Source organism: Leptodactylus fuscus, chromosome 2 (genome assembly GCF_031893055.1).
Source record: "Leptodactylus fuscus isolate aLepFus1 chromosome 2, aLepFus1.hap2, whole genome shotgun sequence".
NCBI classification, from domain to species: Eukaryota; Metazoa; Chordata; class Amphibia; order Anura; family Leptodactylidae; genus Leptodactylus; species Leptodactylus fuscus.
Window position 1 is genome coordinate 157,839,599 of NC_134266.1, and position 1,153,433 is coordinate 158,993,031.

General features: G+C 42.0%; 1 protein-coding gene and 1 pseudogene across 7 annotated transcripts; one reads left to right on the forward strand and one right to left on the reverse strand.

Annotated features, from left to right (window-relative positions):
* Positions 1-134,634: 134,634 nt before the first annotated feature.
* LOC142196359 (U6 spliceosomal RNA) lies at positions 134,635-134,735 on the reverse strand (annotated as a pseudogene).
* Positions 134,736-153,880: 19,145 nt separating this feature from the next.
* MSI2 (musashi RNA binding protein 2) lies at positions 153,881-692,548 on the forward strand. Of its 7 annotated transcripts, XM_075264907.1 has the most exons (16): positions 153,881-154,228; positions 154,567-154,607; positions 154,858-154,939; positions 155,703-155,787; positions 158,566-158,607; positions 314,525-314,617; positions 455,920-455,968; positions 529,351-529,433; positions 563,781-563,895; positions 582,226-582,300; positions 620,043-620,066; positions 622,610-622,675; positions 658,896-659,072; positions 669,355-669,563; positions 675,669-675,746; positions 684,351-692,548. In XM_075264907.1, the coding sequence occupies exons 1-15, from the start codon at positions 154,167-154,169 to the stop codon at positions 675,708-675,710; spliced, it is 1,245 nt and encodes a 414-aa protein (XP_075121008.1). In that variant the 5' UTR covers positions 153,881-154,166; the 3' UTR covers positions 675,711-675,746; positions 684,351-692,548. The 7 variants fall into 7 exon arrangements, with proteins under 7 accessions (XP_075121008.1, XP_075121010.1, XP_075121011.1 ...); XM_075264909.1 differs by lacking the exon at positions 658,896-659,072; XM_075264908.1 differs by lacking the exon at positions 620,043-620,066 and having other exon boundaries at positions 153,882-154,228.
* Positions 692,549-1,153,433: the final 460,885 nt, after the last annotated feature.

The following is a 1,153,433-nucleotide window of genomic DNA, read 5'->3' on the forward strand; positions in this document are numbered from 1 at the left end:
TGGGCACAAGACAAATGTCTCCTCTTCGCCGTGGTCTTCCTCCGAGGGAGGGTCGAGGATGATGAGGAGGACATACTAAAGGGAGGAAGGAAAGAGACAAGAACCCAAGGAGCACTATATAAAAAATCCGGACCACAGCTACAGCCCCAGCCCACTCTCCCCTCCACCAACCTTGATAGCACGAACTAGCAGTTCCAGCTCTTGAGCTTTGAATCCTGAGGCAGCAATGCTTCAGAAGTACCTGTAACTGGAGCGACAGGTACCATCTTGTGGTGGAGGGGGGTTTAAATAGGCCGGCTGGGGGAGGGACAGTGGGCGGAGCCACGCCCCCGCCACCTGGGTCCGAGCTACTTCCTCCTATTAGCCTTAAAGTTATTCACCCCCCCTCCCTGAGCACTAGGGGGGGCTACCTCACCAGCAGTGGCTTACCTGCTGATCTTCACTGTCATCCGACAGCCGCGGCATGTAACTCTGGCCGCACGGTCTGCGCATGCGTGGTTTCCCCGGAAACGGTCCCTGGCTCGGGCGGAACCCGGGAACCAAAAAACTAGTTCCCAGGCCCTGCCGGCCGACGAAAGTTCCTACCTGCCGGCACCTGCAGTATCCGACGTCCGCGATGCCGCCGCACACGCTCCAGCGGGGACCCGGACCGGAGCAGGGGGAGAGACTCATCCGGACCACGCAGCAAGGTAAAAAACTTAGGGGGGGGGAGAGGGGACCCCTGTAAGAGGCCAGAGCACCTCTCCCCCATCCACCTGTCCTGTCCCACAGGACAGAAAAAAACACAAAGGGGAGTTGGTCCTCTGACCTCTTATAGGGGTTGATTGCTGTTAGGTAATGAAATATTCCACCTGTCCTAACAGCTCATAGGGGCAGGATTACCCCAGTTGTGCTGCTGTTGGGCGTAGGGGGAAAGTGCTTTTTTAATTAAGAACCGTATGACTTTGCATTGCACCAATGAATAGCACGCTCTTTAATGCATTTCAGATGAATCGCTTGTTTTAACTGTTCCAGTAAACCAGAGGTTTTTTATTTAATGGTCATTAGCTTACATATGAAATGCATAGTAGTGTGCTAGGTATTACTACAATTAAAAAAAGGATGCATTTGCAGTACACAGTGTGAACCTAGTCCAATAAACACAGACATTCTGAAGAACAGGATCACTATCTTGGCAACCTAACATTTTAGCTGTGTGACTTTTATATAAGCCTCTATAAGTTATATAATAGACACACATCTTCATGTTGGTATGATACTCTTGTCTTTTGCACACAAAACCCTTCAAGCTGTAGGCAAGCAAAATCTGTTTCCTTGATGTCTTGCAGCAACACCAATAGGGAATTCAGTTCTCCTGGAATATAGGACAGGTGGTCGCAATTAATTATCAAAAGTAATTAACCAACCTACAAGACTCATCTTATCTCCATGTGTTGTTTCTGCCCTACTATCTATGGACAGTGCATTTGATAATGTAAAGGATATATTGCAAAGTATATTTTTGCCTTCCTTGCTTGTATATTAGGTTCAACTGTTTGCTGCTTTGTATGGTTCAGAATAGAGATGAGCGAACACTAAAATGTTCGAGGTTCGAAATTCGATTCGAACAGCCGCTCAATGTTCGTGTGTTCGAACGGGTTTCGAACCCCATTATAGTCTATGGGGAACAGATACTCGTTAAGGGGGAAACCCAAATCCGTGTCTGGAGGGTCACCAAGTCCACTATGACACCCCAGGAAATGATGCCAACACCTCTGGAATGACACTGGGACAGCAGGGGAAGCATGTCTGGGGGCATCTAACACACCAAAGACCCTCTATTACCCCAACATCACAGCCTAACAACTACACACTTTACACACTCAATACCACCTCTCTGACAGTAGGAAAACACCTTGAAACATGTGTATTTGGCACTTGCAGTGAGGAGAGCTTGTCACCAGCAGTGAATTTGGCCCTTGTAGTAAGTTGAGGTTGGCACCAACATTTGTTTTGAAAATCAGGGTGGATTGAGCCTCTAACCAGCAGAGTTTGGGCAAATTCATGGTGGAGGGAGCCTCTAAAAACCCCAGTTTGGACCAATTCATGGTGGAGGGAGACTCTAAAAACCCCAGTTTGGACCAATTCATGGTGGAGGGAGCCTCTAAAAACCCCAGTTTGGACCAATTCATGGTGGAGGGAGCCTCTAACCAGCCCAGTTTGGGCAAATTCATGGTGGAGGGAGCCTCTAACCAGCCCAGTTTGGACCAATTAATGGTGGAGGGAGCCTCTAACCAGCCCAGTTTGGACCAATTAATGGTGGAGGGAGCCTCTAACCACCCCAGTTTGGACCAATTCATGGTGGAGGGAGCCTCTAACCAGCCCAGTTTGGACCAATTCATGGTGGAGGGAGCCTCTAAAAAACCCAGTTTGGACCAATTCATGGTGGAGGGAGCCTCTAAACAGCCCAGTTTGGGCAAATTCATGGTGGAGGGAGCCTCTAACCACCCCAGTTTGGACCAATTCATGGTGGAGGGAGCCTCTAAACAGCCAAGTTTGGACCAATTCATGGTGAAGGGAGCCTCTAAAAACCCGTTTGGACCAATTCATGGTGGAGGGAGCCTCTAACCAGCCCAGTTTGGGCAAATTCATGGTGGAGGGAGCCTCTAAACAGCCCAGTTTGGGCAAATTCATGGTGGAGGGAGCCTCTAACCAGCCCAGTTTGGACCAATTCATGGTGGAGGGAGCCTCTAACCAGCCCAGTTTCGGCAAATTCATGGTGGAGGGAGCCTCTAAACAGCCCAGTTTGGGCAAATTCATGGTGGAGGGAGCCTCTAACCAGCCCAGTTTGGACCAATTAATGGTGGAGGGAGCCTCTAAACAGCCAAGTTTTGGGAAATTCATGGTGGAGGGAGCCTCTAACCAGCCCAGTTTGGACCAATTAATGGTGGAGGGAGCCTCTAACCACCCCAGTTTGGACCAATTCATGGTGGAGGGAGCCTCTAAACAGCCAAGTTTGGACCAATTCATGGTGGAGGGAGCCTCTAAAAACCCCAGTTTGGACCAATTCATGGTGGAGGGAGCCTCTAACCAGCCCAGTTTGGGCAAATTCATGGTGGAGGGAGCCTCTAAACAGCCCAGTTTGGGCAAATTCATGGTGGAGGGAGCCTCTAACCAGCCCAGTTTGGACCAATTAATGGTGGAGGGAGCCTCTAAACAGCCAAGTTTTGGGAAATTCATGGTGGAGGGAGCCTCTAACCAGCCCAGTTTGGACCAATTCATGGTGGAGGGAGCCTCTAACCAGCCCAGTTTGGACCAATTCATGGTGGAGGGAGCCTCTAAACAGCCCAGTTTGGGCAAATTCATGGTGGAGGGAGCCTCTAACCAGCCCAGTTTGGACCAATTCATGGTGGAGGGAGCCTCTAAACAGCCAAGTTTTGGGAAATTCATGGTGGAGGGAGCCTCTAACCAGCCCAGTTTGGACCAATTCATGGTGGAGGGAGCCTCTAACCAGCCCAGTTTGGACCAATTCATGGTGGAGGGAGCCTCTAAACAGCCCAGTTTGGGCAAATTCATGGTGGAGGGAGCCTCTAAAAAACCCAGTTTGGACCAATTCATGGTGGAGGGAGCCTCTAATTAGCCCAGTTTGGACCAATTAATTGTGGAGGGAGCCTCTAACCAGCCCAGTTTGGACCAATTAATGGTGGAGGGAGCCTCTAACCACCCCAGTTTGGGCAAATTCATGGTGGAGGGAGCCTCTAACCAGCCCAGTTTGGACCAATTAATGGTGGAGGGAGCCTCTAAACAGCCAAGTTTTGGGAAATTCATGGTGGAGGGAGCCTCTAACCAGCCCAGTTTGGACCAATTCATGGTGGAGGGAGCCTCTAAACAGCCCAGTTTGGGCAAATTCATGGTGGAGGGAGCCTCTAAAAAACCCAGTTTGGACCAATTCATGGTGGAGGGAGCCTCTAATTAGCCCAGTTTGGACCAATTAATTGTGGAGGGAGCCTCTAACCAGCCCAGTTTGGACCAATTAATGGTGGAGGGAGCCTCTAACCACCCCAGTTTGGACCAATTCATGGTGGAGGGAGCCTCTAAACAGCCAAGTTTGGACCAATTCATGGTGGAGGGAGCCTCTAAAAACCCCAGTTTGGACCAATTCATGGTGGAGGGAGCCTCTAACCAGCCCAGTTTGGGCAAATTCATGGTGGAGGGAGCCTCTAAACAGCCCAGTTTGGGCAAATTCATGGTGGAGGGAGCCTCTAACCAGCCCAGTTTGGACCAATTAATGGTGGAGGGAGCCTCTAAACAGCCAAGTTTTGGGAAATTCATGGTGGAGGGAGCCTCTAACCAGCCCAGTTTGGACCAATTCATGGTGGAGGGAGCCTCTAACCAGCCCAGTTTGGACCAATTCATGGTGGAGGGAGCCTCTAACCAGCCCAGTTTGGACCAATTCATGGTGGAGGGAGCCTCTAACCAGCCCAGTTTGGACCAATTCATGGTGGAGGGAGCCTCTAAAAAACCCAGTTTGGACCAATTCATGGTGGAGGGAGCCTCTAAACAGCCCAGTTTGGGCAAATTCATGGTGGAGGGAGCCTCTAACCACCCCAGTTTGGACCAATTCATGGTGGAGGGAGCCTCTAAACAGCCAAGTTTGGACCAATTCATGGTGAAGGGAGCCTCTAAAAACCCGTTTGGACCAATTCATGGTGGAGGGAGCCTCTAACCAGCCCAGTTTGGGCAAATTCATGGTGGAGGGAGCCTCTAAACAGCCCAGTTTGGGCAAATTCATGGTGGAGGGAGCCTCTAACCAGCCCAGTTTGGACCAATTCATGGTGGAGGGAGCCTCTAACCAGCCCAGTTTGGGCAAATTCATGGTGGAGGGAGCCTCTAAACAGCCCAGTTTGGGCAAATTCATGGTGGAGGGAGCCTCTAACCAGCCCAGTTTGGACCAATTAATGGTGGAGGGAGCCTCTAAACAGCCAAGTTTTGGGAAATTCATGGTGGAGGGAGCCTCTAACCAGCCCAGTTTGGGCAAATTCATGGTGGAGGGAGCCTCTAAACAGCCCAGTTTGGGCAAATTCATGGTGGAGGGAGCCTCTAACCAGCCCAGTTTGGACCAATTAATGGTGGAGGGAGCCTCTAAACAGCCAAGTTTTGGGAAATTCATGGTGGAGGGAGCCTCTAACCAGCCCAGTTTGGACCAATTCATGGTGGAGGGAGCCTCTAACCAGCCCAGTTTGGACCAATTCATGGTGGAGGGAGCCTCTAAACAGCCCAGTTTGGGCAAATTCATGGTGGAGGGAGCCTCTAAAAAACCCAGTTTGGACCAATTCATGGTGGAGGGAGCCTCTAATTAGCCCAGTTTGGACCAATTAATTGTGGAGGGAGCCTCTAACCAGCCCAGTTTGGACCAATTAATGGTGGAGGGAGCCTCTAACCACCCCAGTTTGGGCAAATTCATGGTGGAGGGAGCCTCTAACCAGCCCAGTTTGGACCAATTAATGGTGGAGGGAGCCTCTAAACAGCCAAGTTTTGGGAAATTCATGGTGGAGGGAGCCTCTAACCAGCCCAGTTTGGACCAATTCATGGTGGAGGGAGCCTCTAAACAGCCCAGTTTGGGCAAATTCATGGTGGAGGGAGCCTCTAAAAAACCCAGTTTGGACCAATTCATGGTGGAGGGAGCCTCTAATTAGCCCAGTTTGGACCAATTAATTGTGGAGGGAGCCTCTAACCAGCCCAGTTTGGACCAATTAATGGTGGAGGGAGCCTCTAACCACCCCAGTTTGGACCAATTCATGGTGGAGGGAGCCTCTAAACAGCCAAGTTTGGACCAATTCATGGTGGAGGGAGCCTCTAAAAACCCCAGTTTGGACCAATTCATGGTGGAGGGAGCCTCTAACCAGCCCAGTTTGGGCAAATTCATGGTGGAGGGAGCCTCTAAACAGCCCAGTTTGGGCAAATTCATGGTGGAGGGAGCCTCTAACCAGCCCAGTTTGGACCAATTAATGGTGGAGGGAGCCTCTAACCTGCCCAGTTTGGACCAATTAATGGTGGAGGGAGCCTCTAACCACCCCAGTTTGGACCAATTCATGGTGGAGGGAGCCTCTAACCAGCCCAGTTTGGACCAATTCATGGTGGAGGGAGCCTCTAACCAGCCCAGTTTGGACCAATTCATGGTGGAGGGAGCCTCTAAAAAACCCAGTTTGGACCAATTCATGGTGGAGGGAGCCTCTAAACAGCCCAGTTTGGGCAAATTCATGGTGGAAGGAGCCTCTAACCAGCAGAGTTGTGGGAAAGCAGGGTGGAGGGAGCCTCTAACCAGCAGAGTTGGTGGAAATCAGGGTGGAGGGAGCCTAGTATTAGCAGAATTGTGCAACGCTTATGGTGGATGAGTATGAGGATGCGGAGGAATTGGAGAGGTTGAGTACAGACATGGAGTTTCATGTTGGGGTGCTTTACACAGGTGGGCACAAAAATGAAGGCTCTATCCAGTGGTGGTTCATTTTTATCAAAGTGAGCCGGTCGGCACTCTCAGCTGACAGACGGGTGCGCTTGTCAGTGATGATGCCACCGGCTGCACTGAACACCCTCTCAGATAGGACGCTGGCGGCAGGACAGGACAGCACCTCCAAGGCATATAGGGCAAGTTCAAGCCACAGGTCCAACTTCGACACCCAATACGTGTAGGGCGCAGAGGGGTCGGAGAGGACAGGGCTGTGGTCGGAAAGGTATTCCCGCAACATGCGCCTATACTTCTCACGCCTGGTGACACTAGGACCCTCCGTGGCGGCACTTTGGCGAGGGGGTGCCATCAAGGTGTCCCAGACCTTAGACAGTGTGCCCCTCGTTTGTGTGGACCGGTGAGAACTTGGTTGCCTACTGGAGGAACTGCCCTCCCTGCCGCCAACGTCACATGCTGGAAACATCTCCATCATATTCTGCACCAATTGCCTGTGGCAAGCATTGATGCGATTGGCCCTCCCCTCTACCGGAATAAAAGACAAGATGTTGTTTTTATACCGGGGGTCAAGGATAGCAAAGATCCAGTACTGGTTGTCCTCCATGATTTTGACAATACGCTTGTCGGTTGTAAAGCACCCCAACATGAACTCAGCCATGTCTGCCACAGTGTTAGTTGGCATGACTCCTCTGGCCCCACCGGAAAGTTCAATCTCCATTTCCTCCTCATCCTCCATGTCTACCCATCCGCGCTGCAACAATGGGACGATTCGAAGTTGCCCGGAAGCCTCCTGTATCACCATCACATCATCGGACAACTCTTCTTCCTCCTCCTCCTCCTCCATTAAACGCAGTGAAGCGGACAGATGTGTGGACCTACTCTCCAGCTGTGACGGATCGGATGCTATCCCTAACTCCTCTGTGTGATCTGAGTTATCCCTGATGTCAATCAGGGATTCTCTCAGAACACACAAGAGCGGGATTGTAAGGCTCACCATCGCATCCTCAGAGCTCACCCTCCTTGTCGACTCCTCAAAGACCCGTAGGATGTCACAAAGGTCTCTCATCCATGGCCACTCATGGATGTGAAACTGAGGCAGCTGACTTTGTGGCACCCTAGGGTTTTGTAGCTGGTATTCCATCAAAGGTCTCTGCTGCTCAACCACTCTATTCAACATCTGAAACGTTGAGTTCCAGCGTGTGGGGACGTCGCACAAAAGCCGGTGTTGTGGCACATGCAGGCGTTGCTGGAGAGATTTTAAGCTAGCAGCGGCTACTGTCGACTTGCGAAAGTGGGCGCACATGCGCCGCACTTTCACCAGTAGCTCTGGAACATTGGGGTAGCTCTTTAGGAAACGTTGCACCACTAGGTTGAAGACGTGGGCCAGGCATGGAACATGTTGGAGTCCGGCAAGCTCCAGAGCTGCTACCAGGTTCCGGCCGTTATCACAAACGACCATGCCTGGGCCCAGGTGCAGCGGCTCAAACCATATTGCCGTCTCATCGAGGAGGGCATCCCTCACCTCGGAGGCAGTGTGCTGTCTGTCCCCCAAGCTGATCAGCTTCAGCACAGCCTGCTGACGTCTACCAACGCCAGTGCTGCAACGTTTCCAACTCGTAGCTGGGGTCAATCTAACAGCGGAGGAGGAGGCGGTGGCGGAGGAGGAGGCGGTGGCGGAGGAGGAGGCGGTAGAGGAGGAGGAGGAGGGGGGTGTTCTTCTCGTGTCCCTGCCAGGAATGTTAGGCGGGGAGACGAGGTACACCGGGCCAGTTTGGGAAGCAGTCCCAGCCTCAACTACATTCACCCAGTGTGCCGTCAGTGAAATGTAGCGTCCCTGTCCGCATGCACTTGTCCACGCGTCGGTGGTCAAGTGGACCTTTGTGCAAAGCGCGGAACTAAGGGCCCGCCTGATGTTGAGTGACACGTGCTGGTGCAAGGCGGGGACGGCACACCGGGAGAAGTAGTGACGGCTAGGGACGGCATAGCGAGGTGCCGCAGTTGCCATCAGGTCCAGGAAGGCGGGAGTTTCAACAAGCCGGAACGCCAACATCTCCTGGGCCAGCAGTTTAGCGATGTTGGCGTTCAAGGCTTGCGCGTGTGGGTGGTTAGCAGTGTATTTCTGCCGCCGCTCCAATGTCTGAGAGATGGTGGGTTGTTGTAAAGAAACGCCTGATGGTGCCTTTGATGGTGCAGGAGAAGGAGATAAGACAGGACCAGGGGAGGATGAGGTAGAAGTCAACAAAGTGGCGGAGGCAGATGAAGTGGTGTCCTGGCTCGTCCTCTGGAGTGCATCGCCAGCACAGTCAGCAGTGGCAGTGGCAGAGGCAGAGGCAGTGGCAGTGGCGTGAACGGCAGGCGGCCTTTGTCCTGCCGTTGCTGCCTGCCACTGATTCCAGTGCTTGGATTCCAAATGACGGCGCATTGAAGTGGTGGACAGGTTGCTCTTCTCAGAGCCCCTAATCAATTTCGAGAGGCAAATTGTGCAGACAACACTATATCTGTCCTCGGCGCATTCCTTGAAAAAACTCCACACCTTCGAGAAACGTGCCCTCGAGGTGGGAGTTTTTCGGGGCTGGGTACGAACTGGAACATCTTGGGAGATTCCGGGTGTGGCCTGGCTTCGCCTAAGCTGCTGACCTCTGCCTCTGCCTCTAGCTACCCTTTTTGGTGCTGCACCTGCCTCAACATCCACACTACTTTCCCCGCTTGACATCCCCCCTGTCCAGGTCGGGTCAGTGTCCTCATCATCCACCACTTCCTCTTCCAACTCCTGTCTCATCTCCTCCTCCCGCACAATGCGCCGGTCAACTGGATGCCCTGACGGCAACTGCGTCACATCATCGTCGATGAGGGTGGGTTGCTGGTCATCCACCACCAAATCGAACGGAGATGGAGGAGACTCTAGTGTTTGAGCATCTGGACACAGATGCTCCTCTGTTAGGTTCGTGGAATCGTGACGTGGAGAGGCAGGTTGAGGGACAATGAAAGGAGCGGAGAACAGCTCTGGGGAGCAGGGACAGTTTGGGTTATTGTTCTGTAAAGCTTCGGAATTTTGGGAGGAAGGAAGACAAGACTGTTGGGTAATAGGAGGAGAGGAGGCAGAGTCTGACTGGCTGCTGGACAATGTGCTGTAAGCGTTCTCTGACAGCCATTGCAAGACCTGTTCCTGGTTCTCGGGCCTACTAAGGTTTGTACCCTGCAGTTTAGTTAATGTGGCAAGCAACCCTGGCACTGTGGAGTGGCGCAATGCTTGCTGCCCCACAGGAGTAGGCACGGGACGCCCTGTGGCTTCACTGCTACCTTGCTCCCCAGAACCATTCCCCCGACCTCGCCCACGGCCTCGTCCACGTCCCTTTCCGGGAGCCTTGCGCATTTTGAATTCCTAGTTAGAAATTGGCACTGTATACCAGTAGTAAAAATTGTGGGTGCACGTAACCCCAATATATTCTTTGAATTCCCAGTCAGACAATGGCACTGTATACCAGTAGTAAAAATTGTGGGTGCACGTAACCCCAATATATTCTTTGAATTCCCAGTCAGAAACTGGCACTATATGGCAGTAGCAAGAAATGAGGGTATTTGTATTCCCAATATACTCTTTGAATTCCCAGTCAGACAATGGCACTGTATACCAGTAGTAAAAATTGTGGGTGCACGTAACCCCAATATATTCTTTGAATTACCAGTCAGAAACTGGCACTATATGGCAGTAGCAAGAAATGAGGGTATTTATAACCCCAATATATTCTTTGAATTCCCAGTCAGACAATGGCACTGTATACCAGTAGTAAAAATTGTGGGTGCACGTAACCCCAATATATTCTTTGAATTCCCAGTCAGAAACTGGCACTATATGGCAGTAGCAAGAAATGAGGGTATTTGTATTCCCAATATACTCTTTGAATTCCCAGTCAGACAATGGCACTGTATACCAGTAGTAAAAATTGTGGGTGCACGTAACCCCAATATATTCTTTGAATTACCAGTCAGAAACTGGCACTATATGGCAGTAGCAAGAAATGAGGGTATTTATAACCCCAATATATTCTTTGAATTCCCAGTCAGACAATGGCACTGTATACCAGTAGTAAAAATTGTGGGTGCACGTAACCCCAATATATTCTTTGAATTCCCAGTCAGAAACTGGCACTATATGGCAGTAGCAAGAAATGAGGGTATTTGTATTCCCAATATACTCTTTGAATTCCCAGTCAGACAATGGCACTGTATACCAGTAGTAAAAATTGTGGGTGCACGTAACCCCAATATATTCTTTGAATTACCAGTCAGAAACTGGCACTATATGGCAGTAGCAAGAAATGAGGGTATTTGTATTCCCAATATACTCTTTGAATTCCCAGTCAGACAATGGCACTGTATACCAGTAGTAAAAATTGTGGGTGCACGTAACCCCAATATATTCTTTGAATTCCCAGTCAGAAACTGGCACTATATGGCAGTAGCAAGAAATGAGGGTATTTGTATTCCCAATATACTCTTTGAATTCCCAGTCAGACAATGGCACTGTATACCAGTAGTAAAAATTGTGGGTGCACGTAACCCCAATATATTCTTTGAATTACCAGTCAGAAACTGGCACTATATGGCAGTAGCAAGAAATGAGGGTATTTGTATTCCCAATATACTCTTTGAATTCCCAGTCAGACAATGGCACTGTATACCAGTAGTAAAAATTGTGGGTGCACGTAACCCCAATATATTCTTTGAATTCCCAGTCAGAAACTGGCACTATATGGCAGTAGCAAGAAATGAGGGTATTTGTATTCCCAATATACTCTTTGAATTCCCAGTCAGACAATGGCACTGTATACCAGTAGTAAAAATTGTGGGTGCACGTAACCCCAATATATTCTTTGAATTACCAGTCAGAAACTGGCACTATATGGCAGTAGCAAGAAATGAGGGTATTTGTATTCCCAATATACTCTTTGAATTCCCAGTCAGACAATGGCACTGTATACCAGTAGTAAAAATTGTGGGTGCACGTAACCCCAATATATTCTTTGAATTACCAGTCAGAAACTGGCACTATATGGCAGTAGCAAGAAATGAGGGTATTTGTATTCCCAATATACTCTTTGAATTCCCAGTCAGACAATGGCACTGTATACCAGTAGTAAAAATTGTGGGTGCACGTAACCCCAATATATTCTTTGAATTACCAGTCAGAAACTGGCACTATATGGCAGTAGCAAGAAATGAGGGTATTTGTATTCCCAATATACTCTTTGAATTCCCAGTCAGACAATGGCACTGTATACCAGTAGTAAAAATTGTGGGTGCACGTAACCCCAATATATTCTTTGAATTACCAGTCAGAAACTGGCACTATATGGCAGTAGCAAGAAATGAGGGTATTTGTATTCCCAATATACTCTTTGAATTCCCAGTCAGACAATGGCACTGTATACCAGTAGTAAAAATTGTGGGTGCACGTAACCCCAATATATTCTTTGAATTCCCAGTCAGACACTGGCACTATATGGCAGTAGCAAGAAATGAGGGTATTTGTATTCCCAATATATTCTTTGAATTCCCAGTCAGACAATGGCACTGTATACCAGTAGTAAAAATTGTGGGTGCACGTAACCCCAATATATTCTTTGAATTCCCAGTCAGAAACTGGCACTATATGGCAGTAGCAAGAAATGAGGGTATTTGTATTCCCAATATACTCTTTGAATTCCCAGTCAGACAATGGCACTGTATACCAGTAGTAAAAATTGTGGGTGCACGTAACCCCAATATATTCTTTGAATTACCAGTCAGAAACTGGCACTATATGGCAGTAGCAAGAAATGAGGGTATTTGTATTCCCAATATACTCTTTGAATTCCCAGTCAGACAATGGCACTGTATACCAGTAGTAAAAATTGTGGGTGCACGTAACCCCAATATATTCTTTGAATTACCAGTCAGAAACTGGCACTATATGGCAGTAGCAAGAAATGAGGGTATTTATAACCCCAATATATTCTTTGAATTCCCAGTCAGACAATGGCACTGTATACCAGTAGTAAAAATTGTGGGTGCACGTAACCCCAATATATTCTTTGAATTCCCAGTCAGAAACTGGCACTATATGGCAGTAGCAAGAAATGAGGGTATTTGTATTCCCAATATACTCTTTGAATTCCCAGTCAGACAATGGCACTGTATACCAGTAGTAAAAATTGTGGGTGCACGTAACCCCAATATATTCTTTGAATTACCAGTCAGAAACTGGCACTATATGGCAGTAGCAAGAAATGAGGGTATTTATAACCCCAATATATTCTTTGAATTCCCAGTCAGACAATGGCACTGTATACCAGTAGTAAAAATTGTGGGTGCACGTAACCCCAATATATTCTTTGAATTCCCAGTCAGAAACTGGCACTATATGGCAGTAGCAAGAAATGAGGGTATTTGTATTCCCAATATACTCTTTGAATTCCCAGTCAGACAATGGCACTGTATACCAGTAGTAAAAATTGTGGGTGCACGTAACCCCAATATATTCTTTGAATTACCAGTCAGAAACTGGCACTATATGGCAGTAGCAAGAAATGAGGGTATTTATAACCCCAATATATTCTTTGAATTCCCAGTCAGACAATGGCACTGTATACCAGTAGTAAAAATTGTGGGTGCACGTAACCCCAATATATTCTTTGAATTCCCAGTCAGAAACTGGCACTATATGGCAGTAGCAAGAAATGAGGGTATTTGTATTCCCAATATACTCTTTGAATTCCCAGTCAGACAATGGCACTGTATACCAGTAGTAAAAATTGTGGGTGCACGTAACCCCAATATATTCTTTGAATTACCAGTCAGAAACTGGCACTATATGGCAGTAGCAAGAAATGAGGGTATTTATAACCCCAATATATTCTTTGAATTCCCAGTCAGACAATGGCACTGTATACCAGTAGTAAAAATTGTGGGTGCACGTAACCCCAATATATTCTTTGAATTCCCAGTCAGAAACTGGCACTATATGGCAGTAGCAAGAAATGAGGGTATTTGTATTCCCAATATACTCTTTGAATTCCCAGTCAGACAATGGCACTGTATACCAGTAGTAAAAATTGTGGGTGCACGTAACCCCAATATATTCTTTGAATTCCCAGTCAGACACTGGCACTATATGGCAGTAGCAAGAAATGAGGGTATTTGTATTCCCAATATATTCTTTGAATTCCCAGTCAGACAATGGCACTGTATACCAGTAGTAAAAATTGTGGGTGCACGTAACCCCAATATATTCTTTGAATTACCAGTCAGAAACTGGCACTATATGGCAGTAGCAAGAAATGAGGGTATTTGTATTCCCAATATATTCTTTGAATTCCCAGTCAGACAATGGCACTGTATACCAGTAGTAAAAATTGTGGGTGTATATAGCCCCAATTCTATTGCTAGGGGACTTGCAGGGTATTTCTGGGGTGAAGGTGGGGGGGCACACCGTTGGAACGGGTATCGGGGTATATATCGGGTATACGGGAATACACTGACAGTGTATTCCATTCAGGATCCTGGGAAAGCTGGGTTGCGGCGATTGAGCCCGTCAGTGCCACGTTACACTGACAAGCTTCTCCCTGGAATTTAGCTCTTACAAGAGCTGTTGGTTGTCTTCTCCTTCCTATCCTAGCCTGTCCCTGCCTACCCAGAATCTAAGCCCTAGCTAGCTGGACGGAAACCTCCGTCCTCGGTGAATTGCAAGCTCAGAATGACGCGAAGCTGGGCGGCGCTGTTCTTTTAAATTAGAGGTCACATGTTTTCGGCAGCCAATGGGTTTTGCCTACTTTTTTCAACGTCACCGGTGTCGTAGTTCCTGTCCCACCTACCCTGCGCTGTTATTGGAGCAAAAAAGGCGCCAGGGAAGGTGGGAGGGGAATCGAGTAATGGCGCACTTTACCACGCGGTGTTCGATTCGATTCGAACATGCCGAACAGCCTAATATCCGATCGAACATGAGTTCGATAGAACACTGTTCGCTCATCTCTAGTTCAGAAGTATGTCTAAATAGGACACTGTATTGTATGTAGTAATTTGACATTCTTCATTTAGTGCTGAAACAACTGTATAAACATTCTTTAACACAGGGGGGCAGATTCACAGTCTAAAATATAGACAGCATAAACTTCAGGGAAATTCTGCAATGGTTTTCTCTACAAGGTGTCACAGCACGAAGCACCCAAAATAAGGTTCTGCCAGCAAGTGGTGTGTTTTGCGGTTTATTCCAGAAGAAATGTGCACTAGAGTTGCAGGTGTCTTGCAGGTCAAGGGACTCCATGAGGTCAACCAGGGTGTGTGTCCTTATGCCCCTTGATAATGTATGAGAAAGGATAAAACACAGTAGAAGTCAAACCACAGCAATGACAGAGACGAAGAAGAAAAATGTTGAATTGCCAGTCAGAATAATGTGACAAAGCACAAGGCATGTACTATATGTGTAACTACCACCCTCAGGACTTAGTTAGGAACTCAGTGGAGCAAATCCAATTCTCCTGACATACTATAGCTTGGAGTTGGCTGACAGCTGGAGAGTGATCTGCGCACCAACATGAGAGAGAGAATATAGTTTTTTATCTGCTTATGATTGAGAGCTACATCAAGATGAAGCCTGATACCTGAAGAGTGCACTGTCCAAAGTAAAGTACAGACCACCCAAAGAGCGAATGCCTGGAAGTGAAGGGTACACTGTATTGCAGTGTATCGGGAACGGCTTGCCGGCGGTCAGTGTAAAAACCTATTCATTTGAATGGGTTTTTAAAGCAAACCGCCGGTGTCCGTATGCAGCCTCTCCACCATGAAACCATGTATGTCCTGCATGTCCGACTTTGTGTCCCTGCAAAAAAAACGGTTTCACCGTGGAGAAGCTGCATACAGGCACTGGCGTTTTGCTTTAAAAATGCATTGAAATGAATCGGTTTTTAAACTGACCACCAGAAAGCTGTCCCTAAGCCGTTTTGTCTGGCTTTTCGAAGGACTCACAAAGGGCAGACAGCAGCACTAGCGTTAAATTCTGGACAAATTCTCTGGTGAAGACCATACTGTCAGTCCAGCTGCCTCACTAAAGTTCCTTCTGCATCCTCTCAATCTGTTGTTTCTTCTTCTGTCATGTTGTCTCACTGGCACCCCTGCTGGTAAGGAGCTCAGTTCCTTGGTGATTATAAAGAAGCAGCCTGAGGAAAATCCTGATCTATAGTAGTAGCAGCCTTTTCTCCTGATACCCAGAGTAGTTCTGTTGTTTCTGAACCTGCCTGTACCCTGTCTGATTTGCCAGTACCTGATCTGCCTTGCTATGCCCAGGGCACTTCTCCCATAAAGAGTGATGGAGGAGAGATGATCAAACCTTCACTTCAAGTTTGTTCCATGGCTATGGATCTGACAGTGAGTCTGACTATGAGGACTCCTCAAACTTTGAATGGGAGGACATGGATTCTAAAGACTTTGAGTGGGAAGACCTTTAGTGGGGGCATAAGGGGGAAATTACCATAAGGGAATGCACTTGTTGTCATGCTCCCTCTTCTATCAAATGCAGCCAGAGGCTTGGTTCATACTATATAGTATTGGCTACTGAGTTGGCTACTGCCCGCCCAGACCTTTGTCTTGTTCACAACCTTGTTTATCTGTTGACCCCCACTGACCTTCAGTCTGTACCCGATGGTGCTTTCAACCACAGTCTGTCTGGTCCCTGATCTGCAGCCACCTATACCGTGACTATTTTGAGAGGCAACGAGCTGGAAGTCTCCCCATAATTAAAAGTTACACATTTTGCAAATATAAATCATTCAAAATTTACCAGTATTTTAAATATTTTCTTTAGTTAGCTCAGTAGTTACAGTCGGTTGTCTTGATCAGTTTCAAATGAATACAACCATAACTGTAGGAACTTTCCACACTCTGAACCCCATGATTTCCTTATTGTTGACTAGTTATCTTCTTTTGCATGTGCTGTCCCTGCCTTATAACTTTCCACAATAAGGAAATTATGACTGGTTTCTGACCAGTCCCAGCACATAGAAAATTTTTGCCTTCATGGTCGTATCCATTGACAACCGATGCTTAGAGAAAATCTTTAAAACTCTGCTAAATTATTATTTATATTAGCAAAAATGTTTAACTTTTAATTGTCTACAACTCTAAATATGGTTATGTTCATAAGAAAACCCCTTTAGGCCGGGGGCCCCAAGTTGCGAAAAGCAATTTACATTACCTGCAAAATGGATGGGATTCTGGCTAATCTAATCCTCACATTGCTGAAAAAAAATCTGCAGCATAAATGTTGGGATTTCAAAAAACACTCACAATTTTGTAAATCACAGTGTGTCAATTATACCACCAGAAATGCTGGCATTTTCCATATAGGTATAATAGAGGCAGAAAGTTCACAGAGGAAAGGTCTGCAGACTTTGGGAGCCTTTACACGGAGTTTACGCTCAGCTCATTCAGACGCGTAAACACGTGTCAAAGTGACTTCTGTAAAACACAATCCCATAGACTTCAATGTGTGCCGGTCTTACGCGCGCTACACATTGAAATCAATGGGTTTAAAAGCCTCCCATTGATTTCAATGTGTAGAGCGCATAAGAGCGGCACACATTGAAGTCTATGGATTGTGTTTTACGCTGCTCACACTGAACGTGTTTATGTGTCTGAATGAGCGGAGCGTAAACTCCGTGTGAAGGTTCCCTTTCTCTGAAAAATGCTGCAGAAAAAAACCCAAATGCAATTCCATTGCAGCCTTAAGTGGGGCCTTAGCCTTAAGAGGTTTTTAACTGCTCTATATCTTGTATGATAATGCTCTACCACTGTACAAAATGAGGCAATAAATCAATAAAGCAGCCTACACCTATTTTCTCCATAGACTTCTGTATCCAAGCCTGGATACATATATGATTGTTAAAAGACTGATTAAAGGGAAGAAGAAAGGGTGTAGCCCAGTGGCGTAACTAGGAATGGCGGGGCCCCGTGGCGAACTTTTGACATGGGGCCCCCCCGACACCGAAGATCTCGACCGAGTCCCTCCTACACATTCCTGCGCGCTCTATTATGTCCCATAGTGGCCCCTGCACACAGTATTATGTCCCTTAGTGGCCCCTGCACACAGTATTATGCCCAATAGTGGCCCCCTGCACACAGTATTATGTCCCTTAGTGGCCCCTACAGGACTAAATACTGTCACCGCTGACCGCTATACCAGGACAAATTGTGGATAAAAAAAAAATCTGGTCCTGTGCATTACAATTTAGTAACTCCATGTGCCTCATATTAATAGCAGTTAATCCCATCATCTCCCTCACATTAACCCCTGTGTGCCTCACCATAAGAGTTACTGATATGTGAGAGATATGGAGGTAATAATAAAGTATCTTCATTACTATTACCCCCAAATGTCTCACATATCAGTAACTCTTATGGTGAGGCAAACAGGGGTTAATGTGAGGGAGATGATGGGGTTAACTGCTTTTACTATGAGGCACATGGAGTTACTAAAACACAAGTAATCCCCCCAAATGCCTGATAGTAATAAGTATAGTAACCCCAGTACGTACCTGTGTAGCTTCAGTTTCATTTTCCTGGAGCAGCTTCTTCCTCTTCTCTTCTGTGCTGGACGGCAGGGATAAGCCCCACCTCCTCCTCTCATTGGTGGGCAGAGGACAGCAGAGAAAGGGAGGGGGGAGAGAGGGGGAGCGTCCTGAAGCCCTGACAGGAGCCAGACCTGCAGCTCCTGTGTCTCAGCCGTTGCTGCAGCTTCGGGGCCCCCTGTTGGTGGAAAGTATTCCACCAACAGGGGGCCCCGATCATTATACTCGGGGGTCCGAAAAGACCTCCGAGAATAATGATAGCAGCGGTAGCAGCTGTCACCGGGCCCCTAATGTCCCGGGCCCTGTGGCAGCTGCTACCGCGGCTATGGTGGTAGTTACGCCACTGGTGTAGCCTATTTATTTTATTAGGTATATTAAAAAGTTTTTTTTATAGTTGCATATACTATTCATTTATTACAGGCAGTTTCATAACTGTAGATACACTTCAAATTAAATTGTTGAGACAAAAGTTTCTTTTTGCTTGCTTTGGTTTTTTGATATTCTGAGATCCTCGTACATTAATAACAAACAAAATGTCTATGGATTTTGCGTCATAATGTGTGTGACTGATAAGATGCCTGTGTCACTAATAGAGAGAGAGGCAAATGTGGATCAGCAGAACAGACTGCAGTTATATAAATACTTACAAATAACTTTACCATGAATCCTTTTCTGTTCTTTGGCAATCCAAAAAGGGGTTATCCAGCAGTAAAAATGTGTGAGAGCGAAGAATGTGATAGAAAAATATAACTCACCTGTTAAATCACTTGCACAACTCCATTTTTCTGCACGAATAACTTGCCGTGCATGGACTTGACTTCAGCAGCCAATCATTAGCATTAGCAATGCCGTATGTTGTTGATGTCTGTCTGTATTGTGCAAGACTGAGTATCATTATCAATATATTTCTATAGGGTTACTGCATTGTTACAGTAACAGGACTAAACTTGCTTTATGGACATGGTAACAGGACTAAAATTACTGGATAGTTATGGAAACATATTCATACAGAATAAATAGAACAGAACCAAGCTTACTACTAGAGATGAGCGAACAGTAAAATGTCCGCGGTTCGATATTCGTTTCGAGTAGCCCCTCAATATTTGACTACTCGAATCGAATATTGAACCCTATTATAGTCTATGGGGGGGAAAATGCTTGTTTCAGGGGTAGGCAACGTTCGATCAAATTATACTTACCAAGTCCACGAGTGAGGGTCGGGCTGGATCCTCCGAGAAGTCTTCTCCTTGCAGTGTCCCCGCGGCGTCTTTCGGCTGTTCATTCACTCTGCCAGGCATCGGGCCTGGGCAGAGCAGACTGCGCATGCCCGCACTAGAAGCGGACATGCGCAGTCGGCTCTGCCCAGGCCCGATGCCTGGCAGAGTTAATGAAGAGCCGGAAGATGCCGCGGGGAAGCTGCACGGAGAAGACTTCTAAAGGTAGGAGAAGAACCAGCGTTGATTGGCCGACTGTATAGCATTCGGCCAATCAATGCTGGTTCTGCATCAAACTTTTAGATTCGAACAGGGAGTGGTACTCGATCGAGTACGAGTATTTTGAATACCGTAGTATTCGATCGAATACCTACTCGATCGAGTACTACTCGCTCATCTCTACTTACTACACAGATATTATGTTTGATCCTAGTTTTCAGTATAGATACAGGAACAGCATCAAGCTTAGTCCATAAATGGCAATGAAACGATGGTTTGTTCATAAATACAGTGACAGAACCAAACTTACTACAAAAATAGCAAACATAATGTTCTCACAATGGACTCTAATACACACATACAGTAACTGAACCAGACTTAATGTATAAATGTGGTAACAAAGCCACTCTTAATAAAATTTAGTTTTTTATATAGATTAAGTAACACTATCGGCTTTCTGCATAGGTACAGTAACAGAACCAAAAACTAAGCTTAGAGAATACAGTACATACAGTAACAGAAACAAGGTTACTGTATAAATACTGAAACAAGAGCCAGCAAAAGGTATGTTGAGTGATTGAGGAACATCAGGATGACGCTAGGTTCACACCTGCGTTCTACTTTCCGTTCTGTGCTTTCCGTCTTCTGCATGCCAGAAGACGCAAAGCACCGACCGGGTCCGGCCGTGAGCGGCGGTGAGCGTTTTATGCTCTCCGCCGCGAAACCAGATTTTTTAATCCGGACACAGAGTACTGCATGTCCGAGTCTGTGTCCGGATTATAAAACCCGGTTTCGCGGCGGAGAGCGCAAAACGCTCACCGCCGCTCACGGCCGGACATTTCTCTCACCCATTCAAATGAATGGGTGAGAGAGACTCCTGCAGGTTTCCGTCTCCTGCTCTGTTTTATGCAGGAAACGGAAACCTGCACAACGGAAAGGGCAACGCCGATGTGAACGAGCCCTGATTGGCAATTATGATTATGTGACATCACAGCTCACTACAGTAAACGGACACCAGCACATTGGGACAAGACGTAAAGGACAGAGTTTTCAAAATGGTAAATATTTTTAGAAAAAAAGATCAGCATAGTCAGGCAAAGGAGCAAGTGGTTGGTTCATGCACCTAAGGTACCTAATCTAAAGTCCCAAAATGTAAATCCAAAGGAGGAAGAAGCTGTTATTTTTAAACATGATTCTAAAGAAAGAAAAGATTGATCATATTTGCCCTGGTAAATGCTTCTCACATTATGCTAGCAAGATATGCAGCATCGCCATTGCATGCAAATACGATACATAAATGGTTTAAAGAAACTTCTAAATGCAGAATTATCCGAAATTTTAAAAACTTGGTTTGTGTGAAAGTGCTAATCGTTGGCAGGAGGAGCTCACTCTTACATAAAAACAAAGCACTTGGCATGGAAATGTGTGCACTGGAAAGTAATGTAATTAGAAGGCGAAAAGTGACAAACGTGACATAGGAATGAGTTCAATCTGAGTTGTACAATCAAAAATGTGATTGAAATGAGTAGTTAATTGACAGTTCTCTAGAAAAGTGGTTTATTTGTAAGATGAGACATAGAGCGACAGTAAAGTGTCAAATGTGGGCAGAACTCACTAGGAAAGCTTTTCAGAAAACTGAACAGAGGGTAAACATGAGTAATGACATTCAATAATGGAGCACTGCTTGTACTGTATATGAGTATGCTCTAAGGCCCCCGGACAAGGGTGAGTTCAGCTGTACAAAACAAAATTAAAGGGGGACTGTCAGCAGAGCATTTGTTATATACCTAAACCCAATACCTTGTATTGATGATTCTAAAGTTTCCAAATATGCCTTTGTCATACAGCTTTGGAGCTCCATTTTCATGTAAGAGAGCCTTCAAACGGAGTTACGCTGCGCTCATTCTGATTGTAAAAACACGTTCAGAATGAGCACGTAAAAAGCAGCTCCCAATGTATTACGCGTGTAATACATCGAAAGCAATAGGGAAAAAAGCCTCCCATTGATTTCAATGGGGAGCGCACGTATGCCGGCTCCCATTCAAGTCAATGGGAGCTGCTTTTTACGCGCTCATTCTGAACGTGTTTTACGATCAGAATGAGTGCAGCGTAACTCCGTGTGAGGGCTCCCTAAAAGCTCTTTTTTCACATGGGAATGAGGAGAGAATTGCTTTGCCCAGGAATCTACAGCTGAAACTGGCAAGGCAAGCTAAGGCACATTAAGGCCTGGTTTACATCTGCATTTGGTATTCCATTCAGAGAGTCTTTGGGGACTAGGTTAACAAGGAAAACACACGGACCCCATAGACTATAATGGGGTCCGTGTGTTTTCTGTGCGGTGTCCGCACAAATCATGGGGAGAGAAAAGTACTGCAAGCATCACTGTGGAAGCATCCTAAATAAAACTCTTGCGGGACATAGATCTTACCATTATCTGCTCCAGGATGTCTATGTCTCTCTTCTTCTCACTCACTCCTTTTTCTTCGCACCCCTCTCCTTTCCATAGCATTTTATGAACTGCTATCCTTTATCAGTGAAGACAGGTTAAACTATGCTACATCGGAATATATATAAAAAGTGGTCACACTCTTAACAGACTAGTAATACATTGCTCTAATACCTGTAAATTAAGACCCCCCAGCTGCAGATATATAAACTGTATAATGTCTGTACTATAATAGTAAAAATATGTTCCTAGTCATGTCTCAAGCCTCCATATCAGGCCTTGAGACATGACTAAGGTATACAGGATAACTACACTAGAGAAAGACAGTTTTCTCCCTTTTGGAGGAGAGCTATTTTGTATATTTTTCCTAGGGAACATTGCCTGTAAGATTATCAGGCTTAGCAGGATTAAAATGAAGGTCATAAAAGTCGACAGCATATTACAGTTGCATTTATCTTTGCTGTACTCTATGAAGTGAAAGGGATCCATTAGAGCTATCTTTCTTCTGCTCTCTACAATAAACATTTTTTTAGGGAAATTCTGATTAACTACGCTGAATATTTTATTTTTTTCAGCAATATTTCCTGTGAGGTATAGATTCTAAAATTTGGTTCTAAAAGTTCTTTTGTGACATATTGAACCTAAATTTCCCTTGCAAAAATAGTTCTGTAAGAGAAAACAGCAAGGATTTTGCATTAAAATGTGTATTTTCCCTAAAAGCCTGAGATGAGTAACAGAATCCTCGTCTGCCTTTTTTAAAAGCAGGTTCAGTGGATTTTTGTATAGATGTGAAAGCAGATGGAAAGCGAAAGTTCTTTGAAAACCCATGCAATGGTGTTTTATTTCTCTTTGCCTAATCTTCTAAGAGATAGTCTGATAATGTTCTCCTTTTTGAAACAGTTGAAAGCATCATTTGTATTTTTCCTCATATAGAGGAATAGAAAGGAAAAATCTGGATTAATTAGGTCAGTATTATGAAAATGTATCTATTAATATCCAGAAAGGAGAAATTGATGCTGGGTACAGGGTTATAGCCTTACACGAGTCTTTACCTCTTACCTCTAGGGTAAGTATGAAAAAAAAACTATATTGCAACTATAAAACCCAAACATATCTTAATTTGTTTATCTAAGAGTTGACGATATTTTGCAGACATCTTCTTTTCATGATCTTAGTTATATCTAAGGGACAACTCAAAGTTAAAGGCCCCCGAGCAATTGGAGAATACCAAAAAATATTTCTGTTTACTATGACTAAATTTCTTTCCTATAAAAACTCATACGTTTTTTAGGCTGAGGCCCCACATTGCAGAAACGCAGCTTCTTTGTTGCAGATTTTGTTTCGAAAGTCAGAAGTGGGTTGAGCATAATGGAGATGTATAAGAGCTTCCTATATATTTCCCATTCCTTTTGTAACCACTCCTAGGTGTGGCTCAAAAAAACACAGCAAAATCTGCAACAAAAGAAGCTGTGTTTCCACAACATGGGGCCTCAGTCTAAAGAACACTGAGAAAAACACAGGAAAAAATAACTGAAAAATACTGTGGAAAAAAGTGATGCATTTTTGCTGCATTATTTTTGCAAAATTTATTATCAGCGTTTCACCTACGTGGGGCCTTACCTCAAACCAAGTTATTTAGATTGACTTATACCAAGGTGGTTGTAGTGTTATAGTGAGGATGAAGGTCTTCTGGAATAAGTCCACTATGGGATAGTTACTTTTATAGATCAGAACACTTTATTTTATGCTTCCATTATGGCTCTCCATCTAAAAACTCCTCCCCCTAAGCTCAGCTCCTCCTCCATTACTACCTCACTGCTGCTAGGCAGACAAAGCAAGATAAGGGAGCCTTCACCTGGAGTTTCCGCTCGCTCATTCTGAACGTAAAACTCATTCACAGTGAGCGGCATAAAAAACAGATCCCATTGACTTGAATGGGTGCCGGCATACGCACGCTCCCCATTGAAATCAATGGTAGGCTTTTCTACCTATTGCTTTCAATGTGATATAACTCCAAGTACAGGGCTGCATGAAGTGTCTTTTTGCGGGGCCAGATGTACTTAAACCATTTTGGGATATGTCTAATGTTTTTTTAATTGCTCTTTATTCAAATATTGATGGAAGATGAAACAGTGAAAGAAAAGCAGTCCTGTACTTTTGATTCTTTTTCCCACAATGGCACTCACAATAAGGGAAATATATTTTTATAAGGTCATAGACCAGGTACTTTTGGACACCGGGATACCTAATGTGTATGTGTTGTACTTTATTTACTTATTTTTATGTGTGTTCTAGGGAATAATTTTTTAGATTTTTTGTTAGCCCCTTGGAGGACTTGAACCCCAGGAGGTCTAATCACTTATTCAATAAACTGCAATGTTATTAAATTGAAATGTATTGAGAAATACCTAGGCTTCTATTACAGGCCACCTAGTGCAACCTGTAATAGAAGTCATCTAATGACGAGCCTGGGAGCCTTCAATAGACTTCTGGCTGTCATACTAATGGATTATCGTTCCCATCTCTCGTTCTTGAGATCAGTGATCCACCCTGAAATGGCAGCACTCATGGACCATCAGGAAAATGGTGCCTCAGTCATGTTTGACCTAGGCATTAGGAGGGTTAGTGCCCATATAATACAGACTTGGTGGCTATAGCTCCATATTTAAATAACCTATATTTTGCCATAGGGAAAGGGCTAAATATTCCTCCTCAGCTGCTTATTGGCTCAGCATCACTGGTTAGCATCAGTAAAATCTTCATGGCATGGCAACTTTAAAGCAACAGCAGTGAGAAGAATACATGCTGAAAATCCTAACAGTGATATTTTATTGTTATGTTTTCTATTTGCATGTTTTTCTCTTTTTTTTTTATTAAATATGTGTGAAAATGTAAACAAAAAAAGAGGGGAAATGTGTCTGAGTCTGTTTTTCACATTTTGTTTAGTAGAAGAAAGTGTCTTGTCTATTTATGTATTTTTTGGGGAGCATTTTAACATTTAACATTTTATTGTTTTTTTTGTTTTTTTTTCCGCTGATATCCCCTGTAACTCAGTTTGATACAGAAACCTCAGCACAGATGGACTGCAGACTCCCAACATGAACTGCACAGCTGATATGGGTCCACTAACTTCCTTGATAGATCTCATGACCACTAAGGCCAGGTTCACACAGAGTTTTTTGGACTGTAATTTGACACAGAGGCCACCTCAGATTCCGGTCCAAAAAATGTCTAGCCATGACTGGATGCTGGTGCAGTGCACTGGCATCCAGTCGTGGCATTGCGCTCCAGATTAAATGTAAGAAAACAGTGGAACCGCACACTCATATGTTGGATTGAGGTGGAAGCAGAAAATGGGTCCTCTGACCCTGTCAGTATCCAAAAAAGAAATTATCTGCTGCACACTCTTGATTCAGTGATGAATAAACAAATAAATTTTTTTGTGAAGTTAACATAGGTTGATGCGCCATGGAAAAAACGGTATTTAGGTATAAATGCAAAATTGATCCAATATTAAGCAGGGACGTTTCAGTCTAATGACCTTCATCATGCCAGATCAATGTGTGAAGTACAACGAGCTTCCATGTCGTGGGTCCTCTAAGCTCCTGCAGTTCCTGATGGATCTCATGACCAGGTTCACACAGGGTTTTTTGGACCGGAATTTGACGCAGAGGCCGCCTCAGATTCCAGTCCAACAAATGGCTAGACGCAACTGGATGCCGGTGCAGTACACTGGCATTCAGTCGTGGCATTGTGCTCCAGATTAGGCCCAAATGAATGTGCCTAGTCAGGAGCAAGGTGTCGCAAGGCAGACGTCCGTGGCTGAATGAGCCGTGGAAACCACCTGAAGAAAGGGCAGTTCACGGAAACAAACCACTCGCGGAAAAAGGAAATTTCCAGCTCCCATTGATTTCAATGGGAGACATTTTTTTGAGCCGGATTCTGACGCAGATTCCGCGTCAAAATCCGGCCCAAAAAACTCTTTGTGAACCTGTCCTAAGCTGGAAGGGAAGCTGCATCATGGCAGCTCCTATAGCTTTATCAACAGTACTCAATGAGCACCGTGTATACAGCTATAGGGAAGGCAGTGTTGGTAATATATCATCCTTGCCTTCTCTCTGGAAAATCTAAAACTGTGCAAAAAAAAATTATTTTTAAAAGTTGCTATAATCTGACACCTGTAACTTTTTTATATTCCATGTACGGGAATGCATAGGGCGTATTTTTTAGCAAGGTCAGGTGTACCTTTTAGTTATATGATTTTGGGAAATTATTCACATGTATAAGTATAACCAGTAAAGCTACTAGCACGTCTTTCAAGTAGACAGTGGTAATTTTCTTGTCCTGGTGTTATACACTTTAATATACTCTTTCAATTAAAAATATGAACCTGTATTTGGGCGTGCCAGGGGATTATATGTATGTGCTAATCCTGTTGCTGAGGAACCACTTTAGCTCACTTTTGTAACTAATCCTATTAAGTGAATTGAAAAACAAAATAGCTATATGGAAACATTGCCGTACTGAGTGTTTAACTACTCAGCAAGGTTTAAAAAAATTGCAAATTATGTTTAAGTTTTACAATGCATTTTCAGGACATCCTCCTATGACAACACCATAGAAGGATGCCCCTTGACTTCTAAAGGGACAGGAAGACAGAGAGGTTAAAGACTCTTCCCTGTCGTTTCTCTCCAGTGTTCTTTCTGTCCCTTTAGGGTCAGATATAGAGAGAATGTGTACCTAGCTGTGTTCTGATTGAGAGGGGACATTCCTATCCTTCAGCTGGACAGGTGGCTAAGCTAGCACCCCGCAGGTAGGGGGTCCCCTAGCTTGGAGCTTTCTGCCTTCATGTAGGGGGTTCTCCTCCTTACGTAAGATTCTCAGATGGCCTGAATCTCTCCTCCACATGCCGGCACCAGTTCACACTTTAAGTGATGGGTTATGATGGGTTATTCATTTCAAGAGAATTTAAAAGTTGGCTCCAATTTAATCAGGAAGATACAAGACTCTGAGTTGAGTTACCCAGGAAAGCCGTCCTTATTGCTAAAGTGGTTAAAAAGACAGCCATTCCATTTCAGGACTCTCACAGTTAAGTGACCCCATGGACAAGAAGGGTACAGTATCATAAAGAATTCATAGGAGACATCCACTGCTACTATTTCTACCAATATAGCAGCATCTTCAGTAGCCCGTTCTATATATTTGTGGTTAGACCATCTGGAAAATCATCTAAATGGGGGGACCCCTAGAGAAGATATTCTGGACTCTATTCCCCTACTAAAAATGAATACAGCCTTTCTGACTGATGCCTGTGCAGATTCAGTAAGATTTGTGGCCAGAAATGCCATCTTAGCCAATACCACCAAGAGATCACTACGGGTGAAGTTGTGGTTGGGGGACACTGGGTTCCAGAATAACCTATGTACAATACTCTTTTCAGGGGGTTATGTTTTTGGTCTTGTATTGAACAGAGAAAGCAGGTGACCACAAGAATAATTTTTCAGAGGAAAGATCCAGAAAAAACTATTCCTTTCATAAAAACCATCAGAGTGCTGTCCCAGTTTACAGAGGGAAAGAAAAGTCAGGATGCTGGAGCTATCCTAAAAGGGGTAGAGGAAGAGGCTTCTTGCACAACCCAAATAACCAGCCAGGAGCAGGAGAACATTGACACCATCAAGGTGGAGGGAAGACTTCTCATGCTCCATCACAAGTAGTCTTTAATTCTTTAATAAAAAAAACCCTTGGGTCCTTCAGACCCTAAAGAGGTTACAAAATAGATTTCTTGGGTCTCTCCCCTCCAAAATTTCAGATTATATGGTCAGACAGGTCATCATTCAAAACATTCATAAGCTTTTGGATTTAGTTGCCATCATTCCAGACCCAGAGGACGAGAAGTTCAGAGGTCACTATTCAAAACTTTTTCTGAACAAACCCAATGGAACCTTTTGCACAATTATAAAATTTAAGAATCTGAACTAATGGATTCGCTACCAACGTTTTTTTCAAAATGGAGTCCATCTGCTCGACAATTCCATTAATAAATCCAAATACATCAATGTTCTCCTTGGAACTATAAGACGCAAACTATCATGTCTGCATACATCCCTTGCATCAAAAGTATCTAAGGTTTGTGGTCCAAATAGGGTCAAACATCCATCATTTTCAATCCAAGTGCTTACCGGTCAGAATTCCATAAGTTTTGAGGTTTTTCACAAAAATAATGGTGGAAGTTATGGCATAGCTGAGGTTCCAAAAAATGTTAATAATTCTGTATCTAGATGACCTCTTCTCTTATTGGTGGCAGACTACCTGGAAGAATTGGTGTGTCACATGGACCAGACAATTTGGAATGTAGAAAAATTAAGTCACCTCCCAGAAAACTACAAATTTTCTTAGGAGTTCTATTGGACATTGTCTTGCAAATTTCATTTCATCTGGAAGAGAAACAGAAAAATTTTAAAGAAATTTTTTTTTCTACAAAAAAACATCTTGCTCTATAATAGAAGCGATGAACATCCTAGGGCTCATGACCTCCTGTATTCAGTCTGTCACATGGAGCCAATCTCATTCAAGGGGTCTTCAGAATCAAATCCTGTCATCGTGGGACAGGCGTCAGGAGTCCCTCAACATGAAGATGTTGCTCTCAGATAAAACCAGATGTTCTCTCCTGTGGTGGTTGGATCCAGAAAATCTCAAGGTGGGGGTTCTTTGGAAGTTATCCCCTCAGGTCATTATCACCACTGACACCAGCAGACTAGGTTTGGGTTGCAGTGGTTCAGGAAAGGTTCTTTGAAGGAACTTGGTCACTGGACATCAGCCTCAGATCCTCAAACACAGGAAGCTAAAAGCAGTTTGGGAGTCACTGAAAAATTACTACTCCTATGGTGAGAGGCAAGCACTTGAAAATCTTCTCGGATAATATGACAATGGTGGCTTTCCTTTGACAGTAAGGGGGAACTAGATACCCTCTTCGTCGCAATCTAGCAATAAAGATTTTTTTCCTGAGCAGAAAGGAATATTCTCTCTCAGCCATCTATGTAAAAGGGTCAGACAATCAGACTGCAGATTGAGCAAAGAGCTACTGGATCCAGGAGTATGGGAACCGAATCATGAAATCTTCCAGTCTCTTGTATTCAAGAGGGGAAATCCATAAATAGACCTATTCGCTTTTCACAGAAACAGGAAAGTAGAGGACTTTTACCTAAACAGGTGGGATCAAGCCAGGGCAATAGAGGCCCTATCCCAGTTATGAGACATGGATCTAGCCTGTATGTTTCTTCCTTTCCCTCTGATATCTCTAGTCCTCAAGAAAAATAGAGAAGAGAAATCCAAGTTAATTCTGATCATTCCATCTCGGATGAATAGAAGTTGATATCCTGTATTGTCACATCTAGCGTTGGAAGATCTCAGTTGCCTTCCTCTAAGATTAGATTTATTATCCCAGGGTCCCAATCTACCATCCAGATTTAGACAGGCTAAAATTGACAGGTTGGATCCTGAGAGGGAGAAATTGAGACAAAGGGGTCTGTCAGAAGTCCACCCTACAAAAAAAAGCGACGAGGCCATAAATTCTGCCATTTATAAAAATCGCAGCATGTCAATTATATCTACAGAAACACCGGTGGCTTCCCCATAGATATAATTGTAACAGAAAGTCCGCGGAGGAAAACTCTGCAAACTTTCTGTTGAAAGCGCTGCAGGAAGAACTGCGATGCATTCCCACCATGGTTTTATAGCTGCGGGTCGTCATGTGGGGCCTTAGCCTTAAGCTGTTTCTTTGACTACCTCTAGCAGAACACGGGTGAGTCAGAAGATGTTCTAGGGCCATTTCTAGGCTTAGGCCTTCTCTTAGAAAATCTCTTCCTCCTTGGGGTCTTAACAACTCATTCGTTTAAGCCTATAGATATCATAGATTTGAGACTGCTTTCCTGGTGGCTATTACCACTCTGAGCCGTTTAGGAGGGATTAAGGCTGCTTCAACAAGGTATCCCTATTGAAAAATTTTAGATTATAGGATAATCCTTAACATAGACCCATCATTCCTTCCTAAAGTAGTTTTTTCCTTCCATAGGAGTCAGGAGATTATTTTTCTGCTCTAAACCTAGATCTCCTCAGGAACAGTCTTTCCACTGTCCTGATGTCAGAAGAGCAGTCCTCCGCTACCATAATAGTACTGCTGTGTTTAGAAAGGAGGACAATGTATTTATTCTTTTTCTGGCAGGTATAAAGACAAAAAAGCATCTAGGTTATCTCTAGCTATAAGGGTCAGATCTACCATTCAAAAAGCCTATCTCCATCTAGGCTTCTCTCCTCAGAAGGGATAAGGGCACATTCCACTAGAGCGGTAGATTTGGAGAGTGGCCAACTGGTCACATTTTTATACTTTTTGAAAACACTATAGATTTATTATAGGTTCTGATTTAAGTTTTGGACGAAAGGCCCTTCAAGCTGTTGTCCCTCCCTGAGCATTATTAATCTGGTACTGATCCTATGGCTCTAATTGTTTATTATGGTGGCGGTGGAATCCGCATCATGTAAAAACAATGCTAACCACTTTCGGACTGCCCATTGGATTTTACATTCAGAGAGTGACTTTCTTGTTCTGCAAGGACGTACGGGTATGTCCTGCCAGTTTTAAGCAACTGCCTAAAATTGTCATATGATTCGCCAGGATCAGAGCTTAGCCCTGAAACGGAACCAGAAATTGGCCCCGATACTGAAGTGGTTAAAAGAAACTGCATGCAAAGGTCCTGACTATACCCTATAGTTAAAGTATTTATAACGTATAAATAAGAAATCTACAGATATCATTGGGTTTTTTGTTTTTTTTTAATTAAATTTAAAGGTGTATTATGATCTCAAGGATCCTATCTATACTGCTATCTTATGCAAACTCAAGAATTTCCTTAATTCCATAGCTTTAGTAGTGCTGTTTTGTTTGCCTGCTATGTGAAATTATTCCTCCCATTGTTTACATGGCTGATGATGTGGCAGATGACGTGATGAGGAGGCGTCGGGAGAAGAAGACAGAGAGAGAGTCTTTGGAGAGCACAGGGGATACCCCCTGTGCTTTCTGAAGACTGATTTGCATACAGAAGAAAAAAGAAAATTCACAGAAACGGTGGTGCGGGTCAAAATAATAAAGTTAGGAGAAGAATAGCCTTTATAAAGTGAAAAAGGGATTGCTTTGTAGAAAAAGAGATTCTAATGATAGAATCCCTTTAATGTACAATAGGCAGTATTCAATTTGAACAGCTCTGTGAGACTGGCTACACATGAACAGATTATTATTATTATTATTATTATTATTTTATAGTACCATTAATTCCAAGTACAAAAATGACAACACGTACAATAAACATAAAACTAACTAGGTAACCAACCAGATACAAGTAGGAAAGAGGTCCATAGCCTTTGGGTAAGAGTGACTCACACAGATCAGCTGTACCAGGGCCATTGGACCCTCGGTAATATTTACATGCCTGGAGCCATACTGCTTACTCGCTGTACAAAATTTAGCAACAAACTTAGATAATGCAGTTCCCATGGCTAGACTTTGTATGGAGAGAGAGCATTATTGCTCCCAGCATGTAAACATTATAAGGAGTCACGCTTCCCTGAAACTTCTGTTCTGCAGCGGTTGTTGGACCCCCACAGATCTAGTATTGATGGCCTCTCTTAAGAATAGGCCATCAATATTAAAAACTGGATAACCCCTTTAAGAATCAAGGTAGTGAGATCCAAAATGTGGGAAATGAACAGCAGAAGATGTTTATAACAACACCCTACAGATGTGTATGCACTGGCCATAAGATTTTCTGCATGTATTGTAGCCAGTAGCTGTTACATTTGTTATTCCCCTATATGTAGTCCAAGTCATGTCCACAGATCACTTAATTCATCACGATGTGTATGAGTGCCATAAGACACCTCTGTCCATTTCTCATTCTATATTTTTTAACATTTGTTTTTACACAACAAAAAATATCAGCAATCTTTATGAAAAAAAATTGGATGTCATATAAAGCATAGCCAAATATAATGGATTTGCTGTATCAGAGAGTATGACAGATGTGCATCTGAACTACTCAATTATTGACACATTATCCCTGTACCTGTTCCAGAGATATATACAGGTTTCTATCCAGGGCAAAGACACTCATCTGAAATCCATGATGTCGGCTGATCTGTAATAAAAAGTAAAATATCTGCTAGCTGAGTTGCCTGTTATATTACTTTTTCAGAAGTAATCAGTTACAGATTACTGGCTCAGAAAATAGTCATGGGATCGTCCAGATGGCCCAGTGGTTAGTCTTCAATTGCAGCTGAGCAAAGGGCCTGACTGACTTTGATTCACCGCTTAGCCTGCTGTTTCTAGCTTTCTCCAGGGCTGAAAGGGTCGTTCAATTAGATGTCATGTCCCAGAAGTGTATCCATTGATAGGGGTGATGGAGAAGCAGGGCTAAGATCCTGCTCTTGTCTTGTTGAAATTTAGGTAATCCTAACAGAGATGTCTGTCTACTCCTTCAGTGCCCAGAGCGGACCGACTTCAGAGTCTCAGAAAATGGACCATGAAATGACGCCTGAAAATTATCATTAACAGAGAATGGTGGATGATATTGAATAAACTCAAGACTTTCTATAGATGAATTTATTGTATATGTATTATCTATCATGACTTTTAACCCCATTTTTGCATCATTATCACAGTATAGTCACAGATTGTAATCTATTTACCTCGGATATATCAGATCTTATTGATACCATCTCTTATGTACTTATATGAATATTCAGGATATACAAATAATACCAATGTGTTAAACCTGATCTGTCAAACGGAAAGTTATCAGAAGGAAATAAATGGTAATTATGTCTTATTTTCTATAACATGGAATACTGTGAATTGTGAAGCAGAGGTTGAATACTGACTGTAGCTGTTAAACTATAGCCCACTGATCATCCTGAAACACACTGTAAAATATAAAATAGCTGAACTGTCTGCAGGAAGTTGACAGCCCAGTTCTGGAACCCCTGCTGACAAATGATTCATGAAATGTCAGATCCTATCAGTGGCAGACACTAGAGAATTGAGATGCCTCCCAGTTGCCCAGTGCTCACAGTCTTATTTATAATGGCAAAATCGTACTAAGACACTTCTCGGGAAGAAGGAAACATTACAATGTCACAAATTATAATATTATTCATAGATAAGATCATCTTGTATGAAAAATATCTTAAGAGAAAGCTTTTTTTTTTTTTTTTTTTTTAGTAGGACTTCGAATTATAGTTGGTGTTTAGGGGAATTTTCATATACTTTGGGATAATACGTGTTTAAAGGAAAAAAATAGTAAGAAAAAAAAATAAAGCAAAGTGTATGTTGGTCTAAACCTCTGTGACAATCTTCAGACCGGGAACCTATGTTGCAAACACACTGCGTGAAAACGCTGCCTTTTACATTAACTACAAAGTAAATGGGTTTCTGACTAATCCCGTCCACATATTGCAAAAAAAATCTGCAGCAGAATTGCTGCATATTTGCAAATCGCAGCATGTCAATTATATCTATGGAAACGCTGGTGTTTTCTGTACAGCTATAATAGAGGCAGGAAGTCTGCAGAGGAAAACTGCAGATTTTCTGTGAAAAACACTGCATTTCTGTCACTAATTTTTCCTCAGCGTTATTTTGCTACAGCTTGTTATATGGGGCCTTACCCTTCGTTCACATCTTCGTTTGGTATTCCATTCCGTTCAGGGAGTCTGTATGGGGACCCCCCAAACGGAATACTGAACGCAACTGCAAGCAGTGTGCAGTAAAAGCACACGGACCCCATAGACTATAATGGGGTCCATGTGCTTGCCAAGCACTGCCCGCACGAATCATGCGGACAGGAAAGTAGATTGTGAACTACTTACCTGTCAGCATGATCCCTTAGTAAAAGACACAGAGTCTCGAAACACGTTGGAATATTTTAGATTTTTCTTGTTTTTTCATTTCCTTTTCTTCACTTTTTTCTACGTTTGTATTTTTTACTTTTTCGAATATAGATTAAAAGTTACATTTTAATATACTCAGTGAGATGCCGGCTTTCTCTTGTTTGTATGCTACCACTCTCTGCTTCCAAAGTCCAGAAGCAGCTCATGCAACCTGAGGACTATTTATTGATGGTGAGGAACAAAAACTTTTTTTCTTTTTGTTGAATTAATTTACTCACCCATCCACGCTCCTGTCCAGGTAGGGCTCTGCTCTAGGTGGCACTGCACTTACGTCACAACGCTGAAGGATGCTAGATTAAAAATAGGGGTCGTATACTGTGTAGGGGGCCATAAAAAGGGGTCACAAACTATAGGGGACCATATACTTTGGGGGGCCAAAAAAGGGGGTCGTACACCAGGTGGGGACTAAGAAAAAGTGGCCGTAAACCGTGTGAGTGCTAAAAAAAGGGGGTTGTATATTTCAATATTCCCATGTACATCATCACCTTATAATCCTCACCTTGACCTATTTGGCCTGGTTTTATTCTCAATTTTAATATATATGGGTATACTTTTTATTTATGAGAATAATAAAAGCTTAGGTATGTTTTCTTCCATTAACTTTTAGTGACAAATTCTATTTTACATTAGAAGTAGCTGTCAGTGATATATAATACTCAATCAGTAGGATTTGGCATTGTGATGAGTTGAAGCTATCGGGTGTCCACTGTTTTAAAACTGAAACCAGCCAACAAAAAAAAAGGTTAGTGCATTTCGTCTTGTTATGAGCCACCCAACCACTTGCCAACCAACACCTCCAAGGCAAAATTGTCTTGTATGAAATTGGCGAGTGGTGCAAAAAGGTTGGGGGCCACCTGGAATAAATGTAATCTTGAGATCTTCTGAGGCTGAGTTCACCATGAGTTTTTTTTTATCAGGATTTTGAGGCAGAATCCGTCTCAAAATCCTGACCAAAAAATGGCTCCCATTGAAATCAATGGGTCATTTCTTTTTTCCACAAGCTGTATGTTCCGGCTCCTGGAAAAAAGAAGCGACATGTTCATTCTTCAGGCGGATGCCGCGGCCGGACGTCTGCCTGAAGACACTCCTTCCAACTAGGCTTATTCATTTGGGTGTAATCCGGAGCGGAGTGCCGCGACTGGATGCCATTGCACTACATTGACATCCAGTCGAAGCTAGCCTAATAGTTTAAAGGGATCCTATCATTCAAACACTTTTTTTTCTGACTACCATGTCAGAATAGCCTTAAGGAAGGCTATTCTTCTCCTACCTTTCGTTGTGTTCTCCGCGCTGCCGTTCGCCTGTAATCCTGTTTTTTGTCGGTATGCAAATGAGTTCTCTCGCAGCACTGGGAGCGGGCCCCAGTGCTCAAACAGCACTGGGGGCGTCCCCAATGCTGCGAGAGAACTCTCTCCAGCAATGCCTCCATCTTCTTCAGCAACCGCCTCTTCACGTCTTCTTCCGGTTGGGGTCACACGCCTGTGCAGTCGCAGTGTTTGAATGATAGGATCCCTTTAATTTTTCACATGCAAAAATATTGTACTTGTTAGGCTGCTTTCACTTTAAGTTTTTCTGGTCTTAGAGGTGTTCCTGACGTATACTTCTGACAGATGCCACTGTAAAGGCCTTCTGTGGCCATAAGCTCTCATGTTAAAAAAAAAAAAACAGTATATTGTGAGATATGTGCGATTCCATACAACAGGTGGAATGGCGTACCAACTCTTTTGACTCAGGTGACTGTGGCCTACAAATGTATCCACAAGGAGCTTTCTGATGCAATGAAAAACATACTGTAAGCGCAGTGTGAAAGTCGCCGTACTGATGTCTTTGGTTGATAGAAGCTCTTTTACCACCATGCTCAAAATGATGCCTTTATGGTAGAGTTACATGTCATGATGAAATTGATTTATCGTGATTGTTAAACCCTTTTGTAAAAAACAGCATTGGCCAAATATACTATATAAATAAGAGAGTTCTAGAAAGCAAATACCATGAAAACATTACTGACGTAAAGACTTTACAACACCTATTAACCATGCAGAGCTATTCATCACAGCAATCAATGAAGGTTTCTTAGAAAACAAGAATTCAGTCTTCGGCATGAAAGAAATACATACTCCTTGCCAATAGTGCAGAGTCAGCTAGTCCTGTATAAGTAAGACGCTGCAACATTATATAACAATCTACCTGTGAAATGCAAGTCTATGTAATAAAAAAGGTGAAAAGGTGTGTTTCAGGCTGTGAGGTAGCATTTGATCCCTGGCTATTCCCTGGGGTCCCATGTTATCTGTCAGTAAGAAAATCTTACAAGGGTTTAGAAGAATGTAGCCCTATTCTGAAACTACTATATACTGAGGTATTTTACTGCATGGTGGGGGTCTGTTTGCAATTCACACAGTGCTACAGCTTTTAGTCTGGACAGCTTGGTCAAAATGTATTGCAGCAATACAGTACCCTACACAGCGAGTAGACTGAATAAAGACAGTGCTTCATTGTACTCCGTCCTAGTAAGTTACCCCACACCTACACTGCTCTATCTAGTGAGATATCCTGGCAGCTAATGACACATCCATAAATGTTGGAATATTACACCTACTTCTATTAACCCTACTTTCCACTCAACACTGCATTTCCCTTCAAACAGATCTCCAAGAGGCAGTTTTCTGCAAGGAGAAATATATCTTATTTTTGTGCAATATGTATTTTAACATTTAGTTCTTTTTAATACTTAAAAAGAATATCGTTATTGGGAAAAATATTGTAGTAAAGCATTAAACTTGTGGTGAAGATAACAAATATACTATTTTTTCATATATTTGTCACTTATCAAACTCTATGGAGAAAAAGGAGAGCTTCACAGACAGAGAGACATCAGCAATATATAGAGACAGTTCTTTTTCACAACACAGCTGGGATGTCATGAATTAGCATCCAGACTTCTCCTGACAGAAATGACTTTTAATGCAGACAGCCTCGTCTCTATGTCGTTCTCCTTCTCCTCTTCCCCCTCCATACAGCCCCTTGCAAACTGATCTGTTTTGTGTACAGAATCAAATAAGAAGTAAAGACAGGAGATATACTTAAATTCTTAATGCTGTTACTTCTGGTGCTTAGTATTGAGGGTCTCTAAGCCCGGCTGCAGACGACCTTGCTGCAACCGGCCAGCCATGAATTACAAGCATGGGTGTCACACGGGGAACACAGGGCCCCCATGTGCCAATTGTGCATGGGCCGTGTTTCCGTGGTTCCTTTCATTAAATGAATCTGAGCTACGGAAACAGGGCCCGCAAAATAGGACAGGAGTAGGACCTGTTCTATATGTTGCGTCTCGCACATGGGGCAGTGAAATTCATGGTTGTGTGTATGGGTCCATTGAAATGAATGGGTCAGTGTGCTATCCATAAAATACACGGAGAGCACACTGAACACGGTCTCGGTTATCTGCAACCGGCCTAAGTGAGTCATTTCAGGAAGCAGCAGGCGGGGGCATGGAGCAGCACCTATTAAATGGTGCAAAGAACTTGGTGGAGTTGTTTAAAGGTCCTCTTTAAAAGTAGGCATGTAAAAGTTGCCTTTAAGAAGTGCTTGTGAGCCCTGGTAGTGAGATGTTTGGTACCAATAAATGGAAAGGAGAGATGCTGCCTGATATTGCTTTACCCTTCATGCTCCCTATTTAACAAATATGTTGTGTAAATTGCTCATTGTTACTTTAATGTTACTTTAATATTAACTAACACAAATGTGCAGAATTTTGAGATAATGTGGAACAAAACCTGGTGCACATGCCAAATACTACATTTATAAGTAGTGTTAAGCACTTTTGGACCTTGTCAGAAAAAAGAAGCAGGGCTTAGTGGAAAGGGAAGAATAATAAAGGCAATTGGTCATGGTTTGAGATGCAAAAAGTACCAAAACATTTCTCAGAATTTTATATATTAGATACTCAGGAAGGAGATGAGAATAGTTCCAAACTCATCTAGTGTTATATCTTTACCTGTGTCCACCCAATCGTGTAAGAGTGACCGCCATTACCGGGGAAAGGAGCCAACCTAATGCTGAATCTGATATGGGAGAAACAGTAGCATGCATACAACTAAAAAATTCCTAATATAGTATTCACAAATCATAACGTCAGCTCTAAGACCAGGAAACTGAGCTCCAAAAGCGGCATCCTGACTGACATATGTATCAAGGAAGCGCTTGCCAACAGCGGCCTAAGAAAAGAAGGAAAAAGATTCTCATTATATCGAAAGAAGACATTGACAATATAAGGAGAAAAGACTAGATCAAATTTTCCTTCTTTTTCAACATTATAATCTGCCATATGTAACGATATTGTGAAAAGGAGTAACTGTGAACTTTAGCATTATCATGAACATATACAGTTAGTTATAATATAATTTAGCAAATAGCATATGCATGATATATAGTATCTTCAGCAATAAAGCAAACAATGAAATTGCAGTAATAAAGGGTATTACTGCATATAACATATAGCATTATCTCGAAATGGGAGAGCAAGGGAGTGTGACAACCATAGGTACCAGTTATCCTTTAAATTCTCCAATTGTTGTCCCGTTTGCAGAGCCGGTTACAGAAATAGTGTAGCCCTGAGCAAAATTTAAAGTGGGGTCCCAAATTCTCACATATTGTTTCAACCAATAAACGCATTTGATAAATGCAGTCAGTACACACTGTGCAGAGTGCTGTTGCATTGATTTCTAAAACAAGGGGATTTCCTAGGGTTCTAAAAGATAAGGTGCACAAAGGCCGCCTCCCTAAAGGCGCAAGAAAATTAGTTATAAACATATATAGTTATTATAGTGAATAATAATGCTATACAAAAACCAAATGTAAATATTATATCCATATTGTTATGGAATGAAGCAGACCATGCACTAATGTTATCAATGATACCTCTACACAAGGCCCAAATAATACTGCCACACTATGACACCAACCATTACCATTATGTAGTGACTTAATAATACCACTGTACTGTTACTGTTACTGTTACTGTACAAAGACCAATATCACATATCATACAGTCACAGATATCACTTCTGCACAGAGGCTCTGTTGCCCCTAATAACATATAATGTCAGATAGTGCCTCATATTTTGTCCAAAACATTAATTGTGCTGCAGAAGGTAGTAATGCACCACACAGTAGTAGTGCCAGCTTTTGTACTCAACAGAATAATGGTGAACACACACTTTATCCTAATTTGATAATATACCGTATATACTCGAGTATAAGCCGACCCGAATATAAGCCAAGGCCCCTAATTTTACTACAAAAAACCTGGAAAACTTACTGACTCGAGTATAAACCTGGGGGGGGGGAATGCAGCAGCTACTGGAAAATTTCAAAAATTAAAATGGTCAGAGTTTTTGGGTGCAGTAGCTGATGGGTGCTGGGGAAGGGGTGTTTTGGTTGTCTGTCTGCTCCTTCCCTGAGCTTGAGGACTGAGTTTTTTTCCCCCACTTAGTATTCAGCCTGGCTGAGTATAGGGTATCTGCGGTGCTCCTATTAACCCCTCCCCGACGGAACAGGAGCACTGCAGATACCCTATATTCAGTAGACCGGGCACTTTCAGACACAGGGACACCTAATGTTTATGTGTTTTGCAGTAATTTTCTACTTTTATACGTATTCTAGGAAAAGGAGGGATTTACAACTTTTACTTACTTTATTTTTTTTAAAGCTTTTTTTTCACTATTTTATGGGAGATTCTATACATTACTATTGCAGCTGGTCATAGACTCCCCCCCCAAAAAAAAAAAAAAAAAAAAGAATAACATTTTTTTTTTTTGCTTTACTCGAGTATAAGCCGAGGGGGGCTTTTTCAGCACAAAAACTGTGCTGAACAATTCGGATTATACTCGAGTATATACGGTAATTGAAATAATGATTTAGCAATGCCACCCATGGTATTAAGGCTCACCTGTGTGCCCCTACACAGTTATCATGGTCATTAGCCCTGCAGAGTAAAAATGTCCACCATAATGCCCCTGCAGAATACTAATGCCCCTTCCTGTCCACCACACAGTAACAATGGCCACCTTAGTACCCCTTACAAAATAGTAAAGGTTGGCATTATTATCTGGAGGGAAAATGGATTATTACTGCTTTGGGGCAGAAAGGAGGTATTGTTATTGTTAATAACAGTCCCTTTTTGTCCTCCAAACAGTACAACCCTCTTTGTGCCTCAACAGAATTGTAATGATCTATTTTGTACCACCTAATAGATTACAATTCCCCTTATTATAGTGCCCCCTTATTAGTTCTATTTCCTCCTCATTAAATTGCCCCTTTATTAGTTCTCCCCTAATAAAGTGCCGCTATATTAGTTCCCCCTTATTATACTGCCACCTTTTTAGTACTAGTCCCCCCTTTTTCCCTTATTATAATTTCCACATTAGTCCTAGTGCTTCTTATTCATAATAGTGCTCCTATATTATAATGTCTCTTATTAGTTACAGCATGCCTTTGCAGCCTTAATGCCGCTCTGTTTTCCAGAAACTTAAAAAAAATAATAATAATAAAAAATTTTAACATTGTGTTCCCATAACGTCATAATAGACTTTTGGGGAGATCTGATTACTTTTTCGGGGGGAGGGGGAGGCTGATTTTCCCTGTAACTGGGGCTGGTACATTTAGCCCCAGTTGCAGGAGGAATGCAGCCCCCTGCCCATTCTATAGAGCTGATATGGGTCCTGTAGGACCCAGCAGCTCTAAAAGACTCTGATCCCAGCGGATGATGTGACCGCCAAGTCAGAGGGTAGTCACATCATGGCGGCGCCCATAGCTTAGCTGTGTATACAGAGCTTGTTGAGCGCTGTATACAAAGTGATCAAGAAAGCAGGGAAGGTAAAAAACCTTCCCTGCCTTCTCTCTGGCAGATCCAGCAGAAGTTACAGCTGGCTCCCCATTTCAGCAGCTTCACGATTTTATGCAGCTGCTGAAATCTGCTTGGACCTACCGGTACATCCTTGCAGAACTAGACAACTATCTTCCAGGCATAAAAACCCAATGGGTGGTCTAGAAGTGGTTACTGCATATATCTGATAAAGATGCTAAGTCATTAGACTTACAGCAGGAAGCAATACACTGTCTAATGCCTGTTAAAATACGCCTGTCAGGACATTAAGTCGCCGCGGTCTCCTTGCTGCGCGGCGCCCCCTCTGGAGACGTGTTAAGAGTACTGTTGGTTGCGCTTAGGTCATTAGGGGTTAAATCTTTTCCCTACTCTCAGGACTCTATGCTATTAGCCATCATAGGTTTTGGGTGTGTTTTTCCCGGTGTTATTTAAACCCACCCAGGTTTGTATCCTTGCCAGCCATTCACTTTTTGTTCCCTGGTCTCCTGCTCTGTCAGTTATCCTGTGTGTTTCTTTCAGTCTGTGTATTAGTGCAGTGTACCTGGCTCATATTTGACTGTTCTTTGTCTTCTTATTTGGCTCTTTATTCTTATATCCTGGTTTAACCCTTTGCTCATTCGACCTCTCCTACTCTATTGTGTTTTCGCTGGGACTTATTGTCCTCCCTGGTTCCATGCTACTTAGTCTTTTTGTTTTGCATTGCATTTTACACTGTGCTTTCTGCTTAGGCGTGACCTTCGTTACTCCAGCCCCTAGCACTTTCAGGGCTTCCTCTTCTTTCACCCTAGCCGCCTGGACAGTAGCGTAGGAGTCACGGCAGGCACACTTCAATTAGGGAGTGCATTGGTCTGCCTCACCTCAGATATAACAGCATAGTTCTAACCACAGGGCCTAAGACCCCTTTTGTCATTAGTTGCACAGTTTTGCATCCTAGCTGTGTCATCTTGCGCCGCCTGACCCTGACTCCAATCGTTACAATGCCTCAATAAGTCCAATGCACCTCTAGTGTGATATCTATCAATATCTATCAATTTAAATAAGGACATAGTGGCTTCTGGATCAATCTTAATTTTGGTTATCAGAGAGATAAGTTTAAAAACACTATGCCAGAAGAGGGCCATTGTAAGATAGCTTAATCGATATGTGGCTGATAGAACAACCAGTCCACATTGCCTCCAACGTGTGAAACATATGTGTCAACCTATCCAGGTTCAAGTATGAAGTTTTTTTTTATTTGTTCTCACTGGCCCACCTTAATGTTCTCATTGGTCACTGACATGCCTTCCACCATGAGAACACTGGGAGTGCCATTGCCAAGTCCCTTTCCTGTCTTATAATATAAGGTAATTTCTCATGTGGTGCAGATGTATTGAGAGTTCTATATATTATGGACATACTTTTCCAAAGTGTTGTGTAGAACAGTATGGTATGAGAGTTAACAGGTTGGCATAGATTTCCATTCTGACACACAGCTATATACACAATTTATTAAGAGGCTTGTCAGGGCCTTTATTAAGACTGGACTGTTAGGATTACATCCTCCATCTTGTATTTTGGCATCCATATTTCTCTCTCAAAGATAAGTTGTTTGTCTCAAAAAGGAATTGGTTAGACTGATTAACATGGAGATGCTATGGGCTACAAGGAAATGGAATGCTAATGAATCCTTATCTAGCTGATCGACTTCAGAGCTGCACCTTTGTGTCAATGTAAAGTGTGTAAACAAGGATGTCTATTGTCTTTAGAATACCATGAGATAGACATCTAGGGTGTGTATTTGAGACATGTGCTGATGGCTGCCATTTTGTGAGAGCATGCGGCCAGCATACCATGAGCTCACAGACTCCATTTTAGAGAGGCCATTTGTCTTCTACAACTCACACCCCCACTCAGCCCTCAGGGGGGGGTGACCTCTCTCCAGTTTCTTATCCAATAGATATGCATCAGGGCTATTGTTACAAACTTCTCCACCAATAGATGTTATGCTAATTTTACTAGCCAATCCTGTTCTGTCTATGCCATGTGATATATACTGTTGTTCTAGCCACCATTAAACAGAATCCATTTTGATACACCACCATCTGTGTCTTCGTGATTCTCCAGGTCAAAGATGGCTGTAGCCGATCTTGGCCTGTTATTTAATTTGAAACTACAACAACATAAGCTCTGGGGCTATTATGACCCCAACAGGACTAATAAATCTGCTCCATTATCCCCATTTGAACATTGATATAATTTTGTCCAAATCAAACCAAATGATTTCTCAAGAGATTACGTTGTATGTGTATTGTCAGTGATTCTCGCTCAGAACTTGTATAATGGGCCATTATGATTCCTAATGTAAACTGTATAGTGGAGAAGTGATTGTAAGACTGGGTTCACATGGGGTTTTTTGGTCCAGATTTTGACGCGGAATCCACATCAGAATCTACCTAAAAAAAACACCTCCCATTGAATTCAATGGGCTCCTTTTTTCGCAAGCGGTTTGTTCCCGCGCGGAATCCACTGCAGAGTTCGCGGCACAACACTCCCTCCTGACTAGGCTCATTTATTTGGGCCTAATCCGGAGCGGAATGCCGCGAGTGGATGCTGGTGCACTGTAGGAAAAAACGTGGCAGCATCACATTGCAGTTCTTACCAAATTGCTTTTGACAGAGCTTTCCTCTGCAGACCTTCTGCTTCCATTATACCTATAGGGAAACCGCTGGCATTTCCAGTGGTATAATTGACATGCTGTGATTTCGATAGAATCCTATCAACTGTCCTGTGACTGTAAAACACTGTGTTTTTTCCTGCGGCGTTTCCACTGCGGGCAAACTGCGGTGTTTATGCCATGTGGATCCCCGGCTTAATGCAGTTTTTCAAAACAATATCAAAAGTGGATCCGGTAATACCTATTAGTTTTGAATCCACTACAAAAAACTATACCAAAAATTGCCATAAAAATTTCAAAGAAAACCACCCGTAGGGCAATGTCATACAGGATAAATCCACTGTTAAAAGGGAAATTCAGCAATAGTTTTCTAAGAAAGTCTCTGCTACTGGAATTGCAGCAGGTTTTCTGTTGTCTTCAGCCTTTTCACTACAAAAGTTTAAAGTCACTGGGAAAACCTGCAGCATATATTAATGCTGTGGAGTGAAAATCAAAAACCACAAAAAATGCCAGTCTACATTGAAGGCTTCTGTAACAGTATGTGGCCAAGATTTGGTAAAATGTCAAAAAGCAACAACAGACCCAAATTTAATAAGGACTGACTGTCTATACAGGCTGCCGAAAGGCAAAAGAAATACATTGCACCTACCCATTAGTCCATATAACAAGGATAAATTACTCCTAAAACTTAACATTTATTCACATTCTTCATAAAAAGAGATGAAAAATCCAGGTTGGCAAGGCCCTTATCAGTATTTTGTTTTTAATCTATTTTTTCCAAATGGAAAATGCATATCTATCTACAGTCCTATGAAAAAGTTTGGGCACCCCTATTAATCTTAATCATTTTTAGTTCTAAATATTTTGGTGTTTGCAACAGCCATTTCAGTTTGATATATCTAATAAACTGATGGACACAGTAATATTTCAGGATTGAAATGAGGTTTATTGTACTAACAGAAAATGCGCAATATGCATTAAACCAAAATTTGACCGGTGCAAAAGTATGGGCACCCTTATCATTTTATTGATTTGAATACTCCTAACTACTTTTTACTGACTTACTGAAGCACAAAATTGGTTTTGTAACCTCAGTGAGCTTTGAACTTCATAGCCAGGTGTATCCAATCATGAGAAAAGGTATTTAAGGTGGCCAATTGCAAGTTGTTCTACTATTTGAATCTCCTCTGAAGAGTGGCATCATGGGCTACTCAAAACAACTCTCAAATGATCTGAAAACAAAGATTGTTCAACATAGTTGTTCAGCGGAAGGATACAAAAAGCTGTCTCAGAGATTTAACCTGTCAGTTTCCACTGTGAGGAACATAGTAAGGAAATGGAAGACCACAGGGACAGTTCTTGTTAAGCCCAGAAGTGGCAGGCCAAGAAAAATATCAGAAAGGCAGAGAAGAAGAATGGTGAGAACAGTCAAGGACAATCCACAGACCACCTCCAAAGAGCTGCAGCATCATCTTGCTGCAGATGGTGTCACTGTGCATCGGTCAACTATACAGCGCACTTTGCACAAATAGAAGCTGTATGGGAGAGTGATGAGAAAGAAGCCGTTTCTGCACGTACGCCACAAATAGAGCTGCCTGAGGTATGAAAAAGCACATTTGGACAAGCCAGCTTCATTTTGGAAACAAAAATTGAGTTGTTTGGTTATAAAAAAAAGGCGTTATGCATGGCGTCCAAAAAGAAACAGCATTCCAAGAAAAACACATGCTACCCACTGTAAAATTTGGTGGAGGTTCCATCATGCTTTGGGGCTGTGTGGCCAATGCCGGCATCGGGAATCTTGTTAAAGTTGAGGGTCGCATGGATTCCACTCAGTATCAGCAGATTCTTGAGAATAATGTTCAAGAATCATTGACGAAGTTGAAGTTACGCCGGGGATGGATATTTCAGCAAGACAATGATCCAAAACACCGCTCCAAATCCTCAGGCATTCATGCAGAGGAACAATTACAATGTTCTGGAATGGCCATCCCAGTCCCCAGACCTGAATATCATTGAACATCTGTGGGATGATTTGAAGCGGGCTGTCCATGCTCGGCGACCATCTAACTTAACTGAACTTGAATTGTTTGTCCAAAATACCTTTATCCAGGATCCAGGAACTGATTAAAAGCTACATGAAGCGACTAGAGGCTGTTATCTTTGCAAAAGGAGGATCTACTAAATATTAATGTCACTTTTCTGTTGCGGTGCCCATACTTTTGCACCGGTCAAATTTTGGTTTAATGCATATTGCGCATTTTCTGTTAGTACAATAAACCTCATTTCAATCCTGAAATATTACTGTGTCCATCAGTTATTAGATATATCAAACTGAAATGGCTGTTGCAAATACCAAAATATTTAGAACTAAAAATGATTAAGATTAATAGGGGTGCCCAAACTTTTTCATAGGACTGTATCTATCTATCTATCTATCTATCTATCTATCTATCTATCTATCTATCTATCTATCTATACTCTGCACATACATCACTATATAAAGATACATGTGTATCATCTATTGGGAGAAGTAGATACTAATAAGGGCCTTGCCAGCCTGGATTTTTAATTTCTTATTATTCAGGACATGAATAAATGTTCTGATTTAGGAGTGATTTAGCCTTGTTATATTGACTAATGGTTGGGTGGAATACATGTGGGTATTTGTTTTGCCTTTTGGCAATCTGTATAGTCAGTTGGTAACGTCATTCACTATGCTGGTACCGTGCATCACAGAATAGCTCACGGATGGTTTATAATTCCACTAGCCATCTACATGAATCACTGAAAAATGTGGACAAAATACTGGATAATAAAACTTATACTCAAAAACTGTTAAAATAATCACATTCCATGAAAATTTTAAATGAATAAGCGCTGTGATCTTATAATATAGAAAAACTCTCCATTCTGGACAATGGAAGGCATGTGATGCACCTCCAAATATATCCTGGATAGTAATGTTGTGTCTATCAGGGTCCCTTCTTATGTACAATGGGACAATTAATCCCACAGGGTAACCTCTATCTCTTAATTTACCATCCATTATATTCATGGATTCTTGTACTTCTGAGAAATCACTGATTACCCTCCTGACCCTCAAAAATTGGTTATAGGCTAGCGATTTGATCATTGCCTTTGGGTGAGCTGATTCATATCTAGGTAACTGGTTTTATCAGTAGGTTTAGTGTATAGACAAGTTTTAAATCTGTCACCATCTCCAGTGACAAGCACATCCAAAATGGGATGGAAGCCGCAGGTCTGTATTAGTGATTGTGTTGTCTGGAATAAGTGTTTTACTGATTGCACCTGCTTTGTTTTAGATAGCATTAATGGTTATGGTAATATATTGATGTATATGCACAATTCTGGCACAATCTATTTATATGAACTTTATGCTCTGCATTATTTTTTTTATGATATAATTATTTATTGCACATGATTGCACTTTATTTTATTATGTATTAACATTGATTTGTGTAAATTGAATTGTATATTATAAATGCTTTAAATACTGGTTCTGTTTGCATTAGCACTTTGCTTGACAGGGGCTCATTTGAGTTGAAATGTTGCAAAATGAAATAAACTACACCACTATTCATTTGGAACCTCTTTGGGAGTGCTGCCTATTTCTTATCGTTTATGTTTATATAGTTACATAGTTAAGTAGTTACATAGTAGATGAGGTTGGATAAAGACATCAGTCCATCAAGTCCAACCTATAACCCTACAATCCCTACAGTGTTGATCCAGGGGAAGGCAAAAAAAACCATGAGGCTGATGCTAATTGCCCCAATTCAGAGGAAAAATTCCTTCCCAACTCCAATCTGGCAGTCAGTATAAAAACCCTGGCTCAATGTGTCCTTAAAATCTAGAACCATAACCAGTTATATTTTTCTCTTCAAGAAAGGCACCTAGACCCTCTTTGAACTTGTGTAATGAATCCGCCATCACCAAGTCCTGTGGCAGAGAGTTCCAGAGCCTCGCTGTTCTTACTGTAAAGACTTCTATGTTTCTGGAGCAACCTTCTCTCCTCCAAATGTAGAGGATGTCCCCTTGTCACTGTCACTGGCCTAGAAGTAAAAAGATCCTTAGAAAGTTCTTTGTATTGTCCCTTCATGTATTTGTACATTGTTATTAGATCTCCCCGTAGACGTCTTTTCTCTAAACTGAATAACCCTAAGTTTGTTAATCTCTCGTTGTACTCCAATCCACCCATTGCCCTAATAATTGTGGATGCCCGTCTTTGCACTTTTCCAAGTTCACTCATAGTTACTTAGTAGATGAGGTTGGATGGAGACTCAGGTCCGTCAAGTCTAACCTATAACCCTACAGTTTTGATCTAGAGGAAGGCAGAAAAATAATGAGGCTTATTCCAATTGCTCCATGTCAAAGGAAAAATTTCTTCCCAACATCAAGTTGGCAATCAATATAAAATCCTGAATCAACATGTCCTTACCAAAATCTAAAACTCATAACCCGTAATATTTTTCTGTTCGAGAATGATATCCAGAACCTCTTTGAACTTTCCCAATGAATTCACCATCACCACATCCTGGGCCAGAGAGTTCCATAGCCTCGCTGTTCTTACGGTGAAGAATCCCCGTCTATGTTGCTGGAGGAATTTTCTCTCCACCAGATGTAGAGGATGTCTCCTTGTCATTGTCAATAGCCTAGGAGTAAAAATATTGTTCGAAAGATCTTTGTATTGTTCCTTCATGTATTTGTACATTGTTAGTAGGTCTCTCCGTAGACGTCTTTTTTCTAAACGTCTTTTATTAATCTAACGCTGTACTCCAATCCACCCATTCCCCTAATAATCTTGGTTGCCCTTCTATACACTCTCTCTAGTTCAATTATCCTTCTTGTATACTGTGGCCCAAAATTGCATACAATAGTCTATGTGTTACTGTACCAGTAATTTGTATAGAGACATAACAATGTTCTGGTCAGTAAAGGTAAGCTTGCTGTCCACCAAAATCCCTAAGTTTTTTTCGGCGGCAGTCTTTTTATTTTTTTGACCAAAATACATACCCTTAGATTTGTCTACAACTTAACTTAAACTTCATTTGCCAAGTCTTCCATGTTTCCAACGTCCATAGATCCCCCTGTAATATACTACTATCCTCCTCATTTTGGATTACTTTGCAGAGTTTAGACACCCTGCTCTGTAAACCCTCTACCAAGTCATTAATAAAGATATTAAGCAGTTTTCCTTCTTTAAGGGAATGCATTTTTTATGCCTAAAAAGTCTTTTATGTAAAGATCAGCCTAAAAAGTGAATCTGCTCTTACTTCTACCCATCTAAAGTAATTGTAATTTTCTAATTAGAGGAACGTGTTGATGTAACAGAGGGCAGATATTTGCTGAAGCTGGGAGAAAAGTAAATAAATACGTCTACCCATTAAACTGATCATTAACACAGAGTGTAAATTAAAAATCAATATAATTATTTTTAATGGTAGTCATTTCTGTAACATCGAAAAAAAAACTTGCTGATGAACTAGTGGAAGACCAAAACACTTAGCTTATTACTCCATAATTGGCCTCTTCAAGGCTGCCTGTTTCCACCACCTAGAGATTTACTCATGGTGGAGATAATTTTGCCATGATCACTGTTCCACTCAACTGCAAAAGCTATTCATTATTCAGCATGAAGTAATTGTGGGTTAGTGTGAAACCAATAACTCCAGAAATATCGCATTACAGTCACGTTACTTAATCGGTTTACTATTTAGAAAATACTGCAGTTCTAATTGTAGTGTACAAGGGACTGACATCTAAGGTGACCTAGATTGAATTTTCTTCCCACGGGCTCAGATTCAATTTATTGATCATTTTCACAGGATATAGTATACAAATACTTAGAAAAGTACATTATTATGTTTATTATATATATCTGCATCGGCAGAATATGGCATCCATGGAACAAGAGAAGAGGGATCATCATTTCTTAGAAAAAATGGGGAGGGAGATGCAAGTTTTACCTTCAAAATCTATACGGACATTAAAGTATTACATATATAAAATTTTGCCAGTTTGCAGCATAACTGGATGTCATCATAATGTTCAGCCATATTGTGGCCATAACCCATAAGGACAGTGGCTGCTATGCTTCTCTTTAGCTAATAAAAAATAGCTAAACTTTTCTTTTTTTTTTCACAAATTCATACTGCAGATGAAGGTAAAAAAAACCTTGTAATATATGATATCAATTTTTTCACTTATTTGCCTCCTTCTGTCACAATCTGTACAATGATAATACAGAGTCTACAGAGAGGGGATGAAGAGGAGAGCTCCTTTAAGCAGAGAGATGCCTGTACTATACACGACTGGATTATCTGGAATTACTACCCAACATTCTCCTGACATAAATGATTCATTTAATTCTAAGGATGGCCTCATATTCTGTCTCACCTTCTACTCCCCCCCTTCCTTCTCCATAGCCTTGATTGATTGAATGATTGAGATTACTTGTGTATGGAGTACAGACAAAAATCACTCATATGAGAAGTAAAGGTAAGAGCAATGGTTAAAGGCACATATACTATTTGTTTGTGAGAAATATTGCAAACGTTGTTACCCACCTGCACTATTGTTTAAAAAAAAAGTTCAGCAGTTTGCTTGGAAGCTATATTATGAGTGTGTTGTTGGCGTTGATAATCCCCCTGCTTTGGCGTTTCATCAGCGGTCAAGCTGGCCTGCCGCTAAACTCATTCCTCGGGTTGTGCCCATGATTGTTCTAGCATCTCAGCAGCTCACTGGGACGCCATATAATGAGTGTGTTGTTGGCGCTGATAATCCACCTCAGCTCCTTTTGATGAGAACTCTGTGACTTCTGGCTTCCTTCATAGCTCTCATTGTTTTAGAATTTTGCGACAAATTAGATTTTCTTTTTCCCGGCATGTTTAAAAGTTAGCCAACTGCCAATTTGGATTAAAGGTGTTTTCCCATCCAGTGTGTCAGCACTGCCTGGAGCAGATGAGATAATATGCAAATGTATGTACACAATCCAATGAGAGTTAGCTGAGTGTTTACACAGAGAGATAACAGCCCTGGTTTTATCAGAATCTGAGATAAGCTGCTGCAGGAGCATTGTAATATAGTATGTGAACATAAATTCATACGTCGTGAAGCCATGTCATTTACCGGGATAAAAAATAGCCTATGTTTTAATCGAGATTACAAACTATCTATGTACAAAATTTCATTCAAACACATTCAGCCGTTTTTGCGTGATTGAGTAACAAACATCCAAACACACAAACTTTCACATAGGATTCAGGCTTCAGAATAAGCCAAATTTATAAGTGTTGTTGAGAGTCATAGGTACATAAACTGCACTCACGACCACCCCACAAAGCATAAGAGTAGTGAAGCCCTAACTCAAACTGATATAGAGGTAATTATTGTATTGAAAAAATGCACTTATACTCTGTTTGTGCAAAAAGGTGCTGGTGTATTTGCACGATTGTGCTTTTGGTGCACTCAGCACGCACATTTAATGGATGCATTTCCACTTTAGAGCATAATAGTCCCATAGTTTCATCAGAGGTGTATTGAGTATTGGGTGAAGCAATATCGCCTCACTAGCATTATTTGTTTCCCTGCCCATTGCACTAATGTACGACTATGTGAGGGGAACAGAATGCCAGCTATTTAAAGACTAATCCCTACCAGGCAGGGGACCGGGCTGTGTTTCAGCCACTGAACACAGAGCAATGGTGTGAACCTTCATCATACACCTCCCTGTGAGATACCCCGAACCAAGAAGTAAGAGCAGATCAAAAGAATTATATAACTGAGGGAACGTAATGCATAGCATAAAATATACATACATGAATCTGCACGCAAAAGTTGCTACATAAGTATGCACAACAGGGCATGCATAAACATGATACAAAGGTTTAAGCCATGAATAGTGCCATAAAAGCAATTAAGTACTATATCACAAAGAGCACATGGTAACTAACCACTATTCCTAATGCATCCCATAACAATCCACCAATAGAAAATTAGGAGACAGTTTAACGTGAATCAATACCATAGGTGTAATAGTTACCAACATGCCTAGGACCTCAGAAAAAGGCAAGTGACACATTAGACATCAAAAATAAAATACTGGCACAAAATACATCATCAGAATCATTGGATCATCTGTATATCATTCTGGGCTTGGGGCATCACTACACTTATGCCTTATGATTAGAGATGAGCAAACAGTGAAATATTCAAGATTCAATATTCGTTTCGAGTAGAGCCTCAATATTCGACTACTCGATCGAATATCGAATCCCATTATAGTCTATGGGAAAAAATGCTCGTTTCAGGGGAAACCACTATTTGACTAAAGGAGACTCACCAAGTCCACGAATAGCAGGAGGAGAGTGTTTAGGAGGAGCGCTGTGCAGTTACAGTCTATGGGGTCCGTGCGCTTTAACTGCACAGTGCTTGCAGTTGCGTGATACAAAGTCAGCTCCCTCGTAACCGCAAGCTGCGACTAGCAAAGACGAGCCTGCGGCAAATCAACGCTGGTTCTACAGCAGGCTCGTCCTTGCTAGTCGGGAGAGCTGGCAGCTTGCTGTTACGAGGGAGCTGACTTTTTTGTCATAGGAATGCATTGACCAGCGTTGATTGGCCAGTGTACAGCATTCGGCCAATTAACGCTGGTTCTGCCAGAGGCTCATCTGTGAGGAGGCAGAGTCTAAGATCAGACTACAATGGAGACTGCTGTGATCCGATCTTATTCTCCGCCTTCTCACAGACGAGCCTCTGGCAGAACTAGCGTTGATTGGCTGAATGCTGTACACTGGCCAATCAACGCTGGTCAATGCATTCCTATGAGAAAAGTTAAGCTCACCCGTAACAGGAAGCTGCCAGCTCTCCCAACTAGCAAGGACGAGCCTGCTGCAGAATCAGTGTTGATTGGCTGAATGCTATACACTGTATAGCATTCAGCCAATCAACACTGGTTCTGAATCGAATATTTACTGCAAATAGCTAGTAGTATTCGATCGAGTACAAATATTTCGAATACCGTAGTATTTGATCGAATACCTACTCAATCAAATACTACTCGCTCATCTCTAATTATGATGTGTGGTGTTGGGCATTTAACTGTAGAAGATTAGGGTATTACACCATGCAGAGTATCTAGCCCTGGCTTCAACACCACTTACTGTATATAAGTTTGATTCACTCCAAAGCCTGAATATCTGCTGTATGTCAATTTGGTTGCCTCATTTCAGTCCCACCCTGAAGCCTGAATATTTATGTGAAGTTGGTTACCTTTATGTCCGCCTCACTATTTTAATTGTTCATTAATAAACAATTCTTTTAATCAGGCAGTTTACTTTATATAAAAGGAGTGCTTTTAATTTTAATTATTTTCTTTGATATTTATATTTCTTAGAATAGCACTCACAAAAGCAAAAGACTTTTGAGAAAATAAATGCACAAGGGAGTCTGGGCATGGGCATTACTACCAGGGTAGCAGGCAACAAAGGGGACCCACACCTACTGAGACCTAGGGGTCAAATAGTGATAACTATGGATGATGGAAGAGGGTGTGAAAAACTCAACGTGCCTCCATAACTTTACTGGGACATCATAATGCTAGCTAGTGACGTCATTAAAAATTATTTTCATCCTATGCTGTGATGTCACATTGTACACAGTGGGGCAGATTTATTATAGAAAACGATCTTTCAATAACAGTTCAGCTTTCATTTTGTATTTTGCCTTTGAAAAATAAAAGCTGCACTGTGATTGTTTCCTATAGGCAACAAAGACAGATTTTCTTTAAGACTAGATAAAAAAATCTGCCCCAATGATCTTATTGTGTGCGCATTAAACCGATGCCATGATGTCATAGTGGGCATTATCCTTATATTGTGATATTACTCTTTTTGTTAGCTCTATACTATGACATGATTGTGTATTTAATCCCTGTAGTGTGAAATGACTGAGTGCTTTATTTCTGGACTGTGACATCACAGTGTACATTATTGCTGTACTGTGATATTACTGTGTGCATTACCTGTACTGTAAAATCACTATGTGTTATCCTTGTGTGTAAAGGGGGTCAACATAATGGTACCCTTTTCAAGTACTTACTATTGCTTAAGCTGGCTGTGGTAGAGTGGAGCTCATTACAAGAATTGCTATGGGGCCCCATTGTTGTTTGTTACCCCCTGTGTATAGGTGGAAGAACTATACAAAGGAGAGAGGAAGAAAAAGTTGGGAGTGATGGATGGCAAATAAAGTAAATGGAAGTCTATGTAAATAGATGTAAATGGAATGGGGAGTACATGGGGTGGGCATGCTGGATCCATAGCAAACATATTTTTTTCAAATTTGGAGTTAAAGTCTTGAATAATTCTAAATTTGACAGATCTCACATTGCAGTAACACAAGACCAAAGATAATGACAGCACATTAAGAACTTATATATAGGTAGGTGGCAACTCTAATTACAAGGTATAATAATTCCTGGACAACCCCTTTAAGGCACAAAAGTCTTATTAACTGCCATCAACGTCTTCTCCTTCTATCTCTGCAAAACTAGATGGATTATGGGAAATGTAGGTTGTATTAGAGGGAAAGTAAAAATTAAGTTAGAAGACAACCATGCATGGCACATCATCTACAACAGGCATATACAATTAATAATTAAAGCGCTTCATCAAAAAAGTAAAGAAAAATTATAAAGGTGACTGTGTTATGCCTTGTGCCATCTTTCATTAAATTTTACAATAGTACTTACCAGTCATTTTATAACCTACATGTTACAAGTATTTATTGGTGCTTGTCTTTCTACAATTGGATCTTAGTTCTCCGGTGCAAGTTTAGGTCACAGTCTTTGCTTTTCCAAGTGTTATCCCACTGCAGAGAAGTATTTTCTTTGAAGAGAGATTAGCCTCAGTGTGTTTATTTTCATTCTTTAACCTTGCAAATGTTGCTTTGCCGATTTTCCCAAAGGGAATATGTTTTTTAACATGAGAGCTCAACTGTGATAGTTTAAAACAACAGTCACACTAAAGACATTTCAAGATTTAGATAATACTAATACAGGAATGAGATGTGTCAAATAGAAGAAGAATGCTTTTATTTTTTTCAGATTCAGATATTTTTTTTAAATATTCAACTTTTTACAATGTCATAAACATCCTCTAAGACAGTCAAACAAGGGAATTGGGAGTAATGAATAATAGGGAAATAAACATCAAGAACAAAAAATAATCCCAAACACAAGTAACATGCTTTTACCAGTGATATCATTTTCAATGTGAGCTCATAAATTTAGTAAAGAACCCACTACAGCTTTTACTACGGTTGGTATATGAAGTCTGTGACCTTCAGAAGAGGTAACATTTAGGGTGGAGGTTATGGATGCAGGGCCAATTCTAGCTTTTCTGCTGCCATATTTTTTTTACAACAAAAATTATAAAATTAGACTACGGCTGCGAATTTGCGATATCTCAGCCAGGCAACTCTAGTGCTGAGTGATTATAAGAGGACATGAATATACCCCTAGCTTCAGTGCTCAGATTAATGAGGTTGTCCAGGCATTGGACAAACTCCAGAGGAGCCCGGCAGTTGTCCACGGTGTAGGTCCCTCTCCAGCAATTGCCCACATCATTATTCGTTATGATGCCAATGTGACCCAAGACTGTGATTGGGCATCAGCAGTCTCTGACATCATTAAGGAGGCCAGAAGAGACCCATAGACCCACACTGGAACCAAGAAGAGGTGAGTAACACTGTTTATGTTTAATTACCTCGTCTGAGCTTATTATACTCTAGAGTCTAAATTTCAGTATCAGACATGTTTGATGTGAACAAAACCGCTAAGTGATCTCGTGAGACGAAGCTTGCAAAGTTCACCCAACAAATACCTTCAGTGCCACCCCTTCATATACTTGCCAATCTGATGCCAGAGGCAAGTGGCTCATCTTGCCTCATGGCAGATGCAGCACTGTGCTCATGGCAGATGCAGCACTGTGTGGATGTGTTTTATTACTATATTTCATTTTATTTAACAGGTAATCCCTCCAAATCAATCCTCAACATTGGAATTGCAAGACCAAGAAGGAAGGATTGCGTAAGGTTATGTAAATTAATGAAGTAGCAGATGCCGATAACATCTGTAAATGAGAACAATTTGAAAAGCCTAATTACAATCTGTGACATGTGGGAGTGGAATAAAAGCCAAATTGAAAGCAAAGTTTTTTAACCCCATGAAACTTAAATATTGATATGAGAAGATTGTTGGACTGCTTGTTTGCCAAATTTCCAGTTATCGGCATTTGCTGCAATTTGAGGACAGAATTCTTGAACAGAGAGACTTTGGTTTATTCCTTTCAGCAGGTTGCTACATGCCTAGGCTGAGTTGTCAGCACTGTTCAAAGTTACATGTCTTGGTGGTTAGGAAAACATTGATGAACTCAAATGACAGCTAGCGGAGTGCGGAGGAGAACTTCTGCATGGTCGGATAATCTGACTGGAAGCATGGTATGTAGTGATCCATTCTGTAATCTAAGTAAAATTGGATGTTACATGCCAAGACTAGGGTGGCAGTGTCAACACAAAGTATTAGAAGGCATTTGCACAACATTGGGCTACTAGCCAGACATCCAGCTACAGGTGTTGCATTGACCTCACACTGCTGATCTCAAAAACTATCATTTTGCACAGCAAGATGGCAATGGATGCTTGAATAGAGGCATATACCCTTCAATGAAGAAAAAATAGTTATTGGCTCACCCCACTCTCATAACCACGTGAGAGACTCCTCCGGCTGTTCGGACGTAAATGGATTCTCAGGCTGCTCGGACGTGAACGGACTCCAATCCACCACAAAGCACCACAAAATTCGGAATGAATCCAGCGTCACCAAGAATCCTTAAAATGTAGCTTTTATTTTTTCATCTAAAATATTTCATTCAGCATACTGAGGTGGCAGGTACACGTGCATGGAGCTGACTTTTGATGCTACGCGTTTCGGAACGCTACTGGTTCCTTCGTCATATACCCTTCAATAATGAGTCCTGCTTTTGACATGGATGCAATGATATTCAGAAATTGCGGGCAGCGCCATGAAGAGGCCTTCACAAGAGAACGTCACATAGGTCCTATTCCCATTGTCCCAGGAACCCGTTTTCAGCATGACAATTTCAGACCCCATGTTGATTGCGTGCAGCCTGCATGGTCTAACATGCTACCATGGCCTGCCATGTCTCCAAACTTGTCGTCCCATCTGGGGCATCATTAGTCAGCGCTTGCAGATGGAGCTACCAGCATCCAATCCTGATGAGTTGAGTGCCCAAGTGCATTTCTTAGACAACCATTAATAACTGAATTGTTAGTATACCAAGATAAGTTAAGTGTGTGTATGTTTGGGCTTGGTGTTTGTACTCAATACTGAATAAATTGAGATTATTTTTTTTTTTACATTATTTAACATTTGTATATCATTAAGCTGCCTATCAACCCTGTGATTTCCATAATTCTAAGACTTTTCTTTTTTGGCATTGCAATTTCATTGTTGAGAAGTGTATATTGTATATGTCTTTTTAGATTATATATATCTTCTATACTGCATTCAAGCTATGTACATTTATGCCTTATATATGCCTGGTACATTGTTAAATGGGTCAAATCAAGAATTCTTTGCTGGTAAATGTTTTAACAGTTTTTTTTTTCATATAAGTGCATTTTTTGCAGTACAGGGATAATACAGACTGAATAAATAATATGGCACTAGTATTACACTCACGGGAAAATGTCCTATGGGTTAGTGCTCCATATACAGACCTCTAATTTTACTGAATTTGTTTATATAGCAATAGGAGAAAATGGCTCATTTCTGTCTGCTTGTGGCCACCATTAAGAGCAGCTTAGGGGCATGCGATACTACAGTAAATATCAATGTATTATGGGGGCTGTAGTAGTTGCTGGCATAAAGAACACTCACTCTCATTCTATAGGTTATTATATACTTAATGATTATTCATTATGAATAATGTATTAATAATTACTAATTAATGTATTAATTAGTTATTATAATTAATTATAGATCATAGATTAATCCATAGATACTACAAAGAAAGATCAAAGAATTAGATAACATAAATACATTTTAGTATTTTCTGTGTTTAAGTCTAAAGTCTTGCAAGAATATATACATATTACTTTTATGACATAAAAGAAACATAAAATGGCAAAACTACACAAGAAAGTTCCTGTAACGTATATTGTATTGTTGTTGCAATATTTTTGTTCAGGTTTTCTGAAGCAGATTTTGAAGCACAAACCAGTTGTGGGTTATATAGGGAGTGAAAATATGGACAGGTGCTACTTCTCTTTTGTTTTTGCTTTTATGCCTTCAAAAGACCCTGCAACGGAGTCTCCAACAGAAACTGTGGCGCAGATGTGTACATGACCATGAGTGGTCAGTAACTGTACACCAGCCAAACAGACTCCCAGCTCTGCAGGATACCTACCTGTGGGCTCTTCCCTGTCTCAGCAACAGTTATGGCATTAACAGAAAAAATAAGAAAGAAGGCTTTAACTTTTTTTTATTTAGTGTGAATTTTACTTACAAATGCATTAATATGGTAGTGTGAATACAAGGCAATGCTTCTACTTTCACCATTTTACTAGAGATCAATATGTCAATGCATCAAACATATTACAAAATAAGATTTTCTGAATAAAGGGTCCACGATAAAGCACTCCAGATTTTTTTTTATTAATTTATCATGAACATATACTCCCAATATATATAACTCAGCTAGTATATTTTGTATTTTTATTCCTTGGTATCTGAAAATTCAGGATCTTTATCTCCCCATTAGGGTTATTTTCAGGGGTTCATCCTAAGATCACTTGACATGTGCCACAAACCAATGGAGGGAGGATTGGAGTAGTAGTGTGGTGGTGATATCACAGGTAGGTTAATGACACTAACCAACTCCTCTAGTTCACCTTCGAAGCCAGGCACTGTTGAGAGGGCCTGTGAGGTACCTGATGGTGGTGGTATTTTTACTCATGGGCACTTACAGTTGGAGAGGAAACTATTCTTAGGCTCCATTCTCACGGAGTAACGCGCCGCTCATTTAGACACGTATACACTAGAGATGAGCGAGTAGTACTCGATCGAGTAGGTATTTGATCGAATACTACAGTATTCAAAATACTCGTACTCGATCGAGTACCACTCGCTATTCGAATGTAAAAGTTCAATGCAGAACCAGCATTGATTGGCTGAATGCTATACAGTCGGCCAATCAACGCTGGTTCTTCTCCTACCTTTAGAAGTCTTCTCCGTGCAGCTTCCCCGCGGCGTCTTCCGGCTCTGAATTCACTCTGCCAGGCATCGGGCCTGGGCAGAGCCGACTGCGCATGTCTGCTTGTAGTGCACGGCGCTTCAAAACAGATCCCATAGACTTCAATGTGTGCCAGCTTACGCGCGATACACATTGAAATCAATGAGTTACAAAGCCTCCCATTGATTTTAATGTTTTACGCACATAAGCCGGCACACATTGAAGTCTATGGGATCTGTTTGAAGCGACGCGCTCTGACACGTGTATACGTGTCTAAATGAGGGGCGCGTTACTCCGTGAGAACGGACCCTTACCCTGAACCATGTGCTGGTGTTTTGAAGAACCCTGATGATAAGTGCAGGAATGAATCAGAAGGCAGTGGTGCAGCTGAATCAAGATGAACCTTAGAGTCCATTCACACAGAGTAAATGCGCGCTCTTTTTGGCAAAATACACATGCAAAGAATACACATGTAAAAATAAGACTCCCATTTTTTTCCATTTTTTTGACACATGTAAAAAAACTGAGTTAAAAAACATGTTGCGTTTTTTGGTGCGTTTTTTTACACGTGTAAAAATTGTCATTAAAGTTAATGGGAGTCTGATTTTTATACGTGTATTCTTTACAAGTGTATTTTGCCAAAAAGGGAGAGCGTGTTTAGTCCATGTGAATGTAACACATGCAGCTGCCTGATAAGAGTTGTAGTTAAGACTTTCCACTCTTATGGCTAATCCCAGATTTGGGATGAGATTTGCCCATATTAAGACGGTGGTATGGTAACTTTTCTCCATGTCAATAATATAAAGTCTCCAAATACCTGGAGATGAGTGGGTACTGCCGGCAGCTGGACTGCTGGGCGGGTGGTAGTTTATCTCCCTCAGGGGCTGTTGAGGACTCACAACAAGCGTTGAGCTCTTGGCTGCAAGCACACACTGACTAGCAGTCACTGAAGACTCTGTCTCTAACCCTTACCCAGTGGCCAGCGATTGACCAGGGATGTACCAAGTCTTCTAGTACAGAGGGGTAGCCAAAATCCAATAACTATATGCCCTCAAGGGAGGTCACCATTTCAGGCAATAGACCTTTCTGTTTGTTTCAAACAGCATGTATTGTACTATGCAGGCTGTCCATGGGAGGACAAATTCTGCTATCACTGGATACCACTGATAGAAGATAGCTTGTGTCACATGCTTATGATGGAGGAGATCTCAATGCAGCCATACTCACTGTATATTTTTAGAGCAGGGATGTAAAAAAAATTGTATTGCCCAGAGTGCTTCTTTAAGTAGCGTTGTGGTTTCTTCACAGCAAAGCTCCCAGCAGCCACTTGTGCAAAGAAAGAAAACATGCTCTATTAAATCCTTGTTTCAGCTCTAGGAACAGGAGTGCTTGTCAGAGCCACTGGGCAGGAACCTCTATCCTCCATTTTCAAGATCAGTGGAGGTCCCAGAGGCTAGACCACCACTGATCAGAGCACTATAGCATGTCCTACGGTAGCTACAGTATATGATATAACATTTTTTAAAGGGCATATTCCTAGACAACTCAAAGACATAAAGGCATTTGGGCAGGAGTGCAAAGGTCGTGCTGCTCAGAATTACTACACTCTTGAACAGCAGAGGCATTAGTGCCAGTTCTTCTTTCTGTAGAGAAAAGGGAAATATCAAAACAAGTTTCATAAAAATAAAATATTTTAAACTTTAAAAGATGTTGCCAAAACCCACAGCATCGAATTACAAGGATATACAGGATCTCAGTTTCAAGCTTTAGTACACAGCACTATTTTTCTAATCCTCTCCAGTGCCTCAAGGACTTGCAGGTGTTAAAACAAGCTAACAAAGCTAACAAAACCACTTCCTTGCATTATTTGCACAATGATGGGCAACGGAATGAAGAAACTAGGGTTATGAATTCCTGGCCGTCTAAGAAAATGAAAAAACACAAGTGCATATATCCCAATGTAGAGGTAGGTATGATTTTACTAGCAGTAACATATGAGAAACCACTATGCTTTGTTTGTACCAACAAATATAGTTATATGGTTATGTAAATATAATAACATGCAATCCTCATATACGATACATATGCAATCATCATATGATTTCCAAAACCAAGATGGTTTTGGAAATCTTAGCATGTCCACTGCATGTATTTTACCGCAAAGTGGGATTGTGATTTTTTTGCTGTGAATGTAAAACATTACGTTTTTTTTTTCCCGGAGTCACCTCTTACAGTATCTGCAAATTGGATGGGATTCTGGTTAATTCCATCCACACAGTGCAGAAAAATAAAAACCTTTGAAACTAAAAAGCAAGTAACATAAATAAAAAAAATAAACAAACATATTAGGTATCTATAAATAGCGTTGTTTATCCCCTACGGTGAACAGCATATATATTACATATATTGTACTGCACAAATTAACATATTTTAGTCACTTCGCTTTTCAAAATAAATAGCTATTAAAAGTGATCAAAAAGTCATACATACCAATACTAATAAAGAGCCCTGACATACTGTATCTCAATCAATATAAGGGCTCGTACACATCTGCTCCCGTACTCTGTTCTGCAGGTTTCCATTTCCTGCACAAAACAGGGCAGGAGACGGAAACTTGACGGCATGTTTCAAGCCGAATGGGCTTGAAAAGTCTCCGGCTGTGTGCACTGGTGAGCGTTTTATGCGCTCTGTGGCGAGACCGTTTTTTTGAAACCACACACAGAGTTGGACATGCAGTATTCTGTGTCGGTTTCGCTGCGGAGCGCATAAAACACTCACTGGCGCTCACGGCCAGACTCGGCATGACAGATTTCCGTCTTCTGCATGCAGAACACGGAAACCTGAAAACGGAGTTCAGGCGCTGGTGTGACCCCAGTGTAACAGTAAAAAAAAATATGAGCATCAGAATATGGTGACCCCAGGAAAACCGTTCATTTTCAAAAAGTCATGTTTTATTTGTAAAAGCAGTAAAACATAATAAAAGCAATATAAATATGGTATCGCCGTAATCGTAACGACCCGTTGGACAAAGCTGCCAAGTCATTGTTAATGCAGTGTGAACACTGTAAAAACAAAATGCAAAAAATCATAATAGAATAGTGGGGTTTTTCACGTTGGACCCCAAAAAAACGTTAATAAAAGCTGATCAAAACATTATATGTACCCCAAAATGGTGTCTTCACTTAGCTATGTCAGCAGAAAAATTAGAAATGAATTTTGGAAAGCTGGGAATGAAAAGTCACCAAGCATTATAGCGATTGTCCGTCATAATGGAAATCCCTACACTAATCTAAACATCCTCCCCCCTTCTACTTTGTAGATAATTAATCAAAAATGTATATTTACCCATATCCCTGGGGTGGTCACATTTTTTGATTATCAGGTGAGGATATCTTTGCCTGTTTCCCCCCATCCACTCCATCATACGTACCTTCCAGGCTTCTTCCTGTGGGATGGCTCCTCCTTCTTGTCTGTCTGCTGCCGCTTCTCCCAGCACTGCAGCCTATAATCCACCTCTACTGCACAGCTCCCACACATACACAATAGAGGTGGATCATCACACAGAGCATTGCTGGGAGAGGAGCGCACACCTGCAGAATCAATAAAGAGGCTTTTAGTGGAAGGGATCGCTAGACAGACAGGGAGAGAGAGGGGGAGTGAGCTGAGAGGGGTTAGTGTGGAAGTTACATAGCAGGAAGCTGAACCAAGTAAACAAATGCAGAAGATACCAGGAGCTCCCAGAGACACCCAGAAATCATGCAATACATTGCTAAAGGTATATTGGTGCATCTATTAACCCATTAATATCACTAACAGACTTTTTTTTTTTAAACAAAAAAAACCATTTTTTGCCTGGAAAACTCCTTTAAGGTACAAACTACTTTGTGTCTTTAAATGTTAATATTCACTGTACTGGTGATGTCACATTACAGTGAATACTGTAGAGGTGAACATTGAGGTGAGGGGACCTGAAAAGTTTGGTGAATTGTCATGTCTGGACTCTTCCACACAAGTTTTCCACAAGGGGAAAACAAACTTATACGAGGGTAGTCTGAAAAGTTTCCGACCTCTACATGGCAACACTCATCAACCAAAGTTGGGGAATGTATTCGCGCATGCGTTGGAATGTACTTGCAAAAATTAAAGCCATTTTGCACCAGCGGTTTTACTTTGACAGTCGTTGTAGTGAGTCGATGCGAGTCATTTTGTGAAAATGGATAAAATCGAATATCGAGCTATCATTAGATTTTTGTTTTTGAAAGGCAATACGCCTTCGTAAATTAAAGACGAGTTGGACGCTGTGTACAGGGACTCTGCACCATCATGTACCACCGTCAAATTTTGGGCAGCTGAATTTAAAGATGGCCGTACCAGCTTGGTTGACGATAAATGTTCAGGACGGCCAAAAACTGCAACCACGAATGAAAACATTGCTAAAGTTCACCAAATGGTGCTATAGAACTGTTGAACGAAGGTTAGAGAGATAGCAGAGGCTATGAGCATATTGAAAGAATGTGTTTTCCACATATTGGCTGGAAATTTAGGGATGAGAAAGCTGACCACGCGATGGGTGCCGCAATTGCTCACTCCTGACCAAAAACGTGTCAGATGAACATTTGCAAAGCTCTGTTGGCGCAGTTTAGGCACAATAAATCAGAGTTTTGGTGCAGATTAATTACTGTGGATGAAACGTTGATACACCATTACACCCCAGAAACAAAAACATAGTCAAAATAGTGGACTGCAAAAGAAGAATCGGCTCCAAAAAAGGCTAAGACAGTTCCTTCGGCTGGGAAAGTGATGGCAACTTTTTTCTGGGATAGTCATGGAGTTATCTTCATAGATTTTCTTGAAAAAGGAAAAACTATTACAGGAGCATACTACGCAATATTACTTCACTAGCTGAAAGTGGATATTGAGGAAAAACGGCCCCGTTTGCATTAAAAGAAAATTCACCAGGACAGTTTCACCAGGACAATGCGCCAACCCACTCCTCAGTGGTTGCCATGGCAAAAATCTTTGAACTGCGGTTTGAATTGCTTGACCACCCTCCTTACTCACCAGATCTAGCCCCAAGCGACTTCTTTTTGTTCCCTTGGCTAAAAGTTGAGCTTGGAGGACAGACATTTTTATCAAATGAAGAAGCCATCACTTTTGTGAACAACTATTTTGAAGAGAAAGATACCAACTTTGATTACAACGACTGTCAAAGAAAAACCACTGGTGCAAAAAGGCTGAAATTTTTGTGCATACATTCAAACACATGCACGAACACACTGCCCAACTTTGGTTGACGAGTGTTGCCATCTACATGTGGAGGTTGGAAACTTTTCAGACTACCCTCATATCATACTTGATGATGGTTAGACAGAGTTCTGTCACATAGTTGTAATAAAGGAGATAACTGTTCTTCCTGTCTGCATATTTATGGCCTTTTTAGAAGAATATAAAGAGAATAATTGCACTGCCCCCTAGCAGACTGAGATGGAATTATCTCTAGCTAGCCATGTGATGCTGTGCTGAAGTATCATGGTATAAATAGCAGAACAAAGAGAAAGAGAAATCTAAAAATCAAGATGTCTGATCAGAGCAGGAGAAAATATGTATTGTAGCCATATGAGGGCAATAGACATAAAAAAAACTAGGGTATGACCGAATCAGTGTTGCAGGGGTGGAAAGAAGTGTTTTTTTTTTGTTGGACTGCTCTTTTAGGCTAAGGCCCTACAGGATGATACGTAGCACTAAAGCACTGCGGGAAAAAACGCAGCGTTAATGCATCACGGTTCTTCCCACAGCGCTTTGAGTTTTCCTCTGTGGACTTTCTTTACTATTATGTCTACGTGGAAGCCGCCGCCGTTTCCATAGATATAATTGACATGCTGTGATTTCCAAAACCGCACCGGCTTTGGAACCTGAAGTGTGTCCGCGCTGCGGTTTTTACCGCAAGATGGGCATGGGATTCGCATGAATCCCATCTACTTTGCAATTACTGTAAAATGCCACAATTTTTCTTACAGTGTTTCCGACCCGTGGAGCCCCGGCATTAAAGTCAGTGATGTACACAGATGCAAATTGTAGAAAGGTAAATTCACTGTATAACACAATAGTAATTCAAAAAAGAAAGCATATTTGAGCCTTATATGTACCTAACTAAACTTATGGCCAAATAGGAAGAGTTATTTCTGTGAAATCATCAGATGGTGAAGTACAAGGACCCAGGAAAGTGCGAACTGCACATAAGTGCATTTGTTCATTTTACATTTACCGTATATACCCGAGTATAAGCCGAATTTTCAGCACAGTTTTTGTGCTGATAATGCCCCCCTTGGCTTATACTCGAGACCAGCCGCAATATCAATGTATAGAATTTCCCATAAAATAGTGGAGAAAAAAAGAAGCTTTAGAATTTTTTATAAAAAGTTGTAAATCACTCCTTTCCCTAGAATACATATAAAAGTAGAAAATGACTGTGAAACACAAACACATTAGGTATCCCTGTGTCTGAAAGTGCCCGGTCTAGTGAATATAGGGCACCCTATATTCAGCCAGACTGAATTCCAAGTGGGGGAAAAAAAACAGTCCTCAAGCTCAGGGAAGGGGCAGACAGACAACCAAAACACCCCCTCCCCTTCCCCAGCACCCGGCATCTACTGCACCCAAAAACTCCGACCATTTTAATTTTTGAAATTTTCCAGTAGCTGCTGCATTTCCCCCATAGGCTTATACTCGAGTCAATTTTTGTGGTAAAATTAGGGGCCTCGGCTTATATTCGGGTCAGCTTATACTCGAGTATATACGGTACTTTACATTTGTATGCATTGTACTACTGGGCCAAGGAATAATAAATAGTCCTGGAGAGGGGTATGACAAAAAAATAGAATTCTGATCTCCTACAGATGTCGTTCCGTGTTTCTCGTTCTTTTTATTACTTCTAATAATAATAATAATACCACAGCTTGAAATAATTGTATTAATTCTAATTGATATCCTCATTAAATTAGACATTTCTATTTTATTACATGTCTATCTTTTATATTTTTAGTTTATTTTATTTTCATAAATTCTATCAAACATGCTACAGGAGGAAATAAATATGCTGGTGGTCTTTTTAGATGGGAAATTGTTGTGCAGTCTCCTGATACATTCCTTTATCTGGTAATTAAAGACAGGCAGGAAATCCATACATTGGCTTTGAAACTTTTTTTATTGTTACTCTTTCTTTTGAAACTGAAGCAGCCAAAGCAGAAAATGTAAAATCAGTTGTAACCTTTAAACTTTAGAACAACAGCACATCTGGAGCAAGCGGCTATTAAAGACTTTCTACAATTATGTTACTAAACCCTTCTTCGTTTCATTGTAACGTTCCTCCTTCAACTTTCAATGTAGAGTTTAGTAGCCATAAAAATCAATGGAGTTTGAAAAAGCTGAGACCCTGACCCACACTACCAATAGCCCTGCATTAATTGTAGCACAGCTGGACTTTTTGCAGTAGTAGGACCTTACTGACCAGTGAACTTTACTTTGAATGGTGTGTAACTAAATGTTATGCGGTTTTTAGAGACGCAGTCTCCATAGAATACATGATCAGTACTGACAGCTTTACATTGTGTGGTTAATGAAGTCTTCAGTAACTGGTTAAATTGAAGTTGGCAACAATAGAGACATATTATATGTTGTTTTGTGACTGATATTAATATAAAGTGAGCCTTTATATGTCATCATGTTTTCAAATACTTTCATAAGTACAAAGAAATATTATCCACTGTAAAAATACCCTTTATTGAATATTTCAATGAATTCTTTGAACAAGAGATGCTATTACTCACAGTTTTTATTATTATGGCGTGCATTTCATTTCACTCTCTAGACAGTCTGTTTCAAAAAGTAATGGTCTAAATACATCCAACCCAGTGGCGTAACTACCACCATAGCAGCAGAGGCAGCTGCCACAGGGCCCGGGACATTAGGGGCCCGGTGACAGCTGCTACCGCTGCTATCATTATTCTCGGAGGTCTTTTCGGACCCCTGAGTATAATGATCGGGGCCCCCTGTTGGTGGAATACTTTCCACCAACAGGGGGCCCCGAAGCTGCAGCAACGGCTGACACACAGGAGCTGCAGGTCTGGCTCCTCTCAGCGCTTCAGGACACTCCCTCTCCCCCCGTCTCCCCCTGTCTCCCCCCTCTCCCCCTCTCTCTCCCCCCCTCCCTTTCTTTGCCTGTCCTCTGCCCACCAATGAGAGGGCTGAGGAGAGCCCAGGAGGCGGGGCTTATCCCTGCCGAGCTCCTGCCGTCCTGCAAGAGAAGAAGAGGAGGAAGCTGCTCCAGGAAAATGAAACTAAAGAAAGAAAACAGGTACACAGGTACATACTGGGGTTACTATACTTATTAATATCAGGTACACAGGTACATACTGGGGTTACTATACTTATTAATATCAGGTACACAGGTACATACTGGGGTTACTATACTTATTAATATCAGGTACACAGGTACATACTGGGGTTACTATACTTATTAATATCAGGTACACAGGTACATACTGGGGTTACTATACTTATTAATATCAGGTACACAGGTACATACTGGGGTTACTATACTTATTAATATCAGGTACACAGGTACATACTGGGGTTACTATACTTATTAATATCAGATACACAGGTACATACTGGGGTTACTATACTTATTAATATCAGGTACACAGGTACATACTGGGGTTACTATACTTATTAATATCAGGTACACAGGTACATACTGGGGTTACTATACTTATTAATATCAGGTACACAGGTACATACTGGGGTTACTATACTTATTAATATCAGGTACACAGGTACATACTGGGGTTACTATACTTATTAATATCAGGTACACAGGTACATACTGGGGTTACTATACTTATTAATATCAGGTACACAGGTACATACTGGGGTTACTATACTTATTAATATCAGATACACAGGTACATACTGGGGTTACTATACTTATTAATGTCAGGCATTTGGGGTGATTACTTTTGTTTTAGTAACTCCATGTGCCTCATATTAATAGCAGTTAACCCTATCATGTCCCTCACATTAACCCCTGTGTGCCTCACCATAAGAGTTACTAATATGTAAGACATACAGGGGTAATAATAATGAAGATACTTTATTATTACCTCCATGTCTCTCACATATCAGTAACTCTTATGTGAGGTACACAAGGGTTAATGCGAGGGACATGATGGGGTTAACTGCTATTAATATGAGGCACATGGAGTTACTAAATTGTAATGCACATGACCAGAGTTTTTATCCACAATTGTCCTGGTATAGCGGTCAGCGGGTGACATGACAGTATTTAGTCCTGTAGGGGCCACTATGGGACATAATACTGTGTGCAGGGGCCACTATGGGACATAATACTGTGTGCAGTGGCCACTATGGGGAATAATACTGTGTGCAGGGGCCACTATGGGGTATAATACTGTGTGCAGAGGCCACTATGGAGCATAATACTGTGTGCAGGGGACACTAGGGGGCATAATACTGTGTGCAGGGGCCACTAAGGGACATAATACTGTGTACAGGGGCCACTATGGGGGATAATAATGTGTGCAGGAGGCACTATGGGGGATAATACTGTGTGTAGGGGCCCCTATGGGGGATAATACTGTGTGCAGGGGCCACTATGGGGGATAATACTGTGTGTAGGGGCCACTATGGGGGATAATACCGTGTGTAGGGGCCACTATGTGACATAATACTGTGTGCAGGAGCCACTATGGGGCATAATACTGTGTGCAGGGGCCACTATGAGGCATAATACTGTGTGCAGGGTCCACTATTGGTCATAATAGAGCGCGCAGGAATGTGTAGGAGGGACTCGGTCAAGATCTTCGGTGTCGGGGGGGGGCCCCATGTCAAAAGTTCGCCACGGGGCCCCGCCATTCCTAGTTACGCCACTGATCCAACCCCAGGATCAGGGCCGCTTTAACGATAGGGTCAATGGTGCACTTGCACTGGGCCCTATGGTACTGGAGCCCCCCTTGGACAGCAGGACAGTCCTACATTTCCTGTCCCACTGTCCAGGGCAGTGAGTCTGAGGTACCCCACTGATGAAGTAGGGAGCTGTCCCCTCCCTACCTCATCATCCATCCGTTTTCTAAGCTCCTGATGTTCTGGGAGCAGGAGGCGCGATGTATTGACGTCATTACATCACTCCTGTTGCTCCTTGAAGACTCCAGGACCAGAGAGAAGAGCAAATGGGGGAATGGGGAAAGATGAGTATGAATATATTTTTTGTGTGTGTGTTTCATTTTGTTTTTTCATATACCGTATATACTTGAGTATAAGCCGAGTTTTTCAGCACAGTTTTTACTCGAGTCAATACAGTAATTGAAAATGTCACATGACTGGTCCACAGTGAAAGACATCTGTGGGAGGCTGCTGGAGATGTCTTTCACTGCGGACCAGTCATGTGACATTTTCAATTACTGTATTGACTCGAGTCTATATATATATATATATATATATATATATATATATATATATATATATATATACTAGAGGGAGGACCCGGCTTCGCACGGGTATATTACATTTTATGTTTGTGTAGTAGCCCCATAAGAATTGTCCAATTTTGCACTGGTGTATTTTGTATGTGGTTTCTGTGTATGTCCATAAGCGTCATGTGATTATGTGTATCTCATTTTGGATATCAGTGAAAAACCTGTGATCAGTTGTTATGGATACCTGGAGTAAAGCTGTATCTAATCCTTCCCCGTGTAGTACTGTGTTTAGACGCAAGTATCTAATCCTTGTTGGTGTGGTACTGTGTGCAGATGCACATATCTAATCCTCCAACGTGTGGTACTGTGTGCAGATGCGCGTATCTAATCCTCTGGCGTGTGGTACTGTGTGCAGACAGGTGTATCTAAACCTCTGGCGTGAGGTACTGTGTGCAGATGCACGTATCTAATCCTCCCCCGTGTGGTACTGTGTGCTGAGACGCGTACCACATAATTATCTGGCATGTGGTACTGTGTGCAGAGACATGTATCTAATCCTCCAAAGTGTGGTACTGTGTTCAGACGCACATATCTAATCTTCCCCTGTGTGGTATTGTGTGAAGAGGCGCATATCTAATCCTACGGCATGTGAAACTGTGTGTAGACGCACGTATCTAATCCTACAGCATGTGGTACTGTATGCAGCCGCGTGTATCTAATCCTATGGCGTGTACAACTGTGTGAAGATGTGCGTATCTAATCATCTGACATGTGGAACTGTAAGCAGATGCATGTATCTAATCCTACGGCATGTGGTACTGTGTGCAGACGTGCTTATCTAATCCTCTGGTATGTGGAACTGTGTGCACATGCGCGTATCTAATCCTCCCCTGTGTGGTATTGTGTGATGAGGCGTGTATCTAATCCTACGGCGAGTGGAACTGTGTGTAGACGCGCAAATCTAATCCTCTTGCGTGTGGTACTGTGTATTGAGATGCGTATCTAATTCTCTGGCTTGTGGTACTGTGTGCAGAGGCTTGTATCTAATCCTCCAAAGTGTGGTACTGTATGCAGACACACATATCTAATCCTTCCCTGTGTGGTATTGTGTGAAGAGTCGCATATCTAATCCTACGGCATGTGGAACTGTGTGTAGACGCGCGTATCTAATCCTTTGGCGTGTGATACTGTGTGCAGATGCGCGTATCTAATTATCTGGCTTGTGGTACTGTGTGCAGAGGCATGTATCTAATCCTCCAAAGTGTGGTACTGTATGCAGACACACGTATCTAATCCTCCCCTGTGTGGTACTGTGTGAAGAGGTGCCTATCTAATCCTACGGCATGTGGAACTGTGTGTAGATGCGCATATCTAATCCTACAGCATGTGGTACTGTGTGCAGACGTGTGTATCTAATCCTCTCTGTGTGGTACTGTGTGCTGAGACACGTATATAATTCTCTGGCTTGTGGTACTGTGTGCAGAGGCATGTATCTAATCCTCCAAAGTGTGTTACTGTATGCAAACACATGTATCTAATCCTCCCCTGTGTGGTATTGTGTGAAGAGGCATATATCTAATCCTACGGCATGTGGTACTGTGTGCAGACGCACGTATCTAATCCGCTGGCGTGTGGTACTGTGTGCAGATGCGCGTATCTAATCCTCTGGCATGTGGTACTGTGTGCAGATGCGCGTATCTAATCCTCTCCCGTGTGGTACTGTGTGCTGAGACGTGTATGTAATTCTCTGGCTTAAGGTACTGTGTGCAGAGGCATGTATCTAATCCTCCAAAGTGTGGTACTGTGTGCAGATACATGTATCTAATCCTCCCCTGTGTGGTATTGTGTGAAGAGGTGCGTATCTAATCCTACGGCATGTGGAACTGTGTGTAGACGCGCGTATCTAATCCTACGGCATGTGGTACTGTGTGCAGACGCATGTATCTAATCCTCCCTGTGTGGTACTGTGTGCTGAGACGTGTATGTAATTCTCTGGCTTGTGGTACTGTGTGCAGACACACGTATCTAATCCTCCCCTGTGTGGTATTGTGTGAAGAGGCGCGTATCTAATCCTACGGCATGTGGAACTGTGTGTAGATGCACGTATCTAATCCTACGGCATGTGGTACGGTGTGCAGATGTGCATATCTTATGCTCTGGTGTGTGGAACTGTGTGCAGATGTGTGTATCCAATCCTTTGGCATGTGGTACTGTGTGCAGATGCATGTATCCAATCCCCCGGCGTGTGGTACTTTGTGCAGACGCGTGTATCTAATCCTTCGGCATGTGGAACTGTGTGCAGAAGCGCGTATCTAATCCTCTGGCGTGTGATACTGTGTGCTGATCTGTGTATCTAATCCTCTGATGCATATATCTCAGCTTGGATATCAGTGTTGGGTTGTGTATGTGGAGTGACCATGTGTATTGCAGTTGGAATATGAGTGAAAGACTTGCAGGTTTGTATTGGCTAAGGGGGGGGGGCATTGTGTTTGGAATGCTGTATCTCAGCAACGGTACGTCCGAGCGAGTTAGAGTCTCGTCTTAAACCTTCCCGGATACCTGAAGTATCTCTGTGCCAAATTTGGTGAAGATCGGTCCAGTCGTTTGGTTCGCATTAGAGCACAGACAGACAGACAGACAGACGGACAGACAGACAGACAGAAATTCATTTTTATAATATAGGGAGATATATATTATTTTATGAATTTACATTTGAACAGTGCCACTCTAGTCATCTTTTGTTATATTGGATTAACATATAGAACCCCTTAAAGGAGTATTCCCATAACCCTTGTTCACCAACCTTCAGGCTCTGTGCTCTGTTCACTTCCTGGTTTTCTGGGCACATTGGTGGGCGGGGTTTCACTTGCCCTGCTATCTGCTCTGTTTTCAGTTAGTAATAAGGGATTGGTTGTAAATGTATTACCACAGTATGAAGCTGATGTAGAAGCTGATGTAGCAGAGCTGGATTTGAGTCAGCTTACATTACATACAGAGGTACGGGACACCCTATCTCAGCTCTTATCAGCCAAATTCAATTAAACCGGCTGATAAGTGGAAGAGCTGAAAATAGAGTTCAGAAATCCCGGAGCTCTCACATCCCCCTCCCCTATCTGAGGAGCTCCGTTACTTGTCAGACATAAGCAGCACTCAGCCCCTCCCCCCCTGAGAGCAGGCAGCTATGTCACTTGGGAATTGAGCACATAAGCCCATTGGCCATGGAAACGCAGTGTCAACAATGAAGTGAATAAATTAAGATAGCGGCCAAACAAAGCAGTTTTGATAAAGCAATGTATCTAGGAAAAGTCTTATATCCACATAAACTAGCAGTATAGATAGGATCCTTGTTATGGGACAACCCCTTTAACTTTTTCAGCACCGTGATCAACATTGACTACACTGTTAAATAAATGTGGCCATAGTGTTTGAGATTTCGCTTTCCATATATATTATTTCTTCAAGCATCATACAAAACATTGACTACAAATGTCATTAGACAATGGCACTAAACTAAAGGACAAAAACTGGTCCAAAGGGTCATAAAAAAGGCAATAATCTCTTTACTGTATACAGTTACAGCCAAAGAATAACTTTAGTATCTGTTACAGGAACACCTGTATGTTTCTCGAACATGTCTTAAACATGTAACAAAAGTGTTCCATATGTATTAGCTCTCAAAGGAGATTCCCTTTAGTACTATATGTATAAATGTTGGATGTTGTACATTTAAATAAAGCATGAACTAAGAAGAAATGTCTTAAGTACAGTCTGAGGATCCATTACTCATCTCATTATGTTTACATTTTAGAGAAGGTGCTATCACTCACCTCTGACATCCAGCCTACTTAACTGCTGCTAATTTATGCTAATCCTCTTCACTTCCCTCTTGAAATCCTCCTATAGAATTCATATCCACCTGAATACTTTAAGATGCATGAATCTTCCTTAGAGGCAACTCGGTAGTTTTTAAATGCTTCCCAAATGTATATTTTTAATGTAACCTCTTATACTATGATTTTGTAAGCAGCACACGCAACACACGTCTCTCTTTACAGTCATTATACCTAACATATTATTGTGTGTTCCGATCAGTTTCCATTATATAATAATCAACCATGCTATGTTAATTTAATCCCAATCTTTACATAATGCTTCAGTTTTCCAGGAAAGAAATGGGTTAATTGTTATATTATTGCCCAATGCCGTGCAACTGTTTTTGATAGAGACAAGAGACCATTGGGAATGGCAGCACTTTAAATTGAATAACACATTAGACACTTTATGAAATGTGGTATTATCCATTATTTCTGTCTTTAAAATTAAAATGACTTAACCTATAGGGATTTATGATAATAAGACATTTGTTGAAAATATAATTTCCTTCCTATACTGTTGGAAAAAAGGTAGTTAAATGTGTGACAAGGCAAATGAGATATTCTAGTCAAATGTTTGCAGTCAGAAATATATTCCGATAAAGTGAGAATTACTTTGAAAGTGGTTTCAATTAATCTGAAACTAGTCATCTATGAACATGGTGCTAAAACATCAGCTATATAAATTGTACACACACAGCATATAACAAGATGAGACAACGCACCACTTTACTGCAAGGGGAACAGAAGAATGGTATTTGGCTGAAATAAAATATTACTGCTAATTAGTTAAAACTTTACAGTGCGTGTAGTGCTACGAAAAAGTATCTGCCCCTTTACAGATTGCTTTTGTTTTTGCTTTTTGTCATATCTATATTTTTTCAGATTATTAAACAAATTTCAATATCAAAGAAAACCTGAGTGAATACAAAGTGAAGTTTTTCAATCATGATTTCAATTAATAAAGGTAAATAAATCTACCCAAACCAACCTGGCCCTATGTGAAAGAGGAATTGCTCCCTAAACCTAATAACTGGAACAGGGTGGGCATAGCCTGGGGTTCAGCACAGGGGGGGGAGCAAACATAGTCAAGTGGGCCCCCAATTTAGGTATACCAATATTACCACTATACGGTGGCCACTGCATTTTACAGTTCCTGCAAAGTGGCTGGGATTCGCTAGAATTCTATCCACAGATTGTGGAAAAATATGTGCAGTAGACACACTTTGCTTTCCAAAACCGTTGCGGTTTTGTAAATCGCAGTATGTCAATGATGCCAACAGTAACACTGGCGGTTTCCCGATAGGTATAATGGAAGCACTATGGCCTCAGCACTTGGCAACCCTAATGTATGTGGTCTCCCACATTTTGGTTTCTAAACACTCCTTTTCAACAATACTTCTCATGGGAGGTTGTGGAATACTCCAAACTAACTTGATGCAGTGACAGAACATGCTATAGTACCATGCTGGAATTCAGTGAAATCTTTAAAATGAGACATTCTCTCACAAACATTTATAAAGGCGACTTGATGGCTAGGTGCTGGATTTTATACAAAAGTAGCAATAAGACTGAATGAAACGTCTGAATTTTTGTCCACATAGTGTGGAACTAGGTCTGGTGGTACTCATTGGGTTGGGGGGGTTCACAGATTTGGGTTTGTTGGCATCACATTTTTCTGAGTTTGGAGTGTCTTCACTTATGTCATTTTTCTTACCGGATATACTTGAGTATAAGCCAAATTTTTCAGCCCAGTGTTTTTGCTGAAAAAGCCCACCTCGGCTTATACTGGAGTCACCAAAAAAAATATATATTTTTTTTTATTTGGAGGGGGGGGGGAAGGGGGGGTTATGACCAGCCACAATATCAGTGTATGGAATCTCCCATAAAATAGTGCAAAATAAATAAATAATAAGATTTTAAAAAAAAATTGAAAAATTAAAGTTCTAAATCCCTCCTTTCCCTAGAATACATTCAAAAGTAGAAAATGACTGTGAAACACATACACATTAGGTATCCCTGTGTCTGAAAGTGCCCGGTCTGCTGAATATAGGGGATCTGCAGTGCTCCTGTTCTGTTGGGAAGGGGTTAATAGGAGCACTGCAGATCCCCTATATTCAGCCAGACTGAATTCCACGTGGGGAAAAAAAAACAGTCCTCAAGCTCAGGGAAGGGGCAGACAGATAACCAAAGCACCCCCTCCCCTTTCCCAGCACCCAGCATCTACTGCACCCAAAAACTACAACCGTTTTAATTTTTGAAATTTTCCAGTAGCTGCTGCATTTCCACCCCCCTAGGCTTATACTCGAGTCAATAGGTTTTCTCAGTTTTTTGTGGTAAAATTAGGGGCCTCGGTTTATACTCGGATTCGAGTATATACGGTATATTTCTTAAATTCCTGAGATACAGAGATATTTTTTCTTATGTCTTTCTCAGTTTAAATTTTAATATATCAAACTAGGGTCAATGGAAATGAAGGGATGAATAGAAGAAGTGCTTCTTTGGTTTTTGTACATTTTATGTATTTAGTATTCGTTTAAGTGCTAACAAATTTTAGAATTTCCTATCAATAGGTTATTGAGTAATTTCATGGTCAGTGGAAGTCTGACTACTGGGAGCCATATTCATCGCAAGAATAGGGGTCTGGTTTTCTCAACCTGATGAGCAGCAGGGCTGAGCATGTTCTGAACTTCTCTATTCATTCTGTATGGGAGGGTTAGAGCTACTGTGTACAGAGCTCAGCTACCTCCTTCACTTTGATAGAAAATTAATATAGAAATTGTAAGAGGATTGCTAGAGAAGCAATTCCTCAACAGCTGATGTTGAACCCTGGGGGGAAGGGCACGACAAGACAGTGAGACTTAAGCTGAACCCCTGGGTGGCAAAACCCTTCCTACATATAGGTGATGACACAGAATGCAGACAAGACAAACAACAACAAAAGGGAGATCAGCTAGTCAAGGGGTCGGTAACAGTTGAACAACACAGTACAGAATTGGAATCCAAGAGAATAGTCAAAGGTAAAGTCGGAGGTCAGGAATATGAATACAGATAACAAACAGCAAGAGAACATAGCCAGCATGCATAAGGCAATAGCAAGCACCAATGTGAATGTGAGCAAACAATAAATAGAAAGAAAGACCCTGCCCAAACCTGATAGAAAGATTTCAATCATACAGGTAAGGCTAAAATTAACTATTAGAGGGGCAGAGGGAAACCAAGGTAAAAGAGATGGGTGTGGTGGAAAATCAATAACCAAGATGAGGGAATAGGACAGTGTTCAGACAATACAAAAAGAACCCTAAGCAAGGAATCAAAACTAAACACGCCTCCTGCACCACAGCATGCAAGTGGATGGCACAGATGTTTGAACGGGTGCGGACATAACAGAAATAGAGTGCATGCTTGAACTGCTTCTGCATCAGGTTGAGAGAACTGGACCCCCATTATCAGGATTAGTGGGGTTCCCAGTGATCGGAACCGGTAATAAAAGTGCCAAAAAATAATAATTCACCATAAGAAATCTAGTTCTTCTATGGCTTTTTTTAAACATATTCAATACCTGGTTAGCAAAATATTTATAAATGACAGATGAGTGACTTTGTAAGATAAGTGCATAAAATACATAACGCTATCACATAAAGCAAATGCACTGGATAGGATTTTGACATTGTTTAATATTTTTCTTCAAAATTGAGATGGGCATTAATGTCGCACCACGTTCTCAAGCAATACATTTTCCTAGTGAAATGCCTTTGTTTGGAAAAGCCTTTCCATCTATACAAAAATAGAAAAGTCACAAAGAATTGACTTCTCAATTCACTCCATTGGCAGGAGCATTCAGCTTCCTAATTATTTGGAGGGTACAAAAGTTGCCCTAGAGTCAGAGAAAAGAAGAAAGGATTTGTAAAACAGAATGATTATCTTAATATCATCTGTGGCATTCTATTCTTCATGTCCCACAGATCATCACCCTAGCGGCGGTGTGCTTAGTGAGTGTGACCTTCCCATGAAAGGTGAACGGGCAGAGCCATTTCTGCAGAACAAAACACGTCATTCCTTTGACAAGTTTATAGGAACTGAAAGGCAATAAATGTGATTATCTCTTTCATGCCTTATTCACTTGTGACAAAATTACAGAAAGCTCTCATTGTGATCACCTAGATGGAGAAACAGTAACTTACCCGTTACAAGTGAGGACATTTCTGGATGTTTTATTATGTTTTCATATCTGATCATATCTTCAATTTTAAAAGAAAAGTGACAGATTAGAAAAGTTATATTCTAAGAAAACCAGATAACCTCTAAATATCTGTAGATGTGTAATTAAATGAACTAATACAACACTGCAAGGCTTCTCCTGCACAGGTACTACTAAGCACACCAGTAACCCAGAGCAAGACCACAGTGCACACTCCTAACCAAACAGGGATCAGGCTGCACAACCTCTAAACTTATCCCCAAAATACATCCACCCATCCTGCTATGTTCGTACTATTTTATCATTTTACTTTATTTATATTTTTATCTTGTGTATTTGTATTATGTTATTATGCCATACCTTTACTATTACCTGCTGTAACACTGAAATTTCCCGACTGTGGGACTATTAAAGGATTATCTTATTTTTTTGTTTTTATACTTGTATGTAGTAGCCTGATGAAGACACCTATTCGGTGTTGAAGCGTGGTGTCTTTTTATGTCCTTAGAACCAATAAACCTATTTTATTTTATTATATCCTCATTTGCCACCTTTCATCATTGGATTACCCTACACCAGTAGCGCTCTATATTCTCCCGTTTTTTTCCACATTCTTTTTCAGATATAAAATGGACATAAATATGCATTCTTTACCGTATGTCATTTATATGCCTCCTTTCCCATACCTATGTTACAAAGGACCTGCTAATAACTGATGCATTACACACTTCACAGTTTATCAGGAGTCTACGTTGACATTTTTAACACATTATAATAAGTAGCCTTATTGGTAGTCTCTATTGTATGATCTATAATTAATATATTTTGCACAATTGATACAATTAAAAATCAACAAAAACGTTCTATGCAACTGGTTAACTTATTGTGTTTGCCTTTGCATTACTTTTTAAATTCTGTATTTCATGTATTTCATTTAAATCACATCAATAGTGGTATTCCTGCTGCACAGTGTGCGATGTGTCACTGTCACTGCTGAGATCTCTCTGGTACAAATGTCAATGTGTAATCATGTCTCTGCCAACAGCTCCACATTCACCCAAATTGTCAAGGGTATGACTGCTTTAATTTCATACAAAGGGGCAAATCCTTCAGAAACTGGATGTTTACAGCCTTTTTTCTATTATCAATTTATAAATCCTTTAAAATCTTGTCATCATTTTAAGTACTTGTATTAAAGCAACAATAATTAGCTATATTTTTCAAATGGTGATATGTGAATGAAGATCTAATTAGATTTAGATAAAATAAAGTTATTGTATCTTAAAAAAATAACTACTGTAGAAATAATTAAATACACTATAATTACAAATTTGTTAAATATTACAAATTTGTAATAACTAAAAGTATGATAAATTAACAACATTTACAAACAAAACTTATCTGTGGAGGCAATGGAAATGGATTAGCTACTTAAATGCAGATTGTCTACTGTCAAATTTGGTGAAGAAGTGTGGGGCTTTTTCCATGGTTTGAGTTTCATCCCTTACATCCGGTAAAAGGTAATATTTACACTACAGCATACAAAGACATTTTAGATGTATGCTTTTAATTTTGGGCAAACACTTAAGGGGCAAGCCTGACTGTTTCCCGAGGTACAAATTGAGGTCCATAAAGACATGATTGAAGTAACAGAGTTAGCACAAAGCTTAGACGTCAATCCCATCAAACATCTTTAAGATAAACTGGACTGCTGATTGTAAACTACACCTTCTCCACCAACATTAGTGTGAACAATTATAGCAGGCGAAGCCAAGATCTACATGAAGATGATAATTTACTGATGCTATGTTTTCAATTACAGACTGAACTCTGGAGTCATTTACATGCACACAAGCATTTCTTAAAAAAATAAAAAAAAGACTAATGCATCCAACCTTGTGCAGGTAAACTCATAAATAGCTATGAGTTTTGTATTTGACCATTTCTGTGGGATCATATTTACCATGATGTCTGATGCTCAAATAAAACACAAACAGAGCACCGAGCAGCCCATAGTGTCGTATATTGAAACTAATTGGAATGATAAATGCAGAAAGTTAGACTCTCGACTTTGTAGGTTGTGCGTACAGCAACAACCACCATAAATCGCATTGGAACCAAATACTAGAGGGTTCCTCTCTGGGACAACTGGCAACAGAATCGCAGTTCCTGCTGTATTAACTCATTGGAGACATTTTGTGGACCTCATGATGTCTGATAGTAGTGGTGTCTATTGTAGGCCTTTATTAGTGAGGTCTGACTGTCAAAATATCAAGCAACTTGTATGAGGAATTGCACAGAAATAATTCAAGTTTTACTGGGTTCCAACCACAAATCTGCTTAACCACTTATATTTAGTGGTTGCCATGAAATTTCCACCAGACTGTTTTCTACTTCTTGCCATTCCTACAACGTCCATAGTCCACACTCTGCAGTCTTTATCTCTTGTGCCCTAGATTTGAAATGATCTACATACATATATCTTTTGATAGATGTGATGTGACCACATCTCCCGATATATATATTAAGAAAGTGTAGAGAAGGTAGACTCTGTGAGAAATCCTGGATTAAAAAGTCCAACTTTTGTGCAGCGATTACGGGAGAAAACAGAAGACCCAATGTACCCCATTATAGTTAATGGATTTCCTTGGGATCCATATTAGTCCATCATTAGACAAACTGTTTTTCCATTATTCTGGTCCTGTAATAGACCAGAAGAATGTCAAATCCAATGCAGAAGTGAACATAATGTAAAAAAGTAAATTAGAGCTGCCATGAGAGAAGCACATATACATAAAATCAATCTACAAGCTTTTTGCTACTGCTATTGTATAAAAACACAAGACAACCTAAAAGAATTAGAACATAAAAAACAAAACGGCTCTACTGTAAAAGGGAGAATGGAATGATTTATTACAATGGACATTTTACCTAAAATAATGCAGATCTACAACTTTTACTATTTCTTTTGCCACTTGCCATTTCATCTCTTGTGTTCCTACTCAGTGTCAGACTGGCCCACTGGGCCCCTTATCTAAAGAAGCCTGCCCAGGGGACGTGAGTAAAAATAAGGGCTCATTCACACCTGTGCCTGGTCTCCGTTTATACAGGTTTCCGTTCACATCGCCATACAATTAGAGAACAAAGAATGGACATTCCCATGTGAAAACATTTCAGCAGTGAAGATCATAATATCACCAATGACATGAAAATTTTTGTTTTAAGAGGGAATTTTAAAACCAGGAAAGAGAGACGGATTTATGAGTACAAGTTTTTTGTTTTTTTTTATGTAGATTGTGAGCCCCACATAGAGCTCACAATGTACATTTTTTCCCCCTATCAGTATGTCTTTGGAATATGGCATGGAAATCCATGCAAACGCGGGGAGAACATACAAACTCCTTGCAGATGTTTTTTTACCCTTGGTGGGATTTGAACACCAGGACTCCAGTGCTGCAAGGCTGCAGTGCTAACCACTGAGCCACCGTGTGGCCCCTATGAGTACAAGTTTCTGACCTTGTTTGACACTCTCGAAAAAGGCATGAATCTCTCACATGGGTTCATGGCATCCTTCAGAAATCACTGAACTGAGACAGCCAGCCATAAAGACACTCTGTGAACTAATAAGAACATTACAAACTGATGAATTGTTTAGTTGTTTAGTTGTATAACCAATAACCTTCTTCCACCCTCCCTCCTAGAATTCTATTCCTATGTGTTCCTCTTGTACATAAATATGCATCCTTCAGAAATTGTTTTTAGATATACCTGAAGAAGAAGCCGAGAGCTTTGAATCGTTGTAATCTACCATCATTATTAGTTAGCCATTAAAAAAGTTATCAACTAATGAAGACTCTCAAGTTTTTTGTTTTTTTATATTTCCTACCCACTGGCTAACACGGTACAAAAACAAACTTCTTTCTACAGAGGATCTTTCATGAGGCGGCACCTCATGGCTTGAACGGGGGACAGCACTCCTTTTAAATCTTACTTATTATATTATTGCAATAGGTAGCAGCCAATATTTTACTCACCCATCTATGCTCCTATCCAAGCAGGCCTCCGCTGCCACCTCTAGACAGTTCTGCATTTACGCCACAATGCTACATCCAGCATTCTGATCTTCTTCAGCACTGGCTACTGTGCGCCCTGGAGGTGGCAGCGCAAGCCATCCACAGTAGCATGGATGGGTGAGTCAGTTATCAGCTACTACTTATTGTAATAATACAGTAGGTGGTGGCTTAACATATACTATCAGGGGGACGTATAAAAAGGGGATCATATACTATATCGGGGGACCAAACAATGGGGTCATATATTATGTAGAGGCCAGAAAAAGGGAGTCATATATCGTGTGGGGGTCAGGAAAAAGAGATTATATGCCATGTGAGGGCCAAAAAGAAGGGGGTCACATACCATGTTGGGGCCAAATAAGGTGATTTTTTTAAATCTGAAAATGAGCGAGACCCATCACACAACCAAAGATAAGCAGTGTTGGGTATCTTTTGTTTTGAAGGGGGGGGTGCCTTTCCATAGTTTGCCTCAGGCAGCAGAGAGGCTAGGTTCACCCCTGCTTCTTCCCCAAGCTATGCAGGTCTCTTATACTTGCCTCCAAGCACTAAGCGGCTGCTCCACTCAAGCAAGATCTCTAGACTCCCACTCACTTGAAGCATGAAAACAGGGCTTTTGTAGGGTGTCCCTTTCTTCCCTGATCAGCCTGAGTAGCCTCTGACATCTGTGGACTGTTGTGCAGAAGAGCAACAGTCAACTTCTCCAATGGTGCAATTCTTAGGCGCAACAACGTTCCACCTATTAAGAGCCATTGCACAACAACATATAACACACTTGTGAGTCAACCTTAATACCAAGGACATGCCACTGCCAAATTGTATGTACAGTATGAACAATGGCTGAGCATCTCCCATGCCTGTAGACACAACTGCTCATGCCAGTCAAATTGTTTATGATGTACAGTATAATCACACCACTTTACATCTTCACCTCTTTTGCAAATGAATGGGGTTCCTCAACTATATTTGGTTGCAGTGGAAAAAACCTGGATAAAGATGGTCATAATTCTAGCGCGTTCCAAATAGAAGATATGAGAAATAGCCCCACAGAAATACTGTAGCTGTCAGGATTTGACCCTGTGACCTGTTGTCTTGCCCAGTGTCTATTTGCTTGCTGAGCTATTCAGCTTATTGAATAGCTGCCTGCTGGACTTTTGTGTTGAACCTACTCCTGAGGCTCATCATCTGTTGCTACTGATTAGACTTCCACCTTGTCTTAAGTATCTGCTTCCAGGACTACTATCTCAGCCCCCTGTAGGCTATCCTTGTGCTGTCTCCAGCCTCCCCAGCCTTACCCGACTACTGGACTCCTGCTTCTGTATCACTAGTATTGTGACAGTAGCCTTGCAGTGCTGGAGTCCTCCATTCTAGCCAAGGACAACATCTGGAAGGAGTTTGTATGTTCTCCCCGTGTTTGTATGGGTTTCCTCCGGGTACTCCGGTTTCCTCCCACACTCCAAAGATTTACTGATAGGAAATTTAGATTGTCAGACCTATAAGGGACAGTAATTGACCATGTCTATAAATTGCTGTTGAATATGGCGCTATATATGTAAAAAAAAAATAAAAAAAATGTCAAGACTAATCCTCACGCAGAGCCACAGCACATCTGGGACAGAAATCTGAGTATTAGTCTCATATTTCTGCTGCAGTTCTATAGTAAAAATACATGTCAAATTTGTCATAATGAAACCCCTGCCCTTTGAACTTAACCTGAATGAATCTGGATGCTCCATTAAAACAACACAAGATTTTATTTCCAGAGTAATGCTGTGCTCTTGCTTAATGTAACTAAATCTCTTCAGTGATTTGTAATCATTTGTTTATTATTATTGTTTATTAGTAGAGATGAGCGAACAGTGTTCTATCGAACACATGTTCGATCGGATATCAGGGTGTTCGCCATGTTCGAATCGAATCGAACACCGCGTGGTAAAGTGCGCCAAAATTCGATTCCCCTCCCACCTTCCCTGGCGCCTTTTTTGCACCAATAACAGCGCAGGGGAGGTGGGACAGGAACTACGACACTGGGGGCATTGAAAAAAATTGGAAAAAGTCATTGGCTGCCGAAATCAGGTGACCTCCATTTTAGACGAATAGTGGATTTCAAATCCGGGTCATATGAGAATGTGAACTTTGTGACTATGAGACAGGGATAGCTGTACAGGCAGGGATAGCTAGGGATAACCTTTATTTAGGGGGGAATGTTATTAAAAATAACTTTTTGGGGCTCTATCGGGTGTGTAATTGTGATTTTTGTGAGATAAACTTTTTCCCATAGGGATGCATTGGCCAGCGCTGATTGGCCGAATTCCGTACTCTGGCCAATCAGTGCTGGCCAATGCATTCTATTAGCTTGATGAAGCAGAGTGTGCACAAGGGTTCAAGCGCACCCTCGGCTCTGATGTAGCAGAGCTGAGGCTGCACAAGGGTTCAAGCGCACCCTCGGCTCTGATGTAGGAGAGCCGAGGGTGCACTTGAACCCTTGTGCACCCTCGGCTCTGCTACATCAGAGCCGAGGGTGTGCTTGAACCCTTGTGCACACTCTGCTTCATCAAGCTAATAGAATGCATTGGCCAGCGCTGATTGGCCAATGCATTCTATTAGCCCGATGAAGTAGAGCTGAATGTGTGTGCTAAGCTAAGCAGCTCTACTTCATCGGGCTAATAGAATGCATTGGCCAGCGCTGATTGGCCAGAGTACGGAATTCGGCCAATCAGCGCTGGCTCTGCTGGAGGAGGCGGAGTCTAAGATCGCTCCACACCAGTCTCCATTCAGGTCCGACCTTAGACTCCGCCTCCTCCAGCAGAGCCAGCGCTGATTGGCCGAATTCCGTACTCTGGCCAATCAGCACTGACTAATGCATTGTATTGGCGTGATGAAGGAGTGCTGAATGTGTGTGCTTAGCACACACATTCAGCTCTACTTCATCGGGCTAATAGAATGCATTGGCCAGCGCTGATTGGCCAGAGTACGGAATTCGGCCAATCAGCGCTGGCTCTGCTGGAGGAGGCGGAGTCTAAGATCGCTCCACACCAGTCTCCATTCAGGTCCGACCTTAGACTCCGCCTCCTCCAGCAGAGCCAGCGCTGATTGGCCGAATTCCGTACTCTGGCCAATCAGCACTGGCTAATGCATTGTATTGGCGTGATGAAGCAGTGCTGAATGTGTGTGCTTAGCACACACATTCAGCTCTACTTCATCGGGCTAATAGAATGCATTGGCCAGCGCTGATTGGCCAGAGTACGGAATTCGGCCAATCAGCGCTGGCTCTGCTGGAGGAGGCAGAGTCTAAGATCGCTCCACACCAGTCTCCATTCAGGTCCGACCTTAGACTCCGCCTCCTCCAGCAGAGCCAGCGCTGATTGGCCGAATTCCGTACTCTGGCCAATCAGCACTGGCTAATAGAGATGAGCGAACAGTGTTCTATCGAACTCATGTTCGATCGGATATTAGGCTGTTCGGCATGTTCGAATCGAACACCGCGTGGTAAAGTGCGCCATTACTCGATTCCCCTCCCACCTTCCCTGGCGCCTTTTTTGCTCCAATAACAGCGCAGGGTAGGTGGGACAGGAACTACGACACCGGTGACGTTGAAAAAAGTAGGCAAAACCCATTGGCTGCCGAAAAGATGTGACCTCTAATTTAAAAGAACAGCGACGCCCAGCTTCGCGTCATTCTGAGCTTGCAATTCACCGAGGACGGAGGTTTCCGTCCAGCTAGCTAGGGCTTAGATTCTGGGTAGGCAGGGACAGGCTAGGATAGGAAGGAGAAGACAACCAACAGCTCTTATAAGAGCTAAATTCCAGGGAGAAGCTTGTCAGTGTAACGTGGCACTGACGGGCTCAATCGCCGCAACCCAGCTTTCCCAGGATCCTGAATGGAATACACTGTCAGTGTATTCCCGTATACCCGATATATACCCCGATACCCGTTCCAACGGTGTGCCCCCCCACCTTCACCCCAGAAATACCCTGCAAGTCCCCTAGCAATAGAATTGGGGCTATATACACCCACAATTTTTACTACTGGTATACAGTGCCATTGTCTGACTGGGAATTCAAAGAATATATTGGGAATACAAATACCCTCATTTCTTGCTACTGCCATATAGTGCCAGTGTCTGACTGGGAATTCAAAGAATATATTGGGGTTACGTGCACCCACAATTTTTACTACTGGTATACAGTGCCATTGTCTGACTGGGAATTCAAAGAATATATTGGGAATACAAATACCCTCATTTCTTGCTACTGCCATATAGTGCCAGTGTCTGACTGGGAATTCAAAGAATATATTGGGGTTACGTGCACCCACAATTTTTACTACTGGTATACAGTGCCATTGTCTGACTGGGAATTCAAAGAATATATTGGGAATACAAATACCCTCATTTCTTGCTACTGCCATATAGTGCCAGTTTCTGACTGGGAATTCAAAGAATATATTGGGGTTACGTGCACCCACAATTTTTACTACTGGTATACAGTGCCATTGTCTGACTGGGAATTCAAAGAATATATTGGGGTTATAAATACCCTCATTTCTTGCTACTGCCATATAGTGCCAGTTTCTGACTGGTAATTCAAAGAATATATTGGGGTTACGTGCACCCACAATTTTTACTACTGGTATACAGTGCCATTGTCTGACTGGGAATTCAAAGAGTATATTGGGAATACAAATACCCTCATTTCTTGCTACTGCCATATAGTGCCAGTTTCTGACTGGTAATTCAAAGAATATATTGGGGTTACGTGCACCCACAATTTTTACTACTGGTATACAGTGCCATTGTCTGACTGGGAATTCAAAGAGTATATTGGGAATACAAATACCCTCATTTCTTGCTACTGCCATATAGTGCCAGTTTCTGACTGGGAATTCAAAGAATATATTGGGGTTACGTGCACCCACAATTTTTACTACTGGTATACAGTGCCATTGTCTGACTGGGAATTCAAAGAGTATATTGGGAATACAAATACCCTCATTTCTTGCTACTGCCATATAGTGCCAGTTTCTGACTGGTAATTCAAAGAATATATTGGGGTTACGTGCACCCACAATTTTTACTACTGGTATACAGTGCCATTGTCTGACTGGGAATTCAAAGAGTATATTGGGAATACAAATACCCTCATTTCTTGCTACTGCCATATAGTGCCAGTTTCTGACTGGGAATTCAAAGAATATATTGGGGTTACGTGCACCCACAATTTTTACTACTGGTATACAGTGCCATTGTCTGACTGGGAATTCAAAGAATATATTGGGGTTATAAATACCCTCATTTCTTGCTACTGCCATATAGTGCCAGTTTCTGACTGGTAATTCAAAGAGTATATTGGGGTTACGTGCACCCACAATTTTTACTACTGGTATACAGTGCCATTGTCTGACTGGGAATTCAAAGAGTATATTGGTAATACAAATACCCTCATTTCTTGCTACTGCCATATAGTGCCAGTTTCTGACTGGGAATTCAAAGAATATATTGGGGTTACGTGCACCCACAATTTTTACTACTGGTATACAGTGCCATTGTCTGACTGGGAATTCAAAGAATATATTGGGGTTATAAATACCCTCATTTCTTGCTACTGCCATATAGTGCCAGTTTCTGACTGGTAATTCAAAGAGTATATTGGGGTTACGTGCACCCACAATTTTTACTACTGGTATACAGTGCCATTGTCTGACTGGGAATTCAAAGAGTATATTGGGAATACAAATACCCTCATTTCTTGCTACTGCCATATAGTGCCAGTTTCTGACTGGGAATTCAAAGAATATATTGGGGTTACGTGCACCCACAATTTTTACTACTGGTATACAGTGCCATTGTCTGACTGGGAATTCAAAGAATATATTGGGGTTATAAATACCCTCATTTCTTGCTACTGCCATATAGTGCCAGTTTCTGACTGGGAATTCAAAGAATATATTGGGGTTACGTGCACCCACAATTTTTACTACTGGTATACAGTGCCATTGTCTGACTGGGAATTCAAAGAATATATTGGGGTTATAAATACCCTCATTTCTTGCTACTGCCATATAGTGCCGGTTTCTGACTGGTAATTCAAAGAATATATTGGGGTTACGTGCACCCACAATTTTTACTACTGGTATACAGTGCCATTGTCTGACTGGGAATTCAAAGAGTATATTGGGAATACAAATACCCTCATTTCTTGCTACTGCCATATAGTGCCAGTTTCTGACTGGTAATTCAAAGAATATATTGGGGTTACGTGCACCCACAATTTTTACTACTGGTATACAGTGCCATTGTCTGACTGGGAATTCAAAGAGTATATTGGGAATACAAATACCCTCATTTCTTGCTACTGCCATATAGTGCCAGTTTCTGACTGGGAATTCAAAGAATATATTGGGGTTACGTGCACCCACAATTTTTACTACTGGTATACAGTGCCATTGTCTGACTGGGAATTCAAAGAGTATATTGGGAATACAAATACCCTCATTTCTTGCTACTGCCATATAGTGCCAGTTTCTGACTGGTAATTCAAAGAATATATTGGGGTTACGTGCACCCACAATTTTTACTACTGGTATACAGTGCCATTGTCTGACTGGGAATTCAAAGAGTATATTGGGAATACAAATACCCTCATTTCTTGCTACTGCCATATAGTGCCAGTTTCTGACTGGGAATTCAAAGAATATATTGGGGTTACGTGCACCCACAATTTTTACTACTGGTATACAGTGCCATTGTCTGACTGGGAATTCAAAGAATATATTGGGGTTATAAATACCCTCATTTCTTGCTACTGCCATATAGTGCCAGTTTCTGACTGGTAATTCAAAGAGTATATTGGGGTTACGTGCACCCACAATTTTTACTACTGGTATACAGTGCCATTGTCTGACTGGGAATTCAAAGAGTATATTGGTAATACAAATACCCTCATTTCTTGCTACTGCCATATAGTGCCAGTTTCTGACTGGGAATTCAAAGAATATATTGGGGTTACGTGCACCCACAATTTTTACTACTGGTATACAGTGCCATTGTCTGACTGGGAATTCAAAGAATATATTGGGGTTATAAATACCCTCATTTCTTGCTACTGCCATATAGTGCCAGTTTCTGACTGGTAATTCAAAGAGTATATTGGGGTTACGTGCACCCACAATTTTTACTACTGGTATACAGTGCCATTGTCTGACTGGGAATTCAAAGAGTATATTGGGAATACAAATACCCTCATTTCTTGCTACTGCCATATAGTGCCAGTTTCTGACTGGGAATTCAAAGAATATATTGGGGTTACGTGCACCCACAATTTTTACTACTGGTATACAGTGCCATTGTCTGACTGGGAATTCAAAGAATATATTGGGGTTATAAATACCCTCATTTCTTGCTACTGCCATATAGTGCCAGTTTCTGACTGGTAATTCAAAGAATATATTGGGGTTACGTGCACCCACAATTTTTACTACTGGTATACAGTGCCATTGTCTGACTGGGAATTCAAAGAGTATATTGGGAATACAAATACCCTCATTTCTTGCTACTGCCATATAGTGCCAGTTTCTGACTGGTAATTCAAAGAGTATATTGGGGTTACGTGCACCCACAATTTTTACTACTGGTATACAGTGCCATTGTCTGACTGGGAATTCAAAGAGTATATTGGGAATACAAATACCCTCATTTCTTGCTACTGCCATATAGTGCCAGTTTCTGACTGGGAATTCAAAGAATATATTGGGGTTACGTGCACCCACAATTTTTACTACTGGTATACAGTGCCATTGTCTGACTGGGAATTCAAAGAATATATTGGGGTTATAAATACCCTCATTTCTTGCTACTGCCATATAGTGCCAGTTTCTGACTGGGAATTCAAAGAATATATTGGGGTTACGTGCACCCACAATTTTTACTACTGGTATACAGTGCCATTGTCTGACTGGGAATTCAAAGAATATATTGGGGTTATAAATACCCTCATTTCTTGCTACTGCCATATAGTGCCAGTTTCTGACTGGTAATTCAAAGAATATATTGGGGTTACGTGCACCCACAATTTTTACTACTGGTATACAGTGCCATTGTCTGACTGGGAATTCAAAGAGTATATTGGGAATACAAATACCCTCATTTCTTGCTACTGCCATATAGTGCCAGTTTCTGACTGGTAATTCAAAGAATATATTGGGGTTACGTGCACCCACAATTTTTACTACTGGTATACAGTGCCATTGTCTGACTGGGAATTCAAAGAATATATTGGGGTTATAAATACCCTCATTTCTTGCTACTGCCATATAGTGCCAGTTTCTGACTGGTAATTCAAAGAATATATTGGGGTTACGTGCACCCACAATTTTTACTACTGGTATACAGTGCCATTGTCTGACTGGGAATTCAAAGAGTATATTGGGAATACAAATACCCTCATTTCTTGCTACTGCCATATAGTGCCAGTTTCTGACTGGTAATTCAAAGAATATATTGGGGTTACGTGCACCCACAATTTTTACTACTGGTATACAGTGCCATTGTCTGACTGGGAATTCAAAGAATATATTGGGGTTATAAATACCCTCATTTCTTGCTACTGCCATATAGTGCCAGTTTCTAACTGGGAATTCAAAGAATATATTGGGGTTACGTGCACCCACAATTTTTACTACTGGTATACAGTGCCATTGTCTGACTGGGAATTCAAAGAATATATTGGGGTTATAAATACCCTCATTTCTTGCTACTGCCATATAGTGCCGGTTTCTGACTGGTAATTCAAAGAATATATTGGGGTTACGTGCACCCACAATTTTTACTACTGGTATACAGTGCCATTGTCTGACTGGGAATTCAAAGAATATATTGGGGTTATAAATACCCTCATTTCTTGCTACTGCCATATAGTGCCAGTTTCTGACTGGTAATTCAAAGAATATATTGGGGTTACGTGCACCCACAATTTTTACTACTGGTATACAGTGCCATTGTCTGACTGGGAATTCAAAGAGTATATTGGGAATACAAATACCCTCATTTCTTGCTACTGCCATATAGTGCCAGTTTCTGACTGGTAATTCAAAGAGTATATTGGGGTTACGTGCACCCACAATTTTTACTACTGGTATACAGTGCCATTGTCTGACTGGGAATTCAAAGAGTATATTGGGAATACAAATACCCTCATTTCTTGCTACTGCCATATAGTGCCAGTTTCTGACTGGGAATTCAAAGAATATATTGGGGTTACGTGCACCCACAATTTTTACTACTGGTATACAGTGCCATTGTCTGACTGGGAATTCAAAGAATATATTGGGGTTATAAATACCCTCATTTCTTGCTACTGCCATATAGTGCCAGTTTCTGACTGGGAATTCAAAGAATATATTGGGGTTACGTGCACCCACAATTTTTACTACTGGTATACAGTGCCATTGTCTGACTGGGAATTCAAAGAATATATTGGGGTTATAAATACCCTCATTTCTTGCTACTGCCATATAGTGCCAGTTTCTGACTGGTAATTCAAAGAATATATTGGGGTTACGTGCACCCACAATTTTGACTACTGGTATACAGTGCCATTGTCTGACTGGGAATTCAAAGAATATATTGGGGTTACGTGCACCCACAATTTTTACTACTGGTATACAGTGCCATTGTCTGACTGGGAATTCAAAGAGTATATTGGGAATACAAATACCCTCATTTCTTACTACTGCCATATAGTGCCAGTGTCTGACTGGGAATTCAAAGAATATATTGGGGTTACGTGCACCCACAATTTTTACTACTGGTATACAGTGCCAATTTCTAACTAGGAATTCAAAATGCGCAAGGCTCCCGGAAAGGGACATGGACGAGGCCGTGGGCGAGGTCGGGGGAATGGTTCTGGGGAGCAAGGTAGCAGTGAAGCCACAGGGCGTCCCGTGCCTACTCCTGTGGGGCAGCAAGCATTGCGCCACTCCACAGTGCCAGGGTTGCTTGCCACATTAACTAAACTGCAGGGTACAAACCTTAGTAGGCCCGAGAACCAGGAACAGGTCTTGCAATGGCTGTCAGAGAACGCTTACAGCACATTGTCCAGCAGCCAGTCAGACTCTGCCTCCTCTCCTCCTATTACCCAACAGTCTTGTCTTCCTTCCTCCCAAAATTCCGAAGCTTTACAGAACAATAACCCAAACTGTCCCTGCTCCCCAGAGCTGTTCTCCGCTCCTTTCATTGTCCCTCAACCTGCCTCTCCACGTCACGATTCCACGAACCTAACAGAGGAGCATCTGTGTCCAGATGCTCAAACACTAGAGTCTCCTCCATCTCCGTTCGATTTGGTGGTGGATGACCAGCAACCCACCCTCATCGACGATGATGTGACGCAGTTGCCGTCAGGGCATCCAGTTGACCGGCGCATTGTGCGGGAGGAGGAGATGAGACAGGAGTTGGAAGAGGAAGTGGTGGATGATGAGGACACTGACCCGACCTGGACAGGGGGGATGTCAAGCGGGGAAAGTAGTGTGGATGTTGAGGCAGGTGCAGCACCAAAAAGGGTAGCTAGAGGCAGAGGCAGAGGTCAGCAGCTTAGGCGAAGCCAGGCCACACCCGGAATCTCCCAAGATGTTCCAGTTCGTACCCAGCCCCGAAAAACTCCCACCTCGAGGGCACGTTTCTCGAAGGTGTGGAGATTTTTCAAGGAATGCGCCGAGGACAGATATAGTGTTGTCTGCACAATTTGCCTCTCGAAATTGATTAGGGGCTCTGAGAAGAGCAACCTGTCCACCACTTCAATGCGCCGTCATTTGGAATCCAAGCACTGGAATCAGTGGCAGGCAGCAACGGCAGGACAAAGGCCGCCTGCCGTTCACGCCACTGCCACTGCCTCTGCCACTGCCTCTGCCTCTGCCACTGCCACTGCTGACTGTGCTGGCGATGCACTCCAGAGGACGAGCCAGGACACCACTTCATCTGCCTCCGCCACTTTGTTGACTTCTACCTCATCCTCCCCTGGTCCTGTCTTATCTCCTTCTCCTGCACCATCAAAGGCACCATCAGGCGTTTCTTTACAACAACCCACCATCTCTCAGACATTGGAGCGGCGGCAGAAATACACTGCTAACCACCCACACGCGCAAGCCTTGAACGCCAACATCGCTAAACTGCTGGCCCAGGAGATGTTGGCGTTCCGGCTTGTTGAAACTCCCGCCTTCCTGGACCTGATGGCAACTGCGACACCTCGCTATGCCGTCCCTAGCCGTCACTACTTCTCCCGGTGTGCCGTCCCCGCCTTGCACCAGCACGTGTCACTCAACATCAGGCGGGCCCTTAGTTCCGCGCTTTGCACAAAGGTCCACTTGACCACCGACGCGTGGACAAGTGCATGCGGACAGGGACGCTACATTTCACTGACGGCACACTGGGTGAATGTAGTTGAGGCTGGGACTGCTTCCCAAACTGGCCCGGTGTACCTCGTCTCCCCGCCTAACATTCCTGGCAGGGACACGAGAAGAACACCCCCCTCCTCCTCCTCCTCTACCGCCTCCTCCTCCGCCACCGCCTCCTCCTCCGCCACCGCCTCCTCCTCCGCTGTTAGATTGACCCCAGCTACGAGTTGGAAACGTTGCAGCACTGGCGTTGGTAGACGTCAGCAGGCTGTGCTGAAGCTGATCAGCTTGGGGGACAGACAGCACACTGCCTCCGAGGTGAGGGATGCCCTCCTCGATGAGACGGCAATATGGTTTGAGCCGCTGCACCTGGGCCCAGGCATGGTCGTTTGTGATAACGGCTGGAACCTGGTAGCAGCTCTGGAGCTTGCCGGACTCCAACATGTTCCATGCCTGGCCCACGTCTTCAACCTAGTGGTGCAACGTTTCCTAAAGAGCTACCCCAATGTTCCAGAGCTACTGGTGAAAGTGCGGCGCATGTGCGCCCACTTTCGCAAGTCGACAGTAGCCGCTGCTAGCTTAAAATCTCTCCAGCAACGCCTGCATGTGCCACAACACCGGCTTTTGTGCGACGTCCCCACACGCTGGAACTCAACGTTTCAGATGTTGAATAGAGTGGTTGAGCAGCAGAGACCTTTGATGGAATACCAGCTACAAAACCCTAGGGTGCCACAAAGTCAGCTGCCTCAGTTTCACATCCATGAGTGGCCATGGATGAGAGACCTTTGTGACATCCTACGGGTCTTTGAGGAGTCCACAAGGAGGGTGAGCTCTGAGGATGCGATGGTGAGCCTTACAATCCCGCTCTTGTGTGTTCTGAGAGAATCCCTGATTGACATCAGGGATAACTCAGATCACACAGAGGAGTTAGGGATAGCATCCGATCCGTCACAGCTGGAGAGTAGGTCCACACATCTGTCCGCTTCACTGCGTTTAATGGAGGAGGAGGAGGAGGAGGAGGAGGAGGAGGAAGAAGAGTTGTCCGATGATGTGATGGTGATACAGGAGGCTTCCGGGCAACTTCGAATCGTCCCATTGTTGCAGCGCGGATGGGTAGACATGGAGGATGAGGAGGAAATGGAGATTGAACTTTCCGGTGGGGCCAGAGGAGTCATGCCAACTAACACTGTGGCAGACATGGCTGAGTTCATGTTGGGGTGCTTTACAACCGACAAGCGTATTGTCAAAATCATGGAGGACAACCAGTACTGGATCTTTGCTATCCTTGACCCCCGGTATAAAAACAACATCTCGTCTTTTATTCCGGTAGAGGGGAGGGCCAATCGCATCAATGCTTGCCACAGGCAATTGGTGCAGAATATGATGGAGATGTTTCCAGCATGTGACGTTGGCGGCAGGGAGGGCAGTTCCTCCAGTAGGCAACCAAGTTCTCACCGGTCCACACAAACGAGGGGCACACTGTCTAAGGTCTGGGACACCTTGATGGCACCCCCTCGCCAAAGTGCCGCCACGGAGGGTCCTAGTGTCACCAGGCGTGAGAAGTATAGGCGCATGTTGCGGGAATACCTTTCCGACCACAGCCCTGTCCTCTCCGACCCCTCTGCGCCCTACACGTATTGGGTGTCGAAGTTGGACCTGTGGCTTGAACTTGCCCTATATGCCTTGGAGGTGCTGTCCTGTCCTGCCGCCAGCGTCCTATCTGAGAGGGTGTTCAGTGCAGCCGGTGGCATCATCACTGACAAGCGCACCCGTCTGTCAGCTGAGAGTGCCGACCGGCTCACTTTGATAAAAATGAACCACCACTGGATAGAGCCTTCATTTTTGTGCCCACCTGTGTAAAGCACCCCAACATGAAACTCCATGTCTGTACTCAACCTCTCCAATTCCTCCGCATCCTCATACTCATCCACCATAAGCGTTGCACAATTCTGCTAATACTAGGCTCCCTCCAACATGATTTCCCCCAACTCTGCTGGTTAGAGGCTCCCTCCACCCTGATTTCCACCAACTCTGCTGGTTAGAGGCTCCCTCCACCCTGCTTTCCCACAACTCTGCTGGTTAGAGGCTCCTTCCACCATGAATTTGCCCAAACTGGGCTGTTTAGAGGCTCCCTCCACCATGAATTGGTCCAAACTGGGCTGGTTAGAGGCTCCCTCCACCATTAATTGGTCCAAACTGGTCTGGTTAGAGGCTCCCTCCACCATGAATTGGTCCAAACTGGGCTGGTTAGAGGCTCCCTCCACCATGAATTGGTCCAAACTGGGCTGGTTAGAGGCTCCCTCCACCATGAATTGGTCCAAACTGGGTTTTTTAGAGGCTCCCTCCACCATGAATTTGCCCAAACTGGGCTGTTTAGAGGCTCCCTCCACCATGAATTGGTCCAAACTGGGCTGGTTAGAGGCTCCCTCCACCATGAATTTCCCAAAACTTGGCTGTTTAGAGGCTCCCTCCACCATTAATTGGTCCAAACTGGGCTGGTTAGAGGCTCCCTCCACCATGAATTTCCCAAAACTTGGCTGTTTAGAGGCTCCCTCCACCATTAATTGGTCCAAACTGGGCTGGTTAGAGGCTCCCTCCACCATGAATTTGCCCAAACTGGGCTGTTTAGAGGCTCCCTCCACCATGAATTGGTCCAAACTGGGTTTTTTAGAGGCTCCCTCCACCATGAATTGGTCCAAACTGGGCTGGTTAGAGGCTCCCTCCATTAATTGGTCCAAACTGGGGTGGTTAGAGGCTCCCTCCACCATTAATTGGTCCAAACTGGGCTGGTTAGAGGCTCCCTCCACCATTAATTGGTCCAAACTGGGCTGGTTAGAGGCTCCCTCCACCATTAATTGGTCCAAACTGGGGTTTTTAGAGGCTCCCTCCACCATGAATTGGTCCAAACTTGGCTGTTTAGAGGCTCCCTCCACCATTAATTGGTCCAAACTGGGCTGGTTAGAGGCTCCCTCCACCATGAATTTCCCAAAACTTGGCTGTTTAGAGGCTCCCTCCACCATTAATTGGTCCAAACTGGGCTGGTTAGAGGCTCCCTCCACCATGAATTTGCCCAAACTGGGCTGTTTAGAGGCTCCCTCCACCATGAATTTGCCCAAACTGGGCTGTTTAGAGGCTCCCTCCACCATGAATTGGTCCAAACTGGGTTTTTTAGAGGCTCCCTCCACCATGAATTGGTCCAAACTGGGCTGGTTAGAGGCTCCCTCCACCATTAATTGGTCCAAACTGGGGTGGTTAGAGGCTCCCTCCACCATTAATTGGTCCAAACTGGGCTGGTTAGAGGCTCCCTCCACCATTAATTGGTCCAAACTGGGCTGGTTAGAGGCTCCCTCCACCATGAATTGGTCCAAACTGGGGTTTTTAGAGGCTCCCTCCACCATGAATTGGTCCAAACTTGGCTGCTTAGAGGCTCCCTCCACCATTAATTAGTCCAAACTGGGCTGGTTAGAGGCTCCCTCCACCATGAATTGGTCCAAACTGGGTTTTTTAGAGGCTCCCTCCACCATGAATTTGCCCAAACTGGGCTGTTTAGAGGCTCCCTCCACCATGAATTGGTCCAAACTGGGCTGGTTAGAGGCTCCCTCCACCATGAATTTCCCAAAACTTGGCTGTTTAGAGGCTCCCTCCACCATGAATTGGTCCAAACTGGGCTGGTTAGAGGCTCCCTCCACCATGAATTTCCCAAAACTTGGCTGTTTAGAGGCTCCCTCCACCATTAATTGGTCCAAACTGGGCTGGTTAGAGGCTCCCTCCACCATGAATTTGCCCAAACTGGGCTGTTTAGAGGCTCCCTCCACCATGAATTTGCCCAAACTGGGCTGTTTAGAGGCTCCCTCCACCATGAATTGGTCCAAACTGGGTTTTTTAGAGGCTCCCTCCACCATGAATTGGTCCAAACTGGGCTGGTTAGAGGCTCCCTCCACCATTAATTGGTCCAAACTGGGGTGGTTAGAGGCTCCCTCCACCATGAATTTCCCAAAACTTGGCTGTTTAGAGGCTCCCTCTACCATTAATTGGTCCAAACTGGGCTGGTTAGAGGCTCCCTCCACCATGAATTTGCCCAAACTGGGCTGTTTAGAGGCTCCCTCCACCATGAATTTGCCCAAACTGGGCTGTTTAGAGGCTCCCTCCACCATGAATTGGTCCAAACTGGGTTTTTTAGAGGCTCCCTCCACCATGAATTGGTCCAAACTGGGCTGGTTAGAGGCTCCCTCCACCATTAATTGGTCCAAACTGGGGTGGTTAGAGGCTCCCTCCACCATGAATTTGCCCAAACTGGCCTGTTTAGAGGCTCCCTCCACCATGAATTTGCCCAAACTGGGCTGGTTAGAGGCTCCCTCCACCATGAATTGGTCCAAACTGGGGTTTTTAGAGGCTCCCTCCACCATGAATTGGTCCAAACTTGGCTGTTTAGAGGCTCCCTCCACCATTAATTGGTCCAAACTGGGCTGGTTACAGGCTCCCTCCACCATGAATTGGTCCAAACTGGGTTTTTTAGAGGCTCCCTCCACCATGAATTTGCCCAAACTGGGCTGTTTAGAGGCTCCCTCCACCATGAATTGGTCCAAACTGGGCTGGTTAGAGGCTCCCTCCACCATGAATTTCCCAAAACTTGGCTGTTTAGAGGCTCCCTCCACCATGAATTGGTCCAAACTGGGCTGGTTAGAGGCTCCCTCCACCATGAATTTCCCAAAACTTGGCTGTTTAGAGGCTCCCTCTACCATTAATTGGTCCAAACTGGGCTGGTTAGAGGCTCCCTCCACCATGAATTTGCCCAAACTGGGCTGTTTAGAGGCTCCCTCCACCATGAATTTGCCCAAACTGGGCTGTTTAGAGGCTCCCTCCACCATGAATTGGTCCAAACTGGGTTTTTTAGAGGCTCCCTCCACCATGAATTGGTCCAAACTGGGCTGGTTAGAGGCTCCCTCCACCATTAATTGGTCCAAACTGGGGTGGTTAGAGGCTCCCTCCACCATTAATTGGTCCAAACTGGGCTGGTTAGAGGCTCCCTCCACCATTAATTGGTCCAAACTGGGCTGGTTAGAGGCTCCCTCCACCATTAATTGGTCCAAACTGGGGTTTTTAGAGGCTCCCTCCACCATGAATTGGTCCAAACTTGGCTGTTTAGAGGCTCCCTCCACCATTAATTGGTCCAAACTGGGCTGGTTAGAGGCTCCCTCCACCATGAATTTCCCAAAACTTGGCTGTTTAGAGGCTCCCTCCACCATTAATTGGTCCAAACTGGGCTGGTTAGAGGCTCCCTCCACCATGAATTTGCCCAAACTGGGCTGTTTAGAGGCTCCCTCCACCATGAATTTGCCCAAACTGGGCTGTTTAGAGGCTCCCTCCACCATGAATTGGTCCAAACTGGGTTTTTTAGAGGCTCCCTCCACCATGAATTGGTCCAAACTGGGCTGGTTAGAGGCTCCCTCCACCATTAATTGGTCCAAACTGGGGTGGTTAGAGGCTCCCTCCACCATTAATTGGTCCAAACTGGGCTGGTTAGAGGCTCCCTCCACCATTAATTGGTCCAAACTGGGCTGGTTAGAGGCTCCCTCCACCATGAATTGGTCCAAACTGGGGTTTTTAGAGGCTCCCTCCACCATGAATTGGTCCAAACTTGGCTGTTTAGAGGCTCCCTCCACCATTAATTGGTCCAAACTGGGCTGGTTAGAGGCTCCCTCCACCATGAATTGGTCCAAACTGGGTTTTTTAGAGGCTCCCTCCACCATGAATTTGCCCAAACTGGGCTGTTTAGAGGCTCCCTCCACCATGAATTGGTCCAAACTGGGCTGGTTAGAGGCTCCCTCCACCATGAATTTCCCAAAACTTGGCTGTTTAGAGGCTCCCTCCACCATGAATTGGTCCAAACTGGGTTTTTTAGAGGCTCCCTCCACCATGAATTGGTCCAAACTGGGCTGGTTAGAGGCTCCCTCCACCATTAATTGGTCCAAACTGGGGTGGTTAGAGGCTCCCTCCACCATTAATTGGTCCAAACTGGGCTGGTTAGAGGCTCCCTCCACCATTAATTGGTCCAAACTGGGGTTTTTAGAGGCTCCCTCCACCATGAATTGGTCCAAACTTGGCTGTTTAGAGGCTCCCTCCACCATTAATTGGTCGAAACTGGGCTGGTTAGAGGCTCCCTCCACCATGAATTTCCCAAAACTTGGCTGTTTAGAGGCTCCCTCCACCATTAATTGGTCCAAACTGGGCTGGTTAGAGGCTCCCTCCACCATGAATTTGCCCAAACTGGGCTGTTTAGAGGCTCCCTCCACCATGAATTTGCCCAAACTGGGCTGTTTAGAGGCTCCCTCCACCATGAATTGGTCCAAACTGGGTTTTTTAGAGGCTCCCTCCACCATGAATTGGTCCAAACTGGGCTGGTTAGAGGCTCCCTCCACCATTAATTGGTCCAAACTGGGGTGGTTAGAGGCTCCCTCCACCATTAATTGGTCCAAACTGGGCTGGTTAGAGGCTCCCTCCACCATTAATTGGTCCAAACTGGGCTGGTTAGAGGCTCCCTCCACCATGAATTGGTCCAAACTGGGGTTTTTAGAGGCTCCCTCCACCATGAATTGGTCCAAACTTGGCTGTTTAGAGGCTCCCTCCACCATTAATTGGTCCAAACTGGGCTGGTTAGAGGCTCCCTCCACCATGAATTGGTCCAAACTGGGTTTTTTAGAGGCTCCCTCCACCATGAATTTGCCCAAACTGGGCTGTTTAGAGGCTCCCTCCACCATGAATTGGTCCAAACTGGGCTGGTTAGAGGCTCCCTCCACCATGAATTTCCCAAAACTTGGCTGTTTAGAGGCTCCCTCCACCATGAATTGGTCCAAACTGGGCTGGTTAGAGGCTCCCTCCACCATGAATTTCCCAAAACTTGGCTGTTTAGAGGCTCCCTCCACCATTAATTGGTCCAAACTGGGCTGGTTAGAGGCTCCCTCCACCATGAATTTGCCCAAACTGGGCTGTTTAGAGGCTCCCTCCACCATGAATTTGCCCAAACTGGGCTGTTTAGAGGCTCCCTCCACCATGAATTGGTCCAAACTGGGTTTTTTAGAGGCTCCCTCCACCATGAATTGGTCCAAACTGGGCTGGTTAGAGGCTCCCTCCACCATTAATTGGTCCAAACTGGGGTGGTTAGAGGCTCCCTCCACCATTAATTGGTCCAAACTGGGCTGGTTAGAGGCTCCCTCCACCATTAATTGGTCCAAACTGGGCTGGTTAGAGGCTCCCTCCACCATTAATTGGTCCAAACTGGGCTGGTTAGAGGCTCCCTCCACCATGAATTTGCCCAAACTGGGCTGTTTAGAGGCTCCCTCCACCATGAATTTGCCCAAACTGGGCTGGTTAGAGGCTCCCTCCACCATGAATTGGTCCAAACTGGGCTGGTTAGAGGCTCCCTCCACCATTAATTGGTCCAAACTGGGCTGGTTAGAGGCTCCCTCCACCATGAATTTGCCCAAACTGGCCTGTTTAGAGGCTCCCTCCACCATGAATTTGCCCAAACTGGGCTGGTTAGAGGCTCCCTCCACCATGAATTGGTCCAAACTGGGGTTTTTAGAGGCTCCCTCCACCATGAATTGGTCCAAACTTGGCTGTTTAGAGGCTCCCTCCACCATGAATTGGTCCAAACTGGGGTGGTTAGAGGCTCCCTCCACCATTAATTGGTCCAAACTGGGCTGGTTAGAGGCTCCCTCCACCATTAATTGGTCCAAACTGGGCTGGTTAGAGGCTCCCTCCACCATGAATTTGCCCAAACTGGGCTGGTTAGAGGCTCCCTCCACCATGAATTGGTCCAAACTGGGTTTTTTAGAGGCTCCCTCCACCATGAATTTGCCCAAACTGGGCTGGTTAGAGGCTCCCTCCACCATGAATTGGTCCAAACTGGGGTTTTTAGAGGCTCCCTCCACCATGAATTTGCCCAAACTGGGGTGTTTAGAGGCTCCCTCCACCATGAATTTGCCCAAACTCTGCTGGTTAGAGGCTCAATCCACCCTGATTTTCAAAACAAATGTTGGTGCCAACCTCAACTTACTACAAGGGCCAAATTCACTGCTGGTGACAAGCTCTCCTCACTGCAAGTGCCAAATACACATGTTTCAAGGTGTTTTCCTACTGTCAGAGAGGTGGTATTGAGTGTGTAAAGTGTGTAGTTGTTAGGCTGTGATGTTGGGGTAATAGAGGGTCTTTGGTGTGTTAGATGCCCCCAGACATGCTTCCCCTGCTGTCCCAGTGTCATTCCAGAGGTGTTGGCATCATTTCCTGGGGTGTCATAGTGGACTTGGTGACCCTCCAGACACGGATTTGGGTTTCCCCCTTAACGCGTATCTGTTCCCCATAGACTATAATGGGGTTCGAAACCCGTTCGAACACACGAACATTGAGCGGCTGTTCGAATCGAATTTCGAACCTCGAACATTTTAGTGTTCGCTCATCTCTACTGGCTAATGCATTGTATTGGCGTGATGAAGCAGTGCTGAATGTGTGTGCTTAACACACACATTCAGCTCTACTTCATCGGGCTAATAGAATGCATTGGCCAATCAGCGCTGGCCAATGCATTCTATTAGCGTGAACTGAGTTTGCACAGGGGTTCTAGTGCACCCTCGGCTCTGCTACATCAGATTGCTACATCTGATGTAGCAGTGCCGAGTGTGCATCAGATGTGTAGTTGAGCAAAACTGACTCAGCACTGCTAAGTCTCTGCATTCGCATAGGAATGCATTGGCCAGCCTTCGGCCAATCAGCGCTGGCTCTGCCGGAGGAGGCGGAGTCTAAGGTCGGACCTGAATGGAGACTGGTGTGGAGCGATCTTAGACTCCGCCTCCTCCAGCAGAGCCAACGCTGATTGGTCGAGTTCCGTACTCTGGCCAATCAGCACTGGCCAATGCATTTCTATGGGGAAAAGTTAGCTTGCGAAAATCGCAAACTGACAGGGATTTCCATGAAATAAAGTGACTTTTATGCCCCCAGACATGCTTCCCCTGCTGTCCCAGTGTCATTCCAGGGTGTTGGTATCATTTCCTGGGGTGTCATAGTGGACTTGGTGACCCTCCAGACACGAATTTGGGTTTCCCCCTTAACGAGTTTATGTTCCCCATAGACTATAATGGGGTTCGAAACCCATTCGAACACTCGAACAGTGAGCGGCTGTTCGAATCGAATTTCGAACCTCGAACATTTTAGTGTTCGCTCATCTCTATTTATTAGCCTTGTTACTTGCTTGATAAAATCGTCAACTTTTCATCAGAGGTGTGTTCCCATTGGAAAACAGCTAAAAAATTGCTTCCATATTGTGTTCATTTGGGTAAAACGACACGAATTTCCAGCAAAATATGCCACTGTTTTATTCTGCAAAATAAAAAGATATGGAATGTATGATTTGTTAAGAAATATATCATGCGTCTCTAAAATAATTCCTTAGAATCGTTCACTACTGCATTTACTAGCTCTGCTACTGAAGGTTTCTCATGCTCTATAATATAATAGGCTGTATGTGAAAATGAAATGCACATAGCCCTGAATGTTTGATTGCAGAATGGTAAAATACTTTCTAAATGTACCCGGAGCAGTAATATCAAAGGTAAGCCATCAAAAGAAACTTGTGTTTGCCTTTACATTTGAACATATACTGACAAGTGTCAAATAGTATTGCTTCTTGTTTCTTGTGACTGCTTGAAAGGAAATGTATTTATTTTAGCGAAACCTTTGCTTATGAATAAAAGCTGACGGAAGAAGGCTATTAAGAAGTGCAATCAGTGTTCAGGGGAGACATAGCCCAGGCTACAGGGATATCCTACATATGTCAAAATAAAGAATAGTATACTTACACATTTAGAGTGTGCTGTGGTGTAAGCCAATAAAACAGATGCAGAATCAATGCCGCTGAGGAAAATGGCAGGATTCTGAAAGTGATATCATTTCGTCTAAATTAGTGCAGAATATAGCCAGTGAGATGTGACTGAATGGCTGAATTAGTGCAATTTTATACATAGGCTTGCAGTCTATACATATTTCAGCTCCACAATACAGCATTTGGAATCATAAGCAAAGGCTATTTCTGTGTGACATAATAAACTAACATATGCACCTCACTATATAGGATGATTCAGAAGTCGTGTAACGGGATAAATAAAACACCATCTAACCACCAAGGTATTTGCACATATGCTGGATTTGCAAATGTAAAGTTGTAAGAAAATAGGAAATGAAAGACTTCAGTAGTTGATAACTTATACTGACTAAGGACTTATTGGGGTATTTCCATCCCAAAGACCTAAACTGCTAAATGCATTGCTTTAGAAATGCTGCTTTGTAAATTTGCTTTGTGAAATAATTTTTCTAATGTGAATATACTATTCTATTATTTCATCATAAAGGCTGTGTCTATAGCTACTGAGGTACTTCCTGTCCATTAAACAGTCAAAGCCAACCCACCAACTTGATGAAGAATACAGGAAGTGAGATGAAAAGAGAACAGGTAAACTGGTGATGGAAGGGTATGGGAAAACCCCTTTAATCACATGACTGTGCCATTTTTCATGGACCTAACGTCCGTGAAAAACAGCTGTGTTGGATCATTGAAGCCGTTTAAAGGCCCTATTCACTTGAAAGTAAATAATGGCTGTGATATGGCTGTTTTTAGAATGGCTTTCATGTGACTATTTTAAAATCCATTATTGTATATGTGTCTGTTCATATAGGTATACCTATGTCCATCAAAATGTTAGCTTTTTTAATGGCTGTGAAAAACAACCTGTCAAAAACAGCAAAAAAGGGACATAGTCTTTTTCAATAATAAAATGTTATCTGAATGTTACCTAAGTAGCAGTTATAGAAAAACAATGCAACTAAACCAATAAATTGTACAGTTCAAGTCTTTTTTTTGTCAGAAATGTGCATCACTGCTCCATTTATTTCAAAGAAACCACCAGAGGTAACAGCGCTCAGCCATCTCTGGTGGTCCTATTGAAATGAATGGAGTGGCACGCACAAGTCTGATGAGGCTGTATATATAAATTGAGGAGTGAAACACCCCTGTTCTAGAAATCAGTGGAGGATATTATGAATATCTTGTGACTCTTATAATAACCCATAGATTCCCCTTCATCGGTAATTGTCTTCACCAAATGTTTTGCATAGATGCAAATACAATTTGAACAATGTTGAAAAAGAAATTTAAATCATCCTCTATGTAAAAGTGTTACATTTCATTAACCGGTTAAGGACCGCTGGCCGTAAATTTACGGCCAGCAGTCCTGGTCTCTAAGACCAGCCAATAGTAAATTTACGGCCGGTCTTCAGAGACTCACTAGGCAGGGGGTGGGGCGGGGGGAGGGCAGGGGTTAGGTGTTACTGACACCTAACCACCCCCTCAACAACGTTCAGTCGGACTCAGTTCCGACTGAACGTTTTAACCCTTTCGATCCTGCCGTGAAACATCACGGCGCGATCGAAAGGGATCCGCCGCAGATTGAAGCTGATCGGCACCCCCCGCGGCGAGATCGGGGGGTGCCGATGTCAGTAGAAGGTAGTCTGGGGTCTGGCCAGTGACCCCAGACTACCGGAGCCCCCACATACCTGGTTGATCCTGCCGACCGATGGAGGAAGTGAGCGATGTGTCTCACTTCCTCTGCAGCTTGCAGGACGCGAGCAGGCTCATGTCCTGCTCGTGTCTTGCAAGCTACTATACAGAATCAGTTGGTGCTTTCATCAAAGCATCAACTGATTCAAGTGTCCTAAATGGACACATGAAAAAGTTAAAAAAAAAAAAGTTAAAAAAAATAAAGTGTATGAAAAAGGTAATAAAGTTATAAATCCCAAAAATCCCTTTTTCTATATACAAAATGAATTATATAAAAAAAGGTATTAAAAATTAATAAAAACAATGCATATTTGGTATCGCCGCGTCCGTAACAACCTGTACAATAAAACTGAAATAATATTTAATGTATACGGTGTACATCTGAAAAAAAAAAACGGAAAAAACCCGCCAGAAGTAATGATTTTTCACCATATCACCTTACAAAATATGCTATAAAAAGTGATCAAAAAATCATATGCATCCGACAATAGTACCAATAAAAAGCGCAGGTTGTCCCGCAAAAAATAAGCCCTCAACCAACACTGTCAACCGAAAAATAAAAATGTTACGCCTCTCAGAAGATGGCGATGCAAAAATCACTGATTTATGTCCCCAAATGTGTTTTTGTTCTGCAGAATTAGTATCGCATAAAAAAATACTGAGGTATCGCCGTAACCGTACTGACCCACAGAATAAAGGCTACATGTTACTTATACTGTACGCTGCATTGCGCAAAATTTAAAGGGTACAACTCAATGCCAGGATTGATTTTTTTTTTTTTAAATCCAGCAAGAAAGAGTTAATAAAATGTATTCAGTATGTTATAGGCACCCAAAAATGGTGTCATTACAAAATACATCACATCCCGCAAACAACAAGCCCTTATATGGCCACGTCACCAAAAGAATAAAGAAAATATAGCATCTACCAATGTGAAGACAAAAAACGCCAAAATCGCCAAATTATTAGAATACAACTGGCGGCGTCAGGAAGGGAATATATAAGCAGTGTGAGCGAATATCAGGGGACACCCCAGATTTACAGCTTATGAGGGAACAGACACCAGAAGTGACCCCCAAAGTGACCCCCAGAGTGACTCCACCAATCATAGGAGCTACTGGGACATAGTAGGGAATTTGGTGTCTGCAATGTTTTCCGCACCGCTTATATATTCCCTCTTCGCCATCCGCCGTGCAGTCACGTCCGGATACTAATACTCACTACACCCCCTGAGAAATTCTTTGAGGGGTGCAGTTTTCAAAATGGGGTCACTCCTTTGGGGAATCCACTTTTCTGGTACCTTACAGGCTCTACAAACATGACATGGCGTCCAGATACCAAACATCTGAATCTGTACTCCAAAAGCCTCATCGCGCTCCTTCCCTTCTGCGCCCTGCTGTGCACCCAAACTGCAGTTTATGCCACATGTATGCCACATGTATGACACTGGTGTACCCCGGATAACGGACGTAATGTCATATGTGGGAATAAACTGATATTAGGGCACAGCCAGACACAGAAGGGAAGAAGGGTTATTGGGTTTTTGGAGCGCAGACGGTTTGGTTTTTGGATGCCATGACACTTTTGCACAGCTGAAACGCCAGTAAAATGGAATCCCCTGATATGAGACCCTATTTTGGAAACTACACCCCTGAAGGATTTATCCAGGGGTACAGACAGCATTTTTAACCCCCAAGTTTTGCTATAACTTATTATCCATAAATGAATACGAAGCTGATTGTGAGAGGTGAAAATGACCATTTTTCCAGGAACCCGTCATTTCAGTGCGTAATATGTTGTGTCCGACTTGTATCAGAGATGAACGCTCTGAAAGCTGTTGTGCCCGGGATACCACCCGCTTACCAGTTTTTGGAGTGTCTCTGCTGACATAAGTTGGGCACAACATATCGGGTACTGAAATGGAGAATCTCTGGAAATTTTTCATTTTTAACTTCTCATTATCAGTTGCGATTTCATTTCTGGAAACTAAATAAATGCAACACTCAAGGGTTAAAAATTCTCGCTACTCCATTTGATAAATCCCATCAGTGGGCTAGTGTCCAAAATAGGGTGACATGTCTGCGGATTCCACTTTATTGACAATTCAGGGGCTTTGCAAAAGTGACGTCCAAAAACCAAACTGTGCTCCAGAAACCAAAATAGCGCTCCTTCCCTTCTGCGCCCTGCTGTGTGCCCAAACTACAGTTTATGACACATGTATGACACTGGTGTACCCGGGATAACGGACGTAATGTCATATGTGGGTATAAACTGATATTAGGGCACATGTATGACACTGGTGTACCCGGGATAACGGACGTAATGTCATAAGTGGTTATAAACTGATATTAGGGCACAGACGGACACAGAAGGGTTATTGGGTTTCTGGAGCACAGATGGTTTGGTTTTTGGATGCCATGACACTTTTGCAGAGACCCTAAACTTGCCCCTACAAAATGGGGTTTACAGTTACCTCCAGGTCTCTCCAAAAGGAACATGGCCCCCAGAAAGTCCCTCTAAATCTGTACCCCAAAAGCTAAAAAGCGCAGTGCTCCTTCCCTTCTGAGCCCTGCTGTGTACCCAAGCAGCAGTTTACACCCACATATATATTTTTTTGCCCCTCGGGATGGCCCCTTAATAGTTTTAGGAGTGCAGGTCTCTGACAACACAAAGTGGGTGCAACGTATTGGGCACCGAAATGGCATATTTCTTTCAAAATTTCAATTTTCATTTTGGACATTCATTTTTTGGAAGCATTTTAGGCACAAAATGATAATACCCCTTGATTCATTCCATGACAGGTGTAGTTTATAAAATGGGGTCACTTTTGAGGGGTTTCCATTGTATTGGTACTTTAGGGGCTCAGCAAATGTGACATGGCCCCTCAAAACTATTCCAGCCACATCTGCCCTCCAAAATCCAAATACCTCTCTTTCCATTCTGAGCCTCACCATGTACCCATACAGCAGATTATGGCCACATATGGGGTATTGCCGTGTTCAGGAGAAAATTTGTAACAAACTGTGGGGGGCTTTTAATTCTTTAACTACTTGCAAAATTAAAAATATGGCGCTAAATGGACGATACATTGTGAAAAAAAAGAAATTTTTCATTTTTACGTCCCAATGTTAATAAAATCTGTGAAACAGCTGTGAGGCCAAAATGCTCACCAAACCCCTAGATAAATTCTATGAGGGGTGTAGTTTCCAAAATGGGGTCACTTTTAGGGGGTTTCCACTATATTGATATTTTAGGGGCTCTGCAAATGCGACATGGGACTTGAAAAATATTCCAACAAAATCTGTCCTTCAAAAGCCAAATAGCGCTCTTTCCATTCTGAGCCCCGCCATGTTCCCATACAGCAGATTATGGCCACATATGGGGCATTTCCGTGTTCAGGAGAAATTGTTTAACGAACTTTATGGAGCTTTTTCCCCTTTATCCTCTTGTGAAAATGAAAAATTTGGGGCTAAATTGACAGTTTATTGGAAAAAAAGTAATTTTTCATTTTCATGCCCCAATGTTAATAAAATCTGTGAAACAGCTGTAGGGTCAAAATGCTCACTATACCCTTTCATATGTTCTGTGCGGGGTGTAGTTTCCAAAATGGGGTCACTTTTAGGGGGTTTCCACTGTATTGGTACTCTAGGGGCTCTGCTAATGCGACATGGCACCTAAAATTATTCCAGCAAAATCTGCCATCCAAAAGCCAAATAGCGCTCCTTCCATTCTGAGCCCCGCCATGTTCCCATACAGCAGAATATGGCCACACATGGGGTATTGCCGTGTTCAGGAGAAATTGTTTAACAAACTGTGGGGGGCTTTTACTCCTTTATCCCCTTGTGAAAATTAAAACTTTGGGGATAAAGTGACATTTTAGTAATTTTTCATTTACACATCCCAATGTTAGTAAAATCTGTGGAACAACTGTAGGGTCAAAATGCTGACTATACCCCTTGATGAATTCTGTGAGGGGTGTAGATTCTAAAATGGGGTCACTTTTGGAGGGTTTCCATTGTTTTGGTACTCTAGGGGCTCTGCAAATGAGGCATGGTGCCTGAAAATTATTCCAGCAAAATCTGCTGTTCACACACCCAGTGTCGCTCCTTCCCTTCCATGCACTGCTGTGTACCCAAAAATCAGTTTACGCCCACATGTGGGGTATTTCTGTGTACGGGAGAAATTGCATAACAAAATGTGAGATGCATTTTCTCCTTTAACCCTTTGTGAATGTGTTAATTTTAGGTCTAAATGAATGTATTAATGAAAAAAAATGAAATGTCTAAATTTCACTTCCATATTATGTTTATTCTTATGAAAAACTTAAAGGGTTAACAAACATCCCAAATGCTGTTTTGAATAATTTGAGGGGTGTAGTTTTGAAAATGGGGTGATTTATGGGGGTTTCTATTATATAGGCCTTTATAATTCCTTACAGAACTGAAGCGGTCCCTAAAAAATTGGTTTGGAGAATTTTCTTGCAAATCTAGAAAATCGCTGTTACACTTGTAAGCCTTGTAACGTCCAAAATAAATTAAAAGACAATCAAAAGATGATGCTGATATAAAGCAGAGATATGGGAGATAATATTTATTCATGTATTTGGGTGGTATGACTATCTGCCTGAAAAGCAGAGAATTTCACGTTTTGAAAATTGCAATTTTTTCCAAATTTCCATCAAATTTCCTAGTTTTTTTATAAATAAATACAAAAATATTGATTAATATTTACCACTAACATGAAGTATAATGTGTTACGAAAAAAACAATCTCAAAATCATTTGTGTAAGTTAAACCGTCTCAAAGTTATTGCCATTTAAAGTGACACATGTCAGTTTTGAAAAAAAAGGCCTGGTCTTTAACATACTTTTGGGCCTGGTCCTTAACCGGTTAATGTTTTGGGAGTCCTTTTGTAACATTCTTGTCCGTTCAGACTTCTGTGCCATCCTCCATCTGCATGCTACTGCGCAGGAGGAGTGTCCACTTATGAACCCCTGCTCCTGGGCCTTTTGCTGAATTCTGCTTTAGCACAGCTGAGAGTTTGTTTCAGCGTATCAATACAGCCAGTACTCTGAGTTCCCTCTGACTCTCTAATAGTTAACGTTAGTTGCTCTATGGTTGACATCTTACCTTCCAATCATGTCAGGGCATATTCCTGGGCTTCCCATTTACAGGCCATTAGTCCACATATGGGTGCTTGCTATTAGCCTCTTTGGAGCATGCTAACATATTACTTTTTCTCTGATATTCTGTACTCTGACCTTTGCTTTGATCTCTTGACTATTCTTCTGGATTTTGTACCTAGTTGCCCAACTGGTTCAAACCCCTTGGCTAGCTTGACCTCTTGTTCTTGTTGTTTGTCTTATCTACGTTCTATGTTTCACTTATCATAGGAAGGGACCGTTGTCCAATTGACCACTGCTGTTAAGGGTGTCGTGGCAAACAGGTAGGGACACAGGGTGGGTCTAGCATCAGGGCTCACTGTCTCTGTCTTCCCCTTTCCTCCCAAGTTCCAGCAACAGCTACTGGGGAATTTCTTCAAGGGATAATATCATTCAGAAAACTGATTTTGAGCTAAACATATGCCAGAATAGCCTTTAAAAAGGCTATTCAGGTGCTGCCTCCAGTTCTTCCAAAGACCTGCCCCATTTTTTAATGAGGCTCATCAAGCACCCTTGGGTTCCCCAGGGCCAGCGAGCACCCCTGGGTCATACCTCTGTAAAGTCCCTCCGTTGCTTGTACTCCAAAAGTCCTCCTCCACACTTGCTGTACCATCTATATCTTCTGTTGTCTCACCCCTGGCAGTTGAAATCCCATTCATTCTCAGTAACTCTCTGTTCTGAGTGCTACTGTGTATGCCCGAGCGCCATTTTGTTGAAAAGAACTGCACGGTATAATAATATTGCACATGTCACAAACAGGGGCGGATCCAGGGCCGGGCGAGCCGGGCGCTTAGCGGGGCCCCGCGGCCCGGCCCTAACAAAATGGTCTCGGTCAGCTCGGCATAGTCGGGCAAGTGCCGGGGCCCCCCTGCACTTGCCTGTCACGATTTCAGCTCATCGGCGTCCGTCCGCCGATGAGCTGAATACATACGCGATTAAAGCAGGAGCTGTGAGATCAGCTCCTGCTTTAAAGCTCCGGCCCGGCTTGGTGTGTAGGTGCGATGACGTCATCACATCGTGCCTACACAGGCAAGCCGGGCCGGAGCTAAGCAGGAGCTGAGGTCACAGCTCCTGCTTTAATCGCGTATGTGACTGGAGAGAGGAGCGTCGGGGGAACGATGGAAGGTGAGTGATAGAAGGTGAGTGTAAGTGTTTGTTTTGTATTAAACATTAAGGTGGAACATAATGAAAGGGGCCCATGAAACTGGGGGGCAAATGAAGGGGAGGGGGGGGAACGGCATGACACTGGGGAAGATGAAGGGGGTGGGGAGAGAACGGCATGAAACTGGGGACAGAGATGGAGGGGGCCCAATGAAACTGGGGGGCAAATGAAGGGGAGGGGGGAACGGCATGACACTGGGGAAGATGAAGGGGGTGGGGAGAGAACGGCATGAAACTGGGGACAGGGGTGGAGGGGGCCCAATGAAACTGGGGGCAAATGAAGGGGAGGGGGGGAACGGCATGACACTGGGGCAGAGACGGGGGACATTAAACTGTGGGCAGATGAAGGGGGAGAACGTGATGAAACTGGGGACAGAGATGGAGGGGGGGACATGAAACTGGGGGAGAGATGGAGGGGGGGCATATAATTTATGGGTGACTGTAGGAGGATTATACTGTGTGGGAGCACATGATAAATGAATGAGAATGGGTGGAATCAACATAAAAGTGGGTGGAGCCAAATTTGCCGTGGCGCGCAGAGCGCACATTTTACCCCTCTTTCTACTCTTTAAAAATTGGGAGGTATGGCGTTGGTGACGCCACACTCCTGCATGACGTCACTCGCTTCATCTGCGACGCACAGTGTCTCGACTCCCCCGCCTCCTTTTCAAGGGGGCCCACTGAGGCTCTTTCGCCCAAGGACACCGATGAGCTGAATACATAGGCGTTTAAAGCAGGAGCTGTCACAGCTCAGCTCCTGTTTTAACGCTGAGCTCCGGCATTTGTAGTCGCGATGTGATGACGTCACATCGCGCCTACAATATGTGTATGAGGGAGAGAGCTGCGGGGGAACAAGGAAAGGTGAGCGCGTGTGTGTGTGAGAACAGCATGACACTGGGGCAGATGGAGGGGGAGAGAACAGCATGACACTGGGGCAAATGAAGGGGGGGAGAACAGCATGACCCTGGGGCAGATGAAGGGGGGAGAATGACATGACACTGGGGCAGATGAAGGGGGGAGAACGGCATGACACTGGGGCAGATGATGGGGGAGGAAACAGCATGACACTGGGGCAAATGAAGGGGGGGAGAACGGCATGACCCTGGGGCAGATGAAGGGAGGAGAACGGCATGACACTGGGGCAAATGAAGGGGAAAAGAACAGCATGACACTGGGGCAGATGAAGGGGGGAGAACGGCATGAAACTGGGGTAGATGGAGGGGGAGAACAGCATGACACTGGGGTGGATGGAGGGGGGAGAACAGCATGACACTGGGGCAGATGAAGGGGCGAGAACGGCATGACACTGGGGCAAATGAAGGGGGAGAGAACGGCATGACACTGGGGGAAATGAAGGGGAGGGAGAACGGCATGACACTGAAGGGGGGAGAATGGCATGATACTGGGGAAGATGAAGGGGGGGATGGCATGACATTGGGGCAGATGAAGGGGGGGAGAATGGCATGACATTGGGACAGATGAAGGGGGGAGAACAGCATGACACTGGGGCAGAGATGGGGGGGGACATGAAACTGTGGGCAGATAAAGGGGTAGAATGGCATTAAACTGGGGACATAGATAGAGGGGGGGACATGAAACTAGGGGTAGATGAAGGGTGTATATGAAAATGGGGGAGAGATGGAGGGGGGACATATAATTTACGGGTGACTGTAGGAGGATTATACTGTGTGGAATCACATGAAAAATGAATGAGAATGGGCGGAGTCAACATAAAAGTGGGCTGGGCCTAATTTGCTGCGGCGTGCTGCGCGTAGGGCCCCCCAAAGTCAATTGCCCAGGGCCCCGCAAACCCTGGATCCGCCACTGGTCACAAAGGGGATAATAATAGCGACAACATTTAAAATTACTATTATTAAAATTAAAAAATAAATATTACAGTTTATAAACAAAGAGTTAAATGATTGACAAATATTACAAAAGAAATGAAATTCTACGAACACCTGAAAATCCAGTTTTTTTATGTGAAAACGAAGCATTCACTGTGACATAGTTACAGCATTGTTACATCATTTGATCACCATTAACTGTAACAACACTTCAAATCAACAGATGGAACTTGGAATTTGTAGTAACGGGTTAGTTATCTGAATCGAAGTTGCTACTTTGACAGGGAACTACAGCAGCCTTCAAAATTGTCTTGAATAGTGACAAAAGTCTTTTTTTATACTTTGTGGGAACATTCAGCCTGCATTCTTTCGGTCTCACTAAGTATCTTTTTTATAAACTGTGCAAAGAAAGGATTCCAAATGCAGTAAAAGAATAACTGAATGGCAGTGTATTTCTGTAAAGCTTATTTACCAGCCAGAGAAAATACAACTGTACACTACCAGGCTCTTTAGCACCAGTATTATTCATTACAAATTTTGCAGTGTTAAGAAAAATTCTAAATATTATTTCCCGTATGAATAAATATTAAAGTTCAGCAGAAACTGCTGCATAAGGCTCCATACACAACTGTGTTAGCCATGTTTTTCAAGGCTAGCACACTGACCCATATTAATGGCCCCATATACACATCCATATATTATCACACATCATTATTGCAGGTCCTATACATGTCTGCCTATACCAGGCTCACTGAAGCATGTTAATAGGTCCATAGAAGCACAAAATATCATCCATGTACCATCTGTGCTGTTTTATCATGGACCCATCTCATTCACATATATGATGCCTTAATAGAACATCTAAATAAATTAATCTTTTTACTGTGTAAGCCAGTGGATATGAAATATGAAAACAAAAACTTGAGAGTCTTCAGTAGTTGATATCTTTTTTAAATGGCTAACTAAAATGATGACAGATTGCAAGCTTTCGAGACTACTTAGGCCTCTTCGTCAGGCATGGTATGACACAATTTCTGAAGGAAGCATATTTATGCAAAAAGGGACACACAGAAGACTCTCAATTTTTTATATTAAATAGATTACAGCATTTCTCTTAGTGGAAGACTACCATTTCTGAATGGTTGAGGAAATTCTTCTATTACGAGATTTGACAAGTGTATTGACGCTAAAGGAGAGTACTTTGAAGGAGATTGAAGGAATTTTGTACAAAAAAATAAATACACGCTTCAAAAACAACTTTTCTGGAAACTTTTGGGTACCCCCTCGTATATTGATACAGGAGCTTGCAGCATAGAGAAATTAATGCACGTATCAAAACTTTTTTTCATGCTCAATGTACATCCAAGTGTAATCTGTTTTCACAAATCATTCATAGACTTGAATCCAATGGGGGATCCATGAAAAAAGGGTTGAGAATATATATATTTTATTTTTTTCAAATCAAACACCTTTTTTCCTAAATCACAAATAAATGAGGGTTACTGTTGAGAAGACTTAGGGGGCGTTCACACTACCGTTGGTGTCCGATTGCAGTGTCCGTTGTTACTGTCCGTTCAAGATTTTAGCAACGGACACTAGCTGTGTCCGTTACAATTTCCATTCATTTCAATGGGATTTCATCTGTTGTCAGTTTGTGTCCGTTTGTGTCCTTAAGGGTCCGTTAACAACCATGTCCGTTTTTTCAAGCAGACAGAGAAATCACACATGCAGGATTTTTTTGTCCGTTTGAAAAAACGGACAGAAAGTGTCCGTTTTTTATTTAACATTGAGGTCTATGGGCAACGGACATATAACGGACAGTAACTGATGGCCATCAGTTACAGTCCGTTATTTTCTGTCCGTTTATTTTCTGCACATGCTCAGAAAGCATAAACAGCAAAAAGAAAAAAACGGACAGTATAAAAAACGGACACTAACTGATGCTAACTGATACTAATGTGTCCGTTTTTTTTTTAACTGATCCATTAAATGGATCAGTTAAAAAAACGGACACATTAACATCAGTTAGTGTCCGTTAATGTCCGTTATGATAGGTGTCCGTTTTTTTTCTTTTAAACGGACACCTTCATAACGGACACCAACGGTAGTGTGAACGCCCCCTTACTCAGTTGATGATTCAATTTTATTTGTCATTACACTTGCTCTTCCATGGTATTTGTTGCACCAAAATATTTTACAATGTTGATGAGAAAATGGTGTAAACACATTCTGAGTTTTTTCCCAGCTTCCCATTATATTGTATATTAAATAGTATAATTATAAAATACAATTTATCTCTTAAAAAATAAGCAATGTGAATGAAAATATTAAAAACTTTTGGCTTTTGGAAGGTGGGGAGTAAGTATGGAAATGCAAAAATGAAAAATGGCTGCATCTGGAAGGGTTTAAAGTAAAATTTGTACACAAGCAGCCATTAGGAAATACCATTGCTTTAATGAGGTGTATGTCATTGCATAGTTAAATAGTTAATATAGTTGAAAATAGACACATGTCCATCAAGTTCAACCAGAGGTTTGGAAAGGGCATGACAATAATTATCATCTGTGACAATGTTTAAGTAGATGGTATATTTAACCCCCTCATGACATATAACATAATAGTACAGCAAATGTTGGGATTTTAAATATGTTTTATAAAACAGAGACTTGCAGTAGTGCCTACACTCAGATTGCCTCCTATCCACACCTTCATGCCCTCTAGTCTCTGCCCCCATCTCTCTGGTACCTTTCCGTTGCCACACAGGTTCCTATGTCAGACCTGGGAACACTCAGGACAGGTCTCAGTAGTTATACAGTGATTTTCCCATATACTGCAATAATTGTAGTGCAGTCTATGTACAAGTCATCTAATGAACGCATGCACCAGAATAATATTGCCCAGAGCATTAGACTGCCTCCATGAGCTTTCTAACTTTCTTTTCTTTCTCTCACTTCAGCAATGCACACGTACCCAGAGGACCTCAAGATATAGAAGATGTGGTTCATCACTTGAGTCAAAGTTTTTCATTGATTCATGTTCCAGTTCTCATATTCATGTGCCCAATGCAGGTGCTTGTGTAGAAGTCCGACCGGGCACTGACCAGTCTGGGAATAAGCCCACATGTACAGGAAACTGTGGCACACTGCAGATTTTGACAACTGTCTTTGCCAATATAGCTAATATTTTTAGCATTTTTTTTTTGTCGAATGAAAATCTCATGTGGCAAGATCTAGTGAGAAGGGTAGGTGCCCAGTAGTTTGCAGCCCAAAGCAGCAATGGCACACATGACTGTTTTGTGGGAGTGGCTCTAAGCTTTGTCTTAAAGTAGAAGGAGGACTTTTCTCAATCTTTGTTTTCCTTGATATCATCTTGCTGATAAGCGATAGTCAAGTTTCAAGCAGAGCAACAATTTGGGGTCAGAAAGTTCCCGGGTCATCACTTATAACAGCCAAATGAGCAAAACAGATCTTTACTCAACATGCTTTCTGATCATTTATTAACATTCTTGGTACCTATCTAGCATTGACCTTTCTCATCTTAAGATCGAATCAACACTTCCAATTGTAATGCCAATTGTTTCAGGAATATATTGCACAGAGAATCATCAGTTTTCCATGACCGTTTCAAAAACACCCTTCATATTTTCCTCTTTGCAGGACTCCCTTGTCACTTCCGTAAAGTTGAATATACATGGTGCAGGGACATTATCACCCAACATATGTATCATATCATGAATCTCTTCAGTGACATCCCTTTCAGGTAGTGGTACTTTATTATTGAACACTATTGTAAGGGAATTGCTAAGACAGCAATTCCCAGAACTGTTAAACCCTGGGAGGGGCACAAGAGACAGTGAGCCCTAAGCTGAAGCCCTCCGCTTTCCCTTCCTATTGCCAGGCCCTATCCTAGGTAATAGGCGACAAGCACGAGGACAATCCCTCCCTGAATATGTGAAACACAAAACGCAGACAAGACGAACAACAACAAAGGGAGGTCAGCTAGCCAGGGTTCGGTAACAGGAGAGTGATGCAGTGCCAAATCGGAGTCAAGAGAATAGTCAATGAGAAAAGCCAAAGGTCAAGTATAATAGAGTAATCAAAAAACAGTGACAGAAGAGCAGGTATGCGCACGGCAATAACAAGCAGTGGTGTGAATGGGAACCAAGGCTAAATAGGGAGGAAGAACCCGCCCATGGAGTTCACAGAAAGGCAGCTGTCAATCACAGAGCAAGGCCAGATTAACCACTTAATGGACAGAGGCAACCTTGGCAGAAGACGGGTGTGGTGCAAATCCAATTAAGGACTAGAGCCGTGTTCACACAGTGCAACTAAAAACTTTAAGCAGATTCTCAAACTGCACACGCCTCCTGCGCCGCAGCATGCGAGCAGAGGGTGGTGCAGTGACCCGAACAGGCAGAGATGTTACAGCTATTCACTTTTCTCCTTTTTGGGAGATTCACCTCACTTCATTCACTTTTATGGACAATAGATTTTTTTCTATCAATTTGTTCTAGTTTATAAATATATATTTCCTGGAAAGTATTAAATTTCTATGTTAGCCATAGCTAGTTCAGATCATGAACTTTTTGAAAAACACTAATACATCAGTATAGGGAGAAATATATAAAAGTGTACTGTATGTGATGTCTACACAATAGGGATCTGTGTGCATATTTTGAAGCTAACCTAAGATAGAAGTATTTTATCAGGATGTAAAAAAATTTTATACAGTTTCCTTCATTGTACATATATTGGAAATGATTAGTTTATAGCATTGCATTATGTTAGTAATATAACACATCTTTGGCATTCAGGACTCTGGGAGGAAGCTTGTACAACGTGAAGCTCTTTGTATCTTTCTGACAGAGATGTGAAAAAGGCATTGGCAACAATATGAAAACATGTGGAAGTAACATGTAAATCATTGTTCAGAGGCTCATATTTATGACCTCATATCCCATAATGTTACAGTTAGAAGCTTTAGCAACTCAATTTGCCATATGGATCATATAACATCTATACACAGCCATATGTGAGAGGAGTAAGACTGTTTTGTGATCAACAGGGCATTTTTTACCAGCAGTAGGTCTGCTGAACAGCGTATCAAGGGTCAAAAGGCACACTTAGCATGTAAATGATGTAATTGGGATAAAATATGTCCCTGAAAAAGAGTAAGTGAAGAGGATGATACCATACGAATATTTAAAAAACATGTATGTTATCTTGATACTCGGAGTGAACGAAGCTTGGTCCAACTTTACAAAAATGGGAGATAGGTAGGTAACTATCAGGGACGTATTTAAAATTTCACTTTTATTGATATGTATTAAAAGCTATACTTAGTACAAGACAACATAACAAAAATGTGGTATAAAATACCCCAAAATTAACAAAGGTAATGATAATGTGCAACCACCTAGCCTGTGGGGGAGTGGGACACACCGTCCTCCACAATCGTTTATTTACCCCACTAGTGTTACACTTCTTATCTTTGTTGTGGATAATGGGTTAAAGAGCAGGGCTGGAACAACGTGTGCTATAGCCGCCTTTGTTATCTATAGAGTACTGGCTGGCAAATAACTCCACTGCTATAGATTTTTCCTTCCCATAAGCTGGAGCTACAGTTAATAATTCATTTTGTTAAAACACTGAAGCTCTCTGCTGTGCAATAGAATGCCTACAAAAGAGGACTTGTTAGCAGGCTGGTATACAGAGTAACCGGATAGTAACACCTATCAAAAGCTAAGGTAGTTATCTGGGTAGAGCTGCTCTGCTGCTGGTAAAGCTGCTCTGCTGCTGATAAATCACATGCAGCTCAGGCAGCTCAATTCCCCTTGCCTGCTTTAGGGCTAAAACAATAGCCGAGATAATCTTAAACTTAGCCTGACGCGGCGTTTCAACATACTAACACTCTCCCTGTCAGCATGAATCATCAGAGGCTTTTGTTGTGCACAGGAGATTAACTGACCACTGTCTAAATCACATTAGCGTCTTATGATATGACTCCCGTTTCCCCCATGGCATTGATGTTTAGCCATAGGGGGGCGCGGGAGAATGCTGAGTTTAAATGTGCAAAGCCACACCCCCTAGCAGACGCTATAACCAATCAGCGTGTGCAAACCAGACCCATAGTTCTGACGGCCGGCATGTGACGTTGTGTCTTTACTGCACATGTGCAGGCGAGCACCACTCAGAAGCCGGAGGTGTGTCCTTACTCAATACGGCCGACTCCGCCCCGAGCTCCCTGCACATTCAATGACATCAGCTAGATGAGAACTGCCAGAAAGACCATTCATAATAACTCCCCAACTCTGCCCCCCTGCAGTTCAAATACACAATTGTTACAAAGGAAATGTCTATACAGGTGAGTATATGACCTGATGAATATATAAAACACCATGACTATATGACAGAACACTGGGATCCCCTCCCAGAGGGGGACTCACTCAGCACAGCATCCTGGTACCAGCTACACGGGGATACTGCATAGGGAAAACAGATGACTACACCTCATGCATAACCCCTACCAAGAACTATAGAACCATACTACCATAGCTGTAACCATAACTATTACCACCCTACACCACCATCCAAGATCTTAAAAGGTAGTAGATAGGGTAAATCACCAAACAAAATCCCACATATGGAAATGGTAAACTGAACCCAAGTTTAAATAAAACAGGCAAACGAGATACCATCATTAAGACCCCACGGTTTCACAGTCTTTAACGTAAAGGTCCATCTAGCCTCCCGCTGCAGGAGCTTTTTACCAAAATCTCCCCCCCGAGGAGATGGATGGACCAGTTCCACTCCCTGGAATTTTACAATGGACACATCTCCACCGTGTTTCTCACATATATGACGTGCCAAAGGGGTGTCTTCGCCTCTAGAGATATCATTTATGTGCTCACGAATCCTTCTGCGGAACTCGCGAATGGTTTTACCCACATATCGCGTTCCGCAGGCGGAGCAGCTGGCCAGATAAATAACTCCTCGTGTCTTACAATTTATGAAATTTTTATTAGTATATTCCATATTTGTCGAATTACTCTTAAAGGTCTTGCCAGGTACGATTGATGCGCATGCCCGACAGGATCCGCAGGAAAAAGTCCCCACCAGACCCTGAGCATGCCTCCCTAGCCAGTTATCATTTACAAGGGGTGCTAGATGACTCTTCACCAATCTGTCCTTAAGGTTAGGACCCCTCCTATATGTGACAAGCGGATAGTCATTAATCTGGGGACCAATGTCTGGGTCTGATTTAAGAATTTCCCAAGTGTTTTTTAAAACATCCACCACTTCTCGATTTGCAGAATCGAATGTTGCGATAATTCGCATATCTGCCGTTTTATCCCTTTCCACTGGTTTGAGCAGAGATGTTCTGTCACGTAACAGGGCATCTTGGTAAGCTTTACGCAGAACCCCATCCGGGTACCCCCTGCATTGGAATCTCCTACGTAGATCGCTGGCTGCCACTTCATAGTCTGCTACATTTGTGCAGTTTCTGCGCAACCGCAAAAATTGGCCCTTCGGAATTCCGCGGCGCAGTGGGAGGGGATGGCAACTCTGCCAGTTTAACAGGGAATTGGTAGATGTTTCCTTCCTGTAGATCGTGGTCCCCAATCTACCCGATGGTGACTTAAAGATAGTGAGATCTAAAAAAGTGATTGAGTGCTCCTTGATCTCTGAGGTAAAGAATAAACCCAGATGGTTAACATTAAGCTCTCTCACAAACTCCCCAAAATCCTCTCTTGTTCCTCCCCAGACCAACAGAACATCATCGATGTATCTGACCCAAAATAAAATTGATGATGCCCACCTTTCCATTTCATCACCAAAGACCACCTCCCTCTCCCACCAGCCCAGGTACAGATTAGCATAGGCCGGGGCACATGGGCTCCCCATGGCCACACCCCTGAGCTGGTGGAAGAAGAGGCGGTCAAAAAGAAAAGTGTTACGGGTCAGAACGAACTGGAGGAGATCCACTATTAGAGAGTTATGGGCAGAGAAAAACGTACCTCTGGATCGTAGAAAGCCCTCCACAGCCCCACACCCCGTGTCATGGGGTATGGAGCTGTAGAGGGCCTCCACATCCAAACTAGCCAGGAATGCCTCAGGTGGCACCACCAGATCTTCCAATCTACGCAAAACATCAGTGGTGTCTTGTACGTATGAGGGCAAGGCTAAAACAAAGGGTCTGAGAATCTCATCAATGTAATACGAAATATTCTGAGTGACGCTATTAATTCCTGCCACTATGGGTCGGCCTTTTAAAGGTACTAGACCTTTGTGCACTTTTGGTAGTGCATAAAACGTCGGTCTTACAGGATGCCTTGGTAACAGGAAATTGAGCTCACTATTACTGATGAGATTTTCCTCTTTTGCCCTAGTTAACAGTATTTTCAATTCTGCCAGATAGCTGTTTGTCGGGTCTTCTGGAAGGACTTCATAACAACTTTTGTCATCCAGAATGTTACGACACATCCTAATGTAGCCCTCACGGTCCATTAGGACCAAATTGCCCCCCTTATCAGAGGGTTTCAGCACCACTGAGTCATCTTTTTCAAGCGCCTGTAAGATCTTTAATTCCTCCCTGGACAGATTAGATCGATCCAAATGTTGCCTCCCCACTTCACCTGCAATTTTGGACAGTTGGTTTACAGTCACTGTCAAGAACGTATCTATCACTGTATCATCCGATAGTGGAGGAAACCTATTTGAGGGTACATGTAGTTCAGTGAATGGTCCCTCACCAATTTCTCTGTTCGCTTCTTCCCAGAGGCCCCCCAATAACCTAATCGAGGGGAGATCCTCTGCAGTAACCCCCAAGGTATCACAGGTTCTTTTATCAGCCAAACAGAAAAATTTCTTCCACTTAAGTTTCCTACAGAACAAATTTAGGTCCTTAACCCAAGAAAAAAGATCGAAGTGGGGTGTAGGCACAAAAGATAAACCATATTTTAAAACCCTTTCCTCCTCAAAAGTGAGTGTACGTGATGAGAGATTTATAATTTGCATCGTATCCTTATCAATCTGATTCACTCTTCTATCTACTTCCTGGTTCTCGTGAGGTAGTCTGATATTGGAGGGCCCGTTGATAAAACCCCCCCCCCTAGCATTACCAGCCCCTCTACCTCTACTCCTACCCCTACGGGGAATCATCTGGGGGCTCTGAAATCTCTGAGGGTCATCTTTATTCTGATGAGCGTCCCTTTCTCTATCCTTTCGATTTCTAGACCTAGGGGCATCACTGTCTGATCCCTCATATTCTGAACTAGACGCCTCGGTATCTGTCTCTTTCCTAGATCTATTTTTATTAGAGAAATCAAAGATCTTTCCCCCCCTGAAGTCCTCCAGGTCACGCTTATATTGGAAATGCTTGCGCTCCTTCATGTAAACCATGAAGCGCTCCACTGTCTGCTGCAGGGTAACTTCCCTTCGTTCAAAATCTGCGTTTGTAGAAAAATTTTTAGTTAGTTCAATTTGTTCATTCAGTTCTTGGCTGGTCTTAGTCAGTACTAATTTTTCTTCCTTCAGCAAAAGTTTCATCAGTCTAATAGATGACTCCACTGATTCCCTCTCCCATTTCTCCATTAAAGCTTGTGACCTCAATCTTGGGGCAGGCGAGATGGTAATTCTCAGACCTCTCGGGACAATGTTGTTTTTTATATACGCCTCGAGGGTCTGTGCCTCCCAGAAAGATTTCAGATGGTCCTTATAGATACGAGTAAGTCTCCTAAACGATGCTGAAATAGACAAATTAAGGGTTTGTGTAGGTAAATCCCCCTCTGAGAAGGCCTCCCTGGTGTCTGTCAGCCACCTCGCAGTGTCTATACTATTAGTCAAAAAACCTGCCATAACCAAAACACCTACTGGTAATTAAATTCAAATATTAAAGTAGAGATAACCAATGCTACGTGCCCAGTTAATAAACAAAAATGGGAGATAGGTAGGTAACACAGGTAACATGTCATTTGTACCAAACAGTGAACGCTGTAAAAATTAAACCCATAAGAAAATGGCGCAAATGCATTTTTTCTCCAATTGCACCTCATTCTGAATTTTTTTCCAGCTTCCCAGTACATTGCACAGCATATTGAATGATGCCATTACAAAGTACAATTTGTCCCGCAAACAATAAGCCATCATGTGACTCTGTGAACTGAAAAATGAAAAAGTTATGGCTCTTGAAATGTGAGGAGGGAAAAACGAAAATGCGAAACCAAAAAATGGCCGGGTCCTTAAGGGGTTAAAAGATGCTAAGAACTTGAATTGGTGGAGATGGTGTATCCACTTATTCTCCTCCCAGGAAACCACAGCTGTACACTGGTCAGAATCCTGTTGCAGTGTAAGAGCTTCAATAATAATATATTTAGGAAGGTCCCCTCCCCCATCTGGGCCCCTGTGAATATCTATGTACACATAAATACAGGTGAAGCAGTAAGCCTACAAAATTGCATGTGATATTAACAGTGAACAATATATTTCTAATACTCTAATAGAAAAGTGCAGTGACATCCATGGCTGTGCAGTTTTTATCTGGCTTATCAGTCATAGTTGAAATGTTGGAATGTGGAAGAATGGACAAGCACAAGGATGACAGCAAATCGTAAGGGCCAGGTTGTAATATTTAGATGTCTGGGTTACAGCATCTCCAAAGCCATAAACCATGAGGGATCTTCGCAGTGATTAGTACCTACAAACAGTAGAGCAGGGGAAGATAGCCAGTTAAATGGATTGAGTGCCAGTGCTTCATTCACTGCTATGGGGCTGTTTGGACTGTAATCTCCAATTCTCCTGAATTCAGCCTGTGGGGGAGTGGGACACACCGTCCTCCACAATCGTTTATTTACCCCACTTAGCTGACTAAGACCAGCCAAGAACTGAATGAACAAATTGAACTAACTAAAAAATTTTCTACAAACGCAGATTTTGAACGAAGGGAAGTTACCCTGCAGCAGACAGTGGAGCGCTTCATGGTTTACATGAAGGAGCGCAAGCATTTCCAATATAAGCGTGACCTGGAGGACTTCAGGGGGGGAAAGATCTTTGATTTCTCTAATAAAAATAGATCTAGGAAAGAGACAGATACCGAGGCGTCTAGTTCAGAATATGAGGGATCAGACAGTGATGCCCCTAGGTCTAGAAATCGAAAGGATAGAGAAAGGGACGCTCATCAGAATAAAGATGACCCTCAGAGATTTCAGAGCCCCCAGATGATTCCCCGTAGGGGTAGGAGTAGAGGTAGAGGGGCTGGTAATGCTAGGGGGAGGGTTTTTATCAACGGGCCCTCCAATATCAGACTACCTCACGAGAACCAGGAAGTAGATAGAAGAGTGAATCAGATTGATAAGGATACGATGCAAATTATAAATCTCTCATCACGTACACTCACTTTTGAGGAGGAAAGGGTTTTAAAATATGGTTTATCTTTTGTGCCTACACCCCACTTCGATCTTTTTTCTTGGGTTAAGGACCTAAATTTGTTCTGTAGGAAACTTAAGTGGAAGAAATTTTTCTGTTTGGCTGATAAAAGAACCTGTGATACCTTGGGGGTTACTGCAGAGGATCTCCCCTCGATTAGGTTATTGGGGGGCCTCTGGGAAGAAGCGAACAGAGAAATTGGTGAGGGACCATTCACTGAACTACATGTACCCTCAAATAGGTTTCTTCCACTATCGGATGATACAGTGATAGATACGTTCTTGACAGTGACTGTAAACCAACTGTCCAAAATTGCAGGTGAAGTGGGGAGGCAACATTTGGATCGATCTAATCTGTCCAGGGAGGAATTAAAGATCTTACAGGCGCTTGAAAAAGATGACTCAGTGGTGCTGAAACCCTCTGATAAGGGGGGCAATTTGGTCCTAATGGACCGTGAGGGCTACATTAGGATGTGTCGTAACATTCTGGATGACAAAAGTTGTTATGAAGTCCTTCCAGAAGACCCGACAAACAGCTATCTGGCAGAATTGAAAATACTGTTAACTAGGGCAAAAGAGGAAAATCTCATCAGTAATAGTGAGCTCAATTTCCTGTTACCAAGGCATCCTGTAAGACCGACGTTTTATGCACTACCAAAAGTGCACAAAGATCTAGTACCTTTAAAAGGCCGACCCATAGTGGCAGGAATTAATAGCGTCACTCAGAATATTTCGTATTACATTGATGAGATTCTCAGACCCTTTGTTTTAGCCTTGCCCTCATACGTACAAGACACCACTGATGTTTTGCGTAGATTGGAAGATCTGGTGGTGCCACCTGAGGCATTCCTGGCTAGTTTGGATGTGGAGGCCCTCTACAGCTCCATACCCCATGACACGGGGTGTGGGGCTGTGGAGGGCTTTCTACAATCCAGAGGTACGTTTTTCTCTGCCCATAACTCTCTAAGGGTGCATGCACACTAACAGCGGCGTTTACGAGCGCTCTCATTGAAGTGAATGGAAAGTGTTCGGCAGTCTGCTGTAATGCCGGCGTGTACGGCTCTCATACACGCCCGGCGTTACTCAGTGTGCATGCACCCTAATAGTGGATCTCCTCCAGTTCGTTCTGACCCGTAACACTTTTCTTTTTGACCGCCTCTTCTTCCACCAGCTCAGGGGTGTGGCCATGGGGAGCCCATGTGCCCCGGCCTATGCTAATCTGTACCTGGGCTGGTGGGAGAGGGAGGTGGTCTTTGGTGATGAAATGGAAAGGTGGGCATCATCAATTTTATTTTGGGTCAGACACATCTATGATGTTCTGTTGGTCTGGGGAGGAACAAGAGAGGATTTTGGGGAGTTTGTGAGAGAGCTTAATGTTAACCATCTGGGTTTATTCTTTACCTCAGAGATCAAGGAGCACTCAATCACTTTTTTAGATCTCACTATCTTTAAGTCACCATCGGGTAGATTGGGGACCACGATCTACAGGAAGGAAACATCTACCAATTCCCTGTTAAACTGGCAGAGTTGCCATCCCCTCCCACTGCGCCGCGGAATTCCGAAGGGCCAATTTTTGCGGTTGCGCAGAAACTGCACAAATGTAGCAGACTATGAAGTGGCAGCCAGCGATCTACGTAGGAGATTCCAATGCAGGGGGTACCCGGATGGGGTTCTGCGTAAAGCTTACCAAGATGCCCTGTTACGTGACAGAACATCTCTGCTCAAACCAGTGGAAAGGGATAAAACGGCAGATATGCGAATTATCGCAACATTCGATTCTGCAAATTGAGAAGTGGTGGATGTTTTAAAAAACACTTGGGAAATTCTTAAATCAGACCCAGACATTGGTCCCCAGATTAATGACTATCCGCTTGTCACATATAGGAGGGGTCCTAACCTTAAGGACAGATTGGTGAAGAGTCATCTAGCACCCCTTGTAAATGATAACTGGCTAGGGAGGCATGCTCAGGGTCTGGTGGGGACTTTTTCCTGCGGATCCTGTCGGGCATGCGCATCAATCGTACCTGGCAAGACCTTTAAGAGTAATTCGACAAATATGGAATATACTAATAAAAATTTCATAAATTGTAAGACACGAGGAGTTATTTATCTGGCCAGCTGCTCTGCCTGCGGAACGCAATATGTGGGTAAAACCATTCGCGAGTTCCGCAGAAGGATTCGTGAGCACATAAATGATATCTCTAGAGGCGAAGACACCCCTTTGGCACGTCATATATGTGAGAAACACGGTGGAGATGTGTCCATTGTAAAATTCCAGGGAGTGGAACTGGTCCATCCATCTCCTCGGGGGGGAGATTTTGATAAAAAGCTCCTGCAGCGGGAGGCTAGATGGACCTTTACGTTAAAGACTGTGAAACCGTGGGGTCTTAATGATGGCATCTCGTTTGCCTGTTTTATTTAAACTTGGGTTCAGTTTACCATTTCCATATGTGGGATTTTGTTTGGTGATTTACCCTATCTACTACCTTTTAAGATCTTGGATGGTGGTGTAGGGTGGTAATAGTTATGGTTACAGCTATGGTAGTATGGTTCTATAGTTCTTGGTAGGGGTTATGCATGAGGTGTAGTCATCTGTTTTCCCTATGCAGTATCCCCGTGTAGCTGGTACCAGGATGCTGTGCTGAGTGAGTCCCCCTCTGGGAGGGGATCCCAGTGTTCTGTCATATAGTCATGGTGTTTTATATATTCATCAGGTCATATACTCACCTGTATAGACATTTCCTTTGTAACAATTGTGTATTTGAACTGCAGGGGGGCAGAGTTGGGGAGTTATTATGAATGGTCTTTCTGGCAGTTCTCATCTAGCTGATGTCATTGAATGTGCAGGGAGCTCGGGGCGGAGTCGGCCGTATTGAGTAAGGACACACCTCCGGCTTCTGAGTGGTGCTCGCCTGCACATGTGCAGTAAAGACACAACGTCACACGCCGGCCGTCAGAACTATGGGTCTGGTTTTACACACGCTGATTGGTTATAGCGTCTGCTAGGGGGTGTGGCTTTGCACATTTAAACTCAGCATTCTCCCGCGCCCCCCTATGGCTAAACATCAATGCCATGGGGGAAACGGGAGTCATATCATAAGACGCTAATGTGATTTAGACAGTGGTCAGTTAATCTCCTGTGCACAACAAAAGCCTCTGATGATTCATGCTGACAGGGAGAGTGTTAGTATGTTGAAACGCCGCGTCAGGCTAAGTTTAAGATTATCTCGGCTATTGTTTTAGCCCTAAAGCAGGCAAGGGGAATTGAGCTGCCTGAGCTGCATGTGATTTATCAGCAGCAGAGCAGCTTTACCAGCAGCAGAGCAGCTCTACCCGGATAACTACCTTAGCTTTTGATAGGTGTTACTATCCGGTTACTCTGTATACCAGCCTGCTAACAAGTCCTCTTTTGTAGGCATTCTATTGCACAGCAGAGAGCTTCAGTGTTTTAACAAAATGAATTATTAACTGTAGCTCCAGCTTATGGGAAGGAAAAATCTATAGCAGTGGAGTTATTTGCCAGCCAGTACTCTATAGATAACAAAGGCGGCTATAGCACACGTTGTTCCAGCCCTGCTCTTTAACCCATTATCCACAACAAAGATAAGAAGTGTAACACTAGTGGGGTAAATAAACGATTGTGGAGGACGGTGTGTCCCACTCCCCCACAGGCTAGGTGGTTGCACATTATCATTACCTTTGTTAATTTTGGGGTATTTTATACCACATTTTTGTTATGTTGTCTTGTACTAAGTATAGCTTTTAATACATATCAATAAAAGTGAAATTTTAAATACGTCCCTGATAGTTACCTACCTATCTCCCATTTTTGTTTATTAACTGGGCACGTAGCATTGGTTATCTCTACTTTAATATTTGAATTTTGGTCCAACTTTAACCAATGAATTAGAAGCTCAACAAATTCAATATTACAATTTACAATTATATAAAGCACCGAATTAATAAACATATCACCAAGTTATTAGAAAAAGCACATAATACATCATATATCTAAACTACTAAGTACAATGAAAGGTTTACGCTGGTTGATTTAGATTAAAACAAAAATGCTAATTAAAATAATAGATATACTTGAATATAGAAGGCTAACATGAGAATACCCTTATTGGCAAAGGCTCCATGTGTCGGAAAAGCTGCTTTTTTTGTTGTAGATTTTGCTGCCAATGCCAGGAGTGGATTTAACAGAAGGGAGATGTGTAAGAACTTCCATTATAATTCCCATTCCTTTTGTAGCCTTGGCTTCGGCTAAAAATTAAAAAAAAAAAAAAAAAACCTGCAGAAAAATCTACAACAAAAAATGAGGCTTTTACCTTACTGTAGAAACTGTACAGAAAATGCCATTAGGAAATACATTAGACACAGACAGAAATGGACCCTTGTGCAGGGACAGTATATTGTTATTCCTTATGTTGTCATAGATTAGCACCCCTCATGTCTAACAATGCACTAGTAATTGTTAGTCATAGGCTTCTAGGAGCTCAGGCAATTATATACAATATAATAGACATTAGGATCTTGTTTTAGGATGACAGTAGACCCCCTACACTCCTGGGCCCCTGGGTAGCTGCTCGTGTTGAAGCAATCGTATGTCTGGCCCTGAGGAAATAAGACTGCCATTGCCTGCAGAAATGTTTCAGAAGGGAATATATTTCAAAGTAATATTATCCTCATGACAAGTTGGGTGCAAGGATTCACAGTATAACATTGCCCAGAGCACTCCATTGCTTCCCTTAGCTTGCTTTTTTCCCACAGTGCATCTTGGTGTCATTTCTAATGCACATGTACCTAGCCATCCTCAAAATATAGAAGAAAATGCACTTTATCAGCTAAGTCAAAGTTCTTCAATTGCTTTGTGGCCTTGTTCTCATGTTCATGTGTCCATTGTAAAGGTCAGAATGAACAATTTGACCAGTCTTGGATTAAGCAGCCCTAAGTGCAGAAAACGGCGATGTGCTGGTTGTATTGACAACTTTCTGTCTTATCCAGCATTGTCTGTTTTAGCAGTTTGTGCTGCATTTGCTATTTTAGGAATTGGACCAGACTGGTTGTCGTTTGCTTCCCACATGCATTGATGACCCAGGATAAGTCCATATCACCACCATGTCTTCCAGCATTCAGGAGAATTGGAGATTACAGTCCAAACAGCCCCATAGCAGTGAATGAAGCACTGGCACTCAATCCATTTAACTGGCTATCTTCCCCTGCTCTACTGTTTGTAGGTACTAATCACTGCGAAGATCCCTCATGGTTTATGGCTTTGGAGATGCTGTAACCCAGACATCTAAATATTACAACCTGGCCCTTACGATTTGCTGTCATCCTTGTGCTTGTCCATTCTTCCACATTCCAACATTTCAACTATGACTGATAAGCCAGATAAAAACTGCACAGCCATGGATGTCACTGCACTTTTCTATTAGAGTATTAGAAATATATTGTTCACTGTTAATATCACATGCAATTTTGTAGGCTTACTGCTTCACCTGTATTTATGTGTACATAGATATTCACAGGGGCCCAGATGGGGGTGGGGACCTTCCTAAATATATTATTATTGAAGCTCTTACACTGCAACAGGATTCTGACCAGTGTACAGCTGTGGTTTCCTGGGAGGAGAATAAGTGGATACACCATCTCCACCAATTCAAGTTCTTAGCATCTTTTAACCCCTTAAGGACCCGGCCATTTTTTGGTTTCGCATTTTCGTTTTTCCCTCCTCACATTTCAAGAGCCATAACTTTTTCATTTTTCAGTTCACAGAGTCACATGATGGCTTATTGTTTGCGGGACAAATTGTACTTTGTAATGGCATCATTCAATATGCTGTGCAATGTACTGGGAAGCTGGAAAAAAATTCAGAATGAGGTGCAATTGGAGAAAAAATGCATTTGCGCCATTTTCTTATGGGTTTAATTTTTACAGCGTTCACTGTTTGGTACAAATGACATGTTACCTGTGTTCTACGTGTCAGTACGAACGCGGTGATACCAAATTTATATAGTATTTGAAATGTTTTGATACTTTTAAAAAAATGATAAACTTTGCAAAATAGAAAAAAATTTTTGTGTCATCATGTTCTAACACCTGTAACTTTTTCATATTTCCATGTATGGAGCTGGTTGTGGTGTCTTTTTATGCGGGACAAGATGACGTTTCTATTGATACCATTTGGGGAAAGATCTGATGGTTTGATCACTTTTTATTCAATTTTTTATAGGAGGCAAAGTGTTGAAAAAAACGCTTTTTGGCGGTTTTTATTTTTTTTGCCGCTACGCCGTTCGCAGTACGGGATAAATGTTTAATATTCTAATAGTTCGGGCATTTTGGAGCGCGGGGATACCTAATATGTTTATGTTTAATGTTCTTTAATTACTTTTATAGCTAATCTAGGGAAAGGGGGGTGATTTGAACTTTTATATTTTTTTATTTTTTTAATACTTTTAAAAACTTTTTTTTTTCTTCTGTTACATTTATGATCAGACCCCTTAGGTACCTTGAAACCTAGGAGGTCTGATCGCTCATACTATTCACTGCAATACTACAGTACTGCAGTGAATAGCAGAATCCCAGCACTTCTATTAGACGATGCCTCTGGCATCGTCTAATAGATCTCATGCAGAGACAAACCTGGAAGCCTTCAATAGGCTTCCGGCTGTCATAGCAACCGATCACCGCCCTCATGTGACGTTCAGGAGGGCGGCGATCGGCGAAACATGGCAGCGCCCATGCCGCCGGCGCCGTTTACACACTGCGGTCACGTTTGACCGCAGTGTGTAAAGGGTTAACAGCAGCGATCGGCTCGGGCACCGACCGCTGCTGTTATTGGCAGGTCCTGGCTGTATGATACAGCCGGCATCTGCCGTGTATGGAGCGAGCTCAGCGTGTGAGCTCGCTCCATACATCCCCATGCGACCCATGACGTACAGTTACGTCAAGGGTCGCTAAGGGGTTAATAAGTGCCCTTCTACTGATTTCAGTGCAGTTGGGATCTTTTTATCTAGCTCCAACCATTTCCAGGTAACAAGTACAGTTAGTTTTGCTATTTCATGTGTTATTTAAGTTCTGCAATGTCAGAAGGGCAGTGTCAGGCTGGGATATGATTCAGAGCTGCAATTTGAGCTAACCGATGTCAGAATAACACCCCTTGCTTGCTCCTGCCTGACGCCGCCCTCTTGACGATACAGAGAATAAAATAGAGTATCAGACACCAAAACTTAGGAGCATGGATTGCTTTGGAATGGTGGGATCTAGAGAAAAAAATTCCAACTGCTCCAGAATCAGTGGAGCAGCAGATATTAACTGATGTAAAGAGCTTTTAAAAGGACTTGGAGGTGGTTAAAGGTCCTCTTTAACAAATAGGAAGTGGCTTCATATCCACCCCAACACATACACGCATTGGAGTAGATTCATTTAGCCCCTAAGCCAGTTCACTGATATAAAAAAAATGTTAAACGTTAGGTGTCCAACTTTTGTAACAACACTTGCAGCACAAACTGATGCAAGTGTCGTTTTTACACCACTCGCCATTAGCGTTGGGGTACAAACTCCTGAAGCATGCGCCTAATCTATCATACATTAGGCGCATTCCCTACCGGCACAAGGCATATCGAGATCAGCATGCAAAATATAATTGAATATTAAAATTCCTTTTCTAATTTAACGTTTAAAAAAGTCTGTCCATCAACCAGATCTCCTTCTTTTCTAGCTGGCGCTTAATTAGTAGACTGATTAATGTCTATTAATGAAAAATCTCTAACAATTCTGATTGCTTTTCAAATTGCCTTTTACAGAACATATCCTTATTGTTTTAAGCAGTTATCCCTTAAGAATATTAATTAAAAGGCTGAATGCTGAAAAAGCAAACAAACAGCTAAAACCTTCAGCGAAATCGTTTACTACAATAGTCTATTGAAAAAATAAAAATGAATACGTGAGTAATGCATTTGTATTGTTACAACTATTCCAGGACACATTGTATTGAAGCAAATCTGCTTTGAAATATTATTAGTGATACGTGTTTATATTATAATAAGAAAAGTTTCATGTCAGTAAAATACAGACAATGAAACTTCTATGAGGAGACAAATACTTGTAGACCAGTGTTTCAATAGTTCTCTGGGGAGAAAATAGCTCATTAGCAGTTGCTACTTCTGAGGTGCTAAGATACAATTGTCCATAAAAATAAGGATTTCTGGGGCCACATGGTGGCTCAGTGGTTAGCACTGCAGCCTTGCAGCGCTGGAGTCCTGGTGTTCAAATCCCACCAAGGGCACAAAACCATCTGCAAGGAGTTTGTATGTTCTCCCCGTGTTTGCGTGGATTTCCATCCCATATTCCAAAAAAGACATACTGATAGGGAAAAATGTACATTGTGAGTTCCATGTGGGGCTCACAATCTACATTTAAAAAAAAAAATTAAAAAAATAAGGATTTCTAAATTGTATGTACCTCATCCTATGCCATGTAGTCCTGGAATGCCGGGACTCCAGGTTTGGAGACTTAAAGAAGCAAGAGATACCTATTTACTTGCAGGAGAGTCATGGCCTCACAGGGCTCTCCAATGCCACAATATAGCTGAAATACAACCTTTATAGTGTGCAACTACTATCACAGAAGGCTATTGGACAGATAGTGGACTCACTAAATTATCATGAGATTTGGCAAAGGATTAAATCAAAGGCCTGTTGTAAAATTGTTTTCTGGGTTTGCCTCATGCAGAAAATGCCAAAAACAAATAAAAGACCCAATAGTCACCTATTAAAATCCACGTTTCCAGAACAGCTGCTTGCCATTCTTTGTTTACTTGGCCGTAGCGATAATGTGCACATATACCTATACGATTGCTGCAGTCACACATTGGCCTCAATGTTTTATGGCACAAGACCTCTGAGGCATGTGGTTGACTGCAGCAGTCACACAGGTGCAAGGACTTTGCACAGGGTATCACCAGGTCACGTTGCAGTATAAGGGTAAGTTCACACTGGGTTTTTTTTGGATCGGGACCTGAGGCGGAGGCAGCCTCAGGTTCCGATCCAAAAACCGGGTAGCCACGACTGAAAGCCGGTGCACTGCACCAGCAACCAGCCACGCACTCCGCTCCGGATTAGGCCCAATGAATGGGCCTAGTCTGGAAGAGGGTGTGTCTTCAGGCCGAATCGCGAGGTGACTCGGCCTGAAGAATGAGCACCTCGCTTCTTTTTTCTGGGAGCCAGAAGAATCGTCTCCCGGAAAAAACACCTGAGTGGCTCCCATTGATTTCAATGGGAGCCGTCTTTTTAGTCAGGGTTTTGAGGTGAATACGGCCTCAAAACCCTGACCAAAAAACTCCGTGTGAACTTACCCTAAGTCTCCAACAGAAAAAGCTGTTAGTCTGCTGATGATAGTCTAAAGTATGGTATTGAAACCCCTCTACCTTATAGATTGTAAGCTCTTGAGAACAGGATCCTCACTCCTACTGTCTGTATTGATTTATTACTCTTTGATGTCTCATTTTGTCTGTACTTGCCTCTATGATTTGGAAAGTGTTGCAAAATATTTTGGCACTATATAAATAAAATTCATTATTATCTGTATTAGACTCATTTGTACCTTGCCCTAGAGGTTTAGAGGTTTAGATATCCAGGCAGATTCCCATGACCAATCTCACTTTTCTAACTCATGTTCTTTGTCTAACCTCTAGATCAGGGGTGCAGAACTTTTTTCTGCTTCAAGACCACACTGTCAGATTGCACACTCAAGAGTCACAATAAACATTAAATCCTATGTAATCCTATGGGTTCCACTTCCTCGACTCCCACCAATCAAAAAATGAAAGTCCTCTACTCCTATTTGGTGCGTCATAGAAGAGGAGATGTGATGACCTTCGATGCCTCCATACCAGTTTATGAGAGTTACCCAAACCGCTAACTAGAAAACCCCCCCACAAAACACGGTATGATACTTCTACTTTATGACTCTTTTGGTAAGAAATTATTATAACCTGTGTGTGATTACTATGGAATGTTTCTTTTGGGACGCTTCTGAATATGTATCCCATGAGTATTTAATTTGTGAACGAGTGGGAGTGTACCAATTAAGTTTGCTCCTTTATTTGCTGCTCATTTTACATACGACTTTTATGCTGACTAAACAGACACTTGAGAAAGGAACAGTTTTAGTTCCGAAACGCGTTGTGTGTTTCTGAAAGCTTGAATAAACATCTTGTGAGGGTAAGCGCGGATCTATTATTCCTTTCCACTTTCTGGCTACATGATTGTATGGATTGGTCCTGGTTCTTTTTACCCAAACCGCTAAGTATTTTATACTTCCTATAAATTACAATGGAAAGAACTGCATGGCCACCTCCATTCTGGAGAGAACAGATATAAGGGTGACTTCACTCTTCAAATAGACAGAAACACCCCTTTAAAGAAGCAATCTGAGTAGAACATGTGAACTTATAGTAGTCCTAAGTCCGTAACTTTGCTCGGATTGTGCCTTTGCCTAAAACAAAACTCATATAGCCATGAGGTACAACCATGACAGTACCAGTCACCCTGCAAAATTACTACTTATCTGATCCATGTAGCATATCGTTGCTCTCCAGATCTCTTCTTTTTTTTTTTTTTAAACTTTTTAAAAATATGGAACGCTTCACGAATTTGCATGTCATCCTTGTGCAGGGGCCATCTACTCTGTAACGTTCCAATTTTAGTATATGTGCTGCCAAACCGAGCATCAGATCTCTTCTTTTTAAAGAGAACTTTTCACCAACTCTAACTCTTTGTATGTAATAATAGGTGCCACTTCACTGATTCTGGGCATGCGGAAATTTTTCTCTCTAGCTTCCAACATTCCAAAGAAAACAAATCTATTTTATATTATCAAGCTCTCTACTTAAAGCTGCCAGTGCTTCCAGGATGATTAGGGAAACACACAGCAGAGACAACAGAAAAGCAGAACTCAGACAATGTCATGCCCTGCATACAGGTGAGTTTGGAAAATCCCTAGCACCAAGCACCTGTTTTCAGAAAAAGAACAGTAGTGTATGAAAACATCACAATAGCTAGTGCTTCAAAAACATTAGCCCCTAGACAATGAACAATTGCCCCAGTACTGCCTCCTGGGCAGCCACCTCGACACACTAAACAATTACTAATTGACCCCAATAATAAAATGTAAAAGAGTGTAATCTAAAGTGATAGGTTGTATATATAATCTAATATCAGAAGATGATGAAAGAGCCTCTCTGACACCGTCTGTCACTGACTGGACAGTATCTAAGAGCTCTGGATCCCACCCCCTTGATTGTATTGGGCTGGGACCACCCACTCGACAGTAAAAAGCCTAATTAACATATTAGGTGCCAAAATTAATGGCTTTGATTGCTCGGGAACGGTGAGTGGTAAAGAAACATTTCAGCTGCACTGGAAGCAGTTGGTGGTCCTCCTTAAAGGAGTCTATCATGTGAAAAATCATTTTTTAAGTAAGCCCATATTGAAATAGCCTTTATAAAGGTTATTCTAGTTCTACTTTTTTTTGCCTGCTCCCTGCCATTTTTGAAAAATTTCACATATGCAAATGAAGCTCAGGGAGCTCAAGGGGCATGCGCACTAAGCTCATTGACAGATAGCAAGGATGACCACTGCTACAGGAAATGCGCATGAGTTTGATCTCACTGAAAAGACTTGCAGTAGCTGACACTGCGAAGATCACGATAAGCAAATGGAGGGAGCGTAAAGAAAAGAGCCAGGACACTAGACTCACACAAAGACGCTGCTGTGCTTGGAGCACAGGGGGAACATCCCTTGTGTTCTGTGAGCTTCATTTGCATATGTGAAAAGAAGAAATATTTCAAAAATGGCTAAAAGCAGGTGAAAAAAAACAAACAAAGAAGGTAGGACTAGAATATCCTTTATAAAGGCTAATCCAACTTGTGCTTACTTAAAAAATAATTTTTCAAACAATAGACTCCCTTTAATATATAAGATACTAGAGGGCTCAGATTTATTTTTTAAGTCATGTCTTGACATCTATCATCAGTGCAGGCAATAAAGATGCTGTCTGATGATCGTAACTCCATTATCTGCTATTGTCTTTTGACAGCTATGATTTTTTTGTTTGTCAGTGTTCTGATGCTTGAGAACTGCACAAAATGTTATCACAGACTACAAGCTGTGCGCCCCTGCCCTGTGTAGCTCCACTGCAGCAATACTACAAATTTTGGTTGTTGCAAAGTTTGCTGCTTCATTGTTTTCAGTTCTTCTAGTCAATAGAAGGCCCGGTTCACATCTGCATTGGGCCATTCCATTTCCCTGTCTGTTCCTGCAAGCAGTACTTTTCTCTCTACATTTTTTGTGCAGAAAGCAAGCAGAAACCACACAGACTCTATTATAGTCTATGGGATCCGTTGGTTTCCTTAGGTAACTGCTTTTTATGCCGATAGGTTTCCGTTCAGGGAGTCCCCAAGCGCATGAGATCTGGGGCATTTCCTAGCCATGGATCCAAAATGTCAATGTTTTCTTCACCCAGCCACTAAGTTACCACTTGTGCCTTGTAACAGTGCTACATGATGCTGTAATAGGCATTACTCATTACTATGTTGCTTTTGGATTCTTGGGAGAAGTTGCCTTCGAGAATGTTTAGATACAGTTTTTATTTGTGAGTATTAGGCAAAGCTGTGAGTGATCTTACCCCTTGATATAAAATGTAACCCCAAATATGAATAGTCTCCTTTATTGTTAGAATGATACAGGACTAATCATAGCGTTAACCTTTTCTGGATAATTATTGTTCTAGGTGTTCCAAACAGTCTGAAGGGGGTTTCATGACAAACAATAACTTTACCGCAGTCTACTGTAGGCCAATCCCTGTATTTCCTGACTTCAGAATGTTAGTCTGTCCTTGATGTTTTTCTTGGTAAGAAGTAGCTTTTGGAACTGATATCTGGCATACCAGGGCAACTTGCTTAAGTCTTGAAAAATAAGGGTCCATACTATAAATATTAAGTCTTTTGCATAAACTTGATGTATTTGTTTAAAACCAAAAAAATTTCTTATAGTAGAGACACAGCAGGCTTTGTGAATACTACAATTTGTGTTAGTCTGGAAGTTATATTATTATACAGTATAAATATAGTATATAAAAATAACATTTATTCCCCAAATGTATTGCTGCACTACATTAATATTGCATTGTCTAGACCAGATTGAGATAGTTAACAATGATATGTAAACAATATACTTTTATGTATGTACATATTTACCCAACTGGCAAATATTGCTAAAACCATATAAAAGAGGGGAGTTATTTACTATTTCATTCAGTTCATCATCCCCCACACATTGTGCAATGAGGAAAGGAAAGGGAATTGTATGTAAAGTGCCATTTTAATATTATCTGCTATAATGCTGCTCTTGCAATAGAAAGATGCTAATGATCTGGGTCACCAGCAAGAGGTACTATGCTGATGGATCACAACATTCACAATCTCAGCTAAATTGCCTGAGGCTTTTGCTATAAAGCTTATTAGGACAATGTTATGTTATACTGGGTTGATGTGGCCCATTACTGGGACACTGCTATGAGATGATGACTAGACCCAAGTTGCCTTTATAGCGTTCCAAATTAAAGTGATGCCGCTGTCTCTCAATTACAGTTGCTGTGATATTTGGCTTCCAGTAGTAATATGGAATAGTATAGTTGATCAGAGTGCATGCACTGTGCAGGCTTTAACAGTTCTGACTATAACAGGATAAGGCTCTTGACACACTTCGCTTTTAACTTGGCATTATTTTTCCTAAACTTCTTAAACAAGCATGTTTTGGTTGTGTTTATGCTCTGGCATTTTTGTTTTTTTTGTCTTGGTGGTTATTTTGTACACTTAGTTTTTGAATCTTTTTTTTTTTAAGCTATTTTCCCTATAAAAGTGGCTAGAAAAAACTCCGGAAAGCTAAGGCCCCACGAAGTGAGCCCAGGCCAAAGAGCACAGTGTAAAAGACTGCGGTTGGAAACGCATTGCGTGTTTTCTGCAGCACTTTTCGCAGAAAGTTAGCAGAATCCTCTACAGATTTTCTGTCCCTATTATACCTTTACAGAAAATCCCAGAGTTTCCATGGGTTTAACTGATATACTGTGATTTACAAAAACACAACAGTTTTCAAAATCGCAGCATTTTCACTCCACATTTTTTTTGTGCAATGTGTAGATGTGATTAGCCAGAATCCACTTTGCAGGTACTGTAAAGTGCTGCAGTTTTTCCTGCAGCATTTCCCCGTTTCCAGTTCACTGCATTTTCACAATGTGGGGACCTGGCCGAAAGAGCATTCTGTGGTTTGAGAAAATTTTTTAAAAAAAGCAGAGAACACTAGGGAATTTAAAAGAAAAAAAAAAAAAAAGCATTATGCAGTGTTTGAATGCAGCAACAAAAGTGATAAAAATGTGGCAAAAACATGCTAAAACAACAAAGCCTGCAACTAGCTTAAAGCAGTGCTTCACATACTGCTGGTTAGTATCTAGTAATTTTAACGCATCCCTACATTTATACATAGCTCAGAATTATTGAGGAGGAAATAATTTATGTATGTTCATAAACCAGTTTATCTGGCTAGAGGAGAACATTTGTTCCATGTTGATGATAGTTTGCAAACATTATAATCACAAGATCAATTTGCAGAATAATAACATTATTGGCTTAATGAAATTGGTATGTAGTTTAATTTGTTTCAGGAATATATCATGTCTCTATTGACAACAGGCTGACAATGGGTTACAATTCCCTCTACAATCTGAAATGTGAACAGTATTATGCTCCTGTGAAGAAAGGGAGTATTAAAAAAAATAGTAATGGATAACAAAATTTTATTTATAACATCCACTAAAGACATTAAAGAATCCAAGACAATCACCCCTTAAGATCAGCAGCTAATTTTTACTATGTAATCTGAACATATAAAAATATATCACTGCAACAATATCAAGAAAAATAATCAAAATAGCTGAACTGCTGTTTTTGACATTTTGCCTCAAAAATTGAATAAATGGTAACTAAATGTCAGACAGTCCCCAAAAAATGGCATAAATAAGAAGTATAACTTGACCCACAAAAAAGATGCCTTACCCCTGGTTCACATTAGCATTTGGATTCCGTCCGAGGCAGTCCGCATGAGGATCTCCCCGAACGGAATACCAACGCATCTGCAAGCGCTGTGCAGTTAAAGCACATGGACCCCATAGACTATAATGGGGTCCGTGTGCTTGCCACGCACTGCCCGCACAAATCATTATAGAAAAAATCTGCTACTGACTCCCACTGAACTTCTACAAAAAACTTTCTGTGAATTCACTCTTACACTGTTCCATGGAAAAAAAACAAAAAAAGTGTCAGAATATGAGGACTCAAAAAAACAGGTGTTAAGCTGTGATAAAATAACAAAAGCTATATAAATTTGGTATCACTGTAATCATACCAACCCTCTGGATATAGGTAACATGTCTACAATTCCAATTCCAAATATGAGCATATTAGAGAGGCAGAATCTCTCAGAAACAAAGATGATCAAAGGTTCACCAATCTGTGAAAAAAAAAGTTCCTCAATGTAAAACTGCAAGAAGTTTTCATTTTTCGTCATCTACAGTATATATTAGCTAAAGATTCTAGAATCTGGACAAGGCCAGTGATCAATATTGGATGATTGCAATCTATGGGTCCTCAGACAACACTGCATTAAATAGAGACATGAATCAGTAATACAAATCACTTTCCATGCTCAGGTATAATTCGAGAAATGATTGTATGTGAATACAGTTTGCTGTACAATCCACAAATGCAAGTTAAAGTTGTATTATGCAAAAACGAGTCAAATATCAACACAATCCAGAAATGCCACCATCTTGGCCAAAATTAATTGAAAATTAACTGAGGAAAAATGGAAGTCTGTTCTGTGGTCAGATGAATCAAATTGTTAAATTCTTTATGGAAACCACAGACAAACTGTCTGAGAAATTCAAGAGGAGAGGGGACTACCGAGCTTGTTATCAGCACACAGTACATAAGCATGTATCTTGTATAATGCCCCCCAGTACTAGTCTATGGACGAGTATTGTCGGGGGAGGGGGGGGGCGTTTTTCAACGCTCAGCGTCACGGCTGGGTGGTAAGGACAGTATAGCGTTACGGACCATACAGTCAGGAGGGGCATTCCCAGCTAGACTGTCAGGAACTCCCTTCTGATGGTGAAAAGCTATCCGTGATTGCACATAACGGGAAAGCTGACACTGCACAGAATTCAGTGCACTGTTGGCTTTCTAGCAGTGTATAATAAAATAAATAGTAAAAAAGATGAGCAAACCTTGCCATATAAGTTTCACATATTCGCGGGGTTCACCAGTTAGTTTGATTTGAATCAGAAGTGCTCTTATTATATTTTGAGTCCTCTTCAGACAGCAAAGTATAATAAACGGAGGCTCAATGGAGGTGTGGAAAAATAATAAATACGGATACTTGCCTTCCCTCACTTCGTCATGATGCTTTAATGCAAGCATCATGATGTTGGTGCTCCTCAAGTGACTGCCAAGGCCCAATCAGAGACCTCGGCAATCTCCAGGATCCTGTAACATCACCCAGGAGGCTGAAAGATGATGTCTGAAGATAAATGTAATAGGGAGCTGGAGAGGTGAGGGAAAGTGAGTATCAATGTTTATTATTTTTCTGTACCTCTCCTGGGCCTCTGCTTATTATATTCTAGGGTCTAGTGATATAATAGTGATTCATAGATGGCAAAACCCAAAAATATATTTTGTAACAAACCTGGTTTGTTATGCTCTTGGTTCACTGATCTCTAACAGTAACCAAATTTACCATCACAATTCAAACATGCACATACAATAAATTCACAGCCAAAATGTTATAGCCACCAAAATGGCATTTGTATATTCTGTTGGCAAAAATTAAAAAGTCATTTTGGTTTTTTTTGTTGTTTCCCTTGGGGAATGGGGATGAGCTACAATGCTAAGTATTGTTAATTTTTCCACAATGTTTTATTTTTTTTTAACCCTTCATATGATATACATAATAGAAAAAAAAATTCTTTGGATTGACAAATGGGTGCAAGGAGTATGAACTTGCTTCATTTACTGATGATCTTTTAATGTGTTTCATGACCACACATCCCACCAAATTATTAGCTGCATTAGAAGTATACTTTGACCTCTATGACTCTCAATATTTCCAGCCTCAAGTTTTTCATTTCATACTTTGCTAAATGTTTTATTCTGCATGTGATGGGAGCTTGTCTAAAAAACTGAACACCACACAACTATAAGTACTATTCTCTTCTGATTGAGTTATGCCATCTGATAGCTTGTGAGATCAGGAAAAATACTATATAATCAAAGATAGATAAGGCTAGGCTTATATCTGCATTGGACTCGGCCCCAGATTCCACCTCAAATTGGTGAAGAGAAAAAAGTCATGCACAGAGAACTTTTCTGCCGTTTTTTTTTTTTTTTTTACTGAAACCCAACAGAGACTTGGCGGACTCTATTATAGTCTATAGAGTCCAGGGGTGTCCCCAAGCAGACCCAAATGATGAAGAGACCAATGCAAGTGTGAAGCTAGCGTTAGTGTATAGCAAGGGGATGAGAAAATGCTTGGAATAGTATCTACTTGGTGTGCAGATAACTAGGTGTTAAAAATACTGTAGCCCTACTTACAACTTATGTCATAAAAGCTTTCACTGAGATAATCCCTTTAAGACTTAGGCCCCACGTTGTGGAAATGCAGCTTTTTTTGTTGCAGTTTGCTGCGGTTTTTCGAGCAAAAGCCAAGAATGACTACAAAAGGAATGGGAAATAAATACAAAGTGCTCCAACTGGAGTAAAATCTGCAACAAAAAAACTGCATTTGTGCAACATGGAGCCTCAGCCTAAAGTGGTTCTTTAACAAATGGGTTTGTCAAACGTGTTTCTAAGGGTGCAGATCACTGGGAAACAGCCCTGAAAGTAATGTTACGGTGGTATAGAACCCCAAGTCAACTGGCGCACATAGATCCCTCCTGTTCGAATCTTTGCTGGCGGGGATGCGGTCACGTAGGCTCCTTCATACATTTATGGTGGGAGTGCCCTCCAATTCTAGCCTTTTGGATGGCAGTGTTTCAATTTATGTCTACTATAGCTGGCCTTGTTATACGCCTCTCCCCCGGTCTTGCTCTTTGTTTTTTGGATACTGGTCTTTTCCCCTCGGGGACACAGGTCGTACTGGGGCAGATAGTGCTGGAAGCTTGGGCTATGATCGCTCCTCAGTGGAAGTCTGCTCTTTGCCTAACCGTAGCTGAGTTAATCCACCATGTTGACTTAGCATTTACTTTGGAACGTATGCTGGCCAATAAAAACCATACCTATACCAGCTTTCGCCTCAAATGGTCCCTTTGGTTCTCTTATATGGGCACTAGGAATGCATCTCCTTCCTTACAGTCTCAGGTTGGCCCCGTTGCGACCCCTTAATTGCTTCCTGATAACAGGTGGCTTTATTTTCGTACTTGCTGTATTTTTTGTGACATGAGCGTTATACTCAGGTATATTGTTTTTGAGTGTGTTCTGCTTTCTTGTTTTCTTCTGTTTTTATCATGTTACCCCCTTATTTCTTGTTTCTTCTCCTTCTGTGGTTCTCTTTTTTCCCCTCCCCTTGTCCCTGTCCCCTATTGCTCTTCTAGCTATACTGTAGTTACTGATGTCTTGATATTTTTGGTGCTTCTGTATCCAGAATATTGAATGGCGCATTGACCTTGTATGCTGATTTATACTGTACGGTATTCTGGTCGCTTTCTATTCTGCTTGTTTTATATATTGTAAAATCCTTTGTTTTTGTCTTTTTCAATAAAAATCTAATTTAAAATAAAATAAAGTGGTTCTTTAGGATTAGGCAACCAGGTTTGCAGCCCCTAAATCTCCAACATGCGTTTGCGCTGTCCTATAGGGTTCAGAATCTGAAATCTGGCACTGTACTGTAAGTTCCAGACATTTCTGTGTTTTTCAGTTTAAAGTGTAACTAGACTTTCAGACAACTTTGGATTTTCTGGCAGTATTTGTGTCATTAATAAATTTTGTAATATACTTTATTAACTAGGATTCAGAGTATCAGGCTTTTAGCCTGACGGCTTGAAACCTGGAAGCTCCACAGCTGTATTGATGTGCTATGCTGTGCATGCAATACTGCTTAATCCTATGACAGAGCAGGGAGCTGAAAAGTCCCTGCTCCACCATAGATGACCGCCAGTAACGCACAGGGCATTGCGCTGCAGGTGGCATGATGACGTCACTGCCTTGATAATGAAGGAACTATTATACATAAGGGGAACTATTATAAAAGAGGAATTATTATATATAAGAGAGGCTGTTATAAAGGGGAGACTGTTATATATAAGTTGGCTATTATAAGGGGGACTGTTATATATAAGGGGGGGATACTATAGGAGAGCAACTATTATACATAAGGAGCACTTTTATAAGAGATGATTTATATATAGGGGAGGGCTATTATAAGGGGGGGCTGCTATGTAAAAGGGGACAATAATAATGTGGACAATTATTTATATGGTAAACTATTATTTATGAGAGGGCTATTATGAATAAAGGGGACTATTTATACTGGAGCACCATTTAGGAGGGGGAGCTTTCACTGATATGGGGCATTGATTATAAGCAGGGACTATTAGGGCTAGTTCACACGTGAACTGCCCATGCAGGTTTTGACACCAAGAGAGACGCGGCGAGCCGTGTCTCTCTCTGGTCAAAACCCGCCTGCTGCGACCATTGCAGTCGCGGCTTTCCCCTCCGCTGTCGGCTCAAATGAATGAGCCGACACAGGTGGGTGCTGCCGGGGGCGGAAGCCGCGTGGCTTCCGCCTGAAGAAAGGGCATGTCGCTTCTTTTCTCCGCTAGCAGCAGCCCGCTGCTAGCGGAAAAAAGAAGCCTGGCGGTCTGCATAGACCACCATTGTAAAGGCGAGGTTTTTGACGCGAAATCCACTGTCAAAAACCTCCCCTGTGCTCACATGTGAACGAGCCCTTATTTATAATGATGTGCTATAATAACCGATGAAGGGGTGCAAAAATCTATTAGGTGGTACAAAGGTGGTTATTTGAATTGAGTGTGGGCATAAGGAGGGGTGGTTGTTATTGTTTTTGGGGCAGAAAGGGGGTGTTATTAAAGGGGCTGCCACTGGAAATATGATGGCGTTGTTGGTATATCAGAATTTGGGGTCCCACTTTGAATTTTTCCCAGGGCCACAGTTTGTCTAAAACTGGTACAAGATAAGAGAACTGGTTAATTGGTGTGGATCTAACCACTGAGACTCTCCACTCACTATAAAAACAAGTGTACCATGAGCCCCGTATGAGCTGCAAATACATGCTGTCGATCCATTCATCTCTATAGGATGGTTGAAGAGAAGTTAAGTAGAGAGCTTCTCTGGCAGTCCGCTAGAATTGAACAGATGGGCAAGGCGCATGTGTGACCTACTGTACTGCTCCATTCAACTGTGGACAACAAGACCCCATGACCATGATCAGTGGATTCCACAGGTGAACTTCACTGATCAGTTATCCCATAAACTGTGGATAGGAAATAATTTGTAATCACCAGAATATTTCTTTAACAGATTAAAATAGTCTAATCCCTCCAAATGACTTTTCATTCCACCCATTCAGTATTATTTTCTTAACTGGGTAGACTATTACTATACTATACTTTGTATCAATGGCAGTGAGAATTTGACAGGATATAAACAAATTAAAATCTAGGAACATTGTTCTGTTTACTTTCTTTCTATTTAAAATAAGAAAGGAAGAATGTATAGAAAAGTGTTGTACGAACAGAGCCTTACATGGTAAAGCCTTGCTTCTGCACATTTCTTAGAATAAGACGTACGAATACTGCTTGACTATATCACATGCAGTTTGGTAGATTTAAATGCAAATGATGTAACTAATCTGCCAAGAGCACAATAGGGTTCAGGCATATTAGCACAGGCATCACTATGCTAGTATTCCACCAGATACAAGGAATAGTAATTCTGATCACATGGCTACAGTAATGAACAAACTACACATTTGTGTCAAGAGCAATTTATGTTTATGACAACCTAGTAAAAACATACACATATATTAATATTATAAAAAGCAAACATAATTAATGAAATAAGAAAGATGCCATATTTTATATTCGTAAACCATATCTTATGTCCTACTGGTGGAAACATTAACCCATTTGTTACTAGGTTTTTGTAGCCAGGACTATTTTCACACTGCTGACAAGTACAATGAAGCCTGCAAAATATCCTATATACATTTACATATACATCCTATATACATTTCTTTGTAAAATCACTAGAACTGGAAGGACCAAAAATATGCTTTTTGGCTGAGGCCCCACATTCTGGAAAAGATGGGGGTGGTTTGTCAAGAGTGGCTTGAAAAGGTATGTAAAATGTAAAGAATTTATACTTTTTCCTTCTACTAAATCCAACCCTGGTTTTGGCTCAAAAAACACAGCAAAACCTGTAACAAGAGAGCAACTTTTCTGCAACATGTCGCCTTAGCTGTAAGCTGAAAATGTTAATAAAAATATGCCAACTGTGGAAAGGTGACAGGTAGAGTGCTGGAGTCCCGGAATACCTCCCCCAGATTCCTGACATATGTGTGGTCCAGGGCGAATCTTGAATAAGCTGCAGTCCAGGTGTGGGTCATAGACTCACTACTGGGCCATAAAAGGCTGCAGAACCTGCACTTCATGGCAGATCCTGGGAGGAGAGAAGATGCCTGGTGAGACGATACTGTGCTACTTTGTTTTGTTCATGTGGTTGGTACTAAGCCACACGTATAGCTAGTTTTTGTTGGAGCTCGGACAAGCAGGGTTTTGTTTTGCCTTTTACCTGAAGTTACGGCTGTATGTTATTTTGCTTATCCTGTCCCTGATGTAAAGGTTTATTTATTTTGCTGGGGTTTTTTTTCTCCAAGATTTGTGTCCTTGTCTCTGACTGGTTGAGTCCACACCACTGCTTTTACCGAGCTACCTTCCCCACACAACCTATAAATACAGGTACTACAAACTGAGAACTAAGTGCAGCTCTTAGCCCTATATATTTCCTAAGGTAAACAAACTGACAGCTATAGCTATCTTGATGGGTTATTGACAGCTACGATTACCTCCACGTAACTCCATGTGACAAACAAAGGGTTGTCTGGATTTTAAATTTTTTTTATGGCCTATCCTCAGGACATCTGGTCTCTGTCCCAATCATATGTACGAAGCTGCTTCTGGCGCCTCCCCAGTACATAATAAAGCGATAAAGGGCCAGAAGCAAAAAGCTCCGTCCACTGTATAGCAGCCTAGCACCCTCACTGCAACTCAGTAAAGGAGCTCAGCTGCAATAGACAGAAGTTACTGCTTCCAGCCCTGTATTGTGTACTGAATAGGTGTCAGAAGCACCTGAGTACAGGCGATTGATTATATATTTATGGTCTATCCTGAGCATAGGACTCCGCCCAGTTCTGGTGCTGTGGGAGCCTCTGTGTGCTGTAAGCTGCTGGTGGACAGGCAGAACATTGAATACAGTTCCTATTCAAGTAATGTGAGCGTGACAGTAGCCTGTCCACAGGACCTGTGGATAAGTCATTAGTATGGAAAATCAAATGCCAGATATAATTTTTTGTTTATTTGAAAAACAGCTTTCATGTCCTCATGTATATGTGGTTTTATATACCGCTAGAAAGCCAACAGTGTGTTGAATTCAGATGTCATTTCAGGGTCCGGAGATCCACCCCAAAATGGCAGTATCCATGAACAACTGGGAAAATGGTGCCTCAGTCAGCTCTAGCTAAGTACCAGGGAGGTATAATACAGCTGAAACCCAGCAGCTATGGCGTCTGCTCAGCTCCTGATTGGCAGCCATATTTAAATCCTCGACATCCGGCATTCACCATATATGTACAGTGGATGTTGAGAAGGTGTTAAGAATCAGATGTCATCTCTTTCTTAAATGTAGCTGAATGAGATCTTGCATTTAGCAGAAAGAGTCATTTTTAGAGGAGCAATTCTTGACCATATATAGCGCATCAAATAACTTTTTTGGGGGAAATGAAATACGATTTCTCCATTTTTGGGGGGATTTATTTTTATGTCGTTCACAATGTGGTGATGATAATGTGCTTTTTCGTTAGTTTACACATTTCACACTCATAGCATTTAGATTTTCTTGAATATCTAACTGTATGATGGCCTTTTATTGGCACTGTTTTGTATGACATATGAGTTTTAAGTTACTTTTTATTCTTGTTTTTGAGAAGTGTGATAAAAATAAAACAGCTTTCCAGCTTTGGGTTTTTTTAACGCTTTTTAAGGGCTAGTTCACACGTGAGTATAAGGGGAGGTTTTTGACAGCGGATTTCGCGTCCAAAACCTCCCCTTATAATGGTGGTCTATGGAGACCGCCGGGCTTCTGTTCTCCGCTAGCGGCGAGCTGCAGCTAGCGGAGAAAAGAAAGGACATGTCCTTTCTTCAGGCGGAAGCCGCGCTGTCTCAGTCGCGCGGCTTCCGCCCCCCGCAGCTCCCTCCTATGTCGGCTCATTCATTTGAGCCGACAGCAGAGGGTTAAGCCGCGACAGCGATGGTCGCGGCGGGCGGGTTTTGACAAGAGAGAGACGCGGCTCGCCGCGTCTCTCTCTGTGTCAAAACCCGCGCGGGCAGTTCACGTGTGAACTAGCCCTAATATGTAGGATAAATAATGTATTCATTTTATAATACAGATCATTATGGATCCAGCATTACATATAATATGTAGTTTTTAAAATCATCTGTTTGTTCAATACAAAAATACTGAGTAAAGGAAAAAGTTTCTGTTTTATTCTTTCATAAATCACTTACATGCCGGGGTCATGATTGTGACAACTCACTTCAATTTGTTCTAGCTCAGGACAGATCATGGATAGAGCCTGAGCTGGAGCCTTTAGTAGCGACATCCTTCTATAGCCAGGAGAACTTGAGTTGAGCTATGGTAGAACTGCCACCTTAGCCTTGCACCTGCTTTGTCTCATGGGCCCAGTTTTTCTACCCATTTCTCACCACTGACAGTTGTCCTGCAACTCACGTCTACTTGCCTTAGGATAATTGGTATGGGGGTTAAACACAACATAAAACAAAATAAAGGCACGATACAAAATGCAAAAGCATGTGTACGAATAAACGGACAATGGTAAAATAAGTCAGGAGAAAGAGAACAATGAATAAGGCAGGACAGGGGGACAAGCAAGCACTAGAGGGGAGAGGGAGAGAAGGGGGAAAGGATGGGGGGGGAATGGGAAACAGAGAAAGAGAGTCACGAAAACAAGGCTGAAAATTCAGATGACTCCTGGAACACTATCCACGGCCGTCAGAGGACCTCAAATTTGGAGGAAGAGGGAGAAAGCTCTGCAACCAAAGCCTCCATCTGTCTGATCAGTAGAAACTCCTGAAAGCCAATCCAGCAAATAGGGAGTCACTGGGCTATGCCAATGATGTGGAATAACCGTCCTGGCGGCCGTGAAGACGTGACAAAGGAGATTGCCCTTCACCTGAGATATCCGACCTGGAATGAGAGAAAGGAGAGCCACTTGAGGAGAAGGAGCCACATTCTGTCCGCTATCTTTGGAATAAAGGGAGAATACATAGGACCAGAAAGCCTGGATTTCCCTGCACTCCCACCAAATATGAAGGAGGGAGCCCACCGTGGAACCACAGCGCCAACAGGTGTCAGACACTGAGGGAAAGATCCTATGAAAGAGGTCTGGGCATCGGTACCAGCGAGTCAAGATCTTATTTTTTTTTCTCTTGGGAAATACACTATCTCTTCTTTTAATTCTTGCAGGTACTGTGCTGACCGCCATGCCAGCAAAATATGCCACATGTGCCAAGAGTGGTTGCTGACCCCTGCTCCAGAGGCTTGCAGTTGTGCATAAACCTACTGTTCAGCTACCCCTAAACAGTGCTCACAAGCAGAAACAGATGCAATTGACCCAGAAATACATGAAAACTAATTTTGAAACAGTCTTGTTTACTATTGAATGCGAGTAGTAGATGGTTAGTGGATGGCTTGATGTGCCAACAAGGAGGTAGCAGAGTCATATTTTGAGCCTGAATCATCGGGAGAAAGCTGGTAGGCCCCTTCAGGGTCCCTGAAGGTGAGAATGACCTTTGCAAAATATATACAGATTCTGAGACTGACCACTTTTTTCCATGACACAAAAAGAAGACCTTGCCTTTTGTAGCAAAATCATACATGACAATGTAGCAAAGAATACCTCTGAGTCATTGGTGACTATGGGAATAAAAGGATAGAAACTCATGGTGTGGCCACCATCCTTCCCTGATCTCAACCCCAAGTGTAGGAGCGTCCTATATAATTCCTCCTGGTTTTCGCTCAAAAAAACCACAGTAAAATCTGCAGCAAAAGAAGCTGATTTTCTGCTACGTGAGGCCTCAGCCTTAAGATGTTTTTGACTGAAAGAACTTTTGATTTCAGTAAATGTGACCTCTTAATGCTGCAAATTCAACAAAGCAACAGATGTTTGGAAACTCTTGTGCATAATTATTTGGAACATTGGAGGTTTGATTTTTTTAATTTGTGAAAAAAATGTTATCATTGGGAGGTTTGCCCAATAAAATTTGATTTCTACTCTAAAGGTGGAAGATTTGAGCATTGTACTGACTGTCATTTGCATCGATTATTTAGGAGAATCAAAGAAAAATATGGTTTACATAATAATTAGAAGTGGAAAGGCATATAGGAGACCCTTTCTCCAAGACTCGGAAAAGGTGTCTATCCGTGTCAACAGTTCTTGAGGAGACAGGAAGGAAAACTTCTCCATCTTTCTGTTCTAAAAATTTGTAAATTGGTCTATCAACGGAAAATCCCAAAGCGACGTTTACTGGTAGAAGACCTGCTGTTTCAAGGCCCATTGCCCAGATGAAGACGTTTGCAACTTAGAAAGTCTGCCAAACTATTTTCTGTTTCCCTGAGGTGAATTGCCAACAGGGAAAGAAAGGAAGTCTTGACTAAATGAAAAATCTGAGAAGCTAATCCCATTAGGGTGAGGAACATTGTCTCCCCTTGCCTGTTGATAAAGGCAACAACTCTTGTGTTTTTGGAAAAATCTTTACATTTTTATACTTCAGCACTGGCAAGGCTTGATTCAGGTTAAAAGGACCACCTTGAGTTCACTGAAATTTTGGGACTTTAAGTGTGAAACCTGATCCCAAGAACCCTGAAGGAATAGTCCCATGAGAAAACCAACTTTAAATCAGCATACACTCATTGCACTCTGGGTATGGAAGTATTTTCCAAATCACCAATTTTTGTCTGTGGTCACTACCAGCACCTAGAGTTAGGCTCGGTTCACATCTGCATTCGGTATTCCATTCAAGGAGTCCACTTGGGGATTCCCCCGAATGTAATACTGAATGCATTAAAGGGGCTATATCATTGGGAAAAGTCATTTTTAACTAAACAGATACTGTACTTTCATAGCCTTTATAAAGGCTATTCCACACCTACCTTTTGTATGTAAATAGCCTCAGTAGTTTTTTAATGATACCATTTTTATTCATATGCTAATTAGCCTCCAGCGAGCACCCTGGAAGTCTCATCGAACACTATCTCTCTCCTGTGTGTACAGCACAGGCTACTGCTGCTCATGACTCGTCTCCCTTCTGTCATACACAGCACACAGCAGAGAGAGGAGTGCTCGCTGAGACTTCCTGTGCTCGCTGGAGCCTAATTAGTATATGTATAAAAACAGGCTCATTCAAAAACTACTGAGGGGATTTACATACAAAAGGTATTTGTGGAATAGCCTTTCTAAAGTCTATGCAAGTATGTGCTTAGTTAAAAATGACTTTTCCAAATGATGAAGCCCCTTTAAAAAGTGGTTAGCAAAGAAAGCACTTCAAGCATCACTTTTCTCTCCGCATGATTCGTGCAGACACTGCGCAGAAAACACACCCAGATCCCATTACAGTCTATGGGGTCTGTGTGTGTTCTTTGCTACCTGCTTTGTAATGTGTTCGGTATTCTGTTTGAGGAGGGCCCCAAGCGGGGTCCCTAAACGGAATACCGAACACAGATGTGAACCAGGCCTCAACACTGACAGGTCAAGATGTACAGCAACAATAGGCAAAGATGGGTGCTTTGGCAGATACCATCATGCCTCGATGCAATGAACGGCGTGTTTGCATATTACTTAAAGGTTGATTTTTTTGTTCATCTGCAAGACTGCACTTAAACACAGAAAAGGTATTCACACTATTCGCACAATGCCACAAACAGTCCATACAACAGAATATAAATAGTTTAGAAGCAATTTTGATATGGGTAGTCTACCTGTGAAACCAGCATGATAATGGTCTAGTAAATTTTCCACTCTCCTAGATGGATTTTGCATCCATTCAGAATGCAGGAAGATGTGATTTCTAAGGTGATGACTTTTGACACGAGCAGAAAAAGTCATTTTCAACACCTCCAAAATACTCTCTGCTATGGACTTGAAGCAATTGCTGCTATAGTTACTGCATCTGGATTAGGAATATTCCAGTCAACTGTAATCTGCATTTAAATCTACTAATCTACATGCCAAAATGAGATTTATGATCCATTAGGAAAGCAAACTAAATATAATGCAGTGTAAATAATTGTCCCATAATCTTTTCCTGAAGAAACTGCAGGTAATAAATCTATGTGACTTTAAACGTTCTTTGTATTACAGGAGTGGCCAGATGTGTCCGAAAGCAGCTGCAGTATACCTAACATGAATGTGTACCATCCCCTATAACAGAAGAAGTTTTTTGAATATTCATCCTTCAACTAAATATTCAGCTAGGGGAAAAAAAAGGCAACAAGAGCTATCTTCAGGCAGATGCCACCTTAAAATGCCCAATGCAATCAATGGGAGATGGAAAAACTGCAACGTGGTTTTTCAAGGTGATGTTTCCAGGTCCATACAGTGTGCTTGAACAAAAAAACTGCGGTATGTAAAAAAAAAAAAAACTGCATCAAAAACATTACCTAATTCCTGAAGCAGATTTCTTTTAGCCTGCAAAAACTCTGTGTGAACATACCCCAAGTGAAATCTCGTCCCTGGACACTAAACCCTTTTGCTTTTACAGGCATTATAAACAAAGAGCCATTGTATTGAATGGATCTTTGGTTAAAGACCTTTCACCACTTGGGGCACATGCAGGTTTTATACACCGCTAGAAAGCCGATAGAATTTCATGTTCTGTGCACCCGGTGAAGAGATATCGGTGCCGGTACCGTAGCTCTTCATCATCATTTCTGACAGTCAGTCAGGAATGCCCCTCCTCACAGTAGCGCCTATTGCACTGTACTGTGAAAGTGGTGAGGAACGCCCCCTCCCCTCCTGATGGTCGTCCATAGACGAGTACTGGGGGGAGGGCACAGAACATGAAAGCCAATAGTGCACTGAATTCAGTGCACTGTCGGCTTCCTAGCGGTGTATTACACCGCACGTGCCCCAAGTGGTGAAAGATCCTCTTTAAACTTCTGTTCACTTTACATGAATGGCCTTTGTCTTACATAAATATATGATTGAGGCCTTTTATGGATGCAATACGGTAGCATCAATCACCCATAGACTGTGACGTTAAACCCCCACCCCAAAAAATCAATATAGTGCATGGTATATATTTTCTTCTATATAACATTGTATGGAATAGCGCAGTCTGCTATACTATTTTATACCTTATTTTATTTTGTGGTATACTATAGCCGTCAGAAGCCAGAAGGACTCTCTTTCTGTTAGTCCAATGGAGCGCTATGGAAAAGCTTACATTTTCCTAAAGTACATTTTCTTGGCTGACAGCAGAAACTTTAGCCTTGGCGTGTTGCGTCATATTTTCAGTAAGACATCATTTTTATTTCGGGACACCATGCGCATCAGATTACAGACTTCACTAATGTATATATCACATGGCACATCACCGTTTTGATAGCATTCCATGCATAAAGGGGTTGAAAGAAATTAACAAGTTATCTTCTGTCCCCATGATAGTGGATAACGTGCGGATCAGTGGGTCTAGTTATTGCCATATGAACGTAGCAGCAGGTCACACAGGAACGTTATCCTGATTGGGACCACCAGAGATAAGTGACAGCTGTACTTGGCTGTCTCTGGCAGTCCCTGTGCTGTCTCTGGCAGGCAGTCCCTGTGGATAGGTCATACTTTAATAGCTTCTTCCAACCCTTATAAGTTGGATTTGTAGTACTGGAAGAAATGCAGACCCGTGCAGTCTGTGGCCATGCCATCCTCCTGCCCTCTGTGCAGTCAGTGACTGGGCCAGTGCTGGATGGCATTCTGCACTCTACTCTGCTACTTTCCTTCTCGACCTCCTTGAAACCTGAACTATCAAGATTGGTAAAGTGTTTTGCCCCTGGCGACGAATGACACTTTATGAGCGACATGTACCATGCTACAGTGTACACAGAGACCAGCCAGTGGCAGGTGTGCAGACTGCGCTTCTCCAGGCTGCAGTCTTGTGCCTGACTTTGCAGCCATCCCGTCAGCAGCTGTCACGTCCTTGCTCGGGAGCGGGCAGGTTACTCTATATTTAGCAGCCGGTGCCGGTGAGGGACACGACGTAGGTGCTGTATCCAAACACTGGAGCGTCACAGCCGGCCTCCTCCTTGTTATTGTTGTTACTGGCCAGAAGCTGGAGCCGGGCAGGTGGGACGGCCCCGTGACGTCACCGGCCACGTTCTCTGAGCCCTCCCACGGCCGGCGCTCTGGGAGACAGGGGGAGGAGCCAGTGCTGCCGGGGGGCGGGAGGAGGAGGAGGAGGCAGAGCAATGCTGAGCTGATCCCACGTGTGACGAGCTTCTTCCCGGCTCAATAATCTTGTGTTGTGGGCTCCTAGTAGCTTAGCTGCTGCCTGTCTCCCTGTGTGACACACAGTAGTCCCAGTGCAGGAGTGCCGTCGCTGTCACCGTGTGTGTCGTCTATGTGTGTGAGCCGGGCTGCGGCCGCTCTGCCCTGACCACTCTGCTCCGCTCTCTGTGTGCGGCTTTTATTTTGTTAGTCATTTAGTTTTTCTTATTAGTATTATTATTTTTTAACTGTGTGAAGGGGCTATGGAGGCAGATGGGAGCCAGGCCACCTCCGGGAGTCCGAACGATTCTCAGCACGACCCCGGGTAAGTTCCTTGGGATGTTGCCCCCTCTTGTGCAGAGGGCTGGGGGTGTGAGGGGAGAGAGGGGGCATCTGCTGCCCCTTCTCCAGTGACACCTTGATTTCACAAGAGGCCGTGTCATGTGTGTGTCTGTTTGCCCCTCTTCTGTGCCCCCTCTGGTGCCCTCTCTTCTGCCCTCTCTCCACTATCTCTGCCCCTCTCTGCTGTCTCTACCCTCTCTCCTCTATCTCTGCCCCTCTCTTCTGTCTCTCGTCTCTCCCTCTAAGCTTTTGTAAGTTACACGTCAAAATGGCCGATGTGACATCTGTGCTGACTTGTGTTGTGTTTTCTTCCCCCTGTAGTAAAATGTTTATCGGCGGCCTGAGCTGGCAGACCTCCCCAGGTAAGGCTGCTGTCATGCCCCTTTCTGGCTCTTTGTTCCACCCTGGCAGCTTCTCCCTCTCTCTCCCTGCTCAGTCTCTTCTCTGCCTCCCACTTCTCCTCTCCTTGCTTCTTTATTTATTTATTTCCCCCTTCCGAGTCCTCTATTCGACCCCTATGGCTGTTTGGGTGGCTTTGTACATGGGGGTGGCTGGTGCTGGGCTCTTCACCTCTCCTGGCTCATAGCTGTCATGTCTTATGTTTGTGCACAGACAGCCTCAGAGACTATTTTAGCAAATTTGGAGAAATCCGAGAATGCATGGTGATGAGAGACCCTACCACAAAGAGATCCAGGTAATGTCCATGTGTCATGTATGAAGCATGTAGAAGTTGTGCTGGACCGCACAGGCTCTGTGTACTCTGGAGAAGTGGCCTGGGCTCAGATACCATCTGGATGTAAAGCTTCCAGTTGTCAGGCACACACCCCCCTGTCTCACCGCCTTCTCTGCTCCTCATCATCACTACCATTACTAATCTGGGCCAGAAATCGGCGCCCATTCTGATTCTGGACCCTTCACCAAGTATGTAAATCCACTCATGTAGCCATTCTCCTAAATCTCCTGGGTGGTGCCTACCAAGCAGTCTCCATTCTGCTCAGTGCCAGTGTAGTAGTGTAGCTCTGAACCCTGAAATAGTGTCTCTCTGCTCTGATACATATTTACATCATATAAACCCACTTCTTGGAACCAGTCTTGAAATTCTGAGACTTGTGGAAAGTTAATGGTGTTTCAGTAATCTGATTTTATTACGTTTGTATTTTTTAGTGACATTGTGCATGAGATTGTTACTTTTCTGTACAAAAATAAACTAAAAGGACATATTATAGACCCACTCTGTCCTTGTATATACATCTGGCATTATTGTTCCTAATGCCAGCTTTGTAAACACAAGGCGGGTGCCCAGCCAAAGTGATATGTGACTTATTTAACCTGTAAATTAGTGTATTTGTGTATTTTATTTTAATGTTTGGCCTTTTTTTTTTTTTAATTTCCACGTTGCATCTGTGCTCAATGTTTAGCGCTCATTGTCATTTCTCTTGTTCTTTGTCTGATTTCAGAGGCTTCGGCTTTGTTACGTTTGCAGATCCTGCAAGTGTAGATAAAGTATTAGCTCAACCCCACCATGAATTAGATTCCAAGACGGTATGTTGTGCTTTTTATTTTTCTATTGTATTATTTTTTTCCTTTGATTTTCTGTTGAATGTCATGTTGTAATGGTGTGTCTGGCACTGATTGTGGACCTCATACCTGGTCTGGCTAAAGTTTCTGTATTACACCTTTCTTATTCCATTTACCAGCTTCTGTTGTACTTGTCATGCTCTAGACTTCACATTGGGTAATGGGGAATGTTTTTTTTTTTGTTTTTTTTAATCATTTGCGTTGCTTTTAATTGTCGCTGTATATGGCTATAAACCCTTCATCTGCTAACCAGCATCTAGCAGGTGGTCACCTCATCATGCTGTGGTGTGAGCCTCAGGTAGGCTAGTTGAGTTTAGGGATTATTCCTACAGTATTTCCATATTTGACTTGCTTGTGCTGTTAAGCGTGTCACATCCCAATATGCTGGTGTCCAGTCTTCAGTCACTGTTACAGGTCCACCAGCGATATCTGTGTATCTGACATAGGTTCTTCAGTGTTTGCAAAGGCTTTTTTGCACCCTATTACCCAGTTTAATTATGCCTTAACAAAGCTTGGAGAAAGGACGCTGACAAAAGATCCCCTGTATAGCCTCAACCGTGCTTAATGAGGAGGGAAAGGTGAGCTAATTACACTGATTAGATAAAGGAGTTTTTAACAACTGTTAAATGTCACAATTTTAACTGTGTACTCATCCAGGCAAGCTCAGCTACTGCTAGAAATAGGCATAAGGCAAAGCCTATAGACACATGTATGATGAAATTATTATTCCACAAGTATATTGTTATGGGTGGAATTGCTGACCCTTCTTGTTATGTGCACTGTATATGTTGTTAATCTATATATATATCTTTGCATATACTAAAATGTACCTTTAGGTCTATTGTTGAATCAATATAGCTTGTCCATCTAAGGTCACAAACTTCACGCTTTGCTTTTATCTGTTTAATTGTTATATATGGCATTAATACAGCAGTAAAGCAACAAACTGCTCCTCCCTAATGAGAGAGGTCAATAATAATTTTATTCAGTGGCAACAAGTGAAGTTTGAGATGTTGTAGTATTAGTAGGCCAAAGATGTTAGTCTTTGGGGTCACATGAGCTCAGGTGAAGAAGAAGGCGGCAGAGTGGTCCATGGAATGTATTGGTATGTTTGTATCTGTCACCACGTTCTTGATTATTGTTAATGTAGCGTTGTCTGGTCTTTGACTCGTGTTTCAACATTCAGTGCAGGAGGCAGCTCGGTTGGGTTTTGGCATGGAGTCACCGCTCTTGTTTACACTTACGTTAAACGCTTTGATTTTAGGTAATGGCCCGTACACATAAGATATATTGCCATAGTCCTTTTTCCTAGCTGATTTGTAGATAGCGTAAGTAGAGTTCGTCCATGACTAACTTATTTTTTTTCTGTGTTAGTCTTTTACTGTATGTTATAGTAGCAGGTGTGCATATGGTGAGTGACATCCATACAGATCTCATAGACAATGTACAGCAAAAAGAACAAAACTCCAGATCCTTGTTATATTTCTTATTAACTGTTATAAAATATACATAGTAGAGCTGTGATTGGTAGAAGTTGCTACTTTATTTGGAATATTTTATATAGCGTATGTCTGTATGGAAAGTTCTCACCTGTTGTGTTCACCCATTATTCCTGAGAATAAGATGCTTTTGTGAGATATCAGTTTTTCTGTGATTATCTTGGAGAAGAATTAATGGCTCATGTTAAGGTGCTGTATTTTGACCTCTATATCACTGCGTCACAGCCACAGTTCAGAATAGATACGATGGTCACCAAGTCTTTAAGCATCATTGCCCATTTTTAGAATTTGTAAATTCGCAGTAAATGTCATTTTCACGTTGTACTCCAGTGGTTAAAGTGGAGTGATGCCTCTACATTACAGAGTACCTGGCGATTTCCGATCACAAATGTTGGTAGCATTACATTACTGCCTTTTCACATAAATTGGGTGATGATGGTTTGGGAATCTATTGCAGCAGTTTTCTCAGTGGAGCTGCTTAGATTTGTGTGTTTATCTCAGAAACATTTTGAAGGCTTACACATAGCTTCTTGCCAGCCACAACATTTGCTTATTTCAAGTCCTCTAGGGAAAATCCACTTATTTATTCCTAAACTGTAATAGACTGCATGTCGCTTTTTAGCAGAAGGGATTTATGTTTTGAAGCAGGTATTGGCATCTGTATTTGTCCGCGTTATCAGTGATTAGGTGGAAACGGCAGCATGTTGCATTGCAGGCAGCTTGGAGTTGTGGCTGGGAAGGGGGTTGACTTGTGCACAGATTAATCTGTTGGGTGAAGGTTTCTATCCAGAATTGTTTGCACATCGCTCTGCAGAGTGGTGCATTATGAAGTACATGCAAATAACTTTAAGTTTTAGCTGTGGGGCTAAAACATCTGTTCAGCACACTGAGCAAGAAAGAAGCACTTTGTTATACGGAGATCAGTGGGTCTCTTGTGAGCTTGGGAGTTGTCATTTTTCAGTGCATTGTAATAAAGGAAATCAATGTCATTTTTGTAAGGTACAAACTGAGCACATTTAATTTCCATTTTTTTTTTTTCCGAGTGGTAACCCTTTTTGACTTTGTCGGTGCGGCAAAGCATTTCAGTGTATGCTAATATATCCTATCAACAGTTAAATGATAAATGCCTATAATACCACCCTTAAGTATGAGCCATTAATCTCCAAGTGGGAAAGATGAATGCAAGCTACTTACTGATTTTTATTTTTTTTATTTTTTTTTTCCTTGTGTCCTGTCCTTTCAGATTGACCCTAAAGTTGCATTTCCAAGAAGAGCCCAGCCCAAGGTAAGTAGGAGGATCAATAATAGGATTTTCGGCACACAGAGAGTCATTGTTACCAGGCGGTTCATGTTTCAAACAGGGAATTGGAGATGAAAGCTTATAAAGCAGGAGCGCATGGCGTCTTAAGGGTATCAGCATATGGCTGAGAAACTACAGGAGAACTGTGGAGTCTAGGTTTAACTCTATGCTTACTAGGCCAAATTGTGATTGCTTTATTACGTTTGCTTGACTTTTTGTGGGTTTTTGCTTTACAAATGGGTGAATAAAACTAATTCTTGTTCAGGATTTTTATAATTTGGCAAAGAAATTTGAACTAGTAATGGTGATTTTGGTTGTAATTTTATTTTCTTGACATTAAACATTGTGAAAAAATATTCAGTGAAGTGTGTTTTTTATTTATTATTATCGTTATCTTGGAGATCTCAATTTCATGAATGTATTTTATGCCCTGATTGGCTATGGACATAAATTGTACAGCAATGATTTGTAACGGGCGATACATCGCTTAGTGTGGCCAATTGTAAATTGTAGTAGCCTTCTTTAATATTGCATACAGCTTCTAAGGACTTTAGTAAAGTGACAGCAGTCTTAGTTGGTGGCACTTTCATCAACTTTGTTGGCTAGTTTGGTCAGTGTTGTCGTACGTCAAAGCGTTGGCATGTTTTAGATTGGATATTTCTAGTTCAATTGGAACAGACAACACCTTGAGTCTCAGTGGGTCACAATAAACATTGTACCCCTGAAAATTTGGTCCAATCCCCTTGCCTTAGCCTCATTGGGAAAAGTCAAAACAAATGGTTTTTCTGCACATTTAAGTAAGTCATCCAACATAGGCTTTACTGTGGTTCCAGAAAATTGGCATGCTTTTTTTTATTTTTATTTTTTCCAGATTAAGCTTTTTTGGTTGCACTTGGCTACAATGTGTTTCATACTTTACCAACTATCCTTGTGAAATGGATGTGTCTGTGATAAATGTATTATGTATAATCTAGCAATCATTATTCCAGACTTTGCTATTTTGAGACTGATTTCCAGTATAGGACTGCATGACACTCATGAATTACACCAGCATGCAACAGAAGACAAGTAATAATTGGAAACTCCTCTGATCACAAAGATACCAATAGATTCTGTATTAGCATTTTACCTTTTACAGCTGTATTTTTTAAGGCTTTCAACCAATGCAAGTAAACTTTATATACCTTCCGTCATTCAGAATATATGATACTCCTTTGGGCTGAATTAATGCTTTTTTAACCCTTTAGCTTTCACGTTTAGGCACAAACAAAACCTAAATTCTGCAATTAAAAATCCAATTTGCTAAGTAAGATCCCTTACACGTTCTAAAAATGGTACTCCAAACTTTACTCTTATGGGCACCTTAAGTGTAACGCTGTGTGAAAATGCATAAAAACAATACATTTTGTGGCCAAAAGTCTAACCCAAGCAGACTTTTACTATTAGGCATAGAGTAGGTAGGCTGTGTACCTACACTGAAATATTCAGCAATTTGTAGCTGGCGTAGATTTCATGCATCATTTACGATAGAAAGCTGAACGCTTAAACCATGTCTCATTTTCTGAAAGTGGCAAGGACAGTGTAAAAATGGCAATTGTGACAGTTGTTGTTGCAAGTACTTACACTAGGTTCTCACTAGCGGCCTCCAATGCACTAGAACATCAGACAGGCAGACCACTGAAATATCGGTTACATATGGAGCCCAGCAGACCTACTGACTATAATGGGTTCCATAGTTTTACAACTTCCTCTGGGAAGAACATCTTCATACACCGATTTTAGGTGGACATTATGATCGTCTTCGGCGCAGATATGAACTAAGCTGTAAAAAGTTGCAAACCCAGGTTTGTAGCTTTTTAACACAAAACTGATGTGGATTCTTAAAGGAGTTGTGTAGTTTCAAGCAAATATTGACAGAAAAATGTTGTTTGTACAGTGTGTCACAGTCCCTCTTGGTAATTAGACAGTATATTGGAAAATTATATAACTTTTCATTATACAAACAATAGCATTTCTCATTATTTTTTCTGAAACTGGACAACCCCTTTAATGACACTACTCCATTGCTCTTTAAATTAACCCCTTCCTGACTTCTGCAGTACAATTACAGCAGATGTTAGGTCTTTAGATGGTGCTAATACCCACTCTGGTGTTGTCCCCCACTGTATTTTCAGTTTCATTTCGTAGGACAACTTCTGTGCGGCGAGATCTACATCTATGACAGCTGGGAGTCTCGTGAAGGCTCCAAGGCCTGTCATAATAATGCATGTATTGTGGCCTGCCTGCGGCAATTGTATTGCAGTCTATGGCATAAGCAATCTGCACTAAAAAGTTTTTTAAAAAAATAAAATAAAAATAGTAATGATATATAACATCCAACCGCATATGTGCCATTCTTCTGCAGTTCCACATTACGTATTGCCCCTTGAAATCAATTGCCTACCTGTGTAGTGCATCAACATGTCCCAACTTCCAGAGATAAGACACTTTGTAGCCAGAAATGGCTTCTGAACAGAGATCCCCCTTTAAGCTTTGCTCTCATTGGTATATATATGTGTATACTGTGCTATTATTGCTTACTGAATTCTATACATGGAAAGTAGCAGTTTTAATGTTAATAATTTTATGGCGGGACAGTTTATCCAGATATATAGCATGGCGGCTGACTTTCTGTAGACTTTCAGTTTTAATAATATACACATTTTCTATTTGACAATGTTACTTACATGTATGAAGCATGATGTAGTCAAATCAGGATTCAACACATAGCGTTTTTTTTATTTGCGCTCTAAACTGAGTTGGCCCCTCAGCCCTCCTGGGCTTATTGATGCCTGTGGTCTCTGAGGACTATGGACATTTTTGCAACATCATATATTTGTATAGTGCATGATCGTAAAGTGCTTAATTAGTGTCTTGTAAGATTTACGCTCGTGTGCAGACTTACAGTAGGAAAATTAGATTGCTAGCTTCATTGTAGAAGTGACGGATGAGAATACATTCTCTAGAGCTTTGAATAGCATGTCACAGCGGTGCAAATAATATGCCTCAGATCGGCTCCTATATATGGAGTAAGCCTTGGGCTTTATAAGGAGCCATATCATAATAACCTTCAAATTTGTCATTCTTTTGAATCCTGAATTAGATGAGGTAGTCACAGTGAAATAGACATTCAAGAATGTGAGACTACGGTGGCAGGCATCTCTTACCAAAGATGTGTTTTGCCTGGCTTCAAAACAACCTTATATGGAGGATAAGAATGAGCCTCGTGTAGCAGTTTACTCTAGTTACTCCACAAAATGTATTATTTTCCAGTGCTAGTTAGAAATTAACTGACCTGCTTCATTTCTATGGGCAAAGACTCCAGAGCCTTGAGCATAGAACTGATGTCTCATTTAACAAAATAGAGATCCCTATGATAGCTGCAAGATGAAATGAAAAGAAAAAAAAAAAAAAAAGATATATATTTTCCCAATTTCGTATGTCTTTATAGTTGTTGCACGTTTTGACTTTGGAAGCCATGTTTGGAAGTAGAATTGGGATCATTTTAATTTCCAAGGATCTTGTTGGCTGAAAACTCAGTAGTGATTAGTTTAATTACTTTGGTAAAGCTGACTGACAGGTTCTTCCACAGTTGTATTTACAGATAGGAACCTGCTTAGTTAAAGGAGTCTGTCAGAGAGACTCAGGGAGTCTTCCTGCTTACCCCTTTAAATGTTATAGATTTTATTAGATGGTAATAAAATGAGCGTACGAATACTTTACTGGCAAATTATAGTGACAATACTAGGCCTAAGCAAGTTTATTCGTGATTGGGGCTCTCCTAGATGAGCCATGCCTCCCTATACTCTCGTCCATATAATGGACATACGCCCCAGCTTGCCTACAGCTCCCCATCATACTCAGTTTGGGTCAGTAGAACCATGTTCAGGCTGTGCCGCTTGACAATTGTATGGCTCCTATATGCAGAGACAATACCTCGTCTCTGAGAGCCCTTACGAAGCAGTGTTTTTATTCATTGTTAATAATTTGCATAGTACAAGTTTCAGAACAAACATGTAAGATACAGTGTTTAACTCTTAAAGATAATTGCTGTATCTAACAAGACTGGTGATTATTCGTATGGGACAGAGACTTAGAGTCAGTGCACACTGAGTTTTTTTGACGCTGAATCTGCCTCAAAATCAGCCTACAAAAAAAGCCTCCCAATAGAGTTGTATTGAGAGGCTTTTTTTGGAGGCTGAGTTTGAGGCGGATTCAGCGTCAAAATCAGCGCCAAAAAACTCAATGTGCACTGACCCTTAGCATCACTGATCACGGTAATGCTGTGAAAATGAGTAAATCGCACAAACTGTGCTTCTTACGCTAGGTTCACACCTGCGTTCATGTCTCCGTTCTATGGTTTCCGTCTTCTGCATGGCAGAAGACGGAAACCATAGACCGGGTCCGGCCGTGCGCGGCGGTGAGCGTTTTAGGCTCTCCGCCGCGAAACCGGATTTTTTTATCCGGACACAGAGTACTGCATGTCCGACTCTGTGTCCGGATTATAAAACCCGGTTTCGCGGCGGAGAGCGCAAAACGCTCACCGCCGCTCACGGCCGGACAGCTTTCTCACCCATTCAAATGAATGGGTGAAAAAGTCTCCTGCAGGTTTCCGTCTCCTGCATCTGTTTTATGCAGGAAACGGAAACCTGCAATAAGGACAGATGAACGCAGATGTGAACGAGCCCTGAGACTGAATGAGCCCTTATCCAGCTTCATTTACACGTGTAAAAATAAGACTCCCATTGACTTCAATGACATTTTACACGTGCATTTTGACTTTTTTTTTTTTTTTTTTTCCCCACACATGTAAAAAAAAAAAAAATGTCAACGGGAGTCTTATTTTTACACGTGTATTTTGCCAAAATACACACGTGTTTACTCCGTGTGAATGGGCCCTTAGCCACCAGCCGTGATGTTTTGGCCACTACCAATTGCTTTGTCACTATTTTCTGGATTTGCTATGAAGACCTGTATCCATAAACATATTTACTGCCTATATTTCTCGCTATCTTCCCTGTTACTGAGAACGGAAATAATCTTCAATTTTTTTTTTTTCGTGTTTGAACCTGTTATTATTATTGTTATGCCAAAGACCACTTTTATCTTTACAGTCGTCTTCTAAGCATAAAAATGAGAATACTATCTTGTCGCTTCATCACAATCGTTAGTATTCTAGAGTCTAAGCTAGAAATATCATAGAGAAAAGTGTCGGATCAATTGATTTCTAGTAGGTAAAATTCAATGTTCTTCTCAAGTATAGATCAGTGAGGATTGTGACACTAAACTTGTACCAAGGCTTCAGAATAGATATCTTCCAAGTACAGTTTTTGAAGTTCAACAGTTTTGTTCACTGACTTGTAGTATAAGCTTATCTTGACACCAGAAAACTGCTTCATCTAGGAAGCTTTATGTTTATAAAGACGCCATGAATGAGGAAAAAAATGCACAGTATGAGAAGATAGAAGTCACAAAAATGGCGCTATAGGTTCATATGTACGGCAGGTGCCCGTAAAGATCAAGGAGGTTCCTGTGCTAAAATCTGGATGGAACTAATTGGTTAAACGGCTTTCCTGAGGCCCTCTTACCTCTTCCTAAGCTCCAGCTAGTATTAATTAGTGTGGAGAGAGAGAAGAAAGATCATGGGTTATTTTTGTGCTGGGCAAGGAGCTTGTGTTTTAGAAACGGATGGTGTTGTCGGAATAATATTGCATTTGATTATTTCCCTAAAGTTTTAGACGTGGTAGTGGTGACTTAGGGTTATTAGGTTTGGTATGCTTTGTTTTTTTTGTGTATTTTGTTGCTTGTATTGAGTGATTCAGGTTAGATGTATATTTCAGTGCAGAAGTCTGTACATATAATTATAGCAGCAGCCACCTTGCCTGAACTGCTGCAAGAGCAATTCAATAAATTTACTTAACAGCAGGCACAACTAGAAAACATTAATTAAAATATTAATTTTATAACTAAATGGCATTCTATTTGGATCAGTGTGGGGTTCAGTAGTCAGACCGATCAGTAAATTTTTCTCTATTCTATTCTGTGCAAATTTGTGAGGAAACTGTAACTACACTGCCATATTGACGTTTATTTTTTTTTACTTTTATTTTTAAAAGCACCCAAAATGCCATCTATAGAAGTAATGCATATTATTTCATGCGGCAAGCTGCCTTGTATAACTGTGTATTGGGCATTTTAAGTTAGTTACATGTCAATTCAGATAGGCCGCTCTAGAGCTGACCCTAGTATAGACTCCTGAGGCTGTATTCAGATAGCCATCATACGTCCATGATACACAGACTCCTGTCCTGACCATGGATTTGTGTTGTTGCCAGTCCCAGTCAATAGAACCAAGGTTGGTGTGGGATTTTCAGTGGTATTAAAGGGATCCTATCATTTAAACACTTTTTTTTTTTCTAGTTGACACGTCGGAATAGCCATAAGAAAGGCTATTCGTCTCCTACCTTTATCAGTCGCCTCTGGTCCGCCGTTCAGTTGAAATACCGGTTTTTACCGGTATGCAAATGAGTTCTTTTGCAGCACTGGGGGCGGGCCCAAGCGCTCAGACAGCACTGGGGTCGTCCCCAATGCTACCAGAGAACTCTCTCCAGCGGCGCCTCCATCTACAACAGCAATCGCCTCTTCTGTGTTGTCTTCTAGCTGGGGTCACACTCTGGCACCTGCGCAGTCGGCTCTGCCATCGGGACGCAGGCAAGAGCCTAGTACACAGGCCGCGGCCGTTTTTCTGGAGGCTGCTACGCGCGCTTGCGCAGTACGCTCCTGTAGTTCTATGGAGAACAGGAGCATACTGTGCATGCACGCGTAGCAGCCTCCAAAAAAATGGCTGCTGGCCGGCCTGTGCACTTGGTTCTTGCCTGCGTCCCGAAGGCAGAGCTGACTGAGCAGGCGCTGGAGTGTGACCCCAGCCAGAAGAAGACGCAGAAGAGGTGGTTGCTGCTGAAGATGGAGGCGCCGCTGGAGAGAGTTCTATGGCAGCACTAGGGCCTGCCCCCAGTGCTGCAAAAGAACTCATTTGCATACCGGTAAAAAACGGTATTTCTACCGAACGGCAGACCGGAGGCAACTGATAAAGGTAGGAGACGTATAACCTTTCTTAAGGTTATTCTGACGTTTCATCTAGAAAAAAAAGTGTTTAAATGGATAGGATCCCTTTAAAGCTGTTAAAGTGTCAGATTGCTGGTGCTCTGACCATTGGGACTCTCAGCGATCAGAGGAATGGGGAACAGAAAGTTCACCTGAATCGTCCCTGTGAATGAAGCACTAGTGAGCTTGCATGACCAGCACTCCATTCACTTCTATGGGGTTGCCAGTGATTGCAGCCCCATCGTGAACTGCCACATCTTCCCTATTCTTAGGATAAGTGTCTATAGTGGTGCAACCTTTTTAATACATGATATAGCTACTTAAAAAAAAAAAAACAACACACAAGGGGGCAGTCTTATCATTGATTCATTAAATTAATCATGCCTGAAGTCGGTGCCAGTTCATAGCAGGCTTACGGCCCTGCAGAGGTTGTGCCTGATGTATGAGAAGGTGTGTGCGTCGTAATAAATGAGGCGCTTCCTCTGCTGTTAAGGTAGATATGAAGACTGATGTTGAAAACACCAGTCTTAATAGATCTCCCCATGATATAATCTTTTGACCATCTGCATGCACCTTGTATGCAGTAGTCCTTTCTAACCACAAAGTATGTGATGTATTTAACTATTTGCTTATATGTAGAGAGGGGTTTATAATAGGATTTGAACTGGCAGAAAACTGTGTGAAATTAGCATTATGGAAGAATGCTTGGTGTTACATAGTTGACTCCTACATGTTGGTAAACTTTTAAGTCAGACAGAAAATGGCAAGACTAGGCACAACAGGGTCTTGTCCCAGGTCAGCGTTGTGTCTAAGGAAGGTCAGTTGGATTTAATAAGGGTAAGTTCACATGGGTTTTTTTGGGTCAGGATTTTGAAATCAATGGGCGCCGGACAGTTCTTTTTTTCCGGGAGTCTGTTTGCTCCAGCTCCTGGAAAAATAAGAGAGATGCTTATTCTTCAGACGGAGTCGCCTCACGATTCGGCCTGAAGACACTCCCTCCTCCCGACTAGGCCCATTCATTCCTATAATCCGGAGCAGACTGCGCAACTGGATGGCGGTGTAATTTTGAGTCTTAGAAAATTGTAGTATATCAGTTATTCCTATGGAAACAATGCTGCAGAAAAAAACATGGTGTGTTTCCACCGCAGTCTTTTGCGGTGTTTTTGGTTATGGCTCACTACATACAGCCTTGGTCTGAACCACTTTGTTGTTACATTGTTAGTTTGGGGGGGATGTAAATGTATTCCATGCCATGTTAGCACTAATGCTATTGCTTGCATATTTATAGGAAAGTTATGTATACATATTTTATAGGTTCCCTTTTCTGTTGTCGGGATGGCGTCTGCTTGTCCTCAACATGCTATGCTTTTTTTTATTGCACCTGTGAAAGGTTTCCAAAAGTTTGCTCCCTTGTTTCAATGCAGTTGTATGCATTGTTTACCATGAAGGCATATGGCTCCATTTCCAGCCAAGTTCTATTTGAAATTGGAGCTGACTATATAATGTCTGAGTTAAGTGGTGGCACGTCTTTGGCTGTAATAATAGGTATTGTAAAACATACATTATAAGGTAGAGCTACTAATCGTTCCCATGCCTTAAAACACAACTTCATTTACAGCTGACACCAACATTTGTATGACTAAACGTGCACTAAATATATAGGTGACTTCGGACTGCAGATACCAGATTTTTTCCACCATGACTAAACATGCACGAAATATATAGGTGTACATGACTCAGGACTGCAGATATCAGATTCTTCTCACCATGTGCAATGCTGTGTCTGAAGCGTGTGCTCTCACCTTGCTTTGTACATACACCTTTTATGACCTGCCAAAAAGGAGGGGAAAAGGTAAGAGAACAACCGTTTTAAAATGCACAGAAACTTCTCTTGGCACTTCTTCCCCTTTATCTTGTCTTTACCCTTGGTCCTATTTTGTAACCTATTATAATAAAAAACAAGAATTGTATAAAATATAAATAAAATCTTTCCTTTTTGTCCTAGTAGCTCAGTATCTTGTGTTTTTCTGTAACACATTTTGCTGAAGTAGGAGCCTTCCTTCTGTGCCCTGTCTATGGTTGAACAACAAAGGGGTTTTGCAATCTCATTGTTGCACCTTTTTTCCTGTCTCCTCTCTCCTTCGCTTCCTAGTTTGTGACAAGTTGATGGGCGGACTTAGTTTGTGTAATGTACAGCTCAGGTCAGCAATACTGTGTACTTATCAAGCATTGTTCTAGAAGTTTGGGGATCAGCAAGGGCTCTGGAAAGTGCACTTTTCAGAGCTAATGGCTGTCAATGAGGGTGAAGAAAAGAGAATCGAGTTAGCTGACCACTGATACCAAGGCAATGATACACTGAGAACAATTATTTCGCTGTATCTAACAAATGGTGCAAGATAGATAAAGCAATGTATTGGATGAAACACTTCAATTAGCTTAAGCTACAAGTTTACATATTATGTTGGTTATGGCGGATACCTGTTTAAGCCCTGCAAGAATTCTACAGGACTGCATGTCAGGATTGTGAGGGCAATTGGGTTTCTAGATTACTTTTAGCATTTATTTCTAGGTGAAGTGTACTTATCAGCAGATTTCTGTCTGAGAAAAATGATTGTCTCCTTATAACCCCTGGCTGGGTCACACAACCCCTAGTTTTAATGGGGATTCTTAAATTCCCATTCTTTCATATGAAGTGCTATCTGTTGTGTGATTTTACTTTTAAATGAACCTACTCTGCAAATGCCACCCAACCTGCTTTTTCCTCCATGCAGCCTGAAAAATATGAAGCTGAATGTTTAAGTAGAGTGAAGGTATAATGGTGTTTAATAGTTAGGTACAGAGATGACAGAAAAAATTATAACCCTCTTCAGATCTAAACGTGTTAAGTTGCTCTTTTTATATAATTCAACGTATTTTGGTTAAAACGGGACCTGTCACATTGAGTATATATATGCACTACTGTATAAAAATCTCAGGGGTGGAAAAAATGCTGCAAATGCTTTCAAAAATAGAAATTTTAATTTATTTTGTCATTGGAATTAATGAACAGAAGTCTAGACCACATCAATATTTGCTGTGACCACTTTTTGCCTTCAAAACAGCATCTATTCTTCTAGGTACACTTGTACACCGTTTTTTCAGGATCTCAGTATGCAGTTTACATAAGGTAACAGGTATTTTTAGGCTCTCATTAAAGATGCTACCACCTGACAAGCGTTTAATTGTTTTTCAGCTAATCCCTGCCACGTTAACATGGAGCAATGATTGGAAATGTGCATTCCTAGGAGTGCTTGTTTGCTTTACCATAACCTTATGTAAGAGGGCTTTAAAAGGCTTTTCCCATCTCAGGGTTTCTCCTGCTTTTCAGTCGTCTACCTTTCACTTCCTGGTTTTCAGCTCAGGCAGCTTATTCTGTGCTTGTTCTACTGTGAATTGCACTGTTATCTCTGAGTTTATATACAGAGATAATAGAGGCTCTGACCCACACTTGTTTTAACTCTTATCAGGGCCCAGCAACTGAAAGCACTTTGTAGAGGTAGAGTCGAGAGTATAGGTAGCCTGGAACAGGGATGCAGACAAGCCTAAGCAACTAGCTGTGAACACTGAGGGAGGCAGTATTTGGCAAATGGAGTAAGATAGCTTTGTATGAAATCTGCTTGAAGAATGGTGCCGTTAAAAGCCCATACTTCTAGGGGCCACACGGTGGCTCAGTGGTTAGCACTGCAGCCTTGCAGCGCTGGAGTCCTGCTGTTCAAATCCTGCCAAGGGCAAAAAGCCATCTGCAAGAAGTTTGTATGTTCTCCCTGTGTTTGCATGGATTTCCATCCCATATTCCAAAAAGACATACTGATAGGGAAAAAAAAAGTACATTGTGAGCTCTATGTGGGGCTCACAATCTACATAAAAAAAAAAAAGCCCATACTTCTCCATGGATGCTTGGTACAAAAGCCAAGCTATACTACAGGCTTCTGCATGAGCTCTAACTTGCATTTTATTTATTTAAAACTGTACTCTTTGAATGAAGCTACCTTCAAAATATTGTTCACATTTTGGGGCAGATTTACTATTGTAGTTGCAACTTGACCCAAGCATAAAATCTGCTAAAATAAGGCAAAATCAGATTGAGATCAAAATGTTGCCACTCACTGTGTAGCTTTCCAGTGAAAAGGAACATGGCTTAAGGTGGATCTTAACTCACCTCTACTAGTGCAAGTTCTTAGGATCTGTTAATATCCTCTGTTCCACTGAATTTTCTCTAACCTCTGTGCTGTCCGGTGGGTGGTGTCGGGGGGGGGGGGGGGGGGCCTCAGGAATGGTGGGGGCTGGATTCAGTGGAGCAGCAGCTAAATGATGTAAAGAGCTGGACTTTTTGGAGGAGGTAAAAGGTCCTCTTTAAATGTGATCAATTGTGCTAAAGTTCTGACCCCCCCCCCTTCCCCTTACTAATAGGTGGTATAAACTTTAAACTAGATAGTCTAAAGAGGCACCAGCTACTGATCAACATGGCCCAGTTAAGTTTACAGTGTCTGATAGTAAATGTGGGGCAATATGAGGCTGGTTACTAAATCCAGAGTGAGCAGTGTTTTAAACCAATAAATCTCAAATATGCTGAATCTTTTCCTGTAAACTAATATCAATTGACCCAGTTTCTCCTCTTCTATAACATACTGCCCACATACTGCATCATGTTCACTGTGGCTGATCGCTTTAATGGGGCTTTGCTCTATTTTTGTTGGTGTATAGCATCCATGATAATGGGCATATAACAGATTTGATTTTCATTTGACATTTCGGGGGGCTATTTTAATAATTTTGGCAGCTAGACATTTGCAATTAATATCTGTTCTAATGAGTTTTATTTATTATCGCTGCAACTTTTTTTTGTTGTCTTTCATATCCCATTTCATTATGTTGTACTTTCATTCCCTATGCTTTTGGTGTAAAATATGGCCTGTGACTCTAGAACTACATCATGTAGTATAAAGGAAAATTAACGGCTGTAACGAATGTCTAAAATTAGCACTGTCACAATATTCCTTTAATGCATCTCATAAATAAAAACCTGTTTTGACCTGTTTTTAATTAGCTGCTAAATCCTGCTGAATTAAGGATTTTCAATTCAGCCGTTCATTTATCCCAGCTGAGCAGTAAACGTTCCCTGGTTAAGCAAAGTACAGTTACTGTTTATTAACTATGCTGTTAGGCCTATAGAAATGCACCCACCTGATTGATTCTTTATTTGATGTTATTATGCACAATTGCTGTGTCAGTTAGGTTGTATTGAAAGTTATTGGTGTTTTTTTTTCGAGACTCAGGCATAATGGATACTGATGACCAATCTACAGGTTAGGTCATCTGTCTTAGATTGGTGGGGTCTAACAACCAAATCCTGGAACTTTGGCTGCCTTAAGCACCTCTGCTTCTATTCAAATGAAAGTTACCCAGCATCAATGCACCAGTGTATGGAGTTGGTGCCGGAGTACTGCAGCTCTGCTGTGTACCTTGTATATATGGCTTCCAACAGCTGAATCGGCTGAGTAGTGTAGGATCCAGTGGATCACCACCAATATGCATGTCTCAGACAACCACTTTAATCTTGATCATGTTCCTGTGTTTTCAGCAATCTGCAATTTCGCGCCTTCCAGTAGTAATCTTGTCTTTTATCCATGGGGCATATACAGTCCTATGAAAAAGTTTGGGCACCCCTATTAATCTTAATCATTTTTAGTTCTAAATATTTTGGTGTTTGCAGCAGCCATTTCAGTTTGATATATCTAATAACTGATGGACACAGTAATATTTCAGGATTGAAATGAGGTTTATTGTACTAACAGAAAATGTGCAATATGCATTAAACCAAAATTTGACCGGTGCAAAAGTATGGGCACCTCAACAGAAAAGTGACATTAATATTTAGTAGATCCTCCTTTTACAAAGATAACAGCCTCTAGTCGCTTCATGTAGCTTTTAATCAGTTCCTGGATGAAGGTATTTTGGACCATTCCTCTTTACAAAACAATTCAAGTTCAGTTAAGTTAGATGGTCGCCGAGCATGGACAGCCTGCTTCCAATCATCCCACAGATGTTCAATGATATTCAGGTCTGGGGACTGGGATGGCCATTCCAGAACATTGTAATTGTTCCTCTGCATGAATGCCTGAGTCGATTTGGAGCGGTGTTTTGGATCATTGTCTTGCTGAAATATCCATCCCAACTTCAACTTCGTCACTGATTCTTGAACATTATTCTCAAGAATCTGCTGATACTGAGTGGAATCCATGCGACCCTCAACTTTAACAAGATTCCCGGTGCCAGCATTGGCCACACAGCCCCAAAGCATGATGGAACCTCCACCAAATTTTACAGTGGGTAGCAAGTGTTTTTCTTGGAATGCTGTTTTTTTGGACTCCATGCATAACGCCTTTTTGTATGACCAAACAACTCAATCTTTGTTTCATCAGTCCACAGGACCTTCATCCAAAATGAAGCTGGCTTGTCCAAATGTGCTTTTGCATACCTCAGGCGACTCTGTTTGTGGCGTGCTTGCAGAAACGGCTTCTTTCTCATCACTCTCCCATACAGCTTCTCCTTGTGCAAAGTGCGCTGTATTGTTGACCGATGCACAGTGACACCATCTGCAGCAAGATGATGCTGCAGCTCTTTGGAGGTGGTCTGTGGATTGTCCTTGACTGTTCTCACCATTCTTCTTCTCTGCCTTTCTGATATTTTTCTTGGCCTGCCACTTCTGGGCTTAACAAGAACTGTCCCTGTGGTCTTCCATTTCCTTACTATGTTCCTCACAGTGGAAACTGACAGGTTAAATCTCTGAGACAACTTTTTGTATCCTTCCCCTGAACAACTATGTTGAACAATCTTTGTTTTCAGATCATTTGAGAGTTGTTTTGAGTAGCCCATGATGCCACTCTTCAGAGGAGATTCAAATAGGAGATCAACTTGCAATTGGCCACCTTAAATACCTTTTCTTATGATTGGATACATCTGGCTATGAAGTTCAAAGCTCACTGAGGTTACAAAACCAATTTTGTGCTTCAGTAAGTCAGTAAAAAGTAGTTAGGGGAATTCAAATCAATAAAATGATAAGGGTGCCCATACTTTTGCACCGGTCAAATTTTGGTTTAATGCATATTGCACTTTTTCTGTTAGTACAATAAACCTCATTTCAATCCTGAAATATTACTGTGTCCATCAGTTATTAGATATATCAAACTGAAATGGCTGTTGCAAACACCAAAATATTTAGAACAAAAAATGATTAAGATTAATAGGGGTGCCCAAACTTTTTCATAGGACTGTACTTAACCAGTGTGGCCTGGTCTTTTTACATATTTTAATGAATGCACAGGGATGAGAAGTCCAACCTATATTTCTATAGTATTTATCCAGAGGGGAAAATGCCAGTTGCCCCATATTAATCTAAGGCCCCACATTGCAGAAAAGCAGCTTTTTTATGTTTGTTTATTTTTTTAAGCCAAATCCAAGAGTGGATTGGATAGAAGGGAGAAGTATAAGAGATTCCTATATATTTACCATTCCTATTGTAGCCACTCCTTGGTTTGGCAAAAAAAAAGACAAAACCAAACCTGCAGCAAAATAAGCAGCTTTTACACAACGTGGAGCCCTTCCCAACTGCAAACAAAGCAGTCAATAAATCCTTGGATCGACATTACAATTTCAATAGCAATAGCATCATTTACAGTTATGCTGATCCTATATACATCTATTATTTTAATGTTTTGTCACATTCAATTAATAAAGTATATTACTAAAATGATTTTATTGTGTGTGTGTGTATATATATATATATAGAAATATATAAATGTAATGTGGGCATTACTAACCTACAATATATTGACATGTACAGATATTTTATTTATATACCTCACTCTACTAATACATTATGTAAAATCCTGTTAAGGGTTTATAGTCAGGTATTTAGAAAAAATCCACTGGAGTAGTATTTCTGCCTCCCATACAAAGGGTTGTAGGTTTGAAATCGGAAATAAGTGAATTTAATTAGTGTCCCAACACTTGGATGGGGCAAGGCTTACAGCATCCAACATTATATTAAACTGGGAATTGAAAATTCGATGCATCATGCAACCCTACTTAGTACCTATACATTATTATAATTTTTAAGAACACTAGCCAGGTACATCATACATTTGTTCATCATAATATGTCACAGTTTGGCACTATGTGGCAAAGAGTTGCACTGTTCTTAAGGGCTATCCAGACCATGTTTGACTATCCTTTTCAAGCATGTCTCACATTTCTTTGATTTATTTTATTCAATTAACTTATCTGTTAGATTTTCAGTTGAGCTTCTTTTACAGCGAAGTGTCCCCTTGTCTCCATTTGGCAAGCTTCCGTCATGGTACATTTTTTTCAACAGACAGACGGAGACTCTTATTTTTCTGTTCTAAGTTCATTTCTTTGGACACAGCAAGTCTATGACAACAGGATGCTACAGGATAGGTATCCTATTTGATGTGGTATTTAATGAAAGCATATTTCATGTAAATAGCAGGATATTTCAAAAGGATGATAGACCTGATAATACCGAGCCTTTTACAGTAAAGATTCCCAATCATTCGTGATGGTGAAACCTTCTTTTCGCTAGATATAGAGGATGCTCTTTTGTCATTGCTACATGCCTAGATATAGAAAGATCATTAGAAATACCTCTGTACTGCCCTTTCATTTATTTGTGCATGGTGGTTAGCTTGCCCCTTAGCCATCTTTCTTCTAAACTGAATTTCCCCATGTTTGACAACCTATCTTGTTACTGCAATCCACTCATTCCCTTAATTGTAGTACCCTGGTTACCCTTCTTTGCACCCATTCTACAGCTGTATGTTTAGATGCCTAAAATTGTACAAAGAATTTCATGTGTGGTCTGTCTAGTGGTTTGCATAGAGGCAAAACTATGTTGTCATGTCTCTCTATGTCTCTTTTCATGCATTCAGTGATTACATTTGCCTTGGCAGCAGATGCCTGGCACTAGTTGCTAAAGCTAAAGGGGTTTTCCAGGCTTTGGGTTGTTTTTCTTTTTTTTTTTTTTTTTTTTTTTTTTTTATATACTGGTGGCCTCTCCTTAGGATAGGTCATCAGTATCAGATTGGTGGGCATCTATCACCCGACTCTGGCACCGATCATCTGTTCTTCATAGCCTCCTGTGCTATAACTATACCATGCATACAGAGCTGAAAGTAAAATGGTCCATTACATAGTGGCAGTTTTAATCCAGTATACTACTGTTTCATGTACAATTTTAGAAATGGTTTCCTCAGTGCACGTAGTGCTGCAGTACCTAAAGGCAATTAATATTCCAAAGGTGGACTCTTATCACACCTTTTATTATATAAAATTAAGTTTAGGTGAGGCAAGGCTATCAGTAGTGTCAAGTGCCCATGCAGTTGTCTTACTGAAGGCAGTTCCTTCAGTTGGGATTGTTCCCAAAGTCAGGAGATTCAGAAATCTGGCTATCCTTTACACATTCCAGAAAAGACTTATGTAGTAGTAAACACAGAAGAATTTTGCAGTAACACATTATAGCAAATGTATAAGACTGTATACTGGCAAATAAATAAAAAAAAAAAAAAGGTCAGATCATGTTTTTAAACTTGTGGTCATTTTGGAGTTGAACACTCTGGATCTTAAGGGGTTAAAGCATATATTTACTTTGGCTTGCAGTATAGGTGTTGCCTTTATAAAGAAAACCCTTTTACATGTCCAGTGCTGAGGATGTAGAAGTAAGTCCCGGCTTTCCAGTTATTACGTAAATGGTCGATCATTCCTTTGAATGGCCATTATCTAATATTACTTGGTAAATGATTGCAGAATGACATCATGACCAAGGATACACGCCCATGGTTGTTGTGGTGGTTGTTATGACACATCCCATTTTCATATCCTACTAATAATTGTGAAGCGTTATTTTTATATTCGATATTGGGCTGTAATCTCTTGAGTCTTTCCAGTGGTAACAACCAAAATGGTAAATATAGCTCCGGGATATGACAAAGACAGTATCTTAGCATCAGTGTAAAATATGTAATACTATGTATTCACAAAGTTTGGCATCATTCCAATGACATTTTTTACGTTAAACGGATCTGCTAAACTACCGTATATACTAGAGTATAAGCTGACCTTTTCAGCACATTTTTCATGCTGAAAAAGCTCTCCTCAGCTTATACACGAGTCAGGGTCCACGGAGCACAGAGAGCTGGAAGGGGTAGAGGTCCTTTAGTGCTACTGCTCTGTGATTGGCTTGTCATGAGGTCACGTGACTGTGATGTCATCAAAGGTCCTGTAGCCACTGGTATGTAACATCTGCAGATAAGGTTGAGTCTAAATCCTAGTAGCTCCGCCCACACCAGAGTCCGATCACATGGTCATGACGTCATCAGAGGACCTTTAGTACACTCGACTTATACCCGAGTCAATAAGTTTTCCCAGTTTTTTGTGGTAAAATTTGGGGTCTCGGCTTATTTTCAGGTCAGCTTATACTCGAGTATATACGGTAATGTAAAAAAAAACATCTGAATAAAGCTTTACTTAAAGGATGACTTGCCCAATAAGTCATTATTAAATGTAAGTTTTTTGCTAAAACCGTGTACACCTAACCAAAAATCCATGTCTATTCCATTTTGCACCATAATGATTAAACTCGTGAGATGTTGTAAAATCTGCACTACATTGGGGACGGTTAGTCTGGCTGCCTCATTCTTGTCTATTACACATTCCATTTATTTGAGTATATTTTCGCTTTTGAAATGGATTTATAAGGGGTCATTCAAATGGAAAATGACGACCATCAATTTACATAGAATCAATATTAAACAAAAAAAAAGTGTAGCATGTCTTGCTTTTTTGTCCTACAGAATCAGATCATTTTTTAGGTTAACACTGACTGTGTTAATGGATGGTTATCAGTTTCCATACTTTCATACATTTTTCAAGTTTGTTTTTTGCATCCACAAAATTGATCAGTTTAACAGATAATGTGATATGAAAGGCCCTAAACTTTAGTATTATATTATTTTTCCCCTTTGGGCTCTACGCCTACTTGGCGTCTAACCTGGCGTTAAAGGGGTATTCCCATATTAGAAAGTTATGCCAGTTCCAGCCACCCACTGACCGTATAAGGAACTGCAATACAACTATATTCAAGTGAATGGAGCTACCTCTTGAACAGGAGGTAGTTGGGAGCATAGTTATGCAAACACTGGTCTGAGGATAATGGGTGTAGTGGATGTCCTGCTATATACCATATAACACCTTATTATGGTGGGAACACCCCTTTAATGATTTTACTGTTGTGAGCATCTGACCTGTCAGCAGGGTCACGTATTCCCACAAATCCTAAATCTCCCAGTGACAAAAGCTCTGAAATTGGGTGTACCTGCTGTTCGGTGTATTTGCATGGCACGGAAATCTTGCTCATCTTTAACTGTGGAGTTTTTGTTGCTGAATTTTAGCACTCTGTACATAATCACTTTTATACCAAGGTTGTAAATTGCTGCTCATTTCCAGAGATTGTAAGAAACATTGTTCTATTTTCACTAGCAATAGCAGTGTAGCAAGACATAAAGATAGCATTGTATCATAAGTTTCTAGTTCCTTTCTTGGAAATTTCTCAAGAAATTTAATCTGAAGTTTTATTGTATGTATTTTTATTTGGCTTAAGCTAGAGGTAATGTTGGTGTTGGGTGGTCATTGATACATTAGAATCAATCATCTTAATGGTGGCCATGCGATGTTTCAGCTAGCAATGCTGGCATATGCCTGTCGACGTACATAAACAAGCTGAACGTTGCCTTATCATATTGGATGCTTGCGCAAGGGTTAATGACAGATGACTTGCTATATTTAGAAGGGTTTATGAGTCCCTTACTGCTCATCAGAGAACTGCTCTTTCTGTAAGTCGTCAGTGCTGGAGGTAACACGTCACTCTTCTCCTGCATGTCAGCCTGGCGTCTTTGTTTAGATGAACACATTGCGCTCATTTAAATACACTTTGGTGTTTGCTTAGTGAAGCCTTTCTGGTTTTAATTTAATCTATCTGTACGACTGGCTGAAGCCATATACTGCTGGGATACCAACAACGTGGCCAGTCCTGGATTATTTCTTTGCATCATTTCTTAGTCTCAAAAAAATAAAGAAAACTCTGCATAGCCATGTAGGGTTGGTTTCACACAAGTGTTTTTTGTCATAAAAAAAATTAAAATTTTAACACACTGTCAAAATGCTGTGTGAACGAACCCCCCCCCCCCAAAAAAAAATAAATAAATAAAATAAAATAAAAAATATATATATAAATAAATTCTAAGACTTGGTTCACATCTATGCCAGAGTCTGTTGGAGATTCCGCAACAGAAACCGCCTCATGCCGGAGCCCCACATGAGGTAAATGCTGCAGGGAAATAATTCAGCGTTTTACAGTCACAGCAAATCCCATCCCCACTTTGCGGTAAAATACGTGCAGCGGCCATGCTGCGACCTCCAAACCTGCAATGTTTTTGAAAACGCAGCATGTCAATTATACCTACGCAAACGCCGGCAGTTTCCCTATAGACTTAATTGAAGCAGAAAGTCTGCAGAGGAAACCTCTGTGAAGTTTCTGTGCAAAGTAGTTTTTCCCACAGTGCTTTTTCCTGCGGGAAGCCATGTGAGGCCTTAGGCTAAAAGTCTGTGGGGTCTACAGGAACCCACTGTTTTGGTGGTTTAGCTTTCCAACATCTGGGTCCACAGAAACCAATACACAAATATGAACCTTAGCCTAAGCAGTACTGGCTTTGTGTATGTGGCCTAAAACAATTGTTACCTGGTTGTCAGAAGGAACTGTTGTGATTGTGTATTAGATACCAATGTGCAAAAGCTTTCAGAGTTAAGCTGGCCTACTTATTTAATGCCCCTTTGCTTTATCTGATACCCCAGACTAACTTATCTTACAATCACTAGCACTTTGCAGATGCATATAGGAAGGGATGAAATATTTTGCAGTAAGATCGAACTTCACAGAACTGGTTATTGTATTGATCGCTGTGTTTGTTCTGAATTGTTCAGCTGGTTCTTGTCAAACTTAGGGCTCTTTCACACTTGAGTATTATGGATCCATTTTTTGTTTTTGGAACGCCTATAAGAGTGAAAGGAGAAAACTGCTCATGCGCCGCCGGATATTCACAGCAGCTATGTGCACTGGTTCTCCGACCCCCTATTCTTGAGATGTAGGTCAAATAGGTGGAACCTACTTCTGACACTTATTACTTAAAGAGGGACCTTTCATGGTTTGGGGCACAGGCAGTTCTATATACTGCTGGAAAGCTGACAGTGTGCTGAATTCAGTGCACTATCGGCTTTCCCGATCTGTGCCCCGGGTAAAGAGCTATCGGTCCTGGTACCATAGCTCTTTACAGTCAGAAGGGCGTTCCTGACAGTCAGTCAGGTATGTCCTTCTTCACAGCAGCGCCTATAGCGCTGTGCTGTGTGAGCGGGGAGGAACGCCCCCTCCCTCTGCTCACAGTGCTCATCCATAGACGAGTATTATCAGGAGGGTGAGGGGGTGTTCTTGTAAAGAGCTACGGTACTGGTACCAATAGCTCTTTACCCGGGGCACAGGTTGGGAAAGCCCACAGTGTGCTGAAATCAGCGCACTGTGTGCTTTCCAGCAGTATATAGAACTACCTGTGCCCAATCTGATGAAAGGTCCTCTTTAATCAGTGGATGTGAATAAAGCTGTTTGAAGAGTTATTCCTATCTCCATTTTTCTGTGTGTGTCATTTTTTGGCTTGTTTAGGTTGGAGGGTTGATCTTACAATCACATAGTTGTGTTTTTCTAGTTTGCATGCATTTTTGTTAAATTTTACTTTGCCGTCCGTTATTCTGCAACATTACAGAAGTGTCAAAAAAATTTGACCAATGAGATCATTCGCATGGAAAACCTCACCTCTTTCCTGCATGACTTGGTTGAAGTCTTCAATAAGACCTGGTTTTATTGGTTGGGAATCGAATGCTCTGGTGAATATCAGGTGCTTCTGGGCTCTGGGCCTTCCTCTTAGGCTTGACTGATATACCCAGCGGCCACGGAGATACTACCACTATTATGCTAATGTCTGTCCTTTTATGTTATTGATTTTTGGCCCTTCTGATGGGTATCTGACACGGCTGATTCTCCAGGCCCTTATATGGTTTGTTTTTTGCTCGCCCCCTACTCACACGCTTTAGCTGTCCCCCCCCCCTTTTTTTTTCTTCTTTTCTCTCCCCTCTTGCTCTCCCTCCTCTGCGTTTCTTCCTTTCCTCTAGTTCTCCTTTCTTTCCACTTTCACTCTTTCCTCCCCTTTTTCCCACCCTTTTTTTTTCTTCTGTTCTTCCTCTTGTTCTTAATATCTCTATAACCTTGTAGGCTTGGTCAATCTGGGGGTCTCCCCTGGTGGCTCCAGCCTGCTTTGTTTTGTTTGTATGTTTGTATTTTTCAGCACTATATTGGTCTGTTTCAGACATTGTTGTATTGTTATAAAATTGCCATAAAAATTTGAATAAAAAAAAAAAATTACCAAATGCAGATGACAATCAAACAACTTAGAGCACAATACAGAACAAAAATGAATGTGATGCAGGAACCAAATAGAAATGAATGGAAGAAAACATATGTATTGTGCATCTGTATTTTCATGCACAAGTGTGAATGAGCCCTAATGGTACATAGGACTGTTTGCAACAAAATGGTCTTTCAGCAAAGCGTATCCAAATAGCAGCAGATGTCTCTTTCATTTATAATGCTCTCTCAAGTACTGTGGACTGTGATATGATATCAACATATGGCAGAAAGAGGAAGCATCATGTTATGTGAGTGGAGCTTTGAGGGCGTCCAGTTCACCAGCACTGTGTGGTGTACATGGCACTTTTATATACCAATACATACACTAGCACTTCTCAAGAGCTGTAGGTTCTAGAATTACTATAATTTTTTTTTTTTCTTCCTTTGGCGCCACCAAAGCTGAGCTAGCAGGAAGAGGAGTCCCATGACAATGCAAATTGGTTACCGAGCCTTAAATGCTGGGTTTACTATAGCAAAGTATACCTTTACTGTTTGATGTGACCTTCGGAGTCTGCAGCATTATACTGTACATACAACTCTCATATTAGAACATACGGTGGTTAAACCGCCTAAGTCTGGTACACTTATGGGGAGCCGGTTTGTAGAGACTACTAACAATGGCCATTGCTCTATTTACGTGGGAATCTTCTGTGGTAAAGATGTCCTTTGGAAAATTGATGTCCTTGAATCACAGGAAGTGCTGTCATGTCAGCAGTATACGGGTTAACTTTGTTGTAATATCAGATTTGGCATGTGCCCATGGAAAGTAGTGAAGGTTATTTGCTTTTGTATTCTCATTCCAGCAGTTCACTGTCCTCCCTTAGAACTAGACTGTGTATTTAAAGCAGAATAAGGAAAATATAGGTTCCTGTGAGATGTTACCATATTATTTCCAAATCTGAACTTCTGTCTTGGAATATGGCATCCTGTTCTGCCTTTTCTTATGAAGCCTTCACAGTGACGCCTCCTCTGCCCTTCGTAGGATCATATGAGTAGTCTGGTTTGGGCAGAGCGTCCAAGAGAGATCATGACAGCAGTTCAGCCTTGTTTACTACCTTCTGACACTTGGGAGTCAGGGGAGTATGGTCAAAAGAGCTAGGGTGTTGAGTTGCTAAGTATACAGTTGCATTAATGTGAAAGCCCCAATGCTTTTACCTAGCAGCGAGCCTTTCCTAGCTCGGTGGACGGTGACAGTTGCACACTTCTGCTACTGTTTATTTACTGTATGGAGGCCGAGGTTTGGCTCCCTAGGAATAGCACACAGACTACAGGATACACATGTGGGTGGAGGAAAGAAAGTTTCATATTCATTAGGTCCTTTCTGTTTACACGCTGCTCAATGAAGAAGCTCACTGTGTAGTCACAAATCCTGTGTTTTCCCTTACTGGAAACTATTTCTATGAAGTCATGGTAGGAAAGCAGAGGACTCTGAGCCAAATGCATACAAATCTGGCCGCCTATTCCCAACGCAAGTGAATGGTAGAAGAGCAGCCTGTCCAATTGCTACACTGCTAGTCTGTTTGCTTTTCATTTTGCTAGCTGTGCGCTAGGAAAGAACTGGTTAACTCATTCTAGCAATCGGCAGCTGTGTGCAAAGCCTTCCCTGCTTCTTCCCAATGCTATTTGTGTATTACACGCTAATATGAGAGCTGGATACTGGAAAGCTCAGCTGTTCAGGGACATTGGGGTCTATCGTGCTTGTTACCCCCCAACTCCAGTGTTTTAGTCACTGTAGTGTCGCTTGAACAGATTGATTGCTTTTCCGGTCACTGCACGTTTGGCGTGCTTGATTCAGCCTTCATTTGAGCTGCTGGGAGTGGGAGCTGTGACGTCCTTGGGTATCCGGCTTGGATGAAGACCAAGATTAACCCATGCTGTAATGAATGCATGCACTAGTCTGCCGCTGCAAAGCACATGCAATACAAGCTAAGCCTAGCGAGGAATGATTTGGAGGCAGTAGAGGCAGTCGCTCAGTTAACCCATTTGTACATTCGATAATCTTCCTGAAATAGAGTGCTCTTTTTAACCTGGGGTATAGAATGCCCTGGCCAGAGGCGAGAGGGTTAATAAATGCAATCATTTTATTCTACTCTCCATTTTTCTTTTCCTTTCTAATTTTATGCTAACAAGGTAAAGACTTTAACTCTGACCTCATATTGTAAAAATTGGAAGCCATGCATGTGAAATAGATGGCATGAATTGATTTCCATACACACACAGCTCCTTCTTTTCCTGTGTGTTTCTGAAAGATGCTTGCCACTCATTTTGGTGGAAGCATTTTATTTCCAGTTAATCCTGTATTTGCAAAGATCCAGGCTGCTGAGGATGCATCTTTCTCTGTCCCACATTTTGCATTAATCACCTATTTTTTTTTTATTTTTTTTTTCCATTCGTCTTTCCTCCACCTTTTAGACTGAGTGTGTTTCCTTTATAAAAGTGCTTGGTTCTTAGTTGCCCTAGAGGGAAGTGCACAACAAATGTCTGATCCATTCTTGCTGGTCAGTCAGATTGATAGGCCCTAGATTAAAATGAGGTCCTCCTTCCCATATGGACAGTATATGTAAGTGCTCTACAGAGTCAGTAATATACAGTCCTGTACCTTTCCAGATGGACTTGTACATGGGAATTAGTTAATATTTGTATATACATAGAATTATTTCCATCACGGAGCTGCAATCTGATATGGATTTTTACCTGATCAGAAGCAGAAATAACTAAATAGAAAATAGAGTAATAGTTTGCTTACACGGTTTTGTAAAGGTTGTCCACCCATTCAGCTATGCTTCATAAATTTTCTGACGGCCCAATAATCAGGAACATCTGTTATATATGATCATATATATATATATATATATATATATATATATATATATATATATATATATATTGTAACAGAGTTATCAATTTAGTTTAGAAAATGGTTACTGGCGCAGGCCTAAAAATAAAATCAATAATTATATTATACCATCATTTTAGATGCATAGTTTATTACATATTTACTTTCAAAGGAATTCACTGTACATGTGTCAGATATTCTTGAAGAAGTCGGTGGGAAAAATAGAGGAGTTGGGATTGGTAGTTTGCCCTTCCAACTCCACAGCTCTGGATTTCTGGTTTGCTTGGACCCCTATGCTAATGAAGCGGTTTCAGTAGTCAGTTTATACTATTTGGTGTGCCAACTTTATGAACAATAAGGCACATTGGAGATTTGCAAAAGTTTCTTCAGATTTCACTGACCTCTCTAAATGCAGTTACCCTATTTGAAATCAGTCTCTTGTGTATTTACATACATGAGACTTAATTTTCTGTAGGTGACAGTAGAAGGTTTTTTAGAACCTCCTTTTTGCACTTTGTGTTGTAACTCTTTTAGAAAGTGAGAGTTAATCTGGATATAGGCATTAGATGACTGTTGGGGGAACCTCCCGATTTTAGGAAGTTTGCGGGTTGGCCAACCTTCTAATATTTATGACTCTCCTGTAACAGCAAATATAGGAGCTGCTAAGGACCGTTTTCTTTTGTTCTCAAAGATATAAGCCACTGCCATAGGGGTCTACTTCGTTCTTTCCATTCAAGGCAATCTGTATGCGGTTTTTGCACAAAAAAATTATATCTCTATTTTATTCAAGCTTATGGAACGTTCTCAAGTTTAATCTTGATTTTCTTGTTTTTTCTTCAAGAAAGTAGAACAAGTTCAGTGAGCTGGCAAAGTAAGAAGGAGGTTGGATATATGTGATGCAAGCTTCCTCATCCTACCACCCAACTATTGACTACAACTGAAACTGTAGATCATGGCTTGCGGCAGGAGCCTGCATGGAAGATATATTATGGGGTGGGGATGAAAATCAGAATTCTGCTTCTTCTGAAATGGCAAATTAATTGAAAACCTTTGATTACCTACCCAACCCTAGTATGGGAGGATCAAGTGAGATAGGTGTCAGCCGCTTAGGAGTTAGCCTGACAGCTGTCTTGTGTTTATGGCCAATTTATAGTTTAATGTAATAAACCTTCATCTATAAACACCAGGCAGTCCACAGTCTGACTGTAATGTTTACACACGACACACAAAATGGTTTTCGGCATATTTACAATAATAAATGGGCTACAAATTTTTATACTCCTCCTTGGCTAAAAATCCTCATTGAAGGCTGGAGACACGTTTGCCCAGATTTACTATTGCTATTACGACTAGGCACTGATGTAAATATGGTGCAACTTTGGTGCAGTGTGGCTCAAATGTTCTATGACTTGACAAAAATGAACCAAAATAGTGTTGAAAAAGTCCAGCTCAAAGTAAGCAAACTTCAAGGTGGTATAAACAGACCACACAGTCTAAAGGTACGCCCAATTTATTATCTACCTTCAGCCACTGTGAGAAATCTGGTGTATTTTTGACTGCCTGTCTAATAAGATAAGATAATCCTTTAATAGTCCCACAATGGGGAAATTCAGTGTATTACAGCAGTATGGATAGTACATTAACATTTACAATAAGAACATATACAAGCTCAGAATAGAAGATAGAAAAGATACTAGGAGTCATAGCAACTAAAAAGAAAAGAAGACTTCCGGATCATTTAGTTCTCTGTGCAGAGTGATCTTCGCTTAGCCTGATGTTGATTTTTGCATTGTAAGTAAAACTTTTAGCAAAAATTTGACTTTTGCAAGTAAATCTGGACCACTGAATTTTTCTTGCTTTTTTTCATGTATATTTTGCAGTACTTCTTTGACCCAAAGCCAGCAATGGATTTAGCAGGGAGATGCAGATATCCTTCCTTTTTTATGTCCCTTTCCTTTTGAATCCAATCCTGACTTTGGATATAAAAAAAAATACAGCAAAGTTAGCAAGAAAAAAAAATAAAAAAATAAAAACGCAACAAGAGTTCATTTGTACATCTTCAACCTGAAAGTAGTAAGCATTTTTACTCGGCTGCCCGATTGCAACTTTTTTCCTCCTCTTATCTTGACAGTCTGTTTTCTGTTTGTGCAATTGAAAATGTCAGTGGGGCAGCTTTTATAAAAGCACTTACAGAATTCTCTTCTGAAACCTGTTGGCTGGTGAGCGCCAGGTTAGACTTGGCAATACACTCTTTTTGTTACTGTCAGAAATATTACATATTGCCATTATTTAATGCAATATTTATTTGATTTTAATTTGTTACGGTGCAGTAGTCTGTTCAGTCTGTACAGTGGTTGGGGATAATGTTACACAGCTAGTTGTGTTCTTTTGTGTTTAGTTGTAGAAAAAGATGGTTAAGGATAAATTTAGCCTAAAATGCAGTGAGCTCAGTTCAGCCAAGTTGATCTGGGAAATGTGGCCTTCATAAGGGCACTTTTACCTGGAGCACATGTGGCTGTCTAAGTGTGTCCTTATGCAGACTGGTGTTTCCGACACCTTAAGCAAGTTACCACACTTGAGAGGTTCTGGCCTACTAATAAGTCTGGTGAAGGTCAGTTGGTTCTATGTGCCAGAATAGAAATCTGACACACTGGATTTCTGGTGCGACTTTTAATTAATCTGACAGCATTAGACATGTCAACCCTGTTCAGCCCATTTTCTTAAAGTGCCACAAATTGCTGCTGTGTGTCAAAGAAGCGCCACTTCTATGTCAGTTTTCTGCCATGAACAACATAAATTTCTCCCACCATTTCTGTAATGCATTTATTGTATACTAGCCTCTGCCCGCAACTTTGTCGGTGTGTTCTCAGTGTCAATGATCCGCCTATATTCAGCAAATTGCTGCCGTCAATGGTTTGCCTGCTCCAGCGTTTCGGCAGCTCTTCAGCTGTCCAGCTGCTGAATTTGTTCCTCATACCGTACCTGTGATTGTTCCTGCATCTCAGGAGCTCGCTGGGAAGCCATATAATGAGCGTGTTGTTAGTGTCAATGATCCGCCTCAGCTCCGCTTGAAGAGAAGTCTGTGACTTCTGGCTCCCTTCATAGCTTTCGTTGTATTAGAATTTTGTGACAAATGAGATTTTCTTTTTCCCGGCATGTTTAAAATTGGCAAAGTGCCAATTTGGATTAAAGGCTTTTCCCATACAGTGTGTCAGCACTTCCTGGAGCAGATCAGACAATATGCAAATGCATGTACAGAATGGACTGAGGTTTAGCTGTGTGTTTACATAGAGAGATAACAGACCTGGCTTTATCAGAACCGGAGATAAGCTGCTGCAAGAGCAGTTTAATATAGTATGTGAACATAAATTCATAAGTCGTGAAGCCATGTCATTTACCGGGATAAAAAGTAGTCTGTGTTAATTGAGGTTACAAACTATCTATGTGCCAAATTTCATCCAAATCCGTTCAGCCGTTTTTGCGTGATTGAGGAACAAACACACAAACTTTCACACTTATAATTAGGATGTTTATCAGTGGAAGCCAATGGCAGGCCTATAATCCAAAGCACACTTAAAATACTGTGCAAACCCGATGTAAGCACTAAATACGGTGTGAACAATTCAACTAAATGCATTGAGCCTCAGAAACACACAAAAATGGATTGCACATTCTGTTTGGTCAATGCTTAGCTGCTTATATGAAGAACTATGGCTTTCCTTGTGGAGTAAACAGATTTTCTCCTAAGTGCCTTCGGTTTGCGCCAATTAAATGATATTTTATGTGATCGTTCAGGAAGTTGGACCTGCATCTATGACCTGCGACTGAGAAAAATCTATTGCATTTATTGTAGTTTGTATGTGTTTTGTTGGGTGTAATTATTACGCCGTTTATAACCTCAAATACTCCAAGTCTGTACCGTGCTACCCAGACATAACCTATGGCTTGTTTTTCAGTTTGCACAGTGTAAGACTAATATAGAACTTTGGCTAAAAAAGATTTGCATACACACACCGCTTTAGATGTTATGAAGGAAGACAAATAACATTTTAATATTGATTCTATCTTAAGCCTTCCTTGTCTAAAAATTAACTCCAACTCTAACCTGGCATAAAAACTGTAAGGTCTGTTTTGACATGTTGGTTCTTTGACGTGATAAAACACCGACCCTTCTTTTTGACTTTAGTGTGACATTCGTTCAACTTGAATAGCACCAGATCTATTGTATAAGTCAAGGTTTTATATTTTTTTTGAATTGTTAAAAAAAAAAAATTGCATTTTTTATTAATATTTTTTTTTTTTTTTTTTTAAACTGAACCTTCATAATAGACTGATACTTGTGTACACTGGTAGCTCCAGTAGCAGTTGTTTTATTACCGTCAGAGGGCAGGATTATAATGAATGGAGACACTTCTGTGATAAAGCTGAAGGCAGATAACACAGGGTCTACTGGTCTACTTACAATAGGTAATAAACACATCTCATCAGGGGCCTATGCAGGATTTTCCAGGCTGGGATTCCCGGGTAAGAGGAAATCAACATCGTGGAGTTAGGGCCCCTCCATTACGGGGGAAGTTTCACCCACACAGTATTTTCCCCCCCTAATCGCCCCCACACAGTATGTCTCCAGCAGCACTATAGAGTCAGAGTCTTACAATTTCAAAATAAAATTGACTATTTTTAAACATATTTTATAATTAATTAGATGCATGGTTTGTTTAGACTTATTTTAATAAGAATTAAATCATTGTCTTTTTAATGAATTAGGGGAGTTTTACTGCTGTTATCTGGCCATGTCTGTCATCTATGCCATTTATGAAAGATTCTAAGTTGGAGCAGGAGTATGAGTCAGGTTGTGGAGAAATAGAGGAGTCCGAGTCGGTGGTTTGGCTTACTGACTCCACAGCCCTGGTTTCCGGTTCACTCAGCGTATAGCACTCCCTGGTCCCACACAGTATAATGTCAACACGGTATAGTAGTCCCCAGGTCCCACACAAGCCAAGTTTGGGAGTCCTTGGAGCAGTCATTGCTCCCTGATGCTGCAGTCAATAGTGATGAAAGTGCTCATTGGTGACCAGACTGCTGTTCTACGCCCCTGTGTAACCGCCCCTTTGTGTACGCCCCTGCATTTCACCCCTCACTTCACATGTCATAAATGCCACAATTCTCTCATAGTCATCTACGTCATAGCCACGGTATCCTCATAGTAAGAGAGTTGTGTTTTTTTCAGGTGTGTGTTGTAAAGCTCCAGACCTGTAGTTCACAGTTTTGAGTATCGACTGATGCAAAATGGCTGCTTCTATAATTACTGAACAAAAAAAAAAAAAAGTTGGGTGATAAGATGTTATCTATTAAGAATATTACTTTATCTATAAATACAGATAGTGTTTTTGTGCATGACTAGTCCTTCACTGTTATGTACCAGTTTCCCCTTTCTACATAACCAACATTATTATATATATTTTTTATTATTATTATATTTATATATTTTATTTATTTATTTCTTTATATAATGTCTCACGTAAACTCTTTAGGCTTTCTTTCTATCTACACTGATAAAAAGCCCTGGAGTTACAAGAAGAAACATCACAAAGCGAGAGGCCCACACAAGGTTCTTCTTTATGATAATAATTTACACAAGAAATCGCTGGCACTTTCCCACAGAATCCTGTACTGTGTTAACAATGGGGATGGCTTCAAGCTGATACAAGGGAGGAAAGGGCAGTAGAAACTAATGTAGCAAATGCTGATGCTGAGTGACATTAATGAGGTTTCCATGCAGGTGGAGTGAGCTGAAGTGCAGAGCCGGTGCCTCTTTCAAATGCTATACTAGGACTTCTTATACAGTACCATTATTTGTGGGTGGTGAGACACTGTAACTGTGACTACCAGACAGATGACCTCACCGGACTACAGTACTCTGCATGTAATGGAGAGACAGCTGTCATTCGTCTGTGTGGGTATTAAAGTTGAGATGTAATATCTACAATTTAAAAAAAAGTTGTTACTAAAACTCTGTGTCTGTTTGTTAAAGGGGCTTGCCAGACTAAAAATATTCATGAACCTAAAGTCCTGATTCTAAAGACTACTCATCAATATCAGATCGGTGGGGGTTTCAGCACTTGACACCCACACTGATCAGCTGATACACAGAGAATGGAGCAGGAAGCAGACAGCTCTGTTTTCTTGGTAGTGCCTGAACTGAGTCACTGCAGTTTAGCTCCCATTAAATTAAAGCGGTATAGCTCCTGCTACAGATATGACCCGTACTTATCTAACATTGATGACCTATCATTAGGAAAGGTCATCACTATTTTTAGTAGCCCCCTGACGAAGGGTGCGAAACTTACGTGGGGGCTCTGAGTGGGAGTCACAGTGGTGAGCACAATACTTGTATCTGAGGAGTTTGAGTATACCTTTTTGTATGCAGGCACATATAATTGTGGCTAGTGTTTTATTTGCTATTTGCACATGCTAGTCTTGCACTCTATCTATTGATTCATTCATGAAGCTAGATACATCATAAGTAAAATGCTCCACTTTGTGGATAATGTATTCTGACCTATGTATTTATACACTTGCACTTCCATTATTGCAGCTCACATTTTTGGATCCACAATCTTTAAATTATTGTGCATACTTATATATATCTGGTGAATTATAACAGCACACTCTTCAGCTCCTCTGACCTCTCTATGGTATATGTTTGTATCATGATTACTCTTTGTACTTTTTGTGCTCTTCTCACTGTGACTCCTTCTTATGTAATGTTTTCTATGTTTTTAATTGATTTTAAAACAAATTCTTTTTCTGCTCAAGTAGCTAATAAATAAAGTATATTTTGTACAGTTTATATTTTTGTGGACATTGTTTTACTAGCCTTGATACTAGATAGGCACATCACTATTTTTAGGCCAGAAAGCCCTATTAAGACTGAGGCAATATATTGCTGAATAGCACTAATTGTTTTTGTTGTAATTGCAGAGTGGCTACAAAATAAATATAAAAGAACCACTATATTTCTCCCTTAGGCTAAATCCACTCCTGGCCTTGTCTCTTAAAAAAATAAATAAGTAAAATATATATATATATATATATATATATATATATATATATATATATATATATATTTTATTTTTTATTTTTTTTTTAAAGCTTGTCTACAATGTGTGCATTAGCCTAAGTGGACATATATATTGATGTTCTCCTTGGGACAGATTGGTAGTGGTCTGATAGCCAACCAAGACCCTCACAGATCAATCGTTTGAAGAGGCAGTTCGCAAGTGCCACTGCCTCTTCCCTGGTCTGAATGCTATCCGTTTATCGGTCATGTAGCACAGCAGCAGCCCAGTCCCATTCAAGTGAAAGGGACTGACGCCACACCAATCCCTGCTTCTACAAAGTTGATGGTGTTATGCTTGCTATTCAGCGAAACGACTGCAGTCCACACCATAACTCTGGTCTATTCAGCCTGCTGATGTGTGGGGGTCTGGGTGTCAAAACCGCAAGAATCACATATTGATGACTTATTCTAAGAATAAGCAACAGAAACCCCTTTTAATGTTAATTTGCAAGCAAGGTAAAATTACCATATTATGCTTGAGTGCAACAGTATGTGCTTATTTGAAAATGCAGATGGTCTGCCTGTGAGACTTTGCTGGGAGTTGGAGTTTCCCCACGCTTCAGACCCCAGAGTATAATGGTGGAGACCCAAGGGAGGGATAGAAAAAATAATAATTATACTCTCCTTCCTTCACCTTTTCCGGGCCACCTCATGGCATCCTTGGCTCTCTCAGGGGCCTCTTCTGGGACTTCTGATGATGTAATTTGCCTGGGGTCACCGCTGAGGCCTTGATTGCGCCTTAGCAGTCACTTGTGGCATACCGAGCATCATGATGTCATGACACAGACACCAAGGAGGAACAGAAAAGGTGAGGGAAATTGTTTATAATTGTTTATCTCTTTACACCTCACCTGGGCCGCCTCTTATTATACTCTGGGGTCTGGTGAGAGGCTGGGGCAATAGATTACTGACGCCTCAGGAAGCTGTGTAAAATGTGTAATATTCATAATTTAGTTATCTTTGTGTTCACACTTGTCCATTGTTTGCATTCTGCCCGGTTTCCGTCTTTAGCCCCGGCGAAACTGGACAGAGGACGGAAACCCGGTGGTCCGCTTTAAAACCCATTAATTTGCAGAATGTCCGCGGGGAAACCGTTTTTTTTTAGCCGGACACAAAGTCCTGCATGTCCGACTTTGTGTCCAGCTAAAAAAAAACAAACAAAAAAACGGTTTCCCAGTGGACAGGCCGCAGGTGGACACTGGCCGTCACCTTTACATATCCATTCAAGTGAATGGGTTTTAAAGCTCACTGCTGGGTTTCCGTCCCCTGTCCAGTTTTGCCAGGGCTGAAGACGGAAACCTGGTGGAATGCGCACATCGGACACCTGATGCATGTGTGAACGAAGCATTAAAGGGGTATTCCCACCTCACATACTCATCAGTCTTTACTGCTGTAAAATCTTCTTTCTTCCTGGTTTCTTGCATCATTTGGTGGGCGGGGTTTCACATGCAACCTGCCGTTTAGCTCCACCCCCAAATTCGTGTGTAGCTCCGCCCACCCATATTGGACTATGAAGTACAGGCAGCAGCAACTCCATTCTGTGTTACATACAGAGACTGCCTGTCTCTGCCATAATGAACACAACTGAATTACCTAACCTGATAGCTGGGAGAACAGAAGAAATGAAAGCAGCTCCTCTCCTCTATCTGAGAGCAGGAAGGTCACGTGGTGTAGACACAGGAATAGCTAGATACACAGGCTCGTTGCACTTAGCCCCTCCTCCCTCACCCCTGAGAGTAGGCAGATACATCACTTGACTCATGAGCAGCTAAGTCAGGGCTGTGGCCACAAAGAATTGAATAAAGTAAGATAGTGGACAAACAAAGCAGTTTTGCTGAAGCAGTGTATTTAGGAAAAGTCTTACATCTACATTAACAAGCAGTATAGATAGGATCCTTGTGATGGGACAACCCCTTTAATCTTGTTTAGCCTTTAGTGTCTGCATTGGTTAAGAAGTTGTGTAGATGTTCAAGATGAAGTAACACTAATAATACATTATTTTTATTATCATTATCATTTCACTGGTGCTTGTATAAATCCAGCAGTAATGACTTGCAGATAGAAAACTTTCCCTGCCGATTCAGGGGATCGCTTTCATGAACAGGTTGTAGCATGCCTTCACATTACAGCAATGGGACTATAAATTTAATAAGATGGCTCTCTCGAGGTGTTCAGTGAATCACAACAACAGAGCAAAATGTCATGTTTAACCCTTGAAATAATAATTGTTCATATATTAACTTGACAATTCACTATTTTCTGCTCTGTTGATGCAGCGGGTATTAGTAAGTCCTAATATTGCAAACTCAAAAAATTCAAGGTAAAGTACATTTTATTTACTAGCTTATTTTAAATCAACTTGCCCAAAAAAGTAAAACGTTGTGTTTAATTGACGAAGGGAACTTTTTATTTATAAGACCCTTGAGGCTGTATACGATGTATATGTATTTCATTAGTAACCGCAAATGCGAAGAAAAGCTCTTCACAATTGGAAAGTGTTTAGTCTATTAAAGTGGCGTAACTAGGAATGGCAGGGCACCAAGGCGGACGTAGGGCCCTGCCATTCAGCCATTCAGAAGCCACCGCAGTCAGTCTGTGACTGGTTGAGAGGACATTTCTTGTCACTTCCCTGTGTGTCAGGGTAAGATGAGGAAGAAGATACCTGTAGGGACCGGGTAAATTTCAGAATGGTAGTAGCAGAGGATAAGTAACGTGAGAAATACTACTTTTTATGTTTTGCTCCCTTTACATCAAATTTTTGATGCAGTTTGCAAAGCCAAAACCGGGAGTAGATTGAAAAAAAAAAAAAAAAAGTACCATCTATCCTTTCTAGCTTCTCACCCTTTATTATCCACACCTAGTTTCTTTTTCAAAAGCTGCAAAAATAAACCTTAACATTAGTCCTCATCTTAAAAGTAAGGCCACACAAAACTAATTGTCTGCTTAGACTTTCAACAGCATTTTCTTTGTCAAAATCAACACACCAAGAGTCACCCAGTATAGGGTACCTTTGCTTGTGCTTTCGCTGTAATTCCGTTTGCATTCAGCAGGATTTTATTTTCATTCAGCACATGGATAGAATTTGTTTTAAAAACTGTTATGTTGTAACTGTAAATTATCGCTAACTACTGTAGTGGTAAATTTGCCTAATGTGTCCCCTAATAAGATGCTAATGTACTTGAGAAGGGTCTTTCACTCCTATGTTTCTAATGTATATTCTATGTCTCGCCCAGTCACATATAAAGTATGGTAAAGGCCTGCATACAGAGTGAAAATTGTAGTCAATTGTGCTTTTTTTGCACATTTTTTGTGCAATGTGTGGTTGGGATTTTTATTTTTTAAAGAGGACCTTTCATCAGATTGGGCACAGGCAGTTCTATATACTGCTGGAAAGCTGACAGTGCGCTGAATTCATATTCAAGCCTATCGCGCTGCAAAGTGTGAGTGGGGAGGAACGCCCCCCCTCCCTCTGCTCACACAGCTCGTCCATAGACGAGTATTACCAGAAGAGGAAGGGGCGTTCCTCCCCGCTCCACAGTACAGCGAGATAGGCGCTGCTGGGCAGAAGGGTGTCCCTGGCTAACTGTCAGAAACGCCCTTCTGACTGTAATGAGCTACGGTACCGGGACCGATAGTGCTTTACCCGGGGCACAGATCGGGAAAGCCGACAGTGTGCTGAATTCAGCACACTATCAGCTTTCCAGAAGTATTTGCAACTGCCTGTGCCCAATCTGATGAAAGCTCCTCTTTAAGGACCTTAAAAAGTTGTGTTTTTATTTTCTACAACACATCTGCCGCAGCCAAGCCGCCATCTTTACACCACAAGGGGCCCCAGTCTAAACAAGACTTCTAAAACATACTCTGAGATTCGACAGCCCTTTATGTTCAGTGATCACATTCAAAACATATGTTGGCATCATTGGTGTATATGGCTGTATCAGTGCAGCATATGGCATACTATACTATCCCATAATAATGTTAGTACTCCGCATTCATCATTGTGTGTAGTTAGTAATTTCTGTGATAGTGGTTCTGTTTACCAGGGTAAAACAGTTTTCTGTAGCATCGCTATGGTTTGTTCTGCTACACAAGTGATCAAAAGCAAACAGATAGAAATGTCTTTTGTCCCCAGTGAGTTTATTAGAGGCACCAGATATAGTCACTGACTACAGTTGTCATGCACCCTACATGCTGATCAATCCTTCAGCTTGCCGCCCTGTTCTCAGCGGAACTCATCACTGTAATTCCCAGGCCTGGAAACCAAGGTCAGTTGTTCCATGCTGGGTATTACCAAGGCAGCTGAACTACAGTTGCATCATGTTACTTGCACCCAAAGATACAATTTCACAGCTACCTGGGTGGCCTTATCTGTAGATCAAGATTTGATTGAATGTAAAATCTGCCTTGGGCTGTTTAATTACAGTTTTTTTTCTCCTTCTACAATGTAATATATGGCTTTGATTCTTGTATTCATAAAATTGTTAATATTTTAATGTAATAGAAATGACCACCTATGTGCTGAATTAGACATAGACGCTCTGCCATTCACTTCTCATCTTCCCAGCAGAGGAAATAAATACAAACACAGCATTTTTTCTGTATGATGGAAAATTTCCTGTAATCAGAAAAATGTGTGGTTGCTCCATTGCACATCCCATATGTGCTTTACAGGATGCATACATACTGGTAATACTGTTTATGTAACCATTCCGAATAGGTAATACATTTGCTATACTGCACAATAAGACTTTGTGCACACTGCAACTGAGCCCTACGTTTGGCGTATATCCCAGTGTATACAATAAACATATGCATAGGGCTCCGTTCTCCCAACTGAGAACAAAGGGGTAGAATTTTGGTCTTCATATCTTTAGTATATGTCTGCACATTTTTTTTTTCTTTACTGTATAGCAAATGGCGTTTACATCCCTAAGTAGTAGACAACTACAGGAAAAAAGTACACTCATAGTATACAGTTTTAGCATTGTAAACAACGGAAGAAGCATTACTATGAATGAACATATTGCAAAATAAATAGGAGCCTTCCATCAGAGGTATCAATCAGAAATAACTTTCCGACGAACACCTCTGACAAGAGGCGTGTATACGATGGGGGAGATTTTATAAGCAATATGCGCCAGAGTTCCGAGTATTTATATGCCTGTATCCTAAATAGGGGTGTGGCTTAGGATAACTGGTGACACATAGAGGGCGTATGGCAGCAGTGTGCAGCAGAAATAAATATAGTAGTAGACTAGGCAGTGTCAAGCGACACCAGGTTTATCATCCAACATCAGCCATGGATAATTCTGGCATGTTTGCAGTGAATCTGCACTGCCTAATCCTAAATCAGGATTAATAAATCTGCCTAATGTGCATAGTGCCTAGCCCAAATTTATCCTCTAGTATTTAGATGAGGGCCGCACAACGGCCCCTGTTACTACCTTTTGCAGCTGGCACCTTGCTGAACAAAGATATACGTACACTCAAATGATCCACAAGCAAGTGATCAAGTGTGTTTTTGACCCACCATATAACCATAGTGCTGAGATTACTGAAGGCGTATCACAAGATTTAGCAACTGCGTGATGCCATGCACCCAATATTGAGCCCTTTTTTTCTTTGCATTTATTCTTTTGCTTTTGTCACACAGTAAGGGCTGTACCCGTGTCACAGGAGCCTCTATTAACCAATGACCACTTTTCCTGATAGTAAGGGAAAGCACTAGTTACTGGATGACAGAGCCCAAGAAGAAAAGCGCAAATTGCCAGGTAGTGTGTTACCAGATATTTAACATTATAAAAGCAGAGTGCCTGTCCCCCATGCCCGAGTGCTCTTTTCCCATCTTGGACGTTATCACTTTCCAGCAAAAGCAGGATTCTGTGACAGAATCTACCATAAGGCCGCGTGTTTTTACAGGATTCTCTATGTAGCGTAAATGACATATTACTGACATGCTGTTGTTGCTACTTTTTTGTGTCATTGCTCTTTTAGATCCATGACATCTTTATTTTAAATGGTTGTCTAGGTTTCTGTGGCCATAGTGATTTAAGATAGTATTGCTAACCTGCTGTTATGTCCGTCGTTGCTTCTGTTCCATTGACCAGGCTTTGCAATGACAATTTTGACCCCTTCATGCACCAGGATGTACATGTATGTCATGGTACATGTTGGAGTAGAGTGGGCAACATAGACTCTGGGTCTCTAAAGTTTTACCCACCATGGACCAGGAGGCAATGCCCATGATCAGATTTAACACCTTAGATGCTGTGGGCAGAGGCAACCACAGTAAGGGCTCGTTCACATCTGTGCCCGATCTCCGTCTGTCTGCAGAAAACGGAAACCCAACATACAGTGTCCGGCTGTGAGTGTTTTGTGCTCTCTGCGGCGAAACGTTTTTTTTTAAACCGGACACAGAGTACTGCATGTCCAACTTTTTGTCTGGTTAAAAAAAAAAAAACAGTTTCACCGCGGAGAGCACAAGACGCTCACCGGCGCTCGCAGCCAGACACTTTCCAAACCCATTCAAACGAATGGGTTTGAAAAATGACTGCAGGTTTCCGTCTCCTGCCCAGTTTCGGGCAGAAAACTGAAACCTGCATAACAGAGGCCAGGGTGCAGATGTGAACCCAGCCTAACTGATGGGACACTTTCATTTTAGTACCAGCAGCCTGAACAGCTCCCTCACAGTGGGTTCTTGGGAGCCTAGGGAGTTGAAAAAATTTATATATATATATATATATATATATATATATATATATATATATATATATATATATTGACAGGATGGCAGTGCAAACATGTTTTATTTTATCTATTTATTTACTTATGTTTTAGTGTTTTAACAAAAATGGTAACAATTTTGTTTGTTTTTTTTCCAATCCCACCCTATTCTGATTTTTTTTCCCCCTGCTTCCCAGTACTGCTTACGAAACATTAAATGGTGCCTTTAGGAAATACAATTTGTCCATCAAAAATAAGCTTGTAGTACTCTGAAGGGAGAAATAAAAAAAAAATAGCTTTTGGACAGAGGAGTAAAAAAATGAAAAAGCAAAATGAGAAATGGCCTTGTGAACTGCACTATAAAGGCATACACTTTGTGTGTACTGTATAAAGCCAGAAAGTTTACAGTTTTACATCATTTTAAGTAGGTGTAGCTAAAGTTTTATTTCTACCGCTTGAAGTTGAACAATATCACAGTGAAGTCCTCAAACCAAAAAAAAAAGTTTCCTTATTGTAATGTTGACTGGATTGAAGTGCCAGAGCTGCTTGCCTTGTATCATTGTGTATCACCCAGCAGAATAATCTGTTAGGACTTTATCCTCCCCAACCACATCTGCAGGGATAGTGCTATGGCTCGTCTAGGGGAATTGTATAATTTTTGTAATAATATGTTTTGACTTCTAGGGAGAATTTTTCAACCTTTTTCTTTTTTGAAGTATATTTTCTAAGTTATTTAACTTCTGTTACTATTGTAAGGTAACGTGATTCCTAATAATATAATTAATAGGAGTTTGCCAGCCAAAAAAGTGTTTGCTGTTCCTAAACTATTTTATGGCAATGTTTTGTAGGAGTAGGTGGTAAGAGTATGAATGTGAGTTTAGAGGTGAATGTGAGTAGTGAGATGAGGCAGTCATTTTACGAAGAGGGTGGGTCAAGAGATGGCTTCTTAAGGATGTGGGTGATGGTTACATGTTTAAAGGGAGGGGGGAAAGTGCCAGTGTTTAGTGATACCTTGAAGAGGTGGGTTATTTACATTCTGTTAACTCTTCACTGGAAGTAAAAAGGTAATTGCTTTCTTCTCCACATTAAAGAACATCTTTCCTGCCCTCTGTGACTTTATATGTTGCTGCAAAGTTGACATTGCACTGAGTTCAGCAATGCCAGAGATCATGGTGCCATTTAAGGGGGTTATCCGGTTTCTAATATTGATGGCCTATACCCTAACCTCTACCGAGACAGCATGGTTTGTGGTATTGTTTACATATCACCGCTGTCGCATTGAATGTCCCATCTATGTAACAGCGCTGCAGTACCTACACTCCTCGCTACAATTTGTATGTTGACTGAGCAGCACGGCTCACGATACACAAACATTACTGCAAACTGCACTGTCTCTGTACCGTTATCCTGCGGGGGATCCTGGGTGTCGGACCCCCCGCAGATCTAATACTAATATCTAGTATCCAAAGGATAGGCCATCAAAGTTAGAAAATGGCCTCACAGCTCAGTGTCATTGCCCACCTGGTAGTACTCTTTTATAGCTTTGTACTGTAAATCGGAGGGCACACCTTCAATATATAATATTGTAGAGGACATGAAAGGACCTCTTTAAGGTATTACTATTGACTGCTGTGACGTGGACAGCAGTGAGGAGACTTACTGAACATGTCTGTCCACCAGCATTCAGCTGATTAGGTGGAAGTGCACGTTGCTATAGACTTTGTACACTAGGTGGCATCTTTTTCTACAAGTTACTATGAAATAGCAGCATGTAAATTGCAATCAGTGTTCATTTTTCTGATCTACACCATGGTTGGCAACCTTCAGCACTTCAGTTGTTGTGGAATTGGCATTCCTACTTTGAAGGTTGCTGATCCCTGGTCTACTCAATGAAAATGACATTTAATGGTAGGACAAAACCAGGCCAGCTGGTTCCAGAGATTTTGGCCAGCATTGAAGCAGCCCTTTACCTTTCAGTGATTCCTCATTAAATATTCCATTCCTTTGCAGTGACGTCGGCATACTGGAATGGAGGGACATGCAGGTTTTACTGGCAGTGTAATAGAGATTAACTAGTTTGATGTCTTTGCAATTTGACTATAGAAATTTTTTTTCATTTTTTGCTGGAAACACGGCAACATTTGTCCTTGACCCTGCTTTCCATGCGGAGGATGTCTTGGTGTGCTGTTAAATCAATGTCTCCTGTTTACTTTTAACTAAGCAGTTCTGACAACAGAAATAATTTAATAGCTTTGTTAGGTGTTTAATTAAATCCCTGTATGAGCAGGCGCAGTGCGCTATTTTATTAATAGAAATGGCTAGATTCTGAAGGGTTAAATAACGTGGTGGTGGCTTTTTACTTTTATTTTTCTACTCCTTGGAGTAGATTATTTTTGCAAAATAAAGCTCTCCTAGGCTATGGTCCCATGTAGTAAAGTCCAGCTTTTTTTTTCATTGTTATAAATATTACTGCAGGAAAAATAGGTACATTTTCCTCTGGGTCTTTTCTTCCCCTATAAATTCTATGGGGAAAAAGGTGGTGACTCCACAGTTAAAATGAACACGTTGCAATATTCAAAATTTTTTGAAAATGCAATTTTCCATAGTCTTTTTTTCTACAATGTGTGGATCAGAGTAAATTAAATCTCATTCACTTTCCATTGCAGCCAAAAATGCTGAATTTCCACAATATGGGGCTTTAGCCTAATGTTGATCTGTATTTGCAGGTGTTCCAAAATTTATCTTGTACGTAATAACTTACTGCAGCATGATAACTTGCAACAAAGTCCACTGAAAAGTGCTAGAAATCATAAAGCTTAAGGGCACTGGCATAACTAGGAATGGCGAGGCCCCGTGGTGAACTTCTGACATGGCCCAGACCCCCCCCCCTCTCAGACAGACGCCAAAGACTTCGACCGACCCCCTCCTACGCATTCCTGTGCACTCTATTATGCCCCATAGTGGCCCCTGCACACAGTATTATGTCCCTTAGTGGCCCCTGCACACAGTATTATGTCCCTTAGTGGCCCCTGCACACAGTATTATGTCCCTTAGTGGCCCCTGCCCACAGTATTATGTCCCTTAGTGGCTCCTGCACACACTATTATGTCCCTCAGTGGCCCCTACACACAGTATTAGCCCCCATAGTGGCCCCTGCACACAGTGTTATGCCCCACTGTGGACACCCATAAACAATTATTATACTCTGGGGTCTTTTCAGGCCCCAGAGTATAATAATCGGAGACCCAGGGGGAGAAAAACATAAAAAAACACTGTTACTCACCTATCTCCTGGCTCTGCTGCAGTCCTGCGCTGTCGGCCTCCGCTGTAGTCCATCTTCAATGATGTCAGACGTCACATGACTCGGGAAGCAGGCCGGGGTCATGAGACGACAGACGACTAGGCCTGAAGCCTGCCCGGATCATGGAGAGGTAACTAACAGTGTTTTTTATGTTTATTACCTCTCCCGGGCCTCTGAAAAGACCCCCCCGAGTATAATGATAGTGTTTGTGGGGCCTGCGGTGCCACTTGCCGATCCCGTTCCTGCCAGGATCGGTAAGTAAATAGGGCCCGTTACCGGCTGGAGTTATGGCCTATTAAGAAAAAAAAAAAAAAAACTGCAGCGGTAGCGGCTGTCGCCGGGATCCTAATATCCCGGGTCCTGTGTCAGCTGCCTCTGCTGCTACGGCAGTAGTTACGCCACTGCTTAAGGGGGTGTTCTAGTACATGGACATGATGACTTATCAGCACCACAGCCCTTCCGACAGCTGACTAGCAAGAAGGGTGGGGGGGCGAGTCGTAACCCTTGCAATCTGATTTACATGATGTAACCTCCATATCTAGAACTCAGGAAGCATGTTTTAGGCTAAGGTCCCATGTAGCAAAGCACAGCCAAACCCCCCCCCCCCCCCCAAAAAAAAAAAAAAAAAAAAAAAAAAAATGCTGTGGGAAAAAAATGTGGCTCATATGTATCATTTTGGGTTTTTTTTTTTTTTTTTTTTAGGAGTTCAGTGGGCAGCCCTACTCAGTGATTGATAGCTGTCCCACACTCATAGAGCAAAGGCTCTCAGTTGCTGAGTAGGAACGCCCACTGGATTCCGAAGCCCAGAATGGGTAGAGAATAGCAATAAATGACAACTTGTATTAAATGTTTCTGTGACATGGTGCCTGTAGATTGGTGTGCGTTTTCAGTATAACAGGTCCCCCTTAAGAGCAGCATCTAAATAAGTGAATTGGACACAAATGTACTAAGAAAACATCTGCCCTTAACTAAAATATACGGCTATATTATATTTATTTTTCGGATACTTATGTTTGTTCACTATTGTACCTGATATTATCCATTGTTAATTTTCAATGTGACTCTATGTTGTAATAAACAAAGTAAATGTAACTGCTGAAGAATTATTGTATTTCGTTCCATGTGAAGTGTGCGATATAAGATATCTATCAAACACACACTAATACTTTCATAGGCAGGCTTTATTCCACTGTGTCAAATGTGATTTAAGGCAGAAACTGCAGGAAATGACTTCCTAGCTCACAGGGCAAAACATGCAAACAGCATCCTGTACATGTTATCTTTAAATTCACCATATTTGATTTATTTTCTTTGTGTTTTATCAGCATTTACTTTTAGCATCTTTGTTTCATGAGTTTATTTCTGCATCCACCAATATGCACATGAATCTGAACTTTTCTTCATTTTTCAAAGAGTTAACCGTTTTAATTTTTTTTTTTTTTTGCTTTTTAAGTTTACGTTTTTTTGCATGTGCTTGTGCAGAGGCCTAAACTGGAGTGAAGAATGACAAGCTTAAGTTATGTTGTGTACATACACGTGTTTCAGTGCAAGCCCCTCTTTAACACTTGCTTAGGACTTTATTACAGCTTAGCCATGGACTCCTTTTACACAGTCATCATTCAAAGCACTGGCTTTTGGCCTAGAAGAGAAGAGTCATTTTAACCTGAAGGCTTGGCGTTGGCAGAAGCCCTGTAAGTTGGCAGACTGAGAATAAAGTGGAAAAGCCTCAATTTTCCGCAAAACAGTGTCTGCACACAGGCGAGGTTAGAGGTCCCTCCGTTAAATCCAGACCCCTTGCAGTGCTGTAACACTACTTTATTTCCAGTGAAGAGGTGCTGCTTTGTGATGCTTTGAAATCCAATCTCTTCCGTCTAAGTAATGTTCTTCCTGATTTGTGTAGTCAAATATTTGTAAGTAAAAGTACAGCAGAAATTCTCATAAAATTCCCCCCCTGCTTGTCGCGTTCCCTCAAAGCTCTCATCTACATTAGTCACTAAGCCTCAGTGTGTAATAAGTAATATGTTACACATTTTTGTTTTCTATTATGTCATTTCCATATTTTACATTAATCATAATTGGAAATGTTTTAATTAAGACTATATTCAGTCTCTGAAAAAGGTGGCAAGCCCATCATAAGGGTATGTACATTTTTTGGAACAATTTTATGTCCTTTTCCAATGCATGCACATATACTGTTTGTTGTATACAACTCCTATGCTGATCTATATGCACTATGGTCATGATATAACTAATCGTAGAGATAAATTACTGTCTGGTTCTAAGGGCCACAACACGGAGCTGTGAGAAAATGTAAAAAAATAAAAGTAGAGTTGCATGCTTTTTGTGTAGACTAAAATGGCAAAATATTGTTAGCGGTCGAGTTATAACGTTTCCTCATGGTGGTGTAGGATTTTGTCCAAAGAAACTGAGATAAGAAAATTGAAAAACCTAAAAAAAAAAATTGAATGTCCATTTAAATCTGTTCCTGCTCCAGTGCCACCCTCTCCGTAGTCCCTGCCGATCCTGCAGCTATGATGTAATATATTTCATTTTCATGACTGCTGCAACTGATCCCTGACTAATTCACTGATGCTTGTATTTATATCAGTGGGAACGGGAATGATGTCATTTCTTTGGGACTAGTGGGGACTTTTGGAGTGGTGGCGGTTGAGTAATAGCTATTTACTTGCTTTTTTTGTGGCCTATTTCTTAAGGATCCATTCACATGGAGGAAAATGGTGAGGAATTTGGTGTGGAATTTCAGGGCTTAAAAAAAAAAGCCTCCCAATGACTTCAGTGGGTTTCTTTTTCTGAAGTCAATGGGAGAACCCTGCTAGCAGAAAAAGGAACCCATTGAAGTCAATGTGAGTCTTTTTTTTCAGTGCTGAAATTCCACACCAAATTCCTCACCGTTTTCCTCCATGTGAATGGACCCTTAAAGTCAAATTTCTCAAAAGTTCAGAGTCTCCCAAGCAGACACGGTAAGCTGATGGCCTCAGTACCTCTAACTGTAGTCACTTTGGAACACTTGCAAAATGTGTTGTACAAAATCTGTTATTTGTGTTTCAATTCACAGTTTCAGGAGTCTAAAAAAAACCCCTTGGCCTGTAGAATTACCTTCAAATGCAATCTTATAAACTTGTCTAAACGGTTTCTCTTCCCCGATATTTTTTATTCAGCTGCTTTTCGTCAGATTTTTCCCCGCTCAGAAGAAGGCAATGTTTCCGTTTACTATCCCTAAACGTCATATGAGAGGGAACATCATGTCTTGTTCTAAGTCTGTACAATTTTATGGTACTGTTTTCTTCCTAGAGGAACATGCACTTTACATGGATTTACCATACTTGCACACAGTGCTATGCAGTACATAGATATTACCACTGTATAACCTTAGTTTTTTCTTTTATTAGTTGTAACAGACTTGCTCTAATGTCACTGTGAAATGGCTGTGTACTCTAGAGTTCTAGACAGTTTTTACATTCCACCAGGGAATAAACTCTGCTCATTTCAGGTACTGTCAAATAGATCCAATCCTATTTTAGGTGTAGGGGTTAAAACTTTTGTTGCACTCTGCGCCCAGGAGATTGTTGAATACGATATGCTAGGTGTGTGTATGTATGTGTGTATATAATATATATATACAGTATATATATATTGCTGTGAGGCTGTGCATAACTCTCTTTATTGCATATGAAATATTTCCATGTTTATGTTAGGTAATCCAAGATACTGTGGCTTGCTTTCTTGTTACTGATTTTGATCTATTTAGTTTTCACATTACTTAAAAACTAATGAAACACGTCTGAAATTTTGACATAATGTGTAAGAGAGAGCTGCAGGGAAGGTGTTCTGTCGGCCTGTGCTTTCATTTTATTTCACCTCCTCTCTACCTTGCCAAGTGTCACTTTTGCTGCAAAGTGGTTTTCAAGTCATCTGGGACCATACACTACTCATCTCTAACCTATTGTTCCAGCTTAAGTGCTGTTCTTCTTTTTTTAACCCCTTCCCTGCGTATAGAAGCTATGCTTTTGATATGTATTTTTTTAACATCCTTGGGTGGTGGAGTTGTCAGGGATTGGCTTACATCCAGGAAATTGTATATTTTGTGGACACTTCTTTTCGTCTTTGCTTATCTGGTTAATAGGCAGGACTCCAGTATCTTGGTTGCCACATCACTTTTCAGACTGTCAGAATTAAAGCCAACAAAAAGACACATGCGAAAACTGGTTGCACATCTGAGAAAACTATATCTTTATTCAACATTTTATATTAATTGAAAATCTAAAAAGATTGCAAATATAAAGTGCATTCATACACAGCTTAAAACCACTCAAAACCCAAATATCAAAATAAGAGACTCTCAAAGTATCCAACTGATGAAATACCAGTCAACAACGTCCACAGGATTGAATTACCAGATATAAAATGCATCAAATAATCTATTTAAAGGCATCGAGTCACCACCATAATGTAATGTCAAAAATAAATCAATAAAATAAGAAGGTCAAGGATACACTGAAGGGGACGGTTTCATAGTTAAAACCAACCTTCTTACAGATGCTGGCAGGCACCATTCTTCTGAATGATGAGTTAGGAGAGTGCTGACCTGGTAACCATTGAGCACTTCCATTGGTTGCGATAAAAGCTCTCAGTGATTGTAGTGGGGCCTGGAAGTGAGTGGTGACTACAATCTTCAGTATTTGCTGCTCCTTGGACTCCCTGCCCCTTCTGTGCATCAGCAACGTCATGTTGGTGCGACAGCTTGCCAGTGGCAAAGTGAACACATTTACTTTTGGTGGACTTGAAGGCAACAATACAGCTCAGTGTTAGGCCACATGATGCCGCATAGCCAATGTGGCCGTGTAGCCCTGGCCTAAACATTAACAAACTAGTAGCTATCAAGCATCCATTTTGCAGTGTAGTTTAATACTGTGTGTAGTGCGTCTATTCATTAGGCTTGTTATCATGAATAAATCTGCATTCTAGCGGATAATAGCACATTTTACACATGATTTGCTTTGTGTTCATTGGTAAAAGGTGAAATGGACAATCTTTCAATTTGTTCCATTCTATGAAAATACAGACTTAAACAGAGAAACACTTGCATTTATAATAATAAGGGGTTCATATATCATGTAAATGAACAAGATCTCTCTTAGTAATATAAACGTGTTTCTTTTGTACATTGCTTTCATGTTCTGTGCACGCAGCCAGCAATGTAAAGGGAGGACGCTTACATGCTGCTTGCCCTGGATGTGTCTACAGTGATCAGTTATAGCTTCAGAAAATGGCAATTATTTCATATGTTTGTGTAATGGCAGGAATAGTGGGACAGAAAAGGAAAAGCTTTTGCCTGTGTGTGGCGCTATTGTGCCTTTACGACATTGCCAATATGAGCCCCCTGTGCTAATCTTTTGTTACCTCAATCACTTTTGCGCCTGAGGATAACGCAAGTAATAGTAGATTAGGAGATTATTATATTGTATATGTAATTTCCTATTGGTAGGATAGTTAAGAGTTTTGGGTACAATTTGCATAGATGATGTTTAGACAGCTGCTAATATTCAATATATTTATTTACTTCTAAAAAGTTGTGCTTGTAAACTTTTGGGGCTCTTGATGTACCAGTCATACTCCCAGCACATAACTGGGTGTGATATAAGTACTGACTAATAATGTAGGGAATACTGCAGAATACTACGGTCAGCATCAGCCAGAATGCATAGCCACAGAACCCAACAAACATATATACTCTGCAAGTAGAGATATGATGGTTTCTCACCCACAAAACAACTGTTATACTGTAACATACGCAGTAAAGAGATCTAAACCTAAAAGTATCCCAAATGGTAATTCTACATTACAAATAAAGATATGTAAATGAAGATAACAGAAGGCGGCCAGGGGCACGTGCATGAGGACTATTCCTCACCACCAGTGGGAGCTATAAGAAGTGATTGCTGTCATTTTCTGTCACATGGTGGTGATCTTATGTCAGGATTTTTCCTGTATGTCTTGTTTCACTAGGTTTTTGTGTTTTAGCTGTGCACTTGGTTGCTCTTCTTTTTCCTTGTCAATAATGTGCTATATCAAATTCATATTTGTCCTCAAGGCTCTGATTTTTTTTTGGCCATGTTTACTATTTTTTATTAAGTTTTAGGGTGGTGTGTTTGCACTTTCACTTTACTTTTCACTTCTAGGTCAATATGCTTGTCTAATCTTTCTATTGTCATGCAGATCCAGAATTGCACCAAGTCTTTCTGGACCATAGGCAGGGATTTCTGGCAGGGATTTTTTATATACATATTACTTTTCTGGAAATTTCTATAGATTCTTTTTGACACCATAAGTACTGAAAAGTGTGTGTCATAGAATGGTTTGTTTCATTAGATGAGAATATAATCTGGGAATTCCAAGTCAGTATAGAGAGCAGGCAAAAATCAAATCAACTGAACCAGTTGAATCAACGTCCAGCAATGGCTGCCGTGTATCAATGTCCAGCTAGCAAGAGTTTATAAGATCATATCCACAAAATTAGTGGTACACTTTTGGTAAGAAGGCCACCAGTGCGACTGTTTATTATACATGGTATCCTGGATTTTAATGATTTGATGCTAGAACTTGTTAGATTACTTAAACAAAAAAAAAACAAAAAACAAAAAAATCGGTCAGTAATATTCATTGAGCATTCCTGATCAGTTTCTCCATTGCTCTACTCCATGCATGTAAAGCCTGATACAAACTGGCACCAGTTCATGTATAGCAGTATATCATTGTCACTCAGCCCATGTAAATGTGCCTTTGGTTATGTGTTAATAAAAAGAAAATTGGTTTTAGGGGGGAAATGTCTTGGAATCAGAATAACCACACCTATTGAAGTAACAATGACCATAAGATAAGACCTCAACAGTATAGCACATTGCTGTCTGATGGATACATGGAAATGAGTGGAGCTGAGGAGGAAGGGGGGCTTGTCTGTTTTTCCCTTTCTGAATGGGGAGCTAAAACTTCTTCTGTTCTCGTGATTGTGGGGGCCTCAACAGTTGGACCCCTACCGATCTGCTACTTAAATTGCCCAATGTCCAGCTTAAATGACCTTTTTCAGGAAACAACATCACTGTGTACTTCTTTTTTCTGTAGGCTACTACCTTCTATGTATAGCACCCTAAAGCCAATGGGTAACACATACTGTATTTGTGTATTTATGATATGTATGTGTGTATATATAAACATATATTTATAGCAGTTTAGGGGATAGCAAGGTTCCATCATAAACTGTGATGTTCTTATAAGTACATTTATGGTGCATTCGATAATCTTTATGAGCTATAAACATAGCACTTGTATTTGCTTCTTGATAAAATATCTGTCCCATATGAGCCGTATATTTTGTTTGTTCCTCTGGGTACAGTTGTTTGGTTCCTTCTGTATTTTGCTTGTTTAAACCCTGACTGTCACTGCAGGCTGATCTGTTCCTCAGGAACCATTCTGAAGGTTTTGTAATTGAGTCTTTTACCTTTGCGACAGGATATTATTAACCTTCACTGAGGCAATTTACCTCATACTCCTTTGTTGGGGATAAGCTTTTTATTTCTTCTGTTCATTTTTTTTTTCCCTTCAAGGAGAAGGTTCTTAAGTATGGAGGCGGTTTGACTTCTTGCAGAGATGTGTTTAATAATTCACATGAAACCAGCATTGGCATTTTGAGACTGCTTACATTGACCCAGAGGTACTAAATGCAGCAAAAGCCTCCTTCCATTTTTGTTTGGTGTCCAGGTGGTTGTTGCATTTGACTCGCTGGAGATATGTTAGGATGTTTCTCAAAAAAAAATAAATCATAATTCAGCTTTTATTTAACAAAGTGATGAAATCTTGCCATGAAAACATACTTCCAGAATTAAATGGCTATTTTATTGTTACTGGCGTCTTCTTGGGTTGTCTGATTTGGCGTTCCTCAGGAACACAAACTCTATGAAACTAGTGACTTTGTAATTGCAGGGTGTATATTGGTTATCCATGTTACTGTTGTGTTATTGAAGGCAGTCAAAGAACATCTCCGTGTGGTGAATGATTGGGAATTGTAAGGACTGTAGGAAATGTAATTCCATATTGATTGGGAAGTAGAAAGAACTTAGAAAGTATATAGTGCCAGTATACATTACTACCAAGGAGTTAGACTATTCATGGCCAAGGATTACTGAGAATTGGTTACAAGGTAAACCCATTTATTACACAAAGGTATACATGAGTCCCCCTGCGAACTTCCGGTTGGCACATGCGCAATGGAAGGGCGGCAAGAAGACTTCCTGTTCCTTAGTGAATTAACCAGGGCTGGGTATGTACTTCAGGGTATGGTCCTCGGGTTACGACGAGCCTGCTGCAGAACCTCATTTTCTGAATGCTATACAGTGTATAGCATTCGGCAAATGAAGGCTGATTGTGTAGCAGGCTCGTCCTTGCTACGAGCAGGTAAATATGCTGTTACCAGTTGACTTTTTCTCATTGAAATGAATAGACCAGCGTTGATTGGCCAGTTGCCAGTGATTTGGCCAATCAACGCTGGTTCTGCCAGAGGCTCGTCTGAGGAGGCGGAGTCTAACATCGGACTATTCATTCCAATGAGAAAAACTCTTGCCTGCCCGTGGCAAGGACGTGCCTGCTGCAGAATCAGTGTTCATTTGCCGAATGCTATACATATATATAGCATTCGGCAAATAAATATATATACTGTATAGCATTTAGCAAATGAGGTTCTGCAGCAGGCTCGTCGTAACCACGAAACAGTATGCCTATACCCCTGCTAGACATGGCAAACTCTCAAAACCGGAAAGAGATCTTCGACCGGAAATAGGAAGGGCGGGACTTAATCCTTTGTTATTGTTGTCAAAGGGGGACTCATGTATATAAGTGATCATTATCCACAAGGGGAGAATGAAAGCCTCAGGAAGCAGATTTCCCTGCACAAGTTAAGGGGTAACATTTTGGCGGATATTAAGCACTTTTGGATTGTATCCTGTAATAATACCTTATTCTGTGATTTGTCCAAGCCTGTATATTTATATAATGCAATATATGGACCTATATGTACTGAACAATGTGGGGTAGGTGCACTGTATTTGATACATTTTTATATCTAAATATATTTACACAGTATATGTATAACATTGTCCTTTTTAATAGGTGAACTAAAAATGATAATGGCTTCCTCCAGTATGTACTGTATAAGTGATGTGTACCTTCTCCAAATAAAAAAAAAAAATGTTGACAGAACATATGCCCTAAAGTACTGTCAGATAATTCTAAGAAACTCAAGCTTGCAAATTTAGTCCATTACCAGTCCAGTTCCCCAGAGTAGTTTTTTGTTTTTCCTTTACATTATCACCATAGCAATGGAGAGAGTCTTCAAATTGCACCTTCCTCTTGTGTTTTGCTCTAGACTGTGTGAGGTTGCAGGTAGCAGCTGTAGTGAATCCAGCCGAAGCCCTTGAGCATTGTGGGGGGAGGATTTGCCAGCGTTTTCTCTTATTGGCTAGGGTCATCCGATACAGGGAGGCAAATGCCTTAACTATTGCAGTATCAAATGAAATCATACTTCTATAACCTAAATGCACTTCTCGGTGCTCCATAATCCTGTCTCCTAGGCTTTATTTCATTAATAAACTCTTACTTCGCAGTTCATTACAGCTGCCCTGGTACAGTAGAGAAACCAGTGCGGTCTTCTATTAGTATGGAGCTTTGCTGGCAAGATAAGGGTTAAGCAGTAAGTAAGCTTTATGTGACATTTTATAAAGCTCTGCTTCCTTTCTCTGCATTTTTGTTGCCCTTTCTTGGCATAAATATTGTGTATGCTGCGATCATAATGAATCTCTAGGAAAGGTCTAAGAGGTCATATGCTTTACATTTGTATCCTTGCTGTAAAAAAAATGTTTTAAAAAAGCTATTCCTGCATATAAGGATAATAATAAAGTCCCTTCTGGCTTCTGCATGAGGACTCGGATAATTTAAAGGGAATCTGTTACCAGAAAGATACCTTTAATTCAGAGTAAGATATTTGTTCCAATGTAGTTCAGTGGCACCCTTGCACCTCTGAACACCACCCTTAATACTCTTTTGGGTGACCTTTCTAAATCCTCCCTGGTATTCTAATTATATGTCTGCCCTCCCAGTTGGCAAAGAAACATGAGGTTGGATTCTGGGTCACATCCTCCACTGGCAGGCTCCATTCAGCTTGTTTAAGGGTAAGTTCACGCAGAGATTTTTGGTCAGGATTTTGAGGCCTTATTCGATGGCTCAATGGGAGCCGTTCAGGCGAGATGCTAATTCTTCAGGCTGTTTCCCCTCGAGATTTGGCCTGAAGACACTCACCCCTCCCGACTAGGCCCATTCATTGGGCCTAATCTGGAGCGGAGTGCGCGACTGGATGTCGGTGCAGTGTATCGGCATTCAGTCTCGGCTACCAGAGCCTCCGCCTCAGGTTTCAGTCCAAAGAAACCCAGTCAGAACTTACCCTAATAGGGCCCAATGTGTCACGTTATTTGTAACGCTAAGTTCACGTTCCCATTGTTACAGACCGATGCTCTCATTTGTAATAGGATAAGACCAACAGGCTTAAACGGGACTGGAATGACGGACATAGACACAGCCACTCTCCATGAAGGAAACTTTAAAAGTCCTCTAATTCAGGGAAAATACTAATGATAGAATTTCTGTAAAAATAAATATGCAACAAGATATGCGTCTACGTAATTCTACGGTATCGATAACTGCATTACATAAAATAATCCTTTTATTTTTGAAGCCAACAGCTCTCTTGGGAATGGATCACCTGAATAGAGGGCCAAGCAGTAGGTGACTATATTAATATTCTTTTACTGGGTATATTCAGATCACAATTTTTTCCAAAACTACTGCTTTTTACAGGGATTTCACAAAAAATTCAGCACAAAAAAATAATTTGACCTCACTGTACAGCCCATCACATGGAGAGCTGAATGATAGACCGTGGTCTTGGTTGCAATAGTGGTCCTATATATTGTTGGTCAACTTTCTTCAGAGTACTTTGGACTTCTATGTAGAGTACGTAGATAATCCAAGAAGGTGAGGTGTAGGTAAGGCTTTGTTCACACTTTCACATCTGTTTAGGAATCTGTCATTTTGATAGGAGAAAGAGAGTTGCATGCAGTGCTTGTTTTCTGTCAAGTATGACAGGTTTTCCTGTAAACTATGACAGAGGCTCCAAATGAAACCTCCAACACAGATGTGAACCTCGCCTGAACATATTCTATACATCAATGTTATATACATTATAGTATTTGGTTATTGGCCATCAAAGCACATATCATAAACCTAGAAGTGTTCATATATCCAGCATACCAGCGCTTTATATAATATATGGCTTTATAATATCAGCAGGTATTACATTTTATGACGAGTGGCTCAGCCAAAATAGTTGAACACCAGGGACTTTGAACATATCTCTTATATTTGTTCTTACATGCAGCCCTTCATGTTATGTACTGTATAATACTTCATGGATTAGAGTCAGAGTTAAAATGATGAAGCCCATGAAATGAGTGGGAAATTTTCCAAAACATAATTTGTCTTCAATGTCTCCTTGGAGGCCAATTTAATCTCCATAACTATACAATAAATGTATTTAAATGTATTCACAGTATTAGTTTATGTATAAATTTATGCACTGTATTAGTGCGAGTATAGGTATTTTAACTAATAAATAGGACTCGGAGGAATAGGCTTTCTGCTTGAGCTAAATTAGTGTTTATACCTGACAATAGCGGTAGAAGATCACGGTTACTGGTATTTTTTCTGTCACTGCCTCAGTGACTTTGTCTGACATTATACTCAATGCTTTATACAGTATACAGGACAATACATTTAGCTGAATATATATAGATTTGATTTAAAGGATATAGATTTCTTAAAGCAAATGCAGATCTAGAAAATAACATTTTTTAAAAGATTTTTTTGCTGTGTTTTAAAAACTTTCAGTGCCATTTATATTTTAGAAATTGTCTTCAAAATACAGCAATTCCAACTCTTGCCACAAAGCAAAATAATATACTGACACCTACTGTTTTCTATAGGAGAATTCTTTGCAGCAGCCACTTTACTTATCAGTACACAAGTGATTACAGCTATCGTATGTATATGTATATAAAAATCTATCTGCCTCTGCAGAGGTCAATAAGCATATCTAGAATCCCTCCCATACACGTCAGGAGGGTCTGCTATATGGTTCCTTTCCAAGAGATCGGAAAGCACTTGCTATTTTAGGTTTGGTGGCACGATTTGGAATTTCAAGATTTTTAAAAATGGATAATAACATGGAAGATAAAAAGAACATCAAGATTCGTAAATATGTTTAACATAAAAATGCTTTAAATAGTAGTTTTTCTGCTAATGTCCACGTTACCTTTAGGCTGGACCCCACATTTCGAAAACGCGGTGTTATGTCCATGGCATAAAACGCCACAATTTACAATACCTGCAAGTTGATGGGATTCTGGCTAATTGCAGAAAAAGATCCACAGTGGAGTTACTGCAATGCTAAAAAAACGTTACGTTTCTTAAAATCACAGTATGTCAAATATACCTACAGAAGCGCTGGTATTTTCCATATAGGTATAACAGAGATTGAAAATCCTCAGAGGAAAACGCTGCAGACTTTCTGTGAAAAACACTGCAGAACCCCCCAATACTTTTCCACAGTGCTTTTTGGCTGTGTCTCGCTACATGGGGCTTTAGCCTTAAGTTTTTTTGTTTTTTTTTCTAGATCTTTGTTATAGTACCAATGAAAACTTAGAGACTCTCTACTTCTGAGTGAACATAGTGTCAGAACTTGTGCTTTAAGTTAAATTTTATATATTCACATTTTAATATTATTACTATATACAATAACCAGTGATGAAACTGTAACTTTTTTTTTTTTGTGTAAAAAGGGGGCCCTGAGATCAGATATGTGAGACCACTAGTAGGTGGGTACATACCAGAATTATGTCTCCATTTTCACAAAAATGTAAATGGTGCCTTTCACTAAATTTCTGGCTGCATTAGACACGTTTCTTGCATCTCACTATTTGAAGGGGTTTGGCTTAGAGGGAAAGGGGTGTGGTTTAAAATGCGACATCCTGTTCCAATGTATTGTGGCAAAATTTTAGTTTGAGCTGCCAATGAATAGATTGGGTAAAGTTATACAAAAGTGTCTAAAGATGTGCTAACTATATTATATAACATGAGCCACTGTGGTTAAATTTGTCTCTTCGTAGACAGCCTGGTCTAAGTCTCCGCTGTCTGAGTATTTAGACAGGATTAGTAAATGTGCCCAGTGGGTTTTTGGCTAATTCTCTAGGCATTTTTCATCCATAGAATTAACAATATGTAATTGAAGGGAAACTGCATTGAAAACCATAATTTCCCATGTGAATTCAGGCCTTCATAACTTCACCACAGCCTTATCTGTTGTATTAGGTGAGACATATTTCAGCACTTCGCTAATCTTTTGCTTCTCCTTTCCTGTAGAAGATGCAAGGCTATTGGCAGCCAGTTATCCCTGTCCATCCTTGCGGATGGTTGGTGTTTGAAAACTGCTTGTGTCATCCATGATGGTAGCTATGGCTCTTCGGCATCCTGCAGAAACCTTTTTTGTATTCGGTGCTGGGGTTTTTTTGTGTTTTTTTTTTTTTTTTTTTTTTTTTCACTTTCTTTTTTTAAAGTAATAGTTGAGGTAACTCAGCGTGCCATGTAATAATAGTAAAGATATCGACCATTACAAGAAATTCTTAGAACACCCCCCATAACCACAAGCAACTATTTGATTAGACGCCATTTCAATGTGGTCCTTGTCCATGACTTTTGTGCAAAGATGATTCCTTCCCTGGTGGATACAAATTATGCATGAACATAGGACTCAAAGTGATCTGCAGTAGGCCAGATTGTGGGATCAGAGTATGTCCCTCACATAGGCTGGTCTTTATGTTGCGTAAACCATTTCAGTCTTGTCGAAATGCACAAACACCCACTTAGCATATTTAGCTGCCATACTATGCTTTTGCACTTACTTCAAATTAAAAAATGAATTGCACAGGTTGTTACTTCCCAGTGACTAGGCCAAGTGTTTAAAACTTCATAGAGAGCCCTGTGCCAGGTAAATAGGCCTCCCCTGGTACCAGTGCCGAAGGTTGCTGACCCATTATACAAATAAGATACCAGGCTGTAGACAGCGGCCAGCAGATGGACTATTGTCTTCATAATATAATTATCTATTTTCGAGGTTGATGGGCCTCCACTGGTGTATACAAAATAATCCCAACTGTGGGCACAAAAAGTGCAGAGCGCATATGTCTTAAATTGAGTGCATGTCCAAGGGTCAAGTGGTGTCATGGCAGCCCTATTGTGATTTGTTATTGTCCAAGAGGGTTCAGTACCCAATATACACTTTCATATAGGTCACATTGCTCTTTTTGGCAATTCCCATATTTATCAGGCAAAAATGCCTTCCATCTTGGCAACGATGCAACTTTCAGATGTATCATTCCTTATTAAAAAATAAAACCAAAATGTTTTACTTGACGTTGTTGCGGCACAGATATGTAATATTGCGCCGCGTTGCCTGTCTGTCAGCTAAAGTGTTATTTTCTCATGAATGCTTCATTGGTCTCATTTCCGAAAGTTCTTTTTTGGAAACCATTGGAAATTCCAGAGCTCTCTTTCCAGGGCCGTTCATGCCAGAGAGAGCTCTCAATCTGACACGATTTCATAGGGAGCCTGTTGTCAGAAGTGATTGCTTAAAATGCTGTTGATTTGTACTGGAAATCAATGTGTACATTGGGAGGGCGTTGGGAAGATGTAATGTGCGCTGTTGATTCAAGCAGCACAAATAGAACAATCTGTAAGGGCTCCAGTAAGACAGCGGGTTCTGTATAGTTAGTCAATAAGCTGAGTGATGAGGGAGCTTGCTTGGTTGTGTTTGGCGTGTTGCTGCCACTTTAAAACAAAGCTTGTAGAAGTGATGATGACTCTGCAGCTTATACTGGATAATCCTTTTGGCGGATTGGGGGTGGGGGAGCTTAATGTCAGGGCTTCCTGAACTCTCTAAACCTTCTTTCCTGAGGGCAGAATGTACTGTATTATTTATTGTTACCTGTAACCATCTAAGACTCCGTTGCGGTCTTCCACGGAGGTAAAATGTACTTAATCGTCATGATTCTCAAGTGTTAAATGTCGTCTTTTTTTCTTATCACTTTTCTTATCACGGTGTTGTCTTTTTATCTTTTGATAAGAAGTTATGTAAACGCAGTGAAAGGTTTGTTCTGGTTTCTACCTGCTTGCCAAATACATAAGAGGACATGAAAACGATATTGAGTGCGGTATTGTGCATGTTCGTGAGGAGCGACCATTTAACAGAGCTGAACGTCTGTGTAGCTGCAGGATTTCCCATTTTTCTACCTGGCATAAAAGCCAAAGATATTACTTTGAGGTATTTGGCTGTCACATCAGCAGCATGCTGTATGTTATGGCAGTAGTGTATAATTTTATATATCTTTTCATAAGTGCTGACAATAAAGCTAAACCATGAGGTTTAATGTGGTAATATACGAGCAGAAGTATCTGCAGTTTCAGCAGTCATGGAGAAGGATTCCTGCATCTGCAAAGGGGAATCTATGTGTTTTATACAGATATACTTCAGTATATTTCTTACTGTGTGGTTATAGAACATTAGGGTAACCTTTCTAATCTGATAAATATAAATAATACCTTAATTTCCAAGGAATATCCAGTGGAATATAGCTTATGGTTTAAAACTTTCCCTGACAAATAAAAGCAGGCCTATAGTAAAGAGCACTGGGACGTGCCATACATATACCATGTCAGAGGAAGATTGCTGAGATATGTAGCATCGTTGATCACCTAAGGCACAATTTCCTGTTATGGTTGATATTTAATGTATATAGGCAACTTTAGGCCCTTTCACGTACGAACATCATTCAGATATGAATTCTACAATAGTCATGACTGAACCTGAGTCAGTTTTATTGCCAACAGTTTATTCTTTTTTTAAATGGTTTACTACCTTTTCAGACAACTTAGTCTCATTTTATAGAATACTAGCATTACCTGCGACTTCGCCCGCGGCCCCCTCACCCTTTGTACGAGCCCCCCCCCCCCCCGCCTTGTGGCCACAGCGGGCCCTTCCAACACGAGTGCGCGCATGGACCCCCGGGCCCCACCTTGCGCCCCGCTGACCCCCTTCCCCATCTCTCCCGCCTGTCCCCCCCCCCACCTATTTCCGTACCCGCTCCCACATTCCCTTGCTCCTTCCCCCTCAACCTGCGACCCCAGGCCCCCTTTCCCCCTCCTCCCACGCCACCCCGTGCCCCCTTTCCTTTTGCTGCATTTTGCTATGTGGGACTTTAGCCTAAAAGGGTTTTTCAGAAACGTGACAGGTCAGTATGTACTGTTTTTTATTTTAGGCCTCTCTAGGACGTTTTTTTAACAACATGCTTTACTTGTTGTGTTAACATATTTTGCTTAATATTTTCAGAGCAGAAGGTGACTGAGCCTCTGAATGTCAATGTTTAATTGTTTGTGGTTCCTGTGTGCTTGAGTCCGCTGCATTTCCATGGTATGTAATTACATACTCTCAAAAAAAAAAAATTGCACCTGTATTTAAATGTAGCACCAAGCACAATTCTGCTCCAAAATAGCTTGTTCTAGTCTGTTTTTTCTGACCGTGGATAGATCTGTCTTTTATTTTATTGTGTTTCATCCAGGCAGGGAGTTTGCTAAATGAATGAGGCATATTACTTAACAGTAAACAATTATACAGAAACTGCTTATTTTCCTTCTTTTATACTTACATTTTTACTGTAATATTTCAGAACTGGCTTCTCTAAAGGTTTGCTCTGCTTACACAAAGGAATACTGTCTAAAAATACCATCAGAAATAGTTTCTCAAGCATTGGCATTGTTTAATACAAATGCACTTTATGTATAATAAAACCAACAAATGTTTCAGAATAAAAAAGTTGCAAAAAAACGAGATTGCAGGTCATTGACCCCATATTCCTGAGCGGAGAGCTCTTATGTTATGTTAGTAATGTGAATGGTAAAACGCCTCTTCTTTTTTATATATACCTTAAATTCTGTTTAAGTTGTATATTAGTAAAGGGCTTATATCTGTCTTTAAAACTGCTAGCCAATATTTGGTGTGAATTCTGGTGTTAAGAAGTTGCAGAATAAGGGATTGCGATTGTTTGAGCGTTATGTGCTCACTTTTTTGGGACTTTTTAAAAAATCATTTTTATACCACTGACTTGATTGTTTGGAAAGTGGATGTAGTTAGCTTGGCTTAGCTCTGTACTCCAGATTTAGGCCATAAATAGTAGATGGATCTGGCTTTTAGCACTCATGTGGCTCAGTTGTTGGATGCGGCTGCATTGCATCACATTTGTTTGCTATGCTCAGCTCTTCTCTTTTGGGCTAACGCCCCAAGTAGCTGGCTGCAGCAAAAAAGCGCTGTGGCAAAAACCGCGACGGCAACGCATCTCAGACGTTTCCTCTGCAAACTCTTTTCTTCCGTTATACCTATAGGGAAACCACTAGCATTTCCCTAGGTATAATTGACAGTGGCAGTGTGGGCACTAAGGAAATGATCCTTGCGTACTATGCAGACAAACTGCGACGGTTATGCCACTTGGGGCCCCGGCCTTAGGGTTCATTCCACATAGCAGCAGTCATATGAGGATGACCTCCCTGTCCCATGTGACCACCAATGATTGGAGGATTATACAAGTGTTTGCTGATTTATGGTCCAGCAGTTTTGCTGTTCCGCACGGCCAATAATGAGAAATAGCTTGTAGTAATTAATATTTATAGGTGAATGCATTGGTGGCTCAGCACTGAATGTTATGTCTGGGAACACACTAAAAGTATGGATCAGAGCCGGAAAACCCATTATGGGAACACAGCACTTGTTGCATCTCCCTTACAATGGGTTTTAAAAAAGGATTGGTGGGGTACAGAAGAGAGTGGATCCCCACCAATCTAATACTGATGGCCTATCCTAAGGGTTTTATGCTCTGGATATGCTCTGTAACTTGGTCTGCACTTAAAATGTTATAGGCTTCAACATATTGTTCTTCCATTGATTTATTTGGTCTGTTAGTGCTGTTGTTTTTCTACCTAAAAGAACACTCCAGGTAAAGCAGAATAGTGGATCATGACTCAAGGATTATTGGTGCTCTTTCTCATGCTCCTCCCCCTCAGACCCCCTCATTCCCTATAAAATAACACTCTGGATCAACTTTTCTCATAATTCTACATTGTACTGTTTTTTGTTTTGTTTTTAATTTTTCCTTCTAGAAATGTATAAATCAGTTGACAAGTGGGTGATAGCACCTGACAAGAGCAATGGTGTGTCCCAACACCGTATGCAGACTGGACATTGTCACCATATGCAAGGACACACCGCACCTCCCAATTCTTAGTTTAATAGTTATAAGTTATAAGATAAGATGCTCCAGTGCTATTCTACAGGTGTCCAAACTTTCTATCTGGGGTTGCAACTCAGGGCTCGTTCACATCTGCGGCCCGGCACTCCGTACTTAGGTTTCCGTTTCCTGCCTAAAACACAGGCAGGATACGGAAACCTGCAGGAGTCTCTCTCACCCATTCATTTGAATGGGTGAGAGAGATGTCCGGCCGTGCGCGGCGGTGAGCGTTTTAGGCTCTCCGCCGTGAAACCGGGTTTTATAATCCGGACACAGAGTCGGACATGCAGTACTCTGTATCTGGATAAAAAAATCCGGTTTCGCGGCGGAGAGCCTAAAACGCTCACCGCCGCGCACGGCCGGACCCCAACGGAGACCCCAAACGCAGGTGTGAACCTAGCGTCATCTCCGTTAAAGTGAATGGGCATGAGCTGCAATACCACACTTGATCTTTGGATAAGGATGCAGCTATTTTTGAAAGGACAAAGCCATGTTTTTTGTAATCCTGTATGACCTCTTTAGGATAAGGCCCCACGTAGCATGCCACACCCGAAAAACACTGTGGCGGAAATGCATCACGTTTTTTTCTGCAGCGTTTTTCACAGCAACTCTGCAGACTCTCTGTCTGTATTATATGTATATGTAACCGCCAGCTTTTCCATGGGTATAATTGACATGCTGAGATTTGCAAAACTGCTCGTCTTTTTGAAATCCCAGGATTTCTGCTGCAGATTTTTTTTCTACAGTGTGTGGATGGGATTAACCAGAATCTCATCTGCTTTGCAGGTACTGTAAAATACCATGTTATTGCAACGTGGGGCCTTGTCCTCAATATATATTTCTAGTCAGCATATATAGTATATACCATGTTATGTAAAACAGTAGGGATCATTCAGTTATGGATGTCTGACCATGCTAGTGATCTGATAAATCTACCAATGAGAATGTGAGGGATTCTTATGAATGCTATTATTGCTGTAACCATCGATATTTGCCGATTCATCCACCTTAATTTTCTTTTGTCGTTTCCTGTTCGTGCTCCTTTAAGGGGTTTTATAGAGTGCAGATAGATGAGCTGCTGCTCATGAAAGGAGGAAATGAAGCATGCCTGCAAATATTTCAGCTCATTTGCTTTTAATCTCTGATACTGTAAATAACACTGTACTTGACCACAAAGTATTGTATCAGAGAGAAGCTGGAAATAACACCTTCGGCTTAACCTAAAATATATTTTTCTTTCTCCGGAGGACGTATACGCCATATAATGCTTGCACCAGCACGGCACACCTTTGCTGATTATAGGAAGCTCACACCTGAGGGGTTAGAAATGCGTGAGGCCTTATCAGCCTTGTGTCTCCTTGTTTATCTCTGAACCGCATCAGAAGAGGTGCTTCCTCTGGTCATTCTGTGGAAATCACTTTTTTTGCAGGTTGAGGGGATGTGTGAGACCAACTTAATAGAAATATAATTGAAGAAGCAATCTGTGAAACTCTGTGGGATAAAAGAAGCCCAGGTTTATTCTTAGTTCTCTATAGAAAGCCTTGATGTTTCTAAATATCACATGTGCCTTACAGTGATATTTGTGTTCAATGTAACTAATTATTAGTATGTTAACCAAGGTATGTTTTAGGTGTATCTATAAAATAATATAATATATACACATATGTATATATACAGGCCATGTGTTAATATGGTCTCTACTAATATGAGTGCTGACCCTGGAACAATGCACAGGAATGCATTAGTCAAATTGGCTTGTGCTACAGGAAAAACAAAGTGGCTTCATTTCCTATAGAGGTGCACTTTTGACATTATGCTAATATTAAAAAAAACTTGGCTTTTACAGGTGGGGAGAAGGGGACGTATAATAATACTAAACAACCCATTCAGATTACACCCACATTTACATTTCAATAACCATGGAAGTTCCTTGCAATATGTATTACTGTTAGGATATTTTTTTTTTTTTTTTTAACACATTCATTAAGCTTGCTTATATATCTCTCTTTTGAGTTTTAATTTAATTACAATTTATCATGTTTATAATCATTGTAATATTATTATTATTTGACCTCTGTAGCCTTTAGCTGGAATGACCATCTTAGTAAAGGATGCATTAGGCTGAGGCCCCACATTGCGGAAAAGCTGCTTTTTTGTTGCAGATTTTGTTGCGGGTTTTTGAGCCAAAGCCAGAAGAGTATTGAGAAGAAGGGAGAAGTAGAAGAGCTTCCAATGATCTATAATATATAATATATTTCTCGTTCCTTTTGAACTCGTTCTTGGCTTTGACTAAAAAAAAAAACGCAGCAAAGCTGAGTGCTGACTAACAGGTAACATCCCTGACTATACCACGTGCCTTCCTAGCAGGCACTGGATAAATTGCAACATAGGTTTCTACTTGTAGACTATTTGCTCAACAATTCCTGCTTTTGGCATTAAAAACTAATTTTAAGGGGTCAGTCTCCCCTTATCTCCCAGGAGCTACCTCCTCAACCTCCCTCCCATTAAACTACGCAAGCATGCCTTCTGGCACTTGAGTAGTCGTACTCTAGAATTAGGGACGCGTGGTCACTGGTGTACTTGACAGCTCTGCTTAGAAATGAAGAGGAGAAGTTCCATGCTGTTTGGGATTTATGGGACGCTTTTTGGACCACCCAGCCTCTCTGATGTGTTATTATCAGGACCTGCCTCCCTGTGTTCTCCCTCCCCCCTTGCCCTTCTGTATTCTGTCTTGTCGTTTTTTGTTTTTTTTTGTCTTGTTGTCAGATGACTTGCTTATGTATATTGCATCGCAGGTATTTTAATGCTTGATTTGACACGGATTCCTATTCCTTAATGTTATTATTGTTTCCTTTTATTGATAAAAATTCTTAAATAAACAGTTGAAAAAAACCCCAAATTTTCTCCTTTTTTGATGATCGTTTATGAATGATATATCTTCTTCACTTGTCTCACTCCAGTGTACCAGAAGACAGGGGTAATACATTTAAGATGCACAGACTGCTAACCAGCTAGGATATTGGAAGGGACCTCAAAGAAGTTTAATCAGCCTTTGTATAGTAAGGTTTACCTGTGGGCCCCCTTGTCTTTGCGCCAGATGGCAGCTGAAACCTCTTTGACCTCTATAGTTAAGCCAGTGCTTATGCCGTCCTTAAGACTATTGGCCTTCAAATCATGCACCTGGAAATAGTGTCCAGTGGTAAATAATTTGGGACCTTTAGTGTATCTGTATCTTGGCTCTAATTTGTGAGCATTTACTGATCGTAATGGTTGGGGTTATCTGCAAAAAATACTTCTTAAAAAAACTCATTTTGTTTCATGAGTCCAGCTTTGAGCACCTGCTCATTTATATGCAGGCCCATAGTTGGTGCTACCTTAGGCTCCATTCCCACGGAGTAACGCGCCGCTCATTTAGACACATAAACACGTGTCAGAGCGAGGCGCTTCAAAACAGATCCCATTGATTTCAATGGGTGCCGGCTTACGCGCGCTACTCATTGAATGGGAGGCTTTATAACCCATTGATTTCAATGGGTAGCGCGCATAAGCCGGCACACACTGAAGTCAATGGGATCTGTTTTGAAGCGCCTCACTCTGACACGTGTTTATGTGTCTGAATGAGCGGCGCCTTACTCTGTGGGAATGGAGCCTTAGGGGGAAGTCTTCTGCATTCTTAGGCTACTTACTTGCACGCCACCAGGGGCAGTATTGAGGTCAGTAAAAATGTTTTTCAGTGACCAAAACATTGAAAATGAATTGACAGAGCTCTTCAATTTGGCCCGAACACATAGCTGTAAAAACTATGGCTTTGTGTACAAGCCCATTGAAATGGGTCCGTACTTTCATATGCAATTGTAGACCTTAAGTGAGTGCAGAAGACTTAAGCAAGAACTATGCTTTCTTCAGCAACTGTTGTTTCTCACCTCTTTCTCTGTAACTGTAATCTTTGAATATAGAAAGGCTGGGCAGTCGGAATTAACTTTCTGGATTAAAAAAAACTCTCCATGATTTTCATCATAGTAGGTAAACACTCCCATTTTAGAGTATTGGAGCAAATGGTTCTTCAATAATCTTGTTGCTTCCTTGATTATTTGTAAAAACGTCTGGTGTCGCAGGCTGATTGCTTTTCCCTGCGCACAGTCCATGTTTGCCTTTGTACTGAATGTGTAATCAGTGCACGGAGAATAGAAGAGATCGGAATATTTAACACAAAGTGGCATCGTTCGCTGGTTATTTAGGCTCTTTTGGGTATATCTGTATTGATGGAATACTTTCCAGGGTAATTATTTAAAATTTTGGTAGTTGTAACAAATGTATCTTCCTAAAGCTTTCTGCATTTCTAAACAAACCCATAGCTGTTGCAGGAGAGTTGTGAGCTTTGTTGGGGGGTAGAAGCCCATCATGATAATTTGCAGAATTTTCTATATATTGGTATTTCATTGTGAACATTACCGTATTTTACGGACCGTCTCGGTTCATATATAAGGCGCACCGGACTATAAGCCGCAGTCCGGTGCGCATTATATGTTATTGAAAGCGCCGGCAGGCAGACTTTGCCAGCGGCCGCTTAACCCCCCGCGTGCCAGCCGCTTCTATTGGAAGCGCTCGGCAGGCGAGGAGGGGCTCTATCAGCAAAATCATGCTGATAGAGCCCAACCGTAAAAGTTAGATGAAACTACCCCCCCCCCCCCCCCCCCCGTTTTAAAATAAAAGCCTGAAACAGAATGTGAAACTTACCGAGCGGTGCAGGGTGGGCGGGCATTCAGGCCTCCTCTTCCTCCGATGTTCCGTCCTCCTCCTCCGCCGCTCGCTAACTGAGAATGGCCTGGGCGCATGCGTAGCCGTAGTAGAAGCATTATGATATTGCGCATGCGCCCCGGCCATTATCAGCGAGCGCCGGAGGAGAAGGACGGAACATCGGAGGAAGAGGAGGCCTGAATGCCCGCCCGCCCACCTGCCCTGCACCGCTGGGTAAGTTTCACGTTCTGTTTCAGGCCGGCGTGACAGCAGGGCTGCCGGACACTTCCCATTCATTTCTATGGGAGCCGGCATGCGAGCGCTCCCCATAGAAATGAATGGACTGCTTTTTTCCATTCATTTCTATGGGGAGCGCTCGCATGCCGGCTCCCATAGAAATGAATGGGAAGTGTCTGTCCATTCATTTCTATGGGGAGCGCTCGCATGCCGGCTCCCATAGAAATGAATAGGAAGTGTCCGGCAGCCCTGCTGTAACGCCGGCGTGTACGGCTGTGATTACACGCCGGCGTTCTGTAGTGTGAATGCACCCTTACGGTGCCTTTTATGTATGTATGGAAGCGGCACGCAGACTTTGCCGCCGCTTCCATCCATATATAAGCTGCACCGGACTATAAGCCGCACTTACGATTTCTGAGGAAATCGTAGGTTTTTATGTGCGCCTTATAGTCCGGAAAATACGGTATGTATTGGACTCTAGTGAGAATGTGACAGGCAGAGTGCTGGAGTCCAGATATATCTCCCCCAGATTCCTCACATATGTGTGGTCCAGGGCGGGTCTTGAATAGGCTTCAGGCCCAGGTGTGGGTCCCAGACTCGTTACTGAGCCATAAAAGGCTGCAGAGCCTACACTTTAGGGCAGATCCTGGGAGCAAGAGGAGGTGCCTGGGTCTGTCTGGACACTGAGTCTGGTGAGATCTGAATGTCTTTTTGGTTCTTTTGTGTGACTGGTTCTAAGCCACATGTACAGTTAATACTTATTGTTTAGTTAGTGCTCAGACGAGCAGGGTTTTGTTTCACATCCTGTCGCCTGAAGTTAAGGCTGTATTTTATTTTGCTCCTTTTGTGTCTGAAGTGAAGCTTTATTTATTCTTGCTGTTTATTCCTAAATAAACCTGTTTGCTACGGATTTTGTATCCTTGAACCTGACTGTTTGGGTCCGCACCATTGCTGCTGCCGAACCACCTTCCCATATATATATATATATATATATATATATATATATATATATATATATATATATAGCAAAGGTGTTTCCCAGTGCACCAAAACAAATTGTTTTGTGTCGGCTGTTGTCTTACAGTTTGTGGTGCTTGTTTAAAAAGGTTTGTGACTTCTTTATCTTTTTACTAGATATAGGAATGGCTGTTGGGTAAAGGAGGCAGAAAGCTGAATAGTTTTCTGCCAAGCCAGCTTTATTACAGATCTGTGCAAACATGTAAGGGTCAGTGATGGCTTCAGAACAAACCTAGGGATGTGACCAACATTTGTTCAGGGTTTCACAAAAGAGATAAGTGAGGATATAGCAGCTTGGAGCAGAGGGGAAGAGAAATATTTGATGGGCAAACAATACTGCTGGGTGCTAAAGCAAACATTCATTGAGCAAATACAGTTTTATAACTTTGATGCTTTTTTATGGGTCATAGAATGCAGACAGATATGGATATACAAGAATAATGAGGGTGGACACAAAATCTTGGACGTGTCTGAGCCAATCCAGTTACAGCCTAACAGATTCTGTTAAAAGGGCAAAAATGTATATTGCATGTTGCCTGACATGAATATAAAGACTCATCCTTAATGAAACAACAGACTCCTTTTACACTACTGTTGTAGATTCCATTGATAATGTTTACCAGAACTGTCATATGATGGACATCACAGGTCCCTAATGGACTTCATTGCTTTGGGTCTGACAAGTTTTATTTTGGTGTTTATCACTCTGCATGCAGCACTGTGAACAGTGTGAACAGAGCCTTATTGCTGTACACAAGTTCCATGTTGTAGTCTATAGGGCCTTCCTGTACCACTGTAGGCTTCACCCAGAAAAGACATAAACACAAATTTGATGTTATTATGAAGCTATTCCACCTATGAAGGTATTATACAGATGTGTCCTTCCTTACCTTTGCTCTTGGCTGTGTCAAATGATTAGCTTTTCAACACAATATTGTTTTTGCAGTTGTATAGTCTGATATCCTATATGTGTGTATGTCTAGTTAATTGCAGACTTTCTGGGGTTTTGCTTAGAATGTCATCATATTGTATTGAATTGATTTAATGAGAAATTGTAATCCTTAACCAAGTTCAAGCTAAGCTAAAGGTAGAGAAATCTGTACGTACATGTATATACATGTTGATGGGGGGCCCACGAACATAAAAATGCTTTACTCATCTTCCCCTGGCCCTCTCTTTCCAGTTGCGAAACATTTGGTCTTCCAATAGGTCTTCTGCAGCCAATCACAAGCCTCTGCCGTCTCAGCAGTCACGGGCCATTTGTGAAGATGTGACCGCTGAGGTCTGTGATTGTTCTAGGTGACTGCTGCAGCCAAATGGGACATCGTTATTGGTGTCGGTGGAGGAACCACTACAGTACACAGTAGTCACTATTGGAAATAGAGGAGTGGGGAAATGTGTGACGGTTTATGTACATGGCCCCTGCTGTACCTCTACACATTAAAAAAAAAATGTCAGGCAACCCCTTGTAAGGCAGCTTGTAGTTACATGTTTGTTTTGTTGTATCCATGATTTCATCAGCACACTTAGGGGAAAGTAAGCTGTTTCATCACTTTGTTAAAAGAATCCTTTATCGGAAATATGACCATGAAGTATATGGGGCTGTCCAATTACAGCTCTTCATTGCAGACCTAAAATGGCGAAAACAGCCATTGTCCGTGATTGCTAATTTTTAAACATAGGGCTAAAGGTGTTCTCCCCCCCCCCCCCCCCCAAGAAATGCTCTGTATCTAATGCAGGGTCTCCTTGTTTTGAGCCGATGCACTTCGGTAGTCTCTTGTCCTGATGTTTGCTTTCATTATTTTTTGTTACAGATAAATGAGGACACTCGTGCTCTGCTGAATGCACCTAGATTACAAATATAAGGATTAGCAGCTCTTAAACCAACTTTATTTTAGGCTTTACAACTTTTCAGCACTTTAGTTCATGTAGATGAATGATACCGGGTTTTTTGTTTTTTTTTAAAATCAGAAATTAGAGTGACTGCTTCTAAATCTTAGCTCTTTGTTACTTACCATTATGATTACCCATGCTTTCTCTTTATATCCCCCTTTTACCTTGTTTACAAAGCTTTGTCATTTGCACATAACCTGAATGATGGTTTACAACAGAAACAAAATCTGTGTGGCACTGTATATACTTGGAGGCATATGGAAAAACATTAGAGGCCTCATGTACCATTACAGAAAATGGAGCCATAATATGGCTGTGTGTGTGAGCCCTGAAGCGACTTAACAGGCGTTCAGTCAATGACTGGGTTAAGTTTGGCATTCACTCATGGGTGATAATGTTCTAGTTCTCCTCCCTATTTCATTTCTAAACCATTAGAGAAAAGACTTCCACATCTGCTTGGCGTTGTCCTACCTTGCAAAATTCCTAGTGTTCACGTCGGACTAAATTTACAGTAAGGATATGCGTTTGTGACTTGACTAGACTATATATGATGGAAAATCTATCCCTTCCTATGATTTGTATACATCTCCGTTCTAGATTCCCAGGTAAAGCAGTAGTGATTTACATGAAAATGCAGCTCCATAGCTGAGTAACTGGGGCATATTTGGAAACTGTAGAATCGGCATTGCAAGGTACTGAGGTTTGTGTCTACAGTTGCAGTGGAATGTCAGAAGGAATAAACTGATTTGAGGAACATTTGGAACATTTCCTGTGCTGGGAGACTGATGTCATGCACAGTCCCACCCATAAAGTGTAATGCTGTAAAATATTGCATTAGCATATGGTACTTTGCTTTATATATTACATATGAACATCTCAGGCTGTAGTGAAGGGGTTAAGTGTGAAAGCAGCTGAACAGTGCTCTGGCTGCCTGCAGTGTCTGCCTCGCACCTGCTGTGCCTTCAGTAGGGAGGTGGATGTACCGGAGCAGTTCATGGCAGCCTCTAGTGGCCAGGTGTCAAAACTGGAGGCTGCTGATAACTTCTACCTCACAATGCAAACACAATGGTATTGGCTCTGGCAGGCATTCTTAATCCGAGCAGATACAATGCGCTCTGTGCTGGGAACCCTGGAATGCTATGCCTTATGAATTGATTTATTATGGATTTATTTTGTTAGCTCCTTTTTTTAACCCATTTACATGGTACAAGTACGCTTCCTGAACACCATATGTAATAGCTGCTACTGCTGAAAGGGTTACTGTGAAAGAAAACCTGTTTCTTGGCTGCAGATGTTCGCTTTGTTCCATAACATTGTTTATCTTGGGCTTTACACTACTCCAGCTTTACATACTTTATATGTACCACACTGGTTTCTGTTTCCTTTTAGATACCAAGTGGTAGGATGTTGCAGAACTTTTTGACTTTCAGTGAGTTATAGATTGTATTCTTACATTTTGATAGCTGATACAATTATTAAAAAAAAATCCATGAAGTTTGTCATCAATCTGTTAATCTAATACGTGTACATGGTTGGAGCAGTCCACTCCATGCTCAGAGTAAATGAGTCTATGGGGAGAGTGAGCTCGCTGTACCTGAGCTTAGGTCTCTAGTCTCAGAGGTGATTACTTTAATAATGTAACAGTGCAACAGATGTGCTCACTTTACCCACAAATCTTCACTTTTTCATTATTGGGCTAAATGCAATGGATTAAAGAAAATAAGTATAATTAATTATTGGATCCTTATTTTACATCTGTCTATAAGTAACAGGTTACAGCACACAAAAGAACATAAACCTGCCTTTATTTACTGATCTACAGTAAAGGTTGGCTATTTGGCTACGTAGCATGCTGTTATCCGTTTCTGGCTGTAGGTTAATGAAATGAATGGAAATGTGGCTTTTAGATGTTACATGTTCTGTTAATCACCTGTATTCACAGTTGTAGTGAAGACTCTGTTAGGAGCTTCGGTCTCAGAATGTGTTAAAAAAACAAAAACAAATGGACTATATTGTCCAGTAACATGCTAGACTTAGGTGCTGCTCCACTGATTCCAGCACAGTTGGAATTTCTTTTCTCTAGTCCTCACTATTCCTGAGCAATATTTGCAGTTAGTTTTGCTGCCTGATGTACTACTGTGCTGTCAGGTGAGTAGTTTCGGGAAGGAGTAGGTATTGAGTTCTGACACTGTCCGCCCCTGATTCTAAGTCTGAATCATACCCATCTGATAGTAGAAACCCTAAATGGTGTATCAGGCACCAAAACTAACAGCACTTATTGCTCAGAAGTGGTGGGGAGTTCAGAAAAAATTCCAAATGTGCTAGAATCAGTGGAACAGCACCTATTGAAGGCGGTAGTGAAAGGCTTTCTTTGAGGATGATGTGACCGCACACTTACATTTCTGATATTTCATGAAGATATATCAGTAGAGCCCTTTTGGTGGAGATGAGTAAGGTAGGACTGCTATTGTTCAAACTGTAGAAAACATGGTGTTCAGTAAAGTGCCCAAACACCTGGAAAAAATGTTTATTCACCACCACTCATAAAATCCTTTCCCAGTAGCTCTCCAGGTATACATTGGTAGTTTTGAGCAGCTGCTTACCACTTTCCTTGACCTTGCCTCTTTAAAAGTAGGAAATATTTAATAATTCTATTTGTCATAGAACTGTAATATGACATTTTATGTTGGACCCCAGCATATCTAATATCAGTAGCTTATCCGAAGTATGATCCATCAATAGTAGAAACTGAACAGCCCCTTTAATAATAATAATAATACTTGCTATATAACTGTAATATATGACATTTGACTCGGCATATGTTTTGTTACAGTATTGATCGTAGGGGATTTACATAGTAAGATAGTTGATGAGGTTGAATAAAGACACGGGCTCATCGGTTCCAACTTATAAACCTACTATGTTTATCCAGAACATAATAACTGAAATCAGCAGATGAAAAAGTCCTATGTGCACAACGGACACCTGACTGACCCCATAGTAGGCAAAGGGACCTTGGCAGTCACTGTTTTAATGGACACCTGTACATTATTCTGGTCCTCAGACCAGGACAGCAGACACTAGTGTGAACCTAGCATCACCACAATTTTTTGTTGTTGTTTTTCAAAGGGAAAGTGTAAAAACCAGTTGTGTAGTATTGTACATAATCTGATAAATTGGAGAGGTTGTCTAGACATTTCCTGTATCAGTTCCTCAGTTTTCTAGAACTTTGCTTGATGTGTCCATGCTCATGTGATCTACAGTCCATGCTCATGTGATCTACAGTCCATGCTCATGTGATCTACAGTCCATGCTCATGTGATCTACAGTCCATGCTCATGTGATCTACAGTCCATGCTCATGTGATCTACAGTCCATGCTCATGTGATCTACAGTCCATGCTCATGTGATCTACAGTCCATGCTCATGTGATCTACAGTCCATGCTCATGTGATCTACAGTCCATGCCCATGTGATCTACAGTCCATGCCCATGTGATCTACAGTCCATGCCCATGTGATCTACAGTCCATGCTCATGTGATCTACAGTCCATGCTCATGTGATCTACAGTCCATGCTCATGTGATCTACAGTCCATGCTCATGTGATCTACAGTCCATGCCCATGTGATCTACAGTCCATGCCCATGTGATCTACAGTCCATGCCCATGTGATCTACAGTCCATGCCCATGTGATCTACAGTCCATGCTCATGTGATCTACAGTCCATGCTCATGTGATCTACAGTCCATGCCCATGTGATCTACAGTCCATGCTCATGTGATCTACAGTCCATGCTCATGTGATCTACAGTCCACGCTCATATGAGGAACACACAGATGCACTGCTTGTTACCAGGCAGATGTCTGATTACTCTGATGTGACTATAACGAGCCATGGACTGTAGATCACATGAACTGGTCTGATGATCACATGGACTGATTTCTATTAATGACACCTAGCAGAACTACCAGGAATTGATGCAGAAAGTAAATTGGAAAACTGGAAAACAATTTATTATACAAACGCTTTTTTTTTTTTTCTTTTTTTTTTTTTTTGCTGAGGCGTAGTTCACATCTGCGTTTGGTATTCTGTTTGGGGAGTCCACTTGGGATACCCCATATACTATAATGGGGTCCGTGTGTTCTCCGTGCGGTGTCCGCATATGATTTGTGCCGAAAACGTATGGACCCCATTATAGACAACACATGGACCCCTGTGGGTTCTATGGGGTTTCTTAGCTAACCGCTTTTTAATGTGTTCAGTATTCAGTTCGGGGGGTCCCCAAGTGGACTCCCCAAATGGAATACCAGGCCTGAGACTGGACAACCCCTTTAATTGCTCTAAATGTATTTATAGACTGTTCTATACAAACATATAACATTGAGTAACATTTTAGTTTGAGGAGATGTTACTGTTTTCAAGCTTGAAATACATACATGGTTTTCTTCTTTGGCATATTTATTGATCTTTCAGATGTAAATTGTTTAATACAAAAAGAAAAGAAGAAAAAAATCAGTGAAATATAAACCATAGGGTAATAAAGTCATAATATTATGGTCTTTTGGGCTTGGAGTAAGGCCCCAATATGCAGAGACAATATTTGCCCAGATGTAATCCTTTTCATTCATCCATCTGTGATCACAGTGGTAAGTGAGCAAACCTTAGAAATAATTGAAGCCATTTATTGTTATACATAATGATCTGAGCTTGAGGAATCAATTATTCTGTGCTGGCTTAGTTACTACTGTGCTGGCCTAGTGGTGAACACAGATAATCAAAAAGAAATGAATTCAGGCTTTCCATGTGCTGCCTTTTGTGGAACCCTAGTAAGACGCTATTTTTTGTTGTTGCTGTTTTTACTAACCATAAGCTATTTTCCATTCTCAGTCTGCCTCAGTACTTCTGCCGTAATCTTGTGACAAATTTATGATTTACTTTTACTGTACTCTGAATGCTTAGCATGGTAGCATAGTGTAGCTAGTGAGTAGGAAAGGAGTGAAATCCTTTACATGCCAACTCCACAGGGGGGCTCTGCACAGATAATATGTCTAGGGGGCCAATGAAGCAAAGAGCATTATGTTAATAAATAAAAGACATGAGGCATATAGAAGCTGATTGCTGGATATCTACTAGACTTTACATATAGTAAGCAAGCACCAATATTATGCTGTAGGAGTAGGGGAAAACTCTTTAGTCCCTGTCACCCACATGGGGGCCACCTTGAGTCTTGACATCTTGGATTCAACTTTAGTTTTTAAAATGGCAAGGTAGGTGTGGGACATATCAGACTCAGAATTCACCAGAACAGTTGTGTACTTAAATGTAGCATAACTTTATGTATTCCCTTACATGTTAAAACATAATACATGCCACTTTGGATACTTGACCTGTCCCCCTCCATACCTCTATCTATCTATCTATCTATCTATCTATCTATCTATCTATCTATCTATCTATCTATCTATCTATCTATCTATCTATCCACATACGCACATACATACATATGTATACACACACACACACACTTTACTGCCTACTCGACTCAACCATCATTCTCTTCTGATTTGGGGTAAATCCTGCCTCTTATTCGTTGCTTGCTCGTCCCTGTTGTTGATGGTGTTTTATTGGCAATGGATATAATTTCCATGCCTAGTGGCTAATCTCAATGGGACACTTAGAAGTCAACGGCTCAGGAAATTGGTCCAAGACCAAATTGAATCCAGATTTTTTTTGCTGCTTATTTGCAGTGAATAGAGGATTTCCCCTTTCCATCTGGATTATGATTTAACAGTGAAGCATATTAGGGTAGACTCTTTTATTGTTCTTTCCCTTTAGATACTTAAGAGGTCATGGCTCTTAGTGGTATTCCGGGGGCTAGTTATTTTTAATATGAAGTCGCTGTGTATTAACTACTACACATAATTGTATGCTCCCTGATAGGTCTATAGAGAGTTACTGTTTTCATAGAGATAAGTTATTAAGAACCAGGGCTATGGATTGGGTAGGTGAATACACAGAATACTTGATTTTTCCACACCTTGGCTCTGACTCCTTCCTAAAGCGCTGACCGCTATGGTCAGTCAGTATCGGTAAAGGTACTCTAGTTTATTAGAAAACTCAGTGATGGAATTTGTATGAAATAAGAAACGTGCAGCAAATTAATTATACAGTATTAAAAATTAAATCATATAATTAAAAATAAACATTTAAAATTAACCACATGAGGACTGCCGTACGTAAATTTACGACCTCATGTGCTGGTACCTAAAGACCGGACTATTGCCGAAATACGTCCGGCCTTTAGGTACCTTTCTGGCGGGGGGAGGGGTGCGGGGGGGACAGGGGTTAGGTGTTACTAACACCTAACCCCTTCCTCCATAACGTCCAGTCGGAACGGAGTCCGACTGGACGTGTTAACCCTTTCGATCGCGCCGTCAAACATCGCGGCGCGATCGAAAGGGATCCGCCGACAGGTTAACCCGATCGGCACCCCCCGCGGCGAGATCGGGGGGTGCCGATGTCAGTACAAGGTAGTCTGGGGTCTGGCCAGTGACCCCAGACTACCGGAGCCCCCACATACCTGGTGATCCTGCCAGGCGGTGGAGGAAGTGAGCGATGTGTCTCACTTCCTCTGCAGCTTACAGGACACGAGCAGGCTCATGTCCTGCTCGTGTCCTGTCTGCTACTGTGTAGAATCAGCTGATGCTTTCATCAAAACATCAACTGATTCAAGTGTCCTAAAGGGACACATGAAAAAGTTAAAAAAAAGTTAAAAAAAAATAAATAAAGTGTATGAAAAAAGTAATAAAGTTCTAAAGTCCAAAAATCCCTTTTTTCTATACAAAATGAATTATATAAAAAAAAGCACTAAAAATTAAAAAAGCAATGCATATTTGGTACCGCCGCGTCCATGACAACCTGTACAATAAAACTGAAATAATATTTAATGTACACGGTGAACGTCGGAAAAAAAAAACGGAAAAAACTCGCCGGAAATAATGATTTTTTGCCATCTCATCCTACAAAATATGCTATAAAAAGTGATCAAAAAGTCATATTCACCCCACAACAGTGCCAATAAAAAGCGCACATTTTCCCGCAAAAAATAAGCCCTCAACCAACACTGTCAACCGAAAAATAAAAATGTTACGCCTCTCAGAAGATGGCGATGCAAAAATCACTGATTTATGTCCCCAAATGTGTTTTTGTTCTGCAGACTTAGTATCGCATAAAAAAATAACATAAATGAGGTATCGCCGTAACCGTACCGACCCGCAGAATAAAGGACACATGTTACTTATGCTGTACGCTGCATGGCGAAAAATTTAAAATGTAAAACTCTATTCAGGATTGATTTTTTTTTTTTTTTTTTTTAATCCAGCAAGAAAGAGTTAATAAAATGTAATCAGTAAGTTGTAGGCACCCAAAGATGGTGCCATTACAAAATGCATCTCATCCTGCAAACAAGCAGCCCTTATATGGCCATGTCACCAGAAAAATAAAGAAAATATAGCATCTAGCAATGTCAAGGCAAAACCCCCCAAAAATCGCCAAATTATTAGAACACAACTGGCTGCGGCAGGTAGGGAATATATAAGCTGTGCGAGCGAATATCAGGGGACACCCCAGATTTACAGCTTATGAGCGAAAAAACACCAGAAGTGACGCCCAAAGTGACCCCCAGAGTGACTCCCCCAATCATAGGAGCTACTGGGACATAGTAGGGAATTTGGTGTCTGCAATGTTCTCCGCACAGCTTATATATTCCCTCTTCGCCATCCGCTGTGCAGTCACGTCCGGATACTAATACTCACTACACCCCCTGATAAATTCTTTGAGGGGTGCGGTTTTCAAAATGGGGTCACTCCTTTGGGGAATCCACTTTTCTGGTACCTTACAGGCTCTACAAACATGACATGGCGTCCAGATACCAAACATCAAAATCTGTACTCCAAAAGCCGCATCGCGCTCCTTCGCTTCTGCGCCCTGCTGTGCGCCCAAACTGCAGTTTATGACACATGTATGACACTGGTGTACCCGTTATATCGGACGTAATGTCATATGTGAGTATAAACTGATATTAGGGCACAGCTGGACGCAAAAGGGAAGAAGGGTTGGAGTTTTTGGAGCACAGACGGTTTGGTTTTTGGATGCCATGACACTTTTGTAGATCTGAAACGCCAGTAAAGTGGAATCCCCTGATATGAGACCTTATTTTGGAAACTACACCCCTGAAGGATTTCTCCAGGGGTACAGAGAGCATTTTTAACCCCCAAGTGTTGCTATAACTTATTATCCATAAATGAATACGAAGCTGATTGTGAGAGGTGAAAATAACCATTTTTCCAGGAATCCGTCATTTCAGTGCGTAATATGTTGTGCCCGGCTTGTATCAGAGATGAACGCTCTAAAAGCTGTTGTGCCCAGGATACCCACTTACCAGTTTTTGGAGTGTCTCTGCTGACATAAGTTGGGCACAACATATCGGGCACTAAAATGGCGAATCTCTGGAAATTTTTCATTTTTAACTTCTCATTATCAGCTGTGATTTCATTTCTGGAAACTAAATAAATGCAACACTCAGGGGTTAAAAATGCTCGCTACACCACTTGATAAATCCCATGAGTGGGCTAGTGTCCAAAATGGGGTGACATGTCTGCGGATTCCACTTTATTGGCAATTCAGGGGCTTTGCAAAAGTGGCATGGTGTCCTAAAACCAAACTGTGCTCCAAAAACCAAAATAGCGCTCCTTCCCTTCTGTGCCCGGTTGTGCCCAAACAGCCATTTATACCCACATATGGCATTAAGTCCGTTATCCGGGGTACACCAGTGTCATACATGTGGGCATACACCGCTATTTGGGTACCCAGCAGGGCGCAGATGTGAAGGAGCGATATGTGCTTTTGGAGTGCAGATTTATATTCTTTGTTTTTGGACACCACATCACATTTGCAGAGGCCCTAAAATTGTCCCTACAAAATGGGGTCACTTCTTGGTGAATTCCAGTTTACTGTCACCTGTGTAGTTTCTAAAATGGGGTCACAATGGGGGGTTTCCATTGTATTGATACTTTAGGGGCTCAGCTAATGCGACATGTCACCTGAGAACTATTCCAGCCACATCTGCTTTCTAAAAGCCAAATAACGCTCTTTCCATTCTGAGCCCCACCGTATACCCATACAGCAGATTATGGCCACATATGGGGTATTGCCGTGTTAAGAAGAAATTGTGTAACAAACTCTGGGGGGCTTTTAATTCTTCAGCTACTTGCAAAATTAAAAATATGGCGCTAAATGGACGATTAATTGGAAAAAAAAGTAATTTTTCATTTTTACGTCCCATTGTTAATAAAATCTGTGAATCAGCTGTGAGGCCAAAATGCTCACCAAACCCCTAGATAAATTCTATGAGGGGTGTAGTTTCCAAAATGGGGTCACTTTTAGGGGGTTTCCACTTTATTGGTACACTAGGGGCTCTGCAAATGCGACATGGCACCTGAAAAATATTCCAGCAAAATCTGCCCTTCAAAAGCCAAATAGCGCTCTTTCCATTCTGAGCCCCGCCATGTTCCCATACAGTAGATTATTACCACATATGGGGCATTTCTGTGTTCAGGAGAAATTGTGTAACGAACTTTAGGGAGCTTTTTTTCCTTTATCCTCTTGTGAAAATGAAAAATTTGGGGCTAAATTGACAGTTTGTTGGAAAAAAAGTAAATTTTCATTTTCATGTCCCAATGTTAATAAAATCTGTGAAACAGCTGTAGGGTCAAAATGCTCACTCTACCCTTTGATATGTTTTGTGGGGGGTGTAGTTTCCAAAATGGGGTCACTTTTAGGGGGTTTCCACTGTATTGGTACTCTAGGGACTCTGCAAATGCGACATGGCACCTAAAAATTATTCCAGCAAAATCTGCCATCCAAAAGCAAAATAGCGCTCCTTCCATTCTGAGCCCCGCCATGTTCCCATACAGCAGAATATGGCCACATATGGGGTATTGCCGTGTTCAGGATAAATTGTTTAACAAACTTTGGGGGGCTTTTACTCCTTTAACCCCTTGTGAAAATGAAAACTTTGGGGATAAAGTGACATTTTAGTAATTTTTCTTTTACACATTCCAATGTTAGTAAAATCTGTGAAACAACTGTACGGTCTAAATGCTCACTATACCCCTTGATGAATTCCGTGAGGGGTGTAGATTCTAAAATGGGGTCACTTTTGGGGGGTTTCCATTGTTTTGGTACGCTAAGGGCTCTGCAAATGTGACATGGTGCCTGAAAATTATTCCAGCAAAATATGCTGTTCAAACACCCAGTGTCACTCCTTCCCTTTCGTGCACTGCCGTGTGCCCAAAAATCAGTTTACACCCACATGTGGGGTATTTCTGTGCACGGGAGAAATTGCATAACAAAATGTAAGATGCATTTTCTCCTTTAACCCTTTGTGAATGTGTTAATTTTAGGTCTAAATGAATGTATTAGTGAAAAAAAATGAAATGTCTAAATTTGACCTCCATATTTTTATTCTTATGAAATGCTTAAAGGGTTAACAAACATCCCAAATGCTGTTTTGAATAATTTGAGGGGTGTAGTTTTGAAAATGGGGTGATTTATGGGGGTTTCTATTATATAGGCCTTTATAATTCCTTTCAGAACTGAAGTGTTCCCTAAAAAATTAGTTTGAGGAATTTTCTTGTAAATCTGGAAAATTGCTGTTACACTTGTAAGCCTTGTAACATCCAAAATGAATTAAAAGACGATCAAAAGATGATGCCGATATAAAGCAGAGATATGGGAGATAATATTTATTCATGTATTTGGATGGTATGACTATCTGCCTGAAAAGCAGAGAATTTCACATTTTGAAAATTGCAATTTTTTCCAAATTTCCATCAAATTTGCTAGTTTTTTTTATAAATAAATACAAAAATATTGATTAGTGTTTACCACTAACATGAAGTATAATGTGTTACGAAAAAACAATTTCAAAATCACTTGTGTAAGTTAAAGCGTCTCAAAGTTATTGCCATTTAAAGTGACACATGTCAGTTTTGAAAAAAGAGGCCCGGTCCTTAATGTACTTCTGGGCCTGGTCCTTAACCGGTTAAAGCCAGAATCAATAACTTTTTTTTAAACTCCACCCAAAATTGGTCACAAATAATTTACAATTAAATGTGAAAGATACATGAGTTTGTCCAAAATTAAAGTATAAAAGTAAGATAAAGAGAGTAAATATTTTCTCCTGCTTCACCCACCACATTCTGCAAATGTGGACAGTAAGGGTTATCAGGTTGGGTCAAGGTGGAGTTGCCTATTTACTAAAACTCAGTTTCCAGGTGTGAGCTAGAAGGATACCTATGCCAGTTCCTACCTGACCTAGAGGTCCATTCTGTTCCCAAGACCTCCCAACAGATTTATGAAGAGGCTGCAGCCACTAAATGAATGCAGGAACCAAGATATTTATGAAGACTGGTGTACGATACGCTAGTCTTAATACATTTGTATCACTGTCTATAAGAGGAGAGAAAAGTATTCCCACCCACAATCAAGAATTTTTGGAATTAGTAATCCCACACACAGCAAGACTGGAAAAGTTCATCTGGTGAGAATTTGGACACCTGTAGGTACTTCTCTGTATTCTTCCTAAGTTTAGAGAATCCGTTAAATTTAGCTGTTTCTTCAATTTTGCTATGGACAAATGTGGTGCTGCCCATTTATCCCCATGCTGTGGCTAGTGAGGTTCTAATAGAAAAAAATTGAAAAGTCTCTGTACGGGCCATATAAAATCACAAAGAAAAAAATAAAAGCAAGTATAATGATTTAATGCTTCAGTTGGAGGAATATACACATTCGGTAAGGTTATATTTACATAATTGCAGATTTGACTTTTGCGCTTACTGTTTGGACACTTTTTATGTACAAGTGAACTACCTAACACCTTGATAACCGAGGGAACTGAAGAAAATATCTCCTTTCCACCACAAGTCTCCTCTTTACTGACACCTTAAGGGTAAGTTCACACAAGGTTTTTTGGACCAGATTTTCAGACGGAATCCGGCTCCAAAAAACGTCCCCATTGACTTCAATAGGAGCCGTTCGCATTCTTTTTCCACTAGCGTTTTTTTGCCACTCGTGGAAAAAAGAAGCGAGTTGCCCTTTCTTGAAGCAGGATCTGCTGCAGCATCTGCGGCGCAACACTCCCTCCCGACTAGGCACATTCATTTTGGCCTAATTCAGAGTGGGATGCCGCAACTGGATGCTGGTGCACTGCATCGGCATCCAGTCGTGGCTAGCCATGTTGTGGACTGGATTCTGAGGCGGCCTCCACGTCAAAATCCGGTCCAAAAAACCTTGTGTAAACTTACCCTAACATGCACCTTTGGAGCAATGTGGTTTTGACAACAATTTATTTTTTTCATGCCACTATAAAAAAACAAACAAAAAAAAAACATTTCCACAGTGACCACTGAGCCACATAATAAATACCACTTCCTGTTCTGTAGTGGCCACATTTTAGCAGCATTATAGTGAAAGGTGAATAACTCCACCATTGAGATTTCCTTCTCACTATCACAGTGCCTTCAGTACCTTAGAGAGAAGTCAATGGACAGCTGTTTCTTATGTCCATGTGGCTTCTGTAAAGGAAATCTCTGAACTGCTGTTAACAGCGCAGAGCCATACTTCAGGTAAGATGGCTGCCCCCAAAGTTTGGTGTACACTTAGAAAATATAGGAGAATAAAGAATCTGCTTCAGTTTGTGGTTAATGAATAAACATATAAGTAATCTATTCCTCTTAAGGTTCACCTTTTCCCTATTAGAAATGACCTGGCTAATGTAGGCTACAAGGATATTTGCACTATAATATACTTGTTTGCTGGCAGGTAATCTTTATAAAACTATGTGTCTTGTCTGTCGCTGCTGTGCTTGGATAATTCTTCTGCTTAGTCTCAGCATTTAATGAAGTCCTGTCACTGTCCTTCAGCCCCCACAGTAATCCGAGCTTGGAAACAAAAAAAAAAAAAAAAAAAAAGCAATGACTTTGAGGTAACACTGCAGTCAATATTCTCAAATGTGAACATGTTAAAGAAAGAGTATTCTGCATAAACTAATATTGCACTGCAGTGACATGGGGTAGGTGTGTTTTAGCGCTGATATTTGATGCTTTCTTATATCATATACACTAAAACGTGGTGACCTGTGTCTATGTGTTAGGAAATTGCTTGTCTGACAGTTCCCTAAATGACTCGTATTAGTATTGTATGAGCAGCATTAGTCCGATGTGAACTTGGCAACCTGTATATATGATAATATCGATAACACCTGCATTAAAATCACGTACACAAATTAACACCAGCCATCTTGAAATTCTTGGTAAACCTCTTAGTATATTATTCTGGCCAGTATGGTGTGAGCCAATGCAGAGGTCGCTTCATCTTGATAGACGGTAGCTGTATTATGAGGCGGATTTGGTGCTAAACATCCTATTATACATCTTTAGGTACAATTGACAAGTTGTTAATTAACCTGTTAAGCATCAAGGCTCGGCCCCAGTGTGTACATCGCTCGCCCTTCCACATTGCAGCTCTACCTGTAAAGCTGTATTCTTCTTTTTTTATTTTTTTTAACAGGATCCTGGAGTGGGTATAACTACCTTCGAGCCAGAACTAACAATTCTCCTTGCTGCTTCCCAGCATGGCAGTTTACACCCTGTGGGATTATCAGGATGAGATGCAATTCAGGAGCTTTGAGTGAATGCAGGAAAATGATTCTGAAGTGCTTTATACTCCAGCGCTGGTGCTGTACAAGCCCGGTGTTTCTTCACTATGGAAGTCTACCTATAATCCCCATTGTATTGTCCCTTATAAATCAAGGATTCTTGACCAGTTATGTGCTAGGAAAGACATGAGACAAGTTCAATGATTCTATTATATGCCGCTTATGTTAATTGCCCTGTGCTGTGGAGGATGGATTAACCCTTTCTGCTGCGGCAGATGACGGATCCTTTTATCCCATTCATTTCCAGTTTATGCTGCTTTCTCACTTACTGTACGTACTACTGTAGCTGCATACACTGTGACCTGATTCTTGCTTATGGGTATTTTAGGCAGATATTTTTGTATTTGCAAAGCAAGAAGCTTTGTTTTGGGGTGTGTAGGGGAAGGAGGTTTACACTGTACCTGGAAACTAGCTGGAAATCTCATTTTGGAGGAGCCTTAACCATCACCTGGCGGTGTTAGGGTTAGTTCACACGCAAATACGCGTTTGCATATTCCGTCGCGGCTGCCGAGACGGGATGCCGGTGCAATGCATGGCATCCTGTTACGGCTTTCCGCTCCAGGTAAGGCCAAAATGAATGGGCCTAGTACAGAGGGTGCTGTCGCAAGGCGGACACCGCAGCTGAATCCATGGAATCCGCCTGAAGAAAGGGCAGCTCGTTTCTTTTTTGCGCTAGCGGAAAAAAGAACGCTAGAGGTCTACATAGACCACCATTGTGAGGGGGCAGATTATGATGTGGATTCCGCGCCAAAATCCGCCCCCTCATGCTCCGTGTGAATGGGGCCTTAGAGGTGCTGAGGAGACAACAGTCAAGGCCTTGCTCACCACACTCCTCTCCAATGTCTTTTCCATTTGGGTGCCAGCCACATTATACAGGGCTCTAAACTCTTCACTTGAGAACTGTATGACGGTAACTCTTTGCACCTGCAGTTATTTACAGCTCTTTGGATGGCTTTCTCGCTGGCTCTTGTGGCTAGGGTAATGTTTACAGTGTTAACTGCAGGTTTAGCTCTAATAGATTAATAATATACATACAGAAAACTCAAGAAATCCATCCCATTTTATCACTGAATGTCTAGATGATAGTTTATTTTGTCACAGAACATTTCTCAAGATAGTCACAGAAGATTCTCTCCCAAGAACAGCTTGTTCTGCAAACATCTTATTCCATCGCCGGTAGTTTTGAAACCATCTTTGTTATTTTAGGCAATGGAGATTCAAGTGTTTCTCAGAAAACTCATGTGAGCAGCTTCTCTATGCAGGCTGCTTCTTCCTCTCCGCTCTTGTGTGTAGATGTCTTCACTGGAAGTCTCCTGGTAGATTCTTAATTTAACATCTTACTAATTGGATTCGTGCTGTTTTGGTGGCTTACTTAATGCAGACCATGCACATTAATTGAGCTCAGTTTACACATAGTCTTTAAAGGTTATGTAAACTGCGTGCAATCACTGTATGGCCATTTGGCAGAAGTCAAGGTCAGTGCTCTAAAAAGTTGTATACAAGGTATTAGAACTGAGTTGTAAAGAGTGGTGGGCTTACACGTATGAGGTGGCATATAGCCAGTCAAAAAGTTGGCCTTACTCATGCCTATGACTAAAAAAAAAAATATAGGAGAGGAGTATATCTGTGTAAAAGTTGGAGCGACTGGCTTACAGCTGGATAGCAGAGGTGAATATTGAGATGAGACAATCTTTCTGAAGTGTCATATGTAAAAAATAAAATAGGGCTTACAATGTCATTTTAGTTGTGATTTCTATTACTTGATTTAAGACTGGGTTTCCATGGCAGAAAATAAAGAGGAATTTGTGGTGGTCTTTTGCCTCATATTCCTCTCTGCTGGTTTCTTCTCTCATTTGCCTCATATACAATGGAGCTAAACAGTAGAGTGTCCTGCACTAATTCAGTTACAGATTCCTTGGGAACATAGAGCAGAATGAATCCTGTACGAAAAAGAACAATCGAGCAGATTCTGGCCAGAATTTGGAGGCAGAATTTGTCTTAAAAAATTAGCTTCAAATTAAGTTGTGTGAACGTAGCATTAAAGGGATCCAACCATTGGAATCCTATTTTTTTTTTTCTCCCTAACATGTAGCAATAGCCTTAAGAAAGTCTATTCTTCTACTACCTTTAGATGTCTTCTCCTCGCCGCCGTTCGGTAGAAATCCCGATATTCTTTTGTATGCATATGAGATCTCTCGCAGCACTGGGGGCGTCCCCAATGCTTCAAGAGAAATGTCCAACGCCGCCTCTATCTTCGTCTGGAACGTCTCTCTCCGCATCTTCTTCTGTCCTGGGTTTCAAACTTCTACGCAGTCTGCTCTTACATTGGGCCTTGAGCAGAGCCGACTGCGCATGCCCATGGCCATTTTCTTGTGGCCGCTTATAACCAGCTTACTGTAACTGTGTAATAGTTAACATTATCTAGGAATTTCAGTATGGCACAACACTAATTTTGCTCATAAAGAAATATTTGACAATAAATAATTCTATTTCATATAATATAACAATCCTGTTGGAACTCTATGTTGTCATGTTCCTCTGTTATTCTTCCTAGAAATCTAACATCCAGTTGTCAATTTATTCATACATTTCTAGTAGGAATGAGAGCGAGAAGCAGCACAACACAGAGTTGTAAGAAAAGATGCTGCCAAGATGTCTTTTTATAGGACTAGTAAAGTAAACTAAGACAAACATATGGGTAGTAGTGACAGGAAGTCTTGAAATATTTGGAGTTTCAGTTTAATATCAGAAAAAAAACCACAAACCTACCATGAAAATATTTTGTAGGTTCTGCTACTTTGGATATATACCATTTCTAAATAGATAAAATATTCATCCAAAACCTGACCCTGATAATATAGCCTGAGCAATCGGGCAGATATACGCTTTATCTTTTTTGTCTAGAATGGCGTTGACAGGATTCTCTCTTGTCTTGAAATCAATAGGATTATTCCCTGTTCTTGTTGCAGATAATTATTATACTCTATTCAAGACAATTTTACATAAGCAGTGCATTAGCTGGGTACGGAAGTATTCCCCTTGGGGGACTGCCAATTTCTATCCATCCTCATTGAAAAGCAGCACTTGCAAATTTCCCTGCTTTAAAATGAATATGTTGACAAAATGTTGTGTTCCTGAATGTTCCTAGTGAATGGGGAACTGAACAAATTGTTAATGGCTTTGTCCTCTTTATTTTTGTTGTGCCTGAGGATTGTCACAACTAGTCCCTTGTCTGAAGCCGACCACTGCTAGTGTGCTTCTGCCTTGAGCTACTTCCTATGTTGCTAGTTTTAAAACCAGGGCTTACTATTGTTAATGTTTTATCTTGTCATGCAGAAAATTATATTTTATTGATAAAAATAGCTGTAAGATCATGTGAATAGCCACCACTAAAATATATATATGTGTGTTTATTGTACAGTACTGTGCAAGTATTTTATGTGATTGCAGGAAAGAAATTCTGCAAAGTAAGAATGCTTTCACCAATCCATGGTAGGAAGCTTGTTGTAAACCTCTTGGAGAACTAAGCACCTATCATCTGTAGGCTTGCACAATTCTGGCTGTTTATGTAATCTCAGACAGACTAGATGGTGAGGAGATCAGGGCTCTGTGGAGGCCATGTCATAACTTCTGGGACTGGGTGTCCTTCTTTAAACTCAGGAAAGTTCTTAGAAGGGTTTTCCCAATGCACTGTTACAGCTTTGCCTGCAGTCTCTTCTTTTCACTTCCTGTATTTCCCCCCCCCCCCCATCCTCTTGCTGAATGAAACTATGAGGTATCACAATACTTATGCACAAGCTTGTAGAGAATGGACTCCGTGTTATCTGTATGTTTACATAAAGCCAGGTCTGCTACCTCTCTATCAGCAAACTGCAATTATTTGAGTTGATTGTCCTGCTGGCACTGAGTAAGTGACGTCAATTGTCCTATCTCACAGGTCCGTGGTTATAGCAACGCTGTATAAACAGTGGAATAAATAAGTTCTCATAGCAGGCAAACAAAGCAGCATTTCTAAAGCAATATATTTAGGAAAAGTCTTCAGTTTACATAAGCTACCAGTATAGATAGGATCCTTGAGCTGGGACAACCTCTTTAATGTCTGACTGTATGTTTGGAGTTATTGTCCTGCTTGAGATCAATTTTATGTTTAGCATAAAGATGGGGACAGGAACTTTCATGGACCTTAAAGTGATGTTGTGGCCCCACTAAGTCAACATGCCTGGGATTACATGAAGAGCCACAAGGATTTGAGCAAGCCTACATAGAACAACTGTGCTTAGTTCTATAAGATATTTGGTACAACCTCTGTGCTGAGTTACTTCATTGGCTTTGGTGTGACGGAAAAGAGTGGTCCCGCCAAATATGGATTTGATTTAACTTTCTCTTTTGATCATGCAAGTTGTATTTTGTTCTTTGAGGAAAAACAAACTATTAACACTTCCACTTTTCAAGTTTTTCTGTGCATAATACCCCTCCCCGCCTAAAACTTTCTTAAAATTGTCTTTATTTCACAGTTGTCAGCTATTATTCACACACCCATAATGCACGTGTATTTTATGGACTCTATAAAAGCCACAAACCTCATCCTGTCACTAATGTTCTGAACTAGTAACATCACAAGTTCAAGTGCAATTGGCTTTGCAGCTTTAATATTATCTTTATTCAGATATACATTATTATGGCTATGAGAATCTAAGCCTAGCTATGATTCTGTGCAAACAGAAATTATAGGCCAAATTGGATATTTTTCATGCAACTTTCGGACGCAGGAGGTATTTTGTTATCCCTTTAATTTTTCTTGTTTATAATGTTTTTAGTCAAACACATAGTTGGGCTAACATTAGTGCATTTGCTGTCCAGTGTCTAATAAGACAAGTATATATGTCACTTTTCTTGGTCAGATTATATTAAACAGCAATGAAATTCTTTGGTTTCTTTCCTAGGTTCATGAAGGTTCCATTAGAAATTGTGCAAGTTGCGGCCTGCCTGTAATCTTAGAGCATGGGACTTTCTTGTTGGTTTTGATTAGATGTGTATTGTGCCTTTCTTTATTTGTTTAATGTGCATGTCACAACAAATGCTGTATAGCAATGCTATATTGAAAGGAAATTGTCTTGTCTGTGTAGGCTGGGAAGCATGCTTTTCTAATTACATGGCTCACAATGCTTTTAGAGGATTCTGCTTTTCCAGAAATAATATTTGGAGGGAAGATATGAGACGCAGCCAAGGGGAGGTCTCTATGGAATGTGACAATGGTTCGCATGTATCCTTGGAGAAGGAAGGTTTGATTGAACCATAACTGTGGCAACACGTTATGGAGATTGTTACTCCATTTTGATGAGTTGTGACAAGCTGATTTGATGTGGTTGGTCCTGGGATGTTGAGTTAGTAGTGAAAGCTTGTAAAATCACTGAGATGTGGGGATTCTTCTGGGATGTGCTCGCTCAGTGGTTAGATTACAGATGTTTCTGCTCTGTATGCTATGCAAAACTACACGCATAGCTCAGTGTGACTGCGCAAAAGGTTTTATTTTATGTCATGATATTGATTGTTAAATTACCGTGTCTTTGAAGTACATGCTCAAGGCCTAGGTACCTTCTAAATATACCACAGCGGGATACCTATACGTGTAAGGTTGTAAAACTAAAATATCCCATATTAACCACACTTCTAATGCAGTCTTTACAGTGACTGACTAAATATGGGTAGGACTCTGTCATGATTGACAGCTCTGCTTTCAGCCTTATGATGCCTTTATCCTTCCTCAGCTTGCCATCAGATCCGGGTCTTTTGGGCTACCTGTGTTTATATGACCGATCTCTCTTAATTGGGGAATCCAGTTAAAGTGCCTTAGTGACCAATTTTATATTTGTGAACCAGCCTTTTAAGGGTTTTCTATGGTTTAGAAATGAATGACCCCTCTTTACCAGGGTCATCTAGAAAAAAAAAAAAAAAATATATATATAGTAGGCAAGGTTGTTTGGAAAAAAAAATTAGGTACTGTGCCTTCATCGTACGTTTTCTAGTTGCTGGGTCTTGTAGCTCAGTCCTATTTACTTGAATGAGAGTGAGGTGCAGTACCATGCACAACTGCTACAAAATGTATGGTCCTATGAATTGTAAACAGTGAAGAGGCTGAAGCACTAACCGTAGTATTGTGTCCCCCTCAATGAGTCAGACCTCCACAAATCTGGTATTAAAGGGGGTAATTTATTATCTTTGGATGTCTGACAACTGGCGCTTCCTGTGTACTACCAGGTGTCGGACCCCCACTAATCTGATATAGATGACCTATTGTTGGGTTAAGCTATCAGTATTTTTGTCCAGAAAACCCATTTAAGAACTTTCATACACCACAATAGAAATGAAGTGAATTCTAGGTTAATTCTAGTCTTTGTAAACTTGATATCTATGCTGTAGGGATCCTTCTCCAACCCTAGGTACATGGCCTATAAAATTGCACACATTGCAAAATTCAATATAGCTAGAGCTTAGTTTTCCCTGCCCTTCCAGAGATCCTTTGCACAGCCTATCCTGCCTCAAGGTCATACAACAAACATCCAGTTGCAATAAGTGCTTTACTTGGACCCGAATCATTCATTACTGGAGGTAAAGTAATGCAATACTAGCTAGTCCTTGCATATGACTGAAGTAAATGATGACAATTTCTGTTTTAAACACCCCCCCCCACACACACACATATGATTGGTGTCCATCTGTATTCTTCAAAGCAGTTGGCTATGGACAAGACTGGTGCTGAGAATTCTAGAAGGAGAAAAGAGGTTGTTTTCTAAAATGGGAAAATAGATTGTCGTCTAAGATGAGGACACAGGTTGCTTTCTAAGTTGATTAAAATACACTTGTCATCATTAAACCTTATTCACACATCGCTGTTTGTCAGTTTGGTTTAAAAGCATCAGTGCTTGTAAACCAAAACCAGGAGTGGAGACGATATGGTGTGATGAAAAGTATTGGACCAGTTCAAGTTGCTTCTGAGTTTGCTGTTTTATCACTGATGGACGGCACAGACCAAAACACTGACCTTTCAGTAAGGGTCACAGAGTTTTTTGGCGCTGAATTTGCCTCAAAATCAGCCTCCAAAAAAAGCCTCCCAATAGAACTCTACTGGGAGGCTTTTTTTGGAGGCTGATTTTGAGGCGGATTCAGTGTCAAAATCAGCGCCAAAAAACTCTGTGTGCACTGACTTTCAGACCTCGATGCTGTCTGAAATGAAGGACCACTTTTTGGCAACTAAATTGATATACAATTTGTAGTCATCTGAACAAGAACTAGTCCAAAGGTACATGGCAACCAAAATTCTATGAATCCATAGCCTTCATGATGCTCCGATTAACAGTGGCAAGCATTTTGTGACCTAAGTATACATTTACTAGTGAGTGGCTTGATCACTGAGTAGTGATGTTTTTTGTCACTAATAAGTTTCACTATATATTTTAGTTGTTGCTTTGCAGTTGGATGCAATTGCCACATCCAATTCCCCTTTGCTGTTAAACTGGCGCTGAACGCGGTTCCTTAAACAAACCAATTAAAGGAGATTTCCCTTAAAACAACAGCAAAAGAACAAAGACATGGTTCTTGTTATTAATTTGGTCTGAAGGTCTCTCACGGCTGCTTTTATAGTAAAGCACTTTTGGCACCAGTTATTAAGAATAGTGTTTGTTTCTTGTCGCCTTATTGAGTGTATGTTAGGTGAGCTTTATTTTGGTATTGATTTGGTATAACCTCTACACTGGGAGCCAAGAGGAAGCGGTTTGTTTGGCTATATTGTAATGTTATTTGGGGTACAGCTTAGTTTAGGAAGTTTCTTTTTGAGGCATGTAAACAGATTTGTTTTAACTACCTGTGAGTCATTCATAGACCTAAAATGGGTAGTCTGCTGCATTTATGTCTGCAAAGATGGCAGCTTCATGAGCGCTGCACACAACTTGAAAAAGTTGGTCTCCATGTTTTTGTTGTGTTTTTAGGTTAAAAGAGAAATGTTGGGTGGAACTGTTCTTTTTGGGCATACATATAAAAGGCTTTAGGATACCTTTTCAAGGCAATAATAGCAGCCGGCTACAATAGAAAAACAGAAAAGTGACTGTAGTATTCTGCTGTGTGGCTATCCAAGAACCAGCAACGTCAGATCTTCCAAGCGTTAATTTCTTGTTCAGGGTCTACCTAGGGACTGTACCATCATTTAATTCAGAATTTGATATCAAGTTTGTTAAAGAGGACCTTTCATGGATTTGGGTACATGCAGTGTTATAGTCAGTGCACTGAATTCAGAGCTCTGTCTGCTTTCCCGATCTGTGCCCCGGGTGAAGAGCTATCGGTGCTGGTACCGTAGCTCTTTACAGTCAGAAGGGCGTTCCTGACAGTCATTCAGGAACGTCCTTCTCCACAGCAGCGCCTATCGCGCTGTATTGTGTGAGGGGGGAGTAATGCCTCCTCCCCTCCTCATAGTACTCGTCTATGGAAAGGGAGGAGACGTTCCTCCGTGCTCCACAGTACAGCGTGATAGGCGCTGCTGTGGAGAAGGACGTTCCTGAATGACTGTCAGGAACGCCCTTCTGGCTGTAAAGAGCTACGGTACCGGCTTTCCAGCGGTATATAACACCGCATGTGCCCAAATCCATGAAGGGTCCTCTTTAAATGATTCCAATGACATCCCACAGAATTGTATATGAAACTTGCGTTATATTGCATTTACAGTATATTGTCAGTTGTGTCTAGGACTCTCCTTACAGTATACAGTCACAGCTTCCATAGTGGTTATGATCCAGTTGAATTAGAGATATCAGAAAAATGGAAAAGTAGACTGATGTAGACAAATGAATAATTGATTATTTTCTGATGATTTGCATCAACTTTTGCATCATGCAAGTCTGTGTGCACATTTATTAATGTTATAAAGACATATTCTGTGTTACTTTAAGAGTAATATTAAAGCTGCGCCAGAGGAGGAGAAGTCATCCCAGTAGCAAAAGCATTCATGTGCTGCCAGACTGTGTGTAAGACAATGGGGATGAAAGCTGTTCTGCCCCGGAAATGATTAATGATTCCTGGCCAGACTGCACTTTCCTACCTATCCATCCTATAAAGCTGAAACTTGGGCTGGAAGAGGAAACTGTTACTATTGATTGTGTGTCCTACTGGAGTTCATGAGCGGGTGAGGCAGTGAAACCTTGGCTCCCACAATACCCAGCTGCCTGTCTGCACCTTATATGCTAAATATAACTCCTGCTGCATGACGCAAAAATAATTCTTCAAAAGGGTAAGACTGTCTATTAGCAGCCTGGCTATAATGAGATTCTAGAGACATTTTAGCATAAAATATGCAGAGACTATTAGCTTCCTACTGGGCCCTTGTCTTGTGCTGGATATAGCAAGAAGTGTCATGGTTTCAGAAAGTCATTTTAGCTGTGAGGTGTCTTTTAAATGTTTCGTCTATATAAGATAGTGGCTTTTATAAATCTACGATAGATTAGAAGAACTTTTAAAACTTGTTAGAATTCCCTTTCACATCACACCTTTAATAGTTGTCTACCAAATGCTTGTTCAGCTGAAACACTTTCTTCCATCTCCTTTCCCCCATAAATATGAATGCTTAGATGTGATGGGGAAGTAAGCTACTTCTATATACCTCTGGGGGTGAGTAACCTTCCCTGAGCACCACGGATCAGGCATGTTGAAATTCAGCTTGCCTGATTTTCTTTCCCTTTACAAATGGTGTGGTTAAGTGATCTCAACGTCTCAAAAATCTTTTCATACATCAATAGTATAAGAGAATCCATGTAAATATATCTTATCAGGCAATCATTCTATTTACACTTATATCCTCTTTCCTAAACCTACACTTGCTCTGAATTTTTTTCTGAAACTGCCTTGGTCAACCGAGCGAGAGACTGCCACTTACTAAAGTTTTAGATTCCATGCTTCCACTAAAGTCTGCGGGGGGAAAGGAAAGCAGAGAAATAGACAGAGGCTGCTGCAGATATTAGTACATTTTCTATCTTACCACAAATGCTTTATTGGCATTGCAAGGGGGGGCATGGGCGGTGCTGACACCTGGGACCTCCACTTATCAGCTGTTTAGAGAGACTGCAGCATTGTGGTGGCCTGTGAAGTGTAAGCAGTGCTCAAGGAACATTGCTGATCACTGGGGGTCCTAAGTGACAGACTCCCTTAGCTCTTTCATAGATGAACTTTCCTAAGGATAGATTATCAATCATAAATGCCTGGAAAACGGATTTAATATTTTATGTTAGAGTAAAATAATTGAAGGGAAAAGGAGTATTGTCTGACACTGTCCGCTGTGGGACCAAGAGATCTTAGTTAATAATAACACATTCATAGATGTGTAATTGTACATATTACCATGTTATTTTACATTCTAAATCATGACCTTCCATAGTTTAGCTGTGACTTAATAGTTTTAGCATATGCAGTGGATCTTCTTGTCGTGATTCAGGAATAAGAGCGCAGACAACAGTGGAAGAAACTATTACTTTGAACTTCTGACCTTTTTTGCTTTGGGATTAAGTGCTGAATCCATTACCAGCAATTGAGCGATTTCCAGGCCAATCACTTAAATCCATATCACAGTCTGTGGACAGGACAGCGTGCTCTAATTAGTGAGCACATTTATTGCATTCTTAAGTGCGCTCGCTCTGTCTAGATGGCTCTCTTCTATTGGTTCCCACATGCATGGCAAGACCTCCTTATCTTTCTGCATTCCACCACAGACAAGGTGGCACTCCTGCTCCTGACATGTGCCTGTCACTGTGCACATCATAGACACAATACAAAGCTTTGGTGTGGTACGTGTTCTAACCTTTGTACTTGTTTGACATGTGTTTTTAACTCTTTCATTATTGGCAATCGCCAAAATCTCTAGATTGGACAAATCAGTAGCCGTACCTCTCTACATCTAGCTGTGTTGAAGCAGTAGAAGCTCAGTAGTATTGGACCAATGCTTTTAAGCCACTTACTACCTTTGGAGAGGGGTACCTTGTGACAGATCTGTGTGCCATACATTATAGAATTGCTGTAGCATTTCATTTGTTGGCGTTTCATTTGTACATATAAAAGACAAGAAGCAATGCAAACCAATGGAAATGAAGTACGGTGTGCAGTAAAAATGAAATCCCCAAATTAAACATGTTTGAGAATTCACTGTGTATTGGTATCCAGCTAGGTTCATACAATGTTTTACATGTATGATGTGTACGCTGGCATATATTTGGGTAAGTGTTGCTTTGTCCCAACTGTACTGAAAAAGTTAGTAGACTGTGCTTTACAATATGGTTTACCTGTATGCAATACCCCACCCCCAGCACAGTAGCAGTCCTATGCAGTAGTACAGATGCAGGCGCTTGGAAAATCCATTTAGCGGAATGTTGCATATGGTCCTCATGAATGTAATGGCCAGACTATAAACCTAACCTCATATATTTGTCTTACTACAGGTACATATAGGGCATTAATCAGAGCTGCCCCTTCAGTAAATATTTTTTTTCCCAGTTTTGTTTTTCACTGTACATCTTTACTAGCACTTGGCTTTATAGCCATAGTTACACTAAGCTTACTCTATATGTCAGTGATACTGTGATATTCTATAGCTGTTTATATATGTTTGTTGTGCATTTAGAAATGTAGATTGAATATGTTTTTATCTTTTAAATTTCTCCTATCTAACTGTATCTGTGAACGCCTCTCGTGAGTCTCGGCTGCTGGTTGCACTCCCTTACATGGCTTTTAGAAAGCAATATCCCCGTATCAGCTGAAGTGCATTAGAGTGCCCACATTCAGCATGGCTCTAGTGAGGTGTGAATAGCTAACAGGCTATTGTGTACAATTCCATCTCTCTTTAATGCATACAATGCCAAGGCTTTTCTTTCTCTAACACTCTGATACTGAGGCTGCTCTTTCTTAGTTACATTTTGTCATTTCTTTCCTTATCCACATGGAAAGGCACTTGTCTAACAATGGTGCTATCAGCATCGAGTGGAGCTAAGAAAACTATTTGCTGGAATCTGACCTCTTACTGTAAGAGCATCAATTCTGCATACAGTAGGTAAAACATCCTGCGTTCTACAGCAGAACAGAATGTTAAGGCGAGTTTGTCAGCAGTAAATTGGTTATAAACCTAAGCACAGTATCTTGTAGAGGTGATTCTACACTCTCCAAATATTCACGTAAATCACTGATTTATTCATATGTCAATAAGGGGTAAAGTGCTTTGCCTGGGAATCTAGAGGTGAGACCAAACTCCAGGCAAGCTAAGGCACTCCCCCAAAGGACTTTATCGGCTCCCTTTCGTATGAAATGACGATTTACGTGAAAATAGATTCCAAAAACTGAATAATGGAGTCATATTTGGAATGTTTACATTTATAACCAACTAGCATATGCCCGCGACTTCGTCTGCAAGTTGGTGTTGGCGCTGAGACACTTACATTTAGCCAATTGCTGTTGTGGGTGATCCACCTTCTCCCGTGTTTCGGCTCTGCTACATCACAGCATATGCACTCTATACCCGATATACTCCTCTTGCCCACACACATCCTGCATGTTCTGATACTATCCATATTTTAAATTTGTATATTAGTAATAAAGATTACCCAGTGTAGAGAATGCAGTGGTCAGCTTTACATTTCCCTACATAGATGTCTGCAGGTACGAAATGCTAAAGTACTCCGACGCCCAAAAGATAAAGTGTACAGTTGTGGTAACACCTTCTTACAAAAGTGGTGGAAAATGTCCAAAAGACATATTCACAATATTTTTGTGCTAAAATGGCAAGTGCCAAAAATAGTGACTATTTTGTAGACCAGAAACCTGGTCTACAACTGGAATGATAAATAGGTCCCAATGTGCTTGCAGTGTACATCTGAGGTATGTATTGGGAAGATGTCTGAATGTATACCCCTGACTGATGTCACTGTATTAAAGTACTGTGACCTATGTCAACTAGAGACTCCAATGTTAAATAAACAAACAGCAGTCTACTTTTTGCTGGATCCTTCTGTATATCATCACATATTCTTCTTTACTATTCTGTAAAGCAAAAAAGGTTTATAAACATATACTGTTCCAGTCCGGCATAGGATGAAAGGATTCGTTGAGTAAATGGGGGTCTCTAGTTACATTTGACTTCAGCCCTCATACAGCAAAGATGGAGTACAATACACTGTGAATGCTCCCTTATCAGTTCCCAGTCGCTGGCCTCTATGTAGTTTTGTTATATCTTGTTGTAAGATGATTACAATAATGTTTGATAATACAGATTCCATTTACACTACTTTCAGTAGTAATTGAATAGCGGGTAGGATTATATTTAATAAAATCTTTCCGTTGTTCACAAGTTTGATAACTTAAGGGATCAATCAAATCTGTATTGGAGGAAGGTTACTGATCACATCTTGATGTCATTGGTATTTCATTTATAGGGTTTCTAAAGGGAGTGGATGTATATAGAAAGAAAGGAACAGCATATGAGTTATGAAACTGGAGCCTTCAGTAGTTTGTGCAATAAAACTGAGATCAGATCAGACCTTCCTGCCTTATAAATGCTTCCCAGCCGGATGGCCCTTCATTGCTGTTAGCACATGGAAACATTTCTAAATTTAGGTCCTGTTTGTTGTTGAATAATACCTCCCAACTGAGACTTCACTTAAGTTTCCAGATCCTGTCCCAACATGAATGAATTATAACTATTAGACTGACTTGAGCAAACCAGGTACTAAAAGTAGATAAAATACTGGCTGAAAAAAGCAGTGTGTTACGATACTACTATATCTTGAAAGTTTCAACCAGAACTAAACCTGTTAGTCATTGTTGGATAGTAAAAATAATGAAACAATACCAGTGAGGAAAAATTTTAGTAATAAACTTGTGTTTTCGACTCCATTCAGTAAACAATATAATAAGATCAAACGAATATTTAAACAAAACATTCCCATTTTATATCAGGACCCTGTTACGTATAATTTATTGAATGCAGGAGTACAATGTGTGGCAAGACGTGGATGCTCATTGGGAGACAGGTTGTCTTTGAGCTTATTTGTAGATGATGACCAAAAATCATCTGAAACCTGGTTAAAAATTAAAGGTTTTTTTAAGTGTGGCATGCCGCGCTGTAATATGTGCCATTATGTAAAAAAGACACAGGTTTTTTCAGATTCAGAATGCAAAAAGACCTATCATATAAAACAATTTTTAAATTGCTTGAGTCACCATATAATATATGTTGTAGAATGCACCAAATGTAAGTTACTGTACGTAGGGTGTTCTGTTCGCAATGTTAAGACTAGAGTGTCGGAGCACATCCATGACAGCATGAAAAACGAAGATAATATGTCTGGTGTGTCCCGACACTTTTCTGAAGTACATGAAGGAGATACTTCAACCTTGATGTATTATGCGATCGAAAAAGTTGTAAAGCCCGTCAGAGGAGGAAACTGGCGAAAAAAACTTTTGATCCGCGAGGCGTATTGGATTATGACTCTTAACACACGATACCCTCACGGTTTAAATATTCGCTCCGATTTATCGTACATTTATTAGAGTTTAAATCAGATTTTCTAAAAAGTACAAATACAACATGGATATATTTAGTCTAAACATACATTTGTTGTTATACAAACGGAAAAAGAAGGGTTCCAGACCCAACAAAAGGCCAAAATATTCAACGTAGACATAAAGTGTAAAATATTGTACTTTATTCTTGAAACTCAATTAAAAGTAATAAATAGAGTATGAAATGTTTTTGACACATAGAACACTAAAATACAAACAGAAAGACAACCCACAGAGACAGAAGCCAGCACTGTCAGCTTATCATAGTACAGCTGATGTAGGTAAACATTACAAAGTTACTAATTGCTCAGAAGAAAAACACACATATATATATATATATATATATATATATATATATATATATATATATCTCTATGTATAGCCCAGGTCTGGCCACACAATATATTCCCAACTACAAAGTGTGGGTTTCACTCAAGAGCAAAGACACATATCTCGGTACACAAAGCATATAAGAGAAATGTACCAAAGTATGTTAAAGCCGTGCTTGTATGTGTAAAGAGAAAGTGAAATATAGACCAGCCATAGACCTATAACTGATATCTAATAGTATGTGTATAAAGGAGGGGAATACATCTTACCCATCTCCAAAATGGTCTATTGTGGTGGTCTGCTGCGATCCGTGACTGTGGGAGTCCCAACCCGACGTGCGTTTCGGCACGTAAAAAACGGCCTTCTTCCGTTTCCATTTGTTGTTAATAACCTACCTTGTGTTGATGAGTGGAGTCTAGTGAGGTTATTTGAGTCATGGGAGTTTTTGGCAGTTGTACTAGTATATGATATTGTAGATTATCCGGTCATGTGACAGTAGGTGTAATGACAGGTTGATCATGTGACTTTACAAAGGAGGGATTTGCCTAGTTAACCACTAGAGGATTACGTAATGTTGTCTGATCATGTGACAGTAGGCGTGGTGATATATCAGATCACAGGCTTGATCATGTGACAGTTGGCGTGGTATATATCTAGCCATGTGACCTGATGATACATATGTATAGTTAACCACTAGAGGATTACGCAATGTTGTCTGATCATGTGACAGTAGGTGTGGTATATATCTAGCTATGTGACCCGATGATACATATGTATACAACTAGCAGCTTAAAAAACGCAGAGGTATTCAGATTGTCAGTTTCCTACAGGCAGATATTTTTGGTGAGAAAGAAAAGTTTTTTCTAACATATGTAGTCCGTATATAAGATATATGGAATGATGTGAGTTTTTTCATCTGTATAAGAGCAACTCGTTGACTTTGCAATTTATGGTTCGGTTTAAATATTATATCGAAGTTTGCTGTATAGGCTTAGACTAAATATAAGGTATACAGTGTCGGTTATCAAAAGAAATTTCGGATCGAAGTACATTAGTAGAATAAAAAAGAGACTTAGAGACACATTTGTAGTAAATGTAATGTTGTAAAATCTTTATTTATTTAGATGTGTGCACATACTTACTTTATGGGGTTAAAAGTTTTTATGGGAGTGGTTTCTTTTAATTAATTAGTGTATAAAAGGTTCAAATCGATCAGTGTTCAGTATGCCATGACGAAGGGACGAAGTAGGTCCCGAAACGCGTAGCCGTGATCTCCATACGTGTATGTTCACCATCTTGCTGGAATGCTGTGAATTTTAAATGGATAAATAAAAGCTATATTTTACTTACCTGGTGACGCTGGATCCTTTCACTACTATGCGCTGAATTTACGTGGATTGGAGTTTACCCACATCCGTGCAGCCCAGGCATTACATCATATCAAGATTTGGGGTGAGCTGGATTACCTGGGTTCACATCTAGATGCAAACAATTCATCAATTCCAAAAATAGACAGGCCAGAGTTAAATTTGCTGAAAAACACCTCAAGAAGCCAGCTCAGTTCTGGAAAAGTAGTCTATGGACAGATGAGACAAAGATCAACCTGTACCAGAATGATGGGAAGAAAAAAGTTTGGAGAAGAAAGGGAACGGCACATGATCCAAGGCACACCACATCCTCTGTAAAACATGGTGGAGGCAACGTGATGGCATGGGCATGCATGGCTTTCAATGGCACTGGGTCACTTGTGTTTATTGATGACATAACAGCAGACAAGAGTAGCCGGATGAATTCTGAAGTGTACCGGGATATACTTTCAGCCCAGATTCAGCCAAATGCTGCCAAGTTGATCGGACGGCGCTTCATAGTACAGATGGACAATGACCCCAAGCATACAGCCAAAGCTACCCAGGAGTTCATGAGTGCAAAAAAGTGGAACATTCTGCAATGGCCAAGTCAATCACCAGATCTTAACCCAATTGAGCATGCATTTCACTTGCTCAAATCCAGACTTAAGGCGGAAAGACCCACAAACAAGCAAGACCTGAAGGCTGCGGCTGTAAAGGCCTGGCAAAGCATTAAGAAGGAGGAAACCCAGCGTTTGGTGATGTCCATGGGTTCCAGACTTAAGGCAGTGATTGCCTCCAAAGGATTCGCAACAAAATATTGAAAAAAAAAATATTTTGTTTGGGTTATGTTTATTTGTCCAATTACTTTTGAGCTCCTAAAATGTGGAGTGTTTGTAAAGAAATGTGTACAATTCCTACATTTTCTATCAGATATTTTTGTTCAACCCTTCAAATTAAACGTTACAATCTGCACTTGAATTCTGTTGTAGAGGTTTAATTTCAAAACCAATGTGGTGGCATGCAGAGCCCAACTCGCGAAGATTGTGTCACTGTCCAAATATTTCTGGCCCTAACTGTATAACTTTAAGTATGATCCTAGAGATGGTTATACCCTTTTAAAAAATCGGTAGCTGATCCTCACATTGCTCACGCTATAACCAATGAAATATTGATGACATAACCAAGAATAAACCATGAATTTTTAGGTTAAACCAGTAATCATTTTGCTTTCATGAGTGGCTAGAAGCCAAAAAAGCGCAGCGGGAAAAACCGTGGCAAGATTACCTCTGTGGACTTTCTGCTTAAATTATACCTATAGGGAAAAAGCCGGCGTTTCTGTTGGTATAACTGACATGCTGTGATTTCCAAAACCACAACGGTTTTGGAAATCTGTGCCTGTTCACAGTACATATTTTACTTCAGAGTGGGGATGACATTCACTAGAATTCCATCCACTTTGCTATGGCTGTAAAAGTGAATTTATGCCACCTGAGGCCTGGTTTTAAGAACATTTATTCTAGTAAATAGATGAATAGATGGGGGGAAGGTGGGGATAGATAGATGGATGGATGGATGGATGGATGGATGGATGGATGCAGGGGTAGTTAAGAGCATAGAGTTTGCATTGATCTAATGGAAAATTAATTCTAGGTATTTAAAGGTGCTCATCCTCCACAATCGACAAGGGTATAGAGAGCGTACCATTCAGTTGAACGTGCGCAGTGAGGCAGTAGTAAAGTACTAGAATTTTACCAAGGAAATTGGGGCCCAAGCCAGTCTACTTAAGTGCAGTCTCCATAAAACCCCCAGTGCAATTTATCGAATGCCTTTTGAACATCTAGAGACTACAAGGAGCGCCTTGTCGAACGGGCTTTGGGACATCAATGATCAATTACTATATCTTTGTTTATAATGAGTTGTGATTTGTATGTTTTTGCTACTTTGCATGCCATGCTATCCTTTGTATTATTTTAGATGCTTTGAAATGTGTTTTTTTTTTTTTTAAAAAAAAAATTTTAAATATTTGCATGACTTTGTAAAAATCACCTTGACTGTCCTTGCTTGGCTGTGGAGGTAAAGTATTTTGATGATTGTCATTATGAAAACATCATTACATAAGATAATATAAGAGTAGGTATGTGTAGTATATATTATGAAGCCCATATTCAACCATGTATTGTGTAGAGAGCATCCTGGGGGTTTCAAAAATCCATTCACATATGCTTGATATTTTTGTTGCAGAATCAAAAGCATGCTGTGTATTTTCAAATCCGCACCAACATCTGTTTGCAACACATGGAGTTTGTATTAAATTCACTGCAGATGTGCCGTATCTGAACTTACCCCTAAACCAGAGATTTGTACAACCATTACATTGCTGTTTTTTTTTATTTTTATCTTTGTATATAGATATTTTTTGCAATTTGATGCAGTGACATTGTGAAATTAGGTTTTGAGTGGCGTTTCTGTTCATAGTGTGTTCAATAGACCATGTATAATGTTTCTGTCAGTCAAATGTAGGTTATATTGATAAAAATAGAAAAACTCCAGGGACGTTATATCACTAATAGTTAAAAACAACTGCCAGAATCCCTTAAATTAATAAATAATATATAAAAAACCCAGGAAGTTCTGCAATGCAGTACTTTGGTAACCTGCTGTGTCCAATTGTCTTTTAATCATCATTTCATGCTACCTGAAAATTATATGAAAATAGAATTTGGAGGAATGTTATGTAATGTTCGCCGCTGTAGCAGTTTAACAGACACCTAATAAGACAGACATAATAGCCTTCTGAAGAAATAGCCATGAAGCCTAATTGTCAACAGCAAATGTGTCAGAGTCCTGCACACGGACGATTTCCACTCCAGACTCCAGTTCTGATGTTTCATGTCAGGGTGCCTCTGGCACAGCAAGGCCAGAAGAGCTCTGTGTCACACAACCAGTGACAATGGAAGCGACAAGGCCGAGGTTCTTTTAGTGGGTGCCAGGGAACATTTTGTGAACTGTTGTGGCAGAGCAGCCTTGGTGGTTCTCTATCTTGTTATATGATTAACTCTTAAATCCTGTCATTTATTGACCCAAGAAGATAATTTGTGCTTGGCCAAGTACAAGGCAAAAGTACAGAACTTGGAAATGTTTTTCGAGGATTCCACTTCCCTAAATAACACAATTCCTTGTTATTTCATGATTTGATTCGATTTAGACCTAACATTTTTTTTTGTATATTAAAGGGTTTATCCAAAGGGATAAGTCATCAGTATCAGATCTCTCGGGGTCCGGAACTCAGGACCCTCACTGATCAGCTGTTTACAGTACAGTATATAAAGCCGGAATCAGGCTGCTCCATACAGTGTATAGTGAGCAAGCAGCATTATTAATACAGCCATGTTCCCATTGGAACTGAAGTACGATACCATGGCTTTTCCACTGTGTACCTCTTACCAGTACGCTGTTCAGAAAACAGCTTTTCAGCCGGTATGTTGGATATCTGACTCCAGTTGATTTGATATTGATTATCTATTGCTAGGTCATAAGTATCATCTCTTAGACAATCCCTTAAAGATGAAATATTCCAAAATGTTGCTATGCATGAAGAAAAGATGATGTTACAGAACAGGATTGGACTGAGCTTTACACCGATGAGTGTGATTTGTAAAAGCTTAATACAGATCACAGTCTGGATGTATTACACATAATATTGCTTCCATGGGCTGTCATTAGAAAATACATAAAAGTTCAGCACACCAATGAGTCCTTTATGTGATGATTTAAGTTTAAAGGGGCTCTATCAGAAAAATCATGCTGATAGAGCCCCACATATGTGTGAATAGCCTTTAAAAAGGCTATTCAGACACCGGTAAAGTTATATTAAACTACCCCCAGTTATAAAATAATACTCTAAAAGAGAATGTGATCAACTTACCCATCGTGCACGGTGGGCGGGCATTCAGGGTCCGCCGTCTTCTTCATCCACGCCTCCTCTTCCTGGGATGTCCTCGGGTCCCGTCTTCCTCCGGCGCTTGCGAACTGACATTGCTAAAAAAAATGGCCTGGGCACATGTGCAGTAGCTGTAGTAGAAGCAGAATGCTACTGCGCATGCGCCCAGGCCATTTTTTTTTAGCAATGTCAGTTCACGAGCGCCGGAGGAAGACGGGACCCGAGGACATAGCAGGAAGAGGAGGCGTGGATGAAGAAGACAGCGGACCCTGAATGCCCGCCCAGCGTGCACGATGGGTAAGTTGATCACATTCTTTTTTAGGGTATTATTTTAAAACGGGGGGGGGGGGGGGGGGTAGTGTAATATAACTTTAGTGTTACCTGAATAGCCTTTTTAAAGGCTATTCACGCATATGTGGGTCTCTATCAGCATGATTTTCCTGATACAGCCCCTTTAATTCATTCATTATCCATGTCATAGAGAATTTTGCATAATACAGAGCAAAAATTGTAAACTTTTTTTCAGCCAATTTGGCCTTCCTCAACCTCATCTACAATGTACATAAAAACCATTGCAGAATTGGAATCCATATGTTTTCTCTGATGGCCAGAATAGGAGTAATGCTTCTCTCCAGATGATTGGTGTCTACAGAAGACAAAGGTCGAGCGCTCCAGTTGTGGGATCTCCTGCTAGACATGGCGCCTTCTCCTTGACTTGATTGCTCCATCCCTTGTCTTCTGAAGATACCAATCATCTGGAGAGAATCATTGCTCCTGTTCTGGCCGTCAGGAATAACAGATGGATCCAAATTCTGCTTGCTCTTTAAGTGTATTGTAGTGGAGGTTGAGGAAGGCCAAATTGGTCGAAAACATTTACAATTTTTGCTCTGAACTATGAAAAATTCTCTGACATGGATCACCTTGAATTAACCTTAAAAAACACCATTGGATGGTTGAAGTTTTATTTTTTACTTTTATCCGGGACTCTACCAAAGCACCATAAACAAATGAAAACCCTTAGTGCTGCATATATTCCCTTTCACCCTTTAAACAGTATAGACACAATACTGATGGCATATAGATGTGGTAAACTTGAACGTCATTGATTTCATTGAAGCGGTTGTCCAGGATAAACTACGAATTAACCCCTAAACTAAATCCCCTCATCCCCCGTAACTTCTCATTTAATCTATTAAAAAAAAAATGTATAATTACCTCTATAGATGTGAGGGCCCAGGGACACATTCTGATAATCCAGCAATGTTCTGTTTCACTGCTTCCAAAATGGAACGTCGCCAGTACCAGTCCATCTCTACTATGAAGGCCTCACCAGTATTTCCAGTTTGTGCACAGCATCTCTAGCCTGTGAAGAGAAAAGGAGCTGTCTCCTGGAATGGAAGATAGGTAAGTATTATGCAATGAAGGGGGGGGGGGGGGAGGAATGCTTAGTTACTGGAGAAGGGCTAGCAGTGGGCAGGATAGCTTAGCTGGTGGGGAGGCGGAGGAGTGGACTAGTAGTGGGTGGGACAGCTTATTTTAGGTTAGCTAGGGAGACAGGGAGGGGGGTGTAACAGAATGAGAGAGGAGGGGGAGAAGTGACAGGGAGGTATTGTGAAAGGTACACAGGAAGTTATATAGGAGGAAGCTAACACCATGCAAACAATTGCAGAAGATACCAGGAGCTCCCACAGAAACCTAGAAATCACTCAAAACACTGCTAAAAGTATATGGTGCACTCTTAATATATTAATAGCACTAACAGACCTTTGCAAAAAAAAAAAAAAAATTGCTCTGAAGACCCCTCTAAGTGTTTACCATCTAGACAACAGGTAAAAATACGGCATATTTCATTGCAAAAAGGCACACTTATTTTATATGTCAATAAAGAAATATCACCTCAGTATTACACACTGGAAATATCGTTATGATACAGATGGAAAGTAGCCTAAATAAGGTTCTTCTGGATAGAGAAGTCATTGGCTGCTAGTTAGGAAGTAGTGTATGCATACTTTACTTTGTGTTGCATGCTATTCTGGTGTCTATAACTGGCATCCGCTGTGTGCTGCCGCCTAATAATAAGCTTTTATTAGTAATACATTGCTATTGTTTCTCAACTACTATCAGGTGTGGCTGTTTGCTGCAAATGATAATTTCTAGAAATGTAAATGGCAAGCACTGAATAAAGAGCTGAAGAATAGGATGTTTGTGTGTAAGCGCTGCCTGCTTGTTATCTAATTTATACCACTTTTATACAGCTGGAGCCTGTCTTCATTCACAATGGCATGGGCCTTTTTTAATTTTATGGTGTGGTTTGGTTCTTTGCAATTAAGTTATACCACAAATGGGGAGGGCGAACAAGAGTAGGATTTGCAGTTGGAAGCCACAGCTTCCTGTCAGAATCCTTCCCATAGACCCCCCACTGTTGCAGCAGTAAACAAAGGCTTGTCTTTTCCTGAACAACCTTTAATTTCCCAGAAAATCGTTGAATATAGTATAGCACACATCCGTTGCAGCCCAAGCAGAGTCTGACAGCCCAGAAAGAAGCGCTTAGCTGTACACCATCATGAATATCTGACCAATAACTATGCCCAAAGCCCATTATTCCCAATTACCTTTTCGCATTATCTTGTTCCCTTCTCAGATTGAGGAACTATTTGCAAATCAGGTTATATCTATATCCACAGAAGATGAGTGAGCTTAGCTTGTAGTGAGCTGTCTCTGCTAGCTTATATAAGGGTGTCTTCAGATTTATTTCCTCCTTTTGTTTATTCCTTTGCTGGGATTTTTATCAGAATCTATCAGGCTTCATTGGATTCCATCATGTAACGGATTTATCCCTACTTTACATTATGTTTTCCTCTTTCTATGATGGGACAGAAGACTGAATGTCTGATATGAACCTAGCCTTAAAAGGGCTGTCCAATTTCAGAAAATAAATGTTGTTTTTGTATAATAAAAGGTTATCCAGTTTGCCAATATACGTTTTATGTCAAGGTTTTCTAGATCTCTTCTTGCTGTAATTCTTTCTTTGTACGCCATGGGCTTCTCCCGAATTGTCAGAACCAAGAAGAAAAGTACCCCCAACCTAGTTCAGTAGCTTCTGGATCTTGTAGGCCACAAACCTGCAAGCAAAGAGTAGCTTCAGTGTACTTACCTCTCTGCTTCTCGGACACTACCTCCGCTCTCCTCCCTTGCTCAGAGACACGAAGCAGTGAGGTAAGTACTGGGGCCACTGCTGTGGGACATTAAACTATGTGGGCAACTGGTGGGGTCATTAGAATGTTTGGGTCCACTACTGGGGGGACATTGAACTGTGTGGGGCGACTGCTAGAGCACATTAAATTGTGCGGTGGCCACTGTCTGCCATTATTTACACAATGTACACTCACCAGCCACTTTATTAGGTACACCATGCTAGTAACGGGTTGGACCCCCTTTTGCCTTCAGAACTGCCTCAATTCTTCGTGGCATAGATTCAACAAGGTGCTGGAAGCATTCCTCAGAGATTTTGGTCCATATTGACATGATGGCATCACACAGTTGCCGCAGATTTGTCGGCTGCACATCCATGATGCGAATCTCCCGTTCCACCACATCCCAAAGATGCTCTATTGGATTGAGATCTGGTGACTGTGGAGGCCATTGGAGTACAGTGAACTCATTGTCATGTTCAAGAAACCAGTCTGAGATGATTCCAGCTTTATGACATGGCGCATTATCCTGCTGAAAGTAGCCATCAGATGTTGGGTACATTGTGGTCATAAAGGGATGGACATGGTCAGCAACAATACTCAGGTAGGCTTTGGCGTTGCAACGATGCTCAATTGGTACCAAGGGTCCCAAAGAGTGCCAAGAAAATATTCCCCACACCATGACACCACCACCACCAGCCTGAACCATTCATACAAGGCAGGATGGATCCATGCTTTCATGTTGTTGACGCCAAATTCTGACCCTACCATCCGAATGTCGCAGCAGAAATCGAGACTCATCAGACCAGGCAACGTTTTTCCAATCTTCAATTGTCCAATTTCGATGAGCTTGTGCAAATTGTAGCCTCAGTTTCCTGTTCTTAGCTGAAAGGAGTGGCACCCGGTGTGGTCTTCTGCTGCTGTAGCCCATCTGCCTCAAAGTTCGACGTACTGTGCGTTCAGAGATGCTCTTCTGGCTACCTTGGTTGTAACGGGTGGCTATTTGAGTCACTGTTGCCTTTCTATCAGCTCGAACCAGTCTGGCCATTCTCCTCTGACCTCTGGCATCAACAACGCATTTCCGCCCACAGAACTGCCGCTCACTGGATGTTTTTTCTTTTTCGGACCATTCTCTGTAAACCCTAGAGATGGTTGTGCGTGAAAATCCCAGTAGATCAGCAGTTTCTGAAATACTCAGACCAGCCCTTCTGGCACCAACAACCATGCCACGTTCAAAGGCACTCAAATCACCTTTCTTCCCCATACTGATGCTCGGTTTGAACTGCAGGAGATTGTCTTGACCATGTCTACATGCCTAAATGCACTGAGTTGCCGCCATGTGATTGGCTGATTAGAAATTAAGTGTTAACGAGCAGTTGGACAGGTGTACCTAATAAAGTGGCCGGTGAGTGTATATTATTATTACACAATGAATGCAATGGGAGGGCCTGAATCTCCCCTCTGTTCACATGCCTGCAAACTACAAGGACTAAAGATTCTGCAGCATCTTAAAGTTTACAATGTAAGAAACAATCTTCTATGTACTATGGTCTACTTCTGACTGCTTGTGTGGTTACAGATGGGATGTTATTCACAGGCAGCAAGCAGCTTTACTGACTGTGCTGATAGATTGCTCTTTTCCTGTGTCATGTCTGCATGGTAGATGCTAGAATGGAGTGGTTACCTGCATAAATCGGCTCTATATTTGCAGTTCATTGTTCCTGGAGAGCTTACATTATACTCATGTGAACTTTTCCCAGTTATTTGATTGCCCTTGTACAGTTACTCCTGGCAGAATTACATATACACTAACTAGTTATAGGGGAGGGAGCAAACCACTCCTAATTGTACACAGCCTCAAAGTAGAATGCAACATGTTCTTCGGTCAAAATTGGACTTTTGCAGCAGAAAAACTGATATGACATCATCAATGCAGACTTGAACAGACTGCCCAGCAAGATCCTGCACATATTTCTACTTTGTATGAATGCTCAGGTATCCTTTAACTTATATTTATTAACTTGTCTCTCCTTTAAATAAAAAAAAAACAGTGAAAACTTCTATTTAACAGAAAATCTGGAAATTCAATGGTGGCTGTTTAACGTATAAAATGTTTATTTTACACGACACCATATAGTTAATGCATAGAGTCCGCAAAGGCTTTCCATGAACAATGCTTTCTTTTTATAACGGGTCCAATATGTTTTTCTGCCGTAAAATGTCTGAGCGTGCTCAGCGTATGGAACGGTTTGTTTGGATGCTCGGTAAATGGCTCGTTTATTTTTACAGAGCCGCTTTTTAATTATGTAAAAATGGCTTTTTCTTTTTTTCTCTTTTTTTTTTTGGTCCCAACCTGTTCAAAAGCTCTAAAAATGTTTTGTTCCTCAAGCTCTCTATTAGCGCTCCGCTTCAGATTTATACTGTGATAAAAGATTACCCCAAATAACACAGATTAATGGAGATCAGACCTTTTGTTCTGGAGCTTGTTTTATATTCAGGAAAAGCAGTTCCTTTTTTTATCCCCCATCAATAATTGTAAGCTTATTGGAAACCTTTAATAACACAAGTTTTTTTAGTCCTTTTTGTCCATCAAAGAGGGATTATGTTAAAACACAATGCAGCACTGTTTCAGTAGTTTGGTTTTAGTGCTTTACTTGTTAGAGTCTAGTCTAATGTGCCTCGCCATAATTGACATAATGTTGGTCTCTGTATCTCATATTTAATCTTTTTGATAGACTCTTTTTCTTTGGGAAATGTTACTTGCATACTTGTCAGCCACTTCAGTAAAGCACTCAAACTCATGCGTGTATACAGTGTCAATATCACAGACATGCCTAAATATATAGAGCAGGACACACTGTGATCGGTGGCATTAGAGACGGAAATGGTGGCTTTTCTTTTGATTATGATCTGTTTTTTTCCCCCAAATTACCCAGAATTCCACTTGTCTAACAGGTTAAACTGATTGCCGCCATCATCTCCTGTTTTCTGTCCATTTCAGTACAATTCAGTGATATCTAATACAGGACTGTCATACTGTGTCACACTATCATAAATGAATCACAACACTGTTTTTACAACTCCAAAATAGACAGTGACAGACAGATCAGTTTGTGTTAGTTGCGTTTTTAGAGATAGAACACAATTTTGCAATCCTGTTGAAATACAGTGGGGAGATTTATGAAGCTAAATAAGACAGGATTATGGCTTGATATGTGCAAACAAAAAATGGGTATACTTGCTATGAGACATTTATTATGTGTTTTAGACTCTTGCTATGCTTTGTCTGATAAAGAGTTTTGGTTAAGCGGGAAAGGATGTAGCTTTTTGGGAAGGGGGCATGATCTAAAATGCACAAACGCTTGGGGCAGAGTAATGTAGCCAATGGTTGACTTACTTTGTAAGTTAGACAGAAAATGCACTACATTTTTCATCTAAAAAAGCCACATTGGTAAATTTGGTACAGTATATGTAGACTGCCTTGTCGGATTGTACACTATATGGGGAAGATAGCTCGGTAGAAGCAGTGGTGCAGACCCAACCAGTCAGAGACAGGGACACAAATCTTGCAGCAAAGTGGTTTAATTAAGAAAAACAGCAAAAAAAATAAACCTTTTCAGGCACTAAAATGAGCAAAATAAAGTACAGCCTTAACTTCAGGCAAAACAATGTCAAACCAAGATCCTGCTCGTCTGAGAGCTAACTGAACAGAAAATACCAACTGTATGCATGGCTTACTAATAGCCACATGAATCAACAAACAAACCCCAAACACTGTACCATAACACAAGGCTTTCAGTATTAGGTCGACCCAGCCACTTCCTCTCTTCTCAGGATCTGACCTGAAGTGCAGGCTCTGCAGCCTTTTATGAACTAGTAACCAAGCTTAGAACCCATATCTGGGGCTGAGGCCTACTCCAGACCCGCAATGGACCACACATACACTATGTGATCAAAAGTACCCAGACACCCCCAAAAACATACGTTTTTCATATTAGGTGCATTGTGCTGTCACCTACTGCCATAATCGGGCTCTCCGCGGAACTCACGGACTTCGAACATGGTCAGGTGATTGGGTGCCACACATCACGTAGGTCAATGTCAAACGACGTCTCGCTTGGTGTAAGGAGCGTAAACATTGGACGATTGAACAGTGGAAAAATGTGTGGAGTGACGAATCATGGTACACAATGTGGCGATCCGATGGCAGGGTGTGGGTATGGCGAATGCCCGGTGAATGTCATCTGCCAGCGTGTGTAGTGCCAACAGTAAAATTCGGAGGAGGTGGTGTTATGGTGTGGTCGTGTTTTTCATGGAGGGGGCTTGCACCCCTTGTTGTTTTGCGTGGCACTATCACAGCACAGGCCTACATTGATGTTTTAAACACCTTCTTGCTTCCCACTGTTGAAGAGCAATTCAGGGATGCCGAGTGCATCTTTCAACACGATCGAGCACCTGTTCATACTGCATGGCCTGTGGCGGAGTGGTTACACGACAATAACATCTCTGTAATGGACTGGCCTGCACACAGTCTTGACTTGAATCCTATAGAACACCTTTTGGGTGTTTTGGAACGCCGACTTCGTGCCAGGCCTCACCGACCTACATCGATACCTCTCCTCAGTGCTGTACTCCGTGAAGAATGGGCTGCCATTCCCCAAGAAACCTTCCAGCACCTGATTGAACGTATGCCTGCGAGAGTGGAAGCTGTCATCAAGGCTAAGGGTGGGCCAACACCATATTGAATTCCAGCATTGCCAATGGAGGGCGCCACAAACTTGTAAGTCATTTCCAGCCAGGTGTCTGGATACTTTTGATCACATAGTGTAAGTCAGGAATCTGGGGCTGATGTAGTGGGACTCCAGCACTCTGCTTGTCACTCTCTCACAATTTAGCCACATCAGACTGACAGGAGTGTACTTTTAGTATTATGCTTACCAGTCACTCAGATAAATAGTCAAACTGGTATTAAATGGATTCACTGGGTCTGCCAAGTGGGAGCTGCTGTTTCTCAGAGTCTTTCTATTCTTGCCAGAGTCTCTAGGGATGATGCTTATAAACAGTTTGTCTTTGTGAGACAACTCCTTTAGCATATTTATCTCCTTTGATCCTATTGAATATCGATGGGCTAGAGGGCAGGTCCACCAGATATGAACAGTATTATCCAGAGTGTTACAGCTCAGGAAACAAAAGTGTGAAACCGTAGGGTAAATACCATGCAATCTAGAGGGGACTAGGCAAGTTCTATGTAAAATCTTTATTGAAGATTTCATAAGGGTAGCCTGCCAACTGTCCTTGCTGGTAATGGTGCAAGTGTCAGTCCACTGAGCCGAGGTTAGGGGGGTCTCCAGGTTCCGGCTCCCAGGCTACCATAAAGTCAAATTTGAGGACAGAGGGTTGGGCGTTCAGTATATCATATATAAAAGAAAAAAATTTGGGAGCATTTTCATGTGAGTGGGGAGAGCGAGCACAAAAAAGGAAAAAAGGAAAGACCTGAGTAGTCCTAAAGAATTCTGAGGAAGGTGGTGAGTGCGTGCGAATGAAATAATTTCTGGTGCAGACCCGCCTGTCACAGAGAAAGTCATAAAGGAACCTGAATCTGGCATGTCTCCCCCAAACGAACATCTCAATGGATAGGCCAGGAGGGAAAAGAGGGTAATGAAATAGAAGTAGAAGTAGAGGGGCTATCAGGCTTTGTAACCTAAAGCTAAAACTGGCTATCTGCCACTTATACTGCCACTGGTCACTGGTTGCTGTGGGAGTGGGTGACGGGTTAATTGTGGAGCCCATAAAAGATCTTGAAGTGAGGCCGAATTCTAGGACCACCCACTGTGGGCATCTCATTACATTGTGAGAACCTGGCAGCGATTTAATATTTATAACCATTCGGTACCAATAGACCACTCAGTCTTTTATGGTAATACATGGTCCATCTCCAGATCTGCATGTACCTATATGCCCATATTTTCACCATTTTATTTGAGTGAATCCTTCCAATCCAAGATAGGGTGGGACAGTAGCAGACAGTGAGGACCCTAAATGTCCTTTATTAGCCCTATTCTGTTTATACCACTGTATATCAGCTTCTCGTAGTGTTACTTATGCTGTGAGACCTGCTGTTATAGTGCTGTCTCTAGGGGATTGCTACAATTGGAAACTCCATTTTTATGTACCTTTTTCTCATCAGAATGGAGCTACTATGCAGAACAACTACAACATAGTCAGGAGGAATCTCTCTCTTTATTTTCATATCCAAATTAGAAAATACTTTTTCACAGTTTTTTTTTCTTTCTTTTCTTTTTCCTTTTCTAAATGATCCAGCCTCTTGAGAACCAACGCTTAAACAGTCAGTCTACTGCTTTCACAGTCCAACTTTAATACTCCTGTTCCTTCTTGTCTGGGCTAATGAATGAAGCCGTGGTATGCCAAGTGGAGGTGAACATGAGTGTAGAGTAGATTTCCATGTATCTGAGCCAAAACCCCTTCTGCCCCATACCTCATAGGAGTTTAGAGGAAGAGAATGCAGCAGATTGTATAAAAAATGCTTTGTAAGAGACATTAACATTGTACAAAGTGCCTGCAATTGAAAAGCCCCTGAAGGTTTTGTGCCGTGGTTTGTGTGTATTTTGTGAAAATTTTGTTTTATATATTTTTATTATTATTCAAACTTACCATGGAAAGGGCTCGGGATGCATGGTGCCCTAATTTCAGCTCATTTGCATGTTAGAGAGCGCTGAGTAATTGGTGTTTAACCAGAACAAAAGAGGATCTGTTTGCAGAAAGAAAAGGAATTCTTGAAGTAGACCCTAATGCATATACGGGCTTTGTCTTTCCTCTCATTAGGAATTGAATAGGATGGCCTGGTAATTAGAATGTGGAAGGCAATGCTTTGGTTTTGATGCTTTCCGAGCTAATTGGTTTGAAAATTATATTTGATGTGGATCTGAGGGATGTTGGCAAAACGCCTCATTGGGACATGGACATCCTGTGCGCACATTACAAGGGGAGGCCACTGTGATAGCCTATGTACCTTGTCCATTGATTCTGGAGGATCACAGCACTTGAATTGGAACGGTTCCTTTATTTTATTTTATTCCTCTTTAAATAACAAGGCCACATGTTCATGCCCTAAACTGTTGCAATGAAAACTGAGCCATATGGGAATACTAATGTCATATTTGGCCTATAGGACAAATCTAATTATGAAGAGTAATGCAAACAGTCTTGTATGGGGTACAATGTAATTCATTCTCGGGTTACTGTATATAAATCTGTCTAGCACTTACAGGACAGCTCCACTTCTGGTCAATAATTGTTCTTTTGTTCATGGGTGGTTCATCACTTCCATTCATAGTTTTTACGTTTTTTTTTATTAAATCACCTGAATACTCCATTATTATTTAATATTTAGGATGAAGTCACACAGAGTAGATTTTCAGGCATCTGGAGATGAGACCTAACAAATAAGGCCTCATTCGTGGATGTGTGAGGTCAGTGCTCTTGACGGATTGCATCCCACCCTGCTCATTTCTGGGTGGTTTGCTGTCTGCAGTGCAGGGAATTTCAGATGACTTGCTGCTTTAATGTAGGTTCTGGGGATAATGTCTCTCCCTAAGGAGAGACCATCTTCTCAGGCGTATGGAGTCCTACAAAAAGCCACTTTAGCTTCACTGGAGGGATTATGGGAAAAATATGCAAATCTGTTTCCCAAGCTGTAAATAGGAAAATAGTGCCTCTGGTTGCTGCCCTCTAGTGGTAGCTCCCTTGAACATCATGCCCAACTTTCCAACAAGCCTTTACTGCTATGATGCGGGATTTAGCCCTAGAGGGCAGCAAACAGAGGCACTATTTCCCTATTTACATATTGGAAAACAGATTTGCATATTTTTGCTTTAATCTAGGTACCAACAACAGCATACCAGTAGCCAGCTGTTTGTCTTGTCTGTATTCTGTCAATTTAGAGCTTATGTAAGCAGTGTTGCTCTCTTAATCTACATCACTGTTGGCTTTTTGGCTATTACATAAAAAGTCACCTGCGTTATATGGGTGGTGTCTGGAGTGTTTTATCACAAAACTTCCACCAGTGATTACTATAATGAGAAATTTCTTGTTGTCAACTTCTCTAATATGAAACTTGTACCAAACGAGCTGCTAGGATACATTACAAAACACCGTCAGGTAACACTGTTACATGTTGGCCTAGGCAGGGAAACTGTTAATGTGCCTGGCTGAGGTGCCATACAAGCACAGATGGCATGGGAGGATGACAAGAGGTCTGGAGAGCCTATAAGCTCATTGATTTTTGTGACTGGCCCAGCACACCACAGTTAACACTCATCTACTATCAGTGGGTGGTACTGGCAGGGGGGAAATAAGAGGAAACAAGGGAGTGAAAATGGCTTTAATGCAACAGCTTTTAACTGCTAGCAGAGAAGATGAGCCAGAGGGGGGAAATTATAACGTGGGCAGCATCCTGTAGGGGAACCGCTGCAGGAGAGCTCAGGAAAGAGAACAGTAGGAGAGTCCACAAAAAGGCCAGCTACCGACAGGGGGGAAGAAACTGAAAGGTTAAACACTTTTCAGAATATTTTAACATTTTGTTACCGTGTTAAATACTTAATATGAATTGACTCTTTACCTTATCAAGCTGTGCTAAACCTCCATGGACTATTACTTTTGAAGCACTCTCTAATTCTTTGCTTACTGTTCTAATGATTGGATTTCAAAGCTTACCCTGGGCAAGTGGGCATTAATGGAGGCAGTGCCTCCCCAGTGAAATCTGCACCCTGCAGCGGAGAATTTTAAGCCTTTCTTACTATCTGATACAAATATGTTTTAATTGACAATTACAATCTCCTATTTTAAGCCTAAAACTTTTGTTCCAATAAGGCACTGTTCATATTATGATTTGAGCCTTTGCTTGGTATATACATTAAGATTAGCTAGCCGCATAGTACGTCTTCCACTTAGGGCTGTGACATAACTCACCTTGTAGGCATATAGCAGCCAGAAGGCCAAAAAGACACATTTTTAAGCTGCATTTGGTTGACTGGAGTCATTTAGGGCCATAAAGTGATGTCACTACGGCTGAAATACTAAAGTTTCCTTATGATGGGGATAACGTCTATCCTTAGGGAGAGACCACCTTCTCAGGTGTGTGGAGACTTATACAGCCATAGTTGCTCCACTGCAAAGGAACATGGGAAGAATATGCAAATCTGTCTCCCAAGATGTAAACAGGGAGACAGTGCCTCTGTTATGCTGCCCTCTATAGAAATGAGAAATTGATTTGGTTATAACCTCGCATTATGCAGTAGAGACTTCTGGGAAGTCGGGCATGTTGTTCAGGGTGCTTGCTATAGAGGGCAGCATAACAGAGGCACTGTCTCCCTATTTACATCTTGGGAGACAGATTTGCATATTCTTCTAAAGTTTCTTTAGACAGAGTAATCAGTATGGATTGGTGTAGCTGTAACTTTACTATGGACACCGTTATGTTTACGTTTAAAGAGGACCTTTCCTCACTTCCAGTAACTCTAGCTTTGCAGCTTTTAATAGGTGGCGCTCCACTGATTCCAGTGCTACTGGAATTTTTATTCTCCAGCCCCCACCATTCCTTAGCAATCAGTACAGTTAATTTTGGTGTCTGTAATGCTAAATTAGGCTCTATACTGTCAAGTAGTTGATGTCAGTAAAGAGTAGATAAGGGGGTGTGATTCTCTGGTGGAAGACCACTTACGTGACAGCAATGTGCCTAAACTACTGTACTTATTGCTCTGGAACGGGATGCAAAGACCTGCAGTTATTGGAGATGGTGAAAGGTTTTCTTTAATCCTATCCACTCACATTTGACTTACGGTATGTCCACCATAGGGAGGAAACAACCAGATATCTTGAGCTATGAGCTCTGCAATCTTTGGCGGCAATTCTCCATCTCTTCCATATAAACCACCAACGTGTTTGGAAAGCTGAACCTGTATGTCAATTGGAAATTTTAGATAGACAACCACCAGTCAAGAAATTCTCTAATAGGGTATAGCTGCTTTCAGTCGGTGTTCCATCAGGAAAGTTCAACCTAAAGACATAGTGATAGAAAAAGTTAGATTGTGAGCGTTCCTTGGGACAGTGGTGACAATAGTTCTGTAAGTTAATATGGAATATGATGACACTATATAAGTAAGCTAAATACAATACAAATAATGGTATTTAGAAGCAGCTCAAAACTAGGATCTAGCAGACTTATAACTAGGTGTACATGTTTCCTTTTTTGTGATCCTTGGTTTTATACAAAATATCTGAGAGTTTTGTTGCATATTATTATACACGGTATATGTATATAGTTTTCATAGGCCGACACTTAAATAGTTTTATTTAATGCTTGTGTCTTTGGAGTGGCTGAATTTACTCTTCACTCATCCTTTATGTTCTAAAATATTAAATAGCCATATGTTTATGTAACTTGGAACAAGATGAATATTGATCTGCATGTCTTTAGGTTTGCTCCTTTTTCTTGGCAAGTTAATATAACAGAATCTTACTTTGCCCCGTTTCAGAGAATTTAGAAAGCCAGAAAGCTGCACTTAGTTCCTGGAGTTTTCCTAAACACATTTGTTTTGTTTTCTTGTCACTAGATTAAATCCTCATGAACAGAAAAAACATGATCAAAGCAAAGTATTGGGGCCCAGCCACTTAGCTTTGTCAAGTGTTTTCTCAAGCACATTCAGCAGCTTTCATAACATGTACCATATGTAGCCAGGTGTTTGTATGATGCATTGTGCAGGACGGACAGATGGACTCTACAAATCAAACTATTAAGCTGAAACTCAAGTCGATTGCAAAGTTCATGATAAATATTAGAGATGAGCGAACACTAAAATGTTCGAGGTTCGAAATTCGATTCGAACAGCCGCTCAATGTTCGTGTGTTCGAACGGGTTTCGAACCCCATTATAGTCTATGGGGAACAGATACTCGTTAAGGGGGAAACCCAAATCCGTGTCTGGAGGGTCACCAAGTCCACTATGACACCCCAGGAAATGATGCCAACACCTCTGGAATGACACTGGGACAGCAGGGGAAGCATGTCTGGGGGCATCTAACACACCAAAGACCCTCTATTACCCCAACATCACAGCCTAACAACTACACACTTTACACACTCAATACCACCTCTCTGACAGTAGGAAAACACCTTGAAACATGTGTATTTGGCACTTGCAGTGAGGAGAGCTTGTCACCAGCAGTGAATTTGGCCCTTGTAGTAAGTTGAGGTTGGCACCAACATTTGTTTTGAAAATCAGGGTGGATTGAGCCTCTAACCAGCAGAGTTTGGGCAAATTCATGGTGGAGGGAGCCTCTAAAAACCCCAGTTTGGACCAATTCATGGTGGAGGGAGCCTCTAACCAGCCCAGTTTGGGCAAATTCATGGTGGAGGGAGCCTCTAAAAAACCCAGTTTGGACCAATTCATGGTGGAGGGAGCCTCTAACCAGCCCAGTTTGGGCAAATTCATGGTGGAGGGAGCCTCTAACCAGCCCAGTTTGGACCAATTAATGGTGGAGGGAGCCTCTAACCAGCCCAGTTTGGACCAATTAATGGTGGAGGGAGCCTCTAAAAAACCCAGTTTGGACCAATTCATGGTGGAGGGAGCCTCTAAACAGCCCAGTTTGGGCAAATTCATGGTGGAGGGAGCCTCTAAAAAACCCAGTTTGGACCAATTCATGGTGGAGGGAGCCTCTAACCAGCCCAGTTTGGACCAATTAATGGTGGAGGGAGCCTCTAAACAGCCAAGTTTGGACCAATTCATGGTGGAGGGAGCCTCTAAAAAACCCAGTTTGGACCAATTCATGGTGGAGGGAGCCTCTAAACAGCCCAGTTTGGGCAAATTCATGGTGGAGGGAGCCTCTAAAAAACCCAGTTTGGACCAATTCATGGTGGAGGGAGCCTCTAACCAGCCCAGTTTGGACCAATTAATGGTGGAGGGAGCCTCTAAACAGCCAAGTTTGGACCAATTCATGGTGGAGGGAGCCTCTAAAAACCCCAGTTTGGACCAATTCATGGTGGAGGGAGCCTCTAACCAGCCCAGTTTGGACCAATTAATGGTGGAGGGAGCCTCTAACCACCCCAGTTTGGACCAATTCATGGTGGAGGGAGCCTCTAACCAGCCCAGTTTGGGCAAATTCATGGTGGAGGGAGCCTCTAAACAGCCCAGTTTGGGCAAATTCATGGTGGAGGGAGCCTCTAACCAGCCCAGTTTGGACCAATTAATGGTGGAGGGAGCCTCTAACCAGCCCAGTTTGGACCAATTAATGGTGGAGGGAGCCTCTAACCACCCCAGTTTGGACCAATTCATGGTGGAGGGAGCCTCTAAACAGCCAAGTTTGGACCAATTCATGGTGGAGGGAGCCTCTAAAAACCCCAGTTTGGACCAATTCATGGTGGAGGGAGCCTCTAACCAGCCCAGTTTGGGCAAATTCATGGTGGAGGGAGCCTCTAAACAGCCCAGTTTGGGCAAATTCATGGTGGAGGGAGCCTCTAACCAGCCCAGTTTGGACCAATTAATGGTGGAGGGAGCCTCTAACCAGCCCAGTTTGGACCAATTAATGGTGGAGGGAGCCTCTAACCACCCCAGTTTGGACCAATTCATGGTGGAGGGAACCTCTAAAAACCCCAGTTTGGACCAATTCATGGTGGAGGGAGCCTCTAACCAGCCCAGTTTGGGCAAATTCATGGTGGAGGGAGCCTCTAAACAGCCCAGTTTGGGCAAATTCATGGTGGAGGGAGCCTCTAACCAGCCCAGTTTGGACCAATTAATGGTGGAGGGAGCCTCTAACCAGCCCAGTTTGGACCAATTAATGGTGGAGGGAGCCTCTAACCACCCCAGTTTGGACCAATTCATGGTGGAGGGAGCCTCTAAACAGCCAAGTTTGGACCAATTCATGGTGGAGGGAGCCTCTAAAAACCCCAGTTTGGACCAATTCATGGTGGAGGGAGCCTCTAACCAGCCCAGTTTGGGCAAATTCATGGTGGAGGGAGCCTCTAAACAGCCCAGTTTGGGCAAATTCATGGTGGAGGGAGCCTCTAACCAGCCCAGTTTGGACCAATTAATGGTGGAGGGAGCCTCTAACCAGCCCAGTTTGGACCAATTAATGGTGGAGGGAGCCTCTAACCACCCCAGTTTGGACCAATTCATGGTGGAGGGAGCCTCTAAAAACCCCAGTTTGGACCAATTCATGGTGGAGGGAGCCTCTAACCAGCCCAGTTTGGGCAAATTCATGGTGGAGGGAGCCTCTAAACAGCCCAGTTTGGGCAAATTCATGGTGGAGGGAGCCTCTAACCAGCCCAGTTTGGACCAATTAATGGTGGAGGGAGCCTCTAACCAGCCCAGTTTGGACCAATTAATGGTGGAGGGAGCCTCTAACCAGCCCAGTTTGGACCAATTAATGGTGGAGGGAGCCTCTAACCACCCCAGTTTGGACAAATTCATGGTGGAGGGAGCCTCTAAAAAACCCAGTTTGGACCAATTCATGGTGGAGGGAGCCTCTAAACAGCCCAGTTTGGGCAAATTCATGGTGGAGGGAGCCTCTAAACAGCCCAGTTTGGGCAAATTCATGGTGGAGGGAGCCTCTAACCAGCCCAGTTTGGACCAATTAATGGTGGAGGGAGCCTCTAACCAGCCCAGTTTGGACCAATTCATGGTGGAGGGAGCCTCTAAACAGCCCAGTTTGGGCAAATTCATGGTGGAAGGAGCCTCTAACCAGCAGAGTTGTGGGAAAGCAGGGTGGAGGGAGCCTCTAACCAGCAGAGTTGGTGGAAATCAGGGTGGAGGGAGCCTCTAACCAGCAGAGTTGGGGGAAATCATGTTGGAGGGAGCCTAGTATTAGCAGAATTGTGCAACGCTTATGGTGGATGAGTATGAGGATGCGGAGGAATTGGAGAGGTTGAGTACAGACATGGAGTTTCATGTTGGGGTGCTTTACACAGGTGGGCCCAAAAATGAAGGCTCTATCCAGTGGTGGTTCATTTTTATCAAAGTGAGCCGGTCGGCACTCTCAGCTGACAGACGGGTGCGCTTGTCAGTGATGATGCCACCGGCTGCACTGAACACCCTCTCAGATAGGACGCTGGCGGCAGGACAGGACAGCACCTCCAAGGCATATAGGGCAAGTTCAAGCCACAGGTCCAACTTCGACACCCAATACGTGTAGGGCGCAGAGGGGTCGGAGAGGACAGGGCTGTGGTCGGAAAGGTATTCCCGCAACATGCGCCTATACTTCTCACGCCTGGTGACACTAGGACCCTCCGTGGCGGCACTTTGGCGAGGGGGTGCCATCAAGGTGTCCCAGACCTTAGACAGTGTGCCCCTCGTTTGTGTGGACCGGTGAGAACTTGGTTGCCTACTGGAGGAACTGCCCTCCCTGCCGCCACTGTCACATGCTGGAAACATCTCCATCATATTCTGCACCAATTGCCTGTGGCAAGCATTGATGCGATTGGCCCTCCCCTCTACCGGAATAAAAGACGAGATGTTGTTTTTATACCGGGGGTCAAGGATAGCAAAGATCCAGTACTGGTTGTCCTCCATGATTTTGACAATACGCTTGTCGGTTGTAAAGCACCCCAACATGAACTCAGCCATGTCTGCCACAGTGTTAGTTGGCATGACTCCTCTGGCCCCACCGGAAAGTTCAATCTCCATTTCCTCCTCATCCTCCATGTCTACCCATCCGCGCTGCAACAATGGGACGATTCGAAGTTGCCCGGAAGCCTCCTGTATCACCATCACATCATCGGACAACTCTTCTTCCTCCTCCTCCTCCTCCTCCTCCATTAAACGCAGTGAAGCGGACAGATGTGTGGACCTACTCTCCAGCTGTGACGGATCGGATGCTATCCCTAACTCCTCTGTGTGATCTGAGTTATCCCTGATGTCAATCAGGGATTCTCTCAGAACACACAAGAGCGGGATTGTAAGGCTCACCATCGCATCCTCAGAGCTCACCCTCCTTGTGGACTCCTCAAAGACCCGTAGGATGTCACAAAGGTCTCTCATCCATGGCCACTCATGGATGTGAAACTGAGGCAGCTGACTTTGTGGCACCCTAGGGTTTTGTAGCTGGTATTCCATCAAAGGTCTCTGCTGCTCAACCACTCTATTCAACATCTGAAACGTTGAGTTCCAGCGTGTGGGGACGTCGCACAAAAGCCGGTGTTGTGGCACATGCAGGCGTTGCTGGAGAGATTTTAAGCTAGCAGCGGCTACTGTCGACTTGCGAAAGTGGGCGCACATGCGCCGCACTTTCACCAGTAGCTCTGGAACATTGGGGTAGCTCTTTAGGAAACGTTGCACCACTAGGTTGAAGACGTGGGCCAGGCATGGAACATGTTGGAGTCCGGCAAGCTCCAGAGCTGCTACCAGGTTCCGGCCGTTATCACAAACGACCATGCCTGGGCCCAGGTGCAGCGGCTCAAACCATATTGCCGTCTCATCGAGGAGGGCATCCCTCACCTCGGAGGCAGTGTGCTGTCTGTCCCCCAAGCTGATCAGCTTCAGCACAGCCTGCTGACGTCTACCAACGCCAGTGCTGCAACGTTTCCAACTCGTAGCTGGGGTCAATCTAACAGCGGAGGAGGAGGCGGTGGCGGAGGAGGATGCGGTGGCGGAGGAGGAGGCGGTAGAGGAGGAGGAGGAGGGGGGTGTTCTTCTCGTGTCCCTGCCAGGAATGTTAGGCGGGGAGACGAGGTACACCGGGCCAGTTTGGGAAGCAGTCCCAGCCTCAACTACATTCACCCAGTGTGCCGTCAGTGAAATGTAGCGTCCCTGTCCGCATGCACTTGTCCACGCGTCGGTGGTCAAGTGGACCTTTGTGCAAAGCGCGGAACTAAGGGCCCGCCTGATGTTGAGTGACACGTGCTGGTGCAAGGCGGGGACGGCACACCGGGAGAAGTAGTGACGGCTAGGGACGGCATAGCGAGGTGCCGCAGTTGCCATCAGGTCCAGGAAGGCGGGAGTTTCAACAAGCCGGAACGCCAACATCTCCTGGGCCAGCAGTTTAGCGATGTTGGCGTTCAAGGCTTGCGCGTGTGGGTGGTTAGCAGTGTATTTCTGCCGCCGCTCCAATGTCTGAGAGATGGTGGGTTGTTGTAAAGAAACGCCTGATGGTGCCTTTGATGGTGCAGGAGAAGGAGATAAGACAGGACCAGGGGAGGATGAGGTAGAAGTCAACAAAGTGGCGGAGGCAGATGAAGTGGTGTCCTGGCTCGTCCTCTGGAGTGCATCGCCAGCACAGTCAGCAGTGGCAGTGGCAGAGGCAGAGGCAGAGGCAGTGGCAGTGGCGTGAACGGCAGGCGGCCTTTGTCCTGCCGTTGCTGCCTGCCACTGATTCCAGTGCTTGGATTCCAAATGACGGCGCATTGAAGTGGTGGACAGGTTGCTCTTCTCAGAGCCCCTAATCAATTTCGAGAGGCAAATTGTGCAGACAACACTATATCTGTCCTCGGCGCATTCCTTGAAAAAACTCCACACCTTCGAGAAACGTGCCCTCGAGGTGGGAGTTTTTCGGGGCTGGGTACGAACTGGAACATCTTGGGAGATTCCGGGTGTGGCCTGGCTTCGCCTAAGCTGCTGACCTCTGCCTCTGCCTCTAGCTACCCTTTTTGGTGCTGCACCTGCCTCAACATCCACACTACTTTCCCCGCTTGACATCCCCCCTGTCCAGGTCGGGTCAGTGTCCTCATCATCCACCACTTCCTCTTCCAACTCCTGTCTCATCTCCTCCTCCCGCACAATGCGCCAGTCAACTGGATGCCCTGACGGCAACTGCGTCACATCATCGTCGATGAGGGTGGGTTGCTGGTCATCCACCACCAAATCGAACGGAGATGGAGGAGACTCTAGTGTTTGAGCATCTGGACACAGATGCTCCTCTGTTAGGTTCGTGGAATCGTGACGTGGAGAGGCAGGTTGAGGGACAATGAAAGGAGCGGAGAACAGCTCTGGGGAGCAGGGACAGTTTGGGTTATTGTTCTGTAAAGCTTCGGAATTTTGGGAGGAAGGAAGACAAGACTGTTGGGTAATAGGAGGAGAGGAGGCAGAGTCTGACTGGCTGCTGGACAATGTGCTGTAAGCGTTCTCTGACAGCCATTGCAAGACCTGTTCCTGGTTCTCGGGCCTACTAAGGTTTGTACCCTGCAGTTTAGTTAATGTGGCAAGCAACCCTGGCACTGTGGAGTGGCGCAATGCTTGCTGCCCCACAGGAGTAGGCACGGGACGCCCTGTGGCTTCACTGCTACCTTGCTCCCCAGAACCATTCCCCCGACCTCGCCCACGGCCTCGTCCACGTCCCTTTCCGGGAGCCTTGCGCATTTTGAATTCCTAGTTAGAAATTGGCACTGTATACCAGTAGTAAAAATTGTGGGTGCACGTAACCCCAATATATTCTTTGAATTCCCAGTCAGACACTGGCACTATATGGCAGTAGCAAGAAATGAGGGTATTTGTATTCCCAATATACTCTTTGAATTCCCAGTCAGACAATGGCACTGTATACCAGTAGTAAAAATTGTGGGTGCACGTAACCCCAATATATTCTTTGAATTACCAGTCAGAAACTGGCACTATATGGCAGTAGCAAGAATTGAGGGTATTTGTATTCCCAATATACTCTTTGAATTCCCAGTCAGACAATGGCACTGTATACCAGTAGTAAAAATTGTGGGTGCACGTAACCCCAATATATTCTTTGAATTACCAGTCAGAAACTGGCACTATATGGCAGTAGCAAGAAATGAGGGTATTTATAACCCCAATATATTCTTTGAATTCCCAGTCAGACAATGGCACTGTATACCAGTAGTAAAAATTGTGGGTGCACGTAACCCCAATATATTCTTTGAATTCCCAGTCAGACACTGGCACTATATGGCAGTAGCAAGAAATGAGGGTATTTGTATTCCCAATATATTCTTTGAATTCCCAGTCAGACAATGGCACTGTATACCAGTAGTAAAAATTGTGGGTGCACGTAACCCCAATATATTCTTTGAATTACCAGTCAGAAACTGGCACTATATGGCAGTAGCAAGAAATGAGGGTATTTGTATTCCCAATATATTCTTTGAATTCCCAGTCAGACAATGGCACTGTATACCAGTAGTAAAAATTGTGGGTGCACGTAACCCCAATATATTCTTTGAATTACCAGTCAGACACTGGCACTATATGGCAGTAGCAAGAAATGAGGGTATTTGTATTCCCAATATATTCTTTGAATTCCCAGTCAGACAATGGCACTGTATACCAGTAGTAAAAATTGTGGGTGCACGTAACCCCAATATATTCTTTGAATTCCCAGTCAGACAATGGCACTGTATACCAGTAGTAAAAATTGTGGGTGCACGTAACCCCAATATATTCTTTGAATTACCAGTCAGAAACTGGCACTATATGGCAGTAGCAAGAAATGAGGGTATTTGTATTCCCAATATACTCTTTGAATTCCCAGTCAGACAATGGCACTGTATACCAGTAGTAAAAATTGTGGGTGCACGTAACCCCAATATATTCTTTGAATTACCAGTCAGAAACTGGCACTATATGGCAGTAGCAAGAAATGAGGGTATTTATAACCCCAATATATTCTTTGAATTCCCAGTCAGACAATGGCACTGTATACCAGTAGTAAAAATTGTGGGTGCACGTAACCCCAATATATTCTTTGAATTACCAGTCAGAAACTGGCACTATATGGCAGTAGCAAGAAATGAGGGTATTTGTATTCCCAATATACTCTTTGAATTCCCAGTCAGACAATGGCACTGTATACCAGTAGTAAAAATTGTGGGTGCACGTAACCCCAATATATTCTTTGAATTCCCAGTCAGAAACTGGCACTATATGGCAGTAGCAAGAAATGAGGGTATTTGTATTCCCAATATATTCTTTGAATTCCCAGTCAGACAATGGCACTGTATACCAGTAGTAAAAATTGTGGGTGCACGTAACCCCAATATATTCTTTGAATTCCCAGTCAGAAACTGGCACTATATGGCAGTAGCAAGAAATGAGGGTATTTGTATTCCCAATATATTCTTTGAATTCCCAGTCAGACAATGGCACTGTATACCAGTAGTAAAAATTGTGGGTGCACGTAACCCCAATATATTCTTTGAATTACCAGTCAGAAACTGGCACTATATGGCAGTAGCAAGAAATGAGGGTATTTATAACCCCAATATATTCTTTGAATTCCCAGTCAGACAATGGCACTGTATACCAGTAGTAAAAATTGTGGGTGCACGTAACCCCAATATATTCTTTGAATTACCAGTCAGAAACTGGCACTATATGGCAGTAGCAAGAAATGAGGGTATTTATAACCCCAATATATTCTTTGAATTCCCAGTCAGACAATGGCACTGTATACCAGTAGTAAAAATTGTGGGTGCACGTAACCCCAATATATTCTTTGAATTACCAGTCAGAAACTGGCACTATATGGCAGTAGCAAGAAATGAGGGTATTTATAACCCCAATATACTCTTTGAATTCCCAGTCAGACAATGGCACTGTATACCAGTAGTAAAAATTGTGGGTGCACGTAACCCCAATATATTCTTTGAATTCCCAGTCAGAAACTGGCACTATATGGCAGTAGCAAGAAATGAGGGTATTTGTATTCCCAATATATTCTTTGAATTCCCAGTCAGACAATGGCACTGTATACCAGTAGTAAAAATTGTGGGTGCACGTAACCCCAATATATTCTTTGAATTACCAGTCAGAAACTGGCACTATATGGCAGTAGCAAGAAATGAGGGTATTTATAACCCCAATATATTCTTTGAATTCCCAGTCAGACAATGGCACTGTATACCAGTAGTAAAAATTGTGGGTGCACGTAACCCCAATATATTCTTTGAATTCCCAGTCAGAAACTGGCACTATATGGCAGTAGCAAGAAATGAGGGTATTTGTATTCCCAATATATTCTTTGAATTCCCAGTCAGACAATGGCACTGTATACCAGTAGTAAAAATTGTGGGTGCACGTAACCCCAATATATTCTTTGAATTACCAGTCAGAAACTGGCACTATATGGCAGTAGCAAGAAATGAGGGTATTTATAACCCCAATATATTCTTTGAATTCCCAGTCAGACAATGGCACTGTATACCAGTAGTAAAAATTGTGGGTGCACGTAACCCCAATATATTCTTTGAATTACCAGTCAGAAACTGGCACTATATGGCAGTAGCAAGAAATGAGGGTATTTGTATTCCCAATATACTCTTTGAATTCCCAGTCAGACAATGGCACTGTATACCAGTAGTAAAAATTGTGGGTGCACGTAACCCCAATATATTCTTTGAATTCCCAGTCAGAAACTGGCACTATATGGCAGTAGCAAGAAATGAGGGTATTTGTATTCCCAATATATTCTTTGAATTCCCAGTCAGACAATGGCACTGTATACCAGTAGTAAAAATTGTGGGTGCACGTAACCCCAATATATTCTTTGAATTACCAGTCAGAAACTGGCACTATATGGCAGTAGCAAGAAATGAGGGTATTTATAACCCCAATATATTCTTTGAATTCCCAGTCAGATAATGGCACTGTATACCAGTAGTAAAAATTGTGGGTGCACGTAACCCCAATATATTCTTTGAATTACCAGTCAGACACTGGCACTATATGGCAGTAGCAAGAAATGAGGGTATTTATAACCCCAATATATTCTTTGAATTCCCAGTCAGACAATGGCACTGTATACCAGTAGTAAAAATTGTGGGTGCACGTAACCCCAATATATTCTTTGAATTACCAGTCAGAAACTGGCACTATATGGCAGTAGCAAGAAATGAGGGTATTTGTATTCCCAATATACTCTTTGAATTCCCAGTCAGACAATGGCACTGTATACCAGTAGTAAAAATTGTGGGTGCACGTAACCCCAATATATTCTTTGAATTCCCAGTCAGAAACTGGCACTATATGGCAGTAGCAAGAAATGAGGGTATTTGTATTCCCAATATATTCTTTGAATTCCCAGTCAGACAATGGCACTGTATACCAGTAGTAAAAATTGTGGGTGCACGTAACCCCAATATATTCTTTGAATTACCAGTCAGAAACTGGCACTATATGGCAGTAGCAAGAAATGAGGGTATTTATAACCCCAATATATTCTTTGAATTCCCAGTCAGACAATGGCACTGTATACCAGTAGTAAAAATTGTGGGTGCACGTAACCCCAATATATTCTTTGAATTACCAGTCAGACACTGGCACTATATGGCAGTAGCAAGAAATGAGGGTATTTGTATTCCCAATATACTCTTTGAATTCCCAGTCAGACAATGGCACTGTATACCAGTAGTAAAAATTGTGGGTGCACGTAACCCCAATATATTCTTTGAATTCCAAGTCAGAAACTGGCACTATATGGCAGTAGCAAGAAATGAGGGTATTTGTATTCCCAATATATTCTTTGAATTCCCAGTCAGACAATGGCACTGTATACCAGTAGTAAAAATTGTGGGTGCACGTAACCCCAATATATTCTTTGAATTACCAGTCAGAAACTGGCACTATATGGCAGTAGCAAGAAATGAGGGTATTTGTATTCCCAATATATTCTTTGAATTCCCAGTCAGACAATGGCACTGTATACCAGTAGTAAAAATTGTGGGTGTATATAGCCCCAATTCTATTGCTAGGGGACTTGCAGGGTATTTCTGGGGTGAAGGTGGGGGGGCACACCGTTGGAACGGGTATCGGGGTATATATCGGGTATACGGGAATACACTGACAGTGTATTCCATTCAGGATCCTGGGAAAGCTGGGTTGCGGCGATTGAGCCCGTCAGTGCCACGTTACACTGACAAGCTTCTCCCTGGAATTTAGCTCTTACAAGAGCTGTTGGTTGTCTTCTCCTTCCTATCCTAGCCTGTCCCTGCCTACCCAGAATCTAAGCCCTAGCTAGCTGGACGGAAACCTCCGTCCTCGGTGAATTGCAAGCTCAGAATGACGCGAAGCTGTGCGTCGCTGTTCTTTTAAATTAGAGGTCACATGTTTTCGGCAGCCAATGGGTTTTGCCTACTTTTTTCAACGTCACCGGTGTCGTAGTTCCTGTCCCACCTACCCTGCGCTGTTATTGGAGCAAAAAAGGCGCCAGGGAAGGTGGGAGGGGAATCGAGTAATGGCGCACTTTACCACGCGGTGTTCGATTCGATTCGAACATGCCGAACAGCCTAATATCCGATCGAACATGAGTTCGATAGAACACTGTTCGCTCATCTCTAATAAATATGCATTAAGAAATCTTGTTACTACTGCTTGTTTATATATTAGATGATAGGATTACTCATAACCCTCTCAGCTTTTCTGAAGATGTCAGAGTCCTAAAAACAAGAAAATTGTGAGTATATGTTGTTCTCATATACAGAGTCAGCGCATTGTCCACTTTCCAGTGGTATATAACACAGCCAATGTTAGAGGACATGAAAGGTTACAGATTATTTTTATTATTATTATTATTATTTATTTATTTTTTGCTACGAAAAAATTTCTCCCACTTTACTATTTGGAAGCTGTCTGTCTATAAGCAAATCATCCCCTTATCCAACCAAAGACCACTTTCATGAGTAGCGAGAACCCTCTTTGGAAAGGCCACAGATTGGACTTGCATAGACTGTGAGAATAATGTGTATATCAAGCAAGAGATTTGCAAGGGGCGTTAGAGGAGAGAAGTCACTACATCATACTAAAACAGAGATCCCATGTCATAGTCAATTCAATCTACAATGAGGTGCCGAGCATATATGCCAACAGTCCCAATTTTGCCAAGATAATCTCGGGAACAGAGTCTCAAAAGAGACAGGTTTTATGTATACCCAGCACCAAAATGGGTAGTCTTTGGGTGTTTTTGGCCTGTGCAATGTCAGCAAGTATTGTCAAAGTTAGCAGTGAAAGGGAGAAGTAGAAAGGGGAGCCATGTTGAGGTCTAGAAATTAGGTAGTCATGTCCAGAATGGGGACTAGGAATTGTTATGGTGACTACCAATGGGAGGTGGACCATCCTTTAAAGGGATTCTAGTACACTACCATTGTAGATAGCATATTGTAAGTAGGAGCCCATCACAGATTTTGCATTAGGGCCCTGAAGCTGCTATATCCGCCTCTGGATGGGGCCATCTTTGAACCAGAAGATGTTAGGTTATCATAGGAATAAGAGAGAGTTACCACTATGGACCCACTATGATTAAGTGTGGGGGCTGGAGTGACTTGTATACAGTACCATGACTGCCTGGTTCTGTGTAAAGTGATGATGTGATACCTGGTTCTATGGTTATATCCCAAACCTTAAAATACATGAGTTTCGGCTCTTTCGTCATTATTTGTGAGGGTTGTGAAAGACCATTTTTTATCTTCTATGTACATAATGGATTGGTTTTCATAACTAGTGATTTACATTTCATGAATTGGACAAAAGCATGGTAAGAATGCCGCAGTGTGTAGGAGAATTTTCCACTTCTAAACTATAAAGTGTAGGGCAGATTTAGAAGGGCTGGATTTACTTCCAATGATTCTAGCAGTCTTATGTTCATGTACAGCAGAGTTGTGCCTACCCCATTAGGCTCTGCTTTAAAGCAATCCTCTCAGGTTATGTCTGTGAGCAGAGGGCTAGAAGCCCTGCAATTCTATACCTTTGTCTTTTTAAATCCGGTTTTATAAGGAAAAAGCAGAGTAATCCTGACTCTTAGTAGAGACAGTGAGAGTCCTTATTACCTCAGCCTTTTCTCCCTATATCCTATGTTGCCCTGGGATTTGGCTGGAGAAGAACCTGACAGGTTTGCTTTAAGCATAAGTGTACCCATACACATTAGAGAAAGATAAATTTAATGTACATTGGGGGGCGGGGGGTGTCTATTCACTCTTCCTGCCAGCAGATGTCAAGGGCATAGAAGAATCAGGCATGTTGGATTTCAGCAGAAACAATTCTTGGATCCCACAGGAGGTCAACTAGAAGAAAAGATTTCAGGTACTCTGTAAAGGATGTAAAATTGGATAACAGTGTCTACCTGCAAAGACACTTCATGACCAAGGCGCTTCTTATTCACTTTCCATCAGTGTCATAGTAAACAGCAGGTTGTTGACACAGTACAACCTAAATTAGAGGTATCACTTTTCTAACTTGTGTTGAAGGGTCTGCCAGGACTGTGTTTCTTTATTCCCCCTGTAATTGGACTGCTTTTTGTCTTGACATCTGAAGCCTTGTGTTGTATGTACAATGTGTACACCTTAAATCCTTCGTCTCACGATAGGGGGCTATCAGGATGTTTCTTTCATAGTGCTTCCAGGAGAGTGAGCTGCACAAATTGAGATTGAGCAGTTCTGACTCTAAGGATGTTTTAATGATTCTTTGTTATTGGCTTAACACGTCAATGTTCATCCTTGCTGATGTTTTATCCTCAAGGGGATTCGCCTACGACATGTAGACTGATTAAAATATCTAATTGCCAGATTGATGTGAACTAATATTAGTTCATAAGTATGCCCCCCCCCCCTTCATACTACTAGGTGTAGTTCATGTGGCATTATTTTACCAAATCATCTATTGTAAATAACAATTTTTTTTGTATGTGCTTTAAATTCATATATTGGCATGGACCTATTTAAATCATCACTAACTTTTCAGACAGCTCAGTCTCATTAATAGTGCATGTGATTCTGGACCAGCATGTAATGCACTTTATTTAAAAATATTGCTGTTTTCTCCCTGAAAAAAAATTCTCTAAAGTTGCAGCCACTAGGTGTCTCCCTTCTAGCTAATTTGTTGTTCACTCCCTGTTACTAGGGGAGGTCCATCTATAGATATCATTAAAAAAGCAAGATAGGTTTTCATTGAGGGAACTTTTAAACTGCATTATAATCTGGATTTGCAGGGTCCCTGGATCTTCAATATTGTGATCACTTCAGCTTTCTCAGCTATTTGTTTGCTATTATACAGTTACTCCTGGTGTAATTACAAATAAAGAAACCAGTTTCTATCAGGAGTAATTATAATGAGAATGGAAGGGGGCCAACTTCTACATGCCCCTTACTTTAGACAGAAATGCAGAATGGTTTGCAGTCATAATGGGCCTATTAGCAGCAGAAAAACTTATAAAGGCTTATACAGCTAGAGAACAGACTGTCCAGCACCACCTTGCAGATATTTTAACTTCTGATGAGAACTCTGGTACCGTTTATTGTTTAAAATGACTAACTTATACATAGGCATTGCCATTGATGTGTTATTGAAGGACCATCAATGGCTGTTTATTACAGTAAGGGGAAGCACCATGCCTAGTATTGCAACTGATCCTCATTCAAGTAAATGAAACAGAATTTGTAATGCCTGACTGACAGGAACGCCCTTCTGACGGTGAAGAGCTACGGTACTGGCACCGATAGCTCTTCACCCCGGGGAACAGAACGAGAAAGCCCATATTGGCTGTACTGTGGAGCGGGGAGTAACTCCCCCCTCCCCTCCTGATAATACTCGTTTATGGACGAGCGCTGTGAGCAGAGGGAGAGGGCGTTCCTCCCCGCTCACACAGTACAGTGCGATAGGCGCTGCTGTGGAGAAGGGCGTTCCTGGCTAAGTGTCAGAAACGCCCTTCTGACTGTAAAGCCCTACAGTACTGGGACCGATAGCGCTTTACACCGGGCACAGATCGGGAAAGCCGATAGTGCGCTGAATTCAGTGCATTGTCAGCTTTCCAGCAGTATATAAAACTGCATGTGCTTGATCTGATGAAAGGTCCTCTTTAAACAAGAGGAATTTCAGATAAAATACCTCCATTTAATTTAATGCAAGCCTATGGACATATTTCCCAACGTACATCACAAATGTGATATGAACCCATCCTAACAATGTAGAGTATGAGATATAAGTTAAGCATGGAACCACTTGTATAAATTTGGTGGAATTCTTATGACAGATGGCTTAAATAACATTTCTTTATGTAACACAAGTGGTGTTTGTCTTGGCATCTAGCTAATTCAGGTTGACTAATATACACAATACAAACCCTGATTTTACAGCAACGTTCTGTATGCATGTGTTAGTAGACTACCGGTAATCACAATAAATATTTTGTTGTGTTTTTTTTTTTTTTTTTTTCATTGCCTATAATTTTCAGTGCACATTTCAAGGCATATTTGCAAATCCCAATTTCCAGCCAAAATGTAGCATAATATATCCTTTATCAATTAGACACAGTGTGCAAATTGTGCTCCTAGGAGTAATTGTTGAACCTGACGCTACACGGCTGCTTCTCAAGCCTCTGCCAGCCTTTATGCCATTTAATTAAATTTCTCAAACTATCTGTGATTGCCCTAAAAGCACTACAGCCTTCTTGCAGATTGAGTTTCTCGGCCACCTGCTGAGTTTCATCTACGTTTCCATAGTTATTTATTTTAAAAAATGCATTTAACTCGCAAACGGCAGATCCCAGATCAGCCATTGACAAAAGAACATTGCCGAGAAGTTGTGGGGTGTACACAAGGTACATTGTCAGCTCATCATCTTTGTACATATCACTAAGCCTGCCTCAGAAATATGGCTGCCATATTTAATCTGTTGATATTAGCCCTCATACTTAATCACACCCTGTGAGGCTGACAGGTAGGCTATCAGGTTCATGTTGGACAGTGAGGAACATGTCAATCAGTATAATAATTGCTGACTTATAAAAATTTTCATATGTGGATCTATGATTTCTCAAAGTTTAGTACTTGACCTTTCAGCAACAGAAATCTTAAGTGTCAGTTTAAGATGGAAAACCACCTGGTTAGACTCCCTTTATTTTTTGGGGTGGACTCACACCAGCACCCGGTCTCTGCTTTGCAGGTTTCTGTCTTCTGCCCGAGAAACTGCACAGGACCCATTCACTTGAATAGGTTTGCAAAGTGTCTGCCCGTGAGCGTCTTCTGCCTCTCTGCGGCAAAACCGTTTTTCTTTTTTAACTGAACACAAAGTCGGACATGCAGGACTATGTGTCCAGTTTAAAAAAAAAACAAAACTGTTTTGCCGCGGAGACCAGAAGACGCTCACGGGCGGACACTGACTGCCAGTTTCCGTCTCCTGTCCAGTTTCTCGGGCAGAAGACGGAAACCCACAAAGCGGAGACCGGGCGCAGGTGTGAACCCGCCCTTATAGAGAAATAAATAATTAAAAGCTTATTAGACCAATTAACCAAATGTATTTTGGTGACTTTACTGATACTGCTATTGGGTCACAGTCAGAGGGTTCAGTAACATTTATACTGTGGACACCATTCATCTCCACTTGAAACCAGACCCTTCTGAGCTAGGATAGGTCAACTACATCACAGGTGTAGAAACACCAAATTTTAGTCCTAGCCTTTTGTTTTAACTCAAATTAACTTTTCATATATTTATTATATATTTATATATGAAATATGCTTTAACGTTTTTTCTTCTGCTGACAAGTTATGAGAGAATTGGTAGAACATTCATTTAAAATTCTTTTAATTTAATTTTCTTGTGTTTATTCTCAAGAAGTCATATATTGGATGATAGATTATTATAAGAAATCTGATGGTTAGAGAGAAGCTGTGGCACATTTATCAAAAACTCAAAGACAGAAAATACAGTAATATCTGGGAGCAACATGGTGGCTCAGTGGTTAGCCTTGCAGCGCTGGAGTCCTGGGTTCAAATCCCGCCAGGAGCAACATCCGCAAGGAGTTTGTATGTTCTCCCCGTGTTTGCATGGATTTCCTCCCATTCTATAAAAGACATACTGATAGGAAAGAAATGTACATTGTGATCCCCATATGGGGCTCACAATCTACACAAACAAACAAACAAGAAAAAAAAAGAAAAAAAAAGAAAGAAAGAAAGAAAATACAGTAATATCCAGGATGGTGCTGCTGTCTCTTGTATATCTTGCCACATATATTCATGGTGTAATAATATAACTATACATTATAAGGCTATAATAAAAGTGTTGACTGTATTTATGATATTTCAGCTAGACAGGGAGCATCTATATCTATTACTCAAAGTGTATGTAATTAGATAAAGTTATCTCATGTCATTAATTCCCTATGCACAGGATAGAGGATAAGTCATTGATTTCTGGGCTCCAGCGAACCAGAGAATAGGATTCCTAGGTCCCATAAGTGAAAGAAGCAATGTTATGAATACGTGTCCACCACTCTATTTGCTCTAGAAACCATAAATAGCTAGACTTCTATAACATGGATTGGGTTGGTGGTCAGTCATGCAGAACACCATTCCATTCATATAGGAGACTCATGGATTCAGTTCTTCTAATCACTGCAGGTTCCATTGGTCAGACCTCCACTGATCAGCCGCATATCCCTTATTCTGTAGTAGGTGGTACGTGTTATTAGTGGGAAACCTCTTTAAATGAATATTCAAACATTTGTTATGGCATTCTTTTATTTTAATATAGGTGAAACAGTTAGTGTAAAGGGAGTCTGTCACCAGAACAATTCCTATTGAACCATAAATACAGTCAGATAGCCGGGGTTCACATGAATAAAAATTTATTTATTTTTTGCTTCCCAATGGGCATTTGCTGAGATATTCACTTTTATCCTGATACGCTAACAAGCTCTTTAGTACAAGGATATCAGTGTTACTCTCATTGCACCTTCTTGCTATGATTGACAGGACCAGGCAGTATACATCTCCATGATAGCAGTGAGGGATGGAGGAAAGAAATGGTGATGCCCTCATGGTATCAAACAGTTCATAATATGTAATAATATCCCAGTAACAGAGGCAGAATAAAGCACTTTATTAATGCATAGCTTGGCCACCTGAATATACGTGTAGTTCAGTAGGAACTGTTCTGGGGACAGACTTAAGACTGTATAAGGTAGTAGCTATTGTTACATGTATACTTCATAAGCATTTTTTTTTTTTTTTTGCAGGCAGAATAAAAATGCTGTTTTGAGACTGGGTGATATTTAAGCATATTTTTATAATTTTCCTAAAACTTAAATTAACTTGCCCTTTGTTGCTGTAAATACGTTGGAGCTAGTATTAATGCGTTACATTTTATTTTGTTTGTTCCCACTAGGTTGGATAACGTTGACCGCCAAATTGTTCATATTAATCTACTGCAAAGGAATAAAATAGAAGGCTATTACCTTCTCATTAGAGTTTACCTGTTTTCTTGTTCCAGAGAAGGGGAAGCATGTTATTCTGTATAGATTTAGCAGAGGGTGCGCAGAAAAGCTGCCAAAATGAATAAACCTAACAAAAGCTTAGAAGCACATTATCCTACTACACTATATAAACAGGATATATATTTTACATATAAAGTAGCACATCAATCATTACCCATTCTTTCTGGATGAGACCTCAGGGTTGAGCCTTTGGATCTTGATACTGACATCTAGGGATTGCAATCTTAGTCAATTATCTGCAGAATATATCCCATTAATGTCTGATAGATTATGGTCCCATCCACATCCTGGATGGAACAGCCAAACAAGCATATATGATGGTTTCTTACTATCCCCATAGAAGTGAATGGAGAGAGCTCTCCACATGATGTACCTGTCTTTTCATTCTCCACCTTAATAAAAGAGCCAGGAGATGAACAGATTTGCAACACGTATTCTGGATTGTCTATGCCAAAGGTGGGACCCACATTAATCACAAATTTAGGATATTTTCTCTGAAGATGTCATAAGTATGTGAGATGGCAATACATCTATAAGGAAACACTGTAGTATACGTAGTGCTTGAAGGGATAGTACATGATTTCTGTGTGTGCTTGAAGGGATAGTACATGATTTACGTCTGTAGTTGTCACTGAGTTTCTGCACAGTACGCTGCCCACTAATATCTTACACCAAGCTTTTCATGTAATATTCCGTTTAATACAATTCCATAAACATGACAAAAATTGGGTTGTTATGAGCCCAGACTACTTCTTTGCAGGCCCATGCCAGCACAAGGCCTCTACCTAGTATCTAATTTTATTTGAGCTCTTTGAGCTGTAGCTGTACATGTCGGCATAGGACAATGACAGAAAACGAACAGTACTCCATAAAGATGAGCCTTTAACCAGTACTTTTAATCTATGGCACATATTTCCTGAACATGTCCCTGTCATAGTTTCTAGTTGTCCAGGAGTCATTGTGTTCATGTTCTCTCCTTTGCATTCCACATACGTGAGTTCAGTGGATATTACGCTTTTCCATGTCTAAATATAGCTGGCCAATCAATCATGTTTGGCAGCCGTCACTGTTATGGCTGTCAGATTGAGTTAGATCTTGATGTGCTAAAACCTGGTGCCTTGTTTCTGGAGCCTGGAAATGTGCTATGCAAATTAGGCTTGCAAATTCATAGTGCCAGCTGGTGTGACCCTAGAACAGATAGGATCCTAGTGCTCCATCAGTTCGAAGGGGTGGAAAAGGCAATATACTAGTACTGGCAACACATTTATGTTATGCTATTGATTTATGAGGACATGTTCAATAACAAATGAGGAATGTAGCAGCAAACACTCTGGTTATTGTCTTATGAGGGGCATTAAACTTAGTCTGTTATCTCGCTTTGGGGATGCAGCTTCACTGCCTTTTTCTTTGTACAGGTATATTCATTGAGTATAGTGTTTAAAAGACGCAAGGTATTGATCTGTATGCGGCTAATTCCCTCTAGTGGTGACTGCTGGTAGAGAGATTCTTATTATTTGGGGATTTGGAGCACTATAACTATATGACCGCACACAGGGGACTTATATTTCCATACATGATACAGTCTTCCTTTGCATGAGCCATAATTCTCAGAATCTCGCCAGCCCCTTTCTTTATTTGGAGGGGTTTGGTATGCTTTATATGCTGCCCCTGTTTAGTTCATGATGAATCATATTGAAAGTCATAGAGACCAAGTCTGTTTACTTTTTTAAAAGTTGTAATACTGGCATTACATTGTTATAATATAAAGGTCAGCAGAATGTTATATTTTTATTACAGTATCTTTTATTGAGGTTTTGGAAGTAGAATGTTTATAAAACACAAAAGCAAGTGTTAATAAAATTGTTTCATGTAGTAGATGGCTGTCAAGAAATACAATTCAGTACTGGCCCCTCTATTGTAACTACAGTAAGATTTAGCTTCAGCTTCAACTAGATGGATGACACTATGTCCACAAGGATTCCTTATGAAAGTCTCATGAATTTTTGTATTTGCTTCATCCTCTAAATAGATGTTCAACTGTAGGCAGTCTTATCTATGTATCGGTCTCTGAATTATACATATGAAGATATAATTAAATTCTACTTGCAACAAGCCCTATAGCAGAATACTTGGTAGAGCCTATTGCTTAGTAAAGCTCAAACATATGTAAATGAGTTATGTTACTAATAAATATCATAGTCATTGTATAGGTCATCAAAAATAATCAATTTATTCATTTAGAATGGCAGCACCAGGTCTGTAGTGTATAACAATGTCCACATCCACTTAGTGAACTGAGTGTTGGTGGACAGCCATGGTCGCTCACACTACTAACGTCCAGTTTTCTGCATTGTGAACCTTTGTTTACTGCAGACCACAAATAGAAATCGTATACTGCTCTGCTTGTCAGAGGAGAACCAGAGTGTCTGCAGTAATATAGCATTACAGCTATGAAAGCCGCCTCCTGCAAGGGTAGTAAGAAGGGACTATATTGTCAGCTGCCAGAGGGAGAAGGTAGATGATTATGTCCAGAGCTGCATGTGGCAGCACCAGCATGGGAGACATGGAAGTAAAACATGATGATTGGTTGTGTTTCAACCCAATCCTGGTAATGGCCAGTCCAGGTGGGCAGAGGTGATTAGATTTATGAAAGCAGCCATAACTTGTGAGATGCGGAAACTGTATAGCTCACTGGCATCGGAGAGATGGGATGGGTCGCGAGGGGAAGAATTAAGTATATACCTTAAATGGCTATCATGGTACAACCTCTTTAAATGACTTTAATAGAGCTATTCACAGCTTTCCTGGACTTTTGGTATAGAAATAATTGATGGGTTAACATCATTATAATATTGAACCAGAAAATGAAGGCGTTTTGACACTTTCTAAGAAATAACCCCTCTCAATGCGTGTATTGATTTATAAAAATCTAGACATGGATTTGGTCACATCTATACTCTTTGCATGTTATGTTACTTTTGACACTACATTTATGTAGGCGTCAAATTTTCTCTTTTCATGGCATTTTACAAATGTTCTTTAACATGGCACTTTTTATTTGTGAAGATTTATTGCAGTTATTCTTTAAATGCTGTGTGCTCTTATGAAAGAATAGAACAAAATGGGAACTCCTACACAGTAGAGAGGTAATTTTGGATTCCATATTTTTTTTTAGTGTAGCACATACCTTCAAATGTCTTTTGATTCTCATTTAAGAGAAAAGCAATCTTTGTCATGACCATGGTCCGTTTCAGTAGTATAATTTGGTTTTATGATGAGATTTATGTCTGGGCAGTTTATGTAGTCGTGTATTTGGTCTTTAATATGATTCGTCCGGAGGAGACTGCTTAATGCGAGCCTCAGCTAGCCCCACATCCTCCCTCAATCCTCTTCTTCATATTATGTTTTTGTTAAACATATCAAAAGTAATTTCTGCAGCAGTTTACGTTATTGTATGAAAGTTGTGACCAGCATTTTAAGCATCTGGTTCCAGAGCCGGCACTTGGCAGAAGTCTTTCCCACATTAGCCTCCAGAGTGCATAAATAAATCTTTAACTCTCGGCGTGTGGTCTGTGATTTAAAAGGGAGTGAAAGATTGGTAAACTACTACATAAGTTCTTCTTAAAAATGTATGAATGATGAGACAAATGTGTTTTATTTCCCGTTCCCCCTGATAATGGCTAAATTATTAGTGTAATAGGGAAATTACTAGCAGGGAACAATGCCCCAGAAACATATGGAACTTGTATGGGAATGATTTCTTCCACTGTCCCATTCATTTAATAGGTTGCAGAAATTTAGGCACATGCTGCAGAAACAATACATTGTAGTTTAAGGATGATAATATGCATCAAATCTGCCATGTATGAACATACCCTGACCAATGTATACCTTTTAGCTTCCATATAAAACACAAAAGGGGAGACACCAAGCGCCTCTATAGCATAGTCATTTTGAATACTGATGATAAGAATAAAGGTAAGCTAATGACTAGCCTCTTACCTCAAGATGTTGTGATAAGTCACAAAACCTTGTAGACATAAAGTGAAATGTGGTGGTAGTGGCTATATCCCTTACGCCAACCAAGTTGCGCAAATGCCAGACAACAAGAATCCCTCAGGGTCCTGGACCAATCTGGTGGAGGAGTAGGGTTAGGTGGGCGCACAACTTAGGAATTCACAAAAAAATCTTCAGGGGCTTTGAGTACCAAGCGCAACGTGTTTCGGGTGGGGGGGGGCTTTTCTCAAGTGCAAATACAACTGACTTGTAGCCTGTCTGAAGTCTCTTCTGATATGTTACTGAAAGAGACTTCAGATAGGCTATAAGCCAGTTGCATTTGCGCTTGAGAAAGGGCCCCCACCTGAAAAGTGTTGTTCTTGGTACTCAGTAAAGCTCCTGAAGATTTTTTTTTAGAATTGCTGATTTGTGCGCATACCTAACCCTACTCCTCCTCACCCAATTGGTCCAGGACCCAGAGGGATTCTTGTTTTAGCTTCCATAGTCCTCTATGTAAACTTTACCTACCGTGCACTAACCGAAAAATATGCTGGCTTCTTTCTGAAAAACATGACCCGGGCAGAGAAGTAGGAACACAGAAGATTAAGTCATATGCTATCTTGGTATTAAGACAAAGGATTAAAGGGCCACAGTGTACCAAACAGTGAAATCTAAACTAATGCAAATGTCATTACTGTCCGATTATCTGCAGTAAGTGTTTATAGGACATTTCTCTTAATGCAGCTTTCCATGTAAAATTCTTACAAGGCCAAATGGCAGAAGTGGAAAGAAAAAAACTGAGCGCACTATGCATAAAGGTTATGTCTGAGAAGAATAGGATTCTTTTTATCTGGGAACCTTTATGACAGAGAAAGCAGTGAACTTCTCTGGTTGACTAGATAACGGTTCACAGTCACAAAGGAAGAGTATGAAGTAGTACGTAGTGTGATACTTTTTAATGAACCGTGGCCTTGTGTCATAAGATTTCATTGCATAATGTAGTTTCCATTTCTGTAGACACCACTTTTATCTATTCCTTATCCTGGCTACTTAGGTAGTGGAAATAATGTTCAAAGTTTTCAAAAGAAGACTTTGGGAGGCCTTAGCATGCTTACATGTATCACACATAAGATAGATATGGGGTATGACAATAGCAAGCAAGGCTATGGAGACCCTGAAAAGAAAGCTAAACTCTTAAATGGGATGTATTTTACTCTGAAATTCTTCAAATTCTAAACATTTACCTATTTTAAATCTTTCGTTTTATTGTCTAAACTACCTATTTAATCTATCTCTCTAATCTGATCTATTCCATGTAATCCTACTTTCCTTTCTTTTGAGCTGCATGGACCAGAAATGGGTTTGGAACAGGCTGATATTCATGAAAGATTAAGAGCTTGAATAGCCTTGAGTCAGTCTGGCCATGGACATGTTAAACACATGGCCACAAGCTGATCAGTAATGTAATAGCTATGCGTCAGCCACCAGAACAGGATATTGGTCTCTTGGTTGCCTTAGGGGCTCCAGCAGCTTATTCTTCTTCAGTCATGCAATGTCTGTGCAACTGCATCGGCAGAAGCACAAGTGGGCACATAAATCTGGCTAAACATGGGGGTAGATTTATAAAGACTGGTGTTTCGAATGTCAGTCTTCATATCCCCTACTTTGGTGGGGTGCGCCTCATTTATTTGGAGGTACGTGTCTCCTCATAAATCAGAAATGTGGGTAGCAGGTAGTGAGGGGGGCGTTATCACAATTTAATGGTGTGAATAGACTGAAGCTGCTCTCCACCCACCCGATTCATCTGCATGTGACTTTTTATGCTTCCAAACATTTAGAACTTCACTTTTCTACAATAGAAAGGTTACAGAGGTGCTGCACAGGTTCGCTTTAAGGGGACCAGGCCACTGTTAGACTTCTCTGCCCTGACTTCTGCTGGGGAACATTGGGGTGATGCCCGTATACCAGTGCCTAAGTGCCTAGATGTTACAGCAGCATTGGCTTTAAAAGATATATGATCAGTCCAATGTGTGATATATGATCAGTAAGTAAGTGAAATATACAGGAGATTGAATGGTTGAAACTGATTGATTTCTTATATAAAAACTGGAGTTGACGGTGTCCTTTAGAACTATTTTGAAGGTTAGCAAGATGTACTTTACATAGCGCGGTTCATGAATTAGTAACTCGGCCTTTATACTATTCCAATGACTATTTCAAGATAAATTTGCATTGTCACCTCTTCAAAGATGTACACTGTATCTTAGAGCATTCTCAATTTCAAAGATCTACCACCTCCTGGTGAAAGACAGCAAAAACCTGTATTTGACAAAGTGAAAACCGTGGGATGCCACGGGAAATATATTTTTATAGGTTTATATGCCTTCTGCCCTGCAGATTGAAATTGTCATTGTAGAATGATATACGTCTAGTCCAGTTCTACCGTTGGCATCCTTGGTTGAGAAGGAGTTAAGTAACATGGCATGCGGAGGATGATGATGCCATGTTAAGTACTATTTATCCCAAACGGTGGCATTTCATTAAATGCCTGTTCAATATGAAGCATACAATTATGTGCTGGTGACTTCATCTTGTGTCTGACTTCCCAGGAGGTCTCTCAGTAAGAAACTGTCACTGTTCCCCATCTACCATAAACCTGTGTTGCTAGGGCTAATCCAGCGTTTATTGCTCTAGAATATTTGCTAATACTGTATATTGAAGCATATTCAGCATTTTGGTCTTATTTGACTTTGACAGTAAAGAGCTCGAGTTGTGTTTACAGCTGTTGTCGCTTCCAATTTATTTGATTTTGTTTATTTGATTTTTAGAGTTAGGCTAAGGCCCCATGTATGAGCCGCAGCCAAAAATCACTGCAGAAAAGACCATGGCGGAAACACAAAACATTTTTTCAACAGAGTTTTTCACAGAAAGTCTGCAGAGTTTTCCTCTATGGACTTTCTGCTTCTATTTCACCTATACGGAAAACACCAGTGTTCACAAAGGTATAATTGACATGCTGCGATTTGCAAAAACACAAGCCTTTTTTAAAATCGCAGCGTTTCCACTGCAGTCTATGGATTGGATTAGACAGAATTCCATCAACTTTGCATGTAATGTAAAACACAGCATTTTTTTTTGCTGCTACGTTTCCACGGAGGCCAAAACACTACGTTTTTGCAACATGGGGCCCTGGCCTTAAAGGACTTACATGCTGATAGCTATCCTTAGAATAGGTCATAATTATGGGTGTCTGACATCTAGAACAAGGCTAAAGTTGAGGAGAAGATGCAGGGAGGCGTGAACAGGAGGTAGTAACGGGTGGTGAGAGGCATTGACGCTGGTGTACTCGGGGGACCCGGGAACACCCCAGTGCTCCCTGAGCATAATTTGCATATCAGAAACGGCAGGGAGCACAAGACAATAAGAGGTAGGAGTAGAATAGCCTTTTTTAAAGGCTATTCCCATGTGTCATTAGTTCAAAACGTCTTTTTCTAATGATAAAATACCTTTGAGAACAGACAAGATGTACTGGTGACTTTATTTTGCCTTTTACTATAGTATTTTTTTGAAGATTTTTAGTGCAATTTACAGTATACTTCTGCAGCAAATGCCCTATGTGTAAACACTAGAACAGCCACAGAGTGTTTAATATTTTAGAGTTTAAAGTATGTTGTTGGTATACTGAATGCTGGAGGTTCCAACATATTTTACATTAATCCCTGCGGGGTTTGGAATGCATAACTGATCCATTAAGTACATCAGTTCTGCCATTCCATGGCTCTAAAATAGTGGACGCTGTTTCAGTAGTGCAGTGAACTGGCTGAGATATAGCCGTTCATCTTATTGCTGTAAAAATGCCCATTTTTGCAATACATATGTTAACTATAGAGAGCACAAACATAAGTATTCTTGATCTACTTGTATATGAGGACTTGAACCGAACTCCGATATACATAGAACTCTAAATTTCTTTCAGTAGAATAGAGAGGCATATGGATATTGTAGCTGTAATATAGATTATAAAGTGTGGCTTTATTATGCCTGTGTAATACCACCTAATACTTGTGTAAAGAAGGTTGTGAGCTTGCGGCTAGCTCTTATCAGGATGAATTTTACCTATCTGTAGATTGAGTTTTAGGTTGGGTTCACACAGGGTTTTTTGGACCGGAATTTGACGTGGAGGCCGCCTCAGATTTCAGTCCTATAAACGGCTAGCTGCGACTGGATGCCGGTGCAGTGCATCGGCATCCAGTCGCGGCATTCCGCTCCGGATTAGGCCCAAATGAATGGGCCTGGTTGGGAGGGACGTGTCGTGAGGCAGACTTTTGCGATTGAATGACCTGCAGAACCCACCTGAAGAAATGGCATGTCGATTCTTTTTTTTTTTTCGTGAGTGGGAACAAACCGCTCGCAGAAAAAGGAAATGACCAGCTTCCATTGATTTCAAAGGGAGGCGGTTTTTTGAGCCAGATTCTGACGCAGTTTCCGCATCAAAATCCGGCTCAAAAACCCCCCATGTGAACCCGGCCTTATGGGCCGCACAGTATCCTGATTTACTTACCTATATAAATGAGAACTGTACGTAAAGCTTGTCCCCATCCATGTATACGTGAAAATGTCTAATGCACCTCCAAATTATCGCAATGCATTCTTTTGACGTTGTTCAGTCCCGAAGTCTGCAGTGAGCCATAGAGACAACAGCACGTTATTTCTTTATTATTAATGGAGCGCCAATGTATTCCATAGCACTAAAGTAAAAGGTTCAGTTCACACTTTGCTTTCTTGTGCAGTTACTGTTTCTATTATAGAATATAGACTGCAAGGTTAGTGTGTGGGTACTTTACTGGACATTAAAGTACCCTTAGGGGCCCTTCACACTTGTGCTTCTGTCCACCTGCCGTGATTCCGCCCAAATTGCAGAAAAAACAACTTGGGGACGGCTTGCATACGTTTAGTTTATAAAACCATTCATTTCAATGGATTTTAAATCCAACCGCTGGTGTCCATATGCAGCCTCTCCGCTGTGAAACAGCTTTTTTTGCACGAATACAAAGTCCTGTATATCTGACTTGTTGTCCATGCAAAAAAAAAAAAAAAGCGGTTTCACGGCGGAGAGGCTGAAGCCATTGAAAGGAATGGGTTTATAAACTGACCGTATACAAGCCGTCCCCAAGCTGTTTTTTTCTGGAATGTCGGCACAATCGGGCAGGCGGACAGCAGCTCAAGTATGAGCGCCCCCTCAGAAGGTCATATTTCATCATTGGGCTGTTATTCTGCACTTGGTCTTGTATACTGTAATGCTGTACTAATATAAATATTTCTATCTTTTTATTAATGCATACATTCGCCTCCTTTATATACACTTTTTCTGTATGGTTTCCCTTGTCTTGTAAAAAAAATTTTAAAAAATTCTTTAAACCACTGAAGCTTATGACGTTGCCCAAAATTTCAGTGAAATTGGTCTTCTGGAGGGGTGATCCCTTCACGGCAGACTCTTCATTTATTCAGAAAAGCAGAAATAATTTAGTCTATATGGGCAGTGATGGTCTCAGCGAGTGGCACCGTATGCTAGAGCCCTATTCATTTAGTATTTAATAATCTGCAGATTTTTTTTTATTCAGCTTTAAAGGATGTCTAGAGGGGAAGACACAAAGCTTTATCCATAATATATTTTCCTGGGGTGAGAATTCACTTCATCAATAGGACAGCATCTCTTTAGTGAGATATGTAGTCCATGTATATCAGTTTGTTGTATCTCTGGCACACCATACCGGATTGTCTCTTACTAGATAATTATACGTCATTTAGAAGCCTCAATGATGTAGCGATGCAGCGTTTGGAGTCACATTCAGCTCCCTTTGCCACTTACTACAAATGGCACATGGTGCGGGGGTGAGGAGGTAGTACTGATTTTACATCTGGCCCAGAAGCTTCAAGCTACATCTCTGCTGCATAGTCTGTAGAGGGGACTGTGTCTTTGTATCTCTGCTTTTCTGAAGGTCACACACTCTCTCATTTTCAGCCAGATGTAGTCCTAGCATGACCATTTTCTTTCCTCTGCAGACTAGCTGTATGTTATTCATCACTAAATGATGGCAGGATTCATGTGAAATACAAAAGTTCAATAAATCAAACTTCAGGTTGAAAATAGCTGAAATGTAATAATTTCGCCTTGTTTTGGACATTGTGATAACATTTAGACGTTTTGTGGTATTGGTTCTTAGTATGGTCCCTAGTCGGAGATGCTGCAGTTCTTACTACATTGTGAGACCACTCTTTATCAACCTTCTATCTGCATAAGAAGAAATACACACAGCAGCACAGTGACAGCAAATGTACACAGTAATCTTCAGGATGTCCAGTGGTGTCTCGCTTCATTAAAGTAGCTTTTCAGGCTCATGAGATTGATGGCCTGTCTTTAGGATAGGTCATCAAATTGGCAGAGATCGGACACCCGGGACTCCTGCTGATAGAGACCCCAGTGTTCGGACAAGTGCTGCAGCCTCTTATCTGAATACCAAATATAGTATCACACATTGTATAGCAGTTGGGCTTGGTATTGCAACTAAACCCTATTAACTTAAAAGGGTCTGTGCTATGAACAGGCCAACTTGATGAACATGACGTCAGATGAGTTGTGGAGCTCATCCACAGGGGTCCTGGTGTTGGACTACTGCCAATCTTCATTTGAAGGCCTTTGATGGTCACCAGTGTTATAATTTCAGAAAATCTCTTTACTAGATAGCATTAATTTCTCCTCAATTACCTACACTAAAGAAATAGTCCTGACCTGGAAGACAATGTACCCCCAATTATCCCAACAATCATGGCGGTGGGTAGTGTGGAGTTTCTGTGTGTGCCTGGCTACCTATTGTAGCTTAACATGGTTGTACAAAACTTTAGAAGTTACCCCCCTATTGATAGGATAGGGAGCAAACTTCATGATTGGTAGGAGTCTGACTGCTCAGAACCCCACAATCCCAAGAATAGGGCTCACCTGTCCTGATAGAGCGACAGGCCGAGCATGCACCCTCCTGCTAAATTCATTATCAGTATTCTTTATCAATATTTTTAAGACAAAACTAAGAGTGGGTCCAAAACATGTTAAAGGACACAAATCTTTGCTTTTTCCTATTTCTCTGTTTAGTATATGTTCCTCTCCTGATTTTGGCTTACAGATATGGATTCAAAATCCTGACTAAAATTGTATCTATGACATTTTCTGAATTAGGGTAGTTCCTCGAAGGGGTGGGGTGAGGGGGGTCTAAAATTTCTCAAAAACAATGTGAAAATCTGATATTAAATTAAAAGAATGATTTAGTTTCCATAATTGCTACTGAAGTTGGTATCCTCTGTTATTTGCGTCCTCATATGGTAACATGGGTATTGTTTTGGTTCCTTAATGTATTCAGTAATAATTCATAAAACGTGTTGTCCCAGGAGTCATTTGTCTGTTACATACGATGTGCTATACATGACATATCTGACAGGCACCTAATTCCTATGGCATTATGCTATATAACTCATAACTGATGGCTTGCAAAGTATGTACTGGTACTATTATATATGCCTATTAGTGCTCTCAATAATGTGCTCCATTGTTTAATAATAGATGAGAAAATGAGCTGATCACGTTTCAGTATCATTTGTAGTATTATTTTAAGTGCAGTCACTGCCAGTGTATGCCGCGGCATATGCCATGATGTGAGGAAACTTTCCTTATTTATCAAATTTATGGGATCATAACAATTGTCCAGATCAAGAGGAAGGTTATTGAGTGTTTGGAAAAAGCTTTCAGCAGATGACATATTGGGCTATGATTGTACAGTAACTTTTTTCTGACTCTAGCCAAAATTGGTCCCAACTCTGACTCCATAGCCCTGTAGACTATACAGAGATATTTTCCTTAGTGTTCATTGTAGACTAGTCATGGTCATTATTGTTTAGACCTCTTGACTCTGCTCTTTGTAGCTTCAGTTGTATTAGTGTACAGACTTCAGAGATGACATATCATATAATGATTCTTTCCATATTGGGTAATTTAAATGGGTTTTCTCTAACTAGCCGACCATTATTCGTTCTAGGATTACAAAGTATTTGCGTGAATTAATATTCCATATGATATTGTAGAGGCAAATGATATACATTAATGTGACTTTACACTAGAAATCCTTCATTTCATTTTACACCTGTAAATGGATTGGGGCCATGTTTCCACACCGCATAAATTTTGTATGTCCATGACTTATGTTTGTTAACTACCTCTTATTAAAACGGATACTTTTGAAATCTAAACTTATGATGCAGTCTTGGCCGTCCAAGTTCTTCGCATAAAACACACAGTCAAGTAGGATTATATGGGGTTAAAACATCCATTGCTGCCACCAGATATACAGAATAAAATCGCCCATTGCAGTCACTAGTTATATGAAATATAAACGCCAGCAGCCCTTAGATACACGAAATAAAAACACGCATTTCTGCCTCCTTTTATTAGAGCGTTGTGGAGTAGGGGCATTAGTGACTACTGAACTGGCTCTCATCCCCAAAGACACACAAGGGTAATTTGATTTATGGGAAACCAATTTACCTATCAGTATATTTTTGTCACAGGGAGAACATACCAACTCCATGCAGATGTTGTTCTTGGTCAAAACTGGGACCTCAGTGCTGCAAGGCTAAAATATTGTCGATCTATCTGAAGGATAGGTCATTATTATCAGATTGGTGAGTTTCTGGCACCCAGTACCTCCATCAATCAACTGCTCTCAGCAGCTGACACTTAGAGAATGGAGCAGGAAGCAGACAGCACTGTTCTCTGTATTTAGGAGCTTATCTACAGTAACCTGGTTAGGCCATTACACAGAGAACGGAACTGCCTGCTTCTAGTTCCATCCTCTGTTTATCAGCTGATTGATGGGGGTTCCAGGTGTCGGACCCCACCAATCTGACATCGATGACCTATTTTTAGCCTGAAAAAACCCTATAAGGCTAAGGCTTCCACGGGACGACCCACTGCTATAAAGCACTGCGGTAAAAATTGCAGCAGGAACACATCGCAGTTCTACCCCTAGCACTTTAAACAGAAAGTTTGCTGAGTTTTCCTCTGTGGACTTTCTGTTGCAATATCTTCAGCGAAGCCGCCGGTGTTTCCGTAGATATAATTGACATGCTACGATTTCCAAAACCCTGATGGTTTTTACAGCAAAGTTGGCATGGGATTCGCAAGAATCCCATCCACTTTGCAGTTACTGTAAAACTCCACGATTTTTACTGTAGCCATCGTGGGCAAATTGTGGCTTTTCTGGCCCGTGGGGCCCTGGCTCAAAAAGGAGGCTGGAACTTTGTCTGTATGTACAAGATGCTGGCTTAGATAAAGGACCTTTTCTTCATTGTGGATGATGTAACCTTTGCTAGAATTGACCTGTTCTAGAGTGAACAACGTGTAATGGTTGGTGTTCATAACTACTCTTTGCATTAACCCTAAGCTATGACATTACCTTGTACAATATCCATATGCGTTAGAAAAACACTGGACTGGAGACCAAAATTATCAGAAGCTTTTAATACCCTCAAGGTGTCATTTTTCTAAAAGAAAAAGTAGCTCCTATCCTACTAAGCTATTCTACTCGGTCAATTGAAAACATGGATGGCAATGGGATGTATACATTATCTGTTAGACTTCCATTTGTAGAAAACAGAAAGCAGAACTTTAGTTTTAAAGCGTAACTAAACTTTTAGACAAATTCCTGGCAGTATTTGTGTCATTAATACATTTTGTAATATACTTTATTAACAAATTTTGTCTCCGTTCTAAGTTATTTCCTCCCCTAACTTTCTCTACATATTATACAGCCCCGAACTCCATACACCGTAACATTCAGTGAGAGGCAGTAATTAGAGATGAGCGAACAGTGTTCTATCGAACACATGTTCGATCGGATATCAGGGTGTTCGCCATGTTCGAATCGAATCGAACACCGCGTGGTAAAGTGCGCCAAAATTCGATTCCCCTCCCACCTTCCCTGGCGCCTTTTTTGCACCAATAACAGCGCAGGGGAGGTGGGACAGGAACTACGACACCGGGGGCATTGAAAAAAATTGGAAAAAGTCATTGGCTGCCGAAATCAGGTGACCTCCATTTTAGACGAATAGTGGATTTCAAATCCGGGTCATATGAGAATGTGAACTTTGTGACTATGAGACAGGGATAGCTGTACAGGCAGGGATAGCTAGGGATAACCTTTATTTAGGGGGGAATGTTATTAAAAATAACTTTTTGGGGCTCTATCGGGTGTGTAATTATGATTTTTGTGAGATAAACTTTTTCCCATAGGGATGCATTGGCCAGCGCTGATTGGCCGAATTCCGTACTCTGGCCAATCAGCGTAGGCCAATGCACTCTATTAGCTTGATGAAGCAGAGTGTGCACAAGGGTTCAAGCGCACCCTCGGCTCTGATGTAGCAGAGCCGAGGCTGCACAAGGGTTCAAGCGTACCCTCGGCTCTGATGTAGGAGAGCCGAGGGTGCACTTGAACCCTTGTGCACCCTCGGCTCTGCTACATCAGAGCCGAGGGTGCGCTTGAACCCTTGTGCACACTCTGCTTCATCAAGCTAATAGAATGCATTGGCCAGCGCTGATTGGCCAGAGTACGGAATTCGGCCAATCAGTGCTGGCTCTGCTGGAGGAGGCGGAGTCTAAGATCGCTCCAGCAGAGCCAGCGCTGATTGGTCGAGTTCCGTACTCTGGCCAATCAGCACTGGCCAATGCATTTCTATGGGGAAAAGTTAGCTTGCGAAAATCGCAAGCTGACAGGGATTTCCATGAAATAAAGTGACTTTTATGCCCCCAGACATGCTTCCTCTGCTGTCCCAGTGTCATTCCAGGGTGTTGGTATCATTTCCTGGGGTGTCATAGTGGACTTGGTGACCCTCCAGACACGAATTTGGGTTTCCCCCTTAACGAGTTTATGTTCCCCATAGACTATAATGGGGTTCGAAACCCATTCGAACACTCGAACAGTGAGCGGCTGTTCGAATCGAATTTCGAACCTCGAACATTTTAGTGTTCGCTCATCTCTAGCAGTAATAGCTCTCAATAAGTGAAAAAAAATGCAGGATTTTACAGAAAGGATGCACAATTTGTTGATAAAGTATATTACAAAATGTATTGGTGACACAAATTCTGTCAGAAAATGAAAAGTTGTCTGAAAGTTTTGTTACTCTTGTACAGAGTTGTACAGAGTCGCACTCTCTTCCCTCCCTCTCTCTATGCCCTATGTTTTAGGATACACATTTTATGTTTTAAATGGTGCAAATAATAGAGCAAGTCATGTTTGAGGAGCCTTTTCCTATTCTCACCTCTGCAAATATTTAATGTAGACCGGCTTTGAAATAAAACTTTGACAAACCGTACTGGCTGATGTAACATTTCATGAAAGGCTGTAGAATGTAGCGAGATTAGCCATAACAGGTACTGCAGCTTTGCATGAGCTTGATGTGGTCATATAACAAAATCATTCTTTTTTCATCATATAAAGTAAATATTGGTCTATCTGATATTGAAGATTAGCGATACTAAACTCCATGCTTGTTCAGTATGCAGGTGATTAGATTAGGTGCAGTTGTAAGAGTGTTCCTGATGTGTCAATAGGTGAGCATTGTTCCGCTATTTTAGACGCTGTTTACACAGTGCACCTTTGTATCTTTTCTGTTAAAACCAAAAGTGAATTGTAAAAGAAAAGGTTTAAGATTGTGCTTGTCCTCTCACATACAGCTAGTAAGCAATATATAATAAGTTAACTCCCCACTCCTGAGGATCAATGCTGTGAATTAATTTTATTAAAACAAAAGCAATCCTAAGAGGACATTTGGGTCAAGCGACCTTCATCAGACTTGATTTCTGCTTTTGTACAAATAGAGTATTCGGAGCGTTAGGAATTTGCGGATCAACTGCTTGCACAAGCACAGCATATCAGTAGTTGATCCATTTGTTCTAGCAGCCATCATGTCTGATGAAGGTCACATGACTGAAACTTTATTTATGGATAGATTTTCTATTAATAAAATGAATTTGCAGCACTGATCCTCTGGAGTAGGGAGTTCTCTTTTTACATGTATTTATGGGCTGAGACTCTACTCCAGCACCCTGCCATTGGCATCCTTGAGCAGCAATAGTGAATGTCAATTCCTTCTGTTTGTGGAAAATGTTGCTTATGGAAACTTGATAGTCACCCATTTCTACTGTATAAGGCGTCGCTCACATTTTTGGCTGTGCCAGATATGCCACAGCAACATCTAATGGATTTATTGGCTGTTAATTGGTTGTGTCAGTTCTGCGTCAATGTCCATCATATTGATGGGAAAAGTAGCTCTGCATGCTATTCTGTTCATCCCGTCAAATATGACAGAACAAGGAACAGATCGGTGAAAATGACCTTTGCAAGTTTGTTGCAGCTATATTTTTTGCAGTTTACCTTTTGCATTTTGTGGATTATGGAAATAATTTTTCTCTTACCAGTTGAAATAGTCAGACATGAAAGAGTATGAATAAAGAAGCATCTACATTCCAGATCCCCTAACAGCAAGTCTGGAATTCAGTCTGTCCTGTTGAAAAGCGCAAATTTCCCCATTATTCACTTTGTTACCAGGCAGCAGAAGGTGAATTTGACAGAACTTCTAATACAGATGCATTGCCATTATTCCAGTGGCACTTCAGTAAAGAACTTCTTCATTTTCCCCATCACGGTGATGGAGTGCGGTGTCTTAACCTCACATGCAGTTTATTTTCACAGCACAAATAACACATACACAAAAACATACACACATTTGTCACACTGAGCTTCCTCTGAGGCGGATATGATTGTGCTCAAGGACTGAATTTCCCACTCCTGTGGGTCAATATCCAGAGGATGAGTATTATATTATTGCTCTTTGGGTCCATATGTAATCCAAACAAGGCCTCATATCTCAAGATCACATCCTACATAGTGTTGTTTGTTTTTGTTTTGTTTTGGGGTTTTTTCCCTAGAAAATTTTTGATTTTGAAAAAGACTTTATTCAATATCGGATGGAACACAAACTTTTGTGAAATAACCTCCTGGTCCATGTTGCAAAATCTATGACAGGACCCACTTATTCACACAGTTTAATTTATAGTACTGCCCGTGCTTATGAGGCAGTACAACCTTTTGGTAACTTAAAGTACCTGAGCCAGGATGTACCTGCAGGTTCTACACCCCCCTATAGTTACACCTCTATATGTAATATCTCTGCTGCATATATGTAGCAGTGTCCTAAAAGAGATTTACATTTACAGATTTATTTTATTTACTATCTCCAATATCTGTAATAGATTTTCTTAGATCAGCCCTAACTAGATGTTGTCCAACGGTTTTTAAAAACTAGCTTGAGCTAAGGTCCTATGGTGTGGAAAGGCTATTTTTTTGCTGTATTTTTTTTTTTTTTTTTTAGCCAAAGCCAGGTGCAAATTGAACATAAGGAAAAAGTATAATGTTGAGTTCACATGGAGTTTTTTGGGCCGGATTTTGACACGGAACCCGGCTCAGAAAAACGCCTCCAATTGACTTTAATGGGAGCCATTCACTTCTTTTTTTCTGCTAGCGTTATTTTCCCGCTCGCAGAAAAACGAATCTAGCTGCCTATCCTGACATGTATCCTGCGGCTGAATCCGCTGCAGCGTCTGCGACGCGAGACTCCCTCCCGACTATATTCATTCATTTGGGCCTAATCCAGAGTGGAATGCGGCCACTGGATGCCGGTGCACTGCACCAGCATCCAGTTGCGACTAGCCATAGGAAGCGTATTCTGAGGCACCTTTCGCGTCCACAAAACTCAGTGTGAACTCAGCATAAGTGTTCCCTTTGTATTTCACATTAATTTTTTAACCACTCCTGGGTTAAAATCCTGACCAAGAAGACGGCTCCCATTGAAATCATTGGGAGCCGGTCAGGTCTTTTTTTCCGGGAGCCGCTTTATTCTGGCTCCTGGAAAAAGAAGCAATATGCTCATTCTTTCAGGTCTATTCGCCTCGTGATTCGGCCTGAAGAAACTCCCTCCTCCCGACTAGGCCCAGTCTGAGCAGAGTGCGTGACTGGATGCCGGTGCAGTGTACCTCCAGTGCTATCTCCACCTCAGGTTCCGGTCCGAAAATCTGTGTGAACTTACCCTAATATACAGGGTCAGTGGTTGGGGCCATTCACGTAGATATTTACACATAGAACTAAGGATAGTTTGAGTTATCTGTAACTAAAGACAATGGTGAAAAAGTTGATGGCAAACAAAAACAAGTATAAAAAGCATTTCATTATTCCGTATGGACAGATGCATACATTTACAATGCCCTAGCAGTTTCTGAAACACACTTCTCCTTGTCTGAATGAGACCTGAACATGGATATTCCCAGCAGGCTGTATAATCCTTCCTGCATATCTAATACTCTAGTTTCTTTCCTTAGCATATTGACAGGGTATATTTAATGTTATTGTATGAAGATCATATCAGAAGGCTTGTGTTAATCCTATTTTAGTCCTTGGAAATGACAAACTTATCAGAGACATTTGTGTTTATGGCTGTGGAATATAGCATTCATCTGCAGTCTGATCTAGTTAGAAGCCACTTTTCTCATTAAATGAGCTATTGTTGCCTAATGAATGCAATACTGGAGCCTGGACATGAAACGCAATATGGTGTGCAGTGCCACATAAGACTTAAGATGATTTTTCCAATTATGACCGTATTTGCAAGACCTTGGCGTAAAAGTGATGGAATGCCAAGTTTGTGATTAGGTAAACAAGCCTAATGCTCTACCTAATATATAGATATGCTGAGAAACCTTTCAGTTTATATGCAATTAGCTCCTTCTCAAGTCAAATTAATTTAAGCAATTTGAGATGCAAATAGAGTATTTTCCATTGATGCTAACCGTCAAACTCTGTTGAAATGAAAAGCAAGATAGGATTAGACTGAAGGGCATACATTGATCCCGAGAGCGCTGCATGGCAAATTTACAACATTACAGCCTGAAGTGCATACATTTCCAGGGGATGAGGTTAGATAAAGGACTACATTTCACAGCAGCTTCATGACTTAACCCCATCATTCTCCACCTAAGAAATATTACTCATATTTAGCATGACTTTGGCACTAATATCCTGTAATCTGCCTGTTGGACCATCTGTTGGTTTGATGTAAATTGTGTTGGCACCCCTTTTCTCATGTGTTTCATGGTTTCTCTTGTCAATGACTATACATTTCCATTATTAATCTGTCTACCACTAAAGTTCTAATACACGTGATCAGAATGTGTAGGAAAATGTATGAGCAACTATCAATTCTGATATAGGTTGGTGATGATTTGCAGCTAAGTGTGGTATGTTATACTACATGATATCCATATCTTTGTAGTATCGATCATTACACTAATGCTAGAAGCGGACCCTCAGCTCTGTTCTGGTTGGCACTACATAGGTACCGATTCCCTGGTACTTACCCTTTTACTGCTATTCTGGAATTTATCTGGATGTTGCGTTACAGAACTCTTAGGTCATAGTAACCAGAGTTTCTTGCATTGATGGTGGAAGTTCAGGATGAAAGCAAAATATAGGCAGAATTATTATTCATCAATGGTAGGCAGCAAGATAACATTAGACTTAATGATAGTCCATTGTCAGGAACAAGGGTGAGGTCAGCTATTAGGGAAGTTCTACAAAAACCAAACATAGGTCCAAGAGAGTGAGCAGGAAAGGTAAGGTCAGGAACGTGATCTGATTCACATACTGAAGCAAACAGAAAGACAGTGAGTCTGTATAGCAGGCCCATATAGCTGAGTAGAAGCAGAGCGCAGTACAAAGGAGATCGCCCTGATCGTATTGATTCCACCACCCATATATTTCATCAGTTCCTATAAACTCCACATCCCATCTAATGATATGAATCCCATTAGTTATGTCACTTGTAGTACCTTCATGGGGCTAGTGCATGCTAACCGTGTACACCCTCCCGCTTGTCTTTCGGGGGACATATATAGGTATGTTGTGTACAACGCTTACAGTCCAATCTGCTTTAGACAAGCTCACTGAAATTTACTGTATGTCTCCGGGCATGGCCCGAAGCCTGAGGCTCTCTTGTTCATATGTAATCGGAAACATCTTTGCTCACCTCCAAGTACATACAAGCAGGATGGCTCCAGGCTTCTAGAGATGCCACGAGCCGCTCTGTTAAAATTCTGCCCTGTGACCTGCTGTGTTCCCTTGACTAGTGAACATGTGGGAATGGTTACACAGTACTTGCACAAAGTGGACCGGGCTCGGATTATTATTCCAAAGTTGGTTATGGTGAATCAATGAAAAAAATCTGATTTTGTAATGATAGTATATCAAATGATATTTAATAATCAAACGGTAACTTCTTACACTTCAGCCCACAAACGTTATTTTGAGAGTGTCAGAGATTGTAAAATTTATAGATCTAATTTCTCTCCTAACAATAAAAACCAGTAACCTATCTATAAGATATTTGATCCCAGCCATGCCTGCAGAGTCTTGGCCATGCATATGCATCAAGAACATTTCCATCTAGTAGTTCAGTTTAAAATAAGAATAGTCTTGATTTGCATGTGAAAATGAATGTTTTTGCATATGCATTGAATGTCCTGCAATCCTGACCTACTGTTGACACCCAGAGATGGGAAGAAGGTTCTTTGTCCCTCCTCCTCCAGATGCTCAGTCTTTGGGATGGAAAAAACAGCTGATATTTTAGCGTCTCATGTCGAATGTCACATTAGAAAAAAAAAAAGTGAAAAAGAGGCAACTGGATCACTAAAAAAGAGATTTATCAAGACTTCATCACACATTATTTTCTCCTAATTTATCATCTCTGCTCCCTAATAATTGTGTACATTTTATATGGGGACATCTGAACATGTGCACATCATAAAGTAACTTGCCATAGAACATAATGTGTGATCTGACTATAGGTATACAATCCTAATGCAAGATCTTTATAGTCCATAGCAGATTGAGGTTGTTCTTTTCAGAATGTAATAGGGATTTGCCTAAATGGCAATTGTTAGCTATGAAGACGTCTGTAAACCTTTTTCCTCCATGATCTCAGTCGGAGTTTCCCCTTGCATCCATGCAGTGGCTGCTGTTCTTTCCATTTCTTCATTATAGCCAAATAGTAACCACTGCAGATTTAATTGGCGAGAGCTGTAAATTCCTTTCATGAGTACATAATATTAATTAATGGGATTAGCAGTGCTATCTGAGCGATATTTTTGTCCCACTTTGTTCTACTAAATAATCTGATTAAGCCATGCATTTCTTTTTTCTTTCTGTATAGATGGTCACAAGAACAAAGAAAATATTCGTAGGAGGATTATCGGCAAATACAGTAGTAGAAGATGTAAAGCAATACTTTGAGCAGTATGGCAAGGTAAGGAACTGTTGGTTATCTCACTCTGGGTCTGATTTGAGAGCTTTCCTCAAGGAGATTGGATGGTTAGAAAGTGGTAAAGACCTGCATATGTAATATATTACTAGTTGTGTAATTCTTCTCAATGGACTTTTGTGGTTCTGTGCACGTTCCTTTATCCAATCCCTCTGTTGCAGGTTAACTCCAGAGCTGTCAGTGTTAGCAGAATGGTTAGCCAGCAGTTTCTGCGTTGAAATTGTAATAGTTTGTTTCCGGTATTGTTCTATTCTGGCTGAGCTCGGCATCCTGAATATACTATAGCTCTTCTGGTTCATGAATAGAAGGCTGCATTGAATTCTGAATATGAAACAAGAACTTCCTACAACAAAAAGAACTTGTTGTCAGAGATGTTTCAAGATTTTCGGAAGCCGTTGTGATGTAATGCCTTTAGAAGTCCACTGACAAGAACTTGTCCACATTTTTCATAAGCGGTTTTAACCATGTGGTTTTGTCGTGTTGAACATAACCAGATGATGTCTAGCGTTCCGATTTCTATTAATAGAAGGGTTTTTCTATATTCTTGTCTGATGACATATGATATCTATATTGTGAAGAGGTTGTCTGTGTTAAAAGCGTCTTTACTGTAGACTACAAGCAGACCAGAAAATGTCCCACTGAGTGCACCCCAGCGATCAGTTGTGATCTCTAGGGCAATCTAGTACAAGGGTATATCTCTGTAGCATCACCACTGGGAAAATGAAGCACTACATCCCCCATTTACAGTGCCCATTCAAGTTATTGGGTTACATGTGTAATGCAGTAAGTTCTGCAGAGTATGAGGTGCTCTTTGGAACGTTGTATGTTATGCATTAACCATACATCTCCTTGAAATTATATTAGTGTGCATTGTAATGTTTTTCGGTTTTGTTTGTGTTCTGGGAGCTGTAAAAACCAGTCTTTTCCCTTGTTGAATTAATAAAGTTTTTGTGCATCTAAGTGCTATTTCCATTATAATTACGACACCCAATTCAGGACCCCAAAGGTAGGACTTACATGAATAACCAAGCAGTGCAGCTAAATGCTGTTCCACAGCTCCCATAGAGGAAGAATGGGGGCTATGGGAGCAGCACAACACAGTAAGGCTACACTGCTTTTGTAGATTCACATTCACAGAAACAGTGTAGCTAAATGTTTTACAATGTTTCCATAGTGCCTATTCACGTCTATGGCAGTTACAGTAATGGTTCAGTAGAGTTCCACTACTTGGCTGTTTCCTGAAAGTCACCCCCTAGGGGTTGGGACTTGTAAGCAGTTATTCCCATCTCGGCAGAGATTTCTTGAGATGAGAGTAACCTTTAATTAATGGAGTTTATTAGTAATATTTGGTGTTCTGATGTTGGACCCCTTTCTGAATATGAACAATATATTACACAGCGAGGTCAAGACATGTCTTCTATTCATTTTCTCCCAGTATGCCATAGTATTGTCTCTTTGCAATTTTATAACTTTTACAAACCAAAACATAATTGGGAGGTGCATAATTGGGTCAAGAAAACCTGTTTTTCAGTTTTTTTTAAAAGAGGAAGATGTAGAGACTTTTGAGGTGTGATTTGTGCTATATACTTTACTACATTGGATTGTGATGCTTATATGCGCCTAGTTGGCTGATAAGTTGTAGAACAAAGCCACATATTTCATGTGTAAGTGAATACAATGTCTTTTAAAATCTGTTGCCATACATATGTGATGTGCTTTAAATTCTCATATGCTTCCTCAGCCCTCTCATCATACTTTTCTGCAGCTATAATACATACTGGATGCAGGTAGTGATGATAATGGGGCCATTACAGAACATTGCAGGAGCTCCTACTGAAGCACATTACAGTCAGCTTCTCGCCAGCCAAATGAGAGTATGTGCAGACTGTGTCTTGAAATCCACCTCTCTGAACGTATACTCCCATTCATTTCAGCAGGAGCCAGTAGCAGATTTTTTTCCTCTAGCTTTTTTCCTCCTCTTGAAATAAATGCGAGGCAGAAGAGAATTGTGACATGGTTCCTTAACATACATTTTGCAAACAACTGTGTTGCAGATTTTTTTGTGCTTCCCATTCACTTTTATTATTCATTTTATACTTTCTATTCTGAGCTTTTGTATGTTTTATTTTCTTATATTATTATTGTATTATCTATGCTGCTGTAACACACTGAATTTCCCCATGGTGGGACTATTAAAGGATTATCTTATTTTATCTTTTTTCAATGGACTTTGCAATCTTCAGACATCCACCTGCAAAACGTAGTGTGGGCCTATCTTAAAGGTGCTTTATAATAGATTGTATTCAACTACATTTAAAATAGAGACTGATTTGGCTTTAGCAGTAATGTCCCTTTTAAAGCAAAAAAGTAACAGAAAAGTAGAATATGTTATCATAGGGTAATTCGCCCTTGTAGATTTTTTTTTTTTATATCACCGCTAAACCTTATTGTAATTTTGTAAGAAATTGCCTAGGTGCTGTGTTAACTCCGTACCCAATACCCCAAAAAGGCAACCCCATTTAGAGATGAATTTGGATGTAGATCTATTTTTAGTGTTGACTCACAAATAATCTATTAGACCTTGATGTTCTCTGTGTGTAATGATAACAGTGAATTTAGAGAACGTGCTCATATTCTGTAAAGATGCTGGTAGATCACTGAAGATAATTCCTCCTTAACCCAAGGAACTGGAGTCCAACCACGTCTAAAAAGTCACGTCTTGTTTTGTACAGTTGCCAAATGTTAATAGAGAGGCTTTAACTTGTGGCGAAAAATATCATCTATGTACCTTACTCAGGATGCAACATATTTACTTAGCCGACTCCACTGTTGGAAGTCTAGCGAACAAAGTATCACGCGCCTTACTGCTATAGAATTGACTTGTTATAGCTGTAACCAATTATAAATGCAAATGATGAAGCCAAGTGAGTAAATGCCATGCTATTATACCACACTCCCCTGTAGTCCACTATCATTGGTCAGTCAGGACTTTGCTTGTTACATACCCGTTCCACTGCTTAAGAATAGCTCTGCATTTATCACAAGCGGATGGCAAGGGCAGCTAAAGGAAAGATTTTAATAGAAAACATGAGATGCAATGAACGTGTCTAGTGGGAACAGGAAAGAGCTGATATGCAGGTCATACAGAGAAGCACATATGGTTTCACTAAGTGTTCTGTGGTGCTGCAGGCAATGTGGATGCGACTTTAAAGCAGTCATTTCTTCCTAAAAATTTAATTTAGATAATGCCGCAGAATGTAAAAGAAATGTCAAAAGTTCATTAGATTTTGATACTGTCTACCTTCAGTAAAACTAGCCCCGTTAGCCAACGTGCCCAATGCTTGTGGCATTGTCCCAGAGGAGATGCAGAGATGTGTGTATGTCTATCTATCTATCTATCTATCTATCTATCTATCTATCTATCTATCTATCTATCTATATGTATTTACATGTACCAACATAAGTATATTTATGCAAATTATCTTGTACCAGCTAAACCAAAGGCACCCACCTGGTAGATGGCCATGTTTTGGGTTGTTTGCCTCCTTATTATAGAGCGGGGTTACTGGATGGTCTGATGAGATACCTTACACTTCAGAGTTTCAGAGTTATTTCTAGATGCGGCTGTCAGTGGTATCTATGAAAGTTCCAGTACCCTGCTGGTCTGAGTTTACGGTATAACTAGGTTAAAACACCAGGATAATAAAAGGTCACCCAGTCAGTGCAAGGAAGTGAGACTGCAATCAGAACAAAGAGCTTTGCAATGAACACTTCACCCGCTCCGTCTTGTCTCCTCTGCTCATTGGATTTTACCACTCTTAGCACTTCACGATCACAGCTCTATTTTAGGACTCTTTGCAATATGCTAAATAGCAGCTTACTAAAGCAGCGCATTTCTTCTCTCATTATATGTTCTCCTTGTATTGTTGTGCCTGCATCATCTCTCACTTTGTAAAATCAGGCTTGTCATAAATAGGTCTGTGTATGTCAAATACATGTAAAGTTAGTTAATGACAAGGATACGTGCACACACAACTGTGTTACCGTTGTGGCCTTGTTCGGTTTCTGGTTATTTCCTATACATATCACAGTGATGGTCTAAACTGCCATTTTGCGGCAACTGAGACTAGAAATGGGAATTTGGCCAGAAATGTTGGGGGAAATTGGCGTAGAGGGATGACATTGTGAAGCAGATTTGGTCCCTGTTCTTTGCCTCGCTTGCCACTTTTTGTAAATGTGGGCTGGGAAGGACCATGAAGAGGGTATTTTGTGCCCAACATATTTATTATAACTAAAGCATGTTTTCTAATTGATGTAAATCTCCATGCAGTTGCATGGGCGTACAACTGATTTACGAATGGGCTGAAGCCTCATCATAAATCGCTTGTGCCCTGCATCAGTCTGGGCCTTTAATAAGACTGGCATATGAATCACCAGGCTTAATAAATCTGCTGCCTCATTTGCTGACACAATAAACACGAGTTTGGTATTGAACCTCTCTTCCCTAAGATACGCATATTGGAGTGAATTAGGGGACATGCTTATTAAACCCTGTCCCACTTGCAAAAATTTGTGAAGTTTTTTTTAAAAAAGAAAAAAAAAAAAAAGGAGTCAGGTTGTGACCTTAGCCATTTATTATAATTTATGTCAGAAAATCAGCATTTAATATACTTGTAATGGATGGGTGCAGCAAAATGATTGTTTTGGTGCATCTGATGCTAATAGATCTCAGACCAAGAACGGTATGGTACAAGCTCTGAGAGATGTAAGGGAACTTAAGAATCCGGAGAAATTTTTAGGTTATAAATATGTCTGATATCTGATGTTACACACTTAATGTTGTTTATTCTGCAACCTTTGCAAATGGCTTTAGTTACACTTATTAAAACAAAATGCGGCATCGTTTTATTAGCCAGTTTTTCTCTGTTTATTTCTTGAGACTTTAAGAAGAAGACTTCAGTCCTCAAGCTTTAAGTCATGTAGCAAGGGCACAGAATGCATCGGCCGCTGATGCCCTGTCATTCCTGTGCTAGCAGCAATTGGCAGACGTGCTGGCTGTTCTGTGTTTTCCTCAATGCAACAAGGAACTCTGTTTGCCATAAGTGCTCTAACCTATATAACCCTTAGACATTATTTAGGTTCTTGAGACTGCATTGTAGCCTTCAGATGTATGTAGTTCCTCAGCCGTTTCCACAGCCACAACGCTAGACATATTTCTAAGAAAGATACAGCATTTTTAATGGGTTTTCAACAGTAAAAAGCTTTTGTTTTGTTCCAGAATAACCAACCAACATCTTATAAAAAGGCAGATGAGAAAAGATTGAAATGTAGATTTGTGAGAAAACATTGATACAAACCTTCGCTCATTCTAGGCTTAAGGGTTCGTTCACACGGGGCGAGAGGAGGTGGATTCTGATGCCGAATCCACCTCAGAATCCGCCCCCTCACAATAGAGGTCTATGTAGACCGCTAGTTTCTTTTTTACCGTGAGTGGTATGTTCCGGCTCACGGTAAAAAGAAGTGATCTGCCCTTTCTTCAGGCGGATTCCGCGGCTGAGTCAGCCCCAGCGTCCGCCCCGCGACAGCACCCTCCGGACTAGGCCCATTCATTTAGGCTTTCTTCGGAGCAGGAAGCTGCGACTGTCGGAAGTCTCAGGAGGTGCATTTTGGTCCAATTCTGATGCAGCTTCCCAAAATAAGCGGTCCTGTGCCCTGTGTGAACTAGCCCTTAGGGGTTCAGTGGGCAGTCCAGTGACTGCCAGGGATCTATGCATGCGCACTTATATATGCAGGAAAGGCTGTCAATCACTAATAGGATTCAGTTACACTGAATCTTTATCCATAAAAGTATATATCAATCTGCTCAGCTCCTCCTGCTCTGTAACGTTCTGCCCGCATGATGGGCATCCTTTGTAGGGCTGTTCTTGTAGCAGACAATTAAGGCAAGGAGGTGTCTCAAATGATGGCGCTTACTGGGAGTCTGACCATTAGGGCCTGCATCAATCAGAAGAAGCTAGGGTATGATTCTATGGAATGTCCAGAGATAGCGGAGGACTGCACTCAGATGCCTTTACAATGAATAGAGTAGAAGCATGCATGCTCAACCTGCCACTATATATCGATGAAGAAACCGGAACAGCAGATGGATCATGTGCAAATGAAAGAGTTCTTTTGAGTTTCAATGATGGGGTTTTTTTTTGTGTGTAATTTTATATGGTACATTGGGGGTAAGGTGCCAAGCCAGTATCCTAAGCATTGTATAGTTAGACTGAGTGTAACTACTACTAAGCAGTTTTCTTTACTGTAATGGAGGGAAACTATTTAGTCTTGATTATTTTGCTCAGTCTTCACGTAAGGTTGAATGTAAGCACATTGTAGGCTGGTTTTCCGTGGTGTAGAAATGAAGTAGTGCCCACCTTTCAGGCTTGCAATCGCACTTCACATGGTGAACTGTGTAATTAGTTTGGAAGACTTATGCTTAGTCATTGGTTTATCCTAATCGGCTTTGGCTTTTCCCAACAACAAAGTGAGCTTATTTTGCTAAGCTGAAACAACTCTGCTCCCTTTGTTCCTGCCTTTTATTGTCTCATTCCTTTCATTCTGTTTTCCTGCCAAAGTTTTGTTTCATTAGGCCTACAAGTCATTTCCAATCCAGTGGGCTGCTACAATCAGGCCTTTATAACTGTGCTGTCCCGGTTCCCATGTGCCTTCTGGGACTGTGCCAAACCTTGTTGTCTGACATGACATTTTAACTCCTTCAAGTGCAGGAATACATGGCTAATCATGTGATCACTTCCTGGAAAGAATGCTTAAATTCCAACTATACAATGCCCTTCATATGTATTGTGGCAAAACAGCGAACAGTGGAAACTTTGACAAATCCTTGGTTTCTGACTACAACACATTTCAGTCTGTTATTCCCCCCATGCAGCAGATTCTGGGTAGGCGAATGTCCTTGTGAACCAGTGATCACAAAGTATTGCCAATTGTTTTGGGATCCTAAGGAAACTCATATCAGATCAAGATATTTTTGTATATATTTCTTAGATATTTGCTTGGGGTTTAGTGTCCCTTTAAGTTCAACTGAAAGATAATCTTCAATGGCAGACAAACCTATGGGAAATCTCTGTACTTGTAAATTTACAGCTTTAGCTGCCGGCTGACTGGTATTGATGGTACTAGTTGGCACAAATCTAAAACACATGGCCAATTTTTTAGTGCATTATATGTACTGTAGATGAACAACCATTCTGCAAGTGGTCATTTCTGCCTGTAATACTGCATAACCACTACACCAGATCACAATGAATCCTGATACAATCCATGTTAGGGTTAGTTTACACGGGCACAAAGGGGGCGGATTATGGCTCGGAATCCACATCATAATCCGTCACCTCACAATGGTGGTCTATGGAGACTGCTAGTGTTGTTCTTTTTTTTACGCTATCGGCATGTTGGCGCTAGCGGAAAAAAGAAGCGAGCTGCCCTTTCTTCAGGCCTCACGGCGGCAACCTCCAGTGTCGGCCCATTCATTTAAGCCTACTCCGGAGGGGGAAGCTGCGACTGTTGGAAGCCGCGACAGTTGTGGCAGGTGGATTTTGTCCCGAGAGTGACGTGGCTCCCCGTGAACGGGGCCTTAGTAGGGTCCAAAAAGCTTCCAGCATGTTTGTCAATAAGAATAGGGGTGCATTATACTTGCTTTAATCCTGAAGGATTTAATTATTAGTCTCTGTGCACACTAAAGATAGTCTTGTATAAAAATAAATATATATATAAATGTATTACGCTAGGTTCACACTGCTTGGTGACCCAAAAAACGAAAACCCTATCCTCTTAATAAGACTATAATGAGGTCCACCAGAGAGAAAAGTTCTGCTTGCAGAACTTTTCTCTCCACATATTTTAAATGGAAAGGGCACGGAGTCCTCGAATGTTCACCCAATGCAGGTGTGACCATAGCCTTATATATTTTGCACTTACAGATTATTTAAGAGACAGAGGGAACCCACTCTCAAAGTCTTACTTATGTATCTGTCTATTTGGATATCCACAGGTGTCTTCCTGCAGGACTCTTCTGTTGCCTGCCTATCTTGTTTACTCAGGTCCTGAGCAACCGCTGTCATGACTTGCCTAGATGGCATAGTTGACTGAAACAAATGAGGTTGATTTTGCCTCCTGATTTTCAGGCCTTTATTGGCCCTGATTTTTTTTTTGAAATTCTGTAGAGTAGACTGAATGCCGCCAGTAGGTAGTCTGTTCAAACTACTGATGTGCCTTGTTGGATGTTTTGACTGGTAGGGCAAGTGGTCAGCTTTAAGGTTCTGTCAGCTCTTCTGTCTTGTCCATTTATGAAATAACAATTCTGAAGCATTATTTCTTATATTTCTTATAATTCTGTGTGATGATGTTCTTCTGTTATTGCTTCCAGAAATTTATGAATAAAGTGACGGTTGAGTGGTGAGATCCTTTTGCACTGGATGAGATGAGCCCCAATGATAAAAATTGCGGTAGTTCCTCATTTGCTCCAGTATATTACATTACATTTTCCCACAATCCAGTTGTATTGATTATCTGCATCCCTGTTTACACAGAGCAATATGCTGCCTATAATATTTTATACTGCAAATAAACCATACGGTCAGCCGACAATTGAGCATTTGTGCTGCCGATCAGCCTACAAATAGAGACAGTACACAGGCCAACTATTGGGAATGAGCTTTCCTATGAACACTCGATAAATGGCCTGATTCATCTTGTGGTGTGTTCATATATACTCTGATGTGATGTTTCCAGTGTCAGGCTGTATAGAGAATCACGCTTTGTGAATGGTAACACCCACTTGACATTGACTTATCTTCTAGTTTTTTGTATGATTTGTTGATGTGCGGTTTACTTGTGGGTAATTCTGTCTGCAATCTGACCAGGCATGTTGCATCTTGGCGGTAATAAGTATATGGAAATACTTTTAATGAAAATATAATGTTAAGATGTAAACAGTAATTGGAAGAAATCCTGCGGTGAATAGTAATGATTATTTCTTGTACAATGAGAACAATCTTCCGATTCCCATCATAGCTTGGCTTCCCTGTGTGCTAATACACTGATGTCTCATCTCAATAATTATCTGGACATTCATTTCACTGGTAGAAGGACATGTACGCAATGCTTATCTTAGAATCTCCTTAAAGGGATGATTAGAATTTCCTTTCACATAAATATATAGAATTGACAAATCATAAATAGTTAAACTCCAGAGGTCTTCTTACATTTGGGGCCCCTAGGTTCACTTTAGGAGGATGTAGCGGGCTCATTGGAGTAGTTTAGCATGAGAATGAAGCCTTTTTCTCAGTAAGGGTTCATTTCATCGGCATTTGGAACGGGAGCATGGAATGGAGTCTGAAGGGCTGGTGCCAGTAGGTGCAAGGAGTCATGGTGTTGTGTGACTGAAAGCACAGTTCATCTAGTCTTGGCACGGCACTGCAGCTGAATTGTTTCATCTGCACAGACATTGATATGTAGATTTCTGCCTTTCAACCAGTGGTTGCATGAGCTGGGAAGTAAGGGAAGAAAAAAGGATAAAATTTCACTGTTCACCAACAGATTTGTTAACCCATAACGTCACAAGTAGAGATGAGCGAACACTAAAATGTTCGAGGTTCGAAATTCGATTCGAACAGCCGCTCACTGTTCGAGTGTTCGAATGGGTTTCGAACCCCATTATAGTCTATGGGGAACATAAACTCGTTAAGGGGGAAACCCAAATTCGTGTCTGGAGGGTCACCAAGTCCACTATGACACCCCAGGAAATGATACCAACACCCTGGAATGACACTGGGACAGCAGGGGAAGCATGTCTGGGGGCATAAAAGTCACTTTATTTCATGGAAATCCCTGTCAGTTTGCGATTTTCGCAAGCTAACTTTTCCCCATAGAAATGCATTGGCCAGTGCTGATTGGCCAGAGTACGGAACTCGACCAATCAGCGCTGGCTCTGCTGGAGGAGGCGGAGTCTAAGATAGCTCCACACCAGTCTCCATTCAGGTCCGACCTTAGACTCCGCCTCCTCCGGCAGAGCCAGCGCTGATTGGCCGAAGGCTGGCCAATACATTCCTATGCGAATGCAGACTTAGCAGTGCTGAGTCAGTTTTGCTCAACTACACATCTGATGCACACTCGGCACTGCTACATCAGATGTAGCAATCTGATGTAGCAGAGCCGAGGGTGCACTAGAACCCCTGTGCAAACTCAGTTCACGCTAATAGAATGCATTGGCCAGCGCTGATTGGCCAATGCATTCTATTAGCCCGATGAAGTAGAGCTGAATGTGTGTGCTAAGCACACACATTCAGCACTGCTTCATCAAGCCAATACAATGCATTAGCCAGTGCTGATTGGCCAGAGTACGGAATTCGGCCAATCAGCGCTGGCCAATGCATTCTATTAGCCCGATGAAGTAGAGCTGAATGTGTGTGCTAAGCACACACATTCAGCACTGCTTCATCAAGCCAATACAATGCATTAGCCAGTGCTGATTGGCCAGAGTACGGAATTCGGCCAATCAGCGCTGGCTCTGCTGGAGGAGGCGGAGTCTAAGGTCGCTCCACACCAGTCTCCATTCAGGTCCGACCTTAGACTCCGCCTCCTCCGGCAGAGCCAGCGCTGATTGGCCGAAGGCTGGCCAATGCATTCCTATGCGAATGCAGACTTAGCAGTGCTGAGTCAGTTTTGCTCAACTACACATCTGATGCACACTCGGCACTGCTACATCAGATGTAGCAATCTGATGTAGCAGAGCCGAGGGTGCACTAGAACCCCTGTGCAAACTCAGTTCACGCTAATAGAATGCATTGGCCAGCGCTGATTGGCCAATGCATTCTATTAGCCCGATGAAGTAGAGCTGAATGTGTGTGCTAAGCACACACATTCAGCACTGCTTCATCAAGCCAATACAATGCATTAGCCAGTGCTGATTGGCCAGAGTACGGAATTCGGCCAATCAGCGCTGGCCAATGCATTCTATTAGCCCGATGAAGTAGAGCTGAATGTGTGTGCTAAGCACACACATTCAGCACTGCTTCATCAAGCCAATACAATGCATTAGCCAGTGCTGATTGGCCAGAGTACGGAATTCGGCCAATCAGCGCTGGCTCTGCTGGAGGAGGCGGAGTCTAAGGTCGCTCCACACCAGTCTCCATTCAGGTCCGACCTTAGACTCCGCCTCCTCCGGCAGAGCCAGCGCTGATTGGCCGAAGGCTGGCCAATGCATTCCTATGCGAATGCAGACTTAGCAGTGCTGAGTCAGTTTTGCTCAACTACACATCTGATGCACACTCGGCACTGCTACATCAGATGTAGCAATCTGATGTAGCAGAGCCGAGGGTGCACTAGAACCCCTGTGCAAACTCAGTTCACGCTAATAGAATGCATTGGCCAGCGCTGATTGGCCAATGCATTCTATTAGCCCGATGAAGTAGAGCTGAATGTGTGTGCTAAGCACACACATTCAGCACTGCTTCATCAAGCCAATACAATGCATTAGCCAGTGCTGATTGGCCAGAGTACGGAATTCGGCCAATCAGCGCTGGCTCTGCTGGAGGAGGCGGAGTCTAAGGTCGGACCTGAATGGAGACTGGTGTGGAGCGATCTTAGACTCCGCCTCCTCCAGCAGAGCCAGCGCTGATTGGTCGAGTTCCGTACTCTGGCCAATCAGCGACACCCCCCTAAATAAAGGTTATCCCTAGCTATCCCTGCCTGTACAGCTATCCCTGTCTCATAGTCACAAAGTTCACATTCTCATATGACCCGGATTTGAAATCCACTATTCGTCTAAAATGGAGGTCACCTGATTTCGGCAGCCAATGACTTTTTCCAATTTTTTTCAATGCCCCCAGTGTCGTAGTTCCTGTCCCACCTCCCCTGCGCTGTTATTGGTGCAAAAAAGGCGCCAGGGAAGGTGGGAGGGGAATCGAATTTTGGCGCACTTTACCACGTGGTGTTCGATTCGATTCGAACATGGCGAACACCCTGATATCCGATCGAACATGTGTTCGATAGAACACTGTTCGCTCATCTCTAGTCACAAGCACATTGGGTATATGGAATCCTCTCTGTTTTGTATCAAATGTTTTTTTTTTTTACGCATTATCCAGCTCTATTTTATCAATAATAAAGCCATTATATGAATATCTTTAAAGATATGATTTATTTGACACTAAGCAAAATAAAAGGGATCACTCATTTGAACAGTAGATGGTTGGCTCCTGTTATAGGTTTAAGAAAAGTGGGTGATAACCTATAGGAACTGATTTAACATGACTAAGCAAAATAAAAGGGATCACTCATTTGAACAGTAGATGGTTGGCTCCTGTTATAGGTTTAAGAAAAGTGGGTGATAACCTATAGGAACTGATTTAACATGACTTTAACATGACACCCAGAAAACTGGTGTGTAAGGCATGAAAAAGTCATACATTTTTACTTTTCGAGTTTTGTACTCAAATGGGACGTGGCAGAATAAATTATGCCATAAAGTAGCTGGTGCAGATTTCTGTTTAGATACAGACACCGCAAGATTATAAATCAGGTGCAGTCACCAGAGGGGCAAGAGTTATCAAGATTGCACTGGAAAACGGGGCTTGAGAAATCGGCTCCAAAACTCTTTAAAAGTTATTAACTGTTCAGCTGTGTAGGGTGGCAGCAGAAATCCTGACAGCAATAGAGAAAGAATGGGCATTTAGTGCCAGTCATCCTGCGGATCTGTACAGAGATTGTGCTTACCTGCTGTACATAGGTCATGTAGTTGACGTAAAGCGCAGAACTGCGGTAATAATTCTGCTGCTTACTGAACCGGCCATCAAGTTTACTGACTGACACCCAACAGTTTAGGTACAGTGGGAAAGTTAGATTACCACTCTGGAGTGGCTTAAGACTATCATGAGCCCTGTTCTGTAAGAAGATTGTGGGCTCCAACCAGGCTGTAGTTTTCAAGGTCCAATAAATGGGTTGACTATCATCTGAATCTAGAACTACAAGTGCTAGGTTGAGTTTATACTTTGCACATGCAATGTGTGCATCATGCACCTGGGAGTCTGCCAAACCCAGGGACAGGGTAAAATATGGGGCACTTCACTATGAAAGGGATATGCTGAGAGTGGAAATGCACCACTAACACGTTTGCTTATGGGAAGACTAGTTGAAGCCATGCATGCACTTACAGGTACATGTTAAATTCTACTACCACCGCAGCCACTTCTAAGTGTCCTACGTATATTAAAATTGGTAACAGATTTTGTGGCCATGGGGCCCCCCCTAGAGATGTGTGGCAGCCCCAAAATACCATATTATAATCCTCTATGGTTACCAGTGCCAAAGCAAGCTGTGTTCAGACATTGAATCCACTATGGAATGTTTGGGAGATTTCTGCTCTTTATCCAGGAGAAATATTATTAACGCAGCTCTGGATCAGAAGGTAGGGCAATTTATTGTAGCTCAGCTTTTCCTGTGGATGCATTCTAATCTATAGTGTACAAAGATGGACACATACGTTATCAGCAGTCCTTCATGCCATTATTCTCATGTTAGAAAATGATTTAGTGCACCCAGTCTATCCTGTTCCTGAGAAGTTTCAGCTCTAATTCAGATTATTTCAGTATGAAAGTAATATTCAGTCATACACATTAATATGAAAACACATGTCTTGAATTCTATGAATATCTTTGTTGGAACTTTTAATTACATTTACATTTCCTCAATGATCACATCACTGGTAGAATTATTTCTAGCTACTTATTTTGTGCCTTGTGTATGTTTCTGAAACACACAAAAGTCATTTGGAAGGTTCTTTGCAGATAACAAAGTACAAAACGCTGTTCTAGTCAGTCTGCATGAGAAAGTAAAGGTGATGAATAAAAAGTATACTTGATAAAACAATTGTGTGCTAGAAATTTGGGAATTTATTGAGTTATGTTGTGGATATATTAAAGCCTTAACTATGAAAATAATAAAAAGTTACCGTGACGTCAGTTATCTCGTATATCTGTCCCTCCCTTATATTCATCGGATGTGATATAGGGTTATTTAATAGGGCTTACTATACCTTCTATCTCTCGTCATGATAAGGAGATTAGAAAATGGGATATTGGTGATTTTCTACATCAGACTGACTCTTTAGGGTCAGAGAATATTTTATATGTTTGTTAAATGGGCTGTCCTACAAAGAACATTTATCAGCTATCCCCAGGATAGGGCCCGAGTCCACTGTACAACCACAGTGTAAAGGAGTTTAAATGGAGTGGTGGTCATGGATGGTCTATCGGGCTTTTCAAGGGGTTATATTCAATTACAAAAAAACTGGCAACTTTTTCCACTTTTGTCTATAGTCTGTGTCTGATTTTGAATTTCACTTATAAATTACCTATCTTCACTTTCACCAACTCTTTGCATTCTTCAATAGGTTCTGATGCAGTTGGAGTTTTTTCTCTAGTCTATATGTGCAATTGATACTATTAATTTAGCACCCTTAATTAGACTCTGCTGTCAGGTGGGCAGTCCCTATCTGTCTGCTTGACCCCAGGACCACCCACCTGACAGTAGAAAACCAGATTAGGTTATTGGGTGCTGAAACCTACAGCACCAATTGCTCTAGGTTGGTGGGGGCTAGAGAAGAAAATGTGAACTGTTCCAGAATCCTGTAGACAATTTCTCTTGATGAATGTAAGAGTTAAGGGTGGTGGAGAGTAGTGAAAGTTTTTCTTTAATCGGGACTACGCTACAATACCACACACAGGCACTGAACATGATGGGCATTGCTTATGTTTTTTGTTTTTAATTCTCGTACAAGCCTTATATCCCTAACTATTCAGTGAAAGTAATTTAGTGATCACTTTGTTTGCTCCATGTTATGCAGACTCAAACCCCAACAACTACTCATTGCTTCATATCTTCCATTTTATAACACTGCATGAGAGTTAGCAAAGAATAGCATCCACTAACGTAGTGCATGGATTATATCATATTGTCCGTCCTTCAGGATATGGTCCGCTAGAGATCACTGCTCACCATATCTATGTACTTAAAGGGATCCCTTTAAGGTTGGTAAACTCCTGGGAAAGTATATACTCTGATGTGTGCCAGCTCTCGGCATGTAGCAGTTATTTTTATGTGGACTCCAATTTCCAGATTATGAAAAGAACTATTGTGATAATCTATATAAAAGTATGATGGTATGCATGTCCCTAAAAGGGCACTGCTGCCATATTTGAGTAGGTCCTTGTGTATGGGTCCTTAGTAAAGACGGCATACTAATAAATAGCTATAGTAAGGATCTACTGCCCAGGAACTGATACTTGCCCAGTGCATTTCAACAACTGGAAATGTGCAGGTTACAAGTGAGGGTCAGTTTTTTTTTTTTTTTATATTGTTTCCCTGCTGAATAATAATAAATGGGGGAACAAAGTAAAAAGGGCATAGGAGCATTTAATTTCTCCAACAGCAGGTGCTTGTCTTCCATCTGAGAATGGCTGCCAACATCTGGTGCAGTTGCCTCAGAAAACGCAGTAACAAGACGGCCCGCAGTTCAAACGGCGAGCGCGCATCGCCTCTTTAATGATAACAAGCTGTTGGCTTTCCTTTGGAGATGAATTCCTCTCGCAGATGTTTGTCTACTTTTGGCAATCTTATCACTGTAGCTTTGGTGATTATGCTCAACTGGAGACTATTACTGTAAAAGAAGTTTGAACTGCTTCCATTTTCTCACCCCCCTTCTCTATCCTGCTTCCAAGATATAATTTATATCAACAACTATAATGTTAGTGCTACTATTTAGAGGCTGTTTTATTTCTTTATGACCAGGGAACACTCGTTTACAGCAATAATGACATTCAGACCTAGCGAATGTGTATTTCAGCTTGCAGCGTCGTACTCTCATTCCTGTCTTCTGCCACTGATAGAATTGCTCTGACATTCTGCTATTGCGCGATACAAGTATATTAGAGGTCAATAAAATGCGTTTTCACCGAGCTGGAATTTTTAATGTTTGCATTATACAAAGTGATCGGTTTTCCATAAGTTGTTTCAAGGTCTATTTATAACATTGGAAACAACACGCGTCTCTTATGAGTAACTGACTGTGCTTGGTTGATGAAGAGGGTTCATACTTTTACTGTCATAACCAATAATGTACGAGCAGTAGACAAACTGATAGGATTGAAAGATTTACTGTGATGTGGCTCAGTGGAAATGCTATTAGGCCTTTTGGCTCACTTGACAACTTTATCATTTAATCGTGAAGGGTTGCTTGTTTTGTAGCTTTCTGTCTTGTCTTGAAATACTGTAGAGCGTTGTGTCGTCATCCAGCGTAAGATCTTGTCCCGCTCTGTTCTGCTAACTGGTGGCTGGCGATTGCTTTTGTTGAGACAAGTGACAAATCACATGTCCCTCTCTCCATTGTTGTATGCTTGAGTTATGTTGGGCCACCTTAGAACCTGGAAAATGTTGATAGTTGACACACAAAAGCTGCTGTTCTTTACACATTTATTTGTGGAAGTGATGAGTCAGTGTCGCATAAAAGTGATTGTCAGTGTGGCCCGCTCCGTTTTACGATACACAGGGAGTGGAGGGGGTCTGTACTAAGCTTTCTCGCAATATGGGTTATATTAGTAATGTTGCTTGAACGTGGGGATTTGCTTTAGATAGATCCATGGTATCTTTATTTGCATGGTTTTATTTTTAAAAATATGCTTGCTTCTTCAGCCCTTGGTTGTTTGCATGGATTTATATATATTTAGAAAGATTCTCTGGACTTCTTATTAAAGGGGTTTTCTGGACCAATGATATTGATTGTTGTAGCCTCTTCATTGCTTGCAATGCATTGTATAGTGGCTGTTGCAGCATAGTGGCTATTGCAGCTCAGCCCAATTCACTTCAATGGGACTGAGCTACGTCACAGACATGGGACCAATGGACCTGATGTAACTGGTCTGTACTAAGGATTGGGCATCAATATTATAGTCCCGAAAAATCCTTATAAATAATAGCGCTAATATGCATGTTGTGGTAAAAGTGTATCGTGAGCAGAACATTTAGTAAAATAGTATTAAAAAATCCATGATCGCTTTTTCGATGATCCAGACTTGGTTGAAGACTCAAAGGAAACAGCAAGAGGATCCATAAAATAAAGCTCACATGTATTGAACCAATTCTATTGATAGCAGTACTAAGGTCATCTGTCTATGCCAATGTCCATTAGATGAGGAATGTCCTCCTTACCACCTGCTATTCCCATACCCTGTGGTCTCATAAGTAAACTGCCAGCTCCTACCAGGGGCACTTGACATTACTGTATCCTAATGAAAGTTCCCCCTGCAGCTCTTGTAAAATTGGAGTTTTATGGCTGTATTGGTGTGAATGCTTCTTTATAAAACTGTTAATCCATTTAAACCCTGTTGATGCATTGGCTAACAACAAACCGCAGCAAAAATGTATTGCTTAATTTTCGGTTGGCTTCTTGCTGTAGTTACAATATTAAAAATCCATTAAATTTTAATGTACATCATAAAATATGTGCTCCCGTGAAAGCTAGCACAGATAATTATTTCTGATGAATAAACCAAAAGGACAAGTATGTGAGAAGTTCATACTGCAGCTTTCAATTTTTATTATATACATCTCCTGCAGGGGCAATCATTGGGATGTTCCAGCTGGTTATTTCTGCTGCCCAATCCTCCCAGGAGATGGCTGACGATAATGCAAACTTGAGCGAACAGAAGTACCAATGTTTTCCTTTCTATATTTGTTAATGGTTCACAAGGGAAAGTAACTCTCTATAGTCCACGGGGTGAGAGAGGAAACCTCATCAGTCTACAAGGGCAGATCAATCACAACTTCCCCTTGTCCTGTCTGCTGTTCTATGTCAGGAGCTCCTGTTATGTTTCCAATAGCAGTAGTGGTAGTACAGATCTGCCATTGTTTGCATTCTATCTTAGAAATTATTTAGTATCGGGCTCCTATTCACTTTTTTTTTTTTTGCACAGTATGATTGATCTAAACTCTTTAAAAATATTATGACAGACCAAATTTATACACATACTATTTATCTGTGATCCATTGAGCGGAATGAAAAGTAAAATGTCCAACCAAAATGTAGATTGTGAGCCCTATATGGGGCAGTGATTGACAATATATGTTAAGTGCTGCGGATCATGATGGCGCAAAATAATAATTATAATAAATGTACATTAAAGAAAGGAACACATTATGAGAAAAAAACAAACTATGAAGACTAATGAAGTAGTGTACACTTTATTTTCTTTAAGTGTCCCCCCAGATCCCTCCCCTTTACTGTCTATATTTGTGTAGCAGTTTCCTGATCTTTTCTTTTTCTAATCATCCTTACTCTAGGGTCAGCCTGACCTTACTGTCCCCGCACTGACTGGTGTGCTTGTGATAGACTTACATGTTATACACAGGTAGAGGTGTGCCTTAAACTTCCCAACTCTCACTGTAGACACTGTGTCTAAGTCATAGTCAAAGAGCACAACTTGCTCTAATGGAACTGACCTATAACAGGGGTCAAGGAACAAGATCTGAGGAAAAGGCTTTGCAGGTAAGTATCTGTAGGTATTCAATGTATATCAAAATTGAAGTCATAACTAGAGAGTCGTTTCAAAGGCCTATAGAAAACGTGTGCGAGATCTTTCAAGGAACACATCACATAAAACTGTAATAAAGCATCATAGATTATTATGATACTCTGAGCTTAGTTCTGCTGAGTCTCGGTCAGTCCAGAAACTGTTTGTAGAGTCATTAGTCCAAACCACCACCTCTTTCACAGTCGTGGTCAGTTAGAAGCCATAAAGCCTCTCTAAGACTAAGTTCACATCTGCTCCAGAATCCAAAATGCCAAAAACCTGCATGGAGGACTATTCTCTCCACTGATCACAGTATAAAATCCCAGTAAACCCCATTACAGTCTTTGGTGTCCACAGGTAACTGCTGTTTTGGCGGACGGGCTAAATTAATTTGATATTAATAATAGTATAATATAATTAAAAATAAGTAATCATTTTATTTTGAAGTTGGAAACACAATTGGTAACTATTTTTTCTAACTCCAACTCCACAGCCCAGGTTTGCATGTAATTCTTCAGCAGATCCAGGTGAAGAAGACTTTAGAAGAATTTCGAGGTTGATGTAGAGATGTTTGATATGTCTGCTAGTTACTTACATAGAAAAGCTTGATATGTGGATTTTGTTTCCGGCTTAACAGAGTAATGGGTTACATAAGACCTGTCGCAACGTACAAATGCTAAATGCTATACCTCATTTCATTGCTACTATGACCCTGAACTATTTGGCATTTTTTAAGCCATCCACCCATTTAAAATACAACCCCTGGAAGCTTCTGTGTAAATTGTTATTCTTCAAGTTGGTAATATCTTTTACTCTCTTAGAGAGATCGCACTTGATGCGGAGCTCACTTTCTCTGTCACAAATGCTGCTTTCCAGTAAATGTAGTCCTATTAACTGTATCAAGCCACCCTCCTGAAAAAGGTGCTGTCAAGTCTTTTACAGTAGGATACCGCCAAGCATGTATTAGATGTATCAGAAGATTGCTCTGTTAGAACCCTACTAAACCACTTCTTCCAGTAACAATGGCCTATTTCCTGGGGCGATGATGGCTCCCCACCTCATCTTTATGCCCCTTTATGTTTCCAGTAGGTAAGGGAGAAGAGGCAGGAGTCCAGCCACCATTACGGAGTTAGAAGATGAATTTTTCCCCCTGTTGCTGACTTCCGTATAGAAAGCTCCCAAATGCTGCAAATGAGCAGATTTTTACACTCTTTTATAGTTAAAAGGATGATATTTCAGAATTCATTCTCTCATTTTACAAAGCAATCTGACATACTGTTTTCCCAGCTTGATTCAAATTGTTCTCTACAAAGAGAATTTAAAGCTGCATGGTCCGGCTCTTCAAGATTACATGTACCGGGAACAGACACTATTTTGTACACAGAGTGCGGTCTGTGTGATGTGAATGGTGACTCGATTCAAGAGGCTGGATGGAAAACAAAGCCTGCGTGATGTTCAGATTGCTGAAAATGAACAGGGTAGGAGACATGGCTTACGTTATGCATGTATAATAGCATGCTTTTTATGCAGTATTAGAAATAACTTTGAGAAGGAGCATAGCGCCTAGCAGAAAACAAATAAATAAAGAATAATTGAAGGCGTACATCAAAATATGGACTACATAAATTATTCAGTCTGTCTCTCAATGTTCTGTACCTTTCTAGTAGAATAATAAGTATACATTGAAGTTTCACCTAAAATGTGCATTTGCTAATTGTGAAGTTCAGCGGCGATGTGTCATTTCCATTCTGTACTATAGTCCTAATGTGCTTCCCTTATTGCCCCAATGGTGCAGGTTGGTCAGCTAAGGCGTTCTTGTGCTTTTCTAATAGTAGATACAGTTGTTGGTCTTTACAGCATACGATAATGTTCTTTTACAGTTCATAAAATTAATAAGATAATCAATATTTCTGGCTGCTGTATTACAAGTATAATACATAAGACAACTATGACATATATTTATGCTCATAAATTAATTCTAATATCCTCAATGTCTCAAGAAAAACTGTTAGATTTAAGGGGCCACAAGGTGGCTCAGTGGTTAGCACCACCACCAAGGGCAAAAAAAAAACATCTGCAAGGAATTTGTATGTTCTCCCCTTTGTATTTCCATCCCATATTCCAAAAAGACATACTGATAGGGGAAAAATGTACATTGTGAGCTCTATGTGGGGCTCACAATCTACATAAAAGAAAAACTGTTAGATTTAAAGGTATTGGTTTATAGTTCATGTGCCATAGCTGTGGCGCTGATAGATTGACCTGCTTTATGTACAAATAGAGCTGGAGTATGATGAAGGTCTTGGGTTACATTCACATGTGCTCTGGAGTCTCATTTGGAAACTCCATCACAGTGTCCAATGAAAATCATCAGAGGAAAAAGTCTTGGTTTCAGTTTCAAAACGACAAACACCAGACAGACACCATTAGAGTCAATGAGGTCAGCCAGGCTACTGCTATTTAAGCCAGCATTAGCATTATAAGGGTTGACCAGGATTACAAAAATTTGACGGCTTTCTACCTTACACAGCACTACATTTGTCCATAGACTGTGATTGGTACTGCAGCTCAGAACTAGCTGTAATGTAGCGCACAGCCTTTAGACACATGGAGCAATTGTAATATTGGACAATCTTGTTAAATGTATGTAGAAAACTGATGTATGACTTCTGCTGTATAGCATGGCACAGCATGGCAGTTTTGTTCAGGTAATGAATCTCTACATCAAAAGTCCTAAATCTTACATCTGAAAGAAAATTAGATTTTTTTTTTACATTGCAGTCAGTGATGACTCTGTTACAATTGGAAAATGTTCAGTTTGTATCTGTTATTCTGGCAATTTTACTTTCCATTGTTCTAATCATCTGATGGATCAAAATTAACATCACAGTGTAGTGTGAAACAAGACGGTTAGTCATGCCTGCCCAGAAGAATACAGTACAGCTTCTGCTCTGTGCTAAATGAGTGTTCATATATCTGTCCATGGTAAGAAAGGGAGCAGAATAGAGGGGTAGGGTACTTATTTAATGAATTTTCCCTCACTACTTGGAATCTTCATCAGAACTACAGCATTTTACTGTAATAAGTGCTACTGTATAGTTCTCAGCCTTCTGAGTCCAGTATACATGATCTACCTTCTTCTTTCACTGACAATATAGCAGAAGCTATACTGTATTGTACTGGGCGTGCATGACCAACCGAGCCTCACTAGAATAGAATGTTATATAAAGATCTATATATTTTACACACCAGGGGATGCTATTAGAAGCCAATAAGTGTGATATCTACGTAAGGTAACATATTTTGAGATAACAGTACTTTACAAAGTCACTCTAAATGCATATTCAGTTTACTCATTATTTTTTTTAAGGCACAACCTGTCTAAGGGTCCATTCACACTGAGTTTTTTTACGAGGATTTTGGCGAGGAAAAAATCCACTTCAGGAATTAGGAAATGTTTCAACACAGTGTATGGACCTTGAAAAAAAAAAAAAAACCCCACTAGCGGTTTTTCCATGCGCTTTTTTGCCCAAATTCATGACGTGGATTTTCCGCCTCACTTGACTGCTTTGGTTTCTTGTTTTTTGCAGGCAGAATCTGCCTAAATGAAGCTTTTTTTTTTTTTTTTTTTTCAGCGGACTCCATAGAACTCTATGGGGAGGCGTTTTTTCCACGTGAACTCTGACACTGATTAAGCGTCAAAATCATCGCCAAAAAACTCTGTGTGAATGGACCCTAAGGCATCATCTCATGATGAAAACCCAAATCCCTGTTTGTTGCAGAGGGCTTTTCTACTTAAATATTGGCAATGCTAGAACAATTATATTACATTCATATACGCCTGTATCCAATATGTAGCCAGAGTGTTACCAAAATGTTCTAATATTTGACGTAACTGTATTGAGATTTTTTTGTGCGTATGTCTCTATGTGCGGCTAAGATGTTATTTTGTGGGTTTTTTTTTCTTCTTGATTGTTTTTATAATTGCAGAGGTGCAGGTATTATTGTAACAGTGGGGAGCACATTTCATCTTATTAAAAGTAGTTAGGTTCGGTATATTGACAAGCCAACACATCACTAATAGACTGTGCATTAAACTGCTTAAAAGTCAATTTGCCCTGTTCAAATTAATTGGTACATTTTCATTGTTATTATTACTACATTATTAATGTTAATGGTCTTGATACAAGAGGAGGAAAATAATTATGTAAGTAAAATAATGCTGTCCATTTTAAATCATTAGCTGCTTGCTTGGTAATGTGCTCGACACCAATTATGCTGTTTATTACATTATAAGCATAGGTTTCAGGATTTCATTGACATAGTTATTAATGTACTAGTCACTTTGTTATTGCCCCTTGTTTTAATGCCTACATAGTTAATAAATGGAAATTATAATCTTATTACAGGTTATGTTCATTAAATTGGGCACAGTAAGGAACTTAGGTGGATAGTAATGCTGTTTGTTTGTTTAGTAAATTAGTGACTTCATGTTTTCTGTATTTTTCCAAACGCGCTGGTGTAAACATATGAAACCAACCAAAGTGCTATGAATGGGCGACCACATCTACATTCACTGAGGCTGTAGCACTAGTCAGAGCAATGTCCTTTGAACCTCTTTTGAGATATATTATATAAATGTAGTTACTTTTCAGTGTCATACTTCTATTTGTTTACCCTGTAGTGTTATGTATTATTAGGGCTGTGGATTCTGAGTTGTGGAGTGGGGCCACCTTTGGGTAGAGTTGAGGGTCTGAAAAAAAGGTTACCAACTCCTGCTTTGAAATAAAATGATTAATTATTAATTGGATGTATAGCTTGTTACTTATTATTTTCAGAAGATTCATTGTTTCTTTTTCTAAATTTGAGGAGCTTTACTGCTTCCATCTGATCATGGCTGTCAGTCGTTTATGAAGGGGTCGAAACCTCAATTGGGCTGTGGAAAAAGAGAGCCAGCAGAGTCCATCTTTAATCTAGCAACTCCATAGCCCAGTATAATATGCATTGTTATTCATGTGATGTGGCATGTTAATCTGTGTTCTGAATCATTTAATTTGGGCAAGGATAAAGGAGAATTTTATGGCTGAGACTAAAATACCTATGCTCCACCCCTTTATATGGTCAGGAGTTAAGGAAAAGGATGTATGTGGGTGTTCAACACTGTTTTCTTCAATTGCCATAAAGGTAAATATGACGTATGGAAATGGCAAAGCTAGCTATACTGTTTCCATAACCTCCAAATTCTGGAAGAAGTGCACGTCCCTGTGCTACGCTGTTTCTGTAGCACCCATTTACCTATATGAGACTTACAGGAACAGGGTAGAATAGCTATTTTCAACTGTTTCTGAAACTCCCAACCGTCTCAGTATGTTTGGTTGTATCTTAAAGTCCCAGTCTGGTGGTTAACACATTGAGCTTTGCATTGCTATCCGAGCCATGAGTAGTTGAGATGGGAATAACTCTTAAGAAACACAATGAAATACAAATTAAGGCTAAGGCCTCATGTTGCAGAAAAGCTTCTTTTTTTTGTTGCAGATTTTGCAGTGTTTTTTTGAGCCAAAGCACGGCTACAGAAGGATTGGGAACTCAACATTAACTCAACTCATGAATGTTGCAGACACTTATGACCATTGAATGTGGAGCATTGAATTGAATGTCACTGCTTACTATTTTATTGCTCTAAGGAGCACTTTGCTGATGTGCCATTATTTGTAAATACATAACTTTTTAACCTATCGGATAATGTGCACAGACTTCCATGACTACTGTCTCACTAACTGTTCCTTGTTTTCTTATAATTGTCTCTGTATCATGCACTATATTTATCTGTGAACCTTTCTGTACAAACGGATAAAACAAAAAAAAGAAATCATGAAACTTTTCTGATGTCATTACACAGTTACTCACTTCACATTATTTCCTTCTAATATTTGCTGTATATTTCTTTAATAAGTGTCACCCGTTGTATACTGTCATCAGGGACGTAACTAGGAAAGACTGGGCCTCCCAGCATAGCGACCCTTTTCCTGGCCTCCACGTAGTATTACACCCCATTTACACACATACATATATATATATATATATATATATATATATATATATATATATCAGCCCCTCTACACAGTATAATGTCCCATAGTGGCCTCTCCACACAGTATAATGTCCCTTGGTAGCCCCTGCACACAGTATAATGTCCCATAATGGCCCCAGAGTATAATGATTGAAGGCCCAGGTGAGGTGAGTGAACATAAGTCAGTGTTACTTACCTCTCCTGGGCTCCAGCACACTCCCTCTTGCTTTCAGCCTTCTTGAACATTGGCACGGACGTCACGTGGGCCAGGCTGTTGTCGCGGCGCATAATGACACTGGCCCAAGCCACGTGATGTCTGGGACATCACTAAAGAGGTCTGAAGACTGCCTGGAGTCTTAAAGACCCCAAGTATAATATCAGTATTTGTTGGGATTCGTCCAACAAGTACTGTTGCCGCAGACCCGTGGCCTTACTTATCGATTCCCGCTCCTGGTTACAGCCGCCTCAGCTTCCCCTTCAGGGGGCCCCAGTGACATTATATGGGAAAACAGAAGGGGAAGTAGAGGCATCTGTGAGCAGGAGTGGGGCTTGTTAGTATCAGAGGTCCGCCAGGCCCCCTAAGGTCCCGGGCCCAGTGTCAGCTGCTTCGGCTGCTACTCTGGTACTTACGCCATTGACTGCCGAGGTTTGATAACTGCTTTTCCCACCTGTGAGAATTTACATAACATACATAATCTTCTTTAGTGGGATGTATTGTGCAGAAACTGTACAGTACTGTAACGGCATGACATATCTGAGCCAGAGATCAGCAAGTTTATTGATTTCAAATAAGTCTCTCTATGTCCTGGGCTGTTCTTTGCCAATGAGATGAACCACTCTTGTGATTTCGTTCAGTGTTCATCTTATCTGACTTCTTTAATATTAATTGCACATTTATTGCCAAAAAAGGAAGATAAATGTCTTAAGTGCATTGACTTTTGTCCTGTCTTGACTCCTGTCCTGCCTCTACTATGAGTGTGTCATTCTGTTGGAGGAGAATGTGAAATAATAAAGATATATAATATGGAAATCATCATTATTGAGTAATTCCAGAATGTATTTCTAGATCTCAAGCTTCCATAAAGGATTATATTTATATGTATGTTTATATTGCTGCATATACTCCTCTAAACTCTTTCTTTCTAATAACACCATGTTCAGTTTTTCTTCCTGGAAACGCCATAAGCCCCTTTCTTGTTTCTGGCACTTTCTGATGCTAGATCAGCAATGTAAGTTATTTCATGGTCTGCAAGCCATAAGACAAAGGTTGCAGTAAAATCGAGAAATGTTTAGTTCTCCTCTCACCCACTTTACACTATCTTTAATCCTGTCATTGTAGAGCACAGGCGAAATACATTGGGGCCTGTTCAGAGCACAGCAAAGGGCAGCAGTGAAAGCATGGGCGCAAGGTCTCCCTCTCAATCTCCAATGATCTTGGGAGGCGAAGTGTGACTTAATTTTCAGCAAGGTGCACACTCTCGTTTTTCTTGGGCAGGTCTTATGGTGTCACCTTGAGTTTTCCGAGGGGGGGAGATTTCTCCTTCTTCAATTATTAACTATTTCTTCTGTCTCACATGAAGTTTGCACATCTCTAGACACAGACTACGCATGCTCTTGCATATAAATACAAAAAAAGCAGAAGTGGCTGGCAGTAGCACACAACTATCCCCTTGTACACAGACTTGAGTCACGGCATGCTTCCATAGCAGTTGTGTGTGCTAGTAAGCATTATATATTAGATTAGAAATTAGCGTAAGAGCAGCTGGCAACTATGCGAGAAATGGAGAATTCTGGGTAAAACTAAAAACTGAGCCTGCATTTCCTTTTACTCACCCACCCCGGGGGAATATACTCTCCTAGGCTAAATTCTGATACAAGCATCGGGAGCGTTACATAATATCTGCACTCAACAAATGCTTTTATATTCCACCATTGCTCTTACAATTGGTAAATACTATAGATAGGATTTACATACATGACTGCTTTATGCAACCAGTGTATTATATAACATGACACAAAGTCACCTAAGTACTATGTTTTCTCCTCTGAAAGGCCAACTCTCATGAATTTATCTGGGGCATTTATGTTGATCATTTTTAGAAAAATGTTGAGGCTGAATCCTTACTAATATATCTTGACATATTCTCGTATAAAGGCATTTAGAAGAAATAATAGAAAGTACATATAATGTATAGTATAGTAATCAAATTTGTGCTATTCTGATGAAGGGAGCCATGTTGGAGAATATATCCATTGCTTAGTATTATTTTCATGCTGAGAGACCCCTTTTATGTGGTTATAATATGGCTATATATAAGTATCTGCATTATACATGCAGTTTCTGGACCTTCAGCAGTTCTCTTATACCATACTTCAGTCAAGTCTGCTTCTTAGTGATATACTTTAGTTACAGAGTTTGGGTAAAGTCACAAGTCTATCCAGTCAAAACGAAAAATCTACTGTATTGATGGAGAGGAAGGCAATAGAGATGAGCGAACACTAAAATGTTCGAGGTTCGAAATTCGATTCGAACAGCCGCTCACTGTTCGAGTGTTCGAATGGGTTTCGAACCCCATTATAGTCTATGGGGAACATAAACTCGTTAAGGGGGAAACCCAAATTCGTGTCTGGAGGGTCACCAAGTCCACTATGACACCCCAGGAAATGATACCAACACCCTGGAATGACACTGGGACAGCAGGGGAAGCATGTCTGGGGGCATAAAAGTCACTTTATTTCATGGAAATCCCTGTCAGTTTGCGATTTTCGCAAGCTAACTTTTCCCCATAGAAATGCATTGGCCAGTGCTGATTGGCCAGAGTACGGAACTCGACCAATCAGCGCTGGCTCTGCTGGAGGAGGCGGAGTCTAAGATAGCTCCACACCAGTCTCCATTCAGGTCCGACCTTAGACTCCGCCTCCTCCGGCAGAGCCAGCGCTGATTGGCCGAAGGCTGGCCAATGCATTCCTATGCGAATGCAGACTTAGCAGTGCTGAGTCAGTTTTTCTCAACTACACATCTGATGCACACTCGGCACTGCTACATCAGATGTAGCAATCTGATGTAGCAGAGCCGAGGGTGCACTAGAACCCCTGTGCAAACTCAGTTCACGCTAATAGAATGCATTGGCCAGCGCTGATTGGCCAATGCATTCTATTAGCCCGATGAAGTAGAGCTGAATGTGTGTGCTAAGCACACACATTCAGCACTGCTTCATCAAGCCAATACAATGCATTAGCCAGTGCTGATTGGCCAGAGTACGGAATTCGGCCAATCAGCGCTGGCCAATGCATTCTATTAGCCCGATGAAGTAGAGCTGAATGTGTGTGCTAAGCACACACATTCAGCACTGCTTCATCAAGCCAATACAATGCATTAGCCAGTGCTGATTGGCCAGAGTACGGAATTCGGCCAATCAGCGCTGGCTCTGCTGGAGGAGGCGGAGTCTAAGGTCGCTCCACACCAGTCTCCATTCAGGTCCGACCTTAGACTCCGCCTCCTCCGGCAGAGCCAGCGCTGATTGGCCGAAGGCTGGCCAATGCATTCCTATGCGAATGCAGACTTAGCAGTGCTGAGTCAGTTTTGCTCAACTACACATCTGATGCACACTCGGCACTGCTACATCAGATGTAGCAATCTGATGTAGCAGAGCCGAGGGTGCACTAGAACCCCTGTGCAAACTCAGTTCACGCTAATAGAATGCATTGGCCAGCGCTGATTGGCCAATGCATTCTATTAGCCCGATGAAGTAGAGCTGAATGTGTGTGCTAAGCACACACATTCAGCACTGCTTCATCAAGCCAATACAATGCATTAGCCAGTGCTGATTGGCCAGAGTACGGAATTCGGCCAATCAGCGCTGGCTCTGCTGGAGGAGGCGGAGTCTAAGGTCGGACCTGAATGGAGACTGGTGTGGAGCGATCTTAGACTCCGCCTCCTCCAGCAGAGCCAGCGCTGATTGGCCGAATTCCGTACTCTGGCCAATCAGCACTGGCTAATGCATTGTATTGGCGTGATGAAGCAGTGCTGAATGTGTGTGCTTAGCACACACATTCAGCTCTACTTCATCGGGCTAATAGAATGCATTGGCCAGCGCTGATTGGCCGAATTCCGTACTCTGGCCAATCAGTGCTGGCCAATGCATTCTATTAGCTTGATGAAGCAGAGTGTGCACAAGGGTTCAAGCGCACCCTCGGCTCTGATGTAGCAGAGCCGAGGCTGCACAAGGGTTCAAGCGCACCCTCGGTTCTGATGTAGGAGAGCCGAGGGTGCACTTGAACCCTTGTGCAGCCTCGGCTCTGCTACATCAGAGCCGAGGGTGCGCTTGAACCCTTGTGCACACTCTGCTTCATCAAGCTAATAGAATGCATTGGCCAGCGCTGATTGGCCAATGTATTCTATTAGCCTGATGAAGTAGAGCTGAATGTGTGTGCTAAGCACACACATTCAGCTCTACTTCATCGGGCTAATAGAATGCATTGGCCAGCGCTGATTGGCCAGAGTACGGAACTCGACCAATCAGCGCTGGCTCTGCTGGAGGAGGCGGAGTCTAAGATCGCTCCACACCAGTCTCCATTCAGGTCCGACCTTAGACTCCGCCTCCTCCAGCAGAGCCAGCGCTGATTGGCCGAATTCCGTACTCTGGCCAATCAGCACTGGCTAATGCATTGTATTGGCGTGATGAAGCAGTGCTGAATGTGTGTGCTTAGCACACACATTCAGCTCTACTTCATCGGGCTAATAGAATGCATTGGCCAATCAGCGCTGGCCAATGCATTCTATTAGCGTGAACTGAGTTTGCACAGGGGTTCTAGTGCACCCTCGGCTCTGCTACATCAGATTGCTACATCTGATGTAGCAGTGCCGAGTGTGCATCAGATGTGTAGTTGAGCAAAACTGACTCAGCACTGCTAAGTCTCTGCATTCGCATAGGAATGCATTGGCCAGCCTTCGGCCAATCAGCGCTGGCTCTGCCGGAGGAGGCGGAGTCTAAGGTCGGACCTGAATGGAGACTGGTGTGGAGCGATCTTAGACTCCGCCTCCTCCAGCAGAGCCAGCGCTGATTGGTCGAGTTCCGTACTCTGGCCAATCAGCGCTGGCCAATGCATTCTATTAGCCCGATGAAGTAGAGCTGAATGTGTGTGCTTAGCACACACATTCAGCTCTACTTCATCAGGCTAATAGAATACATTGGCCAATCAGCGCTGGCCAATGCATTCTATTAGCTTGATGAAGCAGAGTGTGCACAAGGGTTCAAGCGCACCCTCGGCTCTGATGTAGCAGAGCCGAGGCTGCACAAGGGTTCAAGTGCACCCTCGGCTCTCCTACATCAGAGCCGAGGGTGCGCTTGAACCCTTGTGCAGCCTCGGCTCTGCTACATCAGAGCCGAGGGTGCGCTTGAACCCTTGTGCACACTCTGCTTCATCAAGCTAATAGAATGCATTGGCCAGCACTGATTGGCCAGAGTACGGAATTCGGCCAATCAGCGCTGGCCAATGCATCCCTATGGGAAAAAGTTTATCTCACAAAAATCACAATTACACACCCGATAGAGCCCCAAAAAGTTATTTTTAATAACATTCCCCCCTAAATAAAGGTTATCCCTAGCTATCCCTGCCTGTACAGCTATCCCTGTCTCATAGTCACAAAGTTCACATTCTCATATGACCCGGATTTGAAATCCACTATTCGTCTAAAATGGAGGTCACCTGATTTCGGCAGCCAATGACTTTTTCCAATTTTTTTCAATGCCCCCGGTGTCGTAGTTCCTGTCCCACCTCCCCTGCGCTGTTATTGGTGCAAAAAAGGCGCCAGGGAAGGTGGGAGGGGAATCGAATTTTGGCGCACTTTACCACGTGGTGTTCGATTCGATTCGAACATGGCGAACACCCTGATATCCGATCGAACATGTGTTCGATAGAACACTGTTCGCTCATCTCTAGAAGGCAACCTTCCCCCTTCCCCCCCATCAAAACCAATTACCCCAAATCAGGGGAATCACAATGCCTTTCCATCTCCAAATATGGCAATCAAAATAGGTCCCTGGATCAACATTACAGCTTGTTAAATGTATATAGGGAAGTACTAGCTTTGTACTGATGCAAACAAAGTACTTTGGCTTGGGCATCGATCTAAGAGATGGAGCAGAGATTTCAGAGTGAAGGTCAGTTTAACGACAAAAGGGGAGGAGTAAAATAGGAGAACATTTTATTTTTCTCTACTAAGGATGCATTATATGACAAAATTTCTTATATCCCCTTCTATTACTGATGTAACGTTTGTTGGAATGACATTTAAATGTATAAATAGAAGCCATAATGCAAATGTAAACAAAGCCATGTATTGTTTTAATTTGTGCCAGGATTGATGATGTTTGGAGCGAGGGATACATTTACAATGCCCTTGTTCTTCTTTTTTATGGAAAAATACTTAATACATTTTTTAAAGGTTTTCTCATTCGACAGAGGGCTCAGGATCTATCATGTAAAATGGTTGTCGACTTTGATACTTGTTAGATGTGTCCCTTGAAAATAAACTGATCGCATAACCCCCTTTTCCACTGCATCGGATTAACTTGGTTTGTTTCATCTCAACTCGACATGGCTCAAGTTTGTTTTCCACTGCAAAAAGTACCTGCTTTCCTGTAGTTTTTTGTCCCTTAAAACACACCTGGTTAAAAATAAATAAGTAAATAAAGTTGATGGAGGTGTGCTAACATTTTCTGGTACTAAGCAGTGGAAAAGCAGTGTTCTATAACACTACCATAGGAGAAGCTAAGCATTTTTGGTGTCCATTCAAATCAGTGGGTTGTCGATGTAGTACAGAAAATAGGTCATCCAGAGAGGGAGGGAAGAGACACTTCACCCTGACCTAAAGGTAAGCATAATGGCGTTTAGAAAATTGTGTTTTCTAAACTGGACAAGCAATTTATGGGATGTATATCAGTCTTAGGCTCCATTCCCACGGAGTAACGCGCCGCTCATTTACACACATAAATACGTGTCAGAACGAGGCACTTCAAAACAGATCCCATTGATTTCAATGGGAAGTGCGCGTATATCAGCATATACGCGCGCTTCCCCTTGAAATCAATGGGCTCTATTTTGCAGCGCCACGCTCAGACACGTGTATACGTGTCTAAATGAGCGACGCGCTTACGCCGTGTAAAGGGGCCCTTAGATTTATTCGGCAGACATTTGATATGTTTCCCTCTATGTACTAACTAACCCACTGTTATTGACTTCTAGTATAATAAACTTCTAAAACTTGCACAAAGTTTAGCCATTTAGATAAGGTATGGGTAGTTGTATGGCCTTAGAAGGTGGCACGTCCTGAAGCCCACCACACACAGCTTTTAGCACCCCTTCCTTCCCACAATGGAGATGCTACTATAGATATCATACAGTGTGAAGGGACATATTTCTGCTTTCTTTCTTTCTATCTTTTTGTACATGTCTGGCAGGATCATTTCTCAGATGCGGCGGGCGACAGATTTTTCCAGCAGCTGAATTTAATCGCTTAGATGCAGAGTGCTGATAGACTGAATCCATTTAATTTCTGTGGCTCATGACTGGGAGGGGTGAGAGGATGAAGGGAGGAGAAGAAGGTCAGTGCAATTTAGTGAACAACACTGGGATTTTAACTCTTTTAGTGCTGTACTGAGAGACCCTTTGCGAAATGTGAATGGACAACAAAAAACTGTGATAGAGCTTCTATGGCAATTCCACTTTGTGGCTTTATTTGTTTTTACAAATCTGAGACCACAACCAAGTTGCCACTAATAAGGTAGTTACTCATTTGGTATTAATATAGTCCTGTCACTGCTCATTTGGTGGACACCCCCTAACAAAAAAACCCCTTTCTAATGACATTTGGAAACAGTATCTTCTTGTGACCTTGAATGGTCTGTCACTCGGATTAAAGACAAGTAACCCGGTATTACGAGTATCAGTACTTGGAGGACACGTTCTTATTTGATGCTCTTATTTACCAATTTCTTTATCCTGTTCTGGACTTAATACCATGAATGTGTCTCTCTAGCGTCCGCATTGTGTTGAACACATGGCTTCTATTAAAGAGAACACAAATGACCCATGCTGTTTAATTGGATTAATTTGGCTTATATGCAACATTAATATATATGGAGTAATCACTAGGTTGGAATGGTCCTTGTTTTTGCTTTAATAAATATGACTCCAGACAGTTATTTATCTTTATCTTTGTCTAGATTCTGTGTTGTTGCCTAGCAACCTGCAACCTCTGAGTAATACAGAATATTGTCATGCCTGTCTGATTACCCCTCTCATTTGATCCAATTACTACACACTTACAATATTTTAAGGGGGAAGGCTAGACTTGAAGGGCAATGAATATGTATGTTCTAATGCACCATAGAGACCAGCATTCTCAACTTTTCTTTTATACTTTCGTTGTGATTTGCTGCATAAAAACATCTTTGTAGCGCTACATAAAATAAAAAAAAAAATCAACCTGGAATGTTTTTTTCTTCCCATGCTGTAAGTGTACAAATTGTAGTGATATGTTCAGAGAGGTAGTTCTAGTAAGCTGGCTTTGATGTGATTATAAATAATAATTATATTTGGATTTATTATGATCAAATGGGTTATCTAGGGGATAAAAATAACAAAAAATGCCATCTCTCACTGATCCCCTATTATTTCAGTTCAGACACTGCCTGGGTCCCTGCTGGTCCTTAATGAGTGGTGTCTTAGCCACCACTTTGCATTCACATGGACACTCAGTGAAGTTTTGATGGCTGATGTGAGTTTGGCCCGATTCACATCTGAGCATGAATTTCCGTTCAGGGAGTCTTAAGGTTTAGCCGCAGACCCCATAGACTATAATGAGGTCCTTGTGATTTCCGTTTGGTTTCATGTGGAGAGGGGAACGGAATGGCTGAACACAGATGTGAACTGGGCCTAACTACTGTGGGAGAATTGCTTGTGTGTAGGAAAGACCAGTGGGAACCCAGACAGTGTCTGACCCAGAGAATCAATGAGATGAGTGTCTTTTCTTTAATTATCTTGACCCACTGTTTTTTTAGCAATTTTTCTCATTGGAAAACCCCTTTAATTCAAACTATACAAATGTATGCACAAATGCTCTCACTCTGTAATAATTCATTGATTATCATGTACTAAACATAGACTTTCTGTCCTTTAGTTACACACATAATGTAGTCATAGCACTTCCCCTGCACATTAGATTAATTTGGTAAGATTGATATTTGTGGGCCTCCGACATTCAGGAAACCACCAACATGCCTAATCCAATGCTCTGCCACTGCGTAAACCGTCTGGCAGTGGCTTCTCTCTATTAATGATATGTCACTAAATCAAGATATCAACTATTCTTGCACACTCTGCTAAGTTCTGATAAAAAGATCCAATGCCCAAGTGTACAAATTTGTGATAATCAAGGCAGATACACCAACTGATATGTATGGCAAGATTAGGAAACAATGCTAGAGTTATCACTATGAGGACCGCATTTATCAAGACTACTATCGTTACTTAGCTTTGTTGCTCATAGCCACCAATGAGAGTTCCACTTTAATTTCTTTCACCTCCTCTGCTCTGGATGTTAATTTAACATTAAGAAAAAAAAACCTTTACACTTAGCCAAAATATAGTTGAATGGGTGAGAAAGCTGTGCGGCGGTGAGCGCTTTATGCTCTCCGCCGCGAAACCCGGTTTTTTAATCCAGACACAGAGTCAGACATGCAGTACTCGGTGTCCGGATTTAAAAAAAACGGTTTCGCGGCAGAGAGCATAAAACGCTCACCGCCGCTCACGGCCGGACCCGGTCTGTGCTTTCCGTCTTCTTGCATGCAGAAGACGGAAAGCACAGAACGGAGACCAGAACGCAGGTGTGAACCTAGCGTCAGTAACATTTTGCTTAGTTTTCTTCACTGCTGTACACCGTGGATACCTTAAATATTTAGTTCACAGTGGACATGGATTTTCTTTTTCAGATGGCAGCGTTGGCCACATATGTGGTGCCATAGCAGATTGTTGCATTGGGTAGGCTTAGAGAATCTTTGGTTCTGATTGGCAGATGAAATCAAAGCTAATATTATGGGAAGACGCTTCACAATATTCCTCTTTCCTCCTATTTAATAGTGTGGGCTTTACGCTCTGCAGGTTTTATTTCTTCTTCCTCTTTTCTCACTGCACATCTTGTATAGCTTTATTTTGACAGTAGTCTACTTGACAAAGTATATGGACTAATTTTCTTATGTGAAAGTGTCAAAATACTGTTACATAAAGCCACAATTTGTATTCATTATTCTACAGAATCTAGGAGTATTACTTGCACTGCCTGTGACATTATTCCCTCAGTGTGTTAATAACCGTGTGGGCAGGCTAGTAAGTCACTGTTGTATGTGTGTCAAGGACTGCGGAGTTCCCAGAAAACTTCAAAAAAAGATTTGCAGGCCTCTTAAAGAATGTCGTGAACCAGTTTCTAAGCTGCACAATGTTTTTACCGATACTGAGAAACCAAGTAACATGAGGTTAACACGAAGAATGAAACGTACATACAGTCCTTTGAAAAAATATTTGCCACCTTGCGGATTTCTTTTGTTTTTGCTTTTTTTTTGTCATACTTGCATTTTTCTGATTATCAAACAAATTTCAATATCACACAAAGATAACCTGAGTGAATACAAAATTTCAGTAGTTTAATGATAATTTCAATTATTAGGAAAAACGTTTTCCAAACCAACCTGGCCCTGTGTGAAAAAGTAATTGCCTCCTAAACCTAATAAGCGCTTGTGCCACCCTTGGCGGCAACAACTGCAATCAAGTGTTTGTGATCACTGGCAATGAGTCTTCACATCTCTGTGGAGGAATTTTGGCCCAGTCGTCTTTGTAGAATTGTTTTAATTCAGTTCCATTGGAGGGTGCTCATGCATGAACAACCTGTTTAAGGTCATGCTTCAGGATCTCAATTGAATTTTAGTCCAGACTCCAAGTTTGTGGTGCGTTTCAGATGATTGTCCTGTTGCACAGCCCACGTACTCTTGAGCTTAAGGTCACAAAATGACGGCTGGACATTCTCCATCAGGATTCTCTGATAGAAAGCAGAATTCATGGCTCCACCATTTTCAGCAAGTCGTCCAGGTCCCGAAGTTGAAAGCAGCTTCAGATCATCACACTACCACCACCATGTTTGACTGTGTTAGTTTTACGCCAGATAGTTCCACTCTTGTCTTGCTGGTCTACAGAATATTTTCCTAAAAGTCTTGGGTATCATCAAGATGGCAAATGTGAGACATGCCTTTGTGTTCTTTTTGTTTAGCAGTGGTTTTCACCTTAGAACTCTCCCATGAATACCATTTTTATTCAGTTTCTTTCTTACTGTTTATCAGTAAGAATCTGAGGTAAATGAAGCCTGCCGTACTTTAGATGTTGTTCTGGGTTCTTTTGTTATCTCCTGTCTAAGTAATCGATGAGCACTTGGAGTAATTTTGGTAGGCCACTCCTGGGAAGGATTACCACCGTTCCATGTTTTCTCCATTTGTGGATAATAGCTGGCACTAGTCCTAAAGACTTAGAAATGTCTTTGTAACCTTTTCCAGACTAATAGATGTCAATGACTTTTTCTCATCTGTTCTTGAATTTCTTCAGGTCGGGAAATAAAGTGTTGCTTTTTAGATATTTTAGCTTACTTCATGTTGTCAGTAGTTCTATCAACACAATTTCGTGACTCTATAGATCTGGCAGCCGGCAAGCCTGGATGTGGCTAATGGAATTGAACGCTGCTTTCCAAAAAATGTGGTTAATCAGAGTTAATTGATTGGGAGGGGGGGCAAAATATTTTTTAACATTTGGTTAGGTTGTTTGGGATATCTTTGTTCCCTTAATAAATGAAATCATCATTTAAAAACAGTTTCTTGTATTTACTCATGTTCTCTTTCTCTAATATTCAATTATGTTTGATATTGTGAAACATTTGTGTGTGTTAAATGTGCAAAAAGAAATCTGTGACGGAGCAAATACTTGTAGTAGTTTAGATGGCATTTTGTGTCCCCCTTCTAATGGGGAGCACCTATATGGGAACAGTTAGTGTACGTCAATGTAGTTTCATCTTACAGGAAGACTGATTGTGACTTTTGAGACAAAAAGACAGGTAATTCCAGGTTACAATAGAGATTATATAACCCTCCAGAAGCGAAAAGTACTGTGAATTCTCATATAGAAAGGAATAACTGTCTGTATTATATTAGGGAAATACATGTGTAATGGAAGGAAAAAATACCACCGTGTAACTTCATTTGCAGCCTTAGGACGGGTTCACACAGGTTTTTTGGTCAGGATTTTGATACGGAATCTGCGTCAAAATCCGGCTCAAAAAACGCCTCCCATTGAATTCAATGGGTTCCTTATTCCGGTTTGTTCCCGCTTGTGGAAAAAAGAAGTGACATGCCCTTTTTTAATGCGGATTTCCCTGCTGATTCAGCCGCAGACGTCCGCTGCATGGCACCTCACTCCCGACTAGGCCCATTCATTTGGGCCTAATCTGGAGCGGAAAGCTGCGAGTGGATGCATCGGCATCCAGTCGCGGCTGTTTTTCAGACTGGATTCTGAGGCGGCCTCCGCCTCAAAATTTGGTCCAAGAAACCCCCATCTGTACCCAGCCAAAGTCGGTTTGTCATTTAATCCGTGACAAAACAGAATTGTAGCATTGCTTCAAGGATAGAATAAAGTGTCTTGTGGGAGCACCATGTAGTGGCACATGGAGTTCATATGGCTTAGGTTTGAGTAGGACTCCAATTTCAATGTTATGATAGTACATGAGAATGATTTCAGGTACTTTTGTTATTATCTAGACTGCATTTCAGAAATCCTTGGTGAAATTTGTTTGCTGTCTTCACAAAACTTTATGCTTGTCTAGCCCACAAGGTACCATGGTACAATTCTAGTTGATCTGTCATTTAAGATGGTTGGCTCAATGATTAATTTTGTAGTAAAAATTCCACAAGCGAAAGAGGCTTTTGAGTTCAGCAAGTGGTATTGTGTAACATACAGCAGTGTACAGTAGCTGGAAAATACTTGTGTCATCAATAAACTTTCCCATGCACATTCTTTCAATCGCTATATAAATGGCAGATTTTACTTTTGAAATGTTGTCTTTCTGTTCACCCTTAGACTAGTTTGTGAGTGTCCAGTTACTTCATTTGTAACCCAGCTGTATGTTTGTTTATAGTTTTTTTTTATTGGAGTTTTGGAATAAGAGAACAATTAAGAATGTAAACAATCATGGGATATTGTCAGGTTTATGGTTACAGTAATATCAAGCATTAAACAACTGCTTTTTTCTATAGATCTCAAAGTTTACTGAATAAGCCTAAGAAAAAAACCCTATGGATCTGGTCATTTACCAGTTACTAGTGGCAGAAAGAGTTTCATAACTACAAACCTATTACTACAACACCAGAAATTTTTAAAATGTTTTTGCAAGTAACCTTTTTGTTATTATTGGTACTCCTCCGAAGAGATATCCTACAAGTGAGATTATTCTCTCTCTCTCTCTCTCTCTCTCTCTCTCTCTCTCTCTCTCTCTCTCTCTGTATATATATATATATATATATATATATATATATATATATATATATATATATCAGTTACTTGTTTTGTATTGCATTAAATTCAATGTAAATGGGAGCAATTCTCATGCCTTTTTTGGCCCTTTGTAATGGACCATCAAAAAATGTCATGTCCAATTTTTGTCTGTTTTCACAGATCCCTCTATACACTGACATGTATGACTGATCTGTGAAAACAAGTGCCTCTCTGGTGCAAAATGGCCGTGAATAAAGTACTTTGTTCACATCTGTTTTCAACCACAGTTACGTGAATCTAGGCTTAATCTTCAAATTCAGATGTTTTATCCAGTTCCATTGGTACAAGCAATTAAAAAAAATAAAAATAAAAATCTCATTCTAAAGAGTGGGGTAGTGTAATAAGATGTCTCCAATGCAAGTCAGTTTGTGAAATTTCCTCCCTCCCTCCAACATCAACTATTAATGGTATTATAGAAAAGTGCAAGCTTTTAGAAAATACAGCAACTCAGCTTCAAAGTGTCAGACCATGTACATACAGAGCGGGGTCACCAAGTACTAAGGTGCTTAGGGCATAAAAGTCACCAACTGTCTCATTGGGACTGATTTATCATGGCTCGTGCACCAGAAACCTGGCATACAGGCCATTAAAAAATTCCAGATTTTTGCATGTCAGATTTTCCTGCATAAAAAAATCTGACTTTTTAAGTTCTGCACCCAAATTCAACTTTTCTAAAAAAAAAAAAAAAAAAAGAGGGGTGGTGGGGGAAGAGCTATAGGCATTGTCAGACGTTTCATTTACTCCAGTTTTCTAGTATAGATTATGGCAAAGATCTACACTAGCAAAGAGCTGGAAGAGATTTCTGTTTAGGCAGACGAATCTTAGAGGACATGTTCAGTTTATGACAAGGCATGCACCTCATCATAAATTAGGCACAAATGGTGGTAGGGAAGACATTATCAGGACTGATGTGCTGCTTTTTTTTTTTTTTTTTTTGATACATTAATCCCAATCTCTGCAGAGTTGTGAGCCACCTCTGACATTAACATAGGGCAAAAACAATCTTTTATTGTATGGGTTACCATGGTCGAGCAGCTGCATGCAAGCTCACCAAGCACAATACCAAGTGCACAATGCAGGCACTGGACTCTACCAAGTAACAAATCACAAATTTCTCTAAAAAGCAGGCTAACGAATGAGTCTGGGTTGGTGAATGTAAGGAGAATGCTACCTACCTGAGGTGTGCCAACTGTAGATTTTGATGAAAGAAGAATAATACTATAGGGATATTTTGCTAGGGTTAACCTAGGCCCCTTAGTTCCAGCTATTGTATGCAATTGTATGCTTTTGACTTCATGGGAGCAGTTTAGGTAAGACTCTTTTCAGTTCCAGCATGACTGTGCCCCTGTGCACAAAGAAATGTCCATGGCATGATTGAATAAGTTTAGTGTGGAAGAATTTAACTGGCCCATATAAAGCCTTGACCTCAAACACCTTAAGAATGAACTAGAACAGAGCGGTTACAAGCTAGGTTAACCCTAGCAAAATATCCCTATAGTATTATTCTTCTTTCATCAAAATCTACAGTTGGCACACCTCAGGTAGGTAGCATTCTCCTTACATTCACCAACCCAGACTCATTCGTTAGCCTGCTTTTTAGAGAAATTTGTGATTTGTTACTTGGTAGAGTCCAGTGCCTGCATTGTGCACTTGGTATTGTGCTTGGTGAGCTTGCATGCAGCTGCTCGACCATGGTAACCCATACAATAAAAGATTGTGAAACACAGTTTTTGCCCTATGTTAATGTCAGAGGTGGCTCGCAACTCTGCAGAGATTGGGATTAATGTATCAAAAAAAAAAAAAAAAAAGCAGCACATCAGTCCTGATTAACTGGCCCATATAAAGCCTTGACCTCAAACACCTTAAGAATGAACTAGAACAGAGAGGTTACAAGCTAGGTTAACCCTAGCAAAATATCCCTATAGTATTATTCTTCTTTCATCAAAATCTACAGTTGGCACACCTCAGGTAGCATGACTGTGCCCCTGTGCACAAAGAAATGTCCATGGCATGATTGAATAAGTTTAGTGTGGAAGAATTTAACTGGCCCATATAAAGCCTTGACCTCAAACACCTTAAGAATGAACTAGAACAGAGAGGTTACAAGCTCGGACCTCTTGTTCAACATCATTGTCTGACCTCTTAAATGTTCTTCTGGATTAATGGGGGAAAATGTTTAGTTTTTTTCTTTAAAGAATTCTCTCCATAAGGCTTCAGATATGGCACTATTATGCACTGTGTAGGTTACCATTATTGCTCTCTATATATGGGACTATGTGCTATTATGATAGTCTAATATCCACTCTGTATAGTTTGTGGATTAACTTTCCACTATATAGAATGAAATGGACTTTAAAGAATTTTGATGGTCTACAGTCTGGTCCATGCTTTGTGATCTGAAAAGGTCAATGGGCAATTATTCTTGGAACCCATGCTTTAATGTGTTACATAAAAAACATACTGAATAAATGTAAACCCAACCAGACTATAACTTGTTTAATGATAAGTAATGTGGAGAGTGAATGCAAGATAAAAAAAAAAAAAAAACACGTGGTAACTAGGGGGTTTCCATTTCTCCAGACCTGGGTCTTTGCTGGCGTTTGATTATAGTCCTCGATCTATTACATTCTTAATTAAAGGGTTCTTCAAGATTGCAAAAGTGTTTCTTCCAGGATCAGTGCTGCTTATCCTAGTTCTGCGCCTGGTATTGCCATTTAGCCATATTCTAGTAAATTGCAATACACTGCAATACCAGGTACTGTCCATAGAGTTTTTGGAAATAAACTTTTTTGTCTAACCTCAGATGGCCTTTTTAAAGAAAGTATGGAATGTACTGAATATTGCTTTCACTTATTAGATTATACGTTTGTTTGTGAATTATTTAATAAATGTTGTAGGAATTTATTTACATGTAGAAAACCTTCTCTGGGGCTGTTGGATGGACGATACTTATCTAATATATTTCCTGTAAGGTTATTACAGCAATATATGTGCATTGAAGTGAATGTGAGTCATTCATTGCAATATCTCATAGATTTTTACAGACTTGGGAAAGTAATGATTATACGGTAGCCCTGTTCCCCCGGGGACCAGGTCAGGTGCGTACAGAGCCTTATCTTTGTATAGTGTTACTATCCTGGCTTATCAAGCAATATAATAGAACTGTCATTAACTTGCCCATCCTCTAATGATAATGAGATGATTTTCTTTATCCGGTGTTTGTATGTACAGCAAAGCTGACAAGTGAGCTACAGGGAACAAGAAATCCCAGTTTATTGTGACAGTTCTAGTGGACAGAGTGAAAACTGCAATTTTTCAAGATTATTTAAAATAATAATAATAATAAAAAAAAAATGATGATAAAAATCTGATTTGAACCTGAAGTGATTGTCCGATAACGCATTCCCTTTAAGTGTTGTAATACGTATGTATGGCAGGTACATTACTATACATACAATAAATGTATGTATATACATGGACATTGTCAGGAATGATGCCGCTTCACGTGCGCCTTGGTTATCCTTTGACTGAACCTCATCTGTCATGGTACTCAGGGGATGACTTTTAGTCAGCAGCAGCTGGAGAGCTGAAAAAGTGTTTGCCCCTGAGTAACACAGTTATTGGTGTAAACTACATTCTTATTTAGTAGACAAACAACTATTGTCAAGGTGGCTAAATAAATCTTGTGCGATAGAGGTTCGGCCATTGTACTGTGAGCAGGCTTAGCCGTACCTACTTTGCAGGCATTGTGCATCCTGACCAGTATCTCTGTGGTCCTCCGTTCTGTGCACAATGAGGAGCATTAAGATGTGTGACGGGCAGACAGCCTCGGAGTTGAAATGTTTTTCAAAGCTTATTACAATCATTCTAATTTGACTGGGAGAGATAAGAAACCTATTACAGTACACAATTAGTCAGGGCTTGTTTTTATGAGGGAACTTGGGGGATTGCGGTTCAGGAACCTTTCTTATTCCTCTTTGAATTGATTATGAGCGATTATGAAATTATTTGGAATCCTGTGTTGATAGAGATATGTGAAAGAATCATTTCAGTCCTTCCTTGATGTGCTGGTGTGTGGGGGAGGGGAGAATTGGTGATGTCTATAGTCAGATACTGGCATTTGTTGGCTGTGGTTTATATAGCACGATATAGAGCGTTCTACACCATTGTACATTCACAGGAGATTCCGTCACAATATCATGTTCCTATGTTAGACATACACAAGGGCCAATTTCATAGAAAGCCTATCGATGGGGGATTTAGTAAATCCATTAAACCAGAAAAGGATATAAATTGCCATTTTTGACATGAAGCCAATTTACAGCCAGTTTAGCAAACTTCATTGGATCCGAAACGTCTGTCCCCAGAACGAGGAGAACACAAAGTTCCAACTCCCTGTCTGTTTTCTCAACAAGGTCCACATGCATGTGGTGATAGGTCCTCTTTAAAGTGATGGCACAGGTAAGGAAAAAAGGGTGCAAATGTATAGTGCACTTGATAAATACAAGATCCCCTAAAGAAAACTGGTGGAAAAAATGCCAAAAAAAGCATGACAAAAAAAAAAAGTCCAATGAGAAATTTCCCTATTGTGCTTTGATAAATGATGATGGCTAGACTTGTAGAAATGGCTCATTTGGCATGATATTTAGCACACCCCTTGCAGATGTTGAACTGAGGCACATCGACCTTATTGAGAACATTTACTATAACGTAATATAAATCTGTATAAGAGAAATGGCACCTCCAAGGTGTTTGCAGTAACTAGATAAGTAGCGTTTGATAACTATTTGTTAGATGTGTGATATGTTGCGTTGCTAGCTGCCATTCTTTCTTAGACTTGCAGTGACTTCTGTGCTACGCTTGACTAGGGGACAGCAGCCTGTTTTGCTGGAGCGCTTGTAAGCTCTGGAGATCCCAATGCTTACAGACATGGGAAGTACAAACCACCTGTCACCGCCAGCGGGTCCTGACATGGAGAAGGCGTTCTCAAACCGCTCAAAAGAAATTACAGCCTAGCTCTTCAAACCTGTTTCCTGTGCAGCTGTTGATACCTCCAGATAATGCTGAGAAAGTAGATAAGTAAATAAAGTAAGTCCGTGCCAGTATGACGGGTGACTTTAAGAACATTATTGTGCACTTTTACAGACTTTTGGAATGTAAGCATTAATTTCAGGATTTTTCTTTTTTAATAGCTGATTCTCCCGCTGTGTATGAGCCTCAATCCAAGCTATTTGCGCAACACCCTGTATAAAGCGTTCAGTCCTAGTGTGGGATAAGTAAAAGACGTGCTGTGTCAAAAAAAGGAAAAAATCTGTTTGCCGAAAACTATTTTACTGATTAAAGGATCAGCCAAGAGTCCATTCAGACTTTTTATATCCTATTAATATTATAAAGGTGAAAGTTTGTGAGTTTGGATGTTTGTGGGTTTGTGTGTTTGGATGTTTGTTCCTCAATTACAGCCAAACGGCTGAATGGATTTTGGGGAAATTTCACACACACACACATTGCCCAGGAAAAGGTAGTAGTCTACTTTAAATGTGGGTCACTCACCTCAAATCGCCACCGTGACCCTCCAAAGAATCCTCCGGCTCGGCTGTAGCAGCTGGCATTCCGCCAGCACTGGTCTGTGCACGCACCTCCGATTGGTGCATGGCAGGCTGTTGGCGGGCTCTGGAACCAGGGCTGTGGCACCATAGGTTGGGGGCTGAAGGTGGGCGTGCCGATTCAGCAGGGACACAGTGAGCAAGATGGCAGCAGCCCACATGGTCCCGGCGCCGCAGCTATCCCAGGCCACTTACACACTTTGCGGGCGGCTAAGGAGGAGGCTGCTCCACCTGACACACCACATAACAGGTCAGTGCAGCTGGTACAGGGAGTTGGGGAGGGGGTGTCCCCAGGAATCAACCACATTGCCCAGCTTCATGTCTCCCCCCCCCCCCCCCACACACACACACATCGGCCCCAGTGTAGTTGGACTCACCTTGCCACGCTCCCCCGCCGCTCTCTCCGCTCGCTCACTGCACATAGGTGTCGGGCGGCTGGCTGCGTATGGCAGGTAGACTGCAATAGAGGCGCTGGTATTCTGCAATGCACTGTATAATACCGGCACCTCTATTGCAGTCTACCTGCCTAGGCTGCAATAGAAGCGAAAGACTGACAGGCCAGGGAGGCAGCGCAAGGCTCCCGGCTGTCATAGCAACCTGACACCGGCCCCCGCTCTGCCTCATATATGCCACACGCAGCCAGCCGCCCGACAACTATGTGCAGTGAGTGAGCAGAGAGAGCGGTGGGGGAGCGTGGCAAGGTGAGTCCAACTACACTGGGGCCGATGTAGGGGGGGGGGACATAGAGATGGGGGACAAGAAACTGGGTGCAGAGATGGAGGGACAAGAAACTGGGGGCAGAGATGGGGGAGACAAGAAACTGGGGGCAGATGAAGGGGGGACAAGAAACTGGGGGCAGAGATGGGGGGGACAAGAAACTGGGGGCAAATGAAGGGGGGGACAAGAAACTGGGGGCAGATGAAGGGGGGACAAGAAACTGGGGGCAGATGAAGGGGGCGACAAGAAACTGGGGGCAGAGATGGGGGGGACAAGAAACTGGAGGCAGAGATGGGGGGGACAAGAAACTGGGGGCAGAGATGGGGGGGGACAAGAAATATAAGCGGTTCAGCGCCACCGCCAACCCGCAGACGAAGTCACGGGGTAACTGCTAGTTGTATATATTTTATATTTGGTGGAGCGGAACAGTACGGTAGCCAAACACTCTCTTGAATATCTTGCTCTTACATTTTGGTAAATACTGTGGCGAATACATTTTACAAATGTTTATTGTTCCCTATGTACTTTTTGGGGGCTAAAACATTCCTGTTATAGGTAGACATTTTACTAAAGTTTGCAGCATTCCCACTTGGCCATGGCCAGGGTATGTGAACATAAGACTTTAGCGGCAAACTGAACCTTTGCCATGGTTGAAAGAAAGTCAAGCTATGGTCTAAGTATTAGCAGCAACTGTGTTTAAGAGGTTGTGTCTGCCTATGGAGAGAGCCTGCACTACTGACATAGATTTATCGCTGTAGATTTGGGTACGTTTACTTGCTAATTTTTCAAATGGATTTTGGAACAACAGCAACATAAAACAAACAACCAAAAATCATGTATTATGCACCGATATATGGACACATGAAGTTTGTGTTGCAGATTTTGCTGAAGTTTTTTAAGCCAGAGGTGGGTTAAGAAGGAATGGGGAAACACAGGACCTGGTTATCTTTTCTGCCGAATCCACTTGTGAGTTTGACTCAAAATACTGCAGCAAAATCTCTGTAAAATATCAATGGTGTGTGTTGGTCTCCAGCCAAAGCATGCGGCCAAATGATGCAGAAAATCTGTGCTTTTGTTGCAGGTTTTGCATTATGAGTGAAAGCCAAAAGCAAAGTGAAATATAAATGAAGTTCTTATAACTTCTCTCCTTCTAAATCGACTCCTGACTTTGGCTAAAATAAATAAAACGTTGCAGCTTTTCTGCAAAGTGTAGCCTCGGCCTTAAACAGGTTGTCTGGGACGATATTGATTGCTGTGGTTTCTTCACTACTTATCGAGCACAGTGTCTTATATTGTATAGTGGCTGTTGAATGGGATTGAGCTAGAGCATGGCTAATAGACGAATAGACATGACATCAGAGGCAGTTCAGTATCCCAATCATGGACAACACCTTTAAACAGGTTTTCAGTTATTTCAATGGGAAAGATGCATTATTGTTCATACTATACATATCTTTACACATCTTACAAAAGAGACGTGACTTATAAGCGGCTTTTACTCAAAGACGCTGCCAGTATAATTGTTTGCTTTTTGGTATGCATTTTTGCTGTTGTGTACACAGCTGCAAATGCGTCTGCAAAAAAGTACACACCAATAAAATAATTTCTCTGCATATTTTTCAAGCAGTAACATATGCTCTGTGAATCCTTAGATTGCGAAAGCATGTCAGCAAAGTCTTTCGGGCTAAGGTCCCACGTAGTGGGCCGCAGCAAAAAAAAACAAACAAACACTTTGGGAAAAACCACGGCAGCAATGCATTGTGGTTTTACCACAGGACTTTTCACAGAATGTCCGCCAAGGTTTCCTCTGCCGACATTCTGCTTTCATTATACCAATAGGGAAACTGCTAGCGTTTCCGTAGATATAATTGACATGCTGCAATTTCCAAAACTGCAACAATTTTGGAAATCACAGCGTTTCCACTGTGCTTATTTTTCTGCAATGTGTGGATGGAATTTGCTCAGTTCACTCCTGACTTTCCAGATTCCTATTGGGCAATATTGTTTTTGTATACCCTTAATATAGCAGTATACTATTACTGTCATGGACATGTAACCAGATGGCAGTACATAATTGCGTATATTGCCTATGAGAGTGGTTTCTAATCCTTTCTCTAGTTTGTCGGGTCACTATTCAATAGCATCCTCCTAATTTCTTCATCGTACCTCACTATTATTTTTCGCTCTGTATAATTTGTTTTACAGCACATTTTAGAATCTCATTAAGTCCCTGCAAAGCCCTGATATTCAAGTGTATTATGCAAATTAACAATTAGCAGAAAACAAAGGCTGTTGAGAGTTCTGCATATTTGCAAATACAGAGGTTTGTACAGCGTGTAAGCCTACGTGTGCCCGTTCAGAAGTACTCCGCATGTCATGCATATCGCATTTAGCAATATACTATACAGTAGAGAATGTGGAGTTAATTATACAAGCAGTGCTTGCTTTTCTTGCAACTAGAGTTCGAGGTCACAGTGTTCTCAAGGTTGCAGTGCAAATCCATTCACTTATGTTAGTTGCAGAGCAACATGGCAGCCATTGGTTCTTGCAATGGGAAAATGGTTTATATTGATGATAGAAACATTTAACCAGGCTTTGCTTGGAGATTACCGAAGCAATGTTGTATATGTATTGGGTTCAATTCTCTGCATATTAAAAATGGTGAAAAAGTGCTAATCCAAAAACAAGCTACCTACATCACTAGGTCTCATGTAGTAGGAGCAGAATATTACTGCACAGCAATCGCCATAACAGTCTATGTTGAATGATGGAAATACCTAAGCAAATAGATTCTGTATCTTCTGTACATTTGTCTGAACAATTACATACTCAGTTTATGTGACAGTGCTCTCCCTTTATGTCTGTCTGCTTTAAATATAGCCCGGGGAGGAGGGGCACAAGACCCTCCTGCGCACATAGATTTCTCTTCTTCAATAAGACTGGTATGCAATATGCCATTCTCTATAAATCTTGCCCCAATATTTTTTGGAAAAATGGCAAACATGATATATTATGGCTATTTTTGCTATATTCTTTCTGTACATCAGTTTTTTTTAGCACATAAGTATGAGCATGCTGCAAATGTTTGGAGAAAAAGTCCAATCATCGAAACTTTGGTGGGCTAGATATATGATAAGTAAAGGTCCAGAGCGGGAAGCCATACATATCAATAAAATGAACCCCACTCCCTTCTACATCTGTTAATGTAACTGACCCTAACCCCTTCCCCAAACTTGGTTGGGTTTGCAGAAATGGCTGAATTCACTGCTGTTTCTGTAACTTCCTTACAAGTGAGTGGGTTTTATGGAAACGGTGCAGTACAGTCACTGGTTCTGTAACTTTAATAATTGCCATTTACTTGTATGGGAATTACGGAAGCTGCGCAGTTCAGCTGTTATTATTCCGTGAACATGCAATAAAGGTTTGTTGCTGAATTACTTCTTTTATTCTCCTTGTGCATACAGTGTAGGTAAGCACGCTTGAAATTCCTCTATTTTCTTGCTACTAAAAATAATTTGAGTACGAAAAAACATTACCAAGTCAAGTCTTGCTTGCCAAGTAAGGTAGCGTACCTAAACCCATAGAGCCTATGGTCATGCTCCAGTCAGTGGGACAAACAGGTTTATTGTAACATACATTTGTGTGTACTTATAAAGTGAAAGAACAGATTATATATGAGTGGAAATGATTGTAATTTCTTCTTGGGTAATGACTGGCGCCCTTGTTTGCAGTTAGGTTCTTTGCCATTTGGTTGGGTCAGGGGTCATCAAATATAGCCTTATGCTGTGAGGTGTGATGTTATGTCCTGGACACTGCACTCCATAAAACTTTACTTTTGTGACCTGTTATTTTAACAGGGGTCACAGTTCTCTTTGACAAATATGTTATTTTATTTCCTGGAAGGACCATAACCATTAAGTTTAGGGGTTGCACGTTGTAGTGGATTCCTGTTCCCCTGATTTGTTTTCCGTCATTTAGTGCGGTAGTGGCGCCAGTAAGTAGAGCATATAAAAAGCACTTCCTTTCTTCTCTATACTGGGGTGTATTAGTGAATTTAAAGGGAAATCACCAAACCACAGTATTAGGACATCACAATTTACCACCGCCTGACCTCCATGATTTATGGGCATTTTTACATTAGCTCAGTAATCTGTTTCTTGTATCTTGTATGTGACCACTACTGTATATTAAAGCCTGAAATAAAAAGGGTCTCCACACTAGCAAAAGGATGGATAGCACTCTAAGTGGTTTCTTTGAGTTTACTTATTTCATTTTTAACAAAAATTTTCAACTCCCTTCTCAACAGTGCTGCTTATTGTTCTGTGAAATAAATAGGGTGGCATGAAACTCCATTATTACAGATGTAGCAGTCTTTATATACAATTGTTGTTCGAGTTTCCCGCTATGTCATATTTGCAGCCATACAAATTGAATTAATGAACATTACATTAATACATAATATTAACATTTGTTAAGGCCAGGTGGATGCGTGTTTAGCAACCTGCTACATCTGTATTTCATTCCTTTTTTGACAATGAAACATTGTTAGTTCTAGATCATTTGTCACTTTTATCTCACATTAACTGCACCTTGTACATACAGGTATGTCTCTAAGTGCTAGATAATTTTATTGCCAATGTCAGGGCGGGTTCACAACTGTGCCCGGTCTCCGCTTTGTGGCTTTCCATCTTCTGCTCGAGAAACTGGACAGGAGACGGAAACCTGGCAGTCAGTGTCCGCCTGTGAGCGTCTTCTGGTCTACGCGACTAAACCGTTTCTTTTTTAACTGGACACAAAGTTGGACATGCAGGACTTTGTGTCCGGTTAAAAAAATGGTTTCGCTGCGGAAAGGCAGAAGATGCTCACAAGCGGACACTTTGCAAGCCCATTCAAGTGAATGGATTTGAAAACGGACTGCCGGTTTCCGTCTCCTGTCCAGTTTTCCGGGCAGAAGACGGAAAACTGAAAAGCGGAGACCGGGCGCAGGTGTGAACCCGCCCTCAACATGCTCTTGGGTTAAGCATAGCCAATTTGTGTAAAAGGTTGTTTTTATTTCCCTTTTTTAAATTTTTTTTTCATTCTAGCCCTAAACGGAGTAATAGTGTAGAGGAAAGTTTAATACTTTGTATGTAAATCTATAAACAAAATTGAAACAGAAGGGCTCTTGTAGGTAAAATGGTCCATTGAGTGCAGTTAGTGTTAGATTGCGATGGAGCAGAACAATGGAAATCACTGGCGGAAATGTGAAGAGAGCCTTAGGCCTTATTCACACTGCAGAGAAAAACTTCTATTTTGAGAACACATTGATTTCAGGGTATCTATTCAAATGTCGATGTCCATTTTTTTTAAAAAAAAATTTAAATTTTTTTATGGATTGTGTTTTTTATGGCCGTCAAAAATTTTTTAGTCTGCTGTTTTACCCACTGAAGTCTTTCTATACTTGCACATGACTGCCACATTGCATTGTCATAGAAATGTTCCTCCTGTTGGACAGCTATTGAGCAGGGAAAGATAGTACGGTTTTATTTATAATGGTTACAACCAAAGACATTGTTTGTATCCCTATTTTACTTAAATGTCAAAAATAAATAAATCACAAGTGCTCCCATCTGTAACATTTCCATTCATTTGACAGATGAAAGGGACCAGCCAGTTTTATATTGAAACAACATACATTGATTGATTGAAAATTCCATGAAGAGCTGTTTTTTTGTTGTTCTGAACCATTCGTAGATCAGAAAAACTTAAGGAGCAACAGCCATATGAATATAGCCTAAGACTTTCCTACAGTGGAAGTAAGGGCTAGTTCACACGGGGGCAAAGAGGCTGATTTTGAAAATAGTGGTCTATGTAGAAAGCTAGCTTTTTTTCTCTGCTAGCAGTTTTTTTGCAACGCGCGGAAAAAAACGCGACGCAAAGCGTTTTTTTTCGGCCCATTCACTTTACAGGAGGGGAAAACAGCCTGGCATTTTTTGAAGCGGTTTAAAAAAAAAAAAAAAAAAAAAAAAACGCTCCAAAAAAGCTACAAAAAGCGCGGCAAGGTCCAAAAAAAGCGTTTTTTTTTCCGGTGCCAAAATAAGCCACATGTAATTTACGTGTGAACTAAGCCTTAGGGTGCATTCACACTGAGTAAACGCTAGCTTATTCTGAACGTAAAACACGTTCAGAATAAGCGGCGTCTAAAGCAGCTCCATTCATTTCTATGGGAGCGGGGATACGAGCGCTCCCCATAGAAATGAATGGGCTGCTTCTTTCACTCCGAGCAGTCCCATTGAAGTGAATGGGGAGTGCCGGCGTATACGGCAAGCTCTGCTCATGCCGGAGCGTACACGCCGGCACTCCCCATTCACTTCAATGGGACTGCACGGAGTGAAAGAAGCAGCCCATTCATTTCTATGGGGAGCGCTCGTATCCCCGCTCCCATAGAAATGAATGGAGCTGCTTTAGACGCCGCTTATTCTGAACGTGTTTTACGTTCAGAATAAGCTAGCGTTTACTCAGTGTGAATGCACCCTAAGTGTCAAGCAGTAGGGCATGTTTAAAATCCTACAGTAAAGTTCTCAACAAAAAATTCAAAGTGGTTTTGAGGCCCCACATTGCAGAAACTCTTTTTTTGTTGCAGATTTTGCTGCGTTTTTTTTTTTTTTTGAGCCAAAGCCAGGAGTGGATTTAGAAGAAGATAGAAGTATAAGAACTTCCTTTATGTATTCTCATTCCTTTTGTAGCCATTCTTGGCTGTGGCTCAAAAAAATGCAGCAAAATCTGGAAAAAAAAAAAAAAAGATGGGTTTCCACACTGTGGGGTGTTAGTTATACATACATTGCAGCTGTTTTTCCCACAATTTTTGCTAAATTTTTGAAACTTTTAGCAAATTGAATAGATGTGGGTGAACAGGTATGCGCACAATATAATGTATACAATTAGCATAGCCTTTGTATAGCCTTTTATGGGTAAAAGGTAATTCTATTTTACTCTGAGGTGGACAAAACCTTTTAGGCTGAGTTCACATCTGGTATTTTGTTCAGGATTTTGAGGCAGAATCGGCCTCAAAATCCTGACCAAAAAAAAGTCTTCCATTGCAATCAATGGGAGCTAGTCAGTTCTTTATTTCGGGAGCGGTTTGTTCTGTCTCCCGGAAAAAAATAGCGACATGCTCATTCTGTCAGACGGATTTGTCTCGTAACATCCGCCTGAAGACACCTCCCTCCCAACTAGGCCCATTCATTTGGGCCTAATCTAGAGCCTAGTTCCGTGACAGGATGCCGATGCACTGCATTGGCATCCAGTTGCGACTAACCGTATTTTGGATTGGAATCTGAGGCGGCCTCCGCGTCAAATTCCAGTCCAAAATTCCCTGTGTGAACCCGGCCTTAGGGATAGCTACATAGTTTTGCACTACTGCACTGATGCTGCATTGCATTCATTTCAAAGGGGTTCAGGTGTTTTACAAAGCACCATAGCTGTTTATTGTTGGGCCTAAACAGGTGTACCCGCTCCCCGGCCCTCCAAAATATTGGGCTGATTGACCTTTTCGAAGTATTTACCACAACTGAGCCCCAATGTGTTGTCTTCCCATGACATGTAATACTCTGTGCAGAATGTCAGATCCATATAGAAATAAAGAAAACAATCTCCTGCTTTAGGCTCGCAGGCTGCGGGATTGCCAAGTGTGTTTGTTCCCAAATAACCCTGTGAATTATGCCATGTAATTAACTTGTGAATCAATGTGAAATCACAAAACTCCTAAATCTTCGTAGACTGACAGCATTTCATCGTTTCCTCACTTGATGGCAAGGTCAACTCAAACAGCTGTTCAGTCATAATTAGCCAACCCTGACACTGTGGGTAGAGCTATTGAAAAATTACAGGGTCAATGGCTCACCGACTTAAAATTTAATAGGTACATAAAATACAAAGTGCTGACTTATTAAAAATTAATCTGTCTGAGAGGCTGTTTAGGCCTTTATAAAAAGAAAAAACTCTCTTTGTGTTCATTGGAGGAAAAGTCTATTATCTGCGGTGGATTTTCTAGTCAGGTGCCTGAAGTAGTCGTGTGACGCTAAGGCATCTATTATCTTTACTGTAATGAAGATGAGGATTAGTTTACATCATAGATCAGGCCAGTCACTGGCAGGAGCCACTTATCTGTGGCTTAGCTTTTATCCTAGTCATTCTCTTTAGAAACTCTATTTTTATCAAGTCAGCCTTGTATATTTGTAATGATGTCGTTGCCTTTATGTTCCAATAAGGATGCTAAACTGATGATATTTCTTTTTCTTTTTTGCATATGTTGTGTGCCTGTATTGGTAATTCTGGTCCACTGTATTTGTAAGCAATCTCTGCTTTAGATGCCCCACTGTAGCAAATTGTATTATTCACTAGCCCAGTAGGACAGTACATAGTACATGTGCCGCCACTCACTGGTGCAAGGTTTACTTTAGCTCCGGAATGGATCCCCCAGCTGGTCATCTGATTGGCAGAATGACCTGCCGATTCCAACAACATCCAGGCCAGTCTGCAGATGACATGCTAGGGACATGTTCTGAAGGTGAACACGCCTTATACCGGAGAGCTAAGGAGTAATAAAGTTTGGAGTGGACCTTTAAACTGTCACTGTTTTTTTAACAAATTTTGCATAAATCAGTTCAATCAAATCAAGTGAATATAAGAAACATTGTAATATATCTTACCAGAGAAAAATACTTCTCTACTTATAAGGCGATTTTTCTGTTCCCTCCCTCCTAAATTGGCATTAGCTTTGAGATATATGCTTATAGAGAGGGTAGCGATGAGGAATAAGCAGAAGTAGAGTGAGACTTGTAGAGACATTGCACAGGGAGAGTCTGCTGGAGCTAAATAGGAATTGCTTTATTCTTATCACTGCTAGTCAGGGCTAATCTATAATGCTCTCTGAATGAGACAGCTCGGGAGCAGATTCTTCTTTACGTTCTGAGTGCTGTGCATGGGAGACTTCACAGCAGCTAGTCTCCATCCAACAGGTCTAGGACATCTGAGAATTAGAGATGAAGACTGCACAGGGGAAAACTGTTAAAAATATAGAATACAAGTCATATTATGGCCAGAAATAGTGTTACTCATCATGTACACATTTTGATGTGGTTTATTTAATATAATGGTTGTGGTCTATGTTTTCATTATATTATTATTAGTGTGGATCATCAGTATATATACTCTTATATAGATTATATTATAATCTATTACATGATAGTACATGGTAGTACATGATACCATTAACCATTTTGATTGGATTTAGTTTGGATTTAGTTGGATTTATATTATAATCTATTACATGATAGTACATGGTAGTACATGATACCATTAACCATTTTGATTGGATTTAGTTTTATACTTGATACTATAGTTGAATGTTTATGAATTTGGACTGATTTTATGTATAACAATTAAAAAAATTTTTTAATGAAAAGTATTTACGAATTTTTAATTATATATATATATATATATATATATATTTGCAAAAATGGCAATTTACTAGTATAATTATGGTTATACTAGCATTTTCCCGCAACTTCGTTCACGTGTTGTTGTATCTTTACTAATACCTTCTTACTTTATACACTTGCATGTTTTTGTTGTCTCTTTAATCCCTATTGCTCTGGCAATTGATTCTACAGCAGTGTCTTATATTCTGACAGTGTGTATATATAATAAAGTATAACCTTATGTCACTTCAGCTTATGTGGTAATTGATGATGTATGTCTGTAGGTCTAAATTAAATGTACATAACCATGAAGGTTCAAAAACATGTTGTGAATGAGTCAGTCTAATAGTTTTTCTTCATTAACACTTAGTAGGGTGTGCCATGGAATGTTACTTTATGTGAACGTACATAATGGTTAGTTTGGTCAGATCTTGCTTATTTCTTCTTGCATAAAACGTTGTAGGTCAGCAGGGAGTGAAATCCTTCATTAAAATAGTCTTCCTAAAACTTTATTTCACTAGTATTTTTCAGAAATTCACTTGGCAAATCCTAGATCACACAGTCTACACCTCTGAAGGATCTGTCAGTGTGTTTTTCACCATAGCTTTTTTTTGGTTTGTAATCCTTTAACGCTATACTTTATTTTTGCTATGTGATTCTTTACACTGCAGAAAAGCGTCGGTGACTTTGCAAAAAAGTGTTGGTGAACGGTCTGCAAAATATGTTGATAGTGATTGTTACAAGAACGTTCTCTGGAACATTTGAAAGGCCATCCCCTTAGAACTTGTGAAAAATTAATGCCTTCTCTGCAGGATTTCCCCATCTGAAGATAACCTCTTCTCTACAGAACCTGCTGTCTAACAACAGATTAATATGTGGAGCATAATGGCTGCACAGCGTCGCTTCTTTTGTATGCATATATGACCTAAAGCAATACGGCCCATTGTAAGCTGAGGCCAGGATTTCAAACAGGCTGCTCATCTTTTGAAATCTGCAACGGGTATTGCAAATGCCAGCAGTCACTTCCTCCAATATACTCCTTGCTGGGTTTTGTCAAAGGAAATAATGAGAGCAGATGTAAATAATTTAGATACCTTTCTTACTTGGATTGCTCCTTTAATACCCTACCTGGCATTTTATGTGGACTCCCTTTACATCTGTGTCTTCTGCATATCCATCTTTCTACGACAGATGAACCAGTTCAGTAACAACACCTATTTTCTACTTCCCTATTGCAGTGTAAACACATGTATTAGAGCGGCATAGATTTGCCAAATGTGGGTCTGTGTATTGATTGTCTTGTTACACAATATGTAGAGAATTTATCTCTCACTTGACCTATGCAATATGTAATCCCCATACAATACAATATATTGCATTTTTCATGTTCTGTTTGGACCATTCTCATTGCTACTGTATATTGGACGTGAATGTTGAACATACCCTGACTATCACTTGGTACATTTATTGGATGTCTTCCTGAATAAACTGTCAGGCTGGGTTCCCATATGCATCATTTAGTCCATTCTTCTGTTCTATTGTGGGAACAGAAGAACAGACCAAACAGTAAAAACAGACACAGCTGGAACTCCAAGAAGAATTCTCTGAACTTTTTCACTCCTAAGCCGGAGTAGTTTAACCTTTGGCATGGTCAACATCAATGCCAAGCCAACCTGGGCGAATGCTAGGGTCCAAAGCACCTAGCAGGGCCCACTGAGGGTCTACAATGAATGCTTTCATCAGAACAGACGGACATGTACACTTCATTGGCAATGGCCAATTTAATCATAACTCACCAGTTTTGACATTCTAAACTCTCTGACCCTGACGCTCTGGCACCAATGCTAACAGGGTTATGTGTGTAAGTGCCTGGGGCAGTGAGAAGGAGTGGAGGTGGGGAAGACAGGCATAAGGGGGTCATTATACTGTGTTGAGCCATACTGGGGCAATTTGCTATGGCCTTTACATTACTTTGCAAAGTTTAAATCTGCAATAAAATTCCACTGAAACAATTGACGTTGTGCAGATTTCAGAATCCACACTGCAGGTCAATTTACATGTGAACATTTACCTTACCCATGTTTGGACATTTTCAAAATCTTGTCAAATGATGGGGTTCTGTAGTCTGCTGTAGCAAAAGATCCCGGAACTGGTTTGGCTTTCATGGCTGAAACTTTCTGCATGTATCCCACCGTATAAACTAACATGTTGTGGGTTGACTTTTGAGAATGACGTTTAGTTAAAGCCTCATCTTCTTTGTCGCTACTATACATTGCAACAGTTTAACTGCCTTTGAGCCTTAGAGAGAAAAAAAATCATAGAATTGCAGTAATTTCAGCATCAAAAATGGTAAAATATATGGTGAAATCTTTCATAATTAATTGAAATGGTGCAAATTTAGGTAAGAGGCAGATAAGATATGGTCCATATAACTGCCAAATTTCTCCAACTGCCCTTTGCCCAAAGGCAGAGACTCACTGTATCATATTTATCTATGATGCTGTGAGCCACTGCCTTACAACTGTCCCTTCGTGGTTACAATACAGGATAGTAGTACCATGATAAGGTAGTAACTCACAGTATCATTGAGATCCCTGAATGCAGTCCGGAAAATACGGCCAATATATAGTTAATGTTTTATAGACCTTGTGCCGCAGTATCTGCGCCATACATAAATATATGTTTAATCAATAACTAACAATATACAAAGCGTAGGCCAATGGACTTGTTAGTCTATAATAGTAAATGAACTCAAGTCTTGCGAACATAGGCAGATAATAGTACCAGTGTGAGGAAGAAAACAAATGGTGCAAAAAGTCATCTTAGGAAGCCAAGGCGTTAGAACTCAACGGCAAGTAACCTATCTCATAAAGCAGGAGAAAAGCGTACTTGAAGGTTGTCCTCCCTGGAATTAGTATAAGGAGGACTGCCTGGAAGGGTATGCTATAGATCAGTGAGAGGGCCCATGTGGAGGGTCTCCGATCATGAGAGAGCAACTTTCAGTTCAGTAAGACTAGAAGAAAGCAACTGGACAAGGCGAACTTAAGGCTGGTCTTGCACGACCGTAATGTAAGTCTGTGGGGGTTTTCAATTGCGGACCATTTGCAGACACATTATATTCAATGAGGCCTCTTACACCACCGGATGTTTTATCTGTGGTGTGGCCGGGACGCAACCGTGGTCTGCAATTTATAGAACATGTCCGTAATGGACTCTCCCTTAGAACGCTATGGGCGAGAGTGCGGCAGTTTACTGGCATCTGCGGTGTCTTTGTTGCCGATCAGCAACTTGCGGACCATAAAATCATTACGTCTGTGTAAGACCAGCCTAAGGAAGAAACTGAGATGCTGATAATATTACAGCATAATATTATCTTTTTTTTTTTTTGAATCATTTACTTCCATCCGCAGATCCAGAAATTTCCACTATGTGTATTATAAATTCTTTGAGTAAAATCTTGTGTGCTACAAGTCTTTAGAGTTTCTTCTGTGTTGTAGTGTTTCTTTCTCTATACTTATAACTGTATTGGGATAATCTAGTGCCTGTGGTAAACGCCTTTGAAATAAAGCTTAGCGCATTGACGTTTCACCTTTGGGAGTAAATGATGCCAGAGATCAGGACCTACCAAAGCCTATAGCCACCGCGAGACACCCCATTGATCTTTAACATCACAGGCTTTTTAAGCTAAACAAGAAAAACAATTATTACCTCTTTCCCTCTGCTTTCTTTCAGCTGCTTTTCTCTCTGAAATCTTTTACTGTAATGGAGATTTAGAATCCATCACAGTTTGGCTATTATTTCTGTGTAAACAGTGTCATGCCCTATTGCACCAGGCAAACACAGTCAATTTTTTCCATTACGCTTAGCTGTGAATAACAAGATTGCTGAAAATCAGAGCCAAAGGGAAAATGGTTCTGTTCCACAATCTTTGGCAATCAAACAATAATGAATGGGTTAAAAATACGCCTGTAGCATCTCCTGTTAAATGTGGGTGCATCCGGGTCAATACGTTACTTTTTAGCAGATTTGTATAATGTTTGTTCTGGCTCATAAAGAACATGGTAATGGGGATAATACGTTTTCAAACTGGTTAAAGTGGATTATATGATCTGGTGTAGGACCTAGAAAATAACCACGTATAGTGGTTTGCAAAACATAGTGTCAGAAAAATAATATCTAAATGATGGCATTGAGTGTTTTATCCAGCGCTGTGGAATCGGGTTTAGGGATTTGGAAAAAAGTTACCGAGTCCAGCTTCAAAATAAAATGCTTAATTATTTTTAATTCTATAGATATTGATACTGTATAATGAAATGTATAGTTTATTGCATATCTGCTTTCTTAGCAAGTCAATCACATGATTTTTAATGAATTACTTTACTGTTTCAGTCTGACCATGGCTGAATAAAGGAGTCGGAACCATTGGTTTGGCCTACTGTCTCCACAGCCCTTGTTTTATTAATTCTTTCTTGTAGTCCTACTAACCTTCAACAGTTTGCAGTGTGTTGTAAAGCTAGATAAATATGTACTTAAATTGTGGGGATCATCCATTAGCGTGGATGTGGCCAGCCCAGTTGTCCGTTTTTATCTGCGAGATCATTTGTATGTAGTAATCCTACTAGGTGATGTTGCTGTGTATGTTCTTTTTACACAAGTATACTTTAGTTCTGGATTGTACAATGTTATGATGAGGCAAAGCTGTCGCTTATTACTTGCCTATTTTCCGTTTTTATCAAAGATATGCGTGTATAATAGTTTTACTTAAAAAATTTTATCCGGAGACTTGGCAATTGTCGAGGAACAGAAAGTAAACTGTTCTGAAGAATCATAGCTCTGGCATATTATGTGTATCGTACAAGAAAAAAAATAACAAATGTGATGTCTTTCATAGCCCATATTCTGCGTATTTGTATGTGGCCAATGGAGGTGGTTGTCATAGAAACAACTTTTAGCTCCTGACCATATACCTGTCAAGCCACCCCATGTGGAGCATTCTAGTCCAGCGGGATATATAGGCCTGTCGCTAGGTTGCCAAGCAATTCTGTCTATGCACCAGTTTGAAGATTAAGAAAAATTAGATCTGGGTCTCTGCTTTTCTATCTGCAATACCCAATGTTTTTAATAGACTTCAAGTTTTTATTATCCTAAATGCAGTTTAGATTAGGAAACTGAGGATGCAGGAGACAGCAGGAGCTTAAAGCTGGCGTGTTTCTTCTTCTACCATAACAGTGAGAAATGAACGGATGCAGACACTTCATGCTCGAGTGGTCTCAGTTTGGACAGTGGTTATGTTCCCCATGGGACCATGTTGAGATCTTGCATTGGAGAGGACAGAATATTCTGTACGTTTATTGTTGGTTTCCAAAGTGAAAAGGAAAAGGGAGGAGGAATGTTAGAAAGTTAGATGCGCAAAAGTATTCTGTCTAATAAAATTTCTTATTTATCATGATCCGCAGCTTAAGGGATAAGTGTCACACATCGCTGGGGGTACAACCACAGCCTTTCCCTGCAAAGAGGAGACTGAGGGACTGAAGGTCCCCCTGCAGCCTCCCCGTGAATGAAATACCAGTGAGATCGCATGACTAAAGCTCCATACACTGCTATGGGACTGCAAGGATAAGTGTCATTAATGGGGCAATCCCTTAAATTTATGACATCTTTATTAATCAGTATATGTACAAAGTATGAACCCCTGGCTAAAGGAAAGAAAATATTTTACAATTTTTTACATTTACAAAAGTAAAATATTCTTGTTTGGGAAAATATGGTTAAAGGGGTTTCACAACTCTTATTTTATTGATAGCCTCTGCTCGATTATAGATCATCAATCTAAAATTATTAGGGGTCTGACCCTTTGGACCCCCTTTCATCAGCTGTATAAAGGGGCCTTATTGTTACGGGAGTGTTACGACCTTGTCATTCTTTATATCACAAGCTGTTTCATAGCGGCCATGCAATGTAATTACAGCCTTGTCCTATAAAAATTAATGGGATCAAGATATAATTGTATTGCCTGGCTGCTGTATTGCCAGGCAGAGTGCAGTGTAAACAGTGATGAGTTTATGATGCTTGTACAGTCACTGCGGACCCCATCAATGAGCTCGTCAGGGGGGTTCGGGGTTGAAAGCCCCCACTGAGGATATTCTGAGAATAGGCCATCAATAAAATGGCATTGAACAACCTCTTCAAGGATAATGGGCATAAATGGTCTAAGAAACCAAATGTGTGACACATGTATTAAGCAAATCCAATTTTCAATACAGTATACAACCACTTCAGTTGAAAAACATTGGCTACTAACAGACTACAAACATGGAGGTCTGATCCAACCCCCCCCCCAACTTAGCCCGTTTACACCATTTACATTACTCGTCAATACCATTATCATTATTTTCCCAACCTCACTTAAGCCATTTTGTTCCACTTTGCTTTCATACGTTAGGCCCAGCTTGCCATCCCTTCACTTCTATCACTTTTGATTTGAGAGAAATGGTTATTGACTTCAAAATTACTTTTTTCTATACACATCATTTAACAAATTAGTCATACCTGGAACTTGCTAGAAATAACTTGGGTATATCTAAATTCCATAAGCTAGATGATTTTCATCTTCAATATTTATCACTATTGACCATATACAGTTGAAAGAAGACTTGTCATTGTAACTGATGTCTTTTTGCAGTAAATAACTGTATTCCTTATAAAGTTACATAGGGAAATGAAATAAAATAATAAAAGAGCAATTACTTACCCAATTAATCCCCCACCACTGCAGCATTGCTCTCAAGCTGCCTTTGTTTACGGTGCCCATCTATCTAGAGTCAATTTCTGGCACTGGCAGAGACAGGAGAACACATCCCCAAATACAACAATATCAATGACATTTTGACAAAAGGGTAGTGTTTTGAAAACCTAAACAAACCTCATCATAACCTCTGGAGAATTTGCAGTGGACCTTCACCAGTTGATCAGGGTTCAAGGGCTGGGGAATTGTGGTAGGATTTTAAAATTAAAGAAGCACTCAACTAAGAAAAAAGTTTTGTCTCATCTGTTTGAAAATGAGCCTGTGTGTAGTATAATGTTATTGAATACCTTACTGACAGCTTTGTTGTGAAGGTATATGCTCCCCCCTAAACCACTGACCTCCTCTCTACCCCTTAGTAGCAGTGTTTCCTGTCTAAAAAGGTAGTCAGATTGAGACACTAATAGACAAGTATTGTGAGTGCGACATCTTGTTCATCAGGAACTCTCTGTCCATCAGAATAGCACAGAGGATGTCAGCGCTCCAGAGCGGAGCACATAATTTCATAATGAGTTTAATAACCATACAATACGCACAAACTCATTTTCACTGGGGTGGGGGTGGGGGGGGGCATTTTTCTTACTGGAGTGCTTCTTTAACCTGTTTATGAATACTCGAGTGAGAGGAGAAAAATAAGTTGAACAACCTTTTTCTTTAATACAGTGGCAGTTGTGATTCGTGGCTTACAGTATATTGCATTGGCGATGTTATGTACCTGTGCACCGTGGTACATCTTCGGCCTTCACTTAGCAAACAGTGAGACAAAGTAGCTATCATGAAGTAAGAGGATGTTTTAATAGCTGCAATAACCAACTGGATTTCTTAAGTAAATTTCTTGTATGCTCCTGTTATCGCTTCATACAGTATATAACATATTTGAAGTAATAATGTGCTCTGCTGTGTTATAACCAGATGTATTCATTGCCATGCAGAGTTTTAGAAATATTTTTACAGCTGTTCTTCAGCTCTAACAAGTACTCGGAAAGAGTTAAGCATTCTTGATGCCTACTGTGCATTTGCGTTACTTAGTAAATTTATCATCTGATTTACTTGTGAGTACAAAAGGCTTCTGGTTGGCTTCTGTGTGGATCCGGGCCAACTCTAGGCCATAACCATGAGTGGAATTCATTGACAGCAAAGGAAATGAAAAGAGAATCATTTCCTGACATGGGGCACTTCCGTCCACTGGCCTAGTGGGAGTTATTTTCCTTTCAAATAACTAGAAAATTAAAGTCGGCACGAGCTGGCAGTCCCTGGGTGCTGAGCTCAGGAATGATTTAATTGTCCTTCAGACAATACCGAGGAGAGGTTTTTTCAGATTCAAAACCATGAAAGCAGAATCGACTTTTTTCCTTGCCTTGTTCTAAGATGTTGGACAAGTGTAGAGCTTTTTTTTTTTCCTTCTTCTGTGAACCCTGCAGCACTTCAATCTCGAGAATCTTTGTGTGTATACTCAAGTTGCCTCCCTGAAGACTGTGGCAAATTAAACTATTAACCCTCTGCCCTTGAAACCACATTTTGGCACTGCTAATTTTGGTAACTGATAACAATGTTTGAACCCCCCACCCACCCCTTTTGATTCTTTATGTTTTTTACTTTTGTGCAGAAAATGTATGCAAATGTAAGATTTATATACTCTGAGGCAGTAAAGGGTCACATTTGCATAGGACAGAGCATACTGTAGGAATAGAACTTAACAAGAGAGGAAAAACTCGTAAAAGGGGTTAGCACACATCTTAGTATCATTGGGCTTTATTCACACAATAATGATGCAAATTGACAGATTATTCAAATGCTCCTTTAAAAAAAATAAAACACACATGTGAATAGTTTAAAGCTGAGTTCACACAGGTTTTTTGGACCGGATTTTGAATCTGCCTAAGAATCCGTCTCCAAAAAATGCCTCCTATTGACTTCAATGGGAGCTGTTCACTTCTTTTTTTCCACCAGCGTTTTTTTCATGCTTGCGAAAAAAAGAAGTGAGCTGCCCTATCTTGCCACAGATTCCATGGCTGAATCTGCCGCGGCGTCCATGGCGCGACACCTGCTCCCAACTAGGCACATTCATTTGGGCCTAATCCAGAGCGGATTGCCACAACTCGATGCCACTGCACTGAATCGGCATCCAGTCTTGGCAAACGGCAGGAGGAGTTTTTTTTGAGCTGGATTCTGAGACGGCTGCCGCGTCAAAATTCGGTCCAAAAAAACCCCGTTTGAACTCAACTTTATGGGATTGCATAGATTTTAATGCAGCAATAAAAACCATCGGACACACGGCTGTTTTTTTCCCTGTAATTTTGTTTTGAGAGCTGCTCATAGCGATAGCTGCAGGTATGGTATATACTTTTTTTTAAGGTTTTTTTTCTTGGTGCATTTGTGTGTAGTATGCATATTTTTCTTTACATATTAATGGGATTATCCAGCTTCCAAAAATTATCTGCAAATACATCTGTAGCAGTGCTAAATACTCACTGTTTCTTAGTGCAGCCTTTTCTTGGCTTTATTTTACTTGAGACTCCTTGAATCACTGTTATTTGCAAGCAATGAATCTGTAAACAAACTACATTTACCATGATGCATCACTCTCTTACATGCCCCTCCTTCTACACTCTCCCCTGCAATGAAACCACAGGAAATCACTCCCAATAATGTCACATGCTGCTGTGATATTTCATTCAAGCTCATTCACCTTCTCTCCCATGAGCAGCAACACACAGCTATAAGGAGCAGCAAGTATAGTAAAGGCTGCACAAGCGAACCGTGAAGGATAGCTGTCTAGTATACACTGGGGCAGATTTCTGAAAATGGTCTTTAATAAATAAATAAAAAAAAAGCCTTATTTGACCATAGCAAGCAATCACAGCACATCTTTAATTTCTTATAGTGCTTTTGAACACTGAAAGCTGTTCTGTGGTTTGTTGCGACTAGGACAGTTTTCATAAATCTGCCCTACTGACTATTGCCAGTATGTACAGATTTAGCAGTGGCCAAATGGGGGGGTCTTTTCAAATAGCTGAAGCTCCATTTTTATACCATTTAGAACAGAACAGTGTTTCTGGTGTCATATGAAAGCTGAAAGTCTAGTTTAATTTCTAATAAAACCATATGTGGCTGTTTACGTGAAAAGGGCCCAGATCGTCGATACTAATTATAGAGAAAATAGTCCAAAACATATTTGGGTAAAAAAATCACAATTTTGTTTTATGCAAAAATTTTATTTAAAAATATGTCAAGTTTACAAATTTGTTGAGACTTTTAAGAATTCGGACAATGTTACACCATAACCGTTACAATGATACCAAGAACTCCATATCGACAGTGTGGGCCCTTTTCACATAAACAGCCACATATATACAACTGTTTCAAACGACCTCATCCAACCATAACCACTCAACAACTACATATGTACATACTGGCAGAACACAGTTGCCCAGATTTACTATTGTGGTTATGACTGGCCACTGGCATATGTGAAACGTTTGCCACATCTGCTTTGGGCTAAATTTTTTCAGACACGCTAGATATATGGGCATGATAAATATACCAGATTTAACTTCCAGTATCAGTCACTTTGATAAATCTGGTGAATTTTTCAGACTACCTGACTAAGTTCACACTTGCACTGGCTCTATGGCTCTACATCATTCAGGTCTGTCCGAGGACCCGAATGGAAGAGAGCCTGTCTGCTAAAACGGCGGTTACCCATGAACGTCTGCAGATTATAGACCCTTTATGCGAACCTATGGCACGGGTGCCAGAGGTGGCACTCAGAGCCCTCTCTGTGGGCACCCATCTGTGGAACAGATTATACTGTAAAGGGCCACTGTGGAGCAAACTGTACTGTGTGGGGGCCACTGTGGAGCAGAGTATACTGTGTAAGAGCCACTGTGGAGTAGATTGTACTGTGTGGGGGGGCCTCTGTACGCAATTGTGGATCCACACAGTATTAAGGTTGCCGTGTAGGCACTTTGTAATAAATTAGTGGGTTTTGGGTTGCAGTTTGGGCACTTGGTCTCTAAAAGGTTCACCATCACTGTTATAGACCATAATCCTTGCAGGACTTTCCTCTCCACCGCAGATGTGAACCTGGCTTAAATGCAGGTATGTATACAACGCCCTGGTAAGCCTATTTTCTACTAAGAGAAGGTAGAATACCTTAATAAAGTATATTACAAAAATGTAAGCACAATAGTCAAATCTATAAATAAATATAACAGCAATTACACTTTTAAAGAAATGTCAAGTAACAGACAGTGTCATAACATAAAAACTTGTACTCATTGATTCAGTGCTTCCCGCAGGTGTCTATATAATGTGCCATATGTTTGCATATGGTACTAGCATGTAGCATATGAACACTGAGGTCAGTGATTGGCTGCTGTGCATGGATAGATTGTTACAGGCCAGTAAACCGAGAGCCCTGAAATGGTTAAATCCCTTGGGATTAGCATTTACAGTATTCAGTGTACAGCAATACTTGTTTCCAGTGTTTGGCAGTGCACTTTTAGGACTGTGTATATATATTTGTTTTCCATTGTTTTTCATTATACAGTATATAACTCCCAAGTTTGCCCAAATAATTAAAATTGAAGTTCACAGTTACATTTATGTTACGTGTTGATACATGTAAGCAGTGGGATACAATTATCACAATGTAAAAATGTGAAACTCTGTTGCCACACAAAATAAAAAATTGTTACTAGCATAATAAATTGTACGTAGAAAATATGTGTTGTGCTGCACTGTGAATGATCTAACATTATCCTTGGAGGTCTTAAAGGGGTATTGTCATTTGACAGTTTAATTGCTTATGCGTAGGATATAGATCTGTTTGGCTATTTTTGGAACTCTGATACACCTGAATGGAGAAACTTGCACATGCCTGGCCATTGATTTTTTTTCTGTGCGACAATGAGATGGATGTCATGGTACCCACTTCTTATGCTGGTCTCAAAGGTCCTTAAATGGGTTATCTGACTTGTTACCTATCCATTCACTTGAACAGAACAATGTGGCAATACCCAAAACAGTCGCTATAAATAAAAGTACCTGGTGGTGCTCTTTGAACATTAAAGGGGTTCTCCCATCTCAGCCTTTCAGCCAGGCTGTATGCAGTGTCTGCTTCTCACTTCCTGTATTTCTCTCCCTCCCCCTCGCTCCTGCCGAACAGGACACACAACACTTCTGTAGATCAGATAATTTGCAGATTCTTGTACAGAACGGACTCCATGTTATCTGTGTGTTTACTTAGAGAGATAACAGACCAGGCTTTATCAGCAAAGTGCATTTAGCTGAACGAATTGTCCTGCCGACACTGAGTAAGTGACGTCACTTGTCCTATCTCCCAGGTCTGTGGTTATAACAACGCTGTGTAAACAATGGGAGGAATAAATTCACATACGAGGTAAACAAAGCAGAATTTCTAAAGCAATATATTTAGGAAAAGGCTTCAATTTACATAAGTTACCAGTATTGATAGGATCCTTGAGATGGGACAACCCCGTTAATGATGCTGTATCGCTTGAACCAGTTTCTTGGACCCTTAAAATAGCTGATCAGTGGGGTACTAAGAGTCCAGCCATCATCAACCTAAAATTGTTAACAACTTGAAAGGGTTGCCTAGGATTAATGATTTTATGGCCTTTCCTTAGTATTGACCATAAATATCTGATCAGTGGAGTGCCGACAACCAACCCCTACTCTGAAAAGCTGTAGGAGCCGCTTCTGGCACCTGTACTAGACACAACATATGGGCAGAATCAGATAGGTCCAGTTCCTTTATAGCGGCCAGTCATTGTCACTGTAGCTCAAGTCCAGGTTTCTATCTATCTATGAACCTGGAAGTCACATATCTAGCCATGCAGATTGTCTATGTTGTTTACCTGCCGTCTTCCATTTTACTGCCATTGTACAAAGAGTATATCTCATTTTCCTTGTCTCTGGTACACAGAACCTTTTTGCTTTACAGTTTGCCTCTGACTTAAATATGACCTTGAAACTTGCTTTGGCAGAAGGCATGTACATGTTTCTGCTTTGCCATGTACACCGATGATTTACTTGTTCATGGGGTGATTTCCTTTTTAGTGCCATCTTTAAAAAGGCCAGCTTTCTGTCACCTCACTGGGCTCCATTCACAGTTTGGCTGCGGCGGTCCGTTCTTACCCTGTTACAGATGTACAAGTCATTGCCTCTGTCTGGTGCATGTGGCTGCTATAATAAAACTAGACAAGAGATAAAAGCCATAAAGCATTCTGAAAGAATGATTTAAATGAAGCCTCTTATCCCATAACTGGCATCACAATACAAGTACACCAAGGCATTCTGAGACTGGGTGGCTTTAGAAATAGAAGGTGTTATCGGAGTCCACCATATAGTGGCAACAGTTCAATTAAACACACTCATTGTTTCTGGAGGGGCGGCAATGCCTGCCTTTATTTTTTGCTACAGTGCTTTAGTGTTATCTTCTTAGTTTTCCTGCTGCATATTCAATTAGTGCAGGTACATGGCAGTAATACAAGTTTCCTTCCCTTGTGTGTATTTTCCCTTACGTCTGTGTTGTTTTTATTTTTGTCCCCAGAAGAGAGAAGTACGGAGGTGTAGCTTATAAGCGGCATTTTTTCTCGCCTTGCATATTGAATGCTACTGACTGTTTTTGACTGCTAGCATTGTAGCACTTACGTCATGTGTTTAGTCATCATATGTCTGATCATGAGAGGAAATGTTTCCACCAAGTTTTTGCTTTTTAGCGCTAGTTTATTAGTTAAGCACTATTAATGCACTCTGTTCCTATTAAATAGAAGCAACAAGGGCCTAAATTATAATTTCCAATATCCGCTCAAACAACAGATGGCTTGTTACAGCCATGGTAGTACCTCTGGAACCTAATCCAACAGGACCATGTGTGGGACTGTAGTGTCATAGTGTTTACATGGACTGAAACATTGTAATAACATTGCATATGTGAGCAACACTATGTCAGGATAGTATTTTGTTTACTGGCAGCAGGCAGAGATGTTAAAATTGGTGAAGAAACAAAGATTTGTCTGTCAAGTAATCCTACTAATATTATAAAAGTGAAAGTTGGTGTGTTTGGATGTTTGTGTGTTTGGATGTTTGTTCTTCAGTCACGGCCAAATGGCTGAAGGGATTTGGCTGAGATTTGACACATACCTAGATGTAGGGCCGCCGATAGGGCAGTATTACCACTACTGGTGTCAGGGGCCCGGCCAAATTGAAAAATGGGGGGGGCCCGGTTTTGGCCGGACCCCTGGCGCCCGCAGCAGCAATTGTGCCCTGGGCCGGCGTCACTATAGTATAGTCGGGCAAGTGCCGGGGCCCACAGAGCCTCTTGGGGCCCCCCGGCACTTGCCTGTCCCGATTTCAGCTCATCGGCGTCCGTCGGACGCCGTTGAGCTCAATACACAGGCGATTAAAGCAGGAGCTCAGCTCAGCTCCTGGTTTAATGCTGCGCCCGGCTTCGGCGTGTGTCACATCGCGCGTGACGGCATGACGTCACGACGTCACATCGCGCTTACACCTGTCAGTGGAGTGAGATGAGCGTTAGAGAGAGGAGCGGCGAGGGAGCGATGAAGGAAGGGTGAGTGTAAATAAGTGTTTGTTTTGTGTTTAACATAATGAAGGGGGCCCATGAAACTGGGGGGCAAATGAAGGGGGGGGGGGAACGGCATGACACTGTGCAAGATGAAGGGGGTGGGGAGAGAATGGCATGACACTGGGGCAAATGAAGGGGGGGATGACATTACACTGGGGCAGATGAGGGGGGGGGAGAATGGCATTACACTGGGGCAGATGAAGTGGGAGAATGGCATTACACTGGGGCAGATGAAGTGGGAGAATGGCATTAAACTGGGGCAAATGAAGGGGGGAGAATGGCATGACACTGGGGCAGATGAAGGGGGGAGAATGGCATGACACTGGGGCAGATGAAGGGGGGAGAATGGCATGACACTGGGGCAGATGAAGGGGGGAGAATGGCATGACACTGGGGCAGATGAAGGGGGGAGAATGGCATGACACTGGGGCAGATGAAGGGGGGAGAATGGCATGACACTGGGGCAGATGAAGGGGGGAGAATGGCATGACACTGGGGCAGATGAAGGGGGTGGGGAGAGAATGGCATGGACACTGGGGCAGATGAAGGGGGAGGAATGGCATTACACTGGGGCAGAGATGGGGGGACATGAAACTGTGGGCAGTTGAAAGGGGGAGAACAGCATGAAACTGGGGACAGAGATGGGGGGGGACATGAAACGGGGCAGATGAAGGGTGTATATGAAACTGGGGGAGAGATAGAGGGGGGGACATATAATTTACAGGTGACTGTAGGAGGATTATACTGTGTGGGAGCACATGAAAATGAATGAGAATGGGTGGAGTCAACAGAAAAGTGGGCGGAGCTAAACTTGTTGCGGCGCGCGGAGCGCTCCGCACATTTTCTACCTCTTTCTACTCTTCAAAAGTTGGGAGGTAATACATAATTGGTATGTCACAAAATAAAGTGGCGTTAAAATGGCGGGGGGGGGGGGGGGCAGACACTTAGGGTGTATGGGGCCCCAAAATTCCTGGTGGCGGCCCTGCCTAGATGGTCACTGGGATGGAAACATAGGCTGCTTGATATGCCGCACAATGTCCCGAAATCCCGAGCGCTAGCGGCAAACGTGTGCTCCGGCTACGCTGAAGGACCTGAGATGACGTCATCCCCGATCCTTCAGCCAGGCTCCGATAGGTTCGCGACAGTCTGTGGACGAGCCGATGGACAATGTGCGAGCTGGAGAAAATGGTGGCTGCTTGCACCTCTGAAACATCGCTACCATGCCGCCTGGCTGTGGGGGCCCAACAAGTCAATCGGGTGGGGCGCGAGAGAGGGGTTTGGGGGTGGGCAGTGGGGGGATGCGGGCGCATGCGGATAGTCTCCAACAACGACACACGGACAAATGCTAGTGTAAAAAAAAAAAAAAAAAAAAGAATTCATACTCGGCAATTCCACCATCGCTCCTGTTCCAGAATTCTCTGGGTCCAACTTTGGCCTTTTCTTGCTGACTGATCTTGACAAACAGGAAATAAGCACTCACTAGGTGCAATGGTGTGTCAAGACAAGGAAGTGAAGACTGCTGAGGACCTAGGAAGTGTCAGAATACGACTGGTGGAGAATTGCTCAGGTGAGTATCCTTTGTTTGCTCATCTATCTATCTATCTATCTATCTATCTATCTATCTATCTATCTATCTATCGGTGCCCTAAATAACACAGTTAAAAAACCATTTCCGCTTAACTTACATAAGACTGGGCAAAGTTTTTGCTAAATGTATACTTTCCTGTGGTTAAGTCATACTCGTAAAACCATAGAGCATTCCCTGTAAGGCCATAGATAGACAGTCTATTACCCTAGTGTTCAGTGTGAAAGCTTCAGCTGGATAGTCCATTAGTTGGAATGAGGTAACAAGATGGCTCTGGTCCTCTGTAAAATGCCTATTAAAAACTGAAGTGTTTAGTCTGTGAACGAATGGAAAGAACACATAATCCTGTCATGAGACTGCTTGTATCTGTAATCTGACTGACAGTTATACTATATTTTATAGGAATTGATGTTGTCATTATTGGCTGGAGAATAGGGAATGTCTTCTCCCTTTGATGTCGATTTTACATTTTCATTCATTTTTATCACCAAAAGTTGCTTAAGATGCTATAAACAAATGTCAACCAGTGCAATATATACACGGTATAAATATATTTAAGCAGGCTCTTGACAAATCACTTTGTGGATGTTCACGGGCAGTCATTTCTGTGTCTCCCTTGATTTTTTTTTTTCTTCCCTCTTCTCTGCCTTTTTCCTCCACACTGATTGTTAATGGATTCAGCGTCTAGCCAGGCAGTGGAAATCAGGCTGCTTAGGAGACATTCCGCTCTCAAGTGCCTGACAACTCTGATCAGCCCTGGCTCTCCTTTAATGTGCTTGTTGCATGCATCATGTTTAAGCTCAGAAAATAGGCTTTCTCGTCTACAAGCAGAGCACTTTCTAGCTACAGAAAAACATAGCGGCTCCTCTTCTTAGTTTATTTCTGAATGGTGTCTTTAGAGGAAGCTTTGTCCTTCTAAACAGCATGGAGTAGGAGTGTTCTTTGCAATCCTTGCAGAGTCAGTGTCTGAATTTTTGATCACTAAGTGCTAGGCCTGGAACATGGAGGGTTTATCTACTTCTCAGTAATGTATATTAAGTGTAACATTCATAGATATCTGTACTGATAGTACACTATGTTCACTACAAAACCTGGCTAACCCATGAAGTGCCAGCCGGAGTCTGCTGCCTGTCACAGCTCATCTCTACTTTATCCTTGAAATATTTCATAGACTGTAACTTAACCATTAGTTTCTTTGCTTATTTCAAGCAGTGGTTATTGAAACGCGCACTTCTCTTTCATGTGCCACCCATTCTACTGCAAATATTGTGAGGTCTTTCACACCTATTGTACAAATTAATTTATTACCTTGTGATGTCTCATTTTATCACTACATGTATTATATGTAAAGTGCTACAGAATATGTATTATTATTATCTGTTTCAAAATCTAATGTAAAGAGTCGCAAAAATTGAGCAAGCATGCATGTATATGAATATAGGTAGGAACAAAGACTAGAGTGCTGCTGTCAGGACCAGTGCCCTGGGTACTGGTGGCGGCAATAAACCTCGCTGCCTTGGCTACAATAATTACAGTAGATACAGGGCTAGGGCAGTCTGCTAAATCTTTGTCCTGGGTTTAAAGAAGCCTAGTTACGGCTCAGATTTTCAGCATGTACCATCTCACATCTAGATGGTCTGTAGTAGATGACTGGTCTGAGCTTAAATAATTGAACTAGTGACAAAATTCTTCTAGCATGTGGCCCAAATCTGGCCCTGTTTTATTTACTATATAAGCATACCAATACTTTCATAGAGGTTCTAGTATAAAACTATAAGGGTAGGTTCACACTAGCGCTGGACTCTGCGCTGTGGACTCTTCGTAATCTGGAGGATTCGAGCAACTAAGAGCCCATCTGCTAAAACAGCAGTTACCCGTGAACCCCATAAACTATAATGTCCGCCCATGCAGGACTTTTCTCCCTGTCAATTTTCAGCAAAATATGCGGCGGCCCCGCCACAGTTGTTAACCTACTTTAATAGTCTAGATTATTTTGCCTTAAACACGTGATAAAAGTGATTTTTTAAAAATTTATTTTTTAAATGACTCTTTTGGATAGGCTTTCCTTCATAGTCATCCAACATCTTTTTGGATCAGAAAAAAAATTACACTAAGCAAACTCTACAAGAAAAGCTTTTTAACTGGCCGAGTACTACATGTCAGATTGTTTTCGGTATTGACCAGACTCTTGAGGATCACGGCTAGATTAATTATCTAGTAGTTCAGTTCCACGTGTTACTGTCTATGCAGTGAATCACTGGAAAAAGTGAAGAAGATTGAGTTCTGCAGCATACTGAGCACTACATTCTTGTAACAATTCAGCTGTTTTTGGCAGTCATTTTTGCCAAGAATAACTTGGAAATTTGGAGCCACTTTTTTTAGCTTCTTCATTCACAAAATGAACCATCGTGATTTATTCTAGCTTTCACTGTGAATGGGCTATTTCACAATGTCAGCTGACCAATGGAGCTGCTGCAGGACTGTAAAATGCAGACAGCAGTGGATCTTGGCTTTGGGTCAATTTTTGTATCGTGAGTGCCATTGTGCTGGAGATGGACATAAAGGCCATTACTTTATTACCTTGTCTAAATACTGTCTGCCGTCTGCCTGGGAATTTCTTTCATAATGCAAGTATTTGAGGAATTTTCAGGGAGTTTATCTGTAATCTGTCTTATATCCAGTATAATATCTACAGCTGGCACAAGCTGGTTGTTTAGTTGGCTTGTTTGGTTTTATTGTTTGCCAAGATTTGCTTACATTATGCTTTAGTATGGGTTAGACAAATTTGATGAACGTCTTTTACACCAAAACGTAGACTTTTTATATATACCCTTTAATACCAAAAAATAAAATGTGTTTAGTATGTAGGGCTGGGTGACTATGACCTAAATCAATATCTCGATTAATTGGATATTTTACCTAGTTTACTATTAATGCTGATTATTTTGGTATTGCCCCTAATAAACCACACCCTCTCTTACAGCATTACTACCTCATGAGATTCGTCTGGGAGTTTTGTTTGTACTGGAAGGCCAAACTGAAACTGCTATTATACTCTGGGGTCTTTTCAGACCCCAGAGTATAATAAACAGAGGCCCCAGGGAGATGAGTAAACATTTAAAAACAGTGTTACTCTCCTGGGCTCTAGTGTGACTCCCTGCTGTTTTCTGCCCTTCTGACTGACATCAGTGACTGCTGAGGTCTGTGATTGGACCTTATTGTCACAGGCCTCAGTGGTCCCTGACAACAGGCAGCAAGACTGAAAAGAACAGGGAGCCGCTCCGGAGCCCAGGAGAGATGAGTAAACTATTTTTTTATTTTTACTCACCTCCCCGTGGCCTCTGATCAGCATACTCTGGGGTCTGAAGATACCCTAGAGCAGGGTTCAGCAACCCCTGGTACGCGTGCCAAGACTGGCACTCCTGGCATATTTCACTGGCACGCCAGCAGCACAGGACCTGCAAGAATTACATGAAGTTGGAGCGTCCCTTCAGTGCTCTGCTAGAGCTGAGGCATAAGGACACTCCCCTTCTCTCACTGCCCTCCAATGAGAGAGGTGCAGGAAACTCAGGGGGTGGAGCTTAATCGCTGTGGTCTCTGCCTGCTATAGTGATAGCTCCTGCCATCTGCATCTTGCAAAGGCTCCAAGAAGAGAGGAGAGCTGCTAGCAAGGTGAAAGTAAAAAAACACAACAGGTAGATGCTGGGGTTACTATTCTTATTAATATCAGGCATTTGGGGTTATTCATTTAGTGTTAGTAACTCCATGTGCCTCACATTAATAGTAATTAACCCCATCATGTCCCTCACATTAACCCCTTTGTGCCCCATATAAGGGTTACTAATATGTGGACATATGGAGGTAATAATAAAGGACCTTAATAATGAAGATGCTTAATTTTTACCTCCAAGTCTCTCACATATCAGTAACTCTTACACAAGGGTTAATGCCTTAGACTGAGATCTCATGCTGCGGAAATGCAGCTTTTTGTGTTGCAGCTTTTGTTGTGGTTTTATGAGCCAAAGTCAGGAATGAATTGAGCAGAAGAGAGAAGTATAAGAACTTCTTGTATATTCCCATTCCTTTTGTAGCCATTCATGGCTTTGGATTAAAAAAACGCAGCAAAATCTTCAACAAAAAAAAAACGCGTTTCCACATCGTGGGGCCTTAGCCTTATGATGTATCTTTTTGGGTAGTGACACCATGTATCTAGGTGCTCCTAAAGCCAAATCCAGTTCCTGGGCACCAGCACTGTCATTTTGGTGTAAGTGTGACACGTATTAATTCCTGGATGTGGTTTAGCTGTTACTGCACCACCAGGAATTAAATGTGGCTGAAATTAATCCACATTTCACATACAGAAAAGTGCAGGTACTGGCGAGTGGGGATGCAGCATCCAGGTACATAGTGTGTCACCCCTCCACAGGTGTTACCTCCCTCTGCTACCAGTCACATATGTTATCACTAGAGATGAGCGAACAGTGTTCTATCGAACTCATGTTCGATCGGATATTAGGCTGTTCGGCATGTTCGAATCGAATCGAACACCGCGTGGTAAAGTGCGCCATTACTCGATTCCCCTCCCACCTTCCCTGGCGCCTTTTTTGCTCCAATAACAGCGCAGGGTAGGTGGGACAGGAACTACGACACCGGTGACGTTGAAAAAAGTAGGCAAAACCCATTGGCTGCCGAATACATGTGACCTCTAATTTAAAAGAACAGCGCCGCCCAGGTTCGCGTCATTCTGAGCTTGCAATTCACCGAGGACGGAGGTTTCCGTCCAGCTAGCTAGGGCTTAGATTCTGGGTAGGCAGGGACAGGCTAGGATAGGAAGGAGAAGACAACCAACAGCTCTTGTAAGAGCTAAATTCCAGGGAGAAGCTTGTCAGTGTAACGTGGCACTGACGGGCTCAATCGCCGCAACCCAGCTTTCCCAGGATCCTGAATGGAATACACTGTCAGTGTATTCCCGTATACCCGATATATACCCCGATACCCGTTCCAACGGTGTGCCCCCCCACCTTCACCCCAGAAATACCCTGCAAGTCCCCTAGCAATAGAATTGGGGCTATATACACCCACAATTTTTACTACTGGTATACAGTGCCATTGTCTGACTGGGAATTCAAAGAATATATTGGGAATACAAATACCCTCATTTCTTGCTACTGCCATATAGTGCCAGTGTCTGACTGGGAATTCAAAGAATATATTGGGGTTACGTGCACCCACAATTTTTACTACTGGTATACAGTGCCATTGTCTGACTGGGAATTCAAAGAATATATTGGGAATACAAATACCCTCATTTCTTGCTACTGCCATATAGTGCCAGTGTCTGACTGGGAATTCAAAGAATATATTGGGGTTACGTGCACCCACAATTTTTACTACTGGTATACAGTGCCATTGTCTGACTGGGAATTCAAAGAATATATTGGGGTTATAAATACCCTCATTTCTTGCTACTGCCATATAGTGCCAGTTTCTGACTGGTAATTCAAAGAATATATTGGGGTTACGTGCACCCACAATTTTTACTACTGGTATACAGTGCCATTGTCTGACTGGGAATTCAAAGAGTATATTGGGAATACAAATACCCTCATTTCTTGCTACTGCCATATAGTGCCAGTTTCTGACTGGTAATTCAAAGAATATATTGGGGTTACGTGCACCCACAATTTTTACTACTGGTATACAGTGCCATTGTCTGACTGGGAATTCAAAGAATATATTGGGGTTATAAATACCCTCATTTCTTGCTACTGCCATATAGTGCCAGTTTCTGACTGGTAATTCAAAGAATATATTGGGGTTACGTGCACCCACAATTTTTACTACTGGTATACAGTGCCATTGTTTGACTGGGAATTCAAAGAGTATATTGGGAATACAAATACCCTCATTTCTTGCTACTGCCATATAGTGCCAGTTTCTGACTGGTAATTCAAAGAATATATTGGGGTTACGTGCACCCACAATTTTTACTACTGGTATACAGTGCCATTGTCTGACTGGGAATTCAAAGAGTATATTGGGAATACAAATACCCTCATTTCTTGCTACTGCCATATAGTGCCAGTTTCTGACTGGTAATTCAAAGAATATATTGGGGTTACGTGCACCCACAATTTTTACTACTGGTATACAGTGCCATTGTCTGACTGGGAATTCAAAGAATATATTGGGGTTATAAATACCCTCATTTCTTGCTACTGCCATATAGTGCCAGTTTCTGACTGGTAATTCAAAGAATATATTGGGGTTACGTGCACCCACAATTTTTACTACTGGTATACAGTGCCATTGTCTGACTGGGAATTCAAAGAGAATATTGGGAATACAAATACCCTCATTTCTTGCTACTGCCATATAGTGCCAGTTTCTGACTGGGAATTCAAAGAATATATTGGGGTTACGTGCACCCACAATTTTTACTACTGGTATACAGTGCCATTGTCTGACTGGGAATTCAAAGAATATATTGGGGTTATAAATACCCTCATTTCTTGCTACTGCCATATAGTGCCAGTTTCTGACTGGTAATTCAAAGAATATATTGGGGTTACGTGCACCCACAATTTTTACTACTGGTATACAGTGCCATTGTCTGACTGGGAATTCAAAGAGTATATTGGGAATACAAATACCCTCATTTCTTGCTACTGCCATATAGTGCCAGTTTCTGACTGGTAATTCAAAGAATATATTGGGGTTACGTGCACCCACAATTTTTACTACTGGTATACAGTGCCATTGTCTGACTGGGAATTCAAAGAATATATTGGGGTTATAAATACCCTCATTTCTTGCTACTGCCATATAGTGCCAGTTTCTGACTGGTAATTCAAAGAATATATTGGGGTTACGTGCACCCACAATTTTTACTACTGGTATACAGTGCCATTGTCTGACTGGGAATTCAAAGAGTATATTGGGAATACAAATACCCTCATTTCTTGCTACTGCCATATAGTGCCAGTTTCTGACTGGGAATTCAAAGAATATATTGGGGTTACGTGCACCCACAATTTTTACTACTGGTATACAGTGCCATTGTCTGACTGGGAATTCAAAGAATATATTGGGGTTATAAATACCCTCATTTCTTGCTACTGCCATATAGTGCCAGTTTCTGACTGGTAATTCAAAGAATATATTGGGGTTACGTGCACCCACAATTTTTACTACTGGTATACAGTGCCATTGTCTGACTGGGAATTCAAAGAGTATATTGGGAATACAAATACCCTCATTTCTTGCTACTGCCATATAGTGCCAGTTTATGACTGGTAATTCAAAGAATATATTGGGGTTACGTGCACCCACAATTTTTACTACTGGTATACAGTGCCATTGTCTGACTGGGAATTCAAAGAATATATTGGGGTTATAAATACCCTCATTTCTTGCTACTGCCATATAGTGCCAGTTTCTGACTGGTAATTCAAAGAATATATTGGGGTTACGTGCACCCACAATTTTTACTACTGGTATACAGTGCCATTGTCTGACTGGGAATTCAAAGAGTATATTGGGAATACAAATACCCTCATTTCTTGCTACTGCCATATAGTGCCAGTTTCTGACTGGGAATTCAAAGAATATATTGGGGTTACGTGCACCCACAATTTTTACTACTGGTATACAGTGCCATTGTCTGACTGGGAATTCAAAGAATATATTGGGGTTATAAATACCCTCATTTCTTGCTACTGCCATATAGTGCCAGTTTCTGACTGGTAATTCAAAGAATATATTGGGGTTACGTGCACCCACAATTTTTACTACTGGTATACAGTGCCATTGTCTGACTGGGAATTCAAAGAGTATATTGGGAATACAAATACCCTCATTTCTTGCTACTGCCATATAGTGCCAGTTTCTGACTGGGAATTCAAAGAATATATTGGGGTTACGTGCACCCACAATTTTTACTACTGGTATACAGTGCCATTGTCTGACTGGGAATTCAAAGAATATATTGGGGTTATAAATACCCTCATTTCTTGCTACTGCCATATAGTGCCAGTTTCTGACTGGTAATTCAAAGAATATATTGGGGTTACGTGCACCCACAATTTTTACTACTGGTATACAGTGCCATTGTCTGACTGGGAATTCAAAGAGTATATTGGGAATACAAATACCCTCATTTCTTGCTACTGCCATATAGTGCCAGTTTCTGACTGGGAATTCAAAGAATATATTGGGGTTACGTGCACCCACAATTTTTACTACTGGTATACAGTGCCATTGTCTGACTGGGAATTCAAAGAATATATTGGGGTTATAAATACCCTCATTTCTTGCTACTGCCATATAGTGCCAGTTTCTGACTGGTAATTCAAAGAATATATTGGGGTTACGTGCACCCACAATTTTTACTACTGGTATACAGTGCCATTGTCTGACTGGGAATTCAAAGAGTATATTGGGAATACAAATACCCTCATTTCTTGCTACTGCCATATAGTGCCAGTTTCTGACTGGGAATTCAAAGAATATATTGGGGTTACGTGCACCCACAATTTTTACTACTGGTATACAGTGCCATTGTCTGACTGGGAATTCAAAGAATATATTGGGGTTATAAATACCCTCATTTCTTGCTACTGCCATATAGTGCCAGTTTCTGACTGGTAATTCAAAGAATATATTGGGGTTACGTGCACCCACAATTTTTACTACTGGTATACAGTGCCATTGTCTGACTGGGAATTCAAAGAGTATATTGGGAATACAAATACCCTCATTTCTTGCTACTGCCATATAGTGCCAGTTTCTGACTGGTAATTCAAAGAATATATTGGGGTTACGTGCACCCACAATTTTTACTACTGGTATACAGTGCCATTGTCTGACTGGGAATTCAAAGAATATATTGGGGTTATAAATACCCTCATTTCTTGCTACTGCCATATAGTGCCAGTTTCTGACTGGTAATTCAAAGAATATATTGGGGTTACGTGCACCCACAATTTTTACTACTGGTATACAGTGCCATTGTCTGACTGGGAATTCAAAGAGTATATTGGGAATACAAATACCCTCATTTCTTGCTACTGCCATATAGTGCCAGTTTCTGACTGGGAATTCAAAGAATATATTGGGGTTACGTGCACCCACAATTTTTACTACTGGTATACAGTGCCATTGTCTGACTGGGAATTCAAAGAATATATTGGGGTTATAAATACCCTCATTTCTTGCTACTGCCATATAGTGCCAGTTTCTGACTGGTAATTCAAAGAATATATTGGGGTTACGTGCACCCACAATTTTTACTACTGGTATACAGTGCCATTGTCTGACTGGGAATTCAAAGAGTATATTGGGAATACAAATACCCTCATTTCTTGCTACTGCCATATAGTGCCAGTTTCTGACTGGGAATTCAAAGAATATATTGGGGTTACGTGCACCCACAATTTTTACTACTGGTATACAGTGCCATTGTCTGACTGGGAATTCAAAGAATATATTGGGGTTATAAATACCCTCATTTCTTGCTACTGCCATATAGTGCCAGTTTCTGACTGGTAATTCAAAGAATATATTGGGGTTACGTGCACCCACAATTTTTACTACTGGTATACAGTGCCATTGTCTGACTGGGAATTCAAAGAGTATATTGGGAATACAAATACCCTCATTTCTTGCTACTGCCATATAGTGCCAGTTTCTGACTGGGAATTCAAAGAATATATTGGGGTTACGTGCACCCACAATTTTTACTACTGGTATACAGTGCCATTGTCTGACTGGGAATTCAAAGAATATATTGGGGTTATAAATACCCTCATTTCTTGCTACTGCCATATAGTGCCAGTTTCTGACTGGTAATTCAAAGAATATATTGGGGTTACGTGCACCCACAATTTTTACTACTGGTATACAGTGCCATTGTCTGACTGGGAATTCAAAGAGTATATTGGGAATACAAATACCCTCATTTCTTGCTACTGCCATATAGTGCCAGTTTCTGACTGGGAATTCAAAGAATATATTGGGGTTACGTGCACCCACAATTTTTACTACTGGTATACAGTGCCATTGTCTGACTGGGAATTCAAAGAATATATTGGGGTTATAAATACCCTCATTTCTTGCTACTGCCATATAGTGCCAGTTTCTGACTGGTAATTCAAAGAATATATTGGGGTTACGTGCACCCACAATTTTTACTACTGGTATACAGTGCCATTGTCTGACTGGGAATTCAAAGAGTATATTGGGAATACAAATACCCTCATTTCTTGCTACTGCCATATAGTGCCAGTTTCTGACTGGGAATTCAAAGAATATATTGGGGTTACGTGCACCCACAATTTTTACTACTGGTATACAGTGCCATTGTCTGACTGGGAATTCAAAGAATATATTGGGGTTATAAATACCCTCATTTCTTGCTACTGCCATATAGTGCCAGTTTCTGACTGGTAATTCAAAGAATATATTGGGGTTACGTGCACCCACAATTTTTACTACTGGTATACAGTGCCATTGTCTGACTGGGAATTCAAAGAGTATATTGGGAATACAAATACCCTCATTTCTTGCTACTGCCATATAGTGCCAGTTTCTGACTGGGAATTCAAAGAATATATTGGGGTTACGTGCACCCACAATTTTTACTACTGGTATACAGTGCCATTGTCTGACTGGGAATTCAAAGAATATATTGGGGTTATAAATACCCTCATTTCTTGCTACTGCCATATAGTGCCAGTTTCTGACTGGGAATTCAAAGAATATATTGGGGTTACGTGCACCCACAATTTTTACTACTGGTATACAGTGCCATTGTCTGACTGGGAATTCAAAGAATATATTGGGGTTATAAATACCCTCATTTCTTGCTACTGCCATATAGTGCCAGTTTCTGACTGGTAATTCAAAGAATATATTGGGGTTACGTGCACCCACAATTTTTACTACTGGTATACAGTGCCATTGTCTGACTGGGAATTCAAAGAGTATATTGGGAATACAAATACCCTCATTTCTTGCTACTGCCATATAGTGCCAGTTTCTGACTGGGAATTCAAAGAATATATTGGGGTTACGTGCACCCACAATTTTTACTACTGGTATACAGTGCCATTGTCTGACTGGGAATTTAAAGAGTATATTGGGAATACAAATACCCTCATTTCTTGCTACTGCCATATAGTGCCAGTGTCTGACTGGGAATTCAAAGAATATATTGGGGTTACGTGCACCCACAATTTTTACTACTGGTATACAGTGCCAATTTCTAACTAGGAATTCAAAATGCGCAAGGCTCCCGGAAAGGGACGTGGACGAGGCCGTGGGCGAGGTCGGGGGAATGGTTCTGGGGAGCAAGGTAGCAGTGAAGCCACAGGGCGTCCCGTGCCTACTCCTGTGGGGCAGCAAGCATTGCGCCACTCCACAGTGCCAGGGTTGCTTGCCACATTAACTAAACTGCAGGGTACAAACCTTAGTAGGCCCGAGAACCAGGAACAGGTCTTGCAATGGCTGTCAGAGAACGCTTACAGCACATTGTCCAGTAGCCAGTCAGACTCTGCCTCCTCTCCTCCTATTACCCAACAGTCTTGTCTTCCTTCCTCCCAAAATTCCGAAGCTTTACAGAACAATAACCCAAACTGTCCCTGCTCCCCAGAGCTGTTCTCCGCTCCTTTCATTGTCCCTCAACCTGCCTCTCCACGTCACGATTCCACGAACCTAACAGAGGAGCATCTGTGTCCAGATGCTCAAACACTAGAGTCTCCTCCATCTCCGTTCGATTTGGTGGTGGATGACCAGCAACCCACCCTCATCGACGATGATGTGACGCAGTTGCCGTCAGGGCATCCAGTTGACCGGCGCATTGTGTGGGAGGAGGAGATGAGACAGGAGTTGGAAGAGGAAGTGGTGGATGATGAGGACACTGACCCGACCTGGACAGGGGGGATGTCAAGCGGGGAAAGTAGTGTGGATGTTGAGGCAGGTGCAGCACCAAAAAGGGTAGCTAGAGGCAGAGGCAGAGGTCAGCAGCTTAGGCGAAGCCAGGCCACACCCGGAATCTCCCAAGATGTTCCAGTTCGTACCCAGCCCCGAAAAACTCCCACCTCGAGGGCACGTTTCTCGAAGGTGTGGAGTTTTTTCAAGGAATGCGCCGAGGACAGATATAGTGTTGTCTGCACAATTTGCCTCTCGAAATTGATTAGGGGCTCTGAGAAGAGCAACCTGTCCACCACTTCAATGCGCCGTCATTTGGAATCCAAGCACTGGAATCAGTGGCAGGCAGCAACGGCAGGACAAAGGCCGCCTGCCGTTCACGCCACTGCCACTGCCTCTGCCACTGCCTCTGCCTCTGCCACTGCCACTGCTGACTGTGCTGGCGATGCACTCCAGAGGACGAGCCAGGACACCACTTCATCTGCCTCCGCCACTTTGTTGACTTCTACCTCATCCTCCCCTGGTCCTGTCTTATCTCCTTCTCCTGCACCATCAAAGGCACCATCAGGCGTTTCTTTACAACAACCCACCATCTCTCAGACATTGGAGCGGCGGCAGAAATACACTGCTAACCACCCACACGCGCAAGCCTTGAACGCCAACATCGCTAAACTGCTGGCCCAGGAGATGTTGGCGTTCCGGCTTGTTGAAACTCCCGCCTTCCTGGACCTGATGGCAACTGCGGCACCTCGCTATGCCGTCCCTAGCCGTCACTACTTCTCCTGGTGTGCCGTCCCCGCCTTGCACCAGCACGTGTCACTCAACATCAGGCGGGCCCTTAGTTCCGCGCTTTGCACAAAGGTCCACTTGACCACCGACGCGTGGACAAGTGCATGCGGACAGGGACGCTACATTTCACTGACGGCACACTGGGTGAATGTAGTTGAGGCTGGGACTGCTTCCCAAACTGGCCCGGTGTACCTCGTCTCCCCGCCTAACATTCCTGGCAGGGACACGAGAAGAACACCCCCCTCCTCCTCCTCCTCTACCGCCTCCTCCTCCGCCACCGCCTCCTCCTCCGCCACCGCCTCCTCCTCCGCTGTTAGATTGACCCCAGCTACGAGTTGGAAACGTTGCAGCACTGGCGTTGGTAGACGTCAGCAGGCTGTGCTGAAGCTGATCAGCTTGGGGGACAGACAGCACACTGCCTCCGAGGTGAGGGATGCCCTCCTCGATGAGACGGCAATATGGTTTGAGCCGCTGCACCTGGGCCCAGGCATGGTCGTTTGTGATAACGGCCGGAACCTGGTAGCAGCTCTGGAGCTTGCCGGACTCCAACATGTTCCATGCCTGGCCCACGTCTTCAACCTAGTGGTGCAACGTTTCCTAAAGAGCTACCCCAATGTTCCAGAGCTACTGGTGAAAGTGCGGCGCATGTGCGCCCACTTTCGCAAGTCGACAGTAGCCGCTGCTAGCTTAAAATCTCTCCAGCAACGCCTGCATGTGCCACAACACCGGCTTTTGTGCGACGTCCCCACACGCTGGAACTCAACGTTTCAGATGTTGAATAGAGTGGTTGAGCAGCAGAGACCTTTGATGGAATACCAGCTACAAAACCCTAGGGTGCCACAAAGTCAGCTGCCTCAGTTTCACATCCATGAGTGGCCATGGATGAGAGACCTTTGTGACATCCTACGGGTCTTTGAGGAGTCCACAAGGAGGGTGAGCTCTGAGGATGCGATGGTGAGCCTTACAATCCCGCTCTTGTGTGTTCTGAGAGAATCCCTGATTGACATCAGGGATAACTCAGATCACACAGAGGAGTTAGGGATAGCATCCGATCCGTCACAGCTGGAGAGTAGGTCCACACATCTGTCCGCTTCACTGCGTTTAATGGAGGAGGAGGAGGAGGAGGAGGAGGAAGAAGAGTTGTCCGATGATGTGATGGTGATACAGGAGGCTTCCGGGCAACTTCGAATCGTCCCATTGTTGCAGCGCGGATGGGTAGACATGGAGGATGAGGAGGAAATGGAGATTGAACTTTCCGGTGGGGCCAGAGGAGTCATGCCAACTAACACTGTGGCAGACATGGCTGAGTTCATGTTGGGGTGCTTTACAACCGACAAGCGTATTGTCAAAATCATGGAGGACAACCAGTACTGGATCTTTGCTATCCTTGACCCCCGGTATAAAAACAACATCTCGTCTTTTATTCCGGTAGAGGGGAGGGCCAATCGCATCAATGCTTGCCACAGGCAATTGGTGCAGAATATGATGGAGATGTTTCCAGCATGTGACGTTGGCGGCAGGGAGGGCAGTTCCTCCAGTAGGCAACCAAGTTCTCACCGGTCCACACAAACGAGGGGCACACTGTCTAAGGTCTGGGACACCTTGATGGCACCCCCTCGCCAAAGTGCCGCCACGGAGGGTCCTAGTGTCACCAGGCGTGAGAAGTATAGGCGCATGTTGCGGGAATACCTTTCCGACCACAGCCCTGTCCTCTCCGACCCCTCTGCGCCCTACACGTATTGGGTGTCGAAGTTGGACCTGTGGCTTGAACTTGCCCTATATGCCTTGGAGGTGCTGTCCTGTCCTGCCGCCAGCGTCCTATCTGAGAGGGTGTTCAGTGCAGCCGGTGGCATCATCACTGACAAGCGCACCCGTCTGTCAGCTGAGAGTGCCGACCGGCTCACTTTGATAAAAATGAACCACCACTGGATAGAGCCTTCATTTTTGTGCCCACCTGTGTAAAGCACCCCAACATGAAACTCCATGTCTGTACTCAACCTCTCCAATTCCTCCGCATCCTCATACTCATCCACCATAAGCGTTGCACAATTCTGCTAATACTAGGCTCCCTCCAACATGATTTCCCCCAACTCTGCTGGTTAGAGGCTCCCTCCACCCTGATTTCCACCAACTCTGCTGGTTAGAGGCTCCCTCCACCCTGCTTTCCCACAACTCTGCTGGTTAGAGGCTCCTTCCACCATGAATTTGCCAAAACTGGGCTGTTTAGAGGCTCCCTCCACCATGAATTGGTCCAAACTGGGCTGGTTAGAGGCTCCCTCCACCATTAATTGGTCCAAACTGGGCTGGTTAGAGGCTCCCTCCACCATGAATTTGCCCAAACTGGGCTGTTTAGAGGCTCCCTCCACCATGAATTTGCCCAAACTGGGCTGTTTAGAGGCTCCCTCCACCATGAATTGGTCCAAACTGGGTTTTTTAGAGGCTCCCTCCACCATGAATTGGTCCAAACTGGGCTGGTTAGAGGCTCCCTCCACCATGAATTGATCCAAACTGGGGTGGTTAGAGGCTCCCTCCACCATTAATTGGTCCAAACTGGGCTGGTTAGAGGCTCCCTCCACCATTAATTGGTCCAAACTGGGCTGGTTAGAGGCTCCCTCCACCATTAATTGGTCCAAACTGGGCTGGTTAGAGGCTCCCTCCACCATGAATTTGCCCAAACTGGGCTGTTTAGAGGCTCCCTCCACCATGAATTTGCCCAAACTGGGCTGGTTAGAGGCTCCCTCCACCATGAATTGGTCCAAACTGGGGTTTTTAGAGGCTCCCTCCACCATGAATTGGTCCAAACTTGGCTGTTTAGAGGCTCCCTCCACCATTAATTGGTCCAAACTGGGCTGGTTAGAGGCTCCCTCCACCATGAATTGGTCCAAACTGGGTTTTTTAGAGGCTCCCTCCACCATGAACTTGCCCAAACTGGGCTGTTTAGAGGCTCCCTCCACCATGAATTTGCCCAAACTGGGCTGGTTAGAGGCTCCCTCCACCATGAATTGGTCCAAACTGGGGTTTTTAGAGGCTCCCTCCACCATGAATTGGTCCAAACTTGGCTGTTTAGAGGCTCCCTCCACCATGAATTGGTCCAAACTGGGGTGGTTAGAGGCTCCCTCCACCATTAATTGGTCCAAACTGGGCTGGTTAGAGGCTCCCTCCACCATTAATTGGTCCAAACTGGGCTGGTTAGAGGCTCCCTCCACCATGAATTGGTCCAAACTGGGTTTTTTAGAGGCTCCCTCCACCATGAATTTGCCCAAACTGGGCTGTTTAGAGGCTCCCTCCACCATGAATTGGTCCAAACTGGGCTGGTTAGAGGCTCCCTCCACCATGAATTTCCCAAAACTTGGCTGTTTAGAGGCTCCCTCCACCATTAATTGGTCCAAACTGGGCTGGTTAGAGGCTCCCTCCACCATGAATTGGTCCAAACTGGGGTTTTTAGAGGCTCCCTCCACCATGAATTGGTCCAAACTTGGCTGTTTAGAGGCTCCCTCCACCATGAATTGGTCCAAACTGGGGTGGTTAGAGGCTCCCTCCACCATTAATTGGTCCAAACTGGGCTGGTTAGAGGCTCCCTCCACCATTAATTGGTCCAAACTGGGCTGGTTAGAGGCTCCCTCCACCATGAATTTGCCCAAACTGGGCTGTTTAGAGGCTCCCTCCACCATGAATTTGCCCAAACTGGGCTGGTTAGAGGCTCCCTCCACCATGAATTGGTCCAAACGGGTTTTTAGAGGCTCCCTTCACCATGAATTGGTCCAAACTTGGCTGTTTAGAGGCTCCCTCCACCATGAATTGGTCCAAACTGGGTTTTTTAGAGGCTCCCTCCACCATGAATTTGCCCAAACTGGGCTGTTTAGAGGCTCCCTCCACCATGAATTTGCCCAAACTGGGCTGGTTAGAGGCTCCCTCCACCATGAATTGGTCCAAACTGGGGTTTTTAGAGGCTCCCTCCACCATGAATTGGTCCAAACTTGGCTGTTTAGAGGCTCCCTCCACCATGAATTGGTCCAAACTGGGGTTTTTAGAGGCTCCCTCCACCATGAATTGGTCCAAACTTGGCTGTTTAGAGGCTCCCTCCACCATGAATTGGTCCAAACTGGGGTGGTTAGAGGCTCCCTCCACCATTAATTGGTCCAAACTGGGCTGGTTAGAGGCTCCCTCCACCATTAATTGGTCCAAACTGGGCTGGTTAGAGGCTCCCTCCACCATGAATTTGCCCAAACTGGGCTGTTTAGAGGCTCCCTCCACCATGAATTTGCCCAAACTGGGCTGGTTAGAGGCTCCCTCCACCATGAATTGGTCCAAACGGGTTTTTAGAGGCTCCCTTCACCATGAATTGGTCCAAACTTGGCTGTTTAGAGGCTCCCTCCACCATGAATTGGTCCAAACTGGGGTGGTTAGAGGCTCCCTCCACCATTAATTGGTCCAAACTGGGCTGGTTAGAGGCTCCCTCCACCATTAATTGGTCCAAACTGGGCTGGTTAGAGGCTCCCTCCACCATGAATTGGTCCAAACTGGGGTTTTTAGAGGCTCCCTCCACCATGAATTGGTCCAAACTTGGCTGTTTAGAGGCTCCCTCCACCATTAATTGGTCCAAACTGGGCTGGTTAGAGGCTCCCTCCACCATGAATTGGTCCAAACTGGGTTTTTTAGAGGCTCCCTCCACCATGAATTTGCCCAAACTGGGCTGTTTAGAGGCTCCCTCCACCATGAATTGGTCCAAACTGGGTTTTTTAGAGGCTCCCTCCACCATGAATTGGTCCAAACTGGGCTGGTTAGAGGCTCCCTCCACCCTGCTTTCCCACAACTCTGCTGGTTAGAGGCTCCTTCCACCATGAATTTGCCAAAACTGGGCTGTTTAGAGGCTCCCTCCACCATGAATTGGTCCAAACTGGGCTGGTTAGAGGCTCCCTCCACCATTAATTGGTCCAAACTGGGCTGGTTAGAGGCTCCCTCCACCATGAATTTGCCCAAACTGGGCTGTTTAGAGGCTCCCTCCACCATGAATTTGCCCAAACTGGGCTGTTTAGAGGCTCCCTCCACCATGAATTGGTCCAAACTGGGTTTTTTAGAGGCTCCCTCCACCATGAATTGGTCCAAACTGGGCTGGTTAGAGGCTCCCTCCACCATGAATTGATCCAAACTGGGGTGGTTAGAGGCTCCCTCCACCATTAATTGGTCCAAACTGGGCTGGTTAGAGGCTCCCTCCACCATTAATTGGTCCAAACTGGGCTGGTTAGAGGCTCCCTCCACCATTAATTGGTCCAAACTGGGCTGGTTAGAGGCTCCCTCCACCATGAATTTGCCCAAACTGGGCTGTTTAGAGGCTCCCTCCACCATGAATTTGCCCAAACTGGGCTGGTTAGAGGCTCCCTCCACCATGAATTGGTCCAAACTGGGGTTTTTAGAGGCTCCCTCCACCATGAATTGGTCCAAACTTGGCTGTTTAGAGGCTCCCTCCACCATTAATTGGTCCAAACTGGGCTGGTTAGAGGCTCCCTCCACCATGAATTGGTCCAAACTGGGTTTTTTAGAGGCTCCCTCCACCATGAACTTGCCCAAACTGGGCTGTTTAGAGGCTCCCTCCACCATGAATTTGCCCAAACTGGGCTGGTTAGAGGCTCCCTCCACCATGAATTGGTCCAAACTGGGGTTTTTAGAGGCTCCCTCCACCATGAATTGGTCCAAACTTGGCTGTTTAGAGGCTCCCTCCACCATGAATTGGTCCAAACTGGGGTGGTTAGAGGCTCCCTCCACCATTAATTGGTCCAAACTGGGCTGGTTAGAGGCTCCCTCCACCATTAATTGGTCCAAACTGGGCTGGTTAGAGGCTCCCTCCACCATGAATTGGTCCAAACTGGGTTTTTTAGAGGCTCCCTCCACCATGAATTTGCCCAAACTGGGCTGTTTAGAGGCTCCCTCCACCATGAATTGGTCCAAACTGGGCTGGTTAGAGGCTCCCTCCACCATGAATTTCCCAAAACTTGGCTGTTTAGAGGCTCCCTCCACCATTAATTGGTCCAAACTGGGCTGGTTAGAGGCTCCCTCCACCATGAATTGGTCCAAACTGGGGTTTTTAGAGGCTCCCTCCACCATGAATTGGTCCAAACTTGGCTGTTTAGAGGCTCCCTCCACCATGAATTGGTCCAAACTGGGGTGGTTAGAGGCTCCCTCCACCATTAATTGGTCCAAACTGGGCTGGTTAGAGGCTCCCTCCACCATTAATTGGTCCAAACTGGGCTGGTTAGAGGCTCCCTCCACCATGAATTTGCCCAAACTGGGCTGTTTAGAGGCTCCCTCCACCATGAATTTGCCCAAACTGGGCTGGTTAGAGGCTCCCTCCACCATGAATTGGTCCAAACGGGTTTTTAGAGGCTCCCTTCACCATGAATTGGTCCAAACTTGGCTGTTTAGAGGCTCCCTCCACCATGAATTGGTCCAAACTGGGTTTTTTAGAGGCTCCCTCCACCATGAATTTGCCCAAACTGGGCTGTTTAGAGGCTCCCTCCACCATGAATTTGCCCAAACTGGGCTGGTTAGAGGCTCCCTCCACCATGAATTGGTCCAAACTGGGGTTTTTAGAGGCTCCCTCCACCATGAATTGGTCCAAACTTGGCTGTTTAGAGGCTCCCTCCACCATGAATTGGTCCAAACTGGGGTTTTTAGAGGCTCCCTCCACCATGAATTGGTCCAAACTTGGCTGTTTAGAGGCTCCCTCCACCATGAATTGGTCCAAACTGGGGTGGTTAGAGGCTCCCTCCACCATTAATTGGTCCAAACTGGGCTGGTTAGAGGCTCCCTCCACCATTAATTGGTCCAAACTGGGCTGGTTAGAGGCTCCCTCCACCATGAATTTGCCCAAACTGGGCTGTTTAGAGGCTCCCTCCACCATGAATTTGCCCAAACTGGGCTGGTTAGAGGCTCCCTCCACCATGAATTGGTCCAAACGGGTTTTTAGAGGCTCCCTTCACCATGAATTGGTCCAAACTTGGCTGTTTAGAGGCTCCCTCCACCATGAATTGGTCCAAACTGGGGTGGTTAGAGGCTCCCTCCACCATTAATTGGTCCAAACTGGGCTGGTTAGAGGCTCCCTTCACCATTAATTGGTCCAAACTGGGCTGGTTAGAGGCTCCCTCCACCATGAATTGGTCCAAACTGGGGTTTTTAGAGGCTCCCTCCACCATGAATTGGTCCAAACTTGGCTGTTTAGAGGCTCCCTCCACCATTAATTGGTCCAAACTGGGCTGGTTAGAGGCTCCCTCCACCATGAATTGGTCCAAACTGGGTTTTTTAGAGGCTCCCTCCACCATGAATTTGCCCAAACTGGGCTGTTTAGAGGCTCCCTCCACCATGAATTGGTCCAAACTGGGTTTTTTAGAGGCTCCCTCCACCATGAATTGGTCCAAACTGGGCTGGTTAGAGGCTCCCTCCACCATGAATTGGTCCAAACTGGGGTGGTTAGAGGCTCCCTCCACCATTAATTGGTCCAAACTGGGCTGGTTAGAGGCTCCCTCCACCATGAATTGGTCCAAACTGGGCTGGTTAGAGGCTCCCTCCACCATTAATTGGTCCAAACTGGGCTGGTTAGAGGCTCCCTCCACCATGAATTTGCCCAAACTGGGCTGTTTAGAGGCTCCCTCCACCATGAATTTGCCCAAACTGGGCTGGTTAGAGGCTCCCTCCACCATGAATTGGTCCAAACTGGGGTTTTTAGAGGCTCCCTCCACCATGAATTGGTCCAAACTTGGCTGTTTAGAGGCTCCCTCCACCATTAATTGGTCCAAACTGGGCTGGTTAGAGGCTCCCTCCACCATGAATTGGTCCAAACTGGGTTTTTTAGAGGCTCCATCCACCATGAATTTGCCCAAACTGGGCTGTTTAGAGGCTCCCTCCACCATGAATTGGTCCAAACTGGGGTGGTTAGAGGCTCCCTCCACCATTAATTGGTCCAAACTGGGCTGGTTAGAGGCTCCCTCCACCATTAATTGGTCCAAACTGGGCTGGTTAGAGGCTCCCTCCACCATGAATTGGTCCAAACTGGGGTTTTTAGAGGCTCCCTCCACCATGAATTGGTCCAAACTTGGCTGTTTAGAGGCTCCCTCCACCATTAATTGGTCCAAACTGGGCTGGTTAGAGGCTCCCTCCACCATGAATTGGTCCAAACTGGGTTTTTTAGAGGCTCCCTCCACCATGAATTTGCCCAAACTGGGCTGTTTAGAGGCTCCCTCCACCATGAATTGGTCCAAACTGGGGTGGTTAGAGGCTCCCTCCACCATTAATTGGTCCAAACTGGGCTGGTTAGAGGCTCCCTCCACCATTAATTGGTCCAAACTGGGCTGGTTAGAGGCTCCCTCCACCATGAATTGGTCCAAACTGGGGTTTTTAGAGGCTCCCTCCACCATGAATTGGTCCAAACTTGGCTGTTTAGAGGCTCCCTCCACCATTAATTGGTCCAAACTGGGCTGGTTAGAGGCTCCCTCCACCATGAATTGGTCCAAACTGGGTTTTTTAGAGGCTCCCTCCACCATGAATTTGCCCAAACTGGGCTGGTTAGAGGCTCCCTCCACCATGAATTGGTCCAAACTGGGTTTTTTAGAGGCTCCCTCCACCATGAATTGGTCCAAACTGGGCTGGTTAGAGGCTCCCTCCACCATGAATTGGTCCAAACTGGGGTGGTTAGAGGCTCCCTCCACCATTAATTGGTCCAAACTGGGCTGGTTAGAGGCTCCCTCCACCATGAATTGGTCCAAACTGGGCTGGTTAGAGGCTCCCTCCACCATTAATTGGTCCAAACTGGGCTGGTTAGAGGCTCCCTCCACCATGAATTTGCCCAAACTGGGCTGTTTAGAGGCTCCCTCCACCATGAATTTGCCCAAACTGGGCTGGTTAGAGGCTCCCTCCACCATGAATTGGTCCAAACTGGGGTTTTTAGAGGCTCCCTCCACCATGAATTGGTCCAAACTGGGGTTTTTAGAGGCTCCCTCCACCATGAATTTGCCCAAACTGGGCTGTTTAGAGGCTCCCTCCACCATGAATTTGCCCAAACTGGGCTGGTTAGAGGCTCCCTCCACCATGAATTGGTCCAAACTGGGGTTTTTAGAGGCTCCCTCCACCATTAATTGGTCCAAACTGGGCTGGTTAGAGGCTCCCTCCACCATGAATTGGTCCAAACTGGGTTTTTTAGAGGCTCCCTCCACCATGAATTTGCCCAAACTGGGCTGTTTAGAGGCTCCCTCCACCATGAATTGGTCCAAACTGGGCTGGTTAGAGACTCCCTCCACCATTAATTGGTCCAAACTGGGCTGGTTAGAGGCTCCCTCCACCATTAATTGGTCCAAACTGGGCTGGTTAGAGGCTCCCTCCACCATGAATTGGTCCAAACTGGGTTTTTTAGAGGCTCCCTCCACCATGAATTTGCCCAAACTGGGCTGGTTAGAGGCTCCCTCCACCATGAATTGGTCCAAACTGGGGTTTTTAGAGGCTCCCTCCACCATGAATTTGCCCAAACTGGGGTGGTTAGAGGCTCCCTCCACCATTAATTGGTCCAAACTGGGCTGGTTAGAGGCTCCCTCCACCATGAATTGGTCCAAACTGGGCTGGTTAGAGGCTCCCTCCACCATTAATTGGTCCAAACTGGGCTGGTTAGAGGCTCCCTCCACCATGAATTTGCCCAAACTGGGCTGTTTAGAGGCTCCCTCCACCATGAATTGGTCCAAACTGGGCTGGTTAGAGGCTCCCTCCACCATGAATTTGCCCAAACTGGGCTGGTTAGAGGCTCCCTCCACCATGAATTGGTCCAAACTGGGGTTTTTAGAGGCTCCCTCCACCATGAATTGGTCCAAACTTGGCTGTTTAGAGGCTCCCTCCACCATTAATTGGTCCAAACTGGGCTGGTTAGAGGCTCCCTCCACCATGAATTGGTCCAAACTGGGTTTTTTAGAGGCTCCATCCACCATGAATTTGCCCAAACTGGGCTGTTTAGAGGCTCCCTCCACCATGAATTGGTCCAAACTGGGGTGGTTAGAGGCTCCCTCCACCATTAATTGGTCCAAACTGGGCTGGTTAGAGGCTCCCTCCACCATTAATTGGTCCAAACTGGGCTGGTTAGAGGCTCCCTCCACCATGAATTGGTCCAAACTGGGGTTTTTAGAGGCTCCCTCCACCATGAATTGGTCCAAACTTGGCTGTTTAGAGGCTCCCTCCACCATTAATTGGTCCAAACTGGGCTGGTTAGAGGCTCCCTCCACCATGAATTGGTCCAAACTGGGTTTTTTAGAGGCTCCCTCCACCATGAATTTGCCCAAACTGGGCTGTTTAGAGGCTCCCTCCACCATGAATTGGTCCAAACTGGGGTGGTTAGAGGCTCCCTCCACCATTAATTGGTCCAAACTGGGCTGGTTAGAGGCTCCCTCCACCATTAATTGGTCCAAACTGGGCTGGTTAGAGGCTCCCTCCACCATGAATTGGTCCAAACTGGGGTTTTTAGAGGCTCCCTCCACCATGAATTGGTCCAAACTTGGCTGTTTAGAGGCTCCCTCCACCATTAATTGGTCCAAACTGGGCTGGTTAGAGGCTCCCTCCACCATGAATTGGTCCAAACTGGGTTTTTTAGAGGCTCCCTCCACCATGAATTTGCCCAAACTGGGCTGGTTAGAGGCTCCCTCCACCATGAATTGGTCCAAACTGGGTTTTTTAGAGGCTCCCTCCACCATGAATTGGTCCAAACTGGGCTGGTTAGAGGCTCCCTCCACCATGAATTGGTCCAAACTGGGGTGGTTAGAGGCTCCCTCCACCATTAATTGGTCCAAACTGGGCTGGTTAGAGGCTCCCTCCACCATGAATTGGTCCAAACTGGGCTGGTTAGAGGCTCCCTCCACCATTAATTGGTCCAAACTGGGCTGGTTAGAGGCTCCCTCCACCATGAATTTGCCCAAACTGGGCTGTTTAGAGGCTCCCTCCACCATGAATTTGCCCAAACTGGGCTGGTTAGAGGCTCCCTCCACCATGAATTGGTCCAAACTGGGGTTTTTAGAGGCTCCCTCCACCATGAATTGGTCCAAACTGGGGTTTTTAGAGGCTCCCTCCACCATGAATTTGCCCAAACTGGGCTGTTTAGAGGCTCCCTCCACCATGAATTTGCCCAAACTGGGCTGGTTAGAGGCTCCCTCCACCATGAATTGGTCCAAACTGGGGTTTTTAGAGGCTCCCTCCACCATTAATTGGTCCAAACTGGGCTGGTTAGAGGCTCCCTCCACCATGAATTGGTCCAAACTGGGTTTTTTAGAGGCTCCCTCCACCATGAATTTGCCCAAACTGGGCTGTTTAGAGGCTCCCTCCACCATGAATTGGTCCAAACTGGGCTGGTTAGAGACTCCCTCCACCATTAATTGGTCCAAACTGGGCTGGTTAGAGGCTCCCTCCACCATTAATTGGTCCAAACTGGGCTGGTTAGAGGCTCCCTCCACCATGAATTGGTCCAAACTGGGTTTTTTAGAGGCTCCCTCCACCATGAATTTGCCCAAACTGGGCTGGTTAGAGGCTCCCTCCACCATGAATTGGTCCAAACTGGGGTTTTTAGAGGCTCCCTCCACCATGAATTTGCCCAAACTGGGCTGTTTAGAGGCTCCCTCCACCATGAATTGGTCCAAACTGGGCTGGCTAGAGGCTCCCTCCACCATTAATTGGTCCAAACTGGGCTGGTTAGAGGCTCCCTCCACCATTAATTGGTCCAAACTGGGCTGGTTAGAGGCTCCCTCCACCATGAATTGGTCCAAACTGGGTTTTTTAGAGGCTCCCTCCACCATGAATTTGCCCAAACTGGGCTGGTTAGAGGCTCCCTCCACCATGAATTGGTCCAAACTGGGGTTTTTAGAGGCTCCCTCCACCATGAATTTGCCCAAACTGGGCTGTTTAGAGGCTCCCTCCACCATGAATTGGTCCAAACTGGGTTTTTTAGAGGCTCCCTCCACCATGAATTGGTCCAAACTGGGCTGGTTAGAGGCTCCCTCCACCATGAATTGGTCCAAACTGGGGTGGTTAGAGGCTCCCTCCACCATTAATTGGTCCAAACTGGGCTGGTTAGAGGCTCCCTCCACCATTAATTGGTCCAAACTGGGCTGGTTAGAGGCTCCCTCCACCATGAATTTGCCCAAACTGGGCTGTTTAGAGGCTCCCTCCACCATGAATTTGCCCAAACTGGGCTGGTTAGAGGCTCCCTCCACCATGAATTGGTCCAAACTGGGGTTTTTAGAGGCTCCCTCCACCATGAATTGGTCCAAACTTGGCTGTTTAGAGGCTCCCTCCACCATGAATTGGTCCAAACTGGGTTTTTTAGAGGCTCCCTCCACCATGAATTTGCCCAAACTGGGCTGTTTAGAGGCTCCCTCCACCATGAATTGGTCCAAACTGGGGTGGTTAGAGGCTCCCTCCACCATTAATTGGTCCAAACTGGGCTGGTTAGAGGCTCCCTCCACCATTAATTGGTCCAAACTGGGCTGGTTAGAGGCTCCCTCCACCATGAATTTGCCCAAACTGGGCTGGTTAGAGGCTCCCTCCACCATGAATTGGTCCAAACTGGGTTTTTTAGAGGCTCCCTCCACCATGAATTTGCCCAAACTGGGCTGGTTAGAGGCTCCCTCCACCATGAATTGGTCCAAACTCTGCTGGTTAGAGGCTCAATCCACCCTGATTTTCAAAACAAATGTTGGTGCCAACCTCAACTTACTACAAGGGCCAAATTCACTGCTGGTGACAAGCTCTCCTCACTGCAAGTGCCAAATACACATGTTTCAAGGTGTTTTCCTACTGTCAGAGAGGTGGTATTGAGTGTGTAAAGTGTGTAGTTGTTAGGCTGTGATGTTGGGGTAATAGAGGGTCTTTGGTGTGTTAGATGCCCCCAGACATGCTTCCCCTGCTGTCCCAGTGTCATTCCAGAGGTGTTGGCATCATTTCCTGGGGTGTCATAGTGGACTTGGTGACCCTCCAGACACGGATTTGGGTTTCCCCCTTAACGAGTATCTGTTCCCCATAGACTATAATGGGGTTCGAAACCCGTTCGAACACACGAACATTGAGCGGCTGTTCGAATCGAATTTCGAACCTCGAACATTTTAGTGTTCGCTCATCTCTAGTTATCACTAATTGTGGGTTACATATGTACTTACATCGCTTCTAATGGAAAAGTACAGGTGTTTCAAGGCAAATAACAATAAACACATGTGACTGGGAGCACAGTATGACAGCACCCCTATGTTACGGTTTGTTCTATATGACTTTAGTATAGGTGTCATCAGCCTAAAAATTATTGCGCTGCACTCGAGTACCTCATCTTTGATTTTTTTTTTTAATTTAAATCGGCACGCCGAATAAAAAAGGTTGCCTACCCCTGCCCTAGAGTATAATAATAGCAGTTTTGGTTAGGACATACTCAGTCTGAAAAAAACTACAAATAATGTAATAACCAAACCAAAACAACAATCACATCCGTTATCATAGTTAATATTTGGTTATTTTTCGATTAATCACCCAGCCCTAATGGGAAGAAATGGAATAGTCAGCTACTATGTTATGGATATGATTACACAAGTAGATTCTTCTATAGATGCCCTGCAGATTTTCTGCAAAATCCACAGACAACCCCAAGGTGTAAATGAGCAAATGAGAAATAACCCATATGGATAGTTCTATTGTTTATCATGTGAGAAAGTATTCAGCAGCTAGCTAAGCAGATACAAAGCAGTCTACCAATGTACTGTAGGAATTTAGCAGTCATATAGGTCAGAGATAGAGATCATTGGATTATGATCTGATATTCAGCACTTGGTGAAATCAATAGTGTCATAGGATGCATCATTTCAGAAGTCGTTAAAATGGTGTCAATTGCACCAAGTTGATCAATATCGCTCAGTAAACCCAATAGAGACATTTTCTCCTTATATCATAGAATGGGTGCTGTATGTACACCTATACCTTTCAAGAATAATGATGCACAACTGTAATAAATTTGACATATTTTGCAATAACTGGTCTTTTTTTACCCCAAATTTCTTCAAAACTGTTGTCACAAGTATTGTATATAGAATACATTTGTCACACAGCATGTACTTGTTCTTGCAGTGTGTGATAGGAGACTGGCATATTTTGCTTATTACATATCTCTTAATGAGTACCTTTTATTTAGGACACAGACACACCATATTAAAAGTTCTGTTGTAACCTTTCCAACTTTTAATGGTATGAAGACTGTCAAAAGACATTGGGGAAGACTTACTCATTCTGTCTAATATTTTGATGATATAAAAGTATACAGTTTTATCACAGCTATTCTCATCTTAAAGGGGTTGTCCAGGATAAAAATAAATTCTTACACTAATCTAAACATCCCCCCCACCAACTTTCTAAATGACATAGTTAAGCAAAAATGTATATTTACCCATATCCCTGGGTTGGTCATTTGACCGCCGCATGGACATTTTCTGACTATCCGGTGACGAACCATGTCCCCGTTTCAAGAAACGGAACATCAATACTGCTCCCTCCCCATCCACCCTATCATACTTACCTATATTCTTCCTGTCCAGGTTTCCATCTGCAGGGAACAGCTCCTTCTCCTTCTGTGATGTCTGCCCGTGCATGCGCAAAAGAGCTGGAATCCCGGCTTTGCGCTGAAGCCGACACTCCATCTTTATTGCACAACTTGGGAGCCCAAAGTAGCTGTCCACACCTGTGCAGTAGAGATGGAGTGAAGGCTACAACACAGTGCTGGCAGAGTCACAAAAGAGGAGGAGCTGCTTCCCACAGAAGGAAACCTGGACAGGAAGAAGACAGGTAAAGTATAATGGGGTGGTGGGAGGAATAGCTACGGAGACAGGGAGGGAGATAGTGTGAGAGCATACAACTATCAGAATGCGTTGCATTAGGTAAGACAGCAGGAAGTTACACCTAATAAACGAGTGCAGAAAATGCTAGGCGTGCCCAGAGAAACTCAGAATTCACTCAAAACACTGCTAAAGGTATTTGGGTGCTCTTATTAACCCATTAATAGACTTAAAAAAAAAAAAAAAAAAGAAAAATTACACATTTTTTTTGCCTAAAATACCCCTTTAAGCCTTCCTTTTTTTTTTTTTTTTTTTTTTTTTTTTTTACTACTAAACAATGCCCCATTTGTAGTGAGGCACAAAACGTGTCTATAAAGATAAGGACCCACATAGCAAAACACAATGGAAAGAACACAGTGGAAAAGCATTTTGTTTTTTTCCCCGCAAATGTTTTTATTGTGTTTTTGCTGAGTTTTTCTCATTGGATTTTCTTCCCTTATTAAACCCATAGGAAAAATGTCAGCGTTTACACTGGTATTATTGACATGCTGCCACTTTCAAAAATGCAGCTTTTCCGCAGCAGATTTTTTTCCTGCAGTGCGTGTATTGGATTAGCCAGGATCTCATTCACTTTGCAGATACTGCAAAATGCAGCGTTTTTTTCTGCTTTGTTTCCGCTGCGGCAACAATGCTGCATTTTGTCAATGCGCGGCCTTAGTCTAATACTTTAGAAATGTGGTACAAGGCATATATGTCATTGTTTTTTGGCACTTTCTGATTATGAAATCTGTCTTTTTGTGTGGGGAACCAGGCTATCCTTTGTCTATGGAGTTTCCATGATGTAGCAGGCATAAGTTGACATACAAGGCCAAAGCCTTTGAATTGCCCACTTTCATATTTGTTCTTGGTTAAAAAGAGTGATTTTGGAATGTGTTTGTTAGTTTTTCTTCTTTTTGCTGCTAATACCACACGGATCACTTATTTGTATGAACTAGTTGAACAGCCATAGAGTTGTCATATGGTCTGATAAATATACCAAATACAGAAAATCCCATTCTCTCTACTCATGTAGTAGTATGTACTACCACACGCTCTGCTATATCCGCCCGTATTTTAAACTGGAAATATCATTCTGGTTTTATTATTTGTTCAATTTGTACAATTTGAGTGACAAGATATTTCTACTTTGTTTTTTTCCACTTAAACTAAAGCTCGCTCTGCAGTTGTCATTGAAACTATACTTTCCTTTTATTTTCCCTGCCAGTAACTATGTCTCTTGGGATTTTAAAGTGACAATAGACTAGATTGAATATAGTGATATTGCTACAGTATATACAGCTTTCAAATGTCATTCTCGATAGTCCTATAAAATCCACTAGAGGAATCCTTCCCTCTTTTTTTGCAGTCCGGTCCATGTTACATAGCACAGAGACTGTGTCTCCATTAGATATCATACTTTTTTAGAGCACCTTCTACAGAGGGAAAACCTGGTTAAGGTCATACTATATTTAGCAGCACACTTGAGCTGCTGGGATTTGTGTAACACTTTCTGGTGAAAGTAGTGAACTAAGCTGCGTAACATGCATACAAATCTAAAGCTGCCCAGAACTATAGAATAGTTGACCGGGCTTATCATGGGATCTCATGCTATGATCTGCCGCACAGGATGTGAGAGATAAAATGGGGATAATACCGGAAATTGTGGCTAGTTATGAAAGGATAACCATAAATTACAGATCAATAGGAGTTATTTCGGGTAATTGATGGAAGCGGACGGCTATCCTCCCAATGATTGAATGGCCTGTATGTAATGCTTGAGTCCCAATAACAGTCCTGTAATTTGATAAACTGGTCACGTTTTTCATTATCTCTGTTTTGAGGCAGATACGGCCTCAAAATCCCGACCAAAAAACTTTGTGAGAATTTACCCTTACTGAGCAGATGGGTAAACCATCCAATGTGAATGGAATGCAAATGATCTGTTTTATTTTAGTGCCGACACAACATGGGTCTAGTGATCCAAACTAACAGCAGGGGCGTATCTACCGTGGTAGCAGCAGAGGCAGTTGCCACAGGCCCGGGATACTAGGGGGCCCGGTGACAGCTGCTATCACTGCAGATTTTTTTTTTTTTTTAAATATGCCATTACCTGCTGGAGTAACTCCAGCACGTAACGGGCCCTATTTACTGCAGCGCCAGGGGTTGCCTGAAGATGGAGAGGAGCTGCGTCCTCCACAGTCCAAGCAAGAGGGGAATGGGGGTGCAGGCTGTGTTTGAACAAGAGTGTGGTGGAATGGGGAGTTCCCCCCCCTCCAGGTCACCCTCTTGCTCGCACACAGCTTGCACCCCCATTTCCCCTCTTGCTTATACACACCCTGCACCCCACATCACCCTCTTATTCACAGCCTGCACACCTATGTACCCCTCTTGGAGGGGGCCCCATGTCAAAAGTTCGCTACAGGGCCCCGCCATTCCTAGTTACGCCACTGACCAACAGTATCATTATGCCATTTATGCTGCTTTTTTCATGAGATCTATAGCTGGTCCAGCACTTGCAGTCTGAATGAGGCTTTAGGGTATATATACATGTGTGCCCTAAAAAAAACTGCAAAAACTGTTGTGAATACACAATAACAACATTTGAGCTGCTTGTTTGTAAATATATGTTCTCAAGCAGGAAGAATGATCTAATGGAAGGAAAGCTTGTTTATTTTCTATAAACTATAGATCTATATTATTTACTGTTTGTCCTTGTACTGTAGTTCTTGCATAAATTCAATATATAAACCAAATATATTCATCAAGTAGTCACGTTGCACTAAAAGTGCAGTCCAAAGACTTCCATTACATTTTCAGTCCTACTGCATCTTTCTGCTTTATCCCTTCAATAATCCACATCATATTGGTTTCATGTACGTTGTTGCCAGTTTTCTAATAGGTAGCACACGCCCTATTCTATACATTTGTAGGGCAGTCCTAAAAAAAGTACTGCCTGTCCAAGGTTGTAAAGGTGAGTGAGGGAGATGGCTGAAGAGCGGACCTGTGCCCTTCTAATCTGAACACGCTCCATTAGTCTGCGTCTACCAAAATAAAGTCCCTTTAGGTGACGCATACTGAGATAATAATAGCTCACAGCTATAGTAGTTTGGCATGGCTTCTACCTAGCTCACTTGTCATATGTATCCTGATGCATGTATCTAATATATTGTGTCTAATGAGTTTTGCTATATAATTTTTCATTTTGCTAGTACTTTTTATTACTGGCATTGCTCTTGGTTTTTCCCTTTGGGCAGTTTGCTTTGATCCAGTGCGGCTGCATTTACTACAAGGGCATGGAGTAAATTTAAACAATTGCTGTAAAATTCTTTATTTTGTAGTGAAATGTCTCCAAATTAAGCTTGTGTGAATGCTAAAGCCGAACTGCTTTATTACCGAGTCACCATTAATCAATTGCTGTCAAATCAGCTTGAAGCTCCCGCTGAGCGGTAAGTGAATACAAACCCTTAGGCCAGCATATGGGTTAATGTAGTGTTTCTATGGTATCCAAAAAATGGAGGACTGTAGGTCACGCATTGGACAGAGGCCTCACATAAAATGTGTGGATCCTTGTGGAAAGCAGATAATGCATTACGCACAACCTTCAGCCGAATGATAAATTACCTCTTTATCTGGCGTTGTCCAGGGAGATCCACTGCACAGAACTGAAAGAGACATTTCACACCAGCTAACGTCTTTTGGAAACAGACCAGAACTCTTACATTTTCAGACCTGAAACCTCTTTGCTAATTCTTTGTATTTCATTGTCTGGTTTATTCTCTGAGTGCTATTAGTTTATTTCTCTATTCTCTACATTGTGACGGTTGCACGTAATAAGCTGTATCGTGGCATCAAGGCCGCCTGTCTCCTGATAGGATTGGAGAGCCGATGCAAGGACCATGTCTATAAAAATCCATTGTGGAAATGGAAGTTCCTTAGCAGCTGGAAGATTTAACATTACACCTTAGCTAGCAACCTATCAGACCGCATCTTGTAGTCTATACTTCACAATAGAGAACTAAATGGGGTTGTCCAAACATATGTAAAGGAAGCTTATGTGTAATAAACATCTATGTGATGGTGTAATAAACTGTAAGGGAGCTTTATCATTACTGACTTAAATCTGGAATGGCCTCCGTCTGCCTAGTCTAGGTTTATCTTAGTGGTGTACACTATGTGATAGATTTGGTTCAACTTAAAGGGGTAATCCAGATTAAAATAATACTTTTTAATTAAGCCGAGGAGATGAAAAAAAACAAAACAAAACTCCCCTCTCTCCGGTGCTTCCTAGCATGGTCCGTTTCTGCAGCTCCATTGTTCTCTTCCAGCAGAAGTCCTCGCTGCACTAGCTATGATGTCCACAGGTCCCTTACTTTTATGACTGCTGAGGCAAAAGGGACCCAGGTTGTCACAGCTAGCAAGGACTTTGCAAGGATTTCGAAGACAGACAACCAGCTGGACCGGACTGCACTGGGAGAACACCAGAGCACTGGAAACAAGTGAATGTTTGTTTTTTTCCTCTATTTTTCACCTCCTCCAGTCTCATTAAAAAAATACAATTTTAGCCGGCACAACCTCTTTAGGTAAGAGGCTTTTTGATTGGTGCACCACAGACCAATATTTTGCAACAGCATTTTGATGCAATTTGCCTTATTTTTACCCACACCCCCTTTCTTTTCTCATACCCACATTATGAACACTACACAGAACTGTTAAGTTAGATGTTAGCCCCCCCCCCAAAAAAAAAAAAAACCAACAACAACAAAAAAAACCCCTGTGTACTTGGAACGAGGAAAGTACGCCACATGTGCCTATTTAGTTTTGTCAGTATGCTAGTCAAGTTTTTCACAGTACACAGGACACATGTTCATTATATTTTTATGGCCCCCCATATACTCTCCTATGTATTATCGGGGATCCATGTATTTGGCTGTGATCCCAGAGCAAAACTCATGACTGGTCCAATTCCTGCCTGGTTTGCGGCCTGAGCTCGTTGAAGCAAATGAATGGGTCCATGGAGGCATGGGCAACACACAGATATGATCCATGTGCAGTTTATGTTAAATTACCACAGACCCAACACACATTCATGTACATGTAACCTAAATGTCCCCTCTGTGCTTCTATTACTAGCCATTTTAACAACGTAATCGGTGATAGAGTTGTAGCATTATACTGGCCCGAGAAATCATCTGTTGCAGGGAAAACAACAGGATGTCCTCTGCGCTCCTCTCTGGCTTAGATTTCGCTTATAATTGATAGTTTTCTTGCATAAATGAAAATAGATTTGTTTGGCTGAGGTTGCCCTGCCCGTTTTTCACATGCCCATTATTAATTGTCGTGTGAATATAGCTTAAAGAGAACCTTTCATGTCCTCAGAGATGTGCGGTATTACAGTATATACTGCTAGAAAGCCAACTGTGCACTGAATTCAGTACACTGCTAGCTTTCCTGGTATGCACCTGGTGTGTTTAGTTTCAGCACCGATATCCCTGCACTGTCAGGATGTGCCTTACAGCCTTGTGTCATTGCTGGACTGTCAGGAGTGCCTCCCTGACATTAGCCTTGTAGTGTCAGGGTTGTGTTCCTTACAGCTCAGCGATGACTCTGAGCTGTAAGGCCCGCCCTTTTGACAGTAAAGGGATATTGGTGCTGAAACTAATGGTACCAATATCTCCAGCATCAGAGCACATACTAGCAAAGCTAGTGCACAGTCAGCTTTCTAGTATAATGTATATTGTGAGGAAAGTAGCTTGGTAGCAGCAATGGTGCAAATCTAACCAGTCAGAGACAGGGACACAAAATTGTAGCAAACAGGTTTATTTTAATAAATAATCCTTCACGTCAAGCACAAAATTGAGGATAACAGTATGAAACAAAACCCTGCTTGTCTGAGCGCTGACAGTAAATACTAAATGTACCTGGGGCTTGCTCCCTGGCACACGTATCAACCAAACATGGCACAACACTGTCTCACAGTGTCAGGACAGACCCAAGCACCTCCTCTTGCTCCCAGGATCTGCATTTATTAGACCCCTAGGGGGTCTTGAACCCCAGGGGGTCTGATCACTAATGCAATACATTGCAAAAATTGTCATTTCTTTTGCAGGCTGCATAGAACAGCCTGCAAAAGAGAAGCACTGCCGGCCGTGGAGCCTTTACAGGAGCTCTGAGGGGAATCCCCAGCCGGCCGGACCTGAAGGAGAACTGCAGCCAGTCGCCGGCAGGAGCGCTGAGGATAATTCCCGGCAGAAGCGCTTCTGCTGGCGGCCAGCTGCAGTTCCTATCTAAAAGGATCGCACTTGAGAGAGTGATCACGCCTGCTCCCTCCAGCAGCACGGCGGCACCTGTCGGGACCCCTGGTACCGGGACATCGTAGAGCATCTCCGCTGTAACACTTACAGCGGAGATGTCATAGCTCCCCATGTCTGCAATCTCTGATTGCAAGCATGATTGCAGGGAGCTCTGTCATTACCGCTGTAAAAGTAACAGCGGAGGTGCCGGATGGTATGGTGACAGCTCTGAAGCAGAGTGGCGCCATTAGAGTTACAGACCCTGCATCCGGACTCGCCATACAGACATCGGGACGGGTGCCGGGCCGCAGCATCGCTACGCTCCTAGCAGGAGCGTATCGATGCTGTTAATTTCAATCTGCAGAAGTACTTGCCAGATGCAGGCCTGAGCTTACATGGCCACGGCACCTGGCGTGTGATGGGGGGGGGGGGGTGTCTGTATTCCGGGCCTGCTAGCAGAAGTACCGTAAGTACTTATGCTGTTTGAAATGAGCAGCATCGCTACGCTCCTGCTATGAACGTGGCCATGCTGCGGCTAGGCACCCTTCCCAGTGGCTGTATGCAAGGTTCAGATGCCGGGTCTGTAGCTATGATATTGCTGAATTACCGTAATGACCCTAGTATAAGCCGAGGCAGACTTTTTCAGCACAAAAACTGTGCTGAATATAAATAATTTTTTTTTGCACATCTCTGAGGACATGAAAGGTCCTCTTTCACACAATTTTTGTCCTGTGAAAACAGGTGCCCTTCAGGTGCTGGACCGTTGTGAAAACTGGAATTTAGAGCAGGGAGTAGGTACAAGGAGAGGTCTCCACTTCTAGAGGACCTGGTATATCCTTCCATCACATGGACAGCAGTGGTGGGGAAATGTAACACTTTCTGGCACTGTGCAATATTGTGTGATTAGCATTTTATTGGGGGACGCTTCTAACAACATAGGCTCATTTAGAGCAGAAAGACCCTTAAGAAATGATCTATGCAGAGCTACGTATTTCAGTGTTCCCTTTTATATGCGTTTCCAGTTGTAGAGTCCTTGTTAAATGTATTCTGGAGCTGTTACATTGCATTTTTTTTTAATGAATGAGTCATATTAGCAGGAATATTTTTACAACCTATCACATGGAAATGAAAATGCAATTACTGTGGAAGTGCCTAGGCCCTTCTGGCAAGGCGTTGTCAGTAATGTTTCAGTACTGTTTGTTCTGGGCTGAGCCAATCTACCACCTCGGTTTGTACGATGGTGGATGCAGTTGTGTCCTAGTACTTAGGATGCCTCTGAGATTACGTTTATCCTCTGATGCAAACTGCTTTCAGCATCTGATCAGTAGATCATAGAAAAAGATCAGCAAAGAAACTTCATTTTAACTTCAGATCTTTAGACTAAATATACATCCATTGACCTCAGGGGAAATATAGGCCCAAGCTGTCCTTGCCAACTACTGCCATTTAAATGGATATTACTGTATGTATGTGTATTAAAAACTGATCAAGCCCTTAAGGGTGCAGCTAATGTTTTTTTGCTGCATTGTGATTTTTATTTTTCAACCGTGTAACACTTTATGTATTTCATGAAATCGCAGTAATTTTGTATTTTTTGAAAATACATTGGTTTTTTAATATTTTTCTGCAATGTGTGGATGGGATTAGCCGGAATCCCATCTACTTTGCAGGTAGTATAAAACGCTGCATTTTTTTTTGTCGTGCCATGGCCAAATCATAGCATTTTCACAACGTGGTACCCCGGCCTAAGGCTAAGATCACGCGAAGTTTTTCTTTTTTTTTCTTTTTGTTCTTACAGGCTGAAACAAATTCTGCTTCAAGTTTTTTTTGGAGCAGTTTTTGAAGAGGGTTCTGTTTTCTAAAACATCTAGATTTTTTTTTTTTTTTTTATAAAGGCTATATTTATATTTAAAAATATACTGCAGAAATGGCCACGGCGGAAATGCATGGCGTTTTTCTTTTTTCCAAAGGGCTTTCTCTTCAAACTTTCTACGGCCATGTTTGCAACATGGGGCCCCGGGTCTAAGCAGTTTTTGCAAAAACCACCTCAAAAACTTCTTTAAGGCTAAAGCCTCACACTGTGGAAACGCAGCTTTTTTTGTTGCAGATTTTGTTGCGGTTTTTTGAGCCAAACTCAGGAGTGGATTGAGCGGAAGGGAGAAGTATAAGGGCCCCTTATCAGGGAGTTTATGCCCGTGTATTCTGTATGCGCTCGGTGTATTCTGTACATTTTACACATGTAAAAATACACGTTTAAAATGTAGTTAGCCATTGAGTTCAATGGCATGTTCGTATAACGCGCGTTATACGAACATGCCATTGAACTCAATTGCTAATTACATTTTACACGTGTAAAATGTACAGAATACACCGAGTGCGGATTTTCTGCTTTAAATATACCTTTTTTTTTTCTTTTTTTTTAAAATGTAGATTGTAAGCCCCACATAGAGCTCACAATGTACATTTTTCCCTATCAGTATGTCTTTGGAATATGGGATGGAAATCCACGCAAACACAGGGAGAACATACAAACTCCTTGCAGATGGTTTTTTGCCCTTGACGGAATTTGAACACCAGGACTCCAGCGCTGCAAGGCTGCAGTGCTAACCACTGAGCCACCGTGTGGCCTCCTTGCTTTAAATATACCTATAAGGAAATTGCCAGCGTTTACATAGGAATAATTGACCTGCTACGATTTCCAAAAATGCGATGGCTTTGGAATTCGCAGGATTTCAGCTGTGTGTATTTTTCTGCAGTGTGTGGATGGTGTTTTCTAGGATTCTATCCTCTTTACAGGGACTGTAAAACACTGGATTTTTTTCTGCGGTGTTTCCACGCTATGGGGCCCTGGCTTTAGAGTATTTCTCTTCCTCCTTTTAATTTTTACGAGAGATTTAGATGCAATAGACATGACTATACGACATGACACTTTTTCACTCTACCTAAAAAGGACACAGGATGAAATTCATTGTAGTGAATGGCAGAGTCAGGAATTTCTATGAGAGATTTTGAGATGGAATCTACTTGAAAAATGTCCACATAATTTATGTTAGCATACTTTACATATGACATAGAACTTGTAAAGAAAAAAAAAAGAGAACCTGTCATGGTGAAAAAGTATTTTGGTCAACCAGCAGCAAGCTTGGGGCTTATAGAATTGGATTGCATTGTTGTCTGTGGGAAATAGTGCAAGCATGTAATGTCTGCCTATAACAATACTCAGATCGTCCACCAAATGACGGTTAATATGCATTTCTATCATAAGCAATAAGTCATTCTCTCTGTACTAAGTTTCCGGTTTCCTGGCGCTTTGTTTTGGTGTGATTACAGGACAGTATACTGCGCTGGGGATCTGTTTTAGCTGAGCGCACTAAGTATGTCTAACAGGAGAAAGCTTGCTTAAGTTTTCACTTTGCCAACAGCAGATTGTCAAATGAATTGAAAAGTGCTGAGTTTTCTGAGTAATCTCAAGTAATCTTCCTGCCCGCCCATGTGGCAGATGCTGCAGCACTTCAGGTTAAGAGATAATGATCACATCATGAAGAAAGGAAAGCTGCCGTGGCTCGTTAGGTCGACATATTGATCCTGACATTCAGCGGCATAGAGTTTTTCACTCTATGGCGGATGATTTTTTTTCTTGACTTTGCTATTTCTTAGTTAAAATGGGACTGAAAGAAATGGAAAGGAAAAATTCATGTGAGATGTTCTCTGAACTAGTCTGAGGTGATCTTACTGATTTTGCACATGGCCTTTTCCAAATACCATAAGTTGGGATAAGTGGGACTTATAACTAGGAATGGCTGGGCCCCAAGGTGAACATTTGATATGCCCCCCTTCCCCTGCACAAACCGCATTCCTACACACACTATTATGCCCCATAGTGACCCCCTACACACTACTATGTACCATAGTGGCCCCTGCACACAATATTGTGTACCATAGTGGCACCTGCATACACTATTATGTACCATAGTGGCCCCTACACACAGTATTATGTACCATAGTGGCCCCTGCATACACTAGTACGTACGTACCATAGTGACCCCTGCCCACAGTATTATACCCCATAGTGGCCCCTGCACACAGTATTATGCACCATAGTGGCCTCTGCATACACTATTAAGCCCCAAGGTGACCCCTGTACACACTATTATGCCCCATAGTGTCCCCTGCACACATTATTAAGATAAGATAATCCTTTAATAGTCCCACAGTGGGGAAATTTCAGTATGTTACAGCAGCAAAGTAATACAGGTACAGGATAATACACAGTAATATAATACAGAAGTAGACACACATATGCTCAGAAGAGAAGATATACTAGGAGTCCATAGCAGCTAAGGAACGGAAGAGAAAGAAGGAAGACCTCATGGTCATCGTCATACTCATTAGATCTCTGTGCGGAGTGATCTTCGCTTGGTTTGATGCATATTATGTCCCATAATGGCCCCTGCACACACTATTATGCCCTATAGTGGCCCCTGCACACACTATTATCCCCCATAGTGTCCCCTGCACACATTATTATGTCCCATAATGGCCCCTGCACACACTATTATGCCCTATAGTGGCATGGGGATTCCGCGGTGCATATTCCGTCGCGGCTGCCAAGATGGGATGCCGGTGCAGTGCACGGCATCCCGTTGCGGCTTTCCATTCCAGATTAGGCCCAAATGAATGGGCCTAGCCCGGAGGGTGTTGTTGCGAGGCGGACGCTGCAGCTGAATCAGCTGTGGAATCTGCCTGAAGAAAGGGCAACTCGTTTCTTTTTTCTGTGAGCGGCAACATACCGCTCACGGAAAAAAGAGCGCTAGCGTTCTACATAGATCACCATTGTGAGGGGGCGGATTATGACGTGGATTCAGCGCCAAAATCCACCCCCTCTTGCCCCGTGTGAACAGGACCGTACACATGTTTTTCAAAAACCAGTTTTTGATATATTTTTAAATGCAAACAAAAACACTTCTTTTTAATAGTATTTGGAAAGTGTGTAGGTAAGAGATATAGGATGTAAGATATTCATGGCTTTATAGTAATCTATTTATGCTAAAGCTGTTGGGTCTCAGGCTCCACGTTGCGGAAACGCTGCTTTCTTTGTTGCTGCGTTTTTTTTTAGCTAAAGCCAGGAGTGGATTGAGCTATAGGGAGAAGTACAAGTTTCCTTTATATCTCCTATTCCTTTTTAGTCACTCCTGGGTTTGGCACAAAAAAACACTGCAAAATCTACAACACAAAAAGCAGCTTTTCCGTAATGTGGGGCCTCAGTCATAAAGTTGACTCTTGTAGATACAATTCATGCTGTTTTAACAATGGCCACAGGAACATTTGTGGTTTGTTTAAATAAGGTAAAATGTCCCCTGATGGTTGTGATATTACATAAATTTGCCACAATCAAAAACCCTCTTTCTTTATTGCTGGGCCAGCACTTTTAGCCAAGTGACCAGTTAAAACAAGTTTGTTCTGCTGCAGTGTTGAACAGACCACCAATGACATTTTTAGCCGAAGAAAAAAAATAGAAAGTTGCTTGCTTTGCCAGCTGGCCCAAATTACTTATTTCTCAAGCACATTAATCAATTAAAAGCTAATAATGACTAAATGAGATGATAAATGCCATGGGAAATATGGCAACTGATTGACGTACAGCCATTAAACAGAGCCTTATGTTGCCCACACATGACAAATGTAATGTGCCCACCATCACGTCTTAAATTGCTGGTGTTCACTGCATTATAGCAAAAAGTGCACTTTAGCAGCAATTGTATTAACAATTTTCATTTATTTGATTTTATTTTTGGAATTTTGGACATTTTTGAACAACTTCAAAGTTGTTTTTTTTTTGTTTTTTTTGACAAATACTAAATTAAATGAATAATCCTGGACAATATATGTTCTTATACAATGCTGGTTTGTCTTTTAATGCCTATGGTGCAACAGACATATTCTCTTTAACTTACTTACTACAAGAAATGCTCAGAAACTGCTGTCCATGGGAATGCATTGACGTTTCTCCAGCCTTGCCGCAATTCCTTGTTTCTTACATGATGGGATTTCTGGGTGATATTAGCTGCTTATTGTCATATATTAGGGAAATTCTGTGTGTGTATTTGTGTGTGTGTGTATATATATATATATATATATATATATATATATATAGATAGAGATAGATATAGATATAGAGATATAGATAGATAGATAGATATAGATAGATATATATATACTGTGTTTAATATTAGTGTGTGCATGTCATTACAATATATATATATATATATATATATATATATATATATATATATATATATATTACATCATATATTTGTCTGTGGTCTTAGATCCTAAAGTAAGGCTTTGTGGCTGGAAAAGTAACCTGGCCAGGACGTCTTTAAATAAAGCAAGGCTTCCACCATGTTTATTACTTGGTTGTACGTGGCGTTTAGTTGGCAAGTTTTATTTGTCCCATATTTCTGCCTAATAAACTACAAGGAGGTTGTGCAGTGTTCCTGCAGCCCTCACACTTGTTAGAAGTGGAAGAGGAGGTGCAGCCGACATCTAAATGAATGTTTCAGTAGTGATTTCCTCAGGCACAATGGGTTTAAATCATCTTTACAGCTGAAGTAAAAGTTCAGCAACCGTCCTGGGCCAGTTGGTGCCAGTAAAAGAAATAAAAGAAGAAAAGGGACCGTGCTCCGGAAATGTTCAGAAGGGGTGAGCTGGCCGGGGCCCAGGATGCTTTCAGAGAATCCCTCTAATTAGAGCCTGGAGAATGTGAGGATCTGGGGCTGAATTATTGACACTTAAGGCAGATGTGTTTTTGATCCTTATGGTCCGCTTGGGGCTTAACAGGAAACTCAGTAAAGACTGTAAATTTTCTACTTAAACCCACACACACACACACACACACGCATCTTGTGTCAAAGCAAATTTCATTTTGAGGTTTTGATTTGCTTTATAGAATGAGTTTTAGTTGAAGGAGGGAGATTTGTGGCAAATGTGAATGACGGGTGGCTTTTACCCTCTAGGGGTTTCTTATGATTGTCCGTAGCACAGTTATAATATGTTACCTTGTTGTCTTTTATAGCACTAGTTTCCCTTTTCTTTGTAGTTTTCCTAGATTTACCTTAAAAACAAAAAACTTGAGTCTTCAGTAGTTGATACCTTTTTTAATGGCTAACTGATAATGATGACATATTACAACGTTTCAAAGCTCTCGGCTTCTTCTTCTGGTATATCTAAAAACAATATCTGTCATCATTATTAGTTAGCCATTAAAAAAGGTATCAACTACTGAAGACTCAAGTTTTTCATTTTTATATTTGTTTTTATATTTCCTACCCACTGGCTAACACGGTACAAAACCAAACATTTTCCTTATACTAGATTTACCTTAATGAGATCTATAGAAGCCAAGCTGGAAACGTATAAGTACAAATAAGACATAAAGAAAAAAGGCGTTTGTTTTGCTCTAAAGCTATTCTTCTTTATAGACCTCACTAAATACAGTTATACATTCATGAGACCTGAATCGTGAGGATTTAAGAACTGCAAATACAACTGAGGAGCTAACCAATACAGAGGCCCATGGAAATGTGCTGGTCTTCAGCCATACTGTACCTGTTTCTCTTAATTTTACAATGAAGCATATAGTTTTTGTTTTCTACCAATTAACAAAGTGAGTCAAACTTAGTGATGAGCGAGTAGTATTCGATCGAATACCTTGCCGGCATAGGAATGCGTGTAATTGGCCGGACACCAAGGGGTTAAACGCTTTGAATATTTGATGCGTTTAACCCCTTGGTGTTCAGCCGATTAAACACATTCCTATGCCAGCGACGTATTCGATCAAATACTACTTGCTCATCACTATTGATCATCTGACTCACATTGGAATGAATGGAGGTTGATTTCAGCCAGAATTTGGAATTGATTTTGTGGTGGATTTTGCCTTAAAATTATCTCCAAATTCCTCCTGATACCAGCCTCCATTAATTTTATTGGGAGTCAGATGATGATTATTCCTCTAGCAGATCTTTTTAGCTAGTGGAAAAGTAAGCATCATAATCTTCAGGCAGATTCTGCCTGATAACTCCCTTTGAAGTGAATGGAAAGCAGAAAATACCACCTGGCAGGTGTGGATTTCGACGCGGAAATCAGCTTCAAATTCCTGAAGCTAAATTTTTCAGCTAGGAAACATTCCTGAAGCTGAATTTTATACTAGCAAAATTTCTTCCTCCCCCTAAGAGTCAGGACTAAGGCAGCGCAGAAATCTGTATGTTTGAAGAGTACCTAGGGGGCGTTTCAGAAGAAGCGTTTCTGTGTTTTCTTGAGGAATACCACTATTTCTAGCCATTATGACTTTTATATATGGTACTTTTCAACAGGTTCCCCCTCTGTATACTGTCTCTGTAATTGTCAGTTGGAAAAATGGAGATCCTTCTCTCCTGTCAATCTGTCCTACACAGCATAGCAACAGCATGGAAGATATTACACAGCAGTACTGATTTGTGTTACTAGAGTCTTCAGCAGCATCTCTGTTTCTCTCTCGTTCTTTAGCCCCTTCCTTCTCCCCTCTCTTTCTCCATAGACTTCTATGGGCAGCATATAACCGGATTATGCAGTGAACTAGCCGACCACCATCTCTCCCAAGATGGATTTAGCATTGAAATCAGAATGAATAGGGAGAAGGGACCCTGATTAGTGGATTAATAATGAATTTTTGGCTGATAAGGTATATTACAACAAGTTAATTAAAGCAATGGTGACCATTTGAGGGCTTTTTTAATCTATTCTTCAGCTGATTCTTGGTGATAGTTACCTCCAAATCATGGATATCAATAATACCTCTCTATCTGTGACTGTACTTACATCCAGGGAGTATTAAATTAATACCCCCACCTCCTCTAGCAGGAAATTACATGTATGTAGCTCATCAGCCTTCACTTGCATCTATTACTGCCCACTTCAATTGATCTCGACAATAGGGGGCTCCATGCTATTAAGCAAGGCTGCCGCTTTCTTCCTGAATGGTGCACCCTGCTACAAGCCCAGATTTATTTGCCATGTAATATTCTACCATCATAACTCATTAACTCGCACTGCCTAGATTAATAGCTGTCACACTTCCTGATGTGATGTTTATATCCTCTTCATCTAGTGGTGAGACAAAAAGCATCTGAATATAGAGCTGGGATGATAAGAGCCGGTGGTGTATCAGGACCATCACACTGACATTTAATGCTTTCAGTGACTTGCACGGTACTTAAGACATGTGCATGATTGCAAATCATAAACCTAACTGTAATGTCTTCATTAAGCTTTACTACTACCTGTGCTGATTATATGAAGTATGTCTAATCATGTGTCTTCTGACGTGCTGTCTGATACCAGTCTTCCCCTCTTCCTTCCTCTGTCTCTCTGGGATGATCTCTTCTTGCTATTTTAGTGTTTATTTGTGCTCCTTACTTGGGTGATTTATAGAGTCCACATATTTTTTTCCCCCTGATTTGATGTGCAGGGTTGGTTTGGAGAATGGCAATTGTTAGTATTTATTACATTGCATGGACGTATGTGCCATAACTTATTTTTTACCTATTAATAATACAACAAAAGCCAAGAAATAAATCAATAATAATATACAAAGAAGCCTATACTTGCCCTCCCCTGCATTAACACCAGTGAATCTGAATTATCTTCTTATGCCAGATCACAGGCATTTTGTTAATGTGCTATTTCTTTCAATAGACCTGTAGTCTTAGACAGCTGCGTACCACAGAGGGATTAAGGAGAAAGGAGACCGTCTGTATTAGACCTCATGCCCTATAATAAAGTTGTCATAGCAGAAAAATGTATAAATCATAGCATAATGAAACCCCACAGTTGTACCCTTGTTTGCTATCGCCTACTACATTGAATAGTAAAAGACTATAATTAAAGGGATTGTCCCACATAGGACATTGATCACCTATCCACATAATTATAAATGTCTGTTTGCTATGGGTCCTACATTGATCGCTATTAGTGGTTGGATGGTAGCTATATGTGTGCCCTGCTGCTGCATACATCTATCGAACCAACAGAAATAGATGAACATTGTTCTTACCTATTTGTGTCAGACTCACAGGACAGTATACATATCTATACCATAGCTACTGGTTACCCTACACACTAAACACACATGGGTGATTGTCATAGGATTCATTTTAAACGTTCAATGCCCACCAACAGCAGCAGAACGGCACCTCTTAAATATGCAAAAACCTGGAGATGGAGGAAGTGGTGAAAGGTCTTCTGTATAAAGTTATAGAATATGTAACACAAATATGCTAGGTATTACATTTCATCTCTACATCGAGCTACTTACTTTATGTCAATGTCCAAATACAAGGCTGAAACCTGTGGTGACTTTGCTACAAGCGTTACGCTAGGTTGACATCTGCGTCTGGTGTCCGGCCGGTTGCAAAAAACTGTTTGGTACAAAAAGGATTCCAAACGGTTACACAGCGGATACCCGAATCCGTCTTTTTTAGAGAGTTAGTTAATGGGTGTCTGTTCAAAAAAAAAAAACTGGCAGTATTTGTCTGTTTGTGTCTGTTTTTGACCATTCCATTTTTTCCCCCTCTGCTTCATTCTGAGCATGCGCAGAAGGGAAAACAGATTGCAAAACAACTCAAACTAAGTGCTATCTGTTTGTAATCCGCTTTCCATAGACCTCAATGTTTAAAAAAATTTAAAAAAAGAACGGATTGATTGCCGTCTGTAATTTTTTTTTTTTTTTTTTTTTGAACTGAGAAAAAGTACTACAAGTGTGACATTTTTCTCCGCCCAAAAGAGCGGATACCAGACAGAAATGCTCCAAATGCACATCTGCAGAGGGTTTTTACAACCCATTCAAATCAGCTTTTGAGGATTTTGAGACTGTTTCAAAAACTGATTTCATGCGGAGAGGCAAATGCAGATGTCAACCCAGCCTTATGTTCTCATCTGCTTTTGTATTCTGTCCGGGGAGAGTCCGCATGGAGTCCCCACAAACGGAATACATACGCAATTGCAAACGCTGTGCTGTAAAAGCACTCGGACCCCTTAGACTATAATGGGGTGCTTGCTGCGCGCTGCCCGCACGAATAATGCAGACCGGAAAGTAGATTGGGAACCACTTACCTGTCCGCACGATCCCTGCGGACATCTGGCAGTAAGCACAAGGACCCCATTATAGTCTATGGGTCTATGTCTTTCTGCCAGGACAGCCCAATTTAGATGAATATAACTGATTTTCAGACAAATCGGCGACATGTGAATATGTCCTTATGGTTTAAGAAAGTTCAACAACTCAAGCCTTAGTGGATCTTTTTTGCTATTGCTAATCTCAGAGATGTGCAGATCTCTGCTTTGGGTCGTATACTGATTTAGGCAGACCGCCACTAACTTTGAGTAACGTCATTGCCTCTCTGGCTTGCAGTTTTCCTAGATCCAGAGATAGGGTGAGGTTGTATGGCAGTATTCTTCCAGTATCAGTCAGCTTAGTATTTCTTCTGCCTGTTGACGTCTTTGTTGCTGTTCTCTTGGCGTATGTTAGCTGTAAATCTTGGTTTTATTCATTTATAAATTATTCAATTACATTTAGTTGTGGCTTTGACTGTGTTTTTCCCGTTGCATTTCTGAGCGGTTGGAACGTTGCTAAATGACTCCTTCTGTCTAATAAGAATTGGTGTTCTCACAACCGCACACCATGACTGGGCCAATAAATTCTTCAGGCTCCTGACAGGGATCCTTGTGTAAAATATGGCAGCCATGTACCTCACATCATCAGCAGGGGAGGAGAAGCGAATAACGTTTATGCTGATTACTCTGCATAAATCACAGCCGCTGGCAAATTATGGAGAATAATTGCTAAAATTTTATAGCACTCTATGTTTGTATACTGTTTTAACCCATGCAGTGCTGGAGATATCACGTGGATGTTTTCAGAAAAATATACAGAGGGTGAGGAAACTCAAGGAATGAAGGTATGGTTTTACATTTCCACCAATTGACTGTGTGTTGTGACTTTCGTATGGCCACATTTACTCAGGGTGACTGTGCCATTTGACTGGTACACCACATTAACACTAAATGGCTATTCCTAGTTTTATTATGTGTCCTTACACATGTCCAGATATTTGTGTCACGAGATGATTACATTTTCAGGACAATATTGTTTTGTGAATTATGATACATAGTGATATGCTCTGTGTCTCCACCCATTGGTTCTGTAGTAAGGTTTACTTGTAGACGATTACTGTAGCTGTAGCATAGAAAATTCGCAGAGGTTTCCTTTTCGGACTTTCTGCTTCAATTATACCTATAGGGAAACCACTGACGTTTCTGTAAATATAATTGACATGCTACGATTTCTAAAACCACGTCTGTTTTGGAAATCTCCACTTGTCTGCACCACTTGTTTTCCCACAAATCGGGGATGGGATTTACTAGACTGTAAAAACTGTAAAACACTGTGGCTTTGTCTGTGGCATTTTCACTGCAAAGTTCTAAACATTTGTGAGCTTTCTCTATGAGCAATTGTAGAAATAAAAAAGACATATAAACCATTTTGAATGAAAGCTTGGGATATTTCTGGCATCTGCACTCATTGGTACCATTTTCATTCTCACTGTTGAAGAGACATGGTTATGAAATTCTGTCTAAAAGAAATACCTTTAGAAAATATATTGAATCAATAACGCTGTACTGTTGTTTAGAGCATGGTTCCATACTTGAGCACTAACTATACATGTGGGAATGACAGTTGGCTGCAAAGCATCGGCACATGGTTTGTGATGTAATGGGATCAACTTCTTGTGTCTTATGTCATTTTTTGCTAAAGGGGATCTGTTCCCAATAAACTGCATATTGTGTAGCATACATTTTGTTTCTGAAAATTCTATAGATAAAAATTCATGAGTCTTTGTACAATAATTTATGTCCATAAGTTTAGGTGAGATTGAAGTACCCCCATAGACAAAAATGGAAATCTCAATATAAATCCTGTAAACTGCCCTACAGACATAACAAAAATTGTACATATTACAGTACTATAAAGTAAGTAACCTTCGTTGAAGTGGTGTCGAAGTGTGATAATCCAGATTTCCAATAGTAGAAACTTCTTACCTTAAATTGACATATGGGAAGCCAAGAAGTTTGGGTTAACCTTGGGGAGACCCCCTCCTGGCTGCACCTCCACATGCAGTGAGAATTGATCCTCTCACTGTTATATCATCCATCCTATCATATATATACATATATATATATATATATATATATATATATATATATATATATATATATATATTGGATGTCCATAGCATTGCTTCACTGTTAAGACCTCACAGTTCTGCGTATTCGCCAGGGCAGGGGAAAAAAAAAATGCATTCTTGTCTTTCCTTTCTCCCTTCTCATCTTCAATATACTTTGTGTGGAGGATCACAAAGCACAATTAGAATACAGTTACATATCCCCATATTTATTAAAGCTTGGATTAACATGACATAAAGTTTTGTCTGGGGAGTCTTTTTGCCATGGCTCAGGGAACATTTCTATGTGACAGTAATAGGCTAAAGTTAATATACTTGAATGATACCAGAATCTGTGTTATAATGCAGAACAAAAGGGGTTTATTTGAAGCTGAATGACAAAAGGTGGAATTATCACTGTGAACAATCCGCAGAGATCTGAGCTTAATTATGGGAGTCTGTGTTATTCCAGCATAATAAAGCCTTAGAAATGGTGAGGGTGGCCTGTCAATCACCGCCAACCGATGCACAAACATGCAACGTACAGAGGGAATGAGAACTCTAAATAGCCTTGGTATGGGAGCACCCTGCTCGGATGACAAACCAGCCCTTTTGGAGATGTAGGTTGCTTTTATTTCTTATTCTTGTGTTTTTCTATTACCGTATATACTCAAATATGAGCCGAATTTTTCAGCATAGTTTTTTTGCTGAAAAAGCCCCCCTCGGCTTATACTCGAGTCAGAAATTATTATTATTTTTTTCAGGGGGGTGTTATGACCAGCTGCAGTATCAATGTATAGAATCTCCCATAAAATAGTGAAAAAAAAAAAAGAAGCTTTAAAATAAATTAAAAAGTTAAAAGTTCTAAATTACTCCTTTCCCTAGAATAGATACAAAAGTAGAAAATGACTGTGAAACACAAACACATTAGGTATCCTTGTGTCTGAAAGTTCCCGGTCTACTGAATATAGGGTATCTGCAGTGCTCCTCTTCCGTCAGAAAGGGGTTAATAGGAGCACTGCAGATACCCTATATTCAGCCAGGCTGTATAAATGTTTGCATGTGCAGTTAATGAAGCCTTTTTTAATTTTGCAAATAGGACCTTTAAAATACTTACATGTCATGCAATAACAAATCCGTATCCATGTTTCATATGGATCTGTATAGTACAATGTATTTTATAGACAAACTTCTTCAGAAATGTACAATTACGGCATTGTGTATATATTTTATCTATATACGCTTATATCTTATCAGCTGGAATATAGTAAAGGTGGAATAATAAAAATGTACCTTTCACACATACAAAACCGAATGTAGCTGGTAAGGCCTGAGCGGTTTGGCTATAATGTCAGTGAACGGCGAAGGAACAGAGCATGTTATGTGCATGTTATCCCAGTAAAGCATGCTATAAGCTTGTAGTAACACCAGGCTTCTATCAACCCTTGTTCTATTGACCCAAAACCCAATAAATGGAAAGCTTTGGGGAAAAGAAGCCGTTGGCACATGCACAATTTGTGCTGTGAAACAAGGCACCTACATCCTGTTCTACATAGGAGGCCATAGGGATCTCTTAATCACGTCAGGGGTCAAAATGTCTGTTATGTGTTTTATGGCCCTACAGCAGTGAAGTGCTGCAGAGTTTCATCAATGACAGAAATACATGCCATAAAAATGGAGCCCTGGTGGTATGGTCTTAATAAGCATTACATCCGATTGTTTGGAACATTTGGCAGTTCTAAATGAAACATTCACTTGCAGCAGGGGCGATATAGAAGATATTGGAATGTATTTCTAAATGGTAATGTTCAGAATATGTGATCACTTTGTCATGTTGATAGTAAAGCATTGAATAGAATTTGTTACGTCATGTGGCATACTATAAAATTAGAAATGAGTACTTTAGTTACACCAAGGACTTCAGAGAAACTCAAATGCTTTACAAACATATGTTATTTGGTATACGTTGATGTGCGTTTCATCCCTATGATAGTGCTATATTTCTCTTCTCTGCTGCTCCTTCATATAAGTTTAACTGTGCTGATCAACCCACAAAATCATCCAAAAGCATATTTAAGTATAAAGTATATTAAAATAATTAATTTGTAACAAGGCAAAAGATAAAACCTTTTTTTTAAACAGTTTTATAGTCTTCACCTACTTCTTATGCATATGGAAGAGCTGTGTGCTGGATCTATATGGCAGCACACTGAGTACTTTGTGGCTCTGTACTAAGTAGCAGCAAAGACTGTGTGCTAGTGTAGGTTCCTTGGATGCATACTGTATGTATGGATCTACCCTCCTGTAGAAGTAATGCTGTGAGAGCAGAATGGGCACAACAACATGGCCATTACAATTGTCATTACTCTTCTATTTTGGCGAAGGACTCCAAAGAATAAAATGCATGCTTTTTCCTTTCCTCTAAGGGGGCGTTCACACTACCGTCGCAGTCTGCCCCAGGGTTTCTGTCCTAAACATTGGAAAAACTGGACAGGGGATGACTTGTTGGCGGTCAGCTTTAAAACCCATTCATTTGAATGAGTTTTTAAAGGTGACCACCGGTGTCTGTATGCGGCCTCTCCGCTGGAAACTGGGTTTTTTTTTTGCACAGACATAAAGTCCTACATGACCAACTATGTGTCCATCCAAAAAAAAAAAAAAAAAAAAAAAAAAAAAAGGTTTTCCCACAGCAAGGCTGCAGGCGGACACCAGCAGTCACCTTTAAAAACCCATTCAAATGAATGGGTTTTAAAACTGACTGCCAGGAAGACATCCCCTGTCCAGTTTCTCCAGGGCACAGGACGGAAATATGGCAAAATGACACACGGTGCACAGGGGCGCAAGTGAGAACGCATTATATAGCACTAATATTTGGGTTTTGTATGGTAATATGTGATGGAAACATTTAACAGTGACATTTTTAGGGTATGTTCACAAGATAGAATTTTGTGTTTTTTCAGCTATCCAAAAAATAACTCCTGATCAATCTTTAGATAGATTCTGTCTGATAACTCTCATTGAAGTAAATGGAAGGCAGAAAATTCTGTCTTACAGTTGCAGAATTTGATGCGGAATTCGGTCAAGTGGAAAAATTCTGCTTCGGATTTCTGAAGCTGAATTATTCAGCTAGGAAAAATCCTGCCTTGTGAACATGGCCTTAGACATAGCATGACTATGAAGTTGTTTGTCAATCTTAGTTGTGCACTGCATCACAAGCAGGAATAGGCCCTACACATGGGTCCTTATGGACGTTATTATTAGAACATTGCTTCTTCATCATTCTTTTGTTACTTCATACTCCTACTTCTTGCTGTGACCAATTCTGTACAGCAAAGTGTTAATATTATATTATAGGGAAGCTTCAGATAGAGAGCTTCAATCCTCCCTATATCCAGGATGCACTATATTAAATGGACATTGACACAGATGATGACAGTGCAGCCATAATGCAGTCCGGTGCTAGACTGGATATGAAAGATAAGTGGCTGTCGCAGTAGTCTTCAGTGCCCGTCACGCCTGACTTCCTCATAGTCAGGGTAGGATGCAGTTATCCATTCTCGTCAGGAAAATGATACTATGGGTTTTATTTTCATTACCTGGAGGTCAGGAATCACTTTCATAGTAGGTTTAACAGTTTCTGATTTACTTCTGAAAAAATAAAAATGAAGTCTTGATTTCTGTTTAAAATAGCATTTTAACTATTTTTATTATTATTGTCGAATTTCATGACATTAGTTTATATAAACTTTTGGTGATTTTGTTGTTACCATAAAAATCTGAAATAATTTCTGATATTTTGCTGATGTATTTAGCCTTTCGGTGTATGCTGTCTACTAAGTGACTTGATGATAAAGAAAAATGCATTGCATATTGTGCCTCATCAAATCTGTCTCCGAGAAAAATTGACCTTGTTGCCTGTGGCAGCCTATCACAGATCAGCCGTTATTTCCTAAATTGGACTGCAGTGCACTGAATGAAATGAAGATCCTGGTTGGTTGCCTGTGTGTCTAGCTATAGAATATATATTTCACAAGGTGCCGTACTTTGCACACATTACTATATTGCACACATATTACATATTGCACACATATTACTAACAAGAAAGTACTGGTTTTGGACTGGAAGTGATGACGTGATATTCAAGACTGCTCAGCCATTCACTGGCCTCAGTACACAACATGTACTTGATTATATGAGACATATTGTAGAACCTCTACTACTGCTTTCCTGAGATAGCCAGAGCCCCACAATCTTTACTATGCTATTTGTTCTATTCCATGGAATAAAATGCTAGCTTTGCTAGGTATTTGTCTCTCTTCTTGGTTTTATGAGCCTTTATTCTTTTGAAGCTTTCAAACATGGTTCAGTAAGCGATGCACCCTAGGGAAATATTTTGTTGCTGATTTATAGACTAGGGCTGCGCTCTTCGTTCTGTGGACAATGATTTGGTTAATCTCTGGTTAGCTTGCAGTGTACATCCCAGCGTATGGCCTGGATTATAGAATCCACAGGTGCATTGCTTCAAGTTCAAACACAATTCACTTACAAAAGCTATAAAAGACAAACAGCCCTGGCTCCTTTGATATGGTAATATTGAGTGGTACATAACATTGATGCTTAGTAAAATATTTCCATACCCATTGCAGCCAGATGCATCTGCAGCCTGATGACTTGGGTGTAGAGATGAGCGAGTACTATTCGAAACTCCCGTTTCGAATAGCACGCACCCTTAGGAATGAATGGACGCAGCCGGCATGCAGGGGGTTAAGCGGCCGGCTGCTAGCAAAGTCTGCGTGCCGGCAGCTTCCATTCATTCATATGGGTGTGTGCTATTCGAAACGGCCGTTTCGAATAGTACTCGCTCATCTCTACTTGGGTGAGATTTTCACAGAGGTAGATTGTCACCTGTTTTGTCTTACTGGCTTATAGGCAACCTGTTCACAAATGAATTCTGGATAAAATAAGCTTTTCTGTGGCCCTCCATCTCTTTACTATTAGTATGCCCTTGTATGAGGTTTATGGGAGAAACTTTGTGTGGCGCATGAACAAAACATTTGCAAACAAAATGTTCACAAACAACCATTGCTTCTTCAGTATTCTTTTGTCATGTCCTACGTTACTTCTCACTGTGACCAATTCTGTTGCACCTTCCCTAGTAACAAATACCCCATTAAAGCTGCTATATGCAAAGAGAGATTAGTATGAAGACAGATCCCATCTTTTATAAGCCAGTGTGGCACCAAAACGTCATTTGTCTAATATAGTGATATGAGAATACACCAGGCACACAGGTTATGAGTTGGTAAGTGATATTCTTGCACCTGCTTCTTTGCATTGGTTGATGGCTAGTTATAGGGTATGTAAATACACAACAGCCTGTCAATTCTAGGGGGTGCTCACTCTCCTAGTATATCCTCTGAATACACTAGTATATCCTCCCACTCACTTACATAGGACAGCATAATCCAAAGACAGATCCACTTTATTAGTATCTTGCCTCTCATATATTGTTTGACAGGCTCTTTTTTTCCATAACATAACATTATGGAGTATTAGTGAAGGATACAACACAGCTCTTATCACATATGCCTCACCACGGAGCTAACACTTGGATCACACTGTCCATATACAGTGTACTTAGAGGTTTTTTGTGTGTTTTTACACCCATGATGGCCTCCATCAAAATGTATTGCATCCTGAAAGATGTCACAATATATGTGATATTGGTTTGTGGGTTATTACAATATAGAATAGTAGTTCATCCTATTGTTACATATGCAATTGTAAACTATTGGATTAGTCTAAGACTGCTTACAGACATAAGACTGATAAGGCAGCTTAGATTTTTCCTGGCTACCCCACAATTGAGTGAGAATTTGCTTCCAAGACAAGTTTGGCCTCACATGTACATGTTTAAGAAGGTATTCTATAATAACCATTGCTTGATGGATGTATTTTAATTTACATTTCTAGTTATTGTGATGTTTCTGTGTACACATTAGTCACAACCAGGATATTTTGCCACGTGTGCTGCTACCAATATGTAGCAAAATACAAAGGTGTTATATGTAGATTTTTGCCGCAGATTTACATTACAAATGGAGAAATCCTCCGTGAAAATGTGGCTATAAAAAAAATAAATCACTTTTCTACAAACAGTAATCTTTGCTCTTTTCTCTGCAGAAAATCTTTGCTAGCGTTCAGCTAGTGATCAATGTTAATGATATATGCTTATCCTTAACTACCACTAAATTCTATATTTTCTACATTCATTGGTTTAGTCTTTTACGGCTTCAAGTCATTGTAAATGTCACCAATGTCGCCATCCAGCATAGAACTGGGGCACTTCATATTGGCACCTTCATTTATTTCCGATACCCCTGTGATGGCGGGTGAAAGCATCTAGCGCTAGACATGAAGTATAAAAGCAAATGTATAGAATGAGGTTTGTGTGTGGATTGGGAAGTGGGAGCAGTATTGTGATGCACAGAACAGCAGTCATTGTCCTGTTCCCAGTTAAACCCCAATGACCAGTTGCTTCTATTTTTCTGGCGGCCCCAACACAACTCAATTACCAGCAGGAAAAGGTAACAAAAGAAACGATTGAATCTGGCAGGAAATAAACTGAAAAGTCTTTCATTACAGTGGAGAGGGAGGAAAGCGAAGCTGGGTTTATTTTTATTTTCTCTCCTTTGCTAATAAATGACTGTCTCGCATGCTGCAGCTGAGGCTGTTGCCTTGGTCTGACTGTGTCAATTGTTTCCTTTATCCATGGGCAATAGAAAACTCTTCATGCTGCGGGACTCAGGTAATGCAATCCATGTCTTATCTTCACACGTATTCAGCAGGTATTTACAGGGGGACAGTTGAACTCGGCAGCTCCCCTTCATTCTCACAGGAAGCCTCAGTGATACCGGGGACTCTGCTTTCACCTGCGCGTTGTCTTCCAGCTGTCTCTGAAAAGTCATTGTACTGAAGTGCAGTCATGGTTCAGGGAACCAAACCAGGCAGTAAAGGTTTCTGGACATGTAACAAAGGCTCTTCTGTCTCAAGTGCATAATACTTTTGGCAGCAGTGAGTAAGATGGTCTTTGTGAGTGAGACTGGAGTGGCTACATACATTTATTGTTAATATACTTTATTTGTGCCGTCTCCACTAATATGTGATGTAAAAAAGTCACAACTGCCTGGAAATGTGACATTTTAGTCCTGACACCAGTTGGTATCCTGTATTAGTAGTGGTGTTTGTATGCCCCTTTTGGTTTTGTTTTTTTCACAGATATGTATCCATATTATACTTGGTGCTGTGCATTCACCACTTGGGGAGAGCAAGCAGATTTGGGTGTATTTAAAGACTCATGCACAGAGCAGTATTATCTATCCCTGTTGTACAGATCTGTCATCGAAAACTCATATGGCTTCAAATGGCATATATCATTTCATGTATACGTATTAGATCTCTCCCTGCACCACCATACACACTGGGGCTCAGCAGTGTGGAGAACGCAGAATGGTAGGCTCACTGGACAGAATTGGTCACATGAGGGGGTCACACTAAAGTGATGGTATATGTTTCTCCAGGGTACCCACTTCTACAGTTTTCACGTTTTATTTATCGTAGTATTTTGGTGTTCTCTTGGTGTTATGTGTGAATAAAGACACGGGGAGTCAGTTGGCAGTTATTCAGTCTAATGACCCTTTCTATTGTGGCTGTCTGGAGCGACCTCTGGGTCCTCTTTTCTATCCACTATTGCAGGGCAGGTTTGCACATTGTTTTAGCAGTGGAAATGTTCAACAACTGGCAAGTTCAAGAAAGCTTGGGTCTGATGACATGGGATTGCTTTAACCATACTGGCCACTAGCCTGAAGAGCTGGAGGTGTTCTTCCACAGTCTAATTCCTTGGTCTATGAGCTGACCTGGGGCTCCTAGCGACCATTAAACTCTTCCAACCTTCTAGGAGACCCAGAACATAAGCCAGTCTTGCCTGTACAATAACACAGAAATGGCTGATTAACACCTAGATGTCCAGCATAAAGCTTGAAAGTGCAAATATCCAGTGATAAGCAATACAAAATAGTAGAAAATATTATAAAACAGTGTTAGCCCATTATTGCAACAGTGCAGAAACAGTGGTGCGACTTTATTGACGGATACAAAGAGTTGGAGTTGATGGTGGAAAGGTCGTCTTTGAAAGGTGTGCGCTGTGTCTTCTATGTGCTGCAGTTTATTCACAATTCAGGGCACTCCAGTAGTGACAACTCTAGACTACATCCATTTCCTTGAATGCAGTTCTCTGTTTAACATTTTCAATGGCTTTTTGAGAGTACAATACAAACCGATCAGCGGAATTCACATCTGTGTGGAGGGTAAGCCTGGTATAATAGAAATGACCTTGCGCTATTTGTGTCATTTCACAGCTGAAGCAGTAGCACATTTCTACATATTGAATGCTTGAAAGATACATCATATGATGAAACTGTAGGTGTTATTTTTTTCCCTTTTGGTTACTGTTCAAAGCTGGAATACTGCCTGTGTTACATAATATACAACAAAGTCATGTTCAAATATACTAAAAAAAACCAAAAAAAACCCATAAAGCAAATAACATCAATTCGCCCTTTAGCTGTCATTATGTTATAATGTATAATAGTGTAACAAGCCTTAGAAAACAAGTCCTCCCCTCTTAATAAGAATTATTAATGGCAGACGGTCATTTTCAGCCATGCTGACTGTGTTTATGTGGCATGCTGCTGCATCTTTTTTTTTTTTTTTTCTGTCCTGCCCTGGATTTGGTTTCAAAAACTGCATCAACAAAACCTGAACATGTAAACATACCCTAAGCTTTTTACCCAGTAGAGATGAGCGAACACTAAAATGTCCGAGGTTCGAAATCCGATTTGAACAGCCGCACACTGTTCGGCTGTTCGAACGGATTTCGAACCCCATTATAGTCTATGGGGGGAAATGCTCGTTTCAGGAGTACGCAAAAATTCGATAAAATTATACTTACCAAGTCCACGAGTGACGGTCGGGCTGGATTCGTCTTGAAGTCTTTTCCCGGCGCAGCGCCCCCGCGGCGTCTTCCAGCTTGAATTCACTCTGCCTACGCATCAGGGCCTAGGCAGAGTGAATTCCAGCCGGAAGACGCCGCGGAGACGCTGCGTGGAGAAGACTTCTAAAGGTAAGAGAAGAACCAGCATTGATTGGCAAAATGTATAGCATTCTGCCAATCAACGCTGGTTCTGCATCGAACCTTAAACTTCGCACAGCTAGTAGTGTTCGATCGAGTACGAGTATTTCGAATACCGTAGTATTCGATCGAACACCTGTTCGATCGAACACTACTCGCTCATCTCTAGTCAAAAGGATTAGATGAACTTGTCAGTAGAGTGACAATATCTACTAAAAGCATAGAAGAACTGTTCCCAAACCTAAACTACTCCATCTGTAGTCACATATTACTGCCATGCCAAAGGAAAATCCTAGCCAAAAAGAGTTGCTGTAAGGCTGTTCACACGACGAAGTTACATGTCCGAAACATGGTCCGTGAATGGACCATATTTATCTGTGATCTTTGCAGTGTGAATGGGACTCATTTCACCATAGTGATATAAGATGCAGTAAGCTCAAGAGCGGCTGAATCACTACGGTACTGAATTCATTCCTGTAAATGTGGCCTGCGCACAAACCGTGTTTCCTGGATGGGCCTCAGCCTTGTTAGGCTTGAATAGTTTGTAGTGAACTACTAAGCATGCAACACTGTCAGGTGTTCTGTTCTTAAGCTCAATATGAGTAATATGCAGCCTAGAATTATTCTCATTTTGCTGACTAAAGACTCTGGTAATAAGAAAAAAAACATCCATTTTCGGGTAGGCGTTTTCGTTTTCATCTTAATGATATGCACTTGGATCCACAGACCCTGCATACGTCTTATGGGAGAAACATTAATCAGTTTGTATGCCTGTTTTAGGAAATGTCTTTGTCTCTGCAATGCGGGCTGCCTTGTATACATCATGGGGGTTTTATTGAATGATTACAGTAACTGTCTTTTAACTATTAAACATTTTTACATCACTCATGCCACTTTTGAAAACTGGGTAAAAAGTGTATGTGATTTGACTGTCAAGCTGTTGTACACCAGATTTGTCAAGTAACATCTCCGAACAGAAGACACAATTTACACAATTTACAGCACAGAAAACTCCAGAAAAACTCACTTAGGTTAAGGCCCCATGGGCCGTAATCACAGCGCTAAAACGCTGCGGAAAGAACCGCGGTGTGAACACACTGCGGTTATTTCCGCAGTGCTTTTAAGATAAGGGTCACAGAGTTTTCCTCTGCGGACTTTCTCTTAACATTATGTCTACGGGAAAGCCACCAGCGTTTCTGTAGATATAATTGACATGCTGCGATTTGCAAAGCTGCAACGGCTTTGTAAATCGCAGCATGTCCATGCTGCGATCTTTTCCGCAAAGTGGGGATGGGGTTCGCATGAATCCCATCCACTTTGCCTGCACTGTACAATGCTGCGATTTTTCCCGCAGCGTCTCCGCTGCGGGCAAATTGCCGCGTTTACGTTCCGTGGGGCCCCGGCCTTAAAATTTTTTCCTTCATTATTGACTTGGTTCAACCACATAAGGCTTATAGGGGTTGTTTGGTCTGTCATTTTATTCAGAATGGCATGAAAAGCAAAATCCATGATGCCTGCACCCCTGATCCCCTGCAGGTCTCTACGTCCTGGTCCCTGTTAATGCACAGGAAATGGCCATGCATCCAGGTCATCCAGCCAATTGGTCACTTGTGAGGTCTCTTGCCTTTAGGTTCATATGCATTTGGCAGCCTTATGTAGTCTAGTCGATGCTTTTGGTATACCCTACAACCATTGTTTTATGTATGGCATACATTACCTTCCCTGTTATAATAGTGAATATTTTGAATGTTATGTTTTTGATATTGAATTTTTTGCCATGTGTGGCTTGTATTACACAATATGAATAGAAATCTTAGCTTGTAGTACTGTGTTAATAAGTATACACCTTTTTCTGTGTAGGAAATAAACCCAACCAGCTGAGCCCAGGTAGTGGCCCCGATAGTAGCCTTAGTAGTTGCCCTCCAGAATCATTGTTCTTTACTGCTGCTGGGAAATACCCCAGGAATGGTTTGTGCTGTTTCTTTCCTGTACCAGTCCATGATTCAATGGGCTCCAAATAAGACCTGTTGTGTCCTTTACTAGGTAGATCTAATCATTAGATCATGTTACACGTCTCTAGAGAAGATGGTAGAATATCCCCACATGAGGATCATCTCGAGGACATTTTAACCCTTCCCTAAAATTTGTTCCTACTCTTTATGAAGTCTTTCCTTTCATACATTATTATGGACGCCTGATGTTCAGAGGTTTAGCAAAGGGTATATGGCACGTTATAATTTGCTTGATAGCTTTCAGTCTATAGGTGAGTTCACTATTTGCTTCTAGCTTTTAGTACTAATTCTATACTGAAATTTCATAGCAAAGTATATTTTAGGTGAATTTGGTATTGCCAAACCTAACTCATTTACAGCATGAAATAAAAAATTACTACTGAACACGTGCTGCAGCATTTACTATTAGTTACTGAACAGGTGCAGATTTTTTTCCCTTCACATTTTTATTAAACTTTTTTACGTTACAACAGTGGGAAGGGTACATGTTACAGGGTAGGTGCTAAAGAAAGAGGATTTGTAAAATACAAAGACATAAATTGAACAATGGGTCTATAGCGCCACATGTTATTGTCTGCATAAATACAACACTGTTGACCATCTGAGATTTATGAGTTGTGGTCCACTGTATAGAGTTTTGCTGGTTTGTCTACATATGACAAAGGCTCACAATCTTTCTACCTTGTGGGCCACTATATGTACAGATGTGACAGAGAGCTATATTACATGGAGGAACAAAAAAAACATAAAAATCTCCAACATATACAGATAAATTGAAATATTGTAAGCAACACAAGCAACATGAGGCTCCCAATTCATGGTTGGGGTCCCCAGTCTGATATTACACTCTAGTGTATGCGGTGAGTCTATTCTGTACCCTCTCCACAGACACAATGCTAGTATTATATTCTGGTCACTTCAGTTGTCCTCATCGGAACGTTTAAGGGTTACCAGCTTTCTGAGACAAGGGGGTTGATCTGTTGTAACCAGGGCTGTGGAGTGGGAGTTTATTGCATATTTATTTCCCAGTACGTCATTCACTAGCTTTTCATTTAATTAGTGGAGCTTTACTGCTTCTGACTGACCATGACCATTTATGAAGGAGTTGGAGTTGAGCTATGGAATAATAGATTAGTTGGAGCCAGTGGTTTGGCTGATAGACTCCACTTTCCTGGTTGGTACTCTGAAGACTTCAGTGTTGAAGATTGTGAGGATGCTGTGCTATCACGTCATGTAATGAATGAGTAAAACCTATATTTAGTCATGTACATATGTATTAGGCAACTTTTTTCTATTTTCTTTTTCCTCACACACCTGCTTATAGGCTCTTTGACTGCTGGAGTAGATCTGGCTGCCTTAGACCCTGACAAGGTCTACTCATGCACATCCACGTCTTCAGGCCATTAGTGCTCAGGCAGTCTTCCCTTGAGACACAGCACAGTGCTGGAAGCTGCCGCTCACCTTCCTCTTTTTCAGTGCATGAAATAGGAATACATTTTGCTGATTTTGCTGCTTGCTTGAAGTCCGGACGTATTTGCTGTGTTGGCAGCCAGTGTGCTGACTGCTTGCCTCGCTGTTGGCTTATGACTTAAAAGAGCTTGTGACGCCTCGACACGCCATCCTACATCTGGCGAGAAGAGTAACATGGGTTTTATTATATCCATGGGAAAGAAGAGAAGGTTACAAAAATAGATATGATAAATAAGCACAATGATTTATAGGCGTACCTTGTGATCCTAGTTATTGAGAATTGAGCGGGATCCATGTTTTGTGATTTGTCTTTTGCGAGATATTGTCACATGGTCCTTTTAATGTATTTATGAGTCTTGGTATAGTATCTATTGTCGAGCTTTGGTACGTAATTGTTTTGACCGTTCTAGTCACAAAAGTTAACTGTTTGTTGGCATTAAATATTGCCGCCTGTCTCTGGTTAAATAATGATCACCCTCTTTGAAAATGTCTATCTGTCCCCAGACAGCACTGCTTTCCCAAGTCGCAGAAGCGCTCTCATTTTGTGTAAGCGTTGCCTGCTCTTTCCAGGAGTAGTTCTGCTTGTGGACACTTAATGCGTGACATGACAGCTTTTTCTACAACTTTGTTGCGTCTAACAAGCTGCTTTCTGCTTCAATAATTAGTAGCTGGAGTAGGTGGGAGCTTCATACATGTGCCTGGGGGGATTCTCGCTGCTGACATCAAGGCATTTGAAGTGGAGCATCCCAGTGAGCTCCTGGGCGTTTTCCTAGTGAATGAACAGTGCTTTAAAGGTATTATCCAAACAAACCTTACATCGAAAAATAAGATTAAAGCATTTCTGTTTTTATGCTTGTAATCTCGACCTCGGGCTGGAAACGGGAAGACTGATTTCTCAGACAGTCTGCGGCGCTGGAAGCATTTGTCTTTGTTAATTTACATGGATAGCAGTGGTAAATCTGAAAGAGCATGCTGGTGGATTTGAGATTTCACTGCCGTATTGCAAATAATAGCACCTGACAGTTTACCAGCAGCTAAACTAGATTTTCTTTTCACTGAGCCAAATATTATGTGTGAGATGTGCAACCTGGATAAATAACTTGAAGAATTAGGCCATAGTACTCTCATTTGGGAGAAAATGACTTGACCAGGGAGGGAAGAGAGTAGAATGTGCCAGTCAGGGCATACATGTTACCCTGCCCTCATCCATTTTCTGACAATAGAAGATATATTCTATTTATTTCTCTTTTTTAAAAAATCCTACAATGTATCCATTATAATCAGGACTGTATAGGCACAGCACAGTGAATCATAGATGAGAACCATATAATGATATTATATAAAATTCAGATAATGTTCACTTTATTTTGTTGCCATTGGATTAAGCGAGTTCCATATAATCCAGTGACAGAATCTAGCTTCTGTGCCTGACAGTCTTCCTAAATTCACCCACAAGTCAGTGAAAGCGTATCTCAGATGAAGTTCCCATTTTCACAGTTTGTCTGACACATCACAGGTGCAAAACTTGAGAAATCGGAGCTAATGAGCACGGTGTTTGCATTTCCATTTCATAAGGCCATACCACCATCTTTAACGGATACAAAGTAGTGACAGCGAGACCACTCAAGAAGGACTGTAGAAATCAGAAAGACTATTTTTAGTCATGCTTAACCAGTCAGCAAATGACTCTTGACTACCTTAATAGTACTTCATTTAATCCAATGAGCGCTCAAGCCAAAACATCCAAAATTGTTATTTTTGCTACCCTCTTCATTGACTTCTAATGCGTGTGAATTTTAAGGTAATCTATTCTTACTAAATCAGAAATACTTACTAAATTAGAAATGGAAAGATTTGCCTTTTTAGACTGCATGTGACCAAGTGATAAGTAAAAAAATAAACAGTACAAGTAATACAAATTAACACTTCATCACTATAGTATATATGGGTTGTTTATGGGGATGTCCTATAGGATGGTATGTTCTTGTTTGTGCTGAAGCTTTAAAGGGCTCTATCATTGGAAAAAGTCATTTTTAACTAAGCACATAATTGCATAGCCTTCAGAAAGGCTATTCCACACCTACCTTTTGTATGTAAATTGCCTCAGTAGTTTTCGAATGAATCCGTTAATATGCTAATTTGGCTCCAACGGGCACAAGTTCCACCGCAAATAGTTTTTTAGCTCATACAGTATACTGTAATACATCTGTATTACAATTTGTCTGTGATGACAGGTCTGACTATTCTCCCAGCTGTGATGATAGATGATCAATTTACACCTTCCCCTATGATGTTGTCTTCACGTCATTCAGTTTAAAGATGTAAGAACCCCATACAGCGTAACAGCTTAGATACCACAGTCACAGTTGTCCACAGCGTATAGGTGGTTAAACAGTTGGTAATGTTGCCATAGCTGTAAGGCATGCCCTCCTGACAGTGAAGGGATATTGGTATCAAAATTTAAAAAAAACTAATGGTACCGAAATCCTGGGCAACAGGGCGCATACTAGCAAAGCTGTACACTGAATGTAGCATTCTTTCAGTTTTTCTAGCTGATGTCGGAGGTCATAAAGGGTAGTAGTTCAGAATGGGTACACAGTAATGTAGAAACAACTGGATAGATGTGGCAAGAATAATACAGCAGATAAGAACAGATTCAGTTCAATGGTGGGAGAGTTAAGTGATAAGCAATGAAGGGTCAGTTGAGCCAGTGTCCATAACTCTGTATGCAGGGTTGGCAACATTAAATAGCCAAACTGTGTGCAAAGGTTGAATGGAGGCAAAATTGGCACATATGATTTAGCCAGATTTGGCAAATGTAGTAACAGAGTCCAACTTTTAATGCAGGTTGAACAGAGCTGGACTATAGCAGTACAGACTTTATCATTGATTTAGCAGAGCTGACGTGTTCAGTACTGATGGAACAGAGCTGGAACAGAGGCCACATTGGTGAATCTTGGCTTGGGCCAGCATAGTATCAAGAGCTGAGGCACACTTGTCTAGGAACCGGCTAGATAACGAAGTTAGCAGACAGGTATGTGTATATATATATATATATATATATATATATATATATATATATATATATATATATATATATATAAATATTAATTATAGAAATTTGACACAAAAACTGAAATCACACATCCATGTTTGGGCTGGGGAAACTGCCTGTGAGATGCCCACATTTCTCAAAATGAACTGCACTCGCAGCAGCATGTACTGTAGATATAAGCACTCCAAACACAGAATCCTAGAAATCTACTCTATGGTTCTGTCCATAACTGCTGTGGTCAAGCCATGAAATGTGGGTGTCACACGGAACATGTTTCCTCGCCCATGGATGTATGGATTTTGCTTAAGGTAGTCAATGAGGTAAACTCTCAGGTATACATGGCAGACGGACACATTAGAAAGCACCTGAACCAGGAAAAAGTATAACCATTGCATCGCTAAAAGAGTGAGGTATGGATTGTGAGTGAAGTCTGAATACATTCACCTACAAATACATGTTGGGCTCATTATCCATGGGATAACAGTATTCGTGGCAGAACAGGGAACAACAGTACACTCCGCACCGATTGGGACAAGACATAAACAATGTTTTTCCACCAGAACAATTTGCACTAAGATTTGTTGGTAAATAGTAGAATAACCACTAAATATACGACGTAACTGCATTACTATCTTCTGAGGATATATGGAGTCGGTGCGCAGAACTGTGCACGGTAACAGGTTTAATAACTAATAAACTCCACCAGCTAGTTTGTGTAATATGTTGCTGTAGGAAGCTGAAATCTGCTGCTTTTGTCTCTTTGCCATCTGGTGTGAACTGGTCTTTCTAATTTAAGCCGCGCACAGGAACTGTTAGGATTATTAAAAGTTTTGTCTTCTCCAGGTTTATGTTTTTTCGCTCTCAGGCAGTGATTAAAGATGTGTTTCTTGCTGCTTCCCTCTTCTTGTGTTCACAGCTTTGGGATGCTGCAGTTAACTCTACCAGTGCAGAAACTTCTCCTGTATAAACCTGGAGTTCTGTGCTTCTGTAGCTGTAAACCGATTTAGTGGGATTGTTTTAGGTCCATTTTAAGCGAATTGAGCAAATACACTTGTGTTGCCTGGGACTGGTTATGGTCAATTTGTAATGTTTAAAATATTTCTCCTAAGTCTTTGTCTTCAGAGGATCCTAATTACTTCTGATTAATGCCTGCCTTAAGCTGACTTGAGCATTGGAGACTCATCCATAGTATTTGTAGCGATATATAGGACACAGGAATTGGCCTGCTGCAGGCTGCTTCCTGGAGGATCCATTCATCTCTCGCAATGTAAAGAAGGCAATGTAAACCAGCATTAAAACAAATAATGGCATGTCTTGGGGCTACTTTAGGTTTCGTTCTCCTTGTAGATGCCGATTCAGATCAATCCTTAGACTTATATATTTATCACAAGACATGCGAGTAGTCTGGTATAGTACAGACTGAAAGTTATTTGTGAACCAGACAATTATTCCTCATCAAGAACGTCAATCTACCAATAGGCTGGGTTCATACTATTGAATATGGAGGAACTTGAGGCGGTCTTCCTCCTCGGATTCTTCTCCAAATTCCATCCCTGTGTATTCTGCAGCAGAAAGCTGTAGTAGAGCTTTCTGCTGCGGCTTTGATAACCCTAAGATACAATGGGGCTTAGTCTCGAGCCGTGGATTCTATGACAATATTGAGCATGTCCTGAAAAAACTGCCTCCCATTGTTTTTGATTCTGGCCAGAATTTGGGGCTGAATTACTATGTATTAAGTGTACCCTACAGTCCTCGTAGTTCAATCCATGCTGCCCAGATTACCTATAATCAGAAAGATTGGTAAGGGATTATTTATCAATGACCCAAGAAAACATCTTTTAAAAACTAAGTTGGTGTTGTGATCAGCTGATCAATGTAGCTCAGGTTTTATTATAGGGGATCTTTCGCCACCAACTACTGTTATTAGCATCTGTTAATAACTGCTGCTCCACTGATCCTAGCCCAGTTGGAATTTTCTGTCTAGCCCCACCATTCCTGAGCAATAAGTGCTGTTAGATTTGGTGCTTGATGTGCTATTTAAGCTCTGTAATGTAAGAAGCGTCAGGCAGGGGGGTATGATCCAAAGCTCCAATCAGAGGCAGCCAAGTGTCAGAGCTCAGAATCATGAGCCTTGTCTAATCCTGCCTGACACCGCTCATGTGACAGTACAGAACCTAAATAGCAAATCAGAAACCAAAAATATTAGTATTAATTGCTAGGAATGGTGGGACTAGAGAAGTAAAAAAAAAACGGCTGTGCTGGAATCAGCGGTGCAGCACCTATTAAATGATATAAAGACCTGGACTTGTTGGAGGTGGTGAAAGGTCCTCTTTAACACATGGCAGTCTGCTCTATGAACACTATAAAGGGTAGTGCTGAATCTGACAATTTATCTCATATCCACGAACAGGAGAGTGGGGGTCCATTGTACACTTATGTATAAAATTAAAAGGTCCTTATTGTGAATACATGTGAGATCTCCTTCACAAAATTCCACAGTACTGGAGGATCATATACCAAAAGGTTCAGAATATGGAATGCCCTAATATGTGGCCTGTGTGTGGATGGAGGCAGGCCGCTTACTCTGCTATCTCTTGCAATTCCATAGAAATGAATGGAGCGGCTGTATACTTATGTGACAGCCTCTCCGCCCAGATGGATTACAAGGGAACCTCATTCTAGTGAGGATCCCAGCAGCCAGGTTGAAAAACCCATCTTACACATATAACCTATCTGTGGATAAGAAATAAGATACTTACTTGTGTAAATAGAAGTAAATGTTCCATTACACTGGTAAAGTGTTTAGTTTTGGGTAAGATTTTATTGTTCTAGTTTTGCTCTCATTTAGCATTTTTCTATATGCAAATGACTGTGTAACATGTAGAGTTCCTCTGGGACTGCACTTCACTTACTGTAGTTATTAGTTTTTGTTTTAGCAAAGAGGGGAGGGAAGATACTAATAGATAACATTTTGCTTAGGCATGGATACACAATCATAGACCTTGACTAGTTTCTCCTTGGTGAAGTCTCACACGAGCATTCTCTTTGATTCACCGAGAAGCGTGAGAGCTGAGCTGTGCATGCAGGGATTGTATTTTTTCCCTTTCACTCTATTCAGCTTCTTTGTGTGGCATGGGTATTCTAGTTTCAGTCCTTGCTGCTCTGCCAGCGCATTGATAGGTTTTCTGAATCAAGAAGAAAAGACTGTATCCATACTCAATTAAAAAGCATTTCCTTTCCAACCTTTCATTTTTCGTCTTTTAACAGTTTCATCTGTATGTTGTTTTACTAAGCTTTAGAATATGTGTTTTTTAAGCATTCAATATAATTTCACCTTTGTCTACGGTCAGGTGGTTGGAGGTATTGTATGACCTCAGTTCAAAAGAATAAAGCCCATTCTTCTGTGTACAATGGCTGCCCTGAAGGATATGGGTGGAGAGAATCTAGAACTCAAGCAGAAAATTTGTGCACAACAATGCGTGGTTAAAGGGAAAAAATCTAAGCGAAGAATAAGGAAATTAACTATTGAGTAAGCAGTGGCTACATAAACCAAGTATCTCATTGCAAGCTTCATGTATCAATGGGTGACAAATTTTGACAACTGGTTAAAGTAGAGTCATATTCATCGCTATCAGATTGTTTTCTACATTTCTAGTGCAGTGCACATTGTGCCCCACATCATGTTTTGTTATGTTTATTTGCATTTTTAACTTTTAGGAAGAATGGAATCATAGATATTACAGTACCTAAACATGGGATGTAAACATGGGATGTAGTAATATACAGAAGACCCAATGCAATTCTAGCAGGAATATACAGTAGCTGCAAACATCACCCCAATTTAGGTGGCTTTCATACAAACCAGCTGCTAAATTGTAGTTTTCCTTATACATACCTACAATTATTAAGCCAATTTCCATAAATGTACATATTCATGAATATGAGAATCTTTGTACTATACCTTTTAAAGGAATTTGTTTTCTTCTCCACTTATTAGGCTGCTCTTGTCTCTTTACTCAGACTGTTTATCTGTATAAAATCTCCATATTGACTTGTAACTTTTCCAGCAGCCTCCCCCGCCCCCTCCCCTCTCCGTAAAATTATATGTCAAAAGTAGCTTAATCTAATAAGCAGAGAAAACATGTTGCATATAAAACAGACTTTCTTATTTTCACCTGTAGTATTAACTTATCAGAAGATGTTTTGTACTGGGAAGTACGATTTATAAGGGGTTCCAGGATCAGCAAAAATTAACCAAAAGGGAGGAAACGTCATGATATAAAAAAGGAAATATTATTCTTATGTTAATTCAATATTGGCACTGATGCTTTGGTGGTCCACGCTAGTGCTTCTTGATTTTCTTATAGTGGTAGTATATGCCAGGGTCAATAGTGGTGTGCTGGTGGGTTATCATGGCAATAGGGAGCTTAATAAAGGCCCCCTTGTCATCAATCCTGGTAAACCTATTAACGCCTGGCAAAGTCCTGAGTTGTAGCACAGCCAAAAATGCCTGAATAATTATGGATTTTTTCAAAGGAATTCTTAAGATAGCCACTGTGCATATACCACAGATTTCATCCTTTGCACTTTTTTTTCATGTGCAGTGTGTGGATGACATTTCTTTAAATCCCATCTACTTTGCTGCTACTGTGCAACACAGCAATTTGTTAACATGTACCCAAGTTTTCATCAAAAGTTGAAATATCTGCAAGGTCTTGCTGAGAAATCTGTTCTCTGGCTGTATAAGCTTTTATTAGTGGTTACCAGTTTGCTGCTACTGGCAGCAAAACATTTTTTATTTCTCTCTGAGGCAGGGGGTTATACAGAGACTAGCCTTTCTGTAGTTTACTGCTCCTTCTTTCTTGCCCCTTACTTCCCAAGAGAAAGAAATCATTCCGTATACATGGAAAATTGTAGATAATCTGCTGTTCTTTTGCATACAAATGTCCTGTTCTTATTAAACCTCTGCCATCTAGTATTACTACTTCTGGTTTATTTACATGTGATTGTGCCAGAAGTAACTGTAAAATAGCAAATAAAATCCTCAGTGACATTTTACTCCAAAAGCGGGTTATGGTGCAGCTAAAAAGATTGAGGCTCAGAGGCATAATTTCCGTCATTGAAGCTGTAGTGGCTGCCATGGGTCCTGTGACCTTATTGAGCCCACTAGTTCCCTTCTGCATTTTTTTTTAAATAAATAGCCTGTTAACTACTGGATTTATCCAGCAGCTAATGACCAATTTTCACTTGCTTATCTCTGCTCCTGTCCACCACCACCTCCAGTTACTGCTCTGGGTCCTGCTGCATATTTCTTCTTAGAAGGCGCATCCCAAGTGCCAGAGCGTAATATGCCTAAGAAGAGGCATGGGCAGGAGAGGTGATGGCTAAGTCCAAATCATCTGTTACCTACTGGAGTAATTCAGTAAGTAGCGTCTTAAAGTACCTCTGTAAGGGCCTATAATGGAGACACTTACAATATGAGCACCTTTAATGTGTGTCCTTACTGTAAGGAGGCCTGTAACTGCGACAATGTGTTTTATGGGGGCAATTTAAGGGGCAACATGCCATGTGTGGAGGGACCAGTAAAGGTGGTGTTATACCATGTGGGGGTCCCAGTCAGAAGCTTGCTAGGAGGCAGCATTTTTCCTAGTTACACCCCTGTCTGTGATCAATAGGGAAAGCTGCGTATATGTGACAAGCTATAGACTCCTCTGTGAGCAGTGTACAGGAAGGCAGCACAGATAAGCCCTGTGTGTAAACATGCAGTAGCTTCCATCTCGGGCCTCTTGCTCAAGTAATTGGGAGTAAACATCTAATTTGCAAAGAAGACAACACGTAGTGGCAGGAATATTAGAGAGGTTATTCAGAAAGAAAACAACTTAAAAAAAAAACCAAAATGCATTACATTTTGGTTAAGAATCATATTCTATCTCTTACATGAGATTATTTGACAAGGTATTGACCATTTGAGTCCACAGAGAGAAATCTACATGGACATACCCATAAACAATCATTTATTATGTTTTTTTTTTTATTGGTTTATAACACAAGTAGTTCTTGAATGTATTTGTTGACCTAAAAATAAAAGCTTAGGTATATGAAGGTAGTGGACCACGGATAAACTTGTATATAGATGGGCAGTTCTGACAGAACTGAATGTAAAGATCTCTGACATGTTGGTAACGACTGCTCATATTTCTAGGTAGAATGTGTGATTTAGTAAAAACTTGGTTGATAGGACAGAAACCAATTTCAAGTACACTATCTCTTTATGTCTCCAGTTTCAGTAATAATCCCTCCATCGTCCTGAGTTTCGTGTAAACATTGTTTTTAGTGCAGAGGTTACTTTGGAGCTAAAAATATCCGAGGACATGTTTTATTAAAAATGAGAGATCAGCAAAGGGCACACACTAGGTTCTTTTGTATGAGAATAATAAATTGGTTTAATTATAAATTCTCCTTGTTTCATGGTTCTGATCCAAGGACTGTGGCCAAACTCAGGGGAGCATTCCAGGAGGGTTAGTGTAATTATAGAGACCAACAAGCCTGAAAAAATCCTGGTATTAGCTCAGCTATAGGACCCGCTTCAATAGTTCAGCAGCTTCAACTAGAGTTGATCTGAAGCCCAAGCGATACAGTCGTCTTCCCAGATACACCAATTGGAAAATTGCAAAATGCCCAGCTGGTGGAGAACTCATGCCAACTATCCTGTGGATGCTCACATTTTTATCATGCTGCTTTGCTGAAAGCTTTCGTCTTAAAGGATGAAAATAAATGTTTTGCGGGTGTGATAGAAATGTCTGTAAAACATGGTAGCTGATCTTTGGGTAACATGGTTTTATACATTTCAATCTCTAATCATTCTATGCTTAGGAGTCCAATGGGTGGACCTACAAAGTAATGGAAAGGCTTCCCTTTCCTGAGATAGAGAGATAGTTGTCAGTCATCAAATGGACCACCAATGGACTCCTAAGCCCAAAATAAATCTGTGATTAACGAAACATATATGTTGTTTCATCATCGTAATGGAAATTAGATATAATTAACCTTATACATGTTTATTAGAGACCATGTTGGAAACAGTACGTTTATATAGATTAAGAGGCAGTGTACCATATAGGTTTTTTTTTTTTCTTTACACCTCGTGGATTTTTCTGCATCCGTTTGTGCTGGGATGCATTGACTGTAATTGTTGCAAAAAAATTTTAAAAAATTAAACTTTGACTTGACATAATGTTTCCCCCCCCCCCCCATGTTATAGATGTGATATATTGAATTTGGGAGTAGTGTCACAGGAAATTTGTTGAGGCAAATTTATAGGGTTAATGCCTGCAGATATTGTAGGACTGCAGGTACAATGTGTCAAGTTCCCATATCATAAAGAAATGAAACCTTTACAGTGACAAGTAGTAGAACTACTGTAAATGTGTCACCTACAGATAATACCTTATGGTTTCACTGCACATTATACCACATGACAAGCTCACATATGCTACAGATTTCATTTCCTGAATAGTATGGCAGAGAGAAAATTTTTAATCTTAGTATTTATTATCATCAGTTTTCTTTGTAAGTACTGTCTACACCGAGCTGATATTCTTGTAATAGTTTTCTTAGTATAAATAAATTCCTAATATAACAAGTTCCAGCACTCAGATGATGATCAAATGATCTCTTTATTGTAGATTACATGTGTTATAAGCCACACAGCTCAGAGGCTGACATGTTCCAAGCCAAAGTTCATTCACACAATATAACATTCTCAGTAAAGGGTCCCTGCAAAGCAGGTTATTTAGGTGCACGTCACTTTAAAACGTACAATACTGCTATCGGAAACAAAATACAAAACCAAGACATATCCCAGCAAAATGGAAATAGACACTGCATGCAAACTATACCTCACAGCTTAGGTCAATATATATCAGGTAAATGGTTCTAAATATATACAAGATATATATATATGTATAGAGAGAGAGAGAGAATGAATGAGAATCTGGGTATCTATTTTGAGAGTTTAGAGTAATAATGACTTTATCAGCAGGTTTGGAAAATGTGTACACCAGTGCTCTCTACCCTTCCAAGTTTTTCCATAGTCCAAAAATATTCTAAAATGTTCTGCCCTGACAGTGGGGGTGTAGTGCTACCATTGTCCGTGTGTATACAGTGATGTCTTGGTGTGCATTATGATCTGTGCACTTTAGACATGTATCTGTTGGCTTATGTAATGAGAAATCTGATAGGTATACTTTGTTTCTAAATTACTTGTATTTTATTTGTTCTAAGTATTTATTTTCCTTTTTTTTATTCTAGGTTGAAGATGCCATGTTGATGTTTGACAAAACCACCAATAGACATAGAGGTGAGTTGCTACCATTTTACTCAGATTTAGCTTTTTATTCACAGGAGAACTGTTGTTAGCCATCAGAAGATCAATGATAAAGCTCCTTGTAAAATCTTGAAGGGTCACCAGGTGTGCAGTATACTGTGCATGTAGTAATGCTAGGTTCACATCGGCATTCGGGTTTCTGTTCGGGAGGTCCCTCCAAATGCAAACCTAATCTACTTAAGAAAACGGTTACCCACGCACTCCATAGACTATGATGGGGTCCTCGTGGTCTGCGCTCGGATTCCAATGAGAAGGATGAAAAATGCGGAGAGAGAAGCTCTGCTTGCAGCACTTTTCTCTCCACATTTTTCAAGCGGAGAGGGAAACAGAATACCCGTACAGAGAGCCCACTCTGGTGTGAACCCAGCCTGAGTTGACTATTACCTGGTGGTGATTTGTATATTGGTTTTGTGTTCCTTCATGTTTATTTTCTTTGTGTGTTCTATGTTGAGTGCCTTTAGGGCACAGTATCTGTATATGTCTAAAAGTAGTTAGGTAGTCAGAAAATATCAGGTCTTGTGGAATTGATACTTCTACTTTATGTGACATGTTTTCTTCAGAGATTCTGCTCCGTTCCATTTACTAGCCGCTCCAGTTCATGTCAGTGGGATTACCTGGTTTGCAGGATTACGTGAGGGTTGAGAATTTTAGCATTTTCATGAATTACACTATATCAGTACTTTGTTGTACTTCAGTACATTCCTGTATTTGATGTCCGACATGATTTACAGGAATTCTGTCAACACTACAGTTACAGGCCAGAATTTCTTGAGACTTCTTTAGACAATCATGTTTTCTTCAGGGTCTAGACACAAGTTATTACATTTAGCCATCATAAATCAGTTTTATTTTATCATTTATCAAGGGAAGAATGAACAATACTTCATTTTGTGAGTTGTGCTTTGCTTTGCAGGTGTGTTGATTGTATATGACCTTGTATAGCCATTTTAAGTCTATGTTCACATTTGTGTTATTGATTTCAAGGTTTTTCAGTAGTTTTGACAACAAGAGTACAGTAGTCTGTAGTTCGAGTTTTGCTGTCAGAAAAACTGGACACCCCTATGGAAACCTGACAGACGATTAAACTCAAAGGCATAGGTAATGATTTGTAAGTATGTAGCCACATCGTGAGCCATGTTGCTAGTGTGAGCACAGCCCGACTGTTCACGTGTATAGTATATTCGTTCTATATTTCAGGACGTTTTTAGATATTTGTTACAAAAAGCTCTTTTTTTGGACTAAAAAAAAAACAAAACCCAGAAGACACTTTTGTTATAAGTGAGCACTGTATAGCTTTTCACATAGCTTTGTATATGATTTACTTCAAAGCTTTCCAGCACCATCATAAATACTGAGTCAAGTGGTACAGGTGTATTATTTTTTATTGTGCGCAGGGGAACTGGTTTGCGTATTTAATCCATACAGAGTCTTCTGAATGGGATATAATAGAGCCGGGTGTATAACTTCTGCTATTAAAATCTTCAGGAAAAAGGAATTACGAACTACCATAGGAGATGCATGTAATAACGGAAATGTTTCATACAAGCAGTGCATGGAAATAGCTTATCCATTTCCGTAACCTCTGTTTAAATTTCTTCATCTTCATGGTGTGACAGCCAGAACAAGTCATAACACTCAGATCTTTTACAGATTGACTATTTATTTCCATCTGTATACATAGACCGATGGCCATCTCTGCTATGTGCAGAAACTGTTATGTTTTCATAGTAAGTTTTTTTTTAATATGTGACTATTTGCTGAAAATATATTCTATGGGAAATGACTAAACAATGGCCGAACATTGGGACTTCAGGATTTATAGACTTATTTAAAGTGCAGGTTGAAATGATATGGCTGCTTTTATACAGGCTCAGAGAAGCTGTATTATTACTCGGATTCCCTGTAGTGAATGGGGCTGGACTGTCATAGCACCTGCAACCTGTAGACATGCAGAGTGCCCCTTTAGTGATCATATGCATGTATTTGGGTGTATTGCATTACATCAGTTCCTTATATACTATAGGAATCCATATGTATATAAAGCTGTGTATAGTATCATTCCTTATGGAAGTGTATAACTAGATTGGCTATTGGTGTTATGTGTTGCAGGGGTGCCCCTTCACATTGTCCAGTCAGTACTAGTAGTACTACTATGGGTAGGGAAACAGCACTTTTGATAAGTGGAATGGTAACACTCAGTTGTCAATTTATTTACAAGTTGCTAGGAGGAATAACAGAGGAACAGCATAATGTAGATTTGTACGAAAAGATGCTCCAGTCTTCTTATTTATTGGGGGCCTCCAGATACAGGATTTCCTCACACTGACGTGTCTGGAGAGATGACAGGTCCTCTTTAAGGATATGTCTGTATAGCACTGTGATAATAGAGATTTGTGATTTTTCTTCATACCTAGCCTTAGTTGAGTTGTCATTGAACTGTAATTATATGTTTCAGATACTGAAACTGGGAAATGATAATTCCCTTCTATTTTTCATGGTATGTTGTGCAGTAACTCTTTTGAATCGTTTCAGAAATATTATTTAATTCCCTGGTTAGATGGGATGTAGACTGTAAGCCAGATTGTGTAATTGAGCTTCCCACAGTTGTTTTAAAGGCTTCTCTGTCAGCATCGCCATTTAGGTAATTTTACCAGTCGTACTTCCATGCCTTTTCTTCTAATGGCCAATCAGTGTAAAGTGTGTGAAGCATTGCCGGTGAAATGGTTATTGAAGGTCACATGCCTCTGGCCCTTCGATGTGTCTTGCCGTATAACACATTGCACAGTACGGCCAGCTGAATATTTCTCTGATAAATAAATATATTTAGAACCGCCATTCTATCCATTTGCTTTATGTGTGATTTCCCTAAGGCTCTGTTCACACAAATATAAGTTATGACTGATTCCTTCTTTCCGTTATAATTCATTTTATGAGGATCCTGATATATTTATTTAACCTATTTTGGTTGGAAATGAGATAGAAAGTAACAGAAATGTGAACCAAGCCCTAGGGTGTTTATACAGGATCTCTCATGTATGAAGCGAGTGCAGCACACCAGTAGATCACAAGATCCGTGCACCAGAATTGTGGATTCTATGAAATAATAATAATGGAATGATCTTGTACTATCAAATCCCTGTCATTGTTGGTATAGTGATGTTGTAAGTTTAGTATACTGGAGCAGCATATACAATAGTGATAGGTGCTAGTACAAAATATTGTACAATTGTTGTAAGGGCCATATTGGTGTAATGACAAATGGAGTAGACATTGTCACCTGTTTGCCATAGATATTTCTTTGCATTGTCAGGCTTTACATCCGAGCAGTTGTAATATGTCAGACTGTAGAGTTAGCCGGGCTGCTGTGTAAATGTGATGATAAATGTACAAGATGAAATGTCTGGCTTGTGAGCCAAAATCTTCTTAAAATAAAATTAGTGTTAATGCCGTGCTTTCCCCCAATTACGGTAGATAAATACAGAGTGATCTACTGTTGAGCAGTACAATGCGCGGCTGGGAAATGTGTTTGAAGTCCCTTTTGGCAGACATTACAGCAATCAAATGGAAGTTTGGAATGCAAGGTTAGGATATAAATCTATGCCTCTGACTGATTCTATTACTTACATACACATAGACAGGCCAGAGAAATGTAGGGTGCCAGCTACGTTTTAAGAACATGAGTTTTATCCCAGTGTGGATAGAATGAGGAAAGCCTGTAACCTGCTCTGACAGATCTTCTCTGCAGTTGTACTGTTCTTTATCTTATGTTTCTTGACAGTCACAGCATTATGCTCACATACTAGGAAAAAGGCTATATGAGTAAGTGTTCCATCTGCTTCTTATAGTAAGTGAACTTCTTTTTTGGAGCCTGAGCAGACAATCGTACTAGAAGACTCCTGTAGTTTGCAGATACTTGGGTGTCCCAGTACCAGGGAGAAAAGTTATAGTTATTTATTGTGCTTGCTGCACTGCCATGTATTCCATGCTTTGCCAATGTATGACCATGTCGCCCCTCATTGCTGCAAGGCTTTATGGTAGAGTGCATACTAACATCAAGGAGCATAAAAGACCCAATAATTCAGTTCCAACCTCATCATTATGTAATATATAATCTGACAACAAGCCTTTCACTAGAAACAGTTCTCCCACTTCTATGTAGAAACCATCAATGTCAAGACGTGCTGGTCTGTGCTGTGAGGCCTAGCAGTAAGGTTAGGGTTACATAACAACTTGGCACTGACAGACATTGCATAGTAAAAGATGGCAGTGTCATGCTGCCTACATCCCTGCTAATAAAAATAGCTGTCGCCATGCTCAGGTTACCGCAATGGTCACAATAAGTCCAGCAGTTTGGAATTATGATGTGGCCAAATTCTCTGTGTAGCCCTAGCCTTGCTGTGAGGACACTACTGACCTTCATTAATATATTAGGCCATTGCATAAATAACAACAACAATATTAATCCCTTTACATAAAGGATCCAAAAAACTTACAGGGGTGTGAGGAAATGACCCGCCATTGCCCATCAGCATAATATGGCCCACAGCAGCCTGTATTTGACTTTTAGACCCAAAGGTACTTCTTGCTTTCATGATGCCAGCAAAGCTTCCTTATGCTATTATAATGTTGTACTAATAACTATCGATGATAGAGATATTGTTAAATTGATATTAGTACTTATATTACAATATGTGTGTAACTCTGCTGTATAGTACATAGTCTACATCAGGGGTAGGCAATTTTCATTACCCAAGTTGTTGTGGAACTACAAATCCCAGTATGTTTCCATGCTCTTTTCTTCTTGAAGCTACAATGCACTTTCAGGTTAATTTTAATTTCCATAAAACTATGATTTCAAAGACGGATTCTGGCTGTGCTGAGCCAAAATCTCTACATCATAGTTACCTAGGATGCGGTGAGTTCCCATCTGAGTGCAGGTCTACTGTCCGTTACTCACAGCACCATTTGAGTATGAGGACAAGAGGCTCGCAGTAGGGCCAGAACTCATAGTGTGGTAGATGATTATAATCCAGTGAGCTGGGTCGGCCGAGCTGCGGTCATAAAAGGATATGCAGCCTGACTACACAGAACAGTGTACATAGGCCCTCAGCAGATTGTTTTGTTCTGGCCATAAGTAAGAACCCCAATGGACCAGCTCTGTCGGCGACTTGTGATTAGTTAATTGCAGCAATTTTATATCTTGTGATCTCTTAGCTCATGAATTCATAATTCATTGCAAGTGCCGCTTTCCTTAGTGTACATAAATTTCTCTACAGCTAATATTTCAGCCGAAATACAAGAACCCCTGCGTTTCTCCAACTGTTTTATTGCGGCAATGCCTTTCCTTTACTATGAGAAACAGCCATGCATGTGGCCGGAGTGTGCCATGGTCCTGCTCTGCATTAAAGGGTTACCCTGCAGACTGCTGCTCACAGCAGCTTTAAACAATAGGTGGGAATAGCTGAGTGGGTAAACTCTGACAATTTGCCCACTCCTCCAGGTAACAAAGCATGGAAGGTTTCCTTTTAATTAGGTTGATTAATTATGAAGCATGGAGGGAGAAGTCCTGATTCAGCCAGTGTATTTATATATGAGCAGCTTTGAAAAGGATGGGGGGCATGGGAAGGCACCTGGCACCTGGAGTTCAACAGGATGACATTGGTTCTCTTGAGGGATAAAATGGGAACATTTCTAAATAAAGCCTTCTAAATGTGGCTGCACATTTCATTATGTCTTTGTATTTCTATAAACAAGTTGTCTCCCTATAATTTTGCAGCTTTTACAGATGCTAACTAGTAAATGAATGTGCATGACATCGCCACAACAATTTTCTGTCCGCAAATGGATATTGTCCCCAAACCATATTTCACCTTCTAGTTCTCACTACCTATGCGATTGTTTCTGAGAGATTGTGTATCTGATCACACACAAATAAGCTGATCCTTCTGGAAATGGTTAATATCTGGAGCACGGTGAGAGAGTCACACGTCACAAAGTGACAGATGTGCTTTTCTAGTGTTCACAATAACTAAATGTACTTTCTCTATGTCCAGGCAGATGTACCTTCATGAGTCATTGAGACACATAACCTTACCTTTGCTGAGTCAGTAGAATTTGACCTCTTGCTAAGACTTGATCACTCCACTTAGATAGCTGACTCTTGCAACATTGACGTGTTACATAGCTTATAAGGATCACATTTAGTGAACCCGTCACCCCTCCTAACATGCCTGTGTTAGAAATTATTTGTGTTCCTCATGAAAAAACTATTTTAAAGAAATTCTGCATTGTGAGATTCCTCTGTTATTCCTCCTAGAAATTTATGAATAAATTGGTGTTACCAGTTGGGGGTGTCCATGTGCAGTCTGACATTGTATGAGCCAGACACGACTCTTTGACACGATTAGAAATAACAACAAGTTTTCATTATATTCATACATAAATGTGTCTAGTATGAACAACAGGAAGAGTGCAATGTGGAGTTGTAAGAAAAGATGTTCTAAGATATGTCAAGATGGAGACAGAAAAAGAAACAAATGATAATACTGTGGTTACTAGACATATGTAATATATAGGTAATATGCATTACATTTAGATTAAAAACCGTTGTTACAGCACTACTGGCTAACACAATGTCAGAGTCCCCATTCTGAAATCCATCTTAAAAATCCCAGACAAAAAAAGTTCTGCAAGCCTGTGAAGAAATAATGGTTGCCCAAAGAACCCCAATGTAATCAATGGAGTCCCATGGGATCCGTTGTTTTCTGTCATTAGATGGAATGCGTTTCCGTTGCTCTGCTCTTGCGCCAAACCAGAAAAATCTAGATAAAAACTTAGATATGAACACATCCTAAGATAAAATAGGATGAACCTTTGTTTTTTGAAATGTTGCAGTATTTTGTCTTATTACTTTTTTAGGAATCACAGATGGTGTAACTAAGATCCTACAGAGTAAATACTGATCACAGAAAAGAAATCCCCATTTTTAATTTGCTTTTAACACTTGAATTGTGCAGTAAAGTCATTCCTTCTATATAACTCTTAAAACTCTAGTGCAGGGGTCCTCAAACTTTTTAAACAGTGGGCCGGAGGCAGATCAGGTCGCACATACATCAGGAGCGGTGCCCTCCAATAGGTAAAGTGAAATACGCTCCATGGCCTGGCCCGAGCTCCCCAGGAGCTTCATTATAAATGCACGCCTGCCGGCGGGGCCAGACAGTAGTGCTTGGTGGGCCGCAGTTTGAGGACCCCTGCTCTAGTGGTATCTGCCAAGGACAAATTAACAAAAGCAACGCGGACATTTTGCAACTAGTAGTCTTTGAGTTTCTGGGAGAAATAGTGTGTTTTGGGTCTTTTTACTGGACATACACTAGACATAATTGGCAGATGGTAGCTGAATGTAGCCCCCTTGGTTTGGCATAGGGATTTCAGGGCTTGTGGACAGAGTATCATTCACTTCTGTCTACACATGGAAACTTCTGCTCAGTGTCTATTTCCGCCTGTAGGAAAGAACACAGCTGACCAGTGTAGCTTGAGTCTTGTACCTTAATATTCTCAGTCTAGGCTTCACACTTTTAAAAGAATCTGAAAATATATACATTGTGTCTCTTCTACATTGTATTACTATTTTCCACATTCCTCCCAGGTTAAATTGTACATTTCCTTATGCTAGGAAGCCACTTGGGAGCCAGAACTAATGTTCTCAAGTCCTTTGCTAATAGAGACTGAATGGGCTGTTTGTCACATGCAGTCCTTTGAGGATTCTTGAATTCAGTACTTACGGCTTAAGCCACATGAGATATTGTTACGTGTCTATTATATTTTGTTTTTGAGGTACTAAACTTTACACAGTTTTCTAATGAAGTATATAGTTGTTTTACGCCTATTTAAATATAGGGATGCCATAAAAGCATACCAGCTGCCAGAGACTATTGTGAATCAGGACGTCATGTGAACATTACAGGAGTTGGTGTAATGGAGGGTACACAGTACAACCTCTCTACAGTGTTACGTCATGTTTTATTCTGGTTGTGGATTCCTGCCACAGTTGTAAACAGGTGTCATATGTGATGGAGTTTATCATCGCAGTCTTCTTTCAGGTGCCTTTTTGTATATTTTGTTTGCCAGTACAGGTTGCTGTCGAGCCATGGTTACCTCTTGTGCTAATTCTGTGCATAATCTGTATTTGCTGCCAAAAATACGTAAATTCATGGTGGACCAGTTTAGCTCGAATTTCCAAAGTAAAACTGATAAGATATCTGGCAACAAGAAGGAAAGAACAGAGTTAACACATGCAGTAAACCACAATGTGTGCTGGCACTACAAATGTATTCTGTATGGCACAACGTCCTTTCCAAATGTGACTGGTTTTCTAGCATTTTATAGCAATGTAGCTACCTGCAATGGATGGTTTCATGATTGTGTGATATCTACACCTAGATTAAAGGGGTTATCCAGGACTATGACATCAATTGATGTGGCTTAATCATGGCTCACCAAACACAGTGCCACATGTTTAATAGTGGCTGTGTTTGGGATTGCAGCATGGCCTAGTGACCAATGGAACATGATGTCACAGTAAGTTTTAGCTTTTTTTTTTTTTTTAAAAAAAAGACTGGTAAGTAAATAAAAGTATATGTTAACAGGTTTCCATGACCATGGTGAATGTTGCCTTTAATAGGCAATTAGATTGTGGTCCTTACTGGGGACAATGACTAATATGTGTATAGCATTGCAGATTATGTTGGCACTATGTATCTGGATATCTGGTAGCGATCTTTATATTACTTAAATAAGTACCTTAGGTTTATGTTAAGAAGCTAATTAAGTGAACACAAGGATGACTTAGAATGTATAATGGTTTCTTTGGCTATAAGGCCAGCAGTTATTGCTGACATCCATTCATGCATACCTTATCCTGAACGCATTGTATTAAACAAAGATGTCCTTGTAGTTGTGATCCCAGAGGTTTTAGGTCAATGTAATGCAACCCTTTCATGACATAAGCAATTTTAATATTACATGGTATATTTTAGACATAGCCACTTTTACTGGTATTATGTTAATGCATTTATAACCTAGTAGGAAGCCAACATCTTCCACAGAAATTTCTGAGGGCAACTGTGCACATGATCAAGTGCATCCAATGTGGGTCTGAGTTTGCAGTCGAATGACATTCTGTAATGCATTCATGTCTATGTGGTCTTCCGTTACATTGACATGGAGCAGGTCCTATTCTGCTCCGTGTCATCGGAACAGAACAGATTGGACTCCCAAGTATATATAAATGCATCGCGGCATGCACTTGGATGTCTCTCTGCATTCCAGTACAAACTTGTTTCCACATCGGATGCACAGTTGGTCATGTTTAAAGTTCACATTCGTGTCAATACTCTAGTATCTATTCATGTAACACGCTAACATATTCCATAGCGCTGTGCAAGGATTGTCATTACTCTCATCAGTCACTGTCCCCTTTGGGGGCTCTGAAACTAATTTCCCCCTCCCAGACACACATACAAAAGGGCCAATTTCATAGAAAGTCAATTAACCTACCAGTATGTTTTTGGAGTACCCAGAGGAAACCAACTGTAAACCATTACAAATTCTAAGCCCTTCATCCGTCCATTTTCAGTATTGGATATAATGATGATTGGCAGCTATATTCATCAGCTGTTTTACAATTAATTTTTAATCTGTTATGCCTGGACTGACCAGCAGATGGATTACTGCAGCATGCTGCTACCTTGCTTTTAATCTGTGCTATAATTTGAAAAATAGTTCATAACCATATCTGATCATATCATTGCATACATGACACACTGAACCGAGTGTTTTTCCTTTCACCTGAGAGAAGTAACACAAGGGGGTCACTGTGCCAAGCCAATCTGAGCAACCTATATGTTGTACAGCAAAGCAAGCAGCTGCAAAGTAAAGAGCGGGAGCAGCTGTGAATGTAAAATTAGTCTTTCTATAAATGAATTAGTTTGATAAATAATAAAATGGTATATTAACAGCAGATGGTTACAAGGTCAAGGGATTTTGATTAAATTCCTAAAATGGGGCATCCTCAGAATAGGCCTTCCAGATGATGGTGTGAGCTGTGCATAGAGCAGTATTGCTTAAATATTCCCTTGTATGCGCCAGTAAAACATAGTGTCAAAGGCAGATCATTTCATGGATTGGACCTTCCACCTTTTAACACTATGTAATATGGTTTAATATTCTGATCCAAAGTCCCAAGTAGTCAAACAATAAAATTCAAGCTGCCTCCAGCCACCACTAGAGGGAGCTTTTTGTTTTAGTATTTTGTTTTGTGTTTGAATGACCCATAGCAGCCATAATGTTATCATTTACCACAACAGTATGTCTCTTTATGAAGGGAGATCGGCACTCCATCACCACTATAAAGGTATAATAAGACATTATCACAAAGGTTTGGACCTATGGGGGTTTTAAAACCTAACTAGAAAAATATTTTAAAAATTATGTGAGAGAGTTAAATTAATGGCATAAATGACAAAAAAACAAAACAAAAAACTTTTAAGTGTCTGTATAAGTGATCCATTTTTTTTTATTCTTTGCATTATATCTGGTACACTGGAAACCATCTCTACTTGCAACAATGGCTGTTCAATGAAACAAAAGCAAAATGTTTGCTTAAAGGGGCTGTACAGGCTAATATTTATTAATTAGGCTGTGGTGCCTCCCCGTACGGACCTGTCTTGCATCCCTGTTGTTGTCTAATGCTAGAAGCACCCGCAGCACATGACCGCATGAGGCGGAAGGGAGCCGGAACATCACAGCCAATGTGAAATTCCACAGCAAGAAAACATCCGAGGCTGGACCTCCCTAGGAGGACACTGGAACACCAGGACAGGTGAATATGTTTTGTTTTTGGTTTTTTTTTCGCCTCCCCTGGCCCAATTAAAAAACTGTTTTAGCCTGGACAACCTCTTTAAGTTAATACCAAACTCCTTGGAATAATCTTCTGGCCTGATTGTGTAGAGAGAGATTTCAGACATCCAGATCAAGCTATCTCAGTTGGTATTAATACAGGGATAAGACAATTATAATTCGGTGTCTCTCAATACGGACAATGCTTACAGAAAATAATTAATATTTTATTACTACATATAACATCACAAAAATTAGAAATAATGTACAAAGCTGGAGTTATAACTACTAATTCTCTACAAAAGAAAAGAAAAACAAATGAGAACTGTTGGAGGTTAAATCTTTTATTTCTTGATTTCTACATTCACATTTGCTGTTACTTGTATTTACTCGGCAATAGGTGCAGCCATGTATCACAGTCCAGCAGGCCTGTCGAAAATAGAGGGATCTTATTCTGACCTCTGCTGGAAGCAGTGTGACCAAGAATATCCTCGCCTTTATATTTCAATGGTTCTATCCCAAAACAAGCCAAGACTACTTCAGTCATTACTTCTCCATTATAAAATCCACTTATTGTCCTAGGATTGCTGATACCCTTTCTACACCATGTTTCTTGGCTATGTTATGTACTGTATATGTTCTGATAGCCGGACCAAAAAAGCGTCTAAGCTTATACTGTGATGTGCTCATACCATAATTATTGTGGGCAAAGCATACAAAGAGGGTAAAAACAACAAGCAAACCTCTGCCATGATACTTAAGTCATAGCAGACATGTACAACTAAAGCTAGATACGTTTTTTATACACTGTTACTCCCAGAACATGCCATGTACACCTAGAACCTCCATTTTCTCAACCCTAATGTGATACAGATATCATTGAAATGTGAGTTTTTAGTGAAGGCTTCTCAGGAGATATTATACAGTACATGGATGCTACCTTTTTTGCTCTTGTTGCATTACCATTCTACCGCAGTGTAAGCCACCTGTAGATACTGTCTGTCACCAGCACTTGGCTACCAAATCTAATTTTTCTTAGCTCTTGGCTAAAAACTAGAATTTTTAGCTCAGCCTCACAATTCATCTCTATGCGTTGTGTTATACACTGTATGGTCGGTGTGTGGGTACCCCATACAACGCCACCTTTCTAGGGAGTATTACAAAATTCTGTCTGTAAGGTCTATGCTTGTAAAGTGGAAGTAAGCAATAGGCCATGTAAAACTACATGCTGTAAACCTTGTTCAACCTTTTATAATGAAGGTACATTTGACATAGCAGAGGATGACATGTATGTGGGCCTAGCAAACAAACCATCTCTTCATGAAAATGTCAGAATTTTCACACTCACTATTGAGTCCTATCCTGCCCCTGCAAGCAACAACATCACAAGCACTGTCCTTTGGGAATGCTTTGATTTATTGTGTATGATGATGGGATTGGGCACATCTTAACCCTCAAGGACCTCTAAGGTTCAGCAGTAGGCAACACAATTTGGAATTCATTTTGGTAAATTATCTTTTCCGTTCCTTGTTGAGTTGATTCACAAATAACCTACATTTGATGAATGTAATGACAACAGAGGGTATGTGTGGACTTCATGCATGTTCTGTATAAATGGAGGGGGTCCCTCAAATTTGTTTCCATGGTCAAGTAGGCTTCTGAGAAAGCCCCTCACATTATTAAGCATCTGCTGGAGTTCCAGAAGACTGGTGGCTATGATAGTAACCAGTGACGCCCAGTTATGTATTATATCCATTGTTTTAAAGAGATCTTTAACAAACTCACATGGATGTGTGGTTCATATGTCTATTTACACTTTGCCTTGTAGAGTATCTTTGTTCTCCTGTAAGGAAACAACCCTTTTAACCTTGCAGTAATAAAGGGTTAAGCAAAGTGTGTAATTGAAGCATTTTTCCATTTTCTATGTCTGTCCTCTGTGACTGGGACATTTAATTTATCAGTGAAAGGCATCAGCAATGGGAATATGAGTAAATAGAACTGTCGAGAACGGCAGGTCATTTTTATTTGACTACGGTGGATTTAATGAAGTCTTGTCTTTATAATTCATTATACCTTGAGAATACATAGGAATTCTCCCCTAATGATGCTAGTTAAACCATTCACACTCTTGAGCGCCCTGAGATGGAAAGTGCAAAAGCACATTGAATCACAATAACATGATTTCTAGTCACTAGGGCCTCTGTAATGAATTATCTTTCGTTTTTCTGTTACTGTCCTCTCGTCTGTTGTAAATGATGATGTGAAGTGGAGTTTGATAGTATCGTTTGTATTTTACAGTCTTCTCGGGCCTCCGTTGACCTTACCAGATTTATGGCAATAGTATATATTTTGGTTGTTAATTTGTGGCAATTTGTTATCCTTGCAAGACAGTTCTTAAGTGCTGTCCTTTGGCAGTGACCTTCCTGTATGCTTTTCTTGTTTGTAAACTTAAACTTGAGCCTTAATAGGGTTTCATTGGGAGCCGGTAACTAGCACAACACCAAATATACAATGCTTATCTGGGGCAGTACATTAAAGTTGAATGCAATGAAACAATCTTGAGTGTGTCTTTCTGAATCCACTCTCATGACTAATGTACTTCTTGTGAAATTCACCCCTTTTAGGTTAGGGCTACACAGCCATTCTGTGACCAGCGATCACAGTGCCACCCTGGGACTCCTTCACTACTGTTCGTGAAGAGAGTCTCATTGTGATTTCAAGGTTGATGTGACTGTTTCAAAAAGTTTGAGCAACTAGATGTCACAACTCTACAGGTGTCAATGCAGATCCATTCATTTATATCACAGGGTGTAACACAGCAATCTTTAGTCACATGATGGGAGTCACGGCCAAAGCCACCATGTAGCTCTAGATTTAAACCTTATTCATGCAACAGTGCCATGTTAATCCATTAAGAGGACTTATTCTCATGATCTGAACAACCACTTTTTAATGTTGTGTGAGTAAGGCTAAATGTTGGTGGTGGTTAGGAAAAAGCTTAAAGGGGCTGTCCCATCTCAAGGATCCTATCTATACTGCTAGTTTATGTGGATTTAAGACTTTTCCTAAAAACATTGCTTTATCAAAACTGCTTTGTTTGGCCGCTATCTTAATTTATTTGCTCAATTGTTTACAGTGTGTTTCCATGACCATAGCTCATTTCCTCGCCCAGGACAAGTGATGTAGCTCCCTGCTCTCGGGAAGGGAGGGGGCGCTGAGTTCTCGGGAGCGAGCTTTTATTTCTGAGCTGTTTATCTCTCTGCCCAGGACAAGTGATGTAGCTCCCTTATCCAGGAGAGGAGGGGGAGCTGAGTGCTCAGTGCTTGTATTTCTGAGCTGTTTATCTTTCCGCCCTGGACAAGTGACGTAGCTCCCTGGTCTCAGGAAGGGAGTGAGTGGGAGCTGAGTGCTCGGAGCAGCTGACCGTCCGATGCCTAGCTGCACGCACGCAAGGCCAGCGACATAGAAGCGTCGTCATCTCGCTGCTGGCTTTGCATGTGAAACCCCACCCACCAATTTATGGAGAAAACCAGGAAGAGAACCACATTTACAGCCGGCAAGCTGGTGAACGAACAACTTGGGAATACCCCTTTAAAGGGGTTGTCCACTAATTTCAGGACCCAGGGAGGAAACCAGGTAAGGGGAAACATTAAAAAATACTCTCCTGCCCATGGCGGTCTAGGTCCCGCTACTGTCTGGTCTAGCTTGCTCGGAGTCACCACAAGTAGTCATGCGCCACAGGAAAGGAATCAGTGATATCACTCCCATATGTCACCAGTTCCTTTCCAGAGGTCACTGATTAGCCTCAGCGGTCATGTTCCCTTCCCTGGAGAGAACAGAAAAAAATATAGCACCACGTGCCAAATAGTATGATGCTGTTTAGTTAAGTAGATACTCAGTATTTCTGAGTATATATGCTCACCTCATGCAGTTGTGATAAGCCCACAACTGTTCAAATATCTTGTAATAAAATCCCAATGTGAATGGATCTCTTAAAGCTGCTGGGCGCCTTTTGTACGTGATGATGGAGCATCATATGTCAAATGCATCACAATGGTACAGATGGTGGGAGCGGTGTCCCAAAAAATCAGGCAGGCAGCACTGGTCCATTTATTGATGCTAAAACACTACGCGTTTCAGGACTAAGGGGGCGTTCACACTACCGTCGGTGTCCGACAGCAAAATCTTGTGTGGACGTTAGCATTTTGAATTGATTTAAATGGACATTGGGTGCGTTCCTTTACTGTCCATGGGTGTCCTTAACTGTCCGTTCCCAAAGATGACCGACTTTTCAAACGGACAGCAAAACCCGACATGTCGGACATCTTTGGGAACGGACACTTAAGGACAGACACGGACTGTAAAAGAACGCACCCGATCTCCATTTAAATCAGTGCAAAATGTCACGGACACAGCTAGTGTCCGGTGCTAATGTCTGCACAAGATTTTGCACGGACATTAGCAGCGGACACTAGCTGTCGGACACCGACGGTAGTGTGAACGCTCCCTAAGCCCTTTTTCAAGTATATTTGCTAATATAAAACCATCTGGACCATTGTGATGTCCCCTTTCCTGGTATCTCACCTGGGTGCTGAAATTAGTGGAGAGCCCTTTATAATGGGGGCATACACTAAAGATTTTGGATGGCTAAAAAGCAGATTCAATACATTTTCTGCAAATCATTAGCTCTTTCTCATGACAATACTATTCGTATAATCAATATAATGATTTTACTGCTGGTTGTATATTTTAGAGTAGAACATAACGCCAAAAGTGAGCTATTGATATTTTGGCTCTGAATACAAACCTGGCTTGAACATTTATGCCTCGTACACATGTACATACTGTTTGGCATCCTAGGCCACATTGTTATTCTGTGGTTGCAGTGTGTGTCAGTAGCAGCTTAGTGTGTTAATTTTGATATAGGAGTTTGTTTTTGGGACGTGAATCCTTAGTGAATTATGCTTGTATATATGTAAAGCACATACACTGTTTTGACACAATTTCCACAGGGTAATCCATTCAGACGATAGAATGAGGTCACAGCAGTCATGCTTAATATATGGGTTAATGATGTTGCTGCCAGACACTGGTCATGTATTGCATGAGTATTTCAAAGGAGAAGAAAAAAAAAACTGTGTTTGTGTCTTACAATTGTGTTATGTGATGGAATGTTTCTGGTTTCTGTTTGTTTTATACAATTCCTGGTGGTGTGAACTGTTAGCTTCAATCAATATCCTTCACATTCACTTAATTGAATAGAACAGGAGCGGGGTAGAAGCCAAGCAAAGGAGTAATGTAATGTTTGTGTCTTTACAAGCTGGCTGCGTGAAAATAACACATAAATACATACAGTAATGCTATGTTATCCGTCTTTATGCCCCAGTCACAGTACTGTCCATGCTGTGTGTTTAGACATGTATGTGTTGACTATATAAATCATAAAGCATGCAATATGATGAATCCCATTTATTTTCATAGGTTCAAATGTAGACATTTTAAATGGGTCAAGCGTATGGACTACCAATACAGAGATGCCAGAGTTTACCTCGTTTCACCTGGCATTAGTAGTCAGTGATTGTATTTTATTCATTTTTTTATTTATACCGTAGCTAATATCATTAGCGGATTAGATTATTTAGTAGGTTAACGATTATTACAATATAATTCAGGGGCATAGGGGGTGGAGAGGTAGCAATCGCTACCGGGCCCTGGAGTCTGAGGGGGCCCAAAGGTCAACATAAGCAAAGAGATTTGCCAATGGTAAGGGGAGAGCCATGTTACAATTTTGCATTGGGGCCCAGAAACTTCAGGTTACACCTTTTTATAGGGAATGGAGTGCTGTATTTTTGAACTATAGATCTTCTCTTTACACAGTCATGGGGGAGACAGACATTTCTTAGAGCCGTCTTAATCTCCTCTGTTTCTGATCTATTGCCCTCCATATATTAGAATCTCAAATCTACACCAGCATGGAATGGGAGCTATAGTTTCTGGCATGTTATAGTAAATCTATCGGTGAATGTACTTTTGAGAAAAGTGTTTTTGGTTGGTGTAAAATGGTAAAAAGGTCATAATGTTTGCAGAAAATCTGTTTAGCTCAAAGTTTTTTTTGTTTTTTTATATAAACCAAAAAAATTGCTCTAGAGGCATGATGAATTTCCATCAAAGATGAAGATTCTGTCCAAGGCCTTGGCCCACATTGTGTATGTGCAAAAATCGCTGTGTATTACAGTACCTGCAAAGTGGATGGGGTTTTGGATAATCCCATCCACACATTGCAGAAAAAAAATCAACAGCAGAAATACTTCAGTTTCAAAAACATCCACTTTTTTTTTTTTTTTTTAAATCACAACATGTCAATTATACCTACGTAAACGCTGGCAGAAATTCCGCAGAGGAAACCTTTGCCATCAGTTAGGATTTGACCCAGAAGCTGATATCGAGCATACCATGGCAAATTCAAAGTCTTGAAAAATAAGGCTCATCACTGCAGACTTTGAAAAATAAGGCTCATCACTGCAGATATTGATTCTTTACATAAAGTTGATGTATTTGTCAATAAAAAATTAAAAGCTAATGAAATGCTTATAATTGTTCTTCAGTAACCATAGAAACATCTTGCTGCAGAAGCCTGTAATAGAAGTATGGAGAGGAGAAGACAGGCCTGGGAGCCTTCGGTAGGCTTCTAGCTTTAATGGAGGCAGATCACAGCTCTTCGTTTTTACTGGGCGATGGGGCAGGGATTTGATCTCCCGCCTTGGTCACATTTGACTGAAGCATCTGAAGGGTTAATGTGATCATTGACACCAGGTCTCCACTGTGGAATACAGCAGAGACCTGTGGCTTTGAAGTCTGCTTAGCTCCTGTGTGGGTGCCATATTTAAAGTCCCATCATACGTTATACTATTATAGCGGATGTTATCAAAGGGTTAAAGAGGTTGTCCAGTTCAGACAGCTCTTTTTCATATATCCTATTAGAGAATTCCGAGTTAAAGGAGTAATCCTATCTGGACATGTATGGCCATAAAAGCAATAAAGGGAGTTAGCTGTGCACAGTTTCTGTTTCTTCTCTTTCTTGGAAAATTGAACACGTTCTATCAATTTTCCCAATGATTGCTGAGGGATCTGGCATACATTTTGTGATCTTCTTATTGTCCAGGACTCTTCTGTCAAAGTAGAGAGTCACTTTAGACCAGGGGTCTCAAACTCAATTTATGTGGGGGCTGCTGGAGGTAGAGTCTGGGTGAGGCTGGGCCGCATCAGGTTTTCCACAAGCTATGCTCGCCGCAGCAAATTTAGCTCCACCCAATTTTATTATGTCTCCGCCCATTCTTATTCATTTTTCATGTACCCCCACACAGTATAATCCTCCTACAGTCACCCATACTTTATATGTCCCCACATTATAATGTTCCCTTCCAACTGCCCCACAGTATTAAGTCCCTCTCCTGGTGCCCCAGTTTAAACTGGGGGAAACTAGAGGGGACATGAAACTGGAGCAGCTGGAGGAGGACATAAAACAGTGGGGGTAGTTGGAGGGGGGCAATAAATTAATGGCAGCTGAAGTGGGACATTAAACTGGGGGCAACTAGAGGGGGACATAGCGGGACATGCAGGGAGCTGCGCGGGGGCCGCAAACTATCGTCCCGAGGGCCGCAAGTTTGAGACCCCTGCTTTAGACCAAGACCCCACCTAGCAAGGTGTGGCTAAAAAAAAAAATACAGCGAAAATGCATTGTGTTTTTTTCTGCACCATCTTGCATTGAGTTTTTGCAACTTTTTTTTTTTTTTTTTTTTTTTGGGGGGGGGGGCAGATTTATTTCTTTGCCCTATTAATATCTATAGGGAAAACACTCAATTCTGGGTACTAGAATATTTTTCACAGCACTTTTTAATGTATAGCTCAATGTATGATAGATTGCGCAGCAAACCATATCACATCGCCTGTAACAGTTAAAATACTCTTTCTGCGCCTTCATTTCACTAATGGATAACATAAATTAAATGTTGTGATGTGCTAGATATTTCTTAGATTCTAGGAAATGAACTCACTAACAATTAAAAAAATAAGACTTTTTATTAATTGCCATTTGTAAATGACCTGTAGCGATAATTCACAATTGATGATAACCGCTGTCATGGTAATTGAAATGAATCGGACTGGTTGACATTGTGTCATCAGACAAGCCTGATGGGAGTGATTTCTGCTTGTAATCGCAGGCTTTTATCAGCATACCAATGAACGGCCTCCCAAATTCACACTGCAATCGTTCTTAGGCTAGATTCACATCTGCGTTTGGATTTCTGTTTGGGGGCTTCTTCTTGAGGACACCCCCAAACAGAAACCTATTCCGCTTAAAAAAAGTTAACTTAGGAAACCTGCGGACCCCATATAATGAGGTCCATGTGGTTTCTGCGCAAAAAATGTAGAGAGAAAAGTGCAACTTGCAGCGCTTTTCTTTCCGTATTTTTCATGCAGAAAGGGGAAAGGAATCCCTGAACGCACATGTGAACCGGGCCTTAATAAGTAGTTGTATTCGTTTTATTTATAGAGCCCTTGCTGGATGCAAACACAGTCCTAATAGTTGGATTACAGAAGTGAGATCTTTACAGAATCATTACATACAAGCAAATCCATAGGGCATGTCTGCTGGACGTTCCAGTAGATTTAATCAATTTAGACAAAATGAAGGTTCTCTGTACCTCCAGCAGAGTGCTAGAAACTGGCGGCACACATGCTTGGTGTCCACTACGTATAGGGTGCTAACTGTACTCTGCATTGTCATTGCTTATGATACAGTATACTACACACGTATGGAATGCATGCAGTGGCCGTTTTGGTCAATTATTCCTGTATAAAGTTGTTAGTCTTTGGTGAACCTGCATTGCCCTTGTCTTGTCATATTTTCAGTTTCCAGAATTGCCTGGAAGAAATGCATTAATGTACAGCCACTAGAAAAGAGCATGAAAGTATATAATTTATCTCATTTAAATCCCTAAATTACATTATTGTGTATATGCATGATGAATGTGTCCTCATTTTAGGTCTTCAGACGAATCCATTTTGAGACACCCTGTGCACCTTTAACTAGTCCAGAAATAGTACTTTGCTTTTCGACAGTCTATTGGCGCTCATGAAAATGTGATCACATTTAGTTGCTCTTGTCTGCTTTGTGTAGGGACTGGAGACAACCAGACAAGCTTCAGTGGGAACGAATAAAAGAACATTACTTTGTGAGCACAATCTTCTGTTACCAGTCACTTCTCAACAGACGTTCAATCAAAATGCTAATAGGAAAGGCAACATGGGAACGAGGTTATTGTAATACTAATTGATAGGATAGAGGATGTGTTTTGATAAGTGCTGCCGAAGATATTTTTCTGAAATACGATTCTCGTTAATTACAAAGACCCTAAAATAAAGAACAAATGACTCATTGGCATATTCCTTGGCAATGGTTTGAAGGCTATGCCCAGGTTAAAGCATTAAAGAAGAAGAAAAGCTCCTTTAAATCTGTAAATGCCGGTACTCTTATTTAAGCTCTAGTGTTTTTTTTTTTACTTTGAATTATAATGAGGATTGTTCAATCTGCGGCGCTCCGAGGGAGATATCCACAGTCATTATTTTATATGCACTCAGCTTCACAATTTTATGCACAAGCCGTTATGCACCTTATGTAGTTTTGACATGTCTCTTGCTTCAAGCAGATTCTTACTCATTTATGACCATTAAGGAGGTTTTTTTTTCTACCTGTAAATGTATACTGGAAAAGAAAATGACCTGAGACTTAGAGACTACCTTTTCCCACTCCTGTCTGTTTTAGTAAAGTAAATACTTGTATTTCTCAACAAGTCTGATACATCTTTTCCTATGATTCTGTATTGTACAATTATTCCCCTTGATACTGTGATGTGCCCCTACACAATCCAGGACTGTCAGTACTAACTGCACAATGTCAGAGTATGTAGAAACCCCCCTACCCCTAGCCGGTAACACCTAAACGGCAATCTATTCATGAATTTCTTATATGAACAACATGTAAAAGACACAATGCAAAGTTATAAGACAAGTTGCTCCAGAATTGTCAGTATAGGAATATGATAAAGAGAGAAAAACAACAATCCGAGATGGCAGAAAAGTAGGGTCACATAAGGTATGATAGTACAACTAATCTAAGGTGACTTACTGTACTTTACGGGGTAGTACAATGTAGCTGTAACTGACAATATTGACTTATTACCCCCAGCATTAGGTGGTCTTGTAATCCATGTTGAAGATGGTAATCCAAAGAGTTGGCACTTTTGTGGCTCAGAAACATCCTCCAAATGCATTATATAGTTCAGAAGTGCGTTTATTGGATATATCACTTTATAAGAAACAGTCCTTGTAACATACATTCAAGGATAATGGACTCCACTTCATCAGAATTTGTTATGTTATGGGTAATACAATTGTTGACTACAGACATATCAGGAGAGCTGATAAATCAGATAATAAGCTGATAAACCCCCCGGCCGCTTCCATTGATTCCTATGGGTGTGTGCTCACTCATCTGATACTATAGCTTTTCCCACAATGATTGACCAGTAGCCAAGTATTGTGGAAAATAACCTCCGACCTCGATTCCGCCGGAAAAGATCGGGATTGGAATTCCGATCGAGATCTCGATCGCTGATCGGAATTGCTCAACCGGTTGCTCAGCCCTAATCACATTATATTTTCATAGTGGAAAACCATTCCATATTAAACCACATGTAGTTGGTTTGTACTTATTTTCAGTGATCAGTCACTGTTCCAAAAATCAAACCTTCCAACCTTACAGAGGACAAAAATCTGCAGTGCACGCAGAAAATGTGTCCAAAGTACCCCCTCACTCTTTGTGTCCTACACATAGAATGATGCCCCCCAGTGGCCCTCCAGAGTTGTCTACAAGTCCATTCCAGGCTCTGTAATGTGCTGCTTAGAGCATCAGGTGTGGTATAGTGACTTTAACCCCTTAACGCTAAATCACGTACCTGTACGTCAGGGAATGTGGTTAGTTCCCGCATTCCCACGTACCTGTACGTGATAGAGATCGCACGGGTTCAGAAGCAGAGCCCGTGCGATCTCCATGGGAGGCCGGCTGTATCTGACAGCCAGGCTTCCCCTGTAGCAGCAGGGATGGTGATTGCACCGACCCCCGCTGTTTAACCCTTAAGGTGCCATGATCCATAGTGATCATGGCACCCTAGGGGTTTGGCCGGGCTATAAATCATGTTGCCGGCAGCAGGAGTCTGTGTGAGCTGTAATTTACAGCTACACGCTGCTCCTTAATCCCTCCCCCCATCGGAGCGAGCTCCGATGGGGGGAGGGTTAACCCCTTGGATGCCAGGACGAGGGGAAGCTAGTCTATGCATCTGCATAGCTAGCTTCCTCTATAGACTGCAATACATGTGTATTGCAGTCTGTAGTTAGTATAGAACCAGCGATCCTCTCTGATCACTGGTTCTAGTGTGCTTGCAGCACAAATAAAACAATGTAAAAAAGTTTTTAAAAAAAAAAAAAATAGTGTAAAACAAAAAAAAACAAACATAGTTACATTTCTTGTAAATCTGGAAAATCGCTGTTACACTTGTAAGCCTTATAACGTCCAAAATAAAATTAAAATACAATCAAAAGATGATGCCGATATAAAGCAGAGATATGGGAGATAATATTTATTACTGTATTTGGGTGGTATAACTATCTGCCTGAAGAACAGAGAATTTCACATTTTGAAAATTGCAATTTTTTCCAAATTTCCATCAAATTTCCTATTTTTTTAATAAGTAAATACAAAAATATTGATTAGTGTTTACCACTAACATGAAGTATAATGTGTTACGAGAAAATAATCCCAAAATCACTTGTGTAAATTAAAGCGTCTCAAAATTATTGCCATTTAAAGTGACACATGTCAATTTTGAAAAAATAGGCCTGGTCCTTAACATACATTTGGGCTGTGTCCTTAAGGGGTTAAGGGTCAGTACACAATGAGTTTTTTGGCGCTGATTCTGACACTGAATCCGTCTCAAAATCGGCCTCCAAAAAAGCCTCCCAATAGAGTTCCATTGAGAGGATTTTTTTTGGAGGATGATTTTGAGGCAGATTCAGCATCAAAATTAGCTCCAAAAATCTCCGTGAGCACTGACCATAATACATTAGGCTTGAGGGTTCCCTGCTTTATCTGCATCTAGAGGATCCAAATAGAATTGAAGCCTGGCACATGCTGCTTGCAACAGCAGGCAGCACCCAAAATCATGCCTGGATATTGTTGGCACTGTGGAACTGTTACGGGATTTGTTAGTGGACACAAAGTGACTATGGTTTTGTATGACAGCAAAATATACCTGTCCAGCCATGGGCCGTAACCTGTGTATCTGTCTTTTAACTTGTGCGTTTATCCTTTGTTCCCACCTCAGCTACTGGTCTCACCAGACACGCACAGAAGGGCACACAATGATTTAGCGGGAAGTAGAGATGGGGAACTTGGTCAGGTGTCGGTGAACAAAATCCCTTCTTTCAGCTTGGCACATTTTTTTTCCCCAAGACCTGCTACAGATGAAAGGGCAATTAATAAACTTGAAGTCATTTCGGATGTGTCAGTATTTCTGCTTATTTCCAAGTGATAATGTTCACTGGCTTCAGGCCTCACGGGAGCCTTCCATCTTATTAACTTGTCTAGGAGACTCAGGGAGTAGGGACAGCGTGGGCCAGTGGTTGACAAGGAATAAAGATTTGTGTTGTGTAGGGCTGTGAACACTGGGGTGAACCAAAGGAACAGCACAGAAGCTTCATTCTCGTATCACTGCTTGTAGCCTTATTTGTGGATTTATAAATGTAAAACAACCTCTAAAAAGCAGCAAACTAACTAGTGTTCATCCAAGCCTTTACAATTCTGATATAATGTACTTCCTTTGGGCCTAACATTAATAAAGATTTAGGGATAAAACAGTATAACGGAGCAGATATATGAGAACGGTCTTAGGCTAAGGCCGCATGTTACAGAAACTCCGGGTTTGTCTTTTTTTTGTTGTTGTCGCAGATTTAACCTTTTTTTTTTTCTGCGTTTTTTTTTTTTTTTTCCCCCAAAGCCAAGAATGACTACAAAAGGAAGTAGGAATTATATAGGAAGTTCTTATACTTTTCCCTTCTGCTCAATCGACTCCTGGCTTTGCCGCAAAAAAAAAAAAAAAAAAAAAAAAATGCAGAAAATCTGCAACATAAAAGCTGTCCTTCTGCAACCATCGTGGGGCCTTATCCTTAGGCTTTTAAAATGTTTTATAAGTGTGCCCTGTTGTCTTGAAGCAAACATTTCAGGACTTTCCTGCTGATTTATCAAAAGGGTTTCTCCAGGTATTATCAATTGTTGACCTACACACGTGGACAAAATTGTTGGTACCCCTCGTTTAATGAAAGAAAAAGCCACAATGGTCACAGAAATAACTTGAATCTGACGAAAGTAATAATACATAAAAATTCTATGAAAATGAACAAATGAAAGTCAGACATTGCTATTCGCTTCAACAGAATTTTATTAAAGATAAAACTCATGTAACAGGCCTGGACAGAAATGATGGTTCCCGTAACTTACTATTTTGTTGCACAACCTTTTGAGGCAATGTCTGCAATCACACAATTCCTGTAACTGTCAATGAGACTTCTGCAGGTATTTTGGCCTCTCCTCATGAGTAGAGATGAGCGAACAGTGTTCTATCGAACACATGTTCGATCGGATATCAGGGTGTTCGCCATGTTCGAATCGAATCGAACACCGCGTGGTAAAGTGCGCCAAAATTCGATTCCCCTCCCACCTTCCCTGGCGCCTTTTTTGCACCAAAAACAGCGCAGGGGAGGTGGGACAGGAACTACGACAACGGGGGCATTGAAAAAAATCGGCAAAAGTCATTGGCTGCCGAAATCAGGTGACCTCCATTTTAGACGAATAGTGGATTTCAAATCCGGGTCATATGAGAATGTGAACTTTGTGACTATGAGACAGGGATAGCTGTACAGGCGGGGATAGATAGGGATAACCTTTATTTAGGGGGGAATGTTATTAAAAATAACTTTTTGGGGCTCTATCGGGTGTGTAATTGTGATTTTTGTGAGATAAACTTTTTCCCATAGGGATGCATTGGCCAGCGCTGATTGGCCGAATTCCGTACTCTGGCCAATCAGTGCTGGCCAATGCATTCTATTAGCTTGATGAAGCAGAGTGTGCACAAGGGTTCAAGCGCACCCTCGGCTCTGATGTAGCAGAGCCGAGGCTGCACAAGGGTTCAAGCGCACCCTCGGCTCTGATGTAGGAGAGCCGAGGGTGCACTTGAACCCTTGTGCACCCTCGGCTCTGCTACATCAGAGCCGAGGGTGCGCTTGAACCCTTGTGCACACTCTGCTTCATCAAGCTAATAGAATGCATTGGCCAGCGCTGATTGGCCAATGCATTCTATTAGCCCGATGAAGTAGAGCTGAATGTGTGTGCTAAGCACACACATTCAGCACTGCTTCATCACGCCAATACAATGCATTAGCCAGTGCTGATTGGCCAGAGTACGGAATTCGGCCAATCAGCGCTGGCTCTGCTGGAGGAGGCGGAGTCTAAGGTCGGACCTGAATGGAGACTGGTGTGGCGCGATCTTAGACTCCGCCTCCTCCAGCAGAGCCAGCGCTGATTGGCCGAATTCCGTACTCTGGCCAATCAGCGCTGGCCAATGCATTCTATTAGCCCGATGAAGTAGAGCTGAATGTGTGTGCTTAGCACACACATTCAGCTCTACTTCATTGGGCTAATAGAATGCATTGGCCAATCAGCGCTGGCCAATGCATTCTATTAGCGTGAACTGAGTTTGCACAGGGGTTCTAGTGCACCCTCGGCTCTGCTACATCAGATTGCTACATCTGATGTAGCAGTGCCGAGTGTGCATCAGATGTGTAGTTGAGCAAAACTGACTCAGCACTGCTAAGTCTCTGTATTCGCATAGGAATGCATTGGCCAGCCTTCGGCCAATCAGCGCTGGCTCTGCTGGAGGAGGCGGAGTCTAAGGTCGGACCTGAATGGAGACTGGTGTGGAGCGATCTTAGACTCCGCCTCCTCCAGCAGAGCCAGCGCTGATTGGTCGAGTTCCGTACTCTGGCCAATCAGCACTGGCCAATGCATTTCTATGGGGGAAAGTTAGCTTGCGAAAATCGCAAACTGACAGGGATTTCCATGAAATAAAGTGACTTTTATGCCCCCAGACATGCTTCCCCTGCTGTCCCAGTGTCATTCCAGGGTGTTGGTATCATTTCCTGGGGTGTCATAGTGGACTTGGTGACCCTCCAGACACGAATTTGGGTTTCCCCCTTAACGAGTTTATGTTCCCCATAGACTACAATGGGGTTCGAAACCCATTCGAACACTCGAACAGTGAGCGGCTGTTCGAATCGAATTTCGAACCTCGAACATTTTAGTGTTCGCTCATCTCTACTCATGAGCAAACTGCTCCAGTTGTCTCGGGTTTGAAGGCTGCCTTTTGCAGACGGCATGTTTCAGCTCCTTCCAAAGATGCTCAATAGGATTTAGGTCAGGGCTCATAGAAGGCCACTTCAGAATAGTCCAATGTTTTCCTCTTAGCCATTCTTGGGTGTTTTTAGTTGTGTGTTTTGGGTCATTATCCTGTTGTAAGACCCATGACTGACAACTGAGACCAAGCTTTCTGACACTGAGCAGCACATTTCTCTCTACCTGTAGAATCCCTTGATAGTCTTGAGATTTCATTGTACCCTGCACAGATTCAAGACCAGATGCACAAAGCAGCCCCAGAACATAACAGAGTTTCCTCCATGTTTTACAGTAGGGACAGAGTTCTTATCTAGATATGCTTCATTTTTCCGTCTGTGAACATAGAGCTGACGTGCCTTGCTAAAAAGTTAAATTTTTGTCTCATCTATCCATAGGACATTCTCCCAGAAGCTTTGTGGCTTGTCAATATTTTTTAATTATTATTACTTTTGTCAGATTCAAGTTATTATTATTATTATTTTTTTATGTAGATTGTGAGCCCCACACAGAGCTCACAATGTACATTTTTCCCTAGCAGTATGTCTTTTTGGAATATGCATGGAAATCTATGCAAACACGGGGAGAACATACAAACTCCTTGCAGATGGTTTTTTGCCCTTGGCGGGATTTGAACACCAGGACTCCAGCGCTGCAAGGCTGCAGTGCTAATGACTAAGCCACCGTGTGGCCCCTCAGATTCAAGTTATTTCTGTGACCATTTTGTTTTTTTTATTACATTAAACGAGGGGCACCAACAATTTTGCCCACGTATCAACTGAATATCAGCTGTGTTCTTATGGACCGCAGCCAAACAGCTGTTTGAAGAGAGTGCAGTGGTCTCTTCAGAGAAAACCAAGCGTTGTGCCATATATTGTATAGCGGTTATGGTTGATGTCATAGCTCAGCCCCATTCACTTGACTGCAGGATAATTCTGCAGTTTTGCCCCATGCGCCACAGATTTGATTTGTTGTTTGCTGTAGCAGACTTCTACTCAGCATGGGGATGGATTTGCATTTGTTACCTTGTACAAGTCATTTTGGTCATAGTCATTCTTTTTCCACCTGCATCAATAACATGAGTACATGAAGTTATGTTTTTCTTTTCTTACTGTAGCGCTGGTTTACGTTTTGTTTGATCTTGTCTAACCCAGCTCGGTCTTTCATTATTACATTTTATTACATACTTTAAGTACTTTTTTAACCCTTCTTGCGTCAGTGAAATTCATTTGTTACAGGAGTCATTTTAGCTAGCTTGCTGTCTAGTTTTCTGATCATTCCCGTCACAGTTGACTACTTAGTTTGCGATTCTAGATTTCAGCAGAGAGGCACTAACTTCAGTCAGACCTGAACGCATCTGTTCTTCTAGGCTGACATTTAAAATCTTTTGAACTGTGTCATATTTGCTATCATGATTCATGACACAGGACTCCGATTTGGTGGTGCAAGAGTGCATGCCACTTGCTTGTCCTTCATGCACTTCTGCTCTGGAGGGCTGCATCAGAGGCAGCTGTGTGGGCTCAATTGGCAGGCACATTTTGCTTTTCAGTATAATTTGCCACTGATTGATTTTCACACTGTGTTTATTTTTTTAGGGAAAATGAAGGTATAATGGGAGCTATTACTTCGTGTTAAAAATGCTTACAATATGGGGGGAATTCATCATATGTGCTATTTTTAAAGTCATTGTTGCTTGTGGAAACATTGTCGTTATTTACAACAAATGTATTAAAATAGTGCACAACAATGATACATCTGTTGCATCTTCATATATGTCTAGAGATGCCACTCACCTGCTGGAGTGTGATCACATAAAAAGCCTAAGGGCTCGTTCACATCTGCGTTCATCGGTCCTTATTGCAGGTTTCCGTTTCCTGCATAAAACAGATGCAGGGGATGGAAACCTGCAGGAGACTTTCTCACCCATTCATTTGAATGGGTGAGAAACCTGTCCGGCCGTGTGCGGCGGTGAGCGTTTTGCGCTCTCCGCCGCGAAACCGGGTTTTATAATCCGGACACAGAGTCGGACATGCAGTACTCTGTGTCCGGATAAAAAAATCCGGTTTCGCGGCGGAGAGCCTAAAACGCTCACCGCCGCTCACGGCCGGACCCGGTCTATGGTTTCCGTCTTCTGCCATGCAGAAGACGGAAACCATAGAACGGAGTCATGAACGCAGGTGTGAACCCAGCGTCAGGTGTCTACGATACATCCTGGCCAAGCATCAAGCCACATCTACACACTGACGTGCATGGGGCAGATATCCATATCTGTCTAAATTCGGATACAAATGGTTAACAAATGTGTTTCAAAAGGACAACATGCTATTTTGGAGTAAAATATGCCAGAAATAATCTTTGATAACTCTTGGCTTACTTATACATGATCATTTCTACCACTTTATGATGCTGTATAGTTTTTTTTTTTTTTTCTAAAGGAACCGCCTAATGGTCATAATTTGATAACAGGACACATTTTAATAGAATAATAAAATTTTATGACCCCCATAACTCCTTTGATACATTTTTTGTTGCCTTTAATGGAAAAGGCACTAAACCCCCCCCCCAAAAAAAACAGCTTCTACGTATAATGGAGGCATTTCCATCCTACACATTTTGGACAAAATGACAAAGGACGAGTGTTATCCAAACACATGACATGGTAATGTGTCTGGTGTGTGCAGAAGCTGTTAGGATTTTTTTAAAATAAATGTTAAAGGAAAGGCTGGACTACATAATTTTATGACTCTCTTGAGCAGGGGTCCTCAAACTTTTTAAACAGTGGGCCGGAGGCAGAGCAGGTCGCACAGACATCGGGAGCGGTGTCCTCCAATAGGTAAAGTGAAGTACACTCCATGGCCTGGCCCGAGCTCCCCAGGAGCTTCATTATAAATGCACGCCTGCCGGCGGGGCCAGACAGTAGTGCTTGGTGGGCCGCATGTGGCCCACGGGTCGCAGAAACTGGATTGGGACTGACCTCTCCACTGGAAACATGGGTGAGCACTACATTATTATTTTGTTTTATACACCTTGGTGTCTATAAGGGGACATTTTGGCATCAGATAAATATTTTGTGTAGAATTAGACTAGGTTCACACTAGCGCTATTTTGTCTGTTCTTCTGATCTGTTATAGTATCAGAATAATGGACTGTGTCAGGGTCTGGGGTTGCTAGGTGCGGTAGCATAGACACCCAAGTCCAGTTTCTTTAGTCCAAAACAAAGGTAGAGTTTATTTTCACTCAAAAAGGAAGTGCAGCAACAAAAGGAAACAATACAAAAATAAATACCTGCCCGGCTAGGCTCTAACTAAACATAGAATAGGTTACCTCGCCTATACTAGCAGAAATCAAAAGCCGGTAGAATAATACAGGGGACAGCTCCAAAAAACAACCTCTCTGTTTGGCTCTCCAGCCCAGCTCTGCCCAAGGTCTGCTGCTGGAGCTGACTTCTTAAGCCTCCTTGACGAGGAGACTTTCTGCAGCTGAGTCGCTGCCGGAACATCCCCAAAGTGTGGACTGGAGGGGGGTGGAATGACAGGTCACACTACAACCTACCTGTCATTCCTAAAAATCCAGCCCAGTAACCGGAACTTTGAAATAACCCTCAGCAGACAGAATTATCTGCTGAGAAACATTGTTTCTGGAGTTTTCTCATCTCACCCACCTTAGTAGTCTGGGTGAGATGTACACTGTGCACCCCCTCCATTACCTGACCAGCCATCGGCTTACAACTGAAAAGTAATAGAATGACATATTAAAGTGGAGGAACCTCTGTGCGCATCCATCACCATTCACTGTTTTGTTAAAAACAAGATGGAAACTTCCTTCCATCTTGTTTTTTGCTTTAAACAGAAGGAAAAATCTTGGGCACTAAATGTTCTCCTCTATTTGAAAGATGAACAAAATAGAAGAAAGCTTCAAGATCACATTGAATGGTCATGGATGCAAATGGAGGGTGCCTATCTGCATCTGTCACTCTAGTTTTCTTCAGTCTTTCTTATCTTGTGGCATGGCCTAAGCCAACGAGATATCTATTCTCTATATCTCTTTCTTCTCTTGAAATAAAAAACAAAAAAAACATTTGGATGATAAAGTTTTTATGGATATGAAATAATGGAACACTACAATAAGGGTTTTGCAAAGAAAGAGAATGTGGCACATTTCATTATACATAGGGAATCAGCATTGTACAATTTAGAATGTCTTGCGGTTTCATGTTAATTGCATTTTATTGTCATGCGCTTGTCTTAAAAGGACTATATTCAGTAGTAATGTATGGCATTAAAGCCACTTGTGTGCTTTTAGTCATTTTATATAATCTGAATACACCTTTATTACCCTTATGTTACTATGAGATTTTCTTTCTGTATGGGGTATGGTCAGTATTGAGGTCTATGCAGTGGTGCTACCTGAACTTTATGAACTATAGTTATACTGGATGTTAAAGCCAAACTCCTTTTTAAAAACTGGTAATATGTTGTAAATGTTCAATAATGTGTTTTTGTTTTTTTATATCAGCACCCCCACTGTTATATACATGCATGCAAGCAATAGCTGTAGTAACCAATAGAAATGAAAATGTTCAGAGTAGAACTAGTATCTATAAATCCAATGGATGAAAATCCCTAGGTCTAAGCACAAAATACCTAATTTTATAACTAGACCAAAAATGGGCTACAGTCCAGCCTAAGGTGTAAAAAAAGATGTGAATCTTTCATCCATAGGCAGTCCATAGACTTCTAATATAATAATAAGTTTCTAATACACTTGAGAGAAGTTCTTGTTAGAGCCAAAACATTATTTATGGATTAAAGATTCACCTTTTCTTTTTGCACATGTGGTATAGATATCTAGCCTAGAGCTGGTGAAATACTTATATAGAGCAGAAATGGCAGATATTCTAGTGTTCCATTGTAATGTTATTATACCTAATAATTGTTCCAAGCTCCGGTTCTATCATCCAATAATGTGCCCTGTTTGCCTTTATCCTAGTGTTCCTCTTCTATTTTTAGTGCACAGTGAGCATGTCTCTGCCCTTCATTTCCAACCTCGGGAATGTAATGCTTGGTTTGATCTGGGATCTCTTTTGATTAGATGGCCTGGGATAGGTCTGTACGGCCGTCCTCTGGTTGGCAGACCAGCAGAAGCCTACAAATCTGAGTAATCCCTTCAGTGTCACACAGCGTCTGTTACATTGTGGGATGGAAGAGAATTACAGACTAATTTCTCTCGTTTATTCTGAAAGCTGTACATGAGTGCCTTGAGTGACATTGATTATAATTGATGAATTTTGACCTTCATGAAAGACAGTTGCTTACCATAGAGCCTTATGCATTTTTCAGTGGATGTTTTGCTGCTGTGAAAGAAACAGAACTGTTTACAAATCTGTCTTTTCTAAGGATCTGATTTCGTTTTACCTCTCCTTTTACAAACACACGCGGCAGCACACGTATGTTCGTTGGTATTTACATATATATGGTGGAAAAAATCATGCATTCAATTTGTGAAATCGCCACAGTATAAGGTGCCATCTTAGATACCATCACTGACCCAAATGACAAAGCTTTTTTCTGCTATATAGTATACTATTTATTATGTAGTCATATTTCTACTATACAGTTACAAGTACCATCATGAGCAGAGCCCCAACACCCAGACAGTACAATAAATATCTAATACTACGTATTCATCAAAAGAAAAACCAAAAAACAACTTTTAACATTATTCTGCCAATTTATTATGCATAGGTGATACATATAGCCAGTTATCGTTGTTTGCTCAATTCTTAGTCTATATTTTCTGGATTCAATCTCACTTACCCCCTACGGTATTCAGCTGACTTGTAGAGCTATAATAGTAAGCATTTGGTTTTAATATTTTGTTAGAATGGTTTAAATCCCATTTTTGGTACAGGCATATTGCATCTTGTATTCTGTAGCCCTAGGTGAGACTTCAGGAAACTTAATAAATTCTACTTAAACAGGCCAAACGCTAAAGTTGAGCAATTTCTGTTTCCCTCTCTAAGAGCAGAGAACCTGAGCCCTTTCGATATACTGGTTTATATATTATGTATACTGGGAGCAGGAGCAAATCCGGGTTGGACTCCACCCACTCATAGTGATTGACATCTGTCAGTCTCTGTGTGAGGGCGGAGCAATCAGTGATCTCACCGTTAATCAAAAACCCTATATAGCCCAGAGCTCAGAGCTCTCATTTTTACATAGTGCACAGAGTGAGTGAACAGATCACCACAGGTTCACTTTAAAAGGGGTGTCCCAACATGACAGTCCTTTCTGAATCGAAGCCATCCCAGCGATTAGCTGATCATTGAGGGTTTTTTAAGCTGTGGATGGACATATGGCTGCTGCCTGGGAAATAAAGTATTTCAAACATGAGGAGCTGCCGTGGAATCGCCAGATCCCCCATTACAAGTTCCACTCTTCTGTGGTAGCCTTCTGTTCTAGCTTAAAGGGATTCTACCACTAAATATGTATTTTTTGTGCTTTAGAACTCTCTCCAGCGATGCCTCCATCTTCAGCTGCATCCTCCCCTTCTCTCGTCGTCTTCCGTCTGGGTCAGCTCCAACACCTGCGCAGTCGGCTCTGCCAGTGAGACACTACTAGAGCCAACTGCGCATGCTGGCTGGCGGCCATTTTTTCAAGGCCGCAATTGTGCGCACGCGCAGTATGCTCCTCTATGTCTACACCGAACAAAAAATGGCCGCCGGCCGGCATGCACAGTTGGCTCTACTAGTATCTCACTGGCAGAACCGACTGCGCAGGCGTCAGAGCTGACCCAGATGGAAGACGACGAAAGAATGGGAGGATGCAGCTGAAGATGGAGGTGTCGCTGGAGAGAGTTCTCTGGTAACAGTGGGTATGCCCTATCACCGTTTGAGCGCTGGGGCCCGCCCCCATTGCTGCGAGAAAACTCATTTGCATACCCGTAAGAAACAGTATTTCTAAGGAACGGTGGCACGGAGACCACCTCTAAAGGTAAGAGACGAATAGTCTTTCTTAAGGCTATTCTGACGTCTAAAGCGCAAAAAATACATATTTAGTGGTATAATCCCTTTAATGTGTAGAGTCTTGAGCATGGCCTATGGGGAGAGATTGTCTTCATAAGACAACCCCTTTAAGTATGGTAAGAATCCAGGTGTATTATTTTTGCCATCTATCCTATGTGTTGTGTGGGGTAAGTGCATGTTATCTGTGGGTTATTTTTTGTATAAACTGTTCTGATTGTGGAGATGATTGTCCAGACAGCACATTACAGGACAGTGATAGGAACACGATGTGCACTTATTGACTGTGTTCTCATCTACGGTAAAACGCCTCTCAGCCTGTGACATCTATCTCCCCTTTGTAGAATAGAAAGTAAGAGGAAATAATCCATCTTTTCATTCTTCCCCAGTTACCAGGCTGAGAAGTACAAAGTGCTTGAAATCTCCACTTACTGGTGTAATGTACGTGAGGAGGCCGGCTTGTACTAATGAGCAAAGAATTATAGTCATTCAGAACGCTTTTCAGTAATAAGTTATGAGTGGGGAAGCCGCAGGCATTACAGCTAATTGATATTTCTTTTTAATATTCAACACAAATTAAACAGCGTCCCATAATCTTAAGAATATCGGGTCTGACTCGCTCTGTTTTGGCATTCTTATTCCTCTCTTACCCTAAGTGGCAGCCTTTATTTCCCATCACCAGGATACTAACAATTGCTGAGTTTGCTCCTGACATGCCTATGCCATTTCTTAGAGGTAAATGTGGGGGCGCCTAATCTCCATCATATAAAGACTCATTACATGGATAGAATGTAGAATCTGAAGATTTGCCATACTATGTGGCGCTGAATCCTGGATTACAGCTAATTGCCTGTGATTACTTAGAGACGGGCACGGCTAATGTTGGCCTTGAGGATGGAAATTATCTTCCAAGTCTTATGTCATCTCACAGGTGGTTAGAGAGAGCGTCAGTTAAAAGGGGAATTTTTTATCCCCTTTTTATTCCTTTCGACTTCATTTTGTTCAAATCAATAAAAGCAGACATACTATTGCATACAAGCCTATGTTGGAGAGTGTTATTACACTTTTTTTGTTATCCTGCACTGATATGCCGAGCTAGTGAGCGCAGGTGTTGAGGTTAATAGGAATGAATTTCCCAGTAGGCCATTTGCTGGAGGGCTGCCTGGGAAGGCTGTGTAGGTAGAGAATTGAAGTAAGGACGAAAGAGGTGTTAAAAAAAAAAGTGTGATATTTGTGTATCTAGGAGGTAATTGTTGGCAATATGTTTTCTTAAAGCTTGATTAAGTGTCTTCTATTGGTTATTGTAAATGTAAGCTTTTCGGCTATGTTTTTAAGTTACTAAGGCTACTTAGGATCCCTAAAACACAGACCCTGACTATAGCACCTATTCTGTATATAATCAGAATAATTTCAGAGAATATCCAAATTGTGCATTGAGAAATAGTCTTCTATGGTAAGTCAGAGAACATGGTTAGTATGCAGATTATGTTACGTAAAAGAAATACTTTACAGGAAATCTGGTCTAGAGAAAGCAGTGGAACATTACACGATGGGTTTTGGAGATATTGTCTTCTGGAAACATCCTGCTCATTTTCTGGCTTTTTTGTTCATGGTTGATTCATGTCCATGAAAAGTGAATCAATTTTTTTTTTTTTTTGTAGTTTTATATACTCTTCTATGTCTCTGGGTCCCTGAAAAAAGGAGAGTACACGGATGGGTTTGTGGGCTGTGACCATCGAGAACCCCAAGACTAGAATGTTGCACTGTGGGTTGCAAAAAGAGCCTAAATTGAGCATGTTTCAGTAGTTTTTGAGAGAGTGCTCGCTGAGACTTCCGGGGTGCTCACTGGAAGCTAATTAGCATATGGATAAAAACCGGCTCATTCAAAAACTACTGAGGCAATTAACATACAAAAGGTAGGTGTGGAATAGTCTTTCTAAAGCCAATCAAATATGTGTTTAGTTAAAAATGACTTTTCCCAATGATAGAGCCCCTTTTAATGTTAATAGGTGCACTTGCAGTCTATAAATAACACAGATATTACATGTCCATATAAAATATTGTATAGTCTAAATTTACACCAACTCTTTTTTTTGGATCAGGTTTTGCCACAAAAGCATCACATTTTTTCACAATATTGCATCTTAACTTAAAGTGGTATTCCCATGAACATAATTGTTTGTACATTTTGTAGATAATGAAGTTAAACGTTTTTTGCAAATATAAGCAGTTAAACGTTCTGCAGAGTTTTAAAGATTTTCTCTAAATATCTTGTGGTCACAGTTTGTTGTCTTGTTCGGTTGCCAGTAGATATGACCACGAATGTAGGAACTTTCTAAGGTCAGAAAATCCACCATGATCTCCTTATTGTGGCCGGGATATCTTCTGATACATGTAGTGTCCCTGCTTGATAACTGGCTACAATAAGTAAATCATGGCTGGGTCCCTGACAAGAACTAGAATATTCGTGGTTGTATCCATTAGCAACCGATCAAGACAACAGACTGTCACCACTAACATAGTGACTTTGTCCATTACGATTACGATGATACCATATTGATATTGTTTTTTTATGTTTTACAGTATTTTCACAGAGCGACTGTTTTTGAGGAGCAGTATATAAATTGAAAGCTGAACTGTGATCAGTAGTTAGGGGTAACTAAAATAAGGTTATTTTAGACCGTTTTAATAAATCTTCTCTATTGGCTGTAGTTTGCTTAAAATGAGAAAATAAAATGGATAAATGTGTGTTTTCCATATGTGTTGCATCTCACTCTTTTGTATGTTCCTTTGGAAAAACTTTAATAACAATGTATTAAAAATAAAATGGATAAATGATCGACAGTATTACATATACTGTATTATATTGCAGATAGAATACAGATCCATTAATTTCTATGGTCCCATACACAAGAATGTAGTTTTTACTCATCAGTGTTTGAGCCATAAGAACTTTCCTCAAATTATGAGCAGGCCCTATTCTTGTTTGTAATCATGACATAGACTCACAGATACAAGTGTAGGGGATCATATTAGTCTTTTTGTGGATCCGTGATTGCGACTGTAATTTTTTTTTTGTAGATCAGTAAGAACCACTATGGTTGTGTATATATAGCCTTACGATAGATTCACACCTGCATTTAGGTTTACGTTTGGAGAGTCCACTGGGGACCCTCTGAACAGAAACCTAATCCATTTAAAAAAAAGTAGTTACCTGTGGACCCCATAGTCTATAATGGGGTCCACTTGGTTTCCATCTGCAAAGGGTGAAAAATTCCATCCGAAAATGGCGGAGAGCAGGTGCAGGTGTGAACCTAGCCTGAGAAACGTAGTTTTTCTTTTATGCGTTCCCAACCCTTAGGTCAGGTACGCTGTGAAACTTCAATGTGTTTATAAGATCTATAGACTATTTTACCCACTAACTTGAGTAGATGTGAAGTTATATTGTACAGGAAATGATTATTCATTTCATTTTTGTTATGATTGTAGACTGTAAATTTGTAGAGTGTTTCACTTTAACACTTTATTTTTTCTTTTTTTAATTGGGTGTGTATCACACAAATCAGAGCTAAGGAACATGAATAAATATTTTGTACGGATTGCGTTGGCTGTTTTTTTTTTATCACTTATTGATGTTTTGGTGTTTTTTGCAGACATAATTATTGTGTCAGATAAATTGTGTATTTTTTTAGACCTCCAGATCCTGAAATGGTGCCCAGGTCATTAGAATTAGTGCAAAGTATTGACATAATATGTGAATAAGAGCCTCGAGGGAAGCGGCATGCTGATATTCCAAGGAGAAAGTCTGCACAGTTGTGGTCTCAGTCTATTGAACTGGCATATAATTACCTCCACTCAGCACCACAGTTTGTCATCCAGCATCCGTCACTATTGAAGGAGTTGTTGAAAAATGACATGAAGAGTGAGAACTTCAAAATATTAATAACGCTAATGATCTTCCTCTATAAATAGGGCTATCCTTATCAATGGTAAATGCTAAGTGGAACTCAGGAAGCTTCCTCTGCCATCTTAGTTTTACACTAATTAAATGAATTAATTTAACTTTAGAAGTTCATTAAGGACATCCACATCCATGGGAAGTATATAGTCATCTACAAAAGCAACACCAATTTTATTCTTCACATATATGATGCTACGGTATATGTAAATGTAATTAATAACAAAATGTAATATGGAAAATGTATTTAATAACAAAAAAAAAAGTTGACCTTGCAACATTTAAATTAAAACCATATATACCAAGCTCTTCTCTTTACGCTAATATCTGGTATCCCCCTTTTTTTTTTTTTTTTTTTTTTAAGTAGATTGTGAGCCCCACATAGAGCTCACAATGTACATTTTTTCCCTATCAGTATGTCTTTTTTTGGAATATGGGATGGAAATCCATGCAAACACGGGGAGAACATACAAACTCCTTGCAGATGGTTTTATGCCCTTGGTGGGATTTGAACACCAGGACTCCAGTGCTGCAAGGCTGCAGTGCTAACCACTGAGCCACCGTGTGGCCCCTTTTGTTAGGTTTGAAGCAACGTCCAGCAGGCATTTATTCTACTAGTATACCAGTTTCTAAAACGGACTACAAAGAGTTTCTTCTCACACTTCTATGAATTTTTCCCCCCCGCTTTGTTTAATGTTTGCAGGTTGTCCTGCAGTTTTAAATCCCCTATAGCATCTCTTTAGGATTTAGATCCCAGCATTGATTTGTCCATTCGGGAAGTGTCTGTTTTCTGGTTGAAATTTTATATTTCTTATCGCATGGACTTGGTGAATTTTGGTGCATTTACTGGAATTTTGGTCATATTACAAGATCTTTCTTACAATTAAGGTTAAGCCATCTGAAGTTTAGTCTTGTAGCATTCCCCAGCACCTCCGAGTGCAATAAATATTTTTGCCATTTAGATAGTGCCCAGGTCCACAAGCAGCTGTAAACCGTAACATTTCAACCACCATGACTTACAGTCAATATCAAATTCTTCTGTTGAAATGCTGGATTTGATTTTTGATAAATATCCTATATCTTCTGTCAGTATATCCAAATATCTCATTTGTGCAGCCTCTTTCTACCAATGAATTTGTACAAGGGCCCACATTGCAGAAAAGCTGATTTTGTGTTGCAGATTTTGCTGCAGTTTTTTGAGCCAAAGCCAGGAGTGGATTTATCAGAAGGGAGAATTATAAGCGCTTCCTATTTATTTTTCATTCCTTTTCAAGCCACTCTTGACTTTAGCTGAACCCCACCAGATAAGCTGTATCGAGACAACTCAGCTTTTGGTAATCTTTACATGCTGGTAGTCGTGCTGTTCACTTACCATACAAAGTGTACTGGCAGTCTCATAGACTTCAGTAGGGCAGCACTGCAGTTTCTAAAACTTGTGCTACGCTTTGTACCGGAGAGGGATCAGCTCAGCACCTGACATGCAAACATTACTGGGAGCCGCATTGTCCCTGAAAAGGTTTATCAGTGGGATTCTAGCCACAGATCTAACATTGATGGCCTATTTTAAGTATGACTTTTCATGTCCTCGGGCACATGCGGTTTTATATATCACTAGAAAGCCAACAGTGCACTGAATTCACTGAGGTCTTCACTGTCAGAAGTGCGTTCCGGACAGTCTAGCTGGGAATGCCCCTCCTGACAGTACTGTTTGTAGCACTATACTGTGTGCGTATATACTGTGGTCATTCCTTACTGGTCAGCCATGATGCTGAGCTGATAAAAAATGCACATCTCCCTTCCTGACAGTACTCGTACATAGACTAGTACCAGAGGGTGTTCCTCACCACTCAGCGTCATGGCTGGCCCGTAAGGAACGCCCCCTCACAGTATAGATCTAAACACGGTACTGTCAGGAACACCCTTCTGACAGTGAAGAGCTCTTGGTAACTGCACTAACAACTCTTCCACTGGGGCATATAACGGGAAAGCCGATAGTGTGCTGAATTCAGCGCACTGTCTCTGTTCTAGTGGTATATAAAACTGCATGTACCCGAGGACATGAAAGGTCCTCTTTAAAAGGATCCTATCATTCAAACACATTGTTTTCTCACTAACACGTCGGAATAGCCTTAAGAAAGGTTATTTTCTTGTGGCCTGTGGGCATGCACAGTTGGCCCTGCCCGAGGCCTACAAGTTTGACCACCTGCACCAGAAGAAGACGCGTGAAGAGGACATTACTGAAGAAGATGGAGGCGTTGCTGGAGAGTTCTCTCGCAGCATTGGGGTCGCCCCCAGTGCTGTTTTAGCGCTGGGACCCACCCCCAGTGCTGCGAGAGAACTCATTTGCATACCGACAAAAAACGAGATTTCTACGGAACGGCAGCGTGGAGAAATCATTGAAAGTTAGGAGAAGAATAGCCTTTCTTAAGCTTATTCCGACGTGTTAGTGAGAAAAAAAAATGTTTTTGAATGATAGGATCCCTTTAAGGATTGACCATCAGTATTAGAAAGGTGGATAACTGACAGATCCCTCCAAGCTTTCCTTACCATTTGTCTTGGCTTGACCTGTCAGATATGCATGTCATGAGATGATTAACGTTCAAGACAATATCAGTTTACAATACTGTACCACAAAGTGATGCCTTATAAGTGTCTGGCCGGCCATCACGCATTGGGATGTGAATTGCAGTGTGTTGCTAGCACGTTGTATTGAACTGATTGTATTTCAGACTTGTGATCATAACTAAGTTAACGGTGGACATATCTGAAATTGTCATCTGAAATTAACTTTTTTTCATGGCTGAGTACAGGGCTTTGTCCTGTGACTGTAGCCTTACTTTGAGAAGAAAACTGATTCAACAAGAGCTGATGTCTGCATTGAGGTTGTCTACAAAGACATATGAAACTTTATAACTGAGCTGTACAGTATATTGTTCCTTTAGTTTGGAGATACTAGCGCCTATGCTGTTATCTGTGTCCCAACCTACTGGTGTGTTCACAAGCTCCTCAGTATTAATACAATCAGGAGTTGTTTCCACGCTCGTTGTCATTTCAGATATTCGCTGTTCGAGGTTATTGTAACAGGAGATGGTTATTCTACATGATCTCCAGCAGTTGTGTGCAGTGATTTACTGTGTGTACAATAAGGTGTGGGATTGCTTCAGAGCCTCTGTCAATTATGAGATATGGTGAGAATTTCCAGAAGATGAAAGACAGGAAGAACTCTGTAGGTGTAAAGTCTGAATATGAAGCAGAACGTTCTACGTTGTCTCATTTCATTATTCACATGTAACTAAACTGACATATATATTGGCTAAAGTGATTGAAAAAAGGGTGTTGGAGATTTTGTGATACATATTTGTAAGGTGTCATATAAATTGGAATAGACAGATTAGGCTATTGTTTTATTTAACTTTGTATATCCGCTTTCCTTCCTCATGCAGACTGTGCTCTCTCTCTGATATATGCTTCCATCTCATTCATTTGTATTGGATGGAAAATACTGCATATTTGTCAGATGCATGTGTCATCAAGCCCCATGTCATACTTGGTTGGGGTGCTAAATAAGGAATTCACAGACCATTTTCGGATATTCTTCATTCTAATAAAAGACCTAGTTCAGACAAACACATCAGAATAAAGCTGGTATTTGTTTAAATTTTCATGTGCCTTGTTGCATCATTTGCCAGAAGAAAACAATATCTAGTATGAGCCCCAGAGATTGTGAATTGTGAAATGTATTATGTCATTACTTTACATTCAATCTAATAGACATAGTTGAAGTAGTAGGAAACCCTTCTAAGGTGGAAGCGAGCGAGATACCATAGTATCTTCATAATTAGCAGTTGTTACTCCTGCTCTTCTGTGAACCCTGTTATATTTTTCATACGTTATAGTGGTCTCAGTTGATGCTCTAGGTGATTCTCTTTGGAATCGTAGCTCTCTCTGGTCATGGCTGCTGACATCCTCTTTTTGCCTACTGCACTGCTTTCCCTGGCTGTGGGTGCAGTGCTTCAGTCCCTGCCTGCATGGTGTATGTACTGGCTGTGAGATGCTATAATTTGTTACCAGCCAGTCCTCTGCTTCCATGGGGTATTTAGGGTAGCTCCACTGGAAGGTTCCGAGCTTTAGCCAGTTCCTGTTATGGTGTGTTTTTCTATTCTGATTGTATATGTTTTGACCTCTGCCTGCTTAGCCAACTCTGAACATGTTCCGCCTGTCCTAACCACACTCTGATTACCGTATTGATTCTGTGTCCCCCTGCCCTCACCTTTGTCCTGCAATTGCGATAAACTCTGCCTGCCTTGACTTCTGCTTGTCCTCCGAGCACATCTCTGCCTGTGTCCTTTGGTGCATCTCTTGTCCCACCAAGGTCCATCTCCTAGAGTTAATGACCTGGTGGTTTCCCATACTGGGGCTAAAGAGTGAAAACCAGGGGACTATTTAGAAAACACCCTCAGTAGTGTAGCCCTAAGTCAGATCTTCTCAGTGGGCTTCACCTACACAAAGAAAGGTAAAAATGAAAGATATGTACCTCTTCCATGCTTTGCACCTACTCCTGGATTTGCGGCTGCAGTCACACTGCTGTTTTGGGGATGTTGTGCTGATCCATAAACAGCTTAGGCCCTGACTACTTAAAAGAACTTCTGAAGCTCCAGAATTCTTGACAACCTCTCAGATCAGCAGGCACAAATAAAATGTTCATCCCTTGAATCCATCTTAAACGATTTGGAGGCATGTTGCACTCGTTCTCTGGAATTCATTACCCAGATCCATCAGAGCGATCACACCATTTTTAAATAAAGAGTCCAAACACATCTATTCAGTTTAGCATTTGTGGGCAAAAAAGGAATTCCTCTCCATTTTCCGTCGCTGGCATTTTCGCCCGCGGTCTAGCCGCAATGGGATGCAGATGCAGTGCATCGGCACTCTGTTGCGGCTTCGCGCTATTCATTAGGACCAGGTGAATGGACCTAATCAGCAGGGAGCCTCGAGCCGTGGACTCCATTGCTGAATCAGTCTTGGAAAACGCGGCAAGATCATGCAAGACGCTGCGTTTACCGTTTCCTGCTGCAATCTCTGCCTCCCTTTGAAAACATTGCAGATTCCTGCTCTGGCTACAGTCAGGCTTATATGTCTTGAATCAGATTTTTGTCAAAGTTTTTACCTATTTGGCAAGTTATAATGGTCGATTAAGTGGGCGACTATGGTTTGTCTTCAACGTTTATATACAATTTATCTGTTGTATTGTGGTACTTGTTAGGCAGTTAATGCAATTTTTTATATAGAAGAATGCTTTCTCTTTTAATATGTCCTTGATTTATAATGATTATATCTAAACTGGCATTTCCACAATTATGGTATTCTGAAAGCCTATGTTATGTTAATGTATTTTTTCTTCCTACTGTTGTTACCGTGTTAAATAATGCAACGCTATTGTTACCTAGACAGTTTGGCTCATTGCACAATATGACAATCCTTTTCTTTTTGCGCTGCCACTGATTGTCATTTCCCTTCCCCCAAATCAAACGGAAAGATATTTTTTAGCTTTCAGCCAGATAGAATAATGAAATGTCGCTCCTCATGATCACTGACAGCTGTTGAGGAAATGTACCTTTACACAACCCGTTTGCACTTTAATATATATTAACAGTGCCTTTGGGACAAATCCAATCAGCTCATCTACAAGCTATTATCTGGCTGTCATTGCGGATGACAGAAATGAGTTTTTAGAAGTGTGTTTATGTAGTTGACATTCTTCATAGTTATATCCTCTGTATATATGCAGCCAGGAAAGTGATTACTTTAATGCAATCTATCATTTTGCTTTAAGCATACACGGTAATTGTCTTATTTTCTCCCATGCTGTTTGGTCTTTCTTCTCTGTCTGCTTTGCCTCGCTCATTCCCTTCACACAGACGTCTCTCTTGTAGAATTTCAATATGTGACTGAATATGCAAGCGTACTATAACAATGTACCAGTACTTGGCATTGGTGAATGGGCAGCACTATGTTATGCTTGAACTGTGCTTTTCCTCCCCTACATACACCTTCATCCTCTAGTTTTTTTCCCCCCTTCCTTCTTTCTCTCTTTCCATTTATCCCTTGCCACTTTCATCCTGGCTGCTTTGATAAGCATGTTTGCTCTGAAGAAACTGATCTAATCTCTAACCTTGCCTGTGGTCTCGAACAAAGAACCTTTCCTTCAAATGTAGAAAAAAAAAAAGATTGGGCATCCCATACATAACCTTGCAGATGTTTAACCCTTCGGTTGCTTGCTGGTTTTACTGGCTAATGGTTCTAGACACTCCTGTAAATGCCACTTTGTGGATCCTGAGTGACCTCCTAAAATGTATGTTGTTTTGTTGTACTATGAAAATGGCGGGACAGATAGATGCTAATGGACATAGTGCCAGGATATTGATCTTTTTTTTTTATATTGTCATCGATTTATGTTTTTGAAAAATGGAAAGTGATTTGGTGCTTGGTGTCTATACCTTAGGAAGCATGCAGACCCCATAGACTATAATGGGGTCCATGTGGTTTCCAATTGGTTCCTGTGCAAAAAATGCAGAGAGAAAAGTGCTTCTTACAGTAATATTTTATGTTACTTATTTTATTTCTTTCTAAGAGTCCATTCACACTGAGTTTTTTGGCAAGGATTTTGGGGCTGAATCCGTGTCAGAATCCATGTGGGGAAAAAAAGCTTCCCCTTAGAGTTCTATGGGTTCCGCTAGCTTTTTTTTTTTTTTTTTTTCTGCTAACGGAAAAAAAGCTTCCTTCAGGCCGATTCTGCCTGCAAAAACCAATGCAGTCAATGGGAGGCTGAAAATTCACGTGGAATTGGCAAAAACCATGTGGAAAAACTGCTAGCGTTTTTTTCAAGGACCATACTCTGTGCTGGAGGAAAAAAAACATTTCCTAATTCCTGAAGCAGATTTTTTCCTCGCCAAAATCATTGCCAAAAAACTCTGTGTGAATGAACCCATATTTAGTTTTCATTACACTTGACATATCAATAAAGTTAAATGGGTAACTGGTCCAGCATTTGGGATAGTTCTGGCCCATTCTCCATTTTAATTGAAATAGCTGACAACCATACACCCTGCTCAAAATAATATTGGAAATGCCACCATGAAATCAGAATATCTACCTAAAAAATTAGAACTAGGCATCCATAAAGAATGCTTTGCAATCTTCTTTACAGAATGCCTAGAGTGGTGGCAGACAGCAGGACATCAGCCAAGGAGTATGAGCTACAATATCTCCTCCCTGCAGTCATGAACGGAAAAGCAGCCCAGGATGAGATCTACCCAGGGCTTGCTGAATACTGATCACTATTATGTTTAATGTGTAAGTCATATGCAGTAAGTTGCACCTAATGGTGGCTGCAAGCATACCCAATTTGGGACTATTTCATAATGACTTTGCAGGTCATTTAGAGCTCTAGAATAGAAAAATGGAGCTTGGACTACTATAAAGATATATCAAGAAGTGAAAAATGTTACCTAAAACTTCTATCAATTTTAGTATTACGTTTTCTGAAATATGTTTGATTTTCTTCTTTATAGTATTTTGCATAATTAGCGGAAAGGAGTTTTCGCAACTGGTTGTTGTCTTCAAATTGCTATAAATTGTTTGTTTCATAGCACTGCAGATTAAACCATTTCCACATAATACTGCTTTGGCTTTAACACATTACTAAAGCTGTTGCCATAAAAAGGATGCTTTTTTATGCTTAAACATGTCTTGCAGCAAAATTTAGCTCTAAACCGTGTTCACCAATTATATATGACAAATTGCATATATAATCTACTGTAGCACAAAATTTCACTACATGAATACTTGTACCAAAGGAGGTACGCAAACCATACTTCTAGGAGCATGTGTGGTGCCCCAGGTCTTGCTCTTATTGCATACATTTTCTATCTTCCTTCACTAGTTCAGGCTGGCTCGGTATTGGGGGTACTGTTGCTTACAGGCTTTTTTATAAAGACATTGTTACAAGTTTGATCTTTCTTATGGGGTTACTGAAAACCCAGCATTATATGTTTAAAGACCCTGTGGGTTTGGGCACAGGTAGTTCTATATACCGCTGGAAAGCCAACAGTGCACTGAATTCAGCACACTGTCAGCTTTTCCGATCTGTGCCCCGGGTGAAGAGCTATCAGTGCCAGTACCGTAGCTTTTCACAGTCAGAAGGGCGTTCCTGACAGTCTGTCAGGAACATCTTTCTCCACAGTAGTGCCTATCGCGCTGTACAGTGTGAGCGGGGAGGAACGCCCCTCCCCTCCTGATAATACTCGTCTATGGACGAGCTGTGTGAGCAGAGGGAGAGGTCGTTCCTCCCCGCTCACACTGTACAGTGCGATAGGCGCTGCTGTGGAGAAGGATGTTCCTGACTATCTATTGGAGACATTATTGAAGACTTGCTGTCATCATGGCTCTCTTGCACCTTCATTTAACTAGCAGTGTTGTAGACTGAATCTTGTATGGAGTAATGTTTGTGCCTTCCTTGTTATAGATTGATTTTGTAATGGATACCTTGTTCTGGTAATGTAGACAGTGTAATTGGCTCCATAACTGGAATGGTTGGCAGGCTCTGTGGCACCTGAAAACCTAAGGATTTTAGATGTGTAATATATTATTGTATATTATTGTCCCTCTTTAAAATCTTCCGTTGTTGGTAATATGAACCTCTAGATTTGTGATTCCCAACTGGGGTGCAAAAGAAACCTGATAGGGGAGCTGTAATACTATGGTAGGAAGAAGACCACATGTTTTGATTCAACTATATCTGTATCATTAGAACATCAACATAGTTGAACACAAAGGTAAAGTCGGAAGCTTTTAGCTTCTTGCTCCACCATTCGACCTTCTACTAGTGATGTCTGCATTCCAGCAAAGACCTACTGCATTGAACCATAGGCAAGAGGAGAGCAGCAGCAAGCTTGGGAGTGGGGCTGGGTAAGCATGACTTTTATGTTTATGTATATGACACCACTGCTGCATGAGACCATACAATGCGCAACTAGGACCCATTATAATGTTTGTAGGGGCCATTAGGGATCATTATAATGTGTGGGGCCCACTGGGAACCACTATACGATATGGAAGAAACTAAAAGGGCATGGTGATGGTGTGAGTAATTTTGGTATGTGCTGGGTGTGGGTGTTTAGGTGCCGTAAAATGAACTAGTTGAAGCTGGCTCTGTATTGGGGGTGCTGTTGCAAACTGACATTTTTATGGGACATTGTTACAAGTTCGATCTCTCTTAATGGGGTTAGTGAAAATCCAAATCTACAAGTGACAAAAAATTAACGTTTCAGCTGTAAATTCAAAACATGATCTTACAACCATATCATAACTGACATTTTTTTTTTTTTGTCTTTTGCTAAAAATTATTTAGTAGGGCTTCCCCAAGGGGATTTATTTTTCTTTACAGGGGTGCTTAGAGTTGGAAATGGTTGGGAAACACTAGCCTAGATATATGTAGCCACTTTACCTTGCTAGATTTAAGTCCGTGGCACAATGTGATGGCCATAACAATAATATATGATGATGGGGCAACATGGTGGCTCAGTGGTTAGCACTGCAGTCTTGCAGTGCTGGGTCCTGGAGTTCAAATCCTGCCAGGAGCAACATCTGCAAGGAGTTTGTATGTTCTCCACGTGTTTGCATGGATTTCCTTACACAGGTGCACAGCTGATTACCAGGCAGATGTCTGATTATTGTGCTGTGACTATAACGAGCGGCACCTGTGTGCTCATCACATGACCGTGGACCGTATATCACATGACCATGGTCAGAGTTTTATCTCCTAGAAGTAACAGAATGAATGACAGCAAGCAGAGATCTAGAAAACTGTGAGGAATTGATACAGAAAGTATATTGGGAAATTGTATAACTTTTTATTGTACATTTGTTTGTCAATATTGGTCTGAAAGTGGCCAACTCTTTAAGAACTTTGAGAAATGCTATTGTGTGAGACTTTTGTTGTAATTTGACTGGGTCCAATTTTTAGGAGTCCTCCAAACATACCTCATTATTGGTAATTCTGTAATGTGCTAAAGGGCTTGATTTAACTGCAGTAGCTACTGAGGACACCAAAGGCTGAATGGATGACCTTTACATAGTCAGGCTTTTAATTATTTTTCATCAAAAGGCGGCTCCTTTAGTTTCTTCTTTTGGGCTATGACAAAGCTTCAGATACTATCCCAAATAAAAAAGAGTTTTTTTAAAGGTTGGATACGTATAGTGAAATAGTACAGTTATAAAGTGGCATATAATGCCATACAGTTGTCTTCAAGGTGACCTTCTGCTGGGGACCCTTTTCTGTGAGTCATAACAGAGAACTGCCGTTGTCAATATGCTTCGTAGCAGTCATGACCACCATGTAATAAAACTGGAGCAGTCGGAAATTCTATGCATCCATTATGTCTTCCATCATCTTTATTGTTACTGTTTGTTTGTTTTTTGTTTTTTGTTTTTTTTAAACAAAGCCTTTTTGCATTTAGAATAGAATATGTATGCTAATGCTGCCCGATTATTAGTCTTGATCCAAAGAATCCCAACAAAGTCAGAAAGATCACCTGCCAGTTTCCATCCCTCTTTAAGGCCGGGGCCCCACGGGACATAAATGTCGCGATTTGCCCACAGCGGAGACGCTGCGGGAAAAATCGTGGCATTTTACAGTGCAATCAAAGGGGATGGGATTCATGCGAATCCCATGCCAACTTTGAAGAAAAAAACGCAGTGCGGACACGCTGCGATTTGCAAAGCTGTTGCGGCTTTGCAAATCGCAGTATGTCAATTATATCTACAGAAACGCCGGCGGCTTTTCCATAGATATAATTGTAACAGAAAGTCCGTGGAGGAAAACTCCGAGAACTTTCTGTTGAAAGCGTTGCGGAAAGAACTGCAGTGCGTTCACGCCGCGGCTCTTTCCGCAGCACTTTAGCGTGGCGATTACGGCCCGTGGGGCCTTAGCTAAAGCTATAACTGAATAAACTTTAATATGTGCCCAAAAAGCATGCAATGGGGAATGAGTTATCGTAAATGGTGGAAAAGAAAGTTGAAACAGTTGCCCACAGCAACCGATGTCAACAGCTGTCATCTGTCCACGGCCACTAGTGTCATGCTAGTGTGATTAGTTGGTTTAGCTAACCGCTCCACTATACCTTCCCATGTAGAATTATGTAGTAAAGTGCAAAAAAAACCAAAAAAACTGGAAGATACCAGACACTGTGCCCGATAAAGATTGGGATTTTTTAGTTTCTTTAAAAAAAAAAAAAAAAAAAACACCACTTTTGTTCAATGGGGTTTGCAAGGCAGGATCCATCTGAAGATAGGATGTGACACTTTTTTTTTTGTCTCGAGTTGGGAGACAGATTCCACCTCAAAAATATGTCTGCGAAAAACTTTGCGTGAACTTTCCCTTTAACTGTTGTTAGGCTTTAGTGGAGTAAAATTGCAGGTTTTTTGTTTTCTTTAAAATATCGATGGTGACGCATTCATATATTTTTAGAGCTTTCTGCTTACTTATATAGCACCAACATATTCCACAGCACTTTACAGACATTGATACCACTCATTGTCCCATGTAGGGCTCAACTGAAGTTGGCAATCAAATATGCTATTTTTATTCCAGAAAAGACTCCTTTTAAATGGAAATAATAAGTAAAAACGAAGTCTTCTTTATTTGGCATCATATCCTCATTGCGCATGTTATGTGGAAGCAAATAAGTGTTTGTAAAGAGTAGAAGCAGAAGCAAGTGATCAGAGGCAGTCGCCTATTAAAAGAATCTAGGCTGAACGTTCCGGGTTCGTTGGTATTCAGTGTAGATGATACATGCAAAGCGTGGATTGAAGGTTGGTATCTGTTGTGCATAGGGGATCAGCTGTTTGCCTTTGAAAATCTACTGCTCCTTTTGAAGTCATGCGATGTTTGCATGTCATCAGGTAATGACAGGTTCCCTTATTTCCTCCTTCAAGTTTATGGCTGAAGTGACACCTAAGACAAATCTATGTCACGGCCAATAAGTAATAGTGGCAGTGCGTGGCCACTTGGCTAGTCCAGTCTCCATAGCACGTCTCAGCTCCAGTCGCACTTCTGCCGTTTGATTGGAATGGAGACTTGGCATATCAGAGAGAATAATCTAATTACTATGAAGTCAGTTCAGCAGCTCCTTTTGTGTCCCATGATTAAATAAGTGGGAAAATGGCTTGAAAATGAGGTGCTAGAGCGACCCAATTACATTCTGTAGCTTTTTGTATTCAATTTCATAAACAATTTTGCTCTTCGCTGGTTAATCAGTGAATGCCTTTTCCCCGTTTGAAAAGCACTTTTGAAATTATAATGCAATTAAATTGTGTGTGGATGTTCTGGCACAGCAAGTGTGAAAGCTGAGGGGTTGGCAGACCGCCATGTTGTACCTTGACAGTAATGAGTTCCTGAGCTGCCAGCTTGCAAGTGTCATTCATAATATTGTCCATGCTGGGTTACTATAAAGTTCAGACGCATTAACCTATCCTATGCTAAAAGCACGGAGAGCAGGCATTCATTTTGCTTGTTGCTTCAACCTTTCATGGTCTTATTAAAAGAAACAAATCTGTGCAGACATAGAAGTATGCCGCACATACATAACACTACACAGGCTTGCATGCACATACATGGAAGAGCGCAGATTTTTTTTTATATTAATGAACAGTGAGGGGGTACTCATTAAACTAAGCATTTAAAGGTATAGTGCATGACTATGCTGTTTATGTATATCAGATGCAGTCTACAGATGTGTCCTTACCTGTCCTCTTGGCTGGACATGTCTAGATATGTTTATCACCACTTTACTACCTTTTTCGCCATATACCACAAAGTGATCTGGTATCTATCACATATATGGCACGTCGTGTTACTTGTAGCCTTTCAAGGGTTTTGCTATTACATTGCTGTATTTTATTGAAATGGCTTCATGGAAAATAAGAGATATGTTACTGTAAAGTAAGAACTGCTATATAGATATCTTTAGGTCATCCTTAGTGGACGTTTTCTGCTAAAATACAAGTGAATCAAGGTTGAGCTGCAGTATATCCAATGCACAGAGAACAGAGCTATATCTATATCAGAGCAACTGATCCTGGGGGTCCCGGTTGTCAGGCCCACGCTGATCTGATGTTGATGATCTGTCCTAAGGATTGGTCATCCATATTGTTTGCTATTTAACAATGTTACTTACCTGAGGCACCTAACAGGTGGTGGCAATAACTAAATCACACTTGCAGCCAGTTGAAATGGATTAAAGTTGACTCAACCTCTGTCCTGTGTCCTTGTGTGTAACACGCTGAGCATGGAGAAAAGAAAGAAGACCAAAAACTGTCTGAGGACTTGAGAAGCAAAATTGTGAGGAAGCATGAGCAATCTCAAGGCTACAAGTCCATCTCCAAAGACCTGAATGTTCCTGTGTCTACCGTGCGCAGTGTCATCAAGAAGTTTAAAGCCCATGGCACTGTGGCTAACCTCCCTAGATGTGGACGGAAAAGAAAAATGGCCGAGAGATTTCAAGGCAAGATTGTGCGGTTGGTGGATAAAGAACCTCAACTAACATCCAAACAAGTTCAAGCTGCCCTGCAGTCCGAGGGTACAACAGTGTCTAACCCGTACTATCCATCGGCATCTGAATGAAAAGGGACTGTATGGTAGGATACCCAGGAAGACCTCACTTCTTACCCAGAGACATAAAAAAGCCAGGCTGGAGTTTGCCAAAACTTACCTGAGAAAGCCAAAAACATTTTGGAAGGATGTTCTCTGGTCAGATGAGACAAAAGTAGAGCTTTTTGGGAAAAGGCATCAACATAGAGTTTACAGGAGAAAAAAAAAGAGGCCTTCAAAGAAAAGAACACGGTCCCTACAGTCAAACATGGCGGAGGTTCCCTGATGTTTTGGGGTTGCTTTGCTGCCTCTGGCACTGGACTGCTTGACCGTGTGCATGACATTATGAAGATTGAAGACTACCAACAAATTTTGCAGCATAATGTAGGGCCCAGTGTGAGAAAGCTGGGTCTCCCTCAGAGGTCATGGGTCTTCCAGCAGGACAATTACCCAAAACACACTTCAAAAAGCACTAGAAAATGGTTTGAGAGAAAGCACTGGAGACTTCTAAAGTGGCCAGCAATGAGTCCAGACCTGAATCCCATAGAACACCTGTGGAGAGATCTCAAAATGGCGGTTTGGAGAAGGCACCCTTCAAATCTCAGAGACCTGGAGCAGTTTGCCAAAGAAGAATGGCAGAGCATTGTAAGAAACTCATTGATGGTTACCGAAAGCGGTTGTTCGCAGTTATTTTGTCTAAAGGTTGTGCTACCAAGTATTAGGCTGAGGGTTCCAATACTTTTGTCCGGCCTATTTTTGGAGTTTTGTGTAAAATGATCAATGATTTGACACTTTTTCATTCTCTTTTGTGCTTGCAATCATTTTCTGGAAGAAACTGAGTATTATCTGACAGAATTACAGGGGTGCCAATACTTTTGGCCAACACTGTATGTATACTTAGGATTTATGTGTAGCATATGTCAACAATAGTCTGCAGTGCATTTCTCAAGAAAATCTATATTAAACATTATTTATAATGTCATGTTTGTGTCTCCCTTTAGGGAGGGGGGTCACTGCATATGAAAGAGGAGATTCTCATGTTTAATATGACATTGGTGTGAAGACACAATTGGGATTTGGAGCTGCTGCATATAACCAGTGATATCTCTTTCATACAACACCAGAAGCTGGTTTCTACGTTTTATAATGCCCAATATTTAGCTCTTTGAAGCGACCTGCCATGGTTTACTGACATAACTGAGTGTATATATAGATGTGTGGCCACAATGACCAGCTCTGGGGAATCCGTGTATCCAGGGAAGTTTAGTTCATCTTTGTATATTGATCAATATAATCTGTCTCTTGTTGCCGCACTTAGGCTGTGACTTTCAGTTCATCATGTTAAATAGCTGCTGGTAGGCATAGCCTGGCATTCGCAGCGGCACTGCTGTCTATCTGTTGGCACACATATGGCAGTCATTACAAACATTATATACTTTATGCCAAGCAGCACCTTTGTGAATGAGATTCCTCCCAAATCCTTTTTATCTTCAGGTCTGTAATGGAATGGTGTTTAGCCCCTTCCAATCTGTGCTGTATTTATGCCAGGAAAACCTGAACTTGGATCTCACCAAGAGAAGTAACATCAAAGAAAGCAGAAGACAGCAGCGCTTCAATAGCTTAGCAATATATCTGAAGAGGAAATTAACCCCCTATAGCTGAAAGTGCATCTGTACACATCCAGACTGTTAGGACAAGTTGCAGCCTTTCATGTGTACTGAAACCCGCTTCCTTTTGACGATCTCTTGTTTTTGTCAAGCCTGCTGATCAGAGCTCTTTCCAGAATGCCGACTTTCATGCTTTCCAGCCAGACTTTTGGGTCCTGCGTCCTGGTTTATATGGATCAGAACACATAATTTAGGAGCACGTGTTTACATAATATAATGCATTCATTCAGCTTCCGCATTCTAGGTGCGATGAGTCTATTGCCAGCAATGGTTTCTCCTTTATCGAGAGTCTAATAATAGCCGGGTTTCTTTCTTTCCTGCTTTCTGAAACATCAGAAGTGTTAAAATCTTATTATTTGTTAGGAAAACTATATACTTTGTTGTTATAGATCTTGTTGTACCAAGTGTGGCAATTTTATACTGAAGTTCATTCATATCCTGTTTTATCTTGTGTTTATTATTTTATCCCTTAAAGTTGGTGTTAGGACTGGTTCACATTTGCGTTCAGTATTCCGTTTAGGATGTCCACAGTGCACTGTCAGTTTTGATGGTATTCTCCCCAGCTGCAGAGATATTGGTACTGTTAGCTTTGGTACCGATATCATTGCACTGTCAGAAGGGCCAACCTTACAGATCTGTATCACCTCTGAAAGGTGAGGAACAAGCCCTGATGGTACACCTATACAGACTTATACTGTCAGGGGGAGTGTAGCATAAAGATGCACTATTATAAAGCTGAGATTCTCTACTTTAAAGCAGCACTAGAGCCAGGAATCTAGGCATTCCCGAGTCCAACATATCAGCATCTGAAGTGATCGCCCCTCCGGCTTCTCAGTATAACTTTTTTCCTCAGATAACACGCTGCTATATCCCTTCTTAGCTAATTTGTATACAGATATCTGAGATGATTTTTAATGTAACCGAGGGAGAGCTAAGGCTGAGTTCAGACGGGTTTTTTTTGTTCAGGATTTTGACGTGGAATCTATGTCAAAATCCTGGTCAAAAAAACGCCTCCCATTGAAATCAATGGGAGCCGATCCCTTCCTTTTTCCACAAGCGGTTTGTTCCCGCTCGCGGAAAAAAAAAAAAAAGCGACATGCCCTTTCTTCAGGTGAATTCCTCGGTTCATTCAGACGCGTATCTCCGCTTCGCTACACCTCCCTTCCGACTAGGACCATTCATTTGGACCTAATCCGGAGCTCAATGTCGCGACTGGATGCCGTTGCACTGCACCGACATCCAGTCGCAGCTAGGTGTTTTTTGGACCTCCGCATCAAATTCTAGTCCAAAAAGCCCAGTGTGAACTCAGCCTAAAAAGGATATTTCATACCCTATAATTTTAGACCTCTTCGCTATACTCGGCTCAAGGCCCTCTATGTCGCCTTTCTCCTGAAACACCGTATTTTTGGAGCTTGCCAATAGGATTATGTTAAAGCAGTTCTACAGAAAGTCTCTTTGGACAACCTGTCCTGCACTACATAACACAGACAACCCATAATGCTTCATTGCTGTTGTGGTGCAGATGTAGGGAAATTGACCCAGAAATAAAAGCAACACTATAACCCAAGGTTTGGCCAAAATAGAAGGCCAGAGGTCATATATTTAAAAAGAGGCTCTGGGTAACTCCTTTCCTTATCATGCAACCATTGCTATAGTCATTGCTGTTTGCTGCTTGTACATTTCTATATTCTCAGCAGTAAAGTATGTCTGCAAAACTGCTGGCGGACATCGAGCTCCGTAAAGTAGTGGATGCTTTTCTCAGTGAACCGTAAGTGTCCATCCTTGACCATCTCGAATTTTCTGAGATAATTTTACAGACTGCTTTGTCTTTGTAAAAGTACAGCATAAAGGATAATGGTAGCTTTCAATACAGCAAGGGCTAGCTTTTAGAGGATGTAGTGGATTACTTTGTCATTGCTTCAAGGGGAGAACTCTAAAGACTTGTCATTGTACAGCTTTCCTCTCTACGTGGTCTCGGTTTCGGCATGCTCCATGTCACCCATAGGGCCATGCTCGTAGGAACAGAAGCATTTTATTTGAGTGTGTGCCTGTGGAACATATCTATCACATATATTGGAGTGATATCATTTTCAGCCCTTGCAGCCAGTATTATTTTAATCTCCTGCTCCCGGTGTGGCCTGCAATGCATTATGGAACGCTATGTTACCAGCATCTTTAGCAGCCAAAGGGCTAATTGAAGGTCTCTCTATCTCTTTCTAAACACACATCTGTCAAGATAACAGGGAAAGCAAAACACTTTTTGTTCTCTTCTGAATGACTGTGTAAAGTGCCACCTATTGTGTCCTTGAGATCCGGGTTGTTTCTCTTGTGCAGAGATATATTCAAACAAAAGAGCTGACTTTAGATAATTGTTCCTTTGGATTAAGTGGCATAGGTTTGAGAGCAGATTTTTTTTTTCGGTGTTTACTCTTGAAATTGTGAATATTTTTGATATGCCAGGCATATATAGTGGTTTACTCGATTGTAGCAATATTAGCATGGCTACTGGGTCGTATGCTAAAACTACAGAATCTAGCTCCTGAATAACTAGTGAAGAGTGACAACTCATAACTATTCTCAAGTCTGAAACTGGCCATACACATTACAATAAAGTAAACCGCCATTCCGATCAGCAGTGTTGGTTCACTATGTAATCTGTTAGATTTCAGTGTGTCCTCTGTTGACTGATCTGGTGTTAATAAAGATATCTGGGTCCAACTTCTATTTCAGTTTGTTTGTCTGACTTAAAAGGGAACCTGTCAGGGCGATTTTGGGCACTAAAGCACCCACAGTTCCTTATGGATCGGGGGGTTATTGTACCAATAAATAAGCTTGAAACGTATGAAGAGACAAGTCCGATAAGTCTCATCAGATTCATCTGCTATGCTCTGGGGCCTGCGCTTTTTCAGTGAAGCCAGAGATGTACTCCACAGCTTCATAGCGCATGTGCTCTAGGTTCGCCACTTGTGCACTCAAACCAAGGTGTACGCCTCTGACTTAATTGAAGAACTGCGCTGGGCAGTAGGACAGTATAAAGATATTTTTATTTTTTATGTGCAGATCACATAATAGCCAGGCCATTTGTTACACTAAACCCCTGGTCCATAAGGACTTGGTGGTGGTATACTGTCCCAAAGAGCCCTCACATGTTCTCTTTAAGCCACTGAATGAGTTTTGATCTATCCTACTGCGGAGTGTCATTGTATAATTTTATATTACTGTTGCATTTTTCCTAAAAGTCAGGAATTCACTTATCATATTCTCTTGAATTATAAATAAATATATATAATATTTAAGGCCGTGGCCCCACGGGATGTAAACGCCGTGATTTTCCCCCAGCGGAGACGCTGCGGGAAAAATCGTGGCGTTTTACAGTGCAAGCAAAGGGGATGGGATTCATGCGAATCCCATGCCCACTTTGCGTAAAAAAATGCAGTGTGGACATGCTGAGATTTGTAAAGCCATTGCGGCTTTGCAAATCGCAGCATGTCAATTATATCTACGGAAACGCCAGCAGCTTTCCCATAGATACAATTGTAACACAAAGTCCGCAGAGGAAAACTCTGCAAACTTTCTGTTGAAAGTGCTGCGGAAAGAACTGCAGTGCGTTCATGCCGCGGTTCTTTAGCGCTGCGATTACGGCCGGTGGGGCTTTAGCCTTAAGGAGTAGTGATGCTCTGATTTATGGAACCCCCTAATCCTGAGATTGAAGTGGATGCAGCACCAATTTAGAGCTGTGCTCTCTAAGTTATCCTTACACAGCAATGATTTTGTCATCCCAGCTATGCAGGAGCCTTGATTGGGGCATGTTGCATTTCTCTGTATAGCAGGTGGCATTTTTCAGCTAAATAACAACCACTCAACAATGAAATAGTCCTTTTTGGATTCCTATCACAGTCTTTATAGGAAGGGAATTCCCCTTTAACTGTTTTTTTTTTTTTTTTTTTTTTACTTTCCAAAGACTTACTAATAGGGAATGTAGATTGTGAGGCCTATATGGGACAGTAACTGACAATGTCTGTAAAGCGCTGAAGAGTATGATGGCACTATATAAATGAAATAATAATATGTAAAAACCAGAATCTGCCATTAAAAGGGATAATATAGATGATGATGCTGGGTATTCCATAGTTAATCTTCTCCCATAGTCACATACCTTATACACTGCTTCTTAAGTTAATAGTGAAACAATTAAAGTATCTCTGTTAATATCATTGTAGGAGTCGACTTGGGAGCTTTGTTGGTTTGGTAATGGAATTAATTTAGTAGGATTGCTTCCCTTAATTCCGTAGCTACAATGTACAGCAGGCTCCAGTGGTGTAAAAGAGGTCAAATATGTGTTTAGAAGCTTAGCTGCATGCTTTGCTTAGCAAAACAAATCCCACGCTATCAGCATGTCTCACTTCCTTAGGCACATTCTAATGAACAGGACATGTACATTTGTAGCTGTCTCCTTTGTTGGGCTTACTGCCTTTAGTAAGTAAGCTGCTTTAGTCTGCGGAGGGGAGTAAATGATTGCTCCTTTTTTATACTCTGATCGCTGGCTAGAATAATCATTGTGAACTGTCACTCATGGCTAGTGAACCATTTCCAGTGGAGAAAAATCGTACAAATTCTCTGGCCACTTACGTCAGTAAAGGCCAGCTCCTTGAACTTGTGTCTATTCTGATGTCGTAGCACTTGCCACAAGTTTAAAAGGATTGTTTTAGATAAGAAGGGAAACTGTTTTATTCCTCCAGAAACAGCGCCGCTCTATGGTTTGTGTCCGGTATTGCAGCTACTGCACGTTTTAAATCTAAGAAGGATATTTGTATTGTTCTGTGCCTGTCATCTTTTCCTTTACTTTGACATAAACCCTTTATTGGTAAATATACATTTTCTTGTGTTATTTCTTACATTTCTGTTTTTGACATTTCTCAACTCTTGCTTTTCGTCATGTTTTACCATTGCTTTAGCTGGTTTATTACTGGAATCCATATGTTATATTTGTGCTGTCTTATGTTTGTAAGGAATAATAAGAATACTAGAAACCCATGTAATTCTGAAGGAGGCTAGCTTGGTAGTTTCATTTATGATGAAATTTAACAGTATTTCATTTTACCCTTTTCCATAAAATTTTATGACTGTAATTGAGATAAATTCCTCCTCAGTAAGGCTTTATATGAACAGTAGTTCTTCACGTTTCCAATGCTGATGTGTAATGCCAGGATTGGGGCTGGGGAGCTAATGCTCAGGACAGTTTTGGGTGTAGTCAGAATCAGAAAAAAGCTACTGATTCTGAGTCCTAAATAAAATAATTGTATTATACAGTTCTTGATGTTGTATAACTAGATGTATAGCTTGCTGCGTATTTACTATCATAGGAATTGAACCACTACCTTCTTTCATGAATTAGAGGAGCTTTAGTGCTTATCTCTGACCAGTGGTCTATTGACTTCACAGCCTGGTTATGATATAGCAAATTGATCCTATGGATATTTTTTACCTTTGATCCTTAAAGTATATATAAATGGACATTTGGTTTAAGGCTAAGTTCACACCAGTATCTCCATTCCCCATTCCGCTTGAAAAATGCAGACAGAAAAGTCCTGCAGGCACCGCTTTTCTCTATGCATTTTCACACTTTTTGGGTGAACCCGATAGACCTAATTATAGTCTATGGGAACGGAAACCCGAATGCAGATGTGAACCTAGCATTTAGTAGGTTTATTTTATTTTATTTATTTTTATTGTTTCAATAGTATGCTTAGTTCCCTTATCACTATTTAGCCTTAGAGATGAGCGAGTAGTGAAATATTCAAAAATTCAATTCGAGTAGACCTCAATATTCAACTATTTGTTCGAATATCAAATCCCTTTATAGTCTATGGGAAAAACATGCTCGTTTCAGGGAAACCAAAATTCGACCAATTGGAGTCACCAAGTCCACAATGACACCTCAGGAAAAGATGCCAACACCTCTGGAATGCAACTGGGACAGCAGGGGAAGCAAGCCTGGGGGCATCTAACATGCCCAAGTCCCAGTATGATTATTATTGCTGCTGTTGCCGCTACTGATTTAGCCAGCTAATGACTGTATACGTTTTTTTTTCCAATGTCTACATTGTCCTACTTCCTGTCCCACCTTCCCTGCACAGATATTGGTGTAAAAAAAGCACCAGGGAAGGTGGGAGGGGAATCGAATATTTACTGCATTTACTGCGTGGTATTCGACCAAGTACCAGTATTTCGAATACCGTAGTATTTGATCGAATACCTACTCTATCGAATACTACTCACTCATCTCTATTTAGCCTCTTATACAACTGACTTCAACTTAATGTATTCTAATTTCCATTGGGATCTTCTGCTTCCTTGCTGTCCACAGAGAAAATGGTATGAAAAGAATCCATTCATAGTAACAATATTAAATGATCCAATAGTTTGACAGCAGTGTCAATAAATACTTGTATTCCTCATAAAATACTGAGACATCTCTGCTTTCTATCATTCCTCTGTTATTCCTGCTGTAAATACATAAGTAAAATAATGATTAAGCATTACCATTTCCCTTGTCAATGTATTTTTATTTACTTGAGAATATTCATACTGAATATAAGCAGAGACCTGACGTGTCCTATCTAACAAACTAAACAAGTGTAAAAGTTTTGGATTTTATTATTGCTAATTGTTTTTGGACCACACATATGATGATGATTGTTCAGTCGTATCATTATTAAAATGGTTATGTCTATGAATCACTTTAGCATTTGTATACAAACACAGCAATGAAAGATTGCAGTGGGATTTGTCCTGGACTGTTATTTATTAGACCTTTGGGAATGTGATTAGCTCATAAAGTAAAGCCCTAGAGCCCGGAAAATCAGAAGGCAGGGAAATTTACAATACTTCTCATTTAGCAAATGAAATGCTAGCCAGCCTGTGCCCATGTCATTACATAAATAAAAAATGTCAACACAAATTCTTATCAAAAGATTACAGCATATGGTATGTGATTACCCGTATTGTCAAACACAATAAAGTGGGCTTTGATGTGACGGAGTAATGTAATATTTTCAAAGTTGTGTTTACGGAGCGGCTAGAAACCTGACAGCAATGTTTATATGTGGCCTGAGCATCAGTTAGTATCTCTAGATAGCTCTGCCACATCTCTTTTATTCCTGGAGGATATAGACTATCTCTTGCTTGGTCAGTGGTCAAGCATACTTACTATTATTCTGGATTTAATATCTTTACCGTTGTAAAACCCAATTCAAATTTATTAACAATACACACCATGACCCTTTTCATTTTATAAAGGAGTCTATTGAGCCCCTATAGAACTATAAGCACTGATAGACCGCTGGGGTTCACGTGAGTAAAATGCCTACCAATTGGTTCTTGCATTACTGTGATATTAAGTGTTTTCCTGAAATGCTAATGATAATGAACTGTATGGTATAAGAAGGGCATCCCCTTGGCTCTCGTCCCACCAAAGAGCTATGCTTCTGAGAGCCCAGTCCCCACCATCCCTCCCTGCTATGATTGGCATGTACATTTCAATGTATTCAATTTACTGTTACAAAGTTTTCATTTGGCATCATAAAAAATATGCTCCTTCACTAGATATTGCTGTTACATATTTTTGTAGTGCTGCCTAGTGTTCTTTTGATTCCCTTTTAGAATGTCCACCTAATGTGCCCCAGTTGGTGGTGACATGCTGTTGGTCCTCTTGTACATGGGTGGCAGAAGGATCCTGCTGATCACAGGCTATTCACTAAAGAAATTCTTTCTGCCCTTCAAAAAAGGCCAACTATACCATAATATGATTGTGATCCAAAAATTATTTGCTGCACTACAGTCATGGCCAAAAGTTTTGAGAATGACACAAATATTATATTTTCACATGATCTGCTGCCCTCTGGTTTTTATGTGTGTTTTTGTCAGATGTTTTTATCACATACAGAAATATAATTGCAATCATATTATGAGTAACAAAAGCTTATATTGACAGTAAGAATGAGTTAATGCAGCAAGTCAATATTTGCAGTGTTGACCCTTCTTCTTCAGGACCTCTGCAATTCTCCCTGGCATGCTCTCAATCAACTTCTGGACCAAATCCTGACTGATAGCAGTCCATTCTTGCACAATCAATGCTTGCATTTTGTCAGAATTTGTAGGTTTTTGTTTGTCCACCTGTCTCTTGATGATTGACCACAAGTTCTCAATGGGATTAAGATATGGGGAGTTTCCAGGCCATGGACACAAAATCTCTATGTTTTGTTCCCTGGGCCATTTAGTTATCACCTTTGCTTTATGGCAAGGTGCACCATCATGCTGGAAAAGGCATTGTTGATCGCAAAACTGCTCTTGGATGGGTGGGAGAAGTTGATCTTGGAGGACATTCTGGTACCATTCTTTATTCATGGCTGTGTTTTTAGACAAGACTGTGAGAGAGCCGATTCCCTTGGCTGAGAAGCAACCCCACACATGAATGGTTTCAGGATGCTTTACAGTTGGCATGAGACAAGACTGGTGGTAGCGCTCACCTCGTCTTCTTCGAATAAGCTGTTTTCCAGATGTCCCAAACAATCGAAAAGGGGATTCATCAGAGAAAATGACTTTACCCCAGTCCTCAGCAGTCGACTCCCTGTACCTTTTGCAGAATATCAGTCTGTCCCTGATATTTTTTCTGGAGAGAAGTGGCTTCTTTGCTGCCCTCCTTGAGACCAGGCCTTGCTCCAAGAGTCTCCGCCTCACAGTGCGTGCAGATGTACTCACACCTGCCTGCTGCCATTCCTGAGCAAGCTCTGCACTGCTGGTAGCCTGATTCCGCAGCTGAAACACTTTTAAGAGACGGTCCTCGCGCTTGCTGGTCTTTCTTGGGCGCCCTGGAGCCTTTTTGCCAACTATGGAACCTCTCTCCTTGAAGTTCTTGATGACATGATAGATTGTTGACTGAGGTGCAATCTTTTTAACTGCGATACTCTTCCCTGTTAGGCCATTTTTGTGCAGTGCAATGATGACTGCACATGTTTCTTTAGAGATAACCATGGTTAACAGATGAGAAACAATGATGCCAAGCACCAGCCTCCTTTTAAAGTGTCCAGTGGTGTCACTCTTACTTAATCATGACAGATTGATCTCCACCACGGTCCTCATCAACACCCACACCTGTGTTAATGGAGCAATCACTGAAACGATGTTAGCTGGTCCTTTTAAGGCAGGGCTGCAATGATGTTGAATTGTGTTTTGGGGGATAAAGTTCATTTTCGAGGCAAATATTGACTTTACAAGTAATTGCTGTTAAGCTGATCACTCTTTATAACATTCTGGAGTATATGCAAATTGCCATTAGAACAACTGAAGCAGTAGACTTTGTAAAAATTAATATTTGTATCATTCTCAAAACGTTTGGCCATGACTGTAGTAGTGTCATAGGGTACAGTGTATTGTGTTCTCTTTACTGTAAAAATGAACATATGGTTTGAAATATGCTTGTGATAATGGCTTATGGAGAGGGATCCTTATATCTAGACCCATGGTGCAAACTTAAGGCACGTGTGCCAGAGGTGGCACTCAGAGCCCTCTCTGTGGGCACCATCTGTGGAACAAATTACACTGTGTGGGGGCAACTTTGCAGCAGATTGTACTGTGTGGTGATCACTGTGGAGCAAAATGCACTGTGTGTGGGCCACTGTGAAGCAGACTATACTGTGTATGGACCACTGTGGTGCAGATTTTACTGTGTGGGGGCCCCTCATTATTTATATCACACAGTATCTGTTTTATAGTAGACATGTGATATTACTACAGATTGTAATAACATGGCACGGTCACTATAAAACAGATCCTGTGTGATGTAAATAGTGAACTTTAAGGCTGAAACTCCACGTTGCGGAAACACAGCTTTTTTTTTGTTGCAGATTTTGTTGCGCTTTTTTGAGCCAAACCCTAGAATGAATACAAAAGAAATTGGATATATTTAGGATGTTCTTATACTTCTACCTTCTGATCAATCCACTCCTGGCTTTGGCTCAAAAAAACTGCAACAAAAAAAAGCTGCTTTTCCGCAACGTCGGGCCTTAGCCTAATTGTTCAAAACTATGCCAAATGCAAACTATACCTTTCAGTACAAAGTTGTTTGTATAATTGAAGCTCTGTAAAGCCCCATTCATATGACCATATTTTGCTAGTCCGCAATTGTGGATCCGCACAGTATTAAAGTTAAATTGGCGTGTTGGCACTTTGAGATGAATTAATGTGTTTTGGGTTGTAGTTTGGGCACTCGGGCTCTAAAAGGTTCGCCATCACTGATCTAGACAATGAGTAGCCTTTGCTCCCAGCAGCTTGTAGTGTGTATTAAGAACAGTTCCAGCTTCTTCCCTATAGAATACACATACAGGATAGATGAAGCTTTTTCACAATTCTAATATTTACCCTCTTTTCCAGCTTCACTATTCGTCTTGTAGATGAACCTGTAAAATAAAAGGTGATGGCTAACAAAATCTTCTGCCTATTGCCTTTTGACTATATAGTACAGTTATTGCAAGAGATTAAATAAGACTGCAGTCTTGGGGAAGGCTGAATAATGGCAGGGCAGCCTTTATGTTTAGACTGACCTTTGTTTTATCAGGATATATTACTGTTCTCCAGTATATGTCATCCTACTAAGGCTGGTCGTAGGCATTAAATTGTTGCCTAATCTGGTCAATTACTGCCTGTTTGGGCGCCATCAGACTGCACCAGACAACTTAACAAATGGTATTGGGGGAAGGATTATTGATCGGTTGTGCTAGATTCTTTCAGTCGAACAGTCAGTCACATGAGCTTTCCAGACTTCTCCTTCATTCAGCATGAACCTAAACATGCTGCTTAATGCTTCAACCCATTAGATACGAATTGAAAATAAGCTGTCATGTGACAGCACATATAGAATAACAGTACATATAGAATAACACTGGTTTGGCCCATTATATGACTTGTATTTTAGCAGTTTTTCCTTCTGCGGGCTCTCTGCCTCTATTTTTCAATTGTTCCTGAGCTAGTGGGTGATCTGCTATGATGTCTCCCATTTGCAACCCTCTCTCTCACTCGAAAACAGCATACAGGACTTCATAGACAAGTACTGAAAAGTATTGATGGAAATAAAATGTTTCAGGAGAGATTTAAAAAAAGCTTACTGTATTCGGTTATTGGCCTGTATTTGTTCCTATGTCTTTACTTGTCTGTCACTTTTCCAATTCTTCCCCTCCTCTGATTTCTGTGGGCAGATGTAATTTCATGCATTAGGGAGCTGTAATCCCTCTTGAGAGACCAAGGCAGATTCATCAGAGATTTTATAGAGAATATCAGTTTATGGCTTGGAATGCAGGAAGGAAATGAACTGATAAGTGGAGAAAGAAGCATTTTTTTCTCATAAGATGTTATGATAGGAATTTATATTCTCCTGCACAACTGAGTTATGTAAAGTTTGTTGAAAGATTAGTGACTAGTTCAGACATTAGGAATCACTTTAATATAAAATTCTTTGTAGCCAGCTTTTTTTTTTTATTTCAGGGCTACACAAAGAATATTTGTATTAGGTGAAAGGGTTGTCCAGGATTACAATGACATGATTGGTAATAAGATGCAATGCCTATTGACAAATGTTTTTTGTTTTGGTTTTTTTAAAATTTAGAATGTGAGCCCCATATAGGGATCACAATGAACATTTTATTTCCCTATCAGTATGTGTTTGTAGAATGGGAGGAAATCCACACAGAAACGGGGAGAACATACAAACTGTTTACAGATGTTGTTTCTGGATTCGAGCCCAGGACTCCAGCGCTAACCACTGGAGTGCTCATCACATGACCATGGACCGTAAGTCACATGACCATGGTCAGAGTTTTATCCACTACAAGTAACAGAATGAATGACAGCAAGCAGAGATCTAGAAAACTGTGAGGAATTGATACAGAAAGTATATTGGAAAATTGTATATCTTATTATTGTACATTTGTTTGCCAATATTGGTCTGAAAGTGGACAACCCCTTTAAGGCCTAAAATGAACTGATTGAGCAAATATGTACATAATACTGTTTTTTGTCAGGTTTTTTTTTCAGTATATACTTACAAAAACATGTTAACAATAGAAAATGTTATACCCTGCAGCAGAAAGGATTTGAGAAAATTTGATGAAAATTATTTTGTATTTGGTTTAAACCAGGTTTGTTGCATTCAGACCAACTTCTTTGTTACTATTCACATACACAAAAAAAAATGGTAAAACTATATAATGTCATATTTTCAAGCAACCTGAGGTTTGAGAAGAAGACTGAGAAAGGTGCTGTCTTATAATATGTTCACGTCTGCTGTCTTGCTGCCTGAAAATGAATGCATACAGCGGGACTCGGTTTATGCTACAAGCTGAAACTGGTTGGAATGATTTGGTCAGTCAGATCCTCATCATTGAGCAGTCACTTTTACTTTGTCTGTGCTTTATTGGAACAGAATAGTATAAAATAGAAAACTCAGACAATTCGAAATGTGAAAAAAGAGCAGAAGCTTCTAGATTCGAAAAATCCTAGCCTGTTTCCATCTCGGATGCTTTTATAATACTCTTTGGATTTTTTTGTTTTTGCTTTATTTGTTGATGAATAATATAAAATCAATAGCACATTACAAAATATTAGAATAAAAAGACCTAATGCCATAGAATATAAAAATTTGTATAGAAATGTATATGATATTTAGATATGCGAAGATCATGGGGTGCGGCTACTTTTTGTCTATTGGTGTTGGGTTGCTCCCACACTTGTTGAAAGGATTTCTGTGAAATTTGACTTATTTTATGTTCTGATCCAGGTAAATCACATTTTTAGCATTAATCGGCAATAGTGAAGTAGTAGTGATTTACTTATGTCATTAATACAAAGGCTTGGTATGGGCACATGGATAGACATGCTTGTAGGCACTGTTCACCTTCAGCCTATTAGAAAATTATATTTCGGTACTGAAATAAAAACTATCTACGTGAGCCCATTATGTGTAGCGCAGATGTGCTAGTACTATAAGCTTGATGCCATCCTTGCTCAATAGGAATGGCTGCACTACAAACAAGCACACAAAGCTTTAATAGAGGGGGGCGAGAGTGAGAAGAGCCTTCATACTCTGCAAAGATTGTTTATTCTCTTTGTGTAGACTTCCCAAGGGCCGAAACACAATCTTAAAATATGTGCTTTACAGCAACTGCCAAAAACTGTTTGTATTATAAAGAGTTGGAAAATGTCAGGGCTTCATGTTGTTTTGATGTTTTTTTCAACTTACAAAATGTTTTATCACACTTGCTATAAAACTGTTCTAGTTGAAAGTAGTGCCCCACTTCACAAAAATACCTCCTCCCTTGAGTAACCTTGGGAAACCTCACAACACAAGTGAGGTACAGTATTGATACCAAAGTAAGAGTTACTGGTTTCATGTCTTATTGTCTTTAGATGTGGGCCAAGATGTCTCTGCTTATAGGATGTTTTCTCTCATCTAAGGGTAAGTTCACACAGGGTTTTTTGGTCCAGAACCTGAGGTGGAGACCACCTCAGGATCCGGACCAAAAAACAGGTCCATATATTGTCCACATTTCGTGTACTGTATGTGGTCCAGAGACTTGTGATCCTTACAATATAGTGATCTGAGATGGTAGGAGCCCGTGATTCCTTGCAGTTCCTTTGTCCTGTAATATACATAGTATCTATTAGAGGAGGCAGGCATCCCTACCATCATAGATCACTCTGTTTTAAGGAGTCCCAGCTTCCAGATCACATACAGTCCAGATAATGGGACAATATATGGTCTAGATTTTCAGAACCATATTTGCTCATGTGCATGGGCCTGAAGCTGCTCATATAGTATAAATGCGATAGAAACCAGTCACGTTTGAGCTATTTGGCTATGTTCAGCGGAAAGTACAAGTGTTTGGCATTATAGGCCGGTCTTTGCCCATCATTTGTCACTTTGTACAAGCCCCAGGGATTCATTGGAGTAATTGTTAATATGAATGATCACAAGGACGATTATGGATGATCAAAATCTGACGTAAACTGGATGAACACCGTCATAGAGAGGTTGTATATTGGTGTGTTGTTTGCCGAATAGAGGAACTTACAGAGCGTTTTCAGGTTATTTTCTATATTTTTGGGAAATGCTCTTTAATAAGAATGTTTGTTTGCCTGCGGAAGGTCAGCAGTATGTGAAGGTAATATTTTCTGCTGTGCTAATGGCTGCTAGTCTCAGGTGCTGCTTGGCTTTTTAAGCAACTTCCCCTCTGATTTTAGGGGAATGTGTGAAGAAACTAGGGCCACAATGATTCACAGCAATCTATTTATCCGCGGCAGCAATTCCCAACAGCTCCAGAAAGGCTTAGCAGCACAAGAAGAGATATGACCAGGCAAGTTAAGAAAATAAATTAAGCCACTGTCAACTTTCCTTGTTTCTTCTTTCATTATTAATGGACAGAATGGGGCTCATTTATCACGAGGAAGAAAAATTAATTGACACAGGCTTTAATATCATTATGCTTGGCTTGTCTGGTCACATTTCTTCATTTTGTGAAAGGCATTTTATTACAGTTTACGGGCGCCAGCTGCCGCAACATTCCTGTATGCAGAAGACAGGTGCATAAATAACACACCTCTGGATTAGGGAGGTGAGGTTGTCTTGCTGCGGGCAAGGAAACCCTCCTCTGTCATTTGCTTTTGGACATTTGTGTCTAATGCCATCTTATTATTAACAATTTATTAGCTTTAATAGTGTGTATGTAGCAGCACATTGCAGAGAATGTACACATGTAATACTTACCTGTCCTAGAAGTATTACATTCTAAGGCTAGGTTCACTTTACGTTTTTAGTATATACTTCATGCGTCCATTCAAAAAAATAAAAGAAACACAACGAACGGCAAAAAAACAGATGTACATAGCTGTTGTGAAAAGGGCATCCATTTATATAGACTTCAGTATATAAAAAAAACTAATTTATATATCTCTCTGTTCGTGCTCAGTGTTTGACATGCTGCCATGCATAGATTTCACAACCACTAGTGTTGGTGTCAATCACATATATACATCTCTGCAATTAACCGCCTAAGTGCTGTCACTTTTCCACGTAGAAAATATGGCACCGTGATGTTGTGCTTAGGTCCCCCATTCGGTACCTATTAAAAGTTATTCTTCAGCTCCCAATACCCTAGGATTTTGGGTCAGTCTATCACACACAATAGTGTATCTGAGTGACAAGCGCACACATATAGCAGGACTGGCACTTCTTGTCCCTTGTAAGGGACCTGTTATCTCTCTGCTTCTGTATCTGCTGCATGTTGCTTCCATCTTGAAACTTTCATTTACCAGTTAGTATCTTACAAAGGATCACATAAAGGAAGCTGAATATAACATTGTACTGCATTTAAAATACAGAATTGAATAGCAGCCCCTCTCTGGTCCTGACACCCAGCATAGACTGTCACTGTGTAGCTTTTGAGTGGCATTTCTTATCTATAATGACAAAAGCTAGATACTCTTAACTATGCCCAGAGGCATGTTAAGAAAGGAAAGGTGAAAAAAGCTGTATTATCATGACTTCCGATATAGAACCACACATGTCAGTGACTGCTCGAGTCCAGATTTTCTCCCAAATTACTGTCTTGAGAATCCTTGGCCAAAGCAAGTAGTAGCTATCACCAACTTATTTGCGCTCATTTTGACTATTCATTCTAGATATGCTTCAAATTATGCCATGCAGAACCATATGAAAAAAGTATAGCTTGTCCATTTTTATATAGAATTTTCCATGTACATACTGTGACAGATTATGTTAGTTTTAGCGTGTAAATGAGCTTAAAAGCCCCCTTAATAGGGAATACATCATCTATTTTTTTCACTAATTAAAAACATAATATTAGGCTTAGTGTTCCGTTTAGGACATTTTATAAATATACATAGTGACATAAAGGATTCGAAAAAATATTGGAATACATTTTTGCAAATGTTTAGTATAAAATCTTGATTTAACCGAAAAGTGACTTTCTAGTGACACATTTGCTTTAAACTGAGAGTAAGTGCTGCAGCAGTCTAACCAATAGCAGAAGATTAGCGCTGCTATGTCTGTAAATATATTTCTGCACACATTTGCCTTGTATATGTGATTCTAGCACAACGTTTTGTGACATTACTTTCATGCCGCAAACATCGAAAGATGTCTATTTAAATTTGGGTGCTTGGTTTTTCCAGCAGCCGTTGGCTCTCTCACCGTGCTTCAGGCTGCCTTCGGAGAGCGCACGCTTTTTTGTTCCCCCTCGTGTTTTATTTGTTTAAGTATTGAGCAGTTGTTAGGAAAATGACAGTGTGTTGATTTTTAAGAGGGAATCGATATGCAGAGCTGGAGCTGCCTGCCAAAAACCTTTCCATGTGGCTTTGTCTGGCAGATTCAGGGCCTGGATGAGTAAATACACTGCATAGCTGATGGGTAGGCAGCAGGCATCAAACAGCCTTTAACTGGGCCAAATCTGTCTTCCTTTCTAGATTCAGCTGCCGAGAGGGAGACGAGTGCTCAGGTCACAAGTCTCAAACTTTAATAGCGTCATAAGGGCCTCAGGATGTCCTGATGAGGTATTAGAGGAAGTCATTCAGGAAGAAAGGGACAAATAACCATCTCCGGATGCTGATTGACCCTTAAGGTTGACCGCGTTAGAGTGTTCAAAGACAAGTGCAGACCTGCCCTGAACCAAGAAGTTCTTATTACACACTGGCTGCTTCCCTTTGAGAGTAAAGATATAAGTCCTCTTGTCTCCTGACCCGTATAAATAACAGGCACTGTTAACACTTCCAGTGCTCCTAGGCACTTGCTAACCACTAAGTAGTGTTATGTGTGCTTGGTGATCCCATTAACTTTTCCTCATTAGTTTTTAAAAAAAAGTCATTTTTTTTCTTCTTTTTTTTGCCTCCATGACTGTGGGGGTTTGAGAAGGGTGTTTTCCTGGTGGTTTGTGCTTTGTAATTTATAACCCTTTATGTGTTTGATGTGCGCTGCTGTGAATTTGATAGCACAGAGGCAATTATTCTTAATACACTACAGACTTAACTCTGTTCTCTCATGGAGGGAATTGGTTACTAGGATAGTTAGGAGATACAGTATACATTACATACAGTGGAATACTTATTTAATAGATTTTCCAAAGATAACCTGAATTCAGATTTCCTGTAAGAGCAGTTCCCACCCTAGACCCAATATGTCCATACATTGCATACACTTGATCAGCAGGGGTTCGAGTGTCAGACCCTTGCTGATCTTTCATTGATTAACTATACGAAGGATTGGTCATCAATCCTAAAAGGCCAGAAAAAGCTTTTAGGCTCAGGCCCTACATTGCAGAACAGCAACTTTTTTTGTTGCATTTTTTTAACCAAAGGAGTGGATTGAGTAGAAGGTAGAAGTATAAGAACTTCCTATATATTTCCCATTTGTTTTGTAGCGACAAAAGCGGCCGCCAATACTGTTAGCAATTAGTTCTGACGGCCACACCGACTCTTTAAGGAAAAAAGAAGACAGATGTTGCACTCAGAGTTGAATAAACTTCTCCTTCCTGCCCCACCAAATTAATTTCGTAATATACTTTCTGTATCAATTCCTCAAAGTTTTGTAGATTTCTGTTTGCTTTCATTTGTTTTGCTTACTTCCAGTGAATAAAAATCTATCCATAGTCACGTGATAGACTATCTATAGTCACATGATATACAGTCCATAGTCACGTGATGGACACACAGGTGCACATCATTACAGGGTAGAGGTGTGATCACATGGTCATGGATTGTCCATCACATAACCATGGACTGAATTTTATGCACTGCAAGTAAATAGAATGAATTTCAGCAATTTATTTGATAGAACTGAAGAATCGATTTAAATGGGTTGTCCAGAGGGTTGTAATTTGATATGGGATACATTAATGATGGGTCAGGGGATGGGAAGTATTGTTCCACCCTCTTGGTCACTTCTCAGCCCCGATCACACAGGTAATTAATTACCTGTAAGTTTGGAAAGGAAAGAGGGAATAGAGCGACTGGGAAGAGCTGAGCGCTGTTTAAGGTCACATGACACCCTACCCAAAACACCCATGGCAACCCTTTTAAGGAACAATATTGTATTTATTTAATTTATCTGTTTGGCTTATTGTTTCAGCCTCCAGGTGTCACTGTTTCTGTTATCTTCATATGAAAAACAGTGAATTGTCTGAGCAAGTGAGGGTTAAAAATAAACCACAACATCAATGACACTTGTTAATGATGAAAATAAATGTGATAAAATGAATTATTTATAATTGAGCTGGGAAATATATTATTGTTTGCACTTTAGAGTTGTATGTTGGCAGGTTCTGTACTGTGGTGCTTTGCAGTGTTGCATACTGTACTACATTTCTACTTATTTCATAGTGATTAATAAGGGAGCAATAAGCAGGTGCACTACTGGAATGGATTTATCTTAGTATATAGGCCATTTTCCAGACTGCATGCACATCCTAGGAAGCAGCTGGCTGGGATTGGGAACAACTTTGTTAGGTGTTCACCATCACTCTCTAAGACATGACCTCCAGGCTCTGGTTGTACTGTTTGGGTAAACACCTATTCACATATGATTGATGCTGCACAGTAGTGACTCTTATGTCTTTGCACTAAAAGTGCTTGCACACCATGGAAAGGGAAATTATGAGTAAGAATATCAAAATGTTCTATACAAACAAATAAGGGCATATAGGGATTGTATACTCATAGCTGTAAGGGCTCGTTCACACAGGGCAAGAGGGGGCTGATTTTGGCGCTGAATCCTCCTCAAAATCCGCCCCCTCACAATAGAGGTCTAAGCAGACCACTAACATTCTTTTTTCCGCTAGTGGTTTCTTCCCGCTAGCAGAAAAAAGAAGCGAACTGCCCTTTCTTCAGGTGGATTCCGGGGCTGATTTAGCCCCAGCGGCTGCCTCACGACAGCACCCTCCAGTCTAGGCCCATTTGTTTGGGCCTACTCCGGAGCGGGAAGCCGCGACTGTTGTAAGCCGCAGCAGGCGCATTTTGGTCCTATTCTGACTCTGCTTCCTGCGTCAAAATCAGGACCAAAATACGCGGTCCCGTGCCCCGTGTGAACAGGGCCTTAGTCTACAATACACTTCATTAACCTTTTATGTCCTTTGCAATAGATACATGTCATCAGAACAGTCTTTGTTCAGGGGCTGTCTCTTGTTTCTTAGATCACATGGTAAATTCCACCAATAATCTTATGTTTATGGTGCCATCCAGATAAGTCTTTGGTTCAATTTGGAAAGGGGGGGGGGGGATATTAGATTTTAACAAAGGTATCTGGCAGTCTCTAATTCCCCTCTTTCTATATTCTATAGTAATAAACATGTATGCTTGGTTGATCAAATCAAATCAAAAAAGCTTTATTGGCATGTCCGAATAGATATTTGGCATTGCCAAAGCTAGTAAAGTGGTGGTGGGGGGGAGTTGGACTCTGGTGGGTGACTGGTGGGTATGGGGGGGTGGGGTGGGTGGTTTGGGTTATAACAGTCCGTGGAGTCTCATCTTCCTCTTCGTTGGTGACCGTTATATGGGGAGGTGGGGCGGGGCGGTTGGTTTGGGGTATAACAGTCCGTGGAGTCTCATCTTCCTCTTCGTTGGTGACCGCTATATGGGGAGATGGGGGTGGGGTGGGGCGGGTGTATTGGGATAAATATTACAGTCCGTGGAGTCTCATCTTCCTCTTATTTGGTGACAGCTGGACACGTATTGGGCAGCGATCACCACAGTGGCCTCTTCTTCTCCCAGTAGGATGTAGAGTTTCCTCTTCTCGTCTGCAGATATGAAGTCTGGGATGTGGGCAGAGAGTCTTTGGTAGTAGACGGCCCTCACGGCTGAGTATTTGGTGCAGTGTAGCAGGAAGTGGGTCTCGTCTTCTAGGGCCCCCTGGTCACAGTGCTGGCACAGTCTGTTCTCCGGTGGCTTGTACGTCTGCCTGTATCGCCCCGTCTCTATCTCTAGGTTGTGGGCGCTCAGTCTGTACCGGCTCAGGGTCTGTCTGTGTTTGGGGTGGCGTATTCTCTCCAGGTAGGTGGCCATGGTGTAGTCCCTTTGTAGGGATTGGTACACGGTGAGTTTCTTGGAGATCTAAACAGTTAGGTCTTCTGTTTCAGAGATGTAGGCCGCAAGCTTCTATACTAGGACATTTTATAAAGAACAATGTTCCGCTACTTCGTTCTAGCTCTGCTTCATACAGTTAATGCCTGGTATTATATTTAGGCGTTCGTTATAATAACATGATTACAATGAGTTAAGCCATTGAAGTGCAGCCCTGTATGTTCACATTACTGTCTTCATTTACTTGCTGGTAAACAAAGATAATGTCACCAAGAAATATTTGATCTCATACATTTGGAGCATGCTTTGTGTTTTTTCTTGCTTTTATTGCTAACTCGCTGGGAGTCCCTTTATGTTACATTACTTTGAGTGTGGTGGTTTCACCTGAATGAATGTACATCAAAAGATGCTGGATTTTCTTTTTTTAGTTTTTATTCAGTAAACATCATAATTTTCTTTTTTTGCAGGTTTTGGTTTTGTAACCTTTGAAAATGAAGACGTCGTGGAGAAAGTCTGTGAGATTCATTTTCATGAAATAAACAACAAAATGGTATGTTCTCATTCCAAATAACCCCTAATAATTGTATTACTAGCTTCTAGAGATGCATGAACAGTGAAATATTCGCGATTCGATATTCGTCTCGAGTAGAGCCTCAATATTCGACTACTCGATCGAATATCGAATCCCATTATAGTCTATGGGAAAAAATGCTCGTTTCAGGGGAAACCACTATTCGACTAAAGGAGAGTCACCAAGTCCACGAATAGCAGGAGGAGAGTATTTAGAAGGAGCGCTGTGCAGTTAAAGCACACAGACCCCATTATAGTCTATGGGGACAGTGCACTTTAACTGCACAGCACTTACAGTTGCGCTGATAAAAAAGTAAGCTCCCTCGTAACCGCAAGCAGCCAGCTCTCCCGACTAGCAAGGACAAGCCTGCTGCAGAACCAGCATTGATTTGCCACAGGCTCGTCCTTGCTAGTCAGGAGAGCTGGCAGCTTGCAGTTACGAGGGAGCTTACTTTTTCTCATAGGAATACATTGACCAGCATTGATTGGCCAGTGTACAGCATTTCGCCAATCAACTCTGGTTCTGCCGGAGGCTCGTCTGTGAGGAGGCGGAGTTTAAAATCAGACCACAATGGAGACTGCTGTGGTCCGATCTTAGACTCCGCCTCCTCACAGACGAGCCTCCAGCACAACCAGCGTTGATTGTCCGAATGCTGTACACTGGCCAATCAACGCTGGTCTATTCATTCCTATGAGAAAAAGTAAGCTCGCTCGTAACAGCAAGTTGCCAGCTCTCATGACTAGCAAGGATGACCCTGCTGCAGAACCAGCGTTGATTTGCTGAATGCTATACACTGTATAGAATTCGGCCAGTCAACGCTGGCTCTGAGTTGAATATTTACTGCGAATAGCTAGTAGTATTCGATCGAGCACGAATATTTCGAATACCGTAGTATTCGATCGAATACCTACTCGCTCATCTCTACTAGCTTCTAATTGTGTATATTCAGAAAGTATGTTCATGTAAAATGGTTCCCCATGTAGGCGCCCAAATGTGATTTCTGACATGTCTGTGTTGTTACACATTTTTATCAGATGGTTCTTTGAAAATTCTTTACTCCACATCATATGTGCATGATATTTGGTTATACTGTACAGCAATATGGTGTATTCTAACCTTTCCATGATATGCTCCTATACAAGGTTCCAACTGTATTGGAGGGAAAATGTAACTGTGGGACCGATTGCAGACTTAGAGTATACAGTCTATAAAGGAGACAGATTTATCCAAGTACCTTATGGTGGATAATGGATATGGTGTACCTTTAGACTGTCTAGTTTATGCCATCTATTAATTGACTTCCATTGTGCAAAAATTTTGGAGTAGTTTTTGTGTATGTTGTCATGCTCCTTCCTGCTAAGTCACATCCGCTTTAGCTTCCCATTCCTCCCCCAGTGTTCTGTTACTGCCGCAGGAAGCGGACATTTTGTCTCATACTCTCCTTCATCTTCCTCAACCATGTAAATGAAACTCCACTCTCCTAGATATTCCATAACTGACAATGCAGTATATGGATAGAATTTCATTCTGATTTATTCACCTAAAAACTGAGCGATACTAGAGGTAGTTTAATTTTTCATCATGGATGGGCCTCTTTTGTGTGTATTCCCAGACTGCCCTTCAGATTCTTAAGTTTTTACTACCTTTACAATTGTATTATTTCCCATTACTTATTTAGCTTAAGTATATCACACAGCACTGTACAGTTATTGGAATGACTTACAATAACGCTCACAAACTGAATGTCCATATTTGAAATCACAATTTATACGTCAGCACCTAAAGGTAAAGTCATTACAGTGTATATAACACTAACAACCAAGGGGAGCTTGACTATAGGAAAAAACATGCATTGGATATGAGATGACCCGTGACACTTGATGTCATTGAAATAAATCCACCTACAGCTCTCCAGGCGATTTGTGTCACCCTCTGTTTGGTGACTGCTGTCTATTGCTCATGGTTTCCACAGCCCAATGGTGTCATCTCTTTTAGTGGCCCTTCCTGTAGCACTTGCAGACTTTCTTATTATACAGTATCTGTCCATCGTCCACATTGGCAATGATTGGTACCTTCTATTAGACATGGCTGCCGGTGTGCTTTGTCTAGAAATAATATAGTAAATAGTAAATGTGCAGTGGCTTCATCTGCTTTCTTACAAGGAGCAGTATACTTTTACATTTTTTTTCATTGTTTTTGCTCTAAGCTCTGTAATCTGAGACGTACAGTAATATAAGAAGTAAATTAAGAGAATTTTATATACATCCATTTTTGTATATTTTAGCTTATTTCCTCTTTACTCTTTGTCAAGCACCATTCCCAGCTTCTTCAAACAGTGTAGTTATGTATGCATTGTATATTGGCCTTGTATGTGTTCACAGAGTATAAATTCAATAATGGAGCTTTTAGAGTGGATAAGATCAAAGCAATCTTCTTAGCATATGCTGGAGGCCTGACTCAATATTTGACTTGCTAATTCTTTCCTAGGGCACGGAAATAATATTGTTCATTTTGTTCTTACCGTTACATACAACAGGGATAAAAAAAAAAAAAAAAATACCTAACATTAACTCTGTTTAAATCCTTTTTGTCCCTAAAATACTGTACTGGATCACCAACTGTTTCACTAATAGTACTATTAGCAAAAGAGTTTCTGAAGGGGCACCTTTACTTGTGAAGTCACTTAGGGCACCAAAACCAATTATCTAAGCAGGCTGTTTTATGTCTTATTTAGAGCTGAAGAATTCTGCAGTGGAGAGATACAAAGTTAACAGATTTGCTTATTTGGAAGCCTTGGCTCATTTACTACTGATAACAATGCTGATGTAAATCATGTAAAAATATGTAGGTGATGCCGTATGGTGGCAAGAAAGAGACGTTTACTTTTTTGGCTCTTCATTTTCCCTTTTTATGCAAGGCCCTTTTCTCTTAGGATTATAAAGGTTGCAAGGGCATCTCACCATTAATATAACAAAGGGTTAGCTCGGTAGATGACTTAAAGATCTATATGATCAAATAATATGTTTAGTGAAGATATTTACAAGGTAACAAAAAAGGCAAAAAAAATATATTGGGTTAAATGTGATAAAATCTACAGTTATATACTCAGTTGCGCCAGATTGTGCTACGCTGTCATGATCATATACAATCCATGGCTTGAACACACTTACTGCAGGCAAGTATATTAAATGATTAAGTAAATTTTAATATATCAGATGGACAAATATTAGAAGTCATTGACAAATGCTGGAATGAAGGCTGTTTAGTATAAATGCCAGTTGTTGAATAAAATATAAACAGATGGTATATGAAATGAATTTCTTATTAAAAGCATGGCGGCGGCTTATTCTGACAAAATTGGTGGGCTTGGCTGACCTAGCCCAATGTCCCCGGCCACTTATAGTCTGTATAAAGTTAGTAACTAATTGTACTGTACAGTAGTTATTTAGATGGTTGGAAAAGCAATTGACTATTATTATACATCAGTCACTTTTTGGTCCTGTGGACTTTATGTATTATGTCTATTTTTTTTAATCTCATATTTGCTATTCATCACTAATGGAAACTTCCTTTGAAAATGAACCCACGCCAGCTGCTTATATGTACAGCAAAATATAATATTTCATCTGGGCTTTGCTTTATTTTGGTCTAGCAATCTTCACATTGCCGGTCATTTTATTCCTCTTTTATGTTTAGCCCGTTTTTTGAATTGTTTTTCCCGTCTGACATTTTAAAGCTTTTATCTTTTAGCTGGTTAAATTCAAAGTGATGCCTCACAGACACCTGTGGAATATAATAACTTGTTCTCCTGGTGGAGTTAGTATGGTCTTTATGTTACTGGCGGCCAACCAAGCGAGAGATTGAAGTTGCAATGAGAGATAAAAGCTTTTAAAACTGATGTAGGTGTCGGTACATTAAAGAGGGACTGTTAAACCACAGCAGCAATAAGTGCCCATATTAAACTACTGAAGGTGAAAGAAAGTCCAGTAAGAGACTGGTGTTAACACTCCGTGGACAACTGACAGCGTTCTTTAAAAATGCTCTTGGTGGACATTGTATTAGCAAGTCACATTTAAGAATAAACTGTGTATCTGGGAACCTGTGTAAGTATGTCCTTAGCAGCACATACATTATAATATATATATATATATATATATATATATATATATATACAGTCCTATGAAAAAGTTTGGGCACCCCTATTAATCTTAATCATTTTTAGTTCTAAATATTTTGGTGTTTATAACAGCCATTTCAGTTTGATATATCTAATAACTGATGGACACAGTAATATTTCAGGATTGAAATGAGGTTTATTGTACTAACAGAAAATGCGCTATATGCATTAAACCAAAATTTGACCGGTGCAAAAGTATGGGCACCTCAACAGAAAAGTGACATTAATATTTAGTACATCCTCCTTTTGCAAAGATAACAGCCTCTAGTCGCTTCCTGTAGCTTTTAATCAGTTCCTGGATTCTGGATAAAGGTATTTTGGACAAACAATTCAAGTTCAGTTAAGTTAGATGGTCGCCGAGCATGGACAGCCCGCTTCAAATCATCCCACAGATGTTCAATGATATTCAGGTCTGGGGACTGGGATGGCCATTCCAGAACATTGTAATTGTTCCTCTGCATGAATGCCTGAGGATTTGGAGCAGTGTTTTGGATCATTGTCTTGCTGAAATATCCATCCCCGGCGTAACTTCAACTTCGTCACTGATTCTTGAACATTATTCTCAAGAATCTGCTGATACTGAGTGGAATCCATGCGACTCTCAACTTTAACAAGATTCCCGATGCCGGCATTGGCCACACAGCCCCAAAGCATGATGGAACCTCCACCAAATTTTACAGTGGGTAGCATGTGTTTTTCTTGGAATGCTGTTTCTTTTTGGACGCCATGCATAACGCCTTTTTTTATAACCAAACAACTCAATTTTTGTTTCCAAAATGAAGCTGCCTTGTCCAAATGTGCTTTTTCATACCTCAGGCAACTCTATTTGTGGCGTACGTGCAGAAACGGCTTCTTTCTCATCACTCTCCCATACAGCTTCTATTTGTGCAAAGTGCGCTGTATAGTTGACCGATGCACAGTGACACCATCTGCAGCAAGATGATGCTGCAGCTCTTTGGAGGTGGTCTGTGGATTGTCCTTGACTGTTCTCACCATTCTTCTTCTCTGCCTTTCTGATATTTTTCTTGGCCTGCCACTTCTGGGCTTAACAAGAACTGTCCCTGTGGTCTTCCATTTCCTTACTATGTTCCTCACAGTGGAAACTGACAGGTTAAATCTCTGAGACAACTTTTTGTATCCTTCCCCTGAACAACTATGTTGAACAATCTTTGTTTTCAGATCATTTGAGAGTTGTTTTGAGTAGCCCATGATGCCACTCTTCAGAGGAGATTCAAATAGGAGAACAACTTGCAATTGGCCACCTTAAATACCTTTTCTTATGATTGGATACATCTGGCTATGAAGTTCAAAGCTCACTGAGGTTACAAAACCAATTTTGTGCTTCAGTAAGTCAGTAAAAAGTAGTTAGGGGAATTCAAATCAATAAAATGATAAGGGTGCCCATACTTTTGCACCGGTCAAATTTTGGTTTAATGCATATTGCACATTTTCTGTTAGTACAATAAACCTCATTTCAATCCTGAAATATTACTGTGTCCATCAGTTATTAGATATATCAAACTGAAATGGCTGTTGCAAACACCAAAATATTTAGAACAAAAAATGATTAATAGGGGTGCCCAAACTTTTTCATAGGACTGTATATATATATATATATATATATATATATATATATATATATATATATATATATATATATATATATATATATATATATATATATAGCAGTACCCTCAATGTTCATTGCCGAAATCAAGACTGCAGCTGTCCCTCTTATTGTCTATTGAGGTTTACTCTGCAGTAAACTAACCCAGGTGCATGAATGACAGTAGATGATGTAAAGAAGAAAATAAAGCCTTTGGTAAAGGTGCTGCGAATGATTTATTTGAGTCTGTACAAGCACATTTTATTCATCTGTATCAGGAAAGGAGCTACTGCTGCGTGATCATCTCATTTTGGCTTAATGCTCACAGTTGGTAGGGGGTTATTTGTGCAGATGCAGTCCATTGACATTTACTGTGTGACATTGCCATTGAGCTGTGGTGTGTGCATTTGCTTACACCGCTGTATGTCTTGACGTGTGTCTTGTTTAAGCTTTTATCTTGTCAGTGTTGGTTATTGTGTGCTTGCATTTGTCTCTGCTTAAGAAGCACTTTAAGAAAGTATAATGGGATACATTAAAGCTACTGTAGTTGAATCAAAACAGTGTTTTCTCAGTTGTGTGCTGTATTTATTTGTACACTGTTTCTGACTATGTGTTGCATGTCTGGGCTACCATTTTGTCTTAAAGAGTAGCTGTTGTTTCAGTTTAATTTCTGACTGCTAAACAGTTTCTTTTCTGCCCCCTAAACTGCTCAATTCACTGAGACAGATCAGATTACATAGAGGTCTGTGGGGAGGGGGTGGGAGTGAAGGAGTTCACTGAGATGAAACTGAGAAACAAGTCTAGGCACCTGATGATACTTGATAGACAGATGTCTTTTTTCAGCTGCACTAGCTGTGTAACTATGAAACCATGAGATATCTTTATTTCATAGAACTTTCATCATGTCTTAGTAGTTCGGGACAGTATAGATGTGAATAAAGGTTTAAGGAGAGATATCTTACAGTAATCTTCTCCAGGTTGCTCTCTTCTTATGCTTGACTCCTCTTCCTCCTCCCCTGTCCATAGATTTCTCTGAACTGCTACCTTTCCTCATTGTTGCCAGATTTCTCAGTGAACTGAGCAGTTAAGCAGTCAGGACAGGAACAGGTAACTGTAGATAAAGTTTCTTATAGACACTTGAACTGTCCAGTTACAAAACATAACCCTTTGGAATTACAGTTACTAGTTAACCCTACTACCTTAATGTGATTGGCCACTTTCAGACCAATATTGAGAGACAAATGTTGTTTTGTATAATAAAAAGTTGTACAATTTTCCAATATACTTTCTGCATCAATTCCTCACGGTTTTCTAGATCCATGGTCATGTGATGAGCAGACAGGTGCCGCCGCTTGTTATAGTCACAGCACAGTAATCAGACATCTGCCTGGTAATCAGCTGTGCACCTGTGTTCTCATCACATGACCATGGACCGTAAATCACATGACCATGGTCAGAGTTTTATCTCCTAGAAGTAACAGAATGAATGACAGCAAGCAGAGATCTAGAAAACCGTGAGGAATTGATACAGAAAGTATATTGGAAAATTGTAGATCTTTTTATTGTACAAACAATAACATTTGTCTTTTAGTATTGGTCTGAAGTTGGCCAACCCCTTTAACGTCAAGGCCTATCCTGTTTTCCCCCAAGTCTATAGATGTGGATTCCAAGGTAAGCTTCGCTTTTCAGTTGAGGTAAAGCCACTCTTTAATAGGAGTTAACAAATTTCTGTAGACTTCATAAATCAGTCAGACCACCCAAGGAGACGGCTTAATTTCCATAGAATCCAGGGAATAATCTAGATAAGCTTCAACCCAGCTCTTTTCCTGCTCTGTGCTCAGACTTATGTTACAAGGGAATCCAGACCTTTACCTATTTGTGCACAATTTTGAAAGACTCTTTCCCTGTGACAGACTATCTGCGATCAGCTTAGCTTCTGTGGAACACAACAATCCCAGTTGTTTTTTTTTTTGTCTGTCTATCTACTTACCCACTTATCTGAATACAAACCAAGTATCTCAGTATCTGCCACTGCTTACACTTCTCTATTTTATTTCTTTTTGGAATCATTACTTGGTCATGTAGTATGTAGTAATAGTTATAGTATAATAGTTATATGATTTCTAATTATGTTAAAATAGTTTTTTGCCAGCAATTTTTCTGACTTTCTGAGGTTCAAAGTTTTTGTAAGAGATAAGGGAATTCATGATAAAGGCAATATCAAATTTCCTGGATGCTGAGCAACTAGTCTTATGTAATAGTATTAAATACACATTGTAGTCTTGCATCTACTCCCTCATTTGATACATTGAAAACCCTTGATCAAGTCTTCCTTTTTGTAGCTTTTCCTTTGTATCCACTAATCCACTAGCTTGCTGTATTGGTAGTTTGCTTTAATTGTAATCTGCAAATGCACCGCATCACATATATATACACTTTGGCCAGAAAACAACATGGATATCTATTTGTATTAGCATGATAGCTGAAATGTCTTTGTATTATGGGTGCATTATATGATGACCACAACACAACACTTTCTGTTGGCTAGATTTCTTTTTCATGTTTTCACGTGAATTACAGATGGATAAAGTTTATTATAGACACTTGAACTATCCAGTTACAAAACTTAACCCTTTGGAATTACAGTTACTAGTTAACCCTACTACCTTAATGGGATTGGCCACTTTCAGACCAATATTGAGAGACAAATGTTATGTTTTATATATTATATTATATTATATTATATTATATTATATTATATTATAGTATATATTTAGGTATATTTTATATATTAATAATATATATTTATGTTTATATACTATAAAACAGTGCAGAGATTTAGAAGTGTATGGGTGTGAGCTGCAATACTAAATGTATTGTTCTGTCCCTGGTAGACAAATGAAAGGTACCTTTCAGCCAGATAAAGCTACATTCACATTGATGTTGGCATCTCCATTCAAGACTGTGTCGCAATATCTGCCTGAAATCATAAGACGAAAAAGTTCTACATGTACCTGATGGACCAAATTGTAATCTGTGGCATCCGTTGAGCTCTGTGTGTTAAGGGCTCATGCACACGGCGTTAACGCGAGCGTATTTTAAAATACACGTATAAAAATAACACTCCCATTGACTTCAATGGGACTGTAAAAAACGCGGCAAAAAATGTGTCGCTTTTTTTACACATGTAAAAGATTTCATTGAAGTCAATGGGAGTTTTATTTTTACACGTGTATTCTATACACATGTGTTATGCTAAAATACGCTCACGTTAACTCAGTGTGCACGCGCTCTTAGGCTGTATTCACACAGAGTAACGCCAGCCGTTTTTTGTGTGCTTTTTGCACATAGCGCCGCACTATTTAGTGGTGGCGTTGCCCGGCGTTAACGCGGCGTATACGCAGCGTTAACGTGGCGCTACGCGGCGTTAACGCGGCGCTATGTGCAAAAAGCACACAAAAAACGGCTGGCGTTACTCTGTGTGAATACAGCCTTACTGCTATTTTAGCTTACCGCCTATCAGTTGTTCTGGTCCTCCAAGAGATAGCTGAAACTAATGTGAACTCAGCGTTATTTGTAAAAATGTCAAGAATCCAACCCTATCAATCACGTTGGGATTGGGCCATCCTTACAACAACTCCTGGAAAACCCCATTAAAGGAAAGGAGAGAGAGTCATCTGAGTGTTGTTAATATCAGGAGCAGTGAAGTAGTCTAGTCCCTAAACTTGATTGACATGCCATAGACTATAGCACATCATCCACAGCTATTGTCTATCTGAGGTTGTACTGTCCTTGGCTTCCTATAGCTAGTAAAAGAAGTCGATGAGAAAGTGGCATATTATTTGAGAGATTCTTCCCTAGAACCAAAAGCTTTTGCAAACTAAGAATGCTTTCAAAAGTAGAAGTGTTAATAGTTTAATTTTATCTATAAACCAAAGAGAGATCTAAGTCAAATCAGTATTCGGTGTGACCACTCTTTGCATTCCAATAGCATCAATTCTTCTAAGTACAATTGCACACAGTTTTTATGGAACTTGGCAGCGAGGTGGTTACAGAAATCTTAGAGAACTAAGCAAAGATCTTCTGCAGATATAGCCTTGCTCAGATCCTTGTGACTCTTTATGTAATCCCAGACTCGACAATGTTGAGCTCATTTCTCTCTTGGGGCCATATCATCACTTCCAGGACTCTTCCTCCAAAGAATGGTAGCACCAAATATTGATTTGATTTGGATTTGTTTTGTTCATTCACCTAATTTTGCTAATTGAGAAAAATAAACTTTTAACACTTCCATTTTATCACATTCTTACATTGCAACATTTACATAAAACCTTTGCACAATGATGTATGATGTATTTAAAGAGAACCTTTCATGTCCTCGGGCACATGCGGTTTTATATACTGCTAGAAAGTGTATTGAATTCAGCAAACTGACGGCTTTCCCGTTATGTGCCCCAGGGCAAGAGATTTCGGTGTATTTACTGATACCTCTTTACTTGCAGAAGGGTGTTTCTAACAGTGTAGCCGGGCTCTGAGGAACACTCTTCCTGTTAGTACTATCCATAGCCCTGTACTGTTAGAGGAGGCATTCCTTACCACCACGCTGAACAGTTAGGATCGATCCCCCCCTGACAGTTCTCGTCCATAGAATAGTACTGGGGGGTGTTCCTCACCGCTCAGTGTCATGGCTAAACAGTAAGGAACGCCCCTCTGACAGTACAAAGCTATGCATAGTACTGTAGGTGGGGCATTACAGCCCAGCTATACTGTCAGAAACATCCTTCTGACAGTCAAGAGTTATCGGTAAGGGCACCGATATCTCTTGGCCCGGGGCACATAACAGGAAAGCTGACAGTGCGCTGAATTCAGTGCACTGTTAGCTTTCTTGCGTTTTATAAAATTGTGTCTGCCCGTGTAAGGTCCTCTTTAATGGACCATGCCATGGTTACTTTTATTTTTATATTCTTATACAGTCAGGCAGATATAAAACAGTCTTCTTGCTCTTGTGTGTGTAATTTTTGGCATATAGAGGTAAATGTATGGTCACATTGAAATCTATAGGGTCATATGAGGCTCCCCACAGCTTGGAGGTTGAGCTGAATTATGATATTGTGCATGAGCCCTTTCCTTCATTTTCATACAGAACTAAATTCTCACAATTAAGTAAAATGTAAAAATGTGCACTGTGGGTTCTATAATTGGTAATTATCATTTTACACTGCTCACTTTGTATCCTGCTTTAAGAAGCCGCTTTTGGCTGCACACTGATCCTGCAAATTTAGTAGACCCCAGTTGGAAATTATATTAACGAAGATCCTGTATAATTAATTAAACAACAATCAGTTAGATCTAACAACCGCAAATTCATTTCCTCTTTACATCAACTGTAATGTTTCCCACTTTGATCAGGTCCTAGCAAAACTATTATTAAACAAATCATACATTTATTGAAGGGAATCAAATACCTTTGTGCGTCCCTCTGTAGTAAAGACAATAGAATACTTTAATGTTCATTATTTTGCTCCACATCTGGAGATGAGGGACCAAATGTGGCTAATCTTAAGGTTGGATCCAACCTTCTTGTAAACCACAAGTGATTTAGCGCTCAGCTAAATTGGTCCATGGAGGTGCCGTTGTCCTGGATTCTTTGCCGAGTATTTGTTAGTGGTTGCGGGGGTGCAAAAGTTCTAAATGAAGTAGAAATTGCTTTATCATTTAAAGAGGATCTGTCACCAAGTACAAAATGTTAGAAGCCAGAAATCTTTTCATGCTTCTTGGGCCCCTGAACAATTTCACGTTATCTTTTCAGAAAATCCATCCATCTGTTCAAAAGCTATGGCTCTGATTCCCCAAGTGGGCGGTAACTATTTGTATTCTTTTGAGACATTAAAAAGATTTCCACCCACTTGTAGAATTGGAGCTGATTTGCATATATGCTTCCAGGGAGCATACTTTTTTCAATAAAAAAAATAAATGAACACCATATTGGCGTGCTTGTTGATGCGTGCCATGTAAACTCTGTGATGTACTACTGCAGATGCAGACTGTATATGGAGGTATAGTTTGTTCATGTGGCATGTAAATACTACAAGCATGTTGGCAGTGATCTGGGATAAACTTAACTAGTATTGTCTGTTCCCAATCATTGCTTGCATGGTCATCCAGTCCTAGAAAGGTATTATTTGTAGACTCTTTTACCTTTCACTATACAAATAGTGCTTTCATGTGTTTACAGGCCTTGGCCACTTTAGGAACACACATCCTTCCAGAAGGATCTCCCCCCTTCCCCAACAGAATGCCACTGTTTTCATAATATGGGCAAAAATGGAAGAACATGGGTCGAGCTGCCCATCTGTAACCTCCACTGAAAGTCTTTTCCCAATCTGTAATCTCCATTGAAAGTCTCTTCCCCATCTGTAACCTCCACTGAAAGTCTCTTCCCCATCTGTAACCTCCACTGAAAGTCTCTTCCCCATCTGTAATCTCCATTGAAAGTCTCTTCCCCATCTGTAACCTCCACTGAAAGTCTCTTCCCCCATCTGTAACCTCCACTGAAAGTCTCTTCCCCATCTGTAACCTCCACTGAAAGTCTCTTCCCTCATGTGTAACCTCCACTGAAAGTCTCTTCCCCATCTGTAACCTCCACTGAAAGTCTCTTCCCCATCTGTAACCTCCATTGAAAGTCTCTTCCCCATCTGTAACCTCCACTGAAAGTCTCTTCCCCATCTGTAACCTCCATTGAAAGTCTCTTCCCCCATCTGTAACCTCCACTGAAAGTCTCTTCCCCCATCTGTAACCTCCACTGAAAGTCTCTTCCCCATCTGTAACCTCCATTGAAAGTCTCTTCCCCATCTGTAACCTCCACTGAAAGTCTCTTCCCCATCTGTAACCTCCATTGAAAGTCTCTTCCCCATCTGTAACCTCCACTGAAAGTCTCTTCCCTCATCTGTAACCTCCACTGAAAGTCTCTTCCCCCATCTGTAACCTCCACTGAAAGTCTCTTCCCCCATCTGTAACCTCCACTGAAAGTCTCTTCTCCATCTGTAACCTCCATTGAAAGCCTCTTCCCCCATCTGTAACCTCCACTGAAAGTCTCTTCTCCCATCAGTAACCTCCACTGAAAGCCTCTTCCCCCATCTGTAACCTCCACTGAAAGTCTCTTCCCCCATCTGTAACCTCCACTGAAAGCCTCTTCCGCATCTGTAACCTCCACTGAAAGCCTCTTCCCCCATCTGTAACCTCCACTGAAAGTCTCTTCTCCATCTGTAACCTCCATTGAAAGTCTCTTCCCCCATCTGTAACCTCCACTGAAAGTCTCTTCTCCATCTGTAACCTCCATTGAAAGCCTCTTCCCCCATCTGTAACCTCCACTGAAAGTCTCTTCTCCCATCAGTAACCTCCACTGAAAGCCTCTTCCCCCATCTGTAACCTCCACTGAAAGTCTCTTCCCCCATCTGTAACCTCCACTGAAAGTCTCTTCCCATGTTACTTTACAAACTATCAAGGATCTGTCCATGCCGATGGGAAACTAGCTTTTGCATGCACCAATGACATCTATTATCACAGACAAGGAACTTGGCCAAGAACCTTTTAACAAGACTATTGGACTTCTAACAATGACTATTAACAAGTTGTCATTTCTCCAATGAATTTAGGTAAATTAGTGAGAAACAAACGGGTTTTCTAGTTAAGGATCCCGCTGTTATTCCCGTATTGTGCCGTATTAGTTTACTGACTATGGAGAGGAATTCTCCACCCGTGCTTGTTTGCACTAATGGCCTGATAGCTATGTAGATAAGCTCGATGACTCCCTAATTAAAAGCCAGGGAATTGAGAAAATATGAAACATAGCTGTCATGTTTTCCATGGAGACTATACAGCTAAGCTACCTTTTTAACCCTAGATGGCAGGAATCACTGTTTATATAACCTATCATTTAATTGGTTCTCTGATGGCTTTTTCAATATTCTTCTGTTATAGGGGGAGGAAAACTAAAAAAAAAATTAAAAAAAGTTTGGTCCTCCGTCTCTGAGACAGCTCCAGTCTTTGGTTTACAGTTGGTTTATCTATAGCGGTGTTGTATTGTAAAACATTTTGTGATGTAAATAGGGTGACAACTCCGAAAGCCCTGCAAGTGTCAGTGGATTATTAGGCTTTGTAGTTGGAATAAAAATTTCAGGCTATAGTACCTTTTTCTAATACTGATATTGACATGGAAATAAAAGAAAAAAAAAATCACAGAAATTCTTAAGAATTTGTTATGTTTAACATAAAAATTTGGTTTAAAAAGAGAGGTCATTTTTTACTGACATTTTCCCTTTAAAGAGACATTTAGGAGAATTTAGGACCAGTTCATACATATTAACACGGCAAGGTTCTGTTGTTAACCCCTTATCAGCCTAACTATTTTAGGCTTTTCTGTTAACATAGCTGTGTGAGAGCTTGTTTTTTTTTTATCAGACAAGTTGTAATTTTTTTTACGATGAATACAAATGAAATTTCAATATATTTTTGATTTAGAAATGTTGCACTTTTCAGCTTGCTGTTTAAAAGGAGTCTGTAAACACCAAAAATGTTATTAAACCAGAGCCGCAAGATAACTGCTATACTTTGTTTGTAGAATGGGCGCTTAATTTTGGCAAAAAACTGTTTTTATTACTATGGAAATGAGCTATGAATGCATTGGGGCATGTTCTGGGGTCGCTGGGCTTTGCAGCAAAATCTTCCTCTTGCTCTGTCGAATTTGGGGGAAAGCTCCAATGACATCAGTGTTGCTTGGAGGGATATTGAGCAAGACGAAGAGATTTCTGTGGTGCTCAGCCACCCCAGATTGTGCCTCCAATGCACTATTAACTCTCTTGCACAGACTACAGCGAGAAACAAAGACACTAGACAGCCGTGCCTGCTGGGAGTAGTAGTATTGATGTCTTACAGTGTTTTTCTCACTTATTGTGCACAGCCCTGTCTTTTAAGAATTGATTTCCTTCACAATTAATATCTTTATTTTCTTGATACATTGTTTCTGAAGTTACTTGACAATGAGACACAGCTAGTGTTTCTCACTGTACACTCAGTGTGGTGTTTTACCTACAGAACCGCTTAGGCCAGGAAAACTGTGTAGGTAGATATATGTATTTACTGCAAAACTGTTTTGTTTCTTGTATTATTTCTGTATTGCTTTGTCTTCATCAATAGAATATAATGGTCTCATGTTGCAAAAATAGTTCAATGGCAACAAAATTTCAGCATTTCTATTCTAGACTTCTATGGAAAATAAACAATAAATTATAGGTGGTCCTTGTTGGTTTAAGCAAGGCTGTTTACCCTTGGAAACAGTATTCATATTACATAAATAATAATAAAATAAAAACTGGCAATGTAATGGTGGAGGAGAATGAGGAAAAGGCAGATCTATTACATGCTGTCTTCCCTATTATGTTTACACAAGAAAATCCAATGGCCAGCAACATGATTAGGGGGAGTAAACTCTCCATTAATTGTCACCAGTTTAACCCAATGGGAAGTGCGGCACCGCCTTCAAAACACTAATATAGAGTGTTCTGAGGTAATTATACGTGGTAAAGGACAGACCCTTATATCTAAAAGGCCCCGTTATTGACATCAATGGGTGTCGGCTTGTGCGTGCTACACATTGAAATCAATTGGTTATAAAGCCTCCCATTGATTTCAATGTGTAGTGCGCGTAATCTGATCAGCTTCTATGAGGAGGTCTGTTCTAGACCGTACATGGGTAATGCGATAGATGTAATATATCTGGACTTTTCAAAGACTTTTGATATTGTACCACATAAAAGATTAATATGCAAAATGAGAATGTTGGGACTGGGGGAAAACATTTGCATTTAGGTTCATAACTGGCTCACTGATAGGAAACAGATGGGTGCTTGTTAATAGTAAATGCTTAGACTGGGTCACAGTCACCAGTGGGGTACCGCAAGGGTCAGTATTGGGTCCTCTCTTGTTTAATATCTTTATTAATGACCTGGTAAAGGGTTTACAGAGCAGGGTGTCCATATTTGCAGATGATACTAAACTCTGTAAGGTAACCAAAAATGAGGAGGATAGTAGAATATTACAGGGGAATCTAGGGAAACTGGAAGCTTGGACGGAAACTTCACAAATGAAGTTTAATGTTGACAAATGTAAGGTTATTTATTTGTCATTAGTGAATGAGAGAGAGAAAGGAAAAGTTAGTTCAGAAGAGGAGTACAAAAATAAAGAAGGAAGAGAGGAAAATTTCAGCGCGCGGAGTCCAGCCAGGTGGACCAAGTCTTCAGGTAAAAGATGCTGATGTGTCCTATTCTTCCAGCTCATTAGCTCTCAAATCTTATGATTTGATGATCCTTGGCTTCCCAAAGTTGTTCAAAGGGAGGGTCCGGTTTTAGACAGAATTGAGGGATTAGAGATTTAGTGACAGATAGTAGATATAATCAGTCTGTCATGTTGAGGATTGAACTCTTTCGACTTGAGTGCAAGTAATAGCATCAGTGGCATCAAAGTAGTGTTGGTGATACGGAATCTTCATCCATAATGGAGATTTAGCTGGACAGTTCCGTCAAATATGAATGTACATTACCTTTATGAGATTGGCATCACCAACAGATGTTGTCACTAGAGAGTTATTTGTGAAACAACCAGTCCGTTGTCCTGTACCACCTAGATAGGAGTTTATAATGATTTTCTGGAAGGCGGATACATGGAGAGAAACCATTGGAGCACTTGAGTATATGTTGAGTTTTGTCTTTAGTTAGAGAAAGTTCAGCTTCGTCCATTATCACTACCAGAATGGTTACACTGTATGCACACAATAATCGGAAAATAATACATGCCCTAAAGGCAACAACAACTCAAAAAGTAAAAAAAAGCTTGGTGTCTAAGGCCCTAAACAGACTGGACCTTAATAGGTTAATGACGTATTTGTGTGTACAAGTCATATCATTGTAGTTAAATTAATAGAAATATGGACTAATTGCTAAACTGCTGTACCAGAAGACTTGTTTTGCCCCTTAAATGGGGAAAGTGGGCAGGCCTCCAATATCTTTGGGAGACATTTGTTAACATTTTAATTAAGCTGTATTAAAATCTAATGTATGCATGCAGTATTTGTATTTATTGCTATTGTGTCTTCCTGCGCAAAGCATTTGTTTTACTGGAGTGTTCCTTTAATTTACTTAATTTTGACATGTTTTGACTCATTGATGGAGGTCATATGTACTTTTCCCCTTTGGAAATGTCAGGTTTTTGATAAAGGTATGCATTTTAATATGTAATATGTAAGTTTGCCCTTCCATCACATACTGTGCAAAAAGGTTTTAGAGCTAAATTCCCTTTAGCAATGAACAGATTCATCAAAACCAAGACAAAAGCAAACTCGTCCTTCTGTCCAGATAGGCTGTGAAATGCAGCTGTAAAGTAAAGCGGCTTTTGATGTCTGTATGAGAAGTAAAATACAAAAACAGCCATGTCAAAAGAGCATTGTACGCTTTAGGCACACCGCAGCTACCTACAAACTGAAATGTTTTCTGTTTTCATCTTTGACAGTACACACGTTGTCCATTACTTCTGATACTTGGAGATAGATTTTCTGCCATATGTATAAGTGGTATTTTCATTGACAGTCCATTTTGGCAAGAAAGACAAAAATCTGCTAAACTATAGAGAATAAGTAGTACATTATAGGAAGCAGATTAATTTCTCATTTACATGTGGAAGTTGTGTAAAACTCTTCATTTTCTTTCTATTCCTTGGTAGTAGCGTTCTGTAGGGCACATGCTGTATCTCACGTGCAAGGTTGTGCATGTGACCAGCTAGTTGGCGGTGTTTTCTTTAGATGTTATGACATTCAGCTGGTATCTCTTTGTCCTCTAAATTTAGCACACTCTTTCTGCTGATTTTGCCATTTATAATACAGGATAACAGTCGCAAACACACTGCAAAAATAAACCCATTAGCTGCCACAGACAGAACAGTCTTGTATTGGACTGCTTTACTGAGTTTTTTTTTAATGAATGGGTTAAGATTAGAGATGAGCGAGTAGTATTCGATCGAATACGACTATTCGATCAAATACTCGTATCGGTGGAATACCACGCGGGAAAATTCCATTGAATTCAATGCAAAAACCTCCTCGTGCTCCTCGTCCTGCTACTTCCGGAACTTGGTGGATCCAATGTGTCGAACTCCTGTTTTTTCCCATAGACTATCATGTTATTCGATATTCGATCGAATACTACTCGCTCATCTCTAGTTAAGATGCTAAAGAGACAAAGCTAACTATGGTTTGCAAAAAGCTTGGTTTTTGATATATTGATTTGTTTGATGAAGAAAAAATGTGTTAAATAATGAATTCTTTATCGGTTTTTACTGAATGTTATACCGTATTTTTCGGACTATAAGGCGCACATAAAATCCTACAATTTCCTCAGAAATCGAAAGTGCGCCTTATAGTCCGGTGCGCCTTATATATGGATGGATGGATGGATTGTAACTTCTTACAATTGAAGTTAGAGATGAGCGAATACTATTCGAATAGCACGCTCCCATTGCAATGTATGGAAGCGGCACGCAGACTTTGCCGGCGGCCGCCACTTAACTCCTCGCGTGCCGAGCGCTTCCATTCATTTCAATGGAAGCGTGCCATTGAAATGAATAGAAGCGGGGGGTTAAGCGGCCGCCGGCAAAGTATGCGTACCGCCGCTTTCAATCACATATAAGGCGCATCGGACAGCGCTGCACCTTATAGTCCGGTGCGCCTTATATATGAACCTAGACAGGATTATAAGGCGCTCATGGGTAATGCGCCTTATAGTCCAGTGCGCCTTAAAGTCCGCAAAATACGGTACCCCAAAAGGTCCACTGACTTATAAGTCTGGTTAGTTGGGTAACATATGTTCCAAGGTAATGGTGATGGCCTGGTAATAGGTTATATATGGCTACTGTTTGTATTTATAATGTGAAATCATCTTTTCATATAAATGGCATGGGAGCGATGGAACTATTTCTTATTATGAGGAATATTGAAGTAATCCAGTCTGCGTCCATTTTGATTATTAAGACTACTTATCTTGTATTTTGTGAAATTCCAAAGTGCCAAAATCCTGTTGCGTTTCCAATTGACAGATGGAAGTGACAGATCTTTACAGCCTTGGGTTCTCGAAAAGAACAGCAGCAGTTGACAACGTGCTAGCTGCCTCAAAAGGCAGCAATGGAACGAAACCTCTTGTGACGCTTCCTGCTTGTGCCAAACAAACATCTTCACAAACAATGGTTGGCTTCTCAGAGTATAGATGTCTCACAGTGTTGGACTCGTCTTTTGTTAAGACGTGTGAATTAAAGACTTCTGTATGTGTTGGCCCATAGAGTGTGGTTTTCCCCATAGAGTTCTTTATACACAGCACATGTGTCTCACTACTGTCATGCTTCAGCATACTGTATTACTCAGTTTCTTAATCATCCTCCAAGACAGAGCTAGAGAATCTACACACTATGCTGGTTTGCTATAAGAAAACTTGTAAGGTCCATGTTTGAGTTCAATTATGCTTTAGAACCAATTCTTTACTGAAGGGCTAACTAAGGCAAACTCTATTTCGTAATTAGATTAATTTCTTAATCTTCATTATACTTAACTTTTTATTTTAATGTTTTTACTCATTAGGAGGGTGAAGATTAAGGAGATAGATTTCACTTTTATGCATTTTTTTTTTTTACTACAGATTAGAATTCTGCTATTTTCAGGTTAAATCTACTCTCTTCTTTATTTACGATATAAAGGAAGTCTGAACTGGAGCGCAGTTACCAGGTGTATATTTTACTTTGAAAGCCCATACTGTCTTCTATGCTTCACTTTTCTTGTGGTAGCACTTCAAGGACATCATCACTCAGGGGTTGAATACCAGAGCTCCCACTCCGGGGCACTTTTTAGCTCCCTAGCTGACCAGTTACATTATGCTGAATTAAACTGATATATATATATATATGTGTGTGTGTGTGTGTGTGTGTGTGTGTGTGTGTGTGTGTGTGTGTGTATATATATGTATGTTGTGTATCACACAAGATACTAAGATAGTTACTGTTGTTAGTGTTACCTTTTGTATCTGTGATATTGCCGAGTTTGTTTTTTAAACATTGGTTCCTATAGATCATGTGGCTGATAGGGGGTTACCTACTGTTTATTTAAAGCATAATCTTTATAGAAAATGAAGAAACTTACTAATTAGAAAATTCTGCCATTCAGCTGACTTATCGTTTTCGAGTATCTAAGAAATTTACAAATTCATAATAGAAAGTCTCATCGCAATCAACTGACCCTTTCCAGCAGGGAAGTGACAAGTATGAGAATGGGAAAATGTCACAAAAAGTGTAGGTGTTGATTAGGCGTCTCATCATGTATAACTGAGTTTAGAACTAAAAAAAAAAAAAAAACTTAGTTCCCAGAAACAAAAATGGATGTGATTTTTGTGAGATGGTATATGGTGCCATGAAGAAATACGATAAAAAGCACATCAGCCTCATGCAGGGGGAGGGGATTTTGAGAGTTAAATGATTTTCTATAGATTCTATATATATTTCTATATTCTATATATATTTCTATAGATGACTGAGTAGATACATTTTGATTGGGGATGAATATCATTAATCAGAAACCACTTTTAGTCTGAAGCCCCATGTAGTGAAAATTCAGCATTTTACAGTACCTTCAAAGTGGATGGGATTCTGGCTAATCCATTCACATATTACAGAAAAAAAATCTGCAGCAGAAAAGATACATTTCCAAAAATGCCCATGGTTTTGAAGACCCCAGCATGTCAATTATACCTACGGAAATGTTGGCATTTTTCCTAGGGGTATAATATGGGCAAAAAGCTTGCAGAGAAAAACTTCAAAATAAAACACTATACATTATAAGGCTTATGGTCTACACTTAGGCTATAGATTTGTTGCAGATTTTGTTGCAGTTTTTTGAGCAAAACCTAGGAGTGGATTGAGCAGAAGGTAGAAGTATAAGAACTTTATATCCTATTAATATTATAAATGTGAAAGTTTGTGGGTTTGTGAGTTTGGATGTTCGGATGTTTGTTCCTCAATCACGCAAAACCCGCTCGACCGATTTGGCTGAAATTTTCCACAAACATAGTTAATACACCCGATTGCGCAATAGGCTACTTTTCGTCACAATACCGCACATACGTTTGTGCCAGGACCCCCACAAAACCCAAACTCACACCACCATCTCTGCAATCTCACACACTTTGGACCATAGCAAGCCACAAAATTCATATTGCCCTCTACAGCCTCGCCCCTAACCCCACACAATCTCATATACATATACTTTACCACTTTGCCCCTCACCTTAACGATACTCCAGGAGGCTCTCTTTAACGCCCCGGAGCAGCCATATTTGCCGACCCCCACCGCTCTGACAATCCGCGACACCACCCACCCATGTCAATACCCCTAGGCGGTCTAATAAATGCAAAAAAAAAAGTTTAAAAAAAGTTAAAAAAAACAAAAACAAATAAAAATTCAAATCACCTCCCTTTCCCTAGAACACATATAAAAATAGTTAAAAACTATGAAACACATACATGTTAGGTATCCCTGTGTCCGAAATCGCCCGCTCTACAAAGCTATACAAATATTTTTCCTGTTCGGTAAACGCCGTAGCGGGAAAAATGGTCAAAAGTGCCAAACCGCCGTTTTTTCACTGTTTTGATTCTGATAAAAATTTGAATAAAAAGTGATCAAAGCAATAACATTTCCCGAAAATGGTAGAACTACAAAGTACACCCAGTCCCTCAAAAAAAGACGCCCTATACATCCCCGTACACGCACGTATAAAAAAGTTACGGCTGTCGGAATATGGCGACTTTTCAAAAAAAAACTTTGAACACAGTTTTTTTTTAAGGGGTTAAAATGTAACTAAAACCATATAAATTTGGTATCCCCGGCATCATAACGAAACACAGAATACAGGGGACATGTCATTTTGGTTGCACAGTGAACGCCGTAAAACCAAAGCCCGTAAGAAAGTCGCAGAAATGCATTTTTTCTTCAAATCCACCCCATTCTGAATTTTTTCCTTGCTTCCCAGTACAATATATAGAATAAATAATGGTGGCATCATGAAGAAAAATTTGTCCAGCAATAACTAAGACATCATATGGCTATGGGAGCGGAGAAATAAAAAAGTTATGGGGTTTAGAAGGAGGGGAGTCAAAAACAAAAAACGAAAATCCAAAAATGCCATCGGCGGGAAAGGGTTAACTTCAAATACTTCTGTCCCAAAGACACTATGTAAAGTTTCTCACAACACCGTATAGCAGCTCAAATACAAATTACATTCAACACAAAAGTCTCATGTATTCTTTGAATTATAGCAACAACAAGATACAAAGTTACATTTCATATCCCATCCCTTATACACAGTACGAAAGCCTTACCCGCGCCTGTATATACCCGCTTCTACAATCACCGCAGACGAAGTCGCGGGTAACAGCTAGTACTGTATATTTCCCATTCCTTTTGTAGCCACTCTTAACTGCTACAAAAAACAAATGCTAAGGCAGAAATGCAGCATTTTTGTCAGAGAATATACTATGCGTTTCACAATGCCAGCATAGTAAATAACGTTTTGGTTAATCTCAAAAACAGTGCACACATTATGTTATTTATAGATCCGGAAATATGAGCGTTTTCCCTATATAATTAATACCGTAGTGGAAGGAAAACTGCAGCAAAGCTCAATGAATACCGCTGCAGAAAAAATGCAACAGAACGTAGCCTTAACTGACTTCTCTACATTTTCAAGAGTGTTAACAAAATTTCTGCTAAGGCTGGATTCACATCTGCGTTGTAGTGTCTGTAAGTGATTCAGTCTAAAATAGCCGTAGAGAAAAGTCTTGCAAGAATAGTCTGGGGGGTCAGCAAGTTTCCGCAGGTAATCGCTTTTTAAGCAGACAGTGTCTCCATCTTTTGGGTTCCCATACGGATCTGAATTAAAGAGACCCAAATGCTAGTGTGAACCAGGAAGGTTTTAAAATTAACAAATTATTGTTACATCATCACTGTGCAGCCCTAGCAGTGGGGCCTCAATTGTCTTCATTGGTCTCTGGTTCTGTTGGGCCCAGTGTGGCCATTGCAGCCAATTACTGGCCTAAGTGATCAATTGGTAACTGGATACATCTCTGCTGCAGCGCCAAAATCTATTTATTTCTATCCATATAGCCTGTTACCTGTGATTTAGCTCATGGCACCGTTCCTGGATAAGGCATTGAAGTACTGTATCTGTTTAATGTGTTGTAAATGTTAATATTTGCAGCATTTTTTGTCTGATAAAGCTGTGGTTGAGACTTACTGTAGTGTAACTGACATGGTATCTCAGAAGAAATAGATCTTGAGGTTCACTGGGCTGTCTTGTTAACTAGTGCAGCAAGCTGGCTTTGTCTTAAGAGTTTTGGTTGACATCTTAAGTTTTCAGTTGTAGTTTTTTTTTCATTTCCCTTTTTGAGGCATTAACTCTTGTCATTGTTTTACGATCCTGTGGTCCCATTACTAATACATTAAGAACAAAGGCGCAATGTGAACTAATACAACTTTTTGTTTCTTGTTATTGTGTAAGATATGATAGGAATTCAGACTCTGAAGCTGTTCATCTGGGTTTTGCAATTCTAGTGCAATGTTAAAGCAGACAAGCTATTATGTAAACAGATGTAATGTAAAGATGCAATATTGTTCCATTGTTTGTTAATGGATTATGGTTAGAGATGAGCGAACAGTGTTCTATCGAACACATGTTCGATCGGATATCAGGGTGTTCGCCATGTTCGAATCGAATCGAACACCGCGTGGTAAAGTGCGCCAAAATTCGATTCCCCTCCCACCTTCCCTGGCGCCTTTTTTGCACCAATAACAGCGCAGGGGAGGTGGGACAGGAACTACGACACCGGGGGCATTGAAAAAAATTGGAAAAAGTCATTGGCTGCCGAAATCAGGTGACCTCCATTTTAGACGAATAGTGGATTTCAAATCCGGGTCATATGAGAATGTGAACTTTGTGACTAAGAGACAGGGATAGCTGTACAGGCAGGGATAGCTAGGGATAACCTTTATTTAGGGGGGAATGTTATTAAAAATAACTTTTTGGGGCTCTATCGGGTGTGTAATTGTGATTTTTGTGAGATAAACTTTTTCTCATAGGGATGCATTGGCCAGCGCTGATTGGCCGAATTCCGTACTCTGGCCAATCAGCGCTGGCCAATGCATTCTATTAGCTTGATGAAGCAGAGTGTGCACAAGGGTTCAAGCGCACCCTCGGCTCTGATGTAGCAGAGCCGAGGCTGCACAAGGGTTCAAGCGCACCCTCGGCTCTGATGTAGGAGAGCCGAGGGTGCACTTGAACCCTTGTGCACCCTCAGCTCTGCTACATCAGAGCCGAGGGTGCGCTTGAACCCTTGTGCACACTCTGCTTCATCAAGCTAATAGAATGCATTGGCCAGCGCTGATTGGCCAATGTATTCTATTAGCCTGATGAAGTAGAGCTGAATGTGTGTGCTAAGCACACTCATTCAGCACTGCTTCATCACGCCAATACAATGCATTAGCCAGTGCTGATTGGCCAGAGTACGGAATTCGGCCAATCAGCGCTGGCCAATGCATTCTATTAGCCCGATGAAGTAGAGCTGAATGTGTGTGCTAAGCACACACATTCAGCACTGCTTCATCACGCCAATACAATGCATTAGCCAGTGCTGATTGGCCAGAGTACGGAACTCGACCAATCAGCGCTGGCTCTGCTGGAGGAGGCGGAGTCTAAGATCGCTCCACACCAGTCTCCATTCAGGTCCGACCTTAGACTCCGCCTCCTCCGGCAGAGCCAGCGCTGATTGGCCGAAGGCTGGCCAATGCATTCCTATGCGAATGCAGAGACTTAGCAGTGCTGAGTCAGTTTTGCTCAACTACACATCTGATGCACACTCGGCACTGCTACATCAGATGTAGCAATCTGATGTAGCAGAGCCGAGGGTGCACTAGAACCCCTGTGCAAACTCAGTTCACGCTAATAGAATGCATTGGCCAGCGCTGATTGGCCAATGCATTCTATTAGCCCGATGAAGTAGAGCTGAATGTGTGTGCTAAGCACACACATTCAGCACTGCTTCATCACGCCAATACAATGCATTAGCCAGTGCTGATTGGCCAGAGTACGGAATTCGGCCAATCAGCGCTGGCCAATGCATTCTATTAGCCCGATGAAGTAGAGCTGAATGTGTGTGCTAAGCACACACATTCAGCACTGCTTCATCACGCCAATACAATGCATTAGCCAGTGCTGATTGGCCAGAGTACGGAATTCGGCCAATCAGCGCTGGCTCTGCTGGAGGAGGCGGAGTCTAAGGTCGGACCTGAATGGAGACTGGTGTGGAGCGATCTTAGACTCCGCCTCCTCCAGCAGAGCCAGCGCTGATTGGCCGAATTCCGTACTCTGGCCAATCAGCACTGGCTAATGCATTGTATTGGCGTGATGAAGCAGTGCTGAATGTGTGTGCTTAGCACACACATTCAGCTCTACTTCATCGGGCTAATAGAATGCATTGGCCAGCGCTGATTGGCCGAATTCCGTACTCTGGCCAATCAGCACTGGCTAATGCATTGTATTGGCGTGATGAAGCAGTGCTGAATGAGTGTGCTTAGCACACACATTCAGCTCTACTTCATCGGGCTAATAGAATGCATTGGCCAATCAGCGCTGGCCAATGCATTCTATTAGCGTGAACTGAGTTTGCACAGGGGTTCTAGTGCACCCTCGGCTCTGCTACATCAGATTGCTACATCTGATGTAGCAGTGCCGAGTGTGCATCAGATGTGTAGTTGAGCAAAACTGACTCAGCACTACTAAGTCTCTGCATTCGCATAGGAATGCATTGGCCAGCCTTCGGCCAATCAGCACTGGCTCTGCCGGAGGAGGCGGAGTCTAAGGTCGGACCTGAATGGAGACTGGTGTGGAGCGATCTTAGACTCCGCCTCCTCCAGCAGAGCCAGCGCTGATTGGCCGAATTCCGTACTCTGGCCAATCAGCACTGGCTAATGCATTGTATTGGCGTGATGAAGCAGTGCTGAATGTGTGTGCTTAGCACACACATTCAGCTCTACTTCATCGGGCTAATAGAATGCATTGGCCAGCGCTGATTGGCCAGAGTACGGAATTCGGCCAATCAGCGCTGGCTCTGCTGGAGGAGGCGGAGTCTAAGGTCGGACCTGAATGGAGACTGGTGTGGAGCGATCTTAGACTCCGCCTCCTCCAGCAGAGCCAGCGCTGATTGGTCGAGTTCCGTACTCTGGCCAATCAGCACTGGCCAATGCATTTCTATGGGGAAAAGTTAGCTTGCGAAAATCGCAAACTGACAGGGATTTCCATGAAATAAAGTGACTTTTATGCCCCCAGACATGCTTCCCCTGCTGTCCCAGTGTCATTCCAGGGTGTTGGTATCATTTCCTGGGGTGTCATAGTGGACTTGGTGACCCTCCAGACACGAATTTGGGTTTCCCCCTTAACGAGTTTATGTTCCCCATAGACTATAATGGGGTTCGAAACCCATTCGAACACTCGAACAGTGAGCGGCTGTTCGAATCGAATTTCGAACCTCGAACATTTTAGTGTTCGCTCATCTCTAATTATGGTCAATACTGACCCCGCTTCCACTTTAAAACATCTACCGGTATTGTTGGTTATTGGAAAGCCATGCTAAGTGAACATGAAAACTGCTACCTTACCTATGGTCAAATGGACCAGATTTGTTAATAGTTAAAATCCTGCAAATAATGACTTCTCAAGTGTATATATACCATAGAGACAGAGTAGTTGTTATGGGGACCTTGGACTGGTGGAGACCAGTTCTGGTTATCACATCTCTCTTGCTACTAAATATCTCTCTATAATACAGGACTGTCACTATAGAGAAATCACTTTTTTTTCAAATAATGAGTATTGGAAAGGACATAAAAAGGGAAAATAACCCCCTTGTAGTCTGAGTGGTAAAACCGTGTACTATAATTGGGATCCATTGCATTCTAAGACTTTGGATGCAACTATTCAGGAGAGTCTGTACAATGGAGCAAAAAGCTGACCATACACATTAGATTATAAACAGTTGCTCAGTCAGTGATGGGATCATTTGTATGATTGATCAGCCCATAAAACGTTATCTACTAAACTTCATCAGGAGAACAGTTTAGTAAGTAGGCACAAGTTGGCTGATGATCGGCCAGAAGGGACCAGTTATGCCAAACATTGCTATTTCTAGTTAAACCTATCTAGCACGGCCAATCTTTATCGTGGCAAACTAAACTCTGCCAGTGGTTAGTCAGTGGCATTTACATTGCCAGTCATATCAGATTTCTGTGTACTGGTAGCACATACGTAAAGAGTGAAACAGAAAAAAAAGACAAAATAGTGAGCTATGATTTTTGAATAAAATATATATATTTTTATGGCTATTGATCGCCACTTATCTAAAGGTGAACTTTAAGCCCTGAATAATAGTAATTGTACAGTATAGTAAGTCACTGAATTAAGTAAAGCTCAAAATAAAGAATAAAAAACAAAATTGTTTGAGGTTTAGACACTAAAATACCGTATTTGAAGCAGCCTGGCTTTGGCCTGTGGTATTAAATCTTTTGCTAGTAGGCAAAGTAGATGGGACAATTCTAATTGTAATCTTCAGAGCATGCTACATAAATTGCTGTTCCTATTTGTTATTCTTTGTTAGATTTTCTCCCGGAACATCATTGTTTAAGCAGCACCTCCTCCTCCTCCTCAGTCCATCCTTCATTTCTGCCCTGTCTCCCTCCTATCACTGGTGATTGCGGTTGAATCCCTGTATGCCTTACAATTAGTTTGCATTCTGCTTCAGATTCGAAGTTTCTTTTCTACGTTGACATGTGTCGTCTGTTTATAAATGTTTTGTGTCTGGTCTCGTATGCTGCGAAAATCCTAAACGTCGCTTGTCTTTCTGATATCAGCAGTCGCCTGTTATGTGGTTGCAGAAGCTAATTACCGGGTGACTGTTTCTGACAGCGCTAATCCAAACTGCATTTTCTTGTTAATTGTTGATCCAGCCAGAAGAGATTGTATTATTATCCTGAGCGTTCGTAATGAAAGGATGGGAGAAGTGGGACAAATGACTGTGATATTTAGAATGATGATGGGGACAGGCTTTGAAAATGCAGATGTATATACAGGTTTCCTTCTGTCGACATGTTTGTATTATTCACCTAAGTAGCTGTACGAGCCTGCCCGTGCTTATGGTATATATACTTTAATTTATGCATGTATTGTTAAATCAATGGACTTCCCAAATATTTTACAGATTGGACATGTAGTATAAGCCAAATTCTTTGAGACAAAGAAACTATTGCTATCTGGTCAAGTATCTTAATTGTGTTGGAGCGGTAGGCGATTGTTCCTTTAGGCTATACGTTTCAACAACACATTATATCCCTTGTTACTTGGCCTCTACGTTAGCTTTTTGTGGTAGTGTAAATGTACATACTTTGACACTTGTGCGGGACTTGTTGTGGAGGGGAGTTATATTTCTCTCACATTCCTCTCCTATGTGAAGAAAGAGGCAGAGACCCTCCCCTGCTAGTTAATTAATTCATTCATTAGTTCAGAGAGGGCAGGTATTTAAGAGAGGATAGGTGGGGAACCCTCTCTCTCTGCGCGAGGGGAAAGAGGAAGCTAGTACATGTGAGAGGCATGTGTGACCAAGAGGTTGCTGGACATTGTTTTGTTTGGTGAAGCAGTCAGGAAGAAGCTCTCCAGCTGCTAGCTAATGATACATGTTAGTAACTGCCTGACAGGCTAGGATTCTTTTTATTTTTTTTATACTTTGCTGGCCATTTAAATGGCGATCGGGTGTGTTCATTTGCACTCCGTGCCCTTCCTTCACTGTCCTCAAGTAAAGATGTCTGACTTCTCAAGCGGACAGAAGAACCCTGCATGTCGGGTTTTTCTGTCCGCTTGAAAAGTCGGACATCTTTACTTGCGGACAGTGAAGGAAGGGCACGGAGTGCAAAAGAACGCACCCGATCGCCATTTAAATAAATGACAGGTGTCACGGACACAGCTAGTGTCTGCTCCTAATGTCCGTGCCAGATTTTGAGCGGACACTAGGAGCGGACACTAGGAGCGGACACTACCTGTCAGACACAGACGGTAGTATGAATGCCCCCTAACATTTAGTTAAATTCCTGCCTAAAATGCATGAACAAACCCCTTTTTATAGGGCTACATAAATTTATAGAATAAACCAGGACAATCTTCAGTAAACCAATCCAACTTTTTATCACTTGATTTCCTTTTAAAACCTGTAACACTATTTATGATGCAGTGACCGCCTTCTGGACTAAAGCAGCAAATCTAGACAGCTAACATTTCCAAAATATTGGCTTCTCGTGTTTTAGGAAATGAGTTGTCAGAACTTTGCAGAACTATCTGTTTCCTTGCTTTCTTTGATGCTATGATTGTTTTGATAGTTCCATCTTCATCGTGTACAAGAGAATCAGCTATGTTGTCACAATCTTCTCTTTACATTGGCCTTTTTTCCGATTGTACTGATTGTTCTTTGAAATGGCTTCTCGAGAAATCACTAGCATTTTTTTGTTATACAAAAAACGTATTTTGCTTTGGATTTATCTGTTTTGAAGTATTTTGAGCCACATCTATAACCTTTACACAATAGTTCAATTTTCTATGATTTCTTTGCTGCCTGGACCTGTAATCTTACCCCTTGGAGATTACCATCTGGGCATCACATATGCGGTTTTTGAGATCCCCAGCTTGTTTGGTTGAACTCCTTGAAGTCCAGTTGTTTTTGTAGGGGCGGTGTATCAGATCATTGAGTAAACTAATCTTATGATGTATGTCTAGTAAATAAGCTTTTTTGGGGTTTGAGTCTATTGAGCTTCTGACTACAGTGGCAATTTTTATCTACTTCTAGGAATAGTACTCCAGCCTGATATATCTACAGAGGTGTTGTGAGTGGCTTTTGTACTGGCTGGAATATTCCGATAGACATTTAAGAGTATCTACATTAAAGTGAACGCCCCACAGGATCCCCCCGGTGAAGTGTATTATCTCCGTACTCTGTTCATACACTTTCCCGCTCCCTCTGCTTCTCTTGTATGGTTTAGGCTGAACAGACTACTCCAGTCCTCCTTTCATGTTATGTCTCTTACTTGGAAGGAGGGGGATTAGAGGCTTTATTTTCTTTCCACTTTCCTGTCAAAGGATGTCTAGCAGACACTAACGACAGGACAAAGATTGTGAAATATGGAGGTGTTTTGAGAAATGTATCGAAGGAAATATTTCACACGTCAGGATGTGTCACAATATAAAGTAAAATGGTTTCTCGCGTTCGCTGTTCTATTGTGCTTTTGGGTTTCATGCCTGAACAGTGGAAAGCAGTGAGTAGGTGTGTTTGTTTTAAATCATCCTATTACAGTGAGTTAACCTCTGCTACCTAAATGAAAATTGTATAAACCTGAAATTTCTTTTGATGTAGTTGCTTGGTAACCGGCAGCAGGTATCTGTAAAACAATGAATACACTGTCACCGATAGGGGAATTAAGAAACGGCATGTTTAGCCACTCTCTGCTACGTATAGCTACTTCTCTGCACACCTGAAGTGATACTGTAACTTTGTAATATCTGTGCCTTGGTCTATATACCTCTCTCGCCATCATACCCATGCCTTGCTGCAGACTAGATTTCACGACATGATTCAGTGAGGATTTTTGAGTGTATAAATCTGAGATTAATATTAGCTATACGTGTCAGGTATATAAGGGCCCTGTGTTGGCAATCTCAGTGAGCTACCATTGGCTTGATTACCTAAATTGCAGTAGCCAACAAGACCTAGAGGGCCTTGGTATACTGTATTCCTAAGTGTGTCTGTTGCTTAGTCTAGCCCTGTTAGACACAGTTCCTGGTGAACCTATTTAGAAGCTCCAGCTTATAATATGTCATAACTAGGCAAACCCCATTAGGCTGTGCCACATCTGCACTGGACTCTGCTAGTAACCAGCATTGTAAAATCCATTAAGAAATGCCAAATTAAATATTGCAGCATGTTGAACTCTATTGTTCAACAAAATGCTGCATTCTATGATTATGGAAACCTGAAACACCTAGCTAATTCCGGACTGAAGGGCCTAGGGCCCACCAGGGAAACTTGTTCTGAGACCCATCCAACAGCTTCCTGATAATAGCATACACCACGGTTCCGTCACTAAAATCTTGCATATGTGCTGACTGTCTAGAATCCAGCACTGTGTATTGCTGAGTATTTTTCCTGCATCGTCATCCCCTATAGTATGCATGCACAGTACTGTATGGGGAATGACACAGCCATGGAGCACTCCATGCATGCAGATGATTTTAGTGAGGGAGTTGTGATGCAGGCATAGCACACAGACCTGCCATCGGGAATTTTGATATCCAATAATGGCTACTGGCATATATACTCCCTAGAGACCCCGAGAATAATTCTCCCCATAGCCCCACACAGTATAACGCTCCACAGTGGCCCCACACAGAGTAATAAGCTCCTTAAAAATCTCACAAAATATAATGTTACACATAATATAATATGCTCCTCAAAGTCATCCCCACCACAGTATAATGCTCTACAATGGCTCCCCCATTATAGTATGCTCCCCAGAAGCCATTCGCTTAGATGCTTATTGACGCACCTCTCCTTGGCATCCTCTTGTTTTTCCACTCTCTTCACCTTCCTTTTCAGTTCTGTGACTGACGACAGTAGTCCCAAGGGGTTTGTTGAGGCTTGTGATTGGGCGGTGACTCTAGGGACGTGTGACGTCAGCTCCAGGCCAGAAATGTAAATTTAAAAAACTCATGCCCACACAAATAAAAAAAAATCATAATTATCAGATAAATAACACATAGTCACATAATATAATTACAATGGGGGATAAATAACAACAGGACATGGCACAAAAAAATTACACCAGGAGGACAATGTAAGGATATAACAAGAGGCAAATAAATACAGGACATACAGGATAATAGAATACAAAGAACATGCTATAAGTTGATGCATGAAAAGAAGTATACAGCATGAATATACAGGATCCCCAAATATGTCCAAAAACATTACAATACCAAAACCTCACATGAACCCACTTGGACAGGACAAAACCCCAATGTACGTTTCGCCAGGAAGGCTTCACCCCCATATCAATAATCGTGATTGGACAGTTTACAGTGACATATCCTTTATCCAATGACAGAGTGAGACAGGATGGAATAGAGGCAAAATAATTGATATATTGGATGTGAGGTTCACATGGATTAACTTGGCTCACTTTTAACTAATCATTTTTTTTTAAATAACTTCCCATCTCTCCTTATAAGCCTTACGCCAATGGCCTTATTATGAGAACACAGGGGTCTATGTGTATGAGTCTTCACTTAAATTGCCATGTTCAATAATGAACCCTGAAGTTGCTTGCTGTTTCCAAGATTTACTTGCCTCAGCATCATTTGATAACAATGATGATAATCAGACTTTCACTGGTTTTATTCACGTTTTTAGGTATGTAAAAAGCATTAATGGTGTCAAAATCCAAGTAGCCAGACTGTGTTAGATCAGTATAATCCTTTCTGCTATTTGATTGCCTTTCTATTTGTGTTTCTTGACATTACAATAGCACAATGTCCTCTTTTTACGATGGTGCTTGAGATGCCTTTACACTTGCCCCTTCTTCTCTTTAAGTCTTTTAACATCACATTATTTAATGCTTGCACAATTCTTGCCAACTGTAAAATCTGATCTGATTCCAACCTATTCACAAATACAATATCTATTCCCTTGCCTACCTAGAGATAAAAGAATTCATTTGAGCGGTGTTATTCTGTGAAGCTTCCACTTGTGCTAGGTGTATTATTTAAGCAGACACTATGAATCAGGATGACTCGCTAATGATCACTAGTCAGTAATTGCCTCGTTATAAGGTGACATTTAAACCTAAATTATGGTGAACTACGATAAGAAAATTGTCGCAGTGTCATGAATTGTTTTTTCTTTTTTGTCCCTGCTGTACAATAGCAAGTACAAAAAGGATATCCCCTATTAAACAGCCCAGTGCTGGAGGGGAAAGCAGTGTAATGTTGGAACCCGTTCCTTGCACATTGCTTTCTTAGACACCCGACTGATAGAACACAGCACTGTGTTCTGTTCCCCACTGTGCGTCCGGTGTGTGAGAGATGACACATTGTCTAGTGTAACATAAATCTATGATTAAAAACACTGTCTGGCAAGTAATGGCTCTCAGTGTGCTACAGCTATTTGAAAGTGTAATTCAAGGGATTTAAATTTCTTGTACAATGGAAAGATCTTTTTTTCTCTATTTTTCGGCAGAACTTCACTGTCTTGACTACTTGGAGATAACACTCTGATACCTACTACCATACCGTGCCATTATTAAAACAAATATGTGCACAGTGGGGAGGGAGGTCCCCTTCGCCAATGGAAGATGCTCTAAATTCATGATGAGTGATGGAACATCCTCCTGGCATCCTTGCAACTAGGCAGAATCTATGCAAACTCCTTACTTGTGTAGATTTTGCCATTGTTTACACCACTTTTGTGGGGCAAATGATGATAAATGTGACAGATATGACGTCTGCAGCCCACCTACTTTTGGAAAAGTGGTGAGGCCATTGCACAAATTCCACATGTGACTATTATAGACAGGGAGTGGTGGTAAACAATTGCAGATCACTGATTTGTGGCTATTTTACACCAAAAAAAACTGGTATAAGCAACACAATGAATTTCCCACTGTTAAAATGACCACTATGCTGTGTGACTTTCTGTGAACAAGGGGTCACCATACTGTGTGGCGGTATGTAATGGGGGACTACAATGTTGTGTATTGGGCCATGCCTTGTGTTGTTCTGTAACAAGAGCCACTATGCTGTGTAGGGGTGTGTAATGGGGGGCCACTATGCTATGTGGGGGTCTGTAATGGTGGCTCTTGCTAAGGGGGAGCCTGTAACAGGGAAAGTATACTGTATGTAGGCCAATAAAGGAGGCAGTAAAATAAAAGGGGAATGGTACCGTGTAAGGATCAGTAAAGGGAACATTGCATTGTGCCGGAGGCCAGTAAATGGGGCATTGTACCAGTCAAAAGCTTGATATGGGACCTGTTCTTTCCTAGTTATGCCACTAACCTAACGCTAACATCTGGGATCCCTACCTATCAGAAATTGGGAGAAAATCATACAGACATGCCATACACATCTATAGCTGGAATACCCCTTTAAAACAAAATGTATTATTTATTTATCCACCAACATTTGTTTCTGTCAAATTTGATCTATTTTTAATTTCACAATAAAGTAAAACTACAGTCCTTTTTCATTTTTGCCATCAGCATTGTTACTTGACATTTGAATGGAATTCATTTACATCTCATCATGCGTTTTCTTTTCTTTCAATAGGTTGAATGTAAGAAAGCACAGCCTAAAGAGGTTATGTTTCCTCCTGGAACAAGAGGACGGGCGAGAGGTCTCCCCTATACTATGGATGCATTCATGCTGGGGATGGGAATGCTGGGTAAGTGCGCCTAGTTTATTTATAGCTTTCCTTTTTTTTGGTTTTACTGTAGAATTGAAGGGACTGCACATGTACATCTGACCCAATTTTCTGCATTCTGTCACAACAGAAGTTGATTCTTACCATGGGGGCTACTTTACAAAGAGATATACGAGATCCTGGTAATTATTCCATTTTAAATGCAAAAAATGGCCTCCGATCTAGATGAAATGAAACTTTTTCCCCCAAAATAACAGTGTCTTGTGGAGAGATCTTGTAGTACTTTTGTATCATTGTGCCATCTCTTCCTGTGTCCTTTCCGTTGTGTCTTTTCTTCTCTGCTGTATTGCACCACTGACCATGGGTCTTAAGCAGGTGCAAGCTCGTAGCCTCTGAAAGGCCTATAAATGCTAATTGCACCTGGCTTTTGTCAATGTCGTATTGCACCAGGCTTCTTTGGTACCTTTACCCTATCCTTCTAGTGTCTGAGCAATAAGGTCCTTTTGGTTCCTGACTGTAGATTTTGTATTTCATTTATAAGGAATATTAGGTATAGTGTAGCAAAAAGAAATGCATCACCACCCAAATTTTCTTAGGCCCCGTTCACACAAGGAGCGGATTTTGGTCCTGAGAGGGACGTGGAAAGCCGCATCAGAATAGGGCCAAAATGCGCCTGCCACAGTCGCAGCTTCCCCCTCTGGAGCAGGCTCAAATGAATGGGCCCAGTCTGAAGGGTGCTGCTGTAAGGTGGACGCCAGAGCTGAATCAGCTGTGGAGTCTGCCTGAAGAAAGGGCAGCTCGCTTCTTTTTTCCATGAGCGGCAAAAAGTAAGCTAGCAGTCTACATAGACCTCCATTGTGAGGGGGTGGATTATGACGTGGATTCAGCACCAAAATCGGCCTCCTCTTGCCCCATGTGAACGAGCCCTTAGAGGTAAAAGGAAAGCAGTGCAATACAGTGTACATAACAACATAAAGTACAAAATATAGATCGATATAAACTGTATAATATAGATATCTTCACAGACTGATTAAGTTAGGACTTGTATAAAACCAAAGTAGTCAAAGATTCTTCTTACAATTCGTAGTGGAGCATGTTGCCTCTTACACTGTGAACGTCATTCAGAACCAATAACATGTACAGTAGGATATGGTATTATGACAGATTATGGACAATGGGGGATCTTTCAAAAATAGAATGGGAAGGATTTGGGGAAACATATGAGAATCCAGTGAACTACCATGTGGAGGTTTCTAATTTGGTGGAAACTTCTGCCTGCAGTGATTTGGGAGAGCGATGGGCCAATGGTGAGTCACGCCATGCATCGCACACCTAAGCTATTTCTATTTTGGAGTCCCTATCAGTAGTCTGCAGTCTGAATCTTGCCTAGTAGTGATGAACGAGTAGTATTCAATCGAATACCTCGCCGGCATAAGAATGCGTGTAATCGGCCAAACACCAAGGGGTTAAACGCATCGAATATTCAAAGCGTTTAACCCCTTGGTGTTCGGCTGATTACACACATTCCTATGCCGACGAGGAATTTGATCGAATACTACTCGCTCATCACTATTGCCTAGTGCTAGGCCCCCATAGTTGTGTGAGCTTGGAATATTTGCCCCTAAAGCAGCAGTCCCCAGACAATAGCATGGCGCTGCAAAATGACTGAATGATTGGCAGCCCCACGGCAATAATAATAATAATAATAATAATAATTTCAGTTATTGCTGAGATAAATAGCACAATACAGGATCGTATAGTATAGAAACACTATTTTAGACTTTGTCTGCAACGTCTGGAAATTCCTGGATATATGTATATTGGTTGAATGCAAGCCATGACAAGTCACCACATTTTGGCACACAGTCTTTTAGTGGCCATGTGTCATCCGCAGACGTCATAGATTTTCTGTGTCAGTGAGTTGAGAGGAAAACCCCTCTTTTAACACTCTTTATTCGCCATCCTAGAAGAATCTGCATATCAGAAGAAACCATAAGACAGATTGGATCCCTTGGAAATGCCCAGCTTTTTTTTAACCTTAGTCATTCATTTAAATGGGATCTCATCTTCTATTAGCTCCATGCTAGTTTTACATCAGCATAGATGTGCCTAAGTCTGGATCTATTCTGTGCCAACCAACTGATTTCTGCTTCAAAAAAATGGTCTTAAAGATTCTCTTCCTTGTAAGTGATTAATATTTCCTCCTGGGATATCCAAATTTGCATTTAAATAGATGTCTTAAATAGACTGTTTTACTCCTATTCACCAAAATAGAATGATGAAGGATGCAGTATGTTCATTCCGACTTAGAAAGATCCTTTCTCCTAGAGAGAAATTGAGTCACACATTTATTCTCATCTCCTAATGTAGCATTGACAGCTTCACAGAGCTTTTTTCTTTTTTTTAAAAAATAGCTTTTATGTGGTTTATATGTGGCGAAGAAACTGTATAATGGCATATGCCTGATAGGTTTGTTTAAGTGCAAGATTTCATGGTGAATTCCAGGTTCTCCAAGACTAGGATAATGTTGCCATTGACAGGTAAGATTGTATTCATATGCCTGTAATACGCCTTTGTGTACATGAATGTTTAGAGCGAAAGAAAAACTGTACTATTTGGATAACCTTTCCAAAAAAAAAAGCTTTAAGAACACTGACTACCCATGATCAAATCACATCCCTCTTTCAGTTCTTAAAGAGGACCTTTCATCAGATCGGGCACATGCAGTTTTATATACTTCTGGAAAGCCGACAGTGCGCTGAATTATTATATTTGTTAAAACTTTTTTTTTTCACTATTTTATACAAGTGTATTGCCGTCTATGGGAGATTCTCTACATTACTATTATGGATGATCATAGACCAGCCGCAATAGTAATATAACGATGACAGGCCTGGGAGCCTTAATTAGGCTCCCGGCTGTCATCAGAACAGGTCGGCTCCTGTGAGCTAGTCGTGCAGGAGCCGGCCTGCAACTTTTAAGGCATGGGGTCGGTGGGGACCGGCCCCTGGGGCTAATTTTAAACATGGAGGGGAGGGAGGACATCTCCAGAGGGCACCTCCGCTGTAGCTCTTACAGCGGAGATGCCGAAGCAGCTCCAGCATTTACGGCGGCTGTGCCGGTTTCTATGGTGACCGCTCCGCAGCGGTGCCATTACACTCATGCCCGGTTCACACATGCTGATGTGTTCCATCTGTAAGGGTCCGCATGAGGACTCCTACGGACGGAACACAAGCGCAACTGCAAGCGCTGAGCAGTTCAAGCGCACGAGCCCCATAGACTATAGTGGGGTCCGTGGGCTTGCCGCGCACTGTCCGAACAAATCGTTCATGCGGGCAGTGCGCGGCAAACCCACGGAACCCATTATAGTCTATAGGGCCCGTGCGCTTGAACTGCAAATCGCTTGCAGTTACGCTTGTGTTCCGTCCAGGAGGGTCCTCATGCGGACTCCTTACGGACGGAACACATCAGCATGTGTGAACCGGCCCTTACGGACCCGGTATACAGACACTGGGGCGGGTGCCGGGGCCGCAGCATCGCCACGCTACTGCCAGGAGCATGGCGATGCTGTACATTTCAAACTGCAGAAGTACTTACGGTACTTCTGCTAGCACACCAGGAAGCAGACACATGCCGGGTTACGTGGCCACGTCACCCAGCGTGTGATGGAGCAGTGCGGGCCTGTGTTCCTGGCCTGCTGGCAGAAAATTACCGTAATGACTCTAGTATAAGCTGAGGAGCACTGCTTCAACACAAAAACTGTGCTGAAAAACTCAGCTATACTCGAGTATATACGGGTAATCATATTTATAGTATATTAAGCCAAGCATTTACAATGAGTGACCATAAAATAGTACAGATTAAAATTACACTTAGTGTAGTAAATTATTAAGTCTAGTATTGCAGTAAATCTAGAAGTAGCTTGTATAAACTGGACAGCAATATTCTATATTGTCATGAATCACTGACTGAAGGTCAGCATTCTTATGTTTGACAAATGTCCATTGTAATTAAATAATGATTTGTCTCCAGAATGGACTTTTATTTCTGTATTAAATGTTTAGTATTGTAAAGTTAATGCAATCATACAATGAACTGCCATCAAGTGTTGACCCCTGGCAATGATATAAATACAGTTTCTCCAGAACATCCTGTCTTCTTTTTGGGTCCCCAGGCTTTTTGATACAATGTGCATGATTATTGTTTATTGTGGCTGGTTCCAGTCTCATTTTTTACTTTTAACCCTTCCATGTACAATGTCCTTTTCCCTGGACTGTGATTTAATTAGGAAACTCTGCATTTATACCCAAGGCCCAAATAGAGGATTGAAAAGACTGATCATGTATAACAGCCAGCACAAAAAAGGAAACTTAATATATTAGGAATGATCTCAAATTTGCTTTAAACTGTTAGTTTTCCTTATCCTTCTATTGACAATTAAATATTAGAAGTGGTATTTTCTACAAGAAAGTTGTCAAATTCCTTTGTATAAAGAAAAGTTCACCTATCCTACTGCCTTAATTGCCTCTCTAAATGTGATTCACACTTCTCCTATGCCAGGAGTTTCTTTCCTTACTAATGGCAGTGACATTCGAGGGAATGGAGAGGAAGGAGATCGGCTAAGCAGGTGTTCACAAAATAACACTGCTTCATAAGATTATACAACTGAAAACGTTGTCCATATACAGCTGTGCATCTGCTTAGATCGCATTGTGACAAGCTATTATTTGACTATGATTCAAGCAGTTATTCTTACCTTTGTGAACTTATTTCACCTTATAAGAAACTACTAATGTATAAGCATAAATAAGAAATCTATGGCTAGAAGGCCTATGACATTCTTTCCAGCATAGTGTTAGGAAGTCCCTTCTCACTGCTTCCCCATATAGCTTAGATGATTTTGAAGTGATAGATTAGTGATAGATAAATATATATATACACACACATACACTTGTCCGCCCTTAACTTATTTTGAATTACAGTACAGACCAAAAGTTTGGACACACCTTCTCATTCAAAGAGTTTTCTGTATTTTCATGACTATGAAAATTGTAGATTCACACTGAAGGCATCAAAACTATGAATTAATACATGTGGAATTATATACTTAACAAAAAAGTGTGAAACAACTGAAAATATGTCTTATGTTCTAGGTTCTTCAAAGTAGCCATCTTTTGCTTTGATTACTGCTTTGCACACTCTTGGCATTCTCTTGATGAGCTGCAAGAGGTAGTCACCTGAAATGGTCTTCCAACAGTCTTGAAGGAGTTCCCAGAGGTGCTTAGCACTTGTTGGCCCTTTTGCCTTCACTCTGTGGTCCAGCTCACTCCAAACCATCTCGATTGGGTTCAGGTCTGGTGACTGTGGAGGCCAGGTCATCTGGCGTAGCACCCTATCACTCTCCTTCTTGGTCAAATAGCCCTTACATAGCCTGGAGGTGTGTTTTGGGGTCATTGTCCTATTGAAAAATAAATGATGGTCCAACTAAACGCAAACCGGATGGAATAGCATACTGCTGCAAGATGCTGTGGTAGCCATGCTGGTTCAGTATGCCTTCAATTTTGAATAAATTCCCAACAGTGTCACTAGCAAAGCACCCCTACACCATCACACCTCCTCCTCCATGCTTCACGGTGGGAACCAGGCATGTAGAATCCATCCGTTCACCTTTTCTGCATCGCACAAACACACGGTGGTTGAAATCAAATATCTCATATTTAGACTCATCAGACCAAAGTACAGATTTCCACTGGTCTAATGTCCATTCCTTGTGTTCTTTAGCCCAAACAAGTCTCTTCTGCTTGTTGCCTGTCCTTACCAGTGGTTTTCTAGCAGCTATTTTACCATGAAGGCCTGCTGCACAAAGTCTCCTCTTAACAGTTGTTGTAGAGATGTGTCTGCTGCTAGAACTCTGTGTGGCATTGACCTGGTCTCTGATCTGAGCTGCTGTTAACCTGCGATTTCTGAGGCTGGTGACTCCGATGAATTTATCCTCTGCAGCAGAGGTGACTCTTGGTCTTCCTTTCCTGGGGCGTTCCTCAAGTGAGCCAGTTTCTTTGTAGCGCTTGATGGTTTTTGCAACTGCACTTGGGGACACTTTCAAAGTTTTCCCAATTTTTCGGACTGCCTGACCTACATTTCTTAAAGTAATGATGGCCACTCGTTGTTCTCAACTTAGCTGCTTTTTTCTTGCCATAATACAAATTCTAACAGTCTATTCAGTAGGACTATCAGCTGTGTATCCACCTGACTTCTGCACAACACAACTGATGGTCCCAACCCCATTTATAAGGCAAGAAATCCCACTTATTAAACCTGACAGGGCGCACCTGTGAAGTGAAAACCATTTCTGGTGACTACCTCTTGAAACTCATCAAGAGAATGCCAAGAGTGTACAAGGCAGTAATCAAAGTAAAAGGTGGATACTTTGAAGAACCTAGAATATAAAACATATTTTCAGTTGTTTCACACTTTTTTGTTAAGTATATAATTCCACATGTGGTAATTCATAGTTTTGATGCCTTCAGTGTGAATCTACAATTTTCATAGTCATGAAAATACAGAAAACTCTTTGAATGAGAAGGTGTGTCCAAACTTTTGGTCCGCACTGTATGTTAACTTTGTAAAATATCTTATTAAAAAATATGTTTCTTTCTCCACTTTTTAGATTGAGTTACTTTCTACATATAAGTCTCCTATAACTCCTATAAGAGGAAAAATCCTGCTGCTCTGTGAGAGAGGGCTAGCTCCTTTGACACTATAGCTCTTTTAATGCTATATGAACCTATACATTTTTATATAGTAGCTTCCTGTATAGTCCTTGCCTCGACCTGATTCTGTCCTGGGGACCCTATCTATACGTTGCTGGCTTGTTCTTGCCTAGTGAGGACTACTGAGAAAATGACCTCCTCTGTGGGCTAGTCTATGCTAATCTTTATCAATTGCTTACAGCCTTTATAAAAGTTATAGGTCGACAGTAACATCTTTTGATAGTCGGGATTGGAGGTCTGTCTGAACCTGCCTGTTCAGGAACAGCAGGTCTGTAATTGTGAAGACAGCCTATTAGTTTATGTGTCTTTACTTGTGAGTAATAAAAAATAACACGCACTTCAGAATATTCGGAAGTTCCAGGAATCTTTTCTTGATTTTATCTGATCAGTGAAATTTCTTTTTTTTTTTTTTTTTTTTTTTTTTTTTGCGGATCATCCATTAAATGTTATTGGTTGCTCATTTTCAGATTAATTGACATTCCCTGGTAATATATCATTCACCTATTTCTAAATCATATTTGTTCCTTGTTAAATTTGTCCAATATGCAGTAGTTAGAAAATGGTAGCATTTTTTAAGATGTGTGTTTTAAACCCACCTGCAAAATGTAGATGAGCGTCTTTAAAAGTTCATCCGAAGAGGCGCAATGTGTCATGCTCAAAATTATCACGCAGCCAGACGTTTTATATTTAGAATGCACAGAGTTTCACACTTACAAGTCTTTTTATAAGGTGAAAACCAGATAATTTACTGGCACTGAAGTCAAAGATTTAATGAATATGTCCATAGTAACTGGTAATATTACTGTTTTCTTTGTGTCATCACCCCAATAAAGCTCCTGTCAGTACCGGTAAATATGGGGCAAGAATAGGTTAACGCCCTTCACGCCAGTTCCTATATCTTAGTAGCAATGGTAGATTCGAAGAAAGGTATCCAAGCGGAGCTGTGATTTCTACTTATTTTTAGTTTAGTGACAAGACATAATTATTGTGAGATTGATCATTCCCTGGAAGTATTGAAGCAAACAAATTGTTCAGTGGCCAGCGCAGGATGAGCACAGCTCCTAATGGGAGCAGTGGATAGGTCATCCTGACCATAATTTGGCTTGATGAAGCATCCACATGGGCATGGTGTTAATGTGCTATTGATATTCAGCCAGCCAATTTCCCTGTGCAGACCAGGGCTGTGACTCGTTAGAGCAGAGCCGGGCATCACAGAAGCAAATGATGAGGAAAATTGAAGTAATGTTGTATTATAAATTTATGATTTCATCTGCCATGACCTGAAAGATGTTCAGTGATGGGGCTTATGATTAGACCCGTCAGACACAGAAGCAACACATTTTATCTTGGTTAGGCTTGTGAGATGGTGCCCAGATAGAGAAGTGTTCATTGGGCAGCTGAAGAAAACGCTCTGTCTACGGGAGGAGGAGGTAGTATTAGGAAATGTTTATTTTATACTATACTATACCAAGCACTGCTGCATAAAAATACTTTACTATTATTGGAAAAATGTTTTTCTATTTACATTTTTATTAGGGTTATTTGCTAGAATATTTTCTGAGAAGTGCAAACTCTAATATATAAGGACAGGTAAATCAATATCAAGTGTGATTTAAGTACAATTAAATTGTGAATGTAAAAAATAGTTACTATTACAAATGGAATTGACGGATTTTGTTCTTTAACCGCATAGTTTTTCTTTTCCTATTCCTCTCTGTATATATGAATCAGTTATCTGCTCATCTTCATTTTCTCACTGGTGGTTTTGTTGCTTTATATTGATAATTATTCTTTGCTGTAAATCTGTTCTCCATGCAATGAATTTATCAGGAGCCTGCGCCGGCCTTGTGCATATAGAGTTTATTTAGTATGAATAAGCAGTGCTGTAGTGTAAAGTAGTGATGAGGCAAAACTAAAATGCCACCATTGTCCAAAGAAAGTGAAAAATATCATTTTTAATACCTACAACTAGGCAGCAGCTTAAAGGATTTGTGGGAGACTATGAAATATGTTAGCTGTGTGGCTATATGTTAGGGTATATTCACATCTACTTCTGAGTTTTCATCACAGATGCATGAGATGAAAAAACTCATGAAGAAAATAGTACAGGTTACAACTATATTTTGTTTGGTGAATCATGGACTTTTTAATGGAAACCTTATTCAATTTCCTAAAATAGAACAGAAAGACTAATTGGGAACTTAGCCTACTGTTAAAGAGCTATTCCCATCTTAAGGATCCTATCTGAAATGCTAGTTCTCCTCAATATATTGATTTAGCAATGTTGCTTTGTTTGCCTATTCCTTCCATTGTTTCCAGTATGATTGCTTGGTCCTGGCCTGGTATCTGATCCAGGACAGATGAAGTGACTGCTGTTCTTAGTCTCCTGTCCATCAAACAGTCAACACCCACCAGCTTGTTGAAAAATACAGGAAATGAGAAGAGACAGCAGGCAAAGCTGGAGAGAGAGGGTTATGGGAAAACCCCTTTAACGCTAAGACCCTACGGGGCATCCCGCAGCAAAAATGCGCTGTAGGATAAACTGCAGCAGCAGCACATAGTGGTCCATCCGGCAGCGCTTTAGACCAAAAGTTTGCAGAGGTTTCCTTTTGAGCTGAGGTTTTGAAACTTTCTGTTTCAATTATACCTATGGGGAAACCACTGGCTTTCCCTTAGGTATAATTGATATGCTGCGATTTCCAGAACCATGCCAGTTTTGGAAATTTCGTCGTGTCCACACTGTGGTTTTTACCACAGAGTGGGCATGGAATTCTAGCAAATCCCATCCACTCTGCCCTGACTGTAAAACACAGCGATTTATCCTGCGGTGTTTACATCTCGTGGATCCCCAGCCTCAAGAAGGAATTTAGACTATACATTCTGTTCAACCCCTTAGGATTATTGCTAGTTTTCCTATTAAACTCTCTGTACATTTTTTGATAACATTTTTTATTATCCCAATATATCTAAAATGAAGAATGAAGCACTTTGCAATTAGTTGATTTTAAAGAATTCCTGTACTTTCGCATCTCTGTTAACACACTACAAGCAAACATTGTGCAGTTTTCATTCTGTGGTCATATTTTGTTCTATTTGTCTTCTACATCTCGCTAACTGACATTAAGTAAGACTAATTGAAGCCCTTTGGTTATTTAATAACCCATTGTTACAGACGCCTACAAAAATGTTGTCCCTTCCCTTTCTTGACACCTTAAAGAATTTCCCGAACTCCTCCTAGGGTGGACCCTCCATTCTATCATTTACAACTGTAGGACATCCTTTCTTTGAGCTGGTACCTAGAACTGAACTGCATATTCCACATGAGGCTGCAGCAATGATTTATAAAGTGGTAATATTACATCCCTGTCATGTTAGTCCATACCCCTTTTAAAACATGACAATTTCCTGCTGGCCTTAGAAGCAACCGATTTGCCATTGCATGCTGGTATTTAATCTGATTTAAAAGTACACCCAGGTTCTTCTTCACCAGTGACTGTCTCAACTTTACTCCCACTAGGACATATAGTCATTGCCTTAAGTGTTTGCAATTACACATATTTTGTTATACACATGTTTATTTCCTTTGTGTGCATTGGAACAACACAAAAAAACTGAGACAAAAAGGCAAGATGGACAAAATTTCATGCAAAAATCCAAAAATCGTCGACCAAAATTGTTGCCACCTTTTCAAAATTGTGGGTAAATAAAAAAATTTACAGGCATCTGATGCCCGTTCAGACTCTCCTGTGGCAAGTAACAGGTGTGGCCAAGTAAAAAAAATAACACTTGAAAAAAGATAAAAAGGAGAGAAGCTGACTCAGTCTTTGCATTGTGTGTCTGTGTGAAGACAGAAGAGGAGAAGACAACTGTCTGAAGACTTGAGAACAAAAATTGTGGAAAAATATTAACAATTTCCTAAATTTGCACCACAACCCCTACTAGAATCATCTCCCTTAGCATAGCAGGCCTCCTTGCATTTATGTGCAAGTTAACTACAGAAAACAACTTATACCCCAGTGAAAGGTCAGCCCAGTGTTTAGAAACTCCAACACTTCTTTCCTGCACTATGATTTGCACTGTGAAACACTGTGCGTTGAACTCTTTAAGCTTCCAGTGTCTTTCCTGTGTTGTGCATGGTACAGGCAGTATTCTATAGAATAAAACTTTGGAGGTCCTTCCCTTCAGATTGGAGTCTAGTTCTCTAAAATTAATCTTTTAAGGAGAATTTGCCTGCCATTTATTTGATCATAAATACCCACACAAACCATGACAGCTGGGACTTCCTTAAACCCTCCCAGTAATGTGTCCATCCATTCCACATTCTGAACCCTGGCAACAGGGAGGCAGCAAACCATTCGGTTGTGGCAGTCTTGGCAAAAAATGATCCATCTTCTTGATTATAGGATCAGCTATAACCACTATCTGCCTTGGCCTACCTGCAGTACTGGTCCACCCAGTTACTAGTTGAGCAATCCTCCTGGCTGTTAGGGAGACCAGTATCTGCCATTTCTGCCACCGACATCTTCACTTCATCACCCAATTTGGCAGTTTTGCTTGAAAGTACAGAATCAGAAGTGGCTTACCTTTTCTTGGAGCCCCTTATACCTCTTCTGTCTGTATACAGACAGAAGAGGTATAAGGGGCTCCAAGAAAAGGTAAGCCACTTCTGATTCTGTACTTTCAAGCAAAACTGCCAAATTGGGTGATGAAGTGAGCCCCTTATACCTCTTCTGTCTGTATATACCCAGCTCCTTGCCTGGTCCTCCCCCAGCTTATCATCTAACCCACTAACTGTTTGCTCAAGATTGTCAGTCACTCTCAGCCTTGCATTTTCTCTTCCAGATGGGCGACAGTCTTACCCTGGAATACTTGCTTCAATAGTGCACACATATCTGTACACTGAAACAGTTTTTCAGTCTTGCTAGCCATGATCATCGTTACATCCTACTAATATTATAAGTGTGAAAGTTTGTGTGTTTGGATGTTTGTGAGTTTGGATGTTTGTTCCTCAATCACGCTAAACCGCCTGGACGGATTTGCGTGCAATTTTCCACAAACATAGTTTTCCCTTAGGAATGAGTCACAGGCTACTTTTGGTGCAACTAAACAACATGGCTTCCTAGCAGGAGACTCACAAAAGCAGGACTCCTAGCCCCAGCTATAGACTCACACACACTGCCTGGCATTTCCTGCCTCAACCTGCCTGCACACTCCTTACTGTCACCTCAGGAGTAGCCCTCACTCTACTCACTCACATAACACACAGCTATCCTCCTCCTGTATAATACATGTATATACAGCTATGTACTATCACTCCTCCTCCTGTATATTACATATATACACTGTATATACAGCTATGTACTATCAGTCCTCCTCCTGTATATTACATGTATATACAGCTATGTACTATCACTTCCCCTCCTGTATATTACATATATATACTGTATATACAGCTATGTACTATCACTCCTCCTCCTGTATATTACATGTATATACAGCTATGTACTATCACTCCCCCTCCTGTATAATATATATATATATATATATATATATATATATATAGCTATGTACTATCACTCCCCCTCCTGTATATTACATATATATACAGCTATCTACTATCACTCCTCCTCCTGTATATTACATATATATACTGTATATACAGCTATGTACTATCACTCCTCCTCCTGTATATTACATGTATATACAGCTATGTACTATCACTCCCCCTCCTGTATAATATATATATATATATATATATATATATATATATATATATATATATATATATATAGCTATGTACTATCACTCCCCCTCCTGTATATTACATATATATACAGCTATCTACTATCACTCCTCCTCCTGTATATTACATATATATACTGTATATACAGCTATGTACTATCACTCCTCCTCCTGTATATTACATGTATATACAGCTATGTACTATCACTCCCCCTCCTGTATAATATATATATATATATATATATATATATATATATATATACTGTATATATATACTGTATATACAGCTATGTACTATCACTCCCCCTCCTGTATATTACATATATACACTGTATATACAGCTATGTACTATCACTCCCCCTCCTGTATATTACATATATATACTGTATATACAGCTATGTACTATCACTCCCCCTCCTGTATTTTACATATAGATACTGTATATACAGCTATCTACTATCACTCCTCCTCCTGTATATTACATATATATACTGTATATACAGCTATGTACTATCACTCCCCCTCCTGTATAATATATATATATATATACTGTATATATATACTGTATATACAGCTATGTACTATCACTCCCCCTCCTGTATATTACATATATACACTGTATATACAGCTATGTACTATCACTCCCCCTCCTGTATATTACATATATATACTGTATATACAGCTATGTACTATCACTCCCCCTCCTGTATTTTACATATAGATACTGTATATACAGCTATCTACTATCACTCCTCCTCCTGTATATTACATATATATACTGTATATACAGCTATATACTATCACTGCCTCTCCTGTATATTACATATATATATACTGTATATACAGCTATGTACTATCACTCCTCCTCCTGTATATTACATATATACACTGTATATACAGCTATGTACTATCACTCCCCCTCCTGTATATTACATATATATACTGTATATACAGCTATGTACTATCACTCCCCCTCCTGTATAATATATATATATATATATATATATATATATATATATATATATATATATATACTGTATATATATACTGTATATACAGCTATGTACTATCACTCCCCCTCCTGTATATTACATATATATACAGCTATGTACTATTACTCCCCCTCCTGTATATTACATATATATACTGTATATACAGCTATGTACTATCACTCCTCCTCCTGTATATTACATATATACACTGTATATACAGCTATGTACTATCACTCCCCCTCCTGTATATTACATATATATACAGCTATGTACTATTACTCCCCCTCCTGTATATTACATATATATACTGTATATACAGCTATGTACTATCACTCCCTCTCCTGTATATTACATATATATATATATATATATATATATATATATATATATATATATACTGTATATACAGCTATGTACTATCACTCCCTCTCCTGTATATTACATATATATACTGTATATACAGCTATATACTATCACTGCCTCTCCTGTATATTACATATATATATACTGTATATACAGCTATGTACTATCACTCCTCCTCCTGTATATTACATATATACACTGTATATACAGCTATGTACTATCACTCCCCCTCCTGTATATTACATATATATACTGTATATACAGCTATGTACTATCACTCCTCCTCCTGTATATCCTACTAATATCACGCTAAAACGCCTGGACGGATTTGCGTGCAATTTTCCACAAACATAGTTTTCCCTCAGGATTGAGTCACAGGCTACTTTTGGTGCCACTAAACAACATGGCTTCCTAGCAGGAGACTCACAAAAGCAGGACTCCTAGCCCCAGCTATAGACTCACACACACTGCCTGGCATTTCCTGCCTCAACCTGCCTGCACACTCCTTACTGTCACCTCAAGAGTAGCCCTCACTCTACTCACTCACATTTACATATAGCTTTGCACTATATAACACATCACATTGTCTGTATCACTACATACACAACACATCACATTGTCTGTATCACTACATACACACTCACACACACTGCCTTGCATTTCCATACTCAACCTGCCTGCACACTCCTTACTGTCACCTCAGGAGTAGCCCTCACTCTACTCACTCACATTTTACATATAGCTTTCCACTATATAGCACATCACATTGTCTGTATCACTATATACACATACACATTTGCTATCCCACCAAACTTTTTAAAGCACTTTTACAGTTTCACACGTCTGTGTCCGCCCAATTCTCAAATCACTTGTACAAAGTACTTGCAGGGATGTCAATCCTTGTTTTTTAGCTCCATTTCAGAAGCTACTTAGTGCCGCAAGCCCAGCAGTGAGCTTGGGTATGACTTACTCAACACTGCAGGATCAGACCACACACAGGCTTTGTTTGGGGTCTGTAACCATGGGGACACACAGTTTTGCACGTAACTGTATACCAGCCAACGTTACACATGGTTTAGAACTGTTTTATTGTCTTTTAATCTAATGTTTTTATTTCTCATTAATGTAATTGTTTTTGTATGAATCATTGCATTGTTAGTCATGTTATAATGTGGAGTATTTGGTCTCATTTTTGGTATTTTTGCCAATTTTCATATTAGATTTGAGCTCAGTAGAAGACAACATTTTATGTATTTAAAATGCTACTGAATGGCTTCTACTCCCATAATTGCTGTCTATTTGAGTGCATATAAACAGTACTTTATAGTTATGGCTATGTACAATACATAAATGTGTATGTATATCATATGATTACTGCGGTATGTTTTATATGAGCATGTGTTTTATCTCAATTTTAGCTATTCGGTTGCTGGCAAACAGTCTAGTGAAAACAGTAACATATGTTAAGTCTGGTAATGTTAAGACACTGTCTTGACACCAATATGTCAAATGGGAAATTATTCCTTAAAAATAAAGTAGTGACTTATTTTTGATTCCAAGACGGAAAATGCTGAAACCTGAATTAGCTTGCGTGGTTTCTGTGTTAAAAAGATCTGTGTAGAATGAACAATTTGCCTTTATTTTGGCGTTCTTCCTCTTGTTGGAAGGAAGAACTAGATTCACTTTTGAACATGGATGTAAAATGTTTGTTGTCTGGAATGACTTTGAATGTTTTTTGGGGGGGTTTTTTTAGTACCACTCTCCAATAAAAATTTCTCTTAATAGCTGAGGCGTAACTTGAATTTCCTTGTCCACAATGCAAATGTTCTTACAAAGTCCCTACTTACCATTACCATGTACCATTTATAACCCAGCAAGGCAATCACTAGTTCTGTACCCCCAATAGCTACACCCCTGCAATTTGCAAATGTCATATTAGGACTAGAGATGAGCGAGTACTGTTCGGATCAGCCGAACAGCACGCACGCATTGAAATGAATGGACGTAGCTGGCACGCGGAGGGTTAAGCGGCCGGCTGGCGTCAAAGCGGAAGTACCAGGTGCTTCCATTCATTTCAATGCTTGCGTGCTGTTCGGATCCGCTGATCCGAACAGTACTCGCTCATCTCTAATTAGGACGTGTAACCATGCTTCTCATCATTTTCAGTCTATAACAGCAGTAATTTAGTTAGAAGATCTAACGACCAATATGGCAACCCTAGTTTGTAAAAATTGGCATGATAAAACTTAAAAATACCAACGTCCGCAAAAGAAACTGTAGCGGATGATTTATTAATACGTGGACATTTTGATTCCTGCTCATATATTGGCCAAATTAAATTAGGTCATATATATATATATATATATATATATATATATATATATATATTATTTTTTTTTTTTTTCAAAAAAATGTAAAGCATCTTACCCCAAGCTTTTATACATTTTTTTTGGTCTAAATACGTCTTCCCAGAACTTCAATGTTATCATTTTGTTTTGTTATTTCATAAAGTGTATCGCGTTTCACAATCTAGCTCTGATATGTTAACTATGGTACTTTGGGCTCCAGGGATAAAGCATTACTAGTACCTTTATCTCAAGCTGTCAATAGCTGTAATGCAAAGTACATTCATTCTAAGCTTTCCAAATGTCACCGCAAACCTGTGTTGTGTTTAGCTTGAGCGCTTGGCATTTACTCTTCCAACTTAAAGGTGTGGACATTCATCTGGCTCAGGGTGCCAAAGTGCATTTAATTACTGTGCGTGAAAAGTCAGCCACTTCTTTGGATTCAATTCAAGGGAATTAACCCTTTCTGGCGTGTGTGCAGTGGCTAGCAAATCGGCAAGGTATTCCTTTTTGTGACCTTATGCGATGCGGTGCTGGGCCTGAGCTATAAAGGCAGTAAGGCAATGACACCTGTGTACTAGCGATATTTTATCTCAGACAAACAGGCAGATGGAAATCTGTGTTCTCGAGGGATATTCTCTCTTTGCTTCATTTGTTGAAATTGTGGACATTTAGTCCCTTCGATGGATGTTAGACAATATTGACACAACTCTTGTGTGTCTGTTTTCTCAGCGCTGACATTTGTGAACCACATAAGACCTCCAGAGTCCTATGTTGCTGCTTTCAGTGTTGACAAGGATCATAGATACTGGGTTAAAATGAGTCCAAGCAGGGGAATCACCATGCACTTTTCACAGTGCTCTGGGGTTTGCTTACTACAAAAGAAAACTCATTATTTCAGAAATTATACATGAAAAAGAAAAAAGTGTATATTGCACAGCGTAAAAATAATACCTATAAACGGCAAGCACCTGTTCTTTTAGAGTTGTACTGAGGGAAACAAAATAAACAGTACATGAATAATCAAAGCCTGGAAAAATAAAAAAAAAAACACAAAAGTACAATGAAGCAAACCTTCCTTAGTTCACATGAAATTGGTGCTCTTTCATCTATTATGTGCTAGTGTTTGGATCACCTTTGTATTGGATTATTAAAAGCCCCTAAAACCCCTATAGTGTACCTGTTGTTAAGGCTACTTTGATACAACATTGTATGTTTTTTGTTGTTGCTTTTTGTTTTATTATATATATCATTAAAAACTGAAACACCTTAAAACATATGTAAAGGTTTGTTCATTTTCTTGGTGGTGCATAAATATATTTATGCAATTCAAAGTTCTACATTTTCCTAAATTCGTATGAAAATTTAAAGAGGAACTTCTTTCTATGCAGTTTTTTGTTTGTTTGTTTTTTGTCATGGTACCATAAGTCATCTTATGTGTGGACGGAAAGTCTATTCAGCTATTCAGCCTTATGAGAAGCTCAGTTGGAGTTCTTCCTCAATCACTGGACACAACCACTTCAGCATGCGAGCGGTACCAGATAGGCATAGGCTTGATTATAGGGGGTGGCCACTCCTTACATTGTCAAGGTGACGCTGAATAGTGTCCTGGGTAAATGAATTATACACATTACCAGCGCTAGTAAGCGTGACCGCACTGGATTTGGTGGGAAACAAATTCCACTTCACAAACCTGCGATGTTCATAGCACATGGCAGGAATTACAATGCAGACCATCAGGAACTCTCCCAATATATGGAGGGAATAAGAGAGGAGGGACACACAATGTAACTACTAGATCTCATACCCCAAGGCTGTCGTATTGGGTTGAATCCCAGAATGGAGTTCATAGGTCACAATCCAGTGGTTGGATGATCAAATAGCTTATTGAAAGTAATAGCCGCAATAGCAACACAAGCAGGCTAGGTCATCATTCGATGACCGTGATCATGGTGGTATCACACTTTTCAATTTCTCAACCGTTTGTAAGAAATCCTAGTGTGTGATGAGCATGTCCCTCACTTGCTACAGTAGCCTACAAGTAGTTTTCGTTATAGGTATTTATTCTGGAAAACAGTTATGCCAGAAAATTTGCCGTTTGCTACATTCACCTTTAATTGTTCCCTTCTTTTATTGTAGGTTATCCAAATTTTGTTGCAACATATGGCAGAGGATACCCTGGGTTCGCACCAAGCTACAGCTATCAATTTCCAGGTAGTCATTCTTATTTCTTGATTCCAGCTTAACATGCACTGATTGTTAACATGGGCTTTATTTGAATGTGTTTTTATAGAGAAATATATGTACAAAAAGATCTACAATGTGCAATGGAAAGTCCCTAGACTTGTGTCTGTCCCTGAGTATTTGTACTCCCCAACTGTTTCACTATGCTAGGTTCACGCTAGCATCAGGTGTCCATTCTTCTGTTTCATCAGAGGACCAGAAAAACAATCAAACAGACTGCTAAAATGGCAGATACCAATGGAGCCCAAGAGTCCCCATAGACTATAATGGCATCCATCGGATGTTCATTCTTTATAACTGAAATCGCTGGATGAAAATGTAGGACTTGCAGGACTTTTTCTTCCAGCGATTTTAGATAGACACTGGAATGGAGTCTCCGAACACCGATTATAACACAGATGTGAACTTAGCCTTGAAGACACGCAGGTGTTCTTAAGGATTTGGAAAATTTGATTAAGATTTGTTGAAATCTAGCTATTTCTAAAGCCTTTAAAATAATCTGACTTCCAAACTAAATATTACATTGAATTGTGTTGAAAAAACAGCAAATTCATCTAAATGTAAAGTGTATAAGAACAATAAATATATAGATCATGATGCCTGCCAGCACATATGTAGGTGCACTTCTCCGCTCTTTCAGATGATTCACTTTTTCCATAAATAGTCAACGTACAGAATATTTTGACTTTTTGTTTTTCGTTTTTTCTTCAATTCTCAGTTTTATTAAGTTTTAACAAGAAATAAAGTTCACAGATAAAGACGGGAAACATCGTACATAAAACAAGTCAATAAACAATGAAATTGAAAAATTTGGACCGATGCAGTGGTCCATTACAAGAGTAACAGTTTACGTAACTTTAGATTAATAGGGTATACATCAATCCAATATTCATATAACAAAATTACTGTGAAGTTTTCAGTGAAGCATTAGAACCATTTTTCTTCACTTGTTATGTTGTTAATTGAAGGAAACAAGGGAAGTAAATGGGCGTGTGAGGGAGGGAGGGGGGTTACTGTTTTAGGAAGGGGTTGTCCCACAAAGTTGGATTAAGAGCAATATTTCTTTGTAATTTATGTTATATTTGTGCATTTACAGTACTTGTGATACTCTCTAGGCAAACAGTGACAGCGTGAAACTTTGGATTTCCACTTGCAACATGGTGTAGTTTAGTAGTCACATTTATTAAGCTATTTGTTTCAGGCACATTTATTAAAGGGATCCTACCTTTCTAACAAATTTTTTTCTGAGTAACACGTTGGAATAGCCTTAAGAAAGGCTATTCTTCTCCTACCTTTCATTGTCTTCTCCGCGCCGCCATTCGTCAGAAATCTCGGTTTTTGTCGGTATGCAGATAAGTTCTCTCACAGTGTTGTGGGCGGTCCCCAGCACTCAAACAGCACTGGGGGTGTCCCCAATGCTACCAGAGAACTCTTTCCAACGCCGTCTTCATCTTCTTCAGCAATGTCCTCTTTACCCGTCTTCTTCTGATGAAGGTTCCAGACTTCTAGGATTTGGGCCTTATGCAGAGCAGACTGCGCATGCCCACAGGCCACAAGAAAATGGCCGCTTACACAGTATTGTAAGCGGACATTTTCTTGTGGCCTGTGGGCATGCGCAGTCTGCTCTGCCCAAGGCCTAGAAGTCTGAAACCTGCGCTGGAAGAAGAGGATGAAGAGGCCGTTGCTGACGAAGATGGAGACGGGAAAAACGGGATTCCTACGACGGCGGTGCGGGGGAGACAACGAACGGTAGGAGAAGAATAGCCTTTCTTAAGGCTGTTCCGACGTGTTACTCTGAAAAAAAATGTGCTTGAAAGATAGGATCCCTTTAAGCTACTTGCACCTTTTATTTGGCATAAATTGTAACTTTTTGTGATTTTTTTTTTTTTTTTTTTTTTTGCACTGCACTTTACTTATGAAACAGTTGCCCTTCTTTTTTTTTTGCACTGCACTTTACTTATGAAACAGTTGCCCTTCTTTTTCCACATGTTATGCTACCTTCACCACTTTTGCTTTTTGTTAAGAAAAGGGGGCATGGCCTAATTAGAGATTAATTTCACGCTGTATTTATGACTTGCACCTTTTTAAAAGGGACAAAAAAGTCAAATGCACTCTAGTATATAGGCAGTGTAAAAGAGACTGTCAAGTCAGACTGCAAAAAAGAGGCAATTGCATAATAGCAAAAAAAAGGGCAAGTGCAGATATTTATTTTGGAAACGCCTCTTTAAGCTAACTCATGCACAACATTTAACAGGAAGGTGTGCCTACTTCACAAATGGGCACCAAAGTAAAACTAGTGTAAAGAACTGCAAAAGAAGGGGGCAAATAAATAACCACCTTTTGGGGTTTTTTGCAGACCTGTTATTTTTTGTCCTCCTGCATAATGTATTACTTCTGAAAGGTATCTCTTGAAATGGAAGTTAGGATAGTTTGGTTGAACAATTCCTAAATGTTGATATTCACATACAGCAATCTAAGCAGTACAAAATATCAATTGTATCTTATATCTGCCTTAGGGTGCGTTTATAGTAATGCATATGGCTTGGCGGTTAAACCACCCACCTAGACATTGGTGCTCCATAATGTGACTATGATTACAATTTTATCTTAGTATCTTGGAATTGTTCATATAAAAATGTTTTTTCACTACCAAGCTAATAGTCATGCAAACAATAAATCATGAAGTATGTAAAGACGTCCTTACTTTATTTGATACATACATAAATGTAAAAGAAAAATGTCTGCCAGATAAATCTGAACATCTCTCTATTACACAACTTTCCAGCAGTCTGTTGAATGAACACAGCAGCGGATGGCTTGTCATAGAGAATGAGGTGCCAGTTGGCTCTAGCACTCTCCTAGTGCGGCAGCCATCACCTTCACACTTGTATGCTTCCTCTCTTTGTCTCTGGTAAGACTGATGCTGTTACATTTGTTTTACAGCTGCTTCACCAGTCATATCATTTTACCTGCACAAAACATTGACTCTACCGCGACTTTGTGCCAGAAATCTCTATTGCGTTATGGCTCTTAAGATGCTGTTTTTACATAATAGGTGATAAGATGAAGACTCTCTAAGGTTTAGTGTCTAAACTATTACATGTATTTCCCAAACCACCCAGCTGAAAAAATTTTGTTTATTTCATGTTGTAAAAATCACTTAAATCCCAAATTGAATTGCTTAGATGTGAGCAATGAAAGTGTAAAACAAATCTTCATTTCCCCATTTAGGCACCAAAACTGTATCAGACTAAAGACCTCATACCTTATCATATAAGATTTAACTTCTATACAGATGAAAAAGGGAGTTGTACTGACCCTTTCATATATTCCACCATTTTATATTACCTTCTGTAGCATCTTAGAAAATGAAGAACAATCGTGATAGAGATTATCAACCAGGAAAAAATACACGAATGCTAACAGGCTACAAACGTATATGTGTGGTGTATTCGATATTAACAAGAAAGCACTTTGTCAAAAGACAGAACCACCAATTGTAAAATGGTGTAAATTTATTAATGATATCAATATAATGACATGACAAAAATAGCAAACTGATGAAACCAGTATGGCGAAACGCGTGTCGGGGTGCGTTGTCATATGGTGAGACTCATGTTATATTTCTAAGGACAGAATGGTAGGGTTTATTATGATATTGCAACTTTGTATGGCTTTATGTATCCACTTGATTGTATTATTATGAGTTCACTCTCTTTTTTTTGTACACATTATGTCACTGAGGTTCTGTTAGCTATACTTGTTAGCATATAGATACATTTATACCACCACTTATGTCCTTGTATTATAATAATGTTTCTATTTCTCCATATGTGATGCATTAAGGCAACATTGGCCTCCCCCGTTCTTTGTTTGTTCCCTTTTACTATTTGCTATTTTTGTCATGTCATTTTATTGATATCATTAATAAATTTATACCATTTTACAATTGCTGGTTCGGTTTTTTGACAAAGTGCTTTCAGATAATCAACCAGTTCAATTTTCAGGGCCCATTTGTGACATCTAACACCATTCATGTATGCATGCACCCTGACATCCTACTCTGTCCAGACCCCAGGGAAACACATTAGACTTCATTATGCTGTGCATTATATGTACAGCAATTGGTGGCCACAACAGGAAATAACCTTTTTGTAGCCAAAATGTGTATATTTCTAATGAGAGTTGTATTATAAAGAAGATGTATTGTCACTATGCTACAGGGGAATGATGGAAGCCGAAAGGCTTCCTATTCTGGTGATCACTTAATGTGTACAACGTGTTCAGTCTGTTGTAGTGTGAAGGAGCAGATGGAGGATAAAGTATATTCTTACTTAAGCCTCATTCCTTTAAATCCTGCCTGAAGACACACAACAGAATACGTTGTGTTATCAGGAGCTCCTAGCCGCATTTGTCTCATGTGGCGTGATTTCCGGTTTGATCCACGATTGTATTTAAGACTTTAGAGGGTGCCAGATAAGCACTCATGAATTTACTAAAGACAAGTAGGAGTAAAGGGGTTAATCCCGTTTGATCCTTAATTAGTGACTAGATGATAATTGCACTAATTAATTGCATTGTTGTCTATTTTTCAACAGGGGAGTGGATTTAAATTGAATTCTCTCATTGATGCTAGAGACGCTGCTGTATTTTATTCTTAATAGTGTATTGCGTTTCACTAAGACAACTTGGATTCCTGTTAGGGCCATAATCTGATCTATTATCGCTGAGCTGAATCCTTGCCATGTTAAAACATTATTTAGGCAAATCATCTAGATTTCGAAAGAAATGGAAACTAGCTTTGCCGATAGTCACTAGCAATGTATGTCACTTGAGCTACTACTGCATAATCTATCCAAACTGGTACTTACAATGTGATTTCCTTTGGGCAAATTGTAGGAGATACCCCAATGTCACACAGAAAGCCACCCCATAATAGCACGCATATATTTTGAACAGTTCGGATTAAAGACTTCATTCTGGTCGGTTTTTGACGGCAGCATTTCGTTCAGAGAGCAATATGGGGCGCATATCATTTTTATCATTTATTAGCTTTGGGTGGTTGAATGGGAAAAAAATGGGGCAAGGGAGATCCGCCTTGGCGCACGGCGGATATTCACCCCCCACAATACAGAAGATGTGTGCGGTTCGCCGCCACCGACAACCGGCGAACGAAGTCACGGGCACATGCTAGTGTATTCATATTTCCAAAATAATGCCACTTTTTTTTTTAAAGTAAAAAAGTTTTTTTTGTTTTTTTTTATCTTACTGTTAATATGTTTTGGGTTGCTGATGGCATAAGAGAGAGCCTCCTCCCTTAGGCTATGTTCACATTCAGTTTGGATTTTTCCTAAAATCAGCTTCAAACTCTGTCCATAATGTGCCTTCAAAACTAAGAGAGGCCCACCTGCAAACAGTGGTTTCAGAGTTATATTATCGGTGCAAAGCAGGTTACTGGCTGGGTGAGAGGTCATAGATGTGGGTCAGAATAGATACTATGTCTCCTTAAGTAGATTACCTTTGTAGGACATTTTTGGGTGAATCGTACAGACCATTTATACTTTGCTAAAGCACCATTTTTTGGAAGGTTGCTCCCTATAGATAAATACCTGGTCTTCTAGTAATCTACTGGCATGATCTGGAATTAAAGACAAACCAGAAAATATCCTACAAAAGGTAGAAAAATCCATCCGCATACAACTGTTTCAGGGTTATTGCTCCTCTCCAGCGTGAAATAAGGTATTGGTTGGCTGGATAAGAGGTCATAGACATAGGTCAGAAGGCAAGTGGTTAAGCATTTTTATTACTATAGTCAGTGTATGGATGTTTATGTTGTATGTGTCACATTCCAGTGTTAGAATGCTTTCACACAAACGATCTGAGTGCTGTAAAAAATGGATATTGTACATTGTAGTGTATATATGCTTTTAATCCTTGTCATCCTTTTTTTTCCGTGGCCTGGAAAAAAAAACATTGCTGTCTTTATTTTTCAACATCATCTAGCAAGTAACCTGTGAATAAGGCATGAAACATGGACTTTATAGGAGGGACTGCGTTCCCTATGTCAATTGTATGTATGCATGCTGTGTGCCTGTACCGTCTCATCTGCCTTGAGACCCAAATCACAAATATTCTAAAGTAGACAGCACTGCAGACTTTATCTGTTTTTCAGGCGCTTTATTCCAGAATAGTTACAACATGCAGCATTTTGGATCTATTTATGACAGGGGTCCTCAAAATTTTTAAACAGGGGGCCAGTTCATTGTCCCTCAAACCATTGGAGGGCCAAAATATAGTTTAAAAAAAAAAAAAAAAAAACTATGAACAAATTCCTCCTCACACAGTATTAAATGCTCCACAGTAATCCCCCTCCCCATACAATAGTAAATGCTCCACAGTAGACCCCCCTCCCCACACAATATTAAATGCTCTACAGTAACCCCTCTATACACAGACACACACACAAACACACACAATTATACTTACCTGAAGTCCCATGAAGAGCCACCAGGCATCCTCCATTAGACTGCAGGCGCTGATGACTTACATCATCGCGCCTGTCCAGGGCAGAGGTCACACTCTGCAGTCAGTGTAGTTCATGGACGTGCAGACCACAGCGTACACTGGTAGCTTCTGAACAGCATTTTCACATCCAGCTGAAAGAAGGGATCACTCTTTAACGGGGAATCCTGTACCAAATTCCTTGTTAGTGAATGATCCGGGCAACGGCGTTCCAGCAGAAAGGGCTCTGCGTGGTTTCAATGCAGGTACGTTCCTGCCGGCGGGCTGGAAAAAAGTCCTTGGCGGGCCGAATGTGGCCCGGGGCCGTAGTTTGAGGCCCTCTGAATTATGATCTTTCGTGCGTCAGGATTTGCAGAGCTATAATAGTGCAGTGCAGCATACCAGAATGGGTGCATTGACTATAATGGGTCTGTTTTCTGTTTCTTAACAGATACCACAAAAGGGAGAAAATGGTCATGTAAAAGAGCCCTTATAGTGACCATCCTTTTGTGCAGAGGCATAGTGTGGTTTATGAAGTAGGTGCACTGCATTTCACACTTGTTTGCAGATATTACAAAACTTATTTATTTATTTTTACCAGCTAGCTCTTTAATATGTATCACAAATGATTCAGGAATATACTGCTGTGCTAATGGGAGGCTGGAAGTATCTTTACTAAAATATCTTCAGTTCTTAAGCCTACTGGTCAGCAGCTCCGCTCTGATTTCTGTGAATACTGTATGTTTCTCTTGTTATGTTTGTTGTTATACTTACAGTAATTGCTTACTGTGTCTTAGCCATGTGCAGTTTCCAAGATGCAAAAAATACCTGCCTATCTTATTGCTGAAGATCAGTGTGATGTATTTTAACAGGGTTCAAGGTCATCTTAGTGGAGTCGTTTAAGAAATCTCACAAATCCTAATGCTGAGAAGAAAGCTGCACAGGCTTGTAAGGAAGGTGTCCTATAGTTAGGCAATTAGATGATACAGGAGGAAATCAATGTGATTATCCAAAACGCAGGAAGAGGTTGAATATGAAGCATTGAAGCTGGCATCTCCATAATTAGCAGACACCTTGGTTTTGTTTTGACATGTCCTTTAGGAGCTGCCATCATTAATAGTTTCTGAGACGTGTGAAAAATGAAGGTCCTAATACAGTTTTGTCATGAATAGAAGGGCTGCTGGCTGGAGCTTTCTCTTGACGACTGCTTGGACCAGCTCTGTTAGCGTCTTCAGTCACAATCCTAATCATTGGAAAGATGGAGCCTCAGAAGATGAACGCTTTAACTGCTAGTGTGATAGCACAATTCCTGACACCATTATCAGATTACAAACACTTTCCCTGCAATCCTATATTGGATGGAAACTGCACTATAAAAAGGAACACAAAATGTATTTTTCAGTGAGATGGATAAGACACCTGAGATGTTTCTTCCTGAATGCATGCCCATAATAACGTCTGAAAACCTACAGTAGATGCTGACATGTATCCAAAGTCACTTAGCAAGACGCAGCAGAAACAAAAAAAAAATACGGTGGAAACTCATTGGTTTTTTTTCTTGAAGCGTTTTTCACAGAAATTCGACAGTTTTCCTCAGCGGACGTTCTGCTCCTATTGTAGCTACACCGAAAACACCAGCATTTTTTTGCAGCTATAATGGACATGCTGTAAAGGGGCCACTATGGGACATTTTACTGCATGAAGGGGCCAAAATAGAACATTATACTGTGTGGAGGGGCCACTATCAGACTTTTTAATGCCCTATCATAGCCCCTCCACACAATATAATGTCCCATAGTGGCCCCTCCACACAGTATAATGCTCTATCGTGGCCCCTCCACACAATATAATGTCCCATAGTGCCCCCCCCCCCCGCGCCCCACAGTATAATGCCCTATCTTGGCCCCTCTACAGAGTATAGTGTGTGGTAGGATCACTTTGAGACATTTTACTGTGTGCAGGGGCTAGTGTGAGACATTATATTGTGCGTAGGCCACTAGGGGACCTTATTCTTAAAGAGGAACATTAAGAAAAATACACTCACCCGTCCCTAGCATTCTAATGTCTGATATCGCATCCCGTTCGGGTCAGGGTCCGTGCTTCATTCCCCCTGTACCCCACCTGACCACTGAGTCCAATTAGGCGGTCACTGGAAAGGGATCAGTGATGTCACTCACATATACCTCCAGTGCTCCAACGTGACCAAAGTGATCAACGTTCACATAGGGTGTATAGGTTTCGAGTACTGAAGTATGAAGTGCGACCGAATGGGCTGCAGCAGCAGTAGACACCAGAGCGCCAGGGAATTTAGTTTTCTTTCATTACTGAATACAGTAAATTGTTTCCTCCTAGATTAGAATTTTATTACCACACTTTTTTCAAAACCTAATTTGTAAACCTCATGTTCTTGTCTTTTCAGTTGGTTACCCAGAAAAAAACACCACATTTGTCTGTAGGCTTTTGATATTGTAGCTCAGCCACAATTAAGTGATAGGGGCTGTGCTAGAATTCTCAGACAACCTATGATCAAGCATCACCGTGTGTTTAGAAAATCTGCAGACATTTAGTTCTAGCCTTTAATATCCACGCCAACCAAAGAGGAGCGGCACTTCCAAATTCAGTAATAATAGTTGGTAATCTCTTTACTGAAACTGGGAGTGATGCCCCAACTGTAGTTGGTTTTATAGAGAGACGTAGTTTCCTAAAATGGTTGTTTCTCAGGAAGAAATATATATATATATATATATATAATATATATATATGTTATTGCCAGTTGTCCAGAAATTCATGTGCAGTCCATAAAACTATGGGACTTTTTTCCAACATTTCTGCTGCATAAATGTATCTTTATTCTTTCTAGTCAGTACTAACTGCCTTTATACCTTAGAACCTTTAATAAAGACTTACTTACTACTTACACTATGAATGGTCCTTAAAGATTGCTGAGAGAAGCTGTAAGTCACAGGTAAAGATCATCAGGGGTTTTCTGAGTGTATCAGCCATTGGATGAAGCATCAGTCTGGTCTGAAAGAAAAGGCTTGTCTAAATTCATCTCTATTATTCAAGCATTTTCTGCTAACTTATTGTTCCCTTGCATCTTCTCTGCTTGGAGTGTATTACAGTATAAAGTTGGATTTATCGTTTCTGAATAGTTTTATTTTTTGTAAACTCTCAAAAGGGCTTAAAGGAAACCTCTAGTAAAACATAGTCTAGCTATTCTGTATTCTTTTTATTTGTTATCTAACTAAAAATTAAGGTATGTTCACACTGCATATTTTACTGACCTGAAAAAATTACAGCCAGTTTCAAGAGCAATTGACCCTTAATTCATAGCATTTTTGAGTGGGCCTCTTTTTCTTAGTTGCATTTTTAGCTGGATAGAAGCAGGAGGTTCTCCTCATTTGTACCTCTACCAGAAGCGGTTATACATCCTATGGTACATATACTGTCGTCCTTTCTCTTTTCAAGATATACAATAAATGATTAAAACTTTAAGACCCTTCAGTAGTTGATACCTTTCAATGGCTTGATGATTATGATGATAAATAGCAAGCTTTCGAGACTACTTGGGTCTCTTATCAGGAAATGTCTGAAAAATCACATATTCATACACAAAAGGACATAGAAACCTATGTGGTATCTTTTTATATCTACTGGCTAATATGAAACAAAGATATATTTTTTTTCCTTTAAACAAGGTCTTCCATAAGTAGTGGTGCAAGAAAACCAGCTTTGGGGGAAAAAAAGAAATGTGCATTACTCAATTGTTGAGTAACATAAGAGGAATTAATCTCAGTCCACAGAGTCATCAATATTAATGTTCCAGAAACCCCCTTTCGTGTTATATTTAGACCAAAGTATACAATAAACTGTACAAAGCATGGCTGAGCATTATCTACACAAGTTCAGATTGATTGGGCATCACATACAGTACTGTTATTGAAAGCTCTAGTGTATGCCTATAGGTGCAGTACATCCATGTTTGTTGTTTAGCTAGGAATTCCTGAATTCTAAGCAATAGTAGATCACGAAGTACCTTTCTGTCCACATGATTTGTGCGGGCAGCAGGCAGAGAGCGCAGGGACCCCATTATGGTCTATGGGGTCCATGTGCTTTCACTGCACATCGTTTGCCAATGTGTTTGGTATTCTGTTTGAGGGGGGTCCCCATGCGGACTCCCTGAACAGATTACCAAACACAGATGTGAACGAGGGGTTAGATAAGTAGGTCAGGTTCATTTGATAGTAATGCCTTTTTCCCCATGAAAATGTGGGCCTCCATTGTAAGCACTCTGGAGCAATAAAGGTCGCTCTGTTGCTTCCAACTGCTATACCCCACAATACTCTCATTACAATTATGCTAATTATTTGTTTCTCTTTTTTTTTGTATTTTCAGTTATTTGATTTGCTTTACTCCCTTTTTACTGTATGTACAAATGGTTTAAAATTCAGCAGTTTGACCTTGGAAACAGATAGGAGTTGACTTAGCAGCTTCGCTATCAATATGTAAGTTCAATACATATTGTACAATACAGAACCATATTTATGTTATAGTTTCATTTTAGTTGTCAGATATAGCACATTATTACATTCTATATTGCTTTTTGGACCTTATGAAAATCCTTAGCTGTGCTAGGTTTGTGCCAGTTGACAATTTTGCAAGTAAACTGAAATATTCAATCTTCTGCATATTGTAAAATAATATTAGGAATTTTGAAAAAAAAAATAAAGAAAGCCTTTTATGTCCTCATCAACGTGGGGTATTATAGTTGACAGTCTGCTGAATTCAGCACACCGCCTGCTTTCCTGGTATGTGCCCCAATGCTGGAGATATGTGCCGTTAATTTCATCACCAATATCTCCCCACTGTCAGAAGCGTCGGCCTTACAGACTAGCGTCATCGCTAGGTCAGGTAAAGCAAAAATTTAGAAAGTGCTACCGCCATAATAGTGCTATTAGCAGCAGAAAAAAATGATAGGAAAAGGAGTTTTGCTTATTGTAGTGATATTGTTTAACCAGACTCACTCCAAATGTATTATTGATTGTGAAATTTATTACCAAATAGCCTATTCCTGGCTATCATTTATTGGTATGTGTAAGATGTATTAATAGACTGTATAAGCGCACCCATGTTTGGTACTATTGAGGTTCCATGTCAAATTACTATTCTATGTGTTATGGGGAAATCCTATATTCTTGTGTGTAGTAGGGCAAGTTCAGGAGTAATGCGAAGTGGGAATTTAAATATTTTGGAAATATATAGAATAATATAGAGTATTACAAGGTGAGTAGACGTGGACATTCCTAAAACATATGAAATATTATATCAACATGCCCAAAATTCCTCCAGCAATGAGAACTAGAAGAAATAAACATTTTCAATCATTTGTAAGGTGTATAACACCACCTAAATAGCAGTTTTAGATATGGCTCGTGATCATTTACTAAGAATCTGATAATATGGGTCAGTATGAGTATATTAGTATATAGTGGGCATGTTAGCATTAAAGCGTACCTCCAATTACAGACAACTTTTCTTAAATGAATAGTACAGGTGTACTATTGTGTTATATCTTATTAAAGAAATATGTTTTCTTCTCCACTATACAGGCAGTTATTTTCTTACTAGTATAATACTAGTCTATGAAGATGGTAAGAGGATTAGAAACGACACTTAAATAATTGCTGCTGTTATACTTTGTAATTCTTTGTAATTCTATGGTTTTTAACACTGTCAGGGTAAGTTAACACAGGGTTTTTTGGTCAGGCCGTATCCGCCTCAAAATCCTGACCAAAAAGACACCTCCACCTCAGGTTCCGGACCAAAAAATCCTGTGTGAACCCGGCCTTAGGTTGCAGATAGGAGGCTACTAATACACAGAGTGAGACAATAAATCTGTTAACTAGCAGGCAGGAGAATCCTACACAACCCCTCCCTGCTACATAGAGCTCTGTGGGTGAGGATGAATATGGAGATGGATAAAATGTAAACAAAACAGTGAGATAAGGAGAAGAGCTTAATAAGTGCTGAAGGAAACAGAGCTCCTTAATAAGATATATTACAAAGTTTCCTATAGTTAAATGCACTATTCATTGATGAAAAATTGTTTATAACTGGAGGTATAATATCCACTTTAATGTTTATATCCAGTTGTGGGCTTACAAAAGCCCACAATGCTTCTCTTCCTCTTATTGTTTCCAGTACTTGCATCTTTTAGTTCTCTTCACCAGAGCACTGATTGTTTGCAGTGCAATAGCTGAAGTGGTCTTACTGCTACCCCCTGCCTGATTTACAGGGTCAGACTATTGCTTTGTCCCTCCTATACTAGTTCAGATAGACTACTGTGTGCAGAAATGTTTTTATTTAATGTATTTATTATAGCAAGAAAATATAAACTGCAAGCAACTAAGCGATTGAGAAAATAACTATCGTGTCGCTGCTTCACCCGATCAGCCTTAGTAGTAGAGAGTATAGAAATGTGCTCTCAATATTATACTAGACTGATGTGGTGGAAAGAATTAAGTACAATCTTACTGTAGAAAGTCTGTGTTTTACTTATAGAGTAAAAGTCCGGTTTTTGCCATTTTTGCAAAAGTGACACATTTAAATAACTTTATTATTGATTAAATATTCTATAACCATTGTAGTTTATCTCTATAAAAATCTTGTGTCCATAGTCTGGTAGTAGGTTAAAGGGATTTTCCCACAAATAACATGTATCCAATAATGAGAACAGTGGCTGTCACGTTCCACGTTTCAGTAGAGCAGTGGTCATTCATATCTATAGTACTACTACTCCATTCAGCTCCATGGGACTGAGCACGTTTCCATCTTCATATATCCCATACAGTTCACTGAAGTGGCCCTGGATCTCTTACAGTCTCCACTATATACAAACTGGAGACTGGGATCTGGGACCTGGAGTCCAGCAATGGTAACCACTTCAGTCAGACATGTACCCCTACCAGATGTTAGATGCATGTTGCAAAACCTGGCATTGCTTTAGGCAAAAGAATCAATTAAAATTAAACACATTTATATATTCTTATAAATCTTTTATAATCTGGAAGTGTTGAAGCGCTTATTTTTTTTAATTTTAGTCTTTGTTTTGCTTTAATAGTTTGACTAATGATCTGTTTGATGAAAACCTAATACATAAGAAGCCATAGAAACCATTGGCGATACACTTTAACAGAACTGTTTAAGCATCCAATGGCATGCTGCTTTCATTCCTAAAGAATACACACACTATTTTTATTCTACGTATTTGTACATGTGTATGAATTCTATAAATGTTGCTATGGGACATATGTTTGTATCTTGAATTAAGCTAGCCCTCTGTAAATGATCACCATTCCTTTATTGCCAAGTTACAATTACAACTAAGCAATATGAAATCATCTGAATTTTCAATGTAGTGTAAGCGGCTGTGAAATGACAAGCCCAGCTTTGTAGACTGACTCTGGAGTATAGGACATCTGATGCGGGGAGCGGAGCACTGTGCACAGCCTGATCCTTGGCAATATGCAGCTAAGAGGCTTTTAAAAATGTTACAAGAGTTGTCTCACTATCAACACAGCTGGTGCTATGTAAAACCATTGCAATATTTCCATAAAATCATTCTGTAGATCACTCCCTGATGGTCTGTAATGAAAACAATAACCATTAAAAGCAGCTTTTCATGTTCAGGGAAAAAAATCCCCTCTGTACTGTGGAATATGAACATATAATTCCAAATAAAGGCAAGCGGCTTTCCTGTGTGGAGTACTTATAACAGTCTAAGGCAGATACTGCCCCAGGTTCCTGTATTCTTTCACAGTCTATGTACATATAGCAATACAATATTCACTTATCAGTATCTTTGTTTATCGTTTCATTTATTGTAAACAGCGTACATTTCTGTACTACGTAATGGTTATACAGAACTGTATCCATGTAGTAACGGAGAAAAAAAGAAATAATTCAGTGGCGTCAGGCTGCTTTCCAAAACTGGTTACGGTAAATATATACGAGTCAGATATTGGAGGTACCTATGTTTTTTTTTTTAATCATTAAAATTAGATAGTGAAACATATTTTTTGTTTTGTTTCTTGATTGTTGATCTATATTTTTTAATATTTCCTGTATATAATTATGGGGGCAGCTATCTTCCCCAAGTTGTTATTAGAGATATGCTTTATAGCAGTCACATGGACCATAGAAGATTACTCAATGACTTTTGTAGGACAGTTTTCTAAGCATACATTGTGACTTGTGCTATTGTAAGGGATGGGGGAGTAGCTAAGCTGTGACCATCACCTATTGTGAACAGTACATCCTATAATAGTTATCTTTCATAGTAATCCTGCCTATGACTTATTGAGATGACGTCTGGGCAGTAATCTCTATACAACAGGATGTATTTGCCTTTTATTATACTTAGTGCCCATACACAGCGCTGTTATCAGAGCTCTGTCTTGTAACAAGCTGTCAACCTGTGTGTTCATCACATTACCATGGTCTGTCCATAACATGACCATGGACTGATTTATACTCAGTAAACTTAGCATGACAGCAAGCAGCGATCTTAGCAACAATCAATTGATACAAAAAAAAATATATTGGACAATTAATTTAATTATTATACAAGCAATAACCACTAATTTGCTGAAGCTGGACAACCCCTTAAAATATGTTCTTTTTTATGTTTCTATATATTTTTTTAAATATATTTGAAAAATTTAAGCTAAATAAAAGTAAAATAACAGAGACTAAGAGCGTAAGACAAAAAAGGCAAAAAAAAAAAATCCCATTCTCCCAAATGAAGAATACACAAATTTTATTTTCACTGAGAAAAATGTAACTGGTTGTTCTATGTGTTTTGTGCTCTATGAAGTACCAATGTGTAATGATAGTGCTTTTCTTAAAGTTTATTAGATTTCATGCCACAAACATCCTCCTAATCCGTACACTTACCTAAATCATGAAGCTTGTCTTGTCTTCACTTAGGCTAATATTTAGCAGGTACAGGTTCATGCACTGGTATGGATGTCATCATTCTGTAATACTTTCTTTTCATTTATTGTCCTATTCTCAATAAGTTCCAGCAATATTCAGTCAAAAACACACAGCGCAGGCTATGTAATACTACACTTTGCAAGGTCACAGCTTCCTTGGTAAATTTAGTTTGCTAAACAAAACACAGTGAAGAGATGTAGAATTGTGCTGACATGTAAATCAACCATATCTGCTGCTGAATAAGCATTGACTTGGAATTGTCTAAGAATATTGTACAGATAAAGCTATTTACATATTTTCATTTATGTGTACCTCGGTTGTCATGTGTAATTCACATCTGCTGCTTTCACACTCGAAAGGCTCGTCATGCACGCAGCCGTATTACGGCTATGTGTTGCATGGGGACGTATTATAGACGCCATAGAGATGCAGGGCAACAGAAAAAACGTATAATATTTTCATTTGGATTTCATGTATATGGAAGAACTGGGAAGAATATACTTGACTTTTTGCATGATATCACAGAAGACAACAAAATCTATTGAAAGAGCTAAGGCTGTGTGTCACAGTATTGTCAACATGCTAAATGGGTTTCCAGACTAACAATATTCTTGCCCTATGCTAAGGTTAGGTCATCAATATCAGATTGGTAGTGGTCTGATATCAGCCCTTCCATTAATTAGCTATTTAGGCAACTGACACACAGGTAAGCAGCAAGGAAGCAGACCACTCTGTTCTCTATGTTGTAGGAGATCGGATCACTGCAATTTAGCTCCTATTTGAGTGAAAGTTAGCTGATCTGCAGTAGTCTGGTTTGACCACTACAGAGAGAACAGGACTGTCATCTTCCTGTTCCATTTTCTGTATACAAGCTGCTCAGAACAGCTGATCGGGTGGGGGCGCTAAGTGGCAGATCACCACCAATCTGATATTGATGACCTTTCTATAGGATTGATCATCAATATTTATAGCCCGCAAAACCCCTTTGAGGAGGGTTCCCACAGTGAAATGGGTGGGAGTCTAGAAAATCCCATTCCCACTTTGTGATAAAATACGCACAGCAGACATGTTGCAATTTCCAAAACCGTTGTCGTGTTTGGAAATCACAGCAAGTCAGTTATACCTATGGAAATTCTGGCAGTTTCCCTATAGGTATAATTGAAGCAGAAAGTCCACAGAGGAAGCATTTTCTTGCTGCGGGATGCCATGTGGAACCTTAGAGTCAAGGTACGTTACGGAAACAGTTTTTTTTGTTCCACATTTTGCTGCGGTTTTTGGGCCTAAGCAAGAAGTTGGTTGAGCGGAAGGAAGAGGTAAAAGTAATTCCTATATGTTTCCCACTCTTGGCTTTTGCTAAAAAATCAACGAAAAAAACAAAACAAAAAAAGTAGTAAAATATGCAACAAAAACAGCTGCATTTTGGCTACATTTCGCTACAGCCTAAGACCAGCATACACTATGAGTCAGTCATCTGATTGATGATGGGATTGTTTCTTTGAACTATTTCACTGTCACCATCAAGAACTAAACTGCTCGATCGGGGGGTGGGAAGGCAGTATAATTGTTAAAAAAAAAAAAAAAAATCAAAGCACAGTCAGTCTGTGCAAGATGACTACTGCTCAACCTCCTTTTTGCCATCATATCATACACTGACATTTTCGGCCAACCGCCTCCTTTTTGTATAACTAGCACATCTGAATTATTTTTCTCAGATTCAAGTCCAACATCAACATTATGAACAAAGATGCATAGTACTTTCATGTTTGATCATCAGCTGAAATAGTTCCAAACAGCCATTTTGTCTGACAAAGATCTAATCTATATAATCAGCTTTATTGTTAAATTAAACTTTTCTACATCTGTATACAGCAGTGTAATAGCCCTAAACTTAACTAAGCAGAACACCTGGGTCCCGGCAGCAGGCGCTGGAAGATTACAAAGAGTTAACCGCTCAGAATGTCACAATGCTGAACACTTAACTGGGACACCAACCAGAGTGGATTTCTTTTTCTTTCACCTTTAAATGGCAAAATTGCCTGCTGTTATCCTTAGAACATCAATTCAAAGGTTAATTGCTCTCAATTTATTGCTCGTTAGCCCAAACACACCTACAGGTCTGCTCCGCCACTGATAGATGGCAATGTTTCCAGGAGATAATATTGTCTAACCCCCTTCAGTCTCATTAAATAAAAGATCTGGCAATTACATAGAATCCAGGTACATATAGTTTGTGTTGCTGGGCCGGAGGTGATCCAATTGAAAATGTTATAATATTATTCAGCTGATGCAAACATCTACTGGATGGAGCCTTATATTAATGGGAATTACGCGTGCATTGTGGTGTTTAATTTTAATCATGTTTTATGAAGCAGAAAGCAACATAAGTTCAGTAGTAATAGAGTACAAAGTTGAAAAGTAGAGGTCAGCTCAGTATGACTTTATACACATGTAGAAAAGTATAGTCAAGACTTAAAGGGGTTATCTAGGATTTGGTTGCTTTCTTTAAGAAAGGAGTCTACTTTCTCGTCTCAGGAAGTGACATCACGTCCATGGGTCACATGACCATCCCAATTAACCCATTTAACTCCTTAACACTATGGAAGAGAATGTTAATGTAACGCTTTCTAGAGTTTTTCAGTGGCCTTTGTTGTGTCCTGTGATAAGATATCATACTGCAGCATGTTATCAGTGTCAGTTAAAGTTTGCTACATCTGTATCTTTTATCTTTTAGGATACTATTTTGGTGCGTTACAGTTTGTATTTATTGGCAGGCTAGACAGTAGAGGTCATAGTTTATTACTACCTTTAGGCAAGATTTATGTGCTCTTTATAATTCAGTATTTTATAGCTAGGAAAAAAATCCTTCTGTTATGTTTCCCATTCTCTTTGAATTCATCCCTGGCTTTGACTCAAAAAATTGCGATTCCATCCTTACCTTTGTCAAGAAGAAGGCAATGTTCACTCTAAATTAGACTGGTAGAACTGAAATCGCATTGAGCTGCCAATTAATATTGGTTAATATTTGTGGATCCAGTGAAAATCGGGATAATATGCTTATACAGGACAGCCTGGCTGACCACTAATATGTGTGGGGACACAAGAGTCAGGATGTTTGGATGGGAATTTTTATTATTCTTTAGATTTTTTTTATTTAGGTTTTATTTATTTTGCTACCCTGTAACAGTTCTTATGTGGCTAGACAGCCAGGCTTTATAGATATGAACTGTCCTACATGTGAGATCACTGCCATGATTTTGTTACACTATTGATGCGTTTTGGCTGCCATGTGTGTTTTACATTTGTTGACACCTCTCATTACTCTTGATGTATGGAATGGCCATACTACAGATGTAGCCATCTGATAACTCACTGCTATGTAATAACTCAAAACAAAAGCTATTAGTGGTTTACGTAATACATTAGACGTCATGTTAAACTTGGATATGTTTCTCATTATATAACACCTTTCAATCTAACTACCCTGTATTCCATTTTAAATGTTCTTTTTTTCTGATAACCCTATTTGTAGACATATCAATATATGATGTTTGGGTTTAGCTGACATCCAGCCAGGTAAATGGGACGGTACCTTGAAGGTGAGCTCCAGGATGTTGTAATATATTTTTCAAAAGCTACCATAAAATGTAAGCCGAAAGATTGGCTGCATCAACCAGAAAGGGAAAGCGCCAATTTAGTAATTAGCAGTTGTCATCCTCTAATCGCTGTAGCAGAAGAAATATTGATTGTAATAACATCTGACTGCAAATAGGCAGCTTGCCTGTGTGAACAGCATCAGGAGCCACTCTTGCAAAGACAGGTTTCCTTTAGTTAAACCCAAGCCCATGCGCCACACTTGTGTTTCTTCCTTGTTGACTACAGAGAGTGTGGCCTGCTCCAAACCAGTTATGTGTTAAATGAAGTTTCTTCATGCATAGAGCACACTGTCTTGAATCTACTAATTCAGTAACCTGGTGAAATAGAATTTAATAAGCTCCATGGAACACAACATTTAAAGAGAAAGAAGGCAGTGTGATGATATGGACAGACGAAGAGCTAGTGATTCAGAAAAACAGGTTGTTAATACAATTGACTTGTCTCTTTTAAGGTGCCTAGAATATCATTTTCTTAATACAGTAAGGTTTTAATTGCAATATATCTTCATATCGTCTCCCTTTCATACACTAGAGATTTGTGTGCAGGTCTGCTTGGTGCCAGGGCAATTCTAGAACATAAATAACTTATTGTCTATGCTGGGGATCAGACTGTGATAATTCCCTGAAACGTTTGGGCACTCATGGGTGACATAGCTCTCCGAGTGCCTCAGTGACTCTAAAGATTACATACCTAACAGCCTCTACATCCAACTGTCAGTCACACTGGGGATCTGATATTCTTACCAGCTATGGAAGTTGCTGATAGTGCTTTAGTGACAGAACCATGGCCTATATTATAGCAAGGGTACTGGTTGAGTTCAGATTTAATTTCAAATGATTTTCTTATTACCATCTGGTTTACCATATTAGCCCTATTATATAGAAATAGGTTAGGGTTGTCTATTTAACTATACTTTCTGCAACGACAGTGCCACTGTTAGTTTCTTACCGCCCTACAGTTCTGAATAAACCCTGATCAGAGACTGAGCAAAGTGCATTGCATTTCCTCCCGAGCAGGACACATCCAGGGACACTGTGACTATAAACGGCTGTTAACTCCAGAGCGCCTTCTTGGTATTACTTTAAGGGATGATCATGTCTGTAGCCAACATAGATTTAGAGATATCACTGGTTAAAGCTGAGGTGCATATACTGGAACTTTCACTTTAACCATTGTTCAGGAGAACTCGTGTAACTGAGGGAGAGTAGAAAATGTATTTGTTAATTCTATTGTCCTTGTCACATCAGATAAAAACACACAATTGGTATCACCACATCTGGAACAACCCCTAAAATAAAATTGGTACATTATTTATTCTATATGATAAATGCCATAAACCTTAAAATTCAGATGCCACTTTTAAAGTCTCATGTAAATTAGGAAGTGGGTGTACCGAACACGTCCCTTAGATCTTGCCACTCAAACCATGTCCTGCCTGTGTCACCCTGTTCAGGTGGGACTTGATCCTCCCCATCCTGCTTGAGCTGCAGTGCAGTGCTCCGGAGGATGAAGTCCCGCCCCCAGTGCTTCTACTGTGTCATTTGCATAAGACTTCAAAGTAATTTTTCTTCAAATCTACAAACGTGACATACATCACAAAGATATGTTTTTATCAGTGTAATGTGCTTTCTAATTTGGAGGCGGTGTACTTCCTTTACTTTTGAGCAATCCCAGCTTTACCTAATGAGTATTCAGACACATTTACTGTAGATCATTTTCTGTATTTTCTACAAACTTTTAAGGCTAAGGCCCCACATAGCAAGATGCATCAAACAAAAAAAAAAAAAAAAAAGCGAAAACATGTCATGTTTTTTCTAGTGTGTTTTTTTTTTTTTTTTTTTTTTTTAAACAGAAAGTCCACAGAGTTTTCCTCTGCAACTTTCTGCCCCTATTATCACTATATGGAAGGTATGCCGCAACATTTCCATAGGTATAATTTATATGCTGCAATTTTCAAGAACACAACATTTCCATAGGTATAATTTATATGCTGCAATTTTCAAGAACATTTCCACTGCAGATTTTTTTCTGCAATCTATGGATGGAATAAGCCAGAATTCCATTTACTTTGCAGGTAGTGTAAAATACGTTGTTTTCGCAACATTGGGCCCAGCCTTAATAAATAGTTCTCTGCGAATCCAGCTGAAGCCCACACATAACAGCTGATTTTACTGGGAAAAGCTACTCAACATAGTATTTAGATAATGACCACCAATAGGTAATAAGTGAACAGTAAATCTATTTAACAGTGTGACACAAATATTACTTATATTTACAGGCAGGACCTTGATTTTAAAGGAATACACTTAAGAGGGTTTTTTTCAGGACTATAGAAGAAAAGTTTACTAAGGCTAGCACAGTATGTGCTCACAGTCTCTATGCATGCATGACTGATGAACCAGCAACATGCTGGATAATAACCTGATCAAGATCAATTGGATTATTATAGGGAGTGCTTATTTAGCAGTCACACAGGACCAAAATCTAGTATTGATTCTGCTGTCTAGCCCTGCTGTTGAGAGGTAGCAATGAGCCTGTGTGCTCAATTGGGTTATTTTTCCCCCCAAAGTGCAGTATTTAATGTCTAAGAACAATTTATTTATTTCCTTTTTCATATGAATGTATTGTTCTTTGCACTTACCTCTAAGTAATATGTAAAAAAAACTATATAACGTGTAAATGAAATAAATTTATTTTAAAACTAAATGTAGGAGTTTCTTTTGGAATTAATTGTTTTGATGTCTTTAGATGGATACTTATGCTGGTAATATTTATGATAGTCTACGTTGATGTATTATTATTTTGGGACATCAGCTCTACAGTCATTTCCATAGTTTATTTGTGATAATGATTGATTATTTGTTTCTGTTTTTTGCCTAATTTACTATAACCAGTTTTTTTAAAATTTCCGAGTAAAAGGTTACTGAAAGACATGCAAGTGTGAAGAAAGTTGATTAGGTAGGTATTACTACCTACTAAAATATTGGTTATTGGAAGTGTCCTTCTTGACGCTAGCTGACCTATGTGGGGCCACCCCGCATAATCCTAATTCCTGAAAAACTTCTTTAACAGAAAGAGGGAGTTGCAACACCATGGGCCAAAATGTTGATGCGTTTTTGGGACATAAACTAAGCAGACTAATAGGAGATGTAAATTTAGACTAGACAGTCTTATGATGGGACAGATTTATCATCAAGCATCTGACACTATGATAAATAAGGTGCATCTTAAGGGCTCATTCACACTACGTAAACGCCATCTTATTCTGAACGTAAAACACGTTCAGAATAAGCGGCGTATAAAGCAGTTCCATTCATTTCTATGGGAGCCGGCATACGAGCGCTCCCCATAGAAATGAATGGGCTGCTTTTTTCACTACGAGCACTCCCATTGAAGTGAATGGAAATTGCCCACGTGTACGGCTAGCTCTGCTCATGCCGAGCCGTACACGCAGCGCTTCCCATTCACTTCAATGGGACTGCTCGTAGTGAAAAAAGCAGCCCATTCATTTCTATGGGGAGCGCTCGTATGCCGGCTCCCATAGAAATGAATGGAACTGCTTTATACGTCGCTTATTCTGAACGTGTTTTACGTTCAGAATAAGCTGGCGTTTACGTAGTGTGAATTCACCCTTAGGCTGCGTTCACACTGAGTTTTTTGGTCAAGAATTTGGTCAGGAAACTGATTCAAATTCCTCCTCCTAAAAACGCCTCACCATAGGACTGTATGGTGAGGCGTTTTTTTTGGAGGAGGAATTTGAGTCAGTTTCCTGACCAAAAATTCCATGTGAACGCAGCCTTAAAGAGGTTGTCCGGGACCTGACAGGATAGGTCATCAGTTTCAGATAAGTTGGAGTCTGAGCCCATCCCAATCGGGTGTTTTGGCCATCGAGAGCAATATACTAGGTATATGGCTGGAAGGAGCCCTACTCCTATTCAAGCACCAGGCGCTACTGCTACAGTGTATTTGAGCAGAAGCTGGATACAGTATATGTAGCTATATATACTTAGCTTAGTTATGCATCCCTGCCCCCTATCACTTGAATAGGAGAAGGGTTGCTTCCAGCTGTATACCCTAGTGTATGTCTACCAACCTCCTCTCGCTCCCAGGATCTTCCCTGAAGTGCAGGCTCTGCAGCCTTTTATGGCCCAGTAACAAGCCTGGGACCTACACTTGGGCTGAGGCCTACTCAAGACCCGCCCTGGACCACACATTGATTAGAAACCTGGGGCTGATATATTGGGACTCCAGCACTCTGCTTTCACTTCTCTCTCACACACACACATCCTATCCTATTAATATTATAAATGTGAAAGTTTGTGGGTTTGTGAGTTTGGATGTTCGGATGTTTGTTCCTCAATCACGGAAAAACCGCTCCACCGATTTGGCTGAAATTTTCCACAAACATAGTTAATACACCCGATTGCGCAATAGGCTACTTTTTGTCACAATAGCACACATATGTTTGTGCCAGGACCCCCACAAAACCCAAACTCACACCACCATCTCTGCAATCTCACACACTTTGGACCATAGCAAGCCACAAAATTCATATTGCCCTCTACAGCCTCGCCCCTAACCCCACACAATCTCATATACATATACTTTACCACTTTGCCCCTCACCTTACCGATTCTCCAGGAGGCTCTCTTTAACGCTCCGGAGCAGCCATGTTTGCCAACCCCCACCGGTCTGACAATCCGTGACACCCCCCACCCATGTCAATACCCCTAGGCGGTCTAATAAATGCAAAAAAAAAAAGTTTACAAAAAGTAAAAAAAAATAAAAAAAAAATAAATAAAAAGGATTAAAAATTCAAATCACCCCCCTTTCCCTAGAACACATATAAAATTAGTTAAATACTGTGAAACACATACATGTTAGGTATCCCCACGTCCAAAATCGCCCGCTCTACAAAGATATACAAATATTTTTCCTGTTCGGTAAACGCCGTAGCGGGAAAAATGGTCAAAAGTGCCAAACCGCCATTTTTTCACTGTTTTGATTCTGATAAAAAAATTCAATAAAAAGTGATCAAAGCAATAACATTTCCCGAAAATGGTAGAACTACAAAGTACATCCGGTCCCGCAAAAAAAGACGCCCTATACATCCCCGTACACGCACGTATAAAAAAGTTACGGCTGTCAGAATATGGCGACTTTTCAAAAAATAATTTTTTAACACAGTTTGGGATTTTTTTAAGGGGTCAAAATGTAAATAAAACCATATATATTTGGTATCCCCGGAGTCATAACAAAACACAGAATACAGGGGACAGGTCATTTTGGTTGCACAGTGAACGCCGTAAAACCAAAGCCCGTAAGAAAGTCGCAGAACTGCATTTTTTCTTCAAATCCCCCCCATTCAGAATTTTTTCCCTGCTTCCCAGTACATTATATAGAATAAATAATGGTGGCATCATGAAGAAAAATTTGTCCCAGGAAAAATTAAGACCTCATATGACTCTGGGAGCGGAGAAATAAAAAAGTTATGGGGTTTAGAAGGAGGGGAGTCAAAAACGAAAATCAAAAAATGCCATGGGCGGGAAAGGGTTAACTTCAAATACTTCTGTCCCAAAGACACTATGTACAGTTTATAACAACACCGTATATATAGCAGCTCAAATACAAATTAACTGCAACGTATTCTCTGAATTACAGAAAAAACAAAATACAAAGTTACATTTCATATCCCATACCTTATACACAGTACGAAAACCTTACCCGTGCCCGTATATACCCACTGCTACAATCACCGCAGACGAAGTCGTGGGTACCAGCTAGTATATATATATACATCTTGTAAAGATAATGCTTATTAGTGACATACATACTATACAGCGTTATTGGTAAGGCAAAGGTAAGCCTGTAAATTCAAACCGGCTTACTAGTCAACCTGATGAATGTACAGATAACATATATATACAGTCCTATGAAAAAGTTTGGGCACCCCTATTAATCTTAATCATTTTTTGTTCTAAATATTTTGGTGTTTGCAACAGCCATTTCAGTTTGATATATCTAATAACTGATGGACACAGTAATATTTCAGGATTGAAATGAGGTTTTTATTGTACTAACAGAAAATGTGCAATATGCATTAAACCAAAATTTGACCGGTGCAAAAGTATGGGCACCCTTATCATTTTATTGATTTGAATTCCCCTAACTACTTTTTACTGACTTACTGAAGCACAAAATTGGTTTTGTAACCTCAGTGAGCTTTGAACTTCATAGCCAGATGTATCCAATCATAAGAAAAGGTATTTAAGGTGGCCAATTGCAAGTTGATCTCCTATTTGAATCTCCTCTGAAGAGTGGCATCATGGGCTACTCAAAACAACTCTCAAATGATCTGAAAACAAAGATTGTTCAACATAGTTGTTCAGCGGAAGGATACAAAAAGTTGTCTCGGAGATTTAACCTGTCAGTTTCCACTGTGAGGAACATAGTAAGGAAATAGAAGACCACAGGGACAGTTCTTGTTAAGCCCAGAAGTGGCAGGCCAAGAAAAATATCAGAAAGGCAGAGAAGAAGAATGGTGAGAACAGTCAAGGACAATCCACAGACCACCTCCAAAGAGCTGCAGCATCATCTTGCTGCAGATGGTGTCACTGTGCATCAGTCAACTATACAGCGCACTTTGCACAAATAGAAGCTGTATGGGAGAGTGATGAGAAAGAAGCCGTTTCTGCACGTACGCCACAAATAGAGTTGCCTGAGGTATGAAAAAGCACATTTGGACAAGGCAGCTTCATTTTGGAAACAAAAATTGAGTTGTTTGGTTATAAAAAAAGGCGTTATGCATGGCGTCCAAAAAGAAACAGCATTCCAAGAAAAACACATGCTACCCACTGTAAAATTTGGTGGAGGTTCCATCATGCTTTGGGGCTGTGTAGCCAATGCCGGCATCGGGAATCTTGTTAAAGTTGAGAGTTGCATGGATTCCACTCAGTATCAGCAGATTCTTGAGAATAATGTTCAAGAATCAGTGACGAAGTTGAAGTTACGCCGGGGATGGATATTTCAGCAAGACAATGATCCAAAACACCACTCCAAATCCTCAGGCATTCATGCAGAGGAACAATTACAATGTTCTGGAATGGCCATCCCAGTCCCCAGACCTGAATATCATTGAACATCTGTGGGATGATTTGAAGCGGGCTGTCCATGCTCGGCGACCATCTAACTTAACTGAACTTGAATTGTTTGTCCAAAATACCTTTATCCAGGATCCAGGAACTGATTAAAAGCTACAGGAAGCGACTAGAGGCTGTTATCTTTGCAAAAGGAGGATCTACTAAATATTAATGTCACTTTTCTGTTGAGGTGCCCATACTTTTGCACCGGTCAAATTTTGGTTTAATGCATATTGCACATTTTCTGTTAGTACAATAAACCTCATTTCAATCCTGAAATATTACTGTGTCCATCAGTTATTAGATATATCAAACTGAAATGCTGTTATAAACACCAAAATATTTAGAACTAAAAATGATTAAGATTAATAGGGGTGCCCAAACTTTTTCATAGGACTGTATGTGTAATTGATCAGACTGTATGGAATGGACTGCGCCTTTCTATGGCTCCCATTCCAATGTTGTGTCCTGCAAGTCAAGTACGACAGCTCATGCCTAAAATCCAAGTGATTTCTTTTGATTAAGCCATGCATTCGTAGAGGTGTTAGATAAGGTTCTTGCTTACACTGTTATAAATATATGTCATGTATAATTGCAACAAAAAAAAATTCTTTAAAAGTGTGTCTTAAGGCATGGGAACAGAAATGGCCCGCCCCACATTTTTTCGCAATATATATTTGCTATATTGTTCCCTGTGATGTGAGCAAATTATTCTGTACAAGATGGGTTCATTTTAACAGATTGTGTCCTGAAGTACAAGAGAGAGTGTTATGACGGTGATTAATGAAAGGCATAATACAGGAGGGAATGTAATTGAAATGACAGCTGGGAGCTTCGTGTACCTTCTCTGTTTTGATCAAAGGCAGTCAGATTTTTGAAAACAGAATCTTCCTCCCATTTTCTTCTGCTGAGCCGTTCTGTGCTTGGCCAAAACAGTCTATACATATAGTACAGGCAATGTCTTGTCTTAGGCATTTTCTGAATTTCATTCAAGTCTCCAATAATGATCTATATTATTCATATAATAATGTTTTTCTGTATATCTTCATCATATGTATAGGCTTAGAGTAACTTATTTTAGCCATTATTATATGACCTAGGCAGTGTATTATTGTGGGCGACTACTCTGCAGGTCCTTTGGCTATGAGCTAGTTGCTGTTGGGCACCCCTGTGATATTGTCTGCTTCTCCTATGGTGAATATGCAATAAAGTGCTACAATTGAATTCATAGTTACAGCTGCTGTATATAGCCAGTCAGCAGCATGTACAGTCTATATCAGGGGTCTCAAACTCGCGGCCCGCGTGCCAACTGCAGCCCTTGGGACAATAGTTTGCAACCCCCGGTGGACGCCAGGTGCTTAACTATGGCGGCCACTCACTTTTATTTATTAAATAAAAAAAAAAAGCTAAGAATTATTATTTCATGTGGAACACAATTATTCAATAAAGCATGCTAATAGTGATTATAGGTCCTCTCTAGGAACTGTCCCTTGCTAATATGTATTAGAAAGTGTTTTGCATTATAATATGCATCATTTTTAAAGATTTGCTTTTTTTATGCTTATTTTGTTTGTTTGGTTTTTTTGCAATTTTCAGCAGCTGCACGCAATCGTGACGTAACTACAGCCAGAACTCCCACAGAGAAGGCAGGGAAGGTTTATTACCATCCCTGCCTTCCTGATCACTGTGTACACAGCGCTCAATGAGCGCAGTATACACCGCAATGGGCGCTGCCCAGCCTGTTAGAGAAGCTCTTTAGTTATGGGCAGGAGGCTGTATTCCTCCTGCAACTGGGGCTAAATGTGCACAGTCACAGTAAAAATCAGCCTCTTCCATCAAAAAAAAAAAGTGATCAGTGGTCTATATTTACCTTATGTGGACACAATGTTAAAAAAAAGAAAGAGAAAAAAGTAGGAAAGTGAAATAATAATGACAAAAAATAATACGCCAATAGCATGCCCTATTACCGGTTCTAGTCCCACCGTGATGACGCCATACAAAATATAAATTACCGTAATGGAGAGGAAAAACTAATTTATAAAGTTCTTTTAGTGGCACTTTATGCTATTTAATTAAAAAAAAAAAAAAATGAAAAGTGAAAAACAGACACAATTTCCCTCCTATGTTTCCCTCCCGGATTTAAAAAAAAAAATTAAAAACATGCAAAAATAAAACAGCATAAAAATAAAGCCCTATGTGTCCCCTAAAAACACGCAGAATTTAATTGAGTAACCCAAATGATAAAAAATGTTATGGCCCTCAGAACCGTACATACAAACCCAAAATCTGTCTGGTCCTGGAGCAGTAATTGGCCCAGTACTGAAGTAGTTAATGTGGACAGTAAAGGTTCAGAGACATGGTATATAAGAAATGTATTATACATGTCTCAGTAACACAAGTGGAGAATAAAGTACCTTTATTCATTCCTTTAATTCCGCCACTTCCAGTCATATTTGGAGGTGTTCTTGATACAGAAATGTGTTGTAAATTAAAGTGGCATCAAACAGCACTCTTGTAAAGTCCTCATCTCAAGCTGATTTATTCTGCCATTAGCCCGCTCTGTTTATGCATTAACAGTCCTCGTGGCGTGGACTTTCCAATCTTACCTCCCCTCCATTTTGTTTATAGGCTGTGACAGATTCAGCCTGACTATTACATCTGGTAATAACATGCGTGATTGACACCAACCTCCTGATAAGCATTTTTGTTTCTAAAGCCTTGGAAGCTGGACCTGTCAGGATAAGGGCTTTGCGCTGGATTATTCCATGTTTTATATCTTCAAACCATATTTATTCCTCAAATCATTATGAAAATTGAATCTCAGCTTTGTAAATTGATTTTTTACCAAACACCTGGATCTTCTCTTCCTTATTAGAAAGTAATTGAGCTGTGCCTATGTCTATAATTTAACTTGCAATCAATCATAATGATAGATTTATTTATTTTTTTACTTTTATGAAAGTGCTTTAATTATTTTGTAATATTGTGAAGTCGTTACATTTTATTTCTGCTGAAAATGGGTTTTAAGACTTGTCTGTCAGATGTATGTGATAAAGGTATTGTGGCAAGCTGTACCTCAAGCAAAAGTATACAAGGCCCGATCTTGAGGATCTGTGACTGTTCTGATCATTTAGAAATCCCTTGTCAATTACCGTTTGTCAATGATGCATTCTTAATGAGTAGTAGTCTATAATTAACAGTAATTGGATTGATTATTAACCAGAGACAGATACTTCATGGGATGGTATCTTCCTTAGGTTGAGTTCACATGACGCTTTTTGCTTAAAGAACTGTGTATAGTATATAAATGTAGTAATTCCTACCACATGCTAGTATACACCTGTATACTAATAGTCATTACATTTACTGGCATAGTAGAAATGTGTTAATCCTGCTGCAAATAAAGTTTCAGTTGTTAAAGGGGTTGGCCGTTTTCAGAACAATATTGAGACAGAAATTATTCTTTGTATAATAAAAAGTTATATCATTTTCAATATACTTTCTCTATTATTTCCCCAAGGTTTTCTAGATCTCTTCTTGTTGTCATGCAGTCCAATTACTTCCGGTGGATAAAAATCAGTCCATGATCATGTGATACGGTCTATGGTCCAAAAAGATGCATGCCTCTTTACTAGATGTCTGATTACTATGCTATGACTATAACAAGCTGGGCATCTGTGTGTCCACCACATGACCATGGACTGATTTGTATCCACTGGAAGTAAGCTGAGACCTAGAAAACCATATGGAATTTATACAGAAAATATATTGAAGACATTTATTATACAAACAATAAAATTTTTTTCTAAATATTGGTCTGAAAGTAGACAATCTCTTTAAGTAAAAAGGTGTTTACAAAATGTAACATAATGGAGCCAGATGACAGATGTGAACTCATCTGAGGGTCGCATGTAGAAGAAGACATAATATTGGTATAGCATACCTCTTCTATACAACCACTTGTTTAGACGATATGTATCAAGCAGTGGCGTAACTAGGAATGGCGGGGCCTCGTGTCGAACTTTTGACATCGGGGCCCCCGACCGATGCCGAAGACCTTGACCGACCCCCTCCTATGCATTCCTGCGCTCTCTATTATGCCCCATAGTGGCCCCTGCACACAGTTTTATGTCCCTTAGTGGCCCCTGCACATACTATTATGTCCCTCAGTGGCCCCTCCACACAGTATTATCCCCCATAGTGGCCCCTGCGCACAGTATTATGTCCCTCAGTGGCCCCTACACACAGTATGATCCCCCATAGTGGCCCCTGCACACAGTATTATTCCCCATAGTGGCCCCTGCACACAGTATTATCCCCCATAGTGGCCCCTGCACACAGTATTATCCCCCATAGTGGCCCCTGCACACAGTATTATCCCCCATAGTGGCCCCTGCACACAGTATTATCCCCCATAGTGGCCCCTGCACACAGTATTATCCTCCATAGTGGCCCCTGCACACAGTATTATCCCCCATAGTGGCCCCTGCACACAGTATTATCCCCCATAGTGGCCCCTGCACACAGTATTATGCCCCATAGTGGCCCCTGCACACAGTATTATCCCCCATAGTGGCCCCTGCACACAGTATTATCCCCCATAGTGGCCCCTCCACACAGTATTATCCCCCATAGTGGCCCCTGTACATAGTATTGTACCCCATAGTGGCCCCTGCACACAGTATTATGCTCCACTGTGGACACACATAAACAATTATTATACTCTGGGTTCTTTTCAGACCCCAGAGTATAATAATTGGAGACCCAGGGGTACAAAAACATTTTAAAAAAACTCTGTCACTCACCTATCTCCCAGCTCCTACGCTGTCGACCTCCGAAGTAGTCCATCTTCAACTACATCAGACGTCACATGACCAGGGACGCAGACCAGGGTCATGAGACATTAGACGACTAGGCTGAAGCCTGCCCGGATCGTGGAGAGGTAAGTAACAGTGTTTTTTATGTTTCTTACCTCTCCCGGGCTGCTGATCATTATACTCGGGGGTCCGAAAAGATCCCCGAGTATAATGATAGCAGCGGTAGCGGCTGTCACCAGGCCCCTAATGTCCCGGTCCCTGTGGCAGCTGCCTCTGCTGCTACGGCGGTAGTTACGCCACTGGTATCAAGTTTGAACAACAGGAACACAAAAGGGATGCAAACATAAATTCTGATAGCAATTACAATGTTACCTAGAGAAAAACCTGATAGTTTTAGGATTTTTTTAACATGTTTCTGAATCTTGTAAAAATCCTGCAGAGATTATGGAAATTCACATTCTACTAAATTTCTCCATAAATTAGGTGCCAGCATCCATTATCTCATACTACAACCTTTACATATAAGTTGCCTGAACATGTGACTTTTGTCAGTACAACTATTTCTGATGGATCAGTCCTGGGACTTGTATGTAAGCAGAACTCTATAGTCATAATTCTGTTTTGTCGTATTAGTTGGTTTTATTAAGCAGGCTTTCTTAATACCTCATTGTGTTTTTAGTTAATGGTCTAGAATCTGTGTGTGCTACAACTGAAATGAAAGGGTTCCTGTATTAAATTGCAAAAAAGAAATGGAAACATTTGCAAGCAGACACAGTAAATGGGAGCCTTGGGGCACACGAAGATGTGTCACTTTCTCAAACAAGTCTTTTTCATAATTTAATGTGAAAGTGCTTATGCAAAAAACATATATAATGTACACACACACTCATCAACATACCCCTAATTTAGCTCCATTTACTAAGTGCACAGCTCCTTGGTAATAATATAACATGTAACTGATCTTGAAGCCTCGGGGCTTTCTTGGGCACCATATGGACCTATTTTAAAGCTGTTGTTTAAAAAAAAATAAAAAATAACTGGAAAAGCCAAAATCTCCTTTAGTGAATATCTTGGTAAAGTTATTAAAGACGTATGTCCAAAGAGAACAGGGGATATAAATCAGGTATCAAATTGTTCCAAGGAATGTGCAAAATATTCTGACTCTTTATGTTAAAATACAGTTGGTGTGTCAAAAGTGCTCTCCGTGGTTGGTGGGATCCTTTGTGATTTTAGGTTGTGGGTCTTGGGTCTTGGAAGCTGTAACAGTTTGATCTTTACAGATAAATGTTCTCCATTATACACAATCGGCAAAACGTGAATATCACAGACCAGGATGACACATTTTTTATTGTGTAGAACACCAAAATTGATTGTTCATGTTATGATAGTGCCTCCTGTTGGTTCCATGTACTTTGTTGCTGATAGTGTCCTATGTTTGTCAAAAGGTGCCATACACCTGGCTAAGTAGTCGTTGGCCAAAAGCTCATTCGGCCATCAGTTATTCCTCTCAAGAATCAGGAAGTCCCTATACGCACAAGTTAGGGGTTTTGATGGACTTTGCTTTGTATGGAGTCTTAATGTGTCCATATGCATCAGATGCAAAGTGGAAACACAAGAGCAGCAACTCATTGACCTGAAGAAGCAGACCTATCCATACACTTGGCCTATTTCATTGGCTAAGCTAACCCCTTCTTTACCTCCATCATCCAGGATGGAAAATTGGCTGTTGAGGTTCTAATACAGCAGGACATGGTCCAGAATCTCTATTTCCCCAGATAATCACTTTGAAGCTAAGGCCCATGTAGTGAGCTGCAGCAAAAAAACAAAAAAAAACAAACAAACAAGAGTGCACTGGAAAACGCATGATGATTATTTTCTATGGTGTTCTTCATGGCGATCTCACTGAGTTTTCCTCTGCAGACTTTTTCCACTTATTATACCTATATGGAAAAAGGGGGGGGGGTTGCAATGTGTGATTGGGATTAACCAGATAGTACTAGAAATTCTATGGTAATGTGTCGTTACCTCCATAAGCACAATAAATGTGTATTCTTTTTATCTGTTATTCAGGTTTATCTTACAGATTTCTGAATGGCGACAACCACTAGGCTAATCAATCTACAGTACAAGGGTTGTCACCTTATTTACCACAGACCCTGTATCTATATATATATATAATATATATATATATACACACACACACTGTACAGTATCTGTGAGTATGCAGAATTACATTTGCCAACCCCCATCTTCTACAGCTCTGCTCATGTTATTGCCAAAATGAATAGTGCTGAGGCCCCTAGGGTAAGATGAGACAATTACTGTACCGCCTACATGACTGTTTTAGAAATATTGTTTCCTCCAGTCTATCACTGGTAAGCTGTATTAAACAGTTAAATCCTGATGGGTGACTGAGTGTAATTGAAGCTCTGTTAGTAAAGCTGTACGGCCACCCTCCATGTGCTGCTCTCCCTAGGACAGTAACATATCTGTTTTAATGACAGGTTCTCTTATCAAAGGAAAATCACAATATTTGCTGCAATGCCGGGCTGCTTAGTGCCACCACACAGTGAAAGATGCTTTGCATGATAATTTCCCTGTAAAATAATGAATGGATTTCAATGCTTCCTCCCTGTGATCTAAGCTTTTTTACATCTGCAGTACATACAAATCCACAAATGTTCTTTTTTCATAAATGCGGCATGCTGTTTTACCCATTGTCAAAGACTAGGGGAAGCTTAGCAAGTTCATAACCATAATATAGTGGTGAGTTGTGATCCAAAATGAATCCTCTTATGTTTGTCCCTCATTAAATCTATGAGTATAAACTCTTTAAATACAACAGATGGTTATTTGCTGCATTAACATAGCTCATTAATTCCAGTTACTCCCTAGCTACTGGTAGGGAGTAGAGTCGCGTTCATATCAGCTTGCTTTATTCTGGCGCCTGCTTTTGAATATCTAAGCTTGAGAAGACCAAACTGAATTGGGGCAGACATATCTGACATACAGGCTTGTCTTTCCCGAATGGGTTACTTGACCTCTCTGAGGTGATGTGGAGTTACAGAGGCAGCCGAATACAGGAGTCACTTCGGATGCGATATATTAGTGACTATGCCATCTAGAACCATGGTTCTGGTATCATTTCAAAGGGTAGTGGTTCCATAAGCGGCAGTAGTGGAGCCATGGTTGAGTTGACACGCGATCTTGTCTCCCAAGATGGATTTAGTAGAGAACTGTGAGTTAGTAGTTTAGGATGGAGGAGAAAAAGGGCCCTTATTTTTTCTGATTAGATATATGACAAACTTTCTTATATATTTTTATACCATTGCAATGTTTCTTGAAAAGCACAGTAACTATTTCAGCATAAATATAATATCCAGGAGTTCCTTCCTTTTTTGCAAGCCTTACATGACCAATCAGTACATAAAGAGATTTCCCTACAATGTATCCTATATCCACAGCATATGTGATAAGTGCAGATTGGTGGGGTCTGACCACTGAACCTCCACCTATCACAGCAGTAGGAGTGTATTTTTCTCCAGTCTGTGTGGAGCAGTGGTTAGTAGGGTGCGCCTCCCACTCTTTCAATGGGACCACTAGTCCAGCACTTGGTAATCTCTGGCAGTCCCATTGAAATCAGAGGAACATGGGCGTGCCTTTCCAACCACTGATCCATATTAAGAATAATCCCAATAATTTCTTTCCCACTGATCTGCACCTTATCCCCTATCTTATGGATAGGGGATAAGTTATAGAGGTGGGAAAACCTCTTCAGTGAAAGGGGTGCATCCAGTACTATGTAAATGCAAGCCAGTAAGCAATGAAGAGTATGTAGTACTCACGTGAGCAGAGTTGATGATATAAATGAGGCAGTTGTCCAGTATTGTATTTTCTGGGGACATTTTTACTTTGACATTAACACGATTATATACAAACTTAACCTTCTCATGGGAATATTGTTGTTTTTTTTCCACTAAATAAGCGTCTCCTTGTGCTCACATTTTAAGACATATAATACGTCTACTAGATAGTATTTTGAGAGAACTCAGTGACAGAGCTCTAAGTCATGGAAACCTGCTGTATATTTTTAGATGGAAAGTGAAATATGCTCCACATGGTTCTTCCATTTTCTGTATTCCTAATGGTCAGGTTGCCTTTATTCCATAGCTGCATTGAAAGTCATTGTTGTTTTGGTATTGTATTCTGTGCAACTGGAAAATTGTCAAAACCTTGATCCTATTCAGTTATTTTTCGTAATCTAAGATTATGGATAATAGATTTCTTTGCTATTGATGTTTGTTTTTAGACTTTTTGGGGAGAGCATTCTCAGTAGAAAGAAAGCTTTCCTTTATGTGTTACTGTAATGTATGTAAAAATAACACTTTTGTCTATTAACAGAAGTAAACAGTAGGACAGAGCGAAAGTGAAGGACTTGTCTAGTTTTACCTGTTCTTTCTCTCCCTTCTGTATAGTATGGGGAACCGCTCAGGTAGATGCTTGGCAGCATTGCAGGAAACAGGGACACAGAGACTGGGTTACACTCAAGTTCAGTGTTTATTTTCACTTGAGGTGCATAAACTGCCTTTGCAGAGGCACAAACAAACAAAACAAAAGCCTTCTCGGCTGAGAATTAACTAAACATAAGAAACTGCTTCCCTGACTATACAGGAGCCTGGCTGCTAGACTCTTGCTCTGGTAACAATAACAGGTGGCACAATACCTGCTTTATAGTTTCTGTTTGGACAGGTCAGCTCTGTCAGTGTGGTGCCACAGCTCCTAGCACTACACACGGACTAATATCAGGCCTTGATTACTCAGCTGACCTCCCTGGTGTGGGTCTTTACCAAACACCCTTTAGCTGCCTGACTGGAATATACCTGTCCTCCCACACCACACCCTTCACTTTCTCACAACAGTTATTGGTTTAAAAGCTACCATTTCAGTTATTCTTACAATACCATTGTTGTAACCACTGTAAGTGCCAGGAGGACAGGACTACATGACCAGTATTGGAGAGGGATTTCTTCCAGTGGGTCATTGATTGTTATTTCAGCATCTTTTTTATACGTCATACTTGCGTTCGATTAAAAAGCGGTTACCTGCTTTCCGCCCGAATTAAAGTGGAATGGGAAAAGGAATCCCTGAGCGTTCACCAAGCGCAGATGTGAACATACCCTTAATCTGTATAAACATGTTATAATGATAACTAGAAATTGTTAAACTGTGGTTTAATTCATGGCTAATGCTTCTCTTTACAACTTTGAGGGCACAGGGGTGTACTTTTGGTATTTATTCAGTTCTAATACATGGTTAAGACTACTTGAAGGCTTACAAAATAATAAGCAATGATATACTTTATTTGGGAATACATGTTTTACAGAATAGAGTTGCCTATGATATTCTTCTTATGTTCAGTTGTTATGGTGGGAATGAACTATTCAGCCTGGAATGCACACCCTTGTGCATTCAGAGTATTAAATGTAGATACTTGCAACCCATAATAAAAATCCATCATCAACTGTTACCATTCTAATTGACAGTTCTGAGGTAGCAACAGGAGAGGTTTTATATATATATATATATATATATATATATATATATATATATATATATATATATATATATATATAAACACAATAAAACAAGTGATACTCACTGATCCCTTTCTGTTCGGGATTCTGATGCTTCATGGGTCCTTTGCCAGTCTTTACTCCCTGGTGTTTCTTGACATATAGCAAATGACCACTCACCCAAATGCTGGTTACAGCAGTCACCCACCTCAGCCAGTGATTGGGTAAGCATAATTTTCTGTGCATCAAGAGGCAGCATAATGTATCTGTATATAAGCAGCAGGGGATTGGTGAGGTGAGTATTACTTATTATATTATTGTACACCATTGCCTCCTTTTTTCCCAAAACTTTACATACCTGGAAACCCCTTTTAGGCTGAAGCGCCACGTTGCAAAAAAGCTGCTTATTTTGTTGCAGATTTTAGGGTTGTTTTGTTTTTGTTTTTTTAGCCAAACACGGGAGTGACTGAAATGGAAATAGAAAGAAAGCTTTTATAATGCATTCCATGATGCATCTGCCTGCTCTCACTCTCGGTGTACTCCCTTCTTCACTCTCCCCTCCAATGAAATCACAAGTAATAAATCCCTCCCACATCTGAGGTCACATGATGCTGTGATGTTTGCAAGCTCATTCTCCCCTGTGAGCAGCAAACTCAGGGAGTGAGAGCAGGCAGATGAATCATGGGAAATGTAGTTTGTTCACAGATTCATTGTATGTAAATAACAGTGATACAAAGAGTCTCAAGTAAAATAAAGCCAAGAAAAGGCTGCACAAGGGAACAGTGAGGATTTGGCACTGCTGTGGATGTATTTGCAGATACTTTTTGTGAAGCTGGATAACCCTTTTAAAGTCACACATTCATAGTGGTGTTTGTTACCTGAAACATTGATCATTTTGTTTAAAAAAATATGAAAAGTATAATATATACATTTATAACCACTTTAAATTGCATTTTTTATGGTGGATTTTCTTACTGTAGGTTCTTGCTGGATTTATGTATTGACTTAGATATGTTTTTCTTTATTAACAGCACTTTTGCCCTATTTAAATGCAAGTATGTCTACTTTGATTATTTCCAATAGTTTTAGCTTTGCTAGTATAGATGTCTTGTGTAAGGTAGCTGTTCCTTTAGATGCTTTGTAGTTTTATTTAGTATATAGACATATACTGTGTATGCCTTCTTAGGGTCAGTTCACACGGTGGAAAATGATGAGGAAATTCCACTTCATTTTCCGCCGCCGGCATTTTCGCGCGGCTAGCTGTGACGGGATGCCCATGCAGTGCATCAGCATTCTGTCGCGGCATCCAGCTCCTTATTAGGCCTGAATGAATGGGCATAATCAGGAGGGAGTCTTGAGCCGCGGACACCACGGATGGAATCCACAGTAAGGGTGAATTCACACTGAGTAAACGCTAGCTTATTCTGAACGTAAAACACGTTCAGAATAAGCGGCGTCTAAAGCAGCTCCATTCATTTCTATGGGAGCGGGGATACGAGCGCTCCCCATAGAAATGAATGGGCTGCTTCTTTCACTCCGTGCAGTCCCATTGAAGTGAATGGGGAGTGCCGGCGTGTACGCTCCGGCATGAGCAGAGCTTGCCGTATACGCCGGCACTCCCCATTCACTTCAATGGGACTGCACGGAGTGAAAGAAGCAGCCCATTCATTTCTATGGGGAGCGCTCGTATCCCCGCTCCCATAGAAATGAATGGAGCTGCTTTAGACGCCGCTTATTCTGAACGTGTTTTACGTTCAGAATAAGCTAGCGTTTACTCAGTGTGAATTCACCCTAAGAGCGAGCAGAACGCTTCTTTTTCCACATCCTGCTGCGATCTCTGCCTCCCATTGAAAACAATGGGAAGGGGGATTCGAGAGGAATCTGCTCCATATTCGGGGGACCAATCTGAGGCAAATTCCTTTGTGTGAACTGACCCTTATGTTGTGTATAGTTTGCATGCAGACATTTTAGATTAGTTTTTTCTACAGTGTGTAATATGATAAATATGCATTATTAGGAGTTTAGTAACCTATTTCTTAGTGCTGTACAGAGAACACCCTTATAGTCCATATCCATATCACTAATCTTGTTGCGCTTTATATTATTGTCAGTCTATTTTTTTATGTTGATTTATTTAAAAAAAAAACAACAAAAAAAACGCAAACAATTGTGGTTGGTAAAAAGGTAAAACATGCAAGGCCGGGATTATTACAGTGTATTTGCTTCTTATTTTACATTCTTTTCTTGTAACAAAGAATAGAATGGGAAATGAAGCCAGGCTGCTTACGTCCTCGCAGCTCCATTCACCTAGATTAGTGTTCAAGAAACAGCATTCTCTGCAGCTGCCTCTGTTTATTCAGGATGTGGAATGTCTCCAGTCATAGCTACTGTTTTGCCTGATTTATTTCATTATTTTTCTTTTCTTTTAGTCATGCAAAATAATGCTTTTCACCTGGAAACCATGCATTGTCAAGCAGTTGGTTCCCTGGATTTTTAATTTTTTTTACCTTTGTGTGAATGTAAAACATACGTTAAAATAAAATTATTAATGCTACAAAATTTTTAATGTTTTATATCAGTATATATATTTGACTACAAATCAGGAATTTCCTCTGCTCAAGTTAAATGAAATTGAAATGAAACATATTAACCCATGTTTGTGTAATGCAGCAATGTATTATGACTTGTGGAAAACTACATATAGTGGGTAGGTGACAAATTATCCATGATGTGTGCAATGGAGTTCTCATAATGAAATCGATTATCTCATATCATTAAAGCTGTTTTGTAGTTTGGGCACCTCCCGCTTAGCTGATATGCTTTGTAAGTACATGTCCTCCCTGTAGCAGTGTGCAGGGCTCGCCACCCACTAAAATCATCTCTTACTTCTAGTAAAGTAGGGCACTTGGTTTCAGAAAGCGTCTATTAGCTTACAAAGTGCTAAAGAGAAACAGGCGCCCTCCTTAAATATGAAAGGAGAGCGTTTCATGTGCCTCATACCTTAAAGGGATTCTACCATTAAAACCTTTTTTTTTGTGGATAAGACGTCGGCATAGCCTTTAGAAAGGCTATTCGTCTCTTACCTTTAGACGTGGTCTCTGCTGTGCTGTTCCTTAGAAATACCGTTTTTTACCGGTATGCAAATGAGTTCTCTCGCAGCGATGGGGCGGGCCCCAGCGCTCAAACAGCGATGGGGGCGTCCCCACCGCTGCCAGAGAAGTGTCTCCAGCGCCGCCTTCTTCTTCATCTGCAGCGTCATCTTCCATGTCTTTTTCCGACGCAGGCTCATAACTTCAAGGCGTCGGGCCTTGAGCAGAGCAGACTGCACAGGCCATGGGAAAATGGCCACTAACAATACTGTTCAAGCGGCCATTTTCCCTGACACACTTTAAAATAAGGAACGGGGTTGTTAGTTTAGGGATCTTGTTGTCTTGTGTACTTCATGCATTTCTCTTATTAGGTCTGCACTGCTAAAACAGGTTTGTGAATAGTTTTCAATTTCACAATGAATGAGCAACTAGATTTTGTCAAAAACTCTGCTCCAACAGTCTAACTTTATATTGTTAATGTAACCAATCCATATATCTTTTTTTTCTAGGTTTCCCTACAGCAGCAGCCTATGGACCAGTAGCAGCAGCAGCAGTGGCAGCAGCCAGAGGATCAGGTAGGTGGTCTTGTAAACTCAGTGGAGCACACCACAATAGCGCTAGATAGAAGCAAGTTGCATGGTTGGTCTATTTTAAGTGCTTGTTGCTGATTATAGTCATTCATTTCCTTTGCAAGTTAAAGGTGAAGTATCAGGTTTGATCTGCAGGTCGTCCCCTCTCAAGTAAGTTACAGTTGCTGTCAAAAGTAGAAATAGCGACATACTAGCTCTTTATAATACTTAGTTGGTTAATTTATGAAAATTGTACATATTTAATATTGGTAACAATATTTGAAATTGCCATTAAAAGCTATTCCTTTAACCCATTTGTAGTTGTAGTTTACAAGTTTTATGAACAAATCCTTTAACTTGACATTGAAATAAAAAGTGCCACCAAACATGTGAAAGATGTTGCCTTATATAAAGAAGATATCAATGACATTCACAGATATAGCCAATGTGTTTATAAAAAGCAATATTGTAATTCTGTTATAGCACCCATGATGCACTGAGAGAAATGAATGTATTGTGCTGCAATGGCATTTAAAGGTGTTGTCTGCCTTAGAAAGCCATACCAAAAAATTCTGAATTAATAGTACAGCCAAGAGTTTCTCCGTAGATAAGGACTTCTGTGTCTAAGGCCATGTGACATTATGTTCATCTGTCACATGGCCATATCACAGCTCAGTCCCATTCTAGTGATATGGATACCAATCATAACAAGTGTGAAAATGTACTGAAGAGGCACCAGCGCTGATCGTCTGAGGGGCCAACGTATCGGCCTGTGCCAGTCTTTAATAGCCTAACCTAAGAAAAGGATATCAATTATGTATGCTGAAACCCCTTTAGGCTAAGGCCCCACCTTGCAGAAATGCTGCTTTCTCATTGTCAGGGGAATTAAATTTTTTCATAAACCCACATTATAAAATACAAACCCAGATCCATATATTTATAAAAGTATAAATCGGATACATTATGAAAATGTCACTAAGCACTTTACAGTCATAAACACCTTTATGTGACATGGCTTCAAATTTTGTTTAAAAAATTAATAAAATGTCATTCTTGAGGCTACATGACCCAAGTATATATACGTTCTGTATGTGATCGGGCTATACATGCTACATATGCCTATGTCTACTAGTACATATCCATCAGTACTAAATATGCCAAATGTGTCAGAGATCCACATGCCACTGACATCTATAGTTAGAGAGTAAACAAATGGCCGATGAGATTTCTAGTTGCTGAGAGGGCATATATCCTCTATGATCGGTAAGGAGGTGATAACATAAACAGTGGTTTCTGCTGGAGGCTATAGAGCGGGATAGTAGATAGCAGCAGACAGATGTCACTTGCAGCTGCCTTCCTCCTAACTATCCCTTAGGCTAAGACCCCAAGTAGCGTCCCGCAGCAAAAAATGTTTTTCCCACAGCGCTTTTCACAGAAAGTTCACAGAGGTTTTCCCTGCAGACTTTCTGCTTCATTTATACCAATAGATAAACCGCCGGCGTTTCCATAGGTATAATTGACATGCTCCAATTTCCTAAACCGCAACATGTCCGCTGCACATATTTTACTGCTGTGTGAGAATGGGAAGAAATCCCATCCGTTACAGGGTCACTGTAAGGTCCTGGCCTTACAAACTGAACTAGATATTAAAAGTTTTAGTGCTCCCCCCCCCCCCCCCCCAACATGTTGCACTCTGAATATTACATCCCAAGTAATGTGCCTAGTAGCATTGGAAATCCAAGATTTTGTGCTTTAATATGATCTGATTTAAACAGACGAAATATTACATACACTCTTGGCATTGAAAAGATTAAGAGCTAGGTACATTGAAAAGTTCATACATATCTGTGAATGTTATTAGTAGCTTTTATGGATAAGCCGGCATGTATTTTGGTGGTCTTTTAAGGATTGTATGGCCATAATATGCATTTTATACAAACTTTCCTTGAACAGGTTTTTAGTGGAAGTCAGAAGTAGAAGATGGATTCACTTTTCATGTTAACCATCTTCAATTTCATTCTGTGCAAAAAAAGTCACAGAAGATGCAACTAAAGAGCACTGGTTGTATGTAACGTAACATGTCTATGGGAGTGGAGCCTTCATGTTCACTGTATGCCAGCACTGAACATGAGGGCACTTGGCAGTCAGCTGTCAGCATGCAGAGGAAACCCTTACATTACATAGGGCATGACTCCATAGTGAATATTAATAAACACTGTTCATTTCTACATTGTGGCCTCTGTTAATAATATACAAAATCCCAATGGTGTGTAGGATATTTCTCATTACAGAAACCAACACCACCTCTTGGATCCCACTGACCTGTAATGGGGTCCATTGAATATTTCATGATTTTTGTCTTTTGATGGGAAAATAGTGCTGGATAAGGACAAAGTCAAAGATCAAAATTGAATAAAGTCACTTTTACAAAAAAATATTATTCAGAATTTTACCAAAATGGCATTGTAATGACAGATGATCCATAAATGGGGACTTCAGCAGACCTTTTGTACATTTAACCAGTATAAAATGATGTCTGACCCACTTCAACATTCTAATCTCTTATAATTCTTCTTCTATTTAATTTTCTTTAATGTAGATTGTGAGCCCCATATAGGGCTCACAATGTTGATCTTTTCGTATCAGTATGTTTTTGGAGTGTAGGAGGAAATCCACGCAAACATGGGGAGAACATACAAACTCCTTGCAGATATTGTCCTTGAAAGGATTCAAACCCAGGACTCCAGCGCTGAAAGGCTGTTTATATCGCCAGAGTCTCTATTGGAAACACTGTTGCACTGTCCACTGAATATTGGCAAAGGAAAAAGTCCAGCCCTTTCAGTTTAAAAAAAACAGCAGACACTATTGTAGTCAGTGGGGTCTCCCAGTCTCTGTGCATAACCACTGTTTTACCAGTTGGCCTCTCCATTGTTCAGATTCTCTGATGGACCTGTAAAATGGAGAAGTGAACCTAACGCAAGTGTAGTGAATATGTGGCATGGCCACCCTTTGAAGGAGGATCCTAAAAGTGATAGTGTGCACCCAAAGAGCCCTGAACTCAACATCATTCAGTCCCTTCGGGACTACATGAAGATACAGAAAGATTTCAGCAAGCCTAGATCCACAGAAGATCTGTGGTTAGCCCTCCAAGATGTTTGTAACAACCCTGAGCTCCTTCCTTAAAAATCTGCAGTAGCATACCTAGAAGAATTGATTCTGCTTTGAAGGCAAAAGGTGGTCACACCAAATATTGATTTCATTCTTGAAAGCATTCAGGATTTTTTCTCACACCTAAAGAAAAAAAAATTGCAGAGAATTGTACATACGGTACAATCAGCTGAGGGAGATAGAGAGGAAGCCTATGATACAGTATGAGTCCAGATTGACACATTTATTGCTCCTAAACACTGGAGAATATATATATATATATATATATATATATATATATATATATCCCTTAAGTACTATCATGGTGTATGTATATAATGATATGTGTATGATAGTGGTATATGATAGACACCATGATAGTACTTAATGGTTAAAGCTGGAGTTCTGTTAATGGCATCGGTCATTCCTGTCTATTGCGGCTGATCCACACAGCCCATTTACCTTGTAAAACCTTTTTGATAATGAAGTCATCAATACATATTTTGACTTTGAATCTTTGCCAGTTCTTACACAGATTTCTCGATAATAAAGACAAACATGTCTCCTCTTTGTGTGGTTTACATCCTTCCTCCCTGCCCCATCCACTTGTTCTTTGGCAAATGCAATTATTGTGTTTGCATGCGATCAGTAGGCCGCAGTTGTAATCTCACTAAAGGAGTACATAATATCTTAAAGATAGGAATGTCTCCTATCTGTCTCTATAAAGCACATAATATCCTGTTTTCTATTAATTGTCTATTTTGAGCCAATTAACAAAGTATTTCCATCAAGTTTCTTATTTAGCGCAGACATCTGCACCTTTTCCTGCTATAATAAGCTGCGTATTAAACTACTGCCTCTGCTTATTATACTGAATGTTGAAAGCCGGTACATACAATGAAAGAATGGAGAATGCTTCAGCTAATTATAATCTTATTAACTAATAAAAGCATTAGCCCGGCAAGGCATCGTTATAAAATGGACTAATGCTGTGCAATAAATCATTTCTGTATTAATATCTAACACAAGGAAGTGTCACACTGACAGATTCTACACAGATTTATTAACCAGACCTAAAGGGGATGCATAGAAATAGAAAAACACATTTCCTTTCTTCCAAGCACAGTGCCACACCTTTCTACAGGTTGTGTCTGGTATTGCAGCTGTGCCCAATTCACTTAAATGGATAAGCTGCAATCGCAGGCACAGCTTATGGGTAGGTGTGACACTGATTCAAGAGTTAAGCAGCCATGTTTTCCTCTATTAGTGGTATACTGTATAGGGCTTGCACCAGCAGACAACTTCAGTTGTATTCCTGGAATTTTACAGCATTTGCTACGTGATGCCATGAGTCAATCTGCTGTTGCCTGCTGAGGCCAATGTTAAAATTGCTGACAGCTCTGCCCCGAACTAAGTACCTGAGGTGATAGTGACACCGTGATAAAAAGACACAGGAGTGTGAGTGTCATTGGTTGTGACAGGAGAGAGCTCCCCGTAGCACATTTTTAAGAAGAAATTATGCTTATCTTTTAATTTATTCTTCCTGAGTAGAATGTATTCTGTCCAGTGTTTAACTGAGCAAGAACTGAAAATAGTATTCTAGCAGGAGAGTACACTCTAACCCCCCTCACCCATCCATATTACACCTGGGACAGCATTCATCCCTGTCACTGCTCCCCAGGAATCACCAGAATTTTACTAGAGCCATGGTCCTTCTAACTAATGCAGAACTCCAAATCCTGTCTGGCCTTGACCCATGTCCAGAGCTCACCGGGAGCGGGACCAGAGGATGCCGAAACAATTACATCACTGATTCATTGATCTTTGCATGTGAGCTCATTTTAATTGGTAAAATACCTGGCAAGGACCCAACACAATTTTTACTGGATGAGAGGGGTTGGAGTGTTAAGAGTACGTTCACATGGAGGAATTTGCTTAGGGTTTCCAGATGGATTCCACCCAGAATTGCTGCAAGACAGGGAAAATATAAGCGTCCTGCTTGATCTTGCCACAGTTTCCCCGGCCTATTCACCTAGGCCTTGACGACAATGGAAAGTCGCAACGTAATGCAGAGACAGAGGATGAAGAGGAATGTCTCTTCACTTTCCTTCGTGTGAATGTACCCGAGCAAACTGGAAAAGCTATTAATGATTAAAAGAAGAAAACAAACAAAAACCCCGCAAAATCCGTTCCATGCAAACTGGCACTGCTTGCAGGCTGCAAAGGATGTAAGGTTGTGAATAATATGGAGACATGTTGGATAGGCCTCTGTGTTTCTGGTGACTAACCATAACTATGTTTTTTTCATTTTAGCAACAGTTTTGCTTTGTATCTACCATTTGTATTCTTCCTATCTGTTTTCTCTGTCTTATCTTAGAAATGTACACCATAAAAGCCTCTATATTGTACTGCCTTTGTGTTTTAGTTAGTAAAGGATCTATCTTTATTACGTTTTTTAATTCACTACTTTTCTAAACATATATATATATATATATATATATATATATATATATATATATATATTTTTTTTTTTTTTTTTAAAGTTTGTTCCTAAGTAGATTGATGCATAACTTTAACGCCAGCCCTTGGGGCTTAGCAAGTAGAAAGAGCAGTGGGGTATCCGCAGGCACGGACTATGATATTCTTGTCCAAATTTAGTCTGGTGTGTTAATGGTAATAATACAGAAGATGTTTTGCCTTCACACAATAATTCAAGCTTCATAGGAATTCACATCTTAACTGTCAGATTGCATTATAATGATACCCTATAGACTGCTTGAAGAGTTCATGCAGTGGTGCAAAATGTACTTGTGTGCCAGGAGCCCGCGTGCCGCGCTTTCTACTTGCAGGCCTGACTAGCCAGTAACAAAAGCTTCTAAGCTGGATGGTGAGCGTGAGCAATTACGTTTCTGTTGTTTCTTTCTTGCTTGGTTGAGGCTGCTGTGAGAGAGAGTGTCTCTGAGGCATTGCTTCCAGCCTCTCTTACACTCGGACCTGCACACCTTCTCCCAAAAACTCTTCTGAGCGCTCTCAGCAGGAAGGTTCGTGCACCCCTATTAATTAACCCTCTCTCCGTGTCCAGCTTTTTGTCAGTACCAGCTGACTGCATGTTTTGCTTGTGCAAACAAACCAACTCAAGAGACAGTCTATGAAAACACGTTTTATTTTTTTTGTATTGTTTTGTCCATTCACTTTCTGTGTGTTCTCAATTTGCCTTAATGGTATGAGTAGTAAAAGAACATTAGAAGCAGCACTGTCCTCCATTTCTGCATAGCATACCACCCCCTTGCTTGCTAGACTGGATGTGTCTTTTGTACTGCACTCTGTAGTGCATGCCATGTCCTGTAGTAAATGTACTTCAGTAGCAGTTTACGTGGAATATGCATTGCTTCGTTGGCATTGGATGCGTCAACAGTTTAATACAATGTTGTTACAAATAAATATTGAGCCGCAGCGTGTAGCTTCGACGTGTAAGTACGCTTGTCACTGGCTTAACAGGACAAATGAAGCATAATTGCAGCGTATTCATCAAGTTGCCAATATCGACAATTACCGCACTCAGTACAGTGAATGAATGCGTAAGCACTTGTAACTTTTCTGTGTTGACAAATCCCATTTTGCTAGCCACAAACAGGCAGTTACCAGTCCCTATTCATAGAACTAACAACCCTAAAATTTGACATAATTAAAATATATATACAAGAAAATTTTGCTGTAGTATCTTGTTTTAAGAAATCACTTTCCATTATTGCAAGCATTAGTAAGGTAAGGTGTTAACCGTGTCTGCATTGGTGCTAGTGCACCAGAAGAAATCTGTGTTTTGTAGAAGAACAACCCGCTATAAGCACACCGATCTATCAGTGATAGAACATACAGCCAAAGTAGGTAACACTACAGAGCAGCTTTACAAGAACCGCCATTTATCTTAACTAATGAATGCAGGACCTTACCACATACTGAGCCCCATTACGGAAAGAAGCAATGAACATCGGAGCAATACATACAATATACTTAGATTAAAAATACAGGTTGCCAAGGGGTGCCAACTTATAGCTGCCACCCCACAATAGTACCAGCTTGCTGGATGCAGAGAACAGCATAGAGGGCCTTATGTGGCCCCCAGGTTGTAGAGTCTATTTCTAAATGTAGTATGTACTATCCAAATGTAGTGTAAGAAGAATAATAGAGAAGCTACTATGCTTACCCTTGTACTTTTAATGGATCATTCACACTGAAACGGTTTGTGCTGCTTTTCATTTAAGTAGAAAACAGTAATAACAAGTAGCAAATTAAGTGTTCTTTAGCAAGTAGCAACTTAGGGGTTTTGTCTGTGCGCACCCATCAATATAATGTGATTTGCTGCTGAATGAGGGTCCTTAATGGCTGATTATTACATAGATTCAAAATAAAGATAAGCAAAGTGTACAAATATAATAGGATACATAACATATAAACTGATGGGAAATGCAAACACAAAAATTGTTATTGATATGGAGCCATGTCTTAGGCATCAGTAAGAGTCTAGTATCTGCAATGTGAAGGAGGAAATAACTAATACATTGATATTAGAAAACATATACTTATATAACCAGCAGAAACCAAGCATTGTAGCTGCTACTTCATTTCTTAAGTCCAGGTTAGTTGCCGAATCTGGATGAAGCAGGGTTTTATCATGTATTTCCCTAACCAAATTTCCTTATTTCGAAAAGTTGGTCCTGGCTATATTTTGCAAATTACAATGGTCATGTTTCATCCTACTTCTTTATTTCACTTAAAGGGGATGTCTGAGATAAATGGAAATTTGCTTGTTATCTGGTGATGATCCGCTTCCCTATTTCTGGAAATGGAACGTCACTACTACTCTCCCCCTCCCATCCACTTCATCATACTTGCGTATCTCCTTCCTTCCAGACTTCTTCCTGCGGGACAGTTGCTCTTCCTTCTGTGATGCCTGCCCATGCTGTAGACCCAGCGCTGCTTTGCGAGGCCAATAATCCACCTCTACTCTGCAGGCGTGGGAGCAGCATCGGAGACCTGCGCAGTAGAGGATCGTTGGCTAGAGAGCAGCATTGGGTATATAGTAGTCAGAAAAGAAGGATGGGCATGCTGCAGGAAGAGGACTGGATGGAAGAGGGGTAAGTATATAATGGGGTTGGGAGTTGAGCTAAGTAAGTAGGGAAGGGCTAGTAGTTGTGAGTGGGATAGCTAAAGAGACATGGAGGGGGGTGTATGGGAGGGGAAGGAGTGACGTGAGAGGTAGCTAGCGTGGAAGTTACATAGCAGGAAGCTGCACCAAGCAGAAGATACCAGGAGCTCCAAGAGACACCCAGAGATCACTCAAAACACTGCTAAAAGTACATAGGTGCATTTATTAACCCAATAAGAGACCTTTTTTCAAAGAAAAACAAAACATTTTTTTCCCCAGAAAACCCCTTTGAGGGCTCGTTCACATCTGCGCCCCAGGTCTCTGTTATACAGGTTTCCGTTTCCTGCCCGAAACTGGACAGGAGACGGAAACCTGCAGTCATTTTTCAAACCCATTCACTTGAATGGGTTTGATAAGTGTCCGGCCATGAGCGCAGGTGAGCGTTTTGTGCTCTCCATGGCGAAACTGTTTTTTTTTTTTTTACCGAACATGAAGTCAGTCATGCAGTACTTTGTGTCTGATTAAAAAAAATGGTTTTGCCGTGGAGAGCAAAAAACACTCACCGCCGCTCACAGCCGGACATGGTCTGACAGGTTTCCGTCTTTTGTCTGCAGAAGATGGAAACCTGAAAACAGAAAACAAGCGCTGGTGTGAACCCAGCATAAGTAGTCAGTTTTCCATTGTACAGTGTTGTAGTCTTCCATTCTTGTCTAGGATGTATTATTATAGTATCACTTCTGAATAGAGCCATCCCAGTGACACCTGATAATTAGGTGCACAAAGGTTTCTCTGTCTCCAAAATTTGAGTTCTCCTACAAGAGTTGAGCTCTAGAATGAAGTGAGAGGAAGTTGGGAAATATCCTGACTACGTTATGTTATGCACTCTTAACAGAGAGCTGATTTATGTTACTCATAGTAAATCTTTAAACTTGACCTTTCTTGTATTTGGTAATATTATTGGGACCTCCAAGAGTCACATTCCATCACTTCACAGAGTTTTGGGACAGTTTTTTTTAGTTGTTATTTTATAGCCAAAATTAGGGGTCAGTGACCAGCAATTAGAGGTCACTGGCCAGCAATTTAGTAGCCCCACCCGGTATAGACGATGTGCCCATATAATCTGTGACTACATTGCACTGGACATTAAGATAGATAATTCTCTGCAGATCTTACAAATGCCAACAGGATCTGATGGCAATCTAAAGCAAACACATCAGCCAAACCCTCTATACAGTTCCACCCTGGGCTTCCACAGCTGCATCAATATTCATTCATGTGAACGGGGGCTATTCACATGACCGATATTTTGACGGTTGGTGGTAATGGACCATCAAAATATAAGTACCGTATATACTCGAGTATAAGCCGACCCGAATATAAGCCGAGGCCCCTAATTTTACCACAAAAAAACTGGGAAAACTTATTGACTCGAGTATAAGCCTAGGGGGGAAATGCAGCAGCTACTGGAAAATTTCAAAAATTAAAATGGTCGGAGTTTTTGGGTGCAGTAGTTGCTGGGTGCGGGGGAAGGGGAGAGGGTGTTTTGGTTGTCTGTCTGCCCCCTCCCTGAGCTTGAGGACTGGGTTTTTTCTTCCCCCACTTGGAATTCAGTCTGGCTGAATATAGGGGATCTGCAGTGCTCCTATTAACCCCTTCCTGACGGAACAGGAGCACTGCAGATCCCTATATTCAGTAGACCGGGCACTTTCAGACAGTCATTTTCTACTTTTGTATGTATTCTAGGGAAAGGAGGGATTTAGAACTTTTATTTATTTATTTGTTTTTAAATCTTTTTGTTTTGTTTTTTGTTTTTTTGCACTATTTTATGGGAGATTCTATACATTAATATTTTGGCTGGTCATAGACCCCCCCCCCCCCCCCTCCTAAAAAAAAAAAAAATTTTTTTTTTTTGCTGACTCGAGTATAAGCCGAGGGGGGGCTTTTTCAGCACAAAAACTGGGCTGAAAAATTCGGCTTATACTCGAGTATATACGGTACTCTATTTCTGTCCGTGCAGTGAAAGCAAGAACTGTGGAGACTGGCGCCCCTTGGGGGAAGAATAGCCATAAAAAAATGGTCGTTCTTCATGGCCATTTTGCACCGTAGTTGTGTGAGTCTATGCTTAGCCACAATAGATGGATGTCCAGCCTGGTTACATTAGTCTAATGTTTATGGCTAAGGCTCCATTCATATCACTTACAAGAGATCAGTTCTAAGATTTTAGTTCAGGTGGAAGAACAGCACTTGGCACAAGAGTCGAAACGTTCCCTAATATTTTCTTGGAATTGTAAAAGTGATACTTTTTATGCATAAATTAGGCAATCTATCCTCCATAGTGGATAATGATTAAAAGATACATGAGTAATGATGAAAAGATACATGTTAAATCCCTAGTATAAACTACATCTGAAATATTGTGTTTTATCTATAAAACACAGACTGTAAATGATGCTGTGCCAGAGTGGACTGCTGTGCACCAGATGCTGTGGTCCTCAACAATGGAGCAGGAAATTAGTATCCATGAATATAGCTAAGAGGTTCAGGAGTTGTCCCCTACCTAACTGTATATCACAATCTGGCCGCCGCCTTTTATGCATACTGTACTTCTTACTGAGCTGTCTCTTATCAGGCTCCATCTTGATTTGTATATTTCTCTTGTTTAGGCCAAATGTAAACAAATTGAGGGAAACGTGTCTTTTTCACATTTTTACTGTTTTTTGTAATCACAAGCTACTAAAATATTTCTTAAAATAGTTTTCTCTCTCTGTAACGGTAACATTAGTGACACATGGTTTTGTCGTGGGGGACGTGGTTAGAACATTTGATATAGACATAGTGATGGCTTTTAAAATTTTACTTTATTTAGAGGAGGGGAATTCATTTTTATTTAATTTTTAACATTTTTTAAACCATTCCTGACTTCTTTCTGAGAAATTTTGCAGTCACTGACTGCCAGCTCTGGGCTCATGCTTCTGCAATATCTTGAACACATGCTATTTCTGAAAATTAGGCGGTCAGCAAGTGGTTATATTAGATCAGTGGGGGGGTTCAGCTCTTGACATCCCAGCCAATCAGCTGTTGGAAGGGCTTCTTCAGGGCTTACAGTTGAAAAACGCCATCACAGTCCCTAGTGGCTGTGAGTGGTTTTACAGATCCCCCCACCCATCTACTTCAGTGGGGAAACTATAATACTATACACAGTCACTGTAGGCTGTGATTTAATTTTGCAATTGTGAGCACCGAAGAAGTACTTGGAATTTGGGCCATGGTTTTGGTTCTAATTTAAAGGGAGTCTCTCATCAGAACAGTCCCTACTGAACTATAGGCACAGTCAGATAGCTATGGTTCACATAGAACAATTTTTTCACTTCCTGATCAGTGCCTCCATTGCTGAGAGAGTATCTTTTTTCCTGATAAACTAATGAGCTGTTTGGTGTGACAAAAGAGCCGCAACCTTCCTGCTATGATTGACAGCACCAGGAAGCATACATGTCATAGCAGGGAGAGAGGGACTGGGTGGTGGAAAGCATGTTTGGTGCAATGTGAGCAATGGCGACTCCCTCTTGCACCAAACAGCTCATACCATGTTTTACCTTAAATAATACAGTGTCTTATATTAAATTATGGTCCTAAAGATAAGACATGTCTTATTTTCAGGGGATGTCTTATGTGCTTGCTGTATGTTTCTTCTGTAAAAAAAAAAAAAGCCGCTGGAGCGAGGGACGTCCTCTTAGCGGATCACCAGCATGACTGCCAGTTGTAGGTAGTGCAGGAGGGGAGGGGGGGAAGGTATGCAATTTAACTTCCCCATCTTAGTAGCAGCGCTGGTGCTGCTGTTGGTCGTGGCGGCAGAAGTGGTGGGCATGGCTTAGCAAGGCTTCCAGCAGTTGCGCCGGAGAGCCTCACTTTCCACTGTTCCTGCTGCTGTGGGATGAGCTGGGAGTGTGGACAACCCACTGAATACGATGCTTAGTGTATGCACAGCGGGCATCTCCCAGCTCATCCTACAGCAGCAGGGACAGTGGATACAACATACGGTATCACAACAGAGGCAGCAGCCGGCTTTCCTGTGCACACGGAACATCGCGCACAGTGTTCAGCTGACTGCTATGTTTTTTGGGGGATGTCTTGTTTTCAGAGGGTGCCTTAACAAACCCTCCTCTATGCCTTACTTGCAGGGGATGACTTATTTTCGTGGAAACATAGGGAGCATATAATCAAAAAATGCTAATATCTTAGCAACAGGTCCATTAGACTGACATGTACACTGCCTCATCCTATCAACCTCTTTGGTGCAGTGAGAGCAACGGTGACACCCTTGTTGCACCAAATAAATCATTAGCAGATCAATAAATCTGCTAATTTTTTCAGCAATGGAGTCACTGATGAAGAAGCTGGAAAAAGTATTATATTCACATGAACCTAGCCATCTGATTGTGCTTATAGATCAATGAGGACTGTTATGGTGACAGACACCCTATTTGATCCACATTTAATCTATATAGAACATTTAAAGGAGTATGGCGACTAGGAGTACACTGCCTAATAACTGGGACATTTTATCTTAGAGTTGGACATCAGGTACTTGTCAACCAGTCCATCTCTTTCAGCTTGCTCATATCTTCATAGGTATTGTTATGTTGTGTGTTTTTGACTATATAGACCTTTATATAGACCCCTCTTGCATTATTGATGCTGGCAAAATTTTTCAAGTGATATCTGCACATACTGTTGAGTTCCCATATAGCTTTATTTCACTGGCTGCTTTCATGGAATTAACCCACTGCATGTGGCGGTACAGGATTTCGAGCACTATTCATGCTTCATTTGTTCTTTGACATCTTACTTCCTGAACGCAAATCTATTTTATTTAAAGCTGCTTGTTCAAAAAGACCTGCGAAATCCTGGAATAGCATAGAAGCTCTTACCTCTGTGTGCCTGATCCTCCAGCACTGTATAGGAGGTATTTTCTAAATCCTTAAGGGATATAATCAGGCTCAGAGCCCAATAAAAATTTCAGTAGAATTGCAGAATGTATGATCGCCCGCTGCACTGCTGGAAGTGACCTCCACTTTAGGTGTTTTGCAGGGCATTTGCTGGAACTGCAAAGCAGAAAAAATATATCTGACTCCATCAATAATTTACTTAGCAGAGAAAGCGGGTGCCCTTACTAAATCACCTGGAATGTAATTGGTGTTGGAACCTGATGTGAGGATTAAGGGCAAGCTTTAAGGATTTTAATAAATGTAGGCGCCAAGAATCAAGTGCAGATTTTCTTCTGTCCTGGCTGTGTTATATTAGAGGTGTGTACCACATGGCTACCTGTACATATGAAAGGGTCACACGTGGGTGACTCATTTATAATGCGTGTACTGCATGGGCACCTGTACATAGGAACAGGTCACACGTGGGTGACTCATTTATAATGCGTGTACTGCATGGGCACCTGTACATAGGAACGGGTCACACGTGGGTGACTCATTTATAATGCGTGTACTGCATGGGCACCTGTACATAGGAACGGGTCACACGTGGGTGACTCATTTATAATGCGTGTACTGCATGGGCACCTGTACATATGAAAGGGTCTCATGTGGGTGACTCATTTATAATGCGTGTACTGCATGGGCACCTGTACATATGAAAGGTCACACTTGGGTGACTCATTTATAATGCGTGTACTTAATGGGCACCTGTACATATGTAAAGGTCACACGTGGGTGACTCATTTGTAATTATTCATAGGATACAGGTTCCTAGGAATTGGTGTAGGAATAGGTACATTGATGTGTTCATAATATAGTGATGTGTGCAGGTTGTTTTGTCACAGTTTAATCTGCCTTTTGATTTATTTCTTGCTCAGCCTCATTTTGCTGTGATATTTAGCCACCTATAACACAGTAGTTCTCCTTAAATGAGCCTCGCAATCTCTTCATTAGCATGCATTTACCAAATACCACCTTTAATTGACCTGGACATAATAACATTCCATTAGTCTTCGAGGGCATATTATAGGTCCGTTGGGTGCACGGCAATGACAAAACACACTCATAATCTCATTCAGTATACGAGAGGCCTGCATTGTTTTCCTTCCTCTTTCAATCCCTGCATGAAAAGGCTCCAGCCTAAAATTAGCAGAAATGATAGCTAGTTAATGTATTACAGTGAGAGCCCTTCGCTTTGGTTTCCATGGCTCCCGAGATTGGCTCATTTGTTTTGTAGATGAGTAATTACTACACAATTAGAGTTGGCTAAAAATAAAGGAGCCCTTTGTTCCTGGCTATTCATTAATATTAATAAAAGATCTGTCCAGGCTACATAGTAAACAAGGAATGCAAATGTGTCTACCCCCTGGCAGGATAGCTGTAGATTTATTACTTCATGGCAAGCAGTCTCTTCCGCCTGTCTCTTGATTTCATATTTACCCTGTCATAAGCCGATGATACAGTGACTATTATTGGGGGGACTCGCACACTATGGAAGAGTGAATTAACCACTTGTGTGCTTTACACTTACAATGTTGATGTTTTTAGGCTAAGACACATGTCAAATTGCAGCAAAAATACATTTTGTTTTTTTTTCTTTAACATTTTTAATTGTATTTTTGCTGCATGTTTCTCGGCATTTTTTTCTTCCTCTATTTAATCCATAAGAAAAAACACGAAATAGATAATGCTGCGTTTTTGAAAAATATAGCTTTTTTTTCCCCCACAGTGCATACAGTAGTTAAAACAAAATCTCATTCATTTATCTGGTACTGTATAATGCAGCGCTTACTTAGGTGCGTAATGGGGAGGGGGGCCTGGTACATCAGCATTTAATTTACTAAATCACACAAGAAGCATCAGCTGTACAGCTAGCGCTGCAGTAACAGCCACCCTAGCTGCACCCTAGCTGCGGGAGAGGCTAAGGCTTCTGCCGGGAATGAAAACAAGGGGAGGAGGGGCCTGGGGATCTGAAGGAGAAGGTGGGAGGAGGGAGAGGGAGTGGACTGAGATACACGCGGCCAGCATAAACAGTTTTTTTATATGAGGCTGAGGAAGGTGAAAAAAAAACCATACCTGTCTCCGGTGCTCTGGTGTCTTCCAATGCGGTGTCATAAGTTAGGATCCATTATATAACAGATTATGACTCTAATGTGCACACCGTTTTAAAAGGGTTGCCTGGTGAATGCATTTTTAAATGCTCAAAGTGGCATAAAAAGACAAAAGACTTTCGGGGTCCTTGCCTTTTTCTGCTTCTTGGTCCCTCGTGACATGTAGGAAATGCCACTCAGGTCACTGCGGTGGCTAAAGATTGGCAGAGCATAAAAAAAACAAAACCAGTGACTAGTGGACCACCCCTTTAAACTTTGTGTTTGTTTAGTTTTTTTTTTTTTTCTTTGTGTAAAATCCTCTGCTAGTTTGACTAGAAAGAAAGACGTGTTAACAAGGCCTTCTATACTTATGTGTCTTGAGAAACAGCTTAGTGTATAGATGGAGAGTTCTTCTGTAGCCTTCAGACAGCACATGCAAGTACTGAATATCCTGTGCTTATAAAAATACATTGTGAAATATGTCACTGAACAGACCTAAATAAAATAATGTTACATTTTTAACAATAACCAAGAAATAAAACACACAACATGTAAGTGTGAACAGTGCCAAGTGTTATGAGGATGTGCTGGTGCATGCCAGGGCCACATGCTTGAATTATCAAAGTTTCATAGTATTATATACATTATCTAGATAAAAAGCAGAACATAGCAAAAGGATATTACTTGGGGGTATAGTCATTGATGACTGGCCCTGCAGTAGCCTGGGTATCTTGTATATATTGCAGTGGTATACATGAATTTCTCCGGTCAGTATTGTTCTTTTCAGTTGTATTTTGTTACATTCTCAAGAAGTTTAAACATAGAAATGTGTAATGTACTATAGAATGTACCTGAGGATACAAAGAAAAGCAAGATACAAATGCATTAGTAGTATATATACTTAGCAAGGTGTGACAATCCTAAAGAATCAATCAGTGATGTAAATTTAAAGGGAGTCTGACAGCACCAAAAACAATGCCCCAGTACCTTAAAGGGATTCTATCATTGGCAAAACTCATTTTTAACTAAGCATATACAGTCCTATGAAAAAGTTTGGGCACCCCTATTAATCTTAATAATTTTTAGTTCTAAATATTTTGGTATTTGCAACAGCCATTTCAGTTTGATATATCTAATAACTGATGGACACAGTAATATTTCAGGATTGAAATGAGGTTTATTGTACTAACAGAAAATGTGCAATATGCATTAAACCAAAATTTGAGCGGTGCAAAAGTATGGGCACCTCAACAGAAAAGTGACATTAATATTTAGTAGATCCTCCTTTTGCAAAGATAACAGCCTCTAGTCGCTTCCTGTAGCTTTTAATCAGTTCCTGGATCCTGGATAAAGGTATTTTGGACAAACAATTCAAGTTCAGTTATGTTAGATGGTCGCCGAGCATGGACAGCCCGCTTCAAATCATCCCACAGATGTTCAATGATATTCAGGTCTGGGGACTGGGATGGCCATTCCAGAACATTGTAATTGTTCCTCTGCATGAATGCCTGAGTTGATTTGGAGCAGTGTTTTGGATCATTGTCTTGCTGAAATATCCATCCCCGGCGTAACTTCAACTTCGTCACTGATTCTTGAACATTATTCTCAAGAATCTGCTGATACTGAGTGGAATCCATGCGACTCTCAACTTTAACAAGATTCCCGATGCCGGCATTGGCCACACAGCCCCAAAGCATGATGGAACCTCCACCAAATTTTACAGTGGGTAGCATGTGTTTTTCTTGGAATGCTGTTTCTTTTTGGACGCCATGCATAACGCCTTTTTTTTATAACCAAACAACTCAATTTTTGTTTCCAAAATGAAGCTGCCTTGTCCAAATGTGCTTTTTCATACCTCAGGCAGCTCTATTTGTGGCGTACGTGCAGAAACGGCTTCTTTCTCATCACTCTCCCATACAGCTTCTATTTGTGCAAAGTGCGCTGTATAGTTGACCGATGCACAGTGACACCATCTGCAGCAAGATGATGCTACAGCTCTTTGGAGGTGGTCTGTGGATTGTCCTTGACTGTTCTCACCATTCTTCTTCTCTGCCTTTCTGATATTTTTCTTGGCCTGCCACTTCTGGGCTTAACAAGAACTGTCCCTGTGGTCTTCCATTTCCTTACTATGTTTCTCACAGTGGAAACTGACAGGTTAAATCTCTGAGACAACTTTTTGTATCCTTCCCCTGAACAACTATGTTGAACAATCTTTGTTTTCATATCATTTGAGAGTTGTTTTGAGTAGCCCATGATGCCACTGTTCAGAAGAGATTCAAATAGGAGATCAACTTGCAATTGGCCACCTTAAATACCTTTTCTTATGACTGGATACATCTGGCTATGAAGTTCAAAGCTCACTGAGGTTACAAAACCAATTTTGTGCTTCAGTAAGTCAGTAAAAAGTAGTTAGGGGAATTCAAATCAATAAAATGATAAGGGTGCCCATACTTTTGCACCGGTCAAATTTTTGTTTAATGCATATTGCACATTTTCTGTTAGTACAACAAACCTCATTTCAATCCTGAAATATTACTGTGTCCATCAGTTATTAGATATATCAAACTGAAATGGCTGTTGCAAACACCAAAATATTTAGAACAAAAAATGATTAAGATTAATAGGGGTGCCCAAACTTTTTCATAGGACTGTACTTGCATAGCCTTTAGCAAGGCTATTCCAGACATACTTTTTATTTGTTAATCCTCCCAGCCCGCATTTATTGATATGCTAATTAACCAGTAAGGTGCACTCCGGAAGTTCAGTGAGCACTGTGTGCTGTGTGTACACAGGGGGAGGTGAGAGCAGGGAAGGCTGCTGCTATTGCTGATGATGAGGACTCATCAGCCTCCCTGCTCTCATCTCCCACTGTGTACTCACAGCAGACAGTGCTCAGTGACTTTCCGGTGCTCGGTGCTGGCTAATTAGCATATCAATAAAAGCAGACTAATTCAAAAACGGCTGAGGGGATTACTAAACAAAAGGTATGTCTGGAATAGCCTTTCTAAAGGCTATGCAAATATATGCTTAGTTAAAAATGAGTTTTCCCAATGATAGAATCCTTTTAAAGTGCTCAGCACAGTGAACATAGTGCTATCATTTGTCACTGAATAAAAAAAAAAATGCTGGGGCCACACGGTGGCTCAGTGGTTAGCACTGCAGCCTTGCAGCGCTGGAGTCCTGGTGTTCAAATCCCGCCAAGGGCAAAAAACCATCTGCAAGGAGTTTGTATTTTCTCCCCGTGTTTGTATGGATTTCCATCCCATATTCCAAAAACATACTGATAGGGAAAAATGTACATTGTGAGCTCTATGTGGGGCTCAAAATCTATATTCAAAAAAAAAAAAAATGCTAGGTTTTATTTATCTAAAAATAAAGTAAAAGTGCACTGTGGGCGTTTTATAGGATACTTTCCTCTAACTCGGGAGGAGGTGTTAGCCTCTATCAAGAAATATCTTATTTTTTTTGGTTTGTTAGTAGTACAGTTATAATAACTAAGATGATGGCAACTCTTAATTGGAGGGGGAGTTACTGCAGGGACCCCTACTAATAACTGGAATGGGAGTTTTGTGTTTCCCCCGTTACCCAACGGTAAGACTGGCCAGAAGTAGCTGAAATAAGCAGTGGGTGAGCGTGTGTACTCCTGCTCCATTCATCTTATATGGAAAGAAAGGATATAGTCATGTACAGTGCTCAGCTATCTTTGTCAGTGCCCTAGGCTTTAGTCATTGTGCCAGGTCCATGTTTGACTCCATTCAACTTTTCCTTGCAATGGTCTTGCCACTCGCGTGAATGGGGGGGGGGGGCACAGAATCCTTGTTTTTATAATTCATAGGGATCACAATGGTCAAACTGTCATTGATCTAAAAGTTATCACTTATCCAATGGATAGGTGACCATTGCAGGAAAAACCCTTTAACTTTAGAATACGGAATAACCCAAGAAAGTAGAGGATCTTTTCTTGCTACTTTTTTCTTAATATAAAAAGTTGTAAAAAGCCTAAAGTTTAGCAGTATTGTATTCTGCAATAAAATGTTACAGAGCTGCCTAAAGACCATTCTGTTTCTTGTCTCCTGTTTGTAATCCGGAGAACAGGATAAGAACCCCGCTGTAATACAGAAGACGTGATATTAACACTATAGCACTGGCACAAAAAGATAAATTAACAGTTTGCATCTTAGAGATGATTCATTTAATCCTGTGTGTGATTGTTTTAGATCCTAGAAAATGATATTAATTCTTTTTCTAATGCACATTGATGGCCTTTCTAGCTGTCAAGGATTAATATGTCTTTAATTTCATTTCATTTTGCTCAAAGCTCTAGCGACACGTACTGTGTCCAATACAATACATTTTCTGATTGTAACGTTATATCATCTTGCTTTTATCATCTGGAGGATTTGTCTTGGTAAAATCATCTAGGAGGTTTCTGTTTTATTATGAAAAATATCCATTCTAGGTCATCTTCTGACCATTTTAACGTGGTTATCATTCAATCACTTTGCTAAATTACATTTAAGCGCATGTCGATCATGTAGAAGCCTGAAAGGGACATAAAGCTGCATTGTGGCATAAATATCTCTAAAAGATGTACCAGAGACTCCTCCTTACTAGGATGAATGCTTGGCTTTATACAACTAAACTATGTATTCAGCTATAATGGCTGCTCACTGTCATGTTCTTCAGAAAAAAAGATTAGGATTTTGTTTAGGGAGGTGCTGGGACCCCCATGTGGCGTAAATGTCGCACCAAAAAATGTGTCGTTTTACAGTCTCTGCAAGGGACTAGCAAATCCAATCCACACCTTGTGGAAAAATACGCTCTGTGGACACGCTGCGATTTCCAAAACCATGACGGTGTTGGAAATCACGGCATATCAATAATACCTACATAAACACCAGCGGTTTCCCTATAGGTATAATGGAAGTAGAAAGTTCGCAGAGGAAACTTTGTGGACTTTCTGGGAAAAGCGCTGTGGGACTTTACCTTTAGGCTGGGGCCGCACGGTCAGAAACGCCGCAGGAAAAATTGCGACGTTTTACAGTAATTGCAAAGTGGATGGGATTCATGCGAATCCAATGCCAACTTTGCGGTAAAAACTGCAGCACGGACACGCTGCGATTTCCAAATCCGGCACATGTCATTTATATGTACGGAAATGCCGATGATTGTGTGGGGCTTTAGCCTTAGGGTGTTTTTTTTGAGTGATGGATTACTTGTCTCACGAACAAAACATTTCAATATTGCCTTAGCTATATGCAGTATGAAGCCTGTATTTATACAGTTTTTTTATGATACTTCTGATTTTCTTATCGATTTTTGAAGTATCTCCACTTAACAAATACCTATTTGATTTATATAGCTTTTTGCACATATATTTTCTTTTATTCAAATTCAAATACTGTTATGAAGGTTTATGCTACGTAAATGCACACAAATTTGTATTATAACATATGTATATGTATACAGTATGTATATGTATACTGTATATTACAGTGACGAGACCCTTATGATATCAGTGTCAATAAGGGTAAAGTGTAGAATAAAGTACAGTAGTTTTATGATTGTGTCAACAATAAAAAAAACAAAAAACTTGCAAGTCTTCAGTAGGTGATACCTTTTTAAATGGCTAACTCATAATGATGACAGAATATGACGTTTCAAAGCTTCCTCTGGCTTTTTCTTCCGCCCCTCCCTTCTGAAATCCTATCCCTGTATCCAGATATATATATATATATATATATATATATATATATATATATATATATACATACATATATATATATATATATATATATATATATATATATATATATATGCAGCCTGCAGAAAGTGTTTTTAGATATATCTGAAGAAGAGGCCCAGAATAAGCTTTGAATTGTCATATTCTGTCATCATTATGAGTTAGCCATTACAAAAGGTATCACCAACTGAAGACTTGCAAGTTTTTTGTTTTTTTATATTTCATAACCACTGGCTAACACGTTACCAAAACAAACATTTTCCTTGTGTCAACAATGTCTAGTTGTGTTTCAGTGTCTTACTTATGTGGTTGTTCCTCTTAACAACCTCCCTTACAACTTAATTATATTAGGCTAAATGACTGGACTTGCATTCGTTTCACATGACATTATGAGAGTTCATAACCTACATACTTTACAACTATTCTGAATTCTCCATTTCTCCTATCTTTTAAGGAGCAAGACCAGCAAATATACTTATGGGGCACTATCTCATGGCATTTTTTTTTATTGTTAATTGGCTTCTAAGTTGACAATTCATCCAAATGTCACTCTGTGGGGACACTAAGGGACATTATACAGTGTGGAGACCGTTAAGGGGGCATTAGACTATGGCTAGACGAGGGCTACTAAGGTAACATTATACTGTGTGAAGACCATTAAGGGGGCATTATACCATTCAGGTATCTCTAAGGGGGCATTACATAAGGTATAGTGTGTACTATAACAAAACTGTAAGGTTGCCTGATGTTTGACTGGACAAAATAGTGAAGTATGTGGCATTATGTTGTCCAGATTTTTAGACTTAAGGGGCAGTATCAACTGAAGTGTGTTATTACTGGGGCGCCACTGCCATTTGCTGTTGAGACACCAGTTAGTTTCTCTGTAGCTCCCTGAATAACCATTGCCTGTATGGCAAAATATCTTGGAGCAGAAAGAAAAGACAGAGATTGGTAGATAGTGTATGGATAGGGTTCAAGAGACCTTCAGGAAGTTGCTCTTATAGGAGTGCTTTCACTCACCTCCTATACTCAAAATAGGGTCGGGTCAGACAATTATTGTCACAGTCATTACAGGATAATTTAAAGGATGGACAAATGGCAATCTGTGACTGATTGTGACAAAATCTGGAATGGAAGCTATGTCCTTGTTAGAACCCTACATTCCTCTCTGTCTAAGTCGTTACATGAAGGCATTATCTCATTCATAGGTTTTACTTTTAAACTTTACTAATAAAACATCACAATTCACACAGAGCACTTGGGGGAATTTGTGGTCTCCTGTTTCCCTGATCATTGGGGTCCAGCAGATTCCCAGCACTCAAACACTAAGAAGTATCTATATGGAAAACCCCTTTCAGGAGAACTAGAGCGTAGAGAGTTGTGTATATACAGTATAGGCTATCCATTGGCCTAGATTTAGTAACAGTTAGATGGTGCAAACTTAGACAGTCTGGTGCTGATGGCAAATCTTTAGACTGTCTAGACTATGCTTATTCTACCTTTCAGTTGGCTTACTTAGAGCCAGAATTTTAAATACATTTTTGGCACATAAGTAACGTCCCCTTTTTCTGAGAATCCACACTAACGTGTCTAGCAAACATTTTAGCCCAAACTAGATGCCCCACACTGCACCAGAGATGTTCTACCTTTACAACAGTGTCTAGTCCATTGGTTCTTAACCTTGTTTGAGGTACCGAACCCACCAGTTTCATTTGCACATTCACCGAAACCTTCTTTAGTGATAAATCAAATATGATTTATTTCCAAATTCAAGACATAGGTATATGTTTTTTTACTGGTACACAAAATGAACCGTGCATAGGGCCTAGGGTTCGATCGAACCCTGGTTAAGAACCACTGGTCTAGATGAAACCACAGTAGTAAATCTAGGCCATTGTATGCCGTGGCTGTATATGCTATGGAATGTGCCGGTTCCTTTTACACTTGGAAAAACTCAATCACAGGTATCCAAACTGCTCTGTGCTCTTCATATCCGCAAGCAGTGAGGTTGCAAACGGCCAGGGAAGGAAGAGTACAGAAAAGCCTGCAACTGTGTTTCCCAGTTCCTATGTTTTTTTGTAAGTCATTGTATATGCTGAATACCCATCTCCCTTTCTTTCTGCTCCATCGACAAGATCAACAACACACAATGTGACAGGAAGCTGATTTTTATTTCCTCGAATTTTTCCCTAAAGAATATAAAGCGGTTGTTCAAATTTCACTTCAGAGTCAGGAGAGGGATCTGTAGTCTGTGTGTTGATATTGATGTCTGAGTTTACAATACCCATCCCACTGAGGGAACCGGGACACAAAATGCCACATGTAATATTAAAGCAAGCGAGGGAGACACAGAGGGATGACTGCACCTCTGCAGACGTAGAAGTGAATGGAAGAAAGCTTGAGTGAGGTCGACATTTGTTTGTTGCTGAGGATCTAATTAGAAACACGAGAGGGAGCTGGATGGCGGCTTTGCTTGGCTAATTAGCGACATGCACGAAGACCACTTTGAACTTCAAGGACACAAAGCTATTAGCGCTTACATCAAAAATGGATTAAACCTCTGTGCTTTTATAATGATTAAAGATGAGCCACTCAAGTGGAAATCCTTTTGTAAAGGCTGCGACAAGAGCCCTGCCGTCTGATTGCAGCGTCTCATTCTGCGAATGTGTCCAGGGTACAGTTACCCTCCAACCTTGGGCTGAAGTGACACCAGTAACTTGTGAGATGGTAAATGTGATTAGGCAATAAATATTGAACATTGAGCAAAATAAAAAAAATAAAAATGGAGCCAAATTGAGACAAAGCTTATTTCATTACAGTCACAAGTGCAGGCTGGGACCGAATGGAGCATTAAGACTGATTTCCTTTCATTTTGCTCGTGGCCTGTGTGCTCTTCTTTCCAGGGAAGAAGGATGACACCTTTCACATTCCCTGATAGCGTTTTTTGCATTGCCTATGTTACATCAATTAAAAGATGTTTTTGGCGGTTCACCCACTGTTCCTTGGCTATGCAGTTAATGTTTCAATAATTTCACTAGCTACCATTCTGTGTTAGTAAGACATGGTACCATATAAAGAAGAGTTTGAGATCTACATCATGTGTAATGAACAAACTCATGGCATGGCTTTTCATACTGCACTACTTGGTCTCAGCTAGCATGATGCCATTGGCTGTATAATAAAATATATAAAGGACATGCTCCACTATGAAGATGATTTAGGTAAATATAGTACAGGGAACATGTAGTGACTTAGAGGTGAGACATTTGACTGTAATTGTTCACATTTCTCATCTCTTCCATCTGGCCGTCATGACCACTAATTCAACCAGTCACTTGTCTCTGTATAGTTTGTTACTAGGGTTGAGCAATCGGGATTGGAAAAGATCGGATTCTGATCGGCGATCGAGCAAATTTCACGATCGCGATCAGGATCGAGATCGGCTGGAAAATGATCGTAGATCGGATTTTAAAATCGATATTAAAATCTCAAGATTGGCTCAACCCTATTTGTTACACAGACATCTTTGGCTCCTCACTTTTCCAGGCACCCAACTCACATTATTCTCACCTACACAAAGTCCCATCCTGTCACTACCCCCAATTATAAAATATATAATAATATATTTATATATTATATAATTATTCTTTAAATGAGTAATACCCTTTGTGCCTTTTTAATTTAATAATCCTGCTATGTTCCCCTTTAATTAATAGTGAAATAATTTCCGGCATTCTGAGTTGAAGCTTCCAATGTCTTTAATTTATTACATCCGTCAATGTGAACAAACGTTTTGGTCAATGATAGACCTTCTTCAATGTGTTGGTATGCGTGATAAGAGGGAAAATGGAAGCCAAGTAGTAAGTACCATGGAGTCCAGGTGAAGCGGACTTCACCTTCACCACTTCACCTGGACTCCATGCTACTTACTACTTGGCTTCCATTTTCCCTCTTATCACTCATACCGCATTGGAAGCTTCAACTCAGAGTGCTGGAAATTATTTCACTATTTGTTATGGCCATAAGAAGCCTTTTCCTGGCACCATACCCACTTACCGAGTAACGGTATATTACTACACCTTTAATTAATAGTGCCCTTCAATGAATAATGCCCCTTAAATAATAATGTTCTTCTGAATAGACAGCGGCAGTGGACAACGGAGCAACAGACAGGTGAGTATTTATTTATTTTTTTATATGGTTTAACTAATTTCTAGACAAGCCCTTTAAAGGGGTTATGTGGGGAATATTTACCAGTAAACTTTATTATTCCTTGAAAACCCCTTTAATACTGTTCTAATGCCACCCTTATTAAAGCCCCCTAATAAGCCCTTATATTGCTATAAGTCCTTTCTCAAATTTACAATATCCCTCCATCTATTAAAAGTGTGTTAAAAAAAATTATACTCTTTTTCCTTCCATCCCCCTATTTACTAAGAAGGATCCTCCATCACTGCTCACTGCAAACCACCAGAATGTCTGCGCCCTGGTACAGATGGCGCAACACAGTGATATAATAACTTCAATCTGCACCAAGTCGCAGACGTCTTAGGGCAGCTCGTAGGTGGCAGGCCTGAGGTGACTTGTTACTTATGAGCTGCTTAATAATAGAGCAGGAAGCGAGAGGGTTCCTGCTCTATTGTGCATGTCAAATGTATTGGTGTCATGCAGACACTGAAGCAGTTGTATGCATAGCTTATGTTGTGACGGCCAGACAGTGGACCCGGGGCTGACCCCTACCCTTCACTCTGCTAGCTATGCCTCTACACCGGACATAAAAGCAAATCAGATTGAAGGTGTTTCCCATGAACATAACCAAATATAAATTTGTAGACAAATAAAAGTTAAACATTTTTGCAAATAAAAAAATATCAAATTCTTGCAGAGCTTCAAAGTTTTTCTCTAACCATCTTAGGCTGGCCTTACGCGGGGTGTTTTGTGCCGCTCGCAGAAAAAAGAAGCGACCTGCCCTTTCTTGCCACGGATTCTATGGCGGAATCCGCTCCAGCATCCGTGCCGCGAAATCTCCCTCCCAACTAGGTCCATTCATTTGGGCCTAATCCAGAACGCCGTTTTTTTGGCCCGGATTCTGAGGCAGCCTCCGCGTCAAAATCCACTCCAAAAAACCCTGTGTGAACCCGGCCTTAGTGGTGAAGTCTTTTGTCTTGATTAGTTGCCAGTGGATACGACCATGAATGCAGTTTTATGCTGGGTTTCGCAGGTTATCGTCCCGTGAATGCGTGGTCTCTGCCTGCTTCTTTGTAACACTTAAGGAAACCCAGGCTGTGTTTCTGTCCATATATAATACCTGCTTTCATAGTTGTATCCATTGGCAACCAATAAAGACAAAAGACTGTTATCAGTAACATAGGTATAGATATTCTTTAAAACTCTTCAAAATTTCTAATTATTTATATTTACAAAAATGTTTAACTTTTTGTCTACAAAATTAAATGTGGTTATGTTCATGGAAAACCCCTCTAAGTTATTGTGGTGCAGCACATCATATAAACCATGCAGAGATCTGCGTGCTCTGGGAAGTAGCTGTTCGGTTGGGGCCCTGATATTCAGACCTCTGCTTTTCTAAAATTGATGGCCTTTTTTAAGGATGTCCCTCATTTTTTAAAAGTTGAATAACCCCTTTAAATAGTTTCAGCCACGTTTTGTATCGGTATCGATTAGTCAAATGGAGACAAATGACAATGGATGACTAATCTCAATGGTAGTGTCATCCCTAGTCTATGCCGGACTGTTTATGGCGGCCTGGATATGTACTTTACAGATATGCGTGTCCTGAAATAAGCCGCTGTTTGTGATCTCATCTAACAAATTGGAATGCTATTCCTCTGGTTTGTGTCTGTGTTGGCTGTTCAGTGGTTGTGTTATGAATTTTAGCCTGTGAAGGGTTTTGTCCACATGCCACTGTATTATATTAAATGGTTTTGTACACCTCTATATGTGTAAAATCCAAAAATTTGTGAGTAGTGATTTTTGAATTTGGCCCTTCCCAGTCTCTTACAATTCACTGCGGATTTTGTGTGCAATAATCAGCACAGAAAATCTGCACAAATCTGCGCGTGTGAACATGACTTTAAACGTGCTTGTCATACACGTGCTATGTAAGTGCAATTCCAGGAGGTGGCCCTGACAGCGGAGAATGCTGTGCTAAGGGCCATTCTCCCTGCTGTTTTCATGGCAGTTTAACCACTATCGTGATTGGATCAAAGCCTGGCTTTTGCTCTGCAGTGACAAGACTATATGGGATTTTATTTTTCAGTTGCCATAGTGCAGGCTATTATGCATTATTTAATATTTATTTCTGTATTAAATGGTTTTGATGCTTTCAGATAATGATTTGTTTCAGCTATCAACACAGCAATCTTTGTAATGTCTCTCTTGTTGCCTGTATCCCTGCCATAAGGACCAGGATCAAGCACCGATGTCTCCAGCTTGCTAGACATGATTACATTTCATAAGTCACGAAGAGATTGCTTGTCACTCTGGTTCACTAATCATCATAAACCCTTTAGGATCTAGACAGCATAACACATTATATTTAGTGTGGATCTGTATTAGTCATATCTAATTTCCTACAATAGAAGAGTGCGTTTTGTAACAGCAATGCTCTTTTATCAACATTTCACTGCTACTAGGCACCTTTCCTCCAACATACATCATATAGCATCAAATGATTGTATGCTACAGTGGATTTTACTGCCTTTAAGGTGCTGCAGGCAACTTGACCCAGAACAAATAATGAAAAGTAAATACCATAAAACACTGGCTATTCCAGCAGCTGGACCCTACCAGTCTGCTGAGGGGAAGCAGACCATAGTATTAGCATGCACAAAAATACATTTTATCCTTTTACTGTCTATAGTTTACCAAATTGGCAAAATTAATCTGTGTGTATGCAAAAATGGACTATTTTATCATATTTGCTCTTTTATTTCTTTTCCTGTTGGATTACAGAACACATAAACAAACATAAAATGTCCGCGTCTTTGAAAGTCACTTACCGTATATACTCGAGTATAAGCCGACCCGAATATAAGCTGACCCCCCTAATTTTACCACAAAAAAACTGGGAAAACTTATTGACTTGAGTATAAGCCTAGGGGGGAAATGCAGCAGCTACTGGAAAATTTCAAAAATTAAAATGGTCGTAGTTTTTGGGTGCAGTAGATGCTGGGGAAGGGGAGGGGGTGTTTTGGTTGTCTGTCTGCCCCTTCCCTGAGCTTGAGGACTGTTTTTTTTTCCCCCACTTGGAATTTAGCCTGGCTGAATATAGGGGATCTGCAGTGCTCCTATTAACCCCTTCCTGATGGAACAGGAGCACTGCAGATAACCTACATTCAGTAGACCGGGCACTGTCAGACACAGGGATACCTAATGTGTATGTGTTTCACAGTCATTTTCTACTTTTGTATGTATTCTAGGGAAAGGAGGGATTAAGAACTTTTATTTATTTTTATTTTTTAAAAAAATTTTTGCACTATTTTATGGGAGATTCTATACATTGACATCCTTTAAAAAAAAAAAAAAAACAAAAAAAAAACCTTTTTTTTTTTTTTTTAAAGCCGAGGGGGGCTTTTTCAGCACAAAAACTGGGCTGAAAAATTCGGCTTATACTCGAGTATATACGGTATATCTGTGAAAATGCTGGCACTTTCTGTATATGTTCCATGTTGTGGAAATGCAGCTTTTTTGTTGCATGATTTTGAGCTAAAGTCAAGAATGGCTAATAAAAGGAATGGGAAATATATAGGAAGCTCTTGTACTTCTACCTTCTGCTTAATCCACTCCTGGCTTTGACGCCAAGAAAAAAAAAAAAAAAAGGCAGCAAAATCTGCAACTAAAAAAGGTGTATTTCTGCAACATGGGGTCTTAGTCTAAAAGGAAAAATAACTATTAAGGTTATGCAGGGGAACAGGTGAATTCCCTCATGGATAGCCTAAGCCAGAACAAGCCATCCCAAATACATAGTACATTCCATGTACTATATAGAGTGCATATAAGTAGAGTATAGCTTCTCAACCAGCCTATACATCCATATAATAAACTGGGGAGGGTATTTTCCGAACTAATCATTTTATTAAGATATATATGCATTAGATGACATGGATGGCTTCATGGTGCAGAGGCCAGTCTTCCAGTATGTACCCGAAGTGTGTTGGAGCAGCTTTAGGAATCTGCAAATGGGTGCCAGGTAATATTTTCTCTACTTCTAGCTATAGAATGGGCCCCCAGAAGGAATTTTACTGGTGGGCTCTAGACACCCAAGTCCAACACAGCTTAGTGATATAGTTTATACCTTAGTATTTGCTACCAGTAATATGGTTGTGACTGTGAAACTTCTAGTAATGATACAACACTAAATTCCCTTTACTGGATAAGCTTTATTAGGGGGCATTCACATGGAGTAAAGTGGTGCTGATTCTGCCACGATAACTCGTGGCAGAATCAGCGCTGATAAAAAAGACTCCCATTGACTTCAATAGGCTCCTTTTTCCGTGAGGAACACATTGAAATCAATGGATTAAAAAGCCTTCCATTGATTTCAAAGTGTTCCGCGTGGAAAACAGAACCTATTGAAGTCAATGGGAGTCTTTTTATCAGCGCTGATTCTGCCGCAAGTTATCGTGGCAGCATCAGCACCACTTTACTCCGTGTGAACGCCCCCTTACATAGTTACATAGTAGATGAGGTTGGATAAAGACATTAGTCCATCAAGTCCAACCTATAACCCTACAATCCCTACAGTGTTGATCCAGGGGAAGGCAAAAAACCCCATGAGGCTCATGCTAATTGCCCCATTTCAGGGGAAAAAATTCCTTCCCGACTCCAAATCTGGCAGTCAGTATCCTTAAAAATCTAGAATCCAAAACCTGTTATATTTTTCAAGAAAGACATCCAGGCCCTCTTTGAACTTGTTTAATGAATCCGCCATCACCACTTCCTGGGGCAGATGCTCTTGAGCCCTGTTTATTACCTTTGCAGAGCGCACCTGGGGAGGCTGCCTCCCCTGGTGGTCCTCGGACTCTCAGTCCTATAACTTTGCTATACTCTGTGGATCTGCAGCTGGAGTAGAGTGTAGTTGTTGACGTAACACAGAGCTGGACTAGCAGTATAAGGAGCCAGCACGCACAGACTTTTGGCAACCGGCCTTTATATTAGTAACAAATCTAATCCAGTGGAGGGAATTCACTTGTAGGCTTTATTTTTACCCCTTTAATACACAGTTGCATATGCCATATTTTAGTCTTATTTTAAGGATCTGTTCAAGTATGCCATTTTGTTTTGAGATATCTAAGTCAGGGGTGCAAAAATATGGCAAGAAAGGATAGGCGGCATCCAAGGTGTGAAAATGGAGAGCTTTTAGGAGATTTCTGTATGTCCTGAATTAAAGGAGAGTCAATTTCAAGCTGAAGTTGTCAAAGGAACAAAGAGACTGAAAGTTATTTTTGCTAGAAGTTCTTAATTTCTCCCTATCTGCCCACACCTTTTGATTCCCAGCATGTGCATTCTTCCTATGTGATGGTGTTATTTCACTCGGCTTACCACCGGAGATGGCATCTCTCGACCTTTAATTAGAAGTTAGAGAGAGAGTCACAACATGCTCTACAGAGACCGAATAAAATAGAATCCCGTGTTTGCACCGATGACTGGCCAGTGAATTTCGTTGTTGATGTTGTCTGTTGAAGGAAGGAAATGGCACTTCTTGGAAGCAGTTGCGTTTCTCTTCTGTGGACCTTAGATCTGCAGGCCTGAGCTTGTTTTATGCATCGGGCCAATTATGCTTATATGTGGGGGGTGGCAGGAACACAGGTGTTTGGGACAAATTTCCTTGCAGCGCTTGAGTTTGCCTGGCAATGCACACAGTAAATAGTAATTTCCCTTTGCTAAATGAAAAGGAAAACAATGTTTTGAATGTGCACTGTTGGAAGGAATAAAACTCATATCCTGATCTGTAAAATGTATGCAACGCTCCTTGCAAGAATAAATTATTTTTAGAATATTTGTAAGGAGAAAATGCTTGTGAATGAATACAAAATAACAGTAATACTTGTAAATACACAAATTTCCTTTGTTTTCCTTTTTTCTTCTGAAGCATGATAAATGGTAGACAATTTTTATCTAGTGAAATTCTTAATAGGGTAAATAAACTTTTTTTTTATTTTTTACTAAAAGATGTAGTTGAATAGGCTGAGCCTTAAACCCAAACACACAGTTTACATTAGCTAATAATAATAAATGTAAACCGAAAAAAGGTATTTATGCCTCCAGGTTTTATAGACTAGGATTCCTTGAGAACCGTAGAAGAAAGTCTTTATATTACATGTTCAGGTCCAATTTTAATAGCCTCGTAAATGCTGTTATTATTAGAGATGAGCGAATACTGTTCGAAACTCTTGTTTCAAATACCTCGCTCCCATAGGAATGAATGGGAGCAGGCGAACTGCAAGGGGTTAAGCGCCGGCGCGCGACCGCTCCCATTCATTCCTATGGAGCATGGTATTCGAAACTGCAGTTTTGAATACTATTCGCTCATCTCTAGTTATCATCATTACACATACAGCGAATCATCCCATAAATAGTAGACCCTGTTCTCAAAAGTCAAATCCAAGTGAGGTCACTGTATTTTTTTGCTTTAGGCCGGTTGCAGATGACTGTGGTGTGGATCAGTGTGCTATCTGTGTATTTCACGGATAGCACAATGACTCATTCTTCTCTATGGACCCATACACACGCCCGTAATTTTCACGGACCCATATGTGAGCCGACAGTACGGGTCACATCATATAGGACAGGTCCTATTCCTGTCCTATTTTTCAGCCCTTGCTTTCGTGGCATCCTCATGTCCCCAATGTGCAGTCCATGCTTTTATTTCATGGCAAGCCGGTTGCAGCGTGGTCGTCTGCGACGGGCATTAAATTTGGGCCTGTTTTTGTATTAGAGACTGGACTGTGTATAGTACATTAGAGTCTAGATGGTGAACCAGTTTGACACTGTGTGCACATTTGTGTCTAGCCAAGTGAAACATTGAATGGTTTGCTGAATCCCTTCCTGCCGCAGGCATTTTTCTGTTTTCATTTTTGACTCCCCGCCTTCCCAACCCCATAACTTTTTTTTTAGTTTTTCATTCACAGAGTGGAGTGGAATTGGAGAAAAAGTGCATTTGTGTGACTTTCTTACAGGCTTTCGTTTTTACCGCATTCAGTGTGCAGCCAAAATGAAATGCCAACTGTGTTTTTGTACGATTCAGAGGATACCAACTTTATATAGTTTTATTTACATTTTAAAGGGGCTCTATCAGCAAAATTTCACATATGCGTGAATAGCCTTTAAAAAGGCTATTCAGGCACCGCTAATCTTATTTTAAACCCCCGTCCCGTTTTAAAATAAAACTATAAAAACATATAGGTAAATCATACCTGAACGTGCACCCTGGGCGGTGATGCACGATCCGACATCATCTTCTAGCACTCCTACCGCTTCTTTCTTCTTTTGGCAACACCCTCCAGTCCTGGCTCTTCCCCGGCTTCATCTTCATCTTCTTCTGGCGGTTCAAATCCAATTGGTTGAAATTTGGAGCGTGCGCAGTAGTGCTCTCTCCAGAGCTACTGCTCACACTCCGGCGGCACTGCCATTGAGAAAAATGGCGCCGGAGGGAGCGCTACTGTGCACGCGCCGGATTTCAACCCATCGGATTTGAACCGCCAGAAGAGGATGAAGATAAAGCCAAGGGAGAGCCAGGACCGGAGGGCGTTGCCGAAAGAAGAAGAAAGAAGAGGTAGGCATGCCAGGGTGCAAGTTTAAGTATGATTTACCTATATGTTTTTATAGTTTTATTTTAAAACAGGATGGGGGTTTAAAATTAGATTAGCAGTGCCTGAATAGTCTTTTTAAAGGCTATTCACGCATATGTGAGTCTCATACAGCAAAATTTTGCTGATAGAACCCCTTTAATCCCTTACATAAAAAATCCTAAGTTTTGCAAAAAAAATTATTCTTTTTTTTAAAGAGTCACCATATCTTGACATCGTTTTTTTTTTTGGTTTTTTTTGCAAGGCCAGATGTGCTTTTAGTTATACTATTTTAGGATATGTTTATTGTTTAGATCACTTTTTCTTAAAATTTTTATCGGAGCTGAAACAGCAAAAAAAAATGGGGGTTTGATTTTTTTTTTCCTTGTACAGCATTCACCATACATATTTTTATAAGTTTGTAGACCAGGCATTTTTTTGAAACAGGGATACCTGTGTGTATTTCACAGTATTTTTTTTACTTTTCTATCTATTTTAGGGAAAGTGGGCTGATTAAAATTTTTAATTCTTTTTATTTTTTTTATTAACATTTTTTTTATTTTATTTTTATACTGTATGTATTAGATAACCTAGGGGGTGTTGTACTCTAATGCAATGCATTATAATGCTAATGCATTGCAAAATACCTGAACTTCTATTTCAGGCAGTCTTTAAACGAAGTATTTCAGAGACAAGACCTGGAACATTCAATAGGCTCCCAGCTGTCATGGCAACAGATTGCTGGCCCTGAATCTCATTCTTGTGATCTTCTCCAAAATGGCACCCATGCGCCACTGGGAAAATGGCGCCTCGGTCAGCACTGACTGAGGTTCTGGGGGCCTTAATGCACTGATCGTGGGCGTTATTTCCAGGTCTTTGCTGTATAATACATCTCCTGTATAATACAGCTCCTGAGCAGCTGCCATATTTCAACACTTGACATTTGACGTAATAATACAGATGTCGAGAAGGGGTTAAAGTGGTTATCTGGTTGTTTTTTGTTTAAATATGGGCCAAATAACAGGATACATAAATACAAAACACTTCCTAATATATATTCTGTTTAAATTTGCCACCGTTTATCTGTGTTATTGTCAGGTCATTGTTCCACAGCTATGACGTTTTTTTTACAAGCTCCCTGTGAGCAGTTCAGCCAGGAAACGAAACATCATAGTACATGAGCTCCTTGCTGCTTGAAGCTACTCATACTGACCTCAGATGTGAGAGTGATTTATTATCTGGTTAGAAATGAGGAGGAGAGCAGTGCTGCTAGACTGAAGAAGGATTGTGACACAACACAGACGTCATGGAGGGGTACATAGAGAGTGAGCGTAGGAAGAGGGACACAGATTAACTACATGTAAATAACAGTGATACAAGGAGCAGCAAGTAAAGGCTGCACAAATGGACAGTGCATATTTAGCACTCCTGTGGATGTATTTGCAGATCATTTTTGGAAGTTGGATAATCCCTTTAATTTTTTTCTATATGTTTTTGTTCAGAGTGCAGTAACGTTTGTAATATATGAGCCATCCAATACAGTTTTACGTGATCAATTTGGAGCTGTTGGTTATTAGAAGCTCTGAAAATAGGATGGAGTAAAAGCATCACCTATTATTCCACATTAGAGGCATGAGTCCTAGAATTTGAGATGAGGGTAAAAGGAATTGCCTAGGATTTAAAAAAAATAAAAATAAAAAATGGGACTAACAGCAGGTAATTGTTAAATGAAAGACAAATCTAATTTAAAAATTAAAAAAAAGTTACAAAAAAATAATTTCCTGCTGCTCTCACGATGATGCTCTGGTGGTCCCCCTTAGTTTCTTTTTTCCTTCCTCCAGCGATTGCATGCCATAGATGTACAAAGCCACTGAAGTCAGCAATTGGTTGCAATGGTCATTTGGATTCATGTGATATCAACACAGTGAGGTAGAAAGACCATGTGGAATGAATGGAATATTTTAATTTTATTAGAATTCCAATTTTTAAACATCCTTTAGGATAAAGCCACACGTTGCGTTAACGTAGCTTGCAGGAGTGTTTTGAGCAGAAGGCAGAAGTATAAGAACTTCCTGTAAGGTTCCTATTCCTTTTGTAGCCATTATTGGCTTTGGCTCAAAAAACGGCTACAAAATCTGCAACAGAAAAAACGCTGCGGTTTTTGGAGAGTTTTTTCAGGCTTATTTTAGTTTTTGGGGTTTTTTTTAATCCAGCACAGTGTATGGACCCTGAAAAAACCACTAGCAGTTTTTCTGTGTGGTTTTGCCCAAATCCGCGACTTGGATTTTCCACCTCCCATTGACTGCATTGGTCTGCCAGTTGCTAACTAAAACCTGGTGACCCCCTCATACCATACCATACCATACCATGATATCTGTAGCATATTTTTAAAAAAGCTAATATTTTCTAATTACAACCTAAACCTGTATTGATACATGGGCATGATCTTATTTTTGTACATAAATTACATACATAGAGTTTTGCTGCCACATCTTTGCCTCTGTATCTACTGTATACATTGGCTTGGCCTCTTGTCAGACAGATGCCGATTAGAGATAAGCGAGTAGTATTCGAACAAATACCTCCCCGCCATAGGTATCCGTGTAAGTGGCCAAACACCAAGGGGTTAAACGCGTCAAATATTCAATGCGCTTAACCCTTTGGTGTTCGGCCGCTTACACGCATACCTATGGCAGGGAAGTATTCGATCGAATACTACTCACTAATCTCTAATGCCGATAATGAAACATTATGTCATTGCTTAGCACTTCACTTTTCTTTTGTAACTTCAGAAATCTTTGAATTCCGTTCTTTATCGTTGCAGTAATAGTAATAGGTTGAGATATTGAAATCCTTCAAGCTTTGACTATACATGGGACAATTCCTTTCCCTTCTATTCAGTAGCCATATTAGTCTATGAGTCAGTCAGGTGAATGACAATAAAGGTTGTTGGATGAAGTTAGGCCTAACTCTCCTTCACCAAGCGCTTGTATAACGGGATCTTCTAAAACAATGGCAGGTTGTTTTGTCACATCAGCAATGTTGCTGGAGCGTTGCCTACAAAGTTTGCTTGTCTATGTCTACTTGATCTAAATCTAATATTTGCATTCAATTTTTGTTTAAACCTTCCAAGATGACTGTTTTACTTATTTGTGTGTTTGCTCTGATTTTAAGAAGCTATGAAATGAAGGGCAAGGGCTGGCGAACTATTTGTTTGGTAGTTTTACCTCTTTTTTTTATACTTGTATTGCACTTATTCACTCAGTGACAATCTAGACCTCATAGTGACAAAGTCAATATGTCTTTAGGAATCCCAGATTATGGTTTCTATACCTCGCCCGGTGACCAACGGGCCACACTATCGTTTGCGGATTACGGTTCCATGGGGCCTCGAGCTGCTCAGATGCTTCGTAGCGAGCATGCTGCTTCAGCAAGTAACTCCCCCCTCCACCACCTTCCCAGCCCGGATCAGTTTAAGAGTCCAGGTTTGTACAGCCTTTCTTTATTTTGGGGTGATGGGTAAAAGAAATCAGACTGGGAATTGCATAGTCATATTAATTGCACAAAGTTAATTTATGCATGCCAGGTTTCTGTCGTTCTTATTGTAATTTTAGTGCAATCTTTCTGTCTTTATGTTGTAGTGTGAGAATTGGGAATGAATAAATATTTGCAGCCCATTTCCATGTTATAAATTTGGTTAAAGATCATCATCTTATTCCATATATAGAACCCCATGGGTTAGTTTGCTTACAGTATAATTCAATTTTGGGGATCATATATGCTATAATTATTATTTATATGTCTATATAAAGTAATATTTTTTTAAAAAATAACAGCAATCGTATTTCATGTTTTTCTAAAAATGGCAAGTAGTATATGTTATCCTATCACACCAAGCGAGATTTCCTCATACCATGACTATATCCAAATTGCAGTCTTTTTGATGGTTGAAAATTGTATCCCTAGTAACTACTGGTAAGTATGGCGTACTACGGTCCGCGTATGAATTGCCATACATATTCCAGTAAATAGTGCCATGTACTGTGGGCTGTTTTACACATTAATATCATATTCTTCTATATATGCTTTATATATTATTCTGATGGATATTGGCATGGTATGAACGTGTATAATAAAATTAAGCCCAGTCACATAGACATCCTATAATTGACATGTTTGCTAGTAGTTGGTGACCAGTACTTGCAACATCAGAACTTGAGCAGCTACCTTGGTACCATGTAAAGAATAATAATAATAATAATAATATTTACCAACTTATCACATATAAGTTTAGGATTAGGGATTCGTTTGCTAGAATTATGTTGGACTCAATGGGAAGATTTATTAAAATGGTCTAAAAGCAAAACTCTCTTAGTTTCTCATAAGAACCAATCACAATGCAGCTTTCATTTTGAATGCTGCTCCTGAAAATGAAAGCTATGCCGTGATTGGTTGCTATAAACAAATAAGACAGTTTTACTTTGTACCCATTCTACTAAATGTGGCCCAGTGAATTTATGTTCTAACATTAAGACTTTATATTTTCTACCTTGTAATGTTATAAATGTTGATCTTTGCTATATCTTTGTGTCTACTATGTCAGAAGTGTTTGTTGTATTATGTTGCGTTCCGTAATTTCACCGCCTTATTATCTTTTTAGTTTCTTGTAGCCCCCTTGGTTTACTGTACGTTACACACTGATGTTATTTTCTATTCTATAAAAAGGAGCTTTAATAGGAAACGTCAGTAAAATGCTGTAATGACTCATGACTGCACATTTGCTGTATTTTATCGGGGGAGAGTTTATCTTATAATGTCGACCTTTTATGTCCAGCGCTGGATACCTTTTCAAGGATGCTCTTAGCTCACTTACTGCAGTAATTTGTAAGCCAGCGAGGCAGATAAGCTATCCCTAACACTTTGCCCAGCTTCTGTATCTTAAGATATATGACTTTGAGCAGTCCTAGAAATCTTTAGCTGCTGATATGTGCTACAGTACAAGATTATCTAGACCATGGTAGGTAATGTTTATTGCTTATGTACTGATACTAGTATATACAAATGCCAGGGACAGGTAGCCATGCCAAAGCTAGTTCAATGTGCTGCTGTACTTGAATAGCTGGTCCATATAGTTGGCATGTCTGCAGTATTGGGCAGAAGCTGGTAGATGTGCAGTGCAGCGTGGTAGTATTATACTTTGTACATAAAATTGACATAACACATCTCAGGTGACTAGGCTAGCCATATTACTTTTTCCATATACTATACACCAGAGCTACATATAGATTTGTAGCCACATGACTTAAGCTCACAATGTTGCATAATATTGATAATGCTAGTGATTGTGGTGGCATTGTGAGCTGAAGGTTGCCACCACAAAAGCAGTAAGCAGAAATCCATACAGTCAATCTGACAACCACATACACTACCTTGTGTATACACTACTTGTAATTGCATGTCATGTGGCCACAAGGTGCAATATGCTATATCCTTAATGCCTTAATTTTATTGTATTATATGAGCAAGTGCATGTCTGTATTGTCTTGTCAATGCACTAGTACAGTAATTTAGAGCCAATTTACTACCATAATGTTGCTAGTGGTTACTTTGTGCAGTATCCAAATAATACTATCTTTAAATAGCCCATGTAATATCTCCATGTAGTTCTCCAGTAATACCATCAATACCAAATAATATCACCATACAACACTAACTAAAACTAGAAAATGAGTGTTGTGTTCAAATATGGGAACTGTTACTGGAGTGCAGTTTTTTCCATTCAACTGTAAAGTATATCCTGGGAGTTTAGTCTTTGACAGCTCTGTTGTAAATAGGAGCCATGGGCAGTTGCCCAGTTTGGCATCTCCTAAAACTATCCCTTGCAGTTTGAAAGTAAACTCAATGCGGGTGTCCCTGACCACAGGGTCTTAGCGTGATCACCCACATTCTACTTGCTTGGTAGGTCTGCCACTGAGTAGATGCCCACCAGTACTATTTAAATGACCTTCTTGAATGTTATTGGTCAGTACATATTGTACGTAAATGTTTTCTTTGGCACCTCAGCATAAACCTCTGTGACGTATGCCCATCTAATATAAGGGACTTAATAAGATTTATCAAGCTTTTAACTTTATACAGTGCTATGTGCTTCACAAGCATGGCATGAACAAGTGTGTACAGCAGACTGCGTGACTGTCATATTGTTCCGTTCATAGCACAGAAGTTGCTTCCTATAAACTGGTTTTGAAGCCAGTGCTCGAGGAAATGATTTTCCTAAACAATTGAGCTTGCCATGTGTTTTGCTGTCTTGAGAAGAGCTGTAAGGAAACCAGATAGTCTGAATGCAAAATTGTGTGTCAAGAGCTTCTGTTTCGGAGAGATTTTCATAGCATCTCTGTCTCACTGTACTCTATTTACCATTGCTGACTGCATTAAACAGCCATATGTTTTATGAAGGTCTAGTGCGTAGATTGAAGGAAGTCTTTCCATTGGGAAGTTTGTGGTTATGAGCTAACTAAACATTTTACTGACTTAATGAACACGACAACTTTTAGGATCGGCTGATCACCCACACAATAGAATCTTGGCATGGTAAAGACACTTTGAAAATATTGGCCCAAATTTGCTGTTGTGGTTAAGACTAGATGTAAATGTGACACACATATCTAGCTTCAGTTAAAAATTTTCCATCGTGCTACTAAATGGAACTAAATGTGCCAAAAATGCACTTAAATTGTGCCATAAAATTCTGACAAAAAGCAAGCCTAGTAACATAGGAGATTCAACATAGACTAGACCAGTGGTTGTCAACTTGCAGTACACATATCCCTGAAGTTACACTACTATCCCAAGGGGTATGCCCCTATGGTGAAAGCCACCTTATAAAGATAGTTTGTGGGGTTTGCCACCCAAACTACTATTATACTCTGGGGTTTCTTCAAACCCCAAAGTATAATGAGCGGAGACTCAGTGGAGGTGAGTAAATGTAAAAAACAGTGTCACTCACCTCCCTTGAACCCCAGCTTTCATGTGGGCTACTTCGGCAACATCCCTGATGCCATTCAGGAGGCCAGAAGAGGCCCAAAGAGGACAGGGACCCATCCCAGAGAACAGTGGAGACGAGTAACATTGATGGTATGTTTACTAACCTTCCTGGGCTTCAAATTATTATACTCTGTGGTCTGAAGAGACCTCTGAATATAATATTAGTTTGTGATTAGCAAACCCCAAAAATTTCAGGTTCTGTCAAAACTGTCAAACTATGTAGGTGGGATGTGACTTCATTTTATTAGATTAGGGGCCACTCTGAAAGGGCGGCTTGCATGAGACATTATACTGTGTTGAGGGGCCACTGTGGGAGTTTATACTATGTGAAGGACCACTATGGGACATTATAATGTGTGGAGGGGCCACTACGGGATATTATTGTGTTCCAGGGATCTTTAGCATGAAAGAAGGGGGCTCTGCACTTTCTAATCAGCCCTGATCCATGGTACACTTAATCCTCCATGGGGGTAAGTAATGAATGCAGCTTACCACTCGCTCCTTAAAGATTATTTAGCGCGGGGGCTATTATATTATATGTGGGGGTACAGTGGACACCATTTTATGATATGTGGAGGTACAGTGGGGGCTCATATTACATGTGGAGCACCTTGGGAGTCATTATTTTATATGGTAGCTGTTTGGGGGCCATTATTTTACACGTGAGACATTGAATGGGCCATTATACTATATGTGGGGACACTGAGGTACCCATTACATAACTGTTCATGAACGCCTTATTCTGTCCACATTTATAAGTGATCCCTACTTTGTGGGTACTCTGTTGAGACATTTTCTTGCTTGGGGGTACTTCACTTGAAATAGTTAAAAACACTGGACTAGACAGTCTAAAGATGCACTAAATTTATCATTCAGCATCAAAGACTGTGTACTGTCTATTAGTTAATCTAGACCATTTTTTTATATCCTGAAATGAATAGTGTTTCATGTCTACCTGCAGCTACATTAGCCCCATTTCCATCTTAGGAGCTATTATGTAAGTTGTGGAGAAGGTGCCCAGAGGAATCGGTCAGTTTCCAATGTTGTGATAATGTCAAATGGTGTTGCCTGCAGTCGAACACTTGGCCCACTGTTAAAATGTCACTGTCCATTACTCTTCTCTTATTTTATTTGGAACCCCACAGTATCCAATGTGAAACGTATTAGTAATGTCATTGCACTTGTGGTTGAGAGCACCAATGATTTGTTAACTTAATAACTGTGGCTGTGATAGATGCTGTGTTGTAGAAACTGTAGTGGACGGTTTATTAAATCATATTTTCTATTCTCCTTGCTGTAATGTGATATATTTATTATCTAGAAAGATCTTTTTTTTTTTCTAACACCTACAGGTAGAGTTTTCAACCCTGTTATTTGTTTGCTTAATGCATTGACTTGAACATCCACCACTCCCATGGAAAATGTAGACTATAATGAATGTGTAGGAGTGATTTTGTCACAGACATAATTTCCACATTCAGCTCTGTGATCAGCGCGAATGAATACAGCATTATATGAGCGTTCAATGAACTAAAATGACTTGACTCTGTTATCACTTACTTTAAATTATGAGGTTTGACTATAAACACACACTCCAGCATAATTTTATTCATAGCTTGACATTTTACTCTTACAAGTCTTTTTCTTCCGTTTTTTCGAAATGATCAGGACATGTATTTCATATGACTTATTTTCTAGCACAAATGCTATTATTGATTTGCTTCATCAATGCTAGCACAAAATACAGGGCATTTTAATATAGTTTATGGCTGGAGAAGATTGCAGGAAACGCTACTTGGATTTCAAGTTTCATGACTGTTTTGTTGAATTTATGGTTCAATATTATATATATAGAAAGAGAGAGGTAGATGTAGATGTCATTTACATTATTAGTTTTTATTTTTTGTTATGTTGCGCTCAGAAATGCCCCATTCCAATAACCTCTGTCTACTTTTGGCGTATATTTTTATTGGTTTTATTTCATTTCATTTCCTTGTCCATATTTTCATAAACTGTACCCATTAATGTTATTGCTGTTGAATCCCCTTTATATAATTTTTTCCATTTACTTAGGAGTTTTTCAATCTCATGTCTCTTTTTAAAATTGGCACCTCAAGAAGTCAACCCTTTATCCTTATGGTCAATAGAGGCAAATGGATTACGTAATGGGCGCCACTGTTTTATAACAGCTCCCTAATATGGCCCACTGGTGACCCTACCATTTTGTGAGCTATGTACGTCTGGCACATATGATAAACCTATCCATTGACCTACTCTACACTATGCTGGTATGCAGCAATATACAATTTTTCCATATAAAATAGTGTAGCAAACTGTTATTTTATGCAGAGGGATACTCTTAACAGATTACTGTATACTGTATCGAACACTTTTTATTCTTATATATTTATAACTACGAAGCCTATTGGTCGTTTGTAGCTGGTTGACGGAATGGCTTCTTATTCAAAAAGACTTGTTGAGACGACCTGTTTACCATCCAAAAATTTACCAATAGCCTAACACTACTGTGAAGGCTTGTGCCGAAACGCGCGTCGGGTCCGCGGCCCTGGCTCACAGCTCCATCAGTTGCCCTTTGCTCTATTCACATCATGGGTAAGACCGCATTCCTATACTGAAGTTGGGTAATTCTCAGATATGTCTTCCTATATTTCCAGTGTATTTTGTGCCATGGTTATATTGCATTGGTATGTGCACAGTAATATCGAGTGACATTTTTCTGTCATGGCAAAAGTTTTATATGTAATTCTTATATAGTCTGAGGTACACCAGGTCACATGTTATAGCTTGATGTTTTCTCTGGGTGCTCTCCTATAGTGGTCTCCTTGACACATGGTTTTACTTCTATTTTTCTGTATATATAGCATTGTGGCCTCTTTTTGTACGTTGGTAATTTTGTCATATTTATTGATTATTACTAATACCCTGTAATTATCTATGTGATATGTGACTTTATTTTTACTGCCACAATTGATGGTTCTGAGTCCAGTGGCCTCAGTCACATGGCTGTTGTCTTTTTGTACATTTTTTTCTTGGTGTTTTTAGTTTTGCCATATTTGTTTAATAAAATGTACTATTTGTATTTTGTTGACTAATTTTGATTCGTTTACTACGAGTGTATACTTACCTGACCTGGGTTTGGGTCCATGTTTGCTTTAACACTACTGTGAGTAAAGTGGGGACCAACATCATGGCATATGCTCTTTTTTGTTTACCATGGTGCGGCATGGTAAACAATATGGTAATTAGTATAGGTTTCCAATTATCATTCCACAACAAGATGACAACACCAAATATAAGTTGTATTACTTTATACTGGAATAATGATTACAATACATTTTAATATTTCTTACTGGAGAATGCCTCAGGTTCTATGGATGGAATAGCATCTATACTAGTAAGAAGAAAACAAGCTATCTCCATGTCTTGTAAGAGAAGGAACATACTAATTAAGATTTTCTCATTATTATTATTTGTCTTTAATTGCTCTTGTTTGCATACAATCACATCTCTTCCCATTCAGAGGAGAGACAGCTCAGATAACTAGTGGGTGTTTATTTACTGTCTGCTTGGCGACTTGTAAATCCTAACCTTTCTACTCCCCCTGACAAATGGGTGGCAGCTGCAGTGAGATTGCAATATTTGGGGGTTAGGCTTAGTAAATGTAGAATTCATTTTATAAATGATATATTTTAAATATAAAAGAGAATTTGTTTGAGTTCTCCAAATATGTGTGTTCTAGTAAGTAATACAATCACTAGTAGTGTAACATTCTTGAGCATCTTTTCTTCTTGTTTTTGTGCCATTGCCCTGTTATTCCTACTAGAAATGTATGAATGAATAGACAACAGGGTGTTACCAACGGGAATGTGTCTGCACATTTTGTAGACTGTGTAAGATACCCCTGTTTCAAAAGATGAATATAGTTACATAGTAGATGAGGTTGGATGAAGACATCAGTCCATCAAGTCCAACCTATAACCCTACAATCCCCTACAGTGTTGATCCATGGAAAGGGGGGAAAAAAACCATGAGGCTTGTGCCAATTGCCCCATTTCAGGGGAAAAAGTTTCTTCCCAACTCCAGTCTGGCAGTCAGTATAAAAACAATCTGGAATCGATAACCCGTAATATTGTTCTCTTCAAGAAAGACATCCAGGTCCTCTTTGAACTTGTGTAATGAATCCACCATCACCACTTCCTGGGGCAGAGAGTTCCAGAGCCTCGTTGTTCTTATTGTAAAGAATCCCACCATGTTGCTGGTGAAACTTTCCTCCAGACGTAGAGGATGTCCCCTTGTCACTGGCCTAGGAGAATAGTAACACCCAGTTGTCAATTTATTTCTTTTTAGGAGAAATAACAGAGTAAAGACAGTTGGAGTTATGACACAGGGTGTGGAATTATAGCTGCATTGTAAATCGTGGATTTCCTCACATTTGTCAACACCAAAAACAAGGGGTCATAATACAGCTGGCTAGGCCTCTGACTACATGACAGAACAATACTATTGGAATGCATTCTACTGACCGTAATATATGTTCTTCCATAGCGTGGGCATGTGCTTGGTCATTTAAAATACTGGGCAACACCGGTTAAAGAATCTTTGATGACGGATTTTACTAGGGTCGCAGCAGGAAATTCTCCTTTTGGTTTATTTATGTCTTTTGTGCCCCATAATGCTAAAGGACGCATATTTACTTTCTACATTATGGAATAAAGAGTGCTGCATTTGTGGATTGAGAACAGATCTCTCCGGCAGCCTCTGAGTACATTTGTGCTGTAGGCCTAGCTATCTTCGCCAATCCCATTCTCTGTCATCGAAATGAAACTACAGCAGCCTTTCCATTTTGTGTTTGGCATTACAATTCTACTTGGCAAATGGATTGCCTTTACTATGTTTCATAACATTAGATTATTATGGTTTCACATCTGCTAAATAAATTGACTGCTTTCTATGTAAGCTATTGAAAGCTGCTGTGCCCTTAAGCAATGTTAGATGTTATCTAAAGAGCTGGGCCTTTGGATCTGTGCTGTATATTTACAATTAGTATTTTATGTACACTTTCATATAGCATGTTACATTTTCCCTTTTGGTGAGCGAACAGTTCGGTACCATTTAGATTTCTATCTACCCTTTAGTGTCCTTTTCAGTTTGATGGCTGTCACCCTTCAGCTTACACATAGCCTTTCCAATTTCTAAGTTTTTGTAGTATCTTATAGGAATATTATTAACTATAGTTGGAAAGGCCCTATTCATTGCTCAAACCCTTCTACAAAGTTAGATACTGTCGTATTTTTTTCAGATACTCTGGTTACCTCTAAGGCTGACTTCCAGACTTCCTTGATGGCACAGGCCCTTAATATTACCAATGCATGTAACCATGTTACAAATTGAAAGATCCTGTTCACACAGACTTTTGTGGCTTTGTGCTAGCTGTTCATACTGTTACAGTATTCTACTCCATATTTTGCAGCAGTATTTGTGAGCCAAACCAGTAGTGAGTAGAATACCGCCATGTGTACTTACCCTTTACGCCACTTGCATATCACACCCCCTCTATCATACCCCCTCTTTTGTACATCATCTTTTCATGAAAGGAGGCTTTTATCTCACCACAAGTGACTAGACACCTCAACATTTCCTTACATTGAACTATTTGTACTTATCTCCACTCAACTACCCATTGTGTTAGACCCCCAGCTGCCTCCAGGGGTTTGTCTTCATGTATTTTGTACTCAGGCCTATTGTTGGTGCATACAGCTGTATACAGATCTGTTCCAGTGGTAGGAAGAGGTAGTTAGGGTTTTTGGAAGTTTGTGCAGAGAAGGCCAGAATGGTTCTATTGACTTAAAGCAAACCTTGCCCGCGAAGGTTTGCGCTGAAGAAATTTGGAGTCCTCTCCATTTTAAGGTCAGGAGTCCTGGGTATGCACTAGCATACTAAACATGGATCCTTTGTAAAATGGGAGTCTTACCTGTGACTACTGAGATAAAATTACATATTTGGAATCTGTATCTTTTCTCCTGTCCCGCTATTACAGTGTTTGGGGGGGGGGGGGGGGGGATTCCCTTTAAGATTCAGACTGCTGCCTTATGTAAGAAAAGCTGTGTAGAATATTTTAACAGTTTTCTCATAAATCTCTAGGATATATTTCATTGAATATATTTCACTAGATATCATCACTAGTTTTAGGCTTTGCATATGAATATTTGATAAAAAAGTAGCTGTAATTCCTGTTTGCAACTAGCATCATGTCATCAAATGGAACTCACCTCATAATGTTAGAACTCAGTTTCTTTGTAGTTTGCATGGGGTGTGAATGCTGTCTCCACATACTAAGATCTGTCAGGAGAAAGGAGAAAATAGGACACGACTGCATGATCATACAATACAGTGAAAACATCCTTTAACCTGTTTGTATTGCTTATGATGAATTCTGGTTCACCAGTCTTGGGTAATAGTAGACGACTGCTGTTTTAGTGTATGTGGTAGAATTTTATTTACTAGCTTGTCCAGTGGTAGTGTGCTCTGGTATTTTCCTATGAGTACTTGCTATTGTTTCGCATGGCTTGATTGAATGTTTCAGATCAAGCCAAGGCAGTTTTCTATAGTGTTTGGCTGTTCATGGATTGTTCTGTTTTGTCTGTAATAACACAGCATGCCATGCTTCTGCTCTCATACTTGGCTTTATTCTCTGCACACCAGTCCTGAATAGCTACAGTGCTCAACCGAATTATGGCGCACCCGCTTCCCCAGCAGGCACCAACCCAGCTCGACCTGGTGGATTCCCAGGGGCTAACAGCCCAGGCCCTGTTGCTGATCTCTATGGAACTGCTAGCCAAGACTCTGGGGTTGGTAACTACATTAGTGCTGCAAGTCCTCAACCAGGCTCTGGTTTCGGCCATGGAATTGCTGTAAGTGTCTTGTTTCTTTATTTTCTAAACATAAGTTTTACTGTTGTTTTGTAAGTGTATCTAGATCAGGTTATAAGGGTTTGTGAAACCTTAAGAATAAATGTGTTTAATTCTAACAGGTAAGGGCAATGTCAATGTTAGCCTGGAGTTGAGGTTCCTTATAATTGAGAGCATCAGAGTACCCCTTTAGAAACATCTCTATACGAGACATATACACTGTCAACTTTCTACCCATTATGGCAGCCATTACTGCATAACTCCCTATCATGACAGCCATTGATTTGTGCATTACACATACAGAAGCTAACAACACAATGAGCAGATCAGAAGCAGACAAGTATGTCCTTCATTGTTGAAGCGCAGCAGTAGTATATGGGGGTGTACTACTTGCTGCTTAAATCACCGCACTTCTACAGCTTGCATTATAGAGACAATAATGAATAGGTTACAAGCACCATTTTATATTATAAGGATCACTTAACCTATTGACATAATGCACTATTGCTTTATATTGGCTACTGACATCATTAGAAGGCCTCTTTCAAGACTGCACACTTCACTGCCCAAGATACCCCTTCCATTATAAAAGTAACAGAGAACTATCGTCTCATATCCATTCATCCAGTAAGGTCACAGAGAATGCCTTTTACCTAATAGTTGGTCTTCAGCCATAGTATTTAACCTTTATTGCCCACTCCGATAGATTGCTAATAGGAGTTATATAAGACATCCCATGTTTTGTGAGCTTATACTTTTACTATGGAAGTGAGGATGACGAAGCACAAACTGTCTTCTGCTTTGGTAGTAACATTTTATGTAACGTCATTTATTAACATGCCTGTACTAACAGCATTGCATTTTACCCAACGCAATATACATATCCTAGAGATAAACCAGATAAACAGGTTGCCTCAAATATATCACACATGAAATACAGTATACATAAAATGAACTGATACATATAATAAGGACAATCCCAGAATGATCCTAACTAACGTAGAATACATTTGTGACTGAGAAAGTTTCTCTGCTTTACCCTGATGGGATTCACACCAATTTTTTAATAAGAAATATGCAAACATGATGTGGTCCTGAAAACATGGCTGTGGGAGCCATATTTATTGCCTAGTGGTTCCTCTGGGAGACCCTAATATAACCTTGTGACATGCCCAGCCCACCTTATCTGGCATCTAATTACATATTTCATTAACATATCTATAGATTTTATATTTCAATATAAAGATAGTATCATTTCCAGCTTGCAGAAAGTGAAAAAAGAATTCTTACAATGTGCAAAGGCTTATATAGCGATGACTGGTCATGTGCTCTGAAATCATTGCACGCTACCTTCCCCCTCTCCCTTACTATATTTGTACATTTTCACAGATAGCACTGAAAGCTATGAATTCACAGATGTTTCCACAGAGCTTACAGGAAATTTATGTATCACAGTGCTTTACCCTATATACCTATAGTATGCTTAAAGAGGACCTGTCACCAAGCAGAGAATGCTAAATAAAACACATTATTTAATCCCTGCCCTGATCAATTTGGTGTTTTTCTAGTTAAAATCCGTCCACCCATGTAAAAGATATGGCCACTGGATGGTTATATGTGAGCTAACTCTGATTCTCCAAGTGGGCGGTAACCCTTATGTTTTTCTATGAGAAAATAAAAGGTTCCCATCCGCCCGGACAATCAGAAGTAGTTTACAGATAATCTTCCAGCGCCCATATCATTTCACTGGGTGGACAGATTTTAAAAAGAAAAACACTAAATTGATCAGGGCAAGGATCAAATACTGTATTTTATTTAGTATATTCCTCTTTAATGCTGAGGCCCTACATTGCGGAAACGCAGCTTTTTTTGTTGCAGATTTTGCTGCATTTTATTGATCCAAAGTCAAGAATGGCTACAAAAGGAATGGGAAATATCTAGGAAATTTCTTAGACTTCTACCTTATGCTCAATCTAGTCCTGGCTTTGGCTCAAAAAACCGCAACAAGAAAAGCTGCATTTCCGCAACGTGGGGCCTCAGCCTAAAGTTTAGCTAAGCAGACAAAGATGCGTATAATCCTTACATTCAATGGTCTCCCCAAATCTCTCTGCATAAAAGAAACAGACTCTCTGGTTCCTCTGTGAGGCTTTATACACATGTCAGGGTTATGGTCAGTGATTTGCATCAGTGGATTTAAGCCAAGATCAGGAATGGATCAGAAATAGAGATGAGCGTGTAGTATTCGTTCGAATACCTTGCCGTCATAGGAATGCGTGTAAGCGGCTGGACACCAAGGGGTTAAGCGCATCAAATATTCGATGCACTTAACCCCTTGGTGTTCGGCCGCTTACATGCATTCCTATGGCGGGGAGGTATTCAATCAAATTCTACTCGCTCATCTCTAACCAGAAACACAGATTCAAAGCTTTCCGTTATACTTCATCTCTGTGTAGTCTCCACTTCTGGTTTTACTAACCAGTGACCTAATATTAAAGTGTCCTATCAATGTGTCTCAGGTACAGGCCTGTATTAGTCAGGGGTTTCTAACATGCATGCATTTTGTGATATATTCTGTAACTAATTTTACATTGTGATAACTTTATTCTGTGAGTTACTAACCTGTTTTATAACCTATGACAATATAAATGTTCTTGTACTGCCATGCTACTTTGATCTATAAATCTAGATGGAATTTATCTTGGTGAAATTGCATGCATTGTGTTTTCAGACTGAAAAGTTCTTGTTTGCTGTATGATGGCATGGATGTGCATTTAATGATACGGAGGCTGCCAACCATAACTCCACTATGACCAAAAATAGTTGTTTATTAGGCACAGTAAAACCATATCTTTGTGAACTACATGACAAGCGGTAGGTGACATATAAAAATGTAGCCTACACTTGTCCAAGTTTGCTTTGTATTGATTCATGTGTAATTCCTTTCTATGCCCATAGCGCCTCAATGGTTCTGCTGTTAAATATGTTGTATCATGCAGGGCATAGACCATCTGTATTACCCCAATCTGCATTCTTTTTATTGAATGACCTTTATGTATAGTAAATAATATGAACATAGTAAAATGCTTACAACATACAGTCCATTATCTCTTTCTAGGGTAGACTGATGATTTGTTCATGCATGGTGGTCTGCTGAGCACTTTTAACAATCAGAAGAATATGTTAAAACATTTCTGAGTGAATGACCAGCCCTTCTCTTTTCTAGTAGATTAAAGGGGGTTTCAGGGATTGTAATATTGATGATCCTTCGGATCTGGTCAGTGGGACCCCTACCAACTTTTTAACAGACTGCAGTGCTCGGGTAAGCTGTGTGGCCACTTCACTAAATTCCAAGTACAGTGCCATAAATTGCATGGTGGCTGTGCCAGGTATTGCAGCTCAGCCCCATTTATTTATTATAGGAACTAAGTTACAGTCTGACCATTTGCATAATGAACATGATGTTGCATGGCCGTTGAAGCAGAAGTAGCACTCACCTGAGCACTGCTGCATTATTATCAGTGGTGATCTTGGTGTCAGAATGAAAGATACTGATGATCTATCTATCTAAGGATAGGACATTAACCCCTTTATAGGGAAGGAAAAACAGAAAAGTAACCAAAGAAAATACAGTAAGGAACTGTCTCTAGCTGACCCTATAGCCGACTTATAGGATCCTTAGGTTGCTTAAACAAGCACTTGTATTTGATCTCTGTGAGTTCCATTTGATAGTTTATTTCTTCCAATCCACAGACATAGGAGCTTGCTTCGTTTTTAAGGTGCACCCACTAATGTTCACACGTAGGAATTTAGCATTGATTTTGAGGCAGATTCCGCCTCAAAATTAGAGCCACGTTCTGCCCTGAATCTGCCTCCCATTGCTTTCAATGGGGGACAGAGTTCAAAGCAGGAAAAAATAAGCATCCTGCCTGATCAGCCCCGAACCCGCAACGCGAGACCCTTGTCTGATTGGCCCCATTCATCTGGAACTAATCAGCAAGTGAAAGCCGAACCTATGCATATGTTTAACAGATATCATATTAATCCCATAACAACCCCTTAATGGCAAACATAGGCATATAACCATGTATACACCAGGGACATTGCATGCTGGTGAGAACAGTGTTGTAGGATACATTACAGAAAGTGCTAGACAGTCCAGCAGAAAACATGTTGCAGGAAACAATCATTTTGCCAGCATGTGCGCCTCTATGATTTCACAGTTTGCATACAGTATTATGTGATGTGATTTTCAATGATGCTGGACTGAAGATGGCTACTGATTCTCATCATTATATGCCTATACAAGCAGAATATGGTTATTTTTTTATTATGAGGAGAAATTAATAAGACTATTGATTATATAGAGATACCAATATACATAGATTTTTTACATTATTGGTTACTGTTGTTTTGGATCACATTTTTATAGTAATACTTTCTAACAGTTCATCCAGTTTCGATGGTTCCAAACAAGAACATGTAACACTAAAAATAAAGTCTAATCTGGAGGCAGCATGTTGTAGAGCTGACTGAAGTACAGTACAGTTTTACAGGAAAAGACGCCTTGTATTATTTCATTCATGTAAATCCATGCTCATTCTGGGCTTAGGAGTCCAAAGAGTGGTCCTATATGAGACTGAAAGCTATTTCCGCATGCAAAAGCTTTCAATCAGAGATGGGGACTGCCTCTTGGTGGCTAAGCACAGAATGATCAGAGATTTAAAGGGAGTCTCCTACTACCATAATCTCTTCTAAAACACATATACGCTGATTTTCTAGTCGGCACAAAAAAGGTATGTAATGCCACTAACAGATCCTACAACATCATATAAGTGTGTTAGAAGTTTGAAGGTGGAAGACTCCATTTAAGTCTAAATGTTATACAGAATCATATAAAACTACTATATACAACAAATTGCTCAGCTCCTTCTCTACTTGCTGCCTGCAAATTTGGCTGTATTTTCATTGTGCAACTTACACAGTTTAACAGCCCACACTTGCTGTACATTAACAGAATTTCATAGGCCTTTTATGGGCATTCTTTTCTAATGTGAAAAAACATAAAGGCTATAGACACAGTTGATTTGTAAAAATGAATTATACACACAATTTAATTCTCTTCTGCTCATGAGGGATCTCTTTTTCTTTGCGCTGACAGACACTGATGCAGATTGCTTTGTGACTTTTATCTCTCCTCTCTCTGTACACTGATACACAGTCTGATCCCCTGCACACATCCTTGTGTGTTCTCCTCCCATTCTATACTCTGATACAAAACAGCAATCTGTACTCCCTGAAAACATAGATGCTTGCCTATTAATGACTATTTAGGAATGTGCTTAATATTGCACTTACATTAAAAACTAAACCAAAAGCTCCATAGCCTTTATGTTCCATTGCTTCTGTTTCCCCGACTCTATATAGATCGTTGTTATTCCGTGTGTCCCGTTTAATAGTTGCTGCATTTTCTTATCCAGCTTCAGCTCAATCACTAACCCTTTGAACCTAGTTGAAATCTTCTTCAGAATATCATGTCACCATAGTAACCTTAAAATCTCATCTGGTTTGCTTGCATTATCAAATAGGATACATTATCATTCAGCTAACCTAAGTACTAAGGTAAATTACCCTCTCTCAACCTTCCAAACTTGTCTCATTTCATACCTCACCTGCTGGAAAAGCCCTCTGTGCTTCGGAAAGCTTGACTATGGTGACCTCTGGGCTGCTCACATGAAAGGACAGCCTTGAAGTCACAGTTTTGCTGTGCTAATATTTCTCTGCAGGGCTATTACAATGCACAGAGGAGGGGAGGTTGGCAGCCTTTCTCAGTGGGGTTTTGCGTATATTTTCTAATATTGTCTTACGAAGGTTAAGCAGTAAATGTCTCACAAGCTGTTGTATTGCATCTCCCAGCAGCTGCCACTGTTTGCACTGTTTATGCATCGCAGTGATGTATTAGAACTTGGCTGCAAATGTAACATTCTGTGAACAACTCCATACAATTGGGAAAATGCACATTCATGCCACCCATGCCTTATCAAGCTGAAATGCAGAAATCTGTTCTTGTTGAATAGGGCACTGACAAACTAAACAATTGTACAATTTTAGGGGCCTTTGATTGCAACGGCTTTTACAAATGGATACCATTGAAACGTTTCAGGTGATTGGTTGCCATCTCACTTTGAGGTATTCTAATTTCTACCATTATATTTGACTGAAAAAATATACATGTAATCTGCTGTCTTCATCATTCTTTTATCAGCTCATACACATATCACCTTACTTTTAACTCTTTGATTGCTAACATCACTCAGTCTATCGTGGTTCCCTTTGGAGAGATTGAACTTTGATGCATTCGCTGGTCATTAGAGTCACTTCTGTATAGCCATATTGTATGTTGATATAGGAATAGATCCAAAAAGCTTGCTTGATGCATACTAAGGCAGACTTGGCTGCAAAGTCAAAGTAGTCACTTAGACCAGCTGCATACTGGATATTAATGCATGTAAAGATGATTTATTATTATTATTATTATTAACATTATGCAGTTAAGTTTTTAATACATTATATGTTGTAATAAATGCAAAACCATCTAGTGTCACATTTGTGAAATGTATACATGAGGTGTTATCAAAAATCCAGATGAAGAGCCCGCACAAAATAGTTAAGACATGGCCATTTTTTTAGTCATTTATCCAAATTGTTCATCTTTTGTGATCCATGTCTATGAGGTAGGAATCTGTTTAAGTCACAGAAGAGAACGTTGCTTCATAGTGGATGTACATTAAGTCAAGATGAATTAGACCTTGAGATTACAACAGCCTATTACAAAGTCTATTGATTAGGAAATTAGTGTAAGGTGAAATGCGACAGCATATTCTCAAGGTACATTGTAACTTTACATACCCATAACAAACCGTTTCTTATTACTGACCCACTTCTAAATGCTATTAGCCTGCTTTAATTAATAGGCTAATTCTAAACTATGACATGTTTGATCAAGTGTTTAACTTCCCCCAGCCTCTTGATATGTTACTTGTAGCTGTCAGATCACCTTAATGTGTCTGCACCTTGCCTTTGAATGAAGAGAGAGCCCATATTGAATCTGTGAATGCTCCAATCATTTCTGTATCCTAATAAACACTGTACTTTTCCAAACAAAGGCTGACAGCTTAGTTCCAGTGCGCAGAGAATGCCACGGTGCATAATTAAGCAATGTGCCAATACTGCAGTCAAAAGATGACATTCTTCCTCTAATAACTATGGAACAATTATGTGAAATTAAAAATGTTTAAACTATACAAAATCCAGTTTAAGACATCACCTTAGCATACCAAATGTGGAACTTTGCCAGTTTTCTAACCTTTTTGCTTTTCCATAGTTAATTATGTATATGTCTTTTTTGCTCTTTGCCATTTTCCGTTGCATAGACTAATACATACTGAACTGTTTGTTTGGTTTTTTGTTATAAAAATCAGGGATTACCCTTTCCCTAGCATTGTGTATATGGTAACTATTCTATTCATTACCGTTCATTTTAGGTACTCAGGTTTGAGGATATTTATGATTACGTCCACACAAGAAAATTGGAGCAGTTGTCCAGTTGTGAGCTTTACTTTTAGAGGTTCACTTGACAGCTAAAGAAGTATTTTGGCTGCTATGGACAGCTTTTCCACTTTTCCTCTATGTGGAAATTCTTCTCCATCTTACCCAGTATCCATTCAAGGGTAAATAGTAAAAGTTTTGAGAACACTGGAACCTTGCATACATGAACATCTCCATTGTACATCAATGCACCAAAATGTGATGGGGGCTTTTAATACTAAGTTTTAGTAACTGTTTTAGATTGGGTCCAAACATTGTGGAAAAGCATTTTTTTTGTTACTAAATTCAGACATGGATTTAGCAGAAGGGAGAAGTATTAGGGCTTTCTTTATATTTTCCATTTCTTGTGAAACCACTCTATGGTTTAGCTAAAAACACCATAGCAAAATTTGCAACAAAAATGCAGCTTTTCTCTTTCTGCCACCGGCATTTTCATTGCTGTCTAGCCGCCATGGGATGCTTATGCAGTACATCAGCATTCCATCGCGGCATCCCACTGCTGTTTAGGCCCAGATGAATCGGCCTAATCTGCAGGAAGTCTCGAGGCATGGACTCCGTGGCTAAATCAGCTCCAGTGTCCGCGGCAAGATTGAGCAGGACTCTTCTTTTTTCCGCGTCCTGCTGTAATCTCTGCCTCCCATTGAAAACTATGGGAGGTGGATTCCAGGAGGAGTCTGCCCTGGATCTGGGAGCAAAATCTGCGGCACATACCCTAAGGAAGTATAGTACCCATTTCTGACCCACGTCTACGACCTCCTATCTAGTCAAACCAGTACTTGCTTTGTACTGATCAGGTGCAATAACCCCAAAACAATTGCTTGTGTATGTGTCTTTCTTCCTTTTCCCAAAGACTTTCTGGTGTGGCATTAATCCCAGTCAGTTTCTTTAGATTTCTTAAAAATTCAGGCATTGATCTATAGGGAGCCACAAAAGGTGGGGCTAGAACAATTTTTCCTTTCTTCCTCAGAGGGAACTTATTTGAATATTCTTTTTCAAGTATAATTTCATCATGCATCGTGTTTGTAGTACAAACAGCACAGTGAGGGACAGAGTGACAATAGTACTTGCTTCTCTGCATAGGGAAATAATAGAGAAGATATTTTTAGTAAGTGGATGAAACCAGTCTTGGAATTCCATGTAGTGTCACAGAATTAACTACTTTTTGTCAGGGTGTCTACACTAGGGATGGGTGTACCTCACAAGATTGGTTTAGACAAATTTTCATGAAGCTTAGTTTTCTGACTCATTTCAGGCTTCTTCTGCACAAACTAGAAGTGCTATTTTTATACTCTGGGATTTCCTCAGACCCCACAGTATAATAAGCGGAGGCTCAGGGGAAAATTGGGGCTGAATCTGATTCAATCCCAATCTGTTTACTCATACTTAGTTTTCTTCTTCTTTTTTTTTTTTCTTTCATCCAGTGCATTTAGAATTCAAATGCAGCAACTGTACAAATAGTCTGTTTTGCTACCTTTTTGTGTCTTCAGATCTATGTGTCCCCATGGTTACAGACTACAAGTAAATGGCAAGTAGTCAGATTCTAAATTAATGCTCTGCGTTAGAGATCTAGACATAAAGCCATAGCAAATTTTAATGAAGGAATGTTTAAGGGTTAAAGTATTTTATTATATTTATTAGATGCATTGTTGTAATGAAAAAAGAAAAAAAAAGACACATGGATGGTGACCCAAAATAACTCAGCGACACAAACAGTGTTTAAATGTTTTGTGCAGTATTAAGAAACATGGCTGTTTTCTTCTAGTAACAATGCCACAGCAAAGGTTTTATGTATTATTGTAGTTCTGCTTCATTCTAGTTAGTAGACTTTATCAATACCACATACTACCTGTGGACAGGCTTTAGAAGACAGCATTCACACAATGGGGGGAATCTATCTTTTACCATTCTGCACTTCATTTGCCACTTTCCATGCATGTGGCTGAAGTGAGACGAAGAGTATGAGGACGGGGAGCCTCGGCTGAAATATTTATTATAACTCATGCCAGGAACTGGAGTAGATTTCCATTTTTGATAAATCAGGTATTCCTTGTGCCTGTTGGGGCTTATATTAAGACTGGTGTGTGAAATGCCAGTATTAAAGAGAACCTTTCACCTCCTGGGGCACATGAGGTGTAATACACCAATAGAAAGCCGACAGTGCGCTGAATTCCTCCTGGTGCTGGTACCGTAGCTCTTCACTGTCAGAAAGGCGTTTCTGACAGTCAGTCAGGAACACCCTTCCTCACAGTAGCGTCTATTGCTCTGTACTGTGAGAGAGGTCATTGATTACCGCCCAGCGATGATGCTGAGCAGTGAGGTACACCCCCTCCAGTACTCGTCTATGGACAAGTACTATCTGGAGGGGAGGGAGGCGTTCCTCACCGCTCTCACAGTACGGCACAATAGACGCTACTGTGAGGAAGGGCGTTCCTGACTGACTGTCAGAAATGCCCTTCTGACAGTGAAGAGCTACGTTACCGGCACCAATAGCTCTTCACCGGGGGCACAGAACGTGAAAGCCGATGAATTCAGTGCACTGTCAGCTTTCTAGCGGTGTATAAAACCGCAAAACCATATGTGCCCCAGATGGTGAAAGGTCCTCTTTAATAAATTGCCCCAATGTATTTTTAATAATTCTGTTAAATCCCATTCATGATGAAACCATTGAAACACAAAGCTTAAATATCTACAGATATAAATAATCAACGTACGTAAGGGATTATAACAATACAATTTCCACATCTAGACATATCAAAATGATAGAACAGAATGTGAAAGGGTGGCTGCATAGCTCACACCGTCCCCGCATACATTCCCATCACTGTAGGTTATGAGAAGACTTTATCATTATTCATCAGCTAATTTCAATTGTGCTCTGCAAAGAGGAATAACTACCTTATTATGCTAAGTATGTCTTATCAACTCGGTGTCTCTGTATCCGCTATAACAAGGTGCCACACAAACAGTAAAAGCAATACTTCACAAGCTGCTCTTTATGCTTGCCGGTAAGAGCACTGTTAAGCGATTACCTTAAAAGAAAATAAAGGAATAACCAGATGTTTAAATTCATCACAGTATATTTCTTTGTAAATTCCAGTCATTTTGCATAAATGCCTGCGTTCCTGTCATTCACAATGCACTTCAAGCACCTCTTTCAGGAATAAAACGGAGCTGCAATTTTTTGTGAAGTATTAAACTAATTTTCTCTTGTGAAGCTGCAATAATATTTAGGCATTTTGGCTGCTTCCCCCGTTTTGAAAAATTGCTCGGCTCCAGACGTTTCCAAATTACAGTGTAGCTGATTTGATCTTCCTGTATTTTAGAAGTACTTACCATTTTTCTCCCCTAAAATACAAAGTGAACTTTAAAATTGATTCCGTAACGCAGATTTTTTTTTAGCCTTTTGAGGTTACTGTTTCTGTTTTTTTTCTTGACCTTTTAATACATAACTGGCAGAAAGTTGGAGATAGCTTTATCGTGATGTTCTCCTGTTATTAGCATGAGATCTTAGAACTCTTTGCCCTTTATTTATTCTCTGTGAAGATGAAGTTCACCAAAGCTCATTGTGCAGTTTTAGATGGGCAAACACACAAAAAAGATCCAGTTCGCTTCCTAGAGATCCATCATTAAAATATTGCATACTTTTTATGTAGAAGAAACATAAGTGAGTTTGCTAGGGATTTAAAATAATAGAGAAAAGAGGAAGTTCAGATTATAGCTTAGATCATTCTCCAGTAGTCAACATATGAAATGAAATAAGACAATATATGTAGAATATCCTGGATTTTCTCCCATTCTACAAAGACATACTGATAGGAAAAAAAAAAGTACATTGTGATCCCTAGGGGCAACATGATGGCCCAGTGGTTAGCACTACAGCCTTGCAGCGCTGAAGTCCTGGGTTCAAATCCCACCAGGAACAACATCTGCAAGGAGTTTGTATGTTCTCCTTGTGTTTGTGTGGATTTCCTCCCATTCTACAAAGACATACTGATAGAGAAAAAATGCACATTGTTATCCCTATATGGGGCTCACAATCTACATTTATATATATATAGTATGTAGAATACAATGCAATATTAACACCAGAAGGCCACCAGAAGACTTCTTAAATGTATGGCTACCTTTTGAGTTTTGTTTTGCAGTTGAGTTGTAGAAATAATTTTCCAATTTTCTAATTCGGGGGAAGAATTCCAATTTGTCTTCAATCTGTTGCAATTTACCCTCCCCAACTAGATGGTCACCCAGACACAAATAGAATAGTTTGCATATTATTTTGTGAGCACTTGTCATGAAACCCTGCCATGTTTAGAAAGGTTGCTTAATGGGTTTGTCCAATTCATGTTTATTGATGGCCTATAACTACTGATCAACAGGGGTCCCAGGTGTCAGACCCTTACTGGTTCCCTTATTGCTGATTTATACTGAAGTTAGGTCCTCAATGAAAATGAGTTGGACAACACCCTTTAACTTACATATATATGACACACATATCTGGACATGTCCATCCAAGAGGAAAGGTAAGGGAGGACATATCTGTACATGGCATTACTTATGTACTGATACCTGTATTCACGGTGATAGCTGCATTCCAAGCTTGTCTTGCTGTCAGACACATTCTTTACTAGTTTGCTGAGCTTATAGAATGCTGTGAGACAATTGGCTTTCTTAACCTTGGGTGCACATTAAGTATTGTAAGGATGACCTTGAGCAGATGACCTTAAAATCACAAGCGCTAGCTCTGGAGAGAAATTAAACTGGCAAAGAATGCAGGAAGATTTCAGGTTTGATACCTGGCAGAACTAGAAGTCTGGAGTGTTATATAGGCTGTAAATCAGGTTCAGTACAACTTATAGGTGGATTTTTTTAAATAATCCCCAGCAAGTGTCTCTTACCCCTTTCTAATGGTACCTCTCACTAATCTCTTAGTTACACAAAAATGAGGTTTTATGCTGATGAGCTCTGAATAGTCATGGGGGATGGTACCTGCTTCTTCTAGTTACACTGTCACCACTGGTAATAGCATTACCCTGACTTGCACCACATCTTACATGTACCTGCTTATTTCTACATTCTCCCTGGCTCCTGGCTGCTTTTTTGCTTATACACTTGTCTCCTGGAGTGAGGACAGTGTAGAGAGAAGCAGACGCGATGATCTGTGAATGACATTTAGCGTCAATCATGCCGCCCAGGATGTGATTACAAGCAATGACAGTGTGACTACAAGTAGCAGGTACTGATCCCCTTGTGACATTATCACACACAAATCTAAGCTTTTAAAAACATAAAACTTCACTTTAATGCAAATTAATAAGGAGCACCATTGGAAAGGGGTAATCTTGCTGCTGCATTTGCTGTTGCCTGTTTATGGGGGAACATCCACCTAATGGGTTACCCTTTAAAGGGGTATTCCCATGAAAATTACCATATTTAGAACTGTGGACAATCAAAAGTTAAAATATTTTTGCAAGTTTTATTTATTTAAATTTAGTGGTGACGATCTTTTGCCTTGATCAGTTACCAGTGGATATGACCATGAATATAGGAACTTTTAGGGTTTGGGCTTAAGCCCAAAGACTCAACCATGATTTCCTTATTGTGAACAGATTATCAGGCATACATGAGCAAACAATCCGACCTCAACAAAGAAATCATGGCTGGGTTTCAGAGTTGCGGAAAAGACAATTTAAAAATTTGCTGCATTCATGGACATATCCATTGGCAACCGATCAAGACAACACAGTGATACCAGTTATGAAGATTATGGTCCACCCTGTATATATTCACTGTGTAATGGAGACTAAAACCAGACATATCCTTTAAACATACAAACAAGAGGTGTCTCCATGTACTTTACCACTCACTGTATAGTAACTATTGGGTTATCTGTAGTTTTCCCATAAGGCCACAGTTATATGTTAAATTAAACCTTGCTACATCTGTATGTAGTGCAAAATTGAATGTTGGTCCCCATTTCACATTAGTGTTTATTTTAATAGTTAATGACATGACTTGTACTACTGCTATGAATGTCACTTACACTTGCCTGCCTATGTAAGCTCATGCGCATCTTACATCCTGATTGTAATTTCGTGTAACTTCCCAACAGAAATGGTTAATGATTTGCTTAACTTTCTCTCCAAATTGATTTCTATCATCCTTTATCACCTCCCACTCTCTGTTGGCTTGATTTGACTGTACGTTCCTCCCACACCAACTCCATCCTCTGATTTCAGTTTGTGACTTTTTCTTGCTAAAAGAAGCATATTTAATTTGCCTAATTAGTATTTGTCAGATGTATGTTTTAAGTAAACAAATTAATTTCTCTTTCTTCAACCAAGATAAAGTGTGAAATGTATAATTTGATGTTATCAGCAGAGAGTAGATGATGCATCCCTTGTAGGCCATATGGTAACTTGGCAATTAAAATAATATGGATTGGTAATATTAACTGTTAGTAATATGTTTGTTCCATTCACTTTTCTGGGACCGGCTTAAAATAGAATAAGGAGCTATGTATACACCATTGAGATTCTGCCCTTCCTCTCTATATCTGGAAATATGTGACTGCAAAGTCCAATATCTAAAGGTGCCCATATACCTTTAATAGTTGACGACCAAATACTCATTTGGGCAGTTATTCCCACCCCCATACAAATGCACGCTCAGTTTGACAGCGTACTATGCGTCACTGTCAAATGCCTCTGGTTGCAGCTTATCTCCATAGGATAACAAGGGATTGGATTTAACATAATTCAATATACCAGATCCTTCCTTCATCATCTGTCCTGGAGATTTGGGAAGCCCTCTTAATATAAAATAGTCAGCTTGTCCTGCCAATCTCCTAATTCACCCAACTTTTATCTAATATGTATGGGGGTCTTTAAGGCCTCTCCATTGAAGGCACCAACCATCTCTTGTTGATATATGTAAATAAGCTTCTTTGGACATTATCTTCAAAATTAATTCTACAATTTGTTAGTTTTTCTATTGCTTACCATTGTTATTTTATTACCTTTGTTCTGTATTGCTTACATTGAAGGTTCACTATTAACTTCTTCCTTGTTTTTATCAAAAGTACTTTTTTTGACCCAAATTTCAATTTTGAGAACAGTTACTATTCTTTCAATGTGTAATGCATAATGGTTTATGTGTATTAAGGCTATCTCTGTTTTCCTGCTGTAGAATTTGTCTGGATGCCCAGGCAAGACCGGGCGAAGTTTCTGAATGATCCCATGTTGGGATGATGTCACCAGACCTTCAGTACTACATTATCATTAGTACAAGATATACATGCAGAAACACAACTGGAGATGGCATTCTGGGGACTGCAAGTGTTTCAATCTCGTCATCTCATGAACCTGCTGCGCTATAGAGTCTACAGCTTTTATTTTTCCTTTACAAGAGAAATTTGTCAGTTATTGCTTTTATCAATGCTTTGTCATTTTTCCTTTTGCATTCTCCCTTTTGTTTCTTTTTAATATTGTAGTAGCGATAATAACGGTTGATTTATTTCATGTCTTTATTTTCATTATTATTTTGCAGAGATTGAACTTTAATATAAGTTGAAAACTTTGGTACCAATCATGAAAGAAGTGAAAAAAAAAATGCTGGTAACAAAAATGAAAAAAAAGAAAAAAAAAAGGAAAGAGTTTTAGCACATTCTGAAAGTTAATGTCGGTTTTACTTGGTACTGAAGTAAAGATTCAATTTCATGATGTATATAATGTAAAAGAGCAGCTGACTAAGGTGATTCTGTAGATTTTTTTTGTGACGTCTCCCTTTGTTAAACTGATTATCTATTTTCGGCAATAACTTAAGGACGAGAAATTTTGAGTCCTCGGTTTTCTATAAGTGCTTTTTTTTCTTGTTGAAAGAGGTGATATTCTAAGGTTTTATGAAATTCATTCTTAAAATAAACAGAAGTGCTGTAAATAACCTTCCATTAACTACGTGTAAGAGAAAAAAAAATCTATATATATTTTTTGTGAGGGCAAGCAATCTTCAGCATCTCTGAACAATACAGGCGATAGAAATCAACCTTGTAAAAGTTTATACCCTGAATGAGTTGCCAGGATGTGCCCTATTAGTTAGATTAACACTGTTACATTTGTTGTGTAGATGTTTAGACCTGATAACTGTACTAGCGTCATACCAGCATATTACCTATTTAAACCTTGTGCACAGCTTAAAAGTCTAGTTCTATTTTTGTTGTTCTGAGGATAAAAAAAATGGGAAAAAAAACAAAAAAAAAATGCCCAGACTAAAACGAAGCTACAATTGTAATATTTAAAGTATTTAAATTTGAAGTGCATCATATTTTTTTGTAAATTTTAAATTAGATCAAATAATAGTCCAGCCATTTCAGCTGCTCTATGTATTTGTTGTCATTTTCTCGAGCTATTCCTATTTTCTTGTATCCAGTGACTGACACTTGCCATATAGGAAAGGCATCACTCACCCTATGTTACCTTCTAATCACTTTGTTCTCCTTTAATGAATTAATTAGGAATGCGAATCATTTGTTTTAATACCTCAGTGCTCTAACTATCATGGTAGAGGAGATTAAGAATAATTTATTATAGAAAGAATAATAATAATAACAAAACTATTGAACATCATTGCACTGTGACCGGTAGGGAAAACTGACAATTTCCTATTTGCACAAGATTATTTTGGCTGTTTTATATTTGGTCCTCTCCTGGGGAAGCTTATGAAGGATATTTTATTTTCATTTTGTAATATCAAATGATAGGCCTACAACAGTGACATAGAAGTACAACTTGGTGTATATGGCATTAACGTACTGTTGTATGATTTCTTTTTGTATATGCCAAGTTTTATTATTTTTTTAACTGTTACATGTAAAAAAAAAAAAAAAAGAAGAAAAAAAAAGAGAATTGGTACTTTTTTTCATACAGCCAGTACAAGACACTGAATGCTACATTTCTGAAACAGAAGCTGCTGCACTCCTATTTTTATAAATGTTACTAATAGGTTATTAGACCATACTTAATCTAGGTTCAGTATAGCAAATATAGGGAGGGGGGCATGCTGAATTAAATTGATTTTTTTTTTTTTTTTTTACCTTTTCCACAGTTGTAAGTGGAAACTCCGTTGTCATTTTGTTTAACTAAATCTAGTTTTTTTAAACATTGAAAACAAATCAAACCAAACCGTTCTGTGTAATTAAAAGTAGAAATTGGTCCCCAAACCTTAATCCTAAGTCAGGGGATTTTTTTTAAAAGCAAATATTTTATTAATGTTGATAATGTACTGTACTTCCATACATATACATACACAATGCATATAAACACACATTTTATTTCATTCCCAGCCACTTCATAGAATTTTCTTTTATCCTCACCGATAGCTGTGTAAATAGTGACTTTTGTGTAAATGTGCTGTCCTGATGCTAACATACTAAATTCATTTCTCTTGTTCTTATAATAAATCTTGGTAGATGTATTGTACTTAAGATTACAGGCAAAATAGGTGTAGATCTTCACATTTAGGACCAGTAAGGATAGAACTTTCTCTAATTTAAGAATGATTTTTTTTGAGCATTTTTTAAAATAATTGTTATTTGTTATTTTATCAATCTGATGTGGTTTCAACTAACCAAAGGTCTCACAATGCTAAAAATGCTGGCAATCTCTAATAGGCATTTTGCAGATCTCCCTACCCTCCCTTGATTTTAAAAGGGGAATGCCATACTACCTTAAATGCTAACGCTATATATGCAAAACTGGATTTTTTTAATTTATTTTTTAAAGAGGGAGGCATGGTATATTAAATGATTTTACTAAGAGAAAAAAAAAACAAATATTTTTTTAAGAACGCTCAGAAGAAATTGATGATCTGTGTGAATATGTTTTTCATGTTTATACACCTTTTGAACAGTCCCTTTGGCCCACAGATGAATTGTGAAATCTGTTTTGTTTCTAAATGTGGCTACCTAGACCAAGGGTTTGCTCTAGTCCCATTTTCATGTAGCAATCTAAAAGTTTTGTAAATGTCTCTAGCACAAAACTTTAGCCGTCTCTTTATTTTACTCAAGGACAAAGGGTCGTGTCTCCATCGCTGCATTTTGCATCTTGTAAGGTTGTGTTTTCTTAATGGACTTTTGACCTATAATACTCTTTGTTTTTTGTCTTTTTTATTGGAGACGTCCAAGCACTTCCAGTCAAATCTTAAACACATACCAGCTCATACGGTTTAGTAATTCATATCACGTCACCGTGACTATGACATTAGTCTGTTATTCTTGACACTCACATAGCTATGTACCACACAGTTAACTGGCATATTCATATGTTCATCAGTCATGCTGAGTTGTACTGTATATATGTACTATGTATAGTGCATTAAAGCAAAAAAACAAGAGTTAACTTTCCTAAACATCTATCGTTAGCTGTACTAGTTGAGGGTCAGTTATATTGTTTCATATTCTTGGAAGTACACCTTGCTAGTGATCAATCCTAAATAAATGATATTACCTGTACATTATTAGCAATCTTTTATTTAGATTAACTGTGTCACACCCCTACCTCCAAGTACTGTATTTTGGCCTCTATATCCTAAAAATATTGCACTGGTGTAGATAAGGAAATATTTCCATAAGGTTCTGTTCACGTCTGCATTGTGGTTTCTGTTTATAATGGATGCCACAATGCAGTGCCAGATCTTTTGTACAAAGACTACCAGCAGCACCCAGTAGACCCCGTTGATGTACGTTGTGGTGCTATGGTTTTGATTGAGAGTAGTGTAGTATGCTGTCCCGTTCTTGCCATCAGACGTGACAGATTGGGTTATAAAGTCTTCATACAAATGGGAACAGAGTCTTACTGAGAGGCAGTGGTACTTTTCCTTCATATTTGATGGAATTATCCATAAACATACGCACAATCTACAGTTTCAGTACTTGTTTGTACATAGTGGACATATAGTGGACTCCATTATCATCCACCCTGTCAGTTGCTTCTCTCTTATAATTGTGTATCTTACCTATGAATGTCAATGTTATGATGATGTACTGAAGAACATAACAGTCACTATACAATATATTGGATTAATGTGCTCAGTGGTTCACATTCCTTTCACAGCTTGAGAATGCAGTGTAACAGGATACTTGATACGTGAAGCCGCCCTACTACATGCATTGTATAGTTGAGGTGTAATAAGTATGGCTTCATGGTGGACAGAATACAATTCCAAAATCTTGAAAATAGTAAGAGATGATTTGCAGTGTTAATCATGGGGACACACAAAGAGGTTTTGCAAACTACATACCTTAAGGAAGACCTTTCACCACCTCCATCAACTCCAACACTTTACATCCTTCAGTAGTTGCTGCTGAGCTGATTCTGGCACAGTTGGAGTATTTTTCTAGCCCCATCCATTCCGGAGCAGTCATTTCTAATAGTTTCAGCACTCAGTATACTATATACTATACTAATTAGACTCTCTTCTGTTCCTTATTGTTTGTGAAGGGTGTGGGCTAGGAAAAAACTCCAGTTGTGCCATTATCAGTACCTAGTATCAGTATTAGTGGCACCTATTAAAGGATGCAAAGAGTTGGAATTGGTGGAGATGGTGAAAGGTCATCCTTAAAATTACCCCAGTGCCTTGTTACATACAAATTTCATATAACCTCATCAAAAAAAATAGTTTAATAGTCATATTAATGGTATGTTTGGATTGACAATATAAAAATCTTTGATGAACTGTCACTTGGTAAAAAGTTTCAACAAACATAACAAAAGTATGTAACATAAAAATATATATATTAGCTAGCTTGTGTTTTTTCTGCATGCCAATGTCAGGAATGTGACAACGTAAGGAAACATCATAACACATATTGACTAACTGAACTGATTCACATTGCAGCCATTTAGTAATACATCTCTAACACTTAATGGTATCCATGAAAGTTAAATAAAATTCCATCATGTCTCGATGTGGAATATTTCCATAGTGACCTATGAACATGGTCTGTCCAAATACCCAACAGTGTGGCACATGGTAGATACTAAATCATGCCCCCTCCCTCCCCAGCCACAAAGTCCTTGATATCAGTACTAGTATCCTAACAAGGTAGTTTATAATAGTGAGACAATTTACTATATGATTTCAGCCTTATGTACCTTTTAGAAGATAACAGTTGGCGTTATATATGTCGCGGCATACTACAAGAAAGGAGGATCTGTTCATTGTAAGTTTGAAAGCGTGTTCTTCCTTCCCCAGCACTGTACCCATAATGGGGCTTTTCCACTTGACCAAAAATAAGGAGGAAATTGTAGCTGTAAACATGGTAGGAAATGCTAGTCTCTATAATATTGGGATGAAGGGCGTATCAAGCTAGTGAAAGGAGAAACCCAGCAACATAGGACTATCATGACTTTATATAGTAGTGAATTTCTTTATGTGTAGATGTTCTATTTGGAGAAAAGCATGATAGTGGTTTCCTAGGACAGACGCATAATGTGGCGGTATAAAGCCTACCTGTCAGTGATTTACTCTAAATGCAAGCACCGTATGTACCATAGCCTGGGTTTTCATCCTCACACTATATTTGAATCTGTTTCTTCAACAATATGCTAAAGACGCCTTGAAAACAGCTAAAGATTTTACAGCCTTTAGACTACAGTTTGTAATCTAGTGCTAGTAAAACTCTTTTATCAAAGCTGCCTAAGCCTGGCCTTGTTGCCCATAGCGATTAATCAAAGCACGGTTTTCATATCTTAAATTATTCTATGAGAATGAAAGCTGCAGACTTAATGGTTGCTATGGGTAACAGGGCCTGTTTTGATAAGAGACCTATTGTGTCTTTGTACAATTGAAAATAATTACTATAATTGGTCAATTACCAGTGACCTCAGAAATCCCAAACGTGAGGAACCTTTAAGGGTATGTTCACACGGTGGGAAATGGATTCCGCGTATGAACATAGCACGTGGCTAGCCGCAATGGATGCAGTGCCCCCGCATTTCATCACAGCATTCCTCTCCGGATTAGGCCCGAATGAATGGGCCTAATTAGGAGGGAGTCTCACGCCATGGATGAGTCAGCCATGGAATCCGCAGCAAGATAGTTCATCTTGTTACTTTATTCCACTACTAGCTAGCGAAAAAAAGAAGCGAGCAGCTCCCATTGAAGTCAATGGGAGCCATTTTGGCAGGCGGATTTTGAGGCTCCTTTAAGGATTTATTCAAGGTTTTCCTTGTACTAGATATATTATAGTAACATGTTAAAGGTGCTGGGGCTCACTCCGTAAATGCACAGACATGCTGTATACGCAGACACCCTCACAGTGTGTACTCCAATGATGTGAGCCTTGTATACAACATTTTCTGCCTATTGTTGATGTCACATGAGCAGCTGCTTCTTATATCAGTACAGTATTGTTGTATAATAAACCATTGTCCTGCCACGTGTTGTGCATGAGTATATAGGAAGCTGGATTTTGATTGCCTTTTAGTTCCAGTCCAGTCTGCTTCTTTAGTGAGAGCCAGCATGCACCTACTAAATACTACTGAATAATGTCATATCACTTCCCCGTCATGTCTATGCGATTGGCACACTCCTGCTGACCAGTGCCTTTATGTAGTGAAATTAGTTATGGACAAGCAATACCGGACTTCAATTGCACTGTATAAATGGGATAAGAATGAATTGTTTATACGCTGTATTGTGACACATTGTTTGTTTCATAGGTTCCTTAGGTTCAATTGTCCTTTTATTTGAGCTATTTTTATACACTTGTATTCAGTGGAGACATAGCACAGTCACTTTGTACAATGCCTTCCAAAAATAAAACTGAATCCTCTCAGTAACAGGAGACAAGCAGGTGATTCGACAAAATGCTTGTTGGTCCAGACCAAACGCAATGAAAACACTAACCAACAAATGAGCACGATCCCCTTGGTTAAAATGAAGTTTTATTTTATTTTTTATTTTTTTAACTCTTTAGGTTTCATGATATTCACTCTAAGTCGAATTTGTAGCTTGGACTTTAAGGTAGCATGGCTCTGTCACTGTCATTCTCTATATCATTGTACAGCAGTTTACCGCTGATGAATGAGGCACATTGTACTAGACTAGTTCAATTGTTGGTAATTGTTGGTAATGACGACCTGAAAGGTGTACTAACTCGTATTTTACTTTGTTTCAGCTACAACAATGTAATTTTATCCTTAAGTGTGAATGAGGGCTAGGGACATAGCCACAAAGATGTTTTACGTGTTTGCCATACCATAAACAAGATGAAAGCAATATTATTTATTACATCGGTATAAAGTCATCCATGGTTTGTGTGATGTATAACTGTTTACAAAAACACTAACTTGTATTTAACTTGAAAAAAATGTCTTGTGTAGTGTTCCTTTGAAGCTGATCTTGTCTGTTACAAAACTGAATCTGATTTTTTATGGAACTTAAGAAATCTGTGATGGCACCAATGGAATTCTGCTCTAACCAAGATACACTGTACATAACAGTCATGTTTTGACATCCTACAGCTATTCACGAGTCTTCAAAATCAAATTCTCCACATATGTGTAAACACTAAGATTTCTGTATGTTAAGCAATACTTCAATATACTGTAATGACTTTACCAAAAAGTAAACTGAAATAATAATAATATAACGAAAAAAAACATTGTAAAGGTTATAAGTCACCCAAGTTGCCCACCTGAACTTTACTGAAATCACTGAACAATCAGAATGTACTGTTATTTAGATGAACTTCAAATTATTTTATTTATTTTTCAGTAATGTTTTGATTTCTATGGTTTTATTTCGATCTAACAGGGTAGATAGAGAATAAGAAGAAATACAGGAGTCACCAATGCTTATTATAAACTGCACAATGCACCCAGTGCTAGATATGTGTGCCTCTTATGGGATAGAGGTAGGCTGTCAAATCTAGAAGCTAATGTAACTTGGAAGCTCTAGATCCCAAGGAAAACAAAGCATCACTGGTGGTTCAACGTATCTTTACACAAATTAACCTTAATGGCACTGTGGCAGACCTAGCCCTTACTTTTATACTTTAGTATGAACTGATGCGAACTTTGGTAGTGACTATTTTTTTTATATATATATACTTATGTATGTATCTATATAAATATATATACATATATCTATCTCAAGCATCGCATCTTTCAGGTCTTTGTGTATGGCTTCTTGAAGCCTCATTGTAAAATACTATGTGGATGGGGGTCTCTCACATCATAGATGTGGAAAGTATAATTTTATATTTGTATTTTCAAATAAATAAGTTTGTGAAAGGTTTCCATCCTCTACTGTGGTCCAGAAATCAATGTGTTTGTCTGACAACAACAACAAAAAAAAGATAAATAAAATAAACTGTTTTGAACATGTCTTCTGTGTCATTTAGGCAAATCGGCCGCCTCATTCTGCTTATTTAACATCATTATGGTAAATCAGGTATTTTAAAATTTATTTTTTTTACCGTGGTTCTGCTAGTTGACACTAGTTATCTGTAACAATGTGTTATAGCGAGTAGAAATCTGGTGCAAGCTAGCTTTTCAACAAACTCTGCAAACCATAGTACAGATGATTTTAAGAAAAGATGTCATATATTGTATCAGGGGAAAATGCTTTTTACTGCTCTTATCAGGCTGTAGCCCCTTCCCACTTTCCATAAATTGAGTTTCACTCTGAAAACCCATACTATATCTGCAGATCACAAGACATATCTGTCGAAGCTGATGGACAGGAAAAGGAATGAACAGGACTAGAGTCTTAGTCTGATGTTTGAGCTAAATAGCAGCTTTGTATCACAACCAAAATTCTTTGTTCACATGGTAGAAATCAATACTTTTCTATTTGTGTCCTGCATGGTCCAGAAGCTATTTCAGAGTGAGACCGTTTAAGAGCAGATTTGCCTCCACTTACGGTGTATATAACGCCAACTAGTCTGCACCCACCAGCTAAGAGTGTAACGCAAACAACAGAGCCTACAAAGGGGAAATACCTTAAAATTGCAAAAGAATAGTCATGTGATAGCCAGAGATAGCATTACTCCTTATGTACTATTGATTTATGTAAAATATGTCAATCTCTTGGATAACTAATCACATACAGTCCTATGAAAAAGTTTGGGCACCCCTATTAATCTTAATCATTTTTAGTTCTAAATATTTTGGTATTTGCTACAGCCATTTCAGTTTTATATACAGTCCTATGAAAAAGTTTGGGCACCCCTATTAATCTTAATCATTTTTAGTTCTAAATATTTTGGTATTTGCTACAGCCATTTCAGTTTGATATATCTAATAACTGATGGACACAGTAATATTTCAGGATTGAAATGAGGTTTATTGTACTAACAGAAAATGTGCAATATGCATTAAACCAAAATTTGACCGGTGCAAAAGTATGGGCACCTCAACAGAAAAGTGACATTAATATTTAGTAGATCCTCCTTTTGCAAAGATAACAGCCTCTAGTCGCTTCCTGTAGCTTTTAATCAGTTCCTGGATCCTGGATAAAGGTATTTTGGACAAACAATTTAAGTTCAGTTAAGTTAGATGGTCGCCGAGCATGGACAGCCCGCTTCAAATCATCCCACAGATGTTCAATGATATTCAGGTCTGGGGACTGGGATGGCCATTCCAGAACATTGTAATTGTTCCTCTGCATGAATGCCTGAGGATTTGGAGCGGTGTTTTGGATCATTGTCTTGCTGAAATATCCATCCCCGGCGTAACTTCAACTTCGTCACTGATTCTTGAACATTATTCTCAAGAATCTGCTGATACTGAGTGGAATCCATGCGACCCTCAACTTTAACAAGATTCCCGGTGCCGGCATTGGCCACACAGCCCTAAAGCATGATGGAACCTCCACCAAATTTTACAGTGGGTAGCAAGTGTTTTTCTTGGAATGCTGTTTCTTTTTGGACGCCATGCATAACGCCTTTTTTTTTATAACCAAACAACTCAATCTTTGTTTCCAAAATGAAGTTGGCTTCTCCAAATGTGCTTTTGCATACCTCAGGCAACTCTATTTGTGGCGTACGTGCAGAAACCTATTCTTTCTCATCACTCTCCCATACAGCTTCTCCTTGTGCAAAGTGCGCTGTATTGCTGACTGATGCACAGTGACACCATCTGCAGCAAGATGATGCTGCAGCTCTTTGGAGGTGGTCTGTGGATTGTCCTTGACTGTTCTCACCATTCTTCTTCTCTGCCTTTCTGATATTTTTCTTGGCCTGCCACTTCTGGGCTTAACAAGAACTGTCCCTGTGGTCTTCCATTTCCTTACTATGTTCCTCACAGTGGAAACTGACAGGTTAAATCTCTGAGACAACGTTTTGTATCCTTCCCCTGAACAACTATGTTGAACAATCTTTGTTTTCAGATCATTTGAGAGCGGGCTGTCCATGTTCGGCGACCATCAAACTTAACTGAACTTGAATTGTTTTGTAGAAAGAAATGGTCCAAAATACCTTCATCCAGGATCTGATTAAAAGCTACAGGAAGCGACTAGAGGCTGTTATCTTTGCAAAAGGAGGATCTACTAAATATTAATGTCACTTTTCTGTTGAGGTGCCCATATTTTTGCACCGGTCAAATTTTGGTTTAATGCATATTGCGCATTTTCTGTTAGTACAATAAACCTCATTTCAATCCTGAAATATTACTGTGTCCATCAGTTATTAGATATATCAAACTGAAATGGCTGTTGCAAACACCAAAATATTTAGAACTAAAAATGATTAAGATTAATAGGGGTGCCCAAACTTTTTCATAGGACTGTATATTCTGTGGTTTTAGGCCTACTCAAATCCTTCTGTTTTTCATATAATCACAGATGGACTTGACAGTGAAATCAGTCTCTATGGGGGACATAGTATTACTTCCCGGACTCTTCTTCCAAAGGGTGGTCACACTGAATCTTGAATTGATTTAGATTTCTCTTTCATTCACTTGCTTCATTTTATTAATTTAAAAACATTTTCAGCATTTTTCACTCTTACCTAAAACTTTTGAATAGTACTGTACCTGAGAAGTGGTCACAGAAATCAGTCCGTTACACATTTTCAGCTCTGCTCTTTGTGTCTAAAATGTTTGTGACCTAGCTGACTATGGTCTTTGCATAAGTAAGCCACACAAAAAAACTGATGCTTCTTTCTACCAAGTACTATATCCCACCTAGGTCATGATTTCTGGTTTCTGTTGCATATAGGACTCCCAAGAAGTGTGGCCTTTTGCTTGGATATGTCCAAATATGTATGTCAAGAGATGACCAGCTTTTCAAAACAACATGACTTTGTGATAGTTTTGCTAGCATGTCATAATTAAATTGGTTTCATAAGGAACTAGAGTCCTTAACCAAATTCATGCTAAGGTAAGAGCGGATAGCTCTCTAGTTACTGCTAGAATTATTTTATATATAAATCACTAGCTATGCTTTAGGCCAAGTTCTCTAGTAGGTAACTCCAGAGATGAATGTAAAAAACTGACCTCTAACTAAAAAATAACATGAAAAACAAAGAATGCAGAAAAATCCAGAAAAGTGCTTTCTGGGAATTGGTCAAAATTGAAACAAATAGGTAATATGCCTGCTTCAAATTGTTGTGTAGTTTTTGGCACTAAAGTAAATTATAGTATTCCAGCAGAGACCTCTATTGGAGCACTAAGCACCCTGATCAGCAATAGTTTTGTCAACACTACAAGACAGCACTATGTCTATACTATGTGGACAAAAGTATGTTTACAACCTCTCCGAATTAGTGACTTCATGGATTTCACCTACACGCATTACAATCCGGTGCATACGACCGAGCACACAGTCATGCAATCTCTATAAGTACACATTGGCAGTGGTATGGTCATGCAGCGGGGGGTGAGCTCTGTGACTTTAATCAAGGCACTGTCAACACTGGATACTTGGAAAGCATCTATACTTGCCTAGGTCAACTATAAGTATAAACACAAGACCACGAAGTAACCACAAATCTTGTAGCTTCTAAGTGTCACCTATCCTCTGTTGCCATGGTCAGTACAGAGTTCCACTCTGTGCCTGGAAGTGACGTTAGCACAAGAACTGTTTGTCATGAATATTTTGCCATGGTTAAGCAGCTACACACAAGACTAAGGTCACTACGCGCAATGCCGAACCACAGCTGGAGCGGTGTAAAGACCATTCTATCCAGGTGGAGAGGGATTAGAGAGGGCCTGGCGCATACACAGAGAATTCTGCATTCATTCTTCCCCTTAGTTTTGGCAGCTGCTTCACCTCCAGGGATCCCTTTAGGTGCGGTTCCCAGAGGTGACACCTGCATCTGTCACACGTATGACAAAGTCTTTAGATATGCAATGTCCATGTTGGGAATATCCTTTTAATGCTACAGCAGAGACCTGTTAGACAAATGTTTTCAACTTTATGACTACAGTTTGGAGAATGCTTTTTCTTGTTCCAGCAAGATTGTGCTCCAAAATAATCAAGTGATCTGCACAGAACCCTTACCTTAACACCCCCCTACAGTTCTGAACAAGCTGGACTTGGAGCTTAAAGAGGACCTTTCACCACTTTTGGGCACATGCAGTGTTATATACTGCCAGAAAGCCGACAGTGCGCTGAATTCAGCGCACTGTCGGCTTTCCCGATCTGTGCCCGCTGTAAAGAGCTTACGGTGCCGGTACCGTAGTGCTCTATGTTCAGAAGGGTGTTTCTGACCATTAGCCAGAGACGTCCTTCTGCCTCGCGGCGCCTATCGCGCTGTGCTGTGGAGCCGGGAGGAACTCCCCCCTCCCTCTCCTGATAATACTCGTCTATGGACGAGCTGTGTGAGCAGAGGGAGGGGGCGTTCCTCCCTGCTCCACAGCACAGCGCGATAGGCGCCGCTGGGCAGAAGGACGTCTCTGGCTAATGGTCAGAAACGCCCTTCTGACCATAGAGCACTACAGTACCGTCACCGTAAGCTCTTTACAGCGGGCACAGATCGGGAAAGCCGACAGTGCGCTGAATTCAGCGCACTGTCGGCTTTCTGGCAGTATATAACACTGCATGTGCCCAAAAGTGGTGAAAGGTCCTCTTTAAAGAGGACCTTTCATCAGATTGGGCACAAGCAGTTCCATATACTGCTGGAAAGCTGACAATGCGCTGAATTCAGCACACTATCCTATTTCCCGATCTGTGCCTCGGGTAAAGCACTATCTGTCCCGTTACCGTAGCAGTTTACAGTCAGAAGGGCGTTTCTGACGGTCTGTCAAATACGTCCTTCTTCACAGCAGCGCCTATCACGCTGTACAGTATGAGCGGGGAGGAACGCCCTCCTCCCCTCCTGATAATACTCGTCTATGGATGAGCACTGTGAGCACAGGGAGGGGGCGTTCCTCCCCGCTCACACAGTACAGCGCTATTGGCGCTGCTGTGAAGAATGACGTTCCTGACAGACTGTCAGAAACGCCCTTCTGACTGTAAAGCGCTACGGTACCAGGACCGATAGCTCTTTACCCAGGGAACAGATCAGGAAAGCCAACAGTGCACTGAATTCAGCGCACTGTCGGCTTTCCAGCAGTAAATAGAACTTCCTGTGCCCAATCTGATAAAAGGTCCTCTTTAAGCAAAGTACATTACAGTTCACCCCGAATTGAACACATTTATTGGCACTGGGACTTTCAACGGCTTTCACTCTGGAGCCGCGGCCTTGATCTTGTTTATACCCATGAATATTGGCCATTACTCCCCCTAGGACAGATGTTACATGTGGATTATTTTTATCTAGATATATAACCTTACATTTAGCCACACTGAACCTTATTAAAATTCAGATGCCAGAATTGATGTTTTCTGAACATCCCACCCCTCAAAAACAAAAAAGTAGAAAAAAAAAAAAATATCAGAAAGTCTTATGTACCCACAAAATACAAGGTTTTCTAAAACTATATTGAAATAAAATGTAAAAAGTTCTGAACACTGGAATGCAGAGGAATAGAATGTTACTGGTATCAGGCTAAATGTGTAAGATCACAAAAGGGTTAAATTACACATAAGGCACCAGAATTATGCTTCAGTAATATTTATTTCAGCCATAAATACAAAATCTGCAATAATAAAAGTGACTCCTTTGAGAAGGTCTTTGCAATTTTGGAAAACGAGAAAACAAAGAGAGCAAGGCACTTTAAACAACAGGTCATAAAAAAAGAGGTGAGTAGTGCCTGCGTGCATTGTCCGATCTTATAAGATTCCTCCTGAGCAGAACTCTGCAATACTGTATATTATGCAAGTTTGGTACAGTTTATTTTATCCTCAAGCTCATGCACTGATGTTCACAATGTGTATAAATGTGTTTGTTTCCCATAAGCTCAATCCTATTAATATTATAAATGTGAAAGTTTGTGAGTTTGTGGGTTTGTGTGTTTGGATGTTTGCATGTTCGGATGTTTGTTCCTCAATCACGGAAAAACCGCTCGACCGATTCAGCTGAAATTTTCCACAAACATAGTTAATACACCCGATTAAACAATAGGCTACTTTTCGTCACAATAGCGCACATACGTTTGTGCCAGGACCCCCACAAAACCCAAACTCACACCACCATCTCTGCAATCTCACACACTTTGGACCATAGCAAGCCACAAAATTCATATTGCCCTCTACAGCCTCGCCCCTAACCCCACACAATCTCATATACATATACTTTAACACTTTGCCCCTCACCTTAACGATACTCCAGGAGGCTCTCTTTAACGCTCCGGAGCAGCCATGTTTGCCGACCCCCACCGCTCTGACAATCCGCGACACCCCCCACCCATGTCAATACCCCTAGGCGGTCTAAAAGATGCAAAAAAAAAAAATTTTAAAAAGTAAAAAAAATATTAAAAAAAATAATAAAAAGGATTAAAAATTCAAATCACCCCCTTTCCCCTAGAACACATATAAAAGTACTTAAAAACTGTGAAACACATACATATTAGGTATCCCCACATCCGAAATCGCCCGCTCTACAAAGCTATACAAATATTTTTCCTGTTCGGTAAACGCTGTAGTGGGAAAAATGGTCAAAAGTGCCAAACCGCTGTTTTTTCACTGTTTTGATTCTGATAAAAATTTGAATAAAAAGTGATCAAAGCAATAACATTTCCCGAAAATGGTAGAACTACAAAGTACACCCGGTCACGCAAAAAAAAGACGCCCTATACATCCCCGTACACGCACGTATAAAAAAGTTACGGCTGTCGGAATATGGCGACTTTTCAAAAAAAAATTTTTAAACACAGTTTTGGATTTTTTTAAGGGGTCAAAATGTAAATAAAACCATATAAATTTGGTATCCCCAGAATCGTAAGGAAACACAGAATACAGGGGGCATGTCATTTTGGTTGCACAGTGAACGCCGTAAAGCCAAAGCCCGTAAGAAAGTCGCAGAAATGCATTTTTTCTTCAAATCCACCCCATTCTGAATTTTTTCCCTGCTTCCCAGTACATTATATAGAATAAATAATGGTGGCATCATGAAGAAAAATTTGTCCCAGGAAAAATTAAGACCTCATATGGCTCTGGGAGCGGAGAAATAAAAAAGTTATGGGGTTTAGAGGGAGGGGAGTCAAAAACGAAAATCAAAAAATGCCATCGGCGGGAACTTCAAATACTTCTGTCCCAAAGTCACTATGTAAAGTTTCTCACAACACCGTATATATAGCAGCTCAAATACAAATTAACTTCAACACAAAAGTCTCATGTATTGTCTGAATTACAGCAAAAACAAGATACAAAGTTACATTTCATATCCCATACCTTATACACAGTACGAAAACCTTACCCATGCCTGTATATACCCACTTCTACAATCACCGCAGACAAAGTCGCGGGTACCAGCTAGTGTTCCCATATTTTACATACTGTCCCTTTGTCTTATCTGCCACCTAGATCATACGTAAAGGGAAATTGTTGTCAGAAAATGACCTATTATATAAATGATATTTTAGTATTAAACATATTTTTTAAATAATTTTTGATGATTTTAACTTAATATGCTATTATCTATTGTGGGGAAGTTAGATAGGTAGAAGCAGTGGTGCGGACCCAGTCAAGACAGGGACACAAAACATGTAGCAAACTGGTTTATTTAGAAAAAAAAACAGTAAAATAACTAAACCTTAACTTCAGGCACAAAATAAACAAAACAAAATACAGTCTTAACTTCAGTAAAAACAAAATAAATTCCTGCTCGTCTGAGCCACTAGTTATACACAACTGATAACCTAACTATATATGTGGCTTACTTCCAGCCACATGAACAAAAATGGAGTAATATACTCTCACTGGACTCAGCGTTACAGGACAGAACCATATACTTCCTTTCACCTCATGGAATTGCACTGAAATGCAAGAGCTGAAGCCTTTTATGGGTCAGTAATGGGTCAAGGATCTGCACCTGGGCTGAGGTCTATTCCATATCCGCCGTGGACCACACATATGTCAGAAACCTGGGGCTGATATATCTGGACTCCAGCACTCTGTCTGTCAGCTTCTCACAACTTATAAAAAAAATAAAAATGTTACAATTCCAACTCTAGCCACTAAGCCTAAAATAGCTTGCAACCTTGACTCCTGTAGATAGACCATGGGCCATAGACACTGTGGTCTGCAGCAGACCCTATTGGGACCGTTTTCAAGGCATGCTCTGTAACCTCTACAGAGGTCATTGCACAAAGGGAGAAGTAGGTAAGTTGTGAATTCTCCAATGTGACTGATGGATTCTGGTCTTATTTACATATACATGATCACTATGAACATCAGTCTGCTGATAAGTGAGGTGGCTGGTGCAAAGAATTTTCCTACAGATAACAGCAAGTCTCAGCATATTAATTGACTTAGTGGCTGTAGTGAGAACATCAGGATTTTTAGACATTTTTTAAAACATTATTTATTCTTATTATTCTTATGGTAGAGTTGGAAGGGACCTCAAGGGCCATCGGGTCCAACCCCCTGCGAGTGCAGGTTTTCCTAAATCATCCCAGCTATATGTTTATCCAGATTTCGCTTGAAGATTTCCATTGATGGAGCGCCCACCACCTCCCGTGGCAGCCTATTCCACTCTCTCACTACCCTCACTGTCAGAAAGTTTTTCCTAATGTCTAATCTGTATCTCTTTCCCTTTAGTTTCATCCCATTGCTTCTTGTACTTCCTTGTGCTAATGAGAATAGGGTAGATCCCTCTGCACTGTGACTACCTTTCAGATATTTGTAGACTGCTATTAAATCTCCCCTCAGCCTTCTCTTCTGCAAACTAAACAGTCCCAGTTCTTTTAGCCGCTCCTCATAGGACATGGTTTGCAGACCTTCCACCATTTTGGTTGCTCTTCTCTGGACTTGCTCCAATATATCGATGTCTTTCTTGAATTGAGGAGCCCAGAACTGTACACAGTATTCCAGGTGTGGTCTGACCAGGGAAGAGTACAGCGGAATAATGACCTCTCTTGATCTAGATTCAATGCTTGTCTTAATACATCCCAGAATTTTATTAGCCTTTTTTGCAGCAGCACCGCACTGTTGGCTCATGTTGAATTTGTGATCTACTATTATGCCCAAGTCCTTTTCCCCTATGCTATCACTTAGTTCTATTCCTCCCATACTATATATGTTTTTTACATTTCTGTTACCCAGATGTAGAACTTTGCATTTGTCCCTGTTAAATACCATTTTGTTCGCCTCAGCCCATTGTTACCTCATTTTAAAGTTTTTAAAGTTTTCTAGGGACCAGATTTTATGTCCTGACTAGTAGAATACCCGTGGCTTCACTCGCGGAAATTTGTTACATTGTTGGTTATGCTAGGTCAGTGATGGCGAACCTTTTAGAGACCGAGTGCCCAAACTGCAACTCTAAACCCACTAAATTATCGTGAAGTGCCAACATGGCAATTTAAACTTAATACTGTGCGGATCCACAATTGCGGACAGTTATGGACTCACAAATTACAATCATGTGAATGGGGCTTTACAGAGCTTTCAATAATACAAACAACTTTGTTCTGAAATGTAAACCTATCTGCATTTAGTACTTTGAACAATTAATGTTCACTACTGACATCGCACAGGATCTGTTTTATAGTGACCGTGCAATGTTCTTACATCCTGTACTAATATCACGTCTGCTATAAAACAGATAGTGTGATATAAATAGTGAGGGGACCCCAGACAGTATTATATGCTCCACAGTGCCTCCCCCCTACAGTATTACATGCTCCACAGTAGGCCCACCGCACAGTATTACATTTACCATAGTAGCCCCCCACAGTGTTATATGCTCCACAGTAGGCCCCCACACAGTATTATACACTCCATAGTAGCCCCCCCCACAGGATTATATGCTCCACAGTGGCACCCACACACAATATTATATGCTTATCAATACACCCCCCCCCCGTATCATATGCTACTCAGTACACCACACACAGTATTATATGCTCCTCAGTACGCATCCCCCCAGTATTATATGCTCTCCAGTATGACATTCTCACACTCTTATGCTATACCCATGAAGAGCCGCCAGTATCTAATTCCTTTTGACTTCGGGCGCTGATTCACGTCAAACTCTGCAGTCAGTGTAGGCCGCGATCGCACGATCTGTGGCCTACACTGACCGCTTTCAGCTGTATGTGCATTTGCACATACAACTGAAGTCAGCAATCACTCATCAATGGGGAATCCTGTACCGGATTGTTGGTGAGCGATCCGGGCGACCGCACGCGTGCCAGCATAGAGGGCTCTGCGTGCCATCTCTGGCACGCGTACCATTGGTTCACCATCACTGTGCTAAGAAAAGTAAAATTTTCTGTGTTACACTGAAATTGCCATTTTCAGAGTGTTACAGTAAATCTTTTTTTTTTTTCCACTTTAAATTTGTATTATTTTGGAATTTTACTAATTTGTCGTAACATTGATGTGAACATTTTTAATTTTTTTTAATTTCCACATTTTTATTGATTTTACATATTCAATACATAGTATGGAGTATAAACTATTACAACTATTTTAAGGAGCTGACATCTCAGTAATGAAAACCACCTGACAGGCAGACTTGTGGAGTTGCCCATAGCAACTAACCAGAGCTCAGCTTTCACTTTACCTCAGCAGTTTCAGTGATAAAAGCTCCCTGTATAGTCAGCAATAATGACAATCTTACTATCAGGCAGCTTTCGCCAGACCAATATTACTGCTCAGTAAGGCTGCTTGCACACTACAGTATTTTTCACTGGTCTCCGGGCCGTGGATTCTACAGCTTCATAGACTTCTATGGAGCATGCAAAATTCACAGCTTTGGGCACAAAGAAGTTTACGGAGCTGCCAAATCCATGGCCTGGAAGGCCCGTGAAAAATATTGTAGTGTGTAAGCAGCCACTAAGGATACCAGACGTGTTTTGTTAGTGCGTGCGTGCACATGTGTATGTATGCACATGTGTGGTCCGTGTATATTTATGCGGGTGTGTACGCGTGTGATCCATGTGCATGTATGCGTATGCATGTGATCCATGTGTTTGTGCGTGCGCAGTGCAAGTGTCCATGTGTGCGGTAGTTGTGTGAATACGCATGTGCTCTTTTCGTCTGTGTGCGCAGTGTTCATCCATCTGAGTGTGTTTGTGGTCCTTGCTTGTGTGCATGGGGTGGTGTTTGTGTTATGTGTGTCTAGAGTAGTCTGATGTTTATGTGGTGTGTTGTAGCATTTGTGTGGTTTTGTGCTTCTGGGTTGGTGTATGTGTGCTGTCTGTGTGATGCTTATATGGTGTTTGTGTATTGTGGTGTGGCCCCTTCAGCAGCGACTCTTTGGCGCTGTCGCTATAATCCATCCCTGTCAGTCACAACTGTTGTTTTCCCCTCAGTACTTTCACATTTATTATTATTATTTATTATGCTTACTTATATACAGTTAGGGCCAGAAATATTTGGACAGTGACACAATTTTCACGAGTTGGGCTCTGCATCCCACCACATTGGTTTTGAAATGAAACCTCTACAACAGAATTCAAGTGCGGATTGTAACGTTTAATTTGAAGGGTTGAACAAAAATATCTGATAGAAAATGTAGGAATTGTACACATTTCTTTACAAACACTCCACATTTTAGGAGCTCAAAAGTAATTGGACAAATAAACATAACCCAAACAAAATATTTTTATTTTCAATATTTTGTTGCGAATCCTTTGGAGGCAATCACTGCCTTAAGTCTGGAACCCATGGACATCACCAAACGCTGGGTTTCCTCCTTCTTAATGCTTTGCCAGGCCTTTACAGCCGCAGCCTTCAGGTCTTGCTTGTTTGTGGGTCTTTCCGTCTTAAGGGTGAATTCACACTGAGTAAACGCTAGCTTATTCTGAACGTAAAACACGTTCAGAATAAGCGGCGTCTAAAGCAGCTCCATTCATTTCTATGGGAGCGGGGATACGAGCGCTCCCCATAGAAATGAATGGGCTGCTTCTTTCACTCCGTGCAGTCCCATTGAAGTGAATGGGTAGTGCCGGCGTATACGGCAAGCTCCGGCATGAGCAGAGCTAGCCGTATACGCCGGCACTCCCCATTCACTTCAATGGGACTGCACGGAGTGAAAGAAGCAGCCCATTCATTTCTATGGGGAGCGCTCGTATCCCCGCTCCCATAGAAATGAATGGAGCTGCTTTAGACGCCGCTTATTCTGAACGTGTTTTACGTTCAGAATAAGCTAGCGTTTACTCAGTGTGAATGCACCCTTAGTCTGGATTTGAGCAAGTGAAATGCATGCTCAATTGAGTTAAGATCTGGTGATTGACTTGGCCATTGCAGAATGTTTCACTTTTTTGCACTCATGAACTCCTGGGTAGCTTTGGCTGTATGCTTGGGGTCATTGTCCATCTGTACTATGAAGCGCCGTCCGATCAACTTGGCACCTTCAGAGTTAATTGCAGCCCTTAGAGTCCATTGTCCAATTACTTTTGGTCCCTTGAAAAAGAGGAGGCTATGCATTACAGAGCTATGATTCCTAAACCCTTTCTCCGATTTGGATGTGAAAACTCTCATATTGCAGCTGGGAGTGTGCACTTTCAGCCCATATTATATATATAATTGTATTTCTGAACATGTTTTAGTAAACAGCTAAAATAACAAAACTTGTGTCACTGTCCAAATATTTCTGGCCCTAACTGTAGCGCCATCATATTCCGCAGTGCTTTACAGATATTGTCAGTCACTGTCCCATATAGGGCTCACAATCTACATTCCCTATCAGTATGTCTTTGGTGTGTGGGAGGAAACCGGAGTACTCGGAGGAAACCCACGGGTAGAACATACAAACTCCTTGCAGATGTTGCCCTTGGCAGGATTTGAACCTAGGACTCCAGCGCTGCAAGGCTGCAGTGCTAACCACTGAGCCACCGTGCTGCCCTGTGTTTGTGTCTCCATGATGTGTATAGGGCCTAATTTCAGGGGCCCCAATCTCATGATGGGGAACACTAGTGAGATGTAACTTGCAGTATTCTGCTCCTATGGGTGGAGAGGCGGCATGCCAAATTTCACCAAAATCGGGCGAGAATTGTGGATTTGTATAGAGCGGACTACTACAGGTTTTGCGTTTTATATACAGTATATAGATAGATTTGTAAAATCATAGAATTCAGAGAAGGTGTACTTCGTTATACTCATGTCTGTACATACCTTACTTCACATTCAATAATTGCTTGATACACTGTTTGCAGCTTGTCTGATGGTGATGGGCTTTATTTGAAGGGGACATGGCTTAAGGTCTAACATTGAGTACCAAAAGTCTTGGTACAATTTTTGTGTAAATAAGGTAAAACAAATAGGTTGTGTAAAGTTATGGTAGACAGTCCAAGGATTTATCAAGTTCACTCATCTGAATCTAGCCTAAAGAAAATCATCCACTTCCGTCTGTTGTTTTCTGACAGACACAAAAGTATACAATGTTTTTGTATCCTTCAAAAAACAGTCTGACATAGTTCTGTTTTGGTTCTTTTTTACAATATCTGTTTGCATCTGTTTTTTGGGGGGGGTTTTTTTGCATCCGCTAAAAAAAAGACCTGCTAAATGGATGTAAAAAATAAAAAAAAAGTGATTTGATTGGGATTCTTTCTGGCCGTATGTCAGTGCTAATATTAACTCCTTTGCTACATGATGTTTTATGGGTTAGTAATTGAAATAGTAGTAGTGTTCTGGGTGCAGACATATTAGATTGCTAGAAATAAGGCATCTTTTTCTCTTAACATGGGGACAGTTGGTGACTACATCCAGGGCCGCCATCAGGAATTTTGGGGCCCCATAACAGCCTAAGTGTTTGCCCCCCCCCGCCGCCATTTTAAAACTACTTTATTTTGCGACATACCAATTCTGTATTACATTTCCCTTTATTTAGCATCATTACAAGGCTTAATCAGATTCTATTTTCAGGTAAGATCTGCTACATGTGACAGCGCTTATAGAGAGCCAACACCATCTATAAGAGCCCTCCTAATAAATCCTCAGGGCTTATTCACATTGTGTCTTTGGCCTCCCTTGCCGGGATATGTTGGTAACCAGTCAGAATCAGCTGTCAACTTATCCCTGCACGAAGAACTGGCCATTAAAAAAAAGGGGGGCCTGCAGTTCTCCGTGCAGGGATAAGTGGGGAGCTGATTGTGACTGGTTACCAACGTATCCCGGCAAGGGAGGCCAAAAACGCAATGTGAACACTCCTTTAAAGTGAAAGTCCCACCCCCAAACAGGCTGTGTCCCCCCATCTCTGCCCCCAGATTCATGTCCCCCCATCTCTGCCCCCAGATTCATGTCCCCCCATCTCTGCCCCCAGATTCATGTCCCCCCATCTCTGCCCCAGATTCATGTCCCCCCATCTCTGCCCCCAAATTCATGTCCCCCCTCCATCTCTGCCCCCAGATTCATGTCTCCCCTCCATCTCTGCCTCCAGATTCATGTCCCCCCATCTCTTCCCCCAGATTCATGTCCCCTCCATCTCTGCCCCAGATTCATGTCCCTCCATCTCTGCCCCCAGAATCATGTCTCCATATCTCTGCCCCCAGATTCATGTCCTCTCCATCTCTGCCCCCAGATTCATGTCCCCACATCTCTGCCCCCAGTGTCATGCCGTCCTCTCCATCTCTGCCCCCAGTGTCATGCCGTCCTCTCCATCTCTGCCCCCCATGTCATGCCGTCCCCTCCTTCATCTGCCCCCCGTGTCATGCCGTCCCCTCCTTCATCTGCCCCCAGTGTCATGCCGTCCTCTCCATCTCTGCCCCCAGTGTCATGCCGTCCTCTCCATCTCTGCCCCCAGTGTCATGCCGTCCTCTCCATCTCTGCCCCCAGTGTCATGCCGTCCTCTCCATCTCTGCCCCCAGTGTCATGCCGTCCTCTCCTTCATCTGCCCCCAGTTTCACGTTCCACCTCCACATTACACTTACCTTCTCCTCCGCTCCCTCGCCGCTCTCTGCGCGCCGCTCTCGCTGACACATATGTGGCTGAAGCGAGGAGCTGACACAGGTCAGCTCCTCGCTTCACCGCTGCGCGCCTCTCTCGCTGACACATAGGCGGCTGAAGCGAGGAGCTGACCTGTGTCAGCTCCTCGCTTCGCCGCTGCCGCCGGCTACTGGCTTGTAGACGCGATCATCACATCGTCCTCTGGACGCAGATCTGAGTTGAAATCGGACACATGACTGCTGCGGGCGCCAGGGGGCCGGCACAAGGTGGCGGTCCAAAACCGGGCCCCCCCCCATTTTTCAATTTGGCCGGGCCCCTGACGCCAGTAGCAGTAATACTGGCCTATCGGCGTCCCTGACTACATCATATTGGTTTGTCCCTCTTTGGATAGTCAACTCTAAAAATGACATACAGAAATTCCACAGAAAGCAAAGGCCACAGAGACATGCCAGAAGAGATTTCAGGACTGGCTATAACCAGATGAATAAAGGTTTGGTGGCAAATTAGGACACTTAGTGCAAACTTTCAGTTGTCAGACTGTCCCAGGAAGCCCCACTAAAATGTATTTTTAGAATTTTACTATACAGGGACCACTAAGAGACATTATTCCATGTGGAGGGCTGATATGTGACATTATACTGTCACAGGGATCTTTGGCATGAATGAGGGGTGCACTTTAACAGCCTGAGGTCCATGGTCATCTTAATCTGCCCCAGTTGTGAGTCATGAATGCAATTTACCACTCACTCCATCGTTGAGCATGAGGGCCATTATATATGGGGACCGGGCACTGTGGGAGCAATTTTACTACATGTGGGGGCACAATTACATAATTGTTAACCAAGGCTCCAAACATAGCCTAATGTTATTAACATTTCTAAGTGATTGCTACCTTAGGGGTATTCGGTTGGGGCATTTGCTCATTTGGGGGTACTTCTCAAAGGTTGAGAACCACAGTCCTAGAGGAATATTATTCTGGTTATATATAAACCTCATATTACAAGATTGATACCTTTGACAAATTTCTACACATCTACAAATGTCTTCCACCACTATAAACAAGTTGTTCTGTTACCCGGAGACCTTACATAATGTATTTTACTGCAGTTGGTATATTGCCATTTTTACAGACTAAATGAATCACTACAAAACAATGTAGAAGCTAAAATGGAAATTGACAACTGTTTTACCGCTCAATAGTGCTGAAAAACCCTATTTATAAGACACTTCAAAGCTCATTTTATATTACGATGATGTGACTCATGCTTCATGTGAAATTACATTTAACCAAATGCCCAAACAGAATTATTCTTTATTTTACAGGCCCTAATCAATCATTAATTATGTGAAATGGGAAATACTACTTTAATGTAATTGTGTAATAGAAAACGGCATTTTTCAATTTGCGAACATATTCTGCCACTGGTTAACTGGTTCTTTTAGGATAATTTTTCCCTGGGCATAATATAGCAACATCAGTTCTCCTTCAGTGCCACTCAAAGATTATTAAATAGAAGATTTTTTTTTTCCGTAAAAAGCAATACTATGATTTATTTAATCCAGCACTGCTGGTTGTGTCAGGAATTAATTCCAAGCTAGCATCTAAAGAGAATCCACATTGAGAGCAATTGAAATGCCATGAGCGACGAGTGACAACAGATAAGCAAAAGCAAGAAGAGGATCCCAGGTGGGAAAAATACCTGTGTGTGTTGAAAAGATCTCGGTAAGTCGGCGGCGTAATCAATCTCTGTCCTAATGGAAATGCTGTAATGAAATGTTTTGTCATGGTGTTAAAATCGCACATTGGTGTGAGGCCGTGTTGCAGCAAGTTATTCTCATTTAACATAGGAAAATAATCTTGACAATAGGCAGTAGGTAACAGTGGGGAGGGACACGTACAGTCAAAAAGATGTAGCTTTTAAAGTCTAGAGTAGATTTTATCATGTATCAATCATAGGGATGTGTCTCTGTCAGCATTAGATGTGCAATATTACATATCTTTTCATGATAGTAAATTTTGGTAAAACGCTAGTAATCCCAAACCCTTGTTATTGAAATTATGCTAATCCACTAACTAAGAAAAATAGTCTCAATACAGTATTACCATATTTTTTGGACTATAAGACGCACCTAAGTTTTAGAAGAGGAAAATAGGGGAAAAATTTTGAAGCAAAAAATATGGTAAAATATTTAATATATGGGAGTTGTAGTTTTGCAACAGCTGCAAGGCCATGTTTACAGATGACCCTGTAGCTGTATGGGGAAACATAGAGCATATTTTTGGCCAGGCCAGGTGTACTTTTTAGTTCACCATTTTGGGGAATGTCTATTGCTTTGATCACTTTTTAATCAAATCAGAAGCGAAACAGTGAAAAAAACAGCAGTTCGGCACTTTTGATTCTTTTTCCCTCTATGATATTCATCCTACGAAAAAATATTTTCATAAGTTTGTAGACTGAGTATTTTCAGACACAGGGACACTTATTGTATAAGTGTTTCACAGTCATTGAAAGACTGTCGGTGAAAAAATAAATTTTTTAAATATTTTTTTAAACTAGTTTATTAGCCCCCTTATGGGATTTGAACCTGAAATCATTTGATTGCAAGTCCCATAGAATGAAATACAATTGTATTGCAGTCTATGGGAGATTCTGTACATTACTACTGAGACTGGTCATAGAGCAGCCACAATAGTAATATTATTATGACAGGCCTGAGAGTCTTCATTAGGCTCCCGGCTATCACAGAAACAGGCAGACTCCTGTGATCTCTCCGTGCAGAAGCCAGCCTGCAATGAATAAGGCACTAACCGGCCTGGGGGAAGTTTGGGGGAAAATAACAGGTTACACAGCGGAGACCCAGTAGCTATGGAGACCACACCGTAGCCACCATAATCTTTACAGACCCGGCATCCAAGTGTGTCGGTACTAGCCACTAACATATGCAGAAATATACATCAATGGATGGTCAAGCAAATACAGGTAAAAGCACAGTACAATAAAGATAATAAAATGGCAGTAAAAGAGAAAAAGAACACCAGATCAAATCTGCAATCTGGTTCACTGAGGCCTTACTCCTAGGCCCAGTATCAGAACCAGTGTAGACGGTCTTCTTGTACAGAAGGGACACCCTTCCCTCCTTGCTGAGTGACCCAGAATCTAGGTCTGCCTTGCAGTGAAAAGCTGGTGTCGAACCACACCTCCTTTCAAGGTAGCCCCCTCCTCTTTACCCCACTGCAGGATCTGGGGAAAGAGGGGTGTTTTCCTGGCTGGTGTGAAGTTGTGTGTCTGGAATTCAACTGAGGGTCATTAATCAATCTCTCCCTCTGTGGACATCTGCCATCCAGGGGCAATAAACTCCCATGGTATATACATAAAACCACTGAAGCAAATTAACTTCCAGTGTAAACAAAACTTAAACACAACATTCCTAAAGGTATGTATAGGACTGATATGAACAAGGACTAATACATTGCAAGGAAAGATTTGTAAGTTATAATATCAGGGGCTTGTACCATCAATACAAATAGTAATAACTACATTTAAAATACTTTGTGAGTGGATGAGCTGTTAGATAACCTCCTCCATAGTCTGTGTACACAGCATACTGAGTGTCCTTGTTGCCATTTGTATCGATGCCACAACCCCTTTAATGGCATTTCATTTGTCATTATATTGTATACTATAGATATCTGTAATGCCATTACGGGAACTATAATACATGATACTATACAATAGAATATGAACTCTATTCGCTCACCTAAGCTGCCAGTACCAAGATGTGGATCCATATGTTTGCTTCAGGTTTGTCAATATCTGCTGATCTCTGATTTTCGTTTTTGCTAGAAAATGGTAATCTCTTCTGCACACTCGCATGGTATCAGTACTTGTCGCTGCTACTGTGGAGTACAAGCTCCGGGAGACATATCTTTGACTTAAAATCACTAAGAATAGGAAAACCTTCTCAAGATGTAGTAAGGTCATTGTATTGTTTTCAGCACTCAGTGAGATGTGATATGCCGCACTTTCCTCTGAACCTGTCCGCATCAATAGCCTAACCTTAACTTCGAAATGAAAAGCGTCTTCAGTCCACACGAGATACAGTATGTCTCCTTATCAACCATACTTGTAATTGTTCAAGTAACAGAAACATTTTCCTGGGAGTCACATTATACATAGTGGTCTATATAAGAAATGAAACAAGAGAGACTGACTGTATAAATATATAGTTGTAAACAATGTATACACAGAATGTAATGGCCCTGGAGTATAAGCAAAGGGGCCCCATGGGGTTACAGGCCCTGACACACTTAATTTAATGGAGTTTAATTAAATATGATTATAAATTTGATGAGGATTAATATGGTTTTCTATGTTCGCAGTGGCTGGTTACCTGGTTTGAGGTCATTCTTGGATCATGCTGTGTCTCTAGAAGATTTCTGTAGTCTGCCCAGCAGCTGATTGGTCAGCTATGGCGAGAAATCCAAGTGTCAGCTGTACAGATGTGTACGAGTCCTGAGATAATCTGCCTAGCAACTGTTTCATCAGCTGATTGGTTCACGGCCGCAGTGGTGGGAAAATGAGAGTTTAAGGGCTAGTTCACACGGGGACATGGACGCTGATTTTGACAGTGGATTTCGCGGCCAAATCAGCGTCCATACAATGTATCCCTATGTGAGCTGCTCGCTTTTTTTTTCTGCTAGCTCGCTAGCAGAAAAAGAAGCGACATGACCTATCTTTCGGGCGGAAGCCGCTCGCGATGAGCCGCGGCTTCCGCCCAGCCGCAGCGCCCTCCATGTCGGCTCATTCATTTGAGCCGACAGCGGAGGTGAAAGCCGCGACCGCAATGGTCGCGGCGGGAGCAGTTCACATAGTGTGGACATTGTATGGACGCTGATTTGGCCGCAAAATCTGCTGTCAAAATCAGCGTCCATGTCCCCGTGTGAACTAGCCCTAAAAGAAGCCATCTGGAGGTGTTCGTGGTCAAGCTTCGTCTGGATCTTCATGGAGCAGCACCTGCCCTGCCTCCCTTTATTAAATCCACTACCTCTTTTCCGTCACGATGCTTTGTTAGTGGGGATTTGTCCACCAGCTAATGCTGGGGGGACTGGTTATATATTAGTTTTAAGATGGTGATTATTTAATTAATTATCTATTTACAGTTTTTAATTATATTTAAATTAATTTGGTTATTTAATTTAATTTTAAATTAGAGATGAGCGAGTACTATTCGAAACTCCTGTTTCGAATAGCATGCACCCATAGGAATGAATGGAAGCGGCCGGCTGTGTCCATTCATTCCTATGGGTGCATGCTATTCGAAACGGGAGTTTCGAATAGTACTCGCTCATCTCTAATTTAAATTGCCTTATGTAACCCCTTAATAAAGGCATCGCGGGCAATTTATTCCAAAAGAAACTGGTGTGTTTTGTGTTGATTTCAGGTATAATAATATTTTATATTTTATGTTGATGTGTACATGGTCCTTTGTAACACCATGGCCATGTATTACTGAGGCTATGTCCATTTTTATGTCACCGTTTTTTTTAGATTTTCACCAGGCAAAATGATCAATATTATAACTGATATTCAATGGCCTAATGGAAATTCTGATGAAGATGAGAACTAGCCAAAAGTTAACTTGGTATACTGAATTAAAAATATAAATGATAGCTCATCAATATCTGATTGCTGGGGTGCCGACACCCAACACCACCATCAATCTGCTATTCTCAGCAGCTGATGCACAGAAAATGGAGCAACAAGCGCGCACCTCTATTCTGTGTGCAGTAGCTAGAACAGTATACTACAGATAAGATCCCATTAACTTAAAGGGAAATTAAAGGGGTATTCCCACCTCACATACTCATCAGTCTTTACTGCTGTAAAATCTTCTTTTTTCCTGGTTTCTTGCATCATTTGGTGGGCGGAGTTTCACATGCAACCTGCTGTTTAGCCCCGCCCCCAAATTCACGTGTAGCTCTGCCCACCTATATTGGACTATGAAGTACAGGCAGCAGCAACTCCATTCTGTGTTACATACAGAGACTGCCTGTCTCTGACATAATGAACACAATTGAATTAGCTAGCCTGATAACTGGGAGAACAGAAGAAATGCAAGCAGCTCCTCTCCTCTATCTGATAGCAGGGAGCTAGGTCACGTGGTGTAGACACAGGAATAGCTAGATACACAGGCTCGCTCCCTGCACTTAGCCCCTCCTCCCTCCCCCCTGAGAGCAGCAGATACATCACTTGACTCATGAGCAGCTAGGTCAGGGCTGTGGCCACAAAGAATTGAATAAAGTGATATAGTGGCCAAACAAAGCAGTTTTGCTGAAGCAGTGTATTTAGGAAAAGTCTTACATCCACATTAACAAGCAGTATAGATAGGATCCTTGTGATGGGACAACCCCTTTAAGTTGCAGGATCTCAACTCAGCCGCTATACAGAGAACAGAGCTGTCTGCTATCTGCTCCATTCTCTGTTTACCATCCTTTGTCAACCCAGCACCAATCTGTTATTGATGGCCTATCCTCAATGTGTTGTGGAAGTCTGTCTCCAGAACCCAGCATATCAGATAGGTTAGGGTCACCCGAATCGAATAGTGTTTCCCACTTGTGAATTGGTGATTTATTACTGAGATATTATCATTTTTGTCAATATGCAAATGAGCTCCTTGGAAAAATGAGGGCTTTGTTGTTTCTCCACAAAGCTAAGCCTCACGCTGCCCTGTGCCATCCTTCACCCCTATCTCCTTCCTCTGACTGACAGTTCTAGATAGTCTGTACCTAATCTTGCTTGGCCCTGAGTTCTGTCTGGCCCTTGTGCAGTACATGTGATTCAGGCCAGGTTGTGAGACTATAATTTAATTACAGTTCATCTACATTCACACCAATGATAACAGTTTTAATAGAATAATGAATAATGATAGATAATAATAGAATAATGAGGTCATTATAATGGGAATTCCCTCTCTCCCTTTCTGTTCCACTCCTTCTTTCTTCTCAGTCTTGCTTCCATTATCCCATTCCTATTGCTCTGGCCATTGGATGCTAGTGCTAATATTTTCAGATTTCTTGATACGTGGAGCTGCTCTTACCGCATCGTCTGACTTCCCGCTCACTTGAAAGTGCCCTGACCATAGTCAAGATGTCTGCATTCCAGCACAGTCACAGCATTGTGCCCATCTGCCCTCAAAAATATCATATAGTACGTTTTTGAGTCCTTCAAAAGAAATGGACAGAAACGAACCCTTTTTTTTTTTAACATTGTCTATGTAAACTGATGACCATTTTCCATCCTTTTCTGCCGTCTTGTAGATGTTCAGAATGCTAATTTTTGGTGCCGCCCCCCCCCCCCCAGCTGGCTTCTGTGTAACCGTATAAAATAAAGGTTTTACAAACCTGCAGATGACAGTCTTTCTCAGACTACGGACATACTGCTTTAATGTGTATAGTAATATATATGGGCTTATACAATAATATATAATCACAAGGGGGCGTTACCACCCCTTAATATAGGTTTCTATTTTGGTAGAGATGGAAGGATCATCCCAAAGTCTAAAAATGGCCATTTTTAATATGTCAAAGCAATAATTATCAAATTACTGTAAATGAGACCGATCTTGATAGCTGAATATTTTAGTAAAGTTCCTATTTGACTGCTTTATCATTAGCTGATATATTAGATAGTAGACTATACAAGACACAGTGGAAAAAGTAAAAGAAACCGAAAACGTACATTATGCTTGCTGAAGCATAGCACCCCTGTAACCTCAGAACGAAGCTGTTTTGGTACATCTTGGGTAAATAGGACCCTGAGGATATGTTCTGAGTATGTACTAAGAGCATATGCCAAACACAGTGCAATAATAATGTGAGCCTTAGTATTCTCTCATGTTCCTGGCAATGTTTATTTGCTTGTTACTTGTTATATGCTTATACTTAGGCTTATAGTACATTTCTGTTACAAGCCGACAAAGAAGAAATAGCTGTGCTCATTATTTGAGTTCCCCAAGCTTGCTGTAAAGTGCCAAAAACAATTATTTTCATGGGCTAAGCAAGTGCCACATCAAATGATTTTCCTCACAATCCAAAGGTTCATAGCTCATCCTTTTCCCTTTTTGTCTTTTTACAGTCTACTACCGTCCCCAAATTACTATGTTTTGGTACTAATTTTCCCCTGATCATTACTTCTCATTTGTTCTCCACGTTCTCAAGTACCATTTGAGATAATTTGGCATGACACTCCACGCATTTTGAGTCGTAAAACAATGACCTATTGGATTCTGTGACTGAAGCCCTCTTACTTGAAAAGGAATAGATTGATATTCTGTACTTGGCTCCTCGGCTAGATTATGTATGTATACATAATACCTTTATATAGAAATGTGTGTAAACGCTGCAGCATTAGATATTCTATCATGTATCATTGCATGTACTTTATATGGGTGATCTGGTAATTTCAAGTTATCCCCTATCCACTGATAGTAGGGGTTAGACTCCCTTATGTCCTGTATGAACACACAATAGAATTGTTACTCTATCTACTTTAATGTGACTGATTTAAAATATAAAATCTTCATTCATACTGGGTGAGGGTCCAAGTCTTCAGATCCTCAAAAATTAGTAAATTATTCCCTATCCTATGGATAAACTGTGTAGGAGAGCATAAAGGGAATCCTTTAACATATAATCATACATTTCTAGGACAAACAAGAATGGCTAAATGCAGAATTAAAGAGGACCTTTCATCAGATCGGGCACATGCAGTTTTATATACTGCTGGAAAGCTGACAGTGCGCTGAATTAAGCGCACTGTCGGCTTTCCCGATCTGTGACCGGTGTAAAGCGCTATCGGTCCCGGGACCGTAGCTCTTTACAGTCAGAAGGGTGTTTCTGACACTTAGCCAGGGACGCCCTTCTGCCCAGCAGTGCCTATCGCGCTGTACTGTGTGAGCGGGGAGGAACGCCCTCTCCCTCTGCTCACAGTGCTCGTCCATAGATGAGTATTATCAGGAGGGGAGGGGGCGTTCCTCCCCGCTCCACAGTACAGTGCGATAGGCGCTGCTGGGCAGAAGGACGTTCCTGGCTAAGTGTCAGAAACGCCCTTCTGACACTAAAGCGCTACGGTACCGGGACCGATAGCGCTTTACACTGGGCACAGATCGGGAAAGCCGATAGTGCGCTGAATTCAGCGCACTGTCTGCTTTCCAGCAGTATATAAAACTGCATGTGCCCGATCTGATGAAAGGTCCTCTTTAGGAGGATCCTATGATTAGAATCCCTTTTTTTCTAACTAACACGTAGGAATAGCCCTAAGAAGGGCTATTTTTCTCCTACTTTTAGATGTCTTCTCCGCGCTGCTTTCAGTAGATATTCCGTTTTCCGTCTTTATGTAAATGAGTTATCTCGCAGCACTGGGGGCGTGTGAGAGAACTCTCCAGTGCTGCCTCCATCTTCTTCAGGAACTGGCCTCTACGCGTCGTCTTCACCCTGGCTTTCAATCTTCTACGCATGCACAGTCAGCTCTGCTTGACTGCACCTGTGTGCAGCCATTTTTTTGTGGCCCCTTACTACAAGAGCTCGCGTAAGCGGCCACAAAAATATGGCCATGCGCAGGTGCAGTCAGGCAGAGCCGACTGCGCATGCATAGAAGGTTGAAAGCCAGGCTGGAAGACGATATGTAGAGGCCGGTTCCTGAAGAAGATGGAGACGGCGCTGGAGAGTTCTCTCGCAGCATTGGGGATGCCCCCAATGCTGTTTGAGTGCTGGGGTCCGCCCCCAGTGCTGCAAGAGAACTCATTTGCATAAAGACGGAAAACATCAAAAGGTAGGAGAAGAATAGCCTTTCTTAAGGCTATTCCTACGTATTAGTAAGAAAAAAAGGGATTCTAATGATAGGATCCCTTTAAAACAAAGTTGATCCAAAGTTGATATTGTAAGGGGAAAATTTATTTATTTAATTTTTTTTTTTTTTCCAGCCTACAGTCTTACTAGATTTATTAGGGCTCAATGAGATGGCGTAAAATAAAGATGACTTCTGGCTCAGATTACTCGGCATTTTTCAACTCTCTGGCTCCCTTTGGTAGAAAGCAAAGCAGAGTTTCAGCTTTCTGCCATGGCTTTCACTGAAAATCTAGCTAAAAAAAAAAAAATCCTCTGTGTTTCCAAATTATGACACAGCCAGATCAGGAATCTGGGAAAGCTGCACGACTTGCACAAGTCAAATAAAAAAAACCCCCAGATAATGTAATTCTCAACTATTCTAAGGTAATTCATGCCTGGAGCTACAATCAATTGTACTCCATTACATAGTCAAAGTCAATCTGAGCTAAGACTCACCACATTCTCAGAAAGCCTCTTCCTCCTCCAGAACCTCCTGTTGTGTCATGCTGGAACTGCAGAGAAGAAGAAGTATCTACACGATCTATGTCTGCAAGATTAATGGAAAACTGCTCAGAGCAACAGTTTAGTATAATGCTGCAGACAGACCTAGACATGAAGGTTATGATGCTGCCCCCCCCTTCCTTTACTATCCAGGGTTTAGTGTTCCTTTAATAACCTAGAGGAACCATAGAAATGGGGCTAACGTTCCAACTTTTGCAAATTACTGATACAATGTAATTACATAAACTGTAAATGAACCAGCATTCATATATTTCCGGAGAACAGACATCATGTCCAATAGTACCAGACAGTGAGAATTTACGTCAATCTATGTGAAGGAGAATGAAAACCGACTGAGCTGCTCCAGGACACGGCCATTTTGGGATCTCCTAGAGCTAGTAGGTATGTGGGAGCATGGAGACCTCAGCTTGTGCAGTAGACAAAGCAGTTAAAGAGTCCCTATATTCTGACCCTCAAATAGGTAGAGGGCTTTCATTTTTTTTTTTTTTTTTATATGTTAGCAGATTGATGCACTGAAATTGTTGCATCTGTATAAAATACATTTCTGAAGGATTATTTTGGAGCACTTGTGGCTTTACCTACAATGTTTATGTTACATTATGACAAATATGACTTAAAATTGGTGCCTTGACGAAAATGGTGCCAAAAGAAGTACAATGAAAATTAAACCTTTTACATCAGATCCGCCTCAGAATAGCCTTGAAACATCATTATTGCCATGAAACAATGAATACTGAAATGTATTGCTTAAAATAGCACAAATTTAGGCTTCCATTATACGACTGACAAGAAAAAAGCCAATTATGAACACATTTTCATGTCTAAGGAAAATATAAAAAAAAGCATTTCTCAACAAAAATTGAAGAGCAAACATTGTTTCAAACGCAGCCGGTTATTATGGGTAGCGTAATGTGAGACTTACAACTCCAGAGCCTCACATTGGTAATATTTATAGAAAAAGGCCAGAAAAAAAATAAGAATTAGCGGTTTCCAACACCTTACACTTACCGTCATTTAAAAGGATAAAATTTTTTAGATATTATTGATATATACATAACCTTGACTGAAAACTCACGTTAGTCCCATCTCATGGGCTAAATTCTGTCATATTAAACATACTTGGGCCAGTTTCATAGAAACTTGTATTATAAATGTAAGGCCTGGTTCACATCTGCGGTCAGTATTCCGTTCAGGAAGTCTGTTTGGGACCCCCTCCCAAACGGAATACCGAATGCATTAAAAAGCGGTGAGCAATGAAAGCACACTGACCCCATAGACCCTATAATGGGGTCCATGTGTTTTCCGCATGAGCCATTGGGAGAAGAAAGTAGTTCTTGAAGTACTTTTCTCTTCATATGAATCGTGCGGACACCGCGTGGAAAACACATGGACCCCATTATAGTCTATGGGGTCTGTGTGCTTTCATTGCTCACTGCTTTTTATTGCGTTCGGTATTCTGTTTGGGAGTCCCCAAGTGGACTCCCTGAATGGCATACCGAATGCAGATGTGAACCAGGCCTCAGGGGAAAGAGTACCTACAGGAAATTAATACAACCTCGAGGAGAACAAAAACCTCACTTGGAGCTTCCTTATTGTCAGCTTCAATCCCCAAGAGCGCTAACCAGTGATAAACCGCACCATTTCTCATCTGCTCCATTGATCTGCATTTGGGCTACAGCTAAAGCCCAGGTTTTCTGGGACAATATGAACACCAAGTGGGACCGTTATGGGTCCAAATAAAACAACTTGGCAGGTGACAAGAATCAAAAAGAACTTTTAATATGTATGCAAATGAGCTGTATGGTGCACCCTGGGTACGGCACCATCTCCTGGAACAACTATTTTTGCTTGTACCCAATGCGTTATAAAACCTGTCAATATTTATATTAGGGTGTTGCTCTGGTTGACCATATTGGTCTGGTTGGCCGTATCCACCTCATAACCCTGACCAAAAAGATGGGAGCCACTCAGGTCTTTTATTATTGTTTATCTATATAGCACCATTAATTCCATGGTGCTTTACATTTGGGGTGTTTACATACAGTACACAGAATATACAGGTACATATCATACTAACAGTGACCGGCTGGCACAGTGGGGTAGAGGGCCCTGCCCGCGAGGGCTTACAATCTATGAGGGAAGGGGGTAGAGACAGAAGGAGAGGGGGGAGGCTGTGCAGATGGCAGTGCGGTGACAGTAGTGTTATTGGGGGTTGTATGCCTTCCTGAATAGGTGAGTCTTCAGGGCCTTTTTGAAGCCTGTGATTGTGGGGGTCAGTCTTATGTGTCGTGGTAAGGAGTTCCAGAGTATGGGGGATGCACGGGAGAAATCTTGGAGACGGTTGTGTGAGGAGCGGATGAGGGCAGAGCAGAGTAGAAGGTCGTTGGAGGATCTGATGTTACGTGTGGGCAGGTAGCGGGAGATGAGGTCAGAGATATATGGAGGGGACAGGTTGTGGATGGCTTTGTATGTTAGCGTTAGTAGCTTGAACTCGATTCGCTGGGCTATAGGTAGCCAGTGGAGGGACTGGCAGAGGGGAGCAGCCGATGAGGATCAGGCGTGAGGTGGATTAAGCGAGCAGCGCAGTTTAGGGTGGACTGGAGGGGGGCGAGGGTGTTAGCTGGGAGTCCATGCAGAAGGTCTTTTTCTGGGAGCCGTTTCTTCCAGCTCCCGGAAAAAAGAAGTGAGATGCTCATTCTTCAAGCCGAGTCGCCTCGCGATTCGGCCTGAAGACACACCCTCCTCTGGACATTCATTAGGCCTAATCCAGAGCGGAGTGTGCAGCCGGATGCCGGTGCAGTGCACCGGCTTTCAGTTGCGGCTACCCGGTTTTTGGATCTGAACCTGAGGCGGCCTCCACCTCAGGTTCCGATCCAAAAAACCCTGTGTGAACTTACTCCAAGGCCCCAAATAGTGGATCGCATTTTTTTCCACAGAGCAGTCACAGACAGTCTGCAGAGTTTTCCTGCTTCAATTATATCTATAAAGAAAAAACTGACGTTTCCATAAGTATAATTAACATGCTGCGATTTCCAAAACCATGGCGTGTGTGCTACATGGGCCCCAGCCTAAAAGTTGATTTGCTTGTCAGCAAGTTTGTATTTTGACATATAAAAGGTATGTTTACTATGCCACTAACCCCCTTACAACAGCAGATGAGTAGTGTAGTAGCAGTGATGGTGATGATGGTGGCGGTTCTATTTGAATTTTGCGTGAATTTGCTTTCTCATTTTCTCCTGCAAGTGCGAAGAGGAGACTCAATTGGGCACTCAGGGGCTCAGCTGGATTAGAGAAAGCAATATCTGTTATAATGTTCTTTAGCTTTCCTTTATATACAGAATATAGAATATAGAAAGTGTATTTTTGCTTGCTGATGCTGCGCTCTTATCTGTGTTAATTTTAATAATACTCATAAAGATTATTAGTACTATATATTTTTTTTATGTGCCATCATTTGCAATATTTTAATTCTTATTTTTGCTAACACAAGCTAGTAATCTAAACTATATATAAATGATTTGTGTACCCCACAAGGGAGTAGGTTAGGATTTCTGTTTGTTAAAGGGGTATGAAGAGGGGTGATACCTGCTAAATTGTAGATGACCACATGCACTAGATTGGTGGGGGGCACAGTACTGAGACCCCACAAATATGATATTTCTGAATTGCTTTAAGCTGGAAAGCCTGGACTGTGAGTATAATAAATTATATTATTTACAGTGCTCAAAAATGGCTGACTCGTTTTTTCAAGCAAAACATACAAGAATAGTGGTGTAATTTGTGCAAAAAAAACAAAAACCTGTCTAACATGCTGTGTAACACATTTCTCAAGTCTTTAGAAACTATATAGACACTTTAAGGACTTGTATGAAAAGTGGATTTGAGGAAAGAGACGTGGCTCAGTAGAAAGAAGGCGGGGCCAAATTTATGACCCCATGCGGCCAACATTTTAGCATTTTTCTGCCGTAAACTTGGGAACAGACCATGTAATAGGAATAGTAACGTTACATTAGACAGTCTAAGAGTATGACAGACACTTTGGTACATGTGGTGCAGTTTAAGACTTTCTAGTCTCAGTTATTGTATAACCTTTAGACAGTATTGATAAATGTGCTAATTGTATTGTAACACAATCATGGTTATGGGTGGTCGGTGTTATTGGTTGAGTAAAGGGCTCAAATAATTATCATTTTTGTTGTGAGACTTCTATATGTGAGAATATTTTATGCTCTTTCTGCTTGTATAAATTACAAAGCTCCATTTTGGCCCTTCATTGGAAGAGAGCCTCCACCCTACTGGTGCAGATTTGGTGGCTAGGGTGAAAGATGTCCGCAGTATGGAATATTTGACAGCCTGTCTTAACCATACCTTGGACGCCTTCCAGGCTGTGTGGTCATCTTGGGACTCCTATTGTATCCTCTGTGGCCTGTGAGTCCCTTCTCCTGTTAACATCCTCACTTCCCCCCTTCCTTCCTTCTCCTCCTTGGTTTGTTATACTTAATAACTAATTACCTTGTTATTCGGTATTTTACATGTTTATTTGTTTGTACCAAATTTTTGTGAAAAATTTTAATAAAAATTACAGTTTAAAAAAAAAAAAGCTCCATTTTGGTTGTGATATTAGGTCACTGTATGGCAGTAACAGGATATAACTACCATCTAGGCCTCAATGCAAAATCGGTGAACCTATCTACATTGGACCATGTCTTCAAATACTGCATAGGGACCTTAGGGCTTCCTCAGGAACTACAATAAGTTGTGCCTGTCACCTCTGCACCCCTTTGGTAACTGGTTATAGTAGTAATATTTACTTATGGCATGGCATTATTATTTGGTAATGAAATGGGGCCAATATTTGGCAATGGTTTAGGGGTAATAATTATACTGGACTCTACGTGACTTGTTTGTTCACTGAATGACTATTACTTTGAGGTGTACTATAATTTTTATATTCCTTATTCTGTTGCAAGACGTTTTTTTTTTAGCTCAGAGATAATTTGTGATTCCAGCATTGCCTGGAGAAAATATCTTCAGAGTCAGAGGTGTCTTTAATGCTCGCAATGCCTTTTTTTTTAATCTCATTATCTTTGGAAAGTTATAAAATAAGTTATTGCATCTGTGCCTAAATATTGCAGGCACTGTTTATGCGTATTGTGCAGGCTGCTAGTTCTACCAACCCTTTCCATGGGATAAGTAAGTTACATGGTGACCATTATCACATAACCTTCAACAATCCTCCCTTGTGCTCAATGAAAGATCACATCTGTATGAACAATCCCAAAGAATTTTCTAACCATTTGCTAATCTAGTTAAGCCATAAATTGATATCGCTCTACAGAAATAAATGTAGAAAAGTCAGTCATCTCTCCTGTATTTAAGCCATAAATCACTTTAGACACTCATCTCATGCAGACTTGCGATGAAGGAGGGGTGGCTGATCTGTACGCAGACCACAGACTCATGACTTTTATGGATATTTCTCTCTACTCCAGAATGAAATTGGTTTCACAATTTGAAAACCACTTCTAGTATAAAAAGATAAATAATGTTCTATTCTCCTCTTGCGGAAGGAGGGATATTTTACCGGTGATTGGCTTTAAAACCCAGATGGTATCCGTTCCTTTATCCCTCTCATTTCAATATTATCTGATTGCTTGCAATTTCAGGCTGATTACATAGTTAACCTCTGTATTATTTTTTGGAGAGAAAAACTCATGCACTAAAACAGATCCTTCATTCTATAGTGAATTTGGAAGAATATGCCACACTCAGGCCTAACAGGCAACTTCCTAAATATGGCAGAAGAGACACAAGAAGCTAATGTGTACTAAATACATACTGCCCCATATACAGAAGGTATTATTACACAGTATTATGCCCCACAGTGGCCCCATGTACACAGTATTATGTCCCACAGTGGCCCTTGAATACAGTATTATGTTTGACAGTGGCCCCTCCAGACAGCATTATGCCCCACAGTGGTCCCTCCACTCAGTATTATGTCCCACAGTGGTCCCTCCGCATAGTATTATGTCCCACAGCCATACCTCCCAACCGTGCCGATTTCCGCGGGACAGTCACGATTTGGGTGACATGTCCCGCGGTCCCGGTTGGAGGGAGGTATGTCCCGATTTCAACTCAGATCTGCGTCCAGAGGACGCAGATCTGAGTTGAACACATACACGGCTGAAGCAAGGAGCTGACACAGGTCAGCTCCTCGCTTCGCCACTGCCCGCTTCTCTCGCTGACACATGCGGCTGAAGGAAGGAGCTGACACCTGTGTCAGCTCCTCGCTTCGCGGCTGCCGCCGGCTCCTGGCTTGTAGACGCGATGTAATACAGTATTACATCTGACAGTGGCCCCTGCACACAGCATTTTGCCCCACAGTGGCCCTTCCATTCAAATATTATGTCCCACAGTGGCTCTTCATAAAATATTATGTCCCACAATGGCCCCTCCACACAGTATTTTTTTTTTTTTTTTTTTTTAAATGTAGATTGTGAGCCCCACATAGGGCTCACAATGTACATTTTTCCCTATCAGTATGTCTTTTTTTTTTTTTTTAAATATGGGCTGGAAATCCATGCAAACACGGGGAGAACATACAAACTCCTTGCAGATGGTTTTTTTGCCCTTGGCGGGATTTGAACACCAGGACTCCAGCGCTGCAAGGCTGCAGTGCTAACCACTGAGCCACCGTGTGGCCCCTTGCCACCATGTGGCCCCTCTCCACACAGTATTATGCCCCACAGTGGCCACTCAGCACAGTATTATGTCTCATAATGGACCACCCCAGAGTATAATGACTGGAGACCCAGGGCAGGTGACAAAAATAAAAACCACTATAACTTACCTCTCCTGGACTCCGGCACACTCTCTGACGTTTTTGTCTCTCTTCAACGTCGGCAGAAACACTATGTGGGCAGTGCATAATGATGCTGAACTGGGAGTCACACCAGAACGCAAGAAAAGTAACGCTGGTTTTTATGTTTGCTCATCTCCTTTGGGCCTCCGGTCATTTTAGTCCAGGGTCTAAAAAGTCTCACGAGTATAATAATAGCATTATTTGTTGGGGTTCGTTCAACAGATACTCTTGGCGTAGGCCCGCAGCCTCACTTTCCTATCCCTGCTTCTGCTCACAGCCGCATCCACGTTCCCTTCTACATCTGCAGGGATCCCCAGCAGCTTGATATGGGATGCAGCAGGGAAAGCGGAGGCAGCTGTGGGGATCGGTAAGTAAATAGGGAATATTACCTGTTGGGGTTACTCCAGCAGGTAACTAACTGCCTATTAAATAACAGCATCAGGGGCCCATCAGGACTACAGTGGCTACCCCGGTACTTACGTCACTGCTGTGGATGAAATGTCACTGGAAAGAAGTCCATCACCCAACCCTGAAGCCACCCCCCATCCCCACTATTCTTACCTGTTCCTCCTGTGGATATCCTGTCTCTAGGATGTCATCACTGGAATGCCACCTCTTCATTATGTGTGCTGGCTATACACTCATGTGCAATACAACGGGCTTGGACCTGAAAGGAAGGTAAGCAAGACGAGATGTTGGGCGGTACATGCTATAAACAGAGTCATTGGTGCCATATAATAAGGATTGCAAATGTATAATCCATATTATACTATGTGGGGGCCACTTTGAAGCATTATACTGTGCAGTGGTCACTGTGGAGCATAATATCTGCTTCAATTATATCTATAGGGAAACCGCCGGCATTTACGTAGATATAATTGAGACGCTGCAATTTTGGAAATCGCAGAAATTGCTCTGATTCTGCCAGTTTGTTGTTTTTTTTGCAGCGGAAGTCCCCGCCACATGTAACCGCTGAGGCCAATCAGTGGCCTCAGAGAAGGACACAAGATGTCACTACTTGTGACGTACCGTGTCCTTTCTTGAGGCTGCTGATTGGCCAATCAACGGCTTCAGCAGAAACAACCTGGGGGAGCATCATAGCTGGCGAGGAATTTCACTTCAGTTGAGCAGAAGGAGTGGATTGCGCAAACCAGACTAATGGTTGGGACAGAAACCAAAAGTAGCTAGGTATCACCCATCTGTGCTGGTAAATGCACATGTAAAAATCACTGGAACTTTAGATAGATTAATTCCTCTAAACATATGTCACTGAAAGGGGATTTGACTTATCCACCAAAGGAAAGGAATATATAAAACTTTACTTTTATTAGATACTTTAAAACATATAACAAAAATGTTTAAAATATGTACTACACCATGACCCGCTGTGTGATGACAGGTAAGTGTATAAAGAGGAGAGCTGAAAGCGCTATCACTGTTGCACCCTACTTCAATCTTATCTCTGCCTCCCTCATCCAATACACGATGTGCACCAGAAACCTCACAGATTTAAATAAGAATGTGACCAGCAATACTGAGAAAAGCTCAATGGAATGCTCCCCCACCCCTCCGAGGATACTGGCCTAACGCCACACCAACAGAGGAGGAAAGGTACCACTGGCTTGGTCACTATTCAAATTATCTGCGTGTGGGTGCTACATCTATAACTGCTTTTTATCCGACCCTACGCGTTTCTTCACTCAAAGTGATTCATCAGGGGTCTCTTTAACAAGGTCCTGAACATCGGACACTTCGTGCAAGAAAATTCAGCGGTAGGTGTTCTGACCGCTAGCAGGACCGCCGCTCAACTCCCAGCGGTGAGTTGCCCTGCTCTCTTCAAGGTATATAAACCCTACACCACGCCCCTCCACTGCTCCCAACCAATCTCTTTCATTGGACGTGCACGCCCACATACGCATAGGCCTATACGTCATACGTAACATTCCATAGATATCTCCAATAGAGACACAGTGCGCATGCGCGAGGATCGTACCGGTCTCCTCCGCTATTCTACCTAATACTCTACACTCGCGCATGCGCCTGGTTCGAATAAAGACACTTATTTCTCTCTTATCGTGTCAGATACATAGCATTCGCTAGTCAACAACGAACCAGATACCCTCCTCTGGCATCTGCTCCTGCATCAAACGAGCTATATAGCCATACTCCAATACCTCGACTTAATCATCTCTATATCTTTGACGGTAAGTATCGTATCAGTACTTAAATGGTTATGAGCTCTTCCATAATTTTCAAAACATCACTGTACGGAATGTAATTGGGAGCATAAATTGTTCCTATTTCTTTTATAGACGTACTCGTGGAGCAGTGGATCTGGACTTATGGGAGAGGTAGTTGGTACATAGGGGATCCAGACAAAGAAAGTTTTTCTTTGCCCAACAGGGTCCATATAATGGTGTATTTCTCACCAATCATAATCTCTGGGTATTACCTGTCCATTCTTGCATCAGAGCATAAATTGGGATATAGAGGATTATGAATCCAAGAAATGTGTCTATTCATGGGTATATCCCAAACAAGTTCATAATAGTCTGATTCATTAAAATGAACTTTGAGTGAACAAGGTCATTGGTATGCCAAAGGAGCTAGACTGACCCATTGCATTACCCTTTATTTTGGGGCAATTATCATTCTAGAAAGCACGTATAGTCCATCTGCTCGTTTAATCCCTTAGGCGATAAACTCTCCATACGATAGATCCACTGTGCTTCTTTCCTTAAAACAAAATTGTCCCAATTTCCTCCTCTAGGGTGAGGGAGCAGTGGAGGGGCGTGGTGTAGGGTTTATATACCTTGAAGAGAGCAGGGCAACTCACCGCTGGGAGTTGAGCGGCGGTCCTGCTAGCGGTCAGAACACCTACCGCTGAATTTTCTTGCACGAAGTGTCCGATGTTCAGGACCTTGTTAAAGAGACCCCTGATGAATCACTTTGAGTGAAGAAACGCGTAGGGTCGGATAAAAAGCAGTTATAGATGTAGCACCCACACGCAGATAATTTGAATAGTGACCAAGCCAGTGGTACCTTTCCTCCTCTGTTGGTGTGGCGTTAGGCCAGTATCCTTGGAGGGGTGGGGGAGCATTCCATTGAGCTTTTCTCAGTATTGCTGGTCACATTCTTATTTAAATCTGTGAGGTTTCTGGTGCACATCGTGTATTGGATGAGGGAGGCAGAGATAAGATTGAAGTAGGGTGCAACAGTGATAGCGCTTTCAGCTCTCCTCTTTATACACTTACCTGTCATCACACAGCGGGTCATGGTGTAGTACATATTTTAAACATTTTTGTTATATGTTTTAAAGTATCTAATAAAAGTAAAGTTTTATATATTCCTTTCCTTTGGTGGATAAGTCAAATCCCCTTTCAGTGACATAAATGCACATGTAGCTCAGTATTTAGCATTTCTCTAGTTATTTATTTATTTATATGATTTACATTATTATTTGTGAGTTTATATATGGTTAGTCACATGGACATATATACATCGTATATACACATGTACACGTTTTCTTTTTTTACCACATCATGGATCTGACACCAGTCATTTAATGTGTATGGTCAGCTTTATACCTTTTTTCTTACAGTCTGTATTTTGCATTAGTATTTGCAAGCCCAAACCAGAAGTGAATTCACTGTGGCCAAACCTTCCATTGATACTTTTTTCTCCCTGTAGATTCTATTTCTGGTTTTGGATGCAAATATTTATTAGAAATGCTGACCAAAATACTACTAAATAGTTCAGCATTTTGGTGATTTTTGTAAATTGGAGAAAAGGAAATAATTCACATTTTACTCCTTTTGCTTTCTTATGTTATGAAAAAATCTTTGGGGAGTATTAATCAAAACCAGAGTATTGTATGCCAGTGATGATGTCCCATGCGTCAGCGCAAGGACTTACCAGTGCTACTTCTTCACACTTCTTGCTGTATATCGCTGGGCGAAAACCACTTCAGGACAGCGGTACAAGGCGCTATCACCACTGGAATCCAAAAAGGAGGTTCTATGTAGTAGCATTATCACACTTGCCATTGCTGGGACGCTGACGTCTTAGGCCTCGTTCACATCTGCATTGATAATCCATTCGGGGGAGTCCAGATGGGGGCACCCGAACAGACTACTGAATGCATTGGCAAGCGGTGTGCAGTGAAAATACATGGACCCCATAGACTATGGGGTGAACTACTTTTCTTTCCGAATGTTCTGTGCGGAGACCGTGCGGAAAACACAATGGTCCCATTATAGTCTATGGGGTCCGTGTGCTTTCTCTGCACACCGCTTGCCAATGCGTTTGGTAGTCCATTTAGGGAGGGGGGTCCCCATGCGGACTCCCCCGAACGGATTACTGATGCAGATGTGAATGAGGCCTTAGCTGTTACCAGGGCACTTGTGGGTTGCAAGCCATTACAGATCTGCGCCCTACAGGTCATAGAATGGTAGAGCAGGAAACTGACAGCTTCCAGCTCTGTTATGTATTTCAATTGGATCAGTGTTCTGTAGATGTCTATACAGTTGAAATTTCTGTGTGTGTTTGCAGTATATTTGGGGCTACTATCCCGTTGTAGCTATGCCTCTGCTTTGTATCTATTGTTTTCTCTACAATTCAATTTCCAAATTGTTTACAGTACTAGTAGTTAAAGAGTTAATAAAACAATCCTTTAATAGTATGAAGTAATTGACAAAAAAAATTAATCCGATAATCAATACTAATAAAGATGTTCATAACTCAGTATAATCTGAATGAGCAGTGCTTTTATGTGATTGCTTCCAGGTCTCATGTCTGGAATAATAGCTCTGTGCCTTTTGCAATACTGGCCACAGGTGACACAAATGTATTATATAATTCATGTGCTCCTAAAATGGAATCATGTCCATTCAGGATAAAGTGAAATGTAGTTAACAAGATATTGATTTCCATATATCCCAACTTGTTCCAGAATCTTAAAATATATACGCACTCAAAGCAGTGGTATTGATTGCTCCTAGGGCATGCCACTTTAAACACTCCTGAGAGGTTTATAGCCCCATTACAAATGACCTATGTATGGACAACATTGTAGTGACAGCTAGATTACACAATTCATTTATTAATGTCACTGTAACACAGCAAGATGTGCTGGCGACAGGATGGGGAAAATAGTAATAATGGATAATACTATTTAGGAAGCAAACAAACTGTGTTGGGTTTTCCATCTATGTTTCACATATTTCTTTCAGTTTGAGCCATTATTTACTGAACATGTCTTGCAAATGGCTACCTGAATGTAAATAATATGGCTAATGACATTTAATTTTCCTTTTTATCATCCAGTTAAATGTATATCTCTTAGTTACTAAGGCAGAATTCACACTACCGTCACTAATGTCCGTTGCTGTCTTCCACCATAGGATGACAGCAACGGACATTAAACTGTCACAGACTGATTTGGTGTCAGTTCCCATTGACACTAATATAAACAACATGAATATATCGCTTCTTATGTTTGTTTACTTTTGTAACAGAAGATAAAGATGAGGTTGCATCTTCATTTACAAAGGTAAACAAACATGAAGGAAGATATCTTCCATCATGTCGTATATATTAGTGTCAATGGGGATTGACACAGAATCAGTCTGTGATTGTTCTCTGTGACATCCTATGATGGAAGACAGCAACAGACATTAGTAACGGTAGTGTGAACACTCCTCAAGGAGTTGTACATCACTATGAGGACTCCTCAATGCCTTCATAGGGTGCATTGGATAGGCAGATATTCTTTTTAGGTAGTGTACTATAAATTTCCATATTGCTCTTAACATGGACACACTTATGATGAATATATATGAATATAAACATTCTTAAATAGCATTTTGCTCTTTTATTTTAAATTTGTCAACATTTTGTGTTTGTTGATCTTAGTATTTTTTCTTTTAATAGTGTTTTTTATTGTGTTTTTGTTTTAAACCACATCAAAAGAATCCCAAGTAATATCAAGCAATAGGATTATCTTAGTATGTTTTAATAGCAGAAGGATCATTGGTTTTTTGATAAAAAGCTTCAAATTTTAGGAATAGACATTTAAAACATACCTTTATATGCCTGCAGCCATCATTTGAAGGAGTTTAGTATCTTACTGTATACTATTATTAAAGGGATTTTTCAGCTGTTTACAAAACATACACAAGCAATTCTCTGGATCTGAAGTCCACCAGATGATGCCACCATAGACCACAGGTACTGTAGTTCTTTTCATGCCCCTTTGTTTTGATGATAGATCTTGCTGAGTGTTGGATTACCAATGTAAAGGACTAAAGTTTCCATGATTTATCTCCACTCATTGACATTGCCTCTATTTACCTCTTTTTTTATTATTATTTATTTATTTTTATTTCTTGTATTCCTGTATTAGTCTTTCAAAAGTCATAACTTTTTTATTCTTCTGTTCCAGGATTAGTGCAAGGTTTTATTTTTTCTGGGACAAATTGTACATCATAGTGGGTAAAAATTCCTTATGATGTACTAGGAATCTGCAAAAAAATTCTGTTTAAGGGGATGAGAAAAAACTGCATTAGCAAAATTTTCTTATAGCTTTTATTTCTACAATATACACTATATAGTGTATAGGGACAGAAATAGACTTGACAGGCTGATCAGAAGGGCCAGCTCTGTCCTGGGGAGCCCCTTGGACCCAGTACAGTGGGTGACAGAAGGATACTGTCTGTGGTCACCTCCATGCGGGAGAACAAATCCTACCCCATGTATGGGACCTTGATGGCACTTGGCAGCACTGTGACAGTCTGCTTCACCCCAAGTGTGAGAAGGAGCGCTATCGCAAGTCCTTCCTTCCAACCGCAATGAGGCAGTATAATCTACATCAGACCAAGCGAAGATCACTCCGCACAGAGAACTAAATGACTATGAATGTCCTCCTTCTTTCTTCTCTGTTCCTTAGCTGCTATGGACTCCTAGTATATCTTTCTCAGCATATGTGTGTCTACTACATCTGTAATATATTACTGTGTATTACCATGTATCTGTATTACTATGCAGCTGTAACATACTGAAATTTCCCCACTGTGGGACTATTAAAGGATTAACTTATCTTATCTCTTATCTTATATAGTCAAAATGATTACATATATTCTGCGGACTGTTACATTTATGCTGATAACCAATATGTATAGTTTTTTTTCTAAACTTAAATACATTAATAAAAGTCCAAAACTTGGAAAGAAAAATTATTGGAGTGGCATATTCTGGCACCCTTAACTTTTCATATTTTTGTGTACGGGGCTATGTAAGGCATCTTTTTTGGCATTGCAAGATGTATTTTTTATTTATGCCACTTTGGAGAACGTCTGACAATCTAATTTCTTTTTATTTTAATATTTTTTCCAGAGGCAATAGAGAGAACAATGGTGATTTGGCTATTTTGAATCTTTTTACCACTATGACATTTTCTGTATGGGAAAAATATTATTATGTTTTCAGGAGTGGGAATGCATAATGTATTTATGTTTGTGTTTCATTTTAATTCATGATTTTAGGAAAGGGCAGTGATTTTATCTAATTTTAAAAAACTTTTTAAACTTATTTTAGCACCCTTATAGGAGGCTTGTACCTGCGATCAGCAGATTGCTTCTGCATTACAGTCTGTGGCAAAATGACTGTCTATTGAGGCTTGCTACAGAATATTATGGTTGCCATGGAAGTAGGGCAGTTGCTATGATCTTACCGTGCGGAAATCTCCGACAAAATGAAATTGGAAGATTGGACGAAGGCGGCGCTGGAGGAACATATAGTTAGCAATAAAGTCTTAATGCCCTTGTCAGGGGAGACTGAGGGGCCTCATATTTAAAGACCTGACTATCTGCTGTAATAGTGTCCATCTATTACACTTTGTAGGATAAACTCTTGTTACACTTTGCCTTTTCTGGTCTTCCTTTTCTCACTTAGGCTAAGTTCACATCTGTACTGGACAGTCCGTTCTTCTGGGCTGTTATCTGGATCGCAATATTATTGGACACAAACAAAGCCTGAGAGATCTCAATGACTATAATGGGTTCTGTCAGGTGATCCTTCCTGAGATAGAGAGAGTTCACTGTAAACACTGTAGTACTCCTACTTTGCTCACCCAGTGCTGTTCAGGTCCTCTGTCATGTGATCAGCAGTCTGACTTGGTGATTCATAAATGCTTTTTTCATATTTTGCCACTTCACATGCATACAAAGAGCATGAGGTTTCACTAAATGCAATAGTTCTTATATTATTCGAAAAATAATTTTATGTTTTGTTTTGCAAAAAGAGCAGAATTCTAATATACTATCAAAGTAGTTATTCTGCAATACACTCTACACTACAATATACTGTACACTACAATACACTGTACATTACAATATTCTGTACAATACAATACACTGTACACTACAATACACTCTACACTACAATATACTCTACACTACAATACACTCTACACTATAATACACTCTACACTATAATACACTCTACACTACAATATACTGTACACTACAATACACTCTACACTATAATACACTCTACACTATAATACACTCTACACTACAATATACTGTACACTACAATACACTGTACAATACAATACACTCTACACTACAATACACTTTACACTACAATATACTCTACACTACAATACACTCTACACTATAATACACTCTACACTACAATATACTGTACACTACACTACACTGTACACTACAATACACTCTACACTACAATATACTTTACACTACAATACACTGTACACTACAATACACTCTACACTACAATACACTTTACACTACAATATACTCTACACTACAATAACTGCTATTTTGATGGATGCCTCATACAAGGTGTTTTTAAATGGTGCCACAGATTTTCAATAGTGTTTAGTCTGGATTGTTTCTTGGCCAGTCCAATAATCAATGGCCCTTTGGTAGGAAACGCTGTTTATTTAGTTTTGCTGGCTGGAAAGGTGCTGAATCGTGTTGAAAAGAAATTGCATTGTTGGGAAAGAGATCTCTGATGGTAGGGGGCAGGAATTCAGTCAGAACAAGAGTCGACCCATATTTTCCAAAAGTTTCAGGATTTGCCACTCAATAAACACTGTTAGGCTGAAGCCCCATGTGGTGTAAACGTCATGGCAAAAACCACAGTGTTTTACAGTCCTGGGCCTCAGTGGTCACAGGGTGTATACTGATGTAATAATGCTGGGTCATACCCCAGGAGAGGTGAAGTTAGGTTAGTATAACTGTTATTTTTACTCGCCTCCCCTGAGCCTCCATTTATTATACTTTTGGGTCTGAGAAGTTAATGAATGTTGCTCTCCTACTCATCCTCTCAAATATTTTAACCATTACACTCCCAAATAAGGACATCTTTACTGCATCATTCCTAATAAATTGCTTCTACCCATCTTCTATCCATAGTGTTTCCCACTATATTACTCATTGGCTTCTAGATTCATATATTGCTTTTTTTGTTTCACAGAATCCTGTGGCTTTTTCCATGATGTTATAGTTTTCACCTTATTGTTCTTGAACTGTTAGAAACCACTTGCATGCAGTTTGTCTATCATTGAGACGCAATGGGGGGAATTTATTGAGAGTGATGTTTCCTACTGCAGTCTGCATGAGGCGCACTTGCCTCTTCTGGCGTAAGTTATAGTGAATGTATCGCACTGAGGAATTAGTAGTTAGAGACAAACAGTAAATAAAATAACCAAACCATAACAGATTATTTGCTTATAGTGGGACAATTATATATCTGATTTTTTATATGACATACATCTTATCTGATGTATATGATTTATAATTTCCAAAACTCTTGTAATGTAGCAGAGATAAAAATTAAATTCATATCCTTCAGTTTTTACTTTCTGACATTGGCTATTGTTGTTAAATCCATAATAGCCAAGTCTTTACCACACCATTCATATTTTATTTTTTCCTACCATCTTCCCGGTAAATTGTATGTTGCCATTAGGAAGTAAAATTTGTCCGGGAAAAAACAAGCCCCCATATGACTCCATAAAAAGAAAAAAGTGGGAAGTAAAAAATGAAAACAAGATTAAAGGGATTATCCAAGTAATGGCAAGTAATACGGGCGAGCTGCAATACCAGATAGCAAAGCAGACTTCTACGACTACATTGTAGACAATGTAGAGTTTATTATCGTGAATGTACTGACAAAGAGTGTGAAGGTTATTATGTAGACTTATGCAGCCTTAGAAGACCGAAGAAACACAACTGTATAGTCTATTAGTATTATGGTGACAAGGGAGCATCATAGCTTTAACCCCGTCACCAGCTAACGTTAGTGACGTATGACTTGTTGCTTAAATGGGTGGTTTGTCTTTGTGAACGGCTGCAGGCGTCTTTGCTGTGATATTATCAAGCATCCCTGTGAAAATATCACATTTTTCATATAAACTGAAGGAAATAAAATATAAACATTTGTGTTTTGCCTCCCAGCAACCGAAATCAAATCACAGTCCAAGCGGTGTTGTGGAATAAGCAAAACTTTCCTTTCCCCTGGTTGCCTGTCAAATTAGTTATCTGATAAAAAAGAAAACAGCCATCCAAATGTGATTTACTTCCGTTTCCTCAAGTCATAAACATTTATGTCTAAAGTGTAACAAGGAATTTAAAATCCAACTATGTATTATTGATGTATGATGAACCTGCTACAAATGTACTCTTTGTTCCTATCTGTCTTTCAACTGCAGAGGATACAAGAGAATTGGAGCTTACAGAAGGTTCCTGTCAAGCTGACAAAATGAGAGGTTTGTTTTTCCAGATCTGCTTGGTTAAAAAATATCTCTCGGATGTGATTATAATAATGTGAAAGACGAGAATGAAGGTAGATGATACTATTCTGAAGGATACTGTACAGCTAAAGAAGGTCTTATAGCTGGAGCTTAGTATAAGGGTGCTAGTATTCTTCTTGAACCATTATAAGTAGTACGGGATCATCTGTAGGCTGGGTGGTGCCCAGTGTGGAATCTTCTTTGGATGCCCCTCAAACGTTGTGTGAAAAACCAGTAAGGTAGTATCATCCTCAGACCAGAGCAAAAAATACAGCGCCAGAAACTGTGCCCCCTGGTGTAAGAATACCCTCACTGTGCACCGCGATTATGAAAAAATGCCCCTATAGTGCCTAAAGATTACATTGCCCACACTGTGCCCCCTTAAGAAAATTCTCATTCTGTGTCCCTGATGTGTATGCGATGGCTGGCTTCCTGGTTTTCGATGCCCTGTGCAACATAACTAAGTCCTACCATGACGTAGGATATCTATTTCAAGCATAGGAAAAGAACATTTGGAAGCTGGTGTGAAGGTCTCTTTTGCATACAGAATATTTTTTTTTTCTAAATATTGTGTAGCTGAGATGCAAAGACATTTAGTAAGATAGTTGAAACCCCATGCCAATTATAGGTGTTCTCCACCATCCCAAGTATCCTCTTAAATGTTGCTGTGGCTTATGGTTGAGTCTGATACTATGTTATGTTGACTATGTTAGGCCGCCCTGTGTTTATATACATTATTGTAATTCATGTCAGTCAGGAGCTATGTACTGTAAATCCCAAAACATATGTATACTCTTGTATAGGTAGTTGGTTGGTCAGTCAGTAATGTATGTTTCAGGGAAACGCTCATGTAATGTTGATGGGCATTACCGCTTAGAGTTGAGTTTATGCCAAATGAGAATATGCTGCTAGTAGATCTCCTCTATAGATTTTGGATCTCAATGAGCAGACCATAAAAGTAGCTAGATGTGTGTAACAGTGACACTTATAGTGAAACATATAGCATAGGGATAGATGCAGCATCTGAGCAGTGATACATGAGTGACGGCTCTGGAACAGTTAACCCTTGAGACCTGAGAGAGTGATAGTGATTCATGCACACTGTATAATGAATATGTAATGAGAGTGATACCGTGGAGAACGGTGTATATATCATCTCCTGCCACATATGACTACTGTAACTGGATAGCGTGAGACCAAGTCCCTACTGCTCAAGTATGTCTGAGACAGATTGTGACTAGAGATGAGCGAGTACTGTTCGGATCAGCCGATCCGAACATTACGCTCGCATAGAAATGAATGGACCTAGCCGGCACGCGGGGGGTTAAGCGGCCGGCCGCCGTCAAAGCGGAAGTACCAGGTGCATCCATTCATTTCTATGGAGCGTGCTGTTCGGATCAGCTGATCCGAGCAGTACTCACTCATCTCTAATTGTGACCATTGTGAGACCAGATTTTGTGATTCCTGGTTACTTATTGGCCAGTCTATTGGCCAGAGGAGTGAGAAAAAATAAATAAATAATTGTGCAACAAAATATGGGGTTTGGTAGGTGGAGATCAAAAACAAAAATCGAAAGTTGAAAAATGTCAGAAAGGGGTTAATTCATAGAAGAGTATTTAACAGAATGACTTTATCTGACATTTAAATTGTTATATATCTTATTTTCTGTTAACAGATCAGGCAATAATTTAATATGTATATATATGACATTGCTGCTTATACGCTGCTTTGTGAATAGTAAACTGACAACAAACTCATCTACTAGTGTATTTCTCTCTGTGCATGGAGTCACTTTCTGAAGATTTATTCTTGCTGATATTGACAGTCAAGATCACCTCCTATCATTTTCGATCACTAATGAAATGACATCACCCTTCTAAAGAACATCCTCATAAGACAATCAATAGTGTGAAAACCGCAGACTTGAAATGAACTCCGCTCTCTGGAGGTTAGAGTTATCAAGCTGGCAGTGCGGTGTTCATGCAAATGCTAAAGATTAAGTGGCATTCTAGTGCTGTCTATTTATCACTTGTGCAGTTTTGTTATTGTTTATCAATGCAAATCCCCTAATTGTGACACAAATGCAATTGATAAATAGTTCTTATAAACTGAATTGGATAAAGGAACACATTATGTTAGCTCTTGAACTTGATAAATATCTCACAGGATGTAACAGTAATTCTATTCTTCTTTCACAGAATATTCTATGTATTGATCGCGTAGTGTTTTTCTTGTTCCGTGCTATTAGGATAAATAATAACTGATTGTTTCTTTTAAATAAAGACTTTCTTTACGCTGTGAGTGAACACATACAAGTATTTGTCGTGGGAAAATGGTTTGCTTAACCCCTTCCCACCGATGGCATTTTTTGATTTTCGTTTTTCGTTTTTGACTCCCCTCCTTCTAAACCCGATAATATATCGGTGAGATAGACAAGAATAACCGCACTTCTTTTGGATCTTTGACACAGCTGGAGTCTGTTATATCACAGGAGCATATATAATGCCCTTTGACAGCGATGTTTGGCAGCGTTGAACTTGGTCGATGGGAATGCAACAGGTAGGTATTGGATATACCAATAGATATCAGTTAAACGTGCTCACTCGGGACAGAGATGATAAAAGGTGAGTATTTATTAGATTCAGATATATCGTATGATGCTTTTCGGGGTATAGGAGTCGCATAGGATGCTCCACCCCTTCATCAGATCTTTGGTCCTTTCAGCAAAAAATCATCATTTGTTTTGCAGGCTGCATAGACTAGCCTGCAAAAGAAAGAGGCTGCAGACTGGCCGGGAGCCTTGTAAAGTCATGGAAACGTGACGTCGGTCCTGGAGCTTGCTCCAGGCGCCGGCGATCACTGGCAAAATGGCTTTGCCTTTGACCAAGGTGCCGGAGGGGTTAATGCCCCGGACCGATCGGAGACATTAGCGCTGGCTGTCTACTGTAACACAGTAGATACCCGGCGGCTATGGCAGCCGCCCGACTCCCTATCTATCTATCTATCTATCTATCTAACTATCTATCTATTCATAGATTGTAAGCCCTTGCGGGCAGGGCCCTCTGCCCCACTGTGCCAGTAGGTCATTATTAGTATTATATTTGTTTGTATGTTTTGTGTACTAAATGTAAACCCCCAAATATAAAGCACCATGGAATTAATGGTGCTATATATCATCTTTCTGTCTATTCTATTCTATTCTATTCTATTCTATTCTATTCTATTCTATTCTATTCTATTCTATTCTATTCTATCTTCATATTTATTTAAAATATCAACAAGACACATCTCCTATATAAATGAAGCACAGACTGCACTATACATACAATAACATACAAATATGACCATGTGTATTACCTTGCCATCTCCATATAGTCAGTTCTAAGGATGAGTGGTATGCCTTATTCTGTGTAAGGAAAAATATATATTTGTACTGTATTAGCCAGTGGATATTTAATGTAAAGATTGAGAGTAGAGATGAGCGAGTACTGTTCAGATCAGCCGATCTGAACAGCCCGCACGCATTGAAATGAATGCAAGCACCAGGTACTTCCGCTTTGACGCCTGCCGGCCGCTTAATCCCCCGCGTGCCGGCTACGTCCATTCATTTCAATGTGTGCGTGCTGTTCGGATCGGCTGATCCGAACAGTACTCGCTCATCTCTAATTGAGAATCTTCAGTAGATTATACCTTTTTAAGAAAAATGATGACAGATTGCAAGCTTTAGAGACCACTAGGTCTCTTCATCAGGCATGGTATGACACAATTTCTGAAGCCATGCACATTTATACACAAAAAGGGCACAGGAATCAAGTGACAGGTGATGGAAAGCAGTACACACACAAATAAATAAATAATTAAATAAATAAATAAATAAATAAATACATACATACATTAAAAAACAAATTATCAGTTTAACCCCTTAGCGACCTTTGACGTACTATTACGTCATGGACGCGAGGTACTTCGCGCACCATGAAGTAATTGTACGTCATGGTGATTCCGCCCGCTCACTAGCTGAGCGGGCGGAATCGGAACTGAGTGATAGCTGTTACTGACAGCTATCACCCTTTTCCATAACTTCCGGTCGGTACTTTTACCGATCGGAGGTTTTAACCCTTTGATTGCGATGGTCAAACATGACCACCGCAAACAAAGGGTGCCGCGATCTCTCCCCCCCCCCCCGCCGGCACCCCCCGGACCGAGATCGGGGGGTGCCGGTATCTGTAATACGTAGTCTGGGGTCTGGTTAGTGACCCCAGACAGCCCTGAGCACTCACTCACCTGGTGATGCTCCCGGCGTCTTCTGGAAGTGAGCTGTCCCGTCCGCACAGCTCACTTCCTGTGTCTAGAGTGAGACACGTGCAGGCTGTCACTGCAGCCTGTGTCTCAGTCTAGAGTAGAGAATCAGTGATGCAATCATCACTGATCCATGTGTCCCATAGGGACACAAGAACAAGTAAAAAAAAAAGTGTAAAAAAAAATAAAGTATTTGAAAACAATTAATAAAGTTATAAAGTCCCAAAAATCCCTTTTTTCTATAAAAAATGAATTATGTAAAAAAAAAACACAAAAAATTAATAAAAACAATACATATTTGGTATTGTCGCGTCTGTAACAACCTGTACAACAAAACTGAAACAATATTTAATGTACACAGTGAACGGCGGTAAAAAATAACGGAAAAAAACCGCCGGAAGTAGTGATTTTTCGCCATCTCACCTTACAAATGTGCTATAAAAAGTGATCAAAAAGTCATATGCACCCCAAAATAGTACCAATAAAATGCACAGGTTGTCCCGCAAAAAATAAGCCCTCAACCAACACTGTCAAGCGAAAAATAAAAATGTTACGCCTCTCAGAAGATGGCGATGCAAAAATCACTGATTTATGTCCCCAAATGTGTTTTTGTTCTGCAGACTTAGTATCGCATAAAAAAATAACATAAATGAGGTATCGCCGTAACCGTACCGACCCGCAGAATAAAGGTCACATGTTACTTATACTGTACGCTGCATGGCGAAAAATGTAAAAGGTAAAACTCAATACCAGAATTGATTTTTTCTCTTTTAAATCCAGCAAAAAAAGAGTTAATAAAATGTAATCAGTAAGTTTTAGGCACCCCAAGATGGTGTCATTACAAAATACATCGCATCCCGCAAACAACAAGCCCTTATATGGCCACGTCAGCAGAAAAATAAAGAAAATATAGCCTCTACCAATGTGAAGACAAAATCACGCAAAATCGCCAAATCATTAGAACACAACTGGGTGCGGCAGGCAGGGAATGTATAAGCTGTGCAAGCGAATATCAGGGGACACCCTATATTTACAGCTTATGAGGGAAAATATACCAGAAGTGACCCCCAAAGTGACCCCAGTGTGACTCCCCCAATCATAGGAGCTACTGGGGGTACAGTAGGGAATTTAGTGTCTGCAATGTTCTCCGCACAGCTTATATATTCCCTCTTCGCCATCCGCTGTGCAGTCACGTCTGGGATACTAATACTACACTACACCCCCTGATAAATTCTTTTAGGGGTGCAGTTTTCAAACTGCGGTCACTCCTTTGGGGAATCCACTTTTCTGGTACCTTACAGGCTCTACAAACATGACATGGCGTCTAGATACCAAACATCTGAATCTGTACTCCAAAAGCCGCATCGCGCTCCTTCCCTTCTGCCCCCTGCTGTGTGCCCAAACTGCAGTTTATGCCACATGTATGACACTGGTGTAACCGGGGTAATGTCATATGTGAGTATAAACTGATATTAGGGCACATATATGACACTGGTGTACCCCGGATAACGTACGTAATGTCATATGTGGGTATAAACTGATATTAGGGCCCAGCCGGACACAGAAGGGAAGAAGGTTATTTGGTTTTTGGAGCACAGACTTAGACGGTTTGGTTTTTGGATGCCATGGCACTTTTGCAGAGACTCTAAAATTTCCCCTACAAAATGGGGTCACTTCTTGGGGAATTCCAGTTTACTGGCACCTCCAAGGCTCTGCAAAAACAACATGGCACCCAGAAAGTCCCTCTAAATCTGTACCCCAAAAGCTAAAAAGCGCAGTGCTCCTTCCCTTCTGAGCCCTGCTGTGCGCCCAAGCAGCAGTTTATACCCACATATATAATTTTTTTGCCCCTCGGGAAGGCCCACTTAATAGTTTTAGGAGTGCAGGTCTCTGACAACACAAAGTGGGTGCAATGCATTGGATACCAAAATGGCATATTTCTTTAAAAATTTCAATTTTTGGGAAGCATTTTTAGTCTCAAAATCATAATACCACTTGATACATTCCTTGACGGGTGTAGTTTCTAAAATGGGGTCACTTTTGAGGGGTTTCTATTGTATTGATACTTTAGGGGCTCAGCAAATGCGACATGGCACCAGAAAACTATTCCAGCAATATATGCCCTCCAAAATCCAAATAGCGCTCTTTCCATTCTGAGCCCCAACATGTACCCATACAGCAGATTATGATCCCATATGGGGTATTGCCGTGTTCAGGGGAAATTGTGTAACAAACTGTGGGGGGCTCTTAATTCTCTAACTACTTGCAAAAATTAAAAATATGGCGCTAAATGGACAATTTATTGGAAAAAAAGTAATTTTTCATTTACACATCTCAATGGTAAAAAAATCTGTGAAACACCTGTAGGGTCCAAGTGCTCACTAAACCCCTTGATAAATTCCTTGAGGAGTCTAGTTTTCAAAATGGGGTCGTTTTGGGGGGGGTTTCCACTGTTCTAGCACTTCAGGGGCTCTCCAAATGCAACATGGTGCCTGAAACAGATTTCAGCTAAATTTGCCCTCCAAAATCCCAATAGCGATCCTTCCGCTCTGGACTTTACAGTGTGCCCATACATCACTTTACATCCACATGTGGGGCATTTCTGTAGTTGGGGCAAAGTGCTTGACAATTTGTGGGGTGCATTTTCTTTTTTAACCCCTTGTGGAAATGCATAATTTGGGGTTAAAGCTACATTTTATAGCAAAAAATGTCACTTTTCCTTTTGTTGGGCCAATTCTGTTACACTCCTGTAGGGTCAAAGGGCTCACTAAACCCCTTGGTAAATTCCTTGAGGGGTATAGTTTCCAAAATGGGGTGACATTTTGGGGGTTTCCACTGTTTTGGCACATTGGGGGCTCTGCAAAAGGGACATGGTGCCTGAAAAGTATTCTAGCAAAACCTGGCCTACAAAATCCAATTAGCGCTCTATCCGTTCTGAGAGCGACCGTGTGCCCGTACATTAGGGTACCAGCACATATGGGGTATTGTCGTGTTCAGGAGAAATTGTGTAACAAAATGTGGGGTGCAGTTTCTCCTTTAACCCTTTGTGAAGATGAAAAATTTGGGGCTACAGTGACATTTTATTATAAAAAAAGTAATTTTTCATTTTCACATCTCAATGGTAAAAAAATCTGTGAAACACCTGTAGGGTCCAAGTGCTCACTATACCCCTTGATAAATTCCTTGAGGGGTCTAGTTTCCAAAATGGGGTGACATTTTGGGGTTTTCAACTGTTTTGGCACCTTGGGGGCTTTGCAATCGGGGCATGGCGCCTGAAAAATATTCTAGCAAAATCTGGCCTACAAAATCCAATTAGTGCTCCATCTGTTCTGAGAGCGACCGTGTGCCCGTACATTAGGGTACCAGCACATATGGGGTATTGTCGTGTTCGGGAGAAATTGTGTAACAAAATGTGGGGTGCAGTTTCTCCTTTAAACCTTAGTAAATGTGTAAATTCTAGGGCTAAATGAATATATTAGTGACAGAAATTGAAAAATGTAAATTTGACCTCCATTTTGTTTTAATTGTTGTGAAATGCTGAAAGGGTTAAGAAACTTTCTAACTGCTGTTTTAGATTCTTTCAGGAGTGCAGTTTTTAGAATGGGGTGACTTTTGGGGGGTTTTATTAGAGAGGCCTTTCAAGTTCCCTTCAGAACTGAACTGGTCCCTTGAAAAATGTGTTTTGGAAATTTTCTTGAAAATTTGGAAAATTACTGCTTGACTTGTAAGCCTTATAATATCTGAAAAAAAATGAAAGGGTGCTTAAAATTTGATTGCTACATAAATCAGAGATATGGTTAATTATATTTATGAAAAAATTCGGGTAGTATGACTTTCTATTTGAAAGGCTTGCAATTTCAAAGTTTGAAAACTGCATTTTTTTCAAAATTTTCACCAAATTTCCTATTTTTTCATAATTAAAGACAAAACATATCAACGAAAATTTACTACTGACATGAAGTACAATGTGTTACGAAAAAACAATCTCAGAATCACTTGTGTAAGTTAAAGCGTCTCAAAGTTATCGCCATTTAAAGTGACACATGTCAGATTTGAAAAAAGAGGCCTGGTCCTTAAGTCACTTTTGGGCTGTGTCTCTAAGGGGTTAAAGGATGGCCCTCTGAGTTTTTATGATCCCTTTGATTGGAGATGTGATGCCTAGCTCTTATAGAAGGACATACATCCATGGGACATTCCCCTCAGGAATGTGTCAAAGGTGCTCATGAGTTTATACTTCCATGCTTTTCTGTCTCTTTTACATTTGAAAATCCCCCTTAAAATCAAAATCTTCATGTCATTGATGATATTATGATTTTGATTGCAGAAGTGTTTTGGCATAGGGAAGTCAATTCTCTGCTCTCTAATCGTGTGGCGGTGTGAGTTCATCCGTATTCTGAGTGTCTGTCCTGTCTCCCCTACATAGAGGCGCCCTGTACATTTGGTACATTTTATTAAATACACCACATTAGCTGTGCTGCAGGTGAAGGTACCTGGGATCTTGTAGCCCTGATTAGAGTTTGGGATCTTTATTTTGTTGGTAGTCAGTATGTGAGGGCAGGTTTTGCACTTTTTTGTCTGCACAGAAATGTTCCTGTTGTAGTTGGAGGTGACAGTGGGCTCCTAATGACCATATTTCATAGATTAGGTGGCTGTCTATAGCACAGGAGAGGGATGTCTGGAAATATTAGTTTTAGACAGTCGTCTTTTGCAATAGTGGATATACGTAATTTGCGTGTGATTCCTCTCAGTATCTGCAGGTGTGGTTTGTACATGATGACCAGGGGCACACGATTGTTTTCCTGTTTGGTATTGTATTTTAATAAATCCAATCTTGGAATTCTGGTGGCCCTGGCTATTTGGTTTTCAACTTTTCTTGGATGATAACCCTGCCTCAAGAATATATTTTTGTGACCACCAAGGTGTTTGTCCAAATCTGCAGGGTCTGAACATATGCAATGGTATCTGATAGCCTGGCTGTAGACAATGGAGTTATTTATGCGCTTAGGAAGAAAACAATCCCATCTTAGGTAGGTTGGGCAGTCAATTGGCTGCTGATACAGCGATGTCTCAACTTTCTTGCTCTATATCTTGATGACTGTGTCCGGGGAGTTTATTTCTGTAAAGAAGTAATTGAGCGTTAGGTTGATGGTAGGATGGAACTGATTGAAATGTTCATGGAAGATTTTCAGCTGTTGTTCAGACCCAGTTCAAAGGATTATGATATGGTCAATGAAGCAATAGTAGGCCAGAGGCCTGATGGTGCAGGTGGAGAGGAAGCCACTCTAAAGCTTGGCCATGAAAATATTAGCGTACTATCGCTTCATTGCGGCAATTCATCATCTGAACTATTTTATATTGACGTGAACTCTGTGAATCAGTAAAAGAATCTGTTTTCACCATGAATTTACAAGCAGAGCAGTTACCACATGCAGAAAAGCCCCATCTTGGAACTTTACTGGAAAAGATAAAGCTCGAAGTTGGAGGCACATAATGAGTTCTCTCTAAATGATCACCCAGAGTTTTACTCCATTTAGCAATTAATCGAGGTTCAGATGATACAACTTTAGGGCCCCTTCACACTACAGATACGCTGCCTGATTCTGAACGTTAAAACACGGTCAGAATCAGCGCGTATAAAGCAGATCCCATTCATTTCAATGGGGAGTCGGCATACGAGCGCTCCCCATTGAAATGAATGGGCTGCTTTTTACTCTACGAGTGCTCCCATTGAAGTGAATAGGAAGCGCTCGTGTGCACGGCTCGGACTGAGCCGAGCACCGGGCCCCTTCACACAGCGAGCCGTACACGTGAGCGCTTCTCATTCACTTCAATGGGAGCGCTTGTAGAGTAAAAAGCAGCCCATTCATTTCAATGGGGAGCGCTCGTATGCCGGCTCCCCACTGAAATGAATGGGATCTGCTTTATACGCGCTGATTCTGACCGTGTTTTAACGTTCAGAATCAGGCAGCGTATCTGTAGTGTGAAGGGGCTCTTATGTAACTCTTTGTCTTGTCTAAGAATAGGCCAGAACCTAGACACAACAGAATTCAGTTCCTTCCATCTGTTGTTATAAGTCAGACTTGATCATCCGTTTTTGGACGTTTCTTGAATACCAGAAGATTGGATCTCGGTTCCAATCGAGCCCGATTGTACCCATATTCTATACCACTAGACTTATTTATACGTGAAAGAAATCGCTGACATAATAGACCAGATTCTTTTTCAAACTCTTGCAACGTTTCACATATTCGCTTTACCCGCAAGAACTGACCTGTTGGTATAGCTCTAATCACATGTGCCGGGTGATACCATGAGGCAAAAACAAAATAAAAAAAAATGCTCGTCTGAGCAACTAACTAAATAATAATGTTAACTTAACTTGTTAACTTAACTATACATGTGGCTTACTACCAGCAACATGAACATAATAAGCGCAATATATTCTCACAAGACTCAGTGTTACGGGACAGAACCACACACCTCTGTTCACTCCATGAAACTGCATTTCAGTGCAAGATCTGCAGCCTTTTTCTGACCAAGTAATGAGCCAAGGATCTACACCTGGGCTGAGGCCTACTCCAGATCTGCCTGGACCACACATATGTCAGAAACTTGGGCGAGATCTAGTAAGAGTCCAGCACCCTGGATGTCACCTTCTCACATTATCTCTCTCTCTCTCTCTCTCTCTATCTAACTTTCTGTTTTTTTTGGAAATTTTATCCTCCCCAGCAATGTCCAGAAATGTTTTGTTTGTACTGTAGGTATGCCTAGATCTACCATTTTCTTCTCTGTCAATTTTCTATTTTTCCACACTTTGATTTGTTGATTTTACTGGCGTAAATTATCAGTAATTTTCACTACTGAAAAAATCCATAGACAGTATACTGGTTGACTTAATCCTTTAGAAAGGAACAGTTTCATTGCCTAGGCATTGATCATGTTAAACTGACAATTTTAAACGCATATGTCAAAGTAAAAGGTTTTCTTTCTGTTAGGAAATTATAAAACCCTCAGGAAATATAGATTTGAATTGGGTAGAGGAGGGCCAAAAGAACGATACAATGACTGATCTAAGTAGACATAAATATTGCAAATGCATGGCAATTGAAGTGTGAAGGTACAGAGTGTACAACTCTTCTATTTACAAATCTGGGCCTTCAGCTCCCCGTTGTTTGCTTCAAATAGAAGCTATAATCTACTTTATTGCAGTCATTTTAACTCTTGATCTTAAAAAAATAACAATATGAATTATAAAAGGATTATCTAAAATAAATGTTCTAGCGTTACTTTTTAAAGCAATGTTTAAGCGTCTAGTGCAGAATTTATGGATTAGAATTTTCAGTATATTAAAAAAAATATATATTTAAAAATATATATATAAAATCTGATACGTTTAGGGTACTATTACACATAAGTGGGTTCTTTTTGCAATGTAAAATAAATGTAAAAGTACAAGTAAGCTTTTGCGTATTACATCAATGTTAACCCACCAGTGACATTTTTCGATTTTTGTTTTTGATTCCCTGCCTTCCAAACCCCATAACTTTTTTATTTCTCTATTCCTAGAGTCACATGATGGCTTAATGTTTACGGGACAAATTGTTCTTCATAATGATACCATTTACTATTTAATACAATGTACTGGAAACTAGAAACATTCTGAATTGGTTGGAATTGAAGAGAAAGCGAATTTCCTATGGGCTTCATTTTTATGATGTTCACTATGCAGCCAAAAATGACATGTCACCTGTATTCTATGTTTCTGTACAAATCAAGAGATACCAAATTTATATAGTTTCTTTACATTTTAAAATCTTAACAAAAATCAAAAATTTTCGAAAAAACAATTTTTTTAAAAAGTCGCCATATTCTGACACCCATAACTTTTTTTTAGATTTCCATGTACAGTCATACATAGGGTTTCTTTTTTGCAGGTCCAAGGGTAATTTTTAGTTAAACCATTTTGGGAATGTCTATTACTTTGATCACATTCTATTTCAATTTTTATCAGAGGTGAAACAGCAAAAAATTGGTGGCTTGGCACTTTTGATTTTTTTTTCATGCTACAGCATTTACCATATGGAAAAATATTTTTATGTTTTAAGTTTGTAGACTGGGCATTTTAAGCCCCGGAGAATACCTAATGTGTTTGCTTTTTGCAGTAATTTTTTAGTTTTATATGTATTCTAGGGAAAGAGGGGTGAACTTTTAGGTTTTTATTGTTTTTTTTTATATTTTTACTTTTTTTTAAACTATTTTATTAGCTCCCTTAGCGGGTTTGAACTTGCCATCTTTTGATTGCCGGTCTCATAGTGTGCAATATAACTGTATTGCAGTCTTTGGGATTTTCGTTATCTTACTATTGACGTTGGTCTATGACAGCCCTCAGTAAGCTCCTGGCTGTCATGTAAACAGACCTACAACGCTACAGGTACAGGACCAGTGGGGACCGGCCACCAGGGGCATTTTTTTCATGTGCGGGAGCCACAGCACAGTGCAATGCCCACGATCAGAGTGAACTCTGATTGTAGACATTTGCTCTGGATCTCCGTTATACATTACAGTGGAGACCTAGTAGATGTTGCCATTCAGCAACAGAGCACCTGCCATCTTTAAAGACCTGGCATCTGCTGTACTAGTATGGCTGATATTGCTGATCATTGACATTGATGGGAAAAGGATGTAACTTATTTGAACTGCTTGTGTTTATCAAAAACATTTATACAGGTTTTTTTTAATGCAAGCAAAACTGCTTACAATATTGTTATAGAGCCACTATACTGTCTAATGACAGATGAATATTTAAAGAGGTTGTATACAACCTGCCACTCCCGTTAAAGAAGCTTTACTGCAATAATAGTACTAGAGAATGGTATTAATATCATATGAGGGCATATTCACTGTTAACAGTCTAGATCAGGGGTGCTCACACTTTTTCAGCGTGTGAGCTACTTTATTAGCTGACCAAGGCAAAAGATATACTAGGGCTGGGCCGTGGGCGGGGCCAGGGCAGGCTTGTGGGTGGGGTGGGCGTGTCTGTGGGCGGGGCCAGGCATGTGGGTGGGGTCAGGTGGATCGTGACAGTAGGAGACAGCGGCGTTCTGTGGCTGCCCAGGGATCCCTGCTGTCTGCTTCTTCACAGCGCAGGCTGAGTGTCATCTCTGGACACTGGCAGGCTGGGGCTGTGGCAGCCCCGCCTGCCAGTGTCCGGAGATGACTCTCAGTCTGCACTGTGAACAAGCAGACACCGGGGATCCCTGCATCCCGCGATCGACCCATACGTCCTTTGCGATCTACCAGTAGATCGTGATCGACGTATTGGGCACCCCTGGTCTAGATGCTTGGATGTTGATTTTAAACCTTTAATAAAGAATTCAACTAGCTGCTTCCAAAACACCAACGACTTGACTACAAAGAATTGATATCTACAATGATGTAAAGCACCATGGAATTAATGGTGCTATATAAATAAGTAATAATAATAATAATACTACAATAAGATGCTGGATTGATCCCCTGTTCTTCTCTAGCTCACATGGCCCTGAACAGCAATGGCCAACCTGCATGTTTCACAGTATGGATGGTATGGTTCTTTTCATAGACCTTGTTCATCATAAGTTTTAGTCTCATCATTTCAAATTATTTTGTTCCCGAAGATTAGAGGCTCTCTAAGTGGTGTATGGTTTATTGAAAGCAACACGTTGGTGTAACAATGGCTCTTACCTGGCACCTCTACCTCTTCACTCATTTATGGTACAGTATTTCCTAGTTACCGGTGGGTTTTCTATTTGCACCCTAGAAGGTACTGTGTGATTTCTGTCATATCTTGGTATGAAGAGAACCAAATGTCATTTTCTAATCTTTGGATTTCTTGTGGCAGTTTTTTCCCTAAATTATAAAGTTGAACTATTTTTGTTCTACCAGATGCTTTGACAATTCTTTTACACTAAGAACCAGTAAACTCGTATTCTGGATAAAATGAACAAGGTTGGGGAAATTTACCAAGAGCAGAATCTTCTAGCACCGGTCTTGGTGTTCACAACATTTTTATGGCATTAAGGTGGCGTAGGACAATAATAACTAAGCCCCATTGATTAATCATAAACAGTCATTGATTCCAATTGGAGAAGACACAGGTGTAGATACAGTCCTATGAAAAAGTTTGGGCACCCCTATTAATCTTAATCATTTTTAGTTCTAAATATTTTGGTATTTGCAACAGCCATTTCAGTTTGATATATCTAATAACTGATGGACACAGTAATATTTCAGGATTGAAATGAGGTTTATTGTACTAACAGAAAATGCGCAATATGCATTAAACCAAAATTTGACCGGTGCAAAAGTATGGGCACCTCAACAGAAAAGTGACATTAATATTTAGTAGATCCTCCTTTTGCAAAGATAACAGCCTCTAGTCGCTTCCTGTAGCTTTTAATCAGTTCCTGGATCCTGGATAAAGGTATTTTGGACAAACAATTCAAGTTCAGTTAAGTTAGATGGTCGCCGAGCATGGACAGCCCGCTTCAAATCATCCCACAGATGTTCAATGATATTCAGGTCTGGGGACTGGGATGGCCATTCCAGAACATTGTAATTGTTCCTCTGCATGAATGCCTGAGGATTTGGAGCGGTGTTTTGGATCATTGTCTTGCTGAAATATCCATCCCCGGCGTAACTTCAACTTTGTCACTGATTCTTGAACATTATTCTCAAGAATCTGCTGATACTGAGTGGAATCCATGCGACCCTCAACTTTAACAAGATTCCCGGTGCCGGCATTGGCCACACAGCCCCAAAGCATGATGGAACCTCCACCAAATTTTACAGTGGGTAGCAAGTGTTTTTCTTGGAATGCTGTTTCTTTTTGGACGCCATGCATAACGCCTTTTTTTTATAACCAAACAACTCAATCTTTGTTTCCAAAATGAAGTTGGCTTCTCCAAATGTGCTTTTGCATACCTCAGGCAACTCTATTTGTGGCGTACGTGCAGAAACGGCTTCTTTCTCATCACTCTCCCATACAGCTTCTCCTTGTGCAAAGTGCGCTGTATTGCTGACTGATGCACAGTGACACCATCTGCAGCAAGATGATGCTGCAGCTCTTTGGAGGTGGTCTGTGGATTGTCCTTGACTGTTCTCACCATTCTTCTTCTCTGCCTTTCTGATATTTTTCTTGGCCTGCCACTTCTGGGCTTAACAAGAACTGTCCCTGTGGTCTTCCATTTCCTTACTATGTTCCTCACAGTGGAAACTGACAGGTTAAATCTCTGAGACAACGTTTTGTATCCTTCCCCTGAACAACTATGTTGAACAATCTTTGTTTTCAGATCATTTGAGAGCGGGCTGTCCATGTTCGGCGACCATCAAACTTAACTGAACTTGAATTGTTTTGTAGAAAGAAATGGTCCAAAATACCTTCATCCAGGATCCAGGAACTGATTAAAAGCTACAGGAAGCAACTAGAGGCTGTTATCTTTGCAAAAGGAGGATGTACTAAATATTAATGTCACTTTTCTGTTGAGGTGCCCATATTTTTGCACCGGTCAAATTTTGGTTTAATGCATATTGCGCATTTTCTGTTAGTACAATAAACCTCATTTCAATCCTGAAATATTACTGTGTCCATCAGTTATTAGATATATCAAACTGAAATGGCTGTTGCAAACACCAAAATATTTAGAACTAAAAATGATTAAGATTAATAGGGGTGCCCAAACTTTTTCATAGGACTGTATATACACACTGTACCCTTCATTGCCCTCTCAATCTGTGTCTACTAGAGATGAGCGAGTATATTCGATTGAATACCTCCCCTGCATAGTTTTTGGTGTAAAAAAAAAAAACGCCAGGGAAGGTGGGAGGGGAATTAAATATTTACCGTGAGTTATTCAACCGAGTACACCAATAACTATGCAAAGGGAGGTATTCGATCGAATACTATTCGCTCATCTCTAGTGTCTACTAATTAGACAGTATGTCAGCCAAACGTGTAAACTTCAGATCAGGGCAACCTGCATGACTCCAGTTATCTTTAGAACTACTAAAGGATTCACGCACTAGCTTCACCAAAATTCCTAAATTCATGAGATGAAACTACGGTAGTGTTTTATGGGATTATTGAAGATTTAAAAAAAATCTTTGCATTCTGCCAGGGGTGTAAACTTCTGAGTACAATTGTAAATACATGTTTATACTGTGATATTGAGTCCTTATATTCAACATAAACATTTGAGACACATTTGATAGTATAGTGAATTTCCTCTGAGGATTGTATAGTCCTCCAAATACGTTTTCATCTGTGATCGCAAATTAGAAATGATGAACTTGCTGTATACATAAATCTCATAGGTGTCCCTTTCCAAGTTATTTAATAAATCACCCCAGACGAAGCCTAGCAGTGAAATGCGCGTCGGGGCATGTGTCACTTTAGTAAGCCCTACTGTATGATTTGCTTATGATTGCTGTATGGTATTTTTCTACATTTGATTTATGTGGCCATCATGTGTTTTGTCTGAAAATACCTAATCTATTCGCCTCTTTCTGAGATGTGCTGTATGCATCATTTAAAATTAGGGTAATACTTCATCAAACTTTGATGACCGATATATATAATGCATATACAAATATAGAATATTTCTTATAACACGGTTACCTTTGCTATATTTACTTGCACGTGGTTCTCCCCTTTATCTATTCCCCTATGTAACTTGTATATGTGTTTTATTGTGTGAAATAAATATGCTATAGTTTTACTTCATACATGGGACTTTGTTGTTTATATATACAAGTTATTTAATAAATTAAAAGCGCTGGTCAAGGCTAAAATATTAGGTTTTAGTTAGACCGGGGAAAAAAATAAAACATACTCACCTGTCCCCAGTCATCCAGTGCCTCCCAGTGTGGTCCTGCAGCTCCATTGTTATCTGTCGGCATAAGACCCTGTTGCTTGTGATGGAAGGGACCCGGGGATGTTCCCACCGGCTGAACACTAGGGGGGTCTGATTCCTCATACAATATAATGCATACTTTAGATAATGTGGTTGCAAATTGATATGGCATCTAAAACATTAAAATCCTTCATTGATGTTTGCAGCTGTTAGAGTCTGGTGCTAAGTGTATTATATGTGAAGGGGTTAGTGGGGGTCTGAAGCCTGGGACCTCCTCCGATCAACAGTTGATACACTGAGTATGGAGTGTGAAGCAGACAGCTGTGTTCTCTGTGCAATGGGCAGACCAGGTTGCTGCAGATCAGCTCTTATTCACATGAATGGGAGCTAATCTGCAGTGGCTCACTACAGAGAAAACAGACCTGTCTGCTTCTTGCTCCATTCTCTGCTGAGAACAGATAATTGATGGGGTGCTGGGTGTCAGACCCCCATAGACTTATCTTTAAGATAGGTCATCAATATTTTTAGCTACTTTAAGCTCATTGCAGCCAATACTTATGAGCTTGAAAATGGCTACACAACACCTAAGATCATATAGGATTCATCAGTGATGCTTAGTATGATATTAAATACTGTAATAGAGTTTTAGAATCTCCACTCAGCAGACTGAGCATGTTCTCCCTCAAGGTCTTGTCATAGCTGTGTCTGCTGCAAGGTTTGCTTTATCCTTATCCTTGTCCGAACAGAGATTTGACGCATAAAATCGTTGTTCTCAAAGTATATGTTGAAGGGCAAGTTGAATATCCGTATTACCTTTGTAAAAATTTATTTCCTTTAAGGATATACTAAAAGAGACAGAGAGATCTTTGTGTACTTTCTAGGTATCCTTACACTTAAAAGTCAATATCAATATCCTTCTAGTTCTTGATGTTCCTGCTGTTCTCAAGCACATTCACTTAAGCGCCCTCTACTGTTGGCTGTTGATATATTGTGACAGATTTTTCAAGGCTGCTGTTTGGCAGTAGAATTGCTGGCAGCACATATCATTTTTTTCTGTGCCTCAATGAGTTTTTCTTAATGATCCTTCCTTTCTCAGTAACAAATAGATTGAAACGTTGTATTTAAACAGTTCATTTCATCTAAACTGTAATTGAATCGAATCCAGACACTGAAAGCAAAGCAGGTGTTCCATGCAGGCAAAACACAGGCACTTTCTTGGATTATTAGCTCAATTTGTACACATTTTCCTCTATAGCTTTTAGGTCAATGATGCTACATTAATATAACATATTACATAACACTATGGTTGCGCTTCTAGCTGGGAATAATACAAAGTAACTGATTAATTTATTGATGTAGTTTATCATTAGACAATTAGTCCAAAGGGAATGTTTACTGCATAATATAACGTATAATAATAAAAGATTGTGGAGCTGTTTATATGCTATCTTACTGCAAAGCAACTGATTCAGTTATTGATGTAATTTATCACTATAGAATTGGTCCACTGGGGAAATCTAAAGGATGTTTATATAGGTCAGCTGGTTTTTTGAATTTAGATGAGACCAGGATGGGCACTGAGAAGGAGAGGACATCAAAATAAAAGGGCCTTAGCAAAAGGCAGAATTGGGTCCTCCCTTTCAGAAAAAAAAAATACAGCAGGGTAGAAGTTGATATTTTTAAGTAAGGTAAGGTTCACACTACCGTTGGATTCCGTTATAAGATGTCCATTCAAGTCTGTTGCCCATAGACTTCAATGTTAATAAAAATAACAGACTTGCCATCCATTTTTTTTCTAACGGACAGAAAAGTCCTGCATATACGATTTTTTTTGTCAACTGGAAAAAAAACGGACTTGGGTGTAAATGGACACTAATGGTCACAAGATAAAATCCCATTGAAATGAATGGAGATTTTAATGGACTAGTGATTCAGCTAGTGTTTGTTGCTAAAATCTTTAAAATCTTGTAACGGACAATACGGTCCGTTACAGTATGGACACTGCTGACGGTCACCAACGGTAGTGTGAACGCCTCGTTCCAGCTCCAGATTTGTGTGGACCACTCTGCAGTGCAACTTATGCAGCAGTGGTGTGTTCTTGTAAAAGTCACTACAGAAACACCTAACATTGGGTGGTTTTGCAGCAGTTACCCCTGCTGGAGTCACTGTAGTTCTTCTGTAGCTATCTTCCTCTGTCCAATTTCTGTGTTATTTTGCCCATATTTATCTTGTCCTTTTATTAGCCAGTCTCAGATATGGCTTTTTCTTTGCTATTCTTATACAATGATCTTGTGCATTGATCTTTTTTTGTTTTGTCCTGGTACCAGTACTCCTCCCATTTGGCCCAGGTTGTTTTAAATTAAGGGAGCCTTCTACTGTCCCAGTCCTTTGACTGAGACTATATAGCAAGGTGAATTCTTTGAGACCTGTTCACACGTTGCAGTCCTTTGACTGACACCATATTAACACCTACTGTGCTCACAAAGCCAAAAAAATTCTGTGTCCTACCATATGACTTAAAGGGATTTTCCAGGCAAAAAATATTTAGTTAAAAAAAAAAAAAAAAAAAGGTCTGCTAATGCTACTAGTGGGTCAATAAATTCACCAAAATTCCTTTAGCAGTGTTTTGAGTGATTTCTGGGTGTCTCTGGAAGCTCCTGACACCATCTGCATTTGTTTACAAGGTGCAGCTTCCTGCTATGTAGCTTCCACACTAACCCCTCTCACCTCAATCCCCCCTTCCCATACGCCCCCTCCCTGTCTCTCTAGCTATTCCACCCACTACTAGCCCTTCTCAACTAACTCAGCCCACATCCCGACCCCATTATACTTACCTCTCTTCATTCCAGACTTCCTATTTTCCTCCCTATTTTCTGGTTCTGCTGACGTGCACAATAGCCCCGGTACTGTTCTGTGCTCTGCAGCTGACGATCCATCTCTGCTGCACAGGCATGAGACCTTCCAGGACATGTCAAATGGTCAACACGGAGCTGCATTATTTAATTAATAATACATTTTTTGTGCATATTCCATTATATTTTTATTTTGTTTTGTTATATGTCATCCTAGTTCTTCATGAGTGATCTGTCTTGTTTCTAGGTAGATAGATGCTAGATTACTTGAATTATTGCAGATTACATGTGTTTCTTGGCCACCATAGCAGCTTGTGGTGCCTGGAGTCTGCTGGAACAGCCAAACTGAGTGGGATCCCTTTGGGTGAGTTCACACGGAGTAAAGTGCCGCAAAAATATCACACGGCGTATACGTGCCACATCACGCGGCACTTTACTTCGTGTGAACTCACCCTTTAAGTGGAATCAGAAGCAATAAGACAGCTTTCGTAACAGCATTCTACTGAGATCATATTAAATAGTTCACAAACTCGGACAGGAAATACGCATATACCTATACACCTATAAACTTTGCAGTGTGTATTATTGGTGCTGCTGTCACAAGCAATGGCCCCTTAAATGAATTGCAAGAGGTTAATGTGTGCCTTCAGTGGCGTAACTACCACCATAGCCGCGGTAGCAGCTGCCACAGGGCCCGGGACATTAGGGGCCCGGTGACAGCTGCTACCGCTGCTATCATTATTTTCGGAGGTCTTTTCGGACCCCCGAGTATAATGATCGGGGCCCCCTGTTGGTGGAATACTTTCCACCAACAGGGGGCCCCGAAGCTGCAGCAACGGTTGAGACACAGGAGCTGCAGGTCTGGCTCCTGTCAGCGCTGCAGGACGTTCCCCCCCTCTCTCCCCCCTCCCTTTCTCTGCTGTCCTCTGCCCACCAATGAGAGGAGGAGGCGGGGCTTATCCCTGCCGTCCAGCACAGAAGAGAAGAGGAAGAAGCTGCTCCAGGAAAATGAAACTGAAGCTACACAGGTACGTATTGGGGTTACTATACTTATTACTATCAGGCATTTGGGGGGATTACTTGTGTTTTAGTAACTCCATGTGCCTCATAGTAATAGCAGTTAACCCCATCATCTCCCTCACATTAACCCCTGTTTGCCTCACCATAAGAGTTACTGATATGTGAGACATTTGGGGGTAATAGTAATGAAGATACTTTATTATTACCTCCATGTCTCTCACATATCAGTAACTCTTATGGTGAGGCACACAGGGGTTAATGTGAGGGAGATGATGGGGTTAACTGCTATTAATATGAGGCACATGGAGTTACTAAATTGTAATGCACAGGACCAGATTTTTTTTTATCCACAATTTGTCCTGGTATAGCGGTGACAGTATTTCGTCCTGTAGGGGCCACTAAGGGACATAATACTGTGTGCAGGGGGCCACTATTGGGTATAATACTGTGTGCAGGGGCCACTAAGGGACATAATACTGTGTGCAGGGGCCACTAAGGGACATAATACTGTGTGCAGGGGCCACTAAGGGACATAATACTGTGTGCAGGGGCCACTATGGGACATAATAGAGCGCGCAGGAATGCGTAGGAGGGACTCGGTCGAGATCTTCGGTGTCGGGGGGGCCCCATGTCAAAAGTTCGCCACGGGGCCCCGCCATTCCTAGTTACGCCACTGTGTGCCTTAAAATGCCAATGTTAATGCGTGTACAATAAATATGTTCCTGTTACTGCTGTTGTGTATTTGTCTTACAGGGCAGATTGCCATAACCAGGAGGGATGTGGGACGCCAAGGCTCCATAATTGTCTTTCACCTTCCGAAGCTCACGTGGGGATTCAGGGGCATTAAAAACCCTGTCACCTACTGACATTTAGTCCTGGGGCTTGTGTGTTTGCGTGGGAGATAGATATATTGAAGGTGGCTGTGTCACCAGGGAAAGTGATTTTAGGTAATGTTCCCTTGTCAGTGATCTTTATTGATAGGCAGAGTCAGTGGGCCAGGAGTAGTCAGTGAAAGAAAAGCTTATACCACTCATAGACCGGTGACCCACTAGCTGTAGTGAGGGGAAGTTTCAGTCAAGATGCCAGGTCCATAAGTTATATTACCCTAGCAGACAGGTCGTAGAGAGTTCAGGAGTAAGACTGCTGAGAGTCCAGCGGCCGAGACCTGACAGTCTTTTTTTTTTTTTTTTGGTAGAGTTGGAAGGGACCTCAAGGGCCATCGGGTCCAACCCCCTGCGAGTGCAGGTTTTCCTAAATCATCCCAGCATATGTTTATCCAAATTCCGCTTGAAGATTTCAATTGATGGAGCGCCCACCACCTCCCGTGGCAGCCTATTCCACTCTCTCACTACCCTCACTGTCAGAAAGTTTTTCCTAATGTCTAATCTGTATCTCTTTCCCTTTAGTTTCATCCCATTGCTTCTTGTACTTCCTTGTGCTAATGAGAATAGGGTAGATCCCTCTGCACTGTGACTACCTTTCAGATATTTGTAGACTGCTATTAAATCTCCCCTCAGCCTTCTCTTCTGCAAACTAAACAATCCCAGTTCTTTTAGCCGCTCCTCATAGGACATGGTTTGCAGACCTTCCACCATTTTGCTTGAATTGAGGCGCCCAGAACTGTACACAGTATTCCAGGTGTGGTCTGACCAGGGAAGAGTACAGCGGAATAATGACCTCTCTTGATCTAGATTCAATGCTTGTCTTAATACATCCCAGAATTTTATTAGCCTTTTTTGCAGCAGCACCGCACTGTTGGCTCATGTTGAATTTGTGATCTACTATTATGCCCAAGTCCTTTTCCCCTATGCTATCACTTAGTTCTATTCCTCCCATACTATATATGTTTTTTACATTTCTGTTACCCAGATGTAGAACTTTGCATTTGTCCCTGTTAAATACCATTTTGTTCGCCTCAGCCCATTGTTCCAGTGTGTCTAAGTCCTTTTGAATACACTCTCTCTCCTCTCTAGTGTTGGCTATTCCTCCTATCTTCGTATCATCTGCAAATTTTATGAGTTCCCCAATAATTCCATCGTCCAGATCATTTATAAAGGTATTAAAAAGTACTGGGCCCAGAACAGAGCCCTGCGGCACCCCGCTTTTGACTTTCTTCCAGTTCGATGTGTAGCCATTTAGTATTACTCGTTGTGCCCGATCATTAAGCCAGTTGTGAATCCACCTAACTGATTTTTTGTCAAAGCCATACTTACTGAAGTCAAGATATACTATGTCCACGGCATTCCCTTGGTCCAACCATTCAGTGATTTTGTTGTAGAAGGAAATCAGCTTAGTCTGACAAGATGTATTGGTCATAAAACTGTGCTGGCTCTGGTTAATTAATGCCTTCCCATCCAGGTACCGAAGTAAATGTTCCTTGACAATTTGCTCAAAGATTTTTCCTGCTATCGAGTTCAGACTTACCGGCCTGTAATTTCCTGGATCGTCCCTTTTCCCCTTTTTGTAGATGGGGACAACATTTGCCCTTTTCCAATCTAAAGGGACCACTCCTGTTTCCCATGACTTACCGAAGATTATAGCAAGGGGTTCTGTTATTTCCTCTGCTATCTCTTTCAGGACTCTAGGGTGTAAATCATCTGGTCCTGGGGACTTGGTTTCCTGTAACTTGGCTAAGTGCTCTCTTACCAGACCTTTGCTTATAGTCAGCTTGGAGTCCTCCTTCCCCTCATCTCCATCACCATTAATGTCGATATTTCCATTAGTTTCTTGGGAGAAGACGGATACAAAATATGAATTTAGTAGCTCCACCTGCTGTTCCACCATGTTAACTGTTTCTCCTTTGTCATTCTTCAGGACTCCAATGGTCTCCTTCACTTTTCTTTTGCTTTTAACATATCCCCAAAATCCTTTTACCTTACTCTTTGCCTCTTTTGCAAGCTTCAATTCGTGTTCAGCCTTAGCTCCTTTGATACTTGTCTTGCAGAGTCTGCAGACTGCTGTGTACTCTTCCTTAGGTATAGTTCCCATCTTCCACTTTTTGTATGTTTCCTTTTTCCTTTTTAGCAGGTTATGTAATTTTTTGGTCATCCATCCTGATATTTTTAGGTGCTTCCCATTTTTCTTCCTTCTAGGTATTGTTAGTTCCTGTGCTTTAATGATTTCCCTACGGAAGATTTCCCACCCTTCATGTGCATTTTTGTGCTTAAGAATTTTGCACCATGGAATTCTGCTAACCCTTGCCTTCAGGCTCTTGAAGTCTGCCCTGCTAAAGTCGAGCCTTGAAGTCTGTGTCTTTTCAGGTCTTCTTCTTCTTGCAACCCCAAACTCAAGTATAGCATGATCGCTGAATCCCAGTGTCCCTGCTACCCGTAGTCCCTTAACCATGTGCTCTTTGTTGGTTAGGACTAGGTCCAAAATGGATGTTCCTTTCGTGTTTTCTTCTACTAGCTGGGCAATGAAGTTGTCTGCTAGAGAGGATAAAAATTTGATGGAGCCTTTACTCTTGGCTGTGTGGGTTTCCCAATGAATGTCAGGGTAATTGAAGTCTCCCATGATCACTATTTCATGTTTCTTTGAGAGCATGGTCATTTGCTGTGAAAAAATCTCATCCATGTCTTCTGTCTGTCCTGGTGGTCTGTAATAAACGCCTAGTATGATGTCCTTATCATTGTTTTTCCCTTGAATTACTACCCAAATAATTTCCAGTAGATTATCATTCTGTAAAACTGTAATTTCTGTGGAGATGTGTTCTTTTTTAACATACAATGCAACTCCACCCCTCTTTTATTAGTTCTATTCTTTTTTAATAAGTTGTATCCTTCCATCTGTATGTTCCAATCATGCATGTCGTTCCACCAGGTTTCTGTGATGCCGATGACGTCATAGTTTTCCTTGTGTATCATCAGCTCTAGTTCTCCTTGTTTGTTTCCCATGCTTTGTGCGTTTGTGTAAAAACATTTCAGATTGTGGTCTGTTGTATCCTTTTTCGTAATTTCCTTCTGAGTATCCTGTCTTGGGTCCTCTTTACCACATCTAGTAACCTTGTTAAGTATGTCTTTTAGCTGCATGTTCTTGTCTTTCTTTTTTCTTCCCATCCCCTCTTCTTCTAGTTTAAAGCCCTTCTGATGAGTGTGGCAAGTCTCCTGGCAAATATGTTTTTCCCAGGTTTTGTGAGATGTATCCCGTCTCTAGCAAGGAGTCCATCGTAGAGGTAATTCACGCCATGGTCCAAAAATCCAAATCCTTGCTCTCGGCACCACCGTCGAAGCCAGGTGTTTACCTCTAGTATTCTATTCCATCTCCTGATGCCATGACCATCAACTGGGAGGATTGATGTGAATACTACCTGCACATCCAGTTCCTTCACTGTCTTCCCCAAATTTTCAAAGTCTTTATAGATAGTTGGTAAATCATTTTTTGCCGTGTCGTTTGTACCCACATGTATCAGTAGGAATGGGTAGTCGTCCTTGGAGCTGAGGAGGCTTGGTATCCTATCGGCCACATCCTTGATTTTTGCTCCTGGGAGGCAGCATACTTCTCGTGCGGTTAAGTCTGGCCTGCAGACAGCTGCCTCTGTGCATCTTAGCAGTGAGTCACCCATAACCACTACTCTTCTTTTCTTCCTTGCAACACCATTTCTTGTTGCTCCTGATTGTCTCTGGGTGACTTTTGTTTCTTCTTTTGCTGATAGGTTATTTTTGTCATTTTCATCCGCCTGCATGAGAGTTTCACATCGGTTACTTAGCTGTGTGAGTGGTGATGGCCTTGTGATCCATTTGCATCTCTTGGTCACATGTGTCCAGTTTTCTGCCTCTGTAGGTTCTCTCAAGTATTCTTCCCTTACTGTATTCGGGGGACTTGCATCAGTCTTGTTTGTAAGTACATTTTTAGGCCAGAATCTCTCTGAGAGGCTCTTCAATAACCTGTGCCTGCTACTTCATAGAGAACCTGGATCTCAGCGTTCGAAAATCATTACATAACAGAATACAGTTGCTGGATTGTGTCTTGCTGTGTATCCGTGAAAATGATCCATCCCAGACAAGTATGTGCTGACAATGCTTGAAGTGTAGGTTCAGTCTTCAGTCAGCCTTTTAGGATCCTGGTAGTTCTCTTTGTCTCTTTAAGAACAGACAAAAAGCTGTCAGCATGTACAGTTATTTATGTCTTTAACAACCGCAAAAGAACCATAAAAATATATTCTGCAGCCCCATACAGACACAGCGCTGTAACACAGAGAATCGTGCAGCCACAGCTCAGCTGACAACTGACAACTGACACTTCGACCTATTCATCTAACATGCAGAAAATCAATAAGATGCATCAAGTCATTGATTCTCAAATATGTCCAGCTACAGCCCAAAAAAATAGTTCAGTCTGTTGCTAAGACAGTAGTTTAGTCTGTTGCTATGACTGTCTGTTGGAAACAAGAAGCAATTCACTGAATGTGCACACTTTGCCCATGGTTCTAGAAGACATAGGTGATAAGATGCATTGAGAAGGCACATTTATAGGTGATGTAGTCTATTATGACCCATCAGAATGTCATCTCTAGTTTACTGGCCATGTCTATATACACCATTTAAGATTTATGTCTTTATTGAAAAGTACCTGTTATAGCCTATGGCTGCATTCACATTGCAGCAACCAAGTGGAGGAGACTGGAGAGTGAGAGTAATAGTGACACTGGCTGTGCCACCTACTAGGCCGGGGACACTCCGCACACGCTCCAATCCCACTTCGGGGCTGTGCATAGTCAAGGGGGGTCCTGCAGCACTACCTGGAGGTGATGATAGTGGTCTTGTTACCTCCAGGGCACTCTTAGTTGGAGAGGGGACCTCTCTACTCTGAGCCGATGTGGTGGTGTTCAGGAGAGTCCTGATGGTAAATGCAGGCAAATGACTCAGGGAATACAGAGTTGAAGTGAACCAAGAAACTGTTTATTTTCAACTTTATCCAACTGATAGAATCAGCAACTTGGCAGATGGGGGGTATCAGTTACAGTTCAGTCCCACTGCCTTGTTCATAGGAGGCCACCCAGGGATGTTACAGGCTCTAACATGAAAGTCTTCCACTACTCCTCCTCTTGTGCTATTCCCTCTTTAGTGAGATGGGGATTCTAGAAGGGCAAAGAGTCACTGAAAGGGTTCTGGATGCCTGAAAGGTAAGACCTACTGCGTACCTCCTGTCATTTCCTCCGTTGCTCCTGCTGGCATGGCTGGCAAACGTCTCTCAGAAATGCTGAAGTATATCCCCTGTCTCAGGGCTGTCTCTGGATGAGCCTGGGGTGGTGAATCTTCCTCCTAAAGGCTGTTCTGGTGACAGTTGGCGCCCAGTCCTGGCTCTCCCTCACACAGTTGAGTACCCCACTGTGCAAAGTCACTGCTAACACTCGACTCTCCCTTCAACTGCCACCTAGGAGACTATAGTCTCCCCACAAACCCGCCCGGTGGCCTGTGATTGGCCAGGGCTGAACCAAGCCAGTAGTTTGAATTGCAAAGGTGGGAAAAGAACATGGGAATATTACATTTAAAGGGATTCTACCACTAAAACACATTTTTTTCTAGTTACCACGTCGGAATAGCCTTTAAAAAGGCTATTCGTCTCTTACCTGTGGAAGTGCTCTCCGCCGCGCCGTTCGTTCAAAATACCGGTTTGTACCGGTATGCTAATTAGTTCTCTCACAGCGATGGGGGCGTCCCCATCGCAGGAGCAGCGATGGGGGCGTCCCCATTGCAGCTCGAAAACCGACCGCAGCGCCGCCTCTCTGGTCTTCTGTATCCTCCCCTTGCTTCTTCAGCGTACTGTCGGACGCCTGCGCAGTACGCTCTGTTCGGCGAAGATTGCCGAACGTACTGCGCATTCGCGAAATTGCGGTGCCCGAACTATGGCGCGGCGAACGGCGCGGCGGAGAGCACTTCCACAGGTAAGAGACGAATAGCCTTTTTAAAGGCTATTCCGACGTGGTAACTAGAAAAAAATGTGTTTTAGTGGTAGAATCCCTTTAACATAAAAACACAAAGGTGGGACAAACCAACACAAAAGACGAACATAAGAAAACAGCAGCTACTCCAGGATGCTGCAATCTGACTAAAGTACAAAACGCCTGTGAAATACATCCATTTTCACAGCTGTTCACATTTGAGAGTATTCAGGGATCATTGAAATGGACAAAAATAGGGCGTGCTCCATTTTTTGATGGGAAATGGACCGTTAAAAGATCAGTCATGACTAAGGGAGCCACAACTCATACTGCACATAGGTGAGACATTATGGATTTATATTCATGAGCACAGGCTAGTAATCCAGCTGGCCCCAAGCCAATATGGCGAAGGATCTGAAAAAGGAACAACCAATCCACTCTATCGAATGCCGTCTCTGCATTGAGAGGAAGAAGGCAGGGAGGGAGCTCAAAGACACCTGATGTAGGATATTTAGAGCTCTGATAATATTATTCCTGTTCTCTCTCATGGTCATAATGCCCACCTTGGTAGATGATATGCTGCAACAATGAGGTAATCCAATCGCTCAGTACTTTTGCGAAGAGTTTCAGATCTACTTTGAAGAGAGAGATGGGTCTGTAATTTATACACTGCGTCACATCATTACCCTCCTTCGGGATTACTGAGATATGGACCCTCAGGGACCCTGTTGGAAACCACTGGCAGAATTGAAAGTCCACTGTGTATTTTAAATAGATGCCATACACATTCTGAGTCCAGTACCAACAAGGACCTTTGTACAATGACCTACCTGTTTCTCTTGGGATTCTTTCGCATTCGATCTTTAGATAACACCTGAATAAAGATGATGTGTCATCTATAACATTGCATTATTTTATGGCAATGAGCAGAATAAAATACTATGACTAATAATCAGATAAAACTATTTTTCTGCTTCTATAAGAAATGTTATGCTGATCTTCAGGGAAAAGGATGTAACAGGTTTGTGCCCATCCATAGAAGTGCTGCCATTCAATATATGAATTTCAATATTTCCTCATTTCCTGTTGTCAGGTGGTTTGATGGTTTGATCTGTTGATCTGCTGCCAGCTTAATGATACAGGTTTTAGCTTTTAATGTAATTTCTAAAAGTAATAAGATAGTAGTGACATTCCTTTACAAATTCAGTGAATTAATATGGAATTGGTTCCCATGGTTGCAGGTAAAACAGATTCTACTCTTACGGAGTGTGTGTGACTTTTTTGTACATTCCTCTAGAAAACCATTTGTGAGGTCAGACCCCAATGTTAGGTGAAGAGTCTGACTTACTATTACCATTCTAGTTCATCCCAAAAGTATTCAGTAGGGTTGAAATCAAGGCTCTATACGGGCCAGTCAAATGCTTCAAATTCACCAAACTCACCCAACCATAAACATTTCTTTGTGCATTGGAGTACAGTCATGCTAGAACAGAAAACGGTCTTGCTCATACTTTGGCTTCAACTCATAAAGTTGAAAGAAAACAATTGACGAAAATGTCTTGATATTCTGAAGCTTTAAGACTTTCCTTCACTGGACAAACCCCTGAAAAAACACCCCATAGCTTTTACAGTTGGCGTAATGCACTCAGGCAGGTAGCACTCTACTGGCATACTCCTCCATCAGACAGCCAGATAGAGAATCCTAATTCATTGCTCCAAAGGAAACATTTCTACTGCTTCCAGTGGACTCATGCTTTACATTACTTCATCCAAAGCTTCAGATTGTGCTTGGTAATGTAATGCTTACATGTCCACCCATGGATACCCTTGCCATCAATATGGCTTATAGTTTTACTGATGATGTTTATGCCAGAGGAGGTTTGTAACTCTGCAGTTACTCAGTCAGTAGAGTGTTGTTGGCTTTTATGCACCTCAGCACTTGGTGACCCTGATTTGTAAGGGGATGTTTACACTTACACCTTTGTCCGACCACCGGACATGCAGGACTTTGTGTCCGTCCAAAAAAACAGTTTCCCCGCGAAGAGGCTGCATACAGACACCGGCAGTTATCTTTAAAAACCCATTCAAATGAATAGATTTTAAAACTGACTGGAAGCCATCCCCCATGCAGTTTTCCCGGGGAATCGGACGGAAACCCAGCAGGTGAACAGGGGCGCAAGTGTGAACGCCCCCTAATTGTGAATGTATGTGGTTTGTCACTCCATGGATGAGTTTCTGTGGTTGCTAAACACTTTAACTCTTCAATAATACGATGTACAGTAGATTAAGGAATATATTGTTGCAACAGTCCCAGCCCCATGCAGCAACTCACGCCGTATTTCTCTCTGCTTCTCCTTCTCTTATTAAATGTTTAGGGAAGATCTTTGCAATTCCGCCACTGAAATTAACATTCTGCATTATTCAAAAATGCAGATGTTTTTGAAAAAGCAGCTTTTCTGTAGCTCTTTTATTCCACAAAAAATATCATTCACTTTGCTTGTACTGTAAAATGCAGCATTTGATTTTAGACAGCATAGAAATGACTGAAATCTGAGTAATAGATGTTGGTGATAGCAGAAGAATTATTACTCTGAATACACATATTACAAAACAATATGTGGGCCAATAAACAATAGAACAATGTCACTGTTTCTGACTCCCTTGCACATATAGCACTATTCCTGTTATTGCCATTGTACAAGTTATATCACTATATATACAACTGGTTATTGTATTGTAGAGACCTCTAATCCTCCTCTTATAAATCTGGGCTGCAGCGGGGTTTCTTACCATAAGTTAGAGATGCTATGCATTTTCTGTTTTTAACTGAATGAATTTAAGTGTTCCTTATTTGTGTTTGGGATTATTGATTCTATGTCTCTTGGGGATTTTCTTATAATGGAGTTTTAAGTAAGGAGCCATCTACTGATCCTATCATTCAGTCTGGTCTCAGACATTAATTAAAAACTCATTCTGACTGGACTTTTTTGCTTCTACTTTTTCTTTGCTTGGAAATACAGAAATACATTACAATAATTTTCCAATGTACAGAAATATTCAACTTTTTAAATGCATCTCCTGTCTTTCTACTAGTAAATAGTTTTGGGAAATGGCCATGTAGCCTCGCCACATTTTTTCTAACTGTTAAGTTATTCTTTCTTTTCTTCCTTGAAATAGAAAGTTTGTCCTTTGAATTCTTACAAGTAGATGCTTTGATCCACTGATGTGATAAGATTGCAATCAGTACTGTAGTAAAAAAAAAATCCATTTATTACATTAATCCTGGAAGTGAATGTATCATCAGAAAATGGCATTAAAAAAAAAGTATTTTTTTATTTTTTATTTCTGTGACTATTCACATAAGAAAACCCTGAAATATCCCAATTGCACACAAATATGCTGACGTTTCCAAAAGTTCAGTCTCCAGATTTACTGTATAGACCTGGATAGAATGAACAGAGTCTTCTCATTGTCGTTGAGAATTAAAGAAGAGACTGTAATTGTCCATTAACGGTCTTCTGATCAATGTTTCTGCAGATGTTATTAGGATTGTCAGGGTCCGGGGTTGCTAGGTGGGGTGGCATAGACACACAAGTCCAGTTTCTTTTAGTAGAAAACAAAGGTAGAGTTTTATTTTCACTCAAAAATATAGTGCAGCAACAAAAGGAAACAATACAAAAATAAATATCTGCCCGGCTAGGCTCTAACTAAACATAGAATAGGTTACCTCACCTAGAATAAGAGACATCAAAAGCCAGTTGAGTCATTCAGGAAACAGCTCCAAAAATATGACCTCTCTCTTTGGCTCTCCAACCAAGCTCTGCCCCCAGTCTGCCGCTGAAGCTGGCTTCTTAAGCTCCCTTGATGAGCAGACTCTCTGCAGCTGAGTCGCTGCCGGAACATCCCCAAAGTGTGGACTGGAGGGGCGGTGGATTGACAGGTCCCACTACCAATCCTACCTGCCATTCCTAAAAATCCAGCCCAATACTGAGCATTTACCAAAATGCTCAGCAGATGAAAGTTATCTGCTGAGAACAAACATTCCTTCTGGAGTTTTCTCATCTCACCCACCTTAGTAGTCGGGGTGAGATGTACACCCCCTCCATTACCTGACCAGCCATCGGCTTACAGGATGTAGACACTTTAACTGTCTATACAGACAATGCAGATGCCACAGGGAAAGAGTTGTAAAAATGCAGTATAAAATTAATAGCGAAAAACAACCTATCCTCTATATACCCAATACATTACAAAAAATAGTCTGGAGCTGATATATGAATATGTTTAGCCCAGTTTTCTGGGCCAGTTAACATTTCCATAAAGACTTTAAATCATGTTTTCTGACATGTGAGGTTAAATAGATTAGGCGAGACATATGAAGCAATAACTGATAGTTCAAGCAATTTTTCTGTTTTGGGATGGGCCTAGTGTGAGACACAACCTGAGTCCATTGCAATGATTTCATTGAACCCAAATGGGCAGTTCATGCTTAAAATTTACCAAAGAGGCTGAAATAATTCTTTGAAAAGGTGACTTTAACTGCAATGTGACTCAACTCAAATTATTGAAAGCCTTTGATAGGATTAATAGGGCAACTACTTTTTTCATTTGTTGTCTGTAGATGGTTGATAACTGCTTTATTTATTTATTTAATATTGTTTATTTCTAGGGCACCATTAATTCCATGGTGCTGTATATTTGAGGGTTTACATACGGTACATAAAATATACAAAACAAATATAATGCTAACAGTGATCGACTAGCACAGTGGGATAGACGGCCCTGCCAGCAAGGGCTTAAAGTCTATGAGGGAAAAGGGAAATGATTTGATAAGTTAAAGACTCAGGGGGTGTGTGGCCTATCTATCTCCTACAGCAGCTCCCGGACCCCAGGCAGCCTTACACCTACCTACAGTGGTCTGATCCCTCTCCTGGCCTCCCTAGCAGCGATGGTCTGTCGCCTGAGCCGCAAGGGCACCTCCACTCCACATCTGGACTCACAGATGGCGCGGTATCTCCTGTCTTTGGTCCCTGCCTCTGCTCCTGCCGGCGGGACCAAGATGGTGCTGGCGTGTGCCGGCACACAACGAGGGGAATCACTACTCTCACCAGCCGCGGCATCTCTGCTCCCCCTGTCGGCTCCTGCACCCGCTGAGGCTCCTGCTATGTCTGCCCCATTGCCGATGGATAAAAAACAAAAGAGACACCGAGCACACTATATAGTGTAGAATGTCTGATAAATTTTGGTGGAAATAACCAGAAGATTTAAAAGGACCAAATGGCCTCTCACCTGATGAGGTTGTGACAATCGCTCACAACTACGTTTGGGGTTTACCGTCAGGTGGAGGAGGCAGCACGTCTGATGGACACCGGCCAAGGCCAGGGAAGATAGAGTTTTCAATGAAATGGAAAGACGGCGCTCTCAGGTCACAACAGGATTTTATTCAAAAAGACAATGATGCACAACGCTAAAAAATCGCCGCGTTTCGGGCACACCTGCCCTTTCTCAAGTGCGTAACTTCACACAAAGCTCGGTCAGTCTGGAAGATGTATACAAATTGTATGCCCATTGCCGATGGAGGGAGATTCAGCGTCCCAGCTTCAGGTACTGGTCCCCTTCCTTGCTGGTGTTCAAGATGGCGGCTGCCACATGTCGGTGCCGCTCCAGACCTCCTGCCTGCACACTCCTCAGCCGTCCACAGTACCCCAGCCTCTCTCTGCCTCTCTCCTTCCACTGGATCCCTGCAGAAGGCTCCTGGATTCTCTTCCTTTCCTAACATGCTGTGCCCTCCTGGCCTTGGGAATACCTCCTCCTCCCAGCCCCTGTTGCAGGACTCTGTGTATTCCATGGGGACTCCCATTGCTCTGCCTGGCGGGGTCTCACAAGCTGTTGGACTCTCCTCTGTGGGTCCCCTCTCCTCAGTTATGAGGGGTCCCAGCCCGCCTCTGCAAGTCCTGGATCCGACTCTCCATGCTGGTCATTCCCCTCCTCTTCTACGGCCCGGCAGTCCTGACTCAATATCCATCTCAGCCAATCTGGATCAGGACTTTACTTCTACTCCTGTGGCCCTCCGTTCTCCACTCTCCTCTGACTTGTCTGATTCTTCACTCCATGGTGCTGCATCGTTGTCTCATCATTCCAAATGTCCTAAATTGTCGGACATATGGGATCTTCTTTGTACTATGCCTACCAAGTCGGACTTGGAGTCCATTATCCGCAGAGTTGAGGAAAAGCAGGAGAGGCTCATGTCAGAGTTTAAGTCGGAGCTCCAGTCCCTCTCGGCTCAAGTTGCCACCCAGCAATTGCAGACGGCATCAATTGATCAACGCCTTACTGCGGTGGAGCAGTCCCTGTCCGCTCAATGTTCCCTAAACCGTCACATTCTTCTTCAGGTAGATGACCAGAAGAACAGGGGCCAGCGAAACAATATCAAGCTGCGTGGTATTCCTGAATCCGTCCCCCTGGCAGAACTCTGGTCTGTTGTCTCCTCCATCCTCAACATGGTTCTCATCCACCCTAAGGACACGGAGATTAACCTTGACAGAGTCCATCGTGTACTGGGGCCCCCTTCCATCTTCAAATATGCCGCAATGGTGCTCTGTTCACTTTTCATTCTCCGGATAAAGTGTCTTCCCTGGCGCAGTTCCTGGATCTTCCTGACCTAACCTTACCAGACTGACTGGACTTTCCCCTCTGTCCTGCTCCATCGGCTGAATATCCGCCATCGTCCTCCCTGACCCGCCAGTCTCTCCGTGCTGAGGAGACTGCTCCGCCACCTTCTTGAGGGAGATATCCTTCTAGCACAGCTCCTTTGCAGAGACTTTGCTTCACTGTTGGACTCTATTGTGCCCTGTTCCTATGCCTTCTTTTGCCTTTTACTGTTTTACTGCCTGGGCAATGGGTAGCACTCTTTTATGGTTCTACCTTCCCTAGTTAGTCAGGTTTGCCCGCCCCCACCTAGTTAGGTTTGGTGGCTCTCTGGGTGCATACTACCGAGACCTGCATAAGTGGACTTTCTCCCAATTTTTTTTGTTGTTGTCCGCTCAGGATTAGCTTAGAGCGGATTTGCTTGTTTGTCTTCTTTGTCTGTTCTATCTCTCTTTACCTCTGCTTGTTTGGTCTTTGTCTCTCTTTGTTTTCCAGTTCTCCCCCCCCCCGTCCTTTTTTTTTTTTCTTCCAAGCTCCCAGCTTTTGTCTCTTTTGTCAGTATGTCCGACTGTCTCCATACTTTAGAGAAGTGATTTCCCCTGCTCCGACTGTCTCCATCCTTGTGGCTCTTTGTTCTTGAGATACCTTTTCATGAAGGGGCGGCCCTTCCTTTTTCATTTCCTAGGTACCCCATTACGTCCCATAGCTGCTAATTTTGGATCCGAGTCTGGGGAGCGTTCCAGAATTTGATTGCTTACTCGAGAGGTTTACGAGGCTTGCGCTGGGAGGGTGCCTGTAGGGTGGTTAGTCAGGTGTTTTTTCAAATCTTTCCTCTATGCTCACTGGCTCTCTTCCTGCTTCTCCTTTCATCCTGTGCTCCGTGCAGCCAGGGCTTTCGTCCCTGGGCACTCTGATAGTCTCCTTATCCCCCCCTCCTTCCGCTAATGGCTTCATAGCGTAGAGGACTTCGGAGTCTTGGGGGACCTCATCAGGGCGTGTGGGAGGCCTACATGGACGCTCGGATTCCATGGATTCTCTTCTAGAATTCCCGAATGTGAAGGGATCTGGCTGGCTGATGTTTCCTCTGGGTTTGTCATTTTTGACTTTGGCCTTAAGTTGTATTGCATTGCTTTGTTTCGTCCATTTGGACGTGTCTATATTTGTGTTTTTGTTACGTGGGTCCGGTTGCACCGGTCCTGCTTGTTGCCGTTTTGTTCTGTTTTGCTTACTTGTAAATTGTTTATAAAGAATTTATAAAAAAAAAAGTTAAAGACTCAGGTTGCCTTTTTTGCCTCTGAAACAAAGTGTAAAGAATATGCAAAATAATGGGAAAAGAGGAATCAACAAGCAACTCTGCCTTGGCCATAGAACTACATACAAGGTTAGAGCAGTCCAAATGTAACTCTGGCCACTATCTTTGTAGCAGTTTTCTTATTGAATAGTACTATAGTATCTAGAGACAGTGGCACTAACTGTAGGAGTCAGATTTACAGTAGCTCCTCTTAAAGTAATAGCAATATGTAATAACAATAAAGATTTTATATAGCTTCAACCTATTTTACGACGTATCATAAATATATCATCAGGTTCATGTACAGACAATAATGAGACATTACACAATAATAAATCAATTCACACAACATGGGTCCTGCATTCATGAGCTTGCAACCTGTGAAGTGGAAGCTGGTGACACTAGAGGTAGAAGTGTATAGCCATTTTTATGAAAAATGTTAGTTTAGGGAATGTAAATGCAGAAGTAGATTAGGCAATGCAATAAATCTGCCTGAAGAGATGTGTTCTTAGAATGTCCTTGTAGCTGTACAAGGTGGGAGTTAATCTGATTGTCCAAGGTAGGGCACTCCAGAAACATGAAGCAACTCTGGAAAAATCTTGGACATGGGAGTGGGAAATTCTGATAATAGAGGATGTTAGTCTTACGTCATTGGCTGAACAGAGAGCATGAGTGAGATGGTAGGGAGGAAGCATAGGGAGTTTCAGCACCATGGAGAGCTTTATGGATGATGATGATAAGTTTATATTGTATTCTATAGTGAACAGACAAACAGTGCAGTGACTAACACAGACTGGAGACATTGGTGTAGTGTTTAGACTGATAGATGAACCTTGCTGCCGCATTCAGAATTTATTGTAGTGGGAATAGTATAGTGAGGGGAAGACAGATCAGTTACAGGAGTTACAGTAGTCAAGGCAAGAGTAAATCATCAGGGTTAGGTTGGTTAGTAAATAGTGGAGAAAGAAATCTTTGAAAGATTTAGTTTCAGATAGATGGAAGACATAATGTTAGAGACAGCAGAGAAACAGTCATTGGTGTTCTGTTGTAATGCAGACGTGATGTCACGAGAGGAGGTATATAGTTGGGTGTCATCAGCATAAATATGGTACTGAAAGTCTTAGCTGCTGATGGTTTATCCAATAAAGGCTATGTAGAGTTAGAAGGTGAAAGGATCAAGGATTCCTGGGGAGCCCCAACAGAAAGGGGAAAACGAGAAGTGACAGAACCTACAAATTATACACTAAAAATGCAGTCTGAGAGATAGGAGGAGAACCAGGAGAAAACAGTGTCCATGAAGCAGACATAGAGCGGAGCATAGTGAGGAGGAGTTGGTGGTCAACAGTGTCAAATGCTGCTGAGAGATCCAGAATAATAAGAGGAAAATAGCTGCCGTTACATTTAGCTGTTAGGAGATCAATAGAGACTTTTGTAAAGGCAGTGTCAGTAGAGTGCAGAGTGCGGAAGACCGATTGTAAGGGGACAAGAAGAGAGTTAGCAGAAAGGTAGCAGATCAGACGGGAATATACCAAGTGTTTCAAAATTTTGGAGTTGAAAGGGAGATTGAAGTTGGGTCAGTAGTTAGAACAATAGGATGCGTTGAGGGAGGGTTTTTCAATAGTGGGGTTATTATAACAGCATGTTTGATAAAAGAAGAAAAGATTACAGAAGAAAGAGAACAGGACATATAAAGGAGAAGGTTTGAGGTGAAAGGGTCACTAATGCAGATAGTATGGCGAAAAGAAGTGAGGACCTGGGAGACTTATTCTTTTGTATTTGGCTCAAAGGAAGAGAGTGAACAGAATGAAGTTTGGTACCTGAAGGATCAATGCTGCCTGGGGATTGGGCGATCATTTCTTGACTGATCTTATCATTTTTTATTTTTTTTTAAATAAGTAAGCAGGTCCTTTGTATAGAGGTCTGTGATAAGAGTCTGCACTTTGGGAGTAAGTAAGGAGTGAAAATTTTCAAATGGTCATTTATTAGTTTATTTGTTATTACAGAGAGGAGACTAGAGAGGTGAAATAGACTTGTTTGGTGTGGTGAAGAGAAGAGCTATAGATTTCAGCACAAACTTGAAGTGGGGTAAATCTGTGGGTGTACGTGATTTTCTCCACAAATGTTCAGCACACCTAGAGCACCACTGAAGAAAACACTTATATGCCAGGGTTCTATTAGAGGTGAGAGGCTTAGACAGGGTTCGGGGGATATTGTCACTCCTTAGGGAGAGACCACTATATAGGTGTGTGGAGACTTGTTAAGCCTTTAGCACTCCACTTTGCAAGGAACTATGGGAAGAATATGCAAATCTGCCTTCCATGATGTAATAATGGCTGCTCCCTTTAGCCTTATAGTCCTCTCTACATCGGGCTGAAGAGATCCAACCAGATCGAAACAGCTGTCCTCGATTGAGAGACTATACCTGGTATTAATCCCAGCGTCATTGCTAAACAAAGGCCTCTTGGAAGGTCGGGCATGAGGCTAAAGGGAGCAGCCATTATTGGGTTATTTCACTGGAATCCTGTCTTAAGACAGACTTGCACATTCCAGTGAGCGCCCTCTATTGGTTTGCAACAATGAGGCAGCAACTGTCTTCCTAATTACATCATGGAAGGCAGATTTGCATATTCTTCCCATAGTTCCTTGCAAAGTGGAGTGCTAAAGGCTTAACAAGTCTCCACACACCTATATGGTGGTCTCTCCCTAAGGAGTGACAATATCCCCCGAATCCTGTCTAAGCCTCTCACCTCTACCAGGTGATAGTCCTCTCTACATCGGGCTGAAGAGATCCAACCAGATCGAAACAGCTGTCCTCGATTGAGAGACTATACCTGGTATTAATCCCAGCGTCATTGCTAAACAAAGGCCTCTTGGAAGGTCGGGCATGAGGCTAAAGGGAGCAGCCATTATTGGGTTATTTCACTGGAATCCTGTCTTAAGACAGGCTTGCACATTCCAGTGAGCGCCCTCTATTGGTTTGCAACAATGAGGCAGCAACTGTCTTCCTAATTACATCATGGAAGGCAGATTTGCATATTCTTCCCAGGGTTCTATTAGTGATGTAAGAGTCATGTGGAAGGGGTAGCTGCCTTATCCAGTGCACATTTAAGAGTTTCATTAAAGTGATTGGTGGCCAGGCTGGGACAGAACAATGAAGCAATGGTCATGACTGTAAAGTATGTGAGAGCTGCTGGGTATTATTGTCACATATATATATCTTTATGTAAAATAGGTTGGTGTGTCCTGTTAAAGAGAGAAAATAGTGATGGTAAAAGAAAGAAGTTTATGGTCAGAAAGTGGGAGAGATGAGTTAGTAAGAGTTGGGGGAAGACAAGATCAACTGTATTGTCCTCTTTGTTTGTGAAAGAAGTAGTAAGTTGTGAAAGACCAAAAAAAATGGGTTAGTGAGAAGTAGCTGGAGAGAAAGGGTGTTAATATGAATGCTACAGTCATCCATGATGAAGGTAGGAATTTCACAGGATAGAAAGGAGAAACCAAGAAGCAAAGTGGTCGAAGAACTGATAGAGTGAACCTGCAGTGGTAGATCACAGCTTCTCACAAGGAGAAAGGGCAGAAGAGTCTTTTGGGTGAGTGAGGATAATTCCTAGTGTTAGCTTGGCAGCTGCTCATTTGAGTCTTACTTGGGGTTTCCACTGTAACAATTTCCCAGCAATAGAAACTCCTGGATGAGCTCTTTCATGACTCCCTTACCCATATGTTCAAACCCTGCAGATAGAGACGAACACCTTGGAGGCCTCAGAAACTCATTCTTGAGGCAGGGTTACCATCCAAGAACAATTGATAACCAAATCACCAGGACCACCAGAATACCAAGATCAGATTTATTAAAATACAATACCAAACAGGAAAACAATCGGGCGCCCCTGGTCGTCACATATAACCCACACCTGGAGACGCTGAGAGGAATCACATGCAAATTACATCCACTACTACAAAAAGACCACCGTCTAAAATCCATATTTCCAGACCCCCCTCTCCTGTGCTACAGACAGCCACCAAACCTCAGGAATATGGTGGTCAGTAGCTCACTGTCACCTCCAACTAACACAGGAACATTTCCATGCGGACAGAAAAGGTGCAAAACATGCCCTCACATACTGACCACTGACAGGATAGAGATACCAAACTCTAACAGGGAATATCAAATCTGAGGTACGTTCACCTGTAACACACCTAATGTAGTGTATTTAATAATGTGCACCAAATGTCCCACTGAAAATCTGTATGTTGGAGAGACCGGACAGAAGCTTAGAATGCGTATGAATTCACATCGCCATACAATTAGAGAATGAAGAATGGATCTTCCTTTGTCAAAACATTTCTGCAATGAGGATCATAATATCACCGATCACATGAAAATTTTGGTTTTAAGAGGAAATTTTAAATCAAGGAAACAGAGACAGATTTATGAGTATAAACTCATGACCCTGCTTCAAACACTGGAGACGGAGTTAAGTCTGTCACATGGGTTTATGGCATCTTATAGAAATCACTGACCTGAGAACTGATAAGAACCTGGAATTGTTTACATTGTTTCTACCAATAACTAATAACCCTCTTCACCCCCTTCCTCCTGGAATTCTATCCCTATGTGTCCTTTTGTACATAAATATGCATCCTTCAGAAATGGTTTTTAAATTTACTTGAGAAAAGATCCTAGAGTTGTGAAACATTGTAATCTGTCATCATTATTAGTTAGCCATTAAAAAGGTATCAACTACTGAAGACTATCAAGTTTTTTGGTTGTTTTTTTTATATTTTCTACTCACTGGCTAACACGGTATGAGAACAAACATTTTCCTTTTACCCACTATGGGCATATCTAAGTACCTATGGGTTGTTTCTTTTGTTGCTGCTTTCTCTGGAACTGAGTCCATTGCAGGTTTAACTGACAAAAAACTTTTAATGGAGACCTTGCTCTTTAAAGATCTCTGTACACTGTGTTCCAGTCAAACTTGTACCACAGCTAGTAGGTAGTGAGGCTGCAAGCAACAAAACGTGTCAGGGGCATAACTAGCAAAGACTGAGCCCTGTGAGAGAGTGAAGGGTGTGGTCTGGGAAAACAGGTACATTCCAGCCAGGCACATAAAGGGTGTATGGTAAAGATTCACACCAGGGAGGTCAGCTGACTAATCAGGCCCTAATAACAGTCTGTGTGTGAAGACTAGCAGAGTGGCACCAACACAGACAGAGTTGAACTGTCCAGACCGGACCTCCAAAGCAGGTACTGTGCCACCCGTTGTTATTGCCAAGGTGGGAGACTGGTAGCCAGTCTCCTGTATAGTCAGGGAAAAGTTTCCTTACGTTTAAGTTAGTTTTCTCAGCCGAGAAGGATTTTGTTTTGTTTATCCTGTGGCTTTGCCAAAGCAGTGTATGCGTTACATGTGAATAAAGCCTGAACTTGTGTGCAATCCAGTGTCTGTGTCCCTGTTTCCTGCACTGCTACAAGCATCTACCTGAGTGATTCCCCACAGCCCCCACAGCAAACTCTTGACTGGGGCCTTCCCAATGGCATAGTGCCTCCATTCCTGGCCTTCACACAGTTTAACACACCATTTACACACACTATAATGTCCCAAAGTGGCCTCCAGACAGTATAATATTCCATAGCGACCCCTCCTTAAAGTATAATGACTCATAGTAGCCCTTCCATACAGTATAATGCCACATAGTTGAACCTCCATGTAGTATAATGTCACATAGCGGCCCCTCCACACAAAATAATGTCACATAGTGGACTCTCCACACACTATAATGTTCCATAGCGGCCCCTGCACACAGTATTATGCCCCGTCATGGCCCCTACAGTGTTCGTTGCAAATATTGCAGAAATTTCAGGTTTGGCAGAAGAGACCCAAATACTCTTGCCGCGGGCCTGTGGCCTTACTTACTGATCCCGTTCCTGCTCACAGCTGCCTCAGCTTCCCTATTTCCCTCCAGGGGGCCTCAGCGACATAATATGGAATGCATGGGGTGCCCTGGAGAGCAAAAGGGGAAGCAGAGATGGCAGTGAGCAGGAACAGGGATTGGTAAGCAAATAGGGACTGTTACCTGCTGGGATTACTCCAGCAGGTAACGGTCTATTAAAAAAAAAAAAAAAAAAAGCAGCAAGAGCCGACCAGGCCCCCTAAAATTGTGGACCCTGTGGTAGCTGTTCCAGCTGCTACTGCGGTACTTATGCCACTATGTGTACTGGTCTCTGTGCTATCGCTCTGGCTAGTGCTGTTATTTCAGAGATGGGCTGTTTGACTTCGGCCATATCTTATGCTACATCACTACAGTGCAGACTTTCTCCCTAGTGCACTGCAGTCCTCTCTTCTGCTCCTGCTACAATAGACATCTCCACTGCTGGTTTTCCCCTTAAACTCCCTCCACTCAGGTTGACCAGAGACATTTGAGTCCACTTATCCAGCCAGTAACACCCAATTAGCTGAGTCTGGCTAATTTTTTGGTCTCTGCAGTGAAGTGTCCCAAAGGCCAGACCCTATGCAGTGTATTATTAGGATACATGCTTGTAAAACAACCTGTTTCTTTTGATTTGTATAGAAATAGCAGAAAAGCCCTTGCACATTTATGATCAGAAGGCTCCTGCTGGAGAAAAGAGAAAATTTCTCTGATCACAACAGTACATGACTGAGAGTTATTTAATATATTCTCGCAAAAACCTGGAAAGAAAAGTCAGTGTTTGAAAGTGGTACATGATGTTTTAGAAAAATGTTACTGCAATAGAGAGCAATAGTGTTATATCTTAAACTGAAGGACTGTAGCTATAAAGTGTACTGTATATGTATGAATATCCCCCTCCCCCAACTTGGCGAAAAACATATCCTTTAAAAGAAATAAAATAATTGTACCCTGCTGAGCCACAACATGGTATATGTATATATATAACACATATATCAAACTAAAGCAAATTTTATGCAGTGCAAGAAAAAGACTTAACTAAGAGCGCGTGAGCTACTAAACTAATTTACTGTCTCTGCTATAAAAATTTTATAGACTAAGACAGCGCCCTACTTGCTGAAGCTGCCGATACCTGCCAGACAGCTTAAGCAGTCCATTTTTTATCATATGTGCCAGGCCGAATAATTTATCTTGTCAAAACTAAGACACATTAATGTGTAGCCCGCTATTATAAGACTGTTTAGCTTTAGTGTCCCTCACCAGATCAGAGTTTATTGTAAAATCAGTGACCAGGTTTCTTGACTGTACTATCGACTGCAAGTGGCCGGCCAAGTGCGATAGGAAGTAATTTATTTATGGAAATACTAGAAAGAGACTTAAAAAGCCTAGGTGTAAGGTTTTGCCTTTTAGTGTATATTTTATTGGTATTTGCAAACAAATTCCATGTTCATAGAAAGCTATAACATAAAAGGAAAGAGTCCATCTCTTGAAGAGCACTTCCACATACTGTTTTTGCATACAAGTTAAAATTCGGACATCCCCTTATTATATGTTTCATTCCAATGCTGTTTATACCATCAGTTATACTATAATTGATTGAATATGGTGGACCTATGTCCTTATAGTATGTAACTATGTAAACTGATGTTCTAGCTCCTATGATAAGTGGTCATTCAGCTTTACCAGACTTCTTAATGGCTCATCTGCATAGTATTGAAGCAGTGTGAAAATTCTGTATAACTAGGTATATTTGCCAGTCACTGGTGTGTGAATGCTGTGATACACCTCTATGATATATGCCTGTTACATTCCAAGGAAAAAACTAACCATTTTAACTTTGATCCCTAGCACTTACGGTTTTCAGTCCTTTTCTTTCAGAAATAGATTTGTAAACTAATGAAAATGTACATAATTTTCTAACGTATTGTATGAATTTTCACTGTAACCAACAAAAAACAGGTGTAGAGATGAGCGAGTAGTGAAATATTCGAGATTCGATATTCATTTTGAGTAGAGCCTCAATTTTCGACTACTCGATCAAATATCTAATCCCATTATAGTCTATGGGAAAAAATGCTCATTTCAGGGGAAACCACTATTCGACTAAAGGAGAGCTTTAACTGCACAGCACTTGCAGTTGCGCTGATATTCTGTTCGGGGGGTCCTCCTACGGACTCCTTCTGGACAGGAGGTAAGCACTAATATGAACTTATTCATCCTGCAGAACCAGCATTGATTGACTGAATGCTATTTAGTGTATAGCATTTGGCCAATCAACGCTGGTTCTGCAGCAGGCTCTTCTTTACTAGTCGGGAGAGCTGGCAGCTTGCAGTTATGCGGGAGCTAACTTTTTCTCATAGGAATGCATTGACCAGCGTTGATTCAACTAAAGGAAAGTCACCAAGTCCACAAGTAGCAGGAGGGGAGTGTTTAGAGGAGCGTTGTGCAGTTAAAGCGCATGGACCCCATAGACTATAACACAGCAGTCTCCACAGTGGCCCGATCTTAGACTCCGCCTCATCACAGATGAGCACCTGGCAGAACCAGCATTGATTGGCCGAATGCTGTACACTGTATAGCATTCGGCCATTCAACGCTGGTTAATGTATTCCTATGAGAAAAGTCAGCTCCCGCATAACCGAAAGCTGCCAGCTCTCCCGACTAGCAAAGAAGAGCCTCCTGCAGAACCAGCGTTGATTTGCCGAATGCTATACACTGTATAGCATTCAGCCAATCAATGCTGGTTCTGAATCGAATCTTTACTGCCAATAGTAGTATTCGAACGAGTACAAGTATTTTGAATGCCGTAGTATTCTTTTTGTAACTCAAATTTTTATTGAAAAATTTTCTTTTTTATACAATAAGAAAAGACGATTACAAGTTACAAGGCGAACACCCGCCCTGCGAACAGAAAAACACACAGTGCAACACAAGAAAAAATAAAAACAAAGAAAGCAACATAGAAAAAAACAAACAAAAAGGGGGCGCTATTAGGAAGGCCCGAAAGAGCAGGAGTAAAGGAGCTGAAAAGCGATAAAGAAACAAGGGAAAAAAAGAAAAAAAAAAGGGGGGGGGGCGGGAGGAGGAGGTAGGGGGTTAGTGGGACAGGTGGGTGGGGGAGAGGACTAAATATGGAGGGTGAGAGGGTAGGTAGGGGTGAGTGTGAGCAGTCAGGAAACCAGTGAGAGCGCCTCCGTCGCCAGGTCATACTACAGCCAGTTAGGAAGGGCTCGGGAGCAACCACTGGTCAAATACTTGAGATGAATAACAAGAGTATCAATCAGAGGAGGGGTCAGAGCCTAGAAGCGTCCGGTACTCTGCAGACTGTTGAAACCTGAACCAGTAGAACCAGGTTTTGATGTACGCCTCAGTTGTACCATGCAGGAAAGACGTGAGATTTTCCATGTGCATTATCTCGTTGACCTTCGAAATCCAGAGGGAGAGAGGAGGAGGATCCACTCGTTTCCAAAAAAGGGGGATACAAGCCCGGGCAGCGAGGATCAGGAATCTAAGCAGGGAACGCTTAAAGACCTTTACAGAAGACTCACAATGATTAAGGAGGAACAGGGCAGGGCCCAAATGGTGAGAAGTTTCAGTAAGCTGGAGGGTTATCCGTTTGACCCCCTCCCAGAAGGACGAAAGGGCAGGACAGGACCAAAAAACGTGTAGCAACGTGCCTTCCTCGTCGCCACAGCGCCAACATAGCGGGGAGACCTGAGGAAACATAGCATGGAGTCTCGTAGGAACCCTATACCATCGGGACAAGATTTTGTAGCTGGCCTCCTGGTGGCGAGAGCTGATGGAGGCAGTATGAGAAAGGCGAAAAATACGCCTACGCTGTTCCTGAGAGAGGGAAAGGGATAAGTCAGATTCCCATTTCAACAAGAACGGCGGAACAAAGTCCTCTGGAGGTTCAACCAGGATCTGGTAAGTGAGCGAGAGGGAGTGGTGGAGGGGGCCAGCGCCAACACAAATCTTCTCCAAGGGGGTAGGTTCGACACGGAACTCTGCAGGTGCAGGGAGAGAATGTAAAAAGTGACGAAGTTGCATCTCCCTCCAAGCATCCAAAGGGGGCAGCTCAGGAGGGGCCTGGGAGTCCAGAAGTTTATTCCATCCCCCTGCGTCCTGGAAGTGACAGGCACGGAAAATCCCATGACGGCGCCAATTACGGAAAACTCGGTAAAACATTCCAGGTGAAAAGGTAGGATTGCCTAGCACTGGAAAAAGAGTGGAATCCTTAGGGAGGAGAGTGGAGAGAACAAGGCCCCTGGAGCAAATCCGAAGCGTGGGACCAAGGGTAGGGTGAGAAAAGAGAGATGACAATGAGGAGGAGTCCAACCATGGGGCAACCTGCAAAGGGATCGGAGAGAATGCCTGTTCGATGTAGACCCAAGGTTTAGAAACAGCATGCCTACACCAGTCCACGACACGAGTCAGGTGGGTAGCCAAGTAATAGGACTTCAGGTCTGGAAGCGATAAACCACCACAACTCTTGGGACGAAAGAGAAAAGCCTTGCTCACTCGGGCGGGTCTGCCCGACCAGATGAACTTCAGTTGGATGGAAGTGAGGGATCTAAGAAAAGACAGAGGGATGTGAATGGGAAGCGTCTGCATCAAGTAGAGAAGACGAGGGAGAATGTTCATTTTAAAAATCGCGCATCTCCCGAACCAGGTAAAGGCTCCGGTGGACCACCGAGTACAATCAGCCCTGATAGATGCCAGAAGTGGGGGGAAGTTGCAACGAAAGAGATCTTTCGGGTCTGGAGTAAGATAAACCCCCAAATACTTGAGAGAAGTGGGGGCCCAATGAAAAGGGAAAGATTGACTCAATGAGGTAGCCGCTGAGGAGGAAAGGGTCACATTAAGGGCTTCCGACTTCGAAAAGTTGATTTTAAAGTTTGAAAGGGTCGAGTAAACCTGAAAGGCGAGCATCAGAGCTGGAAGAGAGACATGCGGGGAGGAGAGAAAAAATAGCAAGTCATCTGCATACGCCGCCACTTTATATAAACGGGAAGAATGAGCAGCACCTGAGATGTTCGGATCGGCCCGAACCTGGCGGAGGAAGGGTTCAAGAGTCAAGACAAAAATGAGAGGCGAAAGGGGGCATCCTTGCCTAGTGCCATTTCGGATAGGGAAGGACTGGGACAATAAACCGTTCACCCTGACCATCGCCATGGGGAGAGAGTATAGAGCCATGATCCAACTCATCATGCGGTGTCCAAGACCAATATATAACAGGGTCTCTTCCATGAACCGCCAGTTGATCCTGTCGAAGGCTTTCTCAGCGTCAGTTGAAAGAAACACGAGAGGAGAGCCCGACTGTTTAGCCCCATACATGAGGTTGATAGCTTTGGTAGTATTATCTCGAGCCTCACGGCCGGGTAAAAATCCAGCTTGATCCGGGTGAACAATATTTCCTAGCAAGGGTGATAAACGGGTCACCAGGATCTTGGCTAAAATTTTTAGGTCAACATTGATTAGCGAAATGGGGCGGTAGTTAGAGCACAGAAGAGGGTCTTTTCCCGGTTTGGGGATAACCGCTATGTGAGCACGCAGGGAGTCGCGACAAAGGGCTGAGCCATCGGTGAGAGAATTGAAAACTTTCAACAGCCTGGGGCGGAGTTCAGGGCCAAGTTTCTTATAGTATACCAAGGTAAGGCCATCTGGACCTGGGGCCTTACCCGTTGCCATACTGGAGATAGCTAAAGAAATTTCCTCTTCAACAATAGGAGATTCCAAGGTCGTCAAGTCCTCTAGAGACAACGACGGGAGACCAGAGGAAGAGAGATAAGAACGAATGCGGAACTCCGTTTCAGGGCCAGAGTCTACAGAATACAAAGAGGCATAGTAGTCCCGAAAGGCAGCCGCAATATCAAGGGGCATGTGTGATCGAGTACCCTGGGCGGAACCGATGCATGGAATGTAGGTGGAAGACTGCTGAACCCGAAGGGCCCTAGCTAGGGAACGCCCGCTCTTATTTCCAAACTCATAAAAATGATGTCTGCATTTAGCTAGAGTACCCTTCACCCTATCAGTGACGAGCGTACGCAATTCTTCTCGGGCGCTGGCAAGCTGGGAATAAACATCAGGAGTGATTTGGCGTTTATGAAGGAGTTCCAACGAGCGGATCCGCTGCAGCAGAGATTCAATACAAGCCCGGCGTTCCTTGTTTAAGCGGGAACCATGTTGCAACAGGATACCCCGGATAAAACATTTGTGAGCCTCCCACACCATAGGAGGAGCAATCCCCGACAATTCCTCCCTCTCAAAGTATTCCCCCAAACAGGTCTTAATGTCATCCAGGATGGTTACGTCATCAAGAAGTGATGCGTTAAGTTTCCACTGACGCTGGAAGGGAATAGGAGAGGACAAGGAAACAGACAAAGTAACCAAAGCATGGTCGGAGAAAGTAATGTTGTCGACTTCCGCAGCCAACAAAGAATGGAGATGTTGGTGACGGATAAAGAGGTAGTCGATACGAGAGTATCGGTGATGGACCGGAGAGTAATAGGAGTAATCCCTATCGAATGGGTGGAGTAACCTCCAGGAGTCCACAAGCTGGTGGGAATGAAGGTGAGAAGAGACACCAGCAGAAGAGTCCAATGAAGGGTCTAGGACCAGATTAAGATCACCCCCCGCCACCAGGAAGCCCTCCACAAAGCCGTCCAACAGCCCTAAGTAAGAACTAAGGGCACGACCCTGTCCCGAGTTAGGTAAATACAAAGAAACAAAAGTAAAAAGTTGAGAGGAGATACGACCCTTGACCATAACAAGTCTCCCCTCAGAATCAGTGCGAGTCTCCAAATGTTCCTAAGGCAGGGAGCAAGAAATCAAGATACTAGTCCCTCTGGATTTCGGGTCAGGAGAAGAGCTATGATATGCATGAGGAAACCAAGCATTAGTCAACTTGTATGGCTTGGTAGAGCAATGGTGAGTCTCCTGCAAGAACACAACATGAAGGCGCTTACCTTTGAGCAGATTGAAGAGTATGGAGTGCTTCTCTGGACCATGAAGGCCTCTCACATTGAGGGAGCCCACGGCGATGGAAGAAAGGTGATCAAGCGGAGGCATGGAAGGAGACGGGCCTTCCCAGCTCACACCCTAAGAGCAGAGAAAAAAAAAAAGGGGGAGGGAGGGGAGAGGGCAAAGAATTGAAGAGGGTAAAGGGGAGGGAAATAAAAAAGAGAGAAAGGTAACAAGGTAGAGGAAGGAGAGCAGTAAAGAAAGAGGGGGGGGGGGAAGAAAGGAAAGGGAAAAAGAACCAAGAGTAGAACAAATCTAACTACCCCTAGACAAATGGGCCAGGGGCACAACAACAGACAGGAAGGAGTGAGGGATAGCCAATGTGTGGGATGAGACGTCAGGATAGAGCTTGACAGAGGCATTCTCATAAGGCACCGATCCCATATCCCAGGCACACCTCAGGATATGTTCCTTGTCCGTGAAGTAATGTAGTCTACACAGAACATCTCTAGGGTTAGCAGGGTCAAGTGGGCCAGAACGTTGGACTCTATGCACACGGTCCATCATGAAGGTAGCATCCAGCGGGCGTTGAGTCGCCATATTGAAAATGGTATTAATACGGCTGATCAGATCATCCTGAGGGCCTTTTTCTGGCACTCCTCGTAATCGAATATTATTTCTGCGACCCCGGTTCTCCTGGTCATCCAGGAGCAAAGCAATTTGTTGAAGGCGGGCCTCAGAGTGGGTTTGATTGCTCTCCACTGCGGACAGGCGTTGTTCCAAAGAGGACAGTGTTTGATCAGTAGCGTCAGCCCTAGTAGTAAGTTGAGACACATCAGACTGGATCGCACCGAGGGCCTGTGCCTGGGATTGTTCCATTCGGGAAACTACAGCATCCAGATCTTGTTTAGTGGGCAGAGCTTGAATAAGGTCCCGAAGTAGCTGAAAGTCCGCAGAGGCAATATGGGCTGCCGAGCAGGGCAGGGAGGCTGAATCCAAGGATTGCATGTCATGTCCAGGGGGGTGGCAGACATTGAAGGAGGTGGCTGCGATTGGCGAAGCGGAGGAGATGGAGGAGCCATGTCATCAGCACCAGACCCAGTAGTCGAGGTTCCAGATCAGGACAGGAAGGTAGAGATTGATGGTGAGTGAGTAAGAGAGCGGCCCGGCGTGCGGGAAGGAGCAGTAGAGGTGTTAGGACGTCTTCTGGACATATCACAGTGGGAAGCGACCATAGAAGGTAATGAAGGTACACTCGCAGTATCACCAGGCCTTACATGAGGCGGTCACACAGTTCCATAATCAAACCCGGTACCCATGAGGTGCAAAAGGAGCAATGGGAGAAGTGCTAGTTCCGTGGGGATACACTGCAGGACGTAGAGCACACAGCAAGTGGAGGAAGGTGAGGAGCCCCCCCTGATGGTGGAGTAGGGGCTCAGCACTCCCTTCACACCACTGCAGCCCACGACAAAAAAAAAATAAAAAAAATTCCCTGCTAGAAAGGTCTCTGAAGAGGGTAAGAAAGTCCAAAAAACCCAGCAGGGAGTACTCACAGAGTTAGCAGAATGTCCCAGCAGAAAGTGTCAGGATGGGAGCCAGACAGCAGGGGGGGTGAGGTGTCTCCACTTCAGGCAGTGCAGGGATGCCAGGCAGCAGGTAGAGCAAGGGCCTAACACAATGAAGCCTTCAGGGAGCAGCAAGCTGCATACCCCCACAGACGCTGCAGGAGGACCAGGAAGACCAGAGGAGGGACACCAGAGGACCTCGCTGAGCCAGGAGTCACCGCAGAGCAGCAGGCAGGATCCACTGGAGGCAGCCACCCACAGGGAAGCCAGCCGGGATGTAGGCCGCTAATCCAAGATGGCGTCCGCAGCGTTATAAAGAGGAGGCAGCGCTGCAGACGAGGAGACCGGCAGGCGGAGGACACCAGGAGGCACCAGAGGATCTCCACAAGGATGAAGAGGGACCGGACGGTCCGACAGGTAAGCTGATGTAATCAGCGCAGGGTTGAAGGAGCCGGGTAGGCCGCGAGGCCAAGATGGCGGCCAGACTCGGGCAGTGCAGCAGGCCGCAGTATTTTCAACCGCCCGGGACCACGCAATACCTGACAGATGGCGCCCAGATACGGCAGACGGAGGCTTGGGGGAGAGCCTCAGGGCAGCCCAGGGTATGTGCAGCAGGATGGCTCCGGTAAACTCAGGATGGAGAGCGAGAACACGGAGAGCTCCGGGAGATGCGTCCGCTCTCATACACGGCTAGCCACGCCCCCATGCCGTAGTATTCTATCGAATACCTACTCGATCGAATACTACTCACTCATCTCTAAACAGATGTAATGGAAACTAAGAATTATGGTGTGACTGATAAAGACTTCGTGTTCAGTTTTGAACCCCATGGAAATTTTTTCAAAAAAGTTTTCCATTATTAACATTTATCCACTTTCCAGGGGAAAAGAATGGGGGGAGAAAAGTTTCCCACTGTGTTACATGTTTGGTCAGTGATCTTTCACCTCGGACTATAGGGAAAGCAGAGTCTGCCATCACCAAATGAATGGAGTGGTGGCCATACCATAGAGCTCAGAAGGGAACTTGCCAGTCCCTGATCTCAGGGACCCTCTATAGATAAATGTCTACAAACAAAAGACACTTTTATTAGTAGTAGTCAATGGATCCATCATTATCCTTAAAAAAGGTGTGATTAGATGTACTGTACTTTCTTGTATTATTAGGGTATCATTACTTCACAATAAACATCAACGTTATTATAGTATCTGTTACCAACATGACATGTGGACTCATATTGCTTGAAATGTTCTTTTTACTACTTTTTTAATTTATTTGTAAAGGGACAATGCACTAGGCGCTAGACATTTATATCACATATCAATGATACCAATGTGATGGGTCATAGTTACAGCTAATTTTTATCGCATTATTTTATGTGTACCATTTTTTTGCATGGTCATATTGCAAAAATACCATAGCTCTAAACCCAGAGATTCTTCTAGGCTTTATGTTGCCTGTAACAAAAGTGAAACTCCTAAACTCACAAATGCTCGCTTCCTAAAATTGGGAAAAGTCCAAGAATAAACTTGTATTTTAGGTAACACAATAGCTATCAAACTGAAATGATGTTTTTATTTACTATCCACCATTGTGCATGTGTGCTTTACAACTAATCATTAGTAGAGATGAGCGAACACTAAAATGTTCGAGGTTCGAAATTCGATTCGAACAGCCGCTCACTGTTCGAGTGTTCGAATGGGTTTCGAACCCCATTATAGTCTATGGGGAACATATACTCGTTAAGGGGGAAACCCAAATCTGTGTCTGGAGGGTCACCAAGTCCACTATGACACCCCAGGAAATGATACCAACACCCTGGAATGACACTGGGACAGCAGGGGAAGCATGTCTGGGGGCATAAAAGTCACTTTATTTCATGGAAATCCCTGTCAGCTTGCGATTTTCGCAAGCTAACTTTTCCCCATAGAAATGCATTGGCCAGCGCTGATTGCCCAGAGTATGGAATTCGACCAATCAGCGCTGGCTCTGCTGGAGGAGGCGGAGTCTAAGATCGCTCCACACCAGTCTCCATTCAGGTCCGACCTTAGACTCCGCCTCCTCCGGCAGAGCCAGCGCTGATTGGCCGAAGGCTGGCCAATGCATTCCTATGCGAATACAGAGACTTAGCAGTGCTGAGCCAGTTCTGCTCAACTACACATCTGATGCACACTCGGCTCTGCACTGCACTGCACTGCACTGCTCTGCAATGCATTCTATTAGCCCAATGAAGTAGAGCTGAATGTGTGTGCTTAGCACACACATTCAGCTCTACTTCATCGGGCTAATAGAATGCATTGGCCAATCAGCGCTGGCCAATGCATTCTATTAGCGTGAGCTGAGTTTGCACAGGGGTTCTAGTGCACCCTCGGCTCTGCTACATCAGATGCTACATCAGATGCTACATCAGATGCTACATCAGATGTAGCAGAGCCGAGTGTGCATCAGATGTGTAGTTGAGCAGAACTGGCTCAGCACTGCTAAGTCTCTGCATTCGCATAGGAATGCATTGGCCAGCCTTCGGCCAATCAGCGCTGGCTCTGCCGGAGGAGGCGGAGTCTAAGGTCGGACCTGAATGGAGACTGGTGTGGAGCGATCTTAGACTCCGCCTCCTCCAGCAGAGCCAGCACTGATTGGTCGAATTCCGTACTCTGGCCAATCAGCGCTGGCCAATGCATTCTATTAGCCCAATGAAGTAGAGCTGAATGTGTGTGCTTAGCACACACATTCAGCTCTACTTCATCGGGCTAATAGAATGCATTGGCCAATCAGCGCTGGCCAATGCATTCTATTAGCGTGAGCTGAGTTTGCACAGGGGTTCTAGTGCACCCTCGGCTCTGCTACATCAGATGCTACATCAGATGCTACATCAGATGCTACATCAGATGCTACATCAGATGCTACATCAGATGTAGCAGAGCCGAGTGTACATCAGATGTGTAGTTGAGCAGAACTGGCTCAGCACTGCTAAGTCTCTGCATTCGCATAGGAATGCATTGGCCAGCCTTCGGCCAATCAGCGCTGGCTCTGCCGGAGGAGGCGGAGTCTAAGGTCGGACCTGAATGGAGACTGGTGTGGAGCGATCTTAGACTCCGCCTCCTCCAGCAGAGCCAGCGCTGATTGGTCGAGTTCCATACTCTGGCCAATCAGCGCTGTCCAATGCATTCCTATTGGAAAAAGTTTATGTCACAAAAATCACAATTACACACCCGATAGAGCCCCAAAAAGTTATTTTTAATAACATTCTTACCTAAATAAAGGTTATCCCTAGCTATCCCTGCCTGTACAGCTATCCCTGTCTCTTAGTTACAAAGTTCACATTCTCATATGACCCGGATTTGAAATCCACTATTCGTCTAAAATGGAGGTCACCTGATTTCGGCAGCCAATGACTTTTTCCGATTTTTTTCGATGCCTCCGGTGTCGTAGTTCCTGTCCCACCTCCCCTGCGCTGTTATTGGTGCAAAAAAAGCGCCAGGGAAGGTGGGAGGGGAATCGAATTTTTTTGGAGTTTGCCACGTGATGTTCGATTCGAATCGAACACATCGAACAGCCTGATATCCGATCGAACATGTGTTCGATAGAACACTGTTCGCTCATCTCTAATCATTAGGATTCACAGAGTAGAAGACAGCACTGCTTTTAGTGCCACACATGTTCATGGGTTGAATCTGCTATTGCAGATTAGTCCCATTCACATGTGGCTCTTCTTAGGCTAAGACCTCACGTAGTGGGCTGCAGCAAAAAACAAAGCACTGGAAAAATCGCATCACGGTTTTTCCTGCAGCAATTTTCACAGGCAGGTGTTTTACTTACATGCACCTACTTGACCTGAAGTGGTCATGTAGTATTACATACTGACAATTAATTATTGGCCAACCGGGGAATATTGGCCAATTCTGACAGTGTGAGAGCTGCTGTTTATTAGCAGTCATCTGGCGAGTAGGGGAGGACCAAAAAGGGTTTTTCCGTTGGGAGAAAGGGACTGTCCAGGATTTAAGAAATTTTTTTCTAAAAGCAGAGGAAGCTTTGAGGCAGAAATAATTACTCACTTGCTTAATACCTTAGCGCTCTAGGTCTCTTGTTCTTGCTGACCTGTCCCGCTGAGATGATGTCCGGTCCCGCTGAGATGATGTCCGGTCCCGCTGAGATGATGTCCAGTCCTGCTGAGATGATGTCCGGTCCTGCTGAGATGATGTCCAGTGCTGCTGAGATGATGTCCGGTCCCGCTGAGATGATGTCCGGTCCCGCTGAGATGATGTCCGGTCCTGCTGAGTTGATGTCCGGTCCTGCTTAGTTGATGTCCGGTTCTGCTGAGATGATGTCCGGTCCTGCTGAGATGATATCCGGTCCTGCTGAGTCGATGTCCGGTCCTGCTGAGATGATGTCCGGTACTGCTGAGATGATGTCGAGTCCGGGTGAGATGATGTCCTGTCCGGGTGAGATGATGTCCAGTGCTGCTGAGATGATGTGCCGTACATGAACATGTGACCACTGCAGCCGATCACTGCCCTCATGTGTGATGTCTGCATGTACTGCCCAATACAGCAGAAATTGGCTGTAGCAGTCACATACAAAGTATTATCTAACACTGGAGCACAGCTCAGATAGACTGGCTAGGCCATCAGGTCAGTAGTGCGGGAGCAGAAAGAGCTTAAACGGATAAGTAATATTTTTCTATTTTTCTATTAAAGAATTCCCTGCTCTTAGAAAATATTTCTTAAATCTTGGACAACCTTATTAATGTCTTAAGCTGAACTCTTATCTATTAAGAGTTTGTTTTTCTAAGTATACTGTTGGGTGGGAGATCTCGTGCTTCATTATATGTAATAAGCTGTTTAGTGGTAAATTGAGGTCACATTATTGAGAAGGTGATTATTTCTGTGAGAAACCAATATAATACAGGACAGTGTGTATATCTCCTGTACTGCTAGCAAGAGCATCACACAGTGGCCAGTAACAGTTACCGTTTTTTTCAAGGACAGAACATCCTTTACCAGACATAAAATCAAAAGCTGTTCTTGTCACCTGCCACTATTGCAGAATAAAATGTTATTTTCACAAGATCTCCCGAGTGTTACTTCACATTCATAAAAGGATGAGGGAGATGAATGTTAGAATGACCTGTGCGCTGTGTGTTTTGTACTCCAAGTAAACACATTTAGGAATTATATGTTATGAATTCTTCAGATCATAAAAAGAATGTACATGAAATCATGGGACGCAGCCATACAAGTCTTAAATTGTTCGTATTCATATATAATACAGAAAACGAGTAGTTTTCTCCTGTCTTTTAGATTGAGAGCACAAACTTTACTTCTAAGACATGTATTAGGCATCAGTCACACTAAACACTAGTGCCAGTAAATACGTTATTTTAAAGGCTTTTGATGTATTTTCTGAAGGATTTATACCCTTGTCTTTTTTCTTGTCTTTTACCAGTGAAGAATATTGATATTATAATCATATGTTCCTTCCTATCAGCCAGTCCTCTGAGTTATGCTCTGTAATGCTCTCACCATTAGCACACTTACCTATAACTGGAGTCTAGTGTCTGTGAAATGGCCCTTCATTCCTCTCTGATGACCATTTGTTAGGGCCATGTAAACAGTGTTTGCTCCTTCCAACCAATGAAATCTTCACTTCAAGTCTGCCATAAAAGGTATAACAAGTTGGACAAATGAATCTTATCCATTGCAAAGCTAGAAGTGGAATTACCTCTTTTGTTCTGCTTACATGTCTTTCTTTATATATAGACTACAAAGCACATTGAAATATGAAGTATTAGCCTCTTGAGCTTAAAGGGGTTGTCCCATCACAAGGATCCTATCTATCTATCTATCTATCTATCTATCTATCTATCTATCTATCTATCTATCTATCTATCTATCTATCTATCATCTATCTATATGCTTGTTAATGTGGATGTAAGACTTTTCCTAAATACATTGCTTCAGCAAAACTGCTTTGTTTGTCCACTATCTTACTTTATTCAATTCATTGTTGACACAGCCCTTGACTTATCTGCTCAAAAGTCAAGTGATGTATCTGCCTGCTGACACGGGGGAGTCAGGAGGGGCTAAGTGCACAGGAGTGAGCCTGTGTTTCTAGCTATTCCTGTGTCTGCACCACGTGACCTAGCTTCCTGCCATCAGATAGGGGAGAGGAGCTGCTTTAATTTCTGAACTCCTCTTCTGTTCTCCCAGTTATCAGGCTAGCTAATTCAATTGTGTTCATTATGGCAGAGACAGGCAGTCTCTGCATGTAACACAGAATGGAGTTGCTCCTGCCTGTACTTCATAGTCCAATATTTTGCATATAGTGTTGTTTGAGGACCTTTGATGATTTGATGACATCACAGGCCCTTCAGCCGCCCCATAGGATCACGCTATGTGGTGGGCGGAGCTACACAATAATTTGGGGGCGGAACTAAACAGCAGGTTGCATATGAAACCCCGCCCACCAAATGACGCAAGAAACCAGGAAGAGAAAAGATTTTACAGCAGTGAAGACTGGTGAGTATGCGACATGGGAATACCCCTTTAATATTCCTCAGGGTACTTATGCAGTCAATCCTTTGCAACACTTTCAGCTCTGTAATTCTCTCTTGTAAAGTGGTTGAAACCACCCTGTTCCACAAATGTGCAGGATTTATAGGAACACCCACTTTAGGCTAAGGTACCTCGTAGCGGGACGGAGCCAAAAAGCACTGCAGGAAACTCAGCTGCAGAAGCACATTGCAATATTTCCCATATCACTTTTTACAGAACGGCTGCAGAGTTTTCCTTGCAGATTTTCTTCTTCAATTATATCTATACAGACAATGACAGCATTTCTGAAGGTATAATTGTCATGCTCCGATTTACAAAATTGCAATAGTTTATGAAATCATAGCTTGTCCATTGTGGATATTATTCTGTAATGTGTGGATAAGATTAGCCAGAATCCCATCTACTTTGCAGGTATTGTAAAATGCTGTGGCAAGATCACCGTGTCTCGCTACATGGGGCCCTGGCCTTGGACAAACTTGTATGTTTTTGCATGTGTTTATTCTATGAATTGTAATAATAAAGTGCTACATTGTATATTGTTATTTCACTATTGCTGATGACTACTGAATATGATCCTGCACTAATGTATTATTGTATTTCGCTACTGTCAACTTTAATGGAACTGTACAGTCATCATACCACTTAAGTGCTGCAGTGACTCCACTACAGGTGGAACTTTTTTGTATCTACAGTCCTATTAAAAAGTTTGGGCACCCCTATTAATCTTAATCATTTTTAGTTCTAAATATTTTGGTGTTTGCAACAGCCATTTCAGTTTGATATATCTAATAACTGATGGACACAGTAATATTTCAGGATTGAAATGAGGTTTATTGTACTAACAGAAAATGCGCAATATGCATTAAACCAAAATTTGACCGGTGCAAAAATATGGGCACCTCAACAGAAAAGTGACATTAATATTTAGTACATCCTCCTTTTGCAAAGATAACAGCCTCTAGTCGCTTCCTGTAGCTTTTAATCAGTTCCTGGATCCTGGATGAAGGTATTTTGGACCATTTCTTTCTACAAAACAATTCAAGTTCAGTTAAGTTTGATGGTCGCCGAACATGGACAGCCCGCTCTCAAATGATCTGAAAACAAAGATTGTTCAACATAGTTGTTCAGGAGAAGGATACAAAACGTTGTCTCAGAGATTTAACCTGTCAATTTCCACTGTGAGGAACATAGTAAGGAAATGGAAGACCACAGGGACAGTTCTTGTTAAGCCCAGAAGTGGCAGGCCAAGAAAAATATCAGAAAGGCAGAGAAGAAGAATGGTGAGAACAGTCAAGGACAATCCACAGACCACCTCCAAAGAGCTGCAGCATCATCTTGCTGCAGATGGTGTCACTGTGCATCGGTCAACTATACAGCGCACTTTGCACAAATAGAAGCTGTATGGGAGAGTGATGAGAAAGAAGCCGTTTCTGCACGTACGCCACAAATAGAGTTGCCTGAGGTATGAAAAAGCACATTTGGACAAGGCAGCTTCATTTTGGAAACAAAAATTGAGTTGTTTGGTTATAAAAAAAAGGCGTTATGCATGGCGTCCAAAAAGAAACAGCATTCCAAGAAAAACACATGCTACCCACTGTAAAATTTGGTGGAGGTTCCATCATGCTTTGGGGCTGTGTGGCCAATGCCGGCATCAGGAATCTTGTTAAAGTTGAGGGTCACATGGATTCCACTCAGTATCAGCAGATTCTTGAGAATAATGTTCAAGAATCAGTGACGAAGTTGAAGTTACGCCGGGGATGGATATTTCAGCAAGACAATGATCCAAAACACTGCTCCAAATCAACTCAGGCATTCATGCAGAGGAACAATTACAATGTTCTGGAATGGCCATCCCAGTCCCCAGACCTGAATATCATTGAACATCTGTGGGATGATTTGAAGCGGGCTGTCCATGCTCGGCGACCATCTAACTTAACTGAACTTGAATTGTTTATCCAAAATACCTTTATCCAGGATCCAGGAACTGATTAAAAGCTACAGGAAGCGACTAGAGGCTGTTATCTTTGCAAAAGGAGGATGTACTAAATATTAATGTCACTTTTCTGTTGAGGTGCCCATACTTTTGCACCGGTCAAATTTTGGTTTAATGCATATTGCGCATTTTCTGTTAGTACAATAAACCTCATTTCAATCCTGAAATATTACTGTGTCCATCAGTTATTAGATATATCAAACTGAAATGGCTGTTGCAAATACCAAAATATTTAGAACTAAAAATGATTAAGATTAATAGGGGTGCCCAAACTTTTTCATAGGACTGTATGTGTTGTGTTCAATGTGATTACTATGGCACAGCCTGTACACTCTATATATGACATTTTCAATGCTGGAGTTTGAGGGTCCATTCACACGGAGGAAAATGGTGAGGAATTTGGTATAGAATTTCAGCGCTGAAAAAAAAGCCTCCATTGACTTCAAAAAAGAAAAAGGAACCCATTGAAGTCAACGGGAGGCTTTTTTTCCAGCGCTGAAATTCCACACCAAATTCCTCACCATTTTCCTCCGTGTGAATGGACCCTAAAGATTCTTTATATATGGGACTTTTACAATGCCTTTTGGGAGTTTATTGTAAGTCATGATTAAGATCAGTAACAGCTTAGTGGAGCCCAGAGCTGTCTGCTTCAAAGTTGTGGAACCTGTCCCAAAAGCTAGCGGTGTGACATGTGGCAATAGGTCAGAGTAACAGAGTCCATGTAAGCTTAGTGTACATCCCTGTGTGCAAACCGGACTTTTTGAAGGTACCACTGAAGCTGTCAACTGCGACTGCTATATATTCACCGTGAACTGTTTGTAAGTGCAATTACTCCAAGTTAGGTGCCTGGTGAACCGAAATCCTGCAAACAGTTGAGTGCTTATTTGGCCTCATCTATGTAAGGGTATGTTCACACAGAATTTTTTGCAGGTGAATTTTCAGGTGGAATCTGCCTCAAAATTGGCCTTCAAAACGTCTCCCATTCATTTAAATGGGAGTCACTAGCTGTTTTTTCCTGCTAGCAATTTTTTTCAGCTAACGGGAAAAAGAAGCAACATGCCCTATCTTCCTGCGGATTCCGCGGCTGAGTCAGCTGCAGTGTCCACGGCTTGAGACTCCCTCCTGATTTGGCCCATTAATTCAGGCCTAATTAGGAGCGGGATGTTGTGACGGGATGCCAATGCACTTCATCGGCATCCCGTTGCAGGTAGTTGCACGGAAAAGTCAAACGGCGGAAAAGGTTAAGTACTTAAAGTAAACCAGGTGCTAGTAGAACTGATCTACACTACTGAGTTAGCTGATGTAATGTTAGGGCCTTGTTACTTTCTTACAATAACCAACCCAAACCTATAATAATGCCAATAAAATATGTTTCAAAGAAACTTATACAGAGACGCTTTTTTCAGCTGCAATCACGATGTAGGACCTGTGGCGATTTATGTACTTGCAGTTTTGCAATCACTTGGTTGGTTGCTTACCAGAGGTCTGTGCTGACTTTAAAATGTATAACCTTTAAAAAAATCACCATACATCTCCGGACTTGAAAACATTACATATATTTGTACTATTGTGCGACATATTTCTTGTACATAAATGTCATGCGTGAGGCACCTGCTCCTATTTGCAATTTATCTTGCTGCTCACAGATGACCAAACTTCTGTCATATGTTACCCATTAAAAAAATAGATTGCAGATAGTCGCATTTATATCTGCTAAGCAACTGTTTAAGAAAATGCTGAAGGGTATGAATGTGTCATTGACAATTTCAGAAAATAGTTCTGTCGATCTGGTGGAAAAGGACCGTGAAAACATGAAGCATTTATTTCTGTAAACAGGATTGCAAAGAATTACTGCACAGCATCTGAGAAGGAAAATAATCATGGCTCCATTAGTCAACTGAAACCATTAGAACGGCTGCTAATTTGCATTTTAAAGCTGTATGTTTTTTCTTATCTTGTAGATTTGTTATCTTATGTGTGGGGACCATCTGCAAAGGCCAGAAGGAACTTTTCCTCTTGTGTTGATAGATTCATCGCTATAAACAGCTCTGAGGAGATATTTGTCAAGTGTATAGATTCTGTTGTTCAAAGATTGCCGCAATGTTGCCATACATGTGTTGGCACAGCTTAATGCCAAAAAAGGTGTAGAGATATTTATAGCGCGATCACTGAGCATCAAACGCAAACCATAACCTGCTTTCCTTAACTAGGAAGCCTAGCAGGGAATCTATTAGCTGGCAGGTTGTTTTTTGTTTGAGACAATTTAGTTGGACAATTTAAATTTACATAATTAACATTTAAAAATGACATTCATCAGCTAGAAAATATTTATTGTACCCTCAGGCATCTATTGTATCACTTCCTATTTATGTCGTGTGTGTTGAAATATTATTCCTTACATAGTTCCTCCAGCAGTTTTTAGTAAAACAGATATTATTTTTCAATCTATTCAATTTTTGAAAATACAATTTTTAGTAAAAATATATTATAATTAGAGTCATTGCACACAGAGTTTTTAGGAGCTGATTGTGACGCTGAATCTGCCTCAAAATTAGCCTCCAAAAAAAGCCTCCCAATAGTGTTCTATTGGGAGGCTTTTTTGAAGACTCATTTTGAGGCGGATTCAGCGTCAAAAAACTTTGTGCACTGACCCTTAGGAGAGACATACCATATTTAAAAGCCACAAAAACTCCATTTGTTCCTCCAGCCTTAGGCTGGAGGAACACATGAAATCAATGGGAGGCTTTGTAACCCATTGATTTCAATGTATTACGCGTGTAAGCCGGCACCCATTGAAATCAATGGGATCTGTTATGAAGAGCCGCGCTCTGACACGTGTATATGTGTCTAAATGAGCGGCGCGTTACTCTGTGACTCTGTGCCTACCTATGGTGTAACACAAGGGGTTCCAAACTGTCTGACCCTTGTTTTCCATGAGTGGGCACATCAGAGGACAATCATGCGGGCATGTAGAAATGGAGGTCTACCTCTCCATTAAGGAGTACCGCTTTATCCCAGATGCAATAAGTTGGAGTTTGATCTGGAGATCACCTGGAAAATGCCATGAAAAGGCCTTCACAAAGAAACTAATACCTGGATTATGGTGTAGGGTGGCATAATGTTTAGTAGTCAAAGCCGTCTAGACTACATTTCCAGAACAGTTCAGCGTTACATTGATTTGGTCGTGGAACCAGTTATATGATAATTTTTCATCAGAGAAATGTCAGGTCGTATTTTCCATGTGCTGCTATGAGCAACCTGTGTGACCTAAGCATGCTACCATAGCCTGCAGCGTCTCTGGACCTGTCACCCATCTAGCCCATCCAGGACCTGTGAAGGGATCTGCCAATAACCAGTCTTGAGTAGCATAACATTCCTCAGACTACCATTAATAACCTTATTGATAGCATGCCAGGGTGTGTAAGTGTGTGTATTTCCTCATGTGGTGCTCATACTTTGAATATTTTGTTTCCATTTTCTTATCATTTGCATATCATTAAAATGTAATTCTGCGAGGAATGTAAATTTCATTTAAGTTAAATACTGTAATTTATTGAATCTCTGCTCAGATGTATTTACTGTCTATTCTGTCAAGTTTCTGGTGTTCATTAAACCTTCAGAATAATCTGCTTTACCTTAGAAAGAAGGTAAGCATTAGGGATCCATTATTAAGGGGATGGATTCTGTCATATCTATCATGGCTACCAAGGAACCATACTTCTCAACACCTTGGTAGAAGTGTCTGGGAGATCAGCACCTTCAGCAAGTCACAAAATTTTTTAGGTGAGGTCGCTCCTCCTTTGGCCATGGCCATGACCCTTCTGGACATCAGCAAGTATAAACAGAGCCTGAAATGGTTTGTCCTGCAAAATAAAATAAAAAAGAGAATATTAAAAAAATACAGTTCCCCGCCCAAACCGATGCAGCCTGGTTTACCACCTGTCTCTATTGCATACTGCACAAATGATATCCCCGTACAGAGTCATGTGTCCTTCTACAGCCAATGATTGGTTGAGACTGTTGGGACAAATGCAGAGGAAAGCAATTTCAGTTGCATCAACTCAAGTCAAAAGCCTAGAAGAAAAGTTCACCATACACCATTGGTTTCAGAAACTCGTCATTGTAGTGCAGCTGAACCTCCCATTAAGCTTTCAGTTTGACCACATAAATAACATTGAGACCGGGTTCAGATGGGGGTTTTTCTGGTCAGGATTTTGACGCGGAATCCACGTCAAAATACTGACCAAAACAATGCCTCCCATTGAAATCAATGGGCGCTGGTCATTTCCTTTTTCTGCGGGTGATTTGTTCCTGCTCGTGGAAAAAAGAAGCGAGTTGTCCTTTCTTCATGCTGATTCAGCCACAGACATCTGTCTTGCGACACCTCCCTCCCGACTAGGCCCATTCATTTGGGCTTAATCCAGAGCAGCTAGCCATTTTTTTGGTCCAGAATCTGAGGCAGCCTTCGCGTCAAACTCCAGACCAAAAAACTCACGTGTGAACTTAGCCTTAGGGTCCATTCACACAGAGTTTTTTGACAAGGAAAAAATCTGCTTCAGGAATTAAAAAAATGTTTTTTGGAACGTTTTTGAGGCTTTTTTAGTTTTTTTTTTCTTTCCTCCAGCACAGTGGATGGACTTTGAAAAAACCACTAGCGGTTTTTCCGTGCAGTTTTTGCCAATTCTGCGCCCAAATCCGCTACGTGGATTTTCTACCTCCCATTGACTGCATTAGTTTTTGCAGGCGGAATCCGCCAGAAGGAAGCTTTTGTTTCCGCTAGCGGAAAAATTCCACAAGTGGAAAAATAAAGCGAGTGAAACCCATAGAACACGCATTTTTTCCACGTGGATTCTGATGCAGAAATCAGCGCTAAAAAACTCAGTGTGAATGGAGTTCTTGCTGTTCAGCACTGTGATTTAATACTTATTTTAACACAATATTCGCCTTACAATTTCTAACATGTTATATAGCTCTGTATCAGAAACTAACAAAATGAAAGAAAAACAGCAAAAACTTGCTTTATATTTAAAAACTGAAATCATATTGAGATAAGTAGAAAGCACTATACTTTTAACAAGAAATACAAGTGGCACCCCCACATGCCAACCCACGCACCCAAACTAATTGACATGACATACTGACTGGCACAATTCCGGGGATGGGAGAGCAGGAGTATGCATACCATTGCAACTCTGCAATAATTACTGATTAAAAGCTAGTTAAAAGGCAATGAAGACTGAAACATAGATTAACCAAACGACCCTCATCTACAGCAAAGCCATAGATAGATGGGAAACCATTATGAAATCATCACTTAAAGTGTCTACAAACATTAATAGCTCTTTGAAAGTCTGGAAGATTTATAGCCCTGCTACTGTACTCAGTCTGTAGATGCTGTGTTCTATTCCTCTTGCATAAGAATGCCTTCATTTGGTTTCATCATTATTGGCTGCAAGTGCTGCCCGGGGATTTGGGAGTTTCTAGCCACCACCACTGAAGCTATTTTTAACCTTCATAACCGTGTCCTTTGTTTCATATTGCTGTAAATGGGAAACAGCAGTGTTTAGTAATATTAATAGTTTACAAAATTCAACAAGGCCAATACGTTTTCAATGCTGTTCTACTTAGTGGAATGTTCATTAGAGCTTAGGTTATAATAACAGTTTTTCCTGCTGTATAATTTAAAAGGTTTTCATGTTTGTATGGATATTGTTTAGCTAATTTGTGGCTATTATCTCTGCAGTCACTTTGGGGCACCTTAGTAGATGGATTTCAAGCAAGCGGCTAATCTATTTTTTTCCACTGCTAATTTATAGTCCTGCCGTAGATGAATCATAAGCAGCTAAGACTCACAAAGTGCATAATCATGTTTAATTTCAGTGTTCAGTTACTGTAAACATGTTATTTTATACAATATTAATCAGAGACTGGTGGTGCGCTTTACTATGTCAGGTTTTTTCCATTTTACACCAACCTGTTTTAATTAATTATTGCTGTCTTCCATAGCTATATTGTACAAATCACAAAGAATATGACATTACGACACTAGGAGGATTGTGAATTGAATTAGTAAAGGAGATTTGCATTGTGTAACTAATTATTTAATATTTCTATGAAACAGACAAGGTTATAATAATGGACATGAAACCTAAGGTGCAATCTATCTTACCTAAGTTTGTTTGTTGTGCAGAAAACTATCATTTATCTTGGAGAAGATATGTCTGATTGAGAAAGGATAGCTTCTGTGACATAAAGTCCAGGAAAATATTTACTTATCTTGTATATCTCTAGTTGTCAGAACCTCCAATCTCTACATATATTAGATAAAAAGTATCCATAAATGTACAATAAATGAACTATTTGCTTATTGTGTATTCTTTTGCAATAAATAATTCCAAATAAGAGTCAACCATTATCATAGACACACTCTTAAATACTTTGGATTATTGACAATTCATAATGAGTTTTCCTCTGTGGACTATCTGCCCCTATTATATCTATATGGAAAACTCCAGCATTTCCGTAGGTATAATTGACATACTGCGATTTATATAAATGCAACAGTTTTTGAATTTGCAGCATTTCAGTGTGGATATTTTTCTGCAACATGTGGATTAGCCAAAATCTCATCTAATTTGCAGGTTCTGTAAAATGGTGTGGTTTTTGCCACGGCATTTCCACCACGGCCAAATCACAGTGTTTTTGTAATGTGGGGTCCCATCCTAGGAGATATACAGGCCATATCAGAACCAAACAAATGTGGGTTAAAAGGAACTCTCAATTTGGATACCAAGCCACCTTTCTGAGACACATCCAGTGATCCAAGTCATCAATTAGTCCCAAAGTTTTTTTTTTTAGACGCTTTATATGGGTTTTCCAGGCTTTTCCACAGTATTGATGACCTCTTCTAGGAAGAGGCCATCAAACATAGAGAATACAGCAAGATGCAGACAGCTCCACATGAATGAGAGCTGATCTGCAATAACCTTATCTGACCTCAACAACTAATACAGAAAATATGTAGCAAAATGCAGACAGATGAGTTTTCTATGTAGTGAACTGCTGATTGATGGGGGTGTCTGGGGCTGGGCTCCCAATGATCTGACATTTTTGACCTACAGTATACTTAGAATAGATCAAACATGTGCAACCACCCCGGGAGAAGTGTGCAATAGTAGGACTGTCTGATCTGAGATCTGGACCTTATAGGCACCAGATCTCCCAGGAGAGGTACACAGGGTAATAGGTAAAGTCAGTTTGATGTGACACTAGATGGAGTAAGGAGACACCTCAGGTCCCTGGGCTCATATGGTGAGTGAGTGTAAGTACTCCTCTCCAACTAGGAGCTGGAGCCCAGGGAATAGCTGTAAGGAAGGCAATGTCTAGTCCAGGATCAGTTGAAGTACTCACTGCTTTATTGAAACAGGCATCTGCTGGTCACTTGTCCTGTAGCAGTGAGCTGTGGCAAAGCAGCTTGTAGCTGGCTGAAACCTTCCCATGTATTAGCAGAGAGTCTAAGATGTCTGCAAGTTCAGTTTCTGTTCCCTGCAGGGGTTCAGTTACCTTGTAGAGGTAGGTGCAGGCTGCCAGGATTGTAGCTCTGCTTAGCCTGATGTAATCATGTCCTCTTATATTGATAGTGATGTAGGGAGCTGTCATAACTTCTCATCTCAGCTACTGGTGTAGCAATTCCTCACAGCACCCAGTGTCTGAAACACAAAATGGCTACTGCCACACTACTACTTGCTTCTTCTTCCCTGGCTGCTTACAGAATACTGCTTCCTCTCCTTGCTATGACTATTTCTTGTTCCAGCTACAGATACGCCACCCAAGCAGCTGCTAAAAAAGTAGTGTATAGAGGGGCAACACGGTGGCTCAGTGGTTAGCACTGCAGCCTTGCAGCGCTGGAGTCCTGGGTTTGAATCCTGCCAGGAACAACATCTGCAAGGAATTTGTATGTTCTCCCCATGTTTGCGTGCATTTCCTCCCATTCTACAAATACATACTTAAATGAAAAAAAAAATAATAAAAAATGTACATTGTGATCCCTAGATGGGGCTCACAATCTACATTAAAAGAAAAAAAAAGAAGAAGTAGTGTATAGGGCCATAGACTGAGCTTACAATAAAGCTTCCAAGTGGTTCTATCCCACTTAAAACTTGCCTGAACAGAGAAGCAGCCATTTTTATATGAATGTAGGTGTTTTTATACTGTAGAAAAATGCAGGCCACTGTGTTCCAGTCATTCAGTAGGCAAGCCAACACCTACCACATAAGTCAAATACAGTAAAATGAACAGGTATTACAGGTTGTGTTCACTGTGTTAGTTGTAGTACATATATAGATGCGTGTCAAAAGTGTGAGTTACAGTAAACTTGCACTATACCTCTTTAGCCTCTAATTAATTATAGATTATCAGTCTGACACTGTGTATGGCATATTGCTAAGGGTAAAGGGGCAAATCTGTGAGGGCAGTGTCCAACACTGTGTTCATTTTGAAAGGCCGCATCTTGGAACCAAGTTGATTTTTTCAAATGGAAAGCAGTGTATGTAATATGGATCTGATAGAAATTTTATGAGACCTAACAGACAACTCATCTGCCATTGCCCAGTTGGCAAATTGTTTGCTAATTTTCACCAAGCAGATTCTGTGTTGGATCTGTTAAAAAGTACTTAACAAAACTGCTACAGAAAATTAACAGCAGTGTCCATCCTGGTTTCCTTCAGCAAGAGGCCACATCATAGTATCCAGGTTCTGTTATAGGAGAGTTGGGTGAATCAAATCACCATCATACAGATACTGGCTATACACAAATGGCACCCATATAAGAACCACTTGCTGCATCATCTCAATGAGAATGATCATGAGCACCATGTTAAATTTGCAGATTGGGTGTTACAATAATTGCAATTAGACCCACATTTTACAGAGATGGGACTGTTCAGTGATAAGGCAAACTTCTACATCAACAGGAATGTGAACGAACAGAATCTTCAATACTGATCCAACCTAAACCCTCCCTGAAAATCAGCATGTTTGTCGTCTCACAGTGTGTTATTATGTGAGAAAGAGAAAATTGATAACTTTGGATAGAATAAAGATACGTCACATTCCTGTTCAAATTTTCTATCAGATACGTACGCAGGTACCCCTTCCCATTTGAAATATATTGACTAGATTCCAAGATGGCAGCTTTCAAAATGGCCATGTTGGACACCAACTCATCTAGATTTTCCATCTTTCCCCTAGCAACCTGCCACACACAGGATGGAATGCCCAACCACTGTTTTCCATTTATTCAGGTATCTCCATACCTTTGGACCATCCTGTAGATTTACATATAATTGATAGAGACCCAGACACTAAAGTGATCAACTAGAGAATGTTCCATAAAAGGCTTTTAAGTACATCTTATACATTTTTAAAAATGGTATTGGCAAGATATTTCATACAGATACCGGTTAGTTCAGTAAAACTCTGAATAACTAATTTTCTCTTTCAGTTCATACTAAAGCTAAAAAACTGAAACAAACCAAGTGTTGTGTCAATGTTAGAGTGAAAATAACAGTCTATCTGGTTATGTTGCTTTTTCTTTTGTGTCTTTTTGCCCTCTAATGTAAACCACAGAACACATTTTTAAAGGGATTCTTTAAATGGGACCGGAGAAGACAGAGGTGTCGCTGTACAGTTTTCAGACAGCACATGGGACGCTCCCTGTGCTGTTTGAGCAAAGGGGAATGCTATCAGTGCTGTCTGAAAGCTCATTTACATATGGAAGAAAAAAAGAACTTCTTCAGGAATGGTGGTGCAGATCAGAAAAAGAAAGGTAGGAGAAGAACAGCCTTTCTTAAGGCTATTCTGATGTGTATTTAGCTAAAAAATGGGATTCTAATGATAGAATCCCTTTAAGACAATAATATTTCTAACCCTATGTTATTTCACAGTAACTCTACATTAACATTGCTGCTATCCACATAGCATGTATGCTTAAAGTGCTAACCACTTGTGAAGCATTGCCTTAGCTCAGTGTATTTAAGATAAGCTTTCAGGTCATAGGTTCTGCAAGAAAAAGTGGGCTATAATTCCTCACAAAAAAGTCTGAAATTAAATTTGGGAAATTATTTATTTGGAAATATTGGCGTTAATACTGATACTTTTTCATGACAAATACAGGTGTTGAATGCATTGTCTCCTTAGAGCCTCAAGGACAACTGAAGTAGGACAAAATTGGAGTCGCTTGTATAGAGAGGATCATAATTCTAGCTTCTACAGAGGGGTCTAGGATGAGGGAATTTTCTAGGGGTTGCCCTCATACAGTAATATTGCATAACTGTGTTATAGGTTTACATATCTTCCTAGGATGGACACCTTCATTGTCAAGATCTCTAGCAGTCTCAATAATCACAACTTCATGTCGTATTATTATGTCACAAATCTGATTCATGTAGAAATCTCAAAAATCAGAAACCATTCTGCCCAGAAACTATTAGAGTACATCTGTCAGGGGGTTAATATTTTTTTTTCAGTAATTTTGGTTTTATCTTCACCTTAACACAGCATAATGGATGAGGGACTTGTGAATTTTTCCAACTTTACCATCTGTCTTGGTCTAAATATTTAAAGCTGAATCCCAGCAAACTACAATAAATTTCCATAAGTACATTTGTACATGCTTCTACCTACATAATCCAGAAATCTAGCTCAAAATAACTGCTCAGAAGAATGACCTGAAAACCATCCAAATGGCAAAAGAAATTCAAGGATATTGAGATTGTATACGGTTGTGTGCTTGTGTGAAGATTGTGGAAAAAGGCAAGCTTTTGCACTGTTGTCCATATTCTCTAGAGTTTGTGGCTATTATTACACGTTTTAAGCCAGAAAATGGCACAAAGTGTATGTTATACTTTTTATGCTTATCCAGGGGATGGGAAAGGCGTAAATTGTGCAAAAATATAGATGGTGCAAAGTTGGGTAAAATAGTCTTTGTGATAATTTGAGTGTTTTTATTTTCTATATATTAGATGGGATTAGTATTTCTGCCCGACTCTTTCTCTCCATGTCTATTACTAGTTACTATTGTTGTTATTATTGACTAACCAATAAATTCCTGCAGCTTATTTCATTGGCTATAAATGTTAAGCCAGGCCTATGAGTTTATATTAGGCAGTTTAATATGTGTAAATTGATAGAAATAGACACCTGGATACTTCCATCTTCAAATAAAAAGTAAGAATATATTGAATGTGTTTTGCAGGACCTTGTGTTGCACTTTTTTAATTTTCAATATCTTTATATGGAATTTCTTTTTTTCAGTGTGCCCTTCATTTTTCAGACACAACATTGAATACGCTATGCAAGATTGCTAACACAGTCATGGAAGAAGAAGGAGTAAATTCAGTAAGGATGGAATATGTGATGTGTAAGAATTTAGAGCCAGCATTCTCTTTGAAGTCTTAAATGTCTAAAAAAAATTACTTCTTATACCAGGCTTTGTCAGTAAGTAAAAGAAAGGAAAATGCATTTTTTTTTATTTTGTACATGGAAAATTGAGTTATAATGTCATTTGTAAAAATACTAGGACACGGTCTTAAAATTCTGATTATTTTGTATGCTTTTCACAGAGGTAGCCAGAAGGCTAGGTTTGCTAAAGAAGGCAGTATGCTGGTGAACACAGAGTACAGGCATTACAGAATGTAGATTCCTCAGGTAGTCTAATCCCATGGGTATTTATCCAAGAAAGGGGGTTCTACCACCTCTCCTGTAGTCCAACCAAGGGTGCCACATGGTATAATATTGAAGATATTTTCTCAATTCCGAGCTGTGCAACTCTTCCAATACATCGATATTAGTGAAGAAATGGTTCAATGGCAGTGAAGTAGAGGTGGTAGACTGATCCCCACAGTCCCCAGACCTCAACCCAATTGAACACTTATGGGTAGAGTTGAAGAAAAAGCTGTATTTGCATTTCCAGATTGCTCTGGGTCTTTCAATGTGCGAAGTAAAGACTAGAGATGATTCGCAAGCAATCTCGTCCACAGATTCAAACCCACATTCGGAAGAGAAATTCAGCAATGGCTGCCACTTTTCTCAAGATATTTTCCTTCTTTTGGTAAAATTAGAATCGATGCCTCCAGCATTTCATTAGGTAAGGACTCTCCCTGTCTAAGTGGTTCACACCAAGAGCAAGCTGTTGTGGCAATACCTGTTGCAACGATTTATAACAGCCAACTGGCAGACCGTCTGGCCTGGGGCTCTTCCCTGATTACGGGATAATAGAGTGCTTTGACTTCCTGCAGGGTTATGGGTTGCAATAAAGCAGCATTATGTGGAGCAAATAATCATGGCAAATTTAAATTATCTGAAATCTGGTCCATAATCTGAACTGTTTGTGAGTAAGATGCAGCTGGCTGTGCCTCCATGTTATAAAGAGGAACTCTTTAAATTGAGCTGCTATCTCTTCAATAGAAGTGACAGTGATGCCTTGATCTGTGGTAATAGCTTTAATAAAGGAGGCTTCTTTTTGTTTTTTATATAAGGTGGTACATCAATGTATTACCTTTGTCAAAAAGACTACAATATTTAAATTTAGTGTATTGATGGTGTTTGGCACACTAAGGGCTCATTCATATCTGCGCCTGGGGTCTCTGCTTTCAGGTTTCTGTCTCCTGCCTGAAACTGGACTGTCTTGTAGTACCTTGTGTAACCTCTCTGGAAATGAACAGATTGTATGGATGTAATTGTCGAAGAATCAAGCATAGGGTTTAATGCAATGCTGTAATAGCTACCAATCAGCCAATTCTTCATCAAAGTCGATGAATTTAGTTCATTTAGTCTGTTTGACACTAGGGGCATACAAATTAGCCATAGAGACCAGTAGGTTCCCAATATTGCCTTTTAAAAAGAGAAAGTAGTCTTCTGAATCTACAACAGTAGAGACTCCTCTGGATGCTTTGGCATTACAGCTATGAATCCAATGGTGAAAATGCTTATTGGCTACTTAGGGTACAGAATCTGCCTTAAAGCTGTTTTCCCATCTCCCTGTTTCAGCAGCTTTGCTTGATGTAACTTCTTCTCACTTCCTGTATTCTTCAGCAAGTTGAGGGGAGGCGGCTTTGACTGTTTGATGAACAGGACACTATGAAGTATCACAATATAGACTGTGCTTTATCATGAGAGATTATTTATTACGATCGCTAGAAATCTAACACAAATACAAATCGAATAACACGCACAGTAAATGTAAATTACAGTATACAGGTTTATATAGAACACTTACCCTGCTTCTAGAGAATGGACTGAGTGTTATCTTTGTGTTTACATACAGAGATCACAGGGAGAGAGCCTTTATCAGCAAATTGCAATTAGCTGAACTGACTGTGCTGCAGGTAGAGACATAGATAAGAGTTAGAGCACTCAGAACACTCCCAGAGAGCAGTGTCTTACTCATCTGTCCTGTCTTATCATATAGACTGTGCTCCATGGAAACGATGTGTAAACAATAAGAGGAATAATTTCACATAGTAGGCAAACAAAGCAGCATTGCTAAAGCAATATATTTAGGAAAACTGTTGAATTTACATAAATTAGCTGTATAGATATGATCCTTGAGATGGGAATACCCCTTTAAAATGTGTTTCTTGTAAGAAACTGATATCCAACTTATATTTTTTAAGTAATGTGATCATCTGATACCTTTTATGTGGAGTATTTAAGACTTGCACATTCCACGAGGAGAATTTAAGTGTTCTCATCACAGAAAAAAAGTGTAGGACCTCGCTGGTGTTAGTGAGGGAACCTTCTGGAGTACAATAGCATGCTACAACACCAAGGGTCCAAATAAAACATATACAAACAGTGCAACAAAACACCTTGTTAATAAATTACATGGGGAAGAAAGGTGGAGAACATACATAGTACTTTATTGGACACAGTCTAAATCGTCTATTCTGGACCAGTACCTGGGACGATAATGCGTGTAGAAAAAAATGATCATACGTATTCTCTGTATTTAGTTAAGGCTGCCATGTTAACACAGTCTCTGTACTCTGAGGGTGGAATGTCATGCAAAAAAGGAGGAAAAGAAGAGTGGAAAAGCATATACAGTAGAACAGTAAAAGCAAATATTCAGATAAGTTATACTCACTATCACGGGAACATAAAAGTGAAAAGTAAAGTGTGGAAGTGAGGAAGAATGCACAGACGGTTTCTGGAGTGATGATTTATTTTGTTTTGTTGGTTTCTATTTCTACACCTTTGCCCACTGCTCTATCACAAGTAGGGTTGGGAAATCCAAATGTTAATCTGTAACCACCTTTCCAGGAAAGAATATCCATTGGGGTATGTCCAGCTGTGACCACACATTCTCCAAGTCGTCTCTTGTTCGGATGGTGCAACATTTACCTTCCTACCAGAAGGAAAGGCCAAATGTAAATAGCCAGCAGAATATGATCGTATAGTCTCTTAAATAAGTTGCCAATGGGCACAATAGTGTGCGTTTATATAATGTGGAGGGAGATAGATCTTGAAAGAGGAGAATAGGTTCTCCATATAAATGAAAGTCCTCTTTTGGCCCTCAATATCTCAGCTGTATCAGTGTAGTATAGTAGGGCGCGAAACTACATATCTCGGTGGTTCATCTTTATGTGGAGCCTGTCTAAGAGCTCTGTGGATGCTTTCAATAGTTGTAGTATCTGCCCTGCCTTCTCCCAGCAGTTTGCAGAATAGTTGTTTGGCTGCGTTAGGCAAGTCATTGCGCAAGATGAACTTTGGGATGCCTTTGAATTTTAAACTTTTATTTTTTTGCATTTTGCTTTTTTTTTTTTGTTCTTTGATTTTTTCAATAGCTAAATTAAGCTCCTTGAGCTGCTGTTTCCAGCTAGATTCAGTCACTGAGCAAAATTACTGGCTAGACTTAATAATAATAATAATAATAATAATAATAATAATAATAAATTTTATTTATATAGCGCCAACATATTCCGCAGCGCTGTACAATTTGTAGGGTTCAAATACAGATAGGAAGATACATTACAAAGAAAATCATTTCAGACAATGGGACTGAGGGCCCTGCTCGCAAGAGCTTACAATCTATGAGGTAGAGAGGGTGACACAAGAGGTAGCAGGGGCGGCATTGCTTATACAGTGGTCAGACCCTTTTGTAATAGAGGTTACTGTCATTACACAAACATTAAACTTTGTGAGCCGTTGACAGTCGTGTCCTTTAACATGTGGATGGAGCTTGGACCTATGGAGTTAGCATGAGATGACATCATATCATGTGGGGAAATGTGGGAGTAGGGACAGAGGAGGGTTAAGGGTTTACGTTAGACATTGTGATAGGCCTGTCTGAAAAAATGCGTCTTTAGTTTGCGTTTGAAACTGTAGAAATTGGGAGTTAATCTGATTGTCCGGGGTAGAGCATTCCAGAGAAGTGGTGCATCTCGGGAGAAGTCTTGTATACGAGCGTGGGAGGTTCTGATAATAGAGGATGTAAGTGTTAGGTCATTGAGTGAACGGAGAACACGGGTTGGGCGATAGACAGAGATGAGGGAGGAAATGTAGGGAGGTGCGGCATTATGGAGAGCCTTGTGAATGAGGGTGATACCTTTATATTTTATTCTATAATGAATAGGCAGCCAGTGTAGTGACTGGCACAGACCAGAGGCATCGCTGTAGCGTCTAGACTGATAGATGAGCCTGGCCGCTGCATTCAGAATAGATTGTAGAGGGGAGAGTTTAGTGAAGGTAAGACCGATAAGTAAGGAGCTACAGTAGTCAAGGCGAGAATGAATCAGAGAGACAATAAGTGTCTTTAGTGTATCTCTGGTAAGGAAAGGGTGTATTCTGGAGATGTTTTTGAGGTGGAGGTGACATGAATGTGCGAGTGATTCAATATGAGGGGTGAAGGAAAGGTCTGCGTCAAACATGACCCCGAGGCAGCGGGCCTGCTGCCTAGGAGTTATAGTAAGGCCTGAGACTGCAATGGATATATCAGGGACAGATCTATTAGATCAGGGGTGGGCAATTAATTTTCCCATGGGGCCGCATAAGAAATTGAAACTATGCTAGAGGTCCTTGCCACTGCACATTTAGCTCCACCCACTTCTACATTGACTCCGCCCATTCCCAATCATCTTTCCATGTGCCCCCACAAAGTATAATCCTCCTACAGTCACCCGTACACAATATGCCCCCACATTATAATGTTCCCTTCCAACTGCCCCACAGTAATAAGTCCCTCTCCTGGTGCCCCAGGAGGGGACATGAAACTAGAGGGGACATGAAACTGGAGTAGCTGGAGGGGGACATTAAACAGTGGGGGTAGTTGGAGGGGGGCAATAAATTGACAGCTGGAGCGGGACATGAAACTGAGGGCAACTAGAGGGGGACATTAAAATCAGGAAGCAGACATTAAACCGTAGGGGTAGCTGGAAGGTGACATTAAACTGGGGGCAACTAGAGGCAGACAGGTCCCCCTAGAGCTTCCTCCACGGTTTAATGTCCCCCCAGTCTAAGTGCCCTCTTCATCTACCCCCAGTTTCATGTCCCCCCCTCCATTTCTCCCTCAGTTTCATATCCCCCTTTATTTTTCCCATTTCATGTCCCCCCCTCCATCTGTCATCTTTGCCCTAGTATAACATTCCCCTTCCATCTCTGCCCCTAGGTTACTGAGACACACAGACACACACATATAGACAGACACATATAGACACACACACACATACAATCACACACATACAGACACACACATAGACAGACAGACATAGACAGACAGACATAGACAGACATGCACACAGACACACACATACAGACACACATATAGACAGACAGACACATATAGACACACACATACGGACACACACATAGACAGACAGACATAGACACACACACACACACACATACAGACACATATATAGACAGACAGACACATATAGACACACACACATATAGACACACATATAGACAGACACACACACACACGCTCCACCCTGCATCTCACCTTACATCTTTCAGTACCTTATGACACACTCACACGTCTCCATCTTTGGCTGGCACTAAGACACGCCCCCTAGACACGCCCACATAGACACGCCTCCCTAGTTAAAGCTGTGTGGGCCGGACTGAATCAGTCAGAGGGCCAGATATGGCCCGGGGGCCGGACTTTGCCCAGGTCTGTATTAGATGGTGGAAACAGTAGTAGTTCAGTCTTGGAGAGATTTAGTTTCAGATAGAGTGAGGACATGATATTTGAGAGAGCAGAGAGACAGTTGCTGGTGTTCTGTATGAGTGCAGGGGTGATGTCCCGGGAAGATGTGTATAAAGATGGTACCTAAAGCCAAATCTGGCGATGGTTTGTCCAATGGGGGCTGTGTAGAGAGAAAAGAGCAGGGGGCCTAGGACCGAGCCCTGAGGAACCCCAACAGCAAGGGAAAGAGGGGAGGAGACAGAGCCCACAAATGATACACTGAAAGTACGGTCTGAGAGATAAGAGGAGAACCAGGAGAGCGCAGTGTCCATGAGGCCGACTGAGTGGAGCATAGTGAGGAGGAGATGATGGTCAACAGTGTCAAAAGCTGCAGAGAGGTCCAGAGGAATAAGAAGAGAGAAGTCACAATTGGATATAGCCATTAGGAGATCATTGGAGACTTTTGTGAGAGCGGTTTCAGTAGAGTGCAGAGCGCGGAAACCAGATTGTAAGGGGTCAAGCAGAGAGTTAGCAGAGAGATAGCGGATTAAACTAGAATAGACCAGGCGTTCCAGGAGTTTAGAGATCAGGGGAGGTTAGAGATGGGTCGATAGTTAGCAGCACAGGATGGGTCCAGGGAGGGTTTTTTCAGTAGCGGAGTTATGACAGCATGCTTGAATTGAAGGAGGATGGGAAGATTCCAGAAGAGAGAGAGAGGTTAAATATTTTAGTAAGGTAAGTCGTGACAGCAGGGGACAGAGATTGGAGAAGGTGTGAGGGGAAGGGTGCACAACATCCAACCACTGTCCCCAGAGTATAATTGTAGTTCTTGGGTGATGAACCTCACAAATTACCATTAGGGGAGCTCTCACAATGGTGTGAACCCCTGTGGATATTTGGACGTACTCTCACAGGTACATGTACCTCATATTGAGAAACTACTGGGCTAGACTGTAAAGGGGGTTTCTGCTGCTCATCTCCATTATTTGAATTTAATTGTATCAGTGTCATTAAGATGTGGTGTAAGGAACATGACTAGGTTCCTTAGACCACCATTTTGAATTGGATTGCAGTATGAATGTAGAGAATAATTTTTTCAGGTATAATATAGGGATATGGAGCCCAATGGGCTAGGTAGGTGGGAAGATGAAAAAGTTATGACTATTGGAATACAATAATGAATAAAGAAATACTTATTAATTTATTGATAATTAAGTAATGTTCAAGACTCAAAATAGGCCAGCCCTTAAGAGTACATATATGATGGATGGGGGTGCCAAAAGAGGATTCTGCATGGGGTATTATCTAACCCATCTCAGGCATAGTAGATACTAAAAAAACCAAAAGATAAATATTGTTAAAAAAATGAAATTTAACGATGATTAATAGCAATTAATAGTACCTAATACCTATTATTGGAAATAAGAATATTTTACAGTTACCAAAATGGTGTTGAAGCATTGAACCAGTTTTCAAGTATTCATATTTACTGATAAGAACGATAGCCGAAGAATTACTACAATTACTGTAGGTAGAACAAAACATTTATAGACAGCTTAATACTTACACTTAGTTGATTTAGGAAAGGTTCTTACTGATTCTTTGTCTGAAAGCCTCTTCAAGTCTGCAAGGCACAGGGTGACAGATGCACCATGTCATTCAAACTGACATAGATGCTCCAATCTGCGTTTTCATTTCTTAGTATTTTGAAGAAAACTACAAAAACAAATCTTTCATCTTATCACCAAAGATTTCAGTCTCAAATGATTTCCATTAAAAAGATAAATATAAAGAGATAGCATTTGAAAATATCTGGTCCCTTTAAATATGCTTCTGTTTTCTAAATTATTTTGTATTGATTTCAATACCGACAGCTCGGCTACAAATATGCAGAAATCCAAAAGATGAATTTTTACAAAATAGATGTATTTATTTTTATTTGACTCTACTTGACAGTGTTTCCAATGCATGGTATGGCCTCATTCTTGTCTATGAGACATCACATAGAGCTTAAACTGCAGATGTAATCAGAATTCTGGACACATTCATGCAAATTAGCACATTCTGAGTCAATTCTTTAGCATCTGCCCTTTGCAGGGATATCTCAAAGCATTAGCTTTCTGCATTAAGCAGTTTGGATGGTTAAACCTGGGTTAAGGACATACACAGACAAAGATGCACTTGGGAATACCAAAGACACCCCACTGGAGCTCATCAGACTCATTTCAGAATACAGCATTGTGTAATAGATTTTCTGCTGCATTTATTGTTTTGACTTTAGGACTTCAATTTTCTATTCTGCTCAGTTATCTGTGCATGAAGATTTAGAACATCTGGCAACAGAACATTTTTAGTTACACATTCCCTGTGCTGTTTAATGTATTGTAGCAGGGAACAATTAGTTATTGTTCAGAGCATCATAAAGTACAGACTTCATTTTTAACCCACCTTGGTGGACCTGCTATCAATAGTTGATGGATTGGAGATAACATTTCTGTTTGTGTGTATGTTTCCATATTGTTTGGTAGAATTTGAGTAGAGATGAGCGAACACTAAAATGTTCGAGGTTCGAAATTCGAATCGAACAGCCGCTCACTGTTCGTGTGTTCGAACGGGTTTCGAACCCCATTATAGTCTATGGGGAACATATACTCGTTAAGGGGGAAACCCAAATCCGTGTCTGGAGGGTCACCAAGTCCACTATGACACCCCAGGAAATGATGCCAACACCTCTGGAATGACACTGGGACAGCAGGGGAAGCATGTCTGGGGGCATCTAACACACCAAAGACCCTCTATTACCCCAACATCACAGCCTAACAACTACACACTTTACACACTCAATACCACCTCTCTGACAGTAGGAAAACACCTTGAAACATGTGTATTTGGCACTTGCAGTGAGGAGAGCTTGTCACCAGCAGTGAATTTGGCCCTTGTAGTAAGTTGAGGTTGGCACCAACATTTGTTTTGAAAATCAGGGTGGATTGAGCCTCTAACCAGCAGAGTTGGGGCAAATTCATGGTGGAGGGAGCCTCTAAAAACCCCAGTTTGGACCAATTCATGGTGGAGGGAGCCTCTAAAAACCCCAGTTTGGACTAATTCATGGTGGAGGGAGCCTCTAACCAGCCCAGTTTGGGCAAATTCATGGTGGAGGGAGCCTCTAAAAACCCCAGTTTGGACCAATTCATTGTGGAGGGAGCCTCTAAAAACCCCAGTTTGGACCAATTCATGGTGGAGGGAGCCTCTAAAAAACCCAGTTTGGACCAATTCATGGTGGAGGGAGCCTCTAAAAACCCCAGTTTGGACCAATTCATGGTGGAGGGAGCCTCTAACCAGCCCAGTTTGGACTAATTCATGGTGGAGGGAGCCTCTAAAAAACCCAGTTTGGACCAATTCATGGTGGAGGGAGCCTCTAAAAACCCCAGTTTGGACCAATTCATGGTGGAGGGAGCCTCTAAAAACATCAGTTTGGACCAATTCATGGTGGAGGGAGCCTCTAACCAGCCCAGTTTGGACCAATTCATGGTGGAGGGAGCCTCTAAAAACCCCAGTTTGGACCAATTCATGGTGGAGGGAGCCTCTAACCAGCCCAGTTTGGGCAAATTCATGGTGGAGGGAGCCTCTAAAAAACCCAGTTTGGACCAATTGATGGTGGAGGGAGCCTCTAAAAACCTCAGTTTGGACCAATTCATGGTGGAGGGAGCCTCTAAACAGCCCAGTTTGGACCAATTCATGGTGGAGGGAGCCTCTAAAAAACCCAGTTTGGACCAATTCATGGTGGAGGGAGCCTCTAAAAACCCCAGTTTGGACCAATTCATGGTGGAGGGAGCCTCTAAAAACCTCAGTTTGGACCAATTCATGGTGGAGGGAGCCTCTAACCAGCCCAGTTTGGACTAATTCATGGTGGAGGGAGCCTCTAAAAAACCCAGTTTGGACCAATTCATGGTGGAGGGAGCCTCTAAAAACCCCAGTTTAGACCAATTCATGGTGGAGGGAGCCTCTAAAAACCCAGTTTGGACCAATTCATGGTGGAGGGAGCCTCTAACCAGCCCAGTTTGGGCAAATTCATGGTGGAGGGAGCCTCTAAAAACCCCAGTTTGGACCAATTCATGGTGGAGGGAGCCTCTAAAAACCCCAGTTTGGACCAATTCATGGTGGAGGGAGCCTCTAAAAACCCCAGTTTGGACCAATTCATGGTGGAGGGAGCCTCTAACCAGCAGAGTTGGGGGAAATCAGGGTGGAGGGAGCCTCTAACCAGCAGAGTTGGGGGAAATCAGGGTGGAGGGAGCCTCTAACCAGCAGAGTTGTGGGAAATCAGGGTGGAGGGAGACTCTAACCAGCAGAGTTGTGGGAAAGCAGGGTGGAGGGAGCCTCTAACCAGCAGAGTTGGGGGAAATCAGGGTGGAGGGAGCCTCTAACCAGCAGAGTTGGGGGAAATCATGGTGGAGGGAGCCTAGTATTAGCAGAATTGTGCAACGCTTATGGTGGATGAGTATGAGGATGCGGAGGAATTGGAGAGGTTGAGCACAGACATGGAGTTTCATGTTGGGGTGCTTTACACAGGTGGGCACAAAAATGAAGGCTCTATCCAGTGGTGGTTCATTTTTATCAAAGTGAGCCGGTCGGCACTCTCAGCTGACAGACGGGTGCGCTTGTCAGTGATGATGCCACCGGCTGCACTGAACACCCTCTCAGATGGGACGCTGGCGGCAGGACAGGACAGCACCTCCAAGGCATATAGGGCAAGTTCAAGCCACAGGTCCAACTTCGACACCCAATACGTGTAGGGCGCAGAGGGGTCGGAGAGGACAGGGCTGTGGTCGGAAAGGTATTCCCGCAACATGCGCCTATACTTCTCACGCCTGGTGACACTAGGACCCTCCGTGGCGGCACTTTGGCGAGGGGGTGCCATCAAGTTGTCCCAGACCTTAGACAGTGTGCCCCTTGTTTGTGTGGACCGGTGAGAACTTGGTCGCCTACTGGAGGAATTGCCCTCCCTGCCGCCAACGTCACATGCTGGAAACATCTCCATCATATTCTGCACCAATTGCTTGTGGCAAGCATTGATGCGATTGGCCCTCCCCTTTACCGGAATAAAAGAGGAGATGTTGTTTTTATACCGGGGGTCAAGGATAGCAAAGATCCAGTACTGGTTGTCCTCCATGATTTTGACAATACGCTTGTCGGTTGTAAAGCACCCCAACATGAACTCAGCCATGTCTGCCACAGTGTTAGTTGGCATGACTCCTCTGGCCCCACCGGAAAGTTCAATCTCCATTTCCTCCTCATCGTCCATGTCTACCCATCCGCGCTGCAACAATGGGACGATTCGAAGTTGCCCGGAAGCCTCCTGTATCACCATCACATCATCGGACAACTCTTCTTCCTCCTCCTCCTCCTCCTCCTCCATTAAATGCGATGAAGCGGACAGATGTGTGGACCTACTCTCCAGCTGTGACGGATCGGATGCTATCCCTGACTCCTCTGTGTGATCTGAGTTATCCCTGATGTCAATCAGGGATTCTCTCAGAACACACAAGAGCGGGATTGTAAGGCTCACCATCGCATCCTCAGAGCTCACCCTCCTTGTGGACTCCTCAAACACCCGTAGGATGTCACAAAGGTCTCTCATCCATGGCCACTCATGGATGAGAAACTGAGGCAGCTGACTTTGTGGCACCCTAGGGTTTTGTAGCTGGTATTCCATCAAAGGTCTCTGCTGCTCAACCACTCTATTCAACATCTGAAACGTTGAGTTCCAGCGTGTGGGGACGTCGCACAAAAGCCGGTGTTGTGGCACATTCAGGCATTGCTGGAGAGATTTTAAGCTAGCAGCGGCTACTGTCGACTTGCGAAAGTGGGCGCACATGCGCCGCACTTTCACCAGTAGCTCTGGAACATTGGGGTAGCTCTTTAGAAAACGTTGCACCACTAGGTTGAAGACGTGGGCCAGGCATGGAACATGGAGTCCGGCAAGCTCCAGAGCTGCTACCAGGTTCCGGCTGTTATCACAAACGACCATGCCTGGGCCCAGGTGCAGCGGCTCAAACCATATTGCCGTCTCATCGAGGAGGGCATCCCTCACCTCAGAGGCAGTGTGCTGTCTGTCCCCCAAGCTGATCAGCTTCAGCACGGCCTGCTGACGTCTACCAACGCTAGTGCTGCAACGTTTCCAACTCGTAGCTGGGGTCAATCCAACAGCGGAGGAGGAGGCGGTGGCGGAGGAGGAGGCGGTGGCGGAGGAGGAGGCGGTGGAGGAGGAGGAGGAGGGGGGTGTTCTTCTCGTGTCCCTGCCAGGAATGTTAGGTGGGGAGACGAGGTACACCGGGCCAGTTTGGGAAGCAGTCCCAGCCTCAACTACATTCACCCAGTGTGCCATCAGTGAAATGTAGCATCCCTGTCCGCATGCACTTGTCCACGCGTCGGTGGTCAAGTGGACCTTTGTGCAAAGCGCGGAACTAAGGGCCCGCCTGATGTTGAGTGACACGTGCTGGTGCAAGGCGGGGACGGCACACCAGGAGAAGTAGTGACGGCTAGGGACGGCATAGCGAGGTGCCGCAGTTGCCATCAGGTCCAGGAAGGCGGGAGTTTCAACAAGCCGGAACACCAACATCTCCTGGGCCAGCAGTTTAGCGATGTTGGCATTCAAGGCTTGCGCGTGTGGGTGGTTAGCAGTGTATTTCTGCCGCCGCTCCAATGTCTGAGAGATGGTGGGTTGTTGTAAAGAAGCGCCTGATGGTGCCTTTGATGGTGCAGGAGAAGGAGATAAGACAGGAACAGGGGAGGATGAGGAAGAAGTCAACAAAGTGGCGGAGGCAGATGAAGTGGTGTCCTGGCTCGTCCTCTGGAGTGCATCGCCAGCACAGTCAGCAGTGGCAGTGGCAGAGGCAGAGGCAGTGGCAGTGGCGTGAACGGCAGGCGGCCTTTGTCCTGCCGTTGCTGCCTGCCACTGATTCCAGTGCTTGGATTCCAAATGACGGCGCATTGAAGTGGTGGACAGATTGCTCTTCTCAGAGCCCCTAATCAATTTCGAGAGGCAAATTGTGCAGACAACACTATATCTGTCCTTGGCGCATTCCTTGAAAAAACTCCACACCTTCGAGAAACGTGCCCTCGAGGTGGGAGTTTTTCGGGGCTGGGTACGAACTGGAACATCTTGGGAGATTCCGGGTGTGGCCTGGCTTCGCCTAAGCTGCTGACCTCTGCCTCTGCCTCTAGCTACCCTTTTTGGTGCTGCACCTGCCTCAACATCCACACTACTTTCCCCGCTTGACATCCCCCCTGTCCAGGTCGGGTCAGTGTCCTCATCATCCACCACTTCCTCTTCCAACTCCTGTCTCATCTCCTCCTCCCGCACAATGCGCAGGTCAACTGGATGCCCTGACGGCAACTGCGTCACATCATCGTCGATGAGGGTGGGTTGCTGGTCATCCACCACCAAATCGAACGGAGATGAAGGAGACTCTAGTGTTTGAGCATCTGGACACAGATGCTCCTCTGTTAGGTTCGTGGAATCGCGACGTGGAGGGGCAGGTTGAGGGACAATGAAAGGAGCGGAGAACAGCTCTGGGGAGCAGGGACAGTTGGGGTTATTGTTCTGTGAAGCTTGGGAATTTTGGGAGGAAGGAGGACAAGACTGTTGGGTAATAGGAGGAGAGGAGGCAGAGTCTGACTGGCTGCTGGACAATGTGCAGTAAGCGTTATCCGACAGCCATTGCAAGACCTGTTCCTGGTTCTCGGGCCTACTAAGGTTTGTACCCTGCAGTTTAGTTAATGTGGCAAGCAACCCTGGCACTGTGGAGTGGCGCAATGCTTGCTGCCCCACAGGAGTAGGCACGGGATGCCCTGTGGTTTCACTGCTACCTTGCTCCCCAGAACCATTCCCCCGACCTCGCCCACGGCCTCGTCCACGTCCCTTTCCGGGAGCCTTGCGCATTTTGAATTCCCAGTCAGAAACTGGCACTATATAGCAGTAGCAAGAAATGAGGGTATTTGTAAACCCAATATATTCTTTAAATTCCCAGTCAGACAATGGCACTATATACCAGTAGCAAAAATTGTGGGTGCACGTAACCCCAATATATTCTTTGAATTCCCAGTCAGACAATGGCACTATATAGCAGTAGCAAAAATTGTGGGTGCACGTAACCCCAATATATTCTTTGAATTCCCAGTCAGAAACTGGCACTATATGGCAGTAGCAAGAAATGAGGGTATTTGTAACCCCAATATATTCTTTGAATTCCCAGTCAGACAATGGCACTATATACCAGTAGCAAAAATTGTGGGTGCACGTAACCCCAATATATTCTTTGAATTCCCAGTCAGACAATGGCACTATATACCGGTAGCAAAAATTGTGGGTGCACGTAACCCCAATATATTCTTTGAATTCCCAGTCAGACAATGGCACTATATAGCAGTAGCAAAAATTGTGGGTGCACGTAACCCCAATATATTCTTTGAATTCCTAGTCAGAAACTGGCACTATATGGCAGTAGCAAGAAATGAGGGTATTTATAAACCCAATATATTCTTTGAATTCCCAGTCAGACAATGGCACTATATGGCAGTAGCAAGAAATGAGGGTATTTGTAACCCCAATATATTCTTTGAATTCCCAGTCAGAAACTGGCACTATATGGCAGTAGCAAGAAATGAGGGTATTTGTAAACCCAATATTTTCTTTGAATTCCCAGTCAGACAATGGCACTATATGGCAGTAGCAAAAATTGTGGGTGCACGTAACTGCAATATATTCTTTGAATTCCCAGTCAGACAATGGCACTATATACCAGTAGCAAAAATTGTGGGTGCACGTAACCCCAATATATTCTTTGAATTCCCAGTCAGACAATGGCACTATATAGCAGTAGCAAAAATTGTGGGTGCACGTAACCCCAATATATTCTTTGGATTCCCAGTCAGAAACTGGCACTATATGGCAGTAGCAAGAAATGAGGGTATTTGTAAACCCAATATTTTCTTTGAATTCCCAGTCAGACAATGGCACTATATGGCAGTAGCAAAAATTGTGGGTGCACGTAACTGCAATATATTCTTTGAATTCCCAGTCAGACAATGGCACTATATACCAGTAGCAAAAATTGTGGGTGCACGTAACCCCAATATATTCTTTGAATTCCCAGTCAGACAATGGCACTATATACCAGTAGCAAAAATTGTGGGTGCACGTAACCCCAATATATTCTTTGAATTCCCAGTCAGACAATGGCACTATATAGCAGTAGCAAAAATTGTGGGTGCACGTAACCCCAATATATTCTTTGAATTCCCAGTCAGACAATGGCACTATATGGCAGTAGCAAAAATTGTGGGTGCACGTAACCCCAATATATTCTTTGAATTCCCAGTCAGAAACTGGCACTATATGGCAGTAGCAAGAAATGAGGGTATTTGTAAACCCAATATATTCTTTGAATTCCCAGTCAGACAATGGCACTATATACCAGTAGCAAAAATTGTGGGTGCACGTAACCCCAATATATTCTTTGAATTCCCAGTCAGACAATGGCACTATATACCGGTAGCAAAAATTGTGGGTGCACGTAACCCCAATATATTCTTTGAATTCCCAGTCAGACAATGGCACTATATAGCAGTAGCAAAAATTGTGGGTGCACGTAACCCCAATATATTCTTTGAATTCCTAGTCAGAAACTGGCACTATATGGCAGTAGCAAGAAATGAGGGTATTTATAAACCCAATATATTCTTTGAATTCCCAGTCAGACAATGGCATTATATGGCAGTAGCAAGAAATGAGGGTATTTGTAACCCCAATATATTCTTTGAATTCCCAGTCAGAAACTGGCACTATATGGCAGTAGCAAGAAATGAGGGTATTTGTAAACCCAATATTTTCTTTGAATTCCCAGTCAGACAATGGCACTATATGGCAGTAGCAAAAATTGTGGGTGCACGTAACTGCAATATATTCTTTGAATTCCCAGTCAGACAATGGCACTATATACCAGTAGCAAAAATTGTGGGTGCACGTAACCCCAATATATTCTTTGAATTCCCAGTCAGACAATGGCACTATATAGCAGTAGCAAGAAATGAGGGTATTTGTAACCCCAATATATTCTTTGAATTCCCAGTCAGACAATGGCACTATATAGCAGTAGCAAAAATTGTGGGTGCACGTAATCCCAATATATTCTTTGAATTCCCAGTCAGAAACTGGCACTATATGGCAGTAGCAAGAAATGAGGGTATTTGTAACCCCAATATATTCTTTGAATTCCCAGTCAGACAATGGCACTATATGGCAGTAGCAAAAATAGTGGGTGTATATAGCCCCAATCCTATTGCTATGGGACTTGCAGGGTATTTCTGAGGTGAAGGTGGGGGGGGGGGGGGCACACCGTTGGAACGGGGATTTGGGGTGTATATATGGGGTATACGGGAATACACTGTCAGTGTATTCCATTCAGGATCCTGGGAAAGCTGGGTTGCGGCGATTGAGCCCGTCAGTGCCACGTTACACTGACAAGCTTCTCCCTGGAATTTAGCTCTTACAAGAGCTGTTGGTTGTCTTCTCCTTCCTATCTAGCCTGTCCCTGCCTACCCAGAATCTAAGCCCTAGCTAGCTGGACGGAAACCTCCGTCCCCGGTGAATTGCAAGCTCAGAATGACGCGAAGCTGGGCGTCGCTGTTCTTTTAAATTAGAGGTCACATGTTTTCGGCAGCCAATGGGTTTTGCCTACTTTTTTCAACGTCACCGGTGTCGTAGTTCCTGTCCCACCTACCCTGCGCTGTTATTGGAGCAAAAAAGGCGCCAGGGAAGGTGGGAGGGGAATCGAGTAATGGCGCACTTTAACACGCGGTGTTCGATTCGATTCGAACATGCCGAACAGCCTAATATCCGATCGAACATGAGTTCGATAGAACACTGTTCGCTCATCTCTAAATTTGAGGCTCACAATATGGAAATTTTGTGGAAAAGTTTGTGTATACGCAGCATTATTGTCTACTTAACTGTTGATGTGCCATGAAAATACTGTATCATTAATCTTATATTCAACTTAACAGCAAGATGACAGCTGCTATGTGGAAGCTGAATGTGTTTAGAACTTTCAGCTTGGAGCTTCTCAAATGTAGGATATTGTACAAAGTGTCCTTATGCAAAAGTGGACAAAACTACACTGTACACTTCACCTTAGGGGCTAGAAAGGATGCAGTATGGGTATGTTTGTGGTCAGGGGCATAACATGAAGGGGTGCAGAGGATGCAGTCACACCAGGGCCCATGAGCCTTAGGGACCCATAAGCACTGGCATCAGTATTGAGATTGCTGCTTTCATCTGGCCCATAAACGAAGGAGACCCACATATTACCCTGACCGTACTAAGGTTGATTAAACTCCTTAGCTCCCATAACCATCACTATAAAGAATTTGCTGTAGGGATGAGGTAGGGGCCCCAGACAAAAGTTTGCACTCAGGCCCACAAGACTTTAGTTACGTCAATGTTTGTGGTGCATGTTCAGCACGTACAATATTCCAAGACACATACCTGATGTACAAATTTAATGTTATTGTATGCTATGATGAGATTAACATATACCATAAGGGTGTCCTTTCAGCATACATTCAGACATTATACATCAACACATACCTGCACCATAAATGATCAGAGCCTAATGAAATGCCATCTCTGTAGAGGAGAAGCTTTAGCATGAGCAAAAAACTCTCTAATCTATGTAGATATCATAGCATTATCACATAGCCTTATATTGACATTTGATATTTATAATACCCTGCATTTATGTATGATATATTTATAAGGGTGCATTCACACTGAGTAAACGCTAGCTTATTTTGTAGAGTAAAATTACACTTGTAAATTTTGCTATCCCATTGACTTCAATGACATTTTACAGGCGTATTTTTACAGGCGCATTTTTTACAGGCGTATTTTTTACAGGCGTATTTTTACACTTGTAAAAAAATATCATTGAAGTCAATGGGATAGCAAAATTTACAAGTGTAATTTTACTCTACAAAATAAGCTAGCGTTTACTCAGTGTGAATGCACCCTTAGTTGAAAATATTCAATATGAAGGGAAAGACTGAAGATTTTGCGAACGTCCACAATATGAAAAAACAATCTATAACACCATAGTAATAGGCATGGTCATGTTGATTTTTGATGATACACAATGATGAGATTGCTTTGGCAATAAAACTGATTGTTAGACAAATAATTCATGGTTGTTACTAAGGGGCCATTTACTTCACATATTTAGCATCCATAATATACCACATTAGCAAAAACGTGATATATTATGGATAGAGTTGAACATTGACTCTGTGTAAAGAAGTGACCATGCCAAAGTATCCATTACCTTTCACTGTCTTTTTGAAAACAATATTTTTCACAAGGTTTTTTTTTTGTCTATGAAAACCTGCTATTAGATGATAGCTGAAAGTCAATGGCAAATTGCAAAACACTCCAAGCAGTGCTTATTTTGTAGAATTTTTCTCCTCTTTCATTGTGTTTTTTTGGCAATATTTTTTTTTGCCATTCAAAGCACATTGCAAATCTGGCATCACAAATGTGAGACCAATTATTATGTGTATGTGTATTGACAGCTTTTACAGAGTATAGTCTGCTGTTCAGGATCTTCATCTATTACCAAATGGGAAGCACTTTTATAGAGTAGCTCTTACTCAAGAGGATTTTGTTATATTACCTGTACAGGCAATTGATTTTATTTTTTTTTTTTTTTTCACTTTTCTATTACATAGCACTGAATTGACTTGGTTTGGTTCATCTTGGTTCAATTACGGTATTTCGGTTACTTTCAATGATGTTTGATTTACATATGATATACACTTTAACATTCTTTAAGCCAATATATGATCCCAGTTGATATTAAGTAAACCAAAGCTTACCCTCAAGCACGTGGAGTGAAAATTATTTTATATTTTTTTATACTCTTCTTTTGTTTATTTTTAGGTTTATACTCATACAAGCATAACTACAAATATATGGCGCTTGGCAGGCGTTTCAGGGCACAGTGACTGAAATTGTTAATCTTTTCAGTACTGTAGTGAAAGAATGGACTATGCTATTGAGTGCCTAAGTATATAATTTAAAGCATGAATGAGATACATTTGTTTATTCGAAATATTACCGGCAACGCCAGGACTTTGTGTATTCATTTCCACAGCAACAAGATACCTCGGAGTTGGGTTACTGCCCAGTTTATTCTGTAGAATTCCCCGCTCTTCAAACTTCATGCTCAGAGTCTGTACCAGATGACTGCTAGTGCACAAATAATGGATGCTTTGTAAGATTAACAGGCAGGGTCTAGTCCAGCTCTCAAATACTCTGGAAAATGAAGAATATTGACAAATAGAACCAGTTCTGTGGCTGCTATTTACACTGTAATCTTCCAACACTGCTATTATTTCTCCAAGGATAAAAGAATACAAGAGACAGATGCAGCAGTTCAAACTTCATCTTTCCCCCTTCAAGGCTCTGTGACAAAAGACACTGAAGTTTCTATCTCTTCCTTCTTTGGTGATAAAGCTGACATTACAGCCTGGAGTTACTATCATTATATACAGTTATTCTTACTAGTAGCAAAAATTGATGTGCTTTGTAGCTCTAGAGAGTCACTTGTTGGAACAGGTTGAGAAATAAAGTATCTGAACTTAGTTTAATCTCTATTTACACTACAGGAGGCTGTCCTTAAATCTCCACCATTACAGTAAATGTCTACAATTGTATCCGTGCGCACCTGACTTCAAAACATCTTTTAAAATAAATACTCTTATCTTATCCTGTTAAAACCAAGCACATACAGTGTTATTAGTACCTAGGCTATTGGTATGTTCTACACTAACAAGACCCCATAGCAAAAGTCAATATACAGTATGATGGAGTAAAGCACAAGGATTGTCTTGTATCGCCTTTCTCTTTTATGATCCTCTTATGTCTTGTTTTATGCTATAATCTTTTAAACACTAAAAATATAATTCAGTCTTCAAGCTGAAGGAATGATAACATGCATACATATATACATCTATTGTGCTCCATTTATTTACATTTCAATATATATTTAATGATATACCAAGATCAATTGCAATGACATTTGTCATTAAATAATCCATAACTCAGAACCATGTAATACCATCTGACCTTGTCTTTAAATTTGTATACATTGAGTTAAGTGATATTAGAGTAGAGGGGGAACACCAGAATTTTTCTATTAATATTTATGATTTTTTTTCCTATCCAATTTTATTTCCAGGTTCCTTTTACATTGTGGTGGTAAGTGCTGACATAGTCCTGTTTCAATGAAAGTACAGATGTACAGTATCCTTACTTACCAGTCCTCTTGGCTGTACATGTCCAGATATGTCTATTACAAGCTTTGCAGCTTTTCTAAGCACAACATGGTCTCAAGGATTCTGTTAGCATTTTGAGTTATTCTGTTGAATTGATTTAATAAGAAATTTGGGATAAAATGTTGTGGACACATCTGTAGTCAAGTTTGTGTTTAGTAAGTCATTCTTATCATTGTAGCTATATTTTTTTCTAAACCTTTTACTAGCCAAGCTTTCTGACTGACCGACTCTGTTTCACAATGCTATATAGCAGATTACATTGTATAATGATTAGTACTAATCTTCTAAACACTGTGTAATGTTACTTTATTGACATAGAAGATATAGAACTAAATAAGCAGGAGCTTTAAGGATTTCTATTGTGAATCTTTGGGCTGAATCTACTTGGCAGCTGGATGCAGGAGTGACAACAATACAAGAATATGAAAAATAGAAACAGATAATCACAACATGGGAGTAGCAGAACTTGGCTTGGCAAACAAAAGAATAGCAGAGTAGGCTTGGCAAACACAGGAGTGGACCTTGGATGGGAAAAACATACTCCAATAACAGTGACCAATAGCAGACCCACAATAGACCCAAGTAACACAAAGAGTCGCAAGTATGAGTAGACCTTAGAGAAAACCAGGGACCACTAAGAGCAGCAACCGGGAGAAAGCCTTGGACAAAATCTGGAGACCCCAGAAACATTGACTAGTAACCAGTGACCAGACTCAGAACCAGGCAATGTTATGAACAAGGTCTAGGAGCTACACAGCTTCTGAACTAGTAGATACAAGCAGCATCCAGAAACAGATCAGATTAGAAACTAGGTTTACATGACAGTATGCAGATAACAGCATGACAGATTATCACTGTAGTAATAATACTAGTTCAGAGTATGGGTAAAAAATATGCAAATCTATTCTCCGGGATGGAATTAGGAGAACAGAGTGCACTCTGTACACCACACTATAGAGGGCAGCATCCTTAACATCATGAATGACTCAGTTATAAAGTCTTTTAATCATGATTAAAAGACTTTATAACTGAGTCGTTCATGATGTTAAGGATGCTGCCCTCTATAGGGTGGTGTACAGAGTGCACTCTGTTCTTCTAATTCCATCCAGGAGAATAGATTTGCATATTTTTTACCCATAATCCCTAGCGGAGCAGGAATGACTTGTAAGTCTCCATACTGCCTATGTAGGCACACACTCTCCCTGATGTGGACGAGTGTCCCCTGACCCTAGTTCAGAGTAGGGAATGCACTGGTAAGGTTTATTATTCCCTGGATAACCCCTTTAACTACCACGACTAGTAAACTAATAAGAAACCAGGTTTCTGAATTCTATTTTAAGTATGAACAGAAGAGAAGATGTCTTGCAAGAAAAGCAAAGTTTAACAAATGTTTTATAAATATTTTAACTGCTGAATTTTGCAAATCTTAAGAAAAGTTTTCAGCAATAGTCTTTCCCATTGACTTTCCAAACAGTCTTGAAAAACATGTTTTATTTTTTTCCCTTGAATGGATAGAGTTAACAGCTGAAGAACACGCAGTGCAGATCTATATCTACCACACAAGTGAGTCTGCCGAAATTGATCGTCAATGAGTCTGTGCTAAAAAAAAAAAAAAAAAAAAAAAAGTCGCCTCAGTGGAATATCCTCTGCAATATATATCGATCAGAAATTCTGTTTCAGAATCTTGTAGCTGCATTATATGATTAAGAAGTTATCTGTATAGAGAGGACAAAGACATGGAGATCCCTCTGCATAGATAGAGAGTGTGACATGGTAAGAGCTTGCCTTAGGGACTTGCTGCACAATGTTGCTATTCATAAAGAAGCTATCTGTAAATTATCACTTGCATCAGCCTAAGCTTTCATTGTCTGGAAGCAGGTCTCTAGTGAAATGTTGCTGCAACTTAACGAAACAGGTAGAGCTAGCGCAACTTTTAGGTCTTTCAGATATAACAGTGACCTCTAGTCCTTTTAGACAAGGAAAAGAATGTTGTTCATAATGTGAGTTAGTGATAAATAATATCTATTGATAATGCGAGGATGATAAGACTGAAGGTGAAACCTAAGCCAAGCCGATCCATTCTTCAGTCTCTGGGGGCAGATTTACTGTACATTTATCAAGAAGAAATGTTCCGCTTTTTAAGCAAAGTTTATCTGTGTCAGAATTTGATCGAAGTTGGCTTTTGGTTCCTGTTTTCCTAAGGATGTGATGTCACTTCCCAAGAAGCAAAAGGCAGTTTTGTTTTCTAATCCTTTAAATTATCTTGACATTAATTGCACAAGCTAAAATTCCAATTTGACAATACGAAATTGTTACCATTCACTATTTTAAACTTATTTGCTGTCTATTAAAATGAAAATAAATAAATACATAAATAAATAAGTAAAACCTAGTCTAGAATTTTAGTTTTATGAATAAATACTTATGTTGTAGACATGACATGACTAGAATATTTCAATTAGTTATAGTTTGTCTAGATTCGCTTTATTTTTGATCTTTCAGGCTTTCAAGTCATACATACAAGTCATACCTGGTGAAAATCAGGGGTGAACCTAGCCTCTCTGTCTGCTGCCTGAAGTGGACAATAGAAAGGCACCCCCCCCCCCAAATAAATAACTGGATAACTGGAAATCCCTACAATAATGTAAACACCCTCTTACTTCTCCAAGCGCTGTGTACACTGCTGTCGATAATCCACCTCTACTGCACAGCTTCCATGCATGCGCAATATGGGTGGATCACCGCTGCAGAGTACAGAGCAGCATTGGAGGAGAACGCGCCAGCAGAATCAGTAAAGAAGGGGGGACTGTCCCCCAGGAAGTGTGGAAGTTAAGTATATAAGGGGGTTGGGTTTAGTAAGGAGGGAAGGGCAGGACAGCTAGAGAGACAAGGAGGGGTGTATGGGAGGGAGGGAGAGAAGAAGGAGGGGGTAGTAAGTGTGGAAGTTATATAAAGTAAGTGTGGAAGTTATATAACAGGAAGCCAAACCTCCTAAACAAATGCAGAAGATACCAGGAGTTCCTAGAAACACCCAGAAATCACTCAAACCATGGCTAAAGGTATAAGGATGCCTTTATTAACCCCTTTATGTGTATGTCCACATGGAGAAATTTGACGCTGAATTTGTTAGGCAGAACATTTCTGCTGCAGGAAGCAGTGCTGTTGGTGTTGTTTCTGAAATTCTGCTTCAAAAAACAGCTCTAAATTTGGCTTCCCATTAAGTATCTACCTAAAGTAGCAGGATCCATACATTTTTTGGTAGCTGAAAAAAATCAGCTATCAGAAAATTTCTGCTTCTTTCTTCCATTGAAATGAATGGGAGGCAGATTTCAGGTTGAATTTGGAGCTGATATTGAAGCAGAATATGCTCCAAATTTCTCCGTATGAACGTACGCTAAGAATTTTTGCAGTAGTTCGTTCTGGCATGGAGATGCAGAATTAAAAGCTACAAACGAATCCCTGCATTAGCTAGGTGACTGGTGTTACTCTTAGTGAGATTGAAAATAAACTACTGAAGTGAGTTACTGTCATTGTGACAAGAAGTAACCCAATCCTATTGAAGTGTTAGTTGGTGGGGAGCAGGAGCTGAGGGCTATTCATAAGAATTGCTGGATATACATACAAATAAACAGGGACCGCCCGGCAATTCAAATGAATAGCTGGCAGTAAGACAACATTAACAACAACATACACTTTTTTGCGAATAAGAGATTTTCCAACTCTTTTACAAAGATGACCCTTTTCTGTAAATAGTGTGAATGTGGGGGGATGGTCACGTTCCCTTAGTCCTCTGGATTGAGTGGCGGTTGCTTGTTCCTTTCGTTTACCCATTTTTCCAGATGTTAGCACGTAATCATTAATTTCTAATCAAATCAAACAGGCTTTATTGGTACATCCAAATAGATATTTGGCATTGCCAAAGCTAGTAAAGTGTGTGTGTGTGTGTGTGTGGGGGGGGGGGGGGACAGCTGGTTACAGTATTGGGGGGTGGGGTTGGTGATTTGGGGTATAACAGTCCATGGGGTCTCATCTTCCTCTTGTTTGGTGACAGCTGGACACGTATTGGGCAGCGATCTCCACAGTGGCCTCCTCTTCTCCCAGTAGGATGTAGAGTTTCCTCTTCTCGTCTGCAGATGTGAAGTCTGGGATGTGGGCAGAGAGTCTTTGGTAGTAGATGGCCCTCACAGCTGAGTATTTGGTGCAGTGTAGCAGGAAGTGGGTCTCGTCTTCTAGGGCCCCCTGGTCACAGTGCTGGCACAGTCTGTTCTCCCGTGGCTTGTATGTCTGCCTGTGTCGCCCCGTCTCCATCTCCAGGTTGTGGGCGCTCAGTATATACAGGCTCAGGGTCTGTCTGTGTTTGGGGTGGCATATTCTCTCCAGGTAAGTGGCCATGGTGTAGTCTCTTTGCAATGACTGGTACACGGTGAGTTTCTTGGAGTTATTTATTGCGCTTCTCCATTCCTCGATGTACCACTCTCTGTCTCTCTCAATTACTCCTTTTATTTGAGGCTTGTTCAGGGCATGTTGGGGGTTTTGGCTTGGCGGATGCCTGATGCTTGGTTGGGCAGTATAGGGTTTGCTCACGGCTTTGTGGCTCAGCCAGGTTTGGTGGTACTGAGAGCCAGGGCTGCTGCCCTGTATGTGTGTCCAGAATGACAGCGCCCTCTTCTGTATGGTGAGTCATAGGGGGAGTCTGCCTAGCTCTGCCCAGCACCCCCATGTTGGAGGTGCTGCGATGGACATGGAGGAGGTACTTGCAGAACTCCAGGTGGAAGGTCTCTGGTGGGCTGAAATCCCACTTTGACTGGTCTGGGTAGGTGGCTGGGCCCCAAACCTCACTGCCATAGAGAAGGATCGGAGCGATGACTGCGTCAAATATCTTCAGCCAGACCCTCAGCGATGGTTTGAGGCGGTACAGTTGTCTTCTGATGGCGTAGAAGGTTCTGCAGGCTTTTCCTTTCTACTTGCTGTTTCCAGTTCGTTTTTCACAAATATATTCCTAATTGATACAGAAAAATAAAGAGGGCAGTATCCTTTTTTTTTTGCAGATAAATGGATGGGGGCATGGATGGCACGTGGATAGGAAATAACACAGAAATACACTAGGATGTACAATATGTATTTTGTTTTCAGTCCATAAAATGGAAAGTAGCCAAAATTAACTCATCATGTCCTGAACTGCACCACTACATTGACATCATACCCAATACTGGATATATCAGCCACCCAAGACAGAATGTAGGCCACTATCGTAAGTGAACAAAAATTAAAACAGAGCCAAGTAGTACAATACACAATATTGCCACATACTGGTAAAATAAAAGCACCACAAAGACAGGAACTAATACAATAATTTAGTGCACACAAATGAAGCCATATAGAGTTCACATCATACTATTATGCATTACTTATATTAATAGTGCCATATAATGTACAGCTAAATATTGCATTGCCGTGTACAGGTCACTCACTGTTCCAATCCAAAATAGTACATGCAGTGCCTAAAATTGTTTGGACCCTGCAGAGCTAATATTTTCCTTCATCGGGGATAGAAACATTAAAACAAAATATCTTAAAGTAGGAACTGTGATTTTTGACAATCTTTTAATGTTCCCGTTACGTATCCTAAATGTTAATAAACTACATCTTCATTTTTATAAAGTACAAATTAAACCTTTTGTTTTTCTATAAGGGTATCATTGCCAATACTTTTTGTTGATCAGCGATTTTGTGTTAACTGGCTCTAGCAATAGTTGAAAAATATAAATAGTAGTTACCTGGCATCTGTTGTTTGCATGACGTACTTCGGCCATCTGGAGTTGGAGATAACTGATGTATTCCAATGCTAAAATAGGGATTTTCCTCAAATGAACCTTACAAGTAAAATGTTGGTGTGTATTGAATTTGTCAAGTGTATCTTTTATATCCTCTAATCATGGTTTAGCTTCAACATCTGGTTGCAAGGCAGATAAAGTATGTATCTGTGATATGGAAATAGATCTAGTGATATGTGTCTCACATTCAATATATCCATACCTTTAATTAGGTTTATACACTTCCTTCCTTTATCTTATCAGAATACACATGTATAGTAATTATACTGCATATAATGATTTACTGTACGTACTCTATTGGTATCTAGACATGTGCAAGCTCTATGTGAAATCATCAGCATTATTATTTTCCGTGAAAGGTAAGATATTTTATATTAGGAAAACTCAAATTTCGTAGTAGGTGGCTCAAACTGGAAAAAATGCAATTAGCTATTTTAGCAATAAACTGTTAAGTGAGCCATAGAGACTGCCTTCTGCCAAATGAGCCGTTAAAGCCTTTAGAACATTTCAAGATTTTAAGAAATTCTTTTAATATTTTTAATGAAATAAAGGAGCCAAAGCAGTCACATTTCACCGGCTTCACTCAGTGTTGATAAATTTGAGACAGTCAGATATTCTTTGTCAGAAAGGGAATTGCAGAAAACAAGGGTGCAGCAGTAGGGGGATGCAGAGGTCACAGGCGCAAATGGGCCCTGAGCACCCATATTCAATGGGTGAAAATGAGTTATCTGATGGAACTTTTCCACCTGTCAAAAGTGTTTTATACGTTCATCTCTAGTCATAATTGTTATTGCTGTTATTTTAACATGTATTTTAACGGATATCAGTAGAGAGGCGGTCAGCATATATTACTCTATAAAGATCAGATATGGACAGGATGACTTTTCGTATGTGTTGTATAAGTCTTTGGTGCAACTCTTTTGGTGCCATGGTCTGGATGATGGTAAATGTCTGGATCAAAGCACCAATAAACTTCCTGGTTATGTTCAGAGGGGTATTACATAAAGATACCCATGTGATTAGGCTCAGAGGAGAATTACATTATCCCTCTATGTGACAGTTATGGAGCAAAAGTATATTATGCTCTCTAATTGATAGAAGAGGGGATAACATGGTAGATGTCCATGCTACCCCTCCCCACGGGGGGTCACATATAGGTTATGCACTGACAGTGATGAGTTATCATAATCTCTGCAGTCAGTAGCTCTGTTCCTCTGGCCCTCCTCCTCCATGCTGCATTGAGATGCTCAGGGCCGGCGTCAACACACGGCATAGTTGGGCAAGTGCTGGGGCCCATAGAGCTGGCCCTAGAGATGCTGCCTGAGGCAGAATGGGGGAGGACAGTTTAGAGCCCCATATCTCAGAATCCGTTAGGGCTATGAGAGCAATTTCTTTTAAAAATGCTGTTGAGAATTGAGATCTGCATTGGGATCTCTATTCCAAACATCGTTTTCACCAGCTAATCGCTTTGAATCTGTAAGGGCTATCATGATAATATTGGTATCACAAAAAAAAAATAATGAAAAAATGAATCCAATGTCATCTTCATAGCCCTAAGGGATCCTGGGAAATTGGCATTAGTAGTAAGGATGTATTAAGTATGTCCTCTGCAACTAAAGTGCCACCCTGGATGGACGGCAGGGAAAGGATTAAAGAACCCCTGCAGTTGTCCCCACAGTTTACTGTCCCTCTCCTACCACACAAAAAAACAACAAAAAACCCACCCCACTAATACTCACCTCTCCTCCCTCCCCTGCTGTTTTGAGTCCAGAGTCTTCAACAAGCTGCAGTTGTGATGTAAGTCATCAAATCACTCCTGCAGCTCCCGGGGGAATAGAGGGGATGTATGGTGAAGCAGGGAGAACACAATTCTCTGGCGGATGGCTGAAAGGACAGGCCATCAATATGAAAAAGGTGGATAAACCCTTTAAATTGGTTGTACACGAATTGGAGCAACTTGTATGGCAGCCAGGTGAGGTGTAAAGGAAAGAAAAAAGTATACTCACCTCTCCCTGACACTCTGTTGTCTGTTGCCAGTGTCCATTCAGTCTCTTGCTGGCCAATTCTTGCTGTGACTCCTGCGCCTCATAGGACTTCTGAAACCAATTAGTGAGCTCAATGGCCGCTGGTGAGACACTGGTTATGTATGTTAATGACCTCACCGATCTCTCTCCAGCAACTCCTGAGACCACTGATTGCTTTAAGCAATGATGAGCCAGCATGAGACTGAATGGACACTCGTGGCGGACAACGAGACACATGGAACAGGTGTGTATGTATTTGCTTTTTCAAAATTTTCATCTCTCCAGCCACCACAGGGTTGCTCCAATAAATGGACAACCACATTAATATTTACCCCTAGTGCCCCATTCACTTTATCCTCTCCATTTCTGCCCCCAAAACAATATAATGACATCATACAGTATTGGGGACCAGGGATGGGGAATCTGTATAGAGGAGATCAGTAAAGTGGTGACTGCATGGGGGAACCAGTGAAGGGACCATTGTAGAGGACACTGTATGGGGGACCATACAGTAGTCCCTTTACTAACTCTTAGAGCAGAATTATCTCATAACTTACCTCTTCACCCTCGGTCCAGCTCTGTCTCTGCTTCCTGCTCACTGTCATGTGCACCTGGAGCAGGAAAGAGCAGGATTGGGGAGAAAACAGGTACCAAGTACCAATACTTACCTCATATTTCATACAACTTGTAGACCACAGGCCTAATGTGTCCTGCGACCTACAAGACTGTGACTTCCTAGCCCTACCATTTTGCAGAAGCGAAAAAAACTGGCTGCATCTACTTATCAATATCCATTCCTTCCCAAAGCCTCCTCCACTACTCCTTCACCCTTTAGATCTTATGCAATGATGTAATATGCGGCACAGTGAGGTCTATGGAGGCTGAAGAAGAAGTGTAGGAGGCCGAAGAAGAAGTGTAGGAGGCCGTAGATAGGTATGAGGATCAGTAACTTAATAGCAGCCTATTAAAAAAAGCAGTGCAGGGCCCCTTGGAGGATTTATCTGCATCCTGGTAGGCCAGTTTGAGATTAGATAGCACAGTAACCTACAGTATCTCCTATTTATATGTACTGAATTCTTCTCATGGGGTATGAAGGAATGGCAGAGAGAATATGCAATGCTGCTGATCATTTATGGAATTGCTTACAATGGTATTTATGATGGTGGAGGGTGACTTTCACAAATTATAAATCAAATTGTAAATTCATAAATTATTTGAAATAAAACCTCTGTTTTGCTTTAAGATGTAATCATTTTAGCCAGTGATATTTCTCTTAATCATTTACAGCGTCTGGAAAGTTTCAGGAAATAATGGAAAAATATATCATTGTACCGTATTAGCCAGTGGATAAGAAATATAAAGATTAAGTCTTCAGTAGTTGATACCTTTTTAATGGCTAACAAAAAAGATGACAGATTGCAAGCTTTCAAGACTACTAAGTCTCTTCATCAGGTATGGTATGACACAATTTCTGAAGCCATGCATATTTATACACAAAGAGGGCACAGGAATCAAGTGACAGGTGATGGAAAGCAGTACACATACAAATAAATAAGTTAAAAAACAAATTATCAGTTCAAAGGATGGCCCTCTAAGTTTCTACCGCCCCTTTGATGATGTGATGCCTAACTCTTGTAGAAGGACATAAATCCATACGAGCGGTTAAACCCCCCTGGAATATGTCAAAGGTCCTGAGTTTAAGCTTCCATATTCTCCTGTCTCTTTTACACTTGAAATTCCCCCTTAAAAACAAAATCTTCATTTTATTGATGATATTACGATTTTAATAGCAGAAGTGTTTTGGCACAGGGAGGTCCATTGTCTACTCTGTAATCGTGTGGTGGTGTAAGTTCATCCATATTCTGAGTGTCATAAACCATTGATATACATGAAAATGGGGCTCCAAAGTTGAATAACATGAATATTTGGAAACTGTAAAAACACCTCTACAAGGTACTGGGATTGGGTTTATAACCAATTTACTACTGACAGGCTCCCTTTAAGTTTTATGCTATTTATATAACTGAGTGACAAGACATGGCTCACCACAACCTCCGACATGTCTGCCTTAGACTATAACTTCTTGTCACCAGTCATAGAAGAAAAAGTAACCTTGAAGTTCAAAAAGTTGCTATAACAAGAGAAATGTTTTAAGAGGATCAGGGCATCTATGTGAATCTGGACAGAAATTCACTTTTGTGAACGCTTTTCATTTGTAATATGATGTACTTTGGTGTGCAGTGTGAATAAGAAGTAAAATTTAACAAGAAGCAATATCAACTGGTAGAACTTAAAATAAATATGACCATTATCTAAGCCGCATGTGCCAATCAAAATATGGCACTTAGTAGAGTAATGCTACAGTGGTCAGTCTACCAGCTCTTTTATTGTGTGGAAATTTCCTTCTTGACATAGATGTCAGAGCCTATCTGGGCTTTCCTTCCTAAGTGCCCTGGGCATTCACATTAAATGGAATTTGATAGCTCCAAAATTAGATCCTGTGTTCATAACCCATTCAGTGCTGTGAAGGGACCAAATAGCAACACTTCTTGCCCTTGCAGCTCTAAGTGGATTTAACATGGTAATGAAACCCTTCTGTTCTCAGATGACACAGCGGAGACATTGAAATCTGCCACAGAGGCAGTTGATGTGATGTGTTGACGCAGGAGTCATGTTGCTATAATAGGAAGTGTTTATTTGAATAATAAGGTCAGGGAGTTAAGTATTTGGTATTCCACTCAGATGAAGCCGTTTGCACAGTGTCACTAATAATTAAAGGGCTTTTTTTCAACTAATCTAGCAGCTCTACCTAAATATACTCCACTCTGTTCAAGAAACTCATCAAAGCAGTAAAGTGATCTTCGAGGTTATTAATCTCTTCTGCTCCACAGCTGGAGCAAATTTATTTGCTTGAATTAGCATGTAATAAACTTATGATAAAGCTGCCACATTCCTGGTTGTCGAGAGATACTATTGGTAAATGGTTAGCAATATCATTTGATCAAAACTAATATTCACCATTTTATCACCTCTGGAGCCACAGTCAAAATTCAATATTGGCCCAAATAAGTAGCTAAAGTGTGCCATGATAAAAGTTTTGCCATGATAATAAAAATAATAATAAGCAGCACCTTTCTTACACAGTGCAGCCCAAATCTACCGGGAATTTGCTTCTAGTTGGTTATTTTGACCCTGGACTCTCCTTGCTGTAGTCATTAATTTTTCTATGAATTTCAATGAATTTCATATTGCAGTGCCTACATTTAACCCTTTTAAAAGAGATTCCCATACGTACCTGAATGTGAACACTATTTTATTTATTAGAAATTTGACTGTTCATGCAGATCTGTTCTAGAAAGCTTACTAAACAGATTGATTGAGGTTCTAACTTTAGTACTTGATAGACAGCTGGGTAATATAATGAGTTGGTGTCTCTTCACATCTGTTAAATGACCCCAGTTCCAGTAACTGTCAACAACAACATTAACTAAACTCATAAAAACATTTAGGCAAAATTGCCTTGAGCATTTAAATGCCCATTTTTAAGATAGGGTATCCTATAAGATGTACATACGGTATTAAGAGTAATCTGTTTGTGGGACACAGTTGCACCACAAGGACAAACATGAGAATTGGGGCAATTATGTCATAGCAAGGCCATTTGGTTCTTGTGGTGACAGCAAGTCATGTTTTAGTTGACAACATAGATGTAGGAAATGCACCTTGAGCTTCCTCTATAACAGAGGTTTACCTGAAGTTTCCTTGTAAATTTTTTAACAGCTTCCCTACAATCCATCATATTATTTACAGTGGATGTTGGCTCTCTAAATATGGCACTTGCTAAAAAGAAGCCCAGGTACTATGACCGTTCCTGGCTATTTTATACAGTGGAAACTCGGTGGTAATGCCCATGATTGTGGGTATTAACCTTGTAAAATAGCCCCAATACTAAAAAAAAAATTAAAGACTTAAAAACGTTTTAAAAAATAAAAAAACCCAAAATTTAAAATCACCACCCTTTCCCTAAATCACAAATAAAAAAAACAAAAACAAAAAACATTAAAAATTAGCATCCACATGTCTGAACATGACCAAACTAAAAATTTTTTATTGGTGTTAGAAAATGGCAGCTCATTTTTTTTCAGAGTTTTGGATTTATGTTAATGTGTTAAAGCATAGCAAAAACTATATAATTATTTGGTATAGAATATACGTAACATAATATAATTTTGGCTATATAGTGAACATAGTGAAAACAAAACTCCTAAGAAAATGATACATATGCTTTTTCTAAATATCCGTTATACGTTATTTTCTACAGCTTGTGAGTACATTGTGCGGATTAATAAATGAAATGATACTACTATAAAGTACAATCTGTCTTGCAAAAAATTAGCCCTTACAGCTCTATGAACAGTTGGATTTAAAGGGATTCTATCATTTCCAAGTTGTGTCCCGCGGTCCCAGACAATGGGAGGTGTGTCCTGGTTTCAACTGATCTGCATTCGGAGGAAGCAGATGTGTTGAATACACTGGTGAATAAAACAGGAGCTGTTGGCAGCAAAAAAGATGCCATATACTGTGGGGGGGGGGGGGGTGTCATATACATATTGTGATAGGGGCCATTAAATTGTGTATTGGGGCAAAAGTGGGCCATTATACCACAGTGAGAGCATAAGCCAATATATTGTCTGGGGGTCATTACAGCACATGGGAGCCATTATATTATGTTTTGGGCATAAAGAGGGCCATTATAGCATATATAGGCCATTTAGGGGCCATTATTCTGTCATGCTACCGACTCACCATCAACTGAGCCCCTGCCGTCTGCCTCAGTCAATAAAAATTTAAAGACTTATTAAAATCTTATGATTGTAGTTAACCCTCATCAGGACTCATATAAGAAAATTTAAATATTATATATACATTTGTAAAAAAAGATGGTAAAAGTTTTTTTGTCCCTCTCTACACCCGGAAAACTAAAAGGCAGACAATGATATATTGTATATCTACCACAAAATAGTTAATAATATCACTTGTCCCACAAAAACAAGGCCAATATGGCTACATCAATGGTAAAAGCAAATAAAAATGTATGGCTCTTGGATTTTGGCGACATCAAAAAATATTTTTTATTTGATATGTGCTCTTATGTTGCAAAAGCAGTGAGACAAAAAAAATATTAATATAATTAATGTAAATGTTCGAATCCGTATTTTTCGGACTATAAGACGCACCTGGGTTTTAGAGGAGGAAAATAGGGAAAAAAATTTTTGAAGCCAAAAAATTGGTAAAATATTTAATATATAGGAGTTGTAGTTTTGCAACAGCTGCAAGGCCACATTGACAGGTGACCCTGCAGCTGTACGGAGATCCATAGAGCTTTTTTTTTGCGGGGCCAGATGTACTTTTTAGTTATACCATTTTGGAGAATGTCTGTTGCTTAGATCACCTTTTATTTAAATCAGAGGGAAAACGGTGAAACCCCCCCCAAAAAAACACAGTGGTTTGAAAAATATCAGTAGACCGGGCATTTTCGGACACAGGGATTACTAATGTGTATGTGTTTCACAGTAATTTTCTACTTTTATATGTATTCTAGGGAAAGGAGGTGATTTAGAAGATTTATTTTATTTTATTTATTTTAAAGCTTTTTTTTCCCCCTATTTTATTGCCCCTTCCCCCCTAGGTGGCTTGAACCTACAATCATTTGATTGCAAGTCCCATAGAGGGAGATCTATGGGAGATTCTCTACATTACTATTACGGCTGGTCATAGACCAACCGCAATAGTAATATAGCTATTACAGGCCTGGGAGCCCTCAGTTGTCTCCCGGCTGTCACCAGAACAGGCCGGCTCCTGCGACCTCGTCGCGCAGGAGCCAGCCTGCAACTTTAAAGGTATGGGGGTGTATTCTACACTTTGGGGGGAAGGGTGGGTTAAGTTTTAATGCCTGCAATTAGAATGCATTCTAATTGCGGGCATAAGCTCTGGGCCTCCGCGTATAGCAGAGACCCGGTTGCTATGGAAGAGTGGCTGCCATTATTCTTACAGACCCGGCATCAATCCCTCCCCGGCAATAGAACGGCGGATGCCGGGAAGGGGTTTTAGAGGCCGACACAGGTGCCGGGGCCTGCAGCATTGCCACACTCCTGTCGCTACAGGAAGCCAGCAGCGGCAGGAACATGGTGATGCTCCACATTCGGACTATAAGACGCACCCTCATTTTCCCCCCAGATTTGCGGGAAAAAAAGTGCGTTTTATAGTCCGAAAAATACGGTAGTTAATAAAAGATGGTCATTTGGTAATATGTATCTTATGCTGCAATAAACAAGCCCTCATACAGCAATGTCTGTAGAGAAATAAATAGACCTTGATGCTAAAACAGTATTGGTGCTTAAAGGGTTAAATCTTCAGCTGCATTTGTCACCATGGCAACTACAGCCAGCAACAACCAATAGGATTGCAGGATAGGAATTTGAAAAAATCAGTTGGCTGTGATCAGTTAGTAGACAGTGAAGAGAGAAGAAGAGCGCTGCAGAGGTGATGACTTTATGGTAAGTGACCGCGATCTAATCCTAATATCGAAAATCTTAAGACATGACCGATCATTCACAGACTTTATTACAGATAACAGCGAGGGGGTGACTGTTAATAAATGACCAGTATTAGCCTCTGTTCTCATGAGCTTCTCTCTAATCTGACCCATCATTTATATAACAATAAGAAATATTTCTATGAATGTCTCTTGTCATTGTTAATAAGATTTCTTCCTATGTCCAATGGTATCAGTTGTCATCAGTTGACATATGCCAAGAGCACAGCTGCCATATACTTGCAATGGGCCGGTCACATTACCATTGCTAATGTTTGTTGCAATTACCTGTCATTATTACTAGCTAACTTACATGGTTTTATCTTTGTTTCCATATAGGATGAACTGCATGAATGTGTCAGAGATACCCAAGTACCATGAATGTAAATGTCCGTGTGAAGGGTGACCACAAGTGTGGTAAGTAGGTCTATACATAGTATGTGTAAGGGGTACAGGAGAAAGATAAAAGGTGCAGAGGGGTAGAGGAGGCGGTAGAGAACTGAGAGGTGTGGAGGAGACAGTAGAGAGGTGAGAGGCAAGAAGGGTAGAAACAAAATGCATTGAAGCAGCAAGGCACAAAGGGGTAGAGAAGAGAGGAAAAATGTGAGAGGAAAGACTAGCAGAAGAGTTATGGAGGAGTAAAGGAGAAAGGCACAGAAGTGTAGAGGGGAGAAGTGTAGAGGTGAGTGGCATGGGGAGACAGAGGAGACAGGTGCCAGGCACTGAGGGTTAGAGGAGAGAGGTACGAGGTGTGAAGGCGTAAAGGAGAGAGGTTCAGAGGAGAGAGGCATAAGTGTAAAAAAAAAAAAAGGTTTAGGAAGGTATAGGAAGACAAGAGAAGAAAGACTAAAAAAGGGGTAGAGGAGTGAGTAGCAAAGTGCAGAAGATTTGAAGACAATTAAAAGAGCGAGATGCAAACAGTGGAGGGATAGAGTAGAGAGGAACAAGGAATGCAAGGTTATAGGACAAAGGTAAGGGGAATGAATAGATAAATGGGAGAGGCTTGAAGCATGGGCAGGGGGTAGAAAGAATGAGGTATGGAGTGGTAGAGTAGTAGAGAAGAATGATGTGTGGAGGGATAGAGGAGAGAGACAAGAGTCTCAGATGAGCAGAGGAGAGAGGTGCGGAGAGGGAGAGATAAGATGTCTAGAGTGGAGAGAGGCATGGATGGATAACAGAGAGAGGCCTGAGGTGGGAGGAGCAGAAGAATAGAGGAGAGAGGCCTGAGGTGTGATGGAATAGAGAAGATTGGAGAGATGTGGAGGGGTAAAGGATAGAGGCAACAAGTGCAAACTGGTATAATAGAAAGGTGAATAGCATGGAGGGGTGGAGAAGATAAGAATGACATAACCTCTCTAACTCTTCATAATATGTAACATGTAGCAATCTGTGTAAATACTGTGTATATATATATATATATATATATATATATATATATATGTGTTTGTGCTAATTATATACTGTATGTAGACATCTTAAGTGTAAGTAAGTAGAGAAGAGAGGTACCAGGCCCTGAGGGTAAAGGAGAGATGCGTGAGGTACAGTATAGTAGAGGGGTAGAGGATAGAGGCAACAAGTGCAAAGCAGTATAATAGAGAGGTAAATAGCATGGAGGGGTGATGAAGATAAGAATGACATAACCCCTCTAATACTTCATACTATAAAATATGTAACAATCTATGTAAATTGTTTATATATATATATATAGAGAGAGAGAGAGAGAGAGAGAGAGAGAGAGGAGTATATATATATATATATATATATATATTTATGTGTTTATGCTAATTATACATGTAGACATGTCAAGTGTAAGTATAAGAGGTGGGAGGTGTAGAGGAAAGAGAGGCAAGAGTCTCAGAGGAGCAAAGGAGAGAGGTGCGGAGGGGGAGAGATAAGAGGTCAAGAGTGGAAAGAGGCATGGATGGATAACAAAGAGAGGCCTGAGGTGGGAGGAGCAGAGGAATAGGCAAGAGAGGCCTGAGGTGCGATGGAATAGAAGAGATTGGAGAGATGTGGAGGGATAGAGGCAACAAGTGCAAAGTGGTATAATATAGAGGTGAATAGCATGGAGGGGTGGAGAAGATAAGAATGATAAAACCCCTCTAATTCTTCATACTATGTAACATGTAGCAATCTATGAAAATATTGTATATATACATGTGTGTTTGTGCTAATTATATACTGTATGTAGACATCTTAAGTGTAAGTAAGTAGAGAAGAGAGGTACCAGGCCCAGAGGGTAAAGGAGAGATGCGTGAGGTACAGTACAGTAGAGGGGTAGAGGATAGAGGCAACAAGTGCAAAGTGGTATAATAGAGAGGTAAATAGCATGGAGGGGTGATGAAGATAAGAATGACATAACCCCTCTAATACTTCATACTATAAAATATGTAACAATCTATGTAAATTGTTCATATATATACAGTCCTATGAAAAAGTTTGGGCACCCCTATTAATCTTAATCATTTTTAGTTCTAAATATTTTGGTGTTTGCAACAGCCATTTCAGTTTGATATATCTAATAACTGATGGACACAGTAATATTTCAGGATTGAAATGAGGTTTATTGTACTAACAGAAAATGCGCAATATGCATTAAACCAAAATTTGACCGGTGCAAAAGTATGGGCACCCTTATCATTTTATTGATTTGAATTCCCCTAACTACTTTTTACTGACTTACTGAAGCACAAAATTGGTTTTGTAACCTCAGTGAGCTTTGAACTTCATAGCCAGGTGTATCCAATCATGAGAAAAGGTATTTAAGGTGGCCAATTGCAAGTTGTTCTACTATTTGAATCTCCTCTGAAGAGTGGCATCATGGGCTACTCAAAACAACTCTCAAATGATCTGAAAACAAAGATTGTTCAACATAGTTGTTCAGCGGAAGGATACAAAAAGCTGTCTCAGAGATTTAACCTGTCAGTTTCCACTGTGAGGAACATAGTAAGGAAATGGAAGACCACAGGGACAGTTCTTGTTAAGCCCAGAAGTGGCAGGCCAAGAAAAATATCAGAAAGGCAGAGAAGAAGAATGGTGAGAACAGTCAAGGACAATCCACAGACCACCTCCAAAGAGCTGCAGCATCATCTTGCTGCAGATGGTGTCACTGTGCATCGGTCAACTATACAGCGCACTTTGCACAAATAGAAGCTGTATGGGAGAGTGATGAGAAAGAAGCCGTTTCTGCACGTACGCCACAAATAGAGTTGCCTGAGGTATGAAAAAGCACATTTGGACAAGGCGGCTTCATTTTGGAAACAAAAATTGAGTTGTTTGGTTATAAAAAAAAGGCGTTATGCATGGCGTCCAAAAAGAAACAGCATTCCAAGAAAAACACATGCTACCCACTGTAAAATTTGGTGGAGGTTCCATCATGCTTTGGGGCTGTGTGGCCAATGCCGGCATCGGGAATCTTGTTAAAGTTGCGGGTCGCATGGATTCCACTCAGTATCAGCAGATTCTTGAGAATAATGTTCAAGAATCAGTGACGAAGTTGAAGTTACGCCGGGGATGGATATTTCAGCAAGACAATGATCCAAAACACCGCTCCAAATCCTCAGGCATTCATGCAGAGGAACAATTACAATGTTCTGGAATGGCCATCCCAGTCCCCAGACCTGAATATCATTGAACATCTGTGGGATGATTTGAAGCGGGCTGTCCATGCTCGGCGACCATCTAACTTAACTGAACTTGAATTGTTTGTCCAAAATACCTTTATCCAGGATCCAGGAACTGATTAAAAACTACAGGAAGCGACTAGAGGCTGTTATCTTTGCAAAAGGAGGATGTACTAAATATTAATGTCACTTTTCTGTTGAGGTGCCCATACTTTTGCACCGGTCAAATTTTGGTTTAATGCATATTGCGCATTTTCTGTTAGTACAATAAACCTCATTTCAATCCTGAAATATTACTGTGTCCATCAGTTATTAGATATATCAAACTGAAATGGCTGTTGCAAATACCAAAATATTTAGAACTAAAAATGATTAAGATTAATAGGGGTGCCCAAACTTTTTCATAGGACTGTATGTATACATATATATATATATATATATATATATATTTATGTGTTTATGCTAATTATATATGTAGACATGTCAAGTGTAAGTATAAGAGGTGGGAGGTGTAGAGGAAAGAGAGGCAAGAGTCTCAGAGGAGCAGAGGAGAGAGGTGCGGAGGGGGAGAGATAAGAGGTCTAGATTGGAAAGAGGCATGGATGGATAACAGAGAGAGGCCTGAGGTTGGAAGAGCAGAGTGTAGAGGAGAGAGGCCTGAGGTGCAATGGAATAGAAGACATTGGAGAGATGTGGAGGGATAGAGGATAGAGGCAACAAGTGCAAAGTGGTATAATATAGAGGTGAATAGCATGGAGGGGTGGAGAAGATAAGAATGATAAAACCTCTCTAATTCTTCATACTATGTAACATGTAGCAATCTATGAAAATATTGTATATATACATGTGTGTTTGTGCTAATTATATACTGTATGTAGACATCTTAAGTGTAAGTAAGTAGAGAAGAGAGGTACCAGGCCCAGAGGGTAAAGGAGAGATGCGTGAGGTACAGTACAGTAGAGGGGTAGAGGATAGAGGCAACAAGTGCAAAGTAGTATAATAGAGAGGTAAAACACATGGAGGGGTGGAGAAGATATGAATGACATAACCCCTTTAATACTTCATACTTTAAAATATGTAACAATCTAACAATCTATGTAAATAGTGTATGTGTGTGTGTATATATATATATATATATATATATATATATACAGTATATGGGTGTTTGTGCTAAATATATATGTAGTCATGTCAAGTGTAAGTATAAGAGGTGAGAGGTGTAGAGGAAGAAGAAACTTGCGAGGTATGGAGGGAGAGGGAGATAGGCAGAAGGTGTGGAGGAGTAGAGGACAGAGGCATGAGGTGCAGAGGGGTAGAAGAGAGAGGTGCCAGGTCCAGAGGGTAAAGGAAAGATGCGTGAGGTACAGTATAGTAGAGGAGAGATGCAAAAAGCATGGAAGGTTAAATAATAGAGGCAAGACATGCGGAGGTGAAGTTGGATAGAGGTGTAAGACATGGAAAGGGAGAGGTTCAGAGACATAAAGAAGAGAGGCACAAGGCACATAAACATGTAGGAGAGAGTCACAGAACATAGAGGGGTAGAGGATAGAATCGCAAGGCATGTAAAATTAAAAGAGTGAGGTGTGAGCAGTGGAGGGACAGAGTAGAGAGGAACAAGAAATCCAAGGTTATAGGACAAAGGTAATGGGCATGAATGGGTAAATGGGAGAGACTTGAGGCATGGAGGGGTAGAGGAGACAGGCATGGAGTGGTAGAGTAGTAGAAGAGAGAAGAATGATGTGTGGAGGGATAGAGGAGAGAGGCAAGAGTCTCAGAGGAGCAGAGGAGAGAGGTGCGGAGAGGGAGAGATAAGAGGTCTAGAGTGGAGAGAGGCATGGATGGATAACAGAGAGAGGCCTGAGGTGGGAAGAGCAGAGTGTAGAGGAGAGAGGCCTGAGGTACAATGGAATAGATGAGAGAGGCACAGAATATGGAGGAGTGGAGGATAGAATCGCAAGGCACGGAAAAGTAAAGGAGCGAGGTGCGAGCAGTGGAGGGATAGAGTAGAGAGGAACAAGGAATCCTAGGTTATAGGACAAAGGTAAGGGGCATGAATGGGTATATGGGAGAGGCTTGAGGCATGAGGGGTAGAGGTGAGAGGCCTGAGGTGTGATGGAATAGAGGAGATTGTAGTGATGTGGAGGGGTAGAGGAGAGAGACAACAAGTGCAAAGTGGTATAATAGAGAGGTGAACATCATGGAGGGGTGGAGAAGATAAGAGTGACATAACCCCTCTAATACTTCATTCCATAATTCATGTAGCAATCTATGTAAATAGTGTATATATGTATATATACAGTATATAGGTGTTTGTGCTAATTATATATGTAGACATGTCTAGATGTAGTCCAAGGTATGTAATTTATATCTGTTATTGTTCACCTATGTAATAGTGTAATAGATTTATATCTACAGTTATAGTGATTGTCAGGTGTCTGTATGGTATATATACATATACACATAGTAAAATATATAACCTGTACAATATATACATATATATATATATATATATATATATATATATATATATATATATGTATATATTGAGGCATATATATGCAGGGTGCTCTGCACAGAGCACAAGGACATATGAATGTCTAAAGGGGCAACACTGTTGTAAATAAAACCACCTAAGGCTGCATGCACACGGAGTTACGCCGGGCTTGTAAAAATCCTCATTCACAGCCGTACACGCGAGCGCTGTGGACGGCTCCCAAACACTTCCCATTCACTTCAATGGGAGCGCTCGTAATGCCGGCGTTACGAGCGCTCCCATTGAAGCAAATGGGAAGTGTTCGGGAGCCATCCACAGCGCTCGCATGTACGGCTGTGAATGAGTATTTTTACAAGCCCGGCGTAACTCCGTGTGCATGCAGCCTTATATGATATAAATTTAGAGGTTCTTTGTTATACACATTTGATCAAACAGTCACGACAAGGTGACCTCATTTAGATGGGAACCTACACTAAATAAAATACCTCTCTTGAACACAGGGTGAGTAGGGTCCAGAGCACACTCCTATTCAAAATAGCCTAGGGCAGATGGGGGAAGTAGGATATATCTATTTCTATATATACATATTCTCTATTCCAATTAGAGAAACTTGTGCAAGCAGAAGGGAGTGCTAGTCAAACCATGGAGGTAACATACTCAGACATACAGTAAAGATGTATTATAGAAGTGGACAGCAGTTACAGATTATTAAATGTGACACTATACAATGGGTAAATAATTTTTTTTATGAATTAAGAATGTGTAAAGTGTGTACTGTATATATATATTTTTAGAATTCACTAAATATATATCTTTGAGTCGTGCCATTTACCTAATAATTATTTCTATATACATGAAGTATAAGTTGTTTAAGTGTGTCTTTAAAGGGGCTCTATCAGCAAAATCATGCTGATAGAGCCCCATATATGCGTGAATAGCCTTTAAAAAAGCTATTCAGGCACCGTAAAAGTTATATTAAACTACCCCCCCCTCCTCCGGTGCTCGCAAACTGCATGCTACTGCGCATGCGCCCAGGCCATTTTTTTTAAGCAATGTCAGTTCGCGAGCGCCGGAGGAGGATGGGACCCGAGGACATCGGAGGAAGAGGAGGCCTGGATAAAGAAGACGGCACACCCTGAATGCCCGCCTCCCGTGCACGTTCGGTAAGTTTAGCACATTCTGTTTTAGGGTTTTATTTTAAAACGGGGGGGGGGGGGGGGGGGGGTAGTTTAATATAACTCTTACGGTGCCTGAATAGCCTTTTTAAAGGCTATTCACACATATGTGCGGCTCTATCAGCATGATTTTGCTGATAGAGCCCTTTTAAATATATTGTATTTCAATAAATACAATATTATATATGTTATAGTTACCTACTATTATTAGTATATTATAGTATATTACTTAGTTATAGTGATGTCATAGCAAAAATTTTGCATGACATGTCTGAGCCTATCAACCACTTTGTGGCCTTTTTATGGTGGGTCCCTACACTAACACTTTACATATAAGACAGGAAATTACATTCTTATAGACTCACTGTTAAAGAGTAGTCTCTAAGAACTTGATCTCCGGGGTCTTATCTATGGGTAGTGGGGTACAGCATTTATTAAATAAAGTCTTATTGTAGGGACCCATCTGAATGAGGTCGCCGTGACGTGGCAGATGGGCTCGCACAATTTGTCAAACTGTGCGCTAAGAACCTCAAAATTATATCTGTAGTCAGCGATACATGTGGTTCATGTACTTTATCTTTTAAAACTCTACACAAGACGTATCAGCTCACTAAGCTAGAATCTAGTCTGTGTGTCTAGAGCTGGATCTAGTCTACAGTATGTGTCTAGAGCTAGGTCTAGTCTATGTGTCTACAGCTAGGTCTAGTCTATGTGTTTATGTTGACTTTATGTGACTATGTTTCCCTTTCCATAGTCTTTTTTTCTCATCCTAATAGAGATGTATGTTGAAATTTTGATGTGTATATAGCCCTTCCAGGCAGAGATTTGTATGAGTACCTATATTCTAAAACAGGGGTCAGCAACCCCTGGCACACGTGCCACTCTTGGCACACATGGCACATCTCACTGGCACGGCAGACAGGAGCTGCAGCAGCGGAGTGTTTCTTCAGTTCTCTCAGGACGCTCCTCTATCTCTGGCATCTCTCTGCCCACCAATGAGAGGAGAGAAGTGAACTCAGGGGGCGGAGCCTATCACTACACAGCTCCCGGACTCTGCCTACAGTGAGAGCTCCTGCGCTGCATCCTGCACACAAGAGAGGAAGATGCAGAGGAAGATCCGAGCAAAGTGAACGTAAAAAAAGAAAAGAAAAAATTATGCCTATTAATATTAGGCATTTTGAGTTATTAATTTAGTTTTAGTAACTCCATGTCCCTCATATTAATAGCATTTAACCCCATCATATCCCTCACATTAACCCCTGTATGCCCCATATAAGGGTTACTAATATGTGAGACATATGCAGGTAATAATAAAGGACCTCACTGATGAAGATACCTAACTATTACCTCCATATATCTCACATATCAGTAACTCTTATGTGAGGTACACAGGGGGTTAAGGTTGAAGACATGATAGGGTTAACTGCTATTAATATCAGGCACATGGAATTACTAAATTGTAATGCACATGACTAGACTTTGTATCCACAATTGTGGATAATATTGTGGACTATTATATTTTAATGGGCTCGTACACACGGCTATTGTTTTTGCAGACGTGTGTCTGGGCCAAAATTGAACAGCTGCAAATTATGGTGCAGGCCCTATATGTGTCAATTCATTTTTCATGTATAAGTCAGTGAAAACTACATCCGTCCCGTTTTTTTGTGCAGGAGACTTAAGGGGTGCAGCACACAACTGTGTTTCATATGTGTATGTCAGATTTACCGGCTTGAACTTCATGCTGAGAGCGAGACTCCTGTTAGTGCAGTTATCTGATACTAGGACTCCCTGCCTCCTAGCGACATACTCCCTGCCTCCTAGCGACGTATCAGTTACAGTGCGGGACAGTATGTTGCTGGTTTTGTGCTGCTCCCCTAAGGCTGAGGACCTATGTTGTGGAAACGCAGCTTTTTTCTTGCAGATTTTGCAGCAATTCTTTGAGCCAAAGCCAAGAATGACTATATAAAGAATGGGAAATATCTAGGAAACTTCTTATATGTCTCCCTTCTGCTCAATCCACCCCTGGCATTGGTTCAAAAGAAATGCAGCAAAATCTGCAACAAAAAAAGCTGCATTTTTGCAATGTGGTGCTTCAGGTTGCATTCACACAGAGGAAAATGGCGCTGAATTTGGTGTGTATTCCGCATCAGATTCAGGAGGCTTTTTTTTCAGTGCTGAATCTGACGCAGATTACACACCAGATTCGATGCCATTTTCCTTCCGTGTGAATGCACCCTTAGGGAGCCTTCACACGATGTAATGCTGCGCTCATTCTGATCATAAAAACACGTTCAAAATGAGCGCGTAAAAAACAGATCCCATTGACTTGAATGGGAGCCGGCATACGTGCACTCCCCATTGAAATCAATGGGAGGCTTTTTACCTATGCTTTCAATGTATTACGCACGTAATAGCGTAATCGTGTGAAGGCTCCCTTAGGGTTTTTCTTTAGGCCCCAGGCAACAGTGCTGTCACTTTGGTATAAGTGTGACACCTATTAATTCCTATTACCACACTGCAAGGAATTAAATGTAGCTGAAATTAATCTATGTTTCACTTATAGAAAAGTGAAGGTACTGGCGGCTGGGGAATAGATGCAGCATCCAGGTACATTGTGTGTCTCCCCCTACAGGTGTTACCTCCCTCTGCTACCAGTCGCATACATTTACCACTAATTGCGGGTTACACATGTACTTACATTGCCTCTAATGGAAAAGAACATGTATACCCAGGAAAATAGCGGTAAACATATGTGGCTGGGAGCGCAGTATGACAGCACCTCTATGTTTCGGTTTGTGCTATATGACTTTAGTATAGGGGTCGTCAGCCTTACAATTTTTGACCGGCACTCCGAGGACCCCATCCTTGATATTTTAATTCAAATCGGCACGCCGAACAAAAAAGCCAGTACCCAGCCTACTTTTCTACTGTCAATTGGAATCAATAAAGACACATTTATTTGATTTTATTTTTGCATGTATTTGGCTTTTTTACGGCCACACAGTATCGCTCTATAGATATCCTGGGTTTTTATTTTCTTCTTCTAGAATTTATGCAGAAGAAAAGTACCAATGCTATCTGTAACTTATAGCAGTGATTTTTCCTGTGTTGTCTGACAAGCTTTCAGTCAGCTCATTCAGTTCTTATTAGAACAAATAGTAACAACTAGAGATGAGCGAGTACTGAAATATTCGATATTCGATTCGAGTAGCCCCTCAATATTCAACTATTCGAACGAATATCAAATTCCATTATAGTCTATGGGGAAAAAATGCTTCAGGGGAAACCAAAATTCGACTAATTGGAGTCACTAATTCCACAATGACACCTCAGGAAATGATGCCAACACCTCTGGAATGCAACTGGGACAGCAGGGGAAGCAAGCCTGGGGGCATCTAACATGCCCAAGTCCCAGTATTACGCCACTATCACAGCCTATCAACTGGACACATTCCAAACTCAATATAACCTCTACGAAAGTGGAAAAATACTTGGAAACCTTCTTTCCTCTACATTAGTATGGACAGAAAGACAAATTTTAAGCTAAAGAAACATTAGCATGCACCCCTTTAAATCACGTTGCCCATGACAACCACAGAAGGCAAGGGGGGAATCAAACAGCACCCACCCTTAACTGTCATTATGTATGTGTGTGATGTGGTGAGACCTTCAAAAATTTCTTTTGTGGCCCTTGAGGTGATCCCTTTCAAATTAAAGAGGACCTTTCATCAGATTGCCCACAGACAGTCCTATATATTGCTGGAAAGCTGACTGTGCACTGAATTCAGCACACTGTCGGCTTTCCTGATCTGTGCCCTGGGTAAAGAGCTATCGGTCCCGGTACCATAGCGCTTTACAGTCAGAAGGGCGTTTCTGACAGTTAGCCAGGGACGCCCTTCTTCACAGCAGCGCCTATCGCACTGTACAGTGTGAGTGGGGAGGAACGCCCCCTCCCTCTGCTCACACAGCTCGTCCATAGACGAGTATTATCAGGAGGGGAGGGGGCGTTCCTCCCCGCTCCACAGTACAGCACGATAGGCACTGCTGTGGAGAAGGACATTCCTGACTGACTGAGGCGCCAGAAGGGTTAATGTCCGCAAGCACTGACCATGGGCATTAGTGCTGAGTATCTACTCTATACTCCCGAGCGGCCTCCATGTTTAAACATCCGGCATCCACCATACTAGTATGGTGGATGTCGGGAAGGGGTTAATAATACCCCTAATAGGCCTTATATAAATAACACCTCTTAATTTCATAAAGCCCCCTTATAAAGTGCCCCATCCTAACAACTCCTTAAAATACCCACAACTCTGCTAAAAAAAAAAAATAATTATACTCCCCTACCTGTGAGCCCTTGACGGAGCTGCCATCTCCTCTTCTTTACTCAGGATAACCGCGCACAGGATGTGTGCATCTCAGCGTAGGAGGTGTGATGCCTTGACATCATCGCACCTTCCTGTGCCGAGAAGCAGATGTGTTGTGCCTGTCTTCTCGGTGTCTTGTATACCACAGGCCTTAAATGGCTTGAGGTTTACAAGACAGAGTCACAGAGGGAGTTTTATACTTAAACGGGTTTTATTAAGGATTTTTCAAAAAAAATAATACAACACAAGTAAAAAGAAGATAATCAGAGCATCAATGATAAAACATATAAATCAGTAGGCTGGGAGGCCAAAAAAGACCCCCCCCCCCCCCCGCACATAAATATCAACAATAAAATAGCTCAACAAGGAGAAGAAAAGGGAATAAAGAAAGGACAAGAAACAAACAAACAAACACAAGACGAAAACGGAGAGACCACAAACAGAACCAGAACGGGAAGCTGAGGAAAGGGAAAGCCAGAAAGAAAAGGGAGAAGAAAACAGGTGCCCATGTTACACTCAAGCAAAGGCAGTAGAAAAAGCAGAAGATTCCCGGAACATAATCCAAGGACGCCAGCTAAGCTCAAACTTGGAATAAGCGGGAGAGTCCTCCGCCACCAAGGTCTCCATCCTCTGTATAAGGAGGAGCTCCTGGAGGAACTCAAGCAGGGAGGGTGGAGTGGAGCTGCGCCAATGCCTTGGAATAACGGTCTTGGCGGCCGTAAGAAAATGCCTCAGGAGGTCCTCCTTAATAGCCGACAGCTTGCCAGGGATGACTGACAGAAGTGCCAGCTGAGGAGAAACAGTCACAGAATGCCCACTGACCGTGGAATACAATGAAAACACCGCGTCCCAGAAAGGTCGCAGAACATCACAGTCCCACCAAATATGTAGCATAGTACCCCTAGCGGAACCACAGCGCCAACATAAGTCCGAAACTGCAGGGAAAATCCTATGAAGAAGCACTGGACACCTATACCACCGGGACAGAATCTTGAAATTTCTCTCCTGAGCACTACATGGTAGGGCCATCTTATGAGAAAGCAGGAAGGATCTGTCCCAATCCGCAGAAGACAGACCCACAGGAAGGTCAGAATTCCAAGCAGCAACATAGGAGGGGAGTCCTGCCGTGGCATCCAAAAGGAGAGTGTCATACAACAGCGAAAGAGCGCGAGGGGAGGAGGACCGTCGCCCAACAAGGGATTCTAAGGCTAAGGCCGGAGGAGAGAGGTGAGAAGGGAGCGAGAACCGCGTCAAGAAGGATTGAAGTTGGGCATACTCCAACCACGAGAGGCGTAGGTCCGGGTGAGAGCTACACAACTGGGCAAAAGGAAGGAGCGGAGAATCACCTGCCACCTCCTGAAGACGAGTACGATTCTCTCTCTCCCAACAGAGGAACCGATCCACTGAGCACCCAGGGGGAAACATGGGATTCTCGAAGAGGGGAGTCATAGGGCCCGGAACACGGGCTAAGCGACCAGAAGAGCAGACCAGATCCCACACCCTCAGGAAGTGCGAAGGGAGAACATAGAGGCCAGGAGGTTTGGGACGAAAGTGCGGTGGAATCCATGGCCAAGAGGAGAGCGAAGATGATATCAGGTCAAATTCGATGGACACCCACTGCTTATCTTGACGACGGAATTGCCAGTCAAACAGACGAAGCACAACCGAGGCGCGATAATAAAGGCGCACATCCGGGAGGCCAACACCTCCCCTGGACTTACGCCTGACAAGAGTACTAAACCCAAGTCTGCTCCGAGAGGAGCCCCATACAAACTTCCCAAACAAGGATTGTACCCTAGCCAAAAAAGTGCAGGGGAGAGGGATGGGAAGGGCCTGAAACAAATACAAAAACCGGGGGAGGACATCCATTTTAAGGGCATGGATTCGGCTGAACCAAGAAGGAAGACGAGCGCCATAAGAGCGTAGGTCCGAAGCAATGGCATCCAAAAGTGGGAGGTAATTAAGGTGGAACAGGGAAGCAGGATCAGGGGAGATATGGATCCCCAAGTATTTGAAGGAGGAAGGTTGCCACCTAAAAGGGAAAGTCTGCGCCAGAAATTCAACCTCGGAAGGAGGAAGTGAGACATTAAGGGCCTCACTCTTAGATAGATTAACCTTGAAATTACTGAGGGCACCAAAACGGGAGAATTCACGCTGAATAGCTGGAAACGACACCCGCGGTTCGGAGACATAAAGCAGAAGGTCGTCAGCATATAACGCTGCTTTGACCACACGAGACCCCAGAGGTATACCGTGCACATCCGGACAGCGGCGCAACGCCACCGCCAGGTGCTCCATCACCAAAGCAAAGAGCAACGGCGAGAGGGGGCAACCCTGGCGGGTACCGTTACGAACAGAAAAAGGATCCGAAATCACTCCGTTCGCCCGGACACGCGCCGACGCATTCCTGTAGAGAGCCAGAATCTTGCCCAAAAATCCGGAACCAATACCGATCTGCACCAGGGTCTCCCGAAGAAACCCCCAATGGATGCGATCAAACGCCTTCTCGGCATCAATTGAAAGCAAACAAAGAGGGACCCTAGAGGAGCGGGCAACGGAGATGGCAAGAACAGTTTTGCAAATATTATCCCACGCCTCCCGACCCGGAATAAAGCTGACCTGATCACTGTGAACCAAAGCAGGCATGAAAGGAGAAAGGCGATTCGCCAACAATTTCGCATACAATTTTACGTCTATATTGATTAGGGAAATAGGCCGGTAACTCGCCAGGCACACCGGATCCTTACCAGGCTTAGGAATCACAGTGATCAGAGCCGACAAGGATTGCGTAGCGAACGGCGACGACTCCCCTACACTATTAAACACCCGCGCCAGATCCGGGGAAAGTAGAGAACTGAAGCATTTATAAAAACGAGCTGTGAACCCGTCTGGGCCCGGCGCCTTACCCGCGGGCGTCGACTGAATCGCCGCTGCGACTTCTTCCAACAAGAAGGGTGTCTCAAGGGCTTCCGCGTCAGAACTAGAAAGGGAGGGGAGGGCAGTCTCCGTGACATAACGACGGATCTTATCCCCGAGCGCCGACGGATCTAGGTCCGCATAGTGACCGCGAATGTTATATAAGTTGGAATAAAACGAGCGGAATTCCGCGGCAATGTCAGTAGGATTATGAACCAAACCGCCCGAACCCCTACGCAGGCGCGGAACGTACGCGGGGGAGTCACGCGGATGGAGACGACGAGCCAACGAACGACCACATTTATCAGCAAACTCGTAATAATGTTTTTTAACGCGATCCCTGAAGTGTAGATATTTCCCGTCCAAAAGGGTACGGAGTTCCTCCCTCACATTGATAAGCTCCGTGAAGGTCGTACGGGAGCCAGTCAGTTTGTGGGACATCTCCAAATCGTGGATCCGCCCCAAAAGGGCAGCAACCCCAACAGCCCGCTCCTTCTTGAGACGAGCGCCATGCTGAATAAGGACCCCCCTCACCACGCACTTCATAGCCTCCCATTGCATCGGGAGGGATGTAGGGTCATGGGTATGATCAAGCCAAAAGTTCCGAATAGCCTCCCTGACAGCTTCCCTACAGGAAATGTCCTTCAATAGGCCCTCGTTTAAGCGCCAGTTAAATGGACGACGCGACAAACCAGGGATGACCAGGGACAAATGAACCGGAGCATGGTCCGACCAAAGGACCGAGTCGATACGGACTTCCGGTGACCAAGAGAGGGCATGGTGGCTGGTCAGGAAAAAGTCAATGCGACTGTAAGAGTTATGGGCCGGGGAGTAATATGTATAATCCTTATCCTGAGGGTGTAGAATACGCCAGACATCCACCAATTGGGAGTTATGAAGGGCAGACAACAAACGGCGCAATTGCGAGGGAGCGTGGGGGGGAGGAGTCAACGAGGGGGTCTAGGACAAAATTGAAATCACCACCCAAAACTACTACCTCCTCACTGAAGTCTGCCAATCTGCGGATAAGGGACCTACAGTATGCCAATTGACCCTGATTCGGAAGGTAGCAGCCAGCCACGGTAAGAACCGTGCCTTCCGTGCGCAATTTCAAAAAGAGAAACCTACCCTCAGGGTCGATACAGGTGTCCAGAACCTCATGCTGCAAGGAACGGTGGATAGCAATCGAGACTCCCTTGGACTTAGCAACTGGGTTGACGCTGTGGAACCACTTAGGGAAGTAACGACTGCGAATGTCCGGGACGCGGTCCTTCTTAAAATGGGTTTCCTGCAAAACAAGGACATGTGAGCGCTGTTTATGCAACTGATACAAAATCTGATTACGTTTTTGAGGGACATTTAGACCCCTAGCATTGAGGGTGCAAAAGTTAACAGAGGACATGGCCAAGGGAGAAGAAAAGGGACGAGACAACAGAGAGACAGACAGAGAACGATAAAGGAAAACAAGAAAAGGAGGGAAAAGAAAAGAGGAAACAACCAGACAAAGAAAAAACCAAACAAAACACAGAGGACAAGAGACAAGGAGAGACAAAACCAACTAAGTGGGGTGGAGAGAAAAACTCCACACAGAGAGGTGGGGAAACGGCAAAGAAAAAGATTGCCAAAGACCACGCACAAAGAAAGCGTGGAGACCCCGGTGGGAAACAGGCTTTTCCAAATATAGCAGCCGGTGCCCCATCCCGGGCCCCCAGGCGAAAACACCGAAACAATAAATCTTCTAACAGAGTATTAAATGCTGACCAACAAAATAGAACAACAAGAACATAACAATCGAAGGGAGCAAGCTACCCGAAGGAGCCAGCTGGTGGAGAGGATGGAGAGACCGCAGTGAGAGATAAGCATCACACATCCCTATCCCCCCCAACACATATCACAGGGACGCAAAAGGAGTCCAATCTAAACAACTAGAAAAGTCCGTCCAAACAATCAGAGCCATCAGGTAGAAGTGCCAGGAGCAGCCTGAGACGGATTCGCCACCACCGGGGAGCGGGTCTTGCGGCGCCTCCCGGAGCGCCTTTGAGGACGGACAGGAGGGGCCGACAGGAGGTCACCAGGGAATGGGGGCCAAGATAGGGCAGGAACAGACGGGAGGCCCAAGGCAGAGGCGAAATTGAAAAGTTCATCCGGATGAGACATGGAGACAACACGGCTGCCATGACGGACCTGCAGGCGGAAAGGGAAGCCCCATGTGTACGGCACTTGATGCTGGGTGAGAACCACCAGAAGAGGCTTCAACGCTCTCCGTTTAGCAAGGGTGAGGCGCGACAGGTCCGGAAGTAACTGGAGCTCAGAGTCCTGAAACAAAACCTTCGGCACCTCCCGAACTTTACGCATAATCGCCTCCTTCAACTGGTATCTGTGCACCCTGCAAATAACATCTCGGGGCCTATTGTCATCAGGAGGGCGCGCACCCAAGGAGCGGTGCGCGCGGTCAAGTTCCATGGGTGAGTCCAGGGGGGCCCCCAAAATCGAATTGAAGATGGTGCGCAAGGTGGCGTCCAGGTGCTGAGACTCAACAGATTCAGGCAGTCCTCTCACCCTTATGTTATTACATCGATTGCGATTCTCCAGGTCATCCAACATATCAGATAAGAACCGCAGCTGCTGAGTGTGAGAGGCAATGGTCGCCTCCTGGTTAGAAAGCTGGGAATCATGGGAGGCAGAGGACGCTTCAAGGGAATCCACTCTGGTCTCCAGTTGTTGTACAGAGGAACGGACCGCAGACAGCTCCGATTTGTAAAACTGCTCAAGTCGAATCACATATTCCTCCATATCAGACTTAGTGGGAACCGCCGCCAAATGAGCGCTAAGGCGACGTAGTTCAACCAGGGTATCAGAAACAGAGGCAGATGAAACGGCAGGTCCAGCAGAATCAAAAGCAACACACATACGTGGTCTACCAACCGCAGCAGCAGTAGGAGAGTCCAGGGGAACCGGCAGGGAGGTAGCAGCAGCCTGATGACCTTGGGGAGGCCGGGAGGGAGCAGCAGAGGGGGGGGGCGGACCCCGAGAGGGAGGCAGAAGATGGGGAAGAAAGTCCATGGGCCGCATGGATGGCACAGTCAGGAGCCAGGGGGCTCGGATGCACAGACAGCACATTCAAAGTCTCATGTACAGGGCATGAGGGGGACGTTGGGGCCACCCTAGGGGAAGAGGGCTCAGGGGAGTACCAGCCATGTCCACCCTCCCCCCAAGCAACAGACCCTGAGGAGGCATTCATGGGCTCCAGGGAGGGGGACAGCAGTGGGGCAGCAGGAGAAGGCGTCAGGGAAGGCCACTCACCATCCATCCCATGAGCAGGTAGTAGAGAGGGTGAGGCAGAGTCACGGCCTACCTGCCCATCATCCATCAGGCCGGAGGAGAGAAGGGGGGGGCCGCCGGAGGTATGCGTCGGCGGACGGACATCCCCGGCATGCATCTTGTCCGGACCGCCGGAGGGGGAAGAGCACAGCCGCGTGTCCTCAGGATCCCCAGTATTGCGGAGGGCAGCAGATGAAAGGCGCATGTCAATGGAGGCAGCCGGAGAGAGCACCGCAGCTGCAGCAGGCCGGCCGCGTGGAGCGGCTACAGGAACAGGCGCCATCTTAGATCCGGCCGGAGTAGAGGAGTCCCCACAGCGCGGCACCCGGAGGAAGCGGGAGATAGAAGACGATCCAGAAGTCCCCGGAGGAGTTGAAGAGGACCGCTGAGAGGGCCTGCGGTTCTTCCCCATCACCAAGCAGGTAAGTTCAAATGTGGTCAGCCGTATAGGGTGTCTCTACCAGGAGCCAGGGACGGAGCAGAGACAGCACACAACCTCACTCCGCCATGGCCAAGCCACGCCCCACAGAGGGAGTTTTAACTAGATCGGTGTCTTGCCGACACTGATATAGTTAATGGTAAAGTATATATTCAAAGGATACATTAGGGACAAAATGTGCGGTGCGCTATGCGCGCCGTGGCAAGTTTAGCTCCACCCACTTCTATGTTGACTCCGACCATTCTCATCCATTTTTCCATGTGCCTTCACACAATATAATGCTCCTACAGTCACCCTAACATTATATGCCCCACATTATAAATTACCCCTCCAATTGCCCCACAGTATTAATTCCCTCTTCTGGTGCCCCAGTTTAAACTGGTGGAAACTAGAGGGGACATTTAACTGGGGTAGCTGGAGGGGGACATTAAACTAGGGCAACTAGAGGCAGATATGTCCCCCTCCAGTTGCCCCCAGTTTAATGTGAACCTCCATCTGCCCCCCAGTTTAATGACCACTCCTCAATCTGTCCCCAGTTTAATGTCCCTATTTCCATCTTTTCCCATTTTAATGTCCCTCTGCCCCCCAGTTCCCCCCTCCTGATCACACTTGCTGTCTCTTTTCTCCTCCTTGCCTTCCATGAGTCTCCTTCCCAGCAGCTTCCTCTTTCTGTGTAACACCACACTGTCCTGTAGTATCCAGAATACGTCATGACATCATGAAAGGTCCTTTAGCCCACTAGGATTTAGCATCTACCATTTAGCCTTTACTCCACCCTAATACAGTTTGTTAACACTTCAGGGGCATAGCGGGACTTCAGGGGTATAGCGGGACAGCAGTGTAAAATCGGAATTGTCCTGCCAGATCTGGGACAGTTGGGTGCTATGGCCTATGGGTGTGAGGGAAGCCTAGGCTGCATGCGTCACGTCAGGTAAAGTTACTTGCAGAGTCCTGTACCTGGCGGGACGCATGCAAACCAGCCCTCCTCCATGCCGCCCAGATAGTGCTGCCTGAAGCGGTTGCCTTCTCCTCATTAGAGGTGCGCACCTAAACATGGCATGAGGAAGGGACCAGACGTGTCCTGAAATGCGTAGCCATTATATATCTATTACAATCTATCATGGTTACCATGTAAATTGTTTTAATGGATTCTTGAATAAAGGTTATACTTTTTAACAAGACGTCGGGATGGCGCTTAATTTTTTCTTGGCTTTTATCATTTCCAGTGGTGCGAGCACTCTATTAAATATTTGGGTATTCAACTTTCTTCCTCTTACGCTACTCTGTACTCAGCTAACTCTCCATGCCTCTCCAATGAAATACGCTTGCTTATGGACAAGTGGTGCCCTCTACATATCTCCCTTCTGGGCCGTATCACGGTGGTCAAAATGACCCTCCTTCCCAAACCAAAATGTATTTCTTTGAAACTCTCCCTGTTGCTGTTCCCCGCTTTGAACTTCATTTCCTTCAGAAGGCCATCTTCCAGTTAATATGGAACCGGAAGCGTCACCGCATACCTCACTCTGTTATGCTGGCGGGCAAGGCCGAGGGGGGTCTTGGGGTCCCACACCTCCTATACTATTATTGGACGACTCACTTGTGCTGTGTTCCATTTTGGGCTGCCCCTAGTGCATTTACTAGGTGGGTTGAAATTGAAAAACTGTGGTTGGCCCCGATTCACCCCGCCTTTCTATGGTCCCCTCCCCCCCCCCCCCGGCCCCCTCCTGGGCCCTATTCAATTTACCAGATCCATCTGGACCTCATGCAGCAGACTGTTCCCACTTTCTTCGCCTCGCTCCTCCATGCTTTCCTTCCTCTACAACTCTCTCCTCCCGGAGGGGCTGGGGCCTTGCTTAGTACACTCTTGGTGAGGGTTAGGCTATTTCATGTGGCTGACCTTGTTGACCCCCTTCTCTCTGGAGCTCAGGCCCTTCGACTATTTTACTTCCACCTTGCACATGCCTATGTCACAGTGGTTCCACTATAAACATATTTCTCATTTCTTTTTAACTGTGTTTGGTGCTCTGTGGGTCTCTGTCCCCACCAGCTTTGAGAGACTGTCGAGCTGGCACGTCTACCAGGGGACTGATCTCTGATATTTAGCGACAATTGTCCTCCCCAGAGGGACGGGGCCCCCAGATCCACAGATAAATGACTATGTGGTCATCTGACCTTGGAAGGCAGATATCTCTCCCTCAGTGGCAGATCATTTGGTCCCGTGCCATCAAATCTTCTACGTGCATTATCTATCGAGAGACCCAGTATAAAGTTTTATTCAACTGGTACCACACCCTGGCCCTCCTCCATGCCTTGAATCCCACTATCCCCGCTACCTGTTGGAGATGCCTTTCTGATGTGGGAACTCTCTACCTCATATTTTGAGACTGCTGTCAGATTCGTCCCTCTTGGTTGGAGGTTCAGTCTTTGCTGAAGGATGTCCTCCTTTCTGCTATCCCGCTAGACCCTTTAGTTTATCTCCTTAACCTCCCTCCCTGCTCCCTAATCAAGACTTTGTCTTTATTATTTCTGTATATTTGTACTGCAGCTTAGTCCCTTATTGCTCGCCAGTGGAAGAACACCCAGCCACCCTCTACTCTCTTCCTTCTGGCTCGTATCAAGGATGTTAGATGTTCGGAACCTCTCACAGCCTCCTTGAACAACGGTATGGAGAGGTTCCGAGCTACCTGGACCCCCTGGGACATGTATTGTTCTACTCACGGTCTCTGATCTCTCCCCCCCTTTTTTTTCTCCTCCATGTTTCTTGTCTTCGTCTGTTTGTGTGTGTCCCCCCTCTTATCTCATGACTTTGTCACTACTACTTTGTAATTTTGTAGTTACGATTTTCTTGATTTCCTGTTGGTTTGCCTGCCTTTCCCTGTTTTGGCAGAAATTCTTGCATTTGTTGTATTGTTGCTCTCTCTTTTATTGAAAAATTCAATAAAAATTGCAGTTTAAAAAAAAAAAAAAGAATTAACAGTAGGAGAAGTATCAGTCTATTATTTCAAATTTATACACACACACAGACATACACACACACACACAAATATATATATATATACATATACACACACATATATATACATACATATACACACACATATATATACATACCTCCTGCTATGTTCCTTTAATGTTTTACTGAACAATTCCTCGGAACACTGCCTGCTCTTATAGCAGATAAAAGGCTGTGGTGATCCAAGGAACGCTTCACTATGGTTCAAGGACCTTGTGTGGCATCACACGGTCACGTGACTAGGTGGGCGTGTCAGTGTCCCATGCAGTGAAGAGATGAAGAGATGTGTGTAAGGTACTGAGAAGGGAAGGGGGGATGTGAGATGCAGGATGGGGAGAGAGAGAGTGTGAGTGTCTGTGTGTGTGTGTGTGTGTGTGTGTCTGTCTGTGTCTGTCTGTCTGTGTCTGTGTGTGTCTCTTTGTGTGTGTCTGTCTTTCTTTCTGTGTCTGTGTGTTTGTGTCACTGTGTGTGTGTATGTGTGTCTGTCTGTGTGTGTCTGTGTGTGTGTTTGTCATTATACTGGGGGCTGAGATGGAGGGGGGACATAAAACTGGGGGCTGAGATGGAGGGGGGGATATAAAACTGGGGGCAGATTAAATGGGATATGAAACTGAGGGAGAAATGAAGGGGGGAGATGAAACCAGGGGCAGAGATGGAGGAGGGGACATGAAATGGGGCAGATGAAGTGGGCACTTAAACTGGGGGACAATAAACTGGGGACAACTGGAGGGGAACATTAAACTGTGGGAGTATCTGGAGGGGGACCTGTCTGCCTCTAGTTCCCCCCAGTGTAATGTCCCCCTCCAGCTACACCTACGTTTAATGTTCCCCTCTAGTTGCCCCCTGTTTAATGTCCCACTTCATCTGCCATTAATTTATTGTCCCTCTCCAACTACCCCTATTGCTAATGTCCCCCTCCAGCTGCTCCAGTTTCATGTTTAAACTGGGGCACCAGGAGAGGGACTTAATACTGTGGGGCAGTTGGAAGGGAACATTACAATGTGGGGGCATATAATGTACGGGTGACTGTAGGAGAATTATACTGTATGGGGGCACATGAAAAATGAATGAGAGTGGAAGGAGTCAACATAATAGTGGGCGGAGCTAAATTTGCCACATAGCGCGCCGCACATTTTGTCCGTCTTTCTCTTGTTCAAAAGTTGGGAGGTATGTATTTGCTCATCTCTAATAGATTTTAGCTTTGAAAACCAAGAAATTTTTTTACTGTATATGTTACATTAGTCTAGTAATTAGTATACCCACAATGACACACAATAAATATCACTGCCCCCTTACCTCTCTAACTGCTTGCTCAGAGATGGATCAAGCAGTTAGAGAGGTAAGGGGGCAGTGATAATTATTGTGGGTCATTGTGGGTATACAGTGTAGGTCAGGAGCAACAGAAAGTAAAGATCAGACAACACAGTGCAAAACAAACAATCTCCATTGTTATGGGGAGAAGAAAAGATAATTTCCTAACACATGGTGAGGAGGACTGAAGAGCATTTTATTACTCTGACAGCAGAGTAAGGGCGGGTTCACACATGCTGATGTGTTCCGTCCATAAGGGTCCTCATGAGGGAACACAAGCGCTATGGCAAGCGCTGTGCAGTTCAAGCGGGCAGTGCGCAGCAAGCACACGGACTCCATTATAGTCTATGGGGCCCGTGCGCTTGAACTGCACAACGCTTGGCATTGCGCTTGTGTTCCGTCCATAGGGTCCTCATGCAGACCCTTACGGACGGAATACATCAGCATGTGTGAACCGGGCATAAGGAGGGAAGCAAGCATCTTGATCATGAGAACATTGTGGATGTCAGGAGACACTTCACTTTATTGCATCCCCTAGTATACACTGATTCCAGTGCAGTTGGTGTTTTTTCTGTGGTTCCTATCATTCCAGAGCAATACAGAGCAAAACTTGTAAACTTATCATCAAATTTGATGGCCCAGTTCTGCTTTTCCCCTATGTATAGTATAATGACATGACAGTTTCTCCTTCAAAGGCCATTGTTCTTTCTGTTGTACTTGTTACGTTGATTATAAAATAATAATCTTCCTGTACTCTGAATTAAAATATGAAGAAAAGTATTATAAAAGGGAGATAAATAAAATGCTAACAATCATGTGGCTTTTTTGTTTTTTCTTTGGAGTTAGCCTTTAGACAATGATTCTGTTTTATTTAATATACAAATAGCTACTATGTGATCAGTGACATGAGAATATTTGTCCATAAAACTACTGAACATTGCCCAATTGTTTCTGATTGGTAAAGCAGATCAGTGTTTAGAAAAGGCTGTCAGTAAGCATCAGTATTTTATGTGCCTGACATAAGATAGGCTTCAGTGGAGCAGGAACCGATGTGATTGAGAAGATTTTATGTACAGGTCTGGGACATATGCCAGATAAACATAATGATGGCATTGACAGGATAACAGTACAACACTCATGCTACTGTTTGACTTCTGTATTATCACGGTAGTGGTAAATACTAATAAGGGCTCGTTCACATGGCAGAAAAGTTTTCCGCCGTGTGTTTTTTTGCAGTGCATCGGCATTCCGTTGCGGCATCCCGCTCCTGATTAGACCTGAATGAATGGGCCTAAACAGGAGTGTGTCTCGAGCTGCGGACACTGCGGCTGACTCAGCTGCGGAATCCGTGGCAAGATAGGTCATGTCGCTTCTTTTCTCTGCTACTAGCTAGTGCAAAAAAAAAGCGAGTGGCTCCCATTGAAGTCAATGAAAGTCATATTTGCAAGTGGATTTTGAGACAGATTCTAAATCTGCCTGCAAAAAACTCAGGGATGGCATCATAGCTACGTACTGTATACTAAATGCCCCTATCCTGCTACATGGCTTAGGTCACCAAACCTTACCTTCAGCAGTACCCCTGCTTTAGGTATACAGATGTAACAGAGTTAACCCAAACTTCTGTAGCAGGATAATTCGCTGAAGCATGATATGTCACCTTTGTAGACAACAAAAAACAATGACAAATCATTGAAAAATAAAAAACTTTTTAGAATGACTTTTCATTGACTTTTGATATTTCTCTGATAAGACATCTTGCTACAGCAATTTATCTCACTGCAGAAGTTTGAGTTAACTCTGTAACATCTGTATACCTCTCCTTCCAGGCTGTGATAATATAATTGCAAAGTTTCAGGGATGTATACAGTTGTATAGCTGCCAGAGTAAAGTAGATTTTTAGCCAGGAGTCTAGACATTGGCTTTCAGTAAGTTGGTGATTTAGCACACTACCTGGCTACCTTAATCACACATATAGCATTGAATACCACCCATAAGCTAACCTTTATATAAAGATACATTTCAGTCACATGTCTGTAAAACCATCCTTATTTATTTACATTGGTAATTGCTTCTCATTATCTTACAATAGGTAAAGCATTTAATTTCTCTTACTGAAAATGACTTGTACACAGCATTTTACTCTTTACCAATTCATGAAGCAACATTACATATTTTATGAAGATAAAGTTTATGTTGCACATCATTTTTCAAGTAAAAATCCACAAATTGCAATATTAGTTTTAAAAGCTAATTGACATTCATGACAGATTAAACATGCATTTATGTTAATATATGCCAAATTGGTGATTGAGGAGCTGTAGTTTCTTGCAATCAAGGATTCTGAACTTCTAATACTATTTATTACACACCCTTACAGCTATAATAAATTATAGTGATTTCACATGATAACACATCTCTCGGCTGTTCCATGTTTAGTTAATAATATTATGTTACACACTAAATTAGCTCAGTAGTTGTCTGGCAAACTCACGCACATTTTCTTTCATTTGTAACTATTATATTCACCTTTTATTTACAAAGGCACAAACTATACAGACTAGAAAGTCCGCAGCTATCGCTTAGTGCGTTGGTATCGAAAAACGCAATTATGGTTGCTATTATGCCAACAGTGTGACAATGGCAAGTGGAAACTACAGCATTTGAAAAAATTGTGTCAGACTGTCAGTATGGCTGGACTGCTTGCCAGTTGAAAAGGGAAGAACTAGATTTTAAAAAAAGCCACCAAAAATGATCCAAGGAATGACAATTACAGAATTTTATGAAAAATTTGTAGCACACTGTCAATGTGACTGCCCTTTGAAAAGTGATGAAGAATTGGCATTTTTTGAAAAAAGCCATAATAAATTATCCATTTATAAAAGCAGATGAGAACCCAAAATGGCATGTTTTTTTTGTTTAGGAGGAGAATTTTTTCATATTTGCCATCAACTGTATGGAATAGTAGACTGCGATGGTCCAGGCCACATGAGATGTCTAGCTGAGCGGTGGCAGTGGTGGTACCTGTGGTAGTATAATAAGGAATTGAATATGACAGAGCAGACTTAAGAGAAGATATCCAGCTGTTTAAAGGTAGCAGGTGACAGTGAAGTCCTTAAGTCAGACTAATAGGTATATTGGGTGGATTCCAAATTACGTCACACTCCGGAGCGTCAGTGATGCAATGACACAGAAACAAGTTGAATCTGAGCAAAAGCATACTTTATTGAACAAATCATCTCTTCTTATACCCAAAGAAGTGGGCGTACATCTGAATAAGCAATTTTAATATCCAATGACAATTTTTGGAAATAGGTAAATTCCCATCACACCACATGAAGTAATTTAGCTGAAATCATCGTATTTACGTGGCAAGGCAAAGTCCCAATGACTCGCTACTGGTAATTTTATCTGAACTGTATTAATAGAAGTTTATGACTTTATTATGATCTGGTTTATTATAGGGTGCAGCAATATGTCTGCACATAGTCTGCTTTATTATGGACGATGGGTCAAGCTGACCTAGCTTAAGTTAGTGGAAAGAATATATACACATATAAAATATATGCATAAATGTATATTCATTTCCCTATCATGGAAATGAATATTCTGACTACTGTTCCTACTGAATGAGGTTGATCCGGTGCATATCAGTCACCCAACCGTGTGTTATATCCAGGTTTATTCAATGTTATATTTTTCCCATTGCCCAGCAGTATTTACTCCTAATCATCTTTAATCACCCGCTTATCAATTTTATTCCAGACACTTTATTACTCTGATTCAGCTAAATGGGTCCATGGGTCACAGGCAACTTTAGAGAACAACAATTTAGAGAACTTAGTATTTCGTAAAAGGAAACTTATATTCCTAGCTTAAAGGGACAGGGCAGATGAATATACCTTAACATATATGGATTTCATATTGATTTCCTTATCAATCCCCCCTTTTGAGAACAGATATGAGTCTTCCCCCTCTATCCTCAAGTACTTCAATAGGCAGACACTATTGTCGGGATACCCCGAATTCCCTGAGAGCATAGAAAGGGTCATATCTTTTCCTCAATTTTATATCAAATTAAGATAATCATCCCGATGAGGCCTTAAATCAGCATATGCAGTTCTAGAAATAGCAGTGTCAATCAGTTTTTGCAGAAGTCCTCGGAGGCATGGAACCAAACAGCATCCACAGACGACCAGAATTGCTGCTGCAACAGCAAAGGCGATGAGAAAGTTTGATGCAAGGACACTCCATTTCCCGAACCAAGTTTGTAACCAATCAGTGAAGGGGTTGGTGACACCAGCGTTTTCAGCCATCTCTTCCGATAAGGCTGACCAAGAATTGCAATTTTCATTCCCCTGTCTGGTCACACAGATGTATAAAACAGCTGCTTTTCCCCTTGTCACTGAGTTACCACTGAATTCTCGGTAAGGTTCATTATCCCACTGGCAGTCCACAACTCTACAAAAATCAAATTTAAACGTTACATAGGGTGCTGTGGCATTGTACCACAGAACTGCCAGTTCATCATCAGACCTGTAGGACATCCAACTTCTGGCCTGGTGTTGGAGGGATATTACCAATATTACCAGAGGTAGAATCATTTTTCCCCTCCACAGCCTTGCAATGGCTGGCATGGATCCAATTGGGTTTTCCTTCTAGTTTCACCGAGGTTGCCGTAGTCAGGAGAACCTGGAATGGACCATCAAATCTTGGCTCTAGCGGTTTCCTGGTATGCCTTTTTACCACCACCCAGTCTCCTGGTTGGAGGGAATGGGTCCCTTCTCGGCTCTCTGGATCTGGAATGGAATCATAGACTTGTTTATGCACCTTTGAGAGTTTCTTTTGGAGACTCTGGACATAACCAGTGAGGCTATCACATTGCAATTGTAGAGTTTGTGGAAAATACAGGCCCAGCCTAGGTGCTGATCCAAACAGAATCTCATAAGGAGACAGTTTTGTTTTCTGATTGGGCGTATACCTAACAGAGAATAGAGCCAAAGGCAAGCACTCTGTCCAGGGCTTCCCTAACTCTTCACTTGCTTTCTGAATTTTCAATTTCAGGGTACCATTTAGCCTCTCTACCTTCCCACTAGCCTGGGGATGGTAAGGTGTATGAAAAGCCTGTGTGACTCCCAGCATTTGCATTGCATGTTGCATTACCTCTCCTGTGAAATGAGTACCTCTGTCAGACTCAATGACCTCAGGTATTCCAAACCTGCAGAAAACTTCTGACATCAGTTTTTTAGCGGTGGCACGAGCCGTAGCGTTACTTATTGCGAAACATTCAGGCCAACCTGAGAAGACGTCCACACATACAAGGACATATTCATACACGCCCACCTTTGGTAGTTGTATGAAGTCAATCTGCAGTCGTTGAAACGGATAGAGGGGCCTTGGTGTGTGTTTCTGAGGCACCTTAACTACATGCCCTGGGTTGTGTTGTGCACAGGTGAGGCATGCTTGTGTGTATCTAGCAGCAGCCATTGTAAAGCCAGGAGCAAACCATTGCTTATCTACCACAGCGCACATGGCATTTTTAGACAGATGAGTCGGACCGTGAGCAGCTTGGGCCATCATGGGGTACAAGGATCTCGGCAGGCATACCCGCAGTCCCACCTTCCACAGACCTTCGTGTTCCTGAGCTCCAGCCTTCATCCAGCTCCTTTTCTCCTCCCCAGCAGCTTGCTGAGTTAGAGTTTTTAGGATGCTAAGATCCAGCTGGTTACACCCAGTACTCACCATAATCAGCGGAGGTGTTCCTGGGGCCTCCTCCTTTCTTGGTTTCCTTGCTGCCTCTTTTGCTGTTTTATCTGCCTTGTGGTTGCCTTGTGCCTCCCTGGTGTCAAGCTTGGCGTGCCCCTTTACCTTCACTATGGCTACTTCTTTCGGAAGCATCAAGGCCTCCATTAATTGTTTAATGAGATTCCCATGTTTGATAGGGGTACCAGCTGATGTAAGGAAATCCCTTGCCCGCCATATGGGACCATAGTCATGTGTCACCCCAAAAGCATACCTGGAGTCAGTGTATATGTTGCAACGTTTACCTTCAGACCCTCTAAGCGATTCAATGAGCGCCACCAGCTCCGCCTCTTGTGCAGACATATGAGGAGGGAGTGGTTCTGCTTTTACTACCTCGTGTTGTGTGACCACCGCATACCCAGTGTAGAACCGTCCATCTTCGCCAATGCTCCTCGAACCATCTACAAAAAACTCAATATCTGGATTAGGGAGAGGTACATCAAACACATGAGAGAATCCTGCTGTTTCCTGGGCCATGAGTGCCACGCAGTCATGTTTACCCAGTATTTCCTCATTTGTCATGCTCTGGAGACACAATGGCTTTTCCTGCTGGTCCCCACCCCCTCCCCCTTCCCCTCCCCCCTTTTGATCCAGCTCGTCAATGGGAATTAAAGTAGCTGGATTCAAAGTTGTACATCTTTTCAGGGTCACCTTTGGTGGCATCAGCAACGTACATTGAAGCCTAATTTGTCTGGCCACCGAGATGTGCTTAGCTTTTACCTGGGAGAGGATGCTGTGCAAGTCATGGGGAGTATACACTGTGATTGGATAGTCCAGAGCTATTTCTGATGCTTTGTGGAGCAGGAGAGAGACAGCTGCCACTGCTCGGACACATGATGGGGCACCTCTAGCTACTGCGTCTAATCTGGCTGAATAGTATGCCACAGGCCTATTTTGTTGACCATGTTTTTGAGCTAAAACTCCTGTAGCATGTCCTTTCATCTCTGTGCAATACAGAAGAAACAGTTTTGTGTAATCTGGGGTGCCTAGAGCTGGTGCGGAGACAATAGCCAGTCTGAGTGAGTAGAAGCTATCCAAGGCTTCTTGAGTTAGTTGGAAAGGCTGTGTGCCCAAGCAGTCATACAATGGTTGCATGAGCAGGGACGCAGAGCGGATCCAAGGCCTGCAATAGGACACTAAACCCAAAAAGGTTTAGTGTCCTATTGCCTGACCTGACTGGAGGACTTGTACAATTGAGGACTTGGTACGTGTTGCAAAAGGGGTGGAGTTAGACCAAAAGGCAAAACCCATACAGATACAATATGTTGCTAGAAACCCTGAAAACCCCAAGCTAGCTCGCCAAGAAAAGAGGAAATGTTACAATTGTGGGAGAATAGGACATCTGCGGGTTCATTGCAAAGAGCCAAAGAGACAGGGTGGTCAGGAAAAGACGGAAAGACCACCTCCCCAAGACTCACAATAGGAAATAGGCAACCCTGTAGGGATCTACCCTTTGATGGTATCTTCACAGCAAGGTCCCCAAGGGGTGGTTCCAGTACGCCTCCCTGACGGTAACAAAATTGACTTCTTATTAGACACAGGGGCTGCCAAAAGCGTGATTAAGGGGAGACATATTAATCCTTTGGACATGTCAGATGACACTCAGTACACCCAAGGGTTTGAAGGGTTAATTCAAGAATGCCAACTGACAAAACCTTTGATGCTCCAACTGGCTGATCATACATGTGTAACTAGACTACTAGTTAGCGACAGGACCCCTGTTAACTTGCTGGGGTCAGATATACTGAGAGCAATCGAAGCACACATAATGTATATGCCTGATGGAACAGTTAAACTGACAGCTGGGATTCCAGAGTCCGATTTGTGCAAAATACTGGCATGTTTGCATATATCTGATTCTACTTCTTCTTCAATTGATCCAGCATTGGCCCAAGTCCCAGACATACTGTGGGCAAAATCCAAAACAGATGTTGGGTGTATGCCAGTTCCTCCAGCGATGATACACCTTAAACCAGGTGCCCAGCCCCCTCGTATTAAGCAATATCCACTCAGTGCAGCGCAGGAGGAAGCCATTGGGAAGAATGTCACAGCTTTGGTGGCTGCAAAGGCACTGAAGCCCACCAAATCAGTGGCCAACACTCCTTTGTTTCCTATTAAAAAGAAAGGCAAAAAAGGAGAACCAGTTACTTACAGGATGGTACATGACTTAAGGGCAGTAAATGCAGTCACTGAAATGCTTACACCTGTGGTACCCAATCCACACACCATCCTGGCACAAATCCCGGTAACAGCAAATTATTTCTCACTCATAGACATTGCAAATGCCTATTTTTCGGTAAAAATTGACCCCAAATGTCAATATTTGTTTGCTTTCACCTTCAAAGGTCAGCAGTATACATGGACCGTACTGCCACAAGGGGCCCACAATTCTCCTACCTTGTATACTGCTGCCCTTCAGTTTGTCTTGCAGGACTGGATCATCTCGCACGCTGAGGTTGTCCTACTACAGTATGTAGATGATCTACTCCTCTGTGCCCCAACTAGAGACGTGTGCTGTGAAGCCACTGTCTCTTTACTCATACACCTTGCTGAGAAAGGGTGTAAAGTGTCCAAAGAGAAGCTGCAGTTTTGTCAACTGAAAGTTGTGTTTCTGGGTCACTGCATATCAGCTGGTACACGCCATCTGACTGAGGACAGGAAAAAGGCAATTGAATCACTAAACGCATCCTACAGTGATTCAATTGCCTTTTTCCTGTCCTCAGTCAGATGGCGTGTACCAGCTGATATGCAGTGACCCAGAAACACAACTTTCAGTTGACAAAACTGCAGCTTCTCTTTGGACACTTTACACCCTTTCTCAGCAAGGTGTATGAGTAAAGAGACAGTGGCTTCACAGCACACGTCTCTAGTTGGGGCACAGAGGAGTAGATCATCTACATACTGTAGTAGGACAACCTCAGCGTGCGAGATGATCCAGTCCTGCAAGACAAACTGAAGGGCAGCAGTATACAAGGTAGGAGAATTGTGGGCCCCTTGTGGCAGTACGGTCCATGTATACTGCTGACCTTTGAAGGTGAAAGCAAACAAATATTGACATTTGGGGTCAATTTTTACCGAAAAATAGGCATTTGCAATGTCTATGAGTGAGAAATAATTTGCTGTTACCGGGATTTGTGCCAGGATGGTGTGTGGATTGGGTACCACAGGTGTAAGCATTTCAGTGACTGCATTTACTGCCCTTAAGTCATGTACCATCCTGTAAGTAACTGGTTCTCCTTTTTTGCCTTTCTTTTTAATAGGAAACAAAGGAGTGTTGGCCACTGATTTGGTGGGCTTCAGTGCCTTTGCAGCCACCAAAGCTGTGACATTCTTCCCAATGGCTTCCTCCTGCGCTGCACTGAGTGGATATTGCTTAATACGAGGGGGCTGGGCACCTGGTTTAAGGTGTATCATCGCTGGAGGAACTGGCATACACCCAACATCTGTTTTGGATTTTGCCCACAGTATGTCTGGGACTTGGGCCAATGCTGGATCAATTGAAGAAGAAGTAGAATCAGATATATGCAAACATGCCAGTATTTTGCACAAATCGGACTCTGGAATCCCAGCTGTCAGTTTAACTGTTCCATCAGGCATATACATTATGTGTGCTTCGATTGCTCTCAGTATATCTGACCCCAGCAAGTTAACAGGGGTCCTGTCGCTAACTAGTAGTCTAGTTACACATGTATGATCAGCCAGTTGGAGCATCAAAGGTTTTGTCAGTTGGCATTCTTGAATTAACCCTTCAAACCCTTGGGTGTACTGAGTGTCATCTGACATGTCCAAAGGATTAATATGTCTCCCCTTAATCACGCTTTTGGCAGCCCCTGTGTCTAATAAGAAGTCAATTTTGTTACCGTCAGGGAGGCGTACTGGAACCACCCCTTGGGGACCTTGCTGTGAAGATACCATCAAAGGGTAGATCCCTACAGGGTTGCCTATTTCCTATTGTGAGTCTTGGGGAGGTGGTCTTTCCGTCTTTTCCTGACCACCCTGTCTCTTTGGCTCTTTGCAATGAACCCGCAGATGTCCTATTCTCCCACAATTGTAACATTTCCTCTTTTCTTGGCGAGCTAGCTTGGGGTTTTCAGGGTTTCTAGCAACATATTGTATCTGTATGGGTTTTGCCTTTTGGTCTAACTCCACCCCTTTTGCAACACGTACCAAGTCCTCAATTGTACAAGTCCTCCAGTCAGGTCTTGCTGTCTGAACCTTCTGTCTGAGTTGTGGCTTAAGTCCCGTCATGAATGCCCCATGAAACAACTTACTCCCCACGTCCCCCATCTCCTCATAACCCAAATCCATGTACCTCAGTTTCAGATTACCCCAAAATTGGTCAACTGTATCTTTTGGTCCCTGAGTCACATCTAAAAGGGAGAGAGTGGATTCTCTTACCTTCTCCTGGCACCATACATGCAGCCCCTTTTAGAAATGTATTCCTGACTCTACAGTGCGTGTATACTGATTCCCTAGCTACATAGCTGAATAATAGGACCTGCCTGCTTTAGTTATTGTATCCATTACAGACTGCATCCTAGCTTCCCCAATTTTCCCTCTCAGGACCCCCTCTAGATCTGTCCACGTACAGTTATAGGTGTCATTTAACCCTGCCATCCATCTATAATAGGCCATCGGAAGTTCATGCGGATCTGGCGCATCTTTTAATAGCGCCATGTGGTCATTTGGGGACCAAGGTCTGTATTGGGATATGGTGGCTACAGGTGCTGCTGGGAGTCTGAGAGTAGAGGAACCCCCACTAGGAGCCCCTGTTGCCCCTCCTGTCTGGAAAGTGGAAGGAAGGGAACCTCCTTCCAAGGTAATTAAAGTGTCACTATCTTCGGGTTTCATCTGGGGTTCAGCTGGCCTAGTCTGGGAGTACACCACAGGATACAATCCCGTGCCTCTGTGTGGCTTTGGTCTCCCACAAGCCGCACATTGTTCCCGCCAGTCTGGATTTTGCTGTCCACACACACAAGTCCACACTCCTGGCTCGGTTACAACAGTAGCCATGAGATGGGGTTGATATGGTGGAGGAATTTTCTCTTTCTTCCTGTATCTAATCCCATTTGGGGTCTCTTCCTTAATCCAGTCACCCTCCTTCTTCATATCACGGGCCACCTCAGACCATGCCCTTGCCTGTCTTGCCAATTTATTGTCAGTGATCCAACCTGCACTGGTCACCAGGGCAGACTGCCAAAGTGAGTCATCCAGTGGATCATTAACCATTCCTAATCCTTCCAACAACTTACGTGAATCCTTCACTGCCAACTTTCCTTTTCTTTTTATCACTATCTCACAAGCCTTAACCCCTTCAGGTTCCTGCTGGCTAGGTACATTTCCCATGTTTGCAATTTCCCCTATGCCCACCTCTGGCCGAAATATAAACCTCTATGTCTCCCAGTACTGTATACTACTACCGTACTCTATAGGATGCCACAGATACTGTACCCTCCTGATCTAACTCCCACTCCAGGCCTTTTCTCCCACCCAGTAGCTCACAAAGTGCTTGCTGGGCCCGAGAACAGTTCAGCGACCCCTTTGGCCAAAATTGTGACTTCCTAAATTTCAGTCACCTTCCAGTCGCTGATCACCACCAGGGGAGCTAGATACGGTACAGATATCAGGCTACCTTTCGCATAACAATAGATTCTATATATCAACCAGAGGGTGAAGCAAACTAATGCTAAACAAATAAGAATGACCCAAACCCTTTCAAATTCTCCTGAAATCATGTGCGATAGTTCTACTGCGTGTCCTGGACCACCAATCTTGCAGACAGACAAAAACCAGACTTTTGTTTGTACACTCTAACAGTCTCCCAGAGGAGGTATCTGGTATGCGAGACCAACCGTCAGGGGCGCTCCTCCCTGACCCACCGGACACGCCAGTCTGATCGCAGGAAGAGTTAGTCTTTACGGCAGACCCCAACAGACCATTCCATACCCTCTGAGCAGAATTACACACAATCACACGTCACTCACTTCACATACAACAACAATAGCAGCACAGAAATATTCAACCCAATATACTTTCCAGAATCATGAATGATATACTACAGTTCTTTGCCACAAAAATGGACCAGATATGCAAAAAAGACAGTCTATAACGTACCCTCCAGGACCGGTCAATAACAGGACAGCGGAAGCACAGAGGTCAAATAGCGTAAGAATCGAATCGTTCTTACCGTTTGTACACCGGTGTTTTAGGCGTCTGTGGTTCCTCCTGTCTGCTGTCTGCGGTGCCGGGTCTGCAGGTACTGGCGTCCTTCTGCGTTATCTTGGCCCCACGTTGGGCGCCACTTGACAAGGAAGTCCTTAAGTCAGACTAATAGGTATATTGGGTGGATTCCAAATTACGTCACACTCCGGAGCGTCAGTGATGCAATGACACAGAAACAAGTTGAATCTGAGCAAAAGCATACTTTATTGAACAAATCATCTCTTCTTATACCCAAAGAAGTGGGCGTACATCTGAATAAGCAATTTTAATATCCAATGACAATTTTTGGAAATAGGTAAATTCCCATCACACCACATGAAGTAATTTAGCTGAAATCATCGTATTTACGTGGCAAGGCAAAGTCCCAATGACTCGCTACTGGTAATTTTATCTGAACTGTATTAATAGAAGTTTATGACTTTATTATGATCTGGTTTATTATAGGGTGCAGCAATATGTCTGCACATAGTCTGCTTTATTATGGACGATGGGTCAAGCTGACCTAGCTTAAGTTAGTGGAAAGAATATATACACATATAAAATATATGCATAAATGTATATTCATTTCCCTATCATGGAAATGAATATTCTGACTACTGTTCCTACTGAATGAGGTTGATCCGGTGCATATCAGTCACCCAACCGTGTGTTATATCCAGGTTTATTCAATGTTATATTTTTCCCATTGCCCAGCAGTATTTACTCCTAATCATCTTTAATCACCCGCTTATCAATTTTATTCCAGACACTTTATTACTCTGATTCAGCTAAATGGGTCCATGGGTCACAGGCAACTTTAGAGAACAACAATTTAGAGAACTTAGTATTTCGTAAAAGGAAACTTATATTCCTAGCTTAAAGGGACAGGGCAGATGAATATACCTTAACATATATGGATTTCATATTGATTTCCTTATCACAGGCAACATCCGTAGTACAGTAAATGGAGCATGATACAGGGAGACAGATGCAGGTGGAGGTGTGGGAAAATTCTCACGTATTTATAGCCATTTCATTTAGATAACAGTAATTTTTCCACATTTGTGGAGCACAGTTTGGTCCACCCAGGTATTTCAATGTCATGGGCAGCACCGACCTGTTTGATTGAGCAAGACAAAACTCTCATGGGAAACTGGGCCAGCTCTCTCCATTGCTCTGATCTATTAGCCCACAATTCCATGGAGTCAAAGGTACTATAGGTTATGACTTTACCTGGTTGTGCAGCTGGTTGGTGCCAGTGACATCATGCTCCAGATACTGAACTGGCTGCTTTTGATATTGCTTTCCCTCCTACTGCTACTGGCACTGACAGAGGTAAATCGGGAGTGGGCTGAAAACTTCTGGGAAGTAAGTTTAGGTGGTGACAGACACATTTCAATGGCAAAAGAGTTTGGTGACAAATTATTTTCTGTGTGAAAATTTTGTTATGCTTTACAAAACAACACATCTATGGCACTTCCAAGGATCTACAAGCAGAAAATTAGCCATGGCCCTGCAGGAACAAATGTAGGAACTACATCTCTGTGCTGTGCAAAAAGTGATTGGCAGTATCACTGACCGGTGTCAGGTGGGCAACATCATTGTACTCCTCACTGTGATCTCTCTTGCAGGCAGTCTACATCGACACCAACCACATATTCATCATTATCATCATTATCAAAGTCTGCTTCTCCTACTTCTCCTCTTTACTAATGTTAATCATAAATAAAAGAATGTGTGTCCAGGAAACAGCAATATGCACTCGTCAGGCAGTTCTGTAACTTAACAGTCACCTGGCCAAGTTCTTGGTGGTGCAGTCACTGCAGTACCATATAATGGCTTCAACTGCATTTTACAAACAGATGGCCTTGATAGAGGATACCTAACTGCCATTATTTCTGTAGGAAAGTTCTGTGAATGTAGGCCTCTCCTTGGATATGCAAGTGAGGGGAAAGGTGCATGCCAATTTCAAAATGTGGAGCAGAAATTATGGGCGGAGACAATACAAGGCTTTCACAGCCCACTGGCTCCTTGTTTTTAGAGAAAGCAGCCGCAGTCCAAAATGCAAAAGATCAGGTTCTAGTACCACCCCATTGTTTGCAAGCCCAGGTCGAACACCAGGCAGCCTCCTCTGGTTTCTCCTTATTAGACCACTTTCCCCCACCCTTATCAGAGAAGCCACTGCCAGTTCCATTTGCATTTCTCCTCCAGCATTGTCTACAATTGTTGCTATTAATACTGCCACCACCCTCTTCCCCTGATGACACCTTGTCACCTTGACCCTGTTGCCAGGTCTTATCTGCAACAGAATCATAATCGACAATGTTTTCATCTTTCCTTCTTTTTTCTGACCCATCATGAGCATGGGATTCTTGCACAACATGATAATTTTCACCTTGAGCTTTCTACCTAGTGCCCATACCACAACCCCTGCTATTAATACCTCCACTATCAACATTCATGTTTACCTCTTATACCTCTGTCTCCTACTCCAAAAAACTCTGACTGTTCTGATCCAACTCATCAAAATGGGGAAGACGAGAAAGACTTCAACTAGTAGAATAATCTTTCTCAGCAGGTTCCACATCATTACTAGGGATCAGTGTCAATGATGATGAAGAAGGGTGGATGGTTTGGGGGTGCAATAGTCCTTGGGGTCTCGTCGTTCTCCTCGTTTGGTGGCAGGTGGACAATGGACATGTGGGTATGGGTGGGCTTAGGATGGGTGGGTGATTAGATGGGATGATAATGGGGTATAATAGTCCTTGGGGTCTCATCTACCCCTCATTTGGTGGCAGCTGGACACGTATTGGGCATCATTCCCCACAGTGGTCTCCTCTTCTCCCAGTAGGATGTAGAGTTTCCTCTTCTTGTTTGCAGACGTGAAGTCTGGGATGTGGGCTTAGAGTCTTGGAAGTAGATGGCCCTAACAGCTGAGTATTTGGTGCAGTGTAGCAGGACATGGGCCCTCATCTTCTAGGGCCCCTTGGTCGCAGTGTTGGCACAGTCTTTTCTCCTGTGGCTTGTATGTCTGACTGTGCCACCCCGTTTTTATCTCCAGCCTGTGGATGCTCAGTCTGTACTAGCTGACGTCTGTCTGTGTTTGGGGTAGGGTATTTTTTCCAGGTAGGTGGCCATGGTGCAGTCCCTTTGCATTGACTAGTACATGGTGAGTTTCTTGGAGTTATTTATTTTGTTTCTCCATTCTTTGATGTACTGCTCTTTGCTTTTCTTTATGGCCCCCTTTATGGACACCAATCCAATCTTAGAAAAACGCAGATTAAATACCCAGACATGCTCAATTTATGGCTAATAATATGTCTACACTATCCATGGTGTTAGCCTCAACAACTTTTTTTTTATAAATAAAGTTGTAGTATGTCACTTTGTGATACATTATCATGAGACCATTTTGTGTTTAGAAAAGCTGCTTGTTTTGTGATACATATACCTAGACATGTCCAATCAATATGACAGGTAATGGAGGATACATCTATACAATGAAAATTGGATATTATTTAGTGTACCTTTAGGCTAGTGTTTTGGGTTTTTTTTTCCAGTGGTTTCTGGAGCAGTTTTTGCAAAAATAACTGCATAAAACAGCTAGTGTTTTTTTCCCTCTAATTCACTTGAATGGACTTTGCAAGGCTGAACCCGCCTCAAAATAGGCCTTTGTGATTTTTTTTCCATGTAGCTGAAAAAATCAGCTAGAGAAAAAAATCTGCCTGACTCCCATTAAAATAAATGGGAGAGTTAAGAAGTGTTTTGAGGAGAATTTTGAGGGAAATTCTGTCTGCAAAAAATCTTTGCAAACTTACCCTTAGGGGCACTTCACACGGAGTAAACTAGCGCGCAATCTGGCACGTATACGCGTGTCAGAGTTTGCGCGCTCAAAAAAGATCCCATTGATTTCAATGGGGGTTACGATCGTATACGGCGCATAATTTTGCACCCGTAATTTTGCAAACTCCCCTTTTTCAAGGCGTGCTGCCCCTGTAATCAAGTCTGCTTGCAGCATGAACCCATTGAGGCCAAGCCAAGGCGACACACAGGGAAGAAATCCGCCATTTAATCTTTATAGCAAGGGTCTATGAGCACTACTATCCAGTACTCATCCCTCTGGTTGATGCTAATAATACACTTGTTTCAGTGCAAGCAGCGGAGTATACACCCTGCCATGCTTTTTTTTACACTACTACTACTACTCTGTGTAATGTATATTTGGAATTATTTATGCTCATGTACAGAAACGCTTAAAATATTTTGTCCAGATTAATAACAATGTTCCTTCACACTCCACCAGACTAGAGTGGAAAAAAAAAACATGAAATTCACAATTTTTTTAAGATTATTACAGACTAGACTTTATACTAGATCAACCAACCATAAAAATATAGTATATAAATTAACAGAATTTTTTTTAAAGATTTTCACTCTGCCGTTAAAAGAGCAGGATATTTTTTTGAAAAAATGTTAACTCTTGCCCCCCAAAAAGTCCTTAAGTAAACATTTTTCACTAGCAGGATCATCTTCAGTATAAAAGTGTGTTCAAAGCATGTGTATAGAGACTGAATCTACTAAGAGTACTGTCAGACGATATTAGATTATTGGCAATGAAAGGGTTAACTATTTGTGTAAGCAGCACAGATTCAAGTCACTCACTGTCTATGAAGTGAACCTGTCCTATCTATGTATATTAATTTCTAATCTGCCTGAATTTTCTGAACTGTGCTGCTGCCTATAGCCTAGGTATGATGTGGTGAGATGGATCACAGATCTGTTTGCATGTCAACCATTATACCAACTGAAGCTCATCATTAGTGTCTAAACTTTATACACTTAGAATGTAAATATCCAGTTGGGTGATTTGTGTTTAGGAAGACTATATAAAAATAGTAAATAACTGCCTGTCTAAATGCTTAAAATATCATTTTATTAGTATAAGTTAAAAATGAGTTGCAATACAAGCTAACAGGTAGTACACCCAAATGTGGCTAAAATACAGGCTGCCTTCACACGGATTTCATTGGGTAATGAAAATGAATGTCTGGTCTTTTATATTTTGTTCTATAACTAGGTAATAATATGCTATCCCCTTTGTTAATGGAAGGAATAATTGATTTTAGATCCAAATATGTCCTGTTATTCATAACACAGGATATTAAAATGTGGCTACCAAAAAACCCTAGGATCCACAAGTAATGAAAAGGAATAAGACCTATATAGCTGTTTCACCTAGGTCTTAATAATTTTCAGTGTAGTATCATTTCTTTAAGTCATATAGTCACTGAACAATCTATTTTCATATTGTACTTTGATATTATTATTAGAGATGAGCGAACACTAAAATGTTCGAGGTTCGAAATTCGATTCGAACAGCCGCTCAATGTTCGTGTGTTCGAATGGGTTTCGAACCCCATTATAGTCTATGGGGAACAGATACTCGTTAAGGGGGAAACCCAAATCCGTGTCTGGAGGGTCACCAAGTCCACTATGACACCCCAGGAAATGATGCCAACACCTCTGGAATGACACTGGGACAGCAGGGGAAGCATGTCTGGGGGCATCTAACACACCAAAGACCCTCTATTACCCCAACATCACAGCCTAACAACTACACACTTTACACACTCAATACCACATCTCTGACAGTAGGAAAACACCTTGAAACATGTGTATTTGGCACTTGCAGTGAGGAGAGCTTGTCACCAGCAGTGAATTTGGCCCTTGTAGTAAGTTGAGGTTGGCACCAACATTTGTTTTGAAAATCAGGGTGGATTGAGCCTCTAACCAGCAGAGTTTGGGCAAATTCATGGTGGAGGGAGCCTCTAAACACCCCAGTTTGGGCAAATTCATGGTGGAGGGAGCCTCTAAAAACCCCAGTTTGGACCAATTCATGGTGGAGGGAGCCTCTAACCAGCCCAGTGTGGGCAAATTCATGGTGGAGGGAGCCTCTAAAAAACCCAGTTTGGACCAATTCATGGTGGAGGGAGCCTCTAACCAGCCCAGTTTGGGCAAATTCATGGTGGAGGGAGCCTCTAACCAGCCCAGTTTGGGCAAATTCATGGTGGAGGGAGCCTCTAAAAAACCCAGTTTGGACCAATTCATGGTGGAGGGAGCCTCTAAAAACCCCAGTTTGGACCAATTCATGGTGGAGGGAGCCTCTAAAAAACCCAGTTTGGACCAATTCATGGTGGAGGGAGCCTCTAACCAGCCCAGTTTGGACCAATTAATGGTGGAGGGAGCCTCTAAACAGCCAAGTTTGGACCAATTCATGGTGGAGGGAGCCTCTAAAAACCCCAGTTTGGACCAATTCATGGTGGAGGGAGCCTCTAACCAGCCCAGTTTGGACCAATTAATGGTGGAGGGAGCCTCTAACCAGCCCAGTTTGGACCAATTAATGGTGGAGGGAGCCTCTAACCAGCCCAGTTTGGACCAATTAATGGTGGAGGGAGCCTCTAACCACCCCAGTTTGGACCAATTCATGGTGGAGGGAGCCTCTAAACAGCCAAGTTTGGACCAATTCATGGTGGAGGGAGCCTCTAAAAACCCCAGTTTGGACCAATTCATGGTGGAGGGAGCCTCTAACCAGCCCAGTTTGGGCAAATTCATGGTGGAGGGAGCCTCTAAACAGCCCAGTTTGGGCAAATTCATGGTGGAGGGAGCCTCTAACCAGCCCAGTTTGGACCAATTAATGGTGGAGGGAGCCGCTAAACAGCCCAGTTTGGGCAAATTCATGGTGGAGGGAGCCTCTAAACAGCCCAGTTTGGACCAATTCATGGTGGAGGGAGCCTCTAAAAAACCCAGTTTGGACCAATTCATGGTGGAGGGAGCCTCTAAACAGCCCAGTTTGGGCAAATTCATGGTGGAGGGAGCCTCTAACCAGCCCAGTTTGGACCAATTAATGGTGGAGGGAGCCTCTAACCAGCCCAGTTTGGACCAATTAATGGTGGAGGGAGCCTCTAACCAGCCCAGTTTGGACCAATTAATGGTGGAGGGAGCCTCTAACCACCCCAGTTTGGACCAATTCATGGTGGAGGGAGCCTCTAAACAGCCAAGTTTGGACCAATTCATGGTGGAGGGAGCCTCTAAAAACCCCAGTTTAGACCAATTCATGGTGGAAGGAGCCTCTAACCAGCCCAGTTTGGGCAAATTCATGGTGGAGGGAGCCTCTAAACAGCCCAGTTTGGGCACATTCATGGTGGAGGGAGCCTCTAACCAGCCCAGTTTGGACCAATTAATGGTGGAGGGAGCCGCTAAACAGCCCAGTTTGGGCAAATTCATGGTGGAGGGAGCCTCTAAACAGCCCAGTTTGGACCAATTCATGGTGGAGGGAGCCTCTAAAAAACCCAGTTTGGACCAATTCATGGTGGAGGGAGCCTCTAAACAGCCCAGTTTGGGCAAATTCATGGTGGAGGGAGCCTCTAACCAGCCCAGTTTGGACCAATTAATGGTGGAGGGAGCCTCTAAACAGCCAAGTTTTGGGAAATTCATGGTGGAGGGAGCCTCTAACCAGCCCAGTTTGGACCAATTAATGGTGGAGGGAGCCTCTAAACAGCCCAGTTTGGACCAATTCATGGTGGAGGGAGCCTCTAAACAGCCCAGTTTGGGCAAATTCATGGTGGAGGGAGCCTCTAAACAGCCCAGTTTGGACCAATTCATGGTGGAGGGAGCCTCTAAACAGCCCAGTTTGGGCAAATTCATGGTGGAGGGAGCCTCTAAAAAACCCAGTTTGGACCAATTCATGGTGGAGGGAGCCTCTAACCAGCCCAGTTTGGACCAATTAATGGTGGAGGGAGCCTCTAAACAGCCAAGTTTGGACCAATTCATGGTGGAGGGAGCCTCTAAAAACCCCAGTTTGGACCAATTCATGGTGGAGGGAGCCTCTAACCAGCCCAGTTTGGGCAAATTCATGGTGGAGGGAGCCTCTAAAAAACCCAGTTTGGACCAATTCATGGTGGAGAGAGCCTCTAACCAGCCCAGTTTGGACCAATTAATGGTGGAGGGAGCCTCTAAACAGCCAAGTTTGGACCAATTCATGGTGGAGGGAGCCTCTAAAAAGCCCAGTTTGGACCAATTCATGGTGGAGGGAGCCTCTAACCAGCCCAGTTTGGACCAATTCATGGTGGAGGGAGCCTCTAAACAGCCCAGTTTGGGCAAATTCATGGTGGAGGGAGCCTCTAAAAACCCCCAGTTTGGACCAATTCATGGTGGAGGGAGCCTCTAAAAACCCCAGTTTGGACCAATTCATGGTGGAGGGAGCCTCTAAAAACCCCAGTTTGGACCAATTCATGGTGGAGGGAGCCGCTAAACAGCCCAGTTTGGACCAATTCATGGTGGAGGGAGCCTCTAACCAGCAGAGTTGGTGGAAATCAGGGTGGAGGGAGCCTCTAACCAGCAGAGTTGGGGGAAATCAGGGTGGAGGGAGCCTAGTATTAGCAGAATTGTGCAACGCTTATGGTGAATGAGTATGAGGATGCGGAGGAATTGGAGAGGTTGAGTACAGACATGGAGTTTCATGTTGGGGTGCTTTACACAGGTGGGCACAAAAATGACGGCTCTACCCAGTGGTGGTTCATTTTTATCAAAGTGAGCCGGTCGGCACTCTCAGCTGACAGACGGGTGCGCTTGTCAGTGATGATGCCACCGGCTGCACTGAACACCCTCTCAGATAGGACGCTGGCGGCAGGACAGGACAGCACCTCCAAGGCATATAGGGCAAGTTCAAGCCACAGGTCCAACTTCGACACCCAATACGTGTAGGGCGCAGAGGGGTCGGAGAGGACAGGGCTGTGGTCGGAAAGGTATTCCCGCAACATGCGCCTATACTTCTCACGCCTGGTGACACTAGGACCCTCCGTGGCGGCACTTTGGCGAGGGGGTGCCATCAAGGTGTCCCAGACCTTAGACAGTGTGCCCCTCGTTTGTGTGGACCGGTGAGAACTTGGTTGCCTACTGGAGGAACTGCCCTCCCTGCCGCCAACGTCACATGCTGGAAACATCTCCATCATATTCTGCACCAATTGCCTGTGGCAAGCATTGATGCAATTGGCCCTCCCCTCTACCGGAATAAAAGACGAGATGTTGTTTTTATACCGGGGGTCAAGGATAGCAAAGATCCAGTACTGGTTGTCCTCCATGATTTTGACAATACGCTTGTCGGTTGTAAAGCACCCCAACATGAACTCAGCCATGTCTGCCACAGTGTTAGTTGGCATGACTCCTCTGGCCCCACCGGAAAGTTCAATCTCCATTTCCTCCTCATCCTCCATGTCTACCCATCCGCGCTGCAACAATGGGACGATTCGAAGTTGCCCGGAAGCCTCCTGTATCACCATCACATCATCGGACAACTCTTCTTCCTCCTCCTCCTCCATTAAACGCAGTGAAGCGGACAGATGTGTGGACCTACTCTCCAGCTGTGACGGATCGGATGCTATCCCTAACTCCTCTGTGTGATCTGAGTTATCCCTGATGTCAATCAGGGATTCTCTCAGAACACACAAGAGCGGGATTGTAAGGCTCACCATCGCATCCTCAGAGCTCACCCTCCTTGTGGACTCCTCAAAGACCCGTAGGATGTCACAAAGGTCTCTCATCCATGGCCACTCATGGATGTGAAACTGAGGCAGCTGACTTTGTGGCACCCTAGGGTTTTGTAGCTGGTATTCCATCAAAGGTCTCTGCTGCTCAACCACTCTATTCAACATCTGAAACGTTGAGTTCCAGCGTGTGGGGACGTCGCACAAAAGCCGGTGTTGTGGCACATGCAGGCGTTGCTGGAGAGATTTTAAGCTAGCAGCGGCTACTGTCGACTTGCGAAAGTGGGCGCACATGCGCCGCACTTTCACCAGTAGCTCTGGAACATTGGGGTAGCTCTTTAGGAAACGTTGCACCACTAGGTTGAAGACGTGGGCCAGGCATGGAACATGTTGGAGTCCGGCAAGCTCCAGAGCTGCTACCAGGTTCCGGCCGTTATCACAAACGACCATGCCTGGGCCCAGGTGCAGCGGCTCAAACCATATTACCGTCTCATCGAGGAGGGCATCCCTCACCTCGGAGGCAGTGTGCTGTCTGTCCCCCAAGCTGATCAGCTTCAGCACAGCCTGCTGACGTCTACCAACGCCAGTGCTGCAACGTTTCCAACTCGTAGCTGGGGTCAATCTAACAGCGGAGGAGGAGGCGGTGGCGGAGGAGGAGGCGGTGGCGGAGGAGGAGGCGGTAGAGGAGGAGGAGGAGGGGGGTGTTCTTCTCGTGTCCCTGCCAGGAATGTTAGGCGGGGAGACGAGGTACACCGGGCCAGTTTGGGAAGCAGTCCCAGCCTCAACTACATTCACCCAGTGTGCCGTCAGTGAAATGTAGCGTCCCTGTCCGCATGCACTTGTCCACGCGTCGGTGGTCAAGTGGACCTTTGTGCAAAGCGCGGAACTAAGGGCCCGCCTGATGTTGAGTGACACGTGCTGGTGCAAGGCGGGGACGGCACACCGGGAGAAGTAGTGACGGCTAGGGACGGCATAGCGAGGTGCCGCAGTTGCCATCAGGTCCAGGAAGGCGGGAGTTTCAACAAGCCGGAACGCCAACATCTCCTGGGCCAGCAGTTTAGCGATGTTGGCGTTCAAGGCTTGCGCGTGTGGGTGGTTAGCAGTGTATTTCTGCCGCCGCTCCAATGTCTGAGAGATGGTGGGTTGTTGTAAAGAAACGCCTGATGGTGCCTTTGATGGTGCAGGAGAAGGAGATAAGACAGGACCAGGGGAGGATGAGGTAGAAGTCAACAAAGTGGCGGAGGCAGATGAAGTGGTGTCCTGGCTCGTCCTCTGGAGTGCATCGCCAGCACAGTCAGCAGTGGCAGTGGCAGAGGCAGTGGCAGAGGCAGTGGCAGTGGCGTGAACGGCAGGCGGCCTTTGTCCTGCCGTTGCTGCCTGCCACTGATTCCAGTGCTTGGATTCCAAATGACGGCGCATTGAAGTGGTGGACAGGTTGCTCTTCTCAGAGCCCCTAATCAATTTCGAGAGGCAAATTGTGCAGACAACACTATATCTGTCCTCGGCGCATTCCTTGAAAAAACTCCACACCTTCGAGAAACGTGCCCTCGAGGTGGGAGTTTTTCGGGGCTGGGTACGAACTGGAACATCTTGGGAGATTCCGGGTGTGGCCTGGCTTCGCCTAAGCTGCTGACCTCTGCCTCTGCCTCTAGCTACCCTTTTTGGTGCTGCACCTGCCTCAACATCCACACTACTTTCCCCGCTTGACATCCCCCCTGTCCAGGTCGGGTCAGTGTCCTCATCATCCACCACTTCCTCTTCCAACTCCTGTCTCATCTCCTCCTCCCGCACAATGCGCCGGTCAACTGGATGCCCTGACGGCAACTGCGTCACATCATCGTCGATGAGGGTGGGTTGCTGGTCATCCACCACCAAATCGAACGGAGATGGAGGAGACTCTAGTGTTTGAGCATCTGGACACAGATGCTCCTCTGTTAGGTTCGTGGAATCGTGACGTGGAGAGGCAGGTTGAGGGACAATGAAAGGAGCGGAGAACAGCTCTGGGGAGCAGGGACAGTTTGGGTTATTGTTCTGTAAAGCTTCGGAATTTTGGGAGGAAGGAAGACAAGACTGTTGGGTAATAGGAGGAGAGGAGGCAGAGTCTGACTGGCTGCTGGACAATGTGCTGTAAGCGTTCTCTGACAGCCATTGCAAGACCTGTTCCTGGTTCTCGGGCCTACTAAGGTTTGTACCCTGCAGTTTAGTTAATGTGGCAAGCAACCCTGGCACTGTGGAGTGGCGCAATGCTTGCTGCCCCACAGGAGTAGGCACGGGACGCCCTGTGGCTTCACTGCTACCTTGCTCCCCAGAACCATTCCCCCGACCTCGCCCACGGCCTCGTCCACGTCCCTTTCGGGGAGCCTTGCGCATTTTGAATTCCTAGTTAGAAATTGGCACTGTATACCAGTAGTAAAAATTGTGGGTGCACGTAACCCCAATATATTCTTTGAATTACCAGTCAGAAACTGGCACTATATGGCAGTAGCAAGAAATGAGGGTATTTATAACCCCAATATATTCTTTGAATTCCCAGTCAGACAATGGCACTGTATACCAGTAGTAAAAATTGTGGGTGCACGTAACCCCAATATATTCTTTGAATTACCAGTCAGAAACTGGCACTATATGGCAGTAGCAAGAAATGAGGGTATTTGTATTCCCAATATATTCTTTGAATTCCCAGTCAGACAATGGCACTGTATACCAGTAGTAAAAATTGTGGGTGCACGTAACCCCAATATATTCTTTGAATTCCCAGTCAGACACTGGCACTATATGGCAGTAGCAAGAAATGAGGGTATTTGTATTCCCAATATATTCTTTGAATTCCCAGTCAGACAATGGCACTGTATACCAGTAGTAAAAATTGTGGGTGCACGTAACCCCAATATATTCTTTGAATTCCCAGTCAGACACTGGCACTATATGGCAGTAGCAAGAAATGAGGGTATTTGTATTCCCAATATATTCTTTGAATTCCCAGTCAGACAATGGCACTGTATACCAGTAGTAAAAATTGTGGGTGCACGTAACCCCAATATATTCTTTGAATTCCCAGTCAGACACTGGCACTATATGGCAGTAGCAAGAAATGAGGGTATTTGTATTCCCAATATATTCTTTGAATTCCCAGTCAGACAATGGCACTGTATACCAGTAGTAAAAATTGTGGGTGCACGTAACCCCAATATATTCTTTGAATTCCCAGTCAGACACTGGCACTATATGGCAGTAGCAAGAAATGAGGGTATTTGTATTCCCAATATATTCTTTGAATTCCCAGTCAGACAATGGCACTGTATACCAGTAGTAAAAATTGTGGGTGCACGTAACCCCAATATATTCTTTGAATTCCCAGTCAGACACTGGCACTATATGGCAGTAGCAAGAAATGAGGGTATTTGTATTCCCAATATATTCTTTGAATTCCCAGTCAGACAATGGCACTGTATACCAGTAGTAAAAATTGTGGGTGCACGTAACCCCAATATATTCTTTGAATTCCCAGTCAGACACTGGCACTATATGGCAGTAGCAAGAAATGAGGGTATTTGTATTCCCAATATATTCTTTGAATTCCCAGTCAGACAATGGCACTGTATACCAGTAGTAAAAATTGTGGGTGCACGTAACCCCAATATATTCTTTGAATTCCCAGTCAGACACTGGCACTATATGGCAGTAGCAAGAAATGAGGGTATTTGTATTCCCAATATATTCTTTGAATTCCCAGTCAGACAATGGCACTGTATACCAGTAGTAAAAATTGTGGGTGCACGTAACCCCAATATATTCTTTGAATTTCCAGTCAGACACTGGCACTATATGGCAGTAGCAAGAAATGAGGGTATTTGTATTCCCAATATATTCTTTGAATTCCCAGTCAGACAATGGCACTGTATACCAGTAGTAAAAATTGTGGGTGCACGTAACCCCAATATATTCTTTGAATTACCAGTCAGAAACTGGCACTATATGGCAGTAGCAAGAAATGAGGGTATTTGTATTCCCAATATATTCTTTGAATTCCCAGTCAGACAATGGCACTGTATACCAGTAGTAAAAATTGTGGGTGCACGTAACCCCAATATATTCTTTGAATTCCCAGTCAGACACTGGCACTATATGGCAGTAGCAAGAAATGAGGGTATTTGTATTCCCAATATATTCTTTGAATTCCCAGTCAGACAATGGCACTGTATACCAGTAGTAAAAATTGTGGGTGCACGTAACCCCAATATATTCTTTGAATTCCCAGTCAGACACTGGCACTATATGGTAGTAGCAAGAAATGAGGGTATTTGTATTCCCAATATATTCTTTGAATTCCCAGTCAGACAATGGCACTGTATACCAGTAGTAAAAATTGTGGGTGCACGTAACCCCAATATATTCTTTGAATTCCCAGTCAGACACTGGCACTATATGGCAGTAGCAAGAAATGAGGGTATTTGTATTCCCAATATATTCTTTGAATTCCCAGTCAGACAATGGCACTGTATACCAGTAGTAAAAATTGTGGGTGCACGTAACCCCAATATATTCTTTGAATTTCCAGTCAGACACTGGCACTATATGGCAGTAGCAAGAAATGAGGGTATTTGTATTCCCAATATATTCTTTGAATTCCCAGTCAGACAATGGCACTGTATACCAGTAGTAAAAATTGTGGGTGCACGTAACCCCAATATATTCTTTGAATTACCAGTCAGAAACTGGCACTATATGGCAGTAGCAAGAAATGAGGGTATTTGTATTCCCAATATATTCTTTGAATTCCCAGTCAGACAATGGCACTGTATACCAGTAGTAAAAATTGTGGGTGCACGTAACCCCAATATATTCTTTGAATTCCCAGTCAGACACTGGCACTATATGGCAGTAGCAAGAAATGAGGGTATTTGTATTCCCAATATATTCTTTGAATTCCCAGTCAGACAATGGCACTGTATACCAGTAGTAAAAATTGTGGGTGCACGTAACCCCAATATATTCTTTGAATTCCCAGTCAGACACTGGCACTATATGGTAGTAGCAAGAAATGAGGGTATTTGTATTCCCAATATATTCTTTGAATTCCCAGTCAGACAATGGCACTGTATACCAGTAGTAAAAATTGTGGGTGCACGTAACCCCAATATATTCTTTGAATTCCCAGTCAGACACTGGCACTATATGGCAGTAGCAAGAAATGAGGGTATTTGTATTCCCAATATATTCTTTGAATTCCCAGTCAGACAATGGCACTGTATACCAGTAGTAAAAATTGTGGGTGTATATAGCCCCAATTCTATTGCTAGGGGACTTGCAGGGTATTTCTGGGGTGAAGGTGGGGGGGCACACCGTTGGAACGGGTATCGGGGTATATATCGGGTATACGGGAATACACTGACAGTGTATTCCATTCAGGATCCTGGGAAAGCTGGGTTGCGGCGATTGAGCCCGTCAGTGCCACGTTACACTGACAAGCTTCTCCCTGGAATTTAGCTCTTACAAGAGCTGTTGTGGTTGTCTTCTCCTTCCTATCCTAGCCTGTCCCTGCCTACCCAGAATCTAAGCCCTAGCTAGCTGGACGGAAACCTCCGTCCTCGGTGAATTGCAAGCTCAGAATGACGCGAACCTGGGCGGCGCTGTTCTTTTAAATTAGAGGTCACATGTTTTCGGCAGCCAATGGGTTTTGCCTACTTTTCTCAACGTCACCGGTGTCGTAGTTCCTGTCCCACCTACCCTGCGCTGTTATTGGAGCAAAAAAGGCGCCAGGGAAGGTGGGAGGGGAATCGAGTAATGGCGCACTTTACCACGCGGTGTTCGATTCGATTCGAACATGCCGAACAGCCTAATATCCGATCGAACATGAGTTCGATAGAACACTGTTCGCTCATCTCTAATTATTATGACTAGACAGTTGTCTATGTGTAATATTACCTGGATATAGAATACAACTATAATAACCAAAGATTCATTTTCTCTACCCCCTGAAATATGTGTGAAGGCAGCCTGTATTTTAGCCACATTTGGGTATATTACCTGTTAGGGAGCGTTCACACTACCGTCGGTGTCCGACATGTAGTGTCCGCTCCTAGTGTCCGCTCAAAATCTGTCACGGACACTAGGAGCGGACACTAGATGTGTCCGTGACACCTGTCATTCACTTGAATGGGCATCGGGTGCGTTCTTTTGCACTCCGTGCCCGTCCTTCCCTGTCCGCAAGAGAAGATGTCCGACTTCTCAAGCGGACAGAGGAACCCTGCATGCAGGGTTTTTCTGTCCGCTTGAGAAGTCGGACATCTTCTCTTGCGGACAGGGAAGGACGGGCACGGAGTGCAAAAGAACGCACCCGATGCCCATTCAAGTGAATGACAGGTGTCACGGACACATCTAGTGTCCGCTCCTAGTGTCCGTGACAGATTTTGAGCGGACACTAGGAGCGGACACTACATGTCGGACACCGACGGTAGTGTGAACGCCCCCATAGCTTGGATAACAACTCATTTTTAACTTAATAAAATGATACTTTAAGTGTTTAGACAGGCAGTTATTTACTATTTTTGATAAGCTTTTTATACACCAGATGACATCAGCATTGAAAGGTCCACCTACCACTATTAGCATAGAGGCTGTCAGATGTTGCTATGATGTTGCTGTCAGTCACTTCACATGACTCTGTCTACTCCTGGACAAACAAATGCCAATTTCTTGTTCGAGCGGCCATTTTTGTTTGTCCAAAACAAATCCCCACTTCTTCAGTTTTGTTAACAACCTAACAATTTGCAATATTCAGGAAGAAACCAGCTCATTGAGAACCATACGCCCATCTCTACTTGTGAATATTGTACCAGATGTCATATGTTCCTGAGGAACAGCGTTCTGCCCAAAATGTCACAACTCATACCGTGTGTATTTGGATCTGAATACTGACATTCATGAAAATTAGATAAAAGCAAGCTCTACCATGTTTGGAGTAGTGTTCTTGTTCTATTTTAAATTCCTGTGACCAATTATATAGCCTGAAAATGTAGAAAGAAGATACTGTATTTTATGCTTAATGAGATTTTATTGGGTTGTCAAAACGTTTTTTACGAAATTGCTCCTATAAGAATTCGACCAGGCCGTGGGCAAGAGATAACTTTGGGATAATTATGAAGGATGATAACAGTTTGGGGTCGTGGAGTCCAGGCTCTGGCAATGTGACAATAAACTACAAAACAGTAATATATGAAATAAAGTGAGAGAATCGAGAAGTAAGATTAGAAGAAAGATACAAAAAGTAAATAGAGAGGTAAAGATGTTGGAGGGGAATGGGAAGGAGCACGAGGGCACCGCTTGTCATCTAGAAAACTGACTGCAGAAAGATGCCCCCTGCAAACAAGGAACATTGACCTCTCCCCAAATCCACACCTCCTCCTATCTTATGGAGCACAAGCTGTAGCAGTAGTACCAGTGGGTAAGAATTATAGTCCTGTGCTCCACAGATTGTAAACATTTTTTGTGTCAGGAAGAATGCTTTAGTACAGAAACAGCCAATTCCCATGTGGATTCTGGATGTGGGTCTCTAGGTCAGTGCATGATATAGTGTGGTGATTTGGAGACCTTCCAATGGGAATAGGTGGATTGTAGAGAAAAAATGGTGTCAGTGACCCATTCTGTTTTTATAGGACCCCATAGACACTAACTGCATTGTGTCTGTAGGAAAACAGAGGCAAATAATGAGTAGTAGGTAATATTTGATAAATACTAGAGATGAGCGAACAGTGAAATATTCGATATTCGATATACGTTTATATAATAGCCCCTCAATATTCGACTATTTGAACGAATATCAAATCCCATTATAGTCTATGGGGAAAAAAGCTTAGCTTCAGGGGAAACCACTTTTTTTTTTTTTTTAATTAATTAATTTATTTATTTTTAAATGTAGATTGTGAGCCCCACATAGAGCTCACAATGTACATTTTTCCCTATCAGTATGTCTTTGGAATATGGGATGGAAATCCATGCAAACACGGGGAGAACATACAAACTCCTTGCAGATGTTTTTTTGCCCGTGGCGGGATTTGAACACCAGGACTCCAGCGCTGCAAGGCTGCAGTGCTAACCACTGAGCCACCGTGTGGCCCCTGGGAAAACCACTTTTTGACTCAGGAGAGTCATCAAGTCCACTATGACATCTCAGCAAATGAGGACAACACCTCTGGAATGCAACTGGATCAGCAGGGGAAGCATGCCTGGGTGCATCTAACACACCCAAGTCACTGTATTATGCCACTAATAATGCGGGAGCTGACTTTTTCCCATAGGAATGCATTGACTGAATGCCATACAGTGTACAGCATTCGGCCAATCAACGCTGGTTCGGCTGGAGGAGGCAGAGTCTAAGATCGGTCCATAGCAGTCTCCATTGTGGTCCGATCTCAAATGTAGCATTCAGCGCACAGCCAACTCTGCTACATCTCAGATGTAGCAGCGCTCAGCGCACAGCCAGCTCTGTGTTCAGCACACAGCCAGCTCTGCTACATCTCAGATGTAGCAGCTTTGTAGCAGTGCACAGCCAGCTCTGTGTTCAGCGCACAGCCAGCTCTGCTACATCTCAGATGTAGCAACGCTCAGCGCATAGCCAGCTCTGTGTTCAGCGCACAGCCAGCTCTGCTACATCTCAGATCTAGCAGCTCTGTAGCAGTGCACAGCCAGCTCTGTGTTCAGCGCACAGCCAGCTCTGTTACATCTCAGATGTAGCAACGCTCAGCGCATAGCCAGCTCTGTGTTCAGCGCACAGCCAGCTCTGCTACATCTCAGATCTAGCAGCTCTGTAGCAGTGCACAGCCAGCTCTGTGTTCAGCGCACAGCCAGCTCTGCTACATCTCAGATGTAGACAAATAATAAAAAAATAATAAAAAAACTGGCGCCCTGGCACTTGTAAGATGGAGCCCTCAGTTGCAGCTACTCCCGGACACCAACCTGGAAGGAGGTGAGTAAACACAAGGGAAAAATTGAAAATGGTAAAAACCGGGTATGAGAGCACCACTGAGTAGATGTAGGTTAATAAAATCACTTTATTGGTTCCAAAGACAGAGGTAAAAGAAGGCTACATGTTTCGACGTTGGTCTAGCGTCTTCCTCAGGCCACTATAACAACAATAGAAAGAATGCCCAATGTATAATACATGTAGCATATTCATAACACTATAACATAGTGAAATAATGTGAAATTATCAAATCACTTGTAATAAACAAGTTTAGAAGACAGGGTTGTATCCTCATTTAGATATATCAATACACAGACATATGCATAGTGAATATAAATGGTTACAATATGTGAATGCAGTATATAGACAGAATATAGACAGTACTGTACAATGGGAACAAACTAGTAATAAACCACTTTAGAAGACAAAGTCGTATCATCATTTAGATATATCTATATACATACATATGCATAGTGAATATAAATGGTTACAATACAGTATGTGAATGCAGTATATAGACAGTATATAGACAGCACAATGGTAATAAATGATGATACAACCCTGTCTTCTAAACTGGTTTATTAGAAGGATGTAGAACATTATGCAACGGCATAATGTTCCTTTTTTACTCTACTTAGACTTCTTTGTATGGCATGTAATATGATCCCTGTGTGAGCTAATGATTTTCCTCCTCTTCCAAAATGGATTAAGCACAGCATTCAGAGTGCGTTCAGGAGGGAGGGGTGAGGGAGAAAGTAGCCTGATAAGTTGAGAGTCATTATCTATCTACATATTACCAATGTTCTTATATTAAAGGGGTTTTCCCAGTTCTCAGTGTCTCAGCACTCTGCCTGCAGTGTCTGCTTCTCACTTCCTGTATTTCTCTCCCCCCCCCCCCCTCCCTCTTGCTGAATGGGACAAAGAACACTTATGCAGATCAGATAATATGCAGATGCTTGTACAGAACAAACTCGGCTTTATCAGCAAACTGCAATTTGTTGAATGATTTTTCTGCCGACACTGAATTAGTATAGCAACGCTGTATAAACAATAGGAGGAATAAATTCACATAATTTCTAAATCAATATATTTAGGAAAAGTCTTCAATTTACATAAGCTACCAGCAGAGATAGGATCCTTGAGATGGGACAACCCCTTTAACATGTACTATTAATTTATGTAAAGTACCATGAGCAGTTAAATGAAATGATATATATTTTATCTTTTGTGTTTTATAGTGTATCAATGTTAAATAACACTGGATTTAAATCACTTTTTCTGAAATTGATCAACAGAATATAAAATATTTTTAAATTAAATAAAATTGGCGCTAAATTTCTCTCAAATCATCACTTGTACCATGACGGTCCTTGCCAATTCTCTATCAATGAAGTACCAAACAGAATAAATATTGTAAAAATCTATCAGAGGTGTATTGTTCAGAGCGTACAATATAGCATAATGGTGCACCTTTCCAGTACTGTTTGATAAAGGTAAATGAGGATCTTATTTTCTATAATAAATCACAGGGATTTCTTAAAGTATGATAAATTTGTGCCTTATGTACTAAACCAATTTGTATTAAGTAGTGTTATTTCCTGTAACCAAAGCTACTTTTTCCTCCAGTTGACACCAAGACACTTTGTATTTTGCGTTTTATAGAATTTTGCATTGCCTGCCTCTTTCAGCAGTGATTCATATATAATTCTCCGAGTGCAGAAAATATCCACATATTTTTCTGCTTATCAACAGTTGTAGGGACAGACAAGTGTCACTAAGCTGAAAGTTTAGTTTATGACTGTATTTACTAACTGTACTACTTAATACATCATCTCTTTGTGTGTGTATAATTACAGCTTTATATCACAGTAATATAGAGTTTCATTCTATTTCCCTGCTTCAATGCACAAATGTAAATTGGCATTTCTCGTCCTAAGCAATTAATAATCCTGCACAATAGTTTTCTAATGCAATACAGAATCTGATCTATTTTAAACCAGAGGCTGAAATGTGGAAATATATTAACTGTTTTCATCTTCACATAATGCGTATTTCCCATGGTGCACTAATTCATTTCATGCTCTGTACAGTTGGATCATGTGACCCATAAGGTTATATTATAAAAACAGTAATACGATATATATATATATATATATATATATATATATATATATATATATATATGTAAAATTGTGTTTTATTTTACCCCAATTTTATATTATAAACTAATTATTATTACTTTACATTTTTTCAAAATCTCTATTAGAATGGCTGAGTATAAAATATAATAATGAACCACTTCACTTCCCACGTAACAAAACTAATTACTTACTTCTGATTTCCACCTCTATATTATACACAAGAGGGCTGCTCCGGAATGGCATTAGGATTGTACAACATTTTAGCACTCATCCTCACCCTTCTTGTTACATTTAATTAGCAGAAGTTACTAAAAATATGTTGATAAAATTAAAAGATTCACTTTTTAGTTCATGCTGTATATTATTAATAATTGTACATAAGCCTGCATGTAAAACTATCATTAACAATACTGCCTCAAAAGATGAATGTTATAGCAAACCTGCACAGCTATTTTATTTTTTTGCTAAAAACTATGTTTCTTATTGTTTTATGTCTTTAACTATTATGCGTACTTATGCTTATTATGCGCTCTTTGGTTACAGGCTATAAATTAAACCTGTGTAGTAGATCAGGGAAGGAACAGAAAAAAAATTGTTGGGAAGCAGTATTTTCGGGAAAATTGCTTCTATGAGGAAGCAGTTGGAGCATCGCTCATGGCTTCCTAGCCTGTAGAATTGAGAATTTATGCGTTAACACTGTAATCTTAGAAGCAATTCTAGTTTTAATAAAAATAGGATAAAATAGCACACTCTTAAAATGTTCACATTTACCCTCTTTGTTGAAACACAATAATCTTACAAAATACTGTATCTCCCCATCTATTTTACCCTTGTCCTTTATACAGTACAGATCAGATCAAGCAAAACAAAGAAAAATTAGCCAAACCAAGAAATTTAAGATGTTTTCTAGGAATAAAAAGAAAACAAAGTGCTCTTAAGGTTAAAATTCTGAAATAAGCTTGTAACATCTCTGCCTGTTCGGGTCTCTGCACCGCCCTCTGCTCGCGTGCTGTGGCACAGGAGGCGTGTGCAGTTTGGTTCTTGGCTTAAAGTTTTTGGTTGCACTGTGTGAACACGGCTCTAGTTCTGTGATTGTATTTGCACTTCACCCGTCTTCTGCCCTTTTTTGCCTCTGTTCATTAAGTGTTAATTCGTGTGACTGACAGCCTGCCTTCCTGTCAACTCCAGGGGTAGGGTTCTTCCTCCCTATTTAATCTTGACTCTCATTCACACCTAGGCTTGCTATTGTCTTGCATACTTGCTCCTTGCTATCACTATTTTTTGTTTGCATTCTTATCCTTGACCTTTGACTTTCCCTACTGACTATTCTTTGGACTCCGATTTGGCACTGCATCGCTCGACTGTTACTGACCCTTGGTTAGCTGACCTCCCTTTGTTGTTGTTGTCCGTCTTGTCTGCGTTTTGTGTCTCATATATACAGGAAGGGACTGTCTTTGTGGTTGCCACCTATTACGTAGGATAGGTCTGGCAATAGGAAGGGAAAGTTGGGGGCTTCAGCTTAGGGCTCACTGTCTCTTGTGTCCTGTCCCAGGGTTCAAACAGTTACTGGGGAATTGCTGTCCTAGCATTTCCCTAACAAAGCTAGACTCTAAAATAGGTGACATGGTGCCTGTCAGACTCACAGAGAACCCGCAACTAGAGTTGCAATTCTCAACCGGACTCCATACCACAGAGTGGCTGGTGGTGTAGACAGAGAGGGAATGTGGAAGAAACCGGGAAAGTACAGAGTGCTACTGGTGTGGGGTAATCCAGTGATGAAAAGTGGCAAATGAGGATATAATAAAATGCCTTTATTGCTTCCAAGGACATAAAAAGGCGAGGCTTTTCAACACTGACCAGGTGTCTTCATTGGGCCAAATAGCAGCATATCCATGTTCCTTTAGTCCTGCTGTTCAGGTCCCCCACTAAATTTGTTGACAAGACTGTGTCTTCTGTAGGGATCACATGTTGCATGCGGGAGCCAGTCCCAGGGGTGCAGCAGGATGCTCAAACATGAGTGCCATGAGAGGACAATGATGAATTTTGATAAAATGTACATTATCAATTACACTTTATTACTATTATTATTAAAATGCTTTTTTACCATTTATTAATTTTTATATATTTCTCTTGTATAGCGCCAAAATATTCTGCAGTCATTGTACTATATAGAGCTCACAATCTAAATTCCCCATCATTTCTAGAAAATATATTTAATCCTAAATATTCCTTATTCCATTTACCTTATTTTTGTTATATTCTTCCCTTTAACACAAACACTTCTATCTTTACAATTAACAGTTAACATATTGTTACTATATATCGTTACGGGCAAGCTGACATGTCAATTTCTTGGTATAACATTATCAGTATGTGATCTTTATAACAGCAGATAAAAGACTTGCTGGTAAATAAGACAATTTATGTATTAAACTGACATCCCCAGCTCCAGATAATCCTCACTATCGAATGGAAATGGAAAACCATCTTGTCATTTCCCAGAAATGTATATTAAAGTTACTGTCCACATCTGATATCAATGAGTTCTAATATGCTGAAAATAATAGCACTGGCTGTCATCCCCTCCCAGTGAAACCTTTTGCCTTCTAAGCCTGTGCTACATTATCTAGGCCACAAGAAACACAGATATTTTAAGATGAGGATGTCAGGAAGGGTCATTTTCAACTTGGTTATCAAAACGAGCAGTCAAGATGAGAGGATGTACCTGAGACTGCCGGGGCACATCAATCACACTGACAAGCCCTAATCAGACAAAAGGAGTCTTTTCAGAAGTTGTGCGGAGATTAAAAAGGTGGCAGAAAGAGTATTATTGTTCAAATCAAACAAATGATTTAGGATGGAAGTTTTAAGCCAACAAGCAAGACCCTTAGCCCTAACATCACTCGCATGTGGTCCTGCAATCTTATATATTTCTAGTCATCTGCTTCTGCTCTGTCAGATCTTTCCTCTGCTTTCATTTTTTCATTTTCAGGTGACATTACTGTCTTTCTTTCAAATTTCAACTCCCATTTTCCAATCTTGATTCTGATCTTGGCTGACGTGACCGGGATGCTCAAACGTTTCTTTGCAGGGAGGGAAGGTAAATAGAAACATATCTGTGTTATTTTTCAAACAGCTTTTTTGTCAGGGCTGTAAGATGACAGAATTATTCATATGGAAAGGTGGAGAGGGACTTTTGTTCCGCTTCTACATATTCAGAGAGCCTGACAGAACACAGCAGAGTTTTGGAGAATGCATGATTAAGGATAAAAAAAATTACATCTGATAGAAAAAGAAAGGCAAAACGTCCCGGCAATATTTTCAGATTGAATCATCAAAAGTAGAAAAGTGGCTCTTTTGTTTCCAAATCAGTTGTGAATCCTATTTGACCTTTTTTTTTTCTTTTACGTTCCAAAATGCTAGGTAAGACTATGTGGGGATGCATTATTATTATCCATTTATTTCCCTTGTTTATGTAGTGTCAATGTATTCCTCCGTGCTTTGCATACAGTATCACTTACTGTCCCCAGTATGGTCCACAATCTAAATGTCTTATTGATATGTGTTTTGGACTGAGGGAAGAAAGTTGGAGTACCTGGAAGAACCTCACACAAAACACAGGGAGAGCATACAAACTCCATACTGCAGACATTACACTTGCTCAGAATCAAGCTTAGGATCCCATGGCTGCAAAACCACAATGCGGCCCATTAAAATACACTACATTAGATTTATCATTGCATTAAGGGGTTTTCCTACAATGATTAATTATTACATTATTCTGTTACATAACACACGACATAACAAATATTAAAGACAGCATGGTGGCTCACTGGTTAGCATTGCAGTGCTGGAATTCTGGGTTCGAATCCTGCCAAGGAGTTTGTATGTTCTCCTCATGTTTGTGTGGGTACCACACACCAAAGACATACTGGTGTGTGTGTGTGTGTGTGGGGGGGGGGGGGATTCAATTGGAATAATGCAAAGAGTCTCCTATGTCTAGATATAACTATTACAAGTTCTCTTTTTTGGAATTACTATACTGTTCAGTGGTTTGTTTGTTTGTTTTTTCAGTTTTCTTTTGCTCTGTAATAGAGTTCTCTCTCTGCTGTCTGAAAGTACTATAGAGAACTCTTATTTGACCTCAGATTTATCAAAGTTCTACCTCCTGTTCTTTTGCTCTCCCTCTCTTGTAGAACAGTCTATTCTAGCTTTCACATATTCTATGCCCTGAGCCCCCATCTCACACATGCTGCAAATAGTTTCACCCATTTTCACAGTAAGGTCACTGTGCCCCCATTACCTTCCCCGGTGTTATCACCAGCTGCCTCAGCTTGCAGGACCTGTGATAACTTTATTCTCACTGTCTAAGGTGCTAGACGATCAATTGTGGTATTAACTCTGCACTGTTTTACAACAATAAAAATAGACATATGTACCAGTATTAGACTTGGCTAACAGCATTAGCAAAAGATGATTTTTGAATGTACTTCTTTGATGCTTGCATACCTATAAAAAATGCTTAAAGGGGTTTTCCCATCTCAGTATTTCAGCAGCTTTGCCTGCAGCCTGTTCTTTGCACTTCCTGTATTTCTCTCCCCCTCCTCCCTCTTGCTGAACAGGACACAGAACACTTATGCAGATCAGATATTATGCAGATGCTTGTACAGAATGAACTCATTGTTATCTGTCTATTTACACTGTGTGTTGTGGGCTATATCAGCAAACTGCAATTAGCTGAATGATTATCCTGCCGGCATGAGCACTGAGTAATTGACATCACTTGTCCTATAGATCCATGGTTATAGCAAGGCTTTGTAAACAATGGGAGGAATAAGGTCACATAGCAGGCAAACAAAGCAGTATTTCTAAAGCAATATATTTTGGAAAAGTCTTCAATTTACATAAACTACCAGTATAGATAGGATCCTTGAGATGGGACGACTCCTTTAAGTAAATAACTATAGCGCGGTAATGGTTTGTAATTTTTTTGCAAGGAGAATGTAAAATTGTTAAATATGGTCATTTCCCTCCACAGACACAGTTAAACTAGAGCATTCCAAATTGAGGATATATTTTAATTTCCTGATTTCTATAATTTTTCATTCTATGTTACATAAAAAATTACACTTAAGATTTCATTCCAACATTGACAGTCTGTGTGTAACTTTATCAAATATTTTTCTGTTACTGACAGATATGGTAGATCAGTGTCTGTTGTGTCTCCCATCCAAATTTTCACCTTTCTGCTCTAGATTTCAAGTTTAAAATTCTTTTGAAAACTCTATAAAATTCTATTCAAGATAAAAAAAGCCAAATAGATGTATGAATTGTAATAGACGTTCAGTGTGCATGGAATGTGTGTATCTTTATTTAAAATTTCATCTGTTCAATAGACTCATTGAGATGCCAAATCGTGTTTCGCTATGTATCCGGAGGGACTCTAGGCCACCATAAAAGAACTTCAATAAATCAGTTGTTCTGCTCACATATATAAACCATGAGCTTGTAAAACTAAGAAATGGAAATGTACCAATAAAGGCTGTCTGTTGCAATACAGGTAGCATAACAGCTTATTAAAAATGAATAACTACCACCCATTCACAGTCAATAGAGAGATCTTTACACACTGAGCACAGATATAACATATCAATAATTCTGTAAATGGCTTTAAGATCATTTACTTTTTTAAACAGTCTTGATGTTATTGGTTATAACAACAGCTGGAAGCAAATTCTTGACCGCTTTGAAGGTATCTAGAATACAGATCCTGTGTTTGCTGAACTATTGAAGGAAGATTAAATAGCTGTAGGTGCAGGAATAATAGTATTGATCACAGTGTACAGAAGCTTTCATGAATTAAAGTTAGAAGGAGCATTATCAGTTTTAGTCCCCCTTAGACAAATATACATGTGTAGTTAAATATTCAGCAACAGAAAATTTGTAATGCTGGACCTGCAGTTCTGGCAGCATGTTACAGAGCAGATTGATATATACTGTACTTTGTTAGAAGTTCCAGTATAACTTGTGACTCAGGATAAGTTCACACCTGCACCCGTCTACGTTCAGGGTTTCTGTACCTGAATCTGCTTAGAAAATTGCAAGTGGAACTTTTCTCTCTGCATTTTTCCACCTTTTTTCGTGTGGAAACCTGGAAAACCGCATTATAGTCTATGGGGTCTGCTGTAACCGCTTTTTGAAAGTGGATTAGGTTTCCGTTCGTGGGATCCCCAAGTGAACCCCATAAACGGAAACTCAAATGCACATGTGAACCTAACATTACTAATTTATATTTCTGACTATTTTGGTCTCAGTGGGTGGTCCTATTAGGTAATTGATGTCCTTTCTTATATAAGTATGCGTAGAGAGATAGCTGTGACTCACTGAGTAGATCAGTGCACTGAACTCCTAAGCTCGGAATAACCAGAGATCAATATAGTAAGTTGTTCTGGAACTATTTATACAAAACTATACATCAGTCTGTAAAACCCTTCCTGTTCTGTAGCATGTTGTCTGAAGTTTGGACAGGAGTTTTATGCTAAGGCCCCACATAGTGGACTGCAACAAGAAAAACGCTATGGGAAAACCAAGGTGGGAACTTTCTGCTTCCATTATAACTATAGGGAAACTGTCAGCATTTCCATAGGAACATGAGACTGTTTTGGAAATCGCAGCGTGTCCGTAGCGCGTATTTTTCCGCAATGTGTGGATGGGATTCGCTGAACATGGGTCCCAACCGTAAAGTGACAAGTTAAGTGTTAGAACAAGTAATTTAGAAGGGAAATTAGAAAAGCCGTAGCAGTCTTTGAATATGAAATTTATGCAACTTTGCTGTAAATATTCAAATTTGAAGAGTTTTGTTACATTTGTACAAAACACTAACTAACTAACTATATAGATTACAATGGATCAAAGCTGAAGCTACAGTTTGTTTGGTGAGTGAGCAGCGCATTTGTAAACATAACTGTGAGACGCGCTGTCTTGGTACAGATGATCTGTGTGGGTCCTGGGTGTTGGACCTCTGCAGATCTAAGATTGATGGCCTATCCTAAAGACAGGCCATCGATACTGATAACCAGATAACCCCTTTAATACCCAGACATTCTTAAACCTAGGCCCTTCTATTACTGTAAAATTTTAAATATTCCATTATGTTTTTCTTTTCTTATTCACTATTGCAGCAGGGGTCCTCTTGAGTAGTAAAGTGAGGGAGCGCTCTTAAAATGATTATGACCGTGGTACCATTCACCTTTATGCTTCTAAATAATTTAGTGTTCAGCTGCAGTATTAGTAAGACTGCAAAATGAGCTAGAAGCACTGAGAGACTCCCGCAGTGTCACCACCCAGCACTTTTCATGTTTGTGTATCTTTGTATTTCTATCTTTGTATTTTGTGTATGCCTATAGACTGAAACAATAGCTGCCAGACAAACTAACATTAGACCAAAATCTACAACGTGCCATATAGTGGTGTAATACTGGGGAAGCCACAGTAGCAGCTTCCACAGGGCCCAGGACATTTTTTTTTCTTTTTCTATTTACTTACCGATCCCCACTCCTGCTCACAGGAAGCAGCTGTGATCAGGAAAAGGGATCGGTAAATGAGGCCACGGGCCTGCAAACCCCAACATACATCATGTTTTTTCAGACCCTAGAGTATAATGATCAGAGGGCCAGGAGAGGTGAGGAAACATAAATAAACACTGTTACCTACCCCCATACTGGGGACATCATGGGCCAGTCTGGTGTCATTATGGGTTGCGATGCCAGCCTGGCTCACATACCAACATTGAAGAGATCAGAAAGCAGCGGGGAGTGCCCTGGAACTCAGGAAAGGTAAGTAACAGTGTTTTTTATGTTTGTATCTTCCCTTGGTCTCCTATCATTATACTGTGGGGTCTGAAAAGACCCCAGAGTATAATAATTGTTCATGAGTTGGTCACAATGGGGCATAATATTGTGTGCAGGGGCCACTATGGGGCATAATACTGTGTGTACAGGGGCCATGGTGGGGCATTATACTGTTTAGTGGGGCCGCTATGAGACATTTCACTGTGTGGAGGGGCCACTATGTAACATTACAACATTTGAAGGGGCCACTTTAGGACATTATAATATGTGTAAATGAGGCATTATATTGTTTGCGGGCCAGGAAAGGGTGTACTATTCGGTGGGAGAGGAGGGGACCCAAGGCAGAAGTTTGCAGGGGGGCTCAGTCTTTGCTAGTTACTTACAGTATCTGTTATTTTTATAATGCCATTTTAACAATAATTTGTATGTTTCCTTACTTCATAGAACTCACTGAAACTTAACTTTATAAGAACATGAAATGCTACTTCTGCTTTTTATTAAAGACTGTAAATAAAATGCATATTACCATAACACTGTTTTAGGATGCAATACAAACATTAAAATTAATGTAGAATAAAACTATTTCAAAAAATAAAGACTCTATTAGTTCTTTTTAAAATATTATCACAAAATGTAAGGATGACATTTTTTCTTATAACAAAGAGTGGTTTAATGAACTTATTTTATGTATTCAACTTTTGCATGTACAGGTATAATGCTTGAAACGTTGCTAATAGAGATGAGTAAGTACTATTCGAAACGGCCGTTTCGAATAGCGCGCACCCATAGGAATGAAAGGAAGCTTCCGGCACACAGACTTTGCCGGTGGCCGGCCGCTTAACCCCCTGCGTGCCGGCTACGTCCATTCTTTACTATGGGTGCATACTATTCGAAACTGGAGTTTCGAATAGTACTTGCTCATCTCTAGTTGCTAACAGTAAAGCTGGGTTCACATATACCAGATGTGTCATGGTTGAGGCAGGGGCAGGCATATCATTTCTGAAACTTGTGCAGCTATGTAGGGTCTCGTAGATCAGGGAACCCCTTTACCTTGGTAATTTACTTATCTGGCCTGGGTTATTGGAGATAATGGACTCAAGGATTCTGGTGATGTCTGGTGATTTCTAGGTCATAGCGTTTAGCTTTCCCTTGTCATTTCACCCCCTTCCTCTATCTTCCATCTCACAGGTAATAATTACCTAAGCTATGGGTGCTGGCTAACTACAGTAAACCATAATATTTATTAATTTATTTGAGCATTGAAAAAGAAACTTAATCCTAGGATACCCAAGTCCCCCACAGATCAGCTGCTTGCCAGCGTTTGCAGGTGGCCTGTTTGTAGCTCATTCTAATTTAAGTGAATATGGTTGATCTGCAATACAACACAAGTCCTTAAACAATGCATGGTGCTATGCTTGATAGCGTTGCAGTCTCTTCAAACAGCTTATTGGTGAGAGCCCTGCTTGTTATCCCCCATTGATCAGATATTGATGATCTATCCTAAGAATAAGTCATCAGTAATTAACACACATAAATCCCCTTAAGGCTAAGGCCCCGTGGGAAAAACCGCAGAGGAAATACGGCAGAAAGTCGCAGAGGTTTCCTGCTAACATTATACCTATAGGGAATTCACCAGCATTTCCATAGGTATAACTGACATTCTACGATTTCCAAAACTACAACGGTTTTGAAAATCACAGTGTTTCTGCTGCACATATTTTTCTGCAATGTGTAGATGGGATTTATCCCGGCTTCAAATAAATGTTATCTTTCACAAGTTCTTTACATGGTTGTGATGACTTGTTAAAGGGTATGTGGAAGATTTATTTTTTTATGGCCTATCTGTAGGATAGGCCATAATTATCGGATTGGTTGGGGGCTGATAGGCAGCCCCTGCACCACTCAACAATATGACCCCAGTACTAAACATGGGGCTGGAAGTAGATAACTTTGATACCTGTGCAGTGGTTGAGAGCCAGTACCAAAGCTATGCTCTTATTGACTACATCTTAGCTGCAGCACTGGTGCCCAGATACTATACAAGGACTAAAGCCATCTTCCCCATGCTATGTATAGCACAGGTGCCAGAAACGGTGCTATACAGCTAACTGGTGTGTCGGTTGCTTATTGACCGCCCACCAATCAGATATTTATAGCCTAACCTAAATCCTGGACAACCAACAACATATTTATTAACACAGATACAATGTTATTCAGGAGTGAAGTATACACATCACGTCTGACCTGGCATAAAGCTAGTACCTGTTAAATAACATGAAAACATGAATCGAGACACGTACCACCTTGATAAATATATTGCTCACAACGATCAGATTAAAATCTTTGCAGTATTATTGATAAAGCTTTGTCACATTGTTTTGCCTACACCATAGTAAAGTCTTCTGTGGAACATAGCATAAATATTGCATAAATGTAATATATAGTATGTGCATGAAATGGGATTAGCAAAATGACATTGAGTATGTTAAATATAATTTTGGGACACAATGATGGATCCTTTGGTAACTTTGAATGCTATTCTGTCTGTGACTGCTTTTCTAAAGGGCTTTAGAACAACTTGTGCTGTACATGAAATCTTAGCAGAGCTTCTGTAAGGAGTTGATTGGGCTTAACCACCTGCTCGCAATGTTCTTTACTTGAGAAGTGCTTTTTACAAGCTGCTCATGCAATTTTATAAGAAAATGTCAGAGCCAGGGCAACACTGCTATTCTTGTAATAGTCTCTATATGGCCCCTGAGAGACAAAATCATAAGAGCAAAGTCTGAGTGATGTGTTATTGTTGCCAAACAGCTATGGTATCAGACTGTTTTATAGCACATGGTCTAAGTACCTTTTATTACATTACAATGGATTTGTCTTATATGGCTGCACTACTGAGACCAGAAAAATGTTCTCATAAATAGGATGTTTTTATTTGTGGTCTCACCAGCAATAGGGGTAAATGACTCACTGGGATTCTAGATACTCTAGAAGACTGAACAAAATACTGTGCTCTATATTAACATAGCATTATTTCCAATGTCTCTGTGGACATGAACTGATGATCTACTTAGATAATGAAAGGATGCTGAGACAATAATGTGGGAGAATAAGGTTGTTGTTTGATCATGCAAGAAACATGAGATTCTAAAGATACCAGTAGTAAAACTAAAGTCCTAGACAGATCAAAAACTCCAGTGCATTGTATGACATTCTAGTTGTCTTTAACATCCTATTGAATAGTTGTGTTGCCAGAAAAGATATAATAACTTGCTTTTAGAACTGATATGATGATAACAGAAAAAATAATAACAGGAATTTTATGATATTTATTTCAGTTGTTTGTACATACTAGTCTCTATGAGGATTGCTTGGAAATGAGGAAGGATGGGCACTCACATTCCGGTCATGAGAAGGGAAAATATAGATTCTATGTTAAAATGATATTAAATTCCCACTCTGGTAAATATTTTTATGTCTTAGTCCTGTAGTATGGGCATATGAATACAGAGTGAATGATGAACTCACCAAGTACATCTTTCACTTAAAGGGGTTTTTCCATCTCACTATTTCAGCAGTTTGTCTGCTGTCTCTTCTTCTCACTTCCTGTAGTTCTCCCCTTCCCCCCTCCCTCTCGCTGAATGGGACACTGAGATATCACAATATGTATACAGAGCAGATAATATGTACATGCTTATAGAGAATTACCTCAGTGTTAGCTGTGTGTTTACCTAGAGAGATAACAGATTCGGCTTTATCAGCAAACTGCAATTAGCTGAACAGATTGTCCCGCCGACACTAAGTGATGTCACTTGTCTAGGGTTGAGCCGAGCTCCACTTTTCAGGATCAACTTTAAAATCCGATTTCCAATCTTTTTTCATTCAAACCCGATTTCGATCCCAATTCCAATCCCAATGCAAGTCAATGGGATTTTTTTTTATTAATCAGAGATCGGATTTTAAAAGCAATCCTATTCACTATACAGCATGGAATCTAACAATTGTTAGAATCAACGCTGTGTAGTGAATCACTAAAGTAGACAGAGGATTTTTTTTTAATCCTCTGGCTACTTAGTCCCCCCTGGTGTCCACTTACCTCCAGAGATGGCTGGTCCGGTGTCTGGTGCCTTCCTTCTTCTTTGCCTCACTGCCGCTGCACGCTGCTCTTCTCCCTTCGCTGCCCCCTCCCTGCCAGGTTAGGAGAGTGTGGGTGGGTTAGGAGAGTGTGGGCGGGTACTGGGAGGGGAGACGTCACGTCTCCCCACCCTGTACCCGCCCACACTCTCCTAAGCCACAAGCCCCGCCTACCTAGCGCTTTACACACTAACCTGGGAGGCAGGGTAGCGAGGCAAGAAGAAGGAGGGCACCGGAGCAGCCATCTCTAGAGGTAAGTAGCTGCTAGAGATGTTTAGTTTAGCCTCCCATTCGAATGAATGGAGGCAGCCGGCGCACAGTGGGTTAAGGCTGTTTGCCGACTGCTTCCATTCATTCCTATGGAACTGCAGCGGAGCTTTCACACTGAGTATACAGCGTATACTCAGTGTGAAGGCTAAGCAAAGCATTGTGGGAAAAGATCACTGATCTCGATCCCAATAAAAAAATCATGTTCGGAGTTCCGATGGCGATCATGAAATTTTCTCGATCGCCGATCGGAATCCGATCTTTTCCAAACACGATCGCTCAACCCTACACTTGTCCTATCTCACAGGTCCGTGGTTATGGTAATGCTGTTTATACAATGGGAGGAATATGTTTACATAGCAGGCAAACAAAGCAGAATTACTAAAGCAATATATGTAGGAAGTCTTCAATGTATATAAACTACCAGTATAGATAGGATCCTTGAGATGGGACGACCCCTTTAACTCAGTCTCCAGAGACAGACCTACCGATTCATACATCAAGTGGAAGTCCCTGCCTTTTATGTAAATCTATTTAAGATCCAGATTCTCAGAAATGTACATAGAAAAAGTGATCTATAGCCTAGTGTGTGATTCAGCAAGCCAGTGTGTCAATTACATGACTAACCAGGCTATGGGTCAAAGGTTTGATGAAGTGAACAATGCACCTGGTAGCTGTTTTATTCACTATGTGCTAGTATGCCCTGTACTACTCTGCCTATGTCCTTTCAAAAATGCTGCCAGAAGGGCAAACGATTAGGTATTCTTTAACCAAATCTGAGTGTAGTTCAGGGTGGATACATCTGTGTAGATGAGGAGTGTTTATATGTGTGAGTTTTAACTTTTCTTAACTGAGATACAAATGTTCGATTGATATCTCTACCAGTTGACCGACAATGAATGATAATTACAAAAATTTAGATTTTGTACATAGAAATGTATTAGTTTCTGTTAAATGTGTGACATTTTCGAAAATATCAACAATTGCCCTTATACTTGCCCACTACTTTTTTTTTTATTGATAACCTATTCTCAGGATAGGTCATGAATAAGAGATTAGTGGGGGGGGCCAACATCAGATCAACTATAAAATAGCCGCAGGGCTTGTGTCAGTGTCATGACCTCTCCACCGTTTACATTGCATTCTGTTTCATTGTGTATGGGAGGTTATAAGTACATTGCATGGCAGAAATGTAACAAATAGCCTACGAAGTAAACAGTGAATAGGTCACGGCACTTGCACAAGTTTAGCAGACCTTTCAAACAGCTGATCAGTGTCGGACCTACACTGATTATTTACTGATGACTTATGCATGATATCAATGAAAAAGAAGTGGACAACACCTTTAATATGCGACAAGCATAATTACTGGTACATTTAACAATGTATAGTGACGTTCTCTGTCTCGCTTAACATAAAATTAAACATACTACCCTGTTTCCCCGAAAATAAGACACCCCCCCCCTTCACCTTCTGGATCACATACAACCGGCAGTCATGCCGGCGCTCCGCTAAGGAAGCATCAGCATGACTGCTGATTGTTCCCCGCTCCAGCCGCTGCATAAGACATCCCCTGAAAATAAGAAAGGTCATATATTTCGTTAGATAATTAACTATAAGAAACTGTCTTATTTTTGGGGAAACAGGGTATTAACTTTTCACTGTTTCTAAAGTTTTTGCAAGACAACTTAAAGTATTTTTTTTTTCAGAAGACCCATTTTACAAAGCTAATTCCATTGTTCAGCTTATGGACAGACATTTTAATAGTTGATGTGTTTAATGCATTTCAAAGGATTAAAGATAGCTTTTGATTTAGTAAATCAATATGTTACACTTGCCGTTTTCAAGATCGAATTATGATTTCTGCCTCAGTTAAGGTCCTTTCTTTGCTGTCCTCATCAAATAATTGGATAGGAAAACATGAATAAGTGGCTCTTCGGCCCAGACAAGTAGGAAATCTATTGTCATTTGCATTATTTCTATTATGACTTATAAAAAGGTCTGCAATCTCTATATATTACATATATGTGTTAATACTGTGCTTTAACACTTTGCTTTATACTAGAAATCTTTAACTTATTACCAAAATAGGTTTTTCCACTATAGTAGGTGAAGGCATATCACTAGTATTCATGCCATAATATACATGTAGTGGTCTTAAATATGACGGACTGGAAGAAGCCCGATACATGAAATGGCTGTTTACCCAGAGGAGAATCAAACATGTTGTAAACCTACTAAAGGCGAACAATAAAGTAGTTATTGGTTTCTACGAATCATGAGTGCTGCTATTCTTTGATCTTTTCTTCAATAATTTTATTTCTATTTAAAGGGCATATATCATTGGAATCTCTTTACTAGAGATGAGCAAGTAGTACTCGATCGAGTAGGTATTCGATCGAATACTACGGTATTCGAAATACTCGTACTCGATCGAGTACCACTCGCTATTCGAATGGAAAACTTGGAATGGATCCATGGACTTATAATGGGTCTATCAGTTTTCCATTTGTTTTGTTGCCTATATTTTTCAATAATTCAAACTTGTGATAACTTCTGTATATTAAAGTATTTCTATTATTAATTTCCTTGGTGCCAACATCATTCTCATTGCTGTATGGAGATTGTCACCGCTCATTTTGGTCATTAATAGAGATGAGCGAGTGGTATTCGATCGAATACTACGGTATTCGAAATACTCATACTCGATCGAGTACCACTCGCTATTCGAATGGAAAAGTTCAATGCAGAACCAGCATTGATTGGCCGAATGCTATACAGTCGGCCAATCAACGCTGGTTCTTCTCCTACCTTTAGAAGTCTTCTCCGTGCAGCTTCCCCGTGGCGTCTTCCGGCTCTGAATTTACTCTGCCAGGCATTGGGCGTGGGCAGAGCCGACTGCGCATGCCCGCACTACAAGCGGGCATGCGCAGTCGGCTCTGCCCAGGCCCGATGCCTGGCAGAGTGAATTCAGAGCTGGAAGACACCACGGGGACGTTGCACGGAGAAGACTTGTCGGAGCTTCCAGCCCGACCTTCACTCGTGGACTTGGTAAGTGTAATTTGATCGAACGTTGCCTACCCCTCTAAACGAGCATTTTCCCCCCATAGACTATAATAGGGTTCGATATTCGATTCGAGTAGTCGAATATTGAGGGGCTACTCGAAACGAATATCGAACCTCGAACATTTTACTGTTCGCTCATCTCTAATTTTTACCTAAACCTATCTTCATGTAGCCTTTAGAAAGGCTATTGTAGACATACCGTTTGTTTTCTGATCGTTGCAGCCAATTTCAAGAAAAACTCATTATCTTTTTTATGCAAATCAGTCTTTTGGGAGCACAGGGGGGCACAGAGACCGCAGGTAGACACTGGCGGTCACCTTTAAAAGCCCACTCAAATGAATGGGTTTTACAGGAGACCCTGCCGTGTTCCTGTCCCCTGTCCAGTTTCTCAGGGCTGAGGACGGAAACCCGGCGAAATGGCATAGGGCAGACACCAGGCGCAAGTGTGAACGCCACTTAAGTGTAATCCAAGTGCATTCTTCTGCAAACTCGGCCCCACATTGGATGTACTCTTGGTCGTGTACATGGAGTCTTAGTCTCCACCCGAGAGTATATGAATCTGAGGTGCAGAAAAATAAAGAGAGATAAATGTCCAGTTAGAAAATAAGCTAAAAGAAATTGTACACAGCAATGTCAGAGTACTGAGAATGAATATATGCATTCCCTCATGCAACAGAGGATCCAGGTCTGCAACTATGCCCCCCACACACACACACACCTTTATACCCCTTCCGATGAAAGTATGAATCTCAAGCCATGTAAATTGGAATTAATAGCCCTCACTTTGTGAAGTATTTATGGAAGTTCAGCTTCCAAAGAAGTTAAAAAAGGAACAATTTTCATGCTTTTTAGTTAAGTGATGTAGTATATACCTTCTGTTTTAAATAGTCCTTGGTGCACTTTAATTTGGAAGTAAAATGAAATTATTACGATAAGTTGTTGTCAACCCATGGAGTCATTGCTCCATCTTTAGCGCCAAATCTCCGGACCTCTCAGAATTAAGAGCACTTTTAAACCTTACATGTTCATCTATAATGTTTGATAAAGCATAGACATGAACATAATCTGTGTTATGGTGACCATAGGTTCTGAAATTAGACACAATGTCCGCACAGTTTATGGCGATGAGTGAGCGGCAGGAGGCTGTAAGCAATAAGCAGCATTGTCTACAATCATTTCACACCATGAGCTGCGGGAATACAGAGAACATGAGTTTCCTGATTCAGGGCATCAAAGTTTTATTTCAACATCTAATTGACATTTCATATGTATGAACTGCTCCAGCCTGTGATATATACCTGTAGGGTCCTATTTATTCATTGTTTGTTTGCTTTTTTTTACTAAGGGGAATAATTGTAGTTCTCAATAACAAGACACATAATGTGCCTCAGATTGCTGCTTCATTCATTTTTAACAGATCATTTCAATGTGTACAATCTGCACTGCACTATACCCTTAGGTATAATATCTGCATAGATCGTGCCAGCATATGAAGCGGGTACTGCTTCAGTTTAAGGAAATGACACTGTGGGGTAGCAAATATTGGTCCACATGGACAAACTAAGTCTCATCTATTTTCTAAAAACTACAGGTCAGAAGGTCTTCTGCTACTTAATGCATTTTTCTACTATCTAATAGACATTTTACTTTCTTCTTTTTCTGCTGTATGGTAGTTGAACACGGAATTGATCGAAGTGTATGTATAATTCTTCCATGTGTAACTACCTATTTTTAAAACACTTAAAGGGACCCTGTTAAATCCACTGCTTTATTCCTTAGTATTCAACACCTCTGCCTTACAGCATTGGGATCCTGGTTTCAAATACCGTCGAGGACAACATCTAGTGTGATCTGTCATGTTTGTGTGGGTTTCCTCCAAGTACTCTGTTTCCATCCCCACTCCAAAGACATACTGATATGGAATTTAGTGTTTTGTAAACTGAATAGGGAGATGTAAACTGCAGATACATCTCCCAAACTACAGTAATATATCAAAATTACACATTTATTTCTGCTATATGTGGAGTATTCTTTATTATTTACCTTAGATACTTGACTCCAGAATAAAATCAGGTAAGTATATTTTCTGTAGATCTTTTCCCAGTGATTCTACAATACGATGGGAAATTCGAGCAATCTCAGTGTTTTTGAATGAGTGATGGTCATCAGTGTTACATTAGCTAGGACCAGAATTTCCAAAAAATGACCACCTAGTGGGTTTCATTCATGGAGTAGTGTGGAGAGTATACAGAGAATCGTGTAATAAAGGAAAGCATCTAGTGAAAGAGAACTCCTGTAGAAGTAAACAACTCATTGACAAAGGGCACAAATAGAAAAAGTGTTCCTTCAACCGTGTTCGTCTTTTTAAAATTTTATCTCTAGGCTCAGCGGGGTAGAGAGAAATAGAATCTGTCTTTCACTTTAAAATCTAAACATAAATCTACCTCTATACTAGACTAGAGATTATGGGAACAATAGTTATGTAGGAGTCTCCCTCTAAAACAAACAGAATCCAAACAATGTAGATGGGATCAAGCTGGGAAAACTTCCTTGTGCTTTCCCTGGATCCTGTATTTCTCAAAGGAGATTCCTGAACGTCAACTTTCACTTAGTCTCTAGTTGATCTAAAAAAAACTTGAAAGTCTTCAGTAGTTGATACCTTTTTTAATGGCTAACTCATAATGATGATCGATAACGTTTCGAAGCTCCCGGCTTCTTCTTCAGATATAACTAAAACAATTTCTGAAGGATGCATATTTATGTACAACAGGATACATAAGGATAGAGTTTTAGGAGCGAGGGGGGAAGACGCTTATTGGTATGTACACGTAAACAAATCCCCAGTTCCCAGGTTCTTATCAGTTCAGAGTGTCTTTATGGCTGTCTCAGGTCAGTGATTTCTGTAGGATGCCATGAACTCATGTGAAAGGTTCATTTCATTCTCCAGAGTGTTAAATAGGGTCATGCACTTGTACTCATAAATCCGTCTGTTCTTCTTGGATTTAAAATTCCCTCTTAAAATCAAAATTTTCATGTCATTGGTGATATTATGATCTTCGTTGCAGAAATGTTTTGACACAGGAAGGTCCATTCTATGTTCTCTAATTGTATGGCGATGTGTGTTCATTCTTATTCTGAGCTTCTGACCAGTCTCTCCAACATACAGATTTTCAGTGGAACATTTGGTGCATATTATTAAATACACTACATTAGGTGTGTTACAGGTGAACACACCTGGGATTTTATATTCTCTGTTAGAGTTTGGTATCTCTATCCTGTCAGTGGTCAGTATGTGAGGGCAGGTTTTGCATCTTTTCTGTCCGCATGGAAATGTTCCTGTGTTAGTTGGAGGTGACAGTGAGCTGCTAATAATCATATTCCTGAGGTTTGGTGGCTGTCTATAGCACAGGAGAGGGGGTCTGGAAATATGGATTTTAGACAGTTATTTTTTTGCAGTAGTGGATGTAATTTGCGTGTGATTCCTCTCAGCGTCTCCAGGTGTGGGTTATATGTGACGACCGGGGGCACTCGATTGTTTTCCTGTTTGGTATTGTATTTTAATAAATCCGATCTTGGCAGTGCAGGAAACAGGGACACAGACACTGGGTTGCACACGAGTTTAGGTTTTATTCACTTGTAGCGCATACATTGCCTTTACAAAGGCATAGAATAAACAAAACAAAACCCTTCTCAGCTGAGAGACTAACTTAAATATAAGGAAACTTTTCCCTGACTATACAGGAGACTGGCTACCAGTCTCCCACCTTGGCAACAGCAACGGGTGGCACAGTATCTGCTTTGGAGGTCCGGTCTGGACAGGTCAGCTCTGTAAGTGGGGTGCCACCCTGCTAGTCTTAGCACTGAGACTATTATCAGGCCTTAATTAGTCAGCTGACCTCCCTGGTGTGGGTCTCACCACACACCCTTTAGCTGCCTGGCTGGAATATACTTGTCTTCCCAGACTACACCCTTCACTCCCTCACAATATGTAGAAAAAAGAAGAATATGAGGGTAATACAATGCGACACCCTCAGTCTGAAATGAAACAAAAATTACACAAGTACACAGGTATTACAAAACCCTTATGCATATGTAAGAAGAAAATCTTATAGAAATTTAAGAAATATTTGAGACACCTCAAAAGATAAAGCACAGGTAAACAATAAAACACAAGACAAAAAAAATCCAAAAACCTTTCACCCTTGTGTTAGCAGGACAGTGCTTGGATCAAATATTTGCCAAAAAGGGGCAGTCACATCAATTTGGAACTATTGGCAACTATACTATTTTGTTTCTTCCACATTTCATATACTCCTGAGGTTTTTATCTTGGTTGGGTATGCGCTGAGGTGTGTAAGCAGATTGTTCTGTTTATGCAGAAATATTTCACACAAAATATGTATTTAATAGATCTCTTACAGTCTATAATGTCTGCATAGGGAGCTGAAAACAATACTGTAGTGAAGGTAGATCCTTCAGAGTACCTTTTAACTATAAGTGATCCAGCAAAAACACTCAGTCACTGATGTCTGGATATGGATTTGCTGTCACTCTATTGACAAACCAATTAAGCCACACCAATTTTGACAGAGTGCACTGCTCAACTCACACGTCTGCATCCCGTGTTAATATTCTAGCTTATGGCTAAATTACATTGTTTTGTCTGGGGATATTATGTTGGGGGCAGTCTTCTATCTATCTATCTATCTATCTATCTATCTATCTATCTATCTATCTATCTATCTATCTATCAATCACAGTATCTGTCTGTCTATCTATCTATCTATCTATCTATCTATCTATCTATCTATCTATCTATCAATCATCTATCTATCTATCTATCTATCTATCTATCAATCACAGTATCTGTCTATCTATCTATCTATCTATCTATCTATCTATCTATCCATCTATATATACTGGACTGAGACATTGAATTTGGAATTAAAGTACTTTGATTTTTTTTCACAATTTTTGTAGTTTTAATTGTAGATCTATCTATCTATCTATCTATCTATCTATCTATCTATCTATCTATCTATCTATCTATCTATCTAAAAAGGAAGCAGCAATCCAAAAATAGTGAGGCCTATATTAGCCCAGGTGCAGTGTTTTAGATCATATAGTAAGGAACTTTCTATTTTTAACCGGTCTATGAAAGATCAGTTTGTCTAAATCACGCGGAAAGGTACCCAGCTATTTTTTCTTCTATTTTTTGATATTGTGCTGCCCTTTTCTTTCTTTTTTTTTATGGGGCTACAGTTTCTATTTCCTTATGTTCCTACTTAGAATTTATTCACCCATGCTTGTTCTTAGTACCTTTTGTGTATGTTAGTGTGTAACCCCCTCACAGGAGTTACTAATGGTTATTTGGCCATATAAGTGCCTTACATGTTATGATAGTTTGTATATGTTGTCATGTTTATTCTGTATTCATTTGTGTAATGTTGTTAAGCTATTGTTCTCTGGTATCACTGGTCCTAGTGAGCTGTGGTCTCCATAGCAACACACACTATGGTGAGTGGATCTGTAGCTGGAACAGGAAATAGTCATAGCAGGGAGAGGAAGTAGTATTCTGTAAGAGCCAGGGAAGGAGAAGCAAGGAGAAGAAATGTGGCAGTGGCCATCTTGTGTTTCAGACACTGTGCTGTGAGGATTGCCACAGCATCAGCAGGACAGAGAAGCTGTGTGACAGCGCCCCCATCACTATCAGTAAGAGGACAGGATTACATCAGGCTGAGCAGAGCTATAACCCTGGCAGCCTGCACCGACCTCTACAAGGTAAATGAGCCCCTGCAGTAAACCAGAAGCTGGACCTGCAGACATCTTAGACTCTCTGCTAATACATGGGAAGGTGTCAGCCAGCTACAAGCCACTGTGCCACAGCTCGCTGCTACAGGACAAGTGACCAGCAGATGCCTGTTACAATAAAGCAGTGAGCACTTCTACTGATCCTGACCTGGACATTGCCTTCCTTACAGCTAAGCCCTGGGCTAAAGCTCTTTGTTGGAGTAGAGCACTGGCACCCACATCACCATCTCAGCCCAGGGACCAGCGGGTGTCTCAATACTCCAACTGGCGTCACAACTAACTGACTCTGCCTATTTCCCTGTGCACCTCTCCTGGGAGTTCTGGTGCCTATAAGGTCACTGTGACAGTCCAGCCTCCTGCACGGTTCTCCCGGGGTGGTCGCAAGTGTATTTTCACATGGCAGAAAATGTGCAGGTCCTGCTAGACTACAGGAGCAAGAGAGTTAACAGCAGCAATGTCAACAGGTGTTACTGCAGCAGTAGGACCTGCACCATCGATCAGACAAGGCGCAGATTTTATCTGGTTAAATAATTTTGGATGGATCTATTTCAGGAGGCTGAGAGCAAAATTAAAATGCTCATTACTAGGACCTTATTACTGACAGTCTTGATATCAATGCAAGATATGATGGGGTCGATCTTCGTTGATAAACAACAACATACCTTTATATGCAGGTCAGTCTTGTATAAAAACTATTTTTGTCAAGTCTTATGCAAATTAAGCAGTTGGTGTACTACAATGGACCTTTAGCTTCCTAGTGCATTGTCACTTGTCACTGAAATCCTACTATCTCCTACCTGTGCAGTGAGAGTTCATCCTTCTACTCCTATGACATCACCCATCCTACTCGAGCAGCAAGAGAAGTCCTCTCAGGGCTGAAGGCCACCCACAGTGCACCAACCAACCAGTGAGTGTTGTTTCATCTCTGATCATTTTTTTTTTTTTTATAGAAAGTGATCAAAGCCATAGACATTCCACAAAATTGTATAACTAATAAGTACACCTGGCCCTGCAAAAAATGATTCCCTATGCATCTCATACATGGAAGCTATGGGTGTCAGAATATGGTGAATTTTAGAAACAAAAATTTTGGCAAAGTTTTCGATCTTTATTAAGAGGTTAAACTTTAAATAAAACAATATAGATTTGGTATCCCCAGAATCGTACTGAAAGATAGAATATAGGTGAAATGTAATATTGGCTGCGCAATGAACGCCATAAAATCGCAGTCCGTAAAAGAAAGTCGTACAATTGCAAATTTTCTTCAATCACACTGCAATCTGAATTTTTTTTCCAGCTTCCCAGTACAATGATCAGAATAATAAATGGTAGCATCATGAAGAACAATTTGTACTGAAAATATTAAGCCCTCAGAAAAATAAAAAAATTATGGGATTTGGAAGACAAAGAGTCAAAAACAAAAATTTAAAAATGTCACCAGTGGGAAGGGGTTAAACTATGCATACTATACATTATCTATGAGCAATGCAACTTGCAAATGAGTTACTAAAGCAAAGGAATTACATCATTTTACAACATTGAAGACCCAACAGAATACGATGGAATAGCTGAATTCTAGTACCTGTGGAATTAGCTTCTCAGTTCTCACATCTAGCTGACATAAAACATTTGGAGCTTGCCCTACAGGGAATACTATAAGTGGAAATCTACCCCACAGAGAAAACTCCTTACCCAAGCATGTCTTTGCAGACTTGCAAAGTCACTGAAACCCATTTGCTTTTCCTGACATCTTTGTCTCATTGAATGAAAATTAGGAGGAAATTGTATTATCCACAGAAGCTAATGACTCTGTTTCATAGCCACCTTTTCTATGCAAGTATTTAAAGAGCAGTTACCCAGATGCTTCCTGACTCTCCAATGCAAATGGTAAGGAGATAAATATGAATAATTATAAACACTTCAGCTGTATTTCAGAACACTCCACCTAGGGCAAGAGCTGCATTTTTAAGTGCATCCCATAGTCAATCTTCTTAAATTTCCCCATTAAATATTGATCAACCCCTGAGACTCCTAATATTTGCTTAGTGCAGATATGTTCAACTTGAATATAAACTGTTTTGCCTCACAGCTAATCCACATATTCAATCAGAATTGATGACAGATGAGCTCTGTTTAGTTAAAGTCAAGTCTGCAGCACACCATTAATGTCAAATAAAGGTGCTTAAGAGGTTTTATCTGCACGAAATGTAGAATATCATTGTATTCACATATTCTAACAAGCCAGTAGTTCCATCTCGAGGTTGAAACCATGTGGTGGTACAGATAAAACATAGGCTAAGGCGTCATGTTGCAGAAAAGCTGCTCTTTTTGTTGCCAAACCCAGGTGTAGCTATAGAAGGAATTTGAAATATATAGGAAGCACTTATACTTTTAGGGTAAGTTCTCGTGGGGTTTTTTGGTCTGGAAGCTGAGGCGGAGGCCACAATGAATGGGCCTAGTCGGGAGGAGGTAGTGTCTTCAAGCCGAATCGCAAGGCGAATTGGCCTGAGGAATGAGCATCTCGCTTCTTTTTCTGGGAGCCTGAACAAACGGCTCCCGGAAAAAAGACCTGACCGGCTCCCATTGATTTCAATGGGAGCCGTCTTTTTGGTCAGGATTTTTATGAGGATACGGGGAAAAAACCCTTGTGAACTTACCCTTATTTTTCTCCTCAATCCACACCTGTCTGTGACACAAAAAAGTAGCAAAATCTGCAACAAAAAAAAAAATCAGCTTTTACGCAACGTGGGGACTTATACTTATGTTGGCAACTCACAACCAGTCAGAATTTTGATTCCTCTTATTACATATGCCTAAACAGCTTTTGATTTATGAAAATTTTGATTCATTGCAAAGTGCTGATGAAAAATGATTTAGCATATATACTCGAGTATAAGCCGAATTTTTCAGCCCAGTTTTTGTGCTGAAAAAGCCCCCCTCAACTTTTTTTTTTTAAGGAGGGGGGGGGGGGGTCTATGACCAACCACAATATTAATGTATAGAATCTTCCATAAAATAGTGCAAAAAAAAAAAGGTTTAAAAAAATAAAAGTTCTAAATCCCTTCTTTCCCTAGAATATATACAAAAGTAGAAAATTACTGTGAAACACATACACATTAGGTATCCCTGTGTTTGACAATGCCCAGTCTCCTGAATATAGGGTATCTGCAGTGCTCCTGTTACGACTGGAAGGGGTTAATAGGAGCACTGCAGATACCCTATATTCAGCCAGACTGAATTCCAAGTGGGGGAAGATAAAACAGTCCTCAAGCTCAGGGAAGGGGCAGACAGACAACCAAAACACCCCCTCCCCTCTCCCAGCACCCAGAATCTACTGCACCCAAAAACTCCGACCATTTTAATTTTTGAAATTTTCCAGTAGCTTCTGCATTTCCCCCCCTAGGCTTATACTCGAGTCAATAAGTTTTACCAGTTTTTTGTGGTAAAATTAGGGGCCTCGGCTTATATTCAGGTCGGCTTATACTCGAGTATATACGGTATCTCATTTTTTAAAAATGATGGCCTGTCATGTATAGGTCATCAATATTTGATCTGTAGGGTTCAATTCCTTCCCCTTCCCCACCTATCTGTTTTTGGGAGAGTTCATGTCCTCTTCATTGTTTATCAAGCATAGCTCCATACCATTAGTAGCGACATTATCTGGTTTTGCAGCATAATTCAAGATAAAGCTATAGTAAACTGCAACCAGTGTTTCCTCTAAAATGAGCACTCTGGAAATCGCAACATACTAAAGAGTTCACCAAATAAGGATAAAGATATGCACTGAGGCACCAGCCACAATAATTGCTGGGCCGATGGTGTGTCTATGGACATGACTTGTTATCATCAATGCTGAGAATCCTTGGGCAGTATACATAAGAGGGTGACTGCACAGCAATCTCGGCCATCTGTAGATTATCCATCCTTCCAAGGTGTAGATAATACGAGCCTTGTCCCAACTGTCAAAGATGTGGAAAGGGGAAAGACGGGGGACACCCTGGCAGGGAGCATGGCCAAGCACATACCAGGAGCTTCACATTATAAAAGACTGTAAATTCCATGAAAACGTTGTCACATGTTGAAGACAGCAATTAAGGATAATTTCACATCTATGCCTGATCTCAGCTCAGGGATTCTGTTCCCCAATCTGCTTTAAAAATGAGGAGAGTAAAGTCCTGCAAGCATTTTTCCACTCCTCTTTGGATGGAAACCTGGTAGAAACCCTGCAGATCCCAGGGCTCACAGGTTTCTGCAGGTAACCACTTTTTTAAATGGATTAGGTTTGGGGACCGCTTGGGGATCCCCACGAATGGAAACCCTAACTCAGATGTGAACCTGGCATAAGCCATTGTAATGATCCTCCAAGCTCCATAGAAACAAAAAGACTCTAAGTTTCCAAGTTTAGGCAAGGGACCCCATGTGGCATAAATGCAGTGGGGAAAAAACACATAGTTTTACAGTCTCTGCAAAGTGGATGAAATTCTCACAAATCTCATCCATACTTTGCAGAAAAATATACAAAGTAGTCATGCTAAAATTTTTATAGCGGTTTTCGAAATTGCAGCATGTCAGTTATACCTATGGAAATGCTATTGGTTTCCCTACAGGTATAATGGAAGCAGAAAGTTCCAAAAGGAAACCTCTGCAGACTTAGGGTGCATTCACATGGAGTAACGTGCCGCGTGACCTGGCACGTATACGCTGTGTGAGATTTTGAGTGCCGTATACGCTCCCATTGATTTCAATGGGAGCCTGGATCGTATACGCTGCGTTATTTTGCGACCGTGATTTTAACGCCGCGTATACGATCCCGGCTCCCATTGAAATCAATGGGAGCATATACGGCACTCAAAATCTTACACGGCGTATACGTGCCAGGTCACGCGGCACATTACTCCATGTGATTGCACCCTTAATGTGAAAAGCACTGCGGGAAAAAGTGTGATGCATTGCATTGATTTTTTTGCTGCGGCCCACTACAAGGGGCCTAAGTCATATTCAGTTTTTTCTCTCTTTTTAGTTTTTAAAACTGTTTTGCTTGTCTTGCCGTTTGTTTTTTTGCCTTTCTCATATATAGCACTGAATTCTTGGGGAATTATATTGTTAAATTTATTGGTAATTTATGTTTTCCCTATGTACCCATTACCTTTTGAAGCGTGTTTGCATCTGAATGTTAGAGACACATGTGTAAAGTAAACTGACCCCTGACAGCAATAGTCACAACAGGTCCGTATATGACAAATAGCATTGCAATTTATTTGCCACAAAGGTTTTTAATGTCATATAGAAATAATGCAATAGTGGTTCTGAGTGCAAATGTGGTTACTAGGGACAGAAATAAACAATATGCATATCTCTGCCATCTGTCTCAGAATAAGGATTAATATATATTTATTCTAATATGGAATAGATATACTGTATATGAGAAAATCATAATAGCAAACTATGTGATCTAGGACTACCACTGATTTCTGGAATAAAAGTATATCAAGGGAAATTAAGCTAATTTGCTCCATGCTCATAGATTCCCATAAATTAGCAAATATCCTTTAGCCCTAAGCCACACTTTGTGAAAACACAGCGTTTTACATTACCTACAAAATGGATGGGATTCTGGCTAAACCCATCCACACATTGCATAAAAGTGAAAAGTAGCCTTCACAAGGAGTTTACGCTCTGCTCATTCAGACACGTAAACGTGTCAAAGTGACCGCTGTAAAACACAATCCCATAGACTTCAATGTGTGCCGGTCTTATGCGCACTACACATTGAAATCAATGGGAGGCTTTTAAACCCATTGATTTCAATGTGTAGCGCACATCAAACCGGCACACATTGAAGTCTATGGGATTGTGTTTTACAGAGGTCACTTTGACACGTGTTTACGTGAGAGTATACGCTCTTGTAGTTCCATACAGGAGCATAGAGAGGCCACCCCAAAATGGCCGCCGGCAATAATTAGAAAATGGAAGACATACAAGACCACTGATAATCTCCCTTGATCTCTGGCTCCACGCAAAATCTCACCCCGTGGGGTCAAAATGATCACAAGAACGGTGAGCAAAAATCCCAGAACCACACGGGGGGACCTAGTGAATGAACTGCAGAGAGCTGGGACCAATGTAACAAAGCCTACCATCAGTAACACACTACGCCACCAGGGACTCAGATCCTGCAGTGTCAGACGTGTCCCACTGCTTAAGCCAGTACATGTCTGGGCCCGTCTGAAGTTTGCTAGAGAGCATTTGGATGATCCAGAAGAGTATTGGGAGAATGTCCTATGGTCTGATGAAACCAAACTGGAACTGTTTGGTAGAAACACAACTTTTCGTGTTTGGAGGAAAAAGAATACTGAGTTGCATCCATCAAACACCATACCTACTGTAAAGCATGGGGGTGGAAACATCATGTTTTGGGGCTGTTTCTCTGCAAAGGGGCCAGGACGACTGATCCGGGTACATGAAAGAATGAATGGAGCCATGTATCGTGAGATTTTGAGTGCAAACCTCCTTCCATCAGCAAGGGCATTGAAGATGAAACGTGGCTGGGTCTTTCAACATGACAATGATCCAAAGCACACTGCCAGGGCAATGAAGGAGTGGCTTTGTAAGAAGCATTTCAAGGTCCTGGAGTGGCCTAGCCAGTCTCCAGATCTCAACCCTATAGAAAACCTTTGGAGGGAGTTGAAAGTCCGTGTTGCCAAGTGACAGCCCCAAAACATCACTGCTCTAGAGGAGATCTGCATGGAGGAATGGGCCAACATACCAACAACAGTGTGTGCCAACCTTGTGAAGACTTACAGAAAACGTTTGACCTCTGTCATTGCCAACAAAGGATATATAACAAAGTATTGAGATGAAATTTTGTTACTGACCAAATACTTATTTTCCACCATAATTTGCAAATAAATTCTTACAAAATCAGACAATGTCAATGACAATGACAATTTTGTTTCTGGTGTCCTTTGACAGCTCTTTGGTCTTCACCATAGTGGAGTTTGGAGTCTGACTGTTTGAGGGTGTGCACAGGTGTCTTTTTATACTGATAACAAGTTTAAACTGGTGCCATTACTACAGGTAATGAGTGGAGGAAAGAGGAGACTCTTAAAGAAGAAGTTACAGGTCTGTGAGAGCAGAAATCTTGATTGTTTGTTGGTGACAAAATACTTATTTTCCACCATAATTTGCAAATAAAGTCTTACAAAATCAGACAATGTGATTTTCTGGATTTGTTTTCTCATTTTGTCTCTCATAGTTGAGGTCTACCTATGATGTAAATTACAGACGCCTCTCATCTTTTAAGTGGTGGCACTTGCACTATTGGTGACTGACTAAATACTTTTTTGCTCCACTGTAAATCTACCCCCGCAGATAGATATTTTTGCATACTGACAAAACAATGATATCTTGCCTATGGAAGGACCAATTCACAATTTTCACTATTATCTACGGAGTTCCGTCTATTTTTTTGCTAGTTAAGTACAAAATTTGGTTTCACCATACTCATGCCGACCGGCAGAATGCATGTAACCTGTCATTTTGGCTGAACAGTGAATGACAGCCCCTACCAAGCAAAGCAAAGCCCCTACCAAGTCAAAGTCTACCCCATTCTAATTTTTTTTTTTTTTTTTTACAACTTCCCAATATATCATACAGAATATTAAATGCAACAATTACAAAGTGCAATTTGTCCTGCTGTCATACAAATAGAGGTAAGAGTTCTACAGTGACCAGGATGTGGGATTGCCATATGTGTATGAAATAGACAACAAAGCAGGAACAAGCATGACAGAAAGATACAAAGAGGCAGCAACACTACATTGTTACTTGGAGAGAAGAGAGGAGGACAATGAGAATGAAAGTGGGGCTGGATGTGGACAGAACTAAGTGTTTGGGGCATATATATTGGTATAGTAGGATTATTGTATGGGACAACAACCATATCATTGGCTTAATTGATATAAGGAACACTTAGGCAATATTAATGCAAATGGTTCATTAGAGTTCATAAGGGTTGTCTGGATTTTTTTTTATTACAAAGCTATCTGGGTAGGGTGCCTGGAATTGTGGTGCCAAAGATGTCTGTTGCAAACTTTACACAGACAAGTAACAGCTGTAAAATGTGGTCATGGTGGTAAAGATGAAAGGGATGAAAAATGTGAGAGATTATAGACAGAGACGTGACGTGCAAGTCACTATGTTTTCTCTGTACTCATTTAATTGGTCTGCAGAGCCCTTTGTAGAATTAGTATCTTCCACTATTAGAGATGAGCGAACAGTAAAATGTTCGAGATTCGATATTCGTTTCGAGTAGCCCCTCAATATTCGACTACTCGAATCGAATATCGAACCCTATTATAGTCTATGGGGGGGAAAATGCTCATTTCAGGGGTAGGCAACGTTCGATCAAATTATACTTACCAAGTCCACGAGTGAGGATCAGGCTGGATCCTCCAAACAGTCTTCTCCTTGCAGCGTCCCCGCGGCATCTTCTGGCTCTTCATTGACTCTGCCAGGCATCGGCCTGGACAGAGCCGACTGCGCATGTCCGCACTACAAGCCTGGCAGAGTGAATGAAGAGCCGGAAGACGCCGCGGGGAAGCTGCACGGAGAAGACTTCTAAAGGTAGGAGAAGAACCAGCATTGATTGGCCGACTGTATAGTATTCGGCCAATCAATGCTGGTTCTGCATCGAACTTTTCCATTCGAATAGCGAGTGGTACTCAATCGAGTATGAGTATTTCGAATACCGTAGTATTCGATCGAATACCTACTCGATCGAGTACTACTCGCTCATCTCTACTTACTACACAGATATTATGTTTGATCCTAGTTTTCAGTATAGATACAGGAACAGCATCAAGCTTAGTCCATAAATGGCAATGAAACGATGGTTTGTTCATAAATACAGTGACAGAACCAAACTTACTACAAAAATAGCAATACCTACTCGATCGAGTACTACTCGCTGTTAGGATTGTGCAGAGACTGCGGGCATGATATGGGCGTCGCTGTCTGTTCCTCTGCACTGCTAGCTCAGGGGTCATTTACTAGCTAGGGCAAACTAATAATATTTCTGGCAGGAACCCAAACACACACACACACATCAATTCAGGTTTTGGAATGCGATCATAGAGCGTCGGGCGTCCAGACCAGCCCCCTTATATAGGCAAGGGGCGGTCACCAGCAAATAGCCCAGCTGCCGAATCCGAGCATCTATTGGTCGACTCCTATGTCGATCAACCAGTTGCAAGGCAGGCGTGGTCGACTGGTTGATCGACATAGGAGTCGACCAATAGATGCTCCGATTCGGCAGCTGGGCTATTTGCTGGTGACCGCCCCTTGCCTATATAAGGGGGCTGGTCTGGACACCCTGGCGCTCTATGATCGCATTCCAAAACGTGTGTGTGTGTGTGTGTGTGTGTGTGTGTGTGTGTGTGTGTGTGTGTGTGTGTGTGTGTGTGTGTGTGTGTGTGTGTGTGTGTGTGTGTGTGTGTGTGTGTGTGTGTGTGTGTGTGTGTGTGTGTGTGTGTGTGTGTGTGTGTGTGTGTGTGTGTGTTCCTGCCACAAATATTATTAGTTTGCCCTAGCTAGTAAATGACCCCTGAGCTAGCAATGCCATTGTTACTCAGGCAGCATGCTGCCTTGTATGTGTGGTAAAAGTCAGTAGGGTCAGCTAGCTAAACTTCTCAGACAGGGTGACTGGGAGTGGGCTTTTTCATTGAAGTTTTTTTTAAATAAATCCTGCTGACCATAACACTCGCTCATCTCTATCCACTATATGATGTATGGTGGTAATATTATACTTGGGTAGGGGTCCTACCCATATGTATTTGTACCCACTATTCTGAAACCCTAGCTAGCCTTCTGTATTAATGAGACTGGTTCAGCAACTGAGGGCACCTGGTGAGGAGTAAGAAAAAAACAGGGTGTTCAAATTAAGCTAAGAGACTATCACTGAGTTTTGTGTGAATGTTGGAAAGACTTGAGCTACAATAGTTCCCTGCTCTTTGTCAGTTTATTTGACTGTTGTTAACTGCTTTACTACCGTGTTTCTCCTAAAAGAAGACCTATCCCCAAAATAAGCCCTAGCTAGTGTTTCCAGGTTTTTGGAGTAGGCTTGAAATATAAGCCATACTCCAAAAATAGGCCACAGCTAGTTTAACCCATTCCTGATATCTGCCATGCCATAGCCAGGTCCTTAAAGATGGCAGCCCCTCTGCTGCAGAGTGGCCACCATAGTTACTGTACTTGGTACTCTGGAGTCCGGGAGTTAATGCCCACGAACAGTCTGCTCTGATTACGGGCATTGTTGAGCATGAACCTCCCCAAAGTATTTTAACTGCCTAGGTCCGGCTCCACTTCACCCCCCCAACCCCAAAGCAGTACACCTGTACCCGTGGCCACTCCCCACTTCAATAGCTACTGTTCTGGGTCTCTGCTATTGTACAGTGGAGACCCAGAGTTAGTGCCCGCAATCAGTCTACTCTGATCAGGGGTATCATTGAATTTGCCACCCCACCTCTAAAGTGTTAGAACTGCCCCGGGCCAGTCCGTGACCCCCCCAACCCACCCCCAAATCAAAACAACTTTCCATGGGGCGAGTCCCCACTGGCCCCGTACCTTTCTAGGCGCAGGCTGGCTCCCTCGCAGGAGCTGACCTGTTCCTTTGACAGCCGGGAGCCTAATGACCAGCCTGAATAGTAATACTGCAATACTGAATTGCAGTCTATGGGAAGATTGCGGGTTTAAGCCCCCTAGGGGAAATTAGTAGTAAAAAAAACAAACAGAAACAATAAAAGTCCAACCCTCCAAACACACACATATTTTCACTAGAAAACATACAAAACTAAAAAATAACTGTGAAACACATACACATTAGGTGTTCCTGTGTCCAAAAATGCCTGGTCTACAAACTTATAGAAATATTTTTCCTGTATGGTGAACAGGAAAATAAAATAAAATAAGGGAAATAAAAAGTGGTCAAATGGGTGACTGTTGTGCCTGGAAAAAATTAAAACCTACCCTGAAAATAAGCCCTACAGTCCTATGAAAAAGTTTGGGCACCCCTATTAATCTTAATCATTTTTAGTTCTAAATATTTTGGTGTTTGCAGCAGCCATGTCAGTTTGATATATCTAATAACTGATGGACACAGTAATATTTCAGGATTGAAATGAGGTTTATTGTACTTACAGAAAATGTGCAATATGCATTAAACCAAAATTTGACCGATGCAAAAGTATGGGCACCTCAACAGAAAAGTGACATTAATATTTAGTAGATCCTCCTTTTGCACAGATAACAGCCTCTAGTCACTTCCTGGAGCTTTTAATCAGTTCCCGGATCCTGGATGAAGGTATTTTGGACCATTCCTCTTTACAAAACAATTCAAGTTCAGTTAAGTTTGATGGTCGCCGAACATGGACAACCTGCTCTCAAATGATCTGAAAACAAAGATTGTTCCACATAGTTGTTCAGGGGAAGGATACAAAAAGTTGTCTCAGAGATTTAACCTGTCAGTTTCCACTGTGAGGAACATAGTAAGGAGATGGAAGACCACAGGGACAGTTCTTGTTAAGCCCAGAAGTGGCAGGCCAAGAAAAATATCAGAAAGGCAGAGAAGAAGAATGGTGAGAACAGTCAAGGACAATCCACAGACCACCTCCAAAGAGCTGCAGCATCATCTTGCTGCAGATGGTGTCACTGTGCATTGGTCAGCAATACAGCGCACTTTGCACAAGGAGAAGCTGTATGGGAGAGTGATGAGAAAGAAGCCGTTTTTGCAAGCACGCCACAAACAGAGTTGCCTGAGGTATGCAAAAGCACATTTGGACAAGCCAGCTTCATTTTGGAAGAAGGTCCTGTGGACTGATGAAACAAAGATTGAGTTGTTTGGTCATACAAAAAGGCGTTATGCATGGCGTCCAAAAAAACAGCATTCCAAGAAAAACACTTGCTACCCACTGTAAAATTTGGTGGAGGTTCCATCATGCTTTGGGGCTGTGTGGCCAATGCCGGCATCGGGAATCTTGTTAAAGTTGAGGGTCGCATGGATTCCACTCAGTATCAGCAGATTCTTGAGAATAATGTTCAAGAATCAGTGACGAAGTTGAAGTTACGCCGGTGATGGATATTTCAGCAAGACAATGATCCAAAACACCGCCCAAATCGACTCAGGCATTCATGCAGAGGAACAATGACAATGTTCTGGAATGGCCATCCCAGTCCCCAGACCTGAATATCATTGAACATCTGTGGGATGATTTGAAGCGGGCTGTCCATGCTCGGCGACCATCAAACTTAACTGAACTTGAATTGCTTTGTAAAGAGGAATGGTTCAAAATACCTTCATCCAGGATCCAGGAACTGATTAAAAGCTACAGGAAGCGACTAGAGGCTGTTATCTGTGCAAAAGGAGGATCTACTAAATATTAATGTCACTTTTCTGTTGAGGTGCCCATACTTTTGCACCAGTCAAATTTTGGTTTAATGCATATTGCACATTTTCTGTTAGTACAATAAACCTCATTTCAATCCTGAAATATTACTGTGTCCATCAGTTATTAGATATATCAAACTGAAATGGCTGTTGCAAACACCAAAATATTTAGAACTAAACATGATTAAGATTAATAGGGGTGCCCAAACTTTTTCATAGGACTGTATCTCTTTTTTCAGAGAAAAAATAATATAAGACCCTGTCTTATTTTCAGAGAAATACGGTACGTCGTTCATCTGTAACGTGTTCAAGACTCATGCCTCTTGGAGAATGTCGAGGAACTGATTCACAAAGTATAATAAACATTTACAAACGTCTTCAGTTTGAGAATTATTAAGCATTATTTATTCTTGGTTTTATACTTTTTTTGTACAAGTTTTCCATTTACTTCTCTTTGTTCTTTTCTTTTGCTATTTGTCGGTATGTCAGATGAACATATGCTGTATATGATTACCTACTGTATATAATTTTGTAGCAGAAGGGGAAAGATATTTAAAAGTATCTATTTACTTAGCAACCAAAATGAAGACACACTGAGCTTAGGCTCTTGGGAGATACATCAGTAATACATCAAGCTATCTTCATTAGGATTTAGGTGTAGAGACTGTATCTAAATCCTTATCAGTTCTTCTAACATTGCTCATCCAATGCAAGTGAAAGGGGTAAGAATTACCACACTTACAGTAGGAAAGATCGCCTTGTAATATTGAGTGTACTGAAGATTTTTAAATCAAGCTCCTTATTTTGTAGATTAGGTCCAATGTATGACAATGGGATGCACCCTCTACAGTATGCATCTGCCAGAACATCCCAGGAGAAATATGAAAACACACAAATATATGACTGATACAAAAAAAAGAGGAGAAATATGGAGAGACAGAGAAGGATAAAATACATTGAACCATAGGAAAAGGCAAATGTTGGAGAATGTGAGTGATATAGGCAGAGAATATGACAAGGCTTGCGAGGAGGGTAAATCCTTGCTGTATACTTCTTCTATTTGTTTCTTTGGAATTATTGTAATTATTCATATTATTCCAAATATTATATTTGTTGTAAGTATAGCCAAAGTAAATTTTACTCATTGAATTTGGTCACTGCAAGTTTATATATCAGAAATACGTGAGATTGTGTTTAGAGATCTGCAAACCATCATGATTTGATAAAAAAGGAACTGTTTAGGATGAAGCTGACTGTAGCATGGATAGTAGGGACACCTACTGGTGGTTTAGGAAATTCCCGAAATGACATTCTACATTCATTCTTATGCTCCTTAAATAATAATAACCATTATATACAGTACATATATATATATATATATATATATATATATATATATATATATATATATATATACAGTTAGGGCCAGAAATATTTGGACAGTGACACAATTTTTGTTATTTTAGCTGTTTACTAAAACATGTTCAGAAATACAATTTTATATATAATATGGGCTGAAAGTGCACACTCCCAGCTGCAATATGAGAGTTTCCACATCCAAATCAGAGAAAGGGTTTAGGAATCATAGCTCTGTAATGCATAGCCTCCACTTTTTCAAGGGACCAAAAGTAATTGGACAATGGACTCTAAGGGCTGCAATTAACTCTGAAGGCGTCTCCCTCGTAAACCTGTAATCAATGAAGTAGTTAAAAGGTCTGGGGTTGATTCCAGGTGTGTGGTTTTGCATTTGGAAGCTGTTGCTGTGACCAGACAACATGCGGTCAAAGAAACTCTCAATTGAGGTGAAGCAGAACATCCTGAGGCTGAAAAAAAAGAAAAAATCCATCAGAGTGATAGCAGACATGCTTGGAGTAGCAAAATCAACAGTCGGGTACATTCTAAGAAAAAAGGAGTTGACTGGTGAGCTTGGGAACTCAAAAAGGCCTGGGCATCCACGGATGACAACAGTGGTGGATGATCGCCGCATACTTTCTTTGGTCAAGAAGAACCCGTTCACAACATCAACTGAAGTCCAGAACACTCTCAGTGAAGTAGGTGTATCTGTCTCTAAGTCAACAGTAAAGAGAAGACTCCATGAAAGTAAATACAAAGGGTTCACATCTAGATGCAAACCATTCATCAATTCCAAAAATAGACAGGCCAGAGTTAAATTTGCTGAAAAACACCTCAAGAAGCCAGCTCAGTTCTGGAAAAGTATTCTATGGACAGATGAGACAAAGATCAACCTGTACCAGAATGATGGGAAGAAAAAAGTTTGGAGAAGAAAGGGAACGGCACATGATCCAAGGCACACCACATCCTCTGTAAAACATGGTGGAGGCAACGTGATGGCATGGGCATGCATGGCTTTCAATGGCACTGGGTCACTTGTGTTTATTGATGACATAACAGCAGACAAGAGTAGCCGGATGAATTCTGAAGTGTACCGGGATATACTTTCAGCCCAGATTCAGCCAAATGCTGCCAAGTTGATCGGACGGCGCTTCATAGTACAGATGGACAATGACCCCAAGCATACAGCCAAAGCTACCCAGGAGTTCATGAGTGCAAAAAAGTGGAACATTCTGCAATGGCCAAGTCAATCACCAGATCTTAACCCAATTGAGCATGCATTTCACTTGCTCAAATCCAAACTTAAGGCGGAAAGACCCACAAACAAGCAAGACCTGAAGGCTGTGGCTGTAAAGGCCTGGCAAAGCATTAAGAAGGAGGAAACCCAGCGTTTGGTGATGTCCATGGGTTCCAGACTTAAGGCAGTGATTGCCTCCAAAGGATTCGCAACAAAATATTGAAAATATAAATATTTTGTTTGGGTTATGTTTATTTGTCCAATTACTTTTGAGCTCCTAAAATGTGGAGTGTTTGTAAAGAAATGTGTACAATTCCTACATTTTCTATCAGATATTTTTGTTCAACCCTTCAAATTAAACGTTACAATCTGCACTTGAATTCTGTTGTAGAGGTTTCATTTCAAAACCAATGTGGTGGCATGCAGAGCCCAACTCGCGAAAATTGTGTCACTGTCCAAATATTTCTGGCCCTAACTGTATATATATACCATCCTAATCTACACCATTTGACAAATTAAAAGGTACATGAGCAGGAAATATCAGACATTAATCTGACAAAATATTTAACATATCCAACAATCGGAGTGAGGGCCCTGCTAACAAGTACTTATAATTTGTGAGGAAATATGGGAGGGTGACACAAGAGGTAGGAGGACTTGTATAGTAGAAGAGTCCAGACATCTTTCGATAAATAAGTTAGTACATGGAGTACTCGGTACTTTTTGGATGAACCAGAGGGATTCTAAAGGATAATGTAGAAAGGATAGCTTAGAATGATATTTGTTAGCTAAGGGTGGGTTCACACCAGTGCCCGGTCTCCGATTTAGCCAATCTGGTGGGTTTCCATCTTCTGCCCCGAGAAACTGGACAGGGGACGGAAACCCAACGGTCAGTTTTCAAACCCATTCACATGAATGGGTTTGCAAAGTGACCGCCCATGTGCATCTTCTGCCTCTTCGCGGCAAAACCATTTTTTTTAACCGAACACAAAGTCATGCATGTCCGACTTTGTGTCCAGTTAAAAAAAAAATGGTTTTGCCATGGAGAGGCAGAAGATGCACATGGGCGGTCACTTTGCAAACCCATTCAAGTGAATGGGTTTGAAAACTGACTAATGGGTTTCCGTTCCCTGTCCAGATTCTCGGGCAGAAGATGGAAACCCGCTGGATTGGCTAAAGCGGAGACCGGGCACTGATGTGAACCCGCCCTAAGGGGGAGCAAATGTAGAAAAGTGTGATCAAATACTGCAATAATCCTGCATAGAAAGAAGTATTTTTAGAGGCTGTGGACGTTTGGTATTAATCTGATTGCCTGGGATAGAGCATTCCAGAGGACTGATGTAGTTCAAGAAAAGACTTGGAGATAAAAATGGGATCTTGAGATAACAGAGTATGTAAGTCTGAGGGCTCTGGCAGAATGGAGAGGACAAGTAGGGTGATAGACTGAGTTGAGGAAGGAGATATAAGGAGGGTCCACAATGTGGAGGGATTAGTATGTAAGTATAAAAAGTTTACATTGTATTTTGTGGTGGATGGGCAACCACTGTAGTGACTGACTCTAGGTAAATGCAGTAGCAGTTAGGCATCTTTAGTTTCAATATTTGGTTCCTTACAATCTGAACATTTTAAGAGTAAAGAGTTATTATAAGAATTAGAAAGCATCTATCCCAGAAGCTGGATCGCATACATGTTGGAATATTTCTCAGTGATTCAATTAATTCAGTAAATTAACCACTGAACTAGGCCACACATATTATAGAAACGTTTTAATATCAATGACTGCTCAATAATTTACAGACATTGATACACATTTTATACTATAAAAAGGATTTGTTCTGGCATCACTGCAGTCAGTTTTACAATTAGAAAGCAGAGACATACGGCAATTTTACTAATCCTGTCTAATTTATAGACAGTGCCTATGTAAACTAGACAGTATTAAAATGCACCACAGTGACTGATGCTACATAAGTGTGGTGCACCCTAGCTCCAATGGGTGCATTGGCATCCCGTCCCGGCATCCTGCTCCTGATTAGGCCCGAAAGATTCACATGGGAGGTGTTTTATTATTGGTTTGAGTGGATAACAGTATGTCCTAAGACCACAAATTCCCTCCAGTAGTGTAGTTTCTAAACATATGTCTATATAGGGGATTAGGAGGTCTGTATCAGATAAAAGGGAGTTCGGACAGTTATAAAGATGTATTAAGAAATTAATTCAAACTGAATTTTTCACCTTTCTTTTTGGTGTTCAAAGGTAAAAACAGAAAACATTCATTTGTTTCCCATGACAAGAATTTGTCCGCTGTACTCTTACAGTATGAAAAGAGCTCTAGGCTCTTAATGGCGTACTAGACAACCCAACTTTCAGGATAAGTTTTGGGAACAAGTATTCCTAGGAATGCTCATTTCAGATAATTGTCCTAATTATGCCACCATCATATTTTATTGTATATTTTATGCAGGATTAACATTGTAGGCAATATGCAGCCTGTGTAAACAGTGATATGAAGCTGAATGAGGGAGGTCCTATGCAGAAGTGGTTGTGCCCCCCTATTCACTTTGCATCAGCCTGAATAATAGGTTCATCATGTTTATTGTCCTCTGTGACTTGCTCTTCTATAAAAAATATATCAGGATTTAGGTTTTTTTTTTCTAGGGTCAGTTTCTGTATGAGAATAAATGAGAGATAAACAATTTCTGATTGATGTGCCACTCGGTAATAGGATTAAGAAGGCATGAGAAGTCATGTTCATGTCATACTAAAGAGCGGTGTAGGACAGGTTGTGCTTTTAAACTTGGCAGCACCAAGTCTTATTGGCTTTTTAAAATCTATTTCCAATATACTACTTGGAAGCTTCCAACAAGCACTTATCACTGTACTGAGTACCACTTTAGAGAACCTTCCATTCTGGTGCATCTGCTAAGATGATACCATTACTATTTCTTTCCTTCTTTACCAGTACCAACAACTCTGTGTGTATGTGTATGTTTGGAGATATTCTTTAATGAGGAATTTTCATGTCCTCTAAGATAGGGAATGTTATATATTGTTGCAGATTCTGTGCACTTTTAGTTTTGGCAGTGTCTTCCCTGGCTCCAGAGGTGCTGGTGCCATTAGTTTTGGCGACTGATATAGCACTGTCAGAGGACCCGACCTCACATCTCAGCTTCACCACTGGCTGATGAGGAACACTCCGCTCTGTTCACTTCTATAGTCAGCACACAGTTAGTTTTGCAACAGTATATAACACTCCTTATTTTGGAGCACATGAAAGGCCCTTTTTAAATTTGATATTGAAATACACTGTGATAATAAAATCATTATATAAAATGTATAGTTAGGTTAGCATTACTGTTTAGTTAGTGGCTCAGACGAGCAGGTTTTATTTTGTTTTTGCTTGAAGTTAAGGCTGTATTTTGTTTTGCTCATTTTGTGCCTGAAGTCAAGGTTTATTTACTTTCCTGTTTTTCTAAATAAACCGGTTTGCTACATATTTTGTGTCCCCTGTCTTGACTGTTTGGGTCCGCACCACTTCTACCAAGCTACCTTCCTCACAATATATATATATATATATATATATATATATATATATATATATATAGACTGTATATATATAACATTTCCTTATGACTATACTGAGATTCCAGTGATTGTCCTTGGTAGCTAGTTGCACATGTGACACCACATTTTAGAAAGAATGACAAAGAGTGACATTTATTCAAAAGAAATTACCAGTCTCCCAACATTGTCATTTTTCTTGACATTCATGGCTGCCTTTACACCCATAGCAATTCGTTACTAAGTAGCTTGTGTTGCAGGGAATTCACAAAGCAGTAAAATAAAATAAACCTTCATGGCTAGCAATAAAAGGGTTACATGTTTTATATTACTGAACCAGTGGTTAGTGATTATAAAATAGTCATTGAGAGCATAAGTGATTAAGTCAATTGCTCTTCTGTGAATATTACTTCCTGGCACTTTGGCTATCCGAGATCTGAAAGTAAATAAGGAAACATGAGTTAAAAAATAAATTTGAACTATACTTTCTTCCATAGTTGCCAGATTTTGATACATTAAAATACAATTGGTTGCATAATGGTGTTTTTATTTGTTTGTTTTTAAGGCCATTTGGTGACTGCTAATGCTTTACTAAATTTTATGTTTTAATTTAACCTGAGTAGAGATGAGCGAACAGTGTTCTATCGAACACATGTTCGATCGGATATCAGGGTGTTCGCCATGTTCGAATCGAATCGAACACCGCGTGGTAAAGTGCGCCAAAATTCGATTCCCCTCCCACCTTCCCTGGCGCCTTTTTTGCACCAATAACAGCGCAGGGGAGGTGGGACAGGAACTACGACACCGGGGGCATTGAAAAAAATTGGAAAAAGTCATTGGCTGCCGAAATCAGGTGACCTCCATTTTAGACGAATGGTGGATTTCAAATCCGGGTCATATGAGAATGTGAACTTTGTGACTATGAGACAGGGATAGCTGTACAGGCAGGGATAGCTAGGGATAACCTTTATTTAGGGGGGAATGTTATTAAAAATAACTTTTTGGGGCTCTATAGGGTGTGTAATTATGATTTTTGTGAGATAAACTTTTTCCCATAGGGATGCATTGGCCAGCGCTGATTGGCCGAATTCCGTACTCTGGCCAATCAGCGCTGGCCAATGCACTCTATTAGCTTGATGAAGCAGAGTGTGCACAAGGGTTCAAGCGCACCCTCGGCTCTGATGTAGCAGAGCCGAGGCTGCACAAGGGTTCAAGCGCACCCTCGGCTCTGATGTAGGAGAGCCGAGGGTGCACTTGAACCCTTGTGCACCCTCGGCTCTGCTACATCAGAGCCGAGGGTGCGCTTGAACCCTTGTGCACACTCTGCTTCATCAAGCTAATAGAATGCATTGGCCAGCGCTGATTGGCCAATGCATTCTATTAGCCTGATGAAGTAGAGCTGAATGTGTGTGCTAAGCACACACATTCAGCTCTACTTCATCGGGCTAATAGAATGCATTGGCCAGCGCTGATTGGCCAGAGTACGGAATTCGGCCAATCAGCGCTGGCTCTGCTGGAGGAGGCGGAGTCTAAGATCGCTCCACACCAGTCTCCATTCAGGTCCGACCTTAGACTCCGCCTCCTCCAGCAGAGCCAGCGCTGATTGGCCGAATTCCGTACTCTGGCCAATCAGCACTGGCTAATACATTGTATTGGCATGATGAAGCAGTGCTGAATGTGTGTGCTTAGCACACACATTCAACTCTACTTCATCGGGCTAATAGAATGCATTGGCCAATCAGCGCTGGCCAATGCATTCTATTAGCGTGAACTGAGATTGCACAGGGGTTCTAGTGCATCCTCGGCTCTGCTACATCAGATTGCTACATCTGATGTAGCAGTGCCGAGTGTGCATCAGATGTGTAGTTGAGCAAAACTGACTCAGCACTGCTAAGTCTCTGCATTCGCATAGGAATGCATAGGCCAGCCTTCGGCCAATCAGCGCTGGCTCTGCGGGAGGAGGCGGAGTCTAAGGTCGGACCTGAATGGAGACTGGTGTGGAGCGATCTTAGACTCCGCCTCCTCCAGCAGAGCCAGCGCTGATTGGTCGAGTTCCGTACTCTGGCCAATCAGCACTGGCCAATGCATTTCTATGGGGAAAAGTTAGCTTGCGAAAATCGCAAACTGACAGGGATTTCCATGAAATAAAGTGACTTTTATGCCCCCAGACATGCTTCCCCTGCTGTCCCAGTGTCATTCCAGGGTGTTGGTATCATTTCCTGGGGTGTCATAGTGGACTTGGTGACCCTCCAGACACGAATTTGGGTTTCCCCCTTAACGAGTTTATGTTCCCCATAGACTATAATGGGGTTCGAAACCCATTCGAACACTCGAACAGTGAGCGGCTGTTCGAATCGAATTTCGAACCTCGAACATTTTAGTGTTCGCTCATCTCTAAACCTGAGCTATTGCAAACCCTTTGTGAAGAGTATGATGTATGAGCAACATTACCAAAACCCTGGCATGTGCATGTAAATCTGCCAAGTGTGTCCCAAATAATGACAGCCCTGACACTCCCCATATCTGTCAGTCACTGATATCAGCAGTGATAATCACAATGAATCCTCCAGGATCATCTAATGCTCACAAGCAGTTCTCATCACAGTTCTTCTCAAAAATAGCCAACCACAATGTCCTCTATATACTGCCAACGATAAAGGGCAAACCCTAAAATTGTATCCCTTTATTTATTTTATACACAAACTTTGCAAAATACTTTCTTACATGAAAATGTCTGTTTCTTTAATTACAGTTAGGTCCAGAAATATTTGGACTGTGACACATTCTTCATGCTTTGGACTCTACATGTCAAAACATTGGATTTTAAATGAAACAACTGTGATGCATTTGAAGTGCATGTTTTCAGGTTTAATGCAAAGGATTGAACAATAATATCCTGTGAAACATTTAAAAGTTGCAACAATTTCTCACATCATTCTGGTGCAGGTTGATCTTAGTTATCTGTCTAAAGATCGCTGTTCCAGAACTGGGCTGGATTCTTTAGATGTGTTTTGGCAAAGTCTAATCTGACCTTTCTCCTTTTGAGACTGATTAATGGTTTGCACCTTGGGATTTGTACCCTGCGCTCATGAAGTCTTCGCTTTATGATAGACTTTGATACTGATACACCTACTTAATTGAGAGTGTTCGTAAAAGGATCCCTGCACCATCTACCACTCTTGTCTTTCATGGATGTCGAGCCTTTTTGAGTTCCCCAGATCAGCAATGTGCTATTTGTTTTTACCAAAATGTACCAAACTGTTGATATGACCACTCCTAACGTTTCCAATATTTGATGGATTTCTGCTTTTTCTTTAGGCTGCTGATGGTCTGTTTCTCTTGAATTTAAAGCTCCTTTGACCATATGTTGTGGGTTCACAGAAACAGCTTCCAAATCCAAATTGGACACCTGGAATCAACTCCAAACCTTTTACCTGCTTAATTGATGATGGAGTAATGAGGGAATATCCCATGTAGTCACTAAATAGCTTTTAAGATAAGTGTCCAATTACCTCTGGGGCCTCAAATTAAAACTGAGAGTTTGCATTGTAAGACCTGATGTACCATATGATCCATATAACACTGGTTCTTAGGCTTTAGAGAGGCCTTAATACCACCTGGAGGTACAGGGCCTGGTAGCAATGGCTCCCACTACACCCCATATAACTACACCTCTGGTCATTTTATAGTACAGAGGGGTCTCATTTCTCTGTCGTATCTCTGTCTACAAGACTTGTCCTCCCCTTTCTCTCTCCTCAGACCTTGCTTAAGGAGGTATAGACTTATTCCCTAGATTAAATTCATACATAGGAAGGAAAGTAAATGAAGAAACTGGTAATTTCTTTAAAAAATATACATCACAAAGTTTAATATTATTATCACCTGCACTATTGATTCATGGAACAAGAGAAAAAGTTTTCAAAGGTTAGGTATACATTAAACAGCTATGCACAATGACCACTGATGTGGCAGCCTGAGTATCCTTGATTCAGTGCCAGCTACAACAACCAGTGTATACATACTTCTTCCATGTAACCTCACCATTGTCCTATTTTCCTTTGTAATTACATTATACAGCTTTCTCTTCCTGCATGGGCAATCTGCAACAGATCACTCCTGCATGGACAGATGAAATGCTATTGATGGCATCCACGCTCACATTTTGTGTAGTATAATACAGATGTGTCCAGTCCACCCTTCAATTCAGTACAATATAGTATTGCAACATACTAGCAAAACCCTTGAAAGGCTGCCCCTCCCAACACAACCATTGGCTGGCGGTACCTAGACAAATACAGTATGGAAATCTTATGAGTATTATGAACTCATGTTGTTTTGAAAAGCTGGTATTTCATTGGACTCATATCTGAATATGGCCAGCCAGGGTAAAAGGTAATAGGTATGGACACATATGTATTTGGGACTGTTATAAAATATTTTAGTATATACATGTAATTTCATGATGAATTTATATGATTTTTCATATTATTCATTTGTAATTTAGTATGTTTATTCTTTATGTAAATATATATATATATTTAATGAATATTTGTTAGGGCCAGTAAGGCTAATTATCGGAGAAAATATACAGACGCTTGTGTGATTATCATTCTAATAACATGAAGCCCGTATCATTTATTCTGTGTGTTAATCATTCATATGTTCAGTACAAGCTTATTAACATGGTATACCTTAGGGATAAGTGACAATCTTTGTAAATGCTAGGGGGCAGTAAAGAAAAGGAGTAAACTTCCCCTTGATTAATTGCCATAGATATGAAACCCTGCAGCAGAAACACTAAAAATATCTGCATTCTAACCAAGGTGTTTCTGCACTAGCACAATTTCACAGCACCAGGTCTTCTCCCTGCATAACATTTTTCATAATTTGACACTGATAAAGGGTTGTAGCATGGCTGCTTCTTTATACAGCTGTATACATATCCATATCAAAAATGTTTGCATCTTCTTTTCCACAAACAGACTACTACCTATTTTGTTGGCCTAGTTTCCTTTTAGATCTTTTTTTTTACCATGTAAAAAGAATGTTTCTGTTTCTCTCTTCTGTCACTGCCTGCTGGAGAGCAATGGATTGTATAATAATAGATGCTTTGCACAGATGACAGTGTATTAAACACTATACAAAGCACAGTTTAGAGACACAATTAATCTGCCTAAGAAGGATCTCAGCTTTAACAGTGAGTGTGATAGTAAGCGATAATGTCACACTTGCAAGGTCAAAGCAAATGAGCCTCAAAAAATGGCTCTGTATTTATACATCTGTGCAATGGTCACATTATTACTAGAGGTGAGCGTGCCAGTTGGGTCAGGCTTATTGTGAGTTTTCAAAAAATCTTAGGTTTGGCCAAACCTGGGATTTTTTGGCCTCGACACCCACAAATCATTATACTCTGGTGTCATGAGTATAGCACATTATACTCTGGTGTATGGTAAGTGATCCTTTTGGGCTGTTCATGTCACCTAAGGGTAATTTCACACAGGGTTTTGGGGGTCAAGATTTTGAGGCCTCAAAATCCTGACCAAAAAGACGGCTCCCATTGAAATCAATGGCAGCTGGTCAGTTCTTTTTTCCAGGAGCCGTTTGATCCGGCTCCTAGAAAAAAGAAGCGACATGCTGATTCTTTCAGGTGGATTCGCCTCGCAGCATCTGCCTGAAGCCATTCCCTCCTGACTAGACCCATTCATTTGGGCCTAATCCGGAGCGGGGTGCACGACTGAATGCCGATGCATCCAGTCGCAGCTACCCATATTTTGGTCTGGAACTAGAGATGGCCTCCACCTCAGGTTCCGGACCAAAAAAATCCCGTGTGAACTTACTCTGAGAGACCAAAAGAAGACTGAAAACGGCGGTGAAGGAGAGGTGAGGGAAGGTCTTTATTACATTCCCCCACCTCCTCTGGAGCTCTGCTTATTATACTAAAGGGTCTGTATACCCCAGGGTTTAATAACAGCACTTCTGGTTTGGACCAAACAAGTTCCACTTGAAATAAAACTAGAGGGCAAACACCATGAATATCGGTTAAAGAATTCTTACAAGGTTCACCCATCCCTAGTTATGTCTGCTCGATAGTATTTTATCTATTATGCAGCAGAATATCTAGAGATTTCACATACAGTGGAGAATGGAGTCCTTTGCGTTTTTCTTGGCACTCAGTATGCTCCTTTATATCTGTTGGGCATGATTTATGTAATTTAGCTGGGTATTTCTGATATGACCATACTCTGCTCTTCTTGTAAAGGTTACTTCCACAAAAATAAAACACCACATCATGTTTCTTCTCAAGTTAGACACAGAGCTCCTTCTCATACAATGGCTCATTCCATCACCAATTTTAATCCATAGAAGTGAACTTTGGTATGTAGTGAAGAAATGTGTATTAGTGGCATTGTAGCATCATAAACTTATTTTATTTTCCTTGCAATCTCATAACCAGGTCAATATAGTCATAGACTGTTTGAAGAGCAAAGTTGTGGGAAAGGTCTTATCCTTTATGTGAATTCTTCCTTGCGAATTGATATGTTGACTAAGGATTCTTTCATCCAAAATGCATAATCCATTCTAGCTCCATGCTGGACTAGGTTTTAAATTGACATAAATAATTCAGATGTTTTATCGGATTTGTCTACAGTGCTGGAAATGTTTATGGATTGTGTCTGAAACCTAATCCCCAATTTATTGTGTGCATAAAGATTGCCCAGTCAATGGCAAGGTGAGCTGGACTATCTGTTAGTATGTTGTCAATGCACATGAAGTACATATACCAAGGAGGGAAGATGCTATACTAGTAACAAAATGGAGATTTCATGACCAGTTGGTCCCCAGGCCATTCGGTGTAGGTTGTTGTCTGTGGATTGTCTTGACCCAAAGATACACAATAGTGAAAGTGCAAACCTTTTAATTTGTTCACTTTTAGTAAACATTTTATGTGATTGGGTGACATTGATGTTTATAGGAGGTTTATGCTGAATGACTGGTATCTGTTAGACCGTCTTACTAGACAGGTAAGGCTGATTCTCAACTAGCTAATATTGCATTGTAGCTGGATCCTAAGAAGTGTTTGTACAACTAAAGTTTGCTATGGCTCCCCTGGGACAAATGGTTATTGGCCAAAGACTGATATGCCTGGTGCCTGAGCCTATAACACCGCTGAGGGTGAGAGTTGCCTTCCTGTAAGCAGTCTCATAACAATGTGCTCACTCGTGCAGATTATTTTAGCTGGAAGAAATTTGTGTTCAGAATTAAGAAAATTTTAAGTAGTATATCACAAATGTTGACACTGAAAAAAATCAATTTAGGACTGTAAAGTAAGATATACTCCTGCATGAAATGCCATTTACACATCTTACCTGTTTATTGTCACAAGCTTCGCTGGATATTAGAATTACATTTACTCCACAATAAAGTTGTACACAAACTTGCTGTATAGTGTGTCATACAAGCATGCAAGCATATCTGTGACTGAGATAAGTGACTATTGCTTAGTTATTTTGGCTATGGCAGCAGCGGTTTTATGCGGTGTAAATTCAATATTCAGGTTTTTTGCCCTCAGGCTTGACAGCTCTCAATTCACGTGCATGATTACTTGGAATAGAGAGATGCTGCAGAAAGTAAATTGGTTTTATTTATATGTATTTATATCTAATATAGTTCAATTTTAATATGCAGAATTTGAAGCCTAGGACTCATATGCATACGTAATAGGGACAGTTTTTACACTATAGAACAAAGCCTAGTATATAGGTGCTGCCATATGCATTGACTTTTTCAATCTCAGACAATATATTCCTATGAGTCCATTGCCATGCATGGGTCTAGGTCTCATAATTATTTGTTATTCCATGTTGAATGCTTTTATTTGTTTTGCATGGTACCTGCCATGCTCTTCTTTTTGTTTTCTTTTTAGATTATTTGTATAACTATCTACACTGTTATTGTGAGGCCCTGGTACACATTGACACATTCTACACCAGGAATAGCCTCCAAATTTAATTTATTTTGATCCTCTGCTTCCTAGAATTCCATTTCTGTTTCCAACTCAGGCTTGCACCATTGCTGACAACATGACATGATGAGAACAGCAAGCTCATCTATAACTGACTCTACCTGAGCATTCAATATTTTACCATACATGTTTTCTATGAAACGGCAGGTCAAACCTGCTGTAGTGCAGTAATGGTAAGCCAATTATTATACCCCTATACAGAAACAACTGAGAATACACAGCAACTCAAATTAGCATGTAATGTAGTAGAAGGACTACAAGACGGGCAATTATAGATTGATGACCAAGGAAAGTTTGCAACTTGCAATTATTCCAGAATTTATATCTTGTATTAGTAAAGTGAGAAAACTTGGGGATATAGATTTCCTGTGGGTGGATCTACATACAAGCCCATATGAAACTGTAAATTCCTAAAAATAGCTGTATTTGAGACAAAATATTCAAGACATTTGGTATCCCAAAGTGCGGCCTGGATTGTGATGCAAGTAGCTGCCATAATGAGATTATGGGTTTTTTTCACAAAATTATAGCTAATAGAGATGAGCGAACAGCGTTCGACCGAGTACATGTTCGATTGGATATCAGGCTGTTTGAGATGTTCGATTCCAGTTGAACACCACATGGCAAACTCACAAAAAATTTGATTCCCCTCCCACCTTCCCTGGCACTTTTTTGCACCAATAACTGTGCAGGGGAGGTGGGACAGGAACTACGACAACGTAGGCATCGATAAAAAATCAGAAAAAGCCATTGGCTGCCGAAATCAGGTGACCTCCACTTTAGACAAATAGTGGATTTCAGATCCAGTTCATATGAGACTGTGAACTATGTGACTGTGAGACAGGGATAGATGTACTGGCAGGGTTAGCTAGGAATTACCTTTATTTAGGTAGGAATGTCACTCACACAGCTCTTTGGGGCTCTATCTCGTGGCAGCCCATTATATGCTAGTTGGGATCCCTGTCAGCTTGTGTTATGCGGGAGCTGACTTTTCCCATACGAAAGCATTGGCCAGCGTTGATTGGCCGAATACCGTATAGTGTACAGCATTCGGCCAATCAACGCAGGTTCTGCCGGAGGAGGTGGAGTCTAAGATCGGTCCACAGCAGTCTCCATTGTGGTCCGATCTCAGATGTAACAACGTTGACCGCACAGCACTGCTACATCTCAGGAATAGCAGAGTTGACATAGCTCTGTACATCTCAGATGTAGTAGCGTTGACCGAACAGCACTGCTACATCTCTGGAATAGCAGAGTTGACAGAGCTTTGCACATCTCCGGAATACCAGAGTTGACAGAGCTCTGCTACATCTGAGATCGGACCACAATGGAGACTGCTGTGAACTGATCTTAGACTCCGCCTCCTCCGGCAGAACCAGCGTTGATTGGCCGAATGCTGTACACTGTACAATCAACGCTGGCCAATGCTTTCCTATGGGGAAAAGTCAGCTCCCGCATTATTAGCGGCGTAATACAGCGACTTTGGTGTGTTAGATGCCCCCAGGCATGCTTCCCCTGCTGTCCCAGTTGCATTCCTGAGGTGTTGTCATCATTTGCTGAGGTGTCATAGTGGACTTGGTGACCCTTCTGAGTCGAATATTGGTTTCCCCCTAAACGAGTATTTTTTCCCCATAGACTATAATGGGGTTCGATATTCGTTCGAACAGTTGAGTTATGAGGGACTACTTGAATCGAATATCGAACTTCGAACATTTCACTGTTCGCTTATCTCTAATAGCGAAACATCTATTATCTGTTGAAACATCATTTTATTCAATGTAGGATTGGATGATATCTGTCAAGGTAAACGTTGACTTGGTAAATGTAATGCATGTCTTCTGTGCATTACTACCAAAGATTATGTGTTGTTTTTTTTTCTATTTAGAGATAGATACAAAATTAAGGTGGCCATACACCTTAAATAGTTGTCAGCACAACAGCCAATAGCTATTTCTTCAGGCTCCCCCCATACTCATTTACACTCAGTTCTCCTAAGTGAGCATGTGTTTTTAAAAAAAGGATAAAGGCTGTAAGGGGATACCAGGGTAGCAGTGGTAGCTGCTCCCACATGGCCCAGAAAATTAGGACTGTTTTTTCCAGCAGGACAAGACGCCATGCCACACAGCTAGGTCAATCAATGTGTGGATGAAGGAGCACCACATCAAGACCCTGTCATGGCCAGCCCAATCTCCAGACCTGAATCCCATTGAAAACCTCTGGAATGTATTCAAGAGGAAGATGGATAGACACAAGCCATCAAACAAAGAAGAACTTTTTAAATGTTTGTGCCAGGAGTGGCATAAGGTCACCCAAAAGCAGTGTGAGAGACTGGTGGAAAGCTGGGATTAAAAATCATGATTATTCCACCAAATATTGATTTCTGAACACTTCCTGAGTTAAAACATTAGTATTGTTTTTTTCTACATGAATATGAACTTGTTTTCTTTGCATTATTTGAGGTCTGACAGTGCTACTTCTTTTTTATTATTTTGACAATCTTTGATTTGCTGAAAATAAATACAAAATGTTAGGCTTTGAATTTCGGAGACAAGTTGTCAGTAGTTTATATAATAAAAGAACAATGCACACTTTACTCAAAAATATACCAATGAAGAGAAAAATCAGAGAAACTGAAAATTTTGCAGTGGTCTCTTAATTTTTGCCAGAGCTGTATGTGGTATTGCCATGTTTAGGAGAAATTGTGTAACAAACTTTGGGGTGCTTTTTCTCCTTTTTCCTCTTGTGAAAATAAAAAATGTGTGACTAAATTGACAGTTTATTGGAAAAGTAATTTTTCATTTTCACATACCAATATTAATAAAATCTATCAAACAGCTGTAGGGTCAAACTGCTCATTACATCTGTTAATATGTTCTGTGAAGGACGTAGTTTCCAAAATGGGGTCACGTTTGGGGGTTTCCAGTGTTTTTGTACTCTAGGAGCTCTGCAAATGCAACATGACACCTGAAAACTATTCCAGCAAAATCTGCTTTTCAAATACCCAGTGTCTCATTTGCCGAAAAATCAGCTTACACCCACATGTGGGATATTTCTGTGCTCTGGAGAAATTGCATAACAAACTGTGAGATACATTTTCTCCTTTAACCCTTTGTGAATGTGTTGATTTTAGGGCTAAATTAATGTATTATAGAAAAAAATGAAATGTCTAAATTTTACCTCCATATTGTTTTAATTTCCATGAAATGCTTAAAGGATTAACAAACTTCCCACAAGCTGTTTTGAATTATTTGAGAGGAGCAGTTTTGAAAATGAGGTGATTCATGGTGGTTTCTATTGTATAGGCCTTTATAATCCCCTTCAGAACTGAAGTGGTCCCTAAAAAATTAGTTTATGAAATTTTCTTGTAAATCTGGAAATGTGCTGTTACACTTCATAGCCTTCCAATGTCCAAAATAAAATAAATGACAATTAAAAGATGATGGAAATATAAAGCAGAGATATGGTAGATAATATTTATTAATGCATGTGCGTGACTATCTGTTTGAAAAGCAGATCATTTCACCTTTTTTCCCAATCTCCATCAAATTTCCTATTTTTTTTTAGAAATAAATACAAAATATTGAGGAGTGTTTAACACTAACATGAAGTATAATGTGTCACGAAAAAATAAACTCAAAATCACTTATGTAAGTTAAAGCGTCTCAAAGTTATTGCCATACAAAGTGACATGTCAGTTTTGAAAAATGAGGCCTGGCTCTTAAGGCACTTTTTGGCTATGTCCTTAAAGGGTTAATCACTTATCTGTTTCCCAAAGTTCCAATTCCTCCCTAATTTATAGCCTGATATTCATAGTTACATAGTAGAGGAGATTGGATGAAGACACAGGTCCATTAAGTCCCAAGTGTAACCCTGCAGTGTTAATCCAGAGGAAGGAAAAAAAGAACATGAGGCTATGGCCTCACATTGCAGAAATGCGCCGTCTTTTGTTGCAGCTTTTGTTGTGTTTAATTGAACCAAAGTCATTAGTGTATTTAACAGAAGTGAAGTGCTTCCTTTATATTCTTCATGTCTTTTCAAGCCACTACTGACTTTGGCTCAAACTACTATAGGCATAATTCCCTCAGAACTCGTTGGTGTATGCCATCTGGAGTCAACAATTTCTTGATTTTAGTATTTTGAAGGTGGCGCCGCACTTTCCCCTGGGTTAAACAGGTGATATTTAATGAAGAGTTTACATTACCATTAATAATGTTGCTGGCAATTGGATTTTCTTGTATAAACATTGTAGAGAATAAAGCATTTAATAATTCTACCTTTTCCTCATCCTCCTCCACCATTACACCCAGATTATTTTTGAGAGTGCCCACATTGTCAGTTTTTATTTTCTTATGATTTCTGTAATTGCAGAATAATTTTGGATTATTTTTACTCTCCTTGGCAGTTCTTCTCTCAGTCTCGATCTTCGCCTCCTTTATTTGTCTTTTACATAATTTATTTTTCTCCTTATAGTTATTTAATGCTGTGTCACTACTTTCTTGTTTTAGTAATTTAAATGCTTCCTTTTTTGACCAAGTCTTTAAGAATCAAGGATGAAAGCTTCATGTCCAAACATATCAATTTGTCAAATCTTGGTTTTAAGATAATTAAATGGAACAGAGTCTTTTTCTGCTACAATCAAGTGGGCAATTAGGATCTTGGAATTCACTACAGGAGTTGGACAACTCTGACCCTACTTCTTGTATTCAAACCAGCAGAGCATGATAGAACGACAGTATATTACAATATTTTATGTAATGGACATTTTTGGAATAGGATGTTAATCCGGGATCTTAGTCCAAAGGCCATATTTGGAATTGGGAAGGAACTGTTTCCTCTGATGGGGCAAGTGGTATTGATTTTGTGGGGGTTTGCCTTTCTCTGGGTCAACTTAGGTAGGTTTTTAGGCTGGACTTGATGGTTTTGTGTCTTTATCTACTATGTTACTATATCACCTTTAATAAAAATCTAACAGCAATTCTGACATGCATGATTTTCTTCCTGGAAATGTAAGGATATATTGATAACTATACAAAATCTATTTGTGTTGCCAATATAGCTAGTTCCTGTTCATTTGGACACTATTTAACCTTTACGATATTTACTATACGGATGTACATTATGAAAAGGGAAATAATAACGCATGGCTGTCAATTTATTTATTCATATCCAGAAAGAATAACAGAGGAATTGCTAAATGTCGTGATCTAAAAAGATGTTCCATTATGAGAATTTAAGGATTTACTAAAACAGACATGTGAGTAGACCAGACAGCCTTGGACAAATGCTTTGGTCATGAATTAGGTGCCATTTTCCCAGCATCATACGGGTGCTACCATTCTAGCGATGGATTGCTGGTTCTGGGAGTGAGATCTGGGGCTGGTGATACATTAGTTTGATAGTCAGGGTCCTACTGAAGGCTCCCAGTCTCATCATTAGTATAATTCTGTTACATGCTGTGCTAGGCAGCCTCTACTAGAAGTATATTTATTTTTGCAATGCATTAGAATTGTGGTTCATTGTATTATTGATCGATTGACCCCCTAGAGGGTCTAAAAATAAAAGCTAAAAAAAAGGTTAAAAAATAAAAAAAAGTAAAAATTAAAATCACTCACCTATAAAAATAAATAAATAACGGTGAAACACATACACCTTAGGTATCCCTGTGTCCAAAAATGCCCAGTCTACAAACTTGTAAAAACGTTTTTTCAAATAAATTTCTCAAAATTTTTTTTTTAAGGGGTTAAAACATTTTATTAAAAGTATAAAAATATGGCATCACCATAATTGTTCCAACCCTGAAAAAAAAAGTCACAAAAATGTATTTCTTCTCTAATTCTACCCCTTTGGGAATTTTTTCCAGCTTCCCAGTAGAGTGTACAGAAAATTAAATGGTACCATTGAGAAATACATCTTCTCCTTCTGAAAATAAGACCTCATACGCCTTTTTGAAAGGAAAAATTAAAAAAAGTTATGGCTTTTGAAAAGTGGGGAATAAAAAACTATAATCAAAAAATGTCTGCTGTGGAAAGGGGTTAAACTGTACTCTAAGGCCAAGAACCCACATTGCGGAAATGCAGCTTTTTTGAGCCAAAACCAGGAGTGGATTGAGTGAAAGGTAGAAGTATAAGAACTTCTTATACTGTATATTCCCCATTCCTTTTGTAGTCTTTCTTGGCTTTGGCTCAAAAAAATGCTGCAAAATCTGCGACAAAAAAAAGCTGCGTTTCCCCAATGTGAGGTCTCAGCCTACATATCTCAGAGCAAAGCTACATGTCCAGTTAGTTCATAAGAAATTGACATATTATGAGAAGAAATAAGACATATTTATGGTCATAAAATTCTAAAATTGGTTTACTCAAGTTGGTATGCAGCTCAATATCTAAACTAATTTCCCCATTTTTAGCTAAAAAAAGAACTAAGAAATATCATGTAATATTACTAAACTTTTGCTATTAGTTTCAGCAAGTATGTATCTCAGTAAATAATCCTAATCAAAATTAGTTACTGCTTAGAATTGCTTGGGGAGGGTAATACAGTACATTGGAGATGGAAGATAATATTTCAAGCGTTAAGCTTCAAGCAGTACATCACTAGACCAAAGGTCTATTTCTCTTCCGCTCACTTCAATGATTTGTGGACTAGGATTTTATCCACCTAAATCACAGCAAGATCATCTGCCAAAGACGAATATGGTATTTACTGGGCTGGGTAGGGTGAACTCAGCAGCAGCTGGAAACCCTAAAGCTACTAATGAATTCTGTTCTCATCAGCAGGTGCCGTTGCACTAAATTGAAATCACTCCAAGAGGTTTCAGGGACACCAAGACAATTACAAGAGGCAACAGAAAGCATACAAAAATGATATAGAAAGAGAAATGTTAAATCCCAACCAAGAAACATGAAAGGTTGGGGACTCCTTCCTCTCATTAGGCTAAGTGAATGTGACATATGGGTCCCTGGGATGCAATGTGCCATGCATAATTGTGTTGATAGTGAGTGATGGCTCTTTCCAGGTTTCTCGCCATCAGGAGATGCATGGAGGTCATTAAACGTATATTTATAGTCCCTAAATCATTTGCTAGGGCGCAATTCAGGAGACATGCTTTTATGGACATTAAATGCTGTATAAGACTACAAAGTATAGCGAGAGAAAACAACTTACTTCTGTATGGTTAGGATGTTAAGAATGGTATAAAATATCAACTGCTAGTAATGACGGATCTATTCTTTCAGTAGTTCTTTTTTCCTAGAAGACTGTTTGCCTATTTTCACAAAGATAACTACCATGCATATTAGATAGGGGTCTATTCTTGCCAAAATTGAAAGATTTTAACTTTACCTTGTGCATTGGGGCCTTAGAGGTGTTCTCCCATCTCAGCTTTTCAGCCAGTCTGCCTGCAGTGTCTGCTTTTCACTTCCTGTATTTATCTCCCTCCCCCTCCCTCCTGCTGAATGGGACACATAACACTTTTGCAGGTCAGATAATCTGCAGATTCCTGTACAGAACAGACTCCGTACTTCTGTGTGGGAGTGCAGCCAGTGGTGTTTTGCAATGGTCAGATTTGATTTTATCCTATTGCTATGTCCTTGGGCTAAACATGGGCATTTAAGAACAAGGAGATAGAGAAAATCGAAAACATAATCAAACTTGAAAACGTGCAAAGAAGGGCAACCAAAATTATTAGGGGAATTGGTGGATTGGAGTGCAACAATAGATTAGCAAAGTTGGGGTTATTCAGTTTAGAGAAAAGACGTCTACGGGGAGATCTAATAACAATGAACAAATACATGAAGGCACAATACAAAGAACTTTCTAATGATCTTTTTACTCCTAGGCCACTGACAGTGACAAGAGGACACCCTCTACGTCTGGAGGAGAGAAAGTTTCACCAGCAACATAGAAGGGGATACTTCACAGTAAGAACAGTGAGGCTCTGGAACTCTCTGCCCCAGGAAGTGGTGATGGTGGATTCATTGGGCAAGTTCAAAGAGGGCCTGGATGCCTTTCTTGAAGAAAACAATATTACGGGTTATCGATTCTAGATTTTAAGAACTCGTTAATCCAGAGTTTTTATACTGTCTGCCAGATTGGAGTCAGGGATGAATTTTTTTCCCCTGAAATGGGGCAATTGGCATGAGCCTCATTGGGTTTTTTGTTTGCTTTCCTCTGAATCAACACTGTAGGGATTGTAGGGTTATAGGTTTGGACTTGATAGACTGATGTCTTCACCCAACCTCATCTACTAGGTAGCTATGTAAAAGTTCCATGGAGGAGAACTTATTTGCATATTCTGCTTTCAATATTTTATAGGACTACTGAAGTTCAAATAAGGGTCACAAATGCGAGAATATGTATGGGCGTTTCTGATATCTTTATGAAATAGGGATGATACAAGATAACGCAAATCTGAGGAACATTAGCTCTATAGGTCTATACGACGTATTCCTGCCTACACTTTCAGTTGTCAGAGATGTATGTAGGTTCAGGGGTTTTCAACTCCGACTGTGCTGAATTTGCTTTCTTGTCAACACAATTTGTGACAAGAGGAAAGATGCTAGAATCAATCACAGTTGTAATAATATGGCATGTATTTGTGCTCTTCTGTCTTCTCAATATGTTGTTGCAGGGAGTTCAAAGTTCATAAGGAATGTCATTAATCATCTTCCCCAGTGCTGTGTGCCTATTGGACAGTTCTATTAATCAGAGTCCTATCAGACCTACAGCATGGTTAGGTCTCCATTGTCCTGTTCCCTACCTATCAGACAAAGATAAGATTATCAGTGACAACCGAGACACCCATTGAGCAACAGCAGAGTTAGGGGATAAAAAGAGGATTTTTTTTCTTTATTTATCCTCCTGTCTTGAAGATGAGCTGTTTCTTGTCTTGTCAAACTGCATCCCTTTCTTTAAAGAATCCGCTTTAAGAAACCAATTTGTCACACCGGACAATCATGTGAGATTCCATAAAAGCCACAGCAGCTTTAGGGAAAAAAATAAATCGGAAAGCTTTAAACGCGGTCAGAAGGGGCTTTGAAATCCAGTTGAGTGGCCAATATCAATTAATCTTTAGGATGCAAGGGGATTGTGAGGATGAACTGGTACTGAAGTGTCAAAAGCTTTAGATGAAAGAAAGTATTGATATTTCTCTACTATGTTATTGTTTCAATCCCATGCGGTTTGGAATGGCTGTGATGATGTCATCGCAGTAAATGTCCAATGTACACTGGCTTTTAACCTCTTCACACTTACAACTTACAACGGCGAAATACTTTTTTCAGAGTTGATATCCGGATGCTATATACATCAAGATTCCCCCAAATCACCCACTGAGACACTTCACTGACTTTTCTATAGACATGAGTGCGTTACCTCCGCACCTGTATGCCGTCCTATCTACTACCTACTGTTATAGTAACTAGGAACACATTTCTGCCATTAAATCTAAGTGGATATACTTTTTCTTTCTTTTCGAGGCAGTTCTTTTTATTGTTTCTGCAGACAGATAATGCATTCAATCTACTTTTATGTCTTTAATAAATTTAAATTGTTCATACTGTATCCGTTATTGCTTCGTGACTCCATCATTCTGCATACGGCTTTTATTGTGTTATATTGTTTAAATGTTCAGTTACTAGTCGCAATGCACACAACATAAAACAAATAAAAAATAATGACTCTATTTCTGATAGTATCACATACTTATATATGAATATATGAATACATATGCCATCATCCTTAATATATACATATTGTGTCATTGGTATGTTTATTTGTGCGTTTTCAGCCTTGGTTATAGCAGAGTGATTTTTCAACTTAGATTACCTTTTATTGGATAATATTGTGTCTATGCACTGCATTATATTCATAACTGTGGCTAAATAAAGGAATACAGATAACGAGATAGATAGATAGATAGATAGATAGATAGATAGATAGATAGATAGATAGATAGATAGATGTTCTACACGAAGGTCACAACACCACTGAGGTTAATATCAAGCAAAAAAAAAAAGCTTTTCTTTTTTGGATTTTTTGGAGTAGGTATATCACAAAGTGAATATCATGCAAAATTTCAGCAGGCATACATATGGACATACAAAGCAACTATATGTAGCCCACCCTTATATGGACCCTTATGCACTGGGACTTAAGTTTGGTGTTGGTTCTTTTTTACATATCATAGATAGATAGATAGATAGATAGATAGATAGATAGATAGATAGATAGATAGATAGATGATTGATAGATATAGATAGATAGATAGATAGATAGATGATTGATAGATTGAGATAGATAGATAGATAGATAGATAGATAGATAGATGATTGATAGATATAGATAGATAGATAGATAGATAGATAGATAGATAGATGATTGATAGATTGAGATAGATAGATAGATAGATAGATAGATAGATAGATAGATAGATAGATAGATAAATAGATAGATGATTGATAGATTGAGATAGATAGAAGATAGATGATTGATAGATTGAGATAGATAGATAGATAGATAGATAGATAGATAGATAGATAGATAAATAGATAGATGATTGATAGATTGAGATAGATAGATAGAAGATAGATGATTGATAGATTGAGATAGATAGATAGATAGATAGATAGATAGATAGATAGATAGATAGATAGATAGATAGATAAATGATAGATAGGTCATCTGAATAGGTTACAGATCCAAGCTGTCGAGATCAAGTAGGTCTCTTCTTTACCAAACCATGCTGGAGAAAGAGCTCACCTGACTTAAAAGCTTGCATATGTAATCTGCTTAATTAACCAATAAAAAAGCTATCACATGACTAGACTATATTCTGGAAAAATACTTTTTATGCAGATTGAAGTGATATTTTGTGATAAAATATGCTTCCCATTGATTTAAATGGGAAACTAAGCTATAGTTTGTACACTGCACATTTTTTCCATGATAGGTCACTTATTGAAGTTGATTCCTTACGCAAGCTATATGGAATACCACTAGCAGATTAGCCCTGTTCAATCAGTCTAATGTATTGCTTGACAAAAACACAAGGGTCAGCCTGAGATTTTTACCTTTAACAACTTTGTTTTTACACCCCATCTTCCAAAAGTCATAAGAGCTGAATGAGGGTTTATTTTTTGTGGGATAAGTTGTACTTCATCAAGTCACCATTTAACTTTCTGTGCAAAGTATTGGGAAGCTGGAAAAACTGAAAGACGGGAATGAAAAGTGCAATGGTGGAACTTTTATATATATACATATATAGAAATTGCTTTGAAGGCAGTCATTGTGTTGTCAAAATGACATGCTACTGATATTCAGTTGGTGGACACCAAATTAACATAGTTTTTCCTTAAGTTTTTATTGATATAATTTTGGGCAATATATGATGCTTAGGCCACTTTTTATTCAAACTTTTTTGAGAGTTGAAACGGCAAAAAAATTGTTATTCTGGCTTTTTGATACTTTTCCACTGCCGTGTTCACTGTTTGGGTTAAATAACTATATTTTTTTAAAGTAGGTGATGCAGGAATTCCTAACAAGTTTTATTTGCTTCTGTAGGCAGGCTTCAATAGTTACATTATTATGGCAGAACTGGAAGGCTGCAGAAGCCGCCTAACTTCAATAGCAATTGGACGACCTCCACAATCTTACTATGTAGGAGCCTTTCAGAGTAACACCACAGAATAGTCTTAGTGCATATCTCCAGGAAACTCAAGGAAGGCCTCTAGAAATTAACAATAATACAAAATGTAAAGATACCCAGAAGAACAGCTTTAAAATAAGACATCAATAAGTCACTAATTGTCCAATAAGTAAATATTTCATTTTTCTATTACATTATACAAAATATTACAATTTACCATTTCAAATGTAATATTTACATTCTGCTGTAAAATTTCTGTAAAAAATCCAGCTAACCTGTCCTGAATGGTGAGATGTTGTCACTTCTAGTGCAAGATTCTTACGACCAAGTGCTTTGTCAGCAAAGCTAGCTATACAAGTGATATTTTAATTCATTTTCACCTTGTGGCATAACCCTGTTTAAGTATATGACCCATTATTATACATCTTGGAATGGATCCAATGGACTTATAATGGGTCTATCAGGTTTCCATTTGTTTTGTTAACTATATTGTTCAATAATTCAAAATGTGATAACTACTGTATATTAAAGTATTTCTATTATTAATTTCCTTGGTGCCAACATCATTCTCATTGCTGCACGGAGATTGTCACCGCTCATTTTGGTCATTAACAATCTTCCAAATTAACTTATCAATATGTTTCTTGTGTGGGAAAAACAATGCAAACACAGGGAGAAAATTGCCATGCTCAGAATACTAAGAGACCGCAGCTCACTAAGGTCGGGTTCACACCTGCGCCTGTTCTCTACTTTCGAGTTTCCATCTTCTGCTGAGAGAAACTGGACAGGAGACAGAAACCCGGCGGTCAGTTTTCAAACCCATTCAATTGAATGGGTTTGCAAAGGGACCGCCCGTGTGTGTCTTCTGCCTCTCCGTGGTGAAACCGTTTTTTTTTTTACTGGACACAAAGTCAGACATGCAGGACTTTGTGTCCAGTTAAAAAAAAACGGTCTCGCTGTGGACAGACAGAAGACACTCATGGGCATTCACTTTGCAAACCCATTCAAGTGAATGGGTTTGAAAACTGATCGCCGGGTTTCCGGCTCCTGTCCAGTTTCTCTCGGCAGAAGACGGAAACCCAAAAGCGGAGACCGGGCGCAGGTGTGAACCTGCCCTTAGTTTCTCAAAATGTCCCTTCCAGTTGGGTTCCAAGAGTAGAGAACATCTAAACTCAGGTTTTACTAGCTATATATTATATTGGGCTACTCTTAGCACACATACATTATTAAGGCAAGTTACATATTTCCTTATGCTCTGTAGACATCTCTTTAGACATTTTGGTGTTGTGACCTGTCACATGAGTAGAAAATAGAAAAAAGTTGAGATCCAGAACCAACATGTCCAGTGGACCCATTAACACATAATGGGATCTGTCATGTTAGCAGAACAATTAGCACTATCCATATAAAATGATATAGCATTGATTTATAAATTTACTGACCGATATAACAATAATGATGGATTAAACATCATTACTTGCAGCTCCTTGTTTATACCTAATGTTATTCCAATCATAGTGATGAGGTGATCACAAGTTACATATTTTTTTTTAATTATTTTATTTCTTTCTCTCAGCAACAAGTTCCATTCAGAGTTGGAGATGCAAAGGTAGAAATGGCTTATCCTGTCTTTTATGATTCTTTGGTGAGCTTTCAATAACTGAGACAGAAATTGAAGTAGAAGGGAAAAGAAAAACAACGCCAGTGTTTCATCCTCCACAACATGCTGTTTATGTTGCAAATATTTAAGCAGGATATCCTTGTGAAAGCTTGTTAACCCGCTTATTGAACTCCGAGCAGAGCTGACATTGTCATATAAAGCAGCAAAGATTCCTAGGCTGCTTTATGAAACTTGACAATCCTCCCATTCCCTATTATAAGCCTTTTTGTTATGCCACAATTCTGAAAATAAAAAAAATGATAAATAGCAGTGTCTGAAACCTGGGGTCTGCCAGGCAGATTGCAAATATGCAGGAAAGACAGTAGGGCTTAGAAAATAAAATCAAGACCTTGGTAAATGAGGTGTTTGGCTGAATGTATACAATCACCTGGAATAGCACAGGATTTCCTTGAATGCTTAATGAAAGCTGACAGCCTATATTGTTTGCCTTTTTCTAAGTCTGCCATACTTATGGAAAATGGGGAGTCAAGATCTGGCAGTGCAGAGGCTGAGACAGAAAGCACCATTAGATAAAGGGATGGGAAGGGCATTTTACGAAGGGTTGGGATTGACAAGTGACATAAAGGGTCTTCAAAAATTCCTTTTAGTCTTTTATATCTGGAATGTCAAGTGTTATCTTGCCTTCTCGTTTTTGTCATTTACAGTATATGATGAAATGTGACAAGTTACCAGAGCATAAGAATATGAAACTTCGGGAATAAGCATTCCCCAGAGATTCGACGTTCTATTGCACATGTATTTATCATAAGGACCTATAAAGAAAATCATCCCGTAGACCGCTATGAAATAATGGGCAGACATTTTTATCAGGTGAGTGTATTAATGGAACGCTGTAAAAAGAGCTGTTCCTCTAGGTTCAACATAAGGACGAAGGTTGATAAATGACCAAAGTTCAGCCATGGGTTCTTGCAATTCTGAGTGGACAAAGGAATTATTGTCTGCAAAGTCACGCTGCAGTAATGTACGACGGCAATCATCTCTATTAGACTGGGCCCAACTGTCCTGTTTTCTTTAATTCCCCCAGAGCTAAATGTTCCTTTGTTCAGACAGTGAGTAAGGCAAAGTACATAAAGCAGTGATATTGTCTTTGTGATTTATCAGGGCTATTTCACACTCGCCTGAAAGAGATTTATAAACTTCATGTCTTCTGTAGCATGTAACCAATAGAACATGTGTCCCCAGTGAAGGTCACCTGTTTGAGACTTTATTAAAAGAACAACATTGGATCATAATTTCTTGCAAGTGTCTGGCGGAGTATTTGCCACAATGAATCTGTTATATATAGTAACTCCAGCTACAGCTGTCATCTTATCATTACATTGGGCACACCAATTGTCTGTTCATTTGTGCCATCAATTACACCTTTCAGTTATTTTTTAAAATATAAATGCATCTATTAATAAAATAGTAAAAAGCAAGTGGTAGAGAGGTCATGTATCTATCAATCATCTATCTATCTATCTATCTATCTATCTATCTATCTATCTATCATCTATTATTGCACACGTTAGCATGAAGAGGAAAGGAACAATAATTAACTATAAAAATATAACATATAAATAAATTATAATATCCATACAACTGTTAAAAATAGGAGGTTGCCATTGTTAGATTGGTTGACTTTGATAAACTTATTGTATTTATATTTTATATTTAACCTCTGTTTTTGATACACATACTGTAGTGTATCTATTTTTTCACTATTGTACCTAATTCTTAGAAACTGTTAGGAACCTTATTAGGGTAAGATCCAAGTGAAGGCTCCCACATATGTAGGAGGAAAGTGATGTGAACCTGCCAATTTCAGCAGGATTCATCTGACTATCTTTTAAGTATAGGGGTGTCCAAATCATTGGGAAAAGGAAGCACATATATCGTTTCAACACGGCCCATATTTGTTATACCTGAGTTAAGTTGCCAGAGGTTTTTGGCAACAGTTGGCAACCAACTCCATATTGAAAACACTTGTACATTTGATGACCCAATGTTGTGTGTGGGAGTTGGGGATAAATAGTTGTTGGCTGAACAAGCTTTCAGTAAACAGTTTTTGATGGTGTAAGACCGCCATTAGGTTTGTCTTAACTTGGATCAAATATTTAGTACACTGTCCTAGTGTTATGGTTTGCTGGGTTTATTAAAAAAAACTAACAAAAGAAACCCAAAGGAGCCCGCTGGGCTCTGGACCACAGAAGCGCCCTGGTGTGAACAGGGTCTGACAGTTAGACGTCACTGCCAGCCCTCTACACACCCTAGTTCGTTCTGTTAAATCACAGCGGCCTGTGTAGGTCAGAGCAGCCGCACAAGGACTCAGTCTAGACAGCACTTTGGTGCTAGACTGCCCACAATTAGCTAGTGTGCACACAGTGGCTTCCTGAGGCACACCTAGCAGCTACCAACTTAAAGTTTTTCTTGAAATAAGTCTTTCTTTGAAATAGAGCTCTACTTGAACTACCAAACTGCCTAACAAAGTTTCTACCTAGCTAGCTAGCCTAAGCACACGCAGTGCATTTGTGAATTGTCATTAGGGCAGCGGGCTGAGGAACCTCCCTCTTTATAAAGGGAAAGGGCGGTCCACTTTCGGCCAAGCCAGCTGCCCAATGCGGAGGTTATTGGTCGATACGACTGTCAGTTACAGCCTGACCACACCCTCCAGCTGCAAGAGGGTTTAACCCTTGCTAAACCTGACTGCCGGCACAAGGGGGAAGTGACAGGTGGCAATACGCTACCGCAGAGAGACGGGCTGCGACCCGACCCCTCGGCCGCAGTTGCCGCACAGTCCTAACACCTAGTCTTTTGTTCTTGGCCAAGGCAAAGAGTCCCACCAACTCTTCTGCCCAAGCTACAGCCATGGGTCTATCAGGATTGATAAGTGGAGCTGCCTAGTACCATGTCACTATCTCAGTACTTAATAAATGCTGCAAAGAACATTGTTGTAGAATTCTATATATACTATGTTTAAAGTGGCTTTAAATGTCATTTTCTTATTACATCCTTTTTTCTTATTGTATTTAAAGAAGGTAAGCAATGGACAAAGTGAGTGGGTTGACACTATACTGTAAATCTAGCCTTTAACAGCTTCCTCCTCCCCCTCCCCTCTCCATAGACATCTGAGCTTAAAGATGGGTACAGATGAAACAGAGATAAGAGCCTGAGTAAAGGTAAAGAGGAGCCTATTGAATGGAGAAGAAAACATTTTTATTTCAAGTTATATTACAAACTCACTTATATTCACATGTATTAAAATAGGTTTTATAATTGGAGGTATGCTTTACAGACTATTTTCTCACAATATAAACATGAAGTTTCATTCAGATACATAAACAATATCCAATACAGTAAGTTATGTTTTTTCTAACTTGGTCCTTTTGTACATTTATCACCTGTAACATAAATCACTGCCACTCATTGGGTAATAAGCTAAATTATTATTCAATCATGTAGGTGACTTAATAAGAATTGACTATGATACTATGTACAATCAGTGGCCATAAATGGATAGAACACAAAGAGTTAATTTAATGAAACATTTAATTAAATCTGGTAGAATGTAACAATCATTAAATGTTTTCTAATGTAATCCATAATATTTGACTGTATTACTCTATCATGTTCCCTTTTTTAGTTGTACAACACCATCTGGTCAGAAAGAATTTCAGTTAGAACTGCCAAATTACTGGGTTAAAGTAGCTCGTCCTCCTGTGGTGAGCTCACAAATCTTCGAAAGCTAATAAACCTTGCTTTGTGCAGATTTCTGGAAATAATATATTAATCAAATTGAGACATTGAGCATTGGTTATTCTTCTGCACACATAAGCTCAGCGAGCCATTTGGCTAAAGCTCTTCAGAAGTAGAAACCTTATGGGATTTCCACTAGGAGGATATAGAATTTATTTGGAGAAAACCTTATTAGAGACATTAGCCTAAGGCTGGTAATAAAAGATGATACGTGGCACACAAGACATTTTATATGGTTAATGGTTTGCTCTTCTACGAATTGTCCAATTAGCAACCTGTCATTATATACAGGTATATCTTGGTCATACCACAATACATCATAGGCATAGTATCAAAATCTATAGGATGTGCCGGCAAGATGAAGCTTTATTTGTGTAATTGTATGAAATTCATTGGAAATAGTTACACAAATTGTAATATCTAAATTGTAGACAAACATTTTTAAGATTCTTCAGTATAAGTTGTCATGTATATACATAAAGAGTAATCATTATATGACTTTCATTGTTTTTTAGTAGTTACCCCTCCCCCAACAGGTGGCATCTCTAAGGGTAAGTTTTTTTGTTTGTTTGTTTTTTTATGTAGATTGTGAGCCCCACATAGAGCTCACAATGTACATTTTTTCCCCATCAGTATGTCTTTGGAATATGGGATGGAAATCCATGCAAACACGGGGAGAACATACAAACTCCTTGCAGATGGTTTTGTGCCCTTGGCGGGATTTGAACAACAGGACTCCAGCGTTGCAAGACTGCAGTGCTAACCACTGTGCCACCGTGTGGCCCCCCTCTAAGGGTAAGGTCACACAGGGTCTTTTATTTTTTTTGTATCTGCCTCAAAACCCTGACCAAAAAGACAGCTCCTATTGAAATCAATGGAACCGCTCAGGTCTTTTTTCTGGGAGCCGTTTCTTTCGGTTCCCGGAAAAAAGAAGCGAGATGCTCATTCTTCAGGCCAAGTCGCCTCACGATTCGGCCTGAAGACACTCCCCTGCTCCGGACTTGGCCCATTCATTGGACCTAATCTGGAGCAGAGTGCGCAGCTGGATGCTGGTGCACTGCACCAGCTTTCAGTCGCGGCTACCCAGTTTTTGGATCGGAACCTGAGACGGCCACCGGATTGTTTTTAACTTCCCATAAATGTTAGCTTGAGTCTATATTGTACAAAAACTAATTCCATTCTACATAGAAGAAACTAACTTTTTACATGGCACATCTTCTCTGTTGTTGAAGTCACCAAACAACTACTTTAGTGTGCCTAACTGTCATATCATGCTTTACTTTTGTGTTGGCTTCAAGGTACAAAAAATTTGCTGAGTAGGCTAGCTCCAAGCCTGGACATTAGGGTGTCATTCTTTGTGCTTTCTCTCTTAATACTTCCTGTCCTTCGACTGTATTTATACGGTCAATGAGAGAGAGATTACCTGGAACAGCAGCATTTTCAATATTAGAAAGACCTCTATGCCGAGAAAATATGGCTGAAGTTCCAACCACAGCACTGGTGCTGGAGCATGCTAATCTCTGTTCTACTATTTACATCCTATGTATCATATGAAGGATGTTTAAAAGTGTTATTCTGGCCATATATCGCAAGTCCTTCCTTCCAACCGCGACCAGGCTGTATAATCTACATCAGACCAAGCGAAGATCACTCCGCACAGAGAACTAATGATTATGATTATGAAGTCTTCCTTCTTTCTCTTCCATTCCTTAGCTGCTATGGACTCCTAGTATATCTTCTTTTCTCAGCATATGCGCGCCTACGTCTGTAATATATTACTGTGTATTATCCTGTATCTGTAATACTATGCTGCTGTAACATGCTGAAATTTCCCCAATGTGGGACTATTAAAGGATTATCTTATCTTATCTTAAACCCTATGCTAACTACAGACATGCTTATAGAAACCTTTTTCTAGAACATTAAAAAGTGTATGAATTCATTTACAATAGTCTTAAGACATTTTATTAGTTGCAGGTTTCACTGTATCAATGAGTTGCCATCATCAAATTTAGTTGTGTAAATGGTGACAGATGCCTACAAATCATGAAAACACTGGTTGACGGTTATATAATATAGGTATAGTTGGTGGGCTCAATGTTGTAACCACATACAGTACAAATGTATAAGCACAATTTATAATGGATCTATTTCATCTTGAAGTTCTAAGTAATTGTTACAATCTTATCATTTCCCACCTAAATAGGTTCATTTTTTATTTTAGCATACACAGCTAATGATCCAGAACTCAAGACTGGAATCTTATTCTCCCCTATGAACTGCAATCTCTCTCAAGGGTAAAAGCAAAGGGTGTCCCTTGCCTTTAAAACCCAGAGACTCAATGGACTTTGAAAGGTTACATAAAGGTTAACATGTATTCTTTAAATGCTAGTCAGTTTTGTTTTCCGTTCACGTTAATAATATCCATGATTACTAATATCATTCTTTTTGCCCAGGTTGTTACAATGTATTCTCAGAGTGTACAGTATGTATACAGTATGGACGGGTGTTGTAAAAGGCTACAGCTGTGATGTATTACAAGAAGTATGTGCTCCGACAGCTGGCTTTATAATGTGTCACCACTGTTGATAATTTCTTTCATTAATAGGACAGCTGATATCTTTCTTGATCTACATCTGTGAAATACAGATACTATATGGATGTTATGAGTGCACTGCTTACTGAATACTATATTAATAACATATTTGTTACACAATTAATTTATGATATTGATCATCTATACACTACTGATATTCTAATGCTATAGTAGTGAAATAGTTATCATTAGCTTATATTTGACTGTAATATTTACTTGATTTCCTTATGTTTCATTGGAGCAAGTTTCTTATAGGTGGTAATGCATTTCAATGCCATTATAAAGCACTGCAATGCAGCATTCCTAGCAGGTGGCACTTATTATGACAACACTAAATGCTGCATCTATGTCTACCAAAGCCAGACTATACTGAGACTGAGACAAGGAAAAATAGTAGTTTATCTTCAATGCCACATTTGAAGTTAAAAGTACAATTCTTATCTTACAAACAACTAAAACACAATGGTAGACATTGCTCAACCACCTTGACTGTGATCAAAATAAAATAATGTAGAAATCCACAAAAGATTAAATATATATACACACACTGTGCTAGGTTACAAAGCTATGAATAGGTACAACAAAAACATAACATATTAGACTTAAAGAGTATGTGTGTGTGTGTGTGTGTGTGGGGGGGGGGGGAGTATTAAGACTAGTTTTCTGTATGTTAGTGCCTGTCTGGCCTGATATGAGCCTGAATTATTAAGAGGTTTTGTCCCACCCATGCACCAGTGGAGGGGAATGTAGTAGGAACAAAGTGGTGCATCTCTGGTGTCAGAAGAGCCCTTACACCAAAAATACACCCCTATTTATACCCACCTATACTAGAAAATTGGAGCAGATGGGTTAGCTGATTCTCCTCAATATTATCAAAAAACCGGAGAATCCCTTTAAACTGTAAAGAAATGTAACAAATAGAGATGAGCGAACAGTAAAATGTTCGAGGTTCGATATTCGTTTCGAGTAGCCCCTCAATATTCGACTACTCGAATCGAATATTGAACCCTATTATAGTCTGTGGGGGGGAAATGCTCATTTCAGGGGTAGGCAACATTAGATCAAATTTTACTTACCAAGTCCTCGAGTGAGGGTCGGGCTGGATCCTCTGAGCAGCCTTCTCCGTGCAGCGTGCCCGCGGCATCTTCCGGTTCTGAATTCACTCTGCCAGGCATCAGGCCTGGGCAGAGCCGACTGTGCATGCCCGCACTACAAGTGGACATGTGCAGTCGGCTCTGCCCAGGCCCGATGCCTGGCAGAGTGAATTCAGAGCCGGAAGACGCCGCGGGGAAGCTGCACAGAGAAGACTTCTAAAGGTAGGAGAAGAACCAGCGTTGATTGGCCAACTGTATAGCATTCGGCCAATCAATGCTGGTTCTGCATCGCACTTTTCCATTCGAATAGCAAGTGGTACTCAATCGAGTAAGAGTATTTCGAATACCGTAGTATTTGATCGAATACCTACTCGATCGAATACTACTCGCTCATCTCTAGTAACAAACATAGTTGTGCTTTAATTTAATTATAGCTGCTATCCATAAATCTATCCATATACAGTGGGGCAAAAAAGTATTTAGTCAGTCACCAATAGTGCAAGTTCCATCACTTAAAAAGATGAGAGGCGTCTGTAATTTACATCATAGGTAGACCTCAACTATGAGAGACAAAGTGAGAAAACAAATCCAGAAAATCACATTGTCTGATTTTGTAAGAATTTATTTGCAAATTATGGTGGAAAATAAGTATTTGGTCACCTACAAACAATCAAGATTTCTGGCTCTCACAGACCTGTAACTTCTTCTTTAAGAGTCTCCTCTTTCCTCCACTCATTACCTGTAGTAATGGCTCCTGTTTAAACTTGTTATCAGTATAAAAAGACACCTGTGCACACCCTCAAACAGTCAGACTCCAAACTCCACTATGGTGAAGACCAGAGAGCTGTCAAAGGACACCAGAAACAAAATTGTAGCCCTGCACCAGGCTGGGAAGACTGAATCTGCAATAGGCATCCAGCTTGGATTGAAGAAATCAACTGTGGGAGCAATAATTAGAAAATGGAAGACATACAAGACCACTGATAATCTCCCTCGATCTGGGGCTCCACGCAATATCTCACCCCGTGGGGTCAAAATGATCACAAGAACGGTGAGCAAAAATCCCAGAACGACGCGGAGGGACCTAGTGAATGAACTGCAGAGAGCTGGGACCAATGTAACAAAGCCTACCATCAGTAACACACTACGCCACCAGGGACTCAGATCCTGCAGTGCCAGACGTGTCCCACTGCTTAAGCCAGTACATGTCCAAGCCCGTCTGAAGTTTGCTAGAGAGCATTTGGATGATCCAGAAGAGTATTGGGAGAATGTCCTATGGTCTGATGAAACCAAACTGGAACTGTTTGGTAGAAACACAACTTTTCGTGTTTGGAGGAAAAAGAATACTGAGTTGCATCCATCAAACACCATACCTACTGTAAAGCATGGGGGTGGAAACATCATGCTTTGGGGCTGTTTCTCTGCAAAGGGGCCAGGACGACTGATCCGGGTACATGAAAGAATGAATGGGGCCATGTATCGTGAGATTTTGAGTGCAAACCTCCTTCCATCAGCAAGGGCATTGAAGATGAAACGTGGCTGGGTCTTTCAACATGACAATGATCCAAAGCACACCGCCAGGGCAACGAAGGAGTGGCTTTGTAAGAAGCATTTCAAGGTCCTGGAGTGGCCTAGCCAGTCTCCAGATCTCAACCCTATAGAAAACCTTTGGAGGGAGTTGAAAGTCCGTGTTGCCAAGCGACAGCCCCAAAACATCACTGCTCTAGAGGAGATCTGCATGGAGGAATGGGCCAACATACCAACAACAGTGTGTGCCAACCTTGTGAAGACTTACAGAAAACGTTTGACCTCTATCATTGCCAACAAAGGATATATAACAAAGTATTGAGATGAAATTTTGTTACTGACCAAATACTTATTTTCCACCATAATTTGCAAATAAATTCTTACAAAATCAGACAATGTGATTTTCTGGATTTGTTTTCTCATTTTGTCTCTCATAGTTGAGGTCTACCTATGATGTAAATTACAGACGCCTCTCATCTTTTTAAGTGATGGAACTTGCACTATTGGTGACTGACTAAATACTTTTTTGCCCCACTGTATACAGTATCTCCTACTGGGCAGTAGGCAAAAGCAGTAGGTATTTGAGCAAAAAAAAAAAGTTATTTGTGTGCATGTAGCAGGAGGTTAGGTCAGAGATGTATAGAGGGGATAGGTTGTGGATGGCTTTGTATGTCAGTGTTAACATTTCGAAACCTATTTGCTAGGTGATGGGTACCCAGTGAAAGGATTGGCAGAATGGAACAACCAATGAAGAATGGGGAAGAGATGGATTAAGCGAGCGGCACAGGGTGGACTGGAAGGTGGCAAGAGCAATTGTTGGGACTCCATGGAGAAGGGTGTTACAGTAGTCTAGGAGGGAAATTGCAGCATTAACGTACATGGATATTAGCATACAGACTATACTGGATCCTTAAAGGATTAATGTAAGATATTAATTGTTACATACAGGTGTAGATTTTAAAGAATGGTCATCTCCTTAGGATGAAAAACATGTTAACAACCTGGCAATTGTTTTGTAATTTTATCTTTTTCATTCCGGTGTTTATTATAGGTAATAGCAAAGAACATAAGTAGGAGGCTCCAATCACATATAGCAATATGGACTTTGAAGCACATGAAGAGTCCATTAAGTAGAATTATTGCTGTGACTTTATGATCACTTTAGCTTTAGCCACTATCTCACTAAGTATTTTGATTATTAAATCTCTTCTGGGGCGAGAGGAGAAGCTTTTGAAATGCCAGTCACCTCCTCGGAAAGTTTGTGAAATGACTGATAATTAGCACAGCATGATGCTTTAAGTGGTGCCTGCTGTAGCAGATGGCCCTCAGGAATAAGCCATATCTTGTCTATCTTGATTAGCGCTTACTTGATGGAATCTGCACATGCAAAATGACACCTGCATTACTTTATCTGACTATACCCTAATCTGAGAAATTGCAAGTAACTTTTCATTGGTGAACTTTAAATTTCTATTCTCAAATTCTGGTATTAAATTGGCATTAATAAATGCTGAGCAATGTACGAAAACAGAAATGTTGACTTGTATTCGTCAAATGGCACCTAACTGGCAGGGCACCTACAAACCCTGGCGCTGGTGGCTCATGATCTCGATTCCCTTCTGTACAAATTTTCCCAGATGTGCTGTTAGGCCCTTTTCATGTCAATGTCATGACTTTCACTTACAGAACCATGATCGCTATATCGGAACTATATGCAGACTGATACAAATATTATGTTGTTGTCAACATTGTAGACTGCCCTTTGTTAAATATGCATTTACTATATAGTGCTACCATAATGTATTACGCTCTACTAACAAAAGCTTTAATGCCCAGAGAACATATATATATATATCTTACTATGGTTTTTGCCTCTAAATAAAAATAGCTTCTCTGAGTCAGGAATTCGTTTGTGGCTCCCGTTCTGGCAGACTCAAGCCATTCTTATATTACATGTAATGCAACATTACTGCAATGCTGTCTGTCTGCAGCTTCCCCTGGCAAATTCAACTGCTTGCCGGTGGTGTCAGGAGCGGAACTAAGAGACCACATTCTATCAAGACAACCCCTTTAAAGGTCAAGAGGTAGCATAAAGGGCAATGCTTTGCCAATCTCAGTGGTATGCTTTATACATATTGTCAGTTTCAAAGCATAAAAATATTCTTATAAAAAGTTTCAGTATTGTCCATAGCAGTTATATTTCTGTTATTTTCTAAAGTTATAAAATAATCTGATTTCTTGATATGGGCAACACTGAAACTGTATTAAATTGCATTTACTGTATGTATGGATCCTTTCACAAGAGTAACCTCTAATACGGTGATCAAAACTGTTCCACCTGTACCTATATACAACAAAACACTTTTGCCAATGTAACGGATGCATATAACTCATCTGCCCTACCGCTCCTAGGCAGATCAGATCACAACCTGTTACATCTGCGACCCACATTCACTCCACTGGTGCGCAGAGAACCGGTGGTTACCCGTACAGTGAAAATTTGGTCAGAGGGAAGTGTCGAGTCTCTAAGGCTCTTCTTTAAATGGCCAAGCCCTAAGATCGACGGGGCCAGGGCGTGTCTGTAGGCAGAGAGGGGCGTGTCTGTGGGCGGGGCTGGGCATGTGGGCGTGGTCGGGCGGATCGAGGTGGCCGCCCAGGCATCCCCGCTGTCTGCTTCTTCACAGCGCAGGCTGAGAGTTATCTCTGGACACTGGCAGGTGGAGCTGCGGCAGTCCTGCCTGCCAGTGTCCGTAGATGACTCTCAGCCTGCGCTGTGAAGAAGCAGATAGCGGGGATGCCTGGCTGCATCCCGTGATCAACCCATACGTCCATTGCGATCGACCGGTAGATCGCAATCGACGTATTGGGCACCCCTGCTCTAATAACTGTTTTAATATTACATTATGGGAAGTGTTTCAAGACTCATTTCCAGAGGACATTGAGGGACTCACACACTGCATAACAGACTACATTAATTTCTGCGTGGACAGCACGGTACCAACTAGAAAGGTGAGGTGTTTCTCCAATAACAAACCATGGATCAACTCTGAAATTAAAACTCCTCTCAAGGAAAAAAAGAGAATTTTTAGGTCTGGGGACAAAAATAGCCTGGGGGCGGTGCAGAAACAGCTAAGACAACTGATCAGAGAAGGGAAAGCCAACTACAGGCGGAAGATGGAACTACAGATGGGGGAGGGTAGAATCTCGGAGGTGTGGGATAGCCTTAAGGCTATATCAGGACACAAGAAAAAGACAGGGCAGGGGCCACACGGTGGTTCAGTGGTTAGCACTGCAGCCTTGCAGCGCTGGAGTCCTGGTGTTCAAATCCCGCCAAGGGCAAAAGACCATCTGCAAGGAGTTTGTATGTTCTCCCCGTGTTTCCATCCCATATTCCAAAGACATACTGATAGGGAAAAATGTACATTGTGAGCCCTATGTGGGGCTCACAATCTACATTAAAAAAAAAAAAAAGACAGGGCATCGAACAGTAGGGGACAGGAAGTGGCTTAACAAGTTTAATCTATTCTTCAATAGATTCGACTCCAAGTCAATGCTCCCTCCACCAGCATGTCAGAAAACCCCCCTCTCCTCACACACCAAGACCCAACCCCCAACGACCTGCAGACAACTGCAATCTGACTATCTGATCCTGCAGGAGTCTCTGGTGTGTCGGGAAATGAAGAAGATTAAAGCAGACAAAGCTGCAGGACCTGATGGTATAAGCGCAAGAGTTCTTAAAATGTGCAGTGACCAGCTAGGTGGCATTATTACGCACATGTACAATAGGAGTCTAAAGCTGGGAGTGGTACCTCAACTGTGGAAAACATCTTGCGTGGTACCAGTCCCAAAGAATCCCAACCCGATGGGCTACAATGACTACCGACCTGTAGCAATGACATCATACCTGATGAAGGTCCTAGAGAGACTGGTCCTGACACACCTACGCCCCCTAGTGAGCTCCGCTCTGGACCCCCTCCAGTTTGCCTACTGGCCGGGCATTGGGGTAGATGATGCCATCATCCACCTTCTTCATAGAGATCTTTCTCACCTAGAGAAACCCGGGAACACTGTGAGAATAATGTTCTTTGATTTCTCCAGTGCGTTCAGCACCATTCAGCCAGGGCTACTGAGGGAGAAGCTGAATCTTGGTGGTGTGGACCATCACCTGTCCAACTGGATCCTAGACTACCTGAAAAACCGCCCTCAGTATGTGAGAGCCCAGGACGGTGTGTCTGACACTGTGATCTGTAGTACGGGGGCACCACAAGGTACAGTTCTTGCCCCATTTCTCTTCACACTGTACACTGCTGACTTTAGGCACAACTCATCCAGCTGTTACTTACAGAAGTACTCCGATGACTCTGCTATAGTAGGCCTTATCACTGATGGTGACGATAGGGAATACAGAGACTTAAACCGGGATTTTGTTGAATGGTGCCAGCAGAACCAGCTCAGGATTAATGCTGGGAAGACCAAGGAGATGTTGGTGGACTTTAGTAAACAGAGAGGTGCTCCAACCTCAGTGGAGATCCAAGGAACATGTATTGAGATAGCCAGGACCTATAAGTACCTGGGCGTGATCCTCAACAATAAACTAGACTGGGCTGATCACCTGGAGGCGCTGCACAGAAAGGGCCACAGCAGACTCTACCTGCTCAGGAGGCTGAGGGCCTTCGGAGTCCAGGGGACAGTTCTTAGGGCCTTCTTCAACTCTGTGGTTGCTTCAGCCATCTTTTTCGGCGTGGCCTGCTGGGGGAGCAGTATATCAACCAGGGACAGAAATAGACTTGACAGGCTGATCAGGAGGGCCAGCTCTGTCCTGGGGAGCCCCTTGGACCCAGTACAGGTGGCGGGTGACAGAAGGATACTGTCTGTGGTGACCTCCATGTGGGAGAACAAATCCCACCCCATGTATGGGACCCTTATGGGACTTGGCAGCACTGTAAGTGGCCGTCTGCTTCACCCTAAGTGTGAGAAGGAGCGCTATCGCAGGTCCTTCCTTCCAACCGCGACCAGGCTGTATAATCTACATCAAACCAAGCAAAGATCACTCCACACAGAGAACTAATGATTATGACGATGACAATGAGGTCTTCCTCTTTCTCTTCCATTTTTCCTTAGCTGCTATGGACTCCTAGTATATCTTCTCTTCTCAGCATATTTGTGCCTACGTCTGTATTATATTACTGTGTATTATCCTGTACCTGTATTAACCCCTTCCAGCCGATGGCATTTTTTGATTTTCGTTTTTCGTTTTTGACTCCCCTCCTTCTAAACCCCATAACTTTTTTATTTCTCCGCTCCCAGAGCCATATGAGGTCTTAATTTTTGCAGGACAAATTTTTCTTCATGATGCTACCATTAATTATTCTATATAATGTACTGGGAAGCAGGAAAAAAATTCAGAATGGGGTGGATTTGAAGAAAAAATGCATTTCTGCGACTTTCTTACAGGCTTTGGTTTTATGGCGTTCACTGTGCAGCCAAAATGACATGTCCCCTATATTTTGTGTTTCGGTACGGTTCCAGGGATACCAAATTTATATGGTTTTATTTACATTTTGACCCCTAAAAAAAATTCCAAAACTGTGTTAAAAATTTTTTTTTCTAAAAGTCGCCATATTCCGACAGCCGTAACTTTTTTATACGTAAGTGTACGGGGATGCATAGGACGTCTTTTTTTGCGGGGCCGGGTGTACTTTTTAGTTCTACCATTTTCGGGAAATGTTATTGCTTTAATCACTTTTTATTCAAATTTTTATCAGAATCAAAGCGGTTTGGCACTTTCGACTATTTTTCCCGCTACGGCGTTTACCGAACAGGAAAAATATTTTTATAGATTTGTAGAGCGGGCGATTTCGGACGCGGGGATACCTAACATGTATATGTTTCACAGTATTTAACTACTTTTATATGTGTTCTAGGGAAAGGGGGGTGATTTGAACTTTTAATACTTTTTATATTTTTTTATATTTTTTTTTGCATTTATTAGACCCCCTAGGGGTGGTGAACCCCAGGGGGTCTGATCACTAATGCAATGCATTACAATGCTAATGCATTGCAATGCATTGCAAAAAATCATCCTTTCTTTTGCAGGCTGCATAGACCAGCCTGCAAAAGAGAGGATTTGCAGACGAGCCTGGGAGCCTTGTACAGGCTCCCGGCTGTCATGGCAATGGGACGTCGGCCCTGGAGCATGCTCCAGGAGCCGGCGATCCCGGGCAAAATGGCGGCGCCCATGCGCCGCCGGGAAAATGGCGCCTCCGGCGCCTTTGACCGTGGCGCCGGAGGGGTTAATGCCTCCTATCGGTCCGGGGACCGATCGGAGGCATTAGAGCCAGTTGTCTACTGCTTAAAGCAGTAGACACCCGGCGGCTATGGCGGCCGCCCGGCTCCCGCGCGGTCGCCATAGTTACAGACCCGACATGCGCCGTACTATTACGGCGCATGTCGGGAAGGGGTTAATATGCTGCTGTAACATGCTGAAATTTCCCCAATGTGGGACTATTAAAGGATTATTTTATTATATATAATCTTTAACGCAAAAACAGACAGATCCCTAAAGTACAGATTATCAAAAATGGCAAAAGCATATTAAAGACTATAGAGTCATGCTGCCTCTCTACACTACTGGGCAGGCGCTGTGGACATGGACTGCACTATGTGCATGAGAACTTACTTCAGAAAATTACATATAACATGTCATGCCAGCTTAATGATTTGTGTTAAAGAAACAATGGTGCAGGTGAAGAAACTTTGTGATATATCTCACAAGAGGAAAATGCTTTTTTACCTGCTCGCTCCTTATTCCTATATTGATATGCAATCTGAAATCTCTCCAGAATCTATCTTAATCATTGAAATCATGACTGTAGCTCACTGAAGCATCAAATTATAGCCCATAAAAAGAGTAGAGGTCAGTGCTTCTCTCCCAGGCTCCAGGGGAGGGGTCAGGGGCCTCAACTGCTGGGTGCTGACTTTGTCTCCCCTCCCCCTCCCCCTCCCACACACACTTTCCCATACAGAGTCTTACTTTACAATTAAGGGTGTCCATGCAGGCTGTCAGCCCCCTCCTCCTACCAGATTCTTGTACTGGGTAATTAACCCCTTCCCAATGCAGGCACTTTTTATTTTTGTCTTGTACCCTGCCTTCCAGAAGCCATAACTTCTTTATTTTTTTCTGTCACAGATTGCTATGAAAGCTTAATTTTTGCAGAATTACTTGCTATGGTACCATTAATTGTTCCAAACAATGTACTGGGAAGCTGGAAAAAAAAATTCAGAATGGGTTGGCCTTACCTGACCAGCAGGTACTGGTCTATTTTAAAGAAAAAAGCAGCAGAGAACCACCGGGCACCTTAAGATCAGCGTCAGTACTAGACTCATACTCATAAGATCAGCGCCACCACTGGACTCATACTTTGATTACGTTTTTTATATCCGTTTAACACATGCAAAACACACTTTAAAAATGGATGAGGGAACAGTATGACCTTTGTACACCATTTTACATTATGCATTTGGTATATTCCAAAAAATGGGAACAGAAGTTCAATTAGAGTCTGTGAATTTAACCCCTTACCGATCTGCAGTGTACTATTAACCACAAAAGTTGAAAAATACTCTGATTCTGGCATATTAACCCCTCAGATTCTGTGATCAATAGCAATCACAGCATCCAGGGGGTCTGGAGCAAGATCACCACCCCACCACCACCCCTTGAATTGCTGGGTTTTCATGGCTGCTAGGATGCTGAAATCCTAGGTTAAAGGCCCATAACACATTCAAACTAGATTTGAGTTACCAAAACAATTGAAAACCCCCGTAAATGACACAATTTTATAAACTAGACCCCTTAAGGTATTCATTGAGGGGTATAGTGAGTATTTTGACGTTATAGCCGTTTCACAGTTTTTACTAACCTTGGGATGTGTAGGTTAAAAATTACTAATGTCTCTTTATCCCCAAAATTTTCATTTTCACAAGGGGTTAAAGGAGATAAAGCCCCCCACAGTTTGTTAAAAAATTTCTCATGAACATGGCAATACCCCATATGTGATCATAATCTGCTGTATGGGAACATGGTGGGCCTCAGAATGTAAAGAGCGCTATTTGGCTTTTGGAGGGAAGATGTTGCTGGAATAGTTTTTAGGTGCCATGTTGCATTTGCAGAGCCCCTAAAGTATCAATGGAAACCCCTCAAAAGTGACCCCATTTTAAAAACTACACCCATCAAGGAATGTATCAAGGGGTATTATCATTTTGAGCCTAAAAACGCTTCTCAAAAATTAATGTACAAAATAAAAATTTAAATTTTGAAAGAAATCTGCCATTTTGGTACCCAATACGTTGCACCCACTTTGTGTTGTCAGAGACCTACACTCCTAAAACTATTAAGTGGGTCATCTCGAGGGGCAAAAAATTATATATGTGGGTGTAAACCATTTCCTAGGCACACAGCAGGGCTCAGAAGGGAAACAGCACTGCACTTTTTAGCTTTTGGGGTACAGATTTAGAAGGACTTTCTGGGCGCCATGTTATTTTTGCAGAGTCCTGGAGGTGCCAGTAAACTGGAATTCGCCAAAAAGTGACCCATTTTGTAGGGGCAATTTTAGGGTCTCAGCAAATGTGACATGGAGTCCAAAAACCAACAATTTAAATCTGCACTCCAAAAGCACATATCGCTCCTTCACCTCTGTGCCCTGCTGTGTACCCAAATGGCAGTGTATGCCCACATGTATGACACTGGTGTACCCGGATAACATACTTAAAGCATTTTATGCTCTCCACCGCGAAACCGTTTTTTTTAAACCGGACACAGAGTACTGCATGTCCGACTCTGTGTCTGGTTTAAAAAAAAACGGTTTCGCGGCGGAGAGCATAAAACGCTCACCGGCGCTCACGGCCGGACATCTTTCAAACCCATTCAAATGAATGGGTTTGAAAGAGTCCTGCAGCTTTCCGTCTCCTGCCCTGTTTTGTGCAGGAAACAGAAACCTGTATGAACGGAGACCAGTCGCAGATGTGAACGAGCCCTTAGCTTTCAGATACAGCTAAGATCCTCTCCAATTACATTGGCACTAACAGGGAATCCTTCCCTGACTGCCCGACGTAATTTTACTATAGGGCAGTCAGGAAGGACCTGTCAGTGCCAACGTAATTTTACTATGGGACGGTCATTAAGGGGTTAAGGCATTAAGGGGTCATATTAACACAGTCCATTCATTTAGTACAACTATAACTGTGGATGCCATGCAGGGACTTCCAAGACATGGGTGGCTGCTGATGACTGAGCACATGTGAGCCCCTTTTAGGACTTTAAGGAGTTTTTCCACCTCAGTGTTTCAGTAGCTTTGCTCGCAGTTTGTTCTTCTCACTTCTTGTATTTCTCTCCCTCCCCTCCCTTTAGCTGAACCTGGGCTTGGGAAGGATCACAATATCTATGCAGGTCAGATAATATGCAGATGCTTGTACAGAATGGACTCGATGATTACTTTGAGGGATAACAGACTTGGCTTTATCAGCAAAGTGCAATTAGCTGAACTGATTGTTCTGCCAACAGAACATTGAGTGAGTGAAGTCACTTGTCCTATAGGTCCAGGGTTATAACAATGCAGTGTAAACAATGGGAGAAATAAATTCACATACCAAGCAAACAAAGCAGAATTTCTAAAGCAATATATTTAGGAAAAGGCTTCAATTTACATAAGTTACCAGTATAGATTGGATCCTTGAGATGGGAATACTCCTTTAAGAGGTTGTTCCCCTGACTACAATATACCTATATTGTCTTGTTTGAAGCCCTGTGTATATGTTTATTAGTTAGAAATATAGAAGAAGAAAGACAAATGTAGATGTAGAAATATAATGAGATTAGGGAACAGCATGCATACTGCAGTGACTAATAATATCAGCTAACTATGAATTAGCATACAAAAAACATAGCTTCATTTCTGCAGCGTTGCCAAATATCATTATTATAATGTGATTATATAGGTCTTAAAAGCTCTGAACTTTCGGCATAATAATCTTGGCATAATTATTACTATATGATTATTTCTTTCTACTGTTGCGGCGCTGAATTTTCATATTTAGTCCATTTATCCAGATCATTCTGTTTTCCATCACTGCTACCTATTATCCTAAGTAATGGAGAGGTGCTCATAAACCACTACAAAACATCCTAACACTGTGTAATAAGCCTGGGAATACTAAGCTTCGGGCTAGGAATATAATTGGTTATGTAACTGGAGAAAATAAATATTTAGTGTTTGTGTTTTGATAGAAAGTGCAGCCGAGCTGGTGGCGCCTGTCACTGACACTGTGCCAACAATTAGAGGAAGCCGAAGCCTGGAACAGTTGTAATCATGGCAGCATTCTTCAGCTCATGCACCCACAGTCATCAAGACAGACAAGGACACTTGCTCGAGACCAACAGCAACTAGAATATACTGTTAGATTACATTATGCATTTATTTCATCAGCCCCGTCGTTCATTGGTGTGCTTCTTATTTTTGTCACTTTTCATATAGGTCCCTGCACAGAATGCTGTAAACACATATTCTTCCTTGTCAGGTAAATGTTTAAGCTCCATTTCCTTGCATTAAAAGCCTGATTCGCTGCATATTGAGAAGGTGAATTCATCAGCATAAATCTTCACAGCTTTGCAAAAATACCTCAATATTTATTTATCCGTACTGGAGGTGGTTTTTTCTATAGTACTAGCAATATCACACTGAAATTTGGCTGGGGTATGGAGTAAGATAAAATATGAAATGATAGGAATGACAGGAAATGGCTATTAATTACATAAATGAGATTTTGCATTAGCTGCTAATGATAGAATATGACCCTCTCTTCCCCTGCTAAACACTATATATTAATGACCACTGCCATCTATGGACTCTTTCAATTGATTTGCCAAAGGCAAAGTCTACACTAGTATAAGGGTCACTTCCTCACAAGTCGTCTTCTTTTAGGGAAATTCTCATTTCAGAATCTGAATAATTTAACTACACTCATTTCTCTTCTGATTTATGGACTGGATCTAACATGTTTCTTTGATGCAAAAGCCTGGACTGTCTCTATTCATGATACTTGGTTGAAGAATTGTCTAGCTATGTCTACCCACCACTGGTGAGACCATGTCTCCAGTATTTGTCACATTAGCCTTATATTAAATTGTTCTATTTAACTGCTCTCCTGCCTCCATTTTATCCCATGCAGTATGGTGATGAATGTGCCCGGATTATCCTGCCATCATCCAGTTTATTAGAAATGCCTCCCATGCATCTTGAACTTCCATATCTTTTTAAATATTTCACTTGCCTACCATCTCTATTTCACACTTCGATTTCATTTTGCTCTTTATATTCATCTCCGTGATTCAGTCAAGTTTTTTCTTCTTCCCCTGGTTTCTTATCTTTCTTCCCCCGTGCAGCTTAAAAACACCCATGTTATCTGTACAAAAGATATAACTATTGGTCATAATCCACAGATTATTTTGATATATTGGTACCAAAATCCAAAAGAAGTTTTTGAAGTACTTGTCATAGAATGCAGACATTAATATGGTTTAAAGACAGCCGTTCCTGTGCTGGTTTTCAAGGTGAAATGAATTTTCTGCCATACCCTGAGAAAACTTTCAGTATATTCAATTCTCTTTTTGCAGTTTTTTCTTCCTTTTGTCATTCTTCAATGTTGTCAATCATCCTCCATTCTTTGTTTAATAATCCCTGCCACAAAATATATTTATTCTTCTCTGATAAGAAGCACTGAATCTTTTTTTTTCTCACGAACCACAATCCTTGTTTGATAGGTTGTAAATTATTTTTTCAGGTTAAGAGGACCACTGTTTGTATTTTGCTCTACTTTTAACAAAACGTAAAAAAGTAAGCTTATTCGTATGACTGGGGTGAAAGTTAATGGGATTTGACTGTGTATAGGCTCTATAGACCATAACGGAGAAGTTCCACTCATTCTTCCTGCCAACCAGAGTTAATAAAACAGAGATGTCTTCTGAACATGAAAGTTTATAGACCTAGCAGTTGTCTTCTCAGTTGCAATAGAATCAGTTTATCGGTTCCAGTGGCTTATATAGCGCTATACAGAGAATGTCATGGCACCAATCCGTCCCTGTCCCTAATGGGGCACACAATCTACTTTCCATAACCCAAGCACATACAGAAATACTAGGGACAATGTCACAGGAAGCCAATCAACCTTTCAATATGTTTTCAGGTGGAAGTGACAACTGGAGCGCCTGGAGGAAACCCACACAAATGTGGGGAGAACATGAAAGCTCTATGTAGATAATGTCCTTAGTAAGGTTAAAGTACTTTTTCAGTCCCAAACTTATTTTTCATACTGATGACCTATCCACAGCTTCAAGTATTCTGGGAAAGTTTTTTACAAAATTATGAAATGTGTCTGTGGAAGTTTTTGCCCATTCCTTTGGAAGAGCGTTCGAGGGGTCAAACACTGATGTTGTACAAGAAGTTCTGGCTCAGAATCTTCATTTTAGTTTATTCCAAAGGTGTTTGATGGGTTTGAGGTCAGTGCTGTGTGCAGAGTAGTCAATATTTTCCACACCAATCCCACCCAGCCTTTATGGAACTTTCTTTCTTATCTAGGACACAGTCATGCCTTGCCCCTGCTCCCACAAAGTTGGACGCATACAAAACTCCCATAGCATTATCTCTCCTCCACCAAAACTTTACAGTTGGCACAATGTAATCAGGCAGGTAATGTTTTCCTAGCATTTACCAAACCCAGACCCATCCAATAGTCTGCCAGGTACAGAAGAGTGATTCATCACTCCACAGAACAAGTTTCCACTACTCCATAGTCCAGTGGAGGTGTTCTTTATACCACTCCATCCGACATTTGGCATTGAGCTCTAGTCTCCCTGATAAAAAAAAAAGTATTGGCAGAAGTGGCACAGGCAGGAAGCAGAAGTGTTGTCCTCTTCATTAGTATTCACTGTCATCATATTAGGGCAAGTAGGCTGCTACAGGAAAGGGACCTGAATCATTTACATGACACTGGGCCTCTTTCCATCAGTGCTGTGGTGGGGAACCTGACAGCAATATTTTCAGTACTGCCCTGATGGCGGCCCTACCACCAATAATAATCAAGAACACAGATAAATATATTAACAAAAAAACCGCTCAAACCCCAAAAAAATGTATAAAGAAGGAATGGAAAAACCACTTAAATCGGCTGCTCCGGATAGATCCCCGACTGAAGAGGTTGAGATATATAACAATGATGAATAAAACCTCCAGCGCCAAAAAATTATAAAACTTGACTTTTACTTCATTCGATTAAAATAGTAAATACAATGGATCCATATGAAATACAAAAAAGAATAGCTTACGCGTTTCGGGGCTACAAAACATGCCCCTTACTCATAGCCTGCTACTCAATAAATGAATGCATCTTAAATAGTTGGATAGCTCCACCCACATGTGGGCTGAATTCCAACCTACACATACAATGTGGATACAAAGACCCAAGAGATGCCATACAACAAATAATAAGAAACATCTGAGACAAAGAATTGATTAGTAATGAACAAACCATGATTCATATGATAAAAAGAATATATTGACTCACCCGACCCCTGCGAGACATGTGTCCATCGCAATGCTATCATGGAACCTAGCATTCGGTGAGTGTTTTGTCCAAGGGGCTTAAATTTGTCCCTACGGCTAACTTTAATGTTTTTCGAACACTAATGGACGTCAATAGGTTTATCCGTTTGGTCACGGTTAAAAAACATTTTTTCAACTCTGATGATGATGTTGTTTCTAAAAACGACTCTACATGTGTTAGGTTATCTGATAAAGAGTTTAATGAATTTACTGGTTTATACTTTAATGAACAAGCCACCTTGATTCAATTGATGGATTTAACCTACCAGAATGAGGTAGATCCCGTTAGGGATTTTCATACAACTAATGTAACTACCCATAACCCTTCATTTTACCCTTTGAAGTCACGGAGTCCCGTTTTCAACTTGTTTCAAAACAATGTGGAGAGGGATTTGAACGCTCTCAGGGACTCCCTAACATCAAAGAAGTTACATCATAACCTTACTAAAAATGAATCTTTGTTGTTAAAACAACTCAAGGATAATAAACAGTTAATAATTAAGATGTCTGACAAGGGGGGTAAGGTGGTTGTATTGAATTCAGTCGATTATAGAGATTCTTGCTTGTCATTGTTAAGTGACACCAAAACATACAGGAAATTACAAGGAGATCCTACAGATAGTTTTGTGACAGCATTGGAGGAGTTAATCTCTGAGGGTGTGAACTTGGCAGTTATTCCAGAATCTAAGAGGCAATATCTTATAAATAGATCTCCAACAATACCGATTTTTCACGGTTTGCCTAAAACGCACAAACATATTTTTCCACCTCCATTACGTCCCATCATCGCGGGGATTAACTCCTTCAGTGAAAAATTGGGTGGTTGGCTCGATAGCCTACTTCAACCATTGGTCTGTAAAATACCGGGATTCATAAAAGATTCAAAAGAACTCCTTAAAACATTCTCTGAGGTTTCTTGGGGTGTTTTCGATTCATGGTTGTCCTGTGATGTCAATTCACTTTATTCCAGTATTCCCCATGAATTGGCAGTGGCGGCATTGGCTCATCATTTATATCGTTTCAGTACATACACACCAGAACTTTGTGAGTATATTTTACAGGTAACAGATTTTCTATTAAAGCACAATTATTTTATGTTTGATTCACAGTTTTATTTACAGGTTTGTGGGGCCCCTATGGGGTCCCCTTTTTCCCCTTCACTTGCCAATATTTATATGTCACGTTGGGAGGAACTTTTTATTTTTTCACCTTCTAATCCGTTTTTTTCCAGTTTGCATTGGTATGGGCGCTACATCGATGATATCCTCATTATTTGGAGGGGCGATGTAGCGCCCATACCAATGTTTTTGGATTATGTTAATTCAAATGAATTTAATTTATCATTCACTTATAATTCCCATCCCAACAAAATTTGCTTTCTTGATTTGGAATTTTTTGGTAATGTCGCCACCGCCAAAATTCAAACATCGTTGTATCGTAAGCCTACTTCCGGCAACACCACACTATTGGCTTCTAGTTGCCACCCACCACACACCATTAAATCTGTGCCGGTGGGGGAATTGACTCGTACTAAACGAGCCTGTTCGGACGATGCGATTTTTAAAGAACAGTCGCAAGTCACATTGAATAGGCTGAAGGATCGCCAATACCCTACATGGACCCTTAGAAGGGCTGAACAAATTGTTTCTACTAAGGATCGTAATTTTCTCTTAGAGAATAGATCTTCTTCAATGAGAAATAAGGATAATAAATCTCTTTTACATTTTTCAACACCATATAGCCCCCAGTATAACCAAGTGATTCAAATTATAAAAAGGAATTTACCTATTTTAGAAACCGATCCTATTGTTAAAAATATTCTGCAGGCAGGTGTCAGATTTGTCCCAAGTAGGGGTATGTCATTAGCGGACCATTTATCGCCGAGTATGTATGTCTCCCAGGATAAACAGGAGTCTACGTGGTTGGGAACTGTAGGTTTCTATAAATGTGCATCTACTAGATGTGCGGCGTGTATATTTTGCAAGAAGACAACGACATTTGGACCTTCAGTTAATAAAACTTTATTTAATATCAGGACTTTTTTGAACTGTAACAGTACTTACGTGATTTATGTGATTGAGTGCACTATTTGTGACCTTATTTATGTAGGGTGCACAATCCGCCAGGTTAAAACTAGAATATCTGAACATCTGGCGGATTGTTCAAAATCACAATCAGACAATATGTCAAATGTATCACGTCATTTCATCTCTCACCATAAAGGGGATACCTCATCTTTTGTTTTTTATGCAATCCAACATATTCCAGTACCTAAGAGAGGTGGTGATCGCAGAAGGCTTCTGCTTAAACAGGAAGCCTTCTGGATCTGGAAGTTGAATACTAGGGTACCGGTAGGTTTAAATATTAAACAGGATTTGGCTTTAATCTATTAATATGTGTCGCATATTAGATTGGGCATAGTTTAAATTCATTTTCTATATAAAAGTTCGTGCCGGCACATATCATATGACTTGTCATGTGATTTGTTATCATGTGATTTTCAGCACGTAACTACATGACGCAGCCACGTTATTACACTGAATACACGTCGCTACACCGAATGCTAGGTTCCATGATAGCATTGCGATGGACACATGTCTCGCAGGGGTCGGGTGAGTCAATATATTCTTTTTATCATATGAATCATGGTTTGTTCATTACTAATCAATTCTTTGTCTCAGATGTTTCTTATTATTTGTTGTATGGCATCTCTTGGGTCTTTGTATCCACATTGTATGTGTAGGTTGGAATTCAGCCCACATGTGGGTGGAGCTATCCAACTATTTAAGATGCATTCATTTATTGAGTAGCAGGCTATGAGTAAGGGGCATGTTTTGTAGCCCCGAAACGCGTAAGCTATTCTTTTTTGTATTTCATATGGATCCATTGTATTTACTATTTTAATCGAATGAAGTAAAAGTCAAGTTTTATAATTTTTTGGCGCTGGAGGTTTTATTCATCATTGTTAATAATCAAGAACGCCCCCACTGACCTCACCAACATTTGATAACTTCCTGCTATCATTTATTAATGTGGTTTGTGGTCTAAAATTAAGTGGGGGGGGGGGGGCAGTGGTCAGAATAACAAGTAGATGCTCACCTGATGTTTTGTGAGATAGGTACAACTAGTTAAGGCAACAATGTGTCTTTGATCAACTTACTGCACTAAAAAAAATGAAGCAAGTTGTATATTCAGTAAACAATGGACCAGACTTACTGTTGTGCCAAATACCCATTGTTTAATATGAAAAAGGCTAGACAGCACACATCATGTATTTGAACAGGGATGCTATCAGAACGGTACTGTAGTCACAGTCCCAGGATGATGAGTGCAAAGAAGGGGTCAGCTGTCACCCACATTCGGGAGCCATATACTGTAGGACCCTCACAGTTACGTATATAAAAATTGAGCGCACTTTGCAAGGCAATAAAAACTAAACATATGGTCATCCATTTTACAGCTGACCTTCTGTATCCAACTCAGGGGTTTATCTGTTTGGGCCATAAATAGGTTATAAAAGTTATTACTTCCCCTTCCCTACTAGAGAGGCTCACAGATTAGAAATTCTTTGGACACTGTGCATTGGAAGAGGCACTATGCATGATCATTATTCTGCATTATGATTCCAAAACCCATCCTCAGAATCCCACCGGCATATATAATGAGGTACCAGAGTATAGGAGATGTGGGACGAGACTGAGCCCATATATTATGAACTGTGACCTTCATGATACATTGTTTCACACGAAGTTTCATACAGTTCTAAACAAATACTATACCAGTGTAAATCTAAAGAACTGACAGATATTAGAGAGACTCTGGGAGAGTGCACAGTATTCTATAATGAAGCGGCAAGTACATGTTGTTCCTGCCAACCTGAAAACAAACATGGATTTGTAACATTCACTCTTTCACAATGTTAGAATGAGTTGAGTCAGTGTTGTGACTGAGGGCCATGGTCATAATCCCAGCATGTCATCACATGGTATAGAACTAGAAAGAGAGACTGTAGGGCTGATGTACAAAGTACAAAGCTTAGCATCTGACAAATGCCTGGAAAGTATTGTGCAACATAAAGTGATTTGGTGGGCTTTACCTTGTACTTGCAGATATGCCACAAAATATTTTCTGTTAAATTCAGAGCATGTATGGAATGTTTTTACTGTAAAAATGTGAATATCGTACAAAGTAAATAAAATTCCCAATGAGATATTAGTTACAGGTGACAGGAGTTGCAGTCCAGGTTTCTATACAAATTAAATTTCACAGAATACAGAAAGTAAAAATGTCACAGTTTTGTTGAAAAGCTTTTTTTTTTTTTTTTTTAAACAAAAATCAATCTGTGGGGGGCACCAACAAACTGCCCTCTGAGTATAGTATTCATAGGTGAGCAGGCAACCATAGGTTTTTAAGTTAGTGGAATGCAGCCACTGGTTTCAATTCTTGGTTTATTTTGTGCTCTAGTCTAGGGTATGATTAATGTTGGAATTTAGTCTGGGGACTGAATTCATTTTGCATTCTAGTCTTTGGTTTCAGAAAATGTAGGTGTCTTATTGGGGGTCTGATTTAATTTTAGTGATCTAGTTTGAGGTATGAGTTCATTTATGAGTCTGGCCTGTAGTCTCAATTGATTTAAGGATAAGGGGCAACATGGTCGGTCAGCTGCAAGGCTGCAGTGCTGAAGTCCTGGGTTCAAATCCCCCGCCAGGAACAACATCTGCAAGGAGTTTGTATGTTCTCCCTGTGTTTGCGTGGATTTCCTCCCATTCTACAAAAACATACTGATAGGAAAAAGAATGTACATTGTGATCCCTATATGGGGCTCACAATCTACATAAAATAAAATAAAAAATTAGGGATTGGTCTGATCGTGGGTCTAGTTAATATACAGGTTTCATTTTTTTAATTTAAGAATTTGGTCTGAGGCCCCTGTAAACTAGTTAGTGGAAATCTTGGTCAGACATAGTCATTAGAGATGAGCGAACACTATTCAAAACAGCCATTTTGAATAGTATGCTCCCATAGAAATGAATGGACGTAGCCAGCACGTGGGGGGTTAAGCTGCCGGCCACTGGCAAAGTCTGCGTGCCGGCTGCTTCCATTCATTTCTATGGGAGCATGCTATTCGAAACGGCTGTTTTGAATAGTGTTCGCTAGAGATGAGCGAGTACTGTTCGGATCAGCCGATCCGAACTGCACGCTCCATAGAAATGAATGGATGCACCTGGTACTTCCGCTTTGACGGCGGCCGGCCGCTTAACCCCCCGCGTGCCGGCTATGTCCATTCATTTCTATGTGAGCGTGCTGTTCGGATCGGCTGATCCGAACAGTACTCGCTCATCTCTAGTGTTCGCTCATCTCTAATAGTCATATGTGTCATATACAAATAGTTGTAAGGAAAAGCTGTTTTTTAGGGGTTTCCCTTGAAATGATGATAAAAGTGAGTGTCATGTACAGAGATCATTGGAGATGCACATATATTACACCGCACTGCGATTGTAGCTCAGGCTCTCGATCTATTTTGTTGCAAGAACTGAAAAGTACAAATTTTACAGGAGCTGGACCAGAAGACAGTTGCTGAGAAGTGTTTCTTAATATCCATGGCAACCTAGCATTCGGCATTTGTCCAACCCCGGTATAAACAAACATGTCACAAAGCGGATTTAAAGTAAATGAGCCAACCAGTCAAAATCCTTCGTATCTGGTGTGAAGTCAATGCTGAGTAAATATCTTTATGGCAAGCGCTTCTCCTGGGGTATCTCATTATTTGATTCTGCTTCCGCCTCACAGGGGACAGAGCTTGGCATTCAGTGTATAAATGACTGTGGCGATGCTCATGTGTGGTATCTTTGTTTGCCAGGCAGCAGTGAATGCTGTTCCGTTTAGAAAGAGCTGCTCGCTGTACTGTCAGAAACATCGCTTTCCTTGCTGTTGTGTGCCTTTATGCCTGTAAAGCCTTAGGAGAGTAGGCTTAACCAGACAGACAGGGCATGGCATGTGGCACCCGCCTTCTCTTTGGTGTGCTCGAGACGGTGAAGGATAAGATAAGACACCATGACACAAGTAGATAATTTCTCATTTTGCATCAAATGATGGCCTGAGAGATGACTAATATAATCTCTTCCCCTGGGATTGAGACTTTGCCCTTGAAGACTGTTAGCAATCAATGAGTGCAGTAAAATCTGCTTTTTGAGAAGACTTTTCTTTCTTTGTTTTACACCTGCAAAAAAGACAAAAATTCTGTAAATCCCTTGATGCTAATTATGACTTAATGAATATTTGTTTCTACTTTTCTGTAAATAAAAAAAAGTTAACAAAAAAGCTAAAGTGACACTGCCGTGTATGAAATCCTTGTGATGTAGGAACGTGTAGGACTTTCCCCTACGTATTTCTTGGTTTTATGGTGATACATTAATTGACATAAATACAAAGAAATATACAGTGTGTTTACAATCCCTCTTGTTTTCTATTCTGTTTAATAGGATTTTGAAGATAAAGGGCATCATTTCCGCCTTTAATTGCTGCTATTCCTTTGTGCTTTTAATCCTGTTATCAGCAGGAAAAGGGCACATGGTGATGAGACTGCCACTGTCTTTGAACACAAGGTTCCTTTCCTTGTGAATCCAAGTAAGTCATCCTAATTTTCTGCTAATGATCTATAAACTAGATTCTAAGCTCTTCTGAACAGGCACTGTGCCCATATAATGCCTGGTAACACCGTTTTCTCCATAGAACGGCTTGTTTTCCGTTAAGGTCACAGACAAAGCTTTTCCTCTTACAGAAAATAATATCTTGTGATGTTTTTTCATTTATATAATGTGTATTTGTAAATATATGTATACATAGATTTATAAAAGACATGCATTTTCAACATTAAGTGAGTAAAGGGGTTGTCTAATTGTTTACATACAGAAAAACAAAGGATACATTCATGTGTAGACCAGTGTTGATGCTCTAGTGACCTTGTTGGTCTGTTTATTTGTCCGTGTACATTCTACATGACATCTGTAGCCAATCGTTGGCTTCAGCAGTTGCATATCTCACTTTAGCATTACTGATGCAGATGCGGGACGCCCACCAATGAGCTTTAGAAAATGGGGCCAACCAGTATAAGAATGGCACGTGTGCAATACAGAAAAGTTTGACTTTTTGTGGATTTGGCAGTAGCATATTTGTAAGAGATGAGCGAGTAGTACTCGCTGTTTGAATGTAAAAGTTCGATGCAGAACCAACATTGATCGGCTGAATGCTATACAGTCGGTGCCTGGCAGAGTGAAGGAAGAGCCGGAAGAGCCAGAAGAGGCCGCGGGGACGCTGCAAGGAGAAGACTGCACGGAGGATCCAGCTCGACCCTCACTCGTGGACTTGTTAAGTATAATTTGATCGAATATTGCCTACCCCTGAAATGAGCATTTTCCCCCCCATAGACTATAATAGGATTCGATATTCGATTCGAGTAGTCGAATATTGAGGGGCTACTCGAAACGAATATCGAACCTCAGACATTTTACTGTTCGCTCATCTCTAAAATTTGTAAAAGGGAAGTTATACTAAGAGCCATACTTGGACCTATTGTAGTAAATGCACTATGGAAAAATTTGGGAGTTTATATATAAATCTATGATTAGAAATATAAACGTAAATAGAACTATGGTTCAAGACGGAAAAGTTTATGACCTTGATGTATCAAGAAAATAAACCTACACAATGGGCCATTTAAGAAGGTACCGTAGCTGCCTCACTACAGCAGATTATGATTACCGGGTGGTCTCTTGAGAGATGACTGGACTGAAGTGAGATCTCACTTTGCTCATTGTTCTTGTCAGATCCTCTTTTTATCAGGTGACTCAGAAGCTTGTGGTACACATCTCAGGAACTTCTACCTCTGACTCATCCTCCATACTCAGCACCACATCTCATAGTTGTTTCCAGCTCCTCTGCTTTATGTGCTATTTCCAGCACAACCTTCTCGGATGCATTGACATAATATGAAGTAATAAAATGAACTGAAGTAATATCCAGACAAGTCAGCGCATGTTTAATTAGTTTCTAATCATGGAGTCTTTTCTTCCAAGTTTGTGAATTTTACGTTGATTTCACATTATTCTCATAATAAGAAAGCCCTGCTGTGTTAAGTATTTGCTTTCTTTCTATGTATATAGACTCCGAATGATTTTCTAGAATGTCTTTGATATAAATTACCTACTATTCTTTATGTACTTGTACACTACGTCAGTGAAGGTCCTGTTAAACAAAATGGAACAAGACTTTAAAATCTCTTTATTTCATGACCCAGCTATTGATTTGTACTGATTTATGTGGTGTACAGTGTAGTACAAAGAACTGAATGCTTTACTAGTCTTGGATGAAAGCCAGTGAGTTGTAATTTCTAATGAACTAATATAATTATTTATTTAATGGGCTTCCGTGTATCTCAAAGATGGTTTCTTATAGGCCACACTAGCAGCAACATACTGAAACAAGGTTGTAAAGCTCTAATATTGAAATGGAGTTACAAAACTTCTGTTGCTACAAAATAGCTGATGCATGAAAAATGATTTTATATGATATTATATTATATTATCAAGCTGTATTCTAAAGTCCTGCTGTACAGCACATGTATCCAATTCTCAATATAATCTGAAATTCTAATAACTAGTGGTTACTTCAGTAAAAACAATTGCTTAGGCCTAGTTCACATCTGCGCATGGGTTTCCGTTCTAGAAGTCTGCTAAGGGACCTCCCGAATGGAAACCTAGTCCGCATAAAGTAGCAGTTACTTTAGGAAACCTGTGGACCCCATCGACTATAATGGGGTCCGTGTGGTTTCCGCAGGAAAAATGCAGAGGGAAAAGTTCTGCGTGCAGTGCTTTTCTCCCCACATTTTTCATACAGGAAGGGGAACGGAATGGCCCGAACACAGATGTGAACCAGGCTTTAGTTTGATACAATTAATGGTCTAATATTTGAGATAAATATTGACAAAATTTGCCATAGCAAGGAAGTTGAAGACCCCAGTACAATAACACTTAAAGGGTACCTGAGTTTACATGAAAAGTTGAAATATGTGCAGTCTTACAGGGAAGTCTGTTCTGTGACTGTATAAGTCTTCATACATGTTTTCCTATCAGTTATTCTGTTGCTGATAATCACATTATGGCTGAAACACATTTTGCATTTCTGTCTCAGGATGTGGGTGTGCACTATAAGAAGTAGTCTGCTCCCTCCCCTATCCATAATGTTCTGCCATTCTGCCAGGAGTAACTATATAATTGCAAACAAATACCTGTGAAAAGCCCAAATAACCATAATATAGGAACACTGGACTGTAAATACTAGGCAAATACACACAGCCAAGAAGATAAAACACAAAAGAAAAAAAAACAATCTATAATGAAAACAGTTAGTAAAGCTGCTTTCTCTCTGTGAATGATATCCTATCTATAAGCACGCACGCAGCCAGAAGTAGAAACAAGTACATAGAAGACTTTTCTTACATTTTAAGCTGTGAGATTTGCAGAATCCCTTCATCTTATCCTATCCTTTCCTATCCTACTAATATTATAAATGTGAATGTTTCACAGGACAGTGATTGAGGGATATACCCCCAAAAAATACCAAAAGCGTGCTCCCTTCAGTAAAGATAAGTTCTGGTATGCTGATGTATCAAAATAAAAAGGATTTATTTAAGATGACGCGTTTCGGGGTTCTCTGGTACCTCACACGTACCACCCCTTCATCAGATCTAATTGAAAATACAAACATAACACATATAAAAAGTAAAATTAAAATTAATCATACAAACAATGAATAGCATATTTCGTATAAAAATTCATATTTTTGCATAAAAGATTAGTAAAAATCACATGGTACAAATAGGGGTGAACTATAGCTTGTTGCTATATCCATAGTATTCCCCCATTCTCATTCAATGTACCTAGAAAGTGTATTTACAATGATAGAAACAAGTTTGCACATTATACAAATATATACACACAACAGAGTAAGCTAGTTCAAACATCAGTTCTTGTTTCAATGTAAGCTAGTGAATGTTTGTGTGTTTGGATGTTTGGGTGCTTGTTCCTCAATCACACAAAAACGGCTGAACGAATTTGAATGAAATTTGGCACATAGATAGATTGTAACCTCCATTAAAACATAGGCTACTTTTTATCCTGGTAAATGACATGGCTTCACGACTGTTATGAATTTATGTTCAGATACTATATTAAACTGCTCTTGCAGCAGCCTTATCTCAGGTCCCAGGGCTGTTAACTCTCTGTGTAAACACACGCTAACCCTCAGTGGATTGTGTACATGCATTTACATATTATTTGATCTTCTCCAGGCAGTGCTGACAAACTGACATGGGCAAACACCTTTAATCCAAATTGGCAGTTTGCCAATTTTAAACATGCCTGGAAAAAGAAAAACTAATTTCTCACAAACAACGAGAGATATGAAGGTAGCCAGAATTCAAGAGAGTTCTCCTCAAGCTGAGCTGAGGGGGATAATCGAAGCCAACAACACACTCATTATATGGCGTCCCAGCGAGCTGCTGAGATGCTGGAAGAATCACAGGCACGGTGCGAGGAACAGCTTCAGTGTCAGGCCAGCTTGAGTGCTGCCAAAACACCGGAGCAGGCAGATCATTAAGACCAATAACACGCTCACTATATGGCATCCCAGCGAGCTGCTGAGATGCCAGAACAATCACGGACACTGCGCGAGGAACGTGTTCAGTGGCAGGCCAGCTTGAGAGCTGCTGAAATGCTGGTGCATGCGGATCATCAACACCAACAACACGCTCATTATCTGGCTTACCAGCGAGCTGCTGAGATACCAGAACAATCACGGGCACAGTACGAGGAACGAGTTCAACGGCAGGTCAGCTTGACAGGCGGAGCAGGCGGATTATCAACACCAACAACACACTCATTATATGTTGTCCCAGCGAACTGCTGAGATGCTGGAACAATCACAGGCATGGTGCAAGGAACAAATTCAGCAGCAGGACAGCTTAAGAGCTGCCAAAACGCCAGAGCAGGCAAATCATCGTGGTAGCAATTTGCTGAATATAGGCGGATCATCGATGCCAACAACCCGCAGATGAAGTCACGGGCAGAGGCTAGTTTGCTATATGTACCCACACATGTGTCCATCCTTACCTTTTGAACAAGTGACCAGGGGTGTAGCTAGCAGGGGCCAGGGGAGGGGGGGGGGAGTGGGCTTCATTCAGACATCTGCTAGTTATGACTGTGGCTCAATACAGACCTGTTGCATGAAGATGCAGCCAAGAAGAGATGCTCATAGGAGTATTATTCATTTCCAGGGAATATATATTATAATTGGGAGTGAGAGCAAGATGGAACTTTTGTGTACATGAGCACAATATGGGTTGGATGTTTGGAAAAGCGAGGTGTCAAAGATGTCTGTGTTAGGCTGCGTTCACATGGAGTAATGCGCCAAACATTCTGACACGTAAACACATGTCAGAGTGAGCGCTCTAAAACAGAATCCCATTGATTTCATTGGGTGCCATCTTACGCGCGCTATAAATTTAAATCAATGGGTTAAAAAGCCTCCCATTGATTTCAATGTGTAGCGCACGTAAGACGGCACCCATTGAAGTCAATGGGATTCTGTTTTACAGCGCTCACTCTGACATGTGTTTACATGTCAGAATGAGCAGCGGGTTACTCCGTATAAACGCAGCACTAAACTTTACAGAGACAAGTCACGGCTGTAAGAAGTCTGAGTCATGGTGGCCCAGATAGTGGAAAATGTCAAGAATTGCAGTCAGAGACATCACCTGTGCGTCACTAAATGTCTCCTGTACTGTATTCACTTAAATTGTCTGAAGAGCTCTGTGTAGATCTGATATCTATCACTACATGCAGGGTCGGACTGGGATGTCTAGGGCCCACCAGTGGAATTGTTTCTAGGGGTCCACCGCCAGGACCCTGCAGATCAGCGGTACCGAGACAGGGTGGTTAAAGGTTATAACATGTTGGGAGCCATGCTACTCACGCACTATACCATGCGCACTACATATACCTACTGCTACAGCCTGTATGGCAGTTGAACAACATGGCTCCTAGAAATGTTACCATTACCCGTAGCTGAAGTGTCCTGGAAAAAGCTGATCTGCAGAGGTCCATTCTGTTGTATCATCGCATATGTAATATTGATGGCCTATCCTAAGGACAGACCATCAATATTAGAAAGATGGATAAATCCTTTAAAGTGGTTGTCCAGGAAATGGAGCAACTCATGTGGTGGGCGGGAGGTGTAAAATAAAATACAAATAAATAAAAAAAGAATACTCACCTGTCCCCGGTGCTCTGTTGTCTGCCGATAGTGTCTATTCGGTCTCGTGCTGGTGGCTCCTTGCTGGGAGTCCTGCACCTCATGTGATTGCTGAGACCAATTAGGTACAGGATTTCCAGAAATGAAGCCATGAGACCAAACAGACACTACCGGCGGACAACGGGGTGCTGGGGACAGGTGAGAAGGCTTTTTTTTTTTTTTTTTTTTTTTTTTTTTACACCTCCCCGGCAGCTACCACAGTGATCACTCCAGTTTATAGACAACCTGTTTTAAGGGGTTGTCTGGGCCAAATATTTTATGGCCACTTCACTGGTCCCCCCATACAGTGGCCTCTTCACTGGTCCCTCATAATGTATGGGGTACAGAGATGGGGCCATTATATTGTGTGGGATCAGTGATGGGGCCATTATATTGTGTGGGAGCAGTGATGGGGCCATTATATTGTGTGGGAGCAGTGATGGGGTAACATCCTGTGCAGAAGGGGGATGTTAAACTGTGTGGGGCATATTAAAGGGGTTGTGCAGAGTTAAACTTTTTTATGGCCTATACTCAGGATAGGCCATAAATACCTGAAACCTCACATTGCAGAAACACAAGGTCTTTGACTACTACAGAAAAAAAAAAGTGTTTTACGGAACCAGCAAAGTGAATTAAATTTAATCAAATTTACCTCATTCACACACTGCAGGAAAAAAAGATGTGGAACAGCCACAAACTCTAAAATGTGCGCGCTTCTAAAAACATGGCCGGTTACTTTCAGCTGCGCAATTAGGAGAAAGTGCGAGGAAAATGCATCAAAAGCGCAGTAAAAAAACGCTGTGGAAAAAATACATTGAGATTCGCTGCTATTTATTCCACAGCTAGTTTTTTAGCTGTGTCTCGCTGTTGGGCCTCATCCTTAATATCTCAATATACTGAGCATCATACTATAAGGCTGAGTTCACACAGAGTTTTCTGGTCAGCAATTTGGTTCTATTGGGAGGGTTAGAGTTCTATTGGGAGGCTTTTTTGGAGGCTGATTTTGAGGTGGATTCCTGACCAAATAACTCCGTGTGAACTCAGCCTTAGGCTAAAGCCCCATGTAGCAAGACAAAGCAAAAAGCACTGCGGGAAAATCCCCCGGCGGCAACACATCAGTTTTTCCTGCAGCGCTTATTGCAGAAACTCCGCAGAGGTTTCCTCTGAAGACTTTGTTTCCTTTAGGGTAAGTTCAAAGTTTTTTTGGTCAGGAGGCCGTATCCGCCTCAAAATCCTGACCAAAAAGACGGCTCCCATTGAAATCAATGGGAGTCGGTCAGTTCTTTTTTCCGGGAGCCGGTTTGTTCCAGCTCCCGGAAAAAGAAGCGAGGTGCTCATTCTTCAGGTCGTTTCGCCTCGCGATTCAGCCTGAAGACACTCCCTCCTACCATCTAGGCCCATTCATTGGGCCTAATCTGGAACAGAGTGTGTGACTGGATGCTGGTGCAGTGCATCGGCATTCAGTCAAGGCTACCTGTTTTTTGGTCCGGAACCTGAGGCAGCCTCATCCCTCAGGTTCCGGAGCATAAAACCCTGTGTGAACTTAGCCTTATACCTATAGGGAAACTGCAGGTGTTTCTGCAGATATAAGTGACATGCTGCAATTTCCAAAACCGCAACAGTTTTGGAAATTACAGTGTGTCCGCCATGTGTGTTTTTCTGCAATGTGTGGATGGGATTGCACTCACTATACACACTCAGGCCTGGTTCACATCTGCGTTCAGTAATGCATTCGGGGAGTCCGCATGGGGACCCTGCCAAACAGACTACCAAACGCATTAGCAAGTGGTATGCAGTGAAAGCACACATAGACTATAATGGCGTCCGTGTGTTTACCGTGCGGTGTCTGCATAAAACATGCGGACAGAAAAGTACTTCACAATCTACTTTCCTGTCCACATGACTCATGCGGACACCGCACGGAAAGCACACGGACCCTATTATAGTCCGCATACTTTCACTGCACACCGCTAGCTAATGCGTTTGGTAATCCGTTCGGACTCCCCAAACAGATCACCGAACGCAGATGTGAACCAGGCCTAAAACATATACATATACCATATATACTCACACATATACAATACTATAGCACATATACATTTATATACATTCATATACCATATATGTCATATATATACTTGTATGAATACTATATATACACACACATATATACATACACATTATTATAGCGTACTGTATATACTCACACATACCTATATACAAACATACAGAACTCACACAGTATACAAGACACATACTTTACATAAATGTACATACATACATATTAACCCCTTCCCGACATGCGCCGTAATAGTTTTTTTCCTGCTTCCCAGTACATTATATAGAATAATTAATGGTGGCATCATGAAGAAAAAATTGTCCCGCAAAAATTAAGACCTCATATGACTCTGGGAGCGGAGAAATAAAAAAGTTATGGGGTTTAGAAGGAGGGGAGTCAAAAACGAAAAACGAAAATCAAAAAATGCCATCGGCGGGAAGGGGTTAAACATACAGATTTTACCAAAAGAATTTACTCACCTATTCCAGCAGTAGTAAACTCAGCAGTCGGCTCCTGTCTTCCCCACACGCTGCAATGTAAGAGGACTCCGTGTGAGGAGGTGGGGGAGGGGGGAGGGAGGAAGTGCGTGCCAGCAGCAGGGACGAGACCTCACAGGAGAACACATATAAAAGTAGTTAAAAACTGTGAAACACATACATGTTAGGTATCCCCGCGTCCAAAATCGCCCGCTCTACAAAGCTATACAAATATTTTTCCTGTTCGGTAAACGCCGTAGCGGGAAAAATGGTCAAAAGTGCCAAACCGCCGTTTTTTTCACTGTTTTGATTCTGATAAAAATTTGAATAAAAAGTGATCAAAGCAATAACATTTCCCAAAAATGGTAGAACTAAAAAGTACACCTGACCCCGCAAAAAAAGACGCCCTATACATCCCCGTACACGGACGTATAAAAAAGTTACGGCTGTCGGAATATGACGACTTTTCAAAAAAAAATTTTTTAACACAGTTTTGGATTTTCTTAAAGGGTCAAAAAGTAAATAAAACCATATAAATTTGGTATCCCCAGCATCGTAACGAAACACAGAATACAGGGGACATGTCATTTTGGTTGCACAGTGAACGCTGTAAAACCAAAGCCCGTAAGAAAGTCGCAGAAATGCATTTTTTCGTCAAATCCACCCTATTCAGAATTTTTTCCCTGCTTCCCAGTACATTATATAGAATAAACAATGGTGGCATCATGAAGAAAAATTTGTCCCAGGAAAAATTAAGACCTCATATGACTCTGGGAGCGGAGAAATAAAAAAGTTATGGGGTTTAGAAGGAGGGGAGTCAAAAACAAAAAACGAACATCAAAAAATGCCATCGGCGGGAAAGGGTTAACTTCAAATACTTCTGTCCCAAAGTCACTATGTAAAGTTTCTCACAACACCGTATATATAGCAGCTCAAATACAAAGTAACTTCAACACAAAAGTCTCCCGTATTCTCTGAATTACAGCAAACACAAGATACAAACTTACATTTCATATCCCATCCCTTATACACAGTACGAAAACCTTACCCACGCCTGTATATACCCACTTCTACAATCACCGCAGACGAAGTCGCGGGTAACAGCTAGTATATTATAATTGTGAAATGTTTGTGGGTTTGGATGTTTGGCGATCAATCACGCAAAACCCGCTCCACCGATTTGGCTGAAATTTTCCACAAACATAGTTACTATACAGGATTGCACAATAGGCTACTTTTCGTCACAATAGCGCACATACGTTTTTCCCAGGACCCCCACAAAACCCAAACTCACATCACTATCTCTGCAATCTCACACACTTTGGACCATAGCAAGCCACAAAATTCATATTACCCTCTACAGCAGAGGTCAGCAACCCCTGGCACACGTGCCAAGAGTGGCACTCCTGTCATATTTCACTGGCACACCAGCAGCACAGGACCTGCAAGAGTTAAATGAAGTCGGAGCGTCCCTTCAGTGCTCTGCTAGAGCTGAGGCATAAGGACACTCCCCTTCTCTCACTGCCCTCCAATGAGAGGGGTGCAGGAAACCCAGGGGGTGGAGCGTAATCACTCAGGTCTCTGCCTGCTATAGTGATAGCTCCTGCCGTTTGCATCCTGCAAACGTTCCAGAGGAGGAGAGGAAGCTGCTAGCAAAGTGAAGAAACACACAGGTCCCTTCCTGTAGTTCCTATTCTCATTAATGTCAGGCATTTGGGGTTATTAGTTTAGTGTTAGTAACTCCATGTGCCTCACATTAATAGGAATAAACCCCATCATGTCCCTCATGTTAACCCCTGTGTGCCCCATATAAAGGTTACTAATATGTGAGACATATGGAGGTACTAATAAAAGACCTCAATAATGAAGATACTTAATTATTACCTCCAAGTCTCTCACATATCAGTAACTCTTACACAAGGGTTAATGTGAAGGACATGATGGGTTACTAAACTGTCATGTACAGGGCCAGACTTTATGTTGCTTGCTCAAGAGTATCCTGTGCCCAAAACTTACATGTACTGGCGGAAAATAACAAATCATACAATGTCGTATATCGAAGTATATTAACCTGAAATACCTCTGTCCCAAACACACTATGTAAAGTTTCTCAGAACACTGTATAGCAGCTGAAATACAAATTACATTCAACACAAAAGTCTCACGTATTCTCAGAATTACAACAAAAACAAGATACAAAGTTACATTTTTTACCCCACACCTTATACACACTACTAAAACCTTACCCGCGCCTGTATTTACACACTTCTACAATCACCGCAGACGCGGCTACCAGCTAATATATATATATATATATATATATATATATATATATATATATATGTGTGTGCATATATATGTGTGCGTGCCTATATATGTGTGTGTGCATATATGTGTGTGTGTGCGCATATATATGTGTTTGTGTGTGTATATATAGATGTGCGCGCATATATATATATATGTGTGTGTGCACACATATCAAATCAAATCAAATCAAAAAAGCTTTATTGGCACGTCCGAATAGATATTTGGCATTGCCAAAGCTAGTAAAGTGGGGGGGGGGAGTTGGACTCGGGTGGGTGAGTGATGGGGGTGGTGTGGGTGGTTTGGGGTATAACAGTCCATGGAGTCTCATCTTCTTCTTCGTTGGTGACCGTTATATGGGGAGGTGGGGTGGGGCGGGGCGGTTGGTTTGGGGTATAACAGTCCGTGGAGTCTCATCTTCCTCTTCGTTGGTGACTGCTATATGGGGAGGTGGGGTGGGGTGGGGTGGGGCGGGTGTTTTGGGATAAATATAACAGTCCGTGGAGTCTCATCTTCCTCTTATTTGGTGACAGCTGGACACGTATTGGGCAGCGATCTCCACAGTGCCCTCTTCTTCTCCCAGTAGGATGTAGAGTTTCCTCTTCTCGTCTGCAGATATGAAGTCTGGGATGTGGGCAGAGAGTCTTTGGTAGTAGACGGCCCTCACAGCTGAGTATTTGGTGCAGTGTAGCAGGAAGTGGGTCTCGTCTTCTAGGACCCCCTGGTCACAGTGCTGGCACAGTCTGTTCTCCCGTGGCTTGTACGTCTGCCTGTATCGCCCCGTCTCTATCTCTAGGTTGTGGGCGCTCAGTCTGTACCGGCTCAGGGTCTGTCTGTGCTTGGGGTGGCGTATTCTCTCCAGGTAGGTGGCCATGGTGTAGTCCCTTTGTAGGGATTGGTACACGGTGAGTTTCTTGGAGTTATTTATTTAGTTTCTCCATTCTTCAATGTACCGCTCTCTGTTTGCTTCTGTGGTCGCCTTTATTTCGGCCTTGGTTATCATCTGTTGGTGTTTTTGGTTTGGTGGTTGGCTGTTGTTTGGTTGGTGGGTGTCTGGTTTGCTCAGGTGGCTTAGCCATGTGGTATCAGGTGGCTTAGCCATTTGGTGGTGGTAGGAGTCAGGCTTGCTCCCCTGGATGTGTGCCTGGAAAGCTAGCGCCCTCTTCTGTATGGTGAGCCATAGGGGGAGTCTGCCTAGCTCTGCCCTGCAGGCCATGTTGGTGGTGTTGCGATGGACATGGAGCAGGTATTTGCAGAACTCCAGGTGGAAGTTCTCTGTTGGGCTGGAATCCCACTTTGACTGGTCTGGGTAGGTGGCTGGGCCCCAAACCTCACTGCCATAGAGAAGGATCGGGGAGATGACAGCGTCAAATATCTTCAGCCAGACCCTCACCGGTGGTTTGAGGTGGTACAGTTGTCTTCTGATGGCGTAGAAGGTTCTGCAGGCTTTTGCTTTCAGGGTTTCTATTGCTGCTTTGAAGCTTCCTGATTGGCTGAGCTCCAGGCCCAGGTAGGTGTAGCTGTTGGTTTTCTCCAGTGTGGAGCCGTTCAGTGTGAATTGTGGGGTGGTGGGGGCTTTATTGTGGCCCTTCTTCTGAAATACCATGACTTTGGTCTTCTTCTGGTTGATGGGTAGGGCCCATGTGGTGCTGAATTTTTCCAGCACTGACAGGCTTTCTTGGAGGTCTTTCTCGGTGGGGGCCAGGAGTAGGAGGTCATCGGCGTATAGCAGGAACTTCACCTCTCGATTGTTCAGGGTGAGGCCTGGGGTTGGTGAGGCCTCCAGGGCTGTAGCCAGTTCATTGATATAGATGTTGAAGAGCGTTGGGCTCAGGCTACAGCCTTGTCTGACCCCTCGGGCCTGTTGGAAGTATGCTGTCCTTTTCCCATTCACCTTCACACTGCACTGGTTTCCGGTGTAGGAGCTCTTGATGACGTCGTACGTTCTTCCTCCTATTCCACTCTCTAAGAGTTTCAGGAGTAGGCCTGGGTGCCATACTGAATCAAACGCCTTCTTAAAGTCTACGAAGCAGGCGAATATCTTGCCTCTTCTGGTGTTGTGGACGTGCGTCTTGATGAGGCTGTGCAGGGTGTAGATATGGTCTGTGGTGTGGTGGTTTGGCATGAACCCTGCTTGGCTCTTGCTGAGGACCCCGTGTTGTGCACACATATATATGCGCGCACATATATATGCGCCCCACCCTGTATATACACCCTACACCCTACATATAAAGGGTGTACAAAAAATTTAAACACATTTTAGCAGCTGATAACTCAATTATATTCTTTCTTTACAGACTGAACCCATTAAACCGAGTGATGGCATACAGACTTGACTTTGAAGAAAGGAAATTTATTCTAAAATGCTACTGGAAGTATGAAAACGCAGTAGAAGTGCAAAGACATTTTTTTGGGACACCCTGTATATATATATATATATATATATATATATGTGCGCGCATATACAGGATTCCCAAAAAAATGTATACATATGTGCGAGCGCATATATATGGGAAACCCACGCATATTTATATATATAAATATATGCATATATATAGAGGGTGTCCCAAAAAAATGCGCGCGCACATGTGCGCAGGTGTCCCATATATATGCGAGCGCATATATATGCAAGTTCATATAAATCAAAATCAAATCAAATCAAAAAAGCTTTATTGGCACGTCCGAATAGATAATTGGCATATACACCCTCTATATATATGCATATATATGCGAGCGAATATATATGCGAGCGAATATATATGCGAGCGCATATATATGGGACACCCGCGCATATTTATATATGTAAATATATGCATATATATAGAGGGTGTCCCAAAAAAATGCGCGCGCACATGTGCGCAGGTGTCGCATATATATGTGCGCGCGCATTTTTTTGGGACACCCAGTATATATATGCGAGCACCCTGTATATATATATATATATATATATATATATATATATATATATATATATATATATATATATATATATATACACTCACCGGCCATTTTATTAGGTACACCACGCTAGTAACGGGTTGGACCCCCTTTTGCCTTCAGAACTGCCTCAATTCTTCGTGGCATAGATTCAACAAGGTGCTGGAAGCATTCCTCAGAGATTTTGGTCCATATTGACATGATGGCATCACACAGTTGCTGCAGATTTGTCGGCTGCACATCCATGATGCGAATCTCCCGTTCCACCACATCCCAAAGATGCTCTATTGGATTGAGATCTGGTGACTGTGGAGGCCATTGGAGTACAGTGAACTCATTGTCATGTTCAAGAAACCAGTCTGAGATGATTCCAGCTTTATGACATGGCGCATTATCCTGCTGAAAGTAGCCATCAGATGTTGGGTACATTGTGGTCATAAAGGGATGGACATGGTCAGCAACAATACTCAGGTAGGCTTTGGCGTTGCAGCGATGCTCAATTGGTACCAAGGGGCCCAAAGAGTGCCAAGAAAGTATTCCCCACACCATGACACCACCACCACCAGCCTGAACCGTTGATACAAGGCAGGATGGATCCATGCTTTCATGTTGTTGACGCCAAATTCTGACCCTACCATCCGAATGTCGCAGCAGAAATCGAGACTCATCAGACCAGGCAACGTTTTTCCAATCTTCAATTGTCCAATTTCGATGAGCTTGTGCAAATTGTAGCCTCAGTTTCCTGTTCTTAGCTGAAAGGAGTGGCACCCGGTGTGGTCTTCTGCTGCTGTAGCCCATCTGCCTCAAAGTTCGACGTACTGTGCGTTCAGAGATGCTCTTCTGGCTACCTTGGTTGTAACGGGTGGCTATTTGAGTCACTGTTGCCTTTCTATCAGCTCGAAACAGTCTGGCCATTCTCCTCTGACCTCTGGCATCAACAACGCATTTCCGCCCACAGAACTGCCGCTCACTGGATGTTTTTTCTTTTTCGGACCATTCTCTGTGAACCCTAAAGATGGTTGTGCGTGAAAATCCCAGTAGATCAGCAGTTTCTGAAATACTCAGACCAGCCCTTCTGGCACCAACAACCATGCCACGTTCAAAGGCACTCAAATCACCTTTCTTCCCCATACTGATGCTCGGTTTGAACTGCAGGAGATTGTCTTGACCATGTCTACATGCCTAAATGCACTGAGTTGCCGCCATGTGATTGGCTGATTAGAAATTAAGTGTTAACGAGCAGTTGGACAGGTGTACCTAATAAAGTGGCCGGTGAGTATATATATATATATATATATATATATATATATATACATATACATACATACATACATGAGCACATATATATATGGGACACCCGCATGAGCGCATATATATGCAATGTCAGAGCCAGAATCAGTATGAGAGGTCAGAGCCAGAATCAGTCTCAGAGGTAAGAGCCAGGATCAGTCTGAGAGGTCAGAGCCAGAAGCAGTATGAAAGGTCAGAGCCAGAATCAGTCTGAGGTCAGAGCCAGAATCAGTATGAGAGGTCAGAGCCAGAATCAGTATGAGAGGTCAGAGCCAGAATCAGTATGAGAGATCAGAGTCAGAATCAGTCTGAGAAGTCAGAGCCAAAATTAGTATGAGAGGTCAGAGCCAGAATTAGTATGAGAGGTCAGAGCCAGAATCAGTTTGAAAGGTCAGAGCCAGAATCAGATGAGAGGTCAGAGCCAGAATCAGTATGAAAGATCAGAGCCAGAATCAGTATGAGAGGTCAGAGCCGGAATCAGTATAAGAGGTCAGAGCCAGAATCAGTATGAGAGGTCAAAGCTAGAATCAGTATGAGAGGTCAGGGACAGAAGCAGTAAAAAAGGTCAGAGCCAAAATCAGTCTGAGAGGTCAGAGCCAGAAGTAGTATGAAACGTCAGAGCCAGAAGCAGTCTGAGAGGTCAGAGCCAGAATCAGTATGAGAGGTCAGAGCCAGAAGAAATAGGAATGGTCAAAATCGGAATCAGTATGAGAGGTCAGAGCCAGAATCAGTCTAAGAAGTCAGAGCCAGAATCATTCGGAGAGGTCAGGCCCAGAAGCAGTATGAGAGGTCAGACCCAGAATCAGTCTGAGGTTAGAGCCAGAATCAGTCTGAGAGTTAAGAGCCAGAATCAGTCTGAGAAGTCAGAGCCAGAAGTAGTATTAGACGTCAGAGGCAGAATCAGTCTGAGAGGTCAGAGCCAGAATCAGTATGAGAGGTCAGAGCAAGAATCAGTATGAGAGGTCAGAGCCGGAATCAGTATAAGAGGTCAGAGCCGGAATCAGACTGAGAGGTCAGAGTCGGAATCAGACTGAGAGGTCAGAGCCGAAATCAGTATGAGAGGTCAGAGCTAGAATCAGTATGAGAGGTCAGAGCCAGAATCAGTATGAGAGGTCAGAGCCAGAATTAGTATGAGAGGTCAGAGCCAGAAGCAGTATGAAAGGTCAGAGCCGGAATCAGTATGAGAGGACAGAGCAAGAATCAGTATGAGAGGACAGAGCTGGGATCAGTATGAGAGGTCAGAGCCGAAATCAGTATGAGAGGTCAGAGCCAGAATCAGTATGAGAGGTCAGAGCCAGAATAAGTATGAGAGGTCAGAGCCGGAATCAGACTGAGAGGTCAGAGCCAGAATCAGTCTGAGAAGTCAGAGCCAGAATCAGTCTGAGAGGTCAGAACCAGAATCAGACTGAGAGGTCAGAGCCAGAATAAGTATGAGAGGTCAGAGCCGGAATCAGTCTGAGAGATCAGAGCTAGAATAAGTTTGAAAGGTCAGAGCCAGAACCGGTATGAGAGGTCAGAGCCAGAAGCAGTATGAGAGGTCAGAACTGGAATCAGTACGAGAGGTCAGAGCTAGAATCAGTATGAGAGGTCAGAGCCAGAATCAGTATGAGAGGTCAGAGCCAGAATTAGTATGAGAGGTCAGAGCCAGAAGCAGTATGAAAGGTCAGAGCCGGAATCAGTATGAGAGGACAGAGCAAGAATCAGTATGAGAGGACAGAGCTGGGATCAGTATGAGAGGTCAGAGCCGAAATCAGTATGAGAGATCAGAGCCAGAATCAGTATGAGAGGTCAGAGCCAGAATCAGTATGAGAGGTCAGAGCCGGAATCAGACTGAGAGGTCAGAGCCAGAATCAGTCTGAGAAGTCAGAGCCAGAATCAGTCTGAGAGGTCAGAGCCAGAATCAGACTGAGAGGTCAGAGCCAGAATAAGTATGAGAGGTCAGAGCCGGAATCAGTCTGAGAGATCAGAGCTAGAATAAGTTTGAAAGGTCAGAGCCAGAACCGGTATGAGAGGTCAGAGCCAGAAGCAGTATGAAAGGTCAGAACTGGAATCAGTACGACAGGTCAGAGCCAGAATCAGTATGAGAGTTCAGAGCCAGAATCAGTATGAGAGATCAGAGTCAGAATCAGTATGAGAAATCAGAGCCAGAATCAGTATGAGAGGTCAGAGCTGGAATCAGTATGAGAGGTCAGAGCCAGAATCAGTCTGAAAGGTCAGAGCCATAAGCAGTATGAGACGTCAGAGCCAGAATGAGTCTGAGAGGTCATAGCCAGAATTAGTATGAGAGGTCAGAGCCAGAATCAGTCTGAAAGGTCAGAGCCAGAATCAGTGTGAGAGGTCAGAGCCAGAATCAGTATGAGAGGTCAGAGCCAGAATCAGTATGAGAGGTCAGAGCCAGAATCAGTCTGAGAGGTCAGAGCCAGAATCAGTATGAGAGGTGAGAGCCATAATTAGTATGAGAGGTCAGAGCCAGAATCAGTATGAGAGGTCAGAGCCAGAATCAGTATAAGAGGTCAGAGCCAGAATCAGTCTGAGAGGTCAGAGCCAGAATCAGTGTGAGAGGTCAGAGCCAGAATCAGTATGAGAGGTCAGAGCCAGAATCAGACAGAGAGGTCAGAGCCAGAATCAGTCTGAGAGGTCAGAGCCAGAATCAGTTTCAGAGATCAGAGCCAGAATCAGACTGAGAGGTCAGAGCCAGAATCAGTGTGAGAGGTCAGAGCCAGAATCAGTATGAGAGGTCAGAGCCAGAATCAGTACGAGAGGTCAGAGCCAGAATCAGTCTGAAAGGTCAGAGCCATAAGCAGTATGAGACGTCAGAGCCAGAATGAGTCTGAGAGGTCATAGCCAGAATTAGTATGAGAGGTCAGAGCCAGAATCAGTCTGAAAGGTCAGAGCCAGAATCAGTGTGAGAGGTCAGAGCCAGAATCAGTATGAGAGGTCAGAGCCAGAATCAGTATGAGAGGTCAGAGCCAGAATCAGTCTGAGAGGTCAGAGCCAGAATCAGTATGAGAGGTGAGAGCCATAATTAGTATGAGAGGTCAGAGCCAGAATCAGTATGAGAGGTCAGAGCCAGAATCAGTATAAGAGGTCAGAGCCAGAATCAGTCTGAGAGGTCAGAGCCAGAATCAGTGTGAGAGGTCAGAGCCAGAATCAGTATGAGAGGTCAGAGCCAGAATCAGACAGAGAGGTCAGAGCCAGAATCAGTCTGAGAGGTCAGAGCCAGAATCAGTTTCAGAGATCAGAGCCAGAATCAGACTGAGAGGTCAGAGCCAGAATCAGTGTGAGAGGTCAGAGCCAGAATCAGTATGAGAGGTCAGAGCCAGAATCAGTACGAGAGGTCAGAGCAAGAATCAGACTGAGAGGTCAGAGCCAGAATTAGTATGATAGGTCAGAGCCAGAATCAGTCCGAAAGGTCAGAGCCAGAATCGGTATGAGAGGTCAGAGCCAGAAGCAGTATGAGAGGTCAGAGCCAGAAGCAGTATGAAAGGTCAGAACTGGAATCAGTATGAGAGGTCAGAGTGAGAATCAGTCTGAGAGGTCAGAGCAAGAATCAGTCTGAGAGGACAGAGCCGGAATCAGTATGAGAGGTCAGAACCGGAATCAGTATGAGAGGACAGAGCTGGAATCAGTATGAGAGGTCAGAGCCGGAATCAGACTGAGAGGTCAGAGCCGGAATCAGACTGAGAGGTCAGAGCCAGAATCAGTCTGAGAGGTGAGAGCCATAATTAGTATGAGAGATCAGAGCCAGAATCAGTATGAGAGGTCAGAGGCAGAATCAGTATGAGAGGTCAGAGCAAGGATCAGTAAGAGAGGTGAGAGCCAGAATCAGTAAGAGAGGTCAGACCCAGAATCAGTATGAGAGGTCAGAGCCAGAATCAGTCTGAGAGGTGAGAGCCATAATTAGTATGAGAGATCAGAGCCAGAATCAGTATGAGAGGTCAGAGCCGGAATCAGTATGAGAGGTCAGACCCAGAATCAGTATGAGAAATCAGAGCCAGAAACAGTAATAAAGGTCAGAGCCAATATCAGTCTGAGAGGTCAGAGCCAGAAGAAGTATGAGAAGTCAGAGCCAGAAGTAGTATGAAACGTCAGAGCCAGAAGCAGTCTGAGAGGTTAGAGCCAGAATCAGTATGAGAGGTCAGAGCCAGATGCAGTATGAAAGGTCAGAACCGGAATCAGTATGAGAGGTCAGAGCCAAAAGAAGTATTAGACGTCAGAGCCAGAAGCAGTCTGAGAGGTCAGATCCACAATCAGTTTGAAATATCAGAGCCAGAATCAGTATGAGAGATCAGAGCCAGAATCTGTATGAGAGGTCAGAGCCAGAAACAGTATGAGAGGTCAGAGTCAGAATCAGTATGAGAGGTCAGAGCCAGAATCAGTCTGAGAGGACAGGGCCGGAATCAGTATGAGAGGTCAGAGCCGGAATCAGTATGAGAGGACAGAGCCGGAATCAGTATGAGAGGTAAGAGCCGGAATCAGACTGAGAGGTCAGAGCCGGAATCAGACTGAGAGGTCAGAGCCAGAATCAGTCTGAGAGGTGAGAGCCATAATTATTATGAGAGATCAGAGCCAGAATCAGTATGAGAGGTCAGAGCCGGAATCAGTATGAGAGGTCAGACCCAGAATCAGTATGAGAGATCAGAGCCAGAATCTGTATGAGAGGTCAGAGACAGAAGCAATATTAGACGTCAGAGCCAGAATCAGTCTGAAAGATCAGAGCCAGAATCAGTATGAGAGATCAGAGCCAGAATCTGTATGAGAGGTCAGAGCCAGAAACAGTATGAGACGTCAGAGTCAGAATAAGTATGAGAGGTCAGAGCCAGAATCAGTCTGAGAGGTCAGAGCCGGAATCAGTATGAGAGGTCAGAGCCGGATTCAGTATGAGAGGTCAGAGTCGGAATCAGACTGAGAGGTCAGAGCCGGAATCAGTATGAGAGGTCAGAGCCAGAATCAGTATGAGAGGTCAGAGCCAGAATCAGTATGAGAGATAAGAGCCAGAAGCAGTATGAAAGGTCAGAGCCGGAATCAGTATGAGAGGACAGAGCAAGAATCAGTATGAGAGGTCAGAGCTGGGATCAGTATGAGAGGTTAGAGCCAGAATCAGTATGAGAGGTCAGAGCCGGAATCAGACTGAGAGGTCAGAGCCAGAATCAGTCTGAGAGGTCAGAGCCAGAATCAGTCTGAGAGGTCAGAGCTAGAATAAGTCTGAAAGGTCAGAGCCAGAACCGGTATGAGAGGTCAGAGCCAGAACCGGTATGAGAGGTCAGAGCCAGAAGCAGTATGAAGGGTCAGAACTGGAATCAGTACGAGAGGTCAGAGCCAGAAACAGTATGAGAGGTCAGAGCCAAAATCAGTATGAGAGATCAGAGCCAGAATCAGTAAGAGTGGTCAGAGCCAGAATCAGTATAAGAGGTCAGAGTCAGAATCAGAATGAGAGATAAGAGCCAGAATCAGTATGAGAGGTCAGAGCTGGAATCAGTATGAGAGGTCAGAGCCGGAATCAGACTGAGAGGTCTGAGCCGGAATCAGTCTGAGACGTCAAAGCCAGAAGCAGTATGAGATGTCAGAGCCAAAATCAGTATGATAGGTCAGAGCCAGAATCAGTCTGAGAGGTCAGAGCCAGAATCAGTATGAGAGATCAGAGCCAGAATCAGTAAGAGAGGTCAGACCCAAAATCAGTATGAGAGGTCAGAGCCAGAAACAGTAAAAAAGGTCAGAGCCAAAATCAGTCTGAGAGGTCAGAGCCAGAAGAAGTATGAGAAGTCAGAGCCAGAAGTTGTATGAAACGTCAGAGCCAGAAGCAGTCTGAGAGGTCAGAGCCAGAATCAGTATGAGAGGTCAGAGCCAGAAGCAGTATGAAAGGTCAGAACCGGAATCAGTATGAGAGGTCAGAGCCAGAAGCAGTATTAGACGTCAGAGCCAGAATCAGTCTGAAAGGTCAGAGCCAGAATCAGTATGAGAAATCAGAGCCAGAATCTGTATGAGAGGTCAGAGCCAGAAACAGTATGAAAGGTCAGAGTCAGAATCAGTTTGAGAGGTTAGAGCCAGAATCAGTCTGAGAGGTCAGAGCCGGAATCAGACTGAGAGGTCAGAGCCGAAATCAGTATGAGAGGTCAGAGCCAGAATCAGACTGAGAGGTCATAGCCGGAATCAGACTGAGAGGTCAGAGCCAGAATCAGTATGAGAGGTCAGAGCCAGAATCAGTATGAGAGGTCAGAGCCAGAATTAGTATGAGAGGTCAGAGCCAGAATCAGTATGAGAGGTAAGAACCAGAAGCAGTATGAAAGGTCAGAGCCGGAATCAGTATGAGAGGAGAGAGCAAGGATCAGTGTGAGAGATCAGTGCCAGAATCAGACTGAGAGGTCAGAGCCAGAATCAGTATGAGAGGTCAGAGCCAGAATCAGTATGAGAGGTTAGAGCCGGAATCAGTATGAGTGGTCAGAGCTGGAATCAGACTGAGAGGTCAGAGCCAGAATAAGTCTGAGAGGTCAGAGCCAGAATCAGTCTGAGAGGTCAGAGCCAGAATCAGACTGAGAGGTCAGAGCCAGAAATAGTATGAGAGGTCAGAGCCGGAATCAGTCTGAGAGGTCAGAGCCGGAATCAGTCTGAGAGGTCAGAGCTAGAATAAGTCTGAAAGGTCAGAGCCAGAACCGGTATGAGAGGTCACAGCCAGAAGCAGTATGAAAGGTCAGAACTGGAATCAGTACGAGAGGTCAGAGCCAGAATCAGTATGAGAGGTCAGAGCCAGAATCAGTATGAGAGATCAGAGTCAGAATCAGTATGAGAGATCAGAGCCAGAATCAGTATGAGAGGTCAGAGCCAGAATCAGTATGAGAGGTCAGAGCCAGAATCAGTATGAGAGATCAGAGCCAGAATCAGTATGAGAGGTCAGAGCTGGAATCAGTATGAGAGGTCAGAGCCGGAATAAGTCTGAAGGTCAGAGCCATAAGCAGTATGAGACGTCAGAGCCAGAAAGAGTCTGAGAGGTCAGAGCCAGAATTAGTATGAAAAGTCAGAGCCAGAATCAGTATGAAAGATCAGAGCCAGAATCAGTATGAAGAGGTCAGAGCCAGAATCAGTCTGAGAGGTCAGAGCCAGAATCGGTATGAGAGATTAGAGCCAGAATCAGTATGATAGGACACAGCTGGAATCAGACTGAGAGGTGAGAGCCATAATTAGTATGAGAGATCAGAGCTAGAATCAGTATGAGAGGTCAGAGCCAGAATCAGTATGATAGGACACAGCTGGAATCAGACTGAGAGGTGAGAGCCATAATTAGTATGAGAGATCAGAGCTAGAATCAGTATGAGAGGTCAGAGCCAGAATCAGTAAGAGAGGTCAGACCCAGAATCAGTATGAGAGGTCAGAGCCAGAAACAGTAAAAAAGGTAAGCGCCAAAATCAGTCTGAGAGGTCAGAGCCAGAAGAAGTAAGAGAAGTCATAGCCAGAAGTAGTATGAAACGTCTGAGCCAAAAGCAGTCTGAGAGGTCAGAGCCAGAATCAGTATGAGAGGTCAGAGCCAGAAGCAGTATGAAAGGTCAGAACCGGAATCAGTATGAGAGGTCAGAGCCAGAAGCAGTATTAGACATAAGAGCCAAAAGCAGACTGAGAGGTCAGAGCCAGAATCAGTCTGAAAGATCAGAGCCAGAATCAGTATGAGAGATCAGAGCCAGAATCTGTATGAGAGGTCAGAGCCAGAAACAGTATGAGAGGTCAGAGTCAGAATCAGTATGAGAGGTCAGAGCCAGAATCAGTTTGAGAGGACAGAGCCGGAATCAGTATGAGAGGTCAGAGCCGGAATCAGTATGAGAGGACAGAGCTGGAATCAGTATGAGAGGTCAGAGCCGGAACTAGACTGAGAGGTCAGAGCCGGAATCAGACTGAGAGGTCAGAGCCGGAATCAGACTGAGAGGTCAGAGCCAGAATCAGTCTGAGAGGTGAGAGCCATAATTAGTATGAGAGATCAGAGCCAGAATCAAAATGAGAGGTCAGAGCCAGAATCAGTATGAGAGGTCAGAGCCAGAATCAGTAAGAGAGGTCAGACCCAGAATCAGTATGAGAGGTCAGAGCCAGAATCAGTCTGAGAGGTTAGAGCCATAATTAGTATGAGAGATCAGAGCCAGAATCAGTATGAGAGGTCAGAGCCGGAATCAGTATGATAGGTCAGACCCAGAATCAGTATGAGAAATCAAAGACAGAAACAGTAATAAAGGTCAGAGCCAAAATCAGTCTAAGAGGTCAGAGCCAGAAGAAGTATGAGAAGTCAGAGCCAGAAGTAGTTTGAAACGTCAGAGCCAGAAGCAGTCTGAGAGGTTAGAGCCAGAATCAGTATGAGAGGTCAGAGCCAGAAGCAGTATGAAAGATCAGAACCGGAATCAGTATGAGAGGTCAGAGCCAAAAGAAGTATTAGACGTCAGAGCCAGAAGCAGTCTGAGAGGTCAGAGCCAGAATCAGTTTGAAAGATCAGAGCCAGAATCAGTATGAGAGATTAGAGCCAGAATCAGTATGAGAGATCAGAGCCAGAATCTGTATGAGAGGTCAGAGCCAGAAACAGTATGAGAGGTCAGAGTCAGAATCAGTATGAGAGGTCAGAGCCAGAATCAGTCTGAGAGGACAGAGCCGGAATCAGTATGAGAGGTCAGAGCCGGAATCAGTATGAGAGGACAGATCCGGAATCAGTATGAGAGGTCAGAGCCGGAATCAGACTGAGAGGTCAGAGCCGGAATCAGACTGAGAGGTCAGAGCCGGAATCAGTCTGAGAGGTTAGAGCCATAATTAGTATGAGAGATCAGAGCCAGAATCAGTATGAAAGGTCAGAGCCAGAATCAGTATGAGAGGTCAGACCCAGAATCAGTATGAGAAATCAGAGCCAGAAACAGTTAAAAAGGTCAGAGCCAATATCTGTCTGAGAGGTCAGAGCCAGAAGAAGTATGAGAAGTCAGAGCCAGAAGTAGTATGAAACGTCAGAGCCAGAAGCAGTCTGAGAGGTCAGAGCCAGAATCAGTATGAGAGGTCAGAGACAGAAGCAATATTAGACGTCAGAGCCAGAATCAGTCTGAAAGATCAGAGCCAGAATCAGTATGAGAGATCAGAGCCAGAATCTGTATGAGAGGTCAGAGCCAGAAACAGTATGAGAGGTCAGAGTCAGAATAAGTATGAGAGGTCAGAGCCAGAGTCAGTCTGAGAGGTCAGAGCCGGAATCAGTATGAGAGGTCAGAGCCGGATTCAGTATGAGAGGTCAGAGTCGGAATCAGACTGAGAGGTCAGAGCCGGAATCAGACTGAGAGGTCAGAGCTGGAATCAGACTGAGAGGTCAGAGCCGGAATCAGTATGAGAGGTCAGAGCCGGAATCAGTATGAGAGGTCAGAGCCAGAATCAGTATGAGAGATAAGAGCCAGAAGCAGTATGAAAGGTCAGAGCCGGAATCAGTATGAGAGGACAGAGCAAGAATCAGTATGAGAGGTCAGAGCTGGGATCAGTATGAGAGTTTAGAGCCAGAATCAGTATGAGAGGTCAGAGCCGGAATCAGACTGAGAGGTCAGAGCCAGAATCAGTCTGAGATGTCAGAACCAGAAACAGTCTGAGAGGTCAGAGCTAGAATAAGTCTGAAAGGTCAGAGCCAGAACCGGTATGAGAGGTCAGAGCCAGAACCGGTATGAGAGGTCAGAGCCAGAAGCAGTATGAAGGGTCAGAACTGGAATCAGTACGAGAGGTCAGAGCCAGAAACAGTATGAGAGGTCAGAGCCAAAATCAGTATGAGAGATCAGAGCCAGAATCAGTAAGAGTGGTCAGAGCCAGAATCAGTATAAGAGATCAGAGTCAGAATCAGTATGAGAGATCAGAGCCAGAATCAGTATGAGAGGTCAGAGCTGGAATCAGTATGAGAGGTCAGAGCCGGAATCAGACTGAGAGGTCTGAGCCGGAATCAGTCTGAGACGTCAAAACCAGAAGCAGTATGAGATGTCAGAGCCAAAATCAGTATGATAGGTCAGAGCCAGAATCAGTCTGAGAGGTCAGAGCCAGAATCAGTATGAGAGATCAGAGCCAGAATCAGTAAGAGAGGTCAGAGCCAGAAACAGTAAAAAAGGTCAGAGCCAAAATCAGTCTGAGAGGTCAGAGCCAGAAGAAGTATGAGAAGTCAGAGCCAGAAGTTGTATGAAACGTCAGAGCCAGAAGCAGTCTGAGAGGTCAGAGCCAGAATCAGTATGAGAGGTCAGAGCCAGAAGCAGTATGAAAGGTCAAAAACGGAATCAGTATGAGAGGTCAGAGCCAGAAGCAGTATTAGACGTCAGAGCCAGAATCAGTCTGAAAGGTCAGAGCCAGAATCAGTATGAGAGATCAGAGCCAGAATCTGTATGAGAGGTCAGAGCCAGAAACAGTATGAAAGGTCAGAGTCAGAATCAGTTTAAGAGGTCAGAGCCAGAATCAGTCTGAGAGGTCAGAGCCGGAATCAGACTGAGAGGTCAGAGCCGGAATCAGTATGAGAGGTCAGAGCCGGAATCAGACTGAGAGGTCATAGCCGGAATCAGACTGAGAGGTCAGAGCCAGAATCAGTATGAGAGGTCAGAGCCAAAATCAGTATGAGAGGTCAGAGCCAGAATTAGTATGAGAGGTCAGAGCCAGAATCAGTATGAGAGGTAAGAGCCAGAAGCAGTATGAAAGGTCAGAGCCGGAATCAGTATGAGAGGACAGAGCAAGGATCAGTGTGAGAGATCAGTGCCAGAATCAGACTGAGAGGTCAGAGCCAGAATCAGTATGAGAGGTCAGAGCCAGAATCAGTATGAGAGGTTAGAGCCGGAATCAGTATGAGTGGTCAGAGCTGGAATCAGACTGAGAGGTCAGAGCCTGAATCAGTCTGAGAGGTCAGAGCCAGAATCAGTTTGAGAGGTCAGAGTCAGAATCAGACTGAGAGGTCAGAGCCAGAAATAGTATGAGAGGTCAGAGCCGGAATCAGTCTGAGAGGTCAGAACCGGAATCAGTCTGAGAGGTCAGAGCTAGAATAAGTCTGAAAGGTCAGAGCCAGAACCGGTATGAGAGGTCACAGCCAGAAGCAGTATGAAAGGTCAGAGACTGGAATCAGTACGAGAGGTCAGAGCCAGAATCAGTATGAGAGGTCAGAGCCAGAATCAGTATGAGAGATCAGAGTCAGAATCAGTATGAGAGATCAGAGCCAGAATCAGTATGAGAGGTCAGAGCCAGAACTGGTATGAGAGGTCATAGCCAGAAGCAGTATGAAAGGTCAGAACTGGAAGCAGTACGAGAGGTCAGAGCCAGAATCAGTATGAGAGGTCAGAGCCAGAATCAGTATGAGAGATCAGAGCCAGAATCAGTATGAGAGGTCAGAGCTGGAATCAGTATGAGAGGTCAGAGCAAGAATAAGTCTGAAAGGTCAGAGCCATAAGCAGTATGAGACGTCAGAGACAGAATGAGTCTGAGAGGTCAGAGCCAGAATTAGTATGAGAAGTCAGTGCCAGAATTTTTATGAAAGATCAGAGCCAGAATCAGTATGAGAGGTCAGAGGCAGAATCAGTATGAGAGGTCAGAGCCAGAATCAGTATGAGAGATCTGAGCCAGAATCAGTATGAGAGGTCAGAGCTGGAATCAGTATGAGAGGTCAGAGCAAGAATAAGTCTGAAAGGTCAGAGCCATAAGCAGTATGAGACGTCAGAGCCAGAATGAGTCTGAGAGGTCAGAGCCAGAATTAGTATGAGAAGTCAGAGCCTGAATCAGTATGAAAGATCAGAGCCAGAATCAGTATGAGAGGTCAGAGGCAGAATCAGTATGAGAGGTCAGAGCCAGAATCAGTCTGAGAGGTCAGAGCCGGAATCAGTCTGAGAGGTCAGAGCTAGAATAAGTCTGAAAGGTCAGAGCCAGAACCGGTATGAGAGGTCACAGCCAGAAGCAGTATGAAAGGTCAGAACTGGAATCAGTACGAGAGGTCAGAGCCAGAATCAGTATGAGAGGTCAGAGGCAGAATCAGTATGAGAGGTCAGAGCCAGAATCAGTATGAGAGGTCAGAGCCAGAATCAGTCTGAGAGGTCAGAGCTAGAATAAGTCTGAAAGGTCAGAGCCAGAACCGGTATGAGAGGTCAGAGCCAGAACCGGTATGAGAGGTCAGAGCCAGAAGCAGTATGAAGGGTCAGAACTGGAATCAGTACGAGAGGTCAGAGCCAGAAACAGTCTGAGACGTCAAAGCCAGAAGCAGTATGAGATGTCAGAGCCAAAATCAGTATGATAGGTCAGAGCCAGAATCAGTCTGAGAGGTCAGAGCCAGAATCAGTATGAGAGATCAGAGCCAGAATCAGTAAGAGAGGTTAGACCCAGAATCAGTATGAGAGGTCAGAGCCAGAAACAGTAAAAAAGGTCAGAGCCAAAATCAGTCTGAGAGGTCAGAGCCAGAAGAAGTATGAGAAGTCAGAGCCAGAAGTTGTATGAAACGTCAGAGCCAGAAGCAGTCTGAGAGGTCAGAGCCAGAATCAGTATGAGAGGTCAGAGCCAGAAGCAGTATGAAAGGTCAGAACCGGAATCAGTATGAGAGGTCAGAGCCAGAAGCAGTATTAGACGTCAGAGCCAGAATCAGTCTGAAAGGTCAAAGCCAGAATCAGTATGAGAGATCAGAGCCAGAATCTGTATGAGAGGTCAGAGCCAGAAACAGTATGAAAGGTCAGAGTCAGAATCAGTTTGAGAGGTCAGAGCCAGAATCAGTCTGAGAGGTCAGAGCCGGAATCAGACTGAGAGGTCAGAGCCGGAATCAGACTGAGAGGTCAGAGCCGGAATCAGACTGAGATGTCATAGCCGGAATCAGACTGAGAGGTCAGAGCCAGAATCAGTATGAGAGGTCAGAGCCAGAATCAGTATGAGAGGTCAGAGCCAGAAATATTATGAGAGGTCAGAGCCAGAATCAGTATGAGAGGTAAGAGCCAGAAGCAGTATGAAAGGTCAGAGCCGGAATCAGTATGAGAGGACAGAGCAAGGATCAGTGTGAAAGATCAGTGCCAGAATCAGACTGAGAGGTCAGAGCCAGAATCAGTATGAGAGGTCAGAGCCAGAATCAGTATGAGAGGTTAGAGCCGGAATCAGTATGAGTGGTCAGAGCTGGAATCAGACTGAGAGGACAGAGCCAGAATCAGTCTGAGAGGTCAGAGCCAGAATCAGTCTGAGAGGTCAGAGCCAGAATCAGACTGAGAGGTCAGAGCCAGAAATAGTATGAGAGGTCAGAGCCGGAATCAGTCTGAGAGGTCAGAGCCGGAATCAGTCTGAGAGGTCAGAGCTAGAATAAGTCTGAAAGGTCAGAGCCAGAACCGGTATGAGAGGTCACAGACAGAAGCAGTATGAAAGGTCAGAACTGGAATCAGTACGAGAGGTCAGAGCCAGAATCAGTATGAGAGGTCAGAGCCAGAATCAGTATGAGAGATCAGAGTCAGAATCAGTATGAGAGATCAGAGCCAGAATCAGTATGAGAGGTCAGAGCCAGAACTGGTATGAGAGGTCATAGCCAGAAGCAGTATGAAAGGTCAGAACTGGAAGCAGTACGAGAGGTCAGAGCCAGAATCAGTATGAGAGGTCAGAGCCAGAATCAGTATGAGAGATCAGAGCCAGAATCAGTATGAGAGGTCAGAGCTGGAATCAGTATGAGAGGTCAGAGCCGGAATAAGTCTGATAGGTCAGAGCCATAAGCAGTATGAGACGTCAGAGCCAGAATTAGTATGTGAAGTCAGAGCCAGAATCAGTATGAAAGATCAGAGCCAGAATCAGTATGAGAGGTCAGAGGCAGAATCAGTATGAGAGGTCAGAGCCAGAATCAGTATGAGAGGTCAGAGCCAGAATCAGTCTGAGAGGTCAGAGCCAGATTCGGTATGAGAGATCAGAGCCAGAATCAGTATGATAGGACACAGCTGGAATCATACTGAGAGGTTGGAGCCACAATCAGTATGAGAGATCAGAGCCAGAATCAGTCTGAGAGGTCAGAGCCAGAATCAGTCTGAGAGGTCAGAACCAGAATCTGTCTGAGAGATGAGAGCCATAATTAGTATGAGAGATCAGAGCTAGAATCAGTATGAGAGGTCAGAGCCAGAATCAGTAAGAGAGGTCAGACCCAGAATCAGTATGAGAGGTCAGAGCCAGAAACAGTAAAAAAGGTAAGCGCCAAAATCAGTCTGAGAGGTCAGAGCCAGAAGAAGTAAGAGAAGTCATAGCCAGAAGTAGTATGAAACGTCAGAGCCAAAAGCAGTCTGAGAGGTCAGAGCCAGAATCAGTATGAGAGGTCAGAGCCAGAAGCAGTATGAAAGGTCAGAACCGGAATCAGTATGAGAGGTCAGAGCCAGAAGCAGTATTAGACATAAGAGCCAAAAGCAGACTGAGAGGTCAGAGCCAGAATCATTCTGAAAGATCAGAGCCAGAATCTGTCTGAGAGATGAGAGCCATAATTAGTATGAGAGATCAGAGCTAGAATCAGTATGAGAGGTCAGAGCCAGAATCAGTAAGAGAGGTCAGACCCAGAATCAGTATGAGAGGTCAGAGCCAGAAACAGTAAAAAAGGTAAGCGCCAAAATCAGTCTGAGAGGTCAGAGCCAGAAGAAGTAAGAGAAGTCATAGCCAGAAGTAGTATGAAACGTCAGAGCCAAAAGCAGTCTGAGAGGTCAGAGCCAGAATCAGTATGAGAGGTCAGAGCCAGAAGCAGTATGAAAGGTCAGAACCGGAATCAGTATGAGAGGTCAGAGCCAGAAGCAGTATTAGACATAAGAGCCAAAAGCAGACTGAGAGGTCAGAGCCAGAATCAGTCTGAAAGATCAGAGCCAGAATCAGTATGAGAGATCAGAGCCAGAATCTGTATGAGAGGTCAGAGCCAGAAACAGTATGAGAGGTCAGAGCCAGAACTGGTATGAGAGGTCATAGCCAGAAGCAGTATGAAAGGTCAGAATTGGAAGCAGTACGAGAGGTCAGAGCCAGAATCAGTATGAGAGGTCAGAGCCAGAATCAGTATGAGAGATCAGAGCCAGAATCAGTATGAGAGGTCAGAGCTGGAATCAGTATGAGAGGTCAGAGCCAGAATCAGTCTGAGAGGACAGAGCCGGAATCAGTATGAGAGGTCAGAGCCGGAATCAGTATGAGAGGACAGAGCTGGAATCAGTCTGAGAGGTCAGAGCCGGAATCAGTCTGAGAGGTCAGAGCTAGAATAAGTCTGAAAGGTCAGAGCCAGAACCGGTATGAGAGGTCACAGCCAGAAGCAGTATGAAAGGTCAGAACTGGAATCAGTACGAGAGGTCAGAGCCAGAATCAGTATGAGAGGTCAGAGCTAGAATCAGTATGAGAGATCAGAGTCAGAATCAGTATGAGAGATCAGAGCCAGAATCAGTATGAGAGGTCAGAGCCAGAACTGGTATGAGAGGTCATAGCCAGAAGCAGTATGAAAGGTCAGAACTGGAAGCAGTACGAGAGGTCAGAGCCAGAATCAGTATGAGAGGTCAGAGCCAGAATCAGTAAGAGAGGTCAGACCCAGAATCAGTATGAGAGGTCAGAGCCAGAAACAGTAAAAAAGGTAAGCGCCAAAATCAGTCTGAGAGGTCAGAGCCAGAAGAAGTAAGAGAAGTCATAGCCAGAAGTAGTATGAAACGTCAGAGCCAAAAGCAGTCTGAGAGGTCAGAGCCAGAATCAGTATGAGAGGTCAGAGCCAGAAGCAGTATGAAAGGTCAGAACCGGAATCAGTATGAGAGGTCAGAGCCAGAAGCAGTATTAGACATAAGAGCCAAAAGCAGACTGAGAGGTCAGAGCCAGAATCAGTCTGAAAGATCAGAGCCAGAATCAGTATGAGAGATCAGAGCCAGAATCTGTATGAGAGGTCAGAGCCAGAAACAGTATGAGAGGTCAGAGCCAGAACTGGTATGAGAGGTCATAGCCAGAAGCAGTATGAAAGGTCAGAATTGGAAGCAGTACGAGAGGTCAGAGCCAGAATCAGTATGAGAGGTCAGAGCCAGAATCAGTATGAGAGATCAGAGCCAGAATCAGTATGAGAGGTCAGAGCTGGAATCAGTATGAGAGGTCAGAGCCAGAATCAGTCTGAGAGGACAGAGCCGGAATCAGTATGAGAGGTCAGAGCCGGAATCAGTATGAGAGGACAGAGCTGGAATCAGTCTGAGAGGTCAGAGCCGGAATCAGTCTGAGAGGTCAGAGCTAGAATAAGTCTGAAAGGTCAGAGCCAGAACCGGTATGAGAGGTCACAGCCAGAAGCAGTATGAAAGGTCAGAACTGGAATCAGTACGAGAGGTCAGAGCCAGAATCAGTATGAGAGGTCAGAGCTAGAATCAGTATGAGAGATCAGAGTCAGAATCAGTATGAGAGATCAGAGCCAGAATCAGTATGAGAGGTCAGAGCCAGAACTGGTATGAGAGGTCATAGCCAGAAGCAGTATGAAAGGTCAGAACTGGAAGCAGTACGAGAGGTCAGAGCCAGAATCAGTATGAGAGGTCAGAGCCAGAATCAGTATGAGAGATCAGAGCCAGAATCAGTATGAGAGGTCAGAGCTGGAATCAGTATGAGAGGTCAGAGCAAGAATAAGTCTGAAAGGTCAGAGCCATAAGCAGTATGAGACGTCAGAGCCAGAATGAGTCTGAGAGGTCAGAGCCAGAATTAGTATGAGAAGTCAGAGCCAGAATCAGTATGAAAGATCAGAGCCAGAATCAGTATGAGAGGTCAGAGGCAGAATCAGTATGAGAGGTCAGAGCCAGAATCAGTATGAGTGGTCAGAGCCAGAACTGGTATGAGAGGTCATAGCCAGAAGCAGTATGAAAGGTCAGAACTGGAAGCAGTACGAGAGGTCAGAGCCAGAATCAGTATGAGAGGTCAGAGCCAGAATCAGTATGAGAGATCAGAGCCAGAATCAGTATGAGAGGTCAGAGCTGGAATCAGTATGAGAGGTCAGAGCCGGAATAAGTCTGATAGGTCAGAGCCATAAGCAGTATGAGACGTCAGAGCCAGAATGAGTCTGAGAGGTCAGAGCCAGAATTAGTATGTGAAGTCAGAGCCAGAATCAGTATGAAAGATCAGAGCCAGAATCAGTATGAGAGGTCAGAGGCAGAATCAGTATGAGAGGTCAGAGCCAGAATCAGTATGAGAGGTCAGAGCCAGAATCAGTCTGAGAGGTCAGAGCCAGATTCGGTATGAGAGATCAGAGCCAGAATCAGTATGATAGGACACAGCTGGAATCATACTGAGAGGTTGGAGCCACAATCAGTATGAGAGATCAGAGCCAGAATCAGTCTGAGAGGTCAGAGCCAGAATCAGTCTGAGAGGTCAGAACCAGAATCTGTCTGAGAGATGAGAGCCATAATTAGTATGAGAGATCAGAGCTAGAATCAGTATGAGAGGTCAGAGCCAGAATCAGTAAGAGAGGTCAGACCCAGAATCAGTATGAGAGGTCAGAGCCAGAAACAGTAAAAAAGGTAAGCGCCAAAATCAGTCTGAGAGGTCAGAGCCAGAAGAAGTAAGAGAAGTCATAGCCAGAAGTAGTATGAAACGTCAGAGCCAAAAGCAGTCTGAGAGGTCAGAGCCAGAATCAGTATGAGAGGTCAGAGCCAGAAGCAGTATGAAAGGTCAGAACCGGAATCAGTATGAGAGGTCAGAGCCAGAAGCAGTATTAGACATAAGAGCCAAAAGCAGACTGAGAGGTCAGAGCCAGAATCAGTCTGAAAGATCAGAGCCAGAATCTGTCTGAGAGATGAGAGCCATAATTAGTATGAGAGATCAGAGCTAGAATCAGTATGAGAGGTCAGAGCCAGAATCAGTAAGAGAGGTCAGACCCAGAATCAGTATGAGAGGTCAGAGCCAGAAACAGTAAAAAAGGTAAGCGCCAAAATCAGTCTGAGAGGTCAGAGCCAGAAGAAGTAAGAGAAGTCATAGCCAGAAGTAGTATGAAACGTCAGAGCCAAAAGCAGTCTGAGAGGTCAGAGCCAGAATCAGTATGAGAGGTCAGAGCCAGAAGCAGTATGAAAGGTCAGAACCGGAATCAGTATGAGAGGTCAGAGCCAGAAGCAGTATTAGACATAAGAGCCAAAAGCAGACTGAGAGGTCAGAGCCAGAATCAGTCTGAAAGATCAGAGCCAGAATCAGTATGAGAGATCAGAGCCAGAATCTGTATGAGAGGTCAGAGCCAGAAACAGTATGAGAGGTCAGAGCCAGAACTGGTATGAGAGGTCATAGCCAGAAGCAGTATGAAAGGTCAGAATTGGAAGCAGTACGAGAGGTCAGAGCCAGAATCAGTATGAGAGGTCAGAGCCAGAATCAGTATGAGAGATCAGAGCCAGAATCAGTATGAGAGGTCAGAGCTGGAATCAGTATGAGAGGTCAGAGCCAGAATCAGTCTGAGAGGACAGAGCCGGAATCAGTATGAGAGGTCAGAGCCGGAATCAGTATGAGAGGACAGAGCTGGAATCAGTCTGAGAGGTCAGAGCCGGAATCAGTCTGAGAGGTCAGAGCTAGAATAAGTCTGAAAGGTCAGAGCCAGAACCGGTATGAGAGGTCACAGCCAGAAGCAGTATGAAAGGTCAGAACTGGAATCAGTACGAGAGGTCAGAGCCAGAATCAGTATGAGAGGTCAGAGCTAGAATCAGTATGAGAGATCAGAGTCAGAATCAGTATGAGAGATCAGAGCCAGAATCAGTATGAGAGGTCAGAGCCAGAACTGGTATGAGAGGTCATAGCCAGAAGCAGTATGAAAGGTCAGAACTGGAAGCAGTACGAGAGGTCAGAGCCAGAATCAGTATGAGAGGTCAGAGCCAGAATCAGTATGAGAGATCAGAGCCAGAATCAGTATGAGAGGTCAGAGCTGGAATCAGTATGAGAGGTCAGAGCAAGAATAAGTCTGAAAGGTCAGAGCCATAAGCAGTATGAGACGTCAGAGCCAGAATGAGTCTGAGAGGTCAGAGCCAGAATTAGTATGAGAAGTCAGAGCCAGAATCAGTATGAAAGATCAGAGCCAGAATCAGTATGAGAGGTCAGAGGCAGAATCAGTATGAGAGGTCAGAGCCAGAATCAGTATGAGTGGTCAGAGCCAGAATCAGTCTGAGAGGTCAGAGCCGGAATCAGTCTGAGAGGTCAGAGCTAGAATAAGTCTGAAAGGTCAGAGCCAGAACCGGTATGAGAGGTCACAGCCAGAAGCAGTATGAAAGGTCAGAACTGGAATCAGTATGAGAGGTCAGAGCCAGAATCAGTATGAGAGGTCAGAGGCAGAATCAGTATGAGAGGTCAGAGCCAGAATCAGTATGAGAGGTCAGAGCCAGAATCAGTCTGAGAGGTCAGAGCTAGAATAAGTCTGAAAGGTCAGAGCCAGAACCGGTATGAGAGGTCAGAGCCAGAAGCAGTATGAAGGGTCAGAACTGGAATCAGTACGAGAGGTCAGAGCCAGAAACAGTATGAGAGGTCAGAGCCAAAATCAGTATGAGAGATCAGAGCCAGAATCAGTAAGAGAGGTCAGACCCAGAATCAGTATGAGAGGTCAGAGCCAGAAACAGTAAAAAAGGTCAGAGCCAAAATCAGTCTGAGAGGTCAGAGCCAGAAGAAGTATGGGAAGTCAGAGCCAGAAGTTGTATGAAACGTCAGAGCCAGAAGCAGTCTGACAGGTCAGAGCCAGAATCAGTATGAGAGGTCAGAGCCGGAATCAGTATGAGAGGTCAGAGCCAGAAGCAGTATTAGACGTCAGAGCCAGAATCAGTCTGAAAGGTCAAAGCCAGAATCAGTATGAGAGATCAGAGCCAGAATCTGTATGAGAGGTCAGAGCCAGAAACAGTATGAAAGGTCAGAGTCAGAATCAGTTTGAGAGGTCAGAGCCAGAATCAGTCTGAGAGGTCAGAGCCGGAATCAGACTGAGAGGTCAGAGCCGGAATCAGACTGAGAGGTCAGAGCCGGAATCAGTATGAGAGGTCAGAGCCGGAATCAGACTGAGATGTCATAGCCGGAATCAGACTGAGAGGTCAGAGCCAGAATCAGTATGAGAGGTCAGAGCCAGAATCAGTATGAGAGGTCAGAGCCAGAATTAGTATGAGAGGTCAGAGCCAGAATCAGTATGAGAGGTAAGAGCCAGAAGCAGTATGAAAGGTCAGAGCCGGAATCAGTATGAGAGGACAGAGCAAGGATCAGTGTGAAAGATCAGTGCCAGAATCAGACTGAGAGGTCAGAGCCAGAATCAGTATGAGAGGTCAGAGCCAGAATCAGTATGAGAGGTTAGAGCCGGAATCAGTATGAGTGGTCAGAGCTGGAATCAGACTGAGAGGTCACAGCCAGAATCAGTCTGAGAGGTCAGAGCCAGAATCAGTCTGAGAGGTCAGAGCCAGAATCAGACTGAGAGGTCAGAGCCAGAAATAGTATGAGAGGTCAGAGCCGGAATCAGTCTGAGAGGTCAGAGCCGGAATCAGTCTGAGAGGTCAGAGCTAGAATAAGTCTGAAAGGTCAGAGCCAGAACCGGTATGAGAGGTCACAGCCAGAAGCAGTATGAAAGGTCAGAACTGGAATCAGTACGAGTGGTCAGAGCCAGAATCAGTATGAGAGGTCAGAGCCAGAATCAGTATGAGAGGTCAGAGCCAGAATCAGTATGAGAGATCAGAGTCAGAATCAGTATGAGAGATTAGAGCCAGAATCAGTATGAGAGGTCAGAGCCAGAACTGGTATGAGAGGTCATAGCCAGAAGCAGTATGAAAGGTCAGAACTGGAAGCAGTACGAGAGGTCAGAGCCAGAATCAGTATGAGAGGTCAGAGCCAGAATCAGTATGAGAGATCAGAGCCAGAATCAGTATGAGAGGTCAGAGCTGGAATCAGTATGAGAGGTCAGAGCCGGAATAAGTATGATAGGTCAGAGCCATAAGCAGTATGAGATGTCAGAGCCAGAATGAGTCTGAGAGGTCAGAGCCAGAATTAGTATGAGAAGTCAGAGCCAGAATCAGTATGAAAGATCAGAGACAGAATCAGTATGAGAGGTGAGAGGCAGAATCAGTATGAGAGGTCAGAGCCAGAATCAGTCTGAGAGGTCAGAGCCAGAATCGGTATGAGAGATCAGAGCCAGAATCAGTATGATAGGACACAGCTAGAATCAGACTGAGAGGATGGAGCCACAATCAGTATGAGAGATCAGAGCCAGAATCAGTCTGAGAGGTCAGAGCCAGAATCAGTCTGAGAGGTCAGAGCCAGAATCAGTCTGAGAGGTGAGAGCCATAATTAGTATGAGAGATCAGAGCTAGAATCAGTATGAGAGGTCAGAGCCAGAATCAGTAAGAGAGGTCAGACCCAGAATCAGTATGAGAGGTCAGAGCCAGAAACAGTAAAAAAGGTAAGCGCCAAAATCAGTCTGAGAGGTCAGAGCCAGAAGAAGTAAGAGAAGTCATAGCCAGAAGTAGTATGAAACGTCAGAGCCAAAAGCAGTCTGAGAGGTCAGAGCCAGAATCAGTATGAGAGGTCAGAGCCAGAAGCAGTATGAAAGGTCAGAACCGGAATCAGTATGAGAGGTCAGAGCCAGAAGAAGTATTAGACATAAGAGCCAAAAGCAGACTGAGAGGTCAGAGCCAGAATCAGTCTGAAAGATCAGAGCCAGAATCAGTATGAGAGATCAGAGCCAGAATCTGTATGAGAGGTCAGAGCCAGAAACAGTATGAGAGGTCAGAGTCAGAATCAGTATGAGAGGTCAGAGCCAGAATCAGTCTGAGAAGACAGAGCCGGAATCAGTATGAGAGGTCAGAGCCGGAATCAGTATAAGAGGACAGAGCTGGAATCAGTATGAGAGGTCAGAGCCGGAATTAGACTGAGAGGTCAGAGCCGGAATCAGACTGAGAGGTCAGAGCCAGAATCAGTCTGAGAGGTGAGAGCCATAATTAGTATGAGAGATCAGAGCCAGAATCAGAATGAGAGGTCAGAGCCAGAATCAGTATGAGAGGTCAGAGCCAGAATCAGTAAGAGAGGTCAGACCCAGAATCAGTATGAGAGGTCAGAGGCAGAATCAGTCTGAGAGGTTAGAGCCATAATTAGTATGAGAGATCAGAACCAGAATCAGTATGAGAGGTCAGAGCCGGAATCAGTATGAGAGGTCAGACCCAGAATCAGTATGAGAAATCAAAGACAGAAACAGTAATAAAGGTCAGAGCCAAAATCAGTCTAAGAGGTCAGAGCCAGAAGAAGTATGAGAAGTCAGACTTAGAAGTAGTTTGAAACGTCAGAGCCAGAAGCAGTCTGAGAGGTTAGAGCCAGAATCAGTATGAGAGGTCAGAGCCAGAAGCAGTATGAAAGATCAGAACCGGAATCAGTATGAGAGGTCAGAGCCAAAAGAAGTATTAGACGTCAGAGCCAGAAGCAGTCTGAGAGGTCAGAGCCAGAATCAGTTTGAAAGATCAGAGCCAGAATCAGTATGAGAGATTAGAGCCAGAATCAGTATGAGAGATCAGAGCCAGAATCTGTATGAGAGGTCAGAGCCAGAAACAGTATGAGAGGTCAGAGTCAGAATCAGTATGAGAGGTCAGAGCCAGAATCAGTCTGAGAGGTCAGAGCCGGAATCAGTATGAGAGGTCAGAGCCGGAATCAGTATGAGAGGTCAGAGCCGGAATCAGACTGAGAGGTCAGAGCCGGAATCAGACTGAGAGGTCAGAGCCAGAATCAGTATGAGAGGTCAGAGCCAGAATCAGTATGAGAGGTCAGAGCCAGAATTAGTATGAGAGGTCAGAGCCAGAATCAGTATGAGAGGTAAGAGCCAGAAGCAGTATGAAAGGTCAGAGCCGCAATCAGTATGAGAGGACAGAGCAAGAATCAGTGTGAGAGATCAGTGCCAGAATCAGTGTGAGAGATCAGAGCTGGGATCAGTATGAGAGGTCAGAGCCAGAATCAGTATGAGAGGTTAGAGCCGGAATCAGTATGAGAGGTCAGAGCCGGAATCAGACTGAGAGGTCAGAGCCAGAATCAGTCTGAGAGGTCAGAGCTAGAATCAGTCTGAGAGGTCAGAGCCAGAATCAGACTGAGAGGTCAGAGCCAGAATTAGTATGAGAGGTCAGAGCCGGAATCAGTCTGAGAGGTCAGAGCTAGAATAAGTCTGAAAGGTCAGAGCCAGAACCGGTATGACAGGTCACAGCCAGAAGCAGTATGAAAGGTCAGAACTGGAATCAGTACGAGAAGTCAGAGCCAGAACCGGTATGAGAGGTCAGAGCCAGAAGCAGTATGAAAGGTCAGAACTGGAATCAGTACGAGAGGTCAGAGCCAGAATCAGTATGAGTGGTCAGAGCCAGAATCTGTATGATAGATCAGAGTCAGAATCAGTATGAGAGATCAGAGCCAGAATCAGTATGAGAGGTCAGAGCTAGAACCGGTATGAGAGGTCGGAGCCAGAAGCAGTATGAAAGGTCAGAACTGGAAGCAGTACGAGAGGTCAGAGCCAGAATCAGTATGAGAGGTCAGAGCCAGAATCAGTATGAGAGATCAGAGGCAGAATCAGTATGAGAGATCAGAGCCAGAATCATTATGAGAGGTCAGAGCTGGAATTAGTATGAGAGGTCAGAGCCGGAATCAGTCTGAAAGATCAGAGCCATAAGCAGTATGAGACGTCAGAGCCAGAATGAGTCTGAGAGGTCAGAGCCAGAATTAGTATGAGAAGACAGAGCTAGAATCAGTATGAAAGATCAGAGCCAGAATCAGTATGAGAGGTCAGAGGCAGAATCAGTATGAGAGGTCAGAGCCAGAATCAGTCTGAGAGGTCAGAGCCAGAATCAGTATGAGAGATCAGAGCCAGAATCAGTATGAGAGGACATAGCTGGAATCAGACTGAGAGGTTGGAGCCACAATCAGTATGAGAGATTAGAGCCAGAATCAGTCTGAGAGGTCAGAGCCAGAATCTGTCTAAAAGAGGTGAGAGCCATAATTAGTATGAGAGATCAGAGCGAGAATCAGCATGAGAGGTCAGATCCGGAATCAGTATGAGAGGTCAGAGCCAGAATCAGTAAGAGAGGTCAGACCCAGAATCAGTATGAGAGGTCAGAGCCAGAAACAGTAAAAAAGGTCAGCGCCAAAATCAGTCTGAGAGGTCAGAGCCAGAAGAAGTATGAGAAGTCAAAGCCAGAAGTAGTATGAAACGTCAGAGCTAAAAGCAGTCTGAGAGGTCAGAGCCAGAATCAGTATGAGAGGTCAGAGCCAGAAGCAGCATGAAAGGTCAGAACCGGAATCTGTATGAGAGGTCAGAGCCAGAAGCAGTATTAGACGTCAGAGCCAAAAGCAGTCTGAGAGGTCAGAGCCAGAATCAGTCTGAAAGATCAGAGCCAAAATCAGTATGAGAGATCAGAGCCAGAATCTGTATGAGAGGTCAGAGCCAGAAACAGTATGAGAGGTCGGAGCCAGAATCAGTCTGAGAGGACAGAGCCGGAATCAGTATGAGAGGTCAGAGCCGGAATCAGACTGAGAGGTCAGAGCCAGAATCAGTCTGAGAGGTGAGAGCCATAATTAGTATGAGAGATCAGAGCCAGAATCAGTAAGAGAGGTCAGAGCCGGAATCAGTATGAGAGGTCAGAGCCAGAAACAGTAAAAAAGGTCAGCGCCAAAATCAGTCTGAGAGGTCAGAGCCAGAAGAAGTATGAGAAGTCAAATCCAGAAGTAGTATGAAACGTTAGAGCCAAAAGCAGTCTGTGAGGTCAGAGCCAGAATCAGTATGAGAGGTCAGAGCAAGAAGCAGCATGAAAGGTCAGAACCGGAATCAGTTTGAGAGGTCAGAGCCAGAAGCAGTATTAGACGTCAGAGCCAAAAGCAGTCTGAGAGGTCAGAGCCAGAATCAGTCTGAAAGATCAGAGCCAGAATCAGTATGAGAGATCAGAGCCAGAATCTGTATGAGAGGTCAGAGCCAGAAACAGTATGAGAGGTCAGAGCCAGAATCAGTCTGAGAGGACAGAGCCGGAATCAGTATGAGAGGTCAAAGCCGGAATCAGTATGAGAGGTCAGAGCCGGAATCAGACTGAGAGGTCAGAGCCAGAATCAGTCTGAGAGTTGAGAGCCATAATTAGTATGAGAGATCAGAGCCAGAATCAGTAAGAGAGGTCAGAGCCGGAATCAGTATGAGAGGTCAGAGCCAGAAACAGTAAAAAAGGTCAGGGCCAAAATCAGTCTAAGAGGTCAGAGCCAGAAGAAGTATGAGAAGTCATAGCCAGAAGTAGTATGAAACGTCAGAGCCAAAAGCAGTCTGAGAGGTCAGAGCCAGAATCAGTATGAGAGGTAAGAGCCAGAAGCAGAATGAAAGGTCAGAACCGGAATCAGTATGAGAGGTCAGAGCCAGAAGAAGTATTAGACGTCAGAGCCAGAAGCAGTATTAGACGTCAGAGCCAAAAGCAGACTGAGAGGTCAGAGCCAGAATCAGTCTGAAAGATCAGAGCCAGAATCAGTATGAGAGATCAGAGCCAGAATCTGTATGAGAGGTCAGAGCCAGAAACAGTATGAGAGGTCAGAGTCAGAATCAGTATGAGAGGTCAGAGCCAGAATCAGTCTGAGAGGACAGAGCCGGAATCAGTATGAGAGGTCAGAGCCGGAATCAGTATGAGAGGACAGAGCTGGAATCAGTATGAGAGGTCAGAGCCGGAATCAGACTGAGAGGTCAGAGCCAGAATCAGTCTGAGAGGTGAGAGCCATAATTAGTATGAGAGATCAGAGCCAGAATCAATAAGAGAGGTCAGACCCAGAATCAGTATGAGAGGTCAGAGCCAAAATCAGTCTGAGAGGTCCGAGCCAGAAGAAGTATGAGAAGTCAGAGCCAGAAGTAGTATGAAATGTCAGAGCCAGAAGCAGTCTGAGAGGTCAGAGCCAGAATCAGTATGAGAGGTCATACCTAGAAGCAGTATGAAAGGTCAGAACCGGGATCAGTATGAGAGGTCAGAGCCAAAAGCAGTATTAGACGTCAGAGCCAGAAGTAGTCTGAGAGGTCAGAGCCGGAATCAGTTTGAAAGATCAGAGCCAGAATCAGTATGAGAGATCAGAGCCAGAATCTGTATGAGAGGTCAGAGCCAGAAACAGTATGAGAGGTCAGAGTCAGAATCAGTATGAGAGGTCAGAGCCAGAATCAGTCTGAGAGGACAGAGCCGGAATCAGTATGAGAGGTCAGAGCCGGAATCAGTATGAGAGGACAGAGACGGAATCAGTATGATAGGTCAGAGCCGGAATCAGACTGAGAGGTCAGAGCCGGAATCAGACTGAGAGGTCAGAGCCAGAATCAGTCTGAGAGGTGAGTGCCATAATTAGTATGAGAGATCAGAGCCAGAATCAGTATTAGAGGTCAGAGCCGGAATCAGTATGAGAGGTCAGAGGCAGAATCAGTAAGAGAGGTCAGACCCAGAATCAGTATGAGAGGTCAGAGCCAGAATCAGTCTGAGAGGTGGGAGCCATAATTAATATGAGAGATCAGAGCCAGAATCAGTATGAGAGGTCAGAGCCAGAATCAGTATGAGAGGTCAGAGCCAGAATCAGTATGAGAGGTCAGACCAAGAATCAGTATGAGAAATCAGAGCCAGAAACAGTAAAAAAGGTCAGAGCCAAAATCTGTCTGAGAGGTCAGAGCCAGAATCAGTATGAGAGGTCAGAGCCAGATGCAGTATGAAAGGTCAGAACCGGAATCAGTATGAGAGGTCAGAGCCAGAAGCAATATTAGATGTCAGAGCCAGAATCAGTCTGAAAGTTCAGAGCCAGAATCAGTATGAGAGATCAGAGCCAGAATCTGTATGAGAGGTCAGAGCTAGAAACAGTATGAGAGGTCAGAGTCAGAATCAGTATGAGAGGTCAGAGCCAGAATCAGTCTGAGAGGTCAGAGCCGGAATCAGTATGAGAGATCAGAGCCGGATTCAGTATGAGAGGTCAGAGCCGGAATCAGACTGAGAGGTCAGAGCCGGAATCAGACTGAGAGGTCAGAGCTGGAATCAGTATGAGAGGTCAGAGCCAGAATCAGTATGAGAGGTCAGAGCCAGAATCAGTATGAGAGGTCATAGCCAGAATCAGTATGAGAGGTAAGAGCCAGAAGCAGTATGAAAGGTCAGAGCCGGAATCAGTACGAGAGGTCAGAGCCAGAATCAGTATGAGAGGTCAGAGCTGGGATCAGTATGAGAGGTCAGAGCCGGAATCAGTATGAGAGGTCACAGCCGGAATCAGTCTGAGAGTTCAGAGCCAGAATCAGTCTGAGAGGTCAGAGCCAGAATCAGACTGAGAGGTCAGAGCCAGAATTAGTATAAGAGGTCAGAGCCAGAATCAGTCTGAGAGGTCAGAGCTAGAATAAGTCTGAAAGGTCAGAGCCAGACCCGGTATGAGAGGTCAGAGCCAGAAGCAGTATGAAAGGTCAGAACTAGAATCAGTACGAGAGGTCAGAGCCAGAATCAGTATGAGAGGTCAGAGCCAAAATCAGTAAGAGAGATCAGAGCCAGAATGAGTAAAAGAGGTCAGAGCCAGAATCAGTATAAGAGATCAGAGTCAGAATCAGTATGAGAGATCAGAGCCAGAATCAGTATGAGAGGTCAGAGCTGGAATCAGTATGAGAGGTCAGAGCCAGAATCAGACTGAGAGGTCAGAGCCGGAATCAGTCTGAGACGTCAAAGCCAGAAGCAATATGAGATGTCAGAGCCAGAATCAGTCTAAGAGGTCAGAGCCAGAATCAGTATGAGAGGTCAGAGCCAGAATCAGTATGATAGGTCAGAGCCAGAATCAGTCTGAGTGGTCAGAGCAAGAATCAGTATGAGAGATCAGAGCCAGAATCAGTAAGAGAAGTCAGACCCAGAATCAGCATGAGAGGTCAGAGCCAGAAACAGTAAAAAAGGTGAGAGTCAAAATCAGTCTGAGAGGTCAGAGCCAGAAGAAGTATGCGAAGTCAGAGCCAGAAGTAGTATGAAACGTCAGAGCCAGAAGCAGTCTGAGAGGTCAGAGCCAGAATCAGTATGAGAGGTCAGAGCCAGAAGCAGTATGAAAGGTCAGAACCGGAATCAGTATGAGAGGTCAGAGCCAGAAGCAGTATTAGACGTCAGATCCAGAATCAGTCTTAAAGATCAGAGCCAGAATCAGTATGAGTGATCAGAGCCAGAATCTGTATGAGAGGTCAGAGCCAGAAACAGTATGAAAGGTCAGAGTCAGAATCAGTTTGAGAGGTCAGAGCCAGAATCAGTCTGAGAGGTCAGAGCCGGAATCAGTATGAGAGGTCAGAGCCGGAATCAGTATGAGAGGTCAGAGCCGGAATCATACTGAGAGGTCAGAGCCGGAATCAGCCTGAGAGGTCAGAGCCAGAATCAGTATGAGAGGTCAGAGCCAGAATCAGTATGAGAGGTAAGAGCCAGAAGCAGTATGAAAGGTCAGAGCCGGAATCAGTATGAGAGGACAGAGCAAGAATCAGTGTGAGAGATCAGTGCCAGAATCTGTATGAGAGGTCAGAGCTGGGATCAGTATGAGAGGTCAGAGCCAGAATCAGTATGAGAGGTCAGAGCCGGAATCAGTATGAGAGGTCAGAGCCGGAATAAGACTGAGAGGTCAGAGCCAGAATCAGTCTGAGAGGTCAGAGCCAGAATCAGTCTGAGAGGTCAGAGCCAGAATCAGACTGAGAGGTCAGAGCCAGAATTGGTATGAGAGGTCAGAGCCGGAATCAGTCTGAGAGGTCAGAGCTAGATTAAGTCTGAAAGGTCAGAGCCAGAACCGGTATGAGAGGTAAGAGCCAGAAGCAGTATGAAAGGTCAGAACTGGAATCAGTATGAGAGGTCACAGCCAGAATCAGTATGAGAGGTCAGAGCTGGAATCAGTATGAGAGGTCAGAGCCGGAATCAGACTGAGAGGTCAGAGCCAGAATCAGTCTGAGAGGTCAGAGCCAAAATCGATATGAGAGATCAGAGCCAGAATCAGTATGAAAGGTTAGAGCCAGAATTAGTACGAGAAGTCAAAGCCAGAATCAGTATGAAAGATCAGAGCCAGAATCAGTATGAGAGGTCAGAGGCAGAATCAGTATGAGAGGTCAGAGCCAGAATCAGTATGAGAGGTCAGAGCCAGAATCAGTCTGAGAGGTCAGAGCCAGAATCAGTATGAGAGATCAGAGGCAGAATCAGTATGAGAGGACACAGCTGGAATCTGTCTGAGAGGTGAGAGCCATAATTAGTATGAGAGATCAGAGCTAGAATCAGTATGAGAGTTCAGAGCCAGAATCAGTATGAGAGGTCAGAGCCAGAATCAGTAAGAGAGGTCAGACTTAGAATCAGTATGAGAGGTCAGACCCAGAATCAGTATGAGAGGTCAGAGCCAGAATCAGTCTGAGAGGTGAGAGCCATAATTAGTATGAGAGATCAGAGCCAGAATCAGTATGAGAGGTCAGAGCCGGAATCAGTATGAGAGGTCAGACCCAGAATCAGTATGAGAAATCAGAGCCAGAAACAGTAATAAAGGTCAGAGCCAAAATCAGTCTGAGAGGTCAGAGCCAGAAGAAGTATGAGAAGTCAGAGCTAGAAGTAGTATGAAACGTCAGAGCCAGAATCAGTATGAGACGTCATAGCCAGAATCAGTATGAGAGGTCAGAGCCAGAATCAGTATGAGAGGTCAGAGCCAGAATCAGTATGATAGGTCAGAGCCAGAATCAGTCTGAGTGGTCAGAGCAAGAATCAGTATGAGAGGTCAGAGCCAGAATTAGTATAAGAGGTCAGAGCCAGAATCAGTCTGAGAGGTCAGAGCTAGAATAAGTCTGAAAGGTCAGAGCCAGACCCGGTATGAGAGGTCAGAGCCAGAATCAGTATGAGAGGTCAGAGCCAAAATCAGTAAGAGAGATCAGAGCCAGAATGAGTAAGAGAGGTCAGAGCCAGAATCAGTATAAGAGATCAGAGTCAGAATCAGTATGAGAGATCAGAGCCAGAATCAGTATGAGAGGTCAGAGCTGGAATCAGTATGAGAGGTCAGAGCCAGAATCAGACTGAGAGGTCAGAGCCGGAATCAGTCTGAGACGTCAAAGCCAGAAGCAATATGAGATGTCAGAGCCAGAATCAGTCTAAGAGGTCAGAGCCAGAATCAGTATGAGAGGTCAGAGCCAGAATCAGTATGATAGGTCAGAGCCAGAATCAGTCTGAGTGGTCAGAGCAAGAATCAGTATGAGAGATCAGAGCCAGAATCAGTAAGAGAAGTCAGACCCAGAATCAGCATGAGAGGTCAGAGCCAGAAAAAGTAAAAAAGGTGAGAGCCAAAATCAGTCTGAGAGGTCAGAGCCAGAAGAAGTATGCGAAGTCAGAGCCAGAAGTAGTATGAAACGTCAGAGCCAGAAGCAGTCTGAGAGGTCAGAGCCAGAATCAGTATGAGAGGTCAGAGCCAGAAGCAGTATGAAAGGTCAGAACCGGAATCAGTATGAGAGGTCAGAGCCAGAAGCAGTATTAGACGTCAGATCCAGAATCAGTCTGAAAGATCAGAGCCAGAATCAGTATGAGTGATCAGAGCCAGAATCTGTATGAGAGGTCAGAGCCAGAAACAGTATGAAAGGTCAGAGTCAGAATCAGTTTGAGAGGTCAGAGCCAGAATCAGTCTGAGAGGTCAGAGCCGGAATCAGTATGAGAGGTCAGAGCCGGAATCAGTATGAGAGGTCAGAGCCGGAATCATACTGAGAGGTCAGAGCCGGAATCAGCCTGAGAGGTCAGAGCCAGAATCAGTATGAGAGGTCAGAGCCAGAATCAGTATGAGAGGTAAGAGCCAGAAGCAGTATGAAAGGTCAGAGCCGGAATCAGTATGAGAGGACAGAGCAAGAATCAGTGTGAGAGATCAGTGCCAGAATCTGTATGAGAGGTCAGAGCTGGGATCAGTATGAGAGGTCAGAGCCAGAATCAGTATGAGAGGTAAGAGCCAGAAGCAGTATGAAAGGTCAGAGCCGGAATCAGTATGAGAGGACAGAGCAAGAATCAGTGTGAGAGATCAGTGCCAGAATCTGTATGAGAGGTCAGAGCTGGGATCAGTATGAGAGGTCAGAGCCGGAATCAGTATGAGAGGTCAGAGCCGTAATAAGACTGAGAGGTCAGAGCCAGAATCAGTCTGAGAGGTCAGAGCCAGAATCAGACTGAGAGGTCAGAGCCAGAATTGGTATGAGAGGTCAGAGCCGGAATCAGTCTGAGAGGTCAGAGCTAGATTAAGTCTGAAAGGTCAGAGCCAGAACCGGTATGAGAGGTCAGAGCCAGAAGCAGTATGAAAGGTCAGAACTGGAATCAGTATGAGAGGTCACAGCCAGAATCAGTATGAGAGGTCAGAGCTGGAATCAGTATGAGAGGTCAGAGCCGGAATCAGACTGAGAGGTCAGAGCCAGAATCAGTCTGAGAGGTCAGAGCCAAAATCGATATGAGAGATCAGAGCCAGAATCAGTATGAAAGGTTAGAGCCAGAATTAGTACGAGAAGTCAAAGCCAGAATCAGTATGAAAGATCAGAGCCAGAATCAGTATGAGAGGTCAGAGGCAGAATCAGTATGAGAGGTCAGAGCCAGAATCAGTATGAGAGGTCAGAGCCAGAATCAGTCTGAGAGGTCAGAGCCAGAATCAGTATGAGAGATCAGAGGCAGAATCAGTATGAGAGGACACAGCTGGAATCTGTCTGAGAGGTGAGAGCCATAATTAGTATGAGAGTTCAGAGCCAGAATCAGTATGAGAGGTCAGAGCCAGAATCAGTAAGAGAGGTCAGACTCAGAATCAGTATGAGAGGTCAGACCCAGAATCAGTATGAGAGGTCAGAGCCAGAATCAGTCTGAGAGGTGAGAGCCATAATTAGTATGAGAGATCAGAGCCAGAATCAGTATGAGAGGTCAGAGCCGGAATCAGTATGAGAGGTCAGACCCAGAATCAGTATGAGAAATCAGAGCCAGAAACAGTAATAAAGGTCAGAGCCAAAATCAGTCTGAGAGGTCAGAGCCAGAAGAAGTATGAGAAGTCAGAGCTAGAAGTAGTATGAAACGTCAGAGCCAGAATCAGTATGAGACGTCATAGCCAGAAGCAGTATTAGACGTCAGATCCAGAATCAGTCTGAAAGATCAGAGCCAGAATCAGTATGAGTGATCAGAGCCAGAATCTGTATGAGAGGTCAGAGCCAGAAGCAGTATGAAAGGTCAGAACCGGAATCAGTATGAGAGGTCAGAGCCAGAAGCAGTATTAGACGTCAGATCCAGAATCAGTCTGAAAGATCAGAGCCAGAATCAGTATGAGTGATCAGAGCCAGAATCTGTATGAGAGGTCAGAGCCAGAAACAGTATGAAAGGTCAGAGTCAGAATCAGTTTGAGAGGTCAGAGCCAGAATCAGTCTGAGAGGTCAGAGCCGGAATCAGTATGAGAGGTCAGAGCCGGAATCAGTATGAGAGGTCAGAGCCGGAATCAGACTGAGAGGTCAGAGCCGGAATCAGACTGAGAGGTCAGAGCCAGAATCAGTATGAGAGGTCAGAGCCAGAATCAGTATGAGAGGTAAGAGCCAGAAGCAGTATGAAAGGTCAGAGCCGGAATCAGTATGAGAGGACAGAGCAAGAATCAGTGTGAGAGATCAGTGCCAGAATCTGTATGAGAGGTCAGAGCTGGGATCAGTATGAGAGGTCAGAGCCAGAATCAGTATGAGAGGTCAGAGCCGGAATCAGTATGAGAGATCAGAGCCGGAATAAGACTGAGAGGTCAGAGCCAGAATCAGTCTGAGAGGTCAGAGCCAGAATCAGTCTGAGAGGTCAGAGCCAGAATCAGACTGAGAGGTCAGAGCCAGAATTGGTATGAGAGGTCAGAGCCGGAATCAGTCTGAGAGGTCAGAGCTAGATTAAGTCTAAAAGGTCAGAGCCAGAACCGGTATGAGAGGTCAGAGCCAGAAGCAGTATGAAAGGTCAGAACTGGAATCAGTATGAGAGGTCACAGCCAGAATCAGTATGAGAGGTCAGAGCTGGAATCAGTATGAGAGGTCAGAGCCGGAATCAAACTGAGAGGTCAGAGCCAGAATCAGTCTGAGAGGTCAGAGCCAAAATCAGTATGAGAGATCAGAGCCAGAATCAGTATGAAAGGTCAGAGCCAGAATTAGTACGAGAAGTCAAAGCCAGAATCAGTATGAAAGATCAGAGCCAGAATCAGTATGAGAGGTCAGAGGCAGAATCAGTATGAGAGGTCAGAGCCAGAATCAGTATGAGAGGTCAGAGCCAGAATCAGTCTGAGAGGTCAGAGCCAGAATCAGTATGAGAGGTCAGAGCCAGAATCAGTATGAGAGGTCAGAGCCAGAATCAGTATGAGAGGTCAGAGCCGGAATCAGTATGAGAGGTCAGACCCAGAATCAGTATGAGAAATCAGAGCCAGAAACAGTAATAAAGGTCAGAGCCAAAATCAGTCTGAGAGGTCAGAGCCAGAAGAAGTATGAGAAGTCAGAGCTAGAAGTAGTATGAAACGTCAGAGCCAGAATCAGTATGAGACGTCATAGCCAGAATCAGTATGAGAGGTCAGAGCCAGAATCAGTATGAGAGGTCAGAGCCAGAATCAGTATGATAGGTCAGAGCCAGAATCAGTCTGAGTGGTCAGAGCAAGAATCAGTATGAGAGATCAGAGCCAGAATCAGTAAGAGAGGTCAGACCCAGAATCAGCATGAGAGGTCAGAGCCAGAAACAGTAAAAAAGGTGAGAGCCAAAATCAGTCTGAGAGGTCAGAGCCAGAAGAAGTATGCGAAGTCAGAGCCAGAAGTAGTATGAAACGTCAGAGCCAGAAGCAGTCTGAGAGGTCAGAGCCAGAATCAGTATGAGAGGTCAGAGCCAGAAGCAGTATGAAAGGTCAGAACCGGAATCAGTATGAGAGGTCAGAGCCAGAAGCAGTATTAGACGTCAGATCCAGAATCAGTCTGAAAGATCAGAGCCAGAATCAGTATGAGTGATCAGAGCCAGAATCTGTATGAGAGGTCAGAGCCAGAAACAGTATGAAAGGTCAGAGTCAGAATTAGTTTGAGAGGTCAGAGCCAGAATCAGTTTGAGAGGTCAGAGCCGGAATCAGTATGAGAGGTCAGAGCCGGAATCAGTATGAGAGGTCAGAGCCGGAATCAGACTGAGAGGTCAGAGCCAGAATCAGTATGAGAGGTCAGAGCCAGAATCAGTATGAGAGGTAAGAGCCAGAAGCAGTATGAAAGGTCAGAGCCGGAATCAGTATGAGAGGACAGAGCAAGAATCAGTGTGAGAGATCAGTGCCAGAATCTGTATGAGAGGTCAGAGCTGGGATCAGTATGAGAGGTCAGAGCCAGAATCAGTATGAGAGGTCAGAGCCGGAATCAGTATGAGAGATCAGAGCCGGAATAAGACTGAGAGGTCAGAGCCAGAATCAGTCTGAGAGGTCAGAGACAGAATCAGTCTGAGAGGTCAGAGCCAGAATCAGACTGAGAGGTCAGAGCCAGAATTGGTATGAGAGGTCAGAGCCGGAATCAGTCTGAGAGGTCAGAGCTAGATTAAGTCTAAAAGGTCAGAGCCAGAACCGGTATGAGAGGTCAGAGCCAGAAGCAGTATGAAAGGTCAGAACTGGAATCAGTATGAGAGGTCACAGCCAGAATCAGTATGAGAGGTCAGAGCTGGAATCAGTATGAGAGGTCAGAGCCGGAATCAGACTGAGAGGTCAGAGCCAGAATCAGTCTGAGAGGTCAGAGCCAAAATCAGTATGAGAGATCAGAGCCAGAATCAGTATGAAAGGTCAGAGCCAGAATTAGTACGAGAAGTCAAAGCCAGAATCAGTATGAAAGATCAGAGCCAGAATCAGCATGAGAGGTCAGAGGCAGAATCAGTATGAGAGGTCAGAGCCAGAATCAGTATGAGAGGTCAGAGCCAGAATCAGTCTGAGAGGTCAGAGCCAGAATCAGTATGAGAGATCAGAGGCAGAATCTGTATGAGAGGACACAGCTGGAATCAGACTGAGAGGTTGGAGCCACAATCAGTATGAGAGATCAGAGCCAGAATGAGTCTGAGAGGTCAGAGCCAGAATCTGTCTGAGAGGTGAGAGCCATAATTAGTATGAGAGATCAGAGCTAGAATCAGTATGAGAGGTCAGAGCCAGAATCAGTATGAGAGGTCAGAGCCAGAATCAGTAAGAGAGGTCAGACTCAGAATCAGTATGAGAGGTCAGACCCAGAATCAGTATGAGAGGTCAGAGCCAGAATCAGTCTGAGAGGTGAGAGCCATAATTAGTATGAGAGATCAGAGCCAGAATCAGTATGAGAGGTCAGAGCCGGAATCAGTATGAGAGGTCAGACCCAGAATCAGTATGAGAAATCAGAGCCAGAAACAGTAATTAAGGTCAGAGCCAAAATCAGTCTGAGAGGTCAGAGCCAGAAGTATGAGAAGTCAGAGCTAGAAGTAGTATGAAACGTCAGAGCCAGAATCAGTATGAGACGTCATAGCTAGAATCAGTATGAGAGGTCAGAGCCAGAATCAGTCTGAGAGGACAGAGCCAGAATCAGTATGAGAGGTCAGAGCCGGAATCAGTATGAGAGGTAAGAGCCGGAATCAGTTTGAGAGGTGAGAGCTATAATTAGTATGAGAGATCAGAGCCAGAATCAGTATGAGAGGTCAGAGCCGGAATCAGTATGAGAGGTCAGAGCCAGAGTCAGTAAGAGAGGTCAGACCCAGAATCAGTATGAGAGGTCAGAGATAGAATCAGTCTGAGAGGTGAGAGCCATAATTAGTATGAGAGATCAGAGACAGAATCAGTATGAGAGGTCAGAGCCGGAATGAGTATGAGAGGTCAGACCCAGAATCAGTATGAGAAATCAGAGCCAGAAACAGTAAAAAAGGTCAGAGCCAAAATCTGTCTGAGAGGTTAGAGCCAGAATAAGTATGAGAGGTAAGAGCCAGAAGCAGTATGAAAGGTCAGAGCCGGAATCAGTATGAGAGGACAGAGCAAGAATCAGTGTGAGAGATCAGTGCCAGAATCTGTATGAGAGGTCAGAGCTGGGATCAGTATGAGAGGTCAGAGCCAAAATCAGTATGAGAGGTTAGAGCCGGAATCAGTATGAGAGGTCAGAGCCGGAATAAGACTGAGAGGTCAGAGCCAGAATCAGTCTGAGAGGTCAGAGCCAAAATCAGTATGAGAGATCAGAGCCAGAATCAGTATGAAAGGTCAGAGCCAGAATTAGGACGAGAAGTCAAAGCCAGAATCAGTATGAAAGATCAGAGCCAGAATCAGTATGAGAGGTCAGAGGCAGAATCAGTATGAGAGGTCAGAGCCAGAATCAGTATGAGAGGTCAGAGCCAGAATCAGTCTGAGAGGTAAGAGCCAGAATCAGTATGAGAGATCAGAGCCAGAATCAGTATGAGAGGACACAGCTGGAATCAGACTGAGAGGTTGGAGCCACAATCAGTATGAGAGATCAGAGCCAGAATGAGTCTGAGAGGTCAGACCCAGAATCTGTCTGAGAGGTGAGAGCCATAATTAGTATCAGTAATCAGAGCTAGAATCAGTATGAGAGGTCAGAGCCAGAATCAGTATGAGAGGTCAGAGCCAGAATCAGTAAGAGAGGTCAGACCCAGAATCAGTATGAGAGGTCAGACCCAGAATCAGTATGAGAGGTCAGAGCCAGAATCAGTCTGAGAGGTGAGAGTCATAATTAGTATGAGAGATCAGAGCCAGAATCAGTATGAGAGGTCAGAGCCGGAATCAGTATGAGAGGTCAGACCCAGAATCAGTATGAGAAATCAGAGCCAGAAACAGTAATAAAGGTCAGAGCCAAAATCAGTCTGAGAGGTCAGAGCCAGAAGAAGTATGAGAAGTCAGAGCTAGAAGTAGTATGAAACGTCAGAGCCAGAATCAGTATGAGACGTCATAGCCAGAATCAGTATAAGAGGTCAGAGCCAGAATCAGTCTGAGAGGACAGAGCCAGAATCAGTCTGAGAGGACAGAGCCAGAATCAGTATGAGAGGTCAGAGCCAGAATCAGTAAGAGAGGTCAGACCCAGAATCAGTATGAGAGGTCAGAGCCAGAAACAGTAAAAAAGGTCAGCGCCAAAATCAGTCTGAGAGGTCAGAGCCAGAAGAAGTATGAGAAGTCATAGCCAGAAGTAGTATGAAACGTCAGAGCCAAAAGCAGTCTGAGAGGTCAGAGCCAGAATCAGTATGAGAGGTAAGAGCCAGAAGCAGAATGAAAGGTCAGAACCGGAATCAGTATGAGAGGTCAGAGCCAGAAGCAGTATTAGACGTCAGAGCCAGAAGCAGTATTAGACGTCAGAGCCAAAAGCAGTCTGAGAGGTCAGAGCCAGAATCAGTCTGAAAGATCAGAGTCAGAATCAGTATGAGAGATCAGAGCCAGAATCTGTATGAGAGGTCAGAGCCAGAAACAGTATGAGAGGTCAGAGTCAGAATCAGTATGAGAGGTCAGAGCCAGAATCAGTCTGAGAGGACAGAGCCGGAATCAGTATGAGAGGTCAGAGCCGGAATCAGTATGAGAGGACAGAGCTGGAATCAGTATTAGAGGTCAGAGCCGGAATCAGACTGAGAGGTCATAGCCAGAATCAGTCTGAGAGGTGAGAGCCATAATTAGTATGAGAGATCAGAGCCAGAATCAGTAAGAGAGGTCAGACCCAGAATCAGTATGATAGGTCAGAGCCAGAATCAATCTGAGAGGTCAGAGCCAGAATCAGTATGAGAGATTAGAGCCAGAATCAGTAAGAGAGGTCAGACCCAGAATCAGCATGAGAGGTCAGAGTCAGAAACAGTAAAAAAGGTCAGCGCCAAAATCAGTCTGAGAGGTCAGAGCCAGAAGAAGTATGAGAAGTCAAATCCAGAAGTAGTATGAAACGTTAGAGCCAAAAGCAGTCTGTGAGGTCAGAGCCAGAATCAGTATGAGAGGTCAGAGCAAGAAGCAGCATGAAAGGTCAGAACCGGAATCAGTATGAGAGGTCAGAGCCAGAAGCAGTATTAGACGTCAGAGCCAAAAGCAGTCTGAGAGGTCAGAGCCAGAATCAGTCTGAAAGATCAGAGCCAGAATCAGTATGAGAGATCAGAGCCAGAATCTGTATGAGAGGTCAGAGCCAGAAACAGTATGAGAGGTCAGAGCCAGAATCAGTCTGAGAGGACAGAGCCGGAATCAGTATGAGAGGTCAAAGCCGGAATCAGTATGAGAGGTCATTGCCGGAATCAGACTGAGAGGTCAGAGCCAGAATCAGTCTGAGAGTTGAGAGCCATAATTAGTATGAGAGATCAGAGCCAGAATCAGTAAGAGAGGTCAGAGCCGGAATCAGTATGAGAGGTCAGAGCCAGAAACAGTAAAAAAGGTCAGCGCCAAAATCAGTCTGAGAGGTCAGAGCCAGAAGAAGTATGAGAAGTCATAGCCAGAAGTAGTATGAAACGTCAGAGCCAAAAGCAGTCTGAGAGGTCAGAGCCAGAATCAGTATGAGAGGTAAGAGCCAGAAGCAGAATGAAAGGTCAGAACCGGAATCAGTATGAGAGGTCAGAGCCAGAAGAAGTATTAGACGTCAGAGCCAGAAGCAGTATTAGACGTCAGAGCCAAAAGCAGACTGAGAGGTCAGAGCCAGAATCAGTCTGAAAGATCAGAGCCAGAATCAGTATGAGAGATCAGAGCCAGAATCTGTATGAGAGGTCAGAGCCAGAAACAGTATGAGAGGTCAGAGTCAGAATCAGTATGAGAGGTCAGAGCCAGAATCAGTCTGAGAGGACAGAGCCGGAATCAGTATGAGAGGTCAGAGCCGGAATCAGTATGAGAGGACAGAGCTGGAATCAGTATGAGAGGTCAGAGCCGGAATCAGACTGAGAGGTCAGAGCCAGAATCAGTCTGAGAGGTGAGAGCCATAATTAGTATGAGAGATCAGAGCCAGAATCAGTAAGAGAGGTCAGACCCAAAATCAGTATAAGAGGTCAGAGCCAAAATCAGTCTGAGAGGTCCGAGCCAGAAGAAGTATGAGAAGTCAGAGCCAGAAGTAGTATGAAATGTCAGAGCCAGAAGCAGTCTGAGAGGTCAGAGCCAGAATCAGTATGAGAGGTCATACCTAGAAGCAGTATGAAAGGTCAGAACCGGAATCAGTATGAGAGGTCAGAGCCAAAAGCAGTATTAGACGTCAGAGCCAGAAGCAGTCTGAGAGGTCAGAGCCGGAATCAGTTTGAAAGATCAGAGCCAGAATCAGTATGAGAGATCAGAGCCAGAATCTGTATGAGAGGTCAGAGCCAGAAACAGTATGAGAGGTCAGAGTCAGAATCAGTATGAGAGGTCAGAGCCAGAATCAGTCTGAGAGGACAGAGCCGGAATCAGTATGAGAGGTCAGAGCCGGAATCAGTATAAGAGGACAGAGACGGAATCAGTATGAGAGGTCAGAGCCGGAATCAGACTGAGAGGTCAGAGCCGGAATCAGACTGAGAGGTCAGAGCCAAAATCAGTCTGAGAGGTGAGTGCCATAATTAGTATGAGAGATCAGAGCCAGAATCAGTATGAGAGGTCAGAGCCGGAATCAGTATGAGAGGTCAGAGGCAGAATCAGTAAGAGAGGTCAGACCCAGAATCAGTATGAGAGGTCAGAGCCAGAATCAGTCTGAGAGGTGAGAGCCATAATTAATATGAGAGATCAGAGCCAGAATCAGTATGAGAGGTCAGAGCCAGAATCAGTATGAGAGGTCAGAGCCAGAATCAGTATGAGAGGTCAGACCCAGAATCAGTATGAGAAATCAGAGCCAGAAACAGTAAAAAAGGTCAGAGCCAAAATCTGTCTGAGAGGTCAGAGCCAGAATCAGTATGAGAGGTCAGAGCCAGAAGCAGTATGAAAGGTCAGAGCCGGAATCAGTATGAAAGGTCAGAGCCGGAATAAGACTGAGAGGTCAGAGCCAGAATCAGTCTGAGAGGTCAGAGCCAAAATCAGTATGAGAGATCAGAGCCAGAATCAGTATGAAAGGTCAGAGCCAGAATTAGGACGAGAAGTCAAAGCCAGAATCAGTATGAAAGATCAGAGCCAGAATCAGTATGAGAGGTCAGAGGCAGAATCAGTATGAGAGTTCAGAGCCAGAATCAGTATGAGAGGTCAGAGCCAGAATCAGTCTGAGAGGTCAGAGCCAGAATCAGTATGAGAGATCAGAGCCAGAATCAGTATGAGAGGACACAGCTGGAATCAGACTGAGAGGTTGGAGCCACAATCAGTATGAGAGATCAGAGCCAGAATGAGTCTGAGAGGTCAGAGCCAGAATCTGTCTGAGAGGTGAGAGCCATAATTAGTATCAGTAATCAGAGCTAGAATCAGTATGAGAGGTCAGAGCCAGAATCAGTATGAGAGGTCAGAGCCAGAATCAGTAAGAGAGGTCAGACCCAGAATCAGTATGAGAGGTCAGACCCAGAATCAGTATGAGAGGTCAGAGCCAGAATCAGTCTGAGAGGTGAGAGCCATAATTAGTATGAGAGATCAGAGCCAGAATCAGTATGAGAGGTCAGAGCCGGAATCAGTATGAGAGGTCAGACCCAGAATCAGTATGAGAAATCAGAGCCAGAAACAGTAATAAAGGTCAGAGCCAAAATCAGTCTGAGAGGTCAGAGCCAGAAGAAGTATGAGAAGTCAGAGCTAGAAGTAGTATGAAACGTCAGAGCCAGAATCAGTATGAGACGTCATAGCCAGAATCAGTATAAGAGGTCAGAGCCAGAATCAGTCTGAGAGGACAGAGCCAGAATCAGTCTGAGAGGACAGAGCCAGAATCAGTATGAGAGGTCAGAGCCAGAATCAGTAAGAGAGGTCAGACCCAGAATCAGTATGAGAGGTCAGAGCCAGAAACAGTAAAAAAGGTCAGCGCCAAAATCAGTCTGAGAGGTCAGAGCCAGAAGAAGTATGAGAAGTCATAGCCAGAAGTAGTATGAAACGTCAGAGCCAAAAGCAGTCTGAGAGGTCAGAGCCAGAATCAGTATGAGAGGTAAGAGCCAGAAGCAGAATGAAAGGTCAGAACCGGAATCAGTATGAGAGGTCAGAGCCAGAAGCAGTATTAGACGTCAGAGCCAGAAGCAGTATTAGACGTCAGAGCCAAAAGCAGTCTGAGAGGTCAGAGCCAGAATCAGTCTGAAAGATCAGAGTCAGAATCAGTATGAGAGATCAGAGCCAGAATCTGTATGAGAGGTCAGAGCCAGAAACAGTATGAGAGGTCAGAGTCAGAATCAGTATGAGAGGTCAGAGCCAGAATCAGTCTGAGAGGACAGAGCCGGAATCAGTATGAGAGGTCAGAGCCGGAATCAGTATGAGAGGACAGAGCTGGAATCAGTATTAGAGGTCAGAGCCGGAATCAGACTGAGAGGTCATAGCCAGAATCAGTCTGAGAGGTGAGAGCCATAATTAGTATGAGAGATCAGAGCCAGAATCAGTAAGAGAGGTCAGACCCAGAATCAGTATGATAGGTCAGAGCCAGAATCAATCTGAGAGGTCAGAGCCAGAATCAGTATGAGAGATTAGAGCCAGAATCAGTAAGAGAGGTCAGACCCAGAATCAGCATGAGAGGTCAGAGTCAGAAACAGTAAAAAAGGTCAGCGCCAAAATCAGTCTGAGAGGTCAGAGCCAGAAGAAGTATGAGAAGTCAAATCCAGAAGTAGTATGAAACGTTAGAGCCAAAAGCAGTCTGTGAGGTCAGAGCCAGAATCAGTATGAGAGGTCAGAGCAAGAAGCAGCATGAAAGGTCAGAACCGGAATCAGTATGAGAGGTCAGAGCCAGAAGCAGTATTAGACGTCAGAGCCAAAAGCAGTCTGAGAGGTCAGAGCCAGAATCAGTCTGAAAGATCAGAGCCAGAATCAGTATGAGAGATCAGAGCCAGAATCTGTATGAGAGGTCAGAGCCAGAAACAGTATGAGAGGTCAGAGCCAGAATCAGTCTGAGAGGTCAGAGCCGGAATCAGACTGAGAGGTCAGAGCCAGAATCAGTCTGAGAGTTGAGAGCCATAATTAGTATGAGAGATCAGAGCCAGAATCAGTAAGAGAGGTCAGAGCCGGAATCAGTATGAGAGGTCAGAGCCAGAAACAGTAAAAAAGGTCAGCGCCAAAATCAGTCTGAGAGGTCAGAGCCAGAAGAAGTATGAGAAGTCATAGCCAGAAGTAGTATGAAACGTCAGAGCCAAAAGCAGTCTGAGAGGTCAGAGCCAGAATCAGTATGAGAGGTAAGAGCCAGAAGCAGAATGAAAGGTCAGAACCGGAATCAGTATGAGAGGTCAGAGCCAGAAGAAGTATTAGACGTCAGAGCCAGAAGCAGTATTAGACGTCAGAGCCAAAAGCAGACTGAGAGGTCAGAGCCAGAATCAGTCTGAAAGATCAGAGCCAGAATCAGTATGAGAGATCAGAGCCAGAATCTGTATGAGAGGTCAGAGCCAGAAACAGTATGAGAGGTCAGAGTCAGAATCAGTATGAGAGGTCAGAGCCAGAATCAGTCTGAGAGGACAGAGCCGGAATCAGTATGAGAGGTCAGAGCCGGAATCAGTATGAGAGGACAGAGCTGGAATCAGTATGAGAGGTCAGAGCCGGAATCAGACTGAGAGGTCAGAGCCAGAATCAGTCTGAGAGGTGAGAGCCATAATTAGTATGAGAGATCAGAGCCAGAATCAGTAAGAGAGGTCAGACCCAGAATCAGTATAAGAGGTCAGAGCCAAAATCAGTCTGAGAGGTCCGAGCCAGAAGAAGTATGAGAAGTCAGAGCCAGAAGTAGTATGAAATGTCAGAGCCAGAAGCAGTCTGAGAGGTCAGAGCCAGAATCAGTATGAGAGGTCATACCTAGAAGCAGTATGAAAGGTCAGATCCGGAATCAGTATGAGAGGTCAGAGCCAAAAGCAGTATTAGACGTCAGAGCCAGAAGCAGTCTGAGAGGTCAGAGCCGGAATCAGTTTGAAAGATCAGAGCCAGAATCAGTATGAGAGATCAGAGCCAGAATCTGTATGAGAGGTCAGAGCCAGAAACAGTATGAGAGGTCAGAGTCAGAATCAGTATGAGAGGTCAGAGCCAGAATCAGTCTGAGAGGACAGAGCCGGAATCAGTATGAGAGGTCAGAGCCGGAATCAGTATAAGAGGACAGAGACGGAATCAGTATGAGAGGTCAGAGCCGGAATCAGACTGAGAGGTCAGAGCCGGAATCAGACTGAGAGGTCAGAGCCAGAATCAGTCTGAGAGGTGAGTGCCATAATTAGTATGAGAGATCAGAGCCAGAATCAGTATGAGAGGTCAGAGCCGGAATCAGTATGAGAGGTCAGAGGCAGAATCAGTAAGAGAGGTCAGACCCAGAATCAGTATGAGAGGTCAGAGCCAGAATCAGTCTGAGAGGTGAGAGCCATAATTAATATGAGAGATCAGAGCCAGAATCAGTATGAGAGGTCAGAGCCAGAATCAGTATGAGAGGTCAGAGCCAGAATCAGTATGAGAGGTCAGACCCAGAATCAGTATGAGAAATCAGAGCCAGAAACAGTAAAAAAGGTCAGAGCCAAAATCTGTCTGAGAGGTCAGAGCCAGAATCAGTATGAGAGGTCAGAGCCAGAAGCAGTATGAAAGGTCAGAACCGGAATCAGTATGAGAGGTCAGAGCCAGAAGCAATATTAGACGTCAGAGCCAGAATCAGTCTGAAAGTTCAGAGCCAGAATCAGTATGAGAGATCAGAGCCAGAATCTGTATGAGAGGTCAGAGCTAGAAACAGTATGAGAGGTCAGAGTCAGAATCAGTATGAGAGGTCAGAGCCAGAATCAGTCTGAGAGGTCAGAGCCGGAATCAGTATGAGAGATCAGAGCCGGATTCAGTATGAGAGGTCAGAGCCGGAATCAGACTGAGAGGTCAGAGCCGGAATCAGACTGAGAGGTCAGAGCTGGAATCAGTATGAGAGGTCAGAGCCAGAATCAGTATGAGAGGTCAGAGCCAGAATCAGTATGAGAGGTCATAGCCAGAATCAGTATGAGAGGTAAGAGCCAGAAGCAGTATGAAAGGTCAGAGCCGGAATCAGTATGAGAGGACAGAGCAAGAATCAGTATGAGAGGTCAGAGCTGGGATCAGTATGAGAGGTCAGAGCCGGAATCAGTATGAGAGGTCACAGCCGGAATCAGTCTGAGAGTTCAGAGCCAGAATCAGTCTGAGAGGTCAGAGCCAGAATCAGACTGAGAGGTCAGAGCCAGAATTAGTATAAGAGGTCAGAGCCAGAATCAGTCTGAGAGGTCAGAGCTAGAATAAGTCTGAAAGGTCAGAGCCAGAACCGGTATGAGAGGTCAGAGCCAGAAGCAGTATGAAAGGTCAGAACTAGAATCAGTACGAGAGGTCAGAGCCAGAATCAGTATGAGAGGTCAGAGCCAAAATCAGTAAGAGAGATCAGAGCCAGAATGAGTAAGAGAGGTCAGAGCCAGAATCAGTATATGAGATCAGTGTCAGAATCAGTATGAGAGATCAGAGCCAGAATCAGTATGAGAGGTCAGAGCTGGAATCAGTATGAGAGGTCAGAGCCAGAATCAGACTGAGAGGTCAGAGCCGGAATCAGTCTGAGACGTCAAAGCCAGAAGCAATATGAGATGTCAGAGCCAGAATCAGTCTAAGAGGTCAGAGCCAGAATCAGTATGAGAGGTCAGAGCCAGAATCAGTATGATAGGTCAGAGCCAGAATCAGTCTGAGTGGTCAGAGCAAGAATCAGTATGAGAGATCAGAGCCAGAATCAGTAAGAGAGGTCAGACCCAGAATCAGCATGAGAGGTCAGAGCCAGAAACAGTAAAAAAGGTGAGAGCCAAAATCAGTCTGAGAGGTCAAAGCCAGAAGAAGTATGCGAAGTCAGAGCCAGAAGTAGTATGAAACGTCAGAGCCAGAAGCAGTCTGAGAGGTCAGAGCCAGAATCAGTTTGAGAGGTGAGAGCCAGAAGCAGTATGAAAGGTCAGAACCGGAATCAGTATGAGAGGTCAGAGCCAGAAGCAGTATTAGACGTCAGATCCAGAATCAGTCTGAAAGATCAGAGCCAGAATCAGTATGAGTGATCAGAGCCAGAATCTGTATGAGAGGTCAGAGCCAGAAACAGTATGAAAGGTCAGAGTCAGAATCAGTTTGAGAGGTCAGAGCCAGAATCAGTCTGAGAGGTCAGAGCCGAAATCAGTATGAGAGGTCAGAGCCGGAATCAGTATGAGAGGTCAGAGCCGGAATCATACTGAGAGGTCAGAGCCTGAATCAGCCTGAGAGGTCAGAGCCAGAATCAGTATGAGAGGTCAGAGCCAGAATCAGTATGAGAGGTAAGAGCCAGAAGCAGTATGAAAGGTCAGAGCCGGAATCAGTATGAGAGGACAGAGCAAGAATCAGTGTGAGAGATCAGTGCCAGAATCTGTATGAGAGGTCAGAGCTGGGATCAGTATGAGAGGTCAGAGCCAGAATTAGTATGAGAGGTCAGAGCCGGAATCAGTATGAGAGGTCAGAGCCGGAATAAGACTGAGAGGTCAGAGCCAGAATCAGTCTGAGAGGTCAGAGCCAGAATCAGTCTGAGAGGTCAGAGCCAGAATCAGACTGAGAGGTCAGAGCCAGAATTGGTATGAGAGGTCAGAGCCGGAATCAGTCTGAGAGGTCAGAGCTAGATTAAGTCTGAAAGGTCAGAGCCAGAACCGGTATGAGAGGTCAGAGCCAGAAGCAGTATGAAAGGTCAGAACTGGAATCAGTATGAGAGGTCACAGCCAGAATCAGTATGAGAGGTCAGAGCTGGAATCAGTATGAGAGGTCAGAGCCGGAATCAGACTGAGAGGTCAGAGCCAGAATCAGTCTGAAAGGTCAGAGCCAAAATCGATATGAGAGATCAGAGCCAGAATCAGTATGAAAGGTCAGAGCCAGAATTAGTACGAGAAGTCAAAGCCAGAATCAGTATGAAAGATCAGAGCCAGAATCAGTATGAGAGGTCAGAGGCAGAATCAGTATGAGAGGTCAGAGCCAGAATCAGTATGAGAGGTCAGAGCCAGAATCAGTCTGAGAGGTCAGAGCCAGAATCAGTATGAGAGATCAGAGGCAGAATCAGTATGAGAGGACACAGCTGGAATCAGACTGAGAGGTTGGAGCCACAATCAGTATGAGAGATCAGAGCCAGAATGAGTCTGAGAGGTCAGAGCCAGAATCTGTCTGAGAGGTGAGAGCCATAATTAGTATGAGAGATCAGAGCTAGAATCAGTATGAGAGTTCAGAGCCAGAATCAGTATGAGAGGTCAGAGCCAGAATCAGTAAGAGAGGTCAGACTCAGAATCAGTATGAGAGGTCAGACCCAGAATCAGTATGAGAGGTCAGAGCCAGAATCAGTCTGAGAGGTGAGAGCCATAATTAGTATGAGAGATCAGAGCCAGAATCAGTATGAGAGGTCAGAGCCGGAATCAGTATGAGAGGTCAGACCCAGAATCAGTATGAGAAATCAGAGCCAGAAACAGTAATAAAGGTCAGAGCCAAAATCAGTCTGAGAGGTCAGAGCCAGAAGAAGTATGAGAAGTCAGAGCTAGAAGTAGTATGAAACGTCAGAGCCAGAATCAGTATGAGACGTCATAGCCAGAAACAGTATGAGAGGTCAGAGCCAGAATCAGTATGAGAGGTCAGAGCCAGAATCAGTATGATAGGTCAGAGCCAGAATCAGTCTGAGTGGTCAGAGCAAGAATCAGTATATGAGATCAGAGCCAGAATCAGTAAGAGAGGTCAGACCCAGAATCAGCATGAGAGGTCAGAGCCAGAAACAGTAAAAAAGGTGAGAGCCAAAATCAGTCTGAGAGGTCAGAGCCAGAAGAAGTATGCGAAATCAGAGCCAGAAGTAGTATGAAACGTCAGAGCCAGAAGCAGTCTGAGAGGTCAGAGCCAGAATCAGTATGAGAGGTCAGAGCCAGAAGCAGTATGAAAGGTCAGAACCGGAATCAGTATGAGAGGTCAGAGCCAGAAGCAGTATTAGACGTCAGATCCAGAATCAGTCTGAAAGATCAGAGCCAGAATCAGTATGAGTGATCAGAGCCAGAATCTGTATGAGAGGTCAGAGCCAGAAACAGTATGAAAGGTCAGAGTCAGAATCAGTTTGAGAGGTCAGAGCCAGAATCAGTCTGAGAGGTCAGAGCCGGAATCAGTATGAGAGGTCAGAGCCGGAATCAGTATGAGAGGTCAGAGCCGGAATCAGACTGAGAGGTCAGAGCCGGAATCAGACTGAGAGGTCAGAGCCAGAATCAGTATGAGAGGTCAGAGCCAGAATCAGTAAGAGAGGTAAGAGCCAGAAGCAGTATGAAAGGTCAGAGCCGGAATCAGTATGAGAGGACAAAGCAAGAATCAGTGTGAGAGATCAGTGCCAGAATCTGTATGAGAGGTCAGAGCTGGGATCAGTATGAGAGGTCAGAGCCAGAATCAGTATGAGAGGTCAGAGCCGGAATCAGTATGAGAGATCAGAGCCGGAATAAGACTGAGAGGTCAGAGCCAGAATCAGTCTGAGAGGTCAGAGCCAGAATCAGTCTGAGAGGTCAGAGCCAGAATCAGACTGAGAGGTCAGAGCCAGAATTGGTATGAGAGGTCTGAGCCGGAATCAGTCTGAGAGGTCAGAGCTAGATTAAGTCTAAAAGGTCAGAGCCAGAACCGGTATGAGAGGTCAGAGCCAGAAGCAGTATGAAAGGTCAGAACTGGAATCAGTATGAGAGGTCACAGCCAGAATCAGTATGAGAGGTCAGAGCTGGAATCAGTATGAGAGGTCAGAGCCGGAATCAGACTGAGAGGTCAGAGCCAGAATCAGTCTGAGAGGTCAGAGCCAAAATCAGTATGAGAGATCAGAGCCAGAATCAGTATGAAAGGTCAGAGCCAGAATTAGTACGAGAAGTCAAAGCCAGAATCAGTATGAAAGATCAGAGCCAGAATCAGTATGAGAGGTCAGAGGCAGAATCAGTATGAGAGGTCAGAGCCAGAATCAGTATGAGAGGTCAGAGCCAGAATCAGTCTGAGAGGTCAGAGCCAGAATCAGTATGAGAGATCAGAGGCAGAATCAGTATGAGAGGACACAGCTGGAATCAGACTGAGAGGTTGGAGCCACAATCAGTATGAGAGATCAGAGCCAGAATGAGTCTGAGAGGTCAGAGCCAGAATCTGTCTGAGAGGTGAGAGCCATAATTAGTATGAGAGATCAGAGCTAGAATCAGTATGAGAGGTCAGAGCCAGAATCAGTATGAGAGGTCAGAGCCAGAATCAGTAAGAGAGGTCAGACTCAGAATCAGTATGAGAGGTCAGACCCAGAATCAGTATGAGAGGTCAGAGCCAGAATCAGTCTGAGAGGTGAGAGCCATAATTAGTATGAGAGATCAGAGCCAGAATCAGTATGAGAGGTCAGAGCCGGAATCAGTATGAGAGGTCAGACCCAGAATCAGTATGAGAAATCAGAGCCAGAAACAGTAATAAAGGTCAGAGCCAAAATCAGTCTGAGAGGTCAGAGCCAGAAGAAGTATGAGAAGTCAGAGCTAGAAGTAGTATGAAACGTCAGAGCCAGAATCAGTATGAGACGTCATAGCCAGAATCAGTATGAGAGGTCAGAGCCAGAATCAGTCTGAGAGGACAGAGCCAGAATCAGTATGAGAGGTCAGAGCCGGAATCAGTATGAGAGGTGAGAGCCGGAATCAGTCTGAGAGGTGAGAGCTATAATTAGTATGAGAGATCAGAGCCAGAATCAGTATGAGAGGTCAGAGCCGGAATCAGTATGAGAGGTCAGAGCCAGAGTCAGTAAGAGAGGTCAGACCCAGAATCAGTATGAGAGGTCAGAGATAGAATCAGTCTGAGAGGTGAGAGCCATAATTAGTATGAGAGATCAGAGACAGAATAAGTATGAGAGGTCAGAGCCGGAATGAGTATGAGAGGTCAGACCCAGAATCAGTATGAGAAATCAGAGCCAGAAACAGTAAAAAAGGTCAGAGCCAAAATCTGTCTGAGAGGTTAGAGCCAGAATAAGTATGAGAGGTAAGAGCCAGAAGCAGTATGAAAGGTCAGAGCCGGAATCAGTATGAGAGGACAGAGCAAGAATCAGTGTGAGAGATCAGTGCCAGAATCTGTATGAGAGGTCAGAGCTGGGATCAGTATGAGAGGTCAGAGCCAAAATCAGTATGAGAGGTTAGAGCCGGAATCAGTATGAGAGGTCAGAGCCGGAATAAGACTGAGAGGTCAGAGCCAGAATCAGTCTAAGAGGTCAGAGCCAAAATCAGTATGAGAGATCAGAGCCAGAATCAGTATGAAAGGTCAGAGCCAGAATTAGGACGAGAAGTCAAAGCTAGAATCAGTATGAAAGATCAGAGCCAGAATCAGTATGAGAGGTCAGAGGCAGAATCAGTATGAGAGGTCAGAGCCAGAATCAGTATGAGAGGTCAGAGCCAGAATCAGTCTGAGAGGTCAGAGCCAGAATCAGTATGAGAGGTCAGAGCCAGAATCAGTATGAGAGGACACAGCTGGAATCAGACTGAGAGGTTGGAGCCACAATCAGTATGAGAGATCAGAGCCAGAATGAGTCTGAGAGGTCAGAGCCAGAATCTGTCTGAGAGGTGAGAGCCATAATTAGTATCAGTAATCAGAGCTAGAATCAGTATGAGAGGTCAGAGCCAGAATCAGTATGAGAGGTCAGAGCCAGAATCAGTAAGAGAGGTCAGACCCAGAATCAGTATGAGAGGTCAGACCCAGAATCAGTATGAGAGGTCAGAGCCAGAATCAGTCTGAGAGGTGAGAGCCATAATTAGTATGAGAGATCAGAGCCAGAATCAGTATGAGAGGTCAGAGCCGGAATCAGTATGAGAGGTCAGACCCAGAATCAGTATGAGAAATCAGAGCCAGAAACAGTAATAAAGGTCAGAGCCAAAATCAGTCTGAGAGGTCAGAGCCAGAAGAAGTATGAGAAGTCAGAGCTAGAAGTAGTATGAAACGTCAGAGCCAGAATCAGTATGAGACGTCATAGCCAGAATCAGTATAAGAGGTCAGAGCCAGAATCAGTCTGAGAGGACAGAGCCAGAATCAGTCTGAGAGGACAGAGCCAGAATCAGTATGAGAGGTCAGAGTCGGAATCAGTATGAGAGGTGAGAGCCGGAATCAGTCTGAGAGGTGAGAGCTATAATTAGTATGAGAGATCAGAGCCAGAATCAGTATGAGAGATCAGAGATAGAATCAGTCTGAGAGGTGAGAGCCATAATTAGTATGAGAGATCAGAGCCAGAAACAGTAAAAAAGGTCAGAGCCAAAATCTGTCTGAGAGGTTAGAGCCAGAATCAGTATGAGATGTCAGAGCCAGAAGCAGTATGAAAGGTCAGAACCGGAATCAGTATGAGAGGTCAGAGCCAGAAGCAATATTAGACGTCAGAGCCAGAATCAGTCTGAAAGATCAGAGCCAGAATCAGTATGAGAGATCAGAGCCAGAATCTGTATGAGAGGTCAGAGCCAGAAACTGTATGAGAGGTCAGAGTCAGAATCAGTATGAGAGGTCAGAGCCAGAATCAGTCTGAGAGGTCAGAGCTGGAATCAGTATGAGAGGTCAGAGCCGGATTCAGTATGAGAGGTCAGAGCCGGAATCAGACTGAGAGGTCAGAGCCGAAATCAGACTGAGCGGTCAGAGCCGGAATCAGTATGAGAGGTCAGAGCCAGAATCAGTATGAGAGGTCAGAGCCAGAATCAGTATGAGAGGTCAGAGCCAGATTCAGTATGAGAGGTAAGAGCCAGAAGCAGTATGAAAGGTCAGAGCCGGAATCAGTATGAGAAGACAGAGCAAGAATCAGTATGAGAGGTCAGAGCTGGGATCAGTATGAGAGGTCAGAGCCAGAATCAGTATGAGAGGTCAGAGCCGGAATCAGTATGAGAGGTCAGAGCCGGAATCCGACTAAGAGGTCAGAGCCAGAATCAGTCTGAGAGGTCAGAGCCAGAATCAGTCTGAGAGGTCAGAGCCAGAATCAGACAGAGAGGTCAGAGCCAGAATTAGTATGAGAGGTCAGAGCCAGAATCAGTCTGAGAGGTCAGAGCTAGAATAAGTCTGAAAGGTCAGAGCCAGAACCGGTATGAGAGGTCAGAGCCAGAAGTAGTATGAAAGGTCAGAACTGGAATCAGTACGAGAGGTCAGAGCCAGAATCAGTATGAGAGGTCAGATCCAAAATCATTATGAGAGATCAGATCCAGAATCAGTAAGAGAGGTCAGAGCCAGAATCAGTATAAGAGATCAGAGTCAGAATCAGTATGAGAGAACAGAGCCAGAATCAGTATGAGAGGTCAGAGCTGGAATCAGTATAAGAGGTCAGAGCCGGAATCAGATTGAGAGGTCAGAGCCGGAATCAGTCTGAGACGTCAAAGCCAGAAGCAGTATGAGATGTCAGAGCCAGAATCAGTCTAAGAGGTCAGAGCCAGAATCAGTATGAGAGGTCAGAGCCAGAATCAGTATGATAGGTCAGAGCCAGAATCAGTCTAAGAGGTCAGAGCCAGAATCAGTATGAGAGATCGGAGCCAGAATCAGTAAGAGAGGTCAGACCCAGAATCAGCATGAGAGGTCAGAGCCAGAAACAGTAAAAAAGGTCAGAGCCAAATTAAGTCTGAGAGGTCAGAGCCAGAAGAAGTATGCGAAGTCAGAGCCAGAAGTAGTATGAAACGTCAGAGCCAGAAGCAGTCTGAGAGGTCAGAGCCAGAATCAGTATGAGAGGTCAGAGCCAGAAGCAGTATGAAAGGTCAGAACCGGAATCAGTATGAGAGGTCAGAGCCAGAAGCAGTATTAGACGTCAGATCCAGAATCAGTCTGAAAGATCAGAGCCAGAATCAGTATGAGAGATCAGAGCCAGAATCTGTATGAGAGGTCAGAGCCAGAAACAGTATGAAAGGTCAGAGTCAGAATCAGTTTGAGAGGTCAGAGCCAGAATCAGACTGAGATGTCAGAGCCGGAATCAGTATGAGAGGTCAGAGCCGGAATCAGTATGAGAGGTCAGAGCCGGAATCAGACTGAGAGGTCAGAGCCGGAATCAGACTGAGAGGTCAGATTCAGAATCAGTCTGAGAGGTGAGAGCCATAATTAGTATGAGAGCTCAGAGCCAGAATCAGTAAGAGAGGTCAGACCCAGAATCAGTATGAGAGGTCAGAGCCAGAATCAGTCTGAGAGGTGAGAGCCATAATTAGTATGAGAGATCAGAGCCAGAATCAGTATGAGAGGTCAGAGCCGGAATCAGTATGAGAGGTCAGACCCAGAATCAGTATGAGAAATCAGAGCCAGAAACAGTAATAAAGGTCAGAGCCAAAATCAGTCTGAGAGGTCCGAGCCAGAAGAAGTATGAGAAGTCAGAGCCAGAAGTAGTATGAAATGTCAGAACCAGAAGCAGTCTGAGAGGTCAGAGCCAGAATCAGTATGAGAGGTCATAGCCAGAAGCAGTATGAAAGGTCAGAACCGGAATCAGTATGAGAGGTCAGAGCCAAAAGCAGTATTAGACGTCAGAGCCAGAAGCAGTCTGAGAGGTCAGAGCCGGAATCAGTTTGAAAGATCAGAGCCAGAATCAGTATGAGAGATCAGTGCCAGAATCTGTATTAGAGGTCAGAGCCAGAAACAGTATGAGAGGTCAGAGTCAGAATCAGTATGAGAGGTCAGAGCCAGAAACAGTCTGAGAGGACAGGGCCGGAATTAGTATGAGAGGTCAGAGCCGGAATCAGTATGAGAAGACAGAGACGGAATCAGTATGAGAGGTCAGAGCCGAAATCAGACTGAGAGGTCAGAGCCGGAATCAGACTGAGAGGTCAGAGCCAGAATCAGTCTGAGAGGTGAGTGCCGTAATTAGTATGAGAGATCAGAGCCAGAATCAGTATGAGAGGTCAGAGCCGGAATCAGTATGAGAGGTCAGAGGCAGAATCAGTAAGAGAGGTCAGACCCAGAATCAGTATGAGAGGTCAGAGCCAGAATCAGTCTGAGAGGTGAGAGCCATAATTAATATGAGAGATCAGAGCCAGAATCAGTATGAGAGGTCAGAGCCAGAATCAGTATGAGAGGTCAGACCCAGAATCAGTATGAGAAATCAGAGCCAGAAACAGTAAAAAAGGTCAGAGCCAAAATCTGTCTGAGAGGTCAGAGCCAGAATCAGTATGAGAGGTCACAGCCCGAAGCAGTATGAAAGGTCAGAACCGGAATCAGTATGAGAGGTCAGAGCCAGAAGCAATATTAGACGTCAGAGCCAGAATCAGTCTGAAAGTACAGAGCCAGAATCAGTATGAGAGATTAGAGCCAGAATCTGTATGAGAGGTCAGAGCTAGAAACAGTATGAGAGATCAGAGTCAGAATCAGTATGAGAGGTCAGAGCCAGAATCAGTCTGAAAGGTCAGAGCCGGAATCCGTATGAGAGATCAGAGCCGGATTCAGTATGAGAGGTCAGAGCCGGAATCAGACTGAGAGGTCAGAGCCAGAATCAGACTGAGAGGTCAGAGCTGGAATCAGTATGAGAGGTCAGAGCCAGAATCAGTATGAGAGGTCAGAGCCAGAATCAGTATGAGAGGTCATAGCCAAAATCAGTATGAGAGGTAAGAGCCAGAAGCAGTATGAAAGGTCAGAGCCGGAATCAGTATGAGAGGACAGAGCAAGAATCAGTATGAGAGGTCAGAGCTGGGATCAGTATGAGAGGTCAGAGCCGGAATCAGTATGAGAGGTCAGAGCCGGAATCAGACTGAGAGGTCAGAGCCAGAATCAGTCTGAGAGTTTAGAGCCAGAATCAGTCTGAGAGGTCAGAGCCAGAATCAGACTGAGAGGTCAGAGCCAGAATTAGTATGAGAGGTCAGAGCCAGAATCAGTCTGAGAGGTCAGAGCTAGAAAAAATCTGAAAGGTCAGAGCCAGAACCGGTATGAGAGGTCAGAGCCAGAAGCAGTATGAAAGGTCAGAACTGGAATCAGTACGAGAGTTCAGAGCCAGAATCAGTATGAGAGGTCAGAGCCAAAATCAGTAAGAGAGATCAGAGCCAGAATCAGTAAGAGAGGTCAGAGCCAGAATCAGTATAAGAGATCAGAGTCAGAATCAGTATGAGAGATCAGAGCCAGAATCAGTATGAGAGGTCAGAGCTGGAATCAGTATGAGAGGTCAGAGCCAGAATAAGACTGAGAGTTTAGAGCCAGAATCAGTCTGAGAGGTCAGAGCCAGAATCAGACTGAGAGATCAGAGCCAGAATCAGTATGAGAGGTCAGAGCCGGAATCAGACTGAGAGGTCAGAGCCAGAATCAGTCTGAGAGTTTAGAGCCAGAATCAGTCTGAGAGGTCAGAGCCAGAATCAGACTGAGAGGTCAGAGCCAGAATTAGTATGAGAGGTCAGAGCCAGAATCAGTCTGAGAGGTCAGAGCTAGAAAAAATCTGAAAGGTCAGAGCCAGAACCGGTATGAGAGGTCAGAGCCAGAAGCAGTATGAAAGGTCAGAACTGGAATCAGTACGAGAGTTCAGAGCCAGAATCAGTATGAGAGGTCAGAGCCAAAATCAGTAAGAGAGATCAGAGCCAGAATCAGTAAGAGAGGTCAGAGCCAGAATCAGTATAAGAGATCAGAGTCAGAATCAGTATGAGAGATCAGAGCCAGAATCAGTATGAGAGGTCAGAGCTGGAATCAGTATGAGAGGTCAGAGCCAGAATAAGACTGAGAGGTCAGAGCCGGAATCAGTCTGAGACGTCAAAGCCAGAAGCAGTATGAGATGTCAGAGCCAGAATCAGTCTAAGAGGTCAGAGCCAGAATCAGTATGAGAGGTCAGAGCCAGAATCAGTATGATAGGTCAGAGCCATAATCATTCTGAGAGGCCAGAGCAAGAATCAGTATGAGAGATCAGAGCCAGAATCAGTAAGAGAGGTCAGACCCAGAATCAGCATGAGAGGTCAGAGCCAGAAACAGTAAAAAAGGTCAGAGCCAAAATCAGTCTGAGAGGTCAGAGCCAGAAGAAGTATGCAAAGTCAGAGCCAGAAGTAGTATGAAACGTCAGAGCCAGAAGCAGTCTGAGAGGTCAGAGCCAGAATCAGTATGAGAGGTCAGAGCCAGAAGCAGTATGAAAGGTCAGAACCGGAATCAGTATGAGAGGTCAGAGCCAGAAGCAGTATTAGACGTCAGATCCAGAATCAGTCTGAAAGATCAGAGCCAGAATCAGTATGACAGATCAGAGCCAGAATCTGTATGAGAGGTCAGAGCCAGAAACAGTATGAAAGGTCAGAGTCAGATTCAGTTTGAGAGGTCAGAGCCAGAATCAGTCTGAGAGGTCAGAGCCGGAATCAGTATGAGATGTCAGGGCCGGAATCAGTATGAGAGGTCAGAGCCGGAATCAGACTGAGAGGTCAGAGCCGGAATCAGACTGAGAGGTCAGAGCCAGAATCAGTATGAGAGGTCAGAGCCAGAATCAGTATGAGAGGTAAGAGCCAGAAGCAGTATGAAAGGTCAGAGCCGGAATCAGTATGAGAGGACAGAGCAAGAATCAGTGTGAGAGATCAGTGCCAGAATCAGTATGAGAGGTCAGAGCTGGGATCAGTATGAAAGGTCAGAACCAGAATCAGTATGAGAGGTTAGAGCCGGAATCAGTATGAGAGGTCAGAGCCGGAATAAGACTGAGAGGTCACAGCCAGAATCAGTCTGAGAGGTCAGAGCCAGAATCAGTCTGAGAGGTCAGAGCCAGAATCAGACTGAGAGGTCAGAGCCAGAATTGGTATGAGAGGTCAGAGCCGGAATCAGTCTGAGAGGTCAGAGCTAGATTAAGTCTGAAAGGTCAGAGCCAGAACCGGTATGAGAGGTCAGAGCCAGAAGCAGTATGAAAGGTCAGAACTGGAATCAGTATGAGAGGTCAGAGCCAGAATCAGTATGAGAGGTCAGAGCTGGAATCAGTATGAGAGGTCAGAGCCGGTATCAGACTGAGAGGTCAGAGCCGGAATCAGTCTGAGAGGTCAGAGCCAAAATCAGTATGAGAGATCAGAGCCAGAATCAGTATGAAAGGTCAGAGCCAGAATTAGTACGAGAAGTCAAAACCAGAATCGGTATGAAAGATCAGAGCCAGAATCAGTATGAGAGGTTAGAGGCAGAATCAGTATGAGAGGTCAGAGCCAGAATCAGTATGAGAGGTCAGAGCCAGAATCAGTCTGAGAGGTCAGAGCCAGAATCAGTATGAGAGATCAGAGCCAGAATCAGTATGAGAGGACACAGCTGGAATCAGACTGAGAGGTTGGAGCCACAATCAGTATGAGAGATCAGAGCCAGAATGAGTCTGAGAGGTCAGAGCCAGAATCTGTCTGAGAGGTGAGAGCCATAATTAGTATGAGAGATCAGAGCTAGAATCAGTATGAGAGGTCAGAGCCAGAATCAGTATGAGAGGTCAGAGCCAGAATCAGTAAGAGAGGTCAGACCCAGAATCAGTATGAGAGGTCAGACCCAGAATCAGTATGAGAGGTCAGAGCCAGAATCAGTCTGAGAGGTGAGAGCCATAATTAGTATGAGAGATCAGAGCCAGAATCAGTATGAGAGGTTAGAGCCGGAATCAGTATGAGAGGTCAGACCCTGAATCAGTATGAGAAATAAGAGCCAGAAACAGTAATAAAGGTCAGAGCCAAAATCAGTCTGAGAGGTCAGAGCCAGAAGAAGTATGAGAAGTCAGAGCTAGAAGTAGTATGAAACGTCAGAGCCAGAATCAGTATGAGACGTCATAGCCAGAATCAGTATGAGAGGTCAGAGCCAGAATCAGTCTGAGAGGACAGAGCCAGAATCAGTATGAGAGGTCAGAGCCGGAATCAGTATGAGAGGTGAGAGCCGGAATCAGTCTGAGAGGTGAGAGCTATAATTAGTATGAGAGATCAGAGCCAGAATCAGTATGAGAGGTCAGAGCCGGAATCAGTATGAGAGGTCAGAGCCAGAATCAGTAAGAGAGGTCAGACCCAGAATCAGTATGAGAGGTCAGAGATAGAATCAGTCTGAGAGGTGAGAGCCATAATTAGTATGAGAGATCAGAGACAGAATCAGTATGAGAGGTCAGAGCCGGAATCAGTATGAGAGGTCAGACCCAGAATCAGTATGAGAAATCAGAGCCAGAAACAGTATAAAAGGTCAGAGCCAAAATCTGTCTGAGAGGTTAGAGCCAGAATCAGTATGAGATGTCAGAGCCAGAAGCAGTATGAAAGGTCAGAACCGGAATCAGTATGAGAGGTCAGAGCCAGAATCAGTCTGAAAGATCAGAGCCAGAATCAGTATGAGAGATCAGAGCCAGAATCTGTATGAGAGGTCAGAGCCAGAAACTATATGAGAGGTCAGAGTTAGTATCAGTATGAGAGGTCAGAGCCAGAATCAGTCTGAGAGGTCAGAGCCGGAATCAGTATGAGAGGTCAGAGCCGGATTCAGTATGAGAGGTCAGAGCCGGAATCAGACTGAGAGGTCAGAGCCGAAATCAGACTGAGAGGTCAGAGCCGGAATCAGTATGAGAGGTCAGAGCCAGAATCAGTATGAGAGGTCAGAGCCAAAATCAGTATGAGAGGTAAGAGCCAGAAGCAGTATGAAAGGTCAGAGCCGGAATCAGTATGAGAGGACAGAGCAAGAATCAGTATGAGAGGTCAGAGCTGGGATCAGTATGAGAGGTCAGAGCCAGAATCAGTATGAGAGGTCAGAGCCGGAATCAGTATGAGAGGTCAGAGCCGGAATCCGACTGAGAGGTCAGAGCCAGAATCAGTCTGAGAGGTCAGAGCCAGAATGAGTCTGAGAGGTCAGAGCCAGAATCAGACTGAGAGGTCAGAGCCAGAATTAGTATGAGAGGTCAGAGCCAGAATCAGTCTGAGAGGTCAGAGCTAGAATAAGTCTGAAAGGTCAGAGCCAGAACCGGTATGAGATGTCAGAGCCAGAAGCAGTATGAAAGGTCAGAACTGGAATCAGTACGAGAGGTCAGAACTAGAATCAGTATGAGAGGTCAGATCCAAAATCAGTATGAGAGATCAGATCCAGAATCAGTAAGAGAGGTCAGAGCCAGAATCAGTATAAGAGATCAGAGTCAGAATCAGTTTGAGAGAACAGAGCCAGAATCAGTATGAGAGGTCAGAGCTGGAATCAGTATAAGAGGTCAGAGCCGGAATCAGACTGAGAGGTCAGAGCCGGAATCAGTCTGAGACGTCAAAGCCAGAAGCAGTATGAGATGTCAGAGCCAGAATCAGTCTAAGAGGTCAGAGCCAGAATCAGTCTGAGAGGTCAGAGCCAGAATCAGTATGAGAGATTAGAGCCAGAATCAGTAAGAGAGGTCAGACCCAGAATCAGCATGAGAGGTCAGAGCCAGAAACAGTAAAAAAGGTCAGAGCCAAATTCAGTCTGAGAGGTCAGAGCCAGAAGAAGTATGCGAAGTCAGAGCCAGAAGTAGTATGAAACGTCAGAGCCAGAAGCAGTCTGAGAGGTCAGAGCCAGAATCAGTATGAGAGGTCAGAGCCAGAAGCAGTATGAAAGGTCAGAGCCGGAATCAGTATGAGAGGTCAGAGCCAGAAGCAGTATTAGACGTCAGATCCAGAATCAGTCTGAAAGATCAGAGCCAGAATCAGTATGAGAGATCAGAGCCAGAATCTGTATGAGAGGTCAGAGCCAGAAACTGTATGAGAGGTCAGAGTTAGAATCAGTATGAGAGGTCAGAGCCAGAATCAGTCTGAGAGGTCAGAGCCGGAATCAGTATGAGAGGTCAGAGCCGGATTCAGTATGAGAGGTCAGACCCGGAATCAGACTGAGAGGTCAGAGCCGAAATCAGACTGAGAGGTCAGAGCCGGAATCAGTATGAGAAGTCAGAGCCAGAATCAGTATGAGAGGTCAGAGCCAGAATCAGTATGAGAGGTCAGAGCCAGAATCAGTATGAGAGGTAAGAGCCAGAAGCAGTATGAAAGGTCAGAGCCGGAATCAGTATGAGAGGACAGAGCAAGAATCAGTATGAGAGGTCAGAGCTGGGATCAGTATGAGAGGTCAGAGCCAGAATCAGTATGAGAGGTCAGAGCCAGAATCAGTATGAAAGGTCAGAGCCGGAATCCGACTGAGAGGTCAGAGCCAGAATCAGTCTGAGAGGTCAGAGCCAGAATCAGTCTGAGAGGTCAGAGCCAGAATCAGACTGAGAGGTCAGAGCCAGAATTAGTATGAGAGGTCAGAGCCAGAATCAGTCTGAGAGGTCAGAGCTAGAATAAGTTTGAAAGGTCAGAGCCAGAACCGGTATGAGAGGTCAGAGCCAGAAGCAGTATGAAAGGTCAGAACTGGAATCAGTACGAGAGGTCAGAGCCAGAATCAGTATGAGAGGTCAGATCCAAAATCAGTATGAGTGATCAGATCCAGAATCAGTAAGAGAGGTCAGAGCCAGAATCAGTATAAGAGATCAGAGTCAGAATCAGTTTGAGAGAACAGAGCCAGAATCAGTATGAGAGGTCAGAGCTGGAATCAGTATAAGAGGTCAGAGCCGGAATCAGACTGAGAGGTCAGAGTCGGAATCAGTCTGAGACGTCAAAGCCAGAAGCAGTATGAGATGTCAGAGCCAGAATCAGTCTAAGAGGTCAGAGCCAGAATCAGTATGAGAGGTCAGAGCCAGAATCAGTATGATAGGTCAGAGCCAGAATCAGTCTGAGAGGTCAGAGCCAGAATCAGTATGAGAGATCAGAGCCAGAATCAGTAAGAGAGGTCAGACCCAGAATCAGCATGAGAGGTCAGAGCCAGAAACAGTAAAAAAGGTCAGAGCCAAATTCAGTCTGAGAGGTCAGAGCCAGAAGAAGTATGCGAAGTCAGAGCCAGAAGTAGTATGAAACGTCAGAGCCAGAAGCAGTCTGAGAGGTCAGAGCCAGAATCAGTATGAGAGGTCAGAACCAGAAGCAGTATGAAAGGTCAGAACCGGAATCAGTATGAGAGGTCAGAGCCAGAAGCAGTATTAGACGTCAGATCCAGAATCAGTCTGAAAGATCAGAGCCAGAATCAGTATGAGAGATCAGAGCCAGAATCTGTATGAGAGGTCAGAGCCAGAAACAGTATGAAAGGTCAGAGTCAGAATCAGTTTGAGAGGTCAGAGCCAGAATCAGACTGAGATGTAAGAGCCGGAATCAGTATGAGAGGTCAGAGCCGGAATCAGTATGAGAGGTCAGAGCCGGAATCAGACTGAGAGGTCAGAGCCGGAATCAGACTGAGAGGTCAGAGCCAGAATCAGTATGAGAGGTCAGAGCCAGAATCAGTATGAGAGGTAAGAGCCAGAAGCAGTATGAAAGGTCAGAGCCGGAATCAGTATGAGAGGACAGAGCAAGAATCAGTGTGAGAGATCAGTGCCAGAATCAGTATGAGAGGTCAGAGCTGGGATCAGTATGAGAGGTCAGAGCCAGAATCAGTATGAGAGGTTAGAGCCGGAATCAGTATGAGAGGTCAGAGCCGGAATAAGACTGAGAGGTCAGAGCCAGAATCAGTCTGAGAGGTCAGAGCCAGAATCAGTCTGAGAGGTCAGAGCCAGAATCAGACTGAGAGGTCAGAGCCAGAATTAGTATGAGAGGTCAGAGCCGGAATCAGTCTGAGAGGTCAGAGCTAGATTAAGTCTGAAAGGTCAGAGCCAGAATCAGCATGAGAGGTCAGAGCCAGAAACAGTAAAAAAGGTCAGAGCCAAATTCAGTCTGAGAGGTCAGAGCCAGAAGAAGTATGCGAAGTCAGAGCCAGAAGTAGTATGAAACGTCAGAGCCAGAAGCAGTCTGAGAGGTCAGAGCCAGAATCAGTATGAGAGGTCAGAGCCAGAAGCAGTATGAAAGGTCAGAACCGGAATCAGTATGAGAGGTCAGAGCCAGAAGCAGTATTAGACGTCAGATCCAGAATCAGTCTGAAAGATCAGAGCTAGAATCAGAATGAGAGATCAGAGCCAGAATCTGTATGAGAGGTCAGAGCCAGAAACAGTATGAAAGGTCAGAGTCAGAATCAGTTTGAGAGGTCAGAGCCAGAATCAGACTGAGATGTCAGAGCCGTAATCAGTATGAGAGGTCAGAGCCGGAATCAGTATGAGAGGTCAGAGCCAGAATCAGACTGAGAGGTCAGAGCCGGAATCAGACTGAGAGGTCAGAGCCAGAATCAGTATGAGAGGTCAGAGCCAGAATCAGTATGAGAGGTAAGAACCAGAAGCAGTATGAAAGGTCAGAGCCGGAATCAGTATGAGAGGACAGAGCAAGAATCAGTGTGAGAGATCAGTGCCAGAATCAGTATGAGAGGTCAGAGCTGGGATCAGTATGAGAGGTCAGAGCCAGAATCAGTATGAGAGGTTAGAGCCGGAATCAGTATGAGAGGTCAGAGCCGGAATAAGACTGAGAGGTCAGAGCCAGAATCAGTCTGAGAGGTCAGAGCCAGAATCAGTCTGAGAGGTCAGAGCCAGAATCAGACTGAGAGGTCAGAGCCAAAATTAGTATGAGAGGTCAGAGCCGGAATCAGTCTGAGAGGTCAGAGCTAGATTACGTCTGAAAGGTCAGAGCCAGAACCGGTATGAGAGGTCAGAGCCAGAAGCAGTAGGAAAGGTCAGAACTGGAATCAGTATGAGAGGTCAGAGCCAGAATCAGTATGAGAGGTCAGAGCTGGAATCAGTATGAGAGGTCAGAGCCGGAATCAGACAGAGAGGTCAGAGCCAGAATCAGTCTGAGAGGTCAGAGCCAGAATCAGTATGAGAGATTAGAGCCAGAATCAGTATGAAAGGTCAGAGCCAGAAATAGTACGAGAAGTCAAAGCCAGAATCAGTATGAAAGATCAGAGCCAGAATCAGTATGAGAGGTCAGAGGCAGAATCAGTATGAGAGGTCAGAGCCAGAATCAGTATGAGAGGTCAGAGCCAGAATCAGTCTGAGAGGTCAGAGCCAGAATCAGTATGAGAGATCAGAGCCAGAAACAGTATGAGAGGACACAGCTGGAATCAGACTGAGAGGTTGGAGCCACAATCAGTATGAGAGATCAGAGCCAGAATCAGTCTGAGAGGTCAGAGCCAGAATCTGTCTGAGAGGTGACAGCCATAATTAGTATGAGAGATCAGAGCTAGAATCAGTATGAGAGGTCAGAGCCGGAATCAGTCTGAGAGGTCAGAGCTAGATTAAGTCTGAAAGGTCAGAGCCAGAATCAGCATGAGAGGTCAGAGCCAGAAACAGTAAAAAAGGTCAGAGCCAAATTCAGTCTGAGAGGTCAGAGCCAGAAGAAGTATGCGAAGTCAGAGCCAGAAGTAGTATGAAACGTCAGAGCCAGAAGCAGTCTGAGAGGTCAGAGCCAGAATCAGTATGAGAGGTCAGAGCCAGAAGCAGTATGAAAGGTCAGAACCGGAATCAGTATGAGAGGTCAGAGCCAGAAGCAGAATTAGACGTCAGATCCAGAATCAGTCTGAAAGATCAGAGCCAGAATCAGTATGAGAGATCAGAGCCAGAATCTGTATGAGAGGTCAGAGCCAGAAACAGTATGAAAGGTCAGAGTCAGAATCAGTTTGAGAGGTCAGAGCCAGAATCAGACTGAGATGTCAGAGCCGTAATCAGTATGAGAGGTCAGAGCCGGAATCAGTATGAGAGGTCAGAGCCGGAATCAGACTGAGAGGTCAGAGCCGGAATCAGACTGAGAGGTCAGAGCCAGAATCAGTATGAGAGGTCAGAGCCAGAATCAGTATGAGAGGTAAGAACCAGAAGCAGTATGAAAGGTCAGAGCCGGAATCAGTATGAGAGGACAGGGCAAGAATCAGTGTGAGAGATCAGTGCCAGAATCAGTATGAGAGGTCAGAGCTGGGATCAGTATGAGAGGTCAGAGCCAGAATCAGTATGAGAGGTTAGAGCCGGAATCAGTATGAGAGATCAGAGCCGGAATAAGACTGAGAGGTCAGAGCCAGAATCAGTCTGAGAGGTCAGAGCCAGAATCAGTCTGAGAGGTCAGAGCCAGAATCAGACTGAGAGGTCAGAGCCAGAATTAGTATGAGAGGTCAGAGCCGGAATCAGTCTGAGAGGTCAGAGCTAGATTAAGTCTGAAAGGTCAGAGCCAGAACCGGTATGAGAGGTCAGAGCCAGAAGCAGTAGGAAAGGTCAGAACTGGAATCAGTATGAGAGGTCAGAGCCAGAATCAGTATGAGAGGTCAGAGCTGGAATCAGTATGAGAGGTCAGAGCCGGAATCAGACAGAGAGGTCAGAGCCAGAATCAGTCTGAGAGGTCAGAGCCAGAATCAGTATGAGAGATTAGAGCCAGAATCAGTATGAAAGGTCAGAGCCAGAATTAGTACGAGAAGTCAAAGCCAGAATCAGTATGAAAGATCAGAGCCAGAATCAGTATGAGAGGTCAGAGGCAGAATCAGTATGAGAGGTCAGAGCCAGAATCAGTATGAGAGGTCAGAGCCAGAATCAGTCTCAGAGGTCAGAGCCAGAAACAGTATGAGAGGACACAGCTGGAATCAGACTGAGAGGTTGGAGCCACAATCAGTATGAGAGATCAGAGCCAGAATCAGTCTGAGAGGTCAGAGCCAGAATCTGTCTGAGAGGTGAGAGCCATAATTAGTATGAGAGATCAGAGCTAGAATCAGTATGAGAGGTCAGAGCCAGAATCAGTATGAGAGGTCAGAGCCAGAATCAGTAAGAGAGGTCAGACCCAGAATCAGTATGAGAGGTCAGACCCAGAATCAGTATGAGCGGTCAGAGCCAGAATCAGTCTGAGAGGTGAGAGCCATAATTAGTATGAGAGATCAGAGCCAGAATCAGTATGAGAGGTCAGAGCCGGAATCAGTATGAGAGGTCAGACCCAGAATCAGTATGAGAAATCAGAGCCAGAAACAGTAATAAAGGTCAGAGCCAAAATCAGTCTGAGAGGTCAGAGCCAGAAGTATGAGAAGTCAGAGCTAGAAGTAGTATGAAACGTCAGCCAGAATCAGTATGAGACGTCATAGCCAGAATCAGTATGAGAGGTCAGAGCCGGAATCAGTATGAGAGGTCAGAGCCGGAATCAGTATGAGAGGACAGAGCTGGAATCAGTATGAGAGGTCAGAGCCGGAATCAGTCTGAGAGGTCAGAGCTAGAATAAGTCTGAAAGGTCAGAGCCAGAATTAGTATGAGAGGTCAGAGCCAGAATCAGTCTGATAGGTCAGAATCAGAATAAGTCTGAAAGGTCAGAATCAGAAGCGGTATGAGAGATCAGAGCCAGAATCAGTATGAGAGGACAGAGCCAGAATCAGACTGAAAGGTCAGAGCCAGAATCAGTATGAGAGGATAGAGCAAGAATCATTATGAGAGGTCAGTGCCAGAATCAGTATGAGAGGTCAGAGCTGGGATCAGTATGAGAGGTCAGAGCCAGAATTGGTATGAGAGGTCAGAGCCGGAATCAGTATGAGAGGTCAGAGCCGGAATCAGTATGAGAGGTAAGAGACAGAATCAGTATGAAAGGTCAGAGCCAGAATCATACTGAGAGGTCAGAGCCAGAATCAGAATGAGAGGTCAGAGCCAGAATCAGTCTGAGAGGTCAGAGCCAGAATAAGTCTTAAAGGTCAGAGCCAGAAGCGGTATGAGAGGTCAGAGCCAGAATCAGTATGAGAGATCAGAGCCAGAAGCAGTATGAGATGTCAGAGCCAGACTCAGTCTAAGAGGTCAGAGCCAGAATCAGTATGAGAGGTCAGAGTCGGAATCAGTATGAGAGGTGAGAGCCGGAATCAGTCTGAGAGGTGAGAGCTATAATTAGTATGAGAGATCAGAGCCAGAATCAGTAAGAGAGGTCAGACCCAGAATCAGTATGAGAGGTCAGACCCAGAATCAGTATGAGAGGTCAGAGCCAGAATCAGTCTGAGAGGTGAGAGCCATAATTAGTATGAGAGATCAGAGCCAGAATCAGTATGAGAGGTCAGAGCCGGAATCAGTATGAGAGGTCAGACCCTGAATCAGTATGAGAAATAAGAGCCAGAAACAGTAATAAAGGTCAGAGCCAAAATCAGTCTGAGAGGTCAGAGCCAGAAGAAGTATGAGAAGTCAGAGCTAGAAGTAGTATGAAACGTCAGAGCCAGAATCAGTATGAGACGTCATAGCCAGAATCAGTATGAGAGGTCAGAGCCAGAATCAGTATGAGAGGTCAGAGCCGGAATCAGTATGAGAGGTGAGAGCCGGAATCAGTCTGAGAGGTGAGAGCTATAATTAGTATGAGAGATCAGAGCCAGAATCAGTATGAGAGGTCAGAGCCGGAATCAGTATGAGAGGTCAGAGCCAGAATCAGTAAGAGAGGTGAGACCCAGAATCAGTATGAGAGGTCAGAGATAGAATCAGTCTGAGAGGTGAGAGCCATAATTAGTATGAGAGATCAGAGACAGAATCAGTATGAGAGGTCAGAGCCGGAATCAGTATGAGAGGTCAGACCCAGAATCAGTATGAGAAATCAGAGCCAGAAACAGTAAAAAAGGTCAGAGCCAAAATCTGTCTGAGAGGTTAGAGCCAGAATCAGTATGAGATGTCAGAGCCAGAAGCAGTATGAAAGGTCAGAACCGGAATCAGTATGAGAGGTCAGAGCCAGAATCAGTCTGAAAGATCAGAGCCAGAATCAGTATGAGAGATCAGAGCCAGAATCTGTATGAGAGGTCAGAGCCAGAAACTGTATGAGAGGTCAGAGTTAGTATCAGTATGAGAGGTCAGAGCCAGAATCAGTCTGAGAGGTCAGAGCCGGAATCAGTATGAGAGGTCAGAGCCGGATTCAGTATGAGAGGTCAGAGCCGGAATCAGACTGAGAGGTCAAAGCCGGAATCAGTATGAGAGGTCAGAGCCAGAATCAGTATGAGAGGTCAGAGCCAAAATCAGTATGAGAGGTCAGAGCCAGAATCAGTATGAGAGGTAAGAGCCAGAAGCAGTATGAAAGGTCAGAGCCGGAATCAGTATGAGAGGACAGAGCAAGAATCAGTATGAGAGGTCAGAGCTGGGATCAGTATGAGAGGTCAGAGCCAGAATCAGTATGAGAGGTCAGAGCCGGAATCAGTATGAGAGGTCAGAGCCGGAATCCGACTGAGAGGTCAGAGCCAGAATCAGTCTGAGAGGTCAGAGCCAGAATGAGTCTGAGAGGTCAGAGCCAGAATCAGACTGAGAGGTCAGAGCCAGAATTAGTATGAGAGGTCAGAGCCAGAATCAGTCTGAGAGGTCAGAGCTAGAATAAGTCTGAAAGGTCAGAGCCAGAACCGGTATGAGATGTCAGAGCCAGAAGCAGTATGAAAGGTCAGAACTGGAATCAGTACGAGAGGTCAGAACTAGAATCAGTATGAGAGGTCAGATCCAAAATCAGTATGAGAGATCAGATCCAGAATCAGTAAGAGAGGTCAGAGCCAGAATCAGTATAAGAGATCAGAGTCAGAATCAGTTTGAGAGAACAGAGCCAGAATCAGTATGAGAGGTCAGAGCTGGAATCAGTATAAGAGGTCAGAGCCGGAATCAGACTGAGAGGTCAGAGCCGGAATCAGTCTGAGACGTCAAAGCCAGAAGCAGTATGAGATGTCAGAGCCAGAATCAGTCTAAGAGGTCAGAGCCAGAATCAGTATGAGAGGTCAGAGCCAGAATCAGTATGATAGGTCAGAGCCAGAATCAGTCTGAGAGGTCAGAGCCAGAATCAGTATGAGAGATCAGAGCCAGAATCAGTAAGAGAGGTCAGACCCAGAATCAGCATGAGAGGTCAGAGCCAGAAACAGTAAAAAAGGTCAGAGCCAAATTCAGTCTGAGAGGTCAGAGCCAGAAGAAGTATGCGAAGTCAGAGCCAGAAGTAGTATGAAACGTCAGAGCCAGAAGCAGTCTGAGAGGTCAGAGCCAGAATCAGTATGAGAGGTCAGAGCCAGAAGCAGTATGAAAGGTCAGAGCCGGAATCAGTATGAGAGGTCAGAGCCAGAAGCAGTATTAGACGTCAGATCCAGAATCAGTCTGAAAGATCAGAGCCAGAATCAGTATGAGAGATCAAAGCCAGAATCTGTATGAGAGGTCAGAGCCAGAAACTGTATGAGAGGTCAGAGTTAGAATCAGTATGAGAGGTCAGAGCCAGAATCAGTCTGAGAGGTCAGAGCCGGAATCAGTATGAGAGGTCAGAGCCGGATTCAGTATGAGAGGTCAGACCCGGAATCAGACTGAGAGGTCAGAGCCGAAATCAGACTGAGAGGTCAGAGCCGGAATCAGTATGAGAAGTCAGAGCCAGAATCAGTATGAGAGGTCAGAGCCAGAATCAGTATGAGAGGTCAGAGCCAGAATCAGTATGAGAGGTAAGAGCCAGAAGCAGTATGAAAGGTCAGAGCCGGAATCAGTATGAGAGGACAGAGCAAGAATCAGTATGAGAGGTCAGAGCTGGGATCAGTATGAGAGGTCAGAGCCAGAATCAGTATGAGAGGTCAGAGCCAGAATCAGTATGAAAGGTCAGAGCCGGAATCCGACTGAGAGGTCAGAGCCAGAATCAGTCTGAGAGGTCAGAGCCAGAATCAGTCTGAGAGGTCAGAGCCAGAATCAGACTGAGAGGTCAGAGCCAGAATTAGTATGAGAGGTCAGAGCCAGAATCAGTCTGAGAGGTCAGAGCTAGAATAAGTTTGAAAGGTCAGAGCCAGAACCGGTATGAGAGGTCAGAGCCAGAAGCAGTATGAAAGGTCAGAACTGGAATCAGTACGAGAGGTCAGAGCCAGAATCAGTATGAGAGGTCAGATCCAAAATCAGTATGAGTGATCAGATCCAGAATCAGTATAAGAGGTCAGAGCCGGAATCAGACTGAGAGGTCAGAGTCGGAATCAGTCTGAGACGTCAAAGCCAGAAGCAGTATGAGATGTCAGAGCCAGAATCAGTGTAAGAGGTCAGAGCCAGAATCAGTATGAGAGGTCAGAGCCAGAATCAGTATGATAGGTCAGAGCCAGAATCAGTCTGAGAGGTCAGAGCCAGAATCAGTATGAGAGATCAGAGCCAGAATCAGTAAGAGAGGTCAGACCCAGAATCAGCATGAGAGGTCAGAGCCAGAAACAGTAAAAAAGGTCAGAGCCAAATTCAGTCTGAGAGGTCAGAGCCAGAAGAAGTATGCGAAGTCAGAGCCAGAAGTAGTATGAAACGTCAGAGCCAGAAGCAGTCTGAGAGGTCAGAGCCAGAATCAGTATGAGAGGTCAGAACCAGAAGCAGTATGAAAGGTCAGAACCGGAATCAGTATGAGAGGTCAGAGCCAGAAGCAGTATGAGAGATCAGAGCCAGAATCTGTATGAGAGGTCAGAGCCAGAAACAGTATGAAAGGTCAGAGTCAGAATCAGTTTGAGAGGTCAGAGCCAGAATCAGACTGAGATGTAAGAGCCGGAATCAGTATGAGAGGTCAGAGCCGGAATCAGTATGAGAGGTCAGAGCCGGAATCAGACTGAGAGGTCAGAGCCGGAATCAGACTGAGAGGTCAGAGCCAGAATCAGTATGAGAGGTCAGAGCCAGAATCAGTATGAGAGGTAAGAGCCAGAAGCAGTATGAAAGGTCAGAGCCGGAATCAGTATGAGAGGACAGAGCAAGAATCAGTGTGAGAGATCAGTGCCAGAATCAGTATGAGAGGTCAGAGCTGGGATCAGTATGAGAGGTCAGAGCCAGAATCAGTATGAGAGGTTAGAGCCGGAATCAGTATGAGAGGTCAGAGCCGGAATAAGACTGAGAGGTCAGAGCCAGAATCAGTCTGAGAGGTCAGAGCCAGAATCAGTCTGAGAGGTCAGAGCCAGAATCAGACTGAGAGGTCAGAGCCAGAATTAGTATGAGAGGTCAGAGCCGGAATCAGTCTGAGAGGTCAGAGCTAGATTAAGTCTGAAAGGTCAGAGCCAGAATCAGCATGAGAGGTCAGAGCCAGAAACAGTAAAAAAGGTCAGAGCCAAATTCAGTCTGAGAGGTCAGAGCCAGAAGAAGTATGCGAAGTCAGAGCCAGAAGTAGTATGAAACGTCAGAGCCAGAAGCAGTCTGAGAGGTCAGAGCCAGAATCAGTATGAGAGGTCAGAGCCAGAAGCAGTATGAAAGGTCAGAACCGGAATCAGTATGAGAGGTCAGAGCCAGAAGCAGTATTAGACGTCAGATCCAGAATCAGTCTGAAAGATCAGAGCCAGAATCAGAATGAGAGATCAGAGCCAGAATCTGTATGAGAGGTCAGAGCCAGAAACAGTATGAAAGGTCAGAGTCAGAATCAGTTTGAGAGGTCAGAGCCAGAATCAGACTGAGATGTCAGAGCCGTAATAAGTATGAGAGGTCAGAGCCGGAATCAGTATGAGAGGTCAGAGCCAGAATCAGACTGAGAGGTCAGAGCCGGAATCAGACTGAGAGGTCAGAGCCAGAATCAGTATGAGAGGTCAGAGCCAGAATCAGTATGAGAGGTAAGAACCAGAAGCAGTATGAAAGGTCAGAGCCGGAATCAGTATGAGAGGACAGAGCAAGAATCAGTGTGAGAGATCAGTGCCAGAATCAGTATGAGAGGTCAGAGCTGGGATCAGTATGATAGGTCAGAGCCAGAATCAGTATGAGAGGTTAGAGCCGGAATCAGTATGAGAGGTCAGAGCCGGAATAAGACTGAGAGGTCAGAGCCAGAATCAGTCTGAGAGGTCAGAGCCAGAATCAGTCTGAGAGGTCAGAGCCAGAATCAGACTGAGAGGTCAGAGCCAAAATTAGTATGAGAGGTCAGAGCCGGAATCAGTCTGAGAGGTCAGAGCTAGATTACGTCTGAAAGGTCAGAGCCAGAACCGGTATGAGAGGTCAGAGCCGGAAGCAGTAGGAAAGGTCAGAACTGGAATCAGTATGAGAGGTCAGAGCCAGAATCAGTATGAGAGGTCAGAGCTGGAATCAGTATGAGAGGTCAGAGCCGGAATCAGACAGAGAGGTCAGAGCCAGAATCAGTCTGAGAGGTCAGAGCCAGAATCAGTATGAGGGATTAGAGCCAGAATCAGTATGAAAGGTCAGAGCCAGAATTAGTACGAGAAGTCAAAGCCAGAATCAGTATGAAAGATCAGAGCCAGAATCAGTATGAGAGGTCAGAGGCAGAATCAGTATGAGAGGTCAGAGCCAGAATCAGTATGAGAGGTCAGAGCCAGAATCAGTCTGAGAGGTCAGAGCCAGAATCAGTATGAGAGATCAGAGCCAGAAACAGTATGAGAGGACACAGCTGGAATCAGACTGAGAGGTTGGAGCCACAATCAGTATGAGAGATCAGAGCCAGAATCAGTCTGAGAGGTCAGAGCCAGAATCTGTCTGAGAGGTGACAGCCATAATTAGTATGAGAGATCAGAGCTAGAATCAGTATGAGAGGTCAGAGCCGGAATCAGTCTGAGAGGTCAGAGCTAGATTAAGTCTGAAAGGTCAGAGCCAGAATCAGCATGAGAGGTCAGAGCCAGAAACAGTAAAAAAGGTCAGAGCCAAATTCAGTCTGAGAGGTCAGAGCCAGAAGAAGTATGCGAAGTCAGAGCCAGAAGTAGTATGAAACGTCAGAGCCAGAAGCAGTCTGAGAGGTCAGAGCCAGAATCAGTATGAGAGGTCAGAGCCAGAAGCAGTATGAAAGGTCAGAACCGGAATCAGTATGAGAGGTCAGAGCCAGAAGCAGAATTAGACGTCAGATCCAGAATCAGTCTGAAAGATCAGAGCCAGAATCAGTATGAGAGTTCAGAGCCAGAATCTGTATGAGAGGTCAGAGCCAGAAACAGTATGAAAGGTCAGAGTCAGAATCAGTTTGAGAGGTCAGAGCCAGAATCAGACTGAGATGTCAGAGCCGTAATCAGTATGAGAGGTCAGAGCCGGAATCAGTATGAGAGGTCAGAGCCGGAATCAGACTGAGAGGTCAGAGCCGGAATCAGACTGAGAGGTCAGAGCCAGAATCAGTATGAGAGGTCAGAGCCAGAATCAGTATGAGAGGTAAGAACCAGAAGCAGTATGAAAGGTCAGAGCCGGAATCAGTATGAGAGGACAGGGCAAGAATCAGTGTGAGAGATCAGTGCCAGAATCAGTATGAGAGGTCAGAGCTGGGATCAGTATGAGAGGTCAGAGCCAGAATCAGTATGAGAGGTTAGAGCCGGAATCAGTATGAGAGGTCAGAGTCGGAATAAGACTGAGAGGTCAGAGCCAGAATCAGTCTGAGAGGTCAGAGCCAGAATCAGTCTGAGAGGTCAGAGCCAGAATCAGACTGAGAGGTCAGAGCCAGAATTAGTATGAGAGGTCAGAGCCGGAATCAGTCTGAGAGGTCAGAGCTAGATTAAGTCTGAAAGGTCAGAGCCAGAACCGGTATGAGAGGTCAGAGCCAGAAGCAGTAGGAAAGGTCAGAACTGGAATCAGTATGAGAGGTCAGAGCCAGAATCAGTATGAGAGGTCAGAGCTGGAATCAGTATGAGAGGTCAGAGCCGGAATCAGACAGAGAGGTCAGAGCCAGAATCAGTCTGAGAGGTCAGAGCCAGAATCAGTATGAGAGATTAGAGCCAGAATCAGTATGAAAGGTCAGAGCCAGAATTAGTACGAGAAGTCAAAGCCAGAATCAGTATGAAAGATCAGAGCCAGAATCAGTATGAGAGGTCAGAGGCAGAATCAGTATGAGAGGTCAGAGCCAGAATCAGTATGAGAGGTCAGAGCCAGAATCAGTCTCAGAGGTCAGAGCCAGAATCGGTATGAGAGATGAGAGCCAGAAACAGTATGAGAAGACACAGCTGGAATCAGACTGAGAGGTTGGAGCCACAATCAGTATGAGAGATCAGAGCCAGAATCAGTCTGAGAGGTCAGAGCCAGAATCTGTCTGAGAGGTGAGAGCCATAATTAGTATGAGAGATCAGAGCTAGAATCAGTATGAGAGGTCAGAGCCAGAATCAGTATGAGAGGTCAGAGCCAGAATCAGTAAGAGAGGTCAGACCCAGAATCAGTATGAGAGGTCAGACCCAGAATCAGTATGAGCGGTCAGAGCCAGAATCAGTCTAAGAGGTGAGAGCCATAATTAGTATGAGAGATCAGAGCCAGAATCAGTATGAGAGGTCAGAGCCGGAATCAGTATGAGAGGTCAGACCCAGAATCAGTATGAGAAATCAGAGCCAGAAACAGTAATAAAGGTCAGAGCCAAAATCAGTCTGAGAGGTCAGAGCCAGAAGTATGAGAAGTCAGAGCTAGAAGTAGTATGAAACGTCAGCCAGAATCAGTATGAGACGTCATAGCCAGAATCAGTATGAGAGGTCAGAGCCAGAATCAGTCTGAGAGGACAGAGCCGGAATCAGTATGAGAGGTCAGAGCCGGAATCAGTATGAGAGGTGAGAGCCGGAATCAGACTGAGAGGTCAGAGCCAGAATCAGTCTGAGAGGTGAGAGCTATAATTAGTATGAGAGATCAGAGCCAGAATCAGTATGAGAGGTCAGAGCCGGAATCAGTATGAGAGGTCAGAGCCAGAATCAGTAAGAGAGGTCAGACCCAGAATCAGTATGAGAGGTCAGAGATAGAATCAGTCTGAGAGGTGAGAGCCATAATTAGTATGAGAGATCAGAGACAGAATCAGTATGAGAGGTCAGAGCCGGAATCAGTATGAGAGGTCAGAGCCAGAATCAGTCTGAGAGGACAGAGCCGGAATCAGTATGAGAGGTCAGAGCCGGAATCAGTATGAGAGGACAGAGCTGGAATCAGTATGAGAGGTCAGAGCCGGAATCAGTCTGAGAGGTCAGAGCTAGAATAAGTCTGAAAGGTCAGAGCCAGAATTAGTATGAGAGGTCAGAGCCAGAATCAGTCTGATAGGTCAGAATCAGAATAAGTCTGAAAGGTCAGAATCAGAAGCGGTATGAGAGATCAGAGCCAGAATCAGTATGAGAGGACAGAGCCAGAATCAGACTGAAAGGTCAGAGCCAGAATCAGTATGAGAGGATAGAGCAAGAATCATTATGAGAGGTCAGTGCCAGAATCAGTATGAGAGGTCAGAGCTGGGATCAGTATGAGAGGTCAGAGCCAGAATTGGTATGAGAGGTCAGAGCCGGAATCAGTATGAGAGGTCAGAGCCGGAATCAGTATGAGAGGTAAGAGACAGAATCAGTATGAAAGGTCAGAGCCAGAATCATACTGAGAGGTCAGAGCCAGAATCAGTATGAGAGATCAGAGCCAGAAGCAGTATGAGATGTCAGAGCCAGACTCAGTCTAAGAGGTCAGAGCCAGAATCAGTATGAGAGGTCAGAGTCGGAATCAGTATGAGAGGTGAGAGCCGGAATCAGTCTGAGAGGTGAGAGCTATAATTAGTATGAGAGATCAGAGCCAGAATCAGTAAGAGAGGTCAGACCCAGAATCAGTATGAGAGGTCAGACCCAGAATCAGTATGAGAGGTCAGAGCCAGAATCAGTCTGAGAGGTGAGAGCCATAATTAGTATGAGAGATCAGAGCCAGAATCAGTATGAGAGGTCAGAGCCGGAATCAGTATGAGAGGTCAGACCCTGAATCAGTATGAGAAATAAGAGCCAGAAACAGTAATAAAGGTCAGAGCCAAAATCAGTCTGAGAGGTCAGAGCCAGAAGAAGTATGAGAAGTCAGAGCTAGAAGTAGTATGAAACGTCAGAGCCAGAATCAGTATGAGACGTCATAGCCAGAATCAGTATGAGAGGTCAGAGCCAGAATCAGTCTGAGAGGACAGAGCCAGAATCAGTATGAGAGGTCAGAGCCGGAATCAGTATGAGAGGTGAGAGCCGGAATCAGTCTGAGAGGTGAGAGCTATAATTAGTACGAGAGATCAGAGCCAGAATCAGTATGAGAGGTCAGAGCCGGAATCAGTATGAGAGGTCAGAGCCAGAATCAGTAAGAGAGGTCAGACCCAGAATCAGTATGAGAGGTCAGAGATAGAATCAGTCTGAGAGGTGAGAGCCATAATTAGTATGAGAGATCAGAGACAGAATCAGTATGAGAGGTCAGAGCCGGAATCAGTATGAGAGGTCAGACCCAGAATCAGTATGAGAAATCAGAGCCAGAAACAGTAAAAAAGGTCAGAGCCAAAATCTGTCTGAGAGGTTAGAGCCAGAATCAGTATGAGATGTCAGAGCCAGAAGCAGTATGAAAGGTCAGAACCGGAATCAGTATGAGAGGTCAGAGCCAGAATCAGTCTGAAAGATCAGAGCCAGAATCAGTATGAGAGATCAGAGCCAGAATCTGTATGAGAGGTCAGAGCCAGAAACTGTATGAGAGGTCAGAGTTAGTATCAGTATGAGAGGTCAGAGCCAGAATCAGTCTGAGAGGTCAGAGCCGGAATCAGTATGAGAGGTCAGAGCCGGATTCAGTATGAGAGGTCAGAGCCGGAATCAGACTGAGAGGTCAGAGCCGAAATCAGACTGAGAGGTCAGAGCCGGAATCAGTATGAGAGGTCAGAGCCAGAATCAGTATGAGAGGTCAGAGCCAAAATCAGTATGAGAGGTCAGAGCCAGAATCAGTATGAGAGGTAAGAGCCAGAAGCAGTATGAAAGGTCAGAGCCGGAATCAGTATGAGAGGACAGAGCAAGAATCAGTATGAGAGGTCAGAGCTGGGATCAGTATGAGAGGTCAGAGCCAGAATCAGTATGAGAGGTCAGAGCCGGAATCAGTATGAGAGGTCAGAGCCGGAATCCGACTGAGAGGTCAGAGCCAGAATCAGTCTGAGAGGTCAGAGCCAGAATGAGTCTGAGAGGTCAGAGCCAGAATCAGACTGAGAGGTCAGAGCCAGAATTAGTATGAGAGGTCAGAGCCAGAATCAGTCTGAGAGGTCAGAGCTAGAATAAGTCTGAAAGGTCAGAGCCAGAACCGGTATGAGATGTCAGAGCCAGAAGCAGTATGAAAGGTCAGAACTGGAATCAGTACGAGAGGTCAGAACTAGAATCAGTATGAGAGGTCAGATCCAAAATCAGTATGAGAGATCAGATCCAGAATCAGTAAGAGAGGTCAGAGCCAGAATCAGTATAAGAGATCAGAGTCAGAATCAGTTTGAGAGAACAGAGCCAGAATCAGTATGAGAGGTCAGAGCTGGAATCAGTATAAGAGGTCAGAGCCGGAATCAGACTGAGAGGTCAGAGCCGGAATCAGTCTGAGACGTCAAAGCCAGAAGCAGTATGAGATGTCAGAGCCAGAATCAGTCTAAGAGGTCAGAGCCAGAATCAGTATGAGAGGTCAGAGCCAGAATCAGTATGATAGGTCAGAGCCAGAATCAGTCTGAGAGGTCAGAGCCAGAATCAGTATGAGAGATCAGAGCCAGAATCAGTAAGAGAGGTCAGACCCAGAATCAGCATGAGAGGTCAGAGCCAGAAACAGTAAAAAAGGTCAGAGCCAAATTCAGTCTGAGAGGTCAGAGCCAGAAGAAGTATGCGAAGTCAGAGCCAGAAGTAGTATGAAACGTCAGAGCCAGAAGCAGTCTGAGAGGTCAGAGCCAGAATCAGTATGAGAGGTCAGAGCCAGAAGCAGTATGAAAGGTCAGAGCCGGAATCAGTATGAGAGGTCAGAGCCAGAAGCAGTATTAGACGTCAGATCCAGAATCAGTCTGAAAGATCAGAGCCAGAATCAGTATGAGAGATCAGAGCCAGAATCTGTATGAGAGGTCAGAGCCAGAAACTGTATGAGAGGTCAGAGTTAGAATCAGTATGAGAGGTCAGAGCCAGAATCAGTCTGAGAGGTCAGAGCCGGAATCAGTATGAGAGGTCAGAGCCGGATTCAGTATGAGAGGTCAGACCCGGAATCAGACTGAGAGGTCAGAGCCGAAATCAGACTGAGAGGTCAGAGCCGGAATCAGTATGAGAAGTCAGAGCCAGAATCAGTATGAGAGGTCAGAGCCAGAATCAGTATGAGAGGTCAGATCCAGAATCAGTAAGAGAGGTCAGAGCCAGAATCAGTATAAGAGATCAGAGTCAGAATCAGTTTGAGAGAACAGAGCCAGAATCAGTATGAGAGGTCAGAGCTGGAATCAGTATAAGAGGTCAGAGCCGGAATCAGACTGAGAGGTCAGAGTCGGAATCAGTCTGAGACGTCAAAGCCAGAAGCAGTATGAGATGTCAGAGCCAGAATCAGTCTAAGAGGTCAGAGCCAGAATCAGTATGAGAGGTCAGAGCCAGAATCAGTATGATAGGTCAGAGCCAGAATCAGTCTGAGAGGTCAGAGCCAGAATCAGTATGAGAGATCAGAGCCAGAATCAGTAAGAGAGGTCAGACCCAGAATCAGCATGAGAGGTCAGAGCCAGAAACAGTAAAAAAGGTCAGAGCCAAATTCAGTCTGAGAGGTCAGAGCCAGAAGAAGTATACGAAGTCAGAGCCAGAAGTAGTATGAAACGTCAGAGCCAGAAGCAGTCTGAGAGGTCAGAGCCAGAATCAGTATGAGAGGTCAGAACCAGAAGCAGTATGAAAGGTCAGAACCGGAATCAGTATGAGAGGTCAGAGCCAGAAGCAGTATTAGACGTCAGATCCAGAATCAGTCTGAAAGATCAGAGCCAGAATCAGTATGAGAGATCAGAGCCAGAATCTGTATGAGAGGTCAGAGCCAGAAACAGTATGAAAGGTCAGAGTCAGAATCAGTTTGAGAGGTCAGAGCCAGAATCAGACTGAGATGTAAGAGCCGGAATCAGTATGAGAGGTCAGAGCCGGAATCAGTATGAGAGGTCAGAGCCGGAATCAGACTGAGAGGTCAGAGCCGGAATCAGACTGAGAGGTCAGAGCCAGAATCAGTATGAGAGGTCAGAGCCAGAATCAGTATGAGAGGTAAGAGCCAGAAGCAGTATGAAAGGTCAGAGCCGGAATCAGTATGAGAGGACAGAGCAAGAATCAGTGTGAGAGATCAGTGCCAGAATCAGTATGAGAGGTCAGAGCTGGGATCAGTATGAGAGGTCAGAGCCAGAATCAGTATGAGAGGTTAAAGCCGGAATCAGTATGAGAGATCAGAGCCGGAATAAGACTGAGAGGTCAGAGCCAGAATCAGTCTGAGAGGTCAGAGCCAGAATCAGTCTGAGAGGTCAGAGCCAGAATCAGACTGAGAGGTCAGAGCCAGAATTAGTATGAGAGGTCAGAGCCGGAATCAGTCTGAGAGGTCAGAGCTAGATTAAGTCTGAAAGGTCAGAGCCAGAATCAGCATGAGAGGTCAGAGCCAGAAACAGTAAAAAAGGTCAGAGCCAAATTCAGTCTGAGAGGTCAGAGCCAGAAGAAGTATGCGAAGTCAGAGCCAGAAGTAGTATGAAACGTCAGAGCCAGAAGCAGTCTGAGAGGTCAGAGCCAGAATCAGTATGAGAGGTCAGAGCCAGAAGCAGTATGAAAGGTCAGAACCGGAATCAGTATGAGAGGTCAGAGCCAGAAGCAGTATTAGACGTCAGATCCAGAATCAGTCTGAAAGATCAGAGCCAGAATCAGAATGAGAGATCAGAGCCAGAATCTGTATGAGAGGTCAGAGCCAGAAACAGTATGAAAGGTCAGAGTCAGAATCAGTTTGAGAGGTCAGAGCCAGAATCAGACTGAGATGTCAGAGCCGTAATCAGTATGAGAGGTCAGAGCCGGAATCAGTATGAGAGGTCAGAGCCAGAATCAGACTGAGAGGTCAGAGCCGGAATCAGACTGAGAGGTCAGAGCCAGAATCAGTATGAGAGGTCAGAGCCAGAATCAGTATGAGAGGTAAGAACCAGAAGCAGTATGAAAGGTCAGAGCCGGAATCAGTATGAGAGGACAGAGCAAGAATCAGTGTGAGAGATCAGTGCCAGAATCAGTATGAGAGGTCAGAGCTGGGATCAGTATGATAGGTCAGAGCCAGAATCAGTATGAGAGGTTAGAGCCGGAATCAGTATGAGAGGTCAGAGCTTGAATAAGACTGAGAGGTCAGAGCCAGAATCAGTCTGAGAGGTCAGAGCCAGAATCAGTCTGAGAGGTCAGAGCCAGAATCAGACTGAGAGGTCAGAGCCAAAATTAGTATGAGAGGTCAGAGCCGGAATCAGTCTGAGAGGTCAGAGCTAGATTACGTCTGAAAGGTCAGAGCCAGAACCGGTATGAGAGGTCAGAGCCAGAAGCAGTAGGAAAGGTCAGAACTGGAATCAGTATGAGAGGTCAGAGCCAGAATCAGTATGAGAGGTCAGAGCTGGAATCAGTATGAGAGGTCAGAGCCGGAATCAGACAGAGAGGTCAGAGCCAGAATCAGTCTGAGAGGTCAGAGCCAGAATCAGTATGAGAGATTAGAGCCAGAATCAGTATGAAAGGTCAGAGCCAGAATTAGTACGAGAAGTCAAAGCCAGAATCAGTATGAAAGATCAGAGCCAGAATCAGTATGAGAGGTCAGAGGCAGAATCAGTATGAGAGGTCAGAGCCAGAATCAGTATGAGAGGTCAGAGCCAGAATCAGTCTGAGAGGTCAGTGCCAGAATCAGTATGAGAGATCAGAGCCAGAAACAGTATGAGAGGACACAGCTGGAATCAGACTGAGAGGTTGGAGCCACAATCAGTATGAGAGATCAGAGCCAGAATCAGTCTGAGAGGTCAGAGCCAGAATCTGTCTGAGAGGTGACAGCCATAATTAGTATGAGAGATCAGAGCTAGAATCAGTATGAGAGGTCAGAGCCGGAATCAGTCTGAGAGGTCAGAGCTAGATTAAGTCTGAAAGGTCAGAGCCAGAATCAGCATGAGAGGTCAGAGCCAGAAACAGTAAAAAAGGTCAGAGCCAAATTCAGTCTGAGAGGTCAGAGCCAGAAGAAGTATGCGAAGTCAGAGCCAGAAGTAGTATGAAACGTCAGAGCCAGAAGCAGTCTGAGAGGTCAGAGCCAGAATCAGTATGAGAGGTCAGAGCCAGAAGCAGTATGAAAGGTCAGAACCGGAATCAGTATGAGAGGTCAGAGCCAGAAGCAGAATTAGACGTCAGATCCAGAATCAGTCTGAAAGATCAGAGCCAGAATCAGTATGAGAGATCAGAGCCAGAATCTGTATGAGAGGTCAGAGCCAGAAACAGTATGAAAGGTCAGAGTCAGAATCAGTTTGAGAGGTCAGAGCCAGAATCAGACTGAGATGTCAGAGCCGTAATCAGTATGAGAGGTCAGAGCCGGAATCAGTATGAGAGGTCAGAGCCGGAATCAGACTGAGAGGTCAGAGCCGGAATCAGACTGAGAGGTCAGAGCCAGAATCAGTATGAGAGGTCAGAGCCAGAATCAGTATGAGAGGTAAGAACCAGAAGCAGTATGAAAGGTCAGAGCCGGAATCAGTATGAGAGGACAGGGCAAGAATCAGTGTGAGAGATCAGTGCCAGAATCAGTATGAGAGGTCAGAGCTGGGATCAGTATGAGAGGTCAGAGCCAGAATCAGTATGAGAGGTTAGAGCCGGAATCAGTATGAGAGGTCAGAGCCGGAATAAGACTGAGAGGTCAGAGCCAGAATCAGTCTGAGAGGTCAGAGCCAGAATCAGTCTGAGAGGTCAGAGCCAGAATCAGACTGAGAGGTCAGAGCCAGAATTAGTATGAGAGGTCAGAGCCGGAATCAGTCTGAGAGGTCAGAGCTAGATTAAGTCTGAAAGGTCAGAGCCAGAACCGGTATGAGAGGTCAGAGCCAGAAGCAGTAGGAAAGGTCAGAACTGGAATCAGTATGAGAGGTCAGAGCCAGAATCAGTATGAGAGGTCAGAGCTGGAATCAGTATGAGAGGTCAGAGCCGGAATCAGACAGAGAGGTCAGAGCCAGAATCAGTCTGAGAGGTCAGAGCCAGAATCAGTATGAGAGATTAGAGCCAGAATCAGTATGAAAGGTCAGAGCCAGAATTAGTACGAGAAGTCAAAGCCAGAATCAGTATGAAAGATCAGAGCCAGAATCAGTATGAGAGGTCAGAGGCAGAATCAGTATGAGAGGTCAGAGCCAGAATCAGTATGAGAGGTCAGAGCCAGAATCAGTCTCAGAGGTCAGAGCCAGAATCAGTATGAGAGATGAGAGCCAGAAACAGTATGAGAGGACACAGCTGGAATCAGACTGAGAGGTTGGAGCCACAATCAGTATGAGAGATCAGAGCCAGAATCAGTCTGAGAGGTCAGAGCCAGAATCTGTCTGAGAGGTGAGAGCCATAATTAGTATGAGAGATCAGAGCTAGAATCAGTATGAGAGGTCAGAGCCAGAATCAGTATGAGAGGTCAGAGCCAGAATCAGTAAGAGAGGTCAGACCCAGAATCAGTATGAGAGGTCAGACCCAGAATCAGTATGAGCGGTCAGAGCCAGAATCAGTCTGAGAGGTGAGAGCCATAATTAGTATGAGAGATCAGAGCCAGAATCAGTATGAGAGGTCAGAGCCGGAATCAGTATGAGAGGTCAGACCCAGAATCAGTATGAGAAATCAGAGCCAGAAACAGTAATAAAGGTCAGAGCCAAAATCAGTCTGAGAGGTCAGAGCCAGAAGTATGAGAAGTCAGAGCTAGAAGTAGTATGAAACGTCAGCCAGAATCAGTATGAGACGTCATAGCCAGAATCAGTATGAGAGGTCAGAGCCAGAATCAGTCTGAGAGGACAGAGCCGGAATCAGTATGAGAGGTCAGAGCCGGAATCAGTATGAGAGGTGAGAGCCGGAATCAGTCTGAGAGGTGAGAGCTATAATTAGTATGAGAGATCAGAGCCAGAATCAGTATGAGAGGTCAGAGCCGGAATCAGTATGAGAGGTCAGAGCCAGAATCAGTAAGAGAGGTCAGACCCAGAATCAGTATGAGAGGTCAGAGATAGAATCAGTCTGAGAGGTGAGAGCCATAATTAGTATGAGAGATCAGAGACAGAATCAGTATGAGAGGTCAGAGCCGGAATCAGTATGAGAGGTCAGAGCCAGAATCAGTCTGAGAGGACAGAGCCGGAATCAGTATGAGAGGTCAGAGCCGGAATCAGTATGAGAGGACAGAGCTGGAATCAGTATGAGAGGTCAGAGCCGGAATCAGTCTGAGAGGTCAGAGCTAGAATAAGTCTGAAAGGTCAGAGCCAGAATTAGTATGAGAGGTCAGAGCCAGAATCAGTCTGATAGGTCAGAATCAGAATAAGTCTGAAAGGTCAGAATCAGAAGCGGTATGAGAGATCAGAGCCAGAATCAGTATGAGAGGACAGAGCCAGAATCAGACTGAAAGGTCAGAGCCAGAATCAGTATGAGAGGATAGAGCAAGAATCATTATGAGAGGTCAGTGCCAGAATCAGTATGAGAGGTCAGAGCTGGGATCAGTATGAGAGGTCAGAGCCAGAATTGGTATGAGAGGTCAGAGCCGGAATCAGTATGAGAGGTCAGAGCCGGAATCAGTATGAGAGGTAAGAGACAGAATCAGTATGAAAGGTCAGAGCCAGAATCATACTGAGAGGTCAGAGCCAGAATCAGTATGAGAGGTCAGAGCCAGAATCAGTCTGAGAGGTCAGAGCCAGAATAAGTCTTAAAGGTCAGAGCCAGAAGCGGTATGAGAGGTCAGAGCCAGAATCAGTATGAGAGATCAGAGCCAGAAGCAGTATGAGATGTCAGAGCCAGACTCAGTCTAAGAGGTCAGAGCCAGAATCAGTATGAGAGGTCAGAGTCGGAATCAGTATGAGAGGTGAGAGCCGGAATCAGTCTGAGAGGTGAGAGCTATAATTAGTATGAGAGATCAGAGCCAGAATCAGTAAGAGAGGTCAGACCCAGAATCAGTATGAGAGGTCAGACCCAGAATCAGTATGAGAGGTCAGAGCCAGAATCAGTCTGAGAGGTGAGAGCCATAATTAGTATGAGAGATCAGAGCCAGAATCAGTATGAGAGGTCAGAGCCGGAATCAGTATGAGAGGTCAGACCCTGAATCAGTATGAGAAATAAGAGCCAGAAACAGTAATAAAGGTCAGAGCCAAAATCAGTCTGAGAGGTCAGAGCCAGAAGAAGTATGAGAAGTCAGAGCTAGAAGTAGTATGAAACGTCAGAGCCAGAATCAGTATGAGACGTCATAGCCAGAATCAGTATGAGAGGTCAGAGCCAGAATCAGTCTGAGAGGACAGAGCCAGAATCAGTATGAGAGGTCAGAGCCGGAATCAGTATGAGAGGTGAGAGCCGGAATCAGTCTGAGAGGTGAGAGCTATAATTAGTATGAGAGATCAGAGCCAGAATCAGTATGAGAGGTCAGAGCCGGAATCAGTATGAGAGGTCAGAGCCAGAATCAGTAAGAGAGGTCAGACCCAGAATCAGTATGAGAGGTCAGAGATAGAATCAGTCTGAGAGGTGAGAGCCATAATTAGTATGAGAGATCAGAGACAGAATCAGTATGAGAGGTCAGAGCCGGAATCAGTATGAGAGGTCAGACCCAGAATCAGTATGAGAAATCAGAGCCAGAAACAGTAAAAAAGGTCAGAGCCAAAATCTGTCTGAGAGGTTAGAGCCAGAATCAGTATGAGATGTCAGAGCCAGAAGCAGTATGAAAGGTCAGAACCGGAATCAGTATGAGAGGTCAGAGCCAGAATCAGTCTGAAAGATCAGAGCCAGAATCAGTATGAGAGATCAGAGCCAGAATCTGTATGAGAGGTCAGAGCCAGAAACTGTATGAGAGGTCAGAGTTAGAATCAGTATGAGAGGTCAGAGCCAGAATCAGTCTGAGAGGTCAGAGCCGGAATCAGTATGAGAGGTCAGAGCCGGATTCAGTATGAGAGGTCAGAGCCGGAATCAGACTGAGAGGTCAGAGCCGAAATCAGACTGAGAGGTCAGAGCCGGAATCAGTATGAGAGGTCAGAGCCAGAATCAGTATGAGAGGTCAGAGCCAAAATCAGTATGAGAGGTCAGAGCCAGAATCAGTATGAGAGGTAAGAGCCAGAAGCAGTATGAAAGGTCAGAGCCGGAATCAGTATGAGAGGACAGAGCAAGAATCAGTATGAGAGGTCAGAGCTGGGATCAGTATGAGAGGTCAGAGCCAGAATCAGTATGAGAGGTCAGAGCCGGAATCAGTATGAGAGGTCAGAGCCGGAATCCGACTGAGAGGTCAGAGCCAGAATCAGTCTGAGAGGTCAGAGCCAGAATGAGTCTGAGAGGTCAGAGCCAGAATCAGACTGAGAGGTCAGAGCCAGAATTAGTATGAGAGGTCAGAGCCAGAATCAGTCTGAGAGGTCAGAGCTAGAATAAGTCTGAAAGGTCAGAGCCAGAACCGGTATGAGATGTCAGAGCCAGAAGCAGTATGAAAGGTCAGAACTGGAATCAGTACGAGAGGTCAGAACTAGAATCAGTATGAGAGGTCAGATCCAAAATCAGTATGAGAGATCAGATCCAGAATCAGTAAGAGAGGTCAGAGCCAGAATCAGTATAAGAGATCAGAGTCAGAATCAGTTTGAGAGAACAGAGCCAGAATCAGTATGAGACGTCAGAGCTGGAATCAGTATAAGAGGTCAGAGCCGGAATCAGACTGAGAGGTCAGAGCCGGAATCAGTCTGAGACGTCAAAGCCAGAAGCAGTATGAGATGTCAGAGCCAGAATCAGTCTAAGAGGTCAGAGCCAGAATCAGTATGAGAGGTCAGAGCCAGAATCAGTATGATAGGTCAGAGCCAGAATCAGTCTGAGAGGTCAGAGCCAGAATCAGTATGAGAGATCAGAGCCAGAATCAGTAAGAGAGGTCAGACCCAGAATCAGCATGAGAGGTCAGAGCCAGAAACAGTAAAAAAGGTCAGAGCCAAATTCAGTCTGAGAGGTCAGAGCCAGAAGAAGTATGCGAAGTCAGAGCCAGAAGTAGTATGAAACGTCAGAGCCAGAAGCAGTCTGAGAGGTCAGAGCCAGAATCAGTATGAGAGGTCAGAGCCAGAAGCAGTATGAAAGGTCAGAGCCGGAATCAGTATGAGAGGTCAGAGCCAGAAGCAGTATTAGACGTCAGATCCAGAATCAGTCTGAAAGATCAGAGCCAGAATCAGTATGAGAGATCAGAGCCAGAATCTGTATGAGAGGTCAGAGCCAGAAACTGTATGAGAGGTCAGAGTTAGAATCAGTATGAGAGGTCAGAGCCAGAATCAGTCTGAGAGGTCAGAGCCGGAATCAGTATGAGAGGTCAGAGCCGGATTCAGTATGAGAGGTCAGACCCGGAATCAGACTGAGAGGTCAGAGCCGAAATCAGACTGAGAGGTCAGAGCCGGAATCAGTATGAGAAGTCAGAGCCAGAATCAGTATGAGAGGTCAGAGCCAGAATCAGTATGAGAGGTCAGAGCCAGAATCAGTATGAGAGGTAAGAGCCAGAAGCAGTATGAAAGGTCAGAGCCGGAATCAGTATGAGAGGACAGAGCAAGAATCAGTATGAGAGGTCAGAGCTGGGATCAGTATGAGAGGTCAGAGCCAGAATCAGTATGAGAGGTCAGAGCCAGAATCAGTATGAAAGGTCAGAGCCGGAATCCGACTGAGAGGTCAGAGCCAGAATCAGTCTGAGAGGTCAGAGCCAGAATCAGTCTGAGAGGTCAGAGCCAGAATCAGACTGAGAGGTCAGAGCCAGAATTAGTATGAGAGGTCAGAGCCAGAATCAGTCTGAGAGGTCAGAGCTAGAATAAGTTTGAAAGGTCAGAGCCAGAACCGGTATGAGAGGTCAGAGCCAGAAGCAGTATGAAAGGTCAGAACTGGAATCAGTACGAGAGGTCAGAGCCAGAATCAGTATGAGAGGTCAGATCCAAAATCAGTATGAGTGATCAGATCCAGAATCAGTAAGAGAGGTCAGAGCCAGAATCAGTATAAGAGATCAGAGTCAGAATCAGTTTGAGAGAACAGAGCCAGAATCAGTATGAGAGGTCAGAGCTGGAATCAGTATAAGAGGTCAGAGCCGGAATCAGACTGAGAGGTCAGAGTCGGAATCAGTCTGAGACGTCAAAGCCAGAAGCAGTATGAGATGTCAGAGCCAGAATCAGTCTAAGAGGTCAGAGCCAGAATCAGTATGATAGGTCAGAGCCAGAATCAGTCTGAGAGGTCAGAGCCAGAATCAGTATGAGAGATCAGAGCCAGAATCAGTAAGAGGTCAGACCCAGAATCAGCATGAGAGGTCAGAGCCAGAAACAGTAAAAAAGGTCAGAGCCAAATTCAGTCTGAGAGGTCAGAGCCAGAAGAAGTATGCGAAGTCAGAGCCAGAAGTAGTATGAAACGTCAGAGCCAGAAGCAGTCTGAGAGGTCAGAGCCAGAATCAGTATGAGAGGTCAGAACCAGAAGCAGTATGAAAGGTCAGAACCGGAATCAGTATGAGAGGTCAGAGCCAGAAGCAGTATTAGACGTCAGATCCAGAATCAGTCTGAAAGATCAGAGCCAGAATCAGTATGAGAGATCAGAGCCAGAATCTGTATGAGAGGTCAGAGCCAGAAACAGTATGAAAGGTCAGAGTCAGAATCAGTTTGAGAGGTCAGAGCCAGAATCAGACTGAGATGTAAGAGCCGGAATCAGTATGAGAGGTCAGAGCCGGAATCAGTATGAGAGGTCAGAGCCGGAATCAGACTGAGAGGTCAGAGCCGGAATCAGACTGAGAGGTCAGAGCCAGAATCAGTATGAGAGGTCAGAGCCAGAATCAGTATGAGAGGTAAGAGCCAGAAGCAGTATGAAAGGTCAGAGCCGGAATCAGTATGAGAGGACAGAGCAAGAATCAGTGTGAGAGATCAGTGCCAGAATCAGTATGAGAGGTCAGAGCTGGGATCAGTATGAGAGGTCAGAGCCAGAATCAGTATGAGAGGTTAGAGCCGGAATCAGTATGAGAGGTCAGAGCCGGAATAAGACTGAGAGGTCAGAGCCAGAATCAGTCTGAGAGGTCAGAGCCAGAATCAGTCTGAGAGGTCAGAGCCAGAATCAGACTGAGAGGTCAGAGCCAGAATTAGTATGAGAGGTCAGAGCCGGAATCAGTCTGAGAGGTCAGAGCTAGATTAAGTCTGAAAGGTCAGAGCCAGAATCAGCATGAGAGGTCAGAGCCAGAAACAGTAAAAAAGGTCAGAGCCAAATTCAGTCTGAGAGGTCAGAGCCAGAAGAAGTATGCGAAGTCAGAGCCAGAAGTAGTATGAAACGTCAGAGCCAGAAGCAGTCTGAGAGGTCAGAGCCAGAATCAGTATGAGAGGTCAGAGCCAGAAGCAGTATGAAAGGTCAGAACCGGAATCAGTATGAGAGGTCAGAGCCAGAAGCAGTATTAGACGTCAGATCCAGAATCAGTCTGAAAGATCAGAGCCAGAATCAGAATGAGAGATCAGAGCCAGAATCTGTATGAGAGGTCAGAGCCAGAAACAGTATGAAAGGTCAGAGTCAGAATCAGTTTGAGAGGTCAGAGCCAGAATCAGACTGAGATGTCAGAGCCGTAATCAGTATGAGAGGTCAGAGCCGGAATCAGTATGAGAGGTCAGAGCCAGAATCAGACTGAGAGGTCAGAGCCGGAATCAGACTGAGAGGTCAGAGCCAGAATCAGTATGAGAGGTCAGAGCCAGAATCAGTATGAGAGGTAAGAACCAGAAGCAGTATGAAAGGTCAGAGCCGGAATCAGTATGAGAGGACAGAGCAAGAATCAGTGTGAGAGATCAGTGCCAGAATCAGTATGAGAGGTCAGAGCTGGGATCAGTATGAGAGGTCAGAGCCAGAATCAGTATGAGAGGTTAGAGCCGGAATCAGTATGAGAGGTCAGAGCCGGAATAAGACTGAGAGGTCAGAGCCAGAATCAGTCTGAGAGGTCAGAGCCAGAATCAGTCTGAGAGGTCAGAGCCAGAATCAGACTGAGAGGTCAGAGCCAGAATTAGTATGAGAGGTCAGAGCCGGAATCAGTCTGAGAGGTCAGAGCTAGATTAAGTCTGAAAGGTCAGAGCCAGAACCGGTATGAGAGGTCAGAGCCAGAAGCAGTAGGAAAGGTCAGAACTGGAATCAGTATGAGAGGTCAGAGCCAGAATCAGTATGAGAGGTCAGAGCTGGAATCAGTATGAGAGGTCAGAGCCGGAATCAGACAGAGAGGTCAGAGCCAGAATCAGTCTGAGAGGTCAGAGCCAGAATCAGTATGAGAGATTAGAGCCAGAATCAGTATGAAAGGTCAGAGCCAGAATTAGTACGAGAAGTCAAAGCCAGAATCAGTATGAAAGATCAGAGCCAGAATCAGTATGAGAGGTCAGAGGCAGAATCAGTATGAGAGGTCAGAGCCAGAATCAGTATGAGAGGTCAGAGCCAGAATCAGTCTGAGAGGTCAGAGCCAGAATCAGTATGAGAGATCAGAGCCAGAAACAGTATGAGAGGACACAGCTGGAATCAGACTGAGAGGTTGGAGCCACAATCAGTATGAGAGATCAGAGCCAGAATCAGTCTGAGAGGTCAGAGCCAGAATCTGTCTGAGAGGTGACAGCCATAATTAGTATGAGAGATCAGAGCTAGAATCAGTATGAGAGGTCAGAGCCGGAATCAGTCTGAGAGGTCAGAGCTAGATTAAGTCTGAAAGGTCAGAGCCAGAATCAGCATGAGAGGTCAGAGCCAGAAACAGTAAAAAAGGTCAGAGCCAAATTCAGTCTGAGAGGTCAGAGCCAGAAGAAGTATGCGAAGTCAGAGCCAGAAGTAGTATGAAACGTCAGAGCCAGAAGCAGTCTGAGAGGTCAGAGCCAGAATCAGTATGAGAGGTCAGAGCCAGAAGCAGTATGAAAGGTCAGAACCGGAATCAGTATGAGAGGTCAGAGCCAGAAGCAGAATTAGACGTCAGATCCAGAATCAGTCTGAAAGATCAGAGCCAGAATTAGTATGAGAGGTCAGAGCCGGAATCAGTCTGAGAGGTCAGAGCTAGATTAAGTCTGAAAGGTCAGAGCCAGAATCAGCATGAGAGGTCAGAGCCAGAAACAGTAAAAAAGGTCAGAGCCAAATTCAGTCTGAGAGGTCAGAGCCAGAAGAAGTATGCGAAGTCAGAGCCAGAAGTAGTATGAAACGTCAGAGCCAGAAGCAGTCTGAGAGGTCAGAGCCAGAATCAGTATGAGAGGTCAGAGCCAGAAGCAGTATGAAAGGTCAGAACCGGAATCAGTATGAGAGGTCAGAGCCAGAAGCAGAATTAGACGTCAGATCCAGAATCAGTCTGAAAGATCAGAGCCAGAATCAGTATGAGAGATCAGAGCCAGAATCTGTATGAGAGGTCAGAGCCAGAAACAGTATGAAAGGTCAGAGTCAGAATCAGTTTGAGAGGTCAGAGCCAGAATCAGACTGAGATGTCAGAGCCGTAATCAGTATGAGAGGTCAGAGCCGGAATCAGTATGAGAGGTCAGAGCCGGAATCAGACTGAGAGGTCAGAGCCGGAATCAGACTGAGAGGTCAGAGCCAGAATCAGTATGAGAGGTCAGAGCCAGAATCAGTATGAGAGGTAAGAACCAGAAGCAGTATGAAAGGTCAGAGCCGGAATCAGTATGAGAGGACAGGGCAAGAATCAGTGTGAGAGATCAGTGCCAGAATCAGTATGAGAGGTCAGAGCTGGGATCAGTATGAGAGGTCAGAGCCAGAATCAGTATGAGAGGTTAGAGCCGGAATCAGTATGAGAGGTCAGAGCCGGAATAAGACTGAGAGGTCAGAGCCAGAATCAGTCTGAGAGGTCAGAGCCAGAATCAGTCTGAGAGGTCAGAGCCAGAATCAGACTGAGAGGTCAGAGCCAGAATTAGTATGAGAGGTCAGAGCCGGAATCAGTCTGAGAGGTCAGAGCTAGATTAAGTCTGAAAGGTCAGAGCCAGAACCGGTATGAGAGGTCAGAGCCAGAAGCAGTAGGAAAGGTCAGAACTGGAATCAGTATGAGAGGTCAGAGCCAGAATCAGTATGAGAGGTCAGAGCTGGAATCAGTATGAGAGGTCAGAGCCGGAATCAGACAGAGAGGTCAGAGCCAGAATCAGTCTGAGAGGTCAGAGCCAGAATCAGTATGAGAGATTAGAGCCAGAATCAGTATGAAAGGTCAGAGCCAGAATTAGTACGAGAAGTCAAAGCCAGAATCAGTATGAAAGATCAGAGCCAGAATCAGTATGAGAGGTCAGAGGCAGAATCAGTATGAGAGGTCAGAGCCAGAATCAGTATGAGAGGTCAGAGCCAGAATCAGTCTCAGAGGTCAGAGCCAGAAACAGTATGAGAGGACACAGCTGGAATCAGACTGAGAGGTTGGAGCCACAATCAGTATGAGAGATCAGAGCCAGAATCAGTCTGAGAGGTCAGAGCCAGAATCTGTCTGAGAGGTGAGAGCCATAATTAGTATGAGAGATCAGAGCTAGAATCAGTATGAGAGGTCAGAGCCAGAATCAGTATGAGAGGTCAGAGCCAGAATCAGTAAGAGAGGTCAGACCCAGAATCAGTATGAGAGGTCAGACCCAGAATCAGTATGAGCGGTCAGAGCCAGAATCAGTCTGAGAGGTGAGAGCCATAATTAGTATGAGAGATCAGAGCCAGAATCAGTATGAGAGGTCAGAGCCGGAATCAGTATGAGAGGTCAGACCCAGAATCAGTATGAGAAATCAGAGCCAGAAACAGTAATAAAGGTCAGAGCCAAAATCAGTCTGAGAGGTCAGAGCCAGAAGTATGAGAAGTCAGAGCTAGAAGTAGTATGAAACGTCAGCCAGAATCAGTATGAGACGTCATAGCCAGAATCAGTATGAGAGGTCAGAGCCGGAATCAGTATGAGAGGTCAGAGCCGGAATCAGTATGAGAGGACAGAGCTGGAATCAGTATGAGAGGTCAGAGCCGGAATCAGTCTGAGAGGTCAGAGCTAGAATAAGTCTGAAAGGTCAGAGCCAGAATTAGTATGAGAGGTCAGAGCCAGAATCAGTCTGATAGGTCAGAATCAGAATAAGTCTGAAAGGTCAGAATCAGAAGCGGTATGAGAGATCAGAGCCAGAATCAGTATGAGAGGACAGAGCCAGAATCAGACTGAAAGGTCAGAGCCAGAATCAGTATGAGAGGATAGAGCAAGAATCATTATGAGAGGTCAGTGCCAGAATCAGTATGAGAGGTCAGAGCTGGGATCAGTATGAGAGGTCAGAGCCAGAATTGGTATGAGAGGTCAGAGCCGGAATCAGTATGAGAGGTCAGAGCCGGAATCAGTATGAGAGGTAAGAGACAGAATCAGTATGAAAGGTCAGAGCCAGAATCATACTGAGAGGTCAGAGCCAGAATCAGAATGAGAGGTCAGAGCCAGAATCAGTCTGAGAGGTCAGAGCCAGAATAAGTCTTAAAGGTCAGAGCCAGAAGCGGTATGAGAGGTCAGAGCCAGAATCAGTATGAGAGATCAGAGCCAGAAGCAGTATGAGATGTCAGAGCCAGACTCAGTCTAAGAGGTCAGAGCCAGAATCAGTATGAGAGGTCAGAGTCGGAATCAGTATGAGAGGTGAGAGCCGGAATCAGTCTGAGAGGTGAGAGCTATAATTAGTATGAGAGATCAGAGCCAGAATCAGTAAGAGAGGTCAGACCCAGAATCAGTATGAGAGGTCAGACCCAGAATCAGTATGAGAGGTCAGAGCCAGAATCAGTCTGAGAGGTGAGAGCCATAATTAGTATGAGAGATCAGAGCCAGAATCAGTATGAGAGGTCAGAGCCGGAATCAGTATGAGAGGTCAGACCCTGAATCAGTATGAGAAATAAGAGCCAGAAACAGTAATAAAGGTCAGAGCCAAAATCAGTCTGAGAGGTCAGAGCCAGAAGAAGTATGAGAAGTCAGAGCTAGAAGTAGTATGAAACGTCAGAGCCAGAATCAGTATGAGACGTCATAGCCAGAATCAGTATGAGAGGTCAGAGCCAGAATCAGTATGAGAGGTCAGAGCCGGAATCAGTATGAGAGGTGAGAGCCGGAATCAGTCTGAGAGGTGAGAGCTATAATTAGTATGAGAGATCAGAGCCAGAATCAGTATGAGAGGTCAGAGCCGGAATCAGTATGAGAGGTCAGAGCCAGAATCAGTAAGAGAGGTGAGACCCAGAATCAGTATGAGAGGTCAGAGATAGAATCAGTCTGAGAGGTGAGAGCCATAATTAGTATGAGAGATCAGAGACAGAATCAGTATGAGAGGTCAGAGCCGGAATCAGTATGAGAGGTCAGACCCAGAATCAGTATGAGAAATCAGAGCCAGAAACAGTAAAAAAGGTCAGAGCCAAAATCTGTCTGAGAGGTTAGAGCCAGAATCAGTATGAGATGTCAGAGCCAGAAGCAGTATGAAAGGTCAGAACCGGAATCAGTATGAGAGGTCAGAGCCAGAATCAGTCTGAAAGATCAGAGCCAGAATCAGTATGAGAGATCAGAGCCAGAATCTGTATGAGAGGTCAGAGCCAGAAACTGTATGAGAGGTCAGAGTTAGTATCAGTATGAGAGGTCAGAGCCAGAATCAGTCTGAGAGGTCAGAGCCGGAATCAGTATGAGAGGTCAGAGCCGGATTCAGTATGAGAGGTCAGAGCCGGAATCAGACTGAGAGGTCAAAGCCGGAATCAGTATGAGAGGTCAGAGCCAGAATCAGTATGAGAGGTCAGAGCCAAAATCAGTATGAGAGGTCAGAGCCAGAATCAGTATGAGAGGTAAGAGCCAGAAGCAGTATGAAAGGTCAGAGCCGGAATCAGTATGAGAGGACAGAGCAAGAATCAGTATGAGAGGTCAGAGCTGGGATCAGTATGAGAGGTCAGAGCCAGAATCAGTATGAGAGGTCAGAGCCGGAATCAGTATGAGAGGTCAGAGCCGGAATCCGACTGAGAGGTCAGAGCCAGAATCAGTCTGAGAGGTCAGAGCCAGAATGAGTCTGAGAGGTCAGAGCCAGAATCAGACTGAGAGGTCAGAGCCAGAATTAGTATGAGAGGTCAGAGCCAGAATCAGTCTGAGAGGTCAGAGCTAGAATAAGTCTGAAAGGTCAGAGCCAGAACCGGTATGAGATGTCAGAGCCAGAAGCAGTATGAAAGGTCAGAACTGGAATCAGTACGAGAGGTCAGAACTAGAATCAGTATGAGAGGTCAGATCCAAAATCAGTATGAGAGATCAGATCCAGAATCAGTAAGAGAGGTCAGAGCCAGAATCAGTATAAGAGATCAGAGTCAGAATCAGTTTGAGAGAACAGAGCCAGAATCAGTATGAGAGGTCAGAGCTGGAATCAGTATAAGAGGTCAGAGCCGGAATCAGACTGAGAGGTCAGAGCCGGAATCAGTCTGAGACGTCAAAGCCAGAAGCAGTATGAGATGTCAGAGCCAGAATCAGTCTAAGAGGTCAGAGCCAGAATCAGTATGAGAGGTCAGAGCCAGAATCAGTATGATAGGTCAGAGCCAGAATCAGTCTGAGAGGTCAGAGCCAGAATCAGTATGAGAGATCAGAGCCAGAATCAGTAAGAGAGGTCAGACCCAGAATCAGCATGAGAGGTCAGAGCCAGAAACAGTAAAAAAGGTCAGAGCCAAATTCAGTCTGAGAGGTCAGAGCCAGAAGAAGTATGCGAAGTCAGAGCCAGAAGTAGTATGAAACGTCAGAGCCAGAAGCAGTCTGAGAGGTCAGAGCCAGAATCAGTATGAGAGGTCAGAGCCAGAAGCAGTATGAAAGGTCAGAGCCGGAATCAGTATGAGAGGTCAGAGCCAGAAGCAGTATTAGACGTCAGATCCAGAATCAGTCTGAAAGATCAGAGCCAGAATCAGTATGAGAGATCAAAGCCAGAATCTGTATGAGAGGTCAGAGCCAGAAACTGTATGAGAGGTCAGAGTTAGAATCAGTATGAGAGGTCAGAGCCAGAATCAGTCTGAGAGGTCAGAGCCGGAATCAGTATGAGAGGTCAGAGCCGGATTCAGTATGAGAGGTCAGACCCGGAATCAGACTGAGAGGTCAGAGCCGAAATCAGACTGAGAGGTCAGAGCCGGAATCAGTATGAGAAGTCAGAGCCAGAATCAGTATGAGAGGTCAGAGCCAGAATCAGTATGAGAGGTCAGAGCCAGAATCAGTATGAGAGGTAAGAGCCAGAAGCAGTATGAAAGGTCAGAGCCGGAATCAGTATGAGAGGACAGAGCAAGAATCAGTATGAGAGGTCAGAGCTGGGATCAGTATGAGAGGTCAGAGCCAGAATCAGTATGAGAGGTCAGAGCCAGAATCAGTATGAAAGGTCAGAGCCGGAATCCGACTGAGAGGTCAGAGCCAGAATCAGTCTGAGAGGTCAGAGCCAGAATCAGTCTGAGAGGTCAGAGCCAGAATCAGACTGAGAGGTCAGAGCCAGAATTAGTATGAGAGGTCAGAGCCAGAATCAGTCTGAGAGGTCAGAGCTAGAATAAGTTTGAAAGGTCAGAGCCAGAACCGGTATGAGAGGTCAGAGCCAGAAGCAGTATGAAAGGTCAGAACTGGAATCAGTACGAGAGGTCAGAGCCAGAATCAGTATGAGAGGTCAGATCCAAAATCAGTATGAGTGATCAGATCCAGAATCAGTAAGAGAGGTCAGAGCCAGAATCAGTATAAGAGATCAGAGTCAGAATCAGTTTGAGAGAACAGAGCCAGAATCAGTATGAGAGGTCAGAGCTGGAATCAGTATAAGAGGTCAGAGCCGGAATCAGACTGAGAGGTCAGAGTCGGAATCAGTCTGAGACGTCAAAGCCAGAAGCAGTATGAGATGTCAGAGCCAGAATCAGTGTAAGAGGTCAGAGCCAGAATCAGTATGAGAGGTCAGAGCCAGAATCAGTATGATAGGTCAGAGCCAGAATCAGTCTGAGAGGTCAGAGCCAGAATCAGTATGAGAGATCAGAGCCAGAATCAGTAAGAGAGGTCAGACCCAGAATCAGCATGAGAGGTCAGAGCCAGAAACAGTAAAAAAGGTCAGAGCCAAATTCAGTCTGAGAGGTCAGAGCCAGAAGAAGTATGCGAAGTCAGAGCCAGAAGTAGTATGAAACGTCAGAGCCAGAAGCAGTCTGAGAGGTCAGAGCCAGAATCAGTATGAGAGGTCAGAACCAGAAGCAGTATGAAAGGTCAGAACCGGAATCAGTATGAGAGGTCAGAGCCAGAAGCAGTATGAGAGATCAGAGCCAGAATCTGTATGAGAGGTCAGAGCCAGAAACAGTATGAAAGGTCAGAGTCAGAATCAGTTTGAGAGGTCAGAGCCAGAATCAGACTGAGATGTAAGAGCCGGAATCAGTATGAGAGGTCAGAGCCGGAATCAGTATGAGAGGTCAGAGCCGGAATCAGACTGAGAGGTCAGAGCCGGAATCAGACTGAGAGGTCAGAGCCAGAATCAGTATGAGAGGTCAGAGCCAGAATCAGTATGAGAGGTAAGAGCCAGAAGCAGTATGAAAGGTCAGAGCCGGAATCAGTATGAGAGGACAGAGCAAGAATCAGTGTGAGAGATCAGTGCCAGAATCAGTATGAGAGGTCAGAGCTGGGATCAGTATGAGAGGTCAGAGCCAGAATCAGTATGAGAGGTTAGAGCCGGAATCAGTATGAGAGGTCAGAGCCGGAATAAGACTGAGAGGTCAGAGCCAGAATCAGTCTGAGAGGTCAGAGCCAGAATCAGTCTGAGAGGTCAGAGCCAGAATCAGACTGAGAGGTCAGAGCCAGAATTAGTATGAGAGGTCAGAGCCGGAATCAGTCTGAGAGGTCAGAGCTAGATTAAGTCTGAAAGGTCAGAGCCAGAATCAGCATGAGAGGTCAGAGCCAGAAACAGTAAAAAAGGTCAGAGCCAAATTCAGTCTGAGAGGTCAGAGCCAGAAGAAGTATGCGAAGTCAGAGCCAGAAGTAGTATGAAACGTCAGAGCCAGAAGCAGTCTGAGAGGTCAGAGCCAGAATCAGTATGAGAGGTCAGAGCCAGAAGCAGTATGAAAGGTCAGAACCGGAATCAGTATGAGAGGTCAGAGCCAGAAGCAGTATTAGACGTCAGATCCAGAATCAGTCTGAAAGATCAGAGCCAGAATCAGAATGAGAGATCAGAGCCAGAATCTGTATGAGAGGTCAGAGCCAGAAACAGTATGAAAGGTCAGAGTCAGAATCAGTTTGAGAGGTCAGAGCCAGAATCAGACTGAGATGTCAGAGCCGTAATAAGTATGAGAGGTCAGAGCCGGAATCAGTATGAGAGGTCAGAGCCAGAATCAGACTGAGAGGTCAGAGCCGGAATCAGACTGAGAGGTCAGAGCCAGAATCAGTATGAGAGGTCAGAGCCAGAATCAGTATGAGAGGTAAGAACCAGAAGCAGTATGAAAGGTCAGAGCCGGAATCAGTATGAGAGGACAGAGCAAGAATCAGTGTGAGAGATCAGTGCCAGAATCAGTATGAGAGGTCAGAGCTGGGATCAGTATGATAGGTCAGAGCCAGAATCAGTATGAGAGGTTAGAGCCGGAATCAGTATGAGAGGTCAGAGCCGGAATAAGACTGAGAGGTCAGAGCCAGAATCAGTCTGAGAGGTCAGAGCCAGAATCAGTCTGAGAGGTCAGAGCCAGAATCAGACTGAGAGGTCAGAGCCAAAATTAGTATGAGAGGTCAGAGCCGGAATCAGTCTGAGAGGTCAGAGCTAGATTACGTCTGAAAGGTCAGAGCCAGAACCGGTATGAGAGGTCAGAGCCGGAAGCAGTAGGAAAGGTCAGAACTGGAATCAGTATGAGAGGTCAGAGCCAGAATCAGTATGAGAGGTCAGAGCTGGAATCAGTATGAGAGGTCAGAGCCGGAATCAGACAGAGAGGTCAGAGCCAGAATCAGTCTGAGAGGTCAGAGCCAGAATCAGTATGAGGGATTAGAGCCAGAATCAGTATGAAAGGTCAGAGCCAGAATTAGTACGAGAAGTCAAAGCCAGAATCAGTATGAAAGATCAGAGCCAGAATCAGTATGAGAGGTCAGAGGCAGAATCAGTATGAGAGGTCAGAGCCAGAATCAGTATGAGAGGTCAGAGCCAGAATCAGTCTGAGAGGTCAGAGCCAGAATCAGTATGAGAGATCAGAGCCAGAAACAGTATGAGAGGACACAGCTGGAATCAGACTGAGAGGTTGGAGCCACAATCAGTATGAGAGATCAGAGCCAGAATCAGTCTGAGAGGTCAGAGCCAGAATCTGTCTGAGAGGTGACAGCCATAATTAGTATGAGAGATCAGAGCTAGAATCAGTATGAGAGGTCAGAGCCGGAATCAGTCTGAGAGGTCAGAGCTAGATTAAGTCTGAAAGGTCAGAGCCAGAATCAGCATGAGAGGTCAGAGCCAGAAACAGTAAAAAAGGTCAGAGCCAAATTCAGTCTGAGAGGTCAGAGCCAGAAGAAGTATGCGAAGTCAGAGCCAGAAGTAGTATGAAACGTCAGAGCCAGAAGCAGTCTGAGAGGTCAGAGCCAGAATCAGTATGAGAGGTCAGAGCCAGAAGCAGTATGAAAGGTCAGAACCGGAATCAGTATGAGAGGTCAGAGCCAGAAGCAGAATTAGACGTCAGATCCAGAATCAGTCTGAAAGATCAGAGCCAGAATCAGTATGAGAGTTCAGAGCCAGAATCTGTATGAGAGGTCAGAGCCAGAAACAGTATGAAAGGTCAGAGTCAGAATCAGTTTGAGAGGTCAGAGCCAGAATCAGACTGAGATGTCAGAGCCGTAATCAGTATGAGAGGTCAGAGCCGGAATCAGTATGAGAGGTCAGAGCCGGAATCAGACTGAGAGGTCAGAGCCGGAATCAGACTGAGAGGTCAGAGCCAGAATCAGTATGAGAGGTCAGAGCCAGAATCAGTATGAGAGGTAAGAACCAGAAGCAGTATGAAAGGTCAGAGCCGGAATCAGTATGAGAGGACAGGGCAAGAATCAGTGTGAGAGATCAGTGCCAGAATCAGTATGAGAGGTCAGAGCTGGGATCAGTATGAGAGGTCAGAGCCAGAATCAGTATGAGAGGTTAGAGCCGGAATCAGTATGAGAGGTCAGAGTCGGAATAAGACTGAGAGGTCAGAGCCAGAATCAGTCTGAGAGGTCAGAGCCAGAATCAGTCTGAGAGGTCAGAGCCAGAATCAGACTGAGAGGTCAGAGCCAGAATTAGTATGAGAGGTCAGAGCCGGAATCAGTCTGAGAGGTCAGAGCTAGATTAAGTCTGAAAGGTCAGAGCCAGAACCGGTATGAGAGGTCAGAGCCAGAAGCAGTAGGAAAGGTCAGAACTGGAATCAGTATGAGAGGTCAGAGCCAGAATCAGTATGAGAGGTCAGAGCTGGAATCAGTATGAGAGGTCAGAGCCGGAATCAGACAGAGAGGTCAGAGCCAGAATCAGTCTGAGAGGTCAGAGCCAGAATCAGTATGAGAGATTAGAGCCAGAATCAGTATGAAAGGTCAGAGCCAGAATTAGTACGAGAAGTCAAAGCCAGAATCAGTATGAAAGATCAGAGCCAGAATCAGTATGAGAGGTCAGAGGCAGAATCAGTATGAGAGGTCAGAGCCAGAATCAGTATGAGAGGTCAGAGCCAGAATCAGTCTCAGAGGTCAGAGCCAGAATCGGTATGAGAGATGAGAGCCAGAAACAGTATGAGAAGACACAGCTGGAATCAGACTGAGAGGTTGGAGCCACAATCAGTATGAGAGATCAGAGCCAGAATCAGTCTGAGAGGTCAGAGCCAGAATCTGTCTGAGAGGTGAGAGCCATAATTAGTATGAGAGATCAGAGCTAGAATCAGTATGAGAGGTCAGAGCCAGAATCAGTATGAGAGGTCAGAGCCAGAATCAGTAAGAGAGGTCAGACCCAGAATCAGTATGAGAGGTCAGACCCAGAATCAGTATGAGCGGTCAGAGCCAGAATCAGTCTAAGAGGTGAGAGCCATAATTAGTATGAGAGATCAGAGCCAGAATCAGTATGAGAGGTCAGAGCCGGAATCAGTATGAGAGGTCAGACCCAGAATCAGTATGAGAAATCAGAGCCAGAAACAGTAATAAAGGTCAGAGCCAAAATCAGTCTGAGAGGTCAGAGCCAGAAGTATGAGAAGTCAGAGCTAGAAGTAGTATGAAACGTCAGCCAGAATCAGTATGAGACGTCATAGCCAGAATCAGTATGAGAGGTCAGAGCCAGAATCAGTCTGAGAGGACAGAGCCGGAATCAGTATGAGAGGTCAGAGCCGGAATCAGTATGAGAGGTGAGAGCCGGAATCAGACTGAGAGGTCAGAGCCAGAATCAGTCTGAGAGGTGAGAGCTATAATTAGTATGAGAGATCAGAGCCAGAATCAGTATGAGAGGTCAGAGCCGGAATCAGTATGAGAGGTCAGAGCCAGAATCAGTAAGAGAGGTCAGACCCAGAATCAGTATGAGAGGTCAGAGATAGAATCAGTCTGAGAGGTGAGAGCCATAATTAGTATGAGAGATCAGAGACAGAATCAGTATGAGAGGTCAGAGCCGGAATCAGTATGAGAGGTCAGAGCCAGAATCAGTCTGAGAGGACAGAGCCGGAATCAGTATGAGAGGTCAGAGCCGGAATCAGTATGAGAGGACAGAGCTGGAATCAGTATGAGAGGTCAGAGCCGGAATCAGTCTGAGAGGTCAGAGCTAGAATAAGTCTGAAAGGTCAGAGCCAGAATTAGTATGAGAGGTCAGAGCCAGAATCAGTCTGATAGGTCAGAATCAGAATAAGTCTGAAAGGTCAGAATCAGAAGCGGTATGAGAGATCAGAGCCAGAATCAGTATGAGAGGACAGAGCCAGAATCAGACTGAAAGGTCAGAGCCAGAATCAGTATGAGAGGATAGAGCAAGAATCATTATGAGAGGTCAGTGCCAGAATCAGTATGAGAGGTCAGAGCTGGGATCAGTATGAGAGGTCAGAGCCAGAATTGGTATGAGAGGTCAGAGCCGGAATCAGTATGAGAGGTCAGAGCCGGAATCAGTATGAGAGGTAAGAGACAGAATCAGTATGAAAGGTCAGAGCCAGAATCATACTGAGAGGTCAGAGCCAGAATCAGTATGAGAGATCAGAGCCAGAAGCAGTATGAGATGTCAGAGCCAGACTCAGTCTAAGAGGTCAGAGCCAGAATCAGTATGAGAGGTCAGAGTCGGAATCAGTATGAGAGGTGAGAGCCGGAATCAGTCTGAGAGGTGAGAGCTATAATTAGTATGAGAGATCAGAGCCAGAATCAGTAAGAGAGGTCAGACCCAGAATCAGTATGAGAGGTCAGACCCAGAATCAGTATGAGAGGTCAGAGCCAGAATCAGTCTGAGAGGTGAGAGCCATAATTAGTATGAGAGATCAGAGCCAGAATCAGTATGAGAGGTCAGAGCCGGAATCAGTATGAGAGGTCAGACCCTGAATCAGTATGAGAAATAAGAGCCAGAAACAGTAATAAAGGTCAGAGCCAAAATCAGTCTGAGAGGTCAGAGCCAGAAGAAGTATGAGAAGTCAGAGCTAGAAGTAGTATGAAACGTCAGAGCCAGAATCAGTATGAGACGTCATAGCCAGAATCAGTATGAGAGGTCAGAGCCAGAATCAGTCTGAGAGGACAGAGCCAGAATCAGTATGAGAGGTCAGAGCCGGAATCAGTATGAGAGGTGAGAGCCGGAATCAGTCTGAGAGGTGAGAGCTATAATTAGTACGAGAGATCAGAGCCAGAATCAGTATGAGAGGTCAGAGCCGGAATCAGTATGAGAGGTCAGAGCCAGAATCAGTAAGAGAGGTCAGACCCAGAATCAGTATGAGAGGTCAGAGATAGAATCAGTCTGAGAGGTGAGAGCCATAATTAGTATGAGAGATCAGAGACAGAATCAGTATGAGAGGTCAGAGCCGGAATCAGTATGAGAGGTCAGACCCAGAATCAGTATGAGAAATCAGAGCCAGAAACAGTAAAAAAGGTCAGAGCCAAAATCTGTCTGAGAGGTTAGAGCCAGAATCAGTATGAGATGTCAGAGCCAGAAGCAGTATGAAAGGTCAGAACCGGAATCAGTATGAGAGGTCAGAGCCAGAATCAGTCTGAAAGATCAGAGCCAGAATCAGTATGAGAGATCAGAGCCAGAATCTGTATGAGAGGTCAGAGCCAGAAACTGTATGAGAGGTCAGAGTTAGTATCAGTATGAGAGGTCAGAGCCAGAATCAGTCTGAGAGGTCAGAGCCGGAATCAGTATGAGAGGTCAGAGCCGGATTCAGTATGAGAGGTCAGAGCCGGAATCAGACTGAGAGGTCAGAGCCGAAATCAGACTGAGAGGTCAGAGCCGGAATCAGTATGAGAGGTCAGAGCCAGAATCAGTATGAGAGGTCAGAGCCAAAATCAGTATGAGAGGTCAGAGCCAGAATCAGTATGAGAGGTAAGAGCCAGAAGCAGTATGAAAGGTCAGAGCCGGAATCAGTATGAGAGGACAGAGCAAGAATCAGTATGAGAGGTCAGAGCTGGGATCAGTATGAGAGGTCAGAGCCAGAATCAGTATGAGAGGTCAGAGCCGGAATCAGTATGAGAGGTCAGAGCCGGAATCCGACTGAGAGGTCAGAGCCAGAATCAGTCTGAGAGGTCAGAGCCAGAATGAGTCTGAGAGGTCAGAGCCAGAATCAGACTGAGAGGTCAGAGCCAGAATTAGTATGAGAGGTCAGAGCCAGAATCAGTCTGAGAGGTCAGAGCTAGAATAAGTCTGAAAGGTCAGAGCCAGAACCGGTATGAGATGTCAGAGCCAGAAGCAGTATGAAAGGTCAGAACTGGAATCAGTACGAGAGGTCAGAACTAGAATCAGTATGAGAGGTCAGATCCAAAATCAGTATGAGAGATCAGATCCAGAATCAGTAAGAGAGGTCAGAGCCAGAATCAGTATAAGAGATCAGAGTCAGAATCAGTTTGAGAGAACAGAGCCAGAATCAGTATGAGAGGTCAGAGCTGGAATCAGTATAAGAGGTCAGAGCCGGAATCAGACTGAGAGGTCAGAGCCGGAATCAGTCTGAGACGTCAAAGCCAGAAGCAGTATGAGATGTCAGAGCCAGAATCAGTCTAAGAGGTCAGAGCCAGAATCAGTATGAGAGGTCAGAGCCAGAATCAGTATGATAGGTCAGAGCCAGAATCAGTCTGAGAGGTCAGAGCCAGAATCAGTATGAGAGATCAGAGCCAGAATCAGTAAGAGAGGTCAGACCCAGAATCAGCATGAGAGGTCAGAGCCAGAAACAGTAAAAAAGGTCAGAGCCAAATTCAGTCTGAGAGGTCAGAGCCAGAAGAAGTATGCGAAGTCAGAGCCAGAAGTAGTATGAAACGTCAGAGCCAGAAGCAGTCTGAGAGGTCAGAGCCAGAATCAGTATGAGAGGTCAGAGCCAGAAGCAGTATGAAAGGTCAGAGCCGGAATCAGTATGAGAGGTCAGAGCCAGAAGCAGTATTAGACGTCAGATCCAGAATCAGTCTGAAAGATCAGAGCCAGAATCAGTATGAGAGATCAGAGCCAGAATCTGTATGAGAGGTCAGAGCCAGAAACTGTATGAGAGGTCAGAGTTAGAATCAGTATGAGAGGTCAGAGCCAGAATCAGTCTGAGAGGTCAGAGCCGGAATCAGTATGAGAGGTCAGAGCCGGATTCAGTATGAGAGGTCAGACCCGGAATCAGACTGAGAGGTCAGAGCCGAAATCAGACTGAGAGGTCAGAGCCGGAATCAGTATGAGAAGTCAGAGCCAGAATCAGTATGAGAGGTCAGAGCCAGAATCAGTATGAGAGGTCAGATCCAGAATCAGTAAGAGAGGTCAGAGCCAGAATCAGTATAAGAGATCAGAGTCAGAATCAGTTTGAGAGAACAGAGCCAGAATCAGTATGAGAGGTCAGAGCTGGAATCAGTATAAGAGGTCAGAGCCGGAATCAGACTGAGAGGTCAGAGTCGGAATCAGTCTGAGACGTCAAAGCCAGAAGCAGTATGAGATGTCAGAGCCAGAATCAGTCTAAGAGGTCAGAGCCAGAATCAGTATGAGAGGTCAGAGCCAGAATCAGTATGATAGGTCAGAGCCAGAATCAGTCTGAGAGGTCAGAGCCAGAATCAGTATGAGAGATCAGAGCCAGAATCAGTAAGAGAGGTCAGACCCAGAATCAGCATGAGAGGTCAGAGCCAGAAACAGTAAAAAAGGTCAGAGCCAAATTCAGTCTGAGAGGTCAGAGCCAGAAGAAGTATACGAAGTCAGAGCCAGAAGTAGTATGAAACGTCAGAGCCAGAAGCAGTCTGAGAGGTCAGAGCCAGAATCAGTATGAGAGGTCAGAACCAGAAGCAGTATGAAAGGTCAGAACCGGAATCAGTATGAGAGGTCAGAGCCAGAAGCAGTATTAGACGTCAGATCCAGAATCAGTCTGAAAGATCAGAGCCAGAATCAGTATGAGAGATCAGAGCCAGAATCTGTATGAGAGGTCAGAGCCAGAAACAGTATGAAAGGTCAGAGTCAGAATCAGTTTGAGAGGTCAGAGCCAGAATCAGACTGAGATGTAAGAGCCGGAATCAGTATGAGAGGTCAGAGCCGGAATCAGTATGAGAGGTCAGAGCCGGAATCAGACTGAGAGGTCAGAGCCGGAATCAGACTGAGAGGTCAGAGCCAGAATCAGTATGAGAGGTCAGAGCCAGAATCAGTATGAGAGGTAAGAGCCAGAAGCAGTATGAAAGGTCAGAGCCGGAATCAGTATGAGAGGACAGAGCAAGAATCAGTGTGAGAGATCAGTGCCAGAATCAGTATGAGAGGTCAGAGCTGGGATCAGTATGAGAGGTCAGAGCCAGAATCAGTATGAGAGGTTAAAGCCGGAATCAGTATGAGAGATCAGAGCCGGAATAAGACTGAGAGGTCAGAGCCAGAATCAGTCTGAGAGGTCAGAGCCAGAATCAGTCTGAGAGGTCAGAGCCAGAATCAGACTGAGAGGTCAGAGCCAGAATTAGTATGAGAGGTCAGAGCCGGAATCAGTCTGAGAGGTCAGAGCTAGATTAAGTCTGAAAGGTCAGAGCCAGAATCAGCATGAGAGGTCAGAGCCAGAAACAGTAAAAAAGGTCAGAGCCAAATTCAGTCTGAGAGGTCAGAGCCAGAAGAAGTATGCGAAGTCAGAGCCAGAAGTAGTATGAAACGTCAGAGCCAGAAGCAGTCTGAGAGGTCAGAGCCAGAATCAGTATGAGAGGTCAGAGCCAGAAGCAGTATGAAAGGTCAGAACCGGAATCAGTATGAGAGGTCAGAGCCAGAAGCAGTATTAGACGTCAGATCCAGAATCAGTCTGAAAGATCAGAGCCAGAATCAGAATGAGAGATCAGAGCCAGAATCTGTATGAGAGGTCAGAGCCAGAAACAGTATGAAAGGTCAGAGTCAGAATCAGTTTGAGAGGTCAGAGCCAGAATCAGACTGAGATGTCAGAGCCGTAATCAGTATGAGAGGTCAGAGCCGGAATCAGTATGAGAGGTCAGAGCCAGAATCAGACTGAGAGGTCAGAGCCGGAATCAGACTGAGAGGTCAGAGCCAGAATCAGTATGAGAGGTCAGAGCCAGAATCAGTATGAGAGGTAAGAACCAGAAGCAGTATGAAAGGTCAGAGCCGGAATCAGTATGAGAGGACAGAGCAAGAATCAGTGTGAGAGATCAGTGCCAGAATCAGTATGAGAGGTCAGAGCTGGGATCAGTATGATAGGTCAGAGCCAGAATCAGTATGAGAGGTTAGAGCCGGAATCAGTATGAGAGGTCAGAGCTTGAATAAGACTGAGAGGTCAGAGCCAGAATCAGTCTGAGAGGTCAGAGCCAGAATCAGTCTGAGAGGTCAGAGCCAGAATCAGACTGAGAGGTCAGAGCCAAAATTAGTATGAGAGGTCAGAGCCGGAATCAGTCTGAGAGGTCAGAGCTAGATTACGTCTGAAAGGTCAGAGCCAGAACCGGTATGAGAGGTCAGAGCCAGAAGCAGTAGGAAAGGTCAGAACTGGAATCAGTATGAGAGGTCAGAGCCAGAATCAGTATGAGAGGTCAGAGCTGGAATCAGTATGAGAGGTCAGAGCCGGAATCAGACAGAGAGGTCAGAGCCAGAATCAGTCTGAGAGGTCAGAGCCAGAATCAGTATGAGAGATTAGAGCCAGAATCAGTATGAAAGGTCAGAGCCAGAATTAGTACGAGAAGTCAAAGCCAGAATCAGTATGAAAGATCAGAGCCAGAATCAGTATGAGAGGTCAGAGGCAGAATCAGTATGAGAGGTCAGAGCCAGAATCAGTATGAGAGGTCAGAGCCAGAATCAGTCTGAGAGGTCAGTGCCAGAATCAGTATGAGAGATCAGAGCCAGAAACAGTATGAGAGGACACAGCTGGAATCAGACTGAGAGGTTGGAGCCACAATCAGTATGAGAGATCAGAGCCAGAATCAGTCTGATAGGTCAGAGCCAGAATCTGTCTGAGAGGTGACAGCCATAATTAGTATGAGAGATCAGAGCTAGAATCAGTATGAGAGGTCAGAGCCGGAATCAGTCTGAGAGGTCAGAGCTAGATTAAGTCTGAAAGGTCAGAGCCAGAATCAGCATGAGAGGTCAGAGCCAGAAACAGTAAAAAAGGTCAGAGCCAAATTCAGTCTGAGAGGTCAGAGCCAGAAGAAGTATGCGAAGTCAGAGCCAGAAGTAGTATGAAACGTCAGAGCCAGAAGCAGTCTGAGAGGTCAGAGCCAGAATCAGTATGAGAGGTCAGAGCCAGAAGCAGTATGAAAGGTCAGAACCGGAATCAGTATGAGAGGTCAGAGCCAGAAGCAGAATTAGACGTCAGATCCAGAATCAGTCTGAAAGATCAGAGCCAGAATCAGTATGAGAGATCAGAGCCAGAATCTGTATGAGAGGTCAGAGCCAGAAACAGTATGAAAGGTCAGAGTCAGAATCAGTTTGAGAGGTCAGAGCCAGAATCAGACTGAGATGTCAGAGCCGTAATCAGTATGAGAGGTCAGAGCCGGAATCAGTATGAGAGGTCAGAGCCGGAATCAGACTGAGAGGTCAGAGCCGGAATCAGACTGAGAGGTCAGAGCCAGAATCAGTATGAGAGGTCAGAGCCAGAATCAGTATGAGAGGTAAGAACCAGAAGCAGTATGAAAGGTCAGAGCCGGAATCAGTATGAGAGGACAGGGCAAGAATCAGTGTGAGAGATCAGTGCCAGAATCAGTATGAGAGGTCAGAGCTGGGATCAGTATGAGAGGTCAGAGCCAGAATCAGTATGAGAGGTTAGAGCCGGAATCAGTATGAGAGGTCAGAGCCGGAATAAGACTGAGAGGTCAGAGCCAGAATCAGTCTGAGAGGTCAGAGCCAGAATCAGTCTGAGAGGTCAGAGCCAGAATCAGACTGAGAGGTCAGAGCCAGAATTAGTATGAGAGGTCAGAGCCGGAATCAGTCTGAGAGGTCAGAGCTAGATTAAGTCTGAAAGGTCAGAGCCAGAACCGGTATGAGAGGTCAGAGCCAGAAGCAGTAGGAAAGGTCAGAACTGGAATCAGTATGAGAGGTCAGAGCCAGAATCAGTATGAGAGGTCAGAGCTGGAATCAGTATGAGAGGTCAGAGCCGGAATCAGACAGAGAGGTCAGAGCCAGAATCAGTCTGAGAGGTCAGAGCCAGAATCAGTATGAGAGATTAGAGCCAGAATCAGTATGAAAGGTCAGAGCCAGAATTAGTACGAGAAGTCAAAGCCAGAATCAGTATGAAAGATCAGAGCCAGAATCAGTATGAGAGGTCAGAGGCAGAATCAGTATGAGAGGTCAGAGCCAGAATCAGTATGAGAGGTCAGAGCCAGAATCAGTCTCAGAGGTCAGAGCCAGAATCAGTATGAGAGATGAGAGCCAGAAACAGTATGAGAGGACACAGCTGGAATCAGACTGAGAGGTTGGAGCCACAATCAGTATGAGAGATCAGAGCCAGAATCAGTCTGAGAGGTCAGAGCCAGAATCTGTCTGAGAGGTGAGAGCCATAATTAGTATGAGAGATCAGAGCTAGAATCAGTATGAGAGGTCAGAGCCAGAATCAGTATGAGAGGTCAGAGCCAGAATCAGTAAGAGAGGTCAGACCCAGAATCAGTATGAGAGGTCAGACCCAGAATCAGTATGAGCGGTCAGAGCCAGAATCAGTCTGAGAGGTGAGAGCCATAATTAGTATGAGAGATCAGAGCCAGAATCAGTATGAGAGGTCAGAGCCGGAATCAGTATGAGAGGTCAGACCCAGAATCAGTATGAGAAATCAGAGCCAGAAACAGTAATAAAGGTCAGAGCCAAAATCAGTCTGAGAGGTCAGAGCCAGAAGTATGAGAAGTCAGAGCTAGAAGTAGTATGAAACGTCAGCCAGAATCAGTATGAGACGTCATAGCCAGAATCAGTATGAGAGGTCAGAGCCAGAATCAGTCTGAGAGGACAGAGCCGGAATCAGTATGAGAGGTCAGAGCCGGAATCAGTATGAGAGGTGAGAGCCGGAATCAGTCTGAGAGGTGAGAGCTATAATTAGTATGAGAGATCAGAGCCAGAATCAGTATGAGAGGTCAGAGCCGGAATCAGTATGAGAGGTCAGAGCCAGAATCAGTAAGAGAGGTCAGACCCAGAATCAGTATGAGAGGTCAGAGATAGAATCAGTCTGAGAGGTGAGAGCCATAATTAGTATGAGAGATCAGAGACAGAATCAGTATGAGAGGTCAGAGCCGGAATCAGTATGAGAGGTCAGAGCCAGAATCAGTCTGAGAGGACAGAGCCGGAATCAGTATGAGAGGTCAGAGCCGGAATCAGTATGAGAGGACAGAGCTGGAATCAGTATGAGAGGTCAGAGCCGGAATCAGTCTGAGAGGTCAGAGCTAGAATAAGTCTGAAAGGTCAGAGCCAGAATTAGTATGAGAGGTCAGAGCCAGAATCAGTCTGATAGGTCAGAATCAGAATAAGTCTGAAAGGTCAGAATCAGAAGCGGTATGAGAGATCAGAGCCAGAATCAGTATGAGAGGACAGAGCCAGAATCAGACTGAAAGGTCAGAGCCAGAATCAGTATGAGAGGATAGAGCAAGAATCATTATGAGAGGTCAGTGCCAGAATCAGTATGAGAGGTCAGAGCTGGGATCAGTATGAGAGGTCAGAGCCAGAATTGGTATGAGAGGTCAGAGCCGGAATCAGTATGAGAGGTCAGAGCCGGAATCAGTATGAGAGGTAAGAGACAGAATCAGTATGAAAGGTCAGAGCCAGAATCATACTGAGAGGTCAGAGCCAGAATCAGTATGAGAGGTCAGAGCCAGAATCAGTCTGAGAGGTCAGAGCCAGAATAAGTCTTAAAGGTCAGAGCCAGAAGCGGTATGAGAGGTCAGAGCCAGAATCAGTATGAGAGATCAGAGCCAGAAGCAGTATGAGATGTCAGAGCCAGACTCAGTCTAAGAGGTCAGAGCCAGAATCAGTATGAGAGGTCAGAGTCGGAATCAGTATGAGAGGTGAGAGCCGGAATCAGTCTGAGAGGTGAGAGCTATAATTAGTATGAGAGATCAGAGCCAGAATCAGTAAGAGAGGTCAGACCCAGAATCAGTATGAGAGGTCAGACCCAGAATCAGTATGAGAGGTCAGAGCCAGAATCAGTCTGAGAGGTGAGAGCCATAATTAGTATGAGAGATCAGAGCCAGAATCAGTATGAGAGGTCAGAGCCGGAATCAGTATGAGAGGTCAGACCCTGAATCAGTATGAGAAATAAGAGCCAGAAACAGTAATAAAGGTCAGAGCCAAAATCAGTCTGAGAGGTCAGAGCCAGAAGAAGTATGAGAAGTCAGAGCTAGAAGTAGTATGAAACGTCAGAGCCAGAATCAGTATGAGACGTCATAGCCAGAATCAGTATGAGAGGTCAGAGCCAGAATCAGTCTGAGAGGACAGAGCCAGAATCAGTATGAGAGGTCAGAGCCGGAATCAGTATGAGAGGTGAGAGCCGGAATCAGTCTGAGAGGTGAGAGCTATAATTAGTATGAGAGATCAGAGCCAGAATCAGTATGAGAGGTCAGAGCCGGAATCAGTATGAGAGGTCAGAGCCAGAATCAGTAAGAGAGGTCAGACCCAGAATCAGTATGAGAGGTCAGAGATAGAATCAGTCTGAGAGGTGAGAGCCATAATTAGTATGAGAGATCAGAGACAGAATCAGTATGAGAGGTCAGAGCCGGAATCAGTATGAGAGGTCAGACCCAGAATCAGTATGAGAAATCAGAGCCAGAAACAGTAAAAAAGGTCAGAGCCAAAATCTGTCTGAGAGGTTAGAGCCAGAATCAGTATGAGATGTCAGAGCCAGAAGCAGTATGAAAGGTCAGAACCGGAATCAGTATGAGAGGTCAGAGCCAGAATCAGTCTGAAAGATCAGAGCCAGAATCAGTATGAGAGATCAGAGCCAGAATCTGTATGAGAGGTCAGAGCCAGAAACTGTATGAGAGGTCAGAGTTAGAATCAGTATGAGAGGTCAGAGCCAGAATCAGTCTGAGAGGTCAGAGCCGGAATCAGTATGAGAGGTCAGAGCCGGATTCAGTATGAGAGGTCAGAGCCGGAATCAGACTGAGAGGTCAGAGCCGAAATCAGACTGAGAGGTCAGAGCCGGAATCAGTATGAGAGGTCAGAGCCAGAATCAGTATGAGAGGTCAGAGCCAAAATCAGTATGAGAGGTCAGAGCCAGAATCAGTATGAGAGGTAAGAGCCAGAAGCAGTATGAAAGGTCAGAGCCGGAATCAGTATGAGAGGACAGAGCAAGAATCAGTATGAGAGGTCAGAGCTGGGATCAGTATGAGAGGTCAGAGCCAGAATCAGTATGAGAGGTCAGAGCCGGAATCAGTATGAGAGGTCAGAGCCGGAATCCGACTGAGAGGTCAGAGCCAGAATCAGTCTGAGAGGTCAGAGCCAGAATGAGTCTGAGAGGTCAGAGCCAGAATCAGACTGAGAGGTCAGAGCCAGAATTAGTATGAGAGGTCAGAGCCAGAATCAGTCTGAGAGGTCAGAGCTAGAATAAGTCTGAAAGGTCAGAGCCAGAACCGGTATGAGATGTCAGAGCCAGAAGCAGTATGAAAGGTCAGAACTGGAATCAGTACGAGAGGTCAGAACTAGAATCAGTATGAGAGGTCAGATCCAAAATCAGTATGAGAGATCAGATCCAGAATCAGTAAGAGAGGTCAGAGCCAGAATCAGTATAAGAGATCAGAGTCAGAATCAGTTTGAGAGAACAGAGCCAGAATCAGTATGAGACGTCAGAGCTGGAATCAGTATAAGAGGTCAGAGCCGGAATCAGACTGAGAGGTCAGAGCCGGAATCAGTCTGAGACGTCAAAGCCAGAAGCAGTATGAGATGTCAGAGCCAGAATCAGTCTAAGAGGTCAGAGCCAGAATCAGTATGAGAGGTCAGAGCCAGAATCAGTATGATAGGTCAGAGCCAGAATCAGTCTGAGAGGTCAGAGCCAGAATCAGTATGAGAGATCAGAGCCAGAATCAGTAAGAGAGGTCAGACCCAGAATCAGCATGAGAGGTCAGAGCCAGAAACAGTAAAAAAGGTCAGAGCCAAATTCAGTCTGAGAGGTCAGAGCCAGAAGAAGTATGCGAAGTCAGAGCCAGAAGTAGTATGAAACGTCAGAGCCAGAAGCAGTCTGAGAGGTCAGAGCCAGAATCAGTATGAGAGGTCAGAGCCAGAAGCAGTATGAAAGGTCAGAGCCGGAATCAGTATGAGAGGTCAGAGCCAGAAGCAGTATTAGACGTCAGATCCAGAATCAGTCTGAAAGATCAGAGCCAGAATCAGTATGAGAGATCAGAGCCAGAATCTGTATGAGAGGTCAGAGCCAGAAACTGTATGAGAGGTCAGAGTTAGAATCAGTATGAGAGGTCAGAGCCAGAATCAGTCTGAGAGGTCAGAGCCGGAATCAGTATGAGAGGTCAGAGCCGGATTCAGTATGAGAGGTCAGACCCGGAATCAGACTGAGAGGTCAGAGCCGAAATCAGACTGAGAGGTCAGAGCCGGAATCAGTATGAGAAGTCAGAGCCAGAATCAGTATGAGAGGTCAGAGCCAGAATCAGTATGAGAGGTCAGAGCCAGAATCAGTATGAGAGGTAAGAGCCAGAAGCAGTATGAAAGGTCAGAGCCGGAATCAGTATGAGAGGACAGAGCAAGAATCAGTATGAGAGGTCAGAGCTGGGATCAGTATGAGAGGTCAGAGCCAGAATCAGTATGAGAGGTCAGAGCCAGAATCAGTATGAAAGGTCAGAGCCGGAATCCGACTGAGAGGTCAGAGCCAGAATCAGTCTGAGAGGTCAGAGCCAGAATCAGTCTGAGAGGTCAGAGCCAGAATCAGACTGAGAGGTCAGAGCCAGAATTAGTATGAGAGGTCAGAGCCAGAATCAGTCTGAGAGGTCAGAGCTAGAATAAGTTTGAAAGGTCAGAGCCAGAACCGGTATGAGAGGTCAGAGCCAGAAGCAGTATGAAAGGTCAGAACTGGAATCAGTACGAGAGGTCAGAGCCAGAATCAGTATGAGAGGTCAGATCCAAAATCAGTATGAGTGATCAGATCCAGAATCAGTAAGAGAGGTCAGAGCCAGAATCAGTATAAGAGATCAGAGTCAGAATCAGTTTGAGAGAACAGAGCCAGAATCAGTATGAGAGGTCAGAGCTGGAATCAGTATAAGAGGTCAGAGCCGGAATCAGACTGAGAGGTCAGAGTCGGAATCAGTCTGAGACGTCAAAGCCAGAAGCAGTATGAGATGTCAGAGCCAGAATCAGTCTAAGAGGTCAGAGCCAGAATCAGTATGATAGGTCAGAGCCAGAATCAGTCTGAGAGGTCAGAGCCAGAATCAGTATGAGAGATCAGAGCCAGAATCAGTAAGAGGTCAGACCCAGAATCAGCATGAGAGGTCAGAGCCAGAAACAGTAAAAAAGGTCAGAGCCAAATTCAGTCTGAGAGGTCAGAGCCAGAAGAAGTATGCGAAGTCAGAGCCAGAAGTAGTATGAAACGTCAGAGCCAGAAGCAGTCTGAGAGGTCAGAGCCAGAATCAGTATGAGAGGTCAGAACCAGAAGCAGTATGAAAGGTCAGAACCGGAATCAGTATGAGAGGTCAGAGCCAGAAGCAGTATTAGACGTCAGATCCAGAATCAGTCTGAAAGATCAGAGCCAGAATCAGTATGAGAGATCAGAGCCAGAATCTGTATGAGAGGTCAGAGCCAGAAACAGTATGAAAGGTCAGAGTCAGAATCAGTTTGAGAGGTCAGAGCCAGAATCAGACTGAGATGTAAGAGCCGGAATCAGTATGAGAGGTCAGAGCCGGAATCAGTATGAGAGGTCAGAGCCGGAATCAGACTGAGAGGTCAGAGCCGGAATCAGACTGAGAGGTCAGAGCCAGAATCAGTATGAGAGGTCAGAGCCAGAATCAGTATGAGAGGTAAGAGCCAGAAGCAGTATGAAAGGTCAGAGCCGGAATCAGTATGAGAGGACAGAGCAAGAATCAGTGTGAGAGATCAGTGCCAGAATCAGTATGAGAGGTCAGAGCTGGGATCAGTATGAGAGGTCAGAGCCAGAATCAGTATGAGAGGTTAGAGCCGGAATCAGTATGAGAGGTCAGAGCCGGAATAAGACTGAGAGGTCAGAGCCAGAATCAGTCTGAGAGGTCAGAGCCAGAATCAGTCTGAGAGGTCAGAGCCAGAATCAGACTGAGAGGTCAGAGCCAGAATTAGTATGAGAGGTCAGAGCCGGAATCAGTCTGAGAGGTCAGAGCTAGATTAAGTCTGAAAGGTCAGAGCCAGAATCAGCATGAGAGGTCAGAGCCAGAAACAGTAAAAAAGGTCAGAGCCAAATTCAGTCTGAGAGGTCAGAGCCAGAAGAAGTATGCGAAGTCAGAGCCAGAAGTAGTATGAAACGTCAGAGCCAGAAGCAGTCTGAGAGGTCAGAGCCAGAATCAGTATGAGAGGTCAGAGCCAGAAGCAGTATGAAAGGTCAGAACCGGAATCAGTATGAGAGGTCAGAGCCAGAAGCAGTATTAGACGTCAGATCCAGAATCAGTCTGAAAGATCAGAGCCAGAATCAGAATGAGAGATCAGAGCCAGAATCTGTATGAGAGGTCAGAGCCAGAAACAGTATGAAAGGTCAGAGTCAGAATCAGTTTGAGAGGTCAGAGCCAGAATCAGACTGAGATGTCAGAGCCGTAATCAGTATGAGAGGTCAGAGCCGGAATCAGTATGAGAGGTCAGAGCCAGAATCAGACTGAGAGGTCAGAGCCGGAATCAGACTGAGAGGTCAGAGCCAGAATCAGTATGAGAGGTCAGAGCCAGAATCAGTATGAGAGGTAAGAACCAGAAGCAGTATGAAAGGTCAGAGCCGGAATCAGTATGAGAGGACAGAGCAAGAATCAGTGTGAGAGATCAGTGCCAGAATCAGTATGAGAGGTCAGAGCTGGGATCAGTATGAGAGGTCAGAGCCAGAATCAGTATGAGAGGTTAGAGCCGGAATCAGTATGAGAGGTCAGAGCCGGAATAAGACTGAGAGGTCAGAGCCAGAATCAGTCTGAGAGGTCAGAGCCAGAATCAGTCTGAGAGGTCAGAGCCAGAATCAGACTGAGAGGTCAGAGCCAGAATTAGTATGAGAGGTCAGAGCCGGAATCAGTCTGAGAGGTCAGAGCTAGATTAAGTCTGAAAGGTCAGAGCCAGAACCGGTATGAGAGGTCAGAGCCAGAAGCAGTAGGAAAGGTCAGAACTGGAATCAGTATGAGAGGTCAGAGCCAGAATCAGTATGAGAGGTCAGAGCTGGAATCAGTATGAGAGGTCAGAGCCGGAATCAGACAGAGAGGTCAGAGCCAGAATCAGTCTGAGAGGTCAGAGCCAGAATCAGTATGAGAGATTAGAGCCAGAATCAGTATGAAAGGTCAGAGCCAGAATTAGTACGAGAAGTCAAAGCCAGAATCAGTATGAAAGATCAGAGCCAGAATCAGTATGAGAGGTCAGAGGCAGAATCAGTATGAGAGGTCAGAGCCAGAATCAGTATGAGAGGTCAGAGCCAGAATCAGTCTGAGAGGTCAGAGCCAGAATCAGTATGAGAGATCAGAGCCAGAAACAGTATGAGAGGACACAGCTGGAATCAGACTGAGAGGTTGGAGCCACAATCAGTATGAGAGATCAGAGCCAGAATCAGTCTGAGAGGTCAGAGCCAGAATCTGTCTGAGAGGTGACAGCCATAATTAGTATGAGAGATCAGAGCTAGAATCAGTATGAGAGGTCAGAGCCGGAATCAGTCTGAGAGGTCAGAGCTAGATTAAGTCTGAAAGGTCAGAGCCAGAATCAGCATGAGAGGTCAGAGCCAGAAACAGTAAAAAAGGTCAGAGCCAAATTCAGTCTGAGAGGTCAGAGCCAGAAGAAGTATGCGAAGTCAGAGCCAGAAGTAGTATGAAACGTCAGAGCCAGAAGCAGTCTGAGAGGTCAGAGCCAGAATCAGTATGAGAGGTCAGAGCCAGAAGCAGTATGAAAGGTCAGAACCGGAATCAGTATGAGAGGTCAGAGCCAGAAGCAGAATTAGACGTCAGATCCAGAATCAGTCTGAAAGATCAGAGCCAGAATCAGTATGAGAGATCAGAGCCAGAATCTGTATGAGAGGTCAGAGCCAGAAACAGTATGAAAGGTCAGAGTCAGAATCAGTTTGAGAGGTCAGAGCCAGAATCAGACTGAGATGTCAGAGCCGTAATCAGTATGAGAGGTCAGAGCCGGAATCAGTATGAGAGGTCAGAGCCGGAATCAGACTGAGAGGTCAGAGCCGGAATCAGACTGAGAGGTCAAAGCCAGAATCAGTATGAGAGGTCAGAGCCAGAATCAGTATGAGAGGTAAGAACCAGAAGCAGTATGAAAGGTCAGAGCCGGAATCAGTATGAGAGGACAGGGCAAGAATCAGTGTGAGAGATCAGTGCCAGAATCAGTATGAGAGGTCAGAGCTGGGATCAGTATGAGAGGTCAGAGCCAGAATCAGTATGAGAGGTTAGAGCCGGAATCAGTATGAGAGGTCAGAGCCGGAATAAGACTGAGAGGTCAGAGCCAGAATCAGTCTGAGAGGTCAGAGCCAGAATCAGTCTGAGAGGTCAGAGCCAGAATCAGACTGAGAGGTCAGAGCCAGAATTAGTATGAGAGGTCAGAGCCGGAATCAGTCTGAGAGGTCAGAGCTAGATTAAGTCTGAAAGGTCAGAGCCAGAACCGGTATGAGAGGTCAGAGCCAGAAGCAGTAGGAAAGGTCAGAACTGGAATCAGTATGAGAGGTCAGAGCCAGAATCAGTATGAGAGGTCAGAGCTGGAATCAGTATGAGAGGTCAGAGCCGGAATCAGACAGAGAGGTCAGAGCCAGAATCAGTCTGAGAGGTCAGAGCCAGAATCAGTATGAGAGATTAGAGCCAGAATCAGTATGAAAGGTCAGAGCCAGAATTAGTACGAGAAGTCAAAGCCAGAATCAGTATGAAAGATCAGAGCCAGAATCAGTATGAGAGGTCAGAGCCAGAATCAGTATGAGTGGTCAGAGCCAGAATCAGTCTGAGAGGTCAGAGCCGGAATCAGTCTGAGAGGTCAGAGCTAGAATAAGTCTGAAAGGTCAGAGCCAGAACCGGTATGAGAGGTCACAGCCAGAAGCAGTATGAAAGGTCAGAACTGGAATCAGTATGAGAGGTCAGAGCCAGAATCAGTATGAGAGGTCAGAGGCAGAATCAGTATGAGAGGTCAGAGCCAGAATCAGTATGAGAGGTCAGAGCCAGAATCAGTCTGAGAGGTCAGAGCTAGAATAAGTCTGAAAGGTCAGAGCCAGAACCGGTATGAGAGGTCAGAGCCAGAACCGGTATGAGAGGTCAGAGCCAGAAGCAGTATGAAGGGTCAGAACTGGAATCAGTACGAGAGGTCAGAGCCAGAAACAGTATGAGAGGTCAGAGCCAAAATCAGTATGAGAGATCAGAGCCAGAATCAGTAAGAGAGGTCAGACCCAGAATCAGTATGAGAGGTCAGAGCCAGAAACAGTAAAAAAGGTCAGAGCCAAAATCAGTCTGAGAGGTCAGAGCCAGAAGAAGTATGAGAAGTCAGAGCCAGAAGTTGTATGAAACGTCAGAGCCAGAAGCAGTCTGAGAGGTCAGAGCCAGAATCAGTATGAGAGGTCAGAGCCAGAAGCAGTATGAAAGGTCAGAACCGGAATCAGTATGAGAGGTCAGAGCCAGAAGCAGTATTAGACGTCAGAGCCAGAATCAGTCTGAAAGGTCAAAGCCAGAATCAGTATGAGAGATCAGAGCCAGAATCTGTATGAGAGGTCAGAGCCAGAAACAGTATGAAAGGTCAGAGTCAGAATCAGTTTGAGAGGTCAGAGCCAGAATCAGTCTGAGAGGTCAGAGCCGGAATCAGACTGAGAGGTCAGAGCCGGAATCAGACTGAGAGGTCAGAGCCGGAATCAGTATGAGAGGTCAGAGCCGGAATCAGACTGAGATGTCATAGCCGGAATCAGACTGAGAGGTCAGAGCCAGAATCAGTATGAGAGGTCAGAGCCAGAATCAGTATGAGAGGTCAGAGCCAGAATTAGTATGAGAGGTCAGAGCCAGAATCAGTATGAGAGGTAAGAGCCAGAAGCAGTATGAAAGGTCAGAGCCGGAATCAGTATGAGAGGACAGAGCAAGGATCAGTGTGAAAGATCAGTGCCAGAATCAGACTGAGAGGTCAGAGCCAGAATCAGTATGAGAGGTCAGAGCCAGAATCAGTATGAGAGGTTAGAGCCGGAATCAGTATGAGTGGTCAGAGCTGGAATCAGACTGAGAGGTCACAGCCAGAATCAGTCTGAGAGGTCAGAGCCAGAATCAGTCTGAGAGGTCAGAGCCAGAATCAGACTGAGAGGTCAGAGCCAGAAATAGTATGAGAGGTCAGAGCCGGAATCAGTCTGAGAGGTCAGAGCCGGAATCAGTCTGAGAGGTCAGAGCTAGAATAAGTCTGAAAGGTCAGAGCCAGAACCGGTATGAGAGGTCACAGCCAGAAGCAGTATGAAAGGTCAGAACTGGAATCAGTACGAGTGGTCAGAGCCAGAATCAGTATGAGAGGTCAGAGCCAGAATCAGTATGAGAGGTCAGAGCCAGAATCAGTATGAGAGATCAGAGTCAGAATCAGTATGAGAGATTAGAGCCAGAATCAGTATGAGAGGTCAGAGCCAGAACTGGTATGAGAGGTCATAGCCAGAAGCAGTATGAAAGGTCAGAACTGGAAGCAGTACGAGAGGTCAGAGCCAGAATCAGTATGAGAGGTCAGAGCCAGAATCAGTATGAGAGATCAGAGCCAGAATCAGTATGAGAGGTCAGAGCTGGAATCAGTATGAGAGGTCAGAGCCGGAATAAGTCTGATAGGTCAGAGCCATAAGCAGTATGAGATGTCAGAGCCAGAATGAGTCTGAGAGGTCAGAGCCAGAATTAGTATGAGAAGTCAGAGCCAGAATCAGTATGAAAGATCAGAGACAGAATCAGTATGAGAGGTGAGAGGCAGAATCAGTATGAGAGGTCAGAGCCAGAATCAGTCTGAGAGGTCAGAGCCAGAATCGGTATGAGAGATCAGAGCCAGAATCAGTATGATAGGACACAGCTAGAATCAGACTGAGAGGATGGAGCCACAATCAGTATGAGAGATCAGAGCCAGAATCAGTCTGAGAGGTCAGAGCCAGAATCAGTCTGAGAGGTCAGAGCCAGAATCAGTCTGAGAGGTGAGAGCCATAATTAGTATGAGAGATCAGAGCTAGAATCAGTATGAGAGGTCAGAGCCAGAATCAGTAAGAGAGGTCAGACCCAGAATCAGTATGAGAGGTCAGAGCCAGAAACAGTAAAAAAGGTAAGCGCCAAAATCAGTCTGAGAGGTCAGAGCCAGAAGAAGTAAGAGAAGTCATAGCCAGAAGTAGTATGAAACGTCAGAGCCAAAAGCAGTCTGAGAGGTCAAAACCAGAATCAGTATGAGAGGTCAGAGCCAGAAGCAGTATGAAAGGTCAGAACCGGAATCAGTATGAGAGGTCAGAGCCAGAAGAAGTATTAGACATAAGAGCCAAAAGCAGACTGAGAGGTCAGAGCCAGAATCAGTCTGAAAGATCAGAGCCAGAATCAGTATGAGAGATCAGAGCCAGAATCTGTATGAGAGGTCAGAGCCAGAAACAGTATGAGAGGTCAGAGTCAGAATCAGTATGAGAGGTCAGAGCCAGAATCAGTCTGAGAAGACAGAGCCGGAATCAGTATGAGAGGTCAGAGCCGGAATCAGTATGAGAGGACAGAGCTGGAATCAGTATGAGAGGTCAGAGCCGGAATTAGACTGAGAGGTCAGAGCCGGAATCAGACTGAGAGGTCAGAGCCAGAATCAGTCTGAGAGGTGAGAGCCATAATTAGTATGAGAGATCAGAGCCAGAATCAGAATGAGAGGTCAGAGCCAGAATCAGTATGAGAGGTCAGAGCCAGAATCAGTAAGAGAGGTCAGACCCAGAATCAGTATGAGAGGTCAGAGGCAGAATCAGTCTGAGAGGTTAGAGCCATAATTAGTATGAGAGATCAGAACCAGAATCAGTATGAGAGGTCAGAGCCGGAATCAGTATGAGAGGTCAGACCCAGAATCAGTATGAGAAATCAAAGACAGAAACAGTAATAAAGGTCAGAGCCAAAATCAGTCTAAGAGGTCAGAGCCAGAAGAAGTATGAGAAGTCAGACTTAGAAGTAGTTTGAAACGTCAGAGCCAGAAGCAGTCTGAGAGGTTAGAGCCAGAATCAGTATGAGAGGTCAGAGCCAGAAGCAGTATGAAAGATCAGAACCGGAATCAGTATGAGAGGTCAGAGCCAAAAGAAGTATTAGACGTCAGAGCCAGAAGCAGTCTGAGAGGTCAGAGCCAGAATCAGTTTGAAAGATCAGAGCCAGAATCAGTATGAGAGATTAGAGCCAGAATCAGTATGAGAGATCAGAGCCAGAATCTGTATGAGAGGTCAGAGCCAGAAACAGTATGAGAGGTCAGAGTCAGAATCAGTATGAGAGGTCAGAGCCAGAATCAGTCTGAGAGGACAGAGCCGGAATCAGTATGAGAGGTCAGAGCCGGAATCAGTATGAGAGGACAGATCCGGAATCAGTATCAGAGGTCAGAGCCGGAATCAGACTGAGAGGTCAGAGCCGGAATCAGACTGAGAGGTCAGAGCCGGAATCAGTCTGAGAGGTTAGAGCAATAATTAGTATGAGAGATCAGAGCCAGAATCAGTATGATAGGTCAGAGCCGGAATCAGTATGAGAGGTCAGAGCCAGAATCAGTAAGAGAGGTCAGACCCAGAATCAGTATGAGAGGTCAGAGCCAGAATCAGTCTGAGAGGTTAGAGCCATAATTAGTATGAGAGATCAGAGCCAGAATCAGTATGAGAGGTCAGAGCCAGAATCAGTATGAGAGGTCAGACCCAGAATCAGTATGAGAAATCAGAGCCAGAAACAGTTAAAAAGGTCAGAGCCAATATCTGTCTGAGAGGTCAGAGCCAGAAGAAGTATGAGAAGTCAGAGCCAGAAGTAGTATGAAACGTCAGAGCCAGAAGCAGTCTGAGAGGTCAAAGCCAGAATCAGTATGAGAGGTCAGAGACAGAAGCAATATTAGACGTCAGAGCCAGAATCAGTCTGAAAGATCAGAGCCAGAATCAGTCTGAGAGATCAGAGCCAGAATCTGTATGAGAGGTCAGAGCCAGAAACAGTATGAGAGGTCAGAGTCAGAATAAGTATGAGAGGTCAGAGCCAGAATCAGTCTGAGAGGTCAGAGCCAGAATCAGTATGAGAGGTCAGAGCCGGATTCAGTATGAGAGGTCAGAGTCGGAATCAGACTGAGAGGTCAGAGCCGGAATCAGACTGAGAGGTCAGAGCCGGAATCAGACTGAGAGGTCAGAGCCGGAATCAGTATGAGAGATAAGAGCCAGAAGTAGTATGAAAGGTCAGAGCCGGAATCAGTATGAGAGGACAGAGCCAGAATCAGTATGAGAGGTCAGAGCTGGGATCAGTATGAGAGTTTAGAGCCAGAATCAGTATGAGAGGTCAGAGCCGGAATCAGACTGAGAGGTCAGAGCCAGAATCAGTCTGAGATGTCAGAACCAGAAACAGTCTGAGAGGTCAGAGCTAGAATAAGTCTGAAAGGTCAGAGCCAGAACCGGTATGAGAGGTCAGAGCCAGAACCGGTATGAGAGGTCAGAGCCAGAAGCAGTATGAAGGGTCAGAACTGGAATCAGTACGAGAGGTCAGAGCCAGAAACAGTATGAGAGGTCAGAGCCAAAATCAGTATGAGAGATCAGAGCCAGAATCAGTAAGAGTGGTCAGAGCCAGAATCAGTGTAAGAGATCAGAGTCAGAATCAGTATGAGAGATCAGAGCCAGAATCAGTATGAGAGGTCAGAGCTGGAATCAGTATGAGAGGTCAGAGCCGGAATCAGACTGAGAGGTCTGAGCCGGAATCAGACTGAGAGGTCTGAGCCGGAATCAGTCTGAGACGTCAAAGCCAGAAGCAGTATGAGATGTCAGAGCCAAAATCAGTATGATAGCTCAGAGCCAGAATCAGTCTGAGAGGTCAGAGCCAGAATCAATATGAGAGATCAGAGCCAGAATCAGTAAGAGAGGTCAGACCCAGAATCAGTATGAGAGGTCAGAGCCAGAAACAGTAAAAAAGGTCAGAGCCAAAATCAGTCTGAGAGGTCAGAGCCAGAAGAAGTATGAGAAGTCAGAGCCAGAAGTTGTATGAAACGTCAGAGCCAGAAGCAGTCTGAGAGGTCAGAGCCAGAATCAGTATGAGAGGTCAGAGCCAGAAGCAGTATGAAAGGTCAGAAACGGAATCAGTATGAGAGGTCAGAGCCAGAAGCAGTATTAGACGTCAGAGCCAAAATCAATCTGAAAGGTCAGAGCCAGAATCAGTATGAGAGATCAGAGCCAGAATCTGTATGAGAGGTCAGAGCCAGAAACAGTATGAAAGGTCAGAGTCAGAATCAGTTTGAGAGGTCAGAGCCAGAATCAGTCTGAGAGGTCAGAGCCGGAATCAGACTGAGAGGTCAGAGCCGGAATCAGTATGAGAGGTCAGAGCCGGAATCAGACTGAGAGGTCATAGCCGGAATCAGACTGAGAGGTCAGAGCCAGAATCAGTATGAGAGGTCAGAGCCAGAATCAGTATGAGAGGTCATAGCCAGAATTAGTATGAGAGGTCAGAGCCAGAATCAGTATGAGAGGTAAGAGCCAGAAGCAGTATGAAAGGTCAGAGCCGGAATCAGTATGAGAGGACAGAGCAAGGATCAGTGTGAGAGATCAGTGCCAGAATCAGACTGAGAGGTCAGAGCCAGAATCAGTATGAGAGGTCAGAGCCAGAATCAGTATGAGAGGTTAGAGCCGGAATCAGTATGAGTGGTCAGAGCTGGAATCAGACTGAGAGGTCAGAGCCAGAATCAGTCTGAGAGGTCAGAGCCAGAATCAGTCTGAGAGATCAGAGCCAGAATCAGACTGAGAGGCCAGAGCCAGAAATAGTATGAGAGGTCAGAGCCGGAATCAGTCTGAGAGGTCAGAGCCGCAATCAGTCTGAGAGGTCAGAGCTAGAATAAGTCTGAAAGGTCAGAGCCAGAACCGGTATGAGAGGTCACAGCCAGTAGCAGTATGAAAGGTCAGAACTGGAATCAGTACGAGAGGTCAGAGCCAGAATCAGTATGAGAGGTCAGAGCCAGAATCAGTATGAGAGATCAGAGTCAGAATCAGTATGAGAGATCAGAGCCAGAATCAGTATGAGAGGTCAGAGCCAGAACTGGTATGAGAGGTCATAGCCAGAAGCAGTATGAAAGGTCAGAACTGGAAGCAGTACGAGAGGTCAGAGCCAGAATCAGTATGAGAGGTCAGAGCCAGAATCAGTATGAGAGATCAGAGCCAGAATCAGTATGAGAGGTCAGAGCTGGAATCAGTATGAGAGGTCAGAGCCGGAATAAGTCTGAAAGGTCAGAGCCATAAGCAGTATGAGACGTCAGAGCCAGAATGAGTCTGAGAGGTCAGAGCCAGAATTAGTATGAGAAGTCAGAGCCAGAATCAGTATGAAAGATCAGAGCCAGAATCAGTATGAGAGGTCAGAGGCAGAATCAGTATGAGAGGTCAGAGCCAGAATCAGTATGAGAGGTCAGAGCCAGAATCAGTCTGAGAGGTCAGAGCCAGAATCGGTATGAGAGATCAGAGCCAGAATCAGTATGATAGGACACAGCTGGAATCAGACTGAGAGGTTGGAGCCACAATCTGTATGAGAGATCAGAGCCAGAATCAGTCTGAGAGGTCAGATCCAGAATCAGTCTGAGAGGTCAGAGCCAGAATCTGTCTGAGAGGTGAGAGCCATAATTAGTATGAGAGATCAGAGCTAGAATCAGTATGAGAGGTCAGAGCCAGAAGCAGTATGAAGGGTCAGAACTGGAATCAGTACGAGAGGTCAGAGCCAGAAACAGTATGAGAGGTCAGAGCCAAAATCAGTATGAGAGATCAGAGCCAGAATCAGTAAGAGTGGTCAGAGCCAGAATCAGTATAAGAGATCAGAGTCAGAATCAGTATGAGAGATCAGAGCCAGAATCAGTATGAGAGGTCAGAGCTGGAATCCGAATGAGAGGTCAGAGCCGGAATCAGACTGAGAGGTCTGAGCCGGAATCAGTCTGAGACGTCAAAGCCAGAAGCAGTATGAGATGTCAGAACCAAAATCAGTATGATAGGTCAGAGCCAGAATCAGTCTGAGAGGTCAGAGCCAGAATCAGTATGAGAGATCAGAGCCAGAATCAGTAAGAGAGGTCAGACCCAGAATCAGTATGAGAGGTCAGAGCCAGAAACAGTAAAAAAGGTCAGAGCCAAAATCAGTCTGAGAGGTCAGAACCAGAAGAAGTATGAGAAGTCAGAGCCAGAAGTTGTATGAAACGTCAGAGCCAGAAGCAGTCTGAGAGGTCAGAGCCAGAATCAGTATGAGAGGTCAGAGCCAGAAGCAGTATGAAAGGTCAGAACCGGAATCAGTATGAGAGGTCAGAGCCAGAAGCAGTATTAGACGTCAGAGCCAGAATCAGTCTGAAAGGTCAAAGCCAGAATCAGTATGAGAGATCAGAGCCAGAATCTGTATGAGAGGTCAGAGCCAGAAACAGTATGAAAGGTCAGAGTCAGAATCAGTTTGAGAGGTCAGAGCCAGAATCAGTCTGAGAGGTCAGAGCCGGAATCAGACTGAGAGGTCAGAGCCGGAATCAGTATGAGAGGTCAGAGCCGGAATCAGACTGAGATGTCATAGCCGGAATCAGACTGAGAGGTCAGAGCCAGAATCAGTATGAGAGGTCAGAGCCAGAATCAGTATGAGAGGTCAGAGCCAGAATTAGTATGAGAGGTCAGAGCCAGAATCAGTATGAGAGGTAAGAGCCAGAAGCAGTATGAAAGGTCAGAGCCGGAATCAGTATGAGAGGACAGAGCAAGGATCAGTGTGAAAGATCAGTGCCAGAATCAGACTGAGAGGTCAGAGCCAGAATCAGTATGAGAGGTCAGAGCCAGAATCAGTATGAGAGGTTAGAGCCGGAATCAGACTGAGAGGTCAGAGCCAGAAATAGTATGAGAGGTCAGAGCCGGAATCAGTCTGAGAGGTCAGAGCCGGAATCAGTCTGAGAGGTCAGAGCTAGAATAAGTCTGAAAGGTCAGAGCCAGAACCGGTATGAGAGGTCACAGCCAGAAGCAGTATGAAAGGTCAGAACTGGAATCAGTACGAGTGGTCAGAGCCAGAATCAGTATGAGAGGTCAGAGCCAGAATCAGTATGAGAGGTCAGAGCCAGAATCAGACTGAGAGGTCAGAGCCAGAAATAGTATGAGAGGTCAGAGCCGGAATCAGTCTGAGAGGTCAGAGCCGGAATCAGTCTGAGAGGTCAGAGCTAGAATAAGTCTGAAAGGTCAGAGCCAGAACCGGTATGAGAGGTCACAGCCAGAAGCAGTATGAAAGGTCAGAACTGGAATCAGTACGAGTGGTCAGAGCCAGAATCAGTATAAGAGGTCAGAGCCAGAATCAGTATGAGAGGTCAGAGCCAGAATCAGTATTAGAGATCAGAGTCAGAATCAGTATGAGAGATCAGAGCCAGAATCAGTATGAGAGGTCAGAGCCAGAACTGGTATGAGAGGTCATAGCCAGAAGCAGTATGAAAGGTCAGAACTGGAAGCAGTACGAGAGGTCAGAGCCAGAATCAGTATGAGAGGTCAGAGCCAGAATCAGTATGAGAGATCAGAGCCAGAATCAGTATGAGAGGTCAGAGCTGGAATTAGTATGAGAGGTCAGAGCCGGAATAAGTCTGATAGGTCAGAGCCATAAGCAGTATGAGATGTCAGAGCCAGAATGAGTCTGAGAGGTCAGAGCCAGAATTAGTATGAGAAGTCAGAGCCAGAATCAGTATGAAAGATCAGAGCCAGAATCAGTATGAGAGGTGAGAGGCAGAATCAGTATGAGAGGTCAGAGCCAGAATCAGTCTGAGAGGTCAGAGCCAGAATCGGTATGAGAGATCAGAGCCAGAATCAGTATGATAGGACACAGCTGGAATCAGACTGAGAGGATGGAGCCACAATCAGTATGAGAGATCAGAGCCAGAATCAGTCTGAGAGGTCAGAGCCAGAATCAGTCTGAGAGGTCAGAGCCAGAATCTGTCTGAGAGGTGAGAGCCATAATTAGTATGAGAGATCAGAGCTAGAATCAGTATGAGAGGTCAGAGCCAGAATCAGTAAGAGAGGTCAGACCCAGAATCAGTATGAGAGGTCAGAGCCAGAAACAGTAAAAAAGGTAAGCGCCAAAATCAGTCTGAGAGGTCAGAGCCAGAAGAAGTGAGAGAAGTCATAGCCAGAAGTAGTATGAAACGTCAGAGCCAAAAGCAGTCTGAGAGGTTAGAGCCAGAATCAGTATGAGAGGTCAGAGCCAGAAGCAGTATGAAAGGTCAGAACCGGAATCAGTATGAGAGGTCAGAGCCAGAAGAAGTATTAGACATAAGAGCCAAAAGCAGACTGAGAGGTCAGAGCCAGAATCAGTCTGAAAGATCAGAGCCAGAATCAGTATGAGAGGTCAGAGTCAGAATCAGTATGAGAGGTCAGAGCCAGAATCAGTCTGAGAGGACAGAGCCGGAATCAGTATGAGAGGTCAGAGCCGGAATCAGTATGAGAGGACAGAGCTGGAATCAGTATGAGAGGTCAGAGCCGGAATTAGACTGAGAGGTCAGATCCGGAATCAGACTGAGAGGTCAGAGCCAGAATCAGTCTGAGAGGTGAGAGCCATAATTAGTATGAGAGATCAGAGCCAGAATCAGAATGAGAGGTCAGAGCCAGAATCAGTATGAGAGGTCAGTGCCAGAATCAGTAAGAGAGGTCAGACCCAGAATCAGTATGAGAGGTCAGAGGCAGAATCAGTCTGAGAGGTTAGAGCCATAATTAGTATGAGAGATCAGAACCAGAATCAGTATGAGAGGTCAGAGCCGGAATCAGTATGAGAGGTCAGACCCAGAATCAGTATGAGAAATCAAAGACAGAAACAGTAATAAAGGTCAGAGCCAAAATCAGTCTAAGAGGTCAGAGCCAGAAGAAGTATGAGAAGTCAGACTTAGAAGTAGTTTGAAACGTCAGAGCCAGAAGCAGTATGAGAGGTCAGAGCCAGAAGCAGTATGAAAGATCAGAACCGGAATCAGTATGAGAGGTCAGAGCCAAAAGAAGTATTAGACGTCAGAGCCAGAAGCAGTCTGAGAGGTCAGAGCCAGAATCAGTTTGAAAGATCAGAGCCAGAATCAGTATGAGAGATTAGAGCCAGAATCAGTATGAGAGATCAGAGCCAGAATCTGTATGAGAGGTCAGAGCCAGAAACAGTATGAGAGGTCAGAGTCAGAATCAGTATGAGAGGTCAGAGCCAGAATCAGTCTGAGAGGACAGAGCCGGAATCAGTATGAGAGGTCAGAGCCTGAATCAGTATGAGAGGACAGATCCGGAATCAGTATCAGAGGTCAGAGCCGGAATCAGACTGAGAGGTCAGAGCCGGAATCAGACTGAGAGGTCAGAGCCGGAATCAGTCTGAGAGGTTAGAGCCATAATTAGTATGAGAGATCAGAGCCAGAATCAGTATGATAGGTCAGAGCCGGAATCAGTATGAGAGGTCAGAGCCAGAATCAGTAAGAGAGGTCTGACCCAGAATCAGTATGAGAGGTCAGAGCCAGAATCAGTCTGAGAGGTTAGAGCCATAATTAGTATGAGAGATCAGAGCCAGAATCAGTATGAGAGGTCAGAGCCAGAATCAGTATGAGAGGTCAGACCCAGAATCAGTATGAGAAATCAGAGCCAGAAACAGTTAAAAAGGTCAGAGCCAATATCTGTCTGAGAGTTCAGAGCCAGAAGAAGTATGAGAAGTCAGAGCCAGAAGTAGTATGAAACGTCAGAGCCAGAAGCAGTCTGAGAGGTCAAAGCCAGAATCAGTATGAGAGGTCAGAGACATAAGCAATATTAGACGTCAGAGCCAGAATCAGTCTGAAAGATCAGAGCCAGAATCAGTATGAGAGATCAGAGCCAGAATCTGTATGAGAGGTCAGAGCCAGAAACAGTATGAGAGGTCAGAGTTAGAATAAGTATGAGAGGTCAGAGCCAGAATCAGTCTGAGAGGTCAGAGCCGGAATCAGTATGAGAGGTCAGAGCCGGATTCAGTATGAGAGGTCAGAGTCGGAATCAGACTGAGAGGTCAGAGCCGGAATCAGACTGAGAGGTCAGAGCCGGAATCAGACTGAGAGGTCAGAGCCGGAATCAGTATGAGAGATAAGAGCCAGAAGCAGTATGAAAGGTCAGAGCCGGAATCAGTATGAGAGGACAGAGCCAGAATCAGTATGTGAGGTCAGAGCTGGGATCAGTATGAGAGTTTAGAGCCAGAATCAGTATGAGAGGTCAGAGCCGGAATCAGACTGAGAGGTCAGAGCCAGAATCAGTCTGAGATGTCAGAACCAGAAACAGTCTGAGTGGTCAGAGCTAGAATAAGTCTGAAAGGTCAGAGCCAGAACCGGTATGAGAGATCAGAGCCAGAACCGGTATGAGAGGTCAGAGCCAGAAGCAGTATGAAGGGTCAGAACTGGAATCAGTACGAGAGGTCAGAGCCAGAAACAGTATGAGAGGTCAGAGCCAAAATCAGTATGAGAGATCAGAGCCAGAATCAGTAAGAGTGGTCAGAGCCAGAATCAGTGTAAGAGATCAGAGTCAGAATCAGTATGAGAGATCAGAGCCAGAATCAGTATGAGAGGTCAGAGCTGGAATCAGTATGAGAGGTCAGAGCCGGAATCAGAATGAGAGGTCTGAGCCGGAATCAGACTGAGAGGTCTGAGCCGGAATCAGTCTGAGACGTCAAAGCCAGAAGCAGTATGAGATGTCAGAGCCAAAATCAGTATGATAGCTCAGAGCCAGAATCAGTCTGAGAGGTCAGAGCCAGAATCAATATGAGAGATCAGAGCCAGAATCAGTAAGAGAGGTCAGACCCAGAATCAGTATGAGAGGTCAGAGCCAGAAACAGTAAAAAAGGTCAGAGCCAAAATCAGTCTGAGAGGTCAGAGCCAGAAGAAGTATGAGAAGTCAGAGCCAGAAGTTGTATGAAACGTCAGAGCCAGAAGCAGTCTGAGAGGTCAGAGCCAGAATCAGTATGAGAGGTCAGAGCCAGAAGCAGTATGAAAGGTCAGAAACGGAATCAGTATGAGAGGTCAGAGCCAGAAGCAGTATTAGACGTCAGAGCCAGAATCAGTCTGAAAGGTCAGAGCCAGAATCAGTATGAGAGATCAGAGCCAGAATCTGTATGAGAGGTCAGAGCCAGAAACAGTATGAAAGGTCAGAGTCAGAATCAGTTTGAGAGGTCAGAGCCAGAATCAGTCTGAGAGGTCAGAGCCGGAATCAGACTGAGAGGTCAGAGCCGGAATCAGTATGAGAGGTCAGAGCCGGAATCAGACTGAGAGGTCATAGCCGGAATCAGACTGAGAGGTCAGAGCCAGAATCAGTATGAGAGGTCAGAGCCAGAATCAGTATGAGAGGTCATAGCCAGAATTAGTATGAGAGGTCAGAGCCAGAATCAGTATGAGAGGTAAGAGCCAGAAGCAGTATGAAAGGTCAGAGCCGGAATCAGTATGAGAGGACAGAGCAAGGATCAGTGTGAGAGATCAGTGCCAGAATCAGACTGAGAGGTCAGAGCCAGAATCAGTATGAGAGGTCAGAGCCAGAATCAGTATGAGAGGTTAGAGCCGGAATCAGTATGAGTGGTCAGAGCTGGAATCAGACTGAGAGGTCAGAGCCAGAATCAGTCTGAGAGGTCAGAGCCAGAATCAGTTTGAGAGGTCAGAGCCAGAATCAGACTGAGAGGCCAGAGCCAGAAATAGTATGAGAGGTCAGAGCCGGAATCAGTCTGAGAGGTCAGAGCCGCAATCAGTCTAAGAGGTCAGAGCTAGAATAAGTCTGAAAGGTCAGAGCCAGAACCGGTATGAGAGGTCACAGCCAGAAGCAGTATGAAAGGTCAGAACTGGAATCAGTACGAGAGGTCAGAGCCAGAATCAGTATGAGAGGTCAGAGCCAGAATCAGTATGAGAGATCAGAGTAAGAATCAGTATGAGAGATCAGAGCCAGAATCAGTATGAGAGGTCAGAGCCAGAACTGGTATGAGAGGTCATAGCCAGAAGCAGTATGAAAGGTCAGAACTGGAAGCAGTACGAGAGGTCAGAGCCAGAATCAGTATGAGAGGTCAGAGCCAGAATCAGTATGAGAGATCAGAGCCAGAATCAGTATGAGAGGTCAGAGCTGGAATCAGTATGAGAGGTCAGAGCCGGAATAAGTCTGAAGGTCAGAGCCATAAGCAGTATGAGACGTCAGAGCCAGAATGAGTCTGAGAGGTCAGAGCCAGAATTAGTATGAGAAGTCAGAGCCAGAATCAGTATGAAAGATCAGAGCCAGAATCAGTATGAGAGGTAGGAGGCAGAATCAGTATGAGAGGTCAGAGCCAGAATCAGTATGAGAGGTCAGAGCCAGAATCAGTCTGAGAGGTCAGAGCCAGAATCGGTATGAGAGATCAGAGCCAGAATCAGTATGATAGGACACAGCTGGAATCAGACTGAGAGGTTGGAGCCACAATCAGTATGAGAGATCAGAGCCAGAATCAGTCTGAGAGGTCAGAGCCAGAATCAGTCTGAGAGGTCAGAGCCAGAATCTGTCTGAGAGGTGAGAGCCATAATTAGTATGAGAGATCAGAGCTAGAATCAGTATGAGAGGTCAGAGCCAGAATCAGTAAGAGAGGTCAGACCCAGAATCAGTATGAGAGGTCAGAGCCAGAAACAGTAAAAAAGGTAAGCGCCAAAATCAGTCTGAGAGGTCAGAGCCAGAAGAAGTAAGAGAAGTCATAGCCAGAAGTAGTATGAAACGTCAGAGCCAAAAGCAGTCTGAGAGGTCAGAGCCAGAATCAGTATGAGAGGTCAGAGCCAGAAGCAGTATGAAAGGTCAGAACCGGAATCAGTATGAGAGGTCAGAGCCAGAAGCAGTATTAGACATAAGAGCCAAAAGCAGACTGAGAGGTCAGAGCCAGAATCAGTCTGAAAGATCAGAGCCAGAATCTGTATGAGAGGTCAGAGCCAGAAACAGTATGAGAGATCAGAGTCAGAATCAGTATGAGAGGTCAGAGCCAGAATCAGTCTGAGAGGACAGAGCCGGAATCAGTATGAGAGGTCAGAGCCGGAATCAGTATGAGAGGACAGAGCTGGAATCAGTATGAGAGGTCAGAGCCGGAATTAGACTGAGAGGTCAGAGCCGGAATCAGACTGAGAGGTCAGAGCCAGAATCAGTCTGAGAGGTGAGAGCCATAATTAGTATTAGAGATCAGAGCCAGAATTAGAATGAGAGGTCAGAGCCAGAATCAGTATGAGAGGTCAGAGCCAGAATCAGTAAGAGAGGTCAGACTCAGAACCAGTATGAGAGGTCAGAGCCAGAATCAGTCTGAGAGGTTAGAGCCATAATTAGTATGAGAGATCAGAACCAGAATCAGTATGAGAGGTCAGAGCCGGAATCAGTATGAGAGGTCAGACCCAGAATCAGTATGAGAAATCAAAGACAGAAACAGTAATAAAGGTCAGAGCCAAAATCAGTCTAAGAGGTCAGAGCCAGAAGAAGTATGAGAAGTCAGACTTAGAAGTAGTTTGAAACGTCAGAGCCAGAAGCAGTCTGAGAGGTTAGAGCCAGAATCAGTATGAGAGGTCAGAGCCAGAAGCAGTATGAAAGATCAGTACCGGAATCAGTATGAGAGGTCAGAGCCAAAAGAAGTATTAGACGTCAGAGCCAGAAGCAGTCAGAGAGGTCAGAGCCAGAATCAGTTTGAAAGATCAGAGCCAGAATCAGTATGAGAGATTAGAGCCAGAATCAGTATGAGAGATCAGAGCCAGAATCTGTATGAGAGGTCAGAGCCAGAAACAGTATGAGAGGTCAGAGTCAGAATCAGTATGAGACGTCAGAGCCAGAATCAGTCTGAGAGGACAGAGCCGGAATCAGTATGAGAGGTCAGAGCCGGAATCAGTATGAGAGGACAGATCCGGAATCAGTATGAGAGGTCAGAGCCGGAATCAGACTGAGAGGTCAGAGCCGGAATCAGACTGAGTGGTCAGAGCCGGAATCAGTCTGAGAGGTTAGAGCCATAATTAGTATGAGAGATCAGAGCCAGAATCAGTATGGTAGGTTAGAGCCGGAATCAGTATGAGAGGTCAGAGCCAGAATCAGTAAGAGAGGTCAGACCCAGAATCAGTATGAGAGGTCAGAGCCAGAATCAGTCTGAGAGGTTAGAGCCATAATTAGTATGAGAGATCAGAGCCAGAATCAGTATGAGAGGTCAGAGCCAGAATCAGTATGAGAGGTCAGACCCAGAATCAGTATGAGAAATCAGAGCCAGAAACAGTTAAAAAGGTCAGAGCCAATATCTGTCTGAGAGGTCAGAGCCAGAAGAAGTATGAGAAGTCAGAGCCAGAAGTAGTATGAAACGTCAGAGCCAGAAGCAGTCTGAGAGGTCAGAGCCAGAATCAGTAAGAGAGGTCAGAGACAGAAGCAATATTAGACGTCAGAGCCAGAATCAGTCTGAAAGATCAGAGCCAGAATCAGTATGAGAGATCAGAGCCAGAATCTGTATGAGAGGTCAGATCCAGATTCAGTATGAGAGGTCAGAGTTGGAATCAGACTGAGAGGTCAGAGCCGAAATCAGACTGAGAGGTCAGAGCCGGAATCAGACTGAGAGGTCAGAGCCGGAATCAGTATGAGAGGTCAGAGCAAGAATCATTATGAGAGGTCAGAGCCAGAATCAGTATGAGAGTTTAGAGCCAGAATCAGTATGAGAGGTCAGAGCCGGAATCAGACTGAGAGGTCAGAGCCAGAATCAGTCTGAGAGGTCAGAACCAGAAACAGTCTGAGAGGTCAGAGCTAAAATAAGTCTGAAAGGTCAGAGCCAGAACCAGTATGAGAGGTCAGAGCCAGAACCGGTATGAGAGGTCAGAGCCAGAAGCAGTATGAAGGGTCAGAACTGGAATCAGTACGAGAGGTCAGAGCCAGAAACAGTATGAGAGGTCAGAGCCAAAATCAGTATGAGAGATCAGAGCCAGAATCAGTAAGAGTGGTCAGAGCCAGAATCAGTATAAGAGATCAGAGTCAGAATCAGTATGAGAGATCAGAGCCAGAATCAGTATGAGAGGTCAGAGCTGGAATCAGTATGAGAGGTAAGAGCCGGAATCAGACTGAGAGTTCTGAGCCGGAATCAGTCTGAGACGTCAAAGCCAGAAGCAGTATGAGATGTCAGAGCCAAAATCAGTATGATAGGTCAGAGCCAGAATCAGTCTGAGAGGTCAGAGCCAGAATCAGTATGAGAGATCAGAGCCAGAATCAGTAAGAGAGGTCAGACCCAGAATCAGTATGAGAGGTCAGAGCCAGAAACAGTAAAAAAGGTGAGAGCCAAAATCAGTCTGAGAGGTCAGAGCCAGAAGAAGTATGAGAAGTCAGAGCCAGAAGTTGTATGAAACGTCAGAGCCAGAAGCAGTCTGAGAGGTCAGAGCCAGAATCAGTATGAGAGGTCAGAGCCAGAAGCAGTATGAAAGGTCAGAAACGGAATCAGTATGAGAGGTCAGAGCCAGAAGCAGTATTAGACGTCAGAGCCAGAATCAGTCTGAAAGGTCAGAGCCAGAATCAGTATGAGAGATCAGAGCCAGAATCTGTATGAGAGGTCAGAGCCAGAAACAGTATGAATGGTCAGAGTCGGAATCAGTTTGAGAGGTCAGAGCCAGAATCAGTCTGAGAGGTCAGAGCCGGAATCAGACTGAGAGGTCAGAGCCGGAATCAGTATGAGAGGTCAGAGCCGGAATCAGACTGAGAGGTCATAGCAGGAATCAGACTGAGAGGTCAGAGCCAGAATCAGTATGAGAGGTCAGAGCCAGAATCAGTATGAGAGGTCAGAGCCAGAATTAGTATGAGAGGTCAGAGCCAGAATCAGTATGAGAGGTAAGAGCCAGAAGCAGTATGAAAGGTCAGAGCCGGAATCAGTATGAGAGGACAGAGCAAGGATCAGTGTGAGAGATCAGTGCCAGAATCAGACTGAGAGGTAAGAGCCAGAATCAGTATGAGAGGTCAGAGCCAGAATCAGTATGAGAGGTTAGAGCCGGAATCAGTATGAGTGGTCAGAGCTGGAATCAGACTGAGAGGTCAGAGCCAGAATCAGTTTGAGAGGTCAGAGCCAGAATCAGTCTGAGAGGTCAGAGCCAGAATCAGACTGAGAGGTCAGAGCCAGAAATAGTATGAGAGGTCAGAGCCGGAATCAGTCTGAGAGTTCAGAGCCGGAATCAGTCTGAGAGGTCAGAGCTAGAATAAGTCTGAAAGGTCAGAGCCAGAACCGGTATGAGAGGTCACAGCCAGAAGCAGTATGAAAGGTCAGAACTGGAATCAGTACGAGAGGTCAGAGCCAGAATCAGTATGAGAGGTCAGAGCCAGAATCAGTATGAGAGATCAGAGTCAGAATCAGTATGAGAGATCAGAGCCAGAATCAGTATGAGAGGTCAGAGCCAGAACTGGTATGAGAGGTCATAGCCAGAAGCAGTATGAGAGGTCAGAGCTGGAATCAGTATGAGAGGTCAGAGCCAGAATCAGTATGAGAGATCAGAGTCAGAATCAGTATGAGAGATCAGAGCCAGAATCAGTATGAGAGGTCAGAGCCGGAATAAGTCTGAAAGGTCAGAGCCATAAGCAGTATGAGACGTCAGAGCCAGAATGAGTCTGAGAGGTCAGAGCCAGAATTAATATGAGAAGTCAGAGCCAGAATCAGTATGAAAGATCAGAGCCAGAATCAGTATGAGAGGTCAGAGGCAGAATCAGTATGAGAGGTCAGAGCCAGAATCAGTATGAGAGGTCAGAGCCAGAATCAGTCTGAGAGGTCAGAGCCAGAATCGGTATGAGAGATCAGAGCCAGAATCAGTATGATAGGACACAGCTGGAATCAGACTGAGAGGTTGGAGCCACAATCAGTATGAGAGATCAGAGCCAGAATCAGTCTGAGAGGTCAGAGCCAGAATCAGTCTGAGAGGTCAGAGCCAGAATCTGTCTGAGAGGTGAGAGTCATAATTAGTATGAGAGATCACAGCTAGAATCAGTATGAGAGGTCAGAGCCAGAATCAGTAAGAGAGGTCAGACCCAGAATCAGTATGAGAGGTCAGAGCCAGAAACAGTAAAAAGGTAAGCGCCAAAATCAGTCTGAGAGGTCAGAGCCAGAAGAAGTAAGAGAAGTCATAGCCAGAAGTAGTATGAAACGTCAGAGCCAAAAGCAGTCTGAGAGGTCAGAGCCAGAATCAGTATGAGAGGTCAGAGCCAGAAGCAGTATGAAAGGTCAGAACCGGAATCAGTATGAGAGGTCAGAGCCAGAAGCAGTATTAGACATAAGAGCCAAAAGCAGACTAAGAGGTCAGAGCCAGAATCAGTCTGAAAGATCAGAGCCAGAATCAGTATGAGAGATCAGAGCCAGAATCTGTATGAGAGGTCAGAGCCAGAAACAGTATGAGAGGTCAGAGTCAGAATCAGTATGAGAGGTCAGAGCCAGAATCAGTCTGAGAGGACAGAGCCGGAATCAGTATGAGAGGTGAGAGCCGGAATCAGTATGAGAGGACAGAGCTGGAATCAGTATGAGAGGTCAGAGCCGGAATTAGACTGAGAGGTCAGAGCCGGAATCAGACTGAGAGGTCAAAGCCAGAATCAGTCTGAGAGGTGAGAGCCATAATTAGTATGAGAGATCAGAGCCAGAATCAGAATGAGAGGTCAGAGCCAGAATCAGTATGAGAGGTCAGAGCCAGAATCAGTAAGAGAGGTCAGACCCAGAATCAGTATGAGAGGTCAGAGCCAGAATCAGTCTGAGAGGTTAGAGCCATAATGAGTATGAGAGATGATCAGAACCAGAATCAGTACGAGAGGTCAGAGCCGGAATCAGTATGAGAGGTCAGACCCAGAATCAGTATGAGAAATCAAAGACAGAAACAGTAATAAAGGTCAGAGCCAAAATCAGACTAAGAGGTCAGAGCCAGAAGAAGTATGAGAAGTCAGAGCCAGAAGTAGTTTGAAACGTCAGAGCCAGAAGCAGTCTGAGAGGTTAGAGCCAGAATCAGTATGAGAGGTCAGAGCCAGAAGCAGTATGAAAGATCAGAACCGGAATCAGTATGAGAGGTCAGAGCCAAAAGAAGTATTAGACGTCAGAGCCAGAAGCAGTCTGAGAGGTCAGAGCCAGAATCAGTTTGAAAGATCAGAGCCAGAATCAGTATGAGAGATTAGAGCCAGAATCAGTATGAGAGATCAGAGCCAGAATCTGTATGAGAGGTCAGAGCCAGAAACAGTATGAGAGGTCAGAGTCAGAATCAGTATGAGAGGTCAGAGTCAGAATCAGTCTGAGAGGACAGAGCCGGAATCAGTATGAGAGGTCAGAGCCGGAATCAGTATGAGAGGACAGATCCGGAATCAGTATGAGAGGTCAGAGCCGGAATCAGACTGAGAGGTCAGAGCCGGAATCAGACTGAGAGGTCAGAGCCGGAATCAGTCTGAGAGGTTAGAGCCATAATTAGTATGAGAGATCAGAGCCAGAATCAGTATGATAGGTCAGAGCCGCAATCAGTATGAGAGGTCAGACCCAGAATCAGTATGAGAAATCAGAGCCAGAAACAGTAAAAAAGGTCAGAGCCAAAATCTGTCTGAGAGGTCAGAGCCAGAAGAAGTATGAGAAGTCAGAGCCAGAAGTAGTATGAAACGTCAGAGCCAGAAGCAGTCTGAGAGGTCAGAGCCAGAATCAGTATGAGAGTTCAGAGCCAGAAGCAGTATGAAAGGTCAGAACCGGAATCAGTATGAGAAGTCAGAGCCAGAAGCAATATTAGACGTCAGAGCCAGAATCAGTCTGAAAGATCAGAGCCAGAATCAGTATGAGAGATCAGAGCCAGAATCTGTATGAGAGGTCAGAGTCAGAAACAGTATGAGAGGTCAGAGTCAGAATCAGTATGAGAGGTCAGAGCCAGAATCAGTCTGCGAGGTCAGAGCCGGAATCAGTATGAGAGGTCAGAGCCGGATTCAGTATGAGAGGTCAGAGTCGGAATCAGACTGAGAGGTCAGAGCCGGAATCAGACTGAGAGGTCAGAGCCGGAATCAGTATGAGAGGTCAGAGCCAGAATCAGTATGAGAGGTCAGAGCCAGAATCAGTATAAGAGATAAGAGCCAGAAGCAGTATGAAAGGTCAGAGCCGGAATCAGTATGAGAGGACAGAGCAAGAATCAGTATGAGAGGTCAGAGCTTGGATCAGTATGACAGGTCAGAGCCAGAATCAGTACGAGAGGTCAGGGCCGGAATCAGTATGAGAGGTCAGAGCCGGAATCAGACTGAGAGGTCAGAGCCAGAATCAATCTGAGAGGTCAGAGCTAGAATAAGTCTGAAAGGCCAGAGACAGAACCGATGTGAGAGGTCAGAGCCAGAAGCAGTATGAAAGGTCAGAACTGGAATCAGTACGAGAGGTCAGAGCCAGAATCAGTATGAGAGGTCAGAGCCAAAATCAGTATGAGAGATCAGAGCCAGAATCAGTAAGAGTGGTCAGAGCCAGAATCAGTATAAGAGACCAGAGTCAGAATCAGTATGAGAGATCAGAGCCAGAATCAGTATGAGAGGTCAGAGCTGGAATCAGTATGAGAGGTCAGAGCCGGAATCAGACTGAGAGGTCTGAGCCGGAATCAGTCTGAGAGGTCTGAGCCGGAATCAATCTGAGACGTCAAAGCCAGAAGCAGTATGAGATGTCAGAGCCAGAATCAGTCTAAGAGGTCAGAGCCAGAATCAGTATGAGAGGTCAGAGCCAGAATCAGTATGATAGGTCAGAGCCAGAATCAGTCTGAGAGGTCAGAGCCAGAATCAGTATGAGAGATCAGAGCCAGAATCAGTAAGAGAGGTCAGACCCAGAATCAGTATGAGAGGTCAGAGCCAAAAACAGTAAAAAAGGTCAGAGCCAAAATCAGTCTGAGAGGTCAGAGCCAGAAGTATGCGAAGTCAGAGCCAGAAGTAGAATGAAACGTCAGAGCCAGAAGCAGTCTGAGAGGTCAGAGCCAGAATCAGTATGAGTGGTCAGAGCCAGAAGCAGTATGAAAGGTCAGAACCGGAATCAGTATGAGAGGTCAGAGCCAGAAGCAGTATTAGACGTCAGAGCCAGAATCAGTCTGAAAGGTCAGAGCCAGAATCAGTATGAGAGATCAGAGCCAGAATCTGTATGAGAGGTCAGAGCCAGAAACAGTATGAAAGGTCAGAGTCAGAATCAGTTTGAGAGGTCAGAGCCAGAATGAGTCTGAGAGGTCAGAGCCGGAATCATTATGAGAGGTCAGAGCCGGAATCAGTATGAGAGGTCAGAGCCGGAATCAGACTGAGAGGTCAGAGACGGAATCAGACTGAGAGGTCAGAGCCAGAATCAGTATGAGAGGTCAGAGCCAGAATCAGTATGAGAGGTCAGAGCCAGAATTAGTATGAGAGGTCAGAGCCAGAATCAGTATGAGATGTAAGAGCCAGAAGGAGAATGAAAGGTCAGAGCCGGAATCAGTATGAGAGGACAGAGCAAGAATCAGTGTGAGAGATCAGTGCCAGAATCAGTATGAGAGATCAGAGCTGGGATCAGTATGAGAGGTCAGAGCCAGAATCAGTATGAGAGGTTAGAGCCGGAATCAGTATGAGAGGTCAGAGCCGGAATCAGACTGAGAGGTCAGAGCCAGAATCAGTCTGAGAGGTCCGAGCTAGAATCAGTCTGAGAGGTCAGAGCCAGAATCAGACTGAGAGGTCAGAGCTAGAATAAGTCTGAAAGGTCAGAGCCAGAACCGGTATGAGAGGTCACAGCCAGATGCAGTATGAAAGGTCAGAACTGGAATCAGTACGAGAAGTCAGAGCCAGAATCAGTATGAGAGGTCAGAGCCAGAATCAGTATGAGAAATCAAAGACAGAAACAGTAATAAAGGTCAGAGCCAAAATCAGACTAAGAGGTCAGAGCCAGAAGAAGTATGAGAAGTCAGAGCCAGAAGTAGTTTGAAACGTCAGAGCCAGAAGCAGTCTGAGAGGTTAGAGCCAGAATCAGTCTGAGAGGTCAGAGCCAGAATAAGTCTTAAAGGTCAGAGCCAGAAGCGGTATGAGAGGTCAGAGCCAGAATCAGTATGAGAGATCAGAGCCAGAAGCAGTATGAGATGTCAGAGCCAGACTCAGTCTAAGAGGTCAGAGCCAGAATCAGTATGAGAGGTCAGAGTCGGAATCAGTATGAGAGGTGAGAGCCGGAATCAGTCTGAGAGGTGAGAGCTATAATTAGTATGAGAGATCAGAGCCAGAATCAGTAAGAGAGGTCAGACCCAGAATCAGTATGAGAGGTCAGACCCAGAATCAGTATGAGAGGTCAGAGCCAGAATCAGTCTGAGAGGTGAGAGCCATAATTAGTATGAGAGATCAGAGCCAGAATCAGTATGAGAGGTCAGAGCCGGAATCAGTATGAGAGGTCAGACCCTGAATCAGTATGAGAAATAAGAGCCAGAAACAGTAATAAAGGTCAGAGCCAAAATCAGTCTGAGAGGTCAGAGCCAGAAGAAGTATGAGAAGTCAGAGCTAGAAGTAGTATGAAACGTCAGAGCCAGAATCAGTATGAGACGTCATAGCCAGAATCAGTATGAGAGGTCAGAGCCAGAATCAGTCTGAGAGGACAGAGCCAGAATCAGTATGAGAGGTCAGAGCCGGAATCAGTATGAGAGGTGAGAGCCGGAATCAGTCTGAGAGGTGAGAGCTATAATTAGTATGAGAGATCAGAGCCAGAATCAGTATGAGAGGTCAGAGCCGGAATCAGTATGAGAGGTCAGAGCCAGAATCAGTAAGAGAGGTCAGACCCAGAATCAGTATGAGAGGTCAGAGATAGAATCAGTCTGAGAGGTGAGAGCCATAATTAGTATGAGAGATCAGAGACAGAATCAGTATGAGAGGTCAGAGCCGGAATCAGTATGAGAGGTCAGACCCAGAATCAGTATGAGAAATCAGAGCCAGAAACAGTAAAAAAGGTCAGAGCCAAAATCTGTCTGAGAGGTTAGAGCCAGAATCAGTATGAGATGTCAGAGCCAGAAGCAGTATGAAAGGTCAGAACCGGAATCAGTATGAGAGGTCAGAGCCAGAATCAGTCTGAAAGATCAGAGCCAGAATCAGTATGAGAGATCAGAGCCAGAATCTGTATGAGAGGTCAGAGCCAGAAACTGTATGAGAGGTCAGAGTTAGTATCAGTATGAGAGGTCAGAGCCAGAATCAGTCTGAGAGGTCAGAGCCGGAATCAGTATGAGAGGTCAGAGCCGGATTCAGTATGAGAGGTCAGAGCCGGAATCAGACTGAGAGGTCAGAGCCGAAATCAGACTGAGAGGTCAGAGCCGGAATCAGTATGAGAGGTCAGAGCCAGAATCAGTATGAGAGGTCAGAGCCAAAATCAGTATGAGAGGTCAGAGCCAGAATCAGTATGAGAGGTAAGAGCCAGAAGCAGTATGAAAGGTCAGAGCCGGAATCAGTATGAGAGGACAGAGCAAGAATCAGTATGAGAGGTCAGAGCTGGGATCAGTATGAGAGGTCAGAGCCAGAATCAGTATGAGAGGTCAGAGCCGGAATCAGTATGAGAGGTCAGAGCCGGAATCCGACTGAGAGGTCAGAGCCAGAATCAGTCTGAGAGGTCAGAGCCAGAATGAGTCTGAGAGGTCAGAGCCAGAATCAGACTGAGAGGTCAGAGCCAGAATTAGTATGAGAGGTCAGAGCCAGAATCAGTCTGAGAGGTCAGAGCTAGAATAAGTCTGAAAGGTCAGAGCCAGAACCGGTATGAGATGTCAGAGCCAGAAGCAGTATGAAAGGTCAGAACTGGAATCAGTACGAGAGGTCAGAACTAGAATCAGTATGAGAGGTCAGATCCAAAATCAGTATGAGAGATCAGATCCAGAATCAGTAAGAGAGGTCAGAGCCAGAATCAGTATAAGAGATCAGAGTCAGAATCAGTTTGAGAGAACAGAGCCAGAATCAGTATGAGAGGTCAGAGCTGGAATCAGTATAAGAGGTCAGAGCCGGAATCAGACTGAGAGGTCAGAGCCGGAATCAGTCTGAGACGTCAAAGCCAGAAGCAGTATGAGATGTCAGAGCCAGAATCAGTCTAAGAGGTCAGAGCCAGAATCAGTATGAGAGGTCAGAGCCAGAATCAGTATGATAGGTCAGAGCCAGAATCAGTCTGAGAGGTCAGAGCCAGAATCAGTATGAGAGATCAGAGCCAGAATCAGTAAGAGAGGTCAGACCCAGAATCAGCATGAGAGGTCAGAGCCAGAAACAGTAAAAAAGGTCAGAGCCAAATTCAGTCTGAGAGGTCAGAGCCAGAAGAAGTATGCGAAGTCAGAGCCAGAAGTAGTATGAAACGTCAGAGCCAGAAGCAGTCTGAGAGGTCAGAGCCAGAATCAGTATGAGAGGTCAGAGCCAGAAGCAGTATGAAAGGTCAGAGCCGGAATCAGTATGAGAGGTCAGAGCCAGAAGCAGTATTAGACGTCAGATCCAGAATCAGTCTGAAAGATCAGAGCCAGAATCAGTATGAGAGATCAGAGCCAGAATCTGTATGAGAGGTCAGAGCCAGAAACTGTATGAGAGGTCAGAGTTAGAATCAGTATGAGAGGTCAGAGCCAGAATCAGTCTGAGAGGTCAGAGCCGGAATCAGTATGAGAGGTCAGAGCCGGATTCAGTATGAGAGGTCAGACCCGGAATCAGACTGAGAGGTCAGAGCCGAAATCAGACTGAGAGGTCAGAGCCGGAATCAGTATGAGAAGTCAGAGCCAGAATCAGTATGAGAGGTCAGAGCCAGAATCAGTATGAGAGGTCAGAGCCAGAATCAGTATGAGAGGTAAGAGCCAGAAGCAGTATGAAAGGTCAGAGCCGGAATCAGTATGAGAGGACAGAGCAAGAATCAGTATGAGAGGTCAGAGCTGGGATCAGTATGAGAGGTCAGAGCCAGAATCAGTATGAGAGGTCAGAGCCAGAATCAGTATGAAAGGTCAGAGCCGGAATCCGACTGAGAGGTCAGAGCCAGAATCAGTCTGAGAGGTCAGAGCCAGAATCAGTCTGAGAGGTCAGAGCCAGAATCAGTATGAGAGATCAGAGCCAGAATCAGTAAGAGAGGTCAGACCCAGAATCAGTATGAGAGGTCAGAGCCAAAAACAGTAAAAAAGGTCAGAGCCAAAATCAGTCTGAGAGGTCAGAGCCAGAAGTATGCGAAGTCAGAGCCAGAAGTAGAATGAAACGTCAGAGCCAGAAGCAGTCTGAGAGGTCAGAGCCAGAATCAGTATGAGTGGTCAGAGCCAGAAGCAGTATGAAAGGTCAGAACCGGAATCAGTATGAGAGGTCAGAGCCAGAAGCAGTATTAGACGTCAGAGCCAGAATCAGTCTGAAAGGTCAGAGCCAGAATCAGTATGAGAGATCAGAGCCAGAATCTGTATGAGAGGTCAGAGCCAGAAACAGTATGAAAGGTCAGAGTCAGAATCAGTTTGAGAGGTCAGAGCCAGAATGAGTCTGAGAGGTCAGAGCCGGAATCATTATGAGAGGTCAGAGCCGGAATCAGTATGAGAGGTCAGAGCCGGAATCAGACTGAGAGGTCAGAGACGGAATCAGACTGAGAGGTCAGAGCCAGAATCAGTATGAGAGGTCAGAGCCAGAATCAGTATGAGAGGTCAGAGCCAGAATTAGTATGAGAGGTCAGAGCCAGAATCAGTATGAGATGTAAGAGCCAGAAGGAGAATGAAAGGTCAGAGCCGGAATCAGTATGAGAGGACAGAGCAAGAATCAGTGTGAGAGATCAGTGCCAGAATCAGTATGAGAGATCAGAGCTGGGATCAGTATGAGAGGTCAGAGCCAGAATCAGTATGAGAGGTTAGAGCCGGAATCAGTATGAGAGGTCAGAGCCGGAATCAGACTGAGAGGTCAGAGCCAGAATCAGTCTGAGAGGTCCGAGCTAGAATCAGTCTGAGAGGTCAGAGCCAGAATCAGACTGAGAGGTCAGAGCTAGAATAAGTCTGAAAGGTCAGAGCCAGAACCGGTATGAGAGGTCACAGCCAGATGCAGTATGAAAGGTCAGAACTGGAATCAGTACGAGAAGTCAGAGCCAGAATCAGTATGAGAGGTCAGAGCCAGAATCAGTATGAGAAATCAAAGACAGAAACAGTAATAAAGGTCAGAGCCAAAATCAGACTAAGAGGTCAGAGCCAGAAGAAGTATGAGAAGTCAGAGCCAGAAGTAGTTTGAAACGTCAGAGCCAGAAGCAGTCTGAGAGGTTAGAGCCAGAATCAGTCTGAGAGGTCAGAGCCAGAATAAGTCTTAAAGGTCAGAGCCAGAAGCGGTATGAGAGGTCAGAGCCAGAATCAGTATGAGAGATCAGAGCCAGAATCAGTATGAGAGGTCAGACCCAGAATCAGTATGAGAGGTCAGAGCCAGAATCAGTCTGAGAGGTGAGAGCCATAATTAGTATGAGAGATCAGAGCCAGAATCAGTATGAGAGGTCAGAGCCCGAATCAGTATGAGAGGTCAGACCCTGAATCAGTATGAGAAATAAGAGCCAGAAACAGTAATAAAGGTCAGAGCCAAAATCAGTCTGAGAGGTCAGAGCCAGAAGAAGTATGAGAAGTCAGAGCTAGAAGTAGTATGAAACGTCAGAGCCAGAATCAGTATGAGACGTCATAGCCAGAATCAGTATGAGAGGTCAGAGCCAGAATCAGTCTGAGAGGACAGAGCCAGAATCAGTATGAGAGGTCAGAGCCGGAATCAGTATGAGAGGTGAGAGCCGGAATCAGTCTGAGAGGTGAGAGCTATAATTAGTATGAGAGATCAGAGCCAGAATCAGTATGAGAGGTCAGAGCCGGAATCAGTATGAGAGGTCAGAGCCAGAATCAGTAAGAGAGGTCAGACCCAGAATCAGTATGAGAGGTCAGAGATAGAATCAGTCTGAGAGGTGAGAGCCATAATTAGTATGAGAGATCAGAGACAGAATCAGTATGAGAGGTCAGAGCCGGAATCAGTATGAGAGGTCAGACCCAGAATCAGTATGAGAAATCAGAGCCAGAAACAGTAAAAAAGGTCAGAGCCAAAATCTGTCTGAGAGGTTAGAGCCAGAATCAGTATGAGATGTCAGAGCCAGAAGCAGTATGAAAGGTCAGAACCGGAATCAGTATGAGAGGTCAGAGCCAGAATCAGTCTGAAAGATCAGAGCCAGAATCAGTATGAGAGATCAGAGCCAGAATCTGTATGAGAGGTCAGAGCCAGAAACTGTATGAGAGGTCAGAGTTAGTATCAGTATGAGAGGTCAGAGCCAGAATCAGTCTGAGAGGTCAGAGCCGGAATCAGTATGAGAGGTCAGAGCCGGATTCAGTATGAGAGGTCAGAGCCGGAATCAGACTGAGAGGTCAGAGCCGAAATCAGACTGAGAGGTCAGAGCCGGAATCAGTATGAGAGGTCAGAGCCAGAATCAGTATGAGAGGTCAGAGCCAAAATCAGTATGAGAGGTCAGAGCCAGAATCAGTATGAGAGGTAAGAGCCAGAAGCAGTATGAAAGGTCAGAGCCGGAATCAGTATGAGAGGACAGAGCAAGAATCAGTATGAGAGGTCAGAGCTGGGATCAGTATGAGAGGTCAGAGCCAGAATCAGTATGAGAGGTCAGAGCCGGAATCAGTATGAGAGGTCAGAGCCGGAATCCGACTGAGAGGTCAGAGCCAGAATCAGTCTGAGAGGTCAGAGCCAGAATGAGTCTGAGAGGTCAGAGCCAGAATCAGACTGAGAGGTCAGAGCCAGAATTAGTATGAGAGGTCAGAGCCAGAATCAGTCTGAGAGGTCAGAGCTAGAATAAGTCTGAAAGGTCAGAGCCAGAACCGGTATGAGATGTCAGAGCCAGAAGCAGTATGAAAGGTCAGAACTGGAATCAGTACGAGAGGTCAGAACTAGAATCAGTATGAGAGGTCAGATCCAAAATCAGTATGAGAGATCAGATCCAGAATCAGTAAGAGAGGTCAGAGCCAGAATCAGTATAAGAGATCAGAGTCAGAATCAGTTTGAGAGAACAGAGCCAGAATCAGTATGAGAGGTCAGAGCTGGAATCAGTATAAGAGGTCAGAGCCGGAATCAGACTGAGAGGTCAGAGCCGGAATCAGTCTGAGACGTCAAAGCCAGAAGCAGTATGAGATGTCAGAGCCAGAATCAGTCTAAGAGGTCAGAGCCAGAATCAGTATGAGAGGTCAGAGCCAGAATCAGTATGATAGGTCAGAGCCAGAATCAGTCTGAGAGGTCAGAGCCAGAATCAGTATGAGAGATCAGAGCCAGAATCAGTAAGAGAGGTCAGACCCAGAATCAGCATGAGAGGTCAGAGCCAGAAACAGTAAAAAAGGTCAGAGCCAAATTCAGTCTGAGAGGTCAGAGCCAGAAGAAGTATGCGAAGTCAGAGCCAGAAGTAGTATGAAACGTCAGAGCCAGAAGCAGTCTGAGAGGTCAGAGCCAGAATCAGTATGAGAGGTCAGAGCCAGAAGCAGTATGAAAGGTCAGAGCCGGAATCAGTATGAGAGGTCAGAGCCAGAAGCAGTATTAGACGTCAGATCCAGAATCAGTCTGAAAGATCAGAGCCAGAATCAGTATGAGAGATCAGAGCCAGAATCTGTATGAGAGGTCAGAGCCAGAAACTGTATGAGAGGTCAGAGTTAGAATCAGTATGAGAGGTCAGAGCCAGAATCAGTCTGAGAGGTCAGAGCCGGAATCAGTATGAGAGGTCAGAGCCGGATTCAGTATGAGAGGTCAGACCCGGAATCAGACTGAGAGGTCAGAGCCGAAATCAGACTGAGAGGTCAGAGCCGGAATCAGTATGAGAAGTCAGAGCCAGAATCAGTATGAGAGGTCAGAGCCAGAATCAGTATGAGAGGTAAGAGCCAGAAGCAGTATGAAAGGTCAGAGCCGGAATCAGTATGAGAGGACAGAGCAAGAATCAGTATGAGAGGTCAGAGCTGGGATCAGTATGAGAGGTCAGAGCCAGAATCAGTATGAGAGGTCAGAGCCAGAATCAGTATGAAAGGTCAGAGCCGGAATCCGACTGAGAGGTCAGAGCCAGAATCAGTCTGAGAGGTCAGAGCCAGAATCAGTCTGAGAGGTCAGAGCCAGAATCAGACTGAGAGGTCAGAGCCAGAATTAGTATGAGAGGTCAGAGCCAGAATCAGTCTGAGAGGTCAGAGCTAGAATAAGTTTGAAAGGTCAGAGCCAGAACCGGTATGAGAGGTCAGAGCCAGAAGCAGTATGAAAGGTCAGAACTGGAATCAGTACGAGAGGTCAGAGCCAGAATCAGTATGAGAGGTCAGATCCAAAATCAGTATGAGTGATCAGATCCAGAATCAGTAAGAGAGGTCAGAGCCAGAATCAGTATAAGAGATCAGAGTCAGAATCAGTTTGAGAGAACAGAGCCAGAATCAGTATGAGAGGTCAGAGCTGGAATCAGTATAAGAGGTCAGAGCCGGAATCAGACTGAGAGGTCAGAGTCGGAATCAGTCTGAGACGTCAAAGCCAGAAGCAGTATGAGATGTCAGAGCCAGAATCAGTCTAAGAGGTCAGAGCCAGAATCAGTATGAGAGGTCAGAGCCAGAATCAGTATGATAGGTCAGAGCCAGAATCAGTCTGAGAGGTCAGAGCCAGAATCAGTATGAGAGATCAGAGCCAGAATCAGTAAGAGAGGTCAGACCCAGAATCAGCAGGAGAGGTCAGAGCCAGAAACAGTAAAAAAGGTCAGAGCCAAATTCAGTCTGAGAGGTCAGAGCCAGAAGAAGTATGCGAAGTCAGAGCCAGAAGTAGTATGAAACGTCAGAGCCAGAAGCAGTCTGAGAGGTCAGAGCCAGAATCAGTATGAGAGGTCAGAACCAGAAGCAGTATGAAAGGTCAGAACCGGAATCAGTATGAGAGGTCAGAGCCAGAAGCAGTATTAGACGTCAGATCCAGAATCAGTCTGAAAGATCAGAGCCAGAATCAGTATGAGAGATCAGAGCCATAATCTGTATGAGAGGTCAGAGCCAGAAACAGTATGAAAGGTCAGAGTCAGAATCAGTTTGAGAGGTCAGAGCCAGAATCAGACTGAGATGTAAGAGCCGGAATCAGTATGAGAGGTCAGAGCCGGAATCAGTATGAGAGGTCAGAGCCGGAATCAGACTGAGAGGTCAGAGCCGGAATCAGACTGAGAGGTCAGAGCCAGAATCAGTATGAGAGGTCAGAGCCAGAATCAGTATGAGAGGTAAGAGCCAGAAGCAGTATGAAAGGTCAGAGCCGGAATCAGTATGAGAGGACAGAGCAAGAATCAGTGTGAGAGATCAGTGCCAGAATCAGTATGAGAGGTCAGAGCTGGGATCAGTATGAGAGGTCAGAGCCAGAATCAGTATGAGAGGTTAGAGCCGGAATCAGTATGAGAGGTCAGAGCCGGAATAAGACTGAGAGGTCAGAGCCAGAATCAGTCTGAGAGGTCAGAGCCAGAATCAGTCTGAGAGGTCAGAGCCAGAATCAGACTGAGAGGTCAGAGCCAGAATTAGTATGAGAGGTCAGAGCCGGAATCAGTCTGAGAGGTCAGAGCTAGATTAAGTCTGAAAGGTCAGAGCCAGAATCAGCATGAGAGGTCAGAGCCAGAAACAGTAAAAAAGGTCAGAGCCAAATTCAGTCTGAGAGGTCAGAGCCAGAAGAAGTATGCGAAGTCAGAGCCAGAAGTAGTATGAAACGTCAGAGCCAGAAGCAGTCTGAGAGGTCAGAGCCAGAATCAGTATGAGAGGTCAGAGCCAGAAGCAGTATGAAAGGTCAGAACCGGAATCAGTATGAGAGGTCAGAGCCAGAAGCAGTATTAGACGTCAGATCCAGAATCAGTCTGAAAGATCAGAGCCAGAATCAGAATGAGAGATCAGAGCCAGAATCTGTATGAGAGGTCAGAGCCAGAAACAGTATGAAAGGTCAGAGTCAGAATCAGTTTGAGAGGTCAGAGCCAGAATCAGACTGAGATGTCAGAGCCGTAATCAGTATGAGAGGTCAGAGCCGGAATCAGTATGAGAGGTCAGAGCCAGAATCAGACTGAGAGGTCAGAGCCGGAATCAGACTGAGAGGTCAGAGCCAGAATCAGTATGAGAGGTCAGAGCCAGAATCAGTATGAGAGGTAAGAACCAGAAGCAGTATGAAAGGTCAGAGCCGGAATCAGTATGAGAGGACAGAGCAAGAATCAGTGTGAGAGATCAGTGCCAGAATCAGTATGAGAGGTCAGAGCTGGGATCAGTATGAGAGGTCAGAGCCAGAATCAGTATGAGAGGTTAGAGCCGGAATCAGTATGAGAGGTCAGAGCCGGAATAAGACTGAGAGGTCAGAGCCAGAATCAGTCTGAGAGGTCAGAGCCAGAATCAGTCTGAGAGGTCAGAGCCAGAATCAGACTGAGAGGTCAGAGCCAAAATTAGTATGAGAGGTCAGAGCCGGAATCAGTCTGAGAGGTCAGAGCTAGATTACGTCTGAAAGGTCAGAGCCAGAACCGGTATGAGAGGTCAGAGCCAGAAGCAGTAGGAAAGGTCAGAACTGGAATCAGTATGAGAGGTCAGAGCCAGAATCAGTATGAGAGGTCAGAGCTGGAATCAGTATGAGAGGTCAGAGCCGGAATCAGACAGAGAGGTCAGAGCCAGAATCAGTCTGAGAGGTCAGAGCCAGAATCAGTATGAGAGATTAGAGCCAGAATCAGTATGAAAGGTCAGAGCCAGAATTAGTACGAGAAGTCAAAGCCAGAATCAGTATGAAAGATCAGAGCCAGAATCAGTATGAGAGGTCAGAGGCAGAATCAGTATGAGAGGTCAGAGCCAGAATCAGTATGAGAGGTCAGAGCCAGAATCAGTCTGAGAGGTCAGAGCCAGAATCAGTATGAGAGATCAGAGCCAGAAACAGTATGAGAGGACACAGCTGGAATCAGACTGAGAGGTTGGAGCCACAATCAGTATGAGAGATCAGAGCCAGAATCAGTCTGAGAGGTCAGAGCCAGAATCTGTCTGAGAGGTGACAGCCATAATTAGTATGAGAGATCAGAGCTAGAATCAGTATGAGAGGTCAGAGCCGGAATCAGTCTGAGAGGTCAGAGCTAGATTAAGTCTGAAAGGTCAGAGCCAGAATCAGCATGAGAGGTCAGAGCCAGAAACAGTAAAAAAGGTCAGAGCCAAATTCAGTCTGAGAGGTCAGAGCCAGAAGAAGTATGCGAAGTCAGAGCCAGAAGTAGTATGAAACGTCAGAGCCAGAAGCAGTCTGAGAGGTCAGAGCCAGAATCAGTATGAGAGGTCAGAGCCAGAAGCAGTATGAAAGGTCAGAACCGGAATCAGTATGAGAGGTCAGAGCCAGAAGCAGAATTAGACGTCAGATCCAGAATCAGTCTGAAAGATCAGAGCCAGAATCAGTATGAGAGATCAGAGCCAGAATCTGTATGAGAGGTCAGAGCCAGAAACAGTATGAAAGGTCAGAGTCAGAATCAGTTTGAGAGGTCAGAGCCAGAATCAGACTGATATGTCAGAGCCGTAATCAGTATGAGAGGTCAGAGCCGGAATCAGTATGAGAGGTCAGAGCCGGAATCAGACTGAGAGGTCAGAGCCGGAATCAGACTGAGAGGTCAGAGCCAGAATCAGTATGAGAGGTCAGAGCCAGAATCAGTATGAGAGGTAAGAACCAGAAGCAGTATGAAAGGTCAGAGCCGGAATCAGTATGAGAGGACAGGGCAAGAATCAGTGTGAGAGATCAGTGCCAGAATCAGTATGAGAGGTCAGAGCTGGGATCAGTATGAGAGGTCAGAGCCAGAATCAGTATGAGAGGTTAGAGCCGGAATCAGTATGAGAGGTCAGAGCCGGAATAAGACTGAGAGGTCAGAGCCAGAATCAGTCTGAGAGGTCAGAGCCAGAATCAGTCTGAGAGGTCAGAGCCAGAATCAGACTGAGAGGTCAGAGCCAGAATTAGTATGAGAGGTCAGAGCCGGAATCAGTCTGAGAGGTCAGAGCTAGATTAAGTCTGAAAGGTCAGAGCCAGAACCGGTATGAGAGGTCAGAGCCAGAAGCAGTAGGAAAGGTCAGAACTGGAATCAGTATGAGAGGTCAGAGCCAGAATCAGTATGAGAGGTCAGAGCTGGAATCAGTATGAGAGGTCAGAGCCGGAATCAGACAGAGAGGTCAGAGCCAGAATCAGTCTGAGAGGTCAGAGCCAGAATCAGTATGAGAGATTAGAGCCAGAATCAGTATGAAAGGTCAGAGCCAGAATTAGTACGAGAAGTCAAAGCCAGAATCAGTATGAAAGATCAGAGCCAGAATCAGTATGAGAGGTCAGAGGCAGAATCAGTATGAGAGGTCAGAGCCGGAATCAGTATGAGAGGTCAGAGCCAGAATCAGTCTCAGAGGTCAGAGCCAGAATCAGTATGAGAGATGAGAGCCAGAAACAGTATGAGAGGACACAGCTGGAATCAGACTGAGAGGTTGGAGCCACAATCAGTATGAGAGATCAGAGCCAGAATCAGTCTGAGAGGTCAGAGCCAGAATCTGTCTGAGAGGTGAGAGCCATAATTAGTATGAGAGATCAGAGCTAGAATCAGTATGAGAGGTCAGAGCCAGAATCAGTATGAGAGGTCAGAGCCAGAATCAGTAAGAGAGGTCAGACCCAGAATCAGTATGAGAGGTCAGACCCAGAATCAGTATGAGCGGTCAGAGCCAGAATCAGTCTGAGAGGTGAGAGCCATAATTAGTATGAGAGATCAGAGCCAGAATCAGTATGAGAGGTCAGAGCCGGAATCAGTATGAGAGGTCAGACCCAGAATCAGTATGAGAAATCAGAGCCAGAAACAGTAATAAAGGTCAGAGCCAAAATCAGTCTGAGAGGTCAGAGCCAGAAGTATGAGAAGTCAGAGCTAGAAGTAGTATGAAACGTCAGCCAGAATCAGTATGAGACGTCATAGCCAGAATCAGTATGAGAGGTCAGAGCCAGAATCAGTCTGAGAGGACAGAGCCGGAATCAGTATGAGAGGTCAGAGCCGGAATCAGTATGAGAGGTGAGAGCCGGAATCAGACTGAGAGGTCAGAGCCAGAATCAGTCTGAGAGGTGAGAGCTATAATTAGAATGAGAGATCAGAGCCAGAATCAGTATGAGAGGTCAGAGCCGGAATCAGTATGAGAGGTCAGAGCCAGAATCAGTAAGAGAGGTCAGACCCAGAATCAGTATGAGAGGTCAGAGATAGAATCAGTCTGAGAGGTGAGAGCCATAATTAGTATGAGAGATCAGAGACAGAATCAGTATGAGAGGTCAGAGCCGGAATCAGTATGAGAGGTCAGAGCCAGAATCAGTCTGAGAGGACAGAGCCGGAATCAGTATGAGAGGTCAGAGCCGGAATCAGTATGAGAGGACAGAGCTGGAATCAGTATGAGAGGTCAGAGCCGGAATCAGTCTGAGAGGTCAGAGCTAGAATAAGTCTGAAAGGTCAGAGCCAGAATTAGTATGAGAGGTCAGAGCCAGAATCAGTCTGATAGGTCAGAATCAGAATAAGTCTGAAAGGTCAGAATCAGAAGCGGTATGAGAGATCAGAGCCAGAATCAGTATGAGAGGACAGAGCCAGAATCAGACTGAAAGGTCAGAGCCAGAATCAGTATGAGAGGATAGAGCAAGAATCATTATGAGAGGTCAGTGCCAGAATCAGTATGAGAGGTCAGAGCTGGGATCAGTATGAGAGGTTAGAGCCAGAATTGGTATGAGAGGTCAGAGCCGGAATCAGTATGAGAGGTCAGAGCCGGAATCAGTATGAGAGGTAAGAGACAGAATCAGTATGAAAGGTCAGAGCCAGAATCATACTGAGAGGTCAGAGCCAGAATCAGTATGAGAGGTCAGAGCCAGAATCAGTCTGAGAGGTCAGAGCCAGAATAAGTCTTAAAGGTCAGAGCCAGAAGCGGTATGAGAGGTCAGAGCCAGAATCAGTATGAGAGATCAGAGCCAGAAGCAGTATGAGATGTCAGAGCCAGACTCAGTCTAAGAGGTCAGAGCCAGAATCAGTATGAGAGGTCAGAGTCGGAATCAGTATGAGAGGTGAGAGCCGGAATCAGTCTGAGAGGTGAGAGCTATAATTAGTATGAGAGATCAGAGCCAGAATCAGTATGAGAGATCAGAGATAGAATCAGTCTGAGAGGTGAGAGCCATAATTAGTATGAGAGATCAGAGCCAGAAACAGTAAAAAAGGTCAGAGCCAAAATCTGTCTGAGAGGTTAGAGCCAGAATCAGTATGAGATGTCAGAGCCAGAAGCAGTATGAAAGGTCAGAACCGGAATCAGTATGAGAGGTCAGAGCCAGAAGCAATATTAGACGTCAGAGCCAGAATCAGTCTGAAAGATCAGAGCCAGAATCAGTATGAGAGATCAGAGCCAGAATCTGTATGAGAGGTCAGAGCCAGAAACTGTATGAGAGGTCAGAGTCAGAATCAGTATGAGAGGTCAGAGCCAGAATCAGTCTGAGAGGTCAGAGCTGGAATCAGTATGAGAGGTCAGAGCCGGATTCAGTATGAGAGGTCAGAGCCGGAATCAGACTGAGAGGTCAGAGCCGAAATCAGACTGAGCGGTCAGAGCCGGAATCAGTATGAGAGGTCAGAGCCAGAATCAGTATGAGAGGTCAGAGCCAGAATCAGTATGAGAGGTCAGAGCCAGAATCAGTATGAGAGGTAAGAGCCAGAAGCAGTATGAAAGGTCAGAGCCGGAATCAGTATGAGAGGACAGAGCAAGAATCAGTATGAGAGGTCAGAGCTGGGATCAGTATGAGAGGTCAGAGCCAGAATCAGTATGAGAGGTCAGAGCCGGAATCAGTATGAGAGGTCAGAGCCGGAATCCGACTGAGAGGTCAGAGCCAGAATCAGTCTGAGAGGTCAGAGCCAGAATCAGTCTGAGAGGTCAGAGCCAGAATCAGACAGAGAGGTCAGAGCCAGAATTAGTATGAGAGGTCAGAGCCAGAATCAGTCTGAGAGGTCAGAGCTAGAATAAGTCTGAAAGGTCAGAGCCAGAACCGGTATGAGAGGTCAGAGCCAGAAGCAGTATGAAAGGTCAGAACTGGAATCAGTACGAGAGGTCAGAGCCAGAATCAGTATGAGAGGTCAGATCCAAAATCATTATGAGAGATCAGATCCAGAATCAGTAAGAGAGGTCAGAGCCAGAATCAGTATAAGAGATCAGAGTCAGAATCAGTATGAGAGAACAGAGCCAGAATCAGTATGAGAGGTCAGAGCTGGAATCAGTATAAGAGGTCAGAGCCGGAATCAGATTGAGAGGTCAGAGCCGGAATCAGTCTGAGACGTCAAAGCCAGAAGCAGTATGAGATGTCAGAGCCAGAATCAGTCTAAGAGGTCAGAGCCAGAATCAGTATGAGAGGTCAGAGCCAGAATCAGTATGATAGGTCAGAGCCAGAATCAGTCTAAGAGGTCAGAGCCAGAATCAGTATGAGAGATCGGAGCCAGAATCAGTAAGAGAGGTCAGACCCAGAATCAGCATGAGAGGTCAGAGCCAGAAACAATAAAAAAGGTCAGAGCCAAATTAAGTCTGAGAGGTCAGAGCCAGAAGAAGTATGCGAAGTCAGAGCCAGAAGTAGTATGAAACGTCAGAGCCAGAAGCAGTCTGAGAGGTCAGAGCCAGAATCAGTATGAGAGGTCAGAGCCAGAAGCAGTATGAGAGGTCAGAACCGGAATCAGTATGAGAGGTCAGAGCCAGAAGCAGTATTAGACGTCAGATCCAGAATCAGTCTGAAAGATCAGAGCCAGAATCAGTATGAGAGATCAGAGCCAGAATCTGTATGAGAGGTCAGAGCCAGAAACAGTATGAAAGGTTAGAGTCAGAATCAGTTTGAGAGGTCAGAGCCAGAATCAGACTGAGATGTCAGAGCCGGAATCAGTATGAGAGGTCAGAGCCGGAATCAGTATGAGAGGTCAGAGCCGGAATCAGACTGAGAGGTCAGAGCCGGAATCAGACTGAGAGGTCAGATTCAGAATCAGTCTGAGAGGTGAGAGCCATAATTAGTATGAGAGCTCAGAGCCAGAATCAGTAAGAGAGGTCAGACCCAGAATCAGTATGAGAGGTCAGAGCCAGAATCAGTCTGAGAGGTGAGAGCCATAATTAGTATGAGAGATCAGAGCCAGAATCAGTATGAGAGGTCAGAGCCGGAATCAGTATGAGAGGTCAGACCCAGAATCAGTATGAGAAATCAGAGCCAGAAACAGTAAAAAAGGTCAGAGCCAAAATCTGTCTGAGAGGTCAGAGCCAGAATCAGTATGAGAGGTCACAGCCCGAAGCAGTATGAAAGGTCAGAACCGGAATCAGTATGAGAGGTCAGAGCCAGAAGCAATATTAGACGTCAGAGGCAGAATCAGTCTGAAAGTACAGAGCCAGAATCAGTATGAGAGATTAGAGCCAGAATCTGTATGAGAGGTCAGAGCTAGAAACAGTATGAGAGGTCAGAGTCAGAATCAGTATGAGAGGTCAGAGCCAGAATCAGTCTGAAAGGTCAGAGCCGGAATCCGTATGAGAGATCAGAGCCGGATTCAGTATGAGAGGTCAGAGCCGGAATCAGACTGAGAGGTCAGAGCCGGAATCAGACTGAGAGGTCAGAGCTGGAATCAGTATGAGAGGTCAGAGCCAGAATCAGTATGAGAGGTCAGAGCCAGAATCAGTATGAGAGGTCATAGCCAAAATCAGTATGAGAGGTAAGAGCCAGAAGCAGTATGAAAGGTCAGAGCCGGAATCAGTATGAGAGGACAGAGCAAGAATCAGTATGAGAGGTCAGAGCTGGGATCAGTATGAGAGGTCAGAGCCGGAATCAGTATGAGAGGTCAGAGCCGGAATCAGACTGAGAGGTCAGAGCCAGAATCAGTCTGAGAGTTTAGAGCCAGAATCAGTCTGAGAGGTCAGAGCCAGAATCAGACTGAGAGGTCAGAGCCAGAATTAGTATGAGAGGTCAGAGCCAGAATCAGTCTGAGAGGTCAGAGCTAGAAAAAATCTGAAAGGTCAGAGCCAGAACCGGTATGAGAGGTCAGAGCCAGAAGCAGTATGAAAGGTCAGAACTGGAATCAGTACGAGAGGTCAGAGCCAGAATCAGTATGAGAGGTCAGAGCCAAAATCAGTAAGAGAGATCAGAGCCAGAATCAGTAAGAGAGGTCAGAGCCAGAATCAGTATAAGAGATCAGAGTCAGAATCAGTATGAGAGATCAGAGCCAGAATCAGTATGAGAGGTCAGAGCTGGAATCAGTATGAGAGGTCAGAGCCAGAATAAGACTGAGAGGTCAGAGCCGGAATCAGTCTGAGACGTCAAAGCCAGAAGCAGTATGAGATGTCAGAGCCAGAATCAGTCTAAGAGGTCAGAGCCAGAATCAGTATGAGAGGTCAGAGCCAGAATCAGTATGATAGGTCAGAGCCATAATCATTCTGAGAGGCCAGAGCAAGAATCAGTATGAGAGATCAGAGCCAG

What these genes read in the sequence shown, in the direction of transcription:
- MSI2 (XM_075264907.1), top strand. Translation starts at nt 154,167, where the DNA reads ATGGAGGCAGATGGGAGCCAGGCCACCTCCGGGAGTCCGAACGATTCT. An exon ending in GATTCTCAGCACGACCCCGG is followed by an intron (nt 154,229 to 154,566) that starts GTAAGTTCCTTG and finishes TTCCCCCTGTAG; the next exon opens with TAAAATGTTTATCGGCGGCC. An exon ending in ACTTTGAGCAGTATGGCAAG is followed by an intron (nt 314,618 to 455,919) that starts GTAAGGAACTGT and finishes TTTTTATTCTAG; the next exon opens with GTTGAAGATGCCATGTTGAT.